Below are 990608 nucleotides of genomic sequence, written 5' to 3' on the forward strand. Positions count from 1 at the left end.
CACTGAGGGCCCAGGGCCCCTCCTGGCTGTGGACGGGAAGTGGGGCCTGGCAGAGCAGACCATGGCAGAGCACATGGAGGGCCTGGCCGAGTCCTGATGAGGCTGGGCATCCCGTATGCCTGGGGTGACGGGTGAAGGGGGCTGCAGGGAGAAGTCACCACTGTACTGCAAAACCCACAGCAGCATTCCCACAGACGAGACCATTCACGCGCGCTTTGTACACCTGCTCACACACTTGTGTGCAGACAGAGTGGTCTTGGGCTTCTCTCAGGCACTGCATGCCCTCCTGGAGGACGCTGTGCCACCCAGCCAGCCCAGCGGGTACCCGCACCTTCACAGACCCAGGAACCCCGAGGACAGAGGCAGCTCACGTCCTCCGGAGTTCAGATCACCCCAAGTTTGCCTGAAACCACTCGGGTGAGCCCTGGCCACCTGCAAGGAGCATCACCCCTCCGCCCAGTGCGGTCTCAGGGTGGGCACCCTGAGACCTGGAGCTGCCTTAGGGACAGCCGGGCCCCACAGCCCCAGAGAGCTGTCCTACCCCTGCTCACTGTTGTCACTCACCTGACTGAGGGACCCCAGGCAGACGCCAAAGCCAAGGGCAGGTCCGGGAGGGCACAACCCCTGCGGCAGCTGGGCCTAGGGTAGCAGGACGGGGGACGGGAATAGAAGTGAAACGCGGGGCCAGTGGCAGCCACCCAAGGCAGCAGGCATCATCCTTGAGCCAGGCTCGAGGTCCTGGAGCTCACCAGGGTCTGAAACAGCCGGGTCACCAGGGCTCCACTCAGGCCTGGCTCAGGCTGTGTGGTGCCCAAGTGGGGACAGTGGCCCCTTCACCTGCTGGTCCCGTGACAGCCCCTGGAGGAGGGTCAGGGGCCTCTGGCCAGCAGGAGCCGCCATGGGGTCAGGTGTGTGGCTCCCAGCACGGCCGCCGCCTCCTTTCCTGCTCAAGGCTATAAATACCCCCAGATGCAAATGGCAGTGCTGGGAGACATTCATCGTAAATTACAGGTGGATGACTGGGAGTCTTTAGGGCTCTGGGGGGAATATTTTAGTTCTTTAAAAAACAGAAACTAACCTGATACGGCCGGAGGGGTGTGGTGGCCAGGGCCAGGTGGAGTCACAGACCAGAACCTGGTGGCAGGCCCAGGGCGAGACTCAGCCCCTGAGCAGGGCGCCCTCAGCAGGGCCTCTGTGCAGGCTGGGCCCCTGCGCCACTCGATGGACTGCGTACTGAACACCGAACCGGGACCCTTGCACAAGCGGGGTGCGCCAAGGCCCCACGGTAAAGGCCACCGCCACTGCTTCCCCTGCTCTGACCTCGCCCAGTCCCAGGTGACCGGTCCACATCTCAGAGAGGGCACCCGCAGGCCACCCAGCCCCTCCTCCCCCAAACTCCTGAGCAAACGCCGGGATCCAGGAAGACTTCTAATTCAATACAATAATAATAAAACCTACCGTGGTACAGAGCCGTGAACTGCATTTTAAATTCCTAGGGCCGCTAATGAGCACGGAGCTCCTGCTGGGGCTGTCAGGATAAACACGCAGAATCGATGGTTGTGGCCACAAAAATAAATGGCGCGCAGCCTGAGCCCGCAGCCCGCATCGTCAGTGACCGCTGCGGCCACCACGGGCCACCCTGGCCACCAGCTACCACATGGAAGGCAAGATGGCAGTGACAACGTGGGAAAGCAACGCCTCGTGAGGAAAACCCTCCTGGAAGGAGACAAATCTGATTCTTTTTGTCTCTGCCACCTTCCTTCCCTGGCCAAAGGGAGGCCCCTAATGGCAGCCGGCAGCGCGTGCCCCATCTCTGTTGCCTGAGCCCCTGCGCCCCCGCGCCCAACAGGACGCAGGGGTTCCTGGCACGGCACGCCTCCTCTCCCCACGGCTCCACAAACGCTTCCGCGATTACGATTTCGTCACCTTCTAAATTAAAGAGCAGGTGAGGCTGACCGGGTCAGAGCTGTGTGCACAGCACTTGGACAACTGGGGCGACGGCCTAACTACTAAGCAATTTTTCCCACAATTCAGAGCCCCTTCTTTCCCGGCCAAGGAATCAGTCTAACAAACACATCCCACCCTTGCTGGAAATAATTTCTTTTCCCAACTCTTCTAGGAATAAAACACTTTTAATGTATTTGTCAGGAATCGACACTTCATTTAATAAGATTTAAAAAGTGACAATTTAAAGAGCAATTGAGAAGAGTCCCACATCCACCACAGACTCGTTCTAACTGCGTCAGGGAAACAACAGAAGACCACTGAGAAAACACGAAGCCCGGGCGTGTGGGAGGTTACGCTGCTCTGCTCCGCAGGTGCCGCCCCCAGGTTTCTTCCTACTGTCCCCGAATGCAATCGAGGGAAGGCAGCTCCCCCCCCACCCCCTCCGCAGCGACCCACCCTGCCCTGGGAAGCCACAGCCTCAGTCTCCGCCCCTGGCCTCGGGCTGCCGGGTGGGGACACAGATCCTCATCTGCTCTGCCCATCTGCTCTGCCCCCACCCCAGGGCTCCCGCTAGCCTGGCGCTGCCCGGTCTCGGCAGGGCGCTCGTCCTCCTCCTCCTCGGTTCACGTCTGGGCCTGCGCTGGTCCAGCAGCACAGCAGCGATCCCGGCGGCCCCTGCTGCCCGCCTCTCATGGCCCCATCCCGGCAGCGCCCTCGGTGGTGCCCCTGGGCCCAGGTGGGCTCCATCCAAGCAAGGGTCCCTGCGTCCAGGGCCCTGGGGACTGGGAGGCAGCCGAGCCCAGCAGGATGCGAGCCCCACCCTGGGCGCTGTTAGCGCAGCCCGGTCCTGATCAGTCCTGACGTGGTAGCAGGGGCCCGGACAGAGCCCCTGAAGGTGCCTGCGCCAAGGGGCCCCATGAGCTGGGAGCCACACCTGTGGGTCGGGGCGCCTTTGGGTGTGACGTGGAGCCACCAGTGTCCCCAGGCCCTGGGCGCCATGCTAACTGGCGACAGGGCCGGGCGCCCAGAGGCAGCAGCCCGCGGGCGGCCGTCACCCCGCTCGGGGAGCTCACGGAGCTGCTGCCCGCCCTTCCGCCCCGGCCCTCTCCCCGCTGCTGCACTGCCACTTCCCTGTGGGAGACTCACTGGCACCGAACCGCAGGCCCCGGGAGGTCACTGGTACGCGACAAGGGCCCGCTTGAGCTGCAGTGGTCACCGAGCCCTTCCGGGGAGCCGAGGCAAGTTTCTCAGGGCTGCGTTGTCCTCTGTGGTCTCGGGCCCCAGGGCCGTCACCCTGCACATCGCCTTCCTGACCCCAGGGCGGCGGGGCTGCGTCCTCCGCGGGGCCACAGGGGACCGTGCTGCTCTGGACAGTAGTTACCGGCTGCCTACAGCTGTTTGCTCCGCAGCCTCCGAGCGCACAGGCTGGGTGCGTTTCCGGATGTCAGGTTAATAACTCAGCAATCTGTGTGATTATGGACTCCAGGGCCTGCAGATTGATGTACTCATTGTGTATTTCCTTGAAGTTCCTCGGATTTCCCGTCAGACCAGGTGCCAGGATGAGCTGCCTTGCCTGCACCGCCTGCAGAAACATTCCGCACTGAGCAAGGGAAATTACAGCCTCGGAAGGGATTAGAGCAAGTGATCTGCTGCTGGACTACTTCAAAAAGATCTGGAACACCTATGATTCAGCAAATGGAGAATAACTAAAAGAAATAAAAAAATCATTCCGTTGCCAGGCAATGTGTTCCATAAAAGTAAACACTATGGAAACCCATTTCCCACAGGGCACCTCCAGGTAATAAAGGCCTGATGCGTTCTCTTCCGCTCCGGTGTGTACCGCTTCTGTACTGCAGGGCAGCCCGAGACTTCCCTCTGCTCCCTGCCTGGGTGGATTAGAGAGCCAGGGTTTAATGGGGGACTTGATGAAGCCCGGAGAGCCACCTTCTCCCAGCCCGATTTGGACAAATGGGAACAACATGGCTCTCTCTGTCCTTGGGAGAAAACCCGCTCAGTGTCCACTTCTGTAGCCAGGTCTGCTCCCAGAAAGGGGCCAGGGCAACCCACAAAAGTCCCTGCCAGGGAGGGCACATTCCTGTCACTTTCTGTGCCACCAAGTCAGACCCTGCTGTGGCTGTGTCCAGACGTCCCTCCAAAGCCTCATGTGGTCATGGCTGGGGCTTTTCAGAGGTGGCTGAATCTAGGGTGTGTGATGCTGGGGTTAAGGGTGTGTGACTGCTACCCACTAAAGGTGTGTGGCCTGGATGGAATGAATATATGGGGCAGAAAGGGGGCTAGGATCCTCGCTTGCTGCTTCACTAGCTGCCTTCTGCCCACCATGAACTGTTTCTCCTCTGCAGTGCCCCTCTGCCATGGAGCCAGCCAACTATGGACTGAAGCTCTACAAACTGAGCTACAATAAACCTTCCGTTTGTTAACCTTGAGTGTTGGGTATTTTGTCTCAGCAACGAGAAAAGTAAGACAGACCCCTCTACTGCTTCCTTTATTGGTGCTGCCGGTTGGGTGAGCATGCGTTGGGGCCCGGGCTGGGGGGCAGCGAGCTGGTGCCTGGTGCCCGCAGGGTGTGAGGGTCGATCTGCTGAGTGGCTGGGCTGCCATCCCCTGTCCCCAGTTCCTCATTGTTTTCATCCTTCTGAATGCTCTGCTGCTCCGGACACTCAAAGTGGACACAGTGGAACACCTGAGAGAGAGAAGGAGAAGACAGATGAGTGACAGGTTAGCCTGGGACTGGTGGAGCTGCCTGGAGCCACACAGAAGTCAAGGACCCCCACTGTCCCCTGACTCCCACACTTGGTAGCAGCCAGAAGGTAGTAAACATGCTTTGAATGGTCAGACGCCAGTGTGGCTTCCTACAGTGTTCTCACTGGATGGCTCTTTTCAGGTGACTTTTGTCCCATGGCCCTTTGTTTTAATCCGTCAAGTTTTTATAAATTAAAAGAAGGGGTGGGCTGTGGTAATGAGCTGTATTCAAAGCCACTGAACTGTACCCTTCCCATGGGTGAACGGGACAGGATGGGAATTTGATTGCAATACACTGTTATGGGAAGCAGCCAGCAGGGCGGGAGCCCAGGAAAGATCCTCACTGACCCCAACTCCACCCCGAGACACAATTCCCCCTCATCCTGCTGGGGCTGGACACAGAGTTGGGCAGCTGGGACCTGACTTCCACCTTGCTCAGAGTAGACCAGCCTGGGACAAACATCTTCAACCCAACAGGCTGGGCTGGTCACCTGCCGAGGGGGGCACCACCCTCCAGAGCCCGGAAAAACTTGTCTACCCGCCAGGCAGTGCCACTGGGGGAGTCTGCGCTGTGCCAGCTGTGCACAGACGGGCACAGCACTGGACACACAGCCTGCAGGGAGCACAGGGCAGGGAGGGGCACAGGCCACAGTGGGGGAGGCGCTGCCTGGGGTGTCCTGGGACCCACAGAGGCCCTGAGTCAGAGCTCTCAACTGAGAACACGGAAGTGACACAGGATTGACACCAAGTTTTTTACATGTACCTGGAATTTTTCTAGAATTACAAAAACATTTTCCAGATTCACTGGCTAAAATCTCAGGGATAAAACTTCCATAATAGCAGATTTTGTGCTTTCTGCAATAAGCTTCTTCAAATCTATTTTATCAAATCATGTCATCAAATACTCCTAATATGTCCTCATCTTCCATCTTACGTTTATTTCCTATCTCACGTTTGTAAAAGTAATTGCATTTAAGCTTATGATGAAATGTCTTATCTGTGTCTCAGCCTAAGTGCCCAGAGGCTTACACTTCAGTGCACGGCTCTCGCGGGGCTGTGCACAGTGTGTGCAGCTGCACCTCTGCAGCGCCTGTGGAACGGAAGCCCTTGGGAGAGGTCCGGAGAGGAAGGAAAGGAGGCGGGTGAGAAGTGTCCCCCGGAAGAAGAGGGACACAGCAAGGCCTCGGGGAGGTGCCTCTGGGTCTGTCTAAGGAGAGCTAAGGCCCAGAGAAGGGTGAGCGGGGCTCTGGGGAGTGCGGAGGCCTGGCAGCCGTGGGGAAGATGCCACTCCCAAACCTGTCCTTGGCCCGCCCGGGGGACAGGCTGGAGCCCAGGTGGAGGCTGGTCTGAGAGCTGCCGGGTCTGTGACCAATCGCTCGGGGCCGTGAGTCTGTCCCGGGTGAGGCCTGTTGGGGTCAGGGTGAGGGCACGGTGCCCGGGGTGGCCTTGGGGCTGGGGAGTCCGGGACCTGCTCTCTCCAGGGCAGCTGCGCACCTGAAGCACTGACGCGTCCTGCGGAATCGAGTTCACAGAGGAGACAACAAATGTATTATCAACTGGGGAATTATGCTGAAAATATAAATTCTGTGCTTACCTTCCTACATCACTATTTCTTCCGCATTTCCATTTCAATTCATTTATGGACCACTGTTTCAAATTTCACACTTCAAACCCTAATATGAGGATGAGCTGCGACCACGTGTTTGCCTCGTCTGTCCTCTCCTTTTGGGGCAGCAGCTGTTTTCCCTTAGAATGAGCTCATTCGTCTCCTCAAAGAGGGGGCATGTGGCAATGTCATGGCCATGGGCTTCCTGTGATGCCACTGCCTCTCTGCAGCCCAATCCTGCCGGGCCCCGAGGTCTCCTTCCTTCCCTTCCTCTCTCCCTGCCCTTCCGGTAAATCTTCCTCCGTGGGCCCATCTGCAGGGATGCACCTGTCCACGGCCCACATCAGAGAGACCCGAAAACCATGCGGGCCCCAGGGCAGGGCCCTCTCGGTAGCAACTGCTAACCTGCCCTTCCCCATCAGCCTCGAGCTCTTTAGGCTTCTGCAGCAGCAGCAGGAGCAGCTCAGGCAGGGGGACCCTCAGGCCCTCGCACCTGTCTCCGGCCTGGGTAGCAGGGCAGGCTCTGCAGAGCATCGCCGTCCCCACTACAGCTTCTCATAGCCACAAATGGTCCGTCTCTTTCAAGACAACTCTGTCGCACTCTGTCCCAACGGCCTGTGAAGGGGGACCAGTCCTGCTGCGCTGGACTGCCCCCCCCCCACGCTGGAGCACGGCGCCTCGCCAGGCCCCCTGCCCAGCACCCGTGTGACGCCCTCTCCCCAGCTGCTGCCCCTGGTACCCGAATGGACTTCCTTCTGCCCCGCTCCTTATTACCTCTCCTCCCCTTTGCTCCTGCCAGCTCTCTACCGTCCTGCCAACTTCCAGGTGAGCTTCCCAGCCGCCCTTCGAGCCTTTGGGCACCTCCGCCTCTGGCTGCGGCTCTGTCGCTTCTCACTGCACTCAAGGCCCAAAGTTTCATCCTCCTGTCGCCTGCTCAGGGCCTTGCCGAAGAACAAACAAATCAATAAAACCCCTGCACTGAGAAGTAAGGTTGAAAAGATCTCCCTCGGCCTTGTGCTAGAGGCTTCTCTAAGGAGAGGCCCTGCTGGCGCTGCCTGGCCTGGGTCAGGGGTTTCTGCTCCCCACCATGCTGGGGAGGGCTTGGGAGGGTTAGGGTTAGGGTTAGGGTTGTCTGAGGCGCTGTCTGAGGTGAGTGTGGAAGAGGTGCACTTTGCCCTGTCCCGCTGTTGGCCCCATGTCCCACCTGAATTTATCTCCTAGTTTAGGTGCTGTTAACTGCACAACTGTGTTTCGTCCACTAACCAACCTGTTTTCAAGTAATTACGCACACGCGCTTATTCCCAACACACCAACACAATACAGCCAATGTCAACTAGCTGGTTGTTTCCCTGCAGAAACTTCCTCCACAGAGACCGTCCGCCTCCTTCCGGGCACCACACAGCTCCAGCGTGCTCTCCCACGAGGGCTGAGGGCGCCTGGGGAGCTGGCACGGCCGCAGGCCAGGGGTCCACGGGCGGGATGCTTCGGCCCAGACAGCTGCCCGACGGGAGGGGCAGGGTGTCGAAAGCAAGCGTCAGTGTGGCCCCAAACCCCACTGGCTTCAGAAGGCACACGGCCCCTGAGCGCCTCCACCGGGCTGCACAGGCTCTGCCCGGCCCAAAGGCAGCGCACAAGAAACAGGCAGCTGTGGGGAGTCACAGACGTGCGGGGGGGGGGGGGTCCAGGTGGAAAGGCGCACAGATGGGGCCACGAGACCTGGTGCGCAGGAGGGCTGGCAGGCAGCTTGTGAGCGGGACACGCGGCCAGGGCACCCAGGGCGGCAGCGGGCGGGCGGCCTGGCTGCGGAGGGAGGAAGGCGGATGCGCCTCACCCGCGCTCCTGCGCCTCACCCGCGCTCCTGCGCCAACACGGGCCGGGCCGGGGCCGGGGCGGGGGAGCCCGCGGGCGCCGGCGGGGTGGGCAGAGTGAGCCGCTGGGTCCCCTGCCGAGGCTACCAGAGAAAGGGCGCGGAGCCGGGGCTGGAGGAGGCGCCGGGTGGGGCGGGGCCTGCTGGGTCAGCAGCCTCGAGAATGGGTAGCTCTCATAGTAAAGACGCTTATGAAAAATATGCTTGTGATGACAAATTCAAATAATATAAGACAGTAGATGAGAAACCTTTAAACCTTGAACCCCTTGTGCAAAGAGTTTACAATCAAGGAGTGATTTTTAAAGAGGAAAACTCCCCACAGAATTTGACAAGACTCATAATGGGGGACGAGGGATTTAGCTCAGTGGTTCCGGCGCCTGCCTCACAAGCGCAAGGGCCCGAGTTCGATCCCCAGTATCAAAAAAAAACCAAGACTCACAATGGGAAGAAAAGCGTCTGCGGCGACGCTGGCAGGGACAGGGCAGTGGTGCCACCAGCTCCCGGGCTGCAGCACAGCCACCACAACCACACCCTCGCTCACGCCAACGACACGCTCGGGTCCACGGGACCTGTGGTGTCCTCAGTGGCTCTGCCTGGGGGTGTCTGGCACCCCGTTGCTGTTGCCAGGGCCTCTCAGGTGGGCACAGCTGGGCCAGGGCACCATGCAGGTGAGTTCACTTTCCTGCAGTCAGCGAGCGGGAAGCTGGCACTGAGTCTTGGGGTGGGGTAGCTCTGAGCCGAGACCTTTCACTGACCATGGAGACACCTGCCTGGTAAAGCCTTCTACTGCCTGGTAAAGCCTTCTACTGCCTGGCCAGCTCGAGTCAGAGGGGCGAGGTGACCACAGGCTCTTTCTGCCCGCACAGGAGTCAGGGCTAGAGGGGAAGGACGGGAGGCAGACAGGAAGGAAGTGGCCTGTCAGGCAGAGGGGACAAAGGGTGGACTTCCAGATGGAGGGCTGGCTGCAACTCTGGCACCCATCTCCCATGGGCTCTGCCACCTCTGAACAGTGCCTGGCTCCGTCACCTCAGCTGATGATCAAGGCCATCAGCTCAAGCCACATGTGACCATAGTGAGCGCCAGCCCCTGGGTAGCGCACAGACAGCTAATAAGCACCACAGTGCCTGCAGCTCCTTCAGACCCACAAATGGGCCTCCAGCAGGAGCTTGTGCTGGGGCTGCTCCTGCCTCTCACAGAAACACCACAGAAATGCAAGAGGTGGGATGGCTGTCCCCACCATGGGGAGTGGCCCAGAAACGTGCCCCTGCCTGTCCCACCAGTCCACTTCCTCTTCCCTGCAGGTGAATTGCCGAGTCTTGGTTCCTCTGCTCTCAATTTCTTTCCCGGAACCTTCCCCAGACTTAATACCCTAGGAAAGGATGTGAGCAAGAGTGGACGAGTCGTACAAGGAAGAGGCGCACTTCTGATTTATGCAGAGCTGTGCCTGCCGTGCCACATCACTCCCGGCCCTTCCCGGCAATCATGCATCCCATTAGCCTGTTTGACTGCTGCGCTCACAAAGGGGCACCTTTGCAAACCATCTTCAGTGGCCTCCAGATCTGTCCCCAGAGGCATGCAGGCTAATTTGCAAGGTAGTCGTGTGTATGAATCCGACACAACCCAGTCGTCCTTTTCTGTGGCTGCTGTTTATTGTCACTGTGCCTCGCTCCCTGGGAGCTGTAATTCTCACAAGTCTGAAATGGTCTGGGGCCTTCTTTTCTCTGTGAACCCTGGACAGGATTACACACGTGCCCCAGGCCTTTCCTGGCCATCAGGCTAATTCCTCAGCTGGTCGCTGTCTGCCGCCTTTCATTAGCGGAACTCCCAAGCACTGTTTGCCTGACATAATCTTCAAGGTTTGCAGCAGCACATGCCTTGGCTAGTTTTCCCAAGGCGGCCTGAGGGTGCACCAGGAACTGTAGCAGAAATTGGGAAAATTTAATAAATGTTGATCAATGATTCTACCTTGCTTTCCTGGTTTCTCCTGAGTAATTTCCACAGAGCACTTTCATGGCAACCAATACAAACAGGATTTCTAATCCTAGCTTCCAGCTAAAATCTACAAGGCGACGTATCTTTATAAAATAGATACCTACCTCCGGATGGCTGCCTGTAAGTAAGACACAGGCCACGGCTCTGATGTCCCCCGAAAGACTTTCCCTTCCACGGGCTGAAGTGGCGTCACTCAGCACTCAGCCCGGTAACCAGCGCGACGATGGCAACCATCAACTCTCCAGCTCCTCTCAGAGCAGAAGTTAACAGTGCAAGTACAGACAGCAGAGTTTTATTTCTGCTCCTTTAAAAAGGAAGACTAAGCACTTCCAACACAATGTTCCTTTTATTTTTATTGTTTTGGTACCAGGGATCAAACTCGGGTCCTTGCACTTGCACAGCAGGTGGCGAAACCACTGAGCTAAATCCCCGGGCCAACATTCCTTTTTATAAACCTTGATTTTATCTGTACATCTGAACAGCCGAACACACTGTTAAGAAATCATTTCATAGGGAGACATTTCCAAACTGGAAGCTACAACTTCTCAGTATAGCTAGGGGTGATGGGATAGCCAAACATTTTGTGCCTAGTGGGAGTGGAAGTTTGTTCCTATTAGGAGTGGAAGTAAATTTCTGGGTAACAATGGTCTTCTATGGCAGCAGTTTTTGAACGTCACTTTCCCATACCCACAGACAGCTGGCTGACAGGTTCTGGGAGAACTGGCCTTGCTCCAAGCAGCCCTGGCTCTCTGGCTGCCGTTATCTCTGTGTGTGCACACTGCAGGGCTCCAGGGCGTCACTCTTGTCTCAGTTTGGCCACAACATCATAGGGGTATTTCTTAGTTATTAAAAAAAATAGTAATAAAACACTGCAAAACAAAAAAGGGAAGTGCTCTGCTCCCAGGTTTCCGAGCTGGCTGAATGCCCCACCTGCAGATGCAGCCTCAGTGGACAGGCACTGAGAACGTGCGGCTCTGGCCGCTCCCCACTGTGCACGCTGGTAGCCAAGCCACCACTTTGGGCCTCACTTTGAGCTGCCAGCTCAGCAGGGACAGGTGAGGACCTGACAGCCTCATGAGCTAAGCGTCTCCACCTGTCGCTCAGTGTGGTGGCTCTCGGGTAGTTGGCTGCCCGAGCCCATGGCCACTTTCCTCAGGTGGCTGAGGATGCAGAATTATTGCTGCTCTAACACAACAGGTAGGATTGTGTGGTGTCTGAAACAATGACATGAGCTCAATGTGCTGCATTTTTGTCTTTTCCGAAAAAATCTTTCATAAAGATGCCCCTGAAAAGGTCTTGTATGTCTAGCATGCGAGAGGCTCTATGTTCAATTGCCAGCGCTATGGAAAAACAAGTCTCTTTTTATAATTATCCAACATGTGACATATTTTCCTGTCTCCCTGGGAAGATACCTCTGAGATCTCTTTCCTTCTCCTAAAAGACAGTGCCGTCAGAGGCAGGGAGGAGAAGTGACCTGGGGTTACCAGCGGGTGAGAAGGGCAGGTGAGCGGCCCCTTCCTTCCTTCCTCTCTCCCCCGCCTTGGCCCAGTGCCCCTCCCTGCCCGCAGCAGCTATTTCTCAGAGCTCCTTCTAGATCCTTCCACACTCTTTGCCAGCCGGCTCTTCTGGGGTCCCTGGCCTTGATGGCCTTCTGTGTGTGTGATCCTTAATTCATGGTTTTCTCTGGATTGCTCACCTTTGTTTTTTTTGGTACCGGGGATCGAACTCGGGTCCTTGCGCTTGTCCAGCAGGCAGCGAAACCACTGAGCTAAATCCCCAGCCCCAAGGATCACTCACCTTTCACTGCTCCTCCCTGCCCTACATTTTCTTGAAGCTGAAAGCTCTGGACTTTTTCATGCCCTACCCATTCCTCCTTTCTCTGGGGAGTGGCAGTTCTCCCCTCTGCTCCCTCTCTGGGGGTCCCCAGTGACTCCTGAGGGCCAGTTTCACTGAGAATCCTGCACCAAAGCTCTGGCCTGCTCTGACTTGTGCAGGGGCAACTGTGTGCCACACTCTGGGACACAAAGGTGCCAGAGCCCTGTGTGTGGGGCTATTGAGCCAACTCCTAGGTGTCCTCTACCCTCTGCTCTGTCCTTGTGCCCAGGCCCCTGCTGATCTGGTGCCACATCCTCAATGTTCCAGCACCTGGCCGTGGCATGCACCACCCAGGGCATCAACGTTGCCTCCTTGAACCTGGCTGTTGTCCCGAGCCGCTCCCTTGTGCACATCCCTTCCCACTGGGGCGAGAAACCCCAGGAGGGCCAGGTCCTCTGTGGGGCAGCCAGAGTCTGAAAGCTAGCACGGCCTCTCCCCACAGACCAGGGACTCCGCAGGGCACTTGCTTTTGTTTGCTCCTCCTGAGCCTACACAGATGACACTGGTGGAAGCCTGGGGAAGTCCCCGGGGAGCCAGGGAGGGGCAGCCAGGCCCGGGAGGAGGTCTGGGAAATAATTACCACCAGGCCAGGAAGGAGCTTTTATTTAGTGCTTCAGAGTCTGCTTCCTGATTTCTGTTTTTTTTCCCACTAGAGCCACATGTTGCTATGGGAACTAGGATGGCACTGGGAGCCCAAAGCCACTCACTGGCCTGACAGAAGCCTGTAAATAAATTCTGCCTCACTCCAGGCTCTGAGCTGAGTGGTCCTGGAGGGCAGCTCAAGTAGCCACTTGCAGACTTGCTGTCCTGCTGGTGCTGGCTCTCACGGACCCTCCCACGCCATGCTGTAGGCCCATTACTATTCGCAGCACGGCGGGTAGCAGGCGGGCGTGTGGTGTCATCTGCAGCCCCAGCCTCTAACACCATCCTCAACATTATCTCACTCAAGTCTACCAATCCCCAGGGCCAGGATCACTGGATCCACCCCTCCTCGGGGCCTGTCACCGCCACTTCCGCTCCGCACTCTGTCCCTGCCATCCAGGGTGCCAGCATTTCAGATGTCTCCCAGAGTTAAGGTGCTCTCTGTGGGGGTTGATGTCTGTCAGCCAGTAAGGCTGCTGCAGTCCTGATAAGGAAGAGCCCTGCCTCAGTTTCTCCCCTAGATCTATCGAGGGTGGGGCACAAAGTGAGCCCACAGGAACCACCCACTTGCCAATGTCTGACTCGGTCATCAGAGCTGTGGGCCAGGGAAGAATGAGCCTCATTTCTGCAGCTTAAGATTTATTAGGCTTTTCAGGATGTTAAGAGCCAGCCTGACTGGGTTCAAATCCTGCTCTGCCACACAGTGGCAGGTGACCCTGTACAAACGGGTCAGCATTTCTTAATACTTCCTTTTGCTTAACACCAAACTTTGTATTGTGAAAACTACATGCTAAACGGCACGTGGGACAGAACGTACAACTGGATGAATAATCACACAGGGCAGCACAGGGCCACCGCCCAGGTTCAGAAGCCGAGGCCCTCATGAGGCCCCGGCCAAACCTTAGCACGCAGGGGAAGCCGTGATTCTAGCAGAAACAACCGCCGCCCCTCACCTTTTCTCCTCAGCAGCTTTAGCTCCTGTGTAGGCATAAACACTACGTGCGGGCTCACCTGTTTCTGAGGTTGCTATGAATGCAACCCCAGCGGTGCCCTTCAGCTGGCTCTGACGCTCATCCACATGCACCATGGTCTCTGGAGGATGCTGTCTGCCCGTTCTTCTGTTGGGTCTGCCATGGGCAGTGCTGGGGGAACACAGCTTGGCCACACCCTCACCAGAGGCTCTGAGCATGGCGCAGCTGGACATGCTCATTCATCGGGGGCCCGGTGCACACACGCTCAGCTCTGCCACACACACACCCCAGAGGCACCGGAAGATAGCTGCCACCACTCCACACTCTGCCACCTTCAAAGCATGGGCGACAGCACCCGCCACACATGAGGATGAGTACGAAGGGCTTGGAACGGGACCCGGCACAGTCAGTGCTCAGACAGCTCTGGCTGCTGCCACTGTCACAGAGCATCGTCATCCTCATTGTCAGGGTCCTCTGTGAGGAGCTGCTAAATGTTGGGATGCCTGCTTTTCCATTCACACAAGTTTCTGGGCTAGGGAAACCCTCACCACGACTTTCGGAAACTGTCTGCATGCCATGACTCTCCATAATTCTTAGTCCCTTTTCCTTTCTTCCTGCATCTGACCCACTGGGGAGGAGAGGGCTTCGTTCATCCGGCTCACAGAACTCTACGCTATCCGTACCGGGCGACATGCTGGGTGCCGAAGGTACAAAGACGAATGTGACACGGCTTCTCCCCTCACCACATAAATTCAATAAGCACAGGGAACCCTGGGAGCTGCCTCCAGTCATCAGTACCAACCTCCGTTTCTACTATTGACCTGGCAAAGCTGCATGTGGGGTTCTTGTGGGCAGAAACCCTGTCTTCCTACACAGCAGAGTTCGCTCCTTCTGCTTAATCCTCAGTTTTTTGGACCCTGAGCTCCCTGCCTACGAAGAAACCATTCCAGAACTTTCTCTCAAACCTATAACTTCTATCATAAAAAGACATAACTTCTATCCCTTTCAACACCATGGACTCATTTTCATAGGCACACAGACTTGATCTCATTTAAGCTCAGCTGGATTGCTTTAAGGATGTAGGTATGTGGCTTTGCCATCGTGCTAAGACAATAAATAAAATGAAAAGGAAGGGGTTAATGAGAGACCAGATGCCTGGCAGAACCAGCAGGGCTCTGTAGCGTGGTCAGGGCTTGAAAGCTGAGTCCACTGTTGATGCACAGCAGGGCTGGCAGACCCAGCTCCTAGCCTTGTTCACATAGGAGAGGCTCAGACGGGGCGCCAGGTGAGCAAGCTCACGGGGACAAATACAGGCTTGCTAAGTTGGCCACAGCAACCACCGGAGTGCCCAAGGATGGAGCCAAGAGTAACTCTGAGGGCCACAGCACTGGGCAGAATCAGAGGAATGAGAACAAGTGAAGGGCAGGCAGGTTGCTCAGACAAGCACAGGTCTGCCACCTAGTGCTAGGCATGGGAGGATGAAGGGCGCCACAGGGGCGGAGGCTGGAGAGGATAAAGGGGAAGCAGTCACACAGGGCAAGGAGGGAGCGGAGGGCGGGTGGGCCACGAAGGAGTGGAGTGTGTTCTAAGGAGGGGAGATGAGCGACAAGGACAGCACTAAGGACACAGGAGCAGGGGGTCACAGGAGGAAGTGGAGGAGTCTGTAATGGAATTTATTAACAGAAGTCATAAGTGCAGCTAAAAAAATCAAATGAATTTATTGCTGCATTGCTCACAAAAGAAGATGAGAGACAGATGCCAGCAGCAGACGCACACTAGAAGAGGGCCAGTGTTGCAGGACCCACAAGCGTGGCCAAACAGGTGATCAAGAAATCTGCACGGAGCTGCCAGGGGAAGGAAGAGGGCATCGAAACCAGGCACCAGGAGACCCAGGAAGGCCCAGCAACCAGAGCAAGAGCAAGACAGACACAGCCCTCATGGGCCGGTGTCCCAACCCGGCATGACTCGCAAGTGAGCCCTCTGCTCCCCCAACAGCAGCTAGATGTCTGGAGGCCACGCAGCCATCCACTCACTGAGCTGCAGACTGTGTGGAACTACTCAGGTCTCTCCAAGCGGCAGGCAGCTCTGCTCTGGCACACTGTCCAGGCCGCTCCCCAGCTTTTGCTGAAACAGCCCTACACCATCGCCTCTCCACATGGCCAGCCCTGCCCTGCCCTGCCCTGTCCTGCCTGCCTCTCGGGCTGCAGCTGCACGGCAGAAGGAGGCCATCCTGGGTGGCGTGACCCTGTCTCTTCCTCCACGGATGCAGACAGTCTTACCTTCCTGTGCCTAAACCCAATTCCATCCACACTCTGGAATTGGCACAATCTCTGTGTTCACGTCAGCAGCTAAAGGGAAACGAGTCCTAGCTCCCATTAAAACCAAGGCCACTGCTCAGGACTGCACTGTGTCCCCAGATGAGGGTACTGAAGCCCTGACCCCCATGGAGTGGCCCCAGGAGTGGGACCTTTGGGGGCTGAGTCAGTGTGGGTGAGATCAGGAGAATGCGCCCAGGATCAGCACCCTTCCAGGAAGCGAGAGGGAGTGCAGTGCACATGCTCTGGGTGCCACTGCCTGCAACCATGTAGGCGGTGTGGGTGTAGGCTTACGCCTCCACGGCTGAGCCAGGCCCCCGTCAGTGGTGTTCTGCCACAGCAGCCCAGGCTGAGCAAGGCAGTCGCCAAAGCTACCTGGCCACTCAGTGGGGACAAACCTGGGCCACCCTCCCTGGTGAGACAGGTGCCCTGACCCTATTCCTTGGCTCTCAAGGGACATCAATCAGGGCCGCAGTGAGCCCTCCTGTCCTCAGGGCTTCTCCAGAGCGGTCTCCTCCGAGTGCTGCCCATGTGCCAAGTCATCTTCCCCCAGGCCACGTGTCCCTGAGATGGGGGGAACTGCCGCCCAGCACCCAGGGTGTGGCAGCAGAGCTGGGCTGCGTCTTCTCTGTGCTGAGGGTGCTGCAGTTTATGGATCCTGTCTAAGGCCCTGATCATGGTTATTTTATGATTTAAGATGTTCCGCAGCTGGCAACGCTACAGTGGGGCTTTATTTTCCTTATCAACAACTGATTTGGAAAGGCAGCTGACTAGTTACTCATCAGCCAAATGAGACAGGTCCCGTTAACTAGTGACCATCGGCCAGACCATGCAAACTGGAGGCCTGGTCTCCACCCAAGGGGCTGGGGTTGGGCACAGAGCCTCTGTGGAAATGTCACAGAAGAGAGACCTTCGCTGCCTACTTCACAGCTCTGCAATGGGAAGCCACTCTTCATCCTGAATAGCTATGAAGACAACATAACATGCAAGGTTCTTTTCCCTTCCTTTGGTCAGAGGGGTGGGGCTGAGGGTCCGTCTGGAAGAGACGCTGACCAGGCTCGCGGGCATCATCTCAGGTCTCTTCCAGCTGACAATCCCTTCTGTTGTAGTGCATAATTTCAGAGGTCCAGTTAGATGGGTTTTTTTGGTACCAGGGATTGAACTCAGGACCTTGCACTTTCAAGGCAGGTGGTGGAACCACTGAGCTAAATCCCTGGCCCAAGTTAGATGTTAAAGCAAAACACTAATCTTTGTTCTGGAGGTAGCACTGTATTAGAAATAAGGACTTCAAGTAAAAATATTTTAGTTTATTCCTTGTAAAGATAAATTTAAACTGTTTTCAAAATTTCTATGTACCACATTCACAATTAACATAGTATAAGTGATAAAAACTGGACTTTATTGGCAAAATTTTAAAATTATGAGTTGAGACCAAATATATACAAAATGCAGATTCAATTTTACTTTTGTTGTATGTGTACACAGAAAGAAAAAATGTGATTTTATAACTCAATGTTTAGAATTCTTGGATTTTGTTTTAAAAACATCAGTTAGTTTACTTTTACAATTTTCAGGTTTGTTATGAAATGAAGAGGTAAGAGAGGAAGTTCAGGTTTCTGTTTATGAGCTCCTCTACAAGAAACACACTGTAGGTGTGAATCATTTTTATTCTAAATAAAAAGGCAAAATGAATCTAAATCATCACAATATTTTCACTTTTTAAAAGGCCTTTTGAAGTACAGACACACCCTGACATGCTCTGGAAAAATTCTGATTCCACGGCAACAACGCGGAGTCCAAGGCCAGCTCCCTGAGGCGGGGGGCCAGGCACAAGATGGAAACAAAGAGCCCATGCTCAGGAAGCAGCCACCTTTCTCCCTCCTTCCACAGCCTCGCTCTTCCTGCTCTGCTCTTTTATTTGCTATTCACCCTCTCACAGCCTCGGGATGGGGACATCCTCACAGGCCAGGCCAGCCCTGAGGCAGGCAGTGAGGCGCCTGCCCATCTGGCCAAGCCACGAAGCCATCCTGTGTAAATCCGAGAGAGATCACCAAACAGTGGAAGTGTCTAGCGTGGTTTTCGCTTCTTCTTGTTTCCCTCTTGAACCTCCACCTTACTGTCCCTGTTCCTTACACGGCCCGTCTTTAACCAAAGGTCTTTCAGAGGTGTACACCACACAGGGATTGGAGACAAAGGCAAGAAAGCAACACACGCCAAGCCAACTGCATAGCCATCCATGAGACACTCGGCTCCGAGGGCCAAGGCCCCACATAAAACCACTGAGGACTCTGAGGCGAGGTCTCAGTGGTGTGGATTCCACGGAGAAGAGAGAGGCTGGGAGGAAGCGGAGAGGCAGTGGGTGCTGGCTTTCATGTGCTGTGAAGAGACACGCAGACATGATAATGACGGCCCCGCCAGGGGAGAGCAGGACCTCTCCTGCACCCAGCTGTCGGGACAACAAGCCATTAGCAGGCAGAGCAAACAGTTCCACTTAACTCAGACTGCACTTACCAGGACATGGCTGAAGAGCACAGTGCTTCTCGAGAGAAGAGGCCCTTACCTCGTTCGCTGTATTGTGTGTTCCAACGATTCGGATGAAGGAGGCAGGCTGTCTCTCAAAAGTCACCGACTGCCAGGACCTGGGAGAAGAAACGCAGGTTAGGCGGTGTCATCATCTTGTGACAGTATGGCTCACGGAGTTGCGTCCACCCGGGAGTGAGCACCCCAGGAGACCTGTGCTACAGCAGGGTGAGGCTGGACCACCACCTCACATGTGCTGAAGGGGCACAGGAAATAGTGTCCCATCCGGGAGCTGAATCCCCTCAAAGAAGGCACTAGTTGATGACCCGTCAGTCAATGTGGCTCAGGGTTCTCAGAGGCTGTTGCGTAGAACACGTGTACATTGTGACAAGGGTGGGCCAGGGTTGGGAGCAGTAAACAAACCATTCTCATCCCTAAAATGGGCCAGGGATGGGCCGAGGCGAGAGGCTGCTGGTGGGGGAACTCGACCCAGGAGTGGAGTTTTGGAGCAGGGAGGGCTGGCGGTGGGCAGGGTGGGGCCAGACCAGCACTTAGCGCAGGCAGCTTCTCCCCAGGCCCCCACTCTCAGGACCGTCCCGTCCCTGGGTGGTCTCAGAAGTGCCCCGCTATCCTGAAGGCCATTCCTCGTGATGAGCGCAGGCAGGCAGGGCCAGCTCACTCCCAAGGTGCTGGCTGCCCCGGGGCCGAGGCTCACAGTTCATCAGGATGTGCCGAGGAGCGCACACACCCATGGCTGCAAACTCCAGTAATATTTTCTATAATAAATGCGAGGGGTTCACAGTTGTTGCCGTCCCTCCTCCGCTCACACAGTGGAAATGCCAGCTGCTGCGAAGCTGTTTCCTGTAATTGTCTAATTACCAAGTAATTCTAGCAAAGAAAATATATGTATTTGCAGTTTGTTTTCTCCCTCTGGTTTCAGGTGTTCCATCTTCTCTCTCCCCATGAACTTCCCGCTGAGACTGATTCACTGCTGCCTGGACACCAGGCCTCTTAAGGTCATTAAAAAGTCGTTACCAGCCTGTGTGCAAAGACTGTGCCTCAGAAAGCAGTTTTCTGAAAGCAGAATCAGAAAAAATCAGTCTTTGTAAAAACGCCATCATTCATACATGAAGGTGATGCCCCTGACCATCCTAAGTTTGTACTCTTGCTGCTTCTCAGGAGGGGTCTTCACCCCCAGACCCAGCTCTCCCTGCCCCCCTGCAGATGGGACCCAGCCTGTGGCCCGGGGCGGTCGGCCAGGCCTGGCTGTCACATCCAGGGAGAGCCAGGGAAGCCTCGGGGGGCATCAGAGTCCCATGCCTTTCCCGAAGGAAGCCACAGCACACACCGAAGCTGGTCTATAGCCTGCTTTTCAGCCCAGCCCTCCAGGAAAGGGAAAGACAAGTCACAACAGCCAGCGACAGCTCCTGGGTTCAAGTCATAGCTGCACAGAAAGGCTTGGGGTGGGAGGGGAGGCCAGAGCAGAGGCGACAAAATGAAGATCCTGCTCCTAACATCCTAGCCCCGTGCCTGTCATTCCTCTGGTGATTCTGGACTGAAGGTCAGGCTCCCTACGAGGAAGCCAGGGGCCAGGTCATGCCGAGGGCCGACCTGGCTCCTTCCATGGGCCTGACCCTGGCTCCCTCTGCTACTTGCTCCCTTGCGGCCACCCCCTCTTCTCTCCTCTTCCAGGTTCCTCCACAGCCCAAGGGCTCTGGGCAATGCGGTGGCCTGAGCAGGATGGAGGATCGGTGGAGTAATAAGATCAGAAGGTCTCAATTTAATACCAATCCTCCATTATATCGCATTAATATCTAATCACATTAGAGTTCATTTGCACTAACACAGCCTGAGAGTTGAATATATGATCTCATTTTCAGCAGAACCAGATACTAATCCTAAAGGGAAAATATCAGTAGGAATGGAAGCTGGTTAAGATGAGGTAATGAGCAGCTCTCACCCCAACTCCCAGATTCCATTTCCCCCACCTTCTTCAAAATGACCTTCCTTCCCTTTTCCTGCCTTCCTCTTCTCCATCTCCCTCACTCCCTCCCTTTCTTGGAGCTAGCTTCTCCCCTTGTTTCCCAAGTTGGTCTCAAAAGGCTGGGCTCAAGAATCTTCCTGCCTCAGCCTCCTGAGTGCTGGGACTATAAGTGCACACCACTGTGGCTGGCCAAAACAATTGAACATGGATCGATGTGGCGACAACTCCAGGACTGAGCCACATCTCCAATCACTACGTGACCTCAAAGCTCAAGGTCTCAGCTGGGATTTCACAGGGCCAGAAAACCACACCATCACTCAGCCTGTGGGGAAGCTCATGACCATTCCTAATGCACTTTATCCACAACTGCATCAAGAGGTACTTGCCAAGAACCTGCCCCTCTTGTTGAGTGGCACAACAGCCAGGAAGGACAGTGGGGCCTCGGGGCTGTGGCAGCCCGCCCAGCTCAGAGCCTGGCCTGGGAGCCAGGAGGGAAAGGGTCTGGACAGAAGCTACGGGGCTCACAAACTCACAGGGTCTGATCTTTGAGAGTCTCCTGTAAACCAAGAAGCTCCAACACAGACTGAGGTTCTGCCCGGTGCTCTGGCACCGCAGTGGACAAATCCAACCCTTTCCTGAGCTGTAGTTTCCTCTGCTGCTGATGCACTGGCCCCAGCCATGCCCAGCCATCAACGTGTGTGGTCAAAGGGAGGCGCCTAGGAATGGCTGCCACATGGTGATGCAGAGTTTGGCTCTGGACTGGAGAATTTTGAGAATCATTTACTCTCTTTTGTACACTTCCAAATGTTTGAATTCAGTAGAGTGCATACATACACATTAAAAACATCCATTCCGCCTATGGCCAGAGGCATCAATAGAGATTAGGAGACATGAAGCTGGTGAAAGGTCAGCATCATACTATTTCTCATGGAGAGGACAACAGGGCAACACTTGGGACCTTGGGCTTTAAGTGAGGTGTTCGGTGCACTAGGGACAGAATGACACAGTGTGACAGCTTGGGTCCTGGAGTTTTGAATCAGTTTTGAATCTTTGCCACTTCTGTGACCTAGGCAAGTTACTCGACCTCTCTGGGCCTTAGTCTGTCATCTATAAAACAAGGATGATAAAAATAATCATCCAAGATGTTTTCATAAAGTCTGAGCACCTTGGCAAATGTGAACCGGCGTTGGCATATACTAAGTGCTAGGAAAAAGCATAATGAGCCTGGACGAAAATCTGAGTCATCAGGCTCGACAGCGTGTGACTGACAGCCAGGCCACTCAAGATGACTCCCAAGCAGCACCCTTCTTTTCGACAGACAGGAAGTTAGGCACTGGGGGGATTAAGCAAATGTGCTGAATACATTCTTGAGTTTGGCACCTGCTGGTTATTAAGGGGGATCCATGCAAGATATAGTGCTTACTCTTAAGTTTATAACATCATCAGGAACACTGACCATCCTTCTAACTCATTAGCAAACCATGCAAACAGTACAGGACCAGTGGTCCCAACTCACAAACTGGTGGTGTTCCAGAACGTCCCTCATTACTGGCTGTGTGATAATGGGTGGAAATAATTTTTTTCCCAAGAACTAAAGCTATAAATTTTGATGGGGTTCCCAGGCCCACTCACAAATTCAATTTAATTCATAATGAGGTTGAAACATATCTACGAAGTTTAAAAAAGGGAAAAAAATGATGTGTTGCCATAGTAGTAATCAAACAAGTCAGAAAAACAAGGGATTTAAAACAATCTTTCTAAAGCTGCCCTGTGAGGAATGCGGATTAAATGCTGGTGTGCATATAAAATCTGGGAGGGTGTGGAACAGAGTAGGCGGTCTGTTAACGGGAGAGTGAGACAGTGGCCACATCTGCCCGTGAGGGCCTTTCCCTCTCAGGCCACTGTGTGGCACTCAGAGTGCTTCCCAGTCACGACCTGCCTCACCTGCTTCCTGATGGTAGCTGGTGGGTAGATGCACAGCCAACCTGAGTCCCATTTCAGAGACGAGGACACTGAGGCAGAAGCAGCCAGTAATCTATACAGTATCCCAGGGGTGCCCAATGTAAAGTCAACAACAGATGCCAGATTTAACACAGCTAGTTCCTGCTCTTTCCACCAAAGTGACCAAAGGGGTACTGACCTCCCACTGTCCCCCAGGTTTTACTTTCCTGGCCCTCAGAGTATTACTGATACTTCCTTTGTATGTCTGAGTAGTGAGTGGAGACCACAGTGGCCAGAAGATATATCATAGCTGACCCTAGCAAGTGACCATCCTGTGAAGTCTCATTTCCTGTGTGGATCGGGAGGTCACTGTGCAGCACTGCCACTGAGGGCTGTAATGGTTCACCCCGAAAACAGGAGTGTAGCTCGTGGTAAAGGCACAGCAGCTACTGGCTATCACTGGTATTTGTATGTATACTCGTTTGTCCATTCCTTCATTCCTTCCTGCAGTGCTGTGGACTGAACCTAGGCCCTCGTGCAAGCTAGGTTAGGGCTCCACCTCTGAGCAGCACTCCAGAGCCACGGGAGGGTCTTCAGGTCTCTGCCTGTGGTAACCTGGAGAGGGGAGGTGGCAGGCATCCCCCCCAGAGAGCGCATTTCGGGGACAGACCCACACCAAGCAGCGGGCTCACAATGTGGGACAGCACACATGAGACTGTGCATGTTATTTCTGAGACGCACATTCTTATTACATATTTTTAAATATTCTGGAAGTATATGTGCTAAATTCTTGACAGTGGCTGTCTCAGAGGAGAGGGCAAGGAAAAGGACTGCTGACGGGAACAAAGGAGACTTCAACATTAACTGGAATGTTTCATTTCTTTGATTAGAATAAAAAAGACTTGAAGTGTATGTAAAAAATATTAACTATGGTCAATTCTGGGGGATGAGAATATGAGTGAAAATTATATTACTTTTTGTTCTTCATATATTTTAAACAGCTCCTGAGATAAGTAAGAAAGAGAAAAGAAAAGAAAGGAAATCAAAGCAGTGTCTGTGTTTATGTAAGAAAGAACTTGCCGGAGGTGGAATTCACTGAACTGCAAATATAAAATTTGGGAGGAGCAGAGCTGGTCCCACAGCAGGGCTGTGATCTGCCAGGTGGCACTGCTGGCTCGGACAGCTGCATCTTTGTCTGGAGGAAGCAGAGACAGGAGAGCCATGGGTGGGGAGGACAAGCCCTTGCCATCTGTGCAGGCTGGGCTCGTGGGAGGGCCCTGGATGACAGGGACACTGAGCAGGCCAGGGCTGACAGGAGAAAGGAAGATGGCAGAGCTGGGCTGAGGACGGTTCTGCAGCAAGAACCTTGTCCCACCTGCTCCTGTGGATCCTATGCCTGGGATGCTGGTCTTCTCAGACTGAAAGATTATGGGAATCTTCTGTGTATGCTAGAAGAGAAAGCAAATGCCAGAACCTTCTGCAGCAGACCTGTGGAACCGGGGCAGGTAGAGACCAGAAAATACCTATCCAGGGCCAGGGCCAGGCTGCAGTTAAATACGGCCAGACAAATCCACGGCTCAATCTTTGCTCCCTCTACTAAAAGGGTCATAAAGAACTTTAATATATGTTTCACATAAAATATGTTATACCCCCACCCGCATGCCCACAAAACCAAGAGGACAGATGAGGGAGCGCGATCGTCTCTCTGCATCCACACCATACAGGGAGCAGGCAGACTCACTCTGCTGAACCCTAGAAAGACCCAAGTCCTGGAGTCAGCAGCCACCTATGGAGGGAGGGGCTGTGGGCAGGGCTAAACCAGCAGGGCTGCGGAGAATGGGCAAGAGGAACAAGTGCAGGCCCTGAATTCCTTCCCTCCTTCCTGCACACTGCAGACCAGCTCCCCACCTTGGCAGGAAACACACTTCATTCTGGAGACTCTGAAAAGAGGGGGTCTGGACTCTGGGAACAGGGCACAGCAGAAGGGGGACCGTGGGGCAGCTGAGCAGAGGAGGCACAGGAAGTGGAGGGCCCCGATGGTGAGACTCCCAGGCCCCTTCCCTCCCATGGCTTTCAGGCCCCCTTGGTTCATGCTGAGCCCCCAGGCAGGAGACTAGAGAAGACCTAGAGATACTGGCCTACCCTCCTTCTCCCTGTCTGTCCATCTGTCCATCCTTCCAAAACTATTTATCAAATGCTTATGGGGTGGCTGGGATTTAGCTCAGTGGTTCTGCCGCCTGCCTCTCAAGAGCAAGGTCCCGAGTTCGATCCCCGGTGCCAAAAAAAAAAAGGCTTATGGGAACAGGCCCCAGGAGCAGAGCAGAGAACAGAGTCTCTGTCCTGGAGGAGTTTACATTCTAGTGAGAGACTGGACAGCTGATCAGAGTTAAAGAGGCGTGATGGGAAAACAGAGCCATGTGAACAGACAGAGGGGATAGCGCTTTAGATAACATTTACAGAGGCCTCTCTGGTGAAGTGTCTGCTGAGCTAACAAGACCTTACAGGAATGGAGGCAATGGCCACACAGAGCTCGAAGACCATTCAAAGAGGGGCAGCTTGATGATGTGAGTGGCAGGGTTTCCCAATGACACACTCAGTCCCTGCCTGCTAACCCTCAAGGAAGCTCACAGACCCAGCCACAAGGCTTCTAGCTTTCCCAGTGTCTAAGGGTTAAAGGAGAACAGCCTGTCAAGGATCATCAGGGGAAGACTCTAACATAAAAGATAAAGACAAGGAAAATAGAGAAGAGTATAACTCCAAGGATATAGATACAATTCAGTAAGCAGAATAAGATTTCAGGAAAAAAAAATCCCCATGTTATCCTCAGAAAGATAAAATAAAGCATCATTAAACTTGTGAAATAAGAATAATATGAAAAGGGAACATTAGAAAACAAGAAAGTACACTTGTAAATTAAAACTATGAACTGCAAGAAATATTTCAACAAAATGGTTAGAAAGCTTAAGTGGAAATTTCCCAGGATGTCAAAATGATAGAGATAGAAAAGAGAATGAGAGAACCAAACTAGCAGATCCAGTATCTAATTAGTATATGTTCCACTAAGAGAGAGCAAAGAAAATACAAGCTAGGAACACAAGAAGTTTCCCAGATACAAAATTTCCCAGTCACAGAGCCCAGGGTGCCCACCACGATAGCGGGAAGCGACCCACACCAAAGCATGCTCTGCAATGACAAACTTCAGAAGACCTTCTGTGCCTCTGGGCAGGAAAAAGCAGATCTACACAGACATGGGAATCAGGTTCATACACGATTTTTCAAAAGCAACACTGGAGTTAGATGATAATGGGACACTTCCTTCTGAATGCCGAGGGACAGCTTAGCCCCCAGCTGAACCACCAAGTCAAGTGTGAGACACACTTGAAGAAACTTTCATTCAGTCATAAATCTCTACAAATTCATCTCCAATGCACTCATAAGAGACTATCAGAAAAATGAGCTCTACCAAAACAAGAATGTATCTAAGACCAAAAAAAAAAAAATTTATGAGAGCCAACCAGAGGTGATGGGAATTCCTGGGAGGAGGGGCTGGAAGGTTCCAGGCTGGAGAGCAACCAGTCCCGCTGACAGGGAAGATGCGCAGCCGGCCTTGAAGGAGAAGAAAGTGATTCGTGACATGTCAGGCCAGGCTGAGAGAAACTGTGTCCCTCTAACCAAGGTCAGGTGGAGGCCTCAGTGATAAGCACAGAGAAAATTAATGAAAAACAGATATATAGAAAACTTAAATTTTTTATCTCTAAAAAAAAGAAAAGTGATCATAGTGGACTAGACTACATGGCTGGAGTCTGAGCATCAGTTACACAGTCTGGGCAGTGCTAGTGGTGATCTGATAAAGAAAAACAGGGTGATGGGGAGAGGAGGAGCTAGGGAATACTTGTCTAGGAAGGGTAACAAAGCTAATCCTTAGCTTTCAAAGTAGGAAGATAATAGATAATTTTGGTGAGACAGCATATAGCTTAGAAATATGGAGGTACAGACCAAAAGAAAGGTCTAAAGGAGATGATCGTGTTTGCCTGCTCACCTCAAAGTCTGATCACTCAGACCTGGACGAAGGTGGGAGGACACAGGCACCTAGCTACTCTCCTGGAGCAGGTGTGTGCTGACACACTTCCAGTGAGCAGAATGGAAGGCACACGGACTCCACGAGCCCGTGCCCCAGGACTACTGAAGGGGTTGGAGCAGCAGGACAGAAGCCACCTACATGCTCAGCCCTGGGGACTGGCTAGGCAAATGTTGACAAGCTCCGATGTCCCCACCAAGAAAGACCATGCAGCTGGAAGGGGAGGCTCAGGGAAGCTCAAGAAATCTCCAAGGTGCTGAAACACTTTTACTTAAAAAATGAGACATTGTTTAAACTCTCTCTGGGGGAAGATGGATGAGGAGACATTTCACTATCTGTATACAATTTGTGGATTTTTGAAGTCATATTAATTGTATTCTCTTTGAATATATTATCTTTTCAAAACATTAAAAATTTTTTTTTAAACGGGAATGGAAAGCAGTTGCCTTTGGGAGTGGGGATGGGGAAAGGTGAAGCAGGGACCGCTGCTTTTTCTCATAAGCCCTGTGGTTCTAAGGACTGTTAAAACTACATATATGTATACATTTGATATAAATTTTAAAAATTTAAGAGTTGAAAAAACCCAAACAAGCAGAGCCAAGACAGACAGCAAAGCCTGTGGTGAGGAGGACTGGGAAGGGTTTGTGGAAACAGGTTTATTTACAACCTTTGGGAGCAGGGCTGGAAGGCAAACACGAACCTTTGGAAAAGATTCTTGAACAGAAAGGAAGTAATAAAGGCTGAGCTTCCAGCAGTGACGATGGTGCCCTCTCAGGCTGAGTGGCACTGACATGTGACACGTATTAAAGGCTGAGAGTGAGCATCGAGACTGGCGGGACTCAGTTCTTCCTGAGTGCCCCCGGCGCTGACCCTGCAGCAGCCCACTGGCCCAGCTGTGGTTCTTATTGTCTGGCTTGTTGCTGCGATGGGCCGGGGACCACACTCATCTCTTTAATCATACCTAAAGATGATCTATAGGCTGGGGATGTGAGGAAGGGAGGATTTCCCGCCACACTGGGTGAGGTGGGATTGCTGTGTTTCACAGCCCTTAAACTGGGCTCCCATGTCTGTCTGTAGGCTCCCCAGAGGCAGAGCAGAGAAGGTGTCTGTCAGGGTATATATCTGATGTCCCCTCAAAGCCTCATACACTCCTAGATGGGGCTTTTGGGGGGTGAGTGGATTACGGGGGCTTAGAGTTGACTTGCATTAGGAGGTGGGGTCTGCTTGGAAGAGGTGGGTCACTGTGGAAGAGGGCATGGCCTGGAAGCCTGAAGTGTTTATCTCCCTCCTGGCTCCTCCTCTCTCTGCTTCCTGTCCACCACTGCCTGAACAGCTCTCCTCCACTGTGCTCCTCTGCCCTGCCTTTCTGCCTTGGAGCCCGCCATCTAGGGACTGAAACATCAACCAAACTAAACTTCTCTCTCAAGTTGTGGGTGTCTGATATTTTGTCCCAGCAATGAGGGAAATAAATGAGATGGTGTCCAGTGTGACGGAGACACCAAGTCAGCCCACACCCTCTGTCTCTCCTTTGAAAGAGCTGACCAGGCCAGATCTCCAGGGCCCGTCCAAAGAAGCCCGGCATGCGGTCTCTGTTGTCTCTGGCACCTGGGTAAGTTCTTTGTTTTATGTGATGCTTAACTGGATTTTATAGCTGCCTCATTGCTCATACTTACTGGGAGTTCTGGCCTCCCCACATTTGTCCTGTTTGTTTGTCCATTCAACAATTCTTTATTGAGAACCCTCTTCATGCCAGGCTTCGGAAAAATGGGACGAGGTTGGGCTAATTAGGTATTGATCTGAGACAGCAGGAAAAGTTAGGAGCCCCTGGGATTAGGCTCACTGAGATCAAAAGTCACTCATGGGAACTCGACTTATTTTACTAGTTTACTGGGTATTTTTTAAAAGTTGAGTTAGCTTCCACTTTAAAGCGAGAGATTTCATATCAAAATACTGCTTTCTGGCTTCTCTGGAAAACTAGAAGATCTGGCAAGCATGGCATTGGGGGCTGGGGAACTCTTGAGCAGGACTCTGACCAACCAAAACTCTTCAGGGATCTAGCATAAGAAATCGGATTTCAATACATTAAAAATCAAGAACCCATACACCCTTACACTGATCTCCTCTTGGCCTGGAGACAGGCTCAGCAGGGTTGGTGGAGGTCACTGCCATGGCCCTCAGGCCCTACTCCTGCCTTCCCCTGGGCGCTGCTCAGAAGTCTGGTTTTGCAGACAATGACTCTATTCCCTGTCTGTGGGCCTGCTTGAGGCCTTTGTCAACTCCTCGGGATTTCACTGTGCAGCCAGTGTGGAGGGTCTCGAGGAGGGGCCCTTGCCCAGGTTGGGATGGAGAGGTGGGAGCAGTTTGCAAGCCTGGACAAGGACCATCTTGTATGGTAATTATGTCCCTTCAGCCGCCCCTCCGGGAATCCTGGATCTAGGTGGTATCTGACCCCTCTGCAGAGGGAGAACTTCAGCCCTTCTTTGACAAATGCGCTTGCATTTACTGCCCTAATATAAACCAGTCCTGGGTATTACCTTCTCTGCTCAGAGCATAATTTCCCTTTAGAGCAGTTTTCTCTCAAAGAGAAGGTCAGGACCCTCCTGCCAGCTCCTCATATGAGCTGATCTGAGAGCTTCTACCCCTGATGGCAGCTACAGAAAGGTATGTGTCCCAGGGACATTCCTGGAGTATTTGAATGAGTATGGTGGGGGGTTTGCGCCTACATCTCTCACCACCCCCCAAATTCCTGCTCCCACCCTCCTCCATAGAGCGCCTTGATTCCCCTAAGGGGATGCAGTAATTGATGATTAGCATTCCAAAGCTTGGCTTACATCCTGCTAGCCCGTCATATTTAATTACATTTTAACTATATTCGTCTTCGATAATAGCATGAACATAATTTAGATAATTATCTCTCTCTCTCTTATTCTCTGACTCTGTCTGTCTCACTTAGAGCTCCTTGCAACAAAAATCACTTTCTCGGCTCAAACACATAAACAGACTCTGGGTCCAAATACTTCCTTCTACAGTCTCAGCTGTATCTGAGGCCTAGTGGCTTGGAGTATCCTGCAGGAAGAAAGCAAATTCCTGTTGCTTCCTGTCTCTGGATTCATGTCCACACACAACTGGTGGTGGAGGCGGCAGTGGGAGCCTGGGCAGGAGCCTTTGTGTGATGCAGAATCAGGAGAGGCCTAGTTGATCAAATTAATGTCCACAGAGCTTTTCTTTCTTGCAAGGTGTAATGGTTTCCCAATTTAAATTTCACAAATTTAGACTCTGTGGAAACAGTTCTCAATGTCTGGTGAGTCTTTTGAAGGGAAGTGTTCTTTCTAATAGGGTTCTTGTCACACTTGGATCTTATAATTATCGGCCTTTCCCCTTGTCTGTTTTCCGCCTTTTCCAGGAGACCATGAGGTAGGAGGGGTGATCAGGGACAACTGTCTTTTGCACACTGCTGCACACAGGCAGGAAGCGCAGGGCCTCCCACATGCCAGAGCTCAGGGGACATCTACGTTCCCCACCTCAGAGCTACCCTCTCCTTCCCAGTTCAGGGAAAAAGGTGTTCTTCAGAAGCCTCGGATCCTTTGTTTTTCTGATTAAAGCTGGCCATAAATAGCTGAGTTCTTCAGGTACAAAGATTTAATGTTGTAAAGTTCAGACTTCTAAGAAGATTTTAAGCAAATAAGCAATAAAAAACGAGTTCAGGAATAGCTACTATCCAAGATAACTTGCTCAGAGTTTAGGGATCCAGAGCCTTGGTGAACCAACTTAGAAGATTTACTGTGGATATAGGAGGTTGGGGAGTCTTCACCCTCAAATTCCCCAGGCACTGTCTATGTCCTTGGAGCTCTAGGAGGCTCCAATAAATACACATTTTGAATTTAAAAAATCACTTTGACTCAACCTTATCTGATACTGAAAGATTATCCATCAGCTCAAGATCAGTCATCTTAAGACCAAATAAAGTACTCTTAGGTTCTAGGTTTACAGAGGCAAAAAGTACTTTTATTTTCCTTCTGAAGAATGAAAACTACCAAGTAGACTCTGCACTGGCAAGAGACAGAGAGCAGAGGCTGAGCAGGCATGTGTTTGTGTAGCAGACGAATAAAGGGATTCTTACTGGTACTCATTCTGAGTGGTCTCTGGAAATGAACACCCAACCAGACTTCAGGAACCAGGCAGCGTGTGACTGCTGTGTTCAGCCAAGCAGCTGACCCTTCTGGCCTGACTGGCACACTCCTGGCTGATGGGCACAAGGGAAATCGGCGACTTATACATTCTGGAGACTGGTAACCTCTTGGCTGACTAAGAAATGAAAAACCACTGAAGAAAGCAGCAGGAGAGGGGTTGGAGCTGTCCATGGTGTGAGGCTCTGAAGAGTGGAAGACCTGGACAGTTCTCTTTCAGAGCAAGCTGGGGAGTGTGATGTGGACCCTGCACTGGCCATGTCCAGGCCGAAGGCCTACCTGCACTGGCCGTTACACGTGTGAAGTCCCTGTCCAGAACAGGTGGGGGTTACTTTAAGCCAGGGCCGTGTTGGGAGTCAAGGGAGCTAAGAGCCAGGCAGGACTGTGGGACGTGGCCCTTGCACAGGCGCTGTATACCTTTATTCACCTCATGAGATTCCTTAGGGATACTGCTACTTTTGATGGCTCAACGCTTAGCTTAGAAGCTTGAGAATTTTGCTGAAATTTGCTTGAAACAGAGTAACAACTAACTGGCAATGGCAGAGTCAGCAGGCATCTCTGTCTGGAGCCTGGTGAGGGAAATGAGCAAATCCAGTCTGCTGCTTCCCAGATTCCCCGTCCCCTGCAAACAATGCTCCACAAAGTTATTGATTCAATGATGTAAGTGGCTGCTCTCCACCTGTGAGGTGTGCAGGCTAACTCCGAAGAGGCTGCTGTCTCCAAGGAGAGTGCCGCCTCCTCCTCCTGGCTCCTGTGAATGTCCTATATGTGTCCCTCCCCCAGAGGACAGTCCCTCCAGGACAAGATGCATGCTGGAAATGAGAAGACAAGGCATGAGTAGGAGCCAATTTTTAAATGTTAAGAATTCGACAATTTCAGTTCTCAGCATTTTCAATATCAAAGGGATTTAGAACACAATGAGGACTAAAATGTCCCCTAAATTTCAGGTTTAAAAAAAGAAAGGCTGCTTTTATGGAAATTCCAGTCAAAAGTCCGTGCAAAACAAAACCCAGTTCTGACCTCGGAAACCCATCACAGTGTACACAGCTAAGCTAGTGAATGGCCTTCCAAAAGGACCCCTGGACAGTCTCAGAATCAAACCAAATCAGTTTCATACCTAAAAGTTACACAAAGCCCCTGCAAGGATCGAAGACCTGGTGACATGTCCAAATCATTCAGCACCTAACCTAGGGAGAGATTTAGTAAAAATGTTAAATATAGACTCCCCCCTCTCAGCTGTGAAGGGCTTGATATTTGCAGCTGAACAGATAAGAAATTGGGGGCACAAGGGAGAGCTTAAAAAAATCTCCAGAGTCCAAAAAAACCATTTCTCTGTGATGAAAACAATTGCTCTTAGCACAAAGCCGCCCAGCATTGGCCTGGAGCAGGTTTACTCTCTGGGATCTCGGAATATTCCATGTGATGCATGTGCCAGGCAGGTGCCATGAAGGCTCTACAGAATGTACATGAAGTGCCACATTCAATACAGTCACAGCACCGCACACTATGGGAATGCTCAAGGCAGTGAGTGATCTGTAAGCGGAAGTGAGGCAGCCTGTGGCCATGACCACCTTTCTGGGACAGCTTCTGTCAAAAATAAAGTTGAATTTTAGGAGATAATTTCTCCTTCTCTTAAAATAGTTTCTTGAAGAAAATTTTAAAAAACACTCCACCTGCCCTCAACTCAGTGTCAGTGACTTCTTGAGCCACCCCTTCTTGGCCTGGACCTCCTTGGAGCAGGATCCCACCCTGCTCTCCAGACTCCTGCTGTGCTTCGGCCTGGACACAGGCACAATGCTGCCCCAGGAACTGCTTCTCTACCTCTGTGTGCCTTGGGCCAGGCACCGTGTGGCACTATTCTGGTGCTGGAGGGCAGGAGGCCTGAGGTGCTCTGCTGGTGCCTGTGCATTCACAGAGCAGCTGGACAATGAGACAGGACAGGTGAGGGCAGGGCATGTGTTAAGTATATACCTTAAGTTAAATAATTTCAATAATTCATGATACAAAATCAGATGCCAAGACAGATAGGGGGATTTAGCTGGGCACTGAGAGATGGGAGGTGTGGCAGGCCACAGGAAATCAGCAGATCATTTTAATTGGCCACCAGCAGAAAGGCTGCACAGGAGTCCTTGCTCTATGAGAAATCCTGATTCCCTTCAGGCAACAACCTGATTCCCTCCCTCATATTTTTGTAAACCTAGGTTTCACATGAGTACATGTGTGTGAGTGCATGCACGTGTGCATGAGTCCAAGATTTGGGGGAGCATATTTCTTAACACCTGCTTTCAATTTTGTTGATGTCCCCAAGGCTAAGACATCACAAACTGACTTCTTTACTACTTCATGGTAAGCAAGCAGTCATGAGACACACAAGGAAATATGGTTTCCTTTCAGGTTGCATTTCAATCCACCCCTGTTTATTCACCGTGCCAGTCTCCTGCCCTGAGGGTTTGCAGAGATGAAGGCGGATGCCAACAAGTCAAATTGCATTCAACAAGGTTAAAAGTTATCCTTGGCACATGGAAATCTCTTGCAATAAAATACTGCAAGGTGGTTGCTGGAGCCAAATCAGCTTATTTTTCTGTATTATTTCCTGAGGTGAAGGGATGAGTGTGAAGACTGACCAGTAACTCTTTTTCTTTCTACTGTCAGGCTTTAAAATCAGATAGATCAGCGATTAATCTCAGAAAGCCAGCAGTGAATGTGTGCAATAAATCTGTCATCATTTTATGAATACGCTCTCGGTCACGAGGGCTTACTGTCTGGCAATTCACCTTTTCCATGATATTTTCTATTGCTTGTATTTTGGAGCAGCTTAGAAGGAATATTATTTGTGTTCCTGGAGATGAGAACATAAAAAACCCTCAGAGTGATGGAGATGTACAGACAGGCTTCGTGTTTGCCTCTGGGCTCGCTAAGCAAACAGTTTCTACGCTCCAGTGAACAGCACCGGGGACAGCAATCACTCTTGTGGGGCAAGAAGAGCACTCATCCCCTCAAAAGGTGCTAATGAAGGCCCTGTTAGCGTCAGATGACGTCGATGGTGTCCATTGGCTTTCTGTCAGAGACTGTCAAATAGAGCTGTTGGCAATCACCGCTGCCAAGCTGTTTAGTCAATATTTTTGAGAAGTTCAACCAAGTGTGTGAAAGCACAGAGTAGATTCCCTCAAGTTGCCAGATGATTTACCCATCTCCCCTTGTGATGGCTCCATGCCAACAGGATCACACTGGTGCCCTGCTGGGCAGCCCAGAGGCCTACAGGGTGCGAGACACAGAGGTGGACGGAATTTCAGTTCGTCCATCACTCACCTGTTTGTTTGTTTTTTTTATTCCATCAAGTCTGAAGAACTCTAGATCTGAAATTCTATACTGAGGAGTCTTTAAACTAGAGATTAACTAAAAGTAAACAAAAAACAGGAAAAAAAACCCCAAACAAAACAAAACCCAAATGAGCAGAAAAACCTTGACACTAACAGTTCCACTATACCCTTGCCTGAATACTGCCCCAGGCAGAAGGCCTTCAAGGTTAGTTTTCAGGCTCGGGTAGGGAATCACAACCTCTGCGTTTTGGCTCAAGATCTGCTCCTCAACCACACTGGAGTGAGTCACCTGGCAGAGGCTGGGAGAGTGCACTGAACTCTAACGCTACCTTACCTGTATCCGTGAGGGATGGGGTGCACCTGACCCTCCCTCAAATGCCAACTCTCCCAGGCCCTGACTTCAGTCTCTCCCTTCCCAGGAGGGGATGCAGGTCTGGACTCAGCAGGCAGGTAGGCAGGACCCTGGGCCTGACCTGTTGTGTGCTTGGGACCTAGGATCCAGCTCTCACTCATTCTTGGTCCATCATAGATCTGGCTGCAGCAATTATTCCATACTCAAGGCTTTGCCTGGCCCAAGACAGGGGCAGCAAACTTTTTCTGTAAAGGGCTAGATAATTTTTCTTTTCGTTTTACAATCCTTTAAAATATGAAAACCATTCTTAGCTCAGGGGCTGTATGAAAGCAGGCCATAGGCAACTCGGGTCCTGACCCTGTTCCACCCAACCCCTGAACTTCCGGCCCTCCTTGGACTGCAGTGTGTTTCTGAGCTTCAGTTTCTGAGGTTACATCCTTGCTACAATCACCTAGTGCCAGCTGCTAGGCTATGCTACTGCTCCCCGGCTGGCTTCTCCCAGGACTGCTCATCCCAACTTTCACCCGCTTCTTCTCTCAAATATTCTGTCCCAACAGGAGGCCCATGTTCAGGTCCCGACACTCTTGGTGTGGAGGGTCTCCCACCAAGTGCCTGTGTTCTACCCTTAAGCTGGGAGTGGGTAGCGGGGCCAGGAGTTCAACAGAACAGCCACACAGGGCTATCTATGACTGGGCACTTTCATAAAGGCAATGTTGGTCAGTTTGACTTTATTTTCTTTATTCTGAAATCTCAATAGATCAATAAACTATACTTCTCAGGTACAAAACTTTAGCGAGTTTCTCGTAAAACTAGAAACAGGGCATTTCTAGTGGAGCAGGGTATTTTTCTCCGATCTGGGAAAGCCATCCATTTGTCGAGAGTGACTTTTTTTTTTTTTTTGGTACCAGGGATTGAACTCGGGACCTTGTGCTTGCAAGGGAGGTGCCAGAACCACTGAGCTAAATCCCCAGCCCTTGGGTGTGACTTTTGAAAGACCACCCTCCTGAGCACTTTGTTAGTGCCCACCCAGACTGGGCGCCAGGTAGAGAGATGAGCTCTCTGTACTGTACAGGGTCTCTCCAATGAGGGGCTTCAGTGAGGCCAGAGCTGCTGGACTGCTTCTCCAGAGGAGGGTAGGGGTGGTGGTATTTGGATGCGATTTGGTCATTCCTTTATCACTTTTTTGTCCTTAGACTAAACATTTTCTCTACCAAATTAGTTACCTGAGTCCACGGCTCAGCTTTCCTATGTCCAATTAATTTTCCATCCTGAAACCCTTCACCTTTGTCATCTCATTCAGGAGTTTGGTAGCCACGTACCTCCCCAGTGAACCAGTGAACAACACACTGTTGTTTGCTGTGTACAGCCATGCTTTGTAATCCACTAAGGACACATAAAACCAGGTTGTCTTCAAATGGATGTGTGTTCCTGTGATGGACTCAGCAGTTACTGAAAAGATGAGGAAGAAGACACTGTCAGCTGGCTCTGCCTTTTGAGCCACCCAAGGCATTTGGTTCACTTTCCACAGCAGATGACCTAAGAAGCGTGAAGGAACACACATCCGTTCAAACACTGAGGGGCATGCAGCGTCTCAGAGATGCTCTCCACAGAGCCGACAGCAAGACCCTCCATGGCTAATGTATTTCTGATATGGCGTATCAATAGGGTTTCTTATGATATCGAATATGGCAACATGGTGTGTTGATGTGGCTGTGTTAAAACACTCCAGCAACCACTGGCATGAATTTGTTGACTCTCCAGGTAATGAGAGAGCAGTCCACCTCTTCAGCTGGAGGGTTGCGCCTCTGGGGCAAGGGGGTGCCTGGAAGTGGGGTGGCAAGTGGGAGGCCTGTGATGTGGAGGTGGCTGTGGGTGTGCCTGTCAGGACCCAGCATCAGCTTCCTCTGTGCCCTGGTTCCAGGATTCTCACCTCTGCCAGTGACACTAAGGAGCAAGTGTATTCCCACAGCTCCAACCAAGAAGAAAGAGCCTTTAAACAGGAATTTATTCTTGACTTTCTGTGAATAAGCTACTTTGACAAGAAGAAAAGCTCCTTACCATCCAAAAGTAGCTTGTACTTGAAATACTGCTTCTAAGAAAGGGGTGTGACCCTGTTGGTGTTTTCCTTGAGATTTGAAGCTATCCTTTCTGCCTGGTCTGATAATATACACTTGTACTGGCCAACAAGGGATCTTTTACTCAACTCTCATAAAGTTTTACAATGTATGATTCATTTCAGAAATGAGACTTGATAATGTAGATTTATCACAATGAGAAACCTGCCTTTAAAATGTGATTTAATGATGCTTATACTTATTCACTGACATCTTTATAAAACTGTTAGTGTGGAAATATATTTGTCTTTTTGAAAGTAATTCTTCCTTTTATAAGTGTCACGAAATGGCAGAGCCATACAATGAAAATGCGGCAGAAAGAGGAGCAGTGGTCTAATTTTACAGGGTGATGTTGCACCACACCCATCTCTGTCTTCAGATTCCAGCTACAGGGCTGGCAGCCATCCCTTCCTTTCCAGCTCCTTCTGCCCACACCTGCATCTGACTCAGGGCTGCTACTGTACCCAGAGGGCACAGGAAGGCTGTCCAAGGTCACACACATGCAATAATGCAGTAAAAAAACAAGCTGCTGATTGTGATTTAGCACTGCTTTTCTTCCTGCCTTAACCTGGTTTATGAGCAGATCTTGATGATTTAACCTTTCAGCCAATTAGAACAGAAGGTTTGATTGACAGCAAATGAATAAATAACACTTTAGTGCAGGAGACAGAATCATCCTTCCCTATTCATCAGTCCCTCTGCCTATGTGCAGGTAACACAATATTTATCACGCCACTCTGCTACAGTCCCTTGGGGTGTCATTTCATGGCTTACCAGTAAAAACTTCACATTTACAGCAACTGCCCCTCTATTACTGTCGATAACATCTAATTGATATGTCAACCCTCCAAGGAATGCAGTAAATTGAAACACTGCCTCCCAAAAGAAAATAAACTGGCAAACAGGTAAATCAGCACCTGTCTTCTGGTAACCACTCAGACATCTCCCACCCAAAAGCCTTCCCACAGGAAGCCATCAGCACCATCTTGCCTTCAGACTCCAACGTTCCAACACTGGATGCACCAACACACAGGCCAAGACACCACCAGGCGTCTGCCCACGGATGCCACAGTGAGCCTTGACCAGAGGCCCATGGTGAGCCACTGCTTCAAATCACTTTTCCAGGAAAAGCCCAACTAGACTGTGGGTGCCCAAGTGGCATGTGGGGTGCATGCAGTTTGCAAGAGAACAGTAATAATGACCTAACAACAATATAACAGACTTTCTCTGACGCAGGCAATGCTTCAGAGAGCGATGATCTCATTTACCTTCCAAATATCTCTACAGAGTGGGGAGGAGCTGGAATAATTACTTATCGGTCAAAGAAGAAATGAAGCCCAGAGAACGAAGAGACGGTCTAAGCACTTACTATAAAAAATCAGCAACATTTGACACTGAAATATAAGACTTGCCTTAAATAATAGGGCTCCTAGCCACTCAAATACAACACGTTTAATAAAACTGCTTAGAAATCACATTGATGAAGAGAGAATACACTAACTTAACCACTGATAATTCATCTGGTTTATTTACTGAACAAAAGGATCTTAATCTTCATTATAAAAAAAAATGAGATATATTATGTAATACTGCGGGGGCACCATGCATGTGTAAAGGTTCTAGCAGAAGAATACATAATGCTCATCTCTCAGAAATAGAGCACCCATGTATGTCAAATGTAAAGGTAGACAGACATGTAAAATAGGCACTCAGGCATAAATCTACTACGTGCACACATAGCAGGCGTGTGGCCACACATGCTCTTTCTAGCTTCCCATTCTAGTCTTCCTTTCCCTGCTTTCCTATTCACTTAAAAAAAAAATCTGTGTGGAAAAGCCAGCAGAAATGAAGTTTTAAACCTGAATGGGGAAGAGTTGTAGATCATCACAGTGAGCAGCTGAACACCCTCACAGTCATGTTCCGTGGTAGTGGGGATCAACTTTGGGGGTGCACTACCACTGAGCTAACTTCTCTGACCTTTGCATTTTTTTATTTTGAGGCAAATGTTGGCTAAGTTGGCCTTGCTGGCCTTAAACATGCCATCTCTACCTCAGCCTTCTAAGTAGCTGGGGTTACAGATGCCTGCATTATGTAGTATTTAAAGTAACTAAAAGTTCATAAAAATTATGAGGTCCAGATGGCTTGGTAGCAGGATTGTAGTCTCCTAGCCTGCACAGGTGCCTGCCCTATGCTGGGGCTCCTCTTCTTGGGTTTGTCTTCTGGCTGGCTCAGCTGGCAAGCTCCTGGGCTTCTGAGCAACATTCCCAATCTCAGATACAGCCCTGCGTGTACGGCTGGACGAGGGCCATCTCATTGTGACGAGAAAGAAAAAGGCTGTCCAAAGCCATGCCACCGCTTGAGGGAAGAGGATCCTTGGGGCAAAACCAATGTTGGACCCAAAAACATTTAAAAATCTCACACAAAGACTAGTTAGAGATTACTAGCCACAGTATATTCCGTAGGTGAACAGTAGAGACAGAGAAGCTCTGTCTACTAGAAGGGCTGAACAGGGTAAGGCAGTGCTGTGAAGGAAAGGTAAAAATATAAAAGAAAACTTAAGACCAAGATCTACAAGATAAGTCACCACTGAGACAAAGACTAGTACATGGCTGGTTCAAGCAGAGCTGCTTTTTTTCCGCATCTGATTTTTATGGTTTATATATTTAATCAGCGTTATCCAAGTACCACCCGATACAAGCCTTTAGCTGAGTGTGGAGCTGGATTCAGAATATGTGTGTCAGGTGGTGCTTACACTGTTTACAAGGCTTGATCATCAGAGTGAAATTGTAATTTCAAGGTAATAATGAAATGTCATGCTGCAATTCCACAATCTAATTAGGATGAGTCCATAAATGTGGGTCAGAAAGTCAAATGTAGTTTATGGTCACTAACTTCTGATGGAATTCTTGCTGGCAGATGGCGAATGCAGTCTTAATCCCCTCTCCTGTGAGAGGGGCATTTATCACTACCAGGCCTAGGAGGGCACAAAAGAGTACTCTCTCTCGATGCCCTCAGGGGAGCCTTTGCACCTGAGCCAACATTTCAAAGGGAGGAAATGGTCAGTCAGGCATGCCTGGCTTCCTCATATCTGGAGCCCCGAAGCCATCCACTGCTTCTTCTCCCCCAATACCGTGGAGCTGTAAGTAGGAATACATCAGCTAAGGTGCCCGGCGCCTCTCGCCCAATGGTGTGACCTAGAGGCTCAGGTTCACTTGAACCAAGTCACCAGAAGTCAAATTCAGAAGGAAAGGGAAGAGGCAGAATGCTCTGGAGAATAAGAAGCTACCCTAGAAGAACTAAATGTGAAGGCTTCTCCAGGTGGTAAGATCTAGGAGAACAGGGACACTCTCTGGCCCTAAGCTTACTAATATCCTCCCAGGGAACCATTCCTTTAGTAACAAAAAGAATATTAATATGTGCCAGGCATTAGATGTGTGCTGAGAATGTAAATATGAACAAAGTGGTCTCCATTTTCATGAAACTTAGAGCCAAATGAGAAAGACATACATAAATAAGTCAATTACAAATAATGTACTCTTACAAATTGTGACAGGTGTTATGAAGGAAAAGAACACAGTGCTATGAAAGAAAATAACAGGTGAGGCCCACTCTACTTTGGCTGGAAGGGGTCACTTACCCAGCTAGGTGAAGAGTGGGGCATCAGGGACTTCAGCTGAGAGTGCAGAGCAACAGCAGGGAAATGCTGGACTGCAAGAGCTTATGATCTAGGTGAAAAGAACTCAGAATTTATCTTTTTGCAGTAATAGGGATTGAACCCAGGACCTCACACATGCAGATAAGTGCTCTACCACTGAGCTACATCTCCTGTTGTTTAAACATTTGGGGTGGTGGGCAGGCAGGGTCTCACAAAGCTTCCCAGGCTGGCCTTGTGAAACTGCGATACTTCTCCCCAGTAGCTGGTATTACAGTGTGTGCTACCCCAACTGGCTAACGATATACTGTGTAGTTTTACCACTCAGACATGAATTCCACGTGCAACAATTCATTTAAGGCTGCTGTGACACACATAAATAGAGGAGACTAACAAGACTGGTAGTCACTGAGTGAGCAGAGCCATGAGGCCAGGGGTAGACCAGCTTCTCTCCTTCACATAGGTCCTAAACCCCAAGGCACACCAGTCTGTTCTGCTCCAGTACTTAGCTCCTGCTGTGCCCTGTCTAGAGCCTTATAGAATGCCTGTCATCCCTGCCTTCTCTGCTCCATCTACTGGAATGTCTTGGGCTTCTTTCGGTTTCTGGGAATAGGGCCCCTTGGGTTCCAGAGAGGGGATGGGAATGTGAAACCACCTTCTTTGTGGGGCTCTGTTAAGATGCTGATCCCTGCCTAGGTGGATGGACTGCACAACTCAGCACGCCCACCTATGGATATGCAACTGCTTGTAGCCCCTTCTCAGGAGCAGAGGACAGGCAGGAAGACAGAGGCCTCCAGAGTCACTGAGCAGAACACCCCCTAGTTGACAGGGTTTTTGCCTGCTGCTGCAACTCTGTAGGAGTCAGTAAACCAGGACCGGATGGCTAGAGACAGCAGGATGGAGACCTATGGGTGCAGAGCAGACCAAGAAGGTCTGGCTGGGCAGCTCCACGTAACCGAAGAGTGGGAGGGAGGAAAGGTTAAAGATCAGGGGTGATGTCAAGTTTGTTTATTTATTTTTGAGACAGGGTCTTTTTATGTAGTTCACGCTAGCCTTGAGCTTATTATATAGCCCAGGCTAATTCAAACTCAGTGATCCTCCTGCCTCAGCCTTCCAAGAGCTAGGATTAGAGGCATGTGCTGTCATGCCCAGCAAGATTTTTAACTTTAGGAAAATAAGTGTTGGTTATACATGCACACCCATGCGTGTCCACATGCACACAGAATGGGGTACTACTCAGCCACAGAAAAAGACAAAACTATAGTGTTTGTGGTAATGTAGAGAAACCTGGAGGGCACTGTTAAGTGGAAGAGGTCAGGGACAGTAAGAAACACTGCACACTCTCACTGATACAGACTCTAAAGAAACTGTTCTCATAGAATAAGAGAGTAGATAATGACCTGTCACACTGGAGAGGGGCAGGAGAGACCAGTCAGTAGACAGAACATTAGTTACACACGAGGAGGAAGTTCTGGCGTTCCGTGACACGGTACGGTGCCTACAGTAAACGATATTGTACTCCATACTTTAAAGTAGCCAAAAGAAAGGATTTTGAATGTTCTTACCCTAAAGAAATGATACATGCATGAAGGGTTGGATATGTGATACACTCAGATTTGATTATTACATGACACATACATATACTGAAACACCACACTTAAAGGTGCAATTGTTATGCATCAGTTAAAAATAAAACAAAACCCTCAAACCTAAGATCTGGGTCCAAGAACACTGAAATTGCATGGTGCCTGATTAGGTGGAGGACCCACACGTATGTATGTACACACACATACACACACACACACACACACACACGGTCCCAGAACTATGTTCCCCGACATAAGAGGCTTCTAAAGCCATTTGTGGTACCATGGGGATCCAATTAACCACAGTCTCACAAACATTAAAACACTAGTTAGACATGAAAACACTGCTGTGGCCTATCAAAGGCAAGCCTGCAGCTGACAGAGCAGCCCTGAATAAAACAAAGACCCCAAGCCAGCAGGTTTGCTTTGGAAGCAATCAACTTTGTAACCACAGTTTGACCCAAGATTTTTTACAGCAGAGACAAGCAGAGGTTAGGGCAGGGTGAGGGTTAGCACTTAACAAGTGTGTCTGGAAGTGGTTCACTCCTCCAGCATGGGCCTCAAGTCCCCCAGCGCAAAGTCACTTAAGAGGGAAATGCTCTGGTTTACTGCAAGGAGATGCACACATCCAAGAGCAAGGCAGAAATTTCCTTTCAAGTTTTCTGAGAATCCTGGGATTATGATTTCTCTCCCAATGAGACCACTTTGGGGGTTTGTACTTTGAAGTCTTGGCTGTAGTCATTAGTGTTCCCATGTAGTGTTGTTTTAGGGACACATTTATTAGGTGGCTCAGAGCTTCCATTCTTATTCTACATCTTGGCTTCTAATTCCTCAGGTTTCTACTCTACAGATTCTCAAAAGCCTCAACAATGAGCTTTTCAAAAATAGCTGGAGAATAAAGAGCTGCACAAGGAGATCTGGGCGAATGCTACAGACCCTCAAACAAACATGTCAGTTATGTCCTTGTCCCCTCTGATGTGGCAGGGAAGGAAAGCGATCCAGCAGCAGGGCTGGCCACAGTGGTGGGCCGACTTAGCTAGTTGAGGAATAGCTTTGAGAGTGCTTTAGTGAGGCCACAAAGACACCTGCAGAAGGGCACAGCCCCATGCCTAGGAACAAACAAGGGATCATTTTCCTTTGTGCTTGCAGCTCCTACTGCTGACAGAGCCCTGAGTGAGAGCATAATGGAGAAGGCGGCGTGGGGCTGGCAGTCTTCCCATGGTGAGCACTCGGGCACCTTGTGCTCTGATTAGCAGCAGTCTTGAGAACAGTTACAATTGGCCCTTCTGGAATGATGTGCAGTACCGTCCTCTCAAGAAACCTTTCTGCCTCTGATCATTTTGCCCTTGGTGGCTCAGCCTGCTGACTGGTTGCCTCAACTCTGCCCACCCTCTGCTTCATGAAACTAGGGTGCAGGGTTATAAAGCAACCTCTTTGCCCTCCCCAAAGCCCCTGTTAGCTTCTCTCCTGGAATTCCTCTATCCTGACTACCATAGCTCTAGTTTAGACTCTGATTACCTCTCATCTATGAGTTGTTCCCTAGTTTCCCTCTCTCTCTGGTCTCCCTTACTACCGTTTATTCTACTTAGCATTGCCAGAACAATCTACTAAATAATCATGGCTTATTACACCTCTCTGATACCTAAAGAATAAGGATCAACATTCTGACATGCACCAGGGATTTCCATAGTCTAGTCCCCCTGCCTCCCCTCTAGCCCCTTGCCCTTTGGCACACTGTATGTACTTCAGGGACTGTCCAGGGTACCCTGCTGGACAAATCCTCCTCGCCCTTGAACCAAGAAGAAGGTCCTGCACCTCTCACCCAGCTCTCTGATCATGCCAAACCATGCTGAGCTACCCACATGCACCAGCCCATGTCACACCCACACCAGGGTACACACTGCTCCTGCTGCCCACTGCACCTCCGAGGTCAGCCCCACCCCAGTGCCCTGCAGCACCCGCTCATTAACATTCAGCCTGAGCGACAAACCTGTCAACAAGGAGTGTCTCGGGTGGAATGACCACTCCCTTCACTGTGTCCCCACTATGTTCAGTGTACCCTTCCCTGGTGGCCTCTGAAATACTTTACCATATGTAAGTGCCACAAGTTCAGAGACTTTAAAAAAAATTAGTAACTTGCTATGTACTGTATAATTCTAGTATGGCATCCTGGAAAACCCAGAACTGTGGGCTAGTAAAAATGACCAGTGGCTGCCTGGGACTCGGGGGAGGAAGAGGTAAGTAGAGGACAGAGACATTTTAGGGCAATGAAAATACTCTGTAGATACATAATGGTAGACATATGCACAAACATGTGCAATTCCACAATTCTGGTCACAAACCAAATTGGGTGAGAACCAAATCAAATTTCCCCATAAGGTCAACATTGAATCTAACCACTGAATTTGATTCAGTTCTCATCCAACTTAGTTTTCGACCAGAACTATGGAAAGAGTCAAGTTTGTGAACCGAGGAGCAACTGTATACAGCACCAAGAATGAATCCTCAAGTGAACCTTGAACTTGGGTGATTTTGATGTGTAATACAGGTTTATCAAATGTGATAAATGGACAAGTCTGCTGGGGCTACTGATAATGGGCAGGCTGTGCATGTGTGGGGCAGAGGAATATAGGAAATTTCTGCACCTCCTTTCCATTTTGTTGCAAACCTAAACACTGCTGTAAAAAAGTCTCTAGAGAAACCAAAAACATATTAGGCACTTCATTTGATAAATGAAAAAAATACTAACTCACTAAACAGATGCTCACTATAGGTATGCAGAAATATGAATGAAAATTTATTTAGTGCCAGGACTAGGGTCTTTAATCCACATGGTAGCTCTGCACACATTTAAAAGTGACTATACTGATCCTACCACCTCTATGATGATCTACCTGGATCTCATTTTATCCCTAGCTCCTACACTGGTCTCTGCATGGAACAGCTCCCTAAATTCTCATGATCTGGACTGCTTCCATGCACTCTTTCTGTATGGGCACATGTGCACAGACATGCCCTAACCCCCACAGCACCCACAGGAAGACTATTGGGCAGATGAGCACTGTGCAGCCTGCAACTGCCCAAGATTTTTGGCAATGCGATGCCACCTATTAGCTCACACTGAGTATGTGGCCAACTGACTGCCCGCATTCTGTACTTACACAATTGATTTTCTGAACCTAAAGTGAAGGCCCCACATTTATATTTATCCCCATTAAATTCCATCCTTTTGGTTTGGCCCCACATTAGAGCTCTGAGAGATCACTCTGAATCTTGCAGCTGTCATCTATCACATTAGGGCCCCCCCCACCGCAGCTTTGTCTCATCCAGAAACCTGAGAAGTAGACCTTTCAGAGCATGGATAAAAATGACAAAGTGCTCAGGACCAAGGACAGAGCAGGACCCCTTCCCTCCCTCCCTCTGCATCACCCTCTGTGTTCAGCAGCCAAGCACTTCTCACCCTCTCACTCTCAGCACCCTTCCCAGGTATGCTGTCTCTCATCAGCCTCCTTCCTAGTCTCCCAGTTCCATACCCTGCCTACCCTCTAACCATTCTCCACATAGCAACCTAAGCAACCTTTCGGAAGCAGAAACAGGGCTGGGGGTGTAGCTTGGTGGTACAGCACATCCCTTAGCATGCTTGAGGCCTTGGGTTCAATCTCCAGCACCAACAAAAATTGTAATTAAATGTTGAAAAGCAGAAATATGTTATTATTTTCTTGCTTAAAATCCTCCAATAATTCCCCATTGCTCTTAGAATTAAATTCACACTCCAAACCAAGATGTAAAGGTCATGTGTGATTGAAGGCTACTGGCCTCTCCTCTCATCTCATTCCACACTCGGCCTCCTGCCCAGGCTGCAGCTGCAGCAGCCAGCTCTCCATTCTGCACACACACGAAGTTCATTCCCCCTCTGGGGCCTTAACTTTTGCTGAAGTTCTCTTTCCCCACACTCTAGCTGCCCGCTTATCTGGGCTCAAACAGCACCTTTTCAGAGGCCTTTCTGGCCCAAAGTAGCTGCTCTTGCCTAACACAGCCTAGTCACTCTCTCATTACTCTGTTTCATTTGCTTCACAGCATTTACCAGTAGTTGAAACTTTCTTATTTATCTGCTATTTCCTCCCATGAGGCTATAATCTAATGGAAAGTAGAGATCTTGTCAGCCCTGTTCAGTGCTTGACACTTAGTGGATGCTCAATAATTATTTATTGAATGAATGTATTATGGTAAGAATTAGAGAGTTAGGAAGAATCAAATATATGTGCTATGACTTGACTTGCATAAAAAAAATGGCTTTTGGTTCCATTGTTACACCATAATTATCTACTTTGTTATCAATATTTATGATGCCATCAAAAACTCAAATTGAATTACCAACATTGAGTTAGGTCAAATAATGATTGGTACTAAAAATCCATTATGTGGATAACACAGACAGGCTACTTAAAAACCACACGCCCTGAGACCTCTATGTGGCTGATGGAGCTCTGAGGCCAAGAGATGCAATTGTTTTTGTATCACAGGAGCTGTTTATGCGAACTGCTGCTCAGTCAGGTCAAGTCCATGCAAATGTCTCTAAGTCCCGAGTTTATATATACTTATTCCTATAACATTAAGGGCAAGGCTCATTCTGAGTTTAAAATCTGAGTTTTATTGACTTAGAATTCCATTACAATGTAGGTGTAAGGCTCTATTTACAGTAGCAACTCACACCGTTGACCCAGTGGCCAACACATAAAGTAGGCTGTAAAGTGGTGGGAGAGCCCACAGCAGCTGCCACTGATCCATCCCCACACACCACTGAGCAGACTTCCCTGAGGCCTGCTGGCTCCTGGTGCTCTGTGTGGCCTAGCCCTGTGATGGAGGACACTGTGGCCTGTGTTCTGTTCTTCTCTCACCCCAAACCACACAATGACATCTTTGGATTTAAATATGCAAATTAAGGCATGTTTAAGAAGTAATCCCTGGTCTATAAGAGGAGAAGGAGAGCAAGGAAGAAGAATTAAGATGTGTTAGGCACAGGTACCAACTCTCCACATGAATGCAATCTTTATGTACTGCAAACATGTACTAATAAAAATAAAATATTAAAGAAAAGAAGTAATACTGATCCAGCCACATTTGATAAGAGGAATAAGGAAGGGATGGGGTGGGAGCAGGTAACACCAAAGAAGGGAAACGTGAATCTGTCACCCAAACCTCTTTTCCCTTTTTATAAAAGAACTGCAAGAGGAAGGCAGAGCAAAATTATGCTTCTTTGCTGCAGTTCAGGGTTCAGTCTGGCTTCCCCTTTTGACAGCAATAACCCCATCAACAGAACATGGTCCTGCCAGCTGAAAGCAGTCTACAGTTCCAAGGATTCATGTCAACAACATGGGACACCATGAAGGCCTTCCTGCCACAGTGCTGCCCCGCTCCCTGGCATTCACAGTCCTGCTTGCAGAGATAGTTGCAGCCCTGGTCTAGAAATGTCCTAGTTTCTTTCTTTCTTCCAAATGATAGGTTTATTGTCATTTAATTCACATACCATAAGACCTACTGCTCTGAAGGGTACACTAATGATTTTTAGTATATTCAGAGTTGTGCTACCATTCCCACAGTCAATTTTAGAACATTTAGGTTATGTAAAAAGCAACCCTGTACCCTTTAGCCTTTCTTCATTCCCAGTCTCCCCAAACCAATGATATGCTGTCTCTATGCATCTGTTTATGCCAAGTACTCCATATCACCTTCTGTGACTGGCTTATTTCACTCAGGAAAACATTTTCAAAACCATCTATTTCGTACCATGCATCAAATCTTCATTCTTTTTCATTACCAAATAATGTTCCAGAAATACACCATGTTTAGCCTTTTATTGACTGTTGGATGTTTGAACTGTTTCCACTGTGGGATGATCGCGACTGATGCTGCTGTGACCACTCACAGCAGGACTGGCGCAGTTGCTGCTTCGTAACAGATGAACTGTGTACACATCTGGCAGGAGTACCCTCGGTCTCCCTTCCCCTATTCTCTGCTTCTTTCCCAAATGGCTAAGTTCTTGAGGAAGCCAGGAAATCTCTTACTGGGTTTGAAAAACTTGAGTTTTAATAGCCTGTTGAGTCTTGTCTCCAAATGCTTCCTAGCGAAGCCTATGACGTAGGAAATCACTTTCCTGGGTGAGTTCAGTGAATTCTCAGCCTGGCCCAAGACAAGTAGAACCTATCGCCTGCGACTTTGTCTGGTGTGCAGTGAGTACTCAAATGCTTGCAGAAAGGACCTTTTATAATATCCAATTAGAGATACACAAGTGGCTTTAGCTAGGTGTATTCAGAAAAACTCTGGTGTCAACAGCAGGAGTGAAAAGCCAGAGGTGACCACAGGCTGAGGACACTGCTAGAAGGAGCCAGCAAGCAGCGAGAGGTAGCACTCCACCTGGAAGAGCCGACCTGAACCTCCTAGGAAAAGAGGGTGGAAAATGGAACAGCCAGAAAAGTTTTCATCACATTCCCCAAGCAACCTGAGATAAATAAAGATTTTCAAACAGAAAGGAGATAAAAGATACAAGAGAGATGTAGTGCAGCATAAAGCTCTTCCCCAAAGGCTCCTGTCACTGGACTTCCGAGCCACAGTTCATTTAATGAGGCCTTTTGAAATGAGTCTCCCTGGATCATGGATTAGTATCACATAAAGAGGGCAGGCTTCCTCCTAAAGCTCAGGCTGGGCCTGATCCACTCCAGCAAGCTCTACCCGGAGAGCCTGGTGCCCACCCTAGGGAACCATCCCCTGCAGGAAATACCTAGCCCTGGAGGACTTGGGCCAACTGGATTTTTAATTCAAATTTTAGGCAGGATGGTCACACTTCCTTAGTGGGAGACCTCTGCTCTCTCGATGTGTAAGAGGACTTGAATTTTTAATCTTCAAGACAGTAAGAATTTGGTTTAGATTAGTTTTGGATTAGTCTGCCCTTCCACAAATAACCTTTTATATAATTCTCAATAAGTCTGACAAAATCTGTGTTGCAATTCTATTTTTAACAAGACAAAATTTTACCCAAAATATAACCACTTATACATTCCTAAGTTTATTCCTTCATTTTTTCATGAAATAATTTTTAAGCTCCTACCACACATCAGGTTCTGGGCCAAGTTTTGGTAATTTGAAGTAGAATAAGACATAGGCCCTGACCCTCATGGGGACATTAGACAAACCCACAAGTGTATCAGAGAGACTCTGTGCAGCACATATTTGATTTTTGTAACCACAGCCTCCAGAATGCCAACAGCAAGCAGGGTGGTATTCAGGAAAGAGCAAATCCCGGAACCCCGTTCTGCTGCACCCAGCACAGGGGAGGGAGAGACAAGGGCTCAATAAAAGCTGAACTTTAAACACAGCCACTACACTGTGAATGGGCCTCCACCTGCCAGAGCTTTTCACTTCTTACCTTTGAGCAGGTGGAGTTTAACATGAAGCAAGGGCTTTTCTACCCAATGACAGGAGAACATAATGTGAGGGCCCGTGACCTTTGTATTCATTTAAACAATTCAACCTTTCTCAAGCAGAACAGTCATCCACCTTCCCTGGTGAACCTGAATTGCTGCCACATTTGCATGCATAATGTACTGAAAAGCCTTCTTTATAATGTTTACTTCTCTGTTTCTTCCAAATGAAATCACTGAAGGGCATATTTGATTTTCAAATCAGTTTTAAAACATCTGCCTTCTAAAAAAGTAAGAGTAGAGAGAAGGCTTTTAGATTACAGGCAGGGGCTAATTATTTTTACTGACAGCACTGTGTCCATGCTAAAAATACAAATGTTAAGACATTTTTAATGCACACCCAACATCTAATGGATCTTAATATTTCATTAGGAGAAGGCTTCCAGTTGTGAGGATGTACTTGTGATTTAAAAGGAAAAGAGTTAAACTTCCTGACCCTCCTTTACACATAAGTTCATCTGACCTTGTGCTTCCCTACCTCTATTTATGGTTCTCTACAACTATTTCTCTCAGATACATAACTTTATCTGTTACAGCTTTCATCTCCAGGAAGCAAAGTGTTTAATATATGTTGTTTGTTCTTTTGTTTTTTTCACTTTCCTAGAAAAGAATATACCTGAGGTTACAGGCTCTCTTCTTGGTGGAGCTACTGTAGCTGCTGGGTTCAGGTACACATCAGTTACTGACAGTTCCGAGGAACTAAGGAGAGGAAAAGAAGCAGGGTTGGTTCTGCCTCACATGGAAGACTTCAAAGCTCACATGTATGTTCTGTACGTAAAGCAAACATGCACGTGGGTTCAGCCTATACACTGCTCCAGGAATTTGGAACCATGTATACAAGATCAGAAGGAACTTTAGAGGTAAACTGTTTTGTTTCCCATAATTATTCTATACTTTTATTGATAACACAAACAATAAAAGACACTATTTTAATAAAAACAGCCTTTGAAGCCCAGTACCAAGACTTGTCTTAGGGGTGAATTTTACAGATGTGGAGACAGGCACAAGGAAAGTAGACAACTGGCTGAAGACACTCCAGTGGGTGGCAGAACTATGGCTAAGGGCCAGGCCTCCGGATTTCTATTCAGAGATTACTTTGCCTACTTTTTTTCCTTCATATGCAGTTAATGCTGCCATATTTCACACTTTTCTTTTGGGTGGTAAGATCATGGCAAGCATTCCTAGAACACAATCACTAGCATAAAGGTTGAGACAGCATTATTTTTACATCAAACAATTCTATCACAGATTCATGCTTTCACATGTGTGTGCCCTATCTCAGCAAGTCACCTGTACTCTGCTGCAGGCAGATTCCACCTCAGTAAGTGCCCAGCACACAGCAAAGCACAGGGAACTCCTAGCCCATGGGGCCTCGGCTCTGGTCTGGCTATGAGCCTGCTCTTTACATTCTCCCCAGTCGCCCAGAGTTGCTGAAATGCAAGGCTCAGCTCCCTCCCCTGGGCTCTCTAACTTGTGGTCAGGCATAAGCACAGCACCGACCTCACATCACAGTAGGTGCTTCATAAAAATGGGCTGAATGAACGCATAAAGGTCTGCATCGGCAGTTCCTGCAGGTAGACACTGTATTCTCCTGTTGGCAGGAAGGGAGTACTGAAAGAAGGGAGGTGACTCGGCAACCAGAGGCTGGCCACATTTCCAGGCCCTGATGTTTCAGAACAGCCCCCCAGACTGAGGTGCAAATTCAGCCACAGAGAGTGAAAAGAGACTCTGAAACCTGAAACCTGAGCCTGCAGGAAGGGTTGGTTTTGCTGTGCTCCCATCTGGCTGTCAGCACCAGCTGAAGCTTAACAACAGAGATCACCACACTTCAAGGTCTAACACGTGAGGTCAGCCATGAAGATGGGCCTGATATGCTCATCTTAGCTGCCACTGGCCCAAGATCTAGGATGCTCACAGGATGGAGAAGATCACAGGAGACCCACAGAAATCCGGCAAAGGGATGGCACTGTAACAGAGACTCAGAAACAACACTTCCCATTTTTGCCTAAATGTCTGCTTTAGGAGAAGGTTTTCATCCGTGAGCATTCAGTTGACCCTTAGGTCTTCCCTTTTTGTGCTGTGGCTCTCTCTGGCAGTCTGGAAAAGCCTATAAATACTTTTCAGAATGTTTCAAATGGATAAAAACCAACCAAACAAGGAACCCAATGATGCTGATGTGCAGCTGTGTCCACAGACAGACCCTGAGGGCATGACGAAGGCCTGAGGTGACAGCGCTGCACAGGACAGGACGTCAGAGCTGGACCCTGAGACTCTGATCCCTTTCTAGCCAGAATCCTTACTTCTCAACAAAACAGAAGTGAGGTGTTCTCATACGGAAAGCAAGGGCCTCATTCAGGAAATTTAACTCTGCTCCATTGCTTCTCCACACCCTCTGTGAAGCACTTTTCCTCTTCAGCTGCCTTTCCAAATGAAAGGAGGCCAGGAGTCAACAACACCAGTATAGATTTCAGGTCCTCTATGAAAACAATCCAGACTTTTCCATATCCTGTCCACACTTATCTTTGCATTTGCAATAAAATTAACAAATCATATCACCTAGACATTGCTAAAGGAGAACACTGGTCTGTGATATCATTTTGAACTACTTGGAAAGCTATCCCCAAACCTCAATTCTAAACATCCAACATTCTACGGAGGCTAAACAATAACACTCAGATCAAATGTAGGGCAAACCTCCTCTGCTTCGGAGGAAGGACCCTCATTTGGACTTCCACAGTTTGCCAACACACAATATTATATTTGTAATGGAGGATTTCCATATAAAATGACTTAGGAAAAGGATCTCACATCTATGAATCCTAGTTTTGTTCAAACCCAAAAGACAACTGGCTGTACTAGAAATCAAATCCCAGAAAAACAAGTGGAAAATGTGGGTACCAACAATACTAGGACTCCAGAGATTTTGGCAGCAAATGGGTTGTCCTATTGACATTTGATTAAAATTTTGCTTCCACCTGGGTCAGTGGATTTCATGTGCAGAGTAGCTTCAGTTCCATGCAGAGGAACAGCTTCAGTGGACAGCACAGTGGGAGAAGGGAAACAATAGCTCCTGAAACCCCAAGTCACGGAGATGGTGCATCCACATTCAGATCCGGGGAAAAAAGGGGCTACGAGAGGAAGGGTGTGCCAGATGGACAGGATGCATGTTGTCTGAGCAACACTACAATCACCAGCCATGGAACACTTGGTCTCTGCTGCAGCACACGCTTGACCCACAGCTCCAACTTCCAAAAGGTGCAACTGGCTTGCTATTTCCAGTTCTAATAGACCATCTTTATAAACTGCTCACCTGTCCTTCTGAGACTTGTACAAATTTTTAAGCAGACAGAAGAAGCAAACAATCATTCAACTCCAGTTTGCTTTTTAGGTGACACTTGGGAAGAGTTACCTGACAGGAGTCTTTTTTGAAGTGTATGTTGTTTCTGAACCAGACTACAAGCAAATGTCTATCCTCCCTTTCCTTTATAACACAACACAGAGCGCCACACAGAGGAAGGACCAATCTGTCATTCTGATGAACAAATACAACCTTTTGTGCCAAAAAGGCAAAATTATCTTTTAAATCTGAGGTCAGTGCACACATGACTTCTGCATCTTACTGCTACCATTTACTGATACCCTGGCTTTAGCAGGTCAGACACATTGAAGCAACAGGCAAGAAATGTGCAGGAGGGCCAGCTCTGTGACAGATAAATGGCAGTGTCCAGTGGTCACAGAAGTACCAGGGCTGCCGTCATGGTGATTCATAAGACCTCCTCGAGAGCACAAAATCACCACTGGCTGGTCTTGCTCAAGCCATCTGATAAGGGTGAATGGTTAATAAGAGGCCAACAGAAACCAACAAATGAGCAGATAATGCAGAAAGGGAGAGAGACGGTCTGATGAGAATGAACCTTAATTTATTACAGAAAAACACAGAATCTTATGGTATTCTAAGCATGAAGGAAAATAAGAGATGACTAGGGCCAGGGATTTAGCTCAGTGGCACCATGCCTGCCTTGCAAGCGCAAGGTCTTAGAGTTCGATCCCTGGTACTGGAAAAAAAATAAATAAATAAAAAGACATGGTTTTAAAAGGGGGAGGGGTTACAGTGTTAAAGCTTTTGTCTATTTCTATTCTAAATGTATTTTCTGATGATTAAAAAAAAAAAAATCAGAGCAAGCACCTCATCCAATCTTCACAGCATGTGACCCAGGGGAAAGAGCACATAGCATGAAAGACTCTCTTCCTCTCTCATGGAGGGGCACCGAGTCACCTAGGGCCAGTTCCCCTTATTCTTAAGATATAATCTCTTATAGAAAATTTAAAACAATAACTTGAGACTTGGCAATTTTATCATATAAGATTTTGGGCTGGCTTCAAGATAACAATCCCTTGAGGAGAAGCACAGCCAGGAGACAGTTGAAATGAGCTTAGGAATGTATACAGTCATTTTATTATAAATGGCCACTTCGAAGCCATTTTATTTGACTTTGACTTTTTAAAGGCAAGATTAAGTTTTACATGTTTTAGAGAAACTTGGGAGGCAACTTGTCAATTTATCTTGTGAAATAAAAAAATGTCTCTGAAAATTTATCATATTGGTGAGGAGGGAAAACACCACCCACATTTGGCTGTCACTAAAAGCTAAGCAGAATTCTCCTGTTATCAAGGATAAGTGGAAAATTACTGCTTATTTTATACAGTATTACACAGCTCCTATAAAGTACAAGTGCTCATTACAGACCACATCTCTTGCCTATCTTTTATCATCAGAGTGGATGGCCCAAGCACCAGTACCATCAATTTACCAAGCATCCCCATAGCTGAAGCGACTGTTTCCTACACAAAAGAGGACTGGCTGAGTGTACAGGCTGCAGTCCTGCCATCCAGGAAGTCCGGAGCTTAAAAGCATGTTTGAACTTCCCTCTAGCAGGCTGAAGGGAGATGCAGTAATCTTTCTTTATCCACTAAGGCCAAGCCCACTTGTCCATGCCACGTGCTTCCTGATTGAGCACACTGCTTGCTCCTGTAAATGCTCTCCCTCCTGACTCACTCAGAGAAGATGCGGCCCACCTGTGTGTGTCAGAATCCACAAATGCTGCTGTTTGCACTTAGATCAAGGCCTCTCAATATTGACCAGTCCTGAGTCATGGGAAGGCTTACTCAGGGCACCTGCAGAGGAGGAGAGAGTACCCAGCACACCACCTGGTCTAAAACAGTGGCTCAACACGTCTGCCAAGTTAACGGATGGATAAATATCAGACTTGTGAGCTAACTTGGGCCCATGCTCCACAGACTGGGGTTTCTGGCAGAGCAGCGATTCAATATTAGTTGAATGATAATCTTGGGGTTTTTTTGTTTTGTTTTTTGGTACCGGGGATTGAACTCGGGACCTTGCGCTTGTGAGGCAGGCGCCAGAACCACTGAGCTAAACCCCCGGCCCAAGACTCCCACGGATCAGGTGCTGCTCTTTGCAGTGTGCTTATGAGACACTCACTCGCCCGGGGCTGAATGATAATCTTAATTAAGGAAGTGGCAAAAGAAGAAAATAGTGCCTGAAAAATATGAGCTGTTCCATTCCCAAACATGAAAGGCTTCAGAAGACTCTGCCCTATGTTCCTTTTCCATTGTCTTCCCAGAAATTTATAAAACTAATTAATATTAATGTAAAAATACCATATCACTGCAATGTGATGGTATAAACCTGAAGATCAGTGCTGTAACAACAGATCCATGTCTCACTGAACCGCTGCTTACTACTTAAAATTACTGTGGCTGGGCCCGGGATGTAGCTCTGTGATGCCCACCTACCTGGCAAGTGCAAGGTCCTGAATTTGATTCCCAGTACTGGAAAAAAAAATTACTGTGGCTTCCTATCTTCACAGGGCAAAACCACCACGGCCCTGTGTAGTGCGACCTTTGGTTGGGCTGGAGAGCACCTGTGAAAGCAGACGCAGTGACAGGAGGGGGCCCTGCGTCGTGAGAACATGAACTCTGTCTCTGGTTAGTTTAAATCTGTGATCTCAACATTAGATTAGCATTAAGTCTGACTTTTTATTTTAATTAAGAAAAGTGAATTCAGAAGATCTGGAAATGTCGAACAGATAAATAAGCAACAGGAACCCCTCCTCCCGCTACTCCCCGAAGACAAGAAGACTGCGTGGTCAAAGCTCCAGCAGCGAGAACAGCCAAACCCCACAGAGAACTGGGGAACTTCCTAGAAAACCAGGAAGGCAAAGGATCCACATAAACAAGTCCCTCCCATCTGACAGAACAGCACTGACATGTGCTGCTCTGAGAACCAGTGACGAGGTGAGCAAGCAAGGATCCAGTCTAGGCTTCTTGACCGAGCTCTCTGGGGTCACATTTCAAGTGCGATACAGCCTGGGGGTCGAAGGATGAACAAGGTGACCACGCATCAGGTCAAGACCATGTGCCACATCATTTGGAGTGCAAACATGCTTTTGCTCTGTTTGGGTTTGTTAGGTGAGCTCCGTATTCCTGTATAAATTTGGTTAAAGAGGTAAAAAGTATATGAGCAGAAAGCACTCACTCCCTCCAAAGCAGCTGGCAAATGTGTGCGATTCCAGATGATCACCACTCTGAAACTGTACTTTAAAACCCTGTAAGAAATGTTTATTACTGATACTCACTACATAATTTACAATACCATGGTGAAATTCACTTACATTCCATTACAAGGGATCATGAAAAGAAAATGTCAACTGTGGGGAAAATATGCTTTATGGATGCTGGCTTAACATAGGGAAAAACACATATGCAAGTCTCTCTTGGTGGAAGAAATAGACTAATAAATAGCCTAATGAACAGTGTAATGATTTTTTAAAGTAAGCAACAGGAAGAAAAAGGAAGAAAAACAGAGGCTAATATCTTTGCAGCCTGGATAATGAACCCCTAGATAGTCTAGATTTGATCACTGACATAAAGTCTATACTTGCAATACTAATTTTCAAATTATGAATTACAATACAACTAATAAGCTGGGTAAATTAGTACTCTATGGAAGTAGCAGTACTGATAACAGAGTAGGAAGTCATGTGAAAATATAGGTAGATTTCTTTGTAATCTATAATTTTCATCAAACCTCTGGAAAGGTAAGTCTGTTTCTGACCTGTATTTTTATGTGATTTTAAAATCTGAAGTTTACAAGTCTTTCAGTTGGGAAATCACCAGCTGTCCCAACTTTGATGTGCGTCACTACCAGGTAAGTAGGCTCAAAATATAGGAAACTTCCCTAATTCCATTCCATACTCTGATTATGTCTGTATTCTCACAGCACTAATATGTGTGTTTTTCACTATGGTTTTATAGGCCATACAACGACGGGGGAAAAGGACCAGGACTTGGGAAAAAAAATAAGTTGTGCCTTCTGTCTCAACTTACCATCTGTAAAACAAAGGCCTGAGCTATGATTTCCCAGGTCATTTTCTGTTACAGTTTATGATGCTAATGATGCTGGCACCCTGTTTCTCATACATATATTATATAATACATAATTGTAGTATTATGTGAGGGGGTTAGTGAGGCAGAGAGAGGAGGTGAGAGAGATCGATCAGATCTTCTATATAACTTGTAAATCTGGCCCTGTACTTCCAAGCAGATCAGTCCCAGTGTATACTGAAACATAGTTAACTTTTTAAAAAGCTACCTTGGGTTCAGGGATTTAGCTCAGTGGTTTTGCTGCCTGCCTCGCAAGTGCAAGGTCCTGAGTTTGATCCCCAGTACCAAAAATAAAAATTAAAAAATTAAAAAAAATAAAAAAGCAACCTTCCTCCAGCCTAGCCCCTCATTTTTTCCCTTCTCTGAAAGAAAACCAAGAGGGTAAATGTTATCAAATTATATATAAACAAAATACAGTGGACATTCAGATAATGGAGCAGCAGTCACCTGTGTTTGGGAGAAGAAAGATCAAGACAGAGCCCAGAGAGCATTTGGCTGACTTTTCAAAGGAACACAGCATAGGCAGAGACTTGAAGATGAGCCAAAGGAAATAAAGATAATTAGCTGATCTAAAACATGGACTCATTTGACAAGACCAATTGGGCCAGACTGAAAGGAAAGTAGGAACGTATCTGTAAGGAAAGAATTAAAGTGATAAAGAATCAAATAGACATGAAAATTATATATTTGAAATCTGGTCACATGGCCTAACAGGGAAAAGAACATTTGAAAACAAGATGTTTGGGGAAACCTGGCCACACGGAGACAGATGACCCTGGCGAAGACCTGTGCTTTCTTCAGTAGACACTGGAGGTTGCTATGTAGGGAATGAAAGAATCAGCACAGCAGGAATCCAGTACCAGGGCCACAGACAGGTATGAAGCAACAGGTGTAAAAAGAGTATAGACTGAAGGAAATCCAAATGAGGAGAGGAGGGGAGGGGAGGGGAGGAGGAGAGTGTAAAGGAAAGATAACACATGGACTGGCTGTGGAGGGCAAAGGGTAAGTGATGCCCAGGAGAAGGAGGCTGCCACAGCACCAGCAGGACCACCAAAGAAGAGGAGCTGCTGTATGGGGAAGGATGATGATGAGTAACCATTCTAAAGGAGTCAGTGGAAAATATGAATGGAAGAGGCAGCTGCAGGCAAGAGAGTAAGTCCAGGAAGGGTATCCCTTCAGCTTTGAAAGCTGATCCTATTTGCATGCTGGAAGAAAACACAGCCTCTTGGTACTCTGGGGCACAGCTGAGCTAGCATTAATCATGGCATGATCACCAAAACAGGCTTTTCATTAGGACTCGGAGGCTGGCTGCTGACTTCTGGCTATAATTTGGTAAATTGAGGCGGGTCACTTTAGGAAGATACGATCAAAACTACAAAGCCTTTCCCTCCTGTGCCTTTGCTCACAGACCAACCCGTGGACTCTACTCATTTTCTGCAGATGCCTGCAGTGACCATTCATTTTTGGGTACTCACTTGGGACGACTGTCACTGCCCTGTCTGGTGCTCAGTCTGCTCACTACACTCCACCAGCGAAGTCCACCTCGGGGCAGGGGTTGGTTGAGGCTGTTGCATGGTAAGGTGGGCCAGCCCGGCACTCTTAGGACTGCTGGGGCTGGACCCTCCACGCCATTCTGAGACCATGAGCAGAAGGCCGACCTCCACACTCTGTACCAAGCAGTTTCAAGACCCTTTCCAGAGTTTAAGGTCAGTTCTTTTTTTTTTTTTTCTTTTTAACCTTTACTCTGAAAATTCAGAGGAGCAACTGAAACATATTAACCTGACAAACTTGAGATTTTAAATCAAATCAGTTTCTGAAGTTAAATGGGCACAGCTGGCAAACAGTTCTAAAAGCACTTGGCCCCTCCATAAAGAAAAACTTCAATCTCCTAAGAGTGGTTAAAAATAAAGGTAATGGACTTCTAGTAATAACTAACCTCCAGCGATAAACTGCTACTGGGGGATCCAAAGTCATTGACTTGAGGGGCAAGGATAGATGTGGAGACCAGAGTAAACCAAGCCTTTGGCAATGACTGAATTAAAACCTGTGGAATAAAGCTGCAAGTGGATCAAGAATGACAGGTCAACAATGACTAACAAAGAGAGGCTGGGAGGACATGATCATAGTGTACGATGATTATGTCATCAGGGCCGAGTCCTGTCTCTCCCCAAAACTCCTAACTCAAGTGACCAACCACATCTGGATGGGGATGCACAGACTGAGCTGCAATGATGACAGCTACAGGATCCAGACAACAACCAGACAGATGTAATCCACACATCCACATGACTGGAGACAGTCAAAGCAGCCATGCATCCATTCAAGCAGGCACGTACACACTGCCCGCACAAGCGCTAGCCCTTGCTGGGCTGCTGAGGCAGGAAGGTAGGAAGGAGAAGAAATCGTCGCTGGGGAAGAACAACAGTAACTTCATAGCATGTGGAGGACCGGTCACTGCAAACTACGGTACAGGTTGTGAAGGAAAGTAGCTCAGTTCTATGAGAGGGACCAGGAAAGGATCCAACTGAGATGGGTGGTCTGGGCAGACTGTCCTGAAAATGTGGTTCCTGAGCCGAGAACAGAAGGATAATAGTGGTTAACCAGATGCAAGCCAGGGGGTGCTCCAGACAGAGGCCACCATGGCAAGTGAAAAGGCTTTGTGGTGGACCAAGTGAGAGGCATGGCGGGAAGGAAAGGAAGCGAGGGAGAGGCGAGCCCCAAGAGCACAGAGCATGGGGCAGGGAGTCTGCAGAGGCAGGAAGGGCCAGGCTGTGTAGGACACTAGAGGCCAGGTAAAGATTTCTAGTCTTGATTCAGAGAGCAATGCAGGGCAGCAAAGTGTCCCACACAGGAACAATGCCAAAATTGCACTTGAAAAGTCCACTCTGGCCAGGTGTGTGGCACACAGCCATAATTCTGGCCACTGAGGAGGCTAAGGCAGGAGGATCATGAGTTCAAGGCCAGCCAGGGCAATTTAGTGAGACCTTGTCTCAAAATAAAATAAAGGTCTGGAAGTGCAGCTCAATGGTAGAGAGCTTGCCTAGCATGTGAAAGGCCCTGAGTTCAATCCCCAGTATTTAAAAAAAATTTTTCTTTAAAACGCCCACTTGCTACAGTAAGTGAAATCAATTTGTGGGAGAGTGCAGAGGAAATGTGGAGGCCAGTTAGCAGAGTGGAGTACAGCAGAAGAGAAATGTTGGACTAGTGTGATCTTGATTTATTTTTGACATTTGAAATGTAATATTACTACAGAAGTTATTTCCATAATAAAAGGAGAATCTTTCTGACCATGTACATTTTAAGTGTGCTCACACAGCTCACCGAGAAAGTTTTATTGAGGTATGCATCATTTTTTTATAACAGGTATGGAAAAAATTATTACCCTCACAGAATAACGTGGCTCCTGGGTTAGGTAAGGAAGAGGGAAATGAGAGCTCTTAGATCCTCACTCCTCCTCATTTGCTACCTACGAGGACTTCATTTCTTGTGAGTTCCTTCACCTGTCAAATGTTCTGGGTGGGGACCTGCTTCCCCCTGGGGGTCCACAGGCCCTGCTGAGAGCTTTAACTTAGAATTCAGGCAGTTCATATGCTCACCATTGAAATCTACTTTCCATATGCCTTCCAACATATGGGTAAATTTTTGCATAAAATCTTTCTGCAGTACAAAAGATAAGTCCCCTCTAAAGATGTGGTACAAATGACTGATGCTCTATTGAGCATCTACTCTAAATATTCATCTAGGAATGAGGGTATAGCTCAGTGGTGCAGTGCTTGCCTGGCATACTCAAAGCTCTGGGTTCCATTCCTGGTACTACAAAATAAATAAGTGAATAAAATGTTCATGTATTCAAGCACTTCACAGCCTCATAAAACAACAGTTTGACTACCGGTGTTTCCAAGTCTGGTCTAGCATACAGATGCCTTCCACAGGACAAGCTCCAGAATCTCATCATCAACATGAGGGTCTGCCTAGTGTCTGACCTGACCTCTGTGTATGTGTGTGTTTTATCTACATTCTTTCCTTTTTTTCTTCCATTCTTCTGCCAATCCTCTTATAGGAACATGTTTATCATTCAAGTTCTAAAAGTCGTGGCAAAGCTAGCACCAATGTTTGCCCTTTAAAAAAAAATACAAGAAAAGAACATGACTGGCTTTTTTATTATTGTCAAGTGCTGTGTAGAAAACTGGAATTAAGTATGAAAAAAGAAAAATGAAATCTTCTTCATTGAGCAGTTTAAAAGTGACAATTATACAACCAGAGCCCATTAATTGGCTCACACATCTAGAAGGAACAAGTAAACATACTCCTCCAGCCTGCAGACATGTGAAGTCTGAGGAGAAATTACCATAGCACAAACTCACAAGAAACAGTGATATTTCAGTGCAGGAGCTGCGTGATAGTCAGGAGCTTCAATCCTTTCCTGGGAACTAAAACTTGACACTGCCTATGAGCCTGGTGACAGTAGTATCGATGCTGAAGATGTTTTCTCCTTTCTGCAACATCACAGTGGTGACTCCAAGCCCTTCACAGACACCCCCAAATCACATGGCCAGCAATGGCCTTCTGCAATCAACCAAGGATTTGTTTTTTCAAGTGTCAGGGTAAGAAACAAAAAGAAAGCTTTCTCATCTTTGTCAACAACAATGGGAAAAAAAGATGGAGAAAATTACCAGCAAAATAAATTGTCTCGGTTTAAATGTGTCATTCTTCAATCTCGCTGCACTTTGGAGGAGTTTACAGAGGCTGTAACTCTCCACCTTTAATTTATCCTGTTGTCCTCAGCCACTGTAGCACTTAGCAGAGACATGATTCTGCTAAGACTCCCCTGTGAATAAGCAGCACCAGCTACAGAAGCAGACCCCAGAAACAAATACTACCCTTGTCCAGGCCTAAGTGATGGATAGTAAATTACGCAAGAGGGGACACGGTGCTTCTCAGATAAGAACATAATCATGCTAAAGACAGGCAGCAGAGAAACTGACTCCACACAGGACTTTCAGGAGACATAGCTTGTGAAGGACTCTCAGGAAAAGCTTGCTCCAAGGAGGTGCTCCAACCTCCTCCACAGGCCAGGCCCCTCTGAGAAGGCAAATGCAGATGCAAAGGGGCTTCTGTAGTCCCTGGGAAAAGGCAAAAGAAAAAAGTGCTCCAGGAGAACCAGGCTTGAAGGGTTCTCCTGGGAGAGGCACGAGGAAAATATGGTTCAAGTGCCCTTAACAGAGAAACACAACTCGTGCTTGGGGTAAGTGGCATCAAGGTCCTGAGGAGCTGCCAGGATACCGGTATATGCAGCACTTACTTAATTTCTTTGATTTAATACTGGCAGTGAACACAGCATGCCACTCTGTCTGCATATGCTACTCAAACAAGGGCAAGGACAAACATCTCAAGAACCTGTATAGCTGCAGCAAGAGAAACTTTTCTCTCAAATTTTAAAAGAAATAAATGTAAATTAGTCAAAATGTAGAAATCAGAAATAATTCCTATAATCCTATATGCAAAGGCGACCATTATTAGCATTTGTGGAATATTTCCTTTTGGTTCTCTTCTCCCAGCACTTTCCCTACTTTTGATAATACTATAATTTTGTACCCTGCTTTTAAAAATCTTATTACGTAAGTATGTTTTTAAGTTATTAAAAACTGTTCACAACTCAGGATAGAGAATAAACTTATTCAGATGGGAATCTGGGTGGTAAATCTGGCAGGCAGACAAAATTTGTGAGAAAATTAGAAGCTAAATGCTGGAAAGAACAGGTAGTTCTAGATTATAACCACAGAGTTCTCAAGTAGAAAAACAAAATTTTCATTATTACCCACTTCTTTATATGCAACTATATTTGCCAAAATGTTTGCCAAGGGCACAGACTGGGAGAAAGGGAGACTAAAGTCACTCTCACTGTGGCAGACATAATTATAATATAATGGGCAAAGTGAAGAAGTGGTGAAAAATATAAACACAAGTAAGATCAACATGTGAGAAAGTACACATACTGAGGAGCAGGCCATTCCTACAGGAAATAGGACAGCTCTATAACATGGAAGAGGAGCAGCCAGCCACAAGAAAAGAAAGGAAAATGGTTCCGGATCACTGAGGATTATCAACAGCTGACTATAAATCAGACCATACAGCAGTGCTTCTGGGAACTCAGGTGCAAGATGGCCAACCATGGGCAAATTTACCTCTCCCCGTTCCTGGAAACCACTGACATGCCATCAAAGAAATGCAGGAGGAATACATTCACAAAGGCATTATAAACCAGAAGGGAGGACATGGATAAATCAGACTTTGGTGAATTTCTAAATATGGCATGCAGATAAAATATCACTCATTCATTAGCTTAGGGCTGGGCATATTTCCATACTGACGCCAAATGAGCAGGATGGATCTAGCCATGTCAATGTGAACTTTAACCAGCAAGGATGAAGAGAAGATCCTAAGGGAACAAGAATCAGATTGATACCAAATTTCTCCTCAGCAACCTTAGGTGTTGGCTGGCAGTAAATCCAAGATTTCAAACTACTGAAGGAACTGAATTCTATGTACAAACTATGAATCAGATATGCAAGAATTCTGAAAATTTTCTTCCCATATGTATATGTACTTTCTAACAAAGAAAATTATCTACAGATTTAATATGTGCAATGGCCATAAGCCATTAACTCAATGTACAGACTCAAAGTCCCAAACAAGTCACACTTGGCTTCAGGTCAACCCTGAAAAGGGAATGGAAACCAGCCAGGCACAGAGCAGCAGCAAGCATTTCTTCCCAGCAGGAGTCCTTGCAGTAGGCTATGCAATTGTCCGTGAGCTATTCTTTTTGGCCTGCAGGTGACATTCAAGTGAGAGTACCATACATAAGACTCAACAACGGGCAAATGCAGAGACAGACACTGGCTTAGAAGCCTCACAGTTCAATTTAGAAACTAATATCACTCTAAGAGCTCCATACCCATGGATCTCAGCATCACAAGGCACATGCCCAGTTATGAACTCATTATATTCAGGGATGCCCAAAGCTATGGCTTCCACTCAGATGCTCAGGATCCTTCTAGGCAAGACGTACTGTGCAGACCAGGGGTAATTTTTAGCATAAGCAATGCTGCTTAATAACTGCTGGTATCTACTTCTATCAGTTATTTCAGGGAATAGATCTGGAAAGGTAACTGGGTCCCAGATCTATATCTCATGGAAAGGGAAAGAGATATTGTCAGTCCTTTACTATGTTCCAAAAAAGAAAGAGAAATCCAAGAAACAGTGTTTTCGACCTAGACAGGGAAGAAAAATAAATTTTAAGATCACAGCTGTAGAGTGGGTGTAGGAAGCAATCTTCTCAAAATTAACCAACAATAAACAGTATGCATTAGAAGCTTCTGTAACAGGAAAAAGAGGCAGTTAAGAACTTCAGGAAAACAAAAAGCTGGCTAATACAAAGCCATTTACATGTGGAACAATTCTGAGCATTCACAGGAAAAACTAATCTATTTGATCTGAACACAGTACAATTCTTTCCAGAGGGGCACATGCTTAGTGCCACAAAATTTTTCTCTTACCAAAGATCTAACCAATTACTAGATATGTTGTGCACAATGTTTATATGATCAGAATGTTAAATTCTTTGTGGTTTTCCCTTCTGAGGACCACAGTTAATATATGGAAGATTTAACTTTAAGTTGCAGAACAAAAAACAAGCATCATAAAAGTAATGTCAATATGGTTGGACAACAAAGAGAAGATGGCAAGTAAAAAGAGGAAAGATGGGGTGATAATTTCTTTACCACCACAGTGGGAAGTCAAGAAATTCTATCCATGACTAACAGACAAAAAAAAAATAGATGTTTAAGTATATTGTTTAATTTTAAAAGATAAATAGTAGCAGAACTGAAATGAAAAACAACTAACAAAAATGAGTGGTTAAAGTGAGCTAAATTTCTCAATTTTAAAAGACAGTATAGCTGATAATTAATAGAGGAATACAATATTATTTATAGATGAGAAGTTACAAAAACTCGAAAAAAGTCAAAAGTAGTTAGCTCTGAGGAGTAGAACAGAAGATGAGAAGGTAAAATTTTACCTTTTACTTTTTTTTTTTTTGAGACAAGGTCTCACTATGTGCCCCAAGCTGGCCTCCAACTCCTGGTGATGCTCCTGCCTCAGCCTCCTGAGTGCTGGGATTACAGGTGTATAACACTATGCCTGGTGTGGTTATGTATTAAATTTTCATTATATTTATAATGCAAAAGCTGATTTTAATAAACAGATTTAGAGTTCAACAATTTCGAGGACAGCAGAGAAAAGGAATCAATGATTGCAAAGTGAGGTCTTCTGAAATAAGGCTCCAAGTACAGCTAAAAGGACTGAAGAGAGCTAGAAGGGAAAGCAATGACTGCACCCCACACACAACCCAGAGGCTGAGAGGCTGAGAGAGACTCTGGGGCAGCTCATTCCCTGAGGATGTTTCAGGGAACAGAAGAAATCTGCTCCACATCCTGCCAAGGTAGAACACTGGCACAAGGCAGAAGTGGAGCTCTAAAGATCCATGTAATCTGTAGCATGATTCTCATTTCAATAAAGAATGGACTACAATTCTTTTTTGTTGGGGGGGGGGGACTACAATTTTTTTTTTTTGGTATCGGGGATCGAACTTGGGTCCTTGAGCTTGCACAGCAGGTGGTGAAACCGCTGAGGTAAATCCCCGGCCCCAGACTACAATTCTTAAAGCTTACAGAATCCTCTCTTGAGGTCTGCTCCGGAGTGTACTGGTTAAGAAGGAAACTTTTCTTTTATCATTTGCATATCATCTCCTGTGGCCTAACTTGGAAGTGGGAGGTACAATACATTTGGGTTAGGCCCATAGATGTAAAATCACCTGTTGTCCCTGTGATTCTTTCCGGGTTAAGTGGTACTTGCCTTTTTACTATTCTTGTTTTCTAAAGTATTGCTCATTCATTTATTTGTAATTAATATATTTATTACTGCTACAGCATCTAGGTGCTAAAACACAAAGTTAAAAACATAAATTATTTATATCCATCAATGAATAGAAACAAACTAAAAAAGACGTTGGTAACAATGCAAAGCCACTGAGAGAGGATCTAATGAGTGAGTGGGTTTTTGAATTTTAAACAGAATAAAAAAAATACAAAAATCATTCTGATACATACCTGGTCAATAGTTAGTAAACCAGCTCTTGTTTAAAAAGCACCTTTTGTTGGTACCAGGGATCGAACTCGGGTCCCTGCGTTTGTGCAGCAGGTGACGAAACCACTGAGCTAAATCCCTGGCCTAAAAAGCACCTTTTTACAGCAGTTTCAACAGAGGGACATGAAGGAGATGAGGAAACCCTTAATACAGACAAATGGCAGAAGGCATGGCCAGGACACGCCAAAGACAGCAAGCTTTGAGGAAGCACAGGTCTGGTCTGGGGCTGCACACTCGATAAGCAAAGATTCTGGAAAGAAATATGGCTGCCCGTTTGCTTATGGGCTTTGAAGCCTTCTGACTGCATAAAGGGTTCCAGGTGTCTGGGGATTAGTCCACACTTTATTCCCCCATTTCGTCACCTGGCTTGGCTCGGATGCTCTTCAGCAATGCTGTGGGTACTGGGAGGCAATGTGAGACACTGGAAAGAGCCCCACACTTACATTTTGGCTCTGCCCCTTGGAAAAGATACTTAACCTCTCTGAGTTTCATCTTTTTTTTTTTTTTTTTCATAAAATTAGGACAATATCCCACAAGGGGCTTTGTATTCAGACAAAATGAGATTAAGTAGATGAAAGTACGAGAATACAAGTTAGGAAATGATTCTTAGTTTTCTTACACTCCTGGCAGTGGTGACCAGAAGATTTAAGCTTCACTGAGAACTGGCTACTCAGCCAGGAACTGGCGACATCTCCCAGCCACCCTGTCCCATAGTGTGGCAATGTGACCAGCTATTCCCAGAGGTCTGTGAATGGCAAGATGTATACTATACCTAGGCCAGAACCAAATGCTTTTCAGAACCAAGTGTAAGTTCTCTCTTTTCTTTTCCAACCTGCCAGTGAGTTGCAGATTATACTGATGAGGCCTTAAGTGACAGTGGAATGATGGGAAGGAAGTTGCATGGGTTCCTCATTCAGCTATGGGGAAGGGGAAGGGAATGCTCACAATGTTACATGATGGAGACACACACTCTTGTGCTAAGCCACTGAAGTACTGAAGACTGTTACAACAGCAAGTGTTACCTAATCGATACAAACATGCTGTTGAAAATTATTGTAGTGGTGGTGATGATGTCAAACTCTGCATCCAATAAGCCATCAGTGTTATTAAGAATTCTTGGCAAAATAAGCTCATGATAAGATGTTCAACATCATAGCCATCACAGAAATGCAGGTCAAGTCTACAGTGATATGCCACTGCACACCCACTAGGACGGCTGTGATGAAAAAGATGGGCAGATAATGTGAGAAGCTGGACCCCTCACATGTTGCAGGTAGGAGTGCAAAGTGGTATAGCTGCTATGGGAAAGTCTGGCAATGCTTCAAAAAGTTAAACACAGTTACCATATGACTGAGAAATTCTAGTACAAGGTATACACCCAAGAGAACTGAAAAAGTATGTTCAGATAAAAAATAGGTATATAAATGTTCATAGCAACATTATTTGCAATAGCCAAAAAGTGGAAATAATTCAAACGTTTATCAACTGATGAATGGATTAAAAAGTGGTCATAGGGCCAGGGATTTAGCTCAGTGGTGCTGCCGCCTGCCTTAAAAGCATAAGGTCCTGAGTTCAATCCCCGTTACCAAAAAAAAGTGGTCATTCAGCGGAATACTATTCATCCATAAAAAGGAATGAAATTCTGATGGATGGGCCTGGAAAACATTATTCCAAGTGGAAGAAGCTAGAACTAAAAGGTCACATAGTATATGATTTTATTTCTATGAACGTCCATAACAAGAAAATCCATACAACAAAGTAGGTAAGTACATGTCGGGGCTGAGGAAGTTGGAGGGGCTGCTAATGTAGAGAAGATATCTTTTTGGGGTGAGGAAAGTATTCTGGAACATTAGACAGTCATACAACTCTGTGAGTGTGCCAAAAGGGTGGATTTATGGTATGTGAATCTGTCATGCCCCCCAGCCAAAGGCCCTTGTGATGAATGAAGGCCTGGTTGCCAGACTACGGTGCTAACTGGGTAATGTTGGGCCTTGTAGGAGGTAGGGCCACCTATGAGGAGTAAGTTAGGGTACTGAGGATACCCTTGAAGGGCACACTGGAACCCCATGTGCTTCCTTTGTTTCTTTATGCTTTCCAGCTGCCTTGAGGTGAGTAGGCCTCCTCTCTCACATGCTCCTGCCATGATGGACCATGCCACTATAGGCACAAAGCAACAGGGCCAAAAGACCATGGACAGCAGTATCTGAAATTGTGAGCCAAAACAAACCTCTCTTCTTTATAAGTTGATTTTCTCAGGTGTTTTGTCACAGTAATGGAAATCTAACATAAAATCTTAATTTCCAAAAGAAAAGGAAATCTCAGCTATTAGCTCTGTCTTGCCCCTCTGAGAATCTGACTCTATACAAAAACGCACTGAGTTCTTTTAAAGTACCATAATTCTAGGCTAGTCAGAACCCACAGAACCCTTCCTTCCAGCCGTTCCTACACTTAGGTAGGGTCAAACAGATCTCTAGTGCCAAATGCAATAAATGTCCCTGTCTGGCTAAGAAGAACCTAAGGCACAAGGTTTTCCTTCATTTAGGTCAGAGTGTCACTAAAACTCAGATGAGATAAGTTTTTAGCTAACTCTAAGAATGGTATGAGGGTCGGGAGTAATACAGAGCCTCAGAATATCACTTCAAGAAAACTCTTTAAGAATAGAAAAAATTCCTTGAGGGCAGTGTGTGATGTGGGAAGGGTTTGAGAAAGAACTACATAAAGCATCTTTCTTTTCTCTTTTCAGATACAGCTGTCATTTTCAATGGTGTGAATCAAGTTCAAATCATAAGATAAAGATTATTTGGTAGCATGAAGTAAATTCTCATGTAAGTACTTAATAGTCAAAACTCAAGCAGCACTGGAATATGTTTTCAACCTTCAGGTAAGAATTTAATTTGGTGGCTCCATGAACTTTCACTGTTTGGAACCTCTGAACCCACCAGGAAGACTGCCTTTGCAATTAGAATAAAGCCCTGACAGGGCTTGACTTACTTGCAGGAGATTTTTGTTCTGTCAGCCACCATGGTCCACTGCTGCTGGTTGGTAGAAACTTCAACATAGTAGCTATAGCTTCGATCATCACAGTCCCAAAGTAATAATCTGAACAGACAGAAAAACATGATATCTGTAAGTGTTCCAACTGGCACAAGGCTACAGACACAAAGTTTGGGGGTGTCTATGTCTACGTCACCCCTCCCACCTGCTTCTTTTGCCCTAACACACTTCCAGGTCTGGAGAAAGCAAGCAAATCCCAACAGAAGTTTTAAAGAGAATAGCTGAAGTCAATATGCAGCTCATCTCTTCAGATTAGTTCACCAGTCACCCAACTTCAGCAGCCTCTGTCCTCCTAGTAGCCAAGTTCTCCAGGCTGGATCAGGAGGGACTAAGGTCCCCATGTTCTTTCCTGATTTCCACAGCTCTCATCTCCAGGTGGCAGGGCTGATGAAAGGTGATGTACCGGAGACTACTCCTCATAGAGGAGTTTGTGCTTTCTAACTGGTAATAATGAGCAGGACCTTCATTTATCATGTTTTAGGTTCCTTCTCTCTAGAATTTTTGCATAACTTTGGTAAATTATCTGATTTGGAGATACAGTCATCCTTCAGTATCCATGGGAGATTGGTTCAGGACCCCTCAAAATTTTCAGATACTCAGGTCCCTTATACAGAGCGTATATAACCTATATATATATATATATCTCCTCCTGTATACTTCAGATCATCTGTAGGCTACATATAATATGTAATACAAAGTAAATGCCATGTGGTTATTATAATTTAAGGAGATAGCAACAAGAAAAGGTCTGTACATGTTTAGTACACACAAAAACACTTTCTAAAACTTTTGATTAGGTGAGATCCAGATGCAGAACACACACATAAGAGAGGGTCAATTGTATAGGCCAACATATTTAGTAAACTTTCTTATTCAGTATTTAGCAACTCATATCTTGATCCTATTCTTATTCCCCTTTTCTGCCAGTAAGAATTTAAGCATTGATTATGTGATTCCATTTACATGAAGCCTAAAGCCAACACTTATCTATTGGTTTCAGAATAGTGGCTACCTTTGGGGAAGGTACTGATAGGGAAATGGTGTGAGGGAACATTCTTGAATTGCAAAACTGCTAATTTTCATCCTGAGTGGTCGTTACATGGACATATACACATGCAAATAATCACCAAGTTATACATAAATCTGTGCACTCTACATGATTTGTGCACTCATTTAAAAAATAATTTTAAAAAACCCTGAGCATTGCAATACAGGATCTATATTTTGCTTCATACAGTGCCACAGAGGCAGTATCATTTTTTCCCATGATTTCAGCCTTAAAAGTTCTTTCTGTACAAGATATGTGCAGAATCTTATTGTCTCATATCGATCACATGCATTTGCTTTCTCTGTCAGCTAGAACTGTGAGCCTTCTAAGTCAGTGCCCATGTCGAACCTTTTCCATACTTTCTATACCATGTCCTTTTCCATACTCAGTACTTGGCACACTTACACTCAGTGAATGTCTGCTGGGCAAATACATTCTTTGCAACAAGTGTAATAATGAGTATGATACCCTACACTTCTTCAATGTTGTGTGTCAGGCCCTAAATCCTTTTAAATATCCTATTAGCAAGTACTATTTAGCCCCATCAAATTATAGATGATGACTGAGATTAACTCAGTGAGTGAGTGATACAGGATTCCAACTTACCATCCTGACTCCAAATCCACTTCTGTAAACCCAATGCCAAGTGTTTCCTTTACTGCCAGTTTATGTATCTGGGTCGTAATTTTCAACCTGAAACCTATTACTGTATAAAAGTAAGTCTGAATTATTTTCCCTTAATCCTGCAATTATAATCACTGGAAATTCTTTGCACAAGTCAGCTTAGTGTCACCAACCTACTGTTGAGGATTACCATTCCCCCTGTGTTCCTCTTTCCCCTTAGTTCTGTTTTCAACTGTAGTTCTGCTAGCTATGTGGTAATACATGATTACTATCAAAACTAGGAAAAGATTTCAAATTAATTATTCTCTTCATTTAATAGCTCTGGCAACAGGTTTGCTGGGAGACACTGTTGAGGCTATTTTCTCCATTCAGATTCTGAATTATTTATAAGAGTCGCAGATGTCAAACCTCTATCTTTCCAGATAATCATGAGTTAGTGTTTCTATCTTTCTTTTTTTTGGTACCAGGGATTGAACTCGGGTCCTTGTGCTTGCAAGCCAGGCAACTTAGTGTTTCTAGAAGGTATCAAAATGAAAACAATCAGTCCCTTTTGAGATAGATCCTAACCAGACCTTAAAATATTTTATAGGAAACGACTGCCTTGAAGACGTGGGATACAGAACAGATTAAAATGGACAACCAATTATGAGTATCATAAATGACCTAGCAGAGATTCTTAAGAGAGCACATTTCAAGAGTTTGAAAAAAAATTTTTTTAAATTAAAAGAAAAGAGTTTGTAAAGTTGTGCTTCACATGCTCTACAAATAGCTTATTCTATAAAGTTCTCCAATTTGTTTTAAGGAAATTATTAGTTAAAATAAAGATCATCTGTAATTCCAGTATTGTTATAAACACACACACAATGCCTATGGTTTGTAACTTGCTTATTTTGTTTAATGATCTATTATGAAGATCTTTTTGCATTATCAAATGTTCTACGTTGCATCTATTGACTTACTTCATAGCATTTCACTGTATGGATCCTTTAATCAGTCTCATCAGTAGACATATTAGGTGTCCAATGGATAATATTTAGTGAAAATTTAGTGTACAATCAGTAATATTTAGTGAAATTTTTGATGAACATTTTTAGCTAAAGCTATGATTATTGCCTTTGAAAGTCTAAGTAAAACTCATAAAGCAGGGTGTACAAACATTTTGGGGCTTTGGTAAAACAGCTGTATATCTGTTTTCCCCATCCTTCCAAAAAAATTGAAACAAGTTATATCACACTACCAGCAGAAATAAATAAATGCCTATTTCTGTGCACTGTCACCAATGTTATCCATTATCTTAAAATACACTGGGCCTGGGGAGGTGACATAAGCCTTTAACTCCAGTTACTCAAGAGGCTGAGCCAGGAGAACCCACAAGTTCAAGTCTAGACTGGGTAACATAGTGAGACTTTGTCTCAAAATAAAACCTTAAAAAGGGCTGGGGATATGGGTGGTAGAGTGCTTGCCTAGCAAGTGTATGGCCCTGGTTTTGATCCCTAGGACTGAAAAGAGAAGAGAAAGGGAGAGGAGAGGAGGGGAGGGGAGCAGAAAGGAGGAAAAAAAGTTACAAATGTTGTTAATTTGATAGATGACATATATTTCATTAATTTGCAGGTTTTTACTTATCATGGAACTTGAACATTTTACCCATGTTCTACTTATATTTATCCTTTTGTTAATGACTTACAAAATGTCCTCTGTATCTAAAGGATGTTAATTCACTGCCTATCAGTGTCTGCATGCTGAAGATATTAATTTTTATTAGCCCAAGTCTATCGATCTTTACTTCAATAATTTCTCCTGGCCTAAATTCTTTTCTTCTGAACAGCAGCCAAGTGCACATACTGGATGAGACATCTCCTTTCTATTCCTCTATTAGGAGCCCCTGGGGGCTGGAACATGGGGTCACCTGACTCCTGAGTGGAAAAGGAACACTGATGGGCCTCAGGTTATCAAGGCGAGGGCTCAGACTTACACTGTGGAGTTTTAAGGATTCTGATTCATGTGCCAGGAGGCGTATTTGCTTAGAATTTAGGGTTCACCAGGAATTAAAATAGTTTAGTTGGTTCAACTGAAAAAGCTAGTGTATTTTAAGGACACTAAAGGAAAAATTAACTCAATCTCCCTTTTTCCATGGAGAGGAATTTGGTTCCAATAAGGCACAAGTGAAAAGCCCACCAACTCCCTTTACTTCTTTCCCTGCCACAAAGCCTATTCCTATGTCTTTGCACTTGCAGCAACATAGGGACATTTCTGACTTGTAGTCTGGCTGGGAATGTTTGCAGAGTGAGATCGCCGAGGACAGACATGACTCATGACCTTAACTGAGATGAGCTCCTTAAACATACCTCCCCCTCCCACATCCACACATCTCCACGCATTCAGCAGCAGCCATTTCCACAGGGGCTGAATAAAGGAAGCCATTGGCCATGATCTGATGTAGGCTGGGTCTGTATTTAGCTGTTGCCACAAATCTGTCTAACGAGCACTGCATGAAATGCTTGGTGATGTTAACTGTTGTCTCCTTTATCTTCCCTTGTTCTTATTGTGGAGTTTCCCTAAAAGCAGTGGAGTGCTGGGATTTTGAAAATTGATTAGCAGATGTGATTTTGCTTACATCTTCCATAAATGCTCTGGCTGGCTGCATACCATTGATTACCAGGGGTTCAGTTTACAGCAACTAATTGCTCTCCTTGCTGGTGTTTTGATACAAAATTCAATAGTGAATATGATTTCAAAACTCTTGTCTTTGCAGCTTGAGTCAGAAGTGACTCCAGGCAAACCCAGTGGACTGAGTTTTCCCTTCTTAAAATAATTGCTCTCTCATCAGTCTGTGAAGAAAGTTTCCAAATTGTAGCATTCTAATTGGAAAGTCTGCATTATGCATGCAATGACAAACTATGTTGTGCTGAGTAGCATTTTTTTCATCCCTTTCTTAAGGGATTAATTCTACGCCAGATTGAGAACAATGGCTGAGGTCTAACAGTTGAGATCAACAGCTTCTCCAGTGAATTGTGCCTTTTAGACCAGGAGCAGGCCTATTCTGCCTGTTTCTAGTTGCCCATAGTTTGTTAGAGACTCCACCGCAAGACCTGAGGCCACACTTCTGTTGTTGCTAAATTTTCTCATTTGGGTGAAAACAGTCAACCCAAGGAAGATCAAATATCAGGTTGTTTTAGTGACATAGTAACTTATCAAATCCATTTCTAATCATTCAGTCAAGCAAAGACACATACTAAACTCAAAATTTACACAGGTGATTCTTTATTAAAGATTCTTTAAATTGTTCAGAAATAATTGCTTTATATTCAACAATTCAAAAAAAATTATTTACTGAGCACCAAGTAGGTAACATTAGGCAAATCACTCGGCTTACGCTCCAGTTTTGCCCCTTGTAAACTTCAAGGTCCAGATCTGACAGGTTCCCAGTGCTCTTCCAGTTCTATTATAATCCTCTGCTCTTCCATATGCAGCAGGCTTTTTTGGCGGGGAGGAGTACATAACCCTTCTCTCAGAACTGTTTCCAGCCAAACTTCAAAGAGATGTGGCAAGTTCCCAAGTATGACCTGTAGACCTAACTGCATCCTGGGCAGCCACACAACCCATGCTGGGCTAATCAGATTTCCTTTCTCAAAAACTGAGAATTATGTGAGATTCTAGCTTAATTGGCCCTGTTCACTTAAATGTGATAATGAGGATGCAAACATTCAGGGATGGCCTTCTTTCATTCCAGGTGGAAAGATGCAAAGAAAGCCTCACTACAGAGACCACAGACAGTACAGCCCAGGAAGGGCAGCCTGAGCTCCCGATGGGTTCTCACGCCTGGTTTCAGTCCCTGTGAGGGCTATCAGAGTTTCAGCCCCAGTACAGTATTGCATGAGAAATCTTCCAATCACTTAAACAAAGCCACCATTTCTGGATTGAGCCTTCTTTGCCCAGGTTCCATCTCTTGGAGCCAGAAGAGGCTAAGATAAGCTCCTAGCAGAATGCACTGGGCAGAAGAGGTGCTCAAAAAAGTGTAGATGTTATGGTGATGAAGAGAGTAATGATGCTTTGATGGCTGCAGGGATGGCAGGAAGCTCCCTTTGAATGGCAGCCTTTTCATGCACATAGGAAAGAAGACACTTATGCAGGAGGGTGGTAGGACTGCAAGGCAAGCAAGGCTCCAAGGCAAAGTGGGCTTTGAAATAGGGTCAGTGAGGTCGGTGGAGCTGCAGGGAGGTGGTCTTGCAAAGATGGAACAATCAGCACAGGTTATGACTCTCCTCAGCAGGGGCACTGGGGGAGGAAGGCTGAGGGTGACAAGCAGAAGGGCATAGTGCAGGACCAAGAAGAGTACTGACCATGTCTGGCACTTTCACCTCACTCATATTTATGACACGTGAGGAGCACCATTGCAGTGCTTGCTGTTGAAAGGCAGGAGACAGCCATAACAAGTGCCAGAAGAATTAACACCACTTCAGAGAAACAACTCTACTGGTGGGAAACTGGGATTCTCCCAAGGATGAGAGGAGCCTTACTGTCAGCTGTCACGGGGTTCAATTACTAGCTTCATCCGAAGGTGGGGAGCAAGGTCCTGCTGAGAAGAGCTGCTGGAAGACTGCAAATCCAAAATGAGATTCTCAGCAGGAGATGAGAGCCAAGTAACAACGTGTGACCAGAAGTGTGTGAAGTAGGCTGTGTGGCCACCCGACAGATTCCATAAACAAGAACTCCCCAGTGGCTGCCACCACAGAGGCCCTGTCTCTATATGGACCCCAACTTTTCAGGGCAAAGGGGATATAGTCTCCTTCCACCAGCAGGAGCAGGGAAAGGGAGGCTGCTCCTCAGGTGGAATGGGTACTTGGGAAATACGTTAGAGGACATCAGAGTCCATGTAATGCCTGATAGTGTTTAATCTCTCAAACATGGGATGTTCAGTTAGTCAGCTTTCTGTCACTGTGGAAAAATACCTGACCTACCAAGTTAAAAAGAGGAAGGGTTTATTTTGGCTCATAGTTTTGGAGGTTTCTGACCCTGTCTGTCTGGCTGGCCCTGTTGCTTTTGGGCCTGTGGTGAGGCAGCACATCTAAGAGTATTTACCAGAAGAAATGCTCAACTCATAGAAGCCAGGGAACAAAAAGAGAAGAGAGCCAGGAAGGGAGCAGGGCCCAATATCCCCTCCAAGGGCAGCCTCAGTGACCTAGCTTCCACCCACTAGGCCCCACCCCTAAAGGTTTCACTTCCTCCCAATGGTGCCAAGGCCTGGGGACCAAGCTTTTAACACAAAAGATACTAAGGGACACTCCAGATCCAAACTGCATGAGATGTAGAGGGTGATTTCTGAAACAATGACACTAGGAAGTAAAATGGCAAGCACAGGTTCTTAGATGTCTGGCATATGGAGTTTGTGTATTTAGGCACTGAAGTCCCAGGGTGAAATAAAGTGACGTGGGAAAGTGTACACCTGGCTCCATAGTGGGGGCTGTCTCACTGGGAAAAGGGGGAATAAAGGAAGGCTTCCCTCTCTGGTCACATCTTATATCTGGTATGGTACAGTTTATATAAGATAAAGAATTTAAAAGTAGGGAGATGTTAATGGAGAGTACACTTGCAAGACAGAACTGTGCATAGCTGGATGAAGCAAAACTTTTGGGCAAAACAAAACTACCAACTCTTAATGGTTAATTGAGACCATCTCTTTACTCCTTGGAGCAATGAAGTTCTCAATTTCAAGGTTTAGGTGATAACATGAAAGCTAACTCTGGACTACCAACAGTCTGGCTGCAGCTACAGTGTTCAGCAGATGCTGAATGTGGAATGAAGGGTGAACAACCAGACATGGTCCCACCTCACATTCACATAGACCTCACCCATTTCAAATGCTTTTGCATACATTATCACATTAAAAAAAACAACTTATAATCAGCACATTTCCTGCTTCCAATGCAAATCTATTTTACTAAGTTCCTTGATTAATTTTCTTACACGAGTGAAACACTGCCCAAGATTATTCAATCACTTGGCAGCCCCTTATTTAACAATTAAGTTTTTGGCCCAGGCTTGTGATCTAGATCTTATACTTTATAGTCCAATTTGAAGAAAATTATTCCATTTTATGCTTTTAATGTGGATATTTGAGAAAGTTTAGTCCAGACCAAATATCCCTTGAGAAGAAAGGCAGTTTTCTTATATTTTTTTACGGTGACTCTTTCCAATATAGCCCTTTCCTAAGCAAGATGTTGGCATAAAAAAATATCAGGAACTGATCAAATGGTTTTGTGATATTTTGAAAGGTGAAGTCTCATTATGTTACAGACCTTCCGGGCAGTGACACATTAAGCAGGTATGCAGCTTTTACAGATCTTTCTCCATGTTTAAATTTGGCATTATCAAGCCCCTCTCTGCACAAGGCCATCTGCCTTGATCCCAGCAGCTTCTTCATCATGGCTCGGACACACACTCAGTGAGGGCTGCCCGATTTGGCTTGCTGGCAGGATCAGAAAAGGATCGCAGGAGGCAGAAACGGTGAGGTCCTACCCAGACGACAGGGCTTAGCTTCCTAGGTATTAAGTCCAGCTCACTTGCAGCTTCGTTAGCTAGGAAGGTTATTAGGTGCTATTGTGCTACTTTAAAGGGCCAGAATCAGTGCCTTCTATCAGTTAAAGTAAGGTGCTTTTCTGTGAGCTTTTTTGCTCCCTGACTTTAATTCTATGAAATTATTAGGAGAGTGAAAAGAGAAAAGGATAACAGAGCTCAGGATTCGCTCACCTACAAATTGAGGGTCTGCGATTTTACATTTTTGATCTTTAAACATGTATGAATGCTGTAGAATAAAATGACTCCTCTCTGGGCCTTCATCCCATAGGAAGGGGAGGAGAGTCACCTGGTTCCAGGCTTCCTGCAAAACAACAGCCTAGAATCCATTCAGGAGAAGCCACCTGACTATGCTTCTAGAGTTCAGGGACCATGTTTGATAAATAGTCTTGGTGTTCCGCATGGTCCCCAGCACAGCCCCTGATAAACCATAAAACTCTATTGAGTTGAACTGAAGGAGACAGGAAGCAGGCGAGGATGATGGAAAGAGGAGAGGGAAATACAGATACAGCCCCTTCTCACAAAACCCAGGTAGTACATCTGGTGCAGCATCTTTAATACCATATAGAATGAATTATTTTCAATCAGAACTCCCCCTCCCCCAAGCCAGTCCTCTGCCCCTAGCCCTCACAGCATTTTGGAGTCTCCCATGAGATGATTTATGAAAAGCACCAACTCTGATGGCTACTTCATTTCTTAGCTTATTCTCCTGTCCTTCTCTGACCACATGCCAATATGTGCCCAAATGGACACACCTTACAAAGCCCAAGAAGCAGGGTCAAAGAAATTTAATGTATCCTGTGCTCAGCCTCCATTTTATCCCTGTGTCACAGTTTCACAGGGGTGTGTATCTGTGGCAGAACTCACCATTTACCTTTAGGCAGATGTTTGTATCTTTCAACTTGGTGACAAAGAGGGAGAATAGAAGGGCAGACAAGGTGGGAAGGCTCAAGTGAGTATGACAGGCAAGAGAGCGTTCCAGCAGGGACAAATCATAACGCAAACTCTTCCTGTTCAATCATGGTTTTGTCCTCACCAAATCTCTTGCCTGGTCTCTCTCAACACGGCTAGCACTGTTTCCCCACCTTTTTCTTTAGCAGCTTGGCCTCTCTACTTGAATCAGACCAGGGTTTCAATCTTTGCTCTAGCTGTGAGTCATCTTTTTCCACCCCAGGGCACAATCTAAAAAGTCCCAGGCTCTTGCTGAAAGGATTTTAAAACAGTTGCCCAACCATTTCAGACGCTGCCTCCTCTGGTCCCCTGTGCTTCTCACTACCCTCCCTCTCTCAAGCTTCTCTCCTTCAGGAGCTGCTCTTGGCTCTGCCCTGCAACCCCAGCTGCCTTGGGCTCTGGGCGCCCTGTGCAGTCTAAGCCTGTCTCTCATAGCTACATTGTCTTCAGATGTCCTCCCACAAGTCCCTTTTTTTGATGAACTTCCTGCACAAAATCTTTTGTGAAAGCTTTCACATGAAAATAGCTACCCCCTAAAACCACAAGAATAAAATTATAATAAGTTGCAAGTGCTATACAATTTAAACACTTGAAGTAGATAATTCTGTTTCAAGGCTAAGGTGTCTGATAAATCACAACTTTCCATGTGGTACACGATTTGCCATTAAAATGAAGACATTAATGAGAATTATAATAGTAACAACTTCCCTACCAGTATATAAAGGTGAAAATCTTAACTATAAGGTCTTATAAACAAAAGATAATTAATCAATTTAATATTTAATGGTATGCCAAGTCTTTTGAAGAACAGTAAGAAGCTAGGGCAGAAAAACAACATTTTATGTGATTTTTTGTAAGGTTAGAGGAAAAAAATGGCTAATTAAGTTGTTCAGTGGAATTCTTTTGATTACTGGCCACTGAGTACAGTTTTCTTGATCCAGGTCTTCAAAGCTGGGATCACAAGTTTTAATTCAAACATTTTCAGCAGAATGTTAATAACTAACTTTCCTAACTGCTAAACAGCTGTAATTAAACCAAACTGGTGTGGGTTACAGGACCAAAGGCTAAATGAGCAGTTGCCTTTTCCCCCTAGAATCGCCTGTGCTACTCTCCCCAGACTGGTGGCCCGGGAGACGGCTCAGAAGGGAGGGGTGTCAGTTCTCCCTGCTGCTGCAGAGGATGTGAGGATGCAGCTTCTGTCTCATGAACTCTCACTAGAATTGTGGAGTTGCTGCCCCCCTTCCTCCCATGTTTGCCTGATGGATTGTGAGATGAGAGAAAGCACTCTCTCTTTGGAATGGATTCTGCAAGAGCTGCCATGTAGAAATAGCCCTTCCAGGTGCTGACATGAATATTCACCAAGTGTCCTGGGCACAGGGGCCAGTCTCCATGCCATGTACACTAATCCTGCAAAATGTATTCCAGGCAAGCTACTAAGGTAAACTCCCACACAGAAACTAGGCCTTCTGGTGATGGATACTGGAAGGCTGAAAGGAGGAAATCTGAGAGAAGGAGGCAGAGATGAATAAATCACTCCTAGGGAAGGCTCTGCTGCAGCTAGACTTTGCCACATTGACTCAAGCACAGAGTGAGGCTTCATTAGAATACTGCACTCTGAATTAAACTGTCTCTTTTGTTCAGCTGGCTTATCCCTTCTCATCAAGAAGAACCAACATTTGTCTCTCCTGTGCCTCACAGCCTCACCCACTGGACCGTTTTTACTTTTCCCTTATTTGGGCTGATGGGAGCTACCCAAACATCCTGAGAATTCAGTCCTGGTCCACACAGGCACCCAGCAGACAGACAGACAGACACACACACACACACACACCCCAATCCCCTCATGCCACTGCCTGGTTCCCATGTAGGAAACATAGAGAGAAAGATTAGGTACTCTCACAACCCAAAGTATGTGAGATCTCAGGTTTCTTGGGATGCTCCCACTCTGGCACTGAATTCTGAAGAGCCGTCAGGGCAGAACGGACCTGGCTAAAACAACCTGCCTGAGGCACAGACTTTTCTGGCACTCAGTGCTTCAGTGTCCAGGCTGGGTAGTGCCCTAAGGTAACCTCCAAGCAGCTAGTGCTGGGACTGTGTGCAGAGGCTGCATCCTAACTGCCTGTGAGCATTCAGGGACGTGGAGATCCTAGCAGGTCAAGGGAAGAGAGAGCGGGGCAGGTAAGAAGAAAGTGGTGAGGCTGCCTGTGATCGATTGCCTTGGCCCATCTGGGGCACAAAGGCTTCGCTGGCTCTTTTTAGGCCTCTGTTGGACCCAAGGACAGCCAAGGCAAAGTGGTGTAACCAGCAACAGTGGCACCTGACGGGAGACAAGAGCCCCACTCTCCTAGATCTTAATCTGTTAAATGGGTGGTGGGAGTTGTAGGGGCAAAGAGAAATGGACTTTAACTTAGGTGACTTGTGGCTCCCTTTTTTTCTAAAGAATCAATTTTTCCTCTTAATTACAAATTGATAAATGATACATCTTTTGTATTTTTCTAAAAAGGTAATACTCTAATTACAAAAAATGTAAACCAATATTTGAAAAATATTATTTAGTAGCAGAACGTTGTTTACAAACATACTGAAGAACTTCAATATTGAAATAAAGAGAACTAGGGGGCTGGGGTGCGGCTCAGTGATATAGGCTTGTCTAGCATGTACAAGGCCTTGGCACCGATGCCCGCATCACCAAAAGAGGCAGGGGAGAGGCAGACCTGTTCTACGGAGGTCAGTTAGGGGCTGAAGGCTTATCTGCGAGGACACCCTGTCGGTGCCTGCCTGTGGCAGCCTATAAGGTTCAGTTCCCCCATAAAGCAAACAGGAAAACGCTCTGGGTCAAGGTATGTATTTTGTACCCAAACTAAATGCTGATTTTCAATATTTGTACCTTTCAATAGCAGGTATACAAATAGTCATATGTTTTTAAAACCATTAAAGGCAAATAAACTTGCCTGACTCTTCACTGTTACCTATGTAGGCCAGAGGTATTAGAGAGGAAAGGAGCTGATCAGATTAAGCAGGGTAATATATGGCCCACGCACACCTATTTTTGTCAATCAAGTTTTACTGGAACACAGCCATGCCTGTTCAGCAGAGTGGAGTAGCTGCAACAGAGCCTATAATACCTACTACCTGTCCCTCACAAAAGAAGGTTTGCCAACCCCAGCAATAGTCAGAAAACTAAACACCATTCCCATTGAGCAGTAAAGAGTTATGGCACCACAGTATGAAATTAAGGTACAGTTTAAACCAAGGCTGAGCTTAACCTAGAAACGTCTACAAACTTTCTTCTATTGAATATTTCAATAGATTTTTATGTAGCAAATTCACCCAGAGTTTTTAGATTCTGCTAGAGTCACAATCCTGTCTTTGTTACTGTGACAACTATACTGACAATTCTTGGCTTGCCTTTCACCCCAAATTTCTGGTATTTTTCCTAAAAGTAAAAGAACTATAAAAGATATGGGACTAAAAAAGCTCCAGTTAAAAATGAAAACTATTCTCAAAACTGTTCTTATTCCCTGAACTGATAAAGTGACCAGGAATTATGGCCTCAAATTAAATACACATGTATAAAATAATCATTGGCTGCTAACCTCCAGATCCCTACCACAATAGATAGAAGTACATAGTAGGGTGGTATGAAGAAGTTATAGATACATTCAAAGTCAATAAACAATATATCAAGAAAAGTTGTATAGTCATGGACAGGGCAATTAACTCCTCAATGCCTAGTGTTCCATTTTTGGAATGTCTGTAACAATGGAACATAATAAATGTTTTTCTCTTCAGATTCTTGTTCCTTGAATTTTTTTAGGTGACATATATGAATTTCATGTAAAAACTGCAATCTTCAGCATAAGTAGGTTGATATGACAGCAGTAAAATAATAATGTATCAGTTGTAAAGGAAGATGATACTACAAACTAAGCCATGCCAATTAAGTAAACAGTGTTGATTGTTAGTCACCAGGAGAAAATGAATCTGTATAGATCTACCTTCTTTCCATCTCGCTAGTCCTATTTGTTGTGATTATAAAAAGCATTGTACAAGACAGCTGGCCAGGGCAGTCTATGGCCACAGGACAGTAAAAACCTTAACAGTGCTTGGTGTTTTAACAGAAGTACTCAGTTAGAATCTTCAACAAAACCAATTTTAAATGGAAGACACTGTTTCATATATTCTTCCAAAACAGATCCAACTAATCTCCATGACTAATCTACTTGTCTCTGGGTCTAACATGGACAGCTAGAATCTTACTATAGTGAGCACAATCACAACAAAGCTAATTTCCTATTTTACTCAGAAGGTTGTTATCAAAAGATATTTATCTGGCTAACACCAATTCTCAAACATCTCTCTCTATATAATGTTTTATCTACTTCAAACATGGCACTACGACCTTTATAATGAAGACAATACTTGATTATATGTGCTTTATTATTTTTCAGTCTCAGAGAAGTGAACACAGAAAGGCTAAATATCAGTAAAATAATCGACAAGGATTTGCACTGGACACCAGGAAACAATTAAATGGTACAAGAAACAACAGCCATCATCCTGGACTTCAACCACTTGCCCATAAAGTTCTCAAGGTAAGTATATAACAAGGAAAGTTGCAGCAAACAAGAAACAGAAGCAAAGAGACATATTACTGCCAACGGAATTTTTAGCTCAAAACCCTAATGCAAAGCACACAGAACAAGGAACGTCCCCTGTCCCCAAGTTGGTTATGTCTAAAGTTTCAAACCAAGGAAGGACTCCTGCTCTGTCCTTCAACACACACAACTTATTCTTGGTTCTTACCACTAAAATTAAAGAAGAGATCTACCCAGTACACATCCTAGTACCAGAGAAGCAGGATGAATTTGGGAGAGATATTGTCCCCCACTGCCTAGTACTGAGTTTCCCTAATCCTTGCTGCCAGAATAAAGAGGAAGTAAGAGCTTCCAAAGAGAGAAAAGGATGCGTTTGCTTACTACTTTGCTGTGAGAACAGGAGAAGAGAGAGGAAAGATAGGGGAGAGGAAGGAATGACGAGGGAAAGGAAGGCGTCCCTCTGCGCAGGAACAGTCCTGACCCAGGCCACTCAGGGCCCAATAGGAGAAAGAGACATAAGAAGTGATTCCATTTAAATTGTGGCCCTCTCTTATGTGCTAAAGACTCCTAGTCTGATCAGCATCTCCCTTGGGAAGGGGCTAAATGCCCTGCCCATGACCACTAACTATTCTAGGGAGGAGTGAAGATGGCTGTAGGGGTAGGTACGGGGAAATGGGGGCAGATAACCAGTGGGTATCTGGGTTTTTGTCTCTCAAGATTTAAAATTGTGTATTGCTCTAATTATCCTCCCGCTGGAGGTACTTCTTATTTCAAATGTTCACTCACTATAATCTTCTCCTCCCCAACCCCTACACAAACAAACAAACCCCACCACGTTATCCAAGAAGTTAGGGGAGGAACAGACCAGAGGTTGTGTGACAGCCACTGCCCATGTTCCCTCTGAAAGTCCCCTTCATTTAGGCATCATTTTATTCCAGAGCAGGTGGGCATGACTTCTTGAACTCCAGGTATTAAACGGTGAAAATGTTATTTCTGGAGGGACTCTGACATAATTAACCTGCCATTACAAGATAACATGAATATGCAGTGAAGTCTCTGATACCGGAATTTCTGTGTACATAAGAATGGTTTATTCTTTATACCCTGGTTAGGTAAACAGATGCTTCAGTTAATCAAATGCATGTGTTTAACAGATTTCATATGGACTGTCAATTTAAAAACAATTCAGGTATGACAAAATACAGACTTAAGAATAGTAAAACCACACCAGTAAACAATTCTCTCCCTCCCTCCACCTGGTCCCCTGTTGGAGACTGAACTCAGGGCCTCATGCAGGCTCGGCAAGTGCCTACCACTGAGCGACACCCCAGGTCCTACTCTCCTTGTGACCAACGAGAAGACATTTGGGATACTGCCCTGACTCCCAAATTTCATTATGTGCATGAGTTATCACTATGCTGGTAAAGTACAAAAGTTAACAGAAAGCCAGATTAAATGTTTATAACAGCAACTGACAGGTTGTTTTTAAGAAGTGTATTTCATGAGTAAGAAATCAAACACAGGAAACATTAGCCACAGCAATTAGAAAAGAGAAAGAAATAAAAGGAATAAAGATAGGAAAGGAAGAAGTTAAACTGTCATTATTTGCTGACGGTATGATACTTTACATAGAAGACCCAAAAAACTCCGCCAAGACTTCTAGACTTAATTGACAGATTCAGTAGAGTAGCTGGATACAAAGTCAACACTCAAAAAACAATAGCCTTATTATACACAAATAGCAGACTCACTGAGAGAGAAATTAAGAAAACAATTCCTTTTACAACAGCATCCAAAAAAATGAAATATCTAGGAATCAATCTAACAAAGGAAGCAAGAGACCTCTACACTGAAAACTACAGCACTCTGAAAAAGGAGATCAAGGAGGATATAAGAAAATGAAACGATATCCCTTGTTCCTCGGTAGGAAGAACCAATATAGTGAAAATGGCCATACTTCCAAAACTACTATATGGATTTAATGCAATGCTGATTGAAATTTTAAAAATATACTTCACAGAACTAGAGAAAACAATCCAAAAATTCATTTGGAACCAGGAGAACTAGGGCTAGAGGTCCCATTTGATCCAGCTATTCCTCTGCTAGGTATCTTCCCAAAATAATTAAAAGAATCATACCACAGTGATATATGTGCACCCATGTTTAAAGTGCCACAGTTCATAACAGCTAAAGCTTGGAAACAGACCAAGTGCCCATCAACTGGAAACTGGATAAAGAAGATGTGGGGTTTCTTTTTATAAAATGGAGCACTACTCAGCCATAAAGAATGAGAAACTAGAGACATTTATAGCTAAATGGATACATATTAGGGCCATACTCTTAAGTGAAATAAATAGAACACACGTGTAAATACCGAATAGTTTCTCTAGTATGAGAAACTGAAAGTGTAAATAAGGATTAAAACGAACAATTGATAATTTGAAATAGGAAAAAAAGATACAAATGGGTGGGGAAGTGGGAGGGGAAGGGGAAAGGAAAGAAGGGAAAGGAAAAATTATGAGAAAAGAAAAAAATAGAAGTAAAGTCTATGTAAATAGGGAAGGGTGTGTGGAGGGGGGAGGCACACTGGTAATGAAAAAATAAGAACCAAGATACATCATGTACAGGTACAAGCACACAATGATAAATGTAAATGTACTGTATACTTTGATTTTTTTTTTTGGTACTGGGGATTGAACTCAGGCCCTTGGCACTTGCAAGGCAGGCGGTGGAACCACTGAGCTAAATCCCCAGCCTCTATGTACTGTGTACTTACATTTTCCAATTAAAAAAAAAAGAAATCAAACATATATTCATATATTCTCATTTTTAGGACAGAATTGTGAGGTAAGCAGACAGAATTTTATATAACATTTCTGAAGCTGACAGTGATGTAAAATACAATTATTATAGGAGGGTTTTAGACATATCCAGAAGGGTGTGGGCTCAAAGTGTAGCTTCTGAAAAGACATGGAGGGCTGAGTCTGTAGTTCAGTGGTAGAAAGCCTGCTTAGCACATACAAGGCCCTGGGATTAATCCCCAGCACTGACAATAAAACAAAACTGCATACAATTTCAATGTGGTGAATGAGGCCTAACTCCTAAGCTCATTTAAAAAGAAGCAAATAAACAAAAATAAGCAGAGGGCTAAGGTTGTAGCTCAGTGGTGGAGTACTCTGTAGCATATGCAAGGTCCTAGTTTTAATGCTCAGCACAGAAAAATACTACAGTAAAAACAAAAACAAAAACAGGAAAAAAGGGACTTTGTACATAAGAACAGTTATGTACTGAATAATATACTTTAAATGAGATATTGTATAGTATGTGAATTACATCTCAATACAGTAAGTCCCTGACTTATGAACATTTGAGTTGCAAACTTTCACAGGTGTACTGTACAAGACTCACTTTGTCAGCTTACGAACAAATCTGACTTAGGAACAATTCTCTTGGAATTGGACTCATTCCTAAGTCAGGGACTTACGGTAAATTGTTTTCTTTTTTTATGAAAACATGAAATATGGATAGTTGCAAAAACTTCCAAAGCAGGTGTGAAATGTCAAGCAAAGGCAGGGTTCTGAGACAGAGCTATTGCTAGATGAGCTGATCCATTACTACGGTCAACCAATTTATTAGCCAGTCTTGCTAGGACTCAGTTCCACCTAATAATTTTGACCAGAAGTCAGCTGGGTAGGGCTTCAAATAAAGCTTAGGCTTTTCCTAATGAAAAAGGATAGACTTTGCTGGTAGGCCTCTTCATCCTTTATCCCTTTTCCTGTCTAAATACAGACATGATAGTTAAAGCCCTAGTAGGTATCTTGCCTCTGTGGGGCAAAAATGAATGTGGAAAAGACCAAGAAAATTGCAGAGCACACTACATTGCAGAACTATGCCCCTGCAGGTTTTTTGTTAAGTGACACCAAAACAAAGACAAAAATTATACAAAAAATTAAAAAATATATTTTAGAAGACTTTCTCAGATTTTCTGTTAATTGCAGCCAAATTCAACCTGAATTCAAATTCCTTTGGAGCAACAAATGCTAGTAATAAAAATAAATGTTGTCAAGTCTTAGTTGCAACATTTAACCAAAGGGTCTATACTATAGTCTTAGGAAATACCAGTGGGTTGAACCAGGAGATGCACTGCCTTCTCTCACTTTCTTTCCAGGAACATAAGAGGCTGTAGGATCACAAAACAAATTGAAATCTGAGCTGGAGTTTCAGCATGAGTTGCCATACCATGTTCACACATGTTCACAATGAAAAGAAAAAGAAGGCATCCAAACCAAACTTTGGTTTCTTCATCTCCTAAACAAAGACAGTGAGAACAGCTAACACTCAAGAACTACTGTAAGCCAGGCATGGTAGCATACACCTGTAATCCTAGCACTCTGGGAAACTGAGGCAAGAGGATCTCCAGGTAGAGACCAGTCTAGACAACTTATCAACTTAGTGAGATCCTGCCTTAGAATAAAAAATTAAAAACTAATGCCCTGGGATCAATCTCCAATAGTGGCAAACAAAACAAAACAAAACAAAAAACCCTGTAAGAGACAGAAACCAAGAGAAAAATAAGCCATTTCTAAACATTAAATGGTATGGAAAACCTACACCATCTTGGCTGGTGTTCTGTTACAGTAAAAGAATCATGTGGCTGATAATGTCATAATTATTGAGGGACCCGGTTTCAGGCATCATTAAGGTAGAAGGAAGAAGGAGAATCTATACCATTAGGTCTTAAGAGCAGCAAGGAAAGAAAATCCAAGGAGAAGTAAAAGCATACTCTGCATTAATCTATGTAACCATATCCCTTATACTGAATCTGATACACTGTTGAAAGATACAATGCAGCACAAAAATGATGCCTCAGCAAGAGTTAAGCTCCCCAGGATCCTGGAGAATTGCTGAAGTAAGTCCTTGTGGGGCACCAATGTAGCCATCATCGTAATTCTTATTCCTAGGAGAAGGATGCAGAAATGGAGGTGAACGGGGGCAAGGCAAGAAGAGGCAGCGCAAGACTTTTCCTTGGTCTTGGCTCTTTGGCTTGTTTCTTAACTAGACACAGTACGTAAGGATACTTTGGTCAAGTGCCTCTGTGGTTACTAGGTGAGGGAGAGAGTGATAGACAAAAGGAGATACACTGACAGGAAAGACAGAATAACCAAAAACATCTTCACAATATGATGAATTTGGGCTCATGAAAGGAAAAAGCCTCTGATTAAAGGGTACTTGGGGAATATGAAGATTTTCTAAGATCGATTACTGCTTTGGATTGATTCAAAGATTAGTCTTAAGTGCTGTGATCTTTTATCAGCTTTCAGAATAGCTTTATTCACTTAATACTTAAAAGATATACGAAAACAATTTGATGTTGTGACAGTTAAGCTGGACTGTCAACTTGATGTGCTGCACAGCTGCCTAGGAGATCAATAAAGCACTTCTGAATGTGTCTGAGTGGGTTGTGGAGGTGTGACCTTAGGTACTATATCTGGTTCCTGGCCTCTTTCTCTAAGGTACTGTTCCCACACTTGGCTTCCTGACCACCATGAAGGGAACGGCTTTGCTCTGCCATACCTTCCCACCATGATGTTCCTGTCCTAGAGCCAGCCAATCATGGATGAAAACTTCTGAAACTGTGAGAAAAATAAGTCTTCCTCCTCTAAATTGTATACGTTGGATATTTAGTCCCAGTGACAAAAAGTTGACTAATACAGAAAATTTGTACCAAAGAAGTGGGGTCATTGTTGTGAATATATACTTATCCACGTGATTCACAGGTCTTTGGAACTGATTTGTAAAAGTAATCTGCAAAGGTTTGGAGATGTAGGCTAGAGAAAGCCTAAAATGCTGTAAGGAGAGCTTGATGGGTGATTCAGGTTGGAGCTCAGAAGTCCAGAATGCTGACAGGAATATGGACAGTAAAGATCAGGCTCATGAAGTTTCAGTTGGGAACAATGACTCCACTGGGAGTTGGACTGGAGGCCATGAATGTTATACTCTGGCCAAAGGGGAAAAAAAAAGGCTACATTTTACCCATGTCCTAAGATACTGTATGAGGCAGAGTTTAACAGTCATGAGCTAACTGATCTGGTGGATGAAATTTCTTTCTTTTTTTTTTTTTTGGTACCGGGGATCAAACTTGGGACCTTTCATTTGCAAGGCAGGTGGCAGAACCACTGAGTTACATCCCCAGCCCAGGTGGATGAAATTTCAAGGAAGCCCAACATTCAGACTGTGGCATGGGTACTGCTGGATGCTTTTAGCCAGATTTATAATGAGAATTAGGAACAAAATGCAGAGCAGAAATATTTGAAAAGCCAAAATTTTGCCCAGAAAGCAAGAATGTGTAAAGTTGGGGCCAAAGAAGGTGTGGCTACTGGCATCATTAAAAAGAAATCAAGTACTCTGAGAGAGAGACAAGAAAAAAGATGTCTTTAGAGCATTTCAGAAATCAGCAAGGCTCCATCCACAAGTTGAAGGGTGCAAAAGTATAAAGTTTTCACTTGAGAAGAGAACTTCTGGGCTCCAGGAAGGGACACCTAGGGAATTGGTTTCCTGACATGCATTTCACTGTGTTTGGCCATCTGGGCACTCAGAGGTAGCCGCAACTATGATCCAAAGGGACTGGCTCTGCTTGTGCTAGCAGCAGATGTGGGTGTTATCCCTACCATGCTGGTTTTACCAACACGTAGAATGCAAGAGTTGTAGGGTAAGCAAAGTTTCCATCTTGATTTCAAAGAAAGTTCTGGGAGGCCAGACAATGTGCCTCTGAGAGCGGAATGAAGGAAGCTGTGGGAATGAAGTTAAAGGTGCAGTGGACACCCTAGCAAGTCAGATGCCAGGGTGTAGAACATCTGCTGTGCAAAGCCACAGGCACAGCTAGCCCAAGAGAAAAGCCACATGGGCTGCAATTGGCAAGGCCATAGGGATGAGGCTGCACAAACTCTCTGGAACTCACTGCTTGCCATGGATACTGACATGGAGGTACAGGTCTCAATTTTTGCTGTGCTGAGTTTCAGTCTTATTTTGGTTCTACTCTTTTTTATCTCCCTATTCCTCTCTTTTGGAATGGGAATGTTTCCCCTATATCATTGTATATTGTGACTATGTAGCTTGCTTTTTGAATTTTCTGGGGTTTATAGCCAAGATTTTGCCTTGAGTCTCTGAAGAGATTTTGACTTTGACTTCTGAGCAATGTTTCTAGGCTCCTGAGTGACACCCCAATCACTCAAGAGAGATAAATGATAGCCTATAAGTTTTTGGTTATATGGTGATAGTTATAACATGTTAGATGGAACCATGACTTTGTGTTTATTTACAGAGATTAAGTATGACTTAAGAGATGTGTTTGGGTGTCAAGTTGACAAGGGTAGAATATGACAGTTCAGCTGGATTGTCAACTTGACTGGCTAGGAAGCCACACGGGATTAGTACAATACACTTATGGGTTTGTCTGGGTGGGTCATGAAGGCATGACCTTCAATACTATATCTTTTCTCTGGCCCCTTCCTCTCTGGCCCTGTTCCCTTGTTCTGCTTCCTAGCCATCATGAAGTGAGCAGCTTTGCTCCACCATGCCTTTCTTCCATGATGTTCTTGCCTTGCAGCCAGTCAATCGTGGACTGAAACCTCCAAGGCTATGCGCAAGACTAAATCCTTTCACCTTTAAATTGTGTATATTGGGTATCTGGCCACAGTGATGAAAAGCTGACCAATATAGGTATATCAAATTTGTAAAAGTTTTAGTTTGCTGCAAGTCCTATGCTTCTGCTAGACCTCATGAGAACAGCCACATTTCTGTAACCCTGTATGGCCTATCCTGGGAGCATCAATGTGCGTGACATCTGCCAAAGCAAAACCACAAGAGGAGGCTCCTGATATAATTACTAAACATATGTTGGTGCATGAAATATTGGGTCAAATGGGGCAGAATCCTCTGTAAAAATGTCTTCTTGATGGGTTAATCTTGAAAACTAAAAGGATTTTTCTTTTCATATATCCAGCTATATTTTATGATGACTAGCTGTCAAGTTCCCCAATCACTCAAGAGAGATAAATGGTTGGCATGTGAGGTAAATCACATAAACGCACACATTTTTTTTTTTTTGGCATTTAACCTTTTCTGCTTTTCCGAAGAACATATGAATTCTAGCACCTCTCCTGTATTTTTCACATACAATTTAGTTGTCATAGTAATACTTTCTGATCTTGAAATTTTTCTAAGATGAAACTGGCCGAGGCCTATTTACCATACCCCCAGACTCTGTATCTGTTTCTAGGCTCCAGGATTTTTGGCCCCTTAAGTGTTCACACAGTCCAGATTCCAGCATATATAGGGAACCACAGATATGATTCCTTGTTCTATAATTTTACTGATAATCAGAACTCTTACGTCTGAGGGCGATAAGAAGACTTTAGTTTGATGCAGAAAGACTCAGAGAGGAGCAACATTTAGTAAATAAACCATGGATCAGTGAGACAAGGAAGAATTCCTCGGTTCAGGGCTATGACAGGAGATGCTCAGCATGACTTATACGAAGCAAATTTTGTAAAATATCTCTCCAATTCTGACTAGAATTATAGGCAATCTTAATCCAAGCCAGAAGGGTCATATATTTAGAGGTTTGCTATATTCTTCAGACTACAAAAATGAAATTTCTAGCTCTCTAGGTTGTAAAGGAGGCTGTCTTAATGTAAACAGATGTGCTGCTCACTTGCGCAGCACTCAGACAGAATGAACAGAAGAAGAACGGTACGAGTGGGACAGGCATCCTTACCTGTGTTAATGTCAGCACCTAATTCCAGAGCTTAATCTCAGTCATTTGCTGGTGGTGCCAGATCTTCAGCAGTTTCCTCACATACACTCAGATCAGAAACACTGAGCAAATACGACGGTCAATTTAGTTGATAGATAGAACTCCCTTTAGTTGCACTAACATCTTCTGTTGTCAGTTCAGTCAATGAGTGTTTATTGAGTACTTGCAGCACACAGTTCCATACTAGGCACTTGGAGTCTGCTGTAAAGATCCAAGTCCATCACAATATTAAAAAAATCAGTCCCTTCAGTCTGAGATTACCCGTGGCCTTATTAAAGATTTAGGGCAGTACAGACGTAGAAAATACTCAGATAATTGTAAACCATTATTTGAGCCATTAGCTTCAATTCTTCTCCCTACCCTTATTGACTAAGCCTTCACTTGTAGCTATTAAGTAGGAAACAAAATATGAAAAATAGAATGGTCCGATTCTTCACTTTTTTCTTGTCCACATCTATCCTTTGGGAGAGAACTAGATGAGGAACAATTTGGCAGGGTGGTAAGCAGGAGGAAGAAGAAAAATAGAAAGGGACCTCAGTGGTTCACAAAGTGAACAGAGAATCTAATGGTTAACAGCTACACAACAGTGAAAGTGGCAGAGGAACCCGGCATGGGCTTCACAGTTCACAGAGAAAAACAAATAGCCTGAGGATGGATAAGGACCACAGTGACATATGTAATTCTTCTTCTTTTTTTAAAGATCAACTTGGTATTACTTTTTTAAAATCTATGTTTAATAACTGCAAAACAGACTGACTTGTGGTTCAGACATTCTGTGCCAGATGATCTTTGATAAGAGCGAGAATTGCTTTTTCCTGTTACAAAACAAAAAGAGCTTCATCACCGCAGATTAAAGTGATTATGAATACCCGTAAAGGACATACTTTGGACTAGATCTATTTTGTTCTAACATATTGCGTTTATGCATATTCCAACTGAAAAACTAAGTATTTTTGTGCTGTTAACCCCTTAATCCTCATAACATTATCATTGGATGGGGGCCAAAGGAGGTCACACAAAGAAGACACAGGGACCTCAACTCGGCCCACTGAGTAGGTTCTTGACTTCTGAATTTGAGGATGTGTCAGTGAGGCACAACGTAGATTTACTTGGCAGAGGTGGTGAAGGGAAAACAGGAAAAAGACTCCAGCCTGACTAAGTGGAGGGGCTCACTCTCATGGAGCTCAGATTGGCCTGCTCACAGAGCATAAGGGCAGACTGCACGGAACAGCCAAGGTGGATCAGGGTCTGGTCAATCATTAGCCTAGTTCTGTTTGCAGAACTCCGAAGAAGCCTCATGGCTTAAGGGGCAATTTGGTTCCCAGGAGTTGATTATCTTTGCTTGGGAGGGGAGGGGCTGCCACTCTTGCATTAGGGCATAATTCCTCTTGCTGTTGGAGGGCTGACTTCATCATGGGGTGGTTTGCCCGGCTCTACTTTTCCTGGAGCCCAGGTGAGTAGAGGTTTGGAGACTTCTAGGCATTGCCAAAGAAGTGCCTGGAACTGGACATTGTGAAAATTAACAGTCAGATGTCCCTGTAAATCCTGAATATTGCTTTAGTTATTCTTCCACTGGTGTCCTCAGTCTTGAAGGGGGATGAGATAGGCTAACAAATTTAGGGCTAATGAATCTTGTGATATAGACACTTGTTAAGTAATTAACAGGCCCATGTGCACAGCTGAGCAGAGATCTGACCCAAAGTTTTAAGGTACTAAGAGAAGCACATAACAAAGGCAGAGATGCCAAGCTTCACTGTGCTTTTACTTACCATTGAGCATCTGCAGATTCAGCCTCTAAGTCCCCCCTACTGTCTTATAGGGACTGGCTTATTTAACTGCAATTGCTGGCACTGTCTCATCTTTGGACAGCCTATTTGCTTACAATTAGACTTGTAACTTAAAATATTATAGATTTTTTACTTACACTGGTGCACATATCAATTACAAAACCATTATTTTCAAGCTAATGTAAAAATTGTTAATTTAACTGATGATCTTATAATTAGGGTTTCAACAAAGTGCTGTCATTTATTAATTTAAAAAGGCTGGTGATAGTTGTACTTAATGCATAGCATATTTGATTTCTCATCCTAGCCTATAACACTTAAAAGGATATCATGATTAGCAAGTAGAAAGATAATCAGTTTTAAACTAAGATGACAAAGGGACTATAAACTAAGACATTAGGTAGCTTTGGTTAGTTATTATGACTCTACCCTGCTCTTTTTATGTGGTCAGGCCTCTGAAGAGCTCCTGTTATTTAAATTTTACTGTTTTTAAAATGGCATGGAAATGATACAATTACTACTCAATTATCCACTTTTAGGGAACATTCCAGGTAATTTCTTTCTAAAATAAAATGAGTAAATTTGGCTGTGCCTATAAACCTAGCAACAACAAGGACAAACTCCTTTATTTCCCAGTTATCTGCCTTGGGAAAGAGAAGAGATCTAAAAGATGGAGGAGATTTCATGTTAAATGCTAAGAACCAGGAGCAAGGGAGGCCTGGAGTGGAGGAGATGCTGTCTAAAGGCATGAAGGGCTCCCATCTGTCTCTTCCTTTTCCCTCCCCTCCTGTTATGGTTTATATCTAGGTGTCCTCCAAGAGTTTTCTGTGCTCATAGCTGGGGCTTGTGAAAAGTGAGTGAATCACGGGGGCGCCACAGCTAAGTGTGCCTTAGGAGGTGGGGCCTGGCCGGGAAGAGGTGGCCGCTGGGTTCGTGATATGGAAGGGTTTGTCTCCCCAACTGGTCTCTTAGCATCCTGCTTCCTGTACACTATGAGGCAGGCAGTCTTCTTTAGCTCAGGCCCTTCCAGCATGCTGTTGGGCTTGCAAGGACTGAAATGTCTACATTCCGAGCCAGTAAACCAATAACCTCTCCTCCTTTAAATTGCATGTGTTGTTATTTTGTCCCAGTAATGAGGAATGTGACTGGGGCACTTCCCCTCCTTTCATCCTGTGCCACTAATGAAATGCTGGGAGGGGGAGGTAGGGGGTGGAAGGAGTATGTGCTGAGAACAAGAGACAACAAAATATCTCAGGGCTGCCACCTCTCAAAATCTTCCATGGTCTCCCTTTTTTTCTCTCCCTCCCTCTGCTCCTGCAGTGTGCTAGGCAAGCTCCTGCCCCAGGGCCACGGCACTCTGCGCAGAGCTCATCTTGAGGTTCCCAGGCATCTTGCTCTTCCCACCCTCCAGCTCTGCTCAAATGTCTTCCTTCCCGACCACCCAACCTAACACTGCAGTCTCCCTTTCACCCTCCCTCCTGATTTCCCACAGCACTTCCAAACTCCTGACATGCTACAAATGGTGTTTACTGTTTCGCCCCTCAGCCCACCAGAATGTCAGTGCTGTGAGGAGACCAATGTTTACTTTGTTCATTCAGTGCAGTAATCACCACTGCCTACAACAGTGCTTGGTATGATACTGAATGAAAATGAAGGGACAGAGAGATGGTCAGAGACCAAGTGACTCTCTCCAAGACACTCTAGGGGGACTGGGCTCCCACTGACCATGGTTAGGCCCAAGTGGCTCTGCTTGCCTACCCAGGTACAGGGCAAACTCTCAGGAAAGGAAGAAATGCTTTCAGTGAGTGAGAACAGCCAAGCAAAACATATCTTATCCACAAAAGTTATGTGCTCTCTTAGGAATAAATAATGCTATGATCATGATAATTCATGCTTGACATCCTTGCTCTTGAAGTCACAAATCAGAGAAACTTGAATTTTTGGGGGGTACTGTGGATCGAACTCGGGTCCTTGTGCTTGAGCAACAGGCGGGGAAAACCACTGAGCTAAATCCCCGGCCCAGGAACTTGAATTTTTAAAGCCTGAGTAGCATGTGAGCAGGCCTCCCCTCAGAGGGGTAGGACAGGAGTTTCCAAAATTTCCAGCTCTCCACCCTCCTTGCTGGGGAAAGTGTTAGGCGTGGCTCCATAATGCTCTCCCTGGAAGTGCTGATTCACAATTGCTGGGCTGTTGCAGATACAGTGACTAGGAAAGCAAGTCAGTCATCACAAGCAATAGAAGCCGTGGGTCGAATGTCACTGACTAATCAACCTGCCATTGGTCAATTACCCATCCCCATGAAGAGGTGCCACTGATCTGGTTTCCTATCAATAAATGTCTATCTGGGTACATCAGCTGCTGGTAAGTACAGCCTGCCAAGATATCTAGCGTTGTTCCACAGGCACTGGTGCCTAGGAAATCTCTCTCCTTTTCTCTTAATAATGTCATAGAAGAGGCAAATGCAGTTCCTGACAACATAATGTTAGTTTCACTGAGACGTGTCTCTTTGAATGCGCAGCTAGTTATACAAAGCTTCAATTGCATGGATTTTCTTACTAAAAAAACAATAGCTGGGCTGAAGGAAGTTTGGAGGCTTCATACTGTGCTGAGATGTACAATTCTGCTGTTGATTGTGTTCCTGCTCATCATCCTCCTCTCTGAGTTAGGAAAAGAAAAATTGTTTGGGGAACCATTTTCACTCCACATTTAAAGAAAACCAAATGGGCACTGGTTTCTCTTGCCTTAAGCCCTCAACACATTTTCCCGGAATCAGATTCCACATCTCTGATCTCTGGTAAAGCTAGGGGCCAACATGGCCTTGTGCCATGGAGAGCCTGTTTGTTTCTGTTTGAGCTGTCACCCTGGCAACAACCTCATGAGGTCCTTGATGGATCTAAAACTGTAGATTTCTTACTATACCTACTATAATTTCCCCTTCTATCTTGACAGACTACCTCATTGACACATTCAACCTGTCAAGAAGCTTATTCTGAGTTGTCATAGGCTTTATATATTAGGCAAGGCAGGGAGGAATCAGCAAGTAAACAATTATACTACAAATGCTGTGACAGGAATTATATACAGAATATATGGGATATACACAGAATGACTGGGATGGTTGAAGGGAGATGTCTCAATAAGCCCAAGAGATGACTGAAGACTAGACAAGCATTTCTTAAGGGTGATGTCTAGAAGCAAGAATTAGAAGAGTTGGGCCGGGGATTTAGCTCAGTGGTTTCACCGCCTGCTGCGCAAGCGCAAGGACCTGAGTTTGATCCCCGGTACTGAAAAAAAAAAAAAAAATTAGAAGAGTCAGGTAGGGCAAAGTGGCACATACCTCTCATCACAGGTACTTGGGAAGCTGAGGCAAGAGGACCACAAATTCATGGTTAGCCTGGACAGGTTATCAAGACCTTGTTCCAAAATTAGGGAAAAAAGTGTGAGTGTGGGGAGGCTAAGGATGTAGCTCTATGGTAAGCATGAGGCCATGAGTTCAATCCTCAGTACAAAAAAAAAGCAAGCCGTAAAAAAGGGCAATGAGAGGTAGTAAGAGGGATAAGCAATACGAAGGGCATGATCAAAGATTTGAAGGCATGGGGGCAAGAGAGGGCAGGACTCATGCAAAAACTCTCAAGAACTCTCAGGAGGTACAGTACATGTAGGGTGGAAGGTGGTGGTGGGAGGAATATCAGGTAAGTGATGGGAACACTGAGAACATTAAAAGAGAATGGGTAGAGCTACTAAGTTGCCCATTTGCTTCAATCTTCATTGGCAAGAAGACTGGCCTTCAAATTAGACATGGCAGAACAAACATGATAAAGAGAAAATTGAAGTCCCAAATAGGTGAAGTGAAAGAAAGAGTATCTAGTCAATTTAAATGATTTCAAGTCCCCTGGCTCAGATGAGTTACACCCCAAGCCTGCTGAAAGAAATTGCAGATGTAATCTCAGAAACATGACTGGCAATCTTTAAGAAATTGTGGGGACTATAAGGAGTGCTAGAAGACAAAAAGGAAGACAACTGTTTTCCACAATTTTCAAGTGAAGAGGGTTAGATTATCATGGGAAATATACAAACAAGTTTTATATCATCTATGGCAAAAATCCTAGAATAGCTTATTAAACAGATGGTTGCTGAGTAGTCTTTAATGCACACAGCTGAGAGAAAGGAAGAAGAGATGTTGTTTGTGCTTTGGAAGCATTTTATTTGTACTAGTAGTTTGTTTGGACTGGTTGTGGCTGGCCTTTTCCCCCTTCCTAAGCACAAAGTAAGTTATCTTGGCCTGTTCTCTGAATGAAAAGCTTCTCTATCTCTGATTGGCTGAGATGCTTTGATTAAAAGAGGTTGACAATTTAAATGAAGAAATTGACAGTTTGAAGCAGCCAAGTAGTCCAGCATCAATTCTTGGGGGGTCTGGGGAACCAGTAAGCTGCATTAGCCTAAACATCAACAAATCTGCGCCCATTAGGCGCCTGCTTGTCTCATTTTTGTGTTAGTTTGCTCTTTGTACAGACTGCCTTTAAAAAGAGAACAAGAGGGCCAGGGATTTAGCTCAGTGGTTCTGCCGCCTGCCTCACAAGCATAGGGTCTTGAGTTCGATCCCCGGTACCAAAAAAAAACCAAAACATAATCCTATAAATTAAAAAAAAGTTCCTTTCTTAAAAAGACAAAATTGAATAATTTAAAAACTCAAACACAAAGGTCACTAAGAAGATTTTAACTAGGTTTCATATTCACATCTGTTCTGCTCATGCAGAAAATCATTTATTAAACTTGAGAATGATCTTTCATTCTATATAACCTCTCTTGACATGATCCTGTATCTCTAACAATATAAACTGAAACTTGAGAAGGGGGTAAGTCATCTTAGGGAAAGGCCCCTTACCTACTCCCCCTACAAGTCTAATTCTGGTGCATCTTCCTACCAGAAAATGCAGACAATTACCTGATATCCCACTGTTCTTCTCCTTTCCTCTCCCAACCCCTTCCTGATATTTATAGCAAAACAGCTGCATTTCTTTACTGAACTTATGGAGGTCATCATTTGCCAAAATACAATTTTCATGGTAGTTTCCATTTTAAAACTTATGAATGAGAAGGAATCTTACCGTATTGACCCAATCATGTATGGCTGTGCCAGTTGAACCACAATTGCACCACTTCCTAGCTGATGACATGTGTAGCCAGAATCCCAATCGTAATTCTTGGTGTCCCCATTCAGCAAGGCATTTCGGCTCCGACTGACTCCTTCAATCACACTGGCACAATCGGCAATCGTTGCAATATTCTCTGTGGGAACTGTGAATCCAAACATAAGATTTGGCATCAAGATAAGAGAAGCCAAATATATCCCAATAATATGCTCAGCACAAAATTAATTAATTACTATCTCATGTCAACAATAAAAGGGAAATTAGAACATCTTAGTTATCTTAAGATATGAAGTTTCTATACTAAATAATGAAAAAAATTAAACCTGAGGTTGGAACAATCCAAACTATATGTAGCAATTAACCCTAAAGTACTTTATTATAAAGAAACATGATAACCTATAAAATGTAGAATGGAAAAAATTGAAACAAAGCTTTTGTAAATAAGGAGGGGAAAAGGGTTCTTGAAGGGAAGGAAAGGGAACAGTAAAAAGTAAGAATCAAGATATATTACATACAGGTACAAATTCCCTATAATGAATGTGATCATTAGGTACACTTAAAATATACCAATAAACAATAAAAAATGGAGAATGGACAAATACATTGTATAATATTATTACAATGAGATACTTCACAGCCATTGAAGACAGAGAGAGAGAGAGAGAGAGAGAGAGAGAGAGAGAGAGTGTGAGAGTGTGTTAATTAGTTGTTGGAGGCTGAACCCAGGTCCTCATGCATGAGCAGGTGAGCTACATCTTGGCCTAGCAATTGAGACTAATAACCTATAGCTATACACATATGTTGGGTAGAAAATTCATAAATTTAGAATTCTAGAATTCATAAAACAAAAAACTAATCCAGGACACAATATCAATTTCTTTTCAGAATATACAGTTGGCCTCAGCCATGATTCATTTCCTTTTTTTGTTTACTATTCTGTGCACTGCAACACATATGCTTTTCCTTTGTTCATGAACTGATATATCTTGAAAAACCAGCTGTGTTTTGATTCTGAGTCTCTCTATACTTCAAGTCTACATAAACCAACTCTTTTTTTTTTTTTTTTGTACCGGGGATCAAACTCGGGTCCTTCCACTTGTGCAGCAGGCGACAAAACCACTGAGCTAAATCCCCGGCCCCATCCAGCTCATTTTTAACGTCAAGAGCTTCCACCAAATGGTGGTTCTCAATATGATAGAGATTCTCTAAACAGTAAGAAGAGAATGATAAAAAGATAAAGCCGTCTTAAGTCCCTAGGGTCTTTTTTGTGTATTTAAGATATTCAACCATAATCTACCATTTTCCTTAAATATTTAGGTTATTTAACAAAAAAATCTATAATGTTAACCTGCTATACTTTTCAGACAGCATATTATACTCTCTGAAAAGGGAGAGGGTGAGCACCGAAACACTTCCAGCTTTCTAATGATGTTGAATAAATGATCTTACACATATCTTCTAGGTGATGGATTTATTTTCCAAAGCTGGACAAGACCTGTTCATAAGCCTTCATCTCACATCCTTGACTTACTGCTCTGCTCTCTGAAGATGAGAAAAGAAGGGAGGGAAGGAGAAAGAGGATGGATTTTCTGGTGACAAATCTCTTGACTATGAGGCTCAACTCCAACATAACAAGCAGAACACTGGTGATACTTCCTGTGAGGATAGTTTCCTGTCAGAAAAAGGGGCTCAGAGAAAAGCTCCCTATGACTTTGTAACACACCAGAGGTAAGGACTAACTACAGAGGCCAAGTTCTGACACCTCAATCTCCCAGAAAAGAGGTGTTGCCCTGTAATTTGGAAGAGACAATTTAAGGAAGAGGCACAGGATGCACAGATTGAGCTGAGACAGAAGACAATACTCCAGGCAAGCTATGCCACAGTAACAGACAGCACCCCTATCCTTAGTGGTTCAATGTAGCACACATTCATCTTTCACTCACATTTTTTATTCGATCAGCCAGGTGGCTCTGCTCACTGTATCACTCAGGGACTCCCGTGACAGAAGCTTCCCTCTGACATGTTTCCTCAATCACAGCAGCAGTGGGAAGAGAATGAGCCTGGCTTTGGCTCTTGAAATAACCCCTCAAAGTAACATGTTTCTCTGCTCACATTTCATTGGCTGACACAAGTCATGTGGCCTTATCTGACCTCACAGGGATTGAGCAGAGCAGAAAGAGCAATCCTGCTTTGTGCACAGGAGAGGTGACCCAGAATAAAAAGGAGTATTTGCTGAACAATATTAATATCTCCCAAAAACATTAAGTCAGGATAAAGGAACATTCAAAAAAAGATAAATCTGGTCGTTTGTTTAAAGCATATAAGGTATTTTAATGTACCAATGTTCCAAAATGTATGTATCTACTCTCATGCTGAAGGACATTTAGGTTGTTATCACCATTTTATTATTACAAACAAAAGGGTCTTATTATGTTTCTAGGTATTGTGGCTTATATCTAGATGTCCCCCAAAGCCTCATGTGCTCATAGGTGGGGCTTTGGAAGGTGACTGGATCATGGATTCGTTCACTGATGGGTTCATAGCTAAATACAATGCTGAGAGGTGAACCCTGGTTGGAGGAGGTGAATCACTGGGGATGTGGCCTGGAAGAGTCTCTCTCTCCCCTTCATCCCTTGATGTCTCTCTGCTTCCTGCCAACGTGTCAGGAGCTACGCTCCTCTGCCAGGTCCCTATGCCAAGCCACCTGAAACTTTTACAAACTGTGAGCCAAAATAAACCTTTCCTCCTCTAAACTGTGGGTGTCTGTACTGTCTCAGCAACAAGAAAGTAACTAAGGCACTGGAGATATATATTTATATATATATATAAATATATATGTGTACTGTATATACATACAGTATATACACTGTATGTATAATATAGTCAGTATATATGTATGTGTATATGCATACATATGTATACATACTTATACAAATATATATTCATACATGTATTTATTCATAGCTATGGGTTACCTTCAACTACCATAGATCTTACCCAAATACAAATTATCTACCCAAATAACTAAAACTTTACACTCTCATTTCTCTATATCTTCACTAATTCTTGGTAATATCAGATAGATAAATACGAAAAGATATGTAAGTGTGTGTACATCTGTGTGTATGTGTATGTACATGTGTATGTGCATGGGCATGTGTGTTTAACAATACTAGGGTTGAACCCAGGGCCTCTCACAAGCTAGGCAAATGCTGAACCACATTCCCAGCCCATTTGTATTTTGGGACAGGGTCTTAAGTTGCCCAGGCTGGCCTTCACCTTGTGATCCTCCTGTCTCAGTCTCCCCAGTAGCTGGGAATATAGGTGTGTGCCACTGTGCCAGCCCAAATGTAGTTTGCATCACTACTTTTCTTAAAGTTAAACATACCTCCCAACTCCCAGAGATCATTCTCCACCTCTCTTCTGTACACTGCCAATTTTTTTCTTTTGTCTATTTTTCTATTATCCTTATAATTGATTTGCAGGATGCCAATTCTTTGTAGATCAATATACTGAGATGAAATATTTAATCTTTTCCTTTACGATTTTTGCTTTTTCTTACTTGTTTAGAAATTCTTTCCCCTGTCAAATCCATAAAGGTATTTTCCTATATTTTATCCTGAAAGTTTTTGGATTTTATTTTCACATTTGGTTCTTTAATCTATTTAGAATTTATTTGTGAGATAGGGATTATTTTCATCTTTTATTCATAAGGATGGCCAATTTCACCAATACCATTTAATTAACACTCCATCTTTCCCCTGTTACTTTAGTCACCTATAAAGTTTTTGTATATATTCGCATCTCTTTTTAAGGTCTGTATTCTGTTTCACTGTCTGATTTGCCTAGTTTTGTGCCTTAACCATGCTGTTTCAGTTACTATAATTTTACGGTAATATTAAAATCTTCCCACCCTCTCCTTTCCCTTTTTCCTCCAAATTATCTTAAGATATCCTTGGTTCTTTTGGGAAAAAATTACATTTTAGGTTTTCAAATATATCTGACATGAAATTTCCATAATATACCCTCTTCATTCCAAATATTGTTTATTTGTATCTTTTTTGTTCAATCCTATACAGGTTTGTCTATTTCATTAGGGCTTTCATAGAACCACCTTTTTTCCCCCTTTATTTCACTAAATTCTTCTTTTCATTATTTTTCTTCCTTCTGCTTCTTTGGATTTATCTACCTCTCCCCCTATTTGAAATGAATGTTTGACTCATTAATCTTTTTCTTGTCTAATAAATATGCTTAAAGATAATACTGTACATACTTCTAAGCTTTGTTTTCCATTATCTTCAAGTTGTAAACACTGTACAATGTTTTAGAGTTCTGATTAGATATTACACAGAATGTCCCTAAACCTGAGCTTTTCTGATACACAGTATTTTAAAATATGACCATTTCTAATTATTTTCTAATTTCCATGATTTTTTTCCTATTCAGATGTATGTTTTTAACTTTCCAGGCTTTCTTGGTTTTCTGAGTTTTAAATGCAATGTATACAAAAACATATAGTCCGTACAATTTTAACTTTGTAGGAAGTGAGATATCTATTCATTTGAGAGGGTATGGTTTAATTTCCATGTGTTTGCAAGATTTCTGTGGTTTCTTTTGTCATTAGTTTCTAGTTTCATTGCTCTATGATCTGCTAATATGTATGAGATAGTTTCAATTCTTTTGGATTTACTTATGCGTGTTTTATGGGCTAGCATGTGGTCTATTTGGAGAAAGTCTCACGTGCTGCTAGGAGAATGTGCTGTCTGTTGCTGGGTGGAACACTGCAGATATCTATGAAGTCCAACCTTTCAAAGGTTTGGTTCAATTCTAGTATTTCCCTTTTTTTGTGTCTAGCTGATCTATCTATCTGTGATAGCAGGATACTTGTGAGTTGTGATTTTTTTTATCTATCTCTTTTGTCCAGTAGTGTTTGTTTTATGAAGTTGGGGGGCCAGTGTTTGGTGCATACAGTGGTACCTCGGTTTACAAACACTTTTTTTGTTTGTAAACAACTTCTTTTGTTTAGTTTGTTTGTGACCTCTGCATCGGGGGACAAACATGACCTTGGCCATCTATCCCCAACAAACACAAGCATAGCCATCTTTTCCAGAATTGTGGAATGAATTAAGTTTGTAAACTGAGGTGCAACTGTATATGTTTATAATCGTTATTTCTTCTTGTTAAACTGTTCCCTAATCAATACGTAGTGACCTTCTTTTCCTCTTCTGAAGAGTTTTGGCTTGAAGTCCACTAGCTCTGAAAATAGAACAGCTACTCCTCCTTTTTTTCAGGTTCCCATTGCATGGAATATTATTTTTTATTCTTTCCAGTTTTTTTTTTCTGGTTTTTTTTTTTTTTTGGTACAGGGGATTGAGCTTGGGACCTTGCGCTTGCACGGCAGGCATTGGAACCACTGAGCTAAATCACCAGCCCCTTTCCAGGTTTTAATATCCAAATCAGTAGATCAATGTGACCTAACTTGACAATGAAGAGATTCAGAATGTGAGCTTCTTATGTGCAAAAACTTCTCTTTCACTGATATATTTCCACTGTGAAGAAACAGCACCAAGCACATAGTAGGTGCTCAATAAATATTTGGTGACTGAATGAATCAGATGGAAAATAACACCTATGTAAGGCTGCAGTGCTTCACCTTGCTTAACATATGTCTTTACCAAAAAAGTAAGAAAATCTAAAAGTTCCTGAATAAAGCAGAAAAAAGTGCTTTCTCTATACAAGTTTTCTTAGAAAAGTAAAGTATGATCAATCTCCGGGTCTTGACCTTAACATTAAAAAGGAAACAAATATATCCATGGCAGGAATTGCTATATAAGCATCACACACACACCCCCATCCCTTGTCCTACATACAGAAAATCTGGTCACTTATGGTAGAATAGAGTATTTTTGATGGAGAAACCATTTTGGAGGGAAAGGATGAATGTACAGTACAATGTGGTTTTAGAAGGACACAAGAGGTCTTTTATCCATCTGCTTTGGTCACTCTGCAGGAGCTCTGACAGAAAAGGTTCGTCCGGAATGTTACCACTGGGTTTACTTACCTGTAGAGGTTACTTCCTCCATCTCAGCAGGAAATATATCTGCTATTAATTGCTCTTCCTAGAAACACAAGCCTCAGCCTGCCTACTTGGGCTGCTTAATATTAAGGGTCTGAATCCATTCTGTGATCTTTGCGCTGGGAAAAATTACAGAGTGATTCTACCTGACTGCAGCATACAGAGGGCTCCATGCTGTTTTTCTTCCCAGAGGAACTGGGCCACTCCCCATGTTGAATGTTCATTAGTGTTTTTCATATGTGTCTGATAAATTTCTTAAAAACACCATCTGGATGGGACTCAGCTTTGTGCTGTATTTCAGTCTTGTAGTCTCCTCCCTTGTCCCACTGGAATTTCTGCCCCAATTTGTGTCACTTTGTTTACAAACCCACACTGCCAAAACCCAGCATCTCGCGTCTGTCTCTTCCTGGGTTTCTCTCACCATCCTTCAGCTACACACCTATTATAATAGCTGTGCTGGGAGCAAAAGGCAAAGGGGAACTGCCTGGCCAGAAACTGCTCCCCCCCCCCCGCCGTGCACCCAGCAATTCTGCTCAGACAAATTTAATTTGCTGCTTCCGAATGCAAAAGTTGCATGTTAACAAAGTGTATGCATTCTGCAAGTGGGTAAATATGGGATGACTCAGACTGTGGGGAGCAGCAGGAAAAGTGATCTGAAAACCATTTCACTGTGCCCCGTTCCTACACAGCACCAGGAGTGGCCAACAGCATGCTAGTCAATTTAATTCAGGAGTAATAAATTTTTTAAAAGGCAGTATTACTTCACCAGGACATGAAGAGGGCCACTCCTGAGGGCCACCCATACCAGCTACATGTGAAGATAAGACCAATGCGTTATTTATCTGTCTCCAGAGATCACCTTTGAGAGTAGGGAAAACCCCAGTTAAAGAAGATTTTTAAAAAATGAAAGAACAGGGGCTGGGGATTTAGCTCAGTGGTTTTGCTGCCAAGCGCAAGGACCCAAGTTCAATCCCCAGTACCAAAAAAAAAAAAGAAAGAAAGAACAGCACATATAGAGTACTATTACCTTCAAAAATGTAGTCTTGGTGGGCTTTATTCAGTGTTTCCCTGGCTATTTTCATTACAAAATTATTTTCTAACAGCACAATGGTTCACGTGACAAGCAAGCACTTAAGGCTCAGAGTAGATTTTCTCCACTGCCAAAGTTTATATAGAAATTTTTTCTGATCAAAAAGATAACTACGGCTGTTCTTAGCTGACAGTCATACCTATATATTCCCCCACAGACCTACTCTCTTTTTAGGGGGTTAATGCCCTCTGGGCCTGTCCCCAAGACTGGACACTTCTTAAAACTTGCTGCTGATCAGGCACACTTCCAACACAACTGCAATCCAACCTTCTGTTGAGTCTAAGGGAAAAAAGTACCCACAGCTGTTCAGTCTTAACAGCTGTAAAAGAACAATAGCCAATTAGAGAACAAGCCTATCTTTCTTGGAAACTAACAAAAAGCTTCAAAAATGAATTTCTCAATACCGACACTTGGTTACATTAATTCTTAGTTATGGCTCGGATGAAGAAAAATCCCTTTGCAATCATATATTGCATCACAGCCTCCCCAGACTCTCTGTGAGAAGGCTGTAAAAACATAATCCCAAAGGATATGGTCATGATCACCTCTCCAGCAAGCATGGGAAGCCCTGAGAAGGAAAACAGGCCACGCCTCTGGAATGCTGGAGTCCGCTTTCCCTGAGACCCCTTCTACCTTCTTCATTTTGAGCTGTATCAGTTAGTATTAATCGCTGAATCCTGATCATTCCTAGACTAGCTCCAAGTTTGCCCAAATAGCACATCTTAAGATTATACTTTTGCCAGTCATGCTGGGTCCCATTTGGCCAGTGACTGGCGGAGGTAACACTTATTCTAAATCTTAAATGTGGCACCCTCCACACTGCAGCCCCTCAAACACATGTGACTTTGTGAAGCTAGAGCTCTAAACACTTCTAGAAGGTAAGAAATCAGAGCTGGTGATCCTCAGGGACAGAGGTGAGGTGGGTGGGCTGGGAGACAAGGGGTCTCAGATGTGCAAGTTCACTGGGATCAGTGAATTCTCTCCCCACACTGGAACTTTTGAAGGAAAGCACTTTCTGAAACTAACTGTGCAGTTTACTTGCTTCTGTGTAGCTTGACAATCCTGTAGTTTAGATGCTAGAGGTTTTATCTGAGAAAATCTTCAATTCAAAAATGTCTTAAAGAATCAAGCATCAGATGTTTAGCTTCAGTAACTACTGCAGTGTGTCAAGAGGGATTCACTCTGTAGGAGAGCCTTGAAATCCAGGACAAAGACATTTCCAGGTATAAGAAAAAGGATATCCCAAACACCAGGCTCTGAGTTTGAACTAACAGGCAGTATCTCATTGGGGTGGTGTGTTTTTCTTTTCTCTGGACATAATTTGCCAGAGAAAGAGACTCTGCACCTGCTCCCTAAACACACTAGAAATTACTCATGCTGGTAACAGAGGAAAACAGCCAACACACAAATAGCTGTTGAAACTGGCTTTGCAAGTTTTGGAAACCTCAAATTTAAAAAGTTAGAATGTAAAGACTATGTTTTTCTACAAACGCCGTTGTAAGGATTTTTATGGATTTATTTTTCTTATGTCCTAATAGATGCTGAAATCAAGTTATTTTCATTCCATGCTACCAAGTAGTACCAATAATGAAGTATTCAAGCACGAAAGCTCTACAACACGGATGTTGTAGAGAAAGCGCCCCAATCAGATCTGTAGCAAAGACACTCCTCCAAATCTATTTTGGCAGAAACTTCCTGGCACAGCTGTAGGAGGCAGAGAGAAAACTGTTAGAGAGAACATCAGATTTTCAGAAGTTTTAGCCCCATGAAATCCTGGATTAACAGTGGTATGAGAAGGATCTCAAGGGAACGGGACCAGAACTTAAGAGAAACAATGAGCAAAGGTGTCCAGAACATCCCAACACTGGGCTTAGAATTGAGAGTCCTCGGCCCTAGTGATTTAGCTCAGGGCCACTGTGCATGTCTCGCAAGCGCAAGGTCCTGAGTTCGATCCCTGTTACAAAAAAAAAAAAAAAAAAGAATTGAGAGACCCCCTCAGCCAAGCCACAGGAGCTGCCGAGGAACAACCTGCCCTCCAACAGCTCTCACTCAGTTCCAGATTGGGGCGGCAGCCTAGGGCCGAGGGGGAGCCAGGGCAACACCTCCCTGCAACCCTCGGACTTCTGGCCACCCAGCTTCAAAGGCAGTTGAGAGTCTGGAACAATTCCACTTCTCCTTTCCAAGCAAAGCTGTTGCCAGAAAAACAACCTGGCAAAATACACGTTTACACTGCCTTCTGCAAGTCAAAGTTAAATAAGATTGAAGAAACAGAACCACTCTATGGTTTTCAAGAGACTTACATGATGTGATTAGAAAAAAAAAGGCTTGTCTAAAATACAATGAAAGGTAACTTACGAAGAGCCTTTTACTCTTATTTTTAGTTCTTTTAACAGTCTACAGCATAGTGCTCTGGGAGATATTGTGAGTACTGTTGTCCTGCCCATTAGGAAGTGTCCCTTAGCCCCTGCAGTCAAGTGCCCTTTCCATCACACACGAGGACTGCGATTTGAGGGGAATAGCCACTCTGCCCTTCCCACTGTCTGCCCCAGAGTACACTGGACAAGGCAAGGGCTTGGAAAGCAGACACCCAAAGAACTAACCCCAGCTGCGTGAATGCTTTCCCAGACAATCAGGAGGAAGCTATTTAATCACCTTGATTCAGTTTCTCTACCTTGAAAGAAAAAAAGCAATTCTTTCTTGTCCCTCCTTTCTTCTTGAGACAGTTCACTATGCAGCCCAGGCTGGCCTTGAACTCACAATCCTCAGCCTCCGAGTGCTGGAATTACAGGTACACACAACCCACAACTGCACTGGGCTTTCCCTATCTTCTTATGAACATTGACAGCTAAATTAGATGAGGTTTACGAAAGCATTTTGATTAGCTACTTGGGAGATGAGGCAGGAGGATCTTAAGTTTAAAGCCATTCTGGGCAACTTATCAAGACACTGTGTCAAAATAAAAAATTTAAAAGGGCTAGGGGTGTAACTCAATGGTAGAGTGTCCCTGAGGTTCAATCTCCAGTACTAGGAAAAAAGGGCAAGAGACAGTTTGAGAGTTTCCGAGACCTGGCACTTCCCTAGCTGTGGAAAGTCAGGCCCCCATGCGGAACGTATAGGTGGGACCAGCATTTCAGAAATCTGGGTATTACACAAGACGGGAAACTTATTCTCATGAGCCACCTCACCATTGTAAAAGGACAGGGGCAAAGGAAGGAAGGGCCAATAACAATTCTACTGACCTGCAAAAATACTATTAGCACCTGCTAGTGTAATATGCAGCTGATAGTTTGAGAATAACTGAGAAAGCAGTTCCTTCTGGTCAATATTTGTTGGGGACAGCAATTCCTGACCAACTGAATCAGATCAGGATCACCTGAGTCATTAGACCAAAGAATCTTCTTTGTTCTAAGAGTTCAATGGCTAGAAGTTTCTTTCATTAAACAAAAGGGTCTGCTCACAGCTGCCTCCTAGGACAACCACTGGGCTGAGGTTTCAAAAGCTATCACAATGGAAGGAGCAAATCAAAACACATTATAAAATCACTGACACAAATGGGTTATAATGTATCAGTGAGACGCAGTGAGAATGCCATGTGGCTGCCCCACTTTTCTTAGAGGAAGACTGGAGGGAGAGAGAGAGGAGAGGAAGAGGGGTGAGAAAGGCTCCCTGCAGTATTTAGATGGTCTTCAAATGTTCATAATTTCCTTAGGGTGTGCTCATTGCCAAGCTGACAGATATTGCAGGAAAACCTGTACTATTCTGAAGAAAGGCTAACCTTTCAAGAGTGGAAGAGGGGGAGGGAGGAGCCCATCCGTTTGGTGAAGAGATGACATTAAACTGGACAGCAAACCACCCTTGGCGTGCTGGATCCATGAAAGGCTGTGTGATAACCCTGCCAAAGAGAACTGTTCCTGGAGAAATCTTGTTTCACTTTGGCTTTCCTTGCTATGAGTTTAAAATAGTTCTTAAACTAAATATTAGGATGCCCTAGACAAGCAAATAATTACTAATCATTATTTTTTAACCCCCCCCCCGACTCCAAGCAATAAGTTGCACAACATTCTCCTACAGGAAGTCACGGATATGCCATTTGGTATTCTCCTAAGTGTTTGTCTACTTTCTTTGCCATTTGCTCTTCCCTGTGTTTAATACAGAGAGAGGGAGAGAGAGACAGGTTTTTGTGAGCAGACTGTCAATTCTTCCATCCTAAACTTCCCAACCGGGTGTAAACTTACATGGCTCTTCTAATGGTTCACTTCTTGATATTTCTGAAAGAAGTCTTCCACGAGAGGATTGAGAACGCTAAGGACTAATTTATGATACAGAATGGTATTTTTGCAAAACCTTAGCCCTTTCCCAACAAACAAAAGGGAAGAACATGTATTAAGGCTTTCTTGTTTAAGATCTCAGTTTGGCAAACTCAGCATTCTGGCTGATAAGAGCTGGGGCTGAGAAAGGAGAGGAGAAAGCTGAGCTACTCCTTTATCCTCCTCCTGAAGAGGCTGCGTCTCCTCTTTATCTCCAAGGTACTACTTTTCTTGCATTCCGAACTCTAAACCTCCCACTCCTAAAATCCACATGCTCCTGCTCACTGTGACCATTAGTCATTTTTTTCTGTGCCCTCGTTATACCCAATGTTTTTGTTAGCTCTGTGAAGGGGTGACTCACCTAATGTCTGCTTGCAAAAGGGAGATTAACCAATCTACCAATTGAAGATCAACAGTAATGTGCCATAAGGAAAATTATAACCCCACCATGCAAATCTGTGACTGGGGAACCATTTTACAGAATCACATTCATTTATATCAATTATCTTGTTTATCAAAGACAATGAAACATCAACTGGTAGTAAAAAGGTACAGAGTGCACAGTGAGGATTAATTAGGTCTCACCCTCCCGGAGGCCGCGAGCCATTAACCACTTCACTTTGGGAGGTGACGTTTATAAGGTCTGTTTTATAACTCTCTTTGCATTAACTTTGAAATGTCAAAAGCAGGTAGTTAACTGTTTATTATACAAAATGTCAAATATGTAAAACACTGCAATATGAAATTATTATAACCGATCTATCACAAAAATTTCTGCTTTTTAGCTTTTACAGCTTGTTTGTCAGTCTCTGGATCTCGGCTTAATTGCCATTATGTAGATGTGTGTGCCAGGTAGTTACTGTCTGATGAATAATATTCTCTGCATGTACTGTGTCTTCAGCCAATTGAAAAAGAAAAATAACATGATATGAAAATTATTATTATGGTTTAAAGTAATATGTACTCAGAAGAATGGGGGAATGTCTGCACAGTAGTGTCACTTGCTTTAATTTTGTCTGATTTTGTTCCACTTGAGACTAAAATTCAGAAGACTCACAATGCAAAGTTCATCGGAAGTTGTCTAAGCTGACAAGACGGGGTATGCACTGCCCAAATTCTCTAAAGCCACGGCTCACTGGCACTAACTTCATGTCTCTACTCCCAGATCTCTGAATCATGAAATTATCTACCAGCATAATAATTTTTTCCACTACCTGGTAGATTTACAGAGATTAAATTCCCTTACTCTGCTGCCCACTATTCCAGTCTTGCTGAACCTGCTCTCTGCCCACCTCTTTGTCGTTGTGCTGAAATAACTTAATTATCCTCTGAAGCACAAAAATGAGATAGACTGGAGGGGAAAAGAGTTCACAGAGAAAGATGGGATGAAGCAGGATTAAAACAAGGCAGTGTGTTTTCTTGGGAAAGGAAAGAAGAGTACAGGAAATGAGCATGAGGGTAAGATCAGAAGGCTCCCTATATTTCATTAAACAACTTGCACGTCAAAAGTTTTGTGGGTAAAATCTAAATGTTAGAAGTAGAATAAATACATGAATGACAATAGATACCAGATGATTAAGTCTCTAGCATCACCACTGACTTGGATATATGTTAATCTGCTAGCTAACCCGCATACCCAGTGAAACACTGGGAAAGATACCCATGGGTATAGGAGCTTACCAAATCATCAAATTTACAGTTAGAAAAGAACTTTGAAGACCACTTACTTCAGGGAGTAGATCACTTTTATCACACATGGAGTCAGAAAACAAAAACAAAAGGAAAGCTACATCCCCAGCCTTTTTTTTTATTTTGAGAAAAAGTCTCACTAAATTGCCCAGGTCCTCCTGCTTCAGCTTCCCAGAGTGCTGGGATTACATTACAGGTATGTACTACTATGCCTGGCTATGTGACTTATTTTATAACTTTTGTTTATAAAACAACTTAGAGATAGGCCAAGAAAAGTTTATAGGCTCATTTTATTTAAGAAACTAGGTGCAAAAATTCTAAAATATTAGCCCACCATGCCCAGAGTTACAGTATTAGGAAAATATAGTATCAGAATAAAACAGTATTAGGAAAATAGCAAGTGTCCTAGGAACACAAGTATGGATCACTATGAGAAAATCTATCCTTGATTCCGGAGATTAGGAGGGATTGTGAGCATAGGGGTATTGGGTGAGAGCACTAGAAGAGCTAGAGAAGATGTGAGGCCACTACTGAGTAGGTAGACTGATGATAGTAAGGAGAGGTAGTGGTGCTTTGTGTTAGGGTGGCAGCTGCAGCCATGGTGAAAACCTGACCAAGAATGAGAGAAATCAAAATTAAAACAACAAGAATGAACTATCTTATGGTCATCATACTGGTGAAGATAGAAAGCTCATATTTGACATGGGAGAGACTTGGGCAGGAAGGGGCTCTCTTGGACACCTGGTGGTGGAGTGTGAACCTGCAGAGCCATGCAGGAAGGCAATCTGCAAGTATGGGACAGAATTAACACATTCCCGCCAGCTTGAACCACCGGTGGTACACGCATGACTGTCCCATCTGGCAGTTTGTACCACTGGTTGTACAAGTGGTACAGTCACCCATGGGACAGTCATATGTCTACCACTGGTGGTTCAAACCACCCAGCAGTGAGATATACGAATTACAGCTCCAGCTAGGCATGGTAGCGAATACCTGTAGTCCCAACACTTGGGAGGCTGAGGCAAAAGGATTTCTGTAAGTTTGAGGCCAGCCTGGACCACACAGTGAATTCAAGGCCAACCTGAACAACATAGTGAGACCCTGTCTCAAAAACAAGAAACAAAAAACCAAAAACCCCACAGTGAATTACAGCCCCATCACGAACATGTTAATCGTGTGGGTGCTTCAGTACTCAGGATCTCACTTTTATTCACAGGTCCTGGTGAAGAGACAGATGCAAAGAAATTCACTGCAGCATATTTTGGGGAGCAGGAAGCTCAGTACCTACCATCAGGGAATAGAACGAACGAAGCAGATAGGAATGGTTAACACTCCGACCCTGCAGGACTGTTGTAAGGGTTAAATGATTTCATGTAAAGTGCTTGGAACTGCATCTGTCACACACTAGGACTTTACATAAATCTGCTAATAGCACATTTATAATTATGATGCTAAATACTAGGTAACATTAAGTGCAATCATCTGTAGATCTTAATAGTGGGTGAGAAACACACAAAAAGAGTAAGATTCACAGCATAAAAATTTTCTGAAAATTGAAACAAATATACAATCCCCCCCCCAGTATTATAGATATTATGAGAACATGCACATAGTAAGGAAATAATCAAACCTACTAGAGACAATGTCATAAGAGAGAGGGAAACTGAAGTGGGTTTCAAAGAACTATGGGGAGAAGGCAGGTGCTGCACAGACCCCGTGCCTGGCGTGTGATGACCTGAGGCAAATGGTTAACACAACTCTATGCATCTAAAGCGTACTTGAAAACAAAGGCCATCAAGTTAGTATTTATTTTCATTTTATACCTGAGATATCCAAGGCCCAGAGAGATTGTGTCTTATTTACAAACAAAACAGTAAAAGGATAGGAATGAAGATTTGGGTTGATAATACACTATTCCATTCATCATTCATTCATTCAACATTTACTGAGTATCAATATTCCAAGGCTGAGATTACAAGAATGCACAAAATAGATGCAGTCCTTTCTCTTACCAAGCCATGTGAATCAATGTAGAGTTACAATAAAGTAATTGCTGTGAAAGAAAAACTTCAGATCTGTGAACATTATAAAGAAACTACCTAGGCTGAGAAAGTCAGGGATGGCTTTTCTTAAGAAGTAATATTAAGGTGATTCACATTACCTATTATACATTTTAGTCCTTATTTACACTTTCAGTTTCTCACACCAGAGAAATTATTCAGTATTTATACATGTGTGTTCTATTTATTTCACTTATGAGTATCGCCTCAATGTGCATCCACTTAGCTATAAATGTCTCTAATTTCTCATTTTTGATGGCTGAGTAGTACTCCATTTTATTTAAAAAACCACATTTTCTTTATCCAGTCTCCAGTTGATGGGCATTTGGGCTGTTTCCAAGTTTTAGCTATTACAAACTGTGCTGCTATGAACATGGGCGCACATATATCACTGTGGTATGATTCTTTTAATTCTTTGGGGAAGATCCCCAGCAGTGGAATAGCAGGGTCAAATGGGACTTCCAGTCCTAGTTCTTTGAGGTATCTCCATACTGATTTCCACAGTGGTTGCACCAGTCTACACTCCCACCAGCAGTGGAGCAGGGTTCCTCTTTCCCCACAGCCCTGCCAGCATTTGTTATTGGTGGATTTCATGATAGCAGCCATTCTTTCTGGAGTGAGGTGGAATCTCAGCGTTGTTTTCATTTGCATCTCTTGAATGACCAGTGATGTTGAACATTTTTTCATGTATTTATTTGCTATTTCTACTTCTTTGTCTGAGAAATGTCTGTTCATTTCAGATGCCCATTTTCGGATTGGGTCTTTAAATTTGGGAGGTCTGATCTTTTTAAGTTCTTTATAGATTCCAGATAGTAGACCTTTGTCTGAGGAAGAGCAGGTGAAGATTTTTTCCCACATTGTGGGTTGTCTCTTCACACGGCTGGTGGTTTCTCTTGCTGTGCAGAAGCCTTTTAATAAGAAGAGATCCCATTTGTTGATTGTCTGTGCTAGTTCACGGGCAACTGAGGTTTTGTTCATAAAATCTTTTCCTACACCGATGTCTTCAAGAGTTCTACCTAACCTCTGTTCCAACTGGTTCAGAGTTTCTAATGTGAAACAGGAAGAAAAGGGGCAAAGGGGAAGGAAGTGGGAGGGCTAGGGAAAAGGATAGAAGGGAATGGGATTAATATGAGAAAATGGAAAAATAGGAACAAAATCTTTGTAAATAGTGAGGAATGGAGGGGTTGCAGGGAGGGCTGGGCAAGGGTGAAAAACAAGAACCAAGAGAGACTATGTAAAGGTGCAAATTTCCAATGATACATGTCATTATATTGTATACCTAAAATGTACCAATGATTAGAATGAATAATCGATAAAATAGGAAGAAAAGGTCCAAAGGGGTAGGGGTAGTGGGAGGGGCAGGGGAAAGGAAAGAAGGGAAAGGAAAAATGATGAGAAATGGAAAAAACGGAAATAAAGTCTTTGTAAATCGGGAAGGGTGGAGGGGGTGAAGGGAGGGCTAGGAATGGGGAAAAAATAAGAACCAAGATGCATTATGTAAAGGTACAATTCCCAAGGAGAAATGTAATTGTGTTGTGTACCTAAAATGTACCAATAAAAGAATTTAATAAAAAAAAGAAGTAATATTAAGGTGAAACGTAAAGGATTATTAGGTCACTTAAGGAAAATGGGTGGAGTTTGATGAGACAAGGGTAAGGATAAGGAGAGAACAAGAAGCATTCTAGAAAGAATATTAAGTGCAAAGGCCCTGTGGTCTTTAGGAATGGGAAAATGGCCTGCCTGGCCTTAATACAGAAAGTCAGATAGGCACTGATACAAGATGAAGCAAATATGCACTCCTCAGACCCTGAAGGCCCTCGAAGGTCAAGGTGCAGATTCTGAACTTTATCCTGAGGGTAATGGAAAGCATGAGTGGTTTTGAGCAAAAGAATGTTCTGGTAAGATACTTCCAGGTGGAGCATGGAGACTAGTAAGGACTACTGAGGATGTGGGAAAAGTGAGGGTGTGTGGAGTAGACAGCAATGAAACCAGTGAGAAGCAGTGGTCGCTTGCATCAGGGTGCTAGCAGCAGTGGTGACAAGGGGACAGATCTGTCATCTGGAATATAATGTCAACATAAAAGTTATTTCTATAATATAAAAAATCTCTGATCATGTATATTTAGTGTGCTTCCACAGCTCACTGAGGTTTTATGGAGCTGAGCTTCCAATTTTTTATAATAGGGAACTACTGAACATTAATTCATCAAAGACTCATTGGAAAAATGCTCCCAGGGTGAATTGCTTCCCTGAGTCAGGAGGAAGGAAATAGGGCTTTAAGCCCTTTCCTAAACTCTCATTTGGCACCAAAGACCGTTTCTCTGCCTTACAGTCCTCTGACCATTAGCAAAATGGCAGCTGCCAATCAGGGCTGGGGTGAGGAGAGGGGCATCTGCCTACTTTGCTCCCCACAGCCACGGGACTGGCCTGCACTGCTGACAGTTCTAAACTAGGTTCTCGATCAATTCATATTTGATGTTGTACAGAATCATTTTCTGAAGATGTCAATTCAAACATTTTAACACCTTCTGCACATTTATGTCTCACTGGAGTCCCTCACTTATACACTCTGCTCTATTACCATTTTAGTTGATTTCATCACAGCTTCATGGAAAACAACTTCACCAACAACCATTTCCCGTCATTACAGGGGGAGAATTGCAGTAATAGCCTGCTTGAGCACTAGGCAGTTTTTATGATAATTTTACCACAGGTAACGTTGTGATTTTTAAGTACATTTTCTCTTGTAGCACTGTACTGATTCCTGTCCTTAAAAAAATAAGTATGTGATGTGGCTATAAAAGAAACATAGCCATCTTCACAGTATTAATGAGCCAATAAATTCAAAGAGCATCCCAGACTGGCTTGCCTACCAGCCTTCCCTCTTATACAATCACTTCCTGTTTCTCAAACCAGGACACGCCCAAGCCCACTACTCAGGGTTATGAGGCAGGGGGAGGCCATGGGTTTAGAGGTCCCTCTCCAAGATTTTATATAGTCTGATCCAACAGACCGAAAGATTCAGTTGGTTCACAAAGGACTAGTCCCACTATTTTTTTTGGTACTAGGGATCGAACTCGGGTCCTTGCGCTTGTGCAGCAGGTGGTGAAACCACTGAGCTAAATCCCCGGCCCATAGTCCCACTATTTTAATAAAACATGATATACTGCAGTGCCCAAAAGGTAAGCCACTGGAATCTCTTCTTACAATTCCTCCCTTCCATTTTAAATGTCTTTACAACAAACAGAACATACAATGAACTAACTCCATTCATTTAAAGTGTATGATCTGGTGAGTGTGGGTATATGTGACACCTGTGAGGCTATCAGCCCAATCAAGATAGCAGAGCTCACCTGGTGCCCTGCCTCTACGTTACCCATTCACTTCCAGCCTGCAGCTACACACCAGTTGTCATTATCCAGAACTGTACATAGAGTCCAATAGTATATACTTTTTCAATCTGGCATCTCTCATCCATATTCTTACAGACTCCTGGTTTATTCAACAGTCATCAGAATTGCTACATTTCCTAAAGACATTCTGTCTCCCCCAGAAAGAGGAAGGGAACATATTGATGCCGGCTTGAAACACCAGTGGTACGTGTATGACAGTCCCACTGGGTTACATGGGACAGTCCAAGTGGTACAAATCACCTGATGGGACAGTTATACACATACCATCAGTAGTAGAGCTCCCCTCAGCGAGACATATGAATCAGCCTCGTGGTGACCGTGTTAAGGGACTATGATCAGGAACACACCAGGTGTCAGGGCGCATGGACAGCACTGGTGTCAGCCCATCCACTCTGCTGGATTTCTCACATAGTAAGATAAGCAATGTGGAAATAGCTTTACTAGAAAAAGAAACATTTCCCCCGATTATAAAAGCATCATATATTCACTGAAGAAAATATACAAATGCAGAAAAATATAGCAAAAACATCACCTACAAGATCACCATCTAGAAAACCTGTTAACATTTTGATGTTTTTCCCTGTGGCCTTTTTTAATGCATTATTATAGACTGATTTGTATCCATCTGGAATTCACATCTTGAAGCACTCGCATCTTAAAATGTGAGTGTATCTGGAGACAGGCCTTTAAAGATGTAATTAAGTTAAATGAGCTTAGGAGGGTGAGGCCTCATTCAATATGACTGTTGTCCTGAGAAGTAGAGGAGACCCCAGGGATACAAGTGCACAGAGAAACGGCCATGTGAGGACACAGCAAGGAGGTGACCACCTCCTTGCCAAGAGGAGCCCATAGGAGAAACTAACCTGCCAATACCTTGATTTTAGACTTTTAGCCTCTAAAATTGTGAAAAAATGAATTACTGTTAAGCTACCCACTACATAATATTTTTATAGTTGTCTCAGCAAATTAACACATGTAAATATAAAATACACTTATTATCTTTAATTTAAAAATACTGGCATCAATCTGGCTACAATGTGGTATCCTACTTCTATTTTTAAATTATATTAGGGACATTTCCCTGTGCTACGAACGGCTATGAAGAAATTTTGATGTATGAATGTGTCATAATTTATTTCATCGTGTTCTTATTGTTGGACACTCATAGTGCTTCCTCTTTTGGTTATCATAAATAACACAGCTGAACATTTATACAGAAGTAATGCCGTTCCTGAGTATCTCCAAAGGATAAATTACTAATGGCAGAAGTAATATATCAGGGGTATTTTTTTTTTTCCCCCACTGGTGATCGAACTCAGGACCTTGTGCTTACCAGGCAGGCAGCGGAACCACTGAGCTAAATCCCCGGCCCTATCAGGGGTATTTTAAAGGCTATTAAATTTTAAATAGAAATTTTTAATAGAAATATTAATTTTAAAATAGAAATTACCAAATTATCTTCTAGAAACCTGTACTGTTCATATTCCAGTAACAAATAAGATTGCCATTTTTCAACATTCTAAGTATTTTCATTTAAAACATCTTTACCAACAGAATTTTAAAATGAAAGTTGATAGGCTGATTTTCAGGCTCATTGGAAAAGAAAATTTGGAAGAATAGCTAAAAATTTTAGAAAAAAGAAAAACTGAGTATAGATTTGCAATATGATATAGCAAAATAGAGTATAAAGCACCAAAGCTAGAAAAGATAGATAAATCCATGATATACGCTATTTTAAATTAATGAAGGGAAAGATGAAATTAAGGATTTCAAGACAACTGCTCACAGATCCTAGAAATAAGAATTAAATCCCTACCTCTGACTGAACAGAAATGCAATTTTAAGTGGATTAAAGAACTAAATACAAGCACACACACAAACTGACAATAAAAAAACAAAACCAACCAACCACCAACTTTGTACATGAATGTAGGTTTATATTCTGGGCAAGGGACAGAGTTTCTAAGCAAGTCACAAAATCCAGAACTAAGAAAACAAATGACTGATAGATCTGATCAACTCAAAATTCAAAACTTCTGCACAAAAAAATGTCAGGAATAAAGTTAAAGTTAATTCTCAGTCTTGGAGAAGATATCAGCAATGCATATAAAAGGCAAAGAATCCATATGTATAATGAACAATAAAAAAGCAATAAAAAAGTTGGCAAAGAAGATGAAAAGGTAATTCATTAAAAAATGGCTAAGAAACATAAAATGATACTCAATTCTAGCAATAACTAGGCTGATACAAACTAAAAGACAAATATTTTATTGAATATAGTTCTATGTCATTGGGATTTTAAACTATAACTTATAATCATAAATTTAAGAAAACAATGTGGAATAATTAAATTAGTTAACATATCCTTTGCCTTAAATATTTAATTTTTTTGTGATGGGAACATTTGAATTTACACTTGCCCATTTAAACGCATATAATACATTATTAACTATATTCATCATACTGTGCAAAACAAATCCACACCTACTCCTCCTGAAAGTCTTTTCCCTTGACCATCATCTCCCCATTCTCCCCACTGCCTGAGATCTGTAACCACTGCTGTACTCTAACAGTTCAACTGTTTTAGGTTTTACATATAAGTGAGAAGAAAATTGCAGCTTTTGATTATGTTTGGATTATTTTACTTAGCATAACGATCTTCAATTCCATTCACATTGTCACAAACAGAGTTTCCTTAATAGTGGTCCCCCGCCCCGTGTGTTTGTGTATGTGCCTGTGATTTCATCTGTCAAAGGACACTTAGGTTGATTCCATTTCTTGGCTATTGTGAGTAGTGCTGCAAAGAACACTGGAATGCAGTCATCTCTTCAACAAACTGATTTAAAATCTTTGGGGTAAATACCCAGAAGCAGGATTGCTAGATCATATGGCAGTTCTAGTTCTAGTTTTGTGAGGACCCTCCACACAGTTTTCTATAAGGGCTGTATTTCACATTCCCATCAACAGAATGCAAAGGTTCCCTTCTTTTCACACCCTTGCCAACCCTTGTTATCTTTTGTCTTTTGATAGTAGCTATTCTGACAGGTGTGAGATGATATCTCACTGCGCTTTTAATTTGCATTTCTCTAATGATTAGTGATTTCAAGCATTTTTCTCCCACATCTTCTGGCCATTTGTATGTCTTCTTTTGAGAATTACCTATTCAAGTCCCTTGTTGACTTTTTGGATTTTGTTTTCTTACTATTCAGTTATTTGAGCCCCTTATATCTTTTGGATAGTAACTGTTTATCGGCTATATGGCTTGCATATAGCTTTTCCCAATCTGTAACTTGTCTCTGCACACTGTTGTTTCCTTTGCTGTGCAGAAGCTTTTTAGTTTGATGTAAATTCCATTTGTCTATTTTTGCTTTTCATGTCTGTGATTTGGGAGTCAAATCCAAAAAATAATTATGTAGACCACTGTCATATGATTTTCCTCTTATAGTTTCTTCAGTAGTTTTACACTGTCTGGTATTATGTTTAAGTCTCAGTATTTAATCCATTTTGAGTTCTGGAGATAAGCGTCCATTTTCATTCTTCTGTATGTGGATATTCAATTTTCCCCAATACCATTTATTGAAGACACTAATTTTTTCCTATTGTATATACTTGGCACCTTGGATAGAAATCAATTGACAGTACATGCATAGATTTGTTTCTGGGCTCACTACTATCTTCCACTGGTCAAAGTTTGTTTGTTGTCACTACCATATTGTTTTAATTATCACATCTTTACAGTATATTTTGTTGTTCGTTTTTTAGGTACTGGGGATTGAACTCGGGATCTTCCCCTTGTGAGGTAGGTGGCGGAACCACTGAGCTAAATCCCCAGCCCTTTACAATATATTTTGAAATCAAGTAATGTGATACTTCTATTTTGTTCTTTATTTTTTTTTTTTGTATTAAATTCTTTTATTGGTACATTGTAGGTATACAGCACAATTACATTTCTCCTTGGGAATTGTACCTTTACATAATGCATCTTGGTTCTTATTTTTTCCCCATAGCTAGCCCTCCCTTCACCCCCTCCACCCTTCCCTATTTACAAAGACTTTATTTCCATTTCTCAGCATTTTTCCTTTCCCTTCTTTCCTTTCCCCTCCCCCTCCCACTACCCCTACCCCTTTGACCTTTTCTTCCTATTTTACATTATCGATTATTCATTCTAATCATTAGTACATTTTAGGTATACAATATAATGACATGTATCATTGGAAATTTGCACCTTTACATAGTCTCTCTTGGTTCTTATTTTTCACCCTTGCCCAGCCCCCCCTTCAACCCCTCCAGTCCTCCCTATTTACAAAGATTTTGTTCCTATTTTAACATTTTCTCATATTAATCCCATTCCCTTCTATCCTTTCCCCTAGCCCTCCCACTTCCTTCCCCTTTGCCCCCTTTCTTCCTATTTCACATGGCCTATTATACATTTAGTCCTTATTTACACTTTCAGTTTCTCACACCAGAGAAACTATTCAGTATTTATACATGTGTGTTCTATTTATTTCACTTAAAAGAGTATTGCATCAATGTGCATCCACTTAGCTATAAATGTCTCTAATTTCTCATTTTTGATGGCTGAGTAGTACTCCATTTTATTTAAAAAACCACATTTTCTTTATCCAGTCTCCAGTTGATGGGCATTTGGGCTGTTTCCAAGTTTTAGCTATTACAAACTGCGCTGCTATGAACATGGGCGCACATATATCACTGTGGTATGATTCTTTTAATTCTTTGGGGAAGATCCCCAGCAGTGGAATAGCAGGGTCAAATGGGACTTCCAGTCCTAGTTCTTTGAGGTATCTCCATACTGATTTCCACAGTGGTTGCACCAGTCTACACTCCCACCAGCAGTGGAGCAGGGTTCCTCTTTCCCCACAGCCCTGCCAGCATTTGTTATTGGTGGATTTCATGATAGCAGCCATTCTTTCTGGAGTGAGGTGGAATCTCAGCGTTGTTTTCATTTGCATCTCTTGAATGACCAGTGATGTTGAACATTTTTTCATGTATTTATTTGCTATTTCTACTTCTTTGTCTGAGAAATGTCTGTTCATTTCAGATGCCCATTTTCGGATTGGGTCTTTAAATTTGGGAGGTCTGATCTTTTTAAGTTCTTTATAGATTCCAGATAGTAGACCTTTGTCTGAGGAAGAGCAGGTGAAGATTTTTTCCCACATTGTGGGTTATCTCTTCACACGGCTGGTGGTTTCTCTTGCTGTGCAGAAGCCTTTTAATAAGAAGAGATCCCATTTGTTGATTGTTTGTGCTAGTTCACAGGCAACTGAGGTTTTGTTCATAAAATCTTTTCCTACACCGATGTCTTCAAGGGTTCTACCTAACCTTTGTTCCAACTGGTTCAGAGTTTCTATTTTAATATTTAGATCTTTAATCCATTTTGAGTTTAGTATAGTGCATGGTGAGAGATACAGGTCTAGTTTTAATCTTTGGCAAGTTGAAGCCCAATTTTTCCAGCACCATTTATTAAAGAGGCTATCTTTCTTCCAGTGAGGGTGTTTGGCTCCTTTATCGAAGACGAGATGGATGAGTGTGTCTGGCATTGTTTCTGCATCTTCTAATCTGTTCCACTGGTCAAGTCTGTTTCTTTGCCAGTACCATGCTCTTTTTATCACAGTAGCTTTGTAGTAGAGTTGCAGGTTGGGGATTGTGATACCCCCTGCCATATCTCTGTTACCTAGAATCGCTTTTGCTATTCTGGGTCTCTTCTTGTTCCAAATGAATTTTTGGATTGTTTTCTCAAGCTCTATGAAGTATGCTGCTGGGATCTCAATTAGAATTGCATTAAATCTATATAGCAGTTTTGGAAGTATGGCCATTTTCACTATATTAATCCTTCCTACCCAGGAGCAGGGGATGTCTCTCCATTTTCTGATATCATCTTCAATCTGTCTTTTCAGAATGCCAGAGTTTTCAGAGAAGAGGTCTTTGATTTCTTTCGTTAGGATGATTACTAGGTATTTCAGCTTTTTGGATGCTATTGTGAAAGGAATTATTTGCCCTATTTCTCTCTCAGTGAGTCTGTCATTGGTGTAGAGGAAAGCTATTGATTTTTGTGTGTTGACCTTGTAACCAGCTACTTGACTGAATTTGGTTATTAAGTCTAGAAGACTTTTGGTGGAGTTCTTGGGGTCTTCTATATAGAGTATCATGTCATCTGCAAATAATGACAATTTGACTTCTTCATTACCTATCTTTATTCCTTTTATTTCTTTCTCTTGTCTAATTGCCATGGCTGTTTCCAGAACTATATTGAACAAGAGTGGTGATAGTGGACATCCTTGTCTTGTTCCTGATTTTAATGTGAAGGATTTCAGTTTTTGACCATTTAGTATGATATTGGCTGTTGGTTTTTCATAGATGGCTTCTATCAGTTTGAGGTAGAGACCATCTATTCCAATTTTTTCTAGGGTTTTTATCATAAATGCATGTTGGATTTTGTCAATTGCTTTTTCTGTGTCTATGGAGATAATCATATGGTTTTTGTCCTTGGCTCTATTGATATAGTGTATTACATTGATTGACTTGCATATACTGAACCATCCCTCCATCCCTGGGATGAATCCCACTTGATCAGGGTGTATGATCTTGATGATCTTCTGCATTCTGTTTGCCATTATCTTATTCAGGATTTTTGCATCTATGTTCATTAGTGAGATTGGCCTATAGTTCTCTTTTTCGGTTGGGTCTTTCTCTGCTTTGGGGATCAAGGTGATGCTTGCTTCCAGGAATGAATTTGGGAGTATTGCTTCCCTTTCAATTTCATGGAAGAGTTTAAACAGTAGTGGCAGCAGTTCCTCTCTAGATGTCTTATAGAATTCAGCAGTGAAGCCATCAGGGCCCGGGCTTTTCTTAGTTGCTAAGTTTTTAATTACATTTTCAATTTCATTGGTTGATATTGGGTTGTTCAGAGTTTTTAGGTCTTCTTCGTTTAACTTTGGTAATTCATATGTATCTAGGAATCTATCCATTTCTTCTGTGTTGTCCATCTTACTGGCGTATAGGTTCTGGAAGTAGGTATTGATGATCCTCTGGATTTCTGCTGGGTCTGTTGTAATTTCACCCTTTTCATTCCTAATTGCATGGATTTGGGCCTTTTCTTTCCTTTTTCTGACAAGGTTGGCTAAAGGTTTGTCAATTTTGTTGATTCTTTCGAAGAACCAACTCTTGGCTTCATTGATTTTTTGTATCGTTCTCTTAGTCTCCATTGTGTTGATTTCTCCTCTGATCTTTATAATTTCCTCCCTTGTATGAGCTTTGGGGTTGTCCTGCTCTTCTTTTTCTAGAAGCTTGAGGTTCAGCATCAGGTTAATTGGGCTCATTCTGTTTTCCTAACATGCGTATTCACTGCTATGAATTTCCCTTGTAAGACTGCTTTCATTGTGTCCATAGATTCCGATAGGTTGTACTGTCATTTAATTGAAGGAACTGTCTGATTTCTTCTTTAATTTCCTCTGTGACCCATTGGTTATTCAGAAGTGTGTTGTTCAATTTCCTCGTGTTTATGAAGTTTTTTAAGTTTCTTTTGCTATGGATCTCCAATTTCATCCCACTATGGTCTGATAATATACAGGGGATAACTTCAATTCCTTTGCACTTACTTAAACATGTTCTATGTGTGAGTATGTGGTCTATTTTGGAGAATGACCCATGTGCAGCTGAGAAGAATGTGTATTCTGATTTTGTGGGGTGGAACACTCTGTAAACATCTGTTAAGTTCATTTGTTCAAGAGTTTGATTGAGTTCTAGTATTTCATTACTTAGTTTTAGTCTAGTTGATCTATCTATTTGTGACAGTGGGGTGTTGAGGTCCTCCACTACAACTGTATTAGTGCATATATGACTTTTCATGTCCATTAGTTTTGTTTTATATAGTTGGGTGCACTAGTGTTTGGTGCATAGATATTTATGATTGTCATCTCTTCCTCTTGGATTCTTCCCTTTATAAGTATGTAGTGTCCTTCTTCGTCTCTCTTAATCAGTGTTGGTTTGAAATCTACTTGATCTGGCAAGAGGATAGCTACTCCTGCTTTTTTTCGGGTTCCTGTCACATGGAGTATTGTTTTCCACTCTTTAACTTTCAGTCTATGAGTTTCCTTTTGAATTAAGTGTGTTTCTTGTATGCAGCATATTCTTGGATTTTGCTTCTTGACCCATTCTGCCAGTCTATTTCTTTTGATTGGTGAATTGAGACCATTAACGTTGATGGCTATAACTGAAATGTATTGACTTGTCATTGCCATGACTTTTTCTTTTTGTTGGGTTCTCCCCCTTTACGTTTAATTTCTTGTCATGCCAGATGGGTTCATTCTGCTTTGCTTCCTGGGGTTGTGATCCTCAATGTCTGTTCCTAGGATATTGCGTAAAATTCTTTGGAGTGCTAGTTTGTTATTCATGAAGTTCCTAAGGTGCTCTTTGTCATGAAAGTATCTTATTTCTCCATCCATTTTGAAAGATAGTTTTGCAGGGTACATCAATCTGGGTTGGAGGCTGTTTTCTTTTAGGGCTTGGAATATGTCACTCCAAGCTCTTCTTGCCTTGAGGGTTTGCGTTGAGAAGTCTGCTGTCATTCTGATGGGCTTTCCTTTGTATAGGATTTGTTTCTTTACTCTGACTGCTTGTAGAACTTTGTTCTTCTGTTGAGTTTCTGGAATCTTAACAATTATATGCCTATGTGTAGATTTTTTTTGATCAAGGCTATTTGGAGTCCTATATGCCTCACTTATCTGTATGTCAAGCTCTTTCCCCCTGCTTGGGAAGTTTTCTGCCATTATTTCTCTGAAGAGATTTTTTATGTCATCTCCACCCTCTCCTGTTTCTTCACTGAGCCCAATCAGTCTTATGTTATTCTTCTTTGCATCATCTAGCAGCTGCTGGATTGATTTCTCATGTTCCCTTAGAATTTTGAAGCAATTTTTCTTTTTCTGGTCACTAATTGCAATCTTATCTTCTATATCTGAAATTCTGTCCTCACATGGGGTCATTCTGCTGTGTAGACTTTCAGTGGAGTTTTTCATGTCCTGGAAATCTATTTGCATCTGTTTTATGGATTTCATTTGTTTCTTATGTTGGGATTCCATCATGTTCCTCAGCTCCTCTCTAGATTTATTAATCATGTCTTGCACTAGGGGCACAATTTCTCCTGTTATCTGAGAAATTATTTCTGATTTCATTTTTTCCAGATCCCCTTTTGTTGCCAGTTCAGTGGGTCCAGATGTTTGAGTATCAGAGTGTTCCATCTCATTTCCCTTTGGGGTTGCTGTAGGTGATCTGGAAGTCTGGTTTTGAGACTTATTTACGTGTTTTCTCATTTTGACTGGGGCGGGGGGCTGTTAGCGCCTGGACAGATTACCTCCTCTGAGCTGGGTGAGGTGCGACAGGGGCCGGGAGCAGTGGTAGGGATGGTGACCCAAAAGCCCTTTCCTGTGGGCTGGGAGCAGCGAGAAGGATGGTGGCTGGGAAGCCCCTTCCTCTGGACCAGGAGCAGTGGGATGGTGGCCTGGAAGCCCCTTCCTCTGGGCCAGGTGCAGCGGGACAGAAGGTGGCCCAAAAGCCCTTTCCTCTGGGCTGGGAGCAGCGGGAAGGATGGTGGCCGGGAAGCCCCTTCCTCTGGATCAGGAGCAGTGGGATGGTAGCTCAGAAGCCTCTCCCTCTGGGCCGGGAGCGGTGGGATGGATGGTGGCCTGGAAGCCCCTTCCTCTGGGCCAGGAGCAGTGGGACAGAAGGTGGCCCAAAAGCCCTTTCCTCTGGGCTGGGAGCAGCGGGAGGGATGGTGACCGGGAAGCCCCTTCCTCTGGACCAGGAGCAGTGGGATGGTGGCTCAGAAGCCCCTACCTCTGGGCCGGGAACAGCAGGACTCAGTACCTTGGTCTGGTGGTCTGGTGTCCTCTGTGTCTTTGTAGTGTGGAACCAGGTGGCTGCCTGTCTGCAGCAGGGTGATTCGGTCTCTATTTTGCTCTTTTCAGTCATGATTGCATTGGCTCTTTTTGTGGTTCCATATAAATGTTACAATTTTTTATTTCTATGAAAGATGACATTGGAATTTTGATAAGGACTGCATTGAATCTGAGAATTGCTTTGGGCAGTATAGATGTTTTAACAATATTAATTCTTCCAATCCATGAATGTGGAAAAACTTTTCATTTATTTGTATTTTCTTCAACTTATTTCACCAATAGTTTATGGTTTTCAATGTGCAAGTCTTTTATCTCCTTAAATTTATTCCTAAGTATCTTTGTAAATATTGTAAATGGTATTATTCTCTTGATTTTTTTGTTCAGACGGTTTGTTTTGAGTATATAGTAATGTCATGGATTTTTGTGTACTGATTTTGTATCCTTTAAGTTTACTATATTATTTATTAGTTCTACCAGTTTTTTGCTGGAATTGTTGGGGTTTTTTGTACTTAAGATCCTGTTGTCAGCAAACAGTGACCATGTCACTTCTTCTTTTCCTATTTGGATGCCTTTTATATCTTTCTCTTGCCTAACTTCACTGTGAAGGACTTCCAATGTTATTTGTGAGGAGAAATGATTGCTGTGTTATTTATGTAAATAATAATTTTAAATTAAAAAATTTGCCAAATTAAGAAACTTGAAAATGGAATGTTTCAACATGCATTTCTTTAATTTTCAGGGAGGCCAAATGTAAGCTTACAGAGTATTTTGTGTCTTTTTCCCTTTTATTAATTATTTATATAAATCTTACATTGAGCATTCAACTTTTCTTATTTGTATTTCTTTTATATTAAAAACAATAACTCATTGTCATGGATGTTGCAATTATTTTTTCCCAGTTGTCAAACACCTCTGAAATCTGTTTATGGTTTCTGCCTTTGCTTTTATGCTGAGGAAGTTGTTCCCTTCCTTGAGATCAGATAGTTATTAATAATTCCCTACAGTTCTTTGGGAGTAACATTGTAAAATCTAACTCTAACAGGAAAATATTTTGATATACATTGTGAGAAAAGAATTTCATGTAACCATTCTCAGTTGTCAACTGTCTCAGAGTATCATTTGTTGTATAATCCTCCCATTCTTAACTGATGGGAAATATCATCTTTATCTTGCTCTATATTCTTACACCTACTGAGATTCTAATTCAAAGTTTGGATGGTTGCTTAATTTAGCTACCAGTTTTTTCTTTCATCAATGTCATACTTCCTTTGGTAGGTAGGACCAATTGTAATAGATGATGGTAACAAAGCCCTCATTTGTGGTTTGTTTTTTTAAAATTTTTACTTCTTTGAGGTTTTGTAGGTTTTGTTTTTTTGGGGGGGAAGGATAGTTCCATTTACCTCTCTTGGAAACTTAAAAAGATTTCTTTAATCACACATAATTGGAATTGAGCATTCTTGCATTAAATTTGCAGAGCACTCTTATTTCCTCAACCAAGAATGTGTCACTCTATTACTTCATGCTTCTTAAAGATTTATGGCTTCTTCATATTCCTACATAGGTAATTATGAGGGGGAAAAAAAGTGAACAAATTAAAGTCGTCTCCCTGGCACGGTCGCCACATGGACACACTATTTGTGGGGACCCTATCATCCTAGTGCCTACCCGCTTTGTTCCTGACCCTCATCCCATCTCTAATGGGATGACATGGTCAAGAATGGGTCCTGGGGATGGACTAGGTATAAAGTAGAAGTGTAGTTCATGGATTGTTATCAGGTATTGTATTTTACAGTTTTATAATTATGAATGAACACGTTCCTCCCATTCCCCATTATGCAGTACTTCTTAACTAGTTTTGAAAATACTTGAGAAAACCAGAACAATGTTAAATAGAAGTAGTCATCAGGGCTAGAGTCACAGGCATGTGACCATTACAGGCAGAAACCACCCTGTACTCAGAGGGGACCCACACTTAGTTTACTGCCCCAGTGCTTCTGTCTGTATATTCTTAATATTCTTATCTTGAACTTATGTTTTTAAAGTAAGGTCCAAGGACAGTGATGGCAAAAGCTCAAGAGCAGAGGAGATATGCAAAATACACATGTCCACATTCTTTGCTACTCCATCCATGTAAGGTGTTCACAATGGCCCAGGAGCAGCACGGAACTACAGTGGCTCACGATGCACAGGGGCTGTGAGCATCAAATGGAGTACACAGAAACACGGTATCTCTTCAAGCCAATAGACAGGGCTGCTGACAGTCTGGAGAGGCCACACTTCCCTTCCAAACCTAAATCTTCTTTAAATGTAGAATGAAGGCAAAGGCATTCGAAGGAGCACTGATGACCAAGGAACTCTGTCGTATCCCCTCTGGCTCTTATTATTACCTGTAGCAGCCAAATACATGAGCTAAAAATAATGATATAGAAAGAAAAGGAAAAATAACAACCCACAGTTCCTCTAAGTCCTCCCTTATTATATGTGCTGCCAAAGCAAGCACAATCCTCCCTTACTTATTAACAAACCTCAAGTAGATAGTGTTGGTACAAAGCACATGTCTCAAGTGAAATAAAATCAGTTTTGTGCAGCATTTTTACTGTTCTGGTAGGAACCAAATTCATATACATGTATCAGCTACCAAATGTGAATTGTGTAATTTTAGTGTTTCTACATATGAGATAAATGATACTACGTTTGCATTTTAAATTGCCATCAGCTAATATAAAAACCAACAGCAAAATTCATGCTAATAATTTAAAAGGTTAATTTTTCTTTACTTAGAATATTAAATAGCAAATAAAAATATGCAAAATCAAGATTGCAGAATAAAGTTTTAAAAAATGTTTTAATAATATTTTTTCCTGCTTTTGAAAAAGAGGTCCCATGTTTTCATTTTTCACTGTACCCCAAAAATTATGTAGCCAGCTCCTGGGGTGTTATAATGGGTACTTTTTATTGTGGTTCTGGGAAGATACTTATTTCAGGCTTTATTGGCAATGCCTGTGATTGAACCTGTTATACACTGGGTGATTACAGGGTTGTTACTGATATTAAAAGACTGAAAACACCCACATGTCTATCAAAGGAGACTGGTTAAATAAATTACAGGACCTCCATTCAACTGGTACTACACAAATAGAGAATGAGAAAATTCTACAAGTACTGGTTAGGAAAGATTTCTAGCACTGTTAATTGAAAAGAGATATGAGAACATGTGCTGTCTTTTTTTTAATAAAAAGGGAAGAAATAAGAATATACATTTGTAAAATCTACTCAAAATATTAAAGTACAAAGTACAAAGTTTGGGGGTGGACATGTAGCTCAATGGTAGAGTGCACATTAGTGAAGCCCTGGGTTCAATCACCCCACTGTGCCCAAATTACCAGGTTTTGGTTAGGGACTAGGCCAACAAAAATTAGACCACACATCCCCTTAATCATCACAATCTTTTTCAATAAAGCCAGAAAAACACTTTTCCCATTTACAAACTGCCTATTCATAATGGCAGCCTGAGGCAGAACAACGGCTCATGAGAAAGCAGTATTGCCATTCAAGAATAGGTTGTGCAAATCCCAGACACACTCAGCCACCTCATCTTCGACAAAGGAGCCTAACACCCTCACTGGAGGAAAGATACCCTCTTTAATAAATGGTGCTGGAAAAATTGGATTTCAGCCTGCCAAAGATCAAAACTAGACCCATATCTTTCACCGTGCACTAAACTAAAATCAAAGTGGATCAAAGACCTAAATATTAAAACAGAAACACTAAATTTGCTGGAAGATAAATTAGGTAGAACTCTTGAAGACACTGGCATAGGAAAAGACTTTATGAACAAAACCTCAGTAGCACAGGAACTATCACAGAGAATCAACAACTGGGATCTCATCTTATTAAAAAGCTTCTGCACTGCAAGAGAAACCACCAACAGAGCTAAGAGACAACCTACAATGTGGGAAAAAATTTTTTACCAGCTGTTCCTCAAAGGATGACTATCTGGAATATATAAAGAACTTAAAAAAATCAGACCCCTCAAATTTAAAGACCCAATCCAAAAATGGGCATCTCAAATGAACAGACCTTTCTCACATAAAGAAGTAAAAGCAGCCAATAAACATATGAAAAAAATGTTCAACATCACTGGTCATTCGAGAGATGCAAATAAAAACAATGCTGAGATCCTATCTCCCCCCAGAAAGAATGGCTGCTATCAAGAAATCAACCAATAACAAATGCTAGCAGGGGTGTGGGGAGTAAGGAACCTTTCTCCATTTGGAGTGCAGACTGGTGCAATCACTATGGAAATCAGTATGGAGACACCTCAAAAAACTAGGATTAGGCCCACTTGACCCAGCTATTCCCTCTGGGTGTCTTTCCAAAAGAATTAAAAGAATCATACCACACCGATATATGTGTTTATATTGTCCATGTTTATAGTGGCCCAGTTTGTAGTAGTTCAAACTTGGAAACAGCCCAGTTGCCCATGGATTAGAGATAAAGAAGGATAAAAGAAGGTGTGTGTGTGTTTTAAAATAAAAATGGAGTACTACTCAGCCATAAAGAATGGTAAACTAGAGACATTTATAGCTAAATGGATGTACATTGAGGCCATGCTCTTAAGTAAAATAAATAGGCCAGATGTGTAAATAACAAATAGTTTCTCTGGTGTGAGAAACTGAAAGTGTAAATAAGTATCGAAATGTATAATAGATAATATGAAATAGGAAGAAAAGATTTAAAGGGGAGGAAGTGGGAGGAGTAGGGGAAAGGAAAAATGGGAAAGGAAAAAATATGAGAAAAGGAAAAAAATGGAAACAAAGTCTTTGAAAATAGGGAGGGATAAAAGGGTTGAAGGGAGGGGAGGGAAATGGGGAAAAATAAGAACCAAGATACATCATGTAAGGGTACAAATTCCCAATGATGAATGTCATCATACTGTACACCTAAAATGTACCAATAAACTTAAAAAAAAATAGGTTGTGCATACACATTTACCTGGGGACACACATAGCTATATTTGCAAATCCCTGATATAAAAAAGGAATATACGAGTTCAGAAAATTTAATTCTATAACATATAAGAGCAAATTCTATAAAATAAGAGCTGTGAAAACTTTTTTCAGGCAGTCTTTATTTACCGATGAAACAAGTGGAGAGGCTAACAAAAGGGTATCTATGTACACAACCACCCGCACTCAGTACTGAAAACCCTGCAGGATTGTGTGAAAGTCACTTTCAAACCATTACCCTGAACTGCCCCCCAGCAAGAATTGTATCATAATCTTGTTTGAGAACATGGGAGCTATAGAAGGCAGACAAACAAGTATTATTGTGGGTTATTTATGGAATTTTTGCAAAACTGAAGATTTAGTGTGTGTGGGGGGGGGGGGTTGTCTCCTACAAGGGAAAAGTGAAAGACACAGCAATTATAGCTCCTTCTCCACCTTCCCCAGAGCAGGCTGCCCACTGGAAGGACTCTGGCTGTGGAGCAGGTCGGAGACAAACCTTGGCACATGCTGACCATATCGGGTTCCACCCAGTGCTTCCACCTTCTTCCCCATCGCAAGGACTTTCCTCATTTGTCCCGCCATTGGGACAACACCGTTCCCTGACACCATTCCTGGGAGCAGGGTGGCCTGCCTTCCTGACAGCGTTCCAAAGGCATTTGCTGAAATGTCCCAATGTAGGACTTACTTTACGATGTTGTCACCATCTGTTTAAATCTCTCTCCTCTGTTAGCTCACCTGATCCTCCAAGGCAGAAGCCCCACCCATGTTTCTTTCTCTCCCCAGTACCCAAGATACACTTGGCAGCCTCTGAATAAATGTCTGCTTAATGCCAAGTAATTTACAGTAGCAAAAGGAGTTAAGTGATGATTACAACCAGCCGGAATGTCTGATTAGAGAAACTAGCTTGGGAAAGGAACGGCCTCCTGGTCTGGCCCAGGAGTGACTCACCAAGGCCATCAGAGAAAACCGCGCCCATTAAGGCCCAAGCAGGAAGTTTGCTTCCTGCCACAGTCTGACACCTTCACACATAATGAATTCCCCCAATCCCAAATCTGTTTCTGCTGCAGTGGGCCCTTATTTTTCTGAACAGAATTATAAAGCAGAGCCATATTATAGTCTATAGTTCAGCAGATGCCAAGGGCCCTTCACATCCCAGATTTTCAACTCTACTTTCTCAGAAATCTTACAGCATCCTAAACATGTTGCTACAATTGCAAGTACTTTAAATGAAAGTCACAACCATGGACCACCTATTTCTACTTCCTGCCTTTAGTACCTTGGCGGGAAGTAAGTATCACTGGTGTCTTTCTGTTGCTATGTAAATTAGCACTTTTGTTATGGTCTGTAAACTTTACTAAATTCTTCAAAGCTCAGTTCAAAACATCATCCTTCATGAACTCACCAGACAAGAAAATATGTTGGGTGTAACTAAATACTACATGCCAACTAAATATTTAACATTTTCCCATGTTCTGGGCCTTTGGTTGTTCTCCACACCTTGCCAATGTGCTTGTCTGGGTACTCTGAGTCAGAGGGTAGTTTTCCTGTTGGAAGAAGTCCTTTTTGAAGGAATCTGACTGCCACTACCCTAGGCTGACCTGAGGCCACTCTAAACCTCTGCCTCCCCTTGCTGTGCTTTTGCACTTGCTAAGGATGTATAAGCATGCGTTAATAAGGGCCAGGAAGCATGGCTGCACCCCATAACTTCCATCATTATTCAGCCCTGCTATTGACAGTGACCATTACTCCCCGGACTTTCTCAAGGCATGTCCTTGGGAGGGAGCCACAAGTCCCTTTCACAGCCTGTATGAGAGTAAACAGGTCTGGTCCCAGTGCCAGGGCAGTCCCCCTTAGGTTTGTTCTGAAGTAAACCTGTCCTATTGAGCTCATACCTTTGGTTTTTTTCCTCCTTTTTCCTAACACCTTTCATACTGATGTCTTTCTATCTTGTGACAGTCCATAGCTCCTAGCCTCCCCTTACCAGCCTGGCTTCTGTTTCTGCTAACATTAGAAGCCGGACTGGAAGACAGAAGAAAGGAAGGAAGAACATGTTTTGTTCTATGCTTCTGGTAGTAATGATGGGCCCTGGGATTCCTCTCCAAATAGCACTTTTTCAAGGGTGGTGGCAGTCAGGAGCGTCCCATAGCTTCAGCCCCAGTTCCTGCACTTATGCTGTCTATTTTGGATGATTTAGGCCAAATGCTAATAAAAACTAGGAAAAGAGGCCACCAGTCTTTCTGGCCCTATCCTGCCAGAGAGACACAGGGTAGTACAGAATGGCCTAAAAGTAATAACAGGATCTTATTCCCATTCTCTGTGCAGAATTTTGACCCTAGAGCTCCACGCTCTAGTAAAGTATCCCTTAAGCAGAGCAGCAGAGCCAAGGATGGAGGACTTGTGAGAGCTTGTATCTTCCAAAAGATCCAGAAGACTTTAAGGGAAACCAGATTGCTATAATGCTGAACACCACATTCCAGTACCAGTGTACTGTTTACTGCTCCCCAGGTGCTCTCTATTCATCCAGAAGACTCGTAAGAAGACAAGCGCTATTTAAAAAAGAAAAAAATCCAAATGTCTCTTAAACATATGAAATGGTGTTCAATTTCTCTCATAAGCAAAATATAGTTAAAACTGCACTGAGATACCATTTCTTACCAACCAAACTGGCAAAAATCCAAAAGCTTGATCATATGCTCCACTGGCAAGACCATAGGGAAAGTCATTACAATGCTGGTATAGATTTTGAAATGGCATCATCTGTACGAAGATGAGTTGGTAATATCTAGCAAAATGACATGTGTATTGACCCTCTGATTATGCAACCCCTCAGATATACTGGCAAAAGTGAGAAAAGATTTATGCACAAGGCAATAGCACTATTTGTAGGAGCAGAAGACTGAAAACAACCCAGATGTTCATCAATAGAGAACTGGTGAAATAAACTATGGTATATCTACATTGAGTATCATGTAATTATAAAAAGGAATAAATAATATCTTTCTATACAGCTAGCACCACAGTGTTAAGTATAGAAAAACAAGGTGAAAAATTTTATATAATATATAATATGTTGCTAATTATTTAAGAAGGTTGGGAGGATAAAAATTTATTACACACATACTTAAATATAAATGTTTTTAAGTGGAAAGATAACAAAAAACCTAAAGAGGGAAAAGAGATTACTTATAAAGACAGAGGAAAGAAAAACAGAAGCTTGATTTCTCTGAATTTAGTTCTTTTGTAAATTTGATTTTGAAATTATGTATTTCACACTAGCTATAAGACAATTTTTTTTTTTTTTTGCAGAACCCAGCATTGAACTCAGGACCTTGTGCTTACCAGGCAGGCGCTGGTGCCACTGAGCTAAACCTCTGGCCTGACAAATTTTTTTATTTTTAAAATTTTTAAAAAACTAGGACATTTATTGTGTGACTAATCACTGAAATTCCCATGACGAACTGGATGCTGCAACAATTGCCCTCTTGAGCTTTGGTGCTAACCCTTGGAATTCATGCTGAATCTATGACATGCAATTTTTAAGTTCCTCTGATTCAACCAACCGGTCCCTGTTGTATTTTCTCTTTCAGCTTTGGCTTCCAGTTATACTTTTCTTGGGGTTGGGGGGGAAGGGGGTGATCCTGGTGACTGAACCCATGGCTTTCACATTGAGCTGTACCTTGAGCACTTTTTTTTTTTTGGTACCGGAGATCGAACTCAGGACCTTGCGCTTGCAAGGCAGGCAGCGGCACCACTGAGCTAAATCCTCGGCCTCCTTGAGCACTTTTTATTTTTTGAGGCAGGTTCTTGTTAAGTCACTAAATTGCCCAGACAAGGCTCAAACCTGCAATTCACCTGCCTCGGTCTTCCAGAGTGCTGGGATTACATGTATGCGCCACCACCCCTGGCTTCAATGATATTTTCTCTTTTGTTTGGCAGGGCAGTCACATTTGCCACAGGTGGACTTCTGAAGGTGATAAGCCTTAGGGCAATCATAGCGGCACAACATGTTCCCTTTTTCACCTTGCTTTGGCCACAGAGACCAAAGAGCTAAAACAAAAAAAAATTTGTTAAAGCAATCCCTAGATCCCGAAAGCAAAGTGGCACAAATGAACCTAACTGTATATATACTGACATGGTAAGCCACACAAGGAATTATTTCAAAAAATTTTAAAGCAGCCATTTTACAGTACTTTTCTAGAGCAGGATATACCCTAAGGACAAAAAAATTAATTGTAAAAATCTTAAACTAGTTTCAGCAATCATACAGTTCATCAATAGTTTTTATATTATTGTTCAAAGAATGTTTTGTATTATTCCACTGTATCACTGGTAATGAAGACTTTTAGGATGGAGAAAAGGAAATGAAAGATCAAAAGGTTAAACAAAAACTTTGTTATGCCGAATGTGAATCAGAAGTTTCAAGATATATTCAAAATACATTTTGTCTATTAAATATATGCATATAAATAAATAAGTCCATTTATTACCTGCTTCTGCATACTTGAAAGACATCGTGACAGAGTAGGATCATCTATTGTGTCTACACTGAAGTTTCCAAATATTTTCCACTAAACACAAAGTGGGTTTTGTTTGTTTCCCCAGTAATGAGAATTGTATCTGAGGGCTTTGCACTGACCTACATCCACAGCCCTTTTTATGTTTTGAGACAGGGTCTCCCTAAATTGCCTAAATTGGTCTCAAACTTGCAATCCTCTTGCCTTGGCCTGCCAGAGTGCTGTGGTTACAAGCCTGTGCTATCGCTCCCAGCCAAAACTAGGCTTTCTTGAAGAAATGACTGATTCTGGATCAAGGCCAAGAAATACATAAGACAAACCTAGTGCATCTTGTCATGCAAGAAATCAAAGAGCTATTTGAGGACTATTGAAGTTATGTCAAAAGGACTCAAAACCAATTTGAAGAAGCTAAAGACAATTTGAAGATCAATAAAATAATTGCAAGTGTTTAAAGAATGTCGAATGTGCTTAAATCTATAAATTCAAAATGATATGCATCCACTTCCTCCTAAGAAACTTCACAAACAACCTTTTGTTTACCTTTGGGGAATGCTAGGGAATTGGTAAATAAAAGAAAATAATACAATATTTATCCTTCTTTTCCTGGACAAACTGCCTCACAATTACCAAATGACTCTTCAGGGAAATTTCCTTTTTGCAGCTATCAAGTGAAGAAAGAATAAAAGAATTAGAATACAACCACTGTGAAATCACAGATCACAAAATGATGGATCTAGAAAATAATCATCATTGGATGTGAACATCCAAGAGAGACGACCAGAGCTTTGTTATGCTTCTTGATAGACACATAACCACTACCTATGATGGAACATTATTATAAAAACACAATGGCTGGATCTGACTTACCTTCTAATTCCCAAGTTACAAGAAATGCAAAGGATGAATATACCACATATTAACACGAGAATTCAATGACAAAAAATACAGGCTGTCAGAACCTCTGTGGAATAAAAATCTAGTTTCTTCAACAAATTAAAAAATTATTTTTGGAAAAAGAGACATATAGGGAACCTATAGTTTTAAAGAAATTTAAGAGTCATAATAGCTATTGCCATAGATAGTCCTTATCTGAGTTCTGATTTTTCTTTCTTTTTTTTTTGGTGGTGCTGGGAATTGAACTCAGGGTCTTGTGAATGTTAGGCAAATGCTCTACCACTGAGATACATCCCCAGCTCTACTTCTTTTTCCTTTATAAATTCTGATTTTTAACCACTTATAAAACATGAACTCTCTCATTCCAGACTTTGAAACAATTAGGGAAATTTCAACAATGACTGGGTATTTAATACTCTTTAGGAATTATTATTCAATATTAGGGAATACAGTAGTATTATTATTATGGCTTCAAAAAGAAAACCTTACTTTTAGAGCTACAGTATATAATAAAATTTTTATGGGTGAAATAAGATGTCTTGGATTGGCTCCAAAATAATCTGATGGGGAGGAAGTAGGTCACATAGATAAAATTAGGTTGTTGTGAGGTGACAGCTCTTGAAGATAGTGATGGGGAACTATTCTCTCTATGTATATACCTAATAAGACTTTCAAAGAAATGAATGTAAAATTGGATTAAATAAAAAGGAAGATCTGGCAAACATTACGAAAAAATAGGACTCAGCAAACCCTATACATGTATCAAAAAGTGCAGTGGCAAGGCAAACAAATGCATGGTTTGGGAGGCTGAAAGCTTATAAAATGGCAGTCACTCTGCTCTAATCACTCCTTCCACGCCTCACTGTTAAAACAGGGTTTCCTCCCAATGCCTTCTGATCCGGAAGAGACAGTCATTACAGGCCCACCCTTGGGGAGAGAACATATCTGGACAAGATCCGGAAGCAGCTACCAAACGAGCAGGGGCTGTGGTGTAGCAGCAGCAAAGGTGGGCGTGAGGTTGAACTGGGGGCTGTTGCCAAGGAGATACGAACCTGAGGCTTTCAGAGCTTCCCTGGGAGTCTCTGCAAGTGAGGCAGCACAAGGGGACATGCTGTCACCAACAATGGCAAAGAAACCCTTTGGTGGGAAAAGACTAAAATCTCATATAGTTGATGCAATTGCTTCTACTCGTGTCATTTCCTGTCATCACTGAGCTAAATTTTAAGCAGTAACATTAAAATCTGATTTAAAAAAACACAAATACTTTAAATGCCCTATAGGAGAATAATTAGAGGAGCCTGAACTATGAAAGGAAGACCAGGGACAAATTCTGAATCCAGAAACAAAATTAGGCTTTGATTCCTACTAGTTATTCATGATATTATTTTAGTTCTACTTTTTTTTTCCTACCATGAAAATCCAGAGTTTATATCCATAGTTCTCAAGGGGAGAGTGCACATTTCTTAGGATATAAGGAGTAAGAAGTAGCAGTCTACAACTTAAAAATAACTCTGAGCTGGGTCTGACAGTTTGTGCCTGCAGTTCCAGCTACTTGGGAGGCTGAGGCAGGAAGATCACTGGAATCCAAGAGTCAGAGCCTAGCCCAGGAAACACAGGGAGGTCTTGTCTTACAACATAATAGTAATAATAACAACAGTGAATCTGACAACACTATGCCCTCACTAAAGGACCATTCCTTTCTGGGAGGCCCCTGTAAGGTGGCTGAGGTCTATACATTGCTAAAATGTACCTGAGATAATCAAAACAGAAAGCTGGCCATTATTATTTCACACTCTGCTGTAAGCTAAGCAAAGCAAAGCAGCAATGTCAGACAGGATAAAGAGATGCCCCATCCTCCCACGCGCTCACACCACCTCCTGGGCTGCTGCCATGAGCAGCTCCAAACTGTGAAGAGGGTCCTGAGGAGGGCTGGAGGGTCCCACTGCAGGCCATCTGCTGGCAAGTGCACACACAGCTGCCTCCCTGAACCACTGTGCCCATCCGGGTGAGGGACGATGACAGGCAGATGATTGCAGAGCTACAGTCAAACTTGTGAGCATCACAGAAAAGGGCTTGAAGAAAAGCGCTCAATCACCAAAACCACCAAAAACAAAAACACTTCTTGCATCTGTGCAATCTTCTTTCATTGCTCGACATATATGAGACTACTATGGCTTCTAATGTTAATGATGCTGACTATTTCAACTGCACAAAGCACACAGAGCAGCAGCAGCCTCCCTCCCTGCAACTCCTACCGAGTTTCATTCTTGTGATGGCCTCTCACACTCGATTGGCCTGTTTCTTTGATAATTACAACATGCAGTCACTTTTCTTCCTCCAACAAAAAGGACCATTTTCTATGCACCATGTTCCAAAACTGTAGCGCATGGGCCTGAAATAAGTACCTCACTGCTACACATCTTATGAATAGGAAGGATCCCTGTGTGTGTGTGTGTTTGTAGTACGGGGTATGGAACCTAGGGCCTTCTCACTGAGCAACATCCCCAGTCCCTTTTTAATTTTTGAGATAGGGTCTCACTATGTCACCAAGGTGCCCAGGCTGGGTTCAAAGTTGTGTTTCTCCTGCCTTGGCTTCCCAGAGTGCTGGGGTTACAGGCGTGAACCATCATGCCCAGCTAAGGATCTTGGCTTCTAAGCTCCTTGTCAGTGATACTTCTCCTCACTGCATAATCACGTACACAGTGAAGTCTCTGGTCTGCAGAAGAACCTGGGTAGCAGAAAAACAATGGCCCTCCCCACTGCCCTCTGTTGACACAAATCTTTACAGACCCAGGATATGGTAATACCATGTAACGCTTCAACTTGTTAACTTTCAAATTACTTAAAGAAATAAAAATTAAAATTTATATTTAATAATGAAAATTAGATCTAACAAAGTTAAAACCAAAACAATTATGTAGGTTGGCCTCTAAAAACTCTCTACACATTGGAAAAACTTACACTTCTGACATTACCCTCCCAAATATCCATAAGAAAAGGATTATGATTAGGACACAGCAGGTATTAAGACTATTTAGGCTATGACTATTCAAAGAATTAGTAAATCTTTTTGAATTACTCATCTTTCCCATTCTAGTCACTACCATGTTTTTAGGACATAAGGACACCTGTGCTAACAGGGAGAGGACTTAAGATGGATGAGAGAACTGTGTTTTGTAAAGGCACAGGATTTTATTTTAGATACTGCAAGGCAGGGGCCTCTTGTCACCCCCATTTGAACATATGGAGGCACTTTTCAAAGCAAGCAACAGAAAAGACACAGATTCAAGGATCTCATCAGCTTAACTTTGCAGGTCAGGTGCATGACAAAAAAAAAAAAAGGAATTAGTAGTCTAGAGGGAAAAGCCTCTTATGTTATCTTGAACATTAAGACCTGGGGTGGATTTTACCCAATGCCTAGCTAGGCATCACCAAATCAAAACCCAAACCAAATACAACAGAAAACAAAACAAGCAAAGACCTAATCCAAGATTTAAAATACCCTTTGGAAAGATCAGCCAGACAGCATTTCCCACCAACTAACTTGAGTTTTGCAGTGAGAGTTCAGTCACTCTGGTCTTATTTAAATTATAGGCAGGTGCTTTCTTAAGGTAAACTTGGCTAGGCAGGGCAAATATGGACTGATATAGTCCTGAAAAAAAAAAAGAATCCCACAGCTCAGCATACCACTCATATGAAATCAAAAGCCAACATTCCTTCACAGCCTTGGAAAGTCTGAGCATCCGATCAATATCTGACTTCCTCCACAACCTCACCTACCATTAAATATAGAAAAGCCTTTGGTATGAAAGGCTTCGCCTGGCTATCAAGAGCATTCCTTACCTTGTAAATCTGAATGGATCACTAAAAATAGTTTCAATTCTTAACCACTGGTATAATATTTATATTCTTTTAAGTTTACTGGAATTATTTTGACTGCTTCTAATAATGTAAGCCATCCACTCTGTCACTCATCCATAAGGCATTCAAATCAACTATAACCCTTGGAGCTGATTAAGATGAATTAATAGAATAACAAAATATTTGAAGATAAAACATCTAAGTAGGTATATATACCAAAATGTAATTGTAATACTCACCTATCAGCCCCTTCTCCAAAGTGAAGATTTTGTTTGTAAACATGCACTCAAAAGCCACAATGTGAAAAATCTTGTTCACTGTGTTGTGAGTCCCAACTATTCGAATATACCTGAGGGTAAAAGGAAAAGGAAATCCATTGGACACGAACTCCACCACAACCAATCCATTTAAACATACAGAGCACCAGAACATGGACTAATGGAGACCTTAAGTTTGACTTCAGGCCAGGTTATCTGATTTTAGGCTGGCTCCAATTGAGCCTCGAAGAATCACAGCAAAATCAGGGAGATATCATTCCCCAGAGAATTCAGTAAATCTTAGATTTAAATTCACCTAGAAAATCATACTAGGTACTTTTCGGTTCAACCTCTGAATGTCAGTACAAGTCCACGTCCTTGAGGCATTTACACTGGAGAATAACAAACAGCTTCTGCCCTTGCCTCATGGTATCTGTGCGCATGTGCACAAACAGGCAAAACCAAATGCTTTCCAACTCAATGAAAGGTCTTGTCCATTGGAGACAAGTGCATGAAATCAATATTGCTTTCCTCTTTAACAGGAAAAATCCACAGAAACTACTGAAAACCACCCACTGTGTCTTTTGTTTCAGTATTGCCCTAAATCCTTATTAGGAAGTTAATCCTACATACTTATGCCGCCCCTGCCCCTGACTGCTGGGAAGTCCTCTCCTGGCCAGAGGAAATGATCTGCAGACAGCCCAGCCTGCCCTGCACCTCCCTCCTGGCTACCCAGACCTGGCATCTGCACCCAGTGCAGCTTCGCCAGGCAGGTCTTGAGCACCTTGGCCTGTTCACCCCAACTCCCGGGAGGCTTCATCTCTGACAAACAAGTGTTAACCTCAGTGCAACTTGCTCTCTTAGCTCTCCAAAGGGACCGACAGTTCGCAGGTTAATGAACAAACTTATTCTTCTGAGTGCCACATAATTCCATGGGGAATATTACACACACACACACACACACACACACACACACACACACACAGAGTCTACTGGAATGCAAAGGAAGGAACCAAGAAAAATAACTAGATTAACTGATAATGCACTTTCAAATTATGAACTATGCACTCTGAAGGACGGGGCATATTAAATGAACAGATTTCAATTAGGACATGACAGACTGGCAATGTCTTAGTAAAATCCTCCTTCTTGTGTAAAACAACTTCTGATTTAGACATGATATAATTTTACTTCTGAGTTAATCGCCATTCACTAATTCAGTAATTTTCTTATATTTCTCATCATTCTGAGTTAACTGTATAATGTAAAAGCCGATTTTAAAAATTCACATTAAGGAGACTATATTTAGGGTTTCTGTACCATGGGCTATTTTCCCTCCTGTTTCTTCAAGCCTGAGTCTCACAGCATTCCCTGTGCACCTCATTTAGCCATCTGCTCCCTGACATGAGCTGATCACTCATCTTCAGAACCAATATTAATGCTGTCTCCTGGACTGGCTGCTCAGTGTGCTCAAACTCACTGCGGCAAGACAACTCTTCCTGTGTGAAGAATCAGGGCTATGGTTACTCACACCAAAGCCCCCTGGTTAAGCAGGAGGTGGGCCCTGATCTCTCTGGCCCTCAAGGCAAGCAGAAGGTACTGATTTTATGTGGGTTCACTTAAAGTAAGTTCTGAATGGTCTGAGTAGTATCGAGTGTGTTGTCTTTCATTGCTGGCAGTGACAATCTTCCTAGTGCTTTCTGGAAAGGAAAGGGTGTGTTAAACCTGGCACCTTGGCCTGAATGTAATTTTGTCCATTTCCTCAAACCCACAGGAACTCAACTAGCGTAGCATTTTCAACCACACATGGCCGTGGCAGCCTGAGTGCTGCCGTCTGCAACCTTGGAGGGAAGTGGTTTGGTGGAATTTGATCAGATCGATTTCCTGGTCCCTAGGTCCAGTCTCCACCCAGGCAAGGACAGCTCTCCTACTGTGCACAGTATAGAAAAGCCAGGAAGTGACTGAAGGGCTTTTTCTCCATGGTGGTTCTTAAGCTTAAATATAGTCCTGGCTGACTTAAGGGGATGCCGCAAAGTTCGTGACTTCCCTTTCTTTCTTTTTAAAATATTCTACACAGTCAGGATTTCCAAGGTCAGATAACAGTCATTTCCCAAATTTCACCATGGTACAAATCTCTGGAATGGGAGAAAACATGCAACCTGCCCTCCCCTTTGCATTCTCCCAATTTCCATTTATAAGCAATTGAAAATAAGAAGTTGTACTGGCACACATTTTACAGTCTTAACGATACTGTTTGTGATAATAAACAAAATAATATATGGCTAGAAAAGCACTGAGAGATGCCTCCAGATAAAAAGTTCCTTATAAATGAAGATAACGTTATCTCTGCTGCATAATCCTGAGGTCAAATTGGCAATTCACCACTGTACATCACACTTCTTGATTAGCCTGCTATTTGTAATGCTCATAACAAGTTTAATTATTCTAGTTTTATAATACTTTCTAAGTTTCTATAAAATTATAGCATAATTCACAAAAATGGGGATGAAGTCCTTACTCCAATATACATTTTAAAATATGTTAATGTCATAAAAAAATCCATGCTCCTTTTGCTCAAATAAGAAGTTGTAAATATCCTGGGCTTTTTACTAAAGATCTAGACTTGAAATGGCAAATCGCTTCACCTAATAGCCTAACAGTGATGACTGGTGGCTGTGCCTAGAACTCTACATTAAGAACTTTGAGGGGCCATCCAGCTCAGGGAAGCAGAGCCCTGACCCCTGAGCAATGCTGGGGTGCAGTGGGCAGCACAGACACCATCCTTGATTATGAGCTTATTTCCTGAGTGGGACTCACGACAGAGCATCCCAAAGGTAGAGGGTTATTGCTACCCGAGTTACTGGAAATCTGAGGAACAGGAGAGTCTCCTCTCTCTTTTCACCTTTTTAGAAAATCAAACCAAGACTTGGTCCTAACACCTAAATGGGAGAAACAGATACCACATTTTCCCTGTCACAAGAGATCCTGAATAACAAACAAGTTAAGTGTAAGATTTACAGTATTTACTTCTTTTCTTTTCAGCACCGTCTCTCCAGGGCACAGTCAGACTCTGGTTTAACCTAGTAATGAAGGCAGAGGCAGCTAGTGACTTCTCCAGTGTGTAGCGGGACACTGCTGAAACTCTTAACAGGTACCCTTTGTTCTGCTGTGGTCCTCAACAGCAGCTCAGTCAGTTGGAAGATAATTAAAACTTAAATGGTGCTGGGGAAGGCAGATAGGCAACAGATCGGCCAGTTCTGAGGATGATGAATGCTGTCCACATGAGCCCCAGTGTAGCAGTCTGTTTCTAACACTCTCCTCCCTTCCCTATGTTAGCTGTCTTCAAGTAGGTGACAGAGTCTGGATCCTGAACACAGTTCAGAACAGGATGTTTCAATTCCAAAGGCTGTCGGAGCGTGAGACTCTGGGTGAAAGAATCTGTCTTCTTTAATAAGATGGGCCAGAACCCTCCAAGGCTAACGCTGAAAGGCACTGCAGAGTTTTGGAACAGTGTGGGTTTTGAATCCAACCGAACGGACTTGTGGCCCAACTCCACCACTTAATTAGGAGTGTGTGTGGGGGGGGGGATGTTTTAAAACCTTTTTGAATCTTAGTTTCCTCTTCTATAAAAATGATGTTAATAATATAAACTTTACAGGGTATTTAAATGAGTTAGGTATTTAAAAATACCTAAGGGACAAGAACTCAAAGAGTAGACTGCTGGATGCAAAATTTCTTGGATTGGACTTTGAGCATACTGGCTGTCCAGGAGTGCATTCCCGAGGGTGGGTGCTAATGTGGTGGTGCATGCATTAGGAAGCAGGACAAGAAGCCGACTTCAGCAGGTCTCAACCTTCATCATAAGGCACCAGTGTAGGCACTGCAGGCCACAGAGTACAAGATACACTCAGAAAGTAGGTTTCCTGGCTGTATGGTTTTCCTGCTTTGATCTTATAGGCTTTAAAAAGCGTTCTTTAGGGCCCGGGATTTAGCTCAGTGTCTTCGCCGCCTGCCTTGCAAGCGCAAGGACCCGAGTTCGATCCCCGGTACCAAAAAAAAAAAAAGCGTTCTTTACCTGTCTCAGCTATGTATGAGGAAGGAAAGGCAGAATCTCTTGCCTACATTTGAACTTGCAATTTGAAGTCCTTCCCCACCTGCCTAAGCTTCCATCCTTAGCAGAGAAGGTGAAACCTAGAGAGACTGGTCAGGGCCATGAGGTGCACTGGGACATAAGCACCAGAGGGTTTCTTCTTTGTGCAAACTCTGGAAATTAAGAGTTTTAATTTATCAAGAAAAACAGGGTTTCCTTATAGAGAGACATCACAAAACTGTGACCTAAAGACACTTTGCTTTAGAGCTTTCATTGCATTCCCTACCTATTCTGGAAAGATACACATTTCTCTAATGAATCCACCTTTGCATCATTTCTTATTCAGGCTGCTATCAGAGTTAATGTTTAAGTCACACACGTCTTTAACATACTAAAGAAAGTATAGAAAAATACCTACTTGTACATTTCTACCTTAAACTTCTGGTTTCCTCTAGTCCTTAGTTCTGGTGGGCCACATGTCTGAGTACTAAGATAATCCTTAGCCTTTGCTTCAGTTATGTACTGTTCTGTACTGTGCACATTTTATTACAAGATAAAATTGAATTTAGTAAGAAATATTTAAATGAGCTCTTAAGGGATCAACTAAAGCCAAATGCCATCAGAATTCTACTTGGTAAACAATTTTGTTCTCAAATTCAACTTTATGTTCTTGGGTTAAACAAAGACTATCGAAAATTAGAGTCAGTATAGGACTGGTACACAAGAAAGGGTCCTTAACATTTTGGCTCTTCTTCCAAGTAGCCATGGAGAACTCTGAGGAGAAAAACTGTTCTCTGCTGTGGCCAGAGACTGTCACCTAAAGAGGACTTTAGCTACAGCATTTACTGGAGATTTAGGACCATCTGGGGTTGGAGTCACCATTTCTAAGTCTTCCTGTTTGACCTTTCCCTTCAGAGAGATACTGACAATGTATATAAATAATTCTCTTGGCCAAGAAGTGGGTAATATTGGTGGGTTTCCTCAGTACAGTATTTTCTCCTAGTTCTGGGCATAATGTTAGTACACTTATAATCAAACCACAGACTAGAGGAGGAGTGACTTCAAGCCTTGTTGCTAAGGCAGCAAGTGGAAAACAGTTTGCTGACAGAATGACAAAAAGCTTCTAGAAAAAGCATGTTGCAACAGAAGATTTGTTACTCTTAGAAAACCTTCCCTCCAGCGGATCTGTAGAGCTATAGATTCTCGTCTACTGACTTCAGCAAAGGGCCCCTGCAGCATGTGCTTATTTGGGAGAGGAAGAACTATGGAAAGGTTAAACACTGTGTGCAGTTAGCCTAAGCAGAGGCTACTGTCTCAGAGAGCAGCCCAAACCAGTGCTGCCTGGTCATTAGCCCTGCAGAGGAAGCAGCCGTATTCCAGCACCTGCACTGTTCAACCTGAAGGGCAGACAAACGAAAAGTCATCTTGTTTCAGAGAAAACTGATGCTATGTAGAATCAAGTATAGGAAGGGAATAAGATGGGTAAAAATAATCACTAGGATATCAGAACCCAGTGCTCCCCAAAATAAAAAGCCATTCTAATCCCAGAGATGAGGAGGAGTTGTTGTTGCTGTTGTTTGGGGGTGGGGGGGGTGATTGCTGAATACCGAGTTTTTCCTTCCTCAAAATGTCCAAAGTCTAACACCTGTCATAATATCCTTTCACTTATAAAATTGTATTTGGCGTTAATATCACAAAATAACTTAAAGTATTTACATAAATCATATGAAAATGACATAGACTGTAAGATTTATTTAATTCATTTAAATTTTCTGCTCTCATATTTATCAGTCAATAGCCCTTATTACAGGTACCATAGGTAAATCTGCCATTAATCAAGATTCAGTAAACATTTAGTAGATACAAGAAATTATGCTAGGCCTTGTAAGGAATGGACAGAATTACAGGACATAAACCTCAATCGAAAGAAGGTTATAGTGCAGTTAGGAAGGCAAGACTAAAACACATCATACTATATGACTTTGAACAGAAAGTCCAAAGAAAGATCTGAGTTCTAGTTAGAGCTTCCTAATGCATTAAATATAAAATCTGGGGTAAGTTCCTTAATTTCTCTCAGCTTCAGGCTTCACAATGATAGTGCTGGTACAGGAAAAGGCTGGAAGAGCATATGGCAGCTTAATCTTAAACACTGAATCTAGCAATGGGAACTTTAAAAGTCTACCCTGGAGACTCCCTTCTCTTACTTCAAAAACAAACAAAACAAATGTGACCAAAGGAGAAGTAATTCTCTTCTATTCCCTACTCCAGTGATCAATGATTCATCCAACAAATATTAACTGAACATTTACTAGATATATGGAGCAGCTGGGGCTGGGATAATGGATTGAACACAGACAAAATCTCTTTCCCATGGAACTTACATTTAAAGTCAGGAGACAAACAACAAATAAAAAAAATCAAACAACTGCCTATTGTTTAGTAGGTGATCTATTTAGCACAGACCTTTAAGAGAAACTTGCCAAAATGAAAGCATCAACAGTTATAAAACCTATCTCACAGAATAAAAGACAGGTCAAATGTGAAAGCACAACTAGTTCTAAGAACATAGCTAAATTACTCTGAGATGTAAACATAGTACGCCTATTGCAAAAAATTAATTATATAGATTTGTTAGGATCTAGAAAGATGAACTGATTTGAATTTCATGGGAAAAATATTTATTTCATAGTCTAATTTTCTTTCCTTTTTTCCTTTTTTCAGATTGTAATTTTTAGGGAATTATAATGAGAGACAGAGATGATGTATATATAATGAAAAACGAATATCAGAGGGAGGAAGGAAAAAGAAAAGAGAGACGCAAGGGAGGAGGACACACAGAGAGGGAAAGAAGTGGAGAGAAAGACAGAAAAAGTGAGTATGAATAAACCAATCCCTTCTCTCATCTTATGTGCTAATGTGAACAAATTCCTGCAGGGGAACAATGTTAACCAACTTTATTACTCAATAAAACATTCAAAACCAAACAAAGTATATTTTAAGAAAAGAACTAAATTACCAAAAGTTCAACATTTGCATTTTTTCATTAACTTTTCCCCTAGCCAAAGATGCTGGAGGCAAGGGAGAGAATTTCCCTAGTTTCATCTTTAAAATAGTGGCATTATCTTTTTCAGTTTATCCAATAGGCTGAGCATTTCCACGAGTGTAGAAAAATGAGTCTAATGAAACTGTGCACTAGAGAAAAAGCAGGAAAAAATCAGATTTGTTAGTTTCCCTATGAATCTGTAATAACTCATGTGGTGACTGTGATCTGTAACACACCTAGTTTGGGATAGTGGTGGGGAAGGAAAGTTTCTCTTTTCTTTAAAAGATACCACTTATTGCAACAGAATTTTGAGGGCTGAAGGAATGATGTTTCCTTTCCTTTTTCTTTTAGAATAGAGGACTAAATAAAGAATTGAGGCAAATAGAAAAAAAAATTTGCCCCAATCTGAAGATAAATCTAAAAACCCTACTAGGAATGTAAACATCCTGAGAAATAAGACAGAAGTTGCCACGAACATCTAAAAAACAGGAGTGAAAACACAGTATCAATCTAAGAGTAATAAAGAGAGCACGGAAAGGAAGAAACTACAGCCTTTACTCCAGACTCTTGAGAAATAGCACTGGAATTAATAAAAGAGCCAACAACTTTGAACCCCTTGGATGTATAAGCTCTGCAGGGCTTGTTTCCTTTCACAGAAACCCATACCCTGAACAACAATGGGTCACAGAGGAAATTAAAAAAGAAATTAGACACCTTCTACAATTAAATGATAATGCCAATACAACATACAGGAATCTATGGGACACAATGAAAGCAGTTCTACAAGGGAAATTCTTAGCAGTGAATGTCCATACCAGGAAAACAGACCAACCTCAAATAAACAACCTAATGCTGAAACTTAAGCTCCTAGAAAAAGAAGAGGAAGATAAACCTAAAGCTCCTACAAGGAAGGAAATTATAAAAATCAGAGCAGAAATCAATGCAATGGAGACTAAGAAAATGATACAAGAAAATCAACGAATCGAAGAGTTGGTTTTTTTAAAGAATAAATAAAACTGTTAAACCCTTAGCTAACCTTACCAAGAAAAGGAAAGAAAAGGCTCACATTCATGAAATTAGGAATGAAAAAGGTTAAGTCACAACAGATCCAGCAAAAATCCAGAGGATCATCAATACATACTTCAAGAACCTGTACTCTAATAAAATGGAAAAGACAGAAGAAATGGACAGATTCCTAGATACATATGAATTACCAAAGTTGAACGAGGAAGATATAAAAATTCTAAACACCCCAATTACAATCAGTGAAATTAGAAACATAATTTAAAATATACCAACAAAGAAAAGCCCAGGTCCTGATGGCTTCATTGCTGAATTCTGTAAGACATTTAGAGAAGAACTATTGCTACTACTCTTTAAACTCCTCAATGAAATTGAAAGGGAGGCAATACTTCCAAATTCATTCCTGGAAGCAAGTGATACTTTGATTCCAAAAGCAGACAAAGATCAACCAAAAAAGAGAACAACAGGCCAATCTCCCTAATGAACACAAATGCAAAAATCCTCAATAAGACACTAGCAAACTGCACACAGAGGGTCATCAAGAAGATCATACACCTGACCAAGTATGATTTATCTCGGGGATGCAAGGACGGTTCAACATTCATAAATCAATAAATGTAATATACTATATTAACAGAGTCAAGGACAAAAACCATATGATCAAGGGTGGAGGGGGTGAAGGGAGGGCAGGGGAAGGGGAAAAAAATAAGAACCAAGATACTCATGTAATGCTACAAGATCTCAATGATGTATGTAACTGTATTTTATGCCTAAAATGTACCAATAAACTTAATGGGGGGAAAAACACCATATGATCATCTCAATAGATGCAGAGAAAGCATTTGACAAAATCCAACATGCATTTGTGATTAAAAAACCCTGCAAAAAGTTGGCATAGACGATCTCTACCACAATCTGATAAAAGCCATCTTGAAAAACCAGCAGCCAATATCATACTAAATGGTCAAAAACTGAAAACCTTTACACTAAAATCAGGAACAACAAGGATGTCCACTATCACCACTCCTGTTCAATATAGTCTTGGAAACATTAGCCACAGCAATTAGACAAGAGAAAGAAATAAAAGAATAAAGATAGGAAATGAAGAAGTCAAATTCTCATTATTTGCAGATGACATGACATTCTACATAGAAGACCCCAAAAACTCCACCAAAAGTCTTCTAGACTTAATAACCAAATTCGGTCAAGTAGCTGGTTACAAGGTCAACACACAAAAATCAATAGCCTTCCTCTACACCAATGACAGACTCACTGAGAGAGAAATAGGGCAAATAATTCCTTTCACAATAGTATCCAAAAAGCTGAAATACCTAGTAATCATCCTAATGAAAGAAATCAAAGACCTCTTCTCTGAAAATTCTGGCACTCTGAAAAGACAGATTGAAGATGATATCAGAAAATGGAGAGACATCCCCTGCTCCTGGGTAGGAAGGATTAATATAGTGAAAATGGCCATACTTCCAAAACTGCTATATAGATTTAATGCAATCCCAATTGAGATCCCAGCAGCATACTTCATGGACCTTGAGAAAACAATCCAAAAATTCATTTGGAACAAGAAGAGACCCAGAATAGCAAAAGCAATTCTAGGTAACAGAGACATGGCAGGGGGTATCACAATCCCCAACCTACAACTACACTACAAAGCTACTATGATAAAAACAGCGTGGTATTGGCAAAGAAACAGACCTGACCAGTGGAACAGATTAGAAGACGCAGAAACAACACCAGACACACTCGGCCATCTCATCTTTGATACAGGAGCCAAACATCCTCACTGGAGGAAAGATAGCCTCTTTAATAAATGGTGCTAGAGAAATTGGGCTTCAGCTTGCCAAAGATTAAAACTAGACCTATATCTCTCACCATGCACTCAACTAAAATCAAAATGGATTAAAGATCTAAACATTAAAATAGAAACTCTGAACCAGTTGGAACAAAGGTTAGGTAGAACTCTTGAAGACATCGGTGTAGGAAAAGATTTTATGAACAAAACTTCAGTTGCCCGTGAACTAGCACAAACAATCAACAAATGGGATCTCTTCTTATTAAAAGGCTTCTGCACAGCAAGAGAAACCACCAGCAGTGTGAAGAGATAACCCACAATGTGGGAAAAAATCTTCACCTGCTCTTCCTCAGACAAAGGTCTACTATCTGGAATCTATAAAGAACTTAAAAAGATCAGACCTCCCAAATTTACAGACCCAATCCGAAAATGGGCATTTGAAATGAACAGATATTTCTCAGACAAGTAAGTAGAAATAGCAAATAAATACATGAAAAAATGTTCAACATTATTCGACAGGTGCAAATGAAAACAACGCTGAGATTCCACTTCACTCCAGAAAGAATGGCTGCTATCATGAAATCCACCAATAACAAATGCTGGCGGGGCTGTGGGGAAAGAGGAACCTTGCTCCACTGCTGGTGGGAGTGCAGACTGGTGCAACCACTGTGGAAATCAGTATGGAGATACCTCAAAGAGCTAGGACTGGAAGTCCCATTTGACCCTGCTATTCCACTGCTGGGGATCTTCCCCAAAGAATTAAAAGAATCATATTACAGTGATATATGTGCGGCCATGTTCACAGCAGCGCAGTTTGTAATAGCTAAAACTTGGAAACAGCCCAAATGCCCATCAACTGGAGACTGGATAAAGAAAATGTGGGTTTTTTTATAAAATGGAGTACTACTCAGCCATCAAAAATGAGAAATTAGAGACATTTACAGCTAAGTGGATGCACATTGATGCAATACTCTTAAGTGAAATAAATAGGACACACATGTGTAAATACTGAATAGTTTCTCTGGTGTGAGAAACTGAAAGTGTAAATAAGGACTAAATGTATAATAGGTCATGTGAAATAGGAAGAAAAGGGGCAAAGGGGAAGGAAGTGGGAGGGGTAGGGGAAAGGATAGAAGGGAATGGGATTAATATGAGAAAATGGAAAAGTAGGAACAAAATCTTTGTAAATAGGGAGGAATGGAGGGTTTGAAGGGAGGGCTGGGCAAGGGTGAAAAATAAGAACCAAGAGAGACTATGTAAAGGTGCAAATTTGCAATGATGAATGTCATTATACTGTATACCTAAAATGTACCAATGATTAGAATGAATAATCGATAATGTAAAATAGGAAGAAAAGGTCAAAGGGGCAGGGGTAGTGGGAGGGGCAGGGGAAAGGAAAGAAGGGAAAGGAAAAATGCTGAAAAATGGAAAAAATGGAAATAAAGTCTTTGTAAATAGGGAAGGGTGGAGGGGGTGAAGGGAGGGCTAGGAATGGGGAAAAAATAACCAAGATGCATCATGTAAAGGTATAATTCCCAATGAGAAATGTAATTGTGTTGTATACCTACAGTGTACCAATAAAAGAATAAATAAAAAAAAAAAGAAATCAACCAATAACAAATGCTGGTGGGGTTGTGGGGAGAAAGGAACTCTTCTCCGTTGTTGGTAGGAGTGCAAACTGGTGCAATCACTGTGGAAATCAATATGGAGACACCTGAAAAAACTGGAATTAGCGGCCTCATTTGACCCAGCTTTTCTCTGCTGGCTATCTTCCCAAAAGAATTAAAAGAATCATACTACAGCAATATATGTGCACCCATGTTTATAGCAGCACAGTCTGTTATAGTTAAAACTTGGAAACTGCCCAAATGCCCATTAACTGGAGACTGGATAAAGAAGATGTGGTTTTGTTTTGTTTTGTTTTTTTAAATAAAATGGAGTACTACTCAGCCATACAGAATGAGAAACTAGAGACATTTATAGTTAAATGGATGCACATTGAGGCCATACTCTTAAGTGAAATAAATAGAACACGCATGTGTATATATTGAATAGTTTCTCTGGTGTGTAAAATTAAAAGTGTAAGTAAGGATCAAAATGTATAACTGATAATGTGAAATAGGAAGAAAAGGTCTAAAGGAGTAAGGGCAGTGGGAGGGTTAGGGTAAAGGAAAGAAGGGAAAAGAAAAAATATGAGAAAAGGAAAAAACAGAAACAAAGTCTTTGTAAATAGGAAAAGCTGGAAGGGGGTGAAGGGAGGGTAGGGGAATGGGGAAAAAATAAGAACCAAGATACATCACTTAAATGTACAAGATCCCAATGATGAATATAACTGTATTGTTTACCTAAAATGTACCAATACATTTTATGGAAAAAAAACCCCAATACTCCATGTTGTAATCTAAATTCAGAGGGATTATCATAAATATAGAACATCTACATATAGTATTATACATAACTGTAACCCAGGTTCATCTTCAGGAGAGAGATGTCAAAGATCTACCAAAGACATGGTCCTTGTGGCCTCTCTGTTCTTTACAACTACATGTGCCAGGTAACACCTCCTCATACAACTAACTGAAAAATATTTGGAAAAACAAGCTCAACCCATAAAAGTCCCACACATGCCACCTACTAGCCCTAGACTTTAATGTGCAGAGAAAATTCCAGGGACCCTCTTTTCCCCTTTGGGAAACTGTAGCTCTACCTGGAAAATAAAACAGAAAAAAAAAGAAAAATATCCAGAGATTTAATTAGCCTGGAGTTCAATCATCGGTATAGTTATGTATAAAGCTGTCAATAAGAGGCAAAGTAATTAAAAATACTAAGTGAAAACTTAAAACAAATGCTCACCATCCAAATAAAGGAAATGTAAACAGTAACAGAAGAGAGAAAGAGAGATGCACATACAAGTATTTTTGTCCTGGGTGCCAAAACTGGCATGGATAAGTATAATGCACCATCTTGGGATTATTAAAGTTGAAATGCATGACCACTTTCACTATAGAAGCCTGTACTTTGGTTTCCAAATGGCATGGGAATTATTGTTCTAATTTCAGCACTACTGGTATTGTGCTGCTATAATCTGTCAATGTGTTAGAACGTCCACACAAGCAAAACAGAAAACAGCAAGATGGTCCAAGTGGCACTGTTTGGTGATGCACAGAGTCTGCTTCTTATGCAGGGGCATAGCAGACAGGGGACAGATTGAAACCTGACAGCCTGCCCAATCATTTTGAAAGACCTTTCCCCATATTTGCATTTGATGTTGGGAGTCCTACGCTGAAATTCAATTTGAAGCCTGTCCCCAGTCCATATCTCTGGTGGATTAGCAAGCAGGCCGAGAGGTAGAGTAGTCTGGTAAGGATTTTTTCCCCTCCCAAAGCTTCTTGAGAGTTCAACCATTCATGACCTAGACTTTACTGGTGCCGTATTAGTGCTAGGACAATGATCAGAAAGAAAATGTCAATCCTTACACTTGTTTCAGAAATCCAAAGAAAGAAAAATGCATGAGTGTAATGGATCTAAAGTAAAATGTGTGCTTTTGTAAAACTGGAGTTTTTAAAAATAAACAAGAAGATTTTATATTTCTAATGGTCACTGATACTGCTGTGGTCTTCAGCTTCTTCGCTGAATCAAAACAAAACTGCCTAAACTATTTTTCTTCTTAGACATTTCAAAAGAGAAGTTATACATGCACATAATTTATAAAGTCAAATAGCCTACAAGGTTTGCTATGAAATACTTCCTCCATGCTCCATTTCCTCCCCACTCCAGAGGCAACCATTATTACCTGTTTTAATTTACTGTTTTGGGATTTATCGCACATTTATAATTAACATGCTTTTAATGCTATTTCTTGATCTTCTGGCTTTAGGTTTTATTGCCCAATCTACTACAGAAGAGGATGATTTAGCTTTGCCCCCTCCACATGCATGCTTTCCCTTCCCCAGCTTAGACTGTATTGTCACTTTGGCTGGATTAATAGTCAGGATTTACATTACGTCTACGTAAATGTCATTCACAACTAATTCAGAGTGCTTTCCCTTCTTGTACAATATTTTCCCTTATTAGAATTAAAAACAGTCTTAATTTTTGCCTAGTTTGTATGAGCTCAACATTAATTTGCCTCCCTGCTTTAGCACTCCCTTAATTAACTATGCACCTCTCAAGACATTCAGACACTGTAAATATTCCTAGCTGCTACTATTTTTTTTCATAAAGTTTATTGGTACATTTTAGGTATAAAATACAGTTACATTCCTCATTGGGATCTTGTACCTTTTACATGACGTATCTTGGTTCTTACTTATTTTTCCATTCCTCTGCCCTCCCTTTACCCCCTCAACCCTTCCCTGTTTACAAAGACTTTGTTTTCATTTTTTTCCTTTTCTTATATTTACTCTTTTCCCTTCTTTCCTTTCCCCTACCCCTCCCACTTCCCCTACTCTTTTAGACCTTTTCTTCCTACTACACAGTATCAATTATACATTTTTTAAAAATTACAATATCAAGATTTAGAGGACATTACCACAGATTTTACAGAGTTTAAAAGGATATAGAAAGCATATTACAAAAATCTTTTTTGAAATAAATTTGACAACTTCCAAGAAGTACCTTGGAAGACTAATGAAACTAACTCTGGAGAAAATATAAAATTTGAATAGCGCCTATTAAAGAAAGTATATTCCTAGCTTGAAAACCTACCCATATGACAAGAACAAGCTCATACACATTTTAACTGATAAATTATATCAAACATTTAAAGCAGAAAAAAGAAGGAAAACGTCTATCCTCACTTTAGGAAATCAACATTGTGCTAATACTAAAACTGGATGAAGATAATAGAAGAGAAAAGTGTGAACATAAATAAAAATTTGTTTGACAAAACAAACTATTAGAAGTCAGATCTGGCAGTATGTAGTAAGTGGTTTTATTATAGGGATGGCAGCGTTGGCTCAGCATTGGAAGATCCACCCCCATAAGTCATCATTTTAACAAAAAAAGGAAAAAGCCATATAATCCTATCAGTAGTTACAGAAAAAGTATGGGACTAAATTCTACATCTGTTCATGGTAAAAGCTATTGGGAGACTAGAAATAGAACAGAACCTCCTCAATAGATAAAAGACATGTACTCCATACTTCCAGCAAAAACACCTTGTATGAATGGAAAAGATAGAATGCTTTCTCCCTAAGGTGGGGAACAAGGGCAGATATGCCTACTCTTCATCTGTCCATTAAACTTTGAAACATGGCCCAAAACAAAATAGTCTGGCAATAAAAATTAAAAAATAGCATAGGATTGGCAAGGTCAAAGTAAAATCTTTATATGTAGCTGAAATGATCATCTACAGAGAAAATACTAAGAAATCTGTAGGAGCCCCTAGAACTTGTATTTGAATTTAGCAGGATTAGAAAACACAAGGCATATATAAAAATTCAGATCTATGTAAACTTGCTATAAATGAAGAATTGGATATTGAAATTTAAAAGTTATGTAGGAGTACAAAGGACCTAGAAAAGTAAAAAGAAAAACAATAACAGCGTTGAAGACATTTATTACCTAATTTTAAGACTTCTTCTAAAGCTACAGTAATCAAGGCAATGTTGGCATAAGGAAAGTCATATAAATCAATGGAATAAAACAGAGAATCAAGAAATAGAACCACACATATATGGTCCACTGATTTTTGAAAGATTATTTAACATTAACATTTTATAGAACATAAACTCAACTCAAGAACAAAGGAAAAGATGTTTTCAACAAATGGTACTAGAACACCTGGTACCTGTCCTGTATGCAAAAAATTAACCTCAACCCTTTATTTCCATACATAAAAATAACTTGAAAGGATCTATGAACCTAAATATGAAAGACTAAAACTATAAAACTTTAAGAAGAAATTATAAGGGAAAATGTTCATGAATTTAGGGTAGGCAAGAATGTCCTAGGATACCAAAAACATGATGCATAAAAGAAAAAAAATTGATAAATGAGATAACATCAAAATTTAGAACTTTAAAAGACATTGTTAAGAAAATGGCCAGTAGTCCTTAACCAGAACATATTTATAATATATATGACCTATGACCAGAATATATAAAGAACTCTTACAGCTCATTAACAGACAACCCAATTAAAAAGTAGACACAAGAAGATGATAGCCAGTACAGCACAAGGGAAGGTGTGCAACACAAGAAACCAAAAAATACTAATCAGTACAATAAAAAGATTGTATTATACACTCATTAGGGAGATGAAGTTCAAGGTTTTAAAAGAACAAATGTCAGCTTAGGTGTGAACCAGTTAGGACTTTCTAACACTGCTAATGTGAATGTAAAATGATAAAGCCATTTTGGAAAACAATATAGAAATTTCTTGTATTAGAACCAATAGTCTCTTAAGTTTTACTTAAGAGAAATGAAAACACATGTTCAGAATAGATTTGTACCTACAGGTTGACTGTCCCTGATCTGAAATTCTTGGGACCAGAAGTATTTCAGATTTTGGGTTGAAATCCACTTGATGTGTTTTTGGGTTCCTGTTGCATGGAATATTGTTTTGCACCCTTTAACTTTCAGGCTATGAGTTTCTTTTTTAATTAAATGTGTTTCTGTATGCAGCATATTGTTGGATCTTGCTTCTTGACACATTCGGCCAGTATTTCTTTTGACTGGTGAGTTGAAACCATTAACACTGATAGTTATAACTGATACATACTGACTTATCATTGTCACGACTTTTTCTTTTTGTTGGATTCTCCCCCTTTGCGTTTAATTTCTTGTCATGCCTATGGATTCATTCTGCTGGGCTTCCTGGGGTTGTGATCTTTGGTCTTTTCCTAGGATATTGTCTAAAGTTTTTTGGAGTGCTGGTTTGGTATTCATGAAGTTTCTAAAGTGCTCTTTGTCTTGAAAGTATCTTATTTCTCCATCGATTTTGAAAGATAGTTTTGCAGGATACATCAATCTGGGTTGGAAGTTGTTTTCCTTTAGGGCTTGAAATATGTCACTCCAAGCTCTTCTTGCCTTGAGGGTTTGCGTTGAGAAGTCTGCTGTGATTCTGATGGGCTTTCCTTTGTATGTGACTTGTTTCTTTTCTCAAACTGCTTGTAGAACTTTGTTCTTCTGTTGGGTTTCTGGAATCTTAACAATTATATGCCTATGTGTAGATTTTTTTTTTTAATCAAGGCTAGCTGGAGTCCTCTATGCCTCCCTTATCTGTATGTCAAGTTCTTTTCCCCTGCTTGTGAAGTTTTCTGCCATCACTTGTGTGAACATTTTTATGTCATCTGTACTCTCTTTCTTCATTGACTCAGATCAGTCTTATGTTATTCTTCTTTGCATCAACTAGCAACTGCTGGATTGATTTTTCATGGTCCCTTATTATTTTAAAGAAATTTTCTTTTCCTGGTCACTAATTGCAATCTTATCTTCTATATTTGAAATTCTGTCCTCACATGGGGTCACTCTGCTGTGTAACCTTTCAATGGAGTTTTTAATCTCCTAGAAATCTGTTTGCATCTGTTTTATGGATTCCATTTGTTTCCTATGTTGGGATTCCATCATGTTCCTCAGCTGCTCTAATTTTTTATCTGTGTCCACCCTAAATTTATTAATCATGTCTTGCACTATGGGCAGAATCTCTGTTGTTATCTGAGAAATTATTTCTGATTTCATTTTTGCCAGATCCTCTTTTGTGGCCAGTTTAGGGAGTCCAAGTGGTTGAGTATCAGATTGTTCCATCTCGTTTCCCTTTGGGGTTGCCTTAGGTGATCCCAAAGTCTGGTTTTGAGACTTGTTTATATGTCTTCTCACTGCAACAGATGCAGCCTGTTGTGCCTTTGTTGAGGCAACTTTTTGCTCACCCAGTGGGCTTCAATTCTCAGCAAGCCACAGAGCTGCCTTTTCTCTGCTGCTCACCAGTACACTAATTCCTGGGTGCAGAAAGATGGCTTTCTGGATCCCTGAGCTGTCCTCCTGTTGTCTGGGTGGGCTTCTAGCTGGGGCCTGTGCACACTTGGGATGACATCTAGGTGAGCCACTGACTAGGGCCCCTATGTAGCTGTTGTCTGGGAGGGTCTTTGGCTGGGGGCTGTGCACCCCAGTTCCTGTTGTGTGAGGAAGCTTCTGGCTAGGGTCTTACACACTTACTGATGGGATTGGGGAGAATCTCTGGCTGTTCCTTGTGTGCCTGTGCTGCTCCTTTTCCAGGCGGGCCCTTGGCTTGGGCCAGTGTGCCCCAACCTCTGGGGTCAGGGCAGAGCCCTGGCTGTGACCTGCTTGCAGCCATGCTGCTCTGGTCCACACCGCTGCTCCCTCACCTAAGGTGGTCTAGTGTGCCTTTATTGCAGAGATTTTTCTTCACTTCTCTGGTTGGCTTTGTCATCAAGCGGCCTCAGAGAGGCTCGCTTTCTGTTGTTCCCTTCTACTTTATCTTCTTAAGCTCAGAACAACGCCCTTTGTGACCCCTGAAACTCTGTGGTGTGGATCCAGGTAATGGCTGGGCACAGCCAGGTGGGGGGTGGTGTGCTGGTGCCCACACGGCTCACCTCCTCGGTGCTCTGGGGCAGTGGTACGGTGGCCCAAGAGGCTCACCTCCTTGGCGCTCTGGTTCTACAGTTTCTTTTTAAAGATGTCTGCTGAGGTCTTCTGGCCAGTTTCAGTCAGATCTGGTTGCCCCTCTAAGCCTCGTGCAAGCTGTAATCCTGGGTCCCACCTTTGCCATCATTCTGGGAACTGCTTTGCCCTTCCTCCTGGGTAAAACAGCCCAAATTCTGTATCTCAAGCTCTCTTCCTTCTTGATCTACTCTGTTATTATGGTGGAGTACACTACCAACAGTTTCCTGAGATGTTTCTGGGAGATGAAAATTTTAAGACTCTGCTTATCTGAATATATCTTTGTACACTTCCTTATCTGATTGATAACTTGGCTGACTACATAATTTTTAGTTGGAAATAGTTTTCCTTCATAACTTTGAATACTGCCTGTCAAATTTCTAGTTTTGCTACTAAAAAGACATTGATACATGACCTGGTTTCTCTCTTTTTCTTCTCCATTTAAGAAACCATATCTTGCTCTGGAAGCATGTAGATTTTCTCTACATCACTAGCATTTAGAAAATTCATGATGACATTGTTTGATGTGGCTCTATTTCTTCTACTGCTCTGGGTACTCAAAGATCCTTGCAATCTGAAAACCCATGTACTTAAGATTTGGTGAAAAAAAAAAAGATTTGGAAAATTTTCTTTAATTACTGCTACTAATTTCTTCCTCTGGATTTTTGGTAATTTCCCTTCATGAAACCCCTTGCTTTTGGATCATGGACCTCCTAATATCCGCTCCCCCACTCCCAGCAGTGGGAACTGAACTCAGGGACTTTACACTGAGCTACATTCCCAGCCCTTTTTTGAGACAAGGTCTCAGTAAATTGCCCAAGTTAGATTCAAACTTGCAATCCTCCTGCCTTAGTCCTCAAAGTGCTAGGATTATAAGCATGTGCCATGCATGGTATCTGGCCAGACCTCCTGATCTTGACCTGCATTTTTCTCTGACATCATCTTTGTCATTTTTCTTTACTTTCTAAGAGAGTTCCTCAAGTTTATCATCTATGGTATCTACTGAGTTTTCTATTTATGTTGCAATATTTTAAATTTTTAACTGTACTCTATTATTCACTAAATGTTCCTTTTTATGACATCTTATTCTTGGTCTAGGATTGCTTTATGTATTTTAATCTCTAAAGATAGCAGTGATTTTTGTTTAAGTTTTCATCCATTCATCTACCTAATTTTCCTATTAAGTTGGTCTTTATATTTCATGTCAGTTTTCTCAGATGTCTAGTTTTTCAAAACTACAGGCAGAGTGGTCTGGGCTGACTGGAAGCCCACTCTCTCCAGCTCACCACGCTCAATTATGACCAGGAGAAGGAGGCGGTGACAGTAAGGACCCCCCGGGCATGCCCACCAGACAACAGCATAGCTGTGTGGCCGCCTGCAACAACCAAGTCAGATTTATCCCAGGGATGCAAGAATGGTTCAACATTCATAAATCAATAAATGTAATACACTATAGTAACAGAGTCAAGGACAAAAACCATATGATAATATGCAGAACCATATGCAGAAAAGGCATTCAACAAAATCCAACAGCCATTCATGATAAAAACCCTGCAGAAAATTGGAATAGAAGGTCTTTATCTCAACCTGATTAAGGCTATCTATGAAAAACCAACAGCCAACATCATACTAAATGGTCAAAAACTGAAAACTTTCATGCTAAAATCAGGAACAAGACAAGGATGCCCACTATCACGACTCCTGTTCAATATAGTTCTGGAAACATTAGCCACAGTAATTAGAAAAGAGAAAGAAATAAAAGGAATAAAGATAGGAAAGGAAGAAGTTAAACTGTCATTATTTGCTGACGGTATGATACTTTACATAGAAGACCCAAAAAACTCCACCAAAAGGCTTCTAGACTTGACAGATTCAGTAGAGTAGCTGGATACAAAGTCAACACTCAAAAATCAATAGCCTTCTTATACACAAATAACAGACTCAATGAGAGAGAATTTAGGGAAACAATTCCTTTTACAATAGCATCCAAAAAAATGAAATATCTAGGAATCAATCTAACAAAGGAAGCAAGAGACCTCTACGCTGAGAACTACAGCACTCTGAAAAAGGAGACTGAGGAGGATATAAGAAAATGGAAAGACATCCCTTGTTCCTGGGTAGGAAGAACCAATATAGTGAAAATGGCCATACTTCCAAAACTACTACATAGATTTAATGCAATGCTGATTGAAATTTTAACAATATACTTCACAGAACTAGGGAAAACAATCCAAAAATTCATTTGGAACCAGGAGAGAACTAGAATAGCCAAAGCAATTCTAGGCAACAGAGACATGGCACGGGGTATCACAATCCCCAACTTGAAACTATATTAGAAAGCTACTGTGATAAAAACAAAACAGCATGGTACTGGCAAAGAAACAGACCTGAGGATCAGTGGAATAGATTAGAAGATGCAGAAAGAACTCCAGACATACTCAGGCACCTCATCTTTGACAAAGGAGCCAACTACCCTCATTGGAGGAAAGATAGCCTATTTAATAAATGGTGGTGGAAAAATTGGATTTCAACCTGGCAAAGATTAAAACTATACCCATACCTATCACCATGTACTAAACTAAGATCGAAGTGGATTAAAGATCTAAATATTAAGACAGAAACACTAAACTTTATTGCTAAATCCATGTACACTGAGGCGATACTCTTAAGAGAAATAAATAGGACACACATGTGTAAATACCAAATAGTTTCTCTAGTGTGAGAAACTGAAAGTGTGAATAAGGACTAAAAGGTATAATAGATCATGTGAAATAGGAAGAAAAGGGGCAAAGGGGAAGGGGTAGGGGAAAGGAAAGAAGGGAATGGAATTAATATGAGAAAATGAAAAAAAGGAAACAAAGTCTCTGTAAATAGGGAGGGATGGAGGGTTTGGAGGGCAGGGGAATGGGGAAAAATAAGAACCAAGAGAGTATGTAAAGGTACAAATTTCCAATGATGAATGTCATTATATTGTATACCTAAAATGTACCAATAAAAGGATATAGTTAAAAAAAAAAAAGAAACACTAAACACTAAACTAAACATTAAACACTAAACTTGAAAGATAAGTTAGGCAGAACTCTCGAAGACATTGGTTTAGGAAAAGACTTTATGAACAAAACCTCAGTAGCACAGGAACTAGGACAAAGAATCAACAACTGGGATCTCATCTTATTAAAAAGCTTCTGCACTGCAAGAGAAACCATCAATAGAGCTAAGAGACAACCTACAATGTGGGAAAAATTTTTTAGCTGTACCTCAGACAAAGGACTACTATCTAGAATATATGAAGAACTCAAAAAAAAAAAATCAGACCCTCCAAATTCAAAGACCCGATCCAAAAATGGGCATCTGAAATGAACAGACATTTCTCTAAGTAGTAAAAGCAGCAAATAAATATATGAAAAAAGTTCAATATCACTGATCATTCAAGAGATGCAAACAAAAACAATGTGGAGATTCCACCTCACCCCAGAAAGAATGGCAGTTATCAAGAAATCAACCAACAACAAATGCTGGCAGGGGTGTGGGGAGAAAGGAACCCTTCTCCATTGTTGGTGGTAGTGCAGACCGGTACAACCACTGTGGAAATCCTTATGGAGACACCTCAAAGAACTAGGGTAGAGGTCCCATTTGACTCAGCTATTCCCCTGCTGGGTATCTTCCCCAAAGAATTGAGTCATACCACAGCGATATATGTGACCCATGTTTACAGCGGCAGTTTGTATTAGCAAAAGCTTGGAAACAGCCCAAGTGCCCATCAACTGGAAACTGGATAGAGAAGATGTGGGTTGTTTTTTTTTTAAATAAAGTGGAGTATTACTCAGCCATAAAGAATGAGAAACTAGAGACATTTATAGCAAAATGGATGCATATTGAGGCCATCCTCTTAAATGAAATAAGACACACATGTGTAAATACCTAATAGCTTCTCTAGTGTGAGAAACTGAAAGTGTAAATAAGGATTAAAATGAATAATTGATAATTTGAAATAGGAAGAAAAGGTCCAAAGGTGTAGGGGTAGTGGGAGGGGAAGGGGAAAGGAAAAATTGTGAGAAAAGAAAAAAAAATGGAAATGAAGTCTATGTAAATAGGGAAGGGTGGAGGGGGTGAAGGGCGCACAGGTAATGGGGAAAAAATAAGAACCAAGATACATCATGTGCAGGTACAACCACCCAATGATAAATGTAAACGTATTGTATACCTAAAATGTACCAATAAAAGAATTTAAGGGAAAAAAAAAGGTTGTGATGAAGAAAACCCAAAATACAATAGAGAATATTAAAAACAGTAAGGTTTACAGACTTTTAGCTTCATTCTATGACTATCTAAATAGGTCAACTGTCAGGAAAACCCTACTTTCAGATTCTTTACCTCTTCCCCCTTGGGCCAGTGAGATTATTTAAGAAAATGTTTCCAATCTCCTGCTTGGAAGACATGACTACTAAAGTTCTGGAAGTTAAGTGGTGAAACAGGGTGCCAGGGTGTGTGTGGGGGGGGGCGTGTCTCAGTGTATGACCACTTCGTCATCCTGTGGTAGGATTTTTCTCAACTATGCCTGATACTTGGTTTGGAGCCCCTCTATTTCATCCTTATTAAAGTGTAAACTCTCAGTTTGCCATCAGGGGTGGGGAAAACAGTCAAAGTTGAATGAGGTAGATCAGATTTCTTCATTGCTTCATAAGCACAGTTAACCAAATCCTCCGCCCTTTCCTACTCGCCTTACTCATCAGTTTCTGAGGTGTCTGGTGCCTTTGAGTTTTCAACAGCTTAGGATGCAGTTTGCTTGAGCCTGTTAAAGCCTGTTAAGTCAATAGGCACTCCTTCATCCACTTTACAGCTTCCTCTTTCATATTTTTGCCTCTTCTTCCCATTTTTCTTGAAAATTGTGGGTTTGTACCTAAAAGACGATCCTCTTACTGCCATTTTACTGGGGTTTTATCCTGAAGTGAAGGAGAACCCATGTGTGTTCAATCTGCCATAATCATCTAAAACCTTAACTTTTTTTGTAAGATTAGGCCCATCCCTTTGGTTATTCCTATAAAGACAAGAGTTCAAAAGCAGGGGTTTTTGCTGGACTCATGGAGACTGAGATTTTGTGTCTTCTAACCTGTAGGGACACAGAGTACAACCACTAAAGCTGTCTGATACTTAGGGCAGTAATACAGAAAATAAGAGCTGTTTCTCCTCATTTCCTTCCCTATCTTCAGCCTGAGGGCTCGTTCTTGACCTAAAATAGTATTTGCAGCTTGCTGCTGCTCCTCCATCCCCCTTCTTGTCCCATTCCTTCTACCGGGTCTTCAACTGGTCGTCTCGGATTACTTAGCTATTTTATCTTCTCGACTGTTCTTTCACTAAATGTCCAAACAAGGATATGTTCAGACAATCCCATAAATTACCACCATTCTGAAGAAAGATTGAGATCATCAAGTAGTTTTGTTAGCCACAGTCTCTCTCTTCTCAAAAGAAAGGGGAGATGTGTTAATTCCCACTGAGTAAAAATAATTCAGCTCACCCTCACACTGAAACAGCTGCACAGACAGCATTGGCTGCTCTGTTTATCTTGATAACTGTGGAAAAATACCACCTCCTCCCCTTCCCGCTCTCTCCAGCACAATCACTAGGCTCCACGTGCAGATGGGGTGAGTTAGACTCTCTGGAGCAGAGACGGCTTGTCTGGGGTTCTTCCTGAACACTCGCACTGCACCCTTCTTTTGCTGCTGTTGCTTCAGATAACAGCTGCTGTGGGAGACCTGATAGATTCAGCTGTGGGTCCCCTGGAGGCTTCCTCATACCCCAGCTCAGCCAGCTGCATCTAAACAGCACCACGGGAAGCAAGTACCAAAGTAGGAAAAAGTACACACTGTACACCCTCTTTAATCCTAGAGTTACTGCAGCAGCAGCAAAGGCAGGGGTGACAGAACAAAGAAATGCCTCCTGGGTGTGGAGAAAAGAGCCACCAAAGGTTCTAGGGGAGTGCAAGATGTGGGGGAGTAGGAAGAAACCTTTTAACAGGAGTCCATTCAATCTTCTTACTCCAGAGGTGCAAGGAAATTCTCAGGCTATTTGTTTCTTTTTCTGGGTCATCCAATAAGTCCAACAGGAATAAAGACAACAGGAAATTATTTCAACTTACTGACCTTTCTACTAAACTCAGGGAAATTAAGTGAAACACACAGGATGCCAACCAGCTGGGCTGGCCCATGACTGTCCTGGTTTTAGCACTGTAAATCTCATATTCCAGGACACTGCTGAGTCTCCCATGACCCAGGATTGCTGCTCACTCAGTGCCAACAACAGCCACTTTCCTTTCAGGGACCTACTGAAGCTGGGATGCATTCAAATTCCACTTGGCACCTTCCTTATCTTCCAGGCCACTCCTGCCACACAAACGCTTTTCAGCCTGTATCATGTACAGCCTGAGAGACAAGGGCATTGAAAGGCCATTCTGCTTTGACTCTCAGCAGAAAGGGACTATGTCATTCTGAGCTCTCCAAGCTTCTTTTCTGGAGTCCCTGTCAGAGGCAAAAGCCATCTAGCCCACACAGCTGAATCAAAATGATCATGGCAGAAACTGAAAACATGGCTTGTCTTGGTGCCTTGAGAAACACTACAACCCTCAATAACTTTAACATCCTGAGCTCTGAGAAGGAAGCCAAAGAAGGCTGATGATTCTGTGAGGTGAACGCAACATTCGGGCTCCCAGCTCTGTCCTCCCCTCCTTTGGCCCCAGTCATCTTGCCACTTCACTGCTCATTAGCAGGAAGAGGAGGAAGGCAGAGCAGGGGGAAAGTTGAACCAGCCAGTTTTTCCATTTATGAGTAGGTTCCTATGGAGGATGTTCAAACTATTGGCTCAGGAGGTTCTTCAGTGGGGAGAAAAGACTGGGAGCTGGGGATTGTGCCACAATCTGTTGATTTCAATCATTCTCAAACAGGATGAATTGCTCAGTCTGCAGTTTAACTGGAGGGTTAGCAAAATTATAAATGTTACACCAGAAAACATTACTACTTTAACTACACAAGATCTTATCTTTTAAAATATTCTTTTGACAAACACTAGAGGCAACTGGTAATGCTAGAAATTTATAAGATAAATATAATTGGGTGACTATATATTACGTTTTAAATTTTTATGGCCTAAGGACTAAGCATGAAATATAAATTTTTGTGAAAGTAGCAGAAAGAGCAACTCAGTTTTGGTTCATGCCTTTGACTTCTCAAAGCCTTAGTTTCCTCATCTGTGAAGGGAAAAATAATAGTACCTAACTTGAGAAAAATTTGTGGGAACCAAGCAGATACTAAATGCTCAATAAAGGGGACACAGAGTATTACAGCTATTTAAAACACTAAATGAATATATTCAAAGTAATTTCTTCCACATTTTTATTAGGCAACTATTATATGCTGAGTACTGATGGGGACTAAGTAAGACAAGTATGAATACATCAATTCTTGAAAGGCCCATTGTTTTGACAGATAGGTAATTACAACACAAATTAATAAATGTTATATAAATTCTACACATACAGCATGGCAGCACATGGATTGGTACTTAATCCAGACAAAGAAGTCCAGAAAAGGCTTCCCAGACGTGACTGGTGACTACTGAAAGATGGGGTTACGGGTTGCTAGGAAGAAGTGGAGAAGGGCAGAGAAGTACAGGCAGAAAGGCAGAAGGCAGCTGGTGCAAAATCTGGAAGATGAGACCCTGGGAGCCATGGAGAATGAGCAGTGCAGTGGAAGTGGACTTTAGGCTGAACTGGGGTGGTGCAGAAGTGGAAGTGGGAATTCTAGGTGTATCTGTGAAGGTAAGAACTGATGACAGCTAGGGAAAAACTATAGGGTCCAAAGAGAGATTCAGCTGGACCTGGTGGCTCAGGCCTATAATGCCAGCTCTGTGGGACACTGAGGCAAGAGGACCAAAAAGTTTGAGTCTGGGCTGGGCAACTTAGTAAGACTTTGTCTCAAAATTTAAAAAATGGGCTGGGGATGTCAGTGAGAAGGCCCTGAGTTCAATCCTCAGTATCACCCCCACCCCCCAAAAAAAGAGGGAAGGAGAGAGGGAAATTCATTTTGTTTACCAGTAGGCAGAAGTGATCGGAACAAGTTTAAATGCTGGGGCAGAGCTTGGGGAATTAGCAGAGAGGCAAGGGTTGCAGCTTCCTTTTAGGATAAAGGAGAAATGGGTTCTGCTTTAAGGGCACCTGTTCCCCATTTAAAGAGGTCTCGCTGGGTGCCCCCATGAACCTGTTCAAATGTTAAGGGGTCAGGATCAATAATTTTTAACCCTGGCTCTGTATCAGAATCATCTGGGGAGATTTAGAAATACTGAAATGAGACAGGGTCTAATGTGTAGCGTGGGGTGGAAACCATTAGTATAAATCATAATAAACACCCACAGTTATACAGAAAAACAACTTCAAAGTAAAGGCTTATTAATTTGGGTGTAATACTCCTTTGGATTACTGGACTGCAGGTCCACCGTGCCTTCACTTACTTACTTTTCTGACCCTATTACCAGCTACATCTATCACACATCCTATGTTTGAATCACAGGTCACTCCCCAAAGTACTTCAGGCCTTAATAACGGGGCTTCTGCTCTTGGGCATGCCTTTTTTTTTTTTTTTATCTTCCTTAACCTTTTCCACAAGCCCACTCAAATGGCACATATACTATTTATGATGCTTCATGAGTAATGAAGTAAACAAACATCATTTCTTCCTCATCAGTGTTCACCTAACTCTATTTCAGCACACCTCACATTTTCTGAGTTAAGTGTTCACTTTTTGACCTCCCTTACTGAACCTTTATCTTCCTGAAAAGGAGGCTGTTCATTGTCCACTTTACTTTTCAAAGCACCCAGTAGTGTATACACCAGGATGCTCTGAATACACTCGAATGTCTGCTAAATGAATGAATCACTGTGAATAAACAGAAGGGAATCACTATAAGAACTGCATTTACGAATATAAATGTTTAAAGATGATTAAGATTCATCAAGCCAAATAATATTTATGTGAAATTACTTCTTAGAAGAGTATGATTTCCAAAGAACAAAGGACAAATAATTTCCTCAGCGGTGTAGTGCAGGAAACTCGATGCTTTCAGCTTAGTGCATATAAATCGCAATTAGGCAATGTTTTTTTTCTCCCCTAAAAAAATCCTTTTTGTTAGGTAGCCATATACTGCTGGGATAACATCACAGTGGACAGTTACAGGAATGAGGCAGCAGAATTTGATGAGCATAGCAGGAGAAAGGAAAACCACTAGCAAGGTTTCTAAGTGACAACCGTCAGCAGATTGGAGAACTGCTTATAAATACAATGGAATTAAATAACCATGGTATGATGGAAGAGTTGTTCAAATATCATCACAGAGGAGAGATAAAAATAACTTTCTAAAGGATGATATTACTGAAATCTGGCTTTCACTCATGGGAGTCTCAGGAATAGGAGAGAGTAGCCTGGAAATAACAGAAGGGAATGATATAAAAGAACACAAAAGAAAGTTTTAAAAATTAAAACGATCCTGATTATTGATAAGAAAAAGTATACTGCCTACTTCTATGGGAGTCGTCAGCATCTGCTTTTGAAAAAGTTACTCTAACTCTGAAAATTCTGCTTGTAATACACTCTAATTCTAGTGGCAGGATTATGGCTCTCACAAATACCCTGGAAAATATAGAAAGGGAGTAGATAAAATTTATGTAATCAGAGAAATACAAAGAGAAGAATATAAAATGTCTTGAGAGGTATATTACTAGGAGTAATGGGAAGAAATTAAGAAAGTGGTGAAATTAGGTTACATATCAAACATTCTCAGCATGATTTTACTGCAGTATGAAAGCATCTTCTGGAATAATAATGTTAATTGTAATAAAATTAAAATGCTGTCTTAATAAAATGCTCAGGTTGCTATAGCCTATTAGGCAGCAATTAGGGCCTTGCGAGCTCAGCCACCCTTTCATCAGGTTGGCCTCAGTGTGGTTATCATGTGAATGAGGCCTGTGAATCCTGGGTGCTAGGGGCCACACTGGCCAGGTGAAAGATGGGAAACTCATCATTCAAGTCATTTAAAATTGGACACAACACTACAGAGAATGCAATGGAGCTGAGTGGGATGAACTAGAGAACCTAATGTAGCATTAAAAAAAAAAATCACATTCACTGGCCAAGGGACATTTGGAAGACACCGTGTTTAAATTTGGGGCTCCTTTCACAGGGTGTCAGCTGTCCTTGATCTCTCAGCTGACCCTACACACAGCAACCCCATCCTAAAAAATATTAAGAAAAGCACACTAAGCTGATAGGGAATGGTTTAAATCTTCAGCTTACAAAATGATTTCCTTTGCTTCCTACTTTGGTTCAGTGATGATGTCATCATGCATCTGTGATTTGTTATTTTTGTATGGATACAAAAACAGAAAATACATTAAAGTGATATGTAATTTTCCATGCAAATGCTTTCAGACTAACAAGAGTTGTGCTTTATGATTAAGTGGAAATTGGTTATTTGCTTTAAATATTTATGATAAATATTTAGAATTAACACTTAGGCAATTCAATCCACAAGATAAAAAACTAACACACCCAATGCCTGACCTTGGCAGCTAATGGGATATGGCACGTGTTACCTCAGCTGTGGAGTCCACGTCATAAGTCATATCCACAAATAGCAGTCAAAAGGTTTTGTGCCTGGTTCTACCAAACTCAGCTATCCTAGAGTAAGTCATTTACCTTATTTGTTTCCAGGTCACCCAACAGAAAATAATAAGAAATACATATACACTGGAGAAAAACTAGCCAAATAGACTGGTGAATAAAGCAATGTTCTGTCAAAATTATTCAGCAGGTTTTGTGTAAGTGAATCAAATTTTAGGATGTCAGGGTCCTATAACAACAAAAAATCCAAAGCACTTAGGGGAAACTGTCAAGTAATCTGGTCTCCAAAGGTATTTTCAGGTATGGGCTAAACTCTAATACCTATAAAATCCAGGCTGATAGTATATTATAATTATGGCAAAATTAAAAAGTAGTTAATATTTGTTGAATATTTAGTCTATGCCAGGCACTATGCTAACCAATTTACCTATTTTATATCTCAATAAACACTCATAACTTATGAGGGAGGCATGGTCACTATCTCCATTTTGCAGATGAGCAAACTGAGACATAAATGTAGTGGTTAACTAACTTTTTTTTTTTTTTTTTTGGTACTAGGGGTCGAACTGAGGCCCTTGGACTTGCGAGGCAGGCAGCAGCACCACTGAGCTAAATCCCCGGCCCTTAACTAACTTGTTCAAACTCAGACTCTGACTTGGAAGTGAAGAGCTATGTTTTGAGCCTGGGCAAAGACCAAGGCTGTGTTTCAGTCCAGGCTTGCCTCAAACTTGTGGGCTCTGGCAATCCTCCTGTATCAGCCTCCTGAGTAGCTGAGATTGCATGCTCTTGCTACCACACCTGGTAGTCCCATCTCCACTTTTAAACTTAAAATTGTATTTTACTATAAGTCACTGACCATGGATCTGGGGTTAATTGGCATAGCCATGAGAACTCAACTAAAACAAGAAGTAAACATCTAACCATACCATGCATACTAGCAAGAGTAACAAGCTACTTACAATTGAGGTCCCTCAGAGCTGAGCCAACCCTTTTTCTGTGTGGTTCATAATGACTAGTTTGAAAATAAGTTATAGAAAAATAAGTTGTGTTTAAAAAGGGAAGGAGGGGTTCAGGATGTAGCTCAATGGTAAAAAACTTGCCTGTTATGTTCACGGTCTTAGATTTAATTCCTAGCACTGGAAAAATATAAATAATAAATAATTGAAAAATGGAAAGAAAAATCGCTCACATTAGACAACGGCTGGTTTTCAAAAACAACATAAAAACAGGTTTTCATTTCCATGTTAACTGGGAAGTTCTCACAAAAAAGACAGTGCATCACTCTCCTTAGGGTATCTGGTTCTCCAGTGCTTCGGGTGAAAAAATGCCAGCCTAGTTTTTTCAGAATTAAAAGGATAGTATGACTTGTTTCATAAACGGTTAGGTTTGCTCTATTAAGATGTACAGAACTTACAAGTGAAAAATTTTTAAAGTTTACTGAACAGGGTCACAATTTAAATCTGCAAAATAAGCACCCCTTACATCATGGCCTGAGTGTCTCCATACAATGACAAGCAAACACTGATCTGCAGCTCCCTCCAGCTTCCTTCCCAGGAAAATCTCTTCCTGTCTACAGATTAATCCCGACCAGCTATCTAAGTCACCAAGGAACCACTCCATTTCCCCAGCATTGAGGGTGCCCATTAGCTGACACCAGAAACAGGTTCTGAAACAGAAAGCTGTCCCCAAAGCACGGATAACAAAGGCTGTTTATACAGTGCATTTCATCACAACGCAGAACCAAAGAGCACATGCAAAAGAGAAGCCTGGCCTGCCCTTAACAAAAGAGAATAGCTGGCTTGTTAACACCAAAAGACATATTTAAAATCAAATGTTTTGGGAGTTGCTAAGCATTGAAATTATTGAAACTATTAAAGGAAAGTGACAAAGAATGATAAATGTAATGGTGAGCTATCTTACGGAGCCTTTATGGAAGAATGAAAAAAGAAAACTTTCAGCTTTAAGACCATTCACAGGAATGGAAGAGAGTGATGTTTCCTTCAAATGATATATGCTCAGTGTCTTCTAGCATTCCTGTATTTTTGCTATTACAATTTTGCTGCCTTTGATCTTCAGTTAGTTAAGGTAAGGACACAAAGCATGCTCTCAGCATCCACACTCTAGAGGCCTGATAATACAGTAGCTCCATTTTTGCTAACAGGGCTTCAAGATGAATACAGGTTCAAAGGGGCAAGTTGTGTTACCTGAAGTGCACAAAGTAGTCCCTTATCCTATGAAAACTCTCACCCACACATGCTTAAAAATGTGAACACTTCAGGATAAGAGTTAATGCAGATAAACGATTTCTGATTTAATGAACCACAGTGGCCAGAAACCTGCTGATCTTGCTTTCCCCTTCCAAAAGTTGCTGCTCTCAGCTCTGGCCCCAAGGGTGGCCAATAACTTATATGAAAATAAAATAATGGAAAGATTACTAAAATTTAGTTAATTTGTCCATCTTTCTTCATAAACAGCTTATGAAACAATTAAGATTAAGAATATACATAATACATTAGACAGAGAAGTGACAGCCCCCTGGCACATTTCAGTGGTTTGAGTCTTCCTGAGGAACAAGGGTCACAGTATAATTTCTGACAGTCATCCGCACCAGCAGATGCCTCTGACATGAACTTTACTTTTTGGGGGAAGAGAAAGTCCTTGAGGAGGGGATCAGGTCCTCTTTGAATTCTACATAGCTACTCAACATTTAGATCCAGTGTCATGCATGCAGTGAGGGCTCAAAAATATTCAGTGGAGAAAATTATTAGCTTCAGAAGAGGAGGTGGGGAGATGCCCAGAGAAGTACAATTCTTGGAAGCTCTGAGAGCTCCAGACCACAAATGATGCTTTATTAGTCAGCAGACAGAGGAAACTATGTATCTCTATTAATGTACAAGACCAGTTTTAAAATTTATGTACATCATCTTGGAAAAGTGCTAAACTAGAAAGGGCCAAATAAAGGCCCCATTCTGAAAAGCACACGGTCACCCCTTTATTCCCATCCCCTCAGTAACTTCAGTGCACCATGAACTTTTCAGACAGTATGTATGTGGCTGTGTGTGTGGTGGCAGTGACAGGGATGTGATAATAAAAAGCAGGAAGGTGTGGTACAGCAGTATTGCTGTCAGCAAGAAAATCCGTAGATTATTTTTGTCCTTAGCTTTTCTACACTGAGAGTAAAACAGACAAGAACCCTCTGCTCCTCAAACTCCATACCTATGATTTGTGCCCTTTTCTTCACTATCGCTCACCTAAGGAGCCTTTTGGGGTATTTGTTTTTGATTACCTCTTGCTTTGAAATACTTTCTTTTCTTTTTCAAAGATCTGATCTTAGTCATTTGTTATTAAATTTTTTTCTTTATACCAGGGGTTGAACTCAGGACCTTGTGCTTGCCAGGCAGGTGTTGTGCCGCAGAGCTACATCCCGGCCTCTAAAAATTCTTATTTACTGCATTCAGACTTGGAAGTAGAAGCTATGAGGGGACAGCTTGTATTTCTTGGCAATCTGTTCTTGGTGTTTTTCTTTGGCCTCTTTCATTGTCTTGGCCAAAAGTTTAGCATATTTTGTGCCCTCTTCCTTATTTTCCTTGGTAGGCTAGGTCTTCAGACTATTAAACCAGCTTCTGAGCTGCAGGACCCGAGGTAACAAGGTACAAAATCTTGAGTCCTTTGGTGCTAGGTTCCTTACCTTCTTTAAGGGCTTTCCAACAATATACTGGTGGGCATCATCTTCTTTAGAGAGAATGAAAAGTTTATGGATTCAGCTAGTTCTTTGGGGGGCCCAGACAATGAGACACAATAGGACCCATAAGCCCAGAAATAACCTTTTCGCCTGTTTTTTTTTTTTTTTTTTTTTTTTTTTTTTGCACAATAAAACCCAGTTGAGACTAAACACACAGGCATCCACAATGCAACCTCAAACAGATATGTGTTTTCTATAGTTCTCCCTGGTCCATAACAGGAACACCCCTTACTCAGTACCAGGCAACCCCCTTCCCGGGGGACCCTGTTTCTTGTTCCCACCACAGACACAAGCCACACAATCCTTGCATTCTTCACCCAGAGCTCAGTAGCACCTTCTGTGACCATATACTTCTCATAAAACAATACCAAGTTGGGACCAGGGCAATGATGGTGAACCTTGTAGAGCTCTAATTGATACAAATAGCCCACTGCAGCATGCATGCCATAGTTTTGTCACCACTGGACTAGGTGTGTGACTCAACAGTGAGTGTGTGCTTAGCATGCAAAAGGCCCTGGGTTTGATTTCCAGCACCAAAAACGTAAGTATGATATTTGCCTTAGCTCAGCTGAAGAGATTCATCTTAAAATGTTAGTATTACAGATATAATGTCTATATGCTTATGTATTGTATGTATATCTGCACCTTACCAATAAAAAAGAATATGACTGTTTTGCCCTCAAGAACCAATTTTCATCCCCTTGGGGGGCAAATATTGCCCCTTTGCACTCACTCACTCTGTACCAGAGCCCCATATACTTTGATTCATGGGCCTCTTTGAGAATTTGATGAAAGTTATGGACTTGTTTGTGCCTCCACCAAAAACAATAAATAGGTACAAAACATCTTTACATGATGAGAGCCTTCACTGAATCCTACAGGGGCTGTTCTTGGACCCCAGGCTGAGCATCTCTGCTCTGCATGCGCTCCAGGGACAATGACATACATTCTGCCCCCACTAACTACCACCTGATTATTCCTGAGTCATAATTCACTACTCAAGCACTGACCTCTGTGCCACACTCAGATGCTCTAGCTAATAAACATGTCTGTGTAGATGTTCGACAGATGCTTCAACCTCCAGGGTCCAATTCTGGACTTGTTCCACTCAAACTTGCCCTGGCTTCCCTTAGCTCATGCTACCATATCTTCTCAGTTTACCAAATAGAAATTTGGATCACCTTTAATTCCTGTCTCCTCACTTCCAGTCAACCAATCAACAAGTCCTTCTCACTGCCCCAACTTAATATGTCTCAAAAATTTCGCCCTTTTCAGCATTTTGCTGTAGTTCAAGGCCTTATCATCTTCCACTGGAGTCACTCAAATGCTGCACCTGTCTCTACTCTTACCCTTCTCCCTCTAATTCATTCTTAACACTTCTGCCCAAGTAAACAGAATATCAAATCTGTTTCTGCTTAAGTCCTTCAGTGACCTGCCCCTGAAAAACACACAAATACACAAATGCCCTTCCAGATATAGCCCTATACTAACAGGATCTCTAAATCACCTTCCCACAAGTCTCATTTTCATGTCATCCCCACTGCCCACTCAAGACTCCACTGAACTGTGAGCAGCTCATGCCACACAATGTACAGCTTCACATTCCTGCCATTCCTCTCCTGAAACATCCCAGCACGTTCTCTCTCTTTCTGCACCCAGTGAAGTAACTGCTCTAAAAATGTAATGCTCACAGAAGTGAGGAGGGAAAAAGAAAAAAGGAATAACAAATGGTGGGAGGTAAAACTGGAACTCTGCCTCTGTACCCTCTCAGTGCTGGGCCCCCCTGCCTTCCTGCCCATAGTTCTCTGGCTACCTGACCAAGTGGGGCCAATCAGATTCTATTTCCAAGAATGTGGAATTAGAAATCAGAATTCTAGCTAATTGGTCAGTGCTTTTTAAGCTGAGAAGTAATACAAATCTGAAACGAAGGCAACTATAGATATCACATATTTTCACTGAAGAAGAGAAAAATCAGTGTGCAGGTAAAAGCAGTGATAAAAGGCAAAGGAATGTTCCGCCCTGGCAGGATAACAAAGATAACAACAGCTCAGGCTTGCCCACATTCCTTCCTCAGTTCCATCAGGTTTTTCAATATCCTGTAAAAATTCCAGTTTGTTTCAGCCAGTCTGAGGAAATTTCTTCTCACTGCAACATAAGAGACTTGATTATGTCAGTGTGGGCAAAGAAGTGACATCCACTATGGAATCCTTATTGCCTGTTTTTGTTTGTTTGTTTCATGGCCAGTATTACTCACTCAACTTGCTTTTTTGAATATAATATATTACTTTCTGTATAAATGGGAGGACAATCATATTAAAAGTCATAAATGTACCTCATTTAAATAAACAACCCAAGCTTCAATGCTCCAAAAAACATAAAACAGAATTGAAAACAAATGAATCTTTGCTTTGGGCTTTAAGGCTTATAAATTAAATCAGCTATTAATCAGGCTTGGGAAAACACTGGCTTCTTTCCCATGGTCGTTATTATAGAATTATTTTAAAGAATCAATAGCACTCACTAACCTATATGACTTTCTGGCACTTTCACTTTCTAGTTTACCCTAGAACTTATTGCTAATTACTATAGGTCTAAGAGAATCTACACAGACGTGACAAAAAACATAAATTATTTACAGGGCTATTCATCTGCAATGGACATCCCATCAGATTCAACCTTGTAAGTGTCACAGGACCAGTTATTTTTAAATCAGATTGTATTTTATAGGAAATAATAAAGATGCTATAGCAGCACAATAAATTCACACTAACGGCAGATCTGCATTTCATTCCAACAAATGTCTCTACTCTATTAAGTAAGTACTGAAATTTGCCCTTAACATGTCTTGGAGTCAAGGGTTTCCCAAGAGCTGTTTGCAAACTTGCAGGTGTCCAAGGCTGAGGTCTAATGTGGGACATTTAAAAAACATTTTTTTCTTCCCTTCCAGTTTCCACATAGGAAACAAGAATCTCTTGGATCTGAAAGGACTTGCTCGCATCCAAAAGGACCTTGCTGCTGGCATTTATTTTCCTCATCTGAAACAGTTTTTCTTCTCTGCTGTGATCCATTTTGTCTCTGAAACAGAACCACGTTCATCATCCAAGACTTATCACACCACTCTTGCTGACTGAGTGGTCAGCAAAAAAACCAAGTTGATGAGTCTAGGATGTGAGTATTTGGCAGCCCCCATCGCTTTAATGGATCTCAGCAGTATTAGTTTACTGAAAGACGATCCAGTCTGCCTGGGACAATTTACCATTCTGTATATTGTGCACAGATGAGACCTTCTATTTTCCAAGAGTTTAACTTTGGCTCTCTCTAAAAGCCAGTGAAATATAAATTGTGAAAGTGTCCAGCAATGAAGCAGCAATGAATAAGATCAGTTCTGTGTAACTGATGGATGCTAGAAATACTTAGGATTACTAGATGATCACTGGCTGGGAGGATCTGGGGAGACCATGGTCCTGCTCAGGATCTCATCGAGTAAATGACAGGCAGGCCTGTTCTGCCCAGGAGTGTGAGAGACAGTCTTGTGCAAAAGCTCAGGGTGAGATGGATGACTTCTCAAGGTCACTGCCATCATCATGATTCATTAATGTAGGACAGGTTGCTGCTCTGAGCTGTGTGTTTTCCTAAAGCAACAGACTCTACTGTCCACCTTCTGTAAATAATAAATCTCACAGCTTCCCAATCTCTCTGTAATCTGCACACCAGCACAATGAAAATAATGTAAACAAGGTTGGCTCACAAAATAAGCCATATACCTACAGTGTACTGCAGTATGTATGCTGCAGTTATCTTTCTTTAATGTCTCTAAACTACTTTTATCAGTATCTAGCATACGGCTACAATCGGAAAAGAAGTAAAAAATTTTAAATCTTGTAACTTTTATGGTCTCAATGTCTATTCTTTTTCTTTTTGGTAGTTCTGGGAATTGAACTTAGGAGGCATTGAGCTACATACCCACTCATTGTTTTTTGAGACAGCGTGTCACTGAGTTGCCTAGGCTGGGTTCAGACTTTCAGTTCTTCTGCCTCAACCTCCCAAGCAGCTGAGACTACAGACATGTGCCACTGTACCCAGCCTATGTTTAATTCTCATAAAATTGAAGAGAAGATCTGTATAAGTTTTGGAAAACCCCAATAAAACAAAATATTGTTTTATCCACAGACTAATAACAATAACAAATCACAACACCTCAATGTAAAATAAGTAGGATCGATAAGATGCCATGTAAGTCCTATAGGAATCACCCAATGTACACAATTCACTATCTTGGGGTCATCAGTCACATGCGTCAACAATGAAATAAGTGTCTCCAGGGCCTTGAGTGACAGGATTTTTACCCATACCTTCATTTCACTCACAACCCAAAATCTAAAGTAATTAAAATTTAAATATCACCAAAGTTCCTGGGGAGATTATATCTTTGTAAATCTGCCAGTTTATTCTCTTACCATGCAGAGTCACACTCATTATTAAAAGACTCTAAGCCTAATCACAGTATGATGAGGTACACTAATCTGTCACTTCCTCGGGCTATTTCTGCAGCTGTGAGTTGGAGTTTTAGTGGCTTGGTGTGGACTGACATAACCCATTTTCTAAAAATCAAACATACTGCTACAGCAGTGAGAAGAAAATCCTACTCCATCAATCCACAGATCCATCAAGAAAAAAATAACACTTTAAAATATGAAGCAGAAGGATAAAAACCTTTTCATCCACATTTTTAGGAACAACAGATTTATCATTTTCTGTGTTTATTTCCCTTTCTTAGAGGATGGGTTCTAAGCTTTCTCAGCACTAAGACTAGGGTCCACTCATCTGGTGCTACAATGTCCTAGAAGGCTCTGGCTCTTGTCTCAGTACCCTCCACTGAGAAAACATGAACCTCTTTTTAGACTTCCTTCTAAGAATTTTCCCAAACCTGACCTGACTTCTAACTCTCTCTACCTCTGACACATCCCAAAGCTCTCTTCTCTAAACATTAGTCTTGGATTTGCATGAAAACAAGTACAACAAAGCTCTCACAGAGTCTATGTAAACTTCAAGTCAGATCTCTTTTCTCTGTTTTTCTCCATCACTCCCTTTAGGTTCTCTGTATGCTGTGAAAGCATGCATGGATGAATTTCTTCTTCTACGGGGCAAGGGTAGAGCTGAGTCATTCTGTTAGCTTTTCAGTAGCTTGAGGGTTGCTGGCAGTGTAGCAACCAGCACAGAATGCAGGGACCAGCATCAGATAAGAACCACAGTCCTTGGTGGATACTTTTCCCAGGAGGCTGCACATCCACAAGAGATCAAAAGAGTAAACTGTCATCTTGCTGTTTTCTGTGATTTTCTGGACACCACTGAAAATCATCTAGGATTCAGAAAAATTCCACATTAAGCTGATTAGTGGACAGACTGCATATTTCAGGTATTATATATAATCATTGAAAGATGACTCATGCCAGTTTGTTGCTTTGGGGACAGATTATTTTGTGCTCTCATTTATTTCTCTCTATTGGACCAGAATTAATAAGAGTCTGAGTTCAATGAATATAGGAATTATGATTAAATCATCCACATTATCAGTACATCACTTAAATACCCAATATATGTTGAAGGAAATGTATTGTGACAGTTTCTTTTTCAATGAAGTCATAAAATATGCACTTCAGGAAGCATTCCTGCTATATTTACTATTGTAAGACACAAATAAACTTGCCAATGTTAGTTTAAAATCAGGTTTAAAGATAATATTAAGAATGAAGCTCATTAAAAAAAAAGAATGAATCTGAAAAGGGGAAACAGACATAAAGGTAAGGTACAGTTAGCTTTGCTTTCACACCTATCATCTTTTGGTAAAGCTTTTTGACTATTAGCTTTTCAATTACATAGGACAGGAGGAGATAGCAAGAAAAGTTACATTCTGTAAACTTTACAGCTAGATTTATTAATAGTCAGAAATTTCTGGCTAATCATAAATATTATTTAAAAATTGAACGTATTATTTAACTTGCTGTATACTAACAAAAGAGCTTCCTGTAACTTCTCATTTTTAGTATATTTAACAGAATAAAGTTAATTAAAATGCTTTTGATTTCAAATAAATTATTTTAAAAGTTCTGCATGGAATCAAACAGATCTCACCACCCCCTACACATACAACCGACACCTTCGGAGAGAACTAACCCTGCATAGAAATCAGCATGAAATCAATACCTTTTATGTGGCCCTGAAAGCACTGATAGACCTACTGATACACCTACTGTGTCTTAGAGATGTGTCATTGGCTCCTCAAACTCCCCTTCCTCCGCCTGACTATAGTACAAGGAAAGGGATTTAGAGTTAGCAGCGACATTTTAGTGATCTTTGGAACACAATGTCCCCAAACCACAAGGCGGTCTCTAGGAGCCGCTGAGATGTGCTAGCCATCACTCTGGAGACTTGCAGGGGAGACAGGCTTATAGTGGTCTTTCATACATTCTTGCCTTTCAGGCAAGAGTTCAGTCTGAATCACTAAATATTCCTTCTATCCTATGGGATTTTTAAATCCTGTGATAAAATTGGCAATGAAGAAAGGAGAAGTCAGATATGCCAGGATTACCTAAGTGCTGGGAAAGTTAATGGAAGAAATGCTGTTGAGTTGTCCACAGGAGCTTTTTCTCAGAATGTCAAGCACTGACAATCAATGCAATAAGGACACATAAATTTGGTCAAAATCATGTTCAATGGAAACTCCAGGAAGACTCACTTGGACAACTAAATTGTGTATCCTACTTTTTATTAGCATCAAGTATTTACTGAGTAATCTTAACAAGCATACTATTGTGTTAGGGGCTTGGCATTTAAAACTTTTCATGTTAGTAACAGTCTGTGCCCTCAGATTGCTAAGAATCTTCTAGTCAAGTTCAAGCAGAACCAAATGCTGGTCACTGCATCCAGTAACTACAGAGGAAGGGAGGTCAGCAGGTATCTAAAGTCAGAATGCAGAGGCTGAGAACAACATCCACCAAACTGCTGTCTATCGCTGCTAACCAGAGCATGAAAGGTTACCAGGTATTTGAACTCCGGCAACAGTATCAGACCTTTCCAGACTCAGGGGAATTTAACTATCTGAATTACTGAACAGAGTTCTTCAAGGAAGATAGGACTACGGGAAAGGGCAAGCCAGAAAATAAATCCACCTGTGGTCGGGTGCTGAAGACAGACACAGACACAGCACACTGTGCAGCCCTAGTTGTCTAAAATGGGCATCCACTGATACTAAATTTAAAGTGTAAGTTTGGACTTAGCTAAAACTTTTGCAAAACAATTAACCTTGAGCCAAGCAAAAACAAAACAAACCCATAGCGGTGTACACTATGACAGGAAGAGAGGCCAAGTCTGCAATCTTACATGTTTCATTCAATACAACCAGACAGCATATCCGGGCTCTGAGACTGAAAATTAAAAGTGAACTCCAAATTACTCCTTGCTGTTTAATGAGCCCAGGAAGTCACACAGGAAAAGGTCCCATGTGGCAGATGTGCTTTTTTTTTTTTCCTGAACAAAAGTAAGATGTTATACACGTGAAATTTAGGAAAAGGACTTCATGTAATGAACGGCTCAGAGGGAATGATTTAAGCAGAAAGATTGCAGAAGTTAAACACATACAGTTTTAGCTAAAGGCCAATGAGGACTTGCTTTCTACAAATAATGTTGAAGTGTATCCAAATGAAGAATTTTTTAGTAATATTTATTAGGGTGGGAAATGGAATTGAAATAAGAAAGACATTAAGGAAAAGAAATTTTATGCTAAATGGCAGAATTTTTCCACAACCTATGATACAAATACCATGTATGGAGGTTAATATATAAACATACACATCTTAAATGATGAAGGCATGTATACAGATAGACATTTAAGTTAAACAGAATGAAAGCTTTAATAAAATTGCTCTAAATCCAGAAACAAGAGTTGTGTTAACTCTCTGATAAAAGGGAAAACATTATGTAAATCATTAACCACTAAGAAACCTCTAACACCCTGAATTGCACATCAAATTTTATTGCAATTATGTACAAAGGAAACTGGAAACAAGCTGATGTATTCTGATATCATTCATTTTACCTAGTCTACGCACTCTGGGTACTCAATAGCTCTGTATGCTTATTACCTTATATTTGTCCTTTTGGAGTGGTTATAATCATAAAAAGCTATCCAGTACCTTGAATGGACTGGATAATTAGAATTACAATGACTGCCATCTGAATATACTGTGTGTCATAATTTCCTTTAAGTGCATTATCCTACTTGATGATACACACACTTCTTCCCTGCTGGCTGCTAGAGATTGCTCTCAGAGTAAGCTCCCTGAGTAAAGGTAGGCTTATCTCAACCAGTTTCCTGAGATTATGGGTGAGATCTCCAATATTTCATCAAGTTCATGTGCCTAAACCTACTGTATTTCTTTCATTACCATCCTATTCTGCTCAGAAAGTACATAAATTTTTGGTTAAGCTCATTACCAATCAATTTTGATATACAATAAATGAAAAGTAAAAACTTTATGTAGTGCTTATTGTTTTGGAGAAGTCACATTTTAGTATGTGACTACAGTACATATATGCTTCTGCCTAACACATTCTTCTCAGGAAAAACCATGTCAGGCACACATCAAGGAAGCCACCCTGGGGCTGGACTAGTCCTCCCATCAGAAACAATTCCGACAGAATGAAATCATCCTCTCTACTTAGAGAGGAAGGCTCAGACACTATTTATCGTGGTACTTTCTAAGACTATCAGAAACCAATGATAGTATGCAACTGTTACAGCTGAGGCCAAAGCAATCAACTGTCTAAACAGGAGGAATAAGAACCTCTACTTTGACTTTGATTCTCAATTTACTGTGCATTTCATTCTTGGCTTCATAAAAATAAGAATATGCACATGTTCACATGTACAAACACAACACACACACACACACACCCCTATTTTATATTAAATTTATCCAGAACTACTCCTCACTTGCCTTACTGATTCTGTACTGTACTTTGAATTTCCAGTTACAGTATTTGAGGTTAATTTTTGATCAAGATGCTTTTCTTTTTATAATCATAATTACCCAAAACATTAATTCTTCATATAGTACACTTTAAAATTTTAACAGAATTAATTTTTCTAACCTATGAAGAATTATATAACAGGCTGGTATAAGAAAGAAATATTCTAAATTCTTCCTGAAACCTTTAGAGTGTTCTTTAGATAAGACCTTCTTTTCAAAGATGTGGCAGGCTTCCACACCCAGCAATACTGCTGACTGTGTGCAGAGAAACTCCTCAACAAGACTGTATTATTATATGTGCTGCCGAAGCAAGCACAACAAGACTGTATTATAATAATAATGAATACAATATTTTAAAAATTCTTTCAGAAAGAGAGTTGTGATTTAACAGTGAAGTATGAGGAATAACTAATGGGAAGAATCTTTGGAAAAGAACCATTCTCTAGAAATAAGTCTTAAAAGCTGTGTTTGCTCTGAGGTAGGGTGGCCATATTGGTCATCGCCCAAACCAACCAGGATATCCCTGAGTATGAATAATTATGCTGAAACAAATCCATACTCTCCCAGGCAGACCAAGATACATGATGACCCTACCCTGAATTCATCTGATCCCTACTGGCAGTCTGGATTTTAACAGGCCACAGGTATGCACAAGGGTAAAGAGACAAAGCCTGGGGTCTGAACAGAGTGAGAAATTAGTCAGAGGCACCTGAAAAAAGCTCACACTCCCAAAATGTAACACGTTAAGTGGCTGGGAAGCAAACAAACAAGATAGAAAGAAATCTGCCTTGCAAAAGGAGACAGATTTAATTAGAGCTTGACTCTGTGTAGAACAGAAAAAACACGTACACAAGCACAAGAAAGAAACAAAACAATTTGAGAACTCCTAAGCACAGGTTCACACTTCTTCAGGTTTCAGCTGAGAATCCATATTATCAGGGTAGCCTGAAAATCCCAAAATTAAAAATTAAGTTTTAAATGATCTTTGGATGGTAGTCTGCCCTTAAGAGCTGAAGAGACGCTAACCTAGTTATCCAGAGAGGAACATACATGTAGGTCTCAAATAAGTCCCACATACACAGAAGAATTCCAAGGACTGTGAGCTCACAATAAAAAGAATCACTAAAAACACGATGAAACGAGCCTTAATTAACAAGTAGAAATAACAAATGACACAATCAGTAAAGCAAGTATTGCAGCTACTAGAGTTATCAGATACAGAATATAAATGAATATGCTACTATATAGAGAAAGTTGAGAGTATAATGCAACCTAAGACTATAAAAGTTGATAAAGCATAAAGAAAAAACTGCATATTGTATTTATAGAAACAAAAAAATACAGTTTAAACTGAAATCAGTTAATCAGAAGATCAAAGATACTGGAGATGATTAATAAATTAGAGAAAAAGCTAAAGAAATTACTCAGAATGCCATATAAAGACACAAAAAATGAAAAATATAAAAGAAAACTAAGACATGTGAAGAACAGAGTGAGGATACCTAAACCAAATCTGGAAAAAATAAGTATAAAGAATGAGAAGCAATAAATTAGTGAAGAGCTCTTTTCAGAACTACTGAAAGATATTAATCCTCAGATAAAACAATTCCAAAGAACCCCAAGCACAATAAACAAAAAGACAGCAGTACCTAAACATATAGTGGTCTATAGCACATTATAGCCGAAGTGTAGACCTGGAAGTGTGTGGAGGCTGATTACACCATATGACTGACAGCTGACTTCAATGAGGATCAAAGGATGACCGTGGAATAATATCAAAGAGCTAAGAGGAAAATATCCACTGACCAAAAGTTCAACTGCACCAAAATTCCTTAAAACTTTAATAAAAAGACATTCAAAGAAATCAAAGCCAAAGGATAAAAAGAAATGGAAATAAAATTTTGGAGCTGAAAACTGGCTTCACAGGCCTAAGAAAGCTTATTATTAGTAGTGGAAAGATGAGAATCAATCTATATTAAGCTACAAAATCCTGAAAAGTCTCAGAAGCCAGTAGCTGTGACGCCTCTGGAACAGGGGGTCCAGGGTGGGGATAGGGTAAAGCTCATAAAGATTAAGCAGTGAAACGTCCAGACCCCTACCCACTCCATGTCAATGTGTAAGCCCATCTTTCATCACAGAAAAAACAAACAATTTGACAGTTTATCCTTAAGAGAATATAAAATAATCTTTGGATTGGAAGTTGACCCGGGCCATGGAACACAAGAGTATCTTACTGAAATCGGGAGACAACTTGACCATACTCACTGATGAGAGAATGTTGAGACACTGCCTTGTCTCTTCAGCTCTTAGAACAGACAGCTAGACTTTCACTCTGCAGGTAAATAAATGTCTCTTTTCTGAGCCTCCTGGGGGAGTAGTGCTAAAATATCCACACCTGGGATTGTATACAAATGTCTTACCAATGGTTCTCAGACATGGCTGGTTGGCTGCTTAAAAATATGCAGTATGGCTGCTTAGAAAGCTTTAAAAAAAAAACAAGAGTGACATGTGGGCTTCCCTCCTGAGAGCCTGTGATTCAAATTAGTCTTTGGCCTGGTAGCCTGTCCCCCTCAAGCTCCCCATCCCTGCCCTGTACTGGGACGGGACTGAAACAGGACCTTCCCACTGAGCCACATCCCCACCCTTTCTAAAAATTTTTTAAATTTTGAGACAAGGTTTCCATAAGTTGTTAAATTAATTACCCAGGGGGGGCTTGGACTTGCAATCCTCCTGTCTCAGCCTCCCAGAGTGCTGGGACCACAGCCATGAGCCACCTCACCTGAAGGATACTGGTATTTTTTAAAGCTCTCTAGATGTTCAGACATGGTTAAGATCTGTTCCAAAGCTCAAAGTCTTACTCAGCTTCAAAAGAGTATTAATATTTTACTGTTAATAACAAGAGGACAATCAAGGATTTCCTCAGAGGATAACTGAAGAAAACTTTAAAACAGAAAAGAGCTAAAACAAAACAAAACAAAACAAACTGGAGGAAACAAACTCTAAAGAAAACTTTAAGACAATTACTTAAGAGTAAAACTGAGCTCTTGAAAATTAAAAACAGGAGAGCAGAAATTTAAATAAGAGAATACAAGTCACCTAATTAGGGAGCAGAAGCATCCCAGAATGTATAAAGAGTTGGGAGTGGGGGAGAGAAGCATAAGGTAAATGCACAAAGGAAAGAGCGGACTCTTTGCCTTTGGAGAGGAAGCCTGGATAGAGGAAATGAGGAAGGGATTGATGGGTTTATTACACATGCTTTGCAGTGCTGCTTGAGTTTTTCTTTTTGTTTGGAGGTAGGGGCTCACTATGTAGCCCAGGCTGGCATTGAACTTGTGGTGATCCTCCTGCCTCAGCCTCCCACGTGCTGGGATTACAGGCGTGTGGCACTACAATTGGCCACTTCTTGACTTTTTGAACTATATATCTGTATTTCTTTGATAAGTGCAAAAAAGAAAGCAATGGTAAACACATACGAAATGAAAATATTTTCAAGAATAAGAGTGAAATACAGAATTTTCACAATTAAACAATAAGAAATTTTCAAAAAAAATTAGGAATTTCATTACCAGCAGATTCTTATTAGAGGAAATTCTGAAAGATATACTTCAGAAAGAAGGAAAATTTTTCCAGAAGGAATATCTGAGATGCAGAAGGAAATAGTAAGCCATATATAGGAAATAATTATGGATAACCCTAAATATATATTGACTGGATTAAACAATAACACTGTCCCATTTATAAAGTTAAAAATCAAAACACACATAAAAGTCTGGAAAATAATGGCACAGAGACCACATAAGGGATGATGAGAAATGAACACAATCTATGGTTCTTATCAAGTCTTAGTAGAGGGAGAGATTAATTTCAGGTTAAACAGCATGCTAACATTTCCAAAGTCCAGTGTAACCACCAAAATAGAAACAGAATGTGCAACTTCTAAAATATTAGGTTGTGGATGGACCAGAATGAAGAGAAACAACAATAATAGAAATTACCATAAAAGAAAGCAAGATAAAAGAAATTAGGAAAAAAATTAGACAAATAGTAAAGTATGATACAGTAAAAACAGATCAACTACATTCTTTTTTTTGGTACCGAGGATCTAACCCGTGTCCTTGTGCTTGTGAGGCAGGCCGTGGAATCACTGAGCTAAATCCCCGGCCCTTCAACTACATAGAGTAACATTGTATATGGACCAAATTCTGTGGTTTAAAAGATACTCAAACTGGAAAAAAATTAAAATCAAATGTTATGCTAGAACACAAAATATTAGGATGTGAACCGAAAGGTATGGAAAAAAATATATTGGGCACATATATAAAAGTTCAAATAACATCAGGAAAAAATGACTTTAGAGTAAAAAAATTAAGAGAAGGAAACTACATATTGATAAAAGGCTCACTTTTATTGGAAATATTTACAATTCTAAGTCTGTTTTCATGTAACAATATAGTTTCAAGTTACATGAAGCAAAAGTGACAAGCTAAGAAGCTGACAAATTTAGTATAAGGTAAATTTTAACTACTGTGTCTCAGCAACTGATAGATCCACCAGACAAAAAGTCAGAAAAATACAGAATATATAAGCTACATGATCAATATAACATGGATATAAAAGAATGTTTCCAATAACTGGAAAATATATATTCTTTTGAAATATAAAAAATATATCCTCTTTTAAAAAGACAACATTCTAGATAATCAAATATTAACAAATTTTTTTCAGTACTGGGTACTGAACTCAGGGTCTTGCACTGAGCTATATCTCCAACCTTTCTATTTTTTTTTTTTTTTTTGTACCAGAGATTGAACTCGGGACCTTCCGCTTGCGAGGCAGGTGGCTGAACCACTGAGCTAAATCCCTGGCCCTCTGTTTTTTTGTTTTGAGATAGGGTCTTGCTAAGTTTCTCAGGCTGGGCTCAGACTCCCTGTCCTTCTGACTCAGCCTTGCAGAGCGCTGGGATTACAGGCATGCACCACCACTCAGGCTAAGTGTCAATAAATTTTAAATGATCAGTATTACAAAGATCATATTCTCTGGCCATGATTAACAGGGAAACAGTAACCACACATACACACACACCCCTTTTAAATAATTTTAAAAACCCATTGATTGCAAGCTAATTAAATTTCCAAATAATCCATGGGTCAAAGCAGAAATAAGTAATGGAAATTAGGAAGCACTCAGATAAGAATAATGAAAATAACATTTAATAAATACCTGCTTGTGGGGTAACATCACTGAAAGTGTTGAAGACACTCCAGGGGCTCCATCTCTACAAAATCAACTAATAAAACTTGTTACAATCAACTTTTTTTTGTTTGTTTGTTTTTTGGTACTGGGCATTGAACTCGGGACCTTGTGCTTGCAAGGCAGGCAGCGGAACCACTGAGCTAAATCCCCAGCCCTGTCAGAATCAACTTTTGCAGAAATCTGGAACCTAATCAAAACCCACAGCAACCAGGACAAGGCATGGTGAAGAAAGAGGGTGAGGTAGCCACGTGTGGTGGCGGATGACTGTAATCCCAGCATTCAGGAGGCTGAGGCAGGAGATAGTATTTTAGTGAGACTTATCTCAAAATAAAAAAGGGCTGAAGATGTACTTAGTGGGAAGGCCTAGATTCAATCCCCAGTGCCCCTCCTACACAAAATGAGGTTGTGATGGTAACAGAGTTCTGGGGTGTTTTAAATTGCCCACTACTAACCTGTAATTCCAGCACTCAGGAGACTGATGCAGGCGGATTGCCCCAAGTTCAAGGCCAGCCTGAACTTACATGGCTAGATCCTGTCCCATTCATTCATTCATTCATTCATTCATAAATAAATAGCCTGCTACTATCCCCACACCTCACATTTGTGGCAGCTGTGAGGACCAGAGGCCATATTCCTGCTGCAGGCCTGCCAACCAGAGGGAGGAACATGGACCTTATTCTCAAAGAATTTTGACCTATCTGGTGGCTGTGTCAAGGACTAGCTTGTGGGTTTGATTTTTTTTTGCCCACCATGGACCCTTCCCAAGGCTGGGTGGATTCCCAAGTGGCTTTTAACAAAAGCATTTAAAGGCATAACCGTTGGCTGCAAGAACATAAGGCAAGGGACACCAGTTGAGATAAAAAATAGAAAGGAAAAAAAAAAAGCCTGGAAATAAAGAGGCTGGAAAAGAAGGTACATGGGGGACCTTTGAAAAGCTCCTGTGAGTATAGAAAAATAGAAAAGTCCAGGGCTGAGTGCATACTCAGAAAAGCCTGAGACACCCCTAAGCTTTCATGTGTGGCTGGCCTTCAGGTTCTGTGAGCAGGAAGTACATTGGGCGTGGTGGTGTAACCCATAATCCCAGCCAGCATTTGAGAGGTGGAGGCAGGAAGACTGAGTTTGAACCCAGCCTAGGCCACACAGTGAGTTCAGGACCAGCAGAAAATAAAAGCTAAAGCAGAGTTGTCAACAGACTGCATTGGCATGTAGGCAGAGCCTCAAAATGGAGATAATCTGTGAAGACTAGGAGAGTTGTTCTTACTTTTTTTGGCTCCAAGTGTTTAAGGAAACTGTATCAAAACACTAACCAGTAAGCTAACTGAACACAGACTTTAGGGGCCATACATAACAAAAAATACAAACTTTACAAAAGTAGGTTCAAGAAGTCATCAAACACGCAACCAACCTACAACAAACAGCCACTACAAGTTCTAGGAAGGGAAAAGAAACTGATTTCCAGAGTTGTCACATTATAATAATATCCAGAATGTCCAGTTTTGAAGAAAAAATTATGAGACTTGCAAAGAAATAAGAAAACATGGTCAATTCACAGAGGGGGGAGAAACAGGTAGAAATTAACTTAAGTATAGGACTTACTAGACACAGACTTTAAAACTTGCAGGCTAGGGCCGGGGATTTAGCTCAGTGGTTTCGCCCGCTTGCTGCGCAAGTGCAAGGACCTGAGTTCAATACCCGGTACCAAAAAAACAAAAAAAACAAAACCTTGCAGGCTATAGCTAATGAGATCCTTGTGGGAAGTCTGTAGTCTAAAATGCTTACCTTAAAAATACAAGAAAGTATGAAAATATTGAATTAAACATTCAACTGAGTAATTTATTGTTGCAATTGTTAGAAAAATAACAGTAGAAAGTAGAAATAAGAGGGTAAGAGTAAAAATACTGAAATAAAAAACTGATACAATACAGAGAAACAAAAAAATCTAAAGATCTTCAAAAAAGGCTGATAAAACTTACAGCAAAATGGATCATGAATAATAGAGAGAGGACAAAAGCAATTCTGGGCATAATGGTGGAAGAGGCACAGAAACACTGAGAGATGCTACAGAAATTAAAGGGATAAAACCAACTATAAATAAATGTAAGTCAATAGATTTAAAAACCTGGTTGTTGGGGCCGGGGATTTAGCTCAGTGGTTCCACCGCCTGCCTCCCAAGCACAAGGACCCGAGTTCGATCCCCAGTACCAAGAAAAAAACAAACAAACAAACAATAAAAACCTGGTTGAAATGGACAAATTTCTAGAATATGTGGATTATGTAAAGCAACTCAATAGGAAATAGAGAACCAAAGTGGTCTTCTACACATTAAGATATTTAATCAATAGTCAATCTTCTCACAAGGCCCTGGTTTTATAGGGAAGATATACCAAATAGGGCCGAGGATTTAGCTCACTGGTTCCACTGCCTGCCTTGCAAGCGCAAGATCCCGAGTTCAACCCCCTGGTACCAAAAAAAAAAAAAAAGATATACCAAATAGTCAAGAAATAGTTTCAATATTATACAGTCATTCACTGGGAAAGAAAAAAGAGGCAATACTCATCAACATATTTTATGAAGCTCATATAACTTGAAAAAACATACCAGGCAAGTGACTACATGAAAATTCTAAGTGAGCTCACTCTTAAACACAAATGGAAAATTCTAAACAAAATTTTAGCAAAACAAATTCAATAATGTACAAATAGGTAACTTATCATGACCAAATTAGGATTATTCTAGAAATGCCAAGTATCTTCAACACTGAAAAATCTATTCACTACATTATTTTTAAAAGAGAAAAACCATGATTGTCTCAATATTTCCAAAAAATACATTTGATAAATTCAACCATTATTCAAAGACTTAAAAAAATACTTGGCAAATCAAAAATATAAGGTAATTTCCTTAACCTAGGAAAGGGCACCTATCAAAATCCTATAGCAAATCCCTTTTTATTGGTGGTAAAATGGATACTCTAAAATAAAATCAACATTCTAGCACTTTGGTAAATGTACACTCTATTTAAAATAAAAACAAAAATGAGAAAGATGACTACCACTGCTTCTTCTGTTCAACTATATTTCTACACACTTTATAGTAAATGTTTAAAATATATTGAATTAAAAGACACTATACACAAGAATGGCAAAAAATAAATGTTATTTCTAGGAATGAACTTAAAAGATGTAAAAAAATGTGAAGAAAAGGACTACCGTAAAGATCAAAATAAATGGAGAGACAAATAATCTTTCAAAACTCAGTGGACCATATATGAGTGGTTCTATTTCTAGATTCTCTGTTTTATTCAAATGATCTATATGTCTTTCCTTACACCAACACTGCCTTGATTACTGTAGCTTTAGAGGAAGTCTTAAAATTAGGTACTAAACATCTTCCAACACTGTTTTTGTTTTGTTTGTTTGTTTTAACTTTTCTAGGTCCTTTGTACTCCTACATAACTTTTAAATTTCAATATCCAATTCATTTATAGCAAGTATACACAGACCTGAATTTTTATATATGCCTTGTATTTTCTAATACTGCTAAATTCAAATACAAGTTCTAGGGGCTCCTAGAGATTTCTTAGTATTTTTTCTGTAGATGATCATTTCATCTAAATATAAAGATTTTGTTTCTACCCTGCCAATCCTATCCTAATTGTGTCATTTTATTACCAGGCTATTTTGGTGGGGCCTAGGTTTCAAAGTTTAATGGACAGATAAAGAGTAAGCATATCTGTCCTTGTTCCCCACCTTAAGGAGAAAGCATTGTATCTTCTCCATTCATATAAGGCGTTCTCACTGGAAGTATGGAGTACATGTCTTTAATCGGTTGAAAAGGTTCTGTTCTACTTCTAGTCTCCTGATAGCTTTTTTCCATGAACAGCTATAGAATTTAGTCCAATACGTTTTCTCCAACTAGTGACAGGATCATATGGCTTTTTCCTTTCCTCTGTTAAAATGATGACTTTTAGGGGTGGATCTTCCAATGCTAAACCAACACTGCCATCCCTATAACAAAACCACTTTCTACATCCTGCCAGATCTGACTTCTAAGAGTTTGTTTTGTTAAACAAATTTCTATCTATGCTCATACTTTTTTCTTCTATTATCTTTATCCAGTTTTAGGATTAGCACAATGTTGATTTCCTAAAACGAGGGGAGAAGTGTTCCTTCTTTTTTCTGCTTTAATTGATATAATTTATCAGTTAAAATGTATATGAGCCTGTTGTCATATAGGTAGGGTTTCAAGCTCAGAATATACTTTCTTTAATAGGTGCTATTCACATTTTATATTTCCTCCAGAGTTAGTTTCATTAATTTGTCTTCTAAGTTACTTCTTAGAAGTTGTCAAATTTATTTCAAAAAAGATTTTTGTAATATGCTTTCTATACCCTTTTAAATTCTGTAAAATCTATGGTAATGTCTCCTAGATCTTGATATTGTAATTTAAAGAATGTATAATTGATATTGTGTAACAGGAAGAAAAGGCAGAGGGGAAGTGGGAGGGGTAGGGGAAAGGAAAAAAGGGAAAGAAAAAATATGAGAAAAGGAAAAAAATGGAAACAAAATCTTTGCAAATAGGGAAGGGTGGTGGGGGTGAAGGGAGGGCAAGGGAAGGGGAAATAAATAAGAACCAAAATACATCATGTAAAGGTACAAGATCCCAATGATGAATGTAACTGTATTTTATACCTAAAATGCACCAATAAACTTAATTTAAAAAAAAACAACAAAAACTCACGGCTATAGACTTTTGTTTGTGTCCTCTCAAAATTCATACTCTGAAATCCTACCCCCTAAAGAGACAGTTACAGGAGCTGGAGAATTTGGGAGGCAACTGTGTCATGAGAAAGGAGCTTGAGAGAGTGGAACTGGCTTCCTCTAAGAGACTCCACCGCCAGCCTGCAATTCCACCAGGGCCCACACTGCAGAAACGCTGCCTGTGAACCAGAAGCAGGCCCTCCCACACACCAAACAGGCTGGATCGTGGACTTCGCAACTCCAGAACCAAGAGGAATTAATTTCTGTTGTTTATAAGCCACCCAGTTTATGATACTGTACACTATTACAGCCTGACTAGACTAACACATTAATTTTTAAACTGTACATAAAACACACACACACTTTTTGTACATTTCACAGGAAAATTTAAATCTAGATAATAATTTTAAGAAAATTATAAAAGGATAGCCTTATATTTTTCTAATTCAAAAATGCCTCTGCAATGACATGGTTTAAATGTGTTCCTCCCAAAATTCGGGGGGTTGAAAGTTAATGGCCAATGTGATGGTGAGGGCATCGGGGCAGCCCCTCAAGGGTGAGAATACAGCTCTTATAAAGGAGGTTCCACAAAGCTTTCAGCTCCCTGTCCTCTGTCTTCGCAATGTGAAGACACAGAGCTCTTCCTCTGTGGTGCTGTCTCAGAAGCAGACAGCAGCTCTCACTGGACAACGAAGCCTGTCAGCATCTTTATCTTCTCCTCTCTGCCTCCAGAACTGTGGAAATACACTTTCTATTATTTATAGGTTACCTGGTCTGAGGTGTTCTGTTATAGTAGCACAAAATGGACTAAGACAGAATCTCATAAGAGTAACAATTTGTTTAGCCCCTCCCAACAAGAATTCACACACACCCATGTGTGTATACACAATACTCAATGATAGTAGAGGGAGTAAAATCAGAGATACAATGGCAAAGATGCTGGTGTCTTATTGAGGGCTTACTTTATTTTGCTTTTTTGAGATAGGGTCTCACTAAGTTGCCCAGGCTGATCTCAAACTCAAACTCCTCCTGCTTCAGCCTCCTGAGTACTGGGATTATAGCTGTGTGCCACGATGTCTGCCGACCTGAGGGGTGACCTTAATACAGTGGTGCCTTGGGCCGGGGATTTAGCTCAGTGGTTCTGCCGCCTGTGGAAAAATTAAGTTCGTGAATCGAGGCACGACTGTAACAAGAAGAGGCACTGACTTTGGGTGGAATTTTGCCCAAGGATGACTGAGTAGCTACAGCAGAGGCAGTGCCTTTTGTACTGGCCAGCTGGCAAGGGAATACAGCACTCTTCCCTTTTCTAGGCTGAAGTACAGAACAAGGCTCAGTTACAGGGAAAAACCTAAAGTCTAACTTTAATAATGGGAGTGAGTACAAAAGGCACAGTGATTCTGACTCAGTTGCAAGATAAATGTAAAACTAGAGTACATTCTGTCCTTAAATCTCACCTTAAAAGTTTCCTTGTTTTTTTAAGCCTGCAATTGATTCTTTCTATGAAATGTCTTGTGATACTGTGAATTAGGCTATATAAAAATAAAGCACACTGCATTATATAAAGTTTTACTGTTTCTCTGCTATATCATCAAATGTGCTTGATTCTCTGGGCCTAATTTGTATATCTTTAGACTCACTGAGTAGTTTCTACCTTACGAAGAATTCAATAAAATGGTATTAAAAGAAACAAAGATTGCTGTCAGATATAAATCCCTTTTTATCTTTCCTCTGAGCCTAAGCCTTTGGCAATGGTTCTCGTGGATGTGCAAAATGTATCTCCCCAACAAAAGCCTGCTTAGCTCAGAGAGAAGTTAGAGCAGTTAGCATTTACAAGCTAGAATAATCCATCTCCATAACATACATATTAGAAGTCCTTCACAAACAGTCACATAACTCATGAAAGAAAATCACATTATTTTCAGGCCCCAAGTCTGGGGGGAAAGTTTGTTTGGGCTAATATGTGATAATTTCTGAGTGATCTAAAATTTCACAACACTTGAACACAGTGGTCAATTCAACAGAACTACATTACCAGAGTAAAGACCTCCAGGCTTCAGGAAAATTCTGCCTCATCTTGCGTGGAACACCTTGCTTGACATTAGACCTAAATGTTCAAGATTCTTCTTAGCATGAATACAAATGCAGGGAAAACAAGTTCTGTTCAATGTTATGGCAGGAACACACTCAAATTTAGCCCTGACTGCAGCTATGTGCTATACAGCTTTGGTCTTAGCCTTTGGAAGGGTGCTGAGAGCCCAAGGTCTGCTTTAGAGTCAACTTCAGCATCCTGATTGTATTGATGACCAGTGTCCACACAATCACATGGGTCTCCAGCAAATCTCAGCAACAATACTGACCTCAGATACATGAACAAGGGATGACCTTTGGATTTAGGGTTTGTATCTGGTTGCTGCTGTTCTACGTTGCCCAGGTTGGTTTCAACCTTCTGGGTTCAAGTGATCCTCCTGCCTGAGTCTGTGGTGTAGCTGGGACTATAGGCAATTGGCACCCTGCCAGCCAAAGATTTAGTGTTAATACTTGATTACCCACTTTCAAACAGAGGTAAGTATTTTATCCTGAAAGCAAGCTGGTATGAAAATGTCCTTATGTACTGTTGACACTAAAACCAGTAAAATGAAGCTGGATGTATATTTATAATTCAAAGAGTAAAATGGTACAGTAATAATGATGACTATAAAAATTATTAATTCTGTGTACAAAATTATTAAAAACTGGAGTGGTTAAATAAATGGAGAAGCAGTCAATAGTACAAACATTAAGAAATAATAAATTTGCTAGTTATATTTTTAAATATGAACCTATAAAATTTAAAATCAAAACAAGCAGACTATTAAAGATTAGTTAATAATTTTAATCTTTATATTATTAGTTGGTAAACTATTACTCATAATGATAAATGAAAAAACTCTACTTTAGTTTTTTTTTTTTGGTACCGGGGATCAAACTCGGGTCCTTGTATTTGCGCAGCAGGCGGCGAAACCACTGAGCTAAATCCCCAGCCCTATTTGAGTTATTTTATTTTATTTTAGGCTAAAGGTCTCAACAATTCTATTTGATAAATCCTGATGTCATATGAGGATAAATTCATGTTAGTATGTTGACTTTGCCACTTTAAAATTTCATAAATAGGGGGCTTGGAATGTGTAGCTCAGTGGTAAGAGTTCCTGCCTGGCATGCATGAACCCTCCCTGGGTTTGATCCACAAGACCATAAATGAACGGATGAATGAGAAAACCTTTAAAGTAACATATAACAATAATCAAGATAGGTTATCTTCAATTTCATGGAATAAACATAAAAAGAACAAAGAAAAGAATACAGGATTAGAGTACAATGAGGTGCCCCCAAATAAACTGCCCCTCCTTGGACTTCAGCTGCAAGTGAATGTTTCCTATCACGAGGGTGCACTACAATGCTGGGAACTGGCTCAGCCCGGGTTAATCCTGAGACTTCTCTAGTATAAGGTCAAATTTTAAAATTCTGACCAATATAAATAAAATAAAATTATAATGATACATATATTTGGGATAAATTTTCTGATTTACTCATTTCTCCAAAAGTTCACCCTTACTGGTGATATTTCTCATCTCAATTTTCCACATAGCCAAACTGTGTACAGTCAGATGGTGTACCGTCATATCTGTGGTTTCCACATCAATGGATTTAACCAACCTCAGACTAAAAATAGACAAAAAAATGCATTTGTGCTGAAAATGTACAGCATTGTTTCTTGACATTATTCCCTAACAATATAGTGAAACAACTATTCACACTGCATTTACACTGCATTAGTTATTATAAGTAATCCAGAGATGATTTAAAGTATATAGGGAAATATGCATAGGTTATATGAAGATATTATGCCATTATACACAAGGGACTTGAACATCCTTGAGTTTTGGAATATATGGGGAATCTGCAACGAATCCCTTGAGAATAACAAGGGATGACTGCACTTGATATACCTCTAATGTGACTGGCTACACTGTGTAGTAAAAAAGATTCTTGTAGAGTTACATTCCTAGCCCTTTATTTTGAGACAAAGTCTCACTGAGTTGCCCAGGCTGGTCTTGAACTTGCAATCTCCTGCCTCAGTCTGCTGAGTAGCTAGGATTACAGACATGAGCTACTGCACCTGCCCTAAGAATTTATTCTTGAACATTCACTTTCCTAGGGACTTCAAATTAGATAATCAATTCATGTTCATTTTTCCATTATTATGTTTCTGATCAAAAGACATTTCTTTGTTGTAGGGCAAAACTATATTAAATCCAGAAATAAGACAAAAGGCATATGAAAGGATCATGTATCTAGTGTGCGTTATTCAGCAGCTGGTATCTATCTGGTCAGTGTGACAGAGTATGAGTGATGGCCACAAGATATAACATATGGCTTTGAGAGAAGCCTTCTAAAAATGTGTCATTCATTTTGTTCCATCTGTGCCCGGAGGAGAAATCAGCCAATAGATAAGCTATTCCACTAAATTCTTGGGGAAAGGACTTGCTGTGATGCTAAATACATTCACGCAGAATTCTGAAGGAGAAGAGCGAATTCTGTACGTCAGACATTTGTGGGAAAGAGGCCTGAAAACTAAGTGAGAAAAATAATGGCCCATTTCATTAGCATTCCATGTTCTCAGAACTAGGTAGCATCACTTTCATTTGAAATGCGTGTGCTCGCCTCACGCCGATAGGATGCACCAATTCTACCTTCTCAGATGCCCTTTCTAATCACAGTCCATAGGGTTGTCGTCTAAAGTGAAATGCAATCTCCAAGTGAAAAATAAGAAATGATGGAAAAAGTATTTTCCTCGCTCAAGTGAAATCTGGTTTTATGCTCCTGCTCGAGAGACATCTGTTAGAGTATCTGGATTTAAATGTTCAGATGTTCACTTTGTGCCAGGAAAACGCTCCCAGTAAAACTGCTCTGACAAAAAGTCTGCTTTGGTAAAACAGTTTGGAAGCTCATAATTTAATTGGCTGAAGCCTGACCTTGTTGTCAGTAACTAGGGCCCTCTCCCATTGACTTCAGCAGCAGCAGCAGCAATGGCTCTCCAACATTAGGGGCTCTTTTTCTTTTTTAAAAAAATGAAAAAGGAAGAGAATACAACTTAGTACCTGTGTTAGATTAAGATTACAGCCCACTTAGACTTTTATAATGATTTGTTTTACAGTTTACATTTTTCACTAAGAAAAGGGGAACAGAGATGCGATGCCTTGGAATAGGGAGCTATGTGTGTATTTTCAGCACAGGGTGTAATAGTTTTTCCTATCTCTCCACAGCATTACTAGAGTTCACACTGACTGAAAGGAAACATATCAACTGAATTTAGTGTTTATAGATTCGATGTGGGCCTTTTCAAGTGAAGTTTGTGTAAAGCGGCAGTGTCCATCAATCCTCTGGCCAGCATGATTTCGTGTATGTGTAAAAACACTTATTCTGTTTCTAAACTTTAAGCTTGACATGACTCTGTTTCTAAAAAATACTAATACTCAAAACTTGAGGATCATTTAAACTGGAATTTTAAATGTCATGACTTCTGAAATATTAAAATGTCATCATAAAAGCTACATTTAAAGGGGCTAATACATTGTGTTTTATGATTATTTTATCTTTTCTCAAAAAAAGAAACCTGTGTTAGACCACCAGCTTTATACTAGGCAAAAAGCTCTTTAAACAGGGGAGAGGGGGTGACAACAGTATCATAATAATTTATTTTTAGGACTATGCAATGTACCAAACTCTCTTCTTGTTCTTTTAGCCATCTTTAACTGTCAAAGAGATCTGTGATAATTTATACTGCAAAAATTAATTAACAGAAGTGAGGATTTAATAAAGAATCTTTTAAACTTATTTTCACCACATTTTAAAGACATACATTACATCCACAGCCAAGTTTCTTTCTACTTACCCTTGCTGGGAAAGTTTCATTTCCTTTAACTCAATACATAAAAATCTGTACCTTTGTCTGCCAGAGAAATATGCTCAAGATGTGGTCTGTCTCATGGCTTGATACATCACAGTAAACTGTTCATGATACATTACTGCACCAAAAAATAAGCAAATGCAGTAGTACCACGTTCTGTGTATGTTTCATACATAGCCAGGAAATTCCAAAATATTCTCCCTTTAACCCTTCAACATCAATATCACTACCAATAAACGTGTATGAAACACCTGCACCACACATACATCTCCATTCTGGGTGTCACTGAGGTACATATTCACTCACAATTGACTGTACTTTAGAGTGACTTTATAGCATACAAAGATTCTATGCAAAATGTGCTGTAATTATTCACCATCTTTTTCAAAAGCTAATCACTTAGATGCACAAATATCCAAATTTCTAATTGTCAACTGACATGATAAAGGAATGGCACGAAGGGTCAAGATGACTCACTAGAAAAAAAATACTGCATAAAAGATTAGATGCCTTCTTTTGGTGTATAATTGCTTTAAAATCCCGGGTAATATGAATATTAAATTATACCAGCATGGTACATTTTGCAGGTTTTATTTTCTCTCTCTGGATTTTGGTGCTTCAAGCTTCAGTTGGTGATTTATGATTTATATTGTCAGTCAAATCTCTTAATAAAAAATACAGCTTTATGTCATGCAGCTGGGAATAGGATTTTTTCCTTTCTCTCTCTGAAGACTCCACAAACATATTGAATAGACTCTAGTAGTAATTATGAAATATGAGGCTCCAGGGCGATCAGCATTGTCATCCTATGCCACTCAAACTCCTCTCTGAGGGTACAGCGAAGTGACTAGAAACACCCTTCTGCCTGCGCCGCCACACACCTCAGAGTATGCTGCACTACCACAAATGCAAGCAGCTTTCATTCTCCTTGAGACATGGAGACTTCCTGAGATTTTTCAGAGCACAACTGTAGCAGGCTTGCTGGACTCACAAACTTAGCCTTCCTACACAAGCTTGCCTCTCACACATTATTCTCTGTCATGTGGCCAAAAGAGTGATTCTGAAGTGGGTGCACATAACTCCAGGGTATGTAAGATTCTGAGTCAAAGGCTATAAAAAGAAAATACTAGAATTTATATTATCATTACCTTAATTATACACTTGAGCAATGTCTTAAATTTTTATGTTTTATAATATATAAAATCACAGGAGTATACGTGTATATGCTTTATAAATGAACAAATATATTTATATCAGGGCATCCTGCGTGAAAATCTTTTTGTGAACAGTTTTATTAAGACACAATTTACAGGGCCTGGGATTTAGCTCAGTGGTTCCACCGCCTGCCTTGCAAGTGCAAGGTCCCGAGTTCGATCCCCAGAACCAAAAAAAAAAGATACAATTTACATAGCATACAACTGGCCCATTTTAAGTATTCAATGCAATGGTTCATTGTATATTCACAGTGTTGAACAATCATCATCATAAATGCAGAACATTTCATCACCTTAGGAAGTAATCTGTACCCTTCAGCTATCACCTCCCCATTCCCCTTGTCTTAACCAACCACTAGTCTACTTTCTATCTCTGTGGATTTACCCATTCTGGACATTTCTAATAAATGGACTCATAAAGTCTGTGACCTTTTGTGACTGACTTCTTTCACTTACAATGCTTTTGAGGTTTATCCATGTTGTAGCATGTATCCGTTCTTTGTTCCTTTTCATGACTGAAATATTTCATTACACAGATGTAACCATTTTGCTAATGCATGGACATTAGACTTTCTACCTCTTGAATATGAATAATGTAGCTATGAATATTTATGCTCAAGTTTTTATGTTGTGGGCATATGTTTTCACTTTGCTTCCCTTTCTTTTTTTTTCTTTCTTTTTGGTACTGGGGATCGAACTCGGGATCTTGCACTTGCAAGGCAGGTGCCGGAACCACTGAGCTAAATCCTCGGCCCCGGGCCTTCCCTTCCTTTTTCTTGTAGCACTAGGGATTGGGCATAGGGTGTTTGCACTCACTGTGTCATCTTCGACAGCTCTTTCACCCCCTTTTTTGGAGACAGGGTCTCAGTAGGTTACTAAGTTGCCCAGACTTGGTGGAACTTGACACCCTTCTTGCCTCAGCCTCCCAGAGTACTGATGGGCCATCATACTTGGTATATTTCCTTTCTCTTGATTTTATGTCTACAAGGGGAATCACTGGGTTAAGAGGTAACTACATACTAATTTTTTGAGGAACTATTTCCAAAGTAGCTATAACATTTTAATATTCCCACAAGTGATATATGGTTCCACTTTCTCAGACTACTTTTATGAAAAGATGTTGCATTTAAAAAGAAATATCATAATATACAGAAGTAGATAAATGAAACACACTGGAAAGATCATATCAAATGAAGTGAGAAACAACATATTTCTCCAAAAAGCAATCTGTCATCATATATTAATGCAAAACACACACATACAGTTCAACTGACCTAAGAAATCATCCTACAGGGCTGTTCCATCCAATATGGTAGCCATTAATACATGCAATATAGAGGAATCAAGTAACTAAAATTTAAATTTAATTTAAATTTAAAAGTTGATACTCAAAAAAAAAAGTTGATACTCATTTGGTTATTACAATACTTTCAAGCATGCTTAGAATAACCTAGGTATGTGAATGTACCTTTTATCTCAACTTTAAATTTTATAAAATACTAATACAGATCAAAAATTGCACATAAAAATTTTATGTTTTAACTGAAATATGCACACCAGATTTAGAAGACTTAGTTTAACAGAACACTGTAGAATATCCATTAAAATAATATCTTCAGTATACTGGGGTTTGTTTTTTTTGAGACAGGGTCTCATTATCTAGTTCAGGCTGGCCTCAAACTCGCGACAATTCTCTTGCCTCAGCCTATCAAGTGCTGGGATTACAGGCATGTGCCACCATGCCCAGAAATGGGTTAAATTTATCATTAAAATTATCTTACTTATCTCTTACTTTTTAAATATAGCTATTAGAAATTCTTGAATTATATGTCATTTGCAATCAGTCAGCATTCCTATAGAAAAGACAAGTACTGGGATGTAAATGTACACGCACTATTCAAAGTAGGGACAAAAACCCAAAGAAAGTGATTTTAACCATCCTAATGAGTGTGAAATGGTATCTCATTGTAGTTCTGGTTAGTATTTCCCTGATGACCAATGAGGCTGATCATCTTTCCATGTAAGAATTTTTTTTTTACTAATAGATGCCAATCAAGAAAAGTTGAAAGACCACTGATATAAAGTTCTCCAGGAATTTCAAGGGGAGTTATCTAAAGAAAAGCCTGAGAGTATTCAGAAGAAACCACAATAGCTCCTGCTCAAGATATTTAAATCTTAATGAGCAAGCAAAAAGAAATACTCATAGGTGAGATACATATCAAGACAAAGAGACAAGAAATCGATGGAGGATCAAAGAGCAGACACGGACACCCAGACATCTCCTCCAAGTCAAGGATGTGAAACAACTCTGAGGAACACATACATTATCACATAAACTGTCACCACTGCTTGCACTGACAGTTGATTCCACCCTTATTGCAATGAAGGAGAGGCAGTAATGCTTCATCCCTTCCTTGGCAACCCATCAACAAACAGCCCATCAAAGGCAAGCTTAGTGACAACTCCAAGGGAGATACTGTACAAGGACCAAGCCACTGCAGGCCAGCACTTGTGTCTGTGTAAAAAGCCCTCCTTGGTAGAGAAAGGAAAGAACTGTATTTTTAATATAGCAAAATATAAGCAATTTGAAGGACTATCCCCTCTTTGGCAAAATTATATATAGCCTACATTTTGGTATTAAGGAACAGTGATAGTAAGCAACTTTAGCAAAATTACTTGTGGAAATTGCACTGGTCTATGAAATCCAAGAGTCTGAGAATTCCAGTTTCACTATATGTCTTCCATTGTAGAAAAGTCTCCCTAATTTATTTCAACATTCCTGCTTTTAGGTGTTCACTCTCCTTACTTCCCTAACCCTGGAATAACAAGTCTGCAAATCCTAAGCATCTTTAAAGATCCAGCCTCTTGTTGCCTCAGTCAGTGGTGGTCAGAGGCTTTATTCAAATGTGTACTGAGCATCTAAGTGGAAGGTATCATGCTAGGGTGGCCAAGATGATTGGCTCATGAATTTTGCTTCCAGGGTTTACATACTATGCTCTTTATCAACTCTTCAGTGAGAGACTGGTTAACAATTTTTTAGATCACATCTTCTGTTAATGGAATGAGGAGGGGCTAGACTACTTAAGATCAGAGCTGTTTCCAAGGATCTAGCACATATAAGTCTCAGCACCTATTACTCCATACAAGGATACAAGGTCTCTTAGAGAAGGATTTTTAGATGAGTCACAGCTTTAAAAAGCAAAGAGGACAATAAAAGTATGTACCTTAAGTCAGATCAGCAAGCAGAGATTTTTATCCCCCTAAATTTAAGAACTAATGTCAACAAAAGTTCTGATTATTTTACCAAAAAAGAAAATGCTCTAATGATTAATTCTTTTAAACTAATCCTTTTTATGCCTCTAACACCAGAAAGGTGGTTTCTCTTTTTTTCACAGCCTTTCTGTCTCTAATCCTCACCCTGCTGAATTTAATTGCCTTGGCAATGCCAAAACAATGTCTGATCCTAATAGGTCAGCATTGATCGCTCTAAACCAATTGGTTCCTTCATTAGCAAGAAAATGAAGTAAAGAGAAAAGGCAGGTGGCTCCTGCACAGGCAGCTGGGCTTTTGCTCCTCTTACAGTGCCTCTCTCATTAAATAGAAGCTGATCGATTGGCAGCTTGCTCAAAATCCACAAAAACTATTCATCACTTTTGACACAGACCTGTTTTAACAGGCCACTCAACTCAAGATTTGGATACCCCAGGCGGTCTATTGGTGGGGCCCATCACATTCCTTCCAGGAGGATTACTCTGAAGGTAATACGGAGAAAAATGAGGTCACATCATCCAAACAACCACTTCCCAGCTCGACATCCAGTAAGGCCCAGAGTGGCTAATTCCAGGGTGAAGTTTTGGAGCAAAGGCTTCCCAAGCATAGGGTCCTTCTCCTAGGGTCTAGAATCTACGCATGCATGGCAACAGCAGGCAGGGTGAGGAACTAGTCTTGGTGACACCAGCAGGTGGAAGCAAGTAGGGACCTAAAAATATCAACTATCACAAAGGCAAGCAGAAGAATACAGTCTAAAGGAGATGTGAACATAAAAATGGAGAAAAAAACCCAAAACAATAAAGCAAAAAGCACACCCAGCAGCAAAAGTACAATACATTCAGACTATACTGCTTTGATGGGTGGGAAGTGAACCAGGGAAGACAGCAGACTTGGGGCTTTGTTAGACAGTGAGGGAAGGGCCCCCTGTCAGAAGGGATGGGTCACCCATCCCTGGGGCAACAGGGTATCACCAGATGCACAGAAATGGCTTTTCAAGCTAGGCAAACAGCCTAGGGAAGAGAGTTATTACTCAATCTTGACTGAGTACCTACTATATGTCAAAGACCATGTTAGCCACTTTATATGAGATATCTTACTGAGCCTGATAACAAACAGTCTTAGGAAGAAGCAATTCTGTCCTCACTTTCCATACCGGAAAAAACAAAACAAAAAAGGTTCAGAGATATAAAACAACTTGCCCAACACATCACTGATTCATTCATACATCTACTCATCCTTCCCTTCATCTTTTGAACCAATAGCTGCCAGGAAGACGTGGCAGTCAGAACTTGAATGTAGTTCTAGTTAATTCCAAAGTCCATGCCCTTTTAATAAACTTCTAGGAAGGAATTTAAAAACAAAACAAAACAAAAAGCCAAATATAGAATTAACTTATAAAGTTTATAAATAAAAATATAAAATAAAACCGTAATTTTTAATGAAAATGAGAATAATGTGAGAAATGCACAGCCACAATTAAGATCACTGCCCTCACACCAGAGGCTTCTGGGCCACTGACCCCAGCTCTGCACATTCTTAAGGGAGGAAGCAGGGCCAGCAGTGCTCTTGAGTCCCCGTTCACTTGCTACCTTCTACATACCTAGCAAAACAGGTGAAGAGAACCGTTCATAAAAATAATCAAGTCAGGGTCCGGGGATTTAGCTCAGTGGTTTCACTGCCTGCTGCGCAAGCACAAGGACCAGAGTTCGATCCCTGGTACCAAAAAAAAAAAAATAATAATAATCAAGTCACAGTAATAGGTCAATTTTCCCCTTAATTTCAAATCAAAAAACAGAAACAACTTATTCAACTTATATGTCAGTAATTCATTATCAAAATTAGGATCCAATAAAAATTATTCACTTCTCATACAATTTGAAAACTTACCATATTCAATGAAAGGTACTTATTAATATACTGAATTTATTCATTCATAAAATATCTTCCATGTTGAAGGCACTTGCTTAAGCCTAAATGAACAGTTAGAATTATTAAATCCTCTTATCACAAATATAAATTATCTAAAATCTTATCACAAGATTTGACTTACAGATGAATGTCAGCAATACTTGAATACAGAAAATAATCAAGAGATAAATTTTTGTAAATAATCAAATTTATAACTAATGATAGATGCATGTAGATGTTCAATCTCAAAATCTTTATTGCATCAAAAAGAACAGGGAAAAAGAGAAGAACAGAGAAAGGAACATTATCTTATTATGTGCACTAGGAAATACCTCGGAGATTCAGAAATGAAAAGACCAGGGCACTATTCTCCAGGACTTTAGAGTTCGTCCGTCTGTCCGTCCGTCTGTCCATCTATTCCTCCTTCCCTCCCTTCATCTTTCCAACCAACGACTATTTGCTGAGTCTCTGTGATGTATTCCCAAGTATTATGCTAGCCACTGGGGATGTAACAAGGAAACACAAAGATGTGGTCCATACCTTCATGAACTCAGAGTATAATACTGAAAACAAAATAGAAATGGGTAACTATAGTAGAGGGTAGTAAGTGCCATGAGAAATCTAATGGTATTCTGAGAGCTTGTAGTAAGACACTTACTGGTGGTAGTGGCGATGGGGTAAAGATGCTGGAAAGAATGCATCTCACCGGAAGAGACATCCAGATTGAAACTTAAAGCATCAATACAGTTAGAAGACTAAACAAGAATGGGAGAAACAAAAGAGAATTCCTTTGTGGTAGGAGGACAACATATGAGAATGTTCAGGAATGAGTCAGGGCATACCAAAGGGGTTTAAAGAAATTTAGTAGATGCATCTTGCACTGGTAGCCAGCCTCCAATATGGCCCCCATGGTAGTTTTCTGATATTCATGGCCTTGTGTAGGTTACTCCTATACCAATACAAAGGCCGGTCCTTTATGACCAACTAATGGGATACTGTGGACATGACAACATAGTATCTTTCACCTTTTACAAGGTAAAAGAAACAAAATTAACAAGTACTGTGACTTCTGCCTTATTCTCTCCCTTGGATCACCTTCTCTGAGGGAAGACAGCCACCATGCTGCGAGGACACTCTAGTAGTCCTCTAGAAAAGACAAGACACTAAGGCCTCTGCCAACAGTCAGTGTTTACTTGCCAACCTTGCAAGTAGATTACATTTAAAAATGAATCTTCCAAGCCTAGTCATGACTCCAGATGACTGTATCTCTGGCTGACATCTTCATTGTAATTCCGTAAGAGATGGCTATGGATTGAATATTTGTTTTCCCCCAAAGTTCATAAATTGAAATCCTACATCCTGATATCTTAGGAGGTGGTATGCCTTTGGGAAGGTATGTATGTCTTGAGGTAGAAGCCCACATGAGTAAAAATACAGTATGTTCTCGACTTACGAATATTTGAGTTGTGAACTTTCAGAGAGGAACAGACCTCAAATTATGAACATTCCTAGACATGAATAAATTGTGGAAGTAGCTCACGTGTCCGCCAGACACTGTCACAGTTGTGCTGTGTGCTTAGTGTACAGTGGGACAGTGCACAGTAGTACAGTGCTCAGTCAGAGCCCAGGATGTCCAGAAGCAAGAGGAAAAGGAGTGGTGATGTGAAGGGGACTTCAGGAAGCACAAACCAATAACCAGAGAAACAAAAGTGAAAATAATTGAGATACTGGACCAAGGTGAAAAGACGGTAGACATCACTCATTCTTATAACATGAATCCTATGACCACTAGCACAATTCTAAAGAACAGAGACAAGATCATGGAACATGTGAAGTCTGCTGTGCCAATGAAGTCAATAATATTATCCAAAAAGCATACTAAAGTGTTAAAGGAGATGGAGAAACTTCTCAGTGTGTGGATGCAGGATCAGCATCAATGTTGAGTTCCGCTCAGCTTAATGCTTATTCAAGAAAAAGCTAAAAACCTGTTTGAAGTCTTGAAGAACCAATGGGGTGAACAGGGTGAATCTTTTACCTAAGACTCACTTTGTTAGACTTAGGAACAAAATCTTCCTTATGAACATTCTCCTGGAACAGAACTCATTCGTAAGTCGAGCTGAGGACCTTGTGTGCCCCTCCCAACCATGTGAGGCCATGGACAGAAGGTACCACCTATGAATCAGTATATGTGTGTTTATCAAATACCAAATCAGTGGAGCCTTACTCTTGGATTTCTTAGTCTTCAAACCTGTGAGCAGTTTCTGCTATTTGTAAGTTACTCAGTTGATCTTAGTTGCAATAGCAGTCCACATGGACTGAGACAGAGACCTCAAGCAAGAACCTGCACCTCTAGAATTCTTAACAAAAACTGTGAGATAATTAATACTTTCTGTTGTTTGAAGTCACAATGTTTGAGGTATTTTGTCATACAGCAATAGATAATTAATACACATAACATTCAAGGTGGGAGGAAGATGGCTGAGATAATACGCTAGGAAGGTAAGCTGGACCAGATCAAGTAAAACTTTGAATAGTTGGGATGTTGGGCTTTATCATACAAATAATAGGGCATCTCTGGAAGTTTAGAAATAGTAGAACAAGACAGCTGGGTCTGCATTTAGCAAGAACATCTGGCCATGGAAAACAGACCGGAAGAAGATATGACCTGAGTTAAGCAACTGAGTCAGTGTATCAGATGCACATCTCTAAGGCTCCTTCGACTTCCTCCAATCTGTTCTTTACTAACCCATATTGAGTCTCCCCCTCCCCCTTCCACTTTTAGGCTTGGATCAAATGTCATACTGCTTTCTGAATAGGTGTCAAGGAGTAAGAGAGTTCAATAAACAAAAGATGAAAAGGAGCCATCTCTGCTGAGTGAACGCTGTGTATCTTGCTGTGGTCATGAGGTGGTGGTCAGCACGGTATGACACATTTCCTTAATATTCTTTTATCCTTTCCCCTCCCCACTCCAGGATGGAAGCTACCAGAGAAAACGTCAGGACTTTAATCCTTGCTTCAGGTTCTATATACTATAGCCTCAATGTCAAATGTAGCAGTCACAAACCATAGTTCTTAGATGTAGAAATGTGGCTAATCCAAATTGAGATGCACTTTAACTATAAGCTATATACTGGATTTTGAAGACTCAGTGTTTTAAAAATAATTTAATATACTTTATTAATAATTTTATGTTGATCACATGTTGAATTGATATTTGATATATTGGTCTAAATAAAATATATCATTAAAATTAATTTCACTTGTTTCTTACCCTTTTTTTTTGGTACCGGGGATCGAACTCGGGTCCTTGCGCTTGTGCAGCAGGTGGCAAAACCACTGAGCTAAACCCCGGCCTCTTACCTTTTTTAATGTGGCTACTAGACAAATTTTTTTTAAAAAACATGAATTTCTACTGGAAAGCACTGTTTTACAGGACCCAGAATTAGTACATAATTTAAGCAAGAAAAGTACGACTCCTTGCAATGGTAATGCAGAAAAGAAGATGGGCTGGAAAGGAATTTAAAGACGAAGAACTGGCAAACTGAAATGACTGGCTGTGGAAGAGGGAGGAATGAAGGATGTCACCCAACTTTTTGGGGACAAAGAATATGTTGGAAGACAGAATGAGTTAGCTGAAGCACTCTGTGAATTGGGGGTGCCTATGTGTCACTCTAGTAAAGCTACTCAAGCATAGGAGAGAGACCTAGGCAGGCAATGACAGTCTGTTATTAATTGATTCCAACTGAGCCCATGAGATTACTGGGGCAGAGTGTGCAGAATGAGGAAAGAAGAGGACACAAATATGCTAAGGATATCATTCTATATTGTGATGGGGGCTACACAGAAACTAGAGTAGGATTACAAAACAGTTGTTGGTTGAGTGGGTGGCTATTTAACCCTGGATTGAGATGAGAAAAAAGAAAATACACTGCATAAACAAAGAGAAAGGGTATTCTCTGTAGAAGAAACACCAAGTGCAAATGCAGAGTTATAAATAGCCTGACAAGTTTACAGAAGGGGCAGGAATCTGGTACCACTGGAACACAGAGTATGAGTAATAGAATAGGAAAAACTGCATACATAGACTGGGAAGATCATGACAGGCTTTGGATTCTCAGATCAAGATCTTGGACTTTCTGCCATAGACAGAGAAACTCTAGGAAATTTCAAGTAGAGGAGTGACATGACCTTATTTGATCTTTGCAACTTTGTTCTAGGTACATGATCCTAATTTCAAAGAGCACATACCCACTTGATCCTGACATACCCTTGGATTACACAGAGTATAACTTGAAAACCGCTACGCTAAATTACTTCTCTAGGCCTTAAAACCTTAACAGCCTGTAGTTGAAGAATTGGTGGAAAAAGTATAAAACTAATTGTGTCAATTTTGCAAGCCTCTCTCACTCTCCTCTCCTTCCTTCCTTTCCCTCCCCACTCATTCACTCCTAGGTGAGCCAGAATGTTAGCAATCTGAGGCCATTCCAAGGAAGCAACGTTCACTTTGCATATCACATATTCAGGCAAAATACATGGGAAGAAGGAAGCAAATACCCTCTTGAGGGCCATCATGGGACCACTCAAACTCCCAAACATGTTAACTTGGACAACAAAGGAGAAGAAACGTAAGCTGATGTAGGTTAATATAATCTGTCCTATTTTCAACTACTATTTTTTTCAACTACTGTTTTTTTCCTAATTTATACTCATACTCATTTTTTGAAAAGTATTTCCTTTATTTCATTTTATTGCTAAAAGTGACTGTGGAGTCACAATACTTTGGCTCCTCAGTTTGGAGCCTTCTGCCATCACACTACATTCATTCCACTAAGGGTTTTCTAAGATAAAACACATTCTACAACACTAAGAAACTTTGTTTTTCTAGGGAAAGGTTTGTTTTTTAAGTGAATGATGTTCAGAGTCAGCTTTCACCAATGTTCCTGATGATATAATAGCAGGTCCTATGGAGAGAAGAATTTGCAAACACTTTGCAAAACTCTGAGAAATGACTGAGTCTCAAAAGCCAAATGAGTTTCTGAACAAAAACTAAATTAAATCCATTATAAAAAGCTTTACAATAGACCACATCTAAATCCCACTGACTTCTAAATCTTTCTAGACTCTAATATAATGTAACTAATACTACCTAGATTTAGAATATTTAGAGTATCTGGAAAGAAAGCTCTATATTTTAAAATTGTCTATTAGTTGAACTACAAATACTACACATATATAATCACAGGAAAGGCAACAGCGCAATAGAATAAATGTTGGATTTGGGAGAATGAAGATTTTAGTTTCTGCTATGCTACCTACTCACTGTGCAAATTGTGGCCACTGACATTTTGAGTGTCAGCTTACTGTCAAGAAAATAAAGCTATTGGTGAGTAGTAAAATATTTAATTCCCTATGTAAGTTCACCATCCACCCTAGGTGGGTTGGGTTATTTATGGCAGGGACTGAATTGCTTAACCAAGAATCCATATTTTCCTCTCCTTAGTAAAAACCACCTTGATTTTTCAAAAAAGCTGAGCACATAGCCATAATTCCCCAAAAAACTACAATTAAACTACAATTAAAAACTACAATTCCCAAACTCCCTGGCAGGTAGAAGTAGCCATCTGACTATGGTCTGATCTTCTGTTTTTCCCCCTTTTCCTGTCACCCCTCCTTCCCAAGCCATAACTTCCCACCTGTGTTCTCAACCCTATCCTCCCCATGTCCTTCACCAGTTATTCCTCCCTCTCTCCCATCAGCTGTTCCTTCACTCTAGTATCTTTAATGGCTCTCATTAAACTTCTTCAATCCACAGATCATACAATCTCTTTCCACTCCCTTATCTTAGGTTTAACCTCTCAGTCTGTCTCTTTTCTCTTTGCTCTGCTGGAATTAATCTAAAAGATCATCCAATGGACTCCTAAAGGACAGACTGCATGGCCTCTTTTTAGTCCTTACCCCCTTTGCAGGCTATACATAACTAGCCTGGTTAGTCACCCTTTCTCCTCAAAATCCTTGCTTCCCTCCTCCTTTTCTAACACTCTCCCTGATTTTTCTGCCGTCTGTCTGGTCACTCTTCTTCAGGCTCTTTTATGCCCTGGTCTTCTTTCATTTTCCCCAAAGGTTCATTCACTAGGATACCATTCCAAATTTCTTGTCTCAGAAAATACACTCTCCAAGGCCAGTTCAGTCTCTCCCACGGCTCCAGCTACTTTTAAACAAAAAAGTTTATTTGGCTTTCTGATTTTCATGCTCACGGTAACAACTTCTAAAAATTTGTTTTTAAAAGCACCTACTCTGTGCCAGGGCTAGGCCAGGAAATCGTAGGTATTATTTCTTTAAACCTCACTATAATCCTATGAGACAGACAGCTGCTCCTTCTGCCTGGAACACCCCTTCCCCACCCACACTGGAGTAATTTCTGCCATACTTCAGGCAGGTCACAGCTCAAGAGTCACTGCCTTCCTAGGCCCCTTTCCAGATTACAATTTCGTATTACTCACTCTTTCTCATAATTCTCACCCTTTTTTCTATGATAGAAATCACAACTGGTATCTATATACCTTGGGTTTACTATATCTAACTCATTCAATAAACTCATGAAGATAAGGGATCACATTTATTTTATTTACCATTATACAACTGGCAAAATATTGTTGAACATGCAAATTAAATAATTTGTAAATGACAAAATAGGACAGGAACCAGGTTGTCTTTCTACTATGTTCTCATATTCCAACCTTTACAACACCTACTTTCCCTCTATTGCCCTAAGGAACCCACCTAACCAATCTATCTTCCAGTCAACGCCAGCATCATTTATTCAGTCCTTAAACTAAAACTTCAGTTGCCTTTCATTCCTTTTTTTTTTTTCATTCCCTACAGTATATAATTGCTTTTTTAAAATTCTACTTTCAAAATGCTGCTCAAAGCCTTATCTTTTTCTCACCTTCTCTATTGCTCCTCAATCGTCTCATGTTGATCTAGAGAACCTCTGCCTCCAGGCTCTATGAGGCTCATATTCTTGGTGAAGAATCTCTTTGAAATTAAAATTTCCCAAAGTGGGGAGAGAATCATCATTATACAAATATACATTAGAGACCTGGAAAATATTTTCATGTTACTTAATCTATTGTCTAGGTTCCAGAACAGAGCTATTATTTCCCAAAAGGGAGTATAGTTAAGTAGTTAAGAACACAAGTTTGGGGCTATTTAAGTCTGGAGACAACTGAGAAAGGATCAAGGAAATGTGGACAAAGAAGGAAAGAACATTCTTTGTAAAGGAAACTTCAAGTACTAATGCAGAGAGTTGTAAACAGTCTGACACATTCAAAGAAGGAGCAGGCTCTTATTCTATTGGAATATAGAGTATGAGAAATGAAATGAGAAACTGTGGCACACAGTGGGAAGATCATTGCCGAGAGCCACTCTAGAAAATTTTGGGGAAATATCATTTCATAATTAAATTATGATTAGGGCTCCCTGAGGCCTAATGTTCTTGCCCTCAAGCTGGCTATGGCATGCGGAAACATAACTCCGTTTTGCCTCTGGTCACAGCTGAGGCCTCAATGGTCCCCATGATTCTGTAACTCTCTAGGGCAAGAGTACATCAGCTGAAGTCATCCAGGTTCTTTGAGAACCGATTAGTAATTAAAAAAAAAAAAGGAGAAAGGTTTCACCTGGGGAGGGACAAATTCCTTAACAGTTTAACTTATTCCACCTACTATTGTAAGAACGCTTGTTCTTCTGTTGGATTTCTGGAATCCTAACTATTATATGCCTATGTGTAGATTTTTTTGATCAACACTAGCTGGAGTCCTATACGCCTCACTTATCTGTATGTCAAGTTCTTTTCCCCTCCTTGGGAAGTTTTCTGCCATCACTTCTGTGAACAGTTTATGTCACCTGCACTCTCTCCTCTTTCTTCATTGACTCCAATCAGTCTTATGTTATTCTTCTTTGCATCGTCTAGCAGCTGCTGGATTGATTTCTCATGTTCCCTAACAATTTTAAAGCAATTTTTCTTTTCCTGGTCACTAATTGCAATCTTATCTTCTATATCTGAAATTCTATCCTCACACTGGTTCATTCTGCTGTGCAGATTTTCAATGGAGTTTTTAATCTCCTGGAAATCTGTTTGCATCTGTTTTATGGATTCCATTTGTTTCCTTTGTTGAGATTCCATCATGTTCCTCAGATCCTCTATTTATTTTAATCTGTGTCCTCTCTAGATTTATTAATCATGTCTTGCACTATGAGCACAATCTTTGCTGTTATCTGAGTAATTATTTCTGATTTCATTTTTCCCAGATCCTCTTTTGTTGCCAGTTCAGAGAGTCCAGGTGGTTGAGTATTAGATTGTTCCATCTCATTTCCCTTTGAGGTTCCTGTAGGTGATCCGGAAGTCTGTTTTTGGGCTTGTTTACGTGTCTTCTCATTTCCATCGGGGTGAGGGGGGTGCTTCTGGCACCCTAGGAGAGTGGGATGGTGGCGGGGGAGCTTCCTTCTGGGTGCTGGGACTGGCTCAGGTTCTCTGCCTTAGGAGCATGGTACTTTTTTCTTCTATTATCTTTATCCAGTTTTAGGATTAGCACAATGTTGATTTCCTAAAACGAGGGGAGAAGTGTTCCTTCTTTTTTCTGCTTTAATTGATATAATTTATCAGTTAAAATGTATATGAGCCTGTTGTTGTCATACAAGTAGGGTTTCAAGCTCAGAATATACTTTCTTTAATAGGTGCTATTCACATTTTATATTTCCTCCAGAGTTAGTTTCATTAATTTGTCTTCTAAGTTACTTCTTAGAAGTTGTCAAATTTATTTCACAAAAGATTTTTGTAATATGCTTTCTATATCCTTTTAAATTCTGTAAAATCTGTGGTAATGTCTCCTAGATCTTGATATTCTAATTTTAAAAATGTATAATTGATATTGTGTAACAGGAAGAAAAGGTCTAAAGGAGCAGGGGAAGTGGGAGAGGTAGAGGAAATGAAAAAAGGGAAAAGAAAAAATATGAGAAAAGGAAAAAAATGGAAACAAAATCTTTGCAAATAGGGAAGGGTGGCGGGGGTGAAGGGAGGGCAAGGGAAGGGGAAAAAAACAAGAACCAAGATACTCATGTAATGGTACAAGATCCCAATGATGAATGTAACTGTATTTTATACCTAAAATGGACCAATAAACTTAATGGGAAAAAAAAATAAACTAAAGGAAAAGACTAAAATTTTAAAGAACTTCAGGTAAAATGTTAAAGACAGAACCATCATACGTCAATAAAGGCAAGGACCTAAAGAAAGATCAGTTAAAAAAAATCATAAAGAGGTCTGGAAAAAAAAAAAAAAAAAAAAGAAGGCTTTGCTCATCTCACCATCCTCATCAACAAAAGACCCTCATCAACACAAGACCCTCATCAACACAGGACCCTCATCAACACAGGACTACGACAGCACTCTGAGTCGCCCCATACTCCCTCCCATTATTGTATGAACCCAATAAATAGCGGCGAGCTCCAAGTGTCTTTGTCTTTGCCCACTCTGAGGCACTGACCTCCTGGCCGAGCCATGTACTTTGAAATTATGCAAGGCTCTGCTGTCTTTCTTTAGCCCTCCTTTCTAGGCAGTTCGAGGATTGATTACCCTCCAATAGATCATGAAGTCCCAGGGTTCAAGTTCCAGCTCTGCCACATTTGTTTTAGGACTATGGGGCAAAGATTTCTCATTGTAAAATGGAGACAGAGGCCAGCATGAAATCAGAATAATTGGCTGTAACATATGTAGTGGCTTAGTGCATGACACCTAAGTGTTCAATAAATGTTAGCTCTATATAATCTCTTCTTCAAAAGAATCCAAGGAAGACTAACTGGCCTTCTAAATTGGTTCCAGTCTGTTTGAAATTATAGTAAGATGTTCTTTCAAATAGCTAATATAATCAATATACAATTCCATTTACAACAGCATCAAGAAGAGGAATAAGGCTAGGCATGTACCTCACTGGCAAAGCACTTGTCCAGCATGTGCAAGGCCCAGGGTTAAATCCCCAGCACCACATGGACGTATGCATGTACTAAAATATTTAGGAATAAATTTAACATAAGTACAAGACACACTGAAAACTATAACATGTTGAAAGAACTTAATGACAATCAAAAGAAAAAAGTAAAATACCCTGTGTTCATGGGTTGGAAATTTAACATTGTTAACATGAAAATACTCCCCAGGGCCGGAGATTTAGCTCAGTGGTTTTACCACCTGCTGCGCAAGCGCAAGGACCAGAGTTCGATCCCCAGTACCAAAAAATATCCAAGCTAGGAAGGAACTAATAACCTAAGCCTAAAATTCATAGAAAACGGATGCAGAATAACTGAAATAATCCCCCTCTACCAAAAACAAACAAAAAAGTTGGAAGATTCATACTCTCTTATTTTAAAACTTACAAGAAACCATAGTAATCAAGATTATGTAGCACTGGCATTAAGGATAGACATAAAAACCAATGGAATAAAACTCAAGAGTCTGGAAATAAACTCATACATCTATGGTTAATTGATTTTTGTCATGTGTGCTAAAACAGTTTAATGAAGAGAAGAATAATCTTTGTCCTTTCTTTTCTTTTTCCTTTTTCTGAGACAGGGTCTTGCTATGCAGTTCAGGCTGGCCTTGACCTCACTATGTGCATTTGTCCATGGGCTGGCCTTGAACTCTTGGCAATCCTCTAGCCTCAGTCTCCAGAGTGCTGGGATTATCAAAATCCTATGCCACCACACCCAGCCAGAATAATCTTTTCACCTAATTGTGTTGGAAAAACTAAATATCTACATGTAAATGAATGTAGATTCCTCCCTCATACTATATGTAAAATTTAGCTCAAAATGGATCAAAGACCTAAACGTATGAGCTAAAGCTATAAAATTTTAAAAGTTATAAAACTTACATGTATGTCTTCATGATCTTGGGTTAGGCAACTATTTCTTAAATATGAAACCTAAGGCTGGGCGTGGTGGTGCACGCCTGTAATCTCAGCACTCAGGAGGCTGAGGCAGGGGACTGGTTCAAGTTCAAGGCCAGCCTGAGCTCAACAGTTGAGCTCAAGGCCAGCCTGGACTACCCTGTCTCAAAAACAAATCAAAACAAAAACAAAAACAAACCCAAATTAAAACCAAACAAAGGAAAAAAAAGATGAACTAGACTTTGTCAAAATTAAAAACTTTAACACTTCAAAGGACATTATCGAAAAGGTAGAGCTGGGAGTACAGCTCAGTGGTAGAGCATGTACTTAGTACATATGAAGATCTGAGTTCAATCCCGAGCACCAAAAGGGGAGAGAGGAGGGAGGAAAGGGGAAAAGAAAAAAGAACCCACACCATGGGAGAAAATCTTTCTAAAACATATCTGATAAGGGCCTAGTATCCAGAATATAAAGAGAACTCTTAAAACTCAACAACTAAAAAAACCCAAATAATTCAATTAAACAATGGGCAAATAAAACTCAATCAAAAATGGGCAAAGGATCTGAACAAGGCATTTCTTCCAAGGAAACATACAAATATCCAATAATCTCACAAAAAGATGCTTAATATCATTAGTCATCAGGAAAATACAAATCAAAACCACAATGAGATGCCTACAAGGATCAGTATCACCAATAAGTCTGCTAATAAGGGGTATCGGTGAGGACTTTGAGAAATCAGAACCATCTCATCCTGCTGTTGGGAATGTAAAATAGTGCAACTTTTATGGAAAACAGTCTGGTAGTTCCTCAAAAAGTTAAACATTAAGCTACAATATGACATAGCAATTCTACTCTTGGTATGAGAGAACTTAAAACACATGTTTACATAGAAGATGTACATAAATGTTTATAGGAGCATTATTCGTAAAAGCCAAAAGGCTTTAAAAACCCAAGTATCTATCAACAGATGAATGGGTAAATAAAATGTTGTATGTTCAAACAATGGGGCATTATTAAGCCATCAGAGGAATGAAGCACTACTGAGACTTGCTATAACAGACGAACACTCAGAATACTGTGTGAAGTAAAAGAAGCCAGACAGAAAACTTCGTGACTTCATTTATATGAAATGTCCACATGAGATAAATCCATAGAAAAATGGAGCAGATCAGTCAGGGGGTAGGGGAAGAGGTTCATGTCCAGTGACTGCTTTATGGGTGTGGAGTTTCTTTCTGGGGTGGAAATGTGAGATCAGATAGTGTTGATGCTTGCACAATAAGCATCTGAATAAACTAAAGCTTCTGAATAAACTAAAACCCATTGCACACTTTAAAAAGGTGACTATTGGGCCTGGGATTTAGCTCAGTGGCACCAAGCCTGCCTTGCAAGCACAAGGTCCTGAGTTCCATCCCCAGTATCCAAAAAAAACCAAAAAAACAAAAACCCCAAACAAAAGGTGCTGGGCAGCATGGTGGCGCATGCCTGTAATCCCAGTACTTGGGAGCCTGAGGCAAGTTTGAGGCCAGCCTGGCCTACATAGTGGGTTCAGGGCCAGCCTGAACTGTCTCAAAAAACAAACAAACAAAAAATTTAACAACAACAACAAAAGGTGAATCCTATGGTATGTAAATTACATCTCAAATTTTAAAGTCCCAAGAAGTCATCAATATAAACTCATTCCTTTAGAACACTAGCCCATTTTCTCCCACCAGCAGACTTACAGAGCAAGAACTTTACCACAGCACAATTTTACAAGTCTTGTAACATAAAACAGCAGTAGACCCAGTCGGGTGAACTTACTAGGTAAGGGAAGGGGATAGATAAATTTGCATCTTAACCAGCACAGTTCCAAAATAGAACGTGCATTTATTACTGACAATAGCTAGGACAATAGAAGAGTCAAGTATCTGAAAACTGAAAGCTTCAGCCCAAAGCAAGTAAATAAAAAGAGAAAAAAAAATCCCAAACTACTAAATACACATCCTTGAACCTGCCTGGCATGCATGGGATCTCATTCTTCCAAAAAACCAAATTCAAAACAAATATCAAGATTCCAGGGAAGGCAAAGCTCAAACAACCATTTCTAAACAAAGCATTTCTAGTTGTTAATGCAGGTTAGGGAAAATAAACGTGTTTTGTTTTGAGCTTGTTATTATCCAATTGGCAAAGCAAGGGATAAAAGTGGGATTGTTTAACTCCAGGTGAAATGGTAGAGTCCGACTCCACAGTGACTCCACTTCAAATATTTTCTACTTCAATTAATTCTCTCACACAAGAGAGAAATTAAGAAATCTCTTCAGGTTGCAGCCCTGGCACTTTTCAGTATTTTAAAATTTATACCTGGAAAAAGGGTGAAACAAGAAATATTGCTTAAATCACTGAGGCCTCTGGTGCTTGCTCTAATCATTACAAAGTGATACTTGTCTGATTCATACCTCTAAACTATCAGAAGGAATCACAGTCACAATGTGAGTTTCAGAAACAAATCCAAAAATTGGCTTTGACGTGGGAAAATCTAGGAATGCACTGTGATTTCTGGCTTCTGTCCAGAGTGCTAAATAAAATGTCTGAGCAAGGACCTCCTGATTCCTCAAAACTGACTTGGGGGATGTATGTATATATATATATATATATGCTGATTCGTTTCATTTATATTAGTTTATGTTAGTTCATTGACAAGAAAGATTTGTATTATTATCTGTTTCTTTTTCTGTAGAATCTTTTTGGTTTAGTTCTTGCATTCTGAGTAACTACTTTGAAGATGATATCGTGTAATAGTGTTATTCTATTATTTGATTATGAAATTTTGTTTTATTTTTTCATAGAATAGTTAAAAAAAAACTGACTTGGGTAGGGCTGTGGCTACATGTGTATCACCCACTTTGAACCTTCTTAAGAGACAGATGCCTTGTAACTGGAGATAATTTGGAAACTGGCACAATAGTTAAAAAAATATATCCAACTGGACAGTTCTTGTAAGGCTCCTGCCAACTTCTGGTTTCTTGCCATAGAGTACTGATTCCTTTCAGTCACTTAAAAAAGAATAGCTTCTAGAAAAGCCAAATCACTATGACCTAAAAAGAGCAGCCCTGCATCAGCACATAAAAACTTACAAAGAATTGAGTGTCTGAAAAATCAGATTCAAATTTAGAAACAATCTCTGCTCCAATATTGATACTACAATATAATGAAAACCAACCTCCTACAAAACACATATTAATCATTTTATTGGTTCTGCTATAAAACATACACATAGAGCTAGTTGCAGGTTCACAACAAATGACATATTTTTTTGTAACTGCAAATTTTTCAAATTATTTTACCCAGATTTATTTTATAATTATTAAAAGCCAAATAGTCTCAAATAAATAGAAGTCAATGAAATCAGGAAAAATAGCCACAAAGACTACTTGAGTTTCCATATTAATCACAAGTACTCTAGTGATCTTTAATATACTAAAAATTCAGCATTTTGACTAGTTCTCCATGTCAAGAATGTGCAACCGAAATGGGAGGGGTAGGGGAAAAGAAAAAAGGGAATGGAATATGAGAAAAAGAAAAAATGGAAACAAAGTCTTTGTAGATAGGGAGGAGATGAGGGGAGGGCAGGGGAATGGGGAAAAAATAAGAACCAAGATGAGACAAAGGGGTGAAGGGAGGGGAAGAGGAAAGGAAAAGAGGGAAAGGAAAAACTATGAGAAAAGAAAAAAAAAATGGAAATGATGGCTATGTAAATAGGGAAGGGTGGAGGGGGTGAAGAGCACACAGGTAATGGGGAAAAAATAAGAACCAAGATACATCATGTACAGGTACAAACATGCAATGATAAATGTAAATGAATTGTATACCTAAAATGTACCAATAAGAGAACAACAACAACAAAAAGCAAGATGGATTATGTAAAGGTACAAACTTCTAATGATGAATGTCATTATACTGTATACCTTAATGTACCAATATAATAAAAAAATTTTTAAATGTGCAACCATTACAAATAAATTTTTGAGAAGAATTTGAGGAGTAAGAGTTTTGTGAAGATGTTGGGGGTGGGGGTTGGGGGGAAACGTGTTTTAGACAAAAACAATGGTAGAGAGAATGTCAAGGGTCTATGGGATCAGCAGAGCAATGAAACTGGTAAGCTGCTCTTTCGTGGGCTAAATTTTGCACCTCTACACCTAAAACCTGAGCTTAGATCCAATACAGGTTAACAGGTACCTACAGAAAGGGCAAGGAAAGACAAAGGAGAGAACTTCTTTGCAACTCTGTGGGAGGGGGACTTAACACCTTACAAATCATGGGCTCATACAGTGCTCTAACATTTTAGAATCTCAGAAAAGAGTAACTATAAGGAGCACAACATAGGCCAAAGGCAAAATTCTTTGCCAAGTTGTAAGTGCTATTGAGATTTTGATCTACAGCCTGAGAATTGATTTTTTTTTTTCAAATCTCTAAATTCTACTACCAGCAAGTTTAAGCAAGCCTTGCATCACACTGTGTAGGAATATACATACATTACCATTCCATTAAATTTCTCATCAGAATGGGTATTTGGAAAGAGTCTTAGATTAGGGAACCGCATTTTCATTTACTTTGACGATTTGGTATTCCCAGTTCCAGAGGGTCCAGTGGGAGTGGAAGGATTGGGAAAATGATATTCTAATACCCCTACACTTTAAAACAGCATCAGGAGATTGAAGGACTGGGCCTGGATGTGTGGTTTTGATAGGAAGACCTGTACTGGAGGAAATTAATGTATCTATATGTATCATATCTGAAATCAATACTTGCCTTGGTGAGGGAGGCAGGACAGGTACTTTTATCACCTTGCTCAGGGCAGTTCAACAACCAGTATGAAAAGGGTTCACACAGCCACTGATGGCAGAACCGAGTTCCAAATTAACGTTTTCACAGTTCAAATTCATTGCTGTGTTTCACTCCCTGCCTGCCTCTTTTAAATGAACACACAAACACAACTGGGGGTCAGAGATGGGAATGAACAGGAGCAAGCAGGACAGAAATATGTGCTGCAGGATAGGGGTATGGTTTAGTGGTGGAACACATGCTTAATGTGTGTGAAGCTCTGGGTTTAATCCCCACCCCCACCTCCCCCCCAAAAATCAAAATTGTTGCAGCTGGGTATTTCTCAGCTGGATTTTAATTCTATTTTACTTCAGGTCTGGAAAGCTATCTGATCCACATTTTAACTATTTCAACTTTTATTTTCCTTTTGAATCCAACTTGCAACACATCTGTTGATCACATAATGGAATGCAATTGCCAAAGATTAAGTAATGAGTTGTTTTCAGTAAATTCCAACATTTGTTTCCAGTCCAATTCAAATGTAGCTTTCAGAATGAGCCCCAATTGAAAGATCATTTCAGAGCAGTAAGACAGGAAGATCTTTGTTTCAAGGCTCAATTTTGAATTCTGGCTGACATTTGATGGGCAAGACCAGTGCATTCAGGGATGTTTACCCTTCGTGATGCCTGTGGACAAGCCTGCCTGTGCCTGGGTGAGAAGGAAAAGCAGACCAGCCAGTTTGTCCTGCATGCAACCTGCAGCAGCCCCCTGTAGAGTATGGCTGGGTTTTAAAAAGATTCTCATCATGCATTTAGTCATTTTCCCAATGTGCAAAACTTGCTTCAGTTCTCACTGAGAAAAAGGGAGACAGGTTCTGTAAAAGTTAAATGTGGAGAAATGTGCAAGATCAAATGAATTAAAGGATTATTTTGAACAAAAAAAGCATAATATTCCATTTTCCCAGGGCATTTCCACATGTTTGTGACCACAGAGATAACAGGAAATCCCCCCAAAACTATGCAGATAATTATCAAAACTGGATTCAATTAGAAGACTAACAAAATCCATAATGCTTGCCTACTTGTCCAAATTAATTCAAGAATTCTTGCATTCAAAGACCCAACACTGATGTACAATCAGATGTGTAATCAAAGGAAAGCTGTTCTCTTTCTTTTTGGAGATAACTGCTTCCCTCCCCCCGCCAAAAAAAGAGACCCCAGTGAAATGGCTAATACATAACACAAAAGAAAACCTTTTTACCTATCCACACTAGAAGGACATGATTTAAAATCGTGGTACCTAAGAGGTAGTGAGCATGTTTCCCTGCAGTGACCCCATAAGACAGGAATGAAAGCCAACTTCTGTCACTACCACTGAGGAATCTTGCTCTCCAAAGGCGGTCCCTGCCATGGCACTCTGGTTAGCTCAAAGTCATGATGTAGTCTGAGGAACACTGCAATAGACATCTTTTTCCGATTTTTAAAAAAAGTTCTTTTTGTTATTCCTTTTGGCCAGTTATTCTAATGCCCCAAAATCAAATACAATGAAGATTAAAGAATCAAAGCTCTCCGATATGGATAGGGAGATGGACCTGTCAAAGTTATTTTTTTCTTCCACCTGAATTGAAATAATTCTAAGACAACTACATTGACATCTTAGTCCTGTGTCCAGAGATATGGTTGTTAGGGTTATTATGTTTATATATTGGCCTAACAAATCCTTGAAAAAATCACTGAACATACAAGCTATAAATACTCCAAAGAAAACAGCTGCTGTGTGCAATCAACAGAAAAAAAGAGAGATGCATGCAAAGAATAGGAAACTAGTTTTATTATGCCCTAAGCCTTGCTGACAGCAGGCTTTCAAATTAATTTTGTCTTTAGCCCTCTTTCTCTGGAACTAAGACTAATGGTAGTACCATTTTTACTATCACATTCCAGTTTATTCCCAGCACACACAAACTCTAAAGCAAGTATTAAGAGGGAAAGTTATACGAAATGTTATTGCCTTTGGTACTACTGTAGGTACCAAAAACAGATAAGTAGATAACTATCCAATAGAGAAATTGTGGCCTACAACATAATGTGAATTACCTTAATTCCTTAAGAAAGCTTATCCTGAAAACTTTTCTGAGGTGGTCTAAAATGGTTTCATAAACATTAACTAGTTTTGAAACTAAAGATAATATATAAGACAGAGGAGCAGTCAGTAGTTGTTTCTAAATTCTTCATCTCTAAAAATATTTCTAAAATACAGAAAACAACATTTATAAATTCCTGCTTACTTTTCCGATTAAGGATTTTATTTATTTATTTATTTTAGATAGAGTCTTCCAATATAGTCCAGGCTGGTCTTGAACTTGCAATTATCCTGCCTCAGCCTCTTGTGCGCCTGACTAAAGATTTCTTGAATGGGCTATCACTACTATACGTAATCTTATGTGTGGTGACACATTTAAGTGCTATCTTGAATATAATATAAAACTTAAAAGTAAAGCATAATTCAAACAAATTCATCTGCTTGCCTACTATGGTGAGAGAGCCCAATTCTATAAATCAGGTTCTGAAGTTGAACCACTGAATTTTCTGGGCTCCAGCATATCAATGAGTTTTTAATTTAAAAAATAATCACTTCTCTAAGAAATTAATAACTTACATAGTAAAGGGTTTTGAATATTTTTAAATAGGTGAAAAAGTCTAAAACATCTATTTTTTTTTTTTAATCTTGAAATGAAAAACAAAAGTTTAGGCCTGGTGTGGCAGTACATCCCTATAATCTCAGCTACTTGGCAGGCTATGGCAGGAGAATCAAAAGCTCGAGGCCACCCTGGGCAACTAAGTGAGATGCTATCTCAAAACAAAACAAAATTAAATTAAAAGGGCTAGGATGTAGCTCAGTGGTAGATTATTCATCTAGCATGCTTGAGGCCCTGGGTTAAATCCCCAGTACTGCTCCCCCAAGAGTAGTGAATGAATCTCAAAAACATAACATTTTTATTTATGAAACTGAATAACTGTGGTACAGGAGAATTTAAAAACAGCTATAAACCATTACTTTCGTTGATAAGAAAACAAAACTATTTGATCATATATCTCCTATGAAATAAATATGTATCTTCAGTGAAGAATTTCCTTAGAAAATGTTACTGAATGACTAACATTCAGTAATGAAATCACGTATTATTAATGAAAGTGTGCCCCAGAAGGAATTACAACCTCCTTTTTGCATGACCTCCTGCCTCACATGCAGTTAGGAACTTGGGACTTCTAAGTGAGGGGCTCTGGTCTTGCTGTTATTTGACAGGGTATTAAGGAGCTGGCAGCCCAAAGGGCTACGTTAAAACAACAACAACAACAACAAACTTCACAACTCTAACTCTATAAACTGCTTTAGTCCAGTCCTGCCAATAGCATATAATGTATGATGTGTGGGTGCAATCCCAAGAGTGACTTTCCAGTGCACTACGTAAAGTGGTCCTCATTGAGTTGCTGGATGCATGGTCCTTTAGGACAATTATTCCTTTGGGAAAGTATTCCTTCCTAACAAACTCATATTTTGATTCAAATTGAGCTTCTTTCCCTACCACCCCCTCCCTCCTCTTTTTCCCTCTCTCATTCCTTCCTTTCTTCTTTTTTCTTAACTATTCCCTCTAGGAGGACAGTAATAGCCCTCAACCCTTTTAGTGGTAGTGGGGATTGAACCCAGGGGTACTCTATTCTCACCCCCTTTTATTCTGAGACAGGGTTTAAGTTTCCCAGGCAGGACTCGAACTTGCAAGCCTCCTGCTGCAACCTCCCAAAGTGCTGGTATTATGGTTGTATGCCAACACATCCAGTTTGCTTGTTGTTGCTGTTTTGGTTTTGAGGCAGAGTATTGCTATGTAATCCAAACTGGCCTTGAACTCACTATACAGCCCAGGATGGCCTGGAGCTCCACCACATCAGAGTTCCAGAATGCTGGGATTACAGGAGTACACCATTGTGCCTGGAAATATCCCTCTTTTAAAAATCATTCTTTCCCAAAGTTAGACTCCTCTCTGGGAACACAGATTAGGCTAGGAAAGGCAAAAGACAATATCCACGTAGGTGGCAGGGTACACTGAAGAGCAAGTGCTTATACTGACTGTGTCCAGGGATGGGGAATGTGGAGGAGGTGTTGATAAAGCTTCCTATTTGAGCAGCTGGTAAGACAGATATTTTTATAGGAAATTTCTCATTTTTAAGAGCTAGATTTAGCATCCATTTCAGGTTCCCACCCTTTATAGGCCAAACAAAAATACCACTGTTTCAACCTCAAGTTTATAAGGCTTCTTTTAGTCTTTTCTCAAGGGGCTTATTTTTTCAACCAATTAATTACGAGGGTTGTCTATCTAAACCAGCCAATTACTCCTTTTCAAATACAGATTGAAAAGGGACATAATTTTCTAGGAATAATATGACTGGTATGCAGTATGACATTTTATATTTTCTTTTAAAACAATAGTGTGCCATCCTATAGCACAATCACATAGTTCCTTTTATTTTTTATTTTTAAACAGGATTAGATTAGAAACCTATTCCTCTGATGACTGCTTCAGCCCTGTCTAAAGATCTAATCCCCTTCCACACAATGGGCATAATAAAGTATCTTTTTGGCAGGGTTGTGACGTAGACTGCGTGATCTGATATATGAAAAGCATGCTGCATGATGCTTGGCACCCAGACAACATCTACCGACCAAGTGACTAATGTTGTTATTGGAGCTGCTATTAACATTCCTACAGTTCAGAGCACTCAAAAAGTTTCTCCAAAGTTTAGGTGTTACACTGATTATCTGTATTTCTGTTCATGGACTATCTATCACTGAAAAAGACTTAACAACTGACAAAACTCAGCACTTGCAAAAACAGTCATTGCTATTCAGTGCCTTGCACCTGTCAAGGTGCTTATTTTAAGTGGATTGTTTGATGACATGTTGTAATACCCTCCTTGCTATCTGGAATAGGAAGGCATCCATAATTACCGGGGTCATCCAAAAGCTATTCTCTAGTCTTTACGGCTGTCTTTTGTGTTCTACAGCATCTCAGAAATAATAGCCAATAGTGGCTCTAATGATAAATTGAACTAATTCTTTGAATAATGGAGGATGCAAATCACAGGAGCCCTGCTGATCTGAATTAATCATTTTCCCCAACCATATATTATTAAAAGAAAAAAAAGAACTTTTCTCAAACCTGTATTCTCCCTCTGGCTACTGCCCTTTCTCTTTTCTTTCCTTCACATCAATCTCTGCTTTCTTACTTCCCATTTACTCCTCAGCATGCTGCCATTGGTCTTCTGCCCCTACTACTCCACTGGATCTCTTCAGATATTTTTCAGTCCTGTTAACTGCTGCACACACAATGTGACTGACTAACCCATTCTTCTGTGACACCATTCTCTCCTTTTTTTTTCTTGCCTCCTCCTATGCTCTTCATCAGTATCTTTTTTTTTTTAATGTATGATTTTCTTCCTTTATTCTGTCCCTTAAACAGGTATTATTTAAGAGTCTCACGTGGCATCTCTTTTCACCCTACATACTTGTCCTGGGCTGTCTGGTGCACTTATCTTACAGAGATATAAGGGTTGATAGTTTTAAAATCCATTTCCTCTGCCTAGATTGTTACCTTCTAAAACGTGAGGCTTTGTCTTACCTTTGTGCCCCAACTAAATAGGATACTGACATATATTGCTGTTTGTTGAATAAACAAGTATATGAATATTAGTTTTAGTTGGCTGTCTTACTTTTCTCTCATTGCTGCGACAAAATACCTGACACCAAAAGCTACAGGAGGAAAGGTCTATTTAGCATACAGTTTGTAGAGGTTTCAGTTCACAATGGCCTGGCTCCAAGGCAGAGTAGCACATGGCAGAGGGGAGTCACAGAGAAGAAACAGTTTATGGAGCCAGAAGGTAGCAAAGCAACAAGGGACCTTAACAGCATCTCCTTGCCCCTTTGATCTTATTCAGACAACTTAGGGCAGGTAGCACTCACAGCCTTAATCCAGTGTCCTCAGGCCTAGCCCCACGATGAATCCATCACACTCTAGATTCAGCCACCTCCAAAATAGCCTATGACCACATGAGGTTTTTGGGGGACATCTAGCCACAAACTGTAACACTGACTTTCCATTTTCCCACAATATGAAGTAGCATTTGTTCTGGATAACTGATCATCGTGGCTCATTTTTCCCCCCCCTAAAGGAAAAGGGTTTTTTTGGTTGTTTTTTTGGGGGGGAGGGGGTTGGTGCTGGGGAATTAAATCCAGAGCCTTGCACATGCTAGCCCAGTGCTCTAACATTGAGCAACATCCCCAGACCCAAGAAAAACTGTGTGTGTGGAGGGGAGGGGGTTAAGGTGAGGATCAAACCAAAGTCTTGTGCATGCTAGACAAACATTGTACCACTGAGCTACAAACTCCAGCCCTTTTTATTTTAAGATGGGATCTTGCTAAGTTGTCTAGGCTAGCCGGAAACTTGGAATGGTCTTGCAAGTTCTTCCCTCCCAAGCAGCTGGTATTACCAGTGTATGGCACCACACCCAACATGTAAAACCTTTTAAAAGTCATTTGCTATTAGCTTTCCATCAGGGGAAAGAATGCAGCTGAACAGTATACCCTAGAACTCTTGGCTCCTATAATTGAAGAATGCTTTTGTCTATTATCATTTATGTCTTTGCTTATGGCCCATAAAGGGTCACATTTAACTGCACTGGAAATTTAAGGGAAAAATATAAAGGATCTTGATGAAACAAAAGTGTTGGTAGGAGATAAGCCTTCTAAGGGAAATAAATTACACAAAATCACTCTTTCTGACTCTAAGTATAGGGGGAAAATATGTTTAGGGTTGCACAACTACCAGGTAAATGTGTTTAGGCTTGGATGCAGAAATTGACCTACTGTATATAAGGCCATCCATTTACAAATTATCTGGATTCATCTACCTGAACATATGCTGATCCACTTCTCTCCTTCTCTGCTACTTGCTCCCCACTCCCTTAGTCAAAGAGAAAGGTGGGAGGAAAGGATGGGTGTAGGAGTCTGATGAGTGAAGGAGCTGTAGGTGATCCTTAGGAAAATCCTGATGGACCTTCGGAGCAAGGATTTTCCTATGGCTGGACTTTCTATTTTTCATTATTGCCCTCTAAGGAGGTTTTTAAAGACATTTTTCTCCTTTTACTCTCCCTATGAAATCTTAGTATCACAACTACACTGTGTATCTGTTTATGCACTAAATATATTTCTGTATCTTACACATAAAAGAGTAATTCCTGGGCTGGGGATTTAGCTCAGTGGTTCCACCACCTGCCTCGCAATACAAGGTCCCGAGTTCAATCCCCGGTACCAAACAACAACCACAAAAAACAGGAATTCCTGGGTAAGAGAGATAGCAAGGTACCCAAATGAACAAATTCTCACTGCCTAAGAGCAGCTGATAATGGATGAGAAAAACAGAGTCTAGGGTATATGAATATAATAAGCACTGTTCTTAGGCCAGGTAGGCTAGAGATCACTAAATCCAGTCTTTAAAAATACCTGTGTGCTTATATTTATGAAAAATAACAGATGAAATTCAAGTATGGGATTTACCTTTAGTTAGAAGTACTCTAGTGGTAATTTACTATATTAATGTACGTATTTTATAATCGTTTAAGGTTTGGACCCTATCTCTTTACTTAAGGTCTACTGACATTAAACCTCGTTAAGGGTTAATGTAAACTGCTCTGCCCTCTGCTCCCTCTTCCACCATCCTGATGGCCTAAAGGGATTTTGTGTGGGGAGATCATGAGTAGATTTTATTTTTGCATCTAACCCCAGGAAGGGATATACAAAAATGGTTAGGATACCATCCCTATTTACTGATTTATCTTGGATATGAGAAGAAATTCTCAGATCTATTCCCATTATCAACTAAGTCCCTTTGGTTCTAGGGTCAGAGATCATAAGGTACTGAATAATCCCAATTTCAACTGATGAATATCTAAACAAAATGTTGTATAATGATATACTGAAACAGTACACATACAAGGAATGAACTAATGATGCATGTTTAGCAAGGATCAACCACGAAAGCACTATACTGGGTGAAAGAAGCCGCCTAGTATTTGAATGTGTGTGTTGGGAGTTGATCCCCAGTGGGTGATGGGAAGAGGTGGTGGGAGGTTTAAGAGCTGGGACCTAGGAGGAGGCTATTAGGTCTTGCTGTGGGTGCTACCCTTGGCAGAGACTGAGGCTGTTCTACGGAGACCCTGAGTTAGCTTGGGTGGGAGGGCTGTTCCACCACTCTGGCTTCCTGTCACCATGTGACCCCCTCCCTCTCACATGCACTCCCTCCATTCTGTCAGCCCCTCCCTGTCTACTGACACAGTCAAGAGTGCCCTCACCAGAAACTACGCAGTGCTGTTTGAACTTTCCACCTTTAAAACTATCAGCTAAATAAACCTCTTTTTCTTTATAAAGAACCCAACTGCAGGTATTTTGTTATAGTAAAAGAAAATGGACTAACATAAAGCCACATGCAACAGTAGAGCATTGTGAGGCCCTGGGTTTAATAGGCAGTTCACACATGCGCGTGCACACACACACGCAAAAGGCAAACACAGAAGACCATATACTGCACAATTACATTCACATGAAACATCAAGAGTGGGTAAATCTACAGAGACAGAAAGCAGATCAGAGGTTGCTCAGTGGTAGAGGACAGGGAACTAGGGAGGCAATAGTACCTACAAGGTACAGGGTTGTTTCCTGAGGTGATGAAAAGGTTCCAAAATCAATCTGTGGTAATAGTCACACAGCTGAATAACTAAAACCCACTGAATTGTACACTTTAAACTGACAAATTGCACGGTATGTGAATTACATTGCAATAAAGCTGTTATAAAAATTCAGAACGTTTGGACATTGGACATTTTATTTATGGAGACCTCCTCATTAGTCTATTTTACTCATTCTGAATTTCAAATTCATTGTGATTAAAAGAAATAGAATATGACCTACTCCCTAAAGAAGGAAAAATGCTTATTTTTGAAAGACTAAAAATATTAGCTAAAAGATATTAAGAGAAAATATTTTAATACTTTTAATGGTGCTCAAGTAATCTTCCTTTCAACAAACTAAATGCCCCTAAAACATGGGAATATAAATTAATTAGTGTTATAATAATAGTGTTATTATACCTGAAACAGTCAAACCTGATTTATCCCAAGGTACTCCTAAATCTGCAAATTCTAAAAAAATCACCGACAACATCTCATTTTTCTGACAAATAAAAAACTTTAAAAAAATCTAAACCCTTTAGGCTTTTAGTTATTCTATAAGTAGAAGACTGTAACAGCTCATAAGACTAATAAAGCATACTGTGCCAGTAATATAAACTCTACTCTGCACCATTACCATGGTGACCAATATCCAGGAGCTTACATAACTCTGAAAGGGTATTTTTCTTTAATTACTTTCTAAGAGTTACTGTGCATATAAGGACCAGTAGAGGAAAATAAGGAGGCACTAACACAGTTATTTTCAGCAGGAGACTACACCACTCACAAGCTAAGAAACTCATGGAAAAACTCATGGGGAAACACCAGCAATAACTCAAAACTTATGCCTCAGTAAAATCCCTGGGTCATAGACCTCTGTGAATGCTCCTCACTTGTTAAATCCAACAGTATAGTTTCATCAAAAAGATGGAATACCACACAGCCATTTAAATTGGTACTTGTAGCTACATGCAGAAAGTTTTTAAAAAAGAGAAAAGCAGCCGGCTGTGGCAGCAAAAGCCTGTACTCCCAGCACCAGAGGAGGCTGAGGTAGGAAGATCACAAGTTTGAGCTTAGCCTGGGCAACTTAGTCACTCAGCAAAACCTTGTCTCAAAATTTAAAAATAAAATAAAATAAAAAGGGTTAGGGATGTAGCTCAGTGCAAAGGCCTTGAATTCAACCCCCAATACTGAAAAAAATATATATATAAAAATGTCCTACAAAACACGTAACAGTTTTAGGAGGCAAGATTACTTAGAAAATAAGATTATTTTTATTCATTTTTAAAAATATACACCTTGGTTTTAAGTTACCTTAGTATCTATGAATAATTTGATTTTGTCTTCTTTTGAAGATTATAGAGGTAATAGGCTTCTTTGTAAATAGGACAATCTATCCCAAAGATGTTTGCTCTGTTCATCAGCTTTAGGATAAATGCACATGGGATAGAGGATTTTAGTGGGCCATAGTAACATGACCAGTCATACCCATACTATATGTCTACCATTTTCATCCATGACCAAATAAATGAGAAGTCAATGCAGCTGAATTTTTAAATGATACCAAACAGGAAAACAACAGCCACTAGAATGAATTCATTCACGACAAGTACAAGGCACATCAATAATGAAAAAAAGAAGAAAGGAATGGAAAGGAGGAGTGTAAACATAAAATGCTAAAAACTCAGCCAAAAGGGCCAGGGATGTAGCTCAGTGGTGCCGCGCCTGCCTGGCAAGCACAAGATCCTGAGTTCAATCCCTGGTTCCACAAATAAACAAACAAAAAACGTAGCCAAAAATATGAGTGTCTGCCACTGAAAATAATGATCAGTTCCTCTCAGGTTCCATTACAGATCAGTAGCAATGGCCTCAGAATACAGCTTGAGAGATTTAGGATAACTAATTAGGAAGTAGTTCTTGTGGTACAAAAACACAATGCAGAATTATAAGTCAGGCACAAAAACACAAATACTGCACAGCCTCACAAGGGAAAGCTAAAAGTTGATGTCAAAGTAGAGAACAGAATGGTAGTTACCACAGCCTGAGACTAGTATGTGTGGAAGGAAAGGATAAAGAGGAACAGTTAATGGATACTGGGGTGCATTGGGACAGGAGAGATGATATTTAGTGTTCTATATAGTGTGGTAGGATAACTATGGTCAACAGCAACTAATCATATTTTAAAATAGAGAGTAGAGAAGATTTTGAATGTTCTCAACAGAGAAATGATACATGTCTGAGGTGATGGATGTGCCTGATAACGACATATTGTATGTATTGAACAATTATACTGTTCAATTTATTGAACAATTACAATTAAAAAATTTAAAAATATAAATGAATAGCTCAATTAATGAAGCAAACAAAAACACTACATCAAGTATAGTTGTAAAACCTCCATACCAAGTAATCTCTACTAATATAGACATTTTTCAGAGAGGGTAGTGATCTGTGGGGGACATTTTGGAATCTTTTAGAGCATTTTTGTCTTGTAGTAGAATTCATTTCATTGTCTTGTACTACAGTCCTTTCATTTCTTCTTTAAGGCACAGCTAGAACATAATATTGATTTATTCAAACTCCCTTTTCATTGTGATATAACCAACATACACAAAAATAAAATCTAAAGTATAACTCACGAACAGTTGTAAAGTGAGCTCCTACCCAGCACCCCCGAAGTCCTCAGTGCCCCTACCTACATCAAATCAAGTTTTCCTGTTTTCTTCTGTTAGTGACTTGGATATTTTTGACCCTTTATGTTTCCTTATAAATTTTAGAATCAGCCTGTTAAATTCCACTAAAGAATCAGTTGGAGTTATACTGATTTCTTTTTAAATTTATGTTTGTCAGTAGGTTATATTTTCTATGAATTTTATTTCCAGATGGTAAAGGGCATTGTATGAAATTTCTTTAAAAAGGAGCATGGTGGCCCTGATAGGCATAAAACCAATGTTCTCAGTAAAAAAAAAAAAAAAAAAAAGATGTGGAACCTTCCCCTGTAAAACATGGGCCTAACAATCTAAGACTAGATCTGATGTGAAAAATGAAACTCATCAAGATGACCACTGAGAAGATCTCCATTTGAAAGCCCTTCTTGGATGCCATGATTTGGACACCCATTTATTTTACACAGGGTTTTCTAGGCACAGGTATGTCTTGATGTCTTTGGTCAAAATTCATTAACTTCTTTCTAAATCATCATCAGGTGACCAAAGGATACATATCCTAATGCCAAACAGGTAATTACTGTATAAATAAGCTCTTTGTCTTTGTTTAGGAATTAGAGTGAAAATAGTTAACAAAATTGGAATGTACCAGGTCAAAGGCCAAAAACCAGTACTGAGATTCTGTAGTTAAGTCATATAATAAAAAATGATAAATCAAGTAAAATGGATTAAAACAATTTCTGGAATCTTAAAAATCCAGTCAACCCTGTTGGTCTTAGACGAATAAATGATAATATTTTAAAACAGTTGGTGTCAAGGTCCAATGTCATGTACTTACTCACTGGTTACATGACAAGGAGTGACCTTTCAGAAGCTTGGTTTCCTGGCTGCAAAATGGTAATAATGCTGGCTTTTTTGTTTTTTGGAAATGAAGTCTTGCTATGTTGCCCAGGCAGACCTTGAACACATGGGCTCAAAGAATCCTCCAGCTTCAGCTTGCCCAATAGCTGGGGCTACAGGTACATGCCACTGCACCAAGCTCCACTTTTTATATGGATTATGGGAGATAAGTATTTAAGGCATCCAGGAGCCAGGTCCCTAAGGAACTAAGTGATGGATATTAGTATTATTTTTATTCTTTCATTGACTACCACCTGTGAGTGAATGAATGAATGAGTTCATATTGGTCATGTCTCTTAGACACTTGCATCTTAAAAATTTTGCTTCTAACTGTGGGATAAAAATCTTTGTCTCCTTGAAAGAAAATTTAGGCATCAGCAAACAGATGGCATAGTCCATTCAAATTCATTCCACAAGATCATACTGTCCATTCAGGTTATAAGCAAGAAAATTTTAAGCAACTGAGAAAGTCTGTATATAATATTGTCCAGCAATTGGCTTGATGACAACACTCCAGCTTAGTGTAAATTTTCAGTCAGTTATAATGATCTAGAGATGATACAGGACCTCCAAGAATGATATAGGGATAATATCAGACCTCCAAATGATATAAGGGAAATATATAACTCCCAACCTGCTAGATGTCCAATGCACCAAGTTTGTGTTCTCTAAAATTGAAAAATCAATTCTAGGAACAACAGAGGTTAAAAGTAGGAAATATTTATTAAGAAACAGACAGCTCCTGCCTGATGTGGGACAGGAGAGGACTCAGAAAGTGGGTGCCCACAAGCCCATTTCTCAAAGTTTTATAGAGCAAACTCATGAGTTGGGTACAAAATCACAAGGTGGGCATAAGGTGGGACAAAACTATGGTCAACCAATGAGGTTACAAATATAGTCACTTAAGTAATATTGATCCAATGAGGAAGGAAGCCAAATCATATAGCAAATGTACATGGAAAGAACAAGGACTTTTCCTGGAAGAAACGGGTCAGGATGTCTTGGTTCCCCCACTCAAGGTGAGGGTCACCCAGGTGACCGATGTCTATTTAGAATATGGATCATTATTGTTTATTTCTCAGGGTATGTACTTGTAGTCATTTCATCTTTATCTTAAGGCTAGACCTTCAATGAACGCATCTCCTGCTCTAGACACAGTTGTAATGTGTTCTTATTGCACTGTCTTTTCTGAGGGGCCAGGCCTGTCTGACTGCCTATATATATAATATTTCTGCCTTAGTTGTCTACAATAATCAGGATTGAATCTGAATGAGTTACAGAAATTTCCAAAAGTTAATCTGTTTTCAAAATATGGAGGTCCTTATTCTCCTGGAAATATTCGGGAGAATATACTAGAAGATAGTATGATGTGATTAAAAAAAAAAAAAGAACTTGCAGCCAAGAGAAATGGATCTTTACTTTGGCTCTAATACTTAAAACATCTGTGTGACATTAAGCAGCACATTTAACTTCTACGGGTTTTAATATCTCATCTAAAAGCAAGAAGGATGATTTTAAGATTCTTTTCAAGCTCTGAGATTTATGTGTAAAGTACATCAAGGAGAGGAAGAACAGAGGGGGTTCCAGTTTCTCTGTGGCCATCACAAAGGATTTAATGGTGAGTCTGTGACAAGGTGCTACAGCATGGCTTACCCTGGTTGGGAAGAGAGGTGTGACCAGACCCAAGAACAGATTTGCTCTCGGAACCTCCTGCAAGGGGACTTCTCTGGAGGTCTCTGGTAGGAGGACCTGTGCGTGACGTCAGCTTGGGGAAAATAAAGAGACTCCATTTAGAGCTCACTGTCCAGCCTCTCTAGGATAGCCCACCCTTCAAGGTGTACTCTTATCTTTTTATTTTTTCCTCCACCCAAACTCACTCTGCAGAGCCTGTTTGTTTCCTATCATTTTAAAATTTTTTCCTACCTTTAACAAATGTGAAAATTTGCTACCATTTTGCTTGTTTCATTCAATTTTTTGTTCAGAACAGAAAGGACCTAGAAATCATCTCTACGCAGAGACTCCAGCTCCCCAGAATCTGGTAACAAGTCCAGCCTAGAACCTAAATCTGACAAAATTCTTAGTGTCTTCATAAAAAGGAGGATCAGAATGGACCTCCAGGAGGAGAGGAGGGGCTCTCTAGAGTTGTTTTGGGCCTATTTCCAAGTGTGCAGTAAATAATGATGTTTGATGCAGTGCCATGTCTGCAACAAGCTTCCAGAGCCTCCCAGAAATAACTTTTTTTGGCAGGCGGGGCGGGGAGGGGGGGTTGTACTGGAGATTGAACTCGGGACCTTATGCTTGCAAGACAGGCGGCAGAACCACTGAGCTAAATCCCCAGCCACCTCAGAAATACCTTTTAATAAAGATTCAATTATTGCTGGCCTAGATCCCCACATGGAGTCTGCTCTGTGGCCAGCAGGATCTCCCTGGCTCCCTCTATAGCACACTGATCTTCCCTGGAAAAATTACCAAGAAACCTGTTTCTCTGTCCCTTTATGGGCAATGGTGTTCAATCCTAGCGGCATACAAGTGAAACAAGCCAAGGAAAACCTGGTGACAGGCCGACCCAGAGTGGAGGGCACTCTGCAAATTATTTCAGTGTGTAGCGAGAGTGGAAAAAGATCCACACTTGAGCAAGAGCAAGCACATCACTGCATCCCTTAGCCAAGCACAGAAAACAAGGAATCTTGGCAGATATAGGTGTTAAGAGTTTTGTTTTCCTAACCTGTGTGTCAGAGGATTTGTGTGTTTATAAGTATACCAGAAAGATTAAATTATAGTGGACGCAGGAAAAACTGTCAACAGTGAAGATAATTATAGGTAATGGAGAACTAACAAAAGGAAGGGAAAATCCACAAAGATTTATTTTCACTTTATATGAGAAACGCTAATTACATTCTCTTAGGTCAACCATTCTTTATTCTACTAATTACAATGCACCACAACAACAATGAGGTAAGTTATGTGTGCTGCATGAACTACAGTAAGTTATTCGATTACAAGATTAAACTGTTCCTGTACACTTAACCTTCATAGTTTGTTACTCCTAATGTTTGAGGGAACATTGCTCCTGGACAGCTAGAAGTCTTAATGTTCAACATTTGCATAAGTGAAGGTACTTCTCTACATTTGTGTAAAAAGAGGCAACAAGCCCCTTCAAAGGAATGAGGAACAAAAGAGCAGCTACTTTCAAGGTTGGAGGTAGTAGGAAAGAAGGGTAGGGCAGCTCAGCACAGAGGAGGAAACTTCCTGGTCGACTTGCCACCACTCCCAACTCAAGAGGAGGAGGCTTCTGGACCAACTTACCACCACTCCCAGCACAGAGGAGGAGGCTTCCGGGTCAAAGTGCCACTGCTTCCACCTCAGAGGAGGCAGCTTCCAGACCACCATAGTACCGCTTCTACTGCAAAGTAGTAGGCTTTCGGGTCGAACTGCCACCGCTCGCAGCACAGAGGAGGAGGCTTCCAGGCCACCATAGCACTGCTCTCCGCACAGAGGAGGTGAGGCAGGTGATCCTCAGCAGTACCCCCCACCCCCCTCAAAATGAGATGACATATAAACAAGCCTCAAAACCAGACTTCCAGATCACCTAAAGCAACCCCAAAGGAAAACAAAATGGAACACTCTGATACTGAATCACCTGGACTACCTGAACTGGCAACAAAAGAGGATCGGGAAAAAAATGAAAACAGAAATAATTTCTCAGATACCAGCGGAGATTGTGTCCATAGTGCAAGACATGATTAATAAATCTACAGAGGGGCAGAGGAACATGATGGAGTCCCAACATAGGAAACAAATGGAATCCATAAAACAGATGCAAACAGATTTCCAGGAGATTAAAAACTCCACTGAAAGTCTACACAGTAGAATGAGCCAAAGTGAGGGCAGAATTTCAGATACAGAAGATGAGATTGCAATTAGTGACCAGCAAAAGAAAAATTGCTTTAAAATTGTAAGGGACTATGAGAAATCAATCCAGCAACTGTTAAATGATCCAAAGAAGGATAACATAAGACTGGCTGGAGTCAATGAAGAAACAGGAGAGAGTGCAGACGACATAAAAAAAACTGTTCACAGAAGTAATGGCAGAAAACTTCCCAAGCAGAGGAAAAAAACTTCACATACAGATAGGGGAGGCATATAGGACTCCAATTAGCCTTGATCAAAAAAAATCTACAAAAGACATACACTTTTTAAGATTCCAGAAACCCAACGGAAGAACAAAGTCCTACAAGCAGTTAAGAGAAAAGAAACAAATCACATACAAAGGAAAGCCCATCGGAATCACAGCAGACTTCTCAACACAAACCCTCAAGGCAAGAAGAGCTTGGGGTGACATATTCCCAAGCCCTAAAGGAAAACAGCCTCCAACTCAGACTGGTGTAGCCTGCAAAACTATCTTTCAAAATTGATGGAGAAATAAGATACTTTCATGACAAAAAGAGCACCTTAAGAACTTCATGAATACGAAATCAGCACTCCAAAAAGTTTTAGACAATATCCTAGGAAAAGACAAGAAGGATTACAACTCAAGGAAGCAGAATGAATCCATCAGGCCCGACAAGAAATTAAATGTGAAGGGGGAGAATCCAAAAAAAAGAAAAAGTCATGACAATGATAAGTCAATATGTATCAGTTATAACCATCAATGTTAATGGTCTCAATTCACCAATCAAAAGAAATAGACTGGCAGAATGGGTCAAGAAGCAAGATCCAACAATATGCTGCATACAAGAAACACACTTAATTTAAAAAGAAACTCACAGACTGAAAGTTAAAGGGTGGAAAACAATACTCCATGCGACATGAACCTGAAAAAAAGCACGAGTAGCTATCCTCTTTGCAGATCCAGTGGATTTCAAACCAACACTGATTAAGAGAGACAAAGAAGGACACTACATACTTGTAAAGGGACCAATCCAAGAAGAACACAGGACAATCATAAATATCTATGCACCAAACATTAGTGCGCCTAAGCATATAAAATAAATACTAATGAACATGAAAAATTACATAAGCATTAATAAAATAGTAGTGGGGGACCTCAATACCCCACTGTTACAAATAGATACATCATCTAGACAAAAATTAAGCAACAAAGTACTAGAACTCAATCAAACTCTTGAACAAATGAACTTAATAGATGTTTACAGAGTCTTCCACCCCACAAAACCAGAATACGTATTCTTTTCAGCTGCACAAGGGTCCTTCTCCAAAATAGACCACATACGTGCTCATAGAACATGTTTAAGTAAGTCCAAAGGAATTGAAGTTACCCCCTGTATATTATCAGACCATAGTGCAATGAAATTGGAGATCAATAGCAAAAGAAACTGCAAAAATTTCATAAAAACATGGAAATCGAACAACACACTTCTGAATAACCAATGGGTCACAGAGGAAATTAAAGAAGAAATGACACAGTTCCTACAATTAAATGACAATGATAATACAACATATCAGAATCTATGGGACACCATAAAAGCAGTCTTACGAGGGAAATTCATAGCAGTGAATACACATATTAGGAAAATAGAATGAGCCCAATGAAACAACCTGATGCTGAACCTCAAGCTTCTAGAAAAGAAAGAACAGGACAACCCCAGAGCTCATACAAGGGAGGAAATTATAAAGATCAGAGAAGAAATCAATAGAATGGAGACTTAGAGAATGATACAAAAAAATCAATGAAGCCAAGAGTTGGTTCTTTGAAAGAATAAACAAAATTGACAAACCCTTAGCCAACCTTTTCAGAAAAAGGAAAGGCCCAAATCCATGCAATTAGGAGTGAAAAGGATGAAAGTACAACACACCCAGCAGAATCCAGAGGATTATCAATACCTACTTTCAGAACCTATATGCCAATAAGATGGAAAACACAGAAGAAATGGATAGATTCCTAGATATGTATGAATTACCAAAGTTGAACGAAGAAGACCTAAAAAATCTAAACAACTCAATATCAATCAATGAAATTGAAAAAGTAATTAAAAACTTACCAACTAAGAAAAGCCCAGGTCCTGATGGCTTCACTGCTAAATGCTACAAGACATTTAGAGAGGAACTACTGCCACTACTCTTTAAACTCTTCAATGAAATTGAAAGGGAAGCAATACTCCCAAATTCATTCCTGGAAGCAAGCATCACCTTCATCCCCAAAGCAGAGAAAGACCCAACCAAAAAAGAGAACTATAGGCCAACCTCACCAATGAACATAGAAGCAAAAATCCTTAATGAGATACTGGGAAATAGGATGCAGAAGATCATCAAGAAGATCATACACCCTGACCAAGTCGGATTCATCCCAGGGATGCAGGGATGGTTCAACATATGCAATTCAATAAATGTAATACACTGGATCAATAGGGCCAAGGACAAAAACCGTATGATCATCTCAATAGACACAGAAAAAGCATTTAATAAAATCCAACATGCATTTATGATAAAAATCCCACAAAAATTGGAATAGACAGTCTCTACCTCAATCTGATAAAAGCCATCTATGAAAAACCATCAGCCAATATCATACTAAATGGTCAAAAACTGAAATCCTTCACACTAAAATCAGGAACAAGACAAGGATGGCCACTATTACCACTCCTGCTCAATATAGTTTTGCAAACATTAGCCATGGCAATTAGACAAGAGAAAGAAATAAAAGGAATAAAGATAGGAAATGAAGAAGTCAAATTGTCATTATTTGCAGATGACATGATATTCTATACAGAAGACCCCAAGAACCCCACCAAAAGTCTTCTAGACTTAATAACTAAATTCAGTAAAGTAGCTGGATACAAGGTCAACACACAAAAATCAATAGCTTTCCTCTACACAAACAACAGACTCACTGAGACAGAAATAGGGCAAACAATTCCTTTCACAGTAGCATCCAAAAAACTGAAATACCTAGGAATCAACCTAACAAAAGAAATCAAAGACCTCTTCTCTAAAACCTATAGCACTCTGAAAAGAGAGATTGAAGATGGTATCAGAAAATGGAAAGACCTCCCTGCTCCTGGGTAGGAAGGATCAACATAGTGAAAATGGCCATACTTGCAAAACAGCTATATAGATTCAATGCAATCCCAATTGAAATTCCAGCAGCATACTTCATGGACCTTGAGTAAACAATCCAAAAATTCATTTGGAACAAGAAGAGACCCAGAATAGCAAAAGCAATTCTAGGTAACAGAGACATGGCAGGGGGTACCACACCCCCAACTTGAAACTATACTACAAAGCTACTGTGATAAAAACAGCATGGTACTGGCAAAGAAACAGACCTGAGGACAAGTGGAACAGATTAGAAGATGCAGAAATAGTGCCAGACACAGTCAGCCACCTTATCTTTGACAAAGGAGCCAAACATCCTCACTGGAGGAAAGATAGCCTCTTTAACAAATGGGGCTGGAGAAATTGGGTTTCAACTTGCAAAAGATTAAAACTAGACCTACATGTCTCACCATACATTAAACTAAAATCAACATGGATCAAAGACCTAAATATTAAAACAGAAACATTGAACTGGCTGCAACAGAGGTTAGGTAGAACTCTTGAAGACATTTGTGTAGGAAAAGATTTACTAGCACAAAAAATCAACAAGTGGGATCTCTCCTTACTAAAAAGCTACACAGCAAGAGAAACCACCAGCAGTGTGAAGAGACAACCCACAATGTGGGAAAAAATTTTCACCTGCTGTTCCTCAGACAAAGGTCTACTATCTCAAATCTATAAAGAACTTTAAAAAATCAGACCTCCCACATTTAAAGACCCAATCCAAAAATGGGCATCTGAAATGAACACATTTCTCAGAGAAAGAAGTAGAAATGGCAAACATATGAAAAAACGTTCAACATCACTGGTCATTTGAGAGATGTAAATGAAAACAACACTGAGATTCCACCTCACCCCAGAAAGAATGGCAGCTATCAAGAAATCAACCAATAACAAATGCTGGCGGGGGTGTGGGGAAAGAGGAACCCTGCTCCACTGCTGGTGGCAGTGTAGACTGGTACAACCACTGTGGAAATCAGTATGGAGATACCTCAAAGAACTAGGACTGCAAGTCCCACTTGACCCAGCTATTCCCCTGCTGGGTATCTTTCCCAAAGAATTAAAAGAATCATACCATAGTGATATATGTGCACCCATGTCCATAGCAGCACAGTTTGTAATAGCGAAAACTTGGAAACAGCCCAAATGCCCATCAACTGGAGACTGGATAAAGAATGTGGTTTTTTAAAATAAAAATGGAGTACTACTCAGCCATAAAAAATGATAAATTAGAGGCATTTATAGCTAAATGGATGCACATTGAGCCAATACTCCTAAGTGAAATAAATAGGACATACTTGTGTAAATAGTTTCTCTAGTGTGAGAAACTGAAAGTGTAAATAAGGACTAAAAGGTATAATAGATAATGTGAAATAGGAAGAAAAAGGGCAAAGGGAAAGGGGAAATGGGAGGGGTAGGGAAAGGAAAGAAGGGAATAGAATTAATATGAGAAAATGAAAAAATGGAAACAAAGTCTTTGTAAATAGGGAGGGATGGAGGGGTTGAAGAGTGGGCAGGGGAAGGGGGAAAAATAAGAATCAAGAGAGATTATATAATGGTGAAAATTTCCAATGATGTATGTCATTATATTGTATACCTAAAATGTACCAATAAAATAAAATTAAAAAAACAAAAAAGGGTAGGGCAGAACAGGATGAGAAGATTGAGACAGATTTCTGACATTTGAACATCTAGAGGTGCTTCCTAGTGGACCGCTAGGGTTTGAATGTCCCCTCTAAAACTCAGGTTAAAATTTAATTGTCACTGTGAGGTGGGCCCTTTAAGAGGTCACAGGTCATGGGACTTCTGACTCATGGATGGATTACTACCTTTTGCGTGGACTAGGCTGGGTTATCTCTGGGGTTGTGTGAGTGCAGGCGCAGCGTTCTCTTGCAATCCCCCTTTCCCCGTGTGATGTCCTCCGTCATGTTATGATACAGTGAATAGGCCCTCACCAGAGGTTCACACCTTGAAATAGGACTTTCTAGGCTCCACAATATTGAGTAAAATTTTGGGGTTTCTCCTGAATTACCTGGTCTATGGTATTCTATTATAGCAGCAGAAAATGTACTAAGAAAAGGACTTTTTTAAAGGATACAAAAGCCTGAAGTGATATCCTTTTTCAAGGACTGGGCATCTGGAAGAAAAAGCACTGTACAGATAAGCTCCCTAGATGGACTGACTCCTTCCATCTTCAGGCCCTCAAGACTTTGGTACACACCTCTATGTCAACACCTACTATATTAATGCATGCTTTTAGCAGAATCTAGAAGGCCCTTGAAGGCAGGGAGCATAGCCTGTTTCTCTTTGCTTTCCCATTTATTTCCAATACTAAGAATAGTTTTTGATACAACACTCTCAATATAAACGAATAAATGGACGAATGGGTCCCAACAGACTGTTAAATAACACGGCTTCCCAGTCACTGAGACAAGTGTTGACTGACTCATCTACGGCATGTATTCTCTCCACTTGCACATTACTGTATTTTCATCTACGTCTCTAAAGCAGGATAAAGCTTGGTATCTTTGCCTTCATTTTTGTTATGTCTCCTTTATTACCTTAAACTGTGGGTCAGATTTCTGCTCAGCTCTGTGTGCAGGCACTTCAGGTGTGTCTAACAACGGGTAATGCATGGTTTCTTTACCTAGCCTATTTCATCCCCCTTCAAGACTCAGTGTTTCCTCAGTATTCAGAGTATAGCTTTCAAAGAATTAAGGACACTAAGATTTTTTTTTCAAGATTTACAAGAACACCTGAATTTCAAGCTTTTTCTATGTCCCATTCGAGACTCCCTGGAGTGGCCAGCTGGGCAAATGGGCATGACCTGTCAATCAAGGAGACCAGGGACACATGCACAGAAAAACAGTTCGAAAGCCCTGCATATGAGAGAAATCAGAAAATGCTATCTTCAGTTCTCCTGGCATGAAATAAAACAGATTTTTGATAGGACAGCCAAGATCTGACATCTGCCCGGGGTGGGGGATGGCTATTAACCTTGTGCCCACTGCTCTCTCTCAGAGGCCTGCACTCAATCTGCAGAGCATATTTCTTTTCCTATCTTTAATAAATGCAAAACCTTTTGTGTGTATCTTGATCAATTCTTTGTTCAGGACAATAAAAACCTGAAAAGGGTCCCTGGGAAGAGCACAATAGCTTGCCAACAGCAGCTAGAAGTCTACAGTTACTGTCCTAAACCTGTAGTCACCTAGAGTTCCAGGAAAACCAGTCCCTCACAGACAGATCACTCAGGATGAAACTGGCCCCCCTCCCCACAAAAGGAACAATTACCCTGTGAAGGAAGCCAAGGCTGCCCCAGAAAGCAGTAGCAATCATCTCACAATGGGAAGCAAACTGACTCCTGAAACCATCAGGACTTCTCTGGAGCCACTTTGCAGAACCAATTCTGAAACAGCAACTAAAAACTCCAGGATGACCAGGACTACCTCTGCTGCTAGCTATGCAACCACATGCCTCCCTAGGCAAAACCCCAAATCTTGCCTGTGTTCTCCTTTTCCAAAAAACCTGAAAGTTCCTGTCAAAGTTCTTCCTTAAAGATCAATCTGGACCCTCCTCACCTGGCTTTCCCAGTAGGGCATGCTAACTCAAGCTCCTCTTTCTGCCCTTCACCAGTGCTCATCTCTTTGGTACATTGAGATTGCTAGCTGAGCCTGGTTGGCTGAAACCTCCAGAGCTGGGGCTTTCTCACTAAAACTCTAGGAATAAGAACTGAGACAAGAATAGAATCCTGTGACACCCTACTAGAGAATTTATGAGAATCACTGATTCAAGAACCAACATTTTGAATGTAATTTCACCATTTATCAAGCATCCTGCACAGATAGGTACTTAAATGTTAGCTTATCCTTCCTCTTATCTACAAAATGGCATGAGAAACTATCAAACACTTGGCTGAAATCAGGATATGCTGCACCTACAGTGTTGCTCTGATTTTCTACAACAAAATCTTACAAGGAAATCTATTTGGTAATAACTTATTTTAGACAAGTCATATTGGTTACTAGTGCTATACATATTTTTTTTCTAAAATGCTCAAAAATCAGCAGGTTAATCATTGGTCCTAGAATTTTCACAGGGAAAAAAGCCAATTCTATTCTCTTTGTACATAGAAATTCTCCTTTTGGGGAAAAAAAAGTCCTATGTAGTATCAACTTTCCTTCCATAAATTATGGTGAATGAAAACTCTAAAATCAGATCTGAAAGTTCTCCGAGGCCCCCTGGGATATAAGTGATCAGAACCTGGAGATCAGAACTTAATTTACCTAGAGTCTAACTCTACCTTTGACCCCCTTAGCCACTCTGGGCTTCAAATCCTTCTCAACTATGTGTGTCTTTTAGATTCCCATTTGAAAATAGAAGTAGGGGTGTATAATTCTATTAGAAAATAGCATAGATACTATTATAGTACCACCACCCATGCATCCCCTCTTTTTTTTTTTTTAAAGACAGTCTTACTAAGTTACTGTTATCCAGGCTGGGCTGGAACCTGTTATCCTCTTGCCTCAGCCTCTTAGAGTGCAGGGATTATAGGTATGTGCCACCTCACCAAGCTCCATAACTGTTTAACAGATGAAAAAATTGAAATAACTTGTTCACTATTCCACAGATAGTACAAGTGTCAGAGCAGTGCAATGTAAAATAAACATGGCCCAAACAAAATCTTGATTCCCATCCCTCAAACCTGCTCCCCCGCAACCATGTGTTCAAAACAAAAATTTCTCTTCTCCTTATCTGTATCTACTCCCCATCAGAAAATTCAGAACATATCCTGAGTTTGGCCACAAGCTCTTTATTTCCACTACCAGCACCAACAGCCCAGCCCCTTCACTTCTCCTTTAGAAGTGACAGAGGAGTAGAGGAGTAATGTTAAGTCTTTATTGGTCTCTCTGCTTCCACTTTTTTGTTCTGTTTTCTTTTGAGACAGGGCCTCACTATGTAATCTGGGCTGGCCTTCAACTCATTATTCTCCTGCCTCAGTCTCCTACATGTTGGAATTACAAGCAAGTGCTACCATGCCTGCTCTGCTTCTACTCTTAATTAAAATCTTCTAATGGTATCCATTTTACTTGGAATAATAGTAGAACTCCTTGATGGTGGCCTATGTGATCAGGCACATAGCCACATCTGCAACCTCCCATACTACCACTGGTATTCAGCACCACACACTCAAGCCATCCTTCTAATCGCTGAACAGGGCAAGTTCATTCCAACCCTGTGACTTCTGCTGAGTTCACTGTTTGCCTGGAATGCATCCTTATGAGATTTCTACTTGCCTCATTCCTTCTTGTCATTTAAGCTTCAGTTTTACCTTCAAGTTTACCTTCTCTGACAACACAACACAAAGCTTCTCATCCTTCACCATGTTTATTTCCTTCTAGCATTCATCAGATCTGAAATTGTCATTCATATTTGATGGTTCACTATTTCTTTTGTTCCCCATTGTTGACTGTTTGTCCTTCACTTTACAACAGGGACCCTGTCTGTTGAGCTCACTGAGGTATCCTTAGTGACTGCAGCAACGCTTGGCACTCAGTCAGCACTCGTTGAAAATTTGAATTCAAATCGCTTCCTCTTACACACTCTCCTAGATGTAAAGTATCTGCCATGCAGAAAGGATGTGATTATACATTGTCTTAGTTACTTTCTTGTTGCTAATACCTTACACCCACAACTCTAAGGAAGAAAGGTTTATTTTGGCTCACACTATATAGAGGTTTCAGTCCATAGTTGGCTGGCTCTAAGGTAGGGCGGCATGGCAGAGGAGAAACAGCTCATGGCATGGCAGATGGGAAACATAAAAAATATTAAGGAGGACGGAATGAGGTAAACCCTCCCAAGCCACACTCCCAGAACCTGTCTCCTCCAACTAGGCCTCAACTCCCAACATCACATTTAGCTATAAACTCACTAGTGGATTAATCCACCGGTAAGTATCACACCGCCATGATCCAATACCTCCCCAAATTCCCACCTTATGAGGCTTTGGGGAAACATCAGAACAACCAACTTTTAGAACTGAAGAATCCCACAGAGCTCTCTCTGTCTAATCACAGTGAGGCATGAAGAGTATTTGATACAACCACAGGTCTGTAGGAAGTTTCAGTATTAACATTCTGAGTATTGAGTTAGCAATTTGTAGCAAAATCACTGCCATAAATTTGTTAAGTATCTTAAAACTGAAAGTTATACAGAATCTCTGCTTAGTACTTAGGAGTAAATAAACAACAAGCAACAAGCACAATTTTATTAGATGTAAAAAGTAAAGCTATGGGCCGGGGATTTAGCTCAGTGGTTTCGCCGCCTGCTGCGCAACCACAAGGATGCGCGTTGGCTCCCGGGTACAAAAAAAAAGTAAAGCTAAGAGGTAGAGCTTCTTGGCCATATGATATAAAAGCAACAGAATGAAGAACCCCCAAAAGACACATCTCTAGTTGTGTGTGTGTGTTTTTGTGTGTGTGTGTGTGTGTGTGTGTATGAGAGAGAGAGAGAGAGAGAGAGAGAGAGAGAGAGAGAGAGAGAGAGACAGAGACACACACCTGTAACTGAACCATGCATGCTAGGCAAGTACTCTTCCACTGAGCTATACCCCAACCCTCATTCCTATCTTAAATCCAAATCACCCATTCATTTCCTCCCAAATACTTTATTATCCAACATTAAGAGGACAGGTTATAGAATCTTCTCTAAGTGAAACTAATGAAGCAATATCTACCTAAATTCTGATTTGCATGTACGTTACCATCAACATTCTCATTCAGGGAGTTTTTCATAAAAAGAGGGAATAGGAGGGCCAGGGATTTAGCACAGTGGTTTCACCGCGTGCTGCGCAAGTGCAAGGACCAGAGTTCAATCCCTGGTACCAAAAAAAAAAAAAAGAAAACCAAAAGAGGGAACAGGATAGGTTCTAGTGCTTGCTTGAGCTAACTGTGAGAACCGAAGCTCTGGATGTGCCTGCCACTGACTGTCAGCATTGACTCAAGCCACAGCGAGGCTCTCTCAGTATCTATAAACAGGGTGCTCTATAAACTACAAGTTGACCATGATGATGGTTTCAGTCATAGGAATATGTACATGTGCACCACTCAGATCGCTCAGCTCTTCCTCTGACTTTCTGTGGTATCTAAAGCAGGCCAGTCTCTCCTTATTCTCCTAAAGATGAAGAGCCAAACATGGTATCAAAAAGGGATGGGTTGGTGACAATGTGAATTACCACAGAGGTGTAAGGAATAGGAATACATAAATACAGAGTCAACTATGACCACTGATATGTGCTTAAGGGTGAAAGGTCAAGGCAACACAATGACAGAGGAAGAACAAGGACACAAAGGGCAGAGCTCCCCTGGATTTGTCCTGCTGCCTCAGTGTACACTTGGCATGGAGGCTGAGGTTCCAAGAAGGATCCTGCCCCTCCTCTTCCCCATGGCTCTGATGTTTATCAGCTGTAGGATGTGTCAGCTCACAATAGTCTGAGGAAGAAAAAACACAGGAAGATGCAAAATAGCTTATGTGGATTCATGTTCTATCCACATTATTATTAATTTTTACTTCTATTCACGGAAAAGTGTGCAAACATTATCTGCCTTTTCTGCATTTATTGTTTCTTTTTAAAGAAAGACATCTCAAGAAGGATTGTGAAAACTGTAATGCCCTTTCTAATGTACTCATTTTTCATCTTATACCTAAGACCTATCAGTCTTACTTTGCAGTGCTTGTAAAGTGAAGATTCGAGGCTGACTGCTAAGTACATCGTTCATGTACAGAAGATGGTTTCATTAATAATAATTAAGGGAGAAAGAACCTACTGAAATGTTCAAGATTAACCCAGAATACAATTTTTAAGCAGGGGACAGTGTTAAAATAGGGTCTCTGTAATAGATCCTGTAGAGCCCAGTGGTCAGATCCCTTTTCTGGGCGGGGGCTGGGGTGCCTAGAGAAAAGGAAAAGGGGCAAAAAAGGCAAAGAGAAGTGACCTGTTTTGAGCCTGTTGGGTTTAGACTGAGATTTCAAGCAGCCTTTGCAAGATCACACAGCTGGATGAGTGCTGGAGCTGAAATTCTAATTTAAACAAAGTCCACCTGGCTCCAAAACCAGCTATCTCTGGGGACAGAGAGGTGGGATTTTTACCCAGATTGACAGCACTGAATCTGAAATCTTGAAATAAGTGTAAAATGACCTAGCTTAAAGAATGCTACTACTTTCTTTCAGCGTATGGCAATTTAGGACATAAAAACTACTTTCAGATAATTTGGATCCTCAATATAAGCTTGGGCAGCAGAACAACAAAGTGGAGAAATGGTGGTCATTGTATACATAATAGCCTTTCAGAGCTCAGATGGCAAGTAGGTAACTCCAATTCTCTGGCAGCAGTGTGGGAGTGATGGGAAAGCACATGAGTTCAGAGGGGAAGAAATAAAAAGCACTAGAAACATCACACATGTTCCTATCACTAAGACAGTATTTGCAAATGTAAACATTCCTAGGAAATAAATAGTCATTTGGGCCTCAATTAAATAAAACAGATTAAGTTTTCTTCTTGTTTCTCTCTTTCCTTCTCTTCCTTGCTGTACTGAAGACTAGGGCTAGGGCCTCACACACTAGGCAAGAGCTCTCCCACTGAGCTACATCCCCAGCCCTTTTTACTGTTGAGACAGGACCTTGCTAAGTCGTCCAGGCTGGACTCAAACTTGAGATCCTTCTGTCTCAATCTCCTGAATAACTGGGACTACAGGCATCTGCCCCAGGCCTGGCTTCTTTTCCTTTTAAAACTACAAAGGAAGTATTCAACCTTACAAGTGTAGCACCTACTGTGTTCAGAACCAACTATGTTCAGTACAGCAAAGAATGTGCTGGAGTGAAAAAAAACAAGAGTAGAAGAGAGACAGTTCAAGCTGTAATGGGGCACTAGATAACGTGGGACCGTGCTGGCTACTGCAAGGAGTGTAACTTTTAATTTGGATAGAATGGGAAATCACTGTAGGAGAGGCTAGGTGTGTTGATGTGATCTGACATTTTAAAAGGATCAGTTTTGGTGCTGGGTTAAGAAAATGTTACAAGGAACACTGGTGAAAGCTTATTACTTCTCATGAGGCTACTGTAACAGGAAATAAGAGGGGTTGATTAAGGGTGGGGGGTGTTGAGAGGGTGGGAAAAGACCACATTCTGGAAATATTCTGAAGGCAGAACTGACAGGATTTACTGACAGCTGGATGAGGGGTATGACAGAAAGATAGCTTGAGCAAAACAATGGAGGCGCTATTTACCAAACTATTGAAGACTATAGGAAGAGGGAGCCTTTCAAGAATAGCTCAGGACTGTGGCTTATGTTAAATTTCAGAGGTCTGTTAGACGTTAAAATAAAAGTGTCGAGTAGGTAGCTTAATTTATGAGTTTGGAGTTCAAAGGAGAACACTGGGCTGAATATAGAGATTTGGGATTGTTCAGCACAGAAATGGTTTAAAGCCCTTGAGACTGGATAAGATCGCTAAGAATGTGAATATGAGTATGCATGGACAGGACAAGGAGGTCACAGAGGAAGTTCAGGGCACTTCAGTTTTAGAGGGAGCAGGAGGAACTGGCAAAACACACTAAGCAGGAGTAGGCAGCAGGGAAGGAGGAGAGCTGGGGGAAATGGTACCTGGGGTCCCGTCCACAAGGTGTTTCAAGGAGTGAAGTGTGATCAACTCCCTCAAATGCTGCTGACAGCTGAAACAAGAAAGAGCCCAGAACAGAGCAGTGGACACTGGTGACCTTAACAAGAGGACTTTGACAGTGTAATGCGAGGGGTTTAGAATAAGGGTTTAGAATAGGTTTAAGAAAAAAATACGATGATTTCTGGGCAAATTTCTTAATATTTCTGGAAAATGTTAAAGATGGTCAGACAGCTTTCTAAATTCTTCCATCAAGTCCCTTCTGAATTCTAAAAAAGCAAGCAACATTAGTGTTAATTGAATGTTTAGTGTATATTACAGCTACCATATTACTTTTAGGTTTGTCAAATTTATAGAATAGACATATTTTAATCTGTTGAATGTCTACATTATAGTACATTAGGGTCTTCTAACATATACTAATTAAACATTTATGTATATTTCATAAAAATTTTAAAGGAGAGATAATGAGTAACAGCAGGCACAACACTGGCCACAGAGCCAGGAGATCTGGTTTTCCAATTTACTAATGGCCAAATATGGAATATTTTTGATATTGAGTTTCTAAGTTTGCAAAGTAATTTAAACTTGTATTTCTCCTATGGGAAAATACAAATCATTTTCTTGTGTGCTTCTCAGAAATACTCTGTGGAAAAGTGGATACTGGCTACAGAGGCAAAAGAGTCATAACCCAAGGGTAGATACCCAAAGCTAACACTAAGGTAAAGGAGAAACCTGCAGAGAAACTCTCACAACCTGGTTCAGGCCCAGTGAATGGCAGGGCTGCCAAGCAAGGCAGCCCACAACCCAAAAGGGCCAGTGCTGAGGCGCCTTTTCATTTCTCCTGGCTAGTGGTAGTTCCGTTCAACAGGCCTAGCTCTTCCCCATTTCTTTGCCAATTCCTACGAGTGTGTCTGGGAAGGGGGTGGGATTGCAGGAGGTTTCTGGATACTGACTCAGGAACTAGAGCTGCAAAGAAGAAAATCTATCATCACATCCTCACAGAGAAGGCAGTAATATCTAACATCTCTTAAACTTTTACTATGTACCAGATACTTTTTCTAAATGCCTTACATATATTATTGCCTCATTATTCTTGACAATAACTTATGAAGTAGATGTTATCCATAGTCCAGTTTTACATGTGACACAGACAAAAGGTAAAGCCATACAGTTACCCAGCCTAAAGTTATACCATTATGAAGTACAGAACTAGAAGATGACCTGGTCTATCCCAGAGACACACTCTCAAGTACGAAGCCTTACTCCCCAAAATTCCCAACACAGAGTAAAAGTTCCTATTGGAAGGGACCCAAAAAAATATGGCAAAAGAAAATAGCTTCCCAGGACTAGAACGCACATGTAATGGGATCCTAGCACCTTTGTAATGGTGGTGCTGGACAGCAGGCTTTTTTAGACTCCACTGTTTTTGTGAGGCTAGCCTTTAGTCTGTAAAAGATCTGAATTCATATAATAATGGAATCTAGCTGTGACTATATTTTAAATGAAAACAAAAGTACTGAGTACTGAGAGAGGAAGAATGCACCCACAGATGAGGCAGGCATGGTGGCACATGCCTGTAGTCCCAGCACTCTGGAGGCTGAGGTGGAGGCAGGAGAATCATCCTAAATTTGTGGCCAGCTTGGGCTGCACAGTGAGTTCAAGGCCAGCCTGAACTAAACACTGAGACTCTGTCTAAAAAAAAAAGATGCTGGTATGACATCATCAGAAGCTTCACCCTACCTGCTCTGCTTAGTAACAGATACTCTTTCCTGGGAGGAAGTCATATGGGATCTCCCTTAAGGTACTGAATAAGAACCAAGGCTTTGCTTTTTAAAACACTTTAAGGAGCTCAAACTGGACAGGATCATTTTCATTTCTGCTTTGTCAAGCAAATATTTACTTAGCAATCAAATGGATTGTAATGGTACGACCTTGTGACATATAGGCCACACAGTTTTCCACCCAAGACTAGACAACACTTCTATACTAACTTAATCAAAGAAACAGTTCAGACTGATGTGAGGACTATCAACAGGGACTGAAACCTTGACATTACAAACAAATGTCCTCTGCAGACAGAAAAGCAAATATATAACACACTTTAGATTGGTTTAGGTCAATCTTGTTTCTTGGTGAGACGGGGTGAGAATATGTTTTTCCCTGAGGTGTGTTACTGCCTAGCTGCTCACTTTTGCTTCTGTCATGTGTTTTCACATTCATTTAACAATGCCCACCTGTCCCCATCTCACTGTCCCCATATTCTTGGCATTTTCTACCTGTTTCCACTCGAGGGAATATAGTTCTACCACCTCACCTTCCCCTCCAAAGCAGCTTCTCCAACATTCTCCCTCTTTATAGGGAGCAAGCACTCGGCTGTGCAAGCCAGAAATCAGGAAATCTGTCTCCTCCCTCTCCCCTCTCCTGGCTTCTACCTCTGTGTGTACATTCACATCCCAAACTGTCTTCTCTCTGAACCTCTCACTGCCACCACTTAGCCCTCAAAACTACATCTCTCACCACAACTGCTGCAATGGTCTTCTTGCCAGTCCCTCCAATCACTCTGAGCTCCCTGTGATCCACACCACTCCTCTCTCTGCCCAGACTGCCATTCCCTGCTCAACAGCTCCCTTCTTCCCGGGCTACATCCATGTGCCCTCACAAGCTCCTCCCTGAGAACCCTGTGCTCTGCCCACAACATTCTTCACCCAGTTCTTCACATGGCTACCTGCTCACTAAGCTGTGGGCCCTCTTCATGCCTTTCTCTCCTTGTCTACCTCAGCTCCAATGACAAGGTCCCTTCTCTAACTATCAAAAGAGTTTAAACCCCCTGGCCAGTGCTTTTTCAGTGCTTCCCTTCAATGACTATCTGCTCCATGAGAACTATAAAGAGCTCCATGAAAGTAGAGACGGTTCTATCTTATTTACTTCAGTAAATCTCCAGTCTAGCACAGGGCCTGGTACACTTAAATATTTTCTGAACTTACTCCAGAATCATAATTGAATTATATGGCTGGAAGGAAATTTCTTAGTAACCTAGTCCAGCCCCCTGCTAATACCTCAATTTTTCCCTCTGGGGAACTAGAGATTAATTATTTAAGAAATAATAAGGGCTGGGGATGTAGCTCAGTGGAAGAGCACTTGCCTAGCATGCATGAGGCCCTGGGTTCCACACACATCATCATCATCACCATCACCATCGGTCCACTGTGAATAATTTAAAGTACAATATAGCCTAGTGATTTAAGAGCTTGGACTCTGAAGTTAGACTTTGTTATTTATTAGTTATGAGAGTTTGGACTCCTTAACCTCTCTGTGCTTGAGATTCCACATCTATAAAATGGGGACAAAATGTTAGCATTCTCATAGGGTTGTCAGGAGGAGTAAATGAGTTAAAGTAAGTAAAATGCTTAGAACAGGGCATGAAACAATGTTATGTTGGCGTTAGTCACTAGACTTTACATTATGTGTATGCTACAATTTATATGTTAAAACAGCTTACATGTTGAAACAGTCTGAGTTGTCAAATACAGTGCTAAAAAGCTGGCCCCCTCCCTCAGTGGTAATTTGCCACTAATAGAAGATTCGCTCATTTATTCTTCATTGTGCCCATTATTTTTACTCACTGATATCTAGGTCCAGTAATTTCCTGTTCCTCTGTGGCTGAAGTGAGCCAGGTGAGATGGGAGGTGAGGTGACACGAGTCGTGCCTAAACTGGAATATTTAAAGCTGGAGTGGGAGCCTCCAGAACTCTATTTGCCCCACCTCTGCAATCCTGGAAGCAGGTACTGAGATGGAGTCTCTGTCAGCCAGGGTCCCTGAGCGACTCCAATGAGTAAAGCTCCCTGCCAACCCTCACTGAATTTGTCATATGAGTGAGAAACAAGCCACTAAGATTTTAGAGTTGTTACCGTAGTATAACCTGGCCAATTCTGACTAATATCTGTAGGCTATTACTTTCTTAAATGATCCACAGCAGAAACCTGAAGATGATTCTTAGTCTTAACTCCTTTTCTGTTAATGACCAACAATTTTATAAGAGCCAAGCTAAAGAGTCTAATAAAAAGCTGGTTGAGATCAAAATGTACTAGGAAAGACAATGACAAACCAGTAGGTTTGAACCACGTAAGAAGTGTAAACTGAAAGTGATCCAGCCAGGCCTCCCCAAGTCATTCTATTATAATTTTATTACTCTGAAATACTGTATATTCAAAGAATATTGGAGATTCTATCTATTGATGAAAATGCCCTTAACATAGACATTTTTTTTCTTTTTGGGTTATCTTTATCATCACAGTTACTTTATATTAAATGCAGACACTTAAATAAAAAATTGTCTAAATGACTACATATTGAAAAAAATACAACAGCAGATCTTGAAATGAATGCATGGAATTTATATATATTCAAGAAGACATCTGTATTGATACAGTCACTACACAGCTGGGCAACATGGGCACAGTGGGAAGAAGAGAAGGTCACAAGTTTATCTCTAAATAAGTTATTAAAAGCCTAACTATGGAACATCTGCCAAGCACTGCTAAAGAGAGAACAAATTAGAAAATTCAGTTCTACAAACACACAACCTAGATTGTAACTGAAAGAGTATATTAAGTGTCTATAACAATCCCTACCCACAAGACAGAGGCCTTACTGGTGCTCTGAAGAAAGTTTTCACTAAACCCAAGGGTAAAACACCAAAGCAAAACAAAAAGCAAAACACCTGAGTGGTGAGAGGTCCACTCACTGGGCTCAGATAACTAGACACTCACCTCTTTCTAGCAGAAAAGTGCTGTGCTCAAGATACAACAGTGCTGTGAACCATCACAAAGGACTAACTTAAGAGCACAGCCTTTTTAAATGCACCCTGTACACATGCTGTGAAGCACAGGAAATCATAATTAAACAACTACTTTTATAAGACTTGTTTAGGGTTGCTCTCTTATCCAGAGACTGATGTAGACTGTATTCATGAAATCGCCTTGTTTACCACTGGTGTCTGCCGTGTCTTGGGCACTAGTGCTGTGTCAGGCACTGATGTCTTTACATTTATGATTTTCTTTAATCTTGGCAACAACTATAAGGTAGGGTCTAATACCAGCCATATATTACAGATAAGGAAACTAAGGCTTAGACAGGTGTTTTACCCCAGGACATACAGTTGAACTTGAACCCAGGTCTATTGGAGGCCAAAGCAAATACTCATTATACAACACTGACTAGGTAGGCACAGTAGGACCAATCTCTCCGGCACATACTACAAAGTCTTAAAGCCAAACCCTGCATATAAATTAAGCCAGAACAGGCAAAATTCCTATTCATGTGGCTAATTACAAAGCTAAATGATCCTCTCAAAACTTCTAGTTTAAAGAAAAAAAGTCAGCACAGTAATTCTTCCTTATGTTGCTCATATTTCCTTCTTTATTAATGCCAATTTTGTAAGTCATCAAAAGAACCATCACTGCTTGACTTTTCCCAGGCTTTTGTTTGACTTTTCCCATGTTTTTTTCTAAGTAAATGAAAATATATCAGAAGTTCACCAGTATTGAAATAAAGTGCTATAGAAAAGCAAAGATTCAGAAAAAAATCCTCTTAAAGTTGAAACTCATGGAAGTTTGCAAGACTCATCAATTAGAGAGATAGAATTTGGGTCAGTGTATATAGCAATTTATTACAACACACCTGTCAGTTCTGGGGTCAGAAAGATAGAAGGCTCAAGGAACTTTTCAGTCACCTGGCATAACAAGCAAAAGACAAAGATGCTGCAAATAATTCACCAAAGAAGGAAAAAAAAAAAAAAAAGAAACTTAAATGTTAGCAATACTTGGAAGCTGAGTGAGTTCATGAAAAGCCTACTGGCCTACTTTATTCTAGAAGGAAAACACCAATGAGAGGGCAAACAAGAGCTCTACCGGTCATCAAACTGAAGTCTATACTCAAAGGCAAGAAAATGGAAAAATGTAAGGATGTTACAGGACAGACTTTACCTAGTTTTACTGAACTATGACACACAGTAGCTAATTAATAGACATCTTTTCTTAATAATTAAGATTACAAAGCAAGAAAATGTATTGTAGAGCTGCCTCAGGAAAAGGAAAAAACACTGAATGCCTTCCCTCCTTTTTCCTACCCATCAGCATCTTTATGGCAAGGGAGTATGATATGGTTTATCATGTTGGAAAAATACTCCATCTTGACATAAGTGATAATTAAGCATTTTGAGGGAAAGTCAAAGAAGTCTGTGGAAGACAAAATCTGAATTAAAATTATAACAACGGGGTGAACGAAGCCTGCAGGAAGATGTGTGAACACTGTTTGGTCCTGGTCCAATACTTTACAACAGACCTAGAGACCTACATTTACATGCCTCCAAAAAGCAATGTATGAATTAAACTTTGCTTGTTCCACTGCAGCTCTGCTTAACTTCGCCCAGAGCCCAGCCTTGCAGCAGCAGTTCACAGTGGTGCATCATGGGTCACAGAAGGGATGGGAATGGCAAATGTGCTCCACCCCAGCCAAAGCCCCTCCTCTGCCACCAACATTCTCCAGAAGCTATCAACATTTCCACACCCTACATGTACACAAAGCGCTTGGAAAAGGAGAAAGCACAGGTAACCTCTTCACTCTGACCTACATAAACATGAGAAATGTAAACATTATGCACTGCAAACATGCACTGCTAAAAATTAAAAAAAAGAAAAAAAGAAAAAGGAAAGAAAAAGAAAAAAGGGGCTGGAAGAAAGGAAGCCATGACAAGGAAAATGGAGGTGGAAGATGAGTATTTTCATAAGCCAAAATGTACAGTAAAATTTTAAAAGGACAAGGACAGTATTCTATCTCATTATATTCCATTCCAAAATTGTGTAGCTGACAATTACCAAGCACACTACAAGCCAGTTCTGGTCCCTTTCTTTTTTTGCTGGCGTATAATCTCTTAATAAAGGTTATTCCAATCAACCATTTGTCCCCAAGTTTTCATTACAATATTTATGAGGACCATATGAGGAAATACTTGATATAACCACACGGCCCATCTGGGTACTATTCACTCACAATTCAGAGACCATGCAATAATAGTGCTTAGTTCTGGGTGCTTCACTTTACAAAGGTCACATAGAAACTGGAATGCATTCAGATGCATGTGTCTAGGACAGGGAAAGGACTCAAAACTGAATCAAGTGAGAAGTTAAATGTGCTCAGCTTACAGAAGAGAGGCCTTCTAATACCTAAAGCCTCTCACACGGGAAAGGCCTACTGTTATTTTCTGTGGTCTCCAGGGAGGAGAGCAAACACCATGGATAGAACAGACAGCAAAATTTCAGCTCAATAAAAGGAAACTTTCTAACCAGCGGATCAATTCAAATACAGAATAGGCTGCAAAAGAAGATAGTCCTAGTTCATTCAGAGGGGAGATACCCACTTAGAACAGGTGCAGTGAATGGGGCTGAAGAAATGACTGAAGGTTTGGGACCAGTCATTGTTTTGAAGGACAAATGGAATTAGAGCCACTCACGGTAATTATTTAAAATGTGAGTTTAAAAAACAATACATGTTCAGAAAATAATGGAAATTCTTAGATCACTCTTAGGTCCCAATCAGAAGAGGTAAGAGCCTTGGAAATGCATTTAACACACTCCAAGTGATTCTAATGTTCACCTGTGATTGAGATCCAAACTAGGTGGCTTATGGAGATTCACCTATTACCACCTGCCTGTCCAAATACTTTCCCTATTTCAATCATTTTCTCAGTGTTGTTCCCTCTGTTAGAAAATTACACTCACTCAAGTTTCACTAACTTCTTCTCTTTGTCTACTGAAAGTCTATCCATTCTGTTTTTTTTTTTGGTATTGGGGACTGAACTTGGGTCCTTGCGCTTGTGCAGCAGGCGGCGAAACCACTGCGCTAAATCCCCGGCTCCATCCATTCTTAATATCACCTTATATGAATGACAAATGATTTCTGATTTTCTCATCATCTATGATCCCTGATTACTCTAACCTCTTTGCGACTACTTTGTACAACACTATTGGAACTTGCTCCTGCCCAATGGAGTGAATAAATACTTAGTTCTAAGTGCATTATATATCATGAATACTTTGATGTCATTTTCCATTTTGACTTCATTACCCACCATAGAAGTTGGCACACAATGTGTTACAAACATAATCTGACAAACATTTGCTGAATTCATGAATGTCATTTATGGTGGATATTTTGTGCTTATGTAAGTGTAAGTTCTTTGAAGACAGATGGTCATCTATAGTCACTGTGATTCTAGCACAGTGCTTAGATAGAATGAAAGTCCGATAAACCTTGTATCAAACTCACTGATGAGTAACTGCCATTAGTTTCCTTTCTGGTTTTCAGTCAGTAAGGCATTTTTACAAACAGTTCTCTTACACAGTGTCCATGACCACCTCTGAAAACTCTATCTATAAATCATGCCTCAAAATTGTTTTGGAAATGGCAAACATTCTGAGATTCCTCAAAGGTCATAATGATGAGGAGACACCAAGAGCAGCCACTCCATTTCATAATGATGAGAAGACACCAAGAGCAGCCACTCCATTTCTTTTCTGTGGTACAAGGATGGTGGCCACACATGACGTTAACAATAATGCCTGAGAGAGAGTGCCCAAGTGTCTGCTAAACAGGTGTGAAAAGGCCTCCCCTTATCTTAGTGCTCCCCCGCCCCCCCGTAGCCCGCAACCTATTTCATGCCTTCTTCTCACTCTATACTTACTGGATAAAATGTCTACCACTCTCTGCCCTCCACTTTTTGACCACAATTTACTTTACTACTGGCATTTGTCACCAGTTTTCTTCACTCATCCTTGGTAATTTCTATTACATCCATTCTCTTTTTCATTCCTATCTGGCAGTAACTGCTGTATATGAAACTGCAATCTGAAAAGTCAGCATTAAGTTTCTAATCATCGAAACTATGGTCTTTGAGCCATAGGTTTGCAAGAAAGTTTTAGTTCATGTTTCTAAAAAATACAGTCTATAGTTTGAGGAGAAAAGACCTAGATGTATTTAAATGTATCATTACAAAAACTACAAGTTTTTTTTTAAAGTCTCACTCATTCAGAGGCATCTATTAATGTGGAAAGGCCTTTTCCCCTTATGTTTTATTTATTTATTCATTCATTCATTCATTTTTTGAGGTTCTAGGAATAGAACTCGGGGACTCGTGCATGCTAGGCAACACTATACCACCAGCTATATTCCCAATCTTCTTTTTATTTTGTTTGAAACAGGGTCTTGGTAAGTTGCCCAGGTTGGCCTCAAACTTGTGATCCTCCTCCCTTAGCCTCCAGAGTGTCTGAGATTACAAATGTGTGTACCACATCGGCTCTTTTAAACTTTCTAATTGGAGATAGTCCCCCTCGCTCCACCCTCTGCTCTCTGTTCCCGTTCTCTATTTTATCCTATAGATAACACTGATAGCAACAATATTTCTAATAATAACTATCATTGAGCCCACTAAGCTATATATTTTATGAGTTATGGTTATTACTCATAACAACTATAGCATTACTCTCCCTATTGTCAAGTGAGGACCCCAAGCCCCCCAAAATCAAGAAACTCATTCTCTAAGGTCAGACCATTACTAAGGGATTAATCTGGGATTCCAAGTCCTGTCTATTTGGTTCCGAAGCAAATATACCATTCTATAATGCTGTCTCCTAGTAACACTAATAGCTTCAATTATTATTGCAATCACTTCCAAATTTTCAAATTGCTAAGTGTAAGAAAGCCATGTTTTAGCAAGATAAATCTAGTGGTGTGTTCAGGATGGATTGGAAGAGAATTAACTGAGGTTGGGAAGCCAATTAAAGATATAATAATTTAGGCATGAAGCCACTAGGATACTGGCAATGGAAATGGGAAAAAAACGGATATAAGAGAAATTATGAAAGATGAATCAAAAGAACTTGGCAATGGCTTACACAGCTGAAGGAAGAGAAAAGGAATCAAAGTTGATTTATATATAAGTCTGTGAGACCAAGAAACAAAAGAGGTGGCATGAGCTAAAATAGGGAAGACAACATTAATGAGGGAGGAAATGAAAACTTTCTTGTTAAAACACTGATGTGACCCATGTGTAGGAAGGTGACCACTTTAGAATACACTTATCCTTAAAATAAAAGTGAAAATGCCTTTCTGCCTTTCCATAATGTGACACAGAAGCTGATGAAAAGGACATCAATTCACATAAGAACACAGATCTCTGAATGGAGGAAATACCCTTGTGTTCCTTGTACAACCCATTTCTTTTCCCAACTGGTAAGAAATGAAATGGCTGAAAATTCTATCACCATTCAATTCAAAGGAGATAGTTAATAGGTCTCATCTGTTTAGTTGGAAAGAGTATAACAGGTCCTTCATAAGAAGACCACAGACAATCGTTTGAGTGAAAATTTATGCAAAGTAACAGATTAGTAATAGTTTTACACCAGCAGGGCTTCATGTCTCATCATTTTATACAGACTACTAATAGAGTTTAGTATTAGAATTTGAAAAGGAACAGAAAATGGAAACCTCTCCCTGCAGAATTTATTGTACTCTTTCAGCTATTATGGGATTCATTAAGGATTTCTACTCCAAGGCCTTATTCTTTGTTTTACTTTCAAAATGTGGCTCACATTTTAAAAATGGCTTTCTGGGAAACTTCCACATTTGCATGAATTCAAACAAAGCCCTGTTCTCTGTCTGCTGTCATCATTCTGTTCAGCAGTTTGTTACATATTTTATAGAGTTAGGACATATTAACAATGGACTCCAATACGGCATTTCATAAAACAACAAAATCAACAGGAAGCCTCATAACAGTAAACACTCAGGGTGCTTTTAAATATTTGGTTTCATAGTTTTTAAATGACAAGTTTTAAAAGAAATGCTATGTTGCACATGAGGAGATAGCTACAGCACCACCCTCTGATTGAGGACAGCCTGACAACTGGGTAGAGTCTGGATGAAATATGTTTTCTACCAAATGTCCTCCTGCATATCATCCCAAATAAGAGAGGGAAGATGATAGAGGGAATTAAATGCTATAGCTGTAATTACTGCTACATAAATAGATCAAGCCACTTTCTGGAAGGAGAAGACATGGGAAAGTGAGGCTCAGTGTGGGGGAGTGTTGCGGACCCAAAGGAGATCCAGTCCAGTAGTCTGTACACTTGTGTAACACGTAATATGCCATACATATGAGGTCATGCCTCACAGGACAAAACATGGTTCCCTTTTGTGGAGGAAGATAACAGAAAAATAAATGTGAGGCTGTTTTTCAAAAGGGATCAAAGGGCACAATGAATAATGACTCTGATGTACTTTCCAATGAAAATTCTTCAAGCAAGTAGGTTTGGGTTTCCAGTAATTAACCTAACACTCACACAATGAATTGCTACAAAATATAATAAAGTTAAAGCACAAAACATTGTCTGATAAATATCCTCTGGTGGACAGAGCTGTTTTATTAGAGATGAGCCCAAAGTATTACAAAATAGAAGAAACATTTTATTCTAAATCTTACTGGTCTAATTGTATTTAAGGTTAGAGTTTAAAGTTCATATATAGACCCAGAGGCACTGGTGCAAACCTATAATCCCAGCCACTCAGGAAGCTGAGGCAGGAGGACCACAAGTTCAAGACCAGCCTGGGCAACTTAGCAAGACCCTTTCTCAAAACAAAAAATAAAAAAGGCTACTGATGTAGCTCAGTGGGAGAGTGCCCCTGCGTTTAACACTCAATCTCAAAAAGAAAAAAAGATAAAACAGTTTGTATATCTAATGTTGTATTACAAAGCACAGAAAACCATCTCTTTTTAAGAAAAATTCAAGTTTAAAATCTTTCCATAGTAGTTTTTTAAAAAACATCAGGATGGGCCAGGGATTTAGCTCAGTGGTTTCGCCACCTGCTGTGCAAGTGCAAGGACCCAAGTTCGATCCCCGGTACCAAAAAAAAAATCAGGAACTGGGACCAAGGATTTAGCTCAGTGGTTCTGCTGCCTGCCTCGCAAGCAGAAGGTCCCGAGTTTGATCCCCGGTACCACCCCCCCCCCCAAAAAAACAAGAAAAAACATCAGGTACTGCCCAGGTGTGGTGGTATACACCTGTAATCCTAGCATGTGGGTGGCTGAGGCAGGAGGATGGATAGCTGCAAGTTCCAGGCCAGCCTCAATTACACTGCAAGACCCTGTCTCAAAATGTTTTAAAAAGCATCAAATACTGGAAATAATAATGCAAATTTGTAAAAAATGAAATCTCACTTGTCTAGAAATAAGCTAATTTTTTAAAATGAGATTTTCAATACAGCAATATTAGCTTAAAGAATGTTACTGCCAACAAATGCCTCAAGAGAAACCAACATTTCCTATAACTAGACACCTCTTTTCTAGAAAGAATAAAAACTGAATTTGTTGGCCTGGGAGCAAAAGAACCATCAAGGAAAAAAAAAAAAAATCAAGGTTTACCCAATACTTAGGAGAACCCTGCCCATGATCCTTTTCTTTCATCTTATGTTGAAACTTACGGACAGCAACATTTACCCTTTGGTGTAATGTTCTATGAATTTTTAAAAGGTGCATACTGATATACCAGTCACAACAACAAACACAAAATAGAGCCATCACCCCAACATATGACCTTGAGTTGCCTTTTTGTAGTGAAATTCTCACCTTCTCTCTATCCTTGGCAGACACTAATTGGGCTTTCACTGCTACAGTTTTGCTTTTTACAGAATAACATATTAATGAAATGATACAGTGTGTAACATTGGAATTTTGCTTCTTTAACTTAGTATGAAGCATCTGAGAGTCATCCATGCTGCTGTGTCCATCAGTAGCTCATTTTTTATTGCTGAGTAGTATCACATATAGGGGTGCCATCCATCCATACTTGTTTCTCTACCAACTCAAGGAATACTTGGGCTATAACTAGTTCTTACCAACTATTAATAATATTGCTATAAACATTCTTATTCAGGTTTTTGTACCAACGTAAGTTTGTATCTATCTAAAGAACAGAATAGCTGGGGCACATATAAGTATGTGTACTTCATAAGAAGGTGTCAATTCTTCTCTGAGGTGGCTGCACTATTTGACATCCCCACCAGTAGTGTATGAGAATTCCAGATGGTCCCTGTTTTTGTCAGGACTTGGTAATATAGGTTCTTTTTTTTTCTGGTACCGGGGATCAAACTGGGGTCCTTGCACTTCCGCAGCAGGAGGCAAAACCACTGAGCTAAATCCCCGGCCCCAATATAGGTTCTTTTTAAAAGCCATGGTGATAGGTTTGTGGCAGTGTATTATTTGTGGCTTTTCTTATGGTTTAATTTGCATTTCTCTAATAACTGATGGTGCTGGACATCTTTTCACATGTTTAGTTACCATCTGGTTACCGTCTTTGATGAAGTACCTGTTCAAATCTTTGACCTTTAAATTGTATCTGTTTACTAAGTTTTGAGAGTTCTTTATATATTTTGAATATAAATCCTGAGATAAATGTCTTCCCCTTGCAGTCTTTTTGGTTTTTTACATATCTTCTCAAATATCAGCTATTTTTAAAATCACTATCCAGCTAAAACTTTACCCACAGCTTTTCATAACGTGTAAAGGACATAAACATAGTGGCATGATAAAGATGAAGTTGTTAGGGAAGATCATCTAAGAAGGTGCTATTTAAACTGAATCACAGCAATCAGAAGCCAGAGAGAAGAATATCCAGGTAGAGAGAAAAGAGCAAAGCAAAAACCCTGAGATGGAAAAAGTTTGGAAAGTTCAAGCCAGACAACATAGGCCATCATGGGTAGACCCCAGTAAAGGACGCAGAATGAGGTCTGAGATGAGGATGAAGAAGTAGAGGCAGAAACCAAGGGAGTTTGAAAGTGAGATACCATTAAAGTAAAAGTTTTAAGCAAAGAGATCTCCATTTGTTTGGTTACTATATGAAGAATTAACTGGAGAGCCAAGCAAGAAGACCAGTTAGAAGGCCACTATAACCCAGGTGAGAAATACCTTGGTATCAACTGGAGTGGTGGTGATGGAGGTGGGTTGTAGTAGATGGATTCAAAAAAGTACTAAGCCAGCAGGACTCACTGATGGACTGAAACACAGACAGTAAGAACAATGGAAGGATCAATGGAAGGCTTGGGATCCAATAATAGGTGAATAATGACATTTAGTGTAATGGAGAACTGACCGGAGGAGTAAAAATTCAAGACTTCAGGGCCGGGATTTAGCTCAGTGGTTCTGCTGCCTGCCTTGCAGGCGCAAGGTCCCGAGTTCGATCCCCAGTACAAAAAAAAAAAAAAAAATTTCAAGATTTCCATTTGGAGGGCTGGGGATTTAGCTCAGCGGTTACGGCACCTGCCTTGCAAGTGCAAGGTCCCGAGTTCGATCCCTGGTACCAAAAAAAAAAAAAAAAAAAAAAAAAATTTTCATTTGGAACACGTTAAATTTGAAATGCCTAACAGATATCCCAGTAGAGATTTTAAATCAATGGCTGGAACATAAAAGAGTCCTAGACCAGAGAGATAAATCTGAGAGCTGGAAGCATATATACGTGTAAGAAAGGAGACCACAGATAGAGAAATCTGGGAGTTCAGGATTGGGCTCTTCAGCACTCTATTATACTGAAATGTAATTTGACATGCTCTCCTCAGCCTGGCCTGTAAATTCTTCAAAGTGCACAGATCATGTTTTTTTCATGTCATATCTGTATCTAACAAATCTTCCTGTCTGATGCTTAAGTGCTTAATCAGTGTTATTAAGCTAGGTATACATGGACTGGTAAAGATGAGAGATCCTAAGAAGACTGTAGTCCCAGAGTGGACACTGTAAGTGCCAGATTTTGCAAGGTCTGTTAGAGGCAACTAGTATTTCAAGCAAAAAAGGGCCACTCAAAGGAGATTATTAAAATATTTGCAAGTAAAAAAAAAACTTTTCACCTACAACAAGTCGGAGGATTCTCTTCTCTACTAATTTTCATTTCCTACCTGCAAAATGAGTTCTTTCCTTTTACAAGGTAAGAGGTCAGCTGACATTGCTAAATTGAGACTATCTTTGGCTCTGATAACCCAAGTACAAATAGCCCCTCCCAACTCATGTCCTTAAGAATGAAAATGACCCAAGAGTCACTGGGACTGCTACCTGAGATTCCTTTCATATTTGATTGGTTTCACCAAAAGACTTAGGAAAGAGAGTGAAGTCCAGGTGTGCCCGACCCACAGGCCAGCTAGTAATGCAGCCCCACAAGATCTTAAACTTTTAGTATTATGTGATTTTTAGCAGTATTTTTCATGACTCAGCTGCACAGTGCTTGACTATAAACTTGGTGGGCAGAATGCAACTCTGTAGTTGAGAGCAGAGTGTAGTGCTAACTCTGCCTCCTGAGTCCACTTTATGTTTCTTTTCTTAAAATGTTACAATAAAAGCCAGGGACATAGCTCAGCGGTGCCTGTGCCTGCCTGGCAAGCACAAGGTCCTGAGTTTGATCCTGGGTACCGGGGAAAAATAAAGTTATAATAAAAATACTTTGAAAAGGAAGTTTTGTTACTTATATACATTAACTATATTATATATTTTATATGCTGGCCAAGATAATTCCTCTTCACTCACTGTGCTCCAGGCAGCCAAAAGGTTACACATCCCTGTGGTCTAAACAAAAGCTCAAGATAATTCTATCAAGATATAAGATTCTCCTTCTCAATGGCTTAGCTTGACTACAAGAAAAATTAATACAACTCAGAAAAAACAGGGATCGCGAGACCCCCTAACAGGACAAATTTCTGTCTAAAATACCTAAAATCATTCTAGTAGTTTTCAAAACATATTTTAGTTCATTGTAGCAACATATTTCTATGCAAACACATACAAAATCTCACTTTGAGATCAGAAGCAAGGTTATTTTCATTATTTAGAAAATGGAAATTGGCTATTTACCATTTATATGCATAATGGTAAACTAAAGATATACTGATTTCCTTTCTCCTCTATTTATTAACAAATAAGAATATACAAAAAATATAAGTGTGACATAAAAAGGCAACTTTTATAAACATCTTTACCAGTTGAATAATTATATGACAATAAATTTTCTACTAAGGGTCATATTTCAAAAATACCAAGCAAAGTGAAGTTCATGCTGCATAAAAATCTGACCATCCCTCTATATCAAAGATGTTTATTTATCACTGCATATCCACAAGCTCCTCCCAATCCTCCAGTGAGCTTGCAGTTTGGTGGGGCCATGTTACTGGTTCTGGTCAGTGGGCCGTGACTAAAGAAACATGTCGCTTTTATGCTGAAGAATTTAAAGGACAGTGCACCCCTGTGACATGTTCCAGATGGCACAGCTAGCTATAAGATGGTGAAGCCTTCATCAGCCAAGGTCCCTGAGAGACCATGTGGAATGGAACTCCTGAGGTATGGTAGATGTGTAGTGTCAGTAAGAAATACTTCTGATATGCTGTTACTGAAATTTTATTTTTGTTATTACAACATAGCTTAGTCTATCCTTATACCTTCAAGGCTGAAAATCATGTTCATACTAATGGGTAATCTGAAGGAGATAAGTTAAAAGACTAATTTTGACCAAAGAAGCCATTCACACTGTACATTTAATTTGCAAGTATAACTACTCCAAAGACTAATTCTTTTAAAATAGAGATCAATATGTAGTCGTTGATTTTAAAGAGTCATTTTATTTCTTATTGTTATTTTCAAAATTGATTAGTTAATGGTGGTTTCAACATTACATAAAGACTTTTAACTCTGTGTTGTTTCATTTGTTTTGCCATCTTTAGGGAATCATCTCAAACTAGCTTATGATATAAATATTAACTACCAAATCAGCTGATGTAGATATCAACTATCAAAACAGTGTAACAGAATGTGGAGTCAGTGCTAATATAACTTTCTCAGACAAATAATATATGTGCTTATACATTAACCCATAAGTTAACAGATGTCTCCACTACAACAGTGAACTAAGCAAGGATCTGCATCTAAATCTTATAGAGTGAGAAAACATGAACAATCTTATTTCCACAGTACTTTCTCAGTGTATTCAAGGTTTGCGCTTTCTTCCTTTCTTACTTAGCAATATCACAGCAATCATCAAACAGTTGGATCTGAGAGTTGATAAAACCAGTCCACCCCTTATGACTACCCAGGACGCTGACAACACACTGCTATTTGTTTTTTGGTTGGTAACATTAGTCTGAATATCATTATGCATGCTGCAGTTGCATATTTATTTTCCCTTCCAAGAGATAAGGGAAAAGAATTTACTAGTGCAATGTAAGAACAATAGGGCACTCTAAACTAACAGCTGGTGAATGTATAATAAACAAAAAGAAATGTTTCTTCATATACCATATAGACACTCAACCAACTTGTAGAATTTGTTACTAATCATTTCACAGTCAGGGATTTTTTTAAAGCCAGATAATTTAATGCTGTAATTGATGAAATATTTAATTTCTATCACTTAACTATGAAAATAAATTTTGTGCCTCAGGAAATCACCTTCATCGTCCTCACTAGTCCTTTTACACTGTGTTCAACCTTGTGGGGCAAAGGGAATGACAAAGTTTTACAGCTACAGACCTCAAAGTCTCCATTGTGACTACCTCAGCAAGTTAGAACCACCCTCAATGCTAAAAATCTCTTCTAGATTGATTAAAATTCTGAGCTTCATAATTCCATTCCCTTCTTAAAGAAGGTGGAGTTTTTGTTTTAAACAGCTTTCATGACAATTTTGGACAAATTCATCACTATATCTGAGATAGTACCATATCCATCACACCACCAAAAGTCTTCTAGGGCCCTTTTGCAACATTTTGCTCTCATCTTCTTACCCTCAACCTGCTTCCAATCCATAGTGCTTTCTGACACTATGGATTACTTTGAGATTTCTTAAACTGTACATAAATGAAACATACAGGATATATTATTTGTTTGGCTTATTTCATGCAATATAATTATTCTGAGGTTCAGTCATGTTGTTGTACGTATCAACAGTTAATTATTCTTGTTGCTGAATAGCACCTGTTGAATATCCCTTACCTGAAGTGCTTAGGATTGGAAGAGTTTCAAATTTGAGGATTTAAAAAAAAAATCTGAATAGAGTTTACTGGTTAAACATCTTTAATACAAAATACAAAATGCTCCAAAGTTGCAACTTTTTGAACATTATGCCAGTGCTCAGGAAGTTTCAGATTTCAAGTTTTGGGGTTTCAAGTAAAGGACATACAATCCGTCCTCTGCTGTGTGTAATACAACTTTTTTCCCCCTTCATCTGTTGATGGACATTTGTGTGCTTTTCAGTTTGGGGTATTAAACATGCAATTGTCGGGGCGGACACAGCACATGCCTGTAATCCCAATACTTAAAGAGGTTGAGGCAAGAGAGCCCTGATTGTGAAGCCATCCTAGGCTACATAGTAAGTGCAAGACCAGCATAAGACTGTGTCTCAAAAAACCAAAACCAAAGCAGGAGGACTGCAACTTCTAGCCCAGCTTGGGCTACTTAGCAATTGAGGATTAAAACTGTAACTGGGGATACTGCTCAGCGTGAAGGCCTTGGGTTCAATTCCCAGTATGTTTGAAAAAAAAAAAGTTATTATGAGCATTTGCATGTAAGTCTTCCTATGGATATGTTTTCATTTTCTTGAGTAAATAAATGAATACCTAAGAACAGAATAGCTGAATCATGTACATGCATGTTTAATTTTTAAGGTAAAGGCCAAATTATTCTTCAATATGGTTATACATTTGACATTCTCACCAGCAGAATAGCAAGAGCATGAGAGTTACAGTTCTTTTACATCCTGCCTGACACTAGGTTGATCAATTTTTCTAATTTTAATTAATCTAATAAGTAGTGTTATTTTGGTTTTAATTTGCATTTCTCCAATGAGTAACAATGTCAAGTATCTTTTCACATGTTTATCTGTCATTTATGAATCCTTTTTGGTAAAGTTTCTGGTCAAACCTCATGCCATTTCCCTCTGAGGGAGGTTGTTGTTTTGGTTTTTTGGATTTTTAAAACTGAGTTATAAGCAATCTATACATATTCTAAATACAAGTTCTTTATCAGATATATGATTTGTACATATCTCCCCCAGTTTTTGACTTACCTCTTCATTCTTTAAAAATGTCTTTAGAGGAGCCAAAGATTTTACATTTGATGAAGCCCACTTTACATTTTTTCTTTTATGACTCATGCTTTTGGTGTTATGTCTTTAAAAAACTGCCTATGCCAAGGTCACAAAGGTTTGCTCTTGTGTTTTATCTTTTCCTATAGAAGTTTTATAATTTTAGATTTTTACATTTATATCAGTGGTCCATTTTGAGTTAATTTTTATCTATGGAAAAAGGTGGGGATTAGAGCTCATTTTTATACATGGATATTCATTTATTGAAAAAAACCTTTCCATTTTTATCTGAACTGTCTCTGCACTTCTCCTGACAATCAACTATCATAACTGTACGGGTCTACCTCTAGTCTCTATTCTGTTCCATTACCTTTTACATCAATACTATATCATTTTGATTAAAGTAGCTTTATAATAAATCTTAAAGTATGATAATGTTAGACCTCTAATTTTGTTCTTTTTCAAAGTTGTTTTGACTAATCTAGCTTCTTTGCATTTGCATATGAATTTTAGAATCAGCTTGTCCTTTTCTTCAAAAGTGCCTGCTGGGATTTTAATTGGGATTATGTTGAATCTACAGATAAATTTGGGGAGAACATTCTAACAATAAACACAGTATATCAACTCTTCATTTATTTAAGTCTTTAATTTCAACATTTTTTTTGTAGTTTTCAGTTTCCTGCACATACTTTGTTCTTTTTCTTACATAAGAATTTCAAAGTTTTTACACTGTCATAAACAGTATTTTTAAAATTTTAATTGCTGACTGTGGATAGTTTATAGAAATCCAATTGATTTTTGTACAATGATTTGCATTCTGCAACCCTGCTAAATTCACTTATTAGTTTTAGAAGCTTTTTATGTAGATTTCATTCGATTTCTCCATAGGCAATAATTATGTCTGAGAATTTAAGTTTCCTCTCTTCCTTTCCAATTTGGATGCCTTTTATTTTTCTTCCTTGCCTTACTGCACTAGCTGGAACTTCCAGCACAATGCTAAATGGAGGTTATGAGGATGGATAATCTTGATATATTTCTGATGTTAGAGGGAAAGTACTTAGTCTTTTGTCATTAAGTTAGCCCTTGATTTTTTTAAATAGATGTCCCTTATCCCTGTTTCAGGAAGTTTTCTTCTATTTCTTTTTTGTTAATATTAACTACTGGGAATGAGTGTTAGATTTCATAAAAGTATTTTTCTGCCTCTACTAAGATGACCACATAACTGTTAGTGTATGTCATGGGCTGAATTGTGAACACGACCACCACCTTCACAGTCCTAGACCCTGGTATCTCACCAGATGACTGCTTTTGCAGATACAGTAGAGTAAAAGAAATAATTACATTAAAATGGGCTTAGTAGTAAGGTTAGCCCTAACCCGTGTCCTGTGAGAAGAGGTAATTAGTGCACAGCTAATCAGCCACAAAGAAAAAACAGAAGTCAAGCGAAGAGGCCTAAGAAGAAATCAAAGTTGCCAACACCTTGATCTTGGAATTCCAGCCTCTGAAATTGTGAGAAAATAAACTCCTGTTATTTAGCCACCTACTCTACGGTATTTTGTTACAGCAGTCCCAGAAATCTAATACAATTTGTTAATACAGTAAGTTACACTGACCTTTCAATTTTCAACCAGCCTTGCATTCTAGCAAAAAACCCTGATTATGACACATTGTCCCTTTTTTTAGTACCAGGGATTGATCTCAAGACCTTGTGCTTGCCAGGGATGTGTGGCACCACTGAGCTACATCCCCGTCCCAATATATTGTCTTTTTGATGGATTACTGGATTCAATTTGCTAAAATTTTGTTCATCTGTGTTCCATGAAGGATATTAGTCTATAATTTTCTTTTTGCATAATATCATTTTCTAGTTTTGGTATTGAGGTCATGCCGGCCTCAGAGTATGAATTCGGAAATACTGTTCCCTATCCGATTTTTCTAGAAGAGTTTGTGTAGAACTGGTGTCTTTTCTTTCTTACATACTTAATGGGGTGTTTACCAGTAAAGCCATCTTGATCTGGTGTTTCTCTGTGGAATGGCTTTTAAGTTTCGATTCAATTCATTCATTTATTCATTCATTCATATTTTCTCTCTCTCTCTCTCTCGTTACTTTTTTTTTTTTTTTTGGTACTGGGGATCGAACTCAGGTCCTTGCGCTGCAAGGCAAGTGCTGGAACCACTGAGCTAAATCCCCAGCCCTCTCATTACTTATTTCTTCCTAAGTGACTTAGACTTCACCTTCTCAATAAATTTGTCCGTTAGAACTAAGCTGTCTTTCATAAAGTTGTTCATAATATTCCTTATTACTCATAATATCTATAGAGTCAGTAATGATGTGACATTCTTAAAAGTTTGTTTGAGTAATAGCTAAAGCTTGGAAACAGCCCAAGTGCCCATCAACTGGAAACTGGAGAAAGAAGATGTGGATTTTTATAAAATGGAGTACTACTCAGCCATAAAGAACGAGAAACTACAGACATTTATAGCTAAATGGATGCATATTGAGGCCATACTCTTAAGTGAAATAAATAGGACACACATGTAAATAGCGAATAGTTTCTCTAGTATGAGAAACTGAAAGTGTAAATAAGGATTAAAAGGATTCAAACAAGTAATTGATAATTTCAAATAGGAAGAAAAGGTCCAAAGGTGCAGGGGTGGTGGGAGGGGAAGGGGAAAGGAAAGGAGGGAAAGGAAAAATTATGAGAAAAGAAAAAAAAATGGAAACAAAGTCTATGTAAATAAGGAAGGGTGGAGGGGGTGAAGGCTGCACAGGTAATGGGGAAAAAAATAAAAACCAAGATACATCATATACAGGTACAAGCACCCAATGACAAATATAAATGTATTGTATACCTAAAATGTAGCAATAAAAGAATTTAAGGGGGAAAAAAAAGTTTGATTGAAACTTTCAGCTCTCCACTTCCTTTTCTTAAAGGAGTTAAAGTGGTTTTTTTGTTTTTAGTGGTTTTCATGGTCTTGAACTAAAACTTCAAAATATTTCCTTATAGATACAATTCAGTTACCAAAAATCATTAAAATAGTTTGAATATATACTTTATAAATGGCTTAATATTTTAAAACATAAAAATCAAGGTAGGAAAGGCAAAGGTAGAAGGGTATGGTAATGCTAACACCCAAAGAATGTAATGATCACTCCAAATGAACAGGGCTAGAAATAAACACCTCGTCCCCATTTTAATTATGGCATTTTTCAATTACATTTTTAAGACAATTAGAAAATATGGAATATTCTTATGCCAGGAGGAGCTATATTATTTATAAATTAAAAACACAAAATTTCAAGGGCAATATCAATGCATAACCAAACATACAGAAGCCACTAAACTTCAACATATCCAAATGTGCTAATGAGAGAACACTGAAATTCAAACAAAACGCAAACGACAGCTTTTCCTATTTGTGGTCCCAAAGTAAAACAACCAAACACAAACCAGAATTACAGAATTAGCAGTTATTCAGATAGTTTCCCTAAGCCACAGAGATTGCTATAGAAAAGGGTCTCATCCAAATTTTTTTTGTGTCCTTTTTAGCTTTGGTTTCCAGAAGTCATCAGACCTGTCTTCCTCTCCCAATAGAGAGGATGCCCATTGTTTTCACATGAACAAATATAAATCTATGTGTTTCTAAATTATGCTCTGTTAGCATCTCTGTATACAAATACATCAGTAATAAATGCAATGTAAAAATCACAGAAATTATCTCAACCCACATTAGGCTGCAATATCAACTCATATATTAATTAAGAATTCTAAGGATAGTTTAACTCAGGCCACAAGAAATTAGTTATAAGAAGCTGCAATTTCTTGCATCTATGTTCATAGCTTTGACTTGTGAAAAGGTCAGCTGAAAACCTAACCTACCCCATGCAGCACCACTCCACATTTTCACCTGTGCCCTGGACAAAGCCAATTTACTATCTTGCTGGTACTTCAGCTTCTACATGTCCAAGAGACTCATCATTTCATCAAAAACTCTTTTTTCCTCTCTGCTCTTGACTTCTCTATTTCTATTCTGGCTCCACAATTGTTCTAAATTGCCCAAGCTTAAAAAATTGATCATCTTTGACTTCCACGTCTTTACTCTTTCCATCCTTCTCCACTTAATCATAATTGACAAGTCTGTAGATTCTACTCCAAGATGCCTTTCAAATCTGACGTTTCCTTTATATTTCCAAGTCGAGGCCCAGCGTGTGTGTGTGTGTGTGTGTGTGTTTCCTCTTTAAATAGCTGCATTATGTTATTTTTAAAGAAGACCTCCCTTAGTTTGCTACAGTTAATTGCCGGCTGGCTTTCTGACTCCTGATTTTTCTGTATCCTCTACCCCTTCTTCCAATCTATTTTATTTATGGCTTTCCAGAATATCTTTCTAAGGCACAGTCCTGGCTGGCTAATTTCCTAGTTTTCAAGCCTTACGATCAACTGTCATTTAAATTCAACCCTCATTTGCTTAGCTCATTCAAAGCTCTGTAGTCTGACCTTAACCTATATATCAACCCTATTTTCTACAATCCCTCTACATATACCTTATATTTCAGCCAAACAAAAGCACTTGCCATTTCCTAAATATGTTCTTTCCCATCCCATGTAATTTCTGCCAGAAATACATCTCTTTGTCCAGTCTAAAAATCTTGGGTATCTTTCCAAACCTTGCACAAATATATTTTTGGAAGCCTTCCCTGATCATTCCTGAAAATACAAGCTTCCTTGCTCTAGATTCCTAAAGTATTCTGTACTTCTATTTCCATGAATACACATTACTATATTGAGTTATTTTGCCTCTATCAAATTGTAAGCCTCTTGAGGGCAGAAATCATGTTATATCCTCTTCTATCACTCTCAAGGTTCCCTAGGATAATATTTTAAAATTCAACCCAAGGAAGACTGAACCTTCTACTACATAGTAAATCACTGTGGGCTCAGAAAAGATACTCAAACATTTAGTCAATGAGTCAATGAGCAGATATCACAACCGTGGCATATAAAACTCTTTTTAAAAAAATTCTTTCATTAGTACATTTTAGGTATACAATACATTTACATTTATCATTGGGTGTTTGTACCTGTACCTGATGTATCTTAGTTCTTATTTTTCCCATTACCTGTGCTCCCTTCACCCACTGCACCCTTCCCTATTTACATAGATTTCGTTTTCAGTTTTTTTCCTTTTCTCATAATTTTGCCTTTCCCTTCTTCCCTTTCCCCTTCCCCTCCCACCACCCCTACACCTTTGGACCTTTTCCTATTTCAAACTATCAATTATTCATTTTAATCATTTTAATCCTTATTTACACTTTCAGTTTCTCATACTAGAGAAACTATTCGGTATTTACACGTGTCCTATTTATTTCACTTAAGAGTATGGCCTCAATATGCATCCATTTAGCTATAAATGACTCTAGTTTCTCATTCTTTATGGCTGAGTAGTACTCCATTTTATAAAAAATACCACATCTTCTTTCTCCAGTTTCCAGTTAATGGGTACTTGGGCTGTTTCCAAGCTTTAGCTATTACAAACTGTGCCGCTATAAACATAGGTGCACATATATCGCTGTGGTAAGATTCTTTTAATTCTTTGAGGAAGATATCCAGCAGGGGAATAGCTGGGTCAAATGGGATCTCCAGCCCTAGTTCTTTGAGGTATCTCCATACGGATTTCCACAGTGGTTGCACCGGTCTGCACTCCCACCAACAATGGAGAAGGGTTCCTTTTTCCCCACACCCCAGCCAGCATTTGTTATTGGTTGATTTTTTGATAGCTGCCATTCTTTCTGGAGTGAGGTGGGATCTCAGTGTTGTTTTTGTTTGCATCTCTCAAATGACCAGTGATGTTGAACATTTTTTCATATATTTATTTGCTGCTTTTACTTCTTTGTGTGAGAAATGTCTGTTCATTTCAGATGCCCATTTTTGAATTGGGTCTTTGAATTTGGGGGGGGGGGTCTGATTATTTTCAATTCTTTATATATTCTCTATAATAGAAGGGCCAGGGATTTAGCTCAGTGGTTTTGCTGCCTGCTGCACAAGTGCAAGGACCCGAGTTTGATCCCCAGTACCAAAAGAAAAACAAAAAACAACACATTACATTGAACCTTTGTCTGAGGTACAGCTGCTAAAAATTTTTCCCACATTGTAGGTTGTCTCTTAGCTCTGTTGGTGGTTTCTCTTGCAGTGCAGGAGCTTATTAATAAGATGAGATCCCAGTTGTTGATTCTTTGTGCTAGATCCCATGCTACTGAGGTTTTGTTCATAAAGCCTTTTCCTAGGCCAATGTCTTCAAGAGTTCTACCTAACTTATCTTCCAGCAAGTTTAGCGTTTCTGTCTTAATATTTAGATCTTTAATCCACTTTGATCTTAGTTTAGTGCATGGTGACAGGTATGGGTCTAGTTTTAATCTTTGGCAGGCTGAAATTCAGTTTTTCCAACACCATTTATTAAATGGGCTATCTTTCCTCCAATGAGGGTGGTTGGCTCCTTTGTGAAAGATGAGGTGCCTGAGTATGTCTGGAACGCTTTCTGCATCTTCTAATCTATTCCACTGATCCTCAGGTCTGTTTCTTTACCAGTACCACATTGTTTTTATCACAGTAGCTTTGGAGTATAGTTTCAAGTTGGGCATTGTGATACCCCCAGCCATGTCTCTGTTGCCTAGAATTGCTTTTGCTACTCTAGGTTTCTTCTGATTCCAAATGAATCTTTGGATTGTTTTCTCTAGTTCTGTGAAGTATATTGTTGGAATTTCAATCAGCATTGCATTAAATCTATATAGTAGATTTCACTATATTGGTTCTTCCTACCCTTGAGCAAGGGATGTCTTTCCATTTTCTTATATCCTCCTCAATCTCCTTTTTCAGAGTGTTGTAGTTTTCAGTGTAGAGGTCTTTTGCTTCCTTTTATTTATTTTTGGTACCGGGGCTCGAACTCGGGTCCTTGCACTTGTGCAGTAGGTGGCGAAAACACTGAACTAAATCCCCAGCCCCTTTTGCTTCCTTTTAAAGCTCTCTTAATAAGAACATCTACAAGTAGAAATATAATTTCTATAATCCTGAGTAAAAGGTACTTGACTGCTTCTTTCTCTGAGCAAAGCTTCTTTGAGCCTCAGTTCCCATCCAAAATATGCAACTTTGGCTATGCAGGGAAAATCTCAACAGGATGGATTTGGGACTCAGAAGAGTATCAAAGCAAGAACGCAAGCAAACGATAAATTAATTCCATTTCTTCATAAAGAAATAAAATATCAACTTGACAGGTCTACTATTTTGTTTGCATGTCTGTAAAAATCTAAACATGCATTTAAGAAGAAAAACAAAGCCTATTCAGAATTGTGTGAATGGCCAACAAGTAAATACTATGAATGAGGCAAAAACAGTGATGGCCTGGCTTACCATAGGCCACTGACTTTCAACAGGGCTTCCTCATCTCCAAATGCTCTCTAAGACCTACCTGCTTATCCATGTATCCTACGCAATATGAAAAAGGGAGGTCAGGTTAAGATAGCTTCCTTATCTCTCTCTTTTTTTTTTTTTGGTACCAGGGATCGAACTCAGGACCTTGCACTTGAGGGGCAGACTTGGTGCTACTGAGCTTAAATCCCTGGCCCGCTTCCTCATCTCTTAAGAGAGACTTTGTGAGAGGACCACTGCACAGGCAGCATCATCATTTTATCTGAATTATTTCAGTTTGGATTGTAATAATGATCACTCAGTTCTCACCTTGAAATAGTTCACTTCGATTCCATAGCCACATCACCACCCACATAATAAACTCTCACAGTCACCTTCATTCATTCACTACATGCCATCTACTCTTTCAGCCCTGAGATACTTTGAAGTCATACAAAGTATTTTAGTATTTAACACAAAATTATCTGCTACATATGAACTCAGTTACAATTTTATTTTTGGTAAGAAATATTATAAAATATTGCCTCCTGAAATAAAAGACATCAATGAAATATTGTGTTGACCAAACTGTTTTACCAAACAGTTTCCAAAGAGAAAGAAAAGAGAGAGGGAAAATTTATTGAGTAGTAAATTTCAATTCCTTATTAAAGGCATAAATATGTTGTGTTGCTAGCAATCTTTAAAGCCTCTGCAGTCTGTATGCTTTGTGGTTATTAAATGGGCTTTGTTCTCCTTCCTATAAGAACAGAAAAAATAACCAGAAGAGAGAAAATAATAGAGAATGTAGCCATGAAATGCAGTTCAATTTTCACATTTATCACCCTGCCCAGTTGCAAGCCTGTGCACCTGACCAAACTTACATGGACAGTAATCCTGATTCAGGTCACAGAATTTCCACACAACCAAAGGATGTTTTAGTCTTAGAAATGGGAGCATAGGTTGAAGATGGGGTGGGTTACAGCTCACAGAGTTCCACACAATGCCCTGTGTGCAATATAATTGTTGACTGGGGAGTGTTGGTTTTACTGCTAAAAAAAAAAAGACCCTTTTGGAAAATTTTTATTACTCAGATTCCATCCCATTTGACCTAATGACCTAGTGGTTAGCTTTTAGAAAATATTTTATCATCTTAATGTGAATCACTGTGAAGTTTCTAAGCAAAACCACACCAACAGCAGAGCTGGTAGAGCAGGTGCCTATGGAGAGAGCTGGGCAATGGCCGCACGATGAGCCAGTTAAAGGCCTGACAGGCAGTGCACTGCTCTTGAAGCAACCTCACACTTGGTGGAGGGAACAATGGGAGCCCTCTTGCTTCAGTCCAACAGGCCAAGCAAATGCCAGTCCAGATCAACTGCAAAGTGCCATCTCAAAGGCCTGAAGAATCACATTTAATTACATGACTCGTTGCTTCTTTAACATGTATTGAATGAAGTAGTAAATTAGAATGGGAGACATTTTCCAAGATTCATTTGTGACATTAAAGTTCTTTGGGAGTTGTTTGTAAAATCATCACAGATGATGGCTTCTGGATCTCTGGGGATCCATGGAAAGGCAGGATGGTAAACTTACCATACCATTGCTATTTGAGAGCAGACCCAGTGGCCTAGATTTTCTGCATAGGTATTTAAAACAAGGTGTAAGACTTTACATTTACAAACATGGCTATCAAAGCTCAGGAAGCCCTTGAGAAGTGGAAAAGCCCAGCTCCCAGCTCAGGGAGCTTAACTGGCAGCCGAAATCAGTTTTTGAGACACAATAATCCTTTCACCAGGTCACCAAGTAACAACTCTGGGTTCACCAGGTGGTTCCCACTGGTGATGTTTCTGTCAGAAGATGAAGTCAACACAGTTTGCCTCACACCACAAATCAGACCCAACAGGACCTCAGGAACAAAATTATCATGGATAACTAGGATTAACTCACCATTAATCTATTTTTTCCCTCATTTTTACTAGAGAAGGGACAGAGTGGAGCTCAGAACTGAAGATAGAAAGCCACTGACTTACGGAACTAAAGGTGGCTCAAAACAATCCAGAGAAACTCTTTCAATTTTAAACCTTTCATCCACTAAATCATCCCTCCAGCTAAGGACGCTCAGAAAGAAATCAAAATGTCACTCCTCAGAATTGTTTCTTCATTACCAAAAACAAAATCCAACTTATGTTACTGTTGGCTCATTTAATAAATATTTTTGAAGGCAAAAATGTGGCCATTGAAAACAATAATGACTGCTTCTTTTGAGATGAAATACTTGCAGCTTTAATCCTCTATAAACCAGTTAGAAATATGGAGAATACAGGAAATAACAGCTTCCTGAACACTCTGCAAGATTCCACTTTGTTTTCTCAGAAAATGTGAGCATTATATGTAGATTTCTGCAAAGCATTCTGAAAATTCCATAAATCCCATCCTGCAAGGATTTCATTTTTTCTGTAGGCTTTCTACCATACTTGTATTCCTAGCCCCTCTAAATATATGCGGCAATACCAACATTTCCATAGACAAAGCACTGCAAACTAATAAAACACAACACTGTTTACATACAGTGTATAATATATAACATATTTTTAGTGTAGGTTATGAGCAGTATTTTTAGATGGATGGAGCCTGTAGTGATATTAGTAACAAGCTTCTACTGTAAATTAGTGGCCTAAATAGAAATTGACGTACCATAAAACCCAGCATGAAACAGTAAGTTAGAAATATTTAAATAACATTTTACAGAGTGTTAAGCAGCAAGTACAACTGTGTCAGCTGAGTTGCTTACTGAAAAGGAGAGGTGGGCACTGTCATAGAAGGGTGCTCAAGCAGCAAAAGACAATTCCTTGGTCTTTTACAGAACATCTAAAAAATGTGTACGACCTCACTACCATGAGATTGTACCTCACTACCAGGTCAAAGGCAGCCTAAATCTTAAAAACATAAAATAACAGGGCCAGGGATTTAGCTCAGTGGCACCGTGCCTACCTCGCAAGTGCAAGATCCTGAGTTCGATCCCTGGTACAAAAACAAAAACAAAAACAAAACAAAACAAAACAACAACAACAAAAAACCATAAAATAAAAAAACAGTCCACAGATAAAATTTATAACTCCTACAGACATAAGGTCAAAAAGGCACCTACCTGAGATGAGATTTTGGTTCATATTTTCACTCATTTCTAAAAATATGCTGGGCCTGTAATATGAACAGATGAGCTCACATCTAGGTTTGGCTTTCTGAGAGCTATAATCCTGCCCAAGTCATAATCAAGCCCATTCTTGCATTACTCACATTTCACAGAGCAAAGAGTATTTCTATTATTTCTTGGAAAAAAATCAGCTTCCAATTATCTTAGTGAGTCTGCAAAACTCAAGACTTAAAACACTATATTCAAAATCTAGTATTACAAGCTTGATTCTACGGTTGGATCCAAGTTAGTATGTGAAAACACCAGAGAAGCCTCAAATTTATGATTTAGGGGTTTTTTGTTTTGCTTTGGGTGCAGTTCTGAGGATTGAATCAGGATCTTTGCACTGAACTACATGCCCAGCCCTTGCTACTTTTAGACAAGTTCTTTTCTTGCTAAGTAACCCAGGTGGGACTCAAACTTGTGATCCTCCTGCTTCAGCCTCCCAGAGTTCTGGGATTATAGGCATGTGACACCATGTTTGTAATTTAGATATTTTTCAAAAAATAAGTGAGTGTTGATTGAAACTGAGGGAGTCTGGGGTCAAGGGAAAGGATGCAAAGTTTCAACTTGTGTTTCTCCTCCAAATAAAACAAGGATGCATCTGGGCTTCACTAATGGAAGTGGAAGAATGTCATGTCTTCAAGTAGAAATAAAATGATGGCTCTATTCTATTTATTCATCTGCAATTCAGAATGATAAATGCCAATATTCTTGAAAAAAAGATGGTCTCTAGGGCCTTACTAAAAAAAGTTTTCTGATTCATGAATAATGTCCCCCAATAAAAAATGAGCAACAGAATTTTGTTTTATTAAGGCAAGAGATTGGTACTGGCATGCTGGATTTTTCCAATGGATGACTCAACTTTCATCTTTCAATTTCACATGTATAAAATTAAACTCATTATTTCTCTCCTGATCTGACTTATCTCTTAGCCTAACCCTATCAATGACATCTTTATCCTACCAAACATTTAAATTAATGGTCTCATTCCTCATTTCTGATTCCTCCTCTTCTCCTATCCTCAGACATCTTTAACCCTATCAATAACATCTTTATCCTACCAAACATCTAAATTAAAGGTCTCATTCCTCATTTCTGATTCCTCCTCTTCTCCTACCCTCAGAGCCAATAAGACTATGAACCCTAAGAAAGACTGGGAGTATGTCTGTCATATTCATCTGTCATTTATCCTTCCACCTCTACCATATGACAAGGACAGTGATGGGTACTGGGTAAAAGAGAACAAGACAGCCATGATTCCTTCCTTCATGGAGGTTGTAATCTAGTCCAGGAGACATACATTAAATAAAGATGTAGGTACAAATTGTGATCAGTGTTTAAAAAAAAAAAACTTGGTTTCTATGAAAGAGGTATGCAGAAACTTAAGACAAAGGGTGATGGCAGGGCTTCTCTGAGGAAATGAAAACTGAGCTGTGACTAAAGGGTTAAGTATAAAGTTGCTAGCTGAGGACTATTTTAGGAAGACAGGCAAGAGACAGGAAAGCCCTAAGACACTTAGGAGCTGGGCACATTTTAAGAAATACAAAAATAGGCTCTGGCCTCACTGGCACCATTTAGGAGTTGAGTTTTTTCCCATATTCCCATACAGTGGGAAACCCAAAGGGCTACACATGTAATCTGCTTTATGTCTAAAAGAGAATACTAACTGCTGGGTAGAAAATAGAAGGAAGCAAGAGTACAAACAGGGAAACTAGTAATGAGTCTACTGCAGTAGCTGCAGCAAGAACTGAGAGTGAGTGGAAGGAACAGAAGCCGTCTTCATGCCCAGGGTTCATCTAAATGGATCAGTAAGTAGATACCCACATCAGTTCTCACAGCTCTTCTCACCACATATGCACCTGTGCCAGCACAGAGGCATCCTCCAGTCTCTTTCTTAGACACAATTACGTTGATTTTCTAGAATATAATTTTTAGTCAAAAATCACATTAAAATTAGATGGCATTAATGTTTACAGTTTAAAGTTCAAACTCCTTACCTAATTCTACATAAAAGTGGAAGTATAACTTCTAAACAACCAGACAGAAAAGTAAAAATTTATATGCAACACTATTCATTATAGCATTATTTACAATGGTGAAACCAAAATAATCTACACACGCTTCAATACAGGAAAGGTCAAGGGCCTGGGATTTAGCTCAGTGGTGTTGCCGTCTGCCTCACAAGTGCAAGGTCCTGAGTTTGATCCCCGGTACCAAAAAAAAGGAAAGGTCAAATTGGTCTCTCTATATAATGAAATATTACACAGTTCTCAAAAATGTTTTCAAGAAATATTTACTTATTTGGGGAAAAGCAAAGCAACATTAAATGAAAAGACCAAAAAGTACAACATACACAATTTATGATCTGAGGGTCAATTTTAAAAAGAATACATATATATATGATAAAAAAGAAATAGAGTTATCAAAGTAATGATCTATGGACTATGAGATCATTATTGATGATTTTTGCTTTCTCAGTATGTTTTTCTAGCTTCCAATTTTTCCACAGTAGTAATATTTTTCTCAGAAAAAAATCTCTCAGTAATGGCTACAGCTAAAAGGAAAACTCAACCTACTTTCACAAAGCTCTCCTACTCTTTGTTCCAAAGTCTGTGAGCCTGTGTCCTGCAATCCTGCTTCTACCACTGCCTGCACCTTGGCTCCACAGCCAGAGCCTGGGAGGCCCCCTTGAAACAGTTTCTGCTGTCCACTTTTACAACACAAAGCACTCAGCTCACAAATGCCTTGACCCATCAGCTTCTTTTCTGTGCCTTTAGCTTTCATCCTCTGTCAAATTCATTATTTAGTTTTTGTTTTCTTTTTGTCCTGCCGCATAGCACCAGGCACAGCACCTTCTATATAAGCACTGGACATCTGATTATTCACAATGAAGTCATTCCAACACAGGGGGCCATGATTCAGTTCTGAGAACAGCACACCCGTGATCTCCTGGGCCCCTACTGCTCTGTGGCTAAAAGCTGCTGCCACACTTCCCACTTGAATCACGGGTGGTTAGGACAGGTGAGATGGTTGAGACAGGGACTAGCTCAATGCCAGAGACCTCTCTGAGGGTCCTGGGAAGAGGCAGTGGCAGAACCGGACCTGGAAATGAAATGGCTCTAGATTCAGTAGTCTTATTCAAGTTTGTCCTACAGAGCTGACTCCAACAGCCCTTCTCCCTGAGTGTTCAAAGACTGTAAACTGGCAATTAATTTTGGAAATGCCCATTTGATTTCCTGAATGTCCATTTGGCAGGCTGGAGAAAATTAATTTGGGATTGCCATTGTGTTTTTCATTCTGTATAATCTAGCTACTGAATATCAAAGGCCTGTTGAAACCAAATGAAAGTACGGGTTTTTTAAAGCTTAATCATTAGGTACTTTAAAAACTGTTTTCAAGCCAACACAGCACAAAGGCCAAAATAATCTGATTGCAAATTCCTCCCAAGGATATTAAATTAAAAGTATAATTCAGTGTTCTTGTGAGGTTATATCCTTCCTCCCTAAAACTCTGGAGTGAATGAAGGCAGCCCTGAGTAAAGCCAGGGTATATATGCTTATGAACTGACATAGAAAGTATGCTTTTAACAACTCCAGCAAGACATTAAAGTCACTGATGAGTAATTATCCTGATAAACCACTAAGATCTATAAGGCTAGGCTATGTTTTGAGTTGACAGCTTTGCTTATAAAAACTGGTTACAAAAAATACCAATTAATGATTCATTTGAATCCTGCTCTGCTCTGACACTGTCCAAATTCTGGCATTTCATGTCATGCCATGGTCTTTTACCACATAAACTTCAGTTCTAGTAAGCCAAGAGGGTAAAATATACTTTCAAGTGAAAATACAGATAACAAAGGATCTATTTTACTGTTGTGAACTCTGACAATTTCCTTTTTGCATTAAAAAAGATAATAAGTGTCAAACCAGTTATTATAACACAGGACAGCTTCAGAATAGAGACAGCATAACCAGCTCATAGATTCAATACAGACACATGGGAAAAGAGCAAACAGTTTTTCTAACAGATTTTTCTGCCTCAATGCCAATATGGCAAATAATCATATGAAAATGTTATTACTCTACCTAATTTTCCCTTGGAGCTTTTAAATAGAAATTTTTGTCAACTGCATTTTAATATATGCACAGGGAACAAGAACTGCAACAACACTATGAGGGACTCTTCAATGAAATCCAGGCTTAAGCAAGGTGGCGCTTGGGATGGGTGGGGTTTTCAAAATGATTAATAAGAGCAGAGGACCAGGCAGCACACAACAAAGACAGATGTCTTTCCTGAAATGGAAGAGCTCCTGAAATGGCATGAATTCCACTGAGGCAGAAGTTGAGGGAAAGAAAAGGGAGCCTTAATCTGTGCTTGCTTTCTCTAATCACTGGGGATGACAATTAAAATGAGAGAATAAAGCAACCTAGATAGAAAAGGAACAGAAGCAAAATGAAGTACTGAAGACCCCCTTATCCTCCGGGGTCCATTCCAAGACCCATGATGGGTACCTAAACCACAGATAGTACCAAGCACTATATATATACCCTCTGTTTTTCCTTATACGTGCCTGAGGTAATGTTTAATTTGCCAATTAAACACAGTAAGAGATTAAAAAAACATTAATAATAGAACAATTAAAACTAGGAATTACTTCTTAAATTTTCCATTTAATATTTTCAGACCGTGGTTGACTGCAGATCACTGAAACCGCAAAAAGTGACACCATGGATAAGGTGGAGGAAATACCGTGGTTTAAAGATATTTTATTAGTGACTCATATGAGTGATATGCATTAACTAACCTTTACCTAATGCCTACCACGTGTTAGATGTAATATCTGAATAAAGTTGAACAGCAATTGCTTATTTTATAAGAGCAAGCTCTTGCCTATAAGATCACACCTCTACTAAGATGCTTAGAAGCAAGACTGTATTTTCCTTTATACCTAAAAAAAGCTTGTTTAGCAAACAAACTTATCTTTATTTGAAATGCTTCCAAACTCTGTGCTTTGTATTTATGTCCATACTTTTTAGATAACACCTACTTTAGCTGTTGCCAATTCTCACATTTTACTGATCTACTGAGCAGTATATTTGCTGATTTTATTTTCTGTCACCTTAATGTTATAATTTAATGCTATCAGGAAATAAGGAAAGAATCAATGCTGATTATAGTTAAGAAACTGAGGATGAAAGCAATACTAACAGGGGATATTTGTTTTCTGTTAAAGCCTCTATGGAGGTCTTCTTATCCTGGAGTCAGGTAAGAATTACTAGCAGAGCAAAGAGGGACTAGTTAGTACACATCAAGTACTGACCACAGTAGCTCTCTAGTGAGGCAGTATGGTTCAGTGGAAATAAATCCTACACAAAGTTTCTGGAAATCTATCTTTTCCTGTTTTTAACTGCAGATTGAACTCAGGGGCACTCTATCACCAAGCCACATTCCCAGCCCTTATAAAAAAATTTTTATTTTGAGACAATAAGTTGACCAGGCTGGCCTCAAACTTGTGATATTCCTGTCTCAACTTCTGCAGTAGCTGGGCCACACCATACCCAACTCAAACTTATTTGGGTTTTTCTTTGTTTTAGTTTTTTTTTTTTTTTTTTAAAGAGGATTTCCTTGCTTGTTTGTTTTTTTGAGACAAAGTTAGTTTCATTCAGTATGTGGCCCAGGCTGGTCTCAAAGCAGCCTCAGTCCCTGCCTCAGCCTCCCAAGTAGTGAGACTACAAGTACACAAAGCACCTGGCTAAACATGTTTTTCAAAATTTGTACCCGTCACTTTTCTTTTTTAACTTCTCTGAGCCTCAGTTTCTCCATCTGTAAAAATGAGAATGTCCCCTACTGTACATGAATGCTCTAGAATCTATACAGAATTAGATGAGACAAAAGGATGTGTTGTGTACATGTACCAGCTCCACACAAGGAATGTAAACAGCATGTACTGCAAATGTACAAAAAACAGAACAAAGGGAATCAAGAGATGGATAGAAAAAGGGGATGAAAAAAGAAATTAAGATGTGCATGTATATGTACCAATTCCACACAAGGAACGCAAACATTATGTACTACACACACGCACTAACAGATATTTTTTAAAAGTATGTGTAGAGGAAGTAGCTTGAGAGCAATACATTGTTTCCTCTCTTTTCCCTCAAAAGCCTACTAGGTAAAGGCTCAGGGGCTCAAAAATTTTGCAACCAGCCTCTGCTTGAGAGAGAGAGAGAGAGAGAGAGAGTGGGTGTGTGGAGAGGTGCAAAGAAAGGTTATATATTTGTGAGTACTGCGCTCACATGAGCTCTGCCATCTTTAAAATATTTTTGTTTTTACTTTACTGATTTGAATATCTATTAGTTTACCCATATGTATCACCTGACACATTCATTTACTGGTCTTTTAGGTGTCTCTGGATGTGTGTATGCTTGAAAAATAGACTATTAGTATGATTTGGCAGTCTCTATCCTGTCTCCCATTTATTTTAGAGAATTACATGGCCAGCAGTGAGGATGGTATTAAATCTCATCAGTCTTCTACAAGCACTCTCTCCCCTTTCTGCACAACTGATCTTAACTACTTCTTCCCATACTGTCCTTGGAAGACCAGCTTTGGTCTCTCTCCACTGAGAGAAATGTGGCCAAGCAGACAAAGCAGAACATGGAGGAGGGAAGTAAGGCTGGTTCTTGGCTTCTGGATATGCTATGACTACTTCTTCACTTACCTTCAAACTTGGTGGGACACCATTTCAGCAACTACAGGAAAGGGGTGAAGAATCCTGTTTTCCATAAAGAAGAGACTGAAAATCACCAGACTGAGAATCAGAAGAGACTAAGACAATTACAAGAGGCTCCTACTGTATAATGACCAAGTAACCCTGGTAGGCCTGTTAGCTGAAATTCCATCTCACTGTAATTACAGAAACAGAATCAGCTCCAGGAGGAGCTATACATTGTATCCTCTTGGTCCTATCTAAACATCCCCAACTGCAGCAAAATCTACCTAAAGAAGTGCCATGGAAATGGACTGATGATGCTCCAGTTCTCCTGCCTGCAGATGAAGACAAAGTTAAGTCTCAGGAGTTCTCAGAAAGCTCAAGAAGTTCTCTGTAAACTATGCTGTTACTGTTAGTGGGAGTGGAGGGAGGTGCACAGTAGTGTGACGGAATTCACACATGGCCCATTCTGCTCCCCCAGGATGGTTTCCACTCACACCGTGTTCCCCAAACCCTGGCTAACCCAGCACTGACCTTTCTTGTTATGTTTATCTGATAATCCACTCAGGGTAGATGGGAGGAAATGGAAAGATAGAAAAGAGAAAGTATAAAAAGAATACCGTCCTTAATGTTAGTAAAAAGACAAAAGTGGATACACTAAAAATGGGAAGTAGTGATTAAGCTAACAGTCCAATGGCAAGGTTATTACACTCTTTGGAGGAATAAAGTCCTATTTCTTCACCATTCTCAACATCTTAAAGTCCAAGCCCAGGCTCAAATCACTGCTGTACAAGGTAACACTCCCTTTCTGGACCACACTGGTATGACAAGGCCAACAAGCCACACTGATGGACATTGCCATTTCTGCTCAATCATACTCTACAATAAGAATTTTCATTTTAGAATCCAAATCTCAAGTAAGGGACACTAAAATCCTTAAATAAGTGGCCTTTTTAATAGTTTGCTAAGAGAAACAGAGAAGAAAAAAACACTTAAAGCTTACTTAAGAAGCACCATTCCTTGGAACCAGATCTTGAATCCCTGCCTTGCCCTTCTCAGCCTCAGGACTCGGGGCAAGCTGAGACTGAGCTTCCTCATCTCTCAATAAGAGGGGTGATGCCTTCTTTTTTAGGGTGCTTGTGGGTTGAGAGAGCCATGCATCCAATACTTGGCATGCTGCCCTTTGCTGGTGCCCAATAAATGGTACCTATTTTTTTTTCTTTTTCATTTTATTTTTTTTGGTACCAGGGATGGAACTCAGGACCTTTTGCAAGGCAGGTTTGGTGCCACTGAGCTAAATCCCTGGCACAAATGGTAGCTATTTCCACCATTCCTGGAGTTAAGACAGAAGACCACAGATAATCATATAGCACTCTGCTTTTATGAGAATGTAGACAGTGCCAGGAAAAGTCCCACCACATGGACACTGGTGGGTTACATGTTCTGTTTTAACTGCCCTTTTAAATTAAGTATGGGCAGGCACATCAAACTCTTTAGAAAATCAGTAGTACAGCCAGGGCCCTGAGATTATCTCCATGCAAAATAGCATAAAATTAAAAAGCTCTAATTTTGTTTGCAGTTCTTGTACAGAACATACCACTCAACCCTATCAAACCCATTGTTCTAAGGAATGAAAATAGAGGGGTGAAAGATAAGTAAATGTTTACATTTAAAATCATGCTATAGTAAGAGACACATCACCAAGAATAGTGGAACAACTGTGTTCAAAGCAAGGGAGAGTGTTCTGTATGCTTTGAGGGACTGGTGGCAATGTATCTTTTATTGTAATAATTTAAAAAAATTTTAAACATTCATCATAATTTATGCTATGTACTGATCAATGATTCACAGAAATTTCTGTCACATAAAAACATTACAATGTGTCTTCATCCACCTTCTTTACCAGATTTGGAACCATGTGACCTCTGGCTTGTCCCCAAAATCAAAGTGACCATAAAAAGGTAAGCTTTTTAAATCAGTTCAGGACACTGAGGCAGCCACAACAACATAACTAAAGACGTGAAAAAGGAATTCCAGAAGTGCTTCAGAACATGGCAAGAATGATGAGATGAGTGTGTTCAATGTGAGGGTAAGTATCTTGAGGGGAATTCATGGCAATGTGTCTTACTGAAATAAATTCTAAAAAAAGAAAAAATGCAAACATTCATTGTAGTTCTGTGGGGTTTTTTGGTACTGGGGATCGAACTCAGGACCTTGTGCTTACGAGGCAGGCAGTGGCACCACTGAGCTAAATCCCTGGCCCTCATTGTAGTTTTTGATCATACTCCATACACTGAGATCCATAACAGCAGCCTGATAACCTGCCTGTTTTACTTCCCACTCTCCTAAATCCTTTTTTCCTCTAGCAGACAATTCCACTGCTAGTTTTGGATCCAGTGTCCATCCAAGATTTGGCCTTCCATGCAGGTCACACTGTTGCTAGATACCAGGCAGCCGTCACACCGCTCAGTGGTAAGAGATAATAGGCATTCGAGTGTGTGCTCTTGGGGAACCAAGATGGCACCTGGGCACCTGTGACAACATAAATCTCTCCTCTTAAGAATTATTTTCTCTTAAAAATGCTCTCTAAACATAGAACATTGTATTTAGACTCAAAAACGCCTTTCCAACTCTCCTAGCTTTTCTCAGGTAAGAGGAAGTAAAGACAGAAGGAAGGGTCCCTGAAAATCCTAATGAGTAGGGAGATGCAAAACAGAAGATTTAATTCTACTGTGAGGGGAACCCCGTACCCAGTATGACATGAAAGAGAAAGCTGAGAGAGGAGAACAGGAACAGCACATAACCTGGAAGGCTCAAGTACAGTCACTAATAGATCCTTCCAGAGGTGTGCAAGAGTCTAGCTCTCTTCAAGGAGACAATCACAGCACCATGTAATTCAAATTAATTCCTTTCTGAATGAGAGCTAAGTAACAAAGACAGAACTTGGCAAGATGGCACAGCACAGTGACTACAGAACTGTATTCCCAGTCGACACGTGATGAGATGTTAGGTTGTCAGCTTAATGTAAAATAAAATGAGGCCGCACATGGTAAAATCTTTTGAAAAGCAAAAATCCAGGGGAATGATGAAAGCAGCATTGTAACGAGCCTGGAGAAAATGAACTCTGTGGGGTGGGCGGTTCAGATTGTGACCTTTCTTCGCTGGTATCCCACAGGCCTCTGGGAAGGGGGCTGCATGATGAGAGGCCATGTGTATCTCCATCCATGGCTGGCAGCACCATTTACCGGCACCTGGCAGCCAAAGAGATAGATAGATAGATAGATAGACAGACAGACAGACAGATAGAGACAGACACATCCAGTGAGAGAGACTGAGAGAACAAGAGTGAGAGCAAGCAAGCCCGCCAGCCAGGTTTGGAGACCTCCCATCCATTAAAGGCAAGAGAGTGAAAAGTGGGAGAGGAAGCTCTCAATATCAACAGCAATAACCTGGGGTCGTGCAGCAAGGAGTTATAAAGGCATAAAAGTTGCTTTATTCAGATGGTTCCTTTCAGGGCAACTCATTTCATGATGCTTAATGCAGGCGGTTAAAAGAACAGTTGGGCTGGATATAACTTATAGTACGTCACACAAATCCAGAGCACCCATGGAACATTAATTTCTGGGCACACAGCATTGAGATTAGGCTCTTACAACCAGCCTCTTTGCCAGGGGGCAGCTTATAACTCAGAGAATCGTGTTTCATTTTGGATGTGCTGTATAATATTGGAGGGGAAAGCAGCTATTTTGTTTTATTGTGCTTTTCCCCCAACCCAAGTGTAAAGCATGTAGGAAAGAGCTACCCATGCTCGACTGAAACTTTCTGTAAAGCTGTTCCCACTCCTTTGGGCCCAAGTCCAGTCAGGCCGTCTCCTCCTGACAGGCGCCCTTGCACTGAACACTCAGCCTGCCTTCCTCCTCTGAGCCCCAAGGCAAACTGGGATCTGCATTTGCCATTCGCGCTTGGTCCCCACCTTCTCCAGAGCCTGGGAACTTACTCCCACCACAGCACGGCAGGCACTGGCTTAGCCCTACTGCAAGGGCTGTAAAGCCCCCTCCCCCCACATGGCCCCCAGGGGCTCCTTTCTCTCACCTTTAGCTACTCCTCAACCAGGATCAGTGATAAATTACTCAACTTACAAAAGGGAGATCTTGTTAATTTTTCTAAGTAATGTAAACATGTTATTCATGTTCTTGAATCACTTCCCTTTGTAGCATATTTGTGTAGCTGTTATGTGAGCCCTTTGTACTGGTGTAGCTGTCATTCCTTCAACTCAGTTCTTACAAAACACCAAGCTGTGTCAGGAGATACAATGATAACTGCTCTTGTTGAAGAGATGCTAGTTTAGTGCAGGAGACAGATGTGTAAACAGATCTGTATCTGAGATACACACCCTGGGTAAAGAAATAAAATTGCACAAATAACTCTGCAAAGCAGGGGAAAAGGAGGTAGAGGGCCAACATACACCTCGGACACCCAGCACCCAGCAAAGACTGTGAACAGGGATACTCCCATGCTCGCCTCATTCAACCTCCCGGTGTGCATCCATTCCACACTGTGCCTTTCCTCCTGGTAAAGGGAAGAGCCATCCTTCCTATCTATAGGAGTTTTTTGTGGGGTTTTTTGGTTTTTTTGTTACCAGGGATCGAACTTGGGTCCTTGCGCTTGCAAGGCAGGCGGCATAACCACTGAGCTAAATCCCTGGCCCCTACGAGAATGCATGAGACACTGTGCTTGCTGAAGACTCTTAATAAGTAATTCTTTTATTGTTGTTTGTTTTGTTTTGTTGTTACTAGGGATCGAACTCTGGACCTTGTGTTTTCGAGGCAGGCAGGGGACCCACTGAGCTAAATCCCTGGCCCATCCTTCCTATCTAAAGCCGATCTCCTACCTCTGCCAGGGGTCCCAGCCCCTGTCCTGTAGCAGGGTCATGGTCTCCGGAAGGTCCACTCTCCTGAATTATCAAATCCTTCCTTCCATGCCTTCACACCTCCTCCTTGACCCAGAGTTTCCCTCCAGCTGCCCATCATTTCCCTGCTTCTCTCCATGACGCCCCTTTCATCTTCTATATCCACTGCTGCCTGTTACCTCTGCCTCCATTCTCTCCCACCATGACTCCACGGAAATGGCTCCTGACGAGTTCACCAATAAGCCCCATCTTGCTGGATCCGTGCTCTTATGTGACTTATGTAGCTACTGTCCTCTCCCATATGGAAAGACTGTCTTTTTTACATGTCCCTGAATATTCTGTCCTCATTAGTTTCCATCTCACTGGCAGCTCCTTCCCCAGTCTCGATTCACTTTTCCTTGCCTGTCTGACTTCCTGTCCTTACTATGCTCCATTCTCACATTAGGTCCTACTGGTTGATCTTTCAAAAATACAAACCAAGTTATCACCTGGCTTAAGCTTCTAGTGGCTTCCCATCATCATCATCATTCTAAATAAATTCCATCCCACCAAAGCCCTGGCTCCTGAACCTGGCTCCTGTCTACCTCTCTGCCCTCCCTCATTTTTAGCCATACCTCTCGAAAATATCCTATAAACCACCCACCAGATTCAGATGCACAGAGCTCTTCCTTCTACTCCTCAGGCATCCAAGCTGGTTACCACATCACAGCCTTTACTCTGGCTGTTCAGTAGCCAGGGTCACTCTTTCCTTAGTTCACTTCATGGCCAATTTCTTATAATTCATGTTGTGGCTTAGCTGACTTCCCCAAAGAGGCCTTCCTGACTGTCCTGTTCTAGTATCCCTTGCTCAAACTTGGCCACTTGCTGGCTTGTGACCTCCCAACCCAGTTTCTTCAAAACATTACAGGTACTGTGTTATATTTATTTCTTCATACCTCATTTGTCTGTCTGTCTGAATATGAGATGCACAGAGCAGGGTCTCCTTCGCTGCTGTATGTCTGGCTTCAGGTAGTGTTTAGCATCTTGTAGGTCTTCCCTGTAAATATTTGCCCAATGTGTGGGTGAAGTGATGATCAAACCCTCAGTAGGATCCCATGCTTAGCTCTTTGTTCTTCAATGGCAGGGGGGCACAGGAAAGGTGAAAGGAAACACAAAGTAACCCATGCACAGGGGAATCAGACCCACAAAACTAGAAGTAGACTTGCTGAGGAGGCATTTTATTTCCAGTCCTCAAGAGGTTATCACTAGTTGTTTATGTCTGATGAGGATTAAATTAAAACAGACCAAGCAAACCAACAAACAAAAAAGTGAGCTGCAGGTTTAGGAGAGTGGGTATAAGTTCCAGAGTAAATAACGTGGGTTAAGAGTTATGAAAACACTTTCCGGAACTGACTATGATTTGAGATTATAATCAGTAGCTGAAGAGGGGTACTGAACGGCCTTTTAAACAAGAGATAATAATCATCATGTATTGATCGAGTGGCCCCTGTGCCAAGGCTGTCGCACAAGCCTGGTCCTCTCTGATCACTTGCAGCAACCATACCTGACAGGGACTACTACTGTCCTCATTTTAGAGATGAGGACACTAACTTATAAAGGCCATGCAGGTGATAAATGACCAAGTTGGGACCAAGCTCGGTCCAAAATCTGTGCTCTTGCCCTATGTCTAGCAGGGAAGATTTAAAGCACTAGTTGTAGTCCCGCTGAAAGCATGAGGGTTAACTTGTTGAGCCTTCAGCTAAATCTAGGGTTCTAAGGCATGTCCAGGAATAACAAAAGACATGACATGAACAACACAAAATAGTACTAATAATATAAACTCTGTACTTTTGGTTATCTAGACATATGAGGAATTGGACAAAACAATATATTTTGGGCTACCCTTTATATAAATTCTCTTCTCTTATCTTATTCATATCCAAAAACTTTTTTTTTTTGGTAGCAGGGATTGAACTTTGGGACCTTGCACTTGCGAGGCAGGCGCCAGAACCACTGAGCTAAATCTCGGCCCCCAAAAACTTTTTTTTTTAAGTGTGGTACTGAGGATTGAACCCAGGGCCTCTCAAATGCAAAGTTTTCTACCGCTGAGCTACGTGCCCAGTCCTTTGAGACATACAGGGTGGCCTAGAAATTGTGGTCCTGCTCCCTCTGCCTCCCAAGTAGCTGGGATTACAGGCATGTACCACTGCACGTTGGGGACGGGGGGATCGAGTTTGCAAGTATCACCGATTAGACAAAATAATTCCTTGCTCCTCTAAGGTTCTGAACAGAGGTCAGCAAACTATGGGCTGTGAGCCAAGAATGGCTTTTACATTTTTAAGTGGGTTATTAAAAAAAAGAACATGCAACAGAGACTTTACGTGGATCACAAAACCTGAGATATTTACTACCTGATTCTTGATCAAGTGTGTTCGCCACTAGTCTAAATCTTAAAAATGGACATGAACAGGGCCGGGGATTTAGCTCAGTGGTTTCGCCTCCTGCTGCGCAAGCTCAAGGACCTTAGTTCAATCCCCAGCACACACACAAAAAAATGGACATGAACAGTATGAGATGCTCGTTACAGAGAATAAAGTCCCCAGTTAGAAAAAGTGACTCCTTGATGGTTTTCAAAAGTAGCAAGGTTAAAAATATATACAGTGGACCACTGAGTTGTGACCAGCCTGACATCCAAACTTGGGTTATGACCAGAATTTTAGTTTTAACTTATGACCAAAGACTTGAGTTACGACCTGAATGCCAGTCATTTGTGCTTCCAGATGGTCTTGATACAGATTCAACCCTTAAAGAGTTCTGGACATAACATTACAGCATCCTTTCCTATGGGGGGATCATTGAGAAATCCTGGGCCAGTGTCTCTCTAGGACACTGAGATCTGCCTATGTACAGTAGAGAGACTTTGAAGGCTGTGTAGAGAAGGCTGAGCCTTCAACTAACCAACTTGAGTTACAACCAGCCCTCGTGAACAAAATGAGTTCATAAGTCAAGGGTCCATTGTATTACACCATATTATACATATTTTAAATATACAAAATAAATATATATAATATATACAATGATGTTTCACAAATATATATTTTATAAATTACTTTTATTTTTTGTTTTGGGGGCTTTCTTTGAAACAGGGTCTTGCTATGTAGTTCAGGCTGGCCTTGAACTCCTAACAATTCTCCTGCCTCAGCTGGAAAATTACAGGTGTGCACCACCACGCCCAGCTATACTTAAATTTTATATCTGAGATTTTATAACTGTATATATCTTCTACAATGGACCTTTCTTTTTTGGGGGGGGAACCAGGGATCGAACTCAGGTCCTTTTGCTTGCAAGGCAGGCAGCAGAACCACTGAGCTAAATCCCTGGCCCTTACAATGGACCTTTCCAGAGTTGGATTTTAAAGTAGATCTGGCCTCCCCACTTAGGATCAATGAGATAATACTAGGAAACCTAAAAGGGAAAGGAGGAAGCTAAATGGCTTGGAGAAGGAGAAGTATCCAATTTCAGAGCTACAAGGGACCTCAGGGACACTAAGGACCAATGCTCGTTCTCAGTAAGTGAAGACATGGCCCAGGGAAGGGTAGTGATCTCAGACCGGTTTGGGGCTAGCACAGCACTGTCCTGACTTAGCCTGGCTCCTAGGCTGTCTATTCTCCCCGTGCCACGTGGCCGGCACCTTACTGCACGGACACGCTCTGCAAACTGAGGAGGGCTAGTCAGCTTTTTAAAAGGTCAAACAAAACTCAGCAGCTCTGCAAAGAATGTTGAATCTGAAGGTAAAACCTCAACCCCTTTTATAAAAACAATTTGCTTCTTGCTTTATGATGCTTTTTTAAAATTTCAAACATAGCACACATTCATTATAGAAAATTTAGAAAACGTAAAAAAAAAAATTTAAAGAAGAGAATAATCATTCATAGTCTTATCATTCCATAATAAAATATATTTTGGGTATATGTCCTTCTTTTTTAAAAATACATTTATACATATGCCATTTAAAAAATCAGAATATTGTTCATTTTAGCATTTTTTCACTTAACTTGCCAGCATTTGTGTCATATAAATTGTGCTAACATTTTTAATGACTGTACCATTCCATGGTATATATGACCGTGATTTCTATAACTAATCCTTCCAGGACAAGCACACAGAATATTTCACCTCCTCCTCGTCAACATTAACCATAAACATTATTCGAAATATTCTTACATTTGGTAAGCAAGAAGTGATTCCTTCTTCATGTGGCCCCTTACAGTCATCTGTCTCTCCATACACAAAGTCTGAGGATGCTTAGGTCCCTTACATAAAGTCCACACTATGTGCATGGAACCTGCACACATCGTGCTGCTCACCTCAAATCTTCTCTAGATCACTTATAACATCTAATACAATGTAACTGCTATGTAAATAGTTGCTATACTGTATTGTTTAGGGAATAATGACAAGAAAAGGTCTGCATGTTTAGTATAGACATAGTTTTTTTAAAAAGTAGCTTATTCTTTTTTTTGTTCCTCAGCTGGTTGAATTTGTGAATGTGGGCCCCTTGGGAAACGGAGGGCCGACTACATTTATATGCCTTCTTTTGTGAAGGCTCTAATCTCAATATCACATGTCCTATTTCCATTTCTCTTCTGAAGGGTTTATCTTTTTCCTTTTCAATTATAAAAATCAAATACCAAAGATTTTAATCTTTTTCTATTTTAAATACTGTATTCCTTCCCACTTTGATACTGCTTTTTTTGTCTTTTTAATTTGTTGTTTTTAATTCCAGAAGTGCAGCATTTCTGTCTAGTCAAATCCTTTGTAATCCCTTTGTCCTTTGTAATTTTGATAGAGATCAGCAGCAGTCCAAGGCTGACATGGAGCCACATAAAGGATAATCTACTGGCACTGGCTAATGATCTATTAGTCTGTCAGACCAGCCAGCCTCAGTCCCTGGACTCCACACAGCCTGCAGGGGTCCACTCACCAGAGGCCAGACAGGAGGGCCGTGCAGTGGGAATGCTAGCAGATGGCCTGGATGCTCGACTCGGGCTTGCTGCTCGTCCTTAGGCAAATCCCGCAACTCCCTGGGCAACACAGACCTCGAAAACCAAATGAAAGGTCTGGCTCCTACAGTCTCAAAAGACACAGCCCTCGCTCAGGCTACTCTTATCCCACACTGAGAGGAGACTCAGTGCCGGCTGTTCAGGCGAGTCAGAGCCCACAGCCCAGAGCCCTGTCAGTGAGAAGGGCAAAGGTGAGAGATGGCAAGAGCAGCTTCTAGCAGGAGAGAAGCTGCATCCTTTGGACATGCAGGTTACAGAGCTCATTTCACGTGAGCAGCCATCATCTGGAGGGTCAAAGGCACCACAGAACCGAAGCCGACACAGGTTCAACACCAGGGTGTAGACTTTTCCCCAAGAAGACACTCATAGTCTTTCATAGTTTCCCTGAGTCAGCTGGGATATAGGCATAAAAGGTGGAATAACAAGATCCAAAATGAGACATGATGAGAAAATGTGGTGAAATGAAGAAGCTGTTTAGGAGAAGGATCACTACGAGAGCCAGGTCTTTGAGTGCAGGCATAAATTAGATCATAGACACCAAAAGAGGCCGAAAAAAAAAGACAACGAAACTCAAGCAGAGCTTGGAGTGGTGACACACTTGTAATCCCAGCACTTGGGAGCCTGAGGCAGGAGGATTGCCATGAGTTTGAGACCAGCCTGGGCTACATGAATTCAAGACCAACCAGAACTACATAGTGAGAGCCTTTCTCAAATAAAACAAAACAAAAAAAACAAGAAAAGAAACTCAAGCATAGGAGAAGACATGGGCACAAGAACAAATTAGTAGTTGGCAAGGGTGTCCCTTAAGTGCCTGCAAACATCATATTATGAAATGATAATACATGCTCTGAAGTGCCAAGTGCTGGCAAGAAAGGCAAAATCACATAATAGAAGCAATGTGTTGTGAGTGACACCAACAAATTCCTGGACCCAGGTCACACGAGACCATGAGAAATCACATTAATAATCTAAAGCCCTACCTTGTCATTGCCAACTATTTATCTGTGTGTAGTTAACAAGTAATTATTTTTTCTTACACAACATTAAGTAATAACACCTGTTAGCTTTCTTCATTTTACTGCTACTTTTGCAGTTATTTATCTTTTCCATCTTAGCAGATTACAACATAAAATGTCTTTAGGAAATGTTCTGTCATAATTTATGGTTTAATCTTAGTAATCAAACCCTGATAACATTGTATCTCTTCATTAAATCAGCCTATCATATATATATTTTTTGTTTGTTTTGAGATAGGGTGCTGGTAAGTAGTTCAGACTGGTCTTGAACTCACTATGTAGCCCAGCTGACCTTGAAGTCTGGCAATCCTCCTGCTTCAGCCTCTCAAGTGCTGGGATTACAGGTATGTGCCACTATGCCCAGCAGAAATACATTTTTTTTAAAAAGGCCTTATTCTCAGTGAGAAGAAATCACAAAGCCAGGAGGCAATAAAGAAGAAAACCAAATCCCCAGTCCTCTACCTGGTCCAAAGGGAAGAACTAGGAATAATTAAAAGTAATACTTGCTTGTGCTTCTATGATGAAGGATGCCTCACACATCTGTTCACTTTCACTACTTTGCTTTTTAAGCTTGTTTACTGTCTTTCATGTGAAAAAGAGAGCCACATTGACCTTCCAAAAAACACGCAAGGCAAAAAAAAAAATACACTGCAAATAGCTTTTCTCCTCAGGCTCAAAGTTCTCAAGAAATTAAAACTCCCTTATTGTTTTCTTCTGTATTGGATCAAAGGGAAAAAGAGTACTCAAATCCCATTTTAGAGATGAGAAAATGCCAGGGAAATGGCGGCAGTCGGCCTATGGCCCACAGAGGAACGAAGCCCAGCCACCGGCCCAGGCCTCTGCTGGGGTCTCGAGCAAGGCCTGGGCCATGTCTAGATCCGAAGCTCCCGTCAGGACTGCACCTGAGGGAGGAAGAAGCCATGGGACAGCGAAGAGTTCACACTACCAGGACAGCAAGAGACTGGAGCCCCGCCCCAGCTTTACCTCAGTGACCTTCGAAAAGGAGCTTTCACCTTCCAGTGCCTCCGTGTCCGTTGTTAGAAGATGGGGACACAGTTCCCAGCTCGGCCTCCTACAGTGTGTGTGAGGGCTGAACAGAAGGAGGGGCTCCAAGGCTCCCCAAGTGCTAAGGTGTTACTGAGGAATTTGATGGAGAAAAATAAAAACAACAAAAGTAATGATTTTAAAACTTGCATCACTTTCTCATAACCTTATCTCCTATGAATTTCATAACCTTATCTCCTAAAAATGCTATGTGTTCTATATTTAAGAATTAGTGAAATTTTTTATTTCAATTATTTGCTTTATCCAACTGTGAACTATGTGTGGTGTGTGTGTTTATGTTTTAAAATTATGTTAAGGAAAATAATGATGTGGCACCAATATATAAATTATTTTTTAAATTATAGATAAATCTCAATGTGTTAAATAATAAGACTGAATTTTGCTCATGAAATTAAATTTAAGCTTTCAATTTAAGGTTTTTTTCACAAGCTAAAACAGTGCCACTGCCTATAAAAATTACATGCTGATATAAAATCTATGAGGAGCTGACAAATTCTGTTTGTTTTTAAATATAGGCAGCACTCTAATCCAAGCATTTAATCTAAACATAATGAGATACTTTTAACCCTTAAAATTTTGTCCAATTATGCACAAAACTTCCATATAATTTAGAGTAAGAAAGCTGGCTGTGACCTAACAATTACTCAAATAAATGATATCTATTAAAAATTTCAATGGGTAGAGATGTCCCTTTCTTTGGCACCCCAGAGGGGCAATGTTTAACAAAGAAGAATTATTTATCCCTACAAACAGAGAACTGTAATAGGCAGTTTTAATATAACACATCGCAGCAGTACAAGCATGCTGTCAGAAACCTGTTACCTGGTTTTGACTTATACTCATCTGATTTCCAAGACCAGACTAACGCCTTGGAAACAGCAGGGGCTTCTGATTTCATTTGTTCTTATTATTGAGAGTCAATGGCAGCAGTTGCCAAGCCTATCAGGTCTTCAGGCAGGAATACAGAGGCTCCACCTTTTCCTGCTGAAAATGAGTTCGCACTCATCTCATATGTGCCAGGACTAGTGATGCCTACCCACACTTCCTTCTCTTTCCTCTTTTTTTAAGTGCTGATAGTAATTTAGTGGTTCCAATGACTGCTGCATTCATTTTGGAAGACAAAATACTGCTACGAAGTTCCTTTCATTGCAAGGACAATTTTAGGAAGAAAGAGATCCTACGGTTGATCAGTTTTGCTACCAAGATGTCAGTACACTGGGATCAAATTAAGGACAACATCAGGGTGGGGGTAGGTCTGTGGTGAGGAGAGGGCTGGGCAATGAACCAGGACCAGAGAGAACCTGGGCTTGAGAAGCCTCTCTACAGTTTCATCATGCAACAAACAAGGAAATTGGCTTAGTGTTTTTAACTGTAATTAGTCACATTAATTAATGCTAAAAACAATGTTAACAGTATATTATTTTCATCTAGTTAAATAAAGGATTACACACATTTGAGTAAATTACACAGCATTAAACATTTAAATAACTTGAAATGAAGCCGTTACTGTCATTCAAACAAGTTTCCACAGCTAAAGGCTGAATGTTAAGTATGAACTGATTCGGCATTACAAGAATATAAATCCTTTATCTTTTTAGTGAGAAGGAAAAATGAAGAGATCTGATGACTTCCGACTTGAGTGAGGGGTTTGCAGTAGCACAGAGCCCTCCAGTGGTCAAATGTTCAAAGTGCAATTTCCAAATGCCAAAATTAAGTAGCTAATCTTTTTCGTTTTCAACAGTGACAAAAGCACAAACTTTTTTCCTTTTCTCTTAAACACAATTGTTTATCTCAGTACACACCTTCCATATCAGACCATCTTCACACTGCCAAATTTCCTTCACTAAATTTAAACATTTTTCTTCAAGTCTGATTTGTTCCACTTATAACATATTCTGGAGAATAAAAAAAGAAGCCAAACCAAAACAGAACCTTACATGGTTAAAACTAGGCGCAATAAAGAGTAAATTCCCTACAATCCCAGGATAACAACTGGGATGTGAGCGATGGTGTGGGAATAACAATTCTGAAGTGTTCAAATCTAAACTCTAAAGTGAGATTAGGAACTCTTAAAACATGGTGATGGCAGACTCAAAATTATTCAAATATCTTTTATTCAATTTACTATATGTGAACATGTCTGTTTTTAAATCATATAAAAGATACACTGTATATACATTATATTTTCATCATTACAATTCTATTAAAATGAACTCAAAGTTAAGAGCTTCAAATATTTTTTTCTGTTGTAGAAAAAAGATAATGTTTTGGTTACCTTTATAAGTTATCACAGAAACTCCCTCTTAGGCCAATCTATAATATTTCTATTCTTAAAAATACACTGATTTCTCATATAAAAGGGACCATAATTCTATGTACAGTTAAGAACTGAAAATAAGAATAAATTGCTTATACTTTTTTGTTTTCTACTCAATAAAAATGGTATGGCCTGAAAGCAGCACCCAAGATCTTACACCAAACTGTTACTAGGTAGTAGAATGAGGCAATTTATTCTTAGAAACTTATTTTAATAAATTTCTAAATAACTTTTCCCTTTCTCCCTACTCCTCAAATAAAGCAATTTGGACATATTTGAAAGGACCATTCCTTTCAATAGATTCAATGGAGCAACTCTGTATGATGTAAACAGCAATGGCTTTGGGTTTGGTCCTGAATCCACCTACTGTAGTCCAGGCAAATAACACAGCTGTACTTAGACCAGCATCCCCATGTCATGGGAAAAGCTGTAAGGATTAAAGGTCAGCGAAATACTTGGCTCCACTGCCTGGAACTCACACAGGAGTTCTTCAAAGAATGTTAGTTCTCATCTCCATCCACTCTCACCACTGACAGAATGTAGAAAACCTATTCTCACCCTAGGCACTGGAACCAGAGTTAGCAGACATGCAGTCATGTGGATAATCAACGGACGCACTCAGAATCTCATCTATGCAAACCCTATTCCCTTCTTTACTGTTATCCCCTAGAAGACCCAAAGGTGATGCTGGAAGCAAATCACTGAATCCTGGACAGGGAGGGAAAGGAGCAGAAGCAGCATTTGTCAGGAGCTTCATGTGCTGCTACTCACTGCACCCAACCTTTCTGTATATTCCTTGTCACTTATGGTGCCATAGTCCTCTCCAGAACTGGATGGCTATTGCGGTGGGAATCAGTGAGACTGGTTTGTCCTTGCCCAGTAAGACTGAAGGACACAGCCCAACTGACCGCACAGAGAGATCTGGAGTGGTGAAGACAGAAAAAGAGAAGCAATAACAGTCCCCTGAGAATGGTGGCAGAGATGAGGATGTGCTCATGAATAAGAATGTCTTACTTATCCCATCTTAATTACTTTCATCTGTTTCTCTCTTCATATTTAAGTATTTAAAGCACTGAGGTGGTGGGAGATGATGAGAGTCATATCAAAATCTTTGGGGAGGGTGGGAGATGGATGCGTGTGCAATCTGAAAGGGCATTTTCTGAACTATAATAAAATACACCATATTTACAAAACAGGCTCTCTGCCCTGAATGATCAAGAAAACAAAGCAGCTGTATGGCCCTGATGTGAAAGTGACATACACTGTGCTCTGTCACTAGCAAGAACAAAAGAAACACTTGTGGCAAGCAGGCTGGCCCTATTTTTACACCTATCTCACCTGACTTTAAGAAAACGGGACATCCTTCTAAGACTGTCAATGCCTGGATTCTTTTGTTACAATTCTTACTCTATGAAGGGAGGTGTAAGATTTCTAAGTTTATCAAAAGGAACATGAATTTTATTAAAACACTGAAAAACATAATTTTTTTTTTTTAAAGATACAAATCAGCTTGAGGAACATGAAAGGGTAAAAGGAGAAAAGGCTCCTGGGACAACTTTTAAAATCAGAGCTTTAGGCTAATGGTCATGCCAATTAAAATGCAAATGGATAAGGCTTCCAGCTTTCACCAGCTTGCCAAGTTCCCTGATGACTTACTACAGTAAGTGCCATCAATACCTTCCTTCACTGCCTCAATGTCCTAAAAACAATGCCCAAAAAGCTCAAGAGAGCTACGGCCAGATCCCAAAGCAGGTGGGACCTGTCCCCACCGCCACACGCCCTCCGAGGGCCATCAGCAGGGCAGAAAGTTTCAAGCAAGGCACCAAAGGCACCAGCATAGCCCCTCATCAATGCAGGAAGGGCTTTTTCTCAAAAGGCAAATGCCACCATACAGAACTAGAACCATCTAGCAAGCAAATGGCAGATGGGTATAGATACATAAGGTAAAGGACAGAATCAGTTCTGGTGACTCTCTGAATATTCATAGAATCTATAAATGTCCGATTCTTTTAGGATGCAGTCTGTTAGAAATGAATATGCAACTGTACCAAATAAAAACACTGTATTTCTCAAAATGTACACATGGAGAGAATTTTTCCCACCTCCTATTGCTGTCACATACAACTGCTGGATGAACCATCATCTGAAATTTATATTGATTTGTGATTTGTATTCTCTAATGCAGGTCCCAAGAATATGCTCTTCTTTTCCAAATCTTATTCCCTCTTATATCATTTCACTTATCACAGAAGATGCCACGTTCAGTAGATGTTCCTAAGGATGGTTTTTGAACTGGCTAACTCCTCAAAATTACCAGGGTTCTTGGTACACAGGAGATCCTGTAGCAGCAATGCAGAGTCTCTTTCTTCACATTTACCAGTTCACTACATGGAAAGAAAGGAGAGAGGGGAAGGGGATGAAAAGAGAAAGTAGGGAGGAGGAAGAGAAAGGGGAAGAAAACTGCAAAGAATACAGTTCCCAGCAAAAAGAACTATGATCAACGCAGATGACAAGTGACCTAGTAAAAGTGAAAATCAATGATTACTGGAAGATTTCCAAACCTTGTTGCTACTCTAAGCAACCAGTACAGCAGGCAAAGGCTTCAGATGTGGCCAGTCTCCCAAGTTTCAGGCAAGGCTGAAAGTATTGCTTCAAGTCTTAATTAAGCAAGCTTAGCCAGAACCAAACTGCAAGCAACCAACCAAGGCAGCAACAGCCAGGTTTATAAAAGGAGGCATTCAATAAGAATATGTGTGTTAGATATGCTGGAAACAAATGGTTTTAAGGCTAAAGTGCCCCTCAGACTTAATACTGTTTTGTGTGAATCTCACTGGCTTTACAGAAACACTAACTATAAAGTCACTTTCCCATTAATAAAAATCTCTAGTAAGACAAGCGTTCAAGTGATTCCAATAAATGATCAAAGACAAAAAAAATCTACATTTCTAAGAGTGGTTTACTATATGAATTTGGCTGCCTGAGGCACCTGTCTATAATATCTAAAGCCTAACTCCACCCATCTCAGTTTTACCACAGGACTCATAAAGGTATCAAGAATGAGTCTTGGTGCCAGAACTAGTCCGTCATCCATATTCCATATCCACAGACAAGGGAATGCTATGAATACTTCTAAAACGCAGACTGTGCCAAGTAGCTATATGTAACACAAGCTACATTTCTTTCATTATTTAGATGCACATATACTTTTCAAAAGTTGTATGGTTTTCTCTTGATTTGTTATGTAGTGCTTAAGTAAAAAGCCCAAGGAGTCGGAAGGAACACAATGACTTTCATCCCTCCAAACAATGCCCATCGGCCCGAGTACGTCACAGAGCCAAACACAACAGCAATGTAGGAAACACATGACATTTTTAATGAGTACTATGTAATTTTTTTCCCAGTACCGGGAATTGAACTCAGGACCTTGTGCTGCTGAGCTACATCCCCAGCCCATGAGCACTATATTTTAAAAATATCTGATTCTAAAAATCAAGAAGCCCTGTACCATGCCTCTTATCAGATCCATTTTCCAAAATAAGGATTCATGTGTATAGACTTTGGTAATTCCTCCTCTTATTGGGACTGGGCCAATTCTTGGTTCTCATGTTGATTTTCTCATACAATTGCATCCATAACAAAAGGGGCCCTACAGGCACAAATTCCACAGAACAAAACACCTCTACTGTGAAGTTAAATCCCCATACATTTTTATTCATGCTAGTTACAACTCTTTTCAAAAATCACACTATGAATGATCCAGTATTTTGAGGGCTAAACAATGCCTGTCACCAACTGCTAAAGGTTCATCTCTTAGACATGGCCTTTTGCCAAGCCTGTTTTCTGCTGGCTTTATTTTCTCTTTAATTTTGCAAAGTGAACACTATTTTGACAAAGGGTTAAGCAACACACAAAAAGCAGAGGAAAACTATTAATAAATTAAGGACTTCTGTCTCATCCTCCTCAGGATACTATGCCTAGCACTGCACATTCCACACTGCAGTCAGAAAACACTGCACTGAGGGACCGCCTGCTCCGCATTCGGCACACAAATCACTTGGACTGTGATCACACACATTTATTTTTATTTTTAAAATCTCCCCATTGTTGCCAATGGCACTTGAACATTATTATTACTAATCCAGCTATTCTTAATAATAGTATTTAAGTAACATGTCATCTTGGGAACTTTAGAGACAATAGCTAATTAATTGTCAAGCATTTAATGTAACAGGATTCTAATCTCCAACCTCTGAAGCAGGGTATTTATTTGTTATAATGGCAAAACTTTTGTTTGAATTGCTTATTTATGCAATATATATTCTCTATCACCTCAACTCTAATTTTTATATCTGCTTTGTAAGTAAAATAAAAGATCACATGCAGAATGACACAGATAGTACACTTCACAAACAGTAATGAATCTCTTGCGACTCCTTTTATTCACACTACAATAGATTCTATTATTACCATGCAGAGAAAAACAAAACAAAACACCGTAGATTATTTCCCTTGTTTGCAAGATATGCTCACAGTATTCTGATAGGAACAAGAAGTAGAAGGTGCAGCATGTTATGCTATGCCTTAGGAGTGTGAGTAAATACATATTCTGTTGACATCTTGTTCCTGCTTTCAACCAGGTATGTTCCAGAACTGCCAGAGCAGCTAAATAAGTTTTCCTGCCTAAATGTGCCCACAATCTTTTTCAGAGACTTTATCTTAAGCTGAGCTGCACATCTTAGTTGAACACTGTGGTAACAATTTCTTAACTTGTTTTGTAGCAGTCATTTAAAACCAATATTTTGAGGGTATAAACATGACTTTTGTCTGCAAACCTCCTTACACACACCACACATACTTTACATGTGACAATGCAAATGGTCTGAATCCAGTAAAAAACAGAAAGGTGTCAGAGAGAGAGAGAGAGAGAGAGAGAGAGAGAGAGTAAGAGAATGAATGAATATCTCTTTCTCAGGCCCTTAATGAGGTCTCCAGAGCCAAAGGCAAACCAATAACAAACTGTACTTTTCACATATGGGGGAGGGGGAGGAAAAGCCAAGAAGGAGAGGGTATGGAGCTTGTCATCTGAAATTAATTGAACTTATGCCAAGAAAACACTGGTAATAAACCCTCCCCATCTAAATTAAGGATTTTATACCATGAAAAAAATAAAAATTTATGGCAGTAATTTCATCTGGGTTTTTCAAGAAGTGCTTGCTGATTTTCTTGTACTCAGTAGAAAATCCCCAAGGAGCAATGCAGACTGCAATAAGGCAGACTTCTAAAAAGACACCATTTAATTTCTCACTCCTCCCCTTGCACTATTACCACACTTCCACTTTTCTCTAACTCAAAATTAACTCTCTCAACACAATTTTCTTCCATCAACTCTCAGCAGCCTCTCCAGTGGGGGTAGGTCAGAGTGTGCAATACACAAGTGCCCACTCCTTGCTTTCACCAGGAGAGGGCCAGGGAGGAAAGGCCCTGGAAGCTCACAATCCCATCTCATGCTTTCCTTTATGACATCTAGCCATCTTAATCGAAGGCATCAAAAGGATTAACAGCTTAGAAACAATCTCCAAACAAATCCATCCCTCAGCACCTCTAATGCTGGTGTCCACAACTGACGAATGACTTCAGTTCCCAACCTGTGAGTCCTATGCAGCGGGGAGGTGACATAGGTCAGGCGCAGAGCTATTTGTGAGCGTTCTGCAAACCCCCATGGGCACCCAGTTCTGCCTGCAGACCAAATGCATAATGTATAAAACACAGACACAGAGTTCATTTTCTAATGTCCACAGATACCGCTGTGATTAATAAAACAGAAATGTATTAAAAACCGGCATGTAATTCACAAGCAGTTTTTTTTTTTTTGGTCATTTTCTCAATGGATGCTATAAGCAAGAGTTAATTTACAGTCCTGAAATTATTTTTGATGTCAAAATGAGTCTTCGTATTGTAGAAGATAGGAAACAACTGACATGAGCAGCATTATTTCAGTGCTTTGCACTTACACACACGGTAGGGACTTAATACTTGCTGGCCACGGGTGTCCATTTTTGGGTCTCTTTCACATCTATTTTTTTCTTTCATTGCAGTCCCTACCACTTTACTTAACCTATTTATTCCATCTCTTGATGTACAAGAGAGTGGCAGTTCTCAAACCATAGTCTGGGGACTCCTGGGGTCCCTGACACCCTTTGGGGAGGTCCATGAGGTCAAAATTTCCTAACACTAAGGAGTTACTTGCCTTTCACATATGTAGAGTAGAGGTTTCCATAGGCACCATGACCTATGATATCACAACAGTCACAATGAGAAATAGTTATGAGAATCCAGCTGTTTTCTACTTATTTATAAGTTTCTCCTCACTAAATTTGTTTCACTTTGGAAAATATAGCTGTTTTTAAAATGTTAATCATATTGATATGTCATATGTTTATTATTGTATTTTTTAATTAACTCATACATAAATACAATAGCTATATCTGGCATAAACAAAGCTCTTTGGGGTCCTCAGTTAGTTTTTAAAGTATAAAAACTGTTGGTTCCTACCAACATCTGAGAACTATTGCTTTGGAGACTGCAATCTGCAATGTCAGGGCATCTATGCAGACCCTGGCTCTGTTCTCAGGAGCTATGCAGATCCCTGGGAACATACAAACAAAGCCTGGACCCTAGCTCCTGGGGACTGAAAAGGGAATCAAATGTGAGACTGGGTAACTGGACCAACTCTTCTCAATGTACTCTTCTAAAATGAGATTCTGTAATTTGGAAGGAAGCCTCCTCCCAGAGCTGTGACTACTGACATGGACTGTGAATACTTAATGTACCTTCATTTTACTATCCACAAAACAATATGAGCATATTAATGGCCAAATTAATATTTTTCCATGGTTGTATGGTTTTCATGTCAGTACAATATTTCCAACATTTTGGAAGCAAGATGATTCTTTAATTTTGCTGTTTTTGAGTTATTTTACAAGAAAAGCTCTCTCCTTCATGCCTTGCCTCCTACAGCTTTCAAATCACATAGTCCAGTACCATTCACTTAGGGCAAGTAGGCTAGAGAAAGAAGGCTTAGAGGAAAAAGTCCATTTGCCCTATTTTCAAAGCATGTCATTATGGCCAAGTGGCAAGGTCAATAACAAGGTAACTAATACTCTGCTGACAGAAATCCCGAGGCAAATAAAATACCCCAAACTCGTAGAGTCAAGTGGTGTATTGTCGTCTTCGGCACCATTCTTGCTCTTGCACAGCATGGAAACAGTATGGTGTATCTTTAATGGATGGACTGTACTCACAGAAACCAGTAAGTTGTTTAGAAGGTATGGCATCGGGTCCCTGAAGGAAAAGAACTCTGAGAAAATTAAATGACCATACTTTAATTAGATTCAATTCAGTGAACGTTAACCGAGTGCCTGTTATGTTCTAGTCATTAGTCTAGGGGATCATGAAAGAGGATCGATGAGACACATGCTCATACTGTGCAAGAACTCTCACTCAACAGCAAAATCTCTAACACAACGTGCAAGTGATACAAAAGTTAGTTCCTCAATACTATATAACATAAATGAAAAAGTAGTCCATTCTGTTGGGAAGAGGAAACACAGATATTCCGTAGGTAATGGGAGGGGGAAATGAGAAGTCTGCAATCTCAGCTGAGCCCTCACCATCTCCAGGGATCTTTGTATGTGTGACATCTAGTCCTTCATTCTCCACAGCTGCCACTTCAAACCTCTTCATTCCCTTCATATCTCCTACCCAATGCCCTATAGTCCTATGCTCAGCAGCAGCTCTGGCTGCCTTCTGCAGCAGGAAAGGAGCATCAGAGTCTGGACGCCAGTCTCTGGGTCTACTGTCCTCACCCTGTCCTCCAGGAGAAGACCAAGGTTCGTTCATCTCTTCACTAGGATGCTCAAGTTCATCTATCTATTCTCCCCTTAGGAAACTCCGCTCTGCAACCTCTCCCTCCCCATCCTTCCCTCTCTCCTGAATTCTTACCACTATCATTTGAACATTATTCTCATAGACTTCTCAAGAGTTAACCATTTTTTTCTCTCTATGCCCCATAAATCCCAGGCCCAGAAGAAGGGAGGGACAAATACCCTTGTTCCCCATTACTACCCCCAAACCACCTCTTTCCTTCTGCCTGCAGATCTCCCTGCCTTCAACGTCCAAGCCACACCTACTCCTGCCACCATTATCTCCCGACTCCACACTCATTCTACCAACCAACAGCTTCCACTCCCGGCTCACTTCTCCACTCATGCTCCTGTCATCACATGTCAACAGACTATATCAAATACTATCTTGGCCTCCCGGGTCTTGATATCCTCATTTCCAGGAATTCTTTCTTCCACTATACTTCAGTGACCCAATCCACAGGAACTCCTTGACTTGCTCAAGAGAAATCACAGCCCTCTCAAAATCCCAAATCCATCATGCCATGATCCTCACTCTTTCTCATCCTTCCCATCATTTGTTTTAGCATCCCTAGTGCTACACATCATTGAGCCTGCTAACCCACAGGTGCTGCCCAGGCTCACAGCCTCTTTCTGCCCTACTTCCCTCCTTTCGACATCTCAGAAACTATGATCCACATATCATTGTTGCCTTGCAGAAATATCCTCACTCTGTCCCTCTCTCTGTCATGCTTGCCTGGCAGATTCAAACCCTGTGTGACCTCAAGTGTCCACCTCGTCTGAAAACAAGCCCATGAAACTACACACAGCTAGAGAAAAATTACACAATCAGACTTCATTTCAAATTTCATACTGCTCAGGAACCCTTCTATATCCCCTTTCTTACATTCTAAGAACTACATTTTACATTGAGTCTTCTAAGTCCTCCCATAGCGCCCACCTTTGATGTTAGGAATTGAAGCCAGGGCCCTGCACATGCTAAGCACATGTTCTACCTCCAAGCTGGACCCCATCCTCTATGCCCTTCCTTTGCAACTAGTTTCTAATCTTATTTACTGAGACTATAAATCTTCCCCATGTTATTACCACCAAAACTACAAAATTATGAGCATTTAAACCTTCTTCCTTCTTGCCTATCAAAGTCCAATTTTTCTACCTGGACTTTGGACCACATCTCTTCTTACTTAGCCAAGGACCACAAACCGTCTCCTAGATCCTCCTCCTTCTGTACCATGAATCTGTCACAAGCTTATGGTAAACATATGAATTGCTAGAGCCTTGGGGAAAGTAACCCATCCATTAAGATCACATAAAACACACGTGTCCAGCAAACCAGTAAGCCCTTTCTAGAATCTATTCTCTATAAATAAATACACCAGTATGTTAAGACAGTCACAGAGACAGACAAGAATATTTATTCCAGCATTATTTTCAGTGAAAAAATGGGAAAACAAATAAATGTTCATCCCTAGTGAAAGGGTGAATAAACTGTGGTAGACCTATCCACAGACTACCACACAGCCCTTAAAAGAATGAATCAGGGGGCCGGGGATTTAGCTCAGTGGTGCCGCCAATTCCCGGTACCAAAAAAAAAGAATGAATCAGGTCTGCTACCTCACTTCTCTTCACTTGTCATCTGACCCCAGCACAACACTGAAATTGATTTTGCACTGGTAAAATGTTAATCTAAATGATAACAATCCTTAGAACACTTCTCTGACCCTATTTAACAAAGTTTGACATTCAATCAAGTTGTTCACTCCCTTCATTACTACAACTCATCCTTCTCAGCTTCTACCTTCTCTTGAATTTCCTACTTCATTAGCTGTTTCTCCATCTTCTTTGCAATATCAGTCTCCTCTGTCTGACCTCTAGCTGCTGGCATTCCTCAGGGATTGGTCTTGCATCCTCTTCTCTAGCCAGGATTCCCATCCAATCTCATAGCTTTAAACACATCCATATGCCAAAACTTTTAAATACAGTATTTATTTGAGGGCTAGGGGTACAGTTCAATGATAGACGCTTGCCTAGCACTTATCAGGCCCTGGGTTCCATCCGAGCACTTAAATATACACATTTTCTATTTATAGACTAAACTTCCCCTCTAATCTCCACATATCTATATGCAATTGCCAACTTTAAAAAACATCCTTATGCAACTGAATTTTAGCATAGTCTATAAAATAAGAAATCTTAATTCTGCATATCTTTCCAGCCCTAACCTCCACTGGAAATATGGATCTCACTGTTTTTCCCACCTCAGTAAATGTCACTGCATTTATGCACACACTAAAATCAGACCAGGTGCTGCAGTTGTAGTGACAAAGCACTTCCCTAGCATGCACAAAGTTCTGGGTTCAATCCCCTAAGCCACCAAGTAAACAAAAAAATAATAAAATCAAACACAAAAGTGTGCCTTCTTCCCTGTCCCGTGGCCCCTCCCTCACACATCAGCAAAATCACGTTGATTATACGCAGTGTATTTCACTAACCAGCCTCTTTGCTCCACCTCTGTTGCTACCACCCTAATCCAAGCAATCATTAGCTGAGCTCCCTGTTTCTATTGCCCCACCCCCATTTCTAAACCATTCTCCATAAAACAGCCATTATGAATATAAAACAATATTCAAGAATAAGGTAGTTTGAATATTCTGCCACATACGGGTAAAAGAACAATACTAGGAGTGGAATCTGTAAGAATGAAGTCCCTATTTTGCCTTCAGCGTTATTCAATTTTTCTTTGCTACAGCTAAACTATGTTCTCTTTGAATCAACTGTAGTAGGTAAAGAACGGCAGCAAAGATACGTTAGGCCTAACAGGTTCAGTACAAATCGGCTTTCACATCTATAACTCTTGATCCCCCTCCTTTCTGATCTTACAAACACTTGCTACAACAGCACAATACACAGAAAACTGCCAGCCATTTGAGCACAGGTATGCTCCTCAAAATGTAGAGTGAGAAGTCCTGACTAGAAAGCAGTGGAGTGGGTTAAAATGGTTCTGAACTTTACAGAGAGAGGAATAACTACACAGTACTTTTTTTCCCCTTAAATTCTTTTATTGGTGCATTTTAGGTATACAGTATTTTTACACTTATCATTGGGTGCATGTACCTGTACATGATGTATCTTGGTTATTTTTTCCCCATTACCTGTACGCCCTTCATCCCCTCCACCCTTCCCTATTTACATAGATTTCGTTTCCATTTTTTTTCTTTTCTCATAACTTTTCCTTTCCCTTCTTTCCTTTTCCCTTCCCCTCTCACCACCCCTAACCTTTTAGACCTCTTCCTATTTCAAATTATCAATTATTCATTTTAATCATTTTAATCCTTATTTATACTTTCAGTTTCTCACACTAGAGAAACTATTCAGTATTTACACATGCATATCCTATTTATTTCACTTAAGAGTATGGCCTCAATATGCATCCATTTAGCTATAAATGTCTCTAGTTTCTCATTCTTTATGGCTGAGTAGTACTCCATTTTATTTTTAAAAACCACATCTTCTTTATCCAGTTTCCAGTTGATGGGCACTTGGGCTGTTTCCAAGCTTTAGCTATTACAAACTCTACACAGTACTTTAGTAGCAAGCATGCATAAAGCATAATAAAATGGCACAGAATTAACACTTCTCAAAAGAAAAATCTAATAAAACCCTGAATTTAGAGAAGAGGCACTGCACAAATAGAATAGAAACATCTTTATATTTCCCTTGTTGCCCTGAATGCAGCAGCCTCAGTATATATTTGTTGAATGAATGTCTGATGAATGATGAATAAAAAAGTCTACTCACATTTTCCTACTCTGATCAAATAGCCAGCTAATCTTAGCTTCAATGTTTCACCACAAAAATAGTTATTTCATGCTTAACCCTACCCAGTAAGGTGCTAGTACACAGCATACTAAGAGAATGACATGAGCTTGGTTTTTGCATTTCAGACATTATTGTACAAATCTTCTTGGTGGCCTTGGCTCCCAGCACCAGCTAAATACACTAAATACACATGTGCATCCTACAGTCTAGCCATGTTGCTTCAACATGCCATGTTCTTCTTTGATGCCCTAACTTTTCATACATACTGTTGTCCCCCCTGCCTAAAATAACCTTCCCACCTGGAAAACTCCTACTTATCTTTCAAAACCTAGATAAACGTTAACTTCTTTACAAAAGCTTTTCTGAATTCTCCAGAAACAATTAATCATTTCCTCCTCTATGTTCTACTCTCATAGTATTTTGTAAATATCTTTAGTGTAGCTTGAATCCTATCTCAATTATAATGATTAACTGCATATTCATTAGGCACAATTCAAAGTGTGAGAGGAAATCATAGATTTGGGGTTTTGTTCTCAGAGATATGGGAAAGTTTCACATGGAAACACAAAGAGTAAAAGATTTGCTTGGCCAGATGACCGGAAGGGCACTTCCAACATAAGGCGCAGTTCTGGGAAGCACTTTACCTTGGCTGTGCAGAAGCAGAGGAAAGGGAAATAAAATGATCTGGGGCTCTCTTCAAAGCTCAAAGTGGGGACTGAAAGAAAAAAGACCAGAAGGAAAAACAAAAAAAAAGCACTATGTTTTAAAGCAGGAAAGGGACAGAATGGATTCTATCGCCCATTTCATCACAGAGTGCCCTGGAACATGTGCCTAACACAATATGGTGCCATCAACTGAGATGACCTGTGTGAAACTCATTTTTCCAGTGAGCTGTAAGCTGATTGAGAACTAAGATGTGGGCTCATTCACCACCATATCTCCAGTGCCAAGAAATGGGTGGGTACTTGCTTAGTGATGTGAACTGAATTCTTTAACGCCTCTATGTAACATGCTCTGAAAAATCCTTACCAGCTTCCATACTGGAGTGGATCATATTGCTGAGAGGTAAGCTACTTTGCTTGACCTTTGCATATAGACAAAAAGAAACACAAATAATCCTGTTAGAAGCATCACCAAGCATTTGATAAATTTCAGGAAATATCTTCACCTTTAAGAAATGAACTTTTAACTCTGAAGGGGCAGGTTTAAAAAATGAATCTATGTCATAAGACATTTATAATATTAATATGTTCACTTAACTATTATACTGATAGAACTTTGTGGTTGAGATCTAAGTATTTTCATGTAGTCTAATACATTATAATACAGGCAATGTCAAAATAAGATGTTAAAATCTGTTTGGTCTATAAATTTCAAAATTAACAGATATAACAAGAACCCAGTCAAAAAGTTAGGTTGGCAAGTGCAGCGTCCTTGACTAGGTTAATTACACATTCCAAATACAAACCCAAGGAGTTCATGATGCCCCAGTCTTAGCCCAGTGTTTGACACAGAACCTATAGTGCTCAGAGAACCTTGCGGTGTACCTGTATTGCTGAATTTTTCTATAAGATTTCTTTAATAAAAGCCTGTTTTACACAGCACTCCCTTCTTGTTTAAAAGCTCTATAATGTTTTCAACAACCACAATGTAAATAGAAGAGAAGAAATTTAAATTCAAATTAGGAGTACTGCTCAAAACAATGAATCCAAGGAGTGATTTCTTTTTGGAGAGAAAGATCAATATGAAGACACAAGCACATGCACACATCTATTTATAGTTATTCTCACAGTCCACTACTGATTGTAAAACTATCAGGAGAGGTGGGGTAGACAAGCAAAAGCATCAACACCATCGACCAGACACATTCAGGTGGTGGCTTGGGGGTGAGGCTGTCTGCAGCTCACCAGCACCACTACAGTGCTCACTCACATGATATTTTTATTTTTCTAGCCTTGCTAACATGTTTCAGGTTCCAAAATATACTGTATGAGTTTTGAATATAGAAACAAATTGCCAACTGTCTCATAAAGGACAACCTCATTTAGTAGAAGGCAAATGCTAGCAGAGAACAAAAGTAAATAAAGATGCCTACATATGCTCTAGTTTTCAAACTGGAAAGTGACAATGATGAGAGAAATAGAGGAGGGAAAAGATTAAACGTGAAAAGGAACAGCTGCCACCAATAGCAGACTATCTGACTATTCAGTCCCTGTAATAATACAGTACAACAAGAATGCCAATTAAAACTGCTGGTGTGAAGACTTAGATCCAGAGATCTTAAGGCTAAAGAGACCCTGGGAGTCTGGCCAATCCACCCCCCTGCTATCACATAAGACCACCCTAGAGTCAGATGGAGTGTGTGAAAGTGCTTTGTAAACTATAATGCTCTACAAAAACAATGTTATTCCTAATATGTATCTATTCTTCTTTTAGTTGTAAAAAGTCCCAATCTCTTCTGCATCTCTTCACTTCCAATAAACAGAATTGTAACTGGTGACACTATTATTTTACTTTTTATATCTTTGAGGACTTTCAAACAGTATATGCTGCCCAAATTAAGTACCTTGTAGGCATCGTAGCACATGAATGAAATATGTAATTTAAGTGAGAATGAGACATGAACAAAGTCTACCCCCTCTCATGTCTACCTATCTGCAGAATGTCACTCCAACCTATTAAAATTCTCACATGTCCTGGGAGTCTCCCTATCTTTGCAGAATCAAGCACTCATTAAAGGTTAGGGCTGGGAAAGGGAATGGCTGGCCTTTCCTGACAAAGGAAGAGGACTTGGTGACATGCTTTCAATGGGTGGAATAAAAGAAAAAGCCTTTACAGGGGTCAAAGGGAGAGCCTGAAAGAAGCTTAAATGTCTGACTTCACCACCCACCTTAAAAGGGCTACTTCAACTGAAAACTAAAATGGACCACCCACTAGCTATTAGGGGACCACGAAAGAATTTCTACAAGTGACCTCTGGGTACCCTTCAACCTGGCAGCCCTCCCAAACAGACTAGCCCCAGAGTAAATGGAGCCAAGAAGAACCTGACTTCTATATTTTATGATTTCAATTTTTCATATAATTTTAGCAGACCTAATTATATGGATATAATTTAATTTTAAAGTATTTGGGAAATACATTTGGTCCAGTTGTGCCTGAAAAAACAAAAAGTAATTTTCCAGTTTTACAGATGCTTCCAGAATTCTGTCTGAAGATGGATTAATCTACAGTTACTCAGCTGCAGAATATTATTTCTATTCCACAGACTTTGTACATGAACTATTAAATCCATTAGATCAATAGCAATTCTTCCTACCTACTCTTAGAGAGCTGATTTAATGAGTACATCATTTTCTTATTCAAGGCTTTCTTTTTTAAGGGAACACAGTCCTGTGTGAAAACAGTCGACATTTTCTCAGACATCATAACTTCATACAAACAGGGCCTGTTGCAGGGCAATGAGGTAAAATGCTGGGTGCTAAGTAAGTGAATTTGTTTAAAAGACATCTTTACGGCATCTGAGCTTAAAACTGAACTTGACTTTCAAAGTCTAGGATATGAGGAAACTAACCATTTTCTTTCTCAAAAACTTCAAATCACAAAGAAACTAGTGATATGATATAGAAAAAGGAAGTATTTTTTTCTTAATAATAAACTGCTCACTATTAATTAAGTAAATTATTTCAGTATCCTCTCTCTGTGCTCACCTTCCGCAACTAAAAAAAAGACAGTGGGAAGAGGTTTCCCCTTTTGTTCTCCCTGGACATAATTTATTAAAAGAGACGACAGAGATGCTATGCTTGTTCTTCTGGGCTTAGACAGTATGAGCAAAGGGAAGCCTCCCGATACAGTCATCAGCTACTGAGCTCCCCCTTTCTCCTCTGAGCCTTTATACATGAAAAGCAAGGAATAAACCATAAAGTACTACTTGACGTACCAAAAATTAAAAATGGAGACATAGGGTGGATCAATGTGCATTGTCTCACAAATATAGTTTCAAAGATAATTGGTAATGTTCTCTTTTTCCAAAGAAGTGAGGGTTAAATATAGTCACTCTGTACAGAGATGGATGATCTTTAAGATGTGTAAATTATACATTACAGTTACATAACAGACTAAATCACAGTTATCAACAAAAGAAAATTTGGCACAATTCTTGAATTTTTATGATTCTAGCTCATAAGTATAGCCTCAAAAAGAAGGAGAAAAATATCACCTTAAATCAGCTTAAGGAGCCTCATACCTCAGGGGACAAAACAAATACCCAAGATAAATGAAAGAGAAGGGTGATCATCTTCAGTGGAATGGAAAATGGATTGTGGGGAGTGCTTTTAATTTTCAAGGTTATGTTAAGTAACATTCAGCAGCCATTTAATGAATTTTTAAAAATTAGGAGGGTTCACTAAACCAGGTAACATGCTTATCTGCGTGTGTAAGCACCAACAGACACAATCGATGTGCCTCTATGTTCCTAGGTTAAGTACAATCATTGAAGTCAGATAAAAGAACACCAATCCTTTTAGAACATATCCAAAAACGTGGATAGCACAACCAGGGCCTACAAGGACTCCATGCCTCTGATACAGCTCAAGTAGCTCCCTACCCCACACTCTCCCTGCCAGTGCCAGTCAGTGTAGGCAACTCAGAGCAAGTGAAAAGCATTCGGCTGAGGACATGCCGGGAATGTCCAACTGCTCTGTCTCAGTTTCTATTATGACACAGAGCAGGAAGTCTCCTCAGGCTTACTAGATGCACCCAATTAAACATTCATCCCTGACAAAATTATCCTTTGATCTCCCACACGAAAACAGCTACCATTACTCTGTAATATCTATTAAGCAATCATAGTGATTTGACTAAACTACATTAAAGGAAAAAACAGTGATATTTAACCAAAGAAAATGGCAGACATATATGAGGAATACAAAGACTACACCAACCCACCACACACATTCCTTCCTTCATGCCATCAGACTGTGCCTTTTCTGCCAATTCAACATAATTTTTTAAATGCATTCTGAATAAAAAGTAAAAATTGCTCTTTGAAAACCAGTTGGCCTTGTAAGAACTTTCAGAATTCAAAGCCATATTCCAAGGATTTCCAAACAAAGAGCCCATCAATCCTGATAAACCTGGAGAGCCTGCCCGATCTAAGCGTGCTCAACGTCACTCTACTCTGCCCCAGCCGTATTTCAGAATGACTGGACAGAGTCGATATTAAGCTAGATCACAACCAACATGATGTGTGAGCTCTGGGATACTGCCAACACTTCTCATAAGAGATCCCCAGACCAAAGAAAGTAAACCAGTTTACAAGGTGATTATCTTCAATTTTAGAGCTTTGAATAACAAAAGCACTAGCTATCTTACTTTGTAAAACTAACATGTTTTCTAGTAATTAAATATCAAACTAACACTATGGCAAAAAACCACAAAAGTTTAACTCTAATCTTCTTTAGGTGTACTGAAACACAAACCTTGTGAATCTCCTCAGATACCTGGGCCAACTCCTTTTCTCTCCCCCTCTTGCCTCTCTTCCTTCTTCTGTCAGTTGGATTTCTATGATATACTACACTCTAAGGCACAGGAACAAGCAACCTGAATAGCCATAGAGGGCCTAACTAATGCAGCTTGGGAGCAGAAGGAAATTAAGCTCTCTACAGAGTAGTTAAATCCTTGCTTTTCTTCCTTTTATCCTTACCCTCACAACCCTGTGCCCACATCTCGGAAAGAAACACCACTACCTTAATTTTTGCCTCAGGTTATTTTCTGGAGAACTCAGGTTTACATACTAGGTTTATAGGAATTAATTCCACCCAAAATTAAGAATCATTAAAATCCACATTTCCAGCAAATATAAGAGTCAAAGACTGATAAATCCTTGGGAGAGGTCATAGCACTGCTCCCAGTGCAGAGGAGGAGGCTTCCAGGCCACCATAACACTGCTCCCAGTGCAGAGGAGGTAAGCCATCCAGGCACCAGCACTGCACACACACACACACACCACACCTCACACCCTGCTACGAAATGGGAAGTCATGTAAACAAGTCTCAAAACCAGACTTCCAGATCACCTACAGCAACCCCAAAGGGAAATGTGATAGAACATTCTGATCCTCAATGACCTGGACTCCCTGAACTGGCAAGAAAAGAGGAACTGGAAAAGATGAAAACAGAAATAATTTCTCAGATCACAGTAGAGATTGTCCCCATAGTGCAAGACATGATTAATAAATCTAGAGAGGAGCTCAGGAACATGGTGGAATCCTAACATAGGAAACAAATGGAATCAATAAAACAGATGGAAACAAGTTTCCAGGAGATTAAAAACTCCATTGAAAGTCTATGCAGCAGAATGAGCCAATGTGAGGACAGAATTTCAGATATAGAAGCTAAGATTGCAATTAGTGACCAGGAAAAGAAAAACTGCTTTAAAATTGTAAGGGACCATGAAAAATCAACCCAGCAGCTGCAAGGCGATGCAAAGAAGAATAACATAAGACTGGTTGGAGTCAATGAAGAAACAGGAGAGAGTGCAGATGACATAAACTGTTCACAGAAGTGATGGCAGAAAACTTCCAAAGCAGGGGAAAAGAACTTGACATACAGATAAGTGAGGCATATAGGACTCTAACTAGCCTTGATCAAAAAAAATCTACACATAGGCATATAATTGTTAAGATTCCAGAAACCCAACAGAAGAACAAAGTTCTACAAGCAGTTAGAGAAAAGAAACAAATCACATGCAAAGGAAAGCCCATCAGAATCACAGCAGACGTCTCAACACAAACCCTCAGGGCAAGAAGTTTGGAGTGATGTATTCCAAGCTCTAAAGGAAAACAGACTCCAACCCAGACTGATGTACCCTGCAAAACTATCTTTCAAAATGGATGGAGAAATAAGATACTTTCATTACAAAGAGCACTTTAGGAACTTCATGAATATGAAACCAGCACTCCAAAAAGTTTTAGACAATATCTTAGGAAAAGACAACAAGCACCCCAGGAAGCACAGCAGAATGAATCCATCAGGTACGACAAGAAATTAAACACAAAGAGGGAGAATCCAACAAAAAGAAAAAGTCATGACAATGATAAGTCAATATGTATCAGTTATAACCCTCAATGTTAATGGTCTCAATTCACCAATCAAAAGAAATAAGACTGGCAGAATGGGTCAAGAAGCAAAATCCAACAATATGCTGCATACAAGAAACACACTTAATTCAAAAAGAAACTCATAGACTGAAAGTTAAAGGGTGAAAAACAATACTCCATATGACAGGAAACTGAGAAAAAGCAGGAGTAGCTATCCTCTTTGCAGATCCAGTGGATTTCAAACCAACACTGATTAAGGGAGACAAAGAAGGACACTACATACTTGTAAAGGGAACAATCCAAGAGGAAGAGATTACAACCATAAATATATATGTACCAAACACTAGTGCCCCAACTATATAAAACAAACATTAACAGACATGAAAAGTCATATATACACTAATACAATAGTACTGGGGGACCTCAATACCCCACTGTTACAAATAGATAGGTCACCTAGACAAAAAATAAGCAACAAAGTACTAGAACTCAATCAAACTCTTGAACAAATGAACTTAACAGATGTTTACAGAGTGTTCCACCCCACAAAATCAGAACATTCTTTTCAGCTGCACAAGGGTCCTTCTCCAAAATAGATCACATACTCACACATAGAACATGTTTAAGTAAGTGCCAAGGAATTGAAGTTATCCCCTGTATATTATCAGACCACAGTGCAATGAAATTGGAGATCAATAGCAAAAGAAACTGCAAAAATTTCATAAACATGAGGAAATTGAACAACACACTTCTGAATAACCAATGGGTCACAGAGGAAATTAAAGAAGAAATCAGACAGTTCCTTCAATTAAATGACAATGACAATACAACATATCAGAATCTATGGGACACAATGAAAGCAGTCTCATGAGGGAAATTCATACCAGTGAATACTCATATCAGGAAAACAGAGTGAGCCCAATGAAACAACCTGATGCTGAACCTCAAGCTTCTAGAAAAAGAAGAGCAGGACAAACCCAAAGCTCATCCAAGGGAGGAAATTATAGAGATCAGAGCAGAAATCATTTCAATGGAGACTGAGAATGATACAAAAAAATCAATGAAGCCAAGAGTTGGTTCTTCAAAAGAATGAACAAAATTGACAAACCCTTAGCCAACCTTATCAGAAAAAGGAAAGAAAAGGCCCAAATCCATGCAATTAGGAATGAAAAGGGTGAAATTACAACAGACCCAGCAGAAATCCAGAAATCCAGAGGATCATCAATACCTACTTCGAGAATCTATATGCCAATAAGATGGAAAACATAGAAGAAATGGATAGATTCCTAGATACATATGAATTACCAAAGTTGAACGAAGAAGACCTAAAAATTCTAAACAACCAAATATCAATCAATGAAATTGAAACTGTAATTAAAAACTTACCGACTAAGAAAAGCCCAGGTCTTGATGGCTTCACTGCTGAATTCTACAAGACATTTAGAGACAAACTGCTGCCACTACTGTTTAAACTCTTCAATGAAATTGAAAGGGAAGCAATACTCCCAAATTCATTCCTGGAAGCAAGCATTACCTTGATCCCCAAAGCAGAGAAAGACCCAACCAAAAAAGAGAACTATAGGCCAATCTCACTAATGAACACAGATGCAAAAATCCTTAATGAGATACTGGCAAATAGAATGCAGAAGATCATCAAGAAGATTGTACACCCTGACCAAGTGGGATTCATCCCAGGGATGCAGGGATGGTTCAACATACACAAATCAACAAATGTAATACACTGTATCAATAGGGCCAAGGACCAAAACCGTACGATCATCTCAATAGATGGAGAAAAAGCATTTGACAAAATCCAACATGCATTTATGATAAAAACCTCACAAAAATTGGAATAGACAGTCTCTACCTCAATCTGATAAAAGCCATCTATGAAAAACCAACAGCCAATATCATACTAAATGGGCAAAACCTGAAATCCTTCACACTGAAATCAGGAACAAGACAAGGATGGCCACTATCACCACTCCTGTTCAATATAGTTTTGTAAACATTAGCCACGGCAATTAGAGAAGAGAAAGAAATAAAAGGAATAAAGATAAGAAATGAAGATGTCAAATTGTCATTATTTGCAGATGACATGATATTCTATACAGAAGACCTCAAGAACTCCACCAAAAGTCTTCCAGACTTAATAACCAAATTCAGTAAATTATCTGGATACAAGGTCAACACACAAAAATCAACAGCTTTCCTCTACACAAACCACAAACTCAACTGAGACAGAAATAGGCCAAGCAATTCCTTTCACAATAGCATCCAAAAAACAGAAATACCTAGGAAACAACCTAACAAAAGAAATCAAAGACCTCTTCTCTGAAAACTATAGAACTCTGAAGAGAGATTGAAGATGATATCACAAAATGGAAAGACATCCCTTGCTCCTGGGTAGGAAGGATCAACATAGTGAAAATGGCCATACTTCCAAAACTGCTATATAGATTTAATGCAATCCCAATTGAAATCCCAGCAGCATACTTCATGGACCTTGAGAAAACAATCCAAAAATTCATTTGGAACAGGAAGAGACCCAGAAAAGCAAAAGCAATTCTAAGTAACAGAGACACAGCAGGGGGTATTACAACCCCCAACCTGAAACTATACTACAAAGCTACTGTGATAAAACAGCATGGTACTGGCAAAGAAACAGACCTGAAGACCAGTGGAACAGATTAGAAGATGCAGAAACAACTCCAGACACACTCAGCCACCTCATCTTTGACAAAGGAGCCAAACACCCTCACTGGAGGAAAGATAGCCTCTTTAATAAATGGTGTTGGAGAAATTGGGTTTCAACATGCCAAAGAAAACTAGACCTATATCACTCACCATGCACTAAACTAAACTCGAAATGGATTAAAGATCTAAATATTAAAATAGAAACACTGAATCGGCTGGAACAGAGGTTAAGTAGAACTCTTGAAGACACTGGTGTAGGAAAAGATTTTATGAACAAAACTTCAGTTGACTGAACTAGCACAAACCATCAACAAGTGGGATCTCCTTACTAAAAAGCTTCTGCACAGCAAGAGAAACCACCAATAGTGTGAAGAGACAACCCACAATGTGGGAAAAAATTTTCACCTGCTGTTCCTCAGACAAAGGTCTACTATCTAGACTCTACAAAGAATTTTAAAAAATCAGACCTCCCAAATTTAAGGACCCAATTCAAAAATGGCCATCTGAAATGAACAGACATTTCTCACACAAAGAAGTAGAAATAGCAAACATATGAAAACATGTTCAACATCACTGGTCATTCAAGAGATGCAAACGAAAACAACACTGAGACTCCACCTCACCCCAGAAAGAATGCTATCATGAAATCATCCAATAACAAATGCTGGTGGGGCTGTGGGGAAATACAAACCCTGCTCTACTCCTAGTGGGAGTGTAGACTGGTGAGACCACTGTGGAAATCAGTTTGGAGATTCCTCAAAGAACTAGGACTGGAAGTCCCAGTTGACCCATCTATTCCCCTGCTGGCTATCTTCCCCAAAGAATTAAAAGAATCATACTACAGTGATGTATGTGCACCCATGTTCATAGAAGCACAGTTTGTAACACCTAAAACTTGGAAACAGCCCAAATGCCCATCAACTGGAGACTGGATAAAGAAAATGTGTGTGTTTTTTTTTTAAAGGAGTACTACTCACCCATAAAAAATGAAAAATTAGAGACATTTATAGCTAAATGGATGCACATTGAGGCGATACTCTTAAGTGAAATAAATAGGTCACACATGTGTAAATACTGAATCGTTTCTCTAGCGTGAGAAACTGAAAGTGTAAATAAGGACTAAAAGGTATAATAGATAATGTGAAATAGGAAGAAAAGGAGCAAAGGGGAAGGGGAAGTGGGAGTGGTAGGGGAAAGGAACGAAGGGAATGGAATTAATATGAGAAAATGAAAAATGGAAACAAAGTCTTTGTAAATAGGGAGGAATAGAGGGGTTGAAGGGAGGGCAGGGGAAGGGGGGAAAATAAGAACCAAGAGAGATTATGTAAAGGTACAAATTTTCAATGATGTATGTCATTATATTGTATACCTAAAATGTACCAATAAACTAAAATTTTTTTTAAAAATCCTTGGGAGAAGTAGACAAACACTAAGCACCTAAAACATATAAAACCACAGTCAATACGGACCAAATGTCACCAAAAGAGAAAGCATTTGGCAGCTACAAGAGTACAGAATTTCTTTAAGGTGCCCCACCACTACCAACCTCAGTGGACAAGATCAGGCATCTTAATTAAGAAATAATTACAGATGCTGTTACCTATAGAATTTTCCTTCTTTCTTACTAATAAGAATACTAATTGTATCCGTATCCTTTCTTCCCCATGTGGAAAAAGAATGGCCCTCCCTTCTCAGGCATAAATCTTGAACAATAATTATCATGCTTCCATCACTAAAGACTGAGACAGTCTATTTTCAACTCGTTCTAGCCAGTGATATATGAAGTCTTTGGGGGCTTCTGGGAAAAGTTTCTTAGCTTTTGAACAATGAAAGCAAGAGATGTTACTACATCTGGACATGATGTTTAGACACGTATCAGTCACCTTGTGATCATGAAAAGATCCAGTTTGAAAGCAAAGCTCACAATACATCGATTGCAGAGTCTAAGTCTGGAAAAATGACAGTATCATTAAGCCACCAAGTTAACAATGCTGAACCTGGCCCATTTCTGTACTTTTACATAAGGACAGTACTTCCTTATTCGTCAATTCTCTTTAGTCAGAGTTTTCTCTTTTTTTAAAAAAATTAATTAAGTTTATGGATACATTTTAGGTATATATAATGACCACATTCATCATAGTTTTCTCATTCTTGAATCTAATACCACCTTCAATGGTTGCATGGAGAAGTATTTGAATATCTACCATCATAATATACCATTATACAAGGAATAAAGTTAGATTTGAAAAAAAATTGATCTTTCCTCTTAAGAGCTTTCAATCTATTTTGTAAAGACATATAAAACAAGGTAAGAAAAAAGTGATATTTCAAATTAAAGATAAAATAATGAAGCTCAGGTACATAGGATAACAAAATCATCACCATGGGCTATTAGAAGCAGCATTTTAAAGGAGATGAAACTGATATACATGCTTTGGGTACAGCACCAAATTCAATTAGTATAATTCAACTTCCAGGAAACTCTCTCTTGCAAATATCTATGGCTCTATCTGACCAACACAGCATCCTCTTAGATGTGGGAAATATTGCTTTCTTCATCTAAGTGGGTACCAGAACAAAAGTAGCTTAGATAGAGCTATTTGCTGGGATTTTTTTTTTTTAAAAACTTAGGATCGTAAAAAAGGGAATCTCTTAAGGCTTTGGGTTTCATGGGTATATGAATTTGTCCATAAGTCAGTGAATATATATTTAACAACTTGTGCATTTTTATATGTAAATTTCACATCAAAAGAAAACCTATAAGCAAATACTAAACCCTAAATTTATGACATGCATGCAGAAGTATACTGATATCTGCAGTTTACTTAGGAGGAAGTACACTGATATCTGAAGTTTATTTTGAAGTGTATTTTCTTTTTTTGGTACTGGGGATCGAACTTGAAGTGTATTTTTAAAAGATGATTCGATGGATAGAGGGATATGTGATGAGGCAGGTATAGTAACACACTTATATTTATACATACTTGTAAAGTGTCACCTTAAAATTCTTTTAACTTTTTTTGTTTGAAAAATGTCATACTAAAATTTGGGGATGGGGAACAAGCTGAGCCCCACTCTGCAGGAAATGATGTAATCATGGCACTGGAGCTACCTCTAGTCACGTTCCCCAAGCGGTGGAGGTAATGTGTTTCAGTAAAAGAAAACGGAAAAAGAACAAGGAACAAGAAGTGAAGAGGTTCGGGGGGTGTTTTCTAGCTCCAGCTCCCCTTGAGGCCCAGCTGCATCCCTACATAAGCCAGGAACTTCTGGTTTTCATTTAAGCTAGTTCAAGGTGCATTCTTATTGTTTACAACCAGAGACCTGACTAATATATAGCCTAGGGTAACAATAAGAATTGTAGACAAAGAAAGATGGTCACGGCAGCATTATTTATAAGAACAAAATAGGGAAATGACCTAATCATTCAACAAAAGAGAAATGGCAAAACTTTTATGGTCTTTTTTATGATATTAAATGAAAATCCCACAAAGCTATAGATGTAGATGTAGATATATAAAGACAGAGAGAGGATAGATATTCTCACACACACACACACACACACACACATTATGGTTCAATTTTTTAAAAAGAAAATATAGGAAAAAATTACAGGAAAATACACAAAATTGTTTGCCTTGATTATCTCTTGGTTTAAGATGATTTTGTTTACATTTATGATTTTTATACATTTTATTCCATAAAAATATACATTATTTTTAAAAATATAAGGAAGTTTATTATTGTTGTGTTGTTTTGCAGGACTGGGGTTGAACCCAGGGCCTTGTGCTTGCTACACAAGTACTCTAGTGCACAGCTACATCCTCAGGCCTTTTGTAAAATTTTATTTCAAGACAAAGTCTTGAAATGTTGCCCAGACTGGGCTCAAACTGGCAATCTTTTTACCAGCTTCTTGTATAGCTGGGATTACAGGTGTGCGTCATCATGCCCAGCTAAAAGTTGTTTTTTTTAAAACCTATTGATATTAAAGATTTGTAAGAACACATCATGGCTAGGGATGTAGCTTGCAGGTAGAATACATGTTTAGTATGTAGGAGGCCCTGGAGGCCTGGATTTAATCCCTAGCACCTTATGACTTACTCCCCAGGCACCTTTTCCAGCATAAATGATCTAAATGCTCATGAATGTCCTGAATCTTCCATTCATTTTCCCGGGACTGCAAAGCAGTAGCCCAATAGTTGAGATCATGACCTGTGGTGTCACACTATTGACGTTCAAATCCTCACTCTGCCTTTCATTAAATGTATGGTTTGGGGTAAACTGGTTAATCTTTTGTTTTAATTTCTCCATCAACAAAATGTGGAAATAATGCCCCACAGAACTGTTTGATGAATGAATGAAATAATACACGTAAACGCTTAGCATGGCACTTGAGTCACAGATGTTAACCATCATCATTATCATCCCCATTAACACCTTCTCTATGATTTCATTTTCTACATAAGAAGAAACTTCTCAGGCATTTTCACTACTTCTCTACTTCTAAGTATCTGCTTTTATACCTGGCTTCCAGATAGTCAAACCTCCGTATACTGCTTTCAAACACCTATCAAGTGTCCAGCATTGTCCCAGGCACAAGATGCCATCCTTTTGCCCAAGAGTGTGGGCCTTCCTTTCTGAAGTGGACCACAGGTTCCCTTTTATCCATCCCACCTGCTCCAGACCCTTGCCAGTTCATTCCATCTCCTCCCTGAAGTCCACCCCTGCTCCCACAGGCGTCTCTGTCTGCAAATACACACATCTATCATTTTTTAAAGTTCTTAATTTGAACGTAATAGGGCCATCATGTATTTCTTTTTCTGTTCATGCCCATGCTTCTCAAATCAATGTCTTGCGACCAGCTTCCCATACTACACTAAAAATTCACCTACCAAGATTACTAATGGCCTCACTGCCAGATCCAGTAACTATTTGAGGCCTCATTCTGTGTGTTCTGCAGCCTCCGATACTGCTGACTATGCACTCTGTTTGTAAGCGCTTCTTTAGCACACACTGTTAGCACCACCTTGGTCTTCTCCCAATTCTTGGCTGCTTGTCGCCTTCCCTTAAACCAGATGTCCCTCAAGGAATAGCTCTGATCTTCCTGTTTCCTCTCTTGAAGATCTTGATGCTCCACAGATTCAAGTATCAGCTCCCAGGAGATGACTGCTATGTTTCTAATGCCAGCTCCTCCTCCTCCATTTCAGTCTTCTTCCTTAAGATTCAGATCTTCATTCCAACTTCCTGCCAGGCATTTCCAATTGGCTTTTCAATCTAAGAATGCCTTCTCCATCTGATATTTTACCCAAAGACTGCTTCCTCTTCTGATCTCTCACAAACAGAGTGGATGCTAGGCAGAAGAAAACTGCCAAAAAGCAGAGGCAGGAAATCCCTTTCAATTTTCCACGATGACACCATTTACAGATGTCTCTCCCTCTCCATTTTTACTCTCTCACCCCCGTCCATCCTATAATACCCCAACTGCTCACCCTACCATCACTCTCACCATCCATCTTCACCAACTAGTAAAGTGTCTCAGATCAAAATTTAAACACTGCTTGTAACCTACCACTCACAAAGATCAAATCCAAACTCGTAGCCGGGCGTGGTGGCTCACACCTATAATCCCAGCACTCAGGAGGCTGAGGCAGGAGGATTGCTGCGAGTTAGAGACCAGCCTAGGCTACATAGTGAGTTCAAGGCCAGTCTTAACTACATAGTGAGACCCTGTCTCAACAAAAAAAATCCAAACTCTTGACACTCAGGGAAATCAAAAGGCTCTCAGGGTAGGACCAAAGTCCGCCCACCTTCACACCTTCCTGTTTCAGACCAAACTGACCCAACCAAACCAGTGTGCTCAATGCTCCTACACATCTTGTGGTCTGCTGCCTTGCCTAGGCAGGTCTCTCCTCTTTTAAGGTTATCTAAATCCTCTCATCTTCAAGGCCAAAGCCTACAGATGTATTTTTTTTTTTGGTACTGGGACTTGAACTTGGGTCCTTGCACTTGTGCAGCCGGCGGTGAAACCACTGAGCTAAATCCCCAGCCCCTATAGATGTATTTTTTATTAGTACATGTTTGCAACATAAAGTGATGATACATATCGTGGGGAGTTGGTACATGCACATAACACATCTTAATTCTTTTTACTTCCCCTCTGTCTTCTCTCTCCCTCCTCCTTCCATTTCTAGATCCCTTTCTCATTTGCAAAAGGTCTACCTCCCTGACTACTATCCATCCTTTTACTCTTTAAATTATTTACACTGTCTCATACAACAGAAACCATGTGATATTTATGCTTGTGTATGTCATTTATTTCACTTAACATTATAGTCTATAGGTACATCCATTTTCCTACAAATGACTCAACCTATGTTTTTCAATCATTATTATTGCATCCTATTTATTATGTACTATTATAAGTATATATAATTATATACACATATACACACACAGTTAATTTATACCTCACAATAATGCTATCAGGTGAATCCTACTGTATTTAACAGGGAAACAGGCACAGAAAAGTGAAGTGACTGCTAGTGAATGACAGAGCCAACATTCAGACCCAGGCAGTACAGCTCCAAGGTCAATGGTATTAAAGCACAATTTCTGCTGCCTTTCTAGAATCCTTGGGCATTTGGGCTATACCATACTGTTCTTTTGTTAATTAGTTGTTTTAAGACATCTCTTCAAAGATGATAAGATGACAAGATATAAGTATTTCTTTTCTCTCCAACTAGATTTCTTAGAAAGCAGAGGCTGAACCTTCAAATACTTTGATTTCTCTAGTTACTAAGGGCTATCAACAAATATTAGTTTATACATTTATTTTTAAAATATTAAATTGTGACAAAGAATATTAGCAGTTTTAAAAAATCTGGTAGGTGACTTACAGACATTTTTAAGTATAGAATATTTATTAAAAGAAGTGGGATATTGGCTGAGTTTCTATTTCCAGGTGACAGAAGAGGATCGGGAAAAAAAAATTTTAATTAAATATTAAGTACAGTATAAGTAATTCTTCTTCTACTTAGGATCCCTACATATAAAAAATGTCTAGAAAAACTGAATAGTCTTGCCTGAAAGCAGAGAAATGGATTAGTATTAGACAGTGAGCACACAGAAACTTTAAAGCAACGTTTAATAAAATTAGCTATCTTGACCACAAAATTATCTAGGTTGTGTTCTGTAGAACATGATTTTTATGCAGAATTATATTCCACTAAGTCCAACATTATGAGTCTTCTGAAAAATGTACACACTGACTAAATAACATGGGGTTACTTAATTCTGACAATTCAGAAACTAGTTTTAGTTTTGGCCCAGCTGATACTCATTTGGGCAGTATTTGAGTAACAAATTCAGTTACTTCTTAAAACTACCCTTGCTTGATAGAAGCTACGGAATAAACCCAAAGAAGTTTTTGTTGTAGCTCTACCACTTCCTCCCACAGCACTGGGAATCAAACCCAGGGGTGCTCTGCCACTAAGCTACTTCCCCAGTCCTTTTTAAAATTTTTAATGTTGAGGCAGAGTCTTGCTAAAGTCACTAACCTGCCCAAGCTGGACTGGAATGTGAGATATCGCTGCCTTTCTCCTAAAATGCTGGGATTACAGGTGTGCACCACCACACTCAGCTCCCACATAGTTTTCATCTCTGCCCTTTCGCTAAGTTTTTCAAAACTCATGATGAAAGAGTAAATGGAGAGCAGATAGTTCACCCCCTTTTTCTCCATAAGACTGACACTGGAATGATTAATTTGTAATAATATTTGGTCACATAGGTGAAAGTACACATGCTGGCATGATCAGCACATTCTATTGCTTATTAGTTAAACCTGTTCACCAGAAGTAAAAAATAATCAGAAGCTAATTTCCTAGGGAAGGAAAGAATAAATTGTGTGAAATAACTCTCACAAAAACCAGAAATATTTATAGATTTATGATGTGTGAATTTTCTGTGTGCAGAGAACTGTGCAGGAGTCAAGAGGGTGCCTGATGAGTCTGTACTACAAAGAGAGAGTCAGATGACCCAGAGGAAGCTGGTCACCAGTACTGACAGGAGAAATAAGTGCTCTCCTGTAAGGAGTGTGGATATTCTTCCAGAATTTATCTCAGTAAATTTCCTTTTATTATCCACTACAAATGGCCATCAGGCCTTCTGACTGACCTAGTTTTGTGGATATGTAAATACACATATTATCAAAGATTCATATAGGGCATGGAATGATTTTATCAATTCCTGATGATTTTGCAAGTCTAATGTACTGAGTTAATCCTTCATTTTAACACAAGGGCCAGTATATCTCTTAGATTTTCATTTATTTTTGAGAAGTTGGGATTGGGGAAAGTTAGGAAACATGGTTCACTTTGTCCTCCTCCAACCATTATGAACAAAGAAAACACAAAATATACAATGAAGTGGTTGACCTTTAAAATTTGTTCTCCCTTCTTCTACAGCTAATTTTAGTTGGCATGTGGTTACCAAACTTGAGACTGCATTTCTCAGTTTTCTTTGCCAGTGGGTGTGACCAGTAGCTAAGTTCTCACCAATGGAATATGAGTGGTAGTGATACATGACATTACCAAGCCTTGGGCATCTCCTTCTCTGCTTTCATGGAATCCACCAGAGTAACTAAGGAAGTGATATCAGAAGAATGGCAGAGTCTCTTTGCCAGCCTGAATCCCTCAAGGTCCTGATGGAAAGCTGTCTTAGTTACTTTTCTTGTTGCTGAGACAAAATACTCAACACCCAAAGTTAAAGGAGGAAAGGTTTATTTGGCTCACAGTTCATAGAGGTTTCAGGGCATAGCTGGCTGGCTCCAAGGCAGGGTGGCATGCAGAGGGGCATCGGACAGAAGAAATACTCCATGGCAAAGCAGGGCAGCCAGAAGGTAGATGGCAGAATGGTGAAAAGCAACCAGCAGGGACCCTCTTTCTGTCCATTGTATCTTATCCAGGGTACAAGCCCTTAGGGCAGCCAGCACTCACACTGAGGGTGGGGCACCCTTAATCCTACCCAGAACTGTCCCAAACCAATCAGTGGACTAATTTAGTAATCACACACCCTTGATCACACCATCACACATTCTAGATCCAGCCACTCTGAAAAGCCCATCTATGACTGCAAGAGGCTTTGGGGGACATCTAGACACAAGCCGTAACAAAAGCCTATCTACCAGCCCTAGACGGGTGAGAAAAAAATAATCTAGTTTTATCGAAGTGCTTAAGTCTCTGACATAAGAGCTTCATCTATACTCTTAATAATGCAGATACTGATAAAATTAAACATCAGAATCACATATTAAAAAGTACCATGCTGTAAATTCATAGTACTGAAGTACTAATTTGACAGAAAAACATCTCCCATCCAATGCCCAGGAATTCATTAGTTTCTTAAGATAAAAAGTAATGCAAGGACCCGAGTTCGATCCCTGATACCAAAAAAAAAAAAAAAAGTAATGGTCGAATCCATAGTATTAAACCCAAGAAACAAACTTGCAAATTACTTTGGGGAAATTAAGGGGTTTCCAAGGAACATATATATTGTCAACACTCACAATAAAAAGCTAATGGGAGTGGAAGGAGTGGGAGAAATTATAAAAACATTCATTATGATTTTCAGTCCAAATCCAGCCATATTCTATTATCTAGACAGGTATTATCTAAACAACATTCTTGGAACATTTCTTACATATAACAGAAGTAATTTTGATACCCAAAATTATCTAGATCAATTTATTTTATTTTTTTTTATTAAAACCAGGGATAGAACTCAGGTCCTTGCACTTGAGCAGCAGGCAGCAAAACCATTGAGCTAAATCCCCATCCCCTAGGTCAATTTTTTAATCTAAACTTACTAAGTATACAGCCTGCTGTTTATCATTTTTAATCATTTGTTCCACATTTAACTAATGTCAACAACAAATTTAACATTAATGTTGGAGGGCTGGGGATTTAGCTCAGTGGTTCTGCTGCCTGCCCCGCAAGCATAAGGACCTGCGTTCAATCCCCGGTACCCCCAAAAAAATTAATGTTGGAGTCTTAGTTTAACCTAATACTACCAACATCAGCCTTATTTAAGTATATATTTTTCCTCCAAGCAAATAAATTCAGGATTGAAACTAATTTCCAAGATGGGTAGAAGTGAAGAATCTGAGACTCTGGGGCCTAAATTCTATCAGGACAGATGGCTGGTGTATTTGTAACCAGATGACCATGGTTCTGCTCAAGAATCATACTGTACCACAGCCACCTTTTGATCACTGATGTTATCCAAAGGCAGATGATCAAAAACAACTCACAAATCATTTCTGGTTGGCTTTGAAATGTCTATTGATGTTTTAAAGAGCTTCATCTGACTATCTTTTCCTCAGGATAATATGAAAAGTGACTTACATTCCCTGAGTACAAGCCAAATGATGTTACCAAAACTAGTAGTTCAGCCAACTAATCTTGGGCATAAAAAATCTAGCACAGGGCTGAGGATTTAGCTCAGTGGTTCCGCTGCCTGCCTTGCAAGTGCAAGGTCCTGAGTTCAATCCCCGGTAGAAAAAAACTCTAGCACAAATAAGATGGAATATAGACTAATTATAAGCGAGAAATGAGATGACTATAGGTATTAAGATATTTTAAAACATGAATTTGTATTAGGTGCTATATGGAATAGAATCATAGATAAGTAACTGAAAAAAATTTGAGCTCCCTTACGAGTATATAAGCTAAGGAAAATACATGTTTCTAGAAACCCTGAGGTGGGTGAATTGCCAATCTTGAAGGTTTCACACATGATGAAGGGGGGGGGATGTTCTATTACTGGTGCTTTTCCTCTAAAAATTAATTTACAGGCTGGGGATTTAGCTCAGTGGTGCTGCCTCTTGCCTTACAAGTGCAAGGTCCTGAGTTCAATCCCTGGTCCAAAAGAATTAAGAAAACAAAAAAATAAAAATTAAGGTTATTCATTAATACCTAAAATGAAAAGGACATGAGAATTATGAGCGTTTTTGTATGTGTCCAAACTTGGAAATGGGACTGAAATTGTTTAGGAATTAAACATAAATTGGAGGCACAAGCACCAAAAAAAGGAGTCACAGAAAAAAGAAAAACTTTCCTCCTTCTACCCTGCTCCTGTATCAGAGTGTCAGGTAGTTTTTTTGGCTTGGGTCAAGTTCTATCTTTTGATTTTATTCAGTCCCCAAGAAATGGCTGGCGTTTAATAAGTGCTAAGTAATAACACTTACCTTGGAGGTGTAATAAATTAATACAAAATGCTCCACAGTGGGGCCCATTTTATGGATTAAGCTAGTAATTCATGAGCCATATTTTTGATAAACAGGTTTATGTTACAATAAACTTTATTGTGTTACAATGGATTCACTGACTTACTTATATACTTGCAAATCCCAAACCTATAAAGCATTTATTTTTTATTTAAGATTTATAAAATCATGTCCACTTTAAGATCCCTCCAGGCACTTAGGTGATATAAAAGCAGATACAAAATTCTAACAAAAAGAAAAGCCTGGCTCTGTTCAGATTTACTTTGTGTTCTTTTTTAAGCACTAAACAGAAGCAGTATGTCTTATACCTTAAGGTCAACCCAAAGGGCCAACTTTATACAGATTTATAAAATAAAAAGTCTATCTCAAGGAAACACTGCTATCTATGGACACCAAAGACTTGAACCAACTAGCAGGAGAGCTTCAGCAGTGCCTCCCTGGAAGCAAGTCTTAAGATACCTAAAGGCTTATACAATTTAAAAAATAAAATAAAATCTCTACTCGGAATTTAACTCCAAAGCAGAGCAGAGGTGTGATGTATTTCACGCAGTGTTCTATGATGCCATATACTAAAGTGGCGATACTCTACACACAGCATCACCTCCTTATGGTCTGTGCTGAGCAGGGTCCTTCTCTTTTATATACATTCACAGCTTGATCAGGATAGCAAGTCAAAAAGAAAAAACACAATAGCCATCTTAATGCTGGACAAAGGTGAAATGATAAATAGAAACTTACAATTTTCCTGGTATTCTCAGATGACAGACTCCTAAAGTGAAATGCTTTTTTTTTTTTTGAATCGGGGATCTAACTCAGGACCTTGAGCTTGTGAGGCAGGTGGTGGAACCACTGAGCTAAATCCCTGCCCCTAAAATACGTATTTTTCATATTTATCTAATCTTTATTTTAGCCCTTCCACTCTTCCCCATATAAAAAGCATGAACATTTAAAAAACAAATGTCAGAATAGTAGAGTATTTAAACACTATATAGCTGAAAATAGATAATAAGCTTCATGATTTGGATTGACTATTATATCACCTATGTTTACACAATGCTTTGCACTTAGTAAGTACTCAACTATCTGAGGAAGGTAAGAGAGGGGGAAGAGAGGTAGGAATAAGAACAGGAAACAGAAAAGAATTCAAACAGGTGGGAATTTTATAACTGCAGCATGGACATAGAAACCAAGTACAAAACTTTCATTTTTGAACTGATTGGATCTGAATCTCTACCAAGAATTAGTGAAATTGCTGTTTTCTTCTGCTTCTAGCAAGTTTAACATAAAACCAGCCATTTTCAGGGGTGTGTGGCAAACTTCATTACAAGTTTAACCCTTCAGTTTCTATAGCAAGTACACAGAGAGGAGACAAGAGAGATGGTTGTCCAGAGTACAAGTACAGTCTAAGGCTGGACGTATGGCCTTCTTCTCTACTCTCTCTCAATAGCTGATCTCATCTACCCCTAGAGCGTCCACCAAAGTACTGCATAGATCAGTAACCCCTAATTTGTATCTCCAATGTATCCAACTCTCTCTAGAAATCTCCATTTGGATGACCCACACACATCTCAAACTCAAGCCACTGAGTTTGGGACGTAGCTATATACCAGTACTCAATGTTGGGTCACACCCATCATGTGCCTTTCTTCCAAATTTCCCTATCTCAATAAATGGTACTGTGACTGACTCAGTTGTTCAAGCCAGAAACCCAACATCAAAGACGAGGACTCCTGCCCCCACTCTCTCCCCGACATCTTATACATCCAGTTAATCATATTTATTGTTAGCACCTTGAAAATGTGCCTTATCCCATCTGTTTTTCAGCATTATCCACTGCCATTACCCTAATCCAGAAATTGCAAAGTGCCAACTACGAGACCTGGTCCTACTGCCAGGGATGTTTTGCTTGGCCCAAAGTATTTTCATAAACAATCTGAATTAGTTGCTAATGTTTATAAATTCAAGAGCTTAACAAATAATCTGGTTTCTTGATGTCTCTTTGAAAAATAAAAGGGGAGCAGTACTGGGCATGTAGTTCCACTTGGTTAGCTTTGGCAGAGCTCAGGAGAAGTGACGCCTCCTACCACAGGGCCTATGCTCTCTGATTTGTGTGCCACTATTCTATTGTCTCCCAACAGTTAGGCCAAAGGAAAGTTGCCTTTTATCAATGTAGTTTCAATATTATTTTGCTTATATGAGTTGATTCACACTTTTATGCTACCTATCTGGCCACTGAAAGCCAATAAGTTTGTGAGCCCCATTCCAGTTCAAGTTCCCATTTAAAATCTGAATCAGATCTTACCACTTCTCTGGTGAGACCCTCTAATTGACTTTTAAAAGGCCCTTTACAATCTAATTTGTCCAGTCTCACCGGCCACTCCCCTGACTCACCATGCTCCCTCTGCATAACCTTTCTCATCCTTGCAAGGTTCTCTTTATAGATATCCACATGGCCGGCTCCCCCCACCATTCAAGTCTTACCTTAAATGTCACCTTCTTGAAAAGTCTTCTCTGAACACAGAATAAAAAGCAGTCCTCTTCTCCACACTCACCTATAACCAGCCATCATTCCTACTGCCTTATCTCCTCCGCCCCAGCACTGGGGACTGAACCCAGGACCTTCACATTGAACTGGACTCCCAGCCCTTTTTGGTCTTGCTAAGTCACTGAGTTGTCCAGGCCAGGCTAAATTTGTGATTCTCTTGGACTCCTTGGGTCCTGGGGTTACAGGTACACACTACCAATACCCAACTTGCTTTGTCTTATTTTCTTCATAAAAATTATTTAACATTATTTTGCTTATTATATATTATATATATATATATATATATATATATATGTGTATATATATATATCTCAACCCTCTAGGATGTAAACTATGATGGCAGGGACTAGCTTATTTCCCCCTGTAAATACATATTTTCCAGTGATTAGCACTTAGTAGTAAATATTTATCAAATGAACAATGCATTTATCCTAACAGCTCTTGCAGCTTTCAGTGGCCCACCTATTCCCAACTCATTTCTCATTTCTTATAGTTTAGAGCAGTGATGGCAAACCTTTTAGAGCTTTCACTATAACAAAGAGCCCACAACAGCACTCATGCTATAGGTTTGCCACCACTGATCTAGAGGCTAACCTTTTTTGCAGGGTGGGGTGCTATATGACACAGTTCACTTATTTAGTCAACAAACATGTATTGTACCTGTGCAAGGTGTAGGGCTAAAAAACAAAAAAACCAAAAAAACCAAAAACCTTCTCTAGAGGAGTTTATAATCTAGTAAGGAGAGACAGACAATAAATAAGTTAGTAAGATATACAGTATACTAGAATGTGATAAAGACTAAAGGGGAAAAAAAGGAAGTGTTTTGTGACTGTGTCTGTGAGTCTGTGTATGTGTGGGGGAGCCTACAATTTTAAATAGGGTGGTCAGGAAAGGTAACTGGAAAATCCAGGAGGAGAGAGAGGAAGCATTCCAGGCAGAGGGAACAGCAAGTGCACAGCTTCTGAAACAGTGGATAATCTGGGGTGGAACGGCAAGCACCAACATAGGGGAGAGAGTGTTGAAGGAATGAAGCCAGAGAGGCATGTGGGAGCCTGATCATGTAGAGTCTTGCAGACCATTCAAGATACATGGCTTTTACCTTGAATGAGATGGGGATGATTAGATGGTTTAAGAGGCTTTTGACTTACGTTTTAAAAAGAACACTTTCTGGGCTTAGATAGTGATGGTAGTTGCACAGACTTTCTAATATACTAGAAATACTGACTTGTACACTATTAAAAAGTTGAGTTTCATGGTACATGAATAATGTTTTAATTTTTAAAAACACGAACTATTCCAGGGGTTGAGAATAGAATACAGGGAATGTAAAGACTAGGCATACACAGAGAGATAAGGCATTAGATCAGTGCAATAATCTGAGAGAGAGATGGTGGTTGCTTGGTCCTGGAAAGCAACTTTGGCTATAGAAAAAGCGGGTCCAATTCTGGTGATATTTTGAAGGTAGTCAACAGGATTTGCTGACGAATTAGATATGACTCATGAGAACAAAGCATGTAGGGTGACACTAAACTCCAAGCACCTAGCATTCACTTTCCTGATACACATGTTCCCCCTTCCTGCTTGTCCTCCTCTTTCCTGCCTAGAATATTGACAAGGGGCTGGGAGGACAGCAGATACATGGGACCTACAGAGACAAGGAGGGCAAATCCCAATATGCTGAGGTTATCAGTGGGAGACTGAAACAGCCTGGCTTCTAAAGGCATTGCTGAGCTGCAGGTTACCAGCCTCCAGATTTCTTATCTGAGAAAGCTAAGCATTCCAATGATGTAAGACAAAATTTCCTGTGATTTGTACTAAAATGCATTCCTAACTGATATACAGTCAGACCTCGGTTCTTGACTGCTTTGAAACTTGTTGAATTAGGTACTGTATGCATTTCGATGTGAAAATTTTGTCCTAGTACACATCATTTATTTGGTATTCAACATGCAAGCTTAGAACTTGTCGGTGTCAAGTTCCTTGTGACTCGCTACCCTTTCCAGACAAAACACTTTATTTGGTATACATCTTTGGTACTTTCCTGCCTTTCAGAAACAATGAGTACCAAGGTACATGGTGATTTTTGGATACTGTTTTAACAATTTTAAGCTGTAGGGGTACAATTCAGGGTCGTTAAGTACATTCACCATCACTGTTATCCATACCAGGGATCAAACTCAGGACCTTGAGAGGCACCACTGAGCTAAATCCCCAGCCCCCTTTCCATAACTTTTTAATCATCCCAAACAAAGTCTGTACCCATTAATAACCTCCAAAGCACCACCACCTCCAGCCTCTGGTAACCTGTATTGTGTTTTTAGTCTCTAGGAACTTGCCTATCCCAGGTACTTCATATAAAAGAAACCATAAAAATAATTGTCCTTTTGTTTTTGGCCTATTTCATTTAATGTAATGTTTTCATAATTCATCTTTGTTGTAGTATTATGACATTTTCATTCCTTTTTAGGACCATATTTTATTGTATATCCACATCACATTTTGTTTATCCATTCATCTGTGGAAGGACATTTTCATTTTTTGGCTACTGTGAATGACGCTGCTATACACTGGTGTATAAGCATGTGTTTAATTTCTCTCTTTCAATTCCTTTGGGTATAGACTAGGGAAGCAGAACTGCTGGATCATATGGTAATTCTGTGTTTAACTTTTTGAGGAACAGCCAAACTGTTTTCTGCAGTGGCTGCACCATTTTACATTTCTAGTGGGACTGTACAAGGGTTCTATTTTCTCTATATTCTTGGCAACATGTTATTTTCTGTTGTTTTATTTTTTATAATAGCCATCCTTCCTGGGCGTGAAGTGGTTTCTCATTGAGGCTTTTATTTACATTTTCTAATGACTAATGATGCTGAACATCTCTTCATGTGTTTATTGGCCATTTGTATACCCCCTTTGGAGATATCTATCCAAGATCTTTGCCTATTACCTTTTTAAAAAAGCCAACATGCTAAAATTCCTTTTAATAGTTTTTCCTTGGTATCAGATTAAGTTCACTTACTAAGTCCTAAAAGATCTGTCCACAGTTCACCAGCCCAGCATTATTTTGTACCTCTCTACCCTGGCTCATTTGCTCCACCTGTACTGCCCAGCTCTCTGCTTCTGTTTGTGTAATGCACCAAGCTCCTTCTCATCTTTATACATGCCTCTCCTTCTTCCTGCATCTCTTTCCTCACCCGTCCACCTGTTACATCCTGTCTTCCTCAGGTCTCAGCTTAGCATCACTTCCTCAGAGAGGACCAAAACCTCCCAAATTTGCCTGGGCATGGTGGTTCACACCTGTAATCCTAGCACTCTGGTAGGCTGAGGCAGGAGGATTGCAAATTCAAGCCCAGCCTTGGTAATTTAGCAACTTAGCAAGACCCCATATCAAAATAAAAACTAAAAAGGGCTGAGTATGTAGCTCACTGAGAAGGCCCTGGGTTCGCTCCCCAATATTTGGGTGGGAGAGAAGGGGTCAAACTTTTACACAGCACTTTCTATATGGTAAGTAAAATGACAATTCTATCTATTTATTTGCTTATTATCCTTCTCCTTCTCTAGAATATAACCTCCTTCATGGCAAGCATTTTTTTTTTCTGTCTTAACATTATATGGAACACTGTTAGTTTGTAATAAATATGTGAGAAATGAATATATGAATTAAGTTTATTTCCTATTTTGAAAAATTTGCTAAGTTCTAAGTTGTTTTAAAAAAATATTCTTATTGGGAGAGATGATGCACATTGTGATCCCAGCACTCTGCAGGGTGAGATAAAAAGATCACAAGTTCAAGCCCAGCCTATGTAACTCAGCAGGACCCTGTCTCAAAATAAAAAATAAAAAAGAGGGGATGTAGGTGAGTATGAAAGCACCAGGTTTAATCTCCAGTAAAAAATTAATTCCTAGCCACAAGTAATATTTCAAATTTGCAGTGTAAATTACATAAAACACTATTATATCCTTATTTTTATACTCATTTAGTTACCTCTGATTCAAAATTGTTTCTTTCAGCAAATCTATAAGTACACTATTCTTTTGAAACACATCAAAAATGTTTATATGTTTTATTTTCAGTAAGGAGTGATAGAATTATTTCAATTTCACTCATTTTCACTCCACCGAAATGGTATAGATTTGCCAGGCTGAAACAATTCATTTCACTTTCATTTACACACTTATCTGTGAAGACAGCATGAAGCATGCCACAGGAATTGTTTCTCTTCGAAGCCTATTACGTATGCTTTGTAATTTACTGGAAATTGAAATCATCAATAATAATTTCTTCCTATTCTCTTGTCCGCCTACAGTCCTTTTTTTTAGAGCTATCTCTTCAGGTTTTGCCAACACACTTTTTAGTCATTTTTCCTCTTCCTTTAAAATGAAAATATGCCTATAAAGTTCAAAATTTTTAAAAATAGTGCATTCCTAGATGGCACCTTAAAAAAAAAAGGAATAATGTAATTTCAAAGCAGAATTTTTTTTGCCCAATTCAGGAATTTATCTCTATCTAGAAATATGTAAATAAGAAGTGAGGTCCATATGTAAAGAGAAAACATCAGGCCCAGGATTTAGCTCAATGGTTCCGGCACCTGCCTCGCAAGCACAAGGTCCCAAGTTCAATCCCCGGGACCAAAAAAAATAAAAAAAAAAAAAGAAAGAAAACATTGTACTAAGATGTTTACCTGAAAACCATACTATAATTCAAACTGTTAAGGGTCACTGTCAACATGTTTAGGCCAGGATCACAATCTACCTTTAAACCGTTGTAACTTGATGGAAAGGACAAAAGTTTGACATAGTATTTTTCTAAAGGGAGGCTAAAAAGATGAGCAATAAATCCATAAAGAAGTGGGTAGTGGCAGGCAGACAGTATAGAAAAGGCACTAGGAAAAATCAGTAACTGCAGAAAGGGACAACAGAACCCATGAGTAAAGGGGACCTATAAATTCTAAGGATTTAAGATCTTTGGGAGTCTTTTCAATGGACTAGGGTGTTTTTCCCCAAATCTAGCCTCTCAGTTTAAGAAAGCGGAGGCTATCTTCCTAACCAGAAATTCATAATATTTTTTTAAAGTAATCTGACATGTGAATTCTTTAATGCCCAGTTCTATACATGTGCCTGGTACTTCAGAGACAAACATCCCAGATAAAACATCCCAGGTATACCAATGAGCTATCAAGGCTGGCAAGATAAAGAAGGATGCTAAGAGGGTTGTCACAAATCCCAGATATCTACCTGTAATATTCTTTTTACAAGGCTCCATCACCCCAAGTAGCTATCATGGTGAAAGAGATAATGGATGTAAAACACCCAACACTGTGCTGGCACGGAGGAGCACTCAGTAAATATGAGCTGGCATTACCCCAAATCTTAGGCAATGTCATGTCTCCAAACCGACAGGCCTGGCAACCTACTGTGGAAGAGACAGTATCTTTGTCCCCAAACACATTGGCTCAATGTTTTTTCATCCTATCTGAGTATCAGAAGTAAAGCAAGATTTCAGTAGGTCCTAACTTGGGCACTGTCAGAGTAAATGAGGGAAGCAGCCCAAAATGACAGATGTCAGGAGAAGGGAAAGAAAGATTAATGATAATGGCTAGATTTCTGTAAAACTAACTTCCCCTAGGAAGGTGATAGCAGAAGTAACTGTGTAGTGAAGCCTCCAGAGAATGGGGACCACAGCTCTGCTGCTTTCCAGTCTTCCACGGTCCACTTCTCCAAGAGTTGTCTGCACATGGTGTTCCCAACTCCTCTCTTCCTCTGCACCTCCTCTGAGCAGGCTTTCCTCCCACCTTTCCTCTGCAACCACTCCTCAAGGGCACTCAGGATTCCTGCTGCCAAATCCAAATGCCAGTCCTCAGGCCTTATCTTACATGACCTCCTGGCAGCCCAGCCAGGGCAAACACTTCCCTTCTCGGCTTCAAAGACACCACCCTCGGGCCAGGGATTTAGCTTAGTGGTTTCACCGCCTGCTGAGCAAGCACAAGGACGTGAGTTCGATCCCCAGTACCAAAAAAAAAAGACACCACTCTTGCCAAGACACCACTTGGCCCCTGTGCCCCCAGCAAGTCCTTCTCAGTGTGTGTGCTGGATTCTCCTCCTGTCCTTGAACTCTTAATACTGGTAATCTCATCTAGTCTCGAAACTTTCAAGAAGCATCTTAATAGGTGATTACTACTAAATTTATGTATCCAGCTCAGATTTCTCCCTTGTAATAAATATGTATTTTCACCTGCCTCTTCAGTATCTTCACAAAAACATCTAAAAGTATCTCCGACCTAAAATGTTCAAACTGAGCTATTCCAAAAACTACCCTTCAGTCTTCCTTACTTCAGTCTATAGCAATTCCATCCTTTCAGTTCTAAAAACCTTAGTGTTAACCTTGATTCCTTTCTTAGCCATATCAAACCTACTGGGTAATGGCAGAATTTAAAGTGTTTTTCTCTATCTACACTGCTTCTACCTTCATCCAAGCTACCATCATCTTTTGCCTACATTATTGTTAAGACTGTGTCTGCCCTTGCCCTCTGCTCCACCCAGTACAGGAGTCAGAATGATCCAGGATTCCTCCATTCAGCACCCTACCCTGGCTCCGTATCTCACTCACCTGAATCCTACCCAATCTGCCTCTACTTCCTTTTTGACACTGCCTTACACTACTTTGCCCTCTGTTCCAGCCCTAATGGCCTCCTTGCCATTCTAAGAGCATAGAAGACATGTTCCTATGCCAGAGCTAGTTGCTGTTCCCTCAGCCTGGAACATTCTTTGCAACACTAGCTTGTTTCCTAATCTTCTTTGGGTCTTTACTCAGATGTCACCTTTATAATGAGGCCTTCTCTATTTGAAATTGCAAAGCCCACCCCATAAACATCCTAATGCCTCTTCCCTGCTTTACTTATTTATTTTGTTTATTGTCTGTCTCTCCCCATTAGAACATAATTTCCATGAAGACAGGCATTTTTGTGCATTCTGTACTTTGCTGAATCTTCAATGGCCACAGTGCTCAGGTTGCCCAGATCAGACTGAAAAATCTTCTTAGGGAAGGCAATGCTCAGACATCAGGCAGGGTGAGGTTCCTTCTGGGAAAAGGGCATATCACATTTAAAGACAAAGAACAATAAACTAGCATAGTGTGCTTCTGGAATGTATAAGCAGTTTGGTTTGGATGGAGCTTAAGCTTTCAGCAGAAAGTAAGCCTAGCAAAGGAGGCAGGGGTCTAACACTAAGCATTCATTATATGTCATATAATGTTACAGTCATTATATGATGCAGTTTAATCATTAGAGCAAGTCTTCTCCTACCAAGAACCCACTATTGCTATCTCTGTCATACAGTGTGCAAACTGAGGAGAGTTTAAGTGGCTTGGCAAAATTATCTAATACATGAAAGTCAAACTGATTCCAGAATTGTAACCTTAATTGCTATGCTATATTACCACTGTGCTAAGGATCTTGGCTTTCGTGGTACAGATAAGGAAGAGCCACTGACAACTTTCAAACTAGGGAATAATATTAGTTTACATTTTAGGAAGACACTAATGTGGAGTATGCATAAGAGAAGGACAGGTCTGCAAGGTTCAAGAAGGATTTAAGACAAGGAGTAGGAGGAAGTCAGGATGGATTTGAGAAACACTCCAGAAAGTACAAGTTATTAGAGGTTTTGATAATGTGGCAGCTGAAGACCCAGGAGTTCCTGTCTACCTTTACCATTCTCTCCATGTATCTACATTTAAGAAAAGAATAAGAATACTGATAAGAAATCAAAAGCTGAATACAAATTAAAGTATCACAAGCTGGGTCAGAATCCAAGTGCCAGAAAGCAGAAATCTAAGGAAGTTGGACTGGAGTACTTGACTTAAGATTAAGATACAATTAAAGGCCTCTATCTTTCCTTATGTCCAGCCTTGTATATTGGGGGTTCCCTATCTTCAGATCAACCATACAGTACAGGAAACTGAGGCAGTCACCAGAATACTTACGCTTACGTTCAGAGAGGACAAGACCAAGAATGAGATGACAGGATGACTGCTGGGTTGCATGAACTATTCTGGTTGAACTTACTACACTGACTGTATGAAAGAAATATAAAAGCAGTCCAGCTAGAGAAAGTGATGACAAAACTACTTCATGGAAGCAGGAAGCCCTCAAGAGGCAGAACAAGAGGTCACAGTGGGCTCAGTTCCTTACTCACTGGTAATACCGTCTCATCAGTGGGTCAACTTGTACATAAAATTGATGATGTCAGTGGTGAGAGGACAATAATTTTCATTTAATATTGACTAGCTTTGGAGGAGGCAGCCTGGTCACTGAAACAAATCCAAGAGCAAAGTTGTTTCCTCAAACAGTTTTACTTGAATTCTAGCATCTTTAAAGCTGATGGTATGGAGGTACATGCCAGTAACCTCAGCTACTCAAGAGGTTAGGGCAGGAGAATCATATGTTTATGGCCAGTCTAGGCAAATTAGTGAGACCCTGTCTCAAAAAAAACTTTTTTTAAACCATAATAATAGCTGAGGATGTATCTCAATGCTTCCTAGATTCAAATCCCATTATTGTGTTGGGGGAGAACACCTATCATGAGAAAAGGCTAACAATTTAAACATTGGAATACAAAAAAACTAATCACTTCTGGGCCTTTTGGCTAAAATCAAGTTTAGAACACAAAAAAATGAGAGAGCTGTTACTAGACAGATTGTCCTTAATACTAGCTGAGGGTTAGAACACATGGCCTCTCTAAAAGATCAAGGACAAAAAGTATTTTTAATAGAGTCTAGGTAATGTAGGACACTGTCTGCCACAGAAGCCAACAAAAATAATCCTCGCATTCATGAAAACACAGAAATAATGGCAGGACTTTCCATTAGTAACTTGGTTAAATAATGCAACTTAAAAGATCTAAGATGGAGACTGGGGATGCAGCTCACTGGAGAGTGCTTGCCTAGCAACACAAGGCCCTGGATTCAAATCCTATCACCCCAAACCACAATAAAACAAAATAGATCTAAAAGCAATTACTAAAGAAGTTGGGAAGAAGTTGTAGGTCCAGCAGATTGCTAAAGTTTTCAATATTGGACACATGGAATACATTCAACCAAATATACTGTTTATTCCATACAGTCAACCTTTCATCTACAGAGGCTTATCCCAATCTTCTCCTCACACCAAATGATTCCTCTATAAAAGCTCATTGATCTTATCAAGGAAGTATGTCTTTTAGTTACAGAAAGTTAATGATTTTAATACAGTCTACCTGTCATTAAAAAAAGAGAATTTACTAAGCATACAGAGTCAGAGAAAACAGAATGTAAATGGATCCTTCCAATTATAACTGAATAATCTACATACCTGCATTATTTTCCTTGAGAATTCATGTAGGCAAAGATGATAGAGTACCACCACCACTGGGCAGGTCTGTGGTAAGTAATTATCCATAAAGAAAAAGAGATATAGATACTACGTAATAACTGTGATAAGACAGTATGGAAAATTAAATGATTCTCAACTTCTAAATTTTTATATTTACAACAAAAGAAACAAAGGATTTGTTTAGATTGAAAGTCACATTTTTTGGTTTCATTCTGAGGCACCTATGACACACATAGCTCTTTCACATGTCACAAAAAGTTTTGTTTTGTTTTGTTGCTTTTCATAAGCCAATGGCTTTCTAACACAGTTTAAGGGAATGTTATTTAATTTGCTGAGACCTTTGAAGTCTGGGCACACAACCCCGCTAGACTCTAAATTCCTTGAGGGTCATATCCCCAGGCTCTAAAGGCAAACTGTGGAAAACAAGTGCCAAGTAAATATTTGTTTAATGAATGAATGAAAAAATGAGTGAATAATACCAATATGTGGCTTATAATAGTTCCCCTGATCTGGAAATGAAAATCGGGAAGCAGCATGGAGCTTTTTATAAAAATTTATTTGAGTTTAGGACTAGAGATAACAGAACTGCTCTACCTAATGAAGGGAGAAGAACCTGGCCATTGCGAGGAGAAATCCTGGAGGGGTAGGCAACCACAAAGATCCGACGCTAAGAGAAGTATGCACGAGGAAAATACAGATGGTGGCACAGTAGACAGAGATTCTAGAAATGCTTTGCCTCTTATTCCCTCACCCTCATGTCCTTTTTGACCAGAAAATCCCTTTTAATCTTCACTCCTCTTCATGGCAATGAGAGAGTAGGGTCAAACATCTCCATTAAACGTGATTCTTTCACACAGCATTAGCTAAATGTAATTCCAACCAGATAACATTTCTGCAGTTTTATAATATGAAACACCATAATTACATATAACATCAACAAATTTCATGAAATTTCACTATGTATCTGATGTAGCTGCCCTTAAGTAGCTTATTGCTCCAATACATACATTTTTAAATGTTCTAAATAATCTAATCTTTAAGTTAGACATTTTACCTAATTAGTTGGAGGTTAAGAGAAAAAATAAAACATATTAAAGTATTTTCTTATAACAAACAGATAGCATATATTGGTAAAAATGCATTCTTGAGCATAATAATAAACCATATGGTATTGGAACTCCTCAATTTCTAAGAAGGTGAATCTCACAGTAAAATCCTTGGACAAACAAATTAAGATTTATGGTTAGCATGATATATGAGCTACATGATTTGCCATAAAATGTGGAAGGAATCAGTCACACATTATACCATTCAGTGAAAAGCAATCTCACAACTATTAAGAGTCATGATGTGTCCTTCACATAGGTGTAATAGAGAGCTCCACAAATCCTGCAAATGTTTTGTCCCCTGATCAAGGGACTTCTCTAAACTACACAATGACTAATTCAAATCCTCTCAGAGGGATGAACTCTCCCAATAAAAGAAAAATAAATTGAAATGCCAGCTACTTTAAATCAAGCACTTAACCAACGTGTTGCCACTTAAATTGCACAGATAAATATTCTGGCTCAAGATCAAGGGAAGCATGAATATAAATGTGGGTCATAATGAATGAGCTCTGTTTGGAGAATGGCTTTAAGGTATACATTTACTTTTCAGGTCTAAAAAGAAAGACTCTTGACTTTGTTAGAATACAGCTTGCTTGCTGTTGGAAGTTGCCAGAAAATCAACTATGTATTAGTTTCAGCCAGTGTATGTTTCATATTTTTTTTATCAAAACCTAAAAAATACTAAATTCTCAGATACCACCAAAACCTTGGAGTATGCCCCAGACTCTAGGACTTAAAAATAAAGTGCAAAAGCAATGTCATCCCTAGCAATAATGGGCTTTTAGAACTATGGTAGTGGTGACAGCAGCAAGCAGGGGACACTAGAACTCACTCTTGCCGCTGCAGATGAGCCTGCCAAGTCTATCAGTTGGCCAAATCAAGGCAGTAAAGTTACAAACACGTTTTTATTTTCAAATGAGGTAAGAAGCTCCAAAATGTATTCATCTTGGAGCCTGAGTAACATCAAAGCTATGAGCCATGCTACTGAAGAGAAACAAAGACTTCAAAAGACATTACTGCTGTACAGGCACCCAATGATAAATGTAAATGTACTGTATACCTAAAATGTACCAAGAATTTAAGCAAAAAAAAAAAAAGACATTATTGCTATATTCCCCCAACCACCCCAGAACAAGAATATTTATTTATGTAATGTCTTTTCATTAAATGAGTGACCTGATGTCCTTTCTCAAGACAAAAGCATAATCTGCCAGTCAGCCATTCTTCTAAAAGAGACTACTGCTCATCAAGGTTCTATTTCTTTGCCTCACTGGTTAAAAGACAATTTTACTCAGGACAAGTCATCCCTACCTCTAAATTTACCACACCAGTGTTTGGTGCTGCTGTTTGTTACCAGGAAAAATGGAGAGGGAAGACAAACAGATACATAAAGACAAGTATATAACCCATTACAGGAGGGTATCATTATTCCAGGACAATAGTTATCTGAAATAGGACACTTACAGTGAATTTAATACAGACCAAAATCTCATATAGTGAGTGTAGGAAAAGGGTTTCATTACATTAAAAAGTGAAATCAGAGTGTACTTTATCATCTATTTAATAAAATTAAGTAATAAATGCAACTATGTGCTAAATGAAGTATCAGTATCAATAAAGGGTCATTAGATACACTTCAGTACAGCTTTCCTAACATTTTCTAACACTCCCAGCACAATTAAAGTGAGAAAAAAATCCTTTAAAAATACCTGGAGATCACCAATGTTCTCTTAATTTTTAACAGTCAGAACCTTCTCCTGAAATGTATCATGTCATCATTTTGGTGTATTTTTCTCTTTTAATTGTTCACTGGCCTAACTCTCATATTTGCCAAATGCTTTCCACATGAGGCTACCAGTTCTACAAATTCACTTCTTTTGATTTCATTAAATCTTCATTTCCTAGGTTTTTATAAAATCTGCCATTAGATTTTGCATTTGAGTACACTGATTTTATATCTCCCCAACAATCAGTGAAACACTATAACTAATGGGATGGGAAGGAATACTATTCATCAGGGATGTTTGAGTGGGAGCTAATTTTACACGTGACAGTTCATTAGTGAATATTTTTATGTTATGATGGCTTCCCTCTCCCTATGCAACCTTTAAGACTGCAAGGCATGAGATAATGAGTATTCGGGTAACAGGAGCAACCATATATATAAAAGGCCACCGACATCACAGATACAGAAGAAAAGTTTCTCAGGGGACTGGAAACACATCCCAGAAGCACATCCTAATATTCGACATTTTAATACTGCCTGTCTACATGCTCTACCATCATAGTATAAATAGACTGAATAAAATGATACCTAGTATCTCACTTGTTCATAATGAAAATTATTTTAATCTGACATTATTCACTAACCATAGCAGCCAAAATTAAAATCATGACTTACTAATTTAAGCATTCAAAAGTATTCGGGCAATTTCCAGAATCCAGACCAACTGAGGGTATAAAGTGCTTTAGAAAACTAAAAGATATGGGTATGGTCATATCACCCTGAATGGCCCCAATGTCATCAGAAAATTTTAAAATATATAGCATATAGACATTATCCTTGTCTTATAAGGTGGGCACGGGGCTGGACGGAAAAAGCAAGAGAAAGAATTTGATCATCCTGCAGGAAAAGTTATTACTTCAGAGTTCTGAAGTCCAAAATAAAACAATTTTATCTTTGAAGCTTCAAAAAAAACCAAAGATAACGCTACAGAATAATAAAGAGAGATGGAAAAGACAGTGCTGTATGATTTAAAGAAACCTTTAAGAGCCAAACTTTGCTTCAATCCCAGCTGTCATGTTCTAGCTGTGTGATTGTAAGTGTATTATGCTCTCTAAGCCTCAGCGTTCCTTATTTGTGAAATACACAAATAGCTGGACAATAATACTTACCTCCAGGCTGTATAAAATGAATATAATAAAACCTACACCAAGAGTCATTTTAAGAACTAAAAAAAATAATAATAATAACATATAAAAGCACCAAATATTACCAGGCATCTAAACTCTACAAATAACGCCATTTTAAAAATAAGACATCAATAATTTTTAGTTTTTAAAAAGCCCCAAACTTCCAAAGATCAAGATGAGAGTCAGAATCCTTCAGACACAGACTCTGTACAGTACATGTCAAACATATTATGGCATCTGCCTCACAAGCACAAGGTCCTGAGTTCGATCCCTGGTAACCGCCTCCCCCCCAAAAAATATCATGGCAGCAATAAAATACATCCCTAAGGTTTGTTCCAAAGATGCCATAACAATTGGCCATGTCTTCTCTAAGATAATAACATAAATAACAAGCTGATAAAATCAATGGTAAACAGTCAAACAATGAATACTGTCCAATGACAATGTTTGAGACAATTTCTTAATTGATGAAACAATTCAAAAGTCTGCAAACAGGGCCAGGGATTTAGCTCAGTGGCACCACACCTTCCTTGCAAGCCCAAGGACCTGAGTTCGATCCCCGGCACCAAAAAAACAAACCAAATACAAAAAAACCCCACAAAAGTCTGCAAACTATCTTCCTTCTAGGTATAACACTGACAGTGGCAAGGAGCACCACATGGCCCATCTTCTCAGTTCCAAGTAAATCTGCTGCTTTTTCTTACTTTGTTTTCTTCCCAGATTATGAGCACACACATGGGCTTACAAAAGTTTTATACTTAAAGGTAAGTCTCAGGATCTCTGTTTCCAATAGCTGCAAGAAAACTAGAAAATAATCATGTTCACAGTTAAATCAATCAACACAGATGTTCTTTATATGCATTTGAAAATGGCGGTAGAGGCAGTGGTATCCACACAACAAACACAGAAGGATCAGGACTTGGACATGAAGGGATTATTATTACTGCCCTGGCAAGCAGCAATTATCTCCAGACTTTGCCTCTGGAGTCTTTGCACTGTGTTGTCCTTCCCACTTTCTACTGCACGGGACTTGCCAATCTCTCACCCTGAACGAACTCAAACACTTGCTTCTCTGAACATTAACTTGAACTGAATTTCATTGGAGAAAAGAACCAAGGCAGATGAATCACTACAAATCCATGTTTACCACTCTTAAATGGACAGTCAGCCTTGCCTGGCATTTCAGCTTCCCTAGTAAACTCACTCTCCCAATGTCTGCAATAACTCTTCTATTTCTCCACTTTGCTCAAATATCCAACTCCTGTCACCTCAGCTGATGACTGTTCTGTGTGTCTGAAAGAAAACAGATGACATCTCACTGGCTCTTGCAGTCTGGAGCTACACTTGTCCTCTCCTGTTCTACACAAAGATGGGGTCTCTTCTTCTCTCAGCCTCTTCAACCTCTTCACCCTTGATCCTTTCAGTTAGCTTTTGAACACTTGTTAGGACCTCTTTTCTTTCAAAGCACATGCATTTCTAGCTTTATTCTTTCTATTTGTTCACCTCGCCAACAAAGTTTCTCAAAAAATTATGGATGTTTTTCTTTCTCCACTTCCTCAACTCTGAGAATTTTTAAAAATCCAACTCCCAGGCCGAGGATTTAGCTCAGTGGTTCTGCCACCTGCCCTGGAAGCGCAAGGACCCGAGTTTGATCCCCGGTACCAAAAATAAAAATATCCAACCCCCCCCCCATTTTTCCCCCCGGTACTAGGGATCAAACTCGGGACCTTGAGCTTACGAGGCAAGCACGGCACCACTGAGCTAAATCCCCAGCCCCTTCAACTCCCTTTTAAATTAAAAAAAAAAAAAAAAAAGACGTCATAGCAAGTAAAACAAAAGACAGACAAAACGCCAATACTATCTCCTCCCTTCTCAACCCATCCTCATTTTCCTGAAGTTATTAATATTAAAGTTTGGCATGTATCCTTCACTCCAATCTCTATACTCATAAATCCACACAAACACATAAATATAAAAGGTTTGGCAAAAGAAATATAATACTACCTACAATGTTTTTCATTTAATAATTTTTATGAAAATGCCTCTAGAAATTCATATAGACAATTATTGTAATTAATTCCCTTACTGATGGGTGTTTTGGTAATTTTCAGGGGGTTTTTGTTTTGTTTAAGACACGGTCTCACTATATGGTTCAGACTGGCCTTAAATTCACTATGTAGCCCATGCTGACCTCAAACTTGCAATGATCCTCCTACCTCAGCCTCCCAAGTGCTGGGATTACAGGTGCACACCACCATGCTCAGAGTTTTCAGTTTTTGCTGCTATAATGATGTAATAAGCATCCTTATAAATATCTTTTAAAATACATTTTACCAACAGAGGATTGCTGGTTCAATGGGTATATGCATGTTTAATTTTGTTATAAAATATACATTTACTCCTTTAACCCACAAAATTGTTACTGCCCAGTTGAAGAGCACACTGTGTGGCCAGGCCTGGTGGACACTTTCCATTCCTTATCTACTTGATCTCTGAGCAACAGCTGGCATCACTGACCCATCCCCTCCTACAACCACACTTTTCCTTCCTGTCCTTTTCTTGCTGGCTGCCCTTCCTCAGGACAATCTCTCCTCTTCTACTGAGAAAATTTTGGAGCACCTTGGAGTCCGGTCTAGCTCTTGTTTTTCTTCTTCCTCTCTCTTTTGGATCTATCTACTCAACTCCTATGGCTTCAAATAAAATATCATGCTCTAAGACAAGGGCTCTTAAGTTTCTATTTCAAGACCTCCTTTTTCAGCTCCCAGCCTGTGTATCCACCAATGCTCCTTGGGAGTCTCACAGCTGAAGAACACGTCTCAAATCTGCTCATTTCTAGCTCCAGTGCCCTCTTTACTCAAGCGACCAGCATACTTCCCCTGCACTGCAATGGATGTCTTCCAAATGGTCTCTCCTTCCACTCTCACTCACTGAAATTTTTCCAACAAGGGATACAGATCTTTAAAAACCTTAGGTCATGGCTGGAGAGGTAGCTAATTTGATAGTGTTTGCCTAGCATACACAAGGCCCTAGCTTTGATCCTCAGGATGGAAAAAAAAAACCCTAAATTTTAAATCAGATTGTGTCACATTCTTGCTTAATATCCTTCCTAGGGGCTGTACTTTCAACAGACAAGTTCTTTACCAGCTCACCCCAGACCCTAACAACTTGGTTATTACCTACCTCTCTCTCTCTCTACCTTGCCACTCTCTAGCCACGCTGACTTCATTTTTTAAAGAGACCAAGTTCTTTCCTCCCTCAAGGCTTTCCTAATCTGTCTCTGCTCCAAAGCTTTCCCCTTTTGTCTCTGCCTAACTTGTAATCATCGTGTAGGTATCTACTTAAATATGTGTTTCCTAAAAGACCTCACCTGACTCCCAAGTTTAAATTATATATTTGTTATTCCTTTAATGTCCACTTGTGTATTTCTTTCTTTACACTTATCACAGCTTATAAATCTTCCTTTATCTGTAACTACACTGTTTAATATCTGACTCTCCTGCTATGCTGTAAACTCCATAGGAGTAGAGGATGTGTGTCTGAAGCTCTCCACTGCAGCTCGTATCCAGCACAGGGCCTTTCAGGGAGCAGGTATTCAATAAATATTTGTTGAGTATATTAGGAAAAAACATTCACTTCAGGGCCAGAGATTTAGCTCAGTGGTTCTGCCGCCTGCCTTGCAAGCCCAAGGTCCCTAGTTCAATCCCCAGTACCAAAAAAAATAGATTTGTTTTCGTACTACAGGGTTTACACCAAGGGCCTTTGCAACTGAGCTAATATCCTCACCCCTTATAAAAAAAAAAAAAATTTTTTTAATTTTGAGACAAGGTCTCACTAAGTTGCTCAATTATCTAGTCTAGGCTCAAACTTGCAATCCTCCTGCTTCAGCCTCCCAGAGTGCTGGGATTATAGGAATGTACCACTATACCTGACTAGTCTGTCAATTTGACAGAGATTTAAAATGATGATATCCTGGAGCATAGGTTTATAATCCCAGCTACTCAAGAGTCTGAGGCAAGAGGAGTATGCGCTCTAGGCTAGCCTGGGAATCTTAGCAAGATCCATCTCAAAACAATAATAGCTCAGGAGTAGAGTGCCTCTGGGTTTAATTCCTAGTATCACACAAAATAATAATAATCAGTGTTGATAAGGATGTAGAGAAATAGGTATTATCATACACTGGCAGGAAGAAAACTGGTGCAATGCCTTTAGATGGCACTTAGCAATATATTTCAGATTTTAATATGATTATAATCCTTTGACTCTGGGTTGCTTACAGATAATCAGGTAAGTGGGCAAAGGCTATATTGTTCTGTAACTGCAAACCTGGAAACATTCTAAAGGCTCTTCAAATGGGGAATGATTTGGTAAACAACAGTACATTTAGAATACCTTGCTCTTGTTAAAAAGGGTAAGTCAGAGTTTTATGCACTAATATAGAATTATAGCCACAATGAATATTAAGTACAAGGTTTCAAAATAGCATGCACTACCTGAAATACCATTTTTGAACACATTTATGTATAATTACACTTAGAATACACTGATATTCTAGTGAGTATGTTGAAATATTAACAAACTCTTTGTAATCTCATATTTTAAGTATATTACAGGAACTGTTAAGGAACTGTATGAATTTCATACTTTAAATTTTTTAGTTCACTAAAGCTACCTTAAACATTTACCATCTTTATTTCAAGCAAATATCTTGAGTTGGAATATTGTTCTTAACCATAATTTTGCCCTAGAGAAATCAAAGGTAAAAAGAAGTTTACAGAAAAAACATATTTTTGTGTCTGACAGTTTACCAGTGTGATGCATCCATGAATCATACTGAAAATACGTCCCTTGAAATCAAAGAAAACAATATGTTTATATAAAGAATGTGCCCCAAAGTTCCCCGATACAGAAATATTTGCTGACAGCTGGTTAGTGCTGATTCTAAAGTAGAAAAGAAAATCAAAGTCATCGCCATCTTTTGTTTTGTGGACAAGAACTGAATATGTAAATTAGCTCAAAATGGAGACTTGTTATCTATTTTATACTTCAAGTGTGATTTTAAGCATTATAGGTATATATACACACACACATCCAGAACACTCATACATCTCAACAAACCATGCACACATCATCTGTTCGGAACTGGGAAACACATGCACGCTTTACAACATTAAATGGAAGGCAGATGGTAGTCACTGATCAACAGATATAAAATAAAAACCTTCTAAATCCTATTCCTTCTAACAGTTCTAATTTTTTCTTCAGAAAAATATCAAGCAGTATTTTGCTACTGTTGATGTGCAACTCCAAAATTATAATGGGCAATGCAAAAGAGGATTTCAAAGAAGGAAAAATGTCTTTTGGCACAGCTTTGCTTTCATAGTCTTAGGCAGAAGATAACACTAACTTTGAAACTCACAGCATACCGGAGTTTTATCAGTATCTAATGTGTAAATTAGCTATTTCTATAACTGGAGGTTTAGCTTTCAAAATACATAATTACTGATCATGTTAGTCTACATCACATTTCTTTTGCAGGGTGAAATGAACTAAAACAGCTGTTACATCCTAATAGCTTTATAATGTGCACAGAATTTCTATGACTATTACGAATTAAACCTATAGCCTCCTATCAGGCAGAACATATCCATGTGTATTATATGACCCACATTATTTAGAAGAACAATTATTAACTTATAAAATTATAATTTAAAACATAATGAAGTAGGGCTGCTAAAGAAAATATGATGGCTCTTAAATGAGGTCAAAGCCACCAGTCCCCAATGATCAGTCATGTGTCACCCCCGCCCCCCAACCCCACCACCCTGCCATCAATAAAGCACTCTGAGTTGAAGGAAGTCCAAATGTTCATGCTCCCACAATTTCTTGCAGGGATCGAGCCCTCTATTTTCATACTGAGAGATGAATTTTTAGAAGGTGAACCAAGCCTGGAACTCTGCCCAGAATTTTTGGCAGCTGACAAGCAATCTGGTTTTACTTCTGGTCCACTCTTCCCTGAGCTAACCTTGTACCCACAGAGAGCACCCTGATAGAGCACTATTTATATGATCACCTAGAAAGCTCTGATGATTTTATTAACCATGGGACTTATACATACCATTCTCTTTAAACATATTTCTGTGGCAAGAAATATTATAAAATCTTGTTTCCTGGTATCCTCTTGCAACATTAGAGGAAGGAGAGACTAGCAGTGTCCAAAGGATTTTCTCCAGAAAAAAATCGATTATCCAGGCAATTGGATTCAGAGATGTTAGAGAACTACAGACTCAACAAGATATCTGATTAGCAACTACTACAGAGTAATATAAAGCAAGACCTGGGAACCATAAAATATGGAAGTATAAAAGATATATTATATAATGAATAGCTCAATTGGGTGATTCAAGCTATAAATGCCATGAAAGGTCACAGCAGTCACTACTAGACAGTATGGGATGAAATTTGAATGTACACAGGCCTAACTCTCCACTGAGTTATTAACTACTTAACTAATATCTTCTTTCAATTGTTATTTCCAAGGTAAGCAGGATAGAAAAATGACTAATTCATAATAAATCTGTAGGCCTGTGCATTTTACCTCCACAATACAGATGTCCCTCCATCTTTTTTGCCTTCCAAAAATTAAAGTCAATAGTCTTATTCCATTGATAGAGTTTTCTTACTCTAGAAGCTAGATTGAAGGTCCTAGAAACTCTTTGCCACAAGTTTCACTAATTCTGGTCCCTGTCTCCTATGCTAGAGGCCTCACCTCGGGCTTATACCAAGAAGCCCAAAGTCCTGGAAAGGGGTGGCTCTGCATTCTATTCCTTCCTAGTTTTCTACTTGACAGACCCACTGTCTTTTTTCTTCTTCTTTTTTTTTTTGGTACCAGGGATCGAACTCAGGACCTTGCACTTGCCAGGCAGGCGCAATGCCACTGAGCTACATCCCTGGCTTTACAGATCCACTGTCCCATTACAAATAGTTGAGTACTTGGCTTTCTGGTTTGGGATTTCATAATTTTCAATACTAAATGTTTGGAGATCAACAGTACCAAAACAGATTTCAAAAGGAGATTTCAAATATGAACACTGACACACTAATGTTCATTTCCTCATATGCCAGGTATAACTCAGAATGAAGTAAAAAGTGTATCACTTCTTAAAGCAAAAAACATACTTGCTTGAATCCTGGCTCCAAAAGAGTAATCTCTTTTTCACTTCTTGGGAATTTCACTTTTCTCTGTGACAACCCAATCTATAGTTCTTTGTAAGGAACGTTTTAATCTTATAGAAAAAAGATTTTAAACAACTTTTACTAAAACCAAGTCCCAGATATCTGAAAAAGCTATGCAAGGTTAACAGAGAAGGAAGAGTATCATTCATGTATATTCTTTGAGCTTGGGGACACAAGCAGGAGGTATGGGTGAGTTAATGATAACAGATCATTTTGACTGGTGACACAAAAAGGGTACTTGTCCTAGGAACCAAGGATGACGCTAGAGAAGTAAAAGGACACAAGAATGGAGAGTTAAGTGCAGGGCTTCCACTTGGCCAAGTTCCATGGATGGTCAGCCACTGGCAAGAGTCCTGACAATACAGAACATCCTTTCTCCCTTAGTTAGCCTACATGATCACCTAGTCCTTCAAGACTGTTCAAATCCTCTCTGTAGAGCCCCTGTAACACCTTTATTATTGCACTTGTCACATTTTCTTATCAATCTTTTGAAGGTTGTCATCCCCATTATATCCTGAAATTCTTGAGAAGAGCAACAGTGTCCTGACACCTACACTAAGTGCCTGTGTATAGCAGGTATTCGATAAAAGTCTGTTGAGTGTTTGAATAAATCAATCCTATTAATAATAAAGTTGTGTTGAGAAGATGGAAAGCATGAGAAGAATGTATGATGATCCACTAGGGAGGGGTGATCTGAACTTCATACTGGACCTAACTGCTTGGGAAGTAACCATTAACAGAACCAAATATAGGACTTGCCCTTCCAGAATGAAAACCAGACAACGGCTGTTTGTGGTAATAATTACAGGTTATTAGTGTCATTAACATCATCTCATTCGATGAAGTTGTTAAGATACTAATTTGTATTCTGAAATTATAAAACAAAAATACAAAGAAAAAGGGACAACCCTGTTCTATTTTCTCATGTTCCAATCCCCACAGTACATACGAAAGGAAGTCAACATGTTATTATCCTTTAAACAAAAAAGAACAAAACAAAAAGCCTTGATTCAACTGAATAACTTATAAATAGCCATTTCTCTAAGGTCTTAATATAAAGCATGATGAGGTTTTTTTCAGGGTGGGGGGGTTGCTGTGGGATTTCTTTTTTTCCAAAGAAGAGGAGTGTTGGTGAAAACAATTAATGGGTAATTTCTCAACTTAAAAAGTAACGCAAGATGAAGAGAAATTTCCTAATTTATGGCATTTGTTTCTAAACATAGCTGAACCAAAACAAACCAGGAGTTAAGAACATCAGGTTCGCTCTTTAATAACAAGGTCTAAAATGATCTTAAGGGGAACCAAGGCGCAGGAAAATTCAAAGCTCTATTGACAAACTGACAAAACACCTAGATAAAGGATTATCATACTCCTTTTGGAACATTTTTAAAAAGATTTTCCTGATTGCTCACCATCATTATTAGTATACAAGTGCCTACAGTCTGGGTGGTATCAGCAGTATCAGCAGTCTGGTCACAGCAGGCCCTCGCTCATGTACTCCTGGAAACTGCTCCTCTCAAAGACGCAACTTGGGCTTCTTCCGGGCTCCATACTCCATGTCTCCTCCTACTACTCTAAAGCAGTGCTATTTCTATACACACAGACACTCTCACTCTCTCTCTCTGTCTCTCTCTCTCTTTTGGTGCTAGGGATGGAACCCAGGGCCTGTGCATTCGAAGGCTTACCACTGAGCTAAATCCCAACCAAGCAGAGCTATTACTTTACCTGGTATCCGACAGTGTCTGTTTTGTTTTTGTTTTTGAAACAGGGTCTCACTATGTAGCCCGGGCTGGCCTCGAACTCACAGCGATCCTCCTGCCTCAGTCTGCCAAGTCCTGGGATCACAGGTGTGTGCCACCATGTCTGGCTCATGGACACTGTTAAGACTGTGAAGTCAGATTTGCTTGTAAATTCGGCTTTTCTAAGGCTTGATTTCTTCATTTGTAAAATTAAGGTGGTGATTTTTTCTCATAAGGCTCTTGTGAAAATCACAGTAAGGTAATGAATGGTGCCTGGCCTATGGCAAATGCTTAGTAAATGTTAGACTCCTCCCTTCCTGTCCTTTCCTGGGGTTCTGTAACCCTGACTCTCTTTATTCTCATTCCTCCTTTCTTCTGTTTCCTGATTCCTCATAAATATTTAGTGAATGTATCTCCTTGAAGTTATTCTTCTCTTTACTTTAAAATTCCAAAAGAAGTTTTAAAAAAATACTTATTTGTGTGAAACTGAATAACTGTATGCAGAAGCCCACATATCTGCTGTGCTTTGCAGAGCCAGCAAGCACCTGATTGTACAGCTACGGACTTGGGGCATAATTAATGCTCCACATCAGTAGGAAGACTTAAATAGTACAAATAGCTTCGCATGTTATTTCACAAATCACAGACTTCAGAACAATTTATATTTAAATATGATTTTATAAAAAAAGTAATTTCAAATTCTCTTTGGCTCTAAGTAAAATTGTTATAATTTAGTGACACCATGTGGCTACATTTTGCTTTGCATTCTTAGAAGAAAATGTTTCTTTGTATGCAGAGCTGCACTATACTAGTTCAATTATGGTATCAAAGTTGTAGGTAGGGAACAATTCAAAACAGGTATGAACTAAAATGATGACTTTTAAAAAATGAAACCCTTCCTGGTTCTTTTACATCTTAACAAGGCATTTCTGGAATTGCGAGGTTCTCCCATCACATACAGAAAATAAAGGCTCAGCATAATTCTCCCAGGAATTCTACATCCTTCTGGAAACCAAATAAAGTAAAGGTGTCTGCCTTTAAAATTAAATATGTCAACACCCAGTTAGGGGGTGGAGGGCAGAAGAAAAGAGAAAAGAAGATACAGATGTTTTCATACCCTGTTAAAACAGCCAACAGAGAATGCTTCCATAAATAGCAATGCTTATTTTCTCATCTGTTTTATGTCTAATAGATCTATAGCATGGTGTAGGTACTGTAATCTAATGAGAATGTGTAAAAAAATTTATGCTGTATCTAATGATGGCAAGGATGGGGAGAATCTAGAATGTATGGTAGCAATAAAAGAGATGGAAAGAGCCTTATAGCAAAAAATAGTACAGTTTTAGTATTCATCTAATGAGGCCTCCAGTAGACCAGCTACTCTGAATAACGTTCAGTGTACACCAAAGAAAGGCTAAATATCTAAAACAATAACGAGAAAATGTCACTCCTTTCATCTCAGGTTAAAACACCCACCTTCCCTTTCTGGCTTTGCCTGTCCACCCTAAAGTAACAACCCTCCTTCCATCAACCCCAGGCCGTCTTCAAAATACTTATCACCTGATATGTTCTTATATTTTGTTTATATATGCTTCTCCAAAATTCCATGAGAGCAGAAACTCCAGCAAATCTTCTTCAGTTATGGTCTCATATCATATTTGATCCACAGAACAAAGTAAGTGCTTATTGAATGAGCGAGTGAACAGATGAATAAATGAAGAGAAATCTATTTCCTTAGCTCTTGAAGCATGCCTAAATTTCTTGTTCTAAGTGAAAACAGAACCATTCCAGTGAGATGTTTATCATCATTATGGCCCCTAATGTGACCCCTGAGACTAGAAGACAGGATGGCAGATGTGCTGTAATACCCTTTCTTTTTTCTATGACACATTTGGCACATTGTAACATCTTATTCTAAAAACACAGGGAAAAGGGGGTTAAGGAAATCACAATAATTAAAACATTCAGCAAGAGGCAAAGAAATCAATGGAACAAAGTAGAGTACATGCTACAATTCAGCACATGATAAATATAGCCTTTCACATGAGTGTGGTAAGAAATCATTATTAAATGAATGGTCTTAGTCAACTGCCTAATCCTACCTGTAAATATATACAAAAAACATCTGGTTGAATTGAATATTTAATATAAAGATTATTACAGTAATAGATAAAAAATATATGAAAATACTGAATTGTTTAAAGCTAGAGGAATACCCTCCTAAACATGATATGAAACTATAAATCATTTTTTAAAAAGATTAACTGATTTGACATTTTTAAAAAATAAAATTCCCTATGGTAAAAAGTACAAATAAACTCAAAAAACTAATAAACTGCACAATACATAACAGACAAAATGATAATATTGGCAAAATAATGTCACTATATATACATATGGATGTAACGATACATCAATATAAAGTTCTCACAAGCCGAAACGAAAACATAACCATTCCAGAAAAAAACATGTGTAGAAGACAAAAATCTTTTCATAAATAAGAACAAATGCCCAGTATTCAAAGATAGTTTTATTTTCTTTTATTTATTTATTTATTTATTTATTGGTACCGGGGATCGAACTTTGGTCCTTGCGCTTGCGCAGTGGGCGGTGAAACCACTGAGCTAAATCCCTGGCCCTCAAAGATACTTTTAACTCAGTGATAAATTCAAAGTAAAATAGGATTGTGTTTATAAAGCATCAACTACACTGGCAACCCCAGAGAAGGAGAAGGAGAAGGAGATATTTTTACGTTTAATTGGCAGAAACGGGGTAGAGGCCCTCCATAGGGCAAGTTTAATCACTATTTAAAGCATATGATATCACCTTATCACTTTATGAGAGACATTTCCATTATGATGATTAAAAACAAAAGGAAGAAAGAAACCCAGTTTTGGGTTAACCAAGCTCATCCTTCCCATGCCATGCTCTGCACTGTCCTCATGCATCCTTCTCAACATGCTCTCTTCTTTGGTCTTCAGTAAGACATGACCCTCCCACTCTGCTGATCTCTCACCAGTCCCTGTGGTGTGTACCTCTGCCACCTACTCTTCTCGTCCCTCTCTCAACAGGCATATTGTCAAGAACGGTGCTTTTAGACCTGCTATTCTTCTTAGCTCCCAGGTTTTACACCAAGTTTACATTTTTAATTCCAGCTACCAGTCATAGAAGCTGCTACAGATTGGAAATAGTTGGACTGTGTCTCCCAAAGGTTTCCAAGCTGAAACATGGAACCCAGTGTATAGCAGGAGATCTGTAAACAGGATCCTTAAGAGTGAGGCCAAGGGGAAAGGGATTAGGTCACGGAAGCAACACCCTGGAATGAACTCACATCATTCCCATAGGGCTGGGCTACTTCTCACAGGAGCAAATTTTTATGAGGTCATCCCATGTACTTGGCTCCTTCACATGCTATTTCCCTTTCCACTTCTCCCTTTCCATCATGTTGGGACACAACCAGAGAGGCCTTCACCAGATACCAGCATCACGTTGTTTGGACTTTCCAGCAACCACAACTGAGTCAGAACCTGTTTTCTTTATAAAACATCCAGCCTCAGGTATTTTGTTATAGCAACACAAAATGGACTGAGATAGAGCCCTGTTATCAAGTCTTCTTACATTTTAGCAGTATAATTGCCAAATTAACAGCATCATGTTGAGAAACAGCTAGAAATTGTTTATAAAATCCCCAGGATACTTACCATTTAAGCAAACTATGGAAAATATTGGGAGAAAGTTTACCAGATAGCAAAGAAGACAATTTGAAGCTTGAAGACAAAGATAAAGGAGAGAAAAAGAAGGCTTATGACATAATATGGTTCTGAGGGCATATGAAAAATTGTATGTAAATTGACAAGCAACTTTTCTTCATCTTCAGTCAGGGATTAAGGGAGATTGGCCTAAGCTTTTGATTACACAGAACTGTTTCTATACAAACTCCAGAAAGACATAGTAAATCACTTCTACTCTTTATCATAGTTGGAACAACCACTCTGGCTTTAAAGCCTTACGTTTTCCTTACTACCACTAGATAGCACCTACTATCTTACGAAGGTGAATGTTGACTGAATTACATTGCACAAGATATATAAATGACAAATTTTATGTTACATTGTATATTTTACCAAAATTTAAAAATGCTTTACCAAAAACAAAATATATAAAAACTGTCAGAAACATATAAAAGGGGGCAGATTATTAAAATAAAGAGAGCCATGTAAGGCATGTTCAGGATTGCAATTTATAGACTGACAATACAGAAAACTGTCAAAAGCACTTAGCTCTTGAGTTAAGGAACAGTGCGCTCATAGTGAGAGCTACCATCGTCAAAGAAAATGGGACTAATGGCTCTCTTTCTCTAAAGGTCAAGCATCAGTTGAGAGTCTCAGAAATTAGGAAAAATAATAAAACCTGCTTATTTACTGAGCCTCTGCTTTCCACAAGAGACTGAGCTTAGTACTTGTAAATATATTATGTCCTTCAACTCTCACAGTGAAGTGCGTGAAGAGGGTGTTGTTCTTGTTCTTTATAGGTACAGATCACAGGGTTCAGAAAGGCATAATTTGGTTGCAATGCAAGTATGAGGTAAAACCAGGATTTGAGAGGAGCTCTAACTCCACAACCCATTTTTTCTACTACACAATGCTGATTTATAGGCAATTTTACGTAGACTGAGAGAGAGGACATAGTAATCTACCACTCTCCAATTCAGAGAGTATCTCTATTGTGAATGCAATAGATGGAATCTTTTATCAAAACACTGCAGTCATATCCTTCAAGATGAATTCCAAAATTCAGTTTTAAAAAAACAAAAGCCGAGAAAGTGACTTTTGCAACTAGTACAGAACCATTTTCCTCTCCAGGGAGTCTCCCAGTACTCATGCTCATCCTAATGAATACATTGAGGAAAAGCACCAATAAATACATGCACATATTACTGTTGTTAAATCAATCTCTTACTACATAGCCAGGGCACTGACACCAGAAAATCCAAACTAACATTTATAGAGTATCTACTGTATATAAAGTCAGTGTCTAAATACTGTGCAAGATACTAAAAGATTAGAACCTATAATCCTTGCCTCTAAAAGCTTGTAATTTTAGTATCAAAGGCAAGACAAACACACAAAGGACACTGAAGAACAAAGGTGACATACAAACATGCAAATTAACATAATGCAACATGAACACTGATGTGCTAAGGAAATAAAGCATTTGTTTCCCCAGTGAAGTTCCGGAAGAAGTGTAGTTAGAACAATGTTTCAGTAGTCAATAAATGACTGTGAAGATAAGAAACACCAAGACAACCTTGGATAATCAATGAAGACTATTCCTAGATCCATTTTAAAATACTACCAAGGGGCCAGGGATTTAGCTCAGTGGTTTTGCCGCCTGCCTTGCAAGCGGAAGGATCGAGTTCGATCCCTGGTACCAAAAAAAAAAAAAATACTACCAAAATTCTAACCAATTACAAAAGGCAGTTTATGAAGGACTGTAGGAGTTCATACGTGAAAGTGGTTAAAAGGTTTTTTCTTAATTTTTTTACTCACTGGCTATCAAGACTTCTTCCTCATTAATGATAATGCTATCATTAATCTTTAACATCACTTTTGATTAGTATTTTCAGGCTTGGGAGCTGATATACCAAGACAAAAGCCAGCATCCTGAATACAACAAGGTTCTAAATATACATAAATGTTACACCGCCAAAGTCAAAGCCAGACAGGGGAGACAAAATAAGGAAAGAGTACAAATAATTTTAATTAAGAAATAAAGGGGAAGAATATTTCCCAAAAGGCAGAGATGATGACTGAGGGGACAGGTTTCCCTCCTTACACCTGGAGCTGCCAGGCGGGGAAAGCACACAGACACTCAACAGCTGGTACCACATTCACATTTGTTCTGGGAGTCATGTTCCTATTGTTTCAAATTAAATACAAACACAACGTCCTTTGGTCCATGTCAGCCACTTTGATTGTTATGCTGCTTATTTTTTAAACCTATAAAACCATAGTAGCCTGAGTCAATGCAGACTTGACATCCTCCTCCACAACAGGGCACCTCTGTTACTCTCCAAGTATCCCTAGGTTGCTCTGAGATATGGAATATTCACTCAATTTGTCTCTCGTATTTTAATCTATTCAAAACCTCTCTGATAAAAGAGCAACTGCCAGGCCTGAGACACTTTAGGCCCGCTTTGGGGAAATGCAATTGATTTCCTTCATTTTCACACAAGCAGATCCCTGGTTAACAATATTGTGTCCAGTCGTACCTATAAAAAGAGCCTGAAAGATTTTGTGGAGTTCTTGTGCTGGAAGAATTTAGCCTTGCTGCTATGCCATGAGTTTAACAGCTTTAAGTATAACTCATAACCAGGAGATCAAATGCTGTGGGGCACCCTCATCTGTTCCATTAAGCCACACGAGAAGTCAGTTTGGGTCACAGGTGGCGGTGGTGGTGGTGCCAGCTTCATATGCTCTGTGGTTGACACCCACAATGTCCCCTCCTTTCTCTTCCTGCCATGCCTGACTAAAACCAACCACTTTCTGCCTTTGATCTTTGACTTGAAGGTAAAGAATATCTGGGAAAAATTTCCAATGAAAAAAATGACAATTTCTGGGTCCTTTAACCAACTTTCCCAACTCCCAAATTCATTAATTTGTATAGATTTTGCAGAATTTTAGAAAGGTTAATGATGGCTTATACATAAAGGGAGAATATTAAATAGTACGATAGTAGCTTTTCAATACTTTTTAAAAACAATCCTAACTAGGGCTGCTATATATTAACAATACAAGCTGAAATAGCGGGGGTGAAGGCAGGATGTAAACATGGACCCTGCCAGCCACATTCCCAGACCCACTAGAAACATTTGTTTTGTCAAACACCATCTCAGAGCCACTGACCTAGAGAAAGAACACAGATATCCAGAACATGCACCCTGCCATCCAAAACTCTCCTCCTGGCCCTGGGCACAGCCTGGAAAGCCTCCAGAAATACTTCTCATGGTTTTTGTAGGAAGAATGCAGCCACTAATAATAATTCTACTTTCAATGTAAAGCACATAGTTTAAAAAGATGTATCAGCTTCTCTAATGTCCCGTCCCCTCTTATTCTTCACATTTCTACACATAAATATGGTATAAAACATGTAAGATAGTCCCACTGCATTCTAAACATTAAGGAATATAATTTTCCATAAGTCTTTTCCCCATGAGCTGTCCTTGTAGTTGATACCTATAAACACGCTTCTTCTACAAGATTGCCGTCTCCTTCTCAAAGTCCAAACATTTTTAAATAAGAATGAAAATCATTTATTAACCATGAGAACTAACCTGCAGACACGTGCTGGAAAATACAACTTTTGCCAAGACCGGCACAGATAATGTGAATGATCTATCACTCTGATCCAATCAAGTTCATCCATTGACACTTCGATAAAGTAGGAGTAAGATCTACAAAGCAAACAAAAAAGGCAGAAAAAAATAGCATTAAAACAATACAAGCTATACTTAAAATATTGAAAGGCATAAAATATAGAATTTATTAATTAAATTTCTGCATAGAAATCAAATGCTGCTAACAATGAAAGTTGTATAAAATTCCTCTCTTGTAACATTTACCACATGTATTAAAAGTCTCTCAGCTTTTGTGTCTGGCTTATCAAATCATAAACTGCTTATACAAGGACTATAGCTTAGCACCTATGAAGCATGTGAGACATTTGTTCCTTTTCAAACATGGCCAAGATGCCAAAGCTATATCACATTATCAAACTAATAAAGCCAAACAGGAGAAAGGGAGAGGAGAGAGAGAAGAACAGAAAACGGAAGCAGGAGGTGTGCCTTGTCCCAGGTCTCTGGCCCGGGGGGCTCAGCCCTCCCTCCTCAGGAGGAAAGCCAACCCGGAGTGACTCCCCACAAAGGCTAGTTTATCTCCTGCTACCTCTCATTCTCCTGGCATCCTACACATTCAAGCAGCCTGCAGAAAAATAAATGACACAGATGAAGAGATAATGCATGTTTCTTTTGGGTACAACTTAGAACTTGCCAGCTAATAACCTGGCAGTAATGAAGATAGCCTATCGTCCTCCCTAGTCAGCTACCCTGGAGCATTACATGCTGGTCCCATACTGAACAAATCTATATTCCCTTGTCATAAGCCAAATTTAAATTTGAGATGCAGTTATTACTGGTACTGTAATATCAACAGGAACAATCTTGGAAGATTTAGGTGACCATAAATGTCAGCCTGCAACCACAGTTGTGACCAGAAAAGGTCAGCTTATTTTGTGTCGTCCCCTCATTTTCTGCTGTCCCCTCAACTCCCCACTCATTTTACTGCTCAGTCTCAAACTGGTTATAACCTTTTATTGAACCTCTCTGGGTTATCAGGAATGCAGGATATAATTTTAAAGCACGTCAGAATCTTTTTGGCTTAAGATTCTGAATTTTTCACCTTTGCTTAGAATAACAATTTCTGTGAGAAAAGAACAGTTACATAGTAAAGTTAAGTCCACTGTAAATGTAACAGACAATACAAAAACAGTGGCCTATAAATATTTATCATGGAAACAATAACTACATTCAGTTTCAAATATCCCAATATGTTTATTATTTTATACTATTAATTAGATGAAATAAGTGGAGCTTTTAGAACAGTGCCTACCACACAAAAATAATGAAAGTGCTATATAAATACTACAGTGTCATTAATCAGAGGGTCTTGGAAATGAGATATGTGAATCAGACTCACTTTGCCAAATTAAACAAAATTATGCCAGGCATGGTGGTAGATGTCTATAATCTCAGCATTCTGGGAAGCTGAGGCAGGAGGATCATAAATTCGATCCCAGCCTGGGCAACTTGGTGACTTGAGAGACTCTGTCACAAAATAAATTTTAAAAGGTCCAGAATGTAGCTCAGTGTGAAGACTCTGGTTTCAATTCCCAGTAACAGAGGAAAAAAAGTCAAATCATATCTGAAATACATGTCAGGAAATATGGTTTTTTCCTTAAATTATTTTATTGCTACATTTTAGGTATACAATACTTTTACATTTATCATTGGGTGCTTGTACCTGTATATGATGTATCTTGGTTTTTATTTTTTTCCCCATTTCCTGTGCGCCCTTCACCCCCTCCACCCTTCCCTATTTACATAACTTTGTTTCCATTTTTTTTCTTTTCTCATAATTTTTCCTTTCCCTTCTTTCCTTTCCCCTTCCACTCCCACCACCCCTACACCTTTGAACCTTTTAATATTTCAAAGTATCAATTACTCATTATTAATCCTTTTAATCCTTATTTACATTTTCAGTTTCTCACACTAGAGAAGCTATTCAATATTTACACATCTGTGCCCTATTTATTTCACTTGAGTATGGCCTCAATAAGAATCCATTTAGCTATAAATGACTCTAGTTTCTTGTTCTTTATGGCTGAGTAGTACTCCATTTTATTTAAAAAACCACATCTTTTGTATCCAGTTTCCAGTTGATGGGCACTTGGCCTGTTTCCAAGCTTTAACTATTACGAACTGTGCCGCTATAAACATGGGTGCACATATATCGCTGCGGTATGATTCTTTTAATTCTTTTGGGAAGATACCCAGTAGGGGAATAGGTGGGTCAAATGGGACCTCTAGCCATAGTTCTTTGAGGTATCTCCACACTGATTTCCATAGTGGTTGCACCAGTCTGCACTCCCACCAACAATGGAGAAGGGTTCCTTTCTCCCCACACCCCCGCCAGCATTTGTTATTGGTTGATTTTGTGATAGCTGCCATTCTTTCTGGGGTGAGGTGGAATCTCAATGTTGTTTTCATCTGCATCTCTCGAACAACCAGTGACGTTGAACATTTTTTCATATATTTATTTGCTGCCTTTACTTCTTTTTCTGAGAAATATCTGTTCATTTCAGATGCCCATTTTGGATTGGGTCTTTGAATTTGGGGGGTCTGATTTTCTTCAGTTCTTTATATATTCTAGATAGCAGTCTTTTGTCTGAGGTAGAGCTGCTAAAAAATTTTTCCCACATTGTAGGTTGTCTCTTAGCTCTATTGGTGCTTTCTCTTGCAGTGCAGAAGCTTTTTAATAGAATGAGATCCCAGTTGTTGATTCTTTGAACTAGTACCCATGCTGAGGTTTTGTTCATAAAGTCTTTTCCTATGCCAATGTCTTCAAGAGTTCTACCTAACCTATCTTCCAGCAAGTTTAGTGTTTCTGTCTTAATATTTAGATCTTTAATCCACTTCGATCTTAGTTTAGTGCATGGTGATAGGTGTGGGTCTAGTTTTAATCTTTGGCAGGCTGAAATCCAGTTTTTCCACCACCATTTATTAAATAGGCTATCTTTCCTCCAATGAGGGTGGTTGGCTCCTTTGTCAAAGACGAGGTGGCTGAGTGTGTCTGGAGTTATTTCTGCATCTTCTAACCTGTTCCACTGGTCCTCAGGTCTGTTTCTTTGCCAGCACCATGCTGATTTTATCACAGTAGTTTTGTAGTATGGTTTCAAGTTGGGGATTGTGATGCCCCCAGCCATGTCTCTGTTGCCTAGAATTGCTTTTGCTATTCTAGTCTCATCTGGTTCCAAATGAATTTTTGGATTGTTTTCTCTAGTTCTGTTAAGTATATTGTTAGAATTTCAATCGGCATTGCATTAAATCTATATAGTAGTTTTGGAAGTATAGCCATTTTCACTATATTGGTTTTTCCTACCCAGGAACAAGGGATGTCTTTCCATTTTCTTATATCCTCCTCAATCTCTTTTTTCAGAGTGCTGTAGTTTTCAGTGTAGAGGTCTTTTGCTTCTTTGTTAGATTGATTCCTAGCTATTTCATTTTTTTGGTTGCTATTATAAAATGAACTATTTCCCTAATTTCTCAGTGAGTCTGCTATTTGTGTATAAGGCGGCTATTGTTTTTTGAGTGTTGACCTTATATCCAGCTACTCTGAATCTGTCAATTAAGTCTAGAAGTCTTTTGGCCAAGTTTTTTGGGTCTTCTATGAAAGTATCACATCATCAGCAAATAATGACAGTTTCACTTCTTCCTTTCCTATCTTTATTCCTTTTATTTCTTTCTCTTTTCTAATTGCTGTGGCTAATATTTCCAGAACTATATTGAACAGGAGTGGTGACAGTGGACATCCTTGTCTTGTTCCTGATTTTAGCGTGAAAGTTTTCAGTTTTTGACCATTTAGTATGAGGTTGGCTATTGGTTTTTCATAGACAGCCTTAATCAGGTTGAGATAAAGACCATCTATGCCAATTTTCTGTAGGGCTTTTATCATGAATGGGTGTTGGATTTTGTCAAATGCCTTTTCTGCATCTATTGAGATAATCATATGGTTTTTGTCCTTGACTCTGTTAACAGTGTATTACATTTATTGATTTATGAATATTGAACCATCCTTGCATCCCTGGGATAAATCCGACTTGGTCAAGATGTATGATCTTCTTGATGACCCTCTGTACTCTGTTTGCGAATATCTTGTTGGGGATTTGTGCATCTATGTTCATTAAGGACATTGGCCTGTAGTTCTCATTTTTGGCTGGTTCTTTCCCTGGTTTTAGAATGAAAGCAACACTTGCTTCCAGGAATGAATTTGGAAGCCTTGCTTCCCTTTCAATTTCCTTGATGAGTTTAAAGAGTAATGGTGATAGTTCTTCTTTAAATGTTTTGTAGAATTCAGCAGTGAAGCCATCAGGACCTGGGCTTTTCTTTGTTGGTAAATTTATTACATTTTCAATTTCACTCATTGTAATTGGGGTGTTTAGAATTTCTATATCTTCATTTAACTTTGGCAATTCATATGTATCTAGGAATCTGTCCATTTCTTCTGTATTTTCCATTTTATTAGAGTACAGGTTCTCGAAGTAGATATTGATGACCCTCTGGATTTCTGCTGGGTCTGTTGTGACTTTACCTTTTTCATTCTTAATTGCATGGATTTGAGCCTTTTCTTTCCTTTTCTTTGATAAGGTTGGCTAAAGGTTTATCAATTTTATTCTTTTGAAAAACCAACTCTTTGATTCATTAATTTTTTATATCATTCTCTTAGTCTCCATTGCATTGATTTCTGCTGTGATCTTTATAATTTCCTCCCCTGTATGAGCTTTGGGTTTGTTATGCTCTTTTTCTAGGAGCTTGAGGTTCTGCATTAGGTTATTTATCTGAGTTCTCTCTGTTTTCCTAATACGGGCATTCACTGCTATGAATTTCCCGAGTAGAACTGCTTTCATTGTGTCTCATAGATTCCTGTATGTTGTACTGGCATTATCTTCTAGTAGAAACTGTCTAATTTCTTTAATTTCCTCTGTGACACACTGGTTGTTCAGAAGGGTGTTATTCAATTTCCATGTGTTTGTGGGAGTTTTGCAGTTTCTTATGTTACTGATCTCCAATTTTATTGCACTGTGGTCTGATAATATACAGGGGATAATTTCAATTCTTTTACATTTACTTAGACATGTCCTATGAGCTAGCATGTGTGGTCTATTTTGGAGAATGACCTGAGTGCAGCCAAAAAGAATGTGTATTCTGATTTTGTGGGGTGGAACACTCTAGAAACATCTATTAAGTCCATTTGTTCAACAGCTTGGTTCAGTTCTAGAATTTCGTTGTTAATTTTTTGTCTAGACGATCTCTTTGTGATAGTGGGGTACTGAGGTTCCCCCACTATAATTGTATTAGTGCTTATTTGGATTTTCATGTCCATTAATATTTGTTTTGTATAGTTGGAGCATTTGTATTTGGTGCATATATTATTTAGGCTTGTCATCTCTTCCTCTTGGATTGTTCCCTTCACAAGGATGTAGTGACCATCTTTGTCTCTCTTAATTAGTTCTGGTTTGAAATCTACTTTGTCTACAAATAAGATTGCTACACCTGCTTTTTTCTGGTTTCCTGTCATGTGGAGAACTGTTTTCCAACCTTTTACTTTCAGTCTATGAATCTGAGTTAGGTGTGTTTCTTGTATACAGCATACTGCTGGATTTTGCTTCTTAATCTATTCTGTCAGTCTGTTTCTTTTGATTGGTGAATTGAGGCTATTAACATTGATAGTTATAAGTGATAGATATTGACTCATCCTTGTCATGATGTTTTATTGTTATTGGCTCTTTTATTTATTTTTTCCCCCCATTCCCTTTAGTTTCTTACCTTGCCTGGAGGCTTCCCTCTGTTGGGCCTCACGGAGTTGTAACCTTTGTTGTCTTTTTCTAGGATATTGCTTAGAATTGTTTGGAGTGCTGGTTTGGTGTTCATGAAATTTCTCAGGTGTTCTTTGTCGTGGAAGTATCTTTCAAAATCGATGGGGAAATTAAAGTTTGCAGGATACAACACTCTAGGTTGGAAGTTATTTTCTTTTAGGGCTTGAAATACTTCACTCCAGGCTCTTCTTGATTTGAGGGTTTGTGCTGAGAAGTCTGCCGTGATTCTGATGGGCTTTCCTTTGTAGGTGATTTGTTTCTTTTCTCTAACTGCCTGTAGGATTTTGTTCTTCTGTTGGGTTTCTGGGATCTTGACTATTAGGAAATGTGTTTTTAAGAAACAGGGAAGTAGCCAGGGATATAGCTAAGTTGTACAGTGCTTGCTCAGCCTGCATAAGGCCCTGGGTTCGAACCCCAGCACTGAAAAATAAGACAGGGAGCTATAACTTGGGAACCTCAAAACACCCATGCACATGAAAATACTGACTTTCATCTTTTCCCTCATGTGTGGCTCAAATAGACTCAAATGCCAGGGTGTTGGCCAGTGGAGCTAATAAGAGAAATGCACTACCCTGCAAAGTTCACAGGGCACCATCATTGTTACTATTAAGCCCCTCGAGCCCATACCCAAACACATACAAGCAAGACATAGTTTCTGGGTGTGTACAGTTTAAACTAATATAAACAGCAATGACAGAGACAGTTTATTCCTGATCTCCCATATTGCCCTGGTATTCTGCCATCATGGATGAACTATAGAAGCCACCATGAGTAAAAGTAGTGGAGTGGCTAGAAAGAAAGCAGAATCCTGAAGCCACTGAGAAAATGGGTAGCTTCCCAGACTATGATCCACTAAATTTTTTCATGAATTTCCTGTTTTGAGGCTATTTATCCATATACTAAAAGATAGTGGCTCTCTTAATTCATGGGATAAACCGCATTTTAAAGTTATTATAGAGCCGGGGATTTAGCTCAGTGGTTTCGCCACCTGCTGCACAAGCGCAAGGACCGGGTTTGATCCCCGATACCAAAAAAAAGTTATTATAGAGTTGGGGACATAGCTCATGATAGAGTGCTAGCCTAGTATGTACAAAGCCCTAGGTTTGATCTCCAGCACTACTAAAAACACAGACACACACAATTATTCACAAAAGAAATTATTATAATATCTAAGAGTAAGGAATCCAGTAAATAATGTGTTAGCATACCAGGAAACCATTAGAAGTAACATTTAAGAGAAATCTTTTTAAAAGGTTAGAATGTTTAAAATATATTAATTAAAAAGTGAAGTTAGTTCTTTATGTCTAAACTTTAATTTTTTTTTTTTTTTGCAGAACCATGGATCAAACTCAGGACCTTGCGCTTGCCAGGCAGGTGTGGCACCACTGAGCTACATCCCGGCCCACTAATCTTTATTTTTTAAAATGATGTGCAGGTTTATTTTGTGTGCATGTGGGCATGCACAAATCTACCCATAACAAAAAAAATTAAGATGTTATGTACATGTGCCAATTTCCCACGAGGAACACAACCATTATGGACTGCAAGCATGCACCAATATAAAATAATAAATAATTTCATACACACAGACATAAATCAAATATTAGAGGGTCAGAAATATAGTGGTAGACACCTTCCTACCTCTGGGTTCAATCCCTGGTACTGGCGTTGCAGGGGGAGACTACAGTTAGATACACATAAAATTTAATAACACATAGTGAGATTACTACCAATTTTTATTTTCTTCTATGTGGTCTTCTTCACTTTCGATTCTTCACACATAAAAAAACAGTACTTGTACAAACAGAGGGAAAATATGTCATTTTTAAAAAAGAAATATAATCTAAGTCTTCCCACAAAACTAACCTTCAAGAAAAATAGCAGACTAATCACATAGAAATAAAGCACTAAAATCTGTAAAACCAAAGCGACCAAAAAGTTAGGTCATCGCCATCAAACAGGTCAGCTTCTAAGTCAAGCTAATGACTCACCGGCTGTCTCGGTCCCACAGGAGAATCCGTATGTGATTGATAATGGATGGCTGACCTAGCTTAATCTCAATGCCTGAACGGCAATCATCATCAATTGGGTGGCGAGAAAATCCATGATCCAAATCATAATTTTGAGTATCACCGTCCAGTAGGGCAGACTTCAGCTCCCCTTTTACAACCTGGGCTCCATACTTCATAGTTGCAATGTTTTCTTCTGGTACTACAAGTACAAAATAGAAGGAGCAGGGTTAATGGTTACTTATCTATTCTATATTTTTCCCAAAAAATAAAATGCTGGCATTCCAGTTGATTTGGTATCTCCATTTATTTTTTAAATGGCATAGGCAAGTCTACAGGGATAGAAGATATGGAATGCCTACAAGGACTAAGACAGCAGTCGAAGGTGGGCATGGTGATGCACGCCTGTAAACCTAACACTTGGAAGGCTGACGTTGGATGACTGCCTCAAGTTTGAGGCCAGCCTGGACTACATACTGAGTTTAAGGCCTGTCTGAACTATACAGTGAAACCCCGTCTCAAAAAAAAGAGACAACATTCAGAGTTTAAATTCAATGTCACAATCACAGCTACAATGTGCCTGGAACTAAATGTTATTAAGAAAAAGTTGATACTAGAAATACCATGTACTGTGATGAACTCGGCTCTTCAGAGTTTATTCTGTTAGCAGCTTTTAAAAAAATCTAGTTGACAAAAATAGCATGTAAGATAACCTGTACCTGCCATATGGACTGAGGACAATATATAAAAAACAAAGGAAACAGGTCAGACGTCTGAAACAAGAAAGAAAGGTTCCTGTGTAGCACAGCTGTGAGTCATACATGAACATGCTCAATTCATCTAGATTTAAAAACAAAACAAAACAAAAAACCACATATTTAAAAGAAAACATTTGCCTCACTTGAGAGTTTTTAAAATTAAAATTCAGATGGTCTGTCATGAAAATTATTATGATTATTAAATTACTTCCCTTCACCAATCTGAGGTTTTTTAGCACCGAACACACATGAGACTTTGAACTTTGCTATGCAAATTATGCTTCACAGCTTTGAAATCAGTCCCCATGTAATGACCCTCTCCATGGAAAGACAAGAGGCTCCAGAAACAAGCTAAGACTAAGGAGTTTCACTTTAAATGTGGCTCCTCCTCCAACCAGGTATGTCGGCACTTGGGGGAAACTACCCTCTTTAAACTTCAATTTCATAACAGGGAAGTATCTGTCCCCCTAGGTTTTTAAGGATTATAAGAGATGATGTTTATAAAACATATGGTATACTCTTAAAACATCCATTACTATATTATTAAACATATTTAAAAAGCATACAATAAGAAAACTATGCACATGTACAGACTGTAAATAAATACTGAATTCTCATTTATATTTTGGCCTTGTGATTTGAAGATGGGAAAGTATGAACTATAATCAGGCTCACAGAGAAAAGACAGTAAGTAACTCATTACTGAAGATTTCTTGGAAAACTGGTTTTAAAAAGTTTTTAATAAGGACAGGTAAAGAGATGACTCCACAAGAGGGCAATAACTGCAGCTGAAAAGTGGACAGCAAGGTGGGGTTTAATTAACAGACAAAAGACTGAGGTAACCAGCAAAAACAAAGGAACAAAACAATCCAGTCATACTCCATGTCTTACCACCAAAAGTTTAAGTGGTCTAAATGGGCACCTTTCTAAGGTCTATTAGCTTATGACAAGCATCCATATTTTGTTTAATAAACCTTATATAATACATACTATGTGCTACTGCTCTAAGCACTTCAAAAATATTACTTCCTTCGATTTACTCCTCATAGTAATCCTTTGACTGCAGCACTACTATCACATCCATTGCGCAGATGATAAATCCAGCAGAAAAAAGTCAGATGGACTTACTGGTCCAAGATCGCATACCAGTAAGTAGCACAGCTGAGATTAGAACCCAGGCAGTCGTCTGCAAGGGCCTCATCTGTAATACATTTCTCTCTGCTACCTCCCTCAGAGGGAGGGTTTCTGAAGGGATGGCCATAAATTTTTCCTCTGTCTAACCCCCACTTCCCTCTTAGATTACTCAAGACCCAGAGGAAAGAAACAAATAGTCTGATACAGAAAAGGAAGGGAGGGGAAGAAGGGGAGTTGAACTTAAAAGTGAAAAAAAGTCTAGATTTGAGACCCAGGCTGTATTATTCACTATCCCTTAATTTAAGCCTCTATGTTTCCTCATCTAAAAATTATACTTCTCACAATGTACTTTAGAGGGTTACTTTAAAATTACATTACAAATAACATACGCTAAAGTACTATGTAGTATATAACATTCATTCAGTCATAAGCATTTATGAGGACTCACTCCATACCAGGTACTGTTCAAAGCACTGGGAGTAACTTAGTGAACTAGACTGAGAAAGGCTCTGTCCTCCTAGTATCTCCAATCTTTTTTTTGTTGTTGTTACCAGGGATCGAACTCAGGACCTTGTGCTTGCGAGGCAGGCGCTGGAACCACTGAGCTAAATCCCCGGCCAGTATCTCCAATCTTAAGATGAAGTCATTCATAAGCAGCAAACAAGAGCTTCAAATCTGTGTTTTTCAGTTATCAGTGATGCTATTTGGCAAAAATACAGTATTTTTCCCACCTTGCTAGATGTAAAAAGTGGAGGCCCAAGTCTATTGCTGCTGACGATGGAACCATCTCCTCTAGTTCAAATATCACAAGTCAATAGTGAGCCACGGAGAGACCATTAAGCGATCACATTCAGCAACTGATACCACCTTTGATTTCCTCTCAACATGAGCTTCTTCAGCACTTAAAACTTACTACGCTAGAAATAACACACTCACCACAAGAGTTTCAAATAACTGTAACTAAAGTTTAAAATATAAATGAAATTCCTATCATAAGCCTGAGTCTTGTGAAGTTTATTTAAGAGTACTTGAGAATTTTTCTAGCTGTTCTTCATAGGTTTATTCTTTGAGAGTATCTTTCACTTCAAAATGGAGAACATTTATACAAGTAGAAATTCTCTCATGATGACTAGAATGTGAGACTCTTACTGGACAAAAACATAGCTCCAGATAATTTTTGCAAAATCTATTTGTTAAGTGATGAATTTAATAGGAAATGTGATCGTGAAAAAATTCAAATCATAAAAATTTCAAACTACAGATATTCTTAGTACCTCTTTATTGATGGAAAAAAACTCAAAAAAATATGTCTCGGGGATTAAATAAGAGGGTAGACAACAATCAAAACTTACTTTATATTTGTAAGTTTTAATATATTTTACAGATGTTAAGAAAAAACTTAAGCTTTGAAGCTCTACAGCTAAGTACAAAGAAGTCAATTATAAGAAAAAAAATAAGGAGAAATGGAAGATGCATCCCCAGCTACACAGTGCTGACATTTGAGTGATACTGGGCTAACCATCTTGTGTTTTCCTTTGTTTTATGTTCTTAATCATCTTTCTCAAACTCTCCATTATATGCAGGTTGAGCTGGTCGTTCACCCTGATGTTTATTTGGATGCAAAGTTAATTCTCTGCCTACTGGAATCTCTTTCCTAGTTCTGTCACCTGCATTGTCATTTCTCCCCATCTCAACTTCTGTACCGAATGTATGGATCCTCCCTTCCTGCAATACTGCACTACCCAACAACTGCGACACTACAGATGATTTTCTCAACTCCTACTTTAGTTTACGCTTTCCCATTGTACTCATTCTCTGCAGGCCTCCTTCCCCACATATGACAATAATGATATTCAAACCCATCACAAAATATACACACCACAAAATGTAAACTAAAAAGAATCCAGGGAGGTGAATCCATAGAAGAGCACTGTTCTTGTGAGGTCAACGTCCATCTAGGACTATGGTTCTAGCTTTAGGCATTGATTTCACTTGGTAATATCAGGCAAATTCCCAGGAATGATCACCAAGCAGAATGGAACCATCATCCTTTTTTTTTTTTAATGTCCTAAGTGTCCTTTTATGTTTTGGCCACCATATTGGACTCAACCCCCAGGAGCTCACCATCTAATGAGACAAGCACACATTAATAGTCCCTACACACCTCCACAGAGAAGCGGTCATCAGAGAAGTGTTTGTTTTGTAGTCCTTGGAGTATTAAGCCCAAGGCTCTGGCACTGAACTGCATCCACAGACTTTTTTTTTTTTTAATGTTTGAGACAGTCTCATTGAGTTGCTAAGTTGCCCAGGGTGGGTTCAAACTTGTGATACTCCTGCCACAGCTCCCAGAGTGCTGGGAATACAGGTGTGTATCACTGTGCCAGCTCCCAGAGATGATTTCTGAACTGATGGAGACCACCCTGAGTGAGCGACAAATTCATAAACTGGCTTTTCATATTAAAAGTCTGAGTTTGCCTATTAGCCCACAATGGCTTGCCTGAAGAGCTAGCAGTTGGTGTGTGGGAAAGGAACAACTCCCCACACCACTGGCTACAGCAGAGGTCTCAATGATCCATGACACTGTGATGTCTTGGATGACAGCTAAGGAGCATGACTCATACAGAAAACTCCTATAGAGGCATAATTAATCCATGGGAAGAAACAAATTTCCCATTAATCTATGAGCTGTTCTTGCTAGAATGTTTCGTTCCCTTGTTGCTAGGACCCTGCTCGAATCAGTACTCTCCACTTCACTGTTCCCTGCACGGCCTCTTACCCCTTTTCTAGAAGTTGTGTGTTCAATAAACAGTGGCAAGCTCTAGGAGAAAATGTCTTAGCAAGGTAAGAGCTCTGACCATCCTGGGGGCCCCATTTGTGCATTAAGATTTTTGTCTTGTCTTTAATTCCGCCACCATACCTTTGGTCAGGTGATTGGGAGTCTGATCAGCTTCCCAAATTGAACCCCCTAGTTAACAGATGGAATTTCCCCATCACAACAAACGATAGTTGAAAAGAGAAAATAATAACAAGTCTGAGGTTTTAAAACTACTAAAAATTCATTGTTACTAGTGCCTGTGTGTGATAGGTGATACAGACTCAAAGTCCACTTTAGAAGCAAAGAATAGATTCATTTTTTTTTTTTATTCTAAGTTCAGGCACTGTACTTGGTGCTTTTTAAAAAAAACCCACAGGCAAAAAGATACAATTACAGTCATGTCCCAAAAAGCTCAGTCTAATAGGAGCTTAGGCTAGTAAGCCAACAGTTATAATATCACAATAGCAATTGCAACACCACAGTGGCCAGGCTCCCTCAGTCTCATGACTGGACTCTACAGGAAAAGGTACAGGGCTAACAGGACCGATTCTTCCTCCTCTCCTGTCCCCTCTCCTCTTTCTCTCTCATATTAACCGATAATTTAACCTAACAGTCCTAGGAAAACACTGACTTTTACTAAGAAATCTTTGGATAGATGTGATATAGTACCTTGTTATAAACATGCAGAAACAAGAAACTATCTTTCCTAAAGTCTAAAATTTGAGATATACAAAACAAAGTATAGGGCTGGGGATTTAGCTCAGTGGTTTCACCACCAGCTGTGCAAGTGCAAGGACCCGAATTCGATCCCCGGTACCAAAAAAAAAAAAAGTATAACTCAGCCTTAAAGAAAAAGCACTAATGTTCAAAATAGAAGTATCTCCATAGCTAAGATAAAACTGAATGTTAAGGAAATGGTACAAGTACATCAAATATCCTGAGGAAAAAATAATTTCAAAAAAATTTTTCAAAAAAATTTTCTTTTCCCAGCTGTATAAATGATCATTTATATGCATAAAACTAGTTTAAATTACCGTCAGAAAGACCAATCATCACTGGTAAGTTTAAAACAAACTCTAGATCCTTTTTTTCCTTTTAAAGAAAGTTAAAAAATATCTCCAATTTGCTTAAAATCTTTAGGATATACAGTTGTAAGAATTAAACTTTCTAGAAACCAATACTAATGAATACAAAGAAAAAGCATTAGTGTCTATGCCCCTATTCCCAAGATAGAATCTTCTACATTTCATGAAGAATCCCTATAGAAACGCACCATGTGCTCAAGGGATGGGGTGCAAATTCTGACAATAATTCCTAAATCATCAGCCCAGGAACAATTCAGAAATTTTAGACCTTTTTCCTAACTGAAGAAATTTGATGAAAGAAAATAACGCTTGAATAGTATTTAATCTATTTTAAGGATCTGATAGAAAAGTAGTATGTTTCCATACTATTTACGATTTTACTATTCAAATACTTGAAAACAGTACAGAAACAGATTTGTTTTGTTCACAGTACTGGGGTGGGAACTCAGGGGCTCTCTTAACATTAAAGTACCCCCAGCCCTTCTCACTTTTGATTCTGCAACAGGGTCTCAAAAAATTGCCCAGGTGGACCTCAAACTTGTGATCCTCCTGCCTGCCTCAGCCTCCCAAGTACTTGGGATTATAAGCATGCATCACCATGCTTGGCCAACCTGCCATTTAATCATTATTTTAAGTCTAGAAGTTAGATACAACAATGAGGACTTGGAAAGTCTAAAATTAACTATTCATCTTGTTACCTCTTTACCTTTTATCCTCCCACAATTCATCAAAGGCTGACTCTCAACTAGCACCTCCAGCCCTCTCCCAACCTGTTCTCTGAGGCTACCTTCTACCATTACCTCTCTACTACCTGTCACCTCCATTCACAAACCGTATACCATCACATTATATCCACTGTTTTTTCAAACATTTATGGCCTAATTCTGTGTGCAGCCAGGCTTCTGCCCAGACTACTCACCAATTCACAATTTCTATCCAAAGTCTTATCTCAATTTTCATTCCCATTTACTTCCCAGCATCTTGGATACTATTAACCACTCCCTCTATGTAACAGCTCTCTTCTGATTAGTCTTTGTCATTCTCTATCTAAGGTGTCTGCTTGCCTTTCCAGTTCTTTCTTCTTTAAAAGTCCCCTGGCTATTGGTCTTCTTCAAGTCTTAGACTTTGGTTTTTACTTCTTTCTCTATATTCTAGCCTAGGTTTCAACTTTTTTATCACCAGCTTTGACTCTTCAACACCAGCAATGTGTTTCCACTTCCTGTTAGAGATCTCTCCTGATTCATTCACCAAGCAATCACCAAGTACCTGTTATATAATGAGGATAGAAACATCAATAAGGCCTACAAAGATCATCCTTGCCTTCAAGCATCAAAGCCAAGTAAACAAAAATGTTTCAAACAATGTGATCACTGTGACAATTCCCACATGCTTTTGTCTTCTGTGCTCAGAGAAAAGCAATCTAGATCAGATGAATCAGGCAAGAAGCTAAGGATGCCTATTTAAGATCAGTCTTTCAAGTACCTCCAAAGCCATGGTCAAGGAAGAGATCTCTCAGAAATGAGTAGCATGAGATACAACTTACCACTTAATGTCCCAGACACTCTCAGACTCAATAAATCTATAAAAAATATTCTGCATCTCCTGCAAAGAACTTAACATTTCTGAAACTACAAAGTCATCATGGTGTACATCACGGTTTAACGAGCAGTACTGTACCTTTCTTAGATTTTTGGCTCTTAAATTTTAGAAAACATGATAATTTTATCCTAAAGTTAATCTCTAAATTTAAATCCCTTGAATCACCAAGATGCAATATTTTTCTATAATATTCCTTCTGTACATCCATTACTTTCTGTTTTCTTGCCACGACTCTAATTTAAAGCTGCACTAATTGTGTGCAGAAGACCTCACTGGTCTTCCTAAGTCCACTTTATCCCTATTCAAAATCAAATGTGCACCACAAATCAATCTTTCCAAACTTCTGCTGTGCACATGCCACTGTCCCTTTCTTAAACTGGTTCCTCACTGCACCTGAGTGAAATTCCAATCTTCAAAGATCTCCACAATTTGGCTTGAAATGACTTACACACACTTTATTATTATTAACTACTGTCATTTTTAACATAAGCCTTCTATTTTAATCAAGTTCTTCCACAGTCCCTCAAATGCTCTAATCCTAGTCTATTAACCTCACCCGTATTTTCACCTGAAATTCACCCAGCCCCACACCTTCCAAATCAAACTTGTATTTCATAATCTCCATGAAATCTCCTTCAATCCTTCTAAGCCACTCTCTTCTGAAGTGTCATAGCACACACCCTCATGAATGTTGTTTTGTTTAAATTTTCTTAGGAGTTATTATGTCTTATGCCCACAATGAAATCAAAAGGATGAAAGACAAAGACTATGTTTTACACTTGCGCAGCATAGTTTAGTGGTTACATAGACTTCAGAGGTGAACTACATAGGTTTGACTCAGCTCATTTGTTGTACTTCAGTTTCCTTCTTGGTAAAATGTAGTTAAAAACTATATCTACCTTAAAAAGTCATTTGAAAATTAAATGTTTATGCAGGGCTTGCTTTGGATACATAGTAAGTACTTTATATGCGATAACTGCTATTATTTTCATTAATAAAATCAGCACATAAGTGTTGGAAATGCCTCAGTAGTGTTTTTTATTGTTACAGATATTTTAATTACCACTAACATGGCAAGTTGAAATAAGTACACAGAATGTATTCAATGTTTTTTTTTTTTGGTACCAGGGATCGAACTCGAGTTCTTGTCCTTGCGCAGCAGGCGGCAAAACCAATGAGCTAAATCCCTGGCCCCAACTCAATGTTTCTTTGATGGAGGAAGACAGGATAAGACATAGAATGAGAAGAAACTTTTCAGGAAAGTGTCTTATTTATGACATCCAGAGCAGCAGTTGGACAAATCTGTCCAGGAATGACAAGAAAAATCATTGTTGGCAAGGTCAGTAATGGCTAGTCAATCTCAGAAAGAATTAACAGGAGAAAGATATTGCACAGGAAGCAGTTCTATGTTCATAGCCCATCATGTATACCTGCACTATAGTCTTGTAGCTCGAGTTTTGTAGTTGGGAATGGCATAATGTGCAAGCAGAACCTCTCAGTGAGTTGAAGATCAACAGGTACTTACTGAGCATGCCTCTGTAATTGAGGTCCATATCTCGGCTCTCTGATCGTACTTTAATAGCATCCAGGATGGCATCAGGAGACAACAGTCCTGAAGGCCTCACAACGTTCAGAAGTTCAGTGAGGCTCATCAGAGGTAAACGCACAGCCTGCATGATTTCAGCATGATCTTCCTTTGAATTGTGCTTACACCAGTTTAACAAAGCTAAGAAAATATCTTTTTCGGGAGCTGCAAATGAATCTCTTAATACGATGTTTAAAAGTGCTGTCTGAAAGGATAAAGAGGAAAAAATCCAGTTATGATAGAGTCCAACTATTTTCAGGATCAGTCAACAAAACTTTAGAGAACCGTAGTATCATTTGCACTTAGGCAATAATTTTTTTTTTCCAGCACTGGGGATTGAACCCAGGGCCTCTATAATAAACTACCTCCTCAGACATTTTTATTTTTTGGACAGGGTCTCACTAAGTCATTAACTTGCTCAGGCTAGGCTTAAACATGTGATCCTCCTGCCTCAACCTTCCAGAGTGCTGGGATTACAAGCAATTAATTCTTTAAATCTTCTTTTTTCCTTAGGCTTTGAATCATGTATTATCTTGCCTGTTGTGGCTGTGTGATAAATAAGAAAGGCAGTAGCACCTTTCTTTCCTGCCTGGAATACTCTACCACTACATAAAGCATCTAGCCTTTCCAACACGTGTATATCCATCTTTTTTAAAATAGCAAGAAGAAAAGTGACAAATGAGGGGCTACAAATGCATACAGATTCTCTAAAAGAGTGTATACTTGTAAGTCCCTAAGATATACCTGGCATTTAAAATTCCAAATCTTTTGCTGCATGGTATTACTACACTACCATATTTTTGGTTCTCAGCTCGCCAGATGGACTTCCATCAACACTGGTGCAAATTCAAAGATCTTTGCTTTTAAAAACTAAGTAGGATAATAAAAATCATAGTTTACACTCAAACCAAGATACAGTACTTTTCAAAAGATTTTCTCATTAGAGACACCCAGGTCATCGGTGGAACACAGAAAGGAGAAAAAAGGAGAAAGAACCACCATCCAAAATTTAGAGAAAGATTTGAACTAAAATAGTTTTATTCTACTTACAATAGTGAATTTTAAATCAGCAAAAAAAAACAGTGACTTAAAAACATCAATGACATATCTCCTTTGTGAATTTTCCCTGTTGCTATAAAGAATTTAGTTGAACTCTGTCAGAGAAATATAAAACCAAAAAATAACATGCACTATCACAAAGGACCCTGTTTAACTATGATCACATAGAAAACAACCACCCAGCAGCACAGTATCTTTTGAACATAAAATTTATCTGCAGAATCTTAAATGAAAACAGAACCAGTTTCTCTCTTACAAGATCTAGAGTCCCAGCAGCCAGATTCAAGTGGTGAGACCAGTAACCTCTTTGATAGAAGTGATCTTTCTTACACCAAATATTCTTACACCACTGCTGCACTGTATACAATATATAAATAAAACAATGCATGCCTATAAATTACTTGCAGCAAATGACACACCTTGGAAAGGGAGAGGAAACCTTCACTTGAGAGCACCTCTTGAGCGTTTCTGTCCATGAACATGCAGCACATGCAAGTTAACTTGGGAAGTGAGTAGAGACTGGCAACATCAAAAGTCATACAGACATTCTGGATGTTAAGTATGGTGCAGAGATACTCAGAAGTAGAATCCTCCAGCTCTGGAAATCCATATTTATGAGCCAGACTCAGAAAGTCCAGCAGCACCTCCTCCTTCTCATCTGTCAGGGTTGCCCGCCCAGTGTAGATGTATTTGAGAAGCATTGTGAATGCTTCAGCAGTGGTATCCTGGAGAGGGATTTCTGCTTCAGGCTGAGACTCTCGCATTCCACCATACAGTAATGCTCTGCATATCATAGAAGAAGCACAGGAGGAAAACCTCAAATAGGATTTGCTACAACATATATGAAATAACAGTTATCAACATTATACAAACATAAATTTGCTTAATGGCACAAGAATTCAGGTGATGAAATGTAAAAGTGATCATTTTAAATAGTTCTTTAAAGAAAGCAAGATGAGTGATTTTAAAACCATTTTGTGGGCTGGGGATTTAGCCAAGTGGTTCCGCCACCTGCCTCGAAAGCGCAAGGTCCCAAATTCGATCCCTCATACCAAAAAAATAAACAAACAAAAAAATTTTTGAATTAATTCCATAAACAATTGAAATAATAAGCTACCCTGAGAACTCAAGATTAAACAGAAGTGGGAGGCAGTCTTTTGAGAGGAACAATGAAGTCAATATAAAAATGTTAAAGGTTAGAGCCGAGGATTTAGCTCGGTGGTTTTGCTGCCTCCTGTGCAAGTGCAAGGACCCAAGTTCGATCCCCGGTACAAAAAAAAAAAAAAAAAAAGTTAAAGGTCAATCGGCAGTATGTAAAGTAAAACTACAGGAAGGGATATAATCAGATAAAAAATATCCAATCAAATGCCATTCTGTCAGATTGGCAGAAATTAAAAAGCCATTAATACCCAGTGCTGCAAAAACAATGAGAAAATAGCTTCTTTTATGCACTGCTTTGAGAAACTGTGTATGTGTGTATCACACACACACACACACACACACATATGGGCCCCTGTTTTTGGAAAGTAACTTATTAATATTTATTCAAATCTAAAATGTGCATACACTGCAATGCAATAATTTCATTTTAGGAAAAACTGTCCATTGTGCTCACTTTGGCAGCACATAGACTAAAATTGGAAAAACTGTCCACAAATACGAGCATGTTAGCAAGAATGACACACACATTCTAAGTAGCTATTAGAAAGATCAATGGAGATCAATAGGCACTTCTTGGAAAGATATGTCTAGGCCAGTGATGGTGAACCTTTTAGTGCTTTCAATGATGAAAACAGACCACTGTGGCACGTGTACTGTAGGTTCACCACTACTGGTCTAGGCTCTTTCCCAGAACATAGTAGGTAAGTAAGGAAAGTTCAGTGTTTACAATAAAGAGTTCCCTCTCAAACAGTAAGCTTTTCCTTGTTTGGGAATTGACAGCCTCTTCTGACAGTACTTAGGCTTCTGATTACTGACAGTTAACTTTTCAACTTTTCTTTGCTCATGAATAGTGTTGGCAATGAGAATCTAAGAAAGTATTGGAAATGGCTCTGAGTTTAGCCGAGTGAAATATCAAATGGTACTAAGGTTCAATATCCACAAGAACAAGGTCAATAAGTGAGGAGAGTATATTCCATTCACTCAATATGATCTTCAAATTTCTAAAAGTATTTGAACTTCTTTTAAGAACATACTGATCACTACTGACACATGGATCAATGGAACAGAACAGAGATGCAGAAACAACCTCAGGTATATTCAGGTATCTAATCTTTGACAAAAGGACCAAAAACATATGCTAGAGAAACAATAGCCTCTTTAACAAACTATGATGGAAAAATTGTCTATACATATGAAGATTGAATCCAGACCTACATCTCTCACTATGTACTACACTAAAATCAAAATGGATCAAAGACCTAAATATAAAAACAGAAACAATCTGCTAGATAAAATAGGTGAAACTCTTGAAGACATAAGTGTAGGCAAGGACTTTTCTAACACAACCCGAACTACACAAGAAACAGCATCAAAATCATCAAATGAGAGTCTATCAAAATAAAAAGCTTCTTCATAGCACAATGGGAAAAATTTTTTGCCAGATACTCCTCAAAGGACTAATATCTATCATACATAAAGAACTCAAAATTATACCCCCCAAAATAAAAGAACCAATCAAAAAATGGGCAACTGAAATGAATACACTTCTCAGAAGTAGCACAAACAGCCAATAAATTCATGAAAAAAATGTTCAATATCACTGACCATTAGAGAAATGTAAATTAAAACAACACTGAGATTCTATCTTCATAAAGAATGGATATGATCAAGAAATCAAATAACAACAAATGCAGGCAAGACCGCTGGGAAAAATGAACTGTTCTACATTGTGTTTGTTTGTTTGTTTTTTTGGTACTGGGGAGCGAACTCGGGACCTTAAGCCTGCAAGGCAGGTGGTGGAACCACTGAGCTAAATCCCCAACCCTACACTGTCGTTGAGAATGTAAACTACCACAACAACTATGGAAATCAGCATGGAGATTACTCAAAAAACCTAAAACTAGAAATTCCATTCAACCCAACTATTCCCCTTCTAAGTATCTTCCCAAAAGAGTTAAAGACATCATATTATCTATTACCGTGATACATGCATTCCTATGTTTGTAACAGTACAAGTCACAACAGCTAAATTTTAGAAGCATCTTATTTGTCCATCAACAGATGAATGGATAAAGAAAATGTGGGATTTATGTACAATAGAATACTACTTGACATAAAGAAGATAAATGAGTCATTTGAAGGAAAATGGATGCACCTTGAGACAATAATATTAAGTCAAATAAATCAGATACAGAAGGTTAAATAATCCATAATCTCTCTTATATGAGAAACCCAAAGTATAAATAAATCAAAGAGCAAAATAAAACACAGATAATAGGAATTAGAGACACAGATGCTTTGCAAAAGGGAAGGGACCAAAGGATGGAGGGAAGGGGTTATGAGGTGAGAGGAAGGGGTTTGAAAAAAGAATAAGATGTGTTATGTCCATGTACCAACCTGCCAAGAAGAATGTAATCATGTACTACAAACATGTACTGATAATCAAATAAAAATTTAAAAGTTGAGATTAACCTTCCCCCCACAAGAAAGCAAACGAAAATTTTTCTAAGCCATAGGCATCTTCATTTGTAGATATCAACTGCTCCAGGCAAATCTACAGCTCTATGGACCATCTTTATCCTTGTAAATTGAAAAAGATCCCTTACCAGTGATAAATTATCACTCTGCCCATTATTATTTTTTGTATTAAATTCTTTTATTGGTACGTTGTATGTATACAACACAATTACATTTCTCATTGGGAATTGTACCTTTACATAATGCATCTTGGTTCTTATTTTTTCCCCATTCCTAGCCCTCCCTTCACCCCCTCCACCCTTCCCTATTTACAAAGACTTTATTTCCATTTTTTTCCATTTCTCATCATTTTTCCTTTCCCTTCTTTCCTTTCCCCTGCACCTCCCACTACCCCTACCCCTTTGGACCTTTTCTTCCTATTTTACATTATTGATTATTCATTCTAATCATTAGTATATTTTACGTATACAATATAATGACATTCACCATTGGAAATTTGCACCTTTACATAGTCTCTCTTGGTTCTTATTTTTCACCCTTGCCCAGCCCTACCTTCTAACCCTCCATTCCTCCCTATTTACAAAGATTTTGTTCCTATTTTTCCATTTTCTCATATTAATCCCATTCCCTTCTATCCTTTCCCCTACCCCTCCCACTTCCTTCCCCTTTGCCCTTCTTCCTATTTCACATGACCTATTATACATTTAGTTCTTATTTACACTTTCAGTTTCTCACACCAGAGAAACTATTCAGTATTTACACATGTGTGTCCTATTTATTTCACTTAAGAGTATTGCCTCAATGTGCATCCACTTAGCTATAAATGTCTCTAATTCCTCATTTTTTATGGCTGAGAAGTACTCCATTTTATAAAAAAAAACCCCACATTTTCTTTATCCAGTCTCCAGTTGATGGGCATTTGGGCTGTTTCCAAGTTTTAGCTATTACAAACTGCGCTACTATGAACATGGGCGCACATTTATCACTGTGGTATGATTCTTTTAATTCTTTGGGGAAGATCCCCAGCAGGGGAATAGCAGGGTCAAATGGGACTTCCAGTCCTAGTTCTTTGAGGTATCTCCATACTGATTTCCACAGTGCTTGCACAAGTCTACACTCCCACCAGCAGTGGAGCAGGGTTCCTCTTTCCCCACAGCCCTGCCAGCATTTGTTATTGGTGGATTTCATGATAGCAGCCATTCTTTCTGGAGTGAGGTGGAATCTCAGCGTTGTTTTCATTTGCATCTCTCAAATGATCAGAGATATTGAACATTTTTTCATGTATTTATTTGCTATTTCTACTTCTTTGTCTGAGAAATGTCTGTTCATTTCAGATGCCCATTTTCGGATTGGGTCTTTAAATTTGGGAGGTCTGATCTTTTGAAGTTCTTTATAGATTCGAGATAGCAGACCTTTGTCTGAGGAAGAGAAGGTGAAGATTTTTTCCCACACTGTGGGTTGTCTCTTCACACTGCTGGTGGTTTCTCTTGATGTGCAGAAGCCTTTTAATAAGAAGAGATCCCATTTGTTGATTGTTTGTGCTAGTTCACGGGCAACTGAGGTTTTGTTCATAAAATCTTTTCCTACACCGATGTCTTCAAGGGTTCTACCTAACCTCTGTTCCAACTGGTTCAGAGTTTCTATTTTAACGTTTAGATCTTTAATCCATTTTGATTTTAGTTTAGTGCATGGTGAGAGATACAGGTCTAGTTTTAATCTTTGCACTCTGCCAATTATTCAGTGATGATTCCCCTTTACCTGGTATTAGGTAAAATGTAAAGAAATTAAGACATCAGTTTAATATTTAAAACTGGAAATTAAGGGTCTGAGTAACAACAGTGGTCTCTAAGTGGGATTTTTACATTACTTATATAAATATTTTGTTTAGTGTTAATTGTAACATAACCATGAAACTTAGTCAATACTTCTCTTGGGCCGGGGATTTAGCTCAGTGGTTCTGCAGTCTGCCTTGCAAGCCCAAGGACCCGAGTTCGATCCCCGGTACCAAAAAAAAAATACTTCTTTTAACATGGAGTGACACACTGCATGTCTCAGATCTGCTGGGTTATACACAGGTCCTAGACCTCAGCAATCTGAACCCAAAAGCCACCTATGTCCAATAGCAGGTTGGAAGGTCAGTTTATCTACACAACAAGAAGCCTATCTGCTAGTCAATCAATGTAAGTCACATTAATCATTGACTGTGAGAAGGTATGGGTAACAAAAACTCAGCCTGAGAAATATTCTGCAGACCTTTAAAAATAGTAGATTGGTACTGTCTGGTCTGGGAAACTTTCTAACACCTTAATTCTAAGATGACTTCTAAAGGAAAAGGTGATTCTTTGTAGACAACAAAAAGTCTACAAAGATAAAATTCTAACAGATGTTGAATTGAAGAATTACTGTCTTTTCTTTGTTCTATGTTACATATTTTTCATACAGCAGAAAATACCAATGTTTTGCACAAGTTGCTTGAATCTTCAACACACTTACCTAAAATACTGGCACCTGGCTGCTAAAATTACCCGGTGGGCAGGAAAACGTTTCTTCTCCACAACAAACGTGACATCGCCATATTCTTCTCCAATCAACAAGGCACCAATATGTTCAGACAAAATATGCACATGATCAATTTCCCCCACTGCAGTAAAGGGGCGAAGAGGGTGGCTGTTACTCATCTTGTCAAAGTGACAGTCGCTGATCTATTATAAAAAGGGATCAGAGTTAGTAAAGAAACAGGAGTACACTTCACTGTTTGATACATGATTCCCTTTAAGTAAAATGCCTTAAAAAACTCACAAGAGAATATGAGTTATCAATGATCTCTTTATTCACTGATTTATTCTGGGAAACAATTCAACTTGTTTCCATTAACTCCACTACCTTCACACCTCATCACACTAGAAAAGCAAAAATCCCAGGGTCTTAACACTGACAGCACATGGAACTATCACAATCTAGAAAATTAAAACCAGTACATGTCTATGGGTTTTTGTTTCTTTTGGCAGTATTGGAGATTGAAGCCAGGGCCTTTGCACTGAGCTAAACCTGAGGGTTTTTTATTTTTTATATTGAAACAAGTCCTAAGTTGCTAAGGGCAAGGCTCAAACTTGTGATCATCCTGCCTCGGCCTCCCAGAGGGCTGGATATACAGTCGCATGTTACCATGCTTGACTAAGGTCCCTTAGGAAAATGAAAATCGACATTCTTTTACAATAAATTTAGAGCCGGGAATTTAGCTCAGTGGTTTCGCCGCCTGCTGTGCAAGTGCAAGGACCGGAGTTTGATCCCTGGTACCAAAAAAACCAAAAGAACCAAAAAAACCACTAGACTTAATAAGGAATAAGGTTGGATACAACTATGCCCAGAAAAGCCATTCAGGCATAGATGGAGGCCTAAATTACAAACAGAATAATCAGATTTCATATAAGAGATTTAAGTTTGAAAGTATCTTAATTACAAAAATAATCTGGAGTAACAAAAATAACCTGACATTTATTAATGAAAGTTTATAGTAACATCCTAAGCCCCTCTCAAAAACAGAATCACCCTAGCGTTTTTCTCAAGACTGTGACTTCCACTCCAAATGTGTGGCTCTGATGATCAGGTTGCTAGTGTATACCAGAACACTATTTTATTTCATGTACAGGCACTTCCCCAATTTTCTACAAAAATAATTGAAAAAATCAAAGGACTAAAGTTGGTTAACAGCTTTCTAACATGTTAGAAAAGAGAGTTATCATCTTACAAAGCTAAAAATATTTTTATTTTCAAATCCCTGATGTATTTGTAGGTTTTGCTTCTCCAGGTATAAGTGACCAGCAGTTGAGTTAGCTCTGAGGTGAGCCCCTAACCCTCTTTGGCACCAAACACTAAAAGAACTCAGCCAGATACCATCTCTCCACTCACCCTCTACATCTTCTCAAACTCTCTACTTGGATGAAGATGAAAGGTTCAGCAGCAACTAATCTTTAAGCTTCCACATCCAGATCCTTTATTAACAAAGTATATAAAAAACAGTCTGTCTCCTACATCTGTGGTGAAGATCCTCATAGACCAAATTCCTTAGCTGCCTATTATCACAGTCCTGCCCCCAACAGAGGGACCACCAGCAAGGAATGTGATCCAAGAGAAATGGAGGATGAGCTAGGCAAGGAGACACCCACCCCAGTAAAGTGAGAGAACTCCTGGTCCCCCATGGTAGGAGCAAACTGTCCTTGGTGCCACAGCAAATCCATCTCCCTCAGTTGCAGCCTCTACTTGAAAGCCCTCAAAACTGAATTATCTCTAGTCACTGTGTATACAAGACCAAATTCAGCTTAAAAAGGTATATGTAGGGGCATCAACAGGTAATGTGTGAGACGATAATCTAATGTGTAACACAAGGATAAGCAAACTTTCTGCGAAGAGTCAGACAGGAAAAATTTTAGGCTCTGACTAAATAAACCTTTGTCATAACAATTTAACTCTGCTATGGGAGCCTAAAAGCAGCCATAGGCAATAAGTAATAAATGAACATGGTTATCTTCCAATAAAACTATTTACAGAAAAAGAACTGGATTTGGCCCACAGGCCATAGCTTGCCAATCCCTATTCTAACAGGTGATCAAGAAGTGACTACTTACCCTCTAGACAAAGGATCATACAGGGTTTTTTAAATTGTTTTGGTTGAGTTACCCAGCTGATGTTCAAAACAACATGATCATTTCCTATGTTGGCCATGGAATTCTAAAGCTACTGGAACCTAATTTCAAAATCCTACTCTTCTCAACTGGAATACTCACATCACCATCTACTAGCTCAACCATGATGTGTGACTCTTAACACACTCTTTCCCTGGCAGAAAGGAAGCAATATGTATGTCTAATAAATATATTCTCTGGCATAATATTCTCTTAATATTTTATTTAGGTCATAGCTAAGACTCAAATCACTGACTAAATAAATCTTGCTGAACAAAGATTGATTTTTGGTTAACTAGCTTGGAAGGAAAATTTACAGTTCATCAACTGACATCATAAACATTAATACTACACATGTAAATATTTATCTTAATGGGTTCTCTAAATCTTTACTCTCAACACATATAATTTCATTTTGCTAAATTTACATTTTAATTATGTTTTTCCAAACAAAGACATAAAGAGAATATTGCTGGGTACAGAAAATAGCCACTTAGTGTGGAATAAACACAGTTTTTATTGGCATGCAAAAATAATTTTAATTAGACAGTAATTCTCAAAACGATTTCCACACATTAGAACCACATGGAGAGATTAAGGAAAAAGAGATGCTTGACTCCTACCCATCAGAGATTCTTATTTAATTCATCTGGAATGGGGCCCAGGCACTGTAATCACATTCCAGTGAGCAATTTGGAAAAGAGTCAGTGATTTAGATTGTTATTGCTATAGGTACATGTATGCTTGGATGTGGTTTGTTCCCCAAGGCTCCATGTGTTGGAGACTTGTTCCAGGAGGTGGTTGGTATTAGGAGCTGGTATGTAACCTTTAAGAGGTGAGGCCTAGTGCTCGCTTCGGCAGCACATATACTAAGAGGTGAGGCCTAGTGGCAAATTCTTAGGTCACTAAGGAAGTTCCCTTGGAAAGGATTAAGGTAGTTCTCACTGGACTCCTTGGTAATTCTCTCAAGAGGGTCACTACAACCCAGCTACCTCTCTGGCTTTCTGTTTTAAGATGTCACTTCTTATTTCCACACACATTTCCGCCATTGTAACACCACTATGAGGCCCTGGACCAAAGCCAGTGCCATGCCCTTGAACCTCCAAAGCTGTGAGCTGTGAGATTTTTTTACAAAAGTTAGTTCACCTTGGCTATTTAATTACAGTAGCACAAAGCTGACTAATACAGTTCATATCCCTTTGGCATGCAAGTTCACAAAAAATATCCACTGAGAAAATTTATTTAGGATATAAGTCTATTTTTAATATAATGAAGAAGCAAATGGTGCTAACAAAGTTATCAGTGCCACAGCTTATACACAAAAAACTGAATATTTTCACCAGTGGTAGCTTTTCTACAGATTAACAATTTGTATGACACAATCTTTTGCAAAAGGGAAGGGACCAAGAGACAAGGGAAGGCGGGAGGGGACAAGGGAAGGCGGGAGGGAACAAAGGGGAAAGGTGTAAAAAAAGAATTAAGATGTGTTATGTACATGTACCAACTCTCTACAATGAATGCAACCATTATGTACTGCAAACATATATAATAAAAATATAAAAAACCAAAAGTATGTGAAGTATGTGTTAGGAATCACATGCTAATAAGTTAAATTTTAAATCACCAATTTAACTTGATAAACAATAAAATTAGAAAAGTCTTAAAGTTCATGGAGTGAAACTGTGTAATGACTTTCTTCAGGTTTGTAAGTTATTCTGCCATTAACTACATATGTGACCTCTGACAAACTTCCACAAGAGTATTTCCACAACCGTAATGACATGGTTATAGTGCAGTGGTGGCAAACCCTTTAGAGACAGAGTGCCCAAACTGCAATCCAAAACCTATTTATTTATCACAAACTGTCAACACTGCAATTAAACCCGGATATCCAATGCTTGGTAACTTGGCTCATGTGCTGACGGAGAGGGGTCTGTGCCTGCTACAGCACACGTGCCATAGGTGTGCCACTGTATAATCGATAATTATTTTTTCCAAGTTACATTTTATAACTAACTCTACCACACTGCCTTCTAATATTTGTTTTTTGTCTGTCATAAAATCAAGACATTTCAGCTATAAATGAACATGGAAAATCAAAGTTTATAAAGAGGATTAGAAGTTCTTAAAAGTCTGTACAAATGCGTGATTATTGGGGTTGACAGACCTAAAGATGTCCACCTTCTATGATTTTTGACACACACCACCTCCCCACTGAGAAACAGATTCCATTTTATTTCCTCTTGAATCTGGGGTGGCCATGGAATCATTTTATTTTTATCTATTTTTTGCAGTACTGGAAATCAAACCTAGGAGGTCATGCATGTTAGGCAAGTGCTCTACCACTGAGCTACGTTCCCAGCCCTTTTTATTTTTTATTTGAAGAAAGGGTCTAAGTTTTCAAGGATGTCCTGGACCTTGCAATTCTCCTGCCTCAGCCTCCCCAGTAGCTGGGAATGCAAGCATGGGCCATAGCATCCAGCTTTGGGATCACTTTAACCAACAGAAGTGAGGTTCTGATGGAGTAGGTAGGTAGTGGGCATGAAATGGGGCTGGAAGAACAGCAGCTGAGCCTGAGAGGCAAAACCGCAAATAGACAGTGGGCTAAGCTACTTGACCACAACTGTACAGTCTCGCAATTCCCTGAGGAGGGCTCAGGGAGGAGGCCCCTTCCAGGGACCCCACCTACATGGTCCTGAGTCTAAGGTCCACACATGGGCACCTAAGGGACTCAAGTTCCCATCTGGCCCCATTAGCCCCTCTGTGTCCTAATTAGCTTCATTTACATACAGTTGCATGGCAGTTTAGACCCTCCTTTCGGAGAGGCCTCTTTGTACTTGGCCTTTCTCCAGGTTGCTGCTCCCCTTCCTTGGGAGCATACTGCCTGTTAAGCTACTGCAACTCTCCAGGCACTCGCCCTTCACCACATTTGTCTCAAGAACCAAGAGGCAACATAATATAGATACACCCAGGTCATCAGCTTAGACAGATTCCTAAACGTAGTAACATTTTCAGGTTTAAGCTCTAAGAAGGTCTGATAGTCTCTCCTTTTGCACTGCTGCGAACCCTGAGTTGCCTTGACTACTGGAGAGGTTAGATGGAAAGTGAGACCCCTTGAGATGGTCAGAGCAGAACCAAAGAACCCAAATGAAATGAAAACCAAGACCCCGATACATGAGGCCTATCAAGTTCTTCCAATCTGCTCAGTCATCTGATTTACTCTAGTTGAAGGGGTAGAACTGTATAAGGATGTGCTGTTTCTAGCAGAATCACGTATAACCACAAATTTTTAAATTATCATATGAAAAGTTCATTTACTTTATAAATTTTGCAATTGTAAGAACTTTCAAAATGAGTATACAAGAAGCCTTAGAGTCTCCTCTTTATCACCTATATTGGGGGAGGAGGACCAAGAACAGAACAAATCTCCAAGGTACAATATACAGTATCATGAAAGAATAATTTACAATTGAAATTAATTTTTGGTGCTCATGCATTTAAAATATTGGGAACCTACGATGAGTTAGGCACTGTACAAAAAGCTAGGAAGAGACCTAGAACAAGTCAGAATCCATCCTCTACCAGACCTTCTAGTCCATGACAGCGTCTCCTATGAGATGTTGAAAATGTCATAAAAATTCTAATTTTCAAATTTTTATTTTATTTTATTTTTGGTACTAGGGGTGGAATTCAGTGCCTTCACACTAAGCTATCTACATTCTCAGTTTTGTTTGGTTAGTTGGGGGTTTTTGTTGTTTTCTGAGTTTTTCATGGGTTTTTTTGAGACTGGGTCTCTATGTTGCCAACTTAAAATCACATTTCTCATTCCTTTTTTGCAAATGCAAATCATTTTGTTAGAAAGGTTGACGTGATGAAACAATTTAAGTTTCTACAAAAAGAAAAGTTTTGAGAGCTGCCCAGTTGCTTTAAAGGTCAAAATTGTATAGGTACTACGTCAGGATTCCCAGACCACCCCTGGGTTCAATGATCATTACAATGGCTCCCATGGCTCAGTATATAGCTACGAGGTATGATCAAAATGTAAGATGAATGTTTAAAATTTTTTAAATTCATTATCATAAAAGACATATTGCTATTAATCCCCCTCAAAATCCTCCCCCTCATGTCAAACACACTTATCTCATCATTCTTGCAACTTTCTGAAGCAATTCTAGAAGTGTCTTTATAAGATACGATCAGAAATACAATGAATGCTGCTGCTAAGCGCCATCCAATCGAGGTAAGCTCATAAAAATACTATGGTGTGTTCTCACCCACCTTATTCATTGGATCTGGCACTGTGCAACTTCTGGCTCTTCCCTAAAGTCAAAATGACGGTGAAAGTTAAATCTTCTCAATCTATTTAAGACATCAAGGCAACCATGACAGTGCAACTAAAGATGCTCACAAAGACAGAACTACTTCAGGAAGTGGCAAAAATGGTAGGATAAGTGTGTTCAAGGAAAGGGGGAATATGTTGAGGATTAATGGCAATATGTCTTTTACTGTAATAAATTTTAAAAATTTAAACATTCATGGTATTTTTATATCACACTTTATATTCATGGCTATGATTTATTGTGGCAAAGGAATACAAACCAAAATCAGCAAAAGAAAAAAAAACAAAAAACATGTAGGACAAAGCCCACAGAAAAGCAGGCCCAAAAAACTTCACTTGACATGCTGAATTCCTTCCACCAACAAGTTTTGACAACACAGATAAAATGATTTCGCCCATGAAGCCTGTTAGAGACTCAGTGCCCAGAATGTTTAATAGGGGCTTTCCATGTAGGTAGCTCCTGCCTGGAATGGACCCAACTTTCAAATTCCCAGAAGGAAAGCAGGTTTTCAGCATCAATCATACTTACTGTTGTACAGCTCAGGCACAGTATGGCCCTCTCACCAGTCAACGGGAGGAACCCTTCAAATTCTAAATTCCCAAATGCCAGCCAAGGACCAAGCTTGCAATCAGGACTTTCCAAAGACAACCAGTTCATTCTTGTGCTGTTAACTCTTTTCTGCAAAGCTCCAAAAACAAGGAGAGGATCTAATAATATTAGCAAAAGCACTGAAAACGAAGTCTACTTATCTAATGTACATATCTAATATACTTGTTTGGGTAAGAAAAAAGGATGAAAACAATAATGATAATAACATACACTACCTACCCAAATGTATTCCTAAATCCTAGGCTTTCATTATGCCAGATCCAAACAGTGTTATGGACAGTATTCTTCAAAATTTTAAGACCACAGCTCCCAGCACAGAGGAGGCTTCCGGGTCAGCATGTTACAGCTCCCAGCACAGAGGAGGCTTCCAGGTCAATGTGCCACAGCTCCCAGCACAAAGGAGGCTGCTGGGTCAATGTGTCACAGCTCCCAGCACAGAGGAGGCTTCTGCATCAACGTGCCACAGCTCCTAACACAGAGGAGGCTTCTGGGTAAACGTCCCACAGCTCCCAGAGCAGAGGAGGTTTCTGGGTAAATGTACCACAGCTCCTAGCGCAGAGGAGGCTTCTGGGTCAACGTGCCACAGCTCCCAATGCAGAGGAGCCTTCCGGGTTGGTGTGCCACAGCTCCCAGCACAGAGGAGGCTTCCAGGTGAACATGCCACCACTCCCAGCACGGAGTAGGAGGCTTCTGGGTCCACATCCCACTGCTCCCAGCACAGAGGAGGAGGCTTCCGGGCCAACCTACCACCGCTGCCAGCACAGAAGATGTGAGCTGCACAGACGCAAGCAGCACACACCCTCCATCCCCCCTATCCTGCCCCAACTGAGAGGACACGTAAACAAGTCTCAGAACCAGACTTCCATATCACCTACAGCAACCCCAAAGGGAAACAAGATGGAACATTCTGATACTCAACCACCTGGACTCCCTGAACTAGCAACGAAAGAGGATCTGGAAAAAATGAAATCAGAAAAAATTTCTCACATAACAGCAGAGACTGTGCCCACAGTGTAAGACATGATTAATAAATCTAGAGAGGACACAGATAAAAAAATACAGGAGGTGAGGAACATGATGGAATCCCAACACAGGAAACAAATGGAGTCCATAAAACAGATGCAAAGAGGTTTCCAGAAGATTATAAACTCCACTGAAAGTCTATGCAAAGGAATGAGCCAATGTGAGGACAAAATTTCAGATATATAAGCTAAGACTGCAATTAGTGACCAGAAAAAGAAAAATTGCTTTAAAATTGTAAGGGACCATGAAAATTGAACCAGCAGCTGCAAGATGATGCAAAGACCAATAACATAAGACTGGTTGGAGTCAATAAACAGGAGAGGGTACACACGACATTAAAAAAAAAAAAAAAAAACTGTTCACAGAAATGATAGCAGAAAACTTCCCAAGCAGGGGAAAAAAACTTGACATACAGATAACGGAGGCATATAGGACTCCAACTAGCCTTGATCAAAAAGAAATCTACACAAAGGCATATAATAGTTAAAATTCCAGAAATCCAACAGAAGAACAAAGTTCTATAAGCAGTTAGAGAAAAGAAACAAATCACATACAAAGGAAAGCCTATCAGAATCACAGCAGACTTCTCAACACAAACCCTCAAGGTTAGAAGAGCTTAGAGTGACGTATTCCAAGCTCTAAAGGAAAACAGCCTCCAATCCATATTGATGCACCCTGAAAAACTATTTTTCAAAATCGATGGAGAAATAAGATACTTTCATGATAAAGAGCATTTTAGGAACTTCATGAATACCAAACCAGCACTCCAAAAAGTTTTAGACAATATCCTAGGAAAAGACAACAAGGATCACAACCGCAGGAAGCACAGCAGAATGAATCCACGGGGCACAACAAGAAATTAAAAGGAAAGGGGGAGAAACCAACAAAAAGAAAAAGTCATGGCAATGATAACTCAGTATGTATCAGTTACAACAATCAATGTTAATGGTTTCAACTCACCAGTCAAAAGAAATAGACTGGCAGAATAGGTGAAGAAGCAAGATCCAAAAAAAACAAAAAAAGAAAAAGCAAGATCCAACAACATGCTGCATAAAAGAAACACACTTAATTCAAAAAGACACTCATAGACTGAAAGTTAAAGGGTGGAAAACAATACTCCATGTGACAGGAACCTGAAAAGAAGCAGGAGTAGCTATCCTCTTGGCAGACCAAGTGGATTTCAAACAAACACTGATTGAGAGAGACAAAGAAGGACACTATCTACTTGTAAAGAGAACAATCCAAGAGGAAGAGATCACAATCATAAATATATATGCACCAAACACTAGTGCCCCCAACTATATAAAACAAATACTAATGGACATGAAAACTCATATATGCACTAATACAATAGTAGTGGGGGACCTCAACACCCCACTGTCACAAATAGATAGATCACCTAGACAAAAAAAAAAAAAAGCAACAAAATACTAGAACTCAATCAAACTCTTGAACAAATGAACTTAACAGATGTTTACAGAGTGTTCCACCCCACAAAATCAGAATACACGTTCTTTTCAGCTGCACAAGGGTCCTTCTCCAAAATAGACCACATACTCACACATAGAACATGTTTAAGTAAGTCCAAAGGAATTGAAGTTATTTCCTGTATATTATCAGGCCATAGTGCAATGAAATTGGAGATCAATAGCAAAAGAAACTGCAAAAATTCATAAACACATGGAAATTGAACAACACACTTCTGAATAACCAATGGGTCACAGAGGAAATTAAAGAAGAAATGACACAGTTCCTTCAATTAAATGACAATGACAATACGACATATCGGAATCTATGGGACACAATGAAAGCAGTCGTATGAGGGAAATTCATACCAGTGAATACTCATATCAGGAAAACAGAGTGAGCCCAATGAAACAACCTGATGCTGAACCTCAAGCTTCTAGAAAAAGAAGAGCAGGACAAACCCAAAGCTAGTACAAGGGAGGAAATTATAAAGATCAGAGAAGAAATCAATGCAATGGACACTAAGAGAATGACACACACACACACACACACACACACACACACACACACAAATCAATGAAGCCAAGAGTTGGTTCTTCGAAAGAATAAACAAAATTGACAAACCCTTAGCCAACCTTATCAGAAAAAGGAAAGAAAAGGCCCAAATCCATGCAGTTAGGAATGAAAAGGGTGAAATTACAACAGACCCAGCAGAAATCCAGAAATCCAGAGGATCATCAATACCTACTTCGAGAATCTATATGCCAATAAGATGGAAAACACAGAAGAAATGGATAGATTCCTAGATACATATGAATTACCAAAGTTGAACGAAGAAGACCTAAAAATTCTAAACAACCCAATATCAATCAATGAAATTGAAACTGTAATTAAAAACTTACCGACTAAGAAAAGCCCGGGTCCTGATGGCTTCACTGCTGAATGCTACAAGACATTTAGAGAGGAACTACTGCCACTACTCTTTAAACTCTTCAATGAAATTGAAAGGGAAGCAATACTCCCAAATTCATTCCTGGAAGCAAGCATCACCTTGATCCCCAAAGCAAAGAAAGACCCAACCGAAAAAGAGAACTATAGGCCAATCTCACTAATGAACACAGATGCAAAAATCCTTAATGAGATACTGGCAAATAGGATGCAGAAGATCATCAAGAAGATCATACACCCTGACCAAGTGGGATTCATCCCAGGGATGCAGGGATGGTTCAACATATGCAATTCAATAAATGTAATACCCTGGATCAATAGGGCCAAGGACAAAAACCGTATGATCATCTCAATAGATGCAGAAAAAGCATTTGACAAAATCCAACATGCATTTATAATAAAAACTCTACAAAAAATTGGAATGGACAGTCTCTACCTCAATCTGATAAAAGCCATCTATGAAAAACCAACAGCCAATATCCTACTCAATGGTCAAAAACTGAAATCCTTCACACTAAAATCAGGAACAAGACAAGGATGGCCACTATCAACATTCCTGTTCATTATAGTCTTGGAAAAATTACCACAGCAATTAGACAAGAGAAAGAAATAAAAGGAATAAAGATGGGAAACAAAGAAGTCAAACTGTCATTATTTGCAGATGACATGATACTTTACATAGAAGGCCCCAAGAACTCCACCAACAGTCTTCTAGACTTAATAACCAAATTCAGTAAAGTAGCTGGATACAAGGTCAACACACAAAAATCAACAGCTTTCCTCTACACGAACCACAAACTCACTGAGACAGAAATAGGCCAAGCAATTCCTTTCACAATAGTATCCAAAAAACAAATACCTACGAATCAAGCTAACAAAAGAAATCAAAGACCTCTTCTTTGAAAACTATAGCACTGTAAAAAGAGAAATTGAAGATGATATCAGAAAATGGAAAGACATCCCTTGCTCCTGCGTAGGAAGGATCAACATAGTGAAAATGGCCATACTTCCAAAACTACTATATAGATTCATTGAAATCCTAGCAGCATACTTTATGGACCTTGAAAAAACCATCCAAAAATTCATTTGGAACAGGAAGAGACCCAGAATAGCAAAAGCAATTCTAGGCAACAGAGACATGGCAGGGGGTATTACAACCCCCAACCTGAAACTATACTACAAAGCTACTGTGATAAAACAGCATGGTACAGGCAAAGAAACAGACCTGAGGACCAGTGGAACAGATTAGAAGATGCAGAAACAACGCCAGACACACTCAGCCTCCTTATCTTTGACAAAGGAGCCAAACACCCTCACTGGAGGAAAGATAGTGTCTTTAATAAATGGTGTTGGAGAAATTGGGTTTCCACTTGCCAAAGACTAAAACTAGACCTATATCTCTTACCACGCACTAAACTAAAATCGAAATGGCTTAAAGATCTAAATATTAAAACAAAAACGCTGAAGTGGCTGCAACAGAGGTTAGGTAGAACTCTTGAAGACATTGGGGTAAGAAAAGATTTTATGAACAAAAGCTCAGTTGCCCGTGAACTAGCAAACAATCAACAATGGGATCCCTTCTTATTTAAAAGCTTCTGCAGGGCCAGGGATTTAGCTCAGTGGTTCCAGTGCCTGCCTCGAAAGGGCAAGGTCCTGAGTTCAATCCCCAGAACCAAAAAAAAGCTTCTGCACAGCAAGAGAAACCACCAGCAGTGTGAAGAGACAACCCACAATGTGGGAAAAAATTTTCACTAGTGGTCCCTCAAAGGTCTACTATCTCAAATCTATAAAGAACTTTAATCAGACCTCCCACATTTAAAGACCCAATCCAAAAATGGGCATCTGAAATGAACACATTTCTCAGAGAAAGAAGTAGAAATGGCAAACATATGAAAAAATGTTCAACATCACTGGTCATTTGAGAGATGTAAATGAAAACAACACTGAGATTCCACCTCACTCCAGAAAGAATGGCTGCTATCAAGAAATCCACCAGTAACAAATGCTGTTGGGGCTGTGGGAAAAGAGGAACCCTGCTCCACTGCTGGTGGGAGTGTAGACTGGTGCAACCATTGTGGAAATCAGTTTGGAGATTCCTCAAAGAACTAGGACTGGAAGTCCCAATTTGACCCAGCTATTCCCTTGCTGGGTATCTTCCCCCAAAAATTAAAAGAATCATACCACAGTGATATATGTGCACCCATGTTCATAGCGGCACAGTTTGTAATAGCTAAAGCTCGGAAACAGCCCAAATGGCCATCAACTGGAGACTGGATAAAGAAAATGTGGCTTTTTTAATAAAATGGAGTACTACTCAGCCATCAAAAATGAGAAATTAGAGACATTTATTGCTAATTGGATGCACACTGAGGCGATATTCTTCAGTGAAATAAATAGGACATGTGTAAATACCGAATAGTTTCTCTAGTGTGAGAAACTGAAAGTGTAAATAAGAACTCAAAGGTATAATAGATAATGTGAAATAGGAAGAAAAGGGACAAAGGGGAAGGGGTAGGAGAAAGGAAAGAAGAGAATGGAATTAATACAAGCAAATGAAAAAAAGCAAAGTCTCTGTAAATAGGGAGGGCCAGGAAAGGGGGAAAAAAGAAAAACCAAGAGAGTATGTAAAGGTGCAAATTTCCAATGATGAGTGTCATTACACTGTATACCTAAAATTTACCAATAAAAGGATATACAGTTAAAAATTTTAAGACCATTCCAATGTTATTTACATTGCTCTTCAGCATATGGGAAGAAGTTTTCTACTTCATCTTATTAGGTCAATATAACTTTTTTTTGTTTTGGTTTTTTGAGAAAGGGTCTCATATTGTCCAGGATGGCCTTGAACTTACTATGTAGGCAGGGTTGGCCTCAATCTCATGGCAATCCTCTTGCCTTAGCCTCCCCAGTGCTCAGATTACAGGTGTGGGCCACCATGAAGTCAATATAACTTTGACATGAAGATATGACCATACTCATACACTCAAAAACTAATATTAATAAAAAAGTTTCCCACATAAAATATCAGGAAATAGAATTAAGCAGAAGGATTCATAAAGAAGATGAATTTCAAGGATAGGTGAGAGGCTGAGTACAGCTCAGTGGGAATGCTTCCTAGCATGCCTGAGGCCCTGGGTCCAATGTTCACGACAGGAAAAAAAAAAAAAGAACAGGTGAATACAGATGAATATTAGGAAAAATAAATAACTCCTTGAATTAAAAGGTCAAAGGAGGGCCACGGATGTAGCTCAGCAGTACAGCACCTGTCTGGCAAATCCAAGGCCCTGAATGCAATCCTCAATTAAAAAAAAAAAAAAAATCAAAGAAGAAAAACATTCATATAATTATCTCAATAAAGCTAAAATAACTTTTTAAACATTCACAAGTTTATAAAAATAGTCTTAACTGACCTCCTTAATTTGATGTACACATATACACAGCCTAAAAGACATACACATCAGGTTAATAAAACACAAGAAACATTCTGAGATAAAGCTGAGAAATAAGATAAGTATGTCTACTCATCACTATTAAGATTTTTCAGGAACAAAATATAACACAATTAAGGAAACCAAATTAAAGATAAAGAAACAAAGAGGTAAAATAGTTATTTACAGAGGCTGATTGCCCACATGAAAAATCCTTAAGAATTCAGCAAAAAAATTTAAGAGAATATAAGAAAGGTCCACTAAAGGGACCATGTAAAATAATTATATGAAAATATGCAGTATTCTTCTATGCCAAAACATCCAATGAGAAAATATGAGGAAGAAGATTTTCAATTTTAGCTGCAAAATACAAGCAACGCCTAGGAATACACTCAAAGAACATGTACTGGAAATTATAAAATCCTACTGAAGGATTTAGACATACATTGTTAAGGGATAAAAAGATCTAACAGCGTCAGAGATCAATCATCTCTAAATCACCATATGAAAAAAAGCATACTTGAAATTTTACTGTATTATACTGTGAACAAGAAAAAGTTACATGATAGAAACTTCAGAAAGCAAAATTCAACAAAACTTTTCTGGCAGGGATACACAGTTAAAAAAATTTTGTCAAGTGGCACACATATTAGAAAATTAAGAATGAGAATTTTATATTTACCCCAACGTTTCTGGTTTTTTGTTTTGTGATGTTTTTGCAATGCTAGGTATTGAACCCAGAGCCTCAAGTACAGCTAAGCAAATGTTGTACCACTGAGCTACATCCTTAGCCCTTTATTTAAAAAGTTTTTTATAAAAAACCAAGAAACAGTTCTAATTAATACAGAAATTTAAAATAATCCTGATCAGAACCACAACAGACTCTTTAAAGTAAACTGAGATAAGAGAATTCAAATGGAATAATATGTATACAATCTGGAATACATTCTAAAAAAGAGAAGCAATCAAATGGGGTCAACTTAACAGATAAAGCAAATCATAAATCAAAGCATGTAAACAATGTTACATAAGAGAGAACTCATTAGAACATATTAACCTAGAAATATATGCCCAAGTGTAGGAATTCAGCATTTATATGTGTTTTTCAATGAGGGGAAAATATGGATTTGAAAAAATAAATTCAATAATTATACAAAAGTATAAAATTAAATACACATGGGGCCAGGGTTTAGCTCAGTGGCAGGGTCCTAAGTTCGATCCCTGGTACCATACAAAAAAAAATTTAAAGATATATGGATGTCAGTTCCAGCACTTTCTATAACAAAAACTAGAAGAAAGTCTAATGTCCACTGAAAGAGAACTGGTCAACCAAATAATGGTACATCAATACAATGAAATAGTATAAATGATTAAAAAGAATAAAGTTAGATACTAATGATATTGAAAAATGTTAAATATATGTACTTGCATACAAAACACATGCTACAAAACAGCCCTAGAGTAAAATCTTGTTTAAACAAAATATAAACACTGAAAAAGCAGGAATATAATCAAATCGTTAACAAGTGTTAATCCAATAGGTTGAGACTATGGAAAAATTTTATATAGTATGCTACTTAGTTCCTTGCTGTTTAAATCACGTTTTAATTGTAATAAAACTATAAACAAATATCTCAATAAGTCTGGCTGTTAAAATTTCAAAATAGCAGGCCGGGGATTTATCTCAGAGGTTCTGCCGCCTGCCTCGCAAGTGGAAGGATCTGAGTTCGATCTCTGTACCAAAAAAAAAAAAAAAAAAAAATTTTCAAAATAAGGCTGGGGATTTAGCTCAGTGGTGCCACTGCCTGCCTCGCAAGCGCAAGGTCCGGAGTTTGATCTCCAGTACAAAAAAAAAATTTTCAAAATAAATTGATGTGTAAGAGAACAAGTATTTTAATTTTTCATAACTAGTGAGTAGTACCTAATTCAGTGACTAAGACAGAAATGGCAAATGGGGGAACTGTTATGGCCTCATGCATTCACAGGTGGGGCTTTTTGAGAGGTAGCTGAATCTACAGTGTGTAATGCTGAGATTGATTCATGGTGCAATGTTAGGATCAAGGGCACCAGGATTAAGGATGTGAGTGCTACTCACCCTAAATAGCATGGATAAGATATAAGGGATAAGGCTGGGGAGTTAGTTAGCTCAGTGCTGCTGCTGCCTACCTCGCAAGCGCAAGGTCCTGAGTTTGATCCCTGGTACCAAAAAAAAAAAAAAAAAAAAAAGATACAGGGGATAGAAAGATCTGTGGTGGCACCCCTGCTTGGTTTGCTACGTTCTGCCCACCATGAACTGTTTTTGCTCTGCAATGCTTGTCTGCCATGCCACTCTGGCTTGGAGCCAGGCCAATTAAAACCTCTACAAGAAAAGTATCTAAGACATGGACCATATATTAAGTCTACAGATAAAAATTAACAACTTGAAGGCAAGGACAAAAAAGCACATTATACTAAGGCCAAAAAACAAATTTCATTACACTAGGACAGGTGGATCAGACATATGAGCAACACAGCCTTCCAGGATACTGCCTGATAAATCCCAATTTAGGATTTTCACCTAAGAGATTTTCAGAATGACTTTTCCAGACTCAAGGCAGATTTTCTCACAAGAAAAGTGTTCTGAAATTTACTCCTGTTACAGTCATGGAGCCCAAACTTGTTGATTTCTACAAGGTAAGGCAAGGGTAATTCATTTGCTCAAATGGTTCCTGCAAGGTTAGAGGAAGAAGAGTAGGAACTTAGGGGGAACAAGGACTTAGTCTAAGAGAAGACAGAAATATCTCAACCAGGAAATGGTACCTTTCACAGTACCAGATACAATTATTAGTTGAGAAAAGTTGGAACTTGTATGGATTTACGTACCATAAATAGTAAAGAAACTACACTGCTTTTAACTTTCATTGATACATATGCATCAAAAAACAAAAAAAAAATGACTAAAGCAGCAGTACTTAAAGTAGAGAGGATTACTGCCTGTTTATTATGCAATAAGAAACTCATACCCATTTGTTCTAACCAAAATAATAAACAATGTCCATCAATAAAGTGAACACCATATGTAGTGCATAACGTTATATTGCCGCCTGCAGAGGGAAAAAAAAGTTGACCAAGAATCAGTTTGACTTAAAGCTCACTTTCACCAGAACCGATTACAAACTTTAACAAGGGCCAACTACATTCTTTAGAATTAAAGTTTATTCTTTAGGGTTTGACCAGGAAATATTCGATGAACAAAGTTCCACAGGGTGGAGCTGCCAATGAGTCCTTGAACTGGCCTGGATTTCCCCTGGGAAGCCCTTTCTACCCTGCATATCACCTGACTGAAAGGCCTTTATGGGAAAAAAGACCTTCTGCTCTTTAATTGCAAAATATAAATGATCTTCCTCTTGAGGAAAGAGATGGCATTTACAAGCATATGGTTTAGCAATTTCTTTCTGCTCTTGGTACCCATGTGGTGTGTAATTTGAAGTAGTATTCCTTAAACTTTAAATTAGTATCGCTTGGGGAGATAAATGATGTCCTGTCTGCATCTTAAACACTCTCAGAAAAAAGTCACATTCCACTTTCTTACAGGAAGGATACTTCAGTTCTTTTGATACATATTCTACACTTGTTATCCAAAAGTCTGAATAAAAAGGTGAAGGCTGACCACATTGGTAGGTATAACCTTAATTCTGATATTCTGTAAGTCTTGTAAAAGAGTACTCTCACCTGAGCAGTAAACACTACTGTGAGAGATACAACTGAGGTTCACATGAAAGGATTCCTGACACAACTTTTTCTCTGGAAAAGACTGAATATCATGTCCAGGCCAGCTTCAGTCTTCTCAGTCTATTATTTTGTTTGTAAATAAATGTTTGTGGATACGATCGGGTTTCACACTAAAGGACTGTTGTCATAACAAAAATAACTGACAAGAGTATTTTAACATGAGTACATGTAACTCCATTTATCAATTACCAACATTGATTTTCCACTTCTTTGCCAAGGAAAAACTAGTTTCTGAATCTGTAACATATTTTGTTACAGACAGGCAAGTTAGGTAGAAGACAGCAGGCAGCTAGAGAGACACTGGGCCCAAGATAAAGTCAGGATAACCAGGCCTTGGTCAGATAAGCAGCCTGAGGGCAAAAGTTAACAAGAACCAGATGGACAATTAAGTCCAGGGATGTAGTGAGCAAGGTAATGAGCACCATGATAAATGACCACTATGACAACTTCTGCTCCCCCCTATCTGGAAAACGTTTTTCCTTCTCATTTTGTTTTTCTAATGAACCACTTAGGATAGAGGCCAAGAGGTACCTGTGGACATGGGCTTCCTACATGTGTGGACTCCGCACAGGCCCATTTCTAGTTTAAGTAAGCTTGTTTTGGTCCTGTACGTTGATCTTAGTTTGACTCAGAGTGGTCTGAGCCCTGGTAAAGGAGTCCACATGGCAACCCACTTTTGGGACCCCTTCCAACTATTGGGAGCTATTTTTCTCTTCTTAATAAAAGCTCCTCCCCTCTACCTCCTTTGTCCTCAATTTCATTCTTCAACTTAGTAAGACACAGACACAGATTACACCATTACAATTTGACAACAGATTTACTGAGCTATCTTTATAATACAAGCCCAGTGCTAAATAACAGAAAATACAAAGATTAACAAGACTCTACCTTAGAAAAACTCACTGTCCACTGAGAAAGGTAGGATGAGATGATAAATAATGTCAGCTCTAGAGTAAGTGGGCCATGATTTTATGGTTTTTAGAAAGTTTAATACTTTTGTAAGTACCATACTAAAACAACAAGGATGATAAACAATATTACATGAATAGGAACTTTAAAAGTCATCAGTTACTATTTATTCCTTTATCAGAATAAAACTTAATACAATATTCAAATACTGTAACTGGCTACTAGCCCTCCAAATCAGGGTGCTTAGTTCCCAGAGAGAGCTCAATACAAACCAGAAGGATTTAGGAAGAAAACATTAACATTTCTATTGATATTTATTTTTAACCTAGAAAAACTACAAAACATTACACTTCACTGCCTTCCTCTCAAGATCAGTATGCCAAAAACAGTTTCTTGTCTCATAAGATAAATAGATATCTTAAGAGTGGGAATTCCACAAATAGCCAGGGCTGAACAAACATAATGTCCTTATTTGTTCATGGGAAGTATTGAGTTTACATGTTCCTGCTTAAGTGAATTTTCCTAATGTTAGTTTTAATTAAACTGTCGCTTACAAAATGACAAGTAGATTTAAAAGGTTCCTACAAGGAAACCACTAATTGAATTCAACATTTCCAGAACAAGCAAATAGGAAAAAAGCCAAAATGACAAGTCTATTCCTAGAATTCAGATTTTATATGGTGGTGACCCTAAATTTTGAGACAATCAAGACAATCTGAAACAAACTGCAATTAACAAAAGGCAGGGGCTGGGGATTTAGTTCAGTGGCACCATGCCTGCCTCACAAGCGCAAGGTCCTGAGTTCGATCCCCAGTACCACCAAAAAAAAAAAAAGGCACTAAAATATTTGAATATTTTTTATTTTAACCCCAAAACAATCTTAAAACAAAAACGACAATTTGATAGCAAATTAATCATCTTGTAGGAACCATAAAGTTCTTCTCAAGAAAAAGGACTGAGGGTGGTGGTGTACCTCTGCAGTACAGCCCAGTATGTGAAGGTGCTGGGTTCCCTAATACTGAGGGAAAAAAAAGTGGCTACTAGCTGGGCCCAGAGGCATGCATCTATACTTACTCCCAGCTATTCAGGAACTAAAGCAGGTGGATCACTTGAGCCCAAGAGCTCAAGGCCAGCCTGGAAAACACAATGTGACCCCATCTCAAAACATAAAATAAAATTTAAAAATAAAATGAAGAATGGCTACTACTAATTGAGAACTTACTATAAGCCAGGCACTGCCTGAAGTACTTTTTACATATCATCTTATTTAATATTCAGAGAACGTCACTAGGTAGATACTGTATTTTCTAACTTCCTGTTTTACAAATAAGAAATTGATATACAGACAAGATTAAATAACTTAACCAAGGACACAGCTGGTAAATAGGTCATTCAAACCAAAGCCTGACAATGTTCTGAAACTATAAGAGCTATGCTATAGTGACATGAAAGAAATCAAATTACTCTGACTCTGACTTTTAGATCCACAAATTAGCTCCTCAGACCACCAGTTCTGAAATGTTAACATACCCCATTCAGACCCAGTAAAATATGCCACTGGTGTTAAGAACAAAGTGCCATTTTTCAAGCCATCTATTACATGTACATTTGTTTTACTCATATAGAAGTAATTCATATCTGAACTGTAATGTAAAGCTTAGTTACTAAAAATTACAGAATATTATTGATATAAATATGTATCAATATACTACAGGGTTAAATGAACAACCTATAACAAATTTAAATAAGAGTAAATAGTAATCTATAGTTTATAAAATTAGAAACAACTGGAAAGTTCAATTCAATACATACTGAAATGTCTTTTCAAAAGCATAAAATAATTCTAACATATATGAGATAGGACCTTTGCAATGTTGATACATGGTGAATTGAGGCCAGACTCAGAACAATAATCAGAATCATTTATAAACTCTCACACTGTGCTAATGTAGCTTTATGAATGCCACATTTTTCATACTCTCAATGCTTCACTTGATTATTAAGCTGCCAACAGATATGTATAAATGAAAGACTATGAGGGTGTTATTTGCCAATTTTTTTTTTATAATCAGGGCTCATCAGTGGCCTTAGGTCATCTGCTGAAAAATGTTCTTGACCAGGCAATGATCCAGGCTCACTTTGGCAATGATAACTAATTCTGTGGTGAGCTACTGCTTCATTATTCAATCACAAAATACCTAAGATTCTAAAGGCCAAAAGAGAAAGGGCCCAATTTATAATTTGCAATATTATTTTTATTTTCTATTAAATTCAAGCCTTCTTCAGTCTTTCTGGGTCCAGCTTCTAATTAAAACAACTCTTCCCTACAAACAAAAACATTCAAATAGGATATCCTTGAACAAAATATCAAATGGTCCAAAGGAGCTTCATTCTGAGACAGAACAATGAGGCTCAGCCCTTCTTTCCCTTTCCCTTGAACATTCATCACATCCCTCCCCCTAATACAACACTGACCCAAGGGTGACCTGGGAGGGTACTGACTGGCTCTGGCGTCTTCCAGACACCTCTGCAGTTGCCTTGGCTACTCTTAGCATCCAATGGCTCCTGCATCCCTGACAGGAATGTGGCTGGGCTGACAGCTGCGCAGTGCCTTGGCTGCTGCAACTACTGTACCTCCCTGAAGAGCAGCCAGAGAACCACACCTGACAGGGCAGAGATTGTGGTCAGACTGGGGGCTGCTGTTATCCCCAAAATCCCCAAGTCCATTGAGCTATGATCAACACTGCTGCCATCCCTAGAAACACTCTGAAAGCAGCAGCTGTCACAATGTTGGCCCCACAGCATCCAAAGAGACAGCAGAGTTGTCAATAAAGCGGCTGCATCTCCCACAGTTCAGCAGGATGTTATCATGACAGAAGCTGCTCTAGACCCCAAAGGGCTGTTTTGGAGAACTCTGCTCCAGCCATGGCTACAGCAGGTACTAGGAACCTTCAAGTACAGCACCCACTGATGACCAAGGACCACGCAGATGACTGCACCACAGCCTCTCCAGATAACTCTGTCCCCTTTACTACCTCTCCAGAGGTCCCATTTTAAATATGTTCATGAGATACAGGAAACTGCACATACACAGCCCACCCCTTCTCTACATAAGCAATGTTCCCCTCATTCTCCTTGGGTCAGCCTAAGAAGGTTCTTTCTTGTGCTGCAGCACAGCCTCCAATAAAGCCTTGTTTGGGGACTCTTACTGCTCATTCATGATTTTTATCTCAGAGTGGGCTAAGCTGGTTGCACTAAAAAAAGAGCTGATAACACTAAGGGCTATTAGCCTTGAGTGTGCTTAGCACCCAGAGGAATGCTGAAAAACTCCAGTGAGCAGCAGAGAACTGACAGGAGTGGAGAATCAAAGAGCTAAGAGTAGCAGAATGACAGACCTGCAAAGACCCACGGAGGCACCTGAAAGGGACACCAGAAGCTGTTGGCAAAGCTCCAGAAGGCCACCAAGGGGACTAGGAGTTTTGGCTACTGAGGAACTGAGAGGAGTAGCTGAGAGCCACCAGGAGCTGCTAACATCCAAGGTTATATTAAAAGCTGTGAGATGCTGGCACTCAAAGCTCAGAGCTGTAACATTAAGAGCTGACAGCCACCGGCACTAAAAGCTCTAAGTCCCTCACATCAAGGGAACTGCACTTTGATAATTCAGGATTTCTATCAGATTTGAGCAAAAGCACCCTCCATCAATTGGTAACAATTCTAAAGTTCCTCCCAAACACGTAAGATTACCGCTGCTGCCCCTTTCTTCCTTACAAAGTTTCTTCAGAAAGAGGTCAGATGCAAAAGCTTTCCAGATTTTCTTAATCTAAATTCTGAGCGTTTACTCAAAACCTACATCATTCAGCCATCAACCTTCCCTCAGTCTTTCAGCTTTTTCTTGCTCCACATGTGACTTATAAGGAAAGTTTCCATACCGTGAATGACTTTGGGGTAAGACAAATGATGGATTGCAACCCTAAGAAGTAGCTATCAATTATATGAGTTTACACAACTTTCCTTTTTAGGCTCTCGACGTTACTGGTCCCATTCCCACTAAAAACTACATGAATTGCATGCTCGGAGCAGAAAACATATGCAGCTAAAGTGAAAATACCAAGAAATAGTATGATGGCCATAGAGGTCATTAGTTGGGATAATATTTGAAAATACAGGACATGCCATTTGTTTAATTTCTTCAGTAACAACTTAAGGGTCTGTAATATTCTTGCCCAAATCTAAATTATGTATTTCCCTAATTAATAAAGGTTATTACAGCATGAACTCCTATTGATAGGGAAAAGTTTTAAAGTGAGGTTAGCAGATTAGCTATTAAAGTAATTGTGAAAGCAAAATAGGTAGTATATCCCTTTAAAAGCTTGCCTTGGGCCAGGGATTTAGCTCAGTGGTTCCGCCACTGCCTGCCTCACAAGCGCAAGGACCCGAGTTCCCCGGCACCAAAAAAACAAAAAACAAAAACAAAAACTTGCCTTAGCCCACTGCTTTTGTTGTCTAAAGTGAAGGTTATACATCTCCTTTGATCTGTAGCTCCACTATAGACAACATCCTAGCTCTGAAGAACAAAGTGGGAATCCTTGAACAAACTTGTGATGTATGTGCCTTAACTGTCATGTGTTTAGGACTATAATCAGTGTCAGAAACCATCTGTGTCTAACCACTGAACAGGAATTGGAACTTTATTTACTTAACAAAGACCACTAGGGATGAGATAATGACTGACAAAAGTATAAAAGGTGATGGACAAAGAACACAGGGTGCAGACTCCAACCAGACCAGTTTCTGGCAGTCCTGTCTGCTCGGGAGTAAATTCGTTTTTTAGAATCAGAAAAATACTAATCAGTACAATAATAAAATTATATTATACATTCATTAGGAAGATGAAGTTAAAAGTTTTAAAAGCCTTGTCCTGACTTTTTCTTTTTGTTGGATTCTCCCTCTTTGCGTTTAATTTGTCACGCCCAATGGGTTCATTCTGCTGGGCTTCCTGGGGTTGTGATTCTCACTGCCTTTTCCTAGGGTATTGTCTAAAATTTTTTGGAGTGTCGGTTTGGTATTCATGAAGCTCCTGAGGTGCTCTTTATCATGAAAGTATCTTATTTCTCCATCAATTCTGAAAGATAGTTTTGCAGGATACATCAATCTGGGTTGGAGGCTGTTTTCCTTCAGGGCTTGAAATACATCACTCCATGCTCTTCTTGCCTTGAGGGTTTGCATTGAGAAGTCCGCTGCGATTCTGATGGGCTTTCCTTTGTATGTGATTTGTTTCTTTTCTCTCACTGCTTGTAGAATTTTGTTCTTCTGTTGGATTTCTGGAATCCTATTATATGCCTATGTGTAGATTTTTTTTTTTATTAAGGTTAGCTGGAGTCCTACATGCCTCACTTATCTGTATGTCAAGTTCTTTTCCCCTCCTTGGGAAGTTTTCTGCCATCACTTCTGTGAAGAGTTTTTTTATGTCATCTGTACTCTCTCCTCTTTCCTCATTGATTACAACCCGTCTTATGTTATTCTTCTTTGCATCGTCTAGCAGCTGCTGGATTGATTTCTCATGTTCCCTTACAATTTTAAAGCAATTTTTCTTTTCCTCCTCACTAATTGCAATCTTCTATATGTGACATTCTATCCTCACATTGGTTCATTCTGCTGCACAGACTTTCGATGGAGTTTTTAATCTCTTGGGAATCTGTATCTGTTTTATGGATTCCATTTGTTTCCTATGTTGGGATTCCATCGTGTTCCTCAGATCCTCTATTTTTTTATCTGTGTCCTCTCTAGATTTATTAATCATGTCTTGCACCATGAGCAAAATCTTTGCTGTTATCTGAGTAATTATTTCTGATTTCATTTTTCCCAGATCCTCTTTTGTTGCCAGTTCAGAGATTGAGTATCAGATTGTTCCATCTCGTTTCCCTTTGGGGTTGCTATAGGTGATCTGGAAGTCTGTTTTTGAGGTTTATGTGTCTTCTCATTTCCACCAGGGCAGGGGGGGAGGGGTGCTTCTGGCACCCATGCGGCTCACCTTCTCTGCCCTAGGAGCTTGGGATGGCAGCGGGGGAGCTTCCTTCTGGGTTCTGGGACCAGCTGAGCTTCTCTGCCCTAGGAGCTTGGGATGGTGGCAGGGGAGTTTCCTTCTGGGTGCTGGGACCGGCTGAGCTTCTCTGCCCTAGGAGTGGGATGGAGGCGGGGAGCTTCCTTCCGGGTGCAGGGACTGGCTGAGCTTCTCTGCCCCGCACCTTCTGGGAACCGTAGCTACCGCTTAGGATCCCCAAACCCGCAAAAACCCTGAAAGTCATTTTTAAGAGGAAAATAAATTGTGTCTAATAAAACTTTTAAATGCTACTAGATTAGACTTCATTTCCCTGACAAGCATTGACAAACAAAACTATCTTTTGGCTGCCCATCAACTGGAGACTGGATAAAGAAAATGTGGGTTTTTTTATAAAATGGAGTACTACTCAGCCATAAAAAATAAGAAATTAGAGACATTTATAGCTAAGTGGATGCACATTAAGGCAATACTCTTAAATGAAATAAATAGGACACACATGTATAAATACCGAATAGTTTCTCTGGTGTGAGAAACTGAAAGTGTAAATAAGGACTAAATGTATAATAGGTAATGTGAAATAGGAAGAAAAGGGGCAAAGCGGAAGGAAGTGGGAGGGGTAGGGGAAAGGATAGAAGGGAATGGGATTAATATAAGAAAATGGAAAACTAAAAACAAAATCTTCATAAATAGGGAGGAATGGTGGGGTTGAACGGAGGGCTGGGCAAGAGTGAAAAATAAGAACCAAGAGAGACTATGTAAAGGTGCAAATTTCCAAAGATGAATGTCATTATATTGTATACCTAAAATGTACCAATGATTAGAATGAATAATCAATAATGTAAAATAGGAAGAAAAGGTCCAAAGGGGTAGGGGTAGTGGGAGGGGCAGGGGAAAGGAAAGAAAGGAAAGTAAAAATGATGAGAAATGAAAAAAATGGAAATAAAGTCCTTATAAATAGGGAAGGGTGGAGGGGGTGAAGGGAGGGCTAGGAATGGGGAAAAAATAAGAACCAAGATGCATTATGTAAAGGTACAATTCCCAATGAGAAATGTAATTGTGTTGTATAACTACAATGTACCAATAAAAGAATTTAACTTTTAAAAAAAACAACTATCTTTTGGCAGAAATGCTGTAACAAAGGCCTGTAGTCTATTTTCTTCTCAGGGTTTATAAATGAAGAAGCTCGTGTACTTGGCAAAGAGGGTGGAATCAGCTGTTGCTGATGAAACAATCATACAACATTCTCTTCACTATACCCACGAATAACCCAAATACCTGGTGGGTAAGGCGGGCTTTAAGTAATGGAATAAGGCAGATTTTTAAGGTTATTAAATGAAAAATATTCCATGCAGACAACATGACAAGAGCAGGAGGCACTAAGGAAAATGTGAGACCCAAAAGAAGTTTGTTTTTAGTAACAACTCTTAGAAGAGAGAGAAACAGATAAACACTGATGGAACCTTGCAATGTAAAATGGGTCTAAGCTAAGATGCCTCTAAGGGAACAAAGATCAGAAATTGGGAAGTACTCACCATTCAGCTGGGGTAACATCTGGGCAAATCATTTCAAGTCCTTAAATAAGACTCAGTCTCTACCTTGAAAAAGGCAGTAGGGGGCTGGGGATTTAGGTCAATGGTGCTGCCGCCTGCCTCCTAAGCGCAAGGTAGAGTTGGACCCCGGGTACCAAAAAAAAGAGGCAGTAGGGACTCAGGCTACACTCTGTGGTCTTTCAAGTTCTACAATTCTAAGTCATGAATGTAGGAAATGTTGTCATATGCTGTTGGAAGTATAAACTTGTTCAGCTTTTTGGAGGTAATTTTAGCAGTCTCTACCACAATTTTAAATACAATTTCCTATAGCCCCACAACTGTGTTTCTAAAAATACACATATATGGTTATTATTTATTACTATATTGCTAGTAGTTTTTAAAAGCTGGAGGAATGAAATGTTCATCAATACAGTGAGTGGAACATAAATTATAATGCAACCATATAATGCAGCCATTGATAAGAATGGAATTGATCTGCATGTTCTAAACCTAAGCTCCAAAGGACAGTAAATAATACAAGCAGGCCATAGTACAACAGATCTATTTATGTAAATACATACATGTATATACATGTAACTATATGTAGGTGTACAACCCTAGCACTTAGCAGGTACCCAAATGTCTGTCAACTTGATAAAAATATTAAATATAGACAGAAAAAAAGGACTTCACACACCACACTGTTAACAGGAGTAACCTCCAGGGAAGGGTGAGAGTGAGGGAGATAGGGAATAAATGGAAAGTTGTATGTTTAAATGTAATGTATTTCTGAAGTGTTTCCTTCTTTTAAAATAAGAATGGATTTGTCTTTTATATAAATGACATTTCAAAAAAAATTTAAGAGTGGAAATTATTAAGAGAAGTGACATTTATTTATCAAAAGTATGTATTTTAAGTACATAGATGACCTCAGACTTTTAGGGACAAGCAATGCAATAAGAAATGAGTGAACACTGATGCACACAGAACTGTACGTAACAGCACTTTTAAAAATTAGCTAAATATGCAAATCTGGGAGGGCAGCAACTAGCTTTTCTTCTAGTATTGCACAAAGAAAGCCAACAAATATTTCACTGAAGTCAAATGATTTGAGCATGGGTTGGAGACACAAATATGGGACTCTGTTATGGCCTGTATCTAGATGTCTCCCCAAAGCCTCATGGGCTCATAGGTGGGACTTTTGGAAGGTGGCTGGATCATGTGTATGTGATGCCAGATTAGGGGATGTGATACTTGCATTAAAGGTGTGGGATAACTAAACTTTTGGCATAGTTCTGGGTGTGGATAAAGAGAAGGCTCACTCTGGGTATGGGTGGCACCACCCAAACGGCTGATAGCCTGGATGAGGTAAAAAGGAAAGGGAGGCTTGCTGCTGCTGCTGTCTCCTGCCCACCCTGCCAATGGACTGTTTCGCCTCTGTGATGCCACTCAGCCATGCCATCCTGGCTTGGAACCAGACAAATATTGACTAATACATCTACGAACTGTGAGTGGAAATAAACCTTCACTCCCTTAACTTTGTGGGTGTCAGGTATTTTGTCTCAGCAATGAGAAAGGTAACTAAGATAGACTCCATGTCAGTCTCAAGAATCAGTTATAAAAATTTGTTCCTGTATTAAAAATCTCTCAACTAGCCAAGTGTGGTTGCGTAGTAGGATTATAATCCCAGCTACTCAGGAGGCTGAAGCAGAAGGATTACAAATTCCAGGAGAGCCTGAGCAACAGCAAGACCTTATCTCAAAAAATTAAAAGAGCCAAGTATGGTGGCACACGTGCAATCCCAGCACTCTAGAAGTCTGAGGCAGGAGGATTCCCAAGTTCAACCCTACCCTGGGCAATTTAGGTACTTAGTGAGACCCTGTCTCAAAATTTTAAAAGGAAGAGGGATGTAGCTCAGTGTGAAGATTCTGGTTCAATCCCTAGTACTGGGAAAATAAATTAATTAAAAATAAATTTTAAAAGGTTGGGTATGTTGATCAATGGACAAGCAACTGCTTAGCCTATACAAGGCCATGGGTTTGATCCCTAGTACTGCAGAGAGGAAAAGTCTCTCAGCTACTTAAATAAAACATTTTCATTAAAAAGTTTCCTTTCTCCCAATATTCAATAAGTATTTGGTTTTCTAATTTCTACTTTACTAACCAAGGTTATATTCCCTTATCACACTTTGCATGTTTTGCACTTCTTTTCAAATATTTTTAAACTTATAAAAACCACCTTAGTCTTTCTTGGTGTCCTTCCTCAGAGTCTCTAGTGCTTGAGGTTTTTTTCAGTTGTCAATTCTATACTTTCAATGGAATGTAAACAAATCTTAACCACAGTATAAATGTAAGTCAGTATTCTCTTAAAATCTCAGACACATCACTCTACCTTTCCATTAAAAAATATACAAAACTGTCAGAAGCAATTCTACATAATTTTGGAGAAAAATCATTTCACAATTAAATTATGATTAGGCCCAGTTTTCCTGCTTACAGGCCGGCTATGGCATGTTGAGACATAACTCCATTTTTGCCTCTACTCACAGCTAAGACCTCAGTAGTCTCATAATACTGTGACATTCCAGGGCAGGACTGCATTAGCTGAAGACATCCTGGTCCCTTGCTGGTGTAATAAGAGAAAAGTTTCACCTGGGGAGGGACAAATTCCTAATCAACATAAGTTCCTTATCGACCTTGATCTTCATCTGCATAAATTCCTCATTGTTCTAGGATTATTGAAGCTCTGAGTTATCTATTACTCTCCATGTACCTAGTAAAGGTGTGGCAAACTTGGGGTGCCTTTGTCTTTACTGCCCAGAGCAGCATTGATCAGGCCCAAAGCTCAGCTTCTTCTCCAAGTCTCATTTCCTGTCTTTATTAATTCATTCACCTTATGCTGTCATGGCTCACAGGAGACCAGGCCTCACTGCAGGGGTTCTGGTAACATCCCCTTTCCCTGTTCCTTACAGAAAACTTTTGTTCTGCCATTTTTACACAGTATGCAAGTTTACATTTTCAGAACAGAGGAAGGATAGGATTTTCTATTCTTTCTACTCTTCTGTGTTCATTTGTTAGGATAAGCCTGTGTTGCTTTTTATAATGGGCAAAACCTATGGGAAGAAAGTGTTTAAGAATGGATGTTCTGGGAAGCTGAATTAGGAGGATCACGAGTCTAAGCCCAGTCTGGGCAACTTAGTGACTTAGCAAGACCTCATCTCAAAGTAAAAAATAAAAAATAAAGGAGGGCACAGTTGTGCACAACTGTAATCCCAGCACTCTGGGAGACTAAGGAAGGAAGATGACAAGTTTGAGTCAAACCTGGGCAACCCTATCTCAAAATAAAAATAAATAAATAAAAGGGTTGGGGATGTAGCTCATTGTGAAGACCCTGGGTTCAATCCCCGGTATTGATAGGTAGATACAGACAGACAGACAGACAGACCTGAAGCCATAGCTCAGTGCCAGGCTCTAGGTTCAATCTCTATCCCTCCCCCAAAAAACCAATGGCTGTTCGAGAAAGAAATCATTCCGAGAAAGAAATTATTCATGAATATTTGTTTCTCAACTAATATTCGGCAACTGATGAAGGCTTACTAGAAGCAGAACCCAATAGAGCCACAAGGGAAGAAAGAGCAGGGAACAAGCACGACCCCTAAATACCAACTAAATTTCACTAGATCATAAGACAAATAGTAACTACTTATATCTTCCTCAGCCTCACACCCTCTACAATAAAAGATGACATTCCAAAACTAAGGTATTTTTAAATCTTAGAACTCTGAAATCTTTTCCATAGAAACAATGCTGCAATATGTGATGGCCAGCCCACAAATGCCTATTTATTCCCAAGATGCTTCAAGGAATGCAGCACTATGGAAAACAACTGGCCAGGCAGGTGGTGCAGGCCTGTAATCCCAGCACTCGGGAGACAGAAGCAGGAGGATTGCTGTGAGTTTGAGGCTAGCCTGGGCTACACAGTGAGTTCAGGGCCAGCCTGAACTACAAAGCAAGACCCTGTATCAAGAAAAGAAAAAGAAAAAGAAAAAGAAACCAACTACAGTGAGTAACAATTTGGAGAAATGCAGTCTCCGTTTGGAAGAAAAAGACACCTTACCTGCTTCAAGACAATAGGAAAGGAAAGCAAACTCTTCTCCACCCTTTCCAACCCCAGGGTTGGGGGGAGGGGGGACAACACACGACAGGACACAACCCCAGGAATGATTACTCTGCCTTCTTGCCCTTCAATGGCACCATTTGATAATTTTCCACAGGGTTTCACTCTCCCTAGTTCACTAATCAAACATACTGTCCGACTTTTAACCAACTCTACTGACTCTTCGAAGCTGTGAAGGCCACAACAGTGGCCCTTTGTCACATGTGGCTACCAAGCACTTGAAATGTGGCTAGTCCAAACTGAAGTATGCTAGAAATATTAACTACACATTTCAAAGACTAAGTACAGACTAAGTAAAATATCTCTATTGTACTGAGATGCTAAAACAATATTTTAGATACATTAAGCTTTATAAAATTCATTAGGCTTCATAAATCAATTGCACCTGATTTTTACATTTTTCTTCAGGACAGCTACTAGAGATTTTTGAATTACATATATGGCTTGTATTTAGAGCTAACATTGTATTTCTGATGGACAGCACTACTATGGAGATTTTCTTAGGAAGGGCAGTAGAATATCTAAAATTACACTGTCTGAATTCAAATCTTGGCGTGCCACCATTCACTACTATGTAATTTGTGATACTTAACTTCTTGCTAATCCTCATTTTTCTCTCTCTTGTAAAATGTAGGTAATAAAATGTTACCTCAGAGGACTGTTGGTAGAACTAAATGAGGTAAATTAAAGTAAAGCAATTAGTATGGTGGCTGGCACATAAGAAACATTCAATAAGTACCACTACTATCACTACAATAACTACCACCATTATTCACTACTAGTATATAATGAAAAGGACAGAAACACAAGTAGAAAGGAGAGAATATTCTTTTATACAAGGAAACAGACCTATTAAGGAACAGGTCCACTTTTACAAACAGAGAATTACAGTGGGAACCTGATTGATTTCCAAGGGCTGATTGTAACTCAAGTTGGTTGTAGGTTAATACAGCTGAGATCTGGATGTTTACCTGGGTACATGCTATAGATAACAAGAGGCAGATGAATCTTCCATTAACCTAATTAACCCAAGTTGTTCATGGTCGGTCGTAACTTGAGGATCCACTGTAATAGGCTGACATCTGTGCCTGCAGACAGCCTGCATGGGGATCTGCATTACTCAATGGCAGCAGTTATTTCTAGGTACTTCCAGGGCATTCTCTTTCCATATAAATTGGTCAGAAAACATGGGACTACACAGTTAAGGAGCCCTGCCAGATGTTCCTGTAGCAGTGCCAAGAGGCTTAACCCAGCCTCTCCTATCGGCAAGTCAGTGCTCCTCTTTGGCTTTTGGTAGCCTTGCTTGTAAATGAGAAGAAAGAGCTTATAGTTCTCTGAAGTCAATTCCAGCTGAAATATTCTCCTTCCTCCCTTCCAAATTGGACGCTGAAGAAGAATGGCTGGATAGAACACCATCACCCTAAAAGAATGGAGCACTGATTTCAGGTGCAGGTGAAAGCTTCCTCACTTTTTCAGCCTAGAGGTAAAGGCCGGTGTGGAACTGCTGGCTTTTCTAAGGTAGCAGCACCATTTCCTCTTACATCTGCAGCCTATAGTGTACCTAGAATACACGGACTCTGATCTGGGAGAATAGTTAATCTTAAAATGACTAGTATTTGCTAATACATAAAGCACATTTTAACTGTCAGATTAGCATTTAATTTTAGCCTTTTCCAAAATAATTAGGTTTGAAAAACTTATAACTTCCCTTTTTAAACGTCTTCTCCAATTAAGTACTCACTGCCCACATGACACTATTCCTTGAAATTAGTTTTCACAATAGACCTTTAAAGCTTCGAATTCATTTCCCAACTCTCATTTTTTAGATGTGAACAGAGAATCACCATCATCTAGTGGCTCATTATACACACTATAAAATATGTCACTCCAGCTGTGAAGTTGGTCATAGTAAATATGTTTTGTTGCCTTAATCAAGATTTATGATAATACTATAATTTATAAAGGCAACATGCCAAAGTACTTCCTAAATTAATAAAAATATTTAGTACTTAACCTATAACACACTTTAAAATTATTACACAATTTTGCCATGTGCCCAGAGTCAGTAACAACTGATGGAAGGCCTGTCACCAAGCCTACTTACTTGATTTATTTTACACTAGCCTTTTAAGGCCATATACAAAATGGGTACTCACTTTGTGACAGGAAAATAAATTATTTAGTCCGAACAATCTGACAGAGTTACTATTAAGTTATTAATTCACTGAGAAGGCAGAAATTCACTTATTTGCTTTTTTCATGCCCAAAAAAGGACAACATTAGTAAATATTCACCAAAAGCTGAAAAGAACATGAAAATTAGAGCCAGGGCTTTTTACAGATGAGAAAACTGAAAGATCTGTCAAAGGCCACAGCTGTCCAGTGGCAGAACCTGAGGTAAGGACAGATGAGGCGCTGGGATACCTACTCCATCACTGAGAAAAAGGCCATAATCCACTGCCACTATGGGTGGTTATGACAATAAAATAAAATATCTGAAGAACAGTCCACTGCCTGACATGTAACTGTCACACCACACATCATTCTCCTTCTCAAGGTTTCATCTACCAATAGGCACCATCTTTTTGTTGTTGTTTTGTTACTGTTATTGCCAAAGTGTAATTTAGGATTATAATTTAGCACTTTTTGATGACTTTCTAACATGTATATTGCATTGATAACTAGTCAAAGCAAATTTGATTCAAGGATAAGACCTACCTGAAAACTCCAAAGGCAGCACCTGTCTCTAACTCCCACAGGTTAAGTATATAGGTCCCCAAAGTGTCAAAGGCTTTCAACATATTGGACTGAGGCCAAATCTGTCTTCTTCAATATTCAGTATGGACAGAGGAAGAGGCTTCCAGGTCAAAGTGCCACCGCTCCCAGCACCGAGGAGGAGGCTTCCGGGCTGCAGGAGCACAGCTCCCAGCACTGAGGAGGTAAGCGACGGGGGCCCCAGCAGCAAGCCCACCCACCCACCTCCTCGTCAAAGTGAGAAGACACAAACAATTCTCAGAACCAAACTTCCAGATCACCTACAGCAACCCCAAAGTGAAACAAGATGGAACACTCTGATACTCAACCACCTGAACTCCCTGAACTGACAACAAAAGAGGATCTGGAAAAAATGAAATCAGAAATAATTTCTCAGATCACAGTAGAGATTGTCCCCATAGTGCAAGACATGATTAATAAATCTAGAGAGGAGCTGAGGAACACGATGGAATCCCAACATAGGAAACAACTGGAATCCACAAAACAGATGCAAACAGGTTCCCAGGATATTAAAAACTCCACTGAAAGTCTATGCAACAGAAAGAGCCAATGTGAGGAGAGAATTTCAGATATAGAAGCTAAGACTGCAATTACTGACAAGGAAAAGAAAAACTGCTTTAAAATTGTAAGGGACCATGAAAAATCAACCCAGCAGCTACTTGATGATGCAAAGAACAACATAAGACTGGTTGGAGTCAATGAAGAAACAGGAGAGGGTAGAGATGACAAAAAAAAAAAAAAAAAAAACTGTTCACAGAAGTGATGGCAGAAAACTTTCTAAGCAGGGGAAAAAAACTTGACATGCAGATAAGGGAGGCATATAGGACTCCAACTAACCTTGATCAAAAAAAACCTACACATAGGCATGTAATTGTTAAGATTCCAGAAATCCAACAGAAGAACAAAATTCTACAAGCAGTTAGAGAAAAGAAACAAATCACATGCAAAAGAAAGCCCATCAGAATCACAGCAGACTTTTCAATGCAAACCCTCAAGGCAAGAAATTTGGAGTGATGTATTCCAGGCCCTAAAGGAAAACAGCCTCCAACCCAGACTGATGTATCCTGCAAAACTATCTTTCAAAATTGATGGAGAAATAAGATATTTTCATGACAAAGAGCACCTTAGGAACTTCATGAATATCAAACCGGCACTCCAAAAAGTTTTAGACAATATCTTAGGAAAAGACAACAAGGATCACAACCCCAAGAAGCCCAGCAAAATGAATCCAGCAGGCACGACAAGAAATTAAAAACAAAGGGGGAGAATCCAACAGAAAGAAAAAGTGATGTCAATAAGCCCATACATGTCAGTTATAACCATCAGTGTTAATGGCCTCAAATCACCAATCAAAAGAAATAGATTGGCAGAATGGGTCAAGAAGCAAGATCCAACAATATGCTGCATACAAGAAACACACTTAATTCAAAAAGAAACTCAGACTGAAAGTTAAAGAGTGGAAAACAATACTCCATGTGACAGGAACCTGAAAAAAAGCAGGAGTAGCTATCGCCTTTCCAGACCAAGTGGATTTCAAACAAACACTGATTAAGAGAGAAAAAGGACACTACATACTTGTAAAGGGAACAATCCAAGAGGAAGAGATCACAATCATAAATACATATGCACCAAATGCTAGTCCGCCCAACTATATAAAACAAATACTAACGGACATGAAAACTCATATATGCACTAATACAATAGTAGTGGGGGACCTCAACACCCCACTGTCACAAATAGATAGATCACCTAGACAAAAAAAAAAAAGCAACAAAATACTAGAACTCAATCAAACTCTTGAACAAATGAACTTAACAGATGTTTACAGAGTGTTCCACCCCACAAAATCAGAATACACGTTCTTTTCAGCTGCACAAGGGTCCTTCTCCAAAATAGACCACATACTCGCACATAGAACATGTTTAAGTAAGTCCAAAGGAATTGAAGTTATTTCCTGTATATTATCAGACCATAGTGCAATGAAATTGGAGATCAATAGCAAAAGAAACTGCAAAAATTTCATAAAAACATGGAAATTGAACAACACACTTCTGAATAACCAATGGGTCACAGAGGAAATTAAAGAAGAAATGACACAGTTCCTTCAATTAAATGACAATGACAATATGACATATCGGAATCCATGGGACACAATGAAAGCAGTCGTATGAGGGAAATTCATACCAGTGAATACTCATATCAGGAAAACAGAGTGAGCCCAATGAAACAACCTGATGCTGAACCTCAAGCTTCTAGAAAAAGAAGAGCAGGACAAACCCAAAGCTAGTACAAGGGAGGAAATTATAAAGATCAGAGAAGAAATCAATGCAATGGACACTAAGAGAATGACACACACACACACACACACACACACACACACACACAAAAATCAATGAAGCCAAGAGTTGGTTCTTCGAAAGAATAAACAAAATTGACAAACCCTTAGCCAACCTTATCAGAAAAAGGAAAGAAAAGGCCCAAATCCATGCAGTTAGGAATGAAAAGGGTGAAATTACAACAGACCCAGCAGAAATCCAGAAATCCAGAGGATCATCAATACCTACTTCGAGAATCTATATGCCAATAAGATGGAAAACACAGAAGAAATGGATAGATTCCTAGATACATATGAATTACCAAAGTTGAACGAAGAAGACCTAAAAATTCTAAACAACCCAATATCAATCAATGAAATTGAAACTGTAATTAAAAACTTACCGACTAAGAAAAGCCCGGGTCCTGATGGCTTCACTGCTGAATGCTACAAGACATTTAGAGAGGAACTACTGCCACTACTCTTTAAACTCTTCAATGAAATTGAAAGGGAAGCAATACTCCCAAATTCATTCCTGGAAGCAAGCATCACCTTGATCCCCAAAGCAAAGAAAGACCCAACCGAAAAAGAGAACTATAGGCCAATCTCACTAATGAACACAGATGCAAAAATCCTTAATGAGATACTGGCAAATAGGATGCAGAAGATCATCAAGAAGATCATACACCCTGACCAAGTGGGATTCATCCCAGGGATGCAGGGATGGTTCAACATATGCAATTCAATAAATGTAATACCCTGGATCAATAGGGCCAAGGACAAAAACCGTATGATCATCTCAATAGATGCAGAAAAAGCATTTGACAAAATCCAACATGCATTTATGATAAAAACTCTACAAAAAATTGGAATGGACAGTCTCTACCTCAATCTGATAAAAGCCATCTATGAAAAACCAACAGCCAGGGCCGGGGATTTAGCTCAGTGGTTTTGCCACCTGCTGCGCAAGCGGAAGGACCTGAGTTCAATCCCCGGTACCAAAAAAATAAAAAAGAAGAAAAACCAACAGCCAATATCATACTAAATGGTCAAAAACTGAAATCCTTCACACTAAAATCAGGAACAAGACAAGGATGGCCACTATCACCACTCCTATTCAATATAGTTTTGCAAACATTAGCCATGGCAATTAGACAAGAGAAAGAAATAAAAGGAATAAAAATAGGAAATGAAGAAGTCAAATTGTCATTATTTGCAGATGACATGATACTCTATACAGAAGACCCCAAGAACTCCACCAAAAATCTTCCAGACTTAACCAAATTCAGTAAGTAGCTGGATACAAGGTCAACACACGAAAATCAACAGCTTTCCTCTACACGAACCACAAACTCACTGAGACAGAAATAGGCCAAGCAATTCCTTTCACAATAGCATCCAAAAAACAGAAATACCTAGGAATCAACCTAACAAAAGAAATCAAAGACCTCTTCTCTGAAAACTATAGCACTGTAAAAAGAGAAATTGAAGATGATATCAGAAAATGGAAAGACATCCCTTGCTCCTGGGTAGGAAGGATCAACATAGTGAAAATGGCCATACTTCCAAAACTACTATATAGATTCAATGCAATCCCAATTGAAATCCCAGCAGCATACTTCATGGACCTTGAGAAAACAATCCAAAAATTCATTTGGAACAAGAAGAGACCCAGAATAGCAAAAGCAATTCTAGGTAACAGGGACATGGCAGGGGGTATCACAACCCCCAACTTGAAACTATACTACAAAGCTACTGTGATAAAAACAGCATGGTACTGGCAAAGAAACAGACCTGAGGACCAGTGGAACAGATTAGAAGATGCAGAAACAACACCAGACACACTCAGCCACCTCATCTTTGACAAAGGAGCCAAACACCCTCACTGAAGGAAAGATAGCCTCTTTAATAAATGGTGCTGGAAAAATTGGGTTTCAACTTGTGAAAGATTAAAACTAGACCTACATCTCTCACCACGCACTAAACTAAAATCAACGTGGATCAAAGACCTAAATATTAAAACAGAAACGTTGAACTGGCTGCAACAGAGGTTAGGTAGAACTCTTGAAAACATTGGGGTAGGAAAAGATTTTATGAACAAAACCTCAGTTGCCCGTGAAATAGCACAAAAAATCAAGTGGGATCTCTTCTTACTAAAAACCTTCTACACAGCAGGAGAAATCACCAACAGAGTGACGAGACAAGCCACAATGTGGGAAAAAATTTTCACCTGCTGTTCCTCAGACAAAGGTCTACTATCTCGAACCTATAAAGAACTTAAAAAAAAATCAGACCTCCCAAATTGAAAGACCCAGTCCAAAAATGGGCATCTGAAATGAACAGACATTTCTCAAAGAAGTAGAAATAGCAAATAAACACGAAAAAATGTTCAACATCACTGGTCATTAGAGAGATGCAAATGAAAACAACGCTGACATTCCACCTCTCCCCAGAAAGAATGGCTGCTATCATGAAATCAATAACAAATGCTGGTGGGGCTCTGGGGAAAGAGGAACACTGCTCCACTGCTGGTGGGAGTGTAAACTGGTGAGACCACTGTGGAAATCAGTTTGGAGATTCCTCAAAGAACTAGGACTGGAAGTCCCATTTGATGTAGCTATTCCCCTGCTGGGTATCTTCCCCAAAGAATTAAAAGAATCATACCACAATGATATATGTGCACCCATGTTCATAGCAGCACAGTTTGTAACACTTAAAACTTGGAAACAGCCCAAATGCCCATCAACTGGAGGCTAAAGTGGGGTTTTTTTTATAACATTGAGTACTACTCAGCCATAAAAAATGAAAAATTGGAGACATTTATAGCTAAATGGATGTACACTGAGGCCATACTCTTAAGTGAAATAAATAGGACACACGTGTAAATACCCAATAGTTTCTCTAGTGTCAGAAATTGAAAGTATAAATAAGGACTAAAAGGTATAACAGATAATGTGAAATAGGAAGAAAAGGGGCAAAGAGGAAGGAGAAGGGGATGGGGAATTGGTAGGGGTAGGGGAAAGCAAAGAAGGGAATGGAATTAATATGAGAAAATGAAAAAATGGAAACAAAGTCATTATAAATAGGGAGGGATGGAGGGGTTGAAGGGAGGGTAGGGGCAGGAGGAAAAAATAAGAACCAAGAGAGATTATGTAAAGGTGCAAATTTCCAATGATGAATGTCATTATATTGTATACCTAAAATGTACCAATAAAATTTAAAAAAAAAAAAAAAAAAAGATTTTAGAGAGTATGCAGAGGGCCAGGGATTTAGCTCAGTGGTTCCACTGCCTGTCTCCCAAGTCCAAGGTCCTGATTTTGATCCCTGGTACCAAAAAAAAAAAAAAAAAAAAGATTGAGAGCATGTACAGTTTATAACTTCCTTTGCAGCTCTGTGGTCCATACATACTTTTTAATTCCTTTTTTAGCTTTTTATCATTTGTGTTGTTTTGTAGTGCTGTGCATCTAACCCAGGACTGCACACACACCAGACAAGTATTTTACCACTGAGCCACATGCCAGCCCACATTTATTAGTTTTTATTCATATTATCTATAGTCCTGGCCTCCCCTTTCCAACCTCCAGTTCAATTCCTGGAATCTCCCAATAAGCTTACCATTCCAATGAAACCTCTCTCACCAAGGCAACCTGTGACTTACTTGGAATGCCCATGTCCCTCTTCTGTCCTTATCTGGCACAGTGTCTGTGCAAGACAACAGTGTAAAACATAAACAAACTCTTGAAACTACTCCTGGGCCTGTGAAACTCCCTCTCCTGGTTCCTGGTCCGTCTCTTTCACTTTGTATGTGTGCACATGCATGCAGTACCAGGATTCAACCAAGAGCCTTTACTCTAAGCTATAGCCCCCTTTTTAAATTTTCTTATTTTGAAACAGGATCTCATTAAGTCACTAAGTTATCCAGGCTGGCCTCAAACTTGCAATCCTCCTGGCCTCAGCCTCTCAGTCATGGGACTACGGGAATGTGCCACCCAGCCCAACTCATGGTCTCTTCCTTCACTTCTGTATCTTTAAGAGTTCCATTCCCTAGGGCAGCTGTAGCAAACCTATGGCACACTTGCACCTGGCTATTTATCATTGAAAGTTCTAAAAGGTTCGCCATCTCTGCCATAGGGTTATGCCTTTCAGGTGAGTTTACTTATCTATCCTTCAAATTTCACCTGCCATTGAATAATTTCCAGAAGAGCTTACTTAGCTATCCCCAGATTCCAACCACTACCTAATACTGTGATTTCCAAATCTCTACCTTCATCATAGACCTCTCTTCTGAATTTCAAATTTATACATATAGGTTCATACACTTGCAGTATGATTCCACTGTATGACCCCAATGGCACCTCAAAACAACTACCCAATACAGAACTAGGGTCTGTTATATAACTTTTTGGCAACTTACCGGCTTTGTGTGATATCATATACAAAAGAGTGGAACTTTGCAGTGTTGCCCCCATGCTTCATATGGCTCCCTGTCTTTTCTTCAGACTGTTCCAATCTCAAGTGAACCTTCCTGGCCAGGGCTGGTGGCAGAACAGTCTCCCATGTTGTTTATCTTAATACATGGTCTACATGGTACTGCCACACAATGATTCATGCCAAGGACCTATAAGACTCCCTTGACTTCTCCCTGGCCTCGCCATATATAATCAGTTATTTTTTTTTACCTCCTAAATATCCCCCTAATTCATTACTTCTATGCCTATCTAATAACTTCTAGTTCAGGTTTCAATGGACTACTTCAACAGCTTTCCAACTATTTCCCTGCTTCCTATTTCGTCCCCCTCAATTCCATCTCCACTTTTCAGAACAATCAATCCAAACAGAAGATATAATCACACTATTCCCCTGCTTAACACTTTTCTAAAGATTCTCCCGTTTAAAAGCTCTGGAGTCTGTCACATCTTTGCACTTCTGAACCATTCTCTACATTAAGAGATGGCTCTTGAACAAGTTACTCAGCTTCTCTGCACTTCCATATTTTCTTTTGTGAATGTCTCACAGGATTAAATGACAGAATATCTATAAAGTAGTTCCTGGCACATACTACTAAGTGCTTAACAAGTGATAGTAATGATTATATTAACAGGCTAGCATACAGGTTCATCAAACCCTGTAAGTGCAACTCCTTAAACTAGTCCTTGCTTACCCCTCCAGCCTCCTCTCTGAGAAAACCCTGCCTCTCACATTCTGCCCCAGGAACTCCAAACTAGTTACAGTTACTGTACTGGTCAGCTTTCCCACTGCTGACACCACAACTTAAGAGAGGAGGGGTAGCTGGGTGTAGTGACACATGTCTGTATCCTTAACACTCAGTAAGTTGAGGCAGGAGAATCAATCGAAAGTTCAAGGCCAGCCTTGGCTACATAGCAAGAACCTGTCTCAAAATAAATACCAACAACAAGAAAGAGAGAGAGAGAAAAAAAAGAAAGAAAAATTTAGATTGGCTCACAGTATCAAGATTTCGAAAGATTCCGTCTCCAGTTGCCTGGCTCCAAGACAGGAATGTTGTGGCTGGAGGGTGTAGCAGAGCAAATCTGTGCACTTCCAGTGGCCAGGAAGCAGAGCAGCAGAAAGAGTGCTAGGGAGAGGTATATCTTCCAAAGACACACCCCTAGTGACTCACCTTCAATTGGGCCCGCCTCCAAACAGCACGAGGATCCAATCACCTCTTAATCCGGTCAAGGTGACCATTAAGCTTAATCAGCATGGTTACTTGCCCGGACACATCCTGCCATCTCTCTGCCTAAAATATATACTGCCTCTAAGCCCTCCATAGGCAAGGCCTTATTCTGTAAGCCTCTGGGGTGTCTCCTCCACCAGGAAGCCTTCCTGGAACACGAGACTGTATTAAGATGTCGCCTCAAAGTCTTAGCTCTGTATTCTTGCCATATAAATTCTAAGCTATATATTTCTATCAAAGCTTTTACTATGGTACACTACAAACATCTCCATTTAAATCTGTCTCTCCCAATAGATAACAAATTCTTTGTGGGCATGGACCTTAAATTATTCTTTCTAGCCACCACACTTATTATATAACCTGGCAAGTGGTCAACATACACTTCAAGGATGGAAGGGAAAGTGCCTGAGCGCCTCCTCCCCAATTCCACCTGAGTTAGGTTAATTCTTACCACACGAGTCACACTACAATCTAATTCAACTACTTAGGAAGGAGAAGTCACAGAGAGTGAGGGTACTCACCCCTTGCTCCTTGCTATAATCAAGCTAATGCAGAAGGTAAAACTGATTTCAGAAGTCTTGTGATTCCTAAAAAGTAAGTGTAAACAGTAGAGAATTCACTGAAGGCCCTAGAAACAGTGACAACAGAGAAGCAGGCAGCAAAACAGTTACCCAGTCTTAGAAGAACTGACAACTCTCATTGAGTGATTTTGCAATGTCAAAGGAATTTAATTATCACTGAAGACATGGCACACAATTACTTCAACAATTAACAAAGTATATTTTAATGCTTAGGTAACCAAACATGTAATCCAGGGTGACAGAACAAAAACTCAATGAAAACAATGCAAAGGTGCATAAGATTATTATTGCTACAAAACAACTAAGTATCTAAGAGAATTTCACCAAACCACCAGATACATAAGTGCAAAGGTGGCTTGATGGGGATGTTTTACTGTAGGTCAGGAGATGCCTAAGTAATGGTGGTGCTCATGAAATGAGGTGCTGATGAGCCAAATTAAAGGCTTCAAATAAAACTAATAAAATTAAATTCTCATAATGCAAATTAGCTTATTTTGGAATAAGTTTGTATCAAGGAAACTACAGCAGAGTACTCCACAGGAATTAATATACTGATATGGATCAGTCTCCAAGATATAACAAAAACAATATGCCATACAAGTAGGTAACATTTGTGTTTAAGAACAAACATTAAACGTGTCATATATACATATGATATTTCTGAAAAGATACACAAAAAACTATTATTTTTAGTCTCCCCTACTAGAATAGAAGCTCCATAAAGGCAGACCGTGGTCTCTTTTTGCATTTTTGCATCCCCAAACACTAGCACTGTGCCTGGCATTAAAGAGACACTCAACAAGCATTTGCTGAATAAATTAATGAACCAATAATAACACTGGTTGCCTCCAGAAGGAGGAACTGGATGATCGTGGGGTGAGGGTATCAGACTTAATTTCCACTGTATGGTCTTTTGTATTGTATATTTAAATTTTGAAAATGACAGTTTGGGTTTTTTTGGGTACCGGAGATCGAACTCAGGTCCTTACACTTGCACAGCAGGCAGCGAAACCACTGAGGTAAATTCCCAGCCTTAAAACGACAGTTTTCAAAGTGTAATTACCTTCTCCATTAGATTGTTTTTCATCTCCAGAACTTTAGCAAGGTACTGAAAGCTGGAGCACAAGTAGTAAGCAGTAGGCTTAGTATGAGTAATGGCATGCTGTTAATATAAAGGCTCAAATAAAAATTTAAAAAAACTGCTTAGATTTTTAAATTTTGTTTTTTTGGTTTGTTTTTTGGTTTGGTTTTGTTTTTGGTGCTGGAGATTTAACCTGGAATCTTAGCATGGACCTACCTCCCCAGCCCCTTATTCTTTTTCTTTTTTTTTTTTTTTTTGGTACCAGGGATCAAACTCAGGACCCTGCGCTTGCGAGGCAGGCGGCGGAACCACTGAGTTAAATCCCCAGCCCTCCCCAGCCGCTTTTTCATTTCTTGAGATAGGGTCTCACTAAATCACTGAACTGTCCAAGCTCAAAATTGCAATACTCCTGCCTCAGCCTCCCAGAGTGCTGGAATTATATGTGTGCACCACCACACCCAGCAGTTTAACCACTTTAGAAAACAGCTGCATATTATCTACTACAGTTGAAGATCTGCATAGCATCTGGCTCTGCAATTCTACTGTACATAACCTCTAATAAAGTATTTAATGGGGGCATGTGCAAGACGGTGACAGCTTCTCAGCAGATAAATACAGATCTACAGGAGAGTGTATAGGAACAGGCTGGAAAGGACAGAGGCAGGAGTGGCACTTCTGCAAGAACACCTTTTAACTTTGGGAACCATGTTAATGTTTCACATACTGAAGGAAAATACAAGAAATCAACAAAATCAGAGAGGAGGGGAGCCCAACATAAAATACAAACCATCAAATAAATTGTATGTCAAATGAATACCATGACCACACTGAAAGAAAGGTAAGAGAACTAAACCCTGTAACTTTTAACATAGTAGCTGGACTACAGGCCCTCAGACTAATATTAAAAAGAAACATGGAGCTCTAGTTAATGGGTTTCTTTCTTTCTTTTTTGGTACAGGGGATCGAACTTGGGTCCTCGTCCTTGCACAGCAGGTGGCGAAACCACTGAGCTAAATCCCCGGCCATGGGTTTCTTTTTCACAGAGGTACAGATAAGCAATTCTGAACCTACTGGGTGGTACATTAGAATGCAAATAAGGAAATATGCGGTCAATAAAGGGATCTAGATTCTCAACATTGAAGAAAGGAATATGAAAAGGGAAATGGACAGAATAAACCCTGAAGTGTAGGGCTGGAATTGAAGGAGTCAGTGTGAACTCGTGGTTTTTAATATACACAGAGAAAAAAATATATATATATACACACAGAGATGTTGTTTCTAAACACACATACTTTTCCATTAAGGGTTCCTTGGAGAAATAGCTGATTCCAGGGCAGGGTTAGGGAACATATGAGATGAACCTAGACTATCTTGTGCCAGAAAATAAAGAAATGATCAGAGAATAATGAGAACATGTCAGAAAAATACAGAACCAGCTTGAAAGGTTTCCATTGGTCAAATCTAGGAAAATGTGAGGTTAAAAATGATAGTAAAGAATTATAACTCACTGAACAATATATGACCCATGAGATCATTGAGATATTAAGAAACTAATCAATTTATTAATGAGGGAAGCCAAGTACCAGTTCTGGAACTTCCAAAACTCTGAGCCAAAATAAACCTTTTTTCTTTTCAAGTTGATTTATCTCAGATATTTCGTACAGCAACAGAAAGCTGGTGAACACAATCCAATATGAGTATACTTCCCAAATCAAGAAAACAAGGATGGACAACCAGCATATTTTTGTGTCTCATATTGTGATGCAAAAGACAGCCCAGAAAGTTAATGTGGACTTATGACTTGTTATAATTTTTAAAACATTACAATGGCTTATCAGTTGAAATTTAAAAAGAACATTTAGCCACTCAATAAAGATAAGTACCTATAAGTACATACCTAGTCTGTCATCAATATTTATACCTATCATATTCTTTGTAGCACTCCAAATATGTTTTCTCTTCTACCAAATTAAAAATACAGTATGATTGCAAAAAAAAAATCCATACATCTCTTTATTTTTTGCAGTCCCTTGCATACATCAGGTTGAATGAATTCAACTTCAAGTCTTCGACATCTGTTCTTATCTGCATAATCTTTTTGGGGGGGTACCAGGGATCGAACTTGGAACCTTGCACTTTCGAGGTAGGCAGCGGCACCACTGAGCTAAATCCCCGGCCCCTGCATAATCTTAAAATTATAAAAGTCAGCATCTTTTACCTGACAATATCACAGGTACACTTATTTCCCCTAAAGCCACTCTTAGGTGCCCAGAGAAATTGTCATTTATCCATGCCCTGCACTTCATACAATTTCTATGGAAAGAGTGAATACTTTATTATGGTTTAGATCTAAAATGTTCCCCAAAGTCATATTCAGATGTGGGGCCTGCTCAGAGGGGGCAAGTCATTGGGTTTGTGACCAGAAAGGTTGTATTCTTGTCCCCAGCTCCTCCCTTTCCTCTTGGCTTCCTGGCTGGCATGGATTGAGCAGCTTTCCTCTACCATGTCCTTCCACCATGCCATTTCGGCTTCAGAGCCAGCTGACCAAAAACTGAGTCCCCCAAAACCATGACCCAAATTAAACATCTCCTTTAAGTTGTAGGTGTCAGGTATTTTGTCTCAGTGACAGAACAATGAGTAATACAGAAAACTGGTGCCAAAAGTAGGGTTGTCGCTGTGATTACACATGACCGTGTAGTTCAGAAGCCTTCAGAAATGGTTTCCTGGAAGAGTTTGGAAAAGCTTGGAGATATGGGCTAGGGAAGCCTTAGAATGCTGTAAGCAGAGCCTGATGGCAATTCTGGTCAGAGCTCAGAAGACCAGAATACTGGCAGAAAGGCAGACAGTAAAGGTTCATGATGTTTCAGAGAGATCAAGGACAGTACTGGAAACTGGACTAGAGGTCATGTGCATTTCATTCTGGCAAAGAAATTGTCTATGTTTTGTTCATTTCCTAAGACTTGATGTGAGGCTAAATTTACAGGTGATGGACTAATTAAGCTGGGGGAAGATATTTTAAGGGAGCCCAATGGACACTGCTGGCTGCTTTTAGCCAGAAGTACAGAGAGAATGAGGAGCAAAAAGCAAAAACAAAAGGTATAAAAAAGTTTCCAGTTTCACCAGAAAGAAAGTACCTACAAAGTTGAGGTCAAGAAAATCATGGTTGGCCAGGGATTTAGCTCAGTGGTTTTGCCGCCTGCTTCGCAAGCGCAAGGACCCGAGTTCGATCCCCAGTACCAAAAAAAAAAAAAAAGAAAAAGAAAAAGAAAAGCACGATTGCTGAAAAGACTAGCATTTAAAAGAAGCCTAGTATTTGTATCAAGACAACAGAAAAGATGGCTTGAAGGCATGTTAGAAATCAGTCGGGTTCTACTCTTCACAGGCTCAAGAGTATACAAAAAGGTAAACTTCTTTAAAAGACTCTGCTTTGAGAGCCCCAAGAGCCCTGCTCTTTCATGGATACCTAGGGTAATATTTCCCCAAATTCAGCTATCCAGGCACTCAGAGGCTGCTGCAGCCATGGTCCAAGGAGGCCCTGCTACTGCTCAAGTTGGTGGTAGACCTTGGCATAAACCACATGGTGTTGGCTTTTCAGACATGGAGAATGCAAGAGTTGTAGGGGTCAGGGAGGCTTCTACCTAGACTTCAAAGAAGGGCTTGAGAGGCCAGGCAGTAAGCTCCTGAGAAGGTGATATGAAAAGGTATAAGAATGAAGCTGAAGGGTATGGCTCCTCCCTTCTCTCTCTGCTTTCTGGGTGCCACAGTTTAAGTAGCTTTCCTCTACCATTCCTTTCCACCATGCCATTTTTCCCTGGAGCCAGCCAACCACAGACTGAATCCCCCAAAATCACGAGCAAATTAAACTTTTCCTCCTTTAAGTTGTGGGTGTTAGGTATTATGCCCCAGAAATGGAAAAGTGACTAATGCATTCTTAATGGATGTTGACTGAGAAAAATAAATGAGAACAAGCACCTAGAAGGCATGGTGATGGGCAGCTAACCTGTCAGTAAGGAACCTCTGACTCCTGAAATCCTTTCACAAATGTGTTTATAACTGCACAGTCATTGATTTCCTTATACAGTGAAATTCCTTTACAATTTCCTATCAGAACAGTACAAATACTTGTGCTATATACCAGAAGTCCTCAGTGTATTTGACACGTAAGACCCAAGATATTATATCAGCAAGCAATCCTTTGATTCCTCTACATCCACATATCTGTGATTATATTCTTCCTGTTTCTTTCCTTTTGGTTGCGTCCATTTCTTCTATCTTTTGCAAACTCTCTAGGAACAAGGAATATATTATTTGCTTCCCTTATAAAACTCCAAGTTGCCTAATAAGGGATACAGATTGGAATCTAGGCACATACTATTGACAATTACTTTGTATACTGAATCGTCATTTTTAAAAAAGAAGGGAGCATTTGAACACAAAATCAAATGCACACAGTTATATAACAGCTATTTGAAAGACATTTTCTATTTTATGTGTATGTAAAATCAGAAATGGTAACCTCACTGTGACTCAGCAGAGATATGAGGATGAATACAATCTGTGCGTGAATACATGCAATTAGGTATAAGAACAGCATTAAGCAGTGGCAAAGGTCTGTTCAAATACTGATATGTACAAAGCATTTTATAATAGATTCTGGAGAAGATAAAAATAAGAATGACGTCTATGGAAATGGACATCAGACAACTGGCCCTAGAGAATACAGAGGCTATTAAATTCCGAATTCTTCTCTAAACTCTCTTCTCCCTTAACCTCTTTATTAGTATCCAACCTGGTTCCCACTTTTTTTTTTTTTTTTTTTTTTGTACCAGGGATCGAACTCAGGACCTTGTGCTTGCGAGGCAGGCGGCAGCACCACTGAGCTAAATCCCCGCCCCTGGTTCCTACTCTTTCACCTACCCCTAGTCTAAATCAGTGGTTCCCAAAGTTTGGTCCCCGCATTACCACATCAGCGGCACCTGGGACCTTGTTCTTGAGCCCCAGTCCAGACTTACTGAATCAGAAACTATGGGGGCAGGACCCAGATATCTGTGCTTTATCAAGGCCTCAAGGTGTTACTGCAGGAGTGGGGTTCCTATAAAAGATGACTCCACCCCCCTTTCCTCTGTCTTTCTTGCTCATATGATGCTTTCCACCATGTTGCTGCAAGAAGGCCCTCACCGGATGCCAGCATCTGATCTTGGACTTCTCAGTCTCCAGAATTGTGAAGAAAGAAATTTCTATTCTTTATAAATTATCTAGTTTCTGATATTTTGTAATAGAAACACAAAATAGACCAGCAACTGGTCTAGACCAGAACCAATCTAAACCTAAGCATTGACTTAAGTGCTGGTTTTGGGGAAGTTCTATTCAGTCTTTTTCAGTTCTCATTCTCCATTTTTCTGGATAGTGGGACCTTCTACTACGGCTACATCTATTACTACTAATAATAATGGTAACTGGCACTGTTTATTAAATATTCATAAAGTAAACACTGTGCTAATTACTCTGCACATACTTTCTTAATCTCTACCACATTTCTTTAATTCAAATAAAAACTGAGGATTAGAGGTTTAAATAATTTGCCCCAGGTCACCCAATCAATAAATGCCATAACAGGGATTTCATCTCAGGTCTTCCTAACTCCAAAGTCCACAGACTTTTCTTTTTTTGGTACCCGGATCAAACTCGGGCCCTTGCACTTGCAGGCAGGAGGCGGAACCACTGAGCTAAATCCCCGGCCCCCACAGACTATTATGCAATGAGCTTCCTAGAAGGCTGCTACTCCCAGAGCTTCAGCTATCATTTGCATTACAACTGTTCCTAATCCTCCCTGCATTCTGAAGTAGAATTTTCAACTACCAAGTGGGTTTCTCCTTTTAAACTCCCACACGCATCTTAAAATTAACATGGCATCATTGCTTCTCTCCACTGTAAACTTGTTCCTTCTCCTATATTTTTAAATTTAGTGTCATCATAATCACCCAGTTCCTCAAGATAGACATGTCATTTTTCACTTCTCTCACCTCTATCAGTTCATAAAATGTAAAAATTTTAACATTAAAATGTCTCTACAATCTATCCATTCCCACTGTCCTTGGGACTACCAACATTTCTCAGCTACATTCTAATTGATCTCCCTGCCTCTCCATTCTAATGCAATCTGCACATGAACTGTCAATTAACTTTATGATCTGGTAATTCTACTTTCCATTAAATAGATGGAAGAGGAGCTAGATTTTTGGGTTTTTTGCTTTGTTTTGTTTTTTGAGACAGAGTCTCACTATGTAGCTCAGGCTGGCCTCGAATTCGTGGTGATCCTCCTGCCTCAGCCTCCTGAGTGCTGGTATTGCAGGCATGTGCCACCACACTCGGCTAGGCTTTTTGAATGGAGAACACCCTCTCATAATCTGGCTCCAAAAATACATTTCCCATCTCACCACTACTGTCATGCATCAAGCCTACAGGAAAGAACTCAAGAAATTCCCCAAAAGACCATTCAGTTTTAATCTTCAATAACATTGTTGGTGCTGTCCCCTCTGCTTGGAATGCTGTCTTCTCCTTTACATGTGGCAGAATTTTACTTAACCTTCAGGGCAAAACTCCATTCTCTTCACTTCGGAGCTTTCCTTTTTTTTTCAGTACTGGTGATCAAACTCAGGACCTTGCACTTTCCAGGCAGGCGCAGTGCCACTGAGCTACATCCCCAGCCCAAAGCTTTCTAGACTATCAGTTTTTTTCTCCAGCCAAAGTTATCTATTTCCCTAGCACAATTATCACAACATAAAATGTCTAGTGTTTTATCTCCTCTGATGAGCACTTGTTTTAGTCATCTGTTTACCCAGCACCCGACAGAATGGCTAGCCATAGCCTGCACCCAATAAGTATTTGCTGTGTTGTTTAATAATGCAACATTGCTGTGTAACTCTATACATTTTGGCTAACAACTCACTGCTACGTTTACATACCACTCAAAACAACTTTCATATTACAAAAGATGTTATAAAGAGTTCAATATTCAGCAGCAATGTCTTTGTCAAATTGTTTTGTCAGTATTTTTTAGTATCCTTCAGAAAGAGTCCTTTCCCAATTAACATTTTATTTTGTACAGAATCAGCAGTAACTGCAAAACTCACAGACCACTATGAGAGATAATTCCAAGCAAAACTGTGTCACTGAGTATGCCTAGATGTGAGGTTGTGAGGTTGTGAGGTTACAAATAACATAGTAGACCGCTTTTTTCCTTTAAGACCAGACTAGCAAGGAGAAGAAAGCACATACATTACGGAAATATATATCATTTCAGTAAATTCCCAACAAAAGGGCCCAAGCACATCAAATAAATTTCAGAAGATAAGATATGTGCTGCTGACTATGGTACATGCACGCTCCTGAGGCATTTATGCCAATTAGTAAGTGAAATCAAAATACGCAACATACATACTTGATCCTGTTTTGAATAAAATATCCTTTAAGTAAAAATAACACTCTTGTTTAAGACTGTACTCCGATTAACAATCTCCATCCCACCTTGTCAGCAGGCTTGTTATAACTGAGATGTTGATAAGCCTGCCTTAGTCCTTAACAATTTTCCCTTCCCACCATGTTAAACCTTATCTTTTATTTACCTATCAAAGACCATCTTCTGCTCCACTCATATGTTTCTCTTTTGTTTTTGGTACTGGGGATTGAACTCAGGACCTTGCACTTGGTGAGGCAGCTGAAGTGCCACTGAGCTAAATCCCCGGCCCCTTAGCAATATGCTTCTTCAATATACTTCCTTGGTGACCAAATTCACATTAACTTCTCAGCACATAATTTCTTACTTCTTTTCTAATTTTATATCTCCTTCAAAGACCAGTTCAAATCTTATCTCTTCCAAAGAGTTTCCTAACACAAACCTCCTGTCTTGTCTTTTCTAAATTTCTACTGCACTTATATGCTTCACATAACACTTGTTAACAGTGCCACCTCATTTGGTTTCATAATTCACATATATATGCTTTCTTCTCCTGGCCAGTCTGCTCTTTTTTTTTTTTTGGTACCGGGGATCAAACTTGGGACCTTGTGGTTTTGAGGCAGGCAGCAGAAACACTGAGTAAATCCCCGGCCCTGGCCAGTCTGCTCTTAAATGAAAAAGTCTTCTATGTTATTTGTAACCTCACAATCCTCTTGCCACATCTAACCTAACACTGGAATTAGGGGACACATGTATTAAATACATGAAGTATTGAACTAAATGCTTTGTATAAACTGATATACCAATTATGCCCAATGTGATACATAACAAATACCTACTATGTGCTTACTCTGTGGCACTTTTTTAGGTGTTAGGAGATATGGCGAGGAAGAAAATAGAAGCAATTCCTGTCCTAAAAGATATTACAGTCCAGAGAAAGTTTTTGAATTCTGAGTACTCTTAAGAGTTACAGAGCAAGGTTTACTGGTTCCAACACATAAGCTCACAAAACATACGTTACAGATCCTCAGTTATGAAACTCAGAGAACTCCAGACCTTGATGAAAATTTTTAAGTTATTTTCCTAAATTTTCTTGCCCAATGTATGATTAACTTTCGGTATACTCTATCTTTTTACCAGTTCTAGGCAACTTGCCTTAGTCAACACCAAGTGAGGAAAAAGTGACTTCTTCCAACACTCCTTCCTCCCAAGCATGGTAACTACAACCACCAATATCTACCTATGTGCGGGTCCTGCACACTAAACAGAGCTCTGGGATCATAATTTGCTTCACCTTTAAACTCTGTCTTCTCCAAGCCAGCCCACAAGTTAACCAGAATCTGTATTTTCAGCCTAGTAAATAACAAGCCCGTACTACTTTTAGGAAAAAAAAAAAAAAAAAAGCTTCCATACTTCCTCCGCCCTGAAGATCACAAAAGTGTAACAAGGCTCTGCGAAATGTAACCCCAGATTTGAGTTTCTGAGGAATTAACAAGTGAGGATGGATATCAGCACCTCTGCCGCAAAATCTGTAGCAACACTGATAAAATGCCATGGAAGCACATGGACATACAGGTGAGGTTGGAAACCAGGCAACAGGTTGCATCTACCCTGACAGGTCGCCTTCCCTAGGTCGTGGGTGTGTCTGACGCGCACCCAGGCACTGATTCACAACTCTATCCATAACAATCGACTCCTACTCGGAGACCAGCCAGAGTTTTTGGGCTCTGAAGACTCCAGGAGTCCCCTGAAACGCAACCCAGGGTCCTGGGGTCTGCCTCCAATCAGTCTCTGGCAACCGCGTCCCGGGCAGAAGCAGGGCTACTGGGGAACCTGGGCTTCTCTTGATTGGAACTTGTCCTTTTGGGACCCTGGCAGAGCCACTCCAAAATACCACTCCACTCTCCCCACACACACACACACACACCCACAACCTACGAGTCTCTCCCACGACCTCACTATCGCTTCCCAGGGTGCCTGAGCCACGGAATTGACCCTCTTCATCCCCCGTACCCGCTCCTTCCCGGCCCCCAGAAAAAAACGGCTCAGGGGCGTGGAGCGGCGCGCGCAGGTAAGGAGAGGGCGAGCGTCTCCGCGCCCCGGGCCCGCGCAGCAGGTGCGGCCAGGCCTCACCTACCCTGCGAGGCCCGGCTACTCACCCCAACGTTCCTGGGAGAGATAGCCGCTGTCACAGACGCCTCTTCCGCTTGCTGCGAGGGCCCCTCGTAGCCACCGCCCCCTCTACTCCTGCCGTCGCCGCCGTCCTCGCCGCCGCCGTTGCGGCGCGCGTCCGCTTTTACGCACACCGCCGTGGCCGCGCACGCACCTCGGCGCGCTGGCGTCACTTAGCAACCAGGAAACTGCAGTCCACCAGAGCCCAGGGTTTAGGGCTCCGAGATCGCCCCCGACCGGTTCTGCGGCCTCTTCCCACCCGCGTGGCCCGCGGTCCCCTACTCAGCAGGTCTCCCAGGGTGTGCCCCCCCTCCCGGCCGGCACTTGGCTCCGGGTTAACGCCTCACGCATGTCACTGTATTGCCTCACCGGTGCGTGTCACCAGTTATAGGAAGGTCCAGCGCGCCAGTGGAGAGCAATGCCCTCGTCCAGTCGGACGCAGGCCGTATCTGCAAGTTGAGCGAGGTGTAAGGAGGTTCTCTAAGCACTGGGACCCTAAGCGGTTGAGTGCGCAGTAGATGCCGAAGGCAACACGTTGTATTGAACCGAGGCTTGAATCCCCCTCTCAGTTCCTTCTGTAAGTGGAACTAGGGCTGTAGGTATAGCTGACTGGTAGAGCACTTGCCTAGTATATGTAAGGCCTTGGCACCGAAAACAGAAACAAGGGTAAATGGGACTAGTACCCGGCCTGCTTACATTGGATACTTGTGAGACTACGACGTAATAATTTATACAAAAGTACTTTGTAGAATATAAAGTTCATTCAGTATGTACAATACCTTTCTCCTGAGAGAAGCCAGAAGAGCAAGAGCAATGGGAAACTAGGGACTCTGGAATCAAGATATTTCCCTTAGGGATGCTGGGATTGGGAGAGATTAATTAGGAAGGATTTAATTCCAGGCAAAGCAGGCTTCATGAGTAAAAGTAGGACATGCAAATGGAAAGGAAGAGTGAAGCTTGGGGCAGGGAAATCGATTCTGAAGCCGTTACAGTATTCCAGGCAACAAGTGATGAGAAGACAAGCGTTGTGGTGCATGCCTGTAATCCCTGCACCCCGGGAGGCTGAGGCAGGAGGATGGAAAGTTCAAGCCCAGCCTGGCCAACTTAGCAACTTAGTGGAACCCTATCTCAAAATGAAATACTAAAAAAAGTGAGGATGTAAGTCAGTGTGAGGTCCCTAGGTTCAATCCTCGGATCAGCGAAAGATAAATAAATAAATAAAAATTAAAAAGTGATGAGAAGCTTAAGGCATAGAATGACTGCATTGAGTAGGAGCAATAGTGATAGTGATAATATTTATCAAGATAGGAAGATGAGTCTGGGTTTTCCACAGGTGCCTAAGTTACTAGATGACAACACCTGATTACCTGAGGATGCTAACATTCCTTAGGAGGTGACTCAGTGTGTGGGGAATGATGAATTCAAATGTGGATATGTTTCTTGAGGAAACATTTATTCTCCTGACAGTGGCTCCTTTACTCCTGTCTTCTTGCTGCACCTGTTCCCATCTCACTCCCTTCAGGAGTGGTTTCTTGATTGGTGAATTTAAAAGGAAAAACTTCTCTCTTTGAGGAACCATCCTGGTGTTCTCTGCTTCTCCAGGAGCAGGGAGTGGAAACAGGGTGCCTATTCAGGGATATAAAGCAAGTAAACCTATTTAATCCTATCATTTAAGATTAAGAAACTCTGTCCACAGGTAATACCCAAGACAACTTTTTCAGGAGTGTTGTATAGGGCCGGGGATTTAGCTCTGGTTCTACTTCCTGCCTCACAAAAGCAAGGTCCCAAGTTCCATCCCGGGTACCAAAAAAAAAAAAGGAGTGTTGTATAGAATAATGGTCCACAAAATGATCACACCCTAATCTTATAGAGAAAATTTAAACTATAGGTTAGTTATTAAGGTAGCTGAAGTAGAATAAGTAATCCATTCCTTTAAGATTTACCTTTCCCATAACTCTTATTGTTTAAGGTGATGGCTAACTGAACCTTTGACCTGTAACCTAACTGTAGATAACATTTAACCCAGAGAAAAGCAAAATAGAAATGTTTGGGTAGTTTACAATGTATGTGTTTTAGGCTCCATCTGTTTGTTATATGTCTGTGACTATAACCATTAATAGGAACTAGTTGTAAAAGAGAAACAGAAATTTTACTAAGACCACCAGAAATGAGGTAATGGCTAAAAGAAGATATAAAAGGAAATGTTAAAACAAAGGACAGGGCAGACATTGATCAGACGAGTTTCTGGTGGTCCCCCTCACTAGCGATTAAAGGCATTTTTTTTGACCCAACTTCTGTGTCTCCGTACATTTCTTTCCGTGATTCCAGAATAATCTCTGTGAATGTTACACTGCATGGCAAAAGAAACCTTGCAGATGTGATTAAGGATCTGGGTAGATTATCTTGGATTTAAAAGGTCAGTGTCAGGGGCCTGGGATTTAGCTCAGTGGTTCCGGCGCCTGCTTCACAAGCGCAAGGTCCTGAGTTTGATCCCCAGTACCAAAAGAAGGGTCAGGGTCAAAGGAGGAAATGTGATATCAGAAGCAGAGATCAGAAAGATTTGAAGATGCTACACTGTTGACCTTCAAACGAATCTAAGGAATACAGACAGCCTGTAGAAGCTGGAAAAGGCAAGGAAATTTATTAGGACCTCTACAACTGTAAGATAATATTGTTTTTCAAGTCACTAAGTTTGTAGTTATTTGTTACAACAGGAAACTACTAATAATAAAGATGACAGTTGGTTTCCTATTGTATTCTCCTTTATCTAGAAAAGAAGGATACAATTTATTAGGCCCCCCTATTGACTATAGTAACCTGTGTCCTGATGGAGAACACCTACACATTTGGAGGAAACTGTCCAATAAACAGTTTCCTGTTGAATGAGGTTGAGTTGAAAACAAAATAGATTTGAAGAACATTAATTATAATTGTTCAATGAAGCCCTAGGCATAGATGAAATCAATCAGGGAGAAAATACAATCTCCCCAACTTTATATTAGATTCGTTTGTTCCTAACAGCACACTTAAAATTCTGCTCAGGTCATTTCACTGAGGACTCAGGGCCAATATATGGTGCACCAGCCTCTGTCCAAATACAATGCCTGAGATACAGTATCCAGGAAACTCAGTTGGGAGACAAAAACACATAGATATATAACCAGTTGCCATAGATGTTTTTAAAGCAAGGAATAAATGTATGGTAACTATCATATAATCATTATATGCTATAATAGAGTCTTATGAAGTGAAATGAGGGTTGCAAAAGGATTCAGTTAAGGGAGCAATCAGTTCTGCTTAGTGAAGTCGTGGTGTTGTGCTTTGTTACACTGTCAGGGAGGCACAGGATCTCTCAGACGTGGCAGAAATGTGCCAAGGGATTTCCATGGGTTAAAAAAAAGTCCAGGATGCCAGGGATTTAGCTCAGTGGTTTCGCCACCTGCTGAGCAAGTGCAAGGACCCGAGTTCGATCTCCGGTACCAAAAAAAAAAAAGGTCCAGGAGAGTTGACACTGAGCCAGTGATGTCACTTATCGTTCCTTCCAGGTAGTTTTATTATGATCTGAAGTAATGTTTATATACAATTGTTTCTAAACCAAAGTCATTTAAATGGACAGAATGGCCACAAATAAACTTTGACTGCAGCAGTAATTTATTTTTCCACCATAGCCAAGAGGAAATATATTCATTGTTATAAATGCTATGCTTTGGTACATTTGTTCTCTAATCCTCATGTTATCTCACTTAATTTCATAAACATTAGCTTTTTGTATTAACTACTGACATCTTAGTTTTAGCAGATGGGGTGAAAACTTTAAATAACTTGGCAAAGGTCAAAGCAGTCAAGTACACTGAGATTTAGACCCAGCACAGGTGTCTTCTCTCCAGAAAACATTCCCTTGGGTCCTTACTTGGTGTAAGTCCCCTTCCTCTGTACTGTTAATATAATGTGCCTACACGGTGGCATTTGCAGTAATAATAATGAGGCTTACTGTGTGCCTTATTAGTTCCTATACCTATTACCTATGTTTAAGTGTGTTATGGATATCAGCTCATTTAAGCCTTGTAACAACCCTTTGAAGTAAATGATACTATAAATACGATGTTTATAAATCAGAAGGCTGAGTCATAGGAAGGTTAAATAACTACTCAGGGTCAAAGAATAAATGATGGAGCCAGAATTCAAATCCATGTAGATGAATGCTAGAATCTGTGCTCTAAACCTCCAGACTGCTACTATTGTACCATGTGCCCTTTGCGTATGTTGAGGGATTCTAGAAAACCTAGCTTACAGAATGCACCAGTGCATTTATTGTAGGGTTGTTGTGTGTGATATCACGCTGTTTTCCTCATATGAACACAAGTTTTCTCTGAGTCAAAAGTCATGAAATATTTGGCTACTCTAGAGTAACATGTCTTTCTCTCTATAGGCAATGTGAATTACATAACGGGCTGATTTTCCCTTTTCACATTGTCTGCCAAGAAACTCCAAATAAATCTGTTGACCTAGCATTTGCAACTGAGTGGATTGGGCTGCATATCTATATACGTTAGTATGTTACTCAGCTTTCCATCACTAAAACAAAATGTCTGAGTTTATCACCTTATGAAGCGAAAAGTTTTATCTTGGCTCACAGTTTTGGAGGTTTCAGTCCATGATCAATTGGCCCCGTTGTTTTAGGCCTGTGGCAAGATACATTATGCAGGACTATGCAGGAGAGCAAAACCACTCAATTTATGGCCAGGAAGAAAGAAAAGAACAAAGAAGAGGCCAGTGTTCCCCAATTCCTTTCAAGGATGTTCCCTCAATGACCTGAAGACCTCCCTGCCTCTTAACGTTTCTACCACCTTCTAGTAGCACCACCCTGGGTACCAAGCCATGGGACTTGGTTCTTTGGGGACATTTAAGATCCAGACTATAGCAGTTGGCTTGAAATTTTTCTAAATAAATAGTTGGAAAAAAATTAATTCTTTATTTTCTGAGTTGTTGATAAGGTTAAATTGAATGAGTTAAATATAAAATCCCAATTCTGGGCCGGGGATCTAGCTCAGTGGTTCCGCCGCTTTTTTCACAAGTGCAAGGACCCAAGTGCGATCCCCGGTACCAAAAAAAACAAAACCTCACTTCCTCAGACATATTAGCCACAGGTCAAGAACTCAGTACCCACAACAGCTGCTCCATTGGATAATGCATATGTGGAATATTTCTATCAATGCAGAAAATTCTACTGAGTTGTGCTGGTATATAAATTGTGACAATCAGACAAATAAGGCAGGGCAAAATAACTTCAGACTAAAAATATCAATGGAGGGCCGGGAATTTAGCTCAGTGGTTCCACCGCCTGCCTCAAAAGCACAAGGTCCCAAATTTGCTCCCTGGTACCAAAAGAAAAAAAAAATTCAATGGAAAGTATGATTGGTGTGGGGGGCAGCATCTAGATGCCTTCTGCCAGAGATTCTCATTTAAGAATCTCATTTATGGTGTTTTTAATAAGGTAATCCTGACCCAGAAGGTATGTGAACTTTACTGAGGAAAATCAATGTAGAGTAAGTGGGAAGGCACTTATATTCACAGGTATGTTTAGATGTGAGTGGGAAGGGGAAATTCTGTCCTGGTTTGGTGGAAGGAGAGTAAAGTCAAAGACATAACTGAAAGACTAGAGAAATATTTCTAGAACCTGTACAGAAAAAAAATGGGCAAAGGAACTAAAGAAGCATTGTACAAACTAGAAAATGCAAATTGTCAAATATTTTTTCTTTTTTTTTTTCAAATATTTTTAAAAGTGCTCAACTTCACTTGTCCTGTGGGAAATTCAAATCAGATGAGTGTAAATTTTTATAGCTTTCTTGGAAATTAATCTGTTGCTATCTACTAAAATTTAAAATGTCCTTATTCATAAATCTTCCTAAGAGTCTCTTCTCCCCATCCTCAAAAATGCCAACATGTAAAACACATATACACACGTATACATATATAAGGATGCTTATTGCAGCACAATTTGCAATAAATTTGAAACAATGAGAGTGTTCATCAGTAAGAGAATGAATAAATGAATTATGAGACATCTATACTACAGAATATTATTCAGTTATGTAAATGAATTACTTCTATAAGTATTGACTGATAAGGGTATAATTGATACATTACTAAGAAAATAGATGCAAAGCACTGTATAGAACATGATGTCATTTGTAAAATAAAGGAAAAATTTTGTTTCCTATGACTGCTATAACAAATTATTACTTCATTGCTTAAAGCAGTACACATTAATACTCTTACAGCTCTAGAGACTAGAAATCCAAATTCTGAAAGAGTGAAAGATATCATATTATTTGCTGTGCAGCAAAAAAGTCAAAGTGCCAAGTAAGTGGAACCTGCTTTTGTGAGGGAGTCTGCTTTCCTGAAGTGTGTCAGTGGTGCAATCAACCCATCAACTACAAATCAGAGCCTGGGGGAATCATCCTCAAGCGCAGGTTACCCAGAAGGTGTCCCTGTGGTCTATAAATCTTTTCAGGGATCCATGTTTGACTTGGCTGTGGATGCCTGGGCTACCAAAGAGTACTTGATAGTAACTGGGTTCATCTCTGCCTACCATAGTCCTACTGGCCTTTTGCCTGTGAAAGCAGGGATGCTGCCAGCCAAACTGCTGAAGAAATTTGCATCTGTAGTTTCTTCCTGAACCATTACTTCCGCAAGTTTCAGTTGGCCATGGAGAACTTGCTCAAGCTGTGGGCCAGCAGGGACCTGGCTCATGAAGTGGACCTGGATGACCTGTTTCCAGAGGGCAGGTTTACTCCAGAGGCCTGAACTCCATATTCTGGCTTGTTGATTATATACACATGGGAAATTACACTGGAGAATGTGTAGTTGAATTACCTCACTCTGTCAACAATAAGCTGTATAAACAGAACAATGACATAAATTTTTAAAAATGAGCAGAGCACTTTATGCCTCAGAATTACTCATCCAATTTATTTTTAGTTGATAATGGATATATTTCTTAAAAGCAAGTTATAAATGACTAGATTTTGATCCTCCATCCCCCACCTTGGGGAACAAAGTACCAATAAAACTCCCTTCCATGGTTAAGAGGTAAAACAACAAGAAAATACAAAGAGATTTTCATAAAAGTATAATTATATTAGGGGACTTTGTTTCATAGAGTTTGATATACCAAACAGACTAAGACTCTGGAGGATTTTAATTAAGCCCTGAATGAACTTGATTTAATAGTTTTAAATAGAACTTAGTATTCTATAACAGAAAACACATACTATTCTTGTTAAAGAACACTTGTAGAAATCAGTCATATGCTCGTTCACAAGATTTTTTTAAAATTCAGATTATGCTCGCTAGCTACAATGATCTCAAGAGTCATTCTACATAATATTTTTGGGAAAATCATTTCATAATTAAAGTATGTCTATAGCTGTCTAAGGCCCAATATCACCTTGCGCAGCAAGATGGCTATGGCATGCAGAAACATAACTCCATTTTGCCTCCGGTCACAAGTTGAGGCCTCAGTAGTCCCGTGATACTGTGACATTCAAGGGCAAGAGTACATCAGCTGAAGGCATCCAACCAAGTAGTAATAAGAAAAGAGAAAGGTTTCTCCTGGGAGAAGGACAAATTTCTTTTTTTTTTTTAATTAAAAAAAATTGTATTTACTTAGAAGCATTCAGAATGTCAACAAAACAGCTGCAACTCTTTTTTGCAATTACAGAGTGGTATTCAGTTAGCAGAACAACATTTCGTATAAGCTGCATCAGAGACAACTGAAGATGAAAAACTACCGTCCCCATATATAACTAATTTGTGCTGTGCACCAACAAGAACCTGCTTTAAATTTCCATGCCAATTTACAAGCCCCGAACTGTACCAGGCAAGGTTAGTGGCTATTGAAATACCACCAGGACAGGGTTATCTAAAGACATATTCGGTAGTGTGTTAACTATACAAAAAAAGACACTGTACAGTTTAAAAACAAATCTTACACAGCCTTACATTTCAATTTTTTTCTTTAAAAGGAGTGAGTTGTGTACAGGGGGGTTAAATGCTTTATAGACAAGAAAAAAGAAAAACTGCACTAGAATCAACTTATTCATCATCATCTTCTTATTCATCTTCATCCTCTTCATCTTCCTCTTCCTCACCCCCTTCATCTTCCTCCTCTTCCTTCTTTTTCTTGCTTTTTTCAGCCTTGACAACTCCCTTTTGTGCTGCATCAGGTTTTCCTTTAGCTCGGTAGGCAGCGATGTCCTTTTCATACTTTTCCTTCAGCTCGGCAGCCTTCTTCTCATAAGGCTGCTTGTCACCTGCTGCAGTATTATTCCACATTTCTCCCAGTTTCTTTGCAACATCACCAGTGGAGAGGCCAGGATGTTCTCCTTTGATTTTTGGGCGATACTCAGAACAGAACAAGAAGAAGGTCGAAGGAGCCCTCTTGGGTGCATTGGGATCCTTGAACTTCTTTTTTGTTTCTTCTTTAGGAGGAATATAGGTTTTCATTTTTCTTTCATAACGGGCCTTGTCCACCTTTGCCATGTCTTCAAATGTTCCTTTCTCTTTAGCAGACATGGTCTTCCACCTCTCTGAGCACTTCTTAGAATACTCTGAGAACTTAACGGAAGCATCTGAGTGCTTCTTCTTGTGCTCCTCTCGGCAAGTTTGCACAAAGAATGCATATGATGACATTTTGCCTCTCGGCTTCTTAGGATCTCCTTTGCCCATGTTTACTTGTTTTCCTCAGTGAGGCACAGAATCGCCCAGTGCCCGTCCGGCTCTCACTTGCTCCGGCGCTGTCTCTATGGAGATCAATGTACTGCAGTGGCTTGACAAATTTCTTATTAGCCTGCTCTCGTCTCACCTAGTTTTTTTTTTTTTTTTTGGTGCCAGGGATTGAACTCAGGACCTTGTGCTTGCGAGGCAGGAGGCGGAACCACTAAGCTAAATCCCCGGCCCTCACCTATTTTAAGAATACTTTGCCCAATCGCTTCTCGGCCTTTTGGCTAAGATCAAGTGAAGAATACTTTGCCCATCTCACCGTCCTCATCAACCTAAGATTCTCATCCACACAGGATTACTGCGGCGACCCTCTCAGTCACCCAATACTCCCTCCAATTATTGCGTGCCACTCTGAGGCCTGACCTCCCAGCCCCCCGTGTACTTTGAAATTACACCAGTCTTTATGGCCTTTCTTTAGCCTTTGGCATCCCCCTTTCTAGGCAGATTGGAGGACTGATCAGCCTTGGATACAATGCAATAAAACTAGAATATTTTAAAAGATGACAAGAGCTGGAAATGTAGCTCAGATATGGAGCATGTGCCGAGCATGCTGGGTTCAATCTCCAGCACTGAAAAAGAAAAGGAAGCTGTATGTACCTGTTATGTCAGCTTAAAACAAAAAAAAAGCAAAATACTACTATTTGTTGCTAAGAGAACACAATTCATCTTGACTCTAATCTAAAGTGTTTTCCTTGAATTGTGAGAAAAGGAAAAAATGGAAACAAAGTCTTTGTAAATAGAGAAGGGAGGAGGGAGTGAAGGGAGTACAGGGAACAGGGAAAAATAAGAACCAAGATGCATCATGTACAGGTAGAAGCACCCAATGATAAATGTAAATGTACTGTATACCTAAAATGTACCAATAAAAGAATTTAAGCCAAAAAAAAAAGTGTTTTCCTTGGATTTCACCATTTATCATCTTTTTGTTTACAAACGTTTTGTTTTTTGATTGGAGTGTAACATGTATAAGGTGTACAAATAATCATTTTGCAGCATTTTGGATTTCCACAAAGCAAACCCAGGACAAGAAATAGAACATCACCGGCACCACACACACACCCATCATACTAAAGAGAAAGACTTTGTTCAGTGGTTGGGAAAGTCTCCCTGTCTCTTGCCAGATGTAAATCACAAAGTATCTATCCCTGATTGTTACTAGCAGGCATTCTACAATGAAAAGAGGCACCAGCTATAGGATGAACCCAGTATTGGAGTTCACAGTGAAGAGACAGAAAGAACCCGGGCCCCTTTGATGACCCTATTACTCAAATTGTATTAACTGAAACTAAAATGTGCTTTTTCCCTGTTATTTACATCTGCTTGGCTTCCAGCCAGAAGTATTCTGTCTGATACCATTAGGTTAAAATCTTGTCATTTTATTTCAACTATTTATGTTAGAACTTACAGTAACATTTTGGTAGCTCTTCAGTTTTGTTCAGAATTTACTGAGCCAGACATTTTATTTAATAACTATTATTAGGGAAATAACAGGATACCATTATTACCTGGTTGAAACTGTTTTAAGCATTTTTACACATATTAACTCATTCCATGTCCTCAGCAATTCCCTAAGAAGTGTTATTGTCTTCATTATATAGTAAGGTTTAACTCCAGTCTATTTTAAGATAGGAAAAACAGAATTCTCCAGGGCTATGCTGTCCATCATAGTAGCCACCTGTGGCCACTGAACACTTGAGATGCGGTGTAAATGTGCTGGTGTGCATACCAGATTTCAAAGGCTTTGTATGAACAAAAGAATATGAAGTATCTCATTAATAAGCGTGCTATACTGATTACCTGTTTAAAATATTTTGGATATACTGTGTTAAAACATGGTGAAAATTAACTTTACTTCTTTTTGACATCTTTATGTGGCTCCTAGAAAAATACTGAATAACACATGTGGCTCATGTTGGTACTAGACAGTGCTACCCTACTGTGGTGGTTCTTACAGTGCAGTACTGGACCAGCAGTAGCTTCACTTAGGGGATTGGCAATGCAAATTTCCACCAAATCAGAAACTCTAAATTAGAAACCTACTGAATAAGAAACTTGAGGCCCCAAATCATAAAACAAGCCCTCCATGTGGGTCTTTTATTTTAATAAAATCTTTATTGGGATATGTCACTTGTTCAAAGTACAGTTTGGTGGTTTTTAGCATGTCCATAGAGTTGTGCAAACATCTAACTGAAAACATTTTCACACACAAAAAGAAATCTCATTCCCATTGTCAGTCACCCCTCAATCCCCACACCATCATCCCCAGCCACAGCCAACAGCTACACTGCCTTCTATCTCTACAGATTTGCCCATTCTAGACAAGTCCTAGGAATGGAATCCTGCAACATGCAGTCTTGTGACTGGCTTCTTGCACTAAGCACCATATTTTCCTTTGTGGCCTCTGATATGCTAAATTCTGAAAATTGCTGCTTTAGGGTAGAAATGGAAATGAAGCAGTCAGTCACAGAGTGCATGAAAAACAAAGGGTATAAAAATAATACCCTGATCATAAGATAGAGAAAAGGAAAGAGACCAGAAGGACATAAAATAGTAAAAGGTGAAAGGCTTTTCATGTGAGAAAATAAGCTACCATTTTTGTTCTTCCAAAGTCTAGGAAGGATGACCCGGAGGTCAAATACAAATATACATTAATTATATTTGTTTGTGCTCTACCTGTGTTATAGCTTTAATCTTTTTAAGCTCCTTATTTTATCCAAGAGATGATAGTTAAAGCCATGATAGTAAGTGACATTACCAAAGTAGGTAGATTACAGCAAGAAAAGGCTAGTACTGAGAACATAATACTGGGAGAATCTTACATTCTAGGGATTTTACATAAGGGTTCACACTCATTTTCCCCCTTAAATCTAGCCATAACCCTGCGGGGAAGTAGTTAGTATTGGTATGTTAACTCAGTTAGTGGTGATCACAGTTAACATTATTAGAGATGTATTAATCGCACATACTCTTGATGTGTGATAGGGCTTTTACCTAAGGCCTTCATCTTAAAAACCAGTTAATTCAGTTTTATCATGACAAAAATCAAAAAATCCATATTGAGAATATTCTACAAAGTGTCTAACTACGGTAGTACCCCTTAAAACTGCTAGTCATCTAAAGCAAGGAAGTCTGCAATCTCACAAACTAGCAGAGTTTAAAAAGACATGAGAATCCTGAGGAGCTTTGGAAAAGGCTTTTTAGTCCTTACTAAAGACAAGTGAGGAATAAAAGGTTATTTTCTTTCACTGGACATTGTTGGTCTAGACACAACACTCTGGTGGTGATAGACAACAAAGATCACAAGTATTATTAGTTCAAAGAGAAAAAAATGTTAAAAATTAACAGGATGGGAAAGTTGGAAGGACTCTGAGGTTCTTGAAATCATTGAACTGTCTTTCAACCCATGATAGAATCCAGTGCTTGTTATGTCAGCTAAATTGTTTTTTTCTTATCAACAGCAAGCATTTTTACTGATAAAACTCTCATTTTTTTTTTTTTTTTTGGCGGTACCGGGGATCGAACTCATTCAGGACCTTGCAATTTCGAGGCAGGCGTGGTGCCACTGAGCTGAATCCTGGCCCGATAAAACCCTCTTCAGCTATGTTACCAAGGTTTATAATACTATGATATGGACTGAATGCTTGTGTGCCCTCGGATTCATGTTTAATCCCCAATGTTATAGTATTTGGAAATGGGGCCTTTGGGAGGTAATTAGGTCATAAGCCTGCAGCCTTCCTGAATGGGACTGGTGTTCTTGAAAGAGATCAAAGATCATTTCTCTTGGCCATATGAGGACACAGCCAGAAGGCATCTTCTACATGTTTGGAAGGGGACCTCAACAAACACTGGATTTGCTGTTGCCTTGATCTTAGACTACTCAGCCTCCAAAACTGGGAAAAATAAATTGTGTAAGCCATCCAGTCTATAGTATTTTTGTTAGAGCAGCCTGAACAAAGACATACTTAAGCAGTTGTGCTCAAAATACTGTGAGGGAAACCTCAAGTAATTGCCTTTCAGCCACAGCTCTTAACTCAAACTCCTATCAGGAGTCCCTGCCTCGGCTGTGCCGGCTCTGGGAAACTGACATTCTACACTGCGAGCTGGTTAGCACTCAACATGAAAAACAAGAAAATTTTGTGTGCCCTAGTTTGCCCTTTCTTATCACCATTTCTCAAAAAAGTTTATTTGAAAGTGAATTCTTCTAATCCCTAGCACATTTTATCAATGAATATAGGAATGAATTTAAGGAATAAGGATTATCTTTTGGCACAATTTACTTAGCAAGTAGTAGTTTTCTTTCCCTAGAAATAGTTTAAATTACTAAATTTATGAATCTAACAGACCTCCTATTTGCTATTTCTAATATTTAACATGTGAAGCTCGTCTTAAGTTCCCATGACTCACCCTTTTTTTTTTTTGGTACTGGGGATCGAACTTGGATCCTTGTGCTTGCGGGGCAGGAGCCAGAACTACTAAGCTAAATCCCCAGCCCATGACTCATCTTTTAATAGTTGGTCTTTTTATTCTCTGTACTTTATCTACCACAATCCTTTACTCCCTACTGTCCTCCCACCTTTCCCAGTTCCGTAACCATACCAGCTACCTGCTTTACAGGCTGTTCCTGGTTCAGATCGAACTTGCAAGCCTTTTCAAATCCTTTTCAGTACTAAGGGGAGCCTTTTATAAGAAAGAACTTGCTGGACAGAAGTTTACCAATTAAATAGTCTTAAAATTTATTTTATTTCAGTCTGTTAAGTACTGCTAGTTGCTTAAATTATTCATGTGAATCCATTTCATCCAAAAAGGAAATGTAAAGTGCTTCCAGCAGTGCAAGAGCAACTGGCGTGGCCTATCCAAAGGTCTTCCACTAGAATCTTCAGAAAACCTAAATGTAGTTTAGGTGTTTTTATTCTCTAGGACATGAGATCTTCAAACTCATTTTGATTTTTTGAAAGCCACCAAGTGTCTCAGCTGCTTTCTGGTAATTACGTGATGTTACCAGTGAACATGATTCTTGGAATCATGAAGACCTAGGGAAAAGAAGAGTACTTAAGTAATATAAACATCACTTGTGCAGGGGTGAGTGGGTGTCCCTAGAGCAGCCTTGTGATAGACACCTACATTTCTTCCCTCAACATGGCACTCAAGTCCAAGAGCCAAGGGCACCATGTGTGAACTCTGCAGGTTTTCAAAGCAGGAAACTAGTGTGGGAGGTATGGTGAGGTTTAATTTTGAGGCATACTCTAAATACTAAGATAATGATGAGATCTTGACTACTTGCATTGCCTTCAATTCATTAAAGTTATTTTACAGGTCTAGACTTTCTTTTATATAAGATAGAATATTAAATGACAAACAGTATGCTACAGCCTTGTCTGATGTCTGAGTATCCAGTAAATACTCTACCACTCCTCCTCCTCATTCCCAAATAAATGAAATTAGTTCTTGAACTTGAAAAGTATTTTATAAATAAATAATAGGTTTTCTATCAGTATCCTTGTCAGCATGGTTCTGAACGGCTCTCAAGAGTACCCTCTCTTTTATAAAATAAACACTTGATACTGTTTGAAGTACATATGAAGTTTCATTTTTGTTCAGTGTTCTTTACTTTCCATCCTGAAGTTATTTCTGAGGAATTGAAACCCCAGAAGATATCCACCACAAAAAAAGGTTAATTTTTTTTAAAAAAAGATGATTCAAAGGAAGACTTGAAGAGAGGTAATATTTAAGAGCTAAAAGGCAGCAAATGCAGCTTCTAAAGGGAATTGTTCTAATTATTACCTAAAAAGTAAACTTACACAACTACATTCAAGGTCATAAAATAAAGCACTACTTTAAAACTAGAATGAATAGATGAAAAATACAGCTGAAAAGAGAAAAGGACTTAAGAATGATTTGAATTGGGACACAGTTCCATCAATCCTGGGTGTTTCTGTTCTCTGAGTATCTTGAGTCACATTATTCCATTCTTATTTCCATCCTCACTGACATCTCAAAGAAACATTTTCATAGAACTAAGTAAGAGTTGCTATTTTGTTAGGATTCAAAATTTCAATCCAGTAGCCATCAGGATCTTGAATAAATGCCAGGCCTTTCATTTTACCTGTAAAATGAAATATTTCATTACTGGAAACAGAAAATAAAAACCTTAAAGAGTATTTATAGTTCACTGTAAATTTATATTTTAATGAAATACATTATTTTGGTTACATTTTTTAAAAAAAATCTATACTGTTAACATTGCCCAAATGCTTATTTTTCATATTGACTAAAATGTTATCCTCCACACATAGCTGGAAATCAGGCCCCCTCCTAAAATAAACTGTGGAACTGGCTGCTTCTGTTAGCCAGTATTTGGATCAGGTATTTGCCTCACCTCCATGACACTGTTTCACGCTACCAGTTCAGTATCTCAGAAATTAAAGAAGCTAAACATGATAGCATGTGCCTGTAATCCCAGCTACATGGGAGACTGGAGAAGAGGATCTCCTGAACTCAGGAGTTCAAGGCCAGCCTGTGCAACATAGCAAGACCCCATCTCAAAAAATCAAAAAAACAACAATCAAAATGAGAGGGTGCTCAACAGAGCAGGTAGTGTGGCTTACCCAAACAAGCCAAACACTAGATACCTGAGTCATACAAACCCTTTAAACAGTTGTATAAAGGCGCACGCGCGCGCGCACACACACACACGCACACAAAATGCTCTACCTTTCCCTTAGCCTTCAAAAGCCAGGTACAGTGATGCACACCTGTAATCTTAAGGCTGAGGGAGGCTGAGGGAGGAGGATCACAAGTTCCAAGTCCCGCCTGGGCAACTTAGACCCTGTCTCAAAACAAAAACAAAAAGGGCTGGGAATGTAGCTCAATGGTAGAGCACCACTAGGTTTGATCCCCAGTACCACACAAAAATTTTTAGAAATCAGGCCTTTCTCCATCTAAAAAAAAACAAACCCAATAAAAATGTGTCACTGTCTGTTTTCCTTGAAATATAAATTTGATGTGCATCATCTTCCCTCTTCCCTTTGCTTCCGAAAATACCATACAATCTCAGTCCTCTTCTGATCCCACCAGGCAAGCTAAGTCCTACCAATCAGATTCTGTCTCCCAGGAATTCATAACTAGAATGGAGAGGCTAATAGGTCAGAGTTTGCTTAAATGCGGATACATGACCTGAGAAATTTATTTTGGGGCCAAAATGCTAAATTGATTTGAATCTTATCTCTGGTTCCAGAGAAACACAAATGAGAAAAGGAGGGAAAAGTGAGACGCCTTGGGAGTGATACCTGAGGAAAGGTTGGGTGAGGTGGGATGACTATTTTAATCTGTTCTGTGTGGGAGGTGGTAGTGATTGTTTCTGCTCTCCCAAGTGTCTTGGGGGTCAGTACCTGCCCTTGCCCTTGTAAAGGGCTCAGGTCACTGCTTCAGACGTCCTCAGGAGTAAGTAAGGGTGGTACAGAAAGCTTGTGAGGAACCGGGAAGAACAGGTGGGAACCACCTGATCTCTCCCATCTCTCTTTCCATACATCCAGGGCCAGGGAACGACAATCTCAGAGGTGTCTACTACTCCCCCCACCTCCCCAAATCAGGGATTGAACTCAGGACCTTGCAGTTGCCAGGCAGAAGCCATGCCACTGAGCTACATCCCTGGCCCTAGAGGTGTCTACTACTAATACTACTTCCTAAGGGACAAAGGGAGAATATCTGACCTGAATCGCTGTTCTGTGAAATGTGAAATGTTTCACACTCATTTCCAGGTGTCCAGGGATCCCAGGCCTTGGCTTATTCTGCCTACCTTTCTGAGATCATTCAGGTTGTAAAGGGCTGGGTTCTGGCCTTCCTCCAATCACACTCATGGGATGAAACAGCTAACAGTTGCAGAAACAGAACACACACACACACACACACACACACACACACACACACACACACACACACACACAGGCCAAAATAATAAGAATGTGAAAAGTACAACTATGAGAAGCACCCAAATAATGATTATAGAGTCAACTATAAAATGAAACATTGGAACAATGGACCAAGAATTATTACTACACGTAAAAGTGATGAGCTGTATGAAATGTTACTGATATTAATTAAGAACAGGAAAATGTTAAAGGAACAAGCACAAATCAGGGATGAAAATTATAATAGATTAGGAACACAATAGGTGAGTTAAATGTCAGAACAGATAAGAGTTGGGAAAAAAGAGTAAACAAACATCTCGGCAAGAAGGTAAGGACAAAAAATAATGTAAAAAGCTTCCAGAACAAAGCAGAAGATACTACACATAAATAGTATACATAAAAGAACATGGATCAGACTGACAGCAGATTTTTCAAAACCACTGTGTGCAAAATGACAGTGGAGTAGCATTTTCAAGGCTGAAGGAAAATAAACCTAGGATTTTCAACAAAACTGTCATTCACATATAGGAATGGTACTTGGCATACAAAGGCTCAGGAGTTTTGCCTCGAAAACTTCTTGAAAAGTTTTATTTGAGGTACTTTATATAGACAGAAAAGTTCAGATTATAGTGCAAAAGATATACAGAGAAAGATTATCAAAATATCTTAACATATTTATTGTTATTTATTTATTTATTTATTTTTGGTACTGGGGATTGAACTTGGGACCTTGCGCTTGAGAGGCAGGCGCCGGAACCACTGAGCTAAATCCCCGGCCCCTATTGTTATATTTTTTTAAGCCAAGGCCAAAGAAAAAAGAAATGAGTAACCCTGGAATCTGGGTAATAGTAACATAATGTTGGTAGAGGGGAATAAATTATTTTCTTTCTGGAAAGGTGAGCTGGATATTAAGTATTTTAATTAATGCTTCAAATTAAAATTGAAATAATAAAATACAATATCAGAAAAAGATCTAAGTAAAATAATCACAATATATGTAAATCCAACAAAATCCAGATATATGCTATTCTAAGAGCCATACATAAAACACACGTACACAGGAAGGTTGTAAAAGAATAAAAAAGGAAATGAGGGCCGGGGATTTAGCTCAGTGGTTCTGGCACCTGCCTTGCAAGCGCAAGGTCCCAAGTTCGATCCCCGGCACCAAAAAAAAAAAAAAAAAAAAAGGAAATGCTAGGTAATGTACTATTCATAATTGTAATAATTGATATCAGGTAAAACAGACTTGAAGAAACTTACTTTTGAGTGGCCAGATTTATACTCTGAAACAGAGAAACTGGTGGCCAAGAAGAGACTGATGTAAGGTAAGACTGGGAGAAAGAGCCTGAGTTTTTGATGGCTCTCCAGACCCTGTGTCTAGTCTTCTGTGAAGCACCCTAGCTGTTCTTTCAGTTTCCTAGGATATCCAGATATTCTTATAAGTTTGCTTCTTTCCTTAAGCAGGTTGAAGTAGACTTCCATTATTTACAACTAGACGGGTTTAACTACAACAGTGCCTTCTGTGGGTGCTTATAACACTACTTAACTAAAGAAAGGCATGAACACAGTAAGTAGTAGACTCACCATCATCAGGTTTCTTCACAAATTTGACTCCCAGTTCTTCAAATCTTTTACAAGCACTATGTACATCAGGAACAGCAATTCCAATGTGACCTTAGGTGGCACCCACCCCCCAAAAAAAAACAATAGAGAAAAGGAAGAAATAAGAAGTTCACAAGTGGCTTCTAACACATGTTGCAAAATATAAGGCACTTGAAAATAGACTGATTTAAATAGACTTAAAATCTATAATACAGTCAAGAATAAGTATCAGTATAATGGAATAATTAGTTGTTCTGAATTATACGTTATGTAAAATAAATCAATACTGGCTTATCTATAGTTCACTCTAAACCAGCTGGGCATGGTGGTGCATGCCTGTAATTCTCAGCACTTTAGGAGGCTGAAGAGGAGGATCAAAAGTTTGATCCTGGGCAACTCAGGAGACTGTCTCAAAAAAAAAGAAAGATAAGAAGAAAAGACAGAAAAAAGAGCTGAGGCTATAGCTCAGTATAAAGGCTTTGGATTCAATCAATCCAAACAAACAACAAAAACCAAAAAACAAAACACCAAAATCAAAATAAAACTATACCAACGAAAGAGTAATCATTTGTTCATACATAATAGATATGTTTTTGGCACTGCCTATATAGCAGCCTACTAAAGCCTATAATTCTGTTATCTTGATTTGAGAGATTTCAGAACGAGACAGAAGTATACACTAGCAGAAACAGGGATTACTATTCACATAGTTGGGTTTTTATTAATTAAAAAAAAAATCTACTGGAAATACAATACTGAGACTTAAAAGTAAAATCTTTATGAGAATAAATATGTTTAGACTGAGATTCTGAAATTATACAATCCTAAGTAAGATTTATGGAAAATAAACCATACTTCTACTAAATAGATTATACTTGACAATTAGGCCACGAATGTTCTAGATGTACACATGGAAAAGCACATAAATCCATATACATTTGTATTACATACAAATAGGCAAACATACCAAATCCCCGAGGATCTGAATTACCATTGTGATAACTCTGGGTGTCATCATCTTCAGTGCCCCAGTTGCTACAAAAGGAGGGAAAACATAACTTATAGTTCTGTCCTGTAGAACAAACACTGTGAAAAGAAACCTGTCTTTCAAATCTTACCATGTGCATCCACTACTTTACATACTTGGCTTGACCCCTGCTACTAAAAATATTAAAATTTTCGACTGTAGAAAGGGCAAGCAGGAAATGTATGACTTTAACTAGACTAAAGAGACAGTAAAAGCAGATACCTGGATAAAAGCAATAATCTTAGCAGCAACTACCATTTATTGTGCTCAATACTTCATATTTCATTAAAGCCTCATAACAGCTCCATGGGCTAGATTTAAATACTTCCATTTTAAAGATGAGATGGCCACCTAGAGAGGTGATATAATTTGGTCAGGGTCATAGACCAAGGGTCAGAGCTAAGACCCATGTCTAAGTCTGTCTAGGTCTGTCTGACTACAAAGCTTTGTTTTGCTTTTGTTTTGGGGGGTTTTTTTGGTACCAGGGATCAAACTCAGGACCTTGCCACTGAGCTAAATTCCCAGCCTCCAAAGCGTGTTTTGAATCAGGGGATACACACAAAATCACACATCTGGAAACAAATGCTTTTTTGGTAGCTGTTAAAGAGTGCAGAGAAACAATGTAAAGAAATAAAAAGGCTGCCAGGGATTTCGCTTAGTGGCTCTGCCACCTGCCTCGCAAGCGCAAGGTCCTGAGTTTGATCCCTGGTAACCTCCCCCCCCAAAAAACCGAAAAAGGAATCCAGCCATGGTGACACATGCCTGCAATCCCAGCACTCTTGAGGAACTGAGGCAGGAGGATCACAAATGTGAGCCTAGCACGGGCAACTTAGCAAGACCCTGTCTCAAAACAAAAATATAAAATAAGGATCGGGGATACAGCTCAGTGTGAAGGTCCTGGGTTCAATCCCTAATACCACAAGAAATAGATATAAATAAAAAGTAAATTTTTAAAAAGGCAATGCTTATTTCTACATTTTTTCATGTTGAAAGGATAAAAATGCCTTAAAATCCAAATGTTAATTACAAAATGGTTTGATGATTTTTTAAAGTATTAAGAAAAAAATAAAAACCCAGACCAAAACAAAATGAAAAAAACCTTAATCCAGAATTTATAAAAACTTATACTCACTGTGTCAACTCAAGGGTAGCTTTTCTGGAGAATACCCATGCTACTTTTTCATTTTTATCTTTGGGGATATCATTTTTATCCTCGTAAGCCAAGAAATAGAGTGAAAATTTCATAGTAGGAAAATCTAATTTTTGGAGTAGCCTGAAATTTAAAAAATGACAAGCCTAAATCATTAACAGGAAAAGCTGATTCATAATAAAATTAACATACCTTAATATTTAAGTTGTATGAATAAAAGTTATATATAGTAAAGCTATTTTAACAGGAAAACCAAGAGAAACATCAATGAAAATCTCATTTTAAAATGCCTATTCATCTGTAGATATCAGTAAAAGCAGACTTGTAATTTATTAGTTCTTCAAATGTAATGAAATTTAACCAAATTACAGTACGTAGGGCCGAGGATTTAGCTCAGTGGTACCTGTGCCTGGCTCGCAAGTGCAAGGTCCCAAGTTCTATCCCCGGTGCCAAAAACAAACAAACAAACAAAATTACAGTACTTGTTTATAAACACAAAAAAGGATCAACAATAAAGAATTTTAGTTTTACAGAATTATATTATCCTGTTCTTTCAGATATATTCCACTCAGTTAAATACTGTACATGCATTTACTGAGTTCTTACTATGCCAAAACTTCTAGGAAAGGAAACTGAGGGTAGACAGTAAGAGAGAAGAAAGGATAGGTTAATATCTCAGAAGATGTAAATGTCAACAATAAAGTGGCTGGAGATTTAGCTCAGTGGTTTCGCTGCCTGCTGCACAAGCGCAAGGACCCGAGTTCAATCCCCGGAACCACCAAAAAACAAACAAACAAAAAAACAATAAAATGGCTAATGGTATCAAATATAGCAGAAAGGCGAAACAGGATTAACACATTCCCACTGGCTTGAACCATTGGTGGTACAAGCATGACTGTCCCATTAGACAGCTTGTACCACTGGTGGTACAAACAGATCTAATCATTCTTTTTTTTTTTTCCTTTGGTACCGGGGATTGAACTCGGGTCCTTGCGCTTGTGAGGCAGGCGACGGAACCACTGGGCTAAATCCCCGGCCCCAGATCTAATCATTCTTATTGGTCTTTTTACTAATAAAATTAATATACAGTCTTAAATGGACCGAATCTAGCTGGTTGCTTAAATCTGAATACTGTCCAAACATAAATATAAGAAATATTTGTACCAATAATAATATTGTACAACAAATTTGTTTATTTTATCAAATTAAAGGAAATTTATTTATATTTGTGAATAGTTTATCAATAATTCCCTAAATTTTAACATGGAACTCTTACAAGTACCCCATTACTGGTGTATATAATATGTATTTACAACTGTTATATCACAAATTAGCTGTATCATAATTTTTATACCATTTCAATGCTTTCCTTACAGATGTTTAGGAGACATCTGCTCTCCTAAATCAATGCCTTTCTTTGCATTCTTATAATTAAAGACCCCCTGAGAAGCAAGTGGTACAAGCCACTGGATGGGACAGTCATCCATGTACCACTGGGGATTCAAGGCAGCAGAAATGATTGAATCTAAATCAGAGCCTCCTGGCAAGGAAACACACAAATTATGGGCCTGTTTTGAATGTGTTAAGATCAGAAAAGGTCATGAGCTATGGAAAGGTCCTATGAGAGCCAAGTCAACAATGGGACTGGGAAGACAGAAGGGGGATGAGAAATGAGACAGCACCAAGTGAGGTTTGTCCGTACAAACCTCGGTGACAATGGGAGGACTGGTAAAGGAGCAGAGGGCAAGAGGCATTCTAGAGGACTTAAGCTTGTTTATAGGTTGAAAGGAAAGAGTAGGAAAGGAGAGACTTGATATGAAAAAGTGAATGAACCACTAATCTTGAGGTTTAAAAAAAGACAACTGAAGGTATAGCTTATAAAGTTTAAAGAGTTCAGACCTTGTAAGGAATAAGGTACAATGAGAATCCATAAAATACCATTCTCTTTGGATTACAGAAGATTAAGTGCTCAAAGATGACCTTGTTAATAATTAACAAGAAAAAATAATTAGTTGAGGCTTAGCAAAAGGAAAGTTTCTAGAGCTCTGCTCCAAATCTTTTATTTAATTATCATGGCTTACAATAAAGCTTGCCCACTGACATCACAAATCTGATTTACTCCAACATGTTTATAATAAAGTACCAAATACCCTACACAGTCCAAGTATGAAAAACTATCTCAGCACCCTACTAAAGCAGATTGTATAAGCCTTACTGACCAATCAGGGGAATTAAAGCAAATGAACCTGTTGCAACTGGTTTTTCTCAGTGGAGCAAATCTTCCAGGCTATTGGCAAGTTGCAAGCTATTTCAGGGTTCTTTAAAAAACAAGGTGAGCACTGGAGTCCATCAGACCTGGATTCAAATTCCTGCTCTGCCATGTGCCAACTGTAGGCTTTGGGATCAGTCACTTCATCTTTTTAAGATTTTGTTTCTTTGCCTGTAAAATGGAGATATTAGCTGCCTCAAAGGCCTACCGTGGAGACCGAATGAGGGAACGTGAGAAGTGTCTGGCAAAGAGGAGGTGTCCAATACATCTGTTTTCATTCTGTCCCTTAAATATGTCATAAATATTTTATATATATATATATATATGTTTTTGTTTTGGTACCAGGGATTGAACTCGGGACCTTGCGCTTGTGAGGCAGGCGGTGGAACCACTGAGCTAAACCCCAGGCCCTTATATTATATATATGTAAAACTACTTTTTCTTCAAAGAATCATAAGAAATGGTTAACAGCAGTTATCTTTAGGTTGGGGTAAGGGAACAAAATCATCACTTTGCCTTTTGTATTTTTCTGAACTGGTCAAATTTTCTAAACAGACATATACAGTATTAGTTAACTTGTTCTCTCAATGTCAGTGGAGAGTATCTAGATAGTAAATGAAAAATAATTTATTTTATATAGACACATATATTATCAAAAGCAAACCAAAACTCATGTTATTTAGGGAAATGAACCAAGAAAAATAAAACTGTCAATTGTACTTCAATAAAGATGGAGAAAAAAAGAAAAAGAAACATAAATGTGTTTTGAAGATTATAAGATCAATAGCTGTTTAGCAAAAGAGGACGCAGCCTATAAACAAATGAAATAGAGGGCCAGTTTTAGGTAAACTCATTCCCTTTCTGAGTACTTTGTCCTTACATTTACATTTTCTGATGTAAATAAGAGGCTAGGACAGGTGGTAGCACATGCCTGCAATCCCAATACTCTAGGAGGCTGAGCCAGGGCAATTTAGAGACTTAGCAAGACCCTGTCTCAAATAAAAAGAATCAAAAATGGATGGGAATGTATCTTAGTGCGAAAGCTCTGGGTTCAATCCCCAGTACTGAAGAAAACAAACAAACAACCCATCCAAGAAGCTAAAATTGGTCAGAATATCAAAAAAGGTTTGAACATATTAAGGATTTAGCTAGCAGCTCTCAAGGAGAAGAAAATATGAAGAAAATGCATCTGAGCCTGGTCAAAATAAAGGAACATACCCTAAGGCCTATCTAGTTAGGACTTCTTGCAGATTCCTGGCCAAAATAAAGATTTGTTTCCTTTGAAACAAACTTTAAGTGGTCTGGAAACAATCCCTTTATTTGTAAAGCTATAGATTTAAAATGAGGTGCTAATATATATTTTACTTACGTCATTCCAAGAACTCTAGTATAAAAATCCAACGACTTCTTAGGATCCTTAACTCGCAGCATAGTCTGCTGCAACAGAAAATCCTAAATACAAACAGCATATATTAAATACCTTCAACTTTTGCCACTTCTTGGCATTATTGATTGTTCTTAAGGACATACAAATAGTCCACCATTATAACACAATATCAAGGGGAAAAACAAAAAACTGGTACTTACAGCCTACGATAAAAACCAGCATGCCTATCACCTATAACGTATGGCTCTCTGCCAGTGTTTTCTAGTTGGAGGCCCCTGTGTGAGGCAGCTCAAAACTTGCCAACAATGGTGGTACACTCCTGTAATCTGAGCACTCAGGAGGCTGAGGCAGGAGGATGGCTGCAAGATGGAGGCTAGCCTAGGGTACATAGTGAGTTCAAGGTGCACCCTTCGATAGCTCAGCTGGTAGAGCAGAGGACTGGAGACCTGACAGATATCTGTGGAAATAGTGAGTTCAAGGCCAGCCTGAACTACATAGTGAGATCTTGTGTCAAATACACACACACACACACACACACACACGCACACGAATACCAGGAATGACCCTCAACCAGTGGTAGATAAAAAAAAAATCAGGCTTTCTTGCTCCTTGGTGAGACAGTTCTGAAGCACCTTCTACATAGTTCCTCACAGGTTTCCCAGCAAGACTGAACTCCAGTTGCCCACAATGATAATAACAAGTTTGACCACAATAACAGCTGTTGAATGAATGCATAAATGCCCTTCTTGAAATATTTACTGGTAACCATGTAAATTAGCAAGGAGTTACTCAAAAGATTCTATTTTTTTACCCCTAAAAGTTAAATTACCATCTCTTAACAGCTTTGAGAAACCCTTCAATTTCTACATCAGGAAACAGAAGGTTTGAAGGACAAAAGGGTAGAGAATATATAAATTCAGAGAGTTAAGATTATTATCAGTGTTGCTTAGGGGTACAGAATCCCTATGATGTATTCTTACCTATAAGTACTAATACTCCCACTCTATAGATGAGAAGCTGACACTGAGTGATTAAATTAATTCTCCAATTCTAAATTCAGGCCACAGAAGGTACCTTTAACCATAGGTAGCTTCTAGTTATGAGCCTTAACCTCATCAGTCCTCAACAGTTTTACTGTTATACCCATAGACTTGACAAAACAGGCCTGAAAATTCAACCACTCCTTTTGCAGCTGCATAGCTACCATTCCCCTGTAACTCACATCATACGAACACAAAAACTTTATTCATTCTGCATCATTAGGAAATGATATTCTTCTATTTTACTAATTTTAAAACATTAAATTCTCATTTAAAACAAAACTAGCTTAAAAACTACTGTATCTTAGCCAAGTGTGGTGGAACACACCTGTCATCCTAGCATTTGGAACACTAAGACAGAAGGACTGAGTTCGAGGCCAGCTGGGGCTACATGGAAAGTTGAAGTCTGGCCTCCACTACACAGTGAGACCCTGTCTCAGAAGAGAAACAAAAAATAAAAACCAAAAAACTCTACTATATCTTATAATCACATATAAGGCAGTTGGCTCTGAGGTTCCACGTTTTCAGAATATTTAAATTGCTTTTCCCAGCCTAGGATGCTCTCCTAATGGTCTGTGTTAATAAGCATGTGAGAAAGAAATGCAGCTCTTGATAAATGTGCACTGGCCTTGCACTCCGAGCTATGGTTTGGTTTTCCCCTGTGGAACGTAGTCACAAAAACACCTAGAAAGTCATTCTGTGACTGCAATGAGTTGAAACCAAAAATTTTTTTAAATTAAAAAAAAAATTTTTATAAAGCAACAAGATTTCTTCCATGTAATTGCCTGTCTGAGCTCAGATTAAAACCAGCCACACAGAACACTCCAAAAATGGCAGTCATGTGCCTCTTTCAGCTAATGTGGGTGACTGTCCCTTCCCTGTCAGTTAGTGCTTGCTCAGGGATGCCAACTCCAGACAAAATCTGTGGGCTCGTTGAGCCAGACCATGGCATTTCAAAGACTACCTGGCAGATCTCATGGGGCTAAGCTGCCCTCTCCACACTAGACTTGGTGCTCAGCCAATGTCTGCAGGGAGTTGTAGATAAGAACTAAATTTTAAAGATATCCTTGATTATTCTACCAAACATTAACTTAGGTGCTGCTAGGAGGGACTTTACTGATGGAATTAAGGTTACTAACCTTAAAAATACAGTACTATGATTCTCTGTACTACAACAGTCAGCTATCCCTCGGGCCCTTGTCCTTCTTCCTTCCTCTTTTCTCTATTCCCTATTCTCCCCATCTCTCTCCAACTCTGCCTGGCTGGCTCCTCCTTATTTGACAAAACTCAACAGTCATCAACACTGAAAGTTTTCTTGGACACCATTCCCTACCACTCTGATGGGACAGGGGCTTGCTCCATTAAAAAAAAAAAAGCTATCTATCTGTCTATCTATCTAACTGTCTGTCTATCTATCTATCTCTCTGTCTATCTATCTATTTCTGGGTTGTCTTTATGTCCCCTTTACAGACTCAGGCCAAGAGCCCTGCTAAAGTCACTGTACCAATGAAGTGAGGATTCAAATGTAGATCTTCAGACTTCGTTATGCCCTGTGCTTAGACCACATTTAGACACTACCTTTGAAAACCTCTTACCTCCTCTGTGTTCCCAGAATACTTTATAATCTCAACACTTCATTAATCCCAGGTCCACCTTATTTACAGTTGGTGTACGTTTGGCGAAGGGACCTTTATCCCAGTACCCTCCCAAAATTCCTACCATGATTTTTGCATAGAGAGGTCAATCAACATCAATGAATCAATCAATTCATTGAAAAAAAATTTTTTCCAATTCATGGCAAAGTCCAAAACTACTGCTTGAATCAGTACCCAAAAGCAGACAGGGTGGAAGCTGGATGTATGGGTCACCCCCTGGGCAAAACAGCCAACATCTCTTGTCTAAATCTCCTTGTTTGGAAAATGCTCTGAGGGCTAACTTAAGCAATGTCCTTAAAACACCAAGTCAGGGCCTGGCACCCTTAATATGTACCACTTAATATTACCTATTCCATTTTAAGTCTCCACATGGTACTGACAAGGGTCAAAAATTATTGATCTTAAAAAAATTATTTCAAATCATCAAGAGAAACTTAATGTTGAATGTAAATTAAGGTGCAAGGAAGTTTATCTACAATATCAGCACTCTGGGAGGCTGAGGTAGGAAGATATCAAGTTCAAGTCCACGCCAGGCAACTTATCAAAACTCTGCCTGAAAATTTAAAAAAGGAGCTGGGGCTCAGTGTAAAGGTTCTTCACACTTCACACTTCAATTTCCAGTACTAAGGTAGGAGGGAAAAGCCACACAAGGAAGTGTATTTAATGTATTTTTAAAGGTCCCCCCTGGAATCTCTGTGTGTGAAGACTGAATTCAAGGCCAAATGCATGCTTTCTACCACTAAGCTACTACCCCAGGCCCTGTAATCTTTTTTTGTTTCAAATAGCCCAGTACATAAAATCCCTAGTTATCTGGGAAATTAATTTCCACTGAATGATTCTATTTATAGTATATAAAATAACTACTCATATATAACTGAGAAGAGTAGCTAGAGCTACAAAATGCTTCAAAATCCTGGACCATTCTCCACTACCTACTATACAAAATCTAACTTTCATTGATGTGACATTCAAGATTCTCTTCATGATTTGTCTCCAACCTACCATGTTAGCATTGCTTTTCCTTACTCCCTTCCTTTTGTAGTCGTGTTGTTCCTAACATTGTTTCTAAGCTTTAGCAACTAGATGTCAGACTCTGCCCTGAAGGCACAGAACAAGGCGAGATCAAAGTTACCGACCATCTATCTGCCTCTTTTTGGTAGAGGTCTGCATTAAGTCCAAAGTCAATCTTCTGGGAATTTGCAAAGAAATAAGTACAAACTTGTGCACTGATGACTACACAGGAATAAACTCTGATGATGACACAGCAATAAACACCGGCCTCATTTTGACAAGGCAACAGGCAACACAACTGAGTACACTGACTCAATATAGTTGTGTTAAGCAAGCGAAAGCCTGCATATTCAACAGGTCACTGCACTTCCTGGCTCACAACTACTAAAACGACAGGGTTGGAGAGGGAATTTGTAAGATTCTCTTCAGGTCTAAACTCCACGATGTGTCACCCAGGGGCCACCACGCTCCACCAACGCATAAGTGTGGTTGCAAGCAACACCCAAAGCCAAGCAAAGGAGCGATCGCAGTAGTCTGGAGGAGCTGAGCTGTTGGCAGGGCCACTACGAAAAAGGGTCGCGGCTAGGAGGGCCCAGCATAGTTAGGGACCTCTGAACCTAGGAGTGGGAGTTCTGAAACTGCTCTCCTTGTCGGCCAAAGCGATTGAGCTGGGGAACACGAGGACCAATGACAAGGAACTTGACCATGGTTTACCCTGGCTTCCAGACACCTCCCCAAATAAAACAAGTGAACAGAACTTGGGCCACAGTCTGTTTGAAACAATATGAAGAACATTCTTCACAGGTCCCCACAGGTGCCTCCATTATCCTTTCCAATCCACTCCCGTCCGCCTAACGCCGGCCGGCCTGCAGCGATGGCCAGTCGGGGTTCGAAATCGCCCCGCCAGCCCAGGCTGAGCCCCAGGATCTGCTCCCTCCGGAGGCCACGCGGGTGGACGCCCCATGCCCACCTTGGTGCTGGGATCTGAGTCCGAGCAGCAACTGAGTGCGACCTCGTCAGTGAGGCCGCCAGACGCAGGCTGAGGTTCGGCCATGGCCACTGCAAGTTATTAGCGACGTTGGAACGGGGATTAGGCTGTACTCTCGCAATGAACGCTCCCCTGTGCTGCTTCCACTAGAGACAGCGAGATGGCGCCACGGGGCGGGCCGCAACTGATTTCAAGCCAATCGCTGTGCGGAGAGCAGCTGGCTCGCTGATAATTGGGTCCCTCTGGATCAGCGCCGCCGAGTAAAGACTACAATTCCCAAGGTCCCTTGAGAATAAAGGAGGTCCGGTTTCAAAAAAATCTGGCCAGTGATAAGGTCGGTTTCTCCGTTGCTCAATGACCTAATTTTGTTTCTGCTTAACTGTTAAAATTCAGTAACTACCCATATTTCAGGATGGGAGTATGTGAGAAAATTGGAATCTGATGGAAAATGACAATCGGGAGTTATTCTTTTTAAATTATAAATATCCAAAGCTTGTTTTCTCAGTTTGAGAAGTCCAGAATAGGCTTTTTAAAACCCTCTGGTTTAGTAGAATACCTAGGTTCAAGTTTTGCTTCCACTCAATATTAGCTCTAGTATCTTGGAATAATTATTGATTCCCTTTGAGCCTTCATACAGTATTTGGTGAGAAATAAAATTTAAGTCATGGTTTTGTACTGGCACTGCAAAGTGAAACTTTTAAAGTTAGATTTTTTTTTTTTCCTTCTAGAGATAAACAACTCCAAACTTCTTCAGGCTGAGCACATAGCTAATAACTGCCTCCTGGGCCGGGGATTTAGCTCAGTGGTTCCGTCGCTTGCCTTACAAGCTCAAGGACCCGAGTTCGATCCCCGGTACCAAAAAACAAACAAAAATAACTGCCTCCTCTCCTCAGCCCAAAAGAAGTGACTGAATATGCAGATGCCACCAGCATAAGGAGGGGAACCTGGTTTCCTTTCCATAAGAAAGAGGAGAATGGGTTGAAGATGCCTGGAATTGATAAACCAAGCCTGGAGATCTGCATTGTCTCTCTGTGCCCTCCCCCCTTTCCTTACTATACAAGACCCTTGCCTGTCTGCACTTGGTGAGTTGGTGATTTGAGGCAAATGAGCCTTTCCATCTCCTGGAAGCTAAGTTTGAATGAGTCCTTTTTTCCCTTTTCACAAAAATATATGGCCTCCTGTTTCGCCGCCTGCTGCGCAAGCGCAAGGACCCGAGTTTGATCCCCGGTACCAAAAAAAAAAAAAAAAAAAAAAAGCCTCCTTTGATTTGGTCGGCAGCGAGCCTATGAACCTAAGGGTATGAACCTAAGTGGTCTTGATTATGTGGGAGCCCAAAATATGGCATCGCAAATATATAGTAACTAAGACAGAATGATGGGGATAGTGACAGAGAACAGTAAATGGAAAATTTGGTAGACAGTTCTAAAATGACCCAGCGATCCCCACCTGCTGGTACTCAGGCTTTTGTGTAATCCACTCTACTAGGGTATTATATTAGTCAGCTTTTCTGTTGCTGGGACAAAACTCCTGAGATATACAACTTAAAGGAGGAAAACATTTATTTTGGTTCCTGGTTTCAGAGGTTTCAACCCATGGTTGATTAACTCCAAGGCAGAAACATCCTTTTGGAAGGGCATAGTAAAGGCCACCTCCTGCCCCCAACTCATTGCAGGAAAGAAAGAGAGCAAAGGAAGAGCCAGAGAGGAAGGGCCTATGGACCGGATATAATATCTAGTCTCTGCTTTTGTCTTCACATGCATTGTTCCCAATAATTCTGTGTCTGTACTCTTCCTCCTCTTTGTATTATAGAGATACAAGTCATAGAATTTAGGGTCTACCCTAGATTGCAGTGGTCTCTTCTTGAGATCCTTAACTTAATTGCGTATATTAAGACTATTTCCAAGTAAGATCACGTTCATAAATACTGGAAGGTAAGACTTGGATATATTTGGGGGTTTTTTTCTTGTTTTGTTAGTAAAAGTCAAGTTTAGAAAAATCTACTCAGTATATTTAAAATACTTTTATGACTAAAATTATTTTCCTTAATGGACATCCATTTTATTAGTCATCTAGATTCCCATTGAGTTTTTTGCATTGGCTTTTGTTTTAATAGAATGAACAATTAAACAGAATATAAGTGTGCTGTTATAGCCCCAAACTGATGATCCTAGAACAGTGGTGGTGAACCTATGGTATGTGTGCTGCAGCAGGAACACAGGGCCCTCTCTGCACTGAAATTGCTCCAGCAGCAAAGCATCGGATGCTGGGTTTAATTGCAGCGTTGGCACTTTGCCATAAATAAGTTTTGGGTTGCAGTTTGAGCACTAGGTCTCTAAAAGGTTTACCATCACTGTCCTAGAAAAAAAGTTTGAAGGAATAAGCTGTGGATAGTTAATATTTATGTATACTTTACTTGAAAGCTGACTACTTCAATTGCTATATGATAACCATGTTAAGACAATTAGAGCATAATGTTATGGCTTGTGTCTAGATGTCCCCCCAAAGCCTCATGCAGTCATAGGTGGGACTTTTCAGAGGTGGTTGGATCTAGGGCATCTGATACTGGGATGAAGGGTGTGATGCTGTAATTAAGGATGTGTGATTACTAAATTAGTCCACTGATTGGTTTAGCATAGTTCTGGGTATGCATAATGAGAAGGCTCACTCTGGGTGTTGTTGACACCACCCAAAAGGCTGGTAGCTGGGATGGGATAAAAGGGATAAAAGGAAGAGGCAGGGCCAGGGATTTAGCTCAGTGGCATAGCACCTGCCTGGCAAGAGTGAGGTCCTGAGTTCAGTCCCTGGTTTAAAAAAAAAAAAAGAGGAAGAGGCAGGCTGCCGCTGCTTCTGTTTGCTACTGCTTGCTGCTTTGCTGTCTCCTGTCTGCTTGCCATGGACTATTTCTCCTCTGTGATGCCCCTCTGCTGTGCCACCTGCCTCAGAGCCAGCCGACTATTGACTGAAACCTCTACAAAATGTGAGCTGAAATAAACCTTTCCTCCTTTAACTTTGGGTGTCAAATATGTTGTCTCAGCAACAAGAAAAGTAACTAAGACACATAATAAATATTGATAATCTGTACACTTTAATTGCACATTCCCTACATCTAGACTTTCCCAGTTGGTAGTTTTGACATTTTTATTTCTGTCAATACTAGCATCCTTTGCTCAGTTGATAAGGCTTAAAACCAAACTCATCATGGAGTCATAGATTTTTGGAACTTAGAAATTACCTCATGTTTTTCATTTTATTTTTTAAATGAGAACACCCAAGATCAGAGCAATTTCATGACCCGAAGGTTATTCAACTAATTAGTTATTTATTGGGTAGCACAATCACAGGACTAAATCTCAGGTTTCCTGATGACCAGTTCAGTATTTTTCTTCACTATATACACTAATACTAAATATTAATAACAGCTGCCATTGATTAAGCCATTTCCATGTGCTACTGTGCTTGTATATAGATAGATAGATAATCTATATAAATCTCCTATTGGATTTTCAGGGACATTTACTTCTTAAAGTCTTGCACTTAATGTGACAGATATGCTACATGGTGTTTATCTTCTATTACAGCTCAAGAGAACTCTGTCAAAGGTCCAGCTTTCCTAAATCCCAGGCATTCTCAGGAGTGCTACCACTTGACAGTGTTCCATGAACCTATTTTTTTGCCAGTCAGTGACCATTGCCATGGTGCTTGCTACCAACCAAAGACACTGACACACATTTTTAGAAGAAAAGCTCTATTTAGTTTTATTCTCTATTTAGTATGATTCTTCAGAATACACTTTCACATGAACAATTTGTCAGTTAAGACATGTAGGTGGGGGCCGGGGATTTAGCTCAGTGGTTCCGGTGCCTGCCTTGGAAGCGCAAGGTCCTGAGTTCAATCCCCAGTACCAAAAAAAAAAAAGAAAACATTCAGGGCCAGGGACTTAGCTCAGTGGTTCCAGCTCCAGCCTTGCAAGCGTACGGTCCCAAGTTCAATCCCAGTCCCCCCCCCCCCCGCCAAAAAAAGACATGTAGGTGGGTATATTTGAAACTCCTTAAGAGATATAATACTCTGCAATTAGTTTCTTACTTTAACAGAATACATAGATGCACCTCTGGCAAGGAGAGATGGCAAGGAATAAAACCTGCCACAGCTCCATAAGTGAGACAATGGGACCAATGGACAAGAAAGAGACACTTATTATTCACAACCTGATAGGTCTCCCACTACCTGAGCAGCTATTATGGATAGTAGCTGCCCTCTTCCTATTGTGCCTTGACCCCTCTCCTGCGTGCTGTCATGCCAAGATGGTGGCTCCCACCAAAGAACAAACCCTTCTTCCCTGCATGCCCCTGTTCCCGCCTAGAGAGTAACCTAATACTCACTCACCTCCTACCATCTAGTGATGTCACCGGCTCCTCCATTCCCTAGTCACTACCTCACTCAACCCCACCTCAGCCCCTACAAACCCCACCCCAGTCCCTATAAAAGACACTCCCTGCCCCAGCCATATTGCTTTTGTCTCTCCTTTGTTCAGAGACAGCCCGGCAGATCTATTCCCCTAATAAAGGCTTGTTGTGGCCTGGTCTGGTCTTGGTCTTCGGCCTTTTACCTGACACAACCCAACAAGTGGCAGGAGTTTCAAGAGGGGAGGGGGAGAATATATTCCCCTTTTACCCAGCCACAGTGAACACCACCACAGGCCCCTACGGCCAGGCAGTGATTGTGCAGCAGCTAAGAAATGCAAGGCTAAAGACTCAGCTTCTTTTGTAGTGAGCAATAAGCAAGCTAGTCCCTCTCCCCTGGGAGGTGAGCAGTTAGTTGTGCCTTAGTCATGTAGTGGTTGCTCGGGCCTGCTTGTGTGCCTACAGAGTAAATGCTAAGGAAACAGCTCAAGCTCAGACTGGGTTACCGGAGATTTAGGGCAAAGACCCTGGCTTTATAGGTCTCAACAGACCAGTTTTGTCCACCCACCCTACAACGCCAATCAAAGAGACAAGCAATGGGGAAGGGCAGAAAAGGAACTTTAATCAGCATGGCCATGATGGGAAACACAGCAAAGACTAAAGACGTTCAAGATCTATCTTCAAGGGGCTGATGGAAGCTTTGAGATTTTATGGAGCAGGAGAAAAGCAAGGCTTGAGGTTTTGCACAGCTGGAGCAGGGTAGATTTTCCAGACCTCATGCCACAAAGTTTGACCTTACTTAAAAAAAAAGACACCATGATACCACATCAGGAAGTTGCAGGAAAAGTACAAATGTACTGGAAAGGGAAAGAGGTAGATTTTGAGAAGAAATCAGTTTTCTTCACTCTCTCCAGTCTATTGGAGCAAAGTGGCTCAACAGGAAGCATTTTATACCACTCCAGTGAAACAGTAACTTTAGAAGTTGTAAAGGTCACAGAAAACTAACTTACTTTCTTTCTTTCTTTCTTTCTTTCTTTCTTTCTTTCTTTCTTTCTTTCTTTATCTTTCTTTCTTTTTCTTTCTTCCTTCCTTCCTTCCTTCCTTTCTTCCTCCCCCTCCCCCTCCTCTTCTCCCTCCCCCCTTCCCGCTTTCTCTTCTTTCTCTTCTCTCTCCCTTTCTCCTTTCTTTCTCAGTCTGGCTACGTAGTCCAGGCTAATCTCTGCTTCCTGAGTGCTAGAATTACAGGCATGCACCACCGTGCCCGTCTTGAAAACATCATTTTATGTTTATTTGCACCTTTCTATGCCAATCCTTCCAAGGCACCTTGGCACCTTGGCACCTTCCCAAGTCCCTAGTGTCTCTCCCCACACCTCAATTTTCACTCCTGGGGAGGTCCCCTAAACAATGTTTCACTTCTCAGGCTGGATGGGTGGGTGCTCTTTGGGGATCCCGGGGGGTTCGGAGCCACGCAGGCGCCCGGGCTCCGTTGGCAGGGCTCGGGCTCCCAACGGCCGCGCCTCTGGCAGCTGCTGGCTGAGTGGTTCGAGGTTGCGGAGATCAGGTGAGTGCGCAGCCGGCCGCCTCCTTCCCCGGGACCCTGGCCCACCTCCTGTTGGGGACTGGTGTTCATGTTGTAATCCAGCTCCCCATCTCTGTGAGTGGAAGCCCGGGAACAAACACCCTGCTACACATCTCGGAAACACTGGCCCAGTCCGTGACTTTACCCTATGCTCCCTGTAAAGAACTCAAAAGTAAGCGGCTGGGGTGCCAGTGTCCAATCCCCAGCACCACTTTAAAAAAAGGAACACAGACACACAGACAGACAGACAGACAGACAGACACACACACACACACACACACATTTTCTCCAGACAAAATGCCTATCCCTCCAGACATGTTTTCTGTTTCTTTACCGTCCTTATTGAGCTACAGCCCTAAGGTCGTGTTCCGGAATTCCCCACTCCCCTAGGCTAGCTTTTTGCATCCACAATTCTCACCTTCCACGTAAAAGCTCCCCTCTCCCAACTCTTCCTCAGACCTGACTCCAAGATTTCCCCCGAGGAGTTCCTTTGTCTGCTGGGTCCCTCAGCCCTTTGTTAATTCACTTTTTATGGACATCGACCTCTCTGTGCTGTACTTGGCTGGCTGTCTCTCCGATTTGATTGTGCATTTTGTTAGGAGGGGCTCCTTACTCCCCCATGTAGCCACGCACACAGAGCAGCCTCAAAAATCGGGATAGGGTTGCAGAAACAGTGCAAGAGGAAAGGGCATGATTGAATTGCCTGCACGTGCTGCGATATTGCAAGGCAGGTAGGAGTCCAATGTGCTATTGTTCCTGAAAATGAGTAGGAATGACTTTATAGAAGTTCACTCAACTCCCCAAATTGAGATTAAGAAGATGGCATGGTGGGGAATGAAAGTGACTGCATGTGGAGGAGACAGCTGGGAGAAGGCGAACAGTGTTTGTTCCTCATTCACTTTGTCTTCTTTCAGCCAGCACAATGTAAATGCTTGGAGTAAACTTATAGGGAATTTAAAGTCCTCATCTATAAGTCCTAAGACATATAGAGAAAAATAAAGACACACTCGTAGATTACTGCGTATGATACACGTACAGTACAAGTAAAATATGCACACCATGTTTTTTTAAAAAAAGAATTGTACAGAATGTTATAATACCGAAACACAAAATTCTTTTTTTTTTTTTGGTACTGGGGATTGAACTCAGGTCCTTGCACTGGCGAGGCAGGTGGCAGAACCACTGAGCTAAATTCCCGGCCCTACAAAATTCTTATTCTACTTCCTCCAGTCTCTTTCATTTCTAAGTGATTATTGTTAATAATTTACTGTATGTTGTCTCTGGACAGCTTATAATATATTTGTCAAACCTAGGTAGTGATTATAATTTTATGGAGTTGCATAAATGCAAAATACATGTGGATAACTGCATAAAGAAAAGAGGATCAAGAAAGAAAAAGTGAGCCGGGGATTTAGCTCAGTGGTTCCATCACCTGCCCCGCAAGCACAAGGTCCCGAGTTCGATCCCCAGTACAAAAATAAATAAATAAATAAATAAATAAATAAAAAAGAAAGAAAAAGTGCTGCCAGTTAAATCTTCTTGAAGTGTACATTTTAGAAATGATGCAATGCCATATATATGCATATATGGACACTGTTAGAAATTTATATAGTTACTCTCATTATGCAATGTACTACACCTGGCTTTTTAAAAACATGCAACATGTTTTGCAGAGCTTTCCATACTACACATACAGCCCTGCCTCATTCTGTTTATCACTAATGTCTTCATTAAAATTTCATCGAATGGGGCTGGGGATTTAGCTCAGTTATTCCGTTGCCTGCTTCGCAAGTTCAAGGACTCGAGTTTGATCCCCAGTACCAAAAAACAAATTTCATCGAATGGGATAGGACAGTATAGTATAGTTACATAATGGGTACCGTATTAAGGTACATCACAATTGCTTCCAAGGTATAGGTTTGTTTTCTTGCTGTTATAACACATATACCATGTATCTCGTGTATAAATATTAAATTATTTTACATTTGCTAAGGTTTTTTCCATTTCAATTGTATAATCTATTAAGTTTCACAATAGTTTTTAAGAATTCTTCTATAGCCAAATGTGATGATGCATGCCTGTAATCTCACCGCTATGGTAGACTGAGGCAGGAGAATTGCAAGTTCAAGGTTAGTCTAGGGACCTTAGCAACTTAGTGAGGCACTGCCTCAAAATAAAAAATGAAGGGGCCGGGGATTTATCTCAGTGGTTCTGCCGCCTGCCTTGCAAGAGCAAGGTCCCAAGTTCGATCCCTGGTACCTAAATAAACAAATAAATAAATAAAAAGGGCTGAGGATGTAGCTCAATGAGAAGGCCCTGTGTTTAATCCCCAGTCCTGGGGGAAAAATTATTCTATATAAATAGTTGTTTATATTTTCTAACTTAAATTTAAGTAGCTGAATTACTCTTTGAAAATGATGATACTTCAGTAAAATTCACTATGTGCTAAGTAAGATTTGACATTTGAAAGCCATGTAGAAAATACATCCTAAATTATTTTATTAGAGGAAAAATTCTACAACTTCTCTAAGCAAAATCTCTTCAAAATGGCAGTGGTCAGGTATATATGTTGACAGTCTTAATATATGATTAACTTTTTTTTTTGGTACCGGGGATCGCAGCAAGCAACAAAACCACTGAGCTAAATCCCCAGCCCCTTGATTAACTTTTAAAAAATCTAAACTATAAAGAATTATCTAGGATCTATTTTTTCCTCAGTTACAATAGTGACTCATACCTGGTTATCAATTCCGGTGTTCACAGACCACTAACTAAAAAGACTTCATAGGTTCAGAAAATAAAAGCTGATCCTACCCCTAGCTTGAAATAAACAATATTCAGCACAAATTCAACTCTTTACATAGGACACGTATTCTGTAAGAAGTAATCTAGTAAATCCCAGAAATTAAGTGCTGGTGCTTTTCTCTTTCTTTCGAGGAGCCTAAGATAAGAAGACACATACAAATGTGGAAAATATATGTATAGAATATTTGAACATGTTTGTCTGAGTTTAACCATATATTATGTTTAATAGACTACCAGATAAGCAGAGTAACTACCAATGAGCACTTTCAGTATACTTTATTATAAACTCGACCAATTTTTTACTAGATTTCTGAAAACTACTTAGGAATGTTGGAATTAAAGCACCAAGTAGAACTGAACCTATGCCTTATTGTGATAACATTGTCTCTGCTTGTACAAAAATAGCATTTATTATTTTACTTAAACTGATTCTGAATCCTTGATGTTTGTGGACTTTTGGAAGAATGAACATGATATGGCCTAATTCTAAACTTTTTTCCAATTAGATTCTCCTCCTTTGACCTGTTCATAGGTTTTCATAGCTGTGCTCTTTACTTTTGTCTTTAGATTGGTTCTCTCTGCTTCTTATTGTATTATACTCATCCTTCAAGGCCAATTACTGTGCAAATATTAAATATTTTATTTTGTCTACACTTATTTCTTCCTTTTATAAATTCAAGGCCAATTACTGCTCAAATATGAAATATTCTATTTTGTCTATGTTAATTTCTTCTTTTATAAATTCCTTTTTTGGCAGGAATTTGTAATTTAACGCTTTTGATTGATTCTTGTAGATTACCTTATCTCTCAAATAAGCCCATGACGTCTTGAGGACCTGGATCTTGTCCTGCTTTCTATCCCCCAGAGTAAATATCAAGGTACCAGGAATGTAAGAAGCTGTCCAACACTACTGGACTCAACCAGCACATGTATTCACCATTATTCTGAAATTAAATCAACTTTTGCTTTCGTTACTGAAACCAGACAATCATGCCTATCAATATCCTTTGAGGAAAAAATACTCTCTTACCGAGTAAAGTGAATTGTTTTGCAGGATTCAGGAGCAAAGTGATAGGCAATTGATATGACTTCACTAACATGTATCATCATACTTGCTTCTCAGTTAAAGGTTGTATGACCAACTTCTCTAGGCCAGTTCAAGTGGTCAAAATGTAATGTGCACACAACTCCTGGGTGCTGTAGCTCTTTCTTGTGTCCAATAATAACCCAGACACATTTAGTTATTTTCCAAGCAAATTTGCTCATGTGTGAAAAAACATTAGATTGGGGTCAAGCATCAAAGCAAAACCCAGAATTAATAAAAGAGAGGGGAGAGAAGGGAAATTAAAAAAGACAAAAATCCCACTGCGGATAGTTTGAGAATAATGATTCTGGTTCATATACTTTGAGCGTGGTGAACTGGTTAGCTAGCATCTAAATCATAAATTTGTATGGGTATTCGTGTCCTTGGATAGGCTAAGGATATCAAGAAAACAGTTTCCGCTGAGTTCTCTGGAAACCATGGAGAGGGCAATTATGGAACACAGAGACACGCTGTATCTGTGTCCTGTCTGCTGGTGTTCTGTCATAGGAAGCTTCCTCTTAGGCCAGGTTTGCACCAGTGTCTTCCTGTGAATTACTCACCAAGAGAATCTCATTTTGTGACTTCTTGTCTGTGTGAGAATTTATTCTTTTGTTCTCCAAGTATTTACTATATTCTGGTTTCTAGATTTTGGTGGGGGGCTGATATACCAGAGATTGAACTCAGAACCTTGCACTTTTGAGGCAGGCAGTGGCATCGCTGGGCTAAATCCCTGGCTCTCTGGTTTCTAGGTTTTAACCATACCTGAAAAGTTACTTTGATGGAGGCTTCGTGATTGTCCTACAATATGTTTTTTGTTTCTAGCTGACATTTCCTCTCACTCCCCTGAGTGTCCCTTCATTTTCCATGGTTTTGTGCTTGTGATAACTTCTTCACTTCTTCATAATTGAAGCTTTTGTGATTGGATGGGTTGTATTTATATGTTATATGGTAACATTGCTTCAGTATTTCACATTGCTTCAGATTTTCACAATCTCATTTTAGTATGAACTTTGTTCTTGGATTTGTGTTTGACTGCTAAGCTGATGTTTCTGGTTTTATGGGCTTTGATAATGCTCCTCAGTTGAGATGGCTGGACTGTTAGGTGTCTGATTGATGAAGTGTATTCTATCACAGACTTCCTCAAAGCAAGGCATATTTCAAGACCCTGTAGTTCTTTCCTTAGAGTCTTTTGTCTGTATCTTGTCCCTGATCTCCATTCTGGCCTCTGATACAATGGCTCTGAATCTTTTTTCAGCCCTAAAACACCCAAAGACAGGTGCCTTCCTGTCAGTTGCAGTGGTTACTATTGCTGCCGACCAGCTGAGGGTTCTTTTTTCCAATTTGGATAGAAATCTCAAGTTGGCATAAGGCTGCTCACTTGAGGTTAGTAGCTCCTGGCTTTTCAGTGTCAGTGAATCTCGTGCCTTTGTGCCACAGCTGGGCCTTGAGTGCCAGTGCCCTTTAGCCCCTCTTTATACTTCTTGTATTATGGTTCTTAGGGTTGCAGCCTCCAGCGACCACTCCATCAGCTCCACTGCAGCTAGAGGAAAAGATCAGGAGTAGGAAGTAAGATCACTGTAGGAGGAACTGTACTGTTAATCATGGCCCATTGGGGTGAAAGCGACCCTGGGGAACATCAGCAACAAACTCCTGGTGTCTCCTCAATCTTTGTTGTAAAGTTAAAACACAATTTTTTTGAGCGCTCTGCAGAGAGATACCTAGTCATGATCCTTCCATGGCTGTTAGGGGAAAAGGGAAAAAGAAAGGGTCGGGCCTCTTCTGTTTCTAGCTCACTTTTACAAGGCTGGGAGGTGTGTCCGGTAGCTTCTTCAGATAATACCTTAAGGGAGAAGCAGGTGACTGCCCCCTGCCTTGCTTCAAGGGGAAGAATACAAATACAGCACATCCAACTGCTTGTACACTTTTAAAAGAAAACATCTTATAATTGTAGGGAAAGGAGGGAAATCATGAATACAGAAGAAGCCGGCCCACCCGCTGTGGCAAGAGAAGCTCCTGCCTCTGAGGAAGAGACAGCTCCGCCCCCTCCGGAAGAGGCAGAGCCCGGGGAAGAGGCTGTTCCTCTTCCTGTAGGGAGCGCTGTGCCTTCTGTGACCAACTATCGGTCGCTCCTTCCTGATGATGAAGAGGATCCCAAAGCCCAGGAGCCTAGGGTTCGCCCTAGGATTGCACCGCGCCCCGTGGACTCCGTGCTTTCTGAAGTGCTCTCCGAGTCTTCCCGGCGGTCCTCCAAATACCGCCGAAGTATGAGTGGTATTCCAAACCTACAGGAAACTCTGAAAGAGAAACAGGTTTGCTTTTACAAAGATGTTTTTCATGCACAATATTTTTAAGTGAAATATTTTGCCCGTGTTTTCTTCATAATTACAATTTTTTAAAAATGTGGTTTCATTCTTTAGGCAAGATTTAGAGAGGCAAGAGAAAACCGAAAAATGAAAATTGACCCAGGATACAAATATATATTTGAAATTCTAGCAGAGAAACTGGGCCTGGACCTACCAGCTGTTGAAGAATTAATTTTGGATTGTCCATCTGTAAGTTCAAATCTTTCTATAATAATAATAATAATAATTTCTTTTGATGCTGGGAGTTGAACACAGGGCCTCAAGAATTCTGAGCACATGCTTGACCAATGGGCTATATCCCAAGTCTCTTCATTATTTTTTAGTTGCACTTTAAGAAGTGCCCGATTTAAGAATTGTCATGAACAACAAAACATTTCAAAAGAGAAGACTGGTGTTTTTATTGACTAAAGTAGCTTTGGTTTATATAATTATAGCCAGTTGAAATGGGTTTAGTCAGCTCTCCTCTTGTGGAGGAAGAGAAGAGTGAGCTACTAAGAGCTGGGCTAAAATTCTAACACTGACTTCAGGAGGCACAGTGGTAGTCGAGCACAGATAGAGTAATATTTTACAACAATATTTATATGAGTCCCATGAAAATGACTTGTATAAAAAACCATAAATATGACGTGGGGCACCGTATAAATATAATAGAAAACAAAGAGGCAGTTACAGATCGGATTACCACATGTCTCAGGATGCTAGGGACAGTTTTGGATTGTATGTACTTTTTTTTTGGTACCAAGGATCAAACTCAGGACCTTGGGCTTGCGAGGCAGGCGGCGGCACCATTGAGCTAAATCCCCGGCCCCTTATATGTACTTATTAACCATGCCTCCTTTTACTCCTAAAACTCTCCCAGATTTGGGTGATAAATTTATATGTTTACCCTAACTACTGTAATAGATAAGACTGTGTCATAGCTTCCTTCCTGATAGCTCTGGTTCTAAATTGATTTTCAATGGGACTACCACTAGTTGTTCGGACTTTTCTCAATTTCAGGCAAAAAACAGGCTAGAATTCTTTTTTCTTTTTTTTTTTTTTTTTGCTACCGGGGATTGAACTCGGGTTCTTGCACTTGCGTAGCAGGCGTTGAAACCACTGAGCTAAATCCCCAGTTCTCAGGCTAGAGTTCTTACAAGACCAGTGAGCCCCATTGGCTAATCCTCTCATCCTGTACACTAGTGAGAGAGTTGGGGTGGAGTGGCGTTGTGGTGAGTTGTCACCACCAGGGGGCGGTATGTTTACATACCACTTTTTACAATGGCTACCTGCTTTTGCAATGGCCACCAAACTTGGGCAAAACTCTGGCTTGCTCAAGGAGCCAGGATTTCATGGATTGGTGCCTAAAAGAGCTTCTCCCTTGCTTGATGCAGTATTGCCTAGTTCTGGACAGTTGGCTGCCCTTCGCTTCTTCTAAGACTTTTATAAAAACGTGTTCTGGCAGTCTCCTGGCATTACGAAGGAGATTGCTCATTTTCCTGCTCTGTTAGTTTGTGGTTGTAACAGTGACATGATTGATGCAGAGACACCAATAGCCTGAAACAATTTTAATGGCCCAGGATAGAGGATGGGTGATATGGACATAAAACAAGAGATGCATAGCAAGCAACTGGAAATAAGGTGTAGTTTCCTAGGTCACTGAAGTTCCCTGCTGAAATGTACCACTGTGGTTAAGACAGGCCTCTGCGGCATGTGTTCTGTGCAGTCATGCAGGCACTTGTGCTTGGTTTAGCAATTGCCTCTTGGTATCTTGAAAAAATTTTTTCCGGGGCCTCATACATGCCAGGGACATGCTCTACCACTGAGCTACACTCCCAGCCCTAATGCGTTGTGATTTAAGAAACTGGATCTATGGGAAAGTATTCCTTTAGCATGAAACTTGACATGCAGTCCAGGGTGAAAGCTTCTCAGTAAAGGCACCATAAAAAGATGGACAACAGAGAGTGTGATGTTTCTTATATTTGCCACCGGATCCATTGACCTTTGTTTCCACCCTGCTCTGTAAGCCAGAAAGCCAAACTCTGGACTCTCTCACCTGGACTCCCTTGCTTTCTGGCTTCCACTTGGTTCTGACACTGAGACGCACCTGCAGATTGGTGTGCAGAAGGGGAGAGAAGGGAGAAAAAGCTGATCGAGACTCACTTGACCATGTTTCTTGCCACAGCTATCTACCCTCATCCCAAACTGCACTTCCTCTTGAGTGGTCCCTCCCCAGAAAGTTCTCAGACTGGTTCTAGTTATACCATTCCTCCCTCCTGCATTCTTTCAGGCCTTGGGATGGTAATGGTTTTCCTTGATTGGTAGTCCTGTCATTGCTGCTAGTGCCACAGCTTTCCTTAATCCTGCTCTGGCCTCTGGAAGTAGCTTCTTAATATATAGTGTCTCAGAACCCCCTTTGTATGTGCTGTGATACCTCTTCTTACCCATCCAGACATTTCTATGACATTGGCATTCATGTTTTTGCCCCTTTCAATATTACCGGTCTCCTTACTCAGTACTTCCCAAGATAATCGCTTTGCTGTCTTACTTGGAAATGTTTTCCAAGGTCAAGGTAGCAGCAATAAGGTTCTGTGAAAAGAGCAAAGATCTGGTAGTCTGAGGCTGGAGTCCAGTCTCAGGCTCTATTCTGTGGTTGGATATCTTTGAGTCCTTCACTTAAATTCTTTTTAGCTTTACTTTTCTCTTCCACGAGGGAGTATTATAATTCTACCTTTCCTAGTTCAAACTTGTAGTGCGGCCCAGATGAACTATTTGTAAAATGTTATATAAGTGAAATTCACTTATGTATTTATTTGAGATGACTTCTAATTGTTGTTGCTCAGGTTGGCCTTGAACATGCAGTTCTCACTTTAGTCTCGTGAGTAACTGGAACTACAGGTGTGCACGGCTAAAATAAGTGAATTTTTAATTTTTGGTCATGATTTTGGCCAATAACATCTGCTTTGCTAGTCTCAGGAGTACAATGCATTAAAAAGCCAGGCTTCAATGCATTTGATATTCTGATGTCTTTTTTTTTAGATTACAGTTGTGTGCACTACTTTTGAGAGTTTTTATGCTTTCAAAGCTAGAGGGTCAGCAAGAAAGTACTGATGGAACGGGGCAAGAATAGCTGTGCTGATAACGTTTGTATCTTTTAGGTTGTAATTATGTGAGAGAGTCAAGTTTATGTGGGATGGAAGAGTAGAAAATTAAGGACCAAAGTTATGCACATCTGAGTGGCTCTGTTTCAACTCTCAGGATAGTGGTTCTCAAATGTCATCTCAGAACCAGCAGCAATATGACCAAGAGCTTTTTAGAAATGCAAATCCTCAAGCCTAGCATTTTGTGTTTTTTAAAAACCCTGTGTGTATGTCCAGGGACTTACCCCCATGGTAGAGTGATTGTGTAATGTGTATGAGGTCCTGGACTCAGTGTTCAGTATTGAAAAAGAACAGCAACAGCAACACCTCTTTGTGATTGTCTTAGAGTCTGAGAACCATTGTTCTAAGGTAAGTGGCTTGGTTACACCTGTGATACCTCCCCCAAGTGATCAGTAAGTGAAGAGAAACTCACTGCCAGAGAGAGAGAGAGAGTTCTGAATGGAATGAGTGAGACAAAGTGAAGTGGGTATACTAACTTTGAATTTCCCACATGATGTTTGTGGGCTTTTGCTTATGTGACCAATTTGGTTTTCTGCTTACTAAGACATTACACTGACTCCTAAATAATTGAATAAAAATACAGAAGAACAATAAATACAGAAGAATCTCATTATAATAATTTGCTTTTATATTAGTTGGCTATAATATGGGTCAAATTACAATTGCTGAAAGCTTAATTGCTAGAATAATTGGCAAACAAAATAGTAAGGCAAGTTTTCTGTTTGTCCCAGTTAGCTTTTTTTTTTTGTTTTGGTACTGGGGATCGAACTCTGGTCCTTGTGCTTGCACAGCAGGTGGCGAGACCACTGAGCTAAATCTCTGGCCCCCAGTCAGCTTTTAAGAATACTTTCTCTCGGGCTGGGGATTTAGCTCAGTGGTTCTGCCGCCTGCCTCTCAGGCGCAAGGTCCCAAGTTTGATCCCCGGTACCAAAAAAGAATACTTTCTCTTAATAATAATGCCTTATATTTACTTCCAGCTGGATTTAACCAATCTCCTCCTGTGTTATTGTGTGAGGTAGGGTCAAGTGTATGGCTGGCCAAGATCGTACTGTAGGTTCAGAAATAAGAGTCACCAGCAAGGCTCAGTGGCACATGACTATAGTCCCACCTACTCAGGAGGCTGAGGCAGTAAGGTCACTTGAACTCAGGAGTTTGGGGCCAGCCAGGGAAACATCCTGAGACCTTGTCTCTAAAAAGAAAGAAAAAGGAAAATGGAATTGACTTTAATTTCAGGGCAGTATTGGAGTTGGATTAGCTTACATTCTAATCCTGCCTCTGATGTACCTGTCTCTGTGTACCTTCAGTGAAGTCCTCGAGCCTTATTTTCTCATTTCTACAAAATGATGATTACTAAGGTATGTGAAATGCCTAGCACGGGGGTTGGTTCTTTTTCTTGTAATTCCCTACTCATTTTATTGATTATCACTTTCTCTTTTATTTAACAGATGGAACCATTTATCCATTTTTTTGAGAAAGATGGTTGTAAGACTTTGAAATTTTTGTATCAGGAAGGAGATGTGCCTGGCCTTGGTAAGGATGTTTTAGGAATGCACCGTGCTGGTAACTGGTCAATCAAGCTAGAGCACAGCATAATTTTTCTCTTATTCAGACACAATCTTCTATTTTATAAAGAAATTTTTTTTACCATACGCTTATGTGAAAAAAGGTAGAATCTTAAGAACAGCACCTTTTCTGCAAAAATATGTATTTCAGACATTGCTGTAATAAGGAGAAATAGAAATATCGTTATAGAAATCATTGACATCTGTCAGAGAATACACATTTTCATAGCACATCATTGCATTTTCCCTGGAACAGATGGAGCCAGAAGCTGCCTGCTGTGGTCCTGGCTCAGCATCTTGTGTCTGCTCAGCTGTCAGTTAGAAAATATAGCTTTCCTTACTGTTCCTATTATGCTTAAAACAATGAACATGCAACCTGATTGCTAATCCTTTGTTTTGATAACTAGGTGCATGGGCTGCCTTGTTGGTGGTAGAGAACTTAGCCTCTCAGTTCTGGCCTGTCAGCATGTCCCTCCTGTTAGTTCTGTCTCACTTTCCTCATCTGCTGCCCCAGGCTAGGCCTATAGTTCCATTCCAGATCAAAAGCCTGTGATGTCTCCATGATCAGATTCTCTCTCTGAAGTTCACACTACTGATTTCTGCTAAGTAAATCTTTTATTGTCCTGCTGTTTACTGGATTGGGTCTAATTCCCTCCCTCCATCATCCAAAGTTCACTGTAATCTGGACACTCTGTACTTATCTAGTCTGATCTTCTATTTCAAGTATGAATTTGTTTCTTCCTTTAAAATACCCCTTCTACCCCACCACTTTTGTTACTGGGGTTTGAACCCAGGACCTTTGCACTAAGCTACATCCCTGAGCCCTTTTTATATTTTTAAATTTTGAGACAAGGTTTCCATGTTTCACTAAATTGTCTGGACTGGGCTTGAAATTGTGATCTTCCTGCCTCACCTCCCAGAGTGATGGGATTACAGGTGTGTGCCACCACATCCTGCTTAAATTGTTCTCTTCATTGTTTTCTGTCCATATCAGACTCATTTCTATCCTCTTCCTCCTGCTCTTCCAACTCTCAAATTGCCATTATTTTCTCTATTCTTCCTTCAGATTGCCTCATGAATTTTCTTTCTGCAGGGCTTTCCCAGAGTGTTTCAACCCTTACCCATCACAACTGTCCGCATTTAAAGTTCACATTGCAAATACAGCATTCAGCTATGACATTCTGCTTTCCTCTAATTGTTTAGTGTACATGCCATCTGCTCCCCATGTTTGTGGGTTCTGCATCATAAATTCAACTAATGGGGGACAGACTTTTCCTGTTCATCATTCTCTAAATAATTCAGTGTGACAGTTATTTACATAGTGTTTACATTGTTTTAGGTATTATAAGTAATGTAGAGCTGATTTAATGAGTGGTTGTAGGTAGGTTATATGCAAATGCTATGCTATTTTATATAAGGGACTTGAGCATCCATGGATTTTAGTATCCTTGGGGGTCCTGGAGTCAGTCCTTCTCAGATTCTGAGAGATAACCCTACATCTCGCTTCTTCAACAAAATATATAATTCATAATTAGTAATTAGGTCTACTCGGTAAATTTTCTGTTTTTCACAGTTCTTCTGGGGAGATTATGGTGTGACCATATTTTTATAACTTGTTAAAAGTGAAAATATTAGCTGAAAATTATATAAAAAATTTATTAAAAATCTACAGTTAGAAGAAAAATACAAACTATCCACAGGCTCGCTTAGTTGAAGAAAGCTCTGTTAACTGCTTGATGAGTATCCCTTTATAATTCTTTTGGTATAGACATGTATTTTATAAAAATGGGGTCAACTCTGCATGTTATTCTACAGTGACTTTTAAAATTTGATAATACTGTCTTCTCCATGTCAATAGATGCATTTCTACAATTAAGTTTTTAACAGTTGCATTGTATTTCCTTAGGCTGACATAAGTAGACTTTTCAAAAGTCATCTCCTGTTACAGTTCAGGTTGTTTACAACTTTTTGCTTATTGGAACAATGTCTTGTACAAATATCATTAAAACTAAATCTATGTAGATTAGGAAGAACTATTAGGAAGAATTCTTAAATAGGGAATAGCTGGGAGAAAAAGTAGGTATTTGTAATCATTATTATCATCCCATAGGAAAGTTTGTTAAATGAATTTGTCACCTTTTTTTGTTTTGGTGCTGTGGATTGAGCCTAGAGCCTTCACACTTAGCTATATCCCCAGCCATTTTAATCTTTATTTATGTTTTTATTTTGAGATAGATTCTTGCTAATTTGCTAAGTTGCATAGGCTGGGCTGGAACTTGTGATCCTTTTGCCTCAGCCTCCCAGAGAGCTGGGATCACCAGTTTGAGCTCATCCTGGGCAATTTAATGACTCTGTCCCAAAATAAAAAATGAAAAAGGGCCGAGGATTTAGCTCAGTGAAAAGGCCTTTAGGTTCAGTCCCCAGTACTGAAAAAAAAAAATGAAATTGTTGACATCTTTTAGTAGACAAAACAATGCATTCCATGATCATGTCAAAGACATCTTAAAGTACAATACCAGACAGTGGTATAACAGCAGCTGTAGTTTATCACATCTGATCAGTTATGTGGTCATATGCTAAATTCTTGACTTTTGCTTTTAGAATGTGGTCGAATTATTCATGGAGCAGGCAAAGGAGCAAAAATGATGAGATTGTACATAGATAATGCTGCCCCAGAGAAACTAAAAGGATTGTGCATATTTTTTGTTCGCTGTCGTAATGATGTTCCTATAAATGCTAAAACTATTCATAAGGTATGCTTAATTTTTTCCCAAATATTTAAGCATTGATGTCTTTTCATAGTTGTCTTTCACTTTACTTTGCTCTCCTTTTCGTTTTTTTTTTGCTCTCCTTTTCTATGTATCAGCTTAAATTAGGTTCCAAGAAAATAATATATTCATATATTCAAATAAACTAAGACATTATCTAAATAGAGCTTAGCTATATTTATCTTTTAGCCACTACCTTTTAAAATTCATGAGAATTACATTTCTTCTAGATGGTGTACAAATAATTTTCATTCTTCCATTCACTAGAAACACATGCAATTCTGTTCATACATTTTTTGGGGGGTACTGGAGATCGAACTCAGGACCTTGTGCTTGTGAGGCAGGTGCCAGATCTGTTCATACAATTTTAAGTGTTTGTTATATTACTTAGCCTCTTGTTCCCTCAATATTTTATTTCTTTCATAGTTTTGTAAGCAGGAGTGAAAGTTGACCTGGATCCAGTACATTGGTAATGTAATTCTGGAAAGGCAGGATGGAGAAAGCAAGAATTTTAGTCAGATAGAGTCAAATTTCCCTCTAGCTTCATTGCTGAGTAGCAGTGTGTCCTCTCTGGCATGTTGGTTATCTTTTCTAAGACTTGGGGAAAAAAAGACTTGGGGAAAAAAAGACTTGGGTCATTCTTAGAACATTCTTAAATTGGGAATAATAATACCCACCTTGCAAGATTGTTGTGAGACCTTTAAGTGATAATATAAGTAAATTCTCTTTTGTTTTTTGTTTTTCGAAATGGCATTCAGGTCAGACCTGAACTCACTATGTAGCCCCCCAGGCTGGCCTTGAATTCACGGCAGTCCTCCTGCCTCAGTCTCCTAATGCTGGGATTATAGGCGTGGACCACTATGCCTGACAATTCTTATTATATTACCTGGCATACTGTAGGCTCTCAACAAATACTAGATCCTTAATGTATTAAGACTCTCTAAGATTCTTAGAGAGTCTTAATATATTTTATCGTGGGAACAATAACTGAAATCCAGGCTAATTTACCTTCTTTTCTGTTAATAAGAAAGGACTGCTTGAAGAAAAGTTACTTAGCTTGTGTAGGATTCTAAGTTAGCTGTTATTTTCTCCTACTCCTTGTAGATATTTCATTGCATCTTTTATGGCTGATGAGACCTTTTCTATTAAGTATCCTTCATAGGTAATCTGTCCTTTTTGTTTTTGCTTGTTTTCTTCTTTGTCTTTGAAGTCCTATAGTTTCACCATGATGTCTCTATGTGTGAACATTCCTTCAACCTATCTTCCATTTCACTAATTCTCTCTTCAACTTGTCCATGATTTAATCCTTTTTTTCATAAGTTAGTTTTTGTTTTATTGTAGTTATATGTACATGTAGTTTAAAGGAGGAAGAAATTCTTTAAGCCTAGTTTTTTTTTTTTTAATAAAAGAAGACAATTTATTTGAAGGTGGAGAAAGGAGGATGAGAGAACAGACATGGCAGAAAGCTACTCTGGAAGAGTAGAGAATATTCAAAAGTGAATAACTCTAAGCCTAGTTTTAAAAAACCTGTCTTCTATTCCACTCTCTAGAAGCAACTATTAAGTTCTTTTTGAAGATTCTTTACCTCCATACTTGAAACAATTTGCTCTGATTGTTCCCTTTTCCCATTTAGATATTGTCTATGGACCTTTCTCTACATGAAGCTTTACTTTTTAAAAAAATCTTCTGTGCCTCCCCTTTATTTTCCCAACGCTCCATCCTTCCAATGTAGTTATATTCTGTTCTGCTCAGCTACATAATTGTTTACATCATCATGACTATGAGACTTGTGGCATACCAGAGGTTCTGAAAGTGGTATTCAAGACTCAGGGGATCTGTTGGGAAAACCAGTTTTCATCATAATGCTAAGATGCTATTTGCCCTTTCTGCCATGTTGATATTTGATTGATGGTACCGAAGCAGTGGTGGGAAAAACTGCTGATATCTTAGCACAGACCAAGGCAATGGTATCAAACTGCTTTAGGAGCCATTGTAGTCTTTGCTGACTGTATTAGTCAGGTTCGCAATGCTAACACAAAGTACCCAAGGCAGCTAACTTATAAAGAAGAGGTTGATTTAATCTCACAGTTTTAGAGGTTAAAGTCCAGGATTGGGCAGCTCCATTGATTTTGGTCTTTGGTGAGGGCACAGGGTGGTAATGGCACAAGCATGTGTTAGAATGGGCAGTCACATCTGGAAACAAAGAGAGGAGAGAGGAGGATGGGTAGTGTCCCACAATCCCTTTTTTTTTTTTTTTTGGTACTGGGGATTGTACTCAGGACCTTGTGTTTGCAAGGCAGGCACAGTCAAAAAGATTCTTATGAAAAAGAAACAGATAATAACACAACTTTCTTTTCAATGAACTAAGATTAGTATAAATGAAACCAATTGGTGTGTATGCTGAAATATTTTTAAAATGATGGAATTTGTAATTTGGGGAAGTATTTGAACTTCTCCCTACTTCCTATTTATCTCTCTTCTATTTTCTTTATTCGTATATATATATATACATATATATATATATACACACACATTATATATGTATATATATGAGTAAACATATGTTTTTTCATATAAGAGAAACTATGGGATATTTGAGCTCATGAGTTTTATTTTGCTTAACATTATGTTCTCAAGTTGCATCCATTTACCTATGAATGCCTCAAGTTATCTTTCTTTATGGCAGTGTAGTACTCTATTGTGTATAAATACCACATTTTCCTTTCCGTTCATCTGTTGGTGGTCGTATACACTGTTCTCAAGATCTAGCTATTATAAATTGTGCTCCTGTAAACCTGGGTATGCATGTATTCCTGTAATATGATGATTTTAACTCTTTTTGTGATGATACCTAGAAGGGGGATAGCTGGGCCAAAGAGAATTTCTATAATTACTTTTTTTGAGTGATTTCCATAATGGTATACTAGTTTACATTCTTAGCAATAATGTAGTAGAGTCCCTTTTTCCCCACGTCCTCACCAACATTTGTTAGTATTAGATTTTTTTTTTTGATAGCCATTTTTTCTCGAGTAAGATAGTATCTCAGTTTTAATTTGCTTTTCTCTGATGGCCAGTGATAATGAGCATTTTGTCATGCATTTATTGGTAATTTGTACTTCTTCTGAGAAATGTCTGTTCATTTTAGTTGCCCATTTTGTTTCAAGAGGTCTAGATTTGTTTTTAGTTCTCTATATATTCTTCATGTTAATCCTGTGTCCGTGGAATAGCTGGCAGAAATTGATTTGAATCCTGTAGATTGTTCTTCACTCTACAACTTCTACAACTTCTGGTTGTTTCCTTTGCTGTGCAGAAGCCTTTTAATTTAATATGATCCCATTTGTTGATTCTTATATTTTTTCTTGCGCCATTGAGGCTCTATTCAGAAAGTCCTTGCCTATGAGCTTCAGTGGGCTTTTGATTTTTTTTTTGTATTAAATTCTTTTATTGGTACATTGTAGGTATACAACACAATTACATTTCTCATTGGGGGCTTTTGATTTTTGACTGATCATTTTTTCCATCCAAAATTCTGGACGGAGGGCTAGTTTCATTGCTCGTCCCTTGGCCCTGTAGAGTTTCATGGACAGGGCACCTTTTGCCTGAGGACTTCTTTATATGGGAGGCTCAGTTTCATCTTCCTTATCCTGGATAGGGTCCAGGCCATGGGTCCATCCCCAGGCAGAAGTTAAAGCACCCAGGAAAGCATCTCCATGATGAGGTAACATCACAGTTAGAATGGGGCAGAATATAAGCTTATTAATTTTAGAGTTCTGATATTTGTAACCACTTCAATTTTTCTAAAAGTTTATAAAATTTTTTGTCTATTGCAGTGAAAAGTAGCTTATGATGTTCATTTCTTTAATGGAATTAGCATATAAGATAACATTTGACCATCACTCTTTTAGGAAGTACTGTTTACTGTTTTGGATGCATCAAAAGGGCTCTTAAATGGGATCAAGAATATGTTGGCTAATGTATTTCTACCAGCTATTCTTGCAACAAACAATTGGGGTGCTTTAAACCAGTCCAAGCAGGCAGAATCTGAAAAACATATTTTCACTGAAACCATCAGCAGATACCTTTCATTTTTTGATGGTAAGTATAAAATTTAATGTCCAACAAACTAATAAAAATGAGCAAATTAACTGTAAGATATGTTATTAAAAACAATCTTTAGAGAAAAAATTTCCATCTTAAAAGAAGATGTTAATCAAAGTAACTATAAAACCTAGAGATAAGATATGAAATCATGAGATTCCCCTCATTTCCGAGGATCTTGGTAGGAGTAAGATATGTTTTCAAAAATAAATTTTCCATTATAGCAGGAAAAATCTCTTCCTATATTCTTAATGAAAAATATTACCATATTTATAAATACATGCTTTATTATGAACTATTTAAAACAACTATTTTTATTATTTAATATTGCAAAAGATACAATGTTATTTACAAATCAAATCACAATCTAATCAATTAGAATTATATTTCTACAGAGTACAGTCTTTAACATTACAGTTAAATACAGCTTGAAAGTATATAATTGACATTTAACATATTGACATTAAACACTTCTTAATGTCACTTTCCCCTTGTTAGGTGCTAGAATAAGTATTGAGGGAACAGTGATGTTAAAGAAGATAGACAATGTTGATTTTTCTAGACTGCACACTTTTGAAGAAGTGACAGTTGCTGCTGGCAATTCAGAAACTGTTCACCAGCTAGAGGAGGTATTAATGATATGGTACAAGCAGATTGAACAGGTGAGTTCACTCACACGATTTCACCTGCAGCCATAGTTATTGTATTGTGTCCCTAAAAGTGTTTTTTACTTTCTTCCAGAGTTTGTTTTGAAATTCTTTCTATTCTTGGCTCTAGAGCAAAATTATTCTTTGTGGACCACTTAAAATCAGTATTAAGGTATTTCTCACTGTGAGGAGGAAACTATACCAATATGGATTGAGAAATAATGAGGCATCAGGAAGAACTAGCATTTATTCCCCAAAATGTGTTTATTGTCTTTACTCTTCATAAAAGAGAGAGGAAAAGGATACAATGAAGTGCCTCAGTGCTAGACACTAAATAAATGCTTGTTGGTTGATCAATGAAATGGCCTGTGTTATCGAAGAGGTTCAGACTAGGGACATTCATATCAATATTACAGTGGCAAATCTGTAGCTCTTTGGTCAAAAAATTTTCTCTGGCAGTAAGAAAAATAATAGTAGGAATGGGATATATGTCAAGATTACGAGAGGCTCCAACTTATACTACAAGTAATGCAGAAAACAAACAAACACATCCAAATATTATGTACAGTAATTTCCCTAAACTGAAAGAGCACTCTAGGAGCTGACTCTTGGATGTGTAGTTCATGAGCATGGGATTGTTCAATTAGAGAAGAAAATCTTCAGTTAAGTAAGGGTTTGGGGAGAAAAAGCAGGAAGTTAGGAAAGCATTCTGGTTTTACCCTTTTTAGAACTATGCCAGAAAATACAGTTGGGGTGATAAAAACTGGAAGACTTTGGAAACCCCATCAAAGCCTAAAGCACTGGCCACAGAATTTGTTCTAGTGTCACTAGGTAATTGAAGCAGGCAGTTAATTGCCCAGCAGGGAACCTCTGCTGTTTCTACTGGGCTGCCAGATGAGATTCAGTGTCTGGTCAGGGCTGGCTTCTTGGTTAATGAACAGCAGTTTCTTGCTATAACTGCACGTGATGGAAGAGGCAAGGTGACCCTCGGGGATCTCATTTATAAGGAAATGAATCTCTTTCATGAGGGCAGAAATCTAATTTCTCTTGAGGTTCCATATCCAAAATACCATCACATTGTGGGGGGCAATACCTATCATTTTATAGCTCTGTGCCCCCCTTAATGTTTTTAAAAAATATTTCCATGTTGGTAGAAATAAATCCAATTCATTTTTTAATTCATTTCACTGCTGTCTGCCTGGTCTATGAAGAAATCACATTATAGACTTTTGGACATTTAGGAGGCGTTTAAATTACATCTACTATCCTCTATTTCAGGAGACAGAGAAGTGTAATCATTCATACCCCCAGAAAGACAATTGATACCACTCTTGCTATTACAAACAACAATAATATGTATTCAGCAATATTTTTGTTTGGGACTTCTTTACACACATTGAGGAATTCCTCAGTGGAATTCCTGGGAGCATTTACATGTAGATCTTTTATTGGATATTACAAAGCTCTTTGAATAGGGATGATATTAATTTATATTGTTTATAGAAGCATATGAGAATTCTCATTTGTTTAAATTTTTGATTACACCTGGAATTGTCAAATTTGTAATTATTGACAATTTATTCGATGTGAAATGCTATCTTTTCTTTTGTGGTATTGGGGGTTGAATCCAGGGTCTTTACACTGAGCTACATTCCCAGTCCTTTTTTTAATGTTTTATTTTGAAACAAGGCTCTCTAAGTTGCTAAGTTGCCTTGGCTGGGCTTGAACTTGAGACCCTTCTGCCTCAGCCCCACAGTGTGCTGGGATTATAGGTGTGCACCACAATGCCTGGCTGTGAAATGGTATCTTGATTTACTCTGCATTGCCCTGAATACTGTTGAAATGAGTCATATTTAAAGGTTCCCTCTTGAAGGGGCTGGGGATTTAGCTAAGTGGTTTCACTGCCTGCTGCGCAAGCAAAAGGACCCGAGTTTGATCCCTGGTACCGAAAAAAAAACGGTTCCTTCTTTATTGAATTTCTTGTTCATATCCTTAGTTTTTTTGATTACTTATTGTTATTTAATTGTTGGAGTTTAAGTATTTTCCAGATGTTAATCCTTTGCTGGTCTCCACTTAGTCATGTCTTTTCATTTGGCAGATGTCTTTAGAAATTTAAAATTTTAGTGTAGTTAAATGTGTTAGTTATAGATGGTAACCCATCCTCAGTTCATCTCCCTCCAATGACTAGAAACTTTTGTGCTTTCTGTATTTTATTTAGGGAAACATTTCCTATTCTAATGTTCTAATTTTTTTGTTTGTTTGTTTTGTTTTGGTACTGGGGATCAAACTCGGGTCCTTGCACTTGCACAGCAGGTGGCAAAACCCCTGAGCTAAATCCCTGGGCCTCCTATTCTAATGTTATGAAGACATTCTCCTTAGTTTTTATTTGAATAGTGAAACAACGCAAAAATTAGTACAATAAAAGAAACAAATTGTTTTTAAATGAATACTCATGTAACCTTTATACAGGTTACAAAATAGAACACTCCTCTCTGTGAAGAGTAAAATTGAGCTTTTTAACATTGAGCAAAAAAAAGAAAAAGAAAAAGAACACTGTTAACACCTTATGGCTGCTTCCGTTTCTCATTTTAAAATCACTTTCCTTCCCCCAGTGGTTATCTTGACAATTACAGTATTTAATTTTATGCTTCTAAAAATAGTTTTACTTCTACTCCTGAATTTTCTTATGGAAGTTTTCCCTGTTTATTTTTGACAGATTTTATAATCTATCTAGAATCCTTGCTTGTGTGTATGTGTGTATGATGTGAAGCAGGAATCCAACTCTTATCTTTTTCATATAGTAGCCAATCATCCTCACTTAATATTTTCTGTTAAATTGTTTAAAATAGTCCATTCTTCCTTAAAAATTTGCAGTATCACCTCCTGTCATATATCAAATTTTTAGGCCTCTTTGTTTATCCCACTGGTATACTTATTTGCTTCTTTTAGTCATACCATGCTGCTTTAGTATTTGTAATTAAAATTTTTTTTTTTTTTACCAAATCAGAAGTTGGTATGTCAAGTCTCTTTTCTGTGTTTTTCTTCAAATTTGCATTGATTATTTCTGGTGAGTTGGTCTTCCATACTTGAAGATCAGTTTGTCAAGTAGTGTGAAAAATTGTTCACATTTTAATTAGAATTTTATTGTTAATTTAGAGAAATTGGCTTCTTTCTATTATTAAAGTCTCCATCCACGAACATGGTATGTCTCTCATTTATTTAGGTCTTCTTTTGTGTGCTTAAAGTCAATGTTCTTATTTACCCTGAAAGATCTTCCACATTTTTAGTTAGATTAACTAAAGGTATCTTATCATTTAGGGTTGCTACTGCAAATGATATCTTTTTGGGAATTATATTTCAGATTGTTAGATGGCTTATAAAGAAATGTTACTGTTCCATTTCCAATCTGTATACCTTTTATTTACAGTATTTTATCTTGTTCTGGTACCTCCTTTACCAGGTGGAATAGAAGTGGGTGGTAACAGTGCCAAATTTGTCATGGCCTTGGTTTTTGTTTTGTTTTGTCTTTTGTTTTTTGGTACCAGCAATTGAACTCAGGGCCCCTATGCTTGCCAGGGAGGCACTGTGCCACTGAGCTACAACCCGGCCCTGTCATGGCCTTGGATTTAAAGTGATATTTTCTAAAATTTCACTGGCAAGTATGTTTGTTGGAGTTTTTTTGATAGATGTTGCTTATTGAAAAAGTTCCCAGGCTGGGGAAGTAGCTCAGTGATGCTGCACCTGCCTGGCAAGAGCAAGGTCATGAGTTCGATCCCCAGTACCAAGAAAAAAAAGATCCTTTCTTGTCTTCATTTGCTAATCATTTTAAACTATTATTCACTATTGAATATGTTTATGTTTTTAGTTTTCTTTGAAAAGATGCAGTGAGATTTTACCAAAGAAGAACGTACCATTTCTATGTTGTATACATTTTCTTTTTTTTTTTTTTTTTTTTTTGGTACCGGAGATCAAACTCGGGTCCTTGTGCTTGCTCAGCAGGCGGCGAAACCACTGAGCTAAATCCCTGGCCCTATTTTATACATTCTTATTGTAGGTACTTATTGAGAGTGAGCAGATGAGAAAAGAAGCTGATGATTCTGGTCCACTCACTGAATTAGAACACTGGAAACATATGTCAGCCAAGTTCAACTATATCATCGAACAGATTAAAGGGCCAGCGTGTAAGGCTGTCATTAATGTGCTAAATGTTGCCCACTCCAAACTACTAAAGGTAAAAGTCATTGTATTTTAAAGCTTGGTATATATACTTTAGAACAACTGACTAGAGAATCACCACTATTTTTTTTTTTTTTTGGTACCGGGGATCGAACTCGGGTCCTAGGCTTGCAAGGCAGGCGGCGGAACCACTGAGCTAAATCCCCGGCCCAGAATCACCACTGTTGATGTGCTTCTTTAAAAGCAATTTTTTTTGAGATATATTCGTTGAATATCTTTATGGGGTACATTATGGTAATTCAGTACACGTGTAATCACCAAATCATGGTAAAGATCATTTCCATCACTTCAAAATTAACAATTTTTATGTATTGGGAATTTTGTACTCTTCATTCTGGCATACACCATAGATTGTTTTAATCAATAATTACCCTGCTGCAGTATAGAAAACCCAGAATTGCTCCTCTCTAACTGTGGTTTGGTGCCCTTTTTTGAACTTTCTGTCCCCTCCTTCCTGCCCTTTCTGTTTCTAGTGATCACAATTCCACTCTGTTCTGCACAATCGAACTGCTTCTGAATATGTCAGAATCATGTATTTAGAAGTGTTAAACTTTGAGTAAACCCTTCTCATATATCATAGTGATTTCCAGCAGATGAAATGAAGATTTATTTTTCATTATTTTCTGCACCAATTTTGACAGTACAACTGTGGGGTGTTAGCCAGAAAAGTCATCATTTTTATCTTTTAAGTTGGTTTGAAATTATAAATCAATACAGATTCATCAAGGTAAGAAACTACATAGAAAGTCAAAAAGCGAAAATGCTTCTCGTCATATAGCTCACCCCTACCTCTTTTCTACCCCCTTCCCTAGAGGTCATCTTTATTTACAGCTTGGCTTGATACTTTTCTGATCCTTTTCTTTTTGTTTGTTTGTTTTTGGTACTGGGGATCAAACTCAGGACCTTGTGCTTGTGCGGCAGGCACCAGAACCACTGAGCTAAATCCCCGCCCCTGATCCTTCTCTTTTTAAAAATCTTTTTCTTAGCTGGATGTTGGGGAGGATGCGTGTAATCCCAGCACTTGAGGGGTTGAGGCAGGAGGATTGCCATAGTTTGAGGCCATCCTGGGCTACATACTGAGTTCAAGGCCAGCCTGAACCATATAGTGAGACCCTGTCTCAAAAAACTGAAAAAAAAATCTTTTTCTTAAAATATATATTTCTGTGTACAAAAATGCACTATATTTTGATAAAAGCTTTAAACACTATACAGTAAAACCTTGTTTGTGAGCATAATTTGTTCCGGAAACATGCTTGTAATACAAAGGACTGGTATATCAAAGCAAATTTCCCCATAAGAAATGAGGGAAACTCAGATGATTTGTTCTACATTTCAAACATATTCATATAAAAATGATTACAATTCTGTAATGTAATATAAAATAGTAAAGAAGATACAAAACATAAATAAAAATAAACAAATTAACCTACACTTACCTTTGAAAACCTTCATGGATGGTATGAGAGAGACAGAGAGAAGAAGGTTACTATGTAGGATGACTTTCACTATCATTAATGGAATCACTGCTGTCTGTTGGCTCACTGGAATTTTTTTTCTTTTTATGCAACCTTAACAAGGAACCCATCCAATGACATTTGCTTTTGCCTCCTTTTGAGAATTTCATGGAAATGGGACGTTGCATTGTCCTTAAACAGTTTCATTGCTTGCACTTCTGCAGGCTTATTTGGGCAGTGCTTTTCTACAAAATTTTGCACTGTTTCCTACATTTTATGCATTTCCCTAATCTCATTTGAAGTGAGGGATTCCTCTGCCTTTTTTTCCTTCTTCTGTACAGACGTGATCTCCTCCATAACCTGTTGCTGTTGGGAGATGATCAACCAGAACCCCGCAAAGAGGGAGAGAGAGAGAGAGAGGACAGAGAGAGAGAGACAGACAGAGGGACACAGAGATAGAGGGAGTCTATTGATATTATATGTTTGGCATCATATACTACTCAAATTGCAAGACATCACTTGTTTATCAAATTAAAATTTGTTAGAAATGTTTACTGGTCTTACAGAATACTTGGAGAACAAGTTACTCGTAATCTAAGGTTTCACTGTATATAAAACAGATCTTGGCTGGGGATTTAGCTCAGTGGTTCTGCCGCCTGACTTGCAAGCGCAAGGACCTGAGTTCGATCCCTCGTACCAAAAAAAAACCCAGATCTCTGTTAATCACATGCTTATGTAAAGTAACCCTCCTCCCAGCCACTCTTGTTCCTGACTGGTGAGCAGAAATAACCACAGTATTCACCCCCCTCCAAGCTCCCTTGAACATTTTCTGTGAAATTTATGAGTTTACCAACCACATATGAAATGTCATAATTTTGTTTTGTGGTTCTTATATCTTTTTTTTTTTTTTTGGTACCGGGGATCGAACTCGGGGCCTTGTGCTTGCTCAGCAGGAGGTGAAACCACTGAGCTAAATCCCTGGCTTTGTTTTGTGGTTCTAACTTTTTAATTAAGTAATGTCATGCCATAATATTCTTTAACTCTCCCTCCCACCTTGATAGTGTACGGCGTGGAAAAATTATGCCAGTTAGATCAAGTTGTACAGTTTTCTGAAATGGTAATGTACCAGGTTTTTCTTTCTTCATCATTTTTCTGTTTGTGAATGAATTTTCTCCATTTGTTCCTTCCTTTCTCTTTTCAGTAACTTTAAGATATAACTCATATACTATCTTTTTCACCCACTGGAAGAGTACAATTTGGTAATTTTTTAATATATTCACAGAGCTGTGCAAACATCACCACAACCATTTTGGAACATTTTTGTTACCTCAAAAAGAAACTCTGTAATTTTCATTGATAATCTCCTCATCTCTAACCTCTTGCTCTTGGCCCTGAGTAACTGTTAATGTACATTCTATCTATCCAGAGTTCCCTATTCTGGACATTTCATAGAAATAGAATCACATAATATATGGCCTTTTGTGACTGGCTTCTTTCACTTACCATAGTGCTTTCAAGAGTAATTCTTAGTCCATGTTCTAGAATGTATCAGTATTCCATTCCTTTTCACGGCTGAATACTATTCTGATTTATAGATAATATATTTTATCAGTTTATTATGGACTTTGGATTGTTTCCACTTAATGCTGCTGAGCATTTCATGTGCAACTTTTTGGATGGATATATGTTGCCATTTCTTTTGAAATGTACCTAGGAGTTTCTGAATCAGAGAGCAATTCTATGTTTAACTTTTTTAGGAAGATGATTCCTTTCTATGTATTAGTAAACGTTGTTGCAGTTGAAGTTTCTATACACACACATGCACACAATATTTCTTTAGGGTGGATACTCCACAACTTTTTCAATATTTATTATCAGTTAAATTTTGTTGTCAATCTGACATGTGAAAATGACTTTTTTTGTTTTTCCCTTAATAAAGGTACTCATTTTTACAAGTTTCTTGGCTATTTAGATTTCTTCTATGAAATGTCTTTTTATATATTTTCTCTATGTAAAAAATCCAAGTGCTATTTTATATTGATTTCTAGGATTTAAAAATATATTGTTATTCATCACTTGCTACATATATGTTGGGTGGAAATCTGTTATGGTCTTTCAGTGTGTCTCTGCATATTTTTGCTAGATATGAAAAGAATGCCAAGTCCCGACCTCCTTTACCTGCCCATTTCTCAGGTTTGTGGTTGCAGTGAGCACTCTTGTTTGTTTTGGGTTTTTTTGGTACCAGGAATCAAACTCAGGGCCTTGCCCTTGCCAGGCAGGTGCTCTGCTGCTGAGCTGCATTCCCAGCCCTGCAGTGAGCACTCTTAAGGGTTGAGTTGATGCGTCCCCTTGACAAAGTGTAGACTTGCTACTACTCAACACACAAAGGAGAAATTCCCTTCCGCTGTGTTGAGGGCCCCTGGCCATGTCATATGGCAGATGCCATCTGGACAGGAGCGAGCCAGAGTGACAAGTTTTGCAGGTAAAAGAGGAGGAGGAGGTGCCAGGCTCCCGTGTAACAATCCTCTCTTGCGAATAGTAATCTAGCTCCTCCCACGAGTCAGCCTTAACCCATCTTAAAGATATTATCACCTCTCTTAAAGGCCTCACCACCTCAGTACCATTACACTGAACGAATGAAGCATCAACAAGAGTTTTGGTGGGGACAGGCCACATTCAGAGTATAGCAGATTTCTTGTCAAAGCAAGGAAGAACTTGTTCATAATTAGTTAGCTAAGCAGAGACTGCCTGGTGATCATTTGCAAGAAATTGTTTGTTTCAGGTTGAATTCACTTTGCTAATAAGAATGGTTTCTTGGAATAATGTTCTGTCTTAATAACTTGACCCATTCTTGAAGATGCAGAGCAATGCAATGTCACAGGTAACTAGTAAAGTTAGGTCCAGTTCAAGCTTCCAGACAGGGTATTAATTACAAAGGGAGTATTTCCAGTTTTAGTAAAATCATTTTAAGATATTTTTAAGATATTTAAGATATTTTAAAGACATTTTAAAGATATTTACAGTAACTTAAATACTGTAATAAAAAGACATATTAATCACTCTTACCTATTGTTTTAGTATATGTTTGATTAGGGACAATAGCTTCAATTTCTCCCTCTTTCTTTTTCTTTTTTCCTTCATCCCTCCCTCCCTCCCTCCCTCTCTTCCTTCCTTCTGCAGTATTGGGAATTGAACCCAGGACCTTTGCACTGATCTATAACCCCAACTCTTTTTAAAATTTTAAAATTTTAGGACAGGTTGCTTAGTAACTAGGGTGGGCTTGAATTTGTGATTTCTTCTGCCTCTCTAAGCCTCCCAGTGTGCTAGGATTGCAGGCATGAACCACCACACTGGGCTCACAGCTTGAATTTCATGAATAAACTATACCACTGTGATATATTTAGATTTTTAATGGAATTCTTGTACATATTTTCCCTTAGAATTGGCATGATTTGGATGCAAGAATCACAGATACAGCAAATGAATCAAAAGATAATGTTAAATATTTGTACACACTGGAAAAAGTATGTCAGCCTCTCTATAACTATGACCTAGTAAGTATGCTTTTTAAAAAGTGAAGTTTTAAAAATTAACTTGTATAATTAATTCACTTTAAAATAACTTTAATGTGTGTATATTGGGAGAAGTACACATTGCCAAAAGGTAATTTAAAAGATACATTTTCCTATTGTATATTTTTAATGAATTATTAACTATATTTGCTATTTTAACCCACATTTAAATATATAGCATAATTATAAGCATGGCTTCATTTGTGAATTAAGGGAGAGGAACATATTAACTTATCCATTGCTGTATAACGAATGACCCCAAGACAGAGTGGCTGAAAATAAGGAGCATTCATCATGCCACAGTTTCTGTGCATCAGGAATCCAGGCACTGCATGGCTGATGTTTATAATAACTTAAATATTATACTAAAAAGACTTATTAATCGCTCATGGGTTTAGAGGCTGAAAGTCCAGATTGGGTGGCCTGCTTCAGGGGCTCTCATGAGGTTGCAGAAGGGCTGTTAAGTGGGGCAGTGGTCTCATCATAAAGGGAGGCTGCCTGGGGTGGGTCCGTGCCTTCACTCATTCACGTGGCTCTTGGCAGAGCCCTGTCCCTAGCCACACAGCTCTCTCCATGCTGCAGCTCGCTTCCCCCAGGAAAAGTGATCCCAGAGTGAGCAACGCAGCCTGTCCAGTTTGGAAGCCACCATGTTTTTGGAATCTAAACTCAAAAGTGACACCTCATCCTTTTTGTTGCATTCTCTTGGTTATAAATGAGTCAGTAAGTTTCATCCACACTGCAGAGGGAGGGGATTATACAAGGAGGTGAATACCAGGAGGATGAGCATCACTGGGGCCCATTGGAAGTTGCCTACCATCGTAGATATTTCCCAGTTTATAGAGTAGGAAACCAAAATGCATCCTAGGGTAGAGACTTTGCCAGCATTGCTTAGCCAAGCAGTGATGCAGGAAAGACCCCATCTTCAAGTTTCAAGCATACTTTTTCCATAATATTTCCAGAGAGTTCCTTTAGAGAACGTGTTAACCCACCATTTGTTTTTTTCCCTGAAGTTACAATTCATTTTTAATTTATAAGTCATCAGGCATTTCATAATATTTCATATGAAGTATGAAAATTAAGAAAAATCCCTCATGTCTTGTTTAGATAGAAAGAGGAAATCAAGGAAACTAGTATTTGTTGAGAGATGAGAACAGTGTTTTCCAATAATGACTGGGTGTTGTCTCTTTTGGGAATGACTTTTAGCCAGGAGGGCTGCCCAGAGAGTTTTTTTTTCCCCCAGTACTGAACCCAGGATCTCTGCAGTGAGCTACCTTTCAGCTCTTTTTATTTTTTATTTTAAAGCAGGATCTCACTAAATTGCTGAGTTGCCCAAGTTAAGCTTGAACTCACCATCCTTTTACCTCAGCTTCCAGAGTGCTGGGATGACAGGTGTGTGACACCATGCCTGCTCAGACAGTTGCGTATTTAAAGATGTTCACAAACAACAGAACCCCTGATCGTTGGTTCTAGGCACTGTGCTATGTGATGTAAACATGCTTTCATTCTCTATGCAAAACAACACTCATTTTTTAGAATACGAGACTGAGTTTGAGCATTCCTGTAGGACTAAATTTGGATGTGATTCTCTCTGGCATTAGGGGTCATATTTTTTCCCACATCACTGGGCTGCATCTTCAAGGTATTCTGCAACTTAAGATTATTTTTAGAATAATTTACGTTACTGTCTGACATCTGTATTCAGCATCCCTCATTCTGAGTTTTGGAGAGATAGTCAGATATTCCACATGGCTGGCAGCATTGGCCACAGGGCTTGGTTGACCACACTCCTTGGCTGGTTTCATTCTGGAGGCAGGGAATGGGGAAGAGCCATGACCTATATCACACTGATCTGAAGTTAGAGGGAGGGTTATGGGCACTTCATACCCATCCTAAGAGGGCATCAGGAGCCCAGAAGTTTAATGTTAGAGGGGAGGAAAGCGTATGGGTTGAGCGTCCTGCACTGGCACAGTTCTCATGCCCTGTGGGAACCCATCCACCACCGTGGTTCCACAGAGTACCATGAGGGAGGATAAGAAGACTGTTCAGAAGCAGAATCTTTCAGCTGGCTCCATAAAGACAACAATGGCCTTTATTTAAAACTTACATCATTAGTATTGTTGTTTGCGAAGAATTGTGACTTTCTTCAACTTCACTCTGCTCACTTCTGCTCCTAGTACCAACAATTGGAGTTCTGTTGGGGACCTTCTTCAAATTTGTTTTACATGAGAACAGTAATATCACGTCTGGGGTGTTGCTGTGTATATGATCAGGAGTAAAGAAAACGAAATTGCACAGTATTGGAGAGATAGGGTTAGTGCTTGGCGCATTCAGTAGTTCAGTTGCTTGATCCTCTGGCTTTACAACCTGAGCAGCTATAATTCATGTGAAAGAAAACTTAAGGCAATCATATGCCACAAGCATCAGGAGTTACTCACAAGAGTTAAAGTTGCAAATGTGAAATGCATGTATACCTAAAGCCTGCTCTAACCACAAGTAGCTCGTGGTGTAAAAATAAGAGATGTGGCACTAGAACAAAGCAAAACATTAACATCTGTCAAATCTGCTGAAGGGTATAGGTGGTCAGTAGACCAGTCTCCATACGGTTCTATATATATAAGGCTTTTTTTTATTGTAAAAAGTAAACTTGGAAGAAAGACATAATGCTTTTTATCGTCAGCAGCTCTGAATTTTAAGGTATACTGATTTCAACTTCTTTACTCAAAAGACTTGTCTAAATTCATATAATTTAAAAATCATTCAGTTTTGGTATTTTTTAATCTTAGTAATTTAAGAAAACTTTGTTCAACTGCTCTAGCCTTATTATTATTTTGTTGTTGCTCAGCTTTTTACAGTCTCTGATGTAGGAAGGTTTCAGGCATTACCTTTTGAAATGACAAATAGTAATAGTAGTGAGTCATATAATTGCTTCCCACTCATACACCCACTATTGCTGTAGTTTCAAAAATTCTTTCCTCCCTCATTTTCTTTATTATCATTAAAAGTAACCATCAATTGCTGTTTAGTTTATAATTCTCATTTTAGCAGAAGAAATGCAAAAGATTTAGCTGGGCAGAGTGATGCTCACCTGTCATGCAGCCACTTGGGAGGTGGAGGCTAGAGGCATCTTGAGCTTGAGGTCAGACTGGGCAACTTAGTGAGACTTTGTCTCCAAAAAATTTTAAAAGGGCTAGGGGTGTATGTAGCTCAGTGATAGAGTTCTTGCTTAGCATGTTTGGGGCTCTGGGCTCATTTCCTATTACTACAAAAAACAAAACAAACAAAAAATTATGAATCGTGCTTCCATTTCTGGTTCATAAATTTTTGTATGTTTCATTTCTGTCATCCTGGGATTATGCTTTTGCATATCTACTATTATGTTTTTCACATATAAAATGTCTGAACACTGTACATGAGTAGGTAAGAACTGAGCTCTCAAGAAGTTGCTATAAATAATGACGTTTAAAATTTGGATGAAAGGCGTTTTCCTGAGGGACCAATTTGATACCCTCCCTAAACTCTCTCCACTGGACTTAGGAGAACTGTGTAGGGTTTACTTGGCAAGGGTATAATTTTATTAGGATCCTTTTGGCCAACTGTAAGAGTATAATAAGGGTGCTGACATATGAGGTCAACTGTAAAGTAATGATGTTGATTTCCATAAGCCACATAGAATTGATTTAATTATTTTATAGCTACCCTTTTGACTGTAAGTAAACTACTTCACCCCTCAAAGTGTCAGTTTCTTCATCTTGAAAAGAAGCAGATTTAACCATTGATCTGTGAAGTAGCTTTCACCTCTAAAATTTTATCTTTAAAGTTTGCAGTTCTGCTTACAAAAAAAATTGCAATGATAGTACAGAATTCTCTTCACCCAGTTTCTTTAATTTTTTTTTTGGTACCAGGGTTTGAACTCGGGTCCTCGTGCTTGCGCAGCAAGTGGTGAAACCATTGATCTAAATCTCCACCCCCATCTTCACTCAGTTTCCCCGGCTAACAAACTCTTACCACCTGGGTTGTTTATCGAAGCAAAATGTTCTTTTTCTCTGTTTCAGGATCCAGTCTAGGATGTCATATTACACCTGGTAAAATTTGACCTTAAGATGAAAATGTTCTAGCATTTTGTGTATATTTAGAGTTCTGAATGTTATGTAAAATATTGGTTATTTAAACCACAAATATGCAGTGGAATTCACTTGATATATTTTTACTTTAGGTGTCCATGGCACATGGAATACAAAATTTGATTAATGCCATCAAAATGATTCATAGTGTGTCAAGGTATTATAATACCTCAGAGAGAATGACCTCATTGTTTATCAAGGTGGGTTCCTAAGGGAAGAAATCACAATGAAGTCCTATAAAAAGCCAATTAATTCTTTCCCTTATGTCCAGGGCAAGGAATTGAGAAGTCTGTATGTTTTCAAAATGCTGGATTTTAATACTTCTCACGGACGAGAAAAGGATGGTGTTCATCAGAGTTGCTCCCAATTCAATGTACAGGATCCCAACTGAGGATGACCTCATAATGTCACTCCTCTTGAAAGTTTTCCAGAACCATTTTAACTTCATAGTAACCTTTTCCAGATCTAGGTTCTGCTCTTCTCTGGTCATCTTCCCCCCTTGGCCCTGCACATCCGACTCTGTGTGCATTCTGTATCTTTGGAATCCTCACATATTCTGCATCAGCCTGCCATCTTGGTCTAGTCTCCCAACCACATCTAAGCAGTGATACAATTTTTCTTCACTATGTTGGGACATGTGAAAGGTATCTTCATGTTGAAGTATGGTAATGAGTCACAGTTGAACTAGGTCAGGGCCTAGTAAGAAGAGGAAAAGATGAGTGGAAACTGTAATTTACTTTGAAATGTATGACCCCAGTGACCTTAACTTAAATATAGTAGATATATGTGACTTTGGGTTTTCTTAGCTTTGACTGGCATATATATTTCTTCGATTTTTTTGTATTCCATATTCTGTAATTCATTTACCTCATAAGTTTACAATTTATCATATTTTCATGCTTGGAATTTAGAAAAAATTTCTGAATTTTATTTCTCTTTTCGCCTATAGTTATTTTGTACCTATCTTTGTTTTAGGTAACAAATCAAATGGTGACAGCATGTAAAGCATATATTACTGATGGAGGACTAAACCATGTTTGGGATCAGGAAACTCCAGTAGTACTAAAAAAAATTCAGGTTTGTAGAAATGTGTTTAAAAGTAAAGTACCATCTGGTCTAATTTTTTTTTACTTTGTTCATTCAGAAAACATATTAACTGAAAAAATTTCATACAGATTAGGATGAGAATATAAAAAATATCATTTATATTACCTACTTTTCTTTATGCACAGTACACCTTTCAGGATAAGAGTTTAATTCTTATTTTTCTCCATAGTTTTGTATTTCAGACTCCTGTTGAGTGTCATTTCATAAATTCTGCCCACTCCCCCCAGTCCAGCCCCTGTTAATATAATTTAATTATTTTCCACCTTTTTTTGGCATTGGCTAGAACTGCTTTACATCCTTACATAGATAGAGTTGTGATTGGCATCTTGATTTTCATCCCCTTCTGGAAGAGAATGTTTCTAAGATTTCCTCCATTTAGTGTGATGCTTTTGTAGATTTTAAGTATATCTTTGATCAGATTTGTTTTAATCCTAAGAATCTTTTTAAAGGTTTTGAATGGGAATTAGAAAATCTTTTTTTTCCCTGCACATATTTGTTGCAGTGTTTATAGAATTTCCTGCTGTACCTTGGATGGGATTCTTAGGTTTTCTAAAATTAAACTGTCCTAACATTCTTGGGATAAACTCAACTTGGTCATGGTATATTTTTAAAAAACACTCTTCAATTCAATCAGGTACACATTTTTTTTGTTTGTTTTGGAAACTGTATTCATAAGGGAGGAAGCCTATAATTTTCCTTTCTTATGCTGCTGTCGTCAGTGTTTTGACACTCAGATGTCAGAATGAGTGAGGGGTGGATGGGTGAGGGAAGTTTTCCTCCTTTCTCTAATTTCTGGAAAAGATCTATAAAATTAAAGTGTTCTGTGTTTTGAAAGCTCAAAAGAAATAGCTCAGGAGAAGACTCCCTCCAGAAGTGGTTATTAGCCATTGATGTGCGGGGCCCCTTGGTCTCTGTAGCCCTTAGGAACACAGCTCCAGCAGGGAGAGTGAGGGGAAAGGACCCTCCATCCATGCCACCTCTCTCCAGCCCCGAACCCAGGTGGAAATGGCCGCACCTGAGAGGGCTGGCACGGCCATCTCCCATGTTCAGACTTCTGAACTGCAGGATAGTACAATGACGAATTGCAGTTAGGGGAGTTTCTCATACTGAAGATGCTGTGTCCCAAGGACTGGAAGAGCCAGGCTTGTAATACAGTTCTTGAACTTGGCCGTGTAAACTAGAAAGCTAAACAGAGACAGATCAAAGCAGTTCCTAAAGCAGTGATTTTGACACATCACAGAAAGCAGCCGCTGAAGCAGTTTAAAAAAAAAAAAGAGGATAATGACTACTTCACTTGCATTTAAAGCTTATGAAATGTTTGATCCCATAGAAAGAGGAGTGTTTATGGTATTGATCCTACATTTTTTTTTTTTTTTTAGTACCGGGGATTGAACTCGGGTCCTTGCGCTTGCACAGCAGGTGGTGAAACCACTGAGCTAAATCCCCGGCCCGATCCTACATTTTTGATAACTCAGTTCCTTCTAAAAGTGAAACAAAGGAAAATTTCTTTGAAGTGTTCTCTCTAGGGTTGAGAGATGGTTAAAAAAAAAATAATGATAAAAAGAGAGAGTACCTAAACTTTGGTGATGTAAATTTATCATTTTATACTTTCAGAATAATTTCATTCTTGGAGAGAATTTTCATGCTTAAAAGCAAAAGTAGGGGTGGAGATTTAGCTCAGTGGTTCCGTCACCTGACTTGCAAGCACAAGGTCCCAAGTTCGATCCCCGTTACCAAAACAAACAAACAAAACAAACAAAATAAACAAACAAAAAAGCAGAAGAAAGGGGCCTGGGCTCAGTGCTCAGTGGTGCTGTTGCCTGCTTTGCATGTGCAAGGTCCTGAGTTTGATTGCCGGTACCAAAAAAAAAAAAGCAGAAGAAAAAATGGAATATGTCATGATAACTGGAAGGGATTGAAAAACAGAGCAGAGCAACAAGGAAAAGAAACAAATAAGAACATTGATTGAGATTGCAGATAGCTGTAAAAAAAATTCAAAGAAAATGCCAAGAAAGAAGCAGAGAAGAAAATAAATGCAGGAGCAAAATGAAAGCACCAGGAGGCAAAGACAAGTGAAATTAGTAGCTAGTTAAGGAGATAGGAGAGGAAGTTAGACAACAAGCATTCTTGGCAACAAAAGAAGATAAACAGAAAAGAGCTATGGAAAGAGAAAGCCAAGAACTTTGAAATTCAAGGGAGACTTGGACTTTATTTAGTTCTCAGACATTGAGAGGAGAGGGTTAAAACAGTGAAAGAAATGGAAAAACTTTCCCCCTCTTTTTTTCTGTAGGTACTGGGCATTGAACCCAGGGCCTTCCCACTGAGTTACATGCCCAGCTCTTCTTTTATTTTTTATTTTGAGAAAGGTCTCACTAATTCTCTTTAAAAAATTCTAGGCTGGACTAGAATTTGTGATTCTCTTGTCTCAGCCTCCCAGAGTTCTGGGATTACAGACATGCACCACCATGCCCAACCTGTATCCTTTTTGATTTCTAATTGATTTACGAATCTCTTTAACTGACTACAGCAGTGGTATAGCTGTAGTTAAATATTAGTCAAAACTTTTGTGAGCTCCTTTTTTCGAATGGTTGGTTGATAAATTAATATTGCAGTCTTCATGTTTTGTATACTTGAATGTAAAGATGGATCCTAGTTGAATAGAGATGTCTTGATAAATAATTTCTGGGCTTTTTGGGAATTGTAATTAGTAATGAAAATATAAAAACAATAGTGTATGTTATACTTGGACATAGGATGAACTAAGGGAAAACCGTGAGGATGAAGAGATGAAAATATGATGTATATTAAAAAAAAAAACTATGGTGGTGTTCATAGGCCTTCAGTGTGAAGGCAGAGAATTTGAACTTTGGCTGACAGCAACAGCCTGTATTTCAGTGGCTGGCATGACCAGGTCTGTGTGAAGGTCTTTGGAAATTTTGACTCCTGAACAAACTTCTTATCACCCTTTCTCCTCTCTTCTTTTAATTCTTTCATAGGACTGCATTTTTCTATTCAAGGAATATCAGACATCTTTTCATAAAACCAGGAAACAGATTTTAGAATCCTCAGGGGAAAAGTCTTTTGAGGTTTCAGAAATGTACATATTTGGAAAATTTGAAGCTTTCTGTAAAAGACTGGAGAAGGTAAGCATTTTACAGTCACAGCACCTCAACCCAAATCACACCCTTTTGCTCATTTCATTCTTTGAGTAGTGCCATTGAAATAACTATTCCAGATCTTTTGTCTCATTACTGATGTGACTTGTCTGATTAAATTACTCACAGGTCACTGAATTTATTACAACATATTTTTCATTCCTAGTTACTGCCTTCTGCCGGGCACACAAAAGCTAACTGCAAACTCTCATCTCTCTCAAGACCTCAGTTCTCCTCTACCTGTGAAACTTGACCTTATAAAATCTTCTGTTCTTGACCATGATATTAGGCTGAGAGAAGGTGTGAGGTGAAATACCCGTGGTACCTGGCAGGCCCAGTAGTTGTGGGATGTCGGGATGTACAGGCATCTCCTCTTTCTGGGCCAGTATGGTGTACACTTAAACACCGTGTGTGGGGTAACTGCTGGGCAGACATGGCTGGAAACTTCTGCAACTTTCATTAAGACAGGCTGAGGAGGGATGACATTTTTTCAGGGGCTAGAGGGAAGCCCATATGGAGTCAGTCTTTGGGAAGTCTGTAAAGGCATCATTAGGCACATCCTCTGGCCCTTTCAACCTCCCTGGATCCTGGTGGTATTTAGAATCCTACTCATCAGTTGTTGGAAATTGGGGGTTGGAGGACATGACATAGGTTGAAGGATATTTCCTAGACATGTTCAAGAGCCAGTTTTTAAATTTTTAGTCTCCTCATCCAGCCAGGACTGGAAAGCATGGGTGATGAAAGATACCAAATTACTAGTGGTGTCCTTCATGCTTACTTCTGTGGGGCTTTTTTTGAACTGTTTTTTTTAACAGTTTAATTTGGATGTAGTTCCCATATCATGCAATTTACTCACTTAAAGTATACAAGTCAATGGCTTGTACTATTTTCATGAAGTTGTGCAACTATTACAACAATCTAATTTTAGAATATTTTCATTCCCACTAGAGGAAACCCCATACTTACTCTTCTCTATTCTACCTGGTTCTAAGCAACCACTAATCTACTTTCTGTCTCTAATAGGTGCGCCTATTTTGGAAATTTGTAAATGGAATCATATGATACTTGGTCTTTTGGCTTCTTCCATTTAGTGTAATGTTTTCGAAGTTCATCCATGTTACACAGCTCTACATTTTATTGGTGAAAAATCTTCATTGTGTGGTTATACCACGTGTTATTTACCCATCAGCAGATGAACAACCTTTGGGTTGTTCCCTCTTTTTGAGGGGGGTCCTGTTGGACTACTCCTGTGAACTCTTACATAGTTGAAAAGGAGAGCAAGATAGAGAAAAGGTGCCAAGGTGCATAAGCCGGAAAAGGGACTACAAACTGGTTATCTGAACTGAAGGGTCATAGTTGCTGAAGAGAGAGCTGATGAAAAAGCCAAGACTGGGACACACCAGCAGGTCATGGTCATGAGTGACTACCACGACTTGCTGTTGGGTTGCTGCATGTGACATGGGGGTCACCACTGGCTAAGTCTTAAAGAGCAAGAGTGGGACCAACCACTGTCTCATCTCAGCCTCATCCAACCCAGGGACAAAACAGAGGAGGTGTGAATGACAGGAATTTTGTCTTAGTCTCTGGCTTTTGAAGCCAGGTGGTAGAGGAAGGGGTAAAGAGCAGACTCTTAGCTGATTAGAGTAACAGGCAGGCTGAGAATCTTGAGTTCCCCCACTTTCTTTTGCTTTATAAAGCAGGCAAGTGGGGTGTATGCGTTAGAAGCAGACCCAGATAGTTCTTGTGTTTATGCAGAGTGTCTAGAACATGCTGCAAATCCCAGCAGACCTCCAGGTTTGGAGACAGTGGCTCTTGCAAGTGTGAGGAAGTAGTAGAGTGAGAACAACAGTTGCTCTGAAAACAATCCTGGGTTTGACATTTGGCAGGGACTTTATGTGAATTCTGTTGACTGAGTAGAAGGACCATAAGTGTTGTCTTCATGGCGCGTGGTATTTAAAAGTCTTCCTGAGAACAGGTTATTGCCTTTCTGGCCAAGCAAGCCTTTCCTGGAGAACTTTGAGCACTGTTGTTTAAAGTAGGAGTAAAAATGAGAGACTCTTAGAGAAAAGTTAAGGAACTGAGTAGACTGTGGAGTATCCTGTTTTTGGTTTTCTTTTCGGCAAGGTAAATGGTGTTGGAACATTGAGATAGAGATAGCCATTTTTGAAATAAAGACCATGGTAGAGGTTTCCCAGGGTTCTTCATGAGTCAGAAGTGAGTGCTGTCACTTTTCAGGCTTCTGGGGCCTGTCCTTTCTTTGAACACTGGGGTCAAAGGGAGAAGACGGTGGATTTGTGCTGATGTTATTATATACCAGAGCTACAGTGAGGGCCAAAAGGAATGGTAGAGCTTTGAACCCAGAGATCCAGTAAGAAGATTCTCAAAAACAAAAACATGAAGTATTCAGTCAAGTATCCCCTCTCATCACCCAAAAGACAAAAACGATTAACTTCTGCAAAATATTGCAGACTCTCAGAATATTATGGAACATCATCTTTCTTAAATAATCAAACAGTATAGTAGAATGACTGGTAGCAGAGATTTTTCTCCTATTTTATCTCTTCTGGTTGGTTTTAACCAAATGATTTTTTTTAAGTCAGTGATTTATTAAGAGCTTAATCTGGTGAAAAGACTAATATTTCACTTTTTAACATAAAATAGCATTTTGCTCTTTAAGATTACAGAAATGATAACTATCGTGCAAACATATTCAACATTGAGCAATTCTACAATTGAAGGAATAGACATTATGGCAATAAAATTCAAAAATATATACCTGAGTGTTAAGAAAAAGCAATATGACATTCTGGATCCAAGAAGGACAGAATTTGACACAGATTTCTTAGATTTTATGACAGAAATCAACAGTTTAGAGGTAAGTAGTTATATATACTTTTACTTAATAATGGTACTACAGTTCAGCACATTATCATGAATACTCACATACAGCAAATGTTCACATATTTAGTATTTTAAATTCCTGATACAAATAGAAAAATAATATTTGTAAATACTTCTTTAAAAATCCACAGAATATTTTCCATCTTTTTAAAAATGAAAAATGAGCATATCCAATGAAAGATGTCAATGAATAATCAGAAGCCTGGAGGGCTGTTAGAGCTATGGTTCATTTTTAATTTACATTAATAGTAGCATTTGATTTTTATTGTGCCAAGGAGCCACCGTCCTTTTTGCAGTCTAAGAGAGAACTGGTTGTCCTTATTCTTTGTCTGAAGTGTGGAGAGATTTGAGAGCAGTTGAGGAAGATGGATCGCTCTCCCTTTGACCTTCCCTTCGACCTTGAACCTTATGCTTGCATCCTCTTTGTAGCTACAGAGCCCCACTGTGAAGAGGCCTCATGTCTGTGTTTCGTAGATTAAGGTGCACCAGAAAGATGAGGAGGAGCACTCAAAATATCCCAGATGAGACCATAGCATATTTATCACCTTTTGGCATTGTGACCTGAGTCACTCCAGCACTGAAAACCACCTGTAACCTTAGTTTGGCTCTAGGGATGGTCTTTTCTTTGCTGCAGAATTTTCTGGAGACAAAGAGAGAAGAATATATTTTATCCATCTTAGTCTGGGTATATAGCTCACTGCTAGGGCCCTTATTTAGCATATGTGAACCCCTGGGTTTGAACCCCAGCACCGAAAAAGAAATCAGATTTTTGTCTCATTTATTTACATTATAAAACTACATTACTTATGATGGCAATATAAATAATAAAGCTGTAAAAAAAATTCTGCTACTCTTAACAGTAACACTATTTTTGGCATCGATTTTCTTTCAGTGCTTGAAAATTAGATTCTTTGATATTAAGATATATTTTAGTTATTAATTTTAGAATTGAGCTAATTAGGTAGGATGGAGTTTGCTCCCAAAATGCATTTTTTTTTTTTTGGTACTGAGGATCGAACTCCGGACTTTGCCCTTGCAAGGCAGGCAGTGGAACCACTGAGTTAAATCCCTGGCCCTCAAAATGCATTTTTTAAAGCTTCATTGTGGTCCTAGATACCACTTTTAGCTTTCAGTAAATGTAGAGGCCATATTAACCTTTTTTTTTTCTTCGTCCTCTTCCTCCTCCTCCTCCTCTTCTTCTTCTTCTTCTTCTTCCTCCTCCTCCTCCTCCTCCTCTTCTTCTTCTTCTCCTTCTTCCTCTCCTCCTCCTTCTTCTTCTCCTCCTTCTCCTTCTTCTCTTCTTCTTTTTTTTTTTTTTTTGGTACCGGGGATCCAACCTGGGACCTCGCGCTTGTGAGGCAGGCAGCGGCACCACTGAGCTAAGTCCCCGGCCCCATATTAACCTTTTAATAGAAAATTTGCATAAGGTGTCAGCATTTTAATTTTCCTTCCTTTTCCAGTGTTTGATTCATGGGTGTGATACATACGAGTAATCACAGCAATACAATCTGTGTGCAAAACTAATTGGCCAAGTGATTCCGTTTCCTCTTTTGAGCGCCAGGAGTTGGGAGTTCACTGCCAGGGAAAGTGGAGTCTTGCAAGAGCATTTGCTGTTTCTCACTTCTGAGCAATGGCACAGAGGTCTCTGAGAGCGGCAGTGTGAGAAAATGACACCTGCTGAGCCTCACATGATGGTGTCATTGCACTGCTCCACCATCAGAAATTGTGAATGTCCCAAAGAACAATGGGTGGGGAAGGCCCCTCCCTTCTTTCATAAACTCTGTAACTCAGTAATGTCCACTAATGAGCTTCAAATGCAAACAATATATGTAACTATAATTTTTCTATAGAAAAGAAACAGGTGAAATTAATTTTTAATAATATACTTATTCAGGGCTGGGGATTTAGCTCAGTGGTTTCGTTGCCAGCTGCACAAGCGCAAGGACCTGAGTTCGATCCCTGGTACCAAAAAAAAAAATATATATATATATATACACTTACTCAGCCTTGTCTGTTCAGAATACTGTGATTTTAACATGGTGTTAATATTAAAACCATTGATGAGATATTTTGCATTATCTCTTTTGTACTAAGTATTTGGAATTCAGCATGTATTTTATACTTACAAGCATCTCACTCCTAAGTAGTGACATTTCAAGTGCTCAGTAGCCACATGTGGCTTGTGGCCACCATACTGGACAGTGCATTCTGAGGTGCCTAGATGCTAGATGTATTTGAAACTATTTTGATTCTATAGGAGAGTCATTAATTGTTAAATAAAATGAGTCTTTTCTTTAACACCAAAAATTATTTAAATATTAATATTTTATTTTAGGTACAAATACAGGTATTTATGAACAGTACTTTTGGAAAAATCTTATCTTCTCAGCAGGCTCTTCAGCTGCTTCAAAGGTATTTATAATATGTTAAGCAATGAAGTCTCTAGGTGGGATAACTTTAAGTAGATATTCCTTGTTTAATGACCTACTACCTGGTTAATGACTGTTCAGACTTAAGATCTGCCTCTCAGTGTGGAGAGCCAACAGCTCTATAAACATTAAGGTGGACAACTTGGATTTCCTATGAAAGGGTTAAGTGAAATATTGTAGAGCTTGCTGCCCAGCTCTGAGGAAGTTAGGCGTAGGAGAAAGTGATAAGAACAGCACAAGGACACGGAGCTAGGGAAAAGAAAACACGGGACTGTCTCAAGGCCTGGGGAATTTCCAGATGTGCCTTATGTAAGATGTTTTCTATTCTTGAGTGCTATAAAAGACAGCAGTAAAGTCAATAAAGTAGCTCGGATGCTGGGAGCTCCCCCGACTCTGTCTCTTTGTCTTTCTTTTTCTTCATCCTCACTCCCCCATTCAGGTGTTGTTCAGCAAGTGACGGCGGGCTCTGTCATCTCAGACTTAGGACTCGTCTTTTTTTTGTTTGTGTGTGTGTGTGTGTGTGTGTGTGTGTGTGTATAGTTCTGTACATCTTGTTGATAGAGCCCCAATGTCTTTTTTCATACAGAACACCTGTTTAGACAGTACTGTAGTTTTTGCTGATTGTACTGTACAGTACTGTACTTTTATGTTCTGTTATATATATATACAGTACTGCATGTAAGAGTTCTGCAAACGAGGGCAAAATCATCAAGTTGGAGTTTCCTTTGACTGTTTCTCTGTTCTGATTATTGTGATGTACATATTATATACAATTCCTCATTTAGTGACTAATCAGTTTAACAACTTTGTTGCAGGAATGGAACTCAGTCATTAAAGGGGGAATACCTGTAGCCTATAGTATTTTTGGCATATTCAGTAAGCATGTTGTGCAAATAAACACAGCATTGATGAAAAGACAAATGTCTTCAAAATAAGTATTGTTTCTATAATGTCTGATACCGGGGAAAAATAAAACTGTACGGTTTGGCTGTTTTGGTGCAGAAGGGAGTGATTTGGAGCCCGTTCTTATGGAACCCGTTGATCACATATGATACAGACAGAACATCTGGGCCAAAGGGCCTGAAAAAGTTATCAGTGCTCTCTTTTTATTGGGCTCACTTCTCAGGACTATTTGCTTCCATCTGTTTCTCAGATGATAATAAAACTGATTCATTTGGAGTTAAATTCTCAGGTATAAACAAACTCTTCAAAAGTGATGTTATCTTTGAAATTATTTTTGAAACTTTTTGATATGCAGAAATGTCTCATATCATATGGATGCACATATTTTCTCAAGAGATACATATACACTTCTGAACCACAGGAGATGATTGAACAATTAATTATCACTGTCATTTTTAGCTCTGTGATTGTTTTATGTGTTTAATTTTTGTCTTACACTCCTGGCTAGTAAGCTCCTTTACTACATACTTTATATGTCTTTCTCCCCTCCAAGGTATTTATTAGAGGCAGGAAGATCAGTGGCTCCATGAATGCCATTTCACTGTCAAGGATATTTGAGCATTTCTGATGGTTTTTACAGTTGAGCAGGTGCATGGTTCTGTGATACCTTATTAGTAGTATTTTAGTTTCATTGGTCCCTTGCAGTGACCTGCAGAAGCTCCTTCATTAATGAGCCAGAATTGCACACTCAAAACACAGCTTCTAGCGTTATCAACTATGTGATCAGTGTAACCATGAAGAATTCATGGAAACCGCGAAGATACCAGGAAAGGGCATGTGAGGAAATACGGAAATAGACGCTTTATTGATCTGCTAAAGATCATATCTGGATTGCATCTGTTTTGCAGTCATGATTATTGATGAGCACTTTCTATATCATTGCTGTAGTATAAGATATCCTGGGTTTTCTGAGTAATTTTTATTCCTGCCTTCTCTGACCTGTGAGGAATCCATGTTGCCTGAACCCAGCTGATGTGATGATTTGTTGGTGGCTGCTGTATTTTATTTTATTTATGTATTTATTTATTTTTGGTACCAGGGATCGAACTCGGGTCCTTGCGCTTGCGCAGCAGGCAGTGAAACCACTGAGCTAAATCCCTGGCCCTGCTGTATTTTATTTTAAAGGTTATTGGACAGCAGGTGTTCTTCAGAAAACAAGTCATTTTCATCAAACTATTTTGCCAGCAAGTTACAGAGGCCCTTCTGTTTTTTGTTTTGTTTTTTTTTGTTTTGGTACCGGAGATCGGACTCAGGACCTTGTACTTGTAAAGCAGGTGGCGGAACCATTGAGCTAAATCCCCTGCCCTCGTCAAACTATTTTGATAATATGGTGTCTAATACAGGTATTCCTTGTTTAACGACCTGCCTATTTCACAACTGTTCAGACTGACGACCCACTGCTCAGCCTTAGAACCAGTCTTTTTTTTTTGTACAGTTCTGTACATCTTGTTGATAGAACCTCAGTGTCTTCTTTTTGTACAGTACACCTTGTTTATACAGTGCTGTAATTTTTGCTGATTGTATTGTCCAGTACTGTAGTTTTATGTTTTGTTATACATTGCAGTACTGCATGTAAGAGTTATGCAAGTAAAAGCAAAGTCATCAAGTTGGAGTTTCCTTCAACCATGTCTTTGTTGTGTACATTGTAATGTACATAATACAGTATGTACCATTCTTCATTTAGTGACCAATTCAGTTAACGACTTGGTCGCAGGACCAGAACTTGGTTGTTAAATGAGGAGTTTCTGTATGTAAACGTGAAGTTTTATAAAAGATGTCCTCAGAAATCTCTTCTACATAAACCTTACAACTTATAAACATTAACCTTGGGCTGGGGATTTGTGCTTTGCCTGCCAGGCAAGCACAAGGTCCTGAGTTCGATTCCTAGTACCAGGAAAAAAACCATTAGCCTTTCAATTACTACTAAATAGACTGGTAAATTTTTGAAATGTGTTAATTTTTCATTGCATTTTAAAATAGCACAATAAGAAAATGAAATATCTCACATGCCTTCCCACCATTAGCCATGTATTATGCTTTAGGTTAATGTGATAGTTTTCATCGCAAAGAGAACAAATAATGTTTAGTTCTACATATTGAAAAGATTTGCAAAAGTGAGATTAATAAGAACAGTAGAGTCTAAAATTTCCATCTTTCCTCTAGAGGCCTGTTACATCTTTTTTTTCAAATTTTATTTTGGGTCATATACTTACCATATACAACATGATGTTTTAATATACATAGTTAAATGGTTACTAAAATTATCTCTCTATTCCTAACAGCAGTACTTTTCCCAAAGGTCAGGGAATCCAATTATAGGTTCAAGGGGGAGTAGAGGCCATTTTCTATCAGCTCAGAGAGGGCTCCAGACCCACATCAGGGGGCTCTTGGGAACGCCTCCCTGAGACCCAGTGGATCTGGGTTCGAACTTGAATTTGGCATAGTTCTGCATCTCTATGATTGGCTTATGGCTTGAGAGACCATTGTAAGAGTCAAAGCAGATATGAAATGATTCTGATGAGTCACAGTACTACACAGCAGGTACTATTTTCTTGACAACTTCTCTTTTTGTCTCTGTATCCCTCTTTTACCTATATTGGCTGTTGTGAATGAATTTTATTATCAGAATGTTATAGGTCTCATACTTTGCATCATTTCCTCTCTAGGAGGACATGATAATTGGCTGACAGTCATTATTATGACTATGGTTGTTTGGAATTATGTGAGCATTAATATTGGCAGAGTTACATTTAGTGTACTCTTCTCCACCTTTACTTTTAACTTCATACTCATCTTTTTAATCTCAGTTTAAATATCACTGTAACTTCTATCACAGCTTTCCTGTCACTGGGAAAAGAATGCCTGATGTCTACAATTTAAGGAAGGAGAGGGTCAATTTGCTTCATGGTTGCAGAGGGTTCAGTCTATTGTGGGCTAGCTCCGAGGTAGAAACATCATGGCAGAAGGGTGTGGTGGAGCTAAGCTGCTGAGTTCATGGCAAGAAAACAGTGTCAGAGAGGAAGCGGGGCACAGAGCATAGATAGTACCCAAAGAAGACACACCTCCATGACCTGCCTGCACACACCCAACAGTGTGCTTTACTAATTCCTTGGGCGGCTCCCAAATCCATCAAGTTGATAATCCAGTTTAATTGTCACAATCAATTTCTTGTCTCCTCAGACTCGGCTGGGTTCCCCTGTTACATGCATTTCCAGCTTATTTAAATCATTATTTATGTAACTCTTGACTGATACATGCCTTTCCCATAAGATAACCATAGGTTCCTGGAAGGCTTGGCGTCCATCCCTGTGTATCCTAAGCCTGTGCAGGAGGCCTGGGCTGAGTATTTGTCAAATGAATGAACACTTAGCACTCCAGCAATTCTTAAGTATATTTCTCATTTCCTTTTTAGTTATTCAGCTTCAATTACTTTTAGATTTCAGAAGCTGAACATTCCCTGTCTTCAGTTGGAAATCAACCACACAGTTGAGCGAATTCTCCAGTATTATGTGGCTGAACTTGAAGCTACTAAGAAGGTAAGTGTCATGTTTATAGTACATTAGCGCAAAAGCAAAAAAAAATCAGAATCTTTTTGCTATCACTTGTCTTGTGCCAAGCTTTTGAGAGGGGCCCTGTCCCTGATCATGACCTTTGAGGCTCTGCTCCAAATGTGGGAAGGTGCTGACATGGTATGTCACTGCACAGCCAGATCAACACCTCTTTGCTCTTAAGAGCTATCTTTTTATGTCAATATTCATGTGTATATATAGAAAAGCCCAAGTAAGTTAGTATTTTTACATATAGAAATGTAAGTGCTGGAGAATGTGATGACAGATATAATGTAGCTATCAGCTTCCTCTTTTGAATACCTCCTTGAAATTCAGGGTAAGAGCTGAAAAAAAATCATGTGATAGGAAGTAAATATGAAGAGAGAATTAAGTGTCCTATATGATAAACATTGTTCCTGAGCCTCAGGTTATGGTCTCTGATGTGCATTAACATTTATGGACTGCCTCTTGTGTATACAACATACAAATAATGGTAAAACAACTTACAGAAAAATTTTTTTGCCTTCTCTGTTGTACTGAATTCAAGCATTAACACTGTATTTTTAATTACAGCTTTATCATTCTCAAAAAGATGACCCCCCTCTTGCTCGCAATATGCCCCCTATTGCGGGGAAAATCCTGTGGGTGAGACAGCTCTATCACCGCATAAGTGAGCCCATGGACTATTTCTTTGTAAGCTAAAGATTAAATTTATAATATGTGGATTATGGTGGGTTTGCTACAAAATTATATCACAAACACATTTATTCAATTGCAATTCGTTTACTTGGCAAAGAAAATTTGGCCTGTAAATACACTGGAAAGAGACTAAGTCAATTTGTTCATGTTTAACAAATAAGCCAGTTCAGTGACTATGATTATTTCAGTTCAGTTATCTCAGAGTTGGTGCATCTTATAATATTATGTCTTTTAACAACACAAGACACTTAATAAAGTCTTTTAAAAAAGTTGTTTTGAAAACACAACCAAGTACAGGCCTTGCTCTGAAGCTTACTTCTTTGTGTTGATAGGGCGCTGATGTGTATTTAATGAAAATGAAAATGTAGTGAGCGTATCTCTGTACAAAGAACTGAGCCCCAGAAGATTATAACAGAACCTATTCATTCTTTACATCTTTAAGATTATTAGAGTTCTGAAAGACAGAATAGTCCTAGGCCCTGGTGCTGCTTTGAAGCTGCTGTTTTGTCTTTTCTTTGTTTTAGTTTTGTTTTTAAGAGATAGAGAAGCAGAACAGAGTTGGTTCGCTTGACATTGTGCCTTATGCCTGAGTACAGAACAGAATAAGAACAAGATGGTGGTCCCACAAGTAATTTTATCAGTAGGGCATTATTACATGTTAAGTTTGTGTTTGGCTACCATCATTTATTTCATTGTTCTGAACATTTAAAAGACAAAGAAAAATCCCTGGCTTTAGACAAGCGACCAAGGTGAGGACTCAGTTGCGGTAGTGGCATGGTAGAAATTGCCCTGACATGAATGAATTGAAACCTAAATCTTTCATTTTTTTTTTTTGCTTAAATTCTTTTATTGGTACATTTAAGGTATACAATATGTTTTCATTTATCATTGGGTGCTTGTACCTCTGCATGATGTATCTTGGTTCTTTTTTTTCCCCATTACCTGTGCGCCCTTCTAAATCTTTCATTTCTATACAAAGAAAGTTGGTTTTATTTATATAGATTTTTTATGCTGGAACTTAGGCATGGCCCCTGATATTGACAGCTTAAAGACAAGCAATCAATTGTATCTTGTCCCAAAAAGTTGGGTGGGGGTGGCATGGGACACTAGCCTGCTGGGGCCAGCTGTTGGGTTAGCAGCCTCTGAATCCCTTCTTTCCCTTTCCAGTGTTCCATCTCTGGTGTTAGTGTTTCCCTACTCAGATCTGCAGCTTCTGTAGCTTTCCCTATCTCTGTTTTACTTTGAGGCAAAAATCTAAATTGGTAGCATAACCATGTGATGCCATTTTAGAGTCCATGAAAATAGTCTGCAATCTCTTAAAGTACATTTTTCTATTTTTTTCTTAAAAAACAGAAAAACTCAGAAATTTTGTCAAGTTCAGAAGGTAAAGCTGTCATCCGTCAGTATAACAAAATCTCTTATGTGCTGGTGGAATTTGAGGTGGTCTACCACATGGCCTGGGTCAGAGAGATTTCGCAGCTACAGTATGGTGTGTATAAAACTGTGCCTCAGGGCTTACACCGGGGGCTGGTTATATCCCTTTTACATGATCTTAAGCTGGTTTTAAAATTTAGATTTAGGGATGACATAATGGTTTATTTTTTATAGTTGTTAGTATTCTGATTTTATGAGTAAAAATTGTCATGACCCTAAACTATGACTTTTCCCTGGAAAAAAATAGAATTTAAAGTCAAAATATCTCAATAGATATTGCTCCTTAGATTTATGGAGGTTTTTATACTTAGTTTTTATCATATTGTAGTTTCAAATCTCAGCCCAAATGAGGAGAGAATTACAGCTACTCTCTTTTTCTTCCTCCTTCCCTTGTTGTCTTTTCTTTTTTTCCTGTAACTGAATTTAATTTGTTTGGAGCTGCAGTGATTTAGCAGGGATAGGGTTGACTCTCGGGGGTGGGGTTATGTGGGCAGAATTCAGTGTGAGGCGGGGTGGCCTGAGGGAAGGGAGGCCATCACTGCTGGCCTCATCTGGGATGTGGTTTTCCTGTGGACTCCATTGTTGGTCAGTTCAACTTCCTGCTTTGCCCCATTTTACCTTTAATCTGTTAACCATAACCTCAACCATAAGGTCTTAACCGCGGCCTTGGTGGAACTCGTAAGGCATTCGCTGCTGGAATGCTTTCTCCCTCGCAAGCCAGGATCTCCATTTCAGCAGAGCACAGAGCTGCAGGCACAAAAATCTGTGAGCACGAAATCTGTGGGTGGGTTGCCGAGACAGATGCTGGGAGGGGCTGTTTCTCTTTTTGCTTCTTCTTTTTTTTTTTTTTTTTTTTGTACCCAAGATCGAACTCGGGTCCTTGCGCTTGCGCAGCAGGCGGCGAGACCACTGAGCTAAATCCCCGGCCCCTCTTTTTGCTTCTTGATTCCAGAACTAATATATTTTAGCGTGTTGAGAAAGGACAGAGCATTGATTCCCTACCTAACTGCATTTTAGAGGACAGCATCCCAAGCCCTGCAAAGTGTTGTCTCCAACTGGCACCATAGTTACACCTTCAATAAAACAGCGTTTTCAGCTGTTTTGGGGTAGTGTGCTGTAAGTGGCAGCTGTGGACTGTGATGAAAGCCTGCAGCATTCTCAAAGGACCATCAAGATAAGCTTAAAACTCACACTATGGAAAAAGGGAAAAGAATTTTTAACATCAAAAGTACTGTTTTGCGTCTTCAGTGCTATGCAGTTTTCTGCTTTTTATTTTTTTGCCCCGCTGGTTTTTCTGGCATCAGTGCCTTTCCTTTTACCTGCGTATATTCAAAAATAAGCTCAATAGACAGAGATCTATTCCATAAAACCCTCTCCTATTCTTTCTGGCAGAAAAGAATCTCTCCCTTCTCCAGAATCCTCAACACGTTTTATGTGTAGCTCCTCCTCATGACATTTGCTGCTTTATATATTTGCTTTATCTCTCCCACACAATTCGAGGATACTCTGTTTCATCTGCTGTCCTTTAAATAATGATCATAACTAACCCTTATCCTGTGCTTGCTGTATGCCAGGTTTGTCTAAACATTTGATGTATACAAATCTCTAACCCTAGTAAACAACCCTATGAGACATTATCATTGCCCTTGTGTTACAGAGGGGGAAAGTGAGGCACTGAGAGATTAGGTGACTTGCCCAAGTTCGTATACTAGTAAATGGCAGAGCCAGAATTCACATTCAGATAGTTTGGCTCCACAGTCTGTTCTCTTAACTCTTACACCATTTGCTTCTAAAAGGGCGAAGATTGGTGCCAGGCATTGGAGTCTCTCTCAATAGCTTTAAAATGTCCAATAAGTAGATATCAAACAATCATTCATTCATATATGTATCTGGGATTACAGCCATGTGCCACCAAGATTTATCAGACGATCTTGATAAATGACACTTACATCAAGTTTTCTGGAGAATTCATTCCACTTGAGAACACCAGTTGACATCTGTTAGGTCCAGCAGCTCATTGCAGTGGGTTGGTGCCCAGGAGAAGTGGTCACACGTACTTCTAACCATATTTTTGAAAGCTCAGACTCTGGGAAATGAATGGCTATGGAAGGCTTCCTGCTGTCCTGTTGATGTGACTATATGTAACTATATAGGAGCTTGAAATAATAATTGGGAGCCTCCTATCAGCCTCCTTTAGTTGGTTGCTTTACAGTTTCTTTTTTAAAAATTGTAGTAGTTTTTTATTGGTACGAGTTTGTGAAACATGATTATACTAATCTCGGGCAACTGGTACATATACATATTGTATCTTTGGCAACTCACATGGAATGAAAGGCTGTCAGTCCTGAAGCAGACTTCCTGGCTGTTGTTACTGGTCTGACCCCATCATGCTGTTGAACTTTTTGTCTTTTTGACAAGCTCAGTACAATCTTAGGAAGACAGATTTCCTTAAATGAATATTCCAAGTTATTTTGGAATTTTCTGGGGAGGACAGATGTTCTCTAACCTAATTCTAAAAAGATTCCAAATTATTTGGACAAGATTCTTAGTTGAATTTCTCATAGTGCCTGCACCTTTAAGACCTCATTTTATGTAGTGAGAAAAAGCTAACTTCAAAGGAATATTGGGACCAATTTACTTTGCTAGAAATTTGAAGTTGCCTCGTTCTGTGAGGTAATGTGAGGCTGGGAAGAGTTTGTGATCATCATGAAATTCTCATGTGAGTAGTGTTGGTTAAAATAGCATGTAATTTGAGCTAACACATCCAAGTCTATAAATGTTTTATTATTATGCATCTAGAAGTAATTTATGTTAGGATAACAGATAATCTAAGGCTACCCAGCAAGAACTGTTTGGGCATGTATTTTTCAATTCCTAATAAGGAGCTTCTCTGAAAATGCATGTTTGTATGGATGATGTTTGAGTGAATTGTAGTACAAAAAGCTCTCTACATTTTAAGAGTTCACACTGCAATGTTGTTTAACAAATATTTCTTACTGTTACCGAGCCTAATTATCAGAAATTCAAGATAGAGATTTAATTCAGATAAATCTTAGAGAAGCCACTTTGAGATCAGGTGGAAGAGAGTTTGAAATCTATGAGGTGTGTTAACTTTGTAGAACTGTCCATCTTCTGACTCTTCCTCAGTGGTTAAGTGATAATCCATAAAAGTAAGAAGACTATCAGTTCTTCATCAAATTTTATCTCTCTGGAACTGTTTGTGTGGCTTTGTAGACACAGCCTCAAAGATCTAAGTTTTGAGTGCTGACTACGTGACAGATACTGTAGCACCGAGGGCATCCCAAACTATTGTTCCACCCTTCAGAAGTTAGTAGTTCAGTGGAGAAGGCACCCATGTAAACAGCTGGAAGCAGAAAGGAAATCCAGGGCAAGTAATGTCAATAATCATTTATTTGTAGCTTTACAAGCCACACTTTTCGTGCGACATCCGGAAACAGGAAAGTTGCTGGTTAATTTTGATCCCAAAATTTTGGAAATTGTGCGGGAAACTAAGTGCATGATAAAGATGAAGTTGGATGTTCCAGAACAGGCCAAGAGATTGCTGAAATTGGAAAGTAAATTGAAAGCAGACAAGCTGTATTTGCAGGTAAGATAGATGATGTTTTCTGATTATCTTCGAAGGAGTTTTTTTCTTTTTTCTGATGCAAGAAAAATATATCCCTGCAGGTGTGCTGACGCTGAGGGAAAATTTGTTACCATGTTGATTCTTGATAGAATTAAAATACTGACTTGCGAACAAAAGATTGGAGAGGGAAAGTAGAAATAGAAAAGATTATCAGACATCAGACTTTTCTTGGTAATGAGTGATGAAATAGTAGCTTTTAAAAGTTCATAATTAAAATTTTATAGATTAAGTACATTAAGTTTTATAGTTATTTAATTTGAGGATACTGATAAGATATAAATTAAGAAAGTGGGATGTCCATAAAATGATAGGAGTAGAAATGATTCTTTCACATTGCAGGGTGAAATGGAGCATTATTTCAATTCAGTTTAAATGAGCAGCCCCTATGATGGCTAGACTGGGGAAACAGGTGTAATGAGACCTTCCTAGTGTGAATCAGAATGTGGCTATTGCTTGAAAGTAAATGAAAGTAAAATATGCCATTTTGACTTTTTTTTTTTTTTTTTTTTTTGGTACTGGGGATCAAACTCGGGTCCTTGCACTTGTGCAGCAGGCAGTGAAGCCACTAAGCTAAATCCCTGACTCTCCATTTTGACTTTTTACAGGGTCTTCTGCAGTATTACGGTGATTTATGTCAGGAAGTGCCTTCTGTGTTTGTCAATCTGATGACCCCTAAAATGAAACAGGTTAGTGATGCTGGAGGTTTCTATTGATTTCCCTGCTATTTTAAATTAGATTCTAGTTCTATAGATTGTGAATCTTGGGTCCTCCATTTTGACCTAGACCTTTGTCTTCCTAGTTCAACTTTATAGCTCTGGTTTTTTCCTGCAGAATGATTCTTGTCTGGTTGCCTTTGAAAAAACAACTAAATCCAAATCATAAACACTTTCTAAAAATACATGACTGCTTCCTAGGCAGCCAAAGATAAGATGATTTGAAACAAAATGTCATCTTTATTAAGGATAATGATAGGAAACTGTAATTAAAGAAATATATTTGCAGGAAAGAAAAGAAAGTCTTTTCTATAAATGCAAATGCTCTTGTTATAATGGAAGCTGTTATCTTTTCCCTTTTTCTAGGTGGAGGCGGTATTAAGGCAGGGGCTCACGATATTAACATGGTCATCTTTAACTCTAGAAAGCTTCTTTCAAGAAGTTCAGTCAGTTTTGGGCATGTTCAGTCAACTTCTCAAGAAGGTAGAATCAATCAGTTTTTAAAAGTTGTATACATTAATACCGAGGTTATAAGCAATAGTTTGATTATACTTAGAAGCTCTTTAAAGGGCATGACTTTTAACTAAAAGAACATTTGTTAAGTTAAAACATAATGTTTTATGTTTCTTTTACTGATTTGGAGCCTTTTCATCTACTTTGTCTTGTTGTGACCCCTGAATTATCTTGCTTTTAATGAGGGTTCAACTTGGCATTATGGTTTAGAACATGAGATAATCGTAGACTATAAACGATGACAGAGTGATGTACCTAAATATTAATAGCAATGCATCTAATATCAGCTAGAGGAAGCATTAGTCTTTTATTTATTTATTTTTTTGGTACCGGGGATTGAACTCAGGCCCTTCTGCTTACGGGACAGGTGGTGGAACCACTGAGCTAAATCCCCAGCCCCGAGGAAACATTGGTCTTAACTGGAGTCTGTCTGTTGATTTTTGACATGCTTGCTACCTAGACCAGGTATCTTTTCAGATGTGCTAGTTTGTTGTATAGTAGCACTCAGAGGCTTTGGATCTGGATTAACCTAGGTAGGATTCTGTGCTTTTTATTAGCTGTGTGTTTTTCCCTAGATTATTTTATTCCTCTGAGCCTTGGTGTCTTTAGCTATAATGCTAGGGTATTTATGCCTCATTTGCTGAAATAAGCATCAAAAGAGATAACGTGTATGAGATTATGGCACCCACTGATGCTAAAGAAAACTTCAGTTCCATGTCAAGCTTTCTCTCAGCAGATGTGCTCCTAAAAGTGGACCGTGTTTCCCCGAAAATACCGAATAGTTTCTCTGGTGTGAGAAACTGAAAGTGTAAATAAGGACTAAATGTATAATAGGTCATGTGAAATAGGAAGAAAAGGGGCAAAGGGGAAGGAAGTGGGAGGGCTAAGGGAAAGGATAGAAGGGAATGGGATTAATATGAGAAAATGGAAAAATAGGAACAAAATCTTTGTAAATAGGGAGGAATGGAGGGGTTGAAGGGAGGGCTGGGCAAAGGTGAAAAACAAGAACCAAGAGAGACTATGTAAAGGTGCAAATTTCCAATGATGAATGTCATTATATTGTACACCTAAAATGTACCAATGATTAGAATGAATAATGGATAATGCCAAATAGGAAGAAAAGGTCCAAAGGGGTAGGGGTAGTGGGAGGTGCAGGGGAAAGGAAAGAAGGGAAAGGAAAAAATGATGAGAAATGGAAAAAATGGAAATAAAGTCTTTGTAAATAGGGAAGGGTGGAGGGCGTGAAGGGAGGGCTAGGAATGGGGAAAAAATAAGAACCAAGATGCATTATATAAAGGTACAATTCCCAATGAGAAATGTAATTGTGTTGTATACCTACAATGTACCAATAAAAGAATTTAATACAAAAAAAAAAAAAAGACCTAATTAGAGATCAAAAATGCCAGTCCCGGTCAGCCTCTCCTTGCCTTACCTGCCATTACAGAGTGGCCACTGAGCAAGGGAATAGTGAGGTATAATCTTCTGCATGACCCTGGCTGTCACCATGGTAATGGCCAATTTATTAATTATAGCTGAAGTTTATTTTCTGGTTAAGTCTTATTTTCGAGGAAACACAGAATTTTCGCCAAATTATGCTTGACTTAGGATGTCCAGATTTAGTTCTCTAAATTAGTTTATGACTTAAGCATATTTTGGGTAAAAAGTTAGCACTAATGGGGAAAAGAGGTTTTTTCAAAGAATTCTTTTACATTGGCTTTCTTGTGAACAGGTCAGTGACTTATGTGAAATGAGTATTGATACTGTGTTAAAGGAGATAGCCAACACTGTGTTGATTTCCTTGCCTGAAAGTGGTGCTGCCAGAGTAGAAGATATGTTGACCCTCAATGAGGTATGCATTTATTTATTACAATCACAAAAATACTGAGGCATACACTTAAAATGTGAACTGACTATCTAAAAGTAGACGCCTGGGCTGGTAGCATTTTTTTTCTTATTAGGTTGTTTTTTTTTTTGGTACCGGGGATGGAACTCAGGACCTTGCACTTGTGAGGCAGGCGGCAGAACCACTGAGCTAAATCCCTGGCCCTTACTAGGTTTCTTGATATCCTCAGTTCCAAAGACTTACAAGGCTCCAGTGGCTCAAGGCCTCCATTGTACCCTCGATGCTATTTTCCTAATGTTTTCAACCCAGTGCTGGAATTTCCTGGAGCTCCGTTAGTGGTTTCTGGCTGTTCTTCCCCTGTGCATGCTCCTGGAGCCCAGTCGTTTTTCTCATGGTTTTAACTACAGCATATTTCCCCTTTAAGTCTCCCAGGAACCTGGTGATCATCACCTTTTCTCACCTCCTACGTCCAGCCAGTCTTCAGGCTTAGCCAGCTCTTGCCTCTTAGTGAGATTTTGCTTAAATTCTCTCTTCTTTTCTATCCCTACTACTCATTGCTTAAATCAGGCCCTTAAAGCTGCTTTTGAGGTTAGTGATTTCCATCGGGATCTAACAGCCCCATCATATCCAGCCACATTGCCCCATATCTGACTGTGAAACCCTTAGATAGTGAGTCCTTTAAACCCTTAGATAGCGAGTCCTTTTCAGGGTGTCACCTTATATTGAAATTGTCTGGATACTGATTTCTCCTCCATTGACTTACATGCACAAAGCCAGGAACTCTGTCTAATCATCTTTGGGGCCCAGCACATAACACACTCTCTCAAAAGTACCCAAGTTGTGTCTTGAACTGAACTATTTTTTTTTCTTTTCTCCTTGCCTTGTGCTTCCACTGCACCTACCCTGTGGGTTGGGTCACCTTGCTGGAGTCCTTTCTGAAACTGCAGAGGATGGCTTCATTCCCAGGGGAGCAGTCTGGCCCATGGGAAACCAGTGCATCTGCTCCTCTTTCTGTAGAAGCATAGCATCCTCCCTCCAGGGCACTCCTTCTTGCCTGCAGGGTTAGGGGAGCTACCAGCCTCCTGCCTCAGGACTTAGGCGTGGGTTAACCCCTCCATCCTCAAATTCTAGAGGGCACCAGTTACCATCTCTAAGCAGTTCTTTTTAAATTTCTACCTTATTGCCACCAAATCTCTACCAAAAAGCAAGCTTCCCCTCTCTGACCTCAAAGTGGGCAATGGGCTGACAGTTGCTTCTCCTGCTACCGTTTAAGAATGGTCTGTTTCATAATGCATAGAACCTTTATTCTGCATGTTTGCAGTACATAATGCTTGCACTCCTTGTGTGGAGATGGTACATGTACATAACACATCTTCATTCCTTTTTCACTCCCTATCCCTCCTCTCCCTCCCATTTCCCTCCTGCTCTTTTTTTTTTTTTTTTTGGTACCGGGGATCGAACTTGGGTCCTTGCACTTGCAAGGCAGGCAGCATCCCTCCTGCTCTTGATCCTCTTCCTAATTGAGAAAGATCTGTCTCCCTACTGCCTATTGTTTTTCTTTTATTTTGCTCTTTAGGATGTTAAAATCATGTATGCTCAGCTTTGGAGCCTTAGCTCCAACCAAGGCAATACTGAATAACCAATTTTGATATTCCATTCTTGGTGTATTCAAAGTTAGAATAATTATACAGTGGTACCTCGGTTCAAGAACTTAATTTGTTTTACCATTTTGGGGAAGATGGCCACATTTGTGTTTATGTGGGGAAGGTGGCTTTGTTTGTGTTTGTCACTGGATGTGGAGTTTGTGAATGGAAGCAAAATTTTGTGGAGTGTTTTTGTTTGAGAACCAAACTGTTTGCATACAGAAGCTTTCATGAATGGAAGTTTTACTGTATCATCCTGGTTGTTGGTTGATTTTATAATTATTGAGAAAGTTTTCATCCTTATAGTCTATTTTGTTAGCTACTAATGTAGGTTACTATTTTTCAGATGTATCTTTCCATTTTGTTATTTTCAAGCTTTTTGGCTTCTATTTTAGAATTTTCTCTCGTAAAGAACATTTAGCTGGATTTTGTTTTTAATCTACTTTGAAAATCTATTTTTTTAAACAGATAACTTTAGTCTATTTACATTTATTGTAATTATCAGTACATTTGTATATGCTTTTACTCTTTATCTTACTTTTTCTTTGTGTTTTCTATTTACTTAGCTGTTTCTCTAAGTTATTTTTTACTCCTTTTCAAATATTTCAGGTCTTTTTATATAGTCCTGTGTTTTAATTCTTTTTATGTAGGCATTTAAAGTATATTTTATATTTTATAGAATAATTCCACTACCTGAAAAAAGTGATGGGTCTAATTCTCCCCTTTCCTTTTTCTGCCAGCTCTGTCTCAGGGGGGCTTGTTTCTTTGTGATTTTTATATTTTTGGGTTGTGAGTGAATGCACATGTGTCCATTTGTGGCAATGCTGGACAGCTTAAGTTAAGAACTTGCCCTTATTATTTATTCCTGTGTAGTACTTAAGAATTTCACAGTAAATTAGCTTCTCAGAGCATAGAATTGCCAAAAGTGCACCTGTAATATAAACTCAAGCCCTGAACTAATGTTGAAGGTTAGTTTGTGATTGTAAATTCCCAAGAAAGAATTTGTTCCTGAACCCCAGAGCCTCAATCAGAGCCTTAACCAGGATAGCTAACTCTCCTTGCTAATCCACATTTCCCTATTGATTTGTCTGGTGTTGTGCGGGGTACAGGAATGAGGTATGAGTGACTTTTAGCCTTTTGTGATGGATGCAAGGCCTTTTTTTTTTTTTTTTGCCTATGGACAAACATCTCCATAGCAGCTAGTTTCAGCTTATTTTTCATTTTAGGTCATATATGCACAAATATTAAGTGCAATGCTCCACCCTTGTAACTATCTCCAAGATTAAGATACAGAATACTTCCTTCACTCCAGATGAATCCCTTGTGGTCCACCCTAGGCACTACTCCCCAAGTAATCACCTTTTGACTTTGATCTCTGTATATTTATTTTGGCTGTTTTTGAACTTTACATAAATGCAGTGATGCAGCATACATCCTTTGTCTTTCATTTCTTTGGCTTAACATTTTGTCTGTGAGATTCACCTGCATTAATTTTTTTCATTCTCATGGTGGTAGAGTACTTATTATATGAATTTATTACAATTTATCCATGCTGTTGAGGGCATTTGGTTTATAGCTCTGGGTTTTACATAAACATGATTCTTTTTTGTTTTTTGGTACCGGGGATCAAACTCGGGACCTTGTGCTTGTGAGGCAGGTGGCGGAACCACTGAGCTAAATCTCCGGCCCTGAACTTCAGCACTAATCTTGGTGGGTATATGTCCAGAAGTGAGAATGTTGAGTCATAGATTATGAACATATTTAGGGGCAGTAGAGACTCTCTTTTTAGACTTTGTCTACTTGCACTAAGAGCCAGCCAGATTCAGGCATTGCATTTGATTTGCATCTTTCTTAACTTTTCGGAATCATTCCTACCCTGTTCATTTTTTGGCAACAGCTTTTTTTGTGGGTAAAACATACTAATATAAAATTTACCAGTTTAACCATTTTAAGTAAGCAACTTAGTAGCAATAAGTACATATATAACATTGTGTAACCATCACCATTATCTGTTTACAGAACGTTTTCATCATCCCAAACAGAAACTGTCCATATTATACAATAATTCCCCATTCCCCTATTCCTCAGCCACTGGTAACTTCTACTTTCTGATTCTAAGAATTTACCTGCTTTAGGTACCACATATAAGTCAAATAATTTTTCCATCAGTGTTTGGTGCATTTTACTTATCATAATATTTTCAATTTCATTCTGGCTGAGTAACATCCCATTGTATGTATACACACCACATTTTAAAATTCCATTTAACTTTGATGGACATTTGGGTCATTGGCACTTGGTGACTATTGTGAATAGTGCTGCTGTAAACATTGGTGTCTGTAACTGTCTGTCTGAGACCCTGATTTCAGTTGTTTTGAGTATATACACAGAACTGGAATTGCTGGGTTATACTGTAATTCTATATTTAACATTTTGAGGAACAGCCAACCTGTTTTCCAAGAGGGTGGGACCATTTTGCATTCCTGGCAGGAAGGCATGAGGGTTCCACTTTCTATACATCTTCACAAACATTTGTAATTTTCTCATGTTAAGATAGTAGCCATTCTAATGGATGTGAAGGGAAATCTCATTGTGGTTTTGATTTACATTTTCCTAATGACTACTGATGTTGAACAACTTTTCATGTGCTTATTGGCCATTTGTCTATTTTCTTTGCAGAAATGTCTATTTAAGACCTTTCCCATCTTACTTCTTTTAATGCTTTTTATTTTTTGAAGAAATCGAATCATGTGTTCTGCAAAACTTTCTGTGTTCTAGATTTTTCTTGATTGCATTCTGGTAAAATGATTTAGTATGCCTCTATCCACTAAATTTCCTGTAAATTATAATTAGAGCTGGAGGCTTGATTCAGTTCAGGTTGAATTTCTTTTTCTTTTTTCTGGCAAATAGTTCGTAGAGGACCCTGGGTGTTCCCCTTTGAATCACATCAAAAAGGCCATAATACCAGGTGGTTATCCATTTAGAAATATTAAGATTGATCAGTGAGTTCAAGTGTTATCATTGTTCACTTAAAGTTTTAGTAGCTTTTGGCTGTTGTTTCCTACAGTCATTATTTTACTGGAGTCTGGTAACTCCAGACTTGATATTCTGATTTTGGCATGTATGGTTAAAGTCTTTCTATAAAGAAGAGATTTCCCTCATTAACTAGTTGGTTACCCTGATATAGCATTTGTTCAACCCTTCAGTTTTCCTTGTACATACTATTTTCAAAATAATGAGTTGGCTCACTACTAGCAACTTCTACGATAATAATTGAGTTTAATTTTTTAAAAAAGGTCATTATGAATATATGGTGTTTTATGGATCTGGAGAATTTTAGTCCCCTGCAGTCATTATTCTTTTGGGTGCTCAAGATTTTCCATCTTTATCCAGTGGAATCCTTCTGGCCTTCTATGTTTTTGATATAATTCCAGTAAATCTTTGAAAACTTCCTTGCTTTCTGTAACTACTGAGTATCTCAGGCTCATTTTCTGCCCCAGATCTCGGGTCCCCAGAGCCTTTGTTCCTTCCAGTGGTACTAGTGAAAATGATATTGGAGTTCATAGTCTGGTGCTAGGAAAGGGACCCGTTTTTAACTTAGTTATTTCTTATATGATTATTTCCACATATTTAGGCAACACAGTGGAATGGAGGGGAGTACTATTTCTTGAGTTGACAAATCTGAGCATTATTTTCTTCCTACTTTCATAAATAGCTCTTTGATTCTATCCTTTACCACTTTTCTCCTTTCTTCTTGATATAGTTACATTATTATTTTCAGTTAAATAGTAAGTATACATAGCAACATATTACTGTGCCTATGTAAGTATCAGCCAATACAGAGCTGCATAGTGTATATGCAATACATCTTCTTGTATACAACATTTTAATCTTTCCTGGTGTTTCAAATTGCCTCTTGTTTTATATTTTCTTTTCAAAACAACTATCATATCAGGCTGTGGATTTAGCTCAGCAGTTCTGTCACCCTGCCTCACAACTGAAAGGTCCTGAGTTCAATCCCCACTACCAAAACCAGAACAGAACAGAACAAAACACAACAAAACAAAAACTATCATATCAGAGTCTCATTCCTTCCTCCCCAAGAGACTTCCTTTCAGAACCCTCTGAATCCCTCTTTCAACCTGGATTGGTTACTCTCCAGCCAACCAATCAGCTGCAAAACTGTTCACCTGGGACTCTTCCTGTTTGCTATGTTCCCTGTATCCCAGCATCCCATGGTTCTATAGGAGCAAGAGCCCTTCAACTGTTGCATTGATCTTTTCTCAGCAATTGAAATTTTCCAGAGATGTGACCATTTTCCTGCCTGGGGGTAATTTCCTGTCTGCCATTTTCTTCTCTCCACTCCTAGACTTTAACTGTATGCACTTCAGGGCAGGCCTTACCTATATACAAAAACAGTACAGAGGAATAGGGAAATTTCTGCATCAGTTTCCTATCTTTTGTCTCACTTATAATGAAATCACCTTCTCAGTATGTACTTGTAACTATTTTGACACTAGTTATTGGGTGGAGGAAGCACACACTACTGGAATTTGCTTTGAATAAATGAGTAAATAAGAACTTTCATACACATAGAAAGTGAAACATCACACAAAAGAAGAAAGTTGAGATGGATTCAGTGTAACTGAGTATGAATGTGGTGTTTGTATCAATGGCATAAGAGAAGAAAGTGTTATTATTAGGTGAGTCTCAATGCTATAAATCAAGGTGCAGGAAGCTCAATTTTGAAGAACACTTTTGCCACTCAATATGTCACAGTCACTTGCCTTGGAGAGATTTAAGATTCTACAAAGCTACCATCTGGTCGGTCATTGTAGCAGACAGAATATGATTTGAAGGGCAGGGCAAGCCAGGTAACACTCCAGGCAGAAATCAGATTTGGAAACATGACATACACGACACTGATTCTTTGGGATGAGGTTAATTCGGGCCAAATGGTGGTTTCAGATCATATTTGTGAAACAGAGATGTAGTTCTGAGCAAGGAGGGAGTGGGAAAGAAATATGCAGCCACTGTTTCCCTTCACGTGTTTAGCACTATGCTGAATAAATTGCTAAAAGGGATGACATGAAGGGATGATGAAGCCAGATCAGAAGAGCTGGTGGGGACAGAGAGGGTCAGAGAATGTCTTTAGGTAGGAGGAGGAACTCTGTTTCCCTTGGACTGAAGACAAATAGAATAGGTGCAGATACAGATAAAGTAGGCAAAAAAGGAAGACGTGGGAGAGAATGTGGGGGATATGGGACCCCTCAAAGCTTGCTGAGGGAGCAATTGGCATGGGAAGTCTCAGGTCCCTTCACAGATGCTTTTTTTGAAGGCGTGAGTTGTCTGCTGCATTCACTCCTCTCTTTTCTAAAATGCATAGGTATTGTTAGCTATGTTCAAAGATGTCTTCAATTATAAGCTGGTTTTCTTTTTTTGAATTTGAATAGCTCTCCTCTTCTTCCTAAAGCCTTTGCTGACTATTAGAAAAAGCCAGAAAGGCAAAGTGCAGGCTTTTCAAACCGGACAAAGCTGGTTTCAAACCCATTTCTTGCCAGCTACTGTGTTTCTGAGCAGATTTCTTATTTTCTCTAAGCCTTAGTTTTCTAATCTGTGAAACAGAGACAATAATATTAATTATCCCCAAAGGATGTGATTTAATTAATTAAATTCATTGATAAACATATAAACTTTTATGAAAGCAGCCATTCTTTTTTTTTCTTTTGGTACCTGGGATCGAACCCAGGACCTTGTGCCTGTGAGGCAGGTGGCAGAACCACTGAGCTAAATCCCCGGCCCACATATAAACTTTTAAACTGATGCCTGGCATACAATCCTATGCTCATTTAAAACCTTTACCTCATTTAAATCTCAAAGTAACACTTTGGATTGTCCTTCTTTAAAACCATATCTCAGTTTTGACTTTGATGGAAATCTTTCCACTCTCGATCTCTACATACGATTGAGTCAGATACAGGTCAGAAATTTGAGATTTTCTTCTATCTCTTCCTTTTCTTTACTTGGGCCTCAGAAGCTGTGCTTTTAGCCATTGGCACTTTTAGATGTGAAGCCACTGGTACCTATCTTATTTATTTATTTTTTTTGTGGTGTCAGGATCAAATGCAGGCACGTGTTCTACAAACTCACTATGCTACCAGGCCCTCTAGTCATTTTCAAGTGAAGTTAATTACAGTTTTTAAATTAAAGTCATATTAACCATTTTCAGTTTTTCAGTATCTCAGAATTAACCATCATTTCTTTATTCAATAGACATACACAAAAGAATGGGCTGATATTATAAACCACAAAAGTAGACACGTGGAAGAAGCTGTCAAAGAACTTACATTAATATTTGAGCAAATTTATGAAGTTAAGAACACTGGAGAAAAAGGAAGACAGTCACCAGGTAATTTCACTAGTTAACCGCTTGAGTTATAAGAGGTACATATATATATATACTCATATGGGGATCTTCTGCTTAGTGGGTAGCAAAATTCCAGATACCAAGGAGGAGCACAGGGGTTCATTGTAAATCACATGGCTTGCACAAATAGTTTCAGGACCCGTGAGCTCTTTTGTCCTGTAGGAGTTAGTGGGAACCCTTTTGAAATCCAAGTTCTGAAGCCAAACAAAAGTTAGTCTTGCCAGCAGCCCTTTTTATGTTAGCTTTTTGTGGTACAGCACAAGTAAACCCAGCAAGAGTAGAATCTATACTTTTCATGAGTTTGGAAAACTTAACTTGAGTGAGACTGTGTTTGGAGACATTTTCCCCTCCTGGACCCTTCTCTGAGTGGAATAAACAATTTATGCATTCCCACTTAGACCTGTTTTAGGAGCTCAGAGTATAGGTAAATGGGGCCTAGTGGAACAGTGTATTCCTAAGGAAGCAAAGATTATGCCCCTTAATTAAAGAACAGTCTAAAAAGTTTTAGTCCTAACTGCAACTTTTGACGTTGCCAAAGCTCTCATTGTCCTCTTCAGTTTGCTTGACTAGGAATAAGAGAAAAGTCCTCATTTTCACCACTTCTCTTGAGGCAAGCCTGTATGACAAGGTACATGGATTATTTAAAGTGGATGAAATAATTTTAACCCTGTTCTCTGGATTTCAGAGTCTCACTTTTTCCCAAGAAAGCCCAAGATTGTAATAATTTAAGTAAATATGTTTCTCATAAGCTCAAGAGATAAGCTGCTGAATTTGGTTCTTCCTCATCAGGGGCAGGGAAGTTTAGGAAATGATTTTCAACTGGAGAGTTTTTTGCTTTTTGGTTCCTGGATTGTAGGTTAAGAACTTGGGATTTTTAGTTTTGCTCAGTTGTTCTATCTAGATTCTTTGGATAAACTTGAAGGCAAAATTTATATTTTGAAGGTTTGTTTTCAAACTCTAAATAAGAACTAGTAAAGTTAGAAATTTGCAGTTGAAGCTTGCACTTGTCAGTGTTATAAGGAGATGTGTCTGTCAATCAGGAGCCCTGTTTGCCCAAATACCTGCCCTTCCTACCATCCCTACTCAGGGTTTTGTGTGAGGCAGGCCTCTGGCTAGACCAAGTCCATGGTGTTTTGAAGGAGACTGGAGAGATGGCTTTGCCTAATAGAGGTGAGCTTGGGTAGCTAATTACCAACATGTTTGAAGTAGGGCACCTATGGGGGGCTGGCTATTTGGAATGAGAGGCAAATATTCCAGTCAAGAAGAGATCCCATGTAAATGACACTGGAAGAAGAAAAGGACAGAAGGATTGTGCCTAGAACATTGGTTCTCAGTGGGACCAAAGGAGGGAATATTTTGCCTCCCTGGAGACATTTGGCAACATCTAGAGACTTGTTTGGCTGTCACAGTGTCTGCCTGGGGGTTGTTACTGGCTTCCAGTGGATAGGGCCAGGGATGATACTCATTGTCCTGCAGGACACACCTCAGTAACAAAGAACTATCCAGCCCCAAATTATCCAGCAACACCTGGCACTATGTCAGTCGTCAGTAGTGCCCAGGAGAAGCAATGTATGCTAAAATGAGTATGGACAGTGTGTTTTCTTGCTTCTTAGAGATTTTCACTTGCTTTTATCACGAGTATCAAAACCTATAAAAATATCAGTCCCTTAGGTTAGAAAACTCAACAGGAAAGCAGTTCAGCTAATTTAGAAAGATAATATGTAAAACCCTCATACAATTTTTTATTAATTCTGGATACAAAGATAGAGTATATTGACAGAATGTGTTTCTTAGTAGCATGATGATTCTACTGAGAGAAGTGGTTTAAATTGAATTCAAGGATGACTCCTATATAAATAAATGCAAAATAAAGTAAATATAGAAATTTTAAAGTAAGAGCTTTTTGGTACTGGGGATTGAACTCAGGACCTTGCGCTTGGGAGGCAGGCACCAGAACCACTGAGCTAAATCCCCAGCCCAGTAAAAGCATTTTGAAAAGGAGCTTCTTAAGAAGGTTTGGCCATAGAGAATAAACTTAATGCTGAAAATATACATGTTATTTTTTTTTCTGTCTGCAGAACACCAGAAACATGTTGTTTTTGGAAGTGAAACAGAAGATGGCGAAAACAACGATTATGACACTGATGTGGTGAACGTGGGTGATACTAATGATAAAGAAAATGAATTTAAAAAGGTATTTACTGTGGAACAACCTCATACAATTTCACAGAAGTGAGACTTAAGGATTGAAGACAATCCTAGGAGGCGCATCCTTCAGCCAGTTCTGCGGTGAATCTGTGTCTAATTTATAACAACCCAGCACACACAATTTTCGGTTTCACACTGTAGGATCGGGCAGACCTACATCATGCCATTGCATCCTTACAGTTTCTTCCAGTATCATCAACTTCTGATGTGATTCTGTCGGTCTGTTATAGTTTATAATGCATCTCCCTGTCTTGGGAGCAGCTGTGTTTTCTTATATAGTAAATGTGACTTCTGGGATGGTAGCACCAATCCATCTGACTCAGAGTGGAGAACTTTGTCCTCACTTATTGAGCTTAATAGAGTTGTCTATAACACAAGTGCTGATTTTAATTAATTAATCTTTTGTTTTTGATACCAGGGATCAAACTCAGGACCTTGCATTTGCCAGGCAGGCACAGTACCACTGAGCTAAATCCCCGGCCCACACATCCTGATTTTGATTCATTTGGGGCCCAGTGCTGTGTGTGTTAAACCAGCACTATGGACAACCTTTGGGCTCTGCCGTAGAGAAACCCCAGATGGGCAGATTGTGTTGAAATGAGTTGAGAAGGAAGGTTGAGAAAGAGGCATGAGGAGCTCTCTCTTTTTCTGGTCTTCTATCAACTCTAAATGCCATTCCCTCTTTTGCACAAATTCCTGCTTTCTCTTCCCTCTGCCAGTTTTCTTTCTTTTCTTTTTTTTGGGGGGGCGGGTACTGGGGATCGAACCTGGGTCCTTGCGCGTGCGCAGCAGGCGTCGAAACCACTGAGCTAAATCCCCGGCCCTGCCAGTTTTCTTTTAATCCTTCGTACCCACCTTCTTTTCATCCTTTCCTTGTTTTATCTCCTTTTGCATACAGTAATATCGTTTTCGAAATAAACAGGGCACATTTGTTCTCTTTTCACCTTCTTGCCAGTCGATTGGGAAGCACTTTCCTGCGGAGTCTAGATTCCAACCTTAGCCTTAGTGCCTCGAAGCAGGCAGCCGAGCCACCAGGGGGAGCCAGCTGCATCGAGGAAGTGTGCTCGCCTCTCAGCAGGCGTTCTGCCATTGCATTCCCTTTCCACACAAGCTGGGTCTACAGCAAGACTGAGCATAATCTGAGCCCCTCTAGTTGGGGTCACCTGGAGTTGCGTCACTGTAACCACCCCTGTCTCAGCTCCATGTGCCACACACTGCCACAATGGGCTCTGATCATCTGACCATGCCAGTGCCTGTGCTTTAGCTGGATAATTCATCCTCTCTGTGCACTCTTGAAAGCTTGATATCCCTCTTTGTGCCTTAACTGTTCTGACTCAACTCAACCTGGATCTTCCCCCAAACCTCAGCAGGGCAGGGTCCACAGCAGTGAGGAACAGTGGCTGGAACTTGGCCCTGGATGTGTGGCTCACTGGGCCTGGGGCCTGGGGCTGTGGCTCACTGGAAGAGCACCTGCCTAGCATGGGCGGCAACACCCTGAGTTCCATGTCTAGTACCACGAAAAGGGTAAAGAAAAGATGTCTGGGTGTCTGCCTGCCACCTCAGGGCCTGTTCTGTGCTCTATGCATTAAGCTTGGAAACTCCTCTCAAAGGAAAGAAGGGTGGGGAGAGAGGGTCAAGCCGTGGTCCAGGGTTAGAAGGTTCATCCTGTACATTTGGGCCTTTTACGTTTTAAAATATGTTTCCCCACCATGCTGAGCTTCTTGAGGATGGAGATTCAGCATCCGCTTGTGCTCAGGTCCCTAAGCATTGAAAAATGCACCACCCTTAAAGTGCTTTGACTTGGGTAGGTTAATTGTTGAATGTTATTTATTTGTAGCCAACTTTTATACCCCAAACAGGTTGTCTGATGATTTATCATGCTGGCATAGGAAATTTGAAGAAATAACGAATTATAGGACATAAATAGACACGCAGTATAGAAGGATATAAAAAAATACAGTTTGGCCCTAGATTTTTTTTTTTTTCCTTAGAGTAATTCCTTCCATAAATAACACCTTACTTTTTAAATATAGATTCTAACTGGTTTTAGATCATGGAGAAAGTTAATAATATAGCCTTAAAAAAACTACACCATATTTTTTGGTAGCCTTTTATCATCCCAGACCACAAGAAGGGTGCTAAGGTCAGATTATTATGTTCTTAAATTAACAAATTTTCTGAGGCTTACAAAGTAAATCACACGAGTAATTATAGCAGCAACAGCCTTTTCAAAATGACTAAAACAAATTTTGAGGGTAGTTTCCAAAACTGTATTTAGAAATACAGGAAAATATGTGTTGTCTCCTAATAAAGTTAAATAAATATTCTTTCTGAATTCTATAGACACTGTAAGATGTTTTAGATTTATTTGGTTCTCATAAGTTAAAAAATGATTGCTTTTACATAAATTCTTCCAAACTGTCATCTACTCTCAGATTTTTATTGTCTTTTCACTGTACTCAGAGATTATCTCTAATTTTCTCTTAGAAATGTGTGGTTTTGTTGGTTTTAGTAAGTTAACTTAATTGTTGAATATTAAGCAAACCAGGGTTATTTTGAGTAAATTGTTTTTGAATATGTCCTGATTTGCTAGAATGTTTATGCAAGCACACTTTTCATATATTGTTACCTAAAAAAAAATACAGACAAGTGATTTAGGCTTGTATTTATTTATATAGTGTTCTGGAAACTATAGGTTATTATTTCTCACCTTTCACATGTCACTTCTATAATTGTGTCATTGCTTTGGGAGATGTTAGAGCTTTATTTTTGTGTACCAAATTTAATATGGTTTCTTATTACAGGAATGTAAAGAAGTCTATGGATTTTTCTCTCATCAATTACTAGACAGTCTGCAAAAAGCTACACGATTATCTTTGGACACAATGAAAAAAAGAATATTTGTTGTTAGGCAAGTTGAAAATATGCTAAATTTGTCTGGTAATGCTAACTATAATGAATGATATAATTCTAATCATATCTCTTGATTAGTTTGTCAATTTTAAAAAGTCATAAAATGTAAAACGTAGCACTCATTAAAAGGCTGTCTGAAAACATTTGTGTAATAGTGCAAGAACAGCGAGCAAATGAACAACCGTGCTTCTAGCACCCAGGCCAGGATCAGGAAGACTGCCAGTCCGCTGCTGGTCCTCCTACTCCTCTCCTGAGGGTGACCTTGCCCCTGACCTTGGTGTTCATCACTGTCTCACTTCTCCATACAGCTTCCCACTTGCTTCTATTCGTAATATTTGTCTGTGTTTGACCTGTGTTCAATATTATGCTTTTGAGATTGACCTATGTTGATACAGTTTATTTTCACATCTGCACATTTGGAGTATGTGCCATTTATTTATCTGTTTCACCCGTGACGGTCATGTGGGTTGTTTCCAGTTTAAGCTAATCTGATAAAGCCTCTGTGAATGTACCTTTACCTGTCTTCTGCAGCTGCTAAGAGTGGATTTGGGAGTCCTAGGGCATGTGTGTGCCTCATTTGAGCAGGCAGGGTTCAGAACGAGAGTGACCATAGACCTGGATCCTTGCAAACAGTACGTTCAACTAAAAAATTGTTGCTAACACAGAGGTGTGAAGTGCCATCTCTTTGGGGCTTAAACTCATTTTCCTGGTGACTGATGAGCTGAATACATTTTCATGTGCTTATGGGTCATTTGTTCTTTCTCTTCCTTAAAGATTGTGGGTTTCTTTTTTCAGGGAGATTATTTTTTTTTCTATTGGAATGGAATGAACCATAAATATTTCAATGTATTACTTTGTTGGTGGTAATAGTGCAAATATCACCTTTCAGTTCTGCCTTGTCTTGTTTACTTTATTAATTTTCATTTTTTCTTTGTGGGATTTAAAATTTTTTCAAATATATCAATCTTTTGTGCAAGATACTCAGATTTATCAGTCGTTTATAAGTGATTTATGATTTTTATGTCTTTTTAAAGAAACTTCTTTCCTATTTCATAATGTCTCTGAAAAGTTTTGTAACTTTGTAAGCTTTTATGTTTAGAAATTTAATCCACGTGGTATTGATTTTTATGCTTAGACAGGAGAAAGCTTTTCCACATAGTTATTAATTACCAAGCAGGAGTTGTTGACAAATCAACATTTGGGGAGAGGGGAGGGGTATTTAAGTTGCATTGAATCTGTAGGTCAATTTGGATAGAATTGACGTCCTTATAAATATTGAGCCCTCTTTCCTAATTACTCTGAACTATATTTATTTTTTTTTGCCATTGTGATTGTGTAATTTTAATTATTTGTGCATCTGTTCTAAAGATGATGTCATCTACGTCATTTAGGGTCCTTGCGCTTGCGCAGCAGGCGGCGAAACCACTGAGCTAAATCCCCGGCTCAAAGTCATTTTATTTATTTATTTATTTATTTATTTATTTATTTATTTATTTATATATCGGGGATCGAACTCGGGACCTTGCGCTTGTGAGGCAAGCGGCAGAATCACTGAGCTAAATCCCCTGCCCTCAATGTCATTTTAAATATTTAAATAAATGCTTTTTTCCCTTATCCTTCAGGTATTGTATTATTTCTGCCCTGTTAGTTTAGCCATTTCTTTTTTCAAAAATCTTCCTTGGGAAGACAGCCTTCACTTATCTTATTGAACATCCTCCATCTACTTAAGAGTTTTTCATATCTCCATGTGTTTCATTTTATCTGGTGTGAGTTGCTGTTTCAACTTTTGATTTCTTTCTCTCTCTTTCTTGCCCTTAGATTTATGCATGCCTATTGGGATTTTAGTGTGAGGGCTCTCTTTAATCAAGAGGTCTTTTTGATTTTGTGTTTCTTTTCCCTTTTCTCCTACCTAGGATTTTCACTTTCGCCTCCCAGTGACCAATGCAATACTGAGTTCAGAATCAGCCCTCAATTGTGCACAGGTGCTGCCCCCTGGAGAGAGGTTGGGGGTATGGCAGGATCAGCCGGGGAAGAAACAGGAGGTCCAGCTGGTGGCTTATCAGGGAAGCTGTGGATTTGCTTCTTTCTCCCGTGTTCCCCACACGTTCGGGAAAGCAGTAGCTGCAGGCAGGAGGTTGATAGACGGCCTTGCTGTTGTTTTTCCGCTTTCATAATGGAGGGAGCGGGGTCGGGGATTTAGCTCAGTGGTTTCGCCGCCTGCTCTGCAGGCGCAAGGACCCTAGTTCCATCCCCGGTACCACCCCCCCACCCCCCCCAAAACATAATGGAGGGAGCATCTTCTTGGTTTTCTGCTTTACGTAGTGAGCTTGGCTGAAGCTCCCGTGTCTCACATGGAGTACTGTCGGTCCCCAAATCCCCAGAGCCACCCTCTCTGCTGTCAGTTGCACCCTTAGAAACCAGAACCCTAACCAGGCCACTCTTGTGTTTCTGGTCCATTCCTGATTCATGAAAACGCTTGTCTTGTACTTGAACATTAGCACATCCTATGTATCAATTCTAGATTATGATGTATTTGGTACAAAGAAGTGTATTTGAAGAATGAACTCACACGCGGCATCGATTTACAAGTTCTCTAGTACTTAAGTAATTTTTGAAAAGGGATACGCAGGGATGATAACTCCAAACTCTCGCTTGTCTAAAATGTCTTTCTCTTATTCTCATACACAGATGTTAGTTTGGTCTTCCCGAATCATAAATCTGTTTTTCTCACATAAGTGCTGTCCTTTTATTTTCAGACTAGAGTTCTGCTAATCTGATTTTCCAATTGTATTTATTTATTTATTTTTTGGTACCGGGTGATCAAACTCGGGACCTTGTGCTTGCGCAGCAGGCGGCAAAACCACTGAGCTAAATCCCTGGCCCAACAGATCAGTTCTTAAGATTAAAGGAGAACTTTCTTTAATTTACCTATGTAAGATTCAAACACTGGAGTTTGATAGCAAAGTGTCTCTGAGCTGAGTGACCCACTGCGAATTCGTTAGTCTTTCTTTTCCTAGGTTTTTTCATCTATAAAATGGAAATAATAATCACAGGATCTGCCTCATAAAGTTAGTTTGAGGGTGAAATGTGTTAATTCATGGAAAATGTAAAGTGCCTGGCGTACACTAAACATTCAATAAATGTTACTCATCTTTTTATCCTTTCTCTTTTTCTTTAAATAATTTCTGTCTCTTTGTATTTTGCACCTGAAATTTTGGAGAATTCCTTAAGCTGACACTCTGGTCTGCTAAAAACATCGCTGAATGATCTAGGTGCTGTTACTGATTCTTTTTAGTTCAGTATTTATGGGAACTCACTCTGGTTCTCAGATTCTCCCTTTGCATTATGTACAGCTCTTCTTGTTCTCTTGATGCACCTCAGCTATCATGGGGAGACTATGGATTAGAATGCTTTTGTTTGCTTGCTTTTAGTTCAAAGAGTTCCTTACAATAACATCTGGAAACCATTGGCCTTGAGTGTCACTTTTGAACTGTGGTTCCCACCCCCAATCCACTTGTACTTATAAGTGGAGGCGTCCTTCACTAATGACAGTACTTCTTGCATTTCCAGAGAAAAAGAGAATGGAACGTTTGCATTTTTTAATATTTTTGTTTAGAATAGGGATGGAATTCTGTTATGGCTTTGATTTGAAAAGTCCCCCAAAGCCATAGGCTTGGTTGCAACTGAGGGACTTCGGGAAATGATTGGATCTTAAGGGCTTTAACTTCATCAGTGGTACTGATGAGATCATAATTTTGGGGAGTTATTGGGAGATGGATTATTGAAGGGAGCAGATCATAGGGTCATGACCCGGGGCCTATATCTGGTCCCCAGCGCCTTCTTCTCACTCTCTTGTACTTTCTCCCTGCTTCCTGGCTGCCATGAGGTGTGCAGATTGCCTCCGCCATGCCCTTCCACCATGATGTTTTTGCCTCGCCTAAAAGCAACAGACAGGCCAGCCATAGATTAAATCTCTGAGGCTGTGAGCCAAAATCAATTTTTCCTCCTGTAAGTTGTTATTCTCAGGGATTTTACTTCAGTGATGAAAAGCTGACTAATACAAGGTCAGAAGAGAAGGGAGATGTCCAAACTAATTTGCAGCTCAGGAGGTGGACACATGTAGCTGTGTGTCAGTGGACAGGTGATATTGTTTAAAAAAGCAGTTTTTAGAAAACTTTGACCAGAAACCTCCTGTTTAATCTTGTAGAATGTATATATAAAAAGTTTATGAAGATGTATGTTTTTTGTTGGTGTTATCCTCCATTGTCTCAGGGCTGAAAACAAAGGAAGTCTTTAGTGAACAGTATGAAATGGTTATGAAAGAGAGAAAGAGAGAGAGATTGATTCAGATATTAGAAAAATACATGACAGATTAGTATTTTGCTTCTAAAAATATTAAGTCATTGTGTTCTCTGCAATCTGTGGCTTGATTATAAGTAATGTTTGGTATAATTTGATATTTTGAATACTGTCTTACTTCAGGATTGAAACTTGTAGCGTAGTGTTAGTTGTGAAAATTTTCTAAGCTAAGGCTCAAATGACCATCTTATTACAGCCCTTATGGATGCAGACCATCAGATGATATTATTTCTTTCATAAAAACTGAAGTACATCTTGCAATTCCTAATGTGGTAAGTATTTTTTTTTTGTATTAAATTCTTTTATTGGTACATTGTAGGTATACAACACAATTACATTTCTCATTGGGAATTGGACCTTTATATAATGCATCTTGGTTCTTATTTTTTCCCCATTCCTAGCCCTCCCTTCACGCCCTCCACCCTTCCCTATTTACAAAGACTTTATTTCCATTTTTTCCATTTCTCATCATTTTTTCCTTTCCCTTCTTTCCTTTCCCCTGCCCCTCCCACCACCCCTACCCCTTTGGACCTTTTCTTCCTATTTTGCATTATCGATTATTCATTCTAATCATTGGTACATTTTAGGTATACAATATAATGACATTCATCATTGGAAATTTGCACCTTTACATAATCTCTCTTGGTTCTTATTTTTCACCATTGCCCAGCCCTCCCTTCAAGCCCTCCATTCCTCACAATTTACAAAGATTTTGTTCCTATTTTTCCATTTTCTTATATTAATCCCATTCCCTTCTATCCTTTCCCCTAGCCCTCCCACTTCCTTCCCCTTTGCCCCTTTTCTTCCTATTTCACATGACCTATTATACATTTAGTCCTTATTTACACTTTCAGTTTCTCACATGAGAGAAACTATTTGGTATTTACACGTGTGTCCTATTTATTTCACTTAAGAGCATCGCCTCGATGTGCATCCACTTAGCTACTAATGTGGTAAGTATTATTGATTACAGTGACATCTTTTTGTTTGTTTGTTCTTTGTTTTTTTATTTTTGGTACCGGGGATCAAACTTGGGACCTTGCGATTGTGAGGCAGGCGGCGGAACCACTGAGCTAAATCCTTGGCCTACAGTGACATCTTGATAATGCACTTAAGAATTATAGTTTTAGAACTGAACTTTGATTTACAGGAAGGTCCTGGTCCCATGTGTTTCTCTTTTCACTTTCCCTGTAGTCTTTAACAAAAGTAAAAATTTTTTAAAAAATATTATTTTTATCTGTTATTAAAATATTGTTTCTGCATAGGTCGTGATGTCTTGAAGGCTGGTGTTGAGTTAGGCATTTCTTCTGCTATCAGTAGTCAAGAGCCCTATAAAACACCTTGCATTTTCTTACTTCAGGTATTAAGTTGTTTACATAAAGTCATCATAAACGGCCAACTCCCCACCCCAGACTCACCACCATCAGGCAACCTACTCAAGAGAGCAGAACAGAAAGAAAGGAGTGAGCCTGCGTCCTGAGCTTGTGCTCTGCTGGGCCTTTCCTTGGCACTGATCCCTCCAACTATCCCAACTACTTCCTGGTGTCTGGACTCCAAACCACACAGGTGGCTGAGATGCCAGGCAGGGATAACTTGTGACCCACCTAACACCACTTTGCCTGGTCTGACTTCTGGAAGGACAGCGTCTGAGCTTACTTGACACATTTGGGAGGACTGAGGTCAAGAGTTTTTGTGGTATAGCTTCCGCAGTTGTTTTGCTTCCCGAGCATCCAACACATAATTTTCTTTTGCATCTAGCCATCCTCATAGGGCCACAAGGACTGTGGTTGACCCTTTGGCCCACCGGAATGGATAAAATGGGAAAACCTCCAGCTGGAGAAGGTCTGCAGCCCTCCCTCTGCACACAACTCTCCCGCTGGCCACCTGAGGCTTTCCCTGCTTGCAGGGTAGTGAGTGGTGAGGATTGGAGGGGTGTGTTGTATGTACTGGCTTCTTCTTCCCACAGGTAATGGTTCCCAGTCTGGATGATATTCAACAAGCCATCAACCGAATGATCCAGTTAACCTTGGAGGTCAGCCGAGGAGTGGCTCACTGGGGACAGCAGCATGCCCACCATACCAAGTCTGTGGTTACCAGTCCCACTGTAACTGACTTCACCCATGGGAGTACAGGAAAACAGCTGAAGAAGGAAGAGAGTAAGACAGTTCAAGCAAATCCCAGAGGAATAGAACCTTAGAATCGTAGCAATTAGTAAATGGCCTTTCTGATTCTTCCCAGGGTTGACGGTGTATGGATTTTTTGTAAAGTATGTTTAGTTGCTAAATATTGCATTAAAAAAAAAAACCTAGTGTTCTCCATCTTTCATCTAAAATATAACATGCAGATATTTCTTTCTAGTATTTGGTTGTGAATGAACAAGGACTTTTATTATTGGTCTATTATAGTAATCTTAAAAGTTTAAGTTAAAGGGGCCGGGGATTTAGTTCAGTCGTTCTGGCTCCTGCCTTGTAAGCTCAAGGTCCTGAGTTCAATCCCCAGTACCAAAAAAAAAAAGTTTGAGTTAAAATTTATTTTAGAAGTTAATCTTAAAAGCTAAACCTCGACTAAGTTTACTTTCAACATTGTTTTTGGTCCTAATAACTTTGTTTGAATTTTCATAGCTGTGTTATTGGTAATAGGATCAAATTGCTAACAAATGTCTAAAAAGTGAATAAACCAAAGATTGTTTATCAATACAGTAAAATTCTTCTCAGCAATAAAAATGATTAAACTACTAAGGTATGTCACATTAATTAGTTTATTAATTAAATAAATGAAACACCTTGTCTTTTCTTTAATTTTAATTAAATATAAGACAAAATAAAAGAGCAAAAGGGCTTAGAGAGGACTGTGGAAAACTTAGCACATCAATGAGCTTCTGCTACCAAATTATGCTATTTTGAAAAGAGAAGCTGGGAATCTGGAATTTCACATAAAATCTCACAATTTCAAGTTGTTAAAAACTGGTTTTAAAAAGAAAAATGCTGTATGGGTCAAACAAAACTATCAGTAAGGTCTCTGGGTGATGGGAGAATATTTGAGTGACATGGTCATATTTGTGTTTTGGTGAAAGATGTTTGTAGCAGTGGTTAACAGTTATTGCAAGATTTCCATGTTCCAGATGCTGAGCTGAAGATAAACATAGATTGTCTCATTCCTTTCACATGAGTGTAGCCATAAAGATCAAACAGTTGGCCTAAGGTCATCTGTGTAATGAATGCAGTCTTCCTCCTTTGACCACTATGCTGTTCTGTAAGGTAGCAGTTTCAACTCTGGAAATTCTACTTGAAGGACTTCTTAAATTTAGAGTGGTTTCAATCAATGTCATTTAGTTCTGTCCTCTGGAAAACAGTTCTTCCAAATTAAAAAAAAAAAATCTAGATCTCAAAATTAAATCTGACACAGTAGTTTAATAAGAACAAACAAAAATACCAGGATAATAGCTTTTTATTGCTTGGAATAACTCTTTAATTATCTGGAGGGAGTATCTTTAAGAAAATACATTTTTGAAAAATTTATGAATATTAAAATTGTTAATATTTAACTTTGAATGTTGAAGCTATTTATAATGTGAAAGGATTTGCTTTTAGGATCTTTTTTGGTGTGGTTTGCAGTACAGATTAGTAATGTTTGTTTGGGGGAATTGGTACATGCATATAACATATTTTTATTATTTTTGGTCTCTTTACTTCCCTTTTCCTTACCTCCCCCTGTCCTGCTTCATCTCCCAAAGTCTGACTTCTTGTTGCTTACCATCTCTCCTTTATCTCATTCATTTGTATTTTAGGTGTCTCATATAAGACGAACCATGCAATATTGAACTTTCTGTGTCTGACTTATTTTTCTTAGCATTATGGTCTCAAGTTTCATCCATTTTCTTGCAAATGACATGATTTCATTCTTCTTTATGGGTGAATAATACTCAATTTTGTGCATATGTCATATTTTATTCATCCATTTATCTGTTGATGGGCATCTAGGATGTTTCCAGAGCTTAGCTATTATGAATTTGCTGCTATAAATATGGTTATACTTGTATCACTATAGTGTGATACCTTTAATTCTTTTAGGAATATACCCTCGAGAAGTATATAGCTTGGTCAAATAGAATTTGTATTTTTTTTGCGGAATCTCCAAACTGATTTCCTTAGTATTTGTGCTAGTTTACATTCCCACCAACATTGTAGAGGGGTGTTTTTCCTCCACATCCTCTCCAGCATTTGTTGTTTTTCATGTTCTTGATGACAGCTATTTATAGGGTAGGACAGAATCTCAGAGTGTTTTGATTTGCATTTCCCTAGTGACTAAAGATGTTGAAGAGTTTTTCATATACTTATTGGCCATTTGCACTTCTTTTCAAAGGGTCTATTCAGTTCATTTGTCCATTTTTTAATTGGGTCATTTTGGGGGGGTTGATTTTTTTGGAATTCTTTATATATTCTAGATATTAGTCCTCTATCAGGAGAGTAGCTGGCAAAATTTTTTCACATTCTGTGAGTGATCCCCTCTGTTGATTGTTTTGTTTTGTGTTTTTTTGCCATGCAGAAACTGTTTTGCTTGATGTAATCCCATTGGTTGATTCCTGATATTATTTTCTGTACTCTGAGAGTTCTTTTCAGGAAGTCCTTGCCTATGCTTATGGCTTTAAGTTACATTATCTTCTAGCAGTTTCAGTATTTCTGTTTTATATCTAAGTGTGTGATCCATTTTGATTTGATTTTAGTAAAAGGTGAGAGATATGGATCAGAAGTTTCAATCTGAGCTTCAAACTCTCAAAAGTTTCAATCTTCTGCTCATGGCTATTCAGTTTTCCCAACACCATTTGTTACAAAGGTTATTTTTCTCCAACATATAATTTTTAACCCCATTGTAAAAAATCAGCAGTAGGTGCATGAGGTTGTTTCTTATTTTCTATTCCATTATGTCTATTTTTGTACCATGTTGTTTTTATTGGTATAGCTTTGTAGAATAACTTGAAATCCATTACCGTGGTGCCTCCAGCTTTGTTCTTTTTCCTCCTGCCCCTGTTCCGCTTCCTCCTCTTTCTCCTTTCTCTTCTGTCTCCTCCTCTTCTTCTTCTTTTTTTTTTTTTCCTTTAGGATTGGTTTGGCTCTTCTGGGTCTTTTCTTGTTACATACACATTTTAAGATTTTTTTCTAGTTCTGTGAAGAATGTTGTTGATATTTTAATAGTTTTAGATTGAATCTATAGATTGCATTTGGTAATATGACCCTTACTTATAACAATATTAATTCTGCTGGTCCTAAAACAGGGAAGTCTGTCAATTTTCTTTTATTTTTTTTAAAAAAATTTTTATTTTGTGATACAGGGTCTTGCTATGTAGTTCATCCTGGCCTTGAGCTCACTATGCAGCCCAGATCCTCCTGGCTCAGCCTCCTGAGTGCTGGGATTACAGGCATGTGCCACCATGCCTGGCTGGCTGTCCATTTTCTAATGTCCTCTTCAATTTCTTTCTTCAGAGTCCAGTAATTTTCATTATAGAGGTCGTTCATCTCTTTAGTTAGGTTGATTCCTAAGCATTTAATTTCCTAGTACCATGAATGGAATTGTTTTCTTGAATTTTTTCTTGGTAGGTTCATTATTGGTGTACAGGAATGCTGTTGATTTTTGTGAATTGATTTGGAACTCCACCACTTTGATGAACTTGTCTATCAGATATAGAAATCTTCTGGTGTTTTTTTAAAAAAAATCTTCTATGTAAAGAATCATATCATCTGCAAATAGGAATATTTTAACTTCTTCTTTTCCTATTTTCCCTTTTATTTTCTTTTAGGATCCTTTGAAGAAATTATTCCTGCAAGGAACCTGAAGAACTTTTACCCAGGGGTGGCGGAGCACAAAGACATTTCCAAGCTAGTCCTTCTCCTTTCTTCCTCCATGAATTCTCTCAGAACAGTGGCCCAGGAGGCCCTGCAGGAGTTTCAGAAGTATAAGACTCTCTGGATGGAGGACCGAGATGTGAAAGTGAAGGTGTATTTCCACTACTGGTGCTGTCATTTTAATCATTTACCTGTTGAAAGGGGATTATAAACGTATCAGGAATAATGAGAAGCTCTCGCGGGCAGAGGTCAAGAACCCACAGATGCCAAGCACCTGACATAACCGCTGAGGCTCTGGCAGATTTTATTTAATTCCCTTGAGAAATTGGGTGCTAGTTAGGTGTCAGACACTTTCCAGAGGCCAGGCATTCAAGGATATGTCACACTTACTTAGAGCCAGCTGTATTTTTGGTAAGAGAGTCAAGGAAACTGAAGAACTCTGAGTAACCATGTAGTCTATGAGATTCCATGCCCCAGCCTCTTCTTCCAGGACTACCAGATGGCCCCTCCTTTACTAAGCTGTTGTCCTCACAGCAGGTATAAATGTAAGAGTAGAAATACAAGTAAAAATTTCCAGTGTAAGCATCAGAAATGTAACTTTTATGCTGTTAAAATATTGAAGGAAATATTGACTGGTTCCTTACAACAGGAATTTTTGGGTCACGATCCCTCTCTGATGGAAATCAGATCAGAAATTCTACACTATGCTACTTTTGAACAGGAGATCGATGAGCTGAAGCCTATAATTGTTGTAGGAGCACTTGAATTGCACACAGGTAATTACAGATATCTATTATGTAGCATCTCTGTGTTTCCACATGGGATTATATTTTATTTAGCAAGAAGCTACTACATTACCTTGGTATAATATTTACATTTTTAAGTAGTTCTAGGCTATCCATATTCTTTATATCCACATATGCATTACATAGGCAGATTCTTCAATTAGCAGTCAAACAACTAAAACTACAGGTGGAATTCTTTTTTAGAAGAGGATGTTATGTATATGAGATAAGAATCAGACCGTTTGAAGTCTCCTGAGTTCATCCATTTGGAATTACCAAAGTATGATGAGATGACCATTTCATATTTGAAATACAGAGACCAGGTTGGCTGTTTGGCATACCATAGCTAGGGGGAGCCATGCTGGTTAGGCATAGTTTTCCCAGAGGGCAGACTACTATCCTAGATAGGGTGTCTGGACAGCACAATCCAAGGATTGTGGATCTAACTAGGTTAAGATTGGCTGTCAAAGGTTGATTACTTTACTCAGGTGGGACTTGATTGGCTGGTGCTCAGAGGTAAATTTGTTAGAGTACAACCTCCCTGATTGGCTGACATTAAGAAGGGAGTGAGAAGGCCTGAGATTTAGCTCAGTGGTTTCGTCGCCTGCTGCGCAAGTGCAAGGACCCAAGTTTGATCCCCAGTACTAAAAAAAAAAAAAGAAGGAAGTGAGTTGGACTGTGGTTTGGGTTTAAACTGGTTGTGGTGACTAATTGTTACCATGGTTACAGAATAATCCATCTTGCCCTAAGTTTGTGGGAAAATTTTATTCTCAGGTGAAATTTGAACAACTGTTTTACATGAATTATCTACTTTAAGTAGATTTTCAGATCAATTCTCAAGGAGTCAGCATAACTATGGCTCTTCAGTTTGACAACTTGGGTTTCAGCTCCAACCTCCATTTCCTATGCTGGGATCTGTGATATCTACCTCATGAACTGCTTTTATAGGAGACATTAGCATATAATATCTCTGGCAAATAATTTATGTTCAGGAAATATTATTGTTAGATCTACCATGAAAGGATTTAATTTGAGGAAGAATCTCAAGTATTTGAGGGGAGATTATTTAGCTGGAAATCAGAAACTTTACACTAAGAGCAATAATAATAAGAGCTTCTGGAGAGTTTTGGAAACTATATGATTTTTTAAAAGTTATTTGTCTCTGCACAGTGGTTAGCACTATGATTCTTCATATGAAAAACAGTGGTAGCTTAGTGTTATACTGGGCTAAGGTGCTTATTTTTGGAGAAAAGGAACTAAAACATTGAATAGATGGAGATAGTTACAAAGAGAGGGGAAGGTGGGCTGAATTCTTGAGCCCAAGGAAAAGGAGAAAAGAGGCCTATGATAAGCATTTCATGGGCGCCAGTCAGCAAGCTGGGAGCATGCTTCTTCCTGAGCTACACCTTTCCCTTTGCTCCATAGGCCCCCCAGTTTAGCTGTTGGAAGTTGAGAGGCAGCAACTGTGTTTCAAGCTTGACAGGCTGGGACTGAAGGGACATTGAGAGGAAAGAGGGGAATGGGTAAAGAGTTGGCTAGTTAAAGCTGTTTTGTTTTCAAGAAACAGAAACTCTTTTGAGTGACATTAAGGGGAAAAAGGTGTATGCCAGAATCCAAGGTGCAGCTGGGCCTGCAGAATAGACTAGGATCAGTCACCCTGTAAGAAGCTGAAGAAGTTTTTTCTTTCCACCTCTTACTTCTTTTTCCCTCTGCATGTGACTTTTTCTGCTTCCCAGTACACAGGGCTCTCCCTCCACTTTCATTTCAAACTCCCCAGAAAGCACTCTGATTGGCCCATGGTAAGTCAGAACTGACCTGGGATAGTCAGCCATGGTACAGGGTCAAGTTATACAAGTATTCTAACCATATGGCTGAGATAGAGAGTAGAGTAACAAGAAAACTGAGGTTGTGGTTTGACAGGCAAAACAGATTTCACTCCACTGAGAGGGGTTCCCTAGAGAACATTGAGGAATGAATGAGGGCTGCTAATGAGATGTTTAGAAACAGAGCAAGGTCCACGTAGAATAGTGCTGTCCTGACATTTCTGAAATATCCCCCATCCCAGCTGTAGTGTCTTTTTTGTATACCGGTGAACATACTCTATGGAGATAGGAATTAAGTCTTCAAAATCTAGTAACTTTATGGTGCATTAATTCATCCTAACCAGGTTTTAGGTGCTCAGAAGCTACATGTGATGGGTGACTGCTGAGTTGGACAGTACAGTTATAGATACCCAGATTACACACACAGTGAATTATTTCAGAGTGCCAATTGGATTCTATTTTCATCTTTTTTGTCTTCATATCAGAGCCAATGAAATTAGCCTTATCAATTGAGGCTAAGGCATGGAAGATGTTACTCTGTCGATACTTGAATGAAGAATACAAAAAGAAAATGTCAGACATGATAGCATTTATCAATGAATACCTGAAAAAGTTATCTAGACCTATTCGTGATTTAGATGATGTCAGATTTGCAGTGGAAGCTCTGACTTGTATTCATGATAATGAAATTCAAATGGACATGACTTTGGGACCAGTTGAAGTAAGAAATGATCCCATTTTTCTTTCTTGAAATGCTTTCTTTTTCTTTTTTTCAGGTAGAAATATATTTAAAAAGTGATTCTGTTAATATGTTTCTTCATCTGTTATGTCATTCTCTCCTTTTAGGAGAATTTTAACAATTATCAACAGTGAGGAAGGTACAGAGGAATATTAATGTTAATATGATACTAGGGTAGACAGTGTTCAGTTTTTTTTTTTTTTTTGGTACCAGGGATCTAACTTGGGTCCTTGCACTTGTGCAGCAGGCGGCGAAACCACTGAGCTAAATCCCCGGCCTGTGTGTTCAGTTTTTGCTATGACACTAACATTTTATGGAAAATAATGGTTGCATACTCTTGTGTCAATCATATGTATTAGTTAAGTTCTCTCAATATCTTTGGTTTTCCTTAGAAACTGTTGATAGGTCTCATTCATGGCCAGTGACACAATAGGCAGTATAATGGGAACAGCCCACTTGGGTGCAATTATAAACTGTTGGAACTTGGATCAACAAAAGATGATTTGGGGAAAGGGTACTTGTACTAGTTTTCTACTGCTGCTATAACAAGTTACCAAAGAGTATACATTTTTTATGGCTTAAAATGATAGGTCTGACCCCTGTTTTTCCCCTGCCCCTCGAGTTTCCAGAGTGGCTATTCCCAGCTTCCTGAGCCCCAAAACTGTACTCCTACATCCTGTTGCCACCTGCCTGCCCTGCTAGGTCACAGTGCACCCAGCACAATAAAACATTAGCTGTTGCTATGTCAGCTGTTGCCATGTAAGCTGTTGCCATGTAGCCATTGCTACTAGGCTAGTCTTGCTTCACCGATCCCATGTTCTCCCACTCCCCTAACCCAGTCCATAAAAACTCAGCTCAATAAACCTGGCTTAGACTCTCTTTTGGAGTTATTCCAGGGAGGTCTCACTCAGAACCTTAAATTCAGGCTGGCTGTGTTCTTTTACACGTTCATCATCATTTACCTAGCATAAAACAAACTTAATGGTTTAACACAACACAAACTTACTGTTTTATAGCTCTAGAGATCAGAGTGTGAAAAAATTTCAGACGACTTGCATGGCTAAAGGCAAGATGTCAGCAGGACTGTGTTACTTCTGGGAAGAATCCATTCCTTGTGTTTTCTGTCTGAAAAAGCTGCCCACATTCCTTGGCTCACTGCCCACTGCCGCCCCCTGCTTATGGCATCAGATCTCTGACGCTCTTCTCTCTCTCTTTCCCTTCTGTGGACTTTTGTGATCACGTTAGACATATCTGTTTAATTTAGGGTCATTGCCTCATCGAAAGCTCCTTCACTTACAGCCGCAAAGTCTCTTTTGTCCCTTTTTGGCAACATATTTAGGGGTGGGTTTTAGGGATCAAGATAAGGACAATATTGGGGATGCATTATTTTGTCTGTCATAAGTATTTTATGACTAATATTATTTATAATATTCAAAATTTCTGACTAACGACAATGATAAATACCATATTCTTAATTTTATTGTTTTTTTAAAAGTTCTCTATAGATAATGTATCCCCATATTACCTGCAGTTTCTGGGAAATTGACATTCCCACAGCCTTTTATACCCTCTGTTAGCGAATGAACTTCCTACCTTTAATAATCTTAGTATTGAATTTTGCATGCTTACCACCAGATTTAATACATTATCATTTTTTCCCTGACTTCAGAAGCTTAATTCTTTAGCGTAGCTTCTTTTGGTGAAGCCAACTGCTGGTCCATCCCTTGAATTGTTTAGGTTTCTTTTCTTTGGATGAATACCCACATCATATATAGCCAACCTCTGTTTTCATAGAGTCAGAAATTATCTTGCAAGACACTAGCACAATATGAAGGAAGAGAGATAGAAAATAACTGCGGAGATATTTTCTGGAATAGTATCTCATAGCATTACCTGCTAACATTGCCACTAGAATCACTTAAGTACTTATTAAATGAAGATTTCAGAGCCTGTGGCCTGGAGTCAATATGTGGAAATCAATGAGAATCTAAAGCTGCCTTCCCTACATCTTTCATTTTGGGAACCACTCATGAAGAACTTGCTGTCTTCTTCCAAACCATAGGAATGTGTTTGGAGAAGGCATCTAAATTGATTAGCCAATAGCTTCCCTTTGCGATGTTTCTGAACTCTACCTCTACTTTGCAGGAAGCCTATGGTATTTTAAACAGATTTGAAGTTGAAGTAACCAAAGAAGAATCAGAAGCAGTTGATACTTTGAGATATTCTTTCAACAAATTACAGAGCAAAGCTGTAAGTACAATTTTAATTATTTTAAGTCACAATTTCCAGGAACATATATTTTATTCTTTTCAAGAGTGTGTATTTTATAACAATTTTATGAGATATAATCCACATACCATAAAGTTTACCATTTTGAAGTATACAATTCAGTGGGGTTTTTTTTAGTATACTCAGAAAATTCTATAGCTACCATCATTATCTAATTTTAGAACATTTTTATCACCCCCAAAAGAAGCTCTGTATTCATTACCAATCACACCCATTCTCTCTCTTACCCCAGCTCTGGCAACCACGAATCTACTTTCTTTTCTGTAGAGTTGCCCTCTCTGGACATTCAGCATAGGTGGAGTCATGCAATATGTGGTTTTTCGTTACTGGTTTCTTTCATTTAACTTAGATTTTCAAGCTTCATCTGCATTGTCCCATAAAATACCAGCATTGAATTTTCTTAATGGCTACTGATTTTAAGCATCTTTTTCATATGGGAACTTCATTGGCCATTTATACATCTTATTTGGAGATATATGAATTTAACTATTTTGCTTATTACTAAATTTGAGTTGTTTTTTGTTTCTGAGTTCTTTTATATTCTGGTATTAGTCTTTTTTGTTTAATTTTTTTAGCATTAAGAATAAAATTCATGGGCTTTGCACTGAACTGTATTCCAGGCCCTTTTCTTACTTTTTTTCTTTTTTTGAAATTCTGAGATAATATCTTACTTAGTTTCCTGGAATGCCTAAACTATGATTTTCCTGCCTCTGTCTCCTGGAGCTACACACGTGTGCATCTATCCTGCACAGATTTTTAATTTTGATGAAGTCCAATTTAGCTGGTTTTTTTTCTTTTGCTGCTTATGTTTTGCCATAGGATCTAGAAAATAGTTGCCTAATCTAGGGTTATAAAGATTCACTTTTATGTTTTCTTGTAAGACTTTTGTAATTTTTGGCCTTTACATTTAGGTCTGATTCATTTTGAGTAAATTTTCATATATGGTGTAAATTAGCAGTGGAACTTTGTGCAAAAGCATGTGTATATGCAGTTATCTCAGCATGCTTTATTGAAAAAACTGTCCTTTCACTAATAAACTGTCTTGACACACTTGTTGAAAATCAATTGAAATGTAAGGGCTTAATTCAGATTCAACTCTATTTTGTTGATCTATGTGTCTATGTTTTTGCCTTGGCTAGTGAAGGTTTAAGCAGAAGCTTTTAAGACCATTTGGAGAGGGTATTTGCAAAAAAAAAAAAAAATTTTTTTTTTTAAAACCTAGAGTAATATCACTTCCTTTCAGGGAATTACTCCAACCATTATAGCCACGTGAAGCTACTAGACATTGCCACTCCCTGTGGTTGGCATGGTCCCACAGACTGCATAGGACCCACGCTGGGTCTGTAATAGCAACTTTTTCTGGCTGTAGTGATGATGTGATCTGGATCAGCTAGAGAACTTTTTGCTAACTGCAGTTAGCAAATAACAGAGAAAATGACTTCACCTATTGAGTCACAAACTAGAATAATTTAGTGTCCTGTACCTGCATATGGGTTGTTTATGTATTTTATTATGAGCAAGCGGAGACATTGTTGTTCCCACAGGACATCTGTGAGATAACAAACTTGCTGGAATAGAATCCTTGTTTTATTTTCAATATGTGACTTTTACTCTCATGTGGAATATTTTTTTGTATTCTAGGTTTCTGTACAAGATGAGCTAGTTCAAGTGCAGCCAGTGTTTAAAAGTAACCTACTTGAAGCTGTGGAAGTTTTCTGTGGTGATGTAATGAACTTCGCAGAAGCATATGAGACGGTAATTTACATATTAGCCTACCGTGTACTAAAATGTTCTGTGATACATTAATATGAAATAGAAGTGCTGAACCTTGAAAAATAGGTACATTGCACATAACCAACTGTATTTGCATACTTACAGCTATCAAAGAAGATGGCTGCTCTTTTAAGGATGTTTTATGGAGGAAAATAAAAACAGATCTGACAGTTGAAATGAGCAAACAACATTCCATGAGAGAAAGAGAGGACCTGGTTTTGTCCTTGTCAGAGCCAGAATTGTAATACAGTAATTGGAAGGCTGTAAGAAACTATTAAGTGCCCTACTACTTAGAGCAGTGTGCAGCTGATTTTGCATTTTCAGTAATTCTTAGAGAACTGAAAGGGTCACTGAACATAAATAATAAATGTTATAATGGACCAGTGGCACAGATTATTCAACCCGATATTCTCATAATGTCTAAGTCCTTCAAGTTAAACTCAAAAGTTGGATGTATTTGCCTAAATTATTCTACTTCTATTAATGGTCGCAATGGATCTGACCTCTTAAGATGTTCTAAGCCCTTGGTGTTATAACATTTTTATATGTATTAAACTTATCTCTTTTTAATTGGATTAATCAACATTGATTTGCCTTATCATTCTATTGTTAAAATATAAATTAAAATGGAGACCAGGTCTGAAGAATCTCCGAGCAGACAAAGCCAGCCGGGCAACCTAAGTAGCCTTAACTTGCTTGATTTACAACAAAGCGAAACTAAACCTGAGCTGTTTCTTGCAAATGTCTGTATTAAAGAGAAGCAGAATGTAAGCTCAACCAATTAGAGGTAGCAAACAAGCGTATACAACTAGGGACTTTACAGCAAGACAGACTAAAGAAGGCAACTTTACCACTGTAACCAAATGTTTTCTTTATATTACTTTTGCATTCCCTCTATAAAAACACATCCCTTGCTTTAGTGGAGCCTTGAACTAGGTCTGGTTTAGAGTTGTGCCCAGTTCATGGAACACAGTATGGATGAATAAACTCTAAAATTTTATTGGCCCTCAGTTTACCTTCTTAACACTATTATATTGGGAATTTAGTCTCTTACTTATATATGCATAATATTCATAATAATATAGACCATTAATATCCTTAATGCCCTTCATTTTCTTATGGGGACTAGTCCTTGTTATTTTAATCTGTCACCATCTAAGAAGTTAGTTTATTCTTTTGCTTTTGTGGGGGGACTGTTTTTGGAGGGTTATTTTGCAGGTGTGTACTGGCTCATGGCCACTAGAGATTGCCTTCTGCCTGTTCCAAGTATCCAACCTGCATATGTCCCTATTTCCATGTTGGGCTGAGCAGTTGGTACAAGGAGGCTGTTCTCAGAATTCTGTTATTGATTATTCCAACACAGTATTGTCATTTGTAATCATAAATGAAATACAACAGAGCTTTTGTGGTACATACTTCATACAGGATATGCGTTTCTTGCATGTTTAAAATTAGCTGTATAAAGATCCTTTTAAAATTGAATGGGAGCCAGGGTGATAAAAATGTTCTAAAGCTGATTGTGGTCATGGTTGCACAACTCTATGAATATACTAAAAGCCATTGAATTGAACATTTTATGTGGGTGAATTGGATAGTATGTCTCAATAAAGGTGTTATAAAAAATAAGTGGGACTTCAAGTATGAGACAAAATTAGACCATTTAAATGAAATGTAATGCTTATTTATTTAAAAGGAATTACTAGATAGACCCAATGAATGGACAAATACACCTGGCTGAGAATGAAAATGGAGATTATATTATTTTTTTGCAGGAAGGACCTATGGTTCCAAATATACCACCCCAAGAAGCTAGCAATAGGCTACAGATATTTCAGGTAAAAATCACTTTTTATTTGGTCGCATTGTCAATGTATTATTTTTAAAGATGATTGTAGGGGGAATCTTACATAGAGGCTTTCATTACTGTATATTCTAATCTGCTAAACGATGTGATTAACTCCTTCTCTGTGTCCCACCAGGCTCTTCTCCACAGAATCTGTCTCTGTATTTTTAAAGAATAAGACCCTGACTACGAATTTAAGTAATAGTGTATTTCAAGCACCTAACATGATATGCAGGGTGAAAAAATATATAGTATAATAAAATACCCAAGATTCTAAGTATTGGCAGATGGTTTCCCTGCCTTCCTTTTGTATCCATTGTTAGTCTTTTCTTTGGTATCCATCACTTTCAACTTCCCAGCCCAGATTGTACATACTCATTGCATTGGGCCAGCCGTTCACTAGCTTTTTCCACACTCAGATTGCAGAGCACATCTCGAGAAAAATCACGCACCCATTTGGACTGATGTTCTAAAAATTCTTGGATTCCTCTGTAAATTAGCTGGTCTGGAGCATCAAGCAGTTTTTTCCTTTTGTTCCTGTTCTTTTTCCCATTTCCTACATTGGTTGAAAAAGAATATTTATGCCCTTTCAGTTCTTTAACCCTCCCCCATTCTCAGCACTTAAAAAATATTCATCAGATGCCTATTGTGTCAGTACAAATTTGATTAAGCAATGGCTTTTACCTGTGGGCCGCTAGAATCTGATAGGGAAACAGCAAGCCAGAGAGACAGTTCCAAAGTCTAGTGCTGAGCGCTATGCTCTAGTTCTGAGGACTCATGTTTATGGAGACTGAAGTACAGGGCTCCCAGCCCACGTGGGGGCTGTTAGAGCAAGTGGAGTTTGCCCAGAAGAGAAGGCATCTACCTAAGCTGCATCTTCAGGGATTAGAGTTAGACAAGGGGAGGAGGAAAAGCCAATCTGGTAGGATTTGCAGCTTGTACAAAGGCCCAGGAGTTAGGAGGGAAGCAGGGAGATTTAGGAAGGTGTTGACCACAGGTAACTGTGGATAAGGGCTGGAGGCCACCGTGCTATTATGTAGAATGCACATATCTTGTTATATAGATGGATCACTTCTGTTTGCGTTTGTGCTTTGAACCCTGTTAATATTTAGCTTTCCAGGGCTGGGGATTTAGCTCAGTGGTTTTGCCGCCTGCTGTGCAAGCGCAAGGACCCGAGTTCGATCCCCGGTACCAAAAAAAAAAAAAGTTTAGCTTTCCAAATCTAAGATTTTCAAATTCCACATCAAAGAAAAAAGATTAAAATGCATGTACTGACTTTGAGGATTTAAAGTGTTAGAATTATTTGAAATGGAGTTGAATGGAATCTTCCATTTTTTAGGCTTTTTATTGCACGTAAAGAAAACAGAATTGAATAGATTATACTAATACTTTGCTCGTTTTTGAACCCTTTAGGAGATAGCCCAGTGTCCAGTAGTGAAGAAGCCTGAATTACAGATTTTTTAAAAGGCAGTTTTCTTACTTTCAGAGGTTTATAGATGTACTTGAATATATAGGTCTTCTGAAGACCTCTTAATTTATTAAAGAAATGATTTTATATAAAATGGGTGCTTTGAGAATGCTTGAAAGTTAACTTTCTTAAGTGATTAATTTAACTGGCAGCTTAGTATAAGTATAAATTTGCCTCACAAATTCTTGTTTCATAGATACTACTAAGTAAATGAAAACTTTATCTCAGATATGATAGATTTTACCTGAATGGGATCTGAATTAGTTGTATTTTAGTGTACTTTAAAAATCTTTGTTATAGGCCAGTTTTGATGACCTGTGGAGGAAATTTGTTACATACTCATCTGGTGAACAACTTTTTGGATTGCCTGTGACTGACTATGAGGTTTTACACAAAACAAGGTAAGTTGCGAAAATGTACATGCAAATAGCTAAATACTGCCCATTAGAAAAATCATGTCACTCCCAGTTCCTTTATTATGCAGAAAAGGATATGGCTTGGAACACCCCTAAATAGTCCTCTTATTCCTGGTATCCTTGACCTATTAGACACAGAGTCTCCATATAGAAAAGAAATACGCTAGGAAAGTGGAAAATGCATTGCAAATATTTTGCAAATGTATGGTCTAACTTATGCTGTACTTTTTCTTTTACTAGTTTTGTTTTATTTTATTTTTTGGGGGGTACCAGGGATCGAACTTGGGACCTTGCACTTGAGAGGCAGGTAGCAGAACCACTGAGCTAAATCCCTGTCCCTCTTTTTACTAGTTTTGAATGGTATCAACAATTGTGCAGAGGTATTACAATTTTTAATAACTCTCCTTAGCACTTAGAGCTGAATTGCTCTTTCTCACTGGGTAGACATAGAATTTCTTGAAATTGATGGCCAAAGGATGCACTTTATTTTGAACAGTACACCTAGGATTTAAACAAATATATTTAAATAGAACTTTAAGTATAACTTTCCTCAAAAGCAATATTAAAACAGTGCTATTAGTTTATTAGGGTTTTGACTTGAGAAAAGAACTTTATATTGGTTTCCTTCACTCACAGCATGAAAACTTCATGGTGTAATAGTCATGAAATTTTCTGAAGAGAAAGAAATGTGTCAGTCATTGAGGGCAGATGGTTCATATTCTTTTAAAAAGAGTTTATCACCAGTATTAACCCAATAACCAATTGTGTTAGAATTGCAGATCTCTGATCCCCATTGTTTACTTACTGAATTACAGTCTCTGGGACTGGGTCCTAAGAAACCTGAACTTTACACATTCTCTAGGTAGTTCTTATGCACACTTACTGTCTATGGCCATAACACCCTGAATGCGCCCAATCTCGTCTTGTTCACACTGTGAGAGTCAATGTGCTAACTGTCAACCAAGCAGGGCAAATAATCATCGCAATTTACCTTCTGGACCAATGGACCATTGTTTTTTTTCCAATGGATCATTTTTAATTGATATTTTATTATAAACTTTAAGAAAAACTTAGGTAGAGTAAACCAAGACTTTTACTCAATACAGCTAACTCCTCCTCAGCTGTCCTACGTGAACATGGAGCAGACCCATCTATCTACACTAACTCCACATTTCAAATCCATCTCCAGTGGATCTCTAGCTTAGCATTCCTTCTGATTTTTCTTGCAATTCCATTGTCAAAGTTAAAGACTGTTGAAGACTTACTCATAATTTTGTTGAAGAAAGGGCTGCCATCTTCTTTGTGCTATAAATACACAGGCAGACTGTGTGCAGATGGGAAGGAGGTCTGGGGATGAGGGGAGATGAGAAGGGGAGGAAGGGAAGGAGAAGGGAAAATGATTAAGATGCAATATGTATATTTACCAATTTCCCAAGATGAGTGTAATTATTATGGATTGCAGACACACAATAATAAAAAAGGAAGCAAAAACAGATCTGAATGATCAATTCAATGAAATTTTTCATTTCTGCTTTGTTGATTTCCTTTGACTATACATCTACCATCAACACTTGTCTACTTATAAAATATATCACATAAAACTTACAGAAACATCATAAATACTGAAAAAAACCTATCACTTATCTGTTTCACAAAATGGAATGGTATAATTCTTATTGCAAAATATTGCACGATGAGGCCCTTGCCTCTCTAGAAATATATTGTTCACTGATAAAATACTGCATTTAGCAAAACTCATGTAGGTTATCTGAAGATTCACAATCAGAGATTTCACTGATGAAGTCAACTTCACCCTCCAACAGAGTCTAGAGTGTGGTTTTCTGTCTCTTTTCTGTTTAATATTTGGGAAACATCATTTTATCAATTTTCTCCATTTTGCTGTATCAGGAGGAAAATAAACAATTCTGAATTCTTAGCTGTTTTATTTTATTACAGACAGCTAAGTTAGATAGAAATTATTATACAGTCAGAGAGGGACTGGGCTGTCAAGGAAGTTAGCAGAAAAAATAAAGACATCCCAGTTGTCACCAGAGGAACATCTGAAGAAGACCAGGCCTCAAGATAAAGATGGAACGACCAGGCCGATGTGCCTCTCCGAAGGGGATAAGCAGTAACTTGGAATTATGCTATAATTGGCTTCAGTTGGTCCAGTAAAGTCCAGATAGAGACATTAGTCACCCAGGTGGGTGACCGGATCATCTGGACCCATCCCTTCCCAAAAATGCCTTTGTTCTTTCCACATACCCCTGCTAAGTGACCTGCTTTTCTATTGATCAATATTAGGTAAGAGGCTATACTCGTAGTCTTATTGGTTGATTAGAGTTTGACCCATCTTGTACTCACCTCATGATTTTGTACCCACATCATGATTTAGCTGTATAAAAAATTCTTAGAGGAGTGTCCTTGGTGGCAACCCACTTGGGGTTCCCCGCTGTCTCTCAAGAGCTGTGTCTAAATATATTTTTCCTACTCTTAACCTCCATTGTTCCTTAGAATTCATTCTTTTATTTTGAGGGACATGAACTCAGGGTATCTGACATCTGGCAGGTTGGGAGTTATGTTTTTCCCCTATTATCAATATGAAAGCTAAACAAGCAAAGAACTATAAAAACTGGTGTTGGGGGCAACCCATTTTCTGGTCCCCCTTCTTCCTCTCTTAGACAGAAGCTATCTTTCTCTCAATACATTTTTCCTACTCTTAACAAAACAAAACAAAAACGAAATGGTGCTGCTAGAATTCTGTTTTGAAAGATGATACAGTATCTTTGGAAACACAATAAGAAACCTGCACAATGATGTGATTATAATCCCTAGGCTACTGTGTTTAGTAAATGCCATCATTCTTCTCTTTTGTTATTATTTTAGTCATGATTGGAAATAACCAGTGAGTAATAATGAAATAATTCTTAGTACGGTTAAGAAGCAAATGAGTCAGGAATGGGAAAAATAATCTAACTAGCATTTCACTATGTGTCTTAGATTTATGAAGGGTCTAGATTTTTCCTTTACAAAATAACCCAACAAGTTGTCAGTGTCAGGTCATATGGTATGATTTGGGATATTCAGAAACTATAAACTTGACCTTATTGGTAAAATTTTAACAAAGTCTCTGTGTTGGAAGCTGGTATAGTTGTACATATTTGGTGTCTAAGAGACATTATACACATGATATGTAGAATACTTAATTGAATCAGCTCTACTTATCCAAAATGTAATTTATTTTAAAAATATACATCATGTGATGTCTTTATTTTTCCCCCCAGGAAAGAACTCAACTTGTTGCAGAAACTATATGGATTGTATGATACTGTAATGGGCAGTATTAGTGGTTATTATGAAATACTTTGGGGAGATGTAGATATTGAAAAAATTAACACAGAACTTCAGGAATTTCAAAACAGGTGAGTTTCAGTTAAATTAGCTAACTTTTAAAAAAATTCTTTTATTGGTACATTTTAGATATACAATTCATTTACATTTATCATTAGATGCTTGTATCTGTGCATGATGTATCTTGGTTCTTATTTTTTCCCCCATTACCTGTGCATCTTTCACCCCCTCCACCCTTCCCTATTTACATAGATTTTGTTTCCATTTTTTTTCTTTTCTCATAATTTTTCCTTTCCCTTCTTTCCTTTCTTCTTCCCCTCCCACCACACCTACCCCTTTGGACCTTTTCCTATTTCAAATGATCAGTTATTCATTTTAATCATTTTGATCCTTATTTACCCTTTCAGTTTCTCGCACTAGAGAAACTATTCGGTATTTACACATGTGTGTCCTATTTATTTCACTTAAGAGTATGGCCTCAGTATGCATCCATTTAGCTATAAATGTCTCTAATTTTTTCATTTTTTATGGCTGAGTAGTACTTTATTTTATAAAAAACCCCACATCTTTTTTATCCAGTTTCCAGTTGATGGGCACTTGGCGTGTTTCCAAGCTTTAGCTATTACAAACTGTGCCGCTATAAACATGGGTGCACATATATCGCTGTGGTATGATTCTTTTAATTCTTTTGGAAGATACCCTAGCTAACTTTTATATAGAGTTTATCTTCTTAGGATCCTATAGTTATTATATAGCTATATGTTTATAATGCCTTTTTCAAAGAAATAAACAGATGGTAAAATTTTTTCTCTTTCTTTCTGGAAGGTGTCGTAAACTTCCCAAAGGACTTAAAGATTGGCAGGCATTTCTGGATCTCAGAAAGAGAATTGATGATTTCAGTGAGTCGTGTCCATTACTGGAAATGATGACCAATAAGGCGATGAAACAGAGACACTGGGATCGAATCTCTGAGTTAACCAAAACCCCATTTGATGTGGAATCTGATTCCTTCTGTCTCAGAAACATCATGGGAGCACCACTCCTTAAAAATAAAGATGATATCGAGGTACCTAAGAGTATAATGCCTTATCAGTGGTCCATTCAAGAATGTTTTTTTCTTTTCTGAGAAGTGTACAAATAGAAATTTTCTTTTCTTTTCTTGATTTTTCTATTCTCTTTCTAATTAACACATAATAATTATACGTGATAATTGGGAACAGTGTGATTCTTCAATACAATCTGTAATGATTAATCTGGGTAATGAGCATTTCCATCTCCTTATCATTTCTTAATGTTTGGAGCCTTCAAGTTCCTCTCTTCTGTCTTCATGAAACATGAGATACTGTGAACCTTGGTCACTGTACTGTACTGCACATTACCACTTATTCCTTGGATTCCCCTGCATTTTGTTGCCTCTTACCCAACCTCTTTCTGTCTCCCCTCCCCTCCCTAGCCTGGAGTAATCACTTCCCTTCCCTGTTACTTTGAAATCAACATCTGTAGTTTCAAAATATGAGTGAGAACACGTGGTATTTGTTTTTCTATGTCTGGCTTATAGAGATTTTGGAAATTTTAGGAGATGTTTTGACTCCTATAGTTTTTAAAATAAGAGGGTTTGAACTTTATTACTTACTCTTTCAAAGTATCTTGTATCAGACATGTTTCTTCTTTCTGGTAAAACACTTGATGGTGAAATAGGAATTGAGATGTGTCATATCCATAAAGTTAATGTGAGTGATAGAAATCTTTTCATAAAAGACGTGTTTGTCATATTGGAATTGTGAGTATAGCTTGGACTCATGAGAATAAGAGAGTCATTGGAATTTTAATTATAATGCGAATCATGTAGATTTTGGAGTATAGGGGCCTGAAATAATACTAGGAAAATGATGGTGACTTGGTAATTATTTCAAGCAGTGATGTGAATATACTCTATTAGAAAAAAGCAGAGCAAACAGATGAGTGGCATACAGTATTCAGCCTAGAAGCCTGGCAGAACTTCTTACCCACTGTCTGTTAAGAATAGATATTTTATCCTGAGTTCAATCCCCGGTACTGGAAAAAAAAAGAACAGACATTTTATTAGACTTGCTCTCTACTGTGAACTCTCAAAATGTGGACTTTTCCTGAATAATTTGGCTTTCACAAAATAATCTTGTATCTCAAGGAGATAATGTGATTATTTGAAATACATTCATTTGGAGTCTTTTACTCTATCCTTCTGTCCCTTAACTGGACTTCAGTTTAAAAACAGTTGTTTTATATAACATTTATTTATTGAATTCTTGGTGAATTTGCCTCAGACTTATTTTTCCAAATTTCTGCTTCTAAGGGTGGCAGGGATTATCTCCATTTTAGCTGAAAATTCCAATTAGAAATGTAATCAAGAAAAAAATGAAGGGGTCAAATTCCATTATCTCATGAATGTGCTACAAGAAAATAATTAGTAGTCAGAGAGTCATAAGGTTCTGGTGTGAACCTGCCACACAAGAGCCTTGGTTTTTCTTGGCTGCAAGATGACTCACTGAACTAAATGACCGCTGAGACTCTTCCAAGCTAAAACATCCTGTGATCTTATGATGCACTTAATTTGTAGTTGAAAATTATGCCTTCTTTGATTTTCCTCCAAAGGACATTTGCATATCTGCCGTTAAGGAAAAGGATATTGAAGCGAAGCTGACTCAAGTGATTGAGAACTGGACCAACCAAAACCTAAGCTTTGCAGCGTTTAAGGGAAAAGGAGAACTTTTGCTGAAAGGAACCGAATCAGGAGAAATTATCACATTAATGGAGGATAGTCTGATGATCTTAGGTTCCTTACTAAACAACAGGTAATTTTATAATTTGGGGAAGAAGTTTTAATTTGACATTTACAGTATAAAATACTAGGTAAATGCCTACTTTTATAGTTGTGTCATGATACATGATTCTGCCTTGTGTTACTCTGTCTTGTCTGTCCCCATAGGCTCTGCCTATTTTCCCAAATATTCATGACCTCCATCTCTTCTTTAATGGCACCTGTCTCCCTTCCCTATTTTTCTAGATCGGTGCCATTGTAATTACTCCCCCTCCCCCCCGCCCTGCCCACTAGCAGCTTATTCTCTATATCCTGGCTCTGCACTGAGATGATGTCTTCATTTTTCGCTTCTCTTTCTTTTGTACCTCTGATTTGCCATCATGTTCTCTTTGATTCACCCTGTTCAAGCATTTACCCAGTAGCCCAGGAAGAGCAAGCTCGTCATACATGAAAGCAACATACAGCTAGGGGCTTGGCACTTAGCTGTATGTTGCTTGAAAGCAGTCATATCTGTATGGGGGCCATTGTTCCTTGAGAGAGGCAACCTGTTCACCACTGAACCACGGGAGCAGCTAGAAGAGGCCTGGGTCCTCAAGTGCAGCTTCAAGAAGTTGCCATAGGGTGCATCAGATTATGTATTTTGTCAGGTCTTTAGTTTGTATGTTTGCAACCTCTATCCTCCTAGTTGTGCAGCAGTAATTGACTGTTCTTCCCCACATACACCTGGGACGTTTGTTAAACCCTATCATTAATAGAGGTCAGTATGCAGGAGCATGGGAATTCTAATATCCCTTCTCCAGTGGAGACCACTGGTTTATGCATGGCATCCTGCTTGTCCTCTGGCCCCAGGGGCAGCCTTCTGTTTGGATAATGTTTTAATCTCCAAAGCTCTTAGTTTAGGAAGTTCTGAGTTAAATTTATTGAGATAAAGATCCCAGGGCCATCCTCTGCCTTCAGGGAAACTCAATAGTCCTAGCCAGGGTGGCCATAAATTATTCATTGGTTCCTAGACTACAAAGACTCATTGCATATTTTGCCATCTTGACCTCTCCAATGACAACCTCTTGAAGAGGAGGGCTGCAGTGGAGGAATTTTGGATTTAAATCCTTTCTTACTGGAACAAAGCCTGATTAGTGTAATACTTGTTTATTGGACTAGTTAAGATCCTATTAAGAAAGTTAATGTTAAGATTCTGCTAGAAAAAATGTAAGGATATCTTAAAAGTCATCACAGTTTGGGAGATTGTCCTCGTAGACAACTTTGCAGCACCAAGTGGATTTGGAAATCCTGTTCCAGAGGTAACCACGGACTGACCTCATAGCAAGGGAGCCTCATGCATGTCTGGGACAACCACGATGTGGCTTTAGAAGGAGGTTGCATGTTTCCATGGGAGAGACTAGATAGTGCCTGGATTTAGTACTTTCCTGGTGGATGTCAGATTCCATGGGATTTCACGGGCCTTCCTATTAGTTATGGTGGATGTTACCACAAGAAGTTGTATAATGTAGATACCTGGCCAAAGGACAGAAATGAATTATGCTAGATTTTATTTGAGATCTCCCTTTTTCTTTTGTTATCAGGGATCAAACTTAGGACCTTGTGCTTTCGAGGCAGGCGCGGTGCCACTGAGCTAAATCCCCTGCCTGATATCTCCTTTTTTCATGTTGCAAAGTTATACACATCAAAGATGACTCTCTTATTCTCTGTGCAGAACCATTTCTGGCCCTACCTATACAGGTGCTTCAACTCTCTGAAAGGCTTGCCTATGCCATCTTAATCTTCATCTTGATTTTGAAGATCTTTTTGGCATATTTACTGCTTTTTGGCTGGAGACCAATGGCCAGAGAGGCAGTATACATTGGGTATCAGGAAAAGTGCCTGTTACTTCCTTGGAGCAATTTTTGTACAACTCCCTTTGTAACTCCACATATAACATAGGCTCCTGGAGAAGTTATGAGCTGCACTTTGAGCATCAGGCTGTACCCAGAAAAGCTCCGTTGTGTATGTGAGCCCCTTTAGGTCACTCTGTCCTGGATGGAGAAAAGAGGTGAGACCCTAGTCAACAAGTCTTGTCCCACCCAAGAAATGCCACTACACCCCATCCAAACTACTTGCTATGGCCGTAAACTGAAGTCAGCCTCTTGCATTCTCTGCAGGTATTTGAGGTCTTTGACCAGTAGCTGCTTATTACTTCTTTCATGACATCCACACTATTTCTTGTCTTTCTCTGTTGTGCTCAGCCTTATGGATATCTTTTATTCTCATAAACACTCCAGCAAGCCCTGATGATCAGAAAGCAAGAGCCATACTATTTGGGGGTAGCTATCCTGGATCTCCAGCACTACAGAATTGAGTTGCAGTATCTGTGGAATCCACAGTGTATAGGTGGGAAGGGTACACGTGTAAGTGGACAGCCGATCTCAAGATTGACCCTAATTTTGCATAATCTTTTTCCATATGAACCTGGCAGTACCTAACCTTCTTCTCCTAATCTTTAGATATGTTGTATCCCTGTAGAGATGGTCTATTTCTTGGATGAAATCTTTAAGACCTTTCATAAGAGGAAAATTCCTGGATAACGATCTCTTAGATTCAGTAATACCATAGATCAGTAGCAAACTGTCTTATGTGTTCCCCTCACAGGCAGAAAGAAATAGTAAGAGGCAGACAAAAAGAAAAACATTTCATTAGCTGTGTGATACTTATTAGAGACTGTCCTTTTAGAACAAAATTCTCATTCCCAAAGGGATATTTGTGGTTCACTTTGTTAGGCCACTCTGTTTTCTAATCTTCCTTGAAACATAATGTTTTCCGTGTTTACTTTTCAGATACAATGCTCCATTTAAGAAAAACATACAGAATTGGGTATACAAATTGTCCACTTCCTCAGATATAATTGAAGAGTGGCTAGTGGTACAGAACCTTTGGGTTTATCTTGAGGCTGTGTTTGTAGGTGGAGATATTGCCAAACAGCTGCCTCAGGTAAATACAGCTTTTGTAATTACTGATAAGGTGGTTTGGTGTGTGTATCTGCATGTCTCAGTGAAAGCCTTCTCAAATTCAGATGGTCAAGTCTTGACAAACTTGGGGTTGGAAAACTATGGCCCACTCACATGTTTAAAATAAAGCTTTATTGAAACACAGCCACATCCACTCATTTGCATGTCAACTGTGGCTGCTTCTGCACTACAACAGCAGAGCTGAGTAGTTTTAACAGTGACCATAAAGTCTCACAAAGTCTGGCCCTTTACAAAACAAGCAAAAAAGGATTAAAAACAAAGAGAAAAAGGTGTTGACCTCTGAGTGATATAGCATCAAGAAGAAACTCATAATTTCAAACTGAAATATCTTGAGATTGAGTATGGGATATACTTCAACAACAGTACTATTCAATTATCATAGTTCATCTCTTCCAAGAGTTAACTTTATAATGTTTGTCTGGAATAGTATTAAAATTAATCTGTATTCTGTAAACCAAGTGAACTGTAGTTCACTTGTAGTTAAGCCTGCTACTATAAGATCCAAAACATACTGTAGGACAAAGAGACAGCCTTAGAAGACTATAGCTAAACTTTAAAAATAATTCTGTTGGGGTTTTTCAAATGAATGTCAATAACCAACTGATAGTTTTAGACTACGAAGGTAACTTTCCTCTTAGCAAGTTAAGCCTGAAATAAGCTAAAAATTCCTAAATTTCTCTTTCTTCAGACAACATCTCTATAGATTATAAATCAAAGATAAAAGGTGTTGGAAATGGCTGGTTTGTCTTTTTAACACATTTTTTACGATGTAAAACTATTATATTGTTTTTAAATTAGAAAAGAGCATTTTTAAAACAACAGGATTATGCCAATTTCTTGAGGCATTTTTTTTCAAATTAAATGCAAAGCTTTATATCATTTATAGCAAATAGAAAGTTTTTATTTGTAAAAATGTAAATGAAGCTTTGTTTTACTATTTTTTTCTTTTTTTTTCTTCCTGGGGTATTATTGAGCTGTAATTATTCCAAGGACCCTGAGATCAAATTATTTTCATGCTTCTTCAGTTTGCTCATCAAACCAAAAGACCTAGGGTGCTAAAAGACTAGATTTGAACTTTGAGAGCTCTGCAGATTAATCATGTGTCACTTCAAAAATGTATTATATGCAAGGAAACAAACAAATGATAAAACTCAATTGTGATAAAGCATTATTTTAATAAGCAGCTTTATCAAGTTTGGGGTTTTGTTCTTCAGAATTATTGTTCAGATGAAGAAATTTGTTTAAATTATGTTAGCCCGAGATTAATAGCGATTGGGTTGAAGAACTATAAGAAATTCCAAAGTGAAGACTTTGATTTTTCAATTATCCAAATGCTAATCTTTACTGACTGTAGATTTGCTTTTAGGAAGCAAAACGCTTTCAGAATATTGACAAGTCCTGGATAAAAATAATGCAGCGAGCTCATGAGAATCCCAATGTGATCAGCTGCTGTGTTGGAGATGAAACCATGGGACAGCTTTTGCCTCATTTACATGAACAGTTGGAAGTTTGTCAGAAGTCACTTACAGGGTAAGAGTTAAATTTTAGAATCATGTCTCATTTCTTACGGGATGGAGTCTCGTCCCACACAAATCACTCTGTTGGCTCTATTTCTGGTTTTATAATGATGGGTGAAGTGGGAATAGGAATTTATTTTATTCGTTTATTCATTTATTTTTTGTTTTATTTTGTTTTTGGTACTGGAGATTGAACTCGGGTCCTTGTGCTTGCGAGGTAGGCGGTGGAACCACTGAGCTAAATCCCCGGCCCTGTTTATTTTTTTTTTTACTCTTTTTTTATTGATGATACAGATGAAGGGGTTTCATTTTGGCAGATTCATACATGCCCATAACATGCTTTGATCATTTACCCCCTGTCCTGACTTAATTTTGACTTAATCCTAAATTCTGTTCTCGAAACATCCTTGTGTTTTTCTGGGTTTAAACCACGAGGTACCCACTACTTTTGGAAATGTCCCAGGGGGGCTCATGATAAGAAAGATGATGGATGATGGGGTGGCCTTGCTCCCAATCACTTTCTCATTACCCTTTTGTTTTCCTCCGTGCCATCCGTGGGGGAGCCTAGACTTGGGTTCTTTCCAGACACGGGGAAGGTGAGTGGGCAACACCTCCAGGTGTTTGCTATTATCTTATTGGCGAGAATAGCGATTTTGTCCTTGCTAAAAAATTAGTGATTCAGAAAAAAAAATCACTTGGTAACATGCTTTTGACATTATTTGAAGGTATTTGGAGAAGAAGCGATTATTATTTCCAAGATTCTTCTTTGTATCCGATCCAGTTCTCTTGGAGATCCTTGGACAAGCCAGCGATTCCCATACCATCCAGGTATAACCAAGTGTCTAGCTCTCTATGGCTTTTTCCAAAGCACGCATAATCAGGAATCCAAACAAGTTAAAATAAAAGTGAAGATTATCTGGGTGTGGTGGTGCATGTCTGTCATCCCAGTGCTCTGGGAGGCTGAGGCAGGAAGATAACAAGTTTGAGCCTATGCTGGGTAATTTAGCAACTTAGTGAGCCCCTGTCTCAAAATTTAAAAATGAAAGAAAAGGCTAGGAATGTAGCTCAATTTCATACTATGAAGGCCCCGAGTTCAATCCTCAGGAATGCCCTCAATCAATCAATCAATCAATCAATCTTAAACCTGCAAGCAGAAAAAAATGAATATTAAAAATCATATTGATTATTTTCCATGCATTCAGAGCCTGTGACAGTGCAGTGGTATTGATGAGCAGTTGTGTCCCATTGTGCCACTCACTAGCTGTGTGTCCTTGACAAGCTTCTTAATTTTACCATGCCTTGATTTCCTTATTTGTAAAAGCAGGACATTAATGGTCCCCGCATCATTGGATTGTCATGAGGATTATATGAGGTACCATATAGCTTGTGCTTGCTGAATATAATTCACCATTATCAGAATTTTACTCTAGATAGTCTTAGAGCAGAGGGTTGTAGTTTGGAATCCTTTTTTTCCTTCCAGAATGCTTCTCAAATGCCTTTAGCCATTTCCAAGAGCAATACTGCATAAGGAAGAGAAAAATTCTATCAAACTGAGCATGGAGGTATCGAGACCCTCACCTCACAGCTATTTCTGGCTTCGGGACCTGGGACTAGCTATTGTTTTCTCCCTTGTTGCTTTCTAGGGAGTTGTGGAGATAAGAAGAGAGAGAAGGCAGGACTGACCTGTACGTGAGAGGGAAGTGGGTTAGGAGGTGCAGTATGTGTCAGTCTCCATCTGGAGGGAGAAAGGGCACAGTCATTAGACCAGTCTCCTTAGTATAAAAAGGGGCATTTGCATGACTGGGAGAAAACAGGAAAATATTCTGTAGAATCTCTCCTCCCTCCCCTCACCCCAAATCCCCTCTGCGTACTGAAAGTTAGAACCCAGGGCCCTGGCACTGAGCTAAATCCCCTGCCCCTTTTGTTTTTTATTTTGAGGCAGGGTCTGGCTGAATTCCCCAGGTTAGGATTGAATTTGAATCTTCCTCCCTCAGCTTCCCATAGTGCTGGGATTACAGGTGTGCACCACTATGCCCAGTTTCTGTAAGATTTTTAAAAAATCCTTCCATTTTAGTCAAGGGTCAAAGCAGAGTCTGTATTGTTTTGTTTTTAGAGACAAGGAAATCAATTCTTTTATTTTTTTCAAAGATAAAGAATACTGAGGCTTGTAGAAATATCTCAATGCTTTGAGTTTAGTCTCATGCATGATGTTTTGGTTTTGCTTGTTTTTCCTACAGCCACATCTCCCTGCCATATCTGACAACATAAATGAGGTGACATTTCATACAAAAGACTACGATCGTATGATGGCTGTTGTATCGAGAGAAGGAGAAAAAATTGTTGTAATTTACTTTGATTTAAATTTTGTTATTAGAATTTCTTTAAAAATTATGTTGATTTCCAAAGTGTTTGTACTAGTTTATGTACCCACCAACAACATAGGTGGAGGAGAATACAATTCTTGTATGAAAAATAACGGAGGCAGGAAAAAGTAACAGTGGACTCTAATCTTATATCTCTGGGTTTATAGAAACTAGTTTGAATAAACCATTGAACTTTTCTGAGACTAATTTTATTACTTATAAAATGAGAGTTCAGACTAGTTAACAGTATTAGTGATTAGGTGAGTTTACCTATATTTAATCTTGTATAAAATAGAAGACAATTTGCTTTGCCTTGAGGTATTATGATTTGTAAATTAAGTGTGTGACATATGTAAAAATACCGAATTATCAATTTGCGATACATCTGTGATGTATTTTTTAGTTGGATAATCCCATTATGGCCAAAGGTCCTGTGGAGATCTGGCTTCTGGATTTGTTAAAAGTGCAGATGTCGTCACTGCACAATATCATCAGATCTGCATTCTATCAGATCAGCGATTCCGGGTTTCAGCTGTTACCTTTCCTCAGTCACTTCCCAGCGCAGGTGAGAACACCGTGCTAGCTAATGGGGGATGGGAGCGGTGGCTCTCTTGGGTGGAGGAGGCTGTTGAATCAGTACTTGGGAAGCCTTGGTGTCCCCTCCAGCTCCCCGCCACCTGCTCCGCAGCCTGCACTGTTCTCAACCAACACAACTCATCCAGTGGCCAGAGCTGTGGTGCTGTGCAGCCATCATTAAGGACACACGTGGAGGCTAAGCCACTCTGGGAAAATACAGATATATGTGCATATGTATGTCAATTTCTAGATGAATACCATACAGGGATAGTGAGGACATGGGCATATATAAAGGAGTGAGCATACCCTTTCCTGAAGTGAAATCCTTCTTGCTTTTTTGTTTATTTTCCCCTCAAGTGAGTGAAACTGGCATAACGTGGTAAGGGACGCTTTCTCATGCAACTGACTTTTTAAGGAGAGAGACCGGGAAGAGGCCAGGTTGGAGTTTGTGTCCCCACGATCAGCGCTCTGGTCTTAGGTGTGCACTGCAATGTGTCAAGTAGTACTAAAACCCAATATAGAGCCCAATATAGAAAAACGAAGAACCAGCAGTTTCATTAAATTTTCACCCCAGATGAATGAAAGTGGTGATTCCTAATCTGATCAGAAATAGTGTGATATAAGACAAGAAATATCCAATGAGAATATAGGCATTTTTTACCCAAACTGTGTTTCTTCTGACTGTTCCCTCCAACCTGAACTCCACATCCTGTATTAGTGCACGCCCACTGGAGACAGCTGAAATGATATGAAATTGCTAATTCAAACCACACAAGTACAGATATAGAAAAAAGCCCTTTATTGGACAGAATATTTTAATATTGTAATTTTAATATTGTGTAATATCCTTGACAAACTTTAATATTCTTACCCCCTTTATGATAAAGCTTTGTAAAATACTTGGTAAGCTGAGAAAAGAGCTCCTGAGGTTAACCCAGCATATTTTCCCCCTCCCAGGAAGCTCTAATTTTGAGCCCTATTTCTGAAGTCCGTATTCTGAATAGTACTTTCTGGGGTCTAATTTAGACTGTGGATTTAGCATTGGGAGAAAAGCTGAGAGCAAGTTCAAAGAAGTGGTAAAACTGAACAGAATATAGCAGGAAAGTTGGCTAGTTTTCAATACTTTTTTTTAGCATGTCTTTTGTTTGTTTTTTTTTGTACCGGGGATTGAACTTGGGTCCTTGCGCTTGTGCAGCAGGGGGTGAAACCGCTGAGCTAAATCCCCGGCCCAGGGCATGTCTTTTAAAGTACTTTTTCTGAATAACTGAAATTTGCCTGCTATCAATGTGATTTTAAATTTTTTAAATTTTTGTCTAAAATTATTAAAGATTTCATATATGGTTCATTCTAAAACATAGGTAAAGGATTATGAATACAATGGAAAATTTTTGAAAAATATAAGTGGAAATAAAAATTTCCCATATTTTTGTCACCCTGAAAGAACTGTTAATATTTTAGTATATTCCCTTCTAGAATTTTAATATGCTTATTATAAGGAGTAAATAATATTGGTGAGAATGAACATCCTTTTTTTATTTTAATGAAACATCCTTTCATTTTTTTTTTTTTTTTTTTTTTTTGGTACCAGGGATCCAACTTGGGACCCTGCGCTTACAAAGCAGGCGGTGGCACCACTAAGCTAAATCCCTGGGCCCAAACATTCTATCATTTTAACCATTAAGTCTTTTACCTTCTACCATGAAGATAAAAGCATAATTTAAAATTTTCTTGGTGACTCAGGAGAATTATAAAGATTTATTCTTGGATACATACCATTATGCAGTGGTTTGTCGGGGTCCACTGGTCCTATTTTTCTTGAAATCAAACACCCTTGTGCTACTGTGCTTTTGTATTTTTTTCTTATAGCATTTGCCGTCTTGGACCATCTTAGGCTGCTGTCAGGGCCAGGATCGCCTGGTCTTGGGAGATTCTGACATTGTCCATCTTCTCTAGGTCCTTTTGCTCGCTCTCACTCGGTGCTTTTATTTTCCTCCTCCTGCACACTCCACGATTTGTACAGCTCTAGCAGTAAAAATATCAAAGTTCCTCATGAGGCAAGGAGAAAGCATGGTTTGTTCTTGCTTTACTTACTGTTCTCCGGGAAATGTGGAATTCCTTTTTGGGTCCAGTGCTCTTGGGTCTGTTGCTGGATTCTGGGGAAGAACAAAGGCTCTGCAAATGACAACTGATTCAGTGAGGGGGTGAAGTTTGGATCACTTTTACTACTTTCCTAGAGCAGAAATTGCAGGTCTTAGGTGACACCTACCAAGGGTAAGCTTCAACCCTTCTCATTTCCTCTCTCTCTCTTCTGTAGACAGATATTTAGACAGGAAGTTGACATAAAGCCATGAATGTTAGCATGAGAGATCAAGAAAGGAGATAGGCAGTATATTGATTTTAGGAGATGCAAAGGGACCTTTGGAAAATTTTACTGGAGAGAAAGTATACGGTGAAGAATTCATTCATTCCATTTGCTTTTCTTGGAAAGAAAATTCATTGCATGGAGGTATCTTGTGGTCTGAGACCCCTTGACAGAAACATTTCTTAAGCATCATACATAACAGGCCACAGTCTGAATGTGTCTCCCAGAGTCCATGTGTTGGGAATGTAATTTCCAGTGCAGCAGTGTTGGAAGGGGAAGCTGAATCAGAGGTGAGTCGGGTGTGGGGCCTGTGGCCTCTGGAGTGGATGAATGTCATCACAGGAGGAGGCTAATTACCATGAAATTAGTCATGAGAGCAAGTTCAGCCCTGTCTGGAGCTAACGTGCACACACTCCTTTGCGGTGCCTTCTGCTGGGAGAAGGTGAGCAACGGGGCACTCCGTTGCTGAACTCCGGGGCTTGAACTTCTCAGGCTCCAGAACTTGGAAGTACATTTCTTTTCTTTATAAATTACCCAGTTTGTGGTATTCTATTATGGCAACATAAAATGGACTAAGACAGATTAAGCTTATAAATAGTAGCCATTATTTTAATTATTTATCTATCGTGTTTCCCCCAAAATAAGACCTAACAGCCTTGAAAATTGGAGATCAAAAATGCCAACCCCAATCAGCCTCTCCTTGCCTTACCTCCCATTACAGAGTGGCCACCAAGCAAGAGAATAGTGAGGTATAATCTTCTGCATGACACTGGCCATCACCATGGTAATGGCCATCACCATGGTAATGACCAGCTGGGACTTATTTTCTGGCTAGGTCTTATTTTTAAGGAAACACGGTATGTACCTTAACATAATTAAATATCAATTTTAGAATGTCAGATGTTTTTCCTCCCTTTTTGGAGTGGAGAAACACATGTCTCTCTTTCAGTTTAAAATGAGCAGAGTCCTGTTTTCTTGCATATGTGACCTCAAAATTTTATTTGAGATATGCTTTAAATATTTGGGAAATTTAAATATTTGTCTGCTGGGTTTGTAGGTTGGGCTTCTAGGAATTCAGATGTTGTGGACACATGATTCAGAAGAGGCTTTACATAATGCAAAAGACGACAGAAAAATCATGCAAATGACCAATCAGAAATTTCTGGATATTCTGAATACTCTCATTAGCCAGACAACGCGTGACCTAACCAAGTTTGATAGAGTGAAATTTGAAACTCTGATTACCATCCACGTGCATCAGAGAGATATTTTCGATGACTTGGTAAAGTATCTTTTTTCCTGTACCAAAATAATTTAAGCCAGGGATTTAGCTCAGTGACACCACACGTGCCACACAGGGTCCTGAGTTCAATCCTCAGTACTGGGGAAAAAAAAAGTGAGTGCACTTGCTTTTGGCCAACACACTTTCTGGGTCCCCTCCTGTCTCTCTCAGGAGCTATCTCTCCCTCGATAAAATTTCCTACTCTTTAAAAAAATAATAATAATTAAGTGTCCTAATTAATAATAAAGTTAAAGATTACACATATTGCTTAACTTAAATAATTCCCATCTACTTGTGTCCTTCATCACAACTGTCTCCTATATCTGTATCAGGTGGGTTTTTTTTTTTTTGGTACCGAGGATCGAACTTGGGACCTTATGCTTGCAAGTTGGGCAGCAAAACCACTAAGCTAAATCCCCGGCCCTGTATCAGGTGTGGCTTAAATAGCTGTATATATATTTGCTTTACGCTGAAGGTCTGGAACCCACTGATATGATATGAATCAACTAACTGTTTCATTGAACATTAACTAGAGGCATGACATAGTTGAGTTGGGATAGCTCATGAGCTGTGATGTACCCCCTGGGAATGGAGAAGTCCAGAATTAGTGGAATTGAACTTCAAAGCACTCTTATGGCTATTTGTCAACTGATAGTATCCAACAGGGGTTGATTTGAGCAAGGTTCTTATGCAGGGTTGGAATAAGAAGGGTGGTATTTGATATTCCTTTTGGAAATAGCACTCTAATCAGTCAGTGGCTTTGGGCTAGGCCAAGTTATCCTATTAGCAGGGATCTTCTATCATGGGAGAGGCCAGGTGGTTTTCATATGCCACCATTTAACAGTCTTTAACTACCATTGCTTTATTGTACCTAATTTATTCATCTTAAAGGCATCTCCTTCCTTCATTAGAGATTCATAACCTGTGTAACTTGGAACATTTTTTTTTTGGTACCGGGGATTGAACTTGGGTCCTTACGCTTGCGAGGCAGGTGGCAGAACCACTGAGCTAAATCCCCGGCCCATGGAACTTTTTTTTAAAGAGAATGTGATCATAGACTAGCCGTTTCACTTTTATCAAAAATTTTGATCAGATAAATGATATTTATTGAAGATTTTACGAAGGATACACAGCCAGTCCATCTATTCTCTTGAAACCTAGATCCCTATTTTCAAAATCTTACATGAGGACCAGTTGCATTAGCATCATGTAGGAGACTGTCAGAAAAGCAGAATCTCCAACTCCTTCCTCACCCAGACCTACTGAATCACAATCTGCATTTTAATAAGATCCCTAGGTGTTTTCACATGTATAGTAATGGTTGAGAAAAACGGCTATAGAATTTGGATTAGTTTGGATCAAACTAATCATCAGAAAGCTGCACATATAGACATACTGCTATGGCCTTCTACAGACTCGCTTTCATTGTATTGCAGTTATTTTTACGCTTTGGTGTTCACCTCAAGAAACACTAGTGTGGAATGCAGTCTTGTACCTGCTATGAGGATATTGTTGAGGATGTTGTCCACACTTCTCTCACTGACTTCTTAAAGGCGAAGTCCCGTGGAAGAAATTTCTTTTAAAACTAAGTGCTGAGCAAAGCTTTCCAAGCAGAATGAATTTTAAAAGAAAAAAACAAAACACTTGGCCATCATAAAAACTATGAAACTTTTCTTTTTGTCTCTTTTTTTGGTACTGGGGATTGAACTGGGGTCCTTGCGCTTGCGCAGCAGGTGGTGAAACCACTGAGCTAAATCCCCGGCCCTTCTTTTTAATCTTAATCACCACTGACTTTATCATGAGTTTGCATCTCAACTAACATAGGATCTTGTAGCCAGTGTAGGTACTCTTTATTTTTCCATGCATAGTGCTCACATTATAATCCATATATACTCAGAACCCAACAGATATATTCTCTTTTCTTTTCCTCTCCTTCTTACCATCATAATGGATTAATAAAAGCAGCTACTTCACTACATCTCCAGGCCTGTGGGTTCTGTGTTAGGAAAAGAAGTCCTTGGAGATGGAGCCAGACTATGTTACCTGAAAGTAGCACTTTTAAAATGATGAATAAAAACTCTTCTTTGTGTGGGAAGCCAGATTCTTTAAGTGGAGGAGGAAGCATGGGCATGAGCAATGCTACAGACAATAATAACAAAAAGTAAGACTATAAATAGCAAGATGTGGGGAGCTGTGGTCAGGTGGAGCGTTGAACATTGTAGAGTTACTTGTACTTGCCAGAGGTCCAGTTTTCAGTGTCTGCTGAATGATCTGGAAATGGACCTACTGGGAAGTCATGAACTACCTTGGGATGCAGTTGTAGTGGGCTGGAGTTCCTAAAAATGCTGACCTGGTTTTTCTTTCTTCTCATGGACCAGGTACCAGAGCTTTCATCCATAGTGGTGGGGCCTTGTACGTCTTGTCTCATACATAGGTACAGTATATGCCAGAGACCAGGCAGGTTGGGTGGCCTGGCCGTACTGCTGGTGTAGGAAGACCTGTATGTGTGTACCATTCATTTCCTGGCTTCCAGACACATAAGGACAATCTACAAAACCTTTCTGAAGGCACCATGAAGCTCCAACTCTCATTCTTTTTTAGAGCTCTAAATATGTTCAGTTGTGTACTGAACTTTTTTCAGTTTCTTAAACATGGGAAATAGGTTCTCTAAATCTTTGCCCTTTATTTCCTTGAGTGATTACTACAATTCAACCAGCTTTTAGTTTAGGTGTTTTTTCCTCCAAGTGCCCCTCTCTGATCTCATGGGCTTGGTTAGTTTCTCTTGCTACATATTTTCATGAACACTGAATTTTTTTGACAGTGCTTTCCATACTGTATTGAAATCACTTGTCCTTGTTTCACTGTTTGTCCTTTGTTCTTTTTCTGTGAGCTCCAGAAGGCAGCAACAGTGTCTGTCTTTGTTCACCCAGCATGCTGTCTTGCACAAAAGGAATCAATGAATATTTGTTTAATGAAGGAGAATCAGTTCATGAATGAGTGAATAAAAATGCTCACATGCTTATGTTTTATGCTATGCAGTTCAGCCTGTAAATTTTGCAAATTTCATGTTTTTAAGGTAAAAATGCATATCAAATCTGCTACAGATTTTGAATGGTTAAAACAGAGCAGATTTTATTTTAAGGAAGATTTGGATCAAACTGTGGTATCTATTACTGATGTTGATTTTATTTACCAAAATGAATTTCTGGGATGCACCGATCGCCTTGTTATCACTCCACTAACTGATAGGTAGGAAACCCAGGTTTTGTTATACTACTTCATAATTAAATTATGTGTTTAAAATTATTTTAAAATTACATTTGAAATATTCAAAGCATCTTGCTGTTGTGTCGGGTTTGTGCTAGCTCATCAAAGTCTGTCTAATGTGAAATAACCATGGCTGTTACTTAAATGAACATATCCGTTAAATTTTTATGAAGTAGACAAAGATAAAAGAATAAAAGCAAACTTGAATGTTCACTGAGTAATTTAATAATGAGTTTTAGATTGAAAGATGGAAAATATTCCAAGAAGCACAAAGGATGTGATTAGAATTGCAAAGGAAAGTACTATGGATATCATCTAATTCAGCCTCCTGGTTTTTCGGATGCAGAAATTGATGCCTAAAGTGAAGTTTCTGAATAATCAGCCAGTGGCAGATCCTCTCACAGTTCTTTCCAGTAATGATACTAAGGAAGAACTGGGTATTTTTCATCTTCATATAACCCACAACACCTAGTTCAATGTGCCATGCACAGAACACACTCAAAATAGTGGAATTGACTTAAATTAATTTTTAGAACATTTAGCTCTGCCATGACTATAAATAGATCTGCTTCCAGATAAAATTATGACACAATCAAGTTTCATCTTCTGCCTTCTCTTGATTTCTCTTGCCTTCCCCTTGTTTGGTCACCTTTTTCATGTGGTCTGCTCAAACTCTAACAGGTCCATTCTGATCACAGTGGACTCTTGCTTGTGCTTTTCTGGAACATGAGTTATCTCATATTCACAAAACCATGTTTGGTTCACACTCACAGATGTTATATCACGCTGGCTCAGGCTTTGGGAATGAACATGGGAGGAGCTCCAGCAGGACCTGCAGGCACTGGCAAAACAGAAACCACAAAAGACATGGGCAGATGTTTGGGAAAATATGTGGTTGTATTCAACTGCTCAGACCAAATGGATTTCAGAGGCCTAGGAAGGATTTTCAAAGGCAAGTGTTAACTATTGTTAAATTATTTTTAATGAATTTGTTCTTTATTGCTGATGAATGCTATTTGCTGATGTAAATCTAAAATGAATTATCTCAGTAATCAACATTAGTACAAGTTGTCCTAAATGATATTGCCATTTTCCTGAATGAAATGTGGCTGGATATTATCAATATCATATGGCTCAATACTATTGCTGGTGTAATAGTCCATGTACTGAATGTGTATTGGATTATGAAAACACAATCAATTTATAACAGACTGAAACAACAGTGGAGGTAAGGACATGATAGCAAGTTGACAACAAAGGTGACTTCCCTTTTTGTATTAAATACCACTTAACTGAAAGATATTTTAAAAAGCACAGCAACACTGGAAAATAAGAAGAGAGATGGCCATCAGCAGTTGGGAAACTTTGGAAAACACATTGGAAGGTAGATAAGTGATTTTAGATGAACAGGAAAAAGAAATCCAAGAGCACATCCATCTTGGAATGCAGTCGTTGGTGATCTTCTGTTTTGTGTCTCCATGCATTCTCTTAGGAATCTCATGCAGACTCAAGCTTTCAATACCATCTGTATGATGACTCTCTAATGTATATCTCTAGATCAGACATCATTCTGAAACTCTGGCTCCCATCTCCACTTAAACGTCTAATAGGTCCAAATTCACGATACCCAAAGTCAAACTCCTGCTCTCCCTCCCCATATCTGCTCATTCCCCAGCCTTCCCTATCTCATTAAGTGCCCACTCCATTCTTCCAGGTGTTCAGACAAAAAACAAAACTTTGACTTATTCATTACTTCTGTCTGTCTTATATTCCCATCTGACCCATCCACAGAAACTATTGATTTTATTTCCCAAATACACCCCGAATTTCACCATCCTGTCCCCACTGCTGTCGTCCTGAGTCAAGTGACCATCATCTTTCAGCTGAGCCATTTCCAAAAGCCTCCTAGCTAGTCTTGTGTCTACACCCTTCCCCACTCTATTCTAGTCTCAAAGCTGCACACAATACTCCTTCTACATATAGATCAGATCATGACATAGTCCTCCCGAAATCAGAATAAAAGTCCTCCTCTTCACTCAGAATAAAAGGCCAAAATCCTTACAATGGTCCAATGCTGTCTTAGATGATCACACTTTCTCCTTCCCACACCTCCTTCACATTGTTCTGACCTCCTAACTCTTTCCCCTCACTGTCTACCACAGCCACATTGATCTTCCTGATGCTGTTCAAACATCTGACACATACTCATTTTTCAGAGCCCTGACATTGGCTGTTTCCCGAGTTCTTCTTCTAGACACATGGCTCACCTGTCAGCAGATATCATACTGCTGAAAATTTGAAAGAATCCTTGAGATGAGGCATAAGCAAGGATTCTCATTATTGTCATTTCTATTCATCATTGCACTCTAGTTTTAGCCAGTGCAGCAGAGAATGGCAACAGAAATACAAAGACTAGAGAGAAATATAAAATTTCATTATTTACATATGATATGCTAGACTATGAAAAGAACTCAACAAAATCTGCAGGAAAATAGAATTTATTAAGCTTGCTAGACCATAAAATCAACACAAAATCAACTTCACTGCACAAAAATTGTTAAAAAATGAAAATAAGAGTATGCTTAGGGCAGGGGTCGATAAGTAGGAGAATGCAGAAGCAGGCCGGGGACACCTGGTATATGATAAAATGATGGTGTTGTACATCTACGATGAAGAGATGGACCTTACAATAAATGGTTCAGGGATAGCAGATGAATATTATTTAATAAAGGAAACTGAATCCTTTCTTCATTCCATACAACAAAGTCAATTCTGGGGGATTAATGCCTAAACATGGAAGGTAAAAGTGTAACAGTATTTTTAGAAGGTGATCATTGTTTTAGAATAAAGTTTAATACAAAAATCACAAACCATGAAGAAAAGATCAATACATTTGCCTACCCTAAGTTAAAAACTTAGGTTCATTAGTGGATACCAAAAAGGCACGAAACCATGCCAGAAATTTAGAAAAAGCTTTGACAATGTATGCTCTCTACAAAGGATTAGTATCCCTAATATATAAATACTGCTCGTGAATCAATGAGCGAAGATGACACAATAGAAAAGAAAGCTTTGCACAGAGAAAGAAAACCAAACGACCAGCACCCAAACAGTGCATATTATAGTGAAATTCCATTCTGAACTTACTTAGCAGATGAACAAAGATTTAAGTGTCACATTTTTTGACCACTGGCAAGAATGTAGAGCGATAGAAACCCTCATCCACCATTCGTGGGAGTGTCAGGCTTTTTAGAAATCAGTGGCATTACTTTACAAAGCAGACACGCATATTTTAAGCTGTCCACCTCGGGGTATATTATATTCACCAAGGGCACATCTGTGAATGTTCTTAGCTGCATTACCTGCAACAGCAAATAACGGGAAACAACCCCGAGTGTCAGTTATGGTGGTCTCGATGCTTAAATTGCAAACATGTGATTTATATGTGATATATTAAGGAAAGGAAAATATATGAAATTTTGTATCCACAATACTGTATACAGTAAAAATGACAGTAAGAAATGTACCAGAGAGGCAGGGCCAGCAACCTGGGTCAGAGGACAAACCCCAAGCTCTCTCCCAGCCCTTCCTTCAAAGCACCAGAGACAGGCAGGCATCCTGCAAACCGGAGCTTGCATTTGGGAACAGCACATTCAAAAGCCATTATGTAGAGATAACAGTCTTATGAAATATTTCAAGAACTTAGGGAGATGCATATGGTAAACTGGATTAAAGAAGAAACAAAAGAAAATGGAAAAATAAGTAAAATCAGTAGCTTCAGAGAGATTCAAGAAGGTATCACATTCAGCCAGTTAAAGGAAAACAGGTTGTTATGAGAAAATAACAACTGGAATTCTTGGAAATTGGAGATGTAAATTAAAAGAAAGAAATGCTTCCATTGAAAGATCAAGCCAAGAGAATATATTGCAAAAAGAAGAAGAGATACAGACAGAGTTTAACAGAAAGACTTATCCATATCATGGAAATTCTAAAGGGAGAGAGAAAAAGACTGGGTGGCTAATAATAAAAGAAATAAGAACATTTCATATAGCTGAAGGTAACGTAAGTTTTCATTCTTAGAGAATAGACTGGAGCACTGTTCATGATATCCAGGTCTTTCTTTGTGCTGGGTTTTGTAAAAAATAAATAAAAAATCCCTTTGGCCATTCCTGTTTTCACCTTGCATCCTGACATTTCTGTCTCTTTGCAATTAAAAAAAAAGAGCAGAGAGATCTGACCCAGAAAGGGCACCCCTTATTCTGTTATTTTCCCCAATACTGTGGCTTCTTCCATGTCCACCCCCACTGAAGGTAGAACTTCCAATTTTATCCCCCCTGCAGTATTCCTGAATATAATGATGTCTTTATAAAGAGCCAGATAGGAAACTTTGCATGAATCATGTTTGCAAGCATTTTGGAGCAATAATTGCTGTCAAGAAGGTGCATTATAGAGTAAAACTTTACAGATTAACTGTTTTTCATGCCAGGTCTCTCACAGTCGGGTTCCTGGGGCTGTTTTGATGAGTTTAACAGAATTGAATTGCCTGTATTATCAGTGGCGGCCCAACAAATTTATATTGTCTTGACAGCGAGAAAAGAGAGAAAAAAGCAGTTCATTTTCTCTGATGGTGATTGTGTTGATTTGAACCCAGAATTTGGAATCTTCTTAACAATGGTGAGAACATAGACTTTAAATGCAATTTGATTAGTTCGATTGTTACAAACTGAAAAAAAAAAGGAACCTATCTATTTTTGCGTAAATGACTGACTATCTGGCAGTTAAGGACTTTCTTATTGTATGATTTTTGTTTGTTTTGTCTTTTTCGGTGTGGGAATCAAGCTCAGGGCCTTGTGCATGCTAGGCAAGCACTCTACCACTGAGCTATACCCCAGAACATTGGATTCCTTTTGAATAGTAAAAATAGCCCAGTTTGAAGATGAAATAGTAGTATATTAATACCAATAGCTGTGGTTCATTGAGCTCTTAGATATAAGGCTCTGGGACAACTGTCTTATGCACAACTAAGCATAACTCATGCTACCCCACACTAACAAACAATCTCTAAATCCTAGTTGCTTAAAACCTCAAACATGTCTCCCTCATGCCACATGCCCATTGTGGGCTGGCTGGGTAGGGTTGGAGGGCCAGGGTCTGCTTTATATGTCATTACTCTGGTATGCAGGCTGACAAGGTAGTCACTGTCTCAGTCATTGCTGGTTGCTATGGCAAAAGCAAAAGAGAACATGAAGAGTTGGGCTCTGGTTCAGAGTTTCTTTCCAGAAGTGTCACAAATCACAAGTCTCATTGGCTCCGGGTAACTTTCATGGTCACACCTAACTTCAAGGTGGAGGGAGGTACAGCCCTATCATGGGATCCTAAGGAGGTAAAACCTGAAATATTTGATCATTACCACTAATGACTATCACATGTTCATTAATTCATTCCCTCTGAGGGTATTTTTATAGCTTGCATACCTGAGGCTCGGGGAGACCAATAAACTTGCTGAAGTCACACAGACAGTAAGACAAATTGGTTCCTATGTTTCTAAAATCAAAACCTACCTGCTTAACCACTACACCTAGTTTCCCCTGAAACTAACAGAAAAAAATGACTTAAAATTTTCAGAATAATTGAACAATCTGATACCAAAGAGTCATAACAAATTCAGATACCATGTGATTAACAGCAGTGCCCTGAGATAAATTATTGTACAGATCAACAGCCAAAGGCAAGAATAAACAGTTTTCACAAATTAGGGAAATTAAGTTAATGTTAAATCAGTTTTAATGTGTTTATATATTATCTACTAAGGTAAATCTCTGAGTTGCAAGATAACAGTAAGTATTCAGTTTTAAAGATCCCAGTGGACAGAGATAAATTATAGGAAGCGAGAACAGAAAAGTTTCTGATAAACTTTGTTGTAAGCAAACATGCAGTAAAGCAATTGGGGAAATAATAATAATCTAGAAGTTATCAGTTATAACAGGAAATAGGATGAAGAAATTTGCTCAGTGTGAAACTACAGTTGAGAAGAATTTAAAAGAAGTTTAACAGTCTCCCTGGATTAAGAATAAAATTATAAATATGAATTAGCTTATTGCATTAAGCTGTGCATTAAAAAATAGTTGTTTAGCATGTAAGGCTTTACTCTATTTAGATCTTTCTGTTTCCACTCTATCATGGTTTCCATCTCCAAGGTCACTTTATGAACCAAGATGCTGCATACAGAAAGTATATCTATTTTGTTCCATCCAGCTGATTTAATCAACTGTAAACTTTGAGGATATTTCACAGTGATGTCTCCCTTGGCAGCTTGCTGTATGGAATTTAATCACACCAGCTGCAAGGCAGGCTGGGAAGTATGGTTTTTAATCTGGGTGGTGATGTACACAGCTGGCAGTTGGGGTTCTGTGACTAAGGAAGAAGAGTATTGAGGGACAATTAGCAATCTCTGTATTTCCAGTACCTAGCAAGGTCTATAGTCTTCACGTAATATTTCAGTAAATGTTCAGGGCCTGATGGACCATTATTTGCCACATATCTTTGACCTCCCAGACTTTCCTTTGGAACTTTTGGATCTGGCCTATTTTCGTTCTAGTGTTAATTGTGAGGAAATTTAGTTTCCTTTCCACCTCTACTGTTGTCCTTTGCAGTACAATATTTTCTTATCATTCTCTTCTCTACTTCCCCTCACTCCTATGGTTCTTATTTATTTTTATTTTATTTTTTTTCTCTTAAATTCTTTTACTGGTACATTTTAGGTATACAGTACATTTACATTTATCATTGCATGTTTGTACCTGTACATGATGTATCTTGGTTCTTATTTTTTTCCCCATTATCTGTGCGTCCTTCACCCCTCCAGCCTTCCCTATTTACATAGACTTCATTTCCATTTTTTTTTCTTTTCTCATAATTTTTCCATTCCATTCTTTCCTTTCCCCATCTCCTCCCACCACCCCTACACCTTTGGACCTTTTCCTATTTCAAATTATCAATTATTCATTATTAATCCTTTTAATCCTTATTTATACTCTCAGTTTCTCACACTAGAGAAGCTATTCGGTATTTATACATGTGTGTCCTATTTATTTCACTTAAGAGTATGGCCTCAATATGCATCCATTTAGCTATAAATGACTCTAGTTTCTTATTCTTTATGGCTGAGTAGTACTCCATTTTATAAAAAACCACATCTTCTTTGTCTGGTTTCCAGTTGATGGGCACTTAGGCTGTTTCCGAGCTTTCGCTAATACAAACTGTGCCGCTATAAACATGAGTGCACATATATCGCTGTGGTATGATTCTTTTAATTCTTTTGGGAAAATACCCAGCAGGGGAATAGCTGGGTCAAATGGGACCTCCAGCCCTAGTTCTTTGAGGTATCTCCATACTGACTTCCATAGTGGTTGCACCAGTCTGCACTCCCACCAATAATGGAGAAGGGTTCCTTTCTCCCCACACCCCCGCCATCACTTGTTATTGGTTGTATGGTTCCTATTTTTGATGGTTCTTTGCCAATGAATTTCACTATGGGTGCAAAGAATAATTGAAGAGATGAACTAAAAATTACCTAGTGGGCTGTTCAAAATAAAATCCTATTTTTCTCCTCTTTAAGTAATATATTTTAGAACTAATTATTCATTTATTCACTCTTCTTTTTTATTTTTTGGTACCAGGGATCGAACTCAGGACCTTATGCTTGCGAGGCAGGCGGCACCACTGAGCTAAATCCCTGGCCCTTTTATTCACTTATTCTATCTTTTGTTTCTTTTCTATTTTTCAAACCAATATACACAGATGCTTAATTGTTGCTATACAAAAGTACATGTGTGGCGTTAATAATACAGTGAAAATGGATATAGAAAAGAAGTTATGTGGACATTATTAAATATGGATTGTCCAGTACACATTTTTGATACAGGAAGGACATTTTATGAATCTAATATTTTTCAATATCACCTAAGAATCTGAATGAGGGGCATGAAATGTATTTGTGCACAGGAAGTGAAAATTTTATCAATACCTAAAAATTAAATATATTTTGACTCTTAGAACCCTGGATACGCTGGACGCCAGGAACTGCCAGAAAATTTAAAAATCCAGTTTAGAACTGTCGCTATGATGGTTCCTGATAGACAGGTATGTGCTAGCATTTACAAGCATAATATAATGTATGTTCTTTACCTTTTTTCATTAAAGTTGCTGAAAAAAAATCTCACCGTATTACTTTTCAGATCATTATGCGAGTTAAACTTGCAAGCTGTGGTTTTCTTGAAAATGTGATATTGGCCCAAAAGTTTTATGTTCTCTACAAACTCTGTGAAGAGCAGCTCACTAAGCAGGTAACTTCATACTATAGAATTTGGTTTTTCGTTGTGCAGTCTTACCTTGATAAATGCCAATCGGTGGATTTTTTTAAAAAACTGACTTTAATATTTAGAGTTTTTTAATTAAATTATCTTTCCCTGCCTTTTCCCCTCATCTTAGGTCCATTATGACTTTGGATTGAGAAATATTCTATCTGTACTGAGAACACTTGGAGCTCAAAAAAGAGCCAGACCGGAAGATAGTGAATTAAGCACTGTCATGAGAGGACTGAGAGATATGAACCTCTCTAAATTGGTATCATTTGAGTTTTTCTTTTCCTGAATTCACTTCTCTTCCAAGTTTTGACCTGGCTTCCGTCTTTGGCTGGCATGTGGTGGTCGGCTCCTGTTGAGCAGTGAGCACTAACAATCACATGGAGAATGAATGTGCATCCAAAAGTCAGAGTACCAGGACCCGAGTTCGATCCCCAGTACCAAAAAAAAAAAAAAAATACAGAAGTCAGAGTACCCATCCCCTCCATGACCATCCTGGGCCGGAAGTGCCCTCTCTTAGATCGTGACCAGTAAAACAGGTCCTCAGTGGGCTCCAGCTCAAGTTTCAATCAGGTTCTCTACCATTATTTGTAGTGTAACACAGGTTCTAAACATGGAAATCTGGATTCATAGGGAACCATGAGAATCTTTGCTTTGTCTATGAATAGCTTATCTCAGATATGTTTCTCCCAAAACATCAACACCATTCCTATTTCCCAAAACTATTAAATTTTGCCCTGGAGGAAAAATCAGGAGTCAGAGGTTAGAGTTGGCCAGTGAATGTATTAAAGATGTAGCAAATGAGGAGTTGGAGTCAGTTTATTCATATCTACTACATGTAAGAGACGCAGAACACTGATTCAGTGGAGTTTTCCAGTCAATGTTAGACGAAGTCTTACATGGTCATGGATATTTCCTTTTTTTTTTGTGGTACCAGGGTTTGAACCCAAGGGAGCTCTATTACTGAGCTATATCCCCAGCGCTTTCTTGAGTTTCGTTTTGAGACAATGTCTTACTAAGTTGCCAGGTTGGCCTCGAACCTGTGGTTCTCCTGCCTCAACCTTCCAAGTAGCTTGGTTTACAGACATGTGCCACTCACTGCACCTGGCTGGGTATTTCTTAACTTAAATGAAATATTAGTGTCCTGTTCTTGTGAGGTTGGGATTATAAATTGCATACTTGAAGTTTCATTTGAATACCAGTCTGTGAGAAGCAGAACACTCATATGATAAATAATGAAATCAAACTCGGAGAAGGAAGTCGAGGCTGGATGGTAGATGGTGAATGCCAAGAAACTTCAGTGCCATGTAGATTTGGTGGTGGTGTTCTGGACAAAGCACCAGAGCATGCAAGTCAGATTAGGAGAGCAACAAATGATTCTCTGGGCAAGAAGTAGAGAATGCAATACACATCTGGCTAGTTAATAAATGTTTGTTGACTTATTTTAACCCATGTCACCTTAGGTTGATGAAGATGAACCCCTGTTTCTCAGCTTAATCAATGACCTGTTTCCAGGATTACAACTGGATAGTAACACTTACGTGGAACTGCAAGGTGCAGTAGCCAACCAGGTTCAGATAGAAGGTTTGATCAACCACCCACCTTGGAACCTCAAACTTATACAGGTGAGGCAGTTTGGATCTGTTGTCAGCCTAACAATAAATATGAGTGGTTAGCCATCACGTGACCACAGTCTGAATTAGTCTTCCTTGATGTACATGTTGAAACTAAATTAAAAAGGCATATACACATCATTGGAACGAGGGTCCTCAGGAGCAATATGTTTGTCCTGTCTCACAGTAATCAAAGCAGTAATTTAGTCTGGTTATTACTTACACCTGATGAAAAGGTGCAGCAGTAACCAGAATCTCAAGAGTGGTTGGGATGTGACAGGGAAAGACCCAGCTCACTTCCTGTGCCAAGGTGGCAGACTGCCCACAGCTGGGGCTCCTCAGTGTCTTTCTGTCCATCATATTTTATTCTCACAACCATTGCCCTACCCGGCAGACTAAAGAACCCACAGCAGTGCCACAGGATTAAATCTCTGTGAGCTTGATGCTTTGGGAGATATTTTCTGAGGTTTTTGAAAAATAAAGGGTCTCCAACTAGAGAGTATTAAAACTGCATTTGAAAAAAATTGCAACTCTTATTTTGACTTACTGTTGTTCGCTGAGTTATAACATGTGCATGTATAAAGGACATCTCCAGATCTTACAAGGAAATATATGGAGAAAAGTTTTAAGTACTTTTCATCATCATGTATCGGAAGCCATTAAAATTTTGGTGGAACACTTTATACATGGTACAGTACTCTGTGTACTAAGATCCTTATCATCTTGGTGGGTGACTTGAATAGAATCTGGGAGGGATCAGTAATGTTATTCTGGAACAAAATGTGACAGGCAGTGCCTCTGTTGCTTTTGAACTATGGATTACAATAGTAATCCATTTCTACCCAAAATGTTAGAACAACTCTGGTTCTACTTCTGACCAGCGAGGAGACCTTTGACTTATTTTTATGAAGAGGACTGTAGGCGGGATATTTAACAGGTGCTGTCTGTGCCCTTAGCATATTTTCTTTAATCTCTTTTTACCCTTGCCATGTGTCCCCTCCCCAGATGCTCTGTGTGTGTTTGCTTCTAGTAGCAAAAGGACAACTGGAGCCACTTTGTGGGTAGTCACAGGGGGCAGGCTGTGCCTGGAGTTTATTCCCCCTGCTGTCAAGCCATCCTCTCCTTACTGAAGGGCCCATGAGTGATGGAATGGAAAAGTCAAACTCTTCTGCTTCTGCTTCCAGGTGGAACAATCACTGGAGAGTCCTGGCAGGAGTGCTCTTAAGTGTACCCTCTGCCGCTGTCCTCAGTCACACCTTGCTTGGCCTCTTCATATCCCTGTCCCCCTTCTCCAAGCCCCTCTCTGTTTCTTCTGGGAGTACCCCCCTGAATAAATCACTGGCAACCAATCCTCATGCAAGAGGTGCTTCCAGGGAGCTAGAGGCCACCATGTAACTTGGATCTTCACTGTGGTGCCATGAGATGCTGCCTTCCACCACTAAGGGGCAGTATCACCACGCTGGATGCTGAGAAAGTTTGTGGGTGGAAAAATTCTGTTCTATAGCAGCAAACCCAAATCACAAGAAGTAGTAGTGTAAGAGAAGCAAAAGCGAGAACTCTAATTAATGACTGCCCAAAATGTCATTCAAGTCCCACATTGTCATTACTTTATCACTTATGTTATTTTTTAATGTGATACTAATTTGCTACCCATATCCAGTAAAACCAAGAACATTTTTATGTCTTAAATACTGAGCTAGTTACTTTAATGAAGAGCTTCATTAAGGCCTTTAAAATTTCAGCTCTTATGAATGTCAGCCAGAGACTCATAAGATTACATTTTTTCCCCCAATTTATCATTTAATTGAGCAGTTGTATGAGACGTCTCTGGTACGTCATGGCTTGATGACTCTGGGGCCTAGTGGTTCTGGGAAGACAACCGTTACAACAATCCTGACGAAGGCGCTGACAGAATGCGGAAGGCCTCATAGAGAGATGCGAATGAATCCAAAAGCTATTACTGCTCCTCAGATGTTTGGCAGACTGGATACTGCCACCAATGACTGGACAGATGGGATTTTTTCTACTCTGTGGAGAAAAACGTTAAAAGCCAAAAAGGGTAAGCACAACCCCTCCTTTGTGACCATTTCTCTCCCTGCCGGTCTGTCAGTAACACCATCTTTGTTTAACTCTCTGTTTTCATTAATTTGTAGATGAAAGTGGATTTTTCTGTTTTAATTGCTTGCAGGTGAAAACATTTTCCTCATTTTAGATGGCCCTGTGGATGCCATTTGGATCGAGAATTTAAATTCTGTGTTGGACGATAACAAAACACTCACGTTGGCGAATGGAGATCGCATTCCCATGGCCCCTAGTTGTAAGCTTTTGTTCGAGGTCCACAATATTGAGAACGCGTCTCCTGCCACAGTTTCTAGGATGGGCATGGTCTATATCAGCAGCTCTGCACTCAGCTGGAGGGCAATATTACAGGTGGGAATGAGAGATACACAGAAGTGTGTCCAGGGCTTAGCCTTTTGCACTTTCTTAATAAACAGAGATCTGGTTCCTTTATTGTAGGCATGGTTGAAGAGGCGGACAGCCCAGGAAGCCACTGTTTTCCAGGCTCTGTATGATAAGGCATTTGAGGATGCATATACGTTTATGAAACTAAACCTCGCTCCCAAAATGCAGCTCTTAGAATGCAACTACATTGTGCAGGTAAGATTGTGGGTTTTTGGTCCATTCACTACTTAGATTTTTAGGTTTTATTTGGATTCAGTGTTCGGGTCCAGGAATCAAAAATAGAAAATTCATGCAATCCTTAGAAATCTTTGAAAGATATGGCCATGAAGGCTCTGAGAAGATCTTATGATTCATCATCATCCTCTCTTTATGGTTTTCACTTTCCAGAGCGATGTTATCAGGGGAAGTGGAATGATCTTTCCCACTGTCACCTGACCCAGAAAGTGAGTCCAATAACGAGAGTGGACAAAATAAGTAAATAAAGCTAGGGGGTTTATAGAGAAGTACAGTTAGGAGCCTGTGTCAATCTGGAATACTTGGATGGTGATCTTGGCTTTACAAAAATTCTGTGAGGAGTAGCTTGTAGTATTCTCCCCCTCCCCTATACTTCAGTTTCCTATGAGTCATTGGGAAGAAATCAGAATAAATTGCAGATTTTCTTTTTCTGGTACCGGGGATTGAACTCAGGACCTTGTGCTTGCAAGGCAGGCAGCAGCAGCACTGAGCTAAAACCTTGGCCCGAATTGCAGATTTTTAAGGGGTCTCCTATTTCCAGTCTGTTGGTGAGAATTATTCATTCTAGTGCTTTGATTCTCAATGTAAGAGATGTCAGTTAGTGAGGCCAGGTAGGTTAGAAATAACACACAGGGCCCAAATCAATGAATTATTTAGTAATTACTTTTAGATGTATAAGAGAAAGTTTTACCTTGACATAATTTTTTTTTCTTCAATTCTTTTATTGGTACATTGTAGGTATACAACACAATTACATTTCTCATTGGGAATTGTACCTTTACGTGATGCATCTTGCTTCTTATTTTTTCCCCATTCCTAGCCCTCCCTTCACCCCCTCCACCCTTCCCAATTTTGTTTTCTTAAAGGGCCAAACAGTAAATATTTTATTCTTTGGACAACTCTCTATCTCAACTAATTTGAAAAGATCAGGCTAGCTCCAGAGACTTCATTTTAGATTTTAAATTAAATATGGAAATTTCTGCTTCTAGACACAGTTGAGTAATAGAAACTGGATTTAACCTCTTACATTAGAAAGCTGGATAAAAACTCTGCCAAGCAGGTGGCTGCCTCCTCTAGGGCCAGGCTGCTGAGTCCTATAACATATTAATAAGAAATAAAAATCTTTGATTTGGACTGGGTAACCCAACTTTAGAACCAGAAGCTACCTTAGCAAATATCTAGAGTTGGTCTTTTACTTTTCAGATCAGGAAACAGAGTCAGAGGAGCAGCGGGGGGTAGAAACCACACTTCTACATTCCAAATTCTTCCATACCACGCAACTTGTCTAACTCCAGAAGGTTAGGATTAGGGTTAGGCTTAGTTTTAGGCCTAACCTAGGCCTGTCTTCTAAATGTTGTGGCCTGGAGGACAAGGATCAAGCAATGACTTGAGATATATATGTTCTCTTTTCTGTCTCCCTCCTCCTTTTAATTTTATTATTTCAAAAAATATTTTCTGGAAAATTTTTTAATTTAAAATTTTACGTTTTTTAAAAATGTTTCAGTCTCTCAATCTTCTGGAAGGCTTAATCCCCTCCAAAGAGGAAGGGGGTGTTTCATGTGTCAATCATCTCCATAAATTATTTGTCTTCGGCCTAATGTGGAGTATAGGTGCCCTTCTGGAATTGGATAACAGAGAAAAACTTGAGGCCTTTTTACGACGTCATGAGAGCAAGTTAGACTTGCCAGAAATACCCACGGGCACGAATCAAACCATGTATGAGTTTTATGTTACTGATTATGGTAAGAACAGCGAATTATATATATATATATATATATATTTTTTTTTTTTTGGTATCAGGGATTGAACTCAGGACCTTGTTCTTGTGAGGCAGGCAGCAGCACCAAAATTATGCTTTTTTTTTTAAATGAGAAAAATACAAATTTCCATAAACTCTGCTATGGGGCCATAGTAATTGGAAAACATAATTTTAAACACCATTTTAAAAGAGGCATCTAGGCAAAAGAGAGTAGAATTTTACCTATTAGCTACACCAGGAACTGGTATAGAGACTCCTGACTTTTTCTTTTGGAGTGACCCAAGGAAAATCTATCATAAATAAGTAGCAATCCCTCTTACATCGTCTACTTCTAAAGGCTGAAGGAGGGAAGTGCATGAAAGCACAGAATGTTTGCATGATGCAAAATGTGGAAAGGCACATAACAGGTCAGTCTCACAACTTGCCTGTTGAAAAAGTCAGAATGAGTAGAGAATTAACCCAGCAGGTAGAGCCTCCTTTGTGCCTAGCAGACTTGTTGGGGCAGGGCTAGTACTGTCACCTTAGTCCCAGCCTTCCCTGTGTGGCAGACCCAGCTAACCTCTTCTTAAAAGAAGGGCCCTTGAACTTGGTGGTTTTTTTGTGTTGTTGTTGTTTTCTCCATATGGGGGATCTAACTCAGGACCTTGCACTTGTGAGGCAAGCACTGTACCACTGAGCTAAATCCCTGGCCCTTGAACTTGGTGCTTTTATCTTGAGTCCAGGCCCCAATTCTTTTAAGCCCCAGGGAGGAAAAATACATGCTTTCTATGTTTACCTCTGCTTCTTCCTAAAACCTATAAAAGAGCAAAGATTTGTTGTTGTTGTTTTAATGCATAAACTCAAAAGGATAAATAGAACAAGAGAGTAAACAGCTGTAACAAAATTTTGAAAGCAAGAAAGCAGAAAGGTAATGGTAGCTTATTGTGCTGGCAAAGCCAAGTCCTAAACTGGCGGTGGGAAGAGTTGAGAAGTAATTTAGTGTACATCACAGAAACCACAAAAGGCTCAGGAATTGGGATGTGGGGTGGAGGTGGAACTAGAAATTAGAGGTGTAGCTGGGAGTCTGTTTAAGAAAAAAGACCTCCCGGTCCTCTTTCCCAAGTCTGCTGCTATACATACCACACTCTGCATCACACAGGCAAAACACAAGAGTCATGATTTGGGGGGTGCAAAACAAAAGGTTTCCTAGACTTGGGGTGCACATTGAGGGTGAGAGATAATACTGAAAATGGAAAATAAGTGGAAATCTGTGCAGAAAGGGAATGAGGTAAATGAATTTTTCAGCCAACCACTTTTAACCAGAATGACCAATAATTTTACAGCAAGTGATTAAATGCCTCTAAAGGTTTGAGATGACAAAAAGGGACTCCAACTCAGAATGCAAAATAACAACCAAATGAACCCTTAAATATCAATATGAATTCTCGGTATTCAGAGCCAAGCTTCTCCAGAGACTGCCTTCTGAGCATCCCACTGTCCCATCTTGTTCGAAGGATCAAGTTGCTTCCTCTGAGGGTGTCGTCCTTACTCAGAGGCCAGGCTTCAAGTTATCAGGGTGAAGACCCAGAAGCCACAACCCTCCAGTCCTGTGGCACCCACTAATGATGCCCAGTGTTTGCCTTCCGTTGTGCCATCAAAGACAGACATTGGTGGATTTTCTGAGGGCTGCACTGATGTTTCTAGCATTTTCTTCCAAGTAACCAGCATGGATTCTATACGTTTAGATGATGGTGCCTTCTTGATTTTAGTGGCAATGTTCACAAAAGGGTGACAACACTTAGTCACATTCATTCCTCAAGGGGTCCTGATGAAGTTTGCTGACTACAACGTTGCGGGGCTATAGGCATCCCCCTAAATAACTACTTTTGATGAGATTTATTTGCCTGAGCATATGTGCCTATGAAATGAATCAAGATGTTCTATGCTTAGTGGCTGTAATAAAGGCTATAACAGACAACTTCCAGTTATTTCTTCATCAGTGTATCCTTCATCCTTTTATCCTTTTTGGGCATAGACATTAACACTTTTGGAGAGACTTAATTTTATTTATTTATATTTATGTGTTTTTTTGCACTTGCTTTCTGAAGGACTTAGGCTGATTTATTAGGCAGAGTTAGAGTGTAAGAGGAAACAGAGAAAGAACTTCATCTTGAGGAGCCAAAGGGGACACGGCTCTCATGGAGAAGATCAGGCTGGCTCCAGAGGCTTCATTTTAGATTTTAAATTAAATATGGACATGCCTGGTTCCTGGCACAATGAGTAGTAGAAACTAGGTTTAGCCTCTTCTATTGGGAACCTGGACAAAACACACAGTATATGAAACAAATGTTCTTCAAACATTGAACAACAGATAGTGCAGTCCTAAAGTCACTCAGAGAAGTGAAACAAAGCAGTTGTACCAGATCACTGCCTGAAGGTGGCTTCCAGAAGCAGCTCAGGGAGGGGAAATCCACACAGAACTGGCCATCTCCCCAAAGTGAGGAGGCAGGGACTGATTTGGGGGAGGCCAGGTGGCTAGGATTTGTAGAGCAGAACCCCAGAGAAGAAGGATCTGTACAGAGAGGGGTGTCAGAGAACAGCAGAAATGGATAAATCCACAGGTATGGTGAAGATGTCAGTAATTGGGAAAACAGAATTTTTCTAAAGAAAATTTGAACATGATCAACCCATTTCAGCTAGTAGAAAGTTATAAAACAGTCCATCCAGAAAGCAGAATGCACATTCTTTTCAGGAGCACAGAAAATATTTCCCCAGATATTCTGGACGATAGAACATTTCTCAGTAGGAAAGTGTTATAGCACTTTATATCTATATTACAAAAGAAGAAAGGTTTCAGTTAAACCCAAAGTAAGCAGAAGAAAGACATACCAATGACCAAAACAGAAATCAATAAATGGAAAATAGAAAAATAAGAGGGAAAAATCAATGAAATCAAAAGATATTCTTTCAAAAGATCAGTAAAATTAAGAAATCTCTTATTAGAAACATGAGGTTACAAAAGAGAAGATATAAATTATCATTGTCAAGAATGAAAGAAAAAAGAATGAAAGAGAACTTTAAATAAACAGATATAGTGACATGTTTTAGGGAAATATTTTTTAGACGTTTATATGATTCAACTTATTATGAAGCCCTTAACATTTTTGTGTTCTAACATAACTTTCAAAGGATGCATTTTTATTAAGATAAAAATTTTCCTATTGTGTAGGTGATTGGGAGCACTGGAATAAGAAACTTCAGCCATATTTTTATCCAATGGATGGTATTCCAGAATATTCATCAATTTTGGTCCCAAATGTTGACAATATTAGAACAAATTTTTTGATAGACACCATTGCAAAACAACATAAAGTAAGTTTAATAGGTAGATTCTTAGATGATCCCCAGCCACCTCAGAAATGCAACCTTTATTCATACACTATAGATAGAAAAATTAAACTCTACAACACAAGGGCCCAGAGGTAGTATCATTGGAAGGAAACACTTTTGGCAAATGAACCCCAGGACCCAGGGGTCTGTCTCCAACTCAGTGAGCTGTTGACTCTCAGGAAAGTGGGCATCTGCTTTCAAAGAAAGTCTCTTCCACACCCCAGTGGCCATGCACAATACTCAGCCACATTCTCTCCCAGGACTTCTATAACACTGTATGCATTTTATATTTAAATCTTTAATTCCACTAGGATTTATTTTGGTGCAGAAGTAATCTCCAAGTTCAATCAAAAGTTCATTGTAAAAAAAAAAAAGTTCATTGTATTTTAGGTTGCAAGAATACCCAGTAGACCCATAAGACACTGGACACTGAACATCTTATAACACCTTTCAACACAATTGCCCCCCCCCCCCCCCGCGTCTTTGCAGGCTGTTTTGCTCACAGGAGAGCAGGGAACTGCAAAAACCGTGATGATTAAGGCCTATTTGAAAAAGTACGACCCCGAAGTACAGCTATCCAAAAGTCTAAACTTTTCATCTGCCACAGAACCAATGATGTTTCAGGTAAAACCCATCATGTGCTGTTGTAATCAACATATTACATTTTAAAGTGCAACTTGCAATAAAATGTGTATGCTGTATATATGCCTCAAAAACACTGAGGCTCTGCTTGGCATTCAGTTAGTCAGCTTTCGTATGGCTGAAGTTGGAGCCAAATCCAGATAGCATGCTTTGACCTATTATTGAGGCTGAATTGACTACTGGAGCACATCTATTTTAATATAAATTAAAGACTGACATCCCATCACTTTTTAAACATTTTAACCATATATTATAATAATTATATTTATACTTAATGCATAAGATAATGTTATTCTACTCTGAAAAATTACTCACCTTTATATGAATATGGATCAATGAATAAGACAAACCATTTCCTTTTCCCTAGAGGACCATTGAAAGCTATGTGGATAAGCGGATGGGAAGCACATATGGGCCACCAGGAGGGAGAAAAATGACTGTATTTATTGATGATATTAATATGCCTGTGATTAATGAGTGGGGAGATCAGGTATGACTCAGATATTTCACATAGATGATGCTTAATCGGTGTTTTTCTTTATATCAGTAACCTGCATGTTATTAAGACTGCTGGCAATTCATTTTTTTGACTTCCACCTTCTTGAAAGCTCTCCCTGTTTTCCACAGCTCCCTCATGTGTCTTTGGCTACATGCTTTCGGTGTTTTTTCTGGCTCCCCTCTCACTTCTGCCGTCATCTAGGATGCCCTCCTTGTTCTGACCTCTTACTCTGCACCGATTCTCTGAGGACTACCTGATGTTTAAAAAATACTTTATTAACTTTGCCACACACTGAGACCCTGGCTGCAGTCATCTCTCAACCTCCTGTTAGAGGACCTTACCAGTGTCTCCAGGAGTGAGCACCAGGACTGGCCCTGTGCCCTCTTTATCCCTGTTCACCCTTGATACCATTGGAACCTCAGTGGTCATTCTAAGATGAATTCCTGAACAGTCCTGCATGGTACTGCTCTACTCCGGTGCAGGTCCACCCCAGCAGTTCCTAGAAGTGGGGGAGAGTGGGTGGGTGTTTAGATCTTGTCACTCCCATCATCTATAAGCTACAGAGCTCCTGAATTCCACACTCATTTGTCCAGCTAAGAATGTCTAGGTGGATCTCAAATGTAATGTCCCAAATCTGCTCCTCCAGTAGCTTCTTGTCTCAGGAAATGGCAGCCCCACCTTGAGTCTGTTAGGAAATCATGTTGGCTCTATCTTCAAACCATATCCAAAATTTGACCTCCGTTGCTACCACCTGGTGCCTGTCACCACGGTCTCTCTTCATGACCATTACAAATGCCTCCCCATTGTCTCTGTTTCCCTTGCTCCTCTCAGACTAATCTCAGATCAGAAACCAGTTAAAACATGAGTCAGATTGTGGCACATTCTTTGTGCAGAATCCTCTGAGACTCATAGAATTTCAGTGCCAGCCTCCTTACCATGACCAGAGACCCCGGCTTCTTTGATCTTCCCTCTGCATAACTCTGCTCCAGCCACATTTACGGATTCTTTCACACACTTGATACGATGTTTACTCAGCATCTCTGCATTTGCTGCTCCCATTGCCTGGAGCACTCTTTTCCTAGATAGCTAAGTGGTTTCTTTTCTCACCTCCCTCAGATGTTGGCTAATATGTCACATGATGTAAAGCTTCCCCTGCTCTCCAAACTCAGTTACCCCTAGAGAACTTCCTATTTCCTTTCTCTGCTTTGTTTTCTTCAAAAGTCTTAAAGTACATCCTTTTATTTACAAGCACATATTGTACGTTTTGTCTCCCACCACAAGAACATAGGCTCCATGAAGACGGAGGGTTTCATCTGTGCTACCAAAGAGACTGGCACAGTCATCACTCATTAAACTTGGTTGAATAAGGAGGACTAACTGAGATGATTGTGTGCCATCCACTTCAACATGCCCAGAAGGACTTGGATACACAGGCATAGAGCTTAGAAGGGAACCTGAAGCTAGAGCTACCGGGTTGAGATTCTTCAGGGCATAGGTTGACATGGCATCCTTTGGAGTAGTGAGAAGCAAAATGGGCAAGTACAGAGCTCAGGGATGGGTGGGTAGAGAGTGGTTTGGAAAGCAATCCAGGGGTCTCAAGATGAGCCTCTGAAATCAAGAAAGGAACAACTTTCAAGAAGGAGGAAGTATTAGAAGCTACAGAGAAGGCGAAATGAGCACACAGACCCCAGGTCAAAACATTCAGGGGCTGGGGGACGTAGCTCAGTGGCATCTCACCTGCCTGGCAAGCGCAAGGTCCTGGGTTCATTTCCCAGTACTGGAAAAAAAATTTCAGGAATATAATACTGAAAGCTTAGGCGGAAACCATCTTACATTCTGACCTAGAGTATTTTGGAGTGTTGAGTATGAACGATCTCTATAGTAGAACTTGTTGTAACCCTAAGTGCTATTGCCATCGTTCCAGATATCTCACAATCATCTATGTAAATTTACTTGGAGATTAGTTTTATCAATGTAGTGAAGGGCACAAGGTCACGCTGTACTGGCACCAGACACATTTAACTTATGGCTTTGAGTTCATGGGCAGCATCCTGTGAGTCAAATTGTCTTGAAGGTGATCATTGACATTCCTTTTAGGAGCTGAATGTTTTTCTGTTCATCTCATCTGTACTGTTTTGTAGGAGCTATAGAGGAGTATGATAGTGATATGTTACTAAAATATTCGTATAAATTTTCAGATAACTAATGAGATTGTGCGGCAGATGATGGAAATGAAAGGCATGTATAGCTTGGATAAGCCTGGAGACTTTACTACTGTTGTGGATGTGCAGCTCATAGCAGCAATGATTCATCCCGGAGGAGGTCGGAATGATATTCCCCAACGTTTAAAAAGACAATTCACCGTGTTTAATTGCACATTGCCTTCAAATGCATCAATAGACAAAATTTTTGGTAAGAGTATCCTTGGTATTTACTTTTTTATTGCATTACATAATCGACCTAACTGTGCAAAACTGTAAGAGCCCAAAAGGCCCTGTCAGAATAGGGATTAAGAACTGGGGATGTAGCTCAGCCTTGCCGTGCCTGCTGGGAAATCGCAAGGCCCTGAGTTCGATTCCCAGTACCGGAGAAAAGAAAAAAAAAAAAGAAAACAGGGATTAAATATCTGAAATGGAGAGCTAACCACCAGGAAAGAGAGCCTAATTGGTAAGATGACTCATGTGTATGGCCTATTCTAAGACTGAGAGATATTTAGAAATAGCCTTGCTGAAGGTTGACCTTAGAGGTAAAAGAAGCTTTGTGTTTTGTTTTTCTTTGACATGCTTAATAGGGAAATTTCTGCTAATGAATGCCAGCACATCCACATCCATCACAGATTAACAATAATAATAATATATCAAAATGCAGCACTTTGTCATGTTAATGAAGGAAAGATATTTGGCACCAAATTTAGGCATACTTAAATTGCACTGTCAAAAATGATACACATACAAAAGAAATGGACCTGTGCATTAGATGGATCTATTAAATTAGATGAACATTAATTTCTTAATACAGCAAATGTTGTAGATCAGCAGGGAAACGGTAGATTTTCAATAAGTGGTACATTCCAGTGCAGCTATTCCAAATTCTTAGGGAAAAACAATTGAAATTAGAGCTCTCTACTTCACATCAAGTACAAAATCAAATAGAGATGGGCTAAGGACTTAAATATGGAAGACGAAGCTGTAATGTATTTGGAAGAAAATATAGGGAAAGATCTGAACGACCGCTAAGTAGGAAAAGACTTCTTAAATAAGAGACAGAAAGCACAAAAACAAAGAAAAAAAGTATAAGTTCACTAGATTAAAATTAAGAGCTTTTCTTCATTTAAAAATTTCATTCAAAGGCTAAAAAGGCAAGCCTTAAGGTAGAAGTAAGAAATTTTTAACACATGTCATAATGCAAAATTAGTATTCTGAATACTAAAGAAATCCTGTGAAATGATCAGCAAAAATCAAATAACCCCATATAAAAATGGGCAAAACTCAAGATATTTTACAAAGGGGAAGCTAAAGGGCCAATAAACAAATATATAGATCATAAACATCATAAGGATTTGGGAAAAATACAGATTATAATGCCAAGGAAATGCTATTTTATACCCCCTATATTGACAAAAAATGAGAGAGTCTGACAAAAGTATAGTGAGAGTGTTGAAGCAGCTGAAACTCTCCTCTCCCATTGGTGGGGGTGTAAATTGCCCCAAACAAGCCCTGTGGATAGTGGTTTGGCATTGTTATTGGTAAAGTAGAACATGTGCATGTCCCACCAGTTCCACTGCTAGAAATCTACCAATTTAAAATTTTTTCCAGTATGATTTGTGCATTTGGGGTATAAAGTCCTTTCCTACCCAGACATCACATAGATCTTATCCTGTATCTTCTTCCAAACGTCATATAGTGTTGTCTTCCATGTTTAGGCCCCCAATTCTTTTGTAGTTGATTTTACGTATGCACTCCAGACGACTTACCCAAGTGTGTTCATAGAACAGTGTGTTTGTTGGCAGCACAATCTTGAAATAACCCACATGCTCATTGCCACTAATGTTGGGTAAGTAGATTGTGGCAAAAGCACAAATTGTAGCATTGTACAGCAGTGAAAATGAATGAATGCAGCTACAGACTTCAATATGGATGAAGCCCAGAAGGACAGTGTTGGCTGGTAAGAAGCAAATCACAGAGAAATGTATAATTCCAGAAAGTGAGGCTCAGAGAAGTGAAATAGCAGCCCAGTCAAGGCCACTTAGCTGGTGCATGGCAGAGCTGAGGCGTTAATCCCTGTTGTCTGATTCTGGGTCCCATGATTCTAACATTTGTCCCACAGGAAGGTGAAAATCTAGAATACATCACTGCAGGAAGCCACAATCCCTTTGGGGCATCTAGCACAACCCATCATGATTTTGGAGGGCAAGTTCATGTTTTCCCAAGGCAGTTCTTCAGTCTGTGTAAATGAACCTGCCCATTTAGTGTGCTCTGTCTGCCCTTCACAAACCTGCTGTGTGTCTCTGAGCAGATAGGTGTATTCACATTCCCCTGAACACACTTGCTCAGAACCGAACATACTCCTCAATGTAAAGTCTCTCTGGAGAGAAGTAAAGCAGATCTCTTCTTGCTGCCTGAATCAAAGGCATCTTGAGGCTTTGAGAATATTCCGTAACTCTACAGCCCAGTCCTTCCCCAGAGTGATATGCAACTGTCACCGTGCCCGCTGTCCCTGGGCACGGCTACCTGGCTAGGCCAGGCCAGAGTTGACAGACTGCGGCTAGGTCCTCTTTCAGTTCTGCCAGCAACCAATCCACGTGACCTTGGACAGTTTGTTTTCCCTGTCTGGACCTAGTCTCCTTCTCTGTAAGATGAGAAAGTTGTTTCTAAGCCTTTTTCCAGCTTCTAGACTCCCGAGCCAGGCTGCTTGGGTTCACATCTCAGATTCACCTGGATGAATCTGAGACCGTAAAGATATCACTAAGCTTGAGTTAGAACGGGAGTAATAATAATAATAATAATGTCTATCACATATAACTTCTCATGGGGCACCAGGAGGATTAAAGGAGATAATGCATATAATGCGCTCATTACTAAGCTTCCCCGAGCCACTGCCAACTCCTAGTCTTAGCTAATCCCTTGAGAGATAGTCTTAGCATCCCCAGTTGAGTCGATCTTGTAATGATTTATTCACTGGGATAAACATGCACCTTGGTAATCCTTTTGTAAGCCTCTACTTTCAATCTTTGTTATTTTCCAGGACTTATTGGCTGTGGATACTTTGATCCTTGTAGAAAGTTCAAACTTGAAGTATGTGAGATGATTGCGAATTTAGTCACGGCGGGCAGAGTGCTATGGCAGTGGACCAAGGTACAGAATGGATTGTTGTCCATAATTTTTTAAGAAGTCAACTGTTTTTCTGCCCCAGTCTCATGGTGGCTCATTAAGTTATCAAACATCATGCGTAATGGTGTTTTTTGAGAAAAGACAAATTAGGTGCTCAAATAGATTTGACACCTTTTCCTTCCGGAGAGCAAATATTCTAACTGAATGATGCTTTCCATATGTATGAGATATTACTGTAAACCAGACATGACATGAGAGATAAAGGAGAATTTTGCTGAAATGAGAACATTGCTTTTCCACTTGTTACTCTGATTTGTACCTCTTTCCTTGTACGTCTGTCTCCCTCCACCAAACTGTGTCAGTCACGCACATGTTTATTGACTTGAGTTAATACATGGATTTCCAGATATTCTCAGCTGACTGAGACTTGAAGTCCTAATTGGGGATGAGGTGTGAATTCACAAATGGATGGAAATGTTCTTAACAAAGTAGGCTGGATTTTTAACACACAAGTCAGAGCCCTAAGTAGAGCTCAGCAAACCTCATCATGTTATTTAAGGCCATTAGGGTAGGTCTGAAATTTAAGGGGTAGGTAGGTCTGTTTGCAAAAAAAAAAAACGTGTCAAAGGAGATAATTCATAGTTTGCTATGCATTAATTAAGCCAGTTAGACACATCTGGCCAGATGCCTGTGTCCTTGGAAACCGGGCGTGTGCCAAGCTTTCAGATTCCTTGGTTGACTGAGAATTCTGGATGCAGAATGATCCGGATCCCAGAGGAGTTGGGCAATCCTGTGAAATGCAGCCTCCTCCCTGAAGCCTCCTTGAGATCAGTTCTGCTCACTAGGGCCCTGCTCTTTGTTCGAAGAGGGCCTTTGTGCACATGCTGCTTTGTCTCTTTTAAAGAAACTAAGAAATGAGTGCCTGAGATATTTTTCTGTGGTGGGACCCATCGGTTTTCCAGTAGAGCTCTTACTTAATTTAATGTGCATGTCGAGATGGTTTTGTGAAGCACTCTGGCCTTCCAGGTGCCTCCCTGTTAGTTTCCTTTGTTATCCAAAGCTTTCCTGGCTCCACCTGCTCACCTCTCCCTACCTCTTGAGCACACTTTGCAGAAGCCTTCCTTCCCACTGCTCTCAGCAGGTCCCCAAAGACCTCAATCCTGCCAGCTCCAACTTTCTTCTTTTTCTTACTTGACTTTTAAGAGTTTTTGATGTAAAGAATCCCTCTGAGTACTTTCTCCCTTGGGCTTTGGAAGGCCCTCAAACTCTTGATTTTCCTCCTAATTTACTGACTACTTTAGTTTCCCCTCGTTATACTCCTGGTTTGAATGCCGGGCCCACTGCTCTACCTGCATTTTCTCCCTAGATGACCTCACCTTGCTCCAAGTTTTGAACACAGCCTCTGTGTCGGTGACTTCAAACTTCATACAGTCATTCTAGGCCTTGCTGCTTGACTGTAGACTGATTTCTTTTTTGAGGGGGACAAGGTCTCACTATGTAGTTCAGGCTGGTTTTAAACTCACTTAAAGCTGACCTTGAATTCATGGTGCTCCTCCTGCTTCAGCCCCTGAGCGCCGGGATTACAGATGTGCGCCACACCCATCCTCCTGGACTAGACCTATTTCTAACTCGAAGTTAACATGTCCAATAAGAATTCTTAAATGTCCTTAAATATGAGCTTCAGAATTTGGCATCTTAGTTAATAGCAACCCCGCTATCCTGTCACTCCGGCCAAAACCCAGGGCACCATGCTTGATTTATCTGTCTCACTGACCCCCCCATCAGCAAGTCTCAGTGATGTCACCTTCAAAATATACCCCAAAGATGAGCACGGCCATGATGACCATCCTGATGTGTGCTTTTAGTGTCAGTCCTCTGGGCCTTGAGGAACCTCTTACCCAGTCTCCTCGTTTGCTTCTTCCCTTCCTGGACTCTCTTCTCTACATAACCCTAATGTTTTACCCAACCCTAATGTTTAAATATGTTGCCCTTTTCTTTTCAATACTAGAGATCAAACTCTGGGGAGCATTACCACTGAGCTACAACCTTAGCCCTTTTTATTTTGAAACAGGGTCTCACTAAGTCACTCAATTGCCTAGACTAGGCTCAAACTTGAGATCCTCCTGCCTCAGCCTCCCAAGTAGCTGGGATTATAGGAGGGAGCCATCATTCCCAGCTTGGTAGTGTTTCTTAAAACCACCAGTGGGTGCCCGGTGTTACAGTGAACCCATCTGAGCTGAGCCTGTGCACCTCTCTCCTCCTCGTCCCCTGCTCCAGCTGAGCTGCCGTTCTTATGCTCCTGGATCATGCAGGTTTCTCATGTGGCCAGGCCCTTACAATTTGTTTTGCTTATTCTGGTCATTCTTATCTTCAGAGGGACTTTCTTGGACTGTCCTATAAAAAAAGTGCCCAGGTCCCCATACTAGTCATTATCTGTCTCCTGGCCCTACTTTATCTTTTAACTATCACATTTGCATTATTATTCGCCTGTTTTTTTTTATTAATGTTTTTACTTCCTGTTTATCATCAGGCCCCCCTGTGGGAATGGGAGCATCACTGTTGGTAGCAGAAGTAGCTGTCATTGATAGTGGCAGAGGTAGCTGTCTCTTCTTTGTGGCATCTTCCTAAGCGCAGTGGGAAGTGCACAGACAATGAGAAAATGAATGAATCTTTCTCCCCTCCCACCTCCAAAGAAGCTACTTTCTCTGTATCTTTCCTTCAAATCTCCCATCTTCACAAAGGGCTCTGTAAACTTCCTACCTTGTACATCAACTCACCTTTGTATTTCCTTATATGACTTTAAAGCAAGAGCAGATGAGAAAAAGAAAGAAGAAGACAAAAATGAAGGGGAAATAGAAGAGAGAAAAAGAAGGAGGTTAATAGATGAGAATAAGAAGGAAAGGAAGAATTTTTTTAAAAAAATAAAATTCTCTTTAACAAAATTCACCTCCCAATGGTTGCAATCACAGTCATGGTCTTTCAACATGTAGAAAAAAAATCAGTGTATGTACAACCTTATCCTTTTGAGTATTTGTCTACATAATTATAATATAAATGTACATCTTCTATTTTGGTGGGTAAAATGAACATTTTATCTTGGAGTGGGTCTGAGCAAGGAGGGAAATTGAAAGGGGATGGAGAAGATGACACTTCTCTTCATTTCATCTCCCCATGCTACCTGCTGCTTTTAACTTGCACTGTGAATTAGCCAGTAAAAATTACTCTGCAAACTCAGCAGGGCACTTTCTTCATACATAACTGGGGCTGAGGAAAGCAGGTGCTTTCCTAAACTAATCTTGTGGGGAATTTGCTTTGTGTCACCAGCATGATTATTGTATTTACTTTCAAAAATGATGCCAGTGATACCAATGTTGACCTTCATAAATAGCCCACAAAGCTTTCCACACCTACAGCACTTTAAGTAACCCTTAACGGACATCTCTCTGGGTAAGATTGTGGTACTGTTATAGATTTGCTTTTTTACATTGTAGAAGTTGTAGAAATAGTAAACAGATTAGTGTGGCTGAATACTGTCTTGGTGTTCAGATATAAGAACAGAAAGTCATCTATTACAGCTGCATGTCAGCCTTGTCAGTTTATTACAGATATGCGAGTGTATGAAGGGTGGATTGAGTGGGATCTGGACAGTGAAATCCAGGTTATGTTATGGAAATATATTTATGGAAATCCAAACACATCAAGGACCTTAATCAAAGTGATCTATGGGGGATGGTCATTATTGACTTGAGAAGTGAACATTCATTATTCTTACCTGCATGACAGCCAGTTCAAGTTCCATTTTTTGTTATGATGTATTTCCATATGTATTCTAGTTAATAATGGTTAGGAATGACTTTACCCATAATTCATAGAGTTCTTAAGAATTCAGGGGAAAATGTCTTATTTAAAGCCAACTAATGGTAGTGGAACAAGGCATTGGAATGTGCCATCTGGTGCATTATTCTTGAATCTACCCTATTCAAGAGGTTATGGCCTTTTAAATTCTGTTTGTTTTATTTATGATGTATTTTTTCTACCAGTACTGTGACAAAAATATAAACTTAATCTTGATTTATTACTCAGCCTATTTTACTTGAAATAGGAGTTGTGAAATAGACTAGTTCTTAAGCACTTCTACTTTTAATTTTATCTGAAAGCTAATTTTATCTGAGAGCACTATTTTTTTTTTTGTCTCTAGGTGAAGATGCTGCCAACTCCTTCTAAATTTCATTATATCTTCAATCTTCGAGATCTTTCCAGAATTTGGCAAGGAATGTTAACCGTAAAAGCTGAGGAGTGTGACTCGCTCCCTGTCCTCATGTCGCTTTTCAAACATGAATGCAACAGAGTAATTGCAGACAGGTATAAATCACAACAGTTGAAGTTAAATGAATGACTTAAGAAGTTTATACACCTGTCCCTTGACTTACGAACTTAATTCATTCCTGAGGGCTGATTGTAACTCAGGTTGGTCATTTGAGGCTCAGGCTCCTCTACACAGCCTTCAAAGTCTCTCTCCTGTATCAGGCAGATCTCAATGTCCTTAGAGAGACACTGGGCCAGGATTTCTCAGTTAACCCCACACAGGAAAGGATGCTGTCATGTTCTTTCCAGAACTCTTGAATGGTTAAATCAGTATCTGAGACCATCTGGAAGCACAAGCGGCCAACATTTGGGTCATAACTCAATACTCTAGTCAAAAATTAAAACTAAAATTCTGGTCGTAACCCAAGTTGTTCGGTCGTCAGGCTGGTGGTAACATGAAGGTCCACTGTACTTGCAGTAGCATAAAGAGTATTGTGTTAATTTTCTAGGGCTTATGAAAGTACTCTGCCAGTTGGAGGTGCACAACTGTAACCCCAGATACTCAGGAAGCTGAGCCAGGAGGATCACAAGTTCAAGGCCAGCCTGAAGAACTCATGGAGACTTTCTCTCAAAATAAAACATAAAAAGGGCTGGGGATGTAGTTCAGTGATAGAGTGCTTGCCTAGCATGGTTGAGGCCCTGGGTTTGAACCCTAGTATTCTCAAAGGGAAGGAAAAAAAGAATAAAGCTCTGCCAATTTCCTTGAGAAGTACTGTAACAGTACATTTTCTTTTTTTTTTTGGTACCAGGGATCGAACTCGGGTCCTTGCGCTTGCGCAGCAGGCAGCGAAACCACTGAGCTAAATCCCCGGCCCTGACAGTACATTTTCATAAATCACCATATCATCAGAGAGTTGATAAAATTGAACAGTAAAATAGAATTGGATATACTTTATAAAATCGTGAACTCTGTGTAGGTTTTCTTGTGGTGAAATCTGGTTTCACATCAAATTCAGTCACTTTTCTGAACCTCGGTTTCCTCATCAGTAATACATGACTGATAGCGCCAGGCTCACAAAGTTGCAAAGTATGTATGACAAGATGGTGGTACTGGTCAAATGTTAATGCCCTTCCTCCTCCCTGGATGATGTAAGTCTGAAAAGGACCTTCTTGTACTGTGTCCACAAACCCAGAAAGAGGACACTGACCTGTCATTGACTATCGTGCCTACACTCCTGTTGCGAGTGTTAGAGACCGCTGAGCTCCCCTAAGTGATTCATCTGTATGTTCTGTGGGTAGTGACCATCTTGGATGGGGTAATGTTCTTCTCCAAGTGCAGAGCCCTTTGTTTCCCTGTCCAGGGATGAGGAAGGTCCACGGTTGGGTCTGAGAACCGAGACCATGTTCAGTTAGAAAAGATCTTTCATATTTTGCATCCTGACTAGTATATTTTTCTTTCAGATTTATAACTCCTGAAGATGAGCAGTGGTTTAATGTACATCTTATTCGTGCAGTTGAAGAAAATATCAGCCCTGAAGCAGCCTCTTGTATTCTCCCTGAGCCTTATTTTGTGGATTTCCTCCGTGAGATGCCTGAACCAACAGGGGATGAACCCGAGGATACTGCATTTGAAATACCCAAGGTCTATGAATTGGTATGTGTTTTCATCCATTAAGAGTCCTTCAGTTCACTCACTAGATGTTTCTCTCTGCACCCAAGTCCCACTGTGGAATGATGTAACTCCTAAGCTATTAATGTGTTGTGATTCACAGTTATACACCAAGTAAAATGTCTTCTTCAAAGAAATTTGGAAACAATCTCATTGAAGTCAGACATAAAACAAGTTTACCTACCATCCCCACTTTGTTTAATATTGCTTTGAAAGTTTTAGGCAATGCAGCAAAATGACAGAAATAGATATCAGACAGAGGGAAAAACAAAGTTTTGGTAGATCGTATGATTATTTAATTATATAACCCAAAAGAATTTTGACTCAATCTTAACCAATAAGAGTGCAGTAAGATGATCAAATGTTAAATAAACATGGAACTCAATAACTGCTTTCCATACCATGGGGTGGCAAATTACAATCTGTGGGCTGTATCTAGTTCATTGCCTGTTTTTGTTACCCGTGTAAGCTAAGAACAGTTTTTATATTTTTAAAAGCTTAAGAAAGAAAATCAAAAGGTGAATAATACTTTGAGACACATGAAAACTATATGGAATTCGAATTTCTTAAATAAATGAAGTTCCTAAATAAAGTTTTACTAGAACACAGTTATTCTCATTTGCTTACTTTTCGCCTGTGGTTGGTTTGGCCCTACAGGGACAGAGAATGGAGGGTCATAAGAGAGGCTGTATGGGCTTCCAAGCCTACAATAGTTACTATCTTACCCTTCACAGATTTCATTCAACGACAACAATTCCTAGATACAACATTTTGGAATTAACATGTTAAAACCTTACTGAACTAAATGAAAATATGTCATTTTTTCCCTAAGTTAGCTTAAGGGTTTAATGAAATAGGAAACAAGATTCCAAGGTTTGTTTTTTTTTTGGATATCCTTTTATTGGTACATTTTAGATGTACAATATAATGACATTCATCATTGGAGATATGCACCTTTACATACTCTCTTGGTTCTTATTTTACCAAGGGTTTTTTTTTTTTTTGGGTACCAGGGATCGAATTCAGGTCCTTGCGCTTGCGCAGCAGGCGGCAAAACCACTGAGCTAAATCCCTGGCCCCATAATTTTTTTTTTTTTGGTACCGGGGATCAAACTTGGCTCCTTGGCGCTTACGCGGCAGCGAAACCACTGAGCTAAATCCCTGGCCCCAAGGATTTTTTTTTTTTTTTTAAAACAAAGTCACATGACCTAAGTAATTCTAAAGTGCATTAGAACAAAAAATTAAATGGAAAGGAAGAACTTTTAAAACAAAGTGGCTAAGTTTTTATTTCACAGTAAGAAAGACTGGTGAATTTGGGGCTCTGTAAACAATGTGAGACTTCTGTGCATTTTAAAAAATTCATAGATGGTATTAAAAAGCAGATTAAGAAGTAAAAAAAATGGGCCAGGGATTTAGCTCAGTGGTTTTGCCGCCTGCTGCACAAGGACCCGAGTTCGATCTCCGGTACCAAAAAAAAAAAAAAAAAAAAAGAAGTAAAAAAAATATATTTGTCACAGTCCATCACTCAATAGCATGGATAGGAGGAGTTGGTGCTGAGTCTTTTTGAGTGGGGGGGCGGATACTGGGGATGGAACTCGGGACCTTCCACTTTTGAGGCAGGTGGTGGAATCACTGAGCTAAATCAGCCCCTGTGCTGAGTCTTTTGAAAGAAAAGGCCAGAAATAATGTGCTGCTGGAAACCAAATAATGAAGTTAGGTCTTGGTCTTCGGTGTTTGGAAATGAAAATATTTCTAAAAGTATTAATATTAATGTGACAAGTCTCTGGAAAAAATAAAAAGTTTTTAAAAAATAATTTTGAGTGGCTTGACAATTGTGACTGCATCCTATATATTTATCTCTTTCTTTCCACCCATAGGTACCATCATTTGAATTTCTATCTGAAAAGCTTCAATTTTACCAGAGGCAGTTCAATGAAGTCATTAGAGGAACATCTCTTGACCTGGTGTTTTTTAAAGATGCAATGACTCATCTTATTAAGGTTTTAACTGTTGGCTATTTCCTGATATAAATAGATGGTGTTGAAGCTTAGTAAATTTCACAGATAAATTGGAGAGAAAATAAATACACACTATCACATGTCATATAGAAGAGTATACACAGATTGGGTCAGTTCGCTGTCTCGGGAAACAAAGATTGAATAAGAAATCCTTTGTTTGAATCCACTTACACCAGAGAAAGGTTTTCAAGTACAAATTCATGGTTTTTGTGTTCAGAGCTTTTAGCATGTTTAGTCAAAGAGATTTGTTTTCCTGAAGGAAAGCTGAAGAGCCTGGTGAAGAAATGTATCCTCCTGGAATTATATTTTTGCTATATCCTATTTCCCACAAAGGAAAAGATGCTGCTTTACAAAGTTCAACTTCGTGATTGGTGTACAGATTATGGACAAACTGAGGGGGAAGGAATAAGGCAGGTGTATAGGGAGTTATGAAAAAACAAGCTAGTTGGAGGTAGTACCAAAAAGGAGCATGTTTTGATCCAAAGCTTGAGGAGTTACAGAAAGTTGTTTCCTTCTGCCATTGGTTGTTTGAAAGTGAGTTCTTAAGAAGATGGATAGGGAGGTGTGACAAAATGGAATCAAAGTTGGTGAAATTTCAGATGTTCTGAGGTTGTTTCTGCATTCATGCATTCAACAAATAATTATTGAGCACCTACCATGGCCCAAGGTCCTGTTGTAGGTACAAAACCACATAAGTAATTAACATGTTCTAAAAAGGTAATGATAGCATCAGTCCATACCGAGGTGTTATGTCTGTTCTGCCATCTGCAAAACTACCTTTAAAAAAATTTAGTGGTGATAATGGGTTTAATGATCCCCTTCCTAATTGGTGACATTAATGTAAAAGAAAGCTTTTTAGCAGTCTTCAGATGGACTGCAGAAGATTTGGACTACCATGTGAGTCCTATCCTCACTGACAAAATCAGTCATAGAAAAGTAATACAGGGCTGGGGATTTAGCTCAGTGGTTCCGGCACCTGCCTCGCAAGCGCAAGGTCCCGAGTTCGATCCCCAGTACCAAAATAATATATATATATATATCGAAAAGTAATACAGAGTGAACCCTGTCTCTCTAAGCCTTTTCTATAAATGTTCCCTTTTCCTCACTGTAAATAGAATTTTGGTACTTTAAAAAATGGCAGAAATAAGACAGGGGCAGCATTCGTTGTAGAAATAGGTGTCTACATGATTCACTGTGTTACTGATGGATAATAAGCACACAATTCTAACCTGTTCTTACATCTTCTGCAAATTAGCATCCAGTGGGTCTAAAAGTAATAAAATTACACACACACAAGCACACAGAAAGAATAGTTATGAAATAGAGCAAAAACGATTTATATTCCATGACGCAATTATAAAGGGACAAAGAAAAATATTTGAGTTGAATAAACCACTGTGAAAAAATTTTTAAATTCCAAGATATATAATTATAAGAAAAATGTCTAATACAATGTAGAAACTTCTGGTCAAACTTTGTACTCTTTAGTACAAGAAAACATAAATATTTACATCCTTTTCTCTGATAGACACTTTTTATTTCAAAACAGATTTCACGAATAATTCGGACTTCGTGTGGAAATGCGTTGCTGGTAGGTGTTGGTGGTTCAGGAAAACAAAGTCTTTCAAGATTGGCATCATTTATAGCTGGATATCAAATATTCCAGATAACATTAACCAGGTAGAATAAAATAAAATGTGATGATATGTTTTTCTTTGGTTAATTTCTCTGGAGTTAAATGTTTATTTTTAAAGAAATACAACAATAAGTTGTTGTATTTCTTTTTAAAGTAAATTTTTATTCAAATATCATATATAAGGGAATGTATGTGTCGTGGGAGTCACAAAGTACAAGTATACCTATCTAAACATCCCACAAGAAGTAAAACACTACTTGTACACCCAAAGCATTATTGTATCATGTGTCAGTTATCACCTTCCTAGGCGTAACCAGATTCTGATTCCTAATCCCATTCATTAATTTTGTTTAGCTTTGAACTTCATGTCAATTCATACAGGATTTTCTTTTTGACGTCTCATTTCTGTTCTAGCACTGTGTGTGAGATTCATCCACGGTGTTATATTTTAACAATGGTTTGTTCATTCTTATTGCTGTATAGTCTTCCACTTTATCACATATTATTACCACCATTTATTCATCTGCTGCACTATTAATAAATACTTGGTCTTTGACAAATAGAGCTTTTATGAATGTTCTGATACATGTCTAAGTATGCTCCTACAAGTAAAATTGCTGAATATAGAATATGCATATACTATATTCAGCTGTAGTGGATCTAAGAAATTTTCCAAAGTGATTGTACCAATTTTCATTTCCACTGACATTTTGAGAGAGTTTCTGTTGCTTTGCATCTTTGCTCATCCTTGTCATTATGGTTTTTTTTTTAATTTTAGCAATTCCAGTGAGTATGCCATGGTATCTCATTGTGGCTTCAGTTTGCTTTTCTGAAATGACTACTAATATCGATCACATTTTTATCTCTCATTGACCATTTAGATAATCTTGCTGATGAAGTATCTGTTTCAGGCATTTGCCCATTTTAAAAAGCTGGATTGTGATTTTTTTCTCTTATTGGTTGTTAAGAATTCTTTGTGTATTTTGGATACAATTTCTTGGTTAGGGTGTGTATTGCAAATATCTTTCCCAAGTTGTTGTCTTGCTGGGTTGGTGAATCTTAACTTTTAGGGAAACCTATCCATTTCCCCCCTTTATGTTTTGTTTTATGCTGTTTAAGAATCTTTGTTCACCCCAAGATCACAAAGATATTCTTCTATGATTTCTTTCACATTTATAAATAAAATTTACTACTTTCACAGTTAGAGCTATAACCTACCTTAGAAATCCATTTTCTTATAAAATCTGAAGAGGGAATTAAGATTATTATCTTTTGTATACATATCCATATAAGCTAGCTGCACTATTGAAAAGATCTCTACCCATGATAGAGAAGCGGGAGTGATCAGGACCTGAAGAGAGGCATGTTGGGACTGTGTCCGTGTACTGTAAAAGTGATACATAACAGTCTAATTAAAAAAAAAATAGCCAAAATGGTTATGTGACTTCATTGGCAGATGGCTTCTAAGACAGGCCTTTTGCTGAGAGGCTTGTTCCAAAAGCATAGGTCACGGCCCTGAGGCACCTGCGTGGCTGCAGCTCGGTGACCCACCCTACGAGTTCCTCTTAGTGAACTCCCCTGTTGGGGACTCTTCTGAAAGGGACACACATATGTTCTCTTTGGGCTGGAGGTTCTTTTGCTGAAGTCTCTTGAGACTTTGTAGTGTAGTGCACCCTGAACAGGGGAGCTGGTGCTCCTAGTTTAAAACCTAGTGTAAAAGAAGCCATTTATGCATTGCAGTGTCCTTACGCTATGTCATTCCCAGTGCCCACAACCTTTACAATACATATCTTCACTTTAGATGATGAAACAACAGCTGAGAAATGTGGGGGAACTTTTCTAAAGCTTCAGCAAGGATGTGAACCCAGATCTTTCTGGTTCCAAGGTCCATAGGTTTTGCATCACACCCTCTGGCTCATGCCAAGCTCCCTGTCACTTGCAGTGTAAGACCTCCTGCGAGTGAGGTTTCCTTGTCATGCTTGTCATCAACATACCGTGAGCACATATGACACTTTAGAAAATGCCTGCTTTAGACCTAGAATAGCTAAAGCAATTCTAAGCAACAGAGACATGGCTGGGGTTATCACAGTCCCCAACTTGAAACTATACTACAAAGCTGCTGTAATAAAATCAGCATGGTACTGACAAAGGAACAGACCTGAGGATCAGTGGAATAGATTAGAAGATGCAGAAACAACTCCAGACATGCTCAGCCACCTCATCTTTGACAAAGGAGCCAACCACCATCATTGGAGGAAAGATAGCCTATTTAATAAATGGTGTTGGAAAAACTGGATTTCAACCTGCCAAAGATTAAAACTAGACCCATACCTATCACCATGCACTAAACTAAGATTGAAGTGGATTAAAGATCTAAATATTAAGACAGAAACACAAAACTTGCTGGAAGATAAGTTAGGTGGAACTCTTGAAGACATTGGCATGGGAAAAGACTTCATGAACAAAACCTCAGCAGCATGGGAACTAGCAGAAAGAATCAACAACTGGGATCTCATCTTATTAAAAGGCTTCTGCACTGCAAAAGAAACCACCAACAGAGCTAACAGACAACCTACAATATGGGAAAAAAAATTTAGCAGCTGTACCTCAGACAAAGGACTACTATCTAGAATATATAAAGAACTGAAAAAAATCAGACCCTCCAAATTTGAAGACCCAATTCAAAACTGGGCATCTGAAATGAACAGACATTTCTCAAAGAAGTAAAAGCAGCAAACAAATAATATGAAAAAATGTTCAACATCACTCGTCATTTGAGAGATGCAGATGAAAACAACACTGAGATTCCACCTCACCCCAGAAAGAATGGCTGCTATCAAGAAATCAACCAACAACAAATGCTGGCAGGGGTGTGGGGAGAAAGGAACCCTTCTCCATTGTTGGTGGGAGTGCAGACTGGTGCAACCACTGTGGAAGTTAGTATGGAGATACGTCAAAGAACTAGGACTAGAGGTCCCATTTGACCCAGCTATTCCCCTGCTGGGTATCTTCCCAAAAGAATTAAAAGAATCACACCACAGTGATATATGTGCACCCATGTTCGTGGCGGCACAGTTTGTAATAGCTAAAGCTTGGAAGCAGCCCAAGTGCCCATCAACTGGAAACTGGATAAAGAAAATGTGATTTTTTTAATAAAATGGAGTACTACTCAGCCATAAAGAATGAAAAACTAGTCATTTATAGCTAAATGGATGCATATTGAGGCCATACTCTTAAGTGAAATAAATAGGATACACATGTGTAAATACCGAATAGTTTCTCTAGTGTGAGAAACTGATAGTGTAAACAAGGGTTAAAATGATTAAAATGAATAACTGATAATTTGAAATATGAAAAAAGGTCCAAAGATGAAGGAGTGAAGGGAGGGGAAGGGGAAAGGAAAAAAGGAAAAGGAAAAACTATGAGAAAAGAAAAGAAAAAAAGGAAATGAAATCTGTGTAAATAAGGAATGGGGGAGGGGGTGAAGGGCGCACAAGTAATGGGGAAAAAAATAAGAACCAAGATACATCATGTATAGGTACAAGCACCCAATGATAAATGTAAATGAATAGTATACCTAAAAAGTACCAATAAAAGAACTAAAAAAAAAAGAAAATGCCTGCTTTGTTTTTATATATCACATCCCCACTTACAGCACATACGTCCAGCAGGAAACATAGTTAACAGAGACCAGAATTTTCTCTTTTCATAATCTGTGACCACCTAAATATGTTTCTGTTATTTATACCGAATTGCATAATGCATATTTTTCCGTATCCTTTCTCTGTATCTAACCACTTAGTGAGCTGTGTAAATGACTACTCTATATATTTTATTTTATTTATAATTGTGATTTTTCTCACCAAACCAAACTCATCCAAATTTCAGATCAGATACTAGACCTGAATTCAGCTGGGCAGAAACTCTTGCTGAGAACGCAGGGGTTAAAAGCTCATTTTCCTACTCTCATTACTATTCATGGGTCACTTCTGGTAAATCCTCCTGTTTCTCACTTCTCGAAATAACGACAGCATATTTGAATGGTAACACTTCGTTCTGTAGCACCAATCCCTGTGTTTTCTGGAAGGCACTGTTACTTAATATCAGTTGTAACTGGTGCAGATTATACTGTAACTACCATGGGTTCTTACTGTGATTTGAGGGAAATTATGACTATATATATTTTTCTTTAATTGTAAATTTTCTATCACTTCCCTTTTCAGGTCTTACAATGTGAGTAACCTAATAGAGGACTTAAAATTCTTATACAAAGTTGCTGGTGCTGATGGAAAAGGCATTACCTTCATCTTTACTGACAATGAGATCAAAGATGAGGCATTTTTAGAATACCTTAATAATTTGCTATCTTCAGGAGAGGTAGGTCTCAGGAGCAGAGAGAAACCTCATATTGTAAAAATGTGAATTATATTTGTACAGCAAGGGCAGCAATTCTTCAGAAACAAGGCCTTTTAGCACTCATTCTTGATTTGAGAAATGGGATTTTGTAGATTTTTTTTGGTAGTTTTTGTGAAGTGAATGCTGTCCACTTCCAGATTTTACATATGGTTCCTTACTTGTCTCTTTAATCTTCAATTTTGTCCTACAAATTATTTTAGAAAAAGAAAAGTATCCATGCATCTGTTTACTAATCAGGAATATAGAAAGTTCCATTAGTTGTAAGTGGATGTTGGCATTGCTACTTCTGATACCAGTTGTATCAGCCCTTCTGTAACTACTCACTGTTTGGTACAGTACTTCATTAGAAGGGCTCATGGGACTCAGTAACACTCAGGGCTAAGATTTATTACTGCCACACTGTAAGGATACACAGCTGAAGCAGGAAAGAAAAACACACCGTGAGGAGTTTGGAGGAATCCTTGTGCACGCGTCCTTGGCCCTCTCCAAGGGGGCACACAGAATGTGCCCGCCCTCCAGTATGAAGCACGGGAATGTGTACATTGTGTTTCTGCTCAGGGAAGCCCGTTCAGGACTCAGAGACCAAGAGTTTCATTGGTCACGTAGTCACTCTCTGTCTAGCTATAAGTGCCAAAGTTCTAGACTCCCAGGAGACCTGGTGTTTATCTCTATCATAGTATCTGTGTCCAAGTCTAGGCACAGCGGAACAGCCTTACCCAGTCGTAATGGGGGGAGGCATTCCCAAAGCTAAGTCCCCGGATGCCAGCCAAGGGCCAGCGCTGCCAGCACACCCTGTTCAAGACTAGGCCTCCTGTGGTGACTCTGCCCTGCGAAGTTGTGATGCTGAGGCCAAATGGTTATGTATCTTGGAGCCTAAGTGGCGAAGACTGACTCATCACCACACATTTTAAGTAGTTGTTCAGAATGGTGGAGATGATTTTTCTAGTGATAACTAAGCACAGGGAAAAAAACATAATTTGCTCTTGATTGACTTGCTCAATGGAAAGTTGCATTCCATAATCCCTGGCTAGCCAGGATGTGAGAATGCAAAGGGAAAATATAAAACAAGATGACAGATAGGAGAGGAAAAAAAAAGAGGACCAGGCTTTGGCAGTGAATTGGCTTGGGGAACTCTTAAAATACAGAATCCTTTCTTGTCTGTTGCTCACAGATCTCCAGTTTGTTCGCTCGAGATGAGATGGATGAAATCACCCAGGGACTGACAGCAGTGATGAAGAGGGAACTGCCACGCCACCCTCCTACCTTCGATAATCTCTATGAGTACTTCATTTCTCGATCCAGAAAGAACTTGCATGTGGTTCTCTGCTTCTCTCCAGTGAGTCTTTATTTTTATCTGTGTAAGAGGAGTTAGTTACTTAAATGTTCTTAATATGTCCCTAATGTGCCTCTGTTGAGATATTTGCTCAGAAATTAGTGTTTATTTCATTGAATTAAAGTTAATACTTTCCTACCACCAGTGTCCATCTACCAAAATCTTATTACCAGTGTGAGAACTTAAAGTTATTCATATTATTAGGAATTACTGTAAGCCTACGAATTTTTCATTAATTATCAAAAGACATATAGGATTTGAATTGTAAGGAATTTGATGTTGTGATCTCACCCAGCTAACCTTCAATGTAGACATATCATGTAGAATATCCCTGAGGTAGGATTGAACATCTCTTGTGCACTGTCCTGTCCAGTACAGTAGGCATTAGCCACTTCTGATTATTTAAATTTTGATTAATTAAAAATACAGGAAAGTAATAAGTCACTTCCTCAGGCCCAGTAGCCCCATTTTTAGTGCTCAATTTCCATGTGTGGCTAGTGGCTACCATGCTGAAAATCACATATATAGAACATTTCTGTCATCATAGAGAGTTCTGGATACTTCTATCCGGCCCTAGGGCTCATCTAAGGGCAAGCTGCTTCCTTTTTAGATAATCTCATTGCCAGATCTCTTCTTTCTAATCAATTAAATTTTGTCTGCACCTTATACTCTGCTTCTGACTCCTCTTTGTAAAATGATTCTGATCCTTTCTCCACAGAAAGCTTTTCAGGTATTTGGAGAAAGTTTTTGCAGGCTCCCTAAACTGTTACCTTCTCAAAATAAATATCAGATCCTTCAGATCTTTGCACTTGTTCTAGTATCAGGCTTTCCACTGTCCTGGTCCTCTGTCTACAAAAGAAGTCTCACTTGTCAGTTTCCTTGGAGAAGATAGTTCTGACAGGTGAACCCTGCAGTGTAGACATAGTGCTAGGACAGGGAAATGTGAAAATATGTTACCTTCCTTTAAATGAACACTAAATTTCTATACTGTTACAGCCCAAGAAGTTTTTAAATTTGTAATGTCACACTATTGGCTCAGAATACATTCATTCCTCTCTCTCTCTAGCTGATGGACAATGCCTCTGGGTTTCTCATGCTTTTGGATTTTACTGTCAACAGGTTGGTGAGAAATTCCGTGCCCGATCTTTGAAATTTCCTGGCTTGATATCAGGCTGCACGATAGACTGGTTCAGTCGATGGCCGAAGGAGGCTCTGGTCGCTGTGGCCTCCCATTTCCTTTCGGAGTATAATATCGTCTGCTCTAGTGAAATTAAAAGACAAGTTGTAGAAACAATGGGCCTGTTTCATGACATGGTTTCAGAGAGCTGTGAAAATTATTTCCAAAGGTAAGTGATAGTACATAAGCTCGATAGCTGTTGGACCCCAAGTTCCCTCCAAAGAGGAATTAAGTGAGACATGCAGTAAAAGGCTCTTCTTACTGATTGAAAGTGAAGTCCCAGTTACATTTAGATTTTTCTTGCATTGATTTTCTAGTGATTATATATTGAAAACATGGCAAATAAAAGAGATTTAAAAATTAAGTAGCATCCACACTTAAATACCTCGTTACCCTCTGGGCCTCCAAGTAACAGATGCTTAATGAGTTGCTCTGTTTCATTTGCTTAATTTTGTTTTGAAAATGTCTTAACTAATTCATTATAAACTGTTTAAAATTAGTTTCTTATTCTGATGCATTATTTATTCTGATTAAAGCAGTACATTGTTTTTAAGTTTCTTTATTGCCTTATGTTAAGGGAACATTTAGGTTTCGTATTGGCTTGACTTAGTCTTACCAATTCTTTTATGCCAAGAAATTGTGAAGCAGAATCTTAATTGACTGCAGAAAAACCATTCACTAAGAGCAGAGATGGTGTGTTTGTTATGTGAAAGCTGGTGTCAACAGTTCAGAAATACAGATTTTCTTTTTTTGCCCCTAGAGCGTGAGAGTTGTTTTTTTTTTTTTCCCATTAAGTCTATTGGTCCATTTTAGGTATACAATACAGTTACATTCATCATTGGGATCTTGTACCTTTACATGATATATCTTGGTTCTTATTTTTTTCCCCATTCCCCTGCCCTCCCTTCACCCCCTCCACCCTTCCCTATTTACAAAGACTTTATTTCCATTTTTTTTCCTTTTCTCATATTTATTCTTTTCCCTTCTTTCCTTTCCCCTACCCCTCCCACTTCCCCCACTCCTTTAGACCTTTTCTTCCTGTCACACAAGATAAATTATACATTTTTAAAAAATTGCAATATCAAGATTTAGAGGACATTACCTCAGATTTTACAGAATTTAAAAGGATATAGAAAGCATATTACAAAAATCTTTTTTGAAATAAATTTGACAACTTTTATGAAGTACCTTGGAAGACAAATTAATGAAACTGACTCTGGAAGAAATATAAAATTTGAATAGCACCTATTAAAGAAAGTATATTCCTAGCTTGAAAACCTACCTATATGACAACAACAGACTCATATGCATTTAAACTGATAAATTATATCAAACATTTAAAGCAGAAAAAAGAAGGAACACTTCTCCCCTAATTTTAGGAAATCAACATTATGCTAATACTAAAACTGGATAAAGATAATAGAAAAGTATGAATATAAATAAAAGTTGTTCAACAACACAAACTATTAGAAGTCAGATCTGGCAGTATGTAGTAAGTGGTTTTATTATAGGGATGGCAGTGTTGGCTCAGCATTGGAAGATCCACCCCCATAAGTCATCATTTTAACAAAGGAAAGGAAAAAGCCATATGATCCTATCAGTAGTTGCAGAAAAAGTATTGGACTAAATTCTACAGCTGTTTATGGTAAAAGCTATCAGGAGACTAGAAGTAGAACAGAACCTTCTCAACAGATAAAAGACATGACCCCCATACTTCCAGCAAAAACACCTATATGAATGGAAAATATACAATCCTTTCTCCCTAAGGTGGAGAACAAGGGCAGATATGCCTACTCTTCAGCTGTCCATTAAACTTTGAAACATAGGCCCAAACCAAAATAGTCTGGCAATAAAAATAAAAAAATAGCATAGGATTGGCAAGGTAGAAGTAAAATCTTTATATATGTAGATGAAATGATCATCTACAGAGAAAATACTAAGAAATCTCCAGGAGCCCCTAGAACTTGTATTTGAATTTAGCAGGATTAGAAAACACAAGGCATATATAAAAATTCAGATCTATGTACACTTGCTATAAATGAAGAATTGGATATTGAAATTTAAAAGTTATGTAGGAGTAGAAAGGACCCAGAAAAGTAAAAAGAAAAAAAAAATAACAGTGTTGGAAGACATTTATTACCCAATTTTAAGACTTCTTCTAAAGCTACAGTAATCAAGGCAATGTTGGCATAAAGAAAGACATATAGATCAAGGGAATAAAACAGAGAATCTAGAAATAGAACCACACATATATGGTCCACTGATTTTGGAAAGATTATTTAACATTAACATTTTATAGAATATAAATTCAACTCGGGAGCAGAGGAAAAGATAATGTTTTCAACAAATGGTACTAAAACACCTGGTATCCATATGTAAAAGATTAACCTCAACCCTTTATTTCCATATGTAAAAATATCTTGAAAGGATCTATGATCCTAAACATGAAAGATTAAAACTATAAAACTTTAAGAAGAAATTATAAGGGGAAATGTTCATGAATTTAGGATAGGCAAGAATTTCCTAGGATACAAAAACATGATATATAAAAGAAAAAAATTGATAAATGAGATTCCATCAAAATTTAGAACTTTAAAAGACATCATTAAGAAAATGAAAAGTAGTCCTTAACCAGAACATATTTATAATAAATATAACCTATGACTAGAATATATAAAGAACTCTTTATATATTAATAAACAACCCAATTAAAAAGTAGATACAAGAAGATGATAAATAGCCAGTACAGCACAAGGAAAGGTGTGCAACTCTAGAATCAGAAAAATACTAATCAGTACAATAAGAAGATAGTATTATACACTCATTAGGGAGATTAAGTTAAAGGTTTTAATAGAACAAATATCAGCTTAGGTGTGAACCAGTTAGAACTTTCTAATACTGCTAATGTGAATGTATAATGATAAAGCCATTTTGGAAAACAATATAGAAATTTCTTGTATTAGAACCAATAGTCTCTTAAGTTTTTACTTAAGAGAAATGAAAACACATGTTCAGAATAGATTTGTACCTACAGGTTGACTGTCCCTTATCTGAAATTCTTGGGGACCAGAAGTGTTTCAGATTTTGAAATCCATTTGATCTGCAAAAAGGATAGCTACTCCTGCTTTTTTTCAGGTTCTTGTCACATGGAGTATTGTTTTCTACCCTTTAACTTTCAGTCTATGAATTTCTTTTAAAATTAAGCATGTTTCTTGCATGCAGCATATTGTTGGATCTTGCTTCTTGACCCATTCTGCCAGTCTGTGTCTTTTGATTGGTGAGTTGAGACCATTAACACTAATAGTTATAACTGATACGTATTGACTTATCATTGTCATGACTTTTCTTTTTGTTGGATTCTCCCCCTTTGCATTTAATTTCTTGTCATGTCCAATGGATTCATTCTGCTGGGCTTCCTGGGGTTGTGGTCCTCATTGTCTTTTCCTAGGATATTGTCTAAAATTTTTTGGAGTGCTGGTTTGGCATTCATGAAGTTCCTAAGGTTCCCTTTGTCATGAAAGTATCTTATTTCTCCATCAATTTTGAAAGATAATTTTGCACGGCACATCAGTCTGGGTTGGAGGCTGTTTTCCTTTAAGGCTTGGAATACGTCACTCCGAGTTCTTCTTGCCTTCAGGGTTTGTGTTGAGAAGTCTGCTGTGATTCTGATGGGCTTTCCTTTGTAGGTGATTTGTTTCTTTTCTCTAACTGCTTGTAGAATTTTGTTCTTCTGTTGGATATCTGGAATCTTAACTATTATATGCCTGTGTGTAGATTTTTTTTTATCATGGCTAGTTGGAGTCCTATGCCTCCTTTATCTGCATGTTAAGTTCTTTTCCCCTGCTTGGGAAGTTTTCTGCCATCATTTCTATAAACAGTTTTTTTTTTTTTAAAGTCGTCTGCACTCTCTCCTGTTTCTTCATTGACTCTGATCAGTCTTATGTTATTCTTCTTTGCATCATTTAGCAGCTGCTGGACTGCTTTCTCATGGTCCCTTACTATTTAAAAAAATTTTTTCTTTTCCTGTTCACTAATTGCAATCTTATCTTCTATATCTGAAATTCTGTCCTCAAATGGGGTCACTCTGCTGTGTAAATGGAGTTTTTAATCTCTTAGAAATCTGTTTGGATCTGTTTTATGGATACCATTTGTTTCCTATGTTGGGATTCCATCATATTCCTCAGCTCCTCTATTTTTTTCTATCTGTGTCTGGTGTAGACTTATTAATCATGTCTTGCACTGTGGGTACAATCTCTGCTGTTATTTGAGAAATTATTTCTGATTTTATTTTTTCCAGATCCTCTTTTGTTGCCAGTTTAGGGAGTCCAGGTGGTTGAGTATCAGATTGTTCCATCTTGTTTCCCTTTTGGGGTTGCCTTAGGTGATCTGGAAGTCTGGTTTTGAGGCTTGTTTATGTGTCTTCTCATTTCAGCTGATGCAGCCTGTTGTGCCTTGTTGAGGCAACTTTTTTTTTTTTGGTATATCCTTTTATTGGTACATTTTAGGTGTACAATATAATGACATTCATTATGGAGATATGCACCTTTACATACTCTCCTGGTTCTTATTTTTTCCCCCTTCCCCTGCCCTCCGTTCAACCCCTCCATCCCTCCCTATTTACAAAGACTTTGATTCCATTTTTTCATTTTCTCATATTAATTCCATTCTCTTCTTTCTTTTCCCCTACCCCTCCTATTTCTCCCTCTCCTTTGCCCCCTTTCTTCCTATTTCACATTATCTATTATACCTTTTAGTTCTTATTTACACTTTCAGTTTCTCACACTAGAGAAACTATTTGGTATTTACACATGTGTGTCCTATTTATTTCACTTAAGAGTATCATTGAGGCAACTTTTTGCTCACCCAGTGGGCTTCAATTCTCAGCAAGCCACAGAGCTGCCATTTCTCTGCTGCTCACCAGTACACTAATTCCTGGGTGCAGAAAGGTGGCCTTCTGGATCCCTGAGCTGACCTGTTGTCTGGGCAGGCTTCTGGCTGAGGCCTGTGCACACTTGGGATGATATCTAGGTGTACCATTGGCTAGGGCCCTCATATTGCTGGTGTCTGGGAGGGGCTTTGGCTGTGGGCTGTGCACCCCAGTTCCTGTTGTGTGAGCAAGCTTCTGGCGAGAGTCCTATGCACTTACTGATGGTATTGGGGCAAACCTCTGGCTGTTGCTTGTGTGCCTGTGCTACTCTTTTCCAGGCAGGTCCTTGGCTTGGGCCGGTGTGACCCAGCCTCTGGGGTTGGGGCGGAGCCCTGGCTGGGATTACTTGCAGCTGGGCTGCTCTGGTCCACACTGCTGCTCCCCCAACTGAGATGGTCTGGTGTGCCTTTATTGCAGAGATTTTCTTCACTTTTCTGATGGGCTTTAATTTTCATCAAGGGGCCTCAGAGAGGCCCTCTTTCTGTTGTTCACTTCTACTCTATCTTCTCAAGCTCAGAACAATGTCGTTTATGATCCCTGCAACTCTACAGTGTGGATCTAGGTAATGGCTCAGCACAGCCAGGGTGGGGGACGAGTGTGTGCTGGCTCCGCTGAAGCTCACCTCCTTGGTGCTCTGGGGCAGTGGTATGGCAGCCCGAGAGGCTCACCTTGGTGCTCTGGGGCAGTGGTATGGCGGCCTGAGAGGCTCACCTCCTTGGCCCTCTGGGGCGGTGAGAGTTGTTATGTAAGACTGACAGATGTGAATAAAGGTGGGCTGGCACAGACACTGATTTCACGGTGAGAATAGTCTGCCAACACTGTATGTGAACACCCCAAAATCACAGAGGTGATCATTGTTTTGTTTCTACTTTCAGATACCGCCGAAGAGCACACGTGACTCCCAAATCTTACCTCTCGTTTATAAATGGTTACAAAAACATTTATACTGAAAAGGTGAAATACATTAATGAACAAGCTGAACGTATGAATATTGGTAAGAGGAATGGAATCATGTCTTTTTCAGGGTTTTCTTGATAGTAATCTCAACATTCTGTTGGGTGGATATTATTATGCTTGGAAACAAGATGCTTGATTGTGAGTAGTAGATCATTTTAAGAGATGAGTTGAAAGGTCTTTTGTGCTGTCAAGGAACTCTGGGCAGGAAAAAATGCAAGCATTGTCTTCTAGAACCCTTGCACTCAGCTCTCTTAATTCCAGGTCCTCTATGGTGGCCATGAATCTTTGTAGTCCCTGAGCCATTGCTTGGAGATGGGGGAAAGGCAACTCTTCAGAACTAATTGCAACTGCCTTGATTTGTAAACTTTGCCACGTTAGTGCCTTCTAAATTTCTACCAAAGAAAAAGGCAAAACAGAAAAAAAACAATGGGTTGTTGACTGAAGCAATGGTTTTCTGTAGTGTAAGTAGGAAACATGTATTGGAACAGAGCATGTGTCCAGAAATCATGGGGGCCATATGATCCAAAGCATTTATTTCCTTTCCCCTAAACATAACTTGTTCACATAGTGATCCAGGGGAGAGAAACCTTTTCCTGTGGCTTTTCTCATGACTCCACTTCTGAAAAATTACAGTGAATGTTTAAATTTTTAAAAATGTAATATAGTAAACGACACATTGCCATGAATCCTCAAAATACTCCCTCTTATTTCAAACACACTTATCCCAATGCTCTTGCCACTTTCTGAAGCATCTCTGGAAGTCCTCTTTCCTGTCATCACTTGCATTGTCATGGCTGCCTCCATATCCTGAATCCATTCAAAATATTTGCCTTTAATAGTCATTTTGACTTTGGAGAAGAGCTAGAGTTGCATGATGCCGGATCCGGTGAATAAGGTGGATTGGGGACACACTAATGTTTTTACAATCTTTTCTTTCTGTTGTATGGCACTTGGCAGCTGTATTCATTGTATTTGTTTTTTAATCACACCTTACAAAGACACTTATGGACACTTAGGGCTGCTTCAGAAAGTGGCAACAGCACGATATGAGTGTTGGAAGTGAGTGGGAGTATTTTGAGGAGGATTAATAGCGATGTCTTTTATTGTAATACATCTTTCAAAATTTAAACGTTTATCATATATCTTAATCACTCCTTGTATATGATGCTGTAGTATCAGTGGTGTGCAGTAGCTTATTTGTATTAGTTTATTGGGCATATTTTAGGAATTTTACCATCTGGTTCTTAAGCATAGCCTTTATGAAAAACTAAATAATAGCTGAGCATGGTGGTACACTCCTGTAATTCCAGAACCCTAGGAAGCTGAGGCAGGAGCATCTCAAGCTCAAGTACAGCCTGGGCAAGCAACCTAGTGACTTAACAAGATCCTTTCTCGAAATAAATAAAGGTCTGGGGGTGTCACTCAATGCAAAAGCCCCCCCCATGCACATGCACACACACAAAATCATATGCACTTATAATTAAATAACTTACATTAAAATGAAGGCAATAGATAGTTATCATTGCTTATTTATTTTAATTTGATTTTATTGTTATTAATGTTCTTGGGAAATTTATTTCTATTCTCTGTACAGTGGAAACATGATATAATTCTGTGCTACTGAGACTCTGTCAGCCATGGTGGAAAACATTAAGTGACTGCTTCCCCTCCCCAGAGACCCCCAGATATAAACATCGACCTGCATACCACTGTCTAGAACCCAGCTGCAATATGAGAAATTCAGTTACTCAGTTATTTCACTGCATTACTGAAGATCAGTCAGTTGCACAAGGTCTAGCGATTGTTGTCATTTTTATAGCAAAGAAAACCACAAAAATATTAACAGTTTTTCTATCTCATTTGCCAACTCAACTGCAGGGTGATGCAAAGGCAAAAAAAAAAAAAAAAAAAAAGATTGCCACAAAGTGTTTACAAAGCCAAGGAGAATCTAAGTTTGCCAAATACATTTTCTGGCCAAACAAATTGTATTCGGCATGACCCAGTGGCCTTCCCTTAAATGTATCTAAATTATATTCTCCCTCATTTTACTTTTAAAAAATTGTGATGTTGAAGATTAAATAGGTGATGTTCTCCTATCAAAGCTATTTTCTTACTCCCTGTTGAATGCTCAGAAATATGGCCAGTATTGTTTTCCCAAGATATGTATGTTTTCAAGGCTTTTGTCCATAATTATCTTTTGTTTGTTGTATTACATATATACTAACTTATAATTAGTAAATATTGATGAAGGGATATACAATATATTTATATTGAGCAAGAGTGTGTATGTGTGCATTTGTAAAGGTCTTGATAAGCTTATGGAGGCAAGTGAATCCATTGCTAAACTCTCTCAAGATCTTGCGATAAAGGAGAAGGAACTGGCTGTAGCTTCTGTAAAAGCAGACAAAGTAAGTTTGCACTTATTCTATCACTGTTGAGGAGGAATAGTTTTCCATATTTAAAAAAACAATATTTTAAAATGTTATTAGAATGAGGACTGCTGGGCACAGTGGTGTACACTTACAATCCCCGCTACTCAGGAGGCTGAGGCAGAAGGATTGCAAGTTTCCAGGCCAGCCTAGACAACTTAGTGGAGATGTTTTCTCAAAATAAAAAGCAAAACTGGGCATGGTGCACACCTGTAAATCCAGCACTCTGGGAGATCAAGGCAAGAGGATCACAAGTTCAACTGCAGCCTGGGAAATTTAGTGATGTAGTGAGATCTTGTCTTAAAATAAAAAATAATACGGGCTGGGGACATAGCTCAGTGCATATGTGCTGGGTTCCATCCCCAGCACTGGGGTAAAAAAATAAGAATGCATAACCTATAGATTAGACCTGATAAGTAGTATTCACAGAGATTTTTGTTTAACCTATACCAAGACATATCTAAACTGTTATCAGTTCTACCTGCTCAAAAACTATTCTTCTCTTGTTCTCTCTGATCTGTTTATAGAACCTCTGCTTGACTATGAGTCCCTCTTAAAGTCCTTCATGATTTAGGTTCCTAGGATGGCTCAAGTCTCAAGTTTGTGTTGAGGAGGGAAAAGGATAAGAGAAAGAGTTTATGTAGTTGGGGGGGAAAAGTACTCTCCTTCATAAGTGATAGGGATGTATGTGTGTTGTTCCTTTGTCCACCACCACTTTCAGTCTGCTTTTGACATCCACTGAGAGAAACCTAAGTTTTGACCCTTAGCCAGTTATGGAAATGAGTGCCATATAGGGGAAGCATAGTCTGAGCATATAGGAAGCACTCAATAAACATTAGCTATTTTTATTATTATCATATTAGACTTAATGTGGTTTCTGACCTTATTCTACTTCCTTGAACTGTCTCAATTTTTAGTTCATAGAGTAAAATGCCATTTTGCTCTTTATTTATAATGCAATTTAAAATTTACATTTATATATTTTATGTATAAATTTTAAAAATTAAATATGTGTTTTTTATATATCCTAAGCCTAAGGAAAGCTTAAAGGTAGAAGACTGCAAGGAACCAGCCAAAGGAATTAGTTTAATAAACCTTAAAATACAGATGGCTTAGATGGGGAATAAACTTGCTCTTATTCATATTTTGTACTATATTGAGTAAATGTTCTCTTACTGCATAAGTCTATAAATTTTACTTGAAAGTTTTCTATTTGCTTTCATGTGTTTCTTTAACTTAACAGGTATTAGCTGAAGTCACAGTAAGCACTCAGGCTTCAGCCAAAGTAAAAAATGAAGAGCAGGAGGTAAAAGACAAAGCCCAAAAAATTGTGGATGAAATTGATAGTGAGAAAGTAAAAGCTGAGACCAAACTTGAGGCTGCTAAACCTGCCCTGGAAGAAGCAGAAGCTGCCCTGAATGTGAGCAGTGTGTTGCTATCCTTCCCAACACAATTCCTAGCAGATACCTTGTTTCATTGCATGAAATCAATTGTGGAATTTCATAATCAAAAACTGAATTGAATTCTTAACCTTCTTGAGATCTGCAGACAAATGTTTCTATTGAGACCTTTTTCTAAGTTTTTAGAGTCCTCACTTCTTATAACCTATTATTTTTATTCCATAACTCAACCTTCCCTGGGAGTTGAGAAATAATACCGGTGAAGAATGTACTAAATTGTAGCATGAAGGATCCAGATTACATAGGGAGCATTCTTGGTTTCTCCAGTATCCCCCCCAGATGGTGTCCTTTCCCTTTTTAAAGTCCTCTTGTGGTTCCCACTGCTCCTAGGAAAATTCCCAATCTGGGCACCCACAGGTGTGAGGCAAGTGTGGGACACTGCCTTGGAGGCAGGCCAGTATGCATTTGCTGCTTATGACCACCACTTCTTAGATATACGATCTGGAGAAAGTTTAGTTAACTTTCTTGGGTCTCCAAAAGGATTGTAATTCCTCATTGATGCTTGAAGGATCCAGGTAAGCATTAAAAGTAAAATTTTAAAAATAGATATATGTAATTTGTGGGGCCCATAGAAAGTGTACAATAAATGCTACTGCTTCTGTTGATGTGATAACCTAGACTTTGTCTACCTCTTGAACTTTAACTCTTTGTCATTCTGTTCTATAGCCACATTATGTTTCAGCCATCAGAAACATCTGTAGGATTCTGGAAGAATCATGATCGGTTATCTTTTAATGTGCTTCCTCTGTGCCAGGAATGCTTTTCCTAACCTTCATTGCCTAATAAAAGTCATTCTCCAAATCTGGGCTCAAACCTCATTGCTTCTAGAAAGTTTTCAGTTCTTCTCCTGGACTTTCCTTTGTTTTCCTATCACCCTATGCTTCTGTCATGGCAGAAATCCTATTTTAGGGTAATTGTATTTTCTTTGCCTTCCTTGGGAGATTATGAAGCCAAGGTTATTTTTGTTTGTTTGTTTTCTGTTATATGGGAGAATGTTTATAGTTGTTAAATTAATGAATAAATCTATGATGATTATTTAATAAAATTTTCAAAATGGTCAGGACATATTCTCTACCCCTTCTCATTCCTTTTATGTATCCTAAAATAATATACAAAAAAGAGAGAGAAATTACTGAACCAAATGAGTCTAAAGACATTTTATAAACTATATTGCCTCCCAGTCTTAATCTAAAGCCAGCTCACAGATAGAAACTTTGAAAAATATTTTTATGAGCCATATGTTATGCTTCTCCTGTATCCTTCTAATTCTTTCCCCTTCCATACATGTGGCAGCCCTCAAAATGAAGACCGAAGGTGAGGTTTCTGATGTTCAGGACTTTGTCTCTTCTCTTAATATCCAGATAATATAGACTCTGTATTTTGAAGGTACAAGTTATTTAAATATTACATACCAGTGGGACTTGTTAGCAGAGGTCTAGCGTGGTGGGCAATCAATGGTAGTGATATTTTAAATTACTTAGTTGAGGGCAATAGGAGATAAAGGAATAAAAACAAATCCTAAAGTACAATGAAAGAATCACTATGTAAAAATCTTAGAATTCAAACCCTGAGATAATGTTAGAAATTGGGGAAAGCATGTTTTACAGTAGTCTGCCTTAATTATTGAAAAGTATTGGACTTCCATATGACTATTAATAGTACTTAACGAAAAATATATTGATTCCTAATTTCAAACACAGACCATCAAACCAAATGATATCGCCACAGTCAGGAAGCTTGCAAAACCACCACATCTTATTATGAGAATCATGGACTGCGTGCTGTTACTATTTCAAAAGAAAATTGACCCTGTTACGATGGATCCAGAGAAACCTTGCTGCAAGCCATCATGGGGAGAGTCCTTAAAGGTAAATAAAGTCTGCCTTGGTAAATCCTATGAGGTATATCAGGTGTCCCAGCCCAGGACACTTGATACAGACCAGACAAAATGGAAGACAATAATAAATCATTGCATATTGTAGACTCTGTTTATCTTTCACTGTACCATCCAGAATGTAAGAAGGGATAGATTTTTTCAAGCTGAATACCGTCTTTTTATGAAATCATTCCAGACCAGTGTCTAGTACTGGCACAGCTTGATGTCAATTCAACCCAGTCTCCAAAGGAGGCCCATATGGTTGGTAGTTTGGACATATTCACCAAATGGGAACTTACAGTTTTTCTTCTTTATTTTTTCACTAGAGAAACCAGGAGACAGTTTGCAGTTTACAGATTTGGATTAACTATTGCAAATAATCTTTTTTTTTTTTTGGCAGACCTGGGGATCAAACTCAAGACCTTGCGCTTGCCAGGCAGGCACATTGCAAATAGTCTTGATTGATAATTCAGAACAAATCAACTATTGCTTCTTTGGAAAAAAAAAATCCAAATTAGAAGCACATGCTACCTCAGGAAGGAAGTATTTCTTTTCTCCCAGGCCTTACAGGTCATGATACTATTTTTCAGTTGATGAGCGCAACAGGATTCCTGTGGAGCCTTCAGCAGTTCCCCAAGGACACAATAAATGAAGAGACAGTTGAGTTACTACAACCATATTTTAATATGGATGACTACAATTTTGAAAGTGCCAAGAAAGTCTGTGGGAATGTGGCTGGTCTGCTGTCTTGGACACTTGCTATGGCAACATTTTATGGCATCAACAGAGAGGTTTTGCCTCTAAAGGTAAGTTTCCCTCCTTCTCCCAGTGAATCAATGTTTAATAAAGGCAATCAGCAGTATTACTGCTTTTAGCAGACAAAGCACAATTTAGACCAATACAAGTAGATGTCCTTGTAACCAAAATTTTTCTCTTATGCCCTCACAAAGTTTCTGTCCTTTTTATATCTGTTACATGGTTTTTTTGGTAATTAGATAAGTAACCAAAACCAACTTGTTAAATAGAAAGTGAATTTATCGGGAACAATAATCAAGACAAAGAAAACTTTCCATTTCCTTAAAGTTTGGAGTTTGGAGACTCAGTTCAATGACTATATTCCCAATAAAACTTACGAAAATTAGGATTAACACCTAGACACATCTTAATTTCAGACACATAAAAAAGACCTAATATATGCAATCTAAGAGGCAAGTGAGCGAACAGAATTTAAAAGGCAGCTTACAAAAGAAATCAGGATATTTTTGACTTTCCACAACCCTAAACACTAGAAGATAATGGAAAAACATAAGCAGAATGTTGAGGAGGAGATTCCTGTGGTCCAAGAAATCATTAAAAGCAATGCTCTTCAATGTGTGTGGGAGCAAACAGACATTCTTAAGGATGTAACTGAGTATTAGTTGGTGCATACACGCATGCGTGCAATGCACACACACACTTCACACCCAGCCAAGCTGTCCTTCATGTCTGAGAGAACAGGAAGATACTCTTAGGAATGCAAAGATTCATAAAATGTACCACATAGATGCACACTATTCCCAGAGTTCACTATTCAACCCCTCCATAAAGCTAAAAGAGTTGTAAGTGGTTGCACTGGCGAATGGGTGGGTGGGCAGGCAGTTACTGTTTTCCTAATCCACCTTAGAGAAGTGGCTGTCTCTTTAAACTCTACATGGGTAACTTTGAGGAAAATAGAAAATAAATTACATATAAAAAAGTTTTAACAAAGGGAAATTGCAGGAAAATACAGCGAATGTACCCCCACAAAAAGATAGCAAGGGGGAAATGCTACTGCGGTATAAATATGTAATTCTTGTTGAACTGTAAGAAAAAAAGCACGTGAGAGCAGTTATCTTTTATGTATAAAAATTATGATCCTTGTTGAGCATGGTGATGCACTCCTGTAATCCCAGCACTTGAAAGGCTGAGGCAGGAGGATCGCAGTGAGTTTGAGGCCAGTCTGGGCTACATAGTGAGACCCTGTCTCAAAAAAAAAAATTGTGATCCTCAGTAGAGACTTAATTATAATAATGCTTTTTGAGGGCCGGGATTTAGCTCAATGGCACTGCAACTGCCTCGCAAAGCATAAGGTCCCGAGTTTGATCCCTGGTACAAAAACATAGTAATAATAATGCTTTTTGATATGAAATAGTATTACATTATGTAAAACATAAGCCTATCAAAGACTTCTGCAGAAGGCTCAGATTTCCTGCTCAGTGCTATGGAGCAAGGCGAGAGGAAAAACTTAAAGACAGAGTTAAAGAGAGAAATGAGGAGCCAGGATGGCCAATGCTGAGCAACAAAGGCCCTGGCCAGCCAAAACTGTTGATATTTGTTGATATTTGTTGGTGACATCATAGTTGATATTTATTGGTGACATCATAGTTAGGTCAAAGTAAAGGGGCTACATGTAGTTGGTAGGGATAGTTGTTGATCAGGCAAGGGTTGTAAAGGAAGAGACAAAGCATTCTTGAATTAGGAACAGAACAGACAAAATATAGGTTGTGCTTAGCAAGTAACCTTGCCCTTCTAGTTAAGAAGGTTATAATTTGGGGAATGGAATTTGGATACGAGTCAGTCTGACCTCGGCTGTGTGTTACATTAAGCCCCATAGCTTCACAGGCCATTTCTCTGGTGTCTACCATGGCCATTGGCAGGGGGCTGATATTGGCCCATGCACCATCTGCAATGCCCCTATGAGTCACATAAGCTTTGGTCAAACTCACTTCTTAAAACATGTCAATTGCGGGATTAACTGTTTACAGCCTGCACTGCTCACAGCCTGCTTTGGGCATAATCAATGGGGCGGTCCCCCACATAATCCATTAGTATCTTAAGTGATATTTAACAAAAAGAATAACATGACTTCAGATTTTGGCACACACTGCCAGTCTGCAACAGATCTGCCTGGCACAGGGCTGACTTTACAGCTGTAGGGTCTGCGTTTGGTTTAATGTTCAATTGTTGCCCTCTTGAAATTCTTAATAATCTTTTAACAAGGGTCCCTGAATTTTCATTGTGCATTGGGCCCTGCAAATTATGGGACAAATCCTGAATGGCCATAAATTAATAACTATATAAACTCTTATTTAATATTATTTGAAAGGTTGAGTAGCTATATTGGACTTTTTTTCAGTATAAACAAATAATATGAAATAATTTCTCTTATCCAAGAAACACTTACAGAAATTGATCGTATTCAAGAAGCCCTTGAATCCCCAAAAGCAGAAATTCCCGGGCCTCATTCTTTGATTGTAAACAATAAAATTAGAGAGTTTACATTTTCAAAAAGCCAGTTGCTTCTATTTAGAAGATGATGAAAGCAAGCTAGTTACCGAAGCTGTTATGATGTGACTGAAATGGTGCTTCCTTGGCCCTTAATGTCATCAAAGAAACTAAACATTCCACGTAAAAGTTAAAGGACATGCTCACCAGCACATGTACACACAAAATTTAAAAAGCAGAATAGAGGTAATAAAAATGACATTAAAAATAGAGAAGAGAAAAGCATTCGAATTAATGAGCAAAGCTAAGAACCGGTGCTTTGCAAAAAATAAACTGTAAAGAGATATGTTCCTAGAAAAGCTAATCAAGAAGAAAATAAACAAAAGCGAATGAGCATAGAAAGATAAATCCATATAACCACAGTCGTGTAGATTTAAATAATTAAAGAGTGCTTTTTGCATAGTTTCATGTAAATACATTAGATCATCTAAATGAAAATTCTCTGGAGAAAAGGGCTAAAATCAAATAAATCAAACATTTGAAAAAGAAACTGAGACCCACGCCCCCAGGAGCTCTGGGCCTAGATTATTGATATTTTAACTTTATAAGAAGCAGATAATCACCATGTTATAGGACTTATAAAAAGATGAAAAGCTGCTGTTACAGTAATTTTATTTTCAAAGAATCCTTACCAAAGAAATAATGCAAAATGTTGATATACCCAGTAGTACTTATCACAGCATTGCTTATAAGAATTCAAAGCAAAGGGAGGGCAAGAATGCATAAAAGTAGGGAAAAGGTTAAGTAAACTATGATATATTCAAAGTGTGGGATATCATGCAGTCATATTACTAATGTTCACGAAAAGAATGTTTAAGGCTGTGGGAAAATGATTATACTATATATTAAGTGAAAAAAATCCAGATGCCACTTACCAACTTATTAACAAAATACTCACACGATTATTTTCAGAGGTCATTTTTAGTCTGCTTTCTATACATTGTGCTATTTTCCATGTTTTCTATATTGAGCATTAATAATTAAAAGAGGAAAAAGTTAATGAAATATCCCCAAGACCTTCTGCCTCCCCAGCTGCAAGCAGTGAAACTGATGAGCTCCAAAGCGCTATCCACTGCAAAAATTGTGTAATTTACGTTGCCATTCACCAAGTAAAATCATGAATGTTTCATGGAGCTAACACAACTCCACGTGAACCACCTCTTCTTCCTTTCCAGGCAAACCTAGCCAAGCAGGAAGGCCGGTTAGCTGTTGCTAATGCAGAATTAGGGAAGGCCCAGGCGCTCCTGGATGAGAAACAGGCTGAGCTAGATAAAGTACAAGCAAAATTTGTTGCAGCAATGAAAGAGAAAATGGTGAGATGCTACGCACATGACTGAAATCATGTCCTGAAACGTCAGCCCAGTGTGTGTTGTATTTAGAAATAAGAGGAATGTTTGTGATGAGAATTCTTACCAGAGTACCCTGATTCGCTGGCTGTGGCTGTTTTGGATCTTTGGCGCTCAAAAATCTCTTCATTTTTAAAGTTCATGAATCTATCAGAGGAATGAAAAGACAGGGTGCATGATCCAGTCCAGGCACTTGCTAACTGTGCAGTCTGGGGCAGTGGTCCAGGCTTTATCTGTAAAACGAGAATTCTAGGAGGACAAGTTGTAAGCAGTATTGTGAGGATAGAAAAGGACTCAGTGCTGGGGGTCGGAGGAGCCTTGATTTGTAGAATTTGCTGATTTCTGTGTGTCATTCCTCCTACCCCTGCCTGCCTGTGTTAAATTACCATGATATCACTGGGTGCAGATGTGACAAAAAAATACATAACACTCACCATTCCATACTATTTCCATCACACAGATGCAGTGGGCATATCCTCGGCAGCATAGACATTATTAAAACGTAAATAATTAGAAAATGATGGATTTTTTATTATGTGTTGCCTTTGCTTTTAATATAATGTAGTTGTAAGTTTTCTAGTGTAATTGTGAATAATGGCTGCATTTAGCGCCAGCTCTGAAAACTGAACAGTTGCCTCTTATGAGCTAGTTCAAACTGACTCTGGTGGGGGATTTTTCTTAAAGGAAATACTTTGTAAACTGTAGCAAATTATTAAACTCAAGGCTTTAAGATGGTTTTTATTGATTTATTGATTGATTTTTAAATTGATTTGATATTTCTTAATTTAAATTAAATGGATTTAAAAAACTGATACATAAAAACATAGACACTACATTTGCATGGGGCATTGGGTGATGTTTTGATACATGTATAGATTCTGTAACGTTTAAATCAGGGCAAACTTATCTGTCTCCTCAAATATTTATCATTTCTTTATTGTTGTCTTGAAAATGCCTGACAGAATTAACATGATTTGAATTCTGTCTTACAAAATTGCTTCTCTTGAAATTTTGTAAGATCAAATTGCTCTTATCGTGAATGATGAGAATTTACTCTGCAAAGTTCTGTCACTCTGTATTATTTTTAGGTTGTATTTATTTCGCAAGTGGGATAATTCCTCCTTGTAGTTTTATGTTGTGATATAATAATGGGTGTTCGATCAAGCATTTTAAAAACTCTGAAATGTTCTTTTCCGAGTGCAGGATCTGCTCAATGATGCCGATATGTGCCGGAAAAAGATGCAGGCAGCTTCCGCGCTCATCGATGGACTGAGTGGAGAAAAAGTCCGATGGACACAGCAGAGTAAAGAGTTCAAAGCTCAGATTAATAGGTATGAATTTTGGTCTCTGTTAGAATCACCCTCCTTCTTAATTAGCCATCACAACAAACCCACCTCTTTGTGACACTAGAGAATATCTAACCAGTTTGTTTCCATGCAGAAGCACTTTTCTCCTTTATTTCCATCTGTCCATCTCTGCATCCTGTCCTCTAAGAATGCTTACAGCTGGACTCACACATGGTCAGTAGAGTAAAGACAATTCCATGAAACGGTTTTAATCTTAGCCGTAGCTTGGTAATGTGGGTTTTCAGTCTGACATCTGATGTTTGGATTTGCCAGACAATTTGGGTTTTCCCTCCAGTTCTCACCTCAGAGTTTGAAAGTGTGGACCACTGGTTGGTTCTAAATGCAAAGGTTTCTTGTGCTGATGTCTACTGAGGCCCCCAGGAAACTTAGAAGGAAAGAAAGAATAGGAAAATAGCAAAGAAGAGGAGGAGGACATGGTTTAACATAAGACTGGTTGTGAGCAGGACCATGGCCTGGGATAGAAGAAGGTACTTTCACAAGGAGCGGGGCTCTGCACCTGTTGGGGTTTGCAGGAAGCCTGCTTTCTTGCTCCCTGGCCCACCCCAAATGTGGTCCCTCTTACCCTGTTGAGTTTGGGACACCTTTCCCATGGTCTTTCCATGCCTGGCGGGAATAGAGAAGGATTTCACCTCGTAACACAACAAAACAAAACTGCACTGTGACCTTTCCAGCTACCTAACGAATAAGCTTAAAATATATTAGGTGATTCACTTTCGGGAGGGCTTGTGTGTTTTTTCTTAACAGACTTGTAGGTGACATTCTGCTGTGCACGGGATTCCTCTCCTATCTTGGTCCTTTCAATCAGATATTTAGGAACTATTTGCTTAAAGATCAGTGGGAGGTAGAGATGAAGGCACGGAGAATTCCTTTCACGGAAAACCTGAATCTTATTTCAATGTTGGTGGATCCTCCAACGGTAAGTTTTATTTTCCTTGCAGTATTTGTATTTTAGCCTCATTTTGTTACTTACTAAGAAGTAGAGGTCCACCTAATTTTTACTTTTTCACTGAATTGAAAATATTGCTTTGCAAATGCTTGAGAGTAGGGGAAAAAGAATTTTCTTTGTGGCATTTCTTTGCATTTTCAGAATCTTGCTTTCAGATTAAAACCATTAACACTGCTATGAACTAAAAGATCACTTGTGAGTTACAGGCTCGCTAACACTGAACTCTTCTTCTTCTTTTTTTTTTTTTTTTTTGGTACCAGGGATCGAACTCGGGACCTTGCGCTTGTGAGGCAGGCGCCGGAACCACTGAGCTAAATCCCTGGCCCAACTGACCTCTTCTTAATAACTTCCCAGGGCTTACAGCACTCCTGAGAAGTCACACACTCTTTCAAACTTTTTTTGGAAAATGTAGGCATTACCTAGGCCATAAATGCCGCTACTAACCTTCCTTTTATTATTCACCATCTTTTGTTAGTGTCCAATAGCCTAACACCATAACATGTTTTGCTATTATGTAGTAATAGCATAACCTGCTATACTAATCCTCCTCAATGGGATTTTGTGGCCGCTGTCAATTTTCAGCATAGCTTATAGAGCTCCTATGGTACTAAAATGCTTTCCAGGCAATTTATATTCATGATTGCATTTCTGATTTGCAAATATGCTCTCCAGTTGCTGCTTCCTTAGGGGATGCAATGCTATTAATTTTGTGTTATCTGTATTTACAAGTTAAAAAATAATCTTCAGTTCAAACAATGTGGAACTCATCCTTACAGGGAATAGATTATTCCCATTGGAGATGTGCTGGGCACAGATGAAGCAAGGAGGGCCAGGATGTTCCTTCTTAATTATGGCCCTCGGGAGTCCTGGGGTAATTTTACAAAGGTGGTTACTGATTTTTACTGATCCTGTGGAGGGAGGCTGTAAATTTAAAGGAGATATTCACAGCCACCATCCATCCAATCACCCATACATACCCAGTGTGTGCAGAATCAAAGAGCAGGAAAGAGAAGTATCGAGGGCTTATGTCTTAAGGCTTATCTTCTTTTCTGTTATCCCATTACATTCATGACCTCCTCTAACTCCAAATCAGGTTCAAAATGCCATCAATTTACAATGTGTTCCCTAAGTATGAAAATAGAGCACAAAAAGGTAAACCTAGTCTGGGTTATTAAGAAAAGAATTCATTATAGTTCTTTCTTTCTTTTTTTCTTTTTTTTCAAAAGGGAAGAGGACGAAGAGATGGAGGGAGGGGAGAGGAAAGGAATGGAAGAGAACTCAGATGTGTTGTATACACGTAGAAGCTCCCCTCAATGAATGCAACCATTATGCGCTGTAAAATGTACTCATAAAAATAAAAAACAAAAAATTAAGTTAGTGATATTTGATTCATATTTATAATTTCTTTTTTCTAGATACTAGTTATATAATCTCAAAGGAAAACAATGTCAAAATTAAAATTTTCTTTTTACCTTATGCAACTTTTAATTGCTGATGAAAGCATTCCATTCTCCTTTGAATGGCCATATCCATTTTCTATTGTTCAGATTGGCGAGTGGGGGCTGCAGGGACTGCCAGGAGATGATCTCTCAATTCAGAATGGCATCATTGTGACAAAAGCCACCAGATACCCACTCCTCATAGACCCACAGGCTCAAGGCAAAACTTGGATTAAATCAAAGGAAAAAGAAAATGATTTGCAGGTATGTAGCATTTGGTGCATGGAAAATCATAAAATTTCCTCAGAATTTCAATAGAATCTGTCAGTTGTAAAGTTGTCGTCTGTGTTAGTCAGCTTTCAGCTACTGCAACAAATACCCGAGCTAATCAGCTTATAAAGAGTAAAAGGTTATTTTGGCTCACAGTTTTGAACCTTTCCGTCCATGATTAGTTGACTCCATTGCTTTGGGGCCTGTGTTGAGTCAGCAGATCATGGCGGCAGCATGTGCCACAACTGTTCACCTAGTGGTCAAGATGCAAAAGAAAGGAAGAAGAGGCTGGGGTCCTAGGATCCCTTTCAAGATTATATCTCCAGTACTTTGTGCGTGTGTGTGTGTGTGTGTGTGTGTGTGTTACTCAGAATTGACCCCAGGGAATACTGAGCTATAAGTTTAACCTCCTTCACAAGCTCATTTTATTTTATTAATGAAACTCTGTCTTACAGTTGCCCAGGCTGGCCTGGACCTGTGGAATTACAAGTGTGTACCCCCACACCTGGCTAAGCCCTACTTCTCTCACATTGTGCTTCTCAAGAAAAATCAAGCAAATTGAAGTTGTGACTCTGAGATACTATTTCAAGTTTATAAAGATATTGAAGGTGGTTAAAAATAATCCTAAGTAAACTGACCTGACAAGGAAATCACAACATGTTTCTCCCTTAGGAGACAAAACGAGACATAAGCAAATTTAGGCTTGTTAGAACCATAATTCATTTTGTTTAATGGGCTAAAGCCTTTGCTTAGATTCATTTATCTTATCAACTCACAGTAAGGCTTTTATAGCACCTAATTTGTGTAAAGAAACCTATCAGTCCAGAAAAACAACTTACTTCACATGTGGGATTTTTTATTATTTCCTTTTTAATCAAAACAATAAAAGTAGGCTTATTTAATTGTTCAGTTCCACAGTTTTTTCCATAGTAATTGATGTATATCAATTCTGCTCTCCTAATCTTTCATTGATCTAGTGGATCTTTTTTTTGCCTTCAGATCCACACCTACAAGAGCTTAAAGGCCACAGTTATACTCAGAGGACAGACTGTTAGGAGACAGAGTTAACATGATCCTTTGGGAATCCTCGTAGTTATGCAGGAAGAGGGCTCTTAGGAGAAGTAAGAGTTCAAAGCCAAGTGGCTCATGCAGCTATCAACAGTCTAGTGTGACTGTTTTAACTAATAATAAATATTGATTTAAAAATGAATGTTCCTGCCAGGCATTCTGTGTTCTAATTCCCCAAAACAATGTGAGGATCAATAAAAGGATTTTATAGTCTGTTAGGCTGACTTTATGGAAAGTATCATAGTCTTCCCTGTGTCAATAAAGGACAGAATACCTGGATGGATGGTTGGTTTGTCAATATATCATTCCTGATGTTGTTATGTTTATTTTTTTATCACTTTTGCATTTTAGGAGGATTCTGAGAAGATAAATGATTACCATTACTATGTTTCCCTGAGTGGTATTGCTATATAAATTTCAAGAGATTAACCCTTGACTATGTCTCTTCCATCTGTCAGGAGCAGAGGTCTGGTATCCTGTCCATGGACTGTCACTGGGTTCTCTTTCCAGAGACCCCATTGCATATCTGGGGTTCAGCAAACCTGTGACTCACCAGGTTTTGAATATTAGTTTTTGTTCATTACTTTTATTTTTTATAAATAAGGTATCCTGTATTGCCCTTAAAATTCGTGGTGACCCCTCCAGCAAATCCTTGGTTTCACTCAGAAATGGGCTCACTCTTTGTCAACTCTCGTCTCACCCAAGTTTTTATTTCCAGGTGACAACTCTGAACCATAAATATTTCCGCACACACTTGGAGGACAGCCTGTCCTTGGGCCGACCTATGCTCATTGAAGACATCCGGGAAGAGCTGGATCCAGCTTTGGACAACGTCTTAGAGAAGAATTTCATTAAGTCTGGCACCACTTTCAAGGTGAGTCTTATGAAAGAGGAAGAAAGGAAACAAAGAACAAGGGTGACATCTACTTATCTTTTTGAGCACAGCAGTGAAAGCAATTTCTTTCGGGTAGAAGAGTTTGGTACACTGCAAACAATTCTTTCCAAATTGATCACCCATGTTTCCATTCATTTATTTATTTGGCATAAAAGCTTATTTTATTTCCTTGGTCTCTTCTGCAGTGGTGGCTATTACTTTGTAATATTGTAATATCTTTATAATTTGTTTCTGATTGATAAATAATCATTTTATGTATTTATGGGGTTCAATGTTTTATACACTTCAAAACTCATAATGAGAGTTTTAAAAAATTATTAAATGTACTTCTTAACTGATACATTAAAACATTAAAATTTTACCTATTAATGGGGCACCATGTGGTGTTTTCATACCTTTTAATAAATAGTATATAAAATATATAGGAGAGAGTAATATATTGGTAAGAACAGTCATTTAGTTGAAACTAAGTAACTTATTAAGAGGAAACATTAATACTCCTCCTACTACTAATAAAATATATATTTGAAAAAATTTGTTTTGCAAGGCATACAATATTTTTTAAATAAGAAAACCTGGATTTCCTCACTAGAGAAATTACCATCATAAATACATACACATTTCTGTTTATCTATATATGTCTATGTGTGTATGTCTGTGTGTGTGTGTGTGTCTTTGTGTGTGTGTGTTTGGTTATGGTTATCTAAAATATCCCCCTAAAAGCTTATTTCATCACATGATGAGCTCTCAAAGTGATCATGAGGCTCTAATTTCATCAATGCATTGATCCACTGATTAGATCATAATTTGACTGCATTATTAGGAGGTGATGGAAGGAGGAGTTGGGGTCCGGTTGAAGGGAATAGGTTGTGGGTATGTGACCTTGGGGACTATAGCTGTTATTTGGCCCTTCCTCTCTCTGGCTTTCTTTCTGATCCTCTCTCCTTCCTGGCTGCCACTGTAACAGGCATTAGTGAGACAGGAGTTAGGATTCTATGAGGCAGTAAAGACAATGGCCCCAAAGTGCATTTGGGAAGCCCAAAGTGGAGTCAGCTGAGTCTCAATGCTCCAGGGATCTTACAAGAACATCTGCCAGGTGTCCTTTAGCTATCTGTGACCTCCCCAGAGCATGATCAGGCAGGCCTTTGGGTTGTGAGCCCTGCATGGACACTGCGTGAATTCTGCATAGATTGGGCCCTAAAAAGCATGTAGTCTCCTATAGGGTAGAGATTCTAGGGCCAGGGATGTAGCTCAGCAGCATAGCACCTGCCTGGCAAGTGTGAGGTCCTGAGTTTGATCCCCAGTACCAAAGAAAAGATTCTGTTGCTCATATAATGATGGCCCAAGATCCCTCCTAAATCCCTTAAAAACACTTCTTGGTTATCCTGCTCAGGGCCCCCCCCCAGCTAGCAGGAGCTTTACTTCCTTGCCTTTACATCTTTTACTTTTTTGCCTTTATGTCTTTTAAATAATTTGCTTGCACCTTACCTCCTCCATCCACAGTTTCATTCTTTGTCACCATGGGACATAGCCCTGGTGTTGCAGTAAAATCATGAGGTGAGCAGCTTTACACCACCACACCCTTCTCCCATGATGTGTCTACCTCACTACAGGTCAGCTGCAGACTGAAACCATGAACCAAACTAAGTCTTTCCTCTTTTAAGTTGTATATATCAGGTATTTTGTCACAGCAATTGAAAGCTGGTTAACACACACACACCCCTTTTTTTCAGTACTGGAGATGGAAACCCAGGATCTCATACATGGTAAGCAAGTGCTTTACCACTGAGCTACATCTCCAATTATTTGTTTTGTCTTGTTTTGAGAGTGTCTCACTAAGTTGATCAAGGTTAGCCTTGAATTTGTGATCCTCCTGCCTCAGCCTCCCAGTTAGCTGAGATTACAGGTGTGAGCCCCTGCACTCAGCAAGAAAATAGCAATTTAATAAAGTCTATAGACATTGATTTGTTCATTTCTCTCTTTATTAACTTTCAACCTAAACTCATTGATTTTGCTGGAAGGTATTTGATACTGTTCCCAACTGTTGATGTTAGCGTGAATTGTTTTCAATATAAGCATTTAAAAAACATTGGTGTCATACTCTATCTGTAGGCCTTTTTGGTTCTATTTCTTGATACATGATAGCATTTCTGAAGGAGTTTTATTTCCACTTTGGCCAACTTAATTCAGTTCCCAAATATCAATGAATAAGTAAAGATGCAAGTTTTCTAATTAAACAAAGATTTATTTAGTATGGAACATCTGGTATATACTTCAACCTGCAAGCATTTACGGGGGAAAAAGGAATAAAACTCAGTCAGTGTACTGAAGAATTAGCCGCGTTCTCCTATGAGATTAGGAAATAGCTTTTCTCTTTTTCAGATAAGAAAGGTAAGGAAAAATTTTAGTGATTTGTTTGACTATAGTGGACTCATCCACAATTTTGAACTGCATTTTAAAAACATCTAACTGACAAAGATTATATATATTTATATATATATATATATATTCAAAGTATACAATGTGATGTTTTGTTATACCTATACATTATATAATGATAACCATAGTAAGTTAATATATCTGTCACTGCCTATGCTGTCCCTTTGATATCCAGAATTTGTTCATCTTACAAATGAAATTTTATATTCTTTGACCAGCACCTCCTCTTTTCCACCTCTAGCCCCAGGTAACTACTGTTAGATTCTCTGCTTTAAGAGTCCAACTTTTTAAAATTCCACATATAAATGAGATCATACAGTAGTTGTATCTTTGTATCTGGCTTATTTAACATGTCAGAGTAGTTTATAGAATCTCCTTTCCTGAAGGTCTTTTAAAAGACTGTAGATTCTTATTTGCAACATGAAGGCATGGTGCCTGAGGGTGTGGTAGTGGCTTTAGTAATGTTTTGCATCACACGCAGGATTAGGATTCATTAGAAATTTAAGCCACTTTAAAATGCTGTGATTTCCACCTAGTTGTAGATAACAAAAACCAGTTGTTTTCAATATACTGCAAGTAGCAGTGCTTAAGATAAGTGTTATTTTTCTGGAGAAAATTGGCACTTTTTTCTTTGAAAATTGTATTAACTCTTTCTGTTGTCAAATATTGTCTTAGTTACATCCCTAGTTGCTCAGACAAAATACCTGACATTCACAGTTTGAAGGAGGAAAGGTTCTTTTTGGCTCACAGTTTGTAGAGGGTTCAGTCCATAGTCAGCTGGCTCCAAGGCAGAACTGTAAGGCAGAGGGGCGTGGTGGAGGAGAGTAGAGGAGACTGCTCAGGGAATGTTGTTGAGGAGGAGGAGAGAGCAAAGAGAGGACAGGGAAGATGTAAACCTTCCAGGCTGTCCCCAGTAACCCACCCCCTAACAGCAAATCAGCTACAGACTCATCAGTGCATGAATCCACTGATGATTATCACGTCCCCATGATCCAGTCACCTCCCAGAAGCCCCACCTGTGAGCCCATGAGGCTTTGGGGAGATGTCTAGATATAAACCACAATAAATATGTAAAGGATAGGACTGTGGAAGACTGCAAAGAAAAGCAATATTTCCTATAAACACAGCAAAGTTTCCCAGTAAGACATAATTTCATCAATGCTGTGATGGGGAAAATAGCACCTCCTATGCTACGAACAATTGATGACAGTGATAAATACTAAAAATTTGAAGTCAAATCTTAGATGCATCTGAGTTTTCCTTTGTTCACCATTTGTTCTGGATAAATTTTTCATTTGATTTCCTTGGGATCTTGTCTAAAAACATCTTTTTAGATAGGTCCACAAATGTAAATTATTTAAAAATGAGTAGGCTTTATTATTTAAGATCAATGATTAAAATTTCACAACTCTCCTTCCCAATTCGTTCAAGTTTCATAGCTCTGACCTTTGGTAAATTCTTTCCTAAATTACACCCAAATTCCTGGTTCTGGCTTTTAAGCTGTTTTTAATTTCACATTTAAATTTATATAGGTGAAAGTTGGTGATAAGGAATATGATGTCATGGATACATTTAAACTTTATATCACTACAAAGTTACCAAACCCTGCCTTTACCCCTGAAATCAATGCTAAAACATCAATCATTGATTTCACTGTTACAGTGAAAGGACTTGAGAATCAGTTACTCAGGAGAGTAATCCTAACCGAGAAACAGGTAATCATTTCTGAAGGTAAAGAACTTGTACTGATAATAATGATGACAGTGTTGAAAAACATACTGAGAAATGGCTAAATGGCTAAATATGGGGGAACAATTAAGCAAATCATATTTACCCTTGTTAACATAAGGTAGTGTCAGTTTCTGTGAAGAAATCACTTCTCCAGCTCAACAGAAAAAGGGAGAGAGAGAGAGAAAGAGAGAGAGAGGGAGAACTTTTTACTTGTTTTCAAGCCTTTGGGTATATTTACATACATGTCTACACTCCTGTAGATTATCTTGGGGACACTTGAAAAATTCAGTAAATCAATGATCATACAGAAAAAGAAATTGCCCTGGATAGCTGTTACCACTGTAGCAGTTTCACCTACTACAGTTTAATAATCTAATGCCATAAGAATCCTGAGGGTTCTAATGAAACAAAGAACAATTTAGGATGAGAAATTTTTAAGAGACAGATATAAGATTAAACTAATTTTTAAGGTAGTGCTCAGAAACATTAAATTTTATGCACAGTATATTTGCATAAAGTGATTATGTTTGCATATGTAAAATACATTTGCATAAAACAGAATATTTATATTTGCTTTAATCTAATTTTAGCATCCCACATACAAAGAAAGAGCAAGGTTAGAAATAATAGGAGCAGAGAGGCATAAAATGGGCAAGTGAGAAAAGGAATGACAGAAGAGGATTGCAGGCAGAGGAGGAAGGGGAAGAGATTGAAATAAAGCATGATGAACCCAAATGGGAGACATTCAGAAAGGGAACGAGTGAACCACTAAGTGCAGTCTTCCCTGGTTAAAACATGGGTCACCCTGGGGGCTTGCCCACGAAAGACCGCTGGTCTGGAGAAGTGGAAAGGGTACAGACCCAGCTGTGAGAGTTGTTTGATCCTGATTTCCAACACCCTGGGACTGTGCAGCCCAGTAGGGGATCTGTCTCTCCTGCAGCCAGGCAGAGTGCCCCAGACTCACAGTGTTGTCGTCAGCTGTTGAAAATGTGTCCTCTCCAGTCTCACTGGTGCTGTTGGTTTATTTTGAGATGATTTATCACCGGTCTAGCTCCCACTATGAGGCTGCACTGTCTAAAGGTCCCCAGCGCACCCTGTACCTGCTCTTCTCAAGACCATAGCTTCCTCTTCAACAGAGGCACTAGGATATTCATACCAGCCTTGCTGGGGAACACAAAATGAATACTTAATATGCAGAAGGAGGGCATCTTGACATAAGCCCTCCTCACAGTCCTGATATTGAACCCCCATTTCTACAGCTGAGCAAATAGAGACCAGAGAGAATAAAGGTGTTATCCTGTAATGGCACATGGACTTCCACCCTGCCAGGACTCCTAGATAAACTTTCAGATCATGCTGTAAAAAATGTCCACCATGCCATGACTGTTTCCCATTCATACTGAAAGGGAAGCTACCGTGATTTCATTTTGCCTATGTGTTCCTGTACTGCCACACAGGGGTGATCATTTTAATGACAGTGATTTATTAGCTCATCTCCTGAAAATATAACCATAGTCTTCATCACCCTAGCAAATACTACACCACTGCGAATATGGCAGTCATGCTGGTCTTGGGGACGGGAGGACAAGAGTATTAGGTTCAATCTGTAAGTAGCTAGCTGGGTGGATTGTAGTGGGATGTTACTCATATCTCTGGACTCCCAACTTCTTCAGGTGTAAAATAAAGGAATTCAGCCAAATTCAGTACGTATCAGTAAGTGCTGTCAAGAATACCAAAAAAGAAATAGGACAAGTTCTTGCCTTCTAGATGCACAAACTCTGGAGGAAAATACCATATGATATAAGCCACAGCAGATGTACGTACAGATCAGTGCTGTGTTGTGGCTTTTGATTAGTTGGTTTAGGAAGACTTCTGAAAATGGTAGATTTCTGAAGCAGTTTTTCAAGAAACATTCTTTCACTAAGTAATCTTTTAACTTAATCTAAGTGCACTGGATGATTCTGAAATGAGACCAGAAAAAAAAAAACTGTTACAAATAATGTTACTGAGATCATTTGAATTTAGACTCTGTATTTTAGTAAGAGTAGTACGTCAACTTTAAATTTTCCGGATTTAAATATTGGGCTATGGTTATAAAAGACTGTCCTGGGCCGGGGATTTAGGTCAGTGGTTTTGCCGCCTGCTGCGCAAGCGCAAGGACCTGAGTTCGATCCCTGGTACGAAAAAAAAAACAAGTAAAAGACTGTCCTGGTTCTAAGAATGTTTGCTGCAGTGTTTAGGCATAAAATGTCATGACCTCAGCAAGTGATTCAGCAATAATAATCATAACAATAGCAAGTATTATTTTTAACGATTGTGATAAGGCAGAAAGTTATTGAGTGAATCTGGGTGAGAATTCATTGTACTAGTCTTGCAAACTTTTGAAAATATTTTTCAAAATATAGTTTCTAAATACAGCATTTATATAGGGAAAAAACCCTTTTCCAAAGCCTCCATGTAATCCTTTTGGTAGGAGGTATAAATACAATGGAAAATGAGTGTACACTGGTAACTGTCTGTACCTCTCCGGGGTCTTCCAGGCAGGCCCTAAGCCAAGAGCTCCCATTTGGCCAGTGTTGCCCCTTGACTTCTTGGCCTTAATGCCATCTTGTTTCTGCCATTTTCTCCTGCAAATAAAGTTAGTGTTTCTCATAAAGGCAGAGCTGGAAACAGGCCCAAAAGAATGGGGACATTCTATGAATGAATGCAGGTGGCAAGAAGGCTTGAGGTGATTGGGCAGAATTTTTTTTTTTGGTACGGGGGATCGAACTCGAGTCCTTGCAGTTGCACAGCAGGCGGTGAAACCACTGAGCTAAATCCCCGGCCCTGATTGGGTAAAATTTTAACAGGCCTCTCCATTGATGCCAGTGTAGGTGCCATGGAATTATAATACTAGTGGGCATAGTTTTTTAAATTATTCAGAGAAATGAGAATACAGATAGACTGGAATAATCATACTAATTTCTCTTGCCATTTGAAAGACACTTTGAATTAAACCTTTCAAACTGATAACAAACACTAGGAAGTTAAGTTCACCGTAATCACTGGTAATTACAGTTCCAATGTTATTTTTTGTTTCTTAATGACAGGAGTTAGAGTCTGAGAGGGTTAAACTTTTGGAGGATGTTACTTTTAATAAGCGGAAGATGAAAGAACTTGAAGATAACCTCCTCTATAAATTAAGTGCTACAAAAGGTACTGTTATTAAGAAGTAATCAAATCACAGATTCTGAATAAGGATTTTTTTTATACTCTTTTCGGTATCCTCATGATTATAGGTGTTAGGAAAAAATCAAGTTATCAATGCAACAAAAACAAGCAAACTGATTTCTATGTAGACATTAAGGAAAGACGGCAGAGAATCTGGTTTTTTGAGTTAGCAACTAGAAGCTGAGCATCTGAGAATAACACAGTTTTCTTTCTTTTTTTAAATTTTTACTTAAATTCTTTTATTGGTACATTTTAGGTATACAGCACATTTACATTTCTCATTGGGAACATGTACCTTTACATGATGCATCTTGGTTCTTTTTTTTCCCCCCCATTAACTTTATTGGTACATTTTAGGTATAAAATACAGTTACATTCATCGTTGGGATTTTGTACCATTACATGAGTCTCTTGGTTCTTATTTTTTTCCCCTTCCCTTGCCCTCCCTTCACCCCCTCCACCCTTCCCTCTTTGGAAAGACCTTGTTTCCATTTTTTCCTCTTCTCATATTTTTTCCTTTCCCTTTTTTCCCTTCCCTTACCCCTCCCAATTCCCCTGCTCTTTTAGACCTTTTCTTCCTGAATAACACAGTTTTCTTGATATAATCGCTCTCTCCTGAAAAAAATAAGGGCTTCCCAATAGAGAGAGCGAGATAACTCATAATAAACTAATTTGCTTGCCCAAAGGAAACTAATGTGCTTAATCTAATTTTTTTTTTTTAGATGGACTCTTTCATCTAGCATTTAAATGCAGCTGCTACCACAGGTTATGACATGTGTAATTCGTGTCAGAGGAGCTCGGCCACCAGGGCGCAGCTCATCTCCATGTGACTTGACTTGCCGCTTAGAAACAGGGTCTCTCACAGAACACAGTGCTTTGAGGAGGTCCTTTCTCTGCAGTGTAGTAAAAGAAACTTCTGTCCAAGAAAGTCAGATCAACAAACATTAAATTGCTCGGTAGTAGGTGAATTACAGCTCCCTAAATTTAATAACGAAGACTTTCCTATGTTGCATTAATCCCTGGATTTGAAAGAAAAAACAAACCAACCCTTCACTTCCCAGCACTATATCCTTAAAATGACCTCAGTGAAAAGTCTTTGTCTGACTGACCCTGCTCTTGCTGGTGACGTCACCTGTGCTCTGGTCCAGCAACTTCTCTCACACATTCTAAGTGTGAGCGAGCAGAGCTGAGGTCTCTTTGTCCAGCCAAGAGCACCTCAAGGCCTCTGTGCCGTGAGGCTGACCCAGGCTGGACTTCCATGTTAGTCAGAGGATGCTCAGCGGAGCGGATGCTCAGCAGAGCAGCTGCTCTGGGCTGCCCCAGGACAAACCAGAACATGGTTGTGTGTAGCATGGTGACCATGGGCGCAGCACATCCGAAGTGTCTTCCCGTATCTTAACAACTGAATTTATTGTCATAAACATGTGTTGTTTCTATTAAAGGTAGTGAGAGAAAAACTAAAATAAAATCAGGGTTTCTCTTCCTGGGAAGACAACTTTCACTGTCCGCCAGGATACTCTGATTCGAGATGTGGTGGGGCCAGGGTTCTCTGTAGCAAGGATTCTGCAGCTCAGGCGGTGGGAGGAAGAGGGTCCCACCCAACTGCCAGTTTGCCAGCTTTGTGTGTGATGTTTGGATCACTTCACACCCATGGCAAGTGGGATGGACAAGCGAGGGACAATTTTTGTTTTGGTGGTACTGAGGGTTGAACCCAGGGCCTTTGCACTAAGCTATAACTCCAGCCCTTTTAAAAATTTTTTTGAGATAGGGTCTTGCTAAATCACTAAGTTACCCAGACTGGGCTCAAATTTGAAATTCTCCTACCTCAGCCTCCCAGAATGCTGGGATTATAGGTGTGCATCACTGTGCCCAGCTGGGGACACTTTGAGGGAGCCACCAAGATGATATGGAGGTAAAAGTGTGTTACATAGGAACAACTAACATCACTGGAGATGTGATCATTGCCTTCAGACATCTGAAGAACAAATGGTCTTTTGCCAGCCAGAGTGGAAGGCAGTCCTTCTGCAGGAATATTTAGAATTCAGGCAGTGGGTAGACCAGAAGCTTTCTGGTGTCAAGATTCTACTCTCCTAGTGCCCTGTGGACAATGGAGAAGTCAAGTTGAAAGTTGACAGCACCATTTCAGAAGCGACTGTCCCATCTGGCTGTGCGACTGTCCCACCTTGTGTCCACCATTTTCTGTGTTGACTTCCAGGTTCCTTAGTCGATGACGAGTCTCTCATTGGTGTCCTCCGCATCACCAAGCAGACAGCAGCTGAGGTGAGTGAAAAGCTGCATGTGGCCGCAGAAACAGAGATCAAGATCAACACGGCTCAGGAGGAGTTCCGGCCGGCAGCCACCCGAGGGAGCATCCTCTACTTCCTCATCACGGAGATGAGCATGGTCAACATCATGTACCAGACGTCGCTGGCGCAGTTCCTGAAGCTCTTCAACCAGTCCATGGCCAGGTGGCACCTCACTGCCTTTACCCTGGGGACTCTGGAGCTGTGACTTGCAACTTTTGTGTCTATTTCTATTCTTGCAGAAATTATTGTTGGTTTATTTTTATACTTCTCAAATTTTTAAAATGTATTGCAGATCTGAAAAGTCTCCACTACCTCAAAAGAGAATTATGAATATCATCGAGTACCTGACGTACGAAGTTTTTACATACTCTGTCAGAGGCCTATACGAAAACCACAAATTCCTTTTTGTGCTCCTGATGACTTTAAAGATTGATCTTCAGAGAGGGACAGTTAAGCACAGAGAGTTTCAGGCTCTCATTAAAGGTAAAGTGTTTGGAATATGGATGTGTAGAGGATCTTGCTTCTGACATGATCTTTCATATACTCCAAGCCCATTTCTGTGATCCATTAGGGGAATTGGGTCCTGATGAAAGTCATATTCTTCTCATGCCTTTTTTTTCGGATGCCCATTAATTTTTCTCTGGTTACTTAAGATTCTGGTCTGTGCTAACCCTGTGATTTTTAGCTACATATTTGATTTGTTTATTGTTGCTCATGCTTAGGAGTCCCGGTTGCCAAAGTGGCAAAAAGTGGGGCTGGTCATACTCTTAAGTGAAATAAATAGGACACACATGTAAATACTGAATAGTTTCCCTGGTGTGAGAAACTAAAGTGTAAATAAGGATCAAAATGTATAATGGAAATAGGATAATGTGAAATAGGAAGAAAAGGTCTAAACGGGTAGGGGAAGTTGGAAGGGTAGGGGAAAGGAAAAAACATGAGAAAAGGAAAAAATGGAAAACAAAGGCTTTATAAATAGAGAGGGGTGGAGGGGTTGAAAGGAGGGCAGGAGAATGGGGAAAAAATAAGAACCAAGATACATTATGTAAAGGTACAAGTTCCAATGATGAATGTAACTGTATTGTGTACCTAAAATGTACCAGTAAACTTAATGAAGAAAAAAAAGTGGGTCTGGTGATGAAATTTCTATAGCAAGAAAAAAAAGCAGTTCCTTCAACAAGGGAGCATCATGATTTTGAAGATTGAAAAGGACATACTTGTATTTCATATTTTAAGTTTACTGTATTTATTGCTTTCCTATTTAAGGAGATAAAAGAGTAGTATTTTAACTTCAGTTCAGTTGCATAAATATTAATTGAGCACATACTATGTAAACCTACCATGCTAGTGATGGAAATGCAATGATAAACCAGCCATTGCTTTAGGAGAAAAAATAGCCTCTTCAGTGGGGATAAAGGTATTTTAAAAATAGCTCCAAGCTAGGCAGAAGAACCTAAGTGTTTGAAGTGAGCTAAGAAACAAAGTGTTTAATCTTAAAGGAGGGAGAGATTACATGGTAAAATCAATCAAAGCTTCTGGGGAAATATACCTCTGCTGGTTTAAGTGATGAACCTGGGATTATTTGGTATATGATAAATGTGTTCCAATCATTTTTGTGTGGTGTTTTGCTTTTCATATATAATTTAACGCACTATTCTCTGGCTAGTCACACAGTCCTCAAAAAGAAAGTGGCCTTTGAATTGAACCCTGATGGAGACGTTGAGATGGGGAGATTACTCCACGCTGAAGTGGAACAGCACGGAGAAAACGACACGGGTGGAGTGTAAGGAAGTTGTAGGGAACAGGCTGGTTTTGTGGAGATGAAAGGTGGATCTTTGTCCCTTCCGCCTTGTGAGGACACAGTGGGAGGAGCCCATCTGGGACCTGTTCTGTGGGGGCTCACCAGAAGCTGCATCTGCTAGAGTCCTCCTGATCTTGGGCTTCCCGGCCATCAGAACTGTGTGAAAGGAATTTCTGTTGTTTTGAAACCACCAGTCTATGATATTCTGTCACATTTGTGACCCCATTTCATAAAACTGGAGAGTTGGGGAAAACCAGATTGTACAGGGCTGGGGAAGCCAGTGAGAGGAGTTTGGATTTAATTTAGTTGGCAACAGGGAGCCATCAAATGTTTTATGAGCAGGGATGTGGCATAAACAGAGCGGTGCTTTAGGAATATTGATTTGGATTTATATGAGAGGTTGATTGACAAGTGTAATCAGCTCAGCAGTGAAAGTTGTTTTGAAGAAAACTGGTTTATTGTATAGTTTGTTTAGTTTTGAACTGGCTTACATTTTGACTGTTATTTTTAAGAGATGGTATGACTCGCCTTTCAGTGCTTTTTACGAAGTTAACAAATATGACTCTTAGACCACAGATTCTTTTATTTATCATTGTGAACTCTATACTTACGAGGGAAAAAGTTACTTATCACAGCAGCAATGTTTGATTTCCTGAGAGTTGCAGGCCTTATGTATCAATTACCCCCCTGTTTGCTGCATTATTTGTAAGGTGCCTTTAACTTTCTTCTTCCACTGAGAATGTCAGAGCACTTTAAAAAGTGAAATGGATACCAGGGACAATCCGGCATTATAGAACTACTGAGATACCTGTTTTCTCTGTCTGGTTACTTTAGAAAGATACTATCTTGCTTTAGTCATGACCCCATGGTCTATTTAGTCATGACTAAATAGACACCTTGAGGGTTTTCTCATGCCTTCCAGTGGGGATTGGATCTGGGCCTTCGGAAGGGTGGAGGAGGGAGCAGATGAATTACATCAGAGTAACTGCTAATGATTACATACCACTTACCTTAGGCCAAGACTGTTCTGAGATTTTTACAAAAGTTGAATTATCTAATCCTCACAGCAGCTAATCTGGTAGATGTTTACCCATTGAATCTACAAGAAAACCAAGAGAGTTGATGTTTCTTCTCCAAGTTTATGCAGCTAGTAAGTGGCCGAGAACAGGACATCTGGGGGACTTGGATGGCTGGTTAGCTTAGGTACATAGCGTGTTTGAAAACACCAAGGCCGTTTAGCTGTCTTCTCCTGCAGTCTGCAGTGATTGCTTCTGCAGCCTCTTGCACCGGGTTGCAGAGAGCAGGGCAGTGAGAAGGTTCCCAGGATGTTCTGAAGATATTGTGGCCTTCAGAGCCGCTGACACGAAAGTTCTTTCCAGGGGAGCAAAGGGGTCTACATGAAAAAGTACCTCAGTTCATACCCTTTTCCAGGAAGATGCTAGATGGGGGAGCAGAGATCTGTACTCCTCACCTCAGCTTTTATTGCTCAGGGGTTTATTGTAAAGTGGAAGAGTTTGATGAGCTCTTAAGGAGGACCATAAAAAAATCTACAAGTTCAAGAATCATTGTTTTGCATACATCTGAATTAAACAACAGTGGAGCTGGAGTTATGATTCAACATTACTAAAGACATTGTAAATATAATCTTGTGTTTCTTTGGAATATGGCCACCTTGAGTATGTTCATTTGACTTGTAATTTGCTTCAAAATATGACCTAAGTCAAAAACACATTCTCCACTAACCTACAAGCTCCACAAGAGCAGGCCTATGTTTGGTTTTTCCTATGTATCCCCAGTGCCTGGATCATGTGGCTGAGTGAAAAGTGCCCAATAAACATTTGTAGAATAAATGAATGAATAAATGATTTGAAAACCAGTCACCTCTTAAAATCTCTAAGATGCATGATATCCCTACCTTCTCACTCCCCCTGTTTGTCCCTCTTTCTCTCCTTTCCTCTCTCCACCCCTGTTTATTTAACCATCTATTTAACTTTGTAAGAAATAGTATTGAATATCAAACTTCTGGGAGGGCTAATGACTAAGAAATGATTATAGAGCCGGGGATTTAGCTCAGTGGTTTCGCCGCCTGCTGCGCATCGTAAGGACCTGAGTTCAATTCCTGGTACCAAAAACAAAGAAATGATTATAAAAATCACACGTGGAAAGATCAACCTATTCATTGCTGCAAAATTTGTAAATTTCAGGTTTCTAAAAAAAATTCTTTTTAAAGTAAACACAACGACCTGAGAAAAATTCTTTGCAGGGAAAAATGACAAAGGGCTACTGTCAGATTTTACAAGATGGTCTAAATTAGTAAATAAAACACTAAGGCAGAAGGAAATGTACCCCCAAAAGATAACCGCATTTTCTATAATATGATTATTTTCCAATTTTTCCATGTTTTATGTAATACGGTTATGTCACTTTTATTATTTGGAAAATAAATGTCTGAAACTGAAGTACAGGCTGACCTGATTCATGCCTTGTGATGATGATTTTCCCCAGGGGGTGCAGCTCTGGACCTGAAAGCCTGCCCTCCCAAACCGTTCCGCTGGATCCTCGACATGACCTGGCTGAATCTGGTAGAGCTGAGTAAACTTCCGCAATTTGCAGAAATCATGAACCAGGTAACAGAGTGCTGCTTCAAAGAACAAACCTGTAAACCCAAGCACACCCTGAACATTTTAACTGAAGCCTCTTGGCAAGGATGCCTTCCCCACAAGAAGTCTAGACAGTATTGTGGGTCTAAGGCGCCATGGCTGTCTAGCGGACATTGGACAGATAGACCTCAGAGGTAACATTTTCCCGGGTACAGGGAATTTCTTTCCTCCTCTGCGGTGGGCAGGGGATGTTTTCATGTGCCTACGGGGCTTGTGATCCAAATCTGACGTACTGAATGGGGCCTTTCGTTGTAGCATAATGTTGTTTTTAATTTTTACTTCTGCCTCTTGCTAAGTAATTTGCCCCCATTTGAACTGGAGACAGAAAGAGGAGATTAAAGTCCTTTTTTAAACACATCAGACATTTTAGTGGTGAAAATATAAAATGGTGAAAGTATTGAAATTCTAGTTCTTTCATATTAGAAGATGTAAATTGGTTATTGCAGATTTGTTATTGAGTCAACTGTCAGTGGAAAACAATTTTGCAACTCACGATGTTGTTGTTTTTCACTTGGGTCTCTTGGTTACAACTACCTGATACGGATGGTGCCTGTAGCATCCCAGTGTCCAGTGCTGATGCTCATCTCTTTTGTGTGGTTGCTGGGGGCTGGCATATTAGATTACAGGTTGGCAGAGCCACAAGCTGTGGGCACTGATTCTCACCCAGGGACCCGCACTGGCTGGGACTGTTCAGTGGTATTTTGAAATCTTGCACGGACTTTTTCTATACAGTCACGGTGGGGTTAGAGCGAACTGGTTGAGGTCCCTGAGTTCCTCGAGTGGTGGACAGCAAGCCTTCCTTCACATATAGCCCAGGAGGAGTCTCCTGAGTCCAAACAAACTCTTGGGGAAAAATTGTCTGGGTTCCCTGGGGACAAAATAAGGGACATGCTTGTGTTCCTGAGAAGGAAGGAAGGAAGGAAGGAGGAAAGAAAGAGAGAAAGAGAGAAAGAGAGAGAAATGGAGAGAGAAAGAGAGAAAGAAAAAAGAAAGAAAGAAAGAAGAGAAGTAAATTTAAAACCAGCGCCCTCTGCTGGTGGGCTCTATTGTGAGAATATATTATTGTCTGCCTCTGCCGATTAATATGTTAGGATGTGGTGTGGAATCTGGTAGCTATCACTACTTACTATGGAATACGTATTTTGCTATAACCCTTCGAGAGAAGTATTATTTTTGTTTGTTTGTTTTGAGATAGGGTCTCACTATGTAGTTCAGGCTGGCCTTGAACTCACTATATGTCACAGGGTGGCCTCCTGCTTCAGCCTCCCAAGTGGTAGGATTATAGGCATGCGCCACCACACCCAGCCAAGAGAAATATTATTGACCCAGATTTATAGATGAGAAAAACTGAGCTTTCAAGAGGTTTGGTTCTTACCCAAGCCACACAACCAGTAAGTGGCAAAGCTGTAGCTAGACCTCATGTTCTTCCCATACCGATTGAGTTACTTCCCTCCTACTACTTTTATACCACTGGTATCCCAGAAGTTGGGGAGAGACCATTCCTAGGAAGCCTGCAAGAGTTGAGTAGGACCTGCTATCACATGGCCATTGGTTTTCTGGCCTGTATGTGACAGGGAAGGGAGAGAGTAGAAGATCAATCTCCAAGCTAAGTGGGTTTCAAGAACTGAAGCAAAAATAACCTTAAGCAGCAGCTGCTCTGGCTATGGCATCCCAGGCCGAGCTGTTTAAAATCTGGAAATGGTTTCTGCCCACAGGTAAGGGCCCGGCAAAGAAATAGGCGGAGGAGGTAGATAGCAAGGGGCTGGGTGTCGTCACATTGCCCATCATAGGTGCCGCCCGGCCACTCTCCAAAGCACTCTTGTTTTTGAGTCAAAATTAGCAGGTGGAAGGCTAGTGGGCTGAGAATAGTCGCCTGATTTCTTCTTCTCCAGCAGGGGGCGCAGTATATAGGCACGAGGGCAATAGGGTCAGGCTGGCCCCATGCAGGCCTTCCAAGCAGCAGGCAGATAGATTCTTTGAGGGCATCTACCCAGGAAGAGGGGCTGAATCTTTGGGAGAAAGACAACACTTGTGAAAGATTTCAGAAATCCCCCTCCATCTTCTAGTGCCCCAGGGACAAAGCTAAAGCAACTGATTGCAGAGTAACTGTTCCGTAACATTTGCACCCTGTCTGTATCCTATATGATGAATTGCTCACACAGTGTGTGACTTTGGGCAATTTTCAATCTCCCCATGCCACGGTAACAAGTGAATAACAGAAGTAAGAGTGCAATCCATAGGCAACATGGGCATTTGCTGTTTAACTGTAATGCTACCATGGGTTTTTAAAAAGTGCTCACAAGCACAGCCTGTGTGTTGAGGAGGAGCAGCAACAGGCTCACTGCTCTATGGTTTCTGTAGTTAGTCCTGACAGCACTAGGGCTGCAGGGAGCACCTTGGAATACCTCTGAAAACTTGAGCTCCTCTCCATCCTCCCAAAAGAATAGATATTTGAGACCACCTCTTGGAGGGACTTGTGCCCCTCTTAGATTTAAGGACTCACAGTGTGTGTGGGGAGGGAACACTGGAAAATAAGTTTCAATTTTGTCATCTATTCCTCTTTCTAAGTAGAAATCAACATTCAGAGGTTTGGCTCTCAGAATGGTGGCTGTCAGTGGCTTTCAACTGAAGGTAATTTTGTGCCACCTGGGTGGCAGGGGCATTTGGCAACGACCGGAGGCGTTTTTAGTGATTATGACTTAGGGGAGAGATGCTATTGGCATCTAGTGGATTAGAGTCCTGAAATGTTGCTAAATATCCTGTGAGGCCCAGGACAGCCACACACAACAAAGAATTATCCAGCCCCAAATATTAAGTAACAACAAGATAGAGAAACCTTATCTCTATTTCTTCCTGTCCAAGCATTTCGTGTAATTGATACATGATCCTAATTTATCAGTGAATAATAGTAGAAAAGCTCTGGAATAGTTGTACTGCATCCACAATAGTCCAGTCATTCATTCTGAAGAAAACTATAACCTGTGTGGTTTTGCGTGAAAAGTATATGCCTATAAAATAAAGACCCTTTAAGCTCGTTCAGAATGGCCAGTACATTCCCATCACATGTGATCCACTTATTGATTTGTTTCTCATAGATATCACGCAATGAGAAGGGGTGGAAAAGCTGGTTTGACAAAGATGCTCCAGAGGAGGAAGTTATTCCTGATGGATATAATGATTCCCTGGATACTTGGCGGAAGCTTTTACTTATCAGGTGAGAATAGGTATTATCAGATCCGGAAGCATCACTCGACATATCTTTATGTTACCGGGTGAGTTAATTTCACTGCATCCCCATAAAACTGCAATTTTATAAGTCATGTGTGTGCTTCCACACTGTGGTTTTAGGAAAGGAAGTCTTGCCAAGCAAAAATATATTGGTAATGGTGGCAGAGAATGCTGCATTTTGACAATGTATTAATGACAGTGCTTCTAGCAAAAAAAAGAAAACATGAAAAATATGCTTCTATTATTCACTTTGTTCATTTGCTGTTGAGTGAATCACCCATTGTTGAATTTACTTTTAAAAAATAGAATTCACAAAATTTTATGGCAACTAGTTGATAGATTCAGTTTCATTTGAGGGGGGAAAACCAAGAATATTGCACTGAAATGTATAAATACTGCTCTAGTTATTGAAAATGAAAGCAAAGTTTGAAATGAATGTTGAGGAAGAATATTCACCCCCCCTCACTTTTCACATTTTCTCAATATCTCATAGCTTGGAGGTGTTCTGAATTGGAAAAATCAGCATTTGTGCGTGTGTGTGCATGTGTGTGTGTGTGTGTGTGTGTGTGTGTGTGTGTGTGTGTTTATGCATACTTGATTGATGGGTAAGGTGGAATGGTGGAGTTAAGGGAAATGAGACACCCAAGAGAATAAAAGATGTAGGGTTATTTTGGAGTAGTTTGTGTCTTTCTTAATGTTCTGTACCTGATCTTAGAAAAAGTTGTTCCCTTTGGGAGTGATCCAAACAAATGTGTCTTTTATCTATCATTTTAAAATTGGAGCTATGTTAAATGAATAGTGTAATCTGCTAGAAAATAAGAATCTGTAGAGCTTACCTGAGATGTATCAAGGATCAAGTGACATTCACTTCATATCTGCGTGTAGAACCTACTATGCTGTGCAGTACACAAACGGAATGACATATATGCTGGCCGATCAGCTTACCCTTGACAACTTTTGAAGTCTGTAGTGCTCCAGAGTGTGTGGCAGGCAGGTTGGGCCCCACTGTGCAAGGGAGCTGGCAGAGAACACTGTGTTGTTACCAGCTCTGCCCTACTCTTTGCCAGTGCCTGGCACCAAAACCACATGATTAAATTTATGCTCATCCAGGGATAGGAAACCTTGCCATCCCTCTTACACAGACCTGTGTATAGGAGAATTAGCCCATTGTCCTTCTGCGAATTAAATACGAGTTCTGTATGTGCTCAGAATTAGATAGAATAAAAAATGAACATGCTGAGTTTATTTCCTCTAACCTGTATTCATTTCTAGGTCTTGGTGCCCAGACCGTACTGTTTTTCAGGCAAGAAAGTATATCGCAGATTCTTTGGAGGAGAAGTACACAGAACCAGTTATCTTAAATCTGGAGAAAACTTGGGAAGAAAGTGATACACGAACACCTCTGATTTGTTTCCTGTCCATGGGATCTGATCCTACTATTCAAATCGATGCGTTGGCCAAGAAACTGAAGCTAGGTATGATTAGCAACTATGAAATGTAACCAAACTTCCACATTTTTGCACTAAAGTTTGCCTTTCATAACTTTATAACGGAGTTGTAAAGGATGTCTATAAAATTTAGAAAAAATATTATGCTTCTTTTATCCCTTCCCCTTAAAGTACAGATCCAATACAGGTATTTGAGCAGAGAGGAACACACTCACTTGTATACTAGGATTTTTTTTCTTTTTTATATTGTAAGCAGATACCACACAGATAGACTGTGTGGATACCAGATTAGCGAGAAGGGACATTTAGGAGCAAAATTCTATGCTTTTCCATATCTACATAAAATCACATCAAAGTATATTTGTCACTAATTGAAAAACTGTAGCATTGTTGTAATGCATAGTAACTAGGGATTTATTCATATCTTCGTTCAGTAACCAGGTAGTACAGGCCACCTGCTAGATTAAAAGCATACAAGCATGAATGCAACAGGTAGGAAAGACAAACATGCAAATATGTACTTGAAGACAAGGTGAAAAGTGCCGGGACAATTTTGTAGCAATGGCTCCAGAGTTTCACAGCAATGGCTATGGCGTTTCATAACAGTCTGGTCATAGAATTCATAGCTATTCAGATTGCCTGGGAAAGGATCATTCTGTTGATATTTTGAAAAACATAGTTAAAAGATTTATAATTTAAAAAAAAAATTTCCAGGTGGAGGAGCGGAAAACAAAATTATCCCAGAGAAAGGAAGAGCAGGACAAGGAGTTATAAACATTAGAAGCGGTGGTAGCACCAGCTAAGCCAGTGGAGCTAAAGGACAGAGAGGGACACCTCAGCTTGATGGGCTCGAGTCACCCCATAGGACGCGCTGTTTCTCCTCTCCTCATACCTGGGACACCTGAATGCTGTTGACTTTAACTTTCCAGATCTTCTGGGTTCTGATCTCTGTATCTGTACTCAGAGACCTCATTCATTCAGGCCTTTATAAAGATTATAAAAGTAGTTGAGTATGAGTCACTAAACCTGTGCTATAAAATAAAACTTACACTGAATTTATTAGATAATCTATCCATTGATCCAGACATGCCCAAGTATTAGGCACCTGTCCTGCCTTCAGTCTTTAGCTTGTAGTAACATATTCTGCAGTCACTCTCTCTTTTCTCATCTTGACCTTGGTCTGTTCATCATCAGCACACTGTTCTATGTTCTACATGCTTTCAGATGGTTACTTTCTTCTACCTGAACACCAGTACCCAGTGCAAACAGCTTCCGTGTTCTACTGGCAGTTACTTATTAATCATCTTTAGCTTTTTCCACTCTGGGATTTATTGTAGCCCTCCAGCTGAGTTGGTCTAAGAGTGGTGTCTCCTTCTAGCCTCATAGTTTTCACATAGGTGCTTCTATGCACCACTTCTGTCTGCTGATGTGTGCCTTTTTTCTCCCTTGATACAAATCATCCTTTTCCATATGGCAGAACTCATAGCCCTGGTGATTGGCTGGCTTCCCTACCAACAAGCTCAGCGTAATCAGCATTCTCAGAAAATTCCTTTAACATCCAAGTGTTCCAAGTCCAAATATACAGGGAAGACACCCATTGGCTTAGCTTTGATCATGTGTTCCTTTATGGACCAATCAATGAAATGTTACTGTGGTTATAAATTCATAGCAGAAATCACATAGAGGTGGGGTGGGGTCATTTCTTAGAAAGGGTACAGTGTTGGGCCGGGGATTTAACTGAGTGGTTTTGCTGCCTGCCTCTCAAGCGCAAGGTCCCAAGTTAGATCCCTGGTACAAAAAAAAAAAAAAGAACTTCTCCAGAAAGAAAGAAAGGGTACAGTGATTGAAAGAAAAGAGTGTTATATTAGTTCTGATTTCAGATACAGTAAGTCCCTGACTTAATGAGTAAGTGCCATTCCAGGAGAACATCTGTAAGTTGGAATCATTTGTAAGTCTGACAAAGTGACAGAAATATACAATGTAAGGCATAAAAAAGCCAAATATGAGGTCCATTGGTAAGGGTGAAATTTCACAACTTGAGTGTTCATAAGTCGGGGACTTACTGTAGTAACTTAAAACAATGCTGTTGTCTCAGACGATGGTTTAAGAACAGAATTAAGAAATTCATGGTCTCCTTTAGAAGAAATCAAAACCCTGACAGCAAACAATAAGAAATCAGACCTGTTCTATCACCTTCTGTGTTGTTATTCTACTTTGCTTGGCAATTTGATGATTTCCATTTCTTGCTACTACTTTAGTTTTTCTAGCAACAGTTCAAGCTTCTGTTGGTTACTTCATTAGGAGACTGAAACAAAGTAGATTTGATTTTTATACTGAAGGACTCAATAAATCTTGTAAACAACTCTATTGACATATCATTTTTAGGTAGAAGACCTCCTGCTGTTTGCTGCTTTGGCTTAGAAGCCTCAAAGATAGCTGTGAAATTTAAACTGCTATGCAGACTGACTAGCATATTAATCTAGTATCAACTATTAATATTTCATTTGGAAAACTGGGTAATAGATGATCATAGAACACTCAGAATGAATGAGACTGGAAATCCTGGAGACCCAACTACCTTACTTAGCAGCTGAGGGAACCAAGACATGGAAAAGAGGTCCCAGAGCTAGCTGGTGACAGATTTGATTCAGGACTTAGCTCTGGCTTCTGAACCCCACTACATTGGTCTCAGTAGCTTTTGACTTTTGTTTCCTCTCACTGATTTTTCTGGATGATTTAATCAGTGGCTGACAGGAAGTTGAGGGTGGGACAGAATCAAATAAATTTTTGCAGGAAAAGAAAGGGAAAACTTGTGGTTATGCACGTTCTCTAGTGCTAGCCAAGCTCTGCAGTGAGAAACTCGGAGTAGCAAAGTTCTGCTCAGAAGTCCTGGGTACCTGGGTCCTTGGGTGAGGGGAGAAAGCAAGAGGGTCCAGCTAAGAGCTCTGCAAGGAGCTGGGAGAGGGAGGACTGGGTCTCAGAGGAGGAGTCTAAAAGCAAATGATAGATAGCAAACAAATAAATAGAACCCCCAAGTACACAAATTAGGAGAGAAAAATTAGCACAGCGTGTGCAGATGAAACATTTTAAATAGTGAGAGAATGGAATTGTAATAAATGAGATCTCATCTGGTTGACAAATCTGTAGAAAAATACAGATTTACAAAATTTTATCAGAAAAGGTAGAAAGCCCAGAATAAACCAGCAATCAAAGCGAGAAAAATTAAACAGTTTTAATTTTGTTTAAAAGTATTACTTCAGCAAAGCCCCTGGTCTTGGGTGGCTTTTGGGTAAAAACTTCCAAAGACTTTCACACCCTGTGTTCTCTTCTAGAATATAGAAGAAAGAGATATATTTTCCTCTTTCTTAGCATTAATTATCCTGACAATCAAATACTGACCAAGGTAGTAATTGCGTAAGAGAAAGACACCCACAGGCTGATTCTACTGATCAATAGAAATATAAAATCTTAACTAAATTCCAAGTAAGAAAATTTCAATGGGTCATTTAAGTGATAACATACAAATAATACGTTTTGATGAGGTAAAAATACACAGGTGAATATAAGGAAGGTGCAGTAGTGAGAAATCTCATCGGGGCTGGGATGTAGCTCAGTGGTAGAGCACTTGCCTAGCATACCAGAGGCCTGACTCCCATCCCCAGCATCACAAAACAAAGAAAAATGGAAACAAAAACTCATCCATAATCAGTGAAAGATTTTCCCTTACGCTATTGTATATTATTTGATAGATGCTTAAAAAGCATTTATAAAAATTCAACATTTAAATTTGATTTTTTAAATGTAGGAAAAAATATTAAAATGGTAATAAACATGCAGTGCAAGTCTCAATTGTACTTGTTGGGGAATGGCTATAGACACACCTACCCATTAGAGTTGGGTGTAAGATAAAGATGTCTGCCACCGCCTCTGTTATTTAGCATTGTGCAAGATATAGTTAGTGTATTGTAAGAATCATAAATAAAAGATATAACTATTGGAATGGAGGAACAGAAGTCATCATTACTCTCAGACAATGTAATTGTCTAACTAAAAAACACAAATGAATCAACTGAAAAACGATTAGACTTAATAGGATAGTTCAGTAAGGTGCCTGGTCACAAAATAAATATATAAAAAAATCAATGGTGCTTTCTTGTAAAATAAAATGTAAAAATCCCATTAACTATAGCAATAAAAATGAAGCAGAAATAATTTTTAAATGCCTATTTGAAGAAAACTATAAAACTTTCTAACTGATATAAAAGTTAGCTCAAATAAATGGAGAGGTATACCACATTCCTGATATAAAGGTTCAATATTGTAAAGATGTCAATATTCTCTAGATTAATCTATAAATTGAATGCAAATCTAATTGAAGTTCAAACAGCATTTTTTCCTCCTAATTGGATAGTAGAGAGATCTTAGATCATCTAGATCTATAAATGAATGAGAATAGCCAATAAGGCTTGTAAAGAAAAAAGAATAATGGGGATCCAGTACTGCCAAAAATTTTAAAACTTTATCATAAGAGAGTTTAATCAGTGTATAACTGGCTTCATAGAAAAACAAATCGTGGAATGAAATGAAAGGCCTGATAGTAGACTGATAAATATATCATATATATAGCTCAGCCTATGATAAGAGTCACATTTCAAATCTGTGGAGAGAAAAGGGATTAGTCAGTAAACAGTGTGGAAACAGCAGGTTAGTGTTAGAAAAGGGTAATAGCTTTACTTCACATTAAACTCCAGAGTAAGTTCTAGGTTGATTAGGATATTAAGTGCTTTGGATTATGCTATAAAAGAAAAAAAGAATATATATGTAATTAATGATAGAGTATTGAATGGCTAAGATTTCCCTAATACCAAAGTCCAAAACTAGAGCGATGATACAGATCACATGACTAGATAAGGTTTTTAAACTTCTGTAATTCAAAAAAAAAACTTCTGTAATTCAAAGCACCATAAATAAAGTTAAAATACAAATGAAGACAAGAGTGTGGGCTGGGAATGATACCATCCCATTTCAGTGGAAGACACTGGTAGTAAGTCATATACGTCGTGTGTGTCTAGAAATTTATCCTTTTCTTCTAGAGTCTTCAATTTATTAGAATACAGGTTTTCCAAATAATTCCTAATAATTCCCTGGAGTTTAGTGACATCTGTTATAACATCCCCTTTTTCATCTCTAATTGTATTGGTTTGAGTCTTCTCTCTCTTTTGGTTAGTTTGGTTAACAGTTTAGGAATCTCATCTTTTCAAAGAACCAACTCTGTTTTTCATTGATCCTCTGCTTTGTTCTTTTAGTCTCTACCTTGTTAATTTCAGTTATGATCTTTATTATTTCTTTCTTCCTGTTGAGTTTGGTTTTAGTTTTGTATTGTTCTTTTTTTCAAAGACCTTGAGGTGCATCACTAGGTTATTTATTTGTGATAACTGTAATTTTTTGATATAGTTGCTCATAGCTATAAACTTCCATCTTAGAACTGCCTTTGCTATACCCCAGAGATTCTTGTATGTTGTGTTTCCATTTTCACTTGTTCCTAGGAATCTTTATATTTCCTCCCTGATTTCTTCAATGACTGAATCATCCAAAAGTGAACTGTTCAATCTCCGTATGTTTGTATAGCTTCTGTAGTTTGTCTTGCTGTTGATTTCTAGTTTTATTCCATTATAATATGGTAAGGTACCAAAAATTATTTCAGAGTTTTTGCATTTGTTATGGCTTGCCTTATGACCTAAAATATGATTTGTTTTTGAGAACATGAGCTACCTAGGGAGAATATGTATTCTGTAATTGTTGGATGGAATAGTCTATAGATATCTGTTAAGTCCATTTTATCCATAGTATAGATTAACTTCATGTTTCTTTGTTGATTTTTTTTTTTTTTTTGGTCTGGATGACCTATTGGTGAGAGTGGAGTATCAGAGTCACTCACTATTGTACTGGGATCTATATATCCCTATATACTGAATAGTGTTTTGTTGTGAAATTGAGTGAGTCAATGTTAGGTGCATAATATATTTACAATTGCTGTATCTTTTTGGTGGGTTTTTCCCTTTACTGATAGGTAGTGGCCTTTGTCTCATCTAATTTTGTCTGCTTTGTCAGGTGTCAGTATTGCTACTCCTGTTGACTTTCAGGTTCCATTAGCATAGAATATTTTTCCTATCCTTTCACTTTCGGTCTGTGTATTTCTTTGCTAATAAGGTGTGTTTCTTTCAGGTAGCCAAGAGTTGAGTCTTGCTTTTTAATCCAGTCTGCCAGTCTATGGCTTTTAATTGGAGAATTAACACCATTTACATTCAGATTTATTATAAAAAGGTGTGCACTAATTCTTGTCATCTTGTTGTTTTTCTAGTGTTTGATTCTTCCCTGATTGTCATTGGTTTATCTATTCTGTCTTTCTGTGTATAGAACTCCTTTAAGTGTCTTCTGCAATGCTGTCTCAGTGGTCATGAGTTTCTTTAGTTTATGCTTATTTAATAAGGTCTTTACTTTTTGTTCAGATTTGAAGGTTAGATTTGCCGGATAGAGTCATATAGGTTGGCATTTATTTTCTTTTTTTCAGGGCTTAAAACACATTATTTCATTCACTCCTGGCCTTTGGGGTCTCTGTTGAGAAGTCTGAAGTTCTGATGAGTTTGTTTCTGTAAGTGACATAACATTTCTCTCTTTCAGCTTTAAATATTCTTTCCTGGTTTTGCCCTCTTTACATTTTAACTATAATGTGACATGGGGAGGTGTTTTCTGGTTGTGCCTGTTTGAGGTTCTAAATGCTTCCCGTACCTAGATGTGTCTATATCTTTCCCAAGACTCGGGAAGTTTTCTGTTCTAATTTCACTAATAGATTTTCTATGCCATTAATCTGGCATAGAATCTTGGCACCTTCTTCTATACCAGAAGTTCTAAGTTTGGTCTTTTAACCATATCCCTGAATTCTTGGATGTCTTGTTCATAATTTCTTGTTTCTTTTCCTTTATTAGTATCTGCTTGTAATAATTCCTTAAACATAACTTCAGGCCCTGAAAATCTGTCTTCTGCTTGATCCTGTCTATTGGTGAAGCTTTCCAACTGAGCTTTTGGTTTGACTTATTGCGTTTTTTATTTCTAAGGTTTCCATTTGGCTCTTCTTTGGCTCTTCTTCAGAATCAATCAGTCTCTCTCTCTGTCTCTCCCTCCCTCTCTCCCTCCCCCCTTCCCTCCATTTCCTGCATTGTCTTTCTTAATTCATTCAGCCTTTTATTTGTATCTTCTTTGAAGTTATTCATCATTTTTTAAATCAGTGTTTCAAATTCTTTGACACTTCATCCACTTCGCCATCTTTGTGTTCATTCCCTAATGAGTTATGGACACTCACAGGAGTCATGATGCCTTATTTTTTTCATACTTCTTGTTTTTCTAAACGGAGATTGGTGCATGTCCTGGAATGGATATCTCTTCCATTTTTACCTGAGGGTCTTGACTTCTTTTGAATTCCAGACTTCTTTTGAGGGCTTTTCCTTCACGGCCACTTGGAGAGAAGAAAACATACCACAGTAACTATGATAACACAAAGACAAACCAGATATTGACATACAGTAATAACCAATGGAAAGCTACAACTACCACCATTAATGATAGGAAAAAAGCAATAATAATATATAATAAACTAAAAAAGCTAAAAATAAGTTAAAGTAATAATAATAAAAAGTGGATGGGTGGGGAATGGGAGAAAAGAAAAGTAAAATTTGAAAAGGAATGTAAGGAGGAAAAAAAGTGTGATAAAAATTCAATTGAAGAATAAAAAGAGTTAATAGAATTAGCTAAAAGCAACACAAAACAATAACAAATAAACAAGAAAAAGAAAAAAACACCTAAAAAAACCAAAAAAAATGAGTGCAAAATGTTTCCTCCACACTGATGTGTTTGGTTGGGTAGAGTTCCTTTCAGAACCTATAGTAATGAAATCCACTAGATGTGGGGGAAGGATAGTGAGTCACCCCTGGGGCCTGTTGTGTTTCCAGACCCACTTAGGAGCAAATGCTGAGTCCTACCCCACCTTCCCGCTGGGCAGGGGTCATTCAGAATTGTCTGCCTCGGGGCTATTTTCACTCCAGAGGCTTTTAGGGCTTGTTTGGGTCCTTCTGTGCACCTGAGCCACGGCTGTACCCAACTGTGGGCTTGTGAAGTGCCACTCTCGCTCTAGAGGCCCTTGTATCCACATCCAGGGACACGGCAAACATCAGAGCAGAGGCACAGACCTGATCATGTTGACCGGTGCCAGAAACAAAGAGATCACTGAGTTCTGTGCTAGGAGGGGCCGTGAGGGGAGCCAGGCAGTGCACTGGGCTAAATCCTGGTGCTCTCGGACCCGGCCCCCTCAGAAGACCACACTCAAAAGGCTCAGCTCTCTCCACAGAGGACAGTGGTGCCAATCACTGTGTCCTCCACAGCCTGAGCATCAGGCTGCTTAAACTTCTCAGGAGGGCTGTGACTAACCATTCCCCTCTCCACAACAGTTTCTTGCGGCTGTCTTCCACCCAGTCACTGTGGTCAGGTGACCCCAGAGACTCTGAAGTATGGTGGTTCTATTACTTCTGCTTCCCTGAGTAGCTCAGTCTCAAACAACAGAACCCCTATTAAAATGGCTCCTGACTTTATTACGCTGGGATATGGTGGCACTATAAGAGATTTCTTTTCCAAAGCCAGCCTACCACACAGGAGGAGTCACATTCAGGGTAAAACCTCATACTCCATTTGCAAGTGGGGCTATTGCTGCCAGTCTGTCATTTATCACTGGGGCTCAGGTCCTTTCTGGGCTTACCTTGTGTTTGTGAAGTTGGGTTCCCTTTCCCCTGGGAGCCTGGATTAGCATTTTGGACTGCTTTGTTCTTTTTTCTACATTGTCTTCTGTTTCTCCATGATTTTTAACTTTCCTGTTGATTCTTTCTTGATTCCTAAAGCCCATCTTCTCTTATTCCTAAGTAGTTGTTTTCCAACTTGATCCCAGGTCCTGGAGAGGCTATAATTTGCTGCTGGCTTCTACTCCGCCATCTCGGTCTCTCTTGGGTAGACAAGGAAAAGTAGATTTCCTGGGTCACGTGACAACCCCCTTGACAACCCCCCCCGGTTTTTTTTGGTACCAGGGATTGAACTTGGAACCTTGCACTTGTGAGGCAGGCAGCAGCACCACTGAGCTAAATCGCCAACCCCTGTTTAACTTTTTGAGAAGCTACAGGACCATTTTCCAAAGCAGCTGCACCACTTTGCATGAGCAATGTGGGAAGCTTAAATTTTCCATATCCTTGCTAACACTTGCTATTTCCCCTTTAAAAAAGTTTATAGCTATGGCCAGGGATTTAGCTCAGTGGTTCTGGCACCTGCCTCAGATGCTCAAGGTTATGAGTTTGATCCCTAGTACCAAAAAAAAAAAAAAAGAAGTGCTCATATAAGAAGAGCTCTTTAAAAAAATGTAAAAAATTTTTTTAAAAGTTTATAGCTATCTTATGGGAGTGAAATAGTCTATCATTGTAGTTTTGATTTGCATTAGTTGAATAACTAATGATGTTGAGTATCTTTTTTTTTTTTTTTTGGTAATGGGGATCAAATTCAGGACCTTGTGCTTGCGAGGCAGGCGGCAGAACTACTGAGCTAAATCCCCGGCCCCTGTGTTGAGTATCATTTTAAGTGCTTGATGCCTATATCTTCTTTGGAGAATTGTCAATTCAGCTCAGTTTTAAATTGGGCTATTTGACTTTTTATTGTTGAATTGAAATAGTCCTTTATAGAATCTGGACACCAGACCCTTATCAGAAGTATGATTTGTAAGTATTTTCCTGCATTTTGTAGGTTGTCCTTTGATGGTACCCACTGAAGCACAAAAGTTCTGGAATTTTGATGAAGTTCAATTTATAGTCCTGTTTTCTCTTTTGTTGCTTACATCTAGGGTATTAATCCAGAAAACCTATCACTTCTCCAAGGTCACAAAGATTTACTCCTATATTTTCTTTGAAGGGTTTTATAGTTTTGATGTTGACATTTATGTCTCTGATTCATTTTGCTTTCATTTTTGTATGTTGTATGATGTAAAGGTCAAACTTCATTCATTTGTTGAAAATCCTGTCCTTTTCCACACTGAATGGTTTTGGGACCCTTGCTGAAACTCAACCAACCTTATATATGTGAGAGTTTATTTCTGGATCCTTAATCCTGTTGCTTGTGCTCTCTACCTCTATCTCTTATCTCTCTCCCTTCCCCTCTCTCTGACCAACCTGTGTCTTGTTGTTGTTCCTTGCCTCATCCTTTCCAGGTGCTGTCTCTAACCCTCTGCTCTATTCATTTTTCTGATCAACACACCAAAGGCCAGGCCTATTTGAACAGCACAGGTTCCTTCTCAGAAGTGATAGAGGAATGGAGGCAAGGATCACTTCAGAATTAATTTTTCATCCCAATCCTGTTATAAAAATTACATCTTATCATCATGAACCTTCTCCTATGTTACAGAATGTAGGACTGTCTCAATGGGACAAGGACAGGAAGTGCATGCTCGAAAGCTGATTCAGATGTCAATGAAGCAGGTATGTAGCAAGGAGCTACTGTGCCTATTGCAACCTTATTACTATTCCTTTCCCATCCCTCTGACTGACCTAGGAACACTACAGTGGTGGGAAACATCCTGCCTCTGATGCTCAATCCCTGTTTTCCACTTTGTGATTTTAATCCTCAAGTTAGCTTCCTCCTGACACCTCATGGTAAGCTTTCCATTTTCTATGATATATACTTCATTTTGTTTTCTTTTATTTATTTATGATTTGGAAAGCACATCTTCTGGTTCCTGAGGGTGCAGTCAATAGTCTTGGAATTTCAGTATTAGCAGGTAGTACTTAAGAAGTGACAGTCTGGGACAGTTAGATTTCAATTTTTAGTTAAAGGCAGGCTTTCATTTTTTATTAAGGGATCGTTTCAGGCAAATAAGAAAAATTTACAGACTTTATATTTAAACATTAAAAATTGTTTTCATTGAAAGTTGCAACCTATATGGAATATTGAGAAATAGTTCTCATTACACCTAATAAATACACAAGACATTAATTTTCTAGAAATATTCTGTAGACAGCCACCTCAACTGTAATAAGAAATGGCATCATTTATAAAATAAAATAAGATCTTGGTTTATTTTTAAGCTTTTGATCTCATCATGGCCATAATAACTTTGGCACAGATTTTTCCCTGGGAATTAATAATTAGAGAGGGTTAATGGGCTAAAACTCTACTTGAGTCATCAAAATTTCAAACTAGTCATTAATTCTCAAGTGTGCTAAGAGTTAATCTTTACCACTTAATTAAATTCAATGATAAATTATATTTAATTTATATATAAGCAATTATATATAATTATTTCTACTCAGATCAAATGTTTCACTCTATTGAATGATTTGACAGTTTAACATTGGGATCAGGTCATTTCTTTAGTTTCAATGAATGAGAAACTTTTTCATTTAAATATTTCATTCACACTAACATTCTTTGGAATACTAGTTTTTGTAACTTCCAAATTCTGTTTTCCACAGTAGGGTAAGTATTGATAATGTTATTACTAGGGGGAAAAAAATGAACAAATGCAGCCAGAATGTCACCTTGAGAGATGCCAGATTTAGGATATTATGGAATGTGACATTGTAGAATATGACATTATGGAATGTGGAGTGAGGGACTGGAAGTGACCAGGTCCAGGATGATACAAACTAATCCTGAATTCCATAAAGGTAGTTTTATCACATACATATTTAGTATAGTAGTGTTCTATAAGTTTTGTGGTTTCAGGACTGTGTGGAAAGAGTAATAACAAAGAATAAGGTTTAGCATTTTGGTAGTGAATGTCACCAAATATACAGTCTCCAACTCTCATGAGAGGATGTGTATCTTTCTTTGTAACTGTGGGTGACCATGATCCAGTTTTCTTGGTTTTGAGGTAGTCCTGATTTACTGTAGGCAGTTTAAATTACCATTCCTACCATTAGATGGTGCACACAGTGTACTTATACAAGGCTATCTTTAAGTTTTAATTTCTGTTCTCTTCTGAATGGGGATAGCAGAATATAGGCATTTTGAACCCACCTGATTCTAAATAATTGGGTTGTACCAGTAACAGATGATTGTATTGACATATGGTTTAAAATATGTATATTCCTCACACTAGTATAATCAGATGCTGTAAGCATTTTTTTCATTCTGTGCATTTTGTTTTACTAAAATGATCACAAAATAATTTCAAGAAATAAATATGAAATAAATAAACCCATTTTTTGTATGCAGGGTGGTTGGGTATTACTGCAAAACTGTCACCTTGGCCTGGAATTCATGGAGGAATTACTGGAGACACTAATGACCACCGAAGCCAATGATGATTCATTCCGAGTATGGATAACTACAGAGCCCCATGATCGATTTCCAATTACATTGCTTCAGGTTTGTTGCTATGAGATATGAGGCTTTGCATTGACACTTACACCAGTAATGATAGCATAATCAACACTATCGAAAGATGGAAACACAGCAGGGCTCTTTGGCCCAGTAGAGTCTGCACTGCAAAATCTTAACAATCATCAAAATCTTGACCATAATTGCCCAGGTTATATAATAAATATTTCTGCGAGAGAGCTAAGAGGGTAGTAATTTATTCAGTTTCAGCTCCGATGAGTGTAATTAGTTTCTGCAGTGCTGAATTTCACACCACGTTTTATGTGCCACAAGCATCTTGTTGTCTGATGTATCGTAATGTCTATTTTAGCCTTTACAGTAATTGATAGCAACAAAACAACTGTTTTCTTTTGATGGCAGACTTCTCTCAAATTCACTAATGAGCCACCCCAAGGTGTACGCGCAGGTCTGAAAAGAACATTTGCTGGAATTAATCAGGACCTCCTGGATGTCAATAATTTACCCATGTGGAAGCCAATGCTCTACACGGTGGCGTTTTTACACTCCACTGTACAGGTAATCCAGAGAGCAGTTAGCACACAGGAGGTGCTAATGAGGGGCTGCGGCTTCAGTGGGGGAGCAGTAGGAAGTGGGGGAGCACTTCAGTGGGGGAGCAGTGGGAGCACATGCTGCCACTTCTAGCTGCTTTCTTCGCCATTGTTGCCCTTTACCTCCTCTGACTTCCTAGGTCTTAGTAATGGATTTCATGGGGCTCCCGCCCGACCATGACATGGTAAGGTTCCCGAGGACAGATACGGTCTCTCCTGCTGTCCCAGCAGCACCCGGGCACAGTCAAGAGCTCAGTAAATATCTATGCATTGATCAGATTATAAAAAGAGGGGCTTGGTCTTGAAAGGGCCCCTGCTGGTCACGAATTCTGTGTGTATCATTTCATGTGACAGCAATAACCACATATCAAGGTTGGGTGGTCACCACCTTCAAAACAAGGAAACTGAGCCTGAGACCAGCTAAGAACATGTTATATGTGGTAGGCTGGGGCAGCCTGGGCCTGGTTGACATTATTCCCAGCAGTCAGAGGGATAGTGGTGCTGGGCAGCAGTTCCCTGCCTGTTTGCTGTTTGCTTTTACAGACTAATTGCTTAATCGCAATTTAATAATTTTGATTATCAAGCAACTTGGCTGTAGGGTTTGTTATTTTGTTCTGTATTTTAAGGTTTTTTTGGGGGGTTGTTTGTTTTTGTTTTGGGGCTTTCACACTGAACTATATCCCTAGCCCTTTACATTTTTTATTTCGACAGAGTCTTGACAAGTTCCTGCTTGCTCAGGCTGGGCTTGAACTTGGGAATCCTCCTGCCTCAGCCTCCCAGAGTGCTGGGATTACAGGCACACATCAACACACCTGGCTGTTCTGTATTTTAACCTTTATATGTTCTTCTGTTCTGGAAAGCTGTATGATTTTAATGCACTCAGTTCACTCCTCGGTTTCACAGAGGGATGGAGAGGCTCCATTTTTCCTTCCCTGAGGCCAAGTGAAGGACAAAATGAGTTACTGCCACATCCCAAGAGCCATGCTTTCCACTGTGCTCATGGGTGTGTGAAATTCCCTTGTATTTCCCAAGGATGGGGGGAAATTCAAAGTTCACTCCAGAAGGGCCAGGGATGTAGCTCAGCAGCACAGCTCCTCCTGGCAAGCGCAAGGCCCTGAGTTCGAGTCCCAGTACCACCCCCACCACCAGATGTCCACACCAGAAACGGCTAGACATGTTTACCCCCAACTCATTATTCCTACCACTTTATGAGGTCCCACACTCCCACCAGAAAGGGCCATGGTGTTTTTCTGTCTCCTAGCCCTGGGAGAATTAAGGTCAGGTTGCAGGCTTTGTTGGTGATTATTTTTACTAAGTTCCTTTGTGGCCTTTGGATCATACATTACAGCTTTCCAGTCCCTGAAACCTATCATACACCCTTATCTGAGGATTGTTCGCTTTGCTAGGCCTTATCACACTCTAATACAAATATTGCTTTGCCTCTGATATTTAATTCCTCATTCACAAATCTCTGTTTTATGATTCTGTTCTTAACAGTGATGATTCAACTCTTCCACCCTGCTTATCATGGACAGACGCTTGGAAGGTATTTTCCATATGGTCAGTGCAGTGACCTGTGTTTTTAGTGACCGTTATCCAACACTAAACACAAGAAAAGCGGCAGGACTGTAGTCCAGTCATGGGGCTAAGGTGAAAAAATATCTCCATGCTAGATTGGGGAGCTAATAGTAGAGTGTCTACTTTTTTTTTTTTTAATCTCTTAAAAGCAAATCCTAGTGTGTTAGAGCACTTCACTGGATTCAGGAGGTCTGGACTTTAGGACTTGCTGTGGAGTCAGTTGGCAGTGTGGCTGGTCAGTTATGTCCCTCTTCGGACTTCTGTTTCCCCATCTTTGCAGTTAAGAGACAGAAATAGGGAAGTTGTTATCAGTTCGATCTAGAATATTCCCCCAAAGCCTCATGTATTCCGAGGTGGGGCTTTTGGAAGGTGATTGGATCCTGGGGATGCTGTAGCTAACTTGCTCTTAGGAGGCGATGGGGTCTGGTTGGAAGAGGTGCATCACTGAGGGTGTGGCCTAGGAGGGTCTATCGCCCTCCCTGGCTCCTCCTCCTTTCCCTCTCTGCTTCCCGGCCACTATGATGTGAGCAACTTTATGTAGTTATGTACATTTCCTTTATCTCTTTAGTGTTGGCTATAAGAACCACATACCTGATTCAATCAACAGGGTCCTCCAGATTGACACACTGCCAATGTGACAAATATGCCTGTGATAATGAGCTTATAAAGAAAAAAGGTTTATTTTGGCTCACAGTTTTGGAGGTTTCCATCCATGATCAATTGGCCCCATTGCTTTCGACTGTGGGGAGGTGTGACAAAACTTTACCTTGTGGCTGGGACACAAAAGAGAGGAAGAGGAAGGGGCTCTGGTTCCTTTTAAGGGCACATCCCCAGAGACCAGAAGACTGCCCACCAGGCCCCAGCTCTTAATGGTTCTGCCACTTCCTAATAGTGCCATGGCCTGGGGACCATGGGCTTTGGAGGATTCTCATCCAAACCACAGCACACAAGTATATTTTGCTTTATACAAATGGGCTGCGTGTACTTTTGTCCTCACAGAGACTGAAAAAAGAACAAGGAATCTACTCATATCACATAATCTGAAGCTGTGGACCTGGGCGGGGTTCACACTGAAGCCCATCCCACAGCCACACGCAGGGCCCAGGGGGAAATAGCCAGCCCCCCGCTGGTTCCCCAGTGTTATCTGTCTCCTGAACTGTGGTTTGGCATTAGGCCATCACCTTGCCCTACCCAACGTCACACTGTGCTGCACGGGCCCCTACTCTCTGTGTTGCAGAGAGCCAAAGTTGTTCCCTTCCTCGGGGAAGGGCAAATAGTTTGAGCTGGTCAGGGATGACTTGGGCAAGTAGAAGAGTGGTAGGGAGTGTGGTTTGTTAGGCTGCCGAGGCAGGAGCAGGAAGGGCAACTCCTCCCTAAGCTCTGCACACTCGCCACACACCCCTTCCCTCGCCTTCCCCTTCTGGAGCTTCCTGTCCATCCACACTGAGCACAGCAGCTGCCCTAGATGGGAGGTTCCTGCAGCAGCTGCCACCCTTACTGCCACTCAGGGACGCCTCTGCCCTTGCCAGCCACCCTTCTGCTGACCTTGTGAGAGCCTTCATTCCCAGAAGCCTGGACTCACACTGGCCTTCACTGCCTGGGAACATTTCAACAGGGGACCTTCCCTCTGGCCTCACTCACCCTTTAGGAGTTTAATATTTGACACACTTGCCTCCAAAGTCTTGGTCTTCTGAAACTCAGTATTACATTCTTACTCTCCTCCCAACACCTCCTGCAGAAAGAGGAATGATGTCCTCTGACTTTTCCTATTGGTGGCCAGTGTTTAGCTTTTGAGAAGTGCATTGGGTGGAGCAACCAAATTCAGCAGTGCTTCACACCCAGCACCTGGCATCCACACCAAACCACTCAAGTCAGGATCCTGGGAAGAGGGGAGGTGGAGCTCAAATTTTTTTTCCTTAAATTCTTTTATTGGTGCATTTTAGGTATACAGTACGTTTACATTTATCATTGGGTGCTTGTACCTGTACATGATGTATCTTGGTTCTGATTTTTTCCCCATTACCTGTGCGCCCTTCCCTATTTACAAAGACTTCATTTCCATTTTTTTCTTTTCTCATAATTTTTCCTTTCCCTTCTTTCCTTTCCCCTTCCCCTCCCACTTCCCCTACCCTTTTGAACCTTTTCTTCCTATTTCAAATTATCAATTATTTATTTTAATCCTTTTTACACTTTCAGTTTCTCACACTAGAAAAGCTATTCAGTATTTACACATGTGTGTCTTATTTATTTCACTTAAGAGTATGGCCTCAATATGCATCCATTTAGCTATAAATGTCTCTAGTTTCTCATTCTTTATGGCTGAGTAGTACTCTGTATTATAAAAAAAAAACCCACATCTTCTTTATCCAATTTCCAGTTGATGGGCACTTGGGCTGTTTCCAAGCTTTAGCTATTACGAACTGTGCTGCTGTAAACATGGGTGCAAATATATTGCTGTGGTATGATTCTTTTGGGAAAATACCCAGCAGGGGAACAACTGGGTCAAATGGGAACTCTAGCCATAGTTCTTTGAGGTTTTTCCATACTGATTTCCATAGTGATTGCACCAGTCTACACTCCCATCAACAATGGAGAAGGGTTTCTTTCTCCCCACACCCCTGCCATCATTTGTTACTGGTTGATTTCTTGATAGGAGCCATTCTTTCAGGGGTGAGGTGGAATCTTAGCATTGTTTTCATTTGCATCTCTCGAATGACCAGTGATGTTGAACATTTTTTCATATATTTATTTGCTGCTTTTACTTCTTTGTCTGAGAAATGTCTGTTCATTTCAGATGCCCATTTTTGAATTGGGTCTTTAAATTTGGAGGGTCTGATTTTTTTTTTAGTTCTTTATATATTCTAGATAGTAGTCCTTTGTCAGAGGTACAGCCACTAAAAATATTTTCCCAGATTGTAGATGTCTCTTGGCACTGTTAGTGGTTTCTCTTGCAGTGCAGAAGCTTTTTAATAGAATGAGATCCCAGTTGTTGATTCTTTCTGCTAGTTCCCGTGCTTCTGAGATTTTGTTCATAAAGTCTTTTCCTATGCCAATGTCTTCAAGAGTTTTACCTAACTTATCTTCCAGCAAGTTTAGTGTTTCTGTCTTAATATTTAGATCTTTAATCCACTTCGATCTTAGTTTAGTGCATGGTGATAGATAAGGGTCTAGTTTTAATCTTTGGCAGGTTGAAATCCAGTTTTTCCAACACCATTTATTAAATAGGCTATCTTTCCTCCAATGATGGTAGTTGGCTCCTTTGTCAAAGATGAGGTGGCTGAGCATGTCTGGAGTTGTTTCTGCATCTTCTAATCTATTCCACTGATCCTCGGGTTTGTTTTTATCACAGTAGCTTTGTAGTATAGTTTCAAGTTGGGGATTGTGATACTCCCTGCCATGTCTCTGTTGCTTAGAATTGCTTTTGCTATTCTAGGTCTCTTCTGGTTCCAAATGAATTTTTGGATTGTTTTCTCTAGTTCTGTGAAGTATATTGTTGGAATTTCAATTGGCATTGCATTAAATCTATATAGTAGTTTTGGGAGTATGCCCATTTTCACTATATTGGCTCTTCCTACTCAGGAGCAAGGGATGTTTTTCCATTTTCTTATATCCTCCTAGATCTCCTTTTTCAGAGTGCTATAGTTTTCAGTGTGGAGGTCTTTTGCTTCCTTTGTTAGATTTGATTCCTAGATATTTCATTTTTTTGGATGCTATTGTAAAAGGAATTGTTTCCTGAATTTCTTTCTCTGTGAGTCTGTTATTTGTGTATAAGAAGGCTATTGTTTTTTGAGTGTTGACCTTGTATCCAGCTACTCTACTGAATGTGTCAATTAAGTCCAGAAGTGTTTTGGCAGAGTTTTTTGAGTCTTCTATGTAAAGTATCATATTGTCAGCAAATAATGACAGTTTCACTTCTTCCTTTCCTATCTTTATTCTTTTTATTTCTTTCTCTTTTCTAATTGCTGTGGCTAATGTTTCCAGAACTGTATTGAACAGGAGTGGTGACAGTGGACATCCTTGTCTTGTTCCTGATATTAGTGTGAACGTTTTCAGTTTTTGACCATTTAGTATGATGTTGGCTGTTGGTTTTTCATAAATAGCCTTAATCAGGTTGAAATAAAGACCTTCTATGCCAAATTTCTATAGGGTTTTTATCATGAATGGGTGTTGGATTTTGTCGAATGCTTTTTCTGCATCTATTGAGATGATCATATGGTTTTTTTCCTTGACTCTGTTAACAGTGTATTACATTTATTGATTTATGAATATTGAACCATCCTTGCATCCCTGGGATAAATCCGACTTGGTCAAGATGTATGATCTTCTTGATGACCCTCTGTATTCTGTTTGCGAGTATCTTGTTGAGGATTTGTGCATCTATGTTCATTAGGGACATTGGCCTGTAGTTCTCTTTTTTGGTTGGTTCTTTCCCTGGTTTTAGAATGAAAGCAACACTTGCTTCCAGGAATGAATTTGGAAGCCTTGCTTCCCTTTCAATTTCCTTGATGAGTTTAAAGAGTAATGGTGATAGTTCTTCTTTAAATGTCTTGTAGAATTCAGCAGTGAAGCCATCAGGACCTGGGCTTTTCTTTGTTGGTAAATTTTTTATTACATTTTCAATTTCACTCATTGTAATTGGGGTGTTTAGAATTTCTATATCTTCATTTAACTTTGGCAATTTGTATGTATCTAGGAATCTGTCCATTTCTTCTGTGTTTTCCATTTTATTAGAGTACAGGTTCTCGAAGTAGGTATTGATGATCCTCTGAATTTCTGCTGGGTCTGTTGTGACTTCACCTTTTAGGTTCTTAATTGCATGGATTTGAGCCTTTTCTTTCCTTATTTTGATAAGGTTGGCTAAAGGTTTATCAATTTTATTTATTCTTTCAAAAAACAAACTCTTTGATTCATTGATTTTTTTTGTATCGTTCTCTTAGTCTCCATTGCAATTGATTTCTGGTCTGATCTTTATAATTTCCTGTCTTTTTTTTTTTTGTTTTGGTACCAGGGATCGAACTCAGGTCCTTGCGCTTGTGCAGCAGGCAGCGAAACCACTGAGCTAAATCCCCGGCCCATAATTTCCTCTCTTGTACAAGATTTGGGTTTGTTATGCTCTTCTTGAGGTTCTGCATTAGGTTATTTATTTGAGTTCCCTCTGTTTTCCTAAAAAATGGGCATTCACTGCTATGAATTTCCCACATAGAACTGCTTTCATTGTGTCCCATAGATTCCCGTATATTGTACTGGCATTATCATTTACTTGTAGAAACTTTCTAATTTCTTCTTTAATTTCCTCTGTGACTCATTGGTTGTTCAGGAGGGTGTTATTCAATTTCCACGTGTTTGTGGGGGTTTTGCAGTTTCTTATGTTATTCATTTCCAATTTTATTGCACTATGGTCTGATAATATACAGGGGGTAACTTCAGTTCTTTTACATTTACTTAGACATGTCCTATGAGCTAGCATGTGGTCTATTTTGGAGCTGAAAAGAATGTGTATTCTGATTTTGTGGGGTGGAACACTCTGGAAACATCTATTAAGTCCATTTGTTCAATAGCTTGGTTCAGTTCTAGAATTTTGTTGTTAATTTTTTGTCTAGATGATCTATCTCTTTGTGATAGTAGGGTATTGAGGTCCCCCACCACAATTGTATTAGTACTTATTTGGTTTTTCATGTCCATTAATATTTGATTTGTATGGCTGGGGGCATTTGTATTTGGTGTATATATATTTATGATTGTCATCTCTTGCTCTTGGATTGTTCGCTTCACAAGGATGTAGTGACCATCTTTGTCTCTCTTAATTAGTTTTGGTTTGAAATCTACTTTGTCTGCAAATAAAATCACTACACCTGCTTTTTTCTGGTTTCCTGTTGTGTGGAGAACTGTTTTCCATCCTTTTACTTTCAGTCTATGAATTTCTTTTTGAGTTAGGTGTGTTTCTTGTATACAGCATACTGTTGGATTTTGCTTCTTAATCCATTCTGCCAGTCTGTTTCTTTTGATTGGTGAATTGAGGCCATTAACATTGATGGTTATAATTGATAGATATTGACACATCCTTGTCATGATGTTTTACTTTTGTTGGCTCTTTTATTTCTTACTTTTCCCCCTTTTCCTTTAGTTTCTTACCTTGCCTGATGGCTTCCCTTTGTTGGGCCTCATGTAGTTGTGACAAACTTCATTTTCTTGTTCTAGGATATTGTTTAGAATTGTTTGGAGTGCTGGTTTGGTGTTCATGAAATTTCTCAGGTGTTCATTGTCATGGAAATATCTAATTTCCCCATCAATTTTAAAAGTTAATTTTGCAGGATACAACAGTCTAGATTGGAAGTTATTTTCTTTTAGGTCTTGAAATACTTCCCTCCAGGCTCTCCTTGACTTGAGGGTTTGTGTTGAGAAGTCTGCTGTGATTCTGATGGGCTTTCCTTCGTAGGTGATTTGTTTCTTTTCTCTAACTGCCTGTAGGATTTTGTTCTTCTGTTGGGTTTCTGGGATCTTGACTATTATATGTCTAGGTGTAGATTTTTTTTTGGTCATGGCTAGTTGGAGTTCTATATGCCTCACTTATCTGTATGTCCAATTCTCCACCTCTGTCTGGGACGTTTTCTACCATTACTTCTGTGAACAGTTTTTTTTTAAATGTCAATTGTACTTTCTCCTGTTTTTTTGTGGACTCCTATCAGTCTTTTTTTTTTTTGGTACTGGGGATCAAACTCAGGACCTTGCATTTGCACAGCAGGTGGCGAAACCACTGAGCTAAATCCCCGGATGTCTTATCAGTCTTATGTTATTCTTCTTTGTATCATCTAGAGCTGCTGGATTGATTTCTCATGGTCCCTTATGATTTTTAAGAAATCTCTGTTTTCATGGTCATTAACCACAATCCTGATAGTCTATCTTCACATTCCCTTAATCTGCTGTGCATACTTTCAATGGAGTTTTTAATCTCCTGAATATCTGAATCTGTTTCATGGATTCCATTTCTTTCTTATGTTGGGCGATCATGTTTTCCAATTTTTTCTTATGCTGGGCATTCATGGCTTCCAGCATGTTTCTGAGCTCATCTATTTTTTTATCTGTTTCTGTTCTAGAACCTCTAATCATGTCTTTCACTCTGCTCACCATCTCTGTAGTTATCTGGGCGATTATTTCTGCTTTGAATTTTTCTAGGGCCTCATTCATCTGTTTTGTTACTTCCTGTGCTATCAGTTCAGGGTGTCCAGGTGGTTGATTATCTGACTTTTCCACTTCATTTCCCCCAGAATTTGCCTTTTGTGGGGTGGAAGTCTGAGTATGTGCCTTGCCTAAATGTCTTCTCGGTTTTTTTTTTGTTTTTTTTTTTGGTGTTGTCCTTGGTTTAATTCCTTGGTTAACAGTCTGAAGTTGCTTATTGTAAGTATCTTTGTTGCTTGTAGTTAGAACCTTTATGGAATGATTGCTTCTCAAAGGTGTCTTCCAGATATAGCTGGTCTTTAGGTTTTGAGTCTCTAATGACTCTGAGGCTATCTCATTTTCATTATACCAGGAAGAACAACTGATTAGATCAATCACAACACCTTAGCCCAAGTGATGCAATCAGCAGCACCAGAGCATCAAGTATATCTTAGAAAATGACAATTTGTGGTAGCTATTAATCTATCACCTTTAACTGTGTGAATTAAATAAAAATCGAGGACCAACCCAACATATGTTTATAGTGAATAAACTTCAATATAGCAACTTTACCCTATAGGATGGGGAGTTTAAAGGAGTTGGGGAGTGAGGGATAGGTAGGTAGAAGGATAGGGGAAGATTAGCAGTGAGGCCAGAGGACACAGGTGAGAGAAAGAAAAATAAAGAAGAAATATGAGTTAGGGCCAGAACAGGAACACAAAGGGAGATGAAGAACAATGTGGAACAGCAAGGAAATGAGTGAGAAAGAGAAAGAAAAGAGAAAAGAAAGAAAAAAAGAGAAAAATAAAAATTTGAAAAGAGTAGAAAAAAAATTAAAATAAGAGCAAAAAAATACTAATAATAATTTTGAAAATAACAAATAAAGATAAAAATGAAGGGCCTCCTTCAGGGTATGTCTCTGCTGTCACAATAGACAACATGGGCAGCAGTGTGCAGATGTAAGTCAGTGAGTCTTAGCAAGCCAGTCGCAGGCCCATGAAATTCAGGCAGATTTCTGGCTGCAAGTCCCAGATTGAGCTCCCTGTCCTCCTGCAGGGTTGAACTCTGCAAGGCTCTATTGAAGGTTCCAGCTGCCCTTCCCCTGAAGATAGTCCAGGTTCCAATGGGAGGTGATGATCCTGCCAACTTACCAAGTACGGTGGTCTGGTGTGCCTTTATTGAAGATATTCTCTTCACTTTTCCAATGGGCTTCAGTTTTCATCAAGTAGCCTGAGAGAGGCCCTCTCTCTGTTGTTCACTTCTGCAGCTCAGGACAATGGCCTCTATGCCCCCCTGTGCCTCTGTAGTGTGGAACCAGGTAGCAGCACAGCCAGGCCGGAGGCGGGGGCGGGGTTGTGGGCATGCCGAGGGGTCCTCACCGTCTTGCTGGTCAGAGGTGGGCATAGCGAGCTGGACGGAGCAGGGCTCCAGACAGCCAGGGGCCTCCCAGCCCACGCCCCTAGCTGCTGGCCGGTGGGTGTGCCGAGGGGTCCTCTGGAGCTCAAATCTTAATAACTTCCCAAGCAATTCTACGATCCAGAAAATGGAGAATAAAGGCTTAACAGCCACAACACTTAAGGGAAGAACCTTCGGCCATTTCTACATCCTTCTCATGGCTTGGTATTTTTCTCCCATCACTTTGATTTGCCCGCATTGGGCCTCATCCCTGAGAGTTTTCTTTCTTTCTTCTTTCTTTCTTTCTTTCTCTCTCTCTCTCTCTCTCTCTCTCTCTCTCTCTTCTTTTTTCTTTTTTCTTTTGTACCATGGATTGAACTCAGGACCTTGTGCTTGTGAGGTAGGTGGCAGCACCACTGAACTAAATTCCTGGCCCTACCCTGAGACTTTTCTAATGGCTTATGTACAACTCTGTGAGTTCTTGCTGCTGCTCTTGTTTTGCTAAAGTCATTTTGCTGCTGCCCCAGGATAGGGAGCCTCTAAGGAACTTTGCATTCAGGTTCTCTGTGAGCCTGCAGTGGCAGGTTGCAAAAATGGGCATTTTATCATGGCTCTTAAGAATAATTTAAATAGTAAATAAAACAGCCATATCACCAGGGCCCAGGAAATTCCATTACTAATATCTCTTCATTCCGAAAGTATTTACTTCGTCTGCATTTTGTTTTCATTCTCAAGTTTGAGCCTTGACAAACACCCTTTGTGAATTTAATAGTGCACATAAAGTTCTTACTTTGGGGAAGTGTGGTAATAAAATTCTTCATTTAAATGTTTTCTAATAATTACACCATGATACAGGTTTTTCTTTTGCACTCTGCCCTACAGTGTTTCCTCATGCTTCTGGCTATTTTTATTAATTACAGTATATTGCTTATTAAAGTTTTCTTTATATTTTCTAGTATGGATTAGTATTTTTCATTTTATATCAGTGCAAGCTATTGGAGTGAAGTAGATCCAGTTACCTTGGTTGTGTGTGTGTGTGTGTGTGTGTGTGTGTGTGTGTGTGTGAGACAGGGTCTCGCTCTGCAGTTCGGACTGGCCTTGAACTCACTATGTGGCCCAGGCTGGCCTTGAACTTGCAGCAATGCTCCTGCCTCAGCCTCCCAAAAGCTGGGACTACAAGCGTGTGCCGCCACACCCTGATTAGTTACCTTCTTATAAGGATACAAGTGAGGTGATTATGCATTGGGATGTGGGACTCTAATCTCAAACTGGAAATAGCGTTGACATTGTTAAAATGATTATTGGACATCTCTAAAATGCTGACTTCTTCGAGTAATTTTTTTCACCAGTAAACTGAGGAGTTCTCCATATTTGCAAGGTTTCCAGATTTCACTAGTGGCTCTGGTATGATCTCTGGAATGAATAAGAAGAAACTGGATTGGCAAAACTAAATAGGGAGTAGACCGGCTGTTCTGCAGCTCAGCCCTGGACAGGAAGTCTTTTCGATGGATGAAGCTTGCTACCTTCCACCCCTGATGCACATAAACACACAGTTCTGCTGCCCAGCCGTGCTCACCCCCTGCTGCATCGCACCCTGAACTTGAAGCCTTCTCCTCCAGTTTGTGCTTCTGTCTTTGCTTGTTGCCTTTGCCAAGCCTGGAAATCTCTTCTCTCTTTTCAAAGAACAGGCTCAATTTCATCCTGAACCAGAGCCGCTGATTGAATGTCTTTTCAGGCTTAGCTTCTGTTGTAAATTTGGACAGTTAATTATAAGGCATTATAATGCTGTCCCTTTCTTGTGTTTAAATCTTGTTTTCTCAACTAGATTAAAACAGCATGAAATTACATGTATTTTCATGTTTTTCTGTTGTATTACATAGGACTCTTCTTGTGGCTTCCAAAAGACTAGATTTGGATTGAAAGGATTCAGTATACTAAATAAGTCCAGCAAATCCCCTTGCTTTTGAACTTTCATATAAGCTCTTAAGCCCCAGTGGTTTGAGTTTATTCTAATAATATGCCAAGGTGATAATTCAGGGTTTTTTCTTCTTTATTATTTCTTAGAGACTCAGTGGGAACAAAAAAAATAGGAAGAATATGAAACAGCTTCTTTCGTGGAAGAAAATGACATGCACTAAGATTTTGTCATCCCCCCCAACACCCGCCAAATTAACTCAACTAAAGTCCATGACTTTAGTGAACCAACTTTATAAACTGAATGCTTTCAATGAAAACTGATAGTAAGTGACATAAATGTGAAGCAAATTTCAGCATTGGGGCAATTTTCAAAGATCACATTTTAAAGAGCAACTAAATTGCAGTTGCTCTGTGCATACAAATGGGACCGTTTTCGTAGAGCCAATTTAAGCAGCTTCAGTAATCAGAAAGAATTATCTCTCATTCAGTCTTCTGTCTAATTGAACCTTAAAATTTAAAAATTAAGTCAAATACCTAGGTAAAACAGTGCAGAGTGTGGTTCTTTGATTAAAAAATGGGAAAATATGGTACGATGGTTGCCCAGCTTTTGTTTGTGAACAGTTTGGTTTGCAAACACAAGTGTTTTGCAGAAATTTGTTTTTGTTTGCCAGCTCTGTATCAGGTAACGAACACGACTGTGGGCATCTTTCCTGCACGAACACAAACATGACCATGTTTTCCAGAATCAAGTTCAGGAACTGAGATGCCACTGTATTTGAATTTCACTTAAATGTTTAGCATCCCTCTTAACAGAGTCTAAGATGGAAGAAATCCCAGGGACTAATGGGTTAACTGAACATGTATCCCATACCTGTGTTCCTGAAAATAACCTGAAAGAAGCTTACCTCAGTGTTTCTGACATCCAGTCAAGAAATTCAGAACCCTGGCTGGGGATTAAACTCAGTGGCACCACGCCTACCTGGCAAGCACAAGGTCCTGAGTTTGATTCCCAGTACCAAAAAAAGAAAGAAATTCAAAACCCTGAGTCAGCTTTGGAACTGACCTACCTTCTTCTTCTTGTCACCTCCTTTGTGCACTTCACAGCTCCTAAGTTTACAAGTCTCCCCTCTATAAACTACAGAGTCTGAGCCGTAAATTCAAATCCCTGGGAGAAAGAATCTTCTTCCACTTTTGATCAAGTTAGCTAAGGATGGGTTGGGAGTCCCATTGTATAAACCTCTAATCCCTGATAACCTAGTTTAATGAAGTGTAGGTCAAGGAAGTAATGGTAGCATTTTCCATTTTTAAGAGCCCCCCTCATGCCATTCTTATTTCCTAAGGTCAGAGCAGTCTGACCCAAATTAATGTTAATCCAAATTAATGTTAATCGTTTACTTAACATCTTAAAAGCATACCCTGAAAATCAGTAATGAAAATCTTTGTGCTTTCTGAATTCCTTCTCTAAACTGTCCAAGTTAAAATTCAATTAGATTCCTTTAAATAGTGAGATTATTTAGTATGTGAGGCTTGAGACAGCTGCAGTGAAAAGGATTGGAATGGCTAGTGAACACAGCAGAGTGTGTGTGTGTGTGTGTGTGTGTGTGTGTGTGTGTGTGGGTAGGCACAAGAGAAAGTAAAGCTATTATATATTTAGAGGTAAGGAAGTAGAATTAAGTCTTCCCATAGATGTATAAGGGACCTAGCCTCCACATGGACCCTCACATAGACCTCACCCTGACCTTCATCAAAGGACCTTCCGTAGATAAGCCTGGAAAGCTGATGGCACCGGAATATTTGGACCATCTGTTTTGTTTGCTGGGTGACTGGGGCCTGGAGACATTTTTAAATGGCCTTCAGAATAGCAAGGCAATTGAATCATTTGAACCAAGACCAGTTTGATCATTGGAACTTGGCAATTCTAAACAGCCACAATTTCTAGGAATCCTTTAGATTCTATCCAGTCAAGCAGAGAGGAACAAATGATGGCAGTGCGGAAGTTTTAAGACAAATGTGTCATGTATGCAGTCCAAGTTTTTAGTTTTCAGCATCTGGAATGGTGGCATTACAAAGCAAAATTAGCAAGGAGTCTAAATGCTTATGAGTGGTAAAGTTATTGAACTTGAAAAATTCGAACCCTTACTTTTATTTTTTTTATTTATTTATTTTGCTTAAATTCTTTTTTTTTTTTTTTTTCTGGTACTGGGGATTGAATTTGGGTCCTTGCGCTTGTGCAGCAGGTGGTGAAACCACTGAGCTAAATCCTTGGCCCTGCTTAAATTCTTTTATTGGTACATTTTAGGTATACAAGACGTTTACATTTATCACTGGGTGCTTGTACCTGTACATGATGTATCTTGGTTCTTATTTTTTCCCCCATTCCCTGTGCTCCCTTCCCTATTTACAAAGACTTTGTTTCCATTTCTTCCTTTTCTCATAATTTTTCCTTTCCCTTCTTTCCTTTCCCCTTCCCCTCCCACTTCCTTTACCCCTTTGGACCTTTTCTTCCTATTTCAAATTATCAATTATTTGTTTTAATCATTTTAATCCTTATTTACACTTTCAGTTTCTCACACTAGAGAAACTATTCGGTATTTACACATGTGTATCCTATTTATTTCACTTAAGAGTGGCCTCAATATGGATCCATCTAGCTATAAAGGTCTAGTTTCTCGTTCTTTATGGCTGAGTAGTGCTCCATTTTATTAAAAAAAAAAAACCCACACATCTTCTTTATCCAGTTTCCAGTTGATGGGCCAAACCCTTTTTTTTCTCTTTCAAAACCCTTACTTTTAACATTTCACTCTTAGAAGGGTCTGAATTAGAATAACAATTGATGCAACAAGTATTTATTGAACACTTATTGTGTTTCTTCTCAGTTGTCAGTGAAAGTCTAGACTTCCTTAAAAAACCAAGAACTCTGACTTGGCAAATATTAGATTTGCTTTTATAAATTATTTGGCTATCTGTAGACTAGAGAAATAATTATCTCTAATAGTTAATCTATCCAAAATTGTATATACTGTTCTTTTAAGACAGTGTCAACTTATCTGGATAACATGGTCTTAATTTTACTATACCTTATATTAATAAAAAAGGAAGCCATGTGTGGTGGCACATGCCTGTAATCCCATCACTCGAGAGGCTGAGGCAGGAGGATTGCTATGAGTTCAAGGCCACCCTGGGCTACATATTGAGTTCAGGGCTAGCCTGAATTACAGAGTGAGACCCTGACTCAAAAAACAAAACAAAACAAAACAAATAATAATAATAATAAAGGAATCAGCAACAAATAGTTTTAAAACTCGATGTACTACCTAACTCTTCATTGTTGTTTTTAAGGAACGAAGAAAATTTGGTCCCTTGGGATGGAATATTCCCTATGAATTCAATTCTGCTGACTTTTCAACCAGTGTTCAGTTTATTCAGAATCACCTTGACGAATGTGATATTAAAAAAGTGAGTGAGATCATTTCTTTTTCTACTTTTATCTCAGCCTATGACATGGAGTAAACTTCTTCAGGTCTCCCTGACCCCTCTTTCAAAGGCCTTGCTGTTTACCGGTCCAACCTCCCTTCCTGCCTCCTCCCAGCAGCTCACTTGCATACACCGGAAGCTGCGCCTCAGTGATGAAAGTCAGTGTGCAGTAGAATCCCATGGCCACCCTCCTGTCACACCAAATGCCACAGGATGCTGCAAGAAGAGGTGTGCCTTCATCCAACTTGGCTTCTCTGTCCTTACACTTGCCTCCTTAAAAAAGAAGATAGAGCCAGGCATAGTGATGCATTCCTGTAACTCCAGCACTCCGGAGGCTGAGACAGGAGGATGCCTGTGTGAGTTTAAGACCAATCTGGATTACATTGCAAGATCCTGTCTCAACAAAACCCTATAACTTCCCCACCTCAAACAAGACAAAACAAAACAAAAAAAGATGGTATCTGCTAGCCCACAAGGAAGTTCTTTTTCACTTTAAATCGGGTTTCCTCTCTCTCTCTGTCTCTGTCTCTCTGTCTCTGTCTCTGTCTCTGTCTCTCTCTCTCTCTCTCTCTCTCTCTCTCTCTCTGTGTGTCTCTGTCTCTGTCTCTGTCTCCCTCTTTTGGTGGTGCTCAAGAATAAATGGCTTTGGTTTTCCTTCTCTCAGTGCTGGGAATTAAACATAGGCACATGCTAGGCAAGTGCTCTACCACTGAGCTATGCTGCAGCCCTTATATCACTTCTTAACTGTTAAGCTCATCTGTACAAACAGCAGACATTTCTAATAATGGTCACTCATCATCGCACGGGGCTTTCCAGTTTTCAAAGTGTTCCCGTATGCAGATCCTCACTTTTGTCTTCACCACCCGTGAGGTGGGCCAGAAGCATCGCTGTGATGTGCATTTTACTGATGTAAAACAGAGAAGAGAACAGAGAAGAGACAGGGACACTGAGTGTCCTTCTCAATGTCACAGAGCTGAGAATGCAAACCCAGCTGTCTTTCGACTTATGTGTTACACGGGGTTGGAAACTTGGCTTCCCTGTGGGATCGTGACAAGTTAGGGCCGTGACACCATCTGGAAAGTGGGCACGGATTCTGTGGTAAACAAATGAATTCGTATTTGTAAGACACAATGAAGGTGCAAAGAAGGGCCTCCTAATACCACTTTCCTCCCCATCCCTCTCTGTCTCTTCACATTAGGCCTTCAAGATAATTGTAGACCCTGAAGTAACCATTGGTGAGCCATGATGAAGGATTTCTTGGGCAGTAAAAAATTCTAAAACCAAACTATCATTTTTCCTTGAAATGACAGAGGGATATTAAATTAAAGAGTATGGCAGTTGGATGAAAAACTGTATTGTATAGGTTCATATTCTGTGATTATTTATCATGTTGGTATATACAAATCATAGTCACCTTGATATAGTTGCTTTGAAAGCAACCAAGCTGGAAAGCAGCCAGCAACCAAGCTGGAAAATAAAATTTTAACTGAGAAAAAGTAAATAAGAATGGAGCACCCTCACTTCTCCTACCCTAAATGTATTGAGGGTTTTAAAAAACCGTTACCTGTGAAATATATTGCTGTTGTGACTGCTATAGAAATTAATGCGTACTTTTGTGTAGTTTTAGCTCACAGGATGAAATGGCAAAGAATTGCATTGTAGGAAAATCCCGTGAATACCTCTCTTCTTGTTCTCATACTGATTTCAGGAAATACATTGCTAGGAAAGCACATAGAAGCGTTGATTACTTGATTTTCCTCCTTTCTTCACTAAACACCACTTCTCTCTATAATAACTTGGTGCAACTGTAATAACTATTATAGTTGATTACATTTAGAGTGGAAAAAATAGGGTTTTTTCCTCCTATTTTAAATAATCTATGGACAATGTACCCAGTAATGTTCAGCGTTGTAGATTTTCTTCTTTGGTGAACAAACTGTACCAACTCCAGCCCAGCAACAGAATACTTTTAAACACAGTCTAGAGTCTAGATAAAGTCCTGCGATGTTGGTTTGGATGGACACTGACTTATCCTTTTTTATTTTCATAAAGGGTGTGTCGTGGAGTACGGTTCGGTACATGATTGGAGAAGTACAATATGGAGGCCGGGTGACTGATGACTTTGATAAACGTCTGCTCAACTGCTTTGCTAGAGTAAGTCAATTTAAGAAAACGAAAGCACGGAGATGCATTTTTATTGAATTTCCCTTTTCAACAAGAATACTTTCTGTTTGTAATGGGTCTGCCAAACTTGAAGGAGAAAAAGCATAAAACAAAGCTACTAAAAAAGCACGAGTCTGGAGCCCCTTCTCCACCGCCACGCACACCCCAACAATAACAGCAACATCGACCTAGCAGTTTGCTTGGGGTCCTGAGCAGAACAGCGATCAGTCCTCAGGGGTCTGGGAAGCTGCTCCTGGGCCTGCCCAGGTCTCCCTGCTGTCCCCCACCCCACACACTCTCCACCATCATCTCTGTGCCTTTTCCTGAGTGCACAACTCATGGTGACTTCAAGACCCAAAATAAGGGGTGGGGGGATTCATCATCATCTCACTTTTCCCATTTCTTCTGTTAGGATAGACAACTGAAAACTGATGAAGGGTTCATTTTCTCCTGTTTATAACTAGTGAAATCTGCATCTGGGATGCTGGTAAACATTTTCTTGAGAGAAGTAATTCTTAGCAATTATAGCTTTCATTTCAAGGATGAATACTATAAATAACACCTATCAGCTTCAAACTCATCTTAAAGTTTTTTACATGTTAAAGAAACAATAAACAAAGGCTGGGGATGTGGCTTAGTGGTAGAGCTGTCGCTTACCATACACAAGGCCCTGGGTTTGATTACCAGCATTGGGGGGAGAGGGGAAAGCAAAACTAACAAAAACAAAAAAACTCAAAAACAGAAATAAAAACAAAAAAAACAAGAAGTAAGCAACATTATCTAAGTGGAAAAAGAATATGGGAGTATTCTTATGATTGTTGAATTCTTTATATTATGACCTATATTGGTAATTTTCTGTTTCTATACAAATTTTGTTTGTTTGGGTTTTTTTTTTTTTTTTTTAACAAAACTAAACCTGAACAACCAAGCACAAGATTCTAGGATATTTGGTAAACTGGTAATGGATTGAAAATCTGAAAGTTTTAAAGCCCTTACATATTTTTTGCATAATTTGGGAGGGGAACTGTATGTAGAGAAAGGTGAAAAACAACAAGTGTTCATGAGGCTATGTGGAGGTGGAGCCCTGCTGCTTTGAGATTAAATGGGTACAGACCCCTTGGAAAGCATTCCAGTGATACTTGGTAAAATGGAGTGTCCCAGGTAGGTATAGTCTGGAGCATGTCCCAAAAATTCCACAAATGGGCATGTACAAAAATGTTCATGGAGGCATGGTATAGAGCTGAAGGAAACCATCATAGTTTGGTTTCCCTGGCAGCAGATGCATTTGGGTACCTTTTGCCACTCTGCCCTCACCCACATAATGACCTTGGCCAGGGGAGCTCCCTTTACCCAACACAGTTCCTGGAGAGGGACAATATTGTGAACCCATGGTAGCCAAAACTCTAGACTATAACCAGGGGAGGGAGAGCTTGGGCCTTGAAGGAGGATCAGGGCCACATGACAGTGTCCATTGACAAAGATCCTAACAAGACATAGTAGATGGGCACAATGGAATGCTGTTGCTTGCCCTCTGGGGTGCCATATGCAGCAAGCACCCAGTCATCGCAACTGTGTGATACGACCACTTTCTGGACCAGAATCTGGCCTACTCCTGAGTGTATGACCCAGGGAAATTTGTAGCATTATTTTTAGCATTGTTTGCAGCCTGGGAAGAAGGAAGTTTCTGTGTCAGCATCTATCACAGGGAAAGAAACAAGTTAACTATCGTAGGTGCCTAAGGAGGTACACAAGGCAGCATCACATGGAACAAATCGTCAGTCTGACATCTTGCGTAGAGCTTAAAAACAGGGTTGAATCAGCTGGAAAAAATAAGATGAGATCTATAAAGTAATAAGTGTGTATTTCACAAGGACCTATATTCAAGGATATATATCAAGCATATTTAAATAGTGCTTGATATATAATGCTTAGTGGAAAGGAGATTGCATGTAGACATCAGAGTTCAATAGGGAAAATCTAAAAGGGGCACTGACTCATGAAAGTAATAAATTAGGGAAAATGAGAAACTCACCTCTGTATTTAAAGTTCAAAGGAAAAATGTCTTAAGTATAGTATACTATGTTAGAATCATTGTAAAATTAAAATTGGAGTTTTGGCAGTAGAGAGTGAGAAATTCTTAGCATCAGGATATCTCTGTTTAACACACAGTAATTGTACATATTAGGGGTACAGTTGATATTTCAATACATGCATGGAGTATGTACTGATGAAACCAGAGTAATTAGCATTTCCATCTCCAGGATGTGTTTAATAGAGAACCAGGAGAATGCTGATGGGACCGGCTGTCTGGGTGAAAGAAAGGGGTGGGCCAAGGATCATTCCCAGTTCTGACCTGTTCAGCAGGAGAGGGAATGGGACAATTTGTAGAGAAGCCCAAGGAATGAAACTTATTGGCTGGGGCTAGAAATAAGGAGTTCCATTTTGATCATGGAATGTTTATGATGTCTCCTAGACATTTGTTATGACCTATATCTAGATGTCCCCCCAAAGCCTTATACACTCATAGGTGAGGCTTTTAGGAGTGACTGGATCATGGGTGTGTGATACTGTATTATTCTGCTGATTGGTTTAGCATAATTCTGGGTATGGGTGTTAGATTTACTGAAGAGAGAAGCCTCAACCCAGTTGTGGGTGACACCGTCCAATAGGCTTGTAGTCTGGGTGGAATAAAAGGGAAAGCAGAAGGAAGGCTACTGCCTCCTGTCTGCCTTGCCATGGACTGTTTCTCCTCTGCCATGTCCTTCTGCCATGTTGCCCTGCCTTGGAGTCCACCCACTATAGACTGAAACCTCTACAAACTGTGAGCCAAAATAAACCTTTCCTCTTTTAACTTGTAGGTGTCAGGTATTTTGTCCCAGCAATGGGAAAGTAACCAAGACAACATCCCCAAAATATAAAATATGTACTTACAAGAATATGTTTAAACAATACTGCAAATATAGAATGATGAATAAAACACAAACACACAACTAAACAAATTCATGACGACTGTTATAGCCAGTGCTGAGCTAGATTGACCATTGTGTGTGCAGATTGTTTTGCACTCCATCTTGTGTCCCCCTCCTGCTCCTGGTGGCAGGAGGGCTGCCATTCCTTATGGTGGGGAAGGACGAGAATGGGTCCATGAACTGATGGCTTTGAGGTGGAGACAGGGTCATTTTCATCCAACTGCATCTATGTTCTGAGTGATAGAAAAGCAAGGTCATCAGCTGAGGGGTGGGGAGAGGAAGTTTGGGATGCTCAAAAGAAAAGCTAAAGTATGAGTAGGAGAGGGAGTATGTGACCTTAATAGATGTCATCTGCCCAACCCATTCTACGTAAGCCCCTTCCTCAGACCCGAGTATTCTGGCTCTCTGTACACCTTCCTCTTGATGATAAGCATCATGGGAGCTCAACACACTGGGAACTTTCTGTGGCCAGGATTACAGTCCTTCAAAGCAGAGTAGATTGGCTTAAATTTCTCATAGCATCCAAGCATCATCATCTCATAGCATCATCTTGTCTGAAAAGTAGGTGTTTTTCTTTTTAACAACACCTACATCTCAGCTTTAAAAGCTTTTTAAGTCTTTTTTCTAAAAGGTCAAGTTCAAGGAAAGTCTTGATTAACCAACTGCCTCTGCAAGTTGGTCTTTGTTCTGTTGAAACTGCCTTACCCAAGGGTGAGTGGGATCTTCGAGTTGGCTGGCAAAATGGGCCCTCTGTGGAAGAGCCCTCTTTGCTCCCCACTTTAGAACCACAATGGCTGTGCAGTACAGTTGAGGACCACTGTGTTACTTTGTCCCTTCAAGGCCACTGGCTGAGCCAGGAAAGCAGGGAGGAAGGGGAAGAGGTGCTGCTCTGCTCTTTCAGCAGCCTGCCCCACTTACTCCAGCTTAAGCCTCGGGTTCCTCTTTCTGACCCAGCCTGCTGTCTGTCCTCCGCCTCTTCTCTGCACCCTGATAGTTGTCATTTGGGCAACAGGGGACAATTCAGTCAGATGTCAGCCTCCTCCTAGAAGCCCAAGATTCTGAATCCTCCAAACCTGGCTGGCCTGGAGGATCGCACACTTGGGCTGTGTCTGGATCACCATCCCTCCTCTAGGCTGTTCCTGAGTATCAACAGCTCCCTCCCCAACGGTCACTTTCCCTCTTAAATCATCTCCTCCTGGCTTCTCTGACCCTGTCCTCAGCAGTCGCTGCCTTAAGTTCATCTTACTGTCATTCTATCCCTTTACTCCTGAGTAGCTTCCCTGGCCTCCTTTACTCCTCCTGTCTCTGAGGACCCACAGTGGCTGCCATTCCTTCATTGTTTGACCATTGGTCGCCCATTCCTTTATTGTCCCCCAATCTGCTCTCCACCCTTCCCCATGCAACCTCCTGCCTGTCTTTGGCCTTCCTCGTCCCTCTGTCTAGCTCAGGCTTGCACCAGATGACCCCTCACTAACCAGAAACCACCTTGAACAGGCTGTAGAAAGCACCCCAGAAGAATCCTCATGGTGCCTTTCCCAGCCTTAGCTCCCTTGCAGCCTGGCCCTTACTGTCTGTCACCCTCAAAGACCCTCTTTCTCCGCTCTCTTGGGCACCAGCTGCCCTAGGGTGGGGGAAGCACTGTAAATCAGCGCCATCAAGTTGCCTCCTCTGTGCTGCAACTCTGGGGCTTCTCTTTGACCCCGTTTGTCTTCTGCATTCTCTGCACCTTATGGAGCACCTCTTCTAAAGGAAACAATCGTGGAACGTATTCAATGTTCTTTCTCAAGGATGGGTGGGGTGTTTGTCAGCTTTCTCTTATTGTAACAAGTACCTGAGATAATGACCCTGGAAAGAGAGAAGGTTGATCGTGGGAGTTTGGGGGGTTTCCTCAGTTGCCCTCCTTGCTTTTGGGCCTGAGGCTAGGGGAACAGCACCCCATGGTGGGGAGTGCTACTCACCTCATGGCTGGGCACAAAAGAGAGGAAGAAGAAGGAGAGGTTCCACTATCCCCTGTAGGGCCACATCCTCAAGGGCAAAGGAGACACCTCCCCTGAGGCTGTACCTCTTAAAGGTTCCTCTGTCTCTTTGCAGCCGCACAAGTTATATTATTTCAGATCCAGACTATAGCAGCTGCTTATCTCCATAGATATCTGCCGGAGTCTCTCAGAGTAATTCCAGGAGGACTTCATAGACTGTGTTTTGACTCTTCTCCCCAAACAGCCTCCAGATGTGGTAAAACTCAGCTATGTGGGTGTATTGAACCCTGCCATTTGGGTGTGTTTAAGCAGAGCAATGGGAAAAACAGAAAGAAGCTCTGTTTTGCTCTTAGAATTCCTTGTCATCTGCCAACGCGGAATTCAACGTGCTCATTTGTTATCTGTGTGAAGATCTGAAGTCTTCGCTTTCCTAGGGTCTCTTCCTGCAATTTAAGTCAGCCACATCACTAAAAATCTCATATCTCTAAGTAATGACCATGCTCATAGCATTGTTCTCTTTAATAACTGTCAGCTGTCTTAAATTGAGCATGGTCATCATCCTGACCTTCAGTCATCCATAACACGACTTACCTCACCCTTCCTATCCTCTCTTAGCACCGTTTCACCCTAGACAGTGTTACATCTGCCAGCCCACCTCACATTTTTGCATCAGTTATTCTATGCCTTTGCGGGCGTGGGTTCCCCAATGCAAAGTTCTCCTGTCAAAATCCTCTCCTTCAGAGTTTCTCTCTGAAGTCCCCTCCTTGGTAAAGCCCTGCCTGACGTCCATCTGGCCATTTTTTCTTCCTGCTGTAGTCTTGCTTAGAACACGGCTTATTTCCATTTCCTTCTGGCTCTTACCTTAGTACACTTCGTCTTGTGGTTGTTACGTAACTGGCTTAGCTTCTCCTGGGTCACAGGCTCCTCACATGAAAGGACTGTGCGTCTCTCAGCTTTGCATTCTGTTCTGGCGCCGTACCTTGTGCTCAGGAGTTGAATAGAACAGAACTGGAGCAAATAAGGCAACAGAGGGAAGCAGTACACAGGGTATTTCAGAGCAATCACTGGGTTTAAAAAAGCTGAAAGAAAGCTGTCGAGGGGCTGTGTGACTGGCTGCAGCAAGGCACAGTTGACGCCTCCTCCACCTCAATCTGTGAGTGACTCAGACATTGTGCCTCCATTTCCACTCCTGTCTCCCATTATTTCCCTCTCTACTGGGAAAAATCACTCTGTTAGACACTGAAGTCATTGCCTTGTAAGCTTTCAGCATCATTTTCCCCCTATTCACACCAAATATATACCTGTCCTCTTGCCATTTTGTCACAGATAATCAATTCATACTGAGTGAAAAAGGGTTTCTTAAGGCCAGTGCTGAGGTGGTCGGAGGCATTTGCCTCTTGCGGACAGGGACATGACTTCATTAACAAAGGAAGCTGTCGGGCTCGGGGTGGGAGGCGAGATGTTTATAAGGAGCAGGTTTCCTGGCTGTGCGCTGGTGCTTAGTGTCCTGACTAAAGCTGTGCCCATGTGGGTACTGCTTCACCAACCCCAAAATGCGTTCAGGCTCCACAGTTGTCAAACAGCTCCGACAGAGACCAGACTTGCCCCCTGCTCTGAGCAGATCCCTCCTTTGTTGCAAAAAGAGCTGTCTCCTCGCCTAATTGTTTTTGCATGGTGGCCTCTCCTTCTTGCATATATGTGCTAATTATTCTATCAGGGGTTCTGTTAAGATGCTTTCCAAACCAGTGCAAAAAAAAAAAAACCCTATTAAGATGGAAATAAAGCGACCCTTCTCCCTCTGTAGCGGCGGTTTGCATTTGGATGCTCATCAGTTTTTCTTTTTATTTTCTCTCTCACATGCAGGTCTGGTTCATTGAGAAGATGTTTGAACCATCATTCTGTTTTTATACTGGATATAAAATCCCCGTGTGCAAAACCCTGGACCAGTACTTTGAGTACATCCAGTCACTGCCATCCCTAGATAACCCCGAAGTCTTTGGCCTTCACCCTAATGCTGATATCACGTAAGTTCTTAATTTGAAGGGGTCATTTGTAACAGCCTGGCAAAGGCTGCGCGTTTCATTTTCTCTCCTAATCTCCCTCCTTTCGCCTTTTTTTATTTTACTGTGAAAAATAGTGTTGCTTCCTGTCTCCCAATTACAACTGTGTCACATCTTGGCCTGCTCCCTTCTCACTAAATCCTGATGCTCCAATGTTTATGACAGCATTAAAGCTGTAATTTATGCATTGATTATTTCTCCTCTGTCGTGTCATAAAGCCAGTTGGTGTTATTGGTATTGATGCTCTCCACTGATAGGAAAGTAGTCTCCCAGCTCCTCCTTATCTCTTTCTCCAAAAAGCCATTAAAATATAATGCTCATAAAATAGGATCTAAAAGAGCCAGGAGCACACAGCGAGGTGAAGAACTCTGTTCCCTCCTGACTCACCTGCATCCTCCTGTCATGAACTGCCCACCGTGGGCACATAGCACTGAGCACACACAGGCACACGCTGCAGAGGCAGAGCCCAGGTCTCAGATCAGCGTGAGGTCTTTCTCTGGGAAGGGATAAGAAATGCCACCCAGCCACCCCCCCTTCTCTGGCCCAGCAACCCATTGGATGATGTCTCCCTGCTCCCGTCTTTGGCAATCCCTACCTTAGAGATGGACAGACTGTCTGGCTGCCTGGCTGAGCCCCTCCTTTGAAGGGACATTGTCTCTGTGGCCCATTGGTGTGTCCTGTGATGAGCAGGAAGACTCTTGGTGGCAGCTCCAGTTGTTATTGGAGAGGCTGTGTTAAGTTAGTTGGGACTCGGAAAGAAGTGAAGAATTAAAATGAATTCTTTGGGGATAGTTTGAGAATAAACTTATATATTACCTGGAAGAGGGTGCAGAGTGAAGGGCTTGTGCTCAGCTGAGACTTTTAAAATGTGAGTTGAATCACATCTCTCCTCGGCTCAGAGCCGTCCTGAGATCCTGTCTCACTCTGGGTCAAGGTCAAGGTCAAGGTAAACTAAATACATGTAGCCTACAAAGCCATCTGCCCCCCACCCCAGACCTTGGCTTCTGCCTTCTCCTGACTCCTGCCTGCCCAGCCCCAGCTGCCCAGGCTCCCTGTTATTCAGCCAGGCCCCAACCTTCCACCTAAGACGCTTGCACTTCCTGAAATATCCCCCCCTACTTCCGCCAGCTATCATGTGGCTCACCCCTTTACCTCCTCCAGTCTGTGCTTAAATGTCACCTTTCCAGTGACTCCTTCCATAGCTACCCTCCTTATAAACTGCAATCTTGTCCCCAACCTCTGCCCAGATCTCATCCTCATACCCTGCTTTTTCCTACAGTTTGTATCACCAACTGACATGCACTGTATTTTAATTATTTATCTGCTGTTATCTATCAGCCACTACTAAAACTTTAAATTCCATCACACCTGGAACTTCTGTCAATTTTCAGCACAGTATCTCCAGTGCTACAAGTATGCCTGGTGCGCTGGAGATACTTATTGACAGAATTGATGACACTGAATTTTTCTAGATTGTTAAGAATCTGATCATAGCGCTAATCTGTAGAATGGTCTCCTGATGTCATGTGAGTGGGCAGAAAAATAGTGAGCACATCTCCTTGCACTTATAAATTTATAATTGAAAATCTTTACATATTAGGGCCCTGAACTTGTATTCTATCCTTGACAAGAGCCTGAGGAGTCATAATTCCTGATTCCTAGAGAGTCTGATCCTATCAGGCTTGGCAGAGTCTTCTCAAAGAGTATGTAAAACAGAGTTGCAATCCTCTGGCTCTTGGCTTGGAAGGATGGCCTCTTCTGCCTCAATTGCCATAGGAAGTTTTAGTCACTAGCTCTCAAGAAAAATGAACCAGAGCTAGAGAAGTGCAGAGAAATTCAACTACCATATAAGTGAGATTGGAGGCCCCTCAGCTTATTATGAACAATTACAAATCCTGGGAAAGATTCCAGTGCAGTGAGCTTCCGTATACCTTCCACCTCAGCTCTCGTCAGTGGTTAACATTTAATTCCATTTGCTGTTCTCTTTCTATATTTATGTCTCCCACATATTTATATATCTAAAGTTATATCTCATACACAACCACATTTATTTCCTTCTCTCTCCTCTCTTCTTTCTTTCTTATTGTGTGTATGTGTGTGGGTAAGTGTGTGTGTATACGTGCTTTAGGCCCTGATAGTGGACAGACCTAGAAAAGTAAATATTTTGTGAAATGTTGTCAGCTAAAACCAACAATCCCAATTCCAGTTGTATACCTCAAGATTCTTCCTTGTCTTGTCCCATGCATTGTTACCCCTTCTCCTGCTGTGAGGAGAGCTCTGGTTCCCAGAAACTTCGATCTGTTTTCTCATTCATTTAGAATGAATACACTGATACTACTACCAACAGCAGAGCTACTGATTAGAGGTCAATATTTCCTGGCAGTTCTTTTTGCTCTCAGAATATATTCCTCCGGGGATATACAGAGTACTGTGTCCAAAAGTTACTTAGATTGTCTTTATCTGTGTGATTATGTTATCAGTCAATATATAGTTACATTCATTTTTTTGTTTGTATTACATTTTAGATTTTCTCCATCTGTATTTTTGTCTTAAATATGTAAAACATAAGTCAAACCATAAGCCAAAAGTCTCAGCTCCATAGCAAGGTGTTCTTAGAGAAGTCTTAACCCATCCAACTCCCTCCTTCCTTTGTGGGTAAACACATTAGTTTCTGATTTATGTTACCTAGATTGCTTTTTGCAAGCATATAACCTTTATGCACACTAGCCTTATTTTCCTTTCTTTCTTATATGAAGTTGCCAAAGTTTATAAAGTATGTTTTTTTTTCACTTAACAATGTATCCTATATAATCCACCACATAGCAGTTCATAGATTCTTTTTTTTTTTTGGTACCAGGGATCGAACTCGGGTCCTTGTGCTTGCACAGCAGGTGGCGAAACCACTGAGCTAAATCCTCGGCTCCATAGATTCTTTCCTCATTATTTTTTATAGCTCCCTGCTGCCCCATTGTTTATATAGATCGTAGTTGATCCAACCATTCTCCTATGGATGGGAATTTAGATTGGTTCCAGTATTTTGGCAACCCAGATAATCTTGAGGTTAACAACCTTATGTTTGTGGTTTCTACTGTGCCTGGAGATGTATTTTTTAGGTCAATAGCTGCAGGTAGGATTTCTGGATCGAGGTGTGGTGACTGCCACCAGTCCTTTCTATAGGGCTGATCTATTTTGCATTTTCACTCGCTGCCCCTGAACACACCTGGCCCCTCAGAATCTAATCGACAGAGTATTAGTATGGTGTCTGAATTGTCACTGATATGACAATGAGAAATGCTATCTCAGTGTAGTTTTAATTTACTTTTTCTATTTTGAGTTGAATGGAAGAATTTTTCATATACTTAAGGGCTACTTATATGTAGTTTGCCCATTTTTCCCAATGAAGCTTTGTTTTTCTTTTTTTGATCTTTTAGGCTTTTTAAAAATTAAGGATTCTAGCCGTTTATTTGTGATATGCATTGTAAAGACTCAGCTTATGACTTTTTTCATTGGCTAGGTAGAAGTGTTTGTTTTATTTCTATTTTTTGCTCTATATTGTTTTGCTATTGTCTATGTTTTGCCTCTGTTTTTCTGTGATCAAATTTCTGCATTCATTTCTGCATTCTTGTTCCAGTTCAGTTCCTGGTGGTACTGGTTTTTTGATATCTAGGCTTTTAGTAATAGTCAAAAGGCTTTTCCCCTATCAGAGTATAATTTCTTCCACTATTTGTATGATTTCATTTTATATATTTAGTTCTTTTAACCATTTGGAATAAGTATAAGATGTATGAAATGTTATCTTTTCCACATAACATCAGTGACCTGAGGTCTTCCTTTAACGTAGATAGAATCTCTACAGATATGCAGACCATTTCTGGGCTTTCTCTTCTGTAGCACCCTGATTAAAACTTAGAGACTCTGTAGTATGTTTTACTCTCTGGTTGGGCCAGTTTCCCTTCATTGATCTTTTTTGCTTTCTAGGCTTTTCCTAACTATCATTGCATATTTGTTTTTTTATTTTATCACAAATGAGTGTTTCATTTTGTTTGATACCTTTGCAGCATCTATGGTGATAATCATATCCCCAAATGTATAAAAATTTGGTGAATAATATTAATTAATACTACCTGGTTAATATTCTCTTGATGTGATGATGGACTCTATTAACAGTTCCCTAGGGACATTTGCAATGATATTCATAAATGAGATTTTTGTGATATCCTTGTTGGTTTTAATTATCAATCAGTGTTATATTTTATTTATAAAATTTTGGAAGTTTCCTCAGCTCTGAAACAATTTATATAGCATTGGGTCCTTTTAAAGTTGGGTACAATTCTCTAGTGAAACCATCTGGGCCTAGTGCTTTTGAGTGATACTACTTTTTTGATATCTGTCTTTATCTTCTGTTTCCACTGCAGTCAATTTTTAGAGATGGTGTTGTCCATGGAAATTAGGTCTCTTCTGTATTTTCATATTTAATTGCAAAGTTATGAAAATTAGCCTTTAATCTGCTTGAATGAGCTGGCTTCAGTACAGAGTCAGGGAATAAAAATTGCCTTTCCCTTCTACAATCTGATAATGAGTTCAGTAAACTTGTTATGGAAGTGCGGACATAACGCTAGCTCTGTAGACTTCCATCTAAAATCTGATGACAGCTTGAAACCACTGTCATCTTGCTCCAAAAGGAATGTGCAGGCTCTCAGTGAGATTTACCAGGGCAGCTCTGTTCAATCACTGTGCTGCATTGTGCCAATGCCTCCCAGAAAAATGCTGAGATCTTCCAGACTGCTCCTCTGTACACTGCAGTCAGCTAGACAGTCTCAGTGTGATATCCACTTGGATGTCTTTCAGGCAGCTCAGCCTCACAAAGCTCCAAACTGAGCCCGTGTCCCCTCTGCCTCTTCTCTACCCCAGCAGTTTCCCCAGCACTTAGAATATAATGCAAGCTCTTGGACATCGCTGACCAGGCCCAATGCTCCTGCCTTATTTATTTGGTGGCTTAGATACCCACTGGGTACATCCACATGTGTGAGGATGTGGTCCTAGATTAGGGATGACGGTAGGATGTGGAGCAAAGGTGCAGGAAAGTCCTGCAAGGGAGTGGTGGCCTTCAGTGCACACAGAGCAATGGCTGAGAGCCTTCTGCTGTGCTTTGTACCCATTTTTTGCTGCTAACAGATGACAGAGAGGCCATGGAGAACCTTCTGTCTTTTGGGAAGTGACTCTTCACAACTCTGTCCAGAAGCCACACTCCCTCGCTGGCACACAGGCTGTAGGATGCCTAAGCTAGCGTCTCCCAAACTAGACCGTCAGGATATTGCAATCTCTTCTTACCCTGAGTGAGGTCAAGTAGAAAGCTGCAGATCTTTCTGTCTCTGATAGAAGACTGTTTCCACCAGAGACAACTGGCTGGTCTGTAAGACCTGCTGCCCCAACTCCACCACCAGCACCGTATATCTTCATTTCTAAACCTCCCATTTGGTCTACCTAGGATTCCACCACCCACCCACCTACCCACCGCAGGCTCCTCTCCTAGCACATCTTGGCCTGTTTCTGGCTCCTGCTCAGGCAATGGGCTGTGTTCTGCAGCTCCATATTTGGTAATTTTCTTGGTCTCTGGTGAGCTTTGGCCTAAGTTTAACTCTTCTTTCCTTTGGGCTGTGAAATATCTGGTGAGTAGAATCCAACCCCGCGTACCTTGGGAAGTGAACCTTCCTTTTTGAAGTGCTTCATCACACACCCCTCGTGATTCCCCTAGCAGCCACCAGGAGGCAGTAAGCAATAACGGATGCAGCTTCCCAGCTAAAACCTACCCCTCCCCACTAGGGAAAGATGCAACTCTCCCACTTCTGTGTGAAATGAAAGCAGTAACCTAAGACACCCAGGACATACCTGGTCTGGAAGCTGGCGTAGCGGAGGAGTTGGGAATGGGAGTGCCTGTTGGAGGGAGTTACAGAGTCCTTTTGGGGACTCTCAGTTGGGAAAGAGAGTGGAACGTTATCTGAGTGGGGTGAACACATGGCAGGAGCCCAGGTGAGAGGTTTGAGTGCATTTGTGCAGAGATAATAGTTGAAGCCTTGAGATGGGGGGACCGTATGATACACTGGCTACGTCTGTGTTTATGCTCCCAGCTAGAGGAATCATTACTTTATATGGTGGACCATGCCGTTTAACAACACTGGCTTCTAGATAGGCTTACAGGCTGTTCCCTGCTTATCGAGTCTGAAGTTTGCATCCATAAATTTGAGAGGAGAGAAATTTAGAGAAAGGTAACACTAGTCTCTGTCCTCTATCCTTGACTCAAATGCAGACACTCAGCTGGGCATAGTGGCGCATACCTGTGATCCCAGCACTTAGGAGGCTGAAGCAGGAGGATAGCTGTATAGTTCGAGGCTGGGTTACATAGTGAGTTCGAGGTCAGCCTGAACTACATAGTGAGACTGTCTCAAAAAACAAAACAAAACAAATAGGTAAAAAAAATGCAGGTGCTCTGGAGAAGGTGAGGGGGTAGGTGGGGATCCAACTGAATAAAAGTTTTAAAATAAGTAAAAGCTCTTCCAAGAGGTTAGATACTTGGTGACAGGAACCCTAAAAATGCATAGCTTATTCACATTTTATTATCTAGATTTATAAGACACCAAAGACTGCACATTCAACTATCTCAATGTGAAAAGCAGTTATTTATTTTGACTGTTTTTCTCATTAGCGGTTATGTATATTTTTCTACCTTCTGAAATTTATCAAACGCCTTATTACAATTTTTCTATTCATTTCTATGGAGGAAAAATTTTAATGTGTTCCTTTTAGTATCAACTGATACTTTGGGGTTTTAGATTTTTTAAAAATTATGCTCCTTGATATTTCATGTGCAAAGGTGTATATAAATCTAAACTTTGGATGTGACTGTGCACTAATATCTCATTAGATAGTTGTTTATTTTATAGGCAGTTTTGTTTATCAGTTGTTTTGCGTTTTTATTATCTGTGACCCAACTCTCTAGAACCAACAAGATAGGAGTTTCTCCCCCCTATTTACTGCAAAGAGAAATTTTTCTTCAAGAAGTAACTTAGGACCAATGTTAACAGAATATTACAATTCTTGTTCTTCATCTTAGAGCATTTATGGGGACTGTTTTCCTGAATGCCACTTGGGTTTTTGAGTCATATAGAGATATTTGAAATTCTCCATTATAGCCAGCTGACTGGCTTCTGCCTTTCATATCTTTGCAAACATAAAATCATGCTGTAGAAAAGGAGATGAAAGTGGTACCACCCTGGAATACCAAGAAATGATACTCAGTGCCTAATAAAATGTGGGCTGGAGAAATGATTTGGAGAGCTTATCCAGCCCTTATTCAATATGGACCAGCAATTCCAGGCTCCTTCCCATTATCTGTGTTCTCAGGATTCTTTTCAGATCACTTCCTGAAAGAATAAAAGCATCCACCATGAGAGTGACTTCTTAGGCGAGGTGTAGCAGCAGCAGTGTCTCCATCAGCCTGTCCCTAGGGCACCTGGGAAACTGGCCAGAGCTGACGCAGAAGATGGTCCTGTCCACAGTGGTGGCACTGCTGGCACCACCCAGGGGCACAGAGCGCCTTCTAGAGGGGTGCAAACTGGGGATGAGCCCAGGGGCCCCTGAGACTCCCAGGCAGGAGGAATGAACTCTGATTTTCTTAGCATGGTTGGGAATTTACTGTGAGTTTCTTTCTTTAACCTTTAAAGACCTATATTGATAATATAAGTTAGTTTTTCTTCATCTTGAAATTATATATTTCCCCTTCTATGTTTTGATTAAAAAGTGTATGTGTGTGACAAAAGCCATTTGCACCCCATTTCTAAATTTTAGAGTGTGACACAATCCTAGCTTTTACAAGTCATATAAAGTTCAAGAAAAATACAAGTAACTGTTAGGGGAAAATCCTATGAAAACCACAAAATTAAATTATCAAATGTTAAGGATCCAAGGAGATAAATATATATACATATCCCTTTGTGGGTGGAAAAGTGCCAGGAAATGGGAAAATAGCAATAACAATGTGCTAAACTTATAAGAAGAAACAGATGATTAAATTTTCATGGCCTTTAAATATTGGAGAATTGCTCTCTTTTATATTTGAAGTTTAATAAAATTCATGCCAACCAGCTTCAGTTCAACAAACAAATATTTATTGAGCATTTATTGTCTGGCCAGACTGGGGAAACGAAGATGAGTTAGATGCGGGCCTTGCCCTTGCGGCTCATGGTCTATTAGGGAGAATGGATGAACGGCAAGTACTTATGTAACACAATGCAGTGCACTCTACAATCCAAGTATATATGCGTTGCTATGGAGCACAGGCAGGAGAGCAGTAAATTCCAAAGAAAGCTAGTGACAAAGGCCACATTTGAATTGTGCCTTGAAGCACGTGCAGCATTTTCAGGTTAGAGAGGGGGTAGGAGGAAGTGAGTGCAGCATCAGGGCAGGAGGGACAGAGGAGAGGGAAGAGGGACGTAATGAGCAGTAAACACCAAGACGTGGGCACAGGAACTGCCCAGGAGTGGCTCGAAGATGGCGAAGTGCGTGGAATATCGGGGACGGAGTCCAGTTAGCTCTGAGCATGGGGTGAGGTACAGAGAGGAGTAAGTGATAAACAAACACAGAGTGTGGCTTCTGAACACTTCGGGTTCTGTAGCGAAGACTTTGGAGCAGTTTTGAAGGTGGTGGGGATGATGGTGCGGTTCAGTGCTTGGGAACCAGGAGAGCCTGGGTGGTGACATCAATGAACAGGCCACCTCTGAGGGTTGTGCACTGAACACCTGGGCGAACACATGGAGGTCACTAAAGGAGATGGGACAAGGGACAGCTCGGATGAAGGACAAAGGAGAAGTGATAGAATGAGTCTAGATTGGAACTTGTGTGATAGAAGAAACCGAGCTGTAAGAGTGCAGGGAAATGTGGGTAAGGGGAGTTCGTGACATAGGCAGAGACTGAATGTTACTCAGCCTTGCCTGGTATTTCCTAGCTCAGTGAAGGTGACACCTCCTTCTTCGCTGATAGCCATGCCACTACATGTTCTATCTTTACAGTATCTAATGCTATGGGGAAATCTAGAATAATATGAATCATAAGCAAATTTAAATTTCTTTCTTTCTTTCTTTCTTTCTTTCTTTCTTTCTTTCTTTCTTTCTTTCTTTCTTTCTTCTTCTTTCTTTCTTTCTTTGGGTACTGGGCATGGAACTTGGGACCTTGTGCTTTCGAGGCAGGCGGCAGAACCACTGAGCTAAATCCCCGGCCCTAAATTTCTTTAAAAAGGCATATCTCCTTGACTTTTAGAAATCTGGACTTGTTGCCTCAACAGCTCTTTTCATGGGACTCTCTCTTTCAGAGGAGTATCTGTGACTTTGTTGTGCATTAGATGACGTTTGAAAACTGGAATTGTGCCATGTACAATTATTACATCTCAAATAAAAAACCAATTAAACCATTGGGATTGAACTACACTTCAGAATTTGGAAATGGGTTTTATATACTCATCTTTCAACTCTTAAAATACAGTAAGTCCCTGACTTATGAACATTTGAATTGAGAACGTTCACCGATGTACTGTATAAGACTCACTTTGTCAGCTTATGAACGAATCCGACTTAATGAACAATTCTCTCAGAATGGAACCCGTTCGTAAGTCAGGGACTTACTGTATGTGTCTTTTGGGATATCCTAAAACCCCATTTGAATAGAGGTTGCTCACAAAAAAATTCAAACAAAATTTAAATTATATATAAAATATATAATATAAAATCAATTTTTATCTATTAAAATCAGTTTCTCTTTATTGAACTTTACTGTGAAGTTCATATGTGTAAAGAGGTAATATGGAGGTAATACTCTAACTCTGGATGATTTGCCCAGGTGTGACACTAGGACTGTTACCATCACTATATCTGACTTCAAGTCTCGTGGTAAAACACGCTGCCATATGCATTTACCATGGCCAGGACTTTTGGAAAGGATCCAGTTGTTTGTATACGCATGTGCTTTTCTACCTGGTAATCAGATTAAAGATGTTAAAAAATAAAACAAGCAGGTCCTCTATTCTTCAGCTTCATTCCTAAGTGAATTCAAAGCACAATTGTATAGGATTCCTTCTGTTTACACAAAATGCAACTCTTTCATAAGTAAAGAAGGCTGGATAACTTTACCAATAGCTCCTTAGGATCCTGACTGTCACTGCAGAAAGTTCCACTTGTTTATTTCACAACTAGGAATGAGGAGAGGAAAGACTGTAATTCTCTGTTGTCATATGCTGTAGAGAAATGTTAGAGGAGACCTTTCTCATGGGCCACAATGGGTAAGGATCTTTAATACACACTTCAGGGAACCTAAAACATCGACCACTGACTCATCTCTCTTGCGTTCTTGACACTTAAAATGGGCTTTGCCTATGAAGGTTTACCTCTTCTCTCTTTTACAAAATGAAAATGGTTTTAATATTATTATAAAAATCATACTTTCTTATTGAGAAAAATGAACAATGCAGAAAATATCATACAAAAAATCCTACTGTTGAAATACTCATCTAGATTTTTTTTCTGTAACTGTATGCAAAATATTATCAAGAAAAATTACATCATATTATAGCTGTTTTTAATGCTATTTTATTCTATAAAGTCCTAATGCCCCTGTATCAAAAAACATAGAGGTACGTCACCATTTTTATTGATTGTGTAGATGTTTGTAGACTTTTAGCAGGATTTGTTATTACAAATGCTGCTGTAAAGTCCTATCCATAAATCTTTGTGCAGTTGTCTGATTACTTCTTTTAAAAACTTTTATCAGTCTCTTGAGTCACTCCTGTGCAACTCAGGTTCTGTGAGCGTGTCGGACCTGGTCCACACCGCCTTTCTCGCTTGTATTCCATCCTTTTGCAGTCAAGATGCCTGAGGAGGTGCACCATGGAGAGGAGGAGGTGGAGACTTTCGCCTTTCAGGTAGAAATTGCCCAGCTCATGTCTCTCATCGTCAATACCTTCTACTCCAACAAGGAAATTTTCCTTCAGGAGTTGATCTCTAATGCTTCTGATGCCTTGGACAAGATACACTATGAGAGCCTGACAGACCCTTCCAAGTTGGACAGTGGCAAAGAGCTGAAGATTGACATCATCCCCAACCCTCAGGAGCAAACCCTGACTTTGGTGGACACAGGCATTGGTATGACCAAGGCTGACCTCATAAACAACTTGGGAACCATTGCCAAGTCTGGCACAAAAGCATTTATGGAGGCTCTTCAGGCTGGTGCAGACATCTCCATGATTGGGCAGTTTGGTGTTGGATTTTACTCTGCCTATCTGGTGGCAGAGAAAGTGGTTGTGATCACAAAGCACAATGATGATGAGCAGTATGCCTGAGAGTCTTCTGCTGGGGGATCATTCACTGTCCGTGCTGACCATGGGGAGCCCATTGGCCGAGGCACCAAGGTGATCCTACACCTCAAAGAAGACCAGACAGAGTACTTGGAGGAGAGGCAGGTGAAAGAGGTGGTGAAGAAGCACTCGCAGTTCATAGGCTACCCCATCACCCTCTATTTGGAGAAGAAACGAGAGAAGGAAATCAGTGATGATGAGGCAGAAGAAGAGAAGGGTGAGAAAGAAGAGGAAGATAAAGATGATGAGGAGAAGCCCAAGATTGAAGACGTGGGCTCAGATGAGGAGGACGACACTGGTAAGGATAAGAAAAAGAAAACCAAGAAGATTAAGGAGAAATACATTGATCATGAGGAACTGAACAAGATCAAGCCAATTTGGACCAGAAACCCCAATGACATCACTCAGGAGAAATATGGAGAATTCTACAAGAGCCTCACCAATGACTGGGAAGACCACCTGGCAGTCAAGCACTTCTCTGTAGAAGGTCAGCTGGAATTCAGGGCATTGTTTTTCATTCCTTGGCAGGCTCCCTTTGACCTATTTGAGAAGAAGAAGAAGAAGAACAACGTCAAACTGTATGTCCGTCGTGTGTTCCTCATGGACAGCTATGATGAGTTGATCCCCAAGTACCTAAACTTTATCCGCAGTGTGGTTGACTTGGAGGACCTGCCCCTGAACATCTCCCAAGAAATGCTCCAGCAGAGCAAGATCTTGAAAGTCATCCACAAAAACATTGTTAAGAAATGCCTTGAGCTCTTCTCTGAATTGGCAGAAGATAAAGAGAACTACAAGAAATTCTGTGAGGCATTCTCAAAAAATCTGAAGCTTAGAATCCACGAGGACTCCACTAACAGGTGATGCCTTTCTGAGTTGCTGTGCTATCATACTTCTCAGTCTGGAGATGAGATGACATCCCTATCTGAGTACGTGTCTCGCATGAAGGAGACACAGAAGTCCATCTACTACATCACTGGCGAGAGCAAGGAGCAGGTGGCCAACTCTGGCTTTGTGGAGCACATGCAGAAACAGGACTTCGAGGTGGTGTACATGACTGAGCCCATTGATGAATACTGCGTACAACAGCTCAAGGAGTTTGATGGGAAGAGCCTGGTCTCTGTGACCAAAGAAGGCCTGGAGCTGCCTGAGGATGAGGAGGAAAAAAAAAGATGGAGGAAAGCAAGGCCAAGTTTGAGAACCTGTGCAAACTCATGAAGGAAATCTTAGATAAGAAGGTTGAGAAGGTGACAATCTCCAATAGACTTATATCTTCACCCTGCTGCATCGTGACTAGCACCTATGGCTGGACAGCCAACATGGAGCGGATCATGAAGGCCCAGGCCCTCCGAGATAACTCTACCATGGGTTACATGATGGCCAAGAAGCACCTGGAGATCAACCCTGACCACCCCATTGTGGAGACGCTGCGGCAGAAGGCTGAAGCTGACAAGAATGACAAGGCTGTCAAGGACTGGTGGTGCTGCTGTTTGAAACTGTGCTACTGTCTTCTGGCTTCTCCCTGGAGGATCCCCAGACCCACTCCAACCGTATCTACCTCATGATCAAGCTAGGCCTGGCCATTGATGAAGATGAGGTGACTGCGGAGGAGCCCAGTGCTGATGTTCCTGATGAGATCCCTCCCCTCGAACGGGATGAGGATGCATCTCAGATGGAAGAAGTTGATTAGGAGCTTCCACTGTAGGAAACCTGTGCCCTCTGTATAGTGTCCCCATGGCTCCCCCAGCAGCCTAAGTGGCCCTGTCCCACCTCACTCCCTCTGCTGATGTCTAGTGGTTTCTCTTGCTCTGTGTGGAAAGCAGGAAGCAAGGGCCTCAAGCCCCACCCCTCCATTATTTGACAGCAGGGTTAGATGTTGTGTATTGTGATTTTATTTTTTGTTTATTTTGTTCTGAAATTAAAAGTATGCAAAATAAAAAAAACTTTTATCAAATATTGTAACTATAAAATGATGTTTTAAGCATGTATAAAGTATAAAAAATAAATATAAAATGTTGTTTCTTGTACACTACTTCTGTATTGTGATTCTTTTCTTCTTTCTTCTTTTTGGCCTTTTGCTAAATAAGAGTTTTTTCCATTTTTCTCCCCCTCTGCTAGTTTGAAAGCTATATTTGTTTCATTTTTTTACCAGTTACCCTAGCAATTATAACATCCATTCTTAAGTCTAAAATTAATATATTTCTATTTTTCTCAAGCAAAAATTCTTAGGTAACTTTAACTCCAATCACTCCTCTTCTGACATTACAGTGTTTTAATTTTGCCTTGTTTTTTATAACCCCACAATTAGACCTACGGTGTTGTTCTGTACTATAATGCTTATATAGATTTATTCATGCATTGACCCATTATTTTCTACACCTCAAGTCTTTCATCAGGATCATTTTTCTTCTTTCCAAAGTATGTTCTTCCGAATGTACTCCAGTGATGGTCTGTTGATGGTTTACTCTCTTGTTCTTTTCTGAAAATGTCTTATTTTTTCCTCTCCATTTTTGTTAGCTTTAACATATATCTCATTTTAAGTGGGCAATTAAATGAGTGTAAGTTTACAGAGCTATGTAGCCATCACTGCAGTCTAATTTTAGAATATTTCCATCACTCTGAAAAGAAATCTTGTAAGCATTTGTAGTTAAGCCCCAGCTCATCCGCTTGCTCTTCTACTTGGTATCTGTGTAGATTGGCCTTTTCTGCACATTTCCTACAGGTAGACTCACATCATGTGTCTGGATTCTTTTGCTTAGTATGTTTTTGAAGTTCACACCTATTACAGCATGTATATACTTCCTTCTTTTTAATGATAAATGGTGTTCTAATGTATGACTGTACCACATTTTGTTTATCTCTTTACTAATTGGTGTACATTTCCATTTGGAGCTATTGTGAATGCTGCTGTGAACATTCATATACAAGTCTTTGAGGGGACATATCTCTTCATTTCAGTAGATACCTGGGAATGAAACTCTTGGGTTGTGTTATTAATCTATTCTTTTTTTTTTTTTTTGGTACCAGGGATTGAACTGTTAATCTATTCTTAACATTTTAAGAAACTGCCAAACTGGTTCCCAAAGCAGCTGCACCAATTTTATAATTGCCTTTAGCAATTACAAAGTTCAAGTTTTCCTGTATCTCTGCTTATACTTGTTACTATTTACATTTTTGTTGTTTTATATTATAACCATCTTGGAAGTGTGATATGATAGCACATTGCAGTTTTAATTTGCATTTTCTTAACAAGTAGTAAGGTAGGACATCCTTCCATGTGATTATTGGCCATTCATACAACTTCTTTGGTGAAATGTCTATACAAATGTATTTTCTTGTCCTTAAAAAAATACAGTTTTGCTTGGCATACAACTCTAGCTGTATAATTTTATTTTAGTATAGAAAAACACTATTCTGTTTTTGTCTGGATTTTGTTGCTACTCTAGAGGAATTGGCTACCAATTTAATTGTCTTTTCTCTCTAGATAGTTTTTTTTTAAATCTCTGGCTGTTCTTTGTTTCTGGTGTTCTTTAGTTTCACTGTGATGTGCCTATATATGTATTTCTATATATCTGTTTATTTGTCCTATTTGGGGTTCATTCAGTTTGCAGTTGTTATTTTATTCACCTACAGTATTTGCTCTTTTTTCATTCTTGTCTTTCTTAAGCTTTGCTGAGATGGCTGTTAGAGCTTATCACACTAGCCTACATGTCTCTCAACCTTTCATATTTTCCATTTATTTTATCCTTTGTGAAATATCATCAGATTTATTTCCACTTTTCTAATTCTCTCTTTGGCTGTATCTAATCTGCCGTTTAACCCATTATAAACTGTTGTGGTAGGCAGAATAATGGACCCTTAAAAAGAAGCTATGCATATGTCACCTTATGTTGCAAGACTTTACAGATGGAATCAAGGTTAAGGATCCTGTTATAGGAATGTTATCCTGGATTATCCAGGTGGGCCCAATCTAGTCATGAAAGCCTTAAAAGTGGAAGAGGAGGGCAAAAGGATGGGTGAGAGAGACAAAATAGGAGGAGAAAGAGAGACTGAGGTTGTGAGAGTGGAGATCTTTAACTCAACTATAAGAAAGTGGATTCTACCAATCACCCATGTGAACAAGGGCATAGATCTGCCCCTGCAACCTACAGAAAGAAACTTAGCTTTGCAGCAACACCTTAATTTTAGACCAGTGAGACTTGTGTTGTACTACAGAGCTACTCAGTAATAAATTTATATATAAGTTGCTGATTTTGTAGTAGTTTGCTACAGCCCCAATAAAACAGTGTGAATTTTAAATTTTATTTATTTTTTGTTTCCAGAAGTTCTGTATGGTTCATTTTCAGTTACACAATTCATGTTTATGGCTTCCTATTTAATACTCATTTTCAGTTACCTTTTAAAATTCAATATAGCAAAAACATACTTTACAACATGCATCTGACAATTTACTAAGATCTTTATAGATATGGTTTTGTTTTCTGTTGTTGATGCTAGCTCTTAGAGTTCCTTGCTTCTCTCTACATTTTAAATTTTTTAATTTGTATTTTGTTGTGATGGTGGTAATGAGACCTAGGACCTACACATATTCTACCACTGAGCTACATCAGTTTTTAAACTTTGGACTGTGAGTTCATGTTGATTGGAAATTAACTGTTGGATTCTCGAGTTCTGAGTTGAAAGTCTGTTGTGCCAGGGGAGATTTGTGTTTATTTTAATCAGGGGCCCGTAGAACATCCTGGAACCACCATAAATTAAATTCATAGCTTGAGTTTCTTCAAATTGCACAGGTAATATGAATGTTAATGTCACAAACTTGGTGAACTAAGAATTTTCAGGAAGCACTTTTTTCCCTATTCAAGGGCAAGCTAGACAGAACAAGTTATCTGCTGTTCCCTTGAGATGGGTGGATTCTTTCTAGTCTACCCTTACACAGAGGACATAGTGTGATTGTGTCTCAGATTTATATCAGAATTTCCTGGTAGACTTCCCACCTTGGGTATGAGGGCTTCCCTCACTTCACCAAGCTGTCCAAACAGAAACTTACAACCACCAGGGTTAGTTGATGCTCCCAAGGTAAAATATGGCTTATTTCTCTGGATTCTAGTTTTTACTCTATATTTTGTTTGAGCTGAGGCTTTCTTAATGTTTTTCCAGTTCATTAATATTTAATATTAATATTTAGAAATATAAGATATTTTTCTTATCCTTCATTTTTAGTTGTTTTTAGAAGGGTGGTTCATGGTAACAGCTGCACTGTACAAATGTCAAAAATAGAAATGTCTGATTTTTAAGATGAATTCTTAAATGTGAAATGCTATATTTAAAGGTATGTGAGTATAAAAATTTAAGGCACAGTACCATATGACAGAGACATTTCCTGTCCAATAAAATAAAAGAGAAAATCACTAATCTCAAGTATTTGCTGAATTCCTTCTACATTTGACTCTAACACCTATCAAAGGAAATGTGAATGTGTTATACATTTGGACAGGTACAACATTTACAAATGAACCCCCTCCCAGTCAAAGTATTTGATGTTTATAGGAGTTCAAAAGAGAAAAGTTTAAACATGATCATGCTGTGCCACATTCTATCTTGGAAGGTCTACAGTGGTTGCCTGTTGTCTTTAGGCTCAAGTTTACAATCATTAAAGTAGCCTGCATGACCCTAAGTGGTCTAATCCCTGGCCCAGTTCCCTCTTCCCCTCTTCTTCTAGCTCACTGGCTCCAGCCTTACTGGCCTTGACTCTATTTTCAAATGCACTGAAATCCTTCTCACTTTCTCCTTCTGAAGGTCCTTTCTGCCTCCCACTGGCCCTACTGCCTGACTGACCTGCTTACCCAGATCTCAGATCTCAGCTCACAGGTGACTTTTTAAAGGACTGTGTCTGGTCTTTTGCCACTGACTCACACACAAACACACAACACAAATGCATGTGCATGTACACAAACACATGAGTGTCCAGATAACACCTAGCCAGTGCCTCAGGACAAAGGCTAAGTTCTTGCACCTCAGAGCATCTGGTCAACCCAAAAGAGCTATAGAGGAAGAAAGAGAGAGACCAAACTTGCTTAAAGCATCCTGTTTTCTTCCACAGGACTTTCTGCAATAGTGTAGTGTAATACACACTTCCTCTGCTAGAGAACAGGACTAAGTGTTGTTCACTGCCATATCCTGGAATCTAGCTCAGTGCCCGGTGTATGGTGACTAAATGGGTTTTAAACATGGGTGGCTGTGTTCTATTAGGTGGGGCAGATGGATGCCAGTAAATTCCCTTGGAAATCATAAAACAAATTAGAAAATGGAAAAACGAAACAGAAAGGATCAAGGAAATTTTAATAATGTACAATTCTCTGTGGACATAGGAGTAGTTCTCTTTGCTCTAACCAATTTGTCATATTGTACTAGACTTTTATGACCTAGCCCTGAGCAGAGAATAAAGGGAGATGTGCTCATTGTCCCACCCAAGGTGCTTAAGGCTAAAGATGGTCAAAATTGCCAAGCACCAAATTGGGTCACTGAGGACATTTGTGGAATCTCTTTCCCCAGAGATAAGAGACCTTTTCATTTCTGTGATGTTCTTGATGTACCAGTAGGAGGCAGTAAATAGAACCTCAAGTTTTTTTATTCCTGTAGGATATGATACTTTTCTTTGTGACTGGCTTTGATCTTAGAGCTCTTATTAGTTCATATAACTTTGGTAATTATTTTTGAGGGTCTATTTCTCTGTTACATTCTGAATATTCTTCCCATCAGGTATCAGAGTAACACAGCTTCTGCCATGCTTGAGACAATCACCAACATTCAACCCAAGGAGAGTGGAGGTGGAGTGGGAGAGACGCGGGAGGCTATTGTTTACAGGTTGTCTGAAGATATGCTGAGCAAGCTGCCCCCTGATTATGTTCCCCATGAGGTAAGCCCTGTCCCTGCAGCCTGTGGGGTCAGCTCACACAGCTGGTTTTGCTTCTGGACCAGTATGGTCCTGTCCCTCCGTCTCTCTGCTCATTCCTTCTCCATTTCCAACTTTTCCTTTTACCTTCCGGTCTTCTCTTCCTTGACTTTTTTCATGTATCTTGCAAATTACCTTCACTTTCTCCAGCACCATCTCCTTTCCTTCCTACACTGCTTTCTCCTTCACTTGCCTTATCTGTACCCCTTTCCTATCTTCAGGTTCCTGTCTTTGAATGGGAGGACATCTGAAACCCTCTAGGCTAGATGCCTCTCCCCACCTTCCTTACCTGCTTTGTCATTTCTTTTTGGTAACCTTTTGTTTCTGTCTCCAGCCCCATGCCTTTCACTCCCTTAGTGCTCTTAGCTACAGAATAGGAATGGGAACCATTTAAATGAATCCACTCCCCAGAATAGATGGCAGTGATTTTTGCCTTCCTGAACCTCCCAGGTGTTAGTTTGCTCACTTCAATCAGCTTTTCTCAAAAAACATGTTTTTATCTCAAGATCCCTTTACACAATGATTAAGGATCCCAAATAGCTTTTGTTTATAACTACTGATATTTTTTTCTACTGATATTTAATACATTAAAAATTCATACTAAAATTTTTTAAAATATTATTTTAAAAGAACAGCAACAAACCTGTTACATGTGAACATAAATAACATTCTTATTTTTAAAAAGTATATTATCTGAGACAAAAAAATGTATTGAGAAAATTAGTTTTTTGGCCCTTTTGTAAATCTCTTTATTATCTGGGTTTAATAAAAGATAGTTGTATTCTCATATCTGCTCTTGCATCCAGTCTGTTACATCATATGTCATGTAACCTCTGGTGAACTCCACTGTATATTCATGAGAGAAAAAACACATCAACTAATATCTTACTACCATAAAATAAAAAAAGAAAGTTTAACCTCATTGACCTCCTGCGCAAGGATCCTAGGGTCCTCAGGGATTCCAAACCCGTAAGTTTAGCTTTTCAGTAAAAAGGCCAGAGGCCGATGCCATGTGCTTGGCAAGCTGGGAGCCCCAGGCTACCTGGCTACAGACCTCCCACCTGCTGCTGGAATGCGAGAGATCTAGTGTGTAACTCTTTTGCAGTCCTTTTTCTCCTAGAGTTGGCCATGGGAATATTGTATTTGACCAGGTAAATGAAATACCAATCTAATTATTCATTTGTACATCCTAACACCTAAGTCTGATGACCATGAAAAACAATAGTTTGCTTGTTGTGGACTGTGAGGCAGATGATGAATTTCATCTGACAATGTTGCTAAAATCCATGTCTCTTCTTGTTCTTTTATCGTAGGCATCCTTCAGAACTTAAAATCATCCGAGAAAACATCATTTTCCATGATGGTTTCCTGTTGCTTCCTTTTAAAATTTCCTTCACAAATTAATTCATCCTTTGACAAAGCTTTCACAATGACCCAGTTATATACCTACTTCCACTATGCCTTAAGCTGTGCTAAACAAAAATTCAAACATCTTAAGGCCAAAAAGTGGAGGTATCAGTGGTTTGGCATTCCTTAAGATGCTTAAAATATTTTAACAGTAGATAGATGGCTTGCTGACTCAATTGATTTTTAATCACTTCTGGAACTGATTGAATAAGGTTGAGCAATCAGTGGGGTTAATGTGTATAAGCAGCCAGTTTCCAGTCTGGAGATTTCCAAGCAGCACACTTATCCACTCATTTGGATGAGGTCATAATGGGGCAGTGGCCGCCGTTTTGAGGACTCATTACCTGTGCTAAGTGCTTTCATACGCATTATATCACTTGGCCCTCTGGATCGCACCAGCAGAGACTAAGCTAAATTACAGGGCAAGAGTCTGAACACAAAGCAATCTGATTCTAGAACCTACCATCTTAACCAGTGTTAACCTGCGATGGGTGCCTGCAACAATAAAAAGGTTTTCTTACCTCTTGAAACAGTTTTCTTTTCCATTGTGTAGGTGGGAACCAAGGCATTTGGTTAAGATATTGAAATCAATGGCTTCGATAAGGAAGTATTTTTAGGTGGATAAATAAACATGGTAAGGACAGACCTTGGGCAGCTCATTGTATGTGGTTGTCAAAAGATAGATAAGGAAGAATATCTGCCTTCAAAGATTTTTAAAAATTGGTATGTGAAGGTGAAATAAAACTTACTCTAGATGACTCGACTACAAACTTGGTATTGCCAGAGGGAACTTTTAAGGCCTTGTGATAATCTGAGTTTTCCAGGTTTGTTTGGGGTCTGGTCCAAGAAGGCCAGGCAAAACTGAGTGTTGGGGATGTCACCAAGTAGATTTCTCTCTAGGAGGGAGTTTGTACCTAGAGACATCCAAAACTTCTTTCTGTTCCAAGATCACTTACTTTTTAGCGTTCTGGCACTTTGTCCTTTAAAATATGACAGTAAAGTGAATTTTGTAACTAGGAATATAATTACACCATTAGCTTCCTTAACAAAAATGTAGCTTTGTTACAGGAAAAGAGACTACCTGGTCCCAGAAACAATGAGACTCCTGCATAAGATTACAACAAATCTATAATTCTATTTAATAAAAAGGCAATTTTAGGCTGGAACAATAATCATACTCAAAATAAGATCAGTACCAAAATTACATTTTCAAGGGTCTAAGTTTTCCCCCAAGCCTGGCTCTATCTCAAGTAAAGCATTTATTTCCATTTATTATTTTTTAATTTAATTGTTTTTACTGGGGCTTTGCTATGGTTGCCCAGACTGATCTCCAACTCCTATCCTCTCATATTAGCTTCTCGAGCTGGGACCACAGCTGGAACTATAGGCACATGCCACCGTGCCTGGCAAGTGTCTCCTTTAGAACCCTCAGCAGGCCATGGCAACTTGGGGCTAACATAATAAAGAAGTCTGGGCTATAGTGGCCAATACCTGGGCTTAGTTTCCCACGTGTGAGGTTGCAAATGTATTTCTATAATTTCCCTTTTCCTTAAGAGTAAATTTCCAAGCCTGGTGTGGTGGCACATAGCTGTAATGCCTACACACTGGGAGGCTGAAGCAGGTGGACTCCAAGTTCCAGCCCAGCCTGGTCAACTTAGTAACTTAGCAAGGCCCTATCTCAAAATAAAATAAATCCAAAGATTTTTTAAGAGCTGAGGATAGAACTCAGTGTGAAGGCCCTCAGTTCAATCTCTCAGTACTACTAAAAAAGAAAGAAAGGAAAGAAAGAAAGACAGAAAGAAAGAAAGAAAGAAAGAAAGAAAATAAAATTAATTTCAACAGAGTAATCAATGATTGAAAGCACATACACTCGCTGTTCAACCAGCAGAGGCTGAGGAGCTTGGGATGGAGGTGGGAAACCGCCTTGGAGCATACAGAAATGTCAGTTCTGCAAGCAGGATTTGGGAGAATACCTGAAGGTGAGTATGTGGTGCGGTGAACTGTGGTTGTAATGTTATTTGCTCCACTCACACACGTGGTCACGCTCATGCTGCTCAGTGTGATGTCCCTGGTTCCTGTTGAGTTTGTGCTGTCCCCCTTCCTCTGTTCACTGGGGTGACCCAGATGCAGCCAGAGACTTCGTTGGCTGAAGGAAACATGTGCCCCAGGCGAGGGGTCTGTTCTGTCAAAGCGGGAGGGTCTGGGGGACCTGAAGCTCATTTGCCACTGTCATTTTAGGCCTCAAGAGGGGGCATGGGCATCTCTGGATGAGAATCTTATGCCTCTTGCTTCTTGGTGACTGGGGGCTGATACATCATTTAAGTCCGGACTCTCTCTGGCTGTCCCTCCTCATCCCTCCTCTCCTGGCATCTCTCAGACTGTGGCCAGCAGAAAGTTCAAAGCCCTTTATGAGTTCCTGCCTGTATTTGTAGTCAATCTCTTCTTGGCACATGCCGCTAAACTGAAATGTGAATAGGTATTGGCTTATTTTCCAACAATTGTTATATTTTATTGTTCCCACAACCACAGGCATTTCTATCGATTTCTAAAAAATGGTCAGTGAATGATATATCAAAAGGAACAAATGACAGGTGCTTAATGGCTCTCCCACAAAGTCAAATATTTTCACTGATTAGATTAGGAAAGGCTCCTTTTATCCCTCACAGCCAAGACAACCGTGATCTTAAGAAACCACAGTTAATCGTATTCGTTGGTACCTGCTCTGCAAAGATTTTGTCTATATTAACTTTTTCTGACATTCCTAATAACAACTCTGCCAGCTTAATGAAAAAAAAAAAATCCCGCTGTACTCTTATAAAGGTTAGATTGCAAAAGAATATTTAACTGACACTTAGTACTTAATCATTTGGAAGGAGGAAGAGGTACAATTTATTTCAGCTTTTTAAAGTACATTTCCAATTATCAACTAAGTACAATCAGTAGGAAATAAAAATCATTTTAGTTGAACAGTGGTTTTTGAAGCTCAGAAAATGGGGACTTTAATGGCAAGTTTGGTTCTGCAAGAGATGTTTTAGAGTTCATTTGGTCTGGTGGAAATACATCCAGAGGGGAAAAAGAATTGGGAAAGGAGAAGGCAATGGAAGAGAAAGGATAGATGATACAAAGTCTTTTTTTATTATGTCGTATGCTTTGTTTTAGGTGAAAGCTCGTTTGATAAAAATGGGCCATCTTAATTCAATGAACATATTTCTTAGACAAGAAATTGACAGAATGCAAAAAGTCATCTCAATACTTCGCATTAGCCTGAGTGACCTCAAGTTGGCCATTGAAGGAACAATCATTATGAGTGAGGTGAGCACTTGGTCCCTCAGTAGTCATCTCCCTCTTTTGTTGCTGTTTCTTAGTCATGTATTTTACCCTTATCCTCTTCAGAACTTGAGAGATGCCCTGGACAACATGTACGATGCTCGAATCCCTCAGATCTGGAAAAGGGTGTCCTGGGATTCATCCACACTGGGCTTTTGGTTCACTGAACTTTTGGAAAGAAATGCTCAGTTTTCTACTTGGATATTTGAAGGGAGGCCCAATGTGTTTTGGATGACTGGTTTCTTCAATCCCCAAGGTATGTGCTCGCAGGAGAGCATGATCAATGTATATTGCATAAAACACTCCAGAGGCGCAACTAGTAGGTGATGGGTGTATCCGTTCAAAAGCTGGAGAACATGGGTAATCCTAATAGTGTAACATTCAACTTGAAATTCTTCTTACCACGTTTATTCCACAATGTAGTGGTGAAATCTTCCCTTTTCATTTCCACTCCTTTTAGCAAACCATCGATTTGCAGTTAGGACACTGAAAATATTTTTTAAATGATCTCAAACTTAAAGGGTTTTGTTGTTGTTGTTTGTTTGTTGGTACAGGGGATTGAACTCAGAACCTGGGGGTTGTGAGGCAGGCAGGGTGCCACTGAGCTAAATCCCGACCCTCAAACTTTAGTTTTTAAATGTTTGTGAAAAAGAGGACGAGGAGGAGGAGGAGGAGGAGGGAAGAGGGAGGGAAGGATCTCCAAAAGATGCAAAAATTGTTCCTAGAAGTCAGAAAATTAGACTGACTTTGAAAACCATTACATGGCAAAAGTATTCAGTGAGCTTTGGGGGTCTTCCTCCCTTCCCAGGATTTTGGGTCCCCCCACAAAACAGTCTTTTAAATTTTGCTTCATTTATTCCTTCGTTTTAGAAATGTGAACTGAGAAACATCATAGAGTTCAGAAGGTTCAGAAACTAAGCAAATTTTTGTCTTATTGCATGCAACATAGGCAGTTTTGCTTCTTACAATTTTGGGGGCACAGAGATGTTGGATTTCTTATGGCTCAGCACCTGATAGTTCCATTTATATGCAGCTTAATAAATGGTCACCTCTATCCACGTTGAGTAGAGGCAGCCAAACAGAAAGCACTAGGTCCTATATAATTCTGTTTTTATGACGGAAAGGACAGGCACCATGGATCTGTGGTTTAAAGGTCAGGATGGTGGTGGTTACCCTTAGGGGAGGGCAGCAATTAGAAGAGACCTGGGAATGTTCTGTTTCTGGATCTGCATGCTGGTTACGTGCCTGTATTCCCTTGGTGAAAATCCACCAGCTGTGTGCTTACGGTTTGTACAGTTCTCTTTTAGAAATAATATTTCAATAACTATTATACTCTGATAGTATACATTTCATTGTCCTCTGTGTACATACATTTATCTGTTTGCTTGATACATTTTCAAGAGCCTTAAAAGCTTCTAAATTTGTAACACTAACCATGGTGATTTCTCTGAGTACACTGAACTATACATAATGTATTATTGTGTCAGGAGCCTTTAGATTTGTAAGGGGCAGCCCTCAGATTTCACTGATCTATTTTTCTCCCAAGATTTCCACTAAATATGAGGAGGAGAATTTCATTGCTGTTCTTGGCTTTCATGTATCTACTTATGAGTGTTTTTCTTTCTTGTAAGCCCTCTGTTGAGTAAGCTGTCACCAGGTAATTCCTGGCCTTTCGTGTGCTGCCCCTTTGTTAAGCACCTTCGGCAGAGATTTGAGACCAGACACCTGCCCTAAAGGGGCCCATAATCTGCTTGGTAAGATGGACCTGTCGGCAGCCTTAGCATGGTGTGATAATTGTGCTACCCGCATGACAGCAAAGTGCCACAGTAACACAGAGGTCAGAGGGGTTAATTCTGCTCAGAGAGGGGCTTTCCATGGGAAGCAGTGTGTGGGACTTGCAGAGGCGGGGATGCAAAGGCAGAGGCCTGGGCCAGGCAAAGACATGACAGTGGAACAGGAGCCCAGCATTGCCACGGCTTGGGAAACAAGAGGTGGGATTGAAGCTGGAAATGGGAAGTCTTCTGGGAGTTCTGGCTCAATCATAAGGGCGGTGGGAAGTCACCAAAGGTCAGAAGGTCCAGGAGATGACAGAGGGTGGACTGGAATATGGGGCCCAGGGCAGTGAGACTCACCAGGTCCCCAGAGGAGAGCCAGGGACTTAGCCAAGAGCAGAGGAGGGGGCAGATGTGATAGGGGGAGGGGGGGTGATAAAATGAGGGTCCCTGAGAGAGCAAGAGAGGCAGTGGCTTAGGCTGAAAGCGAAATATAGGACAGGGAGCCGAGCAAGAGGGACGGGCTGGAGGTCAAGCAGGGAGGGAGTCCCAGCTTGGTCAGAGGGCTTTGGGAGCATGCGAGTATGTGAGCAGAGAAGGCACATGGGCCAGAGATGCTGAAAACCACGAGGCTTTTGAGTGGGCCTTTGATATTCAGCAACCAAGGGAGCAAAATTTGTCTCTGGCTTCACAGACACAAGTGACTGAGTTATATATCATAGCAAAAGATTTCTTTCAATGGTTGTTGTTTTTTATTTTTATTTTCCTTTCTCATTAAAAATGTGATTTAAAATAGCCAAGTGATAATCTTTAGCACTGAGAACTACTCTTTAAATGAACTAATTGTTATTGTTATGAACTAATCTGTAATGGTTAATATGTATTAAGAAATGCTACAGGGCCGGGGGTTTAGCTCAGTGGTTTCGCTGCCTGCTGTGCAAGCGCAAGCACCCGAGTTCGATCCCAGGTACCAAAAAAAAAAGAAATGCTACAAAATACGTAAAGAAATGTGAACGTAGAGGTACATTTCAGTTTACTTCTTACTAGCTTTCACTTATAAATAATATGCATAACCTTCTCTACGATTTGTCTCTGTTCACTGTATAGAAGACTTGAGGTCAATTCTTCCTGAACACTAATCACTTGTCAGCTTCCTTTTCCACCCCTTGACGTGAAGGACAAAATACTTTCTGTTCTGCATCACTAGACCAGTTCTAGAAAACATGAAGACCACAGCAGCTCTGTGCTTGTTCACAGGCAGTGTGTAAACAGAGGAAGTACTTTCCAGCTGGAAGACTTTTGGTCTTCGTTTGACATCAACAGTAGATTTCTCAACTTGAGTGTGGTTCCTGAGTTTTGTCTTCTAACCTAGTCTCCTCCAATGAAAAAAGAAATTGTTTCTTCAACCCAAGACTTTTAAATTAATGGCTTCGAAATTAATCCCACATATTCAAGTAAAACACAATGCAGTTTGGAAAGAGGCTGTAGTTTCACCACAGATTTTATATATATACAGATATATATATTATATACAGATTATATATATAATATTTATATATATTAAATATATATTTATATTTATATATATGATATATATAAAATCACCAGGGCTAAAAAAGACAATAAAATACTTGAAAATGTTGTGTTCACATATGACTTAATTTCTATCATCTTATGAGGTAATATGGCATCTGACACCATCTGCCGTGTTTCTCATCATGCCCCTGGTGACTTCTCAAGTGGCTTTAAGACCCATGCTCCTGCAGGGACAGCTGACTTGCTTCAGTTGCCCCCTCAGGGTCTGAGCTGGCACTGTTTTTAGCACCACTCGTTTGCCTCATGCCTGGTCTGGTATGTTGACTCTCGTATTTGAAGAGGTTGAGTCAGCCACCGTGGACCTCATCTGATATTTTCAGCCCCCCTCACAATCATTTCTATAACATTTGGTGAGCTCAACCATGTGGTAATGAGGTTTGATTATTAAAATGGTCAAGCTCTGTGCATTTGTGACCCTGTAATGTGTTTTCAGTGGTGCCACTGTTTTAGTGCCCAGATTTGACTTTTAGTGGATTTCTCAGGCCAGGAGAACTTCATTCCTCCCCTGGGTTCTCCCGGTAGTCACGGGTGCCCAGAGTCCCCTACTGTTTAAGATTGTGCTTCTTGGGGTTCTCAAAGGATTGCTTTTTCTGTGGGTGGACTTTTTTCAGGGCCTCATATAAACCATGGTGTACATCGTTATTTAGATTCTGGGGTGTGAGCTGCAGGTGTGTGTGTTTGTGGGGTGTTTAAATTCATTGAGTAAGAGTTGTGATGAGCCTGACTTCAAACCAGGGCACTTACTGCCTTTCAGACCTTTTGATTGATGGCCTGGCTTTGCTGTGTGATGTTGGGTGTGACTCACAGGAGCTGTCAATAGGATGGAGGCAGAGACAGTCATGCTCCCCAGGGCCCACACCCCTGTGTTACTTTGAACCACGAAGTATCGTTATTTTGCAAATGTGTAACTCAGTCTGAAACATGATGCCATTTAGATGCCAAACTGTCCATTTTTGCCCTGTGCCTTTCCTTGGTGCCTTGACAAGCCACGCCAGACTGCTGTAGCAGAATCAGTAACAACTTCTGCTCTAACATGAATCGAGATTTGTCACCTAGAGGGGATTTTGCTGAAGCAAAGAGACAAGTAATTGTTGTCCTGTTATCTTGTGCTTCTGTGAAAATTACCGGCAACCTCTTGCTTGGGTGTTTGTTTTCATGACGAAGTCATCTGCTCGCTGCAATTTCTGAATGTCTTGAGAACAGTTTGTCAGAACCCTCTGTTTGTTGAGGTGAAAAGGCTAACAGAAAGTCAGGATTGAAAGGGACTGGGGGATGACTTCTCATCCAGTGGCAACTCTACGCAACTCTAGCCATGTCCCAGTGTAGCTATTGGCGGAACCAGGGTCACCTCTCATGTCGGAGGGAATCTGAGTGAATGGAATTTGAATAACAGCACAATGTTCCCTATCCCCAAATTGCAGAACCATAGAAAGACTGTGGACTTGTTCGAAATGCCTGATTGAATAACCACCTGTCTCACTTGCCTTTGTGCATGCATGGGAGGGGCCTTTCCGACTGGCCTTCGTCATAACCACGTCTCTTATAATTCTAGTCTTGCTCATGGTCCCTTCCCTACCAACTGCCAGTCACTTGCGATCTGGCCAGCTGCCATCACTATACTGAAACCTCCTTCTCCAAGGCCACCATACCTAATTGACCTTCCTGCTGAATTTGTTCCCCTGACTCTAGCTAGGATGCTGATCCTGGAAACTCTTCCAAACCTTGGGTTCCATTCATCCCCTTCCTTCGTACTCCTGCCTCTCCAAGAGCTGCTTCTCAGCTGACTTTGTGGGCTTTATCCAAGCAAGTTCTGTCTTTGTGTCTGGCCCTCTTGCTGGTGGCCTCAGCCATTCTCGTAGGTATAAGTATCTCTACCTATGATTGGCTCATCTAAAGTCCCAGTGGAGGAGTTTGGTTCCTCACTGACAGCTGCCAGTGTGACTTCACCAGTGCCATACCCCTCAGTGGGATTCTACAGTGTTTCCTATGTGCCATCCTCCAGGTCACATCCACTCTAGGTCAGGATCCTCATGACCTAACCACTTGGAAGAGGAGACCAGAAAGGTACAGATCATGGAAGTCAAAGAGCAGGATGGTCCTAAGTGGTAACAGGTGCTGCCACAGGTCAAGCCAGTGGGCCAGCAATGGTCAGATGGATTTCTCAACCAGAACACTGTTGGCTAGAGAGAGCCCAGCAGAGCTGGTGGGAAGGTGGAGGGGTCAGGTTTCAGGGCAAGTGAGAGAAATGAGGAAATGGAGAGGTGGAGAATAGTGTGGACAATATGGATAATTCTTTCAAGAAATTTGGTTTCAAAGAGGGGAACCAAGTTGGAGGATAGCTGTGAGAAGAAAAGACTTCCTTTCTCTTTTAATAAGAGGCTTGAGCCTGCTCAAATACTGGTGGAAAGGAGCCAGGAGAGAAAGAGAGGGAGGCCAGTGATAGCAGAGGGCAGGTAAATAGGCAGGAGGGGGTTGATGACATTGTTGTGGAGGGACACTCTGCCCACCATCTGGTGCTTTCTGTTTTCCATTTAAAGAAAGAAGCAAAGTCATCTTAAGAGAAAGAAGAGAGTAGGAGAAGCTGGAGAAAGGCAGCCAACGGGGGACAGGGAGGGACCACTAAGTGGCTTTAAGAATCCCATTGAGGTTCTTGATGGCAGCTGTATGATGGTTTCTGGTCCCATTCGGCAACCTGGTATCCATCCAAGAAGGGGAACTTTCAGATCCATCCATGGTTGGGGTCTTGCCTGGCAAGGGATGAAAAGAATGGATCTAGACTGATCAGGAAAGGAAGTGAGGACAGAGTGGGGAGTTGATGAGTTAAAAACAATGAGGTCAAGGAGCAGGGAGGCCAAGTGCAGGTGGGGTGGTACTGAAGAGACCCAGATGTTGGCAGAGCGCTCAGTGATTAGGGGCAGATGGAAGCCTATGGCCAGAGGCTACGGTTGTCTGTGGTGGAGATTCTCATAAGGATCTGTTGTGGAGGGCAGGGTATTCTGGACTGAGCCAGGTTCCTGTAAGGACAGGAAGGTAGAGAGAATGTTTTGTGAGGAGGTGGAACCATGCCAGAGGAAGTAGTGGGAAAGTTTAGGAGGGAGGGAAGAAATGGAATTTGGTGTCAAGTGAAAGAGGCATAAAGTAGCACAAGAGAAGATAGATCAGTGCGGGGAATTGCATTTCAGAACAGGACACTTGTTAGGTGTATAGTGATGGGTGTACTAAGGTTTCGCTGGCACCAGTTGTCTCCTGGATTAATAACATGTTATACAACGTGTGTATCTATGTTAGGGGGCTCTGAAAGGAGTTGGCTCATGCTACTGACGCCTTCCTGTTATTTTACTTTAGTCCCAGGCATTGCCCTTCCCACTTGTCAAACTGGTTCTTTAAACAGATGTGGGTCAGTGACTGTGACCCATCTCACATAGTATTTTTACAGAGCAGTCATTTCCAGACCTGCCTTCCACAGTCGAGTCACCTGGGGCACATTTAATACATAGTGCTTGGGGCCCCAAGTCAATTATGTCATGGTCTCCAAGGAGGAAACCTCTTGAATCTGTACAAGCAGCTTTCTTGGAAGCTCCATGAGACATGCAAATGTGTGCAGAACCTTGACCTTAGGCTTTCCTACCTGGTATGGTATCTTCCAGCCAGGAACATCGGCCTCACACTTAGGTCTTTTCTTCTGGATCAGAACCCACACTTTAATAAGAGCCCCTTCTGTGAGCATGAGCATTTGAGAAGAAACCCTGTGTTAAATCAACAGGAGTGCCTCCAGAGATTCTTTTTCTTTTGGTACCGGGGATCGAACTCAGGACCTTGCACTTGCAAGGGAGGCAGCAGCGGAACCACTGAGCTAAATCTCTGGCCCTTGACCTTTTTGATCTGGACTGTGGTCCGGGAGTTTTACAAGCTTCCCCGTGGCTCTGATTTTCAGCATTTTCAGATGCTTGCCTTATAGCATTCAGCAAAGTCGGGACTGGTGCCTGGTGTATTTTTGTTCAATTGCGTGGATCAACCCTATCTTCATTTAATGATTTCTGACCTTTATTTAACTTAGCAATAAACTACATTTGCTTCTCATTTGGGGAAAAAACTACTTGTCATAAACTCATGTCAGGAACATCATTTCTCCTCATCTTGGAAGATGCTCCTGGGAGGCTTGGTAACTATTTAGACAGGAAATACTGCGCAACCTAAGGCCCATTACAGGAGGACCAGTTCATTTATTAAAGAAAAACATGTTGCCAATTTTTGTTATAGGACCATCGCTACAGAATACCAACCACCTGTTTTTAAAGTTGAGAAGAGCAGCCTTTCTGATTAGCTATTCTTTCGTCCTTCCAAAGACCTTGTATGAAAGGATACTGAAAGCACACCACCGCTTTCTTTAAGCCAGCTGATTGCACCAGTCAAACAACAGGAATGAGTTTGCTGAAATGTTGGAGTACTACTATTATAGGAATTAAGACATAACAAGTGTTGCTTTAGACCTGAGTTTCCGAAGTATAATCCTAGTTTAAAAGTGAAATTTTCAAAAAGAACAAGCTTGACAAGTGTTTTAAGACTTCATTATGCTTTATGAATTTCAAGGGAAAAAAATTTTTGTAAGCATTTCATTGGACCACCTGTGACTCAGATGTTTAGTCAAATCACCCATGTTCATGTGGGAGGTTAAACTCAGGAAGAATGGGTTATTATTGTTGAAGACTTTCTCCAACTCTTTGTTTCTTCCTTCAAACATATGAATAAATGGATCACTTTACTACCACTTTAAAAATGATTAAAACTAAATTTGTGCCCCCCCAAAAGCACTTATTTTCTAAGCTCTTATGAGGAAAACTGTATCCATGGTCTTTAACAAATTATACAGGCTTTAGAAAAAACATATTTTCCTTCCATTAGACCTGGAACCAGTCTTTGAAAGACGGTCATTCATATTTTTTCAATTCATCAATGAACATTTTAGTAGATTCACTACCCCTTGAGTCCCACAGATGATGTTCTTTTTAGAAAACCAAATCAAAATTATCAAGACTTGAAAACATACATGTTTTCTTCATGTTCTCTGAATGAGAATAGCCCATGGAACAATTCCCTACCTTCTACCCTCAGGCCTCAAATATAGTCATTTGATATTTTCCTCTCTTGGCAAATCAAGCTGACTGTTCTGCATTCCACCTGCTGGCATACTAGGCATGCTTCCTGAGGATTAGGAGACCTGCACACTCCCCAGCAGGAGAAGATGAGAAGGCTTGGTCTCTCCTTAATGGTACTAAGGGTTTTCAGAGCTCTTCGACAGTGACGACATCTATGAAGCAGATGCCTTCCTAAGAATCTAGCTCACTCTTCATCTGGCACCTCTGGCATTGTCCTGTGAGCCATATGGAGTGAGGTCAAATTTGCAATTTAGTTGGAACTTAAAACAGTTTTAGAAAAATTCAAGTATTTAACTTGTGCAGATGGATGGTTAAGACCAGGATTCATGTCTTATGCTTTATGACCTTATGGATTCATAGATCAGTGATGAATTTTAAAATATCATAAAATGGGGTCAATTTAATTCCAAGTACTCTGTTTGGATATATAGTGTCTAATACACCACATGGACGAAAACTTAATGTTGAATGATGAAGGTGATATTTTCATGGAGTGACATAGAAAGGTGAATTGGATTTTATTATTGTGGTCGTGTATACCACTGACTGGCAAACACACAAAATGTTTTATTACTGGAGTATGAGACCCCAAGAATGGCAGTCAACCTAACCACATGCTGATCATGATTTCATCATTGTTTTGTTTGATTACATTGAAAATCAGGGCCCCCAAAGAACTCCATGCATAGTACAGGCAATGACCAGCAGCTGCTCCAGCCAGATTTCCACCATGTCTCCTGTTAACAGAAGTTAGCATTTTGTATCATAAAATCATCCTTTCTTACTCTGACAACTTTTCTTTTGGATTAATTCAAGGGCTCCTCTTTAGCACCCAAATTCAGTTTTAATGGTGCTCTGAACAAGCTTTCTTAAGATGCCCGAGCAACTAAATCATCTGCCTGCTGGAAATAGTGGCTTCTTGCCATGCACCCGATCAAGTCCAAAGCAAGGGCAGGGTCTGACCCTCAGAAGCCATGCCTCTGCCATGGTTCCAACCCTGTCTGCATCACCTCCCCACTAGCCTAGCCCTCTGTGCCATTCCACATGCTCTTCTTCTAGTGAAAATTGACCCTTCTGACAAAGTCCTACGCGTCTTTCAAGAGTTGCATTCAACTTTGTCTTCTCCATTAAACCTTCCTTGAGCTGCCTCTTGAGCTTTGCTCACACCTTTGTTCATAACAACATTGTGCTAATGCCCCGCCTCCTTCCACATGCCCTCACTGAGCAACGCTTTTCTATTCTTCTCTTTTTTTCTTTTGCAGGATTGGATGAAGGGCCTCGTGCACGCTCAGCAAGGGCTCTACTGCTGAGCTACATCTCCAGACCTTTTCTTCAATATTTTAATTTTGAGACAGGGTCTTCCTAAGTTGTCCAGGCTGGCCTCAAACTTGTGATCCTTATACCTTAGCCTCCTTACTAGGCCGGCATCACAGCCATGCCCCACTGTCCCTGGCTCTGTAGACTGAGCTTCAGTACAGGGTCAGTGGATGGCCTTTTCATCTTTGTGGCCATCCCACCCAGAGTGGTACACACTGTACGGAGAGTAGATGAATGGAAGAAATGGCCACACAAGTGCTTCTCCCCATGTCTAATTTAGGGACAGGGAGAACTTGGCGGGGGTAAAGCCAGACTGGGGTCCTGTCCTTTCTTCCCATCTCTAAGGAATATTAACTCAGTGCTTGGGATTATACCTTGTAATCCTCTCTTTCCTCGGACTCCCATCCAAGCCCAGTAACATGTTATTGCTTATGTGTTGGTGTGGCTTTCAGCACTCACTATTTATTAGAAGCAAGGACACACTCCAAAAGTTTACTCACCAGAAAGCCTCATATTTACATGGGGATTTTTTGCAATATTTACGTGGAGGCTGAACTATAATACACAGGTCACAGATGAAACCTAAAGTCCATTTGGAAATTTAAGGTATTCTTTCTAATAGAAAATGCCACTCTCCAAGAAAGACTTCTCTTATTGAATTGAATGGCATGATTTGCAAATATTGAGTTTAAAGAAAGGCCACAAGATACGGAGCCACGTATTATCTTAAAATAACTGTATTATGCACATTGAAACATGTAGCTTTCCTTTCCGGTGTGATTGCTTTGTTTGATCAAATTGAAAGTCAGGTTTCCTATTATGGCATTATGCCTTATTTCCTTAGACTAAATGAAATTGTTCCATTATAGCAAATAGAAGCTTGATAATGGTTTGATTGGAGTTTAATTGGAATGCTGTTTCTCAGAATACTTCACCATTCTGGTCACACATTCCATATTCTGTCTTCGAATAGAGTCTGTGAGCTAGAGTGGGTTATGACCCTTATAGGACTTGAGCAGTTGGAATCCCAGGAGACTTTCAAACCAAGGCCCCAGGGTAAGGCGGAAAGAGCGCTCTTCTGCTGTCAGCTGCCAGGAAAGATTTACCTCATTGCAGTCCCCATAGAAACAAAACACTGGGAGAAATGGCCCCTGGGGTTTGGTCTCCGCTCCCCTTGGGATGGGCATGAGGTTTGGCAATTGGTCAGCAAATAACACTTAACATTGCTTCCCCCTTGTCTCTAATGTGGGCTACACCAAAGCAACAAGCTCTTGCCTTTTGTTCTTTAGGCTTCCTCACAGCCATGAGGCAGGAAGTGACCCGTGCCCACAAAGGCTGGGCGCTGGACACCGTAACCATCCACAACGAAGTTCTGCGGCAGACCAAGGAGGAGATCACGACACCCCCTGTGGTAGGTGCTACCGGAACAATTCTGGACCTGGGGGTGGAAGTTCAAGTTCTGCCTAAAACCAACCTTGAGTACCCCAGTTAACTCTGTCTGCTTTGTGGTGAAGGTTTCCTCCATTGTAACCAGGAGACCTTAATACCAAAGCCTCTTCCATCTCCCAGAGTAAGAGGTTAATGGCAAGGCCTATAAGCCCTACAACTCCCCAGACTACTTTTATTTTTGTTTTTAAATTCTGTAGATTGAACCCAGGGTCTTCACACTGAGCTACATCCAAGTCCTTTTTATGTATTTTTTTATTCTAAATTTTGAGATAATGTCTTACTAAGTTGCTAAGTTGCCCAGACTGGGCTCAAACTTGTGATCTTCCTGCTGCCTCAGCCTTAGAGCGCTGGGATTACAAGCATGCACCACCACAACCCGCTCTGTGTTTATAATTATAAGTGAAGTTCATGTTACATTAAAAGGATTTTCCACACATCTCAGGCTACTGCTATGGGTCACACAGAATCACCTGTGGTAGCAAAGTAGTGTGGAGTGTCCCTCTGTAGCTCTGGGACCTGGGATGGAAAGATACCTGGCTGGGGGAGGACAGATGCCCTGAGATAAGCAGATGCCACTGGGAGCCACTGCTTGGACACTGATCTGCTCAATGAACCTGAGCAAGTTCTTTACCCCTTATGACAGTACAGCCTCATTGAAGGAAGTTGGGAGATTTAAGTGCTATCTTACAGGCTTGGTGCAGGACCCACCCAGACATGTGGTACATATTAATCCTGTTTTCTCTTTCTCTGACTTTCATCCCCTAGTTTCTCAAATAATGGGTCGGAGCAGATGATTTCCAAGTTCTGGCCATGTGTTCTGCCACTTTATAACAAGGACCATCCTTCCTCCAGTGTCCAATAACATATTCCTTATTGCATCTGAGACCTTATGATAAATACCCTTAGCCTCTGTATTTCCACCAACCTCCCTTTAAGGTAATTTGAGTTATTTCAACCATATGTCTTAAGATTCTTCCGACTTCTTCCTACCATGCAGACCCCAAGTCACTTCCGAATTTGCGGGTACTGGTTACAGCATCACCCTGCTTCCAGGTATACAATTCTGTATTTGATTCCTGAGGGTATTGTAATAAAGCCTCACCAGCTGGGTGGCTAAGAACAACCAAAATTTGTTCCCTTGCAGTTCAAAAGACCAGAAGTCCTCAGTTCAATGTATGGACAGTGTTGGTTTCTTCTAGAAGGAGTCTCTGAGGGAGGATTTTTGTTGTTGTTTAAACAACAGAAATTTGTTTTCTCACAGTTCTGGAGCTGGAAGTACGAGAGCAGGGAGCCAGCATGGTCAGTTTCTGGTGAGGGTTCTCTTCCTGGTTTACCCTGACTGCCTTGTTGCTGAATCTTCGCATGGCACAGAGAGAGATCAAGCTATCTTGCATCTCTTCTACAGGGGAACTAATCCTATCAGACCAGGGCCCCACCTTCATGACCTCATCGTCTCTCAAGGTCTCCATTTCCAAATGTCACCACACTGACGTTTGTGACTTCAACATAGTAAGAATGTGGGGGGGGGGGACAACTCCGTCAGTGACATTCCATCTCTGCTCCACTCCAAATTCATGTCTTTCTCACATGCAAAATACATTCATTCCATCCCGACTCAGCCTCATCTAGACAAATTATGCACTTCTGAAATACAATGATGGGGCCTGAACAGGAGAAACATCCCCACTCCGAAAAGAAGAAATAAAGGGGAAAGGAGGGACGGTGGGTCCAAGGAAGTCCAAAACCTAGCAAGACAAATTCCATTAGCTAATGAGGCTTGGAATAATTCTCTTTGGTTCTGTCCTCCTCTGTCTTGTAGGCTGCTGGGGTGGCAGCTCTAGGCAGGGGTCCTGCCCCTGAGGCATTAGGCAGAGGTCAGGTGGCCCATTGAAACTGTCACGGTGGCTGGGGATGACCTCCCACATCACCTGGGGGATCCTTTTTCTGAGGGACAATCCTATTCAGTGCCTCTCTCTTACTTCTGGTGATTGTTGGTCATTGTCAATCTTTGCTTTCATTGTCACACCTTCTGTCCTTTGTGTATCTCTGCACGGCTTCTCTTCTTACAAAAATACCAGTCATGTTGGGTATAAGGCCTACCCTAACCTGGTGTGTCCTTATCTAAACTAGTTACATCTGTGAAGTCCCCATTCCAAATGGTTTCATTCTGAGCTTCTGAATGGCCCTAAGTTGGGGCGCGACACTGTTCCATCTGCCACACATTCTAACTCTTGGGCCAGGGATTTAGCTCAGTGGTTCCGGTGCCTGCCTCGCAAGTGCAAGGTCCCGAGTTCGATCCCCGGTACCAGAAAAAAGAAAAAAGAAAAGATATCTCATTCTAACTCTTGACTTTTTTAAGGTTCTGAGGTTGAAAGGACCCTAGAGAGGGACAGGGTTTACTATAAGTGGGATGGTTCTTGGATGGTCACATTGTTCATGTAGATAATTATCAAGCACGAGGCTAATGATGGGAACTCCATGTCTGGATTTTCTGAGGCTGCCCAAGATTTTGCTGTCAAGCCACATGCCTCTGTGATTCAGACATGGTCTTCAGGCTGGGAGCCCACACGAGGGCATTCCAGAAAGCCCTTTGCAACTAATCTCCGTGTCCTTTATGTTAATCTGCATTTAATTCTCTTTACCGATCCTCACTGGAAATGGAAAAAGGGTACCATCTTCTCCATAAATATATTTTATGAGCTCCATCCCCCCACAGCCTTCCTTTTTCTAGTCCAGTGTTCTGTGGCTCACTGCCTGCAGATTAAGGGTTCAGACCCTTCAGCTTGGCCTCTGGACTCCTCCATGGCCGACTCCTAACTTGTAACTGTTGAACCTCCTGCTGAATAAGTTGCTTGGGGTTCTCGCCCGTTCTGCCTTTCTTTGCAGTTCTGCTCCTGTCTGGGATGCCTACCATCTCTCCTTTACCTGTCCAAACGCAGCCACTGCTCAGGGCCCACTTCAGGGCCACCCCTCCGCACAGGCCCTGGGCGCCCAGCCCAAGCCCACAGTGAGCGTTCGCCTCCAGCCGTTCATCAGGCAGCCCCAGTAACAAGTGGATGCTGCCGTTCAGTTCAGGTCTTTTAAAAACGTCTCCTGTACCAGTGTGTCCTGTCTCCCCGATTTGACGGTGAGGAGCACAGGGCACGTCCTGTTGTTCTGCAGAGACCCTGGGGAAGACAGGCCATGCTGCAGTCCAGGCCTTGCCCCTTCACGCCCTTGCTGTACCACGCCCGGCCTCTGGGGGCGCTCTGACGCTCCCCTGCAGGGCCGGGCATCCCTCATCTAGTAGCATTCTAAGACTGGCATATATTTTCTTGCCTACCTGACAACCAGTGTGACATTAACGGGTGCCCGTCTTAAGCACCTATATATTTTCTAATCCTTCACCTTTACACTTGGCTCTTCCAGGAAGGTGTGTACATTTACGGGCTGTACCTGGACGGGGCAGCCTGGGACAGGCGCAACGGGAAGCTCACAGAGTCCACCCCCAAGGTGCTCTTTACGCTGCTGCCGGTGCTGCACGTCTTCGCTATTAACTCCACAGCGCCCAAGGACCCCAAGCTGTACGTGTGTCCCGTTTACAAGAAACCCAAGCGAACTGACCTGACCTTCATCACGGTAGTGTACCTGCGGACTGTGCTGTCCCCGGATCACTGGATCCTGAGAGGCGTGGCCCTTCTGTGCGACATCAAGTAAGTTCATCTCTGCCTGCTGAGGGCACCCGGAACCACGGGACACCTCTGTGCTCTGAGACCCAGCCATGGATGTCTTTTCACCCCCACAACACCTGCTTGATTGCATTTCTCCATTAAAAGGTTGACCTCCTCCTGTCGCTTGTGTCTTTCCTCAACTAATTTCGTAGCAGTATTCAAAAAGAGAATTCTCAATTTGTGCTTTTTATTCCAGGAAATCATATTCTGCTGTAATTACTTTTTAATGATAAAATCCTGTCTTCACATTAGAATGCTTTAGAAGGTTTCAATTTTTAAGATCTAAAACAAAAGGTGAATGTTATATCCCACAAGGAGACAAGTGCTTGAAACTTTTTTCTCCAATGAAAACTGCTTTCCCTTGAATGAAATCTGTATTGTCTGTTGCTTTTTTAGATGGTGGTACTGGGAATCAAACCCAGGAACACTCTGCCACTGCTCTTATTTTTAATTTTGTCTTGCTAAGTTGCCCAGGCTGGTCTTGAAGTCACGATCCCTCTGGCTCAGTCTCCCAAGTACCTGAGATGACAGGCATGTGCCACCTTGCCCAGAGTCTCTTGCTCTCTTGAATCTGCTCTTTTCCCATTCCTCGAGAAATGGAACCTGAAGGGTCCAGGAAGTGCCCCTTAATGGGACAGCTGGGGGGTGTGAAGTGTTTGAGAAAGAAAATCCACTGGGATTGCTGCCCTTGTAATTTCTTTTAATTGTATTTAATAGTTTTCCTTTATTTTTTTTCAGTACATTTCAGGCCCAGGGAACTCTGACTCTCCAGCTCTCCCTCCCAGCCCCAGTTCTGCGGGAGATAATGAAACACATTTCTAGGCAGCAAATGGAGAAGGGAAAACAAACTCCATCAAACGAAATTAGGTTACATACCGAATGTCTTAAAAGGCAGAGTCTTTAAAAAGAATAGAAATAGAAGCTATTTCTTACTGTGTAGTTAGTCTGAAACTCAGTATGAGCCTTTATTTCCTGCTAAAGGAAATTGTCAATTTAGCAAAACAGATGAGGTCCTCTACTGAGAGCTCATGCCACTCCAGGATGGAGAAGAACATCGCCACTGGTCTTCTCATCTGGAATCCCTGAGCCTGCCCCAGCCAAGCCCACCAGCTCCATTCCCTCTGCTTGTTCGGAAGGAAAGGAACATCCATGGTGCCTCATTCCTCTCTCATCTTCTGTCTTTGGTGGCAAACAAAACAAGACAGCCCAGCAGTAGCCAGGTAAGGTGTCCAGGGGAGACCCCAGAGGAAATCCTGCCAGAGTCTCATGGACTTTCAACCAGTAGAAAACAGGTTATGAAATGCAGTTTGTCCCAGTGGCCTCTGGTATGCTCAGGAGATTGATTCAGGGTCAGAGCCATCGAACTTTTAAAAGGGAGTTTCATAAAGCAGCCAGCCATCTGGCCCAAGTATTGTTGGCGCTTGCCTGGTGAACAACACTAAACACAGGCGAGTCCCCTGGTGTTTGGAACCACCTCCCTGTGCGTGTGCGTACAGGCGCAGGGGAAGCAAAGAGCTCTGACATGAGAACAAACCGACCTACAGATTCCAAATGCAAACACACACCCACACACACACACACACACACACACCCACCCACTGTATTGATCGATACTCCTTGTCCAGTTGCTAAAACAAGTGGTGGCAAAGGCATGGCTGACACCCCTGGATATCATGGCAATTGCAGAGGATAAAAGTTAGGTTCGGTGTTCTTTAATACTTTAATGTCTTGAGGGAAACTGGGGAACAAGATGGAAAAGATGTGCATTGAGCAAAGTCATTGATCAGACTGCTTCAAACCACGTGAGTACCATTTCCTGAGAACTCTGCTTTGGCTGATTATTTTGCTTTGAGTGAACACAGAGGAGAGAGAATTAGGCAACACGGCCCAGCCAGGATGGGCATCTGACCCCTGGGCAGTGCCTCAAAATGGTCTCCTTTCTGGCAGGTACTTCTCGACCACCCCTGGATCTGCAAGAGAGTTGGCCGAGGCCCAGTCCTGCTTTCTTTTTCTGGGCCTTAGTGAATGGTTTCCTGAGACATTTTGAGTCATTGAACTTCCATAAACACATAGCCATTTTCTCTGCACAATTGTTGCTCTTTTGCTAATTACATAATTAGCCACACTTGAGTGAAGGAGACCTGGTGAGCATAAAAGAGCAAAGGATAGAGGACGAGATGGTTAAGCCAACTGAAGCTGGGAGAGAGCCAGAGTAATTTTTTTTCCTCCTTGGAATTGGCCCACATCTTCTCATTTTGGTCTCAGCAAAATGAGCAATGAGATTTATACCTGTGTTGATTTAAAATGTTATTTTACTTTGGATTTTACATAAAAAAAAAAAAAGACCAGAAGCAAAGTGTCTAGAGATACATCCTCTAGAAGGGGTTGGGCTTATGGGCAGTGTTGCATGAACGAGCCAAACTCTCTGCTGTCAGAGACCTCGGACAAACAAAGGACTCGCCTATAATTGGAGGCACAGTGTAACTCAGGGCTGTGGGTGAAGTTCAGAAGGGTGAGAGATGAACTTGCAGGTGAGGTAGCATTTCAGTTGGGTCTTGAACTTTTCATAGGCATTATCAAGACTGTAGAGGAACATGTTCTAAGGAAGAACGGTATAAGGAAGAGTCAGAAGACAGGAAACTGCATGGAATGTGCAAAGACAGGGCCATCCAGAGCCTACCATGAGTTCCCACTGCCTGGAATGTACACCCCCAAATACCAAAGTCCTCCATGAGCTGTCTGGCCTAAGACAAAATTTCTACTTTGTTGCAATCTTCTCACTCAACTTGCTCAATTGCTTTTGTCACTAGGATTAGATGATGCCCCCCAATGTCATGCATACTTTCACCCTCCTGCCTTACTGAAGAAAATCCTCTTGGGTGGAACAACAAGACCCTTCATTCATGGCCAGAAGCAATGTACAAGGTACAGACATTTTGGAAAACAGCAGTTCTTAAAAGTAAAACATAGTTACATGTGACCCAGATGTTTCACTCTTTGGTATTTGCCAAGCAAAATGAAATCCATACAAAAATTTTCATACACATGTTTGTAGAAACTTTATTTGGAACAGCCAATGGCCAGCAAGTGAAAGCAATCCAAACGCCCATCAACAGATGAATGAATTAACAAACGTGGTTTATCCACGGAACAGAATATTGCTCAGCATAGAAAGGAACAAGTTATTGATGCACACCGCAATACGGATGAATTACAGAATAATTATGCAGAATGAGAGAAAACAGACCCCCACCCCAAGAACATAATGTATGATTCTATTTATGTAACATGCTTCTGGAAAGCAGGGCCTGTCTTATGTGAGCACCCCAATAAGTACTGGCCGGATGAAAGAATGAACAGCAAAGTACCCAATTTGACCGCTGGCAAAAGGTAGAGAAGAACAGAACATTGGTGTGGTGCCTGCCAGGAGCATCTAGAATACTGCAAAGGACAGTGAGGAGCCATTGATGGTTCTGATCTGCTAAAGGAACACGAGTACATCCGTTAGGAGGCTGTTGTTCAAGACCAGAAAAAATGAAATAAGAATTGGAACCTGGAAGCTGACAGTTAGACTGGAAGAAAAGCAAGCCATTTGAAGTAGGATGTGGAGGTAAAATTTGGGGATTCAGAAAACTGAGTGGAGGTGAAAAATAATTGGAGTCTAAAGATACAACAATTTATAGCTTGGAAACTCTAACTGGATAGTTCTTTTGTCATTAAAATGTGGGAGTAAGAGCTATCTTGCTAGCCAAATGCTCATAAGTGACTGCCAAGGTCTCTGCAGGGAGACTGCAAGGTCTGTGAGCTCACGATTGCTCACAGTGCAGTCCCTGGTCATTAGACGTATGAGGTTGCAGATGTAGTTCAGTGACAGAGGACTTGCCTAACAAGCAAGACCCTGGGTTCCCTTTCCAGCACAAACAGCACAGTGTTGTGCTATGACAGGCACTGGTCTGAGTGCTTGGGATAACGTGTGTAATCTTTACACTAGCTCTGTGGGCTTGGCACCAATGTCGTCATCTCCACTTTGCATACTGAGGCACAGAGGAGCTAAATGATTTTCCCAGATTCACAAGCTAGCAAATGACAGAGCTAGGATCTGAACCTGTCCCGAATGGTCCTCATCTGTGCTCTGGTATCCTCTGTAAGACACTACTGGGTTTTGATAAAGCCAGAGTCAGGTGGCATGAACCTCTACAACCCCTTATGAACCTCTGCATAATTGTACAGTGCTTCTCTGACTCATGCATTGGAGCAGTTTCATCCTATGAGTGAAAGGGATGATGGACAGAGAAGAGAGACTATAAGGCATTGGCATCTGTATGGTGCACAAACAAACACATTTAAAATTCAGGGACTTTGGGGAGAATTCTTGGGTTCATTTTACCATAATTTTTCTGAGCCTTCTTGAATATCCTAGACCATCAGGTACATCGTTAACTGGAAAGAGTGTGGCCTAACCTCCAAGTGGGTAGACATGAGGTCTAGTTCTGGGGCACATGCTACTTCCTTGTCCACATGCAAAAGTGGAAGTAATTAAAATCCAGCAAGGAGGGTAGGAGAGCAATTCATGGTTCTAAATGAAAAAAAAATAAATTAAGGAACTACGGAGAGCCTTTTAACTCATAGTTAAGTAACTTAGTGACTTTATCCTAGTTTATCTGTTCAGAGATTTCAGACTTTCAAACTTTATCTTTTATGGTTTATACCTAGATGTCCCCCAAGACTTTCATGTGCCCATTAAGCAGGGCTTTGGGGAGGTGATTGAATTATGGGGGTGTAATTATGGGCAACCCAGGGCTATTTAGTCACTGGCTTGTCTACTGCCTGTCTTTTCTATATCTGACCAAAGTTGTTCACTTATTTTATTTTGTTTCGGTTTGGTTTTCAAGACAGGGACTCACTATGTACTTTAGCCTGGTCTTGAACTCACCATGTAGCCCAAGCTTGCCTTGAACTCATGGCACTCCTCCTGCCTCAGCCTCCCGAGACTGCTGGGATTACAGGAGTGTACTACCTTGCCCAGCTCTGTCCACCTCTTAAGAACACTGCAAACCTTGCTTCCTCCCTGTCTTAGGTGGGGGCCTCCGGAAAGACGGAGATGGAGACTGTGTGCAGGCTTCCTGGAAAGAGCCCCTGGGCTCAGCTCCCATGGAGAGCAAAGCGGGTAGGGCTGTTCTGGGAGCAGATGGCCTCACAGGTGTTGGACCTGCATGAGGGCCAGGCCAAGGTGGCCAGGCAGCGTCCCTTCCTCTGCACTCTCCCTTTTTCTTCTCATCCTTGCTCCCCACCTCTTTTGATTTAAAAACAAATGGTGGACAGGTTTTCCCTTGCTTCCTCTTTACACTCTCTTCAAAAATCTTAACAACTTCGTTGTATTCCTGACATCTGCATGCAGCCTTGACATTCAAGAGTTTTCCACAAAGTCTGAAGTCAGGAAAAGGCCTGGGGGACGCATGACTTCTATGCCTTCTGAGAGGCTGGGGCCCCCCAAGCTCAGCGTAGTGATTGGGCACAATTTGAAAAGATCCCAAACCGCAAACACAACTGAAATCTGAAAGCTTCTATCCTTAATTGCTATTTTTCTCAGAGCCATACATTCCCTAAGATTTTTATTTGAAGGCCCGAGCTGCATTTTGCCTTCAAAAAATTACTTTTGTACCTTGAGCGCCTGGGAAAAGCTAGTCAGCTCCATCGCATGTGTCTCCCAGCATCTGGCTCTGACTGCAAAAAGGAGCCATCGTCTTTGAATGCTCAGGTCTTGATTTACATACAACTTTGTGAGATGAATATAAATACTTTGGAGTAGTGCTCCAGAAATGAAGATGCTCTCACTGTGTCCCGAATCAATACTAATTCCTTGTAGAAGCTGTTGATTTATAGAATTCCACTCTGCCCCAAAGGAGCCAACAACCGAGGGACGCAGTTGCCCCCATTATTCCGGGCCTTGCTGGGCCACTTTGCTTGGGAATGTGGGACGTGGCAGTGTTACAGTTGTTTCTTTATCATCAGTTTTAATTGAATCGGTGTCCCCAGGCAGTGTGGAAATGTCTCTGCCTCGCATACATGTGTACTCCACTAGTAGCTCCCTCTTGATTCCCAGGCAAACCCTCCTTTGACTGGGTGCCAATAGTAGCTGCTTGAGCCTCTTAATTTCCTGGCTTCCACCTGACTCATCCCTGGGCATTTCTGGCCCTGGAACCCCAGCCCTAGACATGTGGTTGGTGATTTCAATCTGTGTCTGGGGGATGAGGACACCCACCTGTCATTTTTGGCTTCCCTGTATGGCTTCCTGATTATGCAGACCTTCCCTTTTCTATTGTTCTTCTGTTGTCCCCCTAAGGACATCCAGTGTCCCATCATGACAAAACCTGAAAAGTTGCCAGACAAATAAGAAATGCTCTTCTCTCTTCCTCCTTTCTTTTTCTCCTAATCCTTCCCTCTCTTTCTCTCTCCCTCTCTCTCCAGGGCTGGAAGCTAGCTGTTCGGCTCTGTCTGTTATGTGTCATCCCCTCTCCGGGGGAAAGGAGTCACTTTTAGTTTTTTCCACTTTTACGGAATTTTTCTTTCGAGAATAGGCGTGCTCTGCTTTCTCAGAAAGCCTGCACCAGTCTCGGCTGCCAGCATCTAGCTGGGGCATTCTCCAGTGGGTCTCAGCTCCCAGGACTCCCCAGGCCCTTCTTGTGTCTGGGGAAACCTGAGCCATGGGGCAGCTGGCCAGGGACCCAGCTGGTGGATCTTCCTGCTGGGTTCCCTCTTGCCTCCTGTTTCACCTGCCCTCTCTGCCCTGGGCTCTGGGCCTGGCCCTGCCAGGGGAGAGCGAGTGGCCCCGACCAGCCCCACAGGGCACCTCTCTCAGGGTCTGGGATGTTACTCCACTGTCTCCTCTCATCCTGGAGGGGAAGATGCGCTCCGGGGATGGGGTCCCCAGAAGGAATTGGGTGCTGCCAGGTCCTTCAAATGACATCCTCCAGCAGCCCTGCTGCGGCCCCATCTTGTGTAACACATGTCCCCTCAACAGAGTGTGTGAGGAGTTGCCCTCTTTGGGGAAAAATCTGGCCTCTTTTCACACTCCATTGGAGCCGTCTGTACCTACAGCATCTTTCGGGCAAGCCGATTTGACTGACAGGCAGTGTGCATGCGTCGGCCCCGCTGGCCTCCAGCTCAGGCCACTCTTCCATTCTCATCATCCCTCCCGTGATGTTGATGTCTCTAGGTCAATTTATGTATTAATTTGTCACTTGGTGCATAATATTTAGCACTGAGATAAAAAACAAATAAGCCAATCCTATAAGGAATTGATTTTTCCCTTCCACATCTGTTCATGAAGACATAAATCTAAAGTTTTGCTACTTTAAAAGCCTCCAATGCAAATATAATCTAAAATGTCTAGGCTTTGAAGTTGGGCTTTTCTGTCAGGAGATGTTTATAGGCCTGATCCCTGGAGCCTGGCCACTCATCTTCTGCCTCCAGGCTCCGATGCCATCGATCACCTCGTGTGGTCCGCTCCAATTCACTGCAACTGAATGTGATGGTATCGTGTGCCTCGAGCACACTGGCAGCTCTGCACTGACCCTGTGTGCAGATGCAAAAGTGGCTGAGGCTCGGAGCCTGCCCTCGGGCACATGGGATCCTGGGACCATCAGCTCTGCACACACGTAGCCATGTGAGCCAGAGAGAGGTAGCTGCCTTAGAGTGTAGGTGGTCTGGGACAGGAGTGGGGAAACTTGACTTTTGTTTGGGAGGATTGGGGAAGGTGTTTGGAGAAAGTAGCATTTAGGCTGAGTCAGGAAGGATGGATGGAGTTTAATAAGAGGAAAGAGCACCCCAGGAGGAGGCACAGCTGGAACAAAGGCAGGCCACGTTCAGACTCTGACAGATTTCCGTTTGGCTGCAGCACAGAAGACAGGAGCGGGACAGCTGAGCCGAAAGGCTGCAAAAGTGTGACGGCAGAGCCGCCTCGAGGACATTGTGGGTGTGGCCATGACTGTTGCCCTGGCCTCTGGCAGCTTCTGAAGCTCTTTCACATGCATCATCCAGTTTGATTGTCATAAGAATTCTGCAGGGAGGTGATCGCAGGAATTATTACACAGCTGAGAACAGACTCAGAAAGCTAAAGGGATCTGCCTTGGGGACAAAGGAGAAGCGTTGAAGAATCAGGGTGAGAGCTCAGTTCACCAGCACCCTGACTAAGGGCCTTGCTGTTAAACCACAGGCCACTAGGAGCCTACAAGGAAACCTGCACCTGAGTAACTTCCTGTTCCGTGTGCCTGTGCATTTTTGTTGGTTTGTTGGTTTGTTTTGTGGTTTACTTCATTGACTTGTTTTGTGCAGAGGTCCCGTATGGTGGCCACCCTTGGATTCTCTGGTGCAGATCAATGTATTGCTGACGGGGAGACTCGGGGAGCACTCTCTTTCCAGGTATCAGAGCTGTACCATCAAAGGTGGCCATAGCAAAGCTGGCAGAGGGATAGCAGTCATCAAGAGATGCCAGCAGCTACAGCTTCACAAGAGCAGGGACCAGGACAACCAGGGGGGCAAGGTGCTTTAACACAGAGCTGCTAGGCCTCATCACCATGCAAGGCCTCACTTGGAACTCGCTGATCTTGCTCCCCAGTAGTCTGCCCTCAGCCTCACCAGGACGATGGAGAGTGTGGCAAGCTGATGCCCTACAGATGGGAGTGGGCCCCTCCTTGGTTGTAACAGTCACCTTGAGCCTGGTCCACTGGCCAACCTCAGTCTGCGTATGTACAAGCATGCCATCCAGAACCTTGACCTTGAGGGACATCCTCCAGAAAAGGTCGACCAAGCTCCTTGACGGGCAGGAGAAGAGATAGATCTTTGGGACTTGATCTTCAGGTCTCAGCGCTGGTCATCAGTTTCTGTTGTTTTCTCAGAGAGTATCTGCATTTTCACATCGCAAAGCTGTCATGCTTGGAATGAATTGTGTGAGCCACTCCCCAGAGGAGCTCCTCCTGAACCCTGAGAGCACCAGGATGGCAGGGGTTGGACATCTGATCCATTAGGTGCTGCGTAGGCTCATCTGCTTTGTTTGTCATCTCGTTTGGCAAATGAACCAGAAACCAGAGCATCATTTAGTACACTGGGGTGAGGACTTTCAGAATAAGCAAAGAAGGAAGTGACTAAAGCTGGCCCTGAAGGGAGAAAGAATGAAGCAAAGTGGCTCCTGCCAAGCAGTGCCACAGGCCCTCCTGAGGCCAGGTCTACGAGCCTGACCAGAATAACAGAAGGCGGCTCTGAGCTTCCCCAGCATTAAGCCAGCCTTCAACTCTGATATTTTTCCTCCTCATAGGGCAGACTGGCCCGAGAGCTGTGACCAGGGACAGGAATGGAAGCTTGTGGACTGTGATCCTGTAGATAGCCACAGTGACTTCCAGCTGGGTCCCAGGTGCAACACCCACAGACCCCGCATTCAGAGGACCAAGGCTCTGGATGACAGCTGTGAGACAGTTGGCACAGAAACACTCAGATTTTCTGTTCAGTGTTTGTTTTACTTAGGAGAAGGGACCATGTAGGTTATCAAATACCTTTTATGCAGGGCCAGGACAGGTGATTTTGCACAGCCTGAGGTGGCTGGTCACAGTGTGACGCTTCTTTTTCATTTGATTTCAAAATGTGTGAGATTTGGGCCATTTCTCTCTTTTCCTGTAAGAGCTTAGAATCTTAGAAGGGACAGTGTGGCAACCAACTCCTCCCCAGCTCCCCACCTTCTCTCCAGAGAGAAAGGTGGATGGGTAGGTATCACTGGGGGTGAGGGACAGAGAGGGGCCAGATGGATAAGAACAGCTAAGTCTTCTCCCAAGCCCAGGACCCACAGCCACACAGACCCAGGCCCTCCACAGGCAGGTGAAGGGAGCAGGGGAGGAGGAAGTGGGTCTGGGGTGAGAAGCCCCATTCTTTTAATGGCAGCTATATAGAGGAGCCCTTCAGAAGCCCCCTGCCTGGACCAACTAGCTTTGCTCCCGGATAGACTTGGGGCCCTCTGCCAGCTGTGTTGGTCAGGGTGGTCTAACTTCAGTGACAAACAGCCCCCAAGTCTTGGTGGCTTAACATGCTACAACCCAGTGTGGGTCTGCGGGGAGCTCCGCTCCACACAGTCCCTCAGGGGCCCAGGCTCCTCTTGGCTCCTGGTTCCAGGGTCCTCTGGGGCTGTGGCGCCCCCTGCTGGTCATATGTCCCACACAGCAGATGGACGAAGAGGGCAAGGGGGAGGCCGTGTGGGAGGTGTCATGGGCCAGGCCTGCAGGTGGTTGGATCTCTTTTTGTCACCTTCCATGGGCCACGCTCAGTATCCAAGGAAGCTGGGGAATGTGCCCTCAGTGTTTGATGGGTGGCATTGTGTCCCTCCAAAAAAAATCTTGACGTTCTACTGCCCAGTACCTCAGAATATGACCTGATTTGGAAATAGGATCTTTCCTTACTGAGATAACAGAGTTAAAGTCAGAATCTTACACTGAGCACCCATTGCAGGTGACTGGCACTCTTATGTAAGGGGGAATTTGAACCCGGAAAGACACACACTGAGGAAAGACACTGTGAGACATAGGGAGGACCCAAGCACAGGCCAGGGAATGCTGAGGCCACTCGAAGCAAGGAGAGAGAGGCTACAGTGCATTCTCCTTCACAGTTCTCAGAAGGACCCAACCCGCCAACATCTTGACTTCAGACTTCTGGGCTCCAGAACTTTGAGACATTAAATGTCTGCTATTCAATCACCCGGGCTAAAGGACTTTGTTATGGTTGCCCCAGGAAACTAAAATATGCTGAGTGCCCAGATTTGGGGAGCATCCAGCCAGTTCTGTACAGAGCTCTGGGGCACCCCCCATCCTCCCTGTGGATGCCTTCTGTTCCACCACTGGGCTCCCTCTCCCTCCTCCCGTGCTTGACACTCACCCCTCCCTGGGAGAAGGAGAGCGCCCTGGATGGCTGAGCAGAGCCCCATGGGGAGAAGGGAGGAGCTCTGCCATTCCTACCCCCACTTTTTCTCTTCCTTGCTCAAACGCTGCCAGCACCGACCGCCCTAAGTGACCTCGAGCAAATCCCAATGCTTTGGGACTCAGTGTCCTTCCTGGTAAAGGGGATGCAAACCCACTGGCTTCTCTCTCCATTTGAAAGCGATGCTGAGACACTTTGGAAATAAAGCATGCTGCATCCACCCAAGGGAGCAATAATCACTGTAGCTCACAGGCAGTAAATCCTCCCCGCTGACTGCTTGGGACTGGACAGGACCCAGCACCTGGTGAACTCGGCTGGTTTGGGCCACAGGGGCAGTGAGCGTGGCAGGCCGCTGCATAGCAGGGAGCCCCCTGGGCCTGGCAGTGCCCCCCCAAGACCTGGCAGTGACCACTCAGCAGGAAGGGGGAAGTGTACCAGGACCCCTGGGCACCAGCACCTGCACCTGCTGCCTTGCTGAGCCCTGGCATGGAGGGTGCACCGACTCCAGGCAGCTGCAGTCTCTGCAGATCTTCAGACTCTACTGGCGGTGACAGGTTGAGGGCACTGGTGAGAAGTAAAGGAGATACACGCCTGGCTCCTAGAACAGTGCCTGGCGCCGACCAAAGGCTTGGTATCAGGGCGGCCCTGTTCTTACAGCCTTTTTAGAGATCATCACACAGGCTCAGTGATATTAAGGCTGCACAGTAAATGGCCGAGCTTGACTCGCACCCACTGCTGTCAGACTCGAAGGCCCCTGGGCAGGAATGTTTTGTAATCAGGCCCTCTCCTCATCTTGTCACTCAGAAGGCCAATGCGACCTGAAACTCTGGGGGTAAATGAGGACCTTAGGGACGTGGAGCTTGGGAAGAAGCCTGAACGCTGCAAGCGAGAGACACCTATCTAGCAATTCCCTCTCCTTTCCTCCACCTCCCGTGGATCATGTGAAACGAGTCGGCACCTGCTGTGTTTGGAGCACCATGCTGGGGGCTGGGGGTCTAAGTGAGGCTCCGCTCAAGGGGCTCATGTCTACAGGAAAGCAGGCTGGTCATTTCCCAGGTCCACAGGGCCCCAGGGCAGTAGCAGAAGGGACAGGGGGCCTGAGGAATGGGTAGTCATGGAACACCTCTCAGTGGGGAGGGACCCTTCCACTGAGCCATGGAGGCCCAAAAGTTGGGGGATCTTAGAGGAGAATCATGTTTGGGGGAGACTTCCAGGGCATCAGTGCAGCCTGAGGATGGTGAGGGCTGGAGTGAAGAAAAGTGTCCTGGAGAGGGGGCGTCCAAGCTGGTACTTGAAGTATGAGTAGGAGCTCTGGGGGCGAGTGGATAAGGACACTTCAGACAGTGGAGACTGTGTGGAAGGACAGAAGTGGGAGGCAGACTGCAAAGGGCCCAGCTCCTCGGGTGCTACTGAGTTTGGAGGACTTGCTCCTGTGTGAGGGCAGGTGGGGAGCAGTGCATGGCCATAGGACAAGGTAAGGTAACGGTTTGCGAAAGCTAACCCCCTGGGAGCCTGGCTGAGGAATGACGAGGAGCAGTTCCGTTGTTATAAAAAGGGATCCAAACTTGGACTTACTCTGAAGCTTACTTAGCTTCTGGGCCGGAGAGGCAAATTCTCCTCCATGTCCATCCCAACTTCTAAAGCCCACAGGACACAGCAATGAAGGCAGCAGGGCCTTCATCCTAAGACAGGAGCAGGAAGGACACTCATTAGGGACAGAGCTGTGCAGGGCTGAGATACAGCACCCTGGCCCTCCTGGAGCTGGGGGCCTGACAGAAGGAGAGGGCTGGGCTTCAGACGACAGGCAGTGTCAGCTGCCCCAGATGTCACAGGAGAGACAGCCCCTCCATCCCTGGATACACTGCAAGCCCACTGTCTGCGGCTGAGCATGCCTAGGAGCAGACCTGCAATGAGGATGGAAGCCCAAGTGGTTTATTTTTATTTGGGGAGTGACTGCAGGAGGCACAAGTCTCCTGCTGTTGGAAAGTGAGACAGGGAAGGAAGGAACACACAACGCTACGTACAGTATTGAGCAGTGACTGCCGTGGGAATCTGGGTGCCTGTGGGAGACTGCAGAGCACGCCTCTGAGCTGTCCCACCCAGTGGGCCAGGACCCTGGGTATTTATCCCTCCATTGCTCCCCCTTTGTGGCTGACAGCTGCTCCTAGGGATCCCACCCTACACCGAGCAGACACAAAAGTAGTAAATTCCTTCCATCCAGAGAAAGGCCCTGGAACAGAGAAAGTGGTCTTTTGAGGGTGGGTCTTTAATAGCATCTTCTTATGACAACAGTGTGTATCACCATTGTACTCTACATGCCATGATGTAATTATTCCTTGAACACCTCCCACCTGCACTAAAACATAATCTCTCTGCAGAGAGGAATGGCCTCACAGCACTGTGCCCCAGGACCTGGCTCAGGTGTTCCACAGATATTTATTGAATAAACAAAATTTGGACTCTACCAACAAGAAGGCTGTCACCAGATGCAGCCCCTCAACCTTTGATGTGAATAATTAGCCACAATGAAATTATTTTCTTTAAAATGTCTGTGGTATGGTGTCATTAGCAACAGAGAGGGGACAGAGTAACAAAAGGCTCAATATTTAACTGAGCTGTTGACTGCTTGGAATAAGGGATACTTTTCCAGGCCTCCTTTGCAGCCACAAATGCCCACGTGATTCAGTTCTGACCAGTGACTACCATTTTCAGGATATGTCTTTATGGGTAGTGTGCTCCTCCTTCCTGGTGCCTGGAATTTGGGCATCATGGCTGGAGATGGAGCAGTAACTTTGGATCATTAAGTAGATACCTTGGACCAGAGAATAATGGAAGGTAGAAGAAGATCCAGGAATCCTGATGATCAGGGAGCAGTCACTCCAACCCTGGGCTGAATCTCCAGGCTTGCTTTACACAGAGCCCTTGGTTACGCCATTTTTATTTGGGATGGAGTTTTCTGTCACTTGCAGCTGAGAATCTAATCCTAAGTGGCACACACAAGGCATTTGGACTTAAGGGACTCTCAAGAGACCAGGCAGAGCTCCTTGGAGAGGAGGACTTCTCTTGTTGAGTGGAAGGCTGTGGCTCCTCCCTCTGGCTGTCTCTGAGCTCAGACAGGTCCTGCCTCCTTCAGGAGTTTGAGAAGTTCTGTTCTCTCTCCAAAATACAGCTATTCTCACAAACTTCCTTTCTCTTTGGAATGGTCCCCAGTGCAGGTCTAGGGTGGGACACTGACTCACCCACCTTTCTCATAGTGGCCCCAAGGCTCTTGGGGTGTGTGTGTGGGGGGGGTCCTGTTTTCCCACCCTCTTGCATTAGGCAAGATAAATCAGTATCTTTGCATCGCATCCCACTTCCGGGCTATAGGACAGGATCCCAGAAGTCTGTGCCGCTCTCCAGCCCTGTACTGTGATTAGGGGCAGGGTGCGGAAACAAAGGCAGGCAAAACCCAAGAGACCCCACGAGCAGGGACACCACACAGAGCCGCAGGCACGGGGCACAGCCATGGGCACACAGAGCCACACCTGCACGGCAGTTGTAACAGCAGGCACTAGGGCTGCAAGGGGTGGCGGCCAAGCTTCCAGAAGCTTCCAGAAAGGTAGCCAGGTGCCTCAACGCCCCCCTGCACCCCGCCGCGATTCCCTAGGGTGATTCCCAGGTGGAGCGGATCGCGTAGACCCTGTCAGGGTTGCTCTGGCCCACTGTCCCCTGCTCCCATCCTTGTCTGCCCCAGCCTCCCTAGAGGACTTGGGGAGGGGCTGGCCCGGCGGGTGGCTCTGTCTTCCAAGTCCCTCACTGCTCTGGAGAGCGCTCTCGGGGAGAGGTCCGACGGGCCGCGTGACCTTGGACGAGTCCCGTGCGCTCCCGACCTCGGTTTCCTTGGGGCCCCCGCATAGTTGGTGGTGGAGGGCGGCTCTCCTGGAGGAGGGCGGGGGCGGGGGCGAGGGCGGGGGCCGGGCCGCTGGTCGCTGCCCGTCACGGCAGGTGGCCCGACCCCTGCACTTCCAGCCTGGGACCTCGGGCGCTGGGCGCGGGGCCGGGATGCGGGCTGCGGCTGCCGGGGCGGGGGACCGCGACCGCCCGGCCCCTCCCGCGGGTGGGGCGGCCCCGCGCCGGCTCCTCCCCCGCCGCCTGCTGCCCGCCGCCCGCCCGGGATCAGTCGCGGCGCGCCGTTCCGCAGGTGGCAGCGATGGCCCGGCACTGAGCGCCCCGCCATGGCCGGCGCCCCCAGCCCGCTGCGCCTCGCGCTCCTGCTGCTCGGGGCGGTGGGCAGGGCCGGCCCCCGCCCCCAGGTGAGCCGGGGGCCCGCGGGGACGGGGACCGGGACGGGGCGCCGCGGGCGCGGGGTCCTGGGCCGGGACTTGAGCGAAACTCCGCCACCGCAGGCAAGCAGCCGTGGGCCTGGGGACCGAGGGGGACTGCAGAGCTTGTGGCCCAGGTGGACAGTGGGTGGGCGGCTCCCCTGCCCCGGCCAGGCCCCACTTCTTGCCGCCCGGGCCCCTCTGCCAGGCGCCAGCTGACTTCGCTGCATCTCTCTCTGTCCTTCCCAAAACCACTTCTCCAACTCCTGTGCTTCTGAAACCCGTGCCAGTCGCCCTGGCACAACCCAGGGTTCGACCCCGCTGGCCACCCCCCCCCCCCACGGTCTGCGATTCTCCCCCTACCCTCCGGTCCTCCATCGTTGATCAAACACGCTGAGAGGTCTGGGAGGGCTGACAGGCTAGGGGTGGAGACCCAGCCTTTCCCTGAAGACCCCAGATGCAGCCTTTGACTCATAGCCCCCAGGGGCCCTGTGGTGGCAGCTTGTCGTCCTTCCTCTGTGACCTCCCAGATGGAACTCAAGTGCCACCCCCTCCCCCCGGCCCCTGCGACAGACGGGCAGGAAGCTCGGTGCAGGGAGAGCCAGGACCCTTCACACACCCTGCCCACCCATTCTGAACCCCTTGTTGACAGCCCACACCAGACCCCCATCTCGGAACAGGCGGGGACACCCTGACCTCCTTGGTGCCACCAGAGAGCAGGTGGCAGGTGGACCTTGGCCTGAGGAAGTGGTCAGCTGCTCTTGGACAGGGCAGTTATCCAGAGATGCTGGGACGTGCTTGAGCAGAGTGGAGGGCAGGCTCGGGTGGCCCGCCCTGTGTGTGGGGACACTCGCTTCCCACCACCTCCTACTCTTACTTCCAGACCTGCAGAACTGAGATCTTTGAGGAGTGGGCCTGCAGAGGCCTTGAAATGTGTCCCAGAGCAGGTGACAGGCCAGGCTGGAGGGGGCAGATGCCATACACTGCCTGAGAACCGGATGTGGGCAGATGTGTCTCTCACCTAAGATGCCAGCACTTTTTTCAGCACTCAAATCCTTTCCTAGACTCATTCTTCCCCTTCCCTGGCTCCCCAGCCAGGCAGGGGCTTTCCTGGTGAACTCGGGATCTTTGTGGGACCATGAGTGCAGACTCACTATGGCTCCCCTGCTGCTGCAGGCCAAGCTAGCATTAAAGGGAGAGAGAAAGTGAGGAGGAACCGTTCTGTGGGCTGCTTGTCTTCTCCCCTGAACCTCTTTTCCCAGAGGTGTCAGGCTCCTTGAACCTGCCCTTTCCTCTGGTCCCCCTTCATTCCACAGTCCTGGGGCACAAGAGGACCAGGGTGGCAGAGAAGGACAGGAGGTGCAGGGCACTGAGCAGAGAGTGTGAGTTTTGGGGGGATGCTCTTGTTGTGGGGCACTGGCACCCCTGGACTCTGCAGGGACGTGACAGGAGGCTTTGAGTTAGACTGCAGTGATTGTGACAAAACCTCATGCACGCAGATCCAACGCTAAAATAATGAATTCTGCATTTTATTTGCTATGAGGTCAACAGGAATAGTTACTCCCCTTTAGTCGCTTTTGGAAGGACAAAAGCTCAGGTAAAGAGGGTTCCCCTCCTCCTCTGGAGCTCTGGGGAGGCCGAAAGCTGCTTCCCTGCAGGCAGGGGGTAGATTGCCTCTGGAAAAGGTGACCTGGGCCTCTCCTTCCTTGTTCCTGGGATAAACCAGTCCCCTCCCCTCTCTTTATCTCCCAAGACCCCCCAGGAGGGAGCTGTCTGTTGAGGAGACAGGCAGGCAGACAGCCTTTGACACCCAAAGTTAAAGCCACACAGATCTGGGTTCATATATCTGCTATTACATGGTGATTTTAGGTAGGGCACCTGACTATCCTGAGCCTCTGTTTCCTCATCTATAAATAGGACTTTATCATGTGGGGTCACAGAGGACTGAGGCGCTGGCACCTGAAATGGTAGCTTTTGTCACTTGGGGGAGTGGATTATTTGTCCTCGGGGACCTGGAACTGCTGAATAGGGCCTGGAGAGGGGCTGTTGGAAGCCTGTCCCTTGAGTCCCAGCGGATGGGGCTGTGCCCAGGTCGGTGTGGCCTTCCTGCTGAACTGGGCTCCCTCCCAGACAAGGTCCCAGCGTAGAGACCAGGCAGAAACAACCGAAAAACCACAACCTGCCCTCGAATCCCTTGTGCTGAGGAAATACAGGACCTTCCTCAGCTGCAGCCTGCCCCTAGGAAATTGCTGTATGTTTCTACACCTCTGTGTGCATGAGTTGCAGAGATAGATTTGCAATAGAGACAGAGAGAGACAGATCAGGAGAGAAGTGTGCGGGCTACACAAGCCCCTGTTTCTCTGTATATCTGTGCGTGACACTGGGTGACATTGCCTGGACTGGAGTCACTGTATGTGCAACATCTCACCATGTAATTGTGTGTCCAACAGTGTGTGTTTGTGACCCCATGTGTGATCCCATGTCTATGAACGTCTGAGTGTGTGTGGTGTGTGTGTGTGGGGAGACCCAGGCCAAGCTCTCGGCATTGGGAATGTCCTGAAGGTGAATGAAGAGCGTGTGTGACAGCGCATGGTCCCCGTGGCTGTGAGAAGACGTGTAGTCTGCCTTCTCGTGCCCGCCTGTTCAGATATGTAAAGCCCACAGCAAGAAAAAGCGGGAAAAGAGAGAAGGGCCTGGAGCTGCTCCTGCAGGGCACAGACACGGGGGCAGGGTTCGGGCTCTGGGAGGTGGCAGGGAGGAGGTCGGGGAGGAGACCCCAGGAGCCTGAAGGGCCGGACCCAGTCGGGATTTCCAGAAATGTGTCTTTGGAGCCCTCTTCCCTCCTTCACTCTTCACTTCCTCCCTTCTCCTCCTCAGTGCCCAGAGAGACCAAGGTCTCCTTCCTCTCCACCCAAATGCTTTCTAGAAAAGGAAAGAATCTGGCAGCTGTATCTGCTCTGAGAAATAGGGGGCCCTCTTCCAGTTGGGGCCAGAACTTGGAGAGATAGAGCCTTCCAGGGTTGGAAAGCCCATGGCTCCGAGAGCTTCCTCTCCCTCCGTGTCTTCCTTCCAACTCTGCCCACAGGGCAGGCCTTGGCAAGTCACCCAGGTATGCATGGTAACTCTGAGAAGGATGCTGTGCCCACTTTCTGATGAGGAAACTGGGGCCCCAAAAGATTAAATGTGTCCCGCATTACCAGCCAGAGCTGGGATATGAACCAGAGGCTTGTGACTGCCTGGTGCCCTTCTCTGCAGACGCACCCCAAACTCCCGAATCTGAGGGATGGCCCGCCTCATTGCCACCTCAGACCCAGGCATTGTCCCCACTTGCCTTCTTCCTCCTCCCAGAGCCACTCCCTGAAGCTTGAAAGGCCTAACCCTAAAAACTCCACCTGCCCTAAGTCTGGGCGGTGGGGAAGGCACCTGGCAGACATCCTGCTGGTCACAGGCTGGGGGCCCGTGTCTCCCCCCACTTCACTGTGCCACTGGCTGGAGTTGCTGCTGGAAGACACCACGGATTGGCAGGATGACTGGTCCTTGGCCATGAAGGTGTATTAGGTTCTTCCTTCTAGAGGTAAAGGAGGGGTGGGCCCCGAAACCCAGCAAGCCAGACCGCCCTGTTCGTTCTACTCTGCCCTCTCCCCTGAGGATCAGACATCCTAAGAAGCACTGCGTGGACTGAGCCCGGTCCACCCGCCAGGGGTGTGGTAAGCCTTACTATCTCGGGGCTCACAATGGCCCGGTGTGGGCAGGGCTGCTGTTGTTTCCCTTCTTGCGTGTGTAAACTGAGGCTAGAAGTTAAAACTTGCACGCAGACTTGCACACTTGCCTCACTGATGGGGGAGTCCCAGGATCCAGCCGGGATCTGAGCTCGAAGCTAGAGCCACTCACCCACCACAGCGTCCCCCGGCCTTGTCCCAGCTCAGAGCCTGGTATCCATCTGTCCCTCTGTTCTCTTCCTATCCCTGTGTGCCCATGTGCTAAGCCTTAGTCCCGACTGTGCCCTCCTGCTGAAATGCCACCCTCCTTCCTCTAGCCTGGCCTCCCCACCATCCCTGTGCTGTGTGCGTCCCCGCCTCATGGTCCTGAGCGCCCCAGAGTCATAGCCTCACTGAGACCTGCTCTGGCCACTCCCGGGGCCTCTGCTTCTCGGCTGCCTTGCTTTTCTGCAGAGCATTTGAACCCCAACACTCAGCAGCCTCCATTCATCTCTGCACGCCCACCCCGGCTGCCACCTAGAACGTGGCACACGTGTGGCTTCTCAGGGGTCCGAGAGGCTGGAGATCCAGGCAGCTCTGCTGCCTGCGAGCAGACCCAGGTTTGGGGGTGAGCTGAGCTGTGTTCCTTCGCAGATCCTGAGCAGGGTAGGGACAGAACAGGTGCTTCTGTCGTGAGGAAGCCCTCTCGCTGAGGGGGAGGCACGGCTCATCCTCAGGGAGCCCCAGTGTGAGGACGGACATGGCCCTCTCCTGAAAAACTCCCAGCCTGAGGGTTTATTTTTTTTTGTACCGGGGATCGAACTCGGAGCCTTGTGGTTGCAAGGCAGGCGGGGAACCACTGAGCTAAATCCCGGCCCTTGCCTGAGGGTTTAATCCCTCACCACTCAGAGGTGGTGATGGAGCCACCTCTATGGAAGCTCCCTGGGGTAGGGTGGCCTGCCGACCTTTAGGCTGCTGTCCCCGGGAGTCCTCCTTCCTACTCCCCAGCTAGACACACCTTCTGCCCCGGTTCCCAGCAGTGACCTTGCTTCCTGCCAGTTTTCCTATTGGAAACAAATACAGTAAGGGGCTCTCTCCCATCTCTCCCTGCTCACCACCAGCAGCTGCTGCACGGAGGGAGGGAGGGAGGAAGAAGAGACCTTTCCCAGGTGAAAGAGGGGAGACGAGAGAGGAAGGAGGGGGTGGGGTACAAGGTGGACCACTAGGGCTCTCTAGTGTGAACTGTGCCACCCCCTCTGGTGTAGGTGCAGTAACGATGTGGCCTTTGTGGTCAGTGTAATTGATTTCTTTTTCTCCATCCCTCCCCGCCAAACCAAATATGTTGACTTTGCTCTCCGGAGAGCTGTGTCCTTCAGTAACTCCCCACCGGCTCACTCATTTCAAGGATGCTCCCAGGGTTCAGAGCAAGCTTGGCTGCTTCTGGAGCTTTCTGGGTGGCTAAAGACAGCTGTCTTATAAACCCCAACTCACCCCAGACCCAGGCAGGGTACCAAGACCGAGAAACCAGGTCTCACGTGTGCTTCGGGGATTTACCAGTCAGGGGTGTGGGCTTCTGAAAAGACGCTGATTTAATTCCCACACACGTGTACATGTTTGTGATTTCAAAAAGTAAATTTTAGTTTTAAATTATATATAGACCCTAAATTGTATACAAGGGGCTCTCTGGTCATTTCTGTAACAGCAGCCAGTGCAGGTGTGATGTCAGTGTTCTGGAACCTTCCCGACCTCTTCCTCCCGTCCTTGGGTCTCCTCCTGCTCCTGGTTGACAGACGCTGGCTAAACCCTGGGTCTGTGTCATGTTAGAGGGGAGCACTGTGCATTCCGTTGCCCTCCTCTACCCATGACTGGCTTTGCAGCTGGGATGCTAACGGACGACAGCCTGGCTCTGTCTGCCCCCCTAATGCCACCGCACCCCACATCTCAGTTCTCCCGCAAGTCACCGAGCTCTGCTTCCTGTGGTGCTGTGTGCCCTGCACAGTGGGGTCCCTCTCCCGCTCTGCCCTGGGTCTCCTTCTAGAGAGGTTGAATGTTCAAGCAGTCCCCGGGCAGGCTGGCTGGGCTCCAGGAGGAGGGGATCCCAGGCAGTGACCAAGCCCGGGCTCTCAGGAAGTCTCTTCTTCAGCCAGAGCAGATGACACCATGAATGAGTCACATACTCCCCACTTCCCCTTCCCCCCACACGCCCCCTGAAAACATCCATTCTGTAGCAATTCGCTGGTACCTACGACCTGTCAAGCTATGCACAGTCCCTGGGAGGGGTGAAGATGTCAAAGGCTGCCCCTGGATCCCCTGTGTGGCAGTCGCTTGTTCCCTCCCTTCTCAGAGGTGACCAATGCGTGGTAAGGTTTGAGCTCTGAGGTCTCCTAGAGGGGCAGAGGGTGGGAGAAGGGCTGGCTGGACCCACAGGGCCCCGTTTCTGCTCCCCTCCTCCCACCCAGGGTGCAACTGTATCCCTCTCGGAGACAGTGCAGAAATGGCGAGAATACCGACGCCAGTGTCTACGAAACCTGACTGAGACTCCACCCCCTGCCACAGGTGAGGCTAGGTGGGGCCCAGCCAACTCTCAGAAGGCTTTGATGGACCCCACCCAAGTGCACGACTGGGCATCAGTTTCCGGTCTGGGATACCATACCTGCCCTGTGCCTCTATCCCTGGGCCAAGCTGCCCCCTCATCTGAATGCCTCCCATCCCCTTTCCACCTGTCCAGATCTTCAGGTGCTTTAAGTCCAGCTCAAGCACTTCCTTCCCTGTCTCCCTCGCCCACAGGCCTGTTCTGCAACCGGACCTTTGATGACTACGCCTGCTGGCCAGACGGGCCACCGGGCTCCTTTGTGAACGTCAGCTGCCCCTGGTACCTGCCCTGGGCCAGCAGCGGTGAGTCTGCAGCCTTCCCTGTGTCCTGGAGGCCGGGCCCAGGGGGGACACTGCTTCCTTGCACCGAGACACAGCTTTGGCCAGTCCAGAGTCTTTAGGCTTCCTGGCCGGTGGCCTGCCTCGGCTGGGGGACGGGATGTCGGCAGCTGTGAGGGGAGTGTGGGGCCTGACGGGAGACAGGAAGGAGACTCCCAATCATCTAGCAGTTGAGGAGGAAGCCAGGTGGCAACACATGCAGGGGTACACAGGGGTGTCTTTGCCCTGGGGTGCGTGCGTGCGCGTGTGTGCGCGCGTGTGTGTGTGTGTGTGTGTGTGTGTGTGTGTGTGTGTCTAGGTGACCCTTCCTGGTAGGGGTGCCTGTCTGCTTCCCAACTCTTCAGGGGTTCATGGGAGCCGTGGTCAGGGTTGGTGGTGTGGCCCTGCACTGGGCAAGGTAACTGGGTAGATGGGACGGGGACAGAGGCTGCAGGGGGCCCCTTGACTTGAGGGTGACTAATACACCCCACCCCTGTCACTCTGTCCCAGCCTCCTGTGCTGAGGCCCCTGGGGTGGGGAATACGGGGAGTCAAGAAGCCTTGCCATGAGGTGCTGAGTCTCCATAAAGGGAGAAAAGACACTTCTCATCATAAAATGTGTCTATGACATTTATTGACACAGTCCTGTCCTCAAAGCAAGGCATTCCTTTAGTTTTTACAGCCACCCCATGCTTATGCTCCTTGTCCAGATCAGGAAACTGAGGCCCCTGGAGGTTTATGGCACTTGTTCCAACTGAGGTGGTAAATGGCAGAGCCGGAATTTGAACCTGGCTTTGTTCTTTCTATTCTTTCTTGGAGGACCTGACCCCAAGCAGAACTTGGTCCATGGGCAGTAGAGAGAATGATCTGGTCAGGCCGGGTGAAGCCAGGGGTTCTCCTGGAGGAGGTGACTGACAGGGCCTGACATGTGCTTCATCCGACCTCAGTTCCTCGGGCAGAGGTGAGGGGCACAGGGGCAGCCAGGCCTGGAGAGAGACAGGCACCAGGCAGGACTCGGAGAGGAGCAGCCCTTCTCGGCACATGTCCTGCATCCAGTCTTCCCACCCACCCTCTGAGGCACGTAATCCCATTGCCCTCCCATTTCCAGAGAGGAAACTGAGGCACAGAGATGCTAAGCGGCTTTTCTAAACTCACATGGCTAGTGAGTGGGAGACCCAGCAATCCGAGGTTAAAGTCACCATGTTTCATTGCTGCGCTTGATTTCCTCGGGGCAGGGGTGGGTACCTGTGTGTGTGGCTCTGGCCTGGGGATGGGTAAGTGGCCTGGGTGACCTCTGCTGGCTGCCACATGCTGGGGAAGTGCGGGGAGCCCTGCAGTCTAGTGGCTCTGCCCGTGGTTGATGACTGGCTGTGTGAGGAGGGACAACTCCCCAGACCTCTCTGTGCCCTGCTTTGCTCCTGGGAGCTGGGATGGAGCCGGCTGAGGTAGGCAGCATTGCAGCTCCCTGAGAGAGCATAGCTGTTAGTGTCTCCCTCCCACCCTGCCTACCTCCGACCGCCCTCATTGGCACACACCTTCCCTGCTTCTCAGAGATTTGGACCATGGCTTGGCCAGCTTGCCTGGGCCGCTAGACCCCAGGGAGCCAGACACGGGACAGGGCCCATCGCTCAGCGCTAAGCGCCCCCAGCTCTGCCTGCCGCTTGTGGCTCCATCCATCACCTTTAATTTTATTTGAGCAGGAAATAGGTCCTGGTGGTGCCCGTTTATGAGCGAACACGGTTTTATTGCTTTCTCCGTGAAGATAGCGGCCTCTGCACAGCCCCCCGCCAGATCCCCCCCACTCCCCCCGCCAGGCTAATTTACTCCCTTTTCCCACACTCAGAACCACCAAATCTGCTTCTTCTCTCTGAGTGAGGGACCTCAGAGACACACAACAGGCTCCTGTGCCATAATTGCCATCTCCGGCCTGGTGCCCCTTTGGCAGAAGCTGCATGGTCCTGGGAACTCCCTGGCCCACCCACACCATGTGGGAGCAGGTTGGGGGGCAGTTGTGGAGCTTCCTTGGGCTGAGCCAGGGTCCCTCAAGGGGACCAAGTAGGTATACAGTGCACTAAGGACCACAGAGCTGGAAAGCTTTAGCACCCTGGGGCCTGAGAAGCAAGGGGGAGGAATGGGGTCGGGGGTCCCCATGGCAGCATGACCGTGGCCACAGAGGAGTGAGCCCACTGCCAGAACCTCAGAATCAAGCAGGGAGGCAGCGGGGAGAAATGTCCCAGGCTGGGTCTTTGACCTGAATGCTGCCCACTGCCCCAGCCCAGCAAAGGACAGGGAACTGAGTGATGCTGTCTCAGCCTTCTGGGATACAGAGCTGAGCAGACAAGTGGCTGCTTTGGGAAAGAATCAAATTCAAAACCATTGTCAGAGTCCTGAGTTAAGTCTTCACCAGGAGCTGGGGGTTCCCTGAGACCGGGTGGTGGAGTGTGCTAGGGAGAAGGGGTCACCTTTGACCATGATGCTGAGTGCGGAGGGAGGCCAGAACCATCGTGTGCCTGAGGCTTGGCATTGGGAAGGGTTCCAGGGATGGGTGACCCAGGGTCGGGCCTGGAAGAACTGGCAGCTGCAGAAGGGAGGAGGAGAGCCATCCGCAGAGGGAGGGAGGAACAACATTCAGGTGGCACCTTGGTCACAGGGCCAGGGCTCAGGCCTCAGAGCTACATGGTGTCCCAGGGAGGCCAGAGAAGCCCTGGAATTCTGAACCCTGGAACTGTGAATCTAGGGGGTCAGGATGGTGCAGAGGGGGCAGGAGTGGATGAGTGGCAGGAGGATCATGTTCCCAGGGAGAGCCTGGTGACACGAGATCGGGTGTCAAGGCTGGTGTCAACCCTTTGGGTGCCCGAGGGGCCCTCAGCAGCCTCTTGTACTCACCAACAGCTGATCTGATCATTACAAATCGTTCCAGGCTCATTAGCTGCCCCACTCCTGATTTCTACCTGTTTGTTAGCTTAGTTCTAATTATATGAGAGTCATAAAAAGCTTTTAAAATAGCCTATAATTCACAATTCTTGGAAACTCTGACAGGTGCCTCCCCTGAGTAATGTTGAGCCTGGGAGCTTTTACTACAGCCCAGGTTGCCAAGGGGAGCCTGAGGGCCAAGCTGGAGTGGCATCATGGGCTGCAGCTCCTTGGGGTTCAGTGAAGTCGGGGGACACAGGGTCTCCACTGTGGCTGTGGAGCGTACTGTGCACCAGGCGCTTCCTATGCTCTATCTCTTGGGAAGGGTCCCCTTTTACAGATAAGGAACCTGAGAGCTGGGAGGTGGAGTGAGCCCCTGGAGGTCCCACCGCTGGTTGAAGGCAGAACCAGGATCTGAACTTGAGTCCCTGGGGTCCTCCTCCTGGGTCCTGATGCCACACACTACCCTTCACCCTGCCCTGCGCGGGTGCCTTCATTGCCAGTCTGCCTTTGACCCTGTCCTCCACTGCAAGGAGGACCGGCACGCGAGGTCTGTGAGTCTCAGCGTCCCAGTCTGTAGAATGGGGCCTGGCAGGTCTTGCTGCCACCTCTGTTGCCACGGTGCAGCAGCTAATGGATTCATGAGCGGCTCTCCACAGCCCTGAGTGCCTGTGTCCACGTGGAAGGGTGGCTGTTAGCTTGATTACAGACGCTGAGACAGTTTCCGGGAGGGGAAGTGTTTAATTGGGAGTTTTATTTCCAGCACCAGGGGCTGACTTAATGAAATATCCCTGGGCCTCCTGGCATGCGGCTGCTGGGTGCTACCTCCTGCTAACAAGCAGAGCCAAGCCCCTGGCTATGATTGGCCAGCTCCTCCTAGGCCAGATAAAGGTGGGCTGATAAGCAGGGCTGTGCCCAGACCTAGCCCACCTCCAGCCAGGATGGGCACCTGGGGACCACAGGCTCCACCAGGAACCAGCCCTGGCTTTCAATATTTGATGCTAATGAAGGGCAACCAACAGATGCACCCCTGCAGGCTGGCTGAGCTTTTCAGGGACACAGTGATCCCTTGGCTCTGTACCAGGAAAGCACACATCTGTACCCACCTCCCCAGCTGGCTCTGAGCAGAGGGCCTGGGACAGTATTGGCTGCCAAGGGCCACACTGGCAAGGGACCCACTGGGCAGGGCTGCATGGTGGGAAATCCAAGTCCCGAGGAAAGGCAGAGGAGTGTTGTTGACTTAGCAATAAGTTTGGCTGCTAAGCTGGCCTTCGGAGGCCAAGAGGTAGAGGTAGAATCTTCACTGTGCTGGGTGATCTTGGGCAAGTTGCATGGCTTCTTAGAGACTCTGTTGCTTCAACTGTAAAATGGGATTAAACATGCTGCGCGCATAACCTGGTTATGATGTGCAAACCACAGATTCAGACACAAATTCTGTGGCTGCACAACCTGCAGAGCAGGAGTGTGGGGAACATGTAGGGAGAGGACCTGCAATTGCAGTGTGCCTGTCGTAGGCCAGGCTGTGGGCCAGCTGTGGGAAGCCACACTGCTGTGGGCTGGTGGCTTGTGTGCCAGAGGCTCCATTGCTGTGTTGTCTCCCTTCATTGGGGCCCCTGGACTCCCTGCTTTCTCCTCCCTTCCTGCCATCCAGCTGGTCTTCCAGGCCAGGCTCTGACACAGTTTCATTCCGCACGGAGTCAGCCCAGGTCCCCATATCTGCATCCAAAGACTGATTTTCTGCTCACCTGAAAACTTGAGCCCAGTAGAGAATTTCAAGCATCCATGCCGCAGATAAGAGAGGCATCTGGGGGCCTGAGAGGCACCCTTCAAGTTGCTACAATCAGACGTGTGCCTGCCCCTCTTCTCTGCCTTCCTAGGGGCCTGATTTTTTGTTAATAACTCCCAGTGTTAATAATGCCCCACGGGAAGTTCCACCATTAGCTTTTTAGGTTGTTGTTTCTCTTCCAGTTGAAGTCTTAAAAGGCATGTTTGTCCAGAGGAAGTAATGCTGCAAGCTAGTTTGCCTGCTGTGAACTCCAATAACTCCTTTCCCTTGGAGGAGGACCTTGTTTAGGGCTTGTTCATGAAAGGAGGGAGAGGAAGAGAGACAGTGCTGGGAGGCTGGCTGTGCTGGGTGACGAGGAGGACAGGGTTCCATGGCAGGCCCTGCTGGTGTGTGACCTTAATGGAAAGGTCTCCCTACCACCTAAGCGGGGCTCAGGATCTGTGTAATGGGGCCCTTGTCCTAGAAGGGTGCCCCTGGGGCCCTGAAGGGTGGGCTGCCAACACGCCTCAGCTTGCCTCAGTATGGCCATGACTTCTCACGGCTAATTCCTCCACCTGGACACTGGCCAGCCACTGCCACCCAGGGCCTCTGGTGGCTTCTCCGTTCTCCTTTCCTCCCACAGCCCAGAAAGCTGGTCTTTACAATCCTTTTAGTCTCTCAAATTTAAAATCCTTTTAAAATGTGTTCTGGCCTCCAGCTTCCCTCCTTGATTCCCCTGTTCCAACCCCACCTCTCTCGCCCTTTGTCCCCTGTGCTGCGGCCTTGGTACCCAACTTACATTCTCCTGCAGAAGGTAAGGAATGAGGCACCTCCTTCTAGAAAGCTTTGTCCTGGCGTCACACAAACTTGGGGCCACGAAGCCACCCATCTCTCTGAGTGGGAGGGCTGGGAGGATAGAGGGGCTGCCACCGCAGCTGTGTCCAGGTGGGATGACAGTGGTCACGTGATGTCCACCGCCAGCTCTGCTGGGGCTGTTTGCAGCACTCCTTCCTAGGGACTTTTCTGGTTTTTCTGTGAGAGTCTTGGCTCCATATTTGGAGTCCCAGGAGGAGTGCTGGGTTGCTCCCCTCTGGCAGACTAGGAGGCCTCCAAGGGCAGCTTCTACCTTCAGCATATGGCCTGGGGTTTCTTAGAGGTAGAAGCTTGGTTTTTCCCCACAAAGGGAGAATTTCCAAGGGCAAAGACTGTGTCTGCCCTGTGAGACTGTGTGTTTCTTTCAGAGCAGATGGTCTTTGAAAGGAAATCTATGTCTCCTTATCAGACTGGGGCTCCGCAGATGGGGCTGTGTCCCCTTCCAGCGAGGGCTTCCTGAGGACAAGGCTGTGCCTCCATCAGAGCCAGGCCTTCTTCAGACAGGACTGTGTCTCCCTTCAGACTGGGGCTCCCTGAGGACAATGCCAAGTCTCTCTCAGACCAAGACTCCCTGAGGATGAGGCTGTGTCTCCCCTCAGACTGGGGCTCCCCATGGGTGAGGTTCCCTGAGGACATTGCCATGTCTCTCTGAGGCTGGGGCTCCCTGAGACAAGTCTGTTTCCCCTCACAGACTTTGGGGCTCCCCAATGTAGCGGCCGCCTCACCCCTTTCTCTCAGCTCTGCAGCGCCAGCCTTGTTCTTAGGGTCCTTTCACCCCAAGGAGTGTGAGCAGGGGATGGGCACTGAGTCTGGAAAATCAGGAATCGTGGAGCGGCTGTGGGCCTGGCAGGGCCGCTTCTGCCCAGCACCAGCCCTTGTCAGGAGTGTGATGTGAGGCTGGGACTGGGACATGGATCAGGACTAAACTGACCTCAGCTCCAAGATGGAGATTCATCCGAGCGCAGTCCCAGGTGATCAGGAGGAAGAGCCTAGTGATCTTCACCTGTTGACACCCTGTCCCATGCCTGGGCCGTCATGGTTCATGGTGTGAGAGGAAGAACTAGGAGTGTGTGTGTGTGAGAGTGTGTGTGAGAGTGTGTGTGTGAGTGTACATATATGTATGCATGCAGGGGGTCCAGCGTGCCAGCAACTCGGGAGCATCAGTCCTGGGAAAGCAGGGGTGACCGTGAGCCTGGGGAGCCACAAGGGCTCCAGCACTGGGTGGGCCGCCTACCTGGCGCCGAGGCTCAGCAGCCCATCTCCCCACCCAGTGCTGCAGGGCCATGTGTACCGGTTCTGCACCCCAGAGGGCCTCTGGCTGCACAGGGACAACTCCAGCCTGCCCTGGAGGGACCTGTCGGAGTGCGAGGAGTCCCAACGCGGGGAGAAAGTGAGCTGAGCAGGGGCTTGGAGCCCGAGAAGGGGCGGTAGGGTCTCCGCATCCCGGGGCCTGCCTGTGGCGTCTCACCCAGCCCTGGCTCTGGTTTGCACACGGTGCTGTGTGGCCTTGAGCTCGACCTCAGGAGTCCCATGTCCATCTGCACAGATTATTGTCTTTCTTGGTTCTGGAATCCCCAGGGGGGCCTGACCTGGGCCCCACCTCTGTCCCTGTGTCTGGGAAAGAAGAATGGGGGAGAGGGGGCCGTGGGCTGTGCCCCATCCATACTCGTGTCCCTGTGTGCACACAGAGCTCCCCGGAGGAGCAGCTCCTGTCCCTTTACATCATCTACACAGTGGGCTACGCGCTGTCCTTCTCCACCCTGGTCATCGCCTCTGCCATCCTCCTTAGCTTCAGGTAAGGGGTCTGCAGCCTGGAGGGGGCTGCTTTCCGCTCCCTCTCCGGGGTAGAGGAGGGCTGCAAACCAAGGTGACAGTGCAGCAGGTCCTTCTCTCCGAAGTGCAGGAGGTTGGAGACCGGGCCTGGCGATCAGTCTGGCAGATCTAATCTCTGCTGTGTCCCCAGGTGCATATGGACTGCACAATAGGCACCGTCCCCAGCCTGCTTTACCAACGCATGGAAGCCCGGGGACCCTCTGCAGTGAGCAGATGTGACTTAAATGATCAAAAATTCAATGTGATTTTACAAAAGATTCAGTGATTAGGGATTCTGCTCTCTTTGGAGCTTGATGGCCTCGGTGGAAACATTCTTTCTGAGGTCAAATCTAGATGATACCCTTCTTCCAGGGTAGAAGCTGGATGGCAGGGATGTAGCTCAGTGGTGCCGCTGCCTGCCTCGCAAATGCAAGGTCCCGAGTTCGATCCCCCGTACCAAAAATAAACAAACAGAGTAGGGGCTGGGGAGCAGCTTCCTTTGCCTTGTAGGATGCTGAGGACGGGGACCTCAGGACACCAAGCAGCAGGAGCAGCGACACCTGTCCTCCTGTCCTCAAGGAACCTGGTGCAGTGCTGGTCACACAGTCAGTGCTCAGTAAATGCATTTATTGGATGAGTATTCTCCTCTTTTATTATGAATTAGTTCTGAGATTCAGAAGCACAGTGACTCGGGAATAAAGCATTGTGCTCCCCTGGTGACCCTGTCCAACTGGGTCCCTAACCCTGCCCAACCCTGCCTGCCAGAGCTAAACCTCTGAATTTACCTCTTGTAATTCTTACTCATTTCCTTAGCCTATTACCATATTTGTAAGCATCTGTAAAAATATATAGCTGGGTCTTGTGTATTTTTTTTTTTTTTGGTACCAGGGCTCGAACTCGGATCCTTGTGCTTACAGGGCAGGCGGCAGAATCACTGAGCTAAATCCCCGGCCCTGGGTTTTGTGTATTTTTAACAACACATTGTACATATTCATCTGCAGTTTTTCTGCGATCCAACATTACATTGAGATTCATTCCCATTGATAGAGGCAGTTCTGTTTCATTAATTTTAACTGTCATTCTGGATTCCATTGTTGTAACACCATTTATTTGTCTGTAGTTGTTTTGATGGATATTTGAAGTGTTTCCTTTTTTTCTTTCTTTCTGAATGACAAACTCTGCTCCAATGGACGTTCTTATCTGTAACCCCTTGTGTGGTCCCCTGGGCCGTATAACTGGGGGTAGAATTGCCCAACAAATGCCACTTGCTTTGCCAGTTTACTGGTTGGTATTGACTTGTTCTCCAAAGGGAGTATTTCAGTTTGCCTCTCACCAGTAGTAGAAGAGGTCCCTTTGCAGAATATTCTCATCCATATTTCACGTTTTCAGAATTAAGTGTTGCTAATCTGAAGTGTGTGAAATATCCCTGATAACTAGAGACAAAAAGCATATTTTCATATTGTAGCCTATGAATTACTTGCTCACTTCCTTTGCTTAGTTTTTAGTTGGTTTATTTGGGTTTTTCTTGTTTATTTTAGGCATTCATTATTCTGGATACTAAGCCAGCATGTACCCTCTCTGAGTCTGTGGCTTATTTCTTCACTCACTCTTGTGGTGCCTTTTATGCACAGCAGTTCTACACTTTAATATAACGAAACAGGTCGATTTATCAATACGTGCTGCCACTTGATAAAAAAAATTAACTTTATCAATGGATTAAGAATTTATTTTTTGGGGGGGCCGGGGATTTAGCTCAGTGGTTCCGGCGCCTGCGTCGAAAGCTCAAGGTCCTGAGTTCAATCCCCGGTACAAAAAAAAAAAAAGAATTTATTTTTTTTGAAGACTACATTTCTTTATGCTCATCTTTAAGAAATCTTTCCTAGGGCCAGGGATTTAGCTCAGTGGTTCTGCCGCCTGGTTTGCAAGTGCAAGGACCCGAGTTCAATCCCCGGTACCAAAAAAAAAAAAAAGAAAGAATTCTTTCCTTATCTTGGGGGTCACAAACATAATCACCTATATTTTCTTCTCAAAAGTCACAGGACTTTTCTCTTCTTCTTACTATTCTCTGAGCCACCATAACTTTTCACCATTATTTTTGGTTGAAAATGGGGGATTTATTTATTTGATTTCTTTTTTTCCATATGCACATATAATTGATTGCCTCGGTACTGTTTGCTGATAACCTATCCTCCCCTCTTGGTTACTCTGCCGTGCACCAAGGTTCCTGTATTTGTAAGTTGCTTTCTGTCATTTGCACCCCTTCCATTGGCCTTTCTGTCTCTGTCCCCAAACCATGGTGCCTTAGCTCCTAAAGATTTGTTAGAAATTTTACTTCTCTTATAGCAACAGCCTCTTTTGTGTGGTTTGGGGTGTCTGGGCTATTCCTGGCCCTTAGATCTTCTTTAAAAGTTTTTAAAGTCCCTTGACAAAAAAGTTCGGGCTTTTATTGCAGCTGCATTGAATTTACTAGTTAATGTTGGGGGAACTAATAAACTCCTTCAAGATAGTGAGTCTTTCTATCCATAAATGCAGTGTATCTATGCATTTTCCTTTAATTTTTCATTATGTATTTTTAAGCAAGTTTTATAATCTCCATAATGATCTTGCCCATTTTCTTGTTAGATTTACTTTCCAAGTCTTGTCCTTTTCTACTCCTTTTCCTTTTTGGTGGCGAGGATGTGTAGTATCTGTGGGACAGAAGTAACAATAGCACAATTCCTTATTTTGTTCCTGGTTTTAAGCACTTCTGGTTGGGTCTATAGCTTTTATCAGGTTGAAAAATGCCTTCGTATTTCTAACTTGCTATACCTTTTTACACAAAAGAACATTGGCATGTGAATTCCTGCCTGTTCCAGCCCCAGTCTGCCTCTGTGAGCAGGACAGAGATATTAAGTTGTGGGCAAAGTCCCCATTGGGGAAACCGATCCTCACGTATCCGTGTCTGTGGTTCTGCATGACTTTGTGAGAGAAGATGCAGCAGGCAGAGGATAGAACACGGAGGGCATGACTACCTGGCCGAGGGCTTCTTGGAGAGCCAGGGTTTGAATTGAGCCTGGATTTCCAGGGTTACAAGGGAGAAGGGCATTCACAGAGGAAGGAAGACCCAAGCACAGCCCCGGAGCTGGAGGTGTGCCGGGTGGGGTGGTAGAGCGCAGTGTGGCCATCTTGCCAGGGAGGCCCTGCTTCCTCCCTCAGGCACCTGCACTGCACCCGGAACTACATCCACCTGAACCTCTTTGCATCCTTCATCCTGCGAGCCCTGTCTGTCTTCATCAAGGACGCCGCCCTCAAGTGGATGTACAGCACGGCTGCACAGCAGCACCGGTGGGATGGGCTCCTCTCCTACCAGGTGTGTGGTGTGGCCAGCAGGGCTGGGGAGGGTGGGCAGTCAGGGAAGGGCTGCTCCTGCTACTCCAGAGCAACAAAGGGAAAGAGCCACCAAGCCTTGTGCTCGGGAGCCCTGGGTCAGATGGGGAATGCAGTACCTTGGGGACCTTCCTTCCGATCTGATGAGGGTGGCAGCCTACCCAGGGGGGCCCCAGACTAAGGGAGAAAACCATTCGACGGGGGGTTCTCAGCCTGACACAGGAAGCAGTCTTTGGAGACAGACCTGAGCTTGAACCCCAGCCCTGCCGCTTACTAGCTGTATACTTCTGGGCAGGTCACTTCTCTACGGCTCATTTTCTCACCTGCCTAGAGATAGCATTATGGTACTTTCTGCCACTCAGGGAGCTAATGCAGACAGAGTTGTTCAGCACCAGCCCTGGGCAGAAGACGGAAGCTCCCTGGCTGCACGTTAACCATGGCAGAATAGTAGCTGGGGCAGGACAGGGATGGGAGTCAAGAGAGGCAGCAGGCAGGGCTTCGGTCCCCACACTCGCTTCCTGTATTTCCCAACAGGACTCTCTGGGCTGCCGCCTGGTGTTCCTGCTCATGCAGTACTGCGTGGCGGCCAATTACTACTGGCTGCTGGTGGAGGGCGTGTACCTCTACACCCTGCTGGCCTTCTCAGTCTTCTCCGAGCAGCGTGTCTTCAGGCTCTACCTGGGCATAGGCTGGGGTAAGACCACCCCGGCCCGAGATGGGGTGGGAGGCCCTGACCCCTGTTGGACTTGATACTTGGAACACACAGCTGGGAGGGGGCCTGCTGGAACCTCCTCTTCTCCCTGAATGGAAGCCTCCACCCCAATCTGTCCAAATTCCACCCCTACCACTGGGCACACAGCCCTGGAGTCTCGGCCCTGTGCTTAAATTCCCCCGCTCCAAGGTCCCGTGGAGCAAGAGCTCCACACCCCGCCCAGGGCAGCTGAGGCCCCGAGGGAAATGGTGAGTCCTTGGTGGGAGAAGAAGAGCAGGGCGGGCAGGTGAGGCCTGAGGCAGGCAGGATGATGACAGAGAGGAGGCCCAGAGAGAGCCAGGGCTGTGGGGCGGCCAGAGGGCAGCCAAGGCACGGGAGGGGTGGACCGCGAATGTGCCTGGAGCCCAGCTGGAAATGTTCTAGCCAAAAAAGTTTGCCAAGAACCATCGTGTCTTTTTTTTTGCTGGAACATTTCTGGTTGTGCTTCTGCCTCTCGCCACGTGGGATTCTGACGAGGGGCAGGACTGGGAGCCCCGCACTGGCAGGAAAGTGGAGGGGACAGCCCTGGCTGGAGGGACTGCAGGCACCTACCTGAGACAGAGCCCGCTTTCCACCCTAATCTGCCCCTGAAGCTGTAGGTCCCCTTCCTTATACCACACCTCCTCCCTGCTTGCCACTCATCCCTGTGTGGCCAGTGTTTTCCGTGCAAGACCCAGAGACGGACAGGGCTTCAAAGGCAGAGCAGGCACTGGAGCCCAAGCCTCCTGATTTCTGGGGCCCTGGGTCTCTGCCTGTCATGCACAGATCTCAGCCTATGTCACATCCCTCGGTCCTCTGCAGGCCCCACCAAGCAGGCTCGGCCTCTGTGCAGGTGGCAGGAACGCCTGGCTTCCCCACACAGGTTGAAGCTCCGCTCTCCTGCCCCAGGACCCACCTCCCCTTCTAGCCCTTTCTCCCCACTTGCAGGCTTCCTCAGTCAGGCAGGAGAGGCCAGCAGCAACCTGGGGGTGGCATGGGGGAGGGGCGGCCCATCCAGGGGCGCTCGGCAAGGCTGTCTTGGGGTGAATGACTGTGTCTGGCCATTCTGGGAAATAGCATCAGTGCTGTTAGGGCCTGTCACCATGGCAACCAGAGGGCAGGCCCAATCAAAGGGATGGTATGATGTGTGCAGGGGAGCGGATGGTTGGCTGGAGTTGATGGGGACACACGGTATCCTGGAGGCCTCTGTCCTTTTCCTACCACTTCACACCCAAGCTCAGGGCTCAGGGTCTGGGGAGCACCGGGGTAGGGACCACGGGTGGCACTTCCTCAACTAGAGCATCTTTTTCTTGAGGAATTGGGGTAAGGGGAGGCAGAGAGACACAGGAACAAAGAGTGAGAAAGTGGGACCCTTAGAGACAGACCCAAGGGTTCTGCTGTGATGCCAGGAGGCCTGGGCCAAGGAGGATGCTTGGGAAGAACTTTTAGCAGAAGAACTAAACTTAGGACTGTGACGTAGTTCGGGAGCCCTTAAAGGCCATGTCAACTTCTGCTGCTGTCTACAAGCAGCTGGGTGCCCCTGGGAACTCACAGGAGGGGAGGGGAGTGATGAATGGGGGAACATTACTTCCCAGAGCCAGTTCTGTATGCCTTCATTTGAGCTTTTTCTCCAGCCTGCTTTGGTTTTCCAAATGGGAGAAAGATGCAGCCTGCAGGAAGTGTGTTGTGTCTGCATGCGGCGGAGCTGTGCTCGTGCTTCAGAAAAGGCCCTGTGTGTGGGCACAGGGATGAGTGGAGCCCACCAGGCCTGGCTGACAACATGGGTGATGCCCCCTTGCTGGAGGGGCTCCCAGAGAGAAAGGTCAGCGCGTGCCTGGCCTGTAATCCCATCTGCTCAGGAGGCTGAGGGAGGAGGATCACAAGTTCCAGGCCATCCGGGCAATTTAGTGAGACCGACTCAAAATTTTTAAAACAGGGCGGGGGGAGGCTGGGGATGTAGCTCAGTACAGGGCCCTAGATTCAACCCCCAGTACCACAAGAAACACAGTTTCTGTAAATGTGTGCAGCTTGAGGAACTGGCATGCTCCTGCCTGGAGAGCTCCTTAATATGTTAAGGCTCTTCCCTCCTTACTCATTTGTTCATCCTTCCTTACTGAGCGCCTTCTATGTGTCAGGATCCACGCTATGTTTAGGGCATTTAAAGATCACTTGATTCTTTTATATAAAAAATAAATTAGCTGCTTTGTGTCAAATAAATGGTCCAGCCGGTGTGGTGGTACACACCTGTCAGCCCAGAACGCTGGGAAGCTGGGGCGGGGGTTGACAAGTTCGAGTCCAGCCTGAGCACCTTAGTGACTTAGTGAGACCCTGTCTCAAGATTAAAAGTTATAAAAGTGCTGAGGATTTAACTCAATGTGATGGCTCTGGTTCATACCCCAGTACTGCAAAAAAAAAGTGGGGGGATCTGGTGAAGACCACTCTCCAGCTGTGTGCTGCTTTGCCACCTCACCCCCTCTCAAGCACAGGAGCTGTGCGCTAGCTGCGCGTGCGTAGACAAAGATGAGTGGAGGAGATGGGTAATGGTGATAGGAGTGGCCTGGAAATGTGCTCTTGGGGAGACCCCTCAGAGGTACCCTACCACATGGACTCACAGAGGGGCCCACACACCTTAATAAGCACAGCCTTCCCTATGTCAGACCCAAGAATCCAACGCGAGAGAGGCGTCAGTAGAGGCAGCTGGTGCTGAGAGCTGTTGAGAGCGATTGGACTGGGTGTGGAGCCGCAGCCCTGGAGTTCAGTTCTGCCTGTGCCCTTCTGAGCTCCTGATCCATCTCCTCACCTGTCTGGGAAGATGGACCGTCCAAATTGAAAGTAGTCGGCCCAGACTGAACTCTCAGCGTGAGCCGGTCCTCCGCTCGACCCTCCAGGAACTGCAAAGCAATTGCATTAGGTTTCTGTTGCTATGTAACAAGTGACTCCAAAACACAGCTGTCTAAAGCAGCAGATGATTATCATCTCATAGTTTTATGTTCAGGGATCAGGGTTCAGCATAGCTGGGTACCCTGGCTCAGGATTCCTAATTTAAATCAGTGAGGATATTGGCCAGGTTGCTGCATCTCAGGCTTAACTAGGGGTGGAGAATCAACTCCAAGCTCCCACACCAAGCTGTTGGCAGGAGGCTCCATTCCTTTCTGCAAGAGCCATTCTGACTGACCCCATGGCGTGACAACTGGGTTCCCCAAAGAAAATGATGAGTGGAGATGAGGGAAACTAGAACAAGCTGCAGTCTTTTATAACCTGTTCCCAGAAGCGACCATTACCGTTACTTCCACAACGGGTGATTAGAAACACAAACTAATCCTGGTGCACTGTGGACCACAAAGACATGAGTACCACAGCATGGGGATCAACGGGGGCCATCTAAGTGGCTGTCTGCTGCACTTGTCAACAGCCCCAGGGTGTTGCTCGCCTTCGTGTTATTGTAATGAAATACCTGAGAGAGTTGCCTTAGAAAGGAAAAGGGTTATTTAGTCAGACTCATTGCTTTGGGTGTCTTGTGGGGGTGCCAGATGGAAATGGTGGAGTGCACATGGCTGAGCAAACTGCTCACCTTCTGGCCAGGAAGCAAGAGGGAGACTAGACAGGTGAGGAGTCCCAAAATCCTGTTTAGGGACAGGTCCCCAATGGCCTGTGGGCCCCCCCCACAAGGCTCCATCCCCTTAAGGCACCACTGCCTCCCACTAGCACCACTCTGGGGACCAGGCCTTTAGCATCGTCCCGCCAGTGTCAAGGAGAGGGGTGTCACCTCTCACCCAGGCTTCCTCCCCAGCTGGCAGCAGGCGCATGGGCTGGGGGACAACACCTGAAGGGTTCGGTTGCTGAGGGAGTTGGCTGAGATGGACATGTGGCTGCAGGGGAGGGCGTGGGCATCAGAGTTCCTCTGCTCCCTGACCTGTCCAGCATACCCTGCGCCATGCGTGGCCCCGTCCCTCTGCTGCTTGGATGTCTGTGCTGTGGAGAAGTTCCAATAGTGTGCCTGTCCTAAGAGGACTGTTTCCTAAGGAAGGGTCTGAGTGTCGGTGTGGGCTTCATGCTACCTCCCATCTCCTGTGCAGCCAGACCTGCTTAGGGACAGGGTTTAGTGCCAGGCAAGGAGAGGGGCTAGAGGTGTGAGGGCCCAGGGCGCACACCCAGGGGCTCTGTCCTGCCAGCCCCTCTCCCCTCTGCCTTTCCCTCTCTCCTCCTAGGTGTTCCCCTGCTGTTTGTTATCCCCTGGGGCATTGTCAAGTACCTCTATGAGGATGAGGGGTGAGTATACTGCTCCAGGGGAGTGTGTTGCTGAGGTTGCTGCCCTTAAAGTCCATGCGATTCTTGGACCCTGGGACACGGAGGCTCCACCTTTGGGAGGATAAACCAAGGGGCTAGGAGCTTACTGTGTGAGTTCAGGACTCCAGGGTGGGATGGTGACAGATGGTGCTGGGAGTCGGGATACAAGGTGGCCTCCTCCAGGCTCTTCTGTAATGTTGGTGACAGAGATGCCTCTGCTGTTTTATGTGTAATGCTAGCTATACACATGACTGTGTTCATAGTCCATGGAAGGTCAACTGGGGGCTGTGTGTAGCTCTCTATATGTGACCTTGTAGTTGGGAACTCATGTGCGTGCATGTGTGTGTGCGCACATGTGCGTGCATGTACCTAGCTCTCTGTGTGGATCTGTGGGTCTAGTTGTTGAGTAGCCCCATGGCTGTGGGCATGGCATTCTGCGTGGCTGGTGTGTTTGCAGGCCCCCTGTACCTGCCCTGGGAGCTGGGGCTCTGCAAGTCCACCTATGTGCATGGCGCCTCTGTTCCTCCCCAGATGCTGGACCAGGAACTCAAACATGAACTACTGGCTCATCATCCGGCTGCCCATTCTGTTTGCCGTTGGGGTGAGTGATGGTGCGAGGGTGCAGGTAGAAGTTGGGGTGCACCAGGCTGGGGCGAGGGAAAGGACAGGAGAGTGGGTGAGGGTCCATGTGCTCTGCAGGTGAACTTCCTCATCTTCATCCGGGTCATCTGCATCGTGGTGTCCAAACTGAAGGCCAATCTCATGTGCAAGACAGACATCAAGTGCAGGTGACCTCACCAGCTGGCCCTGCTGGGCCCTCAGCCCCTCCTTCCTGCCCAGAGAGATCCTGCGATGCATAATTTGGAGCCCTCTGGGACCCTCTACCCCTGCCCAAGCCTGGCTTAGGACCCTCACGTCTTTCCCTCACCCTGTCCTTGGGCAACCCATGAGCTCCTGGGAGGTCTCCACCTCTTTCCTGCCCTCCAGGGAACCTGTCTGAGGGTATTTGGAGCAGAAGAGTACCATTGACCCAGATGCCAGGTTCCACCAGGAGTGGGGAGGGCACAGAGAGGAGAGAGGGGTCCAGCAAGGGTGAAAGTTTCACCTGCCTCCCAGACTGGCCAAGTCTACTCTGACGCTCATTCCCCTGCTGGGGACCCATGAGGTCATCTTTGCCTTCGTGATGGACGAACATGCCCGGGGGACTCTGCGCTTCATCAAGCTGTTCACAGAGCTCTCCTTCACCTCCTTCCAGGTGACTCATGGCCGGGGGCATTTGCTTGGGAAGCACAGATGGGAGAAGTGGGCAGGTTGCAGCTGAGGGAATGACCCTTGGCCAAAGTTGCATGGTGGAGCAGAGCCCAAGCTGGGATCCCTAGGTGTCCTGACGGCTGGCCAGGCTTCTCTGTAAGCTCAAGGGACAAGGAGCCTTCTGGGATTGCCCTGGGGACTCAGCCTGGCATTGCAGCTGCTGTCTACTGTGCTGTGGGCACCCTTCCCGGTGCTGTAGACACACAAGGCATTTAGCCAGCAGACTGTGGCATCACCCCACTTCACAAAGGAGGAAAGTGAGGTGCAGAGATGTTAAAACAAGGTTTACAGAGCCACAAGGTTCCAAAGCAGGGGTGTGAAAATAGAAATTGGCCCCAGCCCCTCAAGAGTGTCGTGGGGTGTGTACAAGTGTGTGGGCCTATATGTGTGTGTCACATACATGTAGACACATCACGCAGATAGAACATGGGTTGGGAGCACTGGGGCCCAAGGGAGCAGATGGGTGGGTGGGGATAGTACCCCAGGCTCACAGGCTGTGACCTTCCTTGGATCCAGCCTCCTGCAGACAGGCGTCTGTAGGGCTTTGGCAGCATCTGAGCAAGGGGCTCCTTGTTCCTCCAGAAAAGAAATGGGAGGGGAGCCCCTGCCTGTCCCCAGATCTGCCTGGGCCGGCTGATTTGAGGAGGGGAATGTCGGGGCAGAAGCCCCAAGGCACTTCTCTGCTTACCCGCCTCTCATTTCCAGGGGCTGATGGTGGCCATCCTGTACTGCTTTGTCAACAATGAGGTAAGGCATGAGGAGGGACGCTGGGGACACTGCTGGGCCATTAGCTGCTCTGGAGTGGTGCCCTGGGGATGCCGCTGCTCACCCCACTGAGGCACCGGAGTAGAGGTGGCATCTTGCTTGAATATACCCATGTCTGCTTTGCGAAGGTCCTGTGTAGCTGCTTGGTCTCTCTGTCTGTCTCTGCCTGTCTGTCTATCTCTCTCTCACACACCACATGCAAACGTGCAGGCATAGCACAATGGTATTAGAGCTTAGGGAAGACCCAGCCTCATGTTTAGAGGGTCCTGGGTGGCAATGACTGTCTACTACAAAGTGTCCCAACACACACAACCCAACTGCAGACTTGGGGCTTTAGTAATCACTGTGTCATTTAATGGCCACCCCCCCCAAAAAAAAACATTGCTAAAATTCCAATTTTATTATTCTCATTTTTGCTCCTGAAAACACTGAAGGCCAGAGGATATAGGAAACCTGCCCCAGGCTTGGCCCGGAAGTAATGGCAGATCCAGGATCAATTTAGTTTCGATTTAAAGAAGGAAATACCCTGTTCTTTGTGTACACAGGCAAGAGCCCTGGTCCACGGGGGAAAGGGGATAAATTCCTCCAGTGGCTTTTGGATGCTGGGTGGGAGAAGGCAGTTCTCGTCGTGCCCATGGAGCCCTCTCTCCCCTCTCAGAGACGACCAACCCCTGGGAGGAGGCTGCTTGTGGGCACCCGGAAAGGCCTCTCTCCCCTAGGTACTGCCAAGCCATCAAACCAGATGTCAAAAATGACACTTGGTGTGGCTTCTATGTCACTGAGCCCAGGATCTTGGAGATCTTAGTATCAGTCCATTAATACAGTCTTGCCTTGTGCTGCAGGTGTGGGGCACATGGGTGGGACCATGGTGAGGCCCTCTGTGGTTTGGGGAGCTGTGAGCTGCAGCTCACAGAACAAAATGTGATGTAGTAGAAAAGATGCAAGCGTGTGTGCTCCGCATCACATCCACTCTGACCCACGCCCATTGCGTAGTCATCTGTGGCTCGAGGTGAGTTTCACTCATCCAAGGAGCCTCAGTTTCCTCATCTATTCAATAGGGGCCATAGGGTCTTGGAGTTCCTGCCAGGGTTAGGTGAGGTAAAGCCTGCATATGGTGGGAAGGGCGGGTCGAGCATGGGGTCCCCTTCATCGCTGGGTGCCGAGGACCTGCCCACTCCTGCAGGCCGCTCCTTGGCAGGAACGACCCTGTGTCTCGGTCTGCAGGATCCTCAGAGAGCACCTGGCTCGCAGTGGCTCCCGGACGTTTCAGAGGACACTGTGGAGAATGTGAGGCTGGGTAGCTGGAAAGGGAGGAGAGCACAGCCCTGTCCTGAGGCTTCCTCCAGCTTCCTCTCGGCTCACTTCCTACGAGCTCAGAGCACATGGCCTTCGATCCCCAAAGGGGAGGGAAACCAGTGCTTCCTCAGCCAGAGGGCAAATGAGTGCGGGGGGGCCCTAGTGCTGCTGCTTTGTTTGTATCCCAGCCCGGTGGGATGGGACAGGCGGCAGCATGGCCCATGTCCCCCATGTGCTGATGACAGCAGAGGCCCAGGAGAGACTGAGGCTCCCTCCTGCCACCTTGCCACCTTCTCAACCCAAGTGCGGTATCACTTTTCCTTCCTCTGTCCCTAAAGCAGTAACTGCACACTCACCCAGTCCTGCTGCGTGTACCGGAGCGCAGCCTCCCACCGCCATAGCCCCTGGCTCAGCGGCTTCTCCTGATTCTGTCCCTTAGACCCCAGTCGCCTCCCCCCTCATCCACCATCCACAGCTGACCCAGCTTTGTTAAGAGGGAGGCACAGCCACAGTTCCCTGCTCTGTTCTTGGCAAAGAACTTGCCCCCAAATTCCCTGTGTTGTGCCTCTCTGGCCGCGCTGGCTATAGGCCCCACTAGTGTCGGCTCTGTTTCTCCCAGGCTCCTGCTGTGAGGCTCAGGAGACCCCGCTGAGAGGCCTGGAGAGCCTGCCTCCTGTCAGTCTACCGCCCCATTCCTTTAAACCCGCCCCAGAGACCTCCCAGGCACAGGGACAGAGGTGTCCCCTTCCTGGACCACCAAAGATACATGAGGCTGGGCCAGGGGTTTAGCTCAGTGGTTCCGGCCCTTGCCGTGCAAGCGCAAGGTCCTGAGTTCAATCCCTGGTACCAAAAAAAAAAAAAAGTTACACGAGGCTCCTAGGCTGAAGCTTCTATCCACAAGAGCCCTTCTCCAAGGTTACCATGGTAATGCCAGGTACTTGTGACCTGAGGAGAAAAGAAGGCCTGAGCATTGGCGACCTGTTGGTGTCAAGGCCTGCATCAGCTGCTGGTGGCCTGGAGTCGGGATTGGGACGGGATGGACTCAGGGCCTAGAGGTGATTTGGCTGGAGCTTGTGTCTGAGAGCCGAGCGAGGTGGCTCCGGAGCCTTGGGTTCTGGACTCCCATGTGACCCCAGGGAGTCACTTTGCCTCTCTTGGCTCTTCTCCTCAAGTGTAGATGGAGCTGAATGAGCTTTATCAATTCACCCCATCCCAGGGCAGGCGTGGCGCCTGGCCAGCAAGGGTGCTTAGGACAAGTCTGCCGGAAGGCACAGTTCGGAGTGCAGGGGGAGGGACTGGGCTGGGTCTCCCGGAGCGGCTGTGGTCTTTGTTATTTCATTTGCTTAGTTGAGGAGCAGACTTGATGTTTGATGCCCATGTATTTATTCATTTAAAACACACATAGTGAGCACCTGCTGGAGGCTGGGCCTTGTGTAGGTGCAGGGATGTTGAGATGAGGGAGATATGGCCCTGGCCCCAAGGTGCTTGCTCCTCAGTGAGCAGGGAGTAGACACAGCCAGGGACAAGCAGGACCTCAGGTGGTGTTGTAGGCAGGAGGCCAGGCATTGGAGTGAAGTTGCATCCAGGTTCAAATCCTGCCTGAGACACAGGGAGACACCTAAACACTCTGCACCTCTATTCTTCCCCTTTAAGCAGGGAGTGATGACAGGAACCACTTTACAGGCTTGATGAGAATAGTGACTAAGATAATCTATGGAAGATGCTGGTTACATAGATGGTGGTCATTAAGGACAATCAGGATCGTGGGGGCCACCTCAGAGGTTCACAAAAAGTGCTGAGGGAGCTGGGGCAGAGAGGGAAACTATGTCCAGCACTTTACATCCTGCTGGGGTCCCTGTGGCCACTGCAGTCTCTGAAGTGGCACCTGTGGGTGTACCTTCTCTCAGTGGACGGCTATGAGACACGATTTGCCTCCCTGCAGCTGCACAAAGGAAGCCACTGTCAGTCTCAGGTGGCCCCATCCCAGCTGTCAGCACAGGCTGCTGGCACAGAGCAGGGCGCCATAGACATCCTGCTTGGCCTGGGCTCTATGGTGCCGCCTGGGGTACCAGGCCATCCCGGTAGGCTGGCTCTGGGCCATCTCCACCGTACTCAGTGCAGAAGTTCTTTTAAGGGATGGCATGCAGCCCCAGCAGGCGTCTTGCTGGGCTTAGCTAGATGGATGGCAGAGAAGGAGGAAGGAGGGCTGTTTGCACAGGGACTGGTGTGGGGGGGGTTAGCAGAGAGCACCTCACCCACAGCTGCTGGCAGCCGGCCCTCCTGGTGGCTTGGGCTTAGAGGAGCCTGGGCCTCAGATGCTCCTATGTGGGGAAGTTGCGGGCAAGGTCATCAAAGGACAGCAGAGGGGCTCTGGAAGGTGAGTTTATGGGAATCACACCCAGAAGAACAGCCAAGACCCCTCTCTGGGAACCACAGTCACAGGCCATGCCTGGGGCCACAGTGGGGTCACAGACCTTGAGGGTCTGGAGCGCTGCCTTTGCACCTTTCTGTCCCGAGCGCCAGCCCTCTGGCAAAGGCTTCCCCTGAGGGAACCAGGCACACCCCAGTGGGGACTCGGTGCTGAGCTCTGTGGGGCTGGGTGCACCTCCATGTACCTCGATGCCTCGAGCAGGACTGGACCTCAGAGATGCCTAGTCCACAGCTCGCCCCAGCCCTCTAGCTTCCTCACTCCTTCTTCTCTTGAGGTGCAGGGGCTGGAGAGAACCCCCCGGGAGTTTAGATGGTCTGCAGCAGGCACCACAAGGGACAAGGGTGCACGGGTTCCTTCAGCTGTCCAAGCTGCGATCAGAGAGCGCGTTCTAACGTCAGATTCCCTCCTCTCCCATCTCCTGTCTCCCTGTGTTTCCCCCTGCTCTCCTTCTCTTCCGTGAAACAATGCTGTGATGGATTGTAAAAGGTACTTAGCTGAGTCACAGACTTTAGAGATGGAAAGGACCAACCAGACCATCAAACCCATCTCTCTCCTGAGGAGAGGCAGAAAATAGGAGACAACAATGAACAATTTTATTGGGATATTAATTTAGGTGCCTGAAGGCCTTGACTCGTGTCTCTTGATATAATGCAGTGGATTTTTTCCCTTCCCCACTAATGTAATAACGGGGCCATTTTGTGAGCAGTTGGTTTGCATGATGCTTTTGTTCCCCTCCTCTTCCCACGGAAGGTCCAGATGGAGTTTCGAAAGAGCTGTGAGCGCTGGCGCCTGGAGCATTTGCACATCCAGAGGGACAGCAGCATGAAGCCCCTCAAGTGCCCGGCCAGCAGCCTGAGTAGCGGGGGCACAGTGGGCAGCAGTGTGTATGCTGCCACCTGCCAGGCCTCCTGCAGCTGAGACCCCAGCACTGCCCTTCCTGTGGTCCTTGCCGAGGGCCGGGTGGCCATCCCAGGTGGGAGAGACCCGCCCAGGGCCAGGGGAAGGAAGGGACACATGTGCACATACATCCCCGCTTTCCCTCCCCAAGCCCATCAGACAGGCAAATGGGCAGTGCCTCTCGGGACCATGGACACATTTTCTCCAAGGAGAAGCAGCCTGCTAATTTGATCACTGTGGCAAGGGGAGAGGAAAAATGATTGCTGCTAAAATAAGGAGGAGTTCTTCCTGCTAGGCCACAAGGCCCTTGGGGTTCCCCCAGACAGAGCAGCAAATCAACCCCAGATCAAACGCAAGGTCAATGGCTTGTTAGTGGGATTGGAGCTCGAGGGAGGAGGTGGAACTGAGAGAGGCCAATGTAACCTCGGCCAAACACAGAGCTCACTGATGTGAGCCGCTCTGCTTGTGTCCAGTTGGGGTCACCACCCTATCTGCCTCCTCATTAAGGGGAGCTCTGTATGCATCTGGGCCGCTTGTTTCCCTCCTCTGCCCCTTCATCTTCTCACCAGGTTCCCCTCGAGGGCTTTGTTTGGGCCACCAGCTGCAGCTATTTCTGGAAATGGCTATGAGGGTTGTTGAGGAAGTGAATGAGGGTTTCCTTTGCTGGTACCCACTTCTCCCCTGGGTTCTGAGTTGCTCTGGTTCCTGCTTCTGCCCTACTTGGGGAGCCAGGCCCACCGCCAAGGAGCCCAGCCCAATTCCGTCCTTAAAAAGATACTCAAGGATCCTCCAGGTTCACCTAGTGACACTTAAAGAGCGTCCCCACTGTGAATGTCGATGACCTGCTCGTGACTGCTGGGAATCCAGAGGGCCAAGAGATTCATCGTGGAAATGCTTTCTGTCTGTGACCAGATTCTTTATCGTGAGTGGAAGTTGGGTGCACCCCCCAAATTTAGGGGATGTGACCAAGAAGAGACTCCAGGGGAAACCAACAGTGCCCATCATTACCATGGCGGCAGGCTCCCCCACCTTTCAAGTCCCTGCTCTTGGGAGCTTGTCTCTGTTTTATTCACTTTTCTTTATTGCTGTGAATAGTCTGTATGTGCAAATGTGCAACTTGTATTTCTCCTACCTGCTGGAAACAAGAACTAAAGCATGGTTGTCGTGATTATGTTTGGGGGAAGTGAGGTAGTAATGAATTTGACTTACCCACGCTTGGAGCTAATTCTTGTTTGCCTGGCCAGCCTCCAGCCTCATCCCATAAATAAAGAGCAGCAGAAAGGCTGGGATGGGGAAAAAAAAATCCATCAATTGGGCCGGGGATTTAGCTCAGTGGTTCTGGTGCCTGCCTCGAAAGCACAAGGTCCCTAGTTCGATCCCCGGTACCAAAAAAAAAAAAAAAAAATCTACCAATCATGCCCCTGGCCATGGCGAGAAAGTGGACTCCTATCAGCGCTGCAGAGACCTGGAGAAAGGAGAATAGCCATCCTGAGGAGGAAGGTGATGAGGGCCATGGAGGCCATGGAAGCCCCCAAAGTGGGAGAGAACACCTGGGAGGACAGAGGGAGAGGATAGACTCCCTCGTGGGTCAGTTCCCTTCCTTCTCCTTTTTGGGGAGGCCTTCCCCAAAGCTTACACTGGACACATTCTCCTGTGCCCCTCCAAAAGGCGAGTGATGCATGGGGAAATAGTGGAACATGAAACACGCCAAGCAGAAAATTTCTCATACTCGAGCTTCGGTGAAGTGTTGTGTCTATTTAGTGGGAAAGTGGAGCCTTGGGCTAAAAAGATGGGAACTGTGCAGGCAGCCTCCTGGACTGAGATGAGTGGGCAGGGAGCTGGGGGGCTTTCTCCTCCCCGGGAGCCAGAGCAGGCTCCCCATTGGTACTCCTCACTTGCTTTCTCTCTAGAAGCACTGGTGGGTTGATGGGGCATGTGGCTCTGGTGCAAGTGTTTCAGTTTTGAAAATCATTAATACATTACACAGAGCAAAGAAAAAGACTGATATAATCTGCCTGAAATGCATTGTTGAGGGGAGAGGTTCTGGGAAAAAAAAGTCTTAATTAGGCATCTGGGAAGCTCAGACGATTGGATCTAAACTGTAAAGAAAGTTCTTTTCCCAACTGGAACTGTTGGCTCCTGATTTCAGGAAGTTCCTCACACCCCTACTCCCCAAGGATTTTCAGCCCGAAGAAGTCTTTGCTTCACAGATACATTCTAGATACTGAACTGAAGAAATCTTTTCCTTGCTCCAAGACCTCATGCTATTAATATTCATTGGAATGGCACTGCACTCCCTCTGAGCTATTCCCAAACTTGTCTACACTAAATATAGCTCCAGCAGGTCTGGGAACTATCGAATGCAATGTACTTTGAAATTCCACTGGCTGTTTACATGCCTCACGCTCTAAGTCTAAGCCTGGCACTTTCTGGGGAGTCTCTTGCCTGCATCTGTCCTGGGGGTACAATTGCTGGCCAGTAGGGTGTAGGCGCTGGCTTTGTTTAAACTGTGCCGCCTGCAAGGTCTGATGGCTGTTGTGAATCTTGGCTGACTTCAGCACTCTGGCCAGAGCCTGCAAACTTGGTAGGGGTTTAAATCCTGCCATCAACTCCTGGCCACTGCAGTCTTTGAGCCGCTAAATCAGAGAGCTGCACAAATCTCACTACAAAGTTGCCTTCCTTTTTTACAACAATTTTCTGGGTCGAAGGAATGATTTTGAACACCTCAGTGCACCTCACACTGAAGACCACATCAATGAAGTTCTGAGAGACTCGGAGCAGCAAAGACCTTGACGGTCCCCCTTGGCCTGATCTACAGAAGCAAGAGTGAAGGTTGCAGAGGTGACTTGGCCAAGGCCACAGTGCTAGCCTCTCAGTTCAGTGAGCCCCGTTGGAAGGACAAGTGAAAAATATAACTAGGAGCCAGGATTTAGCTCGGTGGTTCCGGTGCCTGCTGCGTAACCACAAGGTCCTGAGTTTGATCCCAGGTGCCAAAAAAAAAAAAAGTATAAATGGGCATCCAAGATATGCTAAGTAGAAGTCAGTAGTGTTGTCTAGAGTTTCTACTGAAGAGGAAATAGTGTCATCCCCTTGGTGATTTACACTGGTTAGAGGAGGAAAGCATGTGCCTACAGATTCTACTCCAGCCTCATCCATCCTTGTCTTAAGAAATTAAATGCATCAGAACTCACATATGCATAGAAACAGCCTCTGGGCTATTTGGGATAGCAAATCCAACACTGTTAGTGGGTTGGCTTAATTTTTTTGGATGTATCTATGGTTTTTGTTTTTGGAAAAATTATACTGACAGCTGCATAGAGTGCACTAAAAAAAATCTAAAAGAAGGTCTTGAACCTCCCCCCCTTTGCCTCTCTACTGCTGTACTCCCTGCAAACTGGGCAACTGTAGACCAGCAAAAATGGCACAGGGTCACACAGGGCAAGAAGAGTCAATTTGCATCCACGCCCTGAAAGGCTCAGTCACTCATCAGTGCTGACCGTGTTTCAGTAGCTCACAGGTAGGAGACCTCCACTCCCTGACCCTTTTCTGGCACTTTCTTCCACCATGAAGAGCACTGTATGTGTGTGCATTTTTGTCCCGTGTATAGCAGCATAAAATTGGGATGAGGGCCAGGGATCTAGCTCAGTGGTTCTGTCACCCGCCCCACAAGTGCAAGGACCCAAGTTCGATCCCCAGTACCAAAAAAAAAAAAAAAAAAAAAAAATCTAATGGGGCCGGGGATTTAGCTCAGTGGTTTCACCGCCCGCTGTGCAAGGGCAAGGACCCGAGTTCGATCTCTGGTACCAAAAAAAAGAAATTGGGATAAATCCAGAATTGTCACCCCCACTGTGAAAGTCCTGGGGCTGCACATCCCCAGGCAAGGATGGCTGGGAATCTAAGTGGTACATGTTTCCTCTCCATGTGCAGACAGGGCTCCCATTATTGCTAATGCCTGCTACGTGCTCAGAGAAGACAAAATATATTCCAAAGCTTTATTTTCCTCCACTGAATTGATTCCAATCTACAGTGCTGACCCTGCTTTTGGCTTCTACAAGGCAAACTATAAAAATCTTCAAATAAAATATGTAGGCTTACTCTGCTAAGACAACTATGTAAATGACATGCTAAACATTCAGCAGGAACTAAGTCAGTATCAACTCTTGTCGTTTGTTTTGTGTTTCCTTTTTGTGGCCAGAGTGAGTTCCCTTGGTTTAGAAAATGGCCCAGTGGAAGGGACTTCTGCAGACATCACTATGCCCCTGCTCTGTTTCCAGCTGACCCAGATGGGCTCCCTGGCCCCATGAAGGGCCACATCAGGAAGCATTGTTAAGCAGTATAATTTCAAACACTTTACATAATGCCACATATGTCTACAGTATCTGTAATTATTTCTGCTCTGTCAAGGGATACAGATTGGCAGGAAGCAGGTCATTGTTTTCCAATAACTCCCCAGGTCTCTTCTTCTTCATCTATCTGAATCTCAGAGGGAAGAGCTCTCTTTTCTCTTTGGCCATTTCAACTGCTGATTTTCAGGCCCTTAGCTAGCAGTGTGGTTGTGTTTTCCCCCATGCATCCAGCATTTCTCCCAAGACTACTCCCGCGCCTGCTGCTTCAGGAAGAGGTGACCCTGCTGGCTGTACCGAGAATGCCATTCTTTCAGCTGTGACCAATGTAGGGGTGCAGCTGAGAGCGAGGAGCTGTAGGGCTGAAAATGATGTACCACGTTCTACACCCTTGCACGGGGAGGAGCACTCCAGCCAGTGGCCTGCATCCTGACTTACACTGAGGAGATGCAGCCTTTCTGGGGGACCTGTCAAATCGTCAGTCAATCAACCTGGATAATCTAGCATGACTTATTGTGTTGAAGCAATCCAGGAGAAGAAAAACATATAAATGACAACATGGTGAGAAAGAGTTCCCATCCTCTGGATCAGATAATTTCAGTTCTTGCCTTCTGGGCCCCAAAGGCACTGGGACCAATAAGGAAAAGGTAAAATTCACCCCACACAGACAGGGCTGGATCTTGCCCAATGCTTTATGTTTCCCTTCCAGACCCGTAGGTATTCTAAGCCCCTCCCTGTCAGAAAAACCATCACATCCTGCAAGCAGATGAACTTCAAAAACTCGTTGGTTTGGTGGGATTTGATGCAGGTCTGATTTTTTAAATAAATGCACCTAGAGAGAGGTGAGCTTAGCTCGCACGAGGGACAAAGCTAAATTTCTATCTTTAGTGCTCATGGGGGATGTTTTCTCTTCATGAATGTTTAAACAAGATCATTTCATGTGATTTCTTAATGTATAAATTCATGTAAAATATGGCCTGCATCTGAAGGTAGAGAATGTGTATGGTGTATAATTATTTGTCTGGATGTGAATGGATGCAGGCTCTTTCCTAATTTGCCTTGTAAGTCAAATAAAAAGCCTGTCACTACTGTGTCTCTCTTGCTCTTCCTTTGGGAGAGGAGGTTTTCTGCAATGTCAACCCAGGTGACTCATGATGCAGAGGGAAAACACAAAAGATGCCAATTCCAGCCCAAGAAAAAAGCCCTGGCTCATTATTCATATCGTGATTCTCATCTTCAGAGCACTTACCAAGTACTAATTTATCCACTGCAGCCTTTATATGGGGACTGCAATGTCATTTAATTAGAGAAGTTGGGTGGTCGAGTGGCTTAAACAATGACTGATTGCCAAATGGATGTGTATTCTAATTCCGCTCATTCATTTGATCTCCCCTGTCTAAATGAACTCAGTCCATTAAGGCCATTAAAAAAAAAGTCATAAAAGCATGAGCCTGTGTGCAAAGCAAGCACAGGATCAGAATGGAGCTGCTGTTTAGAGATTCATCTTCAGGAAAATAAACTTTTCTCTAATTTAAATAACGGCTTGCTCTTGGGGTTGGCAACTCACTCTTACAGAAGAGCAAAGGAATTGCAAATTCTCTCTAATTCTTCCACTATTTCTGTTTCCTCTTTGAACATCAATGTACTCATCAGAAGTTCTCTGTAAGCACCCTTTGCCTTTTAGGCAAGTGTGGCAATTGTCTCTTACGACCCTAAGGATTCTTATTCTGGGAGCAAATGTAGCAGACCCCTGATATCTGCAGACAGAACATGTGCGCTTCAGTGTCTCTGCCCCAGTCTAGCTTTGGGCTTCATTCACTCCCTGACTGATGTGCTCACCTTTCTATGTCCTTCCTCTGCCACGCTTGAGGAGCAAAATAGAGGTTTCTCTCTCTCCCTTGCCTCCCAGGAAAACAAACACCTGCCCAAACCAAGTAAGGACCATGACATTCCTAGGGAGGAGTGCATCAAGCAGAAGGGTAATTCCTTCTGAAGTCCTACTTTGCCTTCATAGGGCTTCCACTGGCATAAAGAAAGGGTACAGGGAATGAGCTGCCCTGCTCTGCTGAGGCCCAGCCGGGGAGACCAGTGAGAATTCCTGGACCCCAGACGCAAGTGACATGCAAGATAAAGCTGGAGTCCAGTGACTGCTGCCCCACTGATGGGATGAGTGAGCTCCATGATGGGACTGAAAAGGAGCCAGCTCAAGCCATGTACAGCACCATCCCCAAGGGTCGGGGACCCCTTCCCCCTTCTCTATCCTTTCAAAATCCTACACCATGATCACATGCAGTTCAGGCTCTTTCTACTCTCTGTCTCTCTCCCTCTGTCCTTCCTTCTTTCCCTTTCTCCCTTCGTCTCTACCCATGCTCCCACCAACACACATAGAGAAATCCTAATAACAGATGATGAAGAGGCCAGCACGTAAGCAGACACATAAAAAGAAAACCTGAAGACTGTTGACATGTGAAAAAGAGCTGCAGAAAAAGAGAAGAGGAAATTGTAGAGGTGGAAAAACAAATGAGAATTATAAGTGACAAGCGACAGGGTGCTAGGTTAGGAGTCCTTTCTCCAGTCAAAGTTACTAACTCCTTCTTCCATACATCTGAGCTCTTTCCGTGGAGAGTTCTCTAATCCCAAACCATGATGGATTATTTTCTTTGGTACACAGGCTCGTTTCAACTTACACAGTGATTTTAGAAAGAGAAAAAGACTCATAGCCTAGAGTAAATCCAACAAAACTTTTATTTTCCCCCCATTGATGCCAGGTACCAATGTTAGAATGAATTACTATGGCGCCCCTGGTGTAGGGACAATAGACCTCAGAATTTATCTGTGGTACAACCTCCAACCAGGAACAAAATCAATAGCTGAGAATTAACAAACACTGAGCAGTCCCTCATCAAGAGATGGATTACCTTGGGGCTCAAGGTAACACCCAGAGAGGACTGGCAGGCAGTTGTATGTGTGTGTGTGTGTGTGTGTGTGTGTGTGCGTGCGTGCACACATGGTTTTTTAAAACTTTCCAAATTTCTAGAGTAAAAGAACAAGGGCTTGAGGCAGTAAATGATGTCTTAGGAGAGTTTTCAATTCCAGTGACCTACGGTGGCATTAGAAACACAGTCAGGACTTGGGAACATGACTATACAAATTTAATAGCTACAGCCCAATTTCCAGCAATCTATAACCATTATGTATGTTTCTGGCTGAAAGAGACAGGGGTTTCACTACCATAATTTTGCCCTCCAGAAAGCTTCAGAAACCTCAAAATCCCATGGCAATTGAATTTATTGCTTTAATGAACTCCGCTGGTACCCACCAATTAGATGCCAATTGATGATGAAACCATCCTCAAGCTGTTTCATCTTTCAAACCCTGGTGTTGTGTTGGAAGTCCAGATTAGAGGACCAAAAGGCAGAGGCACACCCCAAAGCTAAGACACCTCATTCTGGTCAAGCTAAACTAACGTCCTTCCAATGACATTGTTTGGAAAGGACCAGTTAAACATACTGATAGAAAGGTGTTCATGTACTCATACACATAACAACCATGTTACATTAAAATTATTGTGTTGAAATATTCTTAGCTACTCAGAGAAACATCTGTAGCATCTGTATTGCATAAGGTCTTTAGAAAAACACCAGCTTCTAGAAACTGGCCAAGATCGTGAAGCCTCCCAACAAAAGCCAGGAAAGTGTCACATGTAGGAAGTCGCAGCGTCAGATGATTCACTGTCCTGGCCTTGAACTCTGCTCCTCAAATGTAGCCCTCTGCCAGCAGGCAGGATCTCTGGCCTCTTCACATTGCTGAGTTCATCTTGGTATCAATCCTCATATGAGAAATGTGACAGCTCTTGAGATAGTCTGTATCTGTGGTACAGGACCCACACATGCATACTAAGAGCATGCCAGGCCAACCAAATTCCAGTAAATACCCCACACATAATGACATGTGTGACTCACACACCCTCTGCATCAGCCACCCACATGCAGAGCCACTTTGGCTGCACTCGAGATGGTGCCTACAGGTAGATTTCTAAGGGCTGCAGCAGTGAGGTCTCAGAGATCCTATGTGGATTTCAGAATCCAACGTCTTTCCTCCTGGAGCTGGATTCTCCAATGGGGCCATGTTCTAACTTGAATTATCTGTTTGACCACTGTTATGGCTTGTGTCTCGATGTCTTCTCAAATCCTCATATGTTCATAGATGAGGCTTTTCAGAGGTGGCTGGATCTAGAGTGTGTGATGCTGGGATCAAAGGTGTGTGATTACTAAATTAGTCCACTGATTGGTGTGGCATAGTTATGGGTACGATTAAGGATGTCCCACCTGGGTGTGAGTGCTACTCATCCTAAGGATGGGTAGCCTTGATAGAATCTAAGGGACAGAAAAAGGGTTGTTGCTTGTTGCTTGCTTCTTCCTCGCTTCTTGCTGCCTTCTTCCTCCCTGTTGCCATGAGCTGTTTCTCCTCTGTAATGCCCCTCTGCCGTGTGCCACTCTGCCTTGGAGCCAGCCAACTATGAACTGAAACCTCTACAAACTGTGAGCTAAATAAATCCTTCCTCCCTTAACTTGTAGGTATGGGGTATTTTGTCTCAGCAACAGATAGAAAAGTAACGAGGACAATCACTTTCCTCAAGAAATATCCCTCCCAGGTGCCCTAGTCACCCTGGTTGGCCAGCCCTTTTTTAGGCCATGAAGCTTCTCCTGTATTTGCCGGATACATCCAAACTGTGTAGAAATTCTCCTCCTTTTTTACCCGCCCTGGTACCAGGTTCAAACTCAGGACCTTGCACTTCCTAGGGAGGTGTCGGACCACTGGGCTAAATCCCTGGCCCAAAATTCTCCTTGTCCCATAAATAGTTCTTTGAAAACACTCTGTAATCTGTAGAACCTAGAATGATCCATGACAAGAATCAGAAGAACTAAAGACATTATTTTTTCATTGATAAGGATTTAACACAAAGAGATTCTTTCATATCACTCTATGCCATTTCATAATGCCAAACTCAGAATGTGAGAATGTGATTAAAACAAGCTGCATAACAAAACCATTTCTGTCCCTAAAGATTCCCCACTATAAATGAACTACTATGTGTATTAAAAAATACTGTGCCTATAGATACATATGCTTTTCTGTAGGAATTATTAAAATTTGCTATTTCTGAAAAGTGACCTCCGAGAGATTAAATGGGATAGAGGAGCAACTCCTAGGGTCATCTAGGGGAAATGAGTTCCCAACAAAGGGATAACTGACCCTAAAGCAGAAGTTTCTTTAGTATGTTAGAGCAGAGATCAGCAAACTGTGGCCCTCTGCTTGGTTTTATAAATAAAGTTTTATGGCTACACTAATTTGCTTACATATGTCTATGGCTGGTTTTGCTTTTCAACGGCAAAGCTGAGTAGTCATAACAGACACAGAATGATTAATAAAGCCTACTTACCATCCGACCCTTTTTAGAATGTTTGTCAAAACTCTGATTAAGGTTAACATCAAGAGGGCAAATGTAACTGGGAGAGACAGTCAGAGACCAGATGGCTTAGGGCCTGGTAAGACAAAACTATCTAAACAATCCACCAGCAAACAAAAGACACATTCCCAAGAGGCTAAGAGGCCAGATATTGTGTATGAATTGGGGTTCAAAGAGTTCTTTTCATTGATCCATTCCAGGGTACCCATCTGATCTCTGCTTTATTTCTGGTTCCCAGGGCTCTCAGCCTTTTTCCCAATGTGACAGGGATGTGTTCATCCAAGAGGTTCCCAGGCGCATATCCACAACAGCCTCAGGCAAATAAGGCATCTACAACATAAGGCAACTTTCCAGCTGCATTAATAAAAATTAATAAAATTATAAAATTAATATTCACCAATAATTATTTGCTACAAATTACTTTAATGCAAACATGATATTTTAAGGTATGACACAAGACACAATGAAAAAACTCCTACCAATTATGTCTTCTGGCACTTTTGTCATTCAAGTAAAATTCCCCAGAAACAAAATGTACTCAAAGATGTTGCTATCCAAAATGTGGCCCAGAGGCCAGCGGCATCAGCCTTGGCTGAGAGTATGTCTGAAAAGCAAAATCTCAACCCTGACCCAGGTCTACCAAATAGAATCTGCATTTTAACAAGATCCCCGGGAGACTTGGCCACTGAAGTTTGAGACTATGGTTCTAATAAGAATTGGCTTCTAATTGCTCTTTTCCAAGCACTGAAAATGTAGAGTTTTAAATTTCAAAGAGGTTATCCTGATTTATATTAATCATACTAGTGAAAGCTGGATACAACTTAAATGTTTTATAATAAGAGTAATGACTAAATAAATTCTGGTGCATTCATCTATTGCAGAATCATCATGCAGCTGTCAAAATCAATATCATAGAAGACTAACATGAGAATATATTGTTTATCGTTAAGTGAAAAAATCAATTACAGATAGGATTAACACTAAGAGACATGATTAAAGAACAGAATGTAGATGTTATAAAACTTTAATAATATTAGTAATAATATAAAAAAAAGGAGGAGAGGAAGAGGGAGAAGAGGTACAAGACAGTGTAGCTATGTTGATTTCATCATCCTTGATGGCCGCAGGCCAAAACTTACCATTTAAGGCTGATTAATCAAGCAATAGCTTGTAATTGTACTTAAAGATGTAGTTAATTAACCAATAGATAAATAGATTTGGGTATTTAGGGATGAAAGAAGTAGCATGAAGGTAGAAATAAAAACATATTACATGAATTTACAGGATATTACTAAATTCTGCCTAAAATAAGAAGGATTGAATAGTTAATATAAAGTTCAAAAGATAACTTCAGAACAGAAATTTACACTTTCCAAATTATCAAAAGAAACACAGATACAAAAAGAAAACAAAACCAGAGACCATAAAGTAAAAGAAGCAATATAAAGAGAAAGAATAACATAAACTGATGAGATAAATAAGACTTCAATAAATACAAATGAGCTAGTTGTGTATTAAAAGCAAAATGTTTTCATAGTAGGTTATGAAACAAAACCCAACTACTTCTCTTTTCCCTCCGCAAGCAGCACATCTCATAAAAACAAGTACACTGAAAACCAAAGACAAAGGCATATTTGCCAAATGCAAATGAAAACTAAGCTGGGCTCCCAGTCTTACTATCAGATCAGGATGAATTAATGGCAATATGCAACAAAGAAAACAAAGGGGGTTTTTCATAATGATAAAAGACACAATCTGTAATGAAGACCCCCCCCAAATTACACTTTTTATATAATGCTTAAGAAAAAAACTATGATCCCATGAAAATAATTGATACAATGTAAATAAGAAGATTAGCAAATAGAATCTATCAGCACATTAAAGAATAATACATCACAATCAGGCGTGGCTTATTCCAGGAATAAAAACATCATTATACATGAGTAAATCTAAAACATAATTGATTATATTAAGCTAATAAAAGACAAAAATCATGATTAATCTCCATTATATTTAAAAAGGATTTCATTAGATTCAATATCCATTCTTAATTTAAAGGAAAAAACTTTTAATAAGGTAAGTACAGATGAATAATTTTTTAGGATATCTATTCACTTACTTATCCCCAAAGCTGGCCCCATGCTTAATGAGAAAATTCTGAAATTTGCTCAGTAAGTCAAAACTAAGTCAAAGATATCACCGACTACTATTTTGACTTAACATTTTTTTCTGGATGGTCAAGGTAATTTAATTAGAGGAAAAAAAACCCCAAGAGTTACAAAAAATGGGAAAGAGGAACTAAATTTTATATTATTTGAAAAGGAAGTAGTTCCCTATGTGAAAAATTCAGGAAAATAAACTGAAAAACCATTAAAATTAGTAGGAAAATTCAGTTGAGGACAGGTACAAAATTAATATACCCAAATCAATAGTTTTCATACATGCACACACAATAACATCAACTACTAGTCGGAAGAAATAAGACAAGATGCAAAAGATAAAATAACCAGGAATAAACAGAAAGTAGGAAGATCAACAGGAAGTAAACTTGAAAATGCAATTGAGGAACAATACAGGAGGTTTAAACAAATGCTGGACACATCTTGAATAGTAAATAAGAACTTGAAGATGTTTCTTATCATTATTTGTAAATTTAGTGTGATAGCAATAAAAATACAAACAGAAATGTTGAGGACCTGGTCAAGCAAGTTCTAAAGATCACATAGGAAAAATACACACATACACACACACACACACACACACACACACACAAATGAGTTTTTAAAAAAGAAAACAAACAGTAATAAAGGTGTCTAGTCCATTCAAATATTAAAACATACTATAAAGCTATAATAAAAAACAAGGTACTAAGGGCTGGGGATTTAGCTTAGTGGTTCTGCCCTCTGCCTTGCAAGCACAAGGTTCTGAGTTTGATTCCTGGTACAAAAAGAGAAAAACCAAGGTACTAGAATGTAAAAAGACTAATAGATCAATAGAAATGACCAGGAGTTCCAAAATAAATACAAATACACAAGAAATGCAGGCTATGATACAGATGGCCCTTAAACTAGCAGGTAAGGTTATTAAATAAATGATGCCAAGATACCAGCTAAATAAAGCCAGATCCCTCCCTGTAGCCCTACTCCAAAATAAATAGTAGATAGAATAAAAACTTAAACACAGAAAATGAAAACACTAAGTAAACATGAAAAAATTTTGCTATACAGCACAAACATAAATCCAGAAGTCATAATACATAAATTTAACAACAAAAATTTCCACCTAGAAATAAAAATTCAAATAAATTTGAACAAGTTGAGTGAAAATATTTGAAACTCATAATCCAAAGAGCTAATTATCTTCATTTATAAAGAGTTCCTAAAAGAAATGAAGTTCCAGCAGTTCAGTGGGAATTGGCAAAGGAAGAAATGTTTCCTAGATAAATACAAATAGCTCTTACAGAAAATGTTTGCCCATAATGAGAATTTTAAATTACAAGTGTGAGGTGCCATTTCTTCCCTATCAAATTGGCAAAGAATGGAAAGTTATACCAACACCCTGAATACCCCATGGTGGTGAGAACCGGAGGAAAAAGGAATTTTCCTATGTAGTTGGCAGGAATGTAAATAGGACTCAAGTCTATGCAGGGAAATAGCTGTCAATATTAAGCCACATATCTTTGACTAGCAAATCTAATTCTATTAAATTATCCCAGGGATATACTCACATGTTGTGGAAATGATGTATGCGCAGGCAGAGCCCTTATACATTGGTTGCCACAGTGAAAGATTGGAAAAAACTTCATTTAAATAGGGGTTGCTTAAATTATGATCTATCCCTATAGAAGTATACTCTGTAGCTGTGAAAAAGAAATGAGCAGCTCTACTTGCACTGATATAGAATAATTACTAAAAATTATTCGATTAAAAAGAAAGCACGTAGGCACGGTGGGGCACTACTTGAGAGGCTGCAGTAGGAAGATCACAAGTTTAAGGTCAGTCTGGGCAACATAGCAAGACCCCATCTCAAAAACAAAATAAAAACGCCGCCAAACCAAAAGGCACCCAGTATTCGTTCCTCTCTAGAATTGCCTCTTTCACCAGTTCTGTATTTTCCTCAGCACCTATTCTCAAATTGCATCCATTTTCTCAAAACACATCATTTCCCTTCATCAGTTTCCTCTGGCCACAAGTACCACTTCTTTGTCCCCACCTTCTTTTCTGGGGATACCTGGCTCCCTTCAAATTCAGCACGATGTCACTGCCCCCAGGAAGCCTCCCTGTCCCGCAAGCTGTCTGCTGCCACTTGCTTATCACACTCTCCGTGCACCCACCCCACAGGGTACCTGGCTGCCTCCCCGTTGGACTGTGAGTTCCTGGGAAGAGGAATCTCCCCAGCTCGGTCCGTCTGCTCCTGCTCGGGGCAAGGGGCAGGTGCTCTGGGAGGGGAGAGATGGGCGTGGCGGGAGGCCGAATCCACCCCCAACAATTGCCTGAAGGATCTTTTAAAAATGAAAATTGGATCGTGTCATTCCCTTACATAAAAACTTCAAATGTACCTAAATAAAACCAAAACTGAAAAAAGAAAGAAGCAAGCAAGGGGCAGAATTGATAGGACGCCATCATTTTTGAGCTTAGAAGAGAAAGAAGGAAGATGAAAGGTGGGAGGGAAACTACTGCCCTCTGTACCTCCTGGTTGCTGAAATATACGCATATCCGTACAATAAAATACTTTATTTTTGTCTGAATTTCCAAAGTGAAGATCTGCTTGTTTTTGTAAATATTGCTTGTAAGGAAATTTCCAGAAATAAAGTACCTTTAATTATAGAATTGGAGTTACAATAGTTCCTTGTTTTAAAGCTCTTCCTTCTTCTCTCCATTTGGTGTTCCAAATGAACAGTTTGAAAAATGGCAAGCTTGTTGCCCCCTTTTAAAACACACACCCATTTTCCTCTGCTTGGATCTAAGAGTCCCTAGTCGGGTTCCCTCTGTAACGGTGATGATTTATGTCAGGGCTGAGGTCTGGCGTGTGCTGTCATCACCAGGGCCCTAGGAGCGTGGAGCAAGGCTTTCAGGGCTCGTGTGGCCCAGAACCTGCACAGTCCTCCTTAGGTGCGTGGCCCCTAAAACACTTTCCAAAGCACCCACCCGGGACCTGCTCTGGGAACAGCCTTTTTATAGTGAGGATCCTATGTGGTACGGTGGTCCTCAATTGTTTCTCTTGCTGGGTTTCAGGACTGAAAATTTTAAATGGAAAATTTCAATAATAAACAATTCGTATATTTTAAATAACTGTTTGTTTTTGTTCTTCCTGTGCCTAATTGATAAATTTAAACTTTATCATGGATATGTATGTACAGGATTTAGATTATCTATGGTTTCAGGAATGTGGGTTGGGGGAGCCAATGCACAGAATTCAGAGTTGAACGCGGTTTCTTCTTCCAATGACTCCTCCCTCAGTACACACACACACACACACCCTCATGCCTTTATAAACATCCAGATTATGTTCCACACCTTATAATGTGGTTCTTTATGTGCTCACCTCATCTTCTCACTCAGCTTTTTGAGAATGAGATCTCTCTCCTCGGAGCCCAATACTCCAATATGAAATAGAAGTACGCATCATGGAATCCAAAGCACTTAGCCTGAATTTTACTTTCTTTGGTTTAGAAACCAATTTTTCCCTGCCAGCCATGGCAGATCCTGGTCATCCCCATCCCCAACCCTCTCAAAGCTCAGATGTGGACAGCCAACCGCAACGCTGCCTGTGAGGTCTAGGGAGAGGCTAGTGTTTTATTTTAAAATGTTTACGATAAACCCCTTTTGGTAGCTCTCTATGGCTTTCCCAGGACCTCTGATGAGCCCTTGCCTCTGTGACTGGCCCAGGGAAAAGAATGTCTGAAAAAGCAGCACAAATGCTTCCCGTAAACACACCAGTGGTTTCTCCACATGACATAAACTACCAAGTGAGAGAGGTGAGGGGACCCAGGCCGTGTAGCAGCCGCTCTAAGCTGCCCCTTGGTGGCAGGACGCTGTGACAGGGCAACCCAACCGCTGCCCAGCTGGCTCTGTTGCTCAGCCTGCGAGGGGCGTTTGTGCACCCCCAGGTGCATCCAACCCACAGGGCCTACCAATATTTGCTGTCGGCAGCAGTGGGAACCCAAAATGCATGACTCAAATTTTACTTTCTTCTGTCCAACTGAGGATCACTGGTTCTTCCAATCGTGTAACTTTCTAACCTTTGGTTTGTATCACGGAGTTTTTGAGCCAAATCTTACTGCACAGATGGATCAAACTGCAAATATGGAAGACTTCCTATGTTCAAAGTATAAGTCTGAGAGGATAAAATACATATGCCTAAATCATCACTGGTAAAACTCCAAAGCTTTTTAAATAAAGGTTATTTGCCTCTGGCCAGCCTGGAACCTCAGAATGGATCAGAGCTGGCTTGAAGGTGATTGTACGGCAGAGGTACAGTTTGTTTGTTTGTTTTTTGGTACCAGGGATCGAACTTGGGTCCTTGCGCTTGCGAGGCAGGCGGCAGAACCACTGAGCTAAATCCCCGGCCCATGAGGTACAGTTTGGATGACATAGCCAGAAGGAGAACTGAGGAATGGGCTCCCAGTCTGCAGAGTGGCCACACAGCACTTCAGGGTTCCCAGCTCACTGAGACTGGGGTAAGAAGCAATGACCCAGTAAGGCAGGGTCAAAAGTTCCTTCAGAAAATGAAGAATTTCTTGAGAAGTATATGAATTTTGTACCAGCACTCTTTCTCTTTAGCGGTCCTTAAAAACCATCTCTACTCGGGAACAAATGTGGCCCTGCCCAAGATGGGGAGTGGCACGGACACACTTAATGTCATTTTGGGTCCCTTGTACAAGCTTAACAGTCCCCCTGAAGAGACAAGATGAGATACTGGGAGCAAAAGCAAAACCACTTTACTGGTTGGACAGATGGACCTCACTTGTGCCTGCAGCTATCAGAGGGACTACACACCCTTCTTTCCAGGATGGCAGGAGCATCCTGTAGTGCAGGCCTCACTTGAGGCTAATGGTCAGGCCCTGAGTGGAAATTCTGAGCTCATCAGGCCTAAATTTGGGAAATCAAGGTCACACCTAAAGCTTAATGGTCTGCTAAGAACAGCAAATACACACTGTCCTTTCTTCTCCTTCTGCCAGGCATGTAATTGGTTCTCATGCTACTTTTCCTAGAAGGCAATGTCATCATTACACGCACCCTTTGGGAGGAAGGAAACAGAGGTGACAAATCTTTCACCTAGATGGCCCCACCTAATTATAGACAGTCACACCTTCAAAGTGTGCTCCCGAGGTCCTTCATAAGCTGAGTCTCTCCTATGCGCAGGAGAAATCTCTTTCTTACTGTGATCACTACATGATCAAACTTCCCTAATGCAGAATTACAGGCATTTTGTTTCAGAGGAAAGCGTGAAGCACGCATTGTTAAAATATAAATTAATTCTCTCCCACAACAATGCTTATTGACCTGGCCACTGCAGTAAAACTTTGATTACAGAGATTTCTCTCTGTATTAAGCTTTTAAGAAAGAGGTCAGGGGAAAATATCAAGGGAATTAAGAAAGTCTTAGGAAAGTAAATGAGAAAAAATCTCATATTAAATGGAATCAAAACATTCATGTTTCATAGGGATCTATCTGTTACCCACAGTTTACACACCTAGTTGAGACAGAAGTCTCAGGAGAAAAGACTTCGCTGTGAGCTAGGAAGGACCTTCTGCTCACCTTGGTGATCCCAGGGGGACAGCCAGACTCCCAGCTGGCACAGGGCTGGAAGGGGGAGCAACTGCAACCAGAAGAACATTCAGCGAGGCTGAAAGAGCTGTGCGGGTCAGCCTGAACTACAACTCGTCTCTACTCTTGTTGTCACTTGCTTTATTTTGTTCCCCACCCCACTTCCAGATAGACCATAAGCCCAGACAGCTGGCGCTAGGTCTGCTTTTTACCATTATCATGTCCCAAGTGCTTAGTGAGATGTTGGCATTCAAAAAAATAAGAGATACAGTGGTGCCTCAGTTTACAAGCTTAATTCTTTTCATGGTTCTGGTCGCAAACTAAACTGGACGAGAACCAAATCAAATGTCCCCATAAGGTCAACAGGGAACCTAACAACTGAATTTGATCTGGTTCTTGTCCAATTTGGTTTGTGACCAGAATCGTGGAAAGAATTAAGTTTGTGCACCAAGGTACTACTGTACATTTAAGTTTAGCTAAGAATTTGCTTTAATAAGTAAATCTGGCAAAAAGAGCAAAAGAACTAATAGATCTCTATTACTTACTAATGTCTTCTGAATATTAAAATTACTTTCATAGTATAAGAAGAGCTGAACTCTGAAACTGCAAATTTACTGAAGTTTTAATTACGCAGCGATGTCTTTAAAATCTAAAGTTTAGACCTAAGTTTTGTTTAAAACTAGAGTCCTTTTACTCTTCAGTATGATCCATAGAAAAAGTATTTGATGGCTTTGTTGCCTGATTTCAATAAACTCAAACTTGAACTGGAAGAGGAAAGAACGAGAAATCATCCCCGAGTCACTGTAATTCTCACCAGAGCCATAAGGCACTGCTGCCTTTAAAGCCCTTAGAAAATAAGGAATAACCCAAGCAGCCAGCACATCTGAAGTTCTTCTCCAGTGTTCCCCTCTGTTCATCTCCAGGAATTTTTCTAGCTTAATTTATCACAGATTAATAATTAATAACCATTAATATCGCAGCAAATCTCTATTACTGACTTTGTAAAATCCTTCCCCACATGTGTCACTTTGTCTCTTCTTCCTTTACCAAGCAGGGATAGAATAAAAGGAGAATGAAAGATGATGGGTAACGAATGGGGACCTGCGTCCGAAAAAAAAGATCTCTTATGAACATTTTATGGTTCAGTATCATTAATGCCTGAAAAAGCAAGAATTACAACAGGAAGCAAAATGAAACCCCCCAAAACTTGGAACTTAAACTTTTCAGGGAAAAAAATGCTACAAGTATTAAAAGACCTAAAGAGAATAAGTAGATTTAAAATACAGCCCTGAAAAAAATAAAATAATAAAATAAAATAAAATACAGCCCTGATAATGTACCTGATCATTCCTTCCTAGGGCTCCCCACCCAGCGCTTTCCAATGATGAGACAAGGAGGCTTCCCTCCTTTCTTGAGTACATAACGTTTACAAACTGTCAGCCCCACAGTGAGCATCTTTTAGAGAAATTCACCCAAGCCAAAGAGAAGGTCAAAGATAAAACTGCAGCAGTGGGTCTGGGACCGGAGAACTGTGTGGTCGCAGAGTCAATGTGCACAGTCCTAAGTCCCTGCACCCGAAATCACGTCATGCTCCGGGGCCAGGAAGATGAGTCTGGGCTTGGCCCCGAGGCAGCCGAGCTGGGTCTCAGGTCCCCTCTGGGGGTCGGATCTGTAACTCGCGCTCCAGCTGCTCTGCGGTCAGGGTGCCCTGGATGGCCTCGCAGCCCGGGTTGAACACAGAGTAGGCACTCTTCTCTCCCTCCTTCTTCTCCCCAGGGCCTCGTGTCCCTACGTACATCCAGTAGAACAATGACAGGACGAAATAAGCCAGGCCAAATTCCAGTTCCACGAACAGTCCCAGGAGGACCAGCCAGAGGAGAACCTTCAAAAAGGTGATGTTGGTCAGGAAAGATCGGTCTCCATGTGAAGGGAGAGGAGGCGGAGGACTGGTGACATTCCGTGGGGGCTGTGCTGTGCTGCCCCAGGGCTGAGTGGCTACCTAGGATACACAAGCAAGGAAAGTAACAGTGAACGGGTAATGCTGCTGAGGGATCAAAACTAATCTAGAAAGGCAGGTCTTATTGCTCCAGGAAGGCTGCGGCTCATTGATTTCTATTTTCTTGCTCTACTCTAAAACAATCATCACCAGAAAGCTTCTGTGCCTGCTCCAACTGAATCAAAAATGATCAGCACTTAGTGAGATGTGACCCAATAAAAACCTTACAGTGCTCAGATGGGTTCCCATTTGTGGGAGTCGTTTCTTCAGATTAGTCTGCTGCTAACAAAAGCTAATTTGTGCCCCAAACAGAAACTGCCCAGTAATGGAGAGTGCAACAGCCCTGATGTTTGCCTCCCATACAGTTGGAGTCAATGGATGTGTGCTGATTTGATTAGATGAGCTAAAACAGGGTGAGTGACATGATTCTAAAACAGAGACGATGCCCAAAACAGGAAACAAAAATCACTTTCATGTATTAGAAAAATCACTGCGACAGGCACAACCAGGCCCTCTTACCATCCTAGCATCCCAACCAGGTCCTTAGTGCTCACCCCAAAGCCTGGGCAGTGTCTCCTATCTTAGACTCCCCAGCTTCCAACTCTTTCTCCCCAAGCCAGCTGAAGTACAACTACTAAAAGAATTTTCTAAACCACTCACTGACCTCCTGCCCACAAACCTTCAATAAAGACGTTAAAAATCTAAACTCCTAGGGTTGGAAGCCAAGGCAGTCCATTCATTCAATAAACAGAAATGCCACGCCTATGTGCTGGATGCTGATAGGAGACAGGTGTGTGCTATCTTTAGAAAGCTTCACCTCCAGTCCACAATTTTCCAGACTGTCTTGGGCATGATCTACACTAAGAAATACACTTTACATTATGACCTATCATACATGTGTGAAACAGAAACAAAGCTTCATGAGCAGCTCTCTGCTGTTTCCTAAACAATTTTAAAGGAAGACATGATTTTCTACATTGATTTCACCATCCACTAATGGGCCACCACTTGCAGTTTGAAAAACAACAGCCTAAAAAGATGTTCTGAAACACACAATCCATAATCTATTGCTCCATAAATGATCTCTCTACCCCAACCTGCTCGATCTTCCTACCCAGACACTCTGTGGCCTGGAATCGCCTGACTCCTTTCCCCCCGCTAACTCCTTGCCTTCCTCCAGGCTGGTGAGGTTGGTGAACTGGGTCTGCCCTGACCTCCTCGGCCCTTGCAGAGGGGCAGAGGGCACCACCAGACTCTGGCATTGGGCACCACTATTTAGCACTGAAGTGTCCCTCTTTTGATTTAGGTCATACGTGTCCCTGGAGTGCATATACATGGAGGCAAGGGCTGTCATGTCTTTTGGTGTCATGGGCCTAAACACAGTGCCGCATTTAGGCTCTCAACACCAGGGAACTTTCAGTTCAGTTTTTCAATGAGCCTCTATTCTTCTTCACAGGAGCATTGAAAGGGGGACCACACATACTGACCTCCAAAAAAAGTATTAGTCATCTGATTTATGGTGCAAGAAATTCTATTTTGTTGGAACTTTCCTTTTTAGCATCAACATTGTAATTACCTTTTTGATTAGACTGGAAAGTCTGAAGAGGCCCTGGACATATCAACAACATCCCTCATGCCATGACATTTATTAAAGAAGAAATGTCCCTTGCAGGCTTGGCCAGTCCTTGATCAGGAGGAGAAACGACCAGGCTGGGCAGGTCTGGCTTGTCTGGGGACAGGACACCTACAGGTGACTGCGACATCCTGGGCAAAGGGCATGAGAGGATGGTGGGGGTGGAAAGCAGCGGCCACACCACATGGGGCCGGGTGGGCCGCAGGAGAGATTCTGGAGATGCGAAACCCATTCACATTTGTGACCACTCTGTCTGCCATGTGGAGAATGCACTGTAAGAGAAACTGCCAGGTGCTAATGCAAGAGGACCACGAAGAGAGGACCAGACGTCGATCAGGGTGGCAACAGATGTCAAAGAGAAATGATGGGTGGATATTTACGGAATACATTTGGAATGCATGCAAACCAAAATTCCCAAGATGCTGAATTTACTATTCAGGGAGTATGAAAAGAATAATGCTCAAATGCCACCACTGACTGGGTGCTTCCAAAATGCTTGTAATCCTGGAGGCAAACATTATTATTCTCAATGTGCTGTTGTGGAAACCCTGAGAGACTATGCAGTTTCCCACCCCACGCTGACATGCAAGTTCGACGAGAGCAGGATTTTATGTCTTAACTGCACAGTCTCCCAGGATTTAGGATGGAGGCTGAACACTGTGGGCTTGTGACAAGATTTTGTTAAATGAATGAATTACAGTGAGGGAAAGGGAGAAATTAGATGTGTGGCATCTGGCCAGAGGAGGCAGGAGGTTTCTGTAGGATTAGAAAGTTATAAGCATATTTGTCACAATGTGGCAAACAGTCATCACAGAATGAAGCTTTGCATTTTGCTTTTCCTCAAGCAAAATTTGCAGGGAGGAAGAGGAGGAAGAAGAATGTGAATACTTCCTCATCAACAATTACCTCAGAGAAGCAATTATAAACAGATGACTACAAAAATCTCTGACAGACCATAGCATGCCATCAGTTATCAGATTGTAACTTTGAGAGAAACAAAATTTTAATAAGAATTTCTACACCGGAGCACATCCAGGAATGGTTAACAGTCAATGAAAAGGAGCCTAAGGCAAGTCGCTCATGAAGAGCAGGGTAATCAATAAGAACCAGCCTGAGGTTCATCACTTCTTCTCATCCTTCTGCCAGGCCACCATCAGCTTTTGGGTTTTTAACAACGGGAGCTTTGTCTGCGTTCAGTGTCTCTGGGTTCAACTCAATGATCTCTTGGAAATAAGACAGACAAAAGCTCACTGTGTGCCTTAGACATTGTTTTTGTAACTGCAGGGGGGAAAAAAGAGAAGGGGAAATGGAGTCTAAATCTTGAGCTACTGTGCTCAGTGAACTGTACGCAGTAATAGTTACCCAAAGACAACTGAGAAAAACTGCACTAAGGGAAATGGAACGTAGAACCCCGTCGCACCCCTCTTTAATCCTGCAAGTAAAAGTGGTAACCCTGGATACTGTGCAGAACATGGATTCAGAGTATTGTTCAGAACCCTGAGTGGTAAGTTTCTGATTTTTAAAAAATCCTTAAACAGATGTTATGCAATAGGTGAATGTACAGAAAATAATTTTAAGGTGAGCGAGGGATATTGCTCCCATACATTTTGATAGCTAAAAGGAAATTTTGGGCTCTTAGAGCACTAAACTTCTCTAATCCAAGTGATACCCAAGCATATGCCCTACTAGTAGTTACAGCTCCAAACCTTCTGCTGGGTTTGTATTAAAAACCTCATTTCTGGGGCTGGGAATTCAGCTCAGTGGTTTCGCTGCCTGCTGCACAAGCACAAGGACCTGAGTTCAATCCCCGGTACCAAAACCCCCCCCAAAAACCCTCATTTATAAAGCTGTCTGGGACATTGGCCCATGTGTCCCAGGTACCCCTAGCCTAATATCTTAATTACCCCCACTTTGGATCACTATTCAATTGGACCTTTCACCCTCCATTGGCATGGGGCTGTGGCTCAGCTTGGTCCCAGAGGTGTCCCGGAGCCACAGAATATGAAAGAGAAGAGGGAAAACCTAAATAAACCCTTCAGCCTCACTTGCTTTTAGTTGACTTTAAAATGATTAATTTTGGGGCCAGGAATTCAGCTCAGTGGTTTCGCCACCTGCTGCGCAAGCGCAAGGACCAGAATTCAATCCCCGGTACCAAAAAAAAAAAAAAAAGATTAATTTTGGAGGCCACACAGCTGAACAATATATCGGTCTCATGACACCTCTAAATGAAGCCATCTAACGGATTCAAATTGCTACCCTTCTTCCTCTCCGTTCTCCTGAAAGATGCCTTCTGTGTCTTCAGGATTAAGTGCAAAGATAGCTTTCCCGGGAAAAGGTACTAAAACACGGGAGTGACAAGACTTCCCAACCATCAGTTTTTCTCTAATTTTAAAGAGCCCAGGGCATCTGACGTCTTCAGATTAACTTCAAAGTGTGGGCCAAGGATGTGCTAATCTTGCTCTTTAATTAAAAGTAAAATAATAGTCAACTTGCAGGGAAATAATGTGTTTACCTAAAGAACTACAAGGACGGAGCTAGGAGAAGAAAGGCAATTGTTGTCTCAAGGACGGTCTGGCAGAAGAAAAAAAGAAAACCTCAGCCCTGCTGCTCTCCTCCCTCTCTTAAAAGCCCTTTGGTCCCTGGGTTTCCTAAGATCTTTGTTGGCGATAGCCTCCCCCGTTTTCCAGTGTGGCATCTTTCCAAATAAATCTTTTTTTCTTGCCCTGATAACTTGTCCTCCAGTTCGAGAGACGAGTAAAGGATGCCAGGTTCGGTTATAACGGGGGATGACAGCGAGACCTCAATTTCCTATGTACAATTCAAAGGCAGTGGGGTGCATTCTGCCTGGAGTCAGGACTGAGTGGGACTCGAGCGGGAGGGAAAAAACAGAGCCACGTGTCATTGGCAGACACCGGTCTCAGGAAACGCGAGGGCCATGGCCCGCCTCCTGGTCGCGGCGGCCACGCCCACGCGGAGGGCGTGGCCTCCGCGGTGTCCCCGAGGCCTCTCCTCTCACCTGAGCGCGGCTGGGCGGGGCCCGGGCACTCGCGGGCCTCGGTTTCCGTACAAGTATCTGGAGCCTTCTTAGCCAGCCTGAGGCTGCCTCTGGAGCTGTAACTGCTTCTGCCTTCTCTCCCGAGGTTTGTAAGGTCTGGCTAGAAGTGCTGGGTTGGGCCGCCTTCCCGCCCCGTTTGCGGGCCGCCCGGAACTCGGCCAGTCGCTGTTCCATAGCGCGCCCCTAGGGCGCGCGCCCGCCACCGGCCTTCCCCGCTTCCGCGTGCCCGCCACCCGCCTTCCCCGCTTCCGTGCGGCCGGGCGCCGGGCTGTGGTGCGCCTGCGTAGGGCGCTCTGTTGCGCGTGCGCACTAGTGGGGCCGTGCCCGCTTCCGCGCGGCGGTGACCTCCCGGGCAGTCAGTACCCGCAGCCTTCCAAACGCACTTGGACACCGTGGATAAAGCGAGAAGAGGCGAAGTGGGAGGTGTCCACGTTCCTGGCTCTCGCCTCCGGCTCCTCGGAGGGGATCCCTGCCTTGCTCCTTCCCCGTTAGGACTCTGGTCCCAAAGCATCCAGCTTTCTGTAGCGACCAGGGCTCCGCTGGCTCCATCCGTGAGCAGCAGCGTGAGAAGGCGCAGAAGGCCCTTGATCACTGAGCTCTCTGGTGTCAGGCGCTTCCAGCCCTTTTCCTTTTATCAGAGTTCGCTGGTCTCGGTACTTAGAGACTGCTCAGTGCTCACAGAGCAGGCTGTGCAGACCTCTGACACACTGGAAGTTATTTGTTGATGTGACTTGATAGGTCAGAAACTAAAAAAACAAACAAACAAAATCTTTAGAACTAGGAATGTAGCCCCGTGGTAGAATGCTTGCCTAGCGTCCTTGAGTCCAGGAGTTCCAGCCCCCAGCACTGAAAAAAAAGAGAGAAAACCTCAGCCAGGCAAAGCGGCCCATACCTATAATCCTAGCACTCTAGGAGTCTGAGGCAGTAGGATTACAAATTCGAGTCCAACTTGAGCAACTCGAATTTAGCGAGACCCTGTCAAGATAAAAAGGGATGGGAATGTAGGTCAGCGCCGGGGGGGGGGGGGTATAAAGAAAAAAGGTGCAACTTAAAATACAGAAATCTTAAGTATAGCCTGAGGAACTCTGTTCATGTGTATAACTATCACCCATCTAACAAACATTACGAGGATCCTGGGAGCTCTTTTGCCCTCTCACAGCACCCACCCAAAAAGATACAGTTAAGGTCAGACTGTTTCATAGATTTTTAAAGTTCTAAGCATCTGGCAAAGTAACTCCTGCATAACTGACCTTCAGATATATGTTGGATCTTGCATACTTTGAATCAATAAGCTAGACAAACTGTCTTTCATTTAACAAATGTTTAGAGCTACGTGTTGAGTAGTCTAGGGCCAAAGAGGTTCTGGAGTGAATGAACAAAAACCGTTTTCTGAGAGCTTACATTGCTAAGTGGGGAGACAGAAAAGCAAGCACACAACTCCATATTTAATGTAGGTCAGGTGCTGATTAGTGCTATGAAAAAAAGAAAGGAAAGTAAGGAGCAGGAGTGGTAGAACCAAGAAATACCTTTCTGAGGATTTGCTGAGCAGAGACCTAATTTACATGAGGTATGTAGCTACCAGGATAGAGTATTTCAGGCCATGTGTAGTGGTACACACCTGTAATCCCAGAATTTGGGAGGCTGAAGCGGGAGGATTGCTGGTGAGTTCAGGGCCAGGCTGAACTACATAGTGAGACCCTGTCAAAAAAAAAAAAGGATTTCAGTCAGACGAAACAGCAAGTTCACAAGTCCTGAGACCAGCTGGTATGCTTGATCTGCTCACAGAACATCAAGGAGGGCCAGGGATGTAGCTCAGTGGCACCACACCTGCATCGAAAGCGCAAGGTCCTGAGTGCAATCACCAGTGGTGGTGGTGGTGGGGTAACAACATCAGGGAGGCCAGTAAGACAAGAACAGAGAGGTGGGTAGAGAATGGCAGAGAATAAAGGACAGGTATCCAGGAGACAGATACGTAAAGCATTACATGCCAAGGTGAAGACTACATTGTATGGTAAGTGTGCTTCAAAGTAATTGGAGGTTTTTGAACAAGAGATGATGTCATCTATGGGTCTCACTGGCTGCTGGAGGTGGTGCCCTGGTAAAGTGCAGGAGTAGAAGGGGAACCAGTTACAAGCAAATGTGGTAAAATAAGGGAGCCTGTAGTAGCTTGGGCTACTGTGGCAGTGATCAAGGTAGTAAGAGTTGGTCACATTTTGAAATCTTGAAGATTTTGCCAGCGTGGTATGTGGATGGCTTGGAGGTAGAGTGTGAGAAACAGAGTAATCAAGGATGAGCGATTTCTTTCCCCATCCCTCAGTCAAAAGATACAATTACAACAAATTTAGTTTTAAGATCTTAACTTTTATTTGCAAGTTGAGAATTAAGCAACAGATCACTTAAGATATGTGTATTTTCAGTTACATCCCAATAAGAATGGATGTTCCAATTAGAAGATGCAGAAACAACTCCAGACACACTCAGCCACCTCATCTTTGACAGAGGAGCCAAACACCTCCACTGGAAGAAAGATAGCCTCTTTAATAAATGGTGCTGGGGAAACTGGTTTTCCACATGCCAAAGATTGAAACTAGACCCATATCTTTCACCATGCACTAAACTAAAATGAAAATGAATCAAAGATTAAATATTAAAACAGAAACACTAAATCTGCTGGAAGACAGAATAGGTCTTGAAGACATTGATGTAGGCAAAGACTTCATGAGCAAAACCCAGACTGCATGGGAAATATTACAAAGAATCAACAACTAGGACCTCATCTTATTTGAAAGCTTTTACACAGCAAGAGAAACCACCAACAGAGTGAAGAGACAACCCACAGAGTGTGGAAAATTTCTACCAGCTGTTCATCAGATAAAGGACTATTATCTAGAATATATAAATAACTCAAAAGAATCAGACCTCCCCCAGATTTAAAGACCCAATCCAAAAGTGAGCATCTGAAATGAAAAGATACTTCTTAGATGAAGAAGTAGAAACAGGGCCGGGGATTTAGCTCAGTGGTTTCGCCGCCTGCCTCGCAAGCGCAAGGACCTGAGTTCGATCCCTGGTACCAGAAAAAAAAAAGAAGTAGAAACAGCAAATAAATATATGAAAAAATGTTCAACATCACTGGTCATTGGAGAAATGCAACACTGAGATTCCATCTCAATCCAGAAAGAATGGCTGCTATCAAGAAATCAACAGCAAATGCTGGAGGGGCTTTGGGGAGAAAGGAACCCTTCTCTACTGTTGGTGGGAGTGTAGGCTGGTGCAACCACTGTGGAAATCAGTGTGGCGATTTCTCAAAAAAACTAAAACTAGAGGTTCCATTTTTTTTTCCCATTAAGTGCATTGGTCCATTTTAGATATACAATACAGGTACATTCATCATTGGGATCTTGTACCTTTACATGATGTATCTTGGTTCTTATGTTTTCCCCATTCCCTTACCCTCCCTTCCCTATTTACAAAGACTTTGTTTCCGTTTTTTTCCTTTTCTCATATTTTTTCTTTTCCCTTCTTTCCTTTCCCCTACCCCTCCCATTTCCCCTACTCCTTTAGACCTTTTCTTCCTATTTCACAATATCAGTTACACATTTTAATCCTTATTTACACTTTTAGTTTTTCACAGCAGATAAAAGGTCCATTTGAACCAGTTATTCCCCTTCTTGGTACCTTCCCAAAAGAAAAGCATCCTACCACAGCAATATATCCGCACTCACGTTTATAGCAGCACAGTTTGTAATAGCTAAATCTTGGAAACGGCCCAAATGCCCATCAACTGATGAATGGATAAAGAAGATATGGTTTTTATACAATGGAGTATTACTCTGCCATACAAAAGTATGAGCTTGAGACATTTGTAGCTAAATGGATGCACCTTGAGATCACACTCTTAAGTGAAATAAATCAGACACACATGTTTAAATATCACATTGTTTCTCTGGTGTCAGAAACAGAAAGTAGAAATAAGGACTAAAATGTATAATAGATATTGGGAAATGGGAAGGGGAACAAGGGAGGAGGGAGGCAGGAAGGAAGGGACAAGAAAAAAATAGAAAAAATGGAAACAAAGCTTTTGTACATAGGGAGGGGAGGGGGGTTGAGGGGAGGGGAAATGGGGAAAAGGCAGGATGTATCATGTACAGGTGCAGATTCCCTACTGTGAGGGTATGCCTAAAATGTTTTGCTATAAGAAATAAAACACTGAAACAATTTTTTAAAAAAGAATGGGTGTTCCAGTGAGCTAGGGAGAGGAGGCTGACTTTATGGACAGAAGAGGGCTGGGAAAGCAGAAACAGAACAAAAAGTGAGCAGGTTTGTCTCAAAGTTACTTTCCTTGTAAAGATGAAAGCAGAGGGAACTTTATTATACCAGCTAAAATTGGGGACTTGTATTTTTTTCCTCTCCTGATTTCTTGGAAGGTCATCTAAACAATTTAGTTTTGGCTTCCGATTTGAAGTGGCGTGGAACTTCAGCATGAGTGGTTTTGATTTGATCTATTGTCCAAACTGATGGCCTCTTCTAAATTGCACTTAACACCCCCATATACACTAATATCCCAGGTAACCAAGGGAATCATGCTGGAGTCTGCTCCTGGAAAGGAGGGAGAGTAGGAGGAGAGGGATGTGGGATAAACTGAAGGTTTCATTTGGGACATTCCCAGAGTTTGAGGTGCCTGTTATCCAAGTTATCCAAGCCTGTTATCCATCTTATTTGAGTGGACGTCTGGTTGGATAGTAAAAACTGGAATTCAGGGGAAGTCAAGGCTGGAGACGCATTCTGGGAGTGATTGGCATGTGTGTGGTGTGTAAGCCCTGAGACTACAAGATTAACTAGAGAGTAAGTGTGAGTGAGAGCATAGCTGAGCCCTGAGCCACGAGTGAATTAGAGATGGTTTGTAAAATGGAAAAGAATGGGATTTTATGCCTCACGGTCCTCTCTGAGAAAGCACAGGAAATGTCTCGGCCTCTTGGTGCATTATGAGTAGGCCAGCTTTTTCTAAAGAGACTAGAGGCCCTCTTATTCATTGTGTTTCCCACTTGATAATGACACTGAGACCTTAGAGCTGTATTTATGGTCCACATCTAGCAGGCTGTAGAATTAAGGGGTGTGACTTTTGGGCTGTTGGAATCAGGGTCCCTGGCCGCAGTGTGGCACTTTCAGAAGGGTTAAGTAAGGAGGGTGTGGTGAAGAAATTAGTTTTGAAGGTGTGGCAAGAGAAGGCAGCCAGCAAGGCATGGTCTAGGAAAGAGTGTTAGCAGCCTCCCGGATGGAAGCAGCAAGGACGGGGTGATTATTAGCACCCAGTGGGGCCTGTAGCTGCAGCGAAGCCAGGAGTAAAGGAGCCTTTGAGGGAGCACAGAGCAGGTAGAGAAGGGTAGAAAGAGAACCAGCAGAAGCAAACAGGAAATGTGCAGGCGAACACAAACCTTATTCCTCCTGTCTTGCTTTGGTAACCTTGTTTTCCCTTTTTTTTTGTTTTCTTACTTATTATGAAATTATTTTGTCTTGTACTTTGTAAAACCTCTTTAAATCCTTTCTTAGAAGAGGTCGAAAGATGGAAAGAAAGATGAAGCATGATCATGAAGAACAACTCCTGCCAATAAAGCTTCCAAAAATGTACTTCATGTGTGAACTTAATGAATTTTTTCCCTTTGGGGAAATGGGGTGGGTGAGCCTTGGATGGGGCACCTAGGTGTAGAAGCCAGGACACTGATAAACATCCTGCAGTGCACAGGACAGGTCCCACAACAAAATTATCTGGGCCACAACGTCCAGAGTGCTGGGGTTCAGCGGCACTGCCGGAGAATGAATGGAAGCTGCAGGCCTCTTGAGGCTTAGGCTTAAAACTTTTTTTCAGTGCTGTAGATTGAACTAATGCCCTTCGCACTGAGCTACATCCCCAACCCTATTTTACTTCTTTATTTTGAGACAAGGTCTCATCTTGCTAAACTGGTAAATTGCGCAGGCAGGGCTCAAACTTGCAACAGCCTCCTGGAGTGCTGGGATTACAGGCATGCCTGGCTTTTAAAATTCATATGACACCGTTTCCATTTCATTCTACCTGTCAAAATATAACATAGCTAGGCCAGGTTCCAGGAGTTGAGAAATAGATGATTCCATCTTTTGCTAGGAATTAAAAAGAATTTATAAACCTGCTACCTAAGTCAAAAGCATATACTTTTAGGTGGTCTGAGAACAGTGAATCTAATGTTTTATTATGAAATATTTGTATGTACAAAATTACATGTTATATTAATATATTTATAAATTATAGATAAATGCCCACATGCCCTGTGGCCTTGGATTATACTACAGTACATTATTTGCCCCTATGCTTTATCCACCTATATCCATACCATTTGTAAAAGGCAGATTATCTTTCCTCTTTTTCTTGGGTTTAAACAGTCATGCACATTGCCTTGGACGAATGGAATGATAGCAGAAATTATGCAAGCAGTGGCTGAAGTGGGTTTACTCTGTATGTAAGTGCACCCTCTAATACCCCGAATTACCATGAGATGAGCTTGCAACATCTAGCTAGCTGGTTCAGAAACAGTGGGACCCATCTGACTGTGATCAGGATGCTGACCCACACACCTGCAGTTTAAAGCTGAGCTCCCCGGTGGATCCCAGCCTAAAATAGCAGACCCCCAGCTCACCTGAAGATGTATGAAAAGTAGATGCTTATTTTACATCACTAACATTTTTTTTGTTTTTTGGGTTTTTGTTGTTGTTTGTAACAGAGATCAAACTCAGGACCTTGTGCTTGTGAGGCAGGTGCAGCACCACTGAGCCAAATCCCCGACCTCAATTTTGTGGCTGTTACACAATAAAAGCAACCAATACATGTAAAAAAAATACTAACAAAAAATATTTCCTTGAAGTCAGTCTCCTGTGTACCTATGCTGGCTCCTCATTTCTTCATTCTGATAAAGTGATGGGTGTATTAATAGATTTTCTGTTGTTAACCCATCCTCCATTCCTGCAATAAGCAAATACAGTTGCTTTATAAAAATTCAGAGAGAGCTTCAGAGTGATAATTTTTAGAAATTTTGTATCTATGCTTATTAATGTCCTATAATTTTTATGTACTACCTTTGAACGTTTCAAATTTTAGGATTGTACTAGCTGATAAAATAAGCTGAAGTCTGCCTCCATTTTCATGCCTCTCTAGTTTTCTAGAATGTTTGGATAAAATAGGAATTAAGTGCTTCTTTGGTAGGACGTAGCAGTAAAACCATCTGGACTGGAACGTTTTCTTGGATCAGATAAATAAATGCAAAGTACAATTAAGTCAATTCATAGATGGTTAATTCATCCTTATAGAAAAAGGGTTAAGATAGATCATTAGTCTGTCCTGCCTGATATTTTTAGGGTGTCTTGAGTGAAAATTAAAAAGGCAATTTATCATATCTTCATGTGACAAATTTGGTTGAGAAGATCTATGTTTATGTCTTTAGGGTAAGAAAATCGAAATGAATCTGATACAATTTACAGTATTATGATTAAAGCATTGTAGAGTTGCTCAAAGGGAATTCTGCCTCCTCCTAGATATGCATTTATGTGTTTATAACTTTGTTTTTTGTTTCTTAATCATTAGCTTGAGAGCAGTTTGCTTCTGTAGGACTCGGAGCTTTCCCTGACCACAGCCTGGGTAGGAGGGAGGGGTATGTGGTGGATGTTTCAGCATTATGATGAATCCCACTGTCAAAGCGAGAGGACATCCATACCCTGAGCTCTCATGCTCCTGTTGGTCCTGTCCTCAAAGGTGCCACATAGCAAATTCTGAGCATTGTGATTTCTATGACAAGCCATAGAATTCTAGAAGGGAGTGGCCTAGATAATGATGTGTCTAGATAGGTTGCCAGCCTCAGCACTTTGGACATTTCAGGGCAAATACTACTTCATCATGGGGGGCCGTCCTGTGTCTTATAGTATTCTTAGCAGCATTCCTGGCCGTGATCCAGTCATTGCCAGTATCACCCTGGTTATAATAATAAAAATGTCTCTAGATAGTGTCAGATGCTCCTAGGAAGCACATTTGCCCTGAGTTGAGAAGCACTGTTCTAAAGACCACATCATAATAAGAATAATAAAGGCAGCAGATGATGTGAGCCAGACAAGAAAAGCCATAGTGAAGACATACCAGTTAATTTTAGAAAGTCTGTTAATAAGTGGTCCTCATGCCTGTAATCCCAGCACTTTGGGACACTGAGGCAGAAGGATCACAGTTTGCCACCAACCTAGGCAACTTAATGACTTCATGAGACTCTGTCTCAAAATTTAAAAATAAATAAGTGAAAATAAAGGGCTTGGAGTGTAGCTTAATGCAAAGGTCCCAACACCACAATTAATCAGTACAATATTTCTCTTGTGAATGGAGTAGGAGAATCATTTTTGTGGGGTGTAGGGGGGTGTTGGCTAGAGGTGTATATGAGATGGATATGCAGAGGTAAGGGACTTTTGGAAGCACATGCCCAGAACCTCCCAAAATGCACTCTTACAGATTAAAAGATAGCCTACAGGGCCATAAGTCACAGTAGGATCAAAATGCATTGCCTTAAGGAGTGAACGCTCTGCCCTTTGTCCTCTCATACTCCTTTATCATTTAAGTTACTCCCAAAGTCAGTCATTTAACAGACCATCCTGACATCCCCTGTTCTTCCCCTGTTCCCTACATGAGTTCCTGCCCAGATGCCTTTCTTTTTTCTTTGATCCTTGCTTTCTGGTTCTATCAATAAAAGGCCACAGAGGCTTCAGTTTGGGGCTTTTATGAGACTTTCTCATGCTGAGGAGTCTCAGTTAAGGGCAGCCTCTCTGGGGCCTCTTGGAGTTTGGATTGGACATTGACTCTGAGTAATCTTTCATCCTTTGCACCGTGCCATAGTCATGTATTGCAACAGTGGGATTCCAAAAAAGGCGCTAGGGAGTAGAACCAAGTTGGAAATTGTAAGATGATAAATTTGGAATCTGAAAAAAATGTTGGCATCGCAATTATTCCAGCAACCAAGTGTAGTGCCTTGCATAGGAGTGAGTTCTCAGATAGTAGCAGTATTCAAGCAGAAGTTGACTCTCCCTTTCTCAGGATGTTGTAGAAGAAAGCTGAGGAGAGATTTTATTAACCTGGATGATTACCAATTCCCTTCCAAACGAAGAACTTTACATTTCAGTCCAAGTGAGGCAAACTAAGAGGAGAGAATGGAGGCCTTTGGGACATCGGGTTAAGAATAGGTAGCACAAGGTGCAGAACAGATCCCCAAGTGGCCTTGACTGACCCACCTCTTCCCCCTCATACTTGGGATTCTCAAAGATGGCACAAATGCATCATCCTGAGAGGAAAGAACTATCTAGAGACCTGGGCTCTGTTTTTGATGCCCCCCCCCACCAAATAATAGGATGTCCTGTAGTACTTGAGCTCAGTATTCAAGGGACATCCAGCATATAAAACCCAGAATGGGGCTGGGGATTTAGCTTAGTGGAGCCACACCTGCCTCGCAATCTTAAGGTCCTGAGTTCAATCCCTGGTACCTAAATAAATAAATAATAACACCCAGAGTGGAGTGCTCTCCAGGTCCTTCAGCTTCTGGCACCCACAAAAAGGATTTATCCACCCTAGGCATCCGTCCTGAGCCTTGGGGTACCAGCTCACCATGGATCATAGGCTTCTACTGATTTTTGTTGCCTATCTATGGGTAATGAAGTCATTTGCTGGATTTATTATGCAAGTGCTCTGTCTCACTGGACGAGTCCTAAGAATGCAAGTGGTGGAGGTATGACTGCAACAGCTGGGCCTGCTTCAAGGCCCTGCCAGAGTAAGAAGATGCCCTTGGAGAAGTCTGGCAGCTGGGTTTGTGCAAAGTCTCCTGCCTGACTTAGGACCCTTGCAAAGTGACATAGTGAGCCTGGGATTGCTAAGTAGGACAGTGTCCTCCTCCCTGGGGTGGATAATGAGCGCATAGTACTCACATGAAGTCCTGGTGCTGCTTTCCAGATCCCCTCAGAGATCCCTATGGCTGTGCACACTGATTCCAAACACCTGAGGGCTTTCTCTGGCTTCAGGAGTGCGTTCATGTACTGCATGGAGCAGTCTAGTAGCATTGAGGGATTCATCCCCTCAACTCCTGAAACAACCTTCATCAATCTTGGATGGGAGTTGGTAGATAAATGCCCCAGCTCCCTTTCTCTTCATGGGGGGGTCCCTCTAGGTGTGTTCCACAATCTCCCAGGGGCTTCAGCAGGAGCCCCAATTCCCACAGTACTCCCTGCTCATAAATGGACCCTATATTGCCTTCCTTCCTGTTTCTATCTTATTTCCCTGCTCCCCTATCAGTGTTCCCTGCAATCACTTCCCCAGTGATTTGCATTCAAATGTTCATCTCAGGATTCATCCTAGGGCAAGACCTAAGCAGGCCTATGGACTTGCCTGGAAAATAGAAGTCATGTATTAGAGGGCTGGATGGTGTTGCTTATGCAAAGACTCCTACCTTGAAGCATGATGCAAATAGAACAGGGCTTTAGACCATCATCGTCCAAGGAAGATATTTGGAATAGACAATTTAAAAAGTCAAGAGAAAGGGAGGAGAGGGCCACAGTGCTTTGGCCAGAGCAGCCTGTCAGGACCACTTCTGGGAAGGTGATTTGTAGGGGACTTGGCCAGGAATGAGTGGTTAAATTGCAGGACAGAAGCATATAGGCTCTATGAGGAATGAATGGGTAAAATGTGAGGCAAAAGCACACACATAAACTATGGGGCAAAAGCACACAGGCTGTGTAAGAATCAAATAGTTAAATAACAAAAAGTCTAGATTAGTGAAGCATGTTGGGTCTGGGCCCTTGTCCTTTCCCATTCCCCCAAGGAAAACTGCCTGGCCTGAAACAGCTCTTGGCCCAAACTGCCTTTCTCCTGCTTTTTTCTCTTACACTGAGATTCTAAATAAAAGCCAGAGAATTCTTGGCTTGCTGGCTTTTTCTCCAGAGACTCTACGGCTGGGTGCTCTCGGTTTAGAACAGTCCCTCTGGGCCTCTCGGTGACTGAACTAAGTCTTGCCTCTGAGTAATCTTTTTCTTCCTCAGTACTGCCCGTAGTTGCTCACTGCGACAGTGATTTGGCCCACTCCTCATGCTAAGTGCCTGAGTCACAGATCCACTCATTCTCTGATTCTGTCCTCCAAGGACTACAGACCAGGCCATTCAGTCAGCCAAGGTTGATCAGATACCTGCTCTAGGCCAGGCCTTGAGTTAGGCTTTGAGGAGGCAGGTGAAGAAAACACCATATTGCCCTTAGGAATTCAAAGTCTAGTTGGGGATACAGACAATTACAACACCGAGGTCCAAGGGAGGTGGTGGAGGAGAGCTGAGGAGGTTCTACAATTCCTGGGCAGTGCTCTAGATAACAGCTACTCCTGCAATGCTTTATATGGAGTGTTTCTTCTGCATTTGCCCAGAAGATATTTCTTCATGGTCCCTCATGAAGTATGCTTACCCAACATGCTTTTGGCTTACTGGTCACAATTGCTGTTGGTTTGAGCTTTGTCTTTTTTGTGCCCCCACCCAAACTACAGAGATCTTGTGCTCCAGAAGAGCCCAGCAGAGTCTACCATGTTTCTCACTAATCCTGCCCACTCCTTTCATCTGAAGCTTTCTTGCTGCCCTCTTTTTTTAAGTTTTTATTTTATTTTATCCCATTCCCCCCCTCCCTATGTACAAAAGCTTCATTTCCATTTTTCCTTCTATTTTCTCCTTCTTTTCTTATCCTTTCCTTCCTTTTTCCCTCGCTCTTCCCTTGTTCCCCTTCCCACTTGAACATTTTCTTCCCATTTCCCAATAATTATTTTATATTTTAGTCCTTATTTCCACTTTCAATTTCTTACATCAGTGAAACAATGCAGTATTTAAACACGTGTCCAATTTATTTCACTTAAGAGTATGATCTCAAAAAAAAGAGTATGATCTCAAGATCCATCCATTTAGCTATGAATGTCTGAATCTCATCCTTCTTTATGGCAGAGTAATACTCCATTGTATTTTTTTTTAACCCATATCTTCTTTATCCATCAGTTGATGGGCATTTGAGCTGTTTCTAAGATTTAGCTATTACAAACTGTGCCTCTATAAACATAGGTGTGCATATATCATGGTAGTAGGATCCTTTTAATTCTTTCAGGATCATACCAAGAAGGGAAATAGCTGGTTCAAATGGAACCTCTAGTTTTAGCTTTTTGAGAAATCTCCACACTGATTTCCACAGTGGTTGCACCAGTCCACACTCCCACCAACAGTGGAGAAGGGTTCCTTTTTCCTCACATCCTCTCCAGCATTTGTTGTTGGTTGATTTCTTGATAATAGCCATTATTTCTGGAGTGAGATGGAATCTCAGTGTTGTTTTAATTTGCATTTCTCCAATGACCAGTGATGTTGAACGTTTTTTCATATATTTATTTGCTGTTTCTACTTCATCATCTAAGAAGTGTTTTCATTTCAGATGCACATTTTTGGATGGGTTTTTTGATTGGGGGGGGTCTGAGTTTTTTGAGTTCTTTATATATTCTAAGTTAGTAGTCCTTTGTCTGAGGAACAGCAGGTAAAAAATTTTCCCATGCTGTGGGCTGTCTCTTCACTCTGTTGGTGGTTTCTCTTGCTGTGCAAAAGCTTTTTAATAAGATGAGATCCCAACTGTTGATGCTTCGTAGCATTTCTTGTGCAGTCTGAGTTTTGTTCATAAAGTCTTTGCCCACTCCTATGTCCTCAAGTGTTCTACCTAGTCTGTCTTCCAGCATATTTAGTGTTTCTGTTTTAATATTTAGATCGTTGATCCATTTCAATTTTAGGTTAGTGCATGGTGAAATATATAGGTCTAGTTTCAATATCTGCCATGTGAAAAGCCAGGTTTCCCAGCACCATTTATTAATTGCTGCCCTCTTTCGTGGATCCTTAACTCCTTTTAACTTCCCAGGGCTCAGGTTGTGATTTGCCTACCTCACATCCCAGTTCTATTGTGCTTGGCTCTGGTGCTCAGAGAAGTCCGTCCTGTGGATTGCAGGAGAGATGATCAGACAAAGCCCACTGTATTATGGACAGCTAAGTTAGGTAGAAATACAGGCAGTCAGAAAGGGCTAGACCCCTGAAGGAGCCAATGCAGAGGATGAGAACACATCAGAACTATAGTGGAGATGCATCTAAAGAAGGCTAAGGTCACAATGGCCAGATTTACATACTTCTCTAAGGGATGAATGGAAGCTTAAAATTACTGGTACACCCTTTTGAGATTTTCTGTATAAACCATTATCTCATTAGGGGTGAGCCATCCTCTCCCACCCACTAAGACTAAGACTAATAAATACTAAGACTATTAAAACAAAGACCACTAAGACTAAAGACAAGACTAAGACTAGTCAAAACCAAGGTTAATGGGCCAGGGATTTAGCTCAGTGGTTCCAGGCTTTGCAACGAGATCCCAAATTCAATCCCCAGTACCAAAACAACAAACAAACAAAAAACCAAGGTTAATGATGTCATCCATATGCCCTTGCTATTATTGGATCAATATTACCTAAGTGGCTATACTTGTAATCTTATTGATTGACCACAGTTTTGTCCCCCCTTGTGATTTTGTACCCACCTTGTGATTTTGCTCTATAAAGCTTCCTCTGTAAAGTGGGGTCCATGGCAACCCATTTTCCACGTCCCTGCCTGTCTCTCTCAAGAGCTATCTCTCTCAATAGGATTTTCCTACCCTTAACCTCCATTGTTCCTCAGAATTCATTCTTCGATTTTGGGAACATGAACTTGGCGTACTGAACATCTAGCAAGTTGGGAGTCATATTATTTCCCCTATATCACATGGAGGTCCTATATCAAAAGGACTGCAACAAAGATGATCTATATGTAAATCCCATCCCCAAACTCTCCCCCTGAAAGTACTTAGAGAATTTTTTTGCAAGTTGATGCGCATAAAGAAAGCAATAAGCATTTTGTGCATCAGAAAATTCTGTTCCATGGTTATGAATGGAAATAAAATTGAAGAGAAGGCAAGCTTTTGCACTTTAAAACCTTTGCAAGAAATGGACTGTTTTGCAAAAAATATATGCATATGCATCCAGAGCAACACATTTCCTGACTCTTGACAAAAATGACCTGCTCAGCTACCTCCCTAGAAACTTCTGCTTCAGCCCTCACATTTCTTTCCAATCATTGACCTTCAGGAGTCTTGCCTGAACACCAGGGGTTGGGGCCCAAATGGACCCATCTTTCATTCTAACAGCATTCACTGCTACGGAGGCACCAGCAAAGCTGGCTTCTTCTGCCTGACTTAACAATAGGAACATTGCCGACAGCCTGGGCCCTTGACGCTGCTGCTCTTTAGTCGCCTGCTCAGCTGTTAGTCATTTCAGCGCTCTGCTCACTGGGGAGTCGTTATTGCAATCTGTTGCAAGGTGGATGTGATGAAGGGGAAGTGAGTCGATTCTTACCCACTATTTGGCCTCCTTCCAACTTGCATGTTACTTTTTCTAGACTTGTTTCCTATGGAAAGGAAATTTTCTATCTGACTTCATCCTTCAAAACAAATTTTTTAATCTTTGAGAATCAATTTGCTCATTCACCACCAAAGACAAATACTTAAGCTCCTAAAATAACTGACCTCTGTGGTATGACTAATATGTACCAGGTACCATGCTATCCACTTGAAAGTTATTATAGACTTTAATTTTCTCAACAACCCTTCAGGAAGTACTTGGACAGAGATTATTTAGTTACATGTCACACAGCAAGCAATTAGCAGGGCCAGAGTTCAATCCAGAGAGTCTGACTCCAGAGCCCGGGAGCACACAGCTCTGCCTCCTTCTATGTACAGATCACTTTCGAAGTTGCAGGAAGATAAACAGGCATAAACTGTGGTCCTTGAGTTCCAATAAAACCTTACAAAACCAGAGGGAAGATGAATCAAGAACGTGAAATGATAAAACCAGAAGTTACTGCTAAGAGTCCTATCAAAGGAACAGACAGGGCAAGAAAATTCTAGGCAGAGGAAGAGATCAGCAAGGCAGGGGTAGGAAACATGACTGCATGGAGAGACAGTATTGATTAGCCTTGGAAGATGGCTAGGACTTAGGTGAGCCGAGAGGAGGAAGTCAACTGAGGTATAGAGGGCTTTGAAGACATGAGTTCGACTCCAGCTCTGACATCATCCATGTAATTATGGGAGAGTCGGTCATTCTCTTTATCATTCCATTTCCTGTTCTATAAAGAGAGAGTTCAGGCAAGTGGCATGGAGCAGAAGAGATGCAGAAATGTGGGACCAGAAGACCTGGCTTCAGAGAGGTAAAGAGGAAGGAGTTAAAAAAAAAAATTAAAAAAAAAAACAAAAAAAGAGGAAGGAGTTAGTGATTCAGGGGAGCAGACTGGTTGCAGACTTCTATATCTGGGCTGAAATGGTAATTCCACAATGTATTTAGTTAACTTTCCTGTAGCTAGGGCAAAATGCCCAACCACCACAATTTAAAAGAGAGGTTTATTTTCCCTCATGACATTCAGAGGATTTACTGCATGGTTGGCTCCAAGGCAGAGAGAACATGGTGGAAAGGCACGGTGAAGGGAAGCGCCAGCCAGGAAGCAGGGAGAGGAACAGGGACAAGAATACACCCTTCTGGGTCACACCCCAGGTGACCCACCTGTTCAGATCAGGCCCCAACTCCAAACAGCACAGTCAGTGTGAGTATAGCGCTCCTATGATCCAATCACCTTCCAAAAGCCCCCCTCTGAATTTAGGAGATATTTTAGGTCTAAATCATAATCCATCACTTTGTGATAATGCATTGAACTGCAAAAGCAAGCAAGTAAATAAATAGCTTCTAGTAGTGGGCAAGACACTTGCTCTTCTGTGCCTTTATCTGTCAGTGGGAATAGTACTTGTGCGAAGGACGCCAGGATGAGTGAGCTGACAGGGAGGGCCTAGCAGTGCCTGGCTCACTGCAAAACCTTGGCCAAGAGGGGCAACTCAGTGTGAAACCAGATGCTCCACATTCGGTGGGTGACCAAAGAACAAAGAACCTGGAAAAAAACAGAGAAGGGAAAGAGGATCCTCTTAACCCAGAGAAATTGAAATGCATGTGGAAAATGGGGGCCTTAATAGGTTTTTAGCTTAGGGAAGTTACTGTCTATCTGGTATGGTTGACACTGTTTCTATATTTAAAAAACAAAACTAAACTAAACTAAAAAACCTGACAGGAAGATCCTGGTCCTCCTTTTCCCCCTAGTTTCCCTTCCCCTCCAGAGTTTATTTGAACTAAATAAAACTCTTCTGACCATTACCTTATAAGGTTTATGTTACATTTACTCAGTTGATACTGCTTTGAGTCGGTATTGAGAGACCTATCAACCAACCAACCAGTGGTCTGTTTATAGGAGCCACTGGGGATTCCTGCAACCCTCAGAAGAAATGTATCTGGTAGGGACATTGGGCTGAAGCCCTCTGTGAATCTGCAGTCTCCAATAGGAAGCTAATAGTCAAGGAGAAACAATAGAGCACTTATCTTTGGCTTTCAGTCTCCTTTCTCCTCTAAAGCTACTAAAGACATAGAAAGTTTCATGGTAAGAGTTCTGTGGTGAGAGAGGTTCTATGAGAAGGTGTTCCATGATAAGGGGTTTTGTGGTGAGGTTCCATGGTATGTGGTTTCATGGTGAGGGGTTCCATGGTGGGTGGTTCAATGGTGGGCAGGTTCCATGATGGGGGGCCTCCATGGTGGGAAGTCACAGGGAGGGGGATGGTCCCATGATGGGAGGTTCATGGTGAGGGGGTCTTGGTAGTGTGTTCCGTGGTGGGAGATTCCATGATAGGCTTCCATGGTAAGGGGTTCTATGGGGAAGGGTTCTCTGAGGAGCATTCATTCTGTCACCACATTTCTTCATTTCCCAAACAAGCCCCACTTTCAAGCCCAACCTCATTACTTTCCCTTTTCATCCACATTCTACTCGGTAATCCTAAAATACAATTTCCCAAGCACTTCATATTTCCTGTCTCTGCACTTGTGCCACTTGTGCCCACACTTTTCCCTCTATCTGTGTATCATTTCCTCATCTCCTCACCTGGCTAAATGCCACTAGTCTCACATGCTTGGCTGAAATGCCTCCTCCTCAGGGACACTCTCCCTGTGCCAAATGCTACCCCTTTTGTAATGCTTTATCGCTTGTATTATGACAGTTGGCTCACTAGTTGATAGGATGTGGTTTTATATTTCTGAATAGAGACCAAAAAAATTATAGTGGCTACAATGAAATAGAGGTTTATATTTTCCCTGAGGTGTCACATGAGCCTGCCACTGGGGAATGACCCAGGCCCCTTCTACTTTGTTGCTCTGCCATCTTTATGGTGTTGATGGGCATGGTGCAGGCTGGCTTCCAACCACACCAGAATTCCAGCCTACCTTCATCCCAAAGATAACTCAACCAGCAAGTCATGCTGCTCTGTTAGTGAAGCTAAGCTCATTGCAATTTGGGCAAGAAGGTGTAAAGAAAAATAGAAAAGCTCAAAGTGTATTGGGAGACATTCAAATGCCTGGTGGATAGTGCTGAAAGATGAGAAGATGAAGGCTGAGTCTCATTGTGCAGGTCATGAGTGCCAAAAATACACTTGATAATGTGACGCTCATTGTCAGATAGCATCATCTCTCAGACACATTCTCTTAACTGAGGAAAAAGATAATCTTCAGACTGGTAAAAACAAAAATTGCCAGCTGTTCCTCAGACAGAGGACTAACATCTGAGACATATAAAGAACTCAAATAAATTAGACCTCCTAAAACAAAAGACTCAAACAAAAAATGGACAACTGAAATGAACAGACACTTCTCAGAAGAAGAAATACAAATGGTCAATGAATACAGGAAAAAAATGTTCAATATCTCTGGCCATTAGAGAACTGCAAATTAAAACAACATTGAGATTCCATTTTACTCCAGAAAGAATGGCTATCATCGAGAAATCTAATAATAGCAAACGCTGTCAAGGATGTAGGGGGAAAAGGAACCATTCCACATTGTTTGTGAGAATGTAGTCTGATACAACCACTATAGAAATTAATATGGAAATTCCTCGAAAAACTAAACCCAGAAGTTCCATTTGACCCAGCCATTTATTCTCCCTTGAGGTATCTTCCTGAAAGAGTTAAAGACATCATATTAGAGCCGGGGATTTAGCTCAGTGGCTTTGCTGCCTGCTGCACAAGTGTAAGGACCCAAGTTCGATCCCCGGTACCAAAAAAAAAAAAAAAAGACATCATATTAAAGTGATACATGGTGCCTTAGTTACTTATCTCATTGCTGAGACAAAATACCCAACACCCACAAGTTAAAGAGGAAAAGTTTATTTTAGTTCACAGTTTGTAGAAGTTTCAGTCCATAGTCAGCTGGCTTCAAGGCAGGTGGCATGGCAGAGGGGCATCACAGAGGAGAAACAGTTCATGGTGTGGCAGGCAAAAGGCAGCAAGCAGCAAGCCCACCTTCTCTCTTTTTCTCTCCCTTTATATTCCATCCAGGCTATAACCCCATTGACTGGTGCTACCCACATCCAGGGTGGGGCTTCCATTATCCACACCCAGAACTTTGCTAATTCTGATCAGTGGCCTAATTTAGTACCACATACCCTTAATTCCAGTATCGTCTCCCCTAGATCTAGCCAGCTCCAAAAAGCCCCACTTAAGAGCATATGAGACTTTGGAGGAACAGCTAGATATAAGCCATAACACATGCATACCCATGTATATAGCAGCACAATTCATAATAGCTAAATCTTGGAAGCAGCCTATATGTCCATCAACAGAGGAAAGGATAAACCAAATGTGGTGTTTATACACAGAGGAGTACTGCTTTGCCATAAAAAAGGATAATCCTGAGTCATTTGTAGGAAAATGAATGCTCCTTGAGACCATAATGTTAAAGGGAATAAATCAGACAGTCTAAATAATGCATGGTTACTCTTATATGAGAAAGCCAAAACATAAAGAAAGAGCAAAATAAAAGACAGGAAATGGGGAAATAATTTTTTTTTTCAAATGGGAAGGGGACCAAGACATAGAGGGAGCAAGAGAGAAGGGAGCGGAAGGGAATTAATAAAAAGGAATGAAGATGTGTTGTGTATGTGTACCCACGCTCCACAAAGAAATGTGATAATTACACACTGCAAACATGTACTAATAAAACATAAAAATTGAGAAAAGAGAACAAGATCCTGAACCCCTTCATGGCCCCTTGAATTTCCAGGGTTAGGGCCAGGAATTGATCTTTGTAAAATTCTCACAGTGATTCTGATGAAGAGCTGGTTGTGACCCCTTTGCCTATAGGAGGCCAATCACAGCCCAAACCCTGTATTTAACTGCTGATTCACCAACTGCACTTATTTTTCTTTCATGGTGGGAGCATTTTTCTTTCTTTGGACCCATGGCAAGGTGCTTCTTGTTTGGCATTCTCTCTGAATTCTAAGCTCCAGGTTATTTCAACATCCAAAAAGTGTTGGACCTTCTCCGAGGCTGCTCTGTGACAAAGTCATTCTGTGGAAGCTAAAATATAGAGCCAAGCAATGCAGAGTTTTGGTTAAGCACAAACCCAACCACTACATCTTATAAAGAGGTTTGGAAAATCATGAGTGCTCAAGTGGACCCTTGATAGAGATGTCTGCTTTGGCTAGACCATCTGTCTTCCACGATTCCCTACTCAGTAATCTTCTGGGCACAGCTTTCCGTCTTTAGAAAATTATCCAGGTAGGGACTGAGCCCTTTGGTCACAGTAGAAGGTTTATTTTGTGCCTCCATGAACTCCTTTGACAAGCTGAGGGTACTAGTACTATCGGTCCCAATTTACACATTTGAAGGTCAGAGAAATCATCAAACTGGGTTTCAATCTGGATCTCTTTGAATGCAAATTCAGGGTTACTAAACTACTCTCAGTGTGTGAGTGTGTGTGTGTGTGTGTGTGTGTGTGTGTGTGTGTGTGTATAAGACAGGAAAGGACAAGGAATAGAGGTGGGGAAACATTTCTTAGTGGAAGCCTGCTGTCTATTTTCCTTTTCTGTCCCCATTCTGCCCACACTTTCAGGCCAGAACAGAAACAGCCCCAGCTGCTCTGAGGAAAACCCTTAGCAGAGAAATTGAGCTCCTGCAGAAACTAGCTTCCTCTCTGCATCATTTCAGAGCCTCTGTGGGCCCACAAATATTTTCAGCTATTCATGTATGTGCCAGACAGTTATGATATACAATAAATGATTAACACATTCAGCTGGTTATTGGAAGGCACTCTTTTTCAAGACATCACACAGGTTTTCTTTTCCTATCTTTTCGTCCTTTGCTGAGTCTCTCTATGCTGTGCCTGAGTCATTTGGATTTTCTAACTCAACAGAGCTGAATGATTATGTCTGGGGAAATGGCAGGGGTGATTCACGAAAGGTAAAGTTGACACTTTTTGGGACCAGAGTCATTCTAAATTGGAGGCACTTGAAGATGGCCACCACGTCGGGGTTCAAGGCTTCCCTTTGAAATTGAGTTCATCCTCCCAGATGTTATTATCTGCTGATGGAGGAGAATTATACTGGACTCTCTTGGCCTGTAGCTCTTAGAGTGAATTCTCCTGAGGCAAGCTGAGTCCTCTGGAGCTTTAATTGGTTTTAATGCAGAGTGGTTTAAAATAATTCACTCTTCCACAGGCTAATCTCTAGTTTCCCAGAACAGACTGAATTGTTCAGAAATGAGCCATTGAGAGAATTATTGTTCTACTGAGCCCTAAGTTTGTTGCATGTCTTTCTAGAAAAAAAAGGCTGATGTGGGGAAGCTGCTGTGTCTGGACTGGGACTCCAAAATGTTTTGTCTGGTCTGGAAAATCCCATTCTTAGTCTCAGAGCCTGATTGAGGAACTCAGGAAAATGTGCATTGAGATAATCATTCTAAGGGCCGGGGATTTAGCTCAATAGTTCCACCACCTGGTAAGTGCAAGGTCCCAAGTTTGATCTCTGGTACCAAAAAAAAAAAAAAAAAGATAATCATTCTATTCCTGCACCAAAGGACTGGGTAGCTAAGAATAATGTCAACAAACTATAGCTGTGTGGAATGGGTGCCTTTAGGGTGAGCTCTTGCCCTGGCCTCGCAATCACACCATTTGTTTCTTCACTGGTAAAATGAGCTGGCTGAACTCCCTGCTCTCTGATGGCTCTTGAATTGATTTCAGAAAAGTTTGATTAAATCTGTTTCATTATTCTGAAACAAGGTTTCCTGATCTCACCATGAATATCATTTTTGGCCAGGATTCTTTATTGCAGGGGCTATTGTGTGTAGAAATATGTATGATAGTTACAAGCACCCATGGTCTCTACCTGCTGTGTCAAGACTGCCTGGCACACAAAGTCATTTCTAGACATCAACAAATGCCTATCTCTTAGTGAGCAAAATTGCCGCTGGCTGAAAACCACCTCTAGCAGCACCCCATTATCTACAAAAGATGCACTCATGTATTTAACTTTTAATATTATTTATTACTAGGACCAATGACAACTGAGACTCAGTCCCTGACTCAAGGAACTCACAGTCTAATTAGGAAAGACAAAGAGACAATTATAATCTGGTATGGCATATACAATATTCAAGAGAGATGCAGAGGAAAGAAGGAAGAAAAATATCATTGAGGTTGGAGGAGGTTCAGAAACCTTCTGGAAGTATTAATGATGAAATGGAACATTAGAGGACGAGTAGAAATTAGCCAGGCACTCCCAGCTGTCGGGACTGCATGAAAAAGGTCTCAGTGGTGAGAACTACAGCCCACACTCACAAAGCTCTCTGAACTGGGGGGTGGTAAAAATGAATCCAACCCCAAGGAGCTCCTAGCCAGGGCTGTGGTGGAGCTCTCCAGGGTACTGAACCACATCCCTTTGAACCTCCTTTAATCAGCAGCTCTTTACCCCACCACCTGCCCAGAACTCTCACCTTCCTGCCTATACCTGCTGCTGATGCCCTGTAGTGGAAATAGCATAGGTTTACCAACCTACATGACCCAAACTAGGGGCGAAGCAAACAAGTGCTAAGTTATTATAAATTGTAAATTATGGTGCCTTCCTATGAGAAAATATTACCCAGTGTTTTGTTGGCCTCATAGTTGCTTTTAAAAATTCATTTGGAATTTCATGCATTTTCTAAGATATCTAAAACAAACTTGAACTTCCTTAAAAAAAAGATCTTTTAAAATAAAATTATAATATAGAAATTTGGAATAAAAACCAGTAGTATGTGAATTTTAACTGTGCCACTTAATAGGTGTCTGACATTAGGTCAGTTAATTTAATCTCCATGGCTGTTGTTCATTCAACTGCTAAATAAAAAAGAAGAAAAAGACAGATCTTCAATATTCCGCAATGCCTAACATGGAAGCTGGGCCTCTTGTGGATATTAAAAGAGCACACGAACATGCATCCAGTATTGTGTTGCTAAGCAAGGGGAACACTCAGCAAATTCTTGTCTCATCCTATCCCACTGTTTGGATACTCAATTCTCTACTGCAGCAAGAGCAGCATACTGTATAAAAAAGTGGCAGCAGGTCTTGTACGCATAGACTGACAGTACCCCTCCCACTCCTATTCTTGGGATATTCATTAGAAATGGTCCTGTGGAATAGAATTGACTCTGGGTTACAATTTGATGGCATTTCTATACTTGCTTTCCAGTCCATTAGCATCTAGAGCAGTGGTTCCCAACCTTACCAGCACCAGAGAAAATAGTTTTTCCAAGGATTGGAGTGGGGTGGTTTGGGGGATGACTCAAGTGAATTGCATTTATTGTCCATTTTGTTTCTATTATTATTACATTATTTATTCCCTTATTATTACAAAAAAGTGCACAACCTAGATCTTGTATATGTATGGCTCACAGTAGGGTCCGTGCTCCTATGAGAATCCAGTGCTGCCACTGATCAGACCCAGTAGTATGAGTGCCGAGGAGCATCTGTAAACACAGTCCTTGTTCTCTCACTGCTTACCTCCTGCTGTGCAGCCTGGGGTTAGGGACCTTTAATCCAGAAAGACCCTTACCCTCATGGCAAGATACTGGGTAATTTGACCACCCAAAGAATAAATGCCTGGAGATACTGGGTGTTCTCCCAACAAACAGCCCAGCCAGATAACCCTACTTTGAAGTTCAAAGTTGACTCCACTCACCTGCTCCAACTATGTAGTTTGTTTGTTTTTAAGTTTCCCATTCATTGTCTAGAGCATATAGCCAAGTTTCACATCTAAGGAAAAAAATTAACATGGGGAAAAGAGATTTTTTAAAAATTGAAAAAAAGCAACTTGGCAGAAACTAAAACTATGCAGGGAGATCATGTTTCCCAAACAAATTCTATAATTAATATTCTTGAAGAAGTAAAGGAAGAATTTCTGTGAAGAACGGGTTGCTATAAAAGAACATTCAAGGACTACACAAAGCTCTTGAAAATGAGATGCTTGATAAAGAAAATTAAAAAGTCTTAACTGAGAAGGAAGATGATACTAAGAAAATCTCACTTCATTTCCACTCTTCCCCCACTAACAAAAATATATAAAAGGAAACTGGGAGAAAACTGATTCAAAAGAATAGACATCAGTCATAAAGGCCCAATATTAAATGAATGAAGAATCTAAAAAGAGGATAGAGAAAATGAGAAAAGGGAAGAAATTATCATAGAAATAAAGCAATAAATTTTCCAGAAGGACCCACCATGTACCCAGCCTAATAAATGAAGTAAAACAAACAAACAAACAAAAAAACACCTCACAAGACACACACACTATTATGAAATTTCAGGGCAGCAGAGACAAGAAAAAATCACTAAGGTATCAGAGAGAACACCAAGGGTCTGAGTCAGAATGGCTTCAGAGCTCTCAACTGTAATACTTGAAGCAAGGTGACAATGGAGAAATGCCTTCAGAATAGTGACAGAACAACAAATCCCCATATATACCCTACGCAACACCAATCAAACATTGTAAAATAAAAACATTAGTATATTTTCACAGTCTCAACAAATTTCTCTCCTCATGTACCCTTCCACAGAAAACCCCAAAAAACTCCATAAAAAAAGAGATAGTAAATCAAGGAAGCAAAAGACACTGGATACAGGAAACATCAGACATGGCTGGGGATGGTGGTGGCAGACCCCTGTAATCCCAGCACTTGGGAGGCTGAGGCAGAAGTATTGCCACGAGTTTGAGTCCAGCCTGGGCTACACAGCGAGCTCAAGGTCAGCCTGCACTACATAGTGAGACTCTGTCTCAGAAAACCGAAGAAAGAAAAGAAATCAGAGACATAATCAAGAGGCCATAGAAATAGCAATAAAACACCCACCCAGTCAGTAGAACAATGGTGAGGATTTTCAGACCAGTTTAACAGGTGGTTTTTACAGTGATTAGAATCCTGTTATAATGACCCAAAGTTGATGAAAAACAGCTCTACATAGAAAAATCAACCATGACCCATTCCCTAAGCAGTTAGGAGAGTGGCAGGCTGATCTAGTCTCTGCTCTTCCACCTCCCTCTTTATTCCAGAGGCTGGCTTCCCTGAGCTACGTCACCCAGGCTCTTAGCCGGTTTGGCCGAAGGGACCCCTGACAGAGACTGGAGGACCCTTCTTTACCTCTCCCTCCCTGTGTCACCATCCCTTGCTGGTTCTCCTAAGCCTCCTCAACACACACACCCTCTAGAAACAGCTCCTTATTAAATTCTCTTCAGTTGAGTCAGGACGCTGGCTGCTGCGTCATTATTATAATTTACATGTCCCTGCCTAATGGTATCTTTTCCACACTAGTGTAGATTTTGAGGACCAAATAGCCTTTCAAAGCCCAAATAATAGGGTGGCATTTGGGGCAAGATTTCAGGGATGTTCCCAAGTCTGCCCTCCTGGGAGACAGTGTCCCTGGCTTGTGTGTACAAGTAGCCGACCGAGGGAAGATGCACCCTGCTCACCAGCATCCTCTCTGGCTTCTCTGAGAGAGGATCTTTTTTGGTCCCTCACAGAATGACTCAGATGCTGACCCTTTCTTAGCTTCTCTCATCTTCCTGTTGCCCTTCCCCTCTGGAGATCAAAGCTCTCCTCAGGAGAGAAGAAATAGCCAACGGAACCCTCAAGGTCAGACAGGAAAAGCAAGTAAACAAGTGATTGACGCACTTGTAGACAGGCTCTGCTGGGGGCAGTGAGAGGAGGGAAGCTGGGGAAGCTGTCCAGGATGAGGGTGGAGCCCTTCGGGGTAGGGTAACAGCTCATTGTCCCTCCGGTTCCCAGGGAACAAGGTAGGCCTCCAACCAACCAAACATGCCAGGTGGACAGGCTATTTGTGTTGATAAACACGAAAAGAAGGGAAGTGACTGGCGGGGGGCCGTAAATGAAATGTGCCCAATTCTGGGAATCTCTGTATTTGGCTCCTAGGGGACACCAGAGGAAGACGGAGCAGGAGGTGGGACAAAAGGAGGCAGTGCTGGGTATTGTCAAACATGGGATCTGGAGGTGGGCAGACCTGGATTCAAACCATGGAGCCTTTATTTCCTAGCTCTGTAACTGGGCCCTATTATTTAATTTTGCTGGGCCTTGTTTTTATTAGCTCTAATAATGGGAGTGATAATTCCTCACCTGAACAGTTTTCTTGAAGGCTTAATGAGCCAATGTGCTTTCATTATCTGACGACGTAGAAAGTTCTCGAAAAGTGGTTTCCTCTTGTTTGGAAGATGTTCTGTCAGTGAGTAGGGAGCAAGCGGTGTGTACTGGGGACACGGCGCTGTATTGTCAAGGATCTGGCACAGTTGCGGTGTGATCGTGAGGAAGCTGCCCCCCATCTTGAGCTGAGTTTCACCTCCCGGGAATGAGCATCCCAAGCACAAGGGTCTCCAGGGTTTTTTCTTGTGCCATGATCCTGGGTTCTAAAGAACTGTATCCAAGAAATTTCTCCGCCTTAAAAATAATGCTGAGGCAGCCAAGGAAGGTGTTTGTTCCTGCCACAGTGGTCTCTTCAGGAACTTTACTCATTGTAATGATGCAGCCTTTTCTCAAAACATATTCAGTCATTGGTTTAGAATCATCTGAAGAATCAGTTCCTAGGGTGAGAAAATTATCTCATTGCTTTATAGCCCCTAGTTACTTCTTTTAAGTCCCTTGTTTGTTTTTTCTTCTTGCAGTGCTGGGGAGCAAACCCAGGGCCTTGCACCTCTTAAGAACATGCTGTGCCACTGAGCTACACCTCAGTCCAATTCCTTAACCACACACACACACACACACACACACACACACACACACACACACACACACACAAGCTGTCATTCCTGTAAGGCCAGTCAGATTCCAGTCCCTGACTTACCACTGACTAGGGGAGAACTGTAGTTGTATCCCTTTTGTCCTTGGTTTCTTCTTCTGGAAAATGGGGTGATAGCAGCCACATCACTGCATGGTCACAGGCTGAGCAAGAGTCAGGATGGCAGTATGGTGCAAGACGCTGGCCCAGGGTGGGCAGTAAAATACATGCTAAGTACACACAGGGCATAGCTTCATGCCTCCACGCTGTCGGTCCTCCCTTAGCCCAACTACCCACTTCAACATTCGGAAGTGCACAATTGGTTATTTAAGAAAAGCTTTATTCCTCGTGTGACCAGGCTGCACTGTGGTGCTGGACCACTACCTGGCTTCAGAAAAGCAAGAGCTCAAATGACACATGGAGGCAGGGAAATACTGAGTGTGAGGATGCAGTCCCATCACCTGGCCTTTGAAGTCTCAGTTTACCACCAGGAAAATGGGGGAGATGACATCAGCCTCCTACAGTTGCTGTGGGGACTGTCAGTGGTCAGGTTACGAATGAGCAAAGGAGGAGTTCCGGCAGCTCCGGCTGTTGGTGTGTAATGTAAGCCACGCGTAAGTATGAGTCAGTATGTTGCAGAGGACTGTGACATCTTGCACCGTGCCGAGGAGAGCAGCAGAAGTGAGGGGCAGAGGAAGAAAGAGCAGCCAAGCAACCTCAACTCTGGACTGCCACAGCCCTCAGACAGGAAAGCTCGCAGGTGATGCCCAGTTCTGCTGCCCTCCTAGGCAGAAGAGTGGTTTCCTTCTCTCCCTAGGAATCCGTTGCTCAGCTGTGCACTGGGGTAGTTCATTCAGCCCTGAAACCACCAGGCAGGTTTGAAATATGCTTATGAAATGCCTTCACCTGAGGCTGCCTGATTGGTTTATCAGTCCCGGCCCTGGGAATATTTCCTTACAATGAGCAGTGACATTTATAGCTTAGTGAAGTGCAAGGGAAACATTTTTCTTGCTGACTCCTCTTTCTCTCTCTAATGAAGCGGTCATTATAGTCTCTCAAAGGTGGACGCTGGCGGTCAAAACTGTACCCTAACTCCTGCTGGAGAAACGCTGTAAATGCCAGACACCTGACAGTGCAGTCTCAAGTGCACGGGGCTGGCTGCTCCAACACAGGAAGACAAAGCTGTGCCTCTTCCTGCTCATTGCGGGCTTCCTGGCACACAGCCTCTGCATCCACAGAGCCCGGCGCTGGAAGGACCCTGCTCTTGGTGCAGCAAGCTGCTCTTAAAATTAGCATTGCAGGGGCCAGGGATTTAGCTCAGTGGTTCTGCTGCCTGCCTCGAAAGCACAAGGACCCGAGTTTGATCCCCAGTACCAAAAAAAAAAAAAAAAAATTAGCATTGTACAATATAAGGAAGAACAGCTAATACATGCTCATAATTTAAAACTGTGATTTTTCTTTACTTGGAGGAGCTTTAAGCGGCAAATTTTTAAAAAAACACCATGACAAAATGAGAGAGAATGGAAGACAGGAACAAGCTTTCTGGTTTTGCATATCCAATGGCTCTCTTCTTCTGCTTTTTGAACAAGGAGACCCACACGTGCATTTGCATAACTGCAAACACACAAACCCTGTGTGAACACAAAAGGGCTTTTCTTCTTCCTCTCCAGCACCTTGCCAGGGCATCTGCTACCTTGCTCCTTCACGCTCACCACTGCCAGCTTTCCTACCGGCTTCAGAATTCCTGCAGAGGGAGGCCCAGAATTTGCAGACACAACCTCGTGCCACTGTAGTCCGGGACAGCAGACGAGCTTCACCACACATACCCAGCTCTCTGTCAAGCCGCACCTCTAAACAGCAAGTTAGCTGACCAAACGAGGATTTCCCAAAATATGTCATGAGGGATACTGAATCCTGGAGATGCTTTATGAGAAATGTAGTGACAAAGGTATCTGGAAAGCACTGCGTAATTATTCCCTCTTTGAAGACCCTCAAAACCTAATGGGAGCACACAAAAGACTCTGAGAAGTTCTATACCACAAAGTAAATCATTCTACCTGTTTCACTTTGGTCAACTCACAATTCTCAAGGCTTATTTTCCCAACTGGTTTGGATCCCCTTTTTGACAGAACACCTTTGGATAGCCTCAGAATCACCAATGAACCCCAAGGCTTTTAAGCTGACTCTGGGCTCACATCCTATACATTTGAATCATGAAGAAGTCTCTTAATCTAAGCCTCAGTTTTCTCATATGTAAAATGGGGTGAATAGTCCCATTTTACAGAGTCCTTGTGAGGATTAAATAACATCATATGTAAAATGTAAGCAGCAGGTAAAATCCATTGTTATTAAAATGCGAAGGAAGTGCTTTCCCTCCACAAACTGGTCCTGCCCTCTATAGTGACATGTTGTCTGTCCCTGTCCCCTGCGATAACTCTCAACTTGGGGATCATTATGAAGCCACAAGCCTAATAATGTGCACCTGTGGTTCCACCTGCAGTGCTAAGGGTTGCTCTATAAATCAATTTCTTTTTCTTATCACCCTCCTGGAACTGAACTGGAGTGGGGGGTGGGCTAGGGGAAGATATGAAGCCACTTTTGCTGCCCCATGATGGGGAGTTTGTGGTCTGCACCCTTGTTTGAGAAACATGTTTAAGAAGTTCCTTGAAATACACTCAAGTGTCTTGAGCAATAAATATTACAATGCATTGAAATCTCGCTGGTGCACTGGTGAGACACAGACACCAGCTGGGGCTTGAGCAACCCCTAGAGGCAGAGCATCGTGTGCCCTGACGATCCCAGTTAGTGGAACTGTTTGTTCTACATGGAGGTTTTCTTCTGAGCAAGCGCAACAGAGTGGTTAATAAAGTGTCCTGTGTCGGGCTGGCTATTGGCTGTGATTTCTCATCTCTTAGGTCATCACCACAGCTTATTCTGAAGGCCTTGTCTCTCTGACAGATCTGCAGAAGACAACCTGGGACCGGCATGGACTTGGGGAAACAGGGAGGAGCCTTCAGGAAGCCGGCTCTGGTGATGCCCTCTGCAGCAGTCAGGCATCAGGGCAGGAAGCAGAGACTACTCCAGGTGTTTCAAGCCTAAAGCACAGAGATGGAATAAGAGCAATAAGGTGCTTACTGGGTCACTAGACAGCAGGGGTCACCTCAAGGTCACACTTGCACAGCTGACGGTCAGAGGTCAGGAAACTGCCGTGCGATGCTATATTAGGTGGTTCACATGTTTAACCAGTCGGGTTTCCATAACAATCCTCAGAGGAGGGTATAATAATGGCCATTTAAAGATGGGGAAAATGAGGAACAGTGACATTGCTAACTTTGTGTGTCAACTTTGAGTGTCAAGTAGTGGTGCCCAGCTGTTTGGCTGAACATGGGTCTAGATAGTGCTGCGAAGGTACTGCGATTCTTAGATGCAATTAACGTTTACATCATTTGCCTTGGAATAAAGCTGATTACCCTCCTTAATGTGATTGAATTTCATTGAATCCATTGAAAGCTTTAAGAGAAAACAATGAGATCCCCAGAGGAAGCAGGAATTCAGCCTCCAGACTAGAGTCAAGGCTGCAGGATCAATTTCTGCCGGAATTTCCAACCTGCTAGCCTGTTCTGCAATTATGAACTCGCCAGTCCCACAGTTCCGTGAGCCAATTTGCAACAGGGTCTCGGTCTCTCTCTCTCCCTCTGTCCTCGCTCTCTCTCTTCCTTCTGGTTCTGTTACTCTGGACAACCCAGACTAATACAAGATCCAACAAGATTGAAGTGAGTTTCAAACACAGCTTTGTGCGACTCCACAGCCCATGCTCTTGGAAGACAAACTTCCACCAACTGCATCCCTAGACTCTCAGCGGCTTTCTGCCTTGGGGTGGCTCTAGTCTCAGTGGGGGAAAGAAGGTCCATGCCTTCTGGAACCCCCCCCCCCCCCCGTGGAGAGGAAGCAATGTATGTAAATACGTAAACTCAGTATGTATGTAAATATGTAGACTCGGTCATGGAGGGATTTGTTTGATAGCCATTCTTCAAATGTTTCTTGAGCACCAATTGGCGGGCCGGAGGGGGTGGTGGTGGTGTCAGAGACTTCTCAGGCTTTGGGGAGGTGTAGAGGCTGCATTCAAGACGACAGAAGCTCTGTGGTTCCTGACTTCACGATCGGAGATGAGGGCCTCAGATTGACAATTCCCTGCCCTTCTCTTGGAACTCTGAAAGCAACAAGAAAAGCAAGAAGCAGAATTCAGACTCGATCTTTGTTCAAACCATAAGAAAGCTGAAACTCTAAATAGGCAAGGCAGAGCATCAAGGATGTCAAACCAGACGAGGAGGGAGGGAAGAGGACAGAGAGCACAGAGACCACAGCGCTCAAGGAACTGGCAAAGCCCGGGGTCCAGGGTGAGGTCGAGTATCTCAGCCTTAATCAGTCCTTCCCTTAGGAGAGAGAAACTCGCTCTCGGGACCGGAGCTGGGGCACCCGGCACTGCTTTGGCCCCTGAGCAAGGAAGGAGAAGGAGTAGCATGTGGAATCCACAGAGAGGAAGCCACCTCGCTGGAAACCATCCGTTCGTGTGGGAAGGGGAGAGGAGTTGCTGTGCTTGGGCCAGGCCAGCGGCTGTCAACACCCTTTGTTTGACACGAGGACTCCAGCTCACATCCCAGGTCAGGAGGCAGAGTCCTGCTGAGGGACCTCACTTCCTGCACGAATTCCCGCAAAGACCAGGTCAAGGACAAGCGCTCCTCACTGAAAGTCAGCTTCTTGCTTCGGAAGCAGGTGGAGTGACAGGAACTGGATTTACCATCTCTGCCTGGGGGGAAAAAACCCAAAAACCAAAAAAAGCAAATAAAATAGCAATATTGAAGCAAAATTGAAGCAATAATGTTCAGTGACATCCAGTGAGCCCTGAGAGGCGGGCAGTACTTAAGGCGAGCGCCAGGGTATTGCTTAGGGAAAAGTTTTGGTCTGAGCCTGGTGAGCTCTTATTTGGGGGGAAGGAAGTGGGAGGCCTGAGGCTAAGGAGGCTGTGGGGTCCGGGGGAAGACAACACGGGGAGGGAGCGCATGCCCCTGAGATTCAGCCTTCAGCTGAGTACTGATCCGCGCTACCGGAAGCAAGGAATAAGAACCCCTGAAGGCTTAGAGGAGCATCCCCGCCTGAGATCAGAAACCCAGCGAAGGTGTCTGCTATCACCACTTCTACCCAGACAGACACCAACATGGGTGGGGCTTCTACTAACTACACTATATTAAAAAAGAAGCCAGACCCCAAAAGGTATTACTGTATGATACCATTCACAGAGCATTTTAGAAAATGCAAACCACCTTTTGATTATTTACTATTTACTTTTGAGTTGTTGTTTTTTTAAAGCAGGGATCAAACTCAGGACCTTGTGCTTGTGAGGCAGGTCACTGAGCTAAATCCCTGGCCCTATTTACTTACTTTTCAGATGGGGTTGGTGGGGATCTCACCATGTTGCCCAGGCTGGTCCTGAACTCCTAGGTTCAAGGGATCCTCCTGCCTCAGCCTCCCATGTAGCTGGCACTGCACACGTCCACACCGCCATGGCCATCTCAGACAATGCAAGCTAATCTTAAGTGCCGGAAAGCAAATTTGTGGTACATGGGCATGGGAAAAGGGACAGGAAAGCACACAGGGAGGGTATTTTTAAAGGACAGGAAGAAAGTTTGGGGAGTGATGGAAATATTTATTCTTTGTGGTGCTTTTATGAGTGAATGATATATCAAAGCTTATCTATCAGATAGTACACTAAATATGTATTTAAATATGTACTTATCATCACTTAAATATATAATTGCACTTATTTGTAATAACACTTCAATAAGTAAATATAAAAATATCCCCCCAAAGAACAGGACAAGAAAACTCAATATGCAAATAAACAGTTGCCTTGAAGGGGAAAAGAAATAAAACAAATCTCATACAAATTTTTACACTTTTTAAACATACAATTCATCAAAACTTTCTAAGGGGCCGGGGATTTAGCTCAGTGGTTTTGTCGCCTGCTGCGCAAGTGCAAGGACTGGAGTTCGATCCCTGGTACCAAAAAAAAAACTTTCCAGAAACCCAGAAAAACTTTAAATCTAGCTATGGAAAAGGGACAGGTAATTCCAGAAAAAATTCAGAAGGATTCTCCTCCCTGAAACGCATCCTAGCAAAATCACGGGACTTCTGGACAGCCAGGCAAACTGATCATGAGAAGGAACGTTAACTTCAGGCTTCTTCTTGAAATCAAGACTCAGTGCTAGAAAAATGGTAGATTAAGTCCTAAAACTACTTCCAGGAAAGAAAGTGCAATTGAAACTGTTAAATCTGGCTTCATATTATATATATATATATATATATATATAGAGAGAGAGAGAGAGAGAGAGAGAGAGAGAGAGAAGCATTTTTGAATATGCAATAATTTAGGAAAAGTTGTTTTCAAGAGACCTTCCTGAAGGACAAATGACACTCAGAATGGAAGGTAACAATGGATTACCCAAAGAGAACTGCCTGGTGGAGAAACCGAGTCCATGGTTAGAATGGAACGGTGATGAAGACATCAATGCTTGGAAGAGTCTGGGAGCTTAGTTGCCCACGAGCTTGGAAATAGCACTGCCTCGGAATGGAGTCAAGAAATACATGCAGAAAGGCAAGCACCCACGACTGACAGTGGTAGAGACGAAGAACTCCAGAACTACAGTGCTGTGGTCCACTCTGCCTCAGGAAGGGAGGCCGGCCTGGAATCTTAAAACAAACCCTGGGGGATAGGGAATGTGTACTGCCTGGTTGGAAGCGCTGTATTTGCCAGTTTCTTCAAGGGGTAGAAGGGATTTCCTTTTCCATAAACAGTGGAAGCCATGAAGGGACTGAATAACAAATTGCACAGAAGTTTAAAGTGATCTTGGCAGCATTAAAAGCAACTGTGCAAAAGTTGGAGGAGTCATTATGGGGGCAAATAAAGACATTTTAATAGCAGTAATGTGTATGGCCATACCACCCTGAATGCATCTGATTTCATGTAATAGCAGTTGTATTTTATACCTTGAAATTATTGGCATTTGCTGAGGTATGAACATGGTGTTAGGGTTATGTGGGAAAATAGCCTAATTGATAGATTTATGCTGAACTATATAGGGATGTTGTGCTCTGTCTGTGATTTACTTACAAATTATTCAGCCAAGTAAAAGTATATACCACACAAAAAGAAAAAGAAAACACTGTGAAATGTTAACAGTTAATGAATAGTGGTGAGGAGTGTATGAAATCTTTGGTAAACTAAACTTTCTTTCAACTTTTTTGTGAAGTTTCCAAAATACGAAGTTATCCAATTCAGAAGAGAACATCAAAGCAGCAAAACATATTGTGTAGAGAAATCGGGACCTAAAATAAACATCTCCCCCCCAAGGAAGGATCTGGGCTGAAAGACACAGTCAGAGGGCTTGAAATAACTCACGTGTGCAGGAAGATGCACTCACTGCTTGGGGAACCAAGAAAAAATAGAATACGGAGAAGACCTTGCCAAGCTGGAGCTCGGTGGAAAGTTTACGTATTTTTACCAATAATTTTATAGTCTCCCAGGGAGGGGGAGAACACCCTGCTGAAGGTGATCTGAATAAAGACAGTGCTCGTGCACTGTTAAGTTCAAGAAGTAAAATACAGCCGCCTGCAACTGTCAGGGACCTGTGATTATTCAAGAGGGAGAAGGACCAACTGGGAGGGATGTAAGGCTGAGCTCAGCAAATAATTCTGGTCCCACCCAAAGTCTCATGAAACAGCCTGAATAAAGACACTGAGCTACCGGAACACCTGATGGCCAGGTTGAGAATATGAAAGAGAGAGAGAGAGAAGACAGACAACACCTATGTCTTGGACAAAGTTAGAAATGGTTGCAAAAAGTAGAGTCCATTTCCAATCCAAGGTGAGAAATGGGAGCATCAGCGAGGCATAAGTTGCATGTACACGAGGTGGACACCAAGCCCAGGGCCATGTTCCCTCAGAGCTCGCCTGCAAAGTAGACACCCAGGCCGCAGCTGGACCGGGTTCTTAAGGACCCAGGCAGGCAGAGAGGCCGGGCACTGCAGCAGGATGGAAAGGGGAGAGGGAGAGGGAACTCCCGGCAGCAGGGTAGGTGAAAGCTTATAAGCAGAGAGCTCGTGGCCAGGAGGATGAATTATGGGAGGGCCAGAGCGCATCAGACCTACATTGCTCTTAATGACTGGAAAGTTCGTGACAGCAGGCAACTGCTGCTGCTGGAGAAAGAGCTCTGGCTAGAGAGGAGAGGCCAGCTGCCAGCCTGGCAGGGAAATGAACACACCAGCCAAGACGCCGATGCTTCCAAGGCCAGCGACAGGAACTCCAGGGAGACAGGCTCATCAGATCCTACCAGAGACAGCCCTTCAGCACCCCCGGTGGAACTGGAGGTGTCCTTTACCCTGGGCTGCATACATAATGTGCTGTGTTCGATGCAAAATGAAACTTGGGTCCACTGGTCCAAAAGTGGGGGGACGCCATTCAAAGTACTAAAACACACAGCTCTTTCCTTTCTTCTCAGCCTGACAGGGTAATCTTTTGTTTGTGACTTAAGGTCCATACAAGTAAATAAATAAACTAAAATTGTAATCATATGTATGAATTTGAGCACTCATCTTTATCTTAGTCAATGAATCGCTTAGGAAGAATTACTGAAATGACATAATTCTCATTTTGTAGTTCGCACACGTGCGCGTCTTTAGTTCTTACCAGAAATGTGCCATAGAAATCACTTATTTTAATTTCACTTCTCCATCCCCGCGCATTCTATTGATGCCTCTACCTTCAGCTTATTGGTGGCGTGGGAAGGATGGAGGGGACCCAGAGCTGTGGTGGGCCTATCTTTCCCTCTTCTTCTCTGTCAAGATTTTCTGTGTAACGTGAGAAAGTGGCACAGGAGAAAGGGGCAGGGGAAGAGCTCCTGGGTTATCTGCGTTTGTTAGGACACCGCTGCCTCTCAGGGTTCAGGGGCTCAGCCTGCCCTGTCATAGACACAACATGCTTACCTGGAGCCCACCCTGGGCCTTGTCTCACTTTACTCCCATGCTTCGGGGAACCACAGGAATTTTCCACTCTTGAAGTTCAAAGAGCAAAGTATTAAGAATTTCAAAATGGCGGGCCAGGGATTTAGCTCAGTGGTTCCACGGCCTGCCTCGCAAGCGCAAGGATCTGAGTTCAATCCCCAGTACCAAAAAAAAAGAATTTCAAAATGGCAACAGCAAAGCAATAGACCCCCACCCATTTCATGATGTGCCGGCCTGGTGTGTGCTTTTTAAGGAAGGGGTCTAGAAGGGAGTTTGCAATGGTCAACCAGCCCAAGAAGGTCCCCTCTCCTCACCCATGAAGTGTAGGGAACCGGGGAAGGGGACGTTACCAGAACCTCTGCAGTGAGTCCTAGTCTCCTGCGAGCCACGGCAGCACACGGCGAATTACAGGAAAGGTAGAAAAATGAGACTGAGAAGAAGCTGAGCTTTGGGTCTGATCAGTGCTGCTCTGGGCAGCAAAGACAAAGACTCCCTAGCTTGTAGCACCTTTTATTTAGTACCTGGGGAAACAAATGTAACAAGTGAAAATGCAGAGTTCAGTACTTCACATTGGGATAAACAAGGTGTAACAAAAGACTGGTGGGCAGTGGAAATCTGAGAGCAATGAGGAACTATGCAGATGAAGATTTGGTTCCTCCCAGGGTGTCTCCCGCAGGTGTGGTCTTGTCCTAGAGCATTACTACATCCCGGGATCACTGAGGTCTCAGTTGTGACCCAAGGCCAAAATGTAATTATGTCTGGAATGCCATAGCTGGCCTATAGACTGGAGAACTAGGCCTACTCAAATGATTTTTCCCTAGAATTATGTGGCATTGCTCCCAACAATGAAGGGTGACACTGTCTTTGCCATGCTGGGGGCCAGGATGCTCTGACCAGCAAGGAGACGCCACTGCTGGAGGAAACAATCCCCTCCTTGCCTGTGGCCACCGGAGGGTCCTCCACTCTTTTCCTCACAGATGCCTACAAGTCCTGCTCTTCTCAACCAAGAGAAGATTCCCTGGCCTTTCATTGGGAATAAAGTCCTCTGAGTGCTTCACGGACTGTCATCATCTAGCCTCTTTGTTTCTTCATCTGGTTCCACTCCCCCTCACCCTATCACTCAGCATCTGCACACACCGTGTCCTCTCCATGTCCCATGCAGGACAATTCAGAGGGCCCCCTCAGACACTGACCCTGGGTCACAGAACGGAGCTTTTTGGTCATTGCATATTCACGGACTTCCATGTTAAATATGCATTCTCTTTGAATATTAGAATTGTGCTTACCATCATTTTGTTTGTTTGTTTTTTGAGACAGGGTCTCACTATGTAGATCAGGCTGGCTCTGAACTCACTAGGTAGCCCAGGCTGGTTTTGAACTCATGTCAATCCTCCTGCCTCAGCCTCCCGAGTGCTGGGATTATAGGTGTGTGCCTCTACACCCAGTGTGCTTACCACTTTCAATGTTCTTTCCTTTTTCTTTTCGCTGACCAAGCAAGCCAACTCTGAGTTTTGTGGTTGGGGAAAAAACATCATATTTACTCAAAAAAAGACCACCTCTAGAGAAGCTTTATCCCATTACATAACTGCTTTGGTGTTAGTTTTTTGGGTAACTTTTGGGTAAATGTTTTGGGTCTTTTGGGTAAATGATACATGTTTTTAAATGGTATGAAAATATGTTTAAACATTTTTTTCTTTGGCAAATTCCAAAAGAAACCACTCCTATTCTAACAGTAGAAGACGACTTCATTGATGAACATGACAATCCCCAAACAGTTACCAGCCACTCGCTGGGGACTTCTTCCTTGAGGTGGCTGCCAGACCATGATGATGACCAGGCCTCTGACATCTTGCAAAAGCAGCTCCTCCAAGTTGCCCCAGATAGCAGAGGAGGAAATCACCCTTCTCTGACCTCCCTCACCTCTTGGATTTTCCCACTCGATTACCCTCTGTCTACCATTCTTTAGAATTCTTTTCCTGGAAAGCAACCTTTATTTGAAATATTTGGCCTAGAGTTTTTTCAAAGCATGTCCAGAGACTGTGGCATTGCAGTCCTCCTGGGGTGGAGGTGGGGACTCTGCAGAAACTAGAAAGGGGAATTGGGGCTGGGGGTATGGCTCAGTAGTAGAGCTCTTGCCTCACAAGTGTAAGGCCCTGGGTTCCAGCCTCGGTACTGCAAAAAAGGAGGAGGAGAAGAAAGAAGATCTGTGGGACTCTCAGATATCTGTAGCTTCAAATTCCCTAGAAAATCTTAGTGTGCATGGAAGTTTAGGATCCACTCGTCACATGGCTGGACGCCATCTTGTCTCTATCAGAGGCTGGGACACCATCTTGTACATGGCCAGACGCCATCCTGTCTGGTCATGTGACTGGCAAGATGCACTGACCTCATCCCATTACCCACTTTCTTGGTGGGGGAAATGGAGGTCTGGAGGTCACACAAGTTAGGAGTAGTGTCCTGGGGAGGGAAACCCAGATCTGTCCATTCTTGGTCTAGTCTGAGTCCCTATCCCCAGTGCTTAGTTCTCCTGAGGTTCCAAAATACGCATCTTGATCCTTGGTCACATTATAAAAATGCTAGTGATGAGGACCTTGTGAGTCATTAGCCAGGCACGATGTGTGTGCCAGGCATGATGTTCGATGCTAGGTCCCAAATGGTTATTTCAGCAAGTAGAACAGTGAATGAATACATGGGAAAATGATGTTTTCAAACTTTCCAGTTCATTCTAAGTTTACCTTTTTTGTTTTGTTTTGTTTCGTTGAGACAAGATCTTGTTGTGTTGCACTTGAGGCCATCCTCCTGCCTCAGCCTCCTGAGTTCTGGGATTATAGGTGAGCACCACCATACCTGGCTGCTAAATTTGCTTTCAGGTGTCTTTATTGTTAACCATTAAAAATCTGCTTAGAGGGCTGGGTTTTAAAAAATGAAGAAAGCAAGGGGTTCCAACAGAGCACCCCTCCTCACCCCCTATCTGCCTACTCAAGTACCTGGCACAAGTTCCCAGAGAATCAGTGCCCAAAGACACCTTTCTGCTTCCCGCTCCACCTGCACCCTCCCAGCTCTGTGCTGTCAGCCAGGTGCCCAAGGTCAATTTGATCTAATATGTGTAATTATCTGCTGCCTCCCATTTGAGCTGCCGCTGCTGCTCTGACTATAAAAACACCCACAACCCCTCACGAGGTTGGGCTGGCAGGCAGAAGTTCATTAGTCTTTACAGCCTGGGTGACATTTCATGCGGAGGAGGCAGCGGTGGACCGGTGCCCCGTGCTGCAGCTGCCCCGTGATGCCTGGACTGAGGGCATCCACAGGGACCCAGGGGCTGCTCTTGGTGTGGGATCTGTAAACAAGGCAACTCCCGGGTGGGAGGAGAAGGAGCTCTGTCAGAGGTGGAAAGGTGCCCTCGGAGATTGGAGGGCGTTTCACTGGCAAAATTCTCTTCTGTCGGCCTCTTTCCTTCAACCTTTAACCCCACTTGTCCCCGGGAGGTCCTTATTTTTGAAATGGGGTGAATGAGGTGCTGTGCCACTTAAAATGCCACGTGACAGAGTGTCTGAAGTAAAAGGATTCCCACAGCTCTCGGAGTGTAGCAGCCCTGTTACTCAGATGAGGAAACTGAGGATTGCAGAAGGTCCTAAATATTCAAGATAAAACCTAAAGACTCCTAAGTGGGTGTCCCGAATATTAATATTTTTCCACTGTCGTAAATATGAACTAAATATTGGGCTAGGGCTACTTCTAGCCCTACACAGTCCCTTTGTGCAGGCAGGAAAAGGTGCCCTTCCTCTCCTTGGACACAGAACATGGGGCAGCAAGCTGAGGGGCAGCTGTGTTTCAGCACCTTTCCAGGGTGAACGACCCACAAGCTTGTCCCTGGAGGCTCTGGCCAGGGAGGACAGAGTTTTTCCCTGAGGAGGGCCCTGAGCCTGACAGCCCACATCAGCTGCAGGTGGGCCTGGAGCACAGTGGGAGGAGGGGCAGTGTTTACTTAAGGAAAGCAAGGAAGGAAAAGAGAAGCAATAGCTCATATCCTTGGGGAACTTCACAAGTGAGATTTTGTGAAGGAGCGAAACAAGCAAAACCCACACAGCCTATTGCTAGGTCTGGTGTAGGAAAATAAAACAAAGTGAAATAGAGTCCAATTAGTTTGCTTAAACAATATTAAATTCCAGAGGAAAACGGAAAGAAAGCTCTGCTGACATTCCTGGGAGCCGCAGAGAGGGGCCAGGCAATTATATTAGAGAAAACAGATAAGTTTTCGAGTTGCCAAATAAAGAAGCAATCGCAGAGATAAAAGCAGGCCTAAATCATTCATCAGCTTGGGCAGCAGAGCCTGTGCACCTGATCTGGAGACAAATAAGGGGTTGTTCTGTACAATGGTGTTATCTTGAACAGCCTGGTTCCTTTGCCTCGAGCTAATTTGGGTTAATCTGTCTCCCCGAAGACCATACAATTCCTCCTCTCCAACATAAACCTTCGGGAGGACGGATGGTCACCCAACTGCCCAGGAAGCTCGCGTTTTCTCTTGGCTCCTAAGGTGGGGGACGGAGAGGAGGCATCTGGGAAGTGGGGGTGTCAAGCTCGGAAGACAGAGATCAAATCTCCAGTAGGCTTGGAAGTTTAATATCTTTCCTGTTTCTCTGTCCCACTGCCATAGACAATAAATATGTCCCCCTTTCAGAGTCAGTTTTGACCTATGTCACCCTGTGCAGAGATCTTGTTATCTTTTTCAAGTCAGAGATCCCTTTGGGAATCTGGCCAAAAGAATATAGGTTCCCTCCTCAGAAAAGATACACAAGCTGGTTGTGGTGGCCCACGCCTGTAATCCCAGCATTCTGGGAGGCCAAGGCAGGAGAATAGCATGTTTGAACTCAGCCTGGGTAATTTAAGAGACTTAGCAAGATCCCCGTCTCGAAATAAAAAAAAAAAAAGTGCTGAGGATGTAGCTCAGTGCGAAGGACCTGGATTCAATCCCTAGTAACACACACATAAACAGTTTTCTCACACATACTGACAAAGGTTTAGCACACCCTGACGCCATCCTGGGACCCCAAGTAGAAAACACCTAGAGTCAGGAGTAGACACCATTTTGGAGAGGGCCGGGGAAGCTAAATGATCAGGTCTAATGTTGTCCACTTTGCTTTTTAAATGGGCTTGAAGGCCTCCATGCATTCGGAATTGCTGCTTGGAATTAACTTTCTTAGCTGAGGCCTTGGGGAAAGGAGAAGAAACCGGCAGGATAGTGCTAATATGATCACTGCCAGGAGCACTTCAACATTTAAGAGGTTAGATCTTGCTGCATGCAGTGATGCTCTTCTGGAAGCCCAGCTACTGGGGAGGCTGAGGCAAGAGATTTGAAAGTTCCAGCCCAGCCTGGGCAACTTACTGAGATCTTGTCTCAAAAAAAGAAAAAAGTTTCAGTTTCCATGAAAGTTTAGCCTGTAATTTATGAATACTGCCACAAGGTAGCAGTGCTGCAGCCCGATAGCTCACCTGGCAGGCAGTCCTCTGGATTCCAAAATCAAACAGGTAATTTCCACTCAACTCTCCTGATAACTCATGAACAAATAGGGAGAGCCAAATCCTGTCTATCAAGTGTCTACTGCTGGCCTAGGCTCTGGGGGTATGAAGATAAAGACGGTGCCTCAGTGGCTTTACATTCCACATAACGTCTTTTCATTCCTGAAACTTTCCACGGTCTTCCAGGGTCACGTAGCAAGGACCTATATGTACCTTTCCCTCTAATTTCAGAAAACCCATGTGGGCTGTGTCTGAGATTTTTCCCCCCTGGATCTCAGGTTCTGAGATAATGCAGTCTTTTTTCTGATTAATCAAAACCAGAATCATTTATTAAATTAGTAAGCTACAGTGCAGACGAGGAAGTATGACCATCACCACAAAGGTCACTATGCTGTCTCTTCATAAGCAAGAGGTGGGATTCCTCTATGTCCCGCCCACATTACATAAAACACAGACATGTGTGTGTGCACTCACACACACTCACACACACGTTCTTTCGACTGTTGGGAAGTAGCTCTGCTTCCATGAGGAAGTTTGGGTCTGGCCCTGAAGGAAACTTTCTTTGATTCTCTCTCAAAGTATTCGTCTTCTCTGAAATCCCAAGTCCTGACAACCTGACATTTAGCATAAATCACCTGGCATTTCAGCTCCTGTGTTCATGTCCTGTCCTACGTGATGGGGCATGTTGACGCCAGCATAAGCAGCATTGAACGGACCGGTCTGCAGGGCAGGTGAACGGCCAGAGAAGGGCTGGGTGGGCACGCTGAGCAGCAGGCACAAAGACACCCGTGCAGGGAGCCCCAAAGCCCTAGTGAGAGGTGAATCCACCCAGGGTGACCAGGGAGAAGGTGTCACAGAGGTGGAGGAAGAAGTTGGAAGGTAAAGAGCTGCCACACTGAAGCACCCGAAGTGGGGTCACTCCTGTGACCTTGCAAGGCAAGGTGGGCTCAGAGGAGACAGTGGAAGGGTGGCTTACCAGGATCCTGAGGACCTGAGCCCGGGGTCACACCCCACACCCTCCTCCCTTCCTTCCAAGTGTGTCTTTTGCAAAATCCTCAGCTCAGCCTTCCCTGGGCTGATGCCTTTCGCCCCACTGTAGGGAGCTGCCGGGTCGTATGGCAAGGTCCCTTCCCACAGCCACAAGGGAGGCTGCTGGAGCGGGAACTAGGGGTGTCCGCTCATAAACGAGGCCCGAGCAGGCAGGAGAGGTGGTCCCGTGTGTCCAGGACACAGTGTGGGAGGCCTGGCCTGAGGGAGAAAGGGAAGCCAGAGGCAGAGACACCATAAATTGAGTTCCCCAGTTCTGAGCCCAGCAGGGGAGAATCGGGTCTGGGGCAGATCTTCCCCCCACCCCGCCCCGCCCCGGCGCTTGGAGCCGCCCCCAGGAAGGGACAGGAGGCTTTCGCGTCGCTGCCCGTGTGACCACTAGGGGGCAGTGGGGCCCACGCGATGGCCTGCGGGCACGGGCAACGAGGGCTGCAGAGGTGGCAGCGAGCTCTGCCTCCGGAAGTCCCCAGAGCTCCCAGCTGCGGACCCTTCCCAGCCCCCTCCCCTCCGTGGAGCAGGTCTTCGGCCTTCAGGGACACAGCTGCGACTCATGATGGCCTTTCGGGGGTCTCGGGCTGTGCTGGGCCTGATCCTGGAGGACACTCACCCCTTGGTCTCCCCGAACAGCCACGGTCAGCCCCACTCAAAGTCATAGGAGCCCCCTCCCTCCAGCCCCAACATCCTCACCGACCCACTCGGCTACCCTGCTCCCTGCTCGGGGAGCCCCAGGCTGAGGGGAGACACCCGCTCCCACGGTGTCTGTAGGATGTACCTCCGTCTCCCGCCGTCTTTCTGCCTCGCGGTTCCTGCTGCGTCCCTGCAGCTTTCTCCCGGCACGTGCACGCGCACAAGACGCCCACAGCGCATGCCGGGACATGGAGAAGCATGTCTCACGCGCACGCAGGACCGAATCTTCAGAAACGCCAAGAACAAGTGCGGGCTCCGGGGACTCGGGTGACCCTGGTGGGCAGAGAGGCAGGGCAGACTCTGAGGTCTCACTGTCACAGGGAGACCCCAGATCCACCCTGACTCGGGTACCTTGAACCCCCTTGCACTCTGAGGCTCTTGAGTGACTTGCCCATCTCCATGGTAACCGGATGGGGCGAGAGTACCACCCCCTTGGAGCTGTTTGCTCCCAGACACCACACACATGGAGCACAGGGGTTGGCATCTTCCAAGAGTGTCCCTTGCCCTCTTTTGGGCTTCAGGGCTGAAGATGGTCAAGGGTGTAGCCAGGAAGGGAACCAAAATGGGGTCCTGGTGCACTATTTGGAAAGCATCCTCTGTCCTTGCATAGCCCTGCTCCCTTTCTGTCCCACGAAAGGGACACCCCAGTTTCCTAAGCATCATGGAGACCAGAGGCTACACCCAGGAATGGACACTGTGTGGGTGAGAGAAAGAGGACGGAGAATTTGTGAGTGACCTGGGGAGGCAGATGAGCCATGTGATCTCCTGTTTGCAGACAAGCTCGGGAGCAGTTCTCTTCCCTGCAGCCCAGGCTAGAGGCAGGGGGTGAAGAATTTGACGTCTGTATGGCCACAGATGCTCAAAGCGATGGGTCACACTGCCAGGGACGTGGAGGCCACTCTGTGGAGAGGTCAGGACACTGGAGTGGAGTTGTTTTCCTTGGGGACCCAGGGCCTTCCTGGCTGAGCCTGCTAGCTCCTCCGGAAGGCAGATTTCACTGGCTGACTGCCAATGTGTGCTCCCAGGTGCACAGGGAAGATGGTGGTACAGAGAGGAGGTTGGTTCCTGGCTGTGCCGGGAGGCAGGTACATCCGGCTGAGGCAATGTCCTGCCCCATCCACAGGGCTGGGGTGGCACCCACCTCCCCCCTCATCTTGGCATTTCCCAGGCAGAGATTCGGGTTCGGCCAGACTTCCTGTGCAGGTGTGGCCTGTCCCTGGGCCGTGGAGGCACAAGAGGAGGTGTATGGCCCAGGGCCACTCTGCCAGGCTAGTGGATGAACAACACATTCATTCATTCAGGGATGCCCAAAGGGGCAGGGCAGAGTGAAGCTGTGGCATCCTGGCCTTTCCCATGTAGCACTTCCAGTACCATCCTCAACGCAGAGCTAAGAGAGCCAGGGAGACCTGCAGGCACAACTGGAAGCAACACCAAGGTCCTGTGGACAGACAGGTGGACAGGCTGACCATGGAATAAGGGGACCCCATGGGCCAGCCTGTGCTCACCTTCCTGATGTAACTCCCCCCCCCCCCCCGCCACACAGAGCCTTTGACTCAAGGTCAGTAAAGCCAATTAACCCGGAAAATACAAAGCTAAAAGGGTGGCTCCGGTCCAAAGATGTCACAGCAGCCACCAATGCCAGGATGGAGAACTGGCCAGGGAGGGGGTAGGAGGTGGCAAGTGGTGGCCCCTGAAAGACACACAGGGCACGGTGGCCAGGTGTGTGGTGGGCACCTCTGGCTGGGACCCATGAGGTCTTGATCTTGGATGCTTTCCTGGGACAAAAAACCTTCCAGGCCCTGGGGTCCTAGCTAAAGACCATACTGGAAAGTGGACAGATGGGCATAAAGGGAAACTGAGGCCCTCTGTGGCCATGCTACTGGAAAGCGTGGTTCACAGACCAGCAGTGTGGGCCCAACAGGAGAGCATCTTAGAAAAGCAGAATTGCAGAGCCCTGTGGCTCACACACAGGTGCAACCTGCAGAGACCCTCTTGGAAGCTTGCTGGCCACCACTGAGGTTTCCCCCGGGTGAGGCGGTCACAGCTCTTAGGAGACTACAGCTGCTCATGGAAGGCACTGTGCAAGGCCAGCCCAACAATTTCCCAAGCTCCAGGCGGGGCTCCATCCCTGGCTTCTTCTATTTATCTCACAGATGTGGTTGTAGCAACATGCTAGGCACCAGGGATACAGCCTGAAGTGAAAACCAGCCCCAGCCCCTGTCCTCTTGGAGTTTTCCATCTGGTGGGATTGTCAGGTAAGGCTGCCCAGCACAAGTGCCACCCAAGCTGCATTTTGAATAGGTCACCTTTGTGAAAAGGGGAAAGAAACATATCCCAGTTATTGGAAATAGCATATACAAAGGCCCTGAGGTAGCACAGAGTGTGGCTGGTTTGTCAATATGGCCAGATGACGGAGGGTGGGGAGGACTGTTGCACTGAGAAATTGAGTGCAGAAGTCCCCAGTAAGCCAGACTCCCTGGTGCTTGCCACACTCTTGACCAGTAGGCCTCAGGGAATCCCAGAATGTCAGAAATGGAAAGAACCTTGGCCCTCTTCCAGACCACAGCTTTGAACCTGGCTTTAAGCCTCATCCTCACCATGTGTCAACTGTAAATGTGAACTCTGGTCATCATTTTCTCATCTAAAAAGTGTTGGAGGTATAAGAAGTGAGATCTATTTTGCTGTAGCTCCTGCCACCACATTTGACCTCTTTCTTTTCCTTTTTAGTACTGGAGATTGAACTCGGAGACAAGCACTGCACCCTCAACTATGCCCCCAACCCTTTCTATTTTTATTTCCAGATAAGATCTTGCTAAGTTGCCTAAGTTAGTCTTGAACTTGTGACCCTCCTGCCTTAGCCTCCTGGAATAGCTAGGATTATAGTAGCTAGGATCACAGCTAGATTACAGCTAGGACCTTTTCTTTTAAGGACATGACCCAGATGTTGCCCATGTCACTTTTGGTCACATTTCATTGGCCAAAACTTAGTCATGTGGTCACAGGTAGCTGCAAGAGAGTCTGCACAGCATGGTCTTTATCTGGGCAGCCATAGGCATGGCCGAGCGTCTGAAGGTAGATTTCAGCCAGGTCTCTCCAGGGGTCTCCCCTTGGCCTTGAGCTGCCTTGGCCTCCTTCCCTAAGTCCATCAGGGCCGCTCCATTCCCGCTACCTTCAGGGAGTGGCCTTAGCCTGTGGAGGCTTTGCTGGTGTTGCCTTGCAGTGATGGAGCTGGGCCAGGCCCTTCCTCATCCCTCTAATCCACACGCTGGCTTCCGGGCAGTTTCCACCAGCCATGCCCTACCGGACTCACCAGGCAGCAGTCAAAGGCTAGTGTGGGTTCAGTGAGGGCCAACAGGATTTTATTCCCGGCCCCGAGCCCAGCCCAGGGTGGTCCCTGCAGTCAGGTAAACAGCTGGCGGTGGCAGCTGGAGTGGCCCAGGAGCTGTTTCCCACCAGATCATCTGACCCTGCAGAGGCCAAAAGCAATACGGGCAGATTCCGGAGACCCGTGTCCCACCCACTGTCTGGGCTCCTTCTCTGGGCCTCTGGGTCCACTCTTGTGTTCTCTGACGAGGATCAGGGCCAGGGTGAAGCAGGGGTTACAGCAGAGCAGTTTCTCTGCTTTGCTGCTATTGATGTGTAAGGCTAGAGGACACTTTCCCCTGTGCATTGCAAGATGTTCAGCAGCATCCTGGCCTCTGCCTCTCAGATGCCAATAGCACCCACCCCAACCCCCAAGCTTCCAGATCTGTCTCAGGGCTGCAGGGGAACCCAGGCTGAAAACCACTGGTGCGGAGTGAAAAGGTGAAGTCAGAGGAGGGGAGGGAGGGAGGCAGGAAGGAAGGGAGAGAAAGAGAGAGATTCTAAAAGGAATAAGAGTGACTGAGAGTGAGAAAGTGGGATTAAAAGGGAGAGAGAAATAAAAGGAGTGCCAGGAGAGAGGCAAGGCAGGGAGGGGAGGCGCCAGGTGGGTCAGACCTGGGAACTGCTGGAGACCCGAGATGTTCTGGAGCAGGCGGAGCCAGCATAGGGGAAGGGGCCGCTGAGAACTCCAGAGTTGGGATCAAAACTGACCACCTGGCATCTCCAGCCCTCAGCAGCCCAGGGGGTCTTGGGGCCAGCAAGCATCCTCCTCCTCCAGCTTCCCCTGGGTGCCTAGCCAGGCTGCCTCCCTAGTGGGGCAGGAACCTGGACGTGGGGTCCCCTCGATGCTTCTGTCACCTTCAGAGCACGGGCCATTCCTGAGAGAAAACGCGGAGTGAACGCTTTTCGTCTCTGCTCTCTCCCCAGACCTTTTCACTCAGCATGAGTGACAGGTTGGCAGGTTCCTGTCTCCCCACAAATTCGGGGGGCTTGGCAAATTCTGGGGAAATTGGCCCAAGAGAAGACACCTACAGACACTCAGGGAGTTCTCCACAAGAATGGCAGCTTCTCAGCTCATAGTGCTGGTCATATCATCAGTGCTTCCGCCTTAAGTGTGAACACACAGTAAGGAATCCCAGGAATCCCGGGCCATTGGAAGAGAGACCACATGTTGTCGAGAAAGAGAAAGCAAAATAAGCAAATACAAAAGAATATTGTGAAGACTCAGAGATAGTGCAAAGAGCAGAACATAGGCACACACATATACCCACATGTCCATATATACATAGTCTCTCTTTGAGATAGTCTCAGAAAAATACTGCAGGCTTTGACACAAGAATAAGATGCTATATGAAAAAGTGATACTCACAGACTAAGAAGTAGTTCTTGGAAATTAAAAATATGACAGCAACCTATACAGTATTCTTGCTAAAAATATTTTATCTGAATCAATGATCTCACTTCCCATCTCTACTAAATACAGGTGGTAGAAGACTGAATTAAAAGGCACCGTAGGACTGGGGATTTATCTCAGTGGTTCCAGTGCCTGCCTCACAAGCACAAGGTCCTGAGTTTGATCCCCGGTACCAAAAAAAAAAAAAAGGCACCACACCCGAAACAGACAAATCTAGAATGTGGGAGGACATTCTCCAAGACAACCTGCCCAGATCCTTAAAAAGTCAGTGTTGGGCTGGGGATTTAGCTCAGTGGCACTGAGTAAGGTCCTGAGTTCAATCCCGGTACCAAAAAAAAAAAAGTCAGTGTTGTGGGAAACAAAGGATAGGAAAATTATGATAGAATTCATAAAGAACAAGGCAACAAGGGCCAGAGATTTAGCTCAGTGGTTCTGCCGCCTGCCTCACAAGTGCAAGGTTCTGAGTTCAATCCTCAGTACCAAAAAGAAAAAAAAAAGCCAACAAAAAACAAGACAACACAGTAGAACTAGATAGCAGGCTAGTATCAACAGACCAAGTAATAAAGAAGAATTGGAAACACTTGGATAAAATTGAATATGAACAAGATATTAAAGGTATTAGGGAATTATTGTTAATTTTTTCAGGAGTGAAATGAAGATGTGATTATTTGGCAGAATGTCCTTAATTTTAGGGTCTGCAGACTAAAGTATTTAAAAATCAAGTCTTGTGTGGTCTACAAATTCCTTTCAAATAGTTCTGCCAAAATATACAGGCAGGGCATAGATACATAATTAACAGCTGTTGGTTCTCGTTTTGCACTGTGACATGTAGTCACTTGTCACATGTGGCCTCCAGGCACCTGACATCATCTGAGTTTTGCCATGAGTAGAAAATGCACACTGACTTTTAGGATTAGGATCAAAAAAGGAAGGGAAATTATTTTATTAATAATCTTCATACTGTCACATATATAAATGATTTTGAAGTAAATAATATGCTATTGCCATTAATTTCACCTGTTCCTTTTTACTTTTCTAACGGGGCTACTAGAAATTTTAAATTTAAGAGTTTCAGTATAGCTTAGTGGTAGAGCGCTTGCCTAGGATTACATAAATAAGGCCCTGGGTTCACTGCCAAAAAATAAAAATATAAATGTAAATAAGATTACATAAATAGCTCATATATTTCTCTGTAACAGTACTAACCTAGATGGGGAGTAAAGAATATTATGTATAGTATTTTTTAGTGTCTGTGTATATTTACAATTTTCTTAATAAAAAAAGAAGAAAGTCGAGTGCAGTGGTGCACGCCTGTAATCCCAGCAGTCAGGAGGCTGAGGCAGATGTCATCACTGAGTTTAAGGCCGCCTATGCTACATACTGAGTTCAAGGCCAGCCTGAACTACATAGCGAAACTCTGTCTCAAAAAACCAAAATTATAAAAAAAAGTTTAAAAAAATAAAAAGGAAGAATAAGCAAAATGAAAATAATTTAGAAGAATTTCTTTTTCATTAGTAAGAAGGTTGAAAGATAAAGTTTAGAAAAATCCCCTTAAAACTAGAATAAGATTTTAAAAAGAAAGATTAGAAAACCAAAGGACACATCTAAGTGGTTCCATGCAAAACATGTGGAACACAATAATCACAGAAAGGAACAAAGGGCTTAAGCTTTGAGGTTGGAGGAGAGTTCTGAGGGCAGAGAGTGCTGAATGGGAAAATGTGCCAAGCAATACACAGGAGATAAAGAGAGGCAAAGGCAGAGGTGAGAGAAAGAGAAACAGGCTAAATATGAAGGTCCAGGAGTCAGAATGACACAGAGCTTCTCCATAGCCATGTAAGAAACTGGAAAACAAAGGCAGAAAAAAAACCCCTGTCAAAATTCTGGAGGGAAAAAAATCCCAACCTAGAATTCCATACCCAGCCAAACTATCAATCAAGTTTGAGGATAGAATAAACATATCTGCAGATGTAAAAGTTCTCAAAAATATTTTCCCTTGCACCAATTCTCAGGGAAAAAAAAGAGCTCCATCAGACAAGGAGGGATTAAGGAAACAGAGGCTCTGATGTAGGAGAGAGGCAAAGGGGATCCCCAGTGATTGGTGAACAGACACCCCAGGGTACTGGAGAAGAGGCAGGCCTGGGGAGCAACCAGCCAGCTAGGAGGAGAAAGATGATGGCAAGAAAAAATACATGGGACTGATAAGTAACCTTTTTGAGAGTTTTACAACTGTAAAGTTGGAAGTTTAGGAGTGAATTAATACTAGGAACTTAGAAAACCAAATGAGCAAACCAAAAATATGGAAAACAAAAATATTCTGCAAGAAAAAAAAAGTTGAATTCAAGTTTGCTTTATAATATGTATGTATTCCTATTAACATAAACACCAAGTTGAGATCTAGCCATAAATTGAGATCTCACTATACTTGGAGTGAGAGAACTGAGTATGTGTGTTGGGATACAGTGGAGTATTTTGTTCATTTTGTTTTGTGGTTTTTGAGACAGAATCTCACTATGCAGTTCAGGCTGGCCTCACACAGCAATCCTCCTGCCTCAGCCTCCCATTTCATTTGATTCTATGTTTTAATTTTGTTTCTGTGGTTTTAGGCATGGAACCCAGAGCCTCGTGCACACTAGGCAAGTGGTCCACAGCTGGCCTCACCTCCAGCCCTAAGCCTCAGCTGTTGCTGTAGGAAGAGAATCTACACTAACTAAAGTAGGATAACAAAAATAATCGTGGGAAAATAAAAAGAGAGCTAGATGTTATTTTAAAAAGTGACAGAAGGAGCTGGGCATCTAGCTCAGTGGCACCGCCACCTGCCTTGAAAGCGCAAGGTCCTGAGTTCGATCCCTGGTACAAAAAAAAAAAAAAAGTGAAGGAAAAATAGGAAGGAATAACTTGGAATGCAAAAGAGATCGCCGCTAGGGATTGGAGCTGAGAATGAGTGGAGCCCACTCGTTTCCACTGCAATCTGTGTATCATTATTTGACCTTTGGGAAATATATATATAATTTTGCTAAAAATAAAAATGTAATTAAAAGATAAAAAGAAAACCCAGGTCAAGGCAAGCAACTGCCCAGAACCAGGGGTCATTCCAGGTGTCACTGTCAGCTGCCTACGTCAGGCCGTCTGGACCTGGCTGGAAGGAGCCTTTTCGGGAACGTTATCCTGCCTTACCCCGTGACTCATGGCTCCCATTGTTCCCACACCCCAGCCCTTCTCCACCCCCAGCTGAGGTGGGGAGGGGGCAGAAAGAATTCTCCTGTGCTCTTTGTCTGCTGTGTAGCCCCGTTCCTTCCCCAGGGGTGCAGGTTTCCTTTCCAGAGACCAAGTGTCAGGCACGGGGTACTGAGTGCCAAGAAAGAGAAAAAACAATCTCAAAATACCCCCTCCCCGCCCATGGTGGAAATTCAAAATCATGTGGTTGAGCTGGACCTTTGAGACCAACTTGCCAGAATCTCCAGGAGGTAAACACTCACCCTTTGGCTTGGCTCCTTCTGTGACAGGGCACTCCACACTTCAGTGGGACACTGTGGAGGGTCGAAGGCAAACTGGAGGGGACATCAAGGTCTTCTGCAGGCTTCCTTGTGGCTAGACTGGGCAAGGACCTCTGAGTATCAGGAACCTAGTACGTGAGGGTCAATGGAAGGATGCATATATATCCCAGGGGAACCCAGAACTGCCAGGTCCCTTGTTTCTAGCTCTCACCAAGTGCTACAGTTTGATTGATAGTGTCATTGCCAACATTCCTGTTGAAACTTAATCCCTAGTTCAACTGTAGTAGGAGGTGTGGCCTTTGGGAGGTGATTGAGTTGTGAAGGCTCTTGTGATGGGATTAGCACCCTTATAAAAGGACTCAGTTGAAGGGGACGACCTCTTGCCTTCCCACCTTTCACCATGTAAGGATACACCATCCATCTCTCCATCCATTTTCCTCAGGGTGCAGCTATAAGGCACCATTTTGTATATGTGCTGCTGAAGCCACCACACAAAGCAGGGAAGCAGCCCTCACCAGGCACCAGGCACCAGTCCTCTTTGGCACCTTGATGTTGGTCTTTCTAGCCTCTGGAGCTGCAAGAAATAAAATTCCATTGCTTTGAGTCACCCTAGACTGACATCTTGAGTCTGTTCTACTTTCCTACTTCTCTCTCTTCCTCTTTCTGCTCACCAGCTCACACTGGACCTCAAATATCTGCTGCTATTCTTAAGACTCCATGACCTCCTGCTCAGTTCCCTGCAGCTCATTGGCTCAGACCATCAATATCCTGATTTCAAATAGCCAACCAGGTCATTGCATTGGTTCATCTTGGTTCAAGTTTCCTTTCCTAGTCCAATCAGTTTTGCCAAAGTCAATCACATGGTTCAAAGACAGGTACCTAGGCTGACCTGCTTCATTGGGGACTGTGAGTAGGGAAAGTATCTTCAATAGATCTGTCTCACTTTTCTCCCTCCCAATCCACATCCATTCCTAGATTCCTTCGTCAACTACTAACTGAGTACCTTCAGATAGGGCACTCACTGAGAGTTTGAAGGCAAAGGAACCAAGACCAGATTTGTGACTTTGAGGAAGGTAAATGCACCTCTATGAGCCACAGTTTCTCCTCTGTAACATGAGAAGTGTCTGGTTATACCTAGATCAGAGGTCCAAAGCCCTGGGAGAATGTTAGAATCATGTAAGTATGGACTTTTAAAATAAAATTCTGACCGTTCATCTCACCCTCTACTCTTCCTTTCCACCGGATTCTCATTTCATTGGTTGAAGTTGGGTCTGGACAACACACTTTAAAAAGCCCCCAGTGATTCTAATATTCAACCAGGGTTGAGAACCATTGAGTGAAAATCTAATCATTATTCAGTGGGTCAAAGGGGGCCTGGATTACAAAGGGTGTTCAGTAGAAGCTCTTTGAAGGAAAGAACTCCCTTAGGCTGTCACATCCTGTTCTGAGTTGAAAGCTAGGTTTGGGGTACAGAGGGCTCCAGTTGGTCAAAAATGAGGGTTTTGCTTAGAAAAAAGGGCAGAGAGACCCAGAGGGAGGGGCACTGCTGGTTAAGAAGGAATCTCGGAGTGGCTTTCCTTTGTAGATGGACTCTGTGTACTTTCTGCCACTGTGGGCACCTGGAGGCTGGAGAACAGCCCCGTGGTGGAGAGAAGGTCTTGGGGATCAGAGGTCCAGTACCAAATCTTCCCCCAACAGCTCTGTAACCCTAACAGGTCAATGAACCATCAGATCTTCACCTTCAAAATAAGAGTAGGTATTTCTCCTTCTCTGCCTTGCTGGAGACAAGGAATTGGAAAGCACTAGAGAAATAAGGGATCATTCATCTTGGGCCTAATTCAGGCAAGTCCCAGGTATATGGGAGCAGGAGAGGGAAGGGGATAAACTGTGTGGGATTGACCTGGAAAATGAGAGCTGCCCAGTCATAGTTCTGAGTGGAATTTCAATGAGCCATTGTTAAGGTTTTCCTAGAGTCAGGGAAGGAGAATAATGGACCAACTGATCCCATGGATAGTCACATGGAATAATGCCAGGTGCTGACACACTGACATCTGAGGTAGGTTAGAGCTCCATTTTTCCAGTGAGGAACCTCCAGCAGATGTTCAGACAGGTTCAGTAAGTGTCCATGGTCATACAGCTAGGGAAAGATGAAGCCTGGAATTTGAGGAAGCCCAAGAACCCCTTCTTTCTTCTTACTGAGAAGTTGGGACCGACACTCCTGAAACATGCAGAGGACAACCCAGCAGCTACAACTGTGAAGTCACCTACTGGAACCATACAGGGGCAGAGATGACTAAGAGAAGGTCTGTGTTGGACCAGAAAAAGCAGAAAAAGCCTTCTCATCTTGGGATAGCTGATTGGTTCTTTGGAGCTGAGAACTGGGGGGTGAGGGCGGGACACAGTGAGTTCAAGGGCTCTTTTCAGTAGCTCTAGGGAAGAAGAGCCTGTGATCAGGATGCAACAAGGAACCTCAAAGAAACCCAGCAATCTCTTGGAAGGAGTCCTGGGATGAAGACTAGAAAGATATCTTCTCCATGGTCTTTGTTTCTGCCTCCCCCTCTACCTTTCTGTCTCTAGTGACTTCCTGGTGCCATCATGCACATGCCTTTCTCGGTCTGTCTCCTCCATTATCCTCTTACTGACTGACTACCAGGTGACCAAGCTTCTACTTCCTTGTACTTCTGTGTGGCGGCCATGACAGGTCTCCAGCTACAGGGAGCATCACAGGCCAAAGCCCCCGCTGGTGCCTCTGAACCCCATCTCCACATCTGTGCCCAGGCCATGGGCTGCTGCCAGCTGGGGGCCGAGTGCAGCAGGGAGACCAAGGCTGGGGCTTTCCGGGGGGACTCGGGACTCATGTGAACTTGACAGATGCCCCAGGACCCCCAACAGCCTTCCCTGGCACCCTCTGCCTGCACAGCACTTTAACCCTGCTTCTAGGGTACCCCAGCCTTCTCCCAAGAATGCTCCCCTAACACAAGCCCTCTGGTGAAATCCAGCCCCAGCATCGGCTTCTTGGAGAAGCTGGACTAACTAGTGCAGTTCCGTGTGGGTCCTCTCCCTAAGCAAATGCTCAACATCGGCACACCCCGCACAATGACTTCTCAGACAACCGCACATGGCCCCTCATGATGGAGCCGAAAAATTCCTATCACAGAGTGACGTCGTAGCCACTGTAACATCAGCACAACGCGTTGCTCACGTGCTTGTGATGATGGCGGTGTAAACAAATCCATTGCACTGCCAGTCGGATCGATTTTGCACACACCACTGTGCATAATACAGAATACTGGGCTGGGGATTTAGCTCAGTGGTTCCGCCGCCTGCCTCGCAAGTGGAAGGACCCAAGTTTGATCCCCGGTACCAAAAAACCCCCAGAAAACAGAATACTGGGTAATGATAATACATGACTGGTACTGGTTTTTTCTATATTTTTAATCATTTTCTTAAAATGTACTACTACTCATAAGCAATCAGTTTTCAGTAAGAGAGGACACCACACCGTGCTAGCAGGAGCCTCGTACACCTGTTTACTGTGTCACATGATTGACCAAGACTATTTAGGTTCCTGTGAGAATGCTCCATGACATTCATACAACAAGGAAGCTGCCTAAGGACACAGTTCTCGGGATATGTCCCTGGAATTTGGTGCTGTGTCACCAAGGCTGTGATTGCCAGAGGAAGAGCAGCACATGAGGGTCACCCGCCCAGGCGGCCAGGTGGCCTACAAATGGTTGGCTCTCGTAGGACCGTGGCCGGGAGGATTCCTGCTCCTCTGCAGCAGCCCCTTCTGACTGAAGCTGAGGCCATCCTGCATGGAGTCATGCTGCCCCTGCAGCAAAGGAGGAAATGTTCTGGAAGGCCTTGTATCCTCTCCTGTGTTGGCTTGGGTCAGGCCCAGGGTCCTGAGCGTCTGCTGAGCGTTTTTGCTCAGCAACATGGTTCTTGCAGGGCCACTATCTGAAGCCAACCAGTCAGCAACCCCCATCCACCCTAAGAGGTCTCCCCTTTGATTGCAGAGATGGAGATTTGGAAGCCGGGGTGCAGTGAGCAGGGACTCACTACATTCTGAGCAGCAGCCCCAGAACTCCAAATAAAGGCCTCACCTAGGACCTCATGGACACCTGGTCAAGTCCAGGTGTAACCTGCCCACTAGGCGTAGAATCCTCACCCCTAACCAACAGTGGTCAGAGGCCACCCAGCCTGAATGGTTGACCTGAAAATGTCTAACATCTGCCTCCTGGAAGAGGAGAGAGCCTTGATTTTAAGTGATTACACCACTTCTATGGTGTAAATACACTTGTTATGGCCAATTTCAAGTTACCAGTATGATGTCACAAAACACGAGCTGGAAAGAGGCACGTGGTAGCCTGCCACTGTAACTGTATAATGTCACCCACCACCACATGCTTGCAGCAGAAACAGCCAACCTCAAAAGCATGCAGAAGAATAACATGGAAAATAACTAGGAAGTGTGGCATTTAGGGTATTTATGACTGTTGTCCTAAATACGATTTATGTGTACAATTTACAAAATTTAATTTTTTTGTTTTGTTTTTTTTGAGGCAGGATCCTGCTATGTAGTTTGGGCTGGCCTTGAACTCACTATATAGCCCAGGCTGGCCTCAAATTTGCAGCGGTCCTCCTGCCTCAGCTTCCCGAGTGCAGGGATTACAGGTGTATGCCACCATACCTGGCTATATAATTTAAATTTTAAGGTGGCTGTGGTTTAACAGCCAACTTGCAAATTTCCTGGAAAGTTAAGCATCAGCTTCCATGCATGATATAAATGATCGCTAGGCCCCTGGGCCAGAAACCTGTCCATGGAGTGAACCGAACTACTGAGGATTGAGGATCTGAGCAAACAGACAGAGGCAAAGAGAGAGAAGGGCCTGATTGTCCAAGAGGGTCATGGTTCCTCCTTCTCCTTCCTCCTCCATCACTAGCATCAGGTGTTCTAGGCAACCTACGAGAGACTCAACAAATACAGGATTTATCCGAATGGCACAGCTTGTGATGTCAACACAGGAGACACAGCAGCTGAGCTGTCCAGCCAGGGCTGCAGGTGAAGGAATTGGAGAATGAGGAGGAAGTTTTACATAACCCGAGGTAAACATGGATTTCAGCGCAGAATACAAACACGGGCAGAAATGGATTGGCCGGGAACGCTGGAGATGCAGCGCCCGTCTGACATTTGTTCTCTCCAGCCAGATGTCCCCAGAACCTGGGTATTTCAGGGCTTCCCCAAGGCCTTCTGAAGTGGAATTTCCCCCAGGTGGAGCCCAGGAATCCCCCTGTGGTTCTTGGAGAGTCAGTCACCTCCAGGCTGAGACGTGCACCACCTCACTGGGTTTGCAGATGATGGCAGACAGCCCAGGGAACGGCTGGGAGCTGCAGCCAGGGCACCATCCCTGGGAACCTTAGCTCTGAGCAGGAGTGTTGTCCCTGACAGGGTGAGATGGTAACAGACATCAGGTTCTCAAGGTTAAAACCCGGGCTAGGCCCCTAGCTGCACGACCCGGAGGAGGCTGTATAACCACTCTCAGCCTCAGTTTCCAAATGAGGATAACAGTACTGACTTTACAGTGTTGTGGAGATTAATGAGATCGTGTGCATAAAGAATCCTGGTCAGTGTCTGGTCATAGTAAGGACCCTTAAAAATGGCCGCTGTGGTCATTAAGGTCACGTGGTTAGAGCAGAGCAGACCCCAGGCCTCCCACGACCATTTACACAGAGCAAAGAGGACCTCAGACCCCAAAACAGAAAGGACTTTGATACCGTGAACATCAGAAACTGATCTTGCAGAAGCAGTAGATCACCTGGTGAGAGTTAAAGGCCTGGTGACATTTGGTCTCCATTCTATTGCTTATTGTCCCCACCCCTCATCTCACTTTGGACTTCACTGCAGCTGTGGTAGAGTGCCACCATGCAGGGCCACCCTGCGGTCCCTAGGTGCCACTCTGCGTTTCCACCTCAGAGCTTTCTCCAGGGCCCAGCAGAAGGAAGGTCATGGAGCTTGGGACAAGTGTTCAGTCCAGCAAATGTTCAGTTATCCATCGCTCTGTAACGAACCACTCACAAACTTCACAGATTACTGTGGTCTGAGTACGGTTTGTCCCCTAAAGGGACATGTACTGGGGGCTTGGTCCGTAATGTAATGGTCAATACCATTACAGGTCAGGGAGAACTCAGGAGGTGGTGCCTAGTGGGAGGAGGTTAAGACACTGGGGAGCCACCTCGGGAGGGATTAATGCCAGTATCATAGGACAAGGTTAGATCTCAAGGGACTAGATTAGTTACACCAGCAGCACGTGACTCCTCTATCTCGCTCTCTTCCCCCTCCTCCCACCCTCCTCTACTCCTACCTTGGGATGCTAGCAACCTTGAGCTCTCACCAGAAGCCAGTGCCAGTGCCATGCTCTTAGACCTCCAGAACGTGAGCTAAATAAACCTCCTTTCTTGATAAGATACTTGGTCTCAGGTATTTTATTATGGCAACACAAAATAGACTAAAGCACAAGCTTACAACAGCAACAATCATTTATTTGCTCCTGGTTCTGCAATTTGTAGGATTGTTGGTCTCTCTGCTCCACAAGGAGTTGGAATGTTCAAGATGGTGGCTCAGCTGGGCCAATTCTCCCTCCAGGTGGGCCAATTCATCTCCAAGTGGCTAGTTTGGGTCTTCACTGCATGTGTCTCAAAGTACTTGGCTTTCTTACACTGTGGATGACTGCCCCCAGAGCACAGAAGTGATACCTGCCAGGCCTTCTTAACACACAAGGATTCAGAGATGACAGAAGGTCGCTTTCACCATAATCCACTGATCAAAATAGCCCTAGGGCTGGCCCACACTGGGGGGCCGGGGAGGGACTCTACTTCCTGTTGGGGCAGCAGCCGGCTACTCTGCAGTGAAGACTGTGGAATGGGTGGTCTTGGGGTGGGTATCATTGGGTGGCACAGGGGCAGGAAGGTAGGGATCAGCTCCCTAGGGGCCATTTTTAACCACCAAAGGTGGGGGGGAACTCATGGATAATGAAGAAGGCCCCATCCTTCAGGCAGGGGACTCAGGGGTCTTCTGCAGGGCCTTCCACGGGTCCCAGCAGGACTGAGCCCAGGCTGCCCATGCTGGAATTAGCTTAAAAAATGTGCCTTTGAGGCCTTTTCCTCTTTCTCCATCCCTCTCCTCCTGTCTTTCTGCTGCTTCTTCTGACCCTCGCCTGGACCTGGCCCGAGGCCTTGCTCTCCCAGGAAAGCAAAGCAGATGGCTGGCTTTCCTCACTTGAGAAAGGCCCTTAGGTTGGGCTCTAAATGACTGCACCTGGCTCCTGGGGCCGCTGAGTAATCCTGGGAAGGAATGGGTGTGAAAGGGCTCTGGAAATGGGAGGCTGGCGGGGCGTGGCTGGTGTTTGGGAGCAAAAGGCCCAGCTCCCAGATTACTCCTCGGTGGTGAGAGGTGAAGACAGGGAGGTGTGGTGAATGCGCAAGGGTAGAGATGATCCTTCCCCGTGCTGGGAAGGGAGGTGTGCTGTGTCCCCATCCTGCCCTCCAGACTCAGGTGACTTGGCACGGGATGAGGTGACTCACCAGGCCACCTCAGCCTGCCCAAGGTCCCTCAAGATCATCCGCCCGGTTTTGCTGGGACTCGCCCCCGGGGAACAAGCCTTGGCCCCTGACTTGGCCTCTGCCCCAGGAACAAGGACTGAATTGCACTGGGAGGGGCCAGGATGGGTTCATTTATCCCGCATTTAGGAGACACAGGAGAGCAGAGCCCTTGTCCCAGTGGGCCCTGGAGTTCGAAAGCAAACGTGAACAAGCCACCCCCTGCCACCTCCAGTGACTCCTCCATCAGGGAGGGGGCGTGAGCCCAGGGGAGAGGGAACTTAACGTCACAGCACAGGGACAGAGGCAGCGCGCTGAGGGAGATGCTCTGAATCCGAGAGGGCAACAGGGACTTGTGGATAGCCACCCTGAAAAGCTGGTGTGCAGTCGATCCCAACAGGGTCCAAGGACGTGCCCAGGACAGAGAGGAAGGGTGTGGGCAGGTGCACCAGCACGGGCAACTTGGCAGGAGCCCAGGGAAGGGGCTGAAGGGTGAGAGGGAGGACAGAGAGAGCAGGCCCCACGAAGAGCAAGGAGGCACCCAAACAGTTTCAGGGAGGAGAGGGGGGCGGGGCCAAGGGCAAGCTAGGGTAAGTGTGCGGGAGTCAGTATTAGGGGCAGGGAGGCCACCTAAGGGGACTCCTTCATTCACTCCTCAGGCACCTACGGAGGCCCTGCTGTGGGACCCAGGTGGTGGGGACCAGGATGGGCAGAAGCGGCAGAGGTCAGGGAGGCGCTCAGAGAATCACACAAATACAGCCTGACAGTTCACACAGCGGCATCCTGTTCCCGGGCCAGTGGTGCAGGCATTTGGAAAGAGGGGAAGTGCTATTTCAAGAACGGAGCAGGCAGATCGGCAGAGCTGAGATGAAACCTCAAGGGTCCCCAGACAGAACGCTATTCCCAGAGCCCAGGCCCAGGGCAGCGCAGCCCTGCCTGCCCCAGGCTCCAGACCGATGCCGCAGGCCCCAGTGATAACCGAGAAGGCCCTTCCAGCACGGGCGGGAGATCCTTTCTCCATCTTGCCATAGTGACTTTCCCAGGGCCACACAGGAAGTCAGGGGCACAGCTGGGCCACGGAGCATTTGCACTGGTTTCTCCCTTCCTGAGCTTGAGGCCTTCTCAGATTGCAGCATCTTCGGAGGACAGAGCCGCCTCCTGCCTCCATCAGACCTGGGGTCCTCTGAAGAGGTCTCTCCCATAGATCAGGAACCCCCAGAGGGTGAAGATAGGAATGCAAATGGCTGAACTTGGGGAGCGCTGTGCACTTCACTTTCCAGATTTGTAAAGTGGGGCGAACAGCAACATCTGTGGGCAGAACACAATGCCAAGCACAGACCAGGAAAATCGGCCAGAAATGAGAGCACAAAGAATGAGCATGAAATGAGGACACAAGGGTGCATGTTCCCTGGGTCCTGGCACCCCATGAGCCCAGCACCCAGCCTGGTGCAGACCAGGTGCCCAGAAACAAGAGCTGAACAGACGGATGCAGGGCGAGAGCAGTGGTCCTGGTGGAGAGTGAGCATCACCAGTAGGATGGGCAGCAGAGGCTGCAGGGAACCCTGCAAAGAGGGGCACCTCAGGACCACCGTGGGCCTGCAGGTCTCATTCATCCAGGACTCTGACCCATGTTAATTGCATCTGTGGCTTCCACAGGGGGCTTCCCTGCCAGGTCTCCATTGACTTCCACACCACCTGCTCTGCACCTCCCGGCCTATCCACCTGGCAACCCCTAGCACTTCAGTCCTCCCCACAGGCCTGGTCCCCTCAGGAACTTGGGGCCTCCAGGGCCCTGCTCTTTACCACAGCTGCTGTCCAGCCTCCTCTACCTCCCACCTACTCTTCAAGAAACTTCCAGACTAAGTTTGGTCACAGAGGTCCAGGACCGCAGCTTCCCCTGGCCTCAGTCTGTGCTTCGTCACCCAGGAGCTTGAGTCTGCAGTCGAGCCTCCTGCTGGTACCAAGAAAGCCCTGCTCCCCTAGTCTTGCCTCCAGCTAGGAGACGGGGCCTGCAGGGTGAGCCTTCAAGGGCTCTGAAACGGTCCAGTATGAAATAAAGGCCGTGTTTAGTGTGTGGAGCTGTTACCTTCAGGATGGAAGGGGCTATGGTAAAACCAGAGAGCCCTGGTGTGCGTATGCGTGTGTGTGTGTGTGTGTGTGTGTGTGTGTGTGTGTGAGACAGAGAGAAATCTGAGGGAAAAGTGTGTTGTGGAGGAAGGGATAGTTATCAAGCATAGTCGAGCCTCGCGATGGATGGGGGATTTGTTCCAGTGCAATTCCAAACCCACCATGCTCAAAAGCCCCTTCTGTCAAATGGCACAGTACTCCCAGATACCCGGCACACATCCTCCTGTGTTTAAATCACCTGCAGGTCACCCACAACGCCCAATATGCTGTCAATGCCTCACGAGCAGCTATCACCCTGTGCCTTTCAGGGAATGACGACAAGACAGTCCACTCACTACTGACCCTACTATCTCAGGCCCAACTCCCCAGGACCCGCCAGCCAACTCGGAACACTAACTCACACTTTCAACCTCAGCGGGTTGTATCTGTGCATCTGCCGAATCCCAGTGCCCTCATGAAAACTGTGGCTCACCCTTGGAATCGCGAACTCTTCTCGGAGACGGAGGCTCCGCTGAGCCTGGGCTTCTTCTACCTTCTTCCCAGTCCTCAGTGCCCACGGCCTGGCTGGTGCTTCCTGCCCAGCTTGGAGCTCAGAAGGCCCGGCCTCTCTGAGCCCTCTTGCCCCCAGCCACTGACGGCCCTTCTCGTTCCATCACGGTGGCCCAGGGCACTGTGTCCTTTTCTTTATAAGCTGGGAACAGAATTCCCACCTGATAGAGGTGCCTGCTTTATTGGGCGAGTCTTCAGAACAGCGCCTGCTTAGTGGTAAGAGGCAGAATGGGCCACCACCCTCCCGGGTTCCCCTGCCCCCAGCCCTCTCCCACAATGCTCCTCTCCATCTGCACCTCTTCAGCCTGCTTCTCTCGCCACCCTGTTCCCCAGACGTGCCCCCTCTCCCTAGCACAGAGCACACAGCAAGCTGGCCTGTCCACATTTTATTGTAAAAATGGCAAAATAAGTTACATTTGACGTCATCGCCAGTATGTACATACAGTGTGATTCCAGGACAGCCAGCAGTGAGATGAGCTCACGGAACCTTTCACAGAACAACACGGGCTGTTCCTCCCGGCCTGTGCCAGCCGCCAGCCTTGGCAACCGCTTAGAGAATGGGGGGTGCGGACAAGGGACCCCACCGGGGTCCCATGCTGGGGGGCTCTGCCCCATCCTCCCCCACAGAGAGGGGCAGTGGGGTAAGAGAGGAAGGCTGAGAGGCACAGAGGGTGGCAGCCTGGTGGCTGCCACCAATACCGCTCTCCACCTCTGCCCCCCGAGCTCAGTGTCACCCCCCTAACCATGATGGGGTCACAGCTCTTGACATATGGCCTTGGCTCATGTCAGCCCGAAAGGCCCAGACAGCGGGGTACACGCTGGGCACCCCACTTCTCCACACCCTGCTCTTTACTGGCTCTGAAGCCAACAACAGAGTCAGGTATAAAAACAGCAGTTCATTAGGAAATAGCAAAAACACTCAGGGCACAGTGAGGCAGCCTAGGAGAGCATCACTGAAAACCCAACAGCTGAGGCAGCGGGGAGATCTCCCCACCTCTCACCAGGAACAGTTTCACATTACCTTTCTCCCCAGCCTAGCGCTTCCCTTCTTCACACACGCGCACGCCGCACGGGAGCTAGAGAGGAGCTCCGTTCACATTTTTGGTCACAGCCCATTTGTGGGCCAAGGACAGTCTGGGCCTGCGCCATCGGGCTGGGGATGGAGAGTGAGCTACCGGCGGGCAGCAAGGTCCTGAACTGGGCCTGGGCACAAGGACAGGCCGGCAGGGGGGCAGGGGCTGGGTCCTGCGGCTCCTGGGTCCTGAGGAGACGCCTCGCCCCATTAGGGCTGTCCCCACCAAACCCTGCGAGCTGAAAAGGCAGAAACAGACCTCGCAGGCTCCTCCTGCCCTCCTGGAAATGTCTAGCTCAGGGCCAGCCCGCAGAGCTGCTCAGTAACAAACACTGGTGAACTCAGCTGAGGGCTGGGCCTCAAAACCCTGTGAGGGTCACCTGGGAGCCGGTGAGGAACCATGTAGGCACAGGGCCTCACGGGGTCAGCCGCCCGCAAGCCTCCGACCACTGAAAACACGGCCCCGCTCAGGACAGCAGCATCTCCACTGCCAGGCGCCCGCCGAGTGGCTGGAGAGCAGAGGCCCTGTCCTGGGCCTGCACCTCATCCACCCGAGCATCTGGCTGGAAGGGACAGGAGAATAAGGCCCCCGGCCCCCCACTCCCGTTGCAGGGCTGGCCCCTGGGTCAGGCGGGGTGGGGAGCCAGGCCTGCCTCATGTGCCCCTGGGGCTGTTGGCTTTATTGTACTCGTTCATCAGCTGCTCATAAGGCACAGACAGCTCCGACTCAGTGGTGAAGGTTGACTCATCCGACGAGGGGAACTCGCCCATGCTCAGGGGCGCCTGGGCCGTGGCCCCCTCCTGGGGCTGCGCCTCCCCTGCCAGGTTTTCCTCTAGCGAGGACTTGGAGGTCTCCTCATCCAAGAGGCCGGCCTCCTCGCTCACGAAGGTGATGCTGGCGTCCTGGAAGATGAGCGGCCGGTAGTCCAGGGCCTCCCAGGGCTCTCCCTCCTCGCTGATGCGGTCCAGCTGGTTGCTGAAGGCCTCAGAGGTTGGGGAGCCATCCTCAGGGTCCTCAGCCTCCTCACCAGGGGCCCTGGACACGTGGCCTTTGGTCCTGAGGGTCTGTGACACCTCCTCCAGGCTGGGCACCCGGTTCTTGGAATAAACCACCAGGGGCACCTGGGATGTGGGGATCGCTGGCAGCCCAGCGCCTTGGGACCCCAGCCGGGGGCCTGGTCCCGGGACCCTCTCCCCACCCGCACTGGTCTTCATTGCTTTCTTCCCGATCTGCTTGATGAGGTCATTGTAGGTTTCCTCCTTCTTGGACAGAAAGCTGAAGATGTTGACATCCTTGGAGGCAGCATTTCCGGCCATCTGCAGGGCCTTCCGGGAGTGTGGGGAGCTTTCAAAGGACTCCTTCCGCCGCCGCCGCCTCTTCTTAATGGCTTTGTGAACTTCCACAAACATGCTCACCTTCCAGTTGACAAAGAGAGACAGCCAGGCCAGCCCTAGGTAGATCCAGAGCTCCACAAAGTAGCGGTACAGGGCGTGGTAGTTGGCGCTGGGGTTCACACCTGAGAGAACAGGAGGCCCAGAGAGTGAGCAGGGGTCAGCAGGGCCCCAGACACACACGGCGGCTGGAGCAGAGCTTAGCCCTGGACCATCCCCACCCCACCGTCTTCCCAAAATCCACAGCCCACCACTCATGCCCCCTCCGAGCCCATCTCTGGGCCTCAGTTTCCTCAATTACAAGAGTGGCCAGGGATTTGGCTCAGTGGTTCCGCCACTTGCCTTGGGAGCGCAAGGACCCGAGTTTGATCCCTGGTACCAAAAAAAAAAGGGGAAGAGAGAGGAAGTTGTCAGGCGTGGTGGCACACACCTGTAATCCTAGCACTGGGAGGCTGAGGCAGGAGGATCACCATGAGTGAGGCCAGCCTGAGCTATATAATCAGTCTAAGACAGAAGCAAGTTACATGGGAAAGCAATAAACACATGGGTGAAGAAAAAGCCTGTGCTGAGTATATGGCCCACACCTGTAATCCCAGTACTCTGGGAGGATGATGCAGGAAAATTCTAAATTTGAGCCCAGCCTGGGCCACCTATCGGGACTCTGACTCAAAATAAAGAGTAAAAAAAAAGGGCTGGGGATGTAGCTCAGTGCAAAGGCTGTAGGTTCTAATCCTCAGTAGCGCACGCGTGTGTGTGTGTGTGGGGGGGGGGGGAGAAGCAAGGCGAGAAGTAGCCCACGAGTAGGTGTGTTTTGGTCCCTTACCCCCCAACTGGGGTGTGTGAGAGACAGCTCCGTTAGGGGAGGACCGGAACCGCGTGACAGGCCACTGGCAGCCAAGCTGCCGTCCTGGGGGAGCACTGTGAACCAGACCAGTGCTTGGGTCGAGATGACCCAGGAAGCCTGACCCGGGTAGGACTCGTTCAGAGCTGTCTTCATTCTCCTCCTCCAAGGCGGCGCAGCTCTACCTCCCTGACTTCCTGTTCCGCCTTCCTAGGACTGGCTCTGTCCACTCTGCCGCCCTCCACTCTTGAGACCTGCTCCAGGGGCCTGCAAGCCCACCGCCCACAGCTCTCCCGGCTGTCCGACAGCCCAGGGCCATCTGAGATCTCTTGTGACTTTGGCCTTACAGCCACATGGCCCTATATCCTGCCACCCTCTCAGACTGCAAGTGGCTTAGAGAAGTGCCTAGAGGAGGGGTCGCCTCCTGCCTCAGACTGCAAGCAGCAGACCTCAGGACCTCAGGCCCGGTGGCAGTGTGGCGAGGACAGTGCTGAGGTCCTACCCTCTGCACTCGGGAATACGTAAACCGGCATTGTTCCCTACCATCCCCGTGGTGAGCACTTTTCCATACCAATTTTACAGATGAAAATATAGAGGCAAGAGCCTGGCATCCTGCTGGAGCTGAGGGAAGAGGACCGCTGAGCTTCCCCAACACAAAGGAAGGCTTCCTGGCCGGCTGTGGGCCTAGGCGCCGGACAAAGGCAGGACTGTGCTTCTGGATTCCTTTCCAAGACAGCAGGCAGCCCGGATTCGCCAGGCTGGTGGAGTGTTCAGGCCACTCCGGTTCCTCCCACCCCGCACACAATGGGGGCGACCTCCTCTGCCCTCTGGGTCAGGATCTGGGGCAAAGCACAGGGCACGGAGCAGAGGTGGGGGCTGGCCCGCAGGGCACAGGCTTGGCTGGGTCAGCAGGCCTGAGCCTGGTGTCTCGGGGATGAAGACCAAGAGCCCTGCAGGCCACGGGCTCAAGCGCGGCAGCGCCCGGGGCTCACACAAGGTGGTGAGAGAGCCTCGGGATTAAGTGGAGGAGGAGCAGGAAGAGGAGGGACAGGGCTGAGGGCAGGGCAGCTGGGAGAAGGCCGAGCTGCCCGTGGCCAGGGCAAAGTTGAGGGTTCGGAATGAGAGCCCTGGGGCGGCTCCGGGCTCTCTCAGGGTAAAAGGCCCAGCCCTTCAGGCCCCGGAGAGGAGGGGAGGGAGCGGGACTCACCAGCCACGAAGTCACCGAAGCCGATGGTGGAGATGGTGATGAAGGAGTAGTAGAGGCCCTCGATGTAGTTCCACTCCTCGGTCACCATGAACACGAAGGGCGGGATCACCAGGTGAACCAGGACGCCCCACAGGATGAAGATGGCCGTGCACGTGATCTGTGCCTTCCGCTGGGGGGGGGGGCGCGGAGGGAGACCCAGTCAGAGGCGGCAGAGTCCGGAAACCCAGCAGGGACACCAGAAGCCCGGAAACCCAGCAGGGACACCAGAAGCCCAGCAGGGACACCGGAAGCCCAGGGCGGGCGGAGGATGCTCCCAGTCTGACCCGTGGGGCGGGGCAGGGGTGCGGAGACGGCCACCTCCCCCGGCTCCGCCCAGCACCCAGAACCGCACGTACCAGGCTCACGCCTCTCCTGGTGAGGAACTGGCCTAGCCTCTTGGCTCGGCCCCCGAAGAACTTGCCCAGGGCACTGATCCACGTCAGGCAGAGCGGCGCCCCGAAGAGACCATAGAAGACGCAGAAGAGGCGGCCGGCTGGGGTCTTGGGAGCCACATTGCCATAACCTGAGGGAGGAGAGGGCAGGGCTGAGGACCCCGGGCCTCACACACAACCGGGCGGGCCGCTTCCTAAGGCCAATGGACACTGACCGAACAATAATGCAGTGGACCCTCGGCAGACTTGACATACAAACAACTTGAGTTATGACCAGAATTTTAGTTTTAACTCACAACCAAAGTCTTGAGTTACAACCCAAATGCTGGCTGCTTGTGCTTCCAGACGGTCTCTGAGACAGATTTAACCCTTAAAGAGTTCTGGAAGGAACATGACAACATTCTTTCCTGTGTGGGGTTCACTGAGAAATCCTGGGCCAGTGTCTCTCTAAGGACACTGCGATCTGCCTGTATACAGGAGAGAGACTTTGAAGGCTGTGTAGAGGAGCCCGAGCCTTCAATTGACCAACCTGAGTTACAACCAGCCCTCGGGAATGAATTGAGTTCGTAAGTCAAGGGTCCACTGTACTTAAATAAGGCCATCATTTATACAGCAATCAAGATGGTACAGGCACAGTCTCCTCTGTCCCAGTGGAGCTCCTGAAGGCAGAGACTAAGCCTTCACCGTCAGCAGGCCCTCCACTGGCCCACACCAAACCACAGTGCAAATCGGACAGCAGACACCCCAATGGGAAGTCTCCAAAGATAGGCATTCTCAACCCACTTCCTTCCTAGGTAACGTCCCACATCAAGGTGCAGTCTCGTTCTCCTCCCTTCGCATCTGGGCCTCCTGACTTGCTTGACCACAGAAAGCAGTGGAAGTGGTGCTGGGTAGGCTAAGGTCTCACAAGCCTGCTGCTCCTCCAATTCTTCGGAAATGCTCACTTTGCGATTCTGGAGTGGCTGACCATGCAATGAGAGAATCAAGGTGTGTGCCGTGACCAATCTGTCCCATCTCCTGCAAGACTCTGGGCACTAGGCTGTGCAGCTCTTTCTGTTCAACATGCCCAGGTCAGGATCCATGGAAATGGTCTCGAAGCAAGGCCAGTCACCAAGGGCTTATGAACCTGACCAATCAAAAGGACAGACTGGCTGGCTGGATTTCGCCCCGAACAAGGCTGAGTCACCCGGGTTGGATTCCTGTATGATTCCCAGGAGAGAGGGCATGGAAGTGGGCACCCTTACCAATGGTGGTGATGACTGTGGCAGCAAAAATCATCGCATTGGGCCAGTTCCAGTTGTTGAAGGTCTGGTTCCCTGTAATGGCCACGCCTTGTCCCGCCGCATCGGATACTACCTGAAAAGAGAGCGAGACAACAAAGCTCAGAGCCAAGGCCATGTATTAGACTCCTTCGTTTGATCATCACAATAACAAGGTTGCAGTTGGTGTCTGATGTTGTACAGATGAGACATTTTATAGAGGATCGGAGGTTAAGCAACTCACTCAAGGCCACGAAGCAGGATAAAGGGTATGAACCCAAGCAACCTGACTCCTAAGTTAAACTTACCAGCACAAGCCAGAATCATGGAGAGAGCCTGTTAAACAGCCAGCTGGGCCCTACCCTCGGAGTGTGATTCAGAAGGTCTGAGAAAGGGTATTTGTTTTTTTTTTGGTATCCAGGATTGAACTCAGGACCCTGCGCTTGCGAGGGCGTGCAGGTGCCACCACACACGGACCACTCTGAGCACCACTACTCTATTCTGCTTCTCAGAGTCAGATGTGACACAGGCACACTGGAGGTCCCCTCCAGGTTACCCAGCAGAGGCCAGGTCCGCTCTTCAGCACCGGCCTGGGAAGACCTTGATCCCTTGGCCCACTGTACGGTGAGTGCTAAGGTCAGCTCGGTGCCCTGCCCTGTGACCTGTCCTCAGAGGGTATTCAGGGACCCACTGGCCCTCCTGTGCCCCATGACTAAGACTCATTCATGCTCTCTCCCTGTTGGCAGATCCCTGGCACCTCCCTGCCTTCTCTTTCCTCCTGGCTCCTTTGTTCTCTCTGCCCTGGGCTGAGCAATTATCTGGAGAGGAACAGGTCAGAGGACTGGAAGTATAATTTAGGGCAACTCAAAACTGTGCTATTAGTCCCCATACGAGATTCCAGCAACAGGACAGCAGGTGAGAAGCCACCTGGGAAGTCTGCTGGAAAGTCCAGGAAAGGCACCTTCTTCTCTGGAAATCCTGACAGGCACCAAACCTGTTCCTATCTGAGCAGATCTGCCTCTCCCCATCCTTCAGCGAACCTACCCGAGGGAGTCCCATAACAAAAGGTTCTGGATCAGGCGTTCAAGTCCTGTCACCCAAGGAAAGCCCCAGGATGACCCATCCAGAGGAGACCTGGAATTCCTGGAACTCGGTCAAACTCCCGACAGCGCATTTCTAGCCTCCCCCGGGCATAACTGAGGTTTGGTGGGAAAGCGGGAATGGGTGGATTGTGCTGAAGGAATGTGCCGTTCGCAGAAGCAGGGAGGCCGTGTAAATGGATCTGCACACTCTGTGAAGAATTTTCCATGATGACATGCTTGCCTGACACACCAGCAAACCACACACAGGGCTCTCTGCCCTGTACCCTCTTGGCAGTTCCAGAGCACCTCTGAAGGCCTCAAAGCATCCTTTTTGGGGGGGACACGGGAAACAGGGTCCTGGCCACAGAGAGCGCGCTGTATAGCTGGACAAACCACTTACATGTGAAATAACCAAAGGACATTTAGATACTAACCAGCCCTAAAGGAAAACCAAAATACTAAGAAGCAACCCAAAAGTGTTTTTGTTTTCTTCCATAGCTGGAGGTGGAACCCGGGGCTTTGTGCATGCTAGGTGAGCACTCTGCCACTGAGCTGCTCCAGCCCCAAAAGGCTTTGGAAAAAACTAAGCAAGAGAATGAGGAAGCACCAGGGCCCCCGTATGTTGATGTTAAACAGATGGAGACAGAGCAGCCTTACTTAGCTTTCCTCTGCCATTCCTGAGACTGATCCTAAACCATACAGCTTAAAGTAAAGCACATGAAAAGAACACCTCCAAGGGGAATGGAATCACAGAGGACATAGGGTCACCACCTCTGGTCACCTCAGTGGCTCTGTGGGGAATGGGAGATGACAGAAGACAAGCTGTCCCTGTTTTCACAACAAGGAAAAGGGGGGGACTCTAGAAACCGGAACGCAAACCTGACCTCTCGGAAACTTCTGCACAGGGAAGAGGATGACTGGAACATTCAGAAGCAGCGGTGGGAACGAGGAACGAGAACCTCGTAAAGATTCGCCGAGGCCAGCATGACCTGTCCTCTAAGTGCATCCCTGTCTGAGAGCCTTGAAGTCCTGTGGAATGCGGTCCATCTAGATTTCAGCAAGGCCGTCACAGACGGGCTTAAAGATACTCTTGCGGACAAGACAGAAACGTGGGGTGGAGCTAGCTCTGGCTGTGTCCTTCCAAAGGCAGACTAACGACCCACCCCAGTCAGTACTGGTCGTGACCAATTCAGACCGAGGTCTCCACGATCATCTATCCTCAAGGTTTTGCCTCTCCCACATTTCCACCTGACACAGTGAGGACACTGATAGCTTTCTAATCCTATGTGTAGAAGATGCAGAATTCAGGATGAGGTGGCGGCTAATGGTGCAGTGGTAGTCCTGAGACTCCCAATCATGTGGACAGAAAATACACAACAGCGGGTGCGGTGGCTACACCTGTAATCCCAGCACTCAGAAGGCTGAGGCAGGAGGATGGCTGCAAGTTGGAGCCAGCCTGAATTACATGGCGAGACCTCATCTCAAAAAAAAAAAAAGAAAAAGAAAGAAAGAAAAGACAGACCAAAATTAAGATAGTGTAAGCCTTTTAAGTTTTCAAGTCTTACACTTTGGATTAGAAAAGAGCAGTATAGGACTAAAGGGAAAGTCCTTGGTTTTAGCTGATCATGAATCAACAAACACAAGGTAGCTGCCAAGGGAAAAGTAAACAAATCTCAGGCCGCCTGAGCTCGTATCTACCAGGGCGGGAGGACTGAGGCCATTGTTCTACAGGGTCAGCACCGTGAGACACTGTTCCACTCTGGGTGTCAGACTTCACACGACATGTTCACCAATGGGCCAAGAGCCAAGGGGAGACAGGTGGCTTTGTGGATAAGGATCTACCTCCCCATGGGCTGCTGCCCACAGACTTCTGACAATGAAAAGTGTGTAGACCAGGAATGAGCACCCTCTGTAGGGTGCAGTGTGGTAGGGCTGCTGCATTCCAGCTTCAGCATGGCATGTGCCAGACTCTGGGGCTAACAAGCCATGAAGGGACGGAATCCCCGCTCCTACTCCAATGGATGACTTGGGACGATGCTGGCGTTAAGCGGGCACCAGGCCAGAGCTGAACACCTGCAATCCCCAGGTCAGCCCCACCCGCGATGCCAACACAGCTGCCCCAGACACACTGGCTGGCCACACGCAAACCACCAGTTGGGAATCAGAAAAGCAGACACCAAAGCACAAGAGCTGTCAACTCAGGGTGGCTAAAGAGCACAGCAGCACAGAGAGGTGGAAAGGCTGGGCGTCCCCCTTCACACTGCCAAGGATGGTGGCATGAGTCCTGTAACAGCTCGAAGCCTCGCCCTGGTTTATCAGGGAACCAGCCTCACGAGCTTTCCGCCTGACTTCTATTATCTCTGCAGGCTCCTCCACGCTGCATAGGAGCCACACCAAAGGCTCTTGAAGGTCACAGGGCTAAGAGCAACGCAGCAGTCCCGCCCATGCCCACAAGGCAGAAAGGTAACACAGGAGACTAGGGCTCCGTGGTGCAGGCCGCTAGGTTTGTGGGCTGCAGGGCAGGCTCCTCCAGTGCCTCAGCCGCCTATGGTTCCCAAGTAGCCCTGCTGGGAATCAAGCATGGCTCTACCCCAGTGATGGGGACAGGGAATGACCCTAGTGCTGCTCGATGTCACTTAGCTTTCACATGGCTCTTGCAGGATGCAGCACAATGGAAACCAGGCACAGGAGAGGTCTGGATGTGGACTTCGGTTGCCAGCTCCCCACTCCCATCACATGTAGTGGTGGCTTTGGTTGGGCTGCTTTGCTGACCATGGCTGTGATTCCATGGGATAAGGAGGCCCCTAACCGGTCTCCCAGAACAGGATAGCTGCCCTGGAGGGAGATCATCCGTAGGCCAGGCCAAGGGCGTGGGGGAGGCAGGCAAACACCTTGTGAGACAAGATGCCCCGTCCTCAGGTTAGGGAAACAGCTCGCACAGGAGGGGGTGGCCCCTGCTCACTTTAACTTGGCTCCCAAATTCATACAAGACAATATTTTCCTTTTCCATCCACGCCTGGAGGATGATGGGAGAAGGGGGTCTGCACACGGCCCGGGACAGGCTCTTGTTTGGGGATGGAGTACAATTCCCTGCCTCTGTCACCTTCATCATAAAGTGCTGTGATTTACTGAGGGCTTACTGCGTGCCAAGTGGTGTGCTCAGCATTTTATGCGCCTTTAGCTCATTTAATGAGGACAGAATCCTGCTGGGAAGATACTATCATTTTTTCCACTTTGCAAATGAGGATTTGAGGCTTCAAGAGGTTAAGGAAGTAGCTCGAGGTGCCAGTGCTAAAAGCAATGAAGCTGGGACTAGAACCCAAGGCCACCTGGGTCCTAACCACGGTGAACCTATCCCTCTCCCCACAAAGGCCACAGGAAGGAGGCCTGCACACACTTCCACCCCTCCCACCAGCTGAAAAAACAGTGCCCTAAAGCCAGTCCAGCCACTCTGAGCGAGCCCTGCAAACCAGCGATATCCTTGTCCCTGCGCGGAGCAGGAGAGGCCAGCTGTCCAGACCCTCCTTCCCAGGGGCTCACCATCCACGCAGCCCCTCATGCCCGTGAGACCTGCAGTTTCCCACGCAGCCTCCCCTTCCTGGAGGAGACTCATCTGGACAGCTGGGCACACCCAGGGCCCTCACACACAGGCAGGGCAGGGCCTTCCCCTTCAGGGTTCGGGGCAGGGGAAACTGAGGCCAAAATGTGAGCCCAATTCAGGTCACAGCTCTTTGGCACCCACAGAGAGACTACAGGCCCTGGCTGCAGCTCCTCCTCGCAGCGGCCATTTCTTCCAGATCACAGAAAACTTTCCTTTACCCAGGATGCAGCCTCCACAACCTGCCTAATTCTAGCTTCAGAGGGACCCAGGGGGTGATGGTGGTTCACGAGCTGAGCCCCCGTACTTGTTGCTGGCTGCAGTGATGCACAATTTATTTGGTTCCTCTGCCTGGAAAGTGAAGCAGGGCTAACTAACCCTCGTCTGCCCATGCGCTCAGTGGTATGGAAGAAAACTTTACCCACTGTCTCCCCTAGCCCTTCCAGCCACTCTGCCCTCACCACAGCCGAGCTGGCCGTCGGTGGTAGAGCGGGGATGAACCCACGGCACTGTGACTCTTTCCCACTGTACTCTCTATAGATGGGGAAGGAGGTGCCTTGTTACAAGTGAAGCTGGGTCTAGAACACACTGTCCAGGCACCTGCAGGAATGCAGGGACTGCCGGAGAGCTAAGCGCCACGACACAGGGACATATCTGCTTGCTTTCCTCCTGCTGCATTCCGAGCCTGGGGCATGGCCTGGCACATAGGAGCTGCTCAACAAATGTTTGCTAAATGAGTGAGGTGCCTAAGTGAGTGTGAATGAAGGAGGTTAGATTTTCTGTTCTCGGCTTACTCATCGTCTACGGGACCTCCAGTTCCCCTACATCTTGCAGCATCCTTCTGCAGTTGGGTTTTAATTAATCAGCGAGATGGAAAGCTTTACCCAGCAAGAAGACAGGAAAAAGAGGAGAAGAACGATGGGATACTTGGGATGAGGCTGGATGCAGGGCCACTGAAACCAGCAGCCTCTGACCAGGCGTGCTTTGTCAAGGCACGGCAAGGTGGGGAGCCCAGAGCTGGGGGAGGCAGACAGAGCCCCACGGAAGGGGTTCAAGACACCAAAGCAAGCAGCAGTGAGGCTGGAAGATGCCCCCCAGGACGACTAGGGTGGTCCTTCCAGCAGGAAAGGAGGCTGTCCCCTCCAGAAACTCTCCACCACGCGGCAGGGACACGCAAAGTGCAGGAAAAAGAATATAAAAGTCAGTGTGGACTGAAACGTTTACAAGCAGCTGAGTGCTTTCCTCACTCAATCCCTACTGCTCCCTCTGGGGCGCACTCCATCCTGCTCACTGAAAGGCCAGTGTAGGAAGGACAGGGCTGTCTCAAATGCAGACCCCTGCCCACCCCAACCGTGGGACGGACCTGGGCTAAACTGGGGGTAAATAAACTTGCCGGTCAGCCTCAGTTTTTCCACGTGCCAAAAGAAAAAAAAAATCGCATCTGCTCCGAACACACAAAAATCAAGGGGGACACAGTGGGCGCTGGATAGATGTATCTGGGATAGGTGTGCCATCTGTTATGCACGCGGGCTGGGAAACCAGAGCCCGCAGTGCTGTGAGTCCCACGCTGCTCACCAGGAAGGCTGGACCACAGGGACAGGCACGCTCTGGGCTGGGCCGGAGGAGTCAGGGGTTTGCAGCCCCCTCCTGCAGGACTGGAGTCCGTGAGACCTGGAGACACTGCCCCCTACCTCCCTCACACCTGCCATGTCTTCCCTTCTCATCAGCCACCTTTCTCGGGCCATTTGGGGAAGGAGCAGAGATGCTGCATCTCCACAGGTGTTCCTGGGCACCTGCCAGTCAGGAGTCAAGGGCAGGGGAAAACAGCCTCGTCCCAAGGATCCCGGTGCCCAGCCTCTGGCCTCCTGGACTCGCTCCCCATCCAGCCAAGAACACTGGGCAGGCTGCTCTGGGAAGGCAGTGCCCCCACCAGAGAGGAAGCTTCCCCACTGGAGCTGTCTGAGTGTCCAAAGTCTCTTGGAGACAAAGCGTGCATCTGTTAACTCTTATCCAGTGACCACCCCTCCCTTTCATTTTGCATCCCGGACCTGCCCGACTTCTTGAACTATTTCCTTAGGATTAGTGGGGCTGCAGGGTGGAGTGGTGGGCTTGTTCTCAGATGAGGAAGTTGAGGCTTTGATAGCACAGAGCCCTAAAGTCATGTCTCTCAGCCCGGTGGAGTTTAAACCAATCCTATGTCTGGGTCCCACCTGCAGATACACTGTTGACCTGGACATGGCTTTTTTTTTTTTTTTTGGTACCAGGGATCGAACTCAGGTCCTTGAGCTTGCAGAGCAGGCGGCAGAACCACTGAGCTAAATCCCCAGCCCTGGACACAGCTTTTTAAAAGTTCCCCCCCAGGGGGGCCGGGGATTTAGCTCAGTGGTTCTGCCGCTTGCCCTGCAAGCTCAAGGACCCGAGTTTGATCCCCGGTACCAAAAAAACCCCACTTTCTGCCCACATAAAACCATTTCTAAATAAAAGTACAAGTCTTAAAAAAGTAAATTAAAAAAAAAAAAAAGTCGCTCCCCAATAAAGTTCCAGAGAGGGATTCTAAAGTACTGCCTCCATGGAGGGTGCTGCCTAGGGAGGGAGCCAGGGCAGGGAGGAGGAATTCTTGGCATTTTCCTCACCGCCCTCCGGCCTCGCCCAGGTGACCAGGGTGTGGCTGTCCTTCACAGGTACTCGTGAGGTACCAGTGCCACCCTGACTCATCCCTGCACCAGCTGCGGGCCCAGCATGCCTGGGCTCTGTCTGCCTCTCCTGCACAGTGGGCCACAGCAGGCAGGTCTCTCTGATGATCAGAGCCACTTCTTGTTCGGTTCCTCTGGATTTAGAGGGACAAATCAATCGCTGGAGCTTTGTGCTGCCAGATGTCAAAAGAGGGCCTAAGACCCGTGTTCGGCCTTGGGATTCTCAGAGAAGCTCTCACCTCACCCCTCTGCCTCCCTCTCCCATGAGGTCTGGGCCCAGACAGCAGCCTTCTCTGCCCCACCTCACTCCTCCACAGCTCGTGCTCGAAAATACAATTTCCACTCTCAGGACTCAGCTTCCTGGCCACCAGCCCAGCCCCACGCTCACTCAGGTTTGTCTTCAGTTCCCCCAGACCAGGCCCCTACTGTTTACTCGACTCTTCAGTCCTCCAAGCAATGGGCCCAGTGCCTGCTGTCCCTCAGCCCAAGGAGGAAGCAGCCAGCCAGAAACCCTGGCACTCCCAGGGTGGCCCTGTGCTGTGGCACCCACCACAAGCCCATCAGGCAGGATGAAAAGTGAGCCACCACCCCACTCCCAAGGCACACTTTCGGGGTCACCAGAGCAAACCCCTTTCCCACAGGAGTTATGGCTGAAGACCCCAAGTAGATGCCAGAAACAATGGAAGGTGGTGAATCCTACACCTTACTTGAACCCATGCAGAGCGATACCACGAATCTGATAACCAGGTGACTAATAGGCAGCTGGTGGACCTGGCAGGGCTACGATCCGTAACGGGATGATTCATGCTGGGGGGGTGGGGGTAAAGCGGAGAGCACATTTCACCTCGCTACTCAGAAAAGCATGCCATTTCAAATCCGTGGATTATTTCTGGATTTTTCATTTGATATTTTCAGATCTCCCCTGACTGCAGGTAACTGAAACTGGAACTGTAGAAAAGAGGGGACCAGTGTCCTACTGCTTCTCAACCTGGACTGCGTGGGTTTTTTTTTTTTTGGTGGGGGTGAGGGTGGGGGTGGAGACAGGGCCTCACCATGCAGTTCAGGCTGCCCTCGAATGCACAGTGATCTTCCTGCCTCAGCCTCCTGAGTGCCCAGCAGTGCATGTTGGTATCATCTGGGAGCCTGGAAAATACTTCCGCTGGGTCGTACCTCAGGAGATTGTAGCATGGGAACCAAAGATCCCCCAGGTGATTCTAATAATTGTACTCAGCCAATTTTCAAAGCCACTGGCTGTGACCCACAGGGACCGAGGCCGGCCCAAGTCAGCACGCAGCCACACGCACACTGTACCGGTCCACCTGTGGGCCCCCCGGCCTCCCGGGCCATCTCTCAGTAGCCTCTGCAGAGCCCGGAGGCAGCAGAGGTCTCACGCTCACCAGGCCGAGCCTGTGCCAGATGGGAGCAGGTTTTCAGCAGAAGCCTCTGGGTTTCCGACTTTCACAGGCCTGGGAGAGGCCTGTCCTCACTCGCAGGGACAAAGAAAACAAGGCAGGTGACCCCGTGTGCATTGTTCTCAGGCTCTGCAGCCGGGTGCCCTCCAGTGAGAGCCAAGCCCAGGGCAGAGCAGTGAGGCCCGGCTGACCTGGGAGGACACAGGGCTGTGAAGTGGTGGGAAATCCCCACACACGTGGAAACCAGGGGCTTCGGGGGACTCTCCTGATCCCACAGTGCCTGCTGCTTACCTGGGAACTAGCCTGGGGGAACAGGAAAGAGCCCCCACCCCATGATCCTCTGAGGCCAGTTCTCAGGGTCCACCCCGCCTCATGTGCTGAAGGATGTGGGACAGATGGCGTCCAGTGAGTCTCAAAGATAAGAACAGCCTTCATCCACCAGCAGCTCCACTGGTCCCCAATTCACAACCACTGCCCCGCCCTGGGACGTCAGTGGCCTAGGTCCCCGGCCTGTCCTGGTGTCTGTTTCCAGTCTGGCACACTGGGGCTTGGGTTTGTAATGACCCCCTCCCTGCCCTAGAATCAAATCCCCGGGTGTCTGGCTTCTTTCTGCCCCGACTGATGCTCAGAGGCATCTCCCAATAATGGGTCAGGGCTCCAAGGCTGGACTCGGGCCCCAGCTTGTCCTTGCTGGGCAGCAGCGCCCTCCTGTGCTGCCGGGGTGGCAGCATGAGTCAGCATCTCCTTCCTCCCCTGGCCCCAGGGAGCACCCATCACAGCTGTTAAGACACAGGACCCCAAAGGGAGAGCCGGCACAACGGACACCCATTCCCTACCGGCAGATGAGGAATCTGCAGGGAGGGCTAGTGACAAGGCTGACACCGCAGCAAGATGGTGACAAACCACAGAAGCAGCGACCAGGGGTCCCCCAGCAGACTACTCACCCTCACCCCAGGACTGGGCTGAGATGCCAAACAAAGCACAGCAGGAGGTGATGGGGGACACAGGTGACTGACATGGAGTGGTAAGGGCTAGGACTGTCATTTTAGGGAAAGCACATTTCTGCTCCCTACCCCAGGCCTTGCAGAATTACCCTGACCTCGGAGAGGGGTGGAAGGAGCAACCCAGAAAAGTCACCAGCCACTCTGGGTTTCTAAAGACAGCCCTCTGAGCAGGTCACAGAGGAGGTCACGGGAACTGCTCACTGCCACCTCCATCCAGGGCTGCTGCCCGCCAGCCACGTGCCTGCTCCCCTCCCATCCTCCCAAGCCTAGGCCTGCAGGGGACCCCCGCAAGCCTGGATGGCCGGTCCCTTCAAAGCCACAGCACCCAGGCTGAGCAGCACAGTGAAGAGAGGGAAGGCCCGGGTTTGGAGCAGGTGCCTCACGGGTGTCCCTAAGGAGCCTCCCCACCTCGCACGGCCCATACAGCCCTCACTCCATGCACAGGGCATGTTTCTCTGGCCTGCTGGACTCCAAAGACAGGGATCTCACTCTCTAAGCTCACAGCAGAACCTAGCACCAGAGGTGCTCAATATTTGCCAATGAATGGTGGGGTCACCGAGATGTTTGGGTTTGGGCTCTGGGGCTGAGATGGGTGGGGAGCCCTGACGGGTGCAGGTAGGACAGTTTTCCAGGGCCCAGTGCCTGTCCCTGACCCCAGAGGTCTCAGCCCAGTGAGTCAGCTCCTTTGTGGACTTTGAAACCAGATTCCAGAGGAAGGATAGGTGGGAGGGGACAAATGGGCCAGCCAAGCCAGGGATGCCCAAGGAGGCTGAAAGCCTGCTGGACGCAGATCTCCCCAGGCACAGCATTGGTGCTTGCTCTGGGCATGGGACAGAAGCATGCTCGGATCCCGCTGTGTCTCAGCCGGGTACTGAGTCCTGTTCTGCTGGGGACAGGTGCCTGCCCTGGGCTGCCTCGCAGCGGGTTCTAAGGACAAGGCTTCCCAGCTCCTTTCTTTCTCCGCCTGTGGCTGGCAGCTTGGGGTAATAAGTAACTACCCATCCTCAAGGCCTGGGGTTCTGATGATAAGGCTTATGAAGCCTATCCATTTATTGTAATTTGTGTATGATGACCAAGTGGTTAAACTATAAACCTCTTCACTAATTAAAAAAAGAAAGAAAAAAATGCCCAGAGGGGTCCGGGGTGGTACCAACCCTACACTAGGAGGAGGGCCAAGAGTCTCTGATCCTAGTAAATGGCCTGTTTAGGACAAAGCAACCCTTCCACCCACCTGGCCCCCAGGAGCTGTCCACAGGCTGGGTCCGATCTACTCGAGTTCCAAGCATGATCTTGTCCTCATCCTTCTCAACAAAGTCCCCCATAGGAACTTCCTGAAAGCCAACCACCTGTCATGCAATCCTTCCTTATTGTCTGACTCTAACCTAAATCCCCAGGGCTGCAGTCCAAGCCCATTTCCTCCGGTTCTGTCTCCAGCTGGAGACAGACAACAGCTGGCCTCCATCCTCTCTGGAATAAATTGTACTAGAAACTACCGGCAACCCAGCACAGGTGCCTTGGCATACAGGGTGGGGGAGCTTTCTGCTTTGATGGTCCCCAAATCCCAAACTTAACCCACTGGAAGACTGAGTCACAAAGGAGACAAGATTTGGATGCCCCCTCCACTGGCAAATCCCCCCATCTCAGCTCTCAGACCACACCAGTTCCATCGGGGGAGATCACAAACATGGGATACAAAGAAAATCCCCAAATGGTATGGGACCCCCAAGGGGTCTGATACACGTGGCAGGTGTCACTGTCTCCACCCAAATGTAGCAGAAGGTGGAGGGGCCAGCCAGGCATAGCCGGCTCTGCTTTTCTACCCTGCATGCTCAGTCCCCTCCCACCTCCCATTCCCAGCCAATGGGGCGTGGGACGTGACCAGATTAAGAACACAGAGCTGTTTTGTGCTGAAGAGATGGAAAAGTACAGCCAGGCCTTGCTAGGACAGAAAGGCTGGACTGAGGTGAGCGGTGTGGTGGGGCCTGAAAAAGCTCCCTCCCATCCCATAAGCTGGGGCCCAAGACCCGGGACAGGCCGGGCAGCAGGAAGTGGAAGCTCTCCCCACGATGCTCTGTAAAGTTCAGGCGGCAGAGGGGGAGGACTGTACCTCGGGCACATGCGAGTCCTCCCTCGGGGCATTTTCCGAGCCTGTTTAATCCCTTCCGCCCCTCCCAGGCCCTGGCAGCCTCTCGGGCTTCCCGGCCGTGCAGGAGCATTGGTGGACAGGTCTCCACAGCGCTGGCTACTCCCTCTGCCCCAAGCCATGGCCTGTTTCTTCATCTGTGAAGTGGGAATGCTGCCAGCGCCCCACCTCCCGCCACAGACTCTGAGCGCCAGCAAGTCGGAGTCGCTCCCCATTGCTTACCTTCCAGTTTACAGGCACTGGGGCTTGGGCAGAAGTGTGTGGGGAGTCGGGGGCTGCTGAGAGAGGGGAATCAATGCCACTCGGTCTCCATGTCTCCCAAGGGCCAGGCTGGGGAGCTGGACCTGCCCTTGGCACGGAGGTACCCGACGCCCCTGTTTCCCTGGAGCGGCAGCAGGGATAGTGGGAGACCCTCTCAGGTTTGCCGGGATCACTGAGGACTAAAAACCTGACCCAGCAGTGACTTCCAGGACACAGCCTGACCCGCCATGTGTAAAACGAGGCTCCTGGTCACTGGTTCCCGGGACAGGGTGGGGGACCAGAGAGCAAGATGGGAGGGAGGAAGATGGGGTTTTCTTCACCTTCCTTCTCCAGCGGCCTCCGGGCCACTCCCCGCTTTGGAGGCACAAGAACATGAGTGGGCCCACTTGCTATAAATGCCACGTGTGGCCCGGCACGTTCCACCCCGCACCCTACAGCCCCGCACAGGGCAACACGCTCAACTTATTTAGCCCAAGGAGGACGGGACCAGAGCCTTGGACAGACACTCCTTGCTCCACGCTGCTCAGGGCAGGGTCAGTTGATGCATGAAGTACTGGCTGAACATTGGCCACAGGCCAGCACAACAAAGGAAGGCCAAGATGCCAGCCATGCCCAAGAGGAGGAGCCAGCAGACAGGCGTTACACGAAAAGGTGGCAGGCAAAGCAGCAGTGAGGACAGGACAGACCCAGGGCTCACACTACGCCCCACTTCCAAGCCCAAGCAACAGGACAGGAAGGAGGCCAAGAAGCCCCCATACAGACGGGGAAACTGAGGCCCAAAGGACACAAGGGAACCAGGACCAGAGCAAGCAGCCAGTTAGTTAGGGACTCTATCTGCTCTAGTCGGCCTGACCGCCTCTCTTCCCATTCTGTTTCCACCCTGAGGTCTCCAAACTTCCTCGGCCCAGAATCCACCATAGGTCCCAGGAAGAACCTGGACAGTATAGCCACCCTCTTCTGTTCTTTCCAGATTTGTGAGGAGGGGGAGATATTTGGGGCTCAGGTTGGAATAGGCCATTAGGAGGAACTGAGACCATGAGCACTAAGACATAGATCCCTGAAAATAGATTTTTTTTTTTTTTTTGGCTTTTTGAGACAGAGTTTTTGCTATGTAGTCCCGGTTGGCCTTGAACTCATTGTGTAGCCACCTCAGGTGGACCCAAAGCTGATCGATCTGGTCTACTGGGACAGACTGGGCAAAGACATACCCTGTGCCCACTGCAAATGGGGGTTCTCAGCACGGTGCCCGTCCTCCATCCCGGGCAGCCAGCTCCTCCTCTCCCACTAGAGCCGGAATGAAAGATGGCCAGGCACACAGAGAAGCTGGCTGTGTGGCAGGCACAATGCACCACAGCTGAGCCCAGTGCTCTGAGCTGCCCACCACGGTCTGGGTGCAATTTGTGCCCAAGGGCTCGGGTGCTAAAATATAATCCCTTTGAGATATGAAGAGGGTGGAAACCTAATCTGGAGTGGGGCTTTGGGAAATAACTAGGATTAGATAAGGTCATCAGGGTGGAGCCCTTATGATTAAACCGTGGTGGGTTTACAAGGAGACCAGACACAATCATGCACGTGGTGCTCTCTCTCTGCTTCTCTGCTTCTCGCTGTGTGTGGGACACGGCCAGCAAGGAGGCCATCACCAGATGTGGCCCCTGGACCCTCGATCAGGACTGTGGGCCAAAGTAAACCTCTTTTCTTTATAAGTTTTCCAGCCTGTGGTGTTGAGTTATCAGCAAGAGAGAACAGGCTGACACTGTCCAGGAGAGAAATATTCACTTGGGCAGACTCATGCAGCTACCAAGCATCAGTGGCTGAAGAATGCAATTTTAACTTAAAATGAAATAGCCACAACAACTAGTCCCTGGGCTGGCCACAAACTCACGGACAACCCTCCTGCCTCAGCCTCCCAAGGGCTGGGATTACAAGTGAGGGCTGCCACTGTCACCAGTTTCAAATCTTGCCCGTGTGAGATTTCTGTTCATCTCAAAGATAGCAAGGCTTCTTGGGATCCTAAAGGACTTCTCAGAGCTGGAAGCATATCACAGCCAGGACAATACTTGTCCAAAATAATCTTCCTCACTGGGCACATAGCTGGGCTGCACTAGGGGAGCTACGTACTTTTCCAAGCAAGTGGCAGGCCCAGTGTCCAGTCTCAAGTCTCTCGGTCTGCAGACCACAGCCGCTACCCACCTCGGTTCTGGTTCTCCAGTACCGGCAATCCCAAGCCCCAGTGTCCAAGGCATGCTGCCTAGCATTGACGCGCTGGCCCTGAGGCTGCAAGGCCACACTCTGCTGTTGGGGGGCCACCGACGCTGGTTTTCAGAGTACGTTCTGTTAAAGCCATGTCTATTTGAGCTTTGTGCACCTCCTACATTAAAAATAACCAGGCTGGGGATTTAGCTCAGTGGTTCCTCTGCCTGCCTCCCAACCACAAGATCATGAGTTCGATACCTGGTACGAAAAAAAATCAAAAAACAAAAAGCCAGTGCAGAAGTGGCTAACGGTTACATGCATGTATTCTATCCCTTAAAGAAACTGAGTTTTGTTGGGGCTATAAAAGCAGTGCAACTACATTACAGAAAACGTGAGAGGCAGGAAAAGAAAAAGCCATCAATAATCCTGTCTCCCCAACTCCGGCCTGTCTGACTTCTGTTTTTAAATTGAGTTCCTATGACTCAATGCTAACAGAGAGAGCCATCCACTTTAACTTGCACTCCTCCCTAGGTCTTGTTTGTAGAATTTGGAGTCTGGCTCCAAAGTCTGAATCACTGTGAGAATCACTGAACAGGAACCACGCTCTCTGGCCCCCAAGCACAATGGTTCCCTGCACTGTCTGTCGAAGAATCTCCCAGATTGGGGGCCGGGGCCCAATAGTGTGATCAATAAACACCGGAAACCACGTGAGCAGAGGTGTGGGGAAGCGTGTGCAGACAGAAACTGGCTTCTGGGAGCTCAGCAGCTGGAGAAACGTTAAGACTCAGCGTATACAGCAGAGGAAGCCCTAACCACGGGCAGCTCCCGCCCTGGGGCCTTCGGAGAGAGAGAAACTGTGCAGACTGACCCTGAGCAGAGCAGCTCCTAGGGAGGCGCTGGCACGCTTCCACGGGCAGTCACTGACCTGCCCGAGGAAACACATGTGCCCAGCCAGGAGGGCACCAGGGCACGGGTGAGGGGCAGGGGCTTGGCCCGAGGAGCGCGCTTGCGGAGTGGGGAGAGCTTGGCCAGGAAGGGAGGGCTGTGGTGGTGCTGCCTCCCCTTTGGGTGCTGCTGGGAGAGGCCAAAGGAGAAACTTGGCTTCAAGGTTTGGGACATTCATTAATGATTATCCTCCGAGGTGGTGCTAGGTTTGGGGGCCAATGGGGCAGGGAGGGGTGTGGACAGGGCAAACCTCAGTGCATTGTGGTGTGGCAGGGGTTGGGGAGCCCGCGGGGTCAAGGAGCTCAAAGGAAGGCAGCCCCCAAAGCCAGGGTCTGGGGTCTCTCCTGACAGCCCCAGCCTGAGCAACTTCTCTACCTTGGAGCACGCAAGGTCTGCAATAAGCCCTAATGAATCCTTAACATGCATCGCCCAGTGACACAACCCCCACGTTAAGGTCCTACCAGCCTCAAAGGCAGATGGCACCTAGTATCTCTCTCAATTCCCACGACCCTTAAGTGGTCATTGGACACACAGCTGACATTCAGGGTTTCCTTGGCCTCAGTGAGCAGGTTCTGGTCTCGCAGAGGTGTAGTGGGCTGGCCCAGTCACACAGCGAGTCCGCTGAGCCAGCCCCAGACCACTCATTCCAGAGGCCAGCAGGGCTGGGGCAGAGACTGGGAGGAGTGGAGGGGGCAGAGTGGAATGATGATCACCAGGGTACCCTCCTTCTTCCTGCCACCCGGGCATGCTGACCAGGCACTCCTGCATCAGCCTGCTCCATTCCGCCCGCTTAGCACTTATCCCCTCCGTAGGGTGGACCCAGCCGCCCCCCATCCACCTGATCCCAGCTCAGGAGGGGCGGGGTGCTGAGAAGCCAAGGGCATCCTTCCGAAGCCAGGGCCGTCAGGACGAATTCCACCACCCTGGGGCCGAGTTTTATTTGAACAGGACACCGGGATGGGATGGTATGTGAGCAGGTGCTCGCCTCCATCCTGTACCACCACCGGACACAGGAGGAGCAAGATCTTTGAGTCAGACACACAGAACACCTTCGCCAAAATAAACGCCCATGGCTGCCCGCTCTGGAGTCCTCAGCCTGTTACAAAGTAACCTACCTGTCCCTAGTCCCATCAGAGGTTCACCCTGGGGAGCCAAGTGAGGGGATGTGTTAAAATGGGGGTTCAGCCGGTGGGAGCTGGCAAGTCAAGGGGGACTCAGACCTCCCCTCCCCCAGCTCCTTGATTCTTTCTTGGGGGCTCTCAGGCCCCGGGTCCCCTGATCCACAAAGCTGCCAAGGGATAAGAGGTAAAATCAAAACCATGAATGGAGGTTAGGGGCCCACAGGGGCTGCAAGAATGATGGTGGGGGACAGGGACTAGAGGCGGGGACACAAATGACAGCCCATGGTGCCCACACACATAACCCTGGTTTTCCTGGTTTAAAACTTTTCATGCTCAAAATGTCAAACAGACCTAGAGACGGTCAGTGTGGGCCAGAAATGGCGGTACCGGGGTGTCAACCAGTCAGTACGCTGGGCGCTTCCTCCTGCATGCCAGGGCGACGCTGAGCAGGGCCCGCCAGGCTGGAGACAGATAGCAGGACGCGGAGGTAGCTAACTGAGACGCAGCTCTGCACAGCTCTGCAATGCAGGAGGCCTGGGCTCAAGTCACTGCCCACCCGTGTGCTGTGTGTAACACCTCTTAGCCTCAGAGCATGCCTGCCCCTCCTGCCATGTCCGGCAGCCACCAGGATCAACCACAGGGGCCCAGAAGAAGCGGGATCACCCAGACAGAGGAGTCTGAGGGAGGAGGCTTGGGAAGGTTTTCCATTTCTGGGGTCATGGTTTGACCCTTAGGATTCCTGACAGCTGTGCCGGCGTTCAGGGCCCATTGGCAGGTGTGGTGATCACCTCTCACTGACCTCCTCTTTGGGACCAGGAGGCCTTCCCTTCCTTAACAGCCCCACCAAGCTCTAACTGCTCCTTTATTGCCCTGGGTGTGCAGCCACCCTGGACAAGCTGCGTAACATCTTCCAAGGTCTGGGCCCTGGCTCCAGGAGCCCAGTCAAAGAACCACTGAGCTCCTTTTCCAGCCTCAGATTTTATGATTTGCTGCCAGGAGAGGAGCCCTGAGTGTGAGCTCCCCCCAACCACCAGCAACCTACAAAATGAGCTGGAAAGAGCAACCCAACGCTCCTGGGGCACAGACTGCCTGGGAGCAGAGGCCTTGATCAGATAGATCCTTTCTTTTCTGCCGGAGGCTCCAGCCGGCCCAGAAAAACATCCTCCCTTCTACAGCTTAGAATTTTAACTTCTGGTGCTTCTCCCAGGACCAGGGTGGGGGGAGCTGGCTTTCAAAATCATAGGGAGGGATGTGTGTAGCAGGTTAGGATAGGAGGCGGGCCAAAGGGTGTAGTGTTAAGAAGTGCTCTGCACCCCAAACTGTCAAGTGGATTCAAAGTTGATCTATTTACTTACATATGGGGGGGGCAGGGCTGAGGCTTGAACTCAAGGCCTCATGCATGCTAGGGAGGTCTCTAATTTGAGGGCAACTGTTTAAAAAGGGTTAGCAATGGGGTGGGAAATAGTTCAGGGAAGAAAGGCCCATAGCCCGGGCTCTGCAAGCTGAATTAACCTGAACTTGGCTCCAAGGACAGTTCCCCCCCAGCTTAACCCCTCTTCACCAGGGCTGTTTCCCACCTAACAAACCGGCTACCATGCATTTAACTGCCAGAACCCCAGAGTCAAGCCTAGTAAGGTCCCAGGGTGAAGCTCTTAAACAAATGGGTCTGCAGAGATTAGGTGGGGGCAAAGTGGAGGGCGTGTGTGGGCAGAAAGCTGTTTGTCTTCAAGCGTCTGGAGGGCTGGGTGGTGTCACCCAGGTGTTGTAGGCAACACCCTGAAAACACTTCTGCTTCCTCCCTCCAGGGTGGGACAGGGGGGTGGGAATGTCCAATGCAGGCTCCACAGGCGCCAAAGGTGCTATCAGCTGGGTGCTGCCCTCCTAGCCTGCAAACAGCAAGGGCTTTTTCCCCTCACGCCTTCTCCAAGGCTCTGAAGATGGAGCACATCTGTCTCCTTGCTTTCTGCAGCACAGGGTCTGATGTTCCTAAAAGCCTGGAGGAACCAGGGCTCGTTCTTCCGGAGCAATCCTCAAACTGGTCTGGGCGCATAGTGTGCATGTGCCTAGTAAATGCTATGTGTTAGCAAACAGCTGCTGAGTGAGGGCCTGCATGTTTGCCTGATCTCAGAGTTCCTTGAAAGCAGAAACCGCAGGTCCCCTCCAGCACCTGGCCTAGGACCAAGAACGAGGACCTGCTCATTGCTCTGGCCAACAGGAGCTGCCTCGGCGGCCACCATCACCCCACCTGTTTGGGGGAGGTTAAGGAACCAAGGGATGGGTTGGGGAACAGAGGACAGGGCTCCTGTAGATACACAGACCAAGCCGGGGAAAGAGCAATGAGCTGAAGGCTGTGCTGCTGAGCTTCCCACAAACTTTCTCCCCATCTTCAGTCCCCCGGAGGTGAGGATGATGAGTCCCATTTTCAAGTGTGTACCTGGGGTCTCTGGATTGATAGACAGGAGTGGCATCCATGGGGGACTTGAAAGGCCCAGGTAGGGCTTGGAAGCCTGTCCTTGCCAGGCACAGAAAGACAAAAGGCACAAGCTCTCATTCCAGTGGAAGTTAAAAAGAGAGAGAGAGAGAGAGAGAGAGAGAGAGAGAGAGAGAGAGAGAGAGAGAATGAATAGTGGTCACTAAGGCCAGGAAGGGTAGTTGAAGGAGGAATAAGTTCTCGGGCTGTACGCCACAGCGGTGTGACCATCGATTACAATTTATTACATATTTTATGAAGAGGCAGGAGGTTCCAAACATAGATAAGGAGATGAAAATGCTAGACACCCAGCTTTGATCATTATACATTATACACAGGTGCTGAATTATCACACCATATCCCATAAAAATGTACAATCATTATATGCCAATTTAAAAGAATTAAAGTCCTTACCCAGCCCCACCTGATGAGGCTTGAGGGAGATGGGAGGTGTGTGCGTGCGTGTGTGTGTGTGTGTGTGTGTGTGTGTGTGTAACTAAATTCAATCATGGCACCCTCCTTGTTCAACAATTCTGAGCCCGTAAGATGAAGAGAGTGTGGGCCTGGCTTAATTCTGTTGCCCCTGACCTTGACTTTGACCTCTGCCGACTGGACTTCCAACCCAAAGGTGTACACAATCTTGAGACCCCTCAGGCCTAGCTCACTGCTGGGCACCGGGCACAACACACCAGAGCAAGACTAAAACGCTCCCACTTACCAGGCATCTCTTGGGAGCCAAGCTTGGTAACACAGGCCTGGGGACAGGGAAATGTGGCCACTGCTCATGTCACCCTCTTATAGTCAAACTGGGCCTAATCTAACAGGCACTCAGGTTCTGGGAATGGATGGGTTTGGGAGGTAAAATCTGGCCAGTGTCACAGCACAAACCATGCTGCAGATAGAACTGGGGCCTGGTTACAAAAAGCTTTTCTCTACACTGTGGCTCAGATGAAGGCTTCCTTCTCATCCCCAGCCCTAGTTCAGGACCACACAGACACATCGAGTGCTCTACTGTGCATATCCCCCTCCAGATGTGGCTGGCCAGCCTCCAGCTGCACCATAGAGCAAGGCCAGTCCTGCCACCAAGCACCCTGTACAGCTTCTCTCCCGGTCCCAGAAGGGCGTTCCCTTGCAGGAGGGGTCTCGCTAAGCAGCTGCAGCCAGATTATAGGGGGACACAGGAGGCAACAACAACCAGAAGTGCACAACCCTGGCCAAACAGCTCAGCAGAAAATCTAAATATTTAGATGGAGGAGAAGAAAAAGAATGCACATTTCAAAGACAATCACAGAGTCCTGGTCACCGGGGGCACTCTAAGAGGGCCCAGCTAAGAGGATCTCAGATCCTGTGTGGCCACCACTCTTGGACCTAGGAATTCTCCAAGAGAAAAGGCTTAACTGAGGCTTGGGTCTGGAAAGGAGGAAGAAGCAAACCAGCTACATTTTCAGGTGTTGAACCATCACTCTTTAGAGGGAGCAAGTTGTGCTAAGTTAATCTCCAAGAAAGGGAAACTCGCCCACGGGTGACTCCATAGAGGAATGTGGTAGGCTTTATCAACCTCCCTTGTCCCCGTGTCCATATCAGCTCAGTGCATGCAGGGGCCTTTGGGAAGGTGTCAGCAACCTGGTACCCAGAGAAATGGGATTCATGGGCAGCAGAGACTGCTTAACAAGTCACCTGTCACAGGCACCAGACACTCTATATATAAAGTGTTGGCACTGATTCTATGGGCATGAGGGAGACTCTGTACTGCTGTCCCATATGACTTGCTCAAGGTCATACTGGTCAGCATCCCAGGGGCTCAGCCCAATGCACCCTAAGGCTCTGAGGACACCACATATGCCCAGCACTTTCCCACTTCTCAGCCTCTGGTTCCTTGTCTTTCCCACCTTTCATGGAGCCTAGTGCAAAGCAGCATGGGCTCCGGGCTCCAATCCCTGCTCTTCTTCAGGGCCTCAGACAAGTCATTCAACTTCTGTGAGCCATTCTGTTGCTTCTGCTATGAGATCACAAGGACCTACTGCAGAGTGGGCTGTGTGAGGGTCACTGAGATGACAAACATCCACCGTGCACGTGGCCCGTGGCCGGTGTACCCTCTTCCCCACCTGAGGCTGTCACTCCCTGCTGCAGCTATCCTTGCAGGGTGCAAGGCTGAGGAGCAGAGGAGGCAGAATCCCAGCCCTCTGTCTGGCTGTGCAGACGCAGGCAACTCATCTGGCCTTGGGATTCCTGGACAGAAGGAACAGCAGCAACTCCCAGCCCGCCAGCCTGGCTCAAGGAGACACCAGTACCGTGCAGGCCCAGTGCCTGGCATGGTGGGCACCCTCAGAACATGTGCAGGACTGCTGGCCACTCACCTTGCACCCCTATCTTCTGGAAGTCCAGAAGGAAAAACCCATTTCTTTGTGGTGCATACATGGAACCTCCAGGTGCCCTTCCCGAGGTAAATCCCAGAACAGCTGGTGACCTCGGCCTCCAGGTTCAGGGCACCCTGAGGGCAGAGGCTGGGTCTGTTGGCAGCCAGAACCCCCAGAGGCTTCAGGAAACAGGAACTGAGCCCCCCTACCCCCAGGCCCTTCGACCCCTGTGCAGTTCTCCAGCCTCGACCATCTGCAGCTCATCATTCAGCACTCAGAACTGTATTTCCCCTCCTGTCACCACTGAGGCCCAATTTCCTCTCCCAGGCAGACCAAGCTCAGGGCTAATGACCCTGCGACCCTCTGGCCCTGCGAACCTCCAGCATCTGAGGCTTCACTCAGCAGACAGAAATAATTGACAGACACCAGGGAGGCCCCTCTGCTCCCACTGGCCCCCTGCCCAGGACTCTTGAGAGTGGGTTGGGGTAACTTTAACTTTACAATAAGCCCAGAGGTCTCAGGCAGTGGGGTGGAGCAGCACACAGGACCCCCACTTCTCCATCAAGGGGTGGCTAGGGGGCAATCTGGGATGGCCAAACAGGAGGGGTGTCTTTGGCCAGGCAGAGCCCCATGGCAGGAAGACAGGTGTTCTCACTGAAAGCTGGGGTGAGGGCCTGGGCCTTCAGCCTTTGTGGGCTTTCTGGGAAAGCCCCTGAACTCCACCAGTCAGAAGGAGAAATGAAGGGGAGGCGTCCTTATCAGAATACCCACGGGTGAGGGAGCAGCCCAGCCCAAGCAACTTGTGGGTGAATCTTCCACTTCTTTTAAGTTGCAAATGACTGTGAAGGAAGAAAGACATTTCTCAAATGTCATCCACTTTCCCACCTGAAAACTGCAAAACTGATGGGAGTTCAAATTCATTACCTGGCCCTTGAAGGGCTTCAGTATTTGACTTGCACTTTTCTGGCTTGTGGCTTCAGCTCAGCAGGACAACCATGTATCCCAGAGACTAGGGGCTAGAGTCATAGCCTTTCTTTTGCTAGTTATTTTTAAAATTCAGTTGATCTGGCCTTGGGGGTGCAGGCCTGTAATTCCAGCACTTGGCCAGGAGGATTGTCTTGAGGCCAGACTGGGTTATATAGTGAATTCAAGGACAGCCTAAACTGCACAGTGAGACCCTGTCTCAAAAAACCAACCAATAAACAAACAAACAAATAAATAAATATTGACAGATACCCAGAAGTGAGCTCATGGCATCATGCGGTAGTTCTGTTTTTAATTATTTGAAAAATCCCCACCCAGTTTTCCACAGTGGTTGTACCATTTCATACACACCAGAAGACAAAGACCATGTGATTCAACAGATACAAGATAGCTCAAGGGCCGGGGATTTAGCTCAGTGGTTCTACCACCCCGAAAGCACAAGGTTCAGAGTTCGATCCTAGGTACCAAAACAAAAAGATATCTCAAGTGGCCAAATTCACAGGAACAGAAAGTAGAATGGTGGTTACTGGGTACAGAAGCAAGAGACTTCTTGGGTTAAGGGATATAGTTTTGGTTGTGCAAAATGAAAAAGATTGAATGCAGACCTGTTTCACAACAGCATAAATAGATAACACTACTGGCCTATACACTTAAAATTAGTCAAAACAGGGGCCAGGCACCATGGCACATGCCTGTAATCCCAGCAAAGGGAGGCTGAGGCAGGAGGACCGCCATCAGGTTGAGGCCAGCCTGGACTACACAGAGAGACTCTGTTTCAAAAAAAAAAAAATTAAGACAGTAAATTTTGTGTTTTACAATGGAAACTATTCAGGGCTGAGGTGCAGCCTAGTGCAGCCCCACCCAGAGCTAGTATCTATAAGTAGCAGTCCTAGGCAGGCGGAGTGTTCCTGCTCAGAAACTCCAGAATGCTCCATAATCTCAAAATCACAAAAAGAAAACCCTACACATGATCGCACACACGTCAGGCCACAGGTACACTAAAAATACTGTGTGCAATTACCTTCAGGTTACACGAATAAGGGCTACGTGAAACAATTTTCACATTTACTACTCAGACCCCAACCCGAAGACATCTAATTATGCATATGCAAATATTCCAAAATCTTAAAAAAAAAAACCAAAACACTTCTGAGCTGAAGCATCATGGACAGGGGAAATTCAATCTGTGATAGCAGGTTTTGGTTTGGTTTTGGATTTTTTGAGTCAGGCTTTTGCTCTGTAGTCCAGGTCAGCCTTGAACTCAGTATGTAGACCAGGCTGGCCTCAAACTCCATGATCTTCTCACTTCTGCCTCAGTTTTGTTTTTTTTTTCCCCAAGAAATAAACTCAGAGATCACTGAGCTATATCCCAAGCCCTTTTTGAAAATTATTTTTTGCTAGGCATGGTGATGCATGCCTGCAATCCCAGCGCTCAGGAAGCTGAGGCAGGAGGACCACCGCCACCAGCCACCAGCCACCAGCCACCAGCCTGGGCTACATAATGAGACTCTGTCTCAAAAAGATTATTTCTGAGACAGTAAGTTGCCCAGGCTGACCTTGTAATCCTCCTGCTTCAACCTGCCGAGTAGCTGGAATTACAGCCTTGAGCTAACTTTTAATGAGAATGTACTATGTGCCAAGCTCTATCCAAGCAAGCCTTCAGAGGCCACTCCCATAACCATCAGGCATATGGCTCAGTGGCGGCTGCTTCAGTAATAGCTAGGGCTCTGCAGCAGCACCTGGAGAAAGATCCCTCCCTAGAGCAGCAGGTCCTGTATCCAGGATGAGCCATCCTTGGGGAGGTCGCAGGCCAGTTCTCTGCCTTATTCCAGGATCCAGGGACACTCAGTGAAACCTCCAGATGCACCTTCACCTCCTCCACCCCTAGAGAGGGGAAGGAAGCAGAGCTACTTCACGTGCTTTCCTGTGGTCACGAGACCTCACTTCTCCCTCTCACCCCAGACCTGGCCAACTGCTTCCGGCAGGCAGGGCCCCACAGACCCAGCATCCGGACTGGTACAAAGACTCCCTTGGGGGTTCTCCCAGGAGTCTCAATCCTCTCTCCCCAATGTCTTACCCTTCCCTGTCCCTAAACCCCCAACACAACCACATTCAGAGTTCAGAGGTGAGTCCGATCTGACAGCAAACAGCCAAGTTCAAGATGAAAGCCTTTGGCCCGAGGTCAGGGCCAGCCAAGTGCAGCATCCGAAACCCTGAGGATTGTGTTTCTCTTAAACACCGGACTATAAATAGGGCAAAACCCCAGGAAAATACTTAAAAGCAACAATCATCACCCCCCCCCTCCTTTGAGACTCTCCCCAGAACCTTTCAACACTTGCAAAGTTTTACCCTCAATGACTCTGTTCTCAATTACTGTGCAGCCTATAATCATCCTAAGGGCTCTAGGAAAACTCTCAAAAATGACTTAATAAAAACTCACTTTCAACCTGGACAGTTAACTACAGCTGACTTACCGATTTGAGGGTTTTTGTTTTGTTTCATTTTGTTTTATTCTGGCAGCCCTCAACTTTGAGTGGATCATAAATAGCAAGCCATCAGGAAGGGACCTTGTTCTTCCATTTGCTCTCAAAAACCCAACTTACCCACTCTTCACTTCTGCAGTCTGAGACAGTGAGAATTCAAGCTGGAACTAATGCTGTAAGGCCTCCAAGATCGTGAGAATCAAAAGATCTATTGTGCTCCCTTTACTTACAAAGGCAGTTAAGTGGAATAAGGGGTTTTACAATTCCACCCAGGTTTGAAACAAATGGCCGGGGTATTCATATTAACCCTCGGCTCTCCAAAGAGTTCTATGTGCCCCATTCTAGACATTTTGGTCAGATGTAAACATCATATACCGACTGCATGGTTCCAGTTTGCAAATTCGGGTAGTAGGGCTGGTGTTAATAACCGGATGTTAGGACCTCAAAACCGGAACAGCCTTACTTATTGCTGGGTGCTTACACGGGACCGAGTTCAGAAAGTGGGGAGATGAAAACATGGGAAACTCTGAAATATGACAATGCACTTTGGTGCCTGGGAAGGGAAGAGGTCAGGAGGGTCCAAGAGGTTTCTGGGAATGGGCCATGGTCTTTTTCTGGGTTTCTGGAATCTCATCCCTAGAAGCCCAGGGCCTTGCTCAGTGTGTGGAACACAGCAGCCACTTAATGAAGGCTGTGGACAGGCGGGGGCATCCTCAGAAGCAGAGGGCTTGCCTGGCATGCACAAGGCCCTGGGTTCCATCCCCAGCACTGCAAAAAATTAGAAAAAAAAGTATGTTTGTTGACAGATCCCGTGACACCTTAGATCTGAAACCTGCCTCTACTGTATGAGGCTGGGTTAGTTACATCATGTCCTCTTTCCTCCTCAGCTCCCTTGTATGTGGGGTGGGCTTGGAGATTATGTTAGGAGTGTACATAAAGTGCTCGACCTAAGTGTGTGAGCTCAGACCCTTCCTGTTTATGATCACTGTAAGCCAGAGGCAGAGGGCTGAGGGGATGCCATTCCCTCCCTCCATTCAACCCTCTACTTCCAGGGGGGGATTGTGAAGGGAGAGGGGGCTTCCCAAAGGTCCCGTGCAGAGGGCTAAAGTGATGCATCAGGTTGGTCCCATGGGCACTGCCAGGCGAGCCAGCAGCACAGGGGAGAAGCCTGCATGCAATGCCTGTCCTGGAGGAAACAGAAAGCAGAATTTCTCAGCAGACCAGGGCAGGGTGCAGCTGAACCAATTTACTGGGCTCCCTCACAGAGTAACAATTCAACAGCTTCAGAGGCCCAGAAGGAAGAAGGGCCAAGTAGACCAGGGTGTGGGTACCTCCCGGGTGTGCTTCTTGTTGGGTCTTTGTGGCCACTTTAACGGCTCTGTTTCCTTATCTGAACACAGTCACCATAAAGGTACCTGAAGTACTGCAGGCAGGGAGGGGGCTTGGGAAGCTGCCAAGCTCAGAGTGCTCAATAAATGCTAGAGTCAGGCCGGGCGTGGTGGCACACATCTGTAATCTCAGCACTCGGGCAGCTGAGACAGGAGGATCGTTATGAGTTCCAGTCCAGCCTGGGCTACATAGTGAGTTCAAGGCCAGATGGAACTACATAGCAAGTCCTCCTCTCAAAAAACAAAACAAAACAAAACAAAAACCCCAAACAAATGCTAGAGGCAGGTGACCTGCTTACTCTCTATCAGTATCTTGCTTACTTTTTTCTTTTCCAGCAACCTCACTAAGCCCTCGTTCTGCAGATGAGGAAAAGGAGGCAAAGGTAAATGAACTGGGTTGATGGAAACACAGCCAAGCCACATGGCAAAAACTGCCTGCGCCCTGTTTCCTGAAATGTCCCACTTATAACACCCAACAGAGTCAGGAGGGGCACAGTAAATGCTACTTACTACCCCTTGCAGGAAAAGAGGCGAAAATCAGCAAAAGCTCAGAGACCTGGCCACTAAAAAATCTGATAAAGCAGCAGCGTGAATAAGGGTTCAAGATGGTTCTGAAGGCAGAAAGGAGGGAAACCACGTGGTCCGAAGAGGGGTCGGAGAAAGCCCACCTGGGAAACAAGGGAAAAAGCACTGGACAACTTCCTAAGTATTTCTAAAGAAAGGTGATTACCTCCCTTTCTTATGCATTTAAATGTGAACACAATTTGCAGCATAAGAGAAACAAATCCTAACCCAGCATGCCCCTTCTTCAGAAAAGCATCCCGAATTCTGGCTCCCACCCTCGGAATTCCTAGCCAGGGGCTCCTTTAGGATCGTAAGGCAGTTCAGAAGCTACAGCACAAAACACAACACAGGTGGAAAATGCCCAAGAAGCCAGACAAGAAAGAAGATTTTTTTCAAGTTTTCGTTTTTCCTTAAACCAGTTTCCTGAGGCTGAGGCAATGCCCCAAGTCACAGATCGGAAAGCTTGGCAAGGCAGATCTCTGCAGATTAAGACTCCTGCCGGCAAAGGCTTCTACTGGTTTTCACTTCTTGGGTTTTTTCCTATGAAGGGAGGGGCAGCCCTAGTTGCAGTTGATCTGAGGTGGTTTTTTTGTTGCTTTGGTTCAAGAACTTATCTATCTACAATCTTCTCCAAATCAGACTGGCCTAATCCCCAAATCCTTCTTCTAAAAGTTATCTGTCCACTTTGTGGAGGGTAATTGTTGATAAGACTTGGCAGGAAAGGGATATGAAAGGTGCTTTGTCCCACACCTTCCGGAAGCCATCTAGCCTCCAAAGCTACCACCACCAGCTGCACATGGGTGCCTAACTCCAGGCCACCCCTTTCCCTTCTCCTTAACCCCAGGCCATCCCCTTACCCTCTCCTTCCGATTTGAAGTTTATTTTCCCACAACTAGCCTGGGGTTCTTTCTTTCCCCCCGAAGTGGTGCAGAAGGAAACACCTCGAGGGCAGCAGCTCTTCAAGGCTTAACTATCCCCCGCTCTGGCCCTGCCCCCTCCCCAACCTTGCCCCAGAACAAACTAAACAAAAGCTCCCTCTGAAGGGATGGTTTCCTCAAGGGAAATCATAAAGTGACCCCCTCCCCACTGCATCACACACAAGACACCCATCGGAAAGAACCCGTGTTGTCCCGGAATTCCTGCGAGGAAGGAGCAGAAATCAACCAAGTGTCTTCTGCTCACTCCAAACCTCACCTCACCTCCCCTCACCCTGGAAACTGCTCTAGGACAGGAGATGCCATTGAAATGCAACACTGCACCTGCCAGCCCGTCCTTCGGTCACCGGGGGACAACTGTGCAGAGGCCCTGCTGCCGAAGGGCACCTACAAGCCCGTTTGTGTGAACGTCCATCGGCCTGGGGACAAAGAGAAGGTGGCAGTAGCAAGACGTCTTCATGTTTTCCAAATGCTTTTAACCTTACAGAAGTAGAGAGCGGAAAAGAGGAACAAACATGGGTTCTTTCCAATCCCACATACTGGGAAACTGAGGCTAGAAAATGAGAGACCCTAAATAGGTACACGTACTGGGGAGCTGCTGTAGATTAGTTTCTCATCAGACCTCGTTCCTGGCATCCTCCACCCCAGGGGAAACGCAATCCTTTGGACAATCCACCACCCTGGCTCGCTTCTAAGGAGAGATCTTTAGGGCTGGCCAGAAGGGGTGCAAGGTTGAGGATGAACCCTCAAAAAGCTGGGATAGAGCAGGACCTGGCCCCCAACGTGGCCCAAGGTCCTAGCTAGCACGGCCACCCGTTTACCCAGAGCAAGGTGAGGGCACTCCCTGGGCACGTGTGCCGGAAGAGGCTCCCGATGCCAGTCCTGGAGTAGCTGGCGCCCCTCTCCTACTCCCCTTCCATACAGTCATTCCTCCCCGAAAAAGGACAACGGCTGGGAGTTTTGCTCGCGAGGCAACCTGCTGCTTTCTTGAAGTTTAACTCCAAGCCCTTGAGGGACGTCTCCGGGAGATAAGCCTTCCTGGAAGCCTGACCTCATCCCCAGCATTCCTGCCACCAGCCCTCATCCGGTGCGCTCAGGCCCGACTGAGCTCCCTACCCCTCCGGGAGCCCCGCGGGGACAGGGAGATTCTGCCCAGGGTTGGGTTTGGGGGGGCCCTTGCACAGCTCCGCGGGGTTCACAAGCCGGGCAGGGCGGCACTGGCCCTGGCGCCGGGAGGTGGAGACGCGAAGGGTGGCACCCGGCTCGGCTCCCGGGCTCCGGGAGCGTCTCCAAGAAAAGATAAACGTCTTTATCCTCCCCACACCGTGCCACCGCGGGGCCCAGTTCACTCGGAGTCAGCCTCAAGTTCTCCCCAGGAGAGACGAGCCTCCGCGCCTGGGCGACAGACCCAGGAGGGGACTTCCTCTCCCGGAGTTCCCCGGGACTGAGGGTCACCAGGGGCTACACCTCTACACCCCCAAACAGCTTCAGGTGTATATGGGGGTACCAGCACCGGCTTACCTGCAGGATCTTGTCCAGGCCCTCCTGGCTCAGGCACGGGAACTCCTGCAGGAGATGCAACTTCTGCGTGTAATAGTTTTTCTTGGCCTCCTTCCAGTGCGGCTCCTCCAGCACTTCGAAGATCGCCGCCCCTATGGCCAGGTAGAAGATGATGGCCGAGGTGAGCAGGGGACCCCGGTCCACCATGGCTCTCGGGCAGCTGCCTCCTCCAGAAAGCTACCCCTAACCCCAGCGGCTCCGCGGCGGCCCTCCCGCAGCCTCTGGAAACAGCTGTTTGAATTTGGAGCTCCGCATGCGCAGTGCCCCTTCCCCCGCGGCGTCGCTCCCAGGACAAAGTTGCTCGGCCCAGTTGGTCCGCAGATCGCGGGGAGCTGCGCTGCTGGGCCGGGGTCGGCGGACACCTAGGGGAGCCAAGGGGGCGCGCCGAGCCCGCAGGAGGAAGAAGCGGGGAAAACTGAGGGTCTGATTCGGAGGAGACACGTGCGTCGCTACCCCGCGGGCTCCAGCAGTGTGCGCCGCGCCCGCCTCCGCGCGCCTCTTTAACCAGCGCCAGGCGCGCTCTGACCGCCCGCGCGGGATCCGGGCGGGGGAGGGGCCCTGCTCGCCCCGCCCGCTGCCCCGCCCCGTGCAAGCCCCGCCCCGTCCTGGCCCCGCCCCTGCCGGCGTTGCCCTGCCCCAGCTGTAACCGCTAGGTGCGTGCAGCCAGCGAGCGACCTGGCAGGGCTGCGCTCTCGCCAGCTGTGACCCCGCCATGCTGAGCGATCCACCCAGACCTTCGCACCCCGCAGCGCCCGAGGCGTTGCAGTCTGTGGGACTCGCATTGATTAGTTACCGTTGATGTATCAACTCAAATGATCGTGTACCTTATGACTGAGGTCAGGAATTTATTGCTATTATTTTTCTTTTATTGATGCTCCTTCCAAGAAAGCCTGAGTCAAGTCTCTTCCTGACTCTCGTTCACTTTCCTAAAACCTTGGGGAAAGGGGATAGAAAAGGGGCTGAAGGAGCTGTGGGGAATCCAAGGATAGGAAGAAGAACTCATCCGGCCACAGACCGGGGCGTGCTGGCCTGTCTCACCTGCCCTGCTGAGCCGGCCACATCTGGAAGGCGCAGGCGGGAGGCAGCGGCGCTCTCCCTGCACCAGAAACACTTGACCTCTTTCATAAGCTCAGGCCTGTTTAAGATTGCAACACCCGGAGAGAAATGTCAGGCAGAGAGATTCGAAGTCTGCTTTGTTCTGGATGGATCCACAGTGCCTGTGGCATCATAGGCAGTAAAGGTGTGCACTGAAGGGAAGAAGGGATTTGTCAAAAGCACGTGACCAGGTTGTTTCTCTCTCACCTTGCCACGGAGTGTCTGTCCACCCCAGGCAGTACCAAGTGGCGGTCATCAGATCCATTTCCAGCTAGGAAACAGAAGCCGGGGAAAGGGCTAGTTTCTTCTGTACCTCCACCAGCACCGCCAGGGCTGGAGGGACACACTCTTTCCAGTGCTCTGTCCCCGAGGCCTGGCCCTGGCAGGGCTGAAGTCCCTGCACCCTGTCCCCTGTTTCCGAGCCAAGGCCTTTCATTTCCAGGGGAGAAGGGTGGACATGCTTGCTCTCTCCAAATCTGCTGCAGCCTAAGGGCTAGAGGGCTTGCTCTGGGATTGCAGGTGTTTTTGTCTTTTGTGGCTCCCTGTGCAGCCCTGAGGACTGCTGGACAGATTCCTCTCCTCTGACCCTTGCCCACTCCTACCCACCCGGCACCCCTGCTGTGGCCTGAACCCCAATTCCACACACAGCCTCACTCTCCAGCCCTCAGCTGAGGACGGAGACCAGGCTGTGTCCTCCGCCATGGCGCTGGGTGGGAACACTTCAGCCAGTGTGGGGTGGGAGGGTCAGCTCAGGAGGCCATAGGCTCTGCTTGGAAAATTCTCTGCCATTCTTCTCCTACCTAGGGCCTGTGTTCTCTTCTTCCTGGCCTTCTGTTGCCTCATCCCTCAACTTCCTGTAGGTTCCCAAACTCCTTTCCTACTCTCTCCCTCTCCTTGGTCAATTCCCAGCGCACTGTGCTTCCCTCTTCAGTTCTTGCTCCCAGCCTCACTTTTTTTTGTGTGTGTGTGTCAGGGTCTCACCATGTAATACAGGCTGACTTTGAACTCACTATGTAGCCCAGGCTGGCCTCGAATTCTTGGCAATCTGCCTGCCTCGGCTTCCGAGTGTGAGTGCTGGGACTACAGGCGTGTACTACCACACCCGGCAGCCTCGCATTTAGTTAGACAAATGCTTTTCCAAGGAGACCAAGGGGCACAGGTTATGCCCATTCTCCACAAGGCAGCCAGCGGGCTTTTAGAAACATAAACTGTCCTGTAATCAGTGGCCATGTAAACAACTTGAGCCTCAATGGTAGGAAGGGGGAAAGTCTATATGGGGGGTGTATTTTCTTACATGGCTGATAAACAAACCCATTTCTGCTGGGCTAGGGAGTAGCTGAGTGCTGGAGGGCTTGCCTAGCATGTGAGAGGCTCTGGGTTCCCTTCCTAGCACTGCAAAAAGAAAAACCAAACAAAAACCCATCCAATAGCTTATGCATATTGCTTGTTACTGGGCTTATTTGCCATGGCTGATGATCATTGCAGAGTGCTACAATTTGAAAAGCAACCAGCTTTGAGAATGGAGTTGAGCTTCCTTTGCCACCAGACAATAATTAAACTTCCCCTTGAGAGACTTGGGCTCAGTCCTCAGCCTGGGGTGGCCAGAGTTGTCCTCTCCAGCGAAATTGGCAGAGTAGGGGCAGTTGTTTCACTTCAGGCTCTGACCACAAAAGGATCCACCTCCAGTTTTGTTTCTTCCTCATTTAACTAGGTGAAGGGATTATCCTCTTGGTAAAATAAACACTGCAAACCCTTTCATAAGGTGGCTGAAATGCCTTTACTGCTGTACAGGTGGTCCTGGATGGACAGTGGGGTTATGTAGGGAAAAATCCATTGGGATGAATCCACCATAGGTTGATGACATCTGGAATTGAAAATGCATTTCATACCCCTAAACCTGCACAACACCAAGATACTGTACGCTGTGGGGTATGGGTGGTTTCCCTTTGTGATCCAGCGGCTGACTGGGAGCTATGGCTTTAAGGATACCACTAGCCTGGGAAAGGATCAAAATTAAAAGTGTAGTTTCTGTTTTGGGTCTCACTACGTAGTCTAGGCTGGCCTTGATCTGACTACATAGCTGAGACTGGCCTTGAATTCATGGTGAGCCTCCTGCCTTAGCCTCCCAAGTCCTGGGATCACAGGCATGCAGCACCACACCCAGTTTAAAGTATAGTTTCTATTGAATGCATATTGCTTTGGCATCACTGTAAAGTCAAAAACCAGTAAGTCTGTCTTAAATCAGGTACCATCTAATTTCTGTTTAGGAATGTTTCTATTTATGTTCATTTTCTCTGAAAATCACATCTGATGGAGGTATATAGATCACATAGGTGGGACAGGCCTATAATCTCAGCACTCAGGAGGCTGAGGCAGGAGAATTGCCAAGAATTCAAGGCCAGCCTGGGCTACATAGTGAGTTCAAGGCCAGCCTGAACTACGTAGTGGGACCCTGCCTCAAAACTAAAACAAAATACAACCTCCAACCCAGAATCTGTACCCCACAAAACTATCTTTCAAAATTGATGGAGAAATAAGATATTTCCAAAGAACACCTGAAGAAATTCATGAACACCAAACCAGCAATCCAAAGTGTTTTAAAGAATATTCTAGAAAGAGATAACAAGAATTTCAACTTCATGAACTCCAACAGAATGAATGCACCAGACAAGACAAGAAATTAAACAAGAGGAAAGAAGGGAGCCAACAACAAGAAAACAACACAACAGGGATAAGTCAATGCATATCAGTTATAACCATCAATGTTAATGGTCTCAATTCACCAATCAAAAGAAACAGATGGCAGAATGGATCAAAAAGCAAGATCCAACAATATGCTGCATACAAGAGACACATTTAATTAAAAATGAAATTTATAAACTGAAAGTCAAAGGATGGAAAACAATATTCCATGTGACAGGAACCCAGAAAAAAGCAGGGATAGCTATTCTATTCACACACAAAGTAGATATCAAGCCAAGACGGATTAAGAGAGAGAAAGAAGGTCACTACATCCTTGTAAAGGGAACAATCCAAGAGGAAGAGATAACAATCATAAATATATATGCACCAAATGCTAGTGCACCCAACTATATAAAACAAATATTAATGGACATGAAAAATCAAATAAGCACTAATACAGTTGTAATGGGGGACCTCAGTACCCCACAGTCACAAATAGATCAACTAGAAAAAAATCAATGATGAAACATTAGAACTGAAGCAAACTTTTGAACAAATGGACTTAGTAGATGTCTACAGAGTGTTCCACCCCAGAACATCAGATATACATTCTTCTCAGCTGCACATGGATGTTCTCCAAAATAGACCACATACTAGTTCATAGAACATCCTTAAGAAAATGCAAAGGAATTGAAATTATCCTATGCATACTATCAGACCATAGTGCATGGAAATTGGAAATCAATGGCAAAAGAAATCACAAGGAAACAAACACATGGAAATTAAATACAACCTTCCTGAAGGATCAGTGGGTCATAGATGAAATTAAAGGAGAAATCAGACAGTTTCTACAATTAAACAGTAATGCTAATACAACCTACTGGAACTTATGGGACTCAATGAAAGCAGTCCTATGAGGAAAATTTATAGCAGTGAATACCCATATCAGAAAAACAGAATGGACTTAAATAAACAACCTAATGTTGAGCCTCAAGATTCTAGAAAAACAATAGTAAGTCAAGCCCAAAGCTCATACGAAGAAGGAAATTACAAAAATCAGAGCAGAAATTAATGCAATGGAAACTAAGGAAACAATACAAAGAATCAATAAATTGAAGAGTTCTTTGCAAGATTAAATAAAATTGACAAACCTTAGCCACCCTTATCAAAAAAGGAAAGAAAAGACTCAACTCCATGCAATTAGGAATGAAAAGGGTGAAATCATAACAGATCCTGCAGAAATCCAAAACATCATCAATACCTACTTTGTAGTCTTTTTTTTTTTTTGGTACCTGGGATCGAACTTGGGTCCTTGCGCTTGTGCAGCAGGTGACGAAACCACTGAGCTAAATCCCCGGTCCTACTTTGTATTTTAATAAGATAGAAAACACAGAATAAATGGACAGATTCCTAGATACATATGAATTACCAAAACTGAATCAAGAAGATGTAAAAATTTTGAATAAGCCAATATCAGCCAATGAAATTGAAGAAGTAATTAAAAACCTACCAACAAAGAAAAGCCCAGGCCCTGATGGATTCACTGCTAAATTCTACAAGAAATTGAGAGAAGACCTAATGCTACTACTTCTCAAACTCTTCAATGAAGTTGAAAGGAAAGCAATACTCCCATATTCATCCCTGGAAGCAAGCTTTACCCTGATATCAAAACCAGAGAAAGATTAAACCAAAAAAGAGAACTATAGGCCAATCTCCCTAATGAACATAGATGCAAAAAACTTCAATAAGGTACTGGCAAACAGAATACAGCAAATCATCAAGAAGATTATACTCCATGACCAAGTAGGATTCATCCCAGGGATGCAGGGATGGTTCAACACATACAAATCAATAAATGTAATACACCATATTAACAGAGCCATGGACAAAAACCATATGATCCTCTCATTAAGTGCAGAAAAAGTGTTTGACAAGGTCCAACACCCATTCATGATAAGAACCCTAGAGAAAACTGGAATAGACAGTCTATCTCAAGCTGATAAAAGATATCCATGACAAACCAATAACCAACATCATACTAAATGGATAAAAACAAATCTTTCACTATAAAATCAGGAACAAGACAAGGATGTCCACTGTCACCACTCTTATTCAATATAGTTCTGGAAACATTAGCCAGAGCAATTAGATAGGAAAAACAAATAAAAGGAATAAGAATAGGAAAAGAAGAAGTTAAATTACCATTATTTGCAGATCACATGATACTCTACATAGAAGACCTCCAAACTCCACCAAAAGATTTCTAGATTTAATAACCAATTTCAGTGGATACAAAGTCAACACTCAAAAATCAATAGCCTTTCTGTACATGAATAACAAACTCACTGAGAGAGAAACCACATCTTTCACAATAGTGTCCAAAAAACCTGAAATACCTAGGAATCAATCTAACAAAGGAAGTAAAAGACCTCTACATTGGGCTGGGGATTTAGCTCAGTGGTTTCATTGCCTGCTGTGCAAGCGCAAGGACCCAAGTTCGATCCCCAGTACCCCCAAAAACCAAAAAACCCAAAAACAACAACAACAAAAAAGACCTCTACATTGAAAACTACAGCACTCTGAAAAAGGAGATCAAAGAGGATATCAGAAAATGGAAAGATATCCCTTGTTCTTGATTAGGAAGAACCAATAGAGTGAAAATGGCCATACTTCCAAAATTGTTATACAGATTTAATGCAATCCCAATCAAAATTCCAACAGCGTTTCTCACAGAACTAGAGAAAACAATCCTAAAATTTATTTGGAACCAGAAGAGACCTAGAATAGTTAAAGCAATTCTGGGCAACAAAGACAAGGCAGGGAACATCACAATTCTTAACTTGAAACTATACTACAAATCTACTGTGATAAAAACAGCACGGTGCTGGTAAAGAAACAGATCTGAGGACCAGTGGAACAGATTAGAAGATGCAGAAACAACTCCAGACACACTCAGTCACCTTATCTTTGACAAAGGAGCCAAACATCTTCACTGGAAGAAAGATAGCCTATTTAATAAATAATGCTGGAAAAACTGACTTTCCACATGCTGAAGATTAAAACTAGACCCATATCTTTCACCATGTACTAAGTTAAAATTGAAATGGATCAAATATCTGAATGTTAAAACAGAAACACTAAATCTGCTGCAAGAGAGAATAGGTAGGACTCTTGAAGACACTGGTTGGCAAAGACCTTATGAACAAAACCGTGACTGTACAGGAACTATCACAAAGAATCAACAACTGGAATCTCATCTTATTAAAAAGCTTTTGCACAGCAAGGGAAACCACCAACAGAGTGAAGAGACAACCCACAGTGTGGGAAATTTTTAGCCAGCTATTCCTTAGACAAAGGACTACTAATCTAGAATATATAAAGAACTAAAAAAAAAAAAAAAAATCAGACCCCCCCCCCAAATTTAAAGACCCAATCCAAAAAGGGATATCTGAAATGCATACACACTTCTCAGATGAAGACGTAGAAACAGCAAATAAATATATGAAAAAATGTTCAACATCACTGGTCATTTGAGAAACACAAATTAAAACAACACCGAGATTTCATTTCACTCCAGAAAGAATGGCTGGTAGGAAGAAATCAACCAACAGGCCGGGGATTTAGTTCAGTGGTTCCGCTGCCTGCCTCATAAGCGCAAGGTCTCGAGTTTGATCCCCAATAACAAAAAAAAAAGAAATCAACCAACAAATGCTGGCAGATCTCTGGGGAAAAAGAAATCCTTCTCCACTGTTGGTGAGAGTGTAGACTGGTGCAACCACTAGAAATCAGTGTGGAGATTCCTCAAAAAACTAAAACTAGAGGGCTGGGGATTTAGCTCAGTGGTTTCGCGGCCTGCCTTGGAAGTGCAAGGTCCCGAGTTTGATCCCTAGTACCAAACAAAAACCAAACCAAAACAAAACAAAACACCCTAAAAGTAGAGTTTCCCAGTTATTCCCCTTCTTGGTATTTTCCTGAAAGAATTAAAAACATCATACCACAGAGATATATGCACAACCATGTTTATAGCGGCACAGTTTGTAATAACTAAATCTTGGAAACAGCCCAAATGCCCATCAACTGGTGAGTAGATAAAGAAGATGTGGTTTTGTTTATACAATGGAGTACTACTCTGCCATAAAGAAGGATGAGCTGCAGACATTTATAGCTAAATGGATGGACCTTGAGACCATTCTCTTAAGTGAAATAAAGCGGACACATTTGTTTAAATACCACATTGTTTCTCCAGTGTGAGAAACCAAAAGTAGAAATAAGGACTGAGATGTATAGTGGATGCTGGGAAATGGGAAGAAAAATGTTCAAATGGGAAGAGAGAGGGAGAGAGGGTGGAGAGAGGGAGAAAGGAAGGGACAAGAAAAAAAAGAGAAAATACAGGGGAAAAAATGGAAACAAAGCTTTTTTACATAGTGGGGTAGAGGGGAGGAGGAGAATGGCGGGGGGCGAGGAAGAGGCAGGATATATCAAGTACAGGTGCAAATGCCCTGTGATGAGTGTTATCATTCTGTATGTCCAAAATGTTCCAGTAAAGGTTCTGCCCCCCAAAAAGCCTCTATAGCTCTCAAATTGTCAATAAGTTCTACTTTAATTTTTGTTTTTGTCATATTGCAACAGCATCAAATACTTTCCAATGTAGCTTGCTTATGAAAAATTATCAATTATTTTATAAACTTGCTCTATTTCTAATGCATTGTTTGGAAACCAAGGAGAAATCTCTGTTAAATTTTCATGTCCACAAATCCTCCACCTACTCAATTAGAAAGGTTTCTGAGTTTCACTGTAGATGACGAGTCCATCTTACTGTTTGATGCTAGGAGCAAAAGTCACAGAACAAAATTAAGGTGCACAGCAATAAAATGTTTGTACCAGAAAAGTAGTGAAAGTGACATGTATACACAATGGAATATTAGGAAGCCTTAAAAAGGAAAAAAAATTTTTTTGGAACTGGGAATCAAACTCAGGACCTTGCGCTTATGAGGCAGGCACCAGAACCACTGAGCTGAATCCCCAGCCCTTAAAAATGAAAATTTGACACACACTGTAATATGAACAAACCTTGACAATATTCTACCAAGTGAAATAAGCTAGTCACAAAAAAATATTGCATGATTCCACTTACGTGATGCAGCTGAAGTACTGAAACTGTTAGAAGCAGAAAGCAGAATGCATGGTGATTGCCAGGAGTAAGGGATGGGAAAGGAGGAATTTCTGTATAACAGGTACCAATAGCATGAAGTTTCAGTTTTGCAAGATAAACAAGTTCTAAAGATCGGTTGCACAACAGTGTGTGTTTAAATTGGGCATGTGGCAGTGCATGCCTGTAATTCTGGCACGTCAGAAGGCTGAGGCAGGAGGATTGAAAGTTCAAGCCCAGCCTAGGTAATTTAGCAACTTAGCGAGAGCCTGTCTCAAAATATGCTGGGTGTGGGGGTGCATGCTTGAAATCCCAGCACTTGGCAGGAGGATCGCCACAAGGTCAAGGCCAGCCTGAACTATGTATGGAAACCCTCAAAAACAAAACAAAACAAACAAAAAATTACAAAACCACGTGTCCCCTGCTCTGAGCGCCAGTTAAATTAATGAGAAATGTGTGTGTTTGAGGATTTTGTCACCAGCTAGCTTGGGTCCTTGTTTTAGTAGAAATGGAAATTGAAGCTGAAGCAGCAGTAGGAATTTATAGCAAAAGCTTTCCTTGATAGACAAGAGAAGACACAGAAAAGGAGCCTGCCTGAGCAGTAGCTGGAGGGCTCGCACCACATGGAAGGGGAAGCGCAAGGCCAGCTTTAAGGGTCAGCTTCGGTGGGTGGGGTCGGGCTGACGGTTACCTGAGTCCTTCTTGTCACAGCGTCAGGGATGGTTCCGTGGTTGTGAAATGCTTATCTTCCTCCCTGGTGGCTTCAGTCATGTGAAGCTCTGCTGTCCCTGTGACTACGGGTTCAAGACAACAGCAAGAGACGCCTAAGAGTCGCTCCATGGAGGGGATCTGCATCAGGACAGTGTAAGAGCTGATCATCCGATGTTCTTGTGAACCCTGAAAATCAGCGTAGTGACTCTTACCTTGGTGTCCTCTTTCTTAAAGGGGGATGGTGAAAAAATTTATAATAGCTAAATCTTGGAAACAGCCCAAATACCCATCAACCGACAAATGGATACAGAAGATGTGTTTTGTTTATACAATGGAGCACTACTCTGCCACACTGTTTCTCTGGAGTGAGAAACCAAAAGTGGAAATAAGGACTAAAATGTACAATAGACACTGGGAAATGGGAAGAAAAATGGGAAAGGGAACAAGGGAGGAGGAGGGGGAAAGGAAAGAAAGGATAAGACAGAAAAAGAGAAAATCAAAGGAAAACGTGGAAACAATGCTTTTGTACTTAAAGGGGGGATGGGAAAAAAAGAAGAAGCAAGATATATCACATGCTGGTATGAACTCCCTATGATGAGTGTTATCATTATGTAGATCTAAAATGTACCAATTAATGTTGTTCTTAAAAAAAATTTTTAAAAATGAAATAGAGACTAAAAAACAATACAGAAGATTAATAAAGGGGGGCCGGTGAGAGAGGCCAGGTGAATATAGGGTTAATAAACTTGGTTCTGCCAACTCCTAGACAGGCAGTCCCTGAAAAACATGGCTACACGCAGAGCTGGGAAGGACTTGACCCCGGGTTTACAACGTGAAGATTAAGCTTCGTTCTACTTTTGGTTACCCATACGGGCATCTGCAGACCCGAGCAGAGCCGTGGTTCTGCAGCAAAAACCACTTTAAAGTTCCTGTCTCCGAAGAAAACACAAATCATGCTCTTAATAAGTAACCGGGGAAGGGCTCTGGAGTTTGTCCTTTGTCCCTGTAGTGGTTTTTGGCTTTGTCAATCACAGATAGATTTTTATTGCCATTTCAAAGTCTTTCTCATAAGCAGGGAACACGAGACTATGAGATTGCATGGCTGTTTGGCAACATCGACAATTTCTATGGTCAAGAAAAATAACTCAGGAACCAGAGCCTCCACTCTGCAGAAGTCACCAGAAGCTCTTGGGGTCGCAGGGATGGAGTGGCATTCGGGGTCCTCTCCCAAACCTTTGCCTCCACTTGTCCTTGATTCCCAAGAGCCATCTCTCTGCACTAAATGTTGCCATCCCCCTGGACATCTTGCTCAAGGGCCCCAGGGTGAGCTGGGTCTCCTCACTGAGCAGAGGCCCTGCGGTCACCAGCCCCAGGCCTGCTTCCCTGTGTGCTGTGAATCCTCAGAATGCTGGCCTGGCCCAGCCTGCACTCCTTGTTGGGGTGACAGGGTGGGCGAGCAGCCCTTGGGGGAAGCAGCATGCTTGTGGCCCGGACACCCTCCCTCCCCTCTCTCTCACAGTTCTGGGGATCAAACCCAGGGCCTTGCACATCCCAGGCAAGTGCTCTGCCACTGAGCTACATCCCCAGCGCCCAGACTATCTCTTCTATTTGTTTCTTTGTTTTTTGAGACAAGACCTCGCTCTGCAGTCCAGGTTGGCCTTGAGCTCACTGTGTGGCCCAGGCTGGCCTCAAACTTGCGGAGCTCCTCCCCGCTCAGCCTCCTGAGTGCTGGGATCACAGGTGTGCACCACCACACCCAGTCCAACTACTCCCAGTGTTTTGGGACAACTGTTTACAGTGCCTGGGGTTTATACATTTATTTAATTTATGCATCTATTCCTTCAAATTTTTTAAAGCAACTACTGTGTGCCAGGCTCTATGACAGACATGGGGCTACAGTGTACTATGACACTGTGCTTGTCCTCTGAGGGTAAAAAGTCACATTGGGTTGGGGCCAGGTGGTGGACATGTCCGAGAGAGCAGCCAGTCCTACTGGATAGGGTCAGGAATGACCTGGGTAGAGTTCAGCGGGGGGCGGGTGGGGGCAGCCTGTGAGAGAAGGCAGAAAGCAAGAGGTGACTCGGGCAGCTGGGCGTCCCCAAGACTGGCACCTGAGGAGGGACCAGGCACACAGAGGGTTGAGGAGCAGGTCCATGCTGCAGCTGCCACAAGGCCCCGGGGCTGGGATTCAGGCCCTGGAACTTGGGGGCAAAACCCTGTCATCTCCTAGTCTGCACTTACACGTAGCACCAGCCAGAGTGTAGCAGCGCCCAGTGACCAGGGTGAGCAATGACCCTCAGTAACAGCACCAAGACTTTCATCAGCAACAGGCGTCACAGGAAAATGGTGGCACACACCTGTAACCCCAACCCTTTGGGAGGCTGAGGCAGGAAGGTCAAAAGTTTGAGTCTCACCTGGGCAATAAATGTAGGAAGACCCTGCCTCAAATTAAAAATAAAAAGGGCCGATACTCCAGAAAGAATGGCTGCTATCAGGAAATCAGCCAACAACAAACGCTAGAGGGGCTATGAGGAGAAAGGAACCTTCTCCACTGTTGGTGGGAGTGTAGACTGGTGCAAGCACTGTGGAAATCAGTGTGGAGAGTCCTCAAAAAACTAAAACTAGAGGTTCCATTTGACCCAGTGATTCCCTTTTTTGGTATCTTCTTGAAAGAATTAAAAGCATCATACCACAGCAATATATGCACACTCATGTTTATAGCAGCATACTTTGTAATAGCTAAATATTGGAAACAGCCCAAATGCCCATCAACCGATGAATGGATGAAGATGTAGTTTTCTTTATACAATGGAGTACTACTCTGCCATAAAGAAGGATGAGCTTGAAACATTTATAGTTAAATGGGTGCAGCCTGAGATTATACTCTAAGTGAGATAAATCTGACATGTGTTTAAATACCACATTGTTTCTCTGGCGTGAGAAATCAAAAGTGGAAATAAGGACTAGTATATAATAGATATTGAAAAATGGGAAGAAAATATTCAGATGGGAAGGGGAAGAAGGGAAGGGGGAGGGGGAAAGAAAGAAAAGGATGAGGAAAAAAAGAGAAAATAGGAAAATGGAAGCAAAACTTTTGTGTACAGAGAGGGGAGTGGGCTTGAGGGGAGAGGAGGAGAAAACAGAGGGGGGATGTATCATGTACAGGGGCAGATTTTCTACAATGAGTTATTATTATGTATACCCAAAATGTACCAATAAAAGTTTTGTTATCAAAATAAATAAATAAAAAGGGCTGAAGGTGTAGCTCAATGTGAAGGCCCTGGGTTCAACCCCTAGTACTTAAAAACAAAAGTGCACAAATGTTATTATACAGAAATTTTACTTTACGGCTTATTTTTTACTTCTTTAGACAAGGTCTTGCTCTACAGTCCAAGCAGGCCTTGAGCTCACTACGTAGCTCAGACTTGCCTTGAACTTGTGCTCTCCCTGCCTCAGCTCCCAAGTCCTGAGACTGTCTGTATGTGTGCACCACCACGACCATCTCACAAACTTTATTTCTAGGAAATTGTTTCATAATTGTGTTTTAACATAATTGGTTGCCTTTATGACACAGTATCTTTTATTTTATTTTGTTTTTTTGAGATAGAGTCTCACTATGTAGCTCAGGCTGGCCTTGAACTTGTGGCAATCCTCCTGCCTCAGCCTGCTGAGTGCTGAGATTACAGGTGTACAGCAGCACACCCAGCTTATTTTATGAATTTTTAAACACTACACCAGGAAGTAGGTGCGGTGGTGCATGCCTATAAATCTCATGTATTTAACTTTGGTCCTTGAGGAGACATCACACACACACACACACACACACACACACACACACACACACAAGTCTCATGTACTTGGGAGTCTGAGGTAGGAGGATCATTAAGTTCAAGGCTAGCCTGGGCAATTTAGGGAGATTGTTCTCAAGATCAAATTTTATTTGTTTATTTTTTCCTATTTTATTTTAGTTTTAGTTTTAGTTTTTTTGAGACAGGGTCTTGCTCTGTAATTCAAGCTGGTCTTGAATTCACTATATAGCCCAGGCTGGCTTTGAACCAAGCTTCCTCCTGCCTCAGCCTCCCAAGTGCTGAGACTACAGGCCTGCACCGGTCTCCTTGGCTCAAAATACAATTATACAAAAGAGAGGCCTAGGAATATAGGTAGCTCAGAGCTCCCTGGGCTCAATCCCCAGTATTTCAAAAACAGAACAACAACAAAAACACCGTAATAACAACCAAACAAACAAAATCCTATTGCACTAGGAAGAAGTGCATAGGCTCAACAGACTGCCAGAGAGGCTTCTGGAACCAAAACATAGATTTTTGTTGTTGTTGTTTTGCTTGTTTGTTTTGGTTAAGACAAGGCCTGCTCGGTAGCCCAGGCTGGCCTCGAACACTCAAGGGATCCTCCTGCTTCAGCCTCCTGAGTGCAGGGATGCTAGGCTGTGCCACCACCTGGGGCTTCTACAACAAACTCTGCAGGAAGGGTTTCCAGCCAGCAGGGTCCTGATGATCACTGGTCTGTTCAGGAACTCACCGAGGCAGCTGGGTCCCATGGAACAGACAATGGTCCTGGTCCTGGGCATGAAGATGGGGACCATGGGAAGGTGGGGGCTTTGGCAGTGGGGGTCTGGAGGCCCCTGAGCCCAGAGCCCTGTGTGCGCCCAGCCCATACCCCTTGGGCCCTGGCTGTGAAGCCTAGGGCCACCTCCTCCTGCCTCAGGGACAAAAAGATCGCACAGACAATTAGCCACTTGTGCCCCAAAAGAGCAGAGGCCTGGGAATTGGCTGGGAGGGGGGGGGGGGAGAGAGAGGGGGATGTAACGGGGAGGGGAAGAGGAGGAGGAGGAGCTGGGATTCCTGGAATGCCTCTGCCTCTTGAGTGGGTCCACCCGGGAGGGAGCTAAGTAATACATTTGAGCACAGGGGACTTTGGCCTTGGCGCTGGAGACCTGTGTCCCAGGGAGTTCTGGGTGGCCCCTTGGGTGCCTCGGGGCTCCTGACAGAGAGGCTGCTATTCCTTTAGTTCCATGAGCACCTCCCTCCTCCCGCCAGCAGCCCAGACCTCATCCTTGGGCCAGACTCCCAGCCTGGCCTGCGGACCTCACCGAGGGGAGCACACCGGGACAGTCCCACCCCCTCGGTCTCCCTGCCTGGCTCTCTGTAAGCGATGCCACCGTAAGACACCCTTTCTGTGTGGTTCTCCTGGGCCAGGCCCGGAGCTCAGTACTTTATAGCATTTCTGCATTTAACTTCACGAAGTTCGGCCGGGGATTTAGCTCAGCGGTTCCGCCACCTGCCTCGAAAGCACAAGGTCCGGAGTTCAATCCCCTGTACCAAAAAAAAAAAGTGCTCGCTTCGGCAGCAACACATATACTAAAATTAACTTCATGAAGCTTAACCTCTAAGGCGGCCTTTGAAATTATTCTGATCTTGGGCCAGAGTTGTACTAAGTGATAGACTGCTTGCTTAGTATTCTTGAGACCCTGATTTCTGTCCACAGCACTGCAAAGAAAGAAAGAAAGAAAGAAAGAAAGAAAGAAAGAAAGAAAGAAAGAAAGAAAGAAAGAAAGAAAGAAAGGTACACATTATGAGCCAGGCATGGTGGCACATGCCAGTAATCTCAGCACTCGGGAGGCTGAGACAGGAGAGCTGCCAGAAATGGAATCTGAGCCTGAGCATTCCTCTAGAGTCTAGACCCAACAAGGAATACAGGGAAAAGAGTGTGTTAAACTATACCACAAGCACAGCAGTCATGCACGAGATGCAGGTCAAACAACCCAGTTTCTTCAACAAATAATAAAGGGAAAAGGAGAGAAGGGAGAAAAATTGCACCCAAACCGATAGATTATAGGAGATTTACAAGAGAGTGAGCAATTACATCTGTAGACTTTATTTGGCTCTTTGTTTGTTTGAGACAGTCTTGCTCTGCAGTTCAGGCTGGCCTTGAACTCACTATGTAGCCCAAACTGGTTTCAAACCTGAAGTGATGCTCCTGCCTCAGCCTCCCACATGTTGGGATGACAGGCATTCGCCACCACGCCCGGTCCCTTCTTCGGCTCTTGATTCAAACAGCTAACAAGAAAAAACATAACTATTGACACTTGGTAACACTTTTACGCATTTGGAAATGGAAACATCAAATGGGTAACTGAGGATATCAAGGGATTTTTTTGTTAATTTTTTCCCTTTGGTTACTTGCTGCCTTTACCTTTTTCATCTATGGTAATATATACATGAAATGTACCTTTTAACCATTTTTAAGTGGTATTAAATTCATTCACAATGCTGTGAAATAATCAGTGTTATTTGGGGTGCGAGAGGTTGCATGCGCCTGTGGTTCTAGTACTCAGGAGGCTGAGGCAGGAGGGTTACTGAGAGTTCGAGGCCAGCCTGGACTACATAGAGAGTTCAAGGATAGTCTGAGCTGCATAATGAGACCCTTTTTCCTCATAAGTTCCCTTCCTTCATTAATGACATTTTTATGAATATCGTTAATGTAAATTGAACCAAGTCCCCGTAATAAAATCAACAGTTTTCTCCTTTAAAATGTTTAGGCACTTGGGAAGCTGATCTGGCAGGCAGATCACAGTTCAAGGCCTGCCAGGGGAATTTAGCAACTTAGGGAGATCCTATCTCAAAAGTAAATTAGAAAAAAAGTAAATAAATAAGGGCCGGGAATTTAGCTCAGTGGCGCCCCATGTCTCACAAGCTCCAGGTCCTGAGTTTGAGCTCCCAAACCAGCAAGAAATGAAATAAAATAAAAGGCTTGACCCATCCTTGTTCCCTACTTAAAATTTAAAAACCCAAGAGCACATTCTTCCTTTCATTTTGAAATTCAGGAAAACCGAATAAGCATTTTCTCCAACATAAAAGTTCATTTACAGGCCGAAGCAAATGGAGAAGTCAGGTCTGCCTTACCTTTGAGTTTCTGTCTCCCTGTCATCCATCTACCCGTCTCATTTGCCTTGGCCCTCTGCCTCCGCACACTTTCCTGCATGAGAGACATCCCGGCTGAGGATTACATTTGGATTGGTGTGGTTGCCTTGCAACCCAGCACTGGGCCTGGGGTGGAGCTCAGTGGTAGAGCATTTGTCTAGCATGTGAAGCCCAGGGTTGAATGCCCACTACAACAAACAAAACAAACTTTGTACCTTTTTGCTGTTTATATGTATTTTATACATCTGCTGACGATAGTTAACAACAATGTATCGTATACTCGAAAATGACTAAGAGAGTAGATTTTAAATGTTCTCACTATAAATAAATGATAAGTATGCGAGATAGAGCCTATGTTAATTATCATGATTTAGCCATTCCACAATGTAGAGATATTTCAAAACAGTATATTGTACACTGTAAATATGTACAATTTTGTCAGTTAAAACATAAAAGGCAAAAATATTTGCTGAACAAATACATAAGTTACAGGTGGGAAGGGACATAAGTGATGGTTTTTTGTTGTTTGTTTATTTTTGAGACAAGGCCTGGCTATGTAGCCCAGGCTGGTCTCAAACTTGGGACTACAGGCGAACATCACCGTGCAGTGATGGTGAACCTTTTAGAGACCGAGTGCCCAAATTCCAACCCCAAATCCACTTATTTATAGCAAAGTGCCAACTCTGCAATGAAACCTGAACACTAAGGTTTTAGTTTAGAAAGAAACAGCTGTTATCTGATGCTTCCATGCTGGAGTGACTCGGCTCTCGGGCAGACAGAGAGGGCTCTGTGTCCTGCTCTGGCAGGCATGCCATAGGTTTGCTGCCACTGCTGTAAGTGATGTTTTAATACATTCAATAGGAAAAAATAAAAATGTCTGGCAAGAAATAGACAAAAAGCTTGCCCTTTTTGGGGCAGGAAGTAGAAAGAGTGGTAGGGAAATGGGTGATTTTGATTTTTCTTGGTTATACGAATATGCATTTTCTAGTGGTCTCTCAACAAACAACTGTTATTTGTCCACTTGTAAATATACACATTTGTTTTTTTTGAGACAGGGTCTTGCTGGGCAGTTCAGGCTTCCCCTGAGCTCACTATGTAACCCAGGCTGACCTCAAACTTGGTGCAATCCTCCAGCCTCAGCCTCCTGAGTGCAGGGATTCAGGTGTGCACCACCACACCCAGCTTGTTTGTTTGTTTTGAGACAAGGTCTTGCTTTGTAGCCCCGGCTGGCTTTGAATACTCAGTGATCCTCCTGCCTCAGCCTCCAGAGTGCTGGAATTTTACAAGCATGTGGGCTGGAGATGTGGCTCAGCGGCACTGCACCTGCCTGGCAAGTGCAAGGTCCTGAGTTTGATCCCCGGTACCGCAAAAAACAAAACAAAACAAAAGACAAGCGTGTGCCACCCTGCCTGGCTGTGCATTAAAAATATTAAAACTAAAACAGCAGACAAGTGTTCTTTCCAGATGGGTAGAGAGAGAAAGCCCCTAGTAACTGCAAACACTTTGCCTCGGGACTTATATCTGTCCTGCTTTCACCCAAAGCCATAGGGGTGGCACGTTCTAGGTGCTCATAAGTATTTGTTGACTGACGGAATGGTGATCCCAGAATCTGGCTTGGAGGATGGGGGCCCAGGGACAGCAGGAAGGACACTGAGGCCTTGCTGAGTAAAGGATGAGAGGAGCAGGGTGCTGCACAGAGGGAGTGGGGGTGAAGGACCAGGAGTTCAGGAACTTTGAGGATAGGGGTGCACGTGTGGCATCAGTGGCCATCCTGTCCCCACGCCGGGAAACCGAGATGCTAGCAATTGGGAGAGCAAGAGGAAGCTTCACAGACACAAGGATGCAAACCAGTCTCTGGGGCATGACCAGAAGTGGGGTTGACAGAGGACCGGAAGTGACAGACAGCTGTCAATTCCATGTCCTGCATCAGAGTCCAAGGTGAAGTCGCAGAAGCAAACAGAGGCTGCGTCCAGAGGCAGGTGAGCCGAGAGCAGTGATGGCGAACCTTTTAGAGGTTTCAGTGATACAAATGGCCCACTGCGGCATACGTGCTATAGGTTTGCCACCGCTGGCCTAGTGCGAGGTTTTTCTCTTCAGGAAGGACCACTGGCTTGGGCCAACGGAGGCGGCCCTGTGCTCCTGCCTAGGCTGGACCTGATTCTCACACCAGGTGCGTCCCTGTTGGAAACAGGCCTGTGAGTCACTGGGAACAGAGGAATTCGATTAATAAAGATTCAGTCATACCACAGCTGTGGCCAAGAAGCTGGTGCACCTCGGTGGCAAACCTTCCCCACAGGCAGGAGGGCAGCCACACACCCCATGAACCCTCCTGCCTGTGCTCACCCACATCTCACCACCCAGAGGACTGCTTTGGGATGAAGGCACGGATGTTCCCAGGGTTCAGATTTCAAAAATCTTCCCACTCCCAATCTCAGAGGCTAGGAACTTGTTGCAAATTTGTTTTGCAGTTCCTTTTCTTCTTCTCCTTCTCCTTTTTTAATGTTGTTGTTGTTTTGATTCAGGGTCTCGCTATGTAGTTCAGCCTGGCCTTGAGCTCACTATGTAGCCCAGGCTGGCCTTGAACTCACAGCGATCCTCCTGTCTCAGCTTCCCAAGTGCTGGAATTACAGGCCCGGCTGATTATCTACTCTTTCTGCAAGAAAAGATGTAGAGAAGGTGTGGCTCAGTGGTTGCGCACTTGCCTAGCATGTGCAAGGCCCTGGGTTCTGTCTCAGCACTGCAATCAATCAGTCAGTCAATGGGTTAGTGGTTCTGCTTAGGTTGAAAAAGGGTAGAACTAATTTAACAGTGATGGAGCCATCTAAGCAAGGTGCCCTTTTCCTCATGGAAACACAAGCAGCTCCCTGGCTTTCAGCATCACTGGGAATCCCTGCTCACAGCTCAGATTTGCTTCCTTCCCAGTTGTGATCACTGTGTATCTGACTGGCACCCCTGGGTACCTGGAGTAGTAAAACCCATTGTGATCCACCTGGACCTGGGGGGCATCAGAAGGTGTTGGGAGGTTGCTGGCCTCAGGCCTGGGACAGTCCCCTCTGTGGGGACAGAAGGACTTCGAGGGCAAGGACCTGGGCTGGGACTGTGTGTATGGCATTGTCCCCATGCATGATCTCCACGTGCACCTGTGTGTCCTTCATGACCCGAGAAGGATGGGCGTGACGGACAATCCCAGCGGACTTCCCTGATGGAGGTGAGCAGGAGATGCGGACAAGAGTGGCAGGGCCAGAGAAAGACGGCTTCAGAGGGCAGAGGGAGCAGCCATCCTGGGGATTGGAGGCACAGCTGCTGGCTGGCTGTGTGGGCTTGGGTGAACGTGAGGGTTCAAGGGGATCATGTAGGAAAACTGCTCCAATCGGGCATGGGTACAGCTCGCTCTGAGCAAGTTGGAAGACCACAAAGACTGTGGTGGTGGTGGCAGTGATGACAATGGTGTGCATGTCCCTGGGTCCAAAGAGTACCTTGGGAATAAGGAAACAGTCAGGCTGAATCACTGCTCACAGCTTTTTTTTTTCAGTGGTGCCGGGGATCGAACCCAGGGCCTTGTGCATGCCGGGTGAACTCTCTACCACTCAGCTACACCCAGCCCAGGCTCACATTCTTGGCTGCATCTTAACTCGGTCATCTACAAAGACTTTCTCCTGAGGTGCTTGGGCTTAAAACGTCAACATCTTTTGGGAGGATGCAGCTCAATGCGTAAGGAACAGCGATGTGGGGAGTGGCAGTGTGATGATGGTGATGATGTGGTGAATGAGGCCCAGCACGATGGTGCCACTGGGGATGGCGGTGGCGAAGGAGCCTCCTGTCATCTGTCCTGCACCCTGGGAGGCTGAGGCAAGAGGACTGCACGTTCAAGTGCAGCCTGGGCAATTTAGCAACTTTGCGAGACCCTGTCTCAAAATGAGGATTAATAAAAGGCTGGGGAGGTAGCTCAGTGCAAAGGCCCTGAGCTCAATCCCAGCTACCCCGCCCCCAGTGATGGTGATGGCAGAGGAGAAGGAAGCTATTCTCCAAGGTGGACTTCAGACTTCACCCTGAACCCTCACATTTCCAGGGCAGAGACCTTGGGACTTTCCACTTGGAACACCCCTGCTACCACTACTGTTTTTCACTTTGTTCCTCCTCCTAAGGGAGCTTCACTGCCGGATCCCTACAGAGGCCATTCCTGACCACCCCACCTAGCACAGCTTCCCTCAGCGGGCATGGTAGTGCACGCGTGAGATTCCAGCTCATGGGAGGCAGAGGCAGGAGAATCTTGAGTTCAAGTCCACCCTGGACTACACAAGACCCTGTTTCGAAACAATAACAACAAACAAAACCCTCAAACCAAACCAACCAAAGAAACAGCTTCTTCCATCCTGTGTCCTCCAGCCCCTGCTCATTCCTGTCACTCCCTCTTCACAACTGCAAGGAGACATGAGGTTGTGGGGTTACAGGTGCCAGGTCCTGCAGATGGCATAGGTAGACGCTTCGTAAATGTCTGTGAAATTAACAAATGGAATCAACAAGAAAACAAATGTACTGCAAGTGGCTTATGCTCTGAGTCCCCATCCAAATCTAAGACAGCCGTCTGCAGGGTGTGGGAATGTTCAGCCAGGAAGCCAGGAAGCCAGTCCCCTCAGCCAGCAGCCCTGTATCTCTATTCCCAAGGCCGCAGCAAGCCAGGCACTGGGCCCTTGTTTTATTACAGGGCTCTGGATAAACAGACAGCAGGGCGCTCTCTGCTGTGGCAGGTGATAAGGCATGAAAGTCATAAACAGGCCGGGCTCAGCCCTCATCCCAGCTGAGCTGAATCTGGTGTTTGCTCAGGTGCGGCCCTGCCCTCGCTGATTGCATCACTGGTTGCCCTGGGGAAGAAGGGGTTAATGTGGGGGTTAGAAATAAATCAGCACACACTCCCCCCTCACTCCTAGAAACACTGCCCCGCTGCTTCAAACACACCCACCCCTGTCCCCTGCTTAGCTCTCCTGTGGTTTGCAGAGCAATCGGTCCGTTTTTTCAGTACTTTTTAGGCAGGCCATGAACTCTCTTTGTAGCCCAGGCTGGCCTCAAATCTGCGGTGATCCTCCTGCCTCAGCCTCTGGTGTGCTGGGATTATAGGTGTGCTCCACCGTGCCCGGCATTTTTTCAGTACTTTATAAAATAATTTATTTTGAAATCATTTCAAACTTAAAGAAACATTGCAAGAACTGTACAAAGAGCTGCCTTATCCCCTTCACCTAGATTCTTGAATATTTCACCACATTTTCTTTTTTCATATGCACCCATTAATCTTCTTTTCTGAAAGAGAGCTGCAGACGTAGCGTCCATCAGTGGGAGAGTAACCCCGTAGAAGTCACTCTACTGCCCCCCACATGAAGGAACTGACATTTGTACAAGACCACAGCCCTGCCCATCAGCCTGTCCAGGAGTAGCCAACTGCCCGGATACTGCCTTTCACCTGTCACAGTTGCTATCTATGGATTGGATACAGTCGGAGTGAGTCTCCAGGGGTCTACCTGCTGAAGTCCAGTCCCTGCTGCAAGGCCCTGAGGTAGAAATCAATCAGATTATGGTGGTTAGGGCTGGGCCTTTGAAAGGCGATTAGGAGGAGGTGAGATTATCAGGACGAGTCCTGGTGGCTTTCTAAGGAGAGAGTAGAGGGCACACAGATATAGACAGAGACACACTCCTGCATGTGCACACTCCCTGGCTCTTGCCCTGTGATGCCCCGACCAGCTTTAGGACTCTGTAAACAAGAAGGCCATCGCCACATGTGACCCCTGGCCCTTAGGTCAGAACTGTGAGCCATGCTGGGTGTAGTGGTGCATGACTGTCATCCTGGCACTCTGGAGGTTGAGGCAGGAGGATCTCTGTAAGTTCAAGGCCAGCCTGAACTACATAGTGAGACCTTGTCTCAAAAACAAATGAACAGGGCTGGGGATTTAGCTCAGTGGTGCCGGCTGCCTGCCTCACAAGCACAAGGTCCTGAGTTTGATCCCCAGTACCAAAAAGAAAAAAGAAAAAAATAAACAGTCAAAAACAACAACAACAACAACAACAAAAAAACCCAAACAAATTTGAGCCCAGCCTGGGAAATTTAGCAAAAGCCTATCTCAAATAAAAAAAAAAATAAAAAAATAATAATTAAGAAAGAGCTGGGTATGTAGCTCAATCCCTAGTACCATAAAAATAAAAACAAACAAACAAAAAACTTGGAACCAAAATAAACTTCCTTCCTTCCTTTCTGCCTTCATGGGGGGGGGGCGGTGAGGGATAGTCTCACTGTGTTGTCCAGGCTGATCATGAACCCAATGGCTCGAGAGATCCTCCCATTTCAGCCTTCCAAGTAGCTAAGAATATAGGTGCACACCATTGGCCCTTTTTTCTTTATAAAGTCACCCAGCCTCGGGCATTTCATTGTAGTAATAGAAAATAATGGATTTTGTCCCAGTGGTCTGGGACAGAATCCAGGACATGCATTGCATTTAGTTGTTATGTCTCATCCATCTCTTTCAATCTAGAACAGCTTCTCTGTCCTGTCCAGCTTGCCTTTTCTAGCCTTAAACAATCATAAGGATTTCAGGCCTTTTATCATGTAGGGTGATCTTAGTTTGAGTTCAGATGACATGTTCTCACAACCACACCCAGGTTGTTAAACTGGAGGTTTAACCCAGGGAATACTATGCTACATTGCCAGCCCCCCTTTTATTTTATTTTCAAGAGCAGGTCTTCCTAAATTGCCTAGGCTGGCCTCAAGCTTTCGATCCTCCAGACTCACCTGGAGGTGGTAGCTGAGATTACAGGTGTGTGTGTGTAACATAATACCTGGCTTTGTGCATGCATTCTTATTTTTGTTTGTTTGGTTTGTTTTTGCAGAGTCTCTCTATGTAGTTCAGCCTGGCCTTGAACTCACTATGTAGCCCAGGCCAGTCTTATGGCAACCCTCCTGCTTCAGCCTCCTGAGTCCTGGGACTGTAGGTGTGCGCCATCACACCTGGCTAGCAAGGGCAGCTATATTTTAAACAGTAAAATGACTAGCCAAAACCACAAAAATGCCCCCTCCCCAACACTACATAGACAGCAAAAAGGACATTTGTTTAGAGTTTGAGTACTGAAGTGAGAAGGCAGAGTCACCTTGCTTGACCCCAGCTGGGACAATGTGTGCATTGGGCAACTCAGGTTTTCCCTGCCAGCGCCTGTCCAGGAACAGCGGTGAAAGCCCTGTGATGGTGAGCTTGGAGCTCCAAGCAAGTTTCAGCAAGTCAGAATCTGACTTTTCAGACAGAATCTATCCGTACAGATGGGCAAGGAGGGTCAGCTGTATAGGCGCACACACAGGCAGCTCTGGCTACTGTAACATCCGTCTGTTACAATGATAACTGAGTTCCCTCCCACCAATGCTTCTGTTTCCACTCCCAGGCGTCTAGCTTCTCTCCAGCCTGCGCCCTTCCCCTGTGAACAGAGCGTCCTTTCCGAAGGGCTGCATCTGAGCTCTTGTCACCCTCGCTGGGTTTACTTATGCGCTGGGTGAATTTGCCCTCTTCTGCCTGCAGCCCCTGGGCTGTGTCCCCCACTGTCCTGCTGGCCAGAGCTTCTGTGCAAGGTCTTCCCTGGGATTCAGTCCCCAGGATGACCAGAAAACAGTGCCATTCTTCTGGGCTAAGGTGGTATCACATGGGGGTTTTAATTTCTGTTTTACTGACCTGTCTCTCTCAAAAGAAAAAGCTAGAAGAAAGGATGTTGAATGTTTTCACCATGAAGAAATGGTAGACAATTAAGGACATAGCTACACTTAACCTGATTTGAATATTTATTACACAAGGGCTAGGGATGTAACTCCACCGAGGTAGTGCACATACTTAGCATTATTAGCCTGGCTTAATCTCCTGCAAAATAATAATCACCATTATATCTCAATGTACAATTTTTATGTTTTCTGTGTCAGTTGAAAATTCAATTTATTTTATTTGTTAAGGCTTTGAAATGTCTTATTTATTTATTTATTTATTTTTGGGGGGGGTACTGGGGCTCCAACTCAAAACCTTGCACTTGAGAGGCAGGCAGCGGAACCACTGAGCTAAATCCCTGACCCTGTTTTATTTTATTTTTAATAAATTCTATTTTATTTTATCCCCTCCCTCCCCTCCCTATTAAAAATTCAATTTAGCTGGGTGTGGTGGTGCATGCCTGTAATCCCAGCACTTGGGAGCCTGAAGCAGGAAGATCGCTGTGAGTTCAAGGCCAGTCTGGGGTACATAGTGAGACCCTGTCTCAAAAACCCCCCGAAGAGACCAGATGGTGGTGGGTACTGGGGAAGATGCGCAGGTACTCTTCAGAGCTGGGGTTCAAGTGGCGCCAGAGGCCTGGCCTGCTCTGCAGATGGCTGAGTCCGGAGAAGGCCGAGTGGCAGGGCATGCAGCGGAGGATGCCTTCATCCCCAAGGCTGACTTGGAGCTGGATGAGGGAGAAGATTTCCTTGGGCAGCTGACGACCAAGGAGTTGGACACCGTTGTGGAGGACGGGAGTCGACCTGGCGTGCTAGCCCTTCCCGAGGGGCTCGGGGCCTCCCGTGTCACCCACCGGCAGTGCAAAGTCACAGTGCTGCACTTGGGACAGCCAGAGACCAGCGAGCAGGAGGACGATGCGCACGGTGTGGGAGCGATGGGGCTCACAGCTGCCTGTGATGTGGCTGAAGCGTCTGACCCAGACCCTCAGACCACTGGGGAAGAGGATACCAGGGAAAATGCTGGCCCGTTGCTGTTCTTGTTCGGAGAGAGAAAGAGTGGGGCGCGTTCTGAGACTTATTTTGAGGGGCTTTTTTGGAGGGCTATAGACCGGATACGTTCTCCCCGTCTCCTCTCCCGCTCTCCTGTTCAGCTCCTCCGGGGGAGGAGAAGCCCTGCACACCTCGGGGGTCGTCAGGGTGACGGGACCTGACCCCGCACCCTCTCGGGCTGTGGTACCCCAGGGGTGCTAGTGGAGCGGCTGTCAGTGCGGCCAGCGTGGAGAGGGGATGAGCAGGGGGTGTGGCTGGCAGGTGGGCTGTGGAGAGCACAGAGGACTGACCCTGAGCTCTGGGGCGCCGGCTGGTTCAGGTACAGAGAGAGGAAGAGCAGATAGGAGAGACATTTGAAGGCCCGAGCAGAAATAGCTGCTCCTACCCCACCGAACACGAAGCGTCCTCTATCTCTGCCCAGAACTGGGAAGCTCCCAGGACCTTGGCTAGGAGGTGAGGTTGGAAGAGTTGAGCTGTTTTCTGCTTCCTCCGACCTCTTTCCTCGCTCTCCCATCCCACGGAAGTCCAGGCATGAGGCTTACATCTTAATTTCAAAAAACCCCCAAATTAAATTTTAAAAAATGATTAATGTTGAAGGTGATCGATTTGCTAATTAGCCCGATTGGATCATTCCCTAATGTATACATGTATTGAAATATCACTTGGTGCCCCATAAATACAGACAATAATTATTTGTGGAGGAAAAAGACCAAGAATCCCCACAGTACTGCCGGTCAGCTGTACCATCACAGCAAAGCTTTTCCAGGAGCGTAGCCTCAGTGTCTGCATCCGGAAAGTGCTCACCTTGAGCTAATGATGCTCACTTGAATGTACGGCTCTCCTGTGGGATTTTACCTCACGAACACCTTTCCCCCACCAGCTCCGATTCTCACTCCCCTCCCCTGCTCTCCACCTGGCCCAGGAGCAGCTGCCTGACCCTTCTGCCCTAACCACTGGGCCTATCTTCTTTCTCCTCGGAAGCCTACACCTTTCCCAACCTAACCTTCCTCACAAAGCCCTCCTGACTTGACCGGGCCTTTGCTGTCTCCCTCTCCTGAAACACATTTTTTTACCAACTGCTTTTTATGGTAGCAAACTGTGGGAGCTATAACATCCGCCACGTTAAAGCTTTATACGTGCACAGCCGGGGGCCGGTAACTACCTTGTGCAAGCACCACAATTTTGCATCATCTCGAACAAAACACTTAACACTGCATGTGTTAAGCAATAACCCGTATTCTCCCTGGTAACCTCTCATCTACTTTCTGTTTCTGTGACTTGAGGATCCTGGATGTTTGCTCTGGGTGGAATCATTCGGTGTTTGTCATTTCCTGTCTGGGTTCATTCGCTTAGCACAATGTTTTCAAGGTTCGTCTTCTGGGGATGACTCAGAATGCCTTGCTTTGGATGATACGCCGTTGCATGCACACACCAGGCCCCTTTCTCCCTTCATCGGTTGGGACACTGGGTCACTCCCACCTCTTGGCTGCCGTGAATAACGCTGCTCCGAACACCCTTGCAGTGTAGGCTGAATGGGTTCTGGTCTTACACTGCCCCTCTTGGCGGTGCCCCCGTGGCTTCCTCCTGGTCAGGCTGGGTCACTCCTCCATGCCTTTGCAATACTGCATCCCTGCAGCTCCCTTTGTCTCCTCTGGTTCCCTGGTACTCATGCCTCATGGCAGAGGCAAGGGCCACCTCCTCAGGAAGCATTCCAGACCCTGTATCTGCTGCAGCCGCCCTGCTAGGCCCCTTTCCGCACTGAGGACTGAGTTTGTGGATGCTGGTTCACCTCCAGGCCACACACTGCCTTGTACACGACGCTGTGGAAGGTCTTTTTTCTTAGGGCTTCTAGCCCTTGGCACACTTTGCAGTGCTTAGTAGGCAGCCCTGGATAGATACCTATGGGATAAATGCATGTGAAGCTGAAAGATCTCCTCTGTAGCTGAAGCCTACTGTTCTATTTTTATTTAATTTTTGTAAAGGTAAAGTATTCATATGATTCAAAGGCCAGTAAGTCTCTGAATCCCGCACCTCCTTAGCCTTGCACCTCCCCACCCCTTTACTCTAGGGTTGCCTCATGGTCCAAAGTGGCAGCTAGAGTTCCAGTCAGCACATCCAAGCTTGAAGAGGAAAGGAGTATGGGAAGTAGGGCCAAAGGACATCTATCTGCTTAATCAGGACCACGCTCTGAAAGAGTCTGGGAAATGGCTTATTCCTTTGTTTTAAACCAAGTGTTTTCCCACTTCCAATAGCATGGCAGTGTAATAATAAGAACAAAAAGGAGGCCCGGGATTTAGCTCAGTGGTGCCAGGGCAGCCTCACAAGCACAAGGTCCTGAGTTCGATTCCTGGTACTGCAAAAAAAACCCCAAAACAAAAAACCCCAACAACAACAACAACAAAGAACAAAAAGGAACTAGCAGCTTCAACATAGGGCTAAAAGCTCTCCTGTCTCCAAAGAAACTGGTTCAAATCCAGGGTGGAGAGGATATTGGATAGAAATCCCACCTGTGCAGCACTCGGCTAGACTTTTTTCCTTTTCTTTCTTTCTTTCTTTCTTTTTTCTTTCTTTCTTTCTTTCTTTCTTTCTTTCTTTCTTTCTTTCTTTCTTTCTTTCTTTCTTTCTCTCTCTTTCCCTCTCTCTTCCTTTTTTTCAGTTTCCCCTCCATTTTCCATTAGTACATTTTCCAATCCATAACGAATCCATTCATCTGTGGAGTTGGTGCATATGCAAACTGCGTCTTAGTCCTTTCCTTTCCCTTCTCCCACCCTCTGTCCCCAGATTCCTTTCCCATTCACAAATGGTCTACTTTCTCCTTTTTTTGGGAGACAGGATCTTGATACGTAGCCCAGCTGTTCTTGAGCTCACTATGTAGCTCAAGCTGGCCTCTAACTCGAAGTGATCCTCCTGCCTCAGCTTCTTCAGTGTTGGGCATGCACCACCACGCCCAGCCGAACATTTAAAAATGTATTTATTGGCCATTTCTACTTCTTCTGAGGTGTCCATTCAATTGCCCATTTTTTTGGTTGAGTCTTTTATTTTGAGGAGTCTATTTTTTTTTTAGCTCTTCATATATTTTGGATATTTCTCCTCTGTCTGAGGACTAGCTGACAAAACCTTTTCCCATTCTCAAGTTGTCTCTTTACTCTGCAGAAGCTTTTTAGAGCTTTTTTTTTTTTTTTTTTTTTTTCGGTGGTACTGGGGATCGAACTCGGGACTTTGCGCTTGGGAGGCAGGCAGTGGCACCACTGAGCTAAATCCCCGGCTATAGAAGCTTTTAATTTGATGATATAATCCTATTTGTTGACTCTTGGTGTTATTTCTTGTGCTACTGGGTTCTGTTCAGAAAGTCCCTCTGACACCTGGATCTGCAAGAGTTTTACCTCATTTTTCTTCCAGCACGTCAATATTTCTGTTTTAATATGTAGGACTTTGATCAATTTTTATTTTATGTTAGTGCAGGGTGAGAGAAGCGGGTCTAGATTCAATCTTCTGCATGTGGATACCCAGTTTTCCCAGCACCATTTTTTGGAAGCAAAACATTTATTGGCATAATTTGGATATACAGAATGATAGCATTCATCATAGGGAAATTGCACTTGTACATGATATATCCTGTCTCTTCTTTTTTTCTCCCCTCTTGACTCCCCTCTCCTCCCTATATACAAGAGCTTTGTTTCCTTTTTTTTTTTTTTTCCTTTGGTACTGGGGATCGAACTCAGGACCTCTCACTTGCCAGGCAGGCACTGAGCTAAATCCCCAGCCCCTCCATTTTTCCCTTCTCTTCTCACTTTTTTTCGTGTCCCTTCCTTCCTTGCTCCCTCCCTCCTCCTTTGTTCCCCTTTCCCATTTTAACATTTTCTTCCCATTTCTCAATATCTATTGCACATTTTAAGCCTTACTTCCACTTTGGTTTTCTCACAGCAGAGAAACAGTGTGATATTTAAACATGGGTGTTCGATTTATTTCACTTAAGAGTATGGTCTTGTGCAGCTCCTTGGGGCTTCAGGGCCCTGGTCCTCCTGATGTCTTCCTAGGGCATCTGTCGACAGGCTACTGTGCATGCACATTTGGAAGCCTAGTGCAAGCTGAATGTCTCCTGGGAGGCCACCATGGGTCAGGTGGTCCATCCCAGAGCCCACAGCCTTTCTCAGATGATTCTTCCCCAGGGGTTGCCAGACACCCCAAGGAGAAGGGGCCACTTTCCAGTGTGGCTCAGACACCAAGGGGTGTCATGACCCCGGGGCTGTTCCTGCCTGCCTCTCTGAACGGGAGACTGTTTCCGGCCTCACCTGGAGAGGCTGCAGGTGCCCAGTGCTGGGAAGTGCATCGGTGTCAGCGTTGGGCTCTGCTGGGTGACCGCGTAGTCGGGTTCAGGGCTTGCACAGCTCTGGGGGTTTGCAGCTGTGGTTGTGTTGGTTACACCCAGGCAACCCCTTCCCACCTAAAACGATTGGTGGAGCTTCTCTGGCAATCTTTGCCAAAATCTCAAGGCAGAATCCAAGGATCCAAGACCATTTCCATCAAGTTCACATTTTCCTTTGCTGTAGGAATGTCTTTCTTTTCTTTTTAACCAGCTCCCCAATGCTTTAAAGGCCACATTTCATCTTTCCTGATTCACTGTACTGAATTATTACAGTTGTACAGTTTCCAATCTGGCCTTGGCTTGCTGAAAGAAAACTCTGTATTTTGTAAGGCATAGATTCTATATTGTAATGATGTCCTATGCAAAAAGAAAAAAATTAATGAAATTGTAAATTTTATTTTTTAAAAAAATTTTTTATTGTTTTAACATGTATGCATGTTTAATGACATTTACATTTTGAAATAAATTTTTTGACTCATTAAAGAGTATGGTCTTAAGGTGCATCCATTTAGCTATAAATGTCTGAAGCTCATCCTTCTTTGTGGCAGAGTAGTATTCTATTTAATAACAAACCCTACATCTTCTTTATCATTAGGTTATTTATTTGGTATTGCTCAATTATTTTAATGTATGCATTCATAGCTAGAAACTTACTTCGTAGAACTGCTGTTGTTGTGTTCCACAGGGTTTGGAATGTCATGCTTCCATTGTCATTTGATTGCATGAACTTTTTAATTTCTTTGCTGACTTCTCTAATCCATTGATTAGTCAGTAATAAATTGTTTAATCTCCACGTGTTTGTATAATTTCCGTGGTTTCTTTTGCTGTTGAATTCAAACTTCATTCCTCTATGGTCTGGTAATATAGAGGGAATTATCTCAATTCTTCTGTATTTATTAGGCATACTTTACAGCCCAAGATATAATGTGTATTCTGTTTTTGTTGGATGAAACACTTTGTAGATATCTTTTGAGTCTGTCTGTTCAATGGTGTGGTTTTACTCTGATATTTCTTTGATAATGTTTTGTCTGATTGACCTAATTGTGAGAGTGTGTGTTAATGTTCCCCACAATGATTTTATTGGTGTCTCTTTGTTCTTTTGTGTCCAGCAGCTTTTGTTTTATGAAGTTGGATACACCAATATTCAGTGCATAGACATTTATAATTGTTATCTCTTCCTGTTGAATTGTTCCCATTAGAAGTATGGAGCGGCCATCTTTCTCTCTTCTGACCATTTTTGGCTTGAAGTCTACTGTGTTTGAAAACAAGTCACGCAACTCCTGCTTGCTTTGGGGCTCTGGTTGCATAAGATATTGTTTTCCATCCTTTCACCTTTAGTCTATGAACTTCTTTTTGGATGAGGTGGGTCTCCTGGAGGCAATATAAGGTTGTGTTTTGTTTTTTGATCCAATCTGCCAGCCTGTGCCTTCTGATTGGGAAGTTGAGACCACTGAGACTGAGAGTTATTATTGTAAGGTATTTACTGAATCTTGTCCTTGCATTATTTGTCCAGTGCTGATTCCTTTTTTCTTTTCTTTTTGTTTACTTACTCTCCCAGTTAGATGTATACTTTTATTTGGGATCTTTGGTGTTACCTCTGTCTAGGATCCCCTTGGGTATTTCCTGTAATGCTAGTTTAGTCGTCATGTTTTTTTTTAATATTTCTTTGTCATGAAAAGTCTTTATTACCCCATAAATTTTGAAGGCTAATTTTGTAGTATATAAAATTCTGAGTTGACCATTGCTTTCTTGTAGGGCTTGAAAAGCTTTACTCCAAGTTCTCTTGGCTTTTAAGGTTTGTGCTGAGAAAACTACTGTAATTCTGATGGAGTTGGCTTTCTAAGTAACTTCCTTCTTTTCTCTAACAGCTTTTAGTAGACTCTCCTTTCTTTGAATTTCTGGAATTTTGAATATGATGTGTCACAAATTCCTTTCTGATTATCGCTGTTTAGGGTTCATATGTCTTGTGTACTTGAATATCAAATTTTTTCCTTAGATTTGGAAAATTTTTTGCTATGATTTCAGTGGATAAACTTTTTATACCTTTTGAGTCATTGTCTAAATTTCCTTTTTTTCTGTAATTCAAATTTTTTTAAATGAGTCATCTAGCAGCTGTTGGATCCAGTTTGCATGATGTCTTGTCATTTTTAGAGTATTACTGAATTTATGATCACTACATCCATTTCTTTAATTTCTGACACTTTGTCCTCATATTGGTCAAATCTACTAGCCATGGTTTTATTGAATTTTTCATATTTTGTATTTCAGCTTGGTCACTTTTCATAATTTCTCATTTTTTTTAACAAACTTGTATATATCATTCATATCTTTACTATCTTATTTAATTTAATTAGTTTATTGTTAATTTTTTCTTTAAGGTCGTTGAACATTTTATTAGTTAAATCTTTTATTTATTTATTTTTTTTGTATTGGGGATTGAACTCAGGACCTTATGCTTGCGAAGCAGGCAGCAGAACCACTGAGCTAAATCCCCAACCCTTTAATTCACTTTTGAATGGCTAATATAATTAGGTGTTTTTAAAAAAACAACAATAAAAAACCCCACAAGAGCAAAGTGCAATTGCTGGGTCAGAGTGGATGTGCATTTATTATTTCTTTCGCTGTTGCCAAATTGTTTTGCAGAAAGTTTGTTCCAACTTATGACCTCAGCAGAAAGACCTGAGCCATGTCTCCATGGATCTTTGCCAGCTCAGTGAACTGACAGATGCTTGGTGTTTGCCAATCTGATAGGTGGAAATGGTAGGTCAGTGCTAGCTAAAGTATGCAGCTCTGTTACTGCAGGTGAGGTTGAGTATGTTTTCAAATGTTCAAGAGTCATTTGAGGGGTTCAGCTGTAGCTCAGCACTAAAGCACTTCCCTCCCATGGGCTGGGTTTGATCCCCAGCATGGGGGAAAAAGTTATTTGAATTTTTTCTGTGAATTTTCTATTCATATCCTTTTCTCTTTTCTTCCATTGAGGAGTGTAGGTCCTTTTCTTATTGATTTGTTAGTGCTGCTTCTGTATTAAAGAAAGTAGCTGTATCTTTATGATGTTAGTCACAAATATTTTCTGTTATTTGTTTTTGTTTTGTTTTGAGACAGGGTCTTGCTATGTAGTTCAGGCTAGCCTTGAACTCACCATGTAGCCCAAGCTGGTCTTGAACTCATGGTGATCCTCCGGCCTCAGCCTCCCAGATGCTAGGATTACAGGTGTGCAGCACCATGCCAAGCTATTTTCTGTTATTTGTTCTTTGTTTTTTTTTATGACAATTTTTACTATGTAGAAATTTCAAAAATTGGAGATGAATTTATCAAGCTTGTATCCTAGTTTTTGAGTCCTGGTTAGAAAGGCATTTGTTGCAAAAAAAACCCTACTTGATGAATTAAAAAAAATTTTTTTTGAGACAGGGTCTTGCTATATAGTTCAGGCTGGCCTTGAACTCACTATGTATTCCAGGCTGGCCTTGAACTCACAGCAATCTTCCTGCCTCAGCCTCCCAAATGCTGGGACTACAGGCCTGCACCACCACGCCTGGTGATGTATTAAAATTTTAAGAAGGGCCGGGGATTTAGCTCAGTGGTTCTGGCGCCTGCCTCAAAAGTGCAAGGACTGAGTTTGATCCCCAGTACCAAAAACAAAACAAAACAAAACAAATTTTAAGAAAATGAGTTGGAAATAGACCCCATCGTTCCCTTTAACTGAAGGCCCCTGGGTCAGCAGGCCTTCAGAGCCTCTGGGTTTCAAAAGACTTTTGGCTATAGGAGCTGATTTACTCCATCACTGCACTGAACCAGAGTGAGGACTGAGAGCCAAAGAGAGAAAGTCCACGCAGGGTTGGAGTAGAACCAGCCCACCCACCTTCCCATGGCGGGCACTGTGCTTTCTTCTCAAAGCAGGCCCAGGTGGAGGGGAAGCTCAGACCCAGCCATATTTCTTTCGTTTTGGTTAATCTGTCTGTTTTTAACACAAGTCTTACTACGTTGCCTAGGGTGATTTCAAACTCATGACTTCAAGTGATCTTCCTGCCTCAGCTTCCCAAGCTGCTGGGAGTGAGGCATACACGCCCATGCACTGCTGCTGGCCATGGTTTTGCATGCCGCTCTCCTCCCGAGTCTGCTGGAAGGGAGGAGAGGCTCCTGTGGGTTACAAGTGGGAAACCAGCTCCTGCATGGGGAGGGGAGGGTGCTTTGCACCTGTGGGGAAGGAGGTCAGCCAGGCGATGGGGGAGACTTAGCTCATCCCCTCCTGGGGCCCTCTGCCCCATCAGAATGCTGCCCTGGGTCCCCAGTGACCCCTCCTGAGCCGTATCCTAAGGACTGCTTCCTTATATTAATAATGCTTTTTTTTGAGACAGGGTCTCATGAAGTTGCCCAGGTTGGGCTTGAAGTTTCAATCCTCCTGCCTCAGCCTCCCAAGTAGCTGGGATTATAGGCGTGCACCTTTACATCTGGCCTGATAATACATTTCTGAAAAAATGGGCCCCGGGTTTAGCTCAGTGGTGCCACCACCTGCCTCGCAGGCCCAAGGACCCAAGTTCGATCCCTGGTACCAAACCAAACCAAACAAAACATTTCTGAAAAATGGAACTCTGAGGCCCCGGGCAGGGGACTCAGATGAGAAGGGGGAGCCCTGGGGACATTATGTAAAGAGCTATCCAGATGTCACCACCACTTCCTGTTATGCAAATGCAGTTTGCAGGTGGCTCCTGGCCAGGGATAACTGACCACAGTGAGGTGTGGCCTTGCCCTGTACCTACGGGTTCTCAGTGCCCTGGCTTCCCCTTGCCAGCCTGGTTCTTCCAGTCCAATTTGCTCATCTACACTCCCTAGTCTTCAAGGAAGCAGAAATTTTCCCTGCTGGCCCGACGCCCAGCTGCCCAGCTCAGGACTGCATGACTCCTCCTCACTGTTACCTGCTTCCTACACACCGCTGTGTGCAAATGCCCCACGCTTGGGCGTGCTGACTCAGTTTCCCTTTTTCATGCCTGAGGCACAGCCCCTCTCTTCCTCCTGTTATCTCATTCTCCTGCAGCAGCAGCTTCTTGCAAACTCTTCCCAGCCCTCTGAGAGCCCCTTGACTCTGCACCAGGGCGTGTGCCCCGTGGGCAAGTCGACCTCGCCTGGCGTGGATGCTGAGGCACAGGCACGGGGAAACTGCAGGGCTGGAAACAGGGCCAGAGCCTGGGCCTGATGCTTTCTGGCCACCTCCCCAGGCCCTTGGGGTGCTCAGTTGCACCTGTTGAAGGGAAGAATGTGGGAGACCCAAGGATGAGCCTTGCAGACCTCCCGATACTCCTTCGGTGGTCGGGCCGTGGCAGAGCACAGTGGGGCCTCTGCCCCTGGTCCTGCCCAGCCCTGGGCTCCTCCCCTGGCCAGTCTTTGATGGGCTGGCAGAGAGCTGGGATCTACTCCATGGTCTCATGCCCTCTGCCAGCCCTGTTTCCACCTACTTGCTTTCTCAGTCTCACTCCTCGCCCGGGGAAATATCCCTGTTCACCTCATCACAGCACCCAGACCTGGGGCAGGGAGGGGACAGGAGCATCTGGACCACGGAGAGAGCCAGACACGGGCCTGGTACCTACACCTGAGTCCGACCTTTATTTGAAGCTCAGCCCTAAACATGTTCTGGATGCTGGAGAAATCTCCAGTAAACCACTGCAAGGGGCACAGATCCCCATGACGATGCCTGGCGAGGCCAGTGCCTGTGTATGCCAACTCTGCCCGGTGTTCCCAAACTGTGTTCCCGAGGCACCCTCGAAGGAGGCAATGAGCCATTCCTGGAAGTGAAAGGGCCGTTTCCAGGTCTAAATGGCTCATGGGACACATGCTCTCTGCCGAGATAGGGCTGCGCAGGGCGCTTCAAAGACCAGCTCTTTTGCTCTTAGTGGAGATGATGTCAGGACAGTACAGGAACATGGGCTGTCAGGGTGGGCCACAGTTCCTACCCTACTGATGTGTAAACCTGTTTCTTCACTGGGCATATTGGAGGTGGTGGAGAGGAGCTAGAAGTCCATGGCTTTCGCCTGTTCTGCCAGGTGTCCTTAGGCGAATTAGCCTACATGCCAGAGCCTGTTTCCTTATCTGTAAAGTGGGACCCAGGAATATCCTGGTTGGGTCTGTGGAGATCAGATAGTGTGAAGATGCCATGCTGTGTGTAGCGCTGAGTAACAGGCAGCGACTTCCTATCGATGTCCTCAGTCTGCACATGGGAAGATTCTGGACCACGGCGTCCGCAGGCACAAGTGCCACCAGGCAAGCTTGGTGGCAGGTGACTGAGCTGCCCACATGGACTGGGTCCCACAGACTGCTCACCCTCAGGACCCCAGCTCTGCGGCTGCAGCACATGTGAGCAGGAAGCTGGCCGAGGTCCTGGGGAGATGGACCAGGCTAGAAGACCAGGGTATGCAGAGAACCCCCAGGTTCCCAGCTAGGGCCCAGGCTGGCAGGGCTCAGTGGGTGTGGTGGAGGTAGACCAGCTGTCCTTACAGAATTGGGGTTTGGTTAGTGTCTAGGGCAATTCCTGTAAATCAGCCTGAAGGATCAATACATGCAAATGACCTGGCACCTGGGCTTTCTGTGGCAGCTGGAGGGATTAGGAAGGAGAGGTCCCTGCCTGAGGAGGAGGGAGCCTCAGGAGGGCTCTGCACATGCGCCGGGCATTCTGGGTCTGCAGAGGCTCACGGACAGAACCCAAGGACAGAACCCACGGTGGAAGCACGCAGATGTGTCGGGGACCGCTGGCTCACGCAGGGAGTGGAATGATGTGTGCTGGAAATGTCCTTCCATACGCTTTGTTTGTTTTCTCCAAGTTCGTTTCCATGGCAGGTGGATGGAGGGCGGAGTGGATGAAGTCAGCAAGAGATCAAGGAAAAGAAATAAAAAACAAAACGAAACTGTACAGTCCTCAGAGTTCATTTAGACTGTGGATGAGGTTTCAGACAATGTGCTTTCAGATGATGGACAAGATGCTTCCTGGCAGCTTCAGCTTCTAATAAACAAGCCCCCTGTTGGCAGCAGGCTTCTGCCGGCCTTTCCAGGAGGGACAGGGAGGCCCAGGGAGGCCCAGGGAGGCCCAGGTAGCGCAGTGACTGTCTCCGGTTCATGTTTCTTTTCCTCTTCCCTTCTGCACAAGGAAGGGAAAATGAGCTGGGCTCCGTGTCCTCCCAGGGCAGCTCTCAGTGGTCCTGGGGTATCAGAGGGGACCCGGGGGTCAGGTCTCTGCAGTCCAACCCTAGGCTCAACCCCTCACCCCAAGGAGAAGGGTCTGGACACAGCCTTCAGATAATCTGCTAGGTTTTTGTTTGTCACAAGCACCTCTCTTTCTGACTCTAAATAATCTTTTTCACCCCCCATTGCCTAGGTTCTTTGAGGCCTCTCCTGGGCCCATGATGTACATGTTCCCCAATTGTCCCATCTCATCCTGGCCTCTCCCCTCTTACATTCCCCTCAAGTCCTTTTTGTTGCTGTGTCTTTGCCAAGCATGTAGATCACTACTTTATACTACAGCGTAAAGGACCCCCAACCTGTATTAACATCATAAACAAGACCCTAGAAAAGCAGTCTTAGCTATGGAATCCACTCTCTGGTGCTATGCTTTGGGTCTTAAATGTACCTCCAAGGCCTGTGTGTTACAGACTTGGTCCCCAGCCCACGATGCTATTGGAAAGTGGTGGAGCCTGTAAGAGGGGGGGCCTAGTGGGCTGAAGATTGTGCCCTTGAAGAGGACCCCAGGACCCCAGCCCCTTACTCTCTTTGTCTTTATTTCCCAGCCACCGTGAGGTGAGCAGCTTCTCTGCCCTGTGTTCCCTCCATGATGTCCTGCCTTGCCACAGGCCCGAAAGGAATAGGGCCAGGCGGCTATGGACTGAAACCTCCAAAACCGTGAGTCCAATAAACCTTTCCTCACTTTCAGATGTTTATCTCTGGTATTTTGTTACAGTAACAGAAAGCTGCCCAGCACATAGGGAAGTCGGTGTAGCGGGGCCAGAATCTTGAGGTGGAACCAGGGCCGGCTGGAGTCCTGTGTTCACTTTCACCCTCACTTACTGCCCTTGGACAAGTCACATCTCCTCTCTGGGCCTCAGTTTCCTCACTGTGAAAATAGAATTCTTTTGCTCCCTCCTTCAGGGTACAATATACTGGCCCCTTCATTCTCTCACCTGATTTTCACCCTGATCCTGTGGTTCCCCAGGCAAGAAGCCGTCATTCCTATTTGCCCCCCAAGCCCAGGCGAGATTCACCCTTCTGGACCCTTCCAGATTAATGCTTTTCACCTGGGGCTGGCGGCCTCTGACTCCGGCTCTGACTCCTGCGGTTCCTCTCCACCTCCCATATTGCATCCAGGGCTGTGAGCCTCCCCCCGCCATTGTCTGTGTGGGCTCCCAGGCCTGGAGTGAAGTATGTCCCTAAAGGCTGCTCGAGGAACATGGAGGACACCAACCCAGCCTATGGGACAGGTGGCCATCGAACTCTGTCTTCCCTTGCAAGTTAGCCCTTCCTACCCTCTTGGAAGCTCAGTAGGGGTTGTTTGTGTCTTCATTTTGGTCTCTAGGGTAGTGGTGGGCAGGAAGGACATAAGGGTGAATCCCTGGTCACCTCCACTAGAGGCTGCCCCCACAGGGCACCAGCCCTAAAACAGCTGTTCACACACCTGGCTGGCTCTGCCCTGGGCTGAATGTCATCATCTTGCAAGTGCCTGGCCCAGGGCTCACACCCAGCAAGTGCTTCCTTGTGGCCTGGGGCTGGTCCCCACCCTCTCCCTCCCTGCCAGGTGAGCCAGGCAAGTCCACACTTCTGTTTTGGCCAAGCAGAGGGTCCCATCACTCAGCCCCTGCCACCACCGTGTCACTTATGCAGAGGGTCTGTCTCCTGCACCCAGTGTCTGGGATCCCTTCTCCTGGGGGGGACCTGGAAGGCTGTAGGGTGTGGCAGCAGCTGGGTGTTGGGCAGGGCAGTGACACTGAGTGAGGATGTGGACAGGGGCTGTCCTGGCTACAGCTCGTGCTGGCTGTGGCCCCTGGGCAAGTTGCTGCCCTTCTGGGACCCCAGTGTCTTCATCCTGTAGAGCAGGGACACTAGTCGTAGCACCTCACTGGGTTATAAGGAGGTTAAGTGACAAAGTATCAGCAAAGCACCAAGGAGAGTGACCTGGATAATAATTTTCACGCTCATGTCCAAACAGTGTTGCCATAGATGCGGGCAGAAGGAAAGGCTGAGCAGGACCTCTCGGGGGTACCTCCACCAGGACCCCAGGCTGGAGGGAACCCAGGAGCTGTCCTGGTAGAAGGGCAGCCAGACACCCCATGCCCATGGTGGGCAGAGCTGCAGTGCCCTGGATGCTCACCCAATCCCGGGATGGTGATCCAGGTGGCTCAGTGTTTGCAAAGTGTGGCTTTCTCTGGGCTGCAGAAGCTGCCAGCGCTGGCCAGGCTCCTTGGCCATAATCTGTGCCCAGGGTGGAGCTGGTCACAGCCACCCTGGCCGTCCCGCCCACTGCAGAGGTGCAGAACAGTGTGTCTCTCTGCGCTTCAGCCTGGCCCAGAGCCCGGGGCCAGGGATGAGGGTGGAGGTCAGGCCACGGAAGGCAACATGCACCCCTCTGGGAGCTGGGCTCTGCTCCTGGATGGCTGCAGGGCACGGGCAGCAGCTTCCCTCCCGGGGTCTGGCTTCTGGGGGCCTTCTGGGGCTCCTCAGTGTGCAGAAAGCCCCTCTCACACCCCAGGAAAAGACGCGGTGGAATGTCCCCAGCACTTCAAAGTGCCACCCTCTGCCTTCTGTGCAGAAAACCGGAAGGTTTGGTCCTAGTTCTACTGCTTCCTTCCTTCCTTCCCCCGCTCCCTGCTTCCTGTCCCCCTTCTCTTTGGTTAGGGCCGGCTCCACTGTCCTGCAGGCAACATGTTTGGAAGCTTCAGGGTCCAGCCCAGAGCAAAAGACAGAAGCCATAAATGTCCCAAGTGAGGCAGTGGCAGCCAGGGCCCAGAGAGCTCGGACCGAGGGCTCATGACAGCCGGGCTGGGGGAAGGAGGTGTCCAGGTGGGACCTGCTCGAGCCAAGTCAGATATGGTGGTGCCCAGAGGTCCAGACACAAACAGCTCCCACCCTGTCCTTCTGGACTCTCATTGCCGTGCAGGACCCGGGTGACTCCCCAGGGTGGCGACACCCCCCCGCCGGTGCCACCCCCTGCCTCTGGTGACATTTTCAATGGCTGCAGGGGGCAGTCAAGAGCTGCTTCCTCAAGGACCGAGTCGCAGCCTGGCTGTGTCAGTAGCCTCCACTCCCTGTCACTCTCCCTTTCAGTTTTCATTGCGGCCACTCCGGAGCTGTGATTTTCCTAGGGCTGAGGCACTAGGCGCAGGACAATGAAGGAAGTGATTCAAAGTGTTTCAGCTTCTGGGATTCCCCGGCTCTGTGTACAGGAATCCAGAGTGAAACCACAGATGTATCTGGGCCGAATGAGGCAAAAGCCTTGCAGGGCTGAGGGGACCCCCACCCCCAGTCTGAAGCTCCCCAAGGACTGGGCCCTGTCCCCCTCAGATGGGGGATCCTGAAGGACTAGCTTCAGGGCTCTTCTGTCTCAAGCCCACTGTAGCCAAGGGACACTAGTACCTCTGCAGAGGTGATTGACCCACTGCAGCCGAGCCCAGGGCCCAGTCTGCCCGCCAGCCCTGTCTTCACACCAGGACCCATGACAGTCCATGAATTTCCATGTTTCCTCCATCCCTCTCCTTCCAGCCACATTTCCTCAGCCAGACCACAGTGGGCTGCCGCCCTTGCCCCCTGCCCTCTCCAGCCCGCACATATCCCATCCCCGGTCCTTGTTTCTCTGTAATAACCCCGAGCCTCCCTAGTGTTCCTTGACCAAGGGGCAAAGGCAGCAGATTTGGGCACAGCTGGCAAAACCAGAGCCAAAACAGTTGGGTCTGGTCAAGGTCTGGCTGTCTCCCTTCTTTCCTGTCCTGTTGACCAACGTACAGCAGGGATGGCTAATGCAGTGGGAGTGGGAGCAGAGGGGAATGGGCTGTGCTACAACCAAAGAGAGAGAGATGCCAGGAAGAACTTGCTGGGGGCCAGGGGCCAGAGCCCAGAGAGATCACTGTCAGCCAGTAGCCATCTCCAGGGGCCAGTGCCCCAAGGATAGCTCGTCTAGGTGACTCTTGTATGGTTGGCAGCTCCTTCCACAGGCAGCAACTCCTGTGTGCAGAGGCATCCTATGGAGTAGGGTAGTAGGTGAAGAACTCAGGGACCTTTTTCCAGCCTTTCCACCAAAGTGGCACCCAAAGGGGCCTGTATTGGTCAGCTTACCCATGGCTGGGACAAAGTACCTGACACTTGTACCATAAAGGAGGAGAGATTTATTTTGGCTCATGGTTCCTCAGGGTTCAGTCCATGGTCAACTGGCTCCAAGGCAGAGGCATCATGGCAGAAGGGCATGGTGGAGGAAAGCTGCTCACCTCATGGCAGCCAGGAAGCAGAGACTAGGGGAAGAGCCAGAGAAGCGGAGGGAAGGGACCAGATGCAGTCCCCAAGTCACAGCCATGACCTACTTCCTCCAAGTGGGTCCTACTTCCTAATCACTCATTCAACCTACCAGTCGGTTACCCCAGGGACAAGGTTCACAGTCTAGTCACCAATCTAGGGCTCTTTTAATCCAGTCAAGTTTAGAATCAAGTTTAACTCTCACAGGGGCCAAACCACATTTCCCCAAGGGCTTTGCTCAATCTAGTCAACTCAAACTCCCAGTGGGGCCTCAAATCTTTGTTTATTGAAAATTCATTTCAACTCGTTTCAAAATGTTGTATTGAAATTACCTCGCTCGAATTGTTTGAGTCAAGTGGCCGCTCTAGGCAGATAGGGTGTCTTTACCATGTGGCCCTGGGGAAATGGTGTCCAGAACAAAGGCCCAGGAAGCTTCCGGTTTGGCCTACAGCGGAGACATCTCTCCACCTCTCCAACCCGCCTGAGTTCCCGTGACCAGCGATTCCTGTTGGAGGTGGAGTGGGTCACTGGCTACCTGAGGTTTTGAGCAGGGTAGAGTGAAGGCTAGGGTGGCTCCCCGTGGCTCCTTTTCCTGCCACTCCTGCCCCAGCCTGCTGGGCCTCTGCTCCCATACTCCCTGGCTGGAAGCCCTGCAGTTGGAGGCCCCTTGGTTCTGCTCCGTGGGTGAGGCCAGGAGGAACCTGCTCGCAGATTGAGGCCGTCAGTGAAGCTGTTAACACTTGGTGCCTGCCACATCCTGTTCCAGGTGTCCTGACGCGTCCCTGGGCTGCTGGCTTCATCAGGCATGTGTGTGGGGTGTGACAGTTTCTGGCAGTGGCTGGGAGGGACCTGCTTAGCCAGAATCTGCAAACCCTAAGAAGGAGGTGCCTGAGAGCCGTGAGCAGCTGCCCTTTCTGTCCTCTGTACCCAGTTTGTCACTAAGACCCAAGTGCTGTCTCCCGAATACTTCTCAAGCCCATTTCGCCGTATTCAATGTCATCTTTACACAGAACAAACCTCATCTCACTCTCTTGCTTCAAATGCTTCAAAGACTGTGACCAGACTCCACCTAAAGCCCAGCTGGTCCTCCTGCTCCCCTCTGCTCTCTGTCAACCCCACTTTGAGCTCTCTTCCTGCAGGGGCCTGAAAGGAGCCACTCCGTCTTGACATTCTCCCATGCACTTACATTTATTCACTTAATTTTGCAATTTTGGGGATTGAACTCAGGTTTTCGTGCATGCTAGGAAAGTGCTCTGCCACTGAGCTACACTTGGACATTTTCTTTAGAGACAGGCTCTTGCTGAGCAGCTCAGGCTACTCAACAAACTGAAGATCTTTCTGCCCCAACCTCCCAGGTAGCTGGGATTGCAGGTGTGTGCCACCATGCCCGGCTCCCATCGCTTTGCCTCTTACTCATCCTGTGGTGGACTTCTTCTTCCTCCTCCACTCTGGCTTCTCCACTGGGCCAGGCATTTCTGCTCACCTGGGTGGGAGACACTCGTGGGTGGGCCTCCTCAAAGGACAGCTGTGACCAAGCAGACAGTGGAAATGTCCTGCCTTTGTGTTCTAAACCCCAAGCCCTTAGGGAGCCCTCAGGGATCCCGGAGAGGATGAAGGCATAGAAAGATGGGAGATACATTAAACCCAAAAGGTAAAAAGACTCCTCTCCACTCCAGAGGTAGGGGTATTTTCCTAAAATAGCCACAGCCCTGTTTCCTTCCAGAATCTTCCCTTTGAGAAATGGCTGTTTCCTTGCCCCACTGGAACCAGAGGGATTTTGTGATGTCAGATGGATGGAATAAGGTACAGCATGGCTGGGCGGCTGTGCAGCCCAAGTTGGAAGCAGCAGTACAGCTTTCCCTTTCCACATGCAGCCTCAGATAGCAGCTGCCATGTTGAGAGGAAGCCTGGGCTTGTGAGGAGGTGGAGTGAGTGGCTGCATGCAAAGGTGTCCGCCGACAGCTGCCATCAGAGACCATTTTTAGGCACTGGGTTTTGGAGTAATTTGTTTCATAACCGTAGGAACTGAATCCTGCTGCTCCCCCATCCCTTCTCAATCTGAGCAATACTTCTCAGGGCCAAAAGACAGGAGAGACTGGAAGAGATGGTGGAGGAAGAGACAGCAGGCCTGTTCTCTTTCACCCCATCCAAAGCAGTAGCGGAAGTGAAGTTTGCATTTTAAAAATTGTTTTCTGCAGTACTGGGGATTGAACTTAAGACTTTCAGACTGAGCTGCATCCCCAGACCTTTTATGTTTTTTACTTTGAGACAGTGTCTTGCTAAGTCACTAAGTTGCCCATGCTGGGCTTGAGTTTCCAATTCTCCTTCTTTGCCCCCCAGAGTGCTGGGATTACAGGCAGGAGCCACTCTGCCTGGCTTTCAAGAGTGCATTAAGAAGGAATATTTGTGGCCAACACAGCAGTGTGGGCGGAGGCCTCTCCTTCTACACACAGAATTGGAACTGATGTGCTTATATTCTGACCTGACTTCGTCCTCAGCAGGTCCTACCTGTCATAGTCCTGGTCCCCTGGGACCAGGGCTATGACAGAGATGCTCAATCCCAGCTGGGGATGAGGGAGTGAATGTTGAGTGGGTGAACCCGTAGGTTCAACACTCTGGAAAGAGGTGCCGAGTTAAACTGAGTGGAGAGGGCTACAGGCCTGTATGATGAGTGCCATGACTGGAGTTTCAGAGTGACATGGAGCCACCCTAGGGCCTCCTGACCCTCAGGTGAGGCCTCTGAGGAGGTCCCTCAGGGCTCAGCACTGCCGGGAGGAGGAGGGCTGGTGTAGACGGGTCCCTGGCAGAGGAAGTAGGCAGTGCAAAGGCCTTGAGGTGGCAGAGAGCAGGGCTTGTCTGAAGGACCAAGATGGGAAGCTGCCCAGGGAGGAAGCAGAGGGTGACAGTGCCAGAGAGGACCAGGCTTCGAGGGGACTTGAGGCTGTGCTTCGGCCTTTCCTGTCATCCTAAGAGTGAAGGGAAATCACAGAGGTGAACGCAAACCCCAGCACAGACCCGCCCTGACGTGGGACAGCTGCTGAGGCCTGTGAGGGGGACCAAGGGGAACAGGGCTGGGGCCACCTGAGGTGGCGAGGTGGTTTGGGGACTAGGGTGGGGCAGCGGGATGGGGAGAAGCAGCCAGAAGTTCGAGGCCAAACGACAGGAATTGGGAGGGAACTGGCTGTGAGGGGAGGGAGTGGAGAGGCCACGCGTTCGCTTTCTCACCTGCTGCAAAACGGATTCCAGGCGCCCACGGCAAGCCAGGGACTTCGAGGACCTGCAGGGTCCCCTCCTCCTGAAGTTTATTTTCTGCCGGGCCCCTTTCCAGGCTTGATTGAGATACAGTTCGCACAGACGCAGGAAGCCATCCACACTGCTAGTTTGAGAACATTTTCCCAGGTCGCCTTTAGCTGTCTCCCCGCACCACCTTCCCTCCCAGCTGCCCTGCACAGCCACTGGGCTGCTTTCTGTCCCCAGGCTTTTGCTGTTCTGGACTTTCAGAGGAACAGAATTGCGTGCTGTGTCCAGCTTCTCACTGAGCGTGTATTCAGGGATCGAAGCCAGAGCCTTTGTTTGCACTGGGCTGCATCCCCAGTCCTTTTTTATGTTTTTTATTTTAAGGCAGGTTCTTGCTGTCACCCGGTGGGACTGGAACTTGAAATCATCCTGTCTCAGCCTGATGAGTCACTGGGATTACAAATGCACACTACTCTGCTAAGCTAACTGGTCTGGGTTGTTTTTGGTTTGTTTTTTATTTTTTGGTACTTGGGATTGAGCCCAGGGCCTTCCCACTGAGCTACACCCCCAGCGTTCATTATTCATTCTCTCTCTCTCTCTCTCTCTCTCTCTCTCTGTCTCTCACCCCTTTTATTCCTTTCTTTCCTTCTTTCTTCCCTCCTTCCCTCACTCTCTCTCTACCTCCCCCTCCTCTTTTCTTTCCTCCAAGACAGAGTCTCACTAAATCATCAGTTGTCCAGGCAGGGCTCAAATTCATGATCCTCAGCTTCTCTAGTACCTGGGATCTGGGATTACAGGTGCACATTACCACACCCAGCTAACTGATTACATTATTTTTTAACTGCTCATCTGAAGTCCATATCATCTAGGCCCTGTGCAGCTACATATGGTCACGAGACTAAGTTCTGGCCTATAGGATGGGAATAGAAATGATACTTCCATCTACTGGTTTCGACCTTAAAGAGAAGAAGTCTGATCTCCCTTTTGTGGCTGAGGGTGATCTCCCACTCTCGTGGCTGGGGTGAGGGGTGATGGCAGAAGCTGGGGCCAACATCTTATAGGATGAGATGAAGGCCTTATATTGAGAATAGTGGAGCAACAAGATACGAGCGACATAGAAGAGACCCTTAATATCACAGAAGAAATAAACACACGTCTCCATTCATTAGACCTCTACTATTTTGGGTCTCTGTTTTAGCAGCCAAACCAATGTCATACCTCATATACCACCTTCATTCTGGACACCATAAGTCCCGCTAATGGTTGGGAGCATTACCATCACTGAGGAAGGGCAGATCCTGGAGGAAACCCCTGGGCCCTGCCCTGGGAGGGGTGACACCAGAAGTCACAGTGCCTGCTTGCTACAGCCACGAACAGTGTCAGCCGCTTTGCTTGCCTGTTCCGACACCCCAAATCCACACAGCCAGCCTGAGGACGGCATCAGAATCCCAGTCCCCGAGGTAGAAGCTGACTTCTGTCCCCAGCTCTGAGAAGCAGAGCCAGGTCCTCACCTCCCACAGCAGCGCCGGGGGTGGTTGGTCTAGGCTGGGATGGGGAATTCGGTCGATTCCGGTTCCTTCCTGGCGGGAGGTGACGGTGCTGATGGTGCTGATGGTGACAGGGTCCACAGCAGTCCGTCTGGCCAGGTGGAGTTCTGCGCTCTTTATTCGAACTGCCCTGAGAGGGAGCTACTGCTGCCCTGGTGTTAGAGGTGAGGAAACTGAGGCACGCTGAGCCTCTGGCATCCATGCTCCTAGCTGCTGAGCTGTTTGACCTTTAAAATCATAGTAAATACTTTTTTATAAATCAAAATTTAGTCTCTTTTTTATTATTAATGTTTGCAGTATAAATGACTGCTCTTAAGGGGCGTTTTAGGAGCCAGGCACTGTTGTAAGTGCTTTTATATAAAGACCAGGGTGTCAGGCCATTGCTATAGACCAGGCGTCTCCATGGCCCTGGTGGCCTGATCCTTGTGGTTGGGGTCATTTCTGGTGACTGCACACAGGAGCCTGCGTCTTCCCCAAAGGAGGAATGGCGAGAACAGAGGTTCTTCCTTGCCTGGAAGTGTCATGTTCTGAAATGATCTTGCACCTCACACTTGTGGTTCCAGGGGAAAAAATAAAACAATCCCACGAGAATTCAAAACAACAATATGTGTGTAGCTCCAGTACTGACCGCAGGGCCCTCCTCCCTCCTGGCAACCTGACAGTGCCTAGTCCTCGGTGCACAGGTGCACAGCAGCCTTGTCTGTCCTGGCATCTGCTCCTGGCCCAAGGTGCCTCCCCAGGAAGCCGCCTCCACTTCCGGTGGCTCTGGGCACCAGCTCCCTGCCACCGTGTTATTGCTCTCTTCCCTGGTCTCTGACGGCAGACCTCAGGCTGTCCTGCAGCCCCTTCTTTTAGCAATTCTGCCAATGGAAAGCAGGGGCTCCTGCAAGCTAGGCTCATGCTCTAGCACCGAGCAATGCCCCACAGCTCCGCAGAAGTGAGTCAGTCCTCTGGCTGGCTCCAGCATTTGAATCACTGTAGGCTTATCTGTCATTGACCATTTGTTATGCTCCCACCATGGGCAAGGTCTGCCTCCTCCCTTGCCTGGAAAACTTCCATTCATCCTCCAAAGCTCACGCACACTTAACTGCTCTGGCCGGGGCTCCCTCTGCTCTCGGGCTCCTGTGTGTGGTGAGAGTTAACACAAACGGTAGGTGCTGACAGTGCCCTACCACGCTGCACCTACGACTCCTGTGCACCGTGTAGGCTCCCAACCCATGGGTCAGTGCCTCCCTCTTCCTGAGAGCAGCCTCGGGCTTGAGAAATGGGCTGCCCCAGCTCCCCTGTCCCTCAGGGGAGGAGCCACTCAGAGTCATGTTCTGAAGGCATCACCGTCTCCAGGGCACTGTGTCCAGCTGTGCCCAGGGACACTCGCTTTGGGAGGTCAGGAGGGGAGACAGCCATCCCACTCCTCCTGGGACTGACGGGGTCCTCGGATGTGGTGCTCTCCCAGGGCAGTTCTGGTTGGGTGAGTTGGTCACCACAAGTTGAAGTGAGGCCCAGGATCACACAGAAACACGGGGTCAGACTGGGCCTGGCTGGGCTGGGCTATAGGGCTTCACACGGGTTCCCTGCCCTGTGCCATGACAGGGACCGCGTCCTGTGCACCCTGTGCCTTTGTATGTGTTGAGCTCAAGGTTGGGGGTGACAGGGGAGATTAGTAGACTCAGGCAGCAGTAGGCTGGGGAGACATTGTCTCTGTCCCCACAGCCCCAGGGTGGCAGCTGGGGCTGACTTGTGCTGGGCTGTCCCCTCCTCCCTGACTCCTCTGCAGTCTGAGAGCCTCGTCTGGGAGCCTTTCCTCCTCCCCTGTCCCCAGGCCCTTGGTCTGGGCCCCTGCTCTTCGCCATCACTCAGGTCAGGAGGGCCAGGTCACTGCCTGTAGGGTTTCAGTTCAGGACCTTGAGTCTGTCCCCAGCCAGCTGCAGGCAGCAAGGGGCACACTGACAGATGGTGTGTGGACCAGTGGAGCCCTTGCAGGGAGTGGACAGTACCCAGCCTAAGCCATTGCCCTGGGAAACCCACTCCCCAGGAGCAGCACTGAGTTCCTTCTGCCACAAGTGTGGCCACGGCTGAATGCAGGCCTGCAGGGGGAGGGTGACACCCACAGAAGCCCCTCCTTGCCCTCGGGATGGTGCCCTGCCCCCAGCAGATACCTGGGGTGCAGACAGCACTGAGTCCTGTGTATAAGCTCCGGGCTCTGCGACAGTCAGTCAGGTAACAGAGGTGGACTCAGCGACCCATGGCAGGTGGCAGATTCAGTGTGGATGGTGGGACAGGGGATGCGTCATGGCCCGGTGAGTCAGGGAGGCTGTGCGGTTTCCTCCTGCCACGCAGAACAGGGTACAGTCTAAAACTTTTAATTCTTTACTTCTGTAATTTTGTTTTGTGTTTTTTGTTGCTGTTTGTTTGTTGTTTGTTGTTTTTTGAGCCAGGGTCTCACTCTGTATTCCAGGCTGGCCTTGAATTCATTATGTGTCCAGCAGGCTGGCATGGAACTCCCAGTGATCCTCCTGCCTCAGCCTCCTGAGGGCTGGGATTTCAGGAGTGTGCCACCATGCCTAATCCCTGCTATATTTTTAAACCACAGTTCAGTTGAGCCGAGGCACGTATAAAGGGGGACAACTGTACACTAACTTCTCTGTCCTCCTCCCTTCCTGTCACTTTCCCTTCTAGGCCTAAGGAAGCCAGAAGCCAAAGACCAAAGCAGCCTGGGGGAACCAGTCCTTGGGGTCAGCCCTGTCTCTCCCTTGCCCAGCCAGGAAGTTGGGGGCTTGGGGAAGTGAGGGTGGGGGGGAAGAGGCAGCCCCGAGGATGGCAGCCAAGGTGCCGTGGGCCTCTAACATGTGGAGGTCCTTCTCCTGGATTCCCAGGCTTTGGAGAAGCGATCCATCCGTGCCCTGAGTTTCCTGCCCCTCCCAGGCCCACTGAAGGCCAGAGGGCAGCAGTTGGGAGGGCTTCTCGGAGGAAGAGATCCAGGAGGGCTAATGAAAGAGCACAGAAGGGAGGTGCTTGAGTCTGAGAAGCAAATGGAAGGGGATAAATTTCCACGAGCCCTTTTATGTGGCAGCTCCTCTCTTACCCACTCCGCCATTCAGCCAAACAATTACAGGCTTTTTGAATTTTGAATCAGAATTTCCACCTCCCAGACAGAGAGTCTGAGGCTCAGAGAGGTTCTGCCACTTCTCCAATATTGCACAGCCAGGGATAGAGTCAGGATACAGACTCACACCGACCGGAGTCCAAGGAAGAATAGAGGAGGTAAACAGTGGTCTATAAAGAGGTGAGGCATTCAGGAGGCTGAGGCAGGAGGATTGCTGTGAGCTTGAGGCCAGCCTGGCCTCATAATGAGTTCAAGGCAGCCTAAACCACACAGTGAGACCCTGTCTCAAAAAAAAAAAAAAAAAGATGTGAAGAGGTTGGATGGCGTGTGGTGGAGGGCTGAAGAAGGCCCTAAGCCCGGGGCAGGCGGAGACAGGGGCCCCTCCAGTGGCTTTGCTTTCACGCCCTGGCTCTGATCTGACCCTGGCCACCGCCACCGCCACCGGGCTGACAGAGGTGCTGGGGCAGGTTGGGAGGGGCCTTGGGATTGGAGAGAGGTGTAGGCTGGCAAAGGGCAGCAGAGGTGGGAGATGCAGGACCCAGGCCTGTGTTGGGGACAGAGCGGGGTGGGGTGGGTCTGGACAGCACCCAGTGTGGCTCTGGAGGGCCGAGCTGCCCTGGGGACTCAGTGCCGGGTCCCTGGGTGCAGACTTCGCACCAGCTGTCCCTGTGGTCTGCTCCCTCCCCGCATCTGTGTGCAAGGCTTCTCTGTCCTCAGTCAGTTCTTGTGTCTGTCCCACAGCCAGACCTCTCTGGGTGGCTCCCAGCCCTTCTGCCCAGAGGCCCCCACTGCTCTGGATTTGGTCCCAAGGACTCTTTTCATTGGCTGTGGAGCAGACGCTTGCCAAGAACCAGCCAATCAGAAGCCTTCCCCAGGCCGCACCCCCCCCATCCTAAATAGGTTTCTGAGGGTGCCAGCCCTCCTGGGGATGAAGGGCTCCATGGGACAGAGAGACTCTGGCTCCAGGGCCAGGCAGGAGGGGGAACGGGCCACGGTGAGGTAGAGCTGGGGCTCCCGGCACCCCCAGAACCCTGGCCCAGCCCTCTCTGCAGTGCTGGGCCTGGTGTTTGCTCCCTGGTCTGCTTGGGTCTGGCCTTGGCCCGCTTGGGGCTCGGATGAGATGGTTCCAGCAGGGTGGTGTAACAGTGCTCACGGCTTTCTGTGCCGAGAGGCCACCTGCTCCTGTCCCAGGGCTTGGGGGGGACCCAGGGGCTGTGTGGAGTGGAGCCCAGGAGGGGCCACTCCCTGTGGGATGGCTGCGGGTGGACTCAGGTGCCCCCGAGGAGGTGAGAACCTCTGCTTTGGGCTCCCGGCTGCTTGGCCCCTGGAGAGTGTCCCAGAGGCAGGGACAGAGGGGGCGGGCGAGACACTCTGCTGTCCTCCTCCATTGCCTCTGCTAACTGAGGCTGCACTTCCGGCGGGGCTGCCTTCTCTGGTGGGAGTGAGCGGCAGAGCAAGGAGCCAGCTGATGAAGAGGGACAGCTGGGTGCAAATCCCCAGGGAGCGCCCCTGGGGCTCAGGGTGCAGGGCCGGCAGTCCAGCCCTGGGGCCTTTCCCTCCCTGGTCCGGACCAAACTCGCCTGGGCCAGGTGGTTTCTCTCTGCGTAGGATCCAGTCTCAGGGCTCCCTTTGTCTCTGTGTGTGGCCATTCTGATTAGGGTTGTGAGAGACAGAAAACCCCCACAATGGGTTTAAATAAGCTATTTATTTGTCTCGAACCTAAATGAAGGTCCAGTGCTTCAGTCCAGGCTTGTTAGGTGGCCCCGTGATCATCAGGGATCCAGGCTTTTTCTGTGACTGTCCAATCAATCTCCAACATGGCCCCTACTTCGTGGTGCAACACTGCTGCCAGAGCTCCAGCCACTGTATCAGCATTGCAGCCAGCTAGAGAATAGAACATGTTTCATCCCAAAAGAGACTTCTCTGTATATCCTACTGGGTGGAATGCAATCATACAGTTGTGCCTAACCTTGGGGGAGAGTGGAAAATGTAGCCTTTAGTCTGGGTGGTCAGATGCCAACATAGCACTGGAGCTGACTTAGCTGTCCTTGCCCCTGGGCACTAAGGGGGACGAGGTACCATGGGGCAGAAGCTGGGCCCTGCAGGCTGATGGGGGACTCTCAGCCAGGGTTCCAGGAGGCCTCCCCGGTTTGGCATCTGGAGTCTGGGAGCTCAGGTTCCTATTTGTGTGCTGGGCTCAGTCCTCTTGGTTCTCAGAGCATGGTCCCCAGACCCGCTAAGGGCTGGATGGAAATGCAGACGCTGGGCCTCCCCATACCCTCCCAGTCAGGAACTCTGGGCTGGGCCCGCCATCTATTAGGGTTTCTACTTCTTTTTAATTTTATTTTGAGACAGGGTCTCACTAAATTGCTCAGGCTGGTCTTGAACTTTTGACCCTCCTGCCTCAGCCTCCTGAGCAGCTGGGGTCTTGGGTGTGCGCCACAGAGCCCGGCAGCAATCTGCCTGTTAACAAGCCTCCAGGAGATTTCGATGCCTGCACTGGTGTTTTTCTGCCCCCACAGTTTTCTCCTGTCTGGAAGGAGGGCCCCCACCTATTTCTCCAGCACCTTCTCCTGTCTCTCGTCCTGTCTCAGGACCTTTGCACATGCTGTCCCTCAGCTCTGAAGCCTCTTTATTTCCGAGTCGTCCTGGCCTCATCCTTAGATCTCAGCACAGGCATCCCTCCCTATCTGACCAGCCCCTCTGTCACCCCAGCCTATGAGCCTTGCTGCTTTCTGTTGCTTCCTCCTATGACTGTCAACTGTTTTAAGGGTGACATGGGCTGAGGCAACTGCAGTGCTCGGGATGGCCTCTGGTGTAGAAGATCCCCAAGATCCGCCCTGCTGATCCGTCCATGGCCTTTTCCATCTTAGCTCCCTGTGCCACGACTCTGTCCCCGTCCACCCCACCTGCTGGCCCGAGCGAGACAGATCCTGTGGGTTTCCCAGGCTGCCCCTCTCCTGGACCCCGCGGCTGGCACCGCCCCGAGCCGACCTGGCTGCCTGCGGGAGCAGGGATTGGATTAGGCTGATTGGGTTACGGCCGGATGCGTCCTGCTGCTGCTGTCCCAAATGAGATCAGCGGGGAGCAGCCTCCCTGCCTGGCCACCAGCCAGGCCCTGCTCCTGGCCACGGAGGACCGGCACATTTCTCTCCCGTTTCGTTCCAGTCCTTCAGCTGAATCACGAGTGGCAGGAGACCCGGCAGCTGGCGAGGCGCTGGAGTGAGCTGCAGATGCAATGGAGGGCGGGCGGTGGGGCAGGGAGGGGCCTCAGCCAGTCACAGCACACAGGGGTGACCCTGCCCAGGCCGCGTCAATGAGACTTCAGGCTCGAGCCCCGTGTGGCGACCCCAGCTGCATGGGCAGAGGCAGGGGAGGCAGAGGCAGGGGCGTTCCCTGTGACAGTGGAGCAGGTCAGACGAGCCTCATCTCTCTCCCCCTCTTCCCTCTCAGTGGGCAGAGGCTGGAGGAGAGGCACCTCCAGCATCCACTGTGCCACTCACACTGAGGCCGGCTGTCCCCAGGCTGCTCCCGGCCACCTTGGCTCCATGCTGCCTCCACCTGGGGTTTCTCTGAGCTGCCCACGACCTGCGCTCTGCCCGCTCCTCTCTTGGGTGTCATCCCTGCAGGCCTCAGCTGTCCACACCCCTCCCATGTCCGCCGCACACACAGCTAACTGTCCGATGCTGGCAGGCTCCCTCCCGACCTCTCGGACTGAGGAGCGCTTGGGGGCCATCAGCTGACCTGGGGGAGGTGGCAGCTGGGGTCTGAGAGAAGAGGGGCCAGGGCAGGGGGAGCTGTCTAAGCAGAAGTCCACCATCCTGCACATCTCTTCTCCCCCGCCTCTGTCTCCGACCTTCTTTTCTAATTTTTCTTTTAGTTTTTGAAGTGTTCTAAGAGACATGTTGCCCAGGCTGCCCTCCTGCTTCAGCCTCCCAGGCAGCTGGGGGCACCCAGCTTTGCCCCCGCTGATCTTGATCCGCTCGGTGGCCTTGTGTCCCTGCTCCGGTCACAGCCACCTTTGGTGCTCATGTGTGCGGGGAAGCCCAGGCTGCCTCCCAGCCTGTCTCTGAGCCTCACCAGGAGCCCTGGCCTCTCAGGACCCGTAGACCCTCTTGTGCCTTTGAACACGACAGACACATCCGCCCCAAGAGCACAGTCCCCGCCTTGTGCACCACAGAGGCCCCCGGCCCCAGCATCTGACCCATGCGAGGGCAGCCCTGCTGCTGCAAACCATCATCTCCATCGCTGCCTCCCCACGGGTTGGGAGCCCCTCAAGGGCACAGGCTGGGCCACCATCATCTTTATAGTCTCAGCAACCGGCCCAGGACCTGAGGCTTGTTGGGTGCTCTTGAATAGCTGCAAGACTGTGTGCTGGCTGGCTGGCTGGATGAATGAATGAATGAATGTGAATGAATGTAAACAAAGCAACTGGGATGCCTCCCATTCTGCTCCACACCGCTGCCTCCTACTCCTTCTCCTGGGTGGGGCCAGCAAGCACACCACACACCCTGACCTGCTAGACCCGGGAGCCCCAGCCTGTGAGGTCCTGCAAAGGCCAGAGCACCCCCAGCAGAGCCTGGGGGCTGCAGCCCAAAGCACTTGGAGGCTCGATTCAGCTCTGCCCCCTGCAGGCCATGGGCCCTGGGCTTGACCTTTCTGAGTCATGGATGGAATGAGGCACTGTTGATGTGCTGCAGAAGGGAGTGAGAACCCTTATGCACCTCTGTCCACAGTTGCTCGGGAAATGCTGAATGGACGCATGAGTGGCAAATTCGTAATCCCTCCCGGAGGGCCAGGGTCGGAAAGAGCAACGAAGCCTCCGCCCAGGTTTCCAATCCCAGCTGCGATGCTCACGGGCTACAGAGCCTTGGCGAAGTTGCACGGCTCCTCAGGGCTCAGGTTCTTCATCTGTGAAGTGAAAACAGCAAGGCCCTGTGGACAGAACGGGGTCCCACCCCGGCCTTGCACCCAGAGGACCCGAGTGTCTCCTACCGTACCTTCCTCTGCCCTCACCCTAGGAGTGGCCCAAAGCTTTGGGGCGGCTCTGGTGCAGAAGGGACAGGAATGGCCAAGGCCAAGAGGACACAGACTGGGGCTCTGAATCTGACGGGCCGGAGTCAAGGGCTGGGGCAGAGGACTCGGGAAGTGTGGGATTGAGGCATGGCCCTGGGGACAGAGATGAGGGAACCCCATCCCACCCAGGCCTGGCGGGGTGCTGGGCCGTTGTCTCCCCCGGTCGGTCCTGAGCTCTGCTTCCAAGAGTGGGCGGTCCTGCCCTGCCACTCCAGGGGGAAGAGGCTGGGGTGCAGCTCGGGGAGAGGAGCCGGGACCCAGTTGCCGACGGTGTTCGCCTGCTCCCTGGTGGTGAGTCCGGTGTCATGCAGGGGCTGAGAGCAGGAGGGCCCCGGGCCCCTGACTGGCTGGGATTCAGAGGGTTGGATCTAGCCTGTCTCCTGCCAGGCCGCCCTGCAGGACAGCGCTGGTCCAGGTGAAGGAGCAGGGTGGGGGAGGATGCAATGGGAGAGGGAAGCCGTGAGCTGAGCAGCCCTGGAAGAGGGGCTCCAGCCAGGGCTGAGGACCAGAAAAGAAGGAGTCCCGGGCCCCAGGCTGGTGGTGTTACCCCAAGGGGGCTCTGTCTTTGCACGCTTGGATGAAGCCCTGGGGAGGCTGCAATGAGCCACAGGCCCTGCAGGGAGGTCCCTAAAGATAGGGACACGGCCTTAGCCCTCGGTGGGACAGGGATGAATTTGGCTCTGAAACGGTGCAGTCAGTGTTGCTTTGGGCATCAAGGAGGAGGTGCAGCTCCCACATACAAGTTACTGAACTCCTCTATGCCTCAGCTTCCTACTCTGTGAAATGGGAATACTCAAAGTGCCTCCTTCCTAGAGTTGCTTTGAGGATTGAATGAACTATCACAGGTGAAGATGGAACACCGCCCGCCATGGGGTCAGTGTCAGCAGTTGCTATTCTCACATTATTACGCAGGAATATTACACTGCAGGAACACAGAGAAGAAAGTTGTTCAGTCTGACAAGGCCAAGGCAGAAGGCTCCATGGAGAAGATGAAGAGCAGACGAATCCTTGGCCTGTCTAGCTCCCATCCTGCCCTGGGGGCCCAGCCAGAACTGCCCTCCCCAGCTCTGGAGCCTTTCCTGGGTTTGGCTTCTGGCCAGAGAATTGCAGGGCCTGCCCTCCTCCATGGGGGAGGCATAGGGAGGGAATTCTGGGCTGGGCCCTGCTGTCCAGGCCCAGCCCTTGGGTCCTGGAGGAGGGGTAGTGGGGACCACGACAGGCCCCTGATGAAGTGAGCAGCTTGCAGCCTGGGGTCGCCTGCTGTGTCAGGAGAGATCTCCGTCCATCTGGGAGACCCGGATGCTGGGTCCCCATCCTTTGAGGAGTCTCTGCCTTCGCTGACCTCTGTCCTTCCACACCTGCTTCCTGGCATCCTTGGCTGGGGCTGTGTGCTCGGCCCCCGGGGTCTGAAGACTTGGGGTAAAGTGGACTCAGCCCTGCGTTTGCCCCAGGCTCCAGCCCAGGTGCCCATTCCAGCCTTCTCTCCACTGCCCCCTCTGGACCCTTTCCTGAGTTCCGGGGGTGGAGCGCCCTTGGTCCTGCTGGTCCTTAGCTCGAGGTTCCTGCCTCAGAGTGACATTTGCACGGGCTATCCTGGAAGAGGCCGGATGGCCCTGTCACCCTCTGCCCATCCAGTATCTAACTCTGACACAGTGCTGTGTGCCCCAGGCAACCTGTGCCCTGTAGACGGCAGCTCAGATGCTCCGGGTCCGGGTTCTGATCCGATCTGGTGTGCGGGCCCAGCACAAGGTGCTCCAGGTGGGGAGCAGGGGGCGCTGTCCCCATTCCCAGGCCTGCGTTGGGTGCTGCACAGGGAGGGGCCACAACCTCCCTGGGCCAGTGTCCCCAGGGGGAAGGTGCTGGGGAGGGGCCCGCCTTGCCCCACCTAGGGATCCAATCCCTGTGACAGAAAAAGGCCCGAGCCTCAGGCATCAGCCCCTTAGAGGAGTGCACAACCCGATCCAGGGCAGTGGAGGAGACGCCACTGAGCACTCAGAGGAGAGGGACCCGGCCTCTCTGCCATCTGTGCACTTGGGAGACAAGGGAACCATGACCAGGGAAGCCTCAGAGCCCCTTCTCCTCCCTGGACCATAGGCCCAGGGGTTTTCAGCTTACCAGGCCTCTCCGGTTGCCCACAGGTCCCAGATGTGCTGGGAGCCCCTCCTGCGGCCAACCATCCAGAGAAACCGCTGCACCACCGGCAGTGCAGTGCTGGGCAGAGGCCAGCGCTGAGGGGCCTGCTTGCTGCTGGGGTGGGGTGGGTTTCTGGGCCTTGGTGAACCTCGGCACCGGCATGGAGTCCGGGCAGCGCTGTGCACAGCTCTCCTCGGTCTGGCCGAGTCGCTGCAGGCCGGCTGGAGGAGGCTGGGCCTGGAGGACGCGTTCCCTCGGGAGGCCGGGTCCAGGGCTCATTTCCTGGACGGCTCCTGGCATCTGCTGGCCTCTGGCTTCTCGGGGTGCTTGGAAGCGCTTTTGAGGAGTGATGAGGTCAAGGGGTGCCTGGGGGTCCCTGGAGGTCATGTCCAGGGAGGTGGGGACACCCTAGAGGTCCTGAGCCTTGCTGGGGACAGGGCAGCTTCCTGTGGGCACGCAGCCTGCCCAGGGGGCTGGCCCGCCGCTCCAGCCATCCCCACGCACCGCCATCCCCGCCTCGGGCCCACGGAGGCTTCTGGGCGCTGTTCTGCGGCTGCCTCGCTACTCCTCCGCCTGCCAGGCCAGAGGCTCAGCTAGGACAGGACGCTCCCCGCTGCGCCCCAGACCTGGCTCCCTGCGCACAGCGGGCTCGGGTCGGCGGCGGATGCGCACTGTGCGCCTCTCCAGGGGACAGAGACCCGAACCCTTTGTCTGTCTCAGGTGTGGGGGCGCAGTGGGGAGGGAGGAGCTCTGGCCACAGGGATCCACTGGGGCTTTCCCAGGTCATCTCTGGGGGCAGGGGCTCTGGGTCCGGGGTGCATGTCCACTCCACACCCGGCTGACCCGGGGCCTCCTTGTCCTCCCCACGCCCCCTTTCTCTCTCTGCCGAGCTGAGAAGCCCTGGCTGGGGAGTGAGTGGGCAGGGCAGGGCGGGGAACCCGAGGGCAGACAGCCTGGGCTGGGGAGGCTGGGGGCAGCTGGGCCCGTGGGGGGCCTCATGCAGAGATGGGGCTCTTCTGAGGCCTGGGGAGCTCTTCCCGGTCAGGGGCTGGCCCGTCCGTGAGGCCGCCGCCCCTGACCAGCAGCCAGAGCCGTGAGCACCTGTGCAGAAGCAAGGGGCCCAGGGAGAGGAGCAGCTCCAGCCACGCCAGGCCCAGGAGGATCCAGAGGCCGGCCAGGCTCCGGTACACCGGGATGTAGTGCTTGCTGGGGTCCGTGCCTGCCACAGGAGGGACAGCAGGTGTCTGAGGGCCCAGCCACCCCCAGGTTCCCAGGGCCCCCATCGTCCAGGTCCAGCAGGGTCCCCGGGGAATGGCCACGGCCCGGACCAGAGACTCCTGAGCAGGTCGCTGAGAGCCACTGTCGCCTGGAAACGTCCTCGGCTGCTCTCTCCCCACCCGGAATCCCAGTGGGTCTCCCACCCGAGATCCCTGCTGTCTCCTCCTCACCCACAACGTAGTCCCCGAAGCCGATGGTGCTGAGAGTGATGAAGGCAAAGTAGAAGCCCTCGCTGAGGCTCCAGCCCTCCACGTGGCTGAAGGCCACGGGCGGGATGATGAGGATGGCCAGGGTCCCCAGGGTCAGGCCCAGGCCCAGGCCCAGGACCTGCAGGAGCTGGGAGGGGAGCAGCCCTGAGCCCACCTGGAAGGCTGCAGCGGGGAGACCAGGTGCCTGCCCCGAAGACCTTGGGGTGGGGCCGCATCCATGGGCGTGTGACCCGGCCGGCCAGGGTGACAGCCACAGGAAGAGGCTGTCAGTGGGACAGGAGGGATCTGAAGCCCCCTCGAGGGTCACGCTTGAACAGGCTCCCGGGGGACTCAGATCTAGGCAGGAAGTCACTGAACTGTCCCAGGTCCCGCCACACCCGTCCCCCAGGGGGCGGGGCCTAGGGGCAGCTGGGTGGCCTGGTTCTGTTTTGACCACATGGAAGGACACCGGAGCTCTGTGATGACCACAGTGATGCAGGCCCAGATTCTCCGGCCAAGGGCTGCAGGCCCACGCTCAGCTCCGTCAGGGGTCCTTCAGCTGCAGAGCCCTGGCACATGGCATCCCCTTCCCTGGAAGGCTTGGCCCAGTGCCCAGCTGAGGCACGGAAGTCTGGCCCCTGGGCCACTGCAGTCACGCCGATGGCCCTGTTCACGGCAGAGCTCCAGGCGGCCCCACCTCGTCCATCCTGCCCTGAGACCCAGCCTTGCCCCTGCCCCATCCCTCCACTGCCCCTTCTCTCTATGGCTGTCTCCCCTTCCGCCCTGCACCCCATGCTGGCCTTGGCCCGGCGCTGATCGGGGCTGGAGGGCGGGAGGCCCTACCTGGGAGCACTGGGGCTGCTCCTCCCGCCTCTCCAGGGTGGCCAGGTGGGTGCGCAGGCCTGTGCCCAGGTGGTTGAGGAAGACCACGTTGAGTGGGATGCCCACGAGGGCATAGAAGACACAGAAGACCTGGCCCAGCCCGGTGCTGGGTGCGAGGTTCCCGTATCCTGTGAGGGAGGGAAGTTCAGACTCCAGCCTCAGACTCTAGCAGAGGTTTGTCTTCCAGCCACGAGGGGCAGGGCGGATGCTCTGCTCTCCCCGTGAGCACCCACCCGCCCCTGCTCAGTGGTCTGTATCACAGAAATCCTGCTGTTTTTGAAGGCCCCTTGCAGATGACGCTGCCTCCACGAAGCCCTCCTGACGTCTGCTTCCTCCTCCCGCTGGGTGAGATTCCTGCAGGGCTCTGTGCCTTCCCTATCTAATTACCCACCTCGCCTCCTGTCATGGTGCTCACCTGAACCCTCCTTTTCGGACCGGAGGCTGAGGGCCGAGCCAGGGTGTCCGCACCGGGCCCTCCTCAGGCTGCGGGGGTGTGGGGAAGGTGTGTGGGAGTGGACGTCACTGGTGCGTGGGGGCGGGTCCCGGGTTACGGAGGGTCTGGGGCCTTCCCGGGGGCGCGAAGCGGGCTCTCTGGCCGAGGGGTGCAGCAGATGCTGTTGCTTTGGGCACAGCCCCTGCCCACAGCCGACTGCCCACCACAAGGCCGCGGCTCTGTCCCCGAGGGTCCAGGACGCCGGGAGGCAGTGCTCTGGGACCAGCTCTCAGCAGCCAGGCCCGAGTCAGACCTGGAGGCCGCATCCTCGCCCTCGGGCCCTGCCGAGCTGGGCTCTGCCTGTCCCGAGGGCCCCGAGGGTGTGGGCCCAGCCACCTGCAGGTACCCCGTGCGGCCCAACTGGTTCCCTGTCTTGTCCGTCTCACCTGCCCGCTCCCCGCCTGTGCTTCCCTCCTCCTCCCTGGATGGGCCCCGTCCCGTGCCAGCCTCTGCTCCCAGGGAGCCCGACTAAGACGGGGCCTCGGGAGCCCCCTTGTCCCGCAGCCGTTTACCTATGGTGGTGATGACCGTGCCTGCAAAGAAGAAGCTGCTGCTGAAGTCCCAGTTGCTGGGGTTGGTGGAGTTGCCTTTGGGGTTCACGCCTGATCCTCCTGTGTCAGCCTCCCGAGTGCTGAGATTACAGGCCTACATCACTATGCTCAGCTTTTTGTTCTGCCTCCTGCCTGACTTCCCCTGGCAAGCAAGGGGCTCTCTGAGGCTCAGGACTCCGGGACGGGACGTCCTTCTTCCCTGGGAAGGCCCCAGGGGCTGCAGCCAGGCCTATGGCCCCCTCATCCTCATTCACAGAGCTGGTCGGAGCCCAGTGACCAGCCCTGCCTGCTTCCTGCCTGCTTCCAGCCCTGGTTCTCCTGTAGCCCAGGCTGAGGGAGGAGGAGGAGGTTCCCAGGCTCTGCCTTACTCTCTGCCTCTGCCCTGCTGTGGGGTTGTGGACCCAACCCGGCCTGCACTGTCCACCCCTTACTGGTTTGTGACCCTATCTTCTCTGGAAACTCACGCTCCTAATTAGGGCAGGTGTCTCTAAAACGGCAAACTACAATTGGGTTAGGCTGTAACAGTCATGTTTAAAGGAGGAAGCCTTGCTAAGAAAACCAATAATCAAGAGATCTAAGCCACCGCTTTCCAATTCTTTGAAAGAGAGTGAGAGCAGACACCAAAGAGTGAGTTGGAAGTACAGTGAACTTCAAGTTACGCCCAGCCTGACATATGAACAACTTGGGTTAATTAGGTTAATGGTAGATTCATCTGCCTCTTGTTGTCTATAACATGTACCCAGGTAAACATCCAGATCTCAGCTGAATTGACCTATAACCAATGTGAGTTACAAACAACCCTTGAGAACCGATGAAGTTCATAAGTCAAGGGTTCACTGTAGATGGAATGATTCTCAGCTTGGAAAAGAGGGCACCTCTAGAGATGGATAGATTCAAATAATGGCTCAGAGAAATCTTGTCCCGGGACCTAGGGTGAAGAAGCCTCTGAGACACTTGTGTTCTCTACCCAATCACCTATGCGACCTTCCTTAGCAGCAAGACAAGGCTATGCTTTATTCAAAGTCTAATCTAGAATTTTATGTCTCTGAAGCTCACAGGTTAAACTTATACCCATCCCCTAGCAGCCACAGTTCACATTCACCAGTTTTCTGTGCACGTATGAAAGAAGAGAGAGGCGGAGCTTTTCCCCGGGCGGCCCCCAACCCCTTCACCTGGCATGTGACTTGGCTCCACTTGATGCGACTACCCCCTCGGGGAAGTGCGGTCACCCTGTCTTCCCGGCCCTCCTAAATCCCTCCCTGCCCATTCTGCCCTCCGTGGCTGTTTCCTCCCCTTCCCACTCCTGGCTCCCAGCTCTGAGTTTGGGTTGAACTTTTGAACCTACCAATCACAGCAGCCTGCCCTTGTCTGTGGGCGGGGCTGTGCTGGGGCGCGGGTATATATAGGCCCCGCGCGCTGGCCCTGGGTACTGCTTCTGCTCTGGACTTTCCGCAGCTTGTCCGTGGGAGATCCTCAGTGCCGCCCTCTCACCTCCAGCACCACTGACCCCTACAAGTCCCCATCATGGTGAATGGGGGTGTCACCGGGCAGTGGGGCGGGGTAGAGGATGAGTGGACAGGGGCACCGAGACCTGCAGGGTGCCGTTGGGGCCTCCACGGCTCCTGCCCTCAGGTCCTACTGGCTCGTGCGCCCAGGCTGGGAAAGGCCAGTGGGCCTGACCCATTCTGCTCTGGGCTCCAGAGCGCCACCGGGCACTGCTCTGTGGTCCTCTCGCCGCCCCACGCCAGCTGCCACCGTGCAGGGAGGGCAGGGAGCCTTCACGTTGGCCCCCAGGACTTGGAGAACCTGGTCTCTCCCCACACTTCCCCGAGTTGCCTCACCTTCCCGTTCCCTCAGATGCCAGCCCTGCAGGATCCCTGTACCACTCTGTGATTGGCCAGCTCTGAGCACGGCCAGTTGCACCGGTCCACCTGAGGAGGAGGCGAGCTCCTTTGAAGGCATTAACTGTCACTGCCTAACCCTGCTTTTCTGGTGTTAATTTCGTGGGATGTTTAGAGCGTGAAGCTTGCACTTAAAACCAGGTTTCAGAAACCTCCACAAAAGGATATTTTCTTGCAAAACAAGAGTAAACTAGTACTAACAACATGTTCTTAGTTTTCAAGAAACAGGAACTTGGAGCTGGGCACAGTGGCGCTGTATCCCAGCACTGGAGAGTCTGAGGCAGGAGGATGATTGCGAGTTTGAGGCCAGCCTAGGCTACAGAAGTGAGTACAAAGAGGGTCTTAACTGTGCAGGGAGACCTTGTCTCAAAAGAAAAAAAAAAAAAAAAAAAAGGAAATTGGGCTGGGGGTTGGTAGAGCACTTGGCTAAGATGCACAAGCCCTGAGTTTGAACCCCAGCACCGCCCAAAATTATATTGACTGGAGCATTTTCTATATATCTTCCCGGAGGTATTGGAAATGACTAAGACAACATCTATTGAAAGTCTATCTAAAAGAAGTCATGTTAAACAAGTATCTATGTATCTTGTGTTTCAAAATAGTATCTTTTTGTTAAAGGGATACCATGAACAGCTGATGGAGGAATTTTTGGAGTTTAGAATTTTTACAGTTACTGAAAGCCTGTGTGACTGTAGCACATTGCTTTGGCTCATCAAGCAAGACCCAAAAGATCTGGTAAAAGTGATTCGGAAACAGCTGTTTAAAGGGCAGGAGAGCAGGGCGGCACAGTTGCTGTAGGGAAACACAGGTTCTGGCGGTGGTTTTTAATGAGCCAGTGGTCGGGTATTCAATTAAAACAAGACAGATTCACCTGGGCCTCATCTCTGCCCCCCCCCCCCCCCATGGCCCTAGAGAGCGGAGGGAAAACAGCCCTTGACCTTATGTGGTGAGCTTTAGGACAGCAGATGGCTGGGTGTGTTGCCTCCAAGTGTCTGTTGCCTGGGGTGGACTTGAACTTGTAATCTTCCAGCCTCAGCCTCCCAGGGTGCTGGAATTCCTGGCATGTACCACCACGCCTGGCTATGGTTTCTGTTAAGGAAGCGGTTTGTTACAATGAGTGAATCTTCTTAGATACAATACTGCATTTGCTTGGGCCTAGCCTGGGTCCATCATGAACAGATAGCTGGTTCTCTCCAGTTTCTCTGGCTGTAGAGTTTCCAAAGTTCAGATAAACCTGATGCAATAGTAGATAGTAAAGGGCTCTCTAGGACACACGGCTTCTGTTTTTCCACAGCCCTAGACCTGGGCGAGCAGTCACAGGTGGTGCTGAGCTTGCTCGTGTGTTCAGGAGCCTTGATGGTTTTATGGGGAGCATATGTGGAAGGGTGGTGATCATATGTCAAAAGTGGTTTTTTACTGGGTTATGAAACCAGGACCTTCAAGAACATAGTTCGTGTTCAGTTTTCATTTTCTTTTTCTGTTTTTAGTTGGGGCTCTATTTGCTATGTTGTCCAAACTGGGTTTGGAGTTGTCCTCTAGCCTCAGACCCTCAAACAGTTGGGATTACAAGTATGTGCCACACAATACCTGGCAAATTTTTCTTGAATTATTTTATTTTTCCTTTTTTGAGACAGGGTCTCACTGTGTAGCTCAGGCTGGCTTTGAACTCACTATGTAAGCCCAGGTTGGCCTTGAACTCATGGCAATCCTCCTGCCTCAGCCTCTTGAGTGCTGGGATTTTGCATTAGTTTCTTACTGGCTAAGCTTTTAAAAACTCAAAATCTAGCTGCGTGTGGTGGCACGTGCCTGGCCTGGAATTCCAGGCTGAGGCCAGAGGGATAGCTTCGAGTTTACGATCAGCCTGAGCTACACAGTGAGTTGAAGGTCAGTCTGAACTACATGGTGAGACCCTGTCTTAACACTCCTCCCAAAAAACAGAGGGTGAAAGAAGAATGTTCTTCCTGAAGATTAGAGTCTTTAAAAACAACCAATCCTGCCACTGAGTGAAAAGGCTGGTTTGACCACACTTTAAAATACAGCTAACTGGTGCTTCTCGAGCATTCTCCCTTGAATCAGGGCTAGAGTTGCTGGGTTAAGCTAGTTTTCAAGCAGAGAGGAAGAAGCTCTCCTCTTGTAAAGAATAGGATTAAAGAGGCACCAGAATGGATTCAGGATTACACAGTCACACAGTGAGTCAGTGCTGGAAAGGAGAATTTGATATTAATTTAAGGAATTGCAGGTATGTTTCCCAGGAGCTGGGGGGAATTGGGATTGTGTTGCTAATAGAACTGCTTGTGCCTTTCTGAAATGGAGAAACCCGAACTTGATGTGTGGCTACAAAGCAAGGGTCTGGCTTTCCATGGTGGATCGTCAGCATGTCTGGTCTTCCAAAGTGTGTTTTCCTGAATTATGTCTTCAATGAAGACCTCTTTCCCTCCACCCTGTACTGTGGGTTGGACCCAGGAGGCACTCTGCCAATGAGCTACATACATCCTCAGCCTTTTTATTTTTTGAGACAGTCTCACTAAATTGCCCTGGCTGGCCTTGAACTTGTGATCCTCCTGCCTCAAGAGTAGCTGGGATTATGGGCATGTGCCAACTGTGCCCAACAAAGAGTTTTGCTTATGAAATAGTCTCTGGGCAAGAGTGGCCTCTGGAAGGTGCTTATCTGTCTTTGAAGGTTAGTTATCTAGGTGTGACATTTCCACGTTTCTCATCTGATGTGTCATTCTGACAGTTTTCTTTCTTCTCCCCACAGCGAGAGTGCATCTCCATCCACATTGGCCAGGCTGGTGTCCAGATTGGCAATGCCTGCTGGGAGCTCTACTGCCTGGAACATGGCATTCAGCCCGACGGCCAGATGCCAAGTGACAAGACCACTGGGAGAGGAGATCACTCCTTCAATACCTTCTTCAGTGAGACTGGTGCTGGCAGATATGTGCCCAGGACAGTGTTTGTAGACCTGGAACCCACAGTCATCGGTGAGTGGACCTTGGGCACTGTGGGATGTCCCAGGGTACTGGGACATGAGGTGCAGCCGAGGGCTCTGGTGTCTCCCCAGGGTTGAAGTGCAGGTTTTTAGTAATGAGCAGCAGGTTTCTTCTCCTCTTCCAGATGAAGTGCGCACTGGTACCTACCGCCACCTCTTCCACCCTGAGCAGCTCATCACAGGCAAGGAAGATGCTGCCAATAACTATGCCCGTGGGCACTACACCATTGGCAGGGAGATCATTGACCCGGTCTTAGAACGAATTCGGAAACTGGTGAGCACAGCCCTTTCAACATTTTGAAGTGGGGTTAGTTTTTTTGTTTTGTTTTGTTTTTGTTTTTGATACAGGGTCTCCCTGTGTAGTCTGGGCTGGCTTAAAACTCTGTGTGTCCCAGGCAGTGGTCCCCCTGCCTCAGTCTCCCAAGTGCTGGGATTACAAGTGTGTGCCACTGTGGCTGGCCAAACTATGAGAATCATTCCTTGTAATTAATTGGGCTGCTCTCTACATTAAGTGGCCTTCTAAACCAGATGGTCCTGGGTTATGGGACAACTGCCAGCAAGAGCACATACCCTTGCTATTTCTGTGTGTTTTACATAGAAGATTGGGGCAGTTTGCTCATTCCTTCAGTGAGGGCAGTGTACCTGGTGTCACGATGAGGACTGAGAAGGCTTAACAGTTTCACTGACATTTAAGACCATTTAAAAGAGTAAGTCTCTTTGTTTCCAGCTGAGACACCACCCCTTTTTAGGTCATTTTAGTTATACTAAATAGCTACTCCTATGTGTAACTAATTGATCAAACTCATTAAAAAATTCCTGGGCCTGTGCCCTGTTAGTAAAGCTCAAGGGAGGTGAACCCAGTGGTAGCACTTCTGCTATGTACAAGGGCCTGGGTTCAGTCCTCAGCCCACCAAAAAAAAGTTCAGAGCACAAGAAGCCAGTGTAACTATCTACACACAGCTGCAAATGGAGAGTCCCAACAAAGTCGGAAGTGGAAAAGGAGTCAGGAGCTTCCTTAGGACAGAAGCAAGTAGCAGCCTTTGAAATTCTGAAGTTTTGAGGGACAGTCACAGAAAAGTAGTGCCCCGGCTTTTTATCGGGAAAGTCTCAGGCAACTTCGTCAGGATGGTTGGGATGTATGGTGTACACGTGGATCATTTTGATTAAGAGCTTGGCAGTCCGATGACCTGCTCCCTACACATGTGGGCAGCTTGTAAGTAATTAACCAAAAATCAAGTGTGAAGGCCTGGGCAGAGCAGCTTGTCAGGAAAATCGCACGCTAAGCCCAGCCACGACTGGTCTGTTCTGAAAAGAATGGCCTTGCATCCTTGGCTTCACACTTCCCTCAGATGTTTATCCCAGGCTTCCCAGCAAAATTGGGTTAATGGTTCCCATCCTGGCAAATCAAGCTTCGGCGGCAACCACTGCCTTGGAAATCAGGGACCTGTTTTTAGGGGCAAATATAATCAAAGCCATGTAGGGTTCAGAGGGGATAATCATTGAGTGACAAAGCAGTTTCCCTTGTCCTTGGTGTTATTCCTGTGTCCCCAGGACACCTGAGGGATGTAGCGGTAGATATGGGGTCTGCCCTACACGGGACTCTCCTGTGGGTACTGAATGTGAAACCCACGGAATAAGCACACTGAGGGTCAGTAGAGAATGTCAGCAAATCCCCAGGCACCTCTGAGAAGACAGCAGTCACCAGCAAACTGTTTAAAGGTCAACATTCATCCTTTGGTGGAGTAGCAGTTTGTTAGCCAGAGTAGCACAGATGAGCAGTGGACGGCTCCAGTGACAGGCAGTGCTGTGGAACTGTTAGTAAATCACCTGGCCCAAATGTCTCACCTCATGTCCCATTGAGTGCTTGCTAGGCCAAGTGGTGTTCTGAGTACTAACTTCATTTTCAATAACCTGCACTGCACTGGGCAACTTGAGCACCAGAGACTGCAAAACTTGGGCCCTGTGCCATCCCAGGCCACGTGAGCTCTGCCTGAGAAAATGAGGGTTCATTTTAAAATAGTCTTTTTTGCAGATCCTGGCCCCTTGCAGGAGTTAATATGGAAAGTTTTTTGAATCACGTAGCACTTTGAAGCTCTTATAATTGCTTTCTTAGCAAATGCTATTTAAAAGTTTTAAAGTCTGTCTAATCATTTATTAGAAGTCCATTGCAGTTTTCACCCGCTGTCTCAATGCTAAAATGAACTCCTCTGCAGGCTGACCAGTGCTCAGGGCTCCAGGGCTTCTTGGTTTTCCGCAGCTTTGGCGGGGGAACTGGCTCTGGCTTCACCTCCCTGCTGATGGAACAGCTCTCCGTTGACTATGGCAAGAAGGCCAAGCTGGAGTTCTCCATCTACCCAGCTCCTCAGGTGTCCACAGCTGTGGTCGAGCCCTACAACTCCATCCTCACCACCCACGCCACCCTGGAGCACTCAGACTGTGCCTTCTTGGTGGACAACGAGGCCATTTATGACATCTGTCGGAGAAACCTCGACATTCCGCGCCCGACCTTCACTAACCTGAACCGCCTTATGAGCCAGACTGTGTCGTCCATCACCGCTTCCCTCAGATTTGATGGAGCCCTGAATGTTGACCTGGCAGAATTCCAGACCAACCTGGTGCCCTATCCCCGCATCCACTTCCCTCTGACCGCCTATGCCCCCGTCATCTCTGCCGAGAAGGCCTACTATGAATACTTCAGTGTAACAGAGATCACCAATGCCTGCTTCGAGCCAGCCAACCAGATGGTGAAATGTGACCCTCGGCATGGTAAATACATGGCTTCCTGCCTGTTGTACCGAGGTGACGTGGTCCCCAAGGATGTCAACGCTGCCATCGCCACCCTCAAGACCAATCACAGCATCCAGTTTGTGGACTGGTGTCCCACTGGCTTCAAGGTTGGCATTAATTACCAGCCTCCCACCATGGTGCCCGGTGGAGACCTGGCCAAGGTGCAGCGGGCTGCGTGCACGCTGAGCAACACCACAGCCATTGCTGAGGCCTGGGCTCGTCTGGACTACAAGTTTGATCTGATGTTTGCCAAGCGTGCCTTTGTTCACTGGTATGTGGGAGAGGGAATGGAGGAAGGGGAGTTTTCTGAGGCCCGGGAGGACATGGCTGCCCTGGAGAAGGATTATGAAGAGATTGGAGCAGACAGTGCTGAGGGAGAGGATGAGGGTGAAGAGTATTAATCTGTCTGCTGCAATTTAATGCTCCATTGTCTCGTCTTGTACATTTTTTTCTGTTCTGTGGAATTGTTTTAGTCCTGAACTGTCAATAAAAATGTTTGCATTTAAAATGTCAACCTGGCTTCTGAATCACTTTAGATACTTGACCCACTGAAGACCAGTTGAGGTGGTATTCAAAGCCACCTGATTTTTCTTTTACTGGGGATTAAACCCAGGGCCCTTGCACTGAACTACATCCCTAACTCTTTAAAAAAACCTTTTTTTGGTACTGGGGATTGAACTTGGGACCTTGAGCTTTCAAGGCAGGTGCCAGAACCACCGAGCTAAATCCCGGCCCCTAAATTTTTTTAAAACTTTGAGACAAGGTCATGCTAAGTCACAATTGGAGACAACCCAAGAGGCACTAGGTGCTACCTTAAGCCCTCTTTTAAAAAATGAGACATTCTCATTAAGTTGCCCAAGCTGGTCTTAAACTTCTCTATCCTCCTGCTTCAGCTTCCCAAGTAGCTGGGATTACAGATGGGTATTATAAATGGCACGTGTGAAACTACCCAGGACAGGCTTTGTGAGGAAAAATGTATAGCAGTGAACAGTCTGAAACTGGGAGTAGATTTCAGTAGCTAGCTGGGAAATAAAACTATGCTTATACAGCTTCTTGAAAGGGGCCTGTAATAAGGAATGTTTATGACCGAGTGTCTAAGGACGGTCAGCACAGGCGTGAAGACCACTACTCACCACTGGGGAGATTGTGTATTCTGTCGTCTGTCCTGTCCACTGAGACTAGCCTGTCTCTGAGAGCAGCCTGTTTGCTTGTGAAGATCTCATTCAGGCCAGGCATGACAGTAGGCATCACTATAACTAGCCACCTAACAATCATTCAGCTCTGCAAGTACCTGTGTGGAATCCTCTGCTCCCTCATTTGTTTCATTGAGAACGGATTTCAAATTATTTGGTGGCTCAGATACACTGAGTCAGTACTTGTACTAAAATATAGACGAGGGCCGGGGATGTAGCTCAGTGACACCTCGCCTGCCTAACAAGCTCAAGGTCTTGAGTTGGATCCCTGGTACTGGGAAAAAAATATATAAAATATAGATGAGAATGACTTGTTGATATTAAAGTACAGATTCTAATTCTCTAGGTCTGGGATGGGCTTTAAACACATTTTATTAGTTATGCAAGAAGGGCTTGTTAATGTTGCTTATTCCAGATTTACGGAATGTCAGATAGTGTACTACAGGAGTTACTATTTAGAGAAAGCAGAGCTGGCTGACAAAAAGAAACAATAGTCACAGCTTGATGTGGTATTGGTACTTGACTCAATACATGTCATGGAGGATATATGAAAATTGCGTGTGTAGGAAGGACTGGAGAGCGGAGAGCTCCCCGGTGGGCACCTACGGCTAAGCACCTGTTGGAAGCAGTGTGATTCTTGAGGGCAGAGCGGTGACGCCGAGGTGTGGCTGCCCGGAGAGCCTGGTGAGAGCTACTCGGGTACTGTGGTGAGGTGGACATGAGTGAGAGGCTCGGTGCTGATGCCCGGCTGCCTCCTGGTGGGGGGCAGCCCAACTGTGCTGGGGTGCCGACCGGAGCAGAGTTGAGGCAAGTTCACCCCGTTCCACGACTCACCGCGTTCCCATGTTACCTGGTTGCCATCTCCCCTGCTGGTGTTTTCCGTCCCCCTTATCACCCTGGCTTCGATCACCAGTACCACCAAAAGCATTTTTTTATTCCATAAAAAATTGTACCTATGAGTATAGCATGGGAAACTTTTACAGCCTGGGAGCAGTTATGTGCTCAGCACACTTTTCATAGGATTCCTATGAGAACGGCTGGCTTTTATGCCCTGGGGCAAAGCAAAACCCCTGCTGAGCCCCATCCCTAAGCACAAATTAACCTCTTGCTACTCATCAGATGGGCAGGACTGTTCCTGCAGCTGGGGGTAGGGTGACGGCTGGGATGAAAACCTGGAGAGGGGGCCAGTCCACCAGAGGGGCTCCTGGAGTGTCCCCCTGCCCCTAGGAGGTCTGTTAGCCACAGGGCAAGCACTGTCCCTTGTATGAGAAGGAGCGGGCAAGTCCCAAAGCTGCAGCTGAGCATGACGCCCCAATATATCTGAAAGTGTTTGTGTGTGTGTGTGTGTGTGTGTGTGTGTGTGTGTGTGTGTGTGTATGGTATGTGTATGTGTGCCTTTTTGAGACAGGGTATCTCTAGCTCAGGCTGGCCGTCCTGAACTCCCCATGATCCTCCTGCCTCAGCCTCCCCAGTGCTGGGGCTACAGGCATGTGCCACCACACCTGGCTGAGATACATTTCTCTAAGCCAGTGTTTCCCAAGCAGGCTGCCCTAAGAATGGGACTGGGGGTGCCCACCATGATCCCTTCAGAATGGCTCAGAAGCCTGGAGCTCCTGGATAGGAGTAGCCCCCTCCAATTTCTTCAGTAAATCTTACTGAGAACTATTTTCTTTTTCTGGTACCAGGGATCCAACTCAGGTCCTTGCACTTACGAGGCAGACTTCAGAACCACTGAGCTAAATCTCTGGCCCAGGAGAACTATTTTATAAATGTGCCAAGATGTGAAAAGAGTTGGAAAGCTTTCAGCAGATACCATGGTGTGGGGTGAGAGAAGGTGAAGGAAGAGTTTAACTGAGAAAAAAATATTCCAGTAGAGTAGAGCCTGGGGGATTGGAAGAGCGAAGTCCAGTGGTTGGGGAGGAGTCCGTCCTTGTAAAGATGGTTCCCCTTCTGTGTGAGTGGGAGAGTGAGTAGAAGTTAGCCTGCAGCAAGAACAAACAGACCAGCCCAGCATGGTGGCACATGCCTGTAATCTCAGCACTTGGCACGCTGAGGCAGGGGTATCGCCGCAAGTTCGAGGCCACCCTGGGCTACATAGAGAGTTCAGGGCCAGGCTGAACCACATAGTGAGACCCTGTCTCAAATAACACCCCCCCAAACCCCCAAATATACTCTAAAGTCTAGGCCACTGCTTTGTGGCTGACAATCATCTGATCCGCCCTGGAGCACAAATGGAAAATCTGATCTCTAACTGCAGCGGAGGCTGAGGCCCCATGGGAGATAAATGAATACTCCCTGGGAAGGTGCTGGCTCTTGGGGTTGGCTGTGGGCCCCGATTCTGGGTGCTCAACAGAGGGCTTAAATTGGTTCCACCCTGCTCTGCCCAGGCCAGCCATGAAGGGACTCAGGGGCTCTGGCAGGGGTGCTTTGAGCTGGCGTGGGTGGGTGGGGGTGGCAGGGCAGAGAGCCTGCCTACCTATGGTTCCAAGTGTCTAGGAAGCAGATGGCAAATGCCTGTGCACCAGTGGGAATCTGTCAGGCCAAGTGGGTTAGAAAAAAACCCCTAAAACTCCAGATTAGAGTGGGCATGGACTTCTGGAATGTTGTGCAGCAGCCCTGAGTAGGGCTGTTGGAGGAAGGCAGCATTCGTAGCTCCTGTGTCGTGTAATCTTCACAATACCCTCACCCCACGAGGGATGTTGTTATACCCTTAGCCAGAGCTGTCTGGCTGCAGAGCACGTGGTGGAAATGAAATGTGACCCCGGAAGTCTGACTCCACGGTGACCTCTTCGCAGCCCCAGGGAGAGTCATTGTGTGTACTTGGCAGCCTCACCAGGCCTCACTAGGCCAGGGCTGGCTCTTCCACAGAGGCTGGCTCTGCCCCAGAGCCCTGGAGGGGGCACAGCCATGTAGAAAGAAGAATGGTGGTCTCGTGCCCGAGGTCAGTGCACCTCTCGGAGCCCTTCTTCCTGACTGACACCTCCTGAGCCTGGCCTTTACTGTCTGCATTCTGTCAGTGTTCTGGTCTTCTGAGCTCTGACCAGTGTCACACATCAAGCTCAGCTTACAGCATTCTAGGGCTCCTCTAGCTGGCATCTCCAAACATTTCCAAACTCCTTCCACAAACCAGTTCCAAAGGCTTCTGAACCACCTGGTTGGGAATATTCACAGCTGTGATTCCACTCCCAGTGCCCAAATCTGTCTTAGTCACTTTCCTTAGTCCACTTTGCCTTAGTTCACTTTCCTTGTGCTGTCACACAATACTCAGTACCCACAAATTGAAGAAGGACAGGTATCTTTTGGCTTACATTTCAGTCCACGGTTGGCTGGCTTCAGGGCAGAACAGCAGGATAGAGGGGACTGGCAGAGGGAAAGCTGTTCACATCATGCTGGCCAGAAAGAAGTGGGAGAAAAGAGGAGCTGAGGACAATATATGCCTTTCCAGTCACACTTTCAGTGACCTAGAGGTCCTCCTCTTCTTACCAGACTGCCTCCTAAGAGAGGTCAACTCCATTGGCCCCATGATTCCATCACCTTCCACAAGCCCCATCTATGAGCACATGGGGCTCTTGGAGGCTCTCTAGACATAAACCATAACACCAGGGAATGAACCAGGCTTTGAGAACAAAAAGGCCTTTTTATGCAAGGACCAAAAGAAGAGAGAAATGCCTGACTTGGAATAATTCGGAAGGAGGGGCAGTAGTGTGCTGGTTGTAGATAAATTTTAAATGTACTTTTGTACCTCTGAAGGTTCTAGAATTTGTTCTATGAGATAAACTGACAATATGTAGATTGACAGAAAAAAATAAAAAAGATGTATTAATATACATAAGCCCAGAAGCCATCCTCAAAGTAGAGGACTCAGGGAGGGGCAAGTTGGCTGAACCTTGGATACAATTCAACAAAGGCTTGGGGGCCTGGGCTTCTGGGTAGGAGGGAGGTGACACAGGCCATGGAAGGCGCCATGCAAGGCTAGGGGAGGAATGCAGAGTGAGCAAGGGTTGTCTACCTATCCAGACACAGCCTCTCAGGGAAGCCACCTGGGGTCCAGGTGTCAGGTGGCCTGCATCTCTTCTTCTAGTACAAGGATGTTTCCTGGGCAGAAGGGGGCTAGCCGAAAAGCCCCCACCTGTACTTTTGTTTACTTTACTAATGTGGTTACATACAGATTTCTTAAAAACTAGCTTTTTGGAGGTACTCCTGTGTCTACAAGGCATGAGAGCCTAATTTTCTACAGTGTAAACATGTCCACAATTGTTAGGCTGGTGGTATAGCTCAGTGGCAAGCAAATGTTTAGCATGCATGAGGCTCAGCATTTGATCCCCAGCATCCCCCTGCCTTGTCACACACACACACACACAAAAATCCACCGTTGCTGATTTCAAGCTACTGACATGATATCCAGCTGGCTCACAGACTTCCTGAAAGCCTCACAGTGAAATCTCTAGGCCCCAACACACCAGTGAGGAGGGGGACGAGGACAGAAGAGAGAGCCCTGGCCTAGGATGCAGAGAAATAGGCCTTGGAAGAGGTTGAATATTTCCGGCCCAATTTAACTACCTGATTAATAGGAGGCTGTTTTGCATCTTACGTTTTCTAACTGTGCATTCTGTATGCACTGATAGTCCCTTATATTGAGGCTTTGTTTTCCTAATTATGTAGCAAAAATCAAATACTTAGTGTACTTGAAAATGGCTGACTCTGAAGTGATAGGGAAGCAGGAAGTAGGCCTTTTGCAGGTGGGAAGAGGTCTAGGGGAGGGGGCAGGGAGGAAGAGGAAGAGGAAATTGAAAGGACTAAGGTGTAATATCCCTATGTACCAGCTCCCCACAATGAAGATATTCATTATGTGTCACAAAAAATCTTGAAAGTGAGGGCTTCTGGCTAAGGGCAGAAGATAGTACTAGGCCTAGCCATGAAGGGTAATCAATAAGTGCATATTAAATAGAAAAAAATAAGCCAGGTGTGGTGGTGCTCACCTGTAATCTCAGAATTTGGGAGGCTGAGATAGGAGGATCTTTGTGAGTTCAAGGCCAGCCTGGGCCATATAGCGAGATCCTGTCTCAACCCCCCCCCCCCAATATAAACTCAAAGAAAAACAAACTAAAAAAAAAACTACCAATAAATTAATAGAGAAAAGAAGAAAGAAAATGGTGTCCTGGGAGCAGGAGGAGCCAAATAGAGAGGCAGAAAGGTGAAAGGAGAAAGCTCATCCTGAGATTGAGTCCTTAAGAAAACACCTTAATACAGATTGGATCAAAAGCATCCCCCAGGCTGGGCAAAATGGTGCGTACCTGTAATTCCAGCACTTGGGAGGCCAGCCTGGGCTATAAAGCGAGACCTTACCATAAAACAAATAGATAACCCCCCAAAAGGCTCCTGTGGTCCGAGGTAGGGATTTGGAAGGTGATTGGACCTTGGGGCACTAACCTATGGATTGCTCCACCAATGAGTCCATAGCTGAATATGCTATTGCAAGGTAGGGCCAGGTTGGAGGAAGTAGGCCACTGGGGGCATAAACCAGGGTATGTCCTTGCCCCCAGCCCCTTCCTCTCTCTCCCTGACTTCTCTCTGCTTCTGGCTGCCATGAGGTGAACAGCTTTTCTGTCCACACCCTTCTGCCATCATGTGCCTCAGGCCCACACCAATGGAGTAGCCAACCATGGTCTGGAACCTCTGAAACTCTGAGCCAAATACATTTTTACCTCTTTAAGTTGTTTTCTCAGGTATGTTGTCATAGTGACAGAAAGTTGACTAATAAACCCCACTCTCTCCACTAGTGGCAAGAGTAGTAGCCTCATGCTCACCTAATGGCCAGAGGTGTCTGGTTTTCCTGTGGCTTACATTTACATTTTGAGGGCCGGGGATTTAGCTCAGTGGTTCTGTCGTCTGCCTCGCAAGCGCAAGGACCCGAGTTCGATCCCTGGTACCAAAAAACAAAAAAAAAATTTACATTTTGAACACAAGTAAGGAGTATTTCTTTTTCTTTTTCTTTCTTTTTTTTTGGTACTAGGGATCAAACTCGGGACCTTGCGCCTGCAAGGCAGGCAGTGGAACCACTGAGCTAAATCTCCAGCCCAGTAAGGAATATTTCTTAATGGAAAGAAAGTCTGCACATAAAACAATTCTGACCATTTTCCCTCTTTCTTACAGTATGATTTTAGTTGTGAAATAGCATCATAATTAATACTTTCCCCTGCCTTCCATTTTGTCTTAAGAATCCTGACAACTCTGTGCCCTCTTCCTTCACTAAGCCTCTGGCTCAGTCACCTCTGCATCTTCTGTCACCTACTCACACCTTTTTTCTCTTCTGATAGCATTTGTGGGACCCCCTTTCTTCAAGGGGCAACCCCAAGGGAGAGTGTTGTTACAGTTTAAAGGAGTAAGAGATTTTCATATCGAGTTTCTTATCAATGCAAGAAAAAAATTAGCGCCCCTTTAAATTTCTCCTTGATTCCTGAATCCTCAAGGAGTTCCCGAGGTGAGTCTACTCCAGAGCAGGTGGCCACCCTCTGGAGAGAAACCAGAAGACAGGCCAGGTCTTGCACTGTCCACCCCTTACTGGTTTGTGACCCTATCTTCTCTGGAAACTCACGCTCCTAATTAGGGCAGGTGTCTCTAAAACGGCAAACTACAATTGGGTTAGGCTGTAACAGTCATGTTTAAAGGAGGAAGCATTGCTAAGAAAACCAATAATCAAGAGATCTAAGCCACCGCTTTCCAATTCTTTGAAAGAGAGTGAGGGCAAACACCAAAGAGTGAGTTGGAAGTAGTTGAAGCACTTCTCAGCCTACAAAAGAAATCACTTCTAGAGATAGAGTCAAATAATGGCTCAGAGAAATCTTGCCCTGGTCCCTACAGTGAAGATGTCACTAAGACATTTGTATTATCTACCTAATCACTTAGGTGCAGGACAAGGCTATGTTTTGTTTAAAGTCTAATCTAAAATTTTATGTCTCTGAAGCTTATAGGTCAAACTTATACTCATCACCTAGTAGGCACAACTCACATATTACTAAAGGCACACTGATGGGTTTTATATGTGCATATGAAAGAGGATGGCTGACTAAAATCCCTTTTTATTCTAGTTAGCTTACACAGGCACATGTTTAAATCACTGGCTGATAGCTGTTCTCTTCCATGAAAGGTACAAATGTGTTGCAAGCTGCCCCAGCCTGATGTCCTGGAGGGAGGGGAAGATGAACTATAAGGTGGTTTAGTTAATCAAGGAATGTCAAGGTCTCAGTGAGTTGTTAAAATCTTAGGGTTTTTTCCTAACTTACTAGCAGAAAAAACAGTCCAAACCTGTAGCTCAACTCTTAATAGAGGCTTAAGAGAGGGCTCTAACAGTGTCATCTCTGGTCACTCTGGTGCAGAGGCTGAGAGAGTTACCTCTCACTTCACTGAGGAATGCAGGTGTGGATGATGGATAAATGGAGATTTAACTGGTGGTTGTCCGGTTGGGCTGATGGGACCCAGTCCCCTCTGAGGAACCTTTGGGTATCCACCACAGAGCTGCCCTGGCTGTGACCCTCAGCTGCCCTCTCAGTGTTCACTGGTTCTATGCAACCAGAGATTCGGCTCCAAACCATTCTTTTTTTGAATTCTACAAGGGACAGATAAAAGCCTAAGCTGTCTAAATACACCCCGAATCATTATGTAGCACTGTACAAGTTTATAGTAAAAGTTTCAAAGTCCACAACTTATTAGCAAAAGTGTTTTCCTCCTGTACACACAAAAATGATGAGAATCAGACCTGGGGGCAGGAGGGAGAGATAACCAGGAGGTTGGGGATTCTCCCTTAAACTAAATGTGTTTTGTTTCCTTAAATGTTCCTTAAACTTAGGAAATAGTTCTTTCTAGTCTCACCCATATGTCAGTTCTTTCCATGGGGGTCTCAGGTTCAGTCTCCTGAGGAAGACTGTTGCCCAGAACAATAAGTGGGGATATCACTTTCATGTGTGTTTTCCTGGACAGGTATGTGTTCCTCATCTAAGATGACTTCCCTGTCTTAGGCATTAGCAAACACTCGTTTTACACAGGTTCAACTTAAAGGTTCTTAGTTATTGGATAGGAAGGAAAGGTTCCTTTTTCTCTAATTGTAAATGTCTCTAAAAAAGGGAAAGTACAAAGTGGCAGAAGATCAGAAATGAGATCAGAAAAAGGAAGTCTTTTCTTCTTATGCTCATGGTGAGTTATTGAGACAACTGGTTCATGAGTTATCACTCTCAGCCTGGAAGGGCAAGAATGGGAATCTCAAAGCTAAGATTGCCTCCTCACCAGCAGAAGATCAGACCAGAAAGGAAACTGAGGCAGAACAGGCTCAACATTCCCTTTGGGGTATAGAAGGGTAAACAGGGCCAGTCTGTCTCAGTGAAACCTGTCCCCCAAGTCTTAAGAATGGCCAGTGACCTACTGTCTTTTAACTGGTGGAAGGAGTCCCGTGATTTATTAAGAAGCATGTGCATTTTCTAAATATAAACTAGATTTTATGACAGACTCAATTTACAGCATTTTGCATCACAGTCCACCAGGGGGCACGCTAACACTACCTTTTCCTAGCATTACCGTCTGCGATAACCACAGTCCGATGAGTGAAACACCAAGTAAAGAACACCAATAAATTTAGCAGCTAGCCCAAATGCAACATATAAATTTAACATTATTTTAACAAAAAACAATGCATCATAAGGGACAAGGCCCAGGGAATTGACAAAGACAAAGCAGAAATATTTAAAAGCACATGCAATTGACAAACAAGGATGACAAATTTTCAATTACTTAAGTCACAGTCCAGAATTTATGAAAGCAAACTTACATCCATCCAATTATCTTTGTGGGACCTCCAAATGATACAGAGCGTTCATGGTGCAGGACAATATATGGGCCTCCAAATCATATAAGGGAAATACTATAACTCCCAACCTGCTAGATGTCCAATACCTAAAATCAAAGAATGAATTCTAGGAACAACAGAGGTTAAGAGTAGGAAGAATTTATTGAGAGAAAGATAGTGTCTGTCTAGAGAGATGGAAGGGGGCCCGGAAAGTGGGCTGCCTGTGGATCCCAGTCCTCAAGGGAGTTTTATAGAGCAAAACCATGAGGTGAGGTGAGGTGTGTATAAGGTGGGACAAAACTATAGTCAACTAAGGAGATTAAAGTGTAGCTGCTTAGGCAATACTGATTCAATGGAAAATCATAAGGTGGGTATGAGGTGGAACAAAACTATGGTCAATTAATAAGATTACAAGCATAGTTGCTTAGGTAATATTGATTAAACGGGGATTAAATGGGGAAGCAAATCACACAGCAAGTGTACATGGAGTGAACCAGGATTTTCCTGGAAGGAATTGGCTAGGGAGGTTTTGGTCCTCCATCCAAGGTGATTGATGCCTATTTAGAATATCAATCACTGCTGTTCCTCCCTAGGGGAGTATTTGGGTGTAGTCAGTTCTCCTTGTCCTTACCTGGCCCTCAATGAATGTGCCTCCAGCCACAGTTGTAATAGTGTGTCCTGTCCTGGGCTCAGAGGGGTGAACTGATGCTGCTTCTGCCTCTCCCTCCTCCGCTCCTGGGTGTGTGAGAGGTGTACAGAGAGAATTCACCAACTGCCATCCACACACCTGAAGTGTACAATTCAGGTCTGGAGCATAGTTGCAGAGTTGTGCAGCCATCGCCACGGTCAGTGCTCATCATCTCTACGACAAGCTCCCCCTGCTGGCTGCTACCCTGTGGCCTAACCCAGATCCCCACAGCCTGGGGCAGCCGCTAATCTGCCTTCTAGCTCCATGGATTTCCCCACCTTGGACATTTCCTGTAAGAGGCAGCACGAAGCACGTGGCCCTTGGTGCCTGGCTTCTTTTGCTTGCATGTTTTCAGGGTCCATCCACGTGTACCTGCATGAGCACTGCATTCCTCTTCATAGCAGAGTAATATTTCACAGGATGATGTGCCCCACCTGCTGTACCCGTGTGATAGCCAGTTGGCAGATTGTGTGGTTTCCACTTTCTGTTGTCATGAATAACGCTGCTCTGACATCTGTGGGGAGGTTCTTGCATGGACACCTGTTTCCCCTTCCTACCTGGGCCCTCCGGTCCCTCTGCGTGGAGCTGTTGGGGACCTGCCATGTCCCCAAGTGGCTGTGCGGCTTCGCACTCCCGTGGGTGCCAAATGTGAAGGCTGTGCTTCTCGGCCGAGTCTTCTGTTTCCTTTAATGAGCTGCAGAGGCCGACGCTGCAGGTCGCCCAGGGAATATCCTCCCCGTCCTGGCTGTCACACCGGTGTCATACAAGTCCGCCCTGGGCGATGGAGCGCGACCCACCCGGCCCCCTGTGCCTCCCTCGCTCCCCTCCATCTCAGGCTGGGCTCCCCGCAGCACCCCGAGAGGGAGATTTGTGTGCAGGCCGTGTAGTCAGCAGGGACTGAAGGGGATGCCAGCCCGGCAGGCGAGGAGACAAAGAAGGCACCGTCCTGGCCTCAGCCCGGAGCCTGGGCAGCTCCGTGAGAGAAGTGAAGCCCTGTTAGTCCCCGGCGGGGAGGGCAGGGGCTCCCCGCTCCCGCAGCCCTTGGCCAGCGACAGCTGTGCTCTGAATGCTGCAGGCAGGATGGCTGTAGCAGGCTGCAGAGAGGCCACCGAGGAAGAGCAGGCGCCCACTGGGCCCGGGAAGGGGATCTGAGGGCTGGCAGTGTCCCGGCTCCCATGCCGAGCTCCCCTGCAGCTGGGGTGGCCAGGCCCAGCTCCGGCCTGCATGGCAGGGTCTGCCGTGGGGCTTTGGACACAGCTGCTGCCGGCCTCGCTTTCCCGCCCCTGTGCAGGCTGCACTGGCCAGGCCCCTTGCGTCCACCAGGGAGACGCCCACGAGAGCAGGGCGAGGCTGAGACCCCAGCTGACTCCTGCACTCGCTGCCTCGAGATTCCTCCTGTGTTAAACCCGAGCTGCGTGTTAGGCCGCTGTCGCTGTCGGGTGTTCTGTCCCTTCCCAGTGGTCACCGAGGTTTTAATCCCCTCGGGGCTGGTTTGAGCGAAGGGACAGGAACAGCCGCAGCCCTCACACAGTGGAGAAGCTGCTGTAGGAAGCTCTGAGCAGCCAGGGCTTGGGAACCACCCACCCCAGCAGCATCGTGGCCGGAGCATCCCTGAGCCGAGGAGGAAGCCGCCCATCCGCTGGGGTCTGGCCATGGCCCTCTCCCGGGTGCCTGTCGGGCCAGGCTGTCTTCTGTGGAGTCCTGCAGGGCTGTGCGGTGTCCTGGAGAAGCCCAGGCTCAGGCGCTGGAGGGACAGGGCTGTGCAGGGACAGGGCTCGTCCTGGCGGATGAGAAAGCACTTGGGCCAGGCAGCTCACCCTCCTCAGTCTTCCCTTGAGTCCTGCAGAGACGGGCCCAGCAGAGCGCTGCCACCACCCCCCCAGTCCCACTGCCTCC

The 990608-nt window shown here is 42.5% G+C and overlaps 9 protein-coding genes, 1 long non-coding RNA gene and 3 pseudogenes across 19 annotated transcripts; 7 read left to right on the forward strand and 6 right to left on the reverse strand.

The window, feature by feature from the left end:
- Positions 1-4434: 4434 nt before the first annotated feature.
- Btbd9 (BTB domain containing 9) lies at positions 4435-443307 on the reverse strand. 4 transcript variants are annotated; one of them, XM_021259885.2, is made up of 11 exons: positions 443149-443307; positions 390639-390847; positions 384926-385289; positions 383388-383652; positions 374454-374673; positions 366587-366706; positions 141521-141630; positions 98414-98603; positions 68847-68954; positions 18536-18614; positions 4435-4648 (listed from the first exon to the last, which is right to left on the reverse strand). In XM_021259885.2, the coding sequence occupies exons 2-11, from the start codon at positions 390821-390823 to the stop codon at positions 4451-4453; spliced, it is 1839 nt and encodes a 612-aa protein (XP_021115544.1). In that variant the 5' UTR covers positions 390824-390847; positions 443149-443307; the 3' UTR covers positions 4435-4450. The 4 variants fall into 4 exon arrangements, with proteins under 4 accessions (XP_021115544.1, XP_021115542.1, XP_021115545.1 ...); XM_021259883.2 differs by lacking the exon at positions 443149-443307 and adding an exon at positions 442928-442995; XM_021259886.2 differs by lacking the exon at positions 443149-443307 and adding an exon at positions 431641-431809.
- A 272-nt stretch (positions 443308-443579) lies between these two features.
- Positions 443580-450090, forward strand: LOC106009513 (prostaglandin reductase 3 pseudogene; annotated as a pseudogene).
- A 1047-nt stretch (positions 450091-451137) lies between these two features.
- On the reverse strand, positions 451138-452017 carry LOC101700157 (high mobility group protein B1 pseudogene; annotated as a pseudogene).
- Positions 452018-456357: 4340 nt separating this feature from the next.
- Glo1 (glyoxalase I) lies at positions 456358-472118 on the reverse strand. Its single transcript, NM_001310299.1, has 6 exons — positions 471964-472118; positions 467270-467352; positions 463614-463754; positions 462422-462489; positions 461437-461526; positions 456358-458048 (listed from the first exon to the last, which is right to left on the reverse strand). Exons 1-6 carry the CDS (start codon positions 472045-472047, stop codon positions 457960-457962), a joined length of 555 nt encoding a protein of 184 aa, NP_001297228.1. The 5' UTR covers positions 472048-472118; the 3' UTR covers positions 456358-457959.
- An 11687-nt stretch (positions 472119-483805) lies between these two features.
- On the forward strand, positions 483806-745842 carry Dnah8 (dynein axonemal heavy chain 8). The gene is made up of 93 exons (XM_087184476.1): positions 483806-484158; positions 484267-484401; positions 488798-488882; positions 491516-491667; positions 495588-495777; positions 496279-496442; positions 500482-500658; positions 505558-505671; positions 509903-510010; positions 510786-510887; positions 513914-514060; positions 516750-516947; positions 519309-519385; positions 523802-523901; positions 524487-524606; positions 525966-526101; positions 529466-529653; positions 530298-530378; positions 530772-530888; positions 532648-532767; positions 540678-540813; positions 542910-543025; positions 545844-545945; positions 547166-547167; positions 550508-550583; positions 552278-552467; positions 556106-556302; positions 556801-556927; positions 559245-559480; positions 561644-561748; positions 563429-563542; positions 565333-565395; positions 567172-567272; positions 570572-570709; positions 571464-571704; positions 573270-573469; positions 576264-576417; positions 577822-577985; positions 578698-578800; positions 580210-580314; positions 580739-580900; positions 584331-584555; positions 587632-587804; positions 588596-588774; positions 592309-592496; positions 595878-595964; positions 596060-596167; positions 596313-596447; positions 597649-597810; positions 599611-599857; positions 599987-600228; positions 600316-600456; positions 602000-602237; positions 605463-605605; positions 606113-606247; positions 606633-606755; positions 608963-609176; positions 612009-612118; positions 616293-616456; positions 617861-618053; positions 619946-620068; positions 621636-621766; positions 625946-626099; positions 627310-627474; positions 628591-628817; positions 634451-634569; positions 636837-636940; positions 638205-638381; positions 640122-640289; positions 640888-641103; positions 644776-644913; positions 646150-646277; positions 647058-647229; positions 648807-648962; positions 650755-650910; positions 654903-655085; positions 658191-658296; positions 660527-660779; positions 660910-661100; positions 664924-665045; positions 668174-668292; positions 669579-669781; positions 680240-680313; positions 682052-682204; positions 682577-682732; positions 698149-698265; positions 700336-700437; positions 707255-707415; positions 725606-725762; positions 730365-730517; positions 730599-730788; positions 741663-741784; positions 745231-745842. Exons 1-93 carry the CDS (start codon positions 483817-483819, stop codon positions 745516-745518), a joined length of 14076 nt encoding a protein of 4691 aa, XP_087040602.1. The 5' UTR covers positions 483806-483816; the 3' UTR covers positions 745519-745842.
- Positions 718330-720615, forward strand: LOC101699092 (heat shock protein HSP 90-beta pseudogene; annotated as a pseudogene).
- A 14817-nt stretch (positions 745843-760659) lies between the features above and the next one.
- Positions 760660-790060, forward strand: Glp1r (glucagon like peptide 1 receptor). 2 transcript variants are annotated; one of them, XM_004846646.3, is made up of 13 exons: positions 760660-760780; positions 766947-767043; positions 767275-767382; positions 774219-774337; positions 774636-774742; positions 777955-778108; positions 778660-778819; positions 783064-783124; positions 783674-783743; positions 783842-783930; positions 784259-784397; positions 785159-785200; positions 789696-790060. In XM_004846646.3, the coding sequence occupies exons 1-13, from the start codon at positions 760703-760705 to the stop codon at positions 789861-789863; spliced, it is 1392 nt and encodes a 463-aa protein (XP_004846703.1). In that variant the 5' UTR covers positions 760660-760702; the 3' UTR covers positions 789864-790060. The 2 variants fall into 2 exon arrangements, with proteins under 2 accessions (XP_004846703.1, XP_021115539.1); XM_021259880.2 differs by lacking the exon at positions 760660-760780 and adding an exon at positions 761163-766847.
- Positions 790061-808544: 18484 nt separating this feature from the next.
- Saysd1 (SAYSVFN motif domain containing 1) lies at positions 808545-814380 on the reverse strand. The gene is made up of 2 exons (XM_004846645.4): positions 814070-814380; positions 808545-809423 (listed from the first exon to the last, which is right to left on the reverse strand). The coding sequence occupies exons 1-2, from the start codon at positions 814280-814282 to the stop codon at positions 809070-809072; spliced, it is 567 nt and encodes a 188-aa protein (XP_004846702.1). The 5' UTR covers positions 814283-814380; the 3' UTR covers positions 808545-809069.
- A 61237-nt stretch (positions 814381-875617) lies between these two features.
- Positions 875618-911167, reverse strand: Kcnk5 (potassium two pore domain channel subfamily K member 5). Of its 3 annotated transcripts, XM_087184477.1 has the most exons (7): positions 910603-910791; positions 909406-909500; positions 893345-905595; positions 881434-881545; positions 880154-880320; positions 879759-879927; positions 875618-877835 (listed from the first exon to the last, which is right to left on the reverse strand). In XM_087184477.1, exons 4-7 carry the CDS (start codon positions 881465-881467, stop codon positions 876973-876975), a joined length of 1233 nt encoding a protein of 410 aa, XP_087040603.1. In that variant the 5' UTR covers positions 881468-881545; positions 893345-905595; positions 909406-909500; positions 910603-910791; the 3' UTR covers positions 875618-876972. The 3 variants fall into 3 exon arrangements, with proteins under 3 accessions (XP_087040603.1, XP_087040604.1, XP_004846698.1); XM_087184478.1 differs by lacking the exon at positions 893345-905595; XM_004846641.2 differs by lacking the exons at positions 893345-905595; positions 909406-909500 and having other exon boundaries at positions 910603-911167.
- Positions 911168-935592: 24425 nt separating this feature from the next.
- LOC147825522 (pre-rRNA-processing protein TSR2 homolog) lies at positions 935593-936190 on the forward strand. Its single transcript, XM_087184390.1, has 2 exons — positions 935593-935978; positions 936091-936190. The coding sequence occupies exons 1-2, from the start codon at positions 935593-935595 to the stop codon at positions 936188-936190; spliced, it is 486 nt and encodes a 161-aa protein (XP_087040516.1).
- A 5563-nt stretch (positions 936191-941753) lies between these two features.
- Positions 941754-965690, forward strand: LOC101696970 (uncharacterized). Its single transcript, XR_001183580.3, has 3 exons — positions 941754-941831; positions 948125-948236; positions 964454-965690. It is a non-coding gene; the product is annotated as an uncharacterized LOC101696970 (long non-coding RNA).
- A 2124-nt stretch (positions 965691-967814) lies between these two features.
- Kcnk16 (potassium two pore domain channel subfamily K member 16) lies at positions 967815-969680 on the reverse strand. Its single transcript, XM_087184391.1, has 4 exons — positions 969666-969680; positions 969236-969439; positions 968375-968540; positions 967815-968145 (listed from the first exon to the last, which is right to left on the reverse strand). The coding sequence occupies exons 1-4, from the start codon at positions 969678-969680 to the stop codon at positions 967922-967924; spliced, it is 609 nt and encodes a 202-aa protein (XP_087040517.1). The 3' UTR covers positions 967815-967921.
- Positions 969314-978509, forward strand: LOC101726622 (tubulin alpha-1C chain-like). Of its 4 annotated transcripts, none has more exons than XM_087184480.1 (6): positions 969314-969448; positions 969557-969619; positions 969907-971845; positions 974978-975200; positions 975334-975482; positions 977422-978509. In XM_087184480.1, the coding sequence occupies exons 3-6, from the start codon at positions 971843-971845 to the stop codon at positions 978394-978396; spliced, it is 1350 nt and encodes a 449-aa protein (XP_087040606.1). In that variant the 5' UTR covers positions 969314-969448; positions 969557-969619; positions 969907-971842; the 3' UTR covers positions 978397-978509. The 4 variants fall into 4 exon arrangements, with proteins under 4 accessions (XP_087040606.1, XP_087040607.1, XP_087040605.1 ...); XM_087184481.1 differs by having other exon boundaries at positions 969426-969619; positions 969907-970109; positions 970272-971845; XM_087184479.1 differs by having other exon boundaries at positions 969426-969619.
- Positions 978510-990608: the final 12099 nt, after the last annotated feature.

This window comes from Heterocephalus glaber, unplaced genomic scaffold (assembly GCF_053883595.1).
Source record: "Heterocephalus glaber isolate CG9 unplaced genomic scaffold, H.glaber_assembly_v1.0 deba00001497, whole genome shotgun sequence".
NCBI classification, from domain to species: domain Eukaryota; kingdom Metazoa; phylum Chordata; class Mammalia; order Rodentia; family Bathyergidae; genus Heterocephalus; species Heterocephalus glaber.

Coding starts and splice junctions, on each gene's coding strand:
- LOC147825522 (XM_087184390.1), top strand. CDS start 935,593: ATGGCTGAGTCCGGAGAAGGCCGAGTGGCAGGGCATGCAGCGGAGGAT. Junction 935,979..936,090: donor GCTGGCCCGTTGCTGTTCTT/GTTCGGAGAGAG, acceptor TCTCCTGTTCAG/CTCCTCCGGGGGAGGAGAAG.
- Dnah8 (XM_087184476.1), top strand. CDS start 483,817: ATGAATACAGAAGAAGCCGGCCCACCCGCTGTGGCAAGAGAAGCTCCT. Junction 484,159..484,266: donor AAACTCTGAAAGAGAAACAG/GTTTGCTTTTAC, acceptor TTCATTCTTTAG/GCAAGATTTAGAGAGGCAAG. Junction 669,782..680,239: donor GGCCAAGAAACTGAAGCTAG/GTATGATTAGCA, acceptor CCTATGTTACAG/AATGTAGGACTGTCTCAATG.
- Saysd1 (XM_004846645.4), bottom strand. CDS start 814,282: ATGGAACAGCGACTGGCCGAGTTCCGGGCGGCCCGCAAACGGGGCGGG. Junction 809,424..814,069: donor CCCCGCCCAGCCGCGCTCAG/GTGAGAGGAGAG, acceptor TGTGTATCCTAG/GTAGCCACTCAGCCCTGGGG.
- Glo1 (NM_001310299.1), bottom strand. CDS start 472,047: ATGGCCGAACCTCAGCCTGCGTCTGGCGGCCTCACTGACGAGGTCGCA. Junction 467,353..471,963: donor ACTCAGATCCCAGCACCAAG/GTGGGCATGGGG, acceptor GTTTGTATTTAG/GATTTTCTGTTGCAGCAGAC. Junction 458,049..461,436: donor TGTGAAGAAACCTGATGATG/GTGAGTCTACTA, acceptor TTCATTTTACAG/GTAAAATGAAAGGCCTGGCA.
- Kcnk5 (XM_004846641.2), bottom strand. CDS start 910,788: ATGGTGGACCGGGGTCCCCTGCTCACCTCGGCCATCATCTTCTACCTG. Junction 879,928..880,153: donor CCAGGAGAGGCGTGAGCCTG/GTACGTGCGGTT, acceptor CCCCCCCCCCAG/CGGAAGGCACAGATCACGTG. Junction 877,836..879,758: donor CTTCGGTGACTTCGTGGCTG/GTGAGTCCCGCT, acceptor CTGTTCTCTCAG/GTGTGAACCCCAGCGCCAAC.
- Glp1r (XM_004846646.3), top strand. CDS start 760,703: ATGGCCGGCGCCCCCAGCCCGCTGCGCCTCGCGCTCCTGCTGCTCGGG. Junction 774,338..774,635: donor AGTCCCAACGCGGGGAGAAA/GTGAGCTGAGCA, acceptor GTGTGCACACAG/AGCTCCCCGGAGGAGCAGCT. Junction 778,109..778,659: donor ATGGGCTCCTCTCCTACCAG/GTGTGTGGTGTG, acceptor ATTTCCCAACAG/GACTCTCTGGGCTGCCGCCT.
- Kcnk16 (XM_087184391.1), bottom strand. Junction 968,541..969,235: donor AGCAGCCCCAGTGCTCCCAG/GTAGGGCCTCCC, acceptor CTCCCCTCCCAG/CTCCTGCAGGTCCTGGGCCT. Junction 968,146..968,374: donor CTTCGGGGACTACGTTGTGG/GTGAGGAGGAGA, acceptor CTCCTGTGGCAG/GCACGGACCCCAGCAAGCAC.
- LOC101726622 (XM_087184480.1), top strand. Junction 975,201..975,333: donor CCTGGAACCCACAGTCATCG/GTGAGTGGACCT, acceptor CTCCTCTTCCAG/ATGAAGTGCGCACTGGTACC. Junction 975,483..977,421: donor TAGAACGAATTCGGAAACTG/GTGAGCACAGCC, acceptor ACTCCTCTGCAG/GCTGACCAGTGCTCAGGGCT.
- Btbd9 (XM_021259881.2), bottom strand. CDS start 397,824: ATGAACTGGTTGTCTTTGGAAAGTCCTGATTGCAAGCTTGGTCCTTGG. Junction 385,290..390,638: donor GCCAGGTGCCAGTATTTTAG/GTAAGTGTGTTG, acceptor TATGATATGCAG/AGCATTACTGTATGGTGGAA. Junction 18,615..68,846: donor AGAACAAAAATCTCCTGCAA/GTAAGTCAAGCC, acceptor TTCTTCTCCCAG/GTCCTGGCAGTCGGTGACTT.